The sequence below is a fragment of the Taudactylus pleione genome, unplaced genomic scaffold (assembly GCF_031769625.1).
Source record: "Taudactylus pleione unplaced genomic scaffold, aTauple2 ptg000154l, whole genome shotgun sequence".
Taxonomy (NCBI): Eukaryota; Metazoa; Chordata; class Amphibia; order Anura; family Myobatrachidae; genus Taudactylus; species Taudactylus pleione.
This window is the reverse complement of record NW_028284556.1, coordinates 5,865,406-7,018,838: the sequence shown is the minus strand read 5'-3', so window position 1 is coordinate 7,018,838 and position 1,153,433 is coordinate 5,865,406. Positions and strand designations below refer to the sequence as shown.

General features: G+C 43.1%; 5 protein-coding genes and 3 pseudogenes across 5 annotated transcripts in view; 5 read left to right on the top strand and 3 right to left on the bottom strand.

Moving 5' to 3' along the window:
* The first annotated feature begins 1,625 nt into the window (after positions 1–1,625).
* On the top strand, positions 1,626–13,380 carry LOC148521877 (protein kinase C delta type-like). The gene is made up of 7 exons (XM_088474475.1): positions 1,626–1,700; positions 2,454–2,545; positions 3,475–3,537; positions 4,280–4,418; positions 8,821–8,964; positions 9,622–9,750; positions 13,237–13,380. Exons 1-7 carry the CDS (start codon positions 1,698–1,700, stop codon positions 13,378–13,380), a joined length of 714 nt encoding a protein of 237 aa, XP_088330601.1. The 5' UTR covers positions 1,626–1,697.
* Positions 13,381–72,146: 58,766 nt separating this feature from the next.
* On the top strand, positions 72,147–129,060 carry DRC8 (dynein regulatory complex subunit 8). Its single transcript, XM_088474474.1, has 7 exons — positions 72,147–72,179; positions 86,509–86,593; positions 93,237–93,309; positions 123,795–123,874; positions 128,610–128,652; positions 128,736–128,802; positions 128,935–129,060. The coding sequence occupies exons 1-7, from the start codon at positions 72,155–72,157 to the stop codon at positions 129,048–129,050; spliced, it is 489 nt and encodes a 162-aa protein (XP_088330600.1). The 5' UTR covers positions 72,147–72,154; the 3' UTR covers positions 129,051–129,060.
* Positions 129,061–179,708: 50,648 nt separating this feature from the next.
* KIF26B (kinesin family member 26B) lies at positions 179,709–686,828 on the top strand. The gene is made up of 15 exons (XM_088474362.1): positions 179,709–180,457; positions 193,420–193,821; positions 362,327–362,863; positions 428,523–428,689; positions 516,610–516,793; positions 594,562–594,768; positions 602,661–602,754; positions 605,542–605,804; positions 611,896–612,073; positions 621,260–621,419; positions 661,775–661,937; positions 662,844–666,180; positions 682,475–682,677; positions 683,485–683,635; positions 685,375–686,828. Exons 1-15 carry the CDS (start codon positions 180,395–180,397, stop codon positions 685,521–685,523), a joined length of 6,258 nt encoding a protein of 2,085 aa, XP_088330488.1. The 5' UTR covers positions 179,709–180,394; the 3' UTR covers positions 685,524–686,828.
* Positions 366,607–366,725, bottom strand: LOC148521875 (5S ribosomal RNA; annotated as a pseudogene).
* On the top strand, positions 368,377–368,495 carry LOC148521874 (5S ribosomal RNA; annotated as a pseudogene).
* Positions 686,829–694,871: 8,043 nt separating the features above from the next.
* Positions 694,872–738,409, bottom strand: LOC148521872 (uncharacterized; annotated as a pseudogene).
* A 58,608-nt stretch (positions 738,410–797,017) lies between these two features.
* The window catches only part of SMYD3 (SET and MYND domain containing 3), a 1,005,705-nt gene continuing 649,289 nt past the window's right edge, over positions 797,018–1,153,433 (bottom strand). Inside the window, exons 9-12 of the mRNA XM_088474473.1 lie at positions 1,011,017–1,011,104; positions 997,653–997,818; positions 807,948–808,056; positions 797,018–797,315 (exon numbers count right to left, since the gene is read on the bottom strand). Coding sequence (XP_088330599.1) covers positions 797,214–797,315; positions 807,948–808,056; positions 997,653–997,818; positions 1,011,017–1,011,104 — 465 coding nt within the window. The 3' untranslated portion in view covers positions 797,018–797,213. The remainder of the gene's footprint in view (positions 797,316–807,947; positions 808,057–997,652; positions 997,819–1,011,016; positions 1,011,105–1,153,433) is intronic.
* LOC148521871 (uncharacterized) lies at positions 815,211–821,349 on the top strand. The gene is made up of 4 exons (XM_088474448.1): positions 815,211–815,244; positions 816,569–816,624; positions 820,261–820,636; positions 820,874–821,349. The coding sequence occupies exons 1-4, from the start codon at positions 815,211–815,213 to the stop codon at positions 821,347–821,349; spliced, it is 942 nt and encodes a 313-aa protein (XP_088330574.1).

Genomic DNA, 1,153,433 nt, shown 5'->3' with positions numbered 1-1,153,433 from the left:
CTGTATAAGGAGGACACCCTATGCAGTGCCCCAGTAGCGGCCCCCCTATATAGTGACCCAAGTAGTAGTCCTCCCTATTCATTGCCCCCAGAATGGGCCTCCCCCTATGCAGTGCCCCCAGTAGCGGCTCCCCTATACAGTGCCCCAAGTAGCGGCACCCCCTATATAGTAACCCCAGTAGCACCCACTATACAGTGCCCCCAGTAGCGGCCACCCCCTCTATACAGTGCCCTCAGTAGCGACGCTTCCCTATTCAGTGCCCCCAGTAGCAGCCCCCCTATACAGTGCCCCCCAGTAGCAGCCACCCCCCCTATACAGTGCCCCCAGTAGTGCCCCCCCTATGCAGTGTCAGTGCCCATGCCCCTTACATGTACCCACACACAAAAAAAAAACCTCACAACTTACCTGAATCCCCTATCCTCCCGCGACCTCCGCTGTCCACTCCTCCCAGCCTGCTCTGCACTATGGGAGAGACGTCATGATGGGTGTCTCTCCCATTACCCGCTACGGGGGAGCCAGAAGGCGGAGCTCATGAGTGAGCTCCAGGCGGCTCCCTCTGTGGATGCAGCAGCCAATGAGAGTCTGTCTGACTCTCATTGGCTGCTAAAATAAACACACCGCCTCTGGGTAGTACGAGCGTACTACCCGATGCCGATGGCATTGTGTTTATTAGTGTGTAGAGCGGTCCACACTACATTTAGTGATCAGTGGGGTTTCTGGGTACTCAGAAACCCCCCTCCATGCATGCCTGCAATATGACACTAACCTGGGGTGCAAATACTTACCTGTGCTGATTTGAAATCCATTTTTCTTACATTAGCAATTGATGACACCCTTTTATCTGTATGGCTGTGTTTATGAGATCTATCAACAGTGTAATGACTACATTACTATTACATGAAGGTTTACTATAATACAATACTGTACATGCATTTCCCATGTGCATCCAACTCTGAATAATACATTTTACATTGTTTCTTTTTCTTGTGCCCATAAGGAGGAAGTGGTGTTCAGGAAGCTGCTCCTGGAGATACAGCCTCTATCTACATCCAGAGGCTGGCCTTCTACCATCAACTGGGCCAGGGCAGCTTTGGGAAGGTAAGTCATGTGACTGTGGCTACTAAACTCAACTCAGGCAACAACTTTTGACTCAGAACTTGTAGTAGTGGAGCATCATGAACATGTGAGTTAACACTATATAGGTCTCCTCTGGGAAACCTCTGGAGGGTAGGTACAAGTAAAATGATATTACTGTATGTTGGGCATGGTGACATCATGTGCATCATTAGGCATCACCACAATGCAGTGGGGGGAAGGACTTAATGACAGTACTGACCCTGAGTAAGCCTCCAAATCGGGAGGTTGATCTATAATCCTGTGAGCCTGGGAAAATTCTGGAGTCTCATTCCTTTAATGAAACTGGTAATACAAAATATACTTACCTATAAAGATACTGAGCTACCTGGGTGCTTATAGAGGTATCATAATGTAAGTATAAATATCATTGTGTATGTCTCTATCTCCTGTAGGTTCTGCTGGCGGAGGACTCTCTGACTGGTCAGCGGCTGGCACTGAAGATCGTCCGAAAGAGAGATCTGCCGTTGGAGGACAGGGAGCAGGTGTTGGTGGAGCGCAGGGTGCTAGAGGTTGCGTCTGGTAGTGCCTTCCTCATCCATGGACACCTTGCCTTCCAGACCATGGTACAGTGTGATTCTTATTAGACAAGGATCATTAGTTATTTATTTTTACACATCTAACATAAATACAGGTTTTATATCTTATTGGGGTAGATGTATTATAGCGGCACTCAACGTGCCGCTATAACTCTTCCTGCTTCGCCTCTTTACCGAGGCGAAGCAGGAAGCACTACCGATGAGATGTATAAACATCTCATCGGCCGGAGAGGGGGAGCGTTAACTCCCCCCTCCGGCGCTACCCGCTAGAGACAGCAGCGCATCAGCCTAGTGCTGATGCACTGTGTCTCTTCCCGGCCGGCTCCACTGAGCATGCGCGAGATCTCGCAAGTATCGCGAGATCCCCGCGTGGAGCCCTGGAGCCGGTAGCCGCAGCAGGGACAGCGCTGTCCCTGCTGTGGGGATAGGCTATCACCAGGCTGTAGCTGTCGATGATGACAGCTACAGCCAGCCAAACGGTCAGACGATCTGACCGTTCGTACATAGCCCAGGCTATCAGCGCTGCTATCTTGTAGATAGCAGCGCCGATAATGACAGGGGCACATAGCGCCCCTGTCATTTACCGCCCAGACCCCCGATCATACATCGGGGAGAAGCGGTATCAGTGCACATAACGTGCGCTGATACCGCTTCTGGGCTTTGTACATCTACCCCATTGTGTTATAATGTTACTATGAGTCAGTATGCTCCCTCGAAGTTGTTGCCATGTTCTCCTATGAGAATGTATTATATGACTATTGTGTGTGTCCAATCAAACAGAACCACCTTTTCATGGGTCTGGAGTATGCAAGTGGCGGGGACTTCCACCAGTTCCTGCAGAGGAAAGGCTGCTTGGACATCACCAGCGCAACGTAAGGACCTCACATAGAATAGACATGTTCTAAAATGAATAGTAACAGTGTGTACAGCGATAGGGACAGTAGTAGGGTTATACAGCTTTGGTAAATTCCACTTAATATCTCCTACCCCTACATATAGTGAATACTAGAAATCCACCTTTACCTAATGTCCACACCTCCATCCCATCCTCCTGGGCCTCCCTCTCCAGGGAACTCTCGGGGAATATGACTCAAGGACTGGCAAATGTTCAATGTAATCTCTGTATTAAGAAAGGTTTGACTAGGGTCTGATCACCTTAATTTGGTCTTAATGTGGAATGTCCTCAGTGTGATACTGAGTGGGGATAGACTCATGTGAGCCCCATCAGGTCATAGAAAGTCTCACATGTCAATGTGCTGATCATGCTGGAGGCATAGCTGTGAGAATGTGTCAGTGATAATAACAGGGTGTCATGTGACAGGGGCAGTGTTATGACATGATGGGGGAAATGGGGGGAAGCAGCAAGTCACAGACTAAAGCTGGGTACACACTATATCATTCATTGTTTGATATACATTCCGTCGTGGATTGGACCGATACATCGTACAGATCATGCAGTATGTAAGCCCGCTCCATTGTACGCGATTGTCTTTCATCACATTGTCCCATTGGCTGTTCTGCACAGCAGATGGGATGATGCAATAAATGACGCCATGCTGCTACATGTACAATGTAGCGATATATCGCACCTTCATACACCGGATCGTGCAGTGTGTATGGTGTGTGCGATGTATCGTTACATCACGCTGTTCCATTGCTGGGTACACACATTGTATAGCGTGCACCCAGCTGAAGAGTAAGATGGTAGAATGAGCAGGATCCTCTATTAGCAGATTCCTGATAACAGGTTTTTTTCCTATCTCTAATATTGATATGTTACATTTCCTTTCTTCTCTTTAAGTTTCTATGCAGCTGAGATCACATGTGGTGTACAATACCTGCACGCTAAGGGTATCATCCATCGGTAATTATACTAATAATACCATTTTCCTACACAATCAGGTCACAGTGATGTGCACCTTCTAACTATGGGCCTGATTCAGAGATGGACGCTAATGCGATCACAGCTGCGATTTTGTATACAACACAGCTGCGAAAATATGCTACTGGTTCCAAAGATCACCCGAGCATAAGGACGCCCACTGCCGCCTTCTTACATGTGTATGACATCGCTTACCTGCGTAACTGTCAGTAACATCAATGCACATCGAGAGGCCTTCTCACCCTTGCAGCAGATCTGACCAGCTGCAGACTCAGCAGCTCTCCTGACAGAGGGTTCTCATACTGTGTAGGAGATCACAAGGGCTAATTTATGCACGCCCATATAATGGTGTTCAAATGGTCAGACATGCCTGCTTTTTTCTGACCACCCCCCCGATACCACCCCCAGCTAATGACTAACTGTCACTTATTTTGAAAGTGGTTCCTCTGTGCATCCGTAATTGCAATGCCATCACTGCGCACGTGCAGTGTGACTTATACGCATGCGCAGTGATAAACAATCGATTGATCTGCATCCTTGCGTTCATCTTTGAATCAGACCCTATGCTTTAGGTAAGAATTTCAATCATTGTTATCACTACGTGGCGCTGTCCCAGCAGGTCAGCTGTCTGCATAATGTGATGCCTGTAATACTACTGGTAATTCATGTATATATTTGTCACTAGACAAAAAAGTTCACATTTATTTAAAATCTTTCTTTTTAGAGACCTTAAACCGGAGAACATCCTGATGGCAGAGTCTGGTCATCTTAAAATTGCTGACTTCGGTCTCGCAATTGATAACATCTTTGGTGACCAGACTGCCACAGAATACGCTGGAACTCCTGGATATATTGCTCCAGAGGTGAGGTGTAATATATATTATTACTGTTTTCTGAGCACATAATGTACTGATAGCAATGTGTTTAATAGATCTGAGCAGGGTGTAGCTAGAACTTCATGGGCCCATAACAAAATTTTTAAAGGGCCCCCATTCACGTTATGCCACAGTTGTACTTCTTATAAACATTATGCCACACAGTTGTATTGCCCCTTATAACACATTATGCCATGCAGCAGTAGTGCCCTTATATATTATGCCCTACAGTAGTAGTGTTCCTTATACATTATGCCCCACAATAAGGCCCATTACACATTATGCCACACATAGTAATGCCCCTTATAACACATTATACCCCACAGTAATGCCACACAGTATTGTCCCTTACCTAGGCTATTATGCCACCCCCGTCCCCCCTCCAGCAACTTTCCCTGTGTCCAGCTGGGAGCATTTCACCTCCCTATTGTGTTCTTCCACCAGCCTCTATTCTTGTGTGCCCTGATGAATTTGGTGCCAGGTCTCCAGCACCTGTATGCAGCCACAGCCATAGGGAAACAGCGCTGATGTAATTTTTAATAAGGCATCGGTCATGAGCCAATCAGAACTTGTGGACCAGCAGCCAATCAGCAGTGGCTGCTGGTCCACGAGTTCCTATTGGCTCGTGACCGGTGTCTGATAAAAAATCATATCAGCGCTGTTACTCAAGAGCTGCCACTGCTGCATGCAGGTGCTAGTGGCCCCAGGACTGGCAACAGAAATCTCGGGGCCTGGTACACTGATGTCTCTGGAGGCGCCACCTTCTCGCTTCCGATCCTGCACATCCCTTCCCTGCATGTGTGATATGTGAAGCATGATAATGTTAACTGAAAATTATGCCAGCCTTTAAGTAAAGTAAAAATACTCTGTCTGTCTGTCTGTCACTAACGATGCAGGCTGTAGTTCTTGTCTAACGTCTCTTGCAAGGTCTTTTTGATGACAATGCTGAGGATGCCTCAGGGATGGAGGGATGATGTCTGCAGCCAGCCATCCTCAGTCCTTAGCCTCTCATCGCCTTCCTCAAATTCAGCCTCTCATCACCTTTCTCAGCCCAGAAGCCCCCCATCACCTTTCTTCATCCCCAGCCCCCATCACCTTCCTCTGCCCACAGCTCCCATCACCTTCCTCTTCCACCTTCACCTTCTTCTATCCTCAGCCCCATCACCTTCCTCTACCACTTTACCTTCCTCCATCCCCAGCCCCCATCACCTTCCTCTGTCCCCAGCCCCCTTACATTCCTCTGCCCATAGCCCATTTAATCTTCCTCTGCCCCCATCACCTTCCTCCATCCCCAGGCACCATCACCTTCCTCTGCCCCCAGCTTCTGTCACCTTCTGCCCCCAGCCCCCATCACCTTCCTCTGCCCCAGCACTTTCATATTCCTCTGCCCCTTCACCTTCCTCTGTCCCCAGGGACACCATCAGTTTCCTCTGCCTCAGCCCCTGTCATCTTCTGCCCCCAGCCCCCACCACCTTCCTCTGTCCCCAGCCCCATCACCTTTCTCTGCCCCCTTCACCTTCCTCCATTTCCAGGGGCACCATCACCTTCCTCTGCCCCAGCCCATCACCTTCTGCTCCCAGCCACCTTCACCTTTTGCCCCCAGCCCCTATGCCTTATCTTCTATCTTTAACTCCTCACCAGCGCAGTGGCGCAGCCTGTCTGATGGGTAGGGAAGACGTGTGGTGACATGACCTATGACATCACTGTGTTGCTGACATAAAGGTCATGCCTGGGTCACAGCTGAGCCACCTGGAAGAGCCCAGCACTGCTTGGGACAGGCTACAAGGGAGCTGGGGCTGGGCGGTAGCTATGGGTCCTGGCAGCCGAGGCCTGCTTGCTAGAACAATGAGTCCAATGTCCGTGGCCCTGTTTTGTGTCTGCTGTACCTCAGGGCCCCTCTGGACCTCAGGGCCAAAAAGGTAAAGTGAAAAAAAACTTGGCAGGGTGCAGGGGGTTGCTTGCTGGGCCAGCGGGCCCCCTGAGGTGCCGGGCCCTATAGCAAGTGCACCCTTGCACCCTCTATAGTTATGCCACTTAGGGGTGTCCAGGGGGGCCCACACCGCACACCCTGCACCCATATTTCTAAAACTTACCCCTCTGAGGTCCCACGTCTGGAGTCCCAGCGCTGTTCAAATGCTAGAAAATGGCCACCGGCATTTTGCGAATTGAGGAAATCGCCGGGAAAATGAAGGCTGCGCTATTTCCATGGTGATCTGCGCATGCGCAATAGACCCTGGGCACACTCTAGTGCCCAGAGTCTATTGATTCTGCGGTGGCCGGCCAGCCGCATCAGTGGGCTACTGGCCACCGGAGTGATTGGAGGGGGCCCGGGCCGGGGGATGCCCACGGGCCTCTTCCTCTATAAAGATGCCCCTGACGCCACTGGATGTAAGTTTTTAAGGAGTTTTTACATTTATATCAACATTTCATAGGTACAAAATGAGCACATACTATATTTCTACTAAACTTCATGTAGAATTCAATATACAGGGCTAATAATGACAAATAAGTACAATGTCAGCCTACTGTGGTATATACAGAACTTATGGTGACTGACAATGCAATATGTCATTTACTACACAAGTCAGGAAGACTACATACTACTGTAGCTCATAGTTGCCTACCTTTGGCTTCTCCTCCCTGGGAGAAGCCTTGGTAGGAGAAGCAGGTGGGCAGTGACGTGGGCGGGGCCTGATGGGTTGCGTCATTAAGCCCCATCCCCTTTATGGCAAATTGCTGCCATTGGCTTAAATTTAAATAGGGGGCAGGGCTAAATGATGCGATTCACTGAGAAGTGCATCATTAAGCCCCGCCCCTTACACAGGGATTGCTGCAGAAATTCTCCCCATTCTGCCCATTACACTAGGAAGTGGGCAGAATGCGGGAGAAGTGCCTACCCTTCCGGAGGTGTGGGGGGGTTACCCAAAAAATCAGGAGCCTCCCGCAAAAACTGGGAGAGTAGGCATGTATGCTGTAGCTGAGCACCTTCTTCCCCTAACAATAAATACTCAATGTAATAGTAGTGGAAGAAAAATTACTTTATATAAATACACAAAATACAATATACAGTAATATACAGTAATATACAGTATTGCCAGCAGGGGTTATTATTTACTCAGCACTATGTGATGGAGTTTTTTGAAAACATGGCAGCATCCAGTAAGAAACTCTTATTATGTGCTGATAACCAGCTATTCTGACAATCACATTATCTACATTTGTATAAAACATAAATGTAGAATTGGTCACAAAATGGGCACAATTTTAACTTAAATAACACATAGTCAATGGGCCTATTACTGCACATATGCTGAGCCGTACAGCCCTATACCAGCAGCATGTGCTCCGGCTTATGCCTGGCATATCTCACATACACTTATTACATTTGTAATAGAAAGAAAAGAAATGGGTATAAAACATACAAATAACATATTATGGGCCTGATACAGAGGGGGAAGCAGCCGCGTCTTTTGGCAATTGCCTGTCTGTGACTTTATGCAAATACAGCTACAAAGTCTTTCCCTGCAGTACATCCTTGTGTATGAGCATATGTAGGCGCTGTAATAATACTTGCTGTATCTGTAGTCACCGCCATCAGTTACACCATGGAAACTTACACCTACCCTATGGCATGTATAGATTGTCAGAGTATGGCCTCCACACTGACTGACTGAGCATCCATGTACACAAACACATCAGCCACACTCCCATCACATGCCCATAAGACCGACCATATCCATGCCTCTGTTTAGCCACCTCCCAGTCACCAGGAATGCCAATCACTTTTCCAAGACATTTATGATGACATGCGCCTCAATTACAACAGCACCTTTGTGTGTACACACTGTATAACGCATGGACCATTGGAGTTTTAGGGATTTTTGGGCGCACGCAATAGCAAAATATTGCTGAACTCAGTGAACGTTGGCATTGCATCCGATTCAGAATCAGGCCCTATATGTCCTGTCAGCATAAGTGGTGCATTTACTATTATCCAATGACAAGTGGGTCACTAGTGCTGGTGATGGCACTGCTTGTACCCCTCTAGCTATGGCCTTGAGTGTTAGACTCACTCAAACCTGCATTGGTACATATGCGTGCGCCTCCTCCTCTTGGCATGCGTATAGTGAATTAAGTTAAGATAGGATTTGCATACTGGCATAGTGCTCACTCTGCATCAATCCCAAAGAGATTCAAAGGGTTGAATTCAATTATCCCTGAGGTCCACCTGAGGAAGTCACATCCGTAACTAAATTCTGCCCAAAGTGTTACCTCAGGAAACTGGCGGGAAGATAACAGCAAGATACTAATGCCAGTGAGACACAGACACATGGGATATAGTAAATAATCTAATGATAGAGTAACAATGTGCTATATTATCTCCTGGTAGATGCTGGCGGAGAAGGAGTACAACGCTGGAGTGGATTGGTACTCATTTGGTATCATCATCAACCAAATGATTACCGGAACATCTCGTTACCATCCCAGAGGGTTCCCCAAGGCAGGAGCTGTGGCTAAGGACATCATTAAGCAGGTAAATAAATAAGACTTGTGAATCCATATTATAGCATTCTGCTGTACAATACTTAAATCTTATTAGGCTTAGGCGTAACTAAGTATTTGAAGGACCCATAGCAAAAGTTTGTAAGGGTCCCTATGTACCACCCAATGGTGAAAAATGCATATAGCACATGTAAGGTTGCCAAGGAAGATTGGCTCCCCTCAGCTCTAAGCCCCATAGCAGCTGCACCCCTTGCACCTATGGTAGTTATGCCCATGCTTGGGTACTAATTATAGTAGATGGTGCAGTGGCAGCATTATGGGTCACTGCATATTGCAGTAAAGCATAATGTAGTATGTAGTTGCATCTGTATTTATCAATTCATGAGAATCACTTTTTTGCTTTATCCTTAAATAGGATAAAGCAAAAAAGCCAGAGAAAAGGGTTATCACTGCCATTGGTTTGCTAGGTCTTACATGGAAGATTACTAGTGACTCTGCAGAAACACTTTCTTATCAGGATATTATAGCTAATTACCATTACCCTCTGGCCTTTGGGGCACATTATAACCCATGCAAGTTTATAGTTACGTTGCCTGGCACCACAAACCTTATACACACCATCTTATACCAACATACACACCTCAGTGCTATATGAGAGAAACCTATATTTTATTCTTTTTTATTCCAGCTCCTGTGTAAAAATCCTTCCAGGCGTTTGGGTGTCAACGGAAACATCCGCCAGCATCGTTTGTTCCAGCGTATTGATTGGGTCTCGCTGGAAGCCCTTAGCATTCCACCACCACATGTCCCTGACCCAGTAAGTATAGGATAAAGCAGTTTTGCCCAATAAATGCATTAAAAGACAATAAGGGTCATGTACAAAATACAAATATGGACAGATAAAGGTCTCAAAAACAAACGTAATGTTGTGATGAGAGGACATGGCTTAGCCTATCCACATGGCGATCACTGTGGTATTACTTCCTTTATTTAGCTAATGAAAGAACTGCACTGCACATTGCATCCATATGTAATAATAGATTTCATGAATTTTGAGATGTTTAAATGTGCTTTATGGAAGGGAAATTGCACAATTAGGGGCACTGTCAGTGTGGCTGGTGGCCACTATGTCCCCACATGTACTACAGTAAATAATTTTAATTTACACATCTCTAGAAGTGGTTGAAATCAGGTGTCACTTTTATTTTCAATGAGATACATTTGTCCCCAGCCAGGTGTACTTTATATGGAAAAGTGCCACCATAATAATACTGTATACATTATTGTCTGTGCAAGTTACAGGAGTGCTTATTATACTTAGACTTCTATAAAAGGTCGCTCCAGGTGGCACTGATGCATAGATTCTGGCTGCAAGGTGCCATTCTAGGTACCCTGCTAACCAGATGAGGCTAGCAGAAAAAGCTCAGAGGGCCAAACCAAATGATTCCGTGGTCCTTATACGGCCCCCGGGCCTGAGGTTCCCCATTCCTGGCCTAGAGGCTCAATTCTTGCTCAGACCAATCACCAGACTGGGAAGGAAATGTGATCAAAGTGACTTAGGCCGTGGATGATTTCAATATTTCAGAAACAAGTGATCTCCTGAGATTTTCACACACAACAGTCTCTATGGTTTATAGAGAATGGTGCGTAAAACAGAAACATACAGTCAGTTTCAGTTGTGTGGGTGAAAATGCCTTGTTAGTAAGAGAGAGGTCAGAGAAGAATGTCCAGACTGGTACAAGCTGACAGAAAGGCAATAGTAACTGCAATAATAACACTGGTATGGAGAAGGCCATTGCTAAAAGCACAGCACATTGAACCCTAAAGTGGATGGGCTACAGCCACGCTCGGACTGGGCTGCCAGGGATTCGGGTATTTCTCCGGTGGGCCCCACTGATTTCAGGCCACACCCTGTTTTTGGGGGGTGGGGCTTAGTGGTCTGCTATCGGGATGGGGGAGGGTAAGTGCCCCTTGCCCTCCCATTCCCAAGACCATGCAGTGCACTGCCTTGCAATATCTGCACCTTGTCCCAGATCCCTGCCTAATGCTGCTATGGAGTTAAAGAAGAAAAAAACCAAGGAGCACTGTGAAAACACTGGTATGACTAATGAGAAATGAACTTTGGTCCAATCATTAAGATATATATCAAAATGTTATAAATATGATAATAAAAGAATTTAACCAAATTGATTCTGTTGGTTATGACATACATTCAATTAAAATGTCACATAACACATATGATCAATAAGAGCAATTATGAAAGTGGTTGTTAAAAATTGAAAAATTATTTTCGGAAAAAAATAGTCCTTATTTAAAAACATGTGTTCCCAAAAATGGAAAAGCTGAAATATGCCATAGATGTTAACTGGAACAGTTTGTGATGAGTATAATGGCTTTGTAGTAGAAAATTTGAGCTGTTTAATAAAGCCAATTGATGGGGATTCTTACCCAATGATTATAAAGCTGGCTGACTGGTTTGTACCATGAAAGTGTCCGCTATTTGCTTCGCAGTCAATCCCGGCTAGTTATTGGAAGATGGCATGCATTGCCTCTGAGGAAATGGCCAGTTGTTACAGCCGAGAAATGCGTTAGGATCTCTCCCAATAGACCGTCTACTATTGATGAGACATTTGCATCTACCTGTGCACATTGTGGCCACCTATGTCCATTACATACACGGCCCATCCGGCATCCAGGACTTTCATTTTATTATCCTTCACTGGTTATTGGCACTATACCCGTGACCCCTGGTACAGCCCGGCTTGTGCAGCACTTGCTCAGCGCGACCCATGGCTGCGGGCACTGTTCACCTCGAACACAGGAATCACCAGCCGGAATCAGCTGTTCACCTTAAGCAGCCGCTCATACCCGCAGCTCCTGCCACAGCAGCATCACAGCGCTTACCATCTTCCAATTCCTGTCCGGGATTGACTGCGAAGCAAATAGCGGACACTTTCAGGGTACAAACCAGTCAGCCAACTTCATAATCATCGGGTAAGAATCACCATCAATTGGCTTTATTAAACAGCTCGAATTGTCTACTACAAAGCCATTATACTCATCACAAACTATTCCAGTTAACATCTATGGCATATTTCAGCTTTTCCATTTTCCAATGGGACAGTTGGAGATTGGAAAATGTCTGTTTTGATGAATCTCGATTTCAGCTTCATCATACTGGTGGTAGAGTCAGAATTTGTCTAAAACAAGTTCAATACGTGGATTCATACTGAATTGTTAATGGTTCAGGCTGCTGGTGGTGGTATAATGGTGTGGGGAAAGTTTTATTACAAATATGCCAAAACCTAAATGAGTATCGTTACTGACGATATAAATACCTTTATGACCACAGTCTACCCATCTTCCAATGGTTACTTCCAGCAGCATGATGTGCCATGTCACAAAGTCATCTCCAGCTGGTGCCACGAAGATGCCAATGAGATCTGTCTACCTCAATCTCTTCCACAGTCACCAGATCTCAATCCAATAGAGCAGCTTTCTGATGTGATACAATGTGAAATTCACAACAAATCTGCTGCAACTGTGTGATTCTATCATGTGCACATAGACCAGAGTCTGCAAAGAAATGATTCTAGTTACTTGCTGAATCCCTGCAACAAACAATTCATGTTGTTCTGTGGGCAAAGGGGGTCAGCAAGTATTAGAAAAGTGTATCTAATAAAAGAAAGATATAATAGGTATCAGAGCCGTAACTAGACTTTTTGGTGCCCTGTGCCAGAAAGAGCTTTGGCGCCCCCCTCATTTTTCAAAGGGACATAATGCACCCAAAAAGAAGAATGGCCTCATGGGGAAGGGCCAGGGAAGAGATAGGAGATGCCAGGAGATGCTGGGGATGAAATAAGAGGAAGCTACAAGTGAGAATGATAATAAACAGAAATTTGACAGGCCCAAGCAGCGCCGCCTGACCTGTGGTGCCCTGTGAGATGGCACCGGCCACATTACCCTAGCTATGGCCCTGATAAGTATGTACTAGAAAAGTGTACCTAATAAAAGAAAGATAGAATTTGTATCTGCTATTTATATTTAGAGATGGGGCAGTAGCACATAATACTAGCAGGACAGGTGTCTGGTAACTTGGTGAATAGGCGTAAGTCTGCTTGTCAGTATTTTTAGCCTTGATTTACATCAAATATCTCATGGCTCATTACACTGCCACAGCTGGAAACATTAAAGTACAACAAAAGCACATGTTACACTAGTCTGTGGTATCAGGGACCCATAGATATATGGATTTATTCAGGTTTAGTGACATGGATGATCATTTGTTTTTTGTTCCCTCTAGCCCACCACAGCACACAGCTCCCAAAGTTTTAACATCCAGAAGATGGAAGCAGCAGAGGCTCGGAGAAAACCACCAAGAGCATTGGATCAGGAGCTTTTCAGAGGGTTCTCCTATGTGGGCTCCAACTTGAGGACCTTCCCCTGAACACCCGTTTTCCAACAGCAAGGAGCAAGATGGCCACCCAAGAGTAACACCAGGACGATGGTTATAGAAAGAAGAGAGGGTTTTAGTTTTTGTATTTATATTTATCTTTTTTTGTATGTTTCTGTCTATAGCATATGTATAATTTAAAAGTATAATATATAACACATTTTATTTTCTTATCTTCTGAGGTACTCTGAGACTGTGCTCTACGGATGATGTCACCTCCCAGCAGAAACATAATGAGACTTCTCGCTGGATGAAGAAGGTAAATACTAAGAGGGTGACTCATAAATCTAAGGGCTCATGTCTGTTGCTCAACATATCAGTTGATTGATACCGATGATAAAATTAAACTATCTTTGAATCTTTATTGTCAGCTGCTCTATGAACGTTTCCTAATTACTTGATTCATACACAGCCATTGTTGTTCATTAGATCTCTGTTGGCATTTTAAGACCACATATCCCTGATGGCATCATAATGTAGAGTACTCCCCTCCTTCCCAGTCTCTTGCTATCTGTTTATGCCCTGTACAGGCCAGGTGACAGCATCCTGCACTCTATATCATGGGTAGTTCCAGACATTTACTACTTAAAGTATGGAGACTGCCAACTATGCTTACCAGCACCATCCACCAATCAGTTTGCTACTGTGTAAAGCTGGGTATACACTGGAGCAATGTTGGGCCAATTTGCCATTTCATAAAGACAAATCATCTACCATCACTCAATGTGTATGGGCAATTGCACGCTCCCGTGTTTGCTCGTGATGGTTGCTAGGTTTGATGTGCTGTACATCAAACCTAGCAATATCGCTAGCTACCTGCAGTAAGTTAATGAAGGAAGGAACAGTGATCGTTCCATCGTTCATTAACTTATTCCAGTGTGTACGGGCAAATCCCATTCAAGGGCATTCTTTCCGATGTGGGAACGAATATCCGTCACTCAAGTGTGTACTCAGCTTAAGATGCTGTAGCACAATGCACTTGGTGAAGGGGATGGCCTTCCCAATTAAGATCCGTGCCTGCTGGCTATGTGATAAGAGGTAATGCAGGACATGGAAAATATTCTCTCACATACTGATTACATTAACAATAATATCTTGCACATCCCCGTTTATCTTTTTTTTCTTTTTCTCATTATACAGCGCTTCAGAGTCATGAAGAAGACAAGAAGAAAATGTTGTTAATGTCTTTAGGATTTTTATATTTTCTACTTTTATTATTGCTATTATTTTTCTTATTATTATTGCTTTTATTCTTACTAAGTTCATTCTTGTTATTACTAATATCATTATTATCAATAAAATTATTACTATTTTTATTGTTTAGGGGAGGGGCTAAGGGGAGATTGTATAGGGGAGAAATGAGTTAGGGGGACCAGGGAAGTAGAAAGATTTACTTGTAATTTAAACTAATAATAATAATTATAATAATAATAAAAACATCAAAGGAGTGTGACTGGCCGGCTATCTAGGGGAGGTGGAGGCCGGATTTAAATAAAACATAGTACTGTAAAACTAACAGTTTGTGTTTTATTTAAAAAGAAATGACAGTACATATGTGTTACTTTCATTACTGTCATTATTATTATTTATAATATTATTATTAGTATTGCTATTACTTTTTTATATTATTTTTAGTATTATTATTACTGCTACCATTCATATTATTACTTTTATTGTTCTACTTAAAATTTTTACTATTTTTATTGTTAAGGGGAGATTGAATAGGTGAGCAATGAGTCAGGAGGGACCAGGAGAGTAGATTGATTTACTTGTTGTTTAAACATAATAATAATAATTATAATAATAATAATAATAATAATAATAAAAACATTGAAGGAGTGTGACTGGCTGGCTATTTAGGGGTGGTGGAGGCCAGGTTTTAAATAAAACAGGGTACTGTAAAACTAACAGTTTGTGTTTTATTTAAAAAAAATTACAGTACATATGTGTTACATTCATTACTGTCATTATTATTATTATTATTATTATTAATATCTTTATTATTATTTGTATGATGATTATTATTATTATTACTGTTATCATTCATATTATGACAATTATTGTTCTTAAATTTTTTACTATTTTTATTGTTAAAGGAAGAGGTTAGGGGAAGATTGAATAGGTGAGAAATGAGTTAGGAGGGACCAGAGGAGTAGATTGATTTGGGCAGCACAGACAGTGTAATGGTTAGCATTACTGCCTCACAACAGCTGAGGTTATGGGTTTGATTCCCACCTTGGCCCTAACTGTGTGGAGTTTATGTATTCTCCCTGTGCTTGTGTGGGTTTCCTCCGGGTACTCCGATTTCCTCTTACACTCCAAAAATATAATGGTAGGCTAATTGGCCAAAAAAATTAACCATAGTGTGTGTGAGCATGTGGTAGGGAATATAGATTGTAAACTCCACTGGGGCAGGGACTGATGTGAATGGCCAAATATTCTCTGAAAAGCGCTGCGGAATATGTGCACACTATATAAATAACTGGTAATAAATAAATAATAATCTAAAATAAAATCATAAAAGGAGTGTGACTGGCCGGCTATTTAGGGGTGGTGGAGGCCGGGTTTTAAATAAAACATGGTACTGTAAAACTAACAGTTGTGTTTTATTTAAAAAATAATGATAGTACATATCTGTTAATTTCATTACTGTCATCATTATTATTATTGTTATTATCATTATTATCTTTATTATTATTTGTATGATTATTATTATTATTGTTGTTATTATTATTATTATTATTATTAATGTTCTTCATTAAATTATTGCTATTTTTGTTGTTAAGGGGAGAGGTTAAGGGGACATTGAATAGGGGATAAATTAGCAGGATCCAGGGGAGTAGTGAGATTTACTTGGTGTTTAAACTAATAATAATAATTATAATAATAATAATAAAAGCATCAAAGGAGTGTGACTGGCTGGCTATTTAGGGGTGGTGGAGGCCAAGTTTTAAATAAAACATGGTACTGTAAAACTAATAGTTTGTGTTTTATTTAAAAAAAATTACAGTACATATTTGATACTATTGTTACTGTCATTACTATTATTATTATTAATATTAGTATTGCTATTATTTTTATCATTTTTGTTAATATTATTACTGTTATTATTCATATTATTACAATTATTGTTCTTAAAATGTTTATTTTTTTTTATTGTTAAGGGAAAGGGTTAAAGGGAGTTGAATAGGTGAGAAATTAGTTAGGAGGGACCATAGGAGCAGATTGATTTGGGCAGCACAGACAGTGTAATGGTTAGCATTACTGCCTCACAACAACTGAGGTTATGGGTTTGATTCCCACCTCAGCCCTAACTGTGTGGAGTTTGTATATTCTCCCTGTGCTTGCATTGGTTTCCTCTGGGTACTCCAGTTTCCTCCCACACTCCAAAAATATACTGATAGGCTAATTGGCTCCCAATAAAATTAACCCTAGTGTGTGTGAGCATGTGGTAGGGAATATAGATTGTAAGCTCCACTGGGGCAGGGACTGATGTGAATGGCCAAATATTCTCTGTAAAGCGCTGCAGAATATGTGTGCACTATATAAATAACTAGTAATAAATAATAATATAAAATAAAATCATAAAAGGAGTGTGACTGGCCGGCTATTTAGGGGTGGTGGAGGCCAGGTTTTAAATAAAACATGGTACTGTAAAACTAACAGTTGTGTTTTATTTAAAAATAATGATAGTACATATCTGTGTTACTTTACTGTCATTATTATTATTATTATCATTATTATTATCTGTATGATTATTATTATTACTGTTATTATTCATATTATTATTATTATTATTAATATTCTTCATGAAATTATTGCTATTTTTATTGTTAAGGGGAGAAGTTAAGGGGACATTGAATAGGGGATAAATTAGCAGGATCCAGGGGAGTAGTGAGATTTACTTGGTGTTTAAACTAATAATAATAATTATAATAATAATAATAAAAGCATCAAAGGAGTGTGACTGGCCAGCTATTTAGGGGTGGTGGAGGCCGAGTTTTAAATAAAACATGGTACTGTAAAACTAACAGTTTGTGTTTTATTTAAAAAAAATTACAGTACATATTTGATACTGTTGTTACTATCACTATTATTATTATTAATATTATTATTAGTATTGCTATTATTTTTAGCATTATTGTTATTATTATTATTATTACTGTTATCATTCATATTATTACAATTATTGTTCTTAAAATATTTATTTTTTCTTGTTAAGGGGAAGGGTTAAGGGAAGATTGAATAGGTGAGAAATTAGTTAGGAGGGACCAGTAGAGCAGATTGATTTGGGCAGCATAGACCGTGTAATGGTTAGCATTACTGCCTCGCAACAACTGAGGTTATGGGTTTGATTCCCACCTCGGCCCTAACTGTGTGGAGTTTGTATATTCTCCCTGTGCTTGCGTGGGTTTCCTTCGGGTACTCCAGTTTCCTCCCACACTCCAAAAATATACTGGTAGGCTAATTGGCTCCCAACACAATTAACCCTAGTGTGTGTGAGCATCTGGTAGGGTATAGATTGTAAGCTCCGCTGGGGCAGGGACTGATGTGAATGGCCATATATTCTCTGTAAAGCGCTCCAGAATATGTGTGCACTATATAAATAACTGGTAATAAATAATAATAATAATATTAAATAAAAGGAGTGTGACTGGCCGGCTATTTAGGGGTGGTGGAGGCCAGGTTTTAAATAAAACATGGTACTGTAAAACTAACAGTTGTGTTTTATTTAAAAATAATGATAGTACATATCTGTGTTACTTTCATTGCTTTCATTATTATTATTATTATTATTATTATTATCTTTATTATTATTTGTATGATTATTATTATTACTGTTATTATTCATATTTTTATTATTATTGTTCTTCTTGAAATGATTGCTATTTTATTGTTAAGGAAAGAGGTTAAAGGGAGATTGAATAGGGGATAAATTACTTGTTATTTAAACTAATAATAACAATTATAATAATAATAAAAACATCAAAGGAGTGTGACTGGCTGGCTATTTAGGGGTGGTGGAGGCCAGGTTTTAAATAAAACATGGTACTGTAAAACTAACAGTTTGTGTTTTATTTTTTTTTTAAATGACAGTACATATCTATGTTACTTTTGTTACTGTCATTATTACTATTATCATTATTATTTGTATTATTATTATTACTACTGTTATTATTCATATTATTACTATTGTTCTTCTTTAAATGATTGCTATTTTTATTGGTATGGGGAGGGGTTAAGGGGAGATTGAATAGGGGAGAAGTGAGTTAGGAGGGGCCAGGACAGTAGGGAGATTAATTTGTCATTTAAACTAATAATCATCTTAATAATAATAAAAAAACATCAAAGGAGTGTGACCGGCCAGCTATTTAGGGGAGGTGGAGGCTGAGTTTTAAATAAAACATGGTACTGTAAAACTAACAGTTTGTGTTTTATTTTAAAAAAAATGACACTACATATTTGTTACTGTCATCACTGTCATTATTATTATTATTAACATTCATATTATTACTATTATTGTTCTTAAAAAAAATCAATTTTTATTGTTAAGGGGAGGGGTTAAGGGGAGATTGAATAGGTGAGAAATGGGTTAAGAGGGACCAGGGGAGTATATTGTTTTACTTGTTATTTAAACTAATAATAATAATTATTATAATAACAATAATAATAATAAAAACATCAAAGGAGTGTGACTGGCCAGCTATTTAAGGTTGGCAGAGGCCGGGTTTTAAATAAAACATGGTACTGTAAAACAGTTTGTGTTTTATTTTTTTAAAAATGACAGTACTCATCTGTGTTACTTTTGTTACTATCATTATTACTATTATTATTATTATTATCATTATTATTATTATTTGTTTGATTATTATTATTACTGTTATTATTCATATTATTACTATTGTTCTTCTTGAAATTATTACTATTTTTATTGTTAAGGGGAGAGGTTATGGGGAGACTGAATAGCAGATAAATTAGTTAGGAGGGGCCAGGGGAGTAGTGAGATTTACTTTTTATTTAAACTAATAATAATAATTATAATAATAATAAAAACATCAAAGGAGTGTGACTGGCCGGCAATTTAGGGGTGGTGGAGGCCTAGTTTTAAATAAAACATGGTACTGTAAAACTAACAATTTGTGTATTCTTTTTAAAAAAAATGACAGTACATATTTGTTAGTGTCGTTACTGTCATTATTATTATTGTTATTATTATTAATATTATTAGTATTGCTATTATTTTATCATCATTGTTATTATTATTACTATTATCATTCATATTATTACTATTATTGTTGTTCTTAAATTATTACTATTGCATATGCCTAAGTGTGATCTTCCCCTGTCTTTGCTTGATAACTCTCTCCTGATGTCGGCATGGTCTGCATGGCACTCTGTCCATAATAACTTTGCATTGAATACTGCTTATTCTTTACATCTACCTTTATTGGGGAATAATAACTTTCAAAATGGCGTTGCTACACATCCATCAGAATGTGGCATTCGCAGGGTATACGCACAGTTAGACATCTATCCAATAATTTGTTGAAATGTCTTACTTTTGCACAATTTATGATTTAGCCTTCTAATAGTTAGAATACTTTGTCAGTAAAGTATTATCTTTTTAATCTCCCCTGGATTGGGACAACCAGTTGGATGGTGCACTTCTGTCTGTAGGGTATTCTGGTAAAGCAATAGCAAATTTTTATCATATATTTAGAATTCCTTACTTCATGGAAACATTTACCACGGGAATTGCGAAGTGGCAAACACACTTCCACATCTCACAAGAGGAGGATATTATGCTTACTCTACACTACTCTCCGCACTATTACTACAACTACTTACAGAGAGATGTTTTACAGGTTGTTTATAGAGGCTATCTCTCCCCTAATCAATGCCACTTGATCGGCATGACAAACTCATCAGTATGCCCAAAGTTTAATCTCCTGGGAGCAATTTGATATCATTGCTTATGGGACTGCAATGTTGTAAAAAAAAATTGGATAGCAGTTAAAAAATTTGCATTGGCTGATTTAGTCAATTACCTCCCATTGACGCCGGATGGGCAGTGCTGGGACACCTCACGCTTAATTCTATGGTGTCTGTGGGTTGTAAAAAGTTGTTATTGATCCTTTCTGCCATAGTTAGAAAATGCATATTGCAGCAGTGGATTCAGCCCACCCCACCCTCTATTTCAATGTTTAAAGAGAAACTATTCTTTGTCTTCAGAATGGATTGAGTTGAGTCATCCTTTCATAAGACTGATAAAACAGAACAATTATTTTCCATTTGGGAAAGTTTTATTGACATTTTACATGATGACCTTAAAAAACATATATTGTGTTGCTTTAAATCCACATTGTTGGCATGAGACCAGGATGTTGCTTCAAGACCCCCCAATTATTTTTACTTGAAGATTGGTAATGAAGTCTTGGACCAGGCGTATGCGACTCACTCTTCATTCTTCATTCTTTTTCTTCTCCTCCCTCTTGTCTATTTCTAACTTTTATTTCTACTTCCTCACTAAATCCTTTCCTTTTCCTTCTCTTGTTATTTTCTTTTGTCCGTTCTTTCATGTTGCGATTTAAATCTACGTTTGATACAGAGAAGATCTATATTGGACAATAGATTTATTGTGTACAGATTGTTTTTTACTATTTTTGTATACTCATTTATTATCTCTGTTCATATGAAATACTATAAATACAATACAGAAATTACTTTATATGCATTGGTTCACTAATATACAATATTGTTTCACGTATAATGCATAATATGACATGCTGAATCTTCCTTTATGTGTATTGTGACAGTTTTATGCTGTGACCAATATATTTCAATGATACATGTAACCTTTGTTCTTTGTATAAGTACAATTCCGAGGTTATTTTACATGTACTGGTTCAATAATGTGAAATACTATTTCACCCATATTGTACAATGTGACATGCTGAATTTCTCTTTATGTATAACGTGACCATTTTATACTATGACTTAAATTTTTCAATGTTATGTGTACCTTTGTTCTTTGTATATTTTTCAATTGTATATATGAAAAATATGGAAAATATTTTGACAAATAATGTAATATGCTTATTGCAACTCCAATAAAAACATAAAAAAAATATTACTATTTTAATTTTTAAGGGGAGTAGTAAGGGGGAGATTGAATAGTGATAAATTAATTAGGAGGGACCAGGGGAGTACTGTAGATTGATTTACTTGTTATTTAAACTAATAATAATTATAATAATAATAAAAACATGAAAGGAGTGTGACTATTTAGATGTGGTGGAGGCCGGGTTATAGATAAAACATGGTACTGTAAAACTAACATTTTGTGTTTTATTTAAAAAAAATATATAGTACATATCTGATATGTACTTTTTGCAGTGAAAGGCAAATAATTAATTAAATTGTCTTCAGCATAACACTTGACCTGAAGCCACTACCTTCTGTAGGCAGAGCCAGAAACAATGAAACAGGTCTGCATTTTCCTCTCCACACCAATAACATGAGTGAGAGGAGGAATGTCCCATGAGGAAGCTCCTGTGTGGAGATAAATATGCTTGGTGAAAAATGTTTAGAAACATTTCGGTATACATAGCCGATGCTCAGGGCCGGTTCTATAATTACGCATGGTACGCAGCCGCGTACGGCGCCACATAGTGGAGGGCGCCGTGGCTGCGACCATGCTACTTTATTATTAAACACAAGGCAGCCAGCAGCTGATATCTGGGCGGGCCGCAGGTGCCGGGCAGACTGTGTCACTCACTGACAAAACTGCCTGCACATCAGTGGCTGTTCCGCTGCTTGGCAGACACGCCCCCTTTGCATGGAAGGGGCACTAGCGACACTACAAGTCCCATTGCAGAGAGGCCGTTCAGTCCTGCCTCCCCTTTGCACGTGTAGTAGGCAGCGCGCTAGTGTGATGTCATAGGGTCACGCTGCAGCACTCACAGATTGGTTGCCAGTGACAGTGTAAAGAGGAGCTGGCTCTGGCTGAGGAGCAGCAGCCAGCAACAGACACTTCACCAGTCAGACAGCGGCAGTCAGATCATGTGACACGACCTGACAGGAAACCCGGAGATGAGGCAAGTGAGCTGCACATGGATGGACCAGGCAGGAAGGTATGTGAGGAATTTAAGTCACTCACAAATGATCCCAGAGGCTCTCATGCAGAACCCGGATAGTGTCTGTCGGACTGACAGCTGCAGCTCGTTAAAATGGGCTACTGTACTGGTACTGCTCCACAGCTCACTTCACAGAGAGCGTGGTGCCTGATACTCTTTCCACTCTGGTGGCTGTGAGGTCAGACAGAGTGCTGAGCAGCTTATTTATAAAGACCCTGGGTCTCAGGAGGAGAGCAGCCTATGAGAGCTCTGCTTCCTGCACTCCATGTAATATCTTCCCTTCTCTCTATCTGAATATAGTGTGTGTATATATATATATATATATATATATATATATATATCTATATCTGTATGTATGTATATAAATATTTGTATGAATCCCCAGTCTCTGACCCCCCTAAATGTTTGCTGACTCTAGTACATATCTTCCTTTGATCCTCAATGATCCTTCCATTCTCTGTGTGCCCCCAGATTCCTATGTGTCCTTTGCTTAGCAATTTCAATTACACACAATGCAGGAAGCATGGTTGAAGTGGATATGGTGTAAGGCAGTGGTTCCCAAACTCTAGGGGTCATTCAGACCTGGTCGCAAGCACCGATGTGCTCGCAACCGGGTCGATGGGTAGCTCTGCGCATGCCCTCTCGCTCCGGAGCTCGCTACAAAAGGGGCGGCTGTCGATGTTGATCGACAGCTCGCCCCTTTTTGTAGGCGGGCCGGGGGGCTGGTTTCCAAAACGGAGGCGTTCCTTAAGGAACGCCTACCGTTTTGTGGGCGGCCGCACTGACATCATCAGTGATGTCAGTGGGGAGCTTCCTGCTCCATCAGAGCAGAAAGCTCCCTGGGGCTTGCGAGTGCCCAGACCCAACCTTAGGGTCTGGTCGCAAGCCCCGATGGTCGCGATGGTGATCACCATCGTGACCATCACCCTGGTCGCTAGCTAAGCTGTGGGTGGTAACCCACAGCTTAGCTTGCGACCAGGATGCCGCACCAAAAAAAAAGAAGCGCCCGTCCTCATTCAGAGAGAATGATCGCTTCTTGCGACCGCCTCTGAATGAGGTCCTCTTTCCTCATCACCCTAATGGTGCAGGATTTAAGGATATCCATGCTTGACCACAGGTGACTTAATTAGTACCTCAGACAATTAATTTAACCACCTGTACTCAACTTTGGACATCTCTAAAATCTGAACTGTTGGGGTACCTTGAGGAGCAAATAGGGGACCTTTGGTGTAAAGGTGCATATCCACTACACGAGAGTGGAACGACTGTACGATTACAACATTGTAATCGTACAATCGTTCATCACCCTGTGCAGTGGATAATGTGACCACAGTGAATATATCTTTCAGTGCAGGCACCCTCCCTCATCCCCGAACATGCACAACCTGTCGGTTGGCCTGCATGTTCAGACGATGACAGATGCCAGCAACGACCAGCGGTGAGCGCGCATCGCTGGCTGTTTCCAACATTTTACTGTAGATTAATGAACGATTGAATGATAACGATGTCGTAATCGTTTAATCGCTAATTTTTCTCCTGTAGTGGATACGCGCCTTAAGGATATGCACGCGCACTTTGATCCCTTATCTAAACCAAATACCTAAACCACATAGGACAGTCCCACTTAAATGCACAGGCGACTGCATACTGTCTTTAAAACTCAACTGAGTAAAGAGGTCAGAGGAATGTGCGCCCCCCCCCCCTTACTTTGGCTGTCCTAGTGCTGATGATCTGTTTCTACAGTGCCATTGCTGCTGCCTACATCATCCCCAGCACAAGGAAATAATCAGGTGATCTGCAGTGGTTTTTTTTAAAAGCGGGTAGCACTTTAGCAAATTGAGAATATGGCTTCCCCCAGTGTGAGCCACGAGCTCTTTGTTTCAGTCTGTATACACTGAGTGTAGCCGTGAACATGCAAGTGGTGTGGGTGGGTATGGTGGTCAATATGGTGCAGTCTGTATTGTGTTTTTTTTGATGGTCATAAGAATGTTCACAGTATTGTAAGTAAGTCACTTGGATGCTCTGTTCTCTATTTTATTCCCTGGTATGCTTCCTGTATTGTATATAGGTCCCTTAAAATGCCTCTTGTTGTTGTCACTCTGAACACAATAATGGTCTACTAATCCTTTTGGTCCGGCCTGCATGACACTACTTTCTGACCTTTCTCCAGGTCCACTTTAAAGGTGGGTACACACAGAGCCGTAACTAGACTTTTTGGTGCCCTGTGCCAGAAAGAGAATTGGCGCCCCCACATTCCTCTAATGGGGGCATAATGCACCCAAAAAAGGAGACTGGTCTCATGGGGAAGAGATAGGAGAGTCCAGGAGATGCTGGGGATGAAAGAAGAGGAAGCTACAAGTGAGAATGATAATAAACAGAAAAGTGACAGGTCCAAACAGCACCCCCTGCCCTGCGATACCCTGCGGTGCCCTGTGCCATGGCACTGGTCGCACTACCCTAGTTACGGCCCGGGGTACATCGAGTGATCTTCAGATATATCTGCAGATGATGGTCGTTCATATACACTGAGCGACCATCATATGTCTCTTTTTGGATGGGTCTGCTAGCCGGAACGGGGGTGAGTCCGCCCCCTCTCACCGCGGCTGCCACTGCCTGTTTACAGGTGATCTGCTGATCGCCCGTACACACTTGCCGATAGACAGATATGTCTGCAGAAATATCTGTCCATCGGCTGTGCAGCACAGCCAATGCGACATGTCTGTGAATGCCGAGGTCGTTCATAGACATAACGCTGGTACACACTGGCCGACGGGCAGCAGATATATTGGCCGATCAGTTGATCGGCCAATATAATTGTCAGTGTGCACCCATCATGGTTCAAAGTCTACAAGGGACTTGCTATCGGCAGTCAATGATTAATATGGTGTACATGGGTTATTTTTTGGTTGTTATTTGATAATGAATGTACAGTATAGTGTTGTCATTGTCATCTGGTAGTGCACGGCTTTAACATGATGCATGAAGGGGTGTAAGGAATTATTATGGGAAAATAATTTACCAGATTTTTCTGTCCAGAAATTAATTAGAAAGTGTAAGGATTCCAGGTGCTAGTATGGAATTATAAATTGTTATGCATTAGTATGGAGGTGAAAGCAGTGTGGGTTGGGACAACTAGTAAACATATATTCTGAAAGTGAAAGGTACATTTTTATAAAAATACTTTTTTTTATATACATTAGTAAAATGGTTTAAACAATCCTTCATTTAATAAAAATATTCCACAAATAAATCATTTAAAAAAAAATATTTTTCTTCTGGATACTGTTAATAAAACAGGCAGAACTGGCACGCTCTTCATAAATACTTATTGCAGATGGTAATCACTATAATGCTTAGCCTGAAGAAAAGCCAGCGGATGACCAGTTAAAGTAGCATACTTCTCCACAGCATCTGTAATATTTGCTTTGTATCCTTATTAATTAAACAGCCTATACTAGCAATAAAGTAAAGCAATAAAGCAATAAAGCAACCTGCCATAAAGTAAATGGATACCCAACTAGACCTTCTTGGAAGTCAGGATTATCCAGGAATGGAAGGAAAAGAGATTTGAGAGAATTCAAACCAGCATGGTGCCGAATTATATGCCATAACCTCCTGGTATTCCAAAATAAGGGGTTGTCTTTTAAATTTTGGGGCACCTCTTGGTCGTGTAGATGTAGGAAAGCTAGCAAACTCCCATCAGCCAAAAAACCTCTTTCAATGGAGGTATTGGCATAAATGTCACTTTCGTGATGTCACAACTGGCACAGGAACTACCTCTGATGAGGTTTAGAACCGGGGGGTTTTAGGATAGTTGTATGGATATGACGGGGGGTGACAGACTAAAGGTGCCCACACATATACCGATGTGCTCACGATACGATTTTATGGCCAATTTCCTCATGAACTTTCACGGGAGCTCCCTTGCTGTTGTGATCACGATTTTGGAAAAAAGACACCCAATCTGTCTTACGATCTCACGATCTATTGGATCGTACGTATCGTGAGATTGGCCATAACAAATCGTGAGTTGAAAAAAAAAATAAACAGGCTCATGACTATTGGTGGGAAATTTAAATAGGCATAACAATGGGAGGGGCTATCTAGGGAGTATAAACAGCAACTCTGTGTACATTCTGCTCTGCTACTAGATGAGGCTAGGTGTATTCCTGCTGAATCCTGTACATTGCTACTGTGCTCTTTGTATTTGGCTTGCCTTATACAAAATGTATTCTACCTGCAAGTGTGTGCTACCTACCTGCATTCTATCCTGTTCCTAAATTCTGTACTGATGCGTCCCTATCAGTATAGAGTGTTGGTCGCTGAAGCTGGGGTCCGGGAGATTAGGAAGAGGGCCCAGCAAAGAAGGACGAGAGCATGCTGGACCAAGGAGTGGCTGCTACAAAGGGATACCCGCTCTCACATGTCCCTGCTGATGGAGATCAAGGAGAACAACCCGGACGACTATCGGAACTACCTGCGCATGGTGACGCCAGCTTCCAAGAATTGCTGCATCTGGTGACCCCCCCACATCAAGAGACAGGACACAAGGTGGCGGAGGGCAATCCCTGCTGAAGACAGACTGGTGGCTACCCTAAGGTACCTGGCTTCAGGAAGGTCACTGGAAGACCTGAAGTTTGGGACACTCATCTCACCTCAGTCCTCGGGCGTCATCATTCCGGAGACCTGCAAAGCCATCGTAAAAGTGCTACAGTACCAGTATTGCAAGGTAAGTTAAAAAAAAACACCACACTTTGGGCCTGATTCAGACCCACTCGCAAGCGGCTGTCCGCTCGCAAGTGGGTCGATGTTATGCTCTGCGCATGCGCACGACAGCGGGAGCTCAGTCGTGCGCATGCGCCAGACGCGACGAGCGAAGGACTTTTCTTCGCTCGTTGTGTCTGATCAAAGGGGGCGTGCTGTCGATGTTGATTGACAGCACGCCCCCTTAGGTGGGCGTGCCGGGGGCATGCCTCCCTGACGGGGGCGTTCCCACGGGAACGCCTACCGTCAGAAGCCGGCCCACTGACATCACTAGTGAAAACCTCAACCGCAGGCTCCGGCTCGCAGTTTTGATGGTCGCGATGGTCACGACCATCGCGGCCATCAAACTGCACGCTCGTATAGGCTGTGGGTGGTGACCCACAGCTATACGAGCGTCCAGGAGGACGCTCCATAGTTATGGAGGCCGGCCCTCATTCAGAGCGTGTGCTCTGCTCAGAGCGTACAGCTCTGAATGAGGGCCTTTGTTTTCTTGTGTAAAGAAAAAAAATTTTTTTCTTTTTTTCTAAAACAAAGAAAAAAATATCCTTCATTTAGTACAATGTGCACTGACCTGCAGGCAACTGAAAGTGTGCACTAAACTGTGTGCAAAATACTTTGTTTATAACAACTTTACAAAAGAACATTATCACCAAATTTTATGAATCCCAATAGGTAGCCGGCTGTATGTGATAGGGTGGGTCAGACGCCAGTTTGAACAGGCCAATACACACATGACACAAGTACACATATTGGCCCCGGCTTCCAGCAATGTGTACTTGTGCCATGTGCGTAGTGACCTTGTCCAAATAGCGTCATCACCACCCTGTCCCATGCAGCAAGCACCTATTAGAATTAATAAAATTTGGCGACATTAAAAGCACGACAAAAAAACAACTAAATTAAATATCACCAAATTTTATGAATCCCAATAGGTAGCTGGCTGTATGTGATAGGGTGTGTCAGACGCCAGTTTGAACAGGCCAATACACACATGGCACAAGTACACATTGTGGCCCCGGCTTCCAGCAATGTGTACTTGTGCCATGTGCGTAGTGACCTTGTCCAAATGGCATCATCACCACCCTATCCCATGCAGCAAGCACCTATTAGAATTCATAAAATTTGGTGATATTAAAAGCAAGAAAAAATTTACATCTCTGTATATTAGGGCGACTCATCTGCTGCATCCAGCAGAGCATTATACAAGGTGGTGCTGGTGCTTGGTGTGCTTGGTGGGGGAGTAATATCTAAATGGGCAGGGGGGGGGGCGGACATACCTAGTTGGGGCAGGGGAAAATAGCATTGGATCTGCAATGTATGTAGAATTTGAGATATTTTTGCTCATACAGCGACTCAAGAGGTCGTAGTTTAACCTTAAAAAATTTCTTTGGATATCTGCATCCAGATTTCTCAATGTGCTGTTCACATGAGCTGTGAAATCATCTATTGCATCTGGGGGTTTCTGCAGCAGCCGTTCTGCGTTTTGTAAAAAATGGTTGTCACGTTCTGTAAAATTCTCCTTTCTGCCTTGTTTTTTTTTCTTTTTTTTGGGGTTGTTGAGAAGATGAGGGTCCAGGTGGAAGTTGAGTTTCCACTTGTATGCTATTCTCCGGATCACTGTCACCACCGAGCAGACTGAGGTCCGGTGTGGATGTTAAATCAGGGTCTTGGGTGGCAGTCTATATAGGGAAAAAAGATATAAAAAATATTATAGTCATGTTTTAACATCTTTTTTACTATTTTTACAGTTTCCTAACACCGTGGAGGAGTGGACCAGCATCGCGGAAGATTTTGAACAACGTTGGAATTTCCCTAACTGCGGAGGAGCCATCGATGGGAAACACATCCGTACCAACCCACCTGCCAACACCGGATCATATTACTACAACTACAAAGGATTCTTCAGCATCGTTCTCATGGCAGTGGTGGATGCCAACTACGAATTTCTGTTTGTGGATGTCGGCAAGAATTGGCGTGCTGCGGATGGTGGGTCCTTCAAAGAGACGGCTTTCTACCAGAGACTCGCCAACAAAACCCTCAACCTGCCCTCACTGGACCAGACAAAGCATGGCCTAAATTACGTTTTCGTTGCAGACGAGGCTTTTGCATTACATGAACATGTGATGAAGCCATTTGCACACAGGGGCCTGACCAGAGAGAAAACGCTATACAACTACCGTCTATCCCGGGCACGGCGCATTGTGGAAAATGCGTTTGGAATAATGAGCAACCGCTTCCGCATTTTCCACACCAACATCAATCTACATGTGGAGAAGATAGACTGGGTCGTGATGGTGTGCTGTGTGCTGCACAACTTTCTGCGAAGAAAATCTACTCAACGAGGACCAGTCCCAGCTAGACCAGAAGATGTAGGACCCCTGGAGGACATGAACATTTGACATCTGTGTCTGCACCACCAACTACAACAACATCCACCGCACGTGTCAAAGAAGTGAGGGAGGAGTACATGACCTATTTCAATGGACCAGGTGCTGTACCATGGCAGGAGGACTGTCTGTGAACTACTGACTAAATTGGACATTTTGGATTTAACAACAAAAACATTAAGGATTTTGGTTTAAACTGTGTCACTACTTACCAAGACTTCTGCAACCTCCCATCTCCCTCACGCTCAGACATCAAGATGATTGATTCCCTTTGAGGCTCTTGTTCACTGATAAATGACATAATTTGGTAGTACCACAGCGCAGGAGTATATATTTCATCTGTAGCCGCTCCTGATTTTTTGGAGTCATCCACCTTCTTTTTTTCTTTGATGTACACTGTCCTGAGATTTTGAATCTTTTGCCGTACAGTTTTCAGGTCTGCATCAGATCTGTATTTTTTCTTATACACCAACAGTTTCTTCGAGTTCGGCCAACTTGTGCGACTTATTGTGGTACTTCCGAGAACTGATCTTCCACAGACAGTCTTTTGAGTGCAGGATTTCAATGAATCCTGTAACGAATTCACGTTTAGAATCCATGGACATTATCTATGAATAAGAAAAAAAAGGACATTTAAATATTTGTGTATATATAGTTTTGTTAAATGTAATGTTATTATAGTTCACATTTTTAATGTTTTAATATTTTCTTTTTTACAGGTTTTTAAAGGTTTGTTATGGTATTCTAATCATGTTTTCTTTTACAGGAATGTTATGTGTTTATTGCTTGGTAATATAATGTTTTTCTTTGTTTGACAGTATGGGTTTTCCACCTTTGGGCCTGTCGTTGTGGTAGAACTACAGATCCCAGGATGCCCTAAAAACAGTTTCAAAGGTGGGTGGCAGGTCATCCTGGGATCTGTAGTTCCACAACAGCTGGAGACCGAAAGGTAGAAGACCCCCAGCTTTAAATAATGTGTGTTTTTAAATGTAATGTATGGTGATTTTTTTGTAAAATACGTGTTTATTTATTTATTTTTTTGATGTATTACACACATTGGTGGGCAGTGGGAGCTTAAATGCATGACCCAGCCACCACCCGCCTCAATACAGCGGGCGGTGGCTGGGTCATGCATTTATTACCTGGGGGCACACATTGGTGGTCAGTGGGAGCTTAATGCATGACCCAGCCACCGCCCGCCTCAATACAGCGGGCGGTGGCTGGGTCATGCATTTAATACCTGGGGGCACACATTTGTGGGCAGTGGGAGCTTAAATGCATGACCCAGCCACCGCCCATCTCAATACGGCGGGCGGTGGCTGGGTCATGCATTTATTACCTGGGGGCACACATTGGTGGGCAGTGGGAGCTTAATGCATGACCCAGCCACCGCCCACCTTAATACGGCGGGCGGTGGCTGGGTCATGCATTTATTACCTGGGGGCACACATTGGTGGGCAGTGGGGAGCACATATTGGTGGTCAGTGTGGTTGTATTAAACTGTACCAATACTCACCAAAACTTGTCCAAAAAAACACTTCAGTGTGTAGGCTCCCAAAGTGCTACTGTCTTGCTCCATACACGATGCTGCACAAGATGGCGATGGGGCGTGTCCAGGCTTCTGTCCGTCAAATTCCGCATTGTGTGATGAATCGTACGATTCATCGTGAGGAAAAAAACCCTCACGATCGGCTTCCATCGTGTTCATGGTTGGCTAATCTGCCCTACAGCACAGCAGATCAGAAGATGCGATATACGACGAGCGGGGACGCACATCGGCATCGTGCTCGTGAGTATAAACTCATGATTTGTACTTTTTCTACCCGATTCGTCGTCACGATTCGTTGAAATCGGCCAAATCGTGTAAAATGTCGCTATATGTGTGGGCACCTTAAGTCTTCCAATTGCGGTCAAACCCAGGTTTGGCATGACCTACCCAGAGGCGCAGAGTCTAACCCACTTGGTGGTTTTCTCCAGTGACCCCTCCAATTGGGATATGGTTTTCGCCGCACCAAGTGAGCAGGTCGCGGCCCTCTGGACAGGTACCTGGGAGAAACAGAAGACTAGGAATAATATACTGAAGACAACTTACACAAGGAACACTAGGAGTAGCACAAGGGGATTGTCTAAATTGAGATACAGGGACTGAGTACACTGTGATGCTGGTTAGGACGTATGGGAGGTGTAGACGGGATTTGCACTGGAGCTCAGAAATAAGATACACAAGAAAGCCACTTGGGATGCACAGGGGTGTAAATGGGTTTTGTAGTGAAGCACAGGGATCCGGTTCACATGGAAAGGTATTTTGAACACAAAGTTGCAGTACCATACACACTGGCAGATGACCTTGGGATGATTTTCACAGGAATGTGTATATTGTGCACAAAGGTGTGGCTCCAGGCACACTGGCAGGTGGCTTGGAAATTTGTACACAAGGATGTGTATTAAGTACACAAAGTTGCAGCTCCGGACGCACTGGAAGGTGACTTGGAAATTTGTACACAAGGATGTGTATTTAGTACACAAAGTTGTGGCTCCGGATGCACGAGCAGATGGCTATGGGAAGGTACACAGAGATGCAACTGGTGACGCAACAGGATGAACTTGGAGGTAGTACAGAACACAGGGACTGAAGGCACAAAGGTGTGACTTGAGACACACAGGATGGACAATACAGAACATGGGTACTGGATACACAAAGGTCACAGAAAGAACACAGGAAGCCAGAAACACCAAGTAATATGGCCACTGGAACAAGATACGGTTGTTACAGGGAATGACTACAGAACGTGCAGTCATGCAGCGATGTTGAACAGCAACTTCCTATTGCAGGAGTCAGTCCTAAATACCCTCTGGCAGCTGGTCATTGGTTCATGGGATCAGCTGGGAGACTGCCAGACTGCCATTGGATGAGACTGATCAGGTGAGATGAACCAACATGGCTGTGCCCATACCTGCTAACACAGGAGTCAGGACGCACACATGAAAGTTCTACCGGACCCCAGGGAGAATCCTCAGCCATAACCCACCACTGCCACTGATGTCTGAATGCCTTGGAGCCTATAGACACCAGTCCAGCAGTGAGTAAAGGTCATTCCCAGGCCAGATCCTGACAGTACCACCCCTTTTCAGGATGGACTCTGAGCCCCAAAACATGCACAGGAATTACTCCAGAAAAAATTTGAGGAATATAAGAATCTTCACAAGTAGCAAACTTCATACATTTTGAAAGATTTGTAATTGAAACATCCAAAAAATTTGACTCACAATTTTTTTTGTTGAAGACAGAAGAAAAAATTACATTCCACAAAACTTAAAAAACAACTTCCAGACTCACTATGAGGAATTTGTAGCTTTACCAAGCTGGAGCTGATATTTAGTATGGAAAGATGTTTTCTTCTTCCGTACAGATGGCTCCTGAACCATGTTGTCTTGACAAGGGAGCAAGGTGGTACATCTGAGTTTGATATTTGAAAGTGGAGAAATCAAACTAAAACCTTTATCGGAAATTGAAGACGGATCCACAGGAGTAGATTCCTTAGTCAGAGCTGTACTGAAAGCCCCCACGTCTAGTAGAATTGGATCCTTGGACCCAATAAGCGGGTTAGCCAACTCCAAAGCTCTACCTCTAAAGTTCATAACGAGAAATTTAACAAGATTGGTGGGAGTGATGCCACAAGATGGATCAGTTCTTATCAGTGTGTCAAAGTGATTCTGTCCCAAAAATCATTTGAAGTCAATACAGCCTTGGAGTAATTAGGGCATTTGGAGCCCAGGGCAAATTTAAAAAAGGAGCCCCCCCCATGTGCGCGCACAACAACAAAAATGGGCGTGGTCACTGGAAAAAGGGGCATGTCAACATGACACACACTCCTTTCTCATCACTCTGGGAACATTCCTTTCCATTCCATATGCACCTTAATGCAATGCCCCTTATACAGTCCCCCTTATGCAGTGCCCCCAGTAGTGGTCCCCCTTATGCAGGCCCCCAGTAGTGCCCCTTATACAGTACCCCCAGTATGCAATGCCCCCAGTAGTGGTCCCTCTAATGCAGGCCCTCATTAGTGCCCCTTATACAGTGCCCCCAATAGTGGTCCACCTTATGCAAGCCCCCATTAGTGTTCAGTTCTCCCAGTAGCGATCCCTCTTATGCAGCCAGGCCCCCATTAGTGCCCTTTACACAGTGCCCCCCCCAGTTGTGGTCCTCCTTATGCAGGCCCCCATTAGTGTCCAGTGCGCCCAGTAGTGATCCCCATTATGCAGCCAGGCCCCCATTAGTGCCCCTTACACAGTGCCCCCCAGTAGTGGTCTCCCTCATGCAGTGCCCCCCAGTAGTTATCACACACAGACATACACACACAAAACATAAAAACAGGCTTATCTGAAACCCCACTTCTGCCGCTGCTCCTCCATCTCGGTCCTCCCACTCGGTCCGGCTCTGAATTATGGGAGAGACATCATGACATCATGACGTCTCTCCCATCACCCACTGCAGTAGTCAGAAGGCGGAGCTCATGAGTGAGCTCCAGCCCGTCTGTGGCAGTGGGCACAGCAGTCGGTGACACACACATCACCGGCGCCGGCGGCGATGTGTGTATAAATGTGTAGTGCGACCGCACTCACTGCGGTCTGCACTACACTGGCTGACTAGGACGGGCCTGTACCGTGGTCGGCGGCACACACACCCGCTGTGCCCAGGGCACAGGCCCTAGTTACGCCACTGAAATACAGCCCTAATGTCACAAGGTATGAAGCCGCTAATGCTTAAACCAATGAAGAATAGATATGGGTACATATGTACAAGTAGGGAGTGTTTTGACATGACAATTTACTTTTGCAATCCTACAAACATTGATAGGGTAGTTCACAAAATGTAATGATCATAACAATCAGCCAAAATGTCTTGTTTGGTGAGGTGTGACTGAAGAAATGGAAATTAGGGGTGCTGAGAGCGGTATGAGGTGGGTAAAGAAGCACTGGTGCTAAGGCATGCATTTGTAATGTAAAGGCCCCCATACATCTGCAGTGTATTGGGCCAATTCCATGTTACCCAGATGCCGGGGACTGGTCATTGGTGAAATCCAACATGTTGAATTTCATTGATTTGCTGATTCCAACCAAAATATGATCAGGATCAGCAGATCTGGGATTTTTACATGTAGATTTTCACAGATTCCCTGACAGATCGGCGATCATCGATGTCTGCCGATCGGCATTTCCAACCGGGGGTTCCGGTGCGATCGGGGGAAATGGCCACCAGATGTATGGGGGCCTTTAGAATGATGAGAGGTATGTCCCGGGTGCAGGTTTATTTGTAGGGGGGGGTCGTAGATGACTAAAGAGGTGTCATGCCCCAATGTGGTATGGCCATGCCCCTGAAATTGTATCAGGAACCTAACTTAAATATAAATATAAAATAAAAAATTATTTTATATTAAGATAGATAGATATGACAGAGATAGATAGATAGATATGACAGAGATAGATAGGTAGATAGATAGATAGATAGATAGATAGATATGACAGAGATAGATAGATAGATAGATATGACAGAGATAGATAGATAGATAGATATGACAGAGATAGATAGATAGATAGATAGATAGATAGATAGATAGATAGATATGACAGAGATAGATAGATAGATAGATAGATAGATAGATAGATAGATAGATAGATATGACAGAGATAGATAGATAGATAGATAGATAGATATGACAGAGATAGATAGATATATAGATAGAGAGATAGATAGATAGATAGATAGATAGATAGATAGAAAGTAGGGGTGAGCGGGTTCGGATTTCTGAAATCCGAACCCCCCCGAGCCCCCCCGATCCGAGTCCGATCCGAATCAGGCTCGACTTTTCCCGCCTGACTCGGATCTGAAATCGAGGCAAAACGTCATCATCCCGCCTTCCGAGTCTCGCGGGTTTTGGACCCTATATAAGGTACCCGCGTCGGCGCCATTTTCTCACTCGGCTGTGGACAGTGAAGAGGGAGGGTGGGAGTTAGGGCTGTGTAGTGTAGTGTAGTGTAGTGCTGCTGTTGTCCACTACTTCAAAGTCCATAGGGGCTGGCTGTGTTGTGCTGTGCTGCTGTTGTTAATAGGGGCTGTGTCCACTACTTCAAAGTCCATAGGGGCTGGCTGGACTGTGTTGTGCAGTCAGTTTTCCATAGGGGCTGTGTCCACTCCAAAGTCCTGTGCAGTGTCCCAGTCCTAAAGGGGTGCTGTAGTGTTGTCCAGGGGGTGCTCTGTCCATCAGGGGTGCTCCCCCCAAGTGCTAAAAAAATAATATATTTTCTGTGTTTGTGAATTGTGTGCGCAGTAGCCACACGTGCATCAACAAAGTAGTGCCAAGCGTGCGCCTGTGTCATAAGTAAAGGGCCGGCTGGCTTGACCGTTAAGGGTGCTGTAACCCCCGAAAGTACACTCCAGTCCAAACCAAAAAAAACATTATTTTCTGTGTTTGTGAATTGTATGCGCAGTAGCCGCACGTGCATCAACAAAGTAGTGCCAAGCGTGCGCCTGTGTCATAAGTAAAGGGCCGGCTGGCTTGACCGTTAAGGGTGCTGTAACCCCCGAAAGTACACTCCAGTCCAAACCAAAAAAAAAAATAATTTTCTGTGTTTGTGAATTGTGTGCGCAGTAGCCGCACGTGCATCAACAAAGTAGTGCCAAGCGTGCGCCTGTGTCATAAGTAAAGGGCCGGCTGGCTTGACCGTTAAGGGTGCTGTAACCCCCGAAAGTACACTCCAGTCCAAACCAAAAAAAAAATAATTTTCTGTGTTTGTGAATTGTGTGCGCAGTAGCCGCACGTGCATCAACAAAGTAGTGCCAAGCGTGCGCCTGTGTCATAAGTAAAGGGCCGGCTGGCTTGACCGTTAAAGGGTTCTGTAACCCCCAAAGTACACTCCAAAACAAAAAAATATATATTTTCTGTGTTTGTGACTTGTGTGCACTGTGGCTGCACGTGCATCAACAAAGGAGCAGCGCCAAGCGTGCGCCTGTGTCCCATAAGTAAAGAGCCGGCTGGCTCATTTCTTAAAGGGTGGTGTAACCCACAAAGTGCACTACTCTCCAGCAAAAATAAAAAAATATTTTCTGTGTTTGTGTGCGCTTTAGCCGCACGTATATATCAATATAACATAAATGGAGGACCAAACTTTCTCCGATAAAAATAAAATAGGGAAAGATCAAGAACCACTTCCTCCTAGTGCTGTTGCTGCTGCTGGGAGTTGTTCATCATCCCAGAGAGGAAGTAGGAACATCACTACTTTTACTAAACAATTGACCCTCCAACAGTCCTTAGCGATGAGGATGAAGTACGACAGCAGTCATCCTGAAGCAAAACGTATAACTGATCTCTTGACTGCTATGTTGGTGTTAGACGTGCGTCCGGTATCCGCCATTAGTGCAGTGGGATTTAGACAATTGATGGAGGTAGTGTGTCCTCGGTTCCAAATCCCGTCTAGATTCCACCAGCATCCTCAAAGCAGCAGCGACAAGCGTGCGTCTGTCTGTTAAAGGGTGGTGACACCCTCAAAGTGTGCTACACAAACAATTAAAATATTGTTCTTTTTTTTTCTGTCTTTGTGAAATGTGTGGGCTGTAGCTGCACCTGCATCCTTAAAGCAGCAGCGACAAGCGTGCGTCTGTCTGTTAAAGGGTGGTGACACCCTCAAAGTGTGCTACACAAACAATTAAAATATTGTTCTTTTTTTTTCTGTCTTTGTGAATTGTGTGGGCTGTAGCCGCACTTGCATCCTCAAAGCAGCAGCGACAAGCGTGCGTCTGTCTGTTAAAGGGTGTTGTAACTCTCAAAGTGCTCCAAAAAATAAAAAAATTTTTTTAATGTGTTTGTGACTTGTGTGCGATGTAGCCGCACTTGCATCCTCAAAGCAGCAGCGACAAGCGTGCGTCTGCCTGTTAAAGGGTGGTGACACCCTCAAAGTGTGCTACACAAACAATTAAAATATTGTTCTTTTTTTTCTGTCTTTGTGAAATGTGTGGGCTGTAGCCGCACCTGCATCCTTAAAGCAGCAGCGACAAGCGTGCGTCTGTCTGTTAAAGGGTGGTGACACCCTCAAAGTGTGCTACACAAACAATTAAAATATTGTTCTTTTTTTTTCGGTCTTTGTGAAATGTGTGGGCTGTAGCCGCACCTGCATCCTTAAAGCAGCAGCGACAAGCGTGCGTCTGTCTGTTAAAGGGTGGTGTAACTCTCAAAGTGCTCCAAAAAATAAAAAACTATTTTTTTAATGTGTTTGTGACTTGTGTGCGATGTAGCCGCACTTGCATCCTCAAAGCAGCAGCGACAAGCGTGCTTCTGTCTGTTAAAGGGTGGTGACACCCTCAAAGTGTGCTACACAAACAATAAAAATATTCTTCTTTTTTCTGTCTTTGTGAATTGTGTGGGCTGTAGCCGCACCTGCATCCTTAAAGCAGCAGCGACAAGCGTGCGTCTGTCTGTTAAAGGGTGGTGACACCCTCAAAGTGTGCTACACAAACAATTAAAATATTCTTCTTCTTTTTTCTGTCTTTGTGAATTGTGTGGGCTGTAGCCGCACTTGCATCCTCAAAGCAGCAGCGACAAGCGTGCGTCTGTCTGTTAAAGGGTGGTGTAACCCTCAAAGTGCGCTCCACAAACAATAAAAATATTCTTTTTTTTTTTCTGTCTTTGTGAATTGTGTGGGCTGTAGCCGCACTTGCATCCTCAAAGCAGCAGCGACAAGCGTGCGTCTGTCTGTTAACAGCATCCAAGTAGGCATGTCAGACAGTCCGTACCTGTACTGGCTGGAAAAAGAAGCAATTTGGAGGTCCCTGTACAAACTGGCTCTATTTTACCTGAGTTGCCCCCCCTCCAGTGTGTACTCCGAAAGAGTGTTTAGTGCAGCCGGGAACCTTGTCAGCAAAAGGCGTAGGAGGTTGCTTCCACAAAATGTGGAGAAGATGATGTTCATAAAATTAATTATCAACTCTTCCAGGGAGACCAGCCTCCAGAACGTACAGAGGGACCTGTGGTTCCAGCAGGGACGAATTAATACTCTGTGAGGATGAGGATGTACACACTGAAGAGGGTGAGGAATCGGTGGATGAGGAGGATGAGGATGACATCTTGCCTCCGTAGAGCCAGTTTGTGCAGGGACAGATTAATTGCCAGCTTGTTTTGTGGGGGCCCAAACGAACCAATCATTTCAGCCACAGTTGTGTGGCAGACCCTGGCGCTGAAATGATTGGTTTGTTAAAGTGTGCATGTCCTCTTTATACAACATAAGGGTGGGTGGGAGAGCCCAAGGACAATTCCATCTTGCACCTCTTTTTTTTCTTTGCATTATGTACAGTTTGGGGCCTAGTTTTTCAAACTGCCATCCTGTCTGCCACTGCAGTTTCACGCCTAGATGGGTCACGTGTTTGTGCCGCCCACTCGTGTCGCTTAGCATAGTCATCCAGCTACCTCGGTGCAACCTTTTGGACATAAAAACACTATTGTGAGGTGTGAGGTGTTCAGAATAGACTGGAAATGAGTGGAAATTAAGGTTATTGAGGTTAATAATAGCATAGGAGCAGAAAAACCTACAAATTCTGTGATTTTAGCTGTTTTTATGCTTTTTTTCAAAAAAATACAGATCCAAAACACAAAACCCAGAACCCAAAACACGGAAGGGTGGTTTTGGCAAAACCAATCCAGATCCAAAACACGAAGAAAGATCCAGATCCAAAACCAAAACACAAAACACGAAAAGTGGCCGGTGCACACCCCTAATAGAAAGCATTTGCCAAATATAAAGAGTAACACTTTATATTTGTTGCCCTGTAAATAATTTTTTTTTAAAAAGGTTTGTTTTTAGGACTTTAAATTGCATATTTACAAAACTTTTTTGACGAGTTACAGTACCATCAGTTATGCCCATTTTAATTTAGCATCTCTGTCTGGGATAAGAGTTAGCACGTCACTTAATATGCTATAAAAATAAGCTAAATGCAACTTCTAATACTGAGTAGAAGTTCCTAGGTGGAGTGAAGACTTTCCTAGAGTAGTACAGAGGAGGCAAACCAATGCACCTTGTGTTACAGATCAGTGCAGAACTGAGATTTATTTTTGTGAGATTATTGTAATGATACAAAGGTCTATAGCTGGTGCTTTCCCAGTGACCTTCCCTTTCTAGCTCAGCCATTCCCACTACAAACGTCTGACTTGAATTCTGCACTAGTTTGAAGCTGATATGACATACTGTAGTGCACTGTGTACAATGTTATTTTTACGAAAAAATCTCTCTATGGGGCCCATTTATCATTGTATATTTGAGGTTTAATCTCCGAAAACACACATTTTCGGAGGCTAACCATAAATATTAAATTTTCCCCGGATGTATGAAGGATATTTGAAGGCGGGACAGCAGCTGTGATCCCTCCATTGCCGCTGGCAGCGGCATCCCACATAGAGGGGATACGATGCTGCCAAATTTATCAACATCCAGATTACAATGCATTCTGGATATTGGCCCCCTGCAGCTAACTCCATCTGAAGTTGGCTTTAGCCGCTGTAGCCTATGGGCTACACCGCGCGTAATTAGCTGGCAGAGGGTTCCTCCAGAACCCTTAACCAGCAGTGGTGGCCATGCATGTTCAGTCAGCGTGACTGCACATGCGCAGCAGCCTGGCAGCTTTTTGGGCAAATCTCATGGATGGGTTCCTTTTTCGGAGCCCATGTTCCTGCATGTGCCAGATGATACATCCGGGAGCTATGATCGTATATCACAATGCGATCATGGACGGTAATGTCATGCCCAGATCGCATTGCAATTGCGATCATTAATAAATGGGTTACTAGAAAATAATGTTTATGGAATAACAAGGAGCGCACATAAATACTTTCATCAATTAATAAGATAATATATTGATACATCAACATTTAAAAATACATTACAATGTAAATTAGCACATACAGTCTGCTGCAAACAGTTATCACTTTTCTAATGCTCCTATATTAGATGCTGTAGTGAAAAAAGAAGAAAAGGTCCGCCTTATAAAAGCCCATTCAGGGCAGCTATTCAGTATCCTTGTTTAATTATAGTTCAACAGCTGATCGTCTATAACCCTTGTCTCCAAACAAATGCCAACTAAAGCACCTGACTCAACCTCCTTTTGGGGAGATGTAATATCCAGACTCAAATGTCCATAAGGTGTCGCAGTGTTAAAGAAGTAAGCTAGAGAGGTTTATTTATCAAGCAGTGAAAAACATGGAGAAGCGGACATGTCAGATTTCACTACAAAATCAGAAAAAGAAAACATTTTTTTTAAATATGATATGGCTGCAACAGACACTTTTTTTGTGATGATTTGAGTGAGCCCTGATGTCTGTGTATTAGGAGAAGGGGAAAGGGAGTGTGTCGTAATATGGGTTGGAGTTGTAAGTGTGTCCTGATGTTTGTGTGCTAGTAGAGGAGAGGACAGTATCTCCCTGTTTGCAGGGGCGGATTGGGAACATAAAGTGGCCCTGGAAAAAACTGTGAAAGAGGCCCCATGTGCGTGCACCAAAGGCGCGCGGCCAGAAAGGTAGGTGGAGCCTAATTGCAAGGGGTGTGGCCTAATGTGAAATGCCATGCCTGCAAGCCACTACCCCCATTTTGTCATGCTAGGGGCATGCCCACCGCTCCAGGAGCTGATAGCCACACCCACAGTCCCTCTCTTTAGTGAATAAGCACAGTGAGCAAGTGAATGAGTATTTTCTTACCTAAATGATTTCTCTGCAGCGGGGAGCCTCTGAAGATATTGATCCTTCATGGACAGGCAGTTTCTAGTTTCAGAGTCAGTATTCACTATTGATGCAGGAGATCACATGGTCTGAAAACCACCTGTTTGTGCAGCAATAAAGCCAATGTCATTCATCATGCAACATATGTTCAACCAGACAATACATAGAAACAGAAGTTTTGGGGTGGGTCAAAATGTGAGTTTCCTATATCAAACAATTTTATATTAATAAAATAGATTTGGTCATTTGGTACCATTTGCATCGTCTTTTCTTCTAGAAGTACCAGTGGTCCTACCATACTATATGTGTGTCTCCAGCACCATCGCCTTGGTGTGTCTCCAGCCCATCCCCCCATTTGTCTCTTCAGTGCTATCCCTTACTCCTCTTCAGTGCCACCACTCTGCTTCTCTCCAGCACCATCCTTCTGTGTCTCCCCAGTGCCTTCATCCTGCATCTCCCAAGCACCATCATCCTGTGTCCCCAGCTCCATTATCCTGTGTCTCCCCAGCTCCATTATCCTGTGTCTCCCCAGCGCCATCATCCTGCGTCTCCTCAGCACCATCATCCTGCATCTCCCCAGCACCATTAACCTGCGTCTCTCCAACGCCAACATCTGGCGTTTCCCCAGTGGTCTCCTCCTGCCCTAGCACAGAATAGCCCCCCTTTCTCTCAGACAGATCATCTCCCCTTAGCACATAATAGTCCACTTCCCCTCATACATCTCCCCTTAGTACAGAATAGCCTCCCTCCCTCTCAGACAGACAGATCATCATTCCCCCACCCCCCAGACTCGTACAGAATAGCCCCCTGTCTCCCATCTACCTACCCGAGCAATCAGCTAGTCTTTTAAACAAAAAAAGAATAGCACCCCCCACCCCATCTGTTTCCTCTCCTGGCTTTCCCTCTAGTTGGATTCATTTGGTCCCTGCCCAGGGGCGGATATCGACTTTTCTTTGGGGTTTCAATTTAATAATTTGTGACTCCTCTCTCCTGTCCTGGCACCTCCCCTTTCTGGTCCCAACTCCTTCCCTTTACTCGTGTATTTAAGAAAAATATTTTTATTTTGGTGGTCACATGGATTATTCCAATTTTCTGTATTTTTTTATTCCTTTTTGTCGTACTCGCATCCCACCCCTTATCGTATGCATATTGGCATTTATTGGTGCCGTATGCATGATTACTTACACTCAGGACAACTATTCCGATAATAAGCTGTCCCATGTGAAGTTATGACGTTTGGGTTTTTGACTGTGGGCCAACACATGCAGGGGGGAGGAGGGATCAGAAGGATGCCTCTCTGGGGATTTCTGCAGAAAGAAGCCTATAGCTTTCTATAGGCAATCGGATACGGTATGCGGTCAGGAAACCGGCGGTTGAAATTCTGACCGCCGGCTTCCCGACTGTCAAATCCTGGCATGGGACTAAAGATAGGCGTCGAAATCCTGACACCTATCATTATCCCTGTGCTGGGATCCCGACGCCCGGCATACCAAACGAAGGTAAGCCGGGCGGCAAGAGTAGACAGCCGCGCAGGGAGGGAGGGTTAGGTTAATGGCTCCCGGGGGGACTTAGGGTTAGGTACCCCCCGGGAGGGTTAGGGTAGGGAAAGGGGGGGTTGGGGTTAGGCACCCGCAGGGAAAGGTCAGGGACCCCCCTGGGAGGGTTAGGTTTAGGGTGCAGGGAGGGTGGGTAGGTTAAGGCACACCTAGGATGAGGATAGGGTTAGGCACTTGGGGAGACTCGGGAGGTAAGGGTTAGGCACCCCTAAGAGAGGGTTAGGGCGGGGAAGGTTAGGGATATATGACATACTTACCTCGTCTGACTTCCGGTGTCGGTATTACATCCGCCGGGCTTACGTCCGGCAGTATATAATACCGATTCCATCAGATACGTACAGGAATGCCCAGGACAAACAGCACTAGAAACTGCTCAAAGTAGGCACAGGAAGGTGCCAGCCCATGTGCCCAAATCTGCAGCCACATATCTGGGTGAGGCAGACCAGGTTGAACATATTACTTAATGTGCAGACTTGAGAGGGTGTAGTAGTGTGGCCAGGGAGAGGGAAGGGACAGGATCATGCCTGCTGCTGCTCCTCATTAACTTATTACAGAACTCAGCCTCAGCGGCTGTATGAGCTAAAAGTTCAGCAGACTCCACCCCCGGCTCAGTCTAGCATGTTATGGAGCTGTGTGCACCCAGTTCCAGGTGGTTGGGAGTTGACTGCTTGCATGAATAACATTTTTTACACTGCAACCCTCCCCCTCCACCTTCCGTTTACAGCACAGTCTAATAAAGCATGCAGGCTGATCGTAGATAAAGCTCAAAGGGATCTTAACCTGCGCCGTGCAGGATTGACTTGAGGTAGGACTGACTTTGCTAGGGGGTGGTCAGTGAATGCTCCCTCTTCACTCTGTTTCCTCCCAAGGCTGTAAAGTTACAGTTTAACTTCACAGCCTGGGGAGGGGACAGAGTGGAAAGGACACAATCGGGGCTGGCTGGCAGGCAGGCATGGCGGACCCCCTCCTACCTCCGTGACTTACCTGCCGCCGCTGTACGCTGGCCCGCTCCTCCTCCATGGTGCTTTGCATATGAATGAAGCAGCACCCAGGCTTAAAAGGAAAGCCTCTGTGCATAAGAGAGGTGGGCCGGTAGTTGTGACAGGCAGGCTGCCTGTCATGCACACACAAAACAGGGACAGCCTGTGACGTGATTCAGGGGGCGGAGCCAAAGATAACAAGCGGCCCCTCGGACCAATCGGCCCACCGGGATTTATCCCACTGAAGATAACGGCCAATCCGCCCCTGCCTGTTTAGATATTAGGAGGAAGTTAAAGAGCGCAGTCTCCCAAACATCAGAGATGTGCGCTAACCATCGGGTGCGCTGCTAAAATGGCTATTTGAATTGACCCCCATTGACTTCTTTTGTCTCACACTCTCCCTTCACATTTCAATCCATGCATTCAGTCTGGGGCAGTGGTACCCAAACTTTATCAGTTCAGGCGCATTAGGTCTTCAGCAATTTTCCACAGCCCCCAAGGCCAGGGGGGATTCATTTAGGGGGTGATGTTCCATTGGTGGCATCCAGTGGGAAAACCTCACTAATTTTTGTTCGTACTTCATAGAGGCAAGAGTAGATTAAACTTCACACTTAATTTAATATCCCGCAAAAATATGGGGTGACAGAGTCAGAAAGCATAGAAGGGGAGCAGAGACTTACACAGAGGATGTGAAAAACATGGGGAAGAGGACAATAGTCAGAGGTGGGCACTACTACTATATTAAGATTGATGTTCAGTGTTACCCTCATTGTTCTGTCACTCATTGATGTTGCTGTGTTATCAGCCTATTGATCATGTGTCGTCTGTAATAGGATAAACAATGCTCCATGGGCCGAAGAAGTTAAATGATCGCTTTTGCTATTATTTCATTTCTTACACATCACACGGATGGGCTACTTTTGGAACCCCTGTCCCTGTTCCTGTGGGTGATTAGTAGTATGTTCTGGCGATCTATAATTTGTTATTGTTGTGAATACCGGCCGTTAAGAAATTATAATTATCAGATCTAAATTGTATTGTCCTAGACTACATGACAAAGAGCCTGCACAGACCCCTCCCTCCCCTGCATGATCCCTGCAGACACCAGCCAGGCTGCGTTGCACATATGGTGGCTATGTGCAGCCTGGAGGGATGCATACAACACAAGCCACTCCACCTCTGTACCCCCAGTCCACACTGAACTGTGCATGCCGTAGCGCCCTGCAACTCCAGCTCCAGCAGCAGACAGGGGACTGAGGACCTCATTCAGACCCGCTCGCTAGATGCGTTCGCTCGCACAATGCGTATGCAAATTTGGGAAGGCAGGTGATCGCACGGCAAGGCATCAGCACGCCTACTATGTCTTGGCGTGTGATCGTATTGTGTATGCAGTCACCCACCAGTCTGTCTTAAGATGCCCACGTGCGCACGTCATCTCCAAGAAGTGTATGCAACCATCGGTACATCGGGTAACATCAGATGCGATAGCACTGCTTGTGGCTGACCATACCCTACCGCACTTCACTGTTAAAACCAGCCAGGTGACGTGTACTATGATGCTGGCTTTAAATTATGCACGCCTCTGAAACGGCGTTGAGATGCTCAGGCATGCCTGCATTCGCACCTCAACTCCCTTGTTTTTAATGGCCAGCCCCTGTCACCACCCGCAAACGGTTTCTCCTGTCACTCACTCTGCTGGGCAGTCTATGCGCAGCGAGCGAACGTTTCCCAATCTCTTGCACTGGTGCATACACGTGCACTGCGATGCGTATGCATGCGCACAATGAGCGAAAGCATCCTTGCAAGCGGGTCTGAATCAGGTCTGAGAGCAGAGGCTGCTGCTGAATCACTCAGCTCCATGGGAGAGACCGTGCGAAGAGTGGTGGTTGACATTGCGTGTCTCGCCCCTGCCCTATCTCGCAGAGATTTCCATACTGGGCCACGGAGCATTTTGGTTATCTAATCGGCAACAAGGCTCCCCCAACCCCCTGTGAGAACAAGAGGACTGGGGCACCTCCAAGCTGTCTGGCCAAGCGTGAACTGTCCCATGTTCCTGGTGGGCTAATCCGCCCCTGTATGTAGAACATGTTAGCTGAGGTTTATGTTAGGACAGTGGTTCCCAAACTGGGTGCTGTTTTATCCTGGGGTGCCGAGGGGCACTTGCAGGGGTTGGTGGTCCATGACCAATTCTAATTATTTATAGTCAATGTGATAGGCAAAACCAGTGATAGTGACTGCCAATCATAAAATGTGTGGACATACAGAAGCACAATCCTGTCCACCACCATAAAACTAATCTTAAGGATGACAGGTAAACACAATTTACTTTTTTTCTTTCTGAATCCCCAATAAGGAATATTTGGCTTAAGCTGGGTACACAATTAACAGATATATCTGCAGATGATGGTTGTTCATACACACTGAACAACCATCATCTATCACCTGGCCGCGGGTCCCGCTGGCCAGGGTGCGTGCCGCGCCCCCCTCCCCGCGGCCTCAGCAGCAAATGTACAGCCAATATATTTGCCCATACACATAGCATGATGGGCACATATATCTGCCATCTATATGTGCCCATCTTATCTGCCATCTGCTGTGCAGCACAGCCAACACGATATGTCTGTGAACGACGTTGTTCACAGACATAACGCTGGTACACACTGGCCGACGGGCACCTGATATATTGGCCGATTAATTGATCAGCCATTATATCTGCCGGTGTGTACCTAACATAAGATAATTGTTCCTGTGTTTGTTATGTGTGTCTGTCTGGATGTCAAGTGTCATTTTTATTTGGTTAAGATAAAAGTTACATTTGATTGTATATTTCTACAAATCTTGTGCCTCAGTTGTTTGAGTCCTGTAACATTTTTTTGTTTGTCTCTAATGCTGGGTACACACTGGCCGATATATTGTCCATTCAACAGAACGGCCGATATATCGTGTGTATGTGTCGGCCAGTGTGTACAGACAATATGTCTGTGAATGACATAATTCACAGACATATCGCATTGATGCGCATGACAGTGGATGCTCAATATATCAGCAGATATATTGGTGCATTGTTCTGTATAAAAAAATGGTAATACTCCTCCCTTAGCGCAAAATAAATCAGCCCTAGGTGGAACACACGTGGGTACCTTAAAAACCCTTAAACAGATATATAAGTGAAAAATATATGTGCGTCCTCCAGGTGGCGCTAAACATTCACACAATAATAGAAGAAGAAAATAAATATATTACTTTCCTCTTGTGGATAAGGTTTTCAAATTAAGTTTTTTCCACATGAAAGATAAAATGAAACAACGCATAACATAGCGTGATATTGTCAAAACAAAAATCAAACAGATTTATTCAATAAAATGGAAAAACAGATAAACATGCAAAGATATGCAAAAAAAGAGGGGCCAATGGTACCATAAGCTTGCGTACCAGATTCAAGAAGTTTGTGGATGTTGTATGTGCACCACTGGATATCCGAATAATGCCAATGCAGTGTCTCACAAGCAAAAAGTTCCCGGTCAGCAGGTCCCCCAGGCCCGTCACTATGGCAATGATAGTCCCGCCGTCCTTTACGTGTTTCGAGCTCATATGCCCTTCGTCAGAAGGATGCAGACTATCACAACAATGTGGGTTTAAATACCCTGTAGCAGGAAGTTAATTCAGCATCTCCCAACCGGAACTGACGTGACCGGAAGTCCCGCAGTCTGTCACTTCCAGTTCACAATCCTCAGTTTGATCTATTGTAATCAATCCCTCTATAGTGTGTCTCCTTCTAAAGGTGTCCTCTTTGGCAGTCCTGGGTAAGCAACATCTCCTTATTCCCCACTCGTCCAGCCATATACCATTTCAATGACAAAAAACGGAATTGGTCATGATGTCAACATCCAGTTGGGCTCTGACAGGAAGTGGATGCAGATTTGCAGAGGAAATCACATTTCCTATTCCCCAGTCACTGGAAACACACATTCTTCATATAGGTTCCATGTATATACATGAAATATAAAAAATATAATATAAGTAAAAGGTAGGGATGAAGAATAGGGTAAAACAATCATAGAAAACATCTATAAAAATGTAGACAATAAAAAAATAGATTCAAATAAATATGTTATCTATAAAAAATACTGTATTATCTGTAAAAACTGTACAAAGTAGAAGAAGTTAAAAAAAAATTGGCTATAAAATAATGTGCTATATATAATAGGGATATAGGGGGTATTAGAAAAACCATTTCAGTTCAAAATCCTTATTCAACCCTTCTGGTATGAATGTCTTAAGATTGTAAATCCATTTCATATTTTGCCAGTTTGGTCTCTACATCCCTATCTTTCCAGGTAGACTTCACGTGTTGTATCCCCATAAAATTTTGTACGTGTCTTGGAGAACAATTGTGCACTTTTTTAAAATGTTTGGATAAGGAATGGGTCTCCATCCCTTTTCTAATATTTCTTAAATGCTCATTCATCCGAGTTTTCAATGCTCTTGACGTACGTTCAATATAAAAAAGTCCACATGAGCATTCAATACGATAAATCACATTGGTAGTATGGCAAGTGATAAAATCCAATATTTTAAAAGATTTACCTCCTCTTAAAAACTGCGTTATTTTTGAACAAGATATGGGAACATTAATGCACATACTGCATGTACTGCAGCGGTAGAAACCTTTTGTGGAAATGGGGTTCACGGTTTGAAAATCTAAAGCACTGCGCACAAGTTTACTCTTTAATTTGTCCACCCTACGGTAAATAAAAGACGATTTCTCAGGTAAAACACTTTTTAAAACAAAGTCCTTTTTAAAATATGCCAATGTCGTTTAAGAACTTGTTCCAATTCTTTAAAATGGCTCCCATATTTTGTACTAAAAGACCATTCATTCCCTTTCTTTAAATCTTTAACTTCTTTGGGCTTCAAGAATTAGTCTCTTTCCATTTTCTGAACATCCTCTTTAATTTGAATGATTTGATTCTCTTCATATCCTCTTGCTAGAAAATTATTTCCCATTGCGTCCATTTGTTCATTTGCAGAATGCTGGATCACTACAGTTTCTTTTGACTCTAATGAATTGACTTTTAGGAACTCCGTTGAGCAACCTTTTCAAATGCTAACTGTCTCTGTCAATGAAGCTGTTTGTATCAGTGGATTTACTATAGCACTTAGGGGTCTATTTACTAAGCAGTGTTAGGAGACAGAGTGAAAACTGATAAGTAAGTGATAAGGTGCCAGCCAATCAGCCTCCAACAGTAATTTTTCAAACACAGCCTGTGACATGGCAGTTGGGAGCTGATTGGCTGGCACCTTATCACTTTCTTATCACTTTTCACTCTGTCTCCTAACACTGCTTAGTAAATAGACCCCATAGTCTGTAGTTGGTTATTTTCTACATATAAATTTAAGTCCAGAAAATTACAGGTACTTTTATCAATGTAAAACGTAAACTTCAGATTCAACTGATTGTCATTAAGATCTTCACAAAATTTATTGAGATTTTCCACAGAACCTTGCCAAAAGAAAAGTATGTAATCTATATACTAATACCATAGCACCAAGCTCGACCCCCAGTCACTGCTGTTCCAGATATTATCTTCCTCCCATTTTGCCAGGAAGAGGTTGGCGTAACTGGGATCGAACTTGGTGCCCATGGCTGTACTGACCCACTGTATATAATATTCTCCGTTGAAGAAGAAGTGATTGTAATTGAGAATAAATTTCATGCCTTCTTCAATAATAGAGATTCGTGATGTGTCCATATCTGTTGGTTGTAAATGCCAAACTGTCACTTTAATTCCTTCATCATGATCAATCACAGTGTATAATGAAGTGATATCTGCAGACACCATATACATCTCTTCATTCCAAGTGATATCTATTATTTTTGTTAAAGTGTCCATAGTATCTTTCAGACAAGATCTCGTTCCTTTCACAATCGGCTGTAAATTTTAATCTATAAATTCAGAGAGTTTACTTGTCAAACTTCCTGGCCCTGTGACAATTGGCTGTCCAGGTGGATGGGTTTCGCTTTTATGGATCTTAGGAAGGACATACGCTACCGTTCAAAAGTTTCGGGTCACCCAGACAATTTCATGTTTAACATGAAAACTGACTTTTATTTATCAAATGAGTTTCAAATTGAATAGAACATATAGTCAAAACATTGGCAAGGTTAGAAATAATTATTTTTATTTTAAATAATAATTTTGTCCTTCAAACTTTGCTTTCGTCAAAGAATGCCCCTTTTGCAGCAATTACAGCATTGCAGGCCTTTGGCATTCTAGCAGTTAATTTGTTGAGATAATCTGAAGAAATGTCACCCCACGCTTCCTGAAGCACCTCCCACAAGTTGGATTGGCTTGATGGGCACTTCTTGCGCACCATACGGTCAAGCTGCTCCAACAATAACTCAATGGGGTGGAGATCTGGTGACTGCACTGGCCACTCCATTACAGACAGAATAACAGCTGTCCGTTTCTTACCTAAATAGTTCTTGCATAATTTGGAGGTGTGCTTTGGGTCATTGTCCTGTTGGAGGAGGACATTGGCTCCAATCAAGCACTGTCCATAGGGTATGGTATGGCATTGCAAAATGGAGTGATAGCCTTTCTTATTCAAAATCCCTTTTACCTTGTACAAATCTCCCACTTTACCAGTACCAAAGCAGCCGCAGACCATCACATTACCTCCACCATGCTTGACAGATGGCATCAGGCACTCTTCCAGCATCTTTTCACTTGTTCTGCATCTCACAAATGTTCTTCTGTGTGATCCAAACACCTCAAACTTCGATTCGTCTGTCCATAACACTTTTTCCATTCTTCCTCTGTCCAATGTCTGTGTTCTTTTGCCCATATTAATCTTTTCCTTTTATTGGCCAGTCTCAGATATAGAAAAACACAAAATATACTGCGGTAAGCATTGTGAATTTTATCTGTTTTTTATGCAATATTGACAGGGTTTGCTAACTGTTAAGGAACAGGAGGATTGTAATAAATCGTAGAAAATGAATACATATGAGTACATATAACAATAGTTAGCATAAGAAGTAATGACAATATAAAATCAGAATGCAATTGTGAAAATTAAAAATAATATAATAAAAATGAATTGCAATCACAAATAGATAAAATACCAGTATAGCCGTTTTTCATTGAAATTACTTGAGATATTTATGATACTAATGTAATGTATCTAGAATAAACGAGAGTCCCACAATACAATGTATGTATTCATATGGCAATAGTAGCAACACTTCCACTGTCAATTAATAACACAAGTGTGTGTTAGCAGAAGGTTCTGCTGAAAACAAATCCTCACTACTGGCGTCCCAGTGTGAGAGTGGTGACCGCAATGATGTAAATGCTTAGTTTGTAGGCGGTAGATAAAATAAACCTGTATAGCGTATCCACGCTGTTTGTCCGTCCTGGCTCTGCTTGTGTCTGGCTGTGTGGAGCCGCTGCCAGAGGAATTACAGGTTGCCGTAAGCAAAGCCAGCAGTGAGCTGTATGCGGTGGGCGGTTGGATAATCAGAGACTCGCCAGAAGATTACCGGACGGTTGCAGTGAAATACGCAATCAATGTAATGGTCGGGACCTCGTCTGCCTGGATGACGTCAACGCATCACCGGGACTTTCTCAAGACTGAGTACCATAGCCATTTGTACCTCCTTAAATACCTCCAGGCATCACCTTAATTGGAAATAAATTGAGAACATCTGAATCGCTTTTCAGCATAAAGATAATATTTTCTTGCTCTCTGTTTAAATATTGAGAGCTCTGTTCTCTTCTTCTAAATGTTTATATATAACATAAAATACTGCTTTGTAATAATAATAATAATAATAATAATAATAATAATAATAATAAAACATACACGTGCACAATCTACAGCAATAATTTAAATGGAAATAAATAATAAAAATAAATAATTACTCATACTCTGCTGAATGTACACATTAAATACATAAATATAAACAAAAATAGAAATAATAATGAAAATGAAAATAAAAATGAAAAAATAAATGACTAAATATATTGGATTTGAAAAAGCCTCCCGTTCAAAACTGAAACTATCTCTAATATAGTGACAGTACCTGCTAATGTGACTAATTTTACCACCAGAGTTTGTAGCATTTAATCTGTAAACATGAAAACATTATGTAAAGATCAGATTGCAAAAATGAATACATATAGAGAACATCTATAAGGGATGTTGTAAACTGAGAATAGAAACATGCCCTAGTGGTATAAACCCTTTTGTTATATACCAATAAGCACAATCAAAACTGATTTTGGGTTATTAATAGAGGAGAATGAATCTAAATAGTGTGTATATATCATATTCCTTAATAATCCAAATTATCCTTAAAATGATACAAATCAATATAACAAGAAAGTATTGGATCCCCTCATATGTGAAAACCAATACATATATGTTATTAGTTATAGGAAGAAGATCCACATTCATGTCTCCATGTCAATTAAGCATAAGAGTTAAAAGATGGTATTAATGCAAAAATATCCGTTTAGTGGATGTCCAGGGTGGAGGCAACGGCGACCTACGTCCCTCGTCAGCTCTTCGCCCAGGCATCGACAAATATAACACAGAAACACACAATGGACAAGTGTGGCTGGGATGAATTGACTATCTATGAAAGAATTCCAAAACTGGAAACAGTTCTGGTGGGTCATGACTATCTATACATCATGATGACGGCGACCAACGTCCCTCGTCAACTCTTCGCCCAGACAATATATTGTTCATTGAGGCAAATATATATAACATAGAAATACACAATAGACAAGTGTGACTAGAATAATAACAATTTACAAGAAAGATTCCAAAAATGGAGGCAGCTCTGGTGGGTAGAATGACTATCTATACATCATGATGGATGTGATGGCCTGTACTGGGACCTCAAACTGCCGATATGGTACTATATCTCTTCTACTCTATTGGGATATAGTCCAAAGCCTCATTAAGTCCTTGGTTATGGAGTGTATCTAGTATGAAAATCCAAGACAATTCTTTCATACACAGCTGATGAAATCTATTTCCTCCTCTTGTTGTGGCATTGATTTGTTCTATTCCAACAACAGTCAGACTAGATGGATCACTCTTATGAAAATGAAGAAAATGATGTGATACACTATGGTTAAAGTTTGTTAATAATATTGAGTCTATGTTCTCTAAATCTACTTTTGATCGATCTTGTCGTTCTACCTACATACTGTAGGGAGCATGAACATTGTAATACATAAATGCAATACATAGATTCACAGTTAATAAATTGTTTTATTGGAAATATATTACCATTTGTAATAGACTCAATCATATTTGCACGATTCAGTGTATATTTACATGTCAAACATATCTTTTTATTGCATCTATAATTGCCTATTATACCTGAATCAAGCCACATTTTCATCTTATGATTATTTTTTATATTGGTCTAAGTTTGCTCTGTGCTAATAGGTTTTTCAAATTAGTGTTCTTTTTAAAGATAACCCTCGGTGTGGTCCCCAGACATTTTTTCACTACATAATCTTCTTTTAATATCGGGTAATTATTGAAAATTATTTTCTTAATCTTCCCAGACTTACAATTGAATTTGGATATATAAAACATTTCATCCAATCCATCAGTCTTTTCAGTTTCCCTTTTCTCTGTAATCTTTTTACTTTTATAGATATTTCTACCTTCCATCTGTCTAGATTTGTTTAATAGGAGATCAGATCTATTCAAAGTCCTAGCAAAAACCCTTGTCTCATCTAGTAGATAATCTGGATAGCCTCTTCTTTTAAAGTGGAGGATCATTTCTTCCATTTGATCAAAAAAGTCCTTATCGTGTTTGCAGTTTCATCTGAGTCTCAATATTTGATTTTTGGGGATATTTTTTATCCACGGTTTGTAATGTCCACTGCTGTAATGCAAATAGTTGCCTGTACCTACTGATTTAACATGACTGGATGGAACAATATAGCCATCCTGTATAGAGAATGCAAGATCTAGATAATTAATGGTGTCACAACTATAAGTGTGTGTGAAGTGCAAATTAAATGTGTTCAAATTAAGATAATTAACAAAATCAAGGGCTTTGTCTAAACCTCCATGCCAAATAATAAATAAATCACCTATATAACGGCCATAGAGGACCAGGTTATCTCTACATGGGCCGCTCCAGATGTATTGCTCCTCGAAGCGACCCATATAGAGATTAGCGAAGCTAGGCAGAAACCTGGTCCCCATGGCCATCCCAAGTGCCTGTAAATAATAAGTGTTCTCAAATAGAAAATAGTTGTGAGTGAGAATAAATAAAATAGAATCCAGAACAAAGTCACGTCACTACCTCGATAGTTCAGTATTCATATCTAATTAGTAATTAGCTGTTTCAATCCCTGCTGTATGTGGGATATTTGTATATAGTGCTTGGACATCAAGGGTGAGAAATCCCCAACCTGCTGTCCAAGACACTTACGCAGTTTTCTGTAATATTTGTTTGGTATGTTTAATGTATGATAGTAGATTGGTGACGTGACCCTGTAAATATGCATCCACAAACTGTGATAGATTAGAAGTGAGGTATTGATTCCTAACAGTCGCTAGTCGCTATTTAGCGCTGCAAGTCGTTTAAGAAAGAATTGCTTTCCAGTCCAATCGTGTCGTTCCAAAGCACAAAAAGTTATTTATGTAAAAAAGTAACACGATGTAAGATTTAAAAATTAGCATAAAAAGCAATGAAAATAGTACAGCCGATACATACGCTTGCGCACTGGTCCCAGTACACAGTCATCAATCCAGAAGCCTGCGGTCCCATAGAAGATGTCCTTACACTGGGATCGGGGCACAGCTTATATACCTTACAGGTTTCAGCGTTAACAAAGGGACTAGTTAACAGGTTTCCATTGGTTCTTGCTTCTGGATAAGCTGGTCATTGGTCAGTTCATACGGTGTCATCAGGGGTATGGCTCAGTCCTCAAACAGTCACATTGTGTAGCTTACCATCGAACAACTGGTTAAAACTGGCTACAACACTGCATACAAGTTATAACATTGTAAGCAATAACTACCTATCATCCATAACTAGCGGACGCATGATGAGACTTCTTTGCCAATAGATACAGATGTCTGTAAATAAACAGGGATTTAGTATTATACCAAACATGACATGTCCACTGTATTCTGAACATTAGATCTCATTTAAGTACATTGTAATTATTATTTAGCAATACCTTAAATAACTCTGGTTATTAACTATAATGTGTGGGAACCCTTTTATATGTATGCGTTTGTATATGTGTGTCTGTGCATTGAAGTAGCAAATGTGCGTAGGTATGTATGTGAATACACATATGAGCATCTACGTGTACATATGTGAATATACATCAGATCGTCTATGTGTATGTATATAAATATATGTGTGAGTTATGTGCGTCAGTGTATGTGTGTGATGGATTCGCATTTGTGCGCATTGGATTGCACGACGCAAAGTGGCATCCCGGCATCACATCATTAGACTATAGACGACTATATCGTCAGATAATAATTGTAAGCAACCATATCCAATTATTTGACTTTGACAGTCCACCCTTTGATAGCAAACATAAAACTATCACATTCTATTCTTAACCTCTTTTAGTCATGCATAATAAATTAGTATTCATTGTTCTAAATGGTATGACACAGCTTGGTCACTGAACCATCATTAATGCATTTCAGGAAAGGGTAAAACAACCCTTATACGCCATCTGCGGATCTAAAGGGGACCATTGGTAGGATGTGGGACCTCATCGAACCTATAAAGGAAGTTTGGGGGGAATTGAGACTACATTATCTATGGAATATAATGGAACATTTTCAATACCTTTTATTATACATGACCAAGCCTATTCACATGTTATTATCTGATGGTACATTCAATTTCAGTATTGTAATGCAGTTCTTTATCAACCTTAGTACCTATATCACCACCACTCACCACCATCATGATTTAATTTTCACGGTTTACCTTGGTGATACGTTTTTCACCCTTTACCACAGTAAGAACACATCTGACACAAACCAATTACTAAAATGACAACCAGTATAAGAATAAGGAGCTTACCTATATTAGCAACCATCTCCTGTACCCACTCTCCCAGACCAGCGAACCATTTGACAGGGTTTAACCATGAGAACAATTTCTCTACCTTTACCTCAGTCTCATACAAGGAAATATTATGGTCCTTCCGAAATTCCCACTTCAGTTGTAGGATTTCATCCATTTTCTGGTCAATCACCTCTTTGGGGTCACTAGTATTATTGGAGATGTACGTGCAACACGACACCAAATTGGGTGGCCAAAGTCACACAATATCCACCAGTAATAGATGTTAGGTTGTTTAACACTGACCTATGCTGTACCAATTCCTTTTTATAAGCCTGTAGCTCCTTACCCGTATACCTGAAAGTGTCATCATACATTTCGGTGATGTTGTCTATTAATTTAGCTAGGTCTTGGATATATCTAAAATTTAAAGTTCCCCGAGTGATCCTGGTGGGATCTAATGCTACCAAAATTTGGAAGCCAGTTGTTTCACTAATCAACTGTGTGCTATATGTTCTTCACTAGGGATAATAATTCTTTTGTCACGATGTTCATACTGTGTGTGTGTGTATGTATGGAGGTGGTGCGGTTTTGTGGATACCAATCATTTCATCATGTGTAAGGGTCATGATTTCTGGTGCCACCCTTCCAAGATAACATAAACCTTCAGAGTTCAGAGAGAGCCATTTGTATGCTTTCCTTCCACATATGAAATACACATCATCTGGGCGTACGTAAGGAACAGAATGCATCATTATCATTGGACACATTTTTCTGACAAAGAATCATGCCCCTCTTTCCCCCATTGGACTGGTCCATGTTTCTGGTTGCATAAAATTTGCACAGTACCCTAATGATACTCTGCCAACCAATACTTTGTCATAACTACGTGTGTACCTATACCGGAAGTATCTCCCATTTGCAATAATTCTGTGTAAAAGTTCAGAATTGATAGGCTCATTATCAGCTCTGTGTGAATAGGTCATTGTCTGATTGTTCCAGATCACCTCCCAATTTCCTGCTTTTCTGATATTTGTGAGATTGAAGCATACCAGGGATCTATCTACATGGTACTGGTGGAGCTTAAGAGTAGGGGGTCTAGATATATTATATTTCTTGTCCACCGGTCTTCCCCCATGTAATTCAATTACCTCTGCTAACTTTAATGGGTATGGCACTAATCCCGAATTACTCTGCTCTTGAGGTACTTGTGAGCACACCCAACATTCTGTTTGGTTTAGAACCTTCCCCACTAAGGAATGGTAATCCTTTAAAGGATGCCCGCCCGTATACAGATTACTATTGGATTGGCTTCATTGGATGCATTTCTCATCAACTAGAGATCCACAGTACTCACTAATACAATATTTCTCAGACAATAACCCCTCACACTGTCTCCGAGTTACATGGCTAACAGATCTCTTAACAATTCCTAACCTGAGTTTGACCATAGGTTGCCCTGATCATTTTATTGCTATCTCCTCCGACTCCACTCCATCGACATCACTATCGGCCTCCCTCTCCGTTATCTGTCCTCCATCACAGAAATAAGACATCCTGAAACAAATAAGCATGAGAAGAACCCTGGAATGAAATAAAGAAACAAAAACAGATCGCCACTCCATTGCTGGCATAGTAAACTGCACGCGTCTCCAGCTCAGGTGTTTTCACTGCAGTCTTTTGTTCGCTCGGAACAGGCTCGCAATCGACAGGTCCATGTTGTCTGTCTCAATTTCGCCTTGCACCTCCTTTGGGTGGTTGACCTTTCTGCAGTCAGTGGAATGGACCCAGATATCTCTTTTTGCTACTTTCAAAGATGTGGTACTTGTCATCAACACCTGGTAAGGACCTTCCCACCAGTCTGTCAAACAACCTGAGTGTAAGAAATTTCAGATCATAACATATTCTCCAAGTTCAACATCATGACAGTTTGTTCTGGCATATCAGGTAACAACATTTTCAGTTTCTGTTGCTGTTGTTTCAGCTGTCTACTCATTTTTATAAGATATTTCACAGTAACCTCATTATTACTCTTCAAATCATTCTGTGGACTTATAATCAAATGAGGTTGCCTCCCAAATAGTATCTCAAAGGGGGACAGATTAAGAGGAGATCTGGGAGTGGTTCTAATGCTATGGAGGACGAGCGGTAAGGCTTCTGGCCATCCTAATCCAGTTTCAGCCATGATCTTACTCAGTTTATTCTTAATAGTACCGTTCACTGTCTCCACCTTCACACTGGCTTGCGGTCCGTAGGGGGTGTGAAGTCTACTATTGATACCCATAAGCTTACACATGTTCTGGAAAACATCACCAGTGAAATAAGTACCCCTATCAATTTCTATAATTCTAGGGATACCGTATGTGCATACAAACTCCTGAACAATCTTTTTAGCATTAAAAACAGCAGTATTAGTGGCAGCTGGATATGCCTCTACCCAATTACAAAATACACCAGTACAAATTAATAAATACTTTAGATTCCTGCAAGGTGACAATTGGATGAAGTAATTTGTATTACCTGAAAAGGCCCATCTGTCGGAGGGATATGAGATGGCTCGGTGGATATTGTTTCCCGACATTTTTCCTCAAACAAGTCAGACAGGACATTGCTCTCTTCCCAGCTTGAGAAGAACAGCCTGGTGCACACCAATATGCTCTGAGCAACTTGCACATACCTTCTTTTCCCAGGTTAGTCAGACCATGCACTGCCTCAGCCAAGCTTGGTAGTATGCCTTGGGAGCAACAGGCCTACCTTGTCCATCTCTCTAGAGTCCGGAGGACTCCCGACCAAAATACATATGTTACACCGCCAGCTGGAAATCCCGATCGTGTGAAAGGTAAGTATTATCTAACCTAGTCTACCCCCTAACCCTCCTTTAGGGTGCCTAACCCTAACCTCCCCCCGTGCCTTACCCTAATCCCCCTCTAAGTGCCTAAACCTAACCCCCCCTTTCCCCGCCATCTAAACCTAAGTCCCCCGGGGGGGTGCCTAACCCTAAGTTCCCCCTGGGGGTGCCTGACCCTAACCCTTCCTCCCATAGCCTAACCCTAACATCCGGGGGGTGCCTAACCCTAAGTCCCCCCCGGAACCCTAAACCTAGCCCTCCCTCCCCCCGGCTGTCCATGCTCTACGCCTGGCATTCCTTCGATCGGGATGCCAGGCGCCGTTCTCCTGGTGTAGGTTAATTAACCCTTGCCGGGATTCTGTAGTGGAGATGCCGGCATCATAAACACATACCCTCCCGACCACATCCCTTCTATCTCCAGACTGCCTTTTCCTGTAGGGAACACAAATCTTGCATTTTAATTAATTTCTGTGTGTCTATTGTCTGGAAGACCATTACTTTGTTAGCTGTTATGTTCATGCATAACCCTGCTGCCCATTTGGCAGCTTCATCTGCTCTGTTATTGCCCATCGGCACCGGGTCTTCTTCGCATGTGTGGGCTTTGCATTTGATGACAGCTACTGCCTTTGGTAGCTGGATTTCTGTCAGAAGTCCTTTTATGTGATGTGAATGTGTGACTGGTGTGCCTGCTGCTGTCATAAAATTCCTAAGATGCCAAAGAGCCCCAAAATCATGTACTACCCCGAAGGCGTACCTAGAGTCAGTGTATATATTAGCTGGTTTACCTTCTGCCAGCTCACACGCTCTCCTTAATGCCACCAGTTCAGCCACCTGGGCTGAATGATTCATCTTTACAACATCCTCGTCATTTACAACAGCATAACCTGTGCATAATTCTTCTGTGTCAGTCTGCATATAACAACTCCCTTCCATGTAAAATGTCAAATCTACATCTTCTAATGGTGTGTCACATATGTCTGGTCTTGCAGTAAAGGTCTGATTCAAATATTCCATACAATCATGTGTGTCAGTATACCTGCAAAACTCACCTTCAACCAGAGACTCACCTTCCTCCACCCTTTGTGCATCTCGAGGCACATATGGTAAGTACGTTGCTGGATTTAACGTATTGCACTGTTTAATGGTAATATTTGCAGGTGCCATCAGACCTAGTTCCCATTTCGTGAACCTTGCTGACAAGACATATCTGGTTTGGGCAGAATTTGACAAAGCAGAAACTGCATGCAGTGTATAGACAGTTGTATCATGCCCTAATACTACATCCTCACTCTTATTTACCAGAAGAGCAGTTGCAGCTACACTTCTTAAACACGTTGGGAGTGATCTTGCCACAGTGTCCAATTGTGCACTGTAGTATGCTACAGGTCTGCTAGTGTCACCATGTTTCTGTGTGAGGACACCTGCTGCACAGCCATCAGCTTCCGTACAATATAACTCAAAGGGTTTTTCATAATCTGGCATTCCCAAGGCAGGTACAGTTGTCAGACTATCCTTAAGGTTAAGCAGAGCCTGCTCTGTCTCCTCAGTGTGTGTGACATGGTCAGGTTTTGAGGATGAAACTAAGTCCTGCAATGGTAATGCCAAAATACCAAAATAGAAAAACCTGGGATCCACGTCCTGCAGTATCCACACATGCCCAAGAAGGTACAGATTTGCTGCTGGTTTTGCGGTAGTGTCATGGTCTGTATGTCCTGAATTCTGTCCGTTGTCAAGTGTCTTAGCCCCTGGGTTAGACAGTGTCCCAAGTATTTAACCTTAGTCTGACATGGCTGTAATTTGTCCTTTGCAACCTTGTACCCTGTTTGTGAGAGATGAAGCAACAACAGCTTAGTATCATTTAAACATGACATAAGTGAATCAGAGCACAACAACAAATTGCCTTAAACAATGTATTATGCATATTCAGCAAACCTTCAAATCATAATCAGTTATAGCTGCAATATTATATGTGGTTTACATGCGATCTAATACACAGATAATACAGTAGAGCATACCACCTGTTATAATTTACTTAGAAGTGAATTCCTTAACTGCTGTATTGCAAGGATTTTTCAGAAGTACATACAATCTCCACACAGAACATTTTCATATGAAGCACATACAAACTATACACCGAGAACTTTCATCCGCGATTTCTTTAACAATAGAGCCTGCTGTACAGTGTGACTTCAGTCCTGTGAAAATACTCTTTTTTGAAAGAGAAAGCTATTACATAACCTAGAATCCTAATTTTGGTTAATACTTTATCAAAGTAAACCTCCTGTTAAACAGCAAATGGATCTATTGTCTAGACTTCCAAGTAGATCAAAGAAAAAAAACTGTTCTTATATAGTAACTATTTTGAGAACTATTTTGACTTCAGTTCTCAATCTCAAATGCACAATGACTAAGACTGCGTACACTTAACACATACAGTACATTCAAATTATGTATGTAAAACATCCACTATGGTCAGAATCACCTTTTAATGCTAACATTCCAAAATTATGAATGATTACCTAAATATCTAAAATGTTAACAATTGCCCCTTTATGGCCATGATACACTTAATCTCACTAATTTCAGCCGCTGCCTTTTCCTGTTTCTCTGGAACATCTAGCATATTACAGTGGGTTCATCATCATATTACAGTGGGTTCACCATTACAGTGGGTTCATCATCTTCTACAATAACATTTTCCTTAAAGTGACTTAAAGTAGGATGTAAGTTACTTGTTATGATTTTATTATTTTTGGTATCGGCTGTACTTTTACCTGCAGCTGCATATGGCGGCGGAGGTACGCATGCGCTCTCTACTTTATGCATGGTAATGCTACCTTGCAGCATGGGTACGCTACCTGGCAGCGTGCTGCTTTGCGGCACGAGTACGCTGTTTTGCGGCATGCTACTGTGCCACGTGTGTACGCTACTTTGCGCCATGAACACGGCACTTTGCAGTGTGTGCACGCTGCCTAGTGGTGTGAGTAAGCTGCTTTGCGGCGTGCATACACCACCTTGCCACGTGTTCCCCTCGTGCTGCCACAACTTTAAACAATCATTATACTTTACTCTTTTCTTCAAAGATTTTACTGAACATATGTTATCTCTAACATTACTTAATACCTCCGAATCGAAACTGCCAACTTTGGGAAAGGGTTTCATACAGCCTTTGGTCATCTTGACCCATATGTCGCAGAATGCTGTAGCATACGTGCCATATTTCACATTCATTATATAGAGTACCTTGCCAAACCAGCCCTTCCATAAGCAGCATCTCCTCGACCATCCCTAGCGACTGCTTAGCACCCATCTGGGACAACCCTTTTGCTACTTTCGCTAGAGATTTCAACCGGTGGACGAATTCACAAGCCGCGTCCACTCACTTCCTCCCACTGTGCAAAACCGACCGCTAAGCGTTTTTTTCTTTTATCAGTTTTACACAATGAGGACCAGAAAATAGCCCATGCAATTATTCTGCCTTACGGACAAATTCACAAGCTTTGTCTCTCAGCTTCCTACTTTGAGTTCCTCTCAACTGGTAGGTTTTACACTTGCCAATGATTCACTCCCACACATCACCAAGTCACAATCACAGTTTTTATACGCAACCATGCGGTGTGTAGGCAACTGTGCGGTCCAATCACATTGCCTATAGATGCTAACTTATCAATAAGCTTTGCGATTACAATTGGGCATGTCTGCCGAAAACCCCTTAGTTTTCGTGGAAAACAGAAATCCCTGTTCTCGCTGCCAGTATACCTGCTGTGTATACCTACTGGTAGCCGTTGTGCCTCGTCAGACACTTACTGGGTCTCTCCTGTCTCGTTCCGACTGTGAAGAAAAACCTTTTCCATTTTTCTTTTCCCTTATCACATCACAAGCATACGTTCACATTCATATACCTTTGTTTTCTGGCCAGAAAAATGCTTTCCCAAGTGGCAATACCTATTCAGAGGTTTTAACAAGTGACACAAGACTATCTATCAAAACGATTGTTTAAACATGTGGCAGTATTACAGGGAAGACGCATACGCTATTTGCGAATTGCCTATTGCAGCGCAAAAGTGACAATAAAAGAAACTGACCTTTCTCTCTTGTCCCTGGATTCTAATCAGCGCTCCTTAGATCACCCAAAAAATGGATATTCGGTTTCACAACACAGAGTACAAAACAGGTTTTAAACAGATTGCGTTCTTACCTGTATGTGACGTGCGTCCACCCTTTGTTGAGGAACCGAAATCCGGTCGCTTTGAGTAATTTCCGGTAGCGTGTCCTCAAGTACGAGCCCCCATCTATTGATTCCTAGCAGTCGCTAGTCGCTACTTAGCGCTGCAAGTCACTTAAGAAAGAATTGCTTTCCAGTCCAAACATGTGGTTCCAAAGCACAAAAAGTAATTTATGTAAAATAGTGACACGATGTAAGAGTTAGCAATTAGCATAAAAAACTATGAAAATAGTACAGCCGATACATACGCTTGCGCACTGGTCCCAGTATACAGTCATCAATCCAGAAGCCTGCGGTTGCATAGAAGATGTCCTTACACTGGGATTGGGGCACAACTTATATACCTCACAGGTTTCAGAGTTAACAAAGGGACTAGTTAACAGGTTTCCATTGGTTCATGCTTCTGGATAATCTGGTCATTGGTCAGTTCATACGGTGTCATCAGGGATATGGCTCAGTCCTCAAACAGTCACATTGTGTAGCTTCCCACCAAACAACTGGTTAAAACTGGCTACAACACTGCATACAAGTTATAACATTGTAAGCAATAACTACCTATCATCCATAACTAGCGGACGCATGATGCTACTTCTTTGCCGATAGATACAGATGTCTGCAAATAAACAGGGATCTAGTATGATACCAAACATGACATGTCCACTGTATTCTGAACCTTAGATCTCGTTTAAGTACATATTACATCATACTTATTAGTATATTAATACTTATAAATAACTCTGGTTATTAACTATAATGTGTGGGAACCCTTTTATATGTATGCGTTCGCATATGTGATTCTGTGTATTGAAGTAGCAAATGTGCGTAGGTATGTATATGAGCGGCTACGTGTACGTATGTGAATATACATACGATCGTCTATCTGTATGTGTATATATATATATATATATATATAAAAATATATGTGTGTGAGTTATGTGCGTCAGTGTATGTGTGTGATGGATTCGCATTTGTGTGCATTGGATTGCATGACAAAAAGTAGCGTCCCGACATCACATTGTCAGACTATAGATGACTATATTGTCAGATAATAACTGTACGCAACCATATCCAATTATTTGACTTTGACAGTGGGAACCTATACCAGAAATTATGGGATGCCCAGGAGGTGAAACCAGTGATTTGTGAATTTTTGGTAAGTGATAAAAAATGGGAGTGATGGGATAAGTGCATATTAAAAATTGTATAGATATCTTCTGATATTGCATTCTCTTCCTTGGCTTTGTCCAACATATTTTTATATTTTCCCTTATAAACAGCAGTGGGATCTTTCAATAATACAGTATAATACTTTTTATCCTGTCTGTTCCATGGGCTCCGATAAGTAATCTTTTCTATCTTGTAAAATGATCCCCACGCTCCTTTATCCGCAGATCTAATGATGAGCGAATCATTCTCTTTTAACCTCTTTAAAGCTGCTCTCTCACTTTTGGATAAATTTTGTTTGAAAGACAGGGGGTGAAATCTCTTTTGATTACTCGATTTGTGACATAAATTCTTGAAATCAGTTTTATTGTAAAAAATATTTATAGCAGGACTTTTTTGTTCTAGTGGAAAAAAGTTGGACTTCCTTTTGAATTTAGGCATATTTGGAAACTTATCATATGTCTCTATATCAAAAAGTAATACTTCAGCAGAATTTTCACTTAATAATTGCTCTAAACATAAAAGACCCTCCCAATCCTCATCATTCAGAATTATAGGGGAGAGATCATCGTTGGACAGAGCCAAGGAAGAGAATGCAATATCAGAAGATCTGAAAACTGCGGAATTGTCTTGGACAGCAGGATGGGAATTTCTCACCCTTGATGTCCAAGCACTATATACAAATATCCCATATACAGCAGGGATTGAAACAACTAAATACTATTTAGATATGGATACGGAACTATCCAGGGAGCAACATGACTTTGTTCTGGATACTATTTTATTTATTCTCACTCACAACTATTTTCTATTTGAGAACACTTATTATTTACAGGCACTTGGGACGGCCATGGGGACCAGGTTTGTGCCTAGCTTTGCTAATCTCTATATGGGTCGCTTCGAGGAGCAATACATCTGGACCGTTATATAGGTGATTTATTTATTATTTGGAGTGGGGGTTTAGACAAAGCACTCGATTTTGTTAATTATCTTAATTTGAACACATTTAATTTGCACTTCACACACACTTATAGTTGTGACACCATTAATTATCTAGATCTTGCATTCTCTATACAGGATGGCTATATTGTTCCATCCAATCATGTTAAATCAGCAGGTACAGGCAACTATTTGCATTACAGCAGTGGACATTACAAACCATGGATAAAAAATATCCCCAAAAATCAAATATTGAGACTCAGATGAAACTGCAAACACGATAAGGACTTTATTGATCAAATGGAAGAAATGATCCTCCACTTTAAAAGAAGAGGAAATCCAGATTATCTACTAGATGAGACAAGAGTTTTTGCTAGGATGTTGAATAGACCTGATCTCCTATTAAACAAATCTAGACAGATGGAAGGTTGAAATATCTTTAAAAGTAAAAAGATTACAGAGAAAAGGGAAACTGAAAAGACTGATGGATTTTATGAAATGTTTTATATATCCAAATTCAATTGTAAGTCTGGGAAGATTAAGAAAATTATTTTCAATAATTTCCCGATATTAAAAGAAGATTATGTACTGAAAAAATGTCTGGGGACCAAACCGAGGGTTATCTTTAAAAAGAACACTAATTTGAAAAACCTATTAGCATCGAGCGAACTTAGACCAATTATAAAAAATAATCATAAGACGAAAACGTGGCATGATTCAGGTATAATAGGCAATTATAGATGCAATAAAAAGATATGTTTGACATGTAAATATACACTGAATCGTGCAAATAAGATTGCGTCTATTACAAATGGTAATATATTTCCAATAAAACTATTTATTTAACTGTGAATCTACGTATTGCATTTATGTATTACAATGTTCATGCTCCCTACAGTATGTAGGTAGAATGACAAGATCGATCAAAAGTAGATTTAGAGAACATAGACTCAATATTATTAACAAACTTTCTACACATAGTGTATCACATCATTTTCTTCATTTTCATAAGAGTGATCCATCTAGTCTGACTATTGTTGGAGTAGAACAAATCAATGCCACAACAAGAGGAGGAAATAAATTTCATCAGCTGTGTATTAAAGAATTAGCTTGGATTTTCAAACTAGATACACCCCATCCCCAAGGACTTAATGAGGCTTTGGACTATATCTCAATGGAGTAGAAGAGATATAGTACCATATCGGCAGTTTGAGGTCCCAGTACAGGTCACCACATCCATCATGATGTATAAATAGTCAGTTCTACCCACCAGAACTGCCTCCATTTTTGGAATCTTTCTTGTAGATTGTTATTATTCTAGTCACACTTGTCCATTGTGTATTTCTTTGTTATATATATTTGCCTCAATATATAGTCGATGTCTGGGCGAAGAGTTGACGAGGGACGTTGGTCGCCGTCATCATGATGTATAGATAGTCATGACCCACCAGAACTGTTTCCAGTTTTGGAATTCTTTCGTATATAGTCAATTCATCCCAGCCACACTTGTCCATTGTGTATTTCTGTGTTATATAGTTGCCCTAATGAACAGTATATTTGTCGATGCCTGGGCGAAGAGCTGACGAGGGACATCGGTCGCCATCGCCTCCACCCTGGACATCCACTAAACGGATATTTTTGAATTAATAACATCTTTTAATTCTTATGCTTAATTGACATGGAGACATGAATGTGGATCTTTTTCCTATAACTAATAACATATATGTATTGGTTTTCACATATGAGGGGATCCAATACTTTCTTGTTATATTGATTTGCATCATTTTAAGAATAATTTGGCTTATTAAGGAATATGATATATACACACTATTTACATTCATTCTCCTCTATTAATAACCCAAAATCAGTTTTTGATTATGCTTATTGGTATATAACAAATGGGTTTATACCACTAGGGCATGTTTCTATTCTCAGTTTACAACATCCCTTATAGATGTTCTCTATATGTATTTACAATCTGATCTTTATATAATGTTTTCATGTTTATAGATTAAATCCCTACAAACTCTGGTGGTAAAATTAGTCACATTAATAGGTACTGTCACTATATTAGAGATAGTTTCAGTTTTGAATGGGAGGCTTTTTTAAATCCAATATATTTAGTCATTTATTTTTTCATTTTTATTTTAATTTTCATTATTATTTCTATTTTTATTTTTATTTCAGTATTCAGGGCTTCATTCAGAGGCGGCCGTACGGTCTACGACCGCACAGCTGCCTCGATGTTTGTCCAGTGCGCATGCGCATGAGGGAGCCGGCTCCTTCGTGCGCATGCGTGAGACCCGCTACGACCGACAGCGTCGGTCGCAGCGGGTCTCTTTCCAAAGGGGGCGAGCTGTCGATGTTGATTGACAGCTAGCTCCGTTTCGAAGACGGGCCGGTGGGGTGGCAGCCCAAACGGAGGCGTTCCCATGGGAACGCCTGCCGTTTGGGGGAGGCCCCACTGACATCACTAGTGATGTCAGTGGAGAGCTTCCGGCTCTGACAGAGCCAGAAGCTCTCCGGGGCTTACGACAAGTGAGACCCTACCCTAGGGTCTCGTCGTAAGCCCCGATGGTTGCGATGGTCTATGACCATCGCGACCATCACCCTAGCGGTCGTTAGAGCTGTGGGTGTAAACCCACAGCCTAACGACGGAAACTGAGGTGGCCGGTCAGGATGCAAGCAGCTGCCCAGTTTCTGAGCGACCGCTTGCATCCTCCGACCGCCTCTGAATGAGGGCCTCAATTTGTACATTCAGCAGAGTATGAGTAATTATTCATTTTTATTATTTATTTCCATTTATATTATTGCTGTAGATTGTGCACGTGTATGTTTTATTATTATTATTACAAAGCAGTATTATATGTTATATATAAACATTTAGAAGAAGAGAACAGAGCTCTCAATATTTAAACAGAGAGCAAGAAAATATTATCTTTATGCTGAAAAGCGATTCAGATGTTCTCAATCTATTGTCCAATTAAAGTGATGCCTGGAGGGATTTAAGGAGGTACCAATGGCTATGGTACTCAGTCTTGAGAAAGTCTTGGTGATTGACGGGACATAACGCGTTGACATCATCCAGGCAGATGAGGTCCCGACCATTACCTTGATTGTGTATTTCACTGCAACCGTCCGGCAATCTTCTGGCGAGTCTCTGATTATCCGAACGCCCACCGCATACAGCTCACCGCTGACTTTGCTTACGGCAACCTGTAATTCCTCTGGCAGCGGCTCCACACAGCCAGACACAAGCAGAGCCAGGACGGACAAACAGCGTAGATACGCTATAGAGGTTTATTCTATCTACTGCCTACAAACTAAGCATTTACATCATTGCGGTCACCACTCTCACACTGGGACGCCAGTAGTGCGGATTTGTTTTCAGCAGAACTTTCTGCTAACACACACTCGTGTTATTAATTGACAGTTGAAGTGTTGCTACTATTGCCATATGAATAGATACATTGTATTGTGGGACTCTCATCTATTCTAGATACATTTGTATCATAAATATCTCAAGTCATTTCAATGAGAAACAGCTATACTGCTATTTTGTCTCTTGTGATTGCAATTCATTTTTATTATATTATTTTTATTTTTCACAATTGCATTCTGATTTTATATTGTCATTACTTCATATGCTAACTATTGTTATATGTACTCATATGTATTAAATTTTTACGATTTATTACAAGCCTCCTGTTCCTTAAGAGATAGCAAACCCTTTCAATATTGCATAAATTACAGATCAAATTCACAGTGCTTACCGCAGTATATTTTGTGTTTTTCTATTTTAGCAGAGATTGTGGTCTCCAGGGTTCTAACTAAACCCATTATACTTGCAGCAAACATTGATTTCAATTTAATTACAAACAAGCGCCAGGTTCCTACAGTGACCAAACTGCAGGCTACATTGTTTTTCTTTTTTGAACCAGTCTCAGATATGGCTTTTTCTTTGCCACTCTGCCTAGTAGGCCAGCATCCCGGAGTTGCCTCTTCACTGTAGACGTTGACACTGGCGTTTTGTAGGTACCATTTAATGAAGCTGCCAGTTGAGGACTTGTGAGGCATCTATTTCTGAAACTAGAGACTCTAATGTACTTGTCTTCTTGCACAGTTGTGCACCGGGGCCTCCCACTTCTCTTTCTACTCTGGTTAGATCCTGTTTGTGCTGTTCTCTGAAGGGAGTAGTACACACCGTTGTACGAAATGTTCAGTTTCTTGGCAAATTCTTGCATGGAATAGCCTTCATTTCTAAGAACAAGAATAGACTGTTGAGTTTCACATGAAAGTTCTCATTTTCTGGCCATTTGAAGAGTATAATCGAACCCACAAATGTGATGCTCCAGATACTCAACTAGCTCAAAGGAAGGCCAGTTTTATAGCTTCTCTATGGCCAAACTAATTTTCAGCTGTGCTAACATAATTTCACAAGGGTTTTCTAATCATCCATTAGTCTTCTAATGCACTTAACAAACACAATGTACCATTAGAACATTGGAGTGATGGTTGCTGGAAATGGGCCTCTATACACCTATGTAGATATTCCTTTAAAAACCAGATGTTTGCAGCTAGTATAGTCATTTACCACATTAACAATGTACAGAGTGTATTTCTGATTAATTTAATGTTATCTTCATTGAAAAAAACAGTGCTTTTCTTTAAAAAATAAGGAAATTTCTAAGTGACCCCAAACTTTTGAACAGTAGTGTAAATAGTAGACAGGAGAGGATTGGGGGTATCTAACAACTATTTCTCTTCTATAGTATTCCTATTCTTTTCTTTACTCTCTTCCAGAAATTTAGAAAAGAGATTCTTGGTTTTGTTAGTGGGGTCCATTTTGAGTTTCATGTAAGTATCTATTTGTAATTGTCGATAGACCTCTGCTTCATAATCATCTCTATTCATTATAAGGATGCTGTCTCCTTTATCAGAAGGTTTGATAACTATACTTTTGTTCTGTGTGTACGGCATTTAGGCGACCGTCTGTACACTAGCTGCAGAGGCCGCAGGTAACTGACATCACAACTCTGCGGGCACATATAAATGCCTGCCCAGTTGTGACGTCAGTCACGACACATCGGGACAACGATTGGTAAGTGTGTATGTGTACCCAGCTTTAGATCCTTCATTTCTGAAAGACGTCATTGTTCATTAGTGTTATTAACCTTTATTTAGTTAACACTTACATATTACCTGGCACAGATATAATATTTAATTATTCACAACAGGCTCTCCCCAGACGAGCTTACTATCTATGGGCCTGATTTATTACGGATCGCTACTGCGATTGCAACTGCGATTATGCATGCAGACCCACTGCAAAAATATGCTAATGTTTGCAATCGCAATGCCGTTGCAACCCAACATAAGGAGGCAAAATTCCCCTTACTCATATCGGTAATACCTTGCAAGTCTGCAAAAATATCAGTAACATCGAGTACCATCGGAGCCTCACGCACAATTACAACAGGTCTAACCTATCAGAATTTGCTATCCACATCGCATGCATTGAAAGCTCAAGCTGCATATGCCATCGCAATGGCTAATTTATGCACGCCCCTGCAACGGCGCTCAAACGCACTGACACGCCTGCATTTCCCTGACCCCACCCCGTAATCACCCCCAAATGGTCACTTCCTGTCAATCACTCTGTGATGGGTCTGCGTGGTGTAATCGCAGTGGAGCCTTCGCCACTGCGATGCATACACATGTGCAGTACACAACAATCGGCCGCCAGCATGCATTATCACAATAACGATCCATAATGAATCAGGCCCTATATAATCATTATCACACAAACACACGCAGATACACTAGGGTTACTTTTGGCAGAATCCAATTGACCTACCAGTATGTTTGTGGACTGTAATTTGTAGTGTTGCTATATGATAGTTATTAACAGACAACCATATGATAGTTATTAACAGACAACCATTGATTGTAGTATATTTTAATCAATTAGTTTATTCATTTATTTTTACTTAATAATGTGCAGGTTATCACAGTGTTGTTTGTGTAATAGGAATGTATCATTATTGTAATTATTTGAATTAAATTAACTTAGAAAATTATTTAAAAGACGCTTATAGAAAGAAACTCAAACATTTATATTATTACTCTAAATAGAGTAAATTAGAGTGCAATAGTGTGGGAGAGTCCAGGGTCAGCAGATAGCTTTACAATGACAGATGGTACAGAAACACAGTGGAGTAACAATTAGCAGAGACAGCTGGGCAGAATGTAGAGCGTACAGTACATTTCATCTCACAGGCTGTCCTTAGGACAGGAGGCAGCCAAGCAACATCACAAAGGGTGTATTGAATGCCAATACCAGATACTTTTCTGCCATACACATATTACTTGCATCATTAGTGTTGAATTATGAGGTGGAATAATCGCAATAATAATAATTTGTTGTTAACCATGTAACTGTAATGTGTAACTCTTACATTTTATAATATATTTTACTAATTTTTCCACTAATTATCAACAACATTATGAAAGGGTCGTCATTTTGATACTCTAACTACACTGAATATAATGATGCCAGCCACGTTTCGATGTAAATTAGGTCACTTGGTAACCAGCAAGCAGCCAAGTTATTTTCGAACATCATTTATGTATCATGTATGTATCATTTATGTATCATTTTTATCTTTATTCATCATCATTATCTATATAGTATCATCTAGTGTCGGATATAACAAGACAGCGTGTTTGCTGTTCATCACGATACATTATAATAGTCGGCTGTTGCAAATACGCCATTAATGTTACTGTGGCGCGTAACTTAACATGTATGGGCCGGGTGATTGCGGCCAAAGTTGCTCGTTAGGGCATTAGACCTTTTTAAAGATGGCGGCATCGTGATCCGCAATCGTTTAGGTTGCGTCGCCATGGTAACCAAAGACAACAATCATGTCTGCAGAGAAGGAGACAGCCGGTAAGTAGTGAGACACAGCAACTTTCATACTGAAACAGAATTTATTAAAGAATATTTGAATTGTAAGAGTAAAAAATTCTGCTGACACAAATACTAATCCCAGGTTTTAAAATGATTGTTGTCCAGACACACCGGGAGAGAGAGATAACTTACGTCACATGCATGGGATAATAGAGAAGCCGTGATAAGGGCAACTTGTAGTTGCAATTTTACATTTGAACTGAAGTTCATGCTGATGATACCACAGGTGCCAGTTGCCCTTTATTTCCATGGATAGTGTCAAGTTTCGCCCCTGGAATATGTTATATTTGGAAATTTCCCTGTTTTCAGTGTTTACTGTAAAGTGTATCTGTATGTACGATGCAGCTCTTCGTGTGCTGTAAGTTATATTTATTAACAGAAGAGTATTTCGAATGTAGAGTAGGAGACTTTCTATGTTCAGTGAATATGTAATGGTAGTGTAGTAGTGTACTACACTACTACTATTTTCCATACATACATACTGTACATACATACATACATACATACTGTACATACATACATACTAAATTATTATACTACAGACAGTATGTATAGCACTTTCACAGCTTCTCACTGTAAACTGCTTTGAAATGCTGTCAACTATGCAATACATGCTTTGTGCTTGCACATTTGCCAGCTAATTTTAATCATAGAGTTATTTATCATTCAAGGTAAAGTGTTTATATTTTTAATATGTGTTGCAAGTTTATTAACTCTACAGGCTATTCTAAGTTTTATGTCATGCATTAGTGTTACACGGAATCAGTATGAAATACCGATGGACGGGATGCTGGCTGTCAGTACACTGACAGTGGCATACCGAAGGTTCAAATCCCTACAGGGGAAGAGTACTGTTCCCCTGTCCTATTTACCCCCTAACCCTAACTCTCCTTTCCTATACCCTAATACTTACCCTTCCTACTCTGCAGCCTAAACCCCCCCTCCCCCCTGGTAAGTGCCTAAACCTAACCCTCCCCCCTTAGTGCCTAACCCTAACCCTCCCCCCTTAGTGCCTAACCCTAAACCCACCAGGTGGTACCTGAACCTAGCCCCCCTGCCCGGAGCCTAACCGTAACCTCCCCTCACCCGGAGCCTAACGGTAACACTCACTGGGGCACCTAAACCTAAGTCCCCTCTCCCCCCACGGCTTATACTCACCATTCCGTGGTGTCTTTACGATCGGGATGCCGTCTGCCGGGATCCCGACGTCGGAATCCCGGGTCATGTCAGGATTTCGGCGGCGGTATTGTCTCGGCGTTCGGGATTCTGATGCCGGGGTTCCGGCAGACGGCATCCCGCTTGTCGGGGTGCTCACCGCATCCCGTGTTACGCAGATTATAGACTTTCATCTAGAAAGTGAAACTCATTAGTCAGAAAGTTCTGAAAACCAGAAGAATTTTTAAAAAACGTAACAATTGTTGTTATTGTCCTAGCCACAGACATGATTGTTGAGTCTCTCTACTATATTTACTCTGAGAAGCATTGCTATTCAATGTTAGTAATTACATTTACTTGTTTCCTTCTCTCACTTTTGTATTAATTCCTGTGTTTTGATTACTGATACCCCTTTTACACCAGAGCTAAAACCCAGGTTATTGCAGGGTTAACCCAGGTAGCTCCTTGGTGTAAAAGGGGACAGGGTTGGATTCCCGGGTGGAGTGACCCGGCAATCCAACCCAGGTAACTTGCAGGGTTTTACAAGGGAATAACCCGTGAAACACTGCAGTGTAAACGGAGCGATCCGGGTCACAATGACTTGGATTGTGCTGCATGCCTGCCGATTGCCCGGCTTCAGTGGCACTTGGAGACGACGTCATCTCCAAGCGTTCACTTCAACGCCGGAAAAGCTGGGTCACTGCAGACGCAGCTCCGGTGTGAACAGCGCCAAGCCAACACCGGGAAAATTCCGGGTCTGTTCCGGATTGGAACCCTGTTCCAACCTCCTGGTCAGACCCGGAATGTGGGTATAAAAGCAGTATAAGTAAGATGGAGGAGGAGAAGTCCTTAAGGGAATGTAATATTGGTTTAATAATATTATTACCTATGTGTAATAACTTAGAAAATGGCGTGTAATATGTTATGTCTGAGCTTCTTTATAAGTTGTATTGCATTTAAATTTTTTCCTATGATGATTTTTGACCTGTTTTGTGGTAAAGGAGTGTTTGCAGATTGCAAAATATTTATCTGAATACAGATGCTCCTCACTTAACAACCTACCTGTTTATCGACCACTCGGACTTACGACCCACTCTCCGATCAGCTGGAAACAAGTCAACCACTAACTGTGGCTTTGCACTGCAGTTCCAAAATAATTACAGGATACAAAAAAAAATAAAAGAACATTCTAAGGCAGACCCTACCGGGAGAGGGAGGCGTGACTGTGGCGGCGGGAAACACAGAAGACCCTGCTTGCCGCGAGGGAGGAGGCGCGCCTTTGGTGCGGAAAGGACGGACTGGGAATTGGCGCGCTCTTGGAGTCGAGGCACATGCAGGCGCACGTCATCCTCTGTCCAGGCCCTGCTGCTTCCCAGCCGCACTACGGATCCTCGCTTATAGACCGATTCATTTAACGACCTAGTTGTAGGTACGGAACTCGGTCGTTAAATGAGGAGCATCTGTATCTTAAATGGCAAATAAAACCTGATGGAAAGTGTCAAAGCTGGATAATTGGCTGAGACAAGATCAGTTTAAAATTGAAGCGTGCGCGACGCCATCTTGCGAATGGCAGCTAGACTCCATTTTAGAAACAAGAATCTGCAAGACGCCATTTTGTGACCAGCGTCACTTTAAGTTACAACTCACGAGCTAAGAACAGATGGCAATGTTTTTGATAATCTAAATAGAATAGACAATGCACCAGAAACTGTGAGTGATTTACATACAAATTGGGAATCCCTGTTGGCAATTGTAATATAATCCAGGCATTGATCTACACAATTGGATTTGTCTGAATCCAAACAGGTTTTAGTTTCATACCCAGACAGGATGGTTTAGCTTCACAGCTGGAAGTCACATTTGCATTGCAGTCTGAAACTGTGAGTGAGGAATGATATGTGTGTGTATGTATGTATATATATATATATATATATATCATAGATGGAATGTCATGCATAAACACCGCACATTACGCACAATTGAGCTGCTAACATGATGCCCAGTAGCGAATGCACAATTATTAGCATCATGCGATTGCATCTTTCACCATTTTACATACCCACATCATGCTTAAGACCCCGAATGAAAATACCGTTTAGTAGCTAAAAGCGCACGCATCTGTCCCCAGTTAACTAGCGTCTTCATATCAAACCCCGTACACTCACACCTTACATATTCACTTACAAGGTTCCATTAGCTTTAAGATATAAGATTTAAGTTTATTCAGGTAATATAAACGCTGTGAAATAAAGATATTTGATAACTAAGGTTTTATACATGCTAAACAAGTCGTGTTTGGTTTTGTACTGATGCGTACTCTTTTTACAGTATTCCGGTGTTATCGGTGGGGAGGTCGCATCATGCAACTTCTAGTTATGGATCGCAGAGGCTACAAGCAACATAATGTATATTTCATGAACAACTGTTAGGATGTTACAGGGGGCGGGAAGGGAAAGACACAGCTGTTAGAGGCAGGGAGAATCTATTTGAACCAGCCTGTTAAATGCTTTGTAACAGATGCTTCTCCCCTGGGAACTAATGACATCAGCAGCAAACTTCTCTATTGTCCTGTCTATTCTGGAGGGATATAAATATGTGTGCTCCAACACCGGGTCTTTAGTCTTCTTGCTGAATGCTGACTGAGGGGTTTCTTGCTGATGCCTAACATCTGGTACCGGAAGCGCTGCATATGTATACTGTACTTGGGTCTGTATAATTCCTTTTGCGCCTAAATTGTGTCTGGATCAATTGCATGTAACTGTCTGAACTTTTACTTGAATAACACTTGTGCTTTGGAACCACAGATTCCAGGTCTAAGTCTTTATTTATTGTATGACTGCGTACGCAAATTAGCGTCATCCTTAGAGGTTTATAGGAAGGATTTTAGAAGGTACAGGCAGGGGTATATAGAGGTTCATTTTAATATCATCAGATGGGGGCTCGTCGAGTGAAGTCACTTACCTACTCACACGGCACATACGGCTATCGATATCTCAGCAAAGGGTGGAGTGGCACATACAGGGTTTTCCTGTAACCGCTTTGTGCTGAAAAATCGCTATCCGTTTTTGTGTGAGCAAAGGAAGCTGACTAGAATCCAGGGAAAAGAAAGGAAAAAGTTTGTTTTCCTTTGTTGATAGAACCTAGCGTTTAAAGGGGTGCCGCAGTATTGAATACGCGGCTGAGTCGCAGTTTTGCGCACAGTAACAGACGCACTTTTGCGTACGCAGTTAAAAAGTCATTATACGGTTGTGTGGTAGTCGCATTATTGTGTATGCGGCTGATCGCACAATAGCGTATACGCACTTCCGGTTCTGCTGCCACGTGTTTTAACAAAGCCGTTGAGGTTTACCTTTTTCAATTGTTACCAATATCTGGGTTAACGTTTATTTTTCTGCGCAGGAAAAAGTGTGTAACAGTGAATATTTGTTGGACAAAGTTAAGGGTATCGTATGATCCTTAAGGGCTAGGTGCAAGGGTTAGTCTAGCCGCTCGGTAAGTAGCTTTACCGTTCTATACACAGTAGCAGGTGTACATGTTGTCTTTGTTGTAGAGAGGTGCATGGGAGCGGCCGACATATAAACTCCCATAGGTGTGGAAGTTGCCTTACTAAATCTTATCCGGGTGTGGAAGTTGCCTTTTTCAAATCTTATCCAGGTGTGTGGGCGCAGCCGACTTAAATCGTCCACAGGTAAGTGAAAGTATCTTGATTGTCTTTCACCAGTTTAAATCTTTATTGAAAAGCGTAGGATTTTGTCTCAGAATGGGAGCCATGCAAACAGTAGAGATGTTAGACAATGATGTGCTGCTTATGAAAGCTCCGATTGGATTGGCCCGTCGTATTATGCATACTAAGTACGGTACTTATGCAATAAGGTATTGTGATGTATGGTTTAAAATGACGATGAAGAGTGTTAGACCGTTTCCCAGAATTGGTAGTTTTGATAAGGATGTATTAAATAATGTCCGGGATCACATCAGTTTGATGCGCTCCCGAGAGAAAAAGGTTAAATATTTTGAATGTTTAAAACTGTGGCAGCATGAAGGGGATGCGTGGCTTAAGAATGTGCAAACGACGCAAACTAGCATTGTGAGCACATTGCCAGAAAATACATCCGCGACGCTGAATTGCAATACGGGCGAGCCGCAAAATGTTACGCCCATGCGGCAAGGTAGCGTCGTGGAGAGTATTGCCAGCAGTTCACGCTCACCTCCCCCACCTTATGTGGATGGAGGTGCAAGTACAGTTACCAAAAATACCCATAAAAATGTAACAAGCAATTTGTACCCTCTCTTAAGCAACCATAGAGAAAATGTTTATGATGTGAATGATGAGCCTATTGTAATGTCTGCCATTTCCCATGCTGTGCAAATGATAGATGCTGCATCACCACAATCACGAGTGGTGCCTCCATCTCCATCAGTAACAGCAAGGGAAGTGTTAATGCCCTCTGCACCCGTAGAGGAAGTTGTTCATACCATACGCAGCAGCAGACTAAACCCCCAGCCAGGTAACCAGGTCAAAGGTAGCAGCGCTACCGGTCTGCATCCCATTTGGACAATAACTGTTCCAAATGGAAATGCAGATGCGAACGGTATAGTGCCCACGAGGGAAGTAGTAATGCATTGTCCTCAGACAAGAGCAGAACTAAATTCCATCATAAATGATTTCCCCGATCCCAAAAAGGAATTAGCCAAATGTCAAAGATTTTTGAGAAATTTGGGTAGTTCACATGAACCCACTAATAAAGATTGGCGTGTGGTGTTAAGGGCCTGTCTACCACGCAATACCGACATGACAAAATTTATCACGGATTGTGTATTGGATAATTGACGTTCCCTTAACAGACCAAGTAAACCAAGGTAACATTTCCTGCAATGTAACTCAGTTGGGTATATATTTTCCAGTAATAGTTAACTGTAACAAAATTTTCACCATTAAGCAGAAGGAGAGTGAAACTGCAGAAGATTATTGCGATCGGGCTCTGCAGGCTATCACCCAGTAAACTGGGATAGAGGATATTAAAGATAGCACTCACCACCGGGGAATGATAGTCACGGTACTTGTGGATGGTCTGAAAGAGAGTTTAAAGACTTGGGTTCAGACCTCACAACCTGGCTGGAGGGGAGTCACAATAGATACACTCACAGAAACCGCTATCGAACATGATAAAAACATCTCCAAGAAGAGAGAGAGACCCAGAGTAAAAAACTAATGGCTATCAGTATCCAAGCTCTGGAGGGAATGACAATAACATCACGGCCAACAGACACACCTGCACCCACACACACACCTGCACCTGAACAGTTAGACGTCCTCACCAATCCCACACCACAGTAAACACATCCTTACCCCACATATCATACACAACCACAGGCCTCATACTACCCACAAACTTTATACCTCCCACCATACCCTTATCCTCCATATCCTTACCCATACCCACCACCTTTTCCTCTTGCTCAACTCCCACAACAATCCTTTCATCCAACCCGTTCAAAAACATGTTTTAACTGCAACCAAGCGGGACACATAAGTACTGCAAATTAAAGAACACCACACATGAACACGGGTTTCCCATGGGTTCATAGGCAACCCCAGTATCTTCTCCCAGGCCTTATATGACTGTTTACAATCTTTTCAACCTATCAATGGATCTGTTCTAATGTAAAATGTGGATGATTTATTGTTGTATTTTAGGTCATGTTTAAATTATATTAAACTGTTGTGCTTTGTCTCCCACTCACAGGACACAAGGTTGATAAGGATAAACGGCAGCTATGCCAGGCTAAGGTCGACTACTCGGAATATTATCCAACCCAGTGGCCCAGGCATTATTTAGAGCAGTAGCTATTAATAACAAGATTTAATTGCAGGAACCTGTATGCAGATACTATATCCCTAGAATTATTAAAAATGATGGGTCAACTTATTTTACAGGTGACGTTTCCAAGAACATGTGTAAGGTGATGGGTAACAACACTAAGATTATCCCAGACTGTCTTTTCCTTTATTTGCCCCCCTTGGAGATACTGTTCAAAATTGGCAGCCTCATGTGAAAATATGATAATGAGGTTACTGTGCAGGGTCTCACGAAGATGAATGCGAATAACAGAAATTGAAAGTGTTATTAACTAACATATTTAATGCAAGCTGTCATGATGTCAAACCTGGAGAATTTGTTATGATCTAAATTTTTTTTTAGCTCATGTTGTTTGACTGATCGGTGGAAAGGTCCGTACCTGACGATACAACATCCTCAATGGGTGCCCAAGGAAGATGCGTGGGTCCATTCCACTCACTATAGGGAGGTTAACCAACCGGTGGAGATACAAGGCGGAGACAAGGCCAATAACGTGGACCTGTCGATTGCGAGCTTGTGCCGGAAGGATTAAAAAGGTGACGGTGAGATATCTGAGCTAAAGAAATGTGTAGATCAGTGCTTGGAGCAATGTAGTGGTATGCTGTGGTCATCCTAGTTCTGTTTTTCCAGAGTTTCTGTCGTGATGATCTGTTTGGGGATACCGAGTGTCGGTGATGGAGGACCGATAAAGGGAATGTGAGCTGATGGCAGAGCTGATGGAGTGGAGTCAGGAGGAGGAGTGCTATACCAAACCAGGGGAGTGTCTGACCAGTCTTAGTATTGTAATTGTTATGTTATTTGGGAAGAATACTTCCAGAACTTATGACCCTCACACATGTTGAAATGCTTGGTATACATAAAAAATATACCTTCACCATATCTTCAAATGCAATATGAACACAGAGGCAAAAGAAATATGATACCTGGTGATGTGCATAAAGCCGCTCAGTTAATAAGTGAGACAACTGGCTTTCAAGTTTTAGTCGCCCTGGATCCCACCAGGATTGCTCGGGGTACTTTAAATTTTAGATATATTCAGGAACTTGCTAAATTGATAGATAATATCACCAAGATGTACAATGACACATTCAGGTATACAGGGAGAGAATTGCAAGCGTACAAGAAAGAACTGGTGCAACACAGGCTAGTGCTGAATTATTTAACTGCTGTTACTGGAGGGTATTGCGTAACATTGGCCACCCAGTTCGGAGTAAAATGTTGCACCTATGTCACCAATGATACCAGCGAACCCTAAGGAGGTGATAGACCAGAGGATGGATGAAATTCTGCAGCTAAAATGGGAATTTCATAAGAACCATAATGCTTCAGTGGCTGAAGTAGGGGAAAAGATAGAAGGATGGGTGTCATGGCTGAACCCAGTGAAATGGTTCTCAGGTCTAGGGGAATTTGTCCAGGAAGTGATCGCCAGCATAGGCAAATTCTTGATCCTTATACTAATTGTCATCATAATAATTGGCATATGTGTCCGGTGTGTTCCTATTGTGTTGAAGTGTGGAAAATGTAAAAATAGAGTAAAACGAAAGAATGAAATCATGATGGTGGCCAGTATGAATACCGAGGTAAATACAGAACTGCATTACAACCCTGAGCTAGGAAACACCATTATTTAATGTATTATATTTAGACATGCATAGAATGTATTATTGAAATGTTATTTATAAGAACACCTCAGATAATGTAAAGTCTCAATTCCCCTTCAAGACTGCTTTTATAAGACTGGTGCATTCCCACACCTTTCACATGATCTTCCAAGATCCGCGGTGTGCGTATAACAGTAGTTTTATGTCCCCACCCAGAGACACATTATTGATGGATTAAGAACCACCTTGTGCCATCCCATAATAACACTAAATAATATGTAAATGTAAGCCTAAATTAAATTCTAATAGCAGATTGTGATAGCATGTTGTTCGCTATCAAAGGGTGGACTGTCAAAGCTGGATAATTGGCTGAGACAAGATCAGTTTAAAATTGAAGCGCGCGCGACGCCATCTTGCGAATGGCAGCTAGACTCCATTTTAGAAACAAGAATCTGCAAGACGCCATTTTGCGACCAGCGTCACTTTAAGTTACAACTCACGAGCTAAGAACAGATGGCAATGTTTTTGATAATCTAAATAGAACAGACAATGCACCAGAAACTGTGAGTGATTTACATACAAATTGGGAATCCCTGTTGGCAATTGTAATATAATTCAGGCATTGATCTACACAATTGGATTTGTCTGAATCCAAACAGGTTTTAGTTTCATACCCAGACAGGATGGTTTAGTTTCACAGCTGGAAGTCACATTTGCATTGCAGTCTGAAACTGTGAGTGAGGAATGATATGTGTGTGTATGTATGTATATATATATATATATATCATAGATGGAATCTCATGCATAAACACCGCACATTACGCACAATTGAGCTGCTAACATGACACCCAGTAGCGAATGCACAATTATTAGCATCATGCGATTGCATCTTTCACCATTTTACATACCCACATTATGCTTAAGACCCCGAATGAAAATACCGTTTAGTAGCTAAATGCGCACGCATCTGTCCCTAGTTAATTAGCGTCTTCATATCAAACCCCGTACACTCACACATTACATATTCACTTACAAGGTTCCATTAGCTTTAAGATATAAGATTTAAGTTTATTCAGTTAATATAAACGCTGTGAAATAAAGATATTTGATAACTAATGTTTTATACATGCTAAACAAGTCGTGTTTGGTTTTGTACTGATGCGTACTCTTTTTACAGTATTCCAGTGTTATCGGTGGGGAGGTTGCATCATGCATTCTCGAGTTATGGATTGCAGAGGCTACAAGCAACAAAATGTATATTTCATGAACAACTGTTAGGATGTTACAGGGGACGGGAAGGGAAAGACACCCAGCTGTTAGAGGCAGGGAGAGTCTATTTGAACCAGCCTGTTAAATGCTTTGTAACAGATGCTTCTCCCCTGGGAACCAATGACATCAGCAGCAAACTTCTCTATTGTCCTGTCTATTCTGGGCGGGTATAAATATGTGTGCTCCAACACTGGGTCTTTAGTCTTCTTGCTGAATGCTGACTGAGGGGTTTCTTGCTGATGCCTAACATCTGGTACCGGAAGCGCTGCGTATGTATACTGTACTTGGGTCTGTATAATTCCTTTTGCGCCTAAATTGTGTCTGGATCAATTGCATGTAACTGTCTGAACTTTTACTTGAATAACACTTGTGCTTTGGAACCACAGATTCCAGGTCTAAGTCTTTATTTACTGTATGACTGCGTATGCAAATTAGCATCATCCTTAGAGGTTTATAGGAAGGATTTTAGAAGGTACAGGCAGGGGTATATAGAGGTTCATTTTAATATCATCAGAAGGCATCGGTGTATATTAATGTAATATCTGTACATTACCTTTATTGGTTCTGACATAACACTTATTCAATTCAAGTAGGTGCAAATTTAGTCCTGCAAGCTTTTCTCACTTCAAACTCGCACCGCAAATTGCATTTGCAATTCAATTCCAAACTTGCAGTGCTTTTTTTGTGCGCACCCCCCTGAGCAGGAGAAAAGGTAGGGAAAATCTTTATTTCAAGGTAAAAATGTCAGGGCACAGGGCCTGATTCAGAGCAACTCGCTAGATGCGATCGCTCGCATGATGTGTATGCAAATTGCGTAGGCAGTGCTACCACACAGCAAGGCATTAGCATGCCCAGTATTTCTTAGAGAGCGATCACATAGTGTATGCAGACACCCACCAGCCTGTATTAAGATGCCCACTTGTGTACGCCATGTCCAGGAAGTGTGTGCAGCCATCGGTACATCGGATGCTATCGTAGCTCTTGAGGCTGGCCATACCCTGCCGGAAGGACTGCGGGCACTTCAGTGTAAAAACAAGCCAGGTGACGTGTACTATGATGCTGTCTTATAATTATGCACACCTCTGGCAGGCACGCCTGCATTTGCACCTCCACTCCCCCATTTTGAATTACCAGCCCCTGTTACCACCCACAAACGGCTTCTCCTGTCACTCACTCTGCTGGGCTGTCTATGTGCATTGTGAACTTTCGCTAAGGTATGCACATGCGCACAATGCATACACACTGCAAACCATCTGCAGCAGCGAGAGTATGCTTCTTAGCTAGCGGGTCTGAATCAGGCTCACAGTGCAGATCCTCTCCCCTCCCTATTAATAATCACATATTTGGAGGGGTTTAAATAGCATAATTTGGCCAATAAAGGCATGTCAGTATTCAGGTGCATTTCTCTAAACAGCTCAAATAATGGTTTAAATTAGGGATGGGGAACCTCCTGCCCGGGGGCCTTATAAGGCCCTTGGTATCATTTGGTCTGGCCCTTAGAGCTTTTTTCTGCTAGACTCATTTGGCTAGCAGGGTGCCTAGAATGGCACTCTGCAGCCAGTATCTATGCATCAGTGCCACCTGAAGCTTCCTTAGGATGCCTTAGATGGTCACACCGCTGCCCTTATAGCTCCACGGGGCATCCTCAGGATGCTTCAGGCATTGCTGTGATCACCGGCGATTGTGGCACTGCCCCCAAGTGACATCACGCCATCAGGCCCGCAAATAGTGTTATATATATCAAAATGGCCCTCTGCAGAAAAAGGTTCCTCACCCCTGGTTCAAATGATGTGGAACATGTATGTGTATGTAGTTTTGTAATAATAGCATCTAGGGTTTAGAACAGATGGGAGCTAAACATTGTTTATTTATTTTCCAACTTTTTATATAATGGTATTAAAACACTGAATAATGACTTAACAGACATTCTTCTGTACCCTAAAATGCTGGAAAGACTGTTATTTGCTGAAAAACGCTTGCTTGCTATAATTCTTCCACCATTAATAAAAAAGTGCAGAAATCAGCCATTTAACACATTTTAAAAACCTCCAGTATTTTCCTTATGGCCACTCACAGCCTTCTGTATGGTCCTGCTATCTCAGTTGTCACTATTGTGGGGTCCAGGATGGTTTCCCCACTTTTCTCAGGTCACACCAAAGTGGAACACATGCAGCTGGTTAGGAGCCAGAGAATGGAACATGTGGTTGGTAACTGGGGCTTACAATTAAGCACATAGCTTCCTTTACACCTTCATTGAAAACACTACAACCTACTATAACATGACCTCTGCACCTCACCACACAAAAAGTAATAAAAAAAGCAGATGCTACACAGGTATGGAATTTACTATCCAAAGTGGAAGGGATTTACCGTTTTCCAGATAAAGCAACTTTCCGCAGTGTAAAGCACCATGCCTAAGATATGATAAATTACATTTACAAATTACCTACATTTTTTTGACACTGGCATTCCCCTCCTGATCAAAAGGTGTATTTATCAAATAGCGCCAAAAAGTCCAATTATCTATTAGCACTCATTGCAGTATCAAAAAAATGCTTTTTGGATATAGCTCTAAAAAAAAAAAATGCCAGGGGCAGCTGAGCAACACTCAACACCCCAGCAATATATGGCCGGCAGCAGTAAGCAGTGACTTACCTCCTCGCCCACCGATGGGGTCCCTTATGGTCATCCGTGAACCAGCATTGCTTACAGGTACACTGGACCAGGAATATCAGAATTCTAGGTGCAGATTCATCCAAAATTAAAAATATATATTAAAAAAAAGTTAAAAACTAGAAAACAAATATTATTTTGATATAATTTTGACTAGAGAAAAATCTTTATTACGACAATAAAGTATTTTTTCTCTTTATGAGATGGTGACAGCATAGGAGGACAGCCCACAGTAGATGTAGCACCACTGTCCTTCTTAATATGGGATAACAACCAGCTATCGTACCAAATACCATTTGATGTTTTCCCTGGATTTAGGGATTTTCTCCCCAAACTACTGCTCCCTTAATGGTACTGCCTTAAACAATGCCTAGTAACATACCTCCCAACCATCTCGAACTTAGCAGGACAGTTTGGAGGACTGTCCCGCTCCTGCTATCCTGCAAGATTTGTGCGACGAAAAGGGATTTGGAAGGTATTCCCAGGTACTTGTAGACAAGGAAGAGGCCTAACAGTACAGAAGTCAGTGGTGTATCTATAATGGGTGCAGTCCAGGTGGGCCCCGCATCGCACACTTTGCACCCATATTATTTTAAACTTACCTGTCTGCGGTCCCTGCTGTGGAGATAGGGCAGCGCCAGGCTGTAGCTGTCGATAACGACAGCTACAGCAGGCGGAATGGTCAGGCGATCTGACCGTTCATACATTGCCCTGCCTATCGGCGCTGCTGTCTTGTAGATAGCAGCGCCGATAATAACAGGGGCGCATCATTAACCGCCCAAACCCCCGATCATACATCGGGGAGAAGCGGTTTCAGTGCACATAACGTGCGCTGATACCGCTTCTGGGCCTCATACATTTCCTCCATTGTACCTTATAACCAATGCAGGGAAATGATACTAATGATCCCATTTGAATGTATATATCTCTGGGGGGGGGTTATATATATCAGCTTCTTAATGGGGGTAAGGTGCAATCAGGGAGATTACTAGACTCTCCAGGGAGTCTCCCGGACAATCAGGGAGAGTTGGCAAGTATGGAGTGGGAGCGTAAGCTGAGTGATAGTGGAAGCTGAATGATAGTGTAAGTTATCACTGTTTCCAGCTCCTCGCCAGGACGGGGTCTTATTGTGTACGGACAAGAGATTCTTACTAAATGCATGTGAACATTTACATTTTCACATTGTGACTTTAGGTGTAAAAAATTATTGATATTATGATAAATAGGTTCCTTAGTGTTTCACACAGCACTGACCGCAGCCTTCCTATATATGCACACCAGCATGTTTTTATTTAAATATTCTTTGTGCAGATCTTTTCATGTGATAGTTATGCGCCCTGGGTGACAGCATGGTCACTTCCCTGACAGAGCTCCTTTCCGGACTGTGTGATGCCTGGAGAGGAAGGATATACCTTTAGGACGCGCTCGGCACTCATCTTCCTGCTCCCGGCGCTTGTTCTGAGACTTTATGACATCACATGTGTTTGTGGGTTACCAGCCCAGGACATCCCTGCACCCTGCTAGCCCCCGCATTCCAGGGGCACCTGAGGTGGCAAGTCAATACTGTATCATCTGGTATTTACTTATGTTGATTCATGGTTCTAGTCTTTATTATATCCAGTGCTTTTTTTCTATGAATATGTGGTGTAGAGTACCACCTGGCCACACCCTTGCCAAATCATAGCATTCTGATTGAAAAAACTGCACTGCTCATTATGTTTTATACTGTCTTATACTTGTCTTTCACAGAGGCACTTGTATCAGATTTACAAAAGAAAATCACAGAAGCGTTTGAAGTTTTTGACCATGAAGGTAACAAAACTGTAGATGTCAGGTAAGGCTATGTAGCTTTTAGCACTGCCACTCCCCTATATTTTACGCTTAAGCATTGTACGTTGGATGGTTTCCAGTCAATAGCTTTACATTAAAAAGGTTGACAATGTCTAGATAGACACCACATGGTAGACAGTCAGTAGGTCGTCAGGGACAAAAGGTCAACAGGGACACAAAGTCGACATACAAAAGGTCGACATGGGTGAATATAGACAGGTACAAAATATCGACAGGATCAAAAGGTTAACACTGAAAAGGTTGACACAAAATAATGGTTTCACTTTTTTGGGGGGTAAGGCACTTACTGGAGGCTTAGGGTTAGGCTCTATGGGGGGACGGTTAGGGTTAGGCACTAGGAGGGACAGTTAGGGTTAGGCACTAGGGGGGATGGTTAGGGTTAGGCACTAGGAGGGATGGTTAAGGTTAGGCACTTACTCCGATGGTTAGGGATAGGCACTAGGAGGGATGGTTAGGGTTAGGCACTAGGAGGGATGGTTAGGGTTAGGCACTTACTCCGATGGTTAGGGATAGGCACTAGGAGGGATGGTTAGTGTTAGGCACTAGGAGGGATGGTTAGGGTTAGGTACTTACTCCGACGGTTAGGGATAGGCACCAGGGGGGAGGGTTAGGGTTAGGATTAGGGTTAGAAAAAAAAAAAAAACATGTCGTCCATTTTTGTGTCAACCATTTTTGCGTAGACATTTTGTCCCTGTCAAACTATTGACTGTCTACCATGTGGATATTGTCTATCTTTTTCATGTAGGTATTTTATACCAAACCCACGTTGGATGATGTTCTCCTCGCAGTTGTGTGATCATTGGTGGTCTGTGCATAAGTCAAGATCCATTACCATCATCACTCACACTGAGGATTTATTCGCAAAGTGATTGACAGACTGAAACTATTTGTGGGTGGCAACAGGGGGGTGGTGGCTAAGAACATGCAGGCGCGTCGCTACAGTTTTTGGGGGCGTGTCCCTGCCTGCATCTCCGGCTCTGATAGAGCCAAAATCACTCCTGGCCCTGCGGTTGAAAAACTCAACCGCAGTCTTCTGCTCGCAGTGGCGATGGTCGCGATGGTCAAGACCATCGCGACCATCATCCTGCACGCTCGTATATGCTGTGGGTGGTGACCCACAGCTATACGAGCGTCCAGGAGGACGCTCCATATTTATGGAGGTGGGCCCTGATTCAGAGCGAGCGCTCTGGTCAGAGCGTCTGGCTCTGAATCAGGCCCACAGTCGCTTGGATTTGCGAAGCCACCAGTGGTTGTCTCAATACAAATCCCGCCGGCTGCGAAATTTGCAAATTTTCTCACATCCGCTGCATACACATTTCCAACAGCGGTGGCATTAGCGTACATCTCTGAGTCAGGCCCATAGACTTATACACAGATTCACACTGACATAGACTGACACACAAATCCACACTGACATAGACTGACACATAAATCCACACTGCCATAGACTGACACACAAATCCACACTGACATAAACTGACACACAAATCCACACTGACATAGACTGACAAACAAATCCACACTGACATAGACTTATACACAGATTCACACTGACATAGACTGACACATAAATCCACACTGACAGACTTATACACAGATTCACACTGACATAGACTGACACAAATCCACACTGACATAGACTGATACACAGATTCACACTGCCATAGACTTATACACAGATTCACACTGACATAGACTGACACATAAATCCACACTGCCATAGACTGACACACAGATCCACACTGACATAGACTGACACACAGATCCACACTGACATAGACTGACACACAAATCCACACTGACATAGACTTATACACAGATTCACACTGACATAAACTGACACAAATCCACACTGATGTAGACTTATACACAGATCCACACTGACATAGACTTATACACAGATTCACACTGACATAGACTGACACACAAATCCACACTGACATAGACTAACACATAAATCCACACTGACATAGACTGACACACAAATCCACACTGACGTAGACTGACACACAGATTCACACTGATGTAGACTGACACACAGATCCACACTGACATAGACTGACACACAAATCCACACTGACATAGACTGACACACACACAGATTCACACTGACATAGACTGACACACAATTCCACACTGACATAGACTGACACACAGATTCACACTGACATAGACTGACACACAGATTCACACTGACATAGACTGACACACAAATCAACACTGACGTAGACTGACACACAAATCCACACTGACATAGACTGATACACAGATTCACACTGACCTAGACTGACACACAAATCCACACTGACATAGACTGACACACTGACACACAGATTCACACTGACATAGACTGACACACAGATTCACACTGACATAGACTAACACAGATCCACACTGACATAGACTGACACACAAATCCACACTGAAATCGACTGACACACAGATTCACACTGACATAGACTGACACACAGATTCACACTGACAGACTGACACACTAATCCACACTGACATAGACTGGCACACAAATCTACATTGACATAGACTGACACACAGATCCACACTGACATAGACTGACACATAAATCCACACTGACATAGACTGACACACAAATCCACACTGACATAGACTGACACACAGATCCACACTGACATAGACTGACACACAAATCCACACTGACATAGAATGATACACAGATTCACACTGACATAGACTGACACACACACAGATTCATACTGACATATACTGACACACAGATTCACACTGACATAGACTGACACACAATTCCACACTGACATAGACTGACACACAGATTCACACTGACATAGACTGACACACAGATTCACACTGACATAGACTGACACATAAATCCACACTGACATAGACTGACACACAAATCCACACTGACATAGACTGACACACAAATCCACACTGACATAGACTTATACACAGATTCACACTGACATAGACTGACACATAAATCCACACTGACAGACTTATACACAGATTCACACTGACATAGACTGACACACAAATCCACACTGACATAGACTGACACATAAATCCACACTGACATAGACTGATACACAGATTCACACTGCCATAGATTTATACACAGATTCACACTGACATAGACTGACACATAAATCCACACTGCCATAGACTGACACACAGATCCACACTGACATAGACTGACACACAGATCCACACTGACATAGACTGACACACAAATCCACACTGACATAGACTTATACACAGATTCACACTGACATAAACTGACACACAAATCCACACTGACATAGACTTATACACAGATCCACACTGACATAGACTTATACACAGAGTCACACTGACATAGACTGACACACAAATCCACACTGACGTAGACTGACACACAGATTCACACTGATATAGGCTGACACACAGATCCACACTGACATAGACTGACACACAAATCCACACTGACATAGACTGACACACACACAGATTCACACTGACATAGACTGACACACAATTCCACACTGACATAGACTGACACACAGATTCACACTGACATAGACTGACACACAAATCAACACTGACGTAGACTGACACACAAATCCACACTGACATAGACTGATACACAGATTCACACTGACCTAGACTGACACACAAATCCACACTGACATAGACTGACACATTGACACACAGATTCACACTGACATAGACTGACACACAGATTCACACTGACATAGACTAACACAGATCCACACTGACATAGACTGACACACATATCCACACTGAAATAGACTGACACACAGATTCACACTGACAGACTGACACACTAATCCACACTGACATAGACTGGCACACAAATCTACATTGACATAGACTGACACACAGATCCACACTGACATAGACTGACACATAAATCCACACTGACATAGACTGACACACAAATCCACACTGACATAGACTGACACACAGATCCACACTGACATAGACTGACACACAAATCCACACTGACATAGAATGATACACAGATTCACACTGACATAGACTGACACACACACAGATTCATACTGACATATACTGACACACAGATTCACACTGACATAGACTGACACACAAATCCACACTGACATAGACTGACACACAGATTCACACTGACAGACTGACTCACAGTAATCCACAGTGACATAGACTGACACACAGATTCACACTGACATAGACTAACACACAAATTCACACTGACATAGACTGACACACAAATCCACACTGCCATAGACTGACACACAAATCCACACTGACATAGACTGACACACAAATCCACACTGACATAGACCATACTTGCCGACAATCAGCTCCAGCTTTGCAGGATAGGAGCTGATTGTTGGCCAACCGCGGGTGCGGCCATTGACGTCACATTGGGGTGGAGCTGGGGCGGGGCCGGCCATTGACGTCACATTGGGGGCGGAGCCGCATGATTGCGTCATCGTGGCTCCGCCCCCTCTTCACAATGTCGTTATTTTTGGCATTGTGAAGAAGGGGGCGGGGCCACGATGACGCGATACAGTGCAAATCGCGTCACCATCCCCCCGCTGCGGGGTTTCTAGTTTTTTCAGCGTGAATCAAGTCATCCCCACGACCCGCCCACTTTCGCAAGCGGGTACGGGGGGCCTCAGGGGGGCGGTGGCCATTCCAGGAGACTTGCCTACTCTTCCTGGGGGCCGGGAGCGGCACACGATTTTCAGGAGGCTCCAGGCAGTCCCAGGAGAGTAGGCAAGTATGATGTTAGAGCCAGGGTTGTGGGTGGTTTACAGTAAGTATAAAACTATTTGGCTTACTTATGTTGTGTAACACATTTGATTTACTGTGTATGCATAAAGTGCACATTTTGAATAATAATAATTACAGTGCATAATGTTTCAGATTTCAATTTCTAGCTAGTGGGTTTTTTTTGTGTTAGATGATTGAATTTACATTGACTGACAACATTATTTTACTGCCCATTTGTCCATCATGGCAATCACGTCATTGTTAAATAACTGCTAGACTCATTACAGCAAACTGTACCTGCATTATAGTTCACCATCCACCATCATGTTAGTGACTGGACTGAGGGCCTGATTCATTAATCTATAGCTATAGCTAGAATGCATGCAGTTGGCCGATTGTTGCGTACTGGGCTTTCGTATGCATCGCAGTGCGCGTACGCTAAGGCACCACTGCGATCACGGAGACCACACAGGGCCATCGCAGAGTGATTGACAGGCAGTGAGCGTTTCGGGGTGGTGACGGTGGGGTGGTCGGAGAAACACAGACATGCCTGACCGTTTGAACGCCGTTGCATGGGCGTGCCTAAATTAGCCACTGCAATTGCATACCCAGCAATTTCTAAGTAAGGTCAGGGCTGCTGTAATTCTGCGTGAGGGGCAGATGGTACTCCATGTTACCGATGTTTATGGTGGTGTGCAAGGTATTACGGATGCGAGATATCGGCAGTGGATGGCAGTGGGCGTCTCCATGCTGGCAGTACGACGGCATTGCGATTGCAATCATTAGCATATTGCCGCAGCAGACCTGCGTGCGATTACGGTGCTGCGATCGCAATAGTGATCCATGATAATTAGGCCCTGATAGGACACTAACAACCAATCATGGGATACTGGACTGCAAAGGCTGTGTAGCCAGTTGCTGGAAGTGTTACAAGGTGTCCCCCTGGGAGTCACATGACACTTCTAGATACCTTATTATATGATAACTGTCTACTGCACACTACAATTCATATTATAAATCCTGAGACATGTAACAATTTATGGTAGAATTTCACATGTACAGTTCATTCTAGTGCCTAATCTCAGATAACTTTCATTCTGTACAACTTTGATGTAGTTGCAATAGGGGAGAGATTCAAATGAAATAAAAACAATACATGATAATGTTGCTATCTTTTTAAAGGGGTTGTACAATGTTGAACAATCCCTGTTAATTATATACTTCCCCTTAAAACAGTGGTTCCCAAACTTTTTTGAACCATGGCGCCCTAGAGTATCAACATTGTTTTCACGGCATCCCTGAGCCAAAAGTTTGTTATTGAGAAATTCAGAAAAATATAGTAAAGTAATAAAGTGAAGTAAATTGTGCTTACCTGTCATCCTTAGGGTCAGTTATATGCTGGTAGACAGGTTTGTGCTTCTGTTTGTCCATATATTTACATTACATTGACCATAAGTAATTTGATTTGGTGCTGGACCACAAACCAGAGGCACCCCTGCACGTGTCCTGAGGCACCCCAGGGTGCCACGGCGCACAGTTTGGGAACGACTGCCTTAAAAGAAGATCCACTGTCTGAGCACTGGAGGATTCACTTTCCATAGAGCTCTATGGAAGACCGATAGTATACAGTATGCTAGTTTAACCTGCCACACACTATGGTGCAACCCGCAAGGTTGGGTTTCCAATAGGAGACGCCCTACCTATTTGCTATACAGGGGGCTTAAGGTCATGTTAAGCAGTGGTCATCTAAAAGTGGATGGCACCTTACAGAGAAAAGCCCCATGTTTTATATGAATAATGTTAATTTCTGTTCGATAATGCGATTCTGTGAAAGGATTTCCATGTTTATTCACAACTATTGTATCTTACAGGGAGATTGGAACAATTATAAGGTCGTTAGGGTGTTGTCCAACTGAAGGGGAGCTCCATGATATGCTTGCAGAGGTAAGATCCTTATCTTTAGTGTAAAGGTTTCCAATTTATGTTCACTCACCCTTCCCCATTTTGTGAGGAGCAATTTGCTGCTTACTAGAACCTGCCTTGGCAACTACAGTAAATGATCAGTAATATTGTTGCAGAAAACAATTCCCTGTAATGGTCTCTCATTTCATTCAATGCTGTAAAACATTCCATTGCAGATGGAGAATAGCAAAACTGTTGTGTTAAGTGGGTACACACCTGACATATATATCTGAAGATCGAGTGGTCTGCAGATATCTGCAGATGATAGTCGTCCATACACATTGAACGGCCATCATCTGCTTGTGCCCTCTGGTCCCAGCAGCCGGGGGTCGGGACCCGGCGACTGGTGGGCATGTCGGGGGCGTTTGTGTATGGGTGGTCTGCATCTGTCAGTGTGTACATAGAGTATGTAGCTCTGTGTGCTCAGATCTGATTGTTGTTTACAAAGAATTGAATGCCTGTTACTGCACTGTAGCAGAATAGTATAATAACATGCATTGTGGTTAGCTGTGTGTGAGATTGTGGCACAATGTAACAATACAAGGGTGCAAAGTTCCGACAATACAATCTTCCATTTCTATTTGTGCTTTGCTATTATGCGGAACACCCAACCACACTGTAGGGCGCATGTTGACTTTGACAGATTTTGTGTCTGAAGTGTAAGGAAAGCCCCAAAAACAGAGAAAATAATAGGGTATGCACCTGTTATACTCCAGAAGAAAATAGTGGTATAAGCACCTGGTTTACTTGAGGATAAAATAGTGTTATATGCACCTGTTTCACTCCAGAAGAAAAGAGCTGTATACGCACCTGGTTTACTCCAGGAGAACATAATAGGGTATGCATCTGATTTATTCCAGGAGAAATTAGTGGTATATGCACCTTGTTTACTCCAGGAGAAAATGACAGGGTTTGCATGCACCTAGTTTACTCCAAGAGAATTTAGCAGGTCAGGGTAGGCAAGGGAGGCAGAGCCTCTATCATACTCCCTGTCATGCTCCAGAGTTTTGATATAAAAACTGTGTTTTTATACATGTGCGCCTCCCCAGCCATTGACCTCACCGCACGTCACTGGAATATAGTGGTATATGCACTTGGTTTACTAAAGGAAAAAATAGTGGTATATGCACCTGGTTTATTCCAGGAGAAAATAGTGGTATATGCATCTGGTTTACTCCAGGAAACAATAGTGCTATATGCACCTGGTTTACTCCAGAAGAAAATAGTAGTATATGCATCTGGTTTACTCCTGGAGAAAATAGTGGAATATGCGTCTGGTTTACTCCAGGAAACAATACTGGTATATGCACCTGGTTTACTCCAGAATAAAATAGTAGTATATGTGTCTGGTTTACTCCAGGAAACAATAGTGTTATATGCACCTGGTTTACTCCAGGAAACAATACTGATATATGCACCTGGTTTACTCCAGAAGAAAATAGTAGTATATGCATCTGGTTTACTCCAGGAAACAATAGTGTTATATGCACATGGTTACCCCATAAGAAAATAGTAGTATAGGCATCTGGTTTACTCCTGGAGAAAATAGTAGTATATGCATCTGGTTTTCTTCTGGAGAAAATAGTGGAATATGCGTCCTGTTTACTCCAGGAGAAAATAGTGGAATATGCGTCTGGTTTACTCCAGGAGAGAATAGTAGTATATGCGTCTGGTTTACTCCAGGAGAGAATAGTAGTATATGCGTCTGGTGTACTCCAGGAGAGAATAGTAGTATATGCATCTGGTTTACTCCAGGAGAGAATAGTAGTATATGTGTCTGGTTTTAGTCCAGGAGAGAATAGTAGTATATGCGTCTGGTTTACTCCAGGAGAGAATAGTAGTATATGCGTCTGGTTTACTCCAGGAGAGAAAAGTAGTATATGCGTCTGGTTTACTCCAGGATAGAATAGTAGTATATGTGTCTGGTTTTACTCCAGGAGAGAATAGTAGTATATGCGTCTGGTTTACTCCAGGAGAGAATAGTAGTATATGCGTCTGGTTTACTCCAGGAGAGAATAGTAGTGTATGTGTCTGGTTTTAGTCCAGGAGAGAATAGTAGTATATGGGTCTAGTTTACTCCAGGAGAGAATAGGAGTATATGTGCCTGGGTAACACTAGGAGAGTATTGTAGTATATGTGTCTGGTTTATTCCTGGAGAAAATAGTCAGTACGTATGTATGATTGTCTCATTGGCTAATTCCAGGTGTTGGCGAGACCTGACCAGAGGCACGGAATCTAACTCATTGGTAGTTTTCACCAGTGACCCCTCCTAATGTTGAATATCCTTGTAGTGTATCGGTAGTGACCGATCTTGAATATCATGGGAGAATATCAGTAGTGACTGATGCTGAATATCACTGGAGAATATCAGTAGTGACTGATGTTAGATATCACTGGAGAATATCAGTAGTGACTGATGTTAAATATCACTAGAGAATATCGGTAGTGACCGATGATGAATATCATTAGAGAATCTCACAGAGACTGGTGAAGCGCACTGAGGATACAACAGCGTGGAGCCTGGAACAGCGATCCGAAGCTAGCAGCTACTAGAGAAGGGAAATTGTTCAAGCGACTTCCTGTTTCCTGGAGTCCTGCTTTATACCTTTAGGTAGCTGTCCATTGGAGGAGAGTCAGCTGAAAGATGACCAGGCTACCATTGGTGGAGGGGCCGGTCAGGTGAAACAGACAATATGGCTGCTCCCATGACCGCCGCAGCGGGAACTTTGATATGGAGGATTACGTGGAAGTCAACAGGGCCCCGGGGATAATACTTAGCGCCTCACCCGCCGCTGCACCTGGCGTCTGACCGCGAGGCTAGTCAGCAGGGGAAGCCTGCGCCACAGTGAGTAACGGACGATCCCAGGCTGAATCCTGACAAGGAGAGAATAGTAGTATATGCATCTGGTTTACTCCTGGAGAAAATAGTGGTATATGCGTTTGGTTTACTCCAGGAGAGAATAGTAGTATACAGGGGCATATTTATAATGGGTGCAGGGTGTGCGGGGCACACGGGCCCCCAGGTCCAGGGGGGCCCACACCGCACACCCTGCACCCATAAGTAATTATACTTACCTCACTGCAAATTCCTGAAGTGCTGCTCCGCAGCGCCAGACCGTCACTGTAGAGCAGCAAATACTCACTGGGAAAATGGCGGCGGGCATTTTCCCAGTGATCTGCGCATGCATAGAAAAGATGTCCCCGGGAAAGTAGCCACGGGCGCCATTTTCCCTGGAGACCAGCGCATGCGCTGTAATTTCTGGCATGAAGCCAGAATCTACAGCGCTCAGTGCCGCTAAGCCGCCGTCAGAGAGGAGGGGGCCCAAACGGAGGCTGCACACGGGCCCCCTCCTCTCTTAAACAGCCCCTGGTAGTATATGTGTCTGGTTTACTCCTGGAGAGAATAGTAGTATATGGGTCTGGTTTACTCCTGAAGAGAATAGTAGTATATGTGTCTGGTTTACTCCAGGAGAGAATAGTAGTACTGATGTGCCCAGCTATAACGTGGCATCACAGCGTTATCTCTCACGCCACGCATGGCGCGCCACACACCACGCCATGAGTCATGCCACAAAGAAAGTTTAGTAATGAAAAAAGTCATTACGTGTAATACAACTTTTTGCCCACCAGATGTCACTTTTCCTAAACTACATAGCGCATGCGTCTGATTTCATTACGTGTAATACAACATTTTGCCCACCAGATGTCACTTTTCCTAAACTACATAGCGCATGCGTCTGATTTAATTTCATTACGTGTAATACAACATTTTGCCCACCAGGTGTCACTTTTCCTAAACTACATAGCGCATGCGTGTGATTTCCAATGTACCGTACGGTATGTTCTGTATCACCGCCCGATGATTGGTTGACAGAAGCGGTGATTCGGTACACTATACAGTATTACAGCGTTTTCCACATGGAATCAGGAATGTACGGTATAATAAAGCGGTAGAAGAATGTCTAATAAAGTTTGAAATCATTAAGCTCTGTATTACCCACTGACTGTGCGGTTGAAATCATACTGTGTTTGCGTAAATGTAAATACTGTCGGCACTGTCCCAGACTTAGGCATTGTAGAGGTTTCATTACTTTACAAACTACAGAACTCTAGCAATGGGTGAAGTGTGTGGCCTAGCGGTCTAATGCCTAGTCTCACTGCTTCTCCCCTCTTCTTGTTCCGTGGGTTCGAGACCTTGAAAATATGTTTTTTTTAATTATTTTTAAAATCTTCACTTAAAATATTCAGTATTCAATACAGTACATGTGGAGCGCATGCCCAGTGCTTCGGGAGTCAAACAGCGAAAATAGGATTTTTATTATTGTACATACAGTACTGTACCTTAGAACACAAACTTGCGTCAATGCCGGCGCTGACCCAGACGTGGACATTATAGTGATTTTTTATGACCATCAAGTGGTAATGGGCTCTGTTAAAGAGAGTGGTCTCTGTATAACAAACTGACTGTGCTTTTAAACCGCAAAATTGCGTCAATGTTAGCGCATGCCCAGTGGACGAGTTGCAATGACAATGGAATGTGTGCCGCATGTCCAGTGGAGCCAAGCCATAAACCAAGTAGCGCTATGCAATGGCGCATGCCCAGTTGTCTGTATTGCTACAGAACTGTTGAATTTTCACACTTGCCATTCTGCACTGTCTGAGACTTACAGTATACACAATAGTAAATTCATGACTTCAGAAAGTGCTACAGTAGTGGACTTTGTTTGGAGGGAAGTCTCTGTATTACAAACTGACTGTGCTCTAGAGCGCAAACTTGCGTCAATGCCGGCACTGACCCAGACGTGGACATTATAATGATTTTTATGACCATCAAGTGGTAATGGGCTCTGTTAAAGAGAGTGGTCTCTGTATAACAAACTGACTGTGTGTTTAAACCGCAAAATTGCGTCAATGACAGCGCATGCCCAGTGGGGTTGCAATGACAATGGAATGTGTGCCGCATGTCCAGTGGAGCCAAGCCATAAACCAAGTAGTGCTATGCCATGGCACATGCCCAGTTGTCTGTATTGCTACAGTACTAGCGTTCCCTAGGCTGGCTTTTTCCAGAAGGAGGGCAAAAAGCGCCCTGCCCTAACAGCCTGCGGGAACTGTCTTCACCCGCGGGTCGCAGTGTCCCGCGGGTGAAGAAATGTGCGGTGACCTGGTCACCGCCGGAGAATAGACGCCGGGCGCATGCGCCCGGCATCTTTTCTCCCTGTCTGCAGGGCTTGGGGGCTGCCCGGCGTGTCCGTAAGTGCCGGGAACGCCCCCAAGAGTGACGAAAAGGGGACGCTTCTTATAGACACTCCCCCTTTTTGATGACCACGCCCCCTTCTCGGACGCGCGCGCGATGTGCCCTCTCTAGCTCCGGCGCCCTGCCTCGCGCCGGAGCTAGAGTGAACACTACAGTACTGTTGAATTTTCACACTTGTGCCATTCTGCACTGTCCGAGACTTACAGTATACACAATAGTAAATTCATGACTTCAGAAAGTGCTACAGTAGTGGACTTTGTTTGGAGGGAAGTCTCTGTATTACAAACTGACTGTGCTCTAGAGTGCATACTTGCGTCAATGCCAGCGCTGACCCAGACTTGGAAACTTTAGTGATTTAAAGTGTTCAGTAACTGATAGTTGACTCTGTTTGAGAGAGAGGTCCCTGCACTACAAACTGACTCTACATTTAAACCGCAAAATTGCGTCAATGTCAGCACAGTTGGCGCTGTGGTGACTTATAGCCAGTTCTGAGGGGTTACGGTACAAATAGGATCTCTGGCGCGTGCCCAGTGGCGGGGTTGCAATACATTGCCAGTGGTGCTGCGCCATAGCCATACCCTTGTAGCGCTATGCCATGGCATACAGTATGGAAGATCATACAGTAGCGGGTCATGATTCACACACAGTGAAAGTGAGATCTCCGTATTGCACACTGACTGTGTAATAATAATATTAAAAATAAAAAGTGTAACCTTGACTGTCTAATAATAAAAAAAATGTAAAAAAAAGTTTAACCTTCCAGGTTTTGAACGCGGAACCGGGTTGTACAGACGTCTGCAATGTAGAAGTTCGATTTCTTACCTCTACGCTACAGACGCCTGAGTACTTCATCGTATGGTACTGTAGATGTCACATAAAGTACTGTAGAGGACAGATGCAATTCTTACTAGGAGAGACTTGTGAGCAAGGGGTTAGGTGATCCGTCTTGCTTACACTTCTCTCCTTATGTTCGAGACCTTGATAATTTATTTATTTTTTAATGTTCACTATAGTACTGTAGTTGAGTATTGTTATCCGACCCTTACAAAACTCAATATATTATACTGTATGTACTGTAGATGTGCCCAGCTACAGTACTGTAGTTTGTTGCTCCATATGGTACGCCATATACTGCATTGCTAGTTGCGCGCTACACTGTGGCGTATTGAGTCTCATAGCACTGCGCATGCCCAGTTGTCTGAATTATAGTAAGTACAATCCTGTTGACCCTGTCCCGGACTTACGGTAGACATTGTAGTGATTCCATGACTCTAGGAACTACAGTACAGTAGATGCAGTAGTCTAGGGGGCTAATGCGTAGCCGTACTGCATCTACCATTTTCTTGTGCCGCTGGTTCGAGACCTTTAAAATATATACTGTATACGGTAATTTTATTTTGTTTTAAATCTTCACTAATACATTATCCAGAAATTCTGGTATTTCTATGACACAGTACTTTATGACAAAAAAGTCTAACCTTGACTGTGTAATAATAATAAAAAATAAAAAGTGTAACCTTTCAAGTTTCGAACCCGCAAAAGGGTTGTACAAGCGACGTAATGTATTGGTTTGATTATTTACCATTACACTACAGCCGCCTGCAATACCAAGGTTGCACCTGGCTTGAGTGTGTCCTACAATACTGTGCGTCATCGTATCTCAGGCGCATGCCCAGATCTACGGTATACCCATGTAGCGCTTTTTTTTTTTTTTAAGTCTTCGCTACTTTTGTTCAGTATTGTTATCCAACCCTTACTAAACTCAGTACATTTTATATATTAGGGGGTAAATTTACTAAGATGGGAGTTCTATTAAGAAGTGATGTTGCCCATAGCAACCAATCAGATTCCAGGTATTATCTTCTAGAAGGTGCTACTGTAGATAAATGAGAAGTAGAATCTGATTGGTTGCTATGGGCAACATACAGTACAGTAACTTCTTAAATAGAACTCCCATCTTAGTAAATTTACCCCTACATGTTTAACTTTTTCCCCCCAATGTTTTTTCTTCTGCCCCCAAAATGAAAGTAAATTTTTGGTGTTTTCTGACTGTTTTAAAAAAAAAAAAAAAAAGTTACGCAGTTTACAGTACCTTTAGGGGACTGTCTTAAGGCTGCACGTTGAAGGCTTCCCGCAACGTTGCACCCCAATTCACCAATTTTTTCCGCCTGCTATTCATACAGTAGGCAAAACTTTTTCACATACTGTCTTACTGTACATTGCATTGACTTCCCGCCTACGGTAGGCGGAAAAGCTTTCAAATTGAATACAGCGATAATTTTACGCCTGCCGAAATGATGTAATCGGCTAAACTTTTTTTAGCCGACCGGCTAAAAAAAGTAAATAGACCCCTAAATTGAAAACGGCCCTCAGTGTGTACAGTACTGTATGTCTACTGTACTGTATACTACTGTAAGTGCCGGGCAGCTGTGAAATCTCTGGGATGGGCAACAGGGATACTGTACAGTATATGATTGTGGGCGGCAACCCCCATCGGCCGGCACGCCCCTGGTGAGTGAAATCCTGGCCAATAGGACGATACACCCCTGCATCTGTGTGTTACTGACTTTTTGTACCTTTTTAATGACAGATGCACGTGTTGGTTCTCAGGCGCACTTAAAGACTGAATTACATACAGTACAAACACCAATTTTATAAATTAATGACAATTTTTATTTAACCTACAGTACAGTAACATGCTTTACAGAGGGGGGGGGACTTCTTTAGCTTTACACCCCCGTAGTCCTCTACTGTCCCCCGCTTCTTTCTTCTGCCGCTGGCATGTCCTGGAATTCCAAGCTGGACACGGACATGACTACTGTACAGTACCTAGGAGGAAGGAGATGACGTGAGAACTGTCCTTCCTCAATGCCGACCGATCCGCCCTACTGGACCGAGGACTACACAAAAAGATTAGGCTTTTAAGTTAAAATCATCACTGGCACTTTTGGCCTCAGATCCAGAGTTTCACCTATACCAGGTACAGACTCTACCTTGTATCGGAGTGCAAGGTCCACTGTACGCCCTGAAGAAAGGAGGATAGGCAGAGACGAACAGACAGTAAAAGACAGACACACAGGTTTTCACCGGAGATGCTCTTATTCTTCATCCTGCTCGATCCCACACACCCTGTACTGTAGGAGAGAGAATCCGCTGTGCAGGGCCCTTTCCTGCTCTAACAGTGTCACACTAATCCACTTCTCCACATTAATATACTGTATGCCCTAACTATCCAGCCTAACAAATTTATTAATAACGAATTTGTATTATAATTAAGCCTGGTGGTGAAATACTGTAAGCAGTGCCCCTAGGCCCACAGCCCATATAACGATAAAAAAAAAAAATACATGAAACAAGACGGTATTTGGGTGCCCCAGATGGAGGTGAACACCAGCTGTCATTTTGAGGTCAAAAGTGAAAATAACTTCAACCCCCCAACCCTCCCCTCCCCCCTACTGTAGAAGCAGGTGGCCCTGGGTTTCCCAAAGAACAAACTGGCAGGGAGCTAGAAGTATCAGAAGATTCGTCTGTGATAACAGAGCACTAACATTAGCAAAAATGCTTTTCTCACCTGATCCTGATGTCGAAGGGACCGCCACTCCAAACATACAGTAGATGTACAGTAGAAGCCTGTCTCTCAATGCACGGTGCACCCACTACTGTACAGTACTGTATGTCTGCAACTATGGATGTGGATGTTGAAGCAGCCACTACTACTGTACTGTATATGAACCAAAGGAACCTGAAAACCTGAAACATCTGCATTACAAACAGCAACATCAAGCACAGTAGCAGAAACTGGCAGCTGCAGCACAATCTGTGACGATGCCAATGTGTGCCTTGGAACAGGAGGCAATGTACAGTAAAAGTAGGTGTACTGTAGGAGCCAGTGGAAGGGGTGGTTGAACCATTAGCTGCGGGCTTGCACACTGACTAGGCACATACTGTACTGTACAGTATTGAACCTGCTGTGCATAAGGGTTAAACAGTGTAGGGGCAGTGACATAATGCTGTGAGATTTGTACTGGGCCATGAGGAAAGGAGGGGTTGCAAAACTGCTGATTAATCCCCACTAATTGTGGTTGCAATGACCGTTAGAGGTCTCGCGGCTTTGACCAGGTGGCCGGGAGGGGGAGCAGTGTGGTGGTGACGGGACATGGCTGGGGAATAGGGTTAAATACTGTATGAACAGAGGTGTGCGACAGCAGAAACGCAAGGACAGGGGAGGGGAAGAGAGAAATTAATGAAATTAAAGAATGAAAGTAAAAGAGGAAAAGTATGAAGTACAGTACATAAGGTACAGTAAGGGAAAGGTATTGTAAATAAAGAGCTTATAAAATAAATTAGGAGAATACTGTATACTGTAGGGACAGAAAGCACAACCTCAATACTGTACATACAGTATGGACACAGTGTACAGTACTTAGCAGTCCGGATCACAAACTGAAAAGAGGACGTTAAACCCCTCCTCCACATTACTAATTATATACAGTACAGTATAAGCTACATAGCAGTTGCTTGACCATTTCTTTCAATGACAACTGGTAAGACTATGGAGATGATCAATATAATTGTTACACTGGGCACGTGTCAATACTGTTCTCCAAAACTTCATTATCCCATCCAAAAGTTCCTGTTTAGTTGTTGGTTTCACATCAGACCTGATGAACCTCTTCAAATGGGCCCAGACCAATTCAATGGGATTCATGTCCGGTGACCTACAGGAAAGTAAAAAAAATCAAATATTCAGTCACAGTACTGTACTTTAGTAAACAGTGTACTAGAATAATTACTGCTCGGTACTGTACATACAGTACTTTTTTGTACAATAAACAGTTAATACAGTACTATAGGACAATACTCACTCTGGTGGTGTGCGTTCCCAATTTATCCCTCTCTCTTCCATGAATTTCGCTGAAGCCAAATGTTTTGGATCATTATCCTGGATTAATCGATGTCCTGATGGAAAGCATTTTCTCACAAATGGCACCATACAGCAATCTACTATTTTTTCTTGGAAGAAGGTCTTATCCAAGATGCCTAAAGAGATGAGAAATTATTGTCAGTAACAAGCGTACACTGTACAGGACTGTAAATAATTTTTACAACAAACATTACTGTACTGCACCTTCAAAAATATAGATCGGTCCTGCACCCCAACGAGATATACCTCCCCATACATGGACCTCTAACGGATGCTTCGGACGTGGTTTAAGTGAGAGATGTGCACGGTGTCGGAAGGACAGTCTTGAGAACCTCTCGAGAGAAACCGAAGTTTCATCTGTGAAAATTACATCATTAAAATTCTCTATCCACTGTCGTGCTTGTTCAACTCTCTTTACTTTATTAACATCCCTTATCATGGGATTTATCCTGTGGAATAAAAAAAGTTTTAGTTTACTGTCATGTAAAATCAGTGCATTATTAATATATATATATATATATATATATATATATATTTTATGTACAGTACCTTGTAGGTCCAAAAGTCCATCCCAGTTCCTTACGCATCCGTTTGATGCTGGAACAGGAGATGTCCAGGTCACATTATGCTTTTAGAATACGTTGGATTTGTAAAGCTGTACGCTCATCATCCTCACAAGTCAATTTGTGCACAATCTTTTTGACGCTCCTACGGTAGAACACATACAGAGCATATAGCAATTATTGGACAGTTAGTGTTGAAATTGGAACACAATACAGTAGCAATCTAGCAACATACAGTATAATAAAAAAAAGGTTGCTGTAAAGTACCTACCATGTGCATTTAGAAGGAAATCTATATCTGGTCCGCGTTCTCTCAAATGCATGATAACGCACAGTCTGTAAACTAACAAGAACACCACACTCTTTCAGCCAGACCTGGATCTGTCGTGTTGTTTTGTGTTCTTTTTTCATGCTTGCAATTATCTTGCTGATGGCTTTACTGATTTTTGCCATGTTTGACGACAAAATCTGTGGAGAGAACAAGAGAAATACGGTACAGTACTGTTGCTGAGTATACAGACTGAGTACAGTATACAGTACATAATTTAATGTTCAGTATCTTAAAAAATCTATACTGTATAACACAGTACTGTACAGTCTTTTAGAACACAGGGGGGTATTACATTCTTACTGTACATCAGCCGTAACATGTGTACAGCGGTATATACAGTATAACCAGCTAGTAAATTTCATTTTGCAGGCTTTGTTTAATAAATGATAGTTTTGAGCTAATTAGTGATATATATTTCCCAATTTAATCTCACATCAAGCTTTCATACAGTACATACAGTATGCCCCTTAATACGCAAATATGCATCTACCGTATGAAGGAGACAAACAGGACAATAAACACAGCAATATTGTGACTGAAACTAAGATGGCCGCTGAGTAAAACAAGATGGCGGCGGGGACAGAACGGTCACTCACGGGAGACTATATGGGACAATGGGCGTCTAGGAATCGATCAATGGTAAACAGTGTGTTTAATTGAAGCTCGATACGCAAATAAGCGACTACGGGGACGGAGCATGCCGAGGCAGCGGGATATTAAACACAGCAGTTTTGCGACTGAAACTAAAATGGCCGCTGAGCAAAACAAGATGGCGGCGGGGACAGGACGGTCACTCACGGGAGACTATATGGGACAATGGGCGACTAGGAATCGATCAATGGTATACGGTGTGTTTAATTGAAGCTTGATACGCAAATAAGCGACTACGGGGACGGAGCATGCCGAGGCGGCGGGATATTAAACAAAGCAGTTTTGCGACTGAAACTAAAATGGCCATTGAGCAAAACAAGATGGCGGCAGGGACAGGACGGTCATTCACGGGAGACAAAACACAGCAAAATGACTGTGAACCATACATACCGTACAGTAGTAAGCTACAGTACTTACAGTACCAGCGGGTTGATACACTGTATGAAACAGCTGTAGAAGTTCAGGGTACAGCAACAAAGGTGACTCGGTAGTCAGGCAGAGTTACAGTAGATCACGGTAATGAGCAGCAACAACAGCGACTCGGAAGTCAGGCCGCGTTGTAGACGGTAGTATCTCAAATGTGCGTACTGATGATACGAGCAGCAAGTCCATACTGTTAAGTAACAGATTCACGGTATGGATCAGGAGGCCGGTCTGAGACGCTATATTATACTACCAGAGACAAAAGAATTCCTTCCCGCTGAAAATCTGGCCGCTGATTGGTGTATTTGAAAAATGCACTTCCTTGTGGTCCAATGGCATGGCAGAGTTTCGGCGGCATGGTTTTCTTTGTCTCTGGTAGCATAGCCAGTGACGCACGTCGTACATCGCACAGCGCATAACGTATGGTGCACGACGCACGACGACACTAATTCACTCGTTATGGCAGGCATCTGTGGTGCACTGTAATGTAGTCATAACCGTAGTGGCAAAGTCACAGACAGAAAACACTCTCAGACACAGTCCAAGAGACGTCGCTATAGTGTGTAAGGCCGAGACCGTATCTGTGTTGTCGCATTTTTGCGTTTTAGGCGCACAGTTTGAAATACAGAGCCCTGTCTCTCATTCTATACAGTCCATTCACTACCAGTTTCTGCAGTTATGAAATCACTATTGTGTAGTGCAAAATTCAACGGCACCGTCAGTTTTTAATATACAGTACAGGCACATTCATAGCAGCACACTAGTTGTCCTAGCAGACGGGGGATGGTGTCCTTGGCAATGGTCACTATTCGTAGCATTTTCAGGACATTTGGGCAGAGCTGACTGCTTACAGTAAATGGATTAACAAAGCATCCTTTATTATGGTAATGAGAGGCTCTTGCTTGCTTTGGGGGAAGGGACCTGATGCACTGTGTATGACTCTCGGCCCACTGGGTATGCGCCAGAAATCCCATCGCAACCCTCCTACTGGGCATGCGTCCGCCAGAGATGGAAATTCAGCAGCATACTGACTGCAGTAATACAGCCAACCAACTGCGCATGCTCAGTGATGATCTTCCATACACCATGGCATAGTGCTACATGGCGTATGGCTTGGCGCCCCAGATCCCATTGTACAGGTACCCCCTCCATTTCTAATCCATCGCAGATGGCTGACAGCCACCATAGCGCCAACCGTGTAATTGAGAGAGCTCTCTCTCATACAGATCCCACTACTACCATACTTAGTGTGCAAGGTTGGAAGAGCATCACCATTGTCATCATCACCATTGTCATAAGTTTGCGATGCAACGCTATTTTGCGCTTCAAACGCACAGTCAGCTTTGAACACAGAGAGCTCTCTCACAGTCAGAAACCACTCTCAGACACAGTCCAAGAGACGTCGCTATAGTGTGTAAGGCAGAGACCGCATCTGTTTTGTCGCATGTTTGCGTTTTGCGTTTTAGGCGCACAGTTTGAAATACAGAGCCCTGTCTTTCATTCTATACAGTCCATTCACTACCAGTTTCTGCAGTTATGAAATCACTATTGTGTGGTGCAAAATTCAATGGCACCGTCAGTTTTTAATATACAGTACAGGCACATTCATAGTGGCACGCTAGTTGTCCTAGCAGACGGGGGATGGTGTCCTTGGCAATGGTCACTATTCGTAGCATTTTTCAGGACACTAGGGCAGAGCTGACTGCTTACAGTAAATGGATTAACAAAGCATCCTTTATTATGGTAATGAGAGGCTCTTGCTTGCTTTGGGGGAAGGGACCTGATGCACTGTGTATGACTCTCGGCCCACTGGGCATGCGCCAGAAATCCCATCACGACCCTCCTACTGGGCATGCGCCCGCCAGAGATGGAAATTCAGCAGCATACCGACTGCAGTAATACAACCAACCAACTGTGCATGCTCAGTGATGATCTTCCATACGCCATGGCATAGTGCTACATGGCGTATGGCTTGGTGCCCCAGATCCCATTGTACAGGTACCCCCTCCATTTCTAATCCATCGCAGATGGCTGACAGCCACCATAGCGCCAACCGTGTAATAGAGAGAGCTCTCTCTCATACAGATCCCACTACTACCATACTTAGTGTGCAAGGTTGGAAGAGCATCACCATTGTCATCATCACCATTGTCATAAGTTTGCGATGCAACGCTATTTTGCGCTTCAAACGCAAAGTCAGCTTTGAACACAGAGAGCTCTCTCACAGTCAGAAACCACTCTCAGACACAGTCCAAGAGACGTCGCTATAGTGTGTAAGGCCGAGACTGCATCTGTGTTGTCGCATGTTTGCATTTTAGGCGCACAGTTTGAAATACAGAGCCCTCTCTTGGCGCTACAGATCCCATTGTAACCCCTCCACTGGGCATGCGCATGAAATCCCATTACAACCCCTCGAAGCAGACAGCCACCACAGCGCAAACATTGACTGCACTATTTAAACACACAATCAGTTTGTAATGTCTTACTTTTAAACAGCCTTTTAAACAACAACACTACAGTATTACAGTGCAACACTACTAAAGTAGTTTCATTATAGTGTCCAGAGCAGACAGTGCCAATAAAAAAAAATATACAGTATACGGTATGGTATATTCTTTTCCAGGGATCGAACCCGGACCATAATTCTACCAAAGTGATCACCTAACCACTAGCCCACACGACAGCTACAGTGAACCGGACACAGAGCGGCCTCATCCTTGTGCACTCCCGCTGCTGTTTTTAATTTAAAAAAAAAATTGTCATACTGTAATTCATCCCATCTCAGTGAAAGCTGTGCGTGCATCTCATTAATCTACAGTATCGGTTATACCGTGACAACAACTCGGGCAACTTCTACTGTTCAGGTACTGCACCGTACCGTATGTACAGTATGTGCAGTGATTTGCATCCTGTTATAAGATCTTACTGTACGTTACAGTACTGTACTGTATGTACATTATGTGATATTAAAAATACAGTATTGGTTGTGCGAACATGCAAATGCTGTGAATGTGATATCCATCCAATTTACTGTAAGTTTAATAGTATGGCATTCAGTACAAGGCATTCAGTACAAATTACAACAGTAGAGCACTTGCCACCCAGCGGTTAAGCACTGTATTACGTGCAATTACAAAAGTGGAGCACTCGCCACCCAGCGGTTAAGCACTGTATTACATGCCATAGCATATCCTTCGTTGAAGAATACCACGGTATGCCACAAGTCCATGGCGCGACTCAGAGGCCTGCACGCCACGCCACAAGTCCATGGAGCGACTCACGCCACGCCATGAGCAACAAAATAGCTGGGCAGATCTGTATATGGGTCTGGTTTACTCCTGGAGAGAATAGTAGTATAATGGTCTGGTTTACTCCTGGAGAGAATAGTAGTATATGGGTCTGGTTTACTCCTGAAGAGAATAGTAGTATATGTGTCTGGTTTACTCCAGGAGAGAATATTAGTATATGTGTCTGGTTTACTCCAGGAGAGAACAGTAGTATATGTGTCTGGTTTACTCCAGGAGAGAATCATAGTATATGTATCTGGTTTACTCCTGGAGAGAATAGTACTATATGAGTCTGGTTTACTCCTGGAGAGAATAGTACTATATGGGTCTGGTTTACTCTAGGAGAGAATAGTAGTATATGGGTCTGCTTTACTCCTGGAGAGAATAGTAGTATATGGGTCTGGTTTACGCCTGGAGAGAATAGTAGTATATTGGTCTGGTTTACTCCAGGAGAGAATAGTAGTATATGTGCCTTGGTTACACCAGGAGAGAATAGTAGTATATGTGTCTGGGTTACACCAGGAGAGAATAGTAATATATGTGCCTGGGTTACACCCGGAGAGAATAGTAGTATATGTGTCTGGGTTACACCAGGAGATTATAGTAGTATATGTGCCTGTGTTACACCAGGAGAGAATAGTAATATATGTGTCTGTGTTACACCAGGAGATTATAGTAGTATATGTGCCTGTGTTACACCAGGAGAGAATACTAATATATGTACCTGGGTTACACCAGGAGATTATAGTAGTATATGTGCCTGGGTTACACCAGGAGAGAATAGTAGTATATGTGCCTATGTTACACTAGGAGAGAATAGTAGTATATGTGCCTGGGTTACACCAGGAGAGAATAGTAGTATATGTGCCTGGGTTACACCAGGAGAGAATAGTAGTATATGTGCTTGGGTTACACCAGGAGAGAATAGTAGTATATGTGCTTGGGTTACACCAGGAGAGAATAGTAGTATATGTGCCAGGACCGGCGACAGGGGGGGACTAAGGGTACATCCATACCGGGCCTCAATGTCCACAGGGGGGTCCCAAGGACCCGACAGGCACAAAACGGGCCACCAGGACCCATAGCCACCGCCCAACCCGCCTCCCTTGTAGCCTGGCCTGGGCAGCGGTGGGCTCTTCCAGGTGGCTGAGCCTGGGCCAGGCATGACCTCCAAGTGAGCAACGCGGCGTGACATCATAGGTCACGTCGCCGCACGTCTTCCCCACCCGCCAGACAGGCTGCGCTGCTGCGCTGGTCAGGGGACTTCTAGCAACATCTATGAGGAGTCTAGGTGATGATAGAAGAATAGGGACCGGGGGCAGAGAAAGATAATAGGTGCTGGGTACAGAAGAAGGTGAAGGGGAAGCTCATAGGGGATGGGACAGAGGAAGGGTAAGGGGGCTGGAGACAGAAGGCGATAGGGGATGGAGGAAGGTGAAGGGGGCAGAGTAAGGTTTATGGGGCTGGGGACAAAAGAAAGTGATAGGGGCTGGGGGCAGAGGAAGGTGATATTGGCTGGGGGCAGAGGAAGGTGATAGGGGCTGGGGGCAAAGGAAGGTAGTAGGGGCTGGGGGCAGAGGAAGGTGATAGGGGCTGGAGGCACAGGAAGGTGATGGGGGCTGGGGGTAGGGGAAGGTGATAGCGGTTGGGACAGAAGGTGATGGGGGGCTTCTGGAATGAGGAAGGTGAATGGGAACTGAGGATGGCTGACTGCATACACCATCCCTCCTACTCGTGACAGCACTGTCATCAAGATGACCTTGGAAGAGACGGCAGACAAGAACTACAGCCTGCATCATCAGTGACAGAGAGACAGTGTGGTAAGCCATAGTGTATTATTACTTTATTTAAAAGGCTGGCATATCTTTCAGTTAACATATCATGATTCACATATCACACATGCAGGGGAGGGATGTGCCGGATCGGGGGTGGTGGTGAGAAGGTGGGGCCCCCTGAGACATCAGTCTACCGGACCCCGAGATTTCTGTGGCCAGCCCTGATATGTGCCTGTGTTACACCAGAATATTGTAATTGGTTTTCAATAAACATATATTTTATAACATGAATTAATACATTAAATACATAATAAAATCACATGTATCATGCAAAGAGTAATTTAAATTCATTTAAAACCTGACGTAAATACAAAATGAAAGTAGCAATTATGTTCATATTAATATGAACATCCGTGATCTTCCAAAGGGGAAGGCTGCTTCTTGCTGAGGACCAATTGCAAATATCATTGCAACCTTGCGATGGCAGCAGTCACAATAGTAATACAGGTTGAGTCTTCCAATTCCAAATATTCAGAAATACGGAATATTTTTGGCTTGACTGAAGATAATGAAATCTTTGATTTTGATGGTTCAATGTACACAAACTTTGTCTAAAGCACAAATTATGAAAAATATGGTATCAAATTACCTTCAGGCTTTGTGTATAAGGTGTATACGAAATATAACTGCATTTTATGTATGTACACAAACTTTATTTGAGCCACAAAATTATTGAAAATATTGTATAAAATTACCTGCAGACTGTGTGTATAATGTGTATATAACACATAAATGCATTCTGTGTGTATATTTGGGTCCCATTGCCAAGATATATCATTATGATATGCATATATTCCAAAATACGGAATATTCCATTATCCAAAACACCCCTGGTCCCAAGCATTTTGGATATCGGAGACTCAACCTGTAGTTTCAGTGGAAGGAATTTAGACACATTCAGCCAATCAGAAAAGGCCACTAATTATCATCATCAACATCAGTTCACATAAAAATTAAATCCAAAAGAAAAAAGGGAAAAAAGGACTGTTAATGCAACAGGGGTCAATCACCTCCTAACAGGTGCATGTACGTATTTCCTGTGGCCAGCATGGACGCATTGTGCATGAACACACCATTACTGTACTTTGCCCACACTTACACGCCCCCTGTAGCATCCATTCAGCCAGTCTATGGGCCTGATTCAGACCCGTTCGCAAGCGCTGAGCGCTCGCAACCGGGTCAATGGTGGCCAAGAGCGCATGCGCGAGACACAGATAGCGACGGGTAATCCGTCGCTCCGGGTCTCGCACCAAAGGGGGCATGCTGTCGATGTTGAGTGACAGCTCGCCCCTTTTGGTGGGCGAGCTGGGGGGTGGCTGGCCAGAAGGAGGCGTTCCCATGAAAACGCCTATCGTCTGGGGCCGGCCCCACTGACATCACAAGTGATGTCAGTGGAGAGATTCCGGCTCTGTTAGAGCCGAAATCTCTATGAGGCTTGCGTCAACGAGACCCTACCACAAGGGTCTCCTCGCAAGCCCGATGGTCACTCGCTATAGCTGTGGGTGGTCACCCACAGCTATGCGAGCGGCCAGGAGGCCGTTCTAAAAAAAGAAAAGACAGGTCCTGATTCAGAGCGAGCGCTCTGTCAGAGCGTCCGGCTCTGAATCAGGGCCTAAGTGCAAGTAGTTGTATGTGCAAAATATGTCCCAGTTGCCATTGTAACGGATGTTTTCATGCTCTTGCACATTACAAACAAAAAACAACACAATTTGCAGAAAAAGATAAGCGTAATTTGCGTTTACATTCAACTCTACATAAGTCACAGTATTTATTTGTAAACTTGAATTTCATAGAGTTTACACTCTATTAATATAGCTGGAAAAACAACAGTCAGTTAATTCTGCTCTGTGGAGAGATCTGTGTGGAGCTAGCAAAACGAGGATAATTTCACAGCAAAAAGCAGGGTGAGAAAATTACAGAACAGTTTTGCAATTTTCTAACATTAAATTGTAGTCTTATAGCTCCACCTGCTGGTTCAAAAATGTAAATGTATCTAAATTATAAATTTATACAGTACTTGTCTGTGCTGTGACTAGTATGAATACTTTTAAAGCTGTATACTGCTCTAGTTTACCAACTACGTACAGTATATAACTCTCCAAGGGCAGCAGCACTCACACTAAGGGGCCTATTTTTCATCAAAGGCCGTATGGCCTCCGATGATGAAGTTTTGAACTCACTGCGAGAGATACTTAAGTATCCAGCTCACCACGGGGGAAAAGTGACACCGGAGCAATTCATCATTGCTCCGGTGAGGGGACAACTGCTGAGTTGTCCCCGTGGTTAGTTTCGCAGCTACTTCTGTAGCTGCATTACTTACCTGCTCCCCGTCATCCCGGCTACCTCGGGTCACGCATGCGCAAAGCCGCCGGGGAGGCGGCAGAGGGATCCGCTCAGATCCCTCTTCGCATCCCTGGGAACTCCTTCCCATAGGAAGAAGTGGGAATCTGAGAACGAGCGCCGTCTGAAGATGGCACTTGTTCTCGGCAGCAAACTCCAAAAAATTTCAGTTGGCCCGGTGACTTAAATATGGTGAAACTAGCATTTCCGCATGGTTACTGGGCCATTTATCGTTTAATGAAAAGGCCACTAAGGGCCATATTTATCACAATCCGCTTCTCAGATGCAGATGTGATGTGATAAATTCACCAGGATTCACCATGCGATATTTGAATACATCGCAAGGATGTATCAAATATCGCATACAGGGACTGCACTTGTGAGAAAGTTTTGTCCCTGCAAATCCTCTCCGAACACTTCTTAGGGTATTTTCCGCAAAAAATACCCTGAGAGTGGTTCCCTCACTAAGCTGACACTTACCTGCAACGGTGATCAATGATCCAGTGAGCTCATCTGTGCCTCTGGTCAGCTGATTGCCAGGCTCCTGCTCTGTCACCTGGTGCTGTAAACTGAGATGCCAATTTACAGCACAAGTCAGATGCCTGGGTTATAGAGCAGGATCCCAGTGATTTGCTGACTGTAGGCACAGAGGAGCTCACTGGATCACCGAACACCCCTAGATTCAGGTAAGTGGGTTTTTTTACCTTTTGTTTTTTTCTCCAATGATCAGCTTGTGGTTTGTTTAGACACACAAGGTAGATCACAGGCACCTGCTCCCGTCTCCGCTCTGCCTGTCAGAGCAGAACAAGAGTAGTTGGAATAGAAGCAAGCCCTAATAACGCCATCTCCAGGTGGCGTTATTATTATAGTGCTTCCCCTGGTATTTTTTTATAATTGAACTTTGGTAAATTTGAAGCAGAACACATTTCCCATTACAAGTGTGGCAAATGTGATCTGCATAATAAAAATATGCAATTATATGCAAAAAATATACAAAGGGCTTGGAGTAGCTTTTCACAAAAGATAGAAGGGAAACCACTCCCCACCTACCCCAAACAGCCCAAGCTTGTAAGGGAGCAAGTTCAGCTAAATCCATAGAGGAGAAGCAGGGTCCAATCCCTCAGTTCCTAGAATCAGATTAACCAGTTCTTTACTAATCGATATAAAAAAATATGTTTCTAATCTCTACCCTTCATTAAAAGGAGTATCTCCTTATGGTGATGGTATGACAGCATAAACACAAAAAAGGTTAACATGCATAAATGTTATAAAAATCAACAGACTAAAATACAATGTTTAAATGATGAGTTATAATACACAATTTTTTGCTATTCAAATAGCAGCAAATGGTCTCACAATGAATAAATGTATAAAACATAAACATTCATAATAGCAGCAGAATATCTCTGGGTGAATAAATATAATAATGTATTGCCAGGTGGCTGCTTTACCAGATCCAGGAGGCAAGTGTGCAAGGTAAATATGGTTGAAGATTAATCCGGAGTCCTCTACCTCCCTGTCACGTCCCTCTGTTCTGGGTACAGCAGTCTGGCGCCTCCTCTCCTGGCAACGCGTTTCGGGACCACCTGTCCAAGATGCCTTGATAAAGGGACAGGTGGTCCCGAAACGTGTTGGCAGGAGAGGAGGCGCCAGACTGCTGTACCCAGAACAGAGGGACGTGGCAGGGAGGTAGAGGACTCCGGATTAATCTTCAACCATATTTACCTTGCACACACTAGGACACTAGTCAGTATAGTACTCCGTGTAGTCTGCACTACACAGTATCAAACACTGCCGCCGCAGTGTAGTACCCGGCGGCAGTGTGCTTGTTTTGGCAAACAGACTCTCATTGGCTGCTGCACCCACTGCCGGAGCTGGGCTGGAGCTCACTTATGAGCTCCACCTTCCGGCTCTCGCAGTGGATGATTGGAGCGGGCCGGGAGGACGGAGGAGTGGATGGCGGCGGGCACAGGAGCGGGGATTCAGGTAACTATTGGTTTTTTTGTGTGTGTATCTTTGTCCTTATATATGTAAGGGGCACTGGCACTGCATACAGGGGGCCACTACTGGTGGCACTGCATAGGGGGGACTACTACTCGGGGCACTATATAACACTACTGGGGGCTCTGCATGGAGGACTACTAGTGGGGACACTATATAAGGAGCACTTCATAGTGGGGACTACTACTGGGGGCACTGCATAGGGGGAACCACTACTGGGGGCACTGCATAGGTGGTACTACTAATGGGGTCACTGCATAAGGGGCACTGCATAGGGGGGACTACTACTGGGGGCACTATAAAAGGGCCTCTACCGGGACAACTGCATAGGGAGACGACTACTAGGGGCACTGCATAGAAGGTCTACTACTGTGGGCACTGCATAGGGGGGACTACTACTGGGGGCACAGTATAAGGGGCACTGCATAGGGAGGGGCCACTACTGGGGGCACTACATAGAGGGGACTACTACTGGGGGCACTGCATAGGGGGTACTACTAATGGGGTCACTGCATAGGGGGGACTACTACTGGGGGCACAGCATAGGGGGGACTACTACTGGGGGCACAGTATAAGGGGCACTGCATAGGCAGGGGCCAATACTGGGGGCACTACATAGAGGGGACTACTACTGGGGGCACTGCATAGGGGGTACTACTAATGGGGTCACTGCATAGGGGGCACTGCATAGGGGGACTACTACTGGGGGCACTATATAAGGGCCACTACTGGGACAACTGCATAGGGGAGACGACTACTAGGGGCACTGCATAGAAGGTCTACTACTGGGGGCACTGCATAGGGGGGACTAATACTGGGGGCACAGTAATAAGGGGCACTGCATAGACAGGGGCCTCTCGTCACAACTATCACGCAGATTGTGGATGCAACCGGTATTCAGGGAATTGGCTAGACCTATTCCTGAGGCGCGGAGTCTAATGTGCCGGCGGTATTCACCAGGGAATTGGCTGCGTCCGACACACAGGTTGCGGCCCTCAGGTTAGGTTTGCCTATACAGGTGTTGGGAGACTTGGTTGGAGTGCAGAAGACTTTGCGTAGTCGACTAGCCAGGTCAGAACCAAACAGATGAAAATGGTACCAGGGGGCAGGCGTAAATGGGTCACAAGGAATAGCCGAGGTCAGAACCAGATATCAACGCAGAACCAGGGATCAGGTAGAATCAGAGTCACGAACAAGCCAAAGTCAGAACCAATAATCAGGATATGCACAGGAACGCTGGAGAATGGTAATGGAGCCTATACTCTGGCACTGAGGTGCTCCCAGGAACTTCCTTATATAGGTCAGGGTTCAATCCAGCCCCAATCAGCAATTCCCTAATCCTGACCAGACTCTTATTTTACTCGCAGTACAGCGCGCGCACCCCTAGGGGCGCCACGACAGTCTGCACACCATCAACAGAGGAAGCACCAGCAGGTGCTGGGATCTCCCTGCCTGCCGCTCGCCGGAGGACACCACAGGGAGCCTGAGGGGATGTCATCTGCAGCGGGCGCCGGGATCTCCCCGCCTGCTGCCCGTCAGGGAACCAGTGCTGCCACACACGGTAAGTGATGACAGGTGTCCGGCACACTGTGACATTACCCCCCACCTCTAGGGGTGGGCACTGAACACTCCACAAACAGCTTGTTAGGGAACTTCTGATGGAATTTTCGAAGGAGTTGAGATGCATGGATATCCGAAGCTTTAACCCAACAACGTTGTCCCGGCCCATATCCCTTCCAATCCATCAGGAATTGAACTGCACCTTGGGACATTCTGGAATCTAAAATCTGTTTGACTTCATACTCCTCTTGGTGATCCACTGGAATTGAAGTGGGAGGGTTGCACTGTCTCGAATATCGATTAAGCACCAATGGTTTCAGAAGAGAGGTATGGAATACGTTGGGAATCCTGAGAGTACCAGGAAGTTTTAAGCAAGCAGCCACCAGATTGATGACCTGAAGAATCTGGAAATGACCAATGAACCTGAGAGCAAACTTCATGGTGGGAACCTTTAATCGTAAGTGCTTAGTGGATAACCAGACTTTATCACAGGACTACCTCTTCTCCTCTTGTCTGCCACTCATTTATACATAAATTCCTTTTCACCTCCCTCCAATTCCTGAAGAACCGACTCGCTGTGCCACCTACAGCTGGGAGAGATTCTGACTGAAGCGCAGGTAATTCTGGTATCACAGGATGTAGCCCATACTGAATGAAGAATGGAGAATACCCTGATGACTCATGGTACAAGTTATTGTGAGGAAATTCAGCCCATGGCAACAAGGAAACCCAATCATCTTGATTAGCTGAGACATATATCCTAATGAATTTCTCTAAATCTTGATTTATGCGCTCCGTTTGACCATTGCTCTGAGGGTGGTACACAGACGAGAACCTCAAGTTGATATGAAAACATTTACATAACGCTCTCCAGAACCTAGAAGTAAATTGTATCCCGCGGTCTGATACAATTTCTTTGGGAAACCCGTGTAACTTTAAGATTTCCTTTATAAATGTTTCAGCCAACTTCGGAGCCGATGGTAACCCTTTTAATGGAGCGAAGTGAGCGACCTTGGAGAACCTATCCACCACTACCCAGATAGTATTGAACCCCTGGCAGGAGGGTAGATCTGTTATAAAGTCCATGGATATATGGGACCAAGGACGATCAGGTACTGAAAGTGGACATAAAGACCCCGAAGGGAGTTGAGAGGGCATTTTATGCTGAGCACAGATGGTACAAGCTGCCACAAAGTCTTTGACATCATTACGTTCAGTCGGCCTCCAATAACTCTTAAGGATCAGTTCCAAAGTTTTCCCCACTCCAGCATGACCTGAAAAATGTGAAGAATGAGCCCACTGGAGTAGCTTAGATCGGAGTTCGGGTGCTAGCAATGTTTTCCCTGGCAGGATCTTGACTTTAGAAACTGCAAAAAAGCATCCAGGATTTAAAATTGGTTTATCCTCTATTACTTCATTTTCCTGGGCAGAAATGAATGCTCGAGACAGGGCGTCAGCTTTAACATTCTTGCAACCTGGACGATAGGTGATAACCAGATTAAAACAGTCAAAAAACAGCGACTATCTGGACTGGCGATAATTCAGACAATGAACAGTTTTGAGATAAGTGAGGTTCTTGTGATCTGTGTAAACTATCACCGGAAATTTTGCCCCCTCCAGCAGGTATCTCCACTCTTGCAATGCCAGCTTAATAGCTAACAACTCCTTATCCCCAACTGCATAATTCTTCTCTGGAGCAGAAAACTTACGGGAAAAGAACCCACAAGAGTACCACCCCAACTCCAACCATCGAAGCGTCCAGCTCCAAGCAGAAAGGCAAATTGCAGTCAGGTTGTCTTAGAATAGGAGCTGGCATAGGCCCTCATTCAGAGCCGCTCGCTATTTGCGGTCGTTCGTTCTAAAACAAGGGGTGGCTATTCAAATGAACCATTCGCTAATTGCGGTCTGTTCACGCCTCTAAGTCTGAACAAGCGAGCAAAACTTGCGGTTGTAATTTTGAAAAATACGCCCCCTTGCCGCTTGCACCATACGTCATGTCCGCTATTTATTAGATTAATCGAGTACATCGAACAGCGTATGAACTGCTCTCTATTCTTGTGGCTGTTTTTTTCAACCGCTATTTTTCGAGCAGTTCTGAGTAAAAAAAAAACAAGTGACGTGGTCAATGACGCTGCTGTATTAATTATGCACTCCCTTAAAACGCCCGTTTTGACCTTTAAGCACGCCTGCGTTCGAATTCCACACCCCCGTTTTCAAGCACCTTCCGCTGTTACCACCCACATACGCCTCCTTCTGTCACTCAAAATAGCAGGCTAGCAGGCATTCGCTATATAGCGAACAAACGATTTTCGGCCGCACTGACTGGTTCGCGCATGCGTATTAAAATCCGTACGCATGCGCAGATGTGCGAACATCGGTCAGAACGAACGAGCGGCCGCTTACGAGTGGCTCTGAATCAGGGCCATAAAGCAGTTTTAAAAGTACAAAGGCCTCTTCAGCTGCAGAAGACCACCTCCGGGTATCTTGTCCTTTTTTGGTAAGCGCAGTGATTGGAGCTGCTATGGTCGAGTAGTCTTTAATGAACTGGCGATAGAAATTGCAGAATCCCAGGAAACGTATTGCTTTTAAACTAACAGGACGAGGCCAGTTAGTAATGGGAGCTAGTTTTGCTGGATCCATCTGAAGGCAGGAACCAGAAATAATGTATCCCAGAAACGTTAGCTCTTTTTCCTCAAAGGAACATTTTTCAAGCTTGCAAAACAACTGAAACCAATAATCAGGATTAGGGGTGAGCGGGTTTGGATTTCTGAAATCCGAACCCCCCCGAGCCCCCCCGAACCGAGGCCGATCCGAGTCAGGATCGACTTTTCCCGCCTGACTCAGATCTGAAATCGAGGCAAAACGTCATCATCCCGCCTTCCGGGTCTCACGGGTTTTGGATTCTATATAAGGTACCCGCGTCGGCGCCATTTTCCGACTCGGCTGTGGACAGTGAAGAGGGAGGGTGGGAGTTAGGGCTGGCTGGGCTGTGTAGTGTAGTGCAGTGTTGTGCTGTGCTGCTGTTTTCCGTAGGGGCTGTGTCCACTCCTCCAAAGTCCATAGGGGCTGGCTGTGTTGTGCTGTGCTGCTATTGTCCATAGGGGCTGTGTCCACTCCTCCAAAGTCCATAGGGGCTGGCTGTGTTGTGCTGTGCTGCTGTTGTCCATAGGGGCTGTGTCCACTCCTCCAAAGTCCAAAGGGGCTGGCTGGACTGTGTTGTGCAGTCAGTTGTCCATAGGGGCTGTGTCCACTCCAAAGTCCTGTGCAGTGTCCCAGTCCTAAAGGGGTGCTGTAGTGTTGTCCAGAGGGTGCTCTGTCCATCAGGGGTGCTCCCCCCAAGTGCAAAGAAAATGTTTTTTTTTCTGTGTTTGTGAATTGTGTGCGCAGTAGCCGCACGTGCATCAACAAAGTAGCGCCAAGCGTGCACCTGTCATAAGTAAAGGGCCGGCTGGCATGACCGTTAAAGGGTGCTGTAACCCCCAAAGTGCACTCCAAACCAAATAAAAAAATATTTTCTGTGTTTGTGAATTGTGTGCACTGTGGCTGCACATGCATCAACAAAGGAGCAGTGCCAAGCGTGCGCCTGTGTCCCATAAGTAAAGGGCCGGCTGGCTTGTTCGTTAAAGGGTGCTGTAACCCCCAAAGTGCACTCCAAACCAAATAAAAAAATATTTTCTGTGTTTGTGAATTGTGTGCACTGTGGCTGCACGTGCATCAACAAAGGAGCAGCGCCAAGCGTGCGCCTGTGTCCCATAAGTAAAGGGCCGGCTGGCTTGTCCGTTAAAGGGTGCTGTAACCCCCAAAGTGCACTCCAAACCAAATAAAAAATATTTTCTGTGTTTGTGAATTGTGTGTACTGAGGCTGTACGTGCATCAACAAAGGAGCAGCGCCAAGCGTGCGCCTGTGTCCCATAAGTAAAGGGCCGGCTGGCTTGTCCGTTAAAGGGTGCTGTAACCCCCAAAGTGCACTCCAAACCAAATAAAAAAATATTTTCTGTGTTTGTGAATTGTGTGCACTGTGGCTGCACGTGCATCAACAAAGGAGCAGCGCCAAGCGTGCGCCTGTGTCCCATAAGTAAAGGGCCGGCTGGCTTGTCCGTTAAAGGGTGCTGTAACCCCCAAAGTGCACTCCAAACCAAATAAAAAAATATAATTTTTTCTGTTTGTGAATTGTGTGTGCAGTAGCTGCACATGCATCGAAAAAGTAGCGCCAAGCGTGCATCTGTGTCATAAGTAAAGGGCCGGCTGGCTTGACCGTTAAAGGGTGCTGTGACCCCCAAAGTGCACTCCAAAAAAAATAAAAAAATATATTTTTTCTGTGTTTGTGAATTGTGTGCGCAGTAGCCGCACGTCCATGAACTAAGTAGCGCCAAGCGTGTGCCTGTGTCATAAGTAAAGGGCCAGCTGGCTTGACCATTAAAGGGTGCTGTAACCCGCAAAGTGCACTCCAAACCAAAAAAAAAAATATTTTCTGTGTTTGTGAATTGTGTGCACTGAGGCTGCACTGCATCAAAAAAGGAGCAGCGCCAAGCGTGCGCCTGTGTCCCATAAGTACAGGGCCAGCTGGCTTGTCCGTTAAAGGGTGCTGTAACCCCCAAAGTGCACTCCAAAAAAAATAAAAATATATATTTTTTTGTGTTTGTGAATTGTGTGCGCAGTAGCCGCACGTGCATCAACAAAGTAGCGCCAAGCGTGCGCCTGTGTCATAAGTAAAGGGCCAGCTGGCTTGACCGTTACAGGATGCTGTAACCCCCAAACTGAGCTCCAAACCAAATAAAAAAATATTTTCTGTGTTTGTGAATTGTGTGCACTGTGGCTGCACGTGCATCAACAAAGGAGCAGCGCCAAGCGTGCACCTGTGTCCCATAAGTAAAGGGCTGGCTGGCTTGTCCGTTAAAGGGTGCTGTAACCCCCAAAGTGCACTCCAAACCAAATAAAATAATATTTTCTGTGTTTGTGAATTGTGTGCACTGTGGCTGCACATGCATCAACAAAGGAGCAGCGCCAAGCGTGCACCTGTCTCCCATAAGTAAAGGGCCAGCTGGCTCATTTCTTAAAAGGTGGTGTAACCCACAAAGTGCACTAGTCTCCAACAAAAATTAAAAATTATTTTCTGTTTGTGTGCGCCTTAGCCGCACGTATATATCAATATAACATAAATGGAGGACCAAACTTTCTCCGATAAAAATAAAATAGGGAAAGATCAAGAACCATTTCCTCCTAGTGCTGAAGCTGCTGCCACTAGTCATGACATAGACAATAAAATGCCATCAACGTCGTCTGCCAAGGCCGATGCCCAATGTCATAGTAGAGGGCACATACAATCCCAAAAGTTTAGGAAAATGACCTTAAAAAAAACATTTAAATCATCTGAGGAGAAACGTAAACTTGCCAATATGCCATTTACGGCACGGAGTGGCAAGGAACAGCTAAGGTCTTTCGCTATGTTCATGACTAGTGGTTCAGCTTCACATGACGATGGAAGCCCTCCTCCCGCTAAAAAAATCAAACGAGTTAAGCTGGCAAAAGCACAGCGAAGAACTGTGCGTTCTAAGAAGATATCACAAATCCATAAGGAGAGTTCAAGTGTGGTGGCGGCTGCTATGCCTGTCCTTCCCAGCACTGGACGGGAAGAGGTGGCTCTTTCCACCATTTGCATGCCCCCTGCAAGTGCTGAAAGGAGCACCCACAGTCCACTTGCTGATATGCAAATTGAAGATGTCACTGTTGAAGTACAACAGGATGAGGATACTGGTGTAGCTGGCACTGAGGAGGAAGTTGGCGAAGAGAAGTCTGATGGTGATGTGGTTTGTTTAAATCAGGCTCCAGGGGAGACAGTTGTTGTCCGTGGGATGAAAAAGCCCATCACGGTCATGCCTGGGCAGAAGACCAAACATTCCACCTCTTTGGTCTGGCAATATTTCTATCCAAATCCGGACAACAACTGTCTTGCCATATGTACCATATGTAAAGGTGAAATAAGTAGGGGTAGGGACGTTAACCACCTAGGAACATCCTCCCTTATACGGCACCTGCAGCGCGTTCATAAAAAGTTACTGTCAAGTTCAGAAACTTTGGCTAAGACCGTAAGCAGTCCAGAGACACCTAAATCCCGTTGTCCTGTTGTATCCAAGCGCCTGCAAACCACACCATCAACTCCCTCCTCGTCAATTTCTTCCTTAGTCAGGATCGGAAGTAGTCCTGCAGGCCATGTCACTGGCATGACTGACTCTCCTATCTGGGATTCCTCTGGTGGATCCTGCATTGCTACGCCTACTGCTGCTGTTGCTGCTGCTGGGAGTCGTTCATCATCCCAGAGAGGAAGTAGGAACACCACTACTTTTACTAAACAATTGACCCTCCAACAGTCCTTAGCGAGGAGGATGAAGTACGACAGCAGTCATCCTGAAGCAAAACGTATAACTGAGGCCTTGACTGCTATGTTGGTGTTAGACGTGCGTCTGGTATCCGCCATTAGTGCAGTGGGATTTAGACAATTGATGGAGGTAGTGTGTCCCCGGTTCCAAATCCCGTCTAGATTCCACTTCACTAGGCAGGCGATACCGAGACTGTACAGAAACGTCAGAAAAAGTGTCCTCAGTGTCCTGAAAACTGCGGTTGTACCCAATGTCCACTTAACCACGGACATGTGGACAATTGGAACAGGGCAAACTAAGGACTATATGACTGTGACAGCCCACTGGGTAGATGTATCACCTTATGCAGCAACAACAGCAGCGTCACCAGTAGCAGCATCTCAGAAACGCCAGCTCGTTCCAAGGCAGGCTATGCTGTGTATCACCGGTTTCAGTAAGAGGCACACTGCCGACAACCTCTTAGAGAAACTGAGGGAAATCATCGCCCAGTGGCTTAATCCATACTCTCTCACATGCTTGGGTAATGGTTTGGAAAATGTAAGCAAATATCTGATTGATTGGCAGGGATAATCCCTACTCTCTCATTTGCCTATGTGATGGTGTGGAAAATGTAAGCAAACATCTGATTGATTGATTGATTGATTGATTGATTGATTGGCAAGGATTTGTCGTTCTTATTATTTGTTCTTACATATGTTTTGGTCTACTTGTCTGAGTCATCGAGAACTTTGTGAAGTATGATATTGCTAAAAAGTATTATTATTATTATTATTATTATTATTATTATTATTATTATTATTATATAGTGCCAGGATACTCTGCAGTGCTTTAGACTCTTAAACTGTACTTATATCTTGGTAGCAACCAGTGTACTGTGTTTATTCTGTTGTTAGTCACTTCTATACTTCTATTTACAACAAGGTGGAGGAAGAAGAGCCTACTGGGTATATTCGCTTTGAAAAGTTCTTACCGATGATGACCAAAGTATTACTGGAGAGAAGGTATCAGACTCATAACACAAATATCATTATTATAAAATAAACAAACAGGCTTGTTATATACTAATGAAATCAATAAAAATTGCTATGTGCCATTATACACCACTTTTTTTTGATGAGCCATGTTTGAGTAATTGCTCAGATAAACACATTATAGCCCTCAAATGTTTCATACATATAGAAAAAAAAGCATAGAAAAGTGTGAGGAAAGAAAATACTTTATCATACTTGAAACAGTCAGTGTCTAGTTTACATAATCATAAAATTAGCGTAACACTTGTCTGACCAGATGTTACAATATGACCATCCTTTTTGGATGTAGGTATGGGCTTGAGCAGTCACTTCAGCTAGATATATATATATACTACAGGGGGTAATGCCCCCAATAGTAATGCACCCAGTAGTAGTGCCCCCAGTGGTAATGTACCCAGTGGTAATGCCCCCAGTAGTCATGACCCCTGTAGTAGTGACCCCAGTGGTAATGCCCCCATTGGTAGTGCCCACTATAGTAGTGCCCCTAGTAGTAATGCCCTTAGGAGTAATGCCCCCTGTAGTGGCAGAGCCCCAGTGGTAGTGTCCCCATGTAGTAGTGCCCCTTACAAAAAAACAAACAAAAAAAAACAATACTTACATGAAGCCCCGCTCCTGTGTCCACTGCAGTGGCGTAACTAGGGTATATGGAGCCCAGGGCAAGTAAAAAAATGGAGACACAAGGGGCATGGCCACTGGAAAATGGGGGCATGGCAACATGACACGCCACCGTTTCTCGTCACTCTGGGAACATTCCTTTCCATTCTATATGCACCTTAATGCCCCAAGTAGTAGTGCTCCTCTTGCAATGACCACTGTAATAGTGCCCCTTATGCAATGTCCCCAGTAGCAGTGCCCCTTATGCAGTGCCCTCCGTAGTAGCACCCCTATACAGTGTCCCCAGTGGTTCACCCTTATACAGTGCCCCTTATGCAGTGCCCCCAGTAATGCCCCTTTTACAGTGGCGCTAGTAGTGGTCCCCCTATGCAGTGCCACCAGTAGTGGCCCCCCTATGCAGTGCTCCGAGTAGTGCCCCTTATACAGTGACCCCAGTAGTGGTCTTCCCTATGCATTGCCACTTATACAGTGCCCCAGTAGAAGTCCCCCCTATGCAGTGCCCCCAGTAGTGGTCCCCCCTATGCAGTGCTACCAGTAGTGCCCCTTATACAGTGCCCCCAGTAGTGTTCGCCCTTATACAGTGCTCCCAGTAGTGCCCCTGATACAGTGCCACCATTAGTGGCCCCCCTATGCAGTGCCCCAGTAGTAGCCCCCTATATGCAGTGCCCCAGTAGTTGCCCCCCGATGCAGTGCCCCTTATATAGTGCCCCAGTAGTAGTCATCCCTATGCATTGTCCCCAGTAGTGCCCCTTATACAGTTGCCCCCAGTATTGTTTGCCCGTATACAGTGCTCCCAGTAGTACCCCTTATAGTGCCCCCAGTAGTGGTCCCCCTATGCAATGCCCCCAGTAGTGCACCTTATATAGTGCCCCCAGTAGTAGCCCCCCTTTTGCAGTGCCCCCAGTAGTGGTCCCCCTATGCAGTGCCCCCAGTAGTGCCACTTATATAGTGCCCCCAGCAGTAGTCCCCCCTATGCAGTGCCCCCAGTAGTGGTCCCACCATGCAATGCCCCAAGTAGTGCCCCTTATATAGTGCCCCCAGTAGTGGTCCTCCCTATACAGTGCCCCTTATATATTGCCCCCAGTAGTAGTCCCCCCTATGCAATGCCCCCAGTAGTGGTGCCCTCTATGCAGTGCCCCCAGTAGTGCCCCTTATATAGTCCCCCAGTAGTAGTCCCCCCCTATGCAATGACCCCAGTAGTGGTCCCCCAGTAGTAGTCCCCCCCTATGCAATGCCCCCAGTAGTGGTCCACCCTGATGCAGTGCTCCTTATATAGTGCCACCAGTAGTGCCCCCCCAAGCAGTGGCAGACAAAGACAAACACGTAAAAAAAAAAAACACTTACCTGAATCCCCGCTCCTGCGCCCGCCGCCGTCGTCCGCTCCTCCGTCCTCCTGGGCTGTCCCACTCTGCATTATGGGAAAGACATCATTACGTCTCTCCCATCACCCACTGCGGGAGCCAAATGATGGAGCTCATGAGTGCGCTCCAGCCCGGCTCCGGCAGTGGGCGCAGCAGTCAATGAGAGTCTATCTGATTCTCATTGGCTGGCTGCCAAAACAAACACTGCTGTCGGGTAGTACAAGTTTACTAGCCGGCGGCTGTGTTTCTTACTGTGTAGTGCGGACTGCACTCAGTGTGGCTCGCACTGCACTTACCACCCGTGTCCTGGACCATGGGTGGCGGCGCCCCCCCCGCCGCTGGTCCGATGGCGCACAGGGCACAAGTGCCGTTCGACCCCCCCCCCACTGCCTTCCGACTGGCAGCTCCTCAGAACTATGGGAGAGACGTCATGATGTCTCTCCCATAGTCCCCGTGTGTGGAGTCAGAAGCCAGAGCCCAGGAGTGAACCCTAGCCTCCAGCTGCCATTGCGGGAAAGAAGCCGGGTGCCTGCTGGTAACAAAGTGTCAGCGGGCGCCTGGCAACTCCCCGCCGTGCCGGGTTGACAGGCTGAGCTAGGTGGGTGGGAGAATGCGGAACTGGCTCTGTTCCAAATAGAGCTGATGCCCCATTCCGGCCCACTTAAACCCTATATACAGTCAGGTGCATAAATATTGGGACATTGACAGAATTTTCATATTTTGGCCTCTATTCACCACCACAATGGCTTTGAAATGAAACAAACAAGATGTGCTTTAACTGCAGACTTTCAGATTTAATTTGAGGGTAATTACATCCAAATCAGGTGAACGGTGTAGGAATTACAATGGTTTCTATATGTGCCTCCCACTTTTTAAGGGGCCAAAAGTAATGGGACAAACTAAACAATCCTAAATCTAACTTTCAAGTATAAGGCACCAGAGCGCTTATACTTAAAAGCAAGGTGTGCCGGGTTCACAGATATATATATATATATATTTATATATATATATATATATATATATATATCCGAGGTGCGGCACTCTCTATAAAAAAATATGAGCAACACAGATGTGGGAATCAATGTTTCAGTACCTTTTTGTACTATCTTCAGGATTAATCAGGAGGAATCTTATATTTTATTTATTGTGAGGACACCTCTAAAAGTTATTACTCGTTACTGTGAGTGCCGGACCTCCTGCTATTGTGTGTGTGTATATATATATATATTTATATATATATATATATATATATATAAAAAAAAATTATCCCTTATCTCGTGCTATAACCTAGAAGCAGCACCTCAAGTGAAACCCCTGTTAGTGGGCTCCAAACAATAAAAATGATAAGAGATACCTGAAGGCGCTAACGTATAATAATGCAAACTTAGTACATTCACATATAAAATCTTTTGTGTGATGGTTCAGATGATTTCATTAGAAGACTAATTCAGTCCATAACTCCAGTTTCACTTGATAATCTCAGAATGAGTGGTCCTGAAAATACACCCACTCACCAGAATGTCACCCAAGAAAATGGCCTCTCATTAGAAGATTCCAAAATGTATTTATTTGGATAAATTACAGATATAGTACAATGGCTTACATTAAAACATGACGTTAAACATCCCACTGTAAGTGTAGAGCAGATGTTGTATTGCACCACCACCCTTGCGGATGTGAGCTCACTGGTGGTATGCTCCACAAATAGCAGAAAGGGACGATATCAATACCCTACGCATTTCGTCCCAAAACTGGAACTTCCTCAGGGGTACAATCGAACATCAAAAGATTTGACAAGATAAAAAATATATTTTTCCACAGCGTATTTGCAAAAACGCAGTGGAGCTTGCAATCTCCTTCCAAACTAGTGTGATAATGACTGCCCAGCAGCTGGAATGAAATATTTAATCACTAAACAAGTGTTAGATTTTTCTTACATAGAAAAGCTGTTACATTCAATATGTTATGACATTGTCATATCTGTCAAATAGTCGGGGTCCACCTCTGTGAGCTTCTAACTATATGTTGTAGCAGTGGACGTAACAAATTACCCGATTACGGATTGAAAGTAACAGCTTTTCTATGTAAGAAAAACCAGAACAGTTGTTTTTTGATTAAATATTTTTAAGCCAATTAAACACTTTTAAATATTAATGGTGGCCTTTTGGCCTAATTTGTCTGGGTGATTTTCTGGTGCAAGTGTCTATTTCAGCACGACCTAAAAGAAAGAATCTGGTATTTGGAGAAAATCAACTCCCGGTTTTCAATAATCTATGGAGAGTTCCAAAGACATCTTTTAAGTTCATCTCAAGAAAGGACTTTTACTTACCTTATTATCCATTCAGGACTGATCTGTTTTGAAATTTTGTCTTATGAATTGATTTTATGGTTAGTATACAATTAAATTACTAGAGGTTCATTGTACATTGTTCATTTACAAAGATTCAGCGCCCTCTCTTTCTACATCTCCATTTTTCTAAAGGCTCATCTAACAGGGGGCAAATAGAGAGGTGCTGCTGGAGGGTAAAATATTCTACCTCTTTTATTGTATTTATTTAAGTTAACATTTAGAGCAAGTGGAGGGCATCTCTGTATATAATATATAATATATATATATATATATATATATATACACAGTATATACAGTATATATATATACTCTCAATATCTGCAAAAATTTATATGCCAGAGTGGAAATGACAGCGATTCCTTCTCACTTTCCCTTGCAGGTACAGGCCGATACCTGAAGATATTCTCCGACGAGCATTTGAGGTTGGGAATTAGTAGTAATGTGATTATTAGTAATGGTTATACTAGGGTTTGGAGATGATTTTATGTCTAGTACTCTTCTCTAGGTTTTAGATGACAAGAAAAAGGGATTCCTTACTAAAGAAGAACTTATCAAATACATGACTGAAGAAGGTAATGCATATTGCTCTAGATTATATTGCTCCATATATATTTGTAATTATAATGATTATCTGTTTTTTTATTTTCACCATATTTGGGGGGAAATGTTAATGAATTGACAAATGGTCATATCAAATCTCTCAGGAGAACCATTCACACAAGAGGAGATGGAAGAGATGATCTCAGCTGCTGTGGACCCAGACAAAAACATTGTCCCTTACAAGGACTATGCTGCAATGATGGTTGTAGAAGATTACTGAATAAGTCATTAACGATGTCACTTGTAAAATTAAATAATTAAAATTGTGAATTAATGCTGTTTTAAGGTATTGTGCTGTATTTGACAGTTTCTTGTTCCCATTTTCATGCCTTTTAAATCACCCCACCAACCACCTGGTGCTAATTAGCTACTTAACCTCCCCCAGCTTCGTCCCATGTGCGGCCATTTTTCCTAGGCTCCTGTTATTTGTCTGTGTAATGCTGCAGAGGGCGACTATGAGCGGCAAGGCCAATTATTTATTAACAGCTATTTATATAGCACATACAGATAATATTTAGTCATTTGCTCCAGTAGAATTTACAATCTATATTCCCTACAACGTGTTCATACATACTGAGGATGATTTCTGTTAGAAGTTAATTAATCTAGTATGTATGTAAACTACTGGAGTACCTGTAGGAAACCCTCCCGGATAGGTGAGAGAACATACAAACTCCACACATATAGGGCATACATGCCTACCCTCCCGGTTTTCGCGGGAGGCTCCCGATTTTTCAGATAATCCCCCGCACCCCCAGAAGGGTAGGCATTTCTCCCGCATTCTGCCCACTTCCTAGTGAAGTGGGCAGAATGAAAATTACCGCAGCGATCGTGGGTCTCCGTGTAGGAGGCAGGGCCTAAGACATGATTCTACATGAATCATGTCATTTGGCCCCACCCCCTATGCAAATTTTAGCCAATCGCGGCAATTTTACAGCGAGGGGGCAGGGCTTAATGACGTGAATCATCAGGCCCCGCCCCTATCACCACCCTCCTGCTTCTCTTACACGGGCTTCTCCCAGGAAGAGATTTTAGAAGGCAGGCAAGTATGATATAGGGCTCTGGTTTGAATCGAACCCATGACCTCAGTGAGGCAATAAAGCCATTCATTGCACCAGTATACTGCATCTTTCTACTCACGTTCTTCTGCAGCCATTTGGAAGTGGAGAAACGTCACTTAATCCTCACACTCTTCTGCAGCCATTTTGAAGTGGAGAAACGCCACCAAATCCTCACACCTTTCTGCAGCCATTTTGAAGTGGAGACACGCCACTTAATCCAGCTTTAAGGAGTTAAATTAATGAAACTTACCACAACTAGTTTTAGAACCAGCCCATAATATATTACATATGACACCAACTACTGGAGGCACTGCAAGGGGGGGACTACTACTACTGGGGGCAATACAAGGGGGGGACTACTACTACTGGGGGCACTACAAGGTGGGGACTACTACTACTGGGGGCACTACAAGGGGGGATCCACTACTGGAAGCACTGCAAGGGGGGGACTACTACTACTGGTGGCAAAACAAGGGGGGACTGCTACTACTGGGAACACTACAAGGGGGGGACTACTACTACTGGGGGCACTACAAGAGGGAGGGACTACTACTGGGGGCACTACAAGAGGGAGACCACTACTGGGGGCACTACAAGGGGGCGGGGTGACTACAGGGGGGGACCACTACTGGCGGCACTGCAAGGTGGAGACCACTACTGGCGATTATTACTGGGGGCACTTCAAGGTGGGGGCTACAACTGGGGGGACTACTACTGGGGGCACTACAAAGGGGGGACTACTACTACAAGGGGGGACTACTGTGGGCACTACAAGGGTGGGACTACTACTACTAGGGGGGACTACTACTGGGGGCACTACAAGGGGGGGACTACTATGGGCTCTACAAGGGGGGACTACTACTACTAGGGCCACTACAAGGGGAGGGGACTACTAGGGGCAATGCATAGGGGGGAGGGGACTACTACTAGGGGCACTACATAGGGGGGAGGGGACTACCACTGGGGGCACTGCATCGAGGGACCACTGCTGGGGGCTCTATAAAAAGGGCAATACAGGGGGTACTGCATAGGGGGGAGACTACAACTGGGGCCACTATTTAAAGGGCACTGCATAAGGGTTACCACTATTGGGGGCACTGTATGGGGGGTGGACTGCTACTGGGGGCACTATATAAGGGGCACTGCATAGGGGGTACCACTACTGGGGGCACTATATAAGGAAACGGAAAAATGCAAACATTAACAAGATATGCGAAATAGACAACAATGAAAAACCTGCGACTGAGATCATGGAACAAAAGTTATATTCCGAGGTCTCGGCAGTATTATACATCATGCGGGTGAGGAGGCACAAGAGGGTGGCATCAACTTGAACCTCAAACATCTAGCAATATATAAAATCTAGATAAAGACATCAAAACAAAGTAAGACTAGAAATCTTTACTCTATGGGAAAATGCAAGAGTAGTAATGTTAAATATATAAAAGCTCAATACAATCAACAACATCCTGAAGGGAAAGAAAGAGACAAACAATCAAGTAACTTCTGTTTCTGAGCGAGTTGGAGAAGACCTGAGTCGACGTCAGGGATTAAGGACCGTCTGCCAAGAGGAAGGTTGGGCTGAAGTTGAGGGTAAGTCCCTTTGCGCTAACGGTTCTTTCCAGTCAGGAATCTCGATCTTCGGAAGGCCCAGAGAAGAGCAGGAGGGTAGATCAGAAGAAGTGAATGTGTTTTGCCCGAGAAAGTTACTTGCAAATGGAAAGGGAAACCCCATTTGTACTTCAATTGGCATTTACGCAATTCATCAGTCAATGGGCGCAGGGCTCGGCACTCTTACAAATGAATGACATCGCCATTAAAGTCTATCTCCTCCAGTTGTCTAACTTTCTGCATTATTTCTTTTTGAGAGAAATAGTGTAGTCGGCAAATTACATCTCTGGGGCAGTGGGACGAGGAACCACGGGGCCGTAGAGCTCTATGGGCTCGGTCAAATTGTAATTTGTCGTTTGGATCATTGCCGAGTATCTCGTTGAAAATTTTTGTTAGCGCGTCAATCAAATTAGAAGATAGGACATCTTTGGGAAGACCCCTTACGCGTATGTTGCTTCTTCGGCAACGATTATCCAAGTCGTCCATCCTAGAGTTAAGCAATATTATTTCTGTAGACTGTTGAGATACTATGTTAGTCAGTTTGGACAAAGTAGCATCTGAGTGATCCTAACTATCTACTAGGGACGTAAGGCAGTCCGAAAGTAAGGACAGATCCTGTTTAACAGAGGCCAGTTCCTGTTGAAGGGTATTTTGGATATCATGTTTAGTTGGCAGAGCCTTTACTTATGCCAGGAGTTCTTGCATGTTATTGCTTCACTTCGCAGAGGTTTGATGAGCTGGGGAGTCCATTGACAAAGGACAAGGAGAAATCTATGGATCTGAACAGGAGTCTAAAGAACCTGGGATAGAATCTTGTTTAGAAGGAGTCGGCAGAAGGAAAGGACGTAGGCCTTGTTGGGATGACTGTGGGCCTGATTCAGACCCGCTCGTGAGTGCTGAGCGCTCGCAAGCGGGTCGATGTTGGCCCAGTGCACATGCGCACGACGGAGCCCACTCCATTGTGCGCATGCGCGAGACCCGGATAGCGACGGGCAAGCCGTCGCTCCAGGTCTCGTATCAAAGGGGGCGTGCTGTCGATGTTGAGTGACAGCACGCCCCCTTTGGTGGGCGTGCTGGGGGCTTGGCTGCCCAGATGGAGGCGTTCCCATGGGAATGCCTACTATCTGGGGCCGGCCCCACTGACATCACAAGTGATGTCAGTGGGAGTGCTTTCGGCTCTGTTTGAGCCAAAAGCACTCCAGGGCTTGCGGCAACGAGACCCTACCACAAGGGTCTCGTCGCAAGCCGCGATGGTCTTGACCATCGTGACCATCTTCCTGGCCGCTCGCTACAGCTGTGGGTGGTCACCCACAGCTATGCGAGCAGCCAGGAGACCGCTCTAAAAAAACAGAGGGCTGGCCCTGATTCAGAGCGAGCGCTCTGTCAGAGCATCCAGCTCTGAATCAGGGCCTCTGTTATAAGATGAGGAGCGTCTTTCTTAGGAGCAGATTTTCTGGTCTTACCCATGGCATGTAGAAATTAGCAAATGTAGGTAAAAGATGGGCTTGGTGTAGACATAGTAGTGTTTCGATGTCATAGAGAAATGAGGCAGTTGAGTACCAACCCCCAGAGGCCAAAATTTATGCAGCCATTGTGGTCGAGTAAAACCTAGTCTCATGGTAGCATGGTGGGAATATTAGTAGCGGTTATGAGCAACCAACACATGAGTGTAGCTCAAAGATGTAGGCAAGAAAAATTAGTGGAAATCAAATGCCTTTCTGTCCTGTAATACAAAGCTATGACCACAGGGGGGAGTATTAGGATTTCTGAAGAACAGTACACACTCAGTATGATGAAAAGTAATAACTACTGATTCCAGCTCAGATTAATCTCTTGGCAGAACATAGTGACTTTATAATAGGTCAAGCAGTCTCTTACTGTGAGTGTGCAATGGCAGGCGTCCTGTGGATTGCAGTGGGGGCTGGAGGCTGTGAACTGAGGGCCAAAATGGTGGATCTGCACAGCCTGCAGCATCTTATAGAACCACTTCCAGGTGTCCATAGGAGGCAGTGGGGCAATCTCCACCCAGAGGACACCCGCGGGGAAGGGAGCGGCAACTCTCAAGAGGCAGCAGGGGCAATAAAGGTCGGCAGGAGTACTGCGTCCTGCAGAGCCGCCTCCAGGGGTCCAACAGAGGCAGCAGTGGAGCCTCCAACTGAAGGATCTCCACGGGGGGAGGCAGCAGCATGTCCAGGGAAGTGGCTTAAATCAGCTGTGGCAGCTGCGACAGGAGCACAGCCTACGGTACGCAACCGCCCCAACTCAAGGCAGCGGCTGCAGACAGACAAGTAGACCCCAATCAGGGCTGGAGCACAAACTCACTCCAGAGCCCAGGGAGCTGGAAGGAGCGGAACCAGTGTGGTCCAGGTATTCAATGGCCCCAGAGGAGAGACAGGTCGGCCAGTTGCACAGCAGGTTTTGCCCTCTATAGCACAGGTAAGGCAGGAGCTCCCAGAAACCATGCCTGCCCAGTCTGCTAGCTAGGCCACGCCCCCCCAAAAAAAATTGTGTGCATTTAACATTAACATGGCACATAAGGAAACATATGTTTTCATTAATCAAGAGGCCTGAGGAAGATGGAGTATGTATGTAGTTGAAGGCAGGGACATGAACGGTTGATTGGTAGTAAATTTGATTTAATTTTTTTATTCCGAAGCAAATTTATGAAGGAGGATTGGAGAGCATGGATGAACAATATGTCCCATGTTTTGCCCATAAAATCAATTTGGCGGTTCTGAAAATGTTTTAAAATTAAAGGGGCATGCAGGAGATGCTGTCTGTGGCCGTAAACCTTTCTGGACATTTTTGGCATTCAGCAACCGCATGTCGAAGAGTGCAGCAGCTGTGGCAGTTCATCTTCCAACATGGCACATAAGGAAACAAATGTTTTTATTATTCAAGAGGCCTGAGGGAGTTAGAGTATGTATGTAGTTGAAGACAGGGAAAGGAAGATTTGATTAGTAGTAAATTTAATTTCATTTTTTGATTCCAAAGCAAATGTATGAGGGAGGAGGGGAGGCATTTACAAAAAATATTGAAATCATTCACATCCGTCCTTGCCCCAGAAGAATCCTTGAGCGCTATGCCTGTTGCTGCTGCTGGGAGTGGACTTTCATCCCAGAAGGGGACCAGGAAAACTACAAGTAGTACTTTAAAAAACAATTGACTGTTAAACAATCCTTTGCAAGGGGGAGCAAGTATGACAGCAGTCACCAAGTTGCACAGCGGATCACTTACGCCATAACATCTATGCTGGTATTAGATGTGCGTCCAATAAACGCCAATAATGCAGTGGGTTTTACACAGTTAATTGAGGTCCTGTGTCCCCGCTACCAAATACCATCTAGATTCCACGTCACTAGAAAAGTAATTCCCAATCTGTACAAGGACGTTAAAAGAACAATTAGTGGCCTCCAAAATGTCTTTGTACCCACTGTCCACTTAACCACAGATATGTGGACAAGCTGAACAGCGCAAATGCAAGATTTAAGATCAAAGGTTTAAGTCATACGTTGTGTCTTTCTTCCCAACGGACACAGATCTGAAGAGATGCAAAGAACTGTTGGTAAGCAAATTGACAGCTCAAGTGGCATGTGATGCAACGATGGCTTCTCCTTCAGTTTCTCCAGCAAGTGCATCTGCTGAGAAAAAACTAAACTTTTCCAAAAGACCCACTAGTGATGCATATGAGTCAACACAACCAAGTTTTGACATCTGGTCGGGTCTAAAAGAATTGACTACAATTAATGAGACCTCTACCATGACTCCATCTGATGCGGTCACCATTCAAAGAATGGTTGAGGATTATTCAAAAAATGATAGCGTCCAAATAGGCATGTCAGACAGTCCGTTTGACTACTGGCAGGAAAGAAAAGGCAATTTGGAGGCCCTTGCACAAACTGGCTTTGCTTTATTTGAGCTGCCTACTCTCCAGGGTGTACTCAGAAAGAGTTTTCAGCACAGCCAGGAACCTTGTCAGCAATCGGTGTAGGAGGCTACTTCCTCAAAGTGTGGAAAAGATGATGTCCATCAAAATTAATTACAAATTATGTGCCAATTACATCCAAAAATTACAGAGGCACCTGTAATGGTGGATTCTAGCGGAGACAAATTAATATTGTGTGAAGATGATGTACACACTGATGAGGGTGATGAATTGGTTGACGATGGTGACAACTTGCCTCTGTAAAGCCAGTTTGTGCATGTAGAGATCATTGCCAGCAATGTCAGCTGCCAATTGGTAGCTTGTTTTGTGGGGGCCCAAACAAACCAATCGCTTCATGATTGATATTGTTGATGAAGGTGATGGTGGTGAAGATGGCAGGTGCTTGGATCTAGCAGAGAGAAGGGAGCTAGCTGACGCTGGACTGCTTGTTGGTACTTTTTTTAGCCAAAGTTTCTGAATTTTGAAAAAACTTTTTGGATGAATGCACTGCAGATGATGTAACAGAGAGGAGGGTCCTAGATGGTTAAAGTTCCTACCTCTACTTACTCTGGTTTTACAAAGGGTACAGATGGCTTGACAATTGTCTAATTCCACACATAAGAAGTGGATTTTTTTGTCTTGTGCCCAAGCATGACAATGGGCTTTTCCTTATCATGGGCAACAACTGTTTCTTCCACTGGTGCCTGATGTGCACAAACAACATACTCATCAACAACATTCTTATTAGCGTCAGCTACACAAATATCCTGTTCATCCTGGTGCACTTCCACAGAAGCATCCTCGATTTCTATGGGCCTGATTCAGAGCCGGACGCTATTTGCGCTCACTCGTTCAGAAAAAGGGGCCAGATATTTAAATTGAGCGCTCGCTCTTTGCGGTCTGTTGACGCCTCTATGTCTGAGCGAGCGCATGAAACATGCGCTCGCTATTTTGTAAAGATGCCCCCTGGCCGCTCGCATCCTACGTCATCTCCGCTATTTATTAGATTAATCGAGTACATCGAAAGGCGTCTGAACTGCTCGCAGTGCTTATGGTTGGATTTTCCTACTGCAATCATGCGAACAGTTCAGGCTAAGAAACAACCAAGTGACGTGGCCGATGACACTGCTTTGTTAATTATGCACACCCTTAAAACGCCCGTTTTGACCGTTTGGCACACCTGCGTTGGATCACCACTCCCCGTTTTCAAGCACCTTCCCCTGTTACCACCCACGAACGCCTCATCATGTCACTCAAATTAGCAGGCACTCGCTGTTTTGCGAGCGCTCGATTTCTGACTGCAATAACTGGTTGGCGCATGCGCATTATGACCCATACGCATGCGCAGTTGTGCGAACATCTCTTGGAGCGAACGAGCGGCCACTTACAAGCGGCTCTGAATCAGGCCCTATGTCAGCATGTTCACTTATGCTTACATCATCATAAGAGGCAGAACCACCAGTCATATATAAAGGCCAAGGCCTTAGCCTTTCCTTGCCATTTTGTGTGGTGAAAGGCATATTGCCAATTTTATGTCTTTCTGCAGCTTACTTTCCCCTTGAAGTTTATTTCTTTACCACCATAAAAGATTGGTTATTGATTTTAGATGCCCTGACTCAAGCCCTGTATGCCCTTGGGCATCGGCTTTAGTATGTGATGTAGACTGACTAGTATAGTCATGGTTGGCACTGGCAGTAGCTCCAGCACTAGTATGTGGTTCCTGTTCTCCTTTCAACTGATCATTTTCCATATCAACTAACACGATTGAAGTTGGGTACAGCACACACGTCAATTTGTACCAAGTTTAAATATTACACTGCGGTATCAATGACCTACAGTGTCACAAGATTTTTTTATGAATAAGAAAAGAATAACACACCGTGCTACCACTTACAGCAGGGATGGGGAACCTCAGGCTGTATAAGGCCCGCGGAATCATTTGGTCTGGCCCTCTGAGCTTTTTTCTGCTAGCCTCATCTGGCTAGCAGGGTGCCTAGAATGGCACCCTGCAGCCAGAATCTATGCATCAGTGCCACCTGGAGCATCCTTAGAACTCTTCAAAGAGTCACACCGCTGCCCTTGCAGCTCCCTGGAGCATCCTCAGGATGCTCCGGACATTGCTGTAATCACCGGCAATTATGGCCCGTCCCATGTGATGTCACACAGAAGGGGCGTGATCTGCACCAGGCCTGCAAATAATGTTATATAAATAAAAATGGCCCTTGGCAGAAAAAAGGTTCCCCACCCCTGACTTACAGTGTCAAAAGTTTTTTTATGAATAAGAAAAGAATAACACACTGTGCTACCACTTACAGTGTCACAAGATTTTTTTATGAATAAGAAAAGAATAACACACTGTGCTACCACTTACAGGGTCACAAGATTTTTTATGAATAAGAAAAAAATAGCACACTGTGCTACCACTTAGTGTCATAAGATTTTTTATGAATAAGAAAAGAATAACACACTGTGCTACCACTTACAGTGATGTCATTATGTTTTATATATTAGGCATGTTATTTAGCACTTTGTTGTGGTCTTGTAGTCTAATTATTTATTCATGATTGAGGAAAGAAGTGAAAAGTTAAATATTACACTGCGCTACCACTTACAGTGTCACAGATTTTTACTGCGTAAGACACTGCGCTACCACTTACAGTGTCACAAGATTTTTTATGAATAAGAATAACACATTGTGCTACGATTTATAGTGTCACATTACGTGGATGATAAACTGCAGCCTGGTCAGCAGTGTCAACGAACAATAATACAATAATTAGTTACTAACTAGTAACTACCTAGCACACACACACACAAAAAAAGATTATTCTTTTTTTTACCCTGGGGAAGAGTACCCCTGGATGACACAGGACCCCTTTATGAACTGCAGCCCTAACCCCTTGAAGGAGAGGACAACACAGCAGCACCCCTTTATGTACTCCAGCCCAAGCCCCTTTATGGACAACAAAGCAGCAGCCCTTTATGTGCTGCTGGCTCTGCCCCTTGATTGACAGGACAACAGTGAGTGACACAGCATCACCTCCCACTTTATGTACTGCAGCCCCACTTTATGTACTGCAGCCCCAGCCTGACAACACTGCACCCTTGAACAAATAGTGACAAGTCACTAACAACAACACACAACACTGAAAATGGAGCCGATTATCGAAACCTTTATACAATCCAAAACCCGCGAGAATCCAAGAGCGGGAGAATGACGTTTTGCCTCGTTTTCAGATCAGAGTCACGCGGGAAACCCAGAGCCAGACACGGATCTCTCCTCGTATTACGACGTTCGGGTGGGTCCGGTTCTCGGAGAACCGGACCCGCTCATCTCTAGTATATTATAAATAACAGGAGTTTGTTAGGCATTAGCGTCCATCCCTATATCATGCTCAGAGTCTGCAGGGACCTAATGTTCTGCTGTACATGTGCAGTATTTAGCTCGTCAGGTGAGACACCCAGATACCTGCTATAACCCTGTGCTTGATACCACTGCAGTTAACCCCTGCATTGCCACCACTGTGTTCCTCCATTATCCTATTACTGCTGGTTAAGGTCTCTCTGATCTAACATCGACTTTCACATCTGCTTACCCTCCTACATGAGCTCTTCCATCAGGTACATAATGCTCTGCTCCTGGACTTCCCACCTAATTTATGATTGCGGTCACCTGTGTTGGACTAGTTAATTGATGAGAAAGGTGTTTCACCACAGCTGGCTGCAATCCTAAATTAAGAAGTAAGTCCAGGAGCAGAGCATTTTGTACCTGATGGAACGGTTCATGTTGGAGGGTCTGCATCTGCTGTGCACCTATTGTGATCACCATCCCAATAGGATATTTCAACAGTTCAGAGTATTATTCTATACATGCATTCATATCAATACAATCATTAATACCAACAGAAATTAAAGCATTTTTTTCAAAGATCCAGTATGTTTCAAGACATGTTAACAGTCTCATCAAATCCTCACCTCTAATACCACTTTTACACCGAAATTCCGGGTCTGACTCGGAGTTGGAACAGAGGATCTCATTCAGAGTCGGTCGTTGCGGCCGCACGGTCGTACGGCCAACGACCGCAAAATCCGATCGTACGGCGGGGCGATCGTAAACAAAGTGACGCCCATTCATTAGCACTGCACCTCCTCTAGCTACCAACTGATCTGAACGAATGAACGATGTTTGCGGCTGTATGTGCTGTTTTGATGGTCACATGTCATGTTTACATGGACTATCGATCAGCTTGTTATTAGCTTGTCAATTATCTAATTAAGTGTTTAACTCTTGCTGTTCTTTAAAACGAGTTTTTTATCATGTGTCAATAAACTTTATTGTTCATTTCATGGGTGTTTTCTCCGTTCTCTTTTTTTTCACACAATTTGAAAAACAAAGTAAGGTTTATTATCTGTGAATGTACTTTTGCTAATTGTGTTAACTTTAAAAATGCATGTGCATTTTGCGTTAGTATCATTTGCACTCTTATGTTTGCAATTGCACACTGCGTGTTGTAGCCAATCAAATGTGACCTTATTTTTCGGGACACATGATTAAAGGATTGGCCAATAGTGTTTTTTTTGAGGAACGTGTAAATATTTTAGCCAATCATATTTTTGTACCCCATGTATATTTCATGTTTTCTGAAAAAATGGCCATTGCTATCATGAGAGCCGCGGCCTTTACCAGGAGAGAGTTGCTTGTCCTGGTAAATATCCTGGACAGGCGAATTACACACGCTGTGCCGCCCATTTCCAACCGCATAAAGCGGGTGGCCTATGCGGAGGTGAGGCGAGCCCTCCGATCAGCGGGTTACAGGCGCAATATTACGCAATTAGAGAGGCGCTAATCTGACCTGCGCCACCGGTCGCCTGCGCTCCTGACGAATTTGCGGGCGCAGCTACGCAGACGTAAGTATGCGTTTGTTTAAAAGTAATAATTAGTGTACTGTTAAAAATGTATGTTCCTTTGCCAATTATTTTAGTCAATGCTAAAAAACCCTCCTGTATGTTGTCCCTATTGTCCAGAATGTGTAAAGTGTACTTGTATTGTGTAGCCGAAATTCAAAACTAATTTTTATTTTATTTTATGTTTACATTTTAGAAGCACAGCGTAGACAGAGAAGGGCACGCAGAATGCAAAGACATGCTGGTGGCAACCTGCAGCCCTCACCTTCAGCATCTCCTCAACCCAGCCCTTCCTACCCACCACCATACTCCCCCAGTAACCCTCCCTCCCTCTTCCAATCCTCCCGGAGTATTCCTCCCTCCCTTACCCACTCATCCCAAATTTCACAAATCTCCCCTCCCTTGGATCATTCCTGCTCCATTTCCCCTTCCACCATTTCCACAACTCCCGAATATTCGCCTTCTCCGCCGACATCTGTGGTAGTGTCCGACCACTCTGAGGGTTTTTTTTTTTTTTGGGTGTTGTTGTTATCCATGTATTTGTACAAATTTATGACCTTTTTTTTGTTAAAAAAATTTCAGTATGGGGTCCAAATCATTACGCAGTAATGCTGTTTTTCACAATTACGACCTTAGGTTTTGTGCCTGGGCCTTTTTTTTTATTGTGGACCACAAAAATATAGGTTTTGTGGTTTTTTAAAAATGTTTTGTATTTTTAGGAAATAATGATTACAATCGGATTAGTATTTCACAATGTAAAAAAACATGTCACACAACTTGGCAAGGTGCTAGGAACCAAACTACCCTTGTTGATGTTGTGTACACTGTGTTTAAAATGTACTAATGTACTTAGGAAAAGTGATGTTTGCCATAGCAAACTAACACATTGTATTGTAGGCTTATCAAGAACATTCTAGAAGTGAATACGTGCATTATGTTTTAAGGATATGGCCATCATGACTTAAGAATACACCTCCCATTATTTTTAACATCATCATAGTGGTTTTTGGCTTATGCCACATAGTTAGGGTTTCAAATTATTTTAACAACATAAAAGTATAAACCGATTAATAATGTTGTGTGGCTGATACTTTCAAACACACCGTAACATCATTGTGTTTAACCACTTTTTGGTACATTGAATAATGTGTAATGTTCAAATGTTTGTAATTTTAATGAAGTATTTAATCCAAAAAAATTATTTTTTTGTCCACAGATCTAACCCACATCCTGAGGGAAATAAGGGAGGAGCTTCGAGACACATCTGGATATTTAATGCAGGCCTACTGCTGCCTCCAAAGAATTGTGGGGTGTTTGGAGGATGTTTAGTTATTGTGGTGTCATATTTTTGCATTTTTCTGTCAAAAAAAAAAAATTTAAGTTTTTGTGTTTCAAACATTTGTCCTCTTTTTTGCCACACATTAAAGGGTGTAATTCTGCATTTTAAAAACTTTGTGAACAAAGGTGGGTGCCTTTCCATAGTGTAAGAACTGCAAAAATGGATTAGTAAACCATAAGAACATTTGCAGTAATGTTGTATATTTTTTTATTTTATGGGTTGGCATACATGATCCACCTCAAAATTGCTTTCATTTATTTTATTTTTTAAAAAACACCATTTGTATTTAATTGAAAACATTTATTAAATAACAAACATGTTGCCAACAGGCTTTTACTCCTAAAAATAATTTCATAACAGATTCACACATAACAAATGTCCTCAGGGTTTGGGCAAATAAAACATCTGGCTTAGTCAAACATAAACAACTATAGTAAAAAAACAGATTTTTGAATGGGAAACATACAAATTAATAAATCAAAAGGCAAATTAACTAAACATGTTGGGGTATATCCGTGCAAAATGTGTTAGTTGTCCAAAAACATACAGGGTATTGCCAATGGGTTCCATTATTTTTGCAGGTTTTGGAAAGTGTTGTGATTTGGTTGGTAGGAAAAGAAAACAAAAGGAAAAGGTACACATTAAAACACATTTGCAAAAAGTGTTTTGTTTTTTAAAAAATTGAAAATATTCCTACCTAAAAAAATGTGAAACAACATAATCACGTCTGGTCCCCCCCCGACAGCATCACAACACCTTCCTCCAGGGGGCCATCCTCTGGCAAGTCCTCTGGCTGCATGGGTACTCGACTCCTTATTGCAATGTTGTGTAAAATCCCACGCAGGACCACAATGCGAGAAACCATATCCGGCAAGTACATGAGTGCACCACCAGAGTGATGGAGACACCGGAACCGGCCCTTTAAAAGGCCGATACAGTGCTCCACCACCTGCCCGGTGGCAGTAAATGCGGCATTATAGTGAGTTTGGGGCCCTGGTGTGGGAGTCAAATAAGGAGTCAGCATCCAGGGCGTGCAAGGATATCCACTGTCACCTGATGGAAATGGGACACCAAAAGATACATACATTTACCATGAAAACCTGTTTACACTATTACTAGAGATACATACTGGATTTTTACTCACCAAGACTCCACGCGTCACCAGCTTGCAGTGTGCTTAATTTTGGCCAAATCCCTGAATGCTGGATCACATACGCATCATGGCTGCAGCCTGGGAATTTGGCATTCAGGGAGAGGATTTGGAGGGAGGCATCACATAGCACCATTACATTTTAGGGAATGGAAATGTTTTTGGTTCCTATAGATTTGTTCCCTGCATGCAGGGGGCTGAAGTGCTATGTGAGTGCGATCCACTACCCCTATGACATGTGGAAAGCCTGCAATTTCAAAAAACTTCTACTTTACCACATCAAGGGCTTCCGTATCCAAAGGCATACTAATAAAATGTGCTAGATGATTGAAAAATGCATCTAGCACACGCCTCAGGATCCGTGAAAATGAGGGCTGGGAGAGGCCACCCACCAGCCCCACAGTGGTTTGGAAGGACCCTGAGGTGCAGAAATGTAACACCGCCAACAACTGTGTAAGTGGTGAGATTGCTGTAGGAATGTTAATCTGACTTTCTAGATCATTCTTTATTATTGAAAGAGTGTCTAGGATAATATTTGGAGGCAGGCGATAAGTGGTTACAACCACATCATCAGGCATTCCAAAAAGGGTGACACGTGTTCTATATATCTTGGCCCTTGCACGCCTCCTATGCCTACGCCCATGAGGAGGCTGAGGAAGGTTGGTGGGGGGCAACATGGCCACTATTAGCTATCCAACATCGCTCTGTAAAGTTAAATTTATATTTAAAATTGGTTCTACAGAGTGTTTTTGGATTATTTGTTCAAAAATACTTAGCTTTATAATAATGGTGCATATTCTTACAGGGTTGGGCAGTGCCATCTTCAGAAATCCCTACATGTGTATGTGTTGTACGTTTTTTTTTATGGAAGAAAAAAATGAATTAGATTTTTTTAGTCCAAACCAATATTACTACTATTATTGCTAAAACAAAGCTTAACTTTTAAAATCGCCAATATGAATTGTTGTTAAATGTACGATTTTACATTTACCAAATAGATCACAAAACATTATTAAAAGTATTAATTTTAAATTTTTTAACAAAATAAAAAATAATAATTGTAGGTTCGAATAAATAGACACCTGATTCAAGTACAAAATGGACAAAATAAATGAAAAAAAAATAATAATTAGTTTCAAAAAATTTAAGTTTTTAGGATTGTTGATCCAAAAAATAAAAAAAACAAATGCAGTAGGCTGGCACACTTACTTGAGTCTTCAAATAACGTTGTTTTTTGAAGGATACAAAAGCCCGGCCACCCAAACAGAACAAGTAACCGGCTCAAGCACAACAATTAACGGGGTTTGTTAAATGTCAGCACCAATCAAATTTGACAAACAAAAACCACCACCAAAAACAAAACACTAAAAAAAAAACACAACCCAAAATAAAGGAACACAAAAACCACCACCACCAAAAAAAAAAAAAAAACAACACCCAAAATAAAGTAAACAAAAAAACCCCCACCAAAACTAATGGAACACAAAAAACAAACACCAAAAATAAAGGAACACAAAAAACAACCACCAAAAAAAAAAAAAAACACAAAAAACAAACACCAAAAAAAAAGAAACACAAAAAACAACCACCAAACAAAAACTAAAAACAAACACCAAAAATAAAGGAACACAAAAAAAACAACAAAAATAAAGGAAATAACAAAAAAGAACTAAAAAAAAAAAAACCCCACAACCAAAATAAAAAAACAAAACAACACACAAACAACTCACTCAAGACCTCTCAAACAACTCACACAAGCACCTCTCAAACAGCACACACAAGCACCTCTCAAACAAGACACACAAGCACCTCTCAAACAACTCACATAAGCACCTCTCAAACAACACACACAAGCACCTCCCAAACAACTCACACAAGCACCTCTCAAACAACACACAAGCACCTCTCAAACAACTCACACAAGCACCTCTCAAACAACTTCAAACAATGTAACTACTATCAAACACCTCCTGCAGCACAAAACACTCCAACTACAACCCACAAGTAAGGGAACATTTGGCTTTGCCTTAAATAAAGGAACCAAACCCCAATTATTGAAACATGCAGGAAAGGTGTGCATTTGTAGTTAGGCAAATAAGGATGCACAGGTAACCAATCCAGGGAGGAGCTCACATCTAGCACAACCCACGCAGTGATTACGGAATGCTGGAAAGGTGTGCATTTGTAGTTAGGTAAAGAAGGATGCACGGGTAACCAATCCAGGGATGCGCTCACATCTAGCACAACCCACGCAGTGATTACGGAATGCAGGAAAGGTGTGCATTTGTAGTTAGGTAAAGAAGGATGCACGGGTAACCAATCCAGGGATGTGCTCACATCTAGCACAACCCACACAGTGATTACGGAATGCAGGAAAGGTGTGCATTTGTAGTTAGGGAAATAAGGATGCACGGGTAACCAATCCAGGGATGCGCTCACATCTAGCACAACCCACGCAGTGATTACGGAATGCAGGAAAGGTGTGCATTTGTAGTTAGGGAAATAAGGATGCACGGGTAACCAATCCAGGGATGTGCTCACATCTAGCACAACCCACGCAGTGATTATGGAATGCAGGAAAGGTGTGCATTTGTAGTTAGGTAAAGAAGGATGCACGGGTAACCAATCCAGGGATGCGCTCACATCTAGCACAACCCACGCAGTGATTACGGAATGCAGGAAAGGTGTGCATTTGTAGTTAGGGAAATAAGGATGCACGGGTAACCAATCCAGGAATGCGCTCACATCTATAAAAAAGTCTGCACAAGCAGTATTCTTCATGCTCTCTCACAGGTTAGCAGAATGTCAAGCATGGTGAGCAGAGGCCAACTGAGCCAGGTAAGTGCGAATCACATTTTTTCGACAAAACAAGAACTGTTCATATTTCCCTTAAAATATATTTATAATTTTATCTAATTTAAACAATGTTGTAGGTGCTGGGAATCAAAGTCCATCAGTAGAGGAGGAGGCGGGCCCAAGCTGGCCAAGGCCAAGAAACCCTCCGTTTTCACGGATCGAGCTTGAGACATTGGTGACCATGACAATGGAGAACCTTGTCAATGCCCCAAGAAATATGGGGGCTGGAGCCAAAGACAGGATTTGGGAGGAGATATCCAGGGCTGTTAATTCTGTGGGGACAACCTACAGAACCCTGAAAGTCGTTAAAAAACGGTAAGAAAATGATATTGTGAGTGTACTGAAGTCCAAAGCTTGATCTTATTTAAATAAACTAACCCTTAAAATGTCCAAAATCACATTGACAGCTGGACGGATTTCAAGTACCAACTGAAGAGGAAGCTACGGAGTAGGGTGGACCATGCTGCGGGGACAGGTGGTGGTCCCATCCCTGAGGAGCTGGCCTTGACAAGGTTGGAGACGTTGGCTCAGGGATGTGTGACGGAAGAGGAGATAGTCAGCGTGTCCACTATGGACACTGACATGGCCGACTTCAACGCTCCACATGATCAAGAAGGTATTTTTTTTTTGGTAGCCAAAAAGTATATAGCTCAAACGTCTATGCGGTTTTTTTTTAAGTAAAACAAATTAAAACATTTTTTTTGTATTCCAGACTCAGAGGAGGTAGTGCCTGCTCCTGAGGTCAGGTCTGGGTCCAGCACAGATGGAGACTCTGCAGGGAAGGATCCAAGTACTCCATCTGGGGACCCTGTGGAGTCTACTCCAGGGCAACCATCAGACCGAGCAGTGCCTCTCCTCACCAGGTTGGTCTCCCAAACTCAGGAGAACACATGTGTTCTTCTGAGGATGGAGACCACTCTGGTGAGGGTGGCGGTGGCCCTGGAGACCATTGCTGGGGCCCTAGATCGTTTGGCCAATACCCAGGAGCAGGCCAACCCACCTGCCATGATGGAGCGAGACTCCCTTCCTCCCAGGACCACCACCTCTGGCAGCCCAACAGCCACCTCCACAAGTATGGAGAGCCCTATGCCTAGGCCAGAGGAAATCCCATCTACCTCTGGCCAGGCCAGTCGGCGTGTTACACGCCAGTCGGCTGTCCGTAGCTTACCTCTTCCTCCGAGCCGGCCCAAATGACGAAAGTAGCCCTGGACATCTCCTCCCTCACCTGTTGTCCAGTCCCCATATTTCCTGTCCCCAATGTCTCGAGCTCTTTTTTATTTTATTTTTTATTTTAATTATATGCAAATGTTGCCGTAACAATTATTATTTAAATTGTGCTGAAAGGCAAATTTCAAAAAAATAAAAAAAATGTATACCAAAAATGTCTATCTTTAACTATATCAATGTATACAAGGTTTAAAAAGTGTGGTATGTGAAAAGGCTGCTACGCAAAACACAATGCTAGATGTTTTAAAAACTGTTTTACAAAAAAAAGGTTTAAAAAGCACAAATAAACATTTGTGTAACGAATTCCCTAATGCACACGCAAGTGAAATGAGTTACAAGGTAATTAGCAGTGTTAATAGTTACAATGCAGCAATCTTAGCTGCTTGGTTTGTGTGGTTCCAAATCGAAACATCGCAGGTAACATCAGATTAACGATTGTACTGTTGTGGCTTACGGACGCTTCTTGCCTACCTTAGCCTGGACGATCATCCTGTTCGTAGAGTGACGTTTTCATGCATCCGCAATTCTTGGTCGTACGAAGCAGGTAATTTATGCACTCCCCTAAAACGCCTGGAAACGATGAAGAACGCCTCCGTTTGCAGACCACCACCCCTGTATACTCCCATAAACGGTCTTTCCTGTCAATCAACTTTAGCAATCCACTTCCGTGTCGGAAGCCCTACGACCGACAGTATTTTTGATCGGTAGAGCTCGTACGCACATGCGCACTGCTAGCCGTGCGCAGGCGCAGAAAGAAAAACATTGTAAGCGTACGACCGTGCGGCCGCAACGACCGACTCTGAATGAGGTCCAGAGTTCCAACCCAGATCAGACCCAGAATTTCTCCGGCGCCGACCCAGGATATTCCTGAGTTGGCGCAAATTCACACCGGAGCAGGGTCTGCATCGACTCGGCTTTTCTGGCATTGAAGTGGACGCTTGGTGATGACGTCATCTCAGAGCGCCACTGAAGCCGGACCAAACGGCCGGCATGCGGCGCGCTCCAGGTCATCGTGACCCGGAGCGCGCTGTTCACACTGCAGGGTTTCACGGGTTATTCCTGTGTTAAACCCTGCAAGTTACCTGGGTTGGATTACAGGGTCACTTGACCCGGCAATCCAACCCTTTACCCTTTTACTCCATGGAGCTACCCGGGTTAACCCTGCAATAACCTGGGTTTTAGCTCTGGTGTAAAAGGGGTATTACATGTACCACAATTATATTTATTCCTACAACTTTTGACAGTTATAATTATCATATCTATATAGCTCATGTGTCATAGATGTAACTGTAATGTGTCACCTTTGTTCAATATAGATTACATAATGTAGTATATATTGTGATGTGGCAGAAACCTCCTGTTTTTAGACACTGATTCTTTACTTCTGAAGACTCTATATATATTTATTTAAAAAAAAAAAAAATCCATTACTAAAAAAAATGTATGCAATTTCTTATGCTTTCTGTTGTGCAAATTGGTTGACTAATCACAAACAAAGTGGAGTCATCTGTAGAGGTGCAACTAAAAACAGCTGCACTTGTCCACATGAAAATTCCCTTTGCCTGAGAAGGATTTAATTTTAGAGTCCTATAATGCTAGTTCAGCTGTCTGCTACCTACCATGGTAGTTACACCAGGGGTTAAAGTGGGCCGGAACGGGGCGGAACTGCGTTCCGTCACTTATTTTAGGACACGGAACCAGTTCCGCCTCCTCCGACCCACCTAACCCCGGCGCCGCAGGGAGACTTAATTTGCCGGGCGCCCGCTGAGATTTTCTTACCAGCGGGCACCCGGCCGGCTCCCTCCCCGCAGCGCCAGCAGCAGCGGGAGGCTGGAGCTCACTGATGAGCTCCAGCTTCCGGCTCACGCTGAGTGCAGTGCACCATGGGAGAGACCTCATAACGTCTCTCCCACAGTTCAGAGGAGCAGCTCAGCGGACCAGGCGACGGCAGTGGACGCAGGAGCGGGATGTAAGGTAAGTATTAGGTTTTATTTTTTTTTATTTTTTTTATCGGCTTCACAATACAGGGCTGAGGGGCATTACTCAGGGGGCATAACTACAAGGGACATTACTCTCAGGGGGCACAACTATAGGGAGCATTACTTAGAGGTCACTAACTACTACTGGGGGCATTACTTAGGGGGCACAACTACAGGGGGCATTACTTAGGGGGCACTACTACTGGGGTCATTACTAAGGGGGCACAACTACAGGGGGCATTAGGGGACACAACTACAGGGGGCATTACTTAGGGGGCACTACAACTGGGGGCACATTACTCAGGGGGCACAATTACAGGGGGCACTACTATTGGGGGCACTACTATTGGGTGCATTACTATGGGGGCATTACTATAAGGGGCACCACTCCTGGGGGCACTGCATAAGGGGTACCACTCCTGGGGGCACTGAACAAGGGGCACTACCACTACTGTGGGCTCTGCATAAAGGGCACCACTACTGGAGGCACTGAATAAGGGGCACTGCATAAGGAGCACCACTACTAGGGGCACTGCATAAGGGGCACCACTACTGAGGGCACTGCATAAGGGGCACTATCACTATGGGCACTGCATAAAGGGCACTACCACTACTGGGGGCACTGCATAAGGGACACTACCACTACTGGGACCACTGCAAAAGGGGCTCTACCACTACTGGGGGCACTGCATAAGGGGCACCACTACTGTGGGCACTGCATAATGGGCACCACTACTGGGGGGACTGCATCAGGGGCACCACTACAATGGGCATTGCATTTGCATAAGGGACACTACTGCTGTGGGCATTGTATAAAGGGCACTACTACTGTGGGCATTGTGTATAAGGGCACAAATGTGGGCATTGTGTAAAAAGGGCACTGCTGTGTGTCATACATGAATAAGGGCCACTACTATGTGGTGTAATGTGAATCGGGTGAATCAAGATTGTGCTACTGAGTGGTGTAATTTGAATTGGGAATACAATTGTGTGACCACGCCCATTTACTTTGTGGCCACGCCCCTTTCTTTTGGTAGCCACGCGCCTACGGCGCACATTGTCAATTTTTGGGAGAGAAGGAGGGTGAGTTCCCCCACTTCTCTAGGACCACTTTAAGTACTGAGTTACACCAATGAGCCATTTCATTGTTACAGTCTCCTTTTGTTCTGATTAATCTACTGACAAATTTTAATTTGGGCAGATTGAACAGTTCATCAGCAAACATGCTTGGTATAGAGATTTCCATTGGTGTGGTCTCCATTGATGGTGCAAGCCATCGATGGTTGTAAAAATGCTATGTGGTACCATCGATGGTTGTTAGCAATTGATGGTTCACACATGTGCAAAAGAAACTTGGCCCATGTTTCCTTTTCGCATGCCCATATGAACTGGGCAAATTTAATTTGCGCATGTCCAGTGGCTGACGTTGCAAGTGCCGCTTGTTGTTTTTTTTAACTCAGTCTGACAGTTGGCACAAGTCTGAGGCTCAGCAGCCATGCCTTAAGGTGGGTACACATTAGGCGACCCCCCGATGTGATGCCCGATGGTGCCAATGAACAACATATAGGGCGGTCAGTACACACTGTACGATCTGGTGACCAACCACCCGATGTGTCGTTCCCTGGCACCATTGAACTTGTCGGATGTCGGGCATACACAATCATTCGGCTGATGTGTGTGTACTGACAGCACAACTGGGTGGGCATTCAATTTACCCGCCCAGTTGAGATGTCAGTCCCCTGCAGCAAGTGTACGGTCGCCCGTACACATAGCCAGATGTGCCGATATATCTGCAAGATATAGCGACATCGGCTGTGCTGCAGAGCAGATGTGATATGTCTGTGAATGACATCGTTCACAGACATATCATCTGTACACACCCGCCGATGCACTACAGATATATCGCCCGTCCAATGGAATGGGCAATATATCGGTCAGTGTGTACCCAGCATTACTCCGGCTCTGATCCTTAATAAAACTGTCAGTCCACCTCTTATCACATGAAGATATTGGTGACCAGTAACAACATTTAAACAGCTGTTTGACTATTATATTTTTATTTCAGTGGCTTGTGTAATGATCAAGAGAGTTAGTGAGGACTAGGGATGTGCGTCGGACCATTTTTGCCGGATTTGGATTTGGTTCTAATTCGTCGGATTTGGATTTGCCAAACTGCGGTGACTGGCTTTGGATTTTTTACAAAAATTGACAGAAAAAGCTTAAATCACATAAATTGTTTTTTTTTTTCTTCCTAGAATATTATTAGCCTCAATAACATTAAGTTCCAGTCAGTTACAGTCAATTCAGAACACCTCACAGCTTATAATATTGTTTTCACCATTATTGGCTAAAGGTTGCAGTGAGCTGACTGGTTGCCAAGCGTCAGAGCAGCGGCACAGACACCGCAGTTTAAAGCACATCTATGACACATTGCCACACAGCAGTGGCAGAAATGAAAGGTAGTGCAAGATGGAATTCTCCTTGGGCCCTTGCACCCACCCACCCAGTGGGGTACAGCCAGCAAAGTCACAGTACTTGTATACACAGTGGGCTACGGCCCAAGGAGTCACAGTGCTTGTATACACAGAGGGCTATTACCCAAGGAGTCACGGTGTTTATACACCCTATGGGGATTGTGGCTGCCAGCGGGACTGGAGGGATGGCAGCAGGTATCGGAAATACCTGCTGCTGTCCCTCCATAATACATTCGTGGGATACTTAATATTTGAGGTAAACCCCCGAAAACTGATGTTTTTGGGGAATTCACCTCAAATATTCATGATAAATGGGTCCCTTAATGTGTCAGTGTAAGGAAAGATTGCAAATATCAACTATATGTTAAGAAGTAAAATAAAAAAGTAAAAAATAATACATACACAAAACAACCTTATGTGTCAGAGAGTTGTGTATAACTATAAATATAAGTTTACAGTACATATATATGTATATATATATATATATATATATATACATATATAGAGGGAAAGATAGATATGAGAGAAAGAGGTAGATAGATAGATAGATAGATAGATAGATAGATAGGTAGATAGATAGATAGATAGATACACATAGAGAGAGAGAGAGAGAGAGAGAGCTGTGTGTGTGTACTTAACATGTTACAGGAAATCATTTTTACAGTAACTAACATTTTACTGGAGTGCATGTAATCACTCACTTAGGGTGGGAGGCTGGAACGGCTCAAGGGGATCTAGCTCTCTCCGCTCACAGTAATTTTGAGGAGTTGAAGTGTCCCTCGGAGACCACGTCACATCACAGTGGGAGGAGGAGAGTTGAACTTGAAAGCTGGCTGCCACTGTGCACACCACAGTGCACACATCGAGGGGGCAGGTGGAAGTGAAGTGAGGAGCAGGAAATGGAGGGCAGAGCCACGGGGACTGTCAATTACGGGCTGGCAGTATTAATTGGCAGGGTCGGGTTGGTTAACACTGAACACCTTCTTTAAAAAAAAAAAACTAAAGCACTTTTATTTTAGTGCGCTGCTACACGGCCCTGACAGTAAGAGAAAAAGTGCTGCACATTGTACCGACACTGAGCGGTACCTATGTGATGTCACGTTGTGCAGGGAGGGTTTGCGAAGCTCTTCACTGCGCTGTTGTCCTGGCTGTTTTGGAATGGTGATGGTCAGCAGGAGAGAGCGTGTCCGAATGCTGGTGGTTGTGGACGAGCCAGAAGTCATTTTTATGAATTAGTCCTTATTAGGAGGGGTATTACCCGTACATTATTGCCGTGTTGGAGCTGTGCAGTGATCCACGCTCAGCCTAGCATGAATGTCGGGCCAGAGGGTGGGGGGCAGTGACAGCACTCAGCTTCTGTCTGCAAGATCCAATCAACGGCTGCCAGCATGCTAACAGGCTGTTGGTTGGCTGAGAGACAGCCATTCTCAGCCTACCAGCGGCCTGTTACCATAGTAGCAGCCGCTGATTGGATCCGACAGAGGAAGCTTTCCAAACCAAAACACAGAGACCCAACGCCGGGATCTCTGTGTTTTGGCTTGTTTTTTGGATCCGAGCCCAGCAGAAAGATCCGAGCAGGACTCGGATCAGCTCGGATCCCCTAAATTCGGCGCGGTTCGGATTTCCTATAATCCGAACCGCTCATCTCTAGTGAGGAGCCACAACAGATTTCCCCATTATTGGCTGTCAAAGATAGATATTTTGGATAAAGGCAGGAAAACTCATCAGAAAGCATCTGTACTTGTTTTTACTCTGCATTGGGACCACATTTATTGTGAAAACACCTTGACCAAGCTCTGGATTGACTTACATCAACTGGATACCAATACGACGGGTTCCTTTGTCACTTGCTCAGCTATTTCATCCACAAGAAGGTCCATCTCCATCCGGGACTATCAGCATGCAGGAATTTTCCGCTAAAGGTCCCCCTACTTGGACCACAGTGGTAACTATACAAGACTGTACATATACACTAAAGTGACTTTTACCCGCCAACTCCAGCATCCTAAAAGGCTCTAATAGGAACAGGTGTTTTTCCCGTTTCATCACTGCCAACTGTCCCAAATGCATATTATTCATTGCTAATGTTTTTATTATGTATATCATGTCATTTTTTTTCTTTATTAAGATATGAATATTATCCATTAAAACAAACTATATTTAAACCCATTCCATTACATGTATTTACTTGTCAACTAACAATTTAGCGCTGTTTTTATATTTTTATATCAATTGTTTTCTTGAGGTTGACTAGCCTCATTTTTTACAGCAGCTCTAGAAACACCACCCTAAGCAGCACTGACTCACAAATTACTTGTTAGTTTTCGTTCTTGCATGTACTTATATAGGTTACAAACTACTGATTGGTCGATCTGATTGTATGAGATCTGATAGTATGAGATCTGATTGTATGCTATTGTGATTCATAATATTGCACCATTCTTTGGGCTTGTTCTGTTCTGTATTCCAATAGGATAACTTTGGTTACACTGCAGAAACCATCACACCGTGCGGTTATGGAATATCATTAATGTAAAGTTCTTATTTTAAGTATACTCTAAGTATATTTATAATGTTACATAACTGTATATTGATGTTTAGTCTTATTTTAATCAGCATTTAATTTGTAGTGTATTATAGGTAAATACTGCATCTCTGTTATAAACATAAATGTAATATTATTGGTATAATGTTTTAGATCCTGTTTATGTACAGTTAAGCAATGTAATGTGCTTAACCTGAAACTGAAACTTCCCCCTCTCCCCTGATACTGTAAGACAAAGGAATTCCAAAATTGGGACAGTTTCGGCGGGGCCCTCTGGCTAATGAAGATCCAGTTGGCACACACAAAGAAGAGGCAACTGACCTATCCGTCGTATAGTAAATACAGATCCCTGCCTGTATCCAATGATCTTATTCCCTAAGGACTATTTGAATGTGAACTTATAAATTGTACTGCAGTGACTGCTGGAAGTTAGTGCATTCAGAATTGAAGCCTTGTATTGGTGCCAATAGCGCACGCTTATTGTAAGGGGCATTATGCTATTTATTTCTTTGAAAATAAATCCTTTGGACTTTGGAACTCCAAGTAAGATGGGCAGACTTCACAATTATTTACCTTTGATATGGCTTATGGCAGCTAACCCTATATTTGATATATTTCTCATATTTAAGTATGCATAATCCTTTACACTTGGATATGGTGTTGGGTGATGCATTTTAATATGAGGAATTTAGGTTAATCTGATACTTGAAAGCTATCTGGTTGTGCAAGTCTACGTAAAAACCATAGTGGGCCCAGTAGAATAGCCAGAGGGCTAACAGGGAACAAATGCTCTCCCTAGGGTCCGCAGCAGATATTTCCGATATCTGTCACGGTCTCTCCATTGACTACCACAAAACAGCCCACATAGGCTGTCAGATTTACCAAGCTGCATTTCGGAGCTTGGCCCCGGTAGCTAATGCCATCTGAAGATGGCGTTAGCCTATAGTAGCCTATGGGCTATTGCAGGGTTTCCAAAGTTTCTTGAATAATGGTGCCCTAGAACCACAACATTGTTTCATGGCACCCCTAGGCCAAAAGATTCTTATTGATCAACAAAAATGATTAACTGAAGTTTCTGTGCTCACCTGTGATCCTTAGGTTCAGTTAGTTTGTCCAGATATTTTATGATTGGCAGCCACCAGTACTAGTTTTGCCTATCACATAGACCAGTGGTTCCCAAACTGTGCACCGTGACACCCTGGGGTGCCTCGGGACACTTGCAGGGGTGCCTCAGGTTGGTGGTCCAGCACCAAATTAAATTATTTAAGGTCAATATAATGTAAATATGTTGATAAACAGAAGCGCAAACCTGTCCATCACATAACTGATCCTAAGGATGACAGATAAGCACAATTTACTTAACAGAAGATTGTTAAAGGGAGTGCTTGTACCAAATGGCTTTATCGGGATGCTGCCTATGAGGTAAGAATAGGGGCTCACACAGAGGCGTCCCTCCCCGCACTGTCAACCAGTGCGGGGAGGGATGTTTTGAGGGGTGTGGCCTCATGCGAAGGGGCGTGGCCTCGTGGGAAGGTGGCGTGGCCTCGTGGGAAGGGGGCATGGCCTTGCAGCCTGATCCCCCGTGGTCCCATTTTTAATATCACTTGGGGGGGTGCAGGGGGTGCTGACTAATTGTGTTGCAGTGCCGGCTCCTTCACAGTGTCAGGAGCCGGGTGCTGCACTTAATACTACAGTGCAGCACCCGGCTCCTGCCATTGTGGGGAAGTGTCAGTCTGCACCTCGGTGTCACCCCTTGGCGGGTGACACCCAGGTGTGGCCCACAACCCCCTTGTGACACCACTGGGCTCACCTTCCCTAGTTGGTATGCAGTCGGGAAGCTGGCTGTCATATCCCCACAGGGGTCTAAAGACAGGCGTCGATGTGCCGATGCCTGTCATTAGACCTACGCCGGGAGCCCGACGCCCGGCATCCCGAGCGAAGGGATGCCGGATGCAGAGTGCGGCAAGCTGTGGGGGGGGAGGGTTAGATTTAGGGTTCCCGGGGGGGACTTAGGGTTAGGCACCCCCCCGGGAGGTTAGGGGAAGGGGGGGTTAGGGTTAGGCACCCCCGGGGGGAGGTTAGGGTTAGACACCCCCCCGGGACTTAGGTTTAGGCAAGGGGGGGTTTAGGCTTAGGCACCTAGAGGGGGAATTAGGGTTAGGTACAGGGGTGGGAGGTTAGGGTTAGGCACCCCTAAGGGGGATTAGGGTTAAGGAGTAGAAATAGGTTAGCTAATACTTACCTTAGGATGATTGGGATTTCCACTGCTGCCGGGATGCTGGTGTCTGGATTCCAACTGCCGGACATGCGTCAGTGGTAAATCATACCGATTCCCCCTAGTTAACTATATGAGACAGAAAAAACCTCTGGCGCTTCCTACATTGCCCATATACAGTAAAAATTATAAAGCAAATCAGTAGTAATATGAATAGAATGTATTTATTATAAAAATACAGTAGGGTGCAATGTATAATAAAAAATAGTAAAACGGTTAATATCGGTATATACACAGAACATACATACTAACAACATAAAACAATAAACAATAAGAAAGGAAAAGTGTCCTTGATCAATCCGTATGGAGGGGGAGGCAGATACGCCCCTGAGCATTTTACTCTGTTTCTCAAGGGTGAAAGGTGACAAAAGATATGTCCAGTATGTGGAATGGTGGGATTCCAGTGAGGAAACAGTGTTTTTTGCTCCAAGACAATACCCAACCACATGTTGCTGCTGTTGCATTGGCAGCACTGACTGAAATTAATGAGACAGTACTGGAACACTCTCCATATAGCCTGGACTTAGCACTCTGTGATTTCTGGGCATTCCCAACCCTACAAAAACAATTGCGTGGAAAGAAGTTCAGATGATGAAGTGCAAAATGTCACAGCTGCAACACTAAAAGTAATGTCACAAAACAGTCTACTGCACGTCTTTGAATCGTTGTTGAAATGTACTTGCTCTTGGATTGGAGAGTTTGTACTTGCTCTTTACAGTTGACTTCAAGACGGACCATCTCCATCTCTTTTCCTTCACTGTCAGATTCCCACTGAGCGCAAGTCTGTAGCATCTGGAGATACTTCTCTTTTACTTCACAGAACTCTTCAGCCAGAGAACTTTTCTCCAATTCACAATCTTTAAGTTTTACTTGTGTGGAGACAATTAAAGAGTCTTTTCCTTTTAACACCAGAGCCAGATCCGCCACTTTCACTTGTGCATGGTCTGCATCACTCTGATGTCTCTGGACACCTTCTTTCAATTCTTCCACTTCCTGCTGAAGTACCACACACTTTTGCTGCAATTCCACAACATCCTGCTCTAATACGTCATTCTTTGCTATGAGCACATCATTCTCATACTTTGTAACACATTGGAAAAATTTAGCTTCCTCAAGGCTTTTAGACATAGCTGCCAATTTGAGGTCTGTCTCTTTAAGAACTTCACGTTTTTTTATTTCTTGCTGCTCAAATGCCATTTTCAAAGTGGACAATTCACTCCGTAATTTGTTTTCAGCTTGTTCATGAACATTTCTCTCATCAGCTAATTGCTCCATTAAGTCATCAACCTTCCCAGCAAAATACACATTACCTTCATTCAAAACTTTACGCATATTGTCAAATTCTTCCAGGCTGCTATAGTCCTTTCTGGACGGACCTTGCACCATACCCTGACGACTTTCTTTTTGGGCCTTGAGCTTTGCCCACTGCTGCTTGTTGGCTTCTTGCGCAGCTGCTGTAGACATCTTCAAGGCCTTCACCATGTCATCCATGTTGTCTGATGATTTAGAAGTGAGGCAGGGTTCGGCTTGAATAGATGTCAGCACCATGAAGAGCCTAGAACCACAGTCTTTTCTCCCCAAAATAAATTGGGTGTCTGTCCATTTAAATTTTAAACACTTTTTTTTTTTTAGCACAGTTCTTCTTTCATTTGTAACAACACTTGACTTTCAAATGTATTTACAGCACAATATAACACAGCACCTGCTTTCACTTCTGTGGAACTACAATGTCCAGCAATCAACATAGCACTTGCTCTTTTCTTTGCAAAAGAAATGTCCAGGCCACATAATTAGACACACCTTGCCTTAATGAGCTTGATTTCAACAGAATAAACCACATAACTTATTTTAACCTTTCCAATGCTGAAGAAAGTGCACAACTTTTAGCAAACTTTGTAGCACGGTTTTCAGATATGCATACAACTTTTCCATGAAATATTTCAAAACAGATTTTATCTTCACTCGCCAACCTGATGAGCTTTGCACTGTTGAGTCCATTATGCAGGTGCAGTAAATATCCATATTTCCATTAGCTGCTGTAATCCACTTTCTGTGCAGATCTTGTTACGTAGACCTGTGTGCGTAGACTCTTTATGCCCGCATTTTCCACCATATGTGATACTTGGGGTTAATTAGCTCAGTAGACTGGGGTCATTGCTGCAGTGAGTAGGTGCAGAATTAGAGTCCACACATAGCATTCCAGTTAAATAAACATAAGTGGTGTTTTACTTCCAGCATGTGAAATCAGGAAACAGGAAAATAATAAACAAACCTAGCCCTTGTTTAGGGCACTAGCTCACTCCTTGAACTCTCTCTACAGAAGCAGCTACTCTGCATGAAAGTCTCTCACAGTCTCTAAGATTGGTGGTCCTTCCTGCCACATGCAGGACTGGACACTGGCCTCCTGGCCTGGTATAGCTTCCTTAGCTTGTTGGCTACCACCTCTCACAGTCTGGCCTGCTTCCTTGCAGGAATCATAGCTCAGTCCCAGAGTTGGATAGCCTTCCCTGTATCTCACAGGTCTAGACTCAGGCCTCCTGCCCTCACTGGCTCGCTAGCACAGTGAGCTCTGTCTGACTGGTCTTTCAAGTAAATAAATGATGCTTTACTTTCCAGCATGGAATGTCAGGAAACAAACAGAAAATAATAAACAACCTAGCCCCTATTTAGGGCATCTAATTCACTTCTTGAACCCTCTCTATAAGGGTGCAGCTAATCTGCCAATAAAGTCTCTCACAGTCTCTGTGCCTTCCCTGTATCCTCCAGGTATACAGTAGGTCCTGGCTTCCACAGCTTCAAGCCCTGCTGCTTCAATGTCACACAGTCTGAGAGGTTTATGGTCCCCTCCTTGCCTCCTGCAAGGTCCAGACACAGGCCTCCTGGACCCCAATGGCTCGCTTAGCTTCACTGGGCTCGCTTGCTTAGCTTCACTGGGCTCTCTGGCTGCCACAGTCCCACATAGACTGTTTCCAGCAGCAGCCTGACTGGTCTGCCTTCTCATCATCCCACATGTGAGCTCTCTCCACAAGGCAGCAGTTACGCATCTTCCCACAATGCTTTTCTACTCTGTGTGGGTGGATCTGTCCTGCCCCACACGGAATCAGTTGCTCACCAGTGCCATCTCTGGTGATACTGACACATATCCCCCTCCCCAGCTTGAAACCCCTGGTTCAGCTACATGGGACGAGGAATTCTCATTGTGAAGTTCCTCTTCATTATTCTCAGAACCATCCACCGGATCCAAGATCATCCAGACTCTGCTCATTTCTGGGGGTCGCATCCTCGAAGTTCTGGCACATCTTTTGGCCAACTTCTACTTGTCACATCTTTAATTCTTCAGCCTTAAAGCCCTGTATTTGCTACTGGCATACTTCACTGATGGCCTTTGAAAGAAGAGGAGCTATCAGTATCTCGAAAGTCATCAGCATCACAAATTCTGGACCTTGGCTTAATGTCAACAGACAATGTACTGGCACTGTCACCCTCAGATTCTGGACTCCCGTGTCCACATAGGATACTTGAATATTTAGTCCATTGATCCACATAATTTACCTCATGGCTTTGATGGCTATCTGCCACTTCATTAAGGCATAGATCTCTTGGATTTTCTTGTGCTCCCGATTTTTGAGCCTTGAAAATATAATGAACTTCCACATGTTCCACCAGCACAGGTTGAAGTTCACTTTCCACAGAGGTCTTTATTTTCCATTTCACTTTAGCTGGACATTTTGCTTCAAGCTTTGTAATTTGAGACCACTTCACTTCCTCACAGATAAATTCAGCTGTATTGCAAGTTTTATCCTGGTTGCATGATGACATTACTTCATATACACGAGAATTACTCTTCACAAGACTGTTACCATTAACTGCCTGTAAGGTTCTGTTTTCCACTGCAAAAATGCATGACTTGGGCACATTCACATCACTGTGCTTATATAGTGACATCAGAGTCTCATCTTTGGAAGCCACCAACATACCTGTAGACTTCTGTACATCTTGCACCTTTGCCTCATGGGTTATGCGATCACCATCTGTATACATTATTTCTTTATCGCCAATTTCAGACACTGTTTTGCAACCTGGACCTGTGTCCCTTTGGACTTCACACCCTCAGCTATTACTGTAAGCTGAAAGTCACTGCAAAGAATCTCATCCACTTTTCCAAGATGGACCTTTAGGGAATTTCCCAACTCCGATATTTATGTCCCTTCTTGTACACCGGTATCGTTAATGAGGACATCTCTATGATCACATTGCTGCTGAAAGACATAATTCTGGAACATCTTACTTAGTTCCCGCAATTCACTGTTTGTCCGCTGCTTATCACACAAGACACTCTGTACCGGAAGCATATCACTCTGCGCGCCAGCCTTTTCAGGATCAACTTGAACCAATTGCTGCTTGTGGTTATGTACTTCGGTCACACTAGGTTCAGCAAAGACATCGGCCGCCATTTCAGGTCCAGAATCCAAATTCAGAATGTTATTTAACTTCTTTCCCTCTAATTTTCCCACTACCATGTGGAACGTTTTCTGAGATGCAGACAGCTGCTCTTCCAGATGGGCAATTTTCACCATGGTGCTTTCCAACTTGCTCTCGGATTGCAGTAGATTGCACTCCATGACTTCAAATTCAGCAACTCTCAACTTTTGTACAAATATTTCAGACTCTGCCACGTTTAATTCACATTGCAACCCCATTTCTTTGGTATTCCTCTCCACTTGGAATCTTTGCAACTGGTCCCGTGTAAATAGCAGACACTTCTCAAGGTTCTCACTCTGTTCTTGCAACTTCCAAGCCCTGCCATGGGCAAGGTTAAGCTCTCGCTCCATAGATTCACTTTGCTTGGCGGCTTTATGCAGACTTTCCTCCAGGAATAAATTTCTTTCCGTCAGACATTCTGAAACTACTCTAGCTGCAGCTAAATTGGATTGGAGAGTTTGTACTTTCTCTTTACAGTTGACTTCAAGACGGACCATCTCCATCTCTTTTCCTTCATGGTCAGTTTCCCACTGAGCGCAAGTCTGCAGTATCTGGAGATACTTCTCTTTTACTTCAGAAAACTTTTCCGCCAAAGAAGTTTTCTCCAATTCACAATCTTTAAGCTTTATTTGAGTGGACACAATTAAAGAGTCTTTTTCTTTTAACACCAGAGTCAGATCCACCACTTTCACTTGCATGTGCTCTACATCACTTTGATGTCTCTGGACACATTCTTTCAAATCTTCTACTTCCTGCTGAAGTACCACACACTTTTGCTGCATTTCAACAATATCTTGCTCTAATACATCATTCTTTGCTATGAGCACATCATTCTCATACTTTGTAACACATTGGAACATTTTAGCCTCCTCAAGACATTCAGACATAACCGCTAATTTAAAGTCTGTCTCTTTAAGAACTTCAAGTCTTTTTTTCTTCTTCTTGCACCAATGCTATTTTCAAAGACAACAATTCACTCTGAAATGTCTTTTCAATTTGCGCATGCAAAGCTTCTCTTTTGTAGACTTGTCCTCCAAGTCACTTATCTGGTCGCAATAGTGCATAAGTGTTTCACGCCAAACTTCAAACAGAGAGTCAACTTTTTCCATGCTGACATAGTCCTCTCCTAGTGGACCTTGCACCATACACTGACCATACACACTGACATCTTTACATTCAGACTGTAAACTCCAGCCCGGGTTTTCCATCTCTCTAGACTGAGAATGAAACTTTGTAGCAAGAATTCTGCCTTTAGAATTTTTCTTTTTATTTCCCATGATTATTGGCACAAAATACACAGGAACAACTTGTTTTTGTTTTCACTGTATCCCACTTTGCCTTCAAAAGTATTTTCAACACAGCAAAAACATTTTTCTTCATGTGGCACTACAATTACCAGCATGTATCAAACAGTCTCAATAGCCTTTCAATAGGAACCTCTGCTCCCTCAGTACCACACCTTGACTTAATGAGCATGAGCAATTCACCATGATAAACCACACAATTTCTTTTAACCCTTCCAATGCTAAAGAAGTGCACATTTCTATTCACAGACAATATACTTGCACTTTTCACTTTTGCAAAACACTTGAATACTGTACTTCTGTTTCTGGCAAATTTTGCCTCTCCCATAAGCAAACAATTCTCTAGCAACTTGTGTAACACTTATTTCTCTTCCTTTCCAAGGAAAAGATGTACACTTGCAGACAATTTTTTTGTTTAAACAACACTTCACAACAAACTTATCTTCACTCACCACCTTAATGAGCATTCCACCATGCAGGTGCCGTGAGTCTCCTTTTGGCTTTCTAGGAGAGTCCAATTATGCAGTGCAATAAGCATCCATATTTCCATTTGTATTCTTGCATAGAATCTTTTGCGTAGAATCTTTATGCCCAAATTCTCCACCATATGTGATATCTTGGGGGTAATTGGCTCGGCAGAGGGTGGATTGGTGCAGTGTTTAGGTGCTTATTGAGGGTAAACACACAGCTTTCAAGTAAATAAATGATGGTTTACTTTCCAGCATGGAATGTCAGGAAACAAACAGAAAATAATAAACAACCTAGCCCCTATTTAGGGCGTCTAACTCACTTCTTGAACCCTCTCTATAAGGGTGCAGCTAATCTGCCAATAAAGTATCTCACAGTCTCTGTGCCTTCCCTGTATCCTCCAGGTATACAGTAGGTCCTGGCTTCCTCAGCCTGCAGCCCCGCTGCTTCAATGTCACACAGTCTGAGAGGTTTATGGTTCCCCCCCCTTGTCTCCTGCAAGGTCCAGACACAGGCCTCCAGGCCCCCAAAGGCTCGCTTAGCTTCACTGGGCTCTCTGGGTGCCACAGTCCCACATAGACTGTTTCCAGCAGCAGCCTGACTGGTCTGCCTACTCATCAGCCCACACCTGAGCTCTCTCCACAAGGCCGCAATTAGGCATTTTTCCACAATGCTTCTCTACTCTGTGTGGGCGGATCTGTCCTGTCCCACACAGAATCAGCTGCTCACCAGTGCCATCTCTGGTGATACTGCCACAATATATATATATATATATATATATATATATATATATTACATAGATAATAGTGCATTTTACCTGTATTTGATTGAGGCATTTAGCCCCAGCAGCTGCCAACATACATAAAATGGTCCAATGGCTATCACTGTACATTGTAACAAGATGATGTCCTGTTTTTGTTGTTGGTGTTTTTAAGACCAATTGTTCCTTTTCTGATATTACTGATATTATTATTATTTCTTCCTAATAATAACACCATAATACCATTTACCCACTGTAAATCCACTGATATTTCTTATTGTAGTTATTTCCTACCCGTAGCCTGGTCTCAGCTTTCTCAAGGTGCCTACACACTTTTCGGGGTATTCAATATGGAGCGAAAACTTAGGTTCTGTGATGTTTTCGCTCGGATGACGTCATTTTCGCCGGTTTTACTTTTACTTTTACCCTGCGAAAAAGTATCACCAAGAAATGGGTGGTGAAAAAAAGTGCAGAATTGGGGTTTTGGGGTGCAACATTTCGGGAACCCCCGTGCAGCCTTCAGACAGTCCCCCCCCCCCAAAAAAAAAATTAATGGCACCCCAAAAATTTACTTTGAAAAAGGGGACGAAAAAAAAAAAGTTGGGGTACAAACTTAAAAAATAGCGAACTTTACTCCACTAATATAGGGGGCAAAAAAGACATGCGGTACCCCCTATATTTAAGACCAGCACCAGACCCAACCGACCGGGGTGTAATGACACAGCCCGGAGACCCAATCACCGGGGCTCCAGGTCCAAAGAATTACACCCCAAAAAAGGGAATTACACCCCCCCTCTCCCGAGCACCACAGGCTTACGCTGAATGTAAAAAAAAAAAATCGGGACACCCTAAAAAAAAAAAAAAAAATTTTGTTGTGAAAATAAAAAAATAGGGGAAAAAAATGCCAAACTAACAAAATTAATTCCGGTTGGGTCCCCAAGTATGTTGCAGGTGTTTCTTTCATTGCGCAAAGTAGCGGCAGGTGCATTTTTGCAGAATTTTTAAAAAATAACTTTAGGGACTTAAAAATATGCTAGTACCCATTTTCATGTACCCCAAATTTGATGGGACCACTTTTAAAAATGAAAAAAAAGCTAAATGCTCTTCTGCATCACTTCTTCAAAGTCGGGAAAAAAACACCTGCCGCGGCTATTTAAAAACCCCGACTTTATTCTGCAGGCAAAAACGGGGGTACCCATAGTGATCCCCGAGGTCTGGACATCTTTAGGGGGGTCCTACAAATATTTCCAAAAAATTCCCGTTTGTTTTCGCTGATCCAAATATCGCCGGGTCCCGTTTTTGACGATTTCATATTGAATACGGGGATAAGCGGGAGCGCGAGCGATACTTTTTCGACGGAAAAAGCTCCGATGTGCGGCGAAAACTTCGACGGCGAAGTTTACGCTTCACATTGAATACCTCTATTAGTGATATTTACACGATTTGCCAGATTCCAACGCACTGTGACGACAAATCGTGTAAAATATGCCCAAATCGTGAGTGTCCACTCATGATCACGATATCGATGCGCGTACCCGCTGGTTGTACATCGCATCTTCAGATCTGCCATGCTGTAGGGCAGATCTGACAATCTCAGTCATGATGCACTGGAATAGTTAGGAGGCACAATAGATCGTTTGTCACATTGGACAGTTTTTAACACCAAATCATGCCCACGACTGCCGGGGGGGCTGCTGGGGAGAGTTCAAGGGGAAATTGGACACAATGGCCCTCATTCAGAGCCACTCGCTAGCGGCAGTACGCTCGTTCCGAGCGATGTTCGCACATCTGCGCATGCGTACGGTTTTTAGTCAGTCAGTCAGTGCGGCCGAAAATCGTTTGTACGCAATATAGCGAGTGCCTGCTATTTTGAGTGACAGAATGAGGCGTATGTGGGTGGTAACAGGGGAAGGTGCTTGAAAACGGGGAGTGGAGATCAGAACGCAGGCGTGCTTAAAGGTCAAAACGGGCGTTTTATGGGTGTGCATAATTAATATAGCAGCGTCAATGACCACGTCATTTGTTTTTTTTTAACTCAGAACTGCTCGCAAAATAGCGGTTGAAAAAACCAACCACAAGAATAGCAAGCAGTTCATATCCTGTTCGATGTACTCGATTAATCTAATAAATAGCGGACATGACGTATGGTGCGAGCGGCCAGGGGGCGTTTTTAAGAAATAAAAGAGCGTATGTTTTGCTCGCTCGTTCAGACTTAGAGGTGTGAACAGACTGCAATGTGCGAACGGATCATTTGAATAGCCACCCCTTGTTTTTGAATAAATGAACGCAAATAGCGAACGGCTCTGAATGAGGGCCAATGTCGGATCATGAGCACATCGACAAGTGTGTAGGCATCTTCAGTTGTTTCATGTCACTGTTTGTCATTTAACATTTTCCCATGAATATACCTCACTATGCAATATGTTAATGCTTTAAAAATAAAATATAATACATTCCAAATAAAATACCATTCTCATATATATGAAATGCATTAAACTTTTCTGTAGGCACTGAGAAATAAAAATATAAGATATTTTATTATGTTCTGTCACTTACACTAGAGGGCGCTGTGTCCCCATAATCACGCCGCTCAGGAATGCTGCGCTGTTTAGGAATGCAACCCGTTGCTTGCAGCAAGGACACATATGTCCATTCCTTGGGGACTGTGTCTGCGGCGAACTGACAATGGTGTATTCCCTGCTTATACTGATGCTATGATGGGAATACTGAATATGCTGTTACTCTGACACTCATTTTCTATTTCCATCTGTGTAAGGTTTATCTTACTGATGCAAAAAGACAGAGGTGTTTGATGGTGGGTCATTGAAGAAAGAGAAGGAGAAGAAAGCAAAATAAATAGCTTAATAAATAAATGGTGTCTTTCTGTGGGTCATGAGATGACATTGCTATCACAAGGAGATGATCCATACACATAGTTTACCTATCCTGGCAAATAAATACATTGCATTACCAAATATGGAAACCTGTTTCAAGACCTGCAGATTTAAATTGTAATTGCTGTTTATTGTAAAACATCTGGCTGACACCACCTTCAACTAACAGTAATTATTAGCAGGAAATTGCCGATCGTTCTCATTAAATGCAATATAACATACTATAGCACGAAAATAGATGTTTGAAATGTGCTGTCAGTCTGCTAAATATAGATTGTGCTCGTCATTGAAACAGTGCAATGACTTTAGTGTTTCTTAAAGGTTTCTATTTATGCATTAAATTAAACAACTTGTTAGTGGCATAATAACCTACTTGTGAAATTTCTTACATTAACAATACTTTATTTACCAACATCAGAACCAGAGAGTTTATACCCCAATTGCGGTCAGTTTTCATAGTTTTAATAAGAAATGTTCTTTGTGTGTGTGTTTGTATTATTAATAAATCTAATTTCGCTCTAAGGTCTATATGAACAGGCAAATATAAAATAGAGGAATTCTAATTATTCTTCCCATAATACATTTTGCATTTGCACTGTTGATGCAACCCCAGAAATGTACCCCAATATGTAATCAGGGATGTCATATAAAGCATTTAACTCATGGTACGACCCTGTTGTATGACACATGCAGGGATGCCAAGAGGGGGACTACAAAATACCTACCTTGCCAAAAGAAACATAACCATGACCCCAACATGGTGCACTTATGTCCCTTTTCAGAATTAAGTAACATCTATTCTGGGGCATGAGATTCCCAACATGTCCTGGCCCTACCCCCATGTGTAGTAGCCCTGCCACCTTTGTACTGGTACCCCAAAAATATCTTATGGTTGCCATGGTCTGTTTTCCCCTGGTGGTATACTAAAAGTTGCTAACGATATCTGACATCTGATGTGTTTGCAGTAAGATTTGGACGATTCCATTAATTTTAGTACAGCCTAATATCATTAAATCGTTCAATTGTTCATCTGACATATCTGACCGTGTGTATGCACCATAACTCCCCGATGCCCTTGTAGAGACCCCATGCATATACCTTTCTTTTCTACTGCATTGGGGAGTTTGTAACCGTTTGACAGATTGCAGTCACACTACGGTGTAGACTTGAATACGGCCATAGGAGACGGCACAAAATGAACGCAGTGCCAAACAGACAGTGGTGTATCTATAATGGGTGCAGTGTGTGTGGGGCACATGGGCCCCTGGGTCCAGGGGCGGGGCCCACACTGCACACACTGCACCCATATTATTTTAGACTTACCTGTCCGTGGTCCCACGTCGGGTGTTTGCGTTGCTCAGAACACAGGAAAATGGCCGCCGCTACTTAGTCTACTAAGGCTCCGGTGGCTGGCTAGCCACGTCACTCGGCTGCCGGCCACCAGGGAGAGAGGAGGAGGAGGGGGCCTTCTACAGGGAGTGCACACGAGCCCCCTCCTCTCTTCAGTCTCCCCTGCATACAGAGTAAACATACAAAACATTTCAAATTAGCAGGGAATAAGATTTTAAATATAATACACAGTGGAATTCCATAGCATAAATACCAGACAATAAATATCACACGAGACTGGTAAGGACAGATATTTTGCATGGATAGGACAATTCACTGAAGCAGACATAAATCAATTCAGAACTCAGTGATCCTGTACTGACCATGGGCCTGATTCAGACCCACTCGCGAGCGGCTGTACGCTCGCAAGTGGGTCGATGGTCTGCACTGAGCATGCGCACGACGGAGGGAGCTCCGTCGTGCGCATGCGCCAGACACGACGAGCGAAGGACTTTCCTTCGCTCGTTGTGTCCGATCAAAGGGGGCGTGCTGTCAATGTTGATTGACAGCACGCCCCCATTGGTGGGCGTGCCGGGGGCGTGCCTCCCTGACGGGGGCGTTCCCACGGGAACGCCTCCCGTCAGAAGCCGGCCCACTGACATCACTAGTGATGTCAGTGGGAGTGATTTTGGCTCTGATAGAGCCAAAATCACTCCGGAGCTTGCGGTTGAAAACCTCAACCGCAGGCTCCGGCTCGCAATTTCGATGGTCGCGATGGTCACGACCATCGCGGCCATCAAAATGCACGCTCGTATAGCCTGTGGGTGGTGACCCACAGCTATACGAGCGTCCAGGAAGACGCTCCATGAAAAAGGAGCCCGGCCCTCATGCAGAGCGTGCGCTCTGCTCAGAGCGTACGGCTCTGAATGAGGGCCCATATCTGTGTACAGACTAATCAGAGTTGCTGAAGGGAGAAGAAAGCAGTGCACTAGTGACATGGAGTATGGTAGGGAAGCACTAGAGAACACTTGCCTACTTTTGAAAAAGCATTTCAGGGAGATTGTGAAAGCAGCACCTATGAGCGCGTGTTACAGCAGTGGGCGTGTACTGATAAATCTGAGAGGCGTGTCCTAAACCTGACTTACATCCAAATGTAAACCAGCCCAAAAGCAGTTAGTAAGATCTATTTGTTGATGAAAACACACTGATACTTTTCAGAAATTCATAGGGATCATTGTGCCTTATAATAACCAATGCAAGGAAATTACACTAACGATCCCATTTGAATGTATATATTTCTGTTTTTTAATATAACATCTTCATAATGGGGGTAAGGATGAAATGAGGGAGATTGCTAGACTCTTCAGGGAGACAGGGAGATTGCTACTATTTCAGGGAGTCTCCCTGACAATGAGGGAGAGTTGGCAAGTATGCACTAGAGAGAGAAGAGCCCTGCTCATAAGAGCTTACATACTAAAGTGTTCTGTAGAAATAAGGCAAGTGTGGGATACCGGCAAAACACAGCAGCACAGACGGTGTAATGATTAGCATTACTGCCTCACAGCACTGAGGTTGTGGGTTAAATTCCCACTACAGCCCTGTGTAAAGTTTGCATATTCTCCCTGTGCTTGCGTGGGTTTCCTCTGGGTGCTCCGGTTTCCTCCCACAAAAATATACTGGTTAATTAATTGGCTCTCAGCAAAAATGAACTCTAGCTTGTATGTGTGTGCGTGTACATGTAGTAGGGAATATAGATTGTAAGCTCCACTGGGGCAGGGACTGATGTAAATGGGCAAATATACTCTGTCAGGTGCTGCAGAATATGTGTGCGCTATATAAATAACTGGTAATAAATAAAACAGTTGTGTGCAACAGCCACAAGATGCCAGAACTCAGACCATATTGCCGGTACCTCACGACCATCGACCTCGCCGATTTTTCCTTGGACCGCATAGCTTTGCCAAAGACAAGCTGCGATGTTGGGTTACCATGATTTTGAGTGATGTTCGCAGTCGCAATTGCCATTTTACAGTTGAGGCTAAGGCATCAGTGTCAGAATGCTGTGATACATATTAGGCCTGGAGCTTAGTTGCGTATATATTGTATTAGGAAGTTTAAATTGCACCTTGCAGGCTATCTCTAATGTGCTGTGGAGAACTCAGGGTAAAGCAAACACGTCTCTTTGCCTTGCTTGGAGTTACCTTCCTGGATGAATTATCTGAATTTGAGCTCCTGCCATGAATTGACGGTTTTGATTTATCTGTGACCATCTGTAAGACCTCAACTGCCACCAATAGGTAAACTGTAAGGAAGTAAGTAGCTGTAATTGAACTGTTACTTACTAAGTAATGTGTCAATGCTCCCAACCATAACCCCTCATTCCAACCCTGCACTGAAAGATTAAAGTACAAGTGCCCAGATTTGCTTCACTTGGTGAACAGAACAAAAAATAAAAAGCAATTCTGTGGAGCATTAAGCCCTGGAGTTGGCTACTAGTTACATCCAAACTTGGGGAGAGGGGTAGAAAGTGGCACATAAAGAACCCAAAAGTTGATGAGGAAGAATGTGCCCACCTTTGACTCTGCCATGAAAATAACTGCACTTTCCTTAGAGGAATTGTCACTTAGAATGCAGTGTGGTTGGTGGTTTGGTGACTGCTGCAGAAGTGGGAGCTTTGTCACGTTAGAAGAATACAGTAAATGTTTAAGTGGATGTCATATGATGGGCATCACATGATTTATGTATTTTTTCCTCAATAATGTTTCATTCCTGACTTTTATAGATGTATTTAATCTAATCTTCTCCCCTGTCCCCATTAAAAAAAACCAAAAAAACACAATATCAGTTGTTGCTACTTGAAATCTTAAACCAGAATTCTTATTTTTTTGTGCAGGAGCCACACTGAGCCTGTGCAGGAGCCACACTGTGCATGTGCAGGTGCCACACTGTGCATGTGCAGGAGCCACACTGTGCATGTGCAGGTGCCACACTGTGCATGTGCAGGAGCCACACTGTGCATGTGCAGGAGTCACACTGTGCGTGTGCAGGAGCCACCATGTGCATGTGCAGGAGTCACACTGAGCCTGTGCAGGAGCCACACTGTGCATGTGCAGGAGCCACACTGTGCATGAGCAACACTGAGCCTGTGCAGGAGCCACTCTGTGCGTGTGCAGGAGCCACACTGTGCGTGTGCAGGTGCCACATTGTGCTTGTGCAGGAGCCATACTGAGCCTGTGCAGGAGTCACACTGTGCATGTGCAGGAGTCACACTGTGCGTGTGCAGGAGTCACACTGTGCGTGTACAGGAGCCACCATGTGCATGTGCAGGAGTCACACTAAGCCTGTGCAGGAGCCACACTGTGCATGTGCAGGAGCCACACTGTGCATGTGCAGGAGTCACACTGTGCATGTGCAGGAGCCACCATGTGCATGTGCAGGAGTCACACTGAGCCTGTGCAGGAGCCACACTGTGCATGTGCAGGAGCCACACTGTGCATGTGCAGGAGCCACACTGTGCTTGTGCAGGAGCCACACTGAACCTGTGCAGGAGTCACACTGTGCGTGTGCAGGAGCCACACTGTGCCTGTGCAGGAGCCACACTGTGCGTGTGCAGGAGCCACACTGTGCGTGTGCAGGTGCCACACTGTGCTTGTGCAGGAGCCACACTGAGCCTGTGCAGGAGTCACACTGTGCATGTGCAGGAGTCACACTGTGCGTGTGCAGGAGTCACACTGTGCGTGTGCAGGAGCCACCATGTGCGTGTGCAGGAGTCACACTGAGCCTGTGCAGGAGCCACACTGTGCATGTGCAGGAGCCACACTGTGCATGTGCAGGAGTCACACTGTGCATGTGCAGGAGCCACCATGTGCATGTGCAGGAGTCACACTGAGCCTGTGCAGGAGCCACACTGTGCATGTGCAGGAGCCACACTGTGCGTGTGCAGGAGCCACACTGTGCTTGTGCAGGAGCCACACTGAGCCTGTGCAGGAGTCACACTGTGCGTGTGCAGGAGCCACACTGTGCCTGTGCAGGAGCCACACTGTGTGTGTGCAGGAGCCACACTGTGCGTGTGCAGGAGTCACTGTGCATGTGCAGGAGCCACACTGTGCCTGTGCAGGAGCCACACTGAGCCTGAGCAGGAGCCACACTGTGCATGTGCAGGAGCCACACTGTGCTTGTGCATGCACAACATTGAGCGTGTGCAGGAGCCACATTGAGCGTGTGCAGGAGCCACACTGTGCATGTGCATGAACCACATTGAGAGTCTGCAGGAGCCACATTGAGCATGTGCAGGAGCCACATTGAGCGTCTGCAGGAGCCACATTGAGTGTGTGCAGGTGCAACACTGTGCATGTGCATGAACAGGGGTGGATTGGGATGGAAAACCAGCCCGGGAAATTTCTGGAAGCAGCCCTAATTGAGGTGCCATTAGATGAGGGGGCGGGGTCTGTAGAGGGGGGTGAGATCATGGCCATAACAGGGCACAGTTGCAGCCTGTGCCGACCCCACCCACTAAGTGCGCAACGTCATGACATTGTACGCATGAGATCCTGATGTTGCGCAGCAGTCAAAATCCAAGCACCAGAATCCCGACGTTAATATTAGGGTTAGGGGGACAGTTAGGTTTAGGGCTAGGGGTCAGTAATCTGCTAGGGCGAGGGTTAGGTTGCCGGAGGGAGGGTTAGGCTGTGGGAGGGAGAGTTAAGGTACTTACCTAGTTGGGTCGGGATTCTGTCGGGATGCCGCTGTTGGTATTGTGACCGCCGGGATCCCATTCCCAACCCAATTGAAAGTAATTGTTTTCATATTGTGTTTGTGAATGCTACTGAAGGGGTCACCAAATCTAAAGTACAAGGTAAATGATATAACAAAACTACTAATAACATTCAGAAACCTTTCACTTCTCAGAACTAATGATATTTAAAAGAAATGTGAGATCTTGGTAAGGAAAGCAAACTCCCTGACAGTTGTCCCATTGAATAATACTAGGCTTAATTCACTAGAGGACTCTAATGCAATTGCAGCTTCATTCTCTCACGGATCGCAGTTGCTAAAATATGCTAATGCCCTCCAAAACACATCCAGCATAGGGACGCCCACTGCTGCCTTCTCATATATGTACAACGACCAGAGGCGTAAGTTCATCCCAGACGCCCGGACTTAAGTTATAATTTGGTGCCCGCCGTCGATGCCACTGACACTGTAATGTAGCATTTTGTATGCAGATACAACCGCCATGGAGGAGTGAGACAGAGAGTTGTGGGTGAGGTGGCACCGGCTGATGAGGAGCGGCGACACTAATGAGCAGGGACAGGCAAGAGATAGACGGAGGTGGCAGCTGATGGTCTGACACAGCTCTCCACTAATGTATGGTGGCTTCTCAAGTGCCGGGAAGAAGTGACATGTATTGGGTGGCCGTGACGGTACACTCCGGGTACAAACAAAGCTACAGCCCTAAGTGGGGTGAATATATTGTGGGCAATGGAGGAGGTGCCCCTTCAGTGCTGGAGCCCAGCAGCAGGCACTTCCATTGTCTCCCATAGTTCTGCCCCTGACGATGACGTACAACTGTGTACACATCGGTACCATCGCCGTACATCAGGCAGTCATGGAGTATGTAAGTCATGTCTGACTAGCCGCAAACACTGCACCTTTCCTGACACGCAGAGAGGTCTCATACTCTGAATGCAATTGCAAGGGCTAATTTATGCACACCCATGAAATGGCATTCAAACGTTCAGACACACCAGCATTTTTTGGACCACACCCCCGTACCTCCCCCAAATGCTGACCTGTCACTCACTTTGCAAATAGATCCAAACGTAATCGCATTGCAATCACTGTGAATGCGCAATAGTAAACAAATGCTCGTTCTGCGTAAATATTGGCATTGCGTTCTCTGGTGAATCAGGCCCACTTAGCGCAGTTATTTAACCATCTTTTACAGGCAATGGCTGAGAATAGTACATTATACTGCACATAAAATGTGAATGTAAAGTCAGACATCTCTAGTTATGGTATGGAAACTTTTACATATACATGTTTAAATGTGATTAGCTGTTTTTTTATTTTATTTATTTCTAATGGTTCTGTAAGGCAAGTAACACATGGGTGCTTTGAATGTTTGCATGTTTCAGCCCCATGACCTCCAGCAATTACACAGTCAGTGTGGTGAGTAGCCAGGACAGTCAGTGTGGTGAGGAGCCAGCACAGTCAGTGTGGTGAGGAGCCAGCACAGTCAGTGTGGTGAGGAGGGGACGCAGAGGAGTCACATGCAGTGAGTTACTCAGTCGAGGAGCAGGAAGAGGAGGGCTGATTCGTGCAGCCCACTGAGCCCGGTGATAGGTAGGCTGGTGAACCCTGGGGAGGGGCCAGCCAGTGTGTAGCAATGTTGGACAGGCTCAGCTGGCCCCAGTCCCCGATATGTGTGATACCTGGACGGGAGGCAATCGGGAAGCCGACTGCCTAAATACCGGCAGCCGGGTTCCCGACTGCCTTATCCCGGCAAGGGTGAATGCCAGGCGTCTAGATGTAGACGCCTGCATTTCCCCGACGCTGGGAGACCAGCGCCCGGCATCACGATCGTAGTGATGCCGGGCGCCGCGAGCGGACAGCCGCGGGGGGGGGAGGGTTAGGTTTAGGGCTCCCGGGGGAGACTTAGGGTCAGGCACCCCCCCCCGGGAGGGTTAGGCTAGGGGGAGGGAGGGTTAGGCACCCCCGGGGGGGACTTAGGGTTAGGCACCCCCCCAGGGGACTTAGGTTTAGGCAGCGGGGAAGTGGGTGGTTAGGGTTAGGCACTTAGAGGGGGGATTAGGGTTAGGCACTTTGGGGGGAAGTTAGGGTTAGGCACCCCTAAGGAGGGTTAGGGGGGTTAGGTTAGTGGATACTTACCTATCCATGATCGGGATTTCCAGCGCTGTCGGGCTTCCGCTGCGTCGCACTCTGCTCCTGTCGGGCTGCCGCTGACGGGAATCGAACCGCCGGCCATGCAATTCCACCTGGACGGCCCCTCACTGCCCTATCTGCTGCACGGCCGCGCCACACAGCTGACAGCTGTCAACACTTTTCCACGATCAGCGCTGCTCCAGCTCCAGTTAGATGAATTAAGCAGGCATGGGAGAGAGCACGGCCACTGAGGGGAGCACGGGGCCCGGCCCAGCAGCAGATGTCCCGCCATCCTCATGGCCCAATCCACCCCTGTGCATGAAACACATTGAGCGTGTGCAGGAGCCACACTGAGCGTATGCAGGAGCCACACTGAGCGTATGCAGGAGCCACACTGTGCGTGTGCAGGAGCCCCATTGAGCGTGTGCATGAACTACATTGAGCGTGTGCAGGAGCCACACTGAGCGTATGCAGGAGGCACACTGTGCGTGTGCATGAACCACATTGAGCGTGTGCAGGAGCCACACTGAGCGTGTGCAGGAGCCACACTGTGCGTGTGCATGAACCACATTGAGCGTGTGCAGGAGCCACACTGAGCGTGTGCAGGAGCCACACTGTGCGTGTGCATGAACCACATTGAGCGTGTGCAGGAGCCACACTGTGCATGTGCAGATCTGTTTCTGCGATGTCGCTCTCAGTGCCAAAAAAGCCACAGCATGATGGACACGCTGATGGCGTTTGGGGCTGGGATGGGCAGGCATTCTAGATAATGGGGCATTGTCAGCCCTGTTTTTTGGGTGTGCCGAAGCCAGTGGCTGCATCTTTGGACGCAGCTTCAATGGCCCTGTAATGTGATTTCACCTGACATCCTGAGGGTTACTTAGATGTCTGATGGTCACGCAGATGATCTGATGCTGCATCTTGGACAGAGCAGCGAATCATAGGAGCCGGCAGTGGGCGTTTTGTTAAAGATGCCTCCTGCGGCTTTTGCATATTTTAGCACTTTTGCAGTATACAAAGACACAGCAGCTGTAGTTATAGTGTCCACCTCTGAATCAGGCCCTGTGTCTCCTTGCTGCAGGACCCCTTTGAGGCATTAGTGGGGCCAGGGCACAGGCCCTCAGTCCTTTTTGCAAATCACCTGGGAAACCTGTGACTGTATCCTATAAGCAGAACTTACAAGACTTTCTGGACAGCAAAAATATTTCCAATTGCACAAATTCAACTGTGATAGTTTATTAAGGGGAAGATATATCAAACTTTCCAAAAAGGACAAAAGGTAATGTTGTCCATAGCAACCAATCAATCAGCTTTTAGATATCATTTATCAAATATGGAGGTCTATTTACTAAGCCTTGGATGGAGATAAAGTGAACACAGATAAAGTACCAACCAATCAGCTCCAAACTGCCATGTCATTGGCTGTGTTTGAAAAAATTACAGTTAGTAGCTGGTTGGCTGGTACTTTATCTTTGTCTACTTTAGCTCCATCCAAGGCCTAGTAAATAGACCCCATATTCTATAAAACGGCAGCTAGACGCTAAATGACTGTTATGGGAAACTTCTCCATCTGTCCTCTTTAGAAGGTTTTAGAAGGTTTGACACATCTCCCCATGAGCTCACTAAAGTCAGATCTTGAGGCAGTTTAGGTTTGGATTAAGGTTAATAATTGTGACTTAAGATTTAGGATTTGAGGATAGATATGAAGCCTTGAGAGAGATAAGGTGGAGAAGTTGCCCAAAGCAACCAATCAGCTTCTAACTGTCATATCAAAAAGTGTGCTAGATAAATTACAGTTAGAAGCTGATTGGCTGCTGTGGTCATCTTCTCCATCTTATCTCTCTCCAAGGTTTGTTACATCTCCTCGTTGGGCTGATGATAGGACAATGTAAGTATTTAGGGCCCCATTTAACAAGGTGACATAACCCCTTTAGCACTCGCTAAATGGGTTATGTCCTCCTTTCAATATTTAATCTAAGATTTCATTGTTTGTCACTGTATTGCTTACGCTATCAATAGATAACGAGAGCGATACGGCCCCCAGTGCCGGCAATATGGGCCCAGCACAGCCTTCCAGGCTTTGCTGTGTCCCTGGTCGGGTGAAAGTGTCATGCGCATGTGCAGACTGGGCGTCACTATAGCTTCCAGCAACAGAGCGGAGAACTGCGCTGAGGAGGGGGATTGTTGCTGGACCTTGCCAGAGAGGTAAGTAATGTTGCATACAAGTGGCATATTCATTAGTATCACTGCAATACTAAACAAAATATGCCGCTGGTATTTAGGTACTTTCTTAGATGGGACCCTCAGTTTATAAAGTTGAGGCTCGTAATTAATTTATTTAAACTTTGGAACATTACATTTCACTTGAAAGTGAAAGTCTCCTCTGTGATTACAGGAGTCTTGTGTCTTCTTAGTGGGCTGAGATAGAGATTACCCAATTCAGCGGCCATTACTACATCCCATGTAATGGGAGCTCTTTCTCTTGTAGGAACTTCCCCTTTTCTCCTGTATTTAGAATACAGTGCATGGGTGTCGCAGCTCTTTCTAAATGATGTAGTGAGCATATTACATACATATGTCCTACAGAAGTTTGGAGTGAAACAAGTTTTTTATGCAAGTTATTTTGTTTGTTTCTATTACTGAAACACAGTAAATATGTGCATATGGTATTGCAATTTACAATTATATATGGAAATTCCTCACAAATACTAAGAATTTTATAACCTTATATGTCAATTTAGGTCAGTTTGTCCTCGTTATGTGAAATATGTATCTATTTCCACACCTGAATAGCAATTTTTGAAACATAGAACAGTTAATGCCCAGTTGGTTCTTCCTATAAACTGCCCATATTCCTTACTATTGATTTAAGTGTCAGACAGGCGCCTTCTGCACCCTGCATACAACTGCCTCAGAGACCTTGCAGTTATCCTCTCTTATGCCTGCACCCTGCCTCAGCATAAACACCAGATTCCTGTTACACTACCGAACATACAGTATATGAATGTTGCAGACAAGCACGTATAAAGAAGGAAAAATGCTTGACTCCAGGGACAGTTATAGGCTGGGAGCACAAAGTGACTGTCTGACACAACCTCATACTTGCCTACTTTTGAAAAAAGCATTTTAGATATGTGAAATCACCACCTATGAGCGCGGCGGTAAAGTGGACGTGTACTGCTACGTCTGCGTGTAATAAAATTGATTTACATCAAAATTTAAATGAGCCCCAAAGCAGTTAGTAAGATCCACCTGTTGATGAAAACACACTGATACTTTTTAGAAAATGCGTGTAGCCATAGGGATCATTGTGCCTTATAACCAATGCAGGGAAATTATACCAATGATCCTATTTGTATGTATATATCTGTTTATATATATATATATACTGTATATATATATATATATATATATATATCAATATCAGCTGCATAATGGGGGTAGGGTGCAATCAGGGAGATTGCTAGACTCTTATGGTGCGTACACATGGTACGATCAGTCAGCAATACCGATATCGCTGACTGATCTACTGCGCCTTCCCGGAGTGCTGAATGATTGATATCGATCATCCAGCACACCATTAACAGCCAACGACCCGCGATCAATGAACGGGGGTCCCTATAGTATCCTGGTCGATATCAACCAGGTTGGCCTGCATGCACGGGCGATAGACAATATCGTCCATACGTGCCTGCGCATCACAGGTTGTTGGTGGGTTGAAAGGGACCAAGAAATGCACAATATAAAAGAAAACGATATGATCGATATTGTTATCGTTCATATAGTGCTTTTTAATCGTCCAGTGTGTATGCACCATTAGGGAGTCAGGGAGATTGCTATTCAGGGAGTCATCCTGACAATCAGGGAGATTTGGTAAGTATGCACCACCTTTATCCCAAACATGTATAAATTCCTTTACTGTTACAATAGTGTATAAATGTATGCATGTCAGTGATTTATTGGTATCTTTACCATGCAGGTAGCAAGTGAGTACATGACACACAGAAAACTTGCAGCATGATAAATAACTAACAATAATATGGGATTTGGATCCATTGAACATGTTTGGTTGAGGCAGTTTTCAAAATTGGCCTGAGGCTTGCAGAAAACAAATCTGCTCCTGCTTCCCATACTGCTTTATGACACATTACCCATTTCTTACTTAGGACATCCTTTCTTCCATACATTAAAATGCAAGTTATAGGCCATCACTTAAGGTGCCCACACACATAGCGATCTGCACACGATCAGCCGGTGTACGATTTCCCTTGAAACTCTCCCCGGCAGCTCTGCACACGATTTGGTGTCCAATCTTCATGCGATCTCTACTGCAGTCAGACTTTCACAGTGCATCGCCTCCTAGATTGTCAGATCTGCCCTACGGCACGGCAGATCTGACGATGCGATGTGCATCGAGTGGGGACGCGCATCGCATCGTGATCGTGAGTGGGGACTCACGATTTACTCATGATTTGGCCATATTTTAAACGATCTGTCGTTCCAATGTGTCGGAATCGGCCAGATCGGGTAAAATATCGCTATGTGTGTGGCCAGCTTTACAGAGGTTCCCAAACCAATCTGGAGGATTAACGAATCACAACGTATATATTTTTTTTTGTAGTTATGGGATATAAAATAAAATGTCTTATTATTTAATAAAGTAATTTTGTTGTCTTTTATAGACTGTCGTATTGCATGTCCCATTTTGAGGAGCATTTCCATTTGTCCCTATTGTAATATATTCTTGTGTGGATTATACTGTGGTAAAACTGTCTTGCACATAGAATGTCAAGATAAATTTATGGTGTATAAGTTGGAATGATGAACAGGGCAAGATGGATGTATTGCATGCTAAGCACAGAATACCTGACATCATTCTGCAAGGAAACCTAGATAATTCATGACTTGTGTCCTGGTAGCATCTGGTTAACATCTTCACTTCAATTCCTTCACCTCTTGGCCGCTGTTCATAGCAAAAGTAAAACACCCCAGGATGGTTTATTAACATTGCCATGCAATATGGAGTCAGATGGCATCCTGCAAGCATCTGACTGAGCATTACAAGCAAATCTTGGAGCTCGTTTAAGAAAAGCCCAGCCTCCCATAAAGCAGGCATCAAACAGGCTGGAATTCCAATATACATGAATTGTTCTCTTTTATGAGCAGCTAACAAGTAGCCTCTGCCCCTTAGATGTACATAACGAGCGTCCTCTGAGGCGGGAGGTAGCAAGCAGGGGGTGAGGAGAGGGCAGACCAGCGGCAGCACGGGGTTTGTTACTACAGACACTGCCAGTCAGTGTCAGGAAAGGTGTGCTGCTGCTGCTGCTGGGACACCGCATGCAAAGACACATCCCAGCCCGTCTCACTACACCGGGCGGGAGGGAGGAGGGGGATCGGGCATGTGAGCTTGTCCTAGCAATCCTTCCTGAGACAGCAGCACGGCTGGAGCATAGGAGGGAACAGCTCAGGTCCTCCAACAACGGAGACCTAGGTGCCTTTTATAGGCAGCCTGACCCTTTTTTTTAGACCTGCAAGGCAAAGGTCGAGAGCAGCAGCAGCAGCAGGATCTGACAGACTACTCCCAGACACAGGCTCTCTCCGATTCCAGTGGTGCACGCTGTGGGTACTGAGGAGAGAGGTACAGACAGAGGAGAGAGGCACTGACAGAAGACGGAGGCACTGAGGAGAGGCATGGATCTCTTATAACTCTCAAGGGGGTGAAACAAGGAGACGTGCAGGCTTGTGAGTCAGTCATACCTCATTCATTTTCTGTGCCATTGCCAGCTCTGTGTAGATGCCCTCTCCCTGCCCGGCTGCACCGCTGTGTGTGGAGGAGACCGCTCTGGGCTAGGGGAGCTATGGCCATATAGTGAATGTTGTTGGGAGCCATTTGGTGAGGACTATGTGATTGGAGGCTCCTGTGTGGACTGGTGGTGTGTCAGTGCTGTACCTCGGAGGCATCACTGCACCGATCTGACCGTACAAGTCTTCCTCTCTGCAATCTGTATTATCCAGTCGGCTCCTGGACTTACCTTTCCGTGCGAAAAAACATCTGGATGTAAATTGTATAAATCTGCTAATTGTCCCCGATCACCATGAGCTCAGTGACAGGAAATAAAGAGAGGCTGACAGTCACCTCCAGGAGCAGAAAATATGGGGTAAGACAGACACATTCTATACAGTATTGCAGAGGTGCATTAATCAGTGGCTTAGCATATGCCATTGGCACCTCGTATAAGCCTAAAGCCTAATCATTATATAGGCTTCGTTTAAAGGTGCCTAATGTGCTCTATCTATCTATCTATCTATCTATCTATCTATCTATCTATCTATCTATCTATCTATCTATCTATCTATGTTGGTGAATAAATACAGTATGTTTGTGAAATCTGATATGCCAATGTTGCTATTGCTATATTCATACACTATAGTGAGAAACTGTATAGATAATTGACACATCGTTGTGATTTCTTAATGGCCATTAATTATATTTATGTGTAGTGACTGAAAAATACATGTCAAAATAGATCTATGGAACATACATCTACCGTATGCATGTGTATGGCAAACAATAGTGTGAGAGTTGTGCTAAATACAACCAAATGTTTGCCCAGTTCCATCTGCTCCCTGGAAAATGCCCGCTGTCCAACCTTCCCAGATATCCTTTGCTGGTCTTCTCCTATTGAGAACTGAGGTACTGTATGCATAAAGCTGTCATAGCATTAGACATTTTTGACGTGATGTATGACAAGAGACATGCCTGTCCCCTAGCCAAGTCTATGCCAATAAAAATGAGTGTATATATAATCATACTGTATCTAGCAGGCAGAGATAACTCTGTCTATACTATATAGACTGTACATGCATAGGAATACTATAAGAATAGCAAATGAAGAACAGAAATGTGCATATTTCAGTGTCTATATTGTGTATTTTTTCTTATCTTAAATTGTTATCATTTTAAAATAAAGATTCTTTATATTTTCCTTAATAAATTCCTCGGTTATAAGAAACTTTGGTAAAATCCTGAACTTGGGTATTCAATCTATGATCGATTTGTGTCTTCCCCGATAACCTCCTGGGTATACTTCCATCAGATTACAGTCTTGAAAAAACATGAAGAGATACAAGCAGGTTACCCTTAGTGAAGACAGAGGGCAATTTATGACGCGTAATTACCTTTTCTATGGAAGTTCTAAGAGGTGCCTTTACGCAGCACACATATTACCTTCAAACAAAGAATAAGTGACGCAGACGCATCTCCTGTCATCCCAGTGGTCAATAGCCTCTTACTCTCTTACTAGTCTTACTGAGGATATTTTATATAGTGTATAATATTAAATCAATTAAAGTCTTTGGTGCACATTACAGTATATCATGTTACAGTCAGGTCTAGTTTTCTTTAGGGTTGGTTCTCCTAGAATTGTATACAGATCTCCTAGAATTGTAAGCAGGTATGAGAAATACAGAAATGCATTCTGTAGATACTGTTGAAATGTTTATTGTAATAGATTCCAGCCTATAATGGGATTACTGGACTCGCAGAGATTCTGGAGGGAATCAGCAGAACATACAGTAGATTGTCCAGTGTCTTTCCCGCACAATAACACAGCAAAAGGCAGTTTATAGCAGACATCTCTGATACGGCAGGGAATTCATCTCCAGTTCATGTAACAACGTTACCACAGTTCGGATATGTGAGGAAAATAATCTGCATTGAGGAGGAGCTCTGTTTTTCCTGCAGGATCTCTGCTGTAGATGAATATGTGCGTGGAATGAAAGCTAAATTAGGAGGATTAGAAAGAGTTATTAAGGTGATAATATCAAAGATAAATAATGTATTCCTATGCAAACACATTGCTTTATTACTTGAAGAATAGAGTGCTAGACATACCTAAACAAGGTGTAGATTGTGTAGGATTTTCTGACTGTGCCAATTTCTCTTCAACATCTCATAGAAAGAATCATACAACACTCATGCTGCCAGTGAAAATGATTCTGCCTTGTACGTATTGGTGTGGTGCTATATGGTATTAGTGTTGCAAAAAGTAATCTTGCTACATAAAGGCTGTGGGCAAAGAATGTAAATACTACTATAAAGTCACTTCATAAGGTGCGTATGGCCTGTAAGGCATGTTTCCTCTGTGGCATTGAATGTCAGAAATATTATGGGAAGGAGGTAGCATCCTCTTACAATAGTCATTCAAGTAACGTCTGTATGATAGAGGTGGGAAACGGTTTAGGCGTCTTTACTTTGTCCCATAAATGCTGTAATGGGATCAGACCTGGTGACTGAGAAGGCTATTCCATATGGATGACATCAGTGCCATGCTCATCAAGTCTTTGGGCGGCCACACTTATCCTGTGGATGAAAGTATTGTCATCCTGGAAGTCATCTCTTCTGTCATGGAATACATGCTTTAACATGGGGTGAGGATTATTACTCATTACCATTAAGTAGCAATTAACATTGCCATTGGCTTCTAAGGGAAGGACTGTACCCAATACATGCCAGGGAAAGCACCCCACAACATTATGGAAGCATCTTTCAGTCAGAAAAGAATCTATCCGAACTATAATGTTTTTTTGGTTGCTGGCACCTTTGGACTTGTCTATTTTTCCAGAACTCAGTAAAGAATGATACATCTGACCATATCACTTCCCTTCACTGCTCAGTAGTCTGTGCTCTTTGCAACACTAAACTCCGAAAATGCATTGCCAGATGCGATGAGCGGTTTATGCACTGCAACCTGACTATGATATCCTATTCTGAGGAGTTTTCGACAGGCCATTTTTTAAATTAGCTGCTTGCACTACAGGTTGAGACTTGAAGCCAATTGATCTACAGTTGCTCGCTTGTCTTGCTTGCAAGAATATTTCTGTCCTGGAGTACACAGTTCCAAGAAATGTTTGCTGATGATGTTTTTTGACTGCATTCTATGCTGACATTACCCTAGTCAGTGTTGCTCTTGAAATATTGGCAAGGTTAGTTGGCTTGGCCAATGAAGCTGCTGCCAAACGCCTCCCATCAGTCACTGCTCTTTCAAAGTCAGTGATCTACACTTCCAGCCAACGCTAGCCATATATAGGCGACAAGGCCAGTCCAGCATTTTATACATGACCCCGAACATGCAGGGATGTTATTTGCTTCATTAATGAATTAGCCATACCTTTGGCTTGGGCTTAGGCATTCAATATGCTTGGTGACCCTCATTTACGCATGTGCTTTAATTTTTTGTTCTCTATCTGAAGATGGGCAATTGGGACCGTTCATTTAAAATTACCCTGAAGTAATATAATTTCAATGGGGTTTAGAAAGCAGAAATGAAAATTATGTTTTAAAGTTTTACCATTTCTAACAGCATGCATAGAGAGATGGTTCAAAATCTTATGGTAAATACTACTAAAAAAAGGTAATCTTCTAAATGCTTATTCATACACCTCCCAACCCAAAACAAAACATACACTAAATCAAATAAGACAAGATTATTATCTCTCTATAAAGTAACCGGCATACAGATATCACTCCACTAAAAGTGTTCCACGCAGGAATGTATAACACAAACAAAAGGAAAAACATTGCTCGCTACAAAAATGAGCAGTTCTAAGCAACTGATATCTTTTATCTTTGTTGCTGTTGCTAAGCAACATGAATGCCTTGAAATCTCAAGTTGTCAGGGGTACATACCCTCTACCTGCTACCAGCTTTCTGGTCATTTTGTAATGCATGTAATGTATCAGTAATGACAGTTGTCTCAGAACCATCCATGACCATTTACTACAGGACAATACTGGTGAATATACCTTAACACTGATTAGCTCAAACTATAACAAATGCTGATTGTTGACTGGACAGATAAAGCTAAAGTATCTTAACAAGAAAAAGATTAGGAAAGAGAGTAATAGAGGCAGCTGTCTTGGTTTTTCGGTGTCATAAGGTTTGTGGGCACACATTACTGTAGTTGTCACTTTTTGACAACAGCACATGGGGTTCTATGTACTAAGCTAGGGGCACTTCTGTGCAAAGGGGACGTGGTCACGAGAAATGGGGAGTGTCTTTAAGACACACCCACTTTTCATCACTCTTGGGGGGTGCCTAGCATTTCCGGACATTCCGGGCTGCTCCCAAACTTTCCTGTTTCTGTGAATCGATGCCGGACGCATGCGTCCAGCATTTTTTCACTGGCGTTGATCGCTTCACCGCTATTTTTCCCAAATGGGCAGGGTGAATTTTCCGCAAACAAAAAAAAGTAGGAACGCTATAAGCCTTGGAGAGAGATAAAGTGGACTGCGATATAGTACCAACCAATCAGCTCCTAACTTCCTTGTCTCAGGTTGTGTTTGAAAAAATAAGAGTTAGGAGTTGATTCGCTGGTACTTTATCTCCGTTCACTTTATCTGTATCCAAGGCTTAGTAAATAGACCCCAAAGCCTGTACAGTGACAGGAGCTGATTGGTTGGTACTTTATCTCCATCCACTTTATCTCTCTCCAAGGCTTAGTACATAGACACCTTGGTTTGCATTTAGACAAAGCACCATGCATTGTATCCCTTGGTCACATAAGTTTTGACCACCAAAATCACATATGGACCACTCATAGGGCCCCTTTTATTAACGAAGCTGAACACCAGCTGCATGTTTCATTTAGTATCACTGTGATACAAATGAAAATGCCATTGGTATTTCAAGGTCCACCTCGTTGGCGAGGTCCTCCGCTCACCTGCTGCCAGCATCAGGCTCCCGTGTAATGCGCATGCACGACGGTCCGTCTGCGCATATGCATGACACGTTCACCCTGCGGGGACCCGGCAGTGCCTGGAAGGCTTCTCTGAAGCTGGAAGGGCAGCACCGGGTCCCCGTTGGCATCACTAAGGACCACATCACTCTCGCCATCTAAGGATGGCGAGAACGATGATGTAACAAATAGCGGTACTCTTAGATTACCGCTGTTGAAGAACCCAGTTATTCATATACAGTCAGGTGCATAAATATTGGGACATTGACAGAATTGTCATATTTTGGCCTCTAATCACCACCACAATGGCTTTGAAATGAAACAAACAAGATGTGCTTTAACTGCAGACTTTCAGATTTAATTTGAGGGTAATTACATCCAAATCAGGTGAACGGTGTAGGAATTACAACGGTTTCTATATGTGCCTCCCACTTTTTAAGGGGCCAAAAGTAATGGGACTATCAACTCAAAAGCTATTTCATGGACAGGTGTGGGCTATTCCCTCGTTATTTCATTATCAATTAAGCAGGTAAAAGGTCTGGAGTTGATTCTAGGTGTGACATTTGCATTTGGAATCAGTTGCTGTCGACTCTCAATATGAGATCCAAAGAGCTGTCACTATCAGTGAAGCAAGCCATCATTAGGCGGAAAAATCAAAACCAACCCATCAAAGAGATAGCAAAAACATTAGGTGTGGCCAAATCAACTGTTTGGAACATTATTAAAAAGAAAGAACGCACGGGAGAGCTCAGCAACACCAAAAGACCCAGAAGACCACGGAAAACAACTATGGTGGATGACAGAAGAATTATTTCCCTGGTGAAGAAAAACCCCTTCACAACAGTTGGCCAAATCAAGAACACTCTCCAGGAGGTAGGTGTATATGTGTCAAAGTCAACAATCAAGAGAAGACTTCACAAGAGTGAATATAGAGGGTTCACCACAAGATGTAAACCATTGGTGAGCCACAAAAACAGGAAGACCAGATTAGAGTTTGCCAAACAACATCTAAAAAAGCCATTACAGTTCTGGAACAACATCCTAGGGACAGATGAGACAAAGATCAACTTGTACCAGAGTGATGGGAAGAAAAGAGTATGGAGAAGGAAAGGAACTGCTCATGATCCAAAACATACCACCTCATCAGTGAAGCATGGTGGTGGTAGTGTCATGGCGTGGGCATGTATGGCTGCCAATGGAACTGGTTCCCTTGTATTTATTGATGATGTGACTGCTGACAAAAGCAGCAGAATGAATTCTGAAGTGTTTCGTGCTATATTATATGCTCATATTCAGTCAAATGCTTCAGAACTCATTGGACGGCGCTTCACAGTGCAGATGGACAATGACCCGAAGCATACTGCAAAAGCAACCAAAGAGTTTTTTAAGGCTAAAAAGTGGAATGTTATGCAATGGCTAAGTCAGTCCCCTGACCTGAATCCGATTGAGCATGCATTTCACTTGATGAAGACAAAACTGAAGGGAAATGCCCCAAGAACAAGCAGGAACTGAAGACATTTGCAGTAGAGGCCTGGCAGAGCATCACCAGGGATGAAACCCAGCGTCTGGTGATGTCTATGCGTTCCAGACTTCAGGCTGTAATTGCCTGCAAAGGATTTGCAACAAAGTATTAAAAAGTGAAAGTAGGATTGTTTAGTTTGTCCCATTACTTTTGGCCCCTTAAAAAGTGGGAGGCACATATAGAAACCATTGTAATTCCTACACCGTTCACCTGATTTGGATGTAATTACCCTCAAATTAAATCTGAAAGTCTGCAGTTAAAGCACATCTTGTTTGTTTCATTTCAAAGCCATTGTGGTGGTGAATAGAGACCAAATTATGAAAATTCTGTCAATGTCCCAATATTTATGCACCTGACTGTATGCCTTGGGTGCCAAAAGGCAATGATCCCCCCAAAAAGTTACTTCATTTTAATGCAACGTATACGTCCTGCACGGCCGACGCAATATATCTGTGAATGACGTGGTTCCCAGATACATCGTGTGTACACACTGGCCGACGGTCGGACTGTATATTGTTTGTCAGCTATACGAATGATATATTGAATAGTATGCACCCAGTATGATTCAGTAGAATGTATGGAAGATCCTAATTTAGTGCCACAGCATTTTGATTTACATATTTTCAATGGCAAAAAGGTGGCAGTGCCCTGGAAATTCATGGAAGCCCTATGCTTAGGATGCTGGCAGTACTACTGAATATACATATTTATAATATTATCCTTTGTATATTGCTTCTTAGGTGCTTAAGTTCACATTAGCAGTAAGGAGCTGTGGCAAAATCTGTGGATGCAGGTTCTTTCAAATACAGCAGCCCCATAGCGATGCAATGTACTACAGTACATTACAGGCATAGCAGGCCCATTAGGGGACCTGAGGTTTGCAGACACTATTTTAAGTGTAAACAAAGGGTCACAGAGCTGGTTTCAGATTCTAATAAAGTGTATTTGCTTTTTTACTATTTTAAGTGTAGCCCTAGTCTATCATCCATAAAACACAGACCTAAATTAGTGTTTTGAATTATGTGTGAATGGGTTGATGGTCATACGAGTATTTTAATTTTGAGCACATTTGTTGAAATCCGGATTCTTAGGTTGCCGATTCCTGCCTTTGTAGGGTCTGCCTTAAGACAGCTATGTGTTACATTATATTGCTTTTACAAATAACATTAAACCTAACATGGAAATGTTTACATGTCTCATCATCCTCATATTTGTGCATGCTTTACAATGTGCATATTTACAAAATACACATTTTTATGCTTCCAAGAAATGTCTTTGCTATAGACATGTAGCTTAAATCCTGAAAATGTAGTTTAATATATCTTGCTCACTCAGTGGTTCAGTGGTGTGTGTTACAGTCTTCAGATCTGACTAACAGCTGATGTTTTTGTATACCGGTAGATGCCATGTGTGGCCATATACAACATTTGGAGCTTGCAGATCACATCATCAAAGAGCACAGTCCACACTGATTGCTGTTTGTTTGCAGGAGACATGTTGTTAGAGCATGTGGTCAGTGTGGAAGCTTGGCAGTGATGCTCTGATTTGTTCACTATGACATAATCCTAATAGGTTTGTGAATCCTTATCTTTACAATACAAGCATGTTAGCATTAGCAAGCAGTTCAGCGGCGTGCAGTTATAAATACTGGATATAGTGTATCAGCTTAGAAAAGTTGCCTGTGTGGCTGACATAACGGGTACGATTGGCTGAGCAGTGAAAAATAGCAGCAGATTCTAGCTGTGTCACACCGACCAAACTAATGTTTCTTAGCGGCATAACTTAAAAATGAAAGCCTAAAATAGTTACAGGCACCTTTGCCCAATCATTCTACAGTAAACTATGTATAAGTGCATTTGGACACTTACCAACGTTAGCCAGTAAGCTGACAGGAAAGCATAAACTTGAGCAGAAGAGTGTACTTGGGGTCTGATTATTAAGTGCTGAGTAAATAAATTAACATCTGTTATTGCAGCTAGTCATAGTGAAAATAGATAAATTAATGGGGCAATTTACCATTGTAGTCATGCTGGAACAGTGCATCTGATTGGAGGATATTCCAATGTTGACTTTGACACATTCAAATCTCCCACACTGCTTGATTATCGCAGTGGCAAAGGAGGTGTTTCTCCTGGCCATGCATTATAAGGTAGCTTTAGCTATCGGAGCCAAGCTCCAAAACATTTTTGAGAGCTTGGTAAATTGTCCCAGATCGCAGTTCACATTAACAATAATGAGGACTGCTGTCAGTTTTCGTAATGCAGGAGCTATATCTGATATCTCCTTCATTAGGCCTCTCTTATATCATGTGGAAACTGCCGGTTCCATATGATTTTGCAGCAAAATAAATAGGCACCTACAAGAGATCTGCCAGCATTATGGTACACAACAAAAACTGTAAAAAGAAATGTTGTTTTTTAAGATTTTATAAATAACCTGCAAGCTGTAGCTTTCCTTAGATAAATAAGCTGACAGAAATGTGTATTAAGAGTCATTGGACAATGTGAGAGACAGGCAATATAGAAGGAATCAGGTAAGGTTTGTTTATATCCCAAATAGGTGCGGCACTGGTATAAAGCTATATCCTGGTTGCGGTGTTTTGAGATGGGATTCAGATGTCCTACGTAAAATGGCCAAAATCCCCATCACTAAAAACCCATAATCCTTCCTCCTGGCCCTTCCAATACAGGATCTGGGTAAACGTGCTGATTAATTTAAAAAAATTGACAGCCTATCTTATTAATAATAAGTCCCACAAGTTTTCCTAAACATGGAACTTGTAGTATAATTTCAATAAGCCACACTTCCAAAACTCCTCAACCCAGGAACTGCCAGCCCTTTCAGTTTAACTATTTCATACAAGATTCCCCCATGAACACTATTATAATTTAAAGACCTTATCTCTCAGTTGTACAATATCTTATAATTACATACAGCGACTTCCAGACTACCATGGCCAAAGCTTCAGTTTCCTTCCTTCCATCCCCCCACTCACCTTCTCATCTTCCTTTTCCACCCTGCCCCCCCACCTGAATTAATATACAAGCAAATATATGATACTGTTAGTATATGAAATATTTCAACCACTGAATAGTTTCAAGTAGACTAGCTGTATTTATTGTACATGCTTAGTGTTATAAACTTATTGAACTACCATTGTGCTGATACTTGTGACGTGTATTGTTGCTTTAAGTCTGAAATAAAATAAACTGTTAAAATAAATTATATACTGACAGGAGATAGGATTGAAACCATTGGATATATCTTTTTTTCTGTAAAATAAGTCCCAATATCTATTATAATGTATTAATTATATTATAATATACAGTAACCGAGTGTACAGTCTGAAAAACCTTATAAAATGTACAATCAAAAGAGTCAAGAGGAAGTGGGTGCACCAGGGTCCCTAGTCCACCACATGGTAAGAACTCATTGCTACATACAGTACCTTGCAAAAGTATTCACCTCCCTCGGCTTTTTACTTTTATTGTTACATTACAACCTGTCATTTTTTTTTTTTTTATCTGAATTTTATGTGATGGATCTGCACAAAATAGTCTAATTTGGTGAAGTGAAATGAGAAAAATATATATAAAAAATAATTTTTATAAATAAAATTCTGAAAATTGGCATGTGCATATGTAATCACCCCCTTTGCTGAGCAGCTGGTGACCTGAGTGATGAGAGATGGGGAAAAGCACAGAAATTGAGGTGAATACCCTTGTTTTTGCCTCCCCTAGAATGGCACCATTTGAAACAAGGTTCATAACTCACCTTATTGCAGGAACAGCACTGTTTAACATCAGCCCCCTGACGTCAACAGATAGTACTGAAAATAGCATGTGGTTTGTGACTCTAATGTATGCAGTGTGCAGCAATGGCTCCTGTGTGGTCCTAACATCAGTCATATTGACTACACATATTGCTATGTATACAGTATATCTATTACTACACGTTTAAGGGGGAATGAAGTACAATATCTACACATCATTTGCACAGAGACTTTATTTTCTCAGTGTAGTTGCACATTCATTTACAGTGCCTTGCAAAAGTATTCACCCCCCATCGGCTTTTTACATTACAACCTGGAATTTATTTATTTTTTTAATCTGCATTTTATGTGATGGATCTGCACAAAATAGTCTAATTTGGTGAAGTGAAATGAGAAAAATATACTGTATATAAAAAAGAATCTTTATAAATGAAATTCTGAAAATTGGCATGTGCATATGTAATAACCCCCTTTGCTATGAAGCCCCTCAAAAGTTCTGGTGCAACCAATTGCCTTCAGAAGTCACATAATTAGTGAAATTAAGTCCACCTGTGTGAAATCTAAGTGTCACATGATCTGTCAGTATAAACACACCTTTTCTGAAAGGCCCCAGAGGCTGCAATACCACTAAGCAAGAGGCATCACACCATGAAGACCAAGGAGCTCTCCAAACAAGTCACGGATAAAGTTGTTGAGAAGTACAATTCTGGGTTGGGTTATAAAAAAAATATCCAAATCTTTGATGATCCCCGGAGCACCATCAATCCCTCATCATCAAATGGAAAGAACATGGTACCACAACAAACCTACCAAGAGAGGACCGCCCACCAAAACTCACAGACCGGGCAAGGAGGGCATTAATCAGAGAGGCAGCACAGAGACCAAAGGTAACCCTGAAGGAGCTGCAGAGTTCCACAGCAGAGACTGGTGTATCTGTGCATGTGACCACAATAAGCCATACACTCCATAGAGCTGGGCTTTATGGAAGAGTGGCCAGAAAAAAAACATTACTTAGTGATAAAATAAGAAGACACGATTTGAGTTTGCCAAAAGGCATGTGGGCGACTCCCCAAATGTATGGAGGAAGGTGCTCTGGTCAGATGAGACTAAAATTTAACTTTTCGGCCACCAAGGAAAATGCTGTCTGGAGCAAACCCAACACATCCCATCACCTCAAGAACACCATCCCCACAGTGAAACATGGTGGAGACAGCATCATGCTATGGGGATGTTTTTCAGCAGCAGGGACTGGGAAACTGATTCGAGTCGAGGGAAAGATGGATGGTGCTAAATACAGGGATATTCTTGAGCAAAACCTGTTTCAGTCTGCCTGTGATTTGAGACTGGAACGGAGATTCACCTTCCAGCAGGACAATGACCCGAAGCATACTGGTAAAGCAACACTCAAGTGGTTTAAGGGGAAACATTTAAATGTGCTGGAATGGCCTAGTCAAAGCCCAGATCTCAATCCAATTGAGAATCTGTGGTCAGACTTGAAGATTGCTGTTCACAAGCGGAAACCATCCATGAAGGAGCTGGAGCAGTTTTGCCTTGAGGAATGGGCAAAAATCCCAGGGGCAAGATGTGACAAGCTCATAGAGACTTATTCAAAGCGACTTGCAGCTGTAATTGCCGCAAAAGGTGGCTCTACAAAGTACTGACTTTAGAGGGGTGAATAGTTATGCACGCTGAAGTTTTCTGTTATGTTGTCCTAAATGTTGTTTGGTTCACAATTTAAAGAAAAAACACAACTTGACAGTTGTAGGCATGTTCTGTGAATGAAATGATGCACACTTTCAAACAATCCATTTTAATTCCAGGTTGCGAGGCAACAAAACATTAAATATTCAAAGGGGGGTGAATACTTTTGCAAGACACTGTATATAAGTAGAAGCTTGGCAATTAATATTTTTCCTTGCTTTGTTCCTTCAGCCTGCTACTAAAGATTTATAGTTCTGCAGTTATCACAGTATCCTAGTTGCGCAGTTATCACAGTAGCCTGTGACTACCATGACAACTTCAGACACATGACACATGATGTAATGAACAAAGAGGGTAAAATTTATTAAGCGGCGGGTTCTAAACCTCGTTGGGTTGGTGGCAGTTTTGCTATCTGCAGATTTACTAAGGGTTTATGCTGGGTACATACTGCCCGACATATTGGCCAATATATCTGCTGGCCATCGGCCGGTGTGTACAGATGATATGTCTGTGAACCGCGTCGTTCACAGACATATCACATTGGCTGTGCTGCACAGCCGATGGACAGATATGTCTACAGATCACCCGTACACACACCCTGCCAGCCAGATCCGCTGCTGCTGGATAGAGGATGGCCGTTCAGTGTGTGCGAACGACCATCATCTAAAGATATATCTGCAGATCACTCAATCTGCATATATATCTTTCAGGTGTGTACCCACCTTTCGAACCCGCCGCTTAGTAAATTTTGTCCAGAGGCTTTTATAATGCACTTCAGCCAACACTGAGAAACTGTTCAACTCTATTCCTACCTCTGCCACCATATGACATGCTGAGAGTCTGAGTTTATGAGTGTGACTGGTAGCCATAATTATCTACCCTCCCGATAGCTTATGAATAGGAGATGATGATTTGTTAGAGTACAGCTAAGAAAAATTAGATGTATACTTAAGAGGTAGTTAAATTGTCATTGTAAGAAAGAAAAAAAATCTCTATGTGAGATTGCAGATTTATATTTAAATATTTAATCCCTGGCCTGACAAGACATAAGGATATGGGATTTTGGAAACAAAAACAGGCCAATATATTTTATCACTCCTATTGCCTATAAACCTACCATCTAATGCAGGGGTCTTCAAACTTGGCCCTCCAGCTGCTGTGGAACTACACATCCCAGCATGCACTGCCACTAACAGCATGCTAAAAATATGTGCAGTGCATGCTGGGATGTGTAGTTCCACAGCATCTGGAGGGCCAAGTTTGAAGACCCCTGATCTAATGCTTCAAGATGATGCTTGTTATATATAGAATATGTGTGGCTGCAAGCCTGAACCAATGAATGGTTATTATGCTGTTTGTACTTTATGCTGTTTTATTATTTTCTTATAGGTCAATGAGGTCTGCTCCCCTACAAAGTCATCAGCACCCTTCTCTCCAGAGAGCTGGTACAGGAAAGCCTATGAAGAGTCCCGAGCTGGTAGCAGGCCTGCACCAGAGGGTGCAGGGTCCATACCAGGCTCGTCTGGCACCCCATCCCCTGGCTCTGGCACTTCTTCTCCTGGCTCCTTCTCTGGGTCTCCTGGGCCTGCATCTCCTGGGATTGGCAACAGCTCTCCAGGGTCACTGGGAGGGTCTCCAGGATTTGGCACTGGATCTCCTGGTTCTGGTAGTGGTGGAGGATCATCTCCTGGATCTGATAGGGGTGTCTGGTGTGAGAATTGCAATGCACGTTTAGTAGAACTGAAGAGGCAGGCCCTAAAACTGCTGTTGCCCGGGCCCCACTCCAGTAAGGTAAGAACTGGGACTTATGTAAAGAAGGCAGTTATAAAATTCAATGTTTAATAGAACATTTACAGAAGAAAATGTTCTATTAATTTAAAATTTGGTTCCTCCGATGCACAGTTGATATGTAGTTGGCTAATCAGAACAGTCCTGTATCATCAAGGATGTAACAGAGGGCAGTTAGTTTATTTGTAAAGAGAGTTAGTGAGAGCTGTACCAATTCTTCTAAAGAGTTACACTATCAACCAATCAGATTCTAGCTATCTTTTTATAGAATCTACATGATAAATTATAGGTAGAAGTTGACTGGGCAACTTTTCCACTTATCCCCCTTAATCTTTACATTAAGTCCTTATTCACTGGTACATTGGGTATTGTCTAAAGCCAGTGACTGTTTAGTACCTGGCTTTGAATAAATAAAGCTATACAGAAACCTTATATAAAATACTGTAGCATTTATCATTTTTAATAGGACATTGATGTTTGGTATTGCACAGATTTATAAAATGACTTCCAGTCCAAATAACTTATTTGGATGTATTGTGCCATATGGGGATGCCTTTAGACTCCTTTAAATGACTAGACCCAATTGCAGTAATATTATTGTGTAACCATGTAAATGATAAATAACTAAAGGATCTTTGCATTGTTGTCTGGGTGGTCATCTAATGACTGTTCCAGACCATTATGCTGTTTTTGAGAATCAGATTTGCCACCATAAGTTGTTTTTCTGCCATACAATGGTTTTGAAAATGAAATGTCTTAGAGTCTGCCAAATATAAATAGCTTGGGAATCAGCCAGGAAGCTGCAGGGACTCCCATGTTTCAAATTATTTAAACCTATAAATCTGTCTTGAATGCATCATGGGCTATTATAAACCTTGCCGTACAAAATAGTGATAGTGTGTTGTTGAAGACAGAAAAAGTTATTGAAGAGAGAGTGGTTCAATTCTATGTTAGAAATTAATTTGTGATTAAGTAAATGAACATCATACAATTCCCTAAATGTGGAATTAAACTAAAAATAAAAATAATAATAAAAAAATATATACATTATTTCTAATTTTAAAATGGATCACAGATTGATAGAACAAATGCTACTAATGCAGCATTGATTTAAATGTGTAATTTCATGAAAAAAAAGTCATTGTTTTTTTGTTGTTTGTTTACATAAATCACTGTTATTTACTGTAACATACACAGTGGTGTTTTTCCCTTGCCTTTGTTTTTATTTAAGCACATAATAATCATTTATAATTTGGTAAGTGCCATGCAGCTACCAAGGCAACTACAGTCACGTTACACACGGTGTAGTGGGCATAGAGGCTTACTAAGCATGCTCATTCATAGCACAACCCTCCTCCTTCCTTTGCCATCATGTATATGGAGGGAAGGCTTAGGTGACCCTGGGGAATCAGATGACCCTAGGGACCAGTTTGAGGTGTAATACGCAATTGTGTTCTAGGTTGAGAGACTCAGAGATATTTTAGGTGAAGAGGAGACTGAGTTACTGGAGAACATCATAGAAAAGATCAATGCTAAACAAGATCAAAGCCTATTGTTTAATAAAACAAAACTAATAAAAATAGTATGTGGGATTGCAGATTTAATACATTACTAGTTGCTTTTATGTCAGGGCTGGGCATATTCCTGGAGCCAGAAAGCAATGGCACCTAAAAATTAACTTCTGCCTCTTACGTGCAGTAGAATCGCTCCTGAATTCTACAATATTTGGTCTAGCCTTGTTTGATAAGACATTATGGACAATTTTTTTTGTTTAAGGGACTATTGTTGTCCCACATACTTTACAGCATGTGCTGTAAATCCTGCCAAGAGATTAGTCTGGCAACACAGCAGAGCTTGACTTCTTTTTAATGAGATGATCGGGATTGCATGAAAGCCAGAGCTGACGTCTTTTGCCGTACAGGAAATGTGCAAGCGATAGAAAAATGTAACTGAATAAGTGACCTGTGTTTTTTAACCAGCAATATCAAACTGTATACAACCAGGTTATCATACTATATACTAGAGATGAGCGGATTTGTTGGAATCCGAACACACCCGAACATTGGGAATCCGAGTAGATCCGAGCGACGGCTCGGTTCTTTCCGCCTGACTCGGATTCCACTTTGGAGGCAAAACCTCATCCTCGCAGTGTCGGATTCTCGTGGGTTTTAGATTCTATATAAAGTGTCGCGGACGAGGCTCTGCACCATTTCCTTGTTAAGCATGCTGCTGTATGCTGCACTTAACTCTGATGTGTAAGCTGTGCTGTGTTAGTAATGTGTGTATATATATATATATATATATATGGGCGTGCACACTGCGATGCTGTACTCTGCTGTATAGGCTGTGCTGCTTAGTTAATTGTATATAGATGGGTGCATGCTGCTGTGCTGTACTCTGCTGTATACGCTGTGTCCAAACTCCAGACTCACAAGTCACGACTGTGCTACTTAGTCAATATGTAGTGTATAGGGGTACACACTGCTGTATGCTGTGCTGTACTCTGCTGTATAGGCTGTGTCCACACTCACAAGCCACAAGTGGCTGTGCTGCTTAGTCAGTGTGTATAGGGGTGCACACTGCTGTATGCTGTACTGTACTCTGCTGTATTGGCTATGCTGTGTCCAGACTCCATCAATAAGACATTCACATACATATATAAGCCCTGTGACTCCACTCCACGCTGTTTGAATAGAGCTGTGCCTGAGACATCAAAATTTTAATTAAATAATTGGATTGTACTGTTTTGTGCTCTTTGTTTTGCTCATGTGCATATAAGAGCCCTGTGGCTCCAGTCCACGCAGGAATACAACTGTGCCATCCAAAAAAAAAAAATTGTATTGTTTGTACTGTTTGCTGCAATTTGTTTTGTTCACATGCATATGTAAGCCACGCAGTGATCTGCGAATTGAAAAATAGATAATGTTCCATTTAGAGAAGATGAGCAACCACATACTGTCGCTGCAGCTCCTGCCACCAGTAATGATGACGACGCTAGTCCTTCATCGTCATCTACTAAAGCCTACTCATCTACTTCATCATCTACTACTCAAGGGCATAGAAGGTCTAAGTCAGGGCATCTAAAATAAAAAAAACAATATACAGTGGTAAAGAAAAAAAACACATCTAATAAAGGGAAAGTGTGGTGCACAAAAACATAAAATAGCCAACATGCCATTCACCACACGCAGTGGCCTTTATTTTTGACTCGTGGTGGTTCTGCAAGTGTCAGTGAGGCATCTCCCTCTGCCTCTCATGATGATGCAATACCTTATCACTCAGAGTGTAGAAGAGGTGTAAAAAAAATGAAAACCACTAAGGCAGTAGAACAAACTGTGTGTTCAGAAACAGAAATGTCACAGATCCCTGAGGAGAGTCTAAGTGTGTCCACGAGAGCGATGACTCCTTCCTTATCCAGGGTTCCTTAGAAGAATCCTTCGGTGCTAGGCCTGCTGCTGCTGCTGGGGATGGATCTTCATCCCAGAAGGACACCAAGAAGACTACTATTTAAAAAAAAAAAACTGACTGTGAAACAATCCTTTGCAAGGGGAAGCAAGTATGACAGTCGCAAAATTGAATATTCAAAACAATATTGTGAGCTGTGAGGTGGTCAAAATTGACTGGGAATGAGTGGAAATTAATTTATTGAGGTTAATAATACTGTAGAAACAGAAAAAGACAAAAATTATGTGATTTTAGCTTTTTTTGCCAATTTTTGGAAAAAAATCCAAAACCAGTCACGGCGGTTTGTCAAAAACAAAAACAAAATCGGCCAACGGATTAGAACCAAAAAGAGCAAAAATGGTCTGGCCACATCTCTACTGTATTCCTAAATTGCAGATCAGGTGCCATGTTCAAATAATAAGGATTGCACTTGTGATAGGGTAGTGACTGTGATGTGCTATCACTTGCCAAATTATAAATGAATGTATTATAATAAAATTTAGAGTATTCATCAACATGTGGCCCTATATGATGTGTTAAAAAGTGCTTAAAGTGGTTGTAAATGTTTAACCCAAAAAGTAAAAGTCATTGTTGAAGAGGTATGCATTTGGCATCCTGGCAGTCGGGATGCTGATGCTTACATTACCGACGCCAGAATACCGACGCCGGTCATAATCCCGGTGCCGGCATCCTGACCGTCGGGATGCCGTAGGTAAGTAACGGAGTTGGGGGGAGGGTCAGGTTTAGGAGTTATGTTTAGGTACTAGGGGGAGGGTTAGGCACTAAGGAGGGAGGGTTAGATTTAGGCTGCGGGGAGGGGGATGTTAGGTTTATGCATTAGGAGGGGAAAGTAAGGGTTAGGCACCAAAGAAGGAGGGTTAGGGTAGGGAGACGGGGAGGTTTAGCAAACCGACCAACAAGTGTCGGTATGTTAACCCTGTCGGGATCCCGGCGTCGGGATTCTGACTGTCAGTATTTCATACCGATTCCGTTGAAGAGAAATTAGAGAAATGCAATAAAAATTAGCTAGTTGAGTTATTTGAAATACAGAACCATTTGAATTAAGGGGAAGATTTAGTGCCGTCACCATTTTCAGCTGCGCACAATCATCACTGTATATTACTGTAGCCATACATCGCTAATATTCCTGCTCATCTCTTTGGGGGGCAAGAGAAAATGTGCAATGTTATTAGCCGTGAAGTGCTTTTGTCCAACAGTTCCAGGAGGCACATTAGGGCCATTGCGGAGAACTTAATCTGCCCTATATATTTTAGTTGCTACTCTTCTTGCGTACCTTCACCACTCTATGTACCTTCTGCCCATGTGCCATGTAATAGAATTGGTTAATAGAAGTCGAAAGATTAACAGAAATAATCAGCTCAGAATAGCGATATCTGTGCAGCTAATGGGTTAATCAGTGGTGTGTAGAGTTACCATGGCTGCAATCTTTATGCTGAAATCCATTTAAAGGGAAACTGTCATGAAATAAAATGTATGTGCAATGTTCTACGCTGTGGTACTGCCACCTCTGTTACTTGTTTTACATTTAGCTGCATTTTAGTAGTAGAAAACAGCAGCATTGACTATAAATGCTCTCATTGTTGGATAAAGCATTCCAACATGAATGCAGTACAATGGTAATTATATATTGTTTGTTTTGTAATCTCTGAAGATGAGTATATGCTAACTGCTAACTATACCCTTCCTCTCATCATCATAAGCTCATGCTTAATACATTACCAGACTCATTAAAACGTATTGACAAAAACAAGTAAAGGATTGTTTTAACTATTTGGAAAACATATTTGGAATACATTTGGGTTTGCATCATAAAATCCTCTATATGTAATAAAGTGGCGAGAAGATCAATTGGCAGGGCTATTCCCTCTGTAAATTCTCCAGGGTTGTTCAAGCTTTCCTGTCTTGGTTCCTAGAATTTAGCTGACGTGCCACTACAGGGTGTTATGAGAAGCTTGTGTTTCTGAAGCATAGTCAGGGCTTACATGAATTCAGCTCTGGCTCACTACTCCAGCGGAATGCAACACAGGCAATTAAGGGATAAATAAACACATGAGTATATTGAGCATCGTAATATCTTTAAATGTTTGCTCATACGTATCATGTAATGAACATTCCAAAATCATGTGCAGTATGGTAGGCTGGATTGTGAGTAACAAGCAGCATCTTTCCATTGATGCCCAGACATTTGTGCTCTGTTCTTGCCAATAAAGTAATTGTATGAAAGTACAAAAATGTAGATTATGCACAAACGTGCCTTTCTATCCTTTCCACACGTACAAAGGTGCACACCATAGTCCATATTTTGGAACTGCGCTTTGCACCTGTGTTTGATGGATTGTGGATGTGGCTGAATGTGTATGGTGGGAGTGGGAGTTATAAAATGTTACCTTGAAGTCCTGTCGGCTACCACTTTAGCACCAACCTTTATATTAATGTAAACATATATATTTTCTACTCCATCCTGCTATAAAAATATTTCTTCTTAAAGTCTCATCTGTGACTACAATTAATAATGACAGTGAAGGGATATCAGGCATAGGCAAACACAGGGGGGTTTCCGGTTGCCTGGAAACCCTCCTCCCCAGCCCACACCATGACCACAATAAAACTAGTAATATAATAAAGTTTTACTAGTGTCGCATTTTATTCTCAGTATCAGAAATTAAATAATTAGCACCACCTGTGGATCTTTTAACGTGTCGGCCAATAATAAAAACACCTATACACCAACTAGGAAATCTGGAAAACATGCACAGTTAGGGATGCAATGCTATAGACCATTAATAGGGTTAATTATTAAGACTGTATAATATTACAGTATACATTACATAAGTAGACCAATATTTACATATATGTCTAGAGCAGTGCTAGGTTCTTCTGCTGCTCCCCCAGACTCCAATGTTCTGGAATGGTGCCCACATCTATACTTTTAATAAAGTTGTAATGGTTGTATCTGTACATAGAATTGTTTTGGAGAAATGTACTCCTTGGGATTGTGTATGAACTATGGAGACAATTTTTATTATTTTTTTGGAATTTTTGTTTGTTTGTTCCGGCATCACGCAAAAACTACGGGATGACTTTGGATTATGTTTTCAATATTGTATAGCTTAGTCACCTAGAAAAAAACTGGGGTATTATCTTAATGTGACATCATGGCGAGAAGCAATAAAGGAAAAAACAGACGCTTGACTATAATAATTTATTTGAGACAAATATTCTTTTAGGGACTGTTTATGAACTATGGAGACAAAAAAGAATGTTATCAGAATTTGCACAGGCTTCTCAAGTCCAAAATGACTATATGTATATACATATATACATATATATATATATATACAATATATACATATATTGCACACCCTGAATGCAAACAGTTATATATGTATGCATATATAAATACATAGATACATAAATATATCTGTCTATTTCACAGGAAAAGCCATCTATATATTAAGCACTAATCAGGCAGCTTATCTTGACTCATGAAGTTGCAGTATACATGTCAGTCCAGTAGATGGCACACCAAGACAAATACTACATATCATAGAATTGCTGCTCATGTTACTTGCAACCTTTCAGTGTTACGGATTTGGGAACTGCAAGGTAGTGCAGCTGGAATTCCAGCGCACAGCATTGCACTAAAAGTTGGTGTTCCGATCATGCTTCTGCGGAACTGGACTCTGCCCAAGTTATGCAACGGAACCTGACTTAAAATCACTGCTATACAGAGGAACCTAATTGAGGCACAGATTCTAAAGGAATCCTGAGCAGTTGAGACTGTGTTTATACCACGTATACCCCTTATTTCCTTTTCAATTCAAATGTTGCAATTTCGTGTAAGCGTCCGCTTCACTATGACGATTAAAAAATCTCAGGGACAAATGCTCAGGGCTGCAGGCGTAGATCTCAGGACCAGCTGCTTTTCCTATGGGTAGCTTTATGTGGTTTGCTCATGAGTTAGTAGCCCCAAGCATCTTTTTGTGTTAATCCCTCAAGGAAGAACTGCAAATATTGTTTACAAAGACATTTTGTGATCAATGTCTGCATTATAAAATATACATCATATTAGATGCCACTACTGTCTTTGTAAAATTAGTTTCGCTGAGCAATAACAGACATCCGCGTGAGCGAAGTTGCGGGCAAATGCTAGTCTGAGATAAAAACATTCAGCTCAGACAGGATGGCCCTATTGCCGCATTCAATGGCTTACTGTGATTGTCGATATGCTGGAATGATGATACACAATACACTTCTACTGTTAGTACTGATGCTACAGACAGTGCCAGAGCATGGTGATTTTCCTCTCTGTGGCGGCCCAGTCGCCCCAAAGATGTGATGTCATGATGTAGGTAGAGTACTGCCCGGAGCATCCTTAGTACGGACTGGGCAACTCTAAAAGCTGCAAGGTGCATGCCCAGAGCATCCAACGCTCCACTGGCTGCAGGAACTAAAGGGACATTAAGGAAATGCTTGAATAAACAAGTTGTGTTGAGTTTGTTTTTGAAGGATTGTAGAGTGGGGGCCTTTCGAACTGTGTGAGAAAGCAAGTTCCATAGAGTTGGAGCTACAAAGATAAAAGCTTGACCCCCAAATTAATTAAGGGAGATTCTAGGTACAGCTAATAGTCCTTCAACCAGAGATCGAAGTAAGCAAGCGGTGCAGTAAGGAATCAGAAGCTGCTTCAGGTGAATTGGGCCCTGGTAATGTAGAGCTTTTAAAGCCAGTAAGCCATCTTACAGGCAGCCAGTGAAGGGAGTAGAGAATGCGTGTTATGTGGCAAGAACGGGGCTGGTTAGTTAGTAGCCTGGCAGATGCTTTGTGTACCAGCTGCAAGCAGGAGACCCATGTAGAGGGAATGGCAGTAGTCTAATACCCCTTTTCCACTAAATCCTGGGTCTGACACGGTTCCAAGACCCGAGATTTACCCCATTTCCACTGCAGCGCCGACCTGGGAATATCCCGGATCGGCTCCGTTCACACTGCACACGGGTGAAGATGATGTCATCACCAAGCGAGATCTCCCCTGAACGCCAGACCGGAGTAAATCGGCGACCAGGGAAGGGGGTCTTTTCCAAGGGGAGTGTCATTCGGAATCTGTCTGTGACAGCTGTCACTGGGTAGGGAGAGATTACAGCCTCCCTGTATTATTATTATTATCCTTTATTTATATGGCGCCACAAGGTTTCCGCAGCACCTTACACAGCACATAAACAAATAAGCACACAAGAAAACATGAAGCAGGGATGGGGTAAAAACCTTAAGGTGCCCACACACATAGCAATTTTTTACCCGATCTGGTCGATTCCGACATCGGGTAAAAAATGCCCAAATCTTGAGTCCCCACTCACGATGCGATGCGTGCCCCTGCAGGTCGCACATCGCATCATCATATCTGCCATGCTGTACGGTAGATCTGACAATCTAGGACACAATGCACTATAAAAAAGTCTGGCTGCAGGAGATCGGATAAAGATTGCACAGCATATCGTGTGCAAATCGTGTGCAGATCGTGTGCTGAGCTGCCGGTGAGAGTTTCAAGGAAAATCGTTCACATCGTTTGATCGTAAGTATATCGCTATGTCTGCGGGCACCTTAACCGTCCGGACCGTTCTCACTTCCTGATGACAGCTATCACCGACAGCTTCCGAATACCATGCTGTTAACGGGTCCCAGGTCAGATGAGCCGGGTTACCCGTTTACACTGAGCGTTACCCGGGTTTTACCCGTGTAAAACCCTGCACGAGACCCTTTTCCACTGAGCAGTGACCCAGATTGACATGGCAATAACCCGGGTTTTTGCGGCAGTGGAAAAAGACTGTAAGTGTGATGATAGAATGCATGTATTGCTTTGACATCCACCAGATCAGCAATAAAGTGTCAAATGAAATTATTTGAAAATGTTAGCATCTATGGAGAATGTTATTTCATTTTCTTTTTTATAGAGTTGATGCACTGTCCTATATTAATACTTTCCTCCTCCTATCAAGCTATCCCTGCGCCACACTTCACAGGAGTAATCCTCATCAATAATAGACTGTGCAATATCAGCTGTACAGCTCTGAGCTGGAGCTTGGAGGGAGAGAAGTGACTGGCAATTATATTGCATCTTGCCATCTTGCCGCCTGGGATTTACAACAGGCAATATCCTGAAGCCCAGGATAAGACACCCACAGATCAAGTACTGCAGACTACTGTGTGAGAAGAGAACAGTATTCAGCACGTTTATATGATTAAATAGTACTGACTTGGAAATTTCCATTTTAATTTTGTCTTTGCCACAGGGCCTATATAGTATTGACGGGATATGGAAACTATACATATTAGCCTTTGAATGAGACCACACAGGAACCTGCTTTTTTTTTATTTTGGTTATTCCCAAAAACAATATGGTTTACCTTGGTGTTAGAGCCGCAAATGGCAACGCGAGGCCAGTTTGTGATGTAGCTTTTCCTAATGTAAGCCTAATGTAAGCTAATTTGATCTCATGGTCTTCCCTAAAAATTTTTATTTTGTGCTGTACAGTACAGTTGGCAGTCCCTCTAGAAGGTGACATTGTATGGGGCACCATGCAGTCATGCCAGCATCACATGAGGAGCCAAATGGGAGGAAATGATGGTTCTTACTGGTGAATTGTGACGCTCGTAATATGTAATCCCTTTGAAGGTTGCCAATAACATAGGCAGGGGCTGGCTGGCAACTTTTACCCTGGGAGGCAAATGCATGCAGGCGGCCCTGGCAGAGGAGTAGCGTGTAGCCAGGGTGCCCGAAGAACGTGCGTGTGCGAGAGGACCCCCTTATGCAAGCCTCCAGTAGTGCCCCCAGTAGTGATTCCCCCCTATGCAGTGCCCCTTATACAGTTCCCCCAGTAGTGGTCCCCCCTGTGCAATGCCCCTTTTGCCCCCAGTAATAAGCCCCTTATATAGTGCCCCCAGTAGTGGTACCCCTATGCAGTGCCCCTTATATAGTGCCCCCAGTAGCAGTCCACCCCCATGCAGTGCCCCCAATAGTGGTAACCCTTATGCAGTGCCCCTTAAATAGTGGCACCAGTTGTAGTCTCCCCCTATGCAGTACCCCCAGTATTGCCCTTTTTATAGAGCCCCCAGCAGTGGTCCCTCGATGCAGTGCCCCCAGTGGTAGTCCCCTCCCCCCTATGTAGTGCCCCTAGTAGTTGTCCCCTCCCCCCTATGTAGTGCCCCTAGTAGTAGTCCCCTCCCCCCTATGCAGTGCCCCTAGTAGTTGTCCCCTCCCCTTGTGCCCCTAGTAGTAGTAGTCCCCCCTTGTAGTGCCCCTAGTAGTAGTCCCCTCCTCTGACAGACTCTCATTGGCTGCTGATCAAAACAAACACACAGCTGCCGGAGCCGGCGACTGTGTGTTTGTCACTTGTGTAGCGCTGACCGAACTCCGTCCGGTCAGCGCTACACACGCAGTGCAGTCTGTGTCACAGTGACACAGACTGCCCGTGGCCTGCGGCCCGAATGACGCTGCGGCCCGGGGGGCACATGGCACCCTGCCCCCCGGCCCAGCCCGCCACTGAACATAGGATGGTGGCTCATGTAACCCTTGGTGGGATTAAGTAGTCTGGGAGTCGGCGGTCGGCATTGCGTCCGCCGGCTTCCCGTACATATACGCTTTCGCTGTCTGAAAATCTTCCATGAGCTGTGGACTTTTGTCAGCACTATTTTGTTTTTGTAATATTGAACAGTTTCCCTGAAATGTCTGCGTGCACCAGCCTTGTGTGATCAGCGCCGTTGGTAGAGGCACTATTAAGTTACATAGCAACTGTGTAGTGTTGAACTGTTGCCAGGGCTAGTGCAAATGTTTCTCTGTACAAGTGTTATCAAATGGTAATGTTTACAATTCCACTTCAAAGGCTTCATTGCTTAGGTCAGGTTCAGTACTGTTATTTAATAGGGATGAGGGCTGCAGTTGTCATTATTACCTCCTTACTGGCTTGCAGTCTTCATTTATTTTATATTTGTAGTTCTATGAATAATTTTTTTTTGTTACTAAGTCAGTATATTTTGGGTACTGGCTGGTTGCGGTCTTTTTTAGTGGCCAATACCATTTTGGATTATTATTTAAATTGCTATTGTGTAAGGTTGGCATACCCAAGGCATTCAATGTTCATATTGCCTTTATACTTTTTTTAGAGGTTAAGTGAGCAAAATAGATCCTAAGTATCCCCTATGTTATGTCTAGTGATCTACTAGACACACTCGCTAGCAGAGTCTGTTTAGTACTTACCTTTCCTTCAGACTAAGTGGGCCCTGGCATAAGCAGTTCCCTGCCTATGCCCACTACCACTACCATGCCATCTGGCTGACATCAGTGGCATGAACTAAGTAGTGCAAAAAGCTATCTGTGGGATTCAATTTCAACCTCATAATGTCTGGTATGTGACAGAAGAATGCTTACACCCTTAAAGATGGAGTGTCTGTAGGACATTTTGGCTTAATGTAACATTAGGAGAATTTGGATACATTTAATTTGAAATGCCATATTACACAATATACATAGTATGTTTCCTGAGAACCACAGTTACCTTATTGTAATTCACCCCCTCCTGTAATTATTGGTTATATTTATCTAACCAATGCACTACAGCCAGGATGCCATAATAAAGATTACATGCTAATATAGAGTTAAATGCAAGTCAGTTTTGTGGACGCATCTTGCGTATTACTGTACTGCACATGTTATGGGACAACTATTGGCGATGGCGAATTGTACATAACTTGGCTGCTTCTCCACTGCAGGTGATATAACTGGGTGATAATGGGGCATTCGCACATTTGTTTAGTGAGGGCGTGTCATCACAATTGTGAGCTATGCAGAGTTTGTTTTTGGATGGATTTTTTGCACCTAGTATAGGTCTGGTGCAAGTGCTGCCTGATAATGATGACAGCTATGAAGCACAGCATATGGATAGAGGGGTAAAACTTTGTATACGGGCAAATATCTGCTTTTAGATCCATTAACACAATGCAGGTTTCATTTACAGACAATTTGCTTTTAACCATGCATCAACTCCTTACTGGCTAATCTAATCCCTCAATATTCTGCAATAACACTCCCAATTGAAATATATATATAATTAATATGGAGACTGGTAGCATACAATGGCCAGGACGCAGAGGAACACAAGTGCAACCTCAGTCTCGCTGTGTACTGCTTTATTTAGGCAATCAGATTTATTAGCTGCTCCGCATACAAGGAATATACATGTAATTAACAATATCCATTGTGGATTTGGGGTTTAATAATAGTAATACATAATTTAATACTGGACATGATAATCCTGGCCTACCCTTTTGTGGTTTATCATTTGTAGTACACCTCCAAAATCTCTGGGTCTGAAATTCTCACCTATTGTATCATTTCAGCAGCTGTCTCCCTTGGCAAGCTCTTCAGGTTGAGGAAATGCCCATTTAGCATTATTTCTATAACAAAACAAACAAAAAACAAAACAGTATTTGTGATGTATGAAATATGTATGTAAGGCAGGTAGAGGTCACACTAATGTAGGCAGATCAGATTGCAATTTTCTTACATTTTGTTAGCAAGTTATTTTGTTTCATTTTATTTCTCATCTCACAACACCTGCAGGAGCTGATGCTGCAAAATGGATTATCACAATATTATTTTTTATTAGACTGTAAACCCAAGCACAGAATGACATAACCCAGACAACTGCGGCCAAGTGAGGGCTGTAAGCTCTGGAGCGAAAACACAATGCCGGTGTATTCATTTCCGCACAGACTTTTGATTTGTGAATAATATTGGCCAGCAACTATTCAGCCCTGATTCGCTGTGCAAACATTTCCAGTGCCTAATCGTTTCACCCTGGTTCATTGTAATGCAGATAGGATTATTGTATTAAAAATGTGATTTGAAATGGCCAAGGGCAGTAATTAGTCAGCATTTGGAAGGATTAGCTGCCTTATAGCTGTCCTATAGAAACTGTTAGAAACACAATCACAGGTCAACAAATCAAATATTCTGTAGTACTTCTCCCCAGATGTGTGCTCAGCAACAGAATCAACTAGTAAAGGTTGCATAGTAAACAGCTGGCATTATACTTACAATAATAATAATTTTATTTATATGGCTCTTTTCTCCAATAGGACTTAAGGGGTTTTACAGGTATGATGAACATAATACCGATCTTTAGATTTGTATCAAATACAGAAACCATGAATATAATACAAAGGTGAGATGGCCATTTTGAGTCATCATTCCAAGGATTGATCATCCTACATACGAAGGATCCAGGTGAGGCATTTTAGGCGCAGTACATAGGAATACATAAAGCCAGAAAGAGAGTGCACATAATGGGAGGATGAAAATACTAGGTGAGAACCTTGCAAAATCACAAGAACCATGCATTGTTCATTCTACACAAGAGAGTACCAGGCGAGGCAGCCATCTTACGCGCTCTAAATAGGTTACAATGCCTGAGATAAGCATTACATCGAAATAAGACATCCAAGGGTAAAATGAAAAGCAACAAACCGGATACCCACTGTATAAATAGTTCAATAGTTGTAGATCTTTAAATAGTAAAACAAAATGTTAATTTAATTCTACTATCATATATGTTGCTATGGGGATTTATTTTATTTTGTTATGGCACTATTAGTATATTTGTGCAATATTTGCTGATTTATATTTTAAGATCATGCGGGTAGTGGTCCTCATTTCTGTTGTCCCCATGTCATGTTAATGAAACAGTTATGTAAGTGTAATACTCTATGTATATAAACTGCTTTAGCCTGTACATCAGTGCAAGGGGCTGTTGGTGCTTTATAAAATGGTTATAATAATAAACCATACTTAATAGCACAAAGGCCACACAACATTCACATATTGCTTATTTGATATCTTCAGGGCTGGTTTGATATTTATTATTTATTTATTTATTATTATTTTTTATATATATATATATCGCAACATATTCCGTTGCACTTTACCATTGGAGACATTAATAGCACAAAACTGGGTGTTAATATACAGATATATAGGTAGAAAGACCCTGCTCGCAAGCTTGCATTCTATAGGGAAGTAGGCATTGATACACAAGAATAGGTGCTATATATTGCATTTTTGTCCAGCCAGAATACAGAGTTTCTTGGTTGGCTGTATGATCCAGTCACACAGAAATGTCGGCCAAATGTCAGGAGAATGTGAAAAGGTTATGTGTGGACTGTGAAAAGGTATGTAATAGATATGGAAGCTATGAAGGTTATGTGGGCGGTTCTGGAATCTGATAAGCTTGCCTGAAGAGGTGAGTTTTTAGGGAACGCTTCAAGGTTTGGAGACTAGAGGAGAGTCTTATTGTGCGTGGTAGGGCATTCCACAGAGTGGGTGCAACCCGTAAAAAGTATTTAGATACATTATGTGTGTTGCCTAGAGTACAAATGGCTTCAACAATGGTAGCTTCTTCCTATAGGTAACTCTGGGTATGCAATCATCAGTTTGTTTGGCTAGTACAATAATTTGTCCAAATAATCATTAAAAAAAACCTGTTCACATGTGTACAATTTTAGAAACCACCATATCTATCCAACAAACTTAAAAAATAATTGCAGTTTGGATACATTTGTTTATTAGTTTGCTCATAACTTTTACAGGGAGATCACATAAACCTATTTGTAGCAAAACATTCCTCTGTAGAAAGAGCTAGTGAGAAAATTAATTTTTGGGGTTAATCCAGTCAAATACTCCACATGACTTCTTAGTGTGCCTATGTTATTCTCTACTCTAGATTGTGTTAAGACCTACTATACAATTTTCTGTCAGATATCTGTCCAATCTGGCTGGTTGGAATGAACACCTGTATGTATGGAAGCAAATGACAGTCGATCATATGTTTTTAAACATTGAAAAAAGGACAAAACAAATTGTTCAAATTGGTTAAATTTGAGTGTTTTAACCAATTTGTCTGAACAACCATTTTTGGCTATTTTCCACTGTTTGTAAGCAAATTAACTATTGTCATTTGCTCCCATACATTACCAGGTTTTCATTCCAACCAGCCAGATTGGACAGATATCTGACAGAAAATTGTATAGTGGACGCCCAACTTTATTATTAAAATATTAATACCTATAACCTAGCCATATATTTTCTTGAGGTTTATTTTGTGGCTTTTGTGGAAGTGTTTATTCAGTTATTTTAGCCATAGTTATGTGCACCTTTCATAAATTATGAACATTTAGCCCGGTCTAGCTTGTTTTTCTGCACAATATATATTGCCTGGCTTAGTAGGTCTTGGTTATGCTGCATACACACGGTCAGATTTCTTATCAGGTATGAACGATAACGATTGTAAAAATCGATCAATTGTTCTTATCTTTGACATGTAGGGCATACATCGATGAACGATGCACGTTCCCACATGTCAGATAACGATCTCTGACATCGACTGTATTTGCAGTCAGATTTGGACGATTTCATTCATTTTAATACTGTCAGAAATCGTTCAATCGTTCATCGTTGATGAAATCATTCAAATCGTTGTAAAAATCGTTTAATCATTCATCAAATCAGACGGTGTGTATGCCCCATTACAGTTTATCAGTGGCATTTTGTCACTATGTATTACAGTGGATCCACCGTCTAGTTTAGCTCTTCTTTTGCCATCCTGAATAGTCATGTGGCGATGTTCCTGTGTACAGCAAAGTTATCCCTATCTGACCTAACCAGCATAGATCAATATATTTTCTATATTTATCTATAATTAAATATTAAGTTATATGATTTATCCACTAATATGATACATTGCTGCTTTTAGATGCAACAGACTAAAATGTGTATGCAACTATTTCTCTGCAAGCCTTACCTACATTTCATACAGTCTATACCTTTGCATCTACTTTTTCGTGCTACTGGTTGCTGTGGCAATAAACTATCTTCTCTCTGTGCCTGATTACACTTTTCATTACTTGTCAATTGAATAGTGAAATGTATTTCAGAATACCTTCATTATTTACCTTTGACTGCATATATAAAACGTTTCTAAGTCATTCACATCTGACTTATCTATATAAATGTATACTGTACATGATATATTGAGTGTTCTATGTGTACAACTTTAAAGCCATTGTCAAACATTTGTTATTTATCTAAGGGGTTATTAAAACAGTTATTGATTAGATAATATTTTATCATAACTTGGACATGATTACATGTAAAGAAAATAATTTCCAATGCTTTCCACGCCTGTATAAATATGTATCTTATACCTCTACCTCTTATACTGATTTACATCACACACACATGTGTATTTTTGAATTTAATGTAGTTTTTGCTGTTCCATGTGATTATGGCATCCCTTTGCATAGTGAGGGGGATGTGTGTGTGTGGGGGTTTATGACCTCATAAACTCTGGTCACGCACCATGACCACAGTCTTGGAATAGACAGAAATATATCACATAGGTCAGTGCAGTAATTGAAATTCTGTTTTTCATGTGGCGGGGAGGTAAGAGGAATAGTACATTTATTCTGCTATGTACCTTATGTTAGACATTAAATTGATTGATCTTATATTAGCTTAGCTGGAATAACGCACTGTACGCACAATTATTATTGCTAATATATAAGTATTTCTGTTATTTTTAGTTCCTACTAATTTAATGGGATATTAAAAAAATTGAAAAAAGTAATATACTAGTTTTATGGACCCATCATAAAGAAGGCTTTTTATTCCCCCCAGGCCCTCCTACATACCTGACCCAACCCACCCTTACCATCAGTTGCCCCCTCTTCCCCGTCTCTCTTTCTCTCCCTCCCACTTTGTCTTTCCCATTCTTTCCTTTTCTCTATCTCCCCCCTTTTATCCCATCTTTTCCCCCTGTATCCTTCTTTTTCCCCCTCATCTCTTGTTCTCCCTTCTTTCCCGTTTCTCTCTGTCTCTACCCCCTGTAGTTCTCTCCCCCTTTTCTCTCGACCCCCTATTTTGAGCTCCATTTCTTTTTCCTTTAATTTGAGTGAGCAAAGTGCAGAAATAAGAGCACTCTCCACTATGCACTCACATCTCCTGATCAAGGGACTACAAAATAAGGACATATGCCAGATGTTATTCAATGGCGAGCAAGCATGCGTACATATAGGTGTGTACCTGTGCTCCAGTGGGGAATTATGAGCAGGGTAGCTTGTGACTGGTCAGCCACTGTGCATTTCACTGTCAAGCATCATCATTAAATAAATAAATATATATATATATAGTAGCTCTCGTTGGACCGGCACTCCGCTGGACTATTTGTAGAAATACTCCCGTGCCCGCAGAAAATAAATGTAAAAAATAGCACACACTGCGGCACTTGGAGATTTGAAGAATCATTTAATGTGTTCCTCACACATGAATGACCGACGTTTCGGAGCTGCACGCCCCTTTGTCAAGGTGAATTCATGTGTGAGGAACACATTAAATGATTCTTCAAATCTCCAAGTGCCGCAGTGTGTGCTATTTTTTTTTATATATATATATATATATATATATATATATATTATATATTAGACAAATTCGCTTTAAAAAAGAAGTTTTTCCTGACAAAAGATGGAATAAACGTCTGAAATGCTGGAATTGCACATCTGTATGGACTAAATTTATTTAGTGAAATCCGGGTAGTGCGCCCCGAGATTCTATTATATGTGGAGTGCTGGTCACTGCAACTGTCATATATATAATGTATCAGCCAATTTCAGTGTATTTGGAGACTATATTAAATCCATGTGTTCAAGAAATACCTTCCTACCTTAAGGACACTACAACACTCTTAGTGTCATTAAGGGATATAGGGCCGCTACCATCGGATACACTGTTATGTAGTGCAGATGTGACCAGCCTCTACACCTGCATCCCACATGATGCAGGTGTAGAGGCAGTCAGGTTATTGATCACTGATAATGTTCATTATGTGGGTCCTCCTATTGAATTGTTTTTGAAACTTTTATGTCTTACATTAGAGAGAAATTATTTTTTCTTTGATGGGAAATATTATGTGCAGAGGGCGGGCTGTGCGATGGGGTCAAATGTGGCCCCATCGTACGCTAATGCCTTTATGCACAATGTAGAACAGCAGTTTTTGTTTAACAACGGTTTACCTCTGAATGATATTATCTTATACTTTAGGTATATAGATGATTTATTTATCCTTTGGCGTGGCTCTGAAGTAAATTTGAGAGCTTTGTTGGATCAACATAATGACTCTACTAGTGTGGTGAAATTAACATACAATATTAGTAATTACAATATTCAGTATTTGGATGTTGATATATTTTTTCAGAATGGAGAAATTAACACTACTTTGTTCTCCAAAAGTACTGATCGTAACACCTTACTTCAATATGACAGTTTCCATCCCAAAGCATTAAGGAGGGGACTACCGTATTCTCAGTTTTTGAGAGTGCGAAGGATAGTCTCAGATACCACGCAAGTGGAGGTAATCATGCAAAACATGTTGGAAAAGTTTGTGGCTCGGGGATATATAAGGAGAGACCTAGAACAAATTAAGAGAAAAGTCCTAAATATCCCTCGAGAGGATACCATGTTACCTAAATCAGAAGTGGGTGCAGATCAGTGTAAAATTGTACCTTGGGTTAACAGGTACACCACCAGTAGTCAGAGGATAAATAATAGGGCCAAGAGATGGTGGCCGGTTATTAGCTCTGACAAAGAATTGCCAGCATTGTATGGCTCTAGACTTATGCCGTGTCAGACCAGAGGGAGAAACTTAAAAGATCGAGTGGTTAAAATAGATATCACTGACATGAATAAGATGGATTCCACCCATTTTTAAGTCACAGGTTGGGTTGTTTTCGATGTTTAGGTTGTGTAACCTGTAGATCCTTGTCTGTTGGAGATACATTTTCCCATCCTCACACAGGGAAAAAGTTTAAAATACGCTTTGCATTGACCTGTACTACTACTTTTGTCATCTACCTTCTGTCTTGCCCATGTGGGTTAAACTACGTGGGCAAGATGGAAAGGAAGTTTAAAGAAAGAATGGCACTGCATAGAAGTGCCATTAGACAGGCTTTGGACTCAGGTTCTAGTGACCAACCTGTAGCCAGGCATTTTTTGCAGGCTAAACATGGTGTGGCATGTTTGAGGGCCATTATTATTGACCATGAACCTGTCTCAAGGCGTGGGGGAGATAGAGGTAAAAAACTTTTGCAGATAGAAACCAAGTGGATTTTCAAGTTGGGGACGCTTGCACCCAGGGGTCTCAATGAAACTATGGGTTTGAGATGTTTTTTATAACCTCTTTAATTCTATATAACTTCAGATAGTGTTTTGATGATCTCTCTGTGTTGAATAAATAAATTTTGGTATTGCTGAGATGGTGCTCTATTTGAATTGATGTTTCCCTCTTTGATGTAAAGGTTAAAGATATGCCTGTGTTAAATTGTATATAGGATGGATCATTAATGTGTTGTTAAATATATAAATTATTCAATTGTCTGTATATGCAAGAATCATGTCCATTAGGCATTGTCTTGTATAAATAATTTGATATTTGATGATTATATTACATCGGGGTGATAAGATGCTTATTTGGTAGTATATACCTTCTTTGAAATTAACATGGTTTTTGGCAACAGTTAATAATGTTTTAATCCGTTTTTCTTATATGTTTTATTGGTGTATGCATATTCTCTTAGATGATGTTATGTAACAGTAATTTTTTTTTATTTGGATCCCCGGACGCGTGGTTGTTAGGTCTGTTGCTATGCAACGCTTGATCGATACCCACGTGGGGGGGTCGCGGGTCCTTGACGTCACTCAGCGCCGCGGCGCTGCTCGTTTGTGTCGTTCTGGGACCTTTCTGGCCCGCTTCTTTACAGGTGGGTGATATCATCTCATAGGTGTGTTGCATTTCATTATTGATTGAGGATGCATTGTGGGTATATAGATGTGGGGATTGTGGTCTTTTATTATATGCTGTATGTCCCTGACGACGGGTAATTCCCGAAACGTAGGATTAAAGGACTTTTAAAACTTTGAAAACTTCAGTCTCGTGAGTGCCTCCGTTTGTGGATTATTATATTTTGGGCTGTTTGCCCTGGAGGGCACCGGAGCATTACCTTCTTGTTGGTGGGAGTGCCGGGTCTACCTGGATTTATATATATATATATATATATATATATATATATATAGACACACTGATCGGCGGCACTCCAAGAATTTCAAAGACAAATTCACTCCAACACTGGAGTGGCACTCCAGGTCTTGTATTAATCGTCTATGTAGTTTATTGCATGCCACAATTTGCCGACGTTTCAGAGTCACTCGGACCCTTTTATCAACATATGCAACATAGTAACAATAACTTCAAAAAGACAGACAGGTTTTTCTTACCTTAAGTAGTGTATCTACATTATGCTGGAGTAGGCCAGGCCGAGCGCGGAGGAGTGCGGCGCCACGATCACGATGATGTCACCCTAGCTTGTGCTGGCAACAACCAACTACAACTAAGGGATTGCTCACCATGGTGAGCGTAGAGAAAACAAGATGTATACTTTTCTGGCAAAATAAAAGCACTTCACATTAGGGTGTTAGATAACCAGTTGCATGATAAATTTTATATTGTGACTAATGTAGTAACATCTATTATGTATATTCACCGTATTAATATCCATAACCTGAGTTTATAAATAGGGATGTCACTAACTTGATTGGTACAGAAACAGTAATTTGCGGGTTGCATGTAAACTTATTGATTGGATCTATGTGCACCTTTAAACAATAAATATTGAGCAGCAATAAATATTGGGACTCAAATAAATTCAGCTGCCCCAATAAACTATTATGAATGTATTATTATTATTCTAATGATTGCTGTTAATACAAATGGATAATCTTACCCTAATAAAATACGTTCAGAGGCAATTTTTCATTCAGTCCGAGTGGATGTATCGTATTTTGATATATATATAAATATATATTTATATATATATATATATATATAGTGTTCCCTCTAGCTCCGGCGGCAGGCAGGGCGCCGGAGCTAGGGAGGGCATGCCGCGCGCGCGGCCGAGAAGGGGGCGTGGTCATCGGAAAAGGGGGCGTGTCTATAAGACGCGCCCCCTTTTCGTCACTCTTACGGACACGCCGGGCAGCCCCCAAGCCCTGCAGACAGGGAGAATAGACGCATGTCCTGCAGACCGGGTCACCGCATGTTTCTCCACCCGCGGGACGCTGCGTCCCGCGGGTGAGAACGGCTCCCGCAGGCTGTTAGGGCAGGGCGCTTTTTGCCCTCCTCCTGGAGGGCAGGGTGCTTTTTGCCCTCCAGAAGGAGGGCAGGGCGCCGCGCCCCACTAAAACAGCCTAGCGGGAACGCTATATATATATATACAGTCAGGTGCATAAATATTGGGACATTGACAGAATTTTCATATTTTGGCCTCTATTCACCACCACAATGGCTTTGAAATGAAACAAACAAGATGTGCTTTAACTGCAGACTTTCAGATTTAATTTGAGGGTAATTACATCCAAATCAGGTGAACGGTCTAGGAATTACAACGGTTTCTATATGTGCCTCCCACTTTTTATGGGGCCAAAAGTAATGAGACAAACTAAACAATCCTAAATCTAACTTTCACTTTTTAATACTTTGTTGCAAATCCTTTGCAGGCAAGTACAACCTGAAGTCTGGAACGCATAGACATCACCAGACGCTGGGTTTCATCCCTGGTGATGCTCTGTCAGGCCTCTACTGCAAATGTCTTCAGATCCTGCTTGTTCTTGGGGCATTTTCCCTTCAGTTTTGTCTTTATCAAGTGAAATGCATGCTCAATCGGATTCAGGTCAGGGGATTGACTTGGCCATTGCATAACATTCCACTTTTTAGCCTTAAAAAACTCTTTGGTTGCTTTTGCAGTATGCTTTGGGTCATTGTCCATCTGCACTGTGAAGTGCCGTCCAATGAGTTCTGAAGAATTTGACTGAATATGAGCATATAATATTGCCCGAAACACTTCAGAATTCATTCTGCTGCTTTTGTCAGCAGTCACATAATCTATAAATACAAGGGAACCAGTTCCATTGGCAGCCATACATGCCCACGCCAAGACACTACCACCACCATGCTTCACTGATGAGGTGGTATGTTTTGGATCATGAGCAGTTCCTTTCCTTCTCCATACTCTTCTCTTCCCATCACTCTGGTACAAGTTGATCTTTGTCTCATCTGTCCGTAGGATGTTGTTCCAGAACTGTAATGGCTTTTTTAGATGTTGTTTGGCAAACTCTAATCTGGTCTTCCTGTTTTTGTGGCTCAACAATGGTTTACATATTGTGGTGAACCCCAGGGCCGTAGCTAGGGTAGTGCGGCCGGTGCCATCGCACAGGGCACCACAGGTCAGGGGGCGCTGTTTGGGCCTGTCAAATTTCTGTTTATTACATTCTTGCTTGTAGCTTCCTCTTATTTCATCCCCAGCATCTCCTGGCCTCTCCTATCTCTTCCGTGGACCTTCCCCATGAAGCCATGGCCCTTTTTTGGGTGCATTATGTCCCTTTGAAAAATGAGGGGGGCGCCAATGCTCTTTCTGGCACAGGGCACCAAAAAGTCTGGTTACGGCTCTGGTGAACCCTCTATATTCACTCTTGTGAAGTCGCCTCTTGATTGTTGACTTTGACACATATACACCTACCTCCTGGAGAGTGTTCTTGATTTGGCCAACTGTTGTGAAGGGGTTTTTCTTCACCAGGGAAATAATTATTCTGTCATCCACTATGGTTGTTTTCCGTGGTCTACTGGGTCTTTTGGTGTTGCTGAGCTCTCTGGTGCGTTCTTTCTCTTTAAGAATGTTCCAAACAGTTGATTTGGCCACACCTAATGTTTTTGCTATCTCCCTGATGGGTTTGTTTTGATTTTTCAGCCTAATGATGGCTTGCTTCACTGATAGTGACAGCTCTTTGGATCTCATATTAAGAGTCGACAGCAACTGATTCCAAATGCAAATGTCACACCTAGAATCAACTCCAGACCTTTTACCTGTTTAATTGATAATGAAACAACGAGGGAATAGCCCACACCTGTCCATGAAATAGCTTTTGAGTTGATAGTCCCATTACTTTTGGCTCCTTAAAAAGTAGGAGGCACATATAGAAACCGTTGTAATTCCTACACTGTTCACCTGATTTGGATGCAATTACCCTCAAATTAAATCTGAAAGTCTGCAGTTAAAGCACATCTTGTTTGTTTCATTTCAAAGCCATTGTGATGATGAATAGAGGCCAAAATATGAAAATTCTGTCAATGTCCCAATATTTATGCACCTTACTGTATATATATATATGCACGAACTAGACCAGCACTCCATTCTGCAACAGGTAAGATATACACCATAATTATGGACCAGTAGACTTACATGCTGGCGTTTCAATCTCTTTAATTAGAGATTGAAATATTGGCATGCAAGACTGGTCCACAATTATTTCATGTCCATGAAGACCTGTGAGTGCCGCCTATTATTTTAGATTTTATATATATATATATATATATATATATATATATATATATATATCAATACAGAATAGGTAGCACTCAAGACGTCTTAGGTACATAAGTACAAAGCCGCTGGTATGCTTCAAAGTTTCAGAACTTTAATATGCGTTCTTTCGTCAGGATAGAAAGAACGCATATTAAAGTTCTGAAACGTTGAAGCATACCAGTGGCTTTGTACTTATGTACCTAAGACGTCTTGAGTGCTACCCATTCTATATTGCCATACATTTTTCCTCTCCTGTGAGAGGTAAAAGGATGGTACCGGATGCAGTTGTTTGTATTTGGTAGCAATGGATTGCCAGCCTCAACATTATTGTATATATATAAATTATCTACCGGCTGTGACCTGGTGTCTGTTGACGAGTGCCGCCTTCCATTGTATATATATATATATATATATATATATGTATATATACTTTTGTCCATGAAAGATGATGTTTGTCTATGAAAGATGACATTTTGCCTCTTTCTGAAACCCAACATTTGGCGGGAAAAAACAGAACTTGGTGGGAAAATCCAAACCGATCCGAGCCTGCACATCATAGGAAAAGAAAAAGTCCTTATATTGCACTAGTCCAAATTCAAAACTGCACCATACAGTAGACCCCTAGCTTGTAAGGTTCAAGAAATACAGGGGTCTATTTAAGCCTTGGATGGAGATAAAGCGGACAGCGATAAAGTACCAAACAATCATCTCCTACCTCATTTTCAAACATAGGGACAGATGTATGAAGCTCTGGGAAGTGATAAAATGGAGAGTGATAAACGACCAACCAATCAGCTCCCAACTGTCATTTTTCAAACACAGCCTGTAACATGACAGTTAGGAGCTGAGTGGTTGGTCGTTTATCACTCTCCACTTTATCACTTTTCAGAGCTTCACCAATCTGCTTCACAGTCTGTGACATGGCCGTTAGGAGCAGATTGGCTGGTACTTTATCTCCGTTCACTTTATCTCAATCCAAGGCTTAGTAAATAGACCCCACAAATACAAAAGAAAACCCAGAGCACGCTATATCATATGTGAATTATCCGAAGATGTCATTAATAAACGCGTGAAAGTTCATATGGTGAATAAAAATATCCTATTGAAACAGTATTCAGTCTCAAATGATTTAACACGGTATTTCGGCTTGAGTTCTTATTGGTATCTCGATAGTGGGGGTTGATGTGTCCTGTACACTCTGAAAGTATATCCCTCCACCAAATCACCCAAAAATAATGGCCCAATGGCAAATCATTAGTTGATATAAATTTTTTTTTATTCTTGATAAAATCATATGCAAGCTTTACAATTTTGCTTATTAAAGACGGTGTCAAGAACTCCAATATTGCTAATAGGTGAGATGGTAGTAATTCCTGCCAGCACCTTTACGGATGTGAGCTCAAGGCAGGATCCACACAGTTAGCACATGGGCAATGGCACCTCAATACCCAACATGTTTTGTCCGTATCGGTGAACTTTTTCAGGGGTCCGTATCGGTGGACTTTTTCAGGGGTACAACAAAAAAAATTTTTTTTTTACCTGCAGAAGACAACTCACTGGCTGTTCTTAAAAACGTGTTTGCTCTGTAATATCACAAACATAGCTAACTGGGGGAGGTCCTAACAGTCCTCAGGCAAAAAGTTGTATTGTTAGGAAGTTTCCCAGTGTGTATATATATATATATATATATATATACATACATACACACACATACATATATACATACATAGAGGAGGCACTCAGGACCAAATCACTGGAGTCATGCAGGTAAATATAAGCTGACGTTTCAATGTTTTACTGCACATTTTCCTCATGGATTGGACATTGTGTATCCTTTAGGAAAATGTGTAGATAAACATTGAAATGTCGGTTTATATTTACCTGCATGACTCCGGTTATTTGATTCTGAGTGGCGCTTCTATGTATGTGTATGTACTCTGCATAAGAGTGCTTGAAGGCAGAATAGGTATGTAATACTGCCGGATGTATTGCCGGGGGACTAAATACCGATGCTGGAAGCCCGAACCGTCAGTATCCCGACTGGGGCTGTTCGTTCGGGATGCCGGGCATTGGGATTTCGACGTCTGGCTAAAGATAGGCATCGGTATTTAGACGCCTATCTTTAGTACAGAGTCAGGCTTCCAGTATTCCGGACACCGGTAAATGAACTGCATCCCCTTCAAGGCACAGGGCGCAGTTTATTACCTAGCAGTGACTGCCAACACAATGGTTATACAGGTTGAGTCTCCCATATCCAAATATCCCGAAATACGGAATAGCCTTCTTTATGATGGGTCCATAAAACTAGTATATTACTTTTTTCTATTTTTTTTAATATCCCATTAAATATTGTATAAAATTACCTTCAAGATGTGTGTATAAGGTGTATGTGAAACATAAATGAATTTAATTTTTGTACAAATTACCTGTATTCAGTGTGTATATTGGGGTCCCATTCCCAAGATATTTTATTATGATATGCAAATATTCCAAAATACGGAATATTCCGTTATCCAAAATACGCATGGTCCCAAGCATTCTGGATATGGGAGACTCAACTTCTGTATATATATATATATATATATATATGTATATATATCAACGTTTCGGGGTAAGACCCACCGTCATCAGGACACACAAAGAAAGTGAGTATCAGTGCAAACATTTTTACTTACAACAAGAAGACTCTCTCCACAATGTGCAGCCCGTTCCTCCGGTGTCCATCCAATTACTTCGGGCTGCAAGTGTGACGTCAAACCGGAAGTGACGTCTGCCGTGTCCCAGGACTGACAGCGCTGTAATGAGATGACAAAGCATGTGTCATTAACACGTGGCAGACAACAATAGTCAATCTAGTGTACATGGCATTTAGGCAATAAATCTTAAACACATCTAAAACTGAACAGTACAGTAGGTGATATGTCTGTTTAAACTCAAACTCAATGCCCCTAGTGTCATGAAATAGCACTCAACAGCTAGCATATAATAGTGATGAATAAAGTGCTAATCATATGAAACAGTGTTCAATTTACATTAAAAGAACTTAATACATTGTGTACCAGTACATGAAAGTATACAGTACAATGATCCTGTGGGTAACCAGTCAATGAAGCTGCATTATTATGGCATCTGGAATATAATACCACTAAATCTAGAAGCAAAAACTATGAATATACATATTAATATAAATGTAAAAAAATGCCATCACCTCTATTTCCTTTGACAAATAGACCAGTGTGAAATAACTAAAGATAGCAGCTCAGATTTAATGTTTCATTCAGCCCATTAGGGCTCACAGTGTTTAAAGTGAAGATCCATTTGCTCTCAATTTGGAGTAGCCTTTTGGATCTATTACCTCCCCTGATTGACAACGGAACCTGGTCAATCATGCGGTAGCGGAGCATAGCCATGTTGTGATTGGCTTCAACAAAATGGCGAGCCACCGCCTGGTCACTGCTGGCTTTCTGTCTTGCCCACGTAGTGCAAGCAACGTGGGCAAGACAGAAGCTACACCACATATTTAGATGTTCAGGTCAAAGGGTGTTTAATCAAAAAGGTTTTGCCAGTATAAGGATGAGAAAACTTATTGCCTGTTATAAGGAAGCTACAAGTGACGAATCCCGTGTAGCATCCACCTTTTTTACTCAAAAAATACGTCTTTCTAATGCCCATCCCTGTTATGTCCGTCCGGACTAACAGATCTTTTAGATTAGTGCTCCATGTATAACAGGACAATTATTTGCTGTTTTTTAACACCTTTAATTGTGGAGCTGATGTGAGGTAATATCTCAAGGCAAAATCAATTTTTAAGGCACTCTCCCCTACTCTCACGAAGTATGGAGGATATTTGGTTCTCTTGGTTCTTGCTTTGGTTTATTTCCTAAGCATAAGAACCAGGGGAATTCTTAGTATAAACACTAAGTTGTCAGACTGAGGTTGACTGGACATGTGGTTTCATTGTCACTCATGCACTTCTTGCTGCTCATTGTATGGTCACTGTTTCCCACCTCACCTGTTACTACATGAACTGTTACTGCTTGGGCCATCAGTGCTGCTTCCCCACTGTGTCCATTATTGATGTTGTAGGCTAGGGTTATTTCTGGCTTACAGTAGTTTGGGGGGGTGGGGTAGTGTTAGGCTGCAGAGTTTATTTCGGGATAGGCTCCAGATGGTGAGGTTATAGTTAGGCTGCAGCAGGTTAAGGTTAAGAACTATGGTTATGGTCAGTCACTATCTGCTGCTATTAGTTCACAGGCAATTGATGTCTGTAACCCATCACAATTCAGTAACATTACCATTTCAATAGTACATCATAGATCAACTGTGCTTCATGGAAGAGGTTTGTTTCCAAAATGCCTGCCCTTTTATGTATTTCTCTCAATTACTCACTTCCATCTCCTGCACCAGACGAATAATGCAAAAATAAGTGGGAGATCACAAATTGTGCATTATAAATTGAAAGAAAACAATGACCCATGCACTAGGCAGACTCTTGTATGCAGAAAACCCACAAAAATTACTATACACAGCTACACACACCAGTAATCATTCAAACATATAATAACATGCATCAATGATGTTTGTATGAATTTAGGTGACACGCCCCTTCTGGGAGCCACAAGAGGGACTTATTAATATTATTATTAATATTATTGATGTATATGTTATAAATAATTAGACATTAGAAAGAAATTAAGACCTGATGAAAAAAATCTACAGGTAGAACGCCTTTTCACAATACATGGGTTCGGTATATATGTTATGTATAGAAAAGGGGGTTGTTCCGTCAGTGCACTCAAAACCTGCTGCCTACCCACTCCTTAAAGTAATATAGAGTAACACCACGCTCCAATGTACACATATAGAAATAAAAAACACTAAAAGGCTGGGATGGCGCTGGAAGAAATATAGTGGTAATAGAATTCAATACTTATCCCTTTAACTGCAAAATGATGTATCATAAGACAATCCTTCAGTATTAAATTGAAAAGTCCTCCGTGGTTTTCTCTCCAAATAAAACATACAAAGTTTGAAAAGAGGAAAACAGAGGAGAATTTAGTTATCTATACTGATACATAAATACAATGTCAATGGTCATATATAACATCCAGTGGGAAATGGTAATGGCGTACCCCACTCACAATAGCGAGGAGAAAGAATCCACATATAAAGGTTTCTTTCTCCCTGTAGATCTATGTGGCCATATACTCAGGCTTGCCTACCCTCCCGATTTGGCCGGGAGCCTCCCGATTTTCGGGTGCCGCTCCCGGCCCCCCGGAAAGGCAGGCAAGCCTCCCGGAAGTCTCACACCCTCCCCACCTCCCCCCTGAAAAAAACAGAAATCCCCGCAGCGGGGGGCCCGGTGACGCGATTCGCGCAGAATCGCGTCATCATGGCCCTGCCCCCTGCTTCACAATGCTGAAAATCACGGCATTGTGAAGAGGGGACGGAGTCATGATGACGCGATCGTGCGGCTCCGCCCCCAGTGTGACCGAAAATGGCTGCTCCGCCTCCAATGGCCGGCCCCGCCCCCGCTATTAGCCGACAATCAGCTCCCTCCCGGAAGGCTGGAGCTGATTGTCGGCAAGTATGCATATACTCCACATTCAGATAGCCAAACAATGGAATCAAAATAAAGCGTACCTCAACTCATTTCTGTGCGAGCTTGGACGTCCACTCAAAGGTATCTTTAGGTTAATTCCTTCAATAAATATTATCCACACATAGGTTAAACGATTCCACAATGATGTATTATTTCATGGTATTTAATAAACAAAAAAAAAAGTTACACAGCACATGAGTGTGGACATTTTATTTTGATTCCATTATTTGGCTATCTGAAGGTGGTGGAGTATATGGCCACATAGATCTACAGGGAGAAAGAAACCTTTATATGTGGATTCCTTCCCCTCGCTATTGTGAGTGGGGTACGCCATTACCATTTCCCACTGGATGCTATATATGACCATTGACATTGTATTTATGTATCAGTATAGATAACTAAATCCTCCTCTGTTTTCCTCTTTTCAAACTTTGTATGTTTTATTGGAGAGAAAACCACGGAGGACTTTTCGATTTAATACTGAAGGATTGTCTTATGATACATCATTTTGCATTTAAAGGGATAAGTATTGAATTCTGTTACCACAATATTTCTTCCAGCGCCATCCCACCCTTTTAGTGTTTTTTATTTCTATCGGTATATATGTTAGACAGTGAACATGAGAATATCGACATGGTTGTAACGTTGACATTGACCATGTTAAAAATCAGCATGTTGATACTGATGTATTGCCGACATTGTTAGAATTTCGACATGTTGTATTTGTTCTTATTCTGTCCCTAATCCTAACACTGGGGGTCATTCAGACCCGTTCGCGAGCAAAGGACGCTCGCAAACGGGTCGATGTTCCCCCACTGCGCATGCGCACGATGGACGGAGCTCCGTCGTGCGCATGCGCGAGACCCGGACTGCGACAGCCAAGCTGTCGCTCCGGGTCTCGCACCAAAGGGGGCGTGCTGTCGATGTTGATTGACAGCACATCCCCTTTGGTGGGCGTGCCGGGGGCGTGCCTGCCAGACGGAGGCGTTCCCATGGGAACGCCTACCATCTGGAGCCGACCCCACTGACATCACTAGTGATGTCAGTGGGAGTGATTTTGGCTCTGATAGAGCCAAAATCACTCCTGGGCTTGCGGTAGCGAGACCCTACCGCAGGGTCTCCGTCGCAAGCCCGATGGTCGCGATGGTCAAGACCATCGCGACCATCATCATGGACGCTCGCATATGCTGTGGGTGACCAAGAGGACGCTCCATTTTCAGGGAGGAGGGCCCTGATTCAGAGCGAGCGCTCTGGTCAGAGCGTTCAGCTCTGAATCAGGCCCACTAACCCTAACACTAATCCTAAGTGTTCTGGAAATGTCAACATTATGAACCCTAATGCTAACCATAATCCTAAGTGTCCTGGAAATGTCAACTTTGCGGCACTGTTGACATTTCCGATGTTGACATTCTGGTAATGCTGACATTATGCAGGTGTCGACATTAATGATGATGAAATTGACATAATCAATATCGACCTATGCTGTCATCATTATGAATGTTGACTTAAAGTGGGTACACACTGCAAAGATATATCTGCAGATGATGGTCGTTCATACACACTGAACGTCCGGCATCTGCTTCTGGCCTCGGGTCCCACTGGCCGGGGGGGCACACGCCACCTCCACCCTGCGGCCTCTGCCGCATGTGTACGGGCGGTCTGCAGACCTGCCGTACACACTGGCTAATGGACTGATATATCTGCAGATATATCTGCCATTGGCTGTGCAGCGCAGCCGAAGCGTTAAATGTCTGTGAACGACGCCGTACACACTGGCCGATGAGCAGCTGATATATTGGCCGATTAGTTGATCGCCCAATATATCTGTCAGTATGTACCCAGCTTTAGGGATCGTGACTGCCTATCATCTGCTTGTTTAAATGTGATAAAATGCTTTTTTTCTGTTGAATTTGGTTATTGGTGATTAAATATATTCAATGGAACAAAACAATCCAAACCTGATGTTTAATATAGTTTTGCTGTTTATTATCATTAAATGACAAGAAAAAACTATTTTGTGTAAAGTACTCTATATAACTGACAAGAAGCATTCTTCACATTTCATGTTCACAACCACTGACAGTCATTTGTAATTAGTATTGCTATTAGCAGCTAAGTTTCCTGCCTCACAGTGACTCTGTGCTTCAAAGGGAGTGCTTGCCTAGGTAAACAGGCACATGGTTCAGCTAAGCATTTGTTGACAGAATGTCACAGTGTGTACAAGAATTCTACCCCAGAATAGCATCAGATGTAAATTCTTGGCATACTGGAATGTTTGCTAGTTTAACCTTGCGCTCCACTTACCACCAAAGGATGCCCTGGCTTATAGGGGTGTAACAAGACAGGACATCAAGGACCTCTTCCCTTCACACTATAGTCTTGCTGTCTCCGCTGTGCATCTTTTCCAGGTGTTGCAATGAAATTGTTATAGTTTTTGGTGTGTGACTTACCTCCTTGGGATGAAAGCTTTTGAGTTTGCTGAGCAGTATTATAAGTACAAATGCTTGCCATTCTTGGCCTCTACCCTGAAATCACCACGCATTGAAATGTTATCGCCTACATTTGTTGTCATGCGGGAGAGCTTTCATAACATTTAAACCAACATGTCATCTGATTTAATACACCGGTATACATTTACGGAACTTGCTCTTTTGTTCCAATGGAGGGCCAATGGGAGATGTCGCCAATGATGTCATGCTGCAGAATGCAACATGACACGTTCCTCCCGCTCGTTGGACCCGGCATTGGCAAGTGTGTATGCATTTGCATTATGCCAGGTCATGTCGCCGGCAATGTTGCTATGGGTACACATCGTCTAATGTGTACCCAGCATACTTTAGTCAGGTAAATATGTTATTTAATTGATGTTATTCAGCTCAGTTATACACATCCTTTGAGTAGACCTACATTCATTTCAGCTAGTGGCTTTACTCACTATTTAAGTCTCAGTAAACAAGTAAAAGTAATTAATGTGCTCATTCTGAGTCAAACGCAGTTGCCGCCGTCCTTGTGTCTTTTGCTGCATTGACTTCTGCAACTTTATGCAAATCCTGCTACAAAGCCTTTCCCTGGTGTACAGCCGTGCGTCCAAATTTGTGACTGGCAGGTGCAGCTTCCCCATGGAAGCAGCTGTGTGTCTGTGTATGCAGTGACATGCCTGCAACACTCCATTATCATGTAACATCTCTGTGCGTCTTTTTAGTCACCCTCCAGTCACCGTTCAGGAACGCTTTTTATATTTCTGCTACCGTGTGTCTAAATTTAATCTACGTCTCTGTACAATAAAATCGTGACTCAAGCGTAATGCAACTCAGATGCATGCGCAGACTAAACACATTGCTCCACTGCGTCCTAAATCGCCGCTGTGTCTGACTCAGAATCAGGCCCTAAGGCCCTCTGACGAAGTCTATGGTGTCTGTGGTGAAAAATGCGTTGGAACGTGGCCTTGTGACGCTACTTCTGACTCATCAGTTGGATCTCAACGTGGTGTGTCAGCAACGAGTATACTGGGACACCAGCTGTGCCGTGTCATGTGTAATACTGACCTGATATGCTTTTATGTACATTTTATCGGAGTTTCTTACGAGCAACTTGTTTTTGATAAAAACTTTTATGCACTATAGAGAGTCCGCTGGGCAAAACTTTGACCCAGGGAGTCTTCCACCTGATGGATTTAATCAACATCACATAAAAAAACTTAATAAAAAAGGAAGAAGACAGTCTTGTTTGCAATGTTTCAGATGCTTTATTGCATCCTCCATCAAGGCATATTATATATATATATATATATATATATATATATACAAGCAAATATGTTGGCTGGCACTCCACATATGGCGTAAAGGAATGGCCCTGGTGCCTTCCACAATGTTCCCTAAGGCACAGCACATGCAAAGTAAAGATGAATGGCGGCACTCACGGGTCTTGAAAGATAAGGATATGCAGACAACTCTGTCACTCTTGTTCGACTGAAACGTCGAACAAGAGTGACACAGTTGTCTGCGTATCCTTATCTTTCAAGACCCGTGAGTGCCGCCATTCATCTTTACTATATATATAAATATCCATTTGCAGCGGCACTCGTCGGATTTTTCAATAGAACTCAGATTCCACAACAGAGATTTCTAAGTTTCGAGTATATTTCTGATGAAGGATTGAAATATACTGGAAACGTTGTGGAATGTGCGTTCTTTTGAAAAATCCGACGAGTGCCGCTGCAAATGGATATGTGTTGATTGGGTTTCTTACAGCTGGCACCACGGTTCTTTTTATTCCATTAAAGGGAGTGCCAATCTCATGGGGCTTTTGTGTGTGTATATATATACATATATATATATATATATATATATATATATGTATATATATATATATATATATGTATATAATATATATATATATATATATTTTGATAGTTCCATAATAGGGGAAGATGTATAAGTTGTTTCATAATTTAATTCACTATTTTATTTCCCAGAATTACTAGCATCTCGGCAAACTGTAGTCACTGCTAGTCACAACAGACTTAATTAAATATATATATGTCTGTTTGTATTGTGGAAATTTATGGTCATGTATTCTTGATCATTACCGTATTGTATGTAAAGCCCCAAAGGAAAACATAAACAGTGGTTCAGCATTGAACACTGTTATTCATTTTCTGTCTCTGGTTTCAGGCATTATACTTTACCTAGAAAGGTTTTATTGTAGGTCAAGGCAGCTCATAAAGAGGGACATGCAATTAAAAAGGCATTCAGCAGGAAAAGGGACATCTCACTGTCTGGGCTAGCTGAGGGTAGCTGAATGGCTGTCAGCTGGGAAGCTGTAATGGATGCCTTTATGGGCACTTTCTGCAGGAAAGGCAGTAAATGAACTAACAAAGGTACTTAGTTAATACAGGCCATATAAGTTCTTCCTGTGTGAGCTATTTTTTTGATTAAAAAAGAGCCCTAGAGGGTTTTCCAGGTTTGGGGTCCCTTTCTGCCTACATTTAATAGGAGTGAGTTTTCCAGGCATGTTCTTATACTTGGGCTGTCAGTAACCAGCAGACACATGACTATGGATTGCAGATGTGAGCCCCTACCTTTGTATTGTGATGTATATTACAGGCGATACTTTGCTGGAGGCAGGAATGGTAGTAGAGCGTAGCGGTGTAGCTTAGTATTATATTGATTTACTTTAGATTTGCAGTTCTCACTATAGATACTGTAGTAAAACATACATAACCCAGTACAACCAAGCTAATACTAATGTAATAGCAGTCATGTCATCCTGGAAACAGACATAACTATACAGTAGTGGATATATATTGATGCTAGAAAAACATTCCTGCTGGATATGTAATATATATAATCAAAAAATGATTCTCGCAGTGTCAGTTTAGCACGTATCAATGGGGAGGAGATTGGTGGTGCACAGGAGTCCGTGGGGGTGGGTCACCATTAGAAATAGCCTGAAATAATGGTATCATTATATTTGTTTCAGTTTTATCATTTGTTTAAAATATTATTTAAGCTGTTTTTCTGCTAACAGGAAAGACTGCAAGGTTTTTAAAGTATTTGTTCTAATTTTGGCTTAAGAGGGGTTAATAAATATTGCTGTGTGCAGACATTTACAATTGTATATACCGGTATATCAGTGTGAGAACACCACTTCCATAAGAGAATAAATAGACATTTAGCACTATGCTAGTCTGAAAAGGAGTTTATTACGAAGTTTAGCGCCACAAAGGCTCTGGAAATGAGTGGCTTGTGTAGGCATTTCAAACTTGGACAATGATAAATGAGACTTGTGCAAAGCCATTCACAGCAGTTTGCAGCATGAGATTGTTTCCCAGAATGCCTTGCTGTAGCTAGCAAATTTACTTTCAATCCCTCTAGATCTGATCTCTTGACAGTATTACTCTTCTGTTGATTCATTCTGTTTGTGCCGTAGCAGATGAAAGCGACTCCAGTGATAAATCAATATTTTAGCATTTAAGAAACCCTGCTAGAGATCAGAAAATATGTACAGGATAATGATGTTTTTAAAGTTCACTTTCAAATGAATGGTCTTATTTGAAAATGATTGCTGTGCTCCCATTGTATAAATCTCAAATGAGCCTGACATAGAAACAATCTCCTGCCTTATCGGGCACTGCAGGCACAGGAGTTTTAGTGGGGTGTTGATGGGGGAAATTAGCCAAATACTAAAATGACAGTAAGTTCCCAGAATAAATACAAGAATATAGCCCGTCCATTTTTGTAATTATTTCATTTAAAATCACTTGCAGTGGAATATAAACCAGTTTGAAATCATAAAATATACTGGACCCCATTCAGAGTTAGACGCAAAAGTAAAATGTGTCTGTGTATAAAGGTTGCATTTTGCTACCTATTCTGAGTTGGCTGCAAACATGAGATGCTACCAATTCTGCATAGGTAGCAAATGCACCTGCTCCCACATGCTACAAACAGGAACAATTGCCTCAGAAATATGGTTGTTGGCTGTGAGTACATAAGATGCTAAAAATTGCACCACACAATTCATACACATTACAGGTAGCGGGCAGATAGTGCAGTTAATAGGTACTCAAGTCACTTGGAGCATGTGAAATGCTAATCGAACAAGATGAAAATATAAATGTATATATTTATTTATTTAAATAAATATATGTATATATGTGTGAAGACTTCCCCTTCCCAAACTGACAAGCAAGCACACCTTATATTTGAAAAATGCGTATCCAATACACTGTTATTTTGCTTTTAAATCACAGTTGCAGAAGACTAAATGAAGGCATTGTTGCTTGTGTCTATAGACGCATCTCATTGACCAGGCACCGCCTGTTGCTGTTCTAATCATCACCTCGCAACTTGCACCAGGGTTTGTGAACCCGCAAGTCCTGTCTCTCCAAACAGGCGCATATGCGCATATTCGGTGAGCATCTTAGCTGCAGTAAGCGTAAAAACATGATCCTTCCAACCCCCGTTCTCCCCCCCTTGATGTATAGAACTGTAAGTGCAAATTCCTTACGAAAAAGACGTATATACGATTCTCAATAGCAGGGGTGGGGAACCTTTTTCCTGCCGAGGGCATAATGTTATATATATATAACATTATTTGCGGACCTGGTGCAGGCCACACCCCCTCCATGTCACGTCACACAGGGACGGGGCCACACTCACCAGTGATAACAGCAATGCCCATACCCTGAGGATTCTCCGGGGAGCTGTAAGGGCAGCAGTGTGACCTTCTGAAGCATCCTAAGGACGCTCCAGGTGGCACTGCTGCACAGATTCTGGCTGCAGGGTGCCATTCTAGACACCATGCTATCCAGATGAGGCTAGTATAAAAAAGCTCAGAGGGCCAGACCAAATCATTCTGTGGGGGCCTTATATGGCCCCTGGGCCTGAGGTTCCCCATCCCTGCTCTATAACTTGCAGTTCCCTCGATACAACCTCACTGAGCTTTGCCTAATTGAGAATTCCCTGTTACGGCCCAGTTATGTCCCTTCACCCATGGTTTGAAATGCGACTGGTTGGCATATGACTCTGCATCACATGTAGTTGCATACACTTGGCTTCGGAGCATGCCCATTGCAATAACACACATCAGTCCCAATATCTTAGACTTTCTTTTCAGCTTTCGGATTGCCCATTCAGGATTTTTGGTCTATAGAGTAGTTCTCGCATCAAATCCCCCTTGTGTTTCCCTCTACGCTTAGAATCAATGGGTTATGACAAGGGATCCTTTGTCTTGTTGTTTTATTGATTCCAGACAATATGTTATGTGGACTTCTGTAATTTGATTTCTAAGAGAAGTCGTGGAAGTGCAGTGTGGTTTGCTAGAAAAGAAATTCATAAAGTAAAATAAATGGGTTGAATCAGAGCCAATACATAGAGGCCAAGTGCTCAATTGGCTTGCTATTGGCAGCGCCTGTCACAGAGGTGAGCTCTCTCGGGGAGATTAAGTCCAGAAGTCTCACAGCTAATCAAGGAAGCTGCATGAGCCCCTCAATCTGGAGCACTGACAAAACAAATATGTTTTTAGAGGCAGGAGTAGATATCACAATTAAATAGCTGACATGTACAGAGTTCTGCTGTACGGTACTAATGTGTACATAAATGAGTTAGAGCACTCTGCTTGTACAGAATGTGGCAGAGATGTGTTCCTATAGAAGTTAAGACGTTCACAGTTTGCTTTCCTTAACAGCGGAATAATGGTGTGAATTATATCCGAGTTTAATTCCACTTTAGTAGTAGTATCCACATTCTGGCCTAAGATATCTGTTCTAATTTACTACAAAAGTATCCATTGTAATGGTGGGTCTTTGATTTGTAAAGTAAGTGTATCTGTTATGAAGGTATTCCTTGCCTACATTGTAATCTATTGTATACTGGTTAGTTGTAGTACATTGGTCCCAGTTATGACATTTCCGTTTTTCTTCTTATCTAGTGAAGATCCTGTATATTTTACCAAGTATGTTTGGGTTGTTTGCACTTGTTTGTCAGTTGTTACATTTGACATCATCAGTTCCCATTGCCATTTTACAAGTTTTAGTGAAATCTAAAACAATGCCAAAGGCTAACATATTTATTACCCCTGATCAAACATCACAACACATTGCAACACATAAAGGTTTGCCAGCCCACAAGCCTAACTGAAGACCATGTGCATCAGGCAGTATTTGAAATGATAACATTTTTAAAAGAAAAAAACGAGAAGACAATAATGTTTTCACATACAACATGGGAGGAAATGAAAGGACTCTCAATTGCAAGATCAGTTCAGGGGAAAATTTAGCAAGTGGTGAGTGGACATGGGAATATAATCAAATTTATAATAAGGGGCACCAGATCTTAATAAAATAATAAAGGGGACACACAATTCCTTTTTTAACCTGGTAACCAAAAGCCAGGAGTAACAGAAGGTACTAAGTGGCTACGTAGCATTGGCCCCAGGCATCCCTAGGTGGTGACCCTCCACTCAAAATGGCAGCTGTTTTCAATAAACTTCATCCAGTATGCCGTAAACCATAAGCAATTTAGTGGTCACCGGCAATTTGAGTTTTTAACCCCCCAAACCATTTGTTTGGATGGTAAGAATTCCTGCAATGTGTGGAGATGTGCCGTGAAATAACGATCATTTGATAAATTTCACCTTTCAGATTTCAGTTAACGGTTAAGTTTGTCAAAATGTTATTTTCCCACTCTCACATACAGGCATAGCACTATACAGGTAACCCAGAATAATTCCATTTATCGTGAGCCATCTTAATCTAATTCACACCATGAAGTGACCTACACAAAACCAACTAGCAAAACACCACCCTTTGCAACATCGAAACACTTTGACTATTGCACAATTTATGTTTATACAGAAAATAAATACATTTTCTCCCAACTATTGGAATCCTATGTTTATCTCTACAATAATAGGCCTATCTCTATGATCTTTAATGCAGTAACTGCAGTTCCCATGTTATAGCCGCAATTCTGTTCACATGAGGTCAGTGCTAGATCATATTATTTTTATAATTCCACCCTTTAAGATAGAAGACATTCACAAGCTCCCAGTAGACCAAAGACATTGCACTTATTTTGTTCCATTATACCAATCCCAATGTTGTCTAAGGAACATTTTCAATTTGTATATTTAGTTGCAAGTCACAAGGCATAGTGCCATGAAAGGGGGAAAAAAATCAAATAATATTAACTTTAATATAGATTAAAGGCATATAAAGTGGCTTGAATATCGGGGCCCTTTGATGATGCATTGGAAAGGTGTTCATGGATAGTTCAATCAAATCATCCAAATATTCAAATGATTGCAGCTTTTCATTTGTCTCCTGCTCTCACCCTCCTCCACCACAGCTATAGTGAAATGGTTAATCAAATTTGTATTACAGACGAGAAGTAGCACCAGGATACCCAAAGGACTCCTGCTTGGGGAAATACCTAGTTGTTTACTAGCTGGTAGTGCAGTATTAAAGTGTACCCATTGTCTGCACACCCTGGGTCTCATTTACTAGCACATCACTGTTGGGGCACAGCACAAGATCCACTTTCCTGGTGCTGTGCAGTTCACCTTAATGTCTGCCATAGGCAGTGTTTGTGGCTGAGAAGAAGCTAACATCTGGCGATGGGAGGAGGTGGTTGTGTTTTCTTAGTATGCAATATGAACACTGGTGCGTCTCGTTTTATGGAGCAGTAAAAAAAAAAATTTTTTTTAGAGTGAATTATTTATATTCAAATTCAAAGCATTTATTGGACTGACTGGTCATGTCTATGTTGCCCAGATGCTTAGGGGGACCAGACCCAGGTCATATAGTCGTCTATCAAGTTTTTGAAAATGGCCACTAAACAATTGGTTGCGGCTCGTTGCCCGGCCTGAAAAGAGAGACTCCTCAGAGCTCATAGATACTGTAGCAGTCTCTGGGGCGCATTTATCAACATGTTGGTGCTCCAGCCAATCAGCTCCTAACTGTCATCTGTTTGAAAAATGATAGTTGGGAGCTGATTGGCTTGAGCACCATTTATCATGCACAAAGAGTTTTGAAACCCGTTGCGTATGATAAAACTTGTTGATAAATGGGTCCCTGTGTCTCTCCCTCTCAGTAAAGTTCCACACTGATATGATCCATCTCCCACATTCCCATTTGCCATCACAGGTACAGCTGAGTCAATCAGTGAGCCTGACACTGTAGGAGAGTAGGCTTCTCCTTGATTACAGCCTTTGTGAAGTGAACTGCGGGGCAGGGATTGATCTCCGAGATTAGGACTGTTCAAGAAATGGACAGTGTGCCGAAATTAAAAGATTCTTCACTCAAAGTGGAATTTCCTTCATTAGGAAGTCTCCCCTTCAGGTTGGAGCTGGTTGGTCCCCACCACCCTCCCCTGTCTTTACACTCACTGTAAACTGAAATATTTGCAGCACTGGAGGCCCTGCAGACGTCATACCCCCATGTAAAATTCAAAAGCTGCCAATAGGGATGGAGCACTAGACATTACCTAGTGACATTCCAATTTCACTAAGTGGTGTGTATAGTGGGTGTTATAATGTTAAGCAAGGTGCGTGTGGATGTAATACTGTACAGGGGCACTATAATATGCAGTAATCTGAATTGGGGTCACTGTACTGTGGCATAAAATGAACTGAGGGCACTACAATGTGGCATATTATAATCTGGAGGCACTACAATGTGGCATATTATGAACTGGAGGCACTATAAGTGGCATATTATGAACTGGAGGCACTACAATGTGGCATTTTGTGAAATGGAGGCACTACAATGTGACATAAGATGAATTTATGTGTGTGTGTGTGAACTACAGCACTACTATGGGGCACAAATGAACTAGGGCACTACTGTGGGGCATAAAATGAACTAGAGCACTGCTATGGTGCATAAAATGAACTACTGGTGCAAAGAGAGGTGTCTCTCTAGATCATTAGATTGGGGGCCCCTTCAAATTTTGCTATGGGGCCCACAAAGTTATAGTTATGCCCTTGTTGCTGACCCATCCACTCCACAGCATTCGGCTATATGAGGCAACCACACATCTCTTGGAAAAACAGTGTGATTAATTAGCACCAGGGCTCTTTGAGGATGAGGGAGAGGAGGGATAAGGTCATTCAGTGGTGGTAATGCAGTTAGTTAGGTCCATTCTAACTACATGATAATCAGTACTGGTAAGAGCTAGTTTATGGTATATTGTCCTTTGGTCCAAACTATGGGCCTGATTCAGACCCACTCGCGAGCGGCTGTCCGCTCGCAAGTGGGTCGATGTTATGGACTGAGCATGCGCACGACGGAGGGAGCTCCATCGTGCGCATGCGCCAGACGCGACGAGCGAAGGAAAGTCCTTCGCTCGTTGTGTCCGATCAAAGGGGGCGTGCTGTCAATGTTGATTGACAGCACGCCCCCTTTGGTGGGCGTGCCGGGGGCGTGCCTCCATGACGGGGGCGTTCCCACGGGAACGCCTCCCGTCAGAAGCCGGCCCACTGACATCACTAGTGATGTCAGTGGGAGTGATTTTGGCTCTGATAGAGCCAAAATCACTCCGGAGCTTGCGGTTGAAAACCTCAACCGCAGGCTCCGGCTCGCAAATTCGATGGTCGCGATGGTCTCGACCATCGCGACCATCACAATGCACGCTCGTATAGCCTGTGGGTGGTGACCCACAGCTATACGAGCGTCCAGGAGGACGCTCCATGAAAATGGAGCCCGGCCCTCATTCAGAGCGTGCGCTCTGCTCAGAGCGTACGGCTCTGAATGAGGGCCAATGTTGTTACAATAGTAATTAATGAGAATTTTTTTATTTAATCTTTTCATAAGTATAGGGAATGATGTGACGTTTGCATAGAGCCCCTGTTCAGTTTCATACGGCTTCCCATAAACCAAGGCCTTCTAATTTGCAGAAGCATCCTGAGAGGCAGGACTCAGCCAATTGGGCTCTAGAACACAGGTTGGAAAACTATGTGGGGATTTGCTGGTGCTTCCAGATACATTAAACACTTCAGCTTGCCTATAGAAGGACAGGTGACCTCCTCCTTTAAAAGTAAAAAAAAAAAAAAGCCCAACGAGAAAGTGATATTTACCTCCAAATATGTACCTTGGGAATACTTTGTCTTTTGATTCATACGTAGTGTTCACTCTAGCTCCGGCGGCAGGCAGGGCGCCGGAGCTAGGGAGGGCACTTCTGTATGCGTGTGTGCGCCCAAAAAGTGGGCGTGACCATTGAAAAGGGGGCGTGTCTATAAGACGCATCCCCTTTTCGTTACTCTTGGGGGCGTGCCCGGCACTTAAGGACACGCCGGTGTCCCCAAGTGCTGCCGACAGAGATGCGCCTGGCGTCTATTCGCCGGTGACCGGGTCACCGCACATTTCCCCACCCGCGGGACATTTCGACCATTTTGGGTGAAGACGGCACTCACAGGCTGTGAGGGCAGGGCGCTTTTTGCTCTCCAGAAGGACGGCAGGGTGCCGCGCCCCTCTAAAACAGCCTAGCGGGAACGCTACATACCTTCCAGAGCATAGATACTACATATAGAAGGTGGGCATAGTGTATGGCGTTACCACTGTGGGTTGTTGGCCCTACCACTTTATGTAATACACATTAACCTTTCAGAGTAGGTTGGGCAAAAAAGTAAAGAAAATTTGGCTACAGATCCCAAAATAGCTCTTTGTGTATAACAGTGTACACAATTTATCCTGAAGTGACAGACTTTTTCTTCCATTGTAATCTGGAATAAGTGCAGGTCTGGCGATTGTCTGTCATCACGTGAGTAGTTTGAATGCCATGTCTCAGTTGACCACATTAAAGTTAAAAGAATATAACACAGGCCCAGGTAACAACGTTCAATGAATACAAACTGCTTTGAAGCTAGGAAGTGTGGAAGTGATTTTGTTTTTCATGCAGGACCCTGCAGTTCACATCCGCCAAAGAGAAGTTTTACTTTAAGCTTGTTACAGGTTTAGATTAACTCGTTAAATTCTACCCCAGTTTTGATGTTGACAAAACTTTTTACTCTTAACTTTGTTAACTCGCTTTGTTTGCCCATAATACGTTCAAATAAATTATTATGGGGCTTTTTCAGAGTTATAATTTAGCCTGTTTTGCCAACATATCTTGCAGTTTTTCTCACTGCGCATGCATCCAAGCCAAGCATACACACTTAATTCAGATGGTAACAGGGCGTTCACACATAGGCTAAGTGCTATGAGGGTGTGTCGTGGATGTGTAGGCCGAGTTGCAGGCTATGCAGAGCTGTGGTATGCAGAGATCCATCTGATTTTGGATGCGTCTCTTGCCCTAGGTATAGTGCTAGTGCAAATTGATGGTTGGGGCCAGTGCGGCTCTCACTACCAATCAACAGCTACGTATTTTTCCAACACAGTCCCAGTTTCTATTGGTCAATCTAGGTGAGGCTGAGGGCGGAAGTAGCCGTGGTACTGCATATCAGGTATGGGCAATATTAAGGCGTGACCTAATTAGTCCTGACTTTCCATTCGGGAATATTGGGATATTTGTTAATATACTTTCATTTAATATCACATCATCAAGGACACTCTCTGTTTGCAGAGAGACTGAAAAGCAATGCAACTAATCGGGTGAATAAATTAGAGTGTATATTTTTAATTAACTAAAACGATGCCAGTACATAATACATTCATTCCTTTTTTGACATTGGACTTACAAGTTGCTAGGATGGCAGACTCTTCAACATTACAGGAAGGAGACTGATGTTTAACAACACCTATTTAATCAATTAATCAATACAGCCTGGGGAACTGAACTTTGGGCCTGATTCAGAGCCGCTAGTAAGCGGCCGCTCGTTCGCTTCGAGCAATGTTCGCACATCTGCGCATGCGTATGGGTCGTAATGCGCATGCGCCAACCAGTCATTGCGGTCGGAAATCGAGCGCTCGCAAAATAGCGAGTGCCTACTAATTTGAGTGACAGGATGAGGCGTTTGTGGGTGGTAACAGGGGAAGGTGCTTGAAAACGGGGAGTGGTGATCCGAACGCAGGCGTGCCAAAAGGTCCAAACGGGCGTTTTAAGGGTTTGCATAATTAACAAAGCAGCGTCATCGACCACGTCACTTGGTTGTTTCTTAGCCTGAACTGTTCGCATGATTGCGGTAGGAAAATCCTACCACAAGCACTGCGAGCAGTTCAGACGCCTTTCGATGTACTCGATTAATCAAATAAATAGCGGAGATGACGTAGGATGCGAGTGGCCAGGGGGCGTATTTACAAAATAGCGAGCGCATGTTTTGTTCGCTCGCTCAGACATAGAGGCGTCAACAGACCGCAAAGAGCGAGCGCTCAATTTAAATAGCCTGCCCCTTTTTCTGAACGAGCGAGCACAAATAGCGTCCGGCTCTGAATCAGGCCCTAAGACATAAGTGGGAAATTCAAGAGGTGAGCATCTTATACTGGTTAAATGGATTGGTTTTGGAATGAGGTTTAGATATTAGATTGGTTTCAGCATTAGACCAGAGCAAACATCAGTAAGTTTTGTTCATCATCATTATCTTTTCAAAATCTGCATTTCTGCACATTACAGCTAGCATATAAGAGATATATTTATGTAAGTACATAGCCTAAAAATAACCCAGTGTGCCACCTATCTATTTTCCCCACTTCATTACTCAATACAAAGACGTAAAAAGAATTATTGAAAAATATATACATTGCCTGTAAGGCAGTCTTTCATGTCGTTACCAGGGGATTATATACTGCAGCTGAAACATCTGATATATAGGAAGTCAGTAATTACATGAATGATTCTGGGGTGAGAGACTTGCCTACAAAGGAAGTCCTTTTCAGTGTGTTAATGAGAGGGCTTTTGGGCGCCTAGTAGCCTTGAACTCTTAAAATGAAAAGATAAGAGGAAGCGTACCTCTATAGCAGACTCTTTAAGGGTTTTTTCACTGCCTTTTTTAAGTCATTACAATTGTCAGACAAAAGATCAACGGCATGCCCATCCTTACATTTTTTGTAGTTCCAAGAGAAGAGAGCTGAGAGCTAGCTTCCTGCAGCAACTCTGTCCTCTTAAGCTGGGTACACACTTAAAAGACATATGTGCAGATCAAGTGATCAGCAGATATATCTGCAGATGATAGTTATTCATACACACTGAACAACCGTCATCTGTCATCTGGTCGCATGTAGAGTCACGCCCCCCTCCCTCAAGTGTACGGGCGGTTGGCTGACCACCCGTACAAACAGTACGATGAACAGAGGAATGGGTATGTAATGCAGGCTGTCGGGATGCCTCCTGTGAGAATACAGACAGGAGGCATACCCTTCCTCCCCTAACCCTCCCTTCTTGTTGCCTAACCCTCCCCACCCCGCACCCTAACCCTCCCCATTAGTGCCTAAACCTAACCCACCTTAGTGCCTAACCTTAACCCCCCCTCCAGTGGTGCCTAACCCTAGCCCTCCCCCATAGGGGTGCCTAACCCTAACTACCCCCCAAAACCTAACCCTAACCCCGCTACGCTCCCTAAACCTAACCCTCACCCCTGCAGCTAACGCTAAGAGCGCCCAGAACTTACCTCGTTCGGGGCTGGCGTTCTGGCATCGGGATTAAGATAGGCGTCGAAATACCAAAGCCTATCTTAATTCCCTTATCTGGATTTTGATGTCGGTATTGTGACCGGCGGCATCGCGGCCGACTACATCCCTGGACAGATATATATGGCGGCAGCACAGCCGACGCGATATGTCTATGAACAACGTCGTTCACAGACATATCGTTGGTACACACTGGCTGACAGGTACATGATATATTGGCCGATCAATTGATCAGCCAATATATCTGCCAGTGTGTACCCAGCTTTACACTGAGGATGGTCAGGGGTGCTGCCCAAAAGCTAACAGTACCTGGCAGATGCCTCTTTATGTTTGAATGCATTCCATTGGGAAGAAATCAGCTACCATGTCTGATCTACAGACTGGGGTGAATGTATGATGCATAAGGACCTTTTGTCAGCTTCATATAAAGAAATAAAATAAATGTTTCTGATTATACAAAAATAATGGATGATGCTAGAAAGGGAAAATAAATGTGTGGCTAACAGCCCTGATTCAACACCGAAATAGGCCCCATATTAAACTGCCCACCTGTTTACAGAAGAACTCGGATTTTTTTAGTTAAGTATAAACTTAAAAAACAACTAAACCTAAAATGTCAATTTAAATAAATTATATTTATTGTGCCAGAATTAAAGGTCTATAAAATAAGGCTTCATCGTGGATGTAATTTTCCCTAAGCACATCTCACTTCCTGTTAGCAAACCTATTGGAAAGAACCTCTTAAATGACTGGAATTTGCATTAAGGTAAATAACTTGCAATTATCTGGCAGTAGCAAAGAAGCATTGCTATACCCTAGTTATATCATATACTGGATTAATGTTTAAGCAATGGAATTCTACCCAAAAGCAGAGGCTCACATAAGTTTCGGAAGATAGAATAATGTTTATTATACCTTCTTTATTTTTCATCCATACTTGCTTACGTTTTGGTCCTCACAGGCAAGTGCAGGGAACTCACCACCCAAACTTATGCTGTCCATATTCACACAGAAAAACCTACTTTGTGGTGGAACTACTCCCCTTTCTAAGATCACAAATCAGTACTGACCTGCCTATATCATGACTTTTGGGATGTACTGTATGTCAGACTATGGTGAATTTACTAAAAATCAGAGCCGTAACTAGACTTTTTGGTGCCCTGTGCTAGAAAGAGCATTGGCGCCCCCCCTCATTTTTCAAAGGGACATAATGCACCCAAAAAAGGGTGCATTATCCATGGGGAAGGGCCAGGGAAGAGATAGGAGAGGCCAGTAGATGCTGGGAATGAAATAAGAGGAAGCTACAAGCAAGAATGATAGCAAACAGAAATTTGACAGGCCCAAACAGCGCCCCCTGCCCTGCGGTGCCCTGTGCGATGGCAACGGCCGCACTACCCTAGCTACGGCCCTGCTAAAAATACTGTGTGTCTACATGGTTTCTGTATGAAAAATGGGATCCAGATGTACGGCATAGTCCAATCCTTCTGCTGTAGATTGGATTTTGCCAAACTACAAGAGAATTTAAAAAAAATTATAAGTTGGGAAAAAAAACATAGCCCATTTTCTGTTAACACTGCTGCCCTTTATATATGCCTCCTTAGGCCTGTTTTGAATGCAAGGGATCTCCTTACTGGCCTATGTTACACTCTAGAATATGGATTACTGGCTAGCATATGCAATGTGCTGACCCTATATAAATGTTGGCTCTATATAAATAAATGTTAACAAATAGATAAATACTTCATTGTTTTTTTTTCTGCATTGTACCTTTAAGGGTCAATTTATCACTAGAAGAACTTTTATTATTAGTTAGGCTTCCATAACGGCAACCATGGGCGTAACTACCAAAGGAGTCTTTTCATTCGATATTTTAGAGATTTGGTGGTCGATGATCACAAATTAGATTAGATTGTATAGGTAGTATGCGTGTATCGGCACTGTGTTCGGGACTTCCGAACGGGAGTGAAGTCGATTCAGACATTGCATCGAAAGAGTGATCACAAAGGTGTGTACCCAGCTGATTGTAAATTCATGCCATCCTTACTTTCTGTTTTATGTCATTGTATGTCATTTGTTTGTGTCATGTCAGCATCTATTTAATGTAAAACTCTGCATAGTATGGCAGTGCTTTATGGATAAAAGGATAAATCTGCCTTATTGTATTTAATATTAGACATTGTTGTAATAAGCATGTTCACCTCTTTACAATTCTAAGTATTTGGTTTAAAATTTTATGTGTTTATTGAATGCTAACACACATCAATATTTGGGGATCTAGGGCCTGATTCAGAGCGGCTCGCTAGCAAGCGGCTGCTCGTTGCACACAATGTTCGCTAATGTGCGCATGTGTGTAGTTTGCAGTGCTCGTGCGCAAACTAGTACGAGCGATCGGAAGGTGCTCGCTCACCCTGCCATGACTGCCCAGTGGAATGAGTGACAGGAGAGGCCGTTTGTGGGTGGTAACAGAGGCAGGGCAGTAGTAACGGGGGAGTGGAGTTGCGGACGCAGGCGTGCTAAAGTATTTCAACGCCGTTTCAGAGGCGTGCATAATTAACAGGCAGCATCATAGTACACGTCACCTGGTTGATCTTTACACTGAACTGCTCGCAGTGCTTGCGGTAGGGTACAGTCAACCGCAAGCGCTGCGGTCAGATCCGATGGTTCCCGATGTTCCGACGTTTGTATATACTTCCTGGAGATGACGGACGACGTACGCAAGTGGGCGGCTAAAGACAGGCTGGTGGGCATCTATAAACACAAAGTGATCGCTCGCCAAGACATAGTGGGCGTGCTTATGTCTTGCTGTGCGAGCGGATGCCTTGACGTCACTTAGCTGAATTTCTGTACGCTGGGAGCGAGCGGCCGCATCTAGCGAGCGGGTCTGAATCAGGTCGCTAGTGCACAGATAATGATCTAAGGCCCTGATTCAGCTAATGCGAATGCGCACGCAGCTGGGCTGAGTGTTACGCACTACGCATGCATCAAAGCCGCAGTGCATGTGCGCGACCACTAAACTGCAATCGCACTGCGTAGACGCAGAGCAGGGTAAAACATCGTACAGTGAGTGACAGCCAGACAGCGTTTGGGGGTGGTGACGGGGGAGTGTTCGGAGAAATGCAGGTGTGCCAGTGCGTTTGAATGCCGTTTGCAGGGGCGTGTATAAATTATAGGTTACAGACAAAAATGGTGCGCTATGAGTAAACCCCTAAATACCTTGTACTGGCCAGCAGCTCACAAAGTGGTTTCTGCTACCCACTAAGGCCCGTATTCAATTAGCCGCGAAAGGTCAGAATCCGTGGAAAAGTATCGCAGATGACGTAATTTCGCCTAGCGGGAAACTTTTCGCCGTATTCAATTCCAACACAATGCAATGTAATTCGCGAAAAAGATTCACCTATGATAAGGTGTCGAAAAAAAGTGCAAAATCGATATTTTGGGGTGCAAAGGTGGGGAAACCATTGTACACCCTTTGGACAGCCCCCCATAGAATAACTGTGGAAAAAAATTCCCCCCAAAAAAGTGAGGAACACCCTAAAAAATTACTTTGGAAATGAGGGCCAAAAAGTATAAAGTCGGGGTACAAACTTTTAAACTAACGAAATCGACTTTTGGGGGATCTGCAAGTATGGGGAATGTGTTTTTTAGGTTGCAAGTGCTTGCTTTGGGTGGTTTTTCACGATTTTTAATACTTCACTTTAGTAACTATAAAATATGTTAACACCCATTTTCAAGTACCCCAAATTTGACAGGACTACTTATTTTCACCCAAAAAACAGCAAAATGCTATTCTTCACCAATTGTGCAAAGACGCTCATTAGAAGCCATTGACAGCACTTAAGTACCCCAAATAGCTTCAGTAGGGCTATTCGGGGACTTCTACATTGGTCCCCAATGTTACTGCATCTCTTGGGGGGTGTTAGGGTGATTTCCCCATTTTACAGCACTTTCCGCCCGTTTAAGTTTCGCCAGGTTGCGTTTTCACGTGTTTTGGGATTGAATACGGCGAATAGCGGGGGCGTGCAAGAAAAGTTTTTGCTTCCAAAACACACGATATAGGCGAAAAGTCCGGCATGCGAAAAAGTATCGCGGGTGCGAAACTAATTAAATACGGCCCTAAAAATCCCAGAAACAAAGAAAAAATGTGAGCATTCGCAGCCTGAGCACTCACTGCGTACAGGAAGTTCAGAAGTTTCTGAGTGAGGTCTGATCAGCCTTAACTGTGTGTATGGGTCCGATGGTATACGATTGAACTGATGTTTTCGCAGAGACTTGCACGGTATTATGGATGTGAGTAAAGGGAAGTGGGCGGCTTTATATGCTGCTGGGCGTCTTTCTATTTTGCAGCGCTCGCATTCATTTGCATAATTTTGCAGCAGCCATGTGTACGCGATTGCAGACTTGCAACTCGTGCTGAATCAGGCCCTAAGTGCTGTAACCCATAACTACCACAAAGGTATTTGCTTTAAAATTCTAAACCATGGCAGAATGTATTTAGTTGTTATGGATTGTAACACTTTTATGCAGTTGTCATGTTTCATAAATATTCCTAAATATGACATGGCCATAAATACAGTTTCCCTACTCAGAGCTGCCTGCACCTCTACCTAATAGGCAGACCACCACCAAATATAGTAATTATACTATTCAGGTCAAGGGGAAAATATTTTCCTCTGTCTGCAGATTTTAGATTTTTCTTGGATCCTCGCTCCTTCCTATGGGAAGAAGTTCTGGGGATGCAAAGAGGGATCCGAGCAGATCCCTCCGCCGCCTTCTCACAGACTTCCCGGCAGCTGTGCACATGCGTGACCTCGGGTCACGCATGTGTAGCCGGGCCGGGGAGGAGGTAAGTAACGCAGCTACATCTATAGCTGTGATACTAACCAAGGGGACAGCTGCTTTTCGGAGCAGCTGTCCCCTCACCGGAGCAATGACGAATTGCTCCGGTGTAATCTATCCGCCGCTGTGAGTGGGTTACTTAAGTATCCCTTGCAGCGAGTTCAATACTAAATCATCGGAGGCCATACGGCCTTAGATGATGAATAGGCTCCTGAATCCTCCTCACCATGGCTTGAATAGAATACTTACTAAATTTTTACCTTGTACCGCGCTATATTTCTTGCTATCTGCAGATTTTGGAATAATTTTTTTTTTCACAGAGTTCTTTTCCCCATGCAGACCCGCTATGACACGCCACCAAATTTAGTAAGTATATGTTAGTAAGTCATGGAGGGCAGGATTCTGTGGGGAAAAAAATTAGTTCTACAATCTGCCCACTGGGGAAAATATTCTCCGCTTGCCCTGAATAGTATAATTACTAGATTTGGGCATTATGCCTATTGGTTAGAGCAGCAGAGTAGGTAAACGTTAATTATGGCCACATTGTATATTGTGCCATATTTGTTGGCGCTTTGGAAATAATAATGTAGTTCTGCTTTTTCTGCTGTTTTTTTACATCTAATCTAATTTTATTTTCATCGCACTTGTAAAATAGTTATTTTGCTGCCCATTGCGGAGCACAAATTGATATAAAATAGTTACAGGGCCATTGTGAGTTTTCTCAGAGCTGCTTAACAATTCCGCTGTGATCACATTATGATTTTACTAGCTGTGCTCGGGTTTCCTAAGCTACATTCACACCTCTAAAGAAAGCAGTACAAGCCACTTGCTCCTCAGTTAAATTACTATGGTGCCGTTCAGACTAAGAATTCCAGACCTAGGTTTGAGAAACTATTAAAAGTATGCTAGAGGAGAAACCAGACGGCAACAATGCAGAATAGATATTATTGTGCACATTAGTGTTTCCTTTCTATTGTGTCTTCAGTTAACCTACTAAAATGATTCTGTTCATTTTAGCTGTTCAGAAGAGGGGCCGTTTGACCTTCCATTTTTAGTTCATTGAGCACAGATTCCCTACACATATCATTCTGTCTACATAAGGCGAGCAAATGACTGCGGAGAGCTCTTTGGATTAATTATGTAAGCAGTCAAAGGGTCTTTCTCTTCCTTTCACTTGAATATCAATGAATTTAAGCATGCGTGCATGCTAATTTGGTTTTATATGGGCTCAGTTATCATGTCATTTATATTAGTGTTTACAAGACCCCTTATTTAGTGATTTGCTGGATGTGTCATTCTGTAAAATTCAGAACATGTCATATTGTTCTTCAATAATTCCGTGAACAGCAGTTTGGTAAATGCCATTGTGCAGAAGTGGGCTAGTTTTAACATTTTATTTCCACTCCCTGTAAATCTGGCGAGACGAATAGAGTACATGGTAAATGGTTTAAATTGTACAACAGATTTTATCTGGGCCTGCAGCAATATTTGATAAAGAGAAACCTACATTGTGATAGCTATAATTAATTACAGGCTTTCTTCCCTTCCCTCCTACTGACACTCCCAAATCTCTCCTTGGCTGCTGATGAAAATAAACACGTATACAAACTCAGGAAATTTGGAGAGCACTCAGAAAAAAATTATCTTATATATATAAAGTATAGTTTTACTGTCTCCGGAAATGTTCCAATATTACCGAAAGTACAGTAAGGTGCCATTGATTCCTATAAATTGGGTAGGTGGGGGCAGAATATCTCAAGGCATTTTTGTCTAAAAAAATGGAAAGCGTAAGGCCATGCCAGATCTGCCCAAGCTGCATGCAGATCCGCATGCCAGTTTTCCACAAGCACACAGACTATGAAGCTAGACAACGTTTCTACCCATGTACTAAGAAAAGAAGACATGATAGCTTTAGTAAAATTAGAAAACAAAATGCCCAGTATGACTTCTGTACTCATGTCCATTTAAGCATGATCTACCTGATCCTTGTAGCTTGCATCACCTTTATAGCACACCAGCCTTCTGCTATGTATAGACCAGATTCTTCCAGATATAAGTTACTATTTCTATTTCTAACCAAGTGGCCCCAGATAACGTACTCATGTTATCACTTGAACTAGCTCTGGCAGGATATTAAACTGATAAGAATAGATGCTGTACTTGATCTCAGCTGAGCAGAATGAAGTGGTATATTTATGTCAGACTATATATAGTTTTGTAAAATCATGACGCAAGCCAAGTACATCTTTTTTTTTATACGTATATTATTTTCGTTCTCATATACAAAAATGTATAACAGTTATTACACAGACATTTGAATGAACACAAATAATTTTCTGCAAGTACACAGGGGCTGCCCAATTCAGATCAACAAACCTTCAAAATTGTTGACATAACTTAAAATGTATTTATTTCATGTGTTAATATACGTAAAATACTTTATTTACTTTTTCCCTCTGTAAAATGGGACTGATTCAGTAAAGATCGCTATTGCGATTGCAGCTGCGAATTTGCGCAGAACGCAGTGGTGAAAATAGGCTAATGCTTTCCGAAGCTCAGCCAGCATAAAGACGCCCACTACTACTTTTTCACATACGTCCAATATCGCTCTTCTGCGTAAACATCGGTAACATCAGCATTTACATCAAGTCTGACCAGCCACAGAAACTGCATGTCTCATCACATGCAGTGGGCTCTCATGCTGTGTATGTAATCGCAGTGGCTAATTTATGCACGCTCAAGCAACGGCGTTCAAACGGACAGGCGCCCCTGCATTTTTCCGACCACTCCTCCGTCACCACCCCCAAACGCTCACAGCCTGTCACTCACTCTACGATGGATTCCTCTATGCGTCCATAATCACAGTTCGGTACGCATGCGCAATGGCTAACAATCGCTCGATCTGCGTACAGAGTTGCATTTGCAATCGCTGCTGAATCAGGCCCTAAGATTGTCACACTAGAGTAAGGGGTTTGATCAATTGTATCTGGCAATATGGCTTGTATCTACCATTACCATTATTAATAGACAATCACCTATCACCATAATTTACCATTGAAATCTTACAGAGGCAACTGAGCAGTGAGTACTGTTCTGGAGCTGAAAGTGTTAGTGATTTGCCAGGCCAGTCTGAAGGGTAATGTGCATGTGGGCATGGGCGATGTATCTAGTCAATGCTCACTTGCCGAGTGGAACTGGAAGCCCAGACTTGGGCTTCAGTGTCACTTAGTACAACAAAAATAATGGAAAAAATTGAACACAGATATATAAATCTAATCTATACATGGTGTAAAATAAAGTCCCTGGTAGGCGTCTGTTTGTTTGGGCTAATCTCGAGAACCATTGGACGGATTTTGATGCAGTTTTCACTATTCTATAGATCATTTGTCGAGGAGGTTTAGGTGTATGAAACATTAATGTATGACAAAGGGGAGCTGAGCAGTGACGATTTCAGTAAAGTCAATGAAAAAATGGATATCTGAGCGCTTTCTTGGCTTACACTGCCTAAACCGTTAAAGATAGATGGAATGTATTTTATACCATGTAGAGAGTGATATGTATTATCCGGCGACTCCAGAAAAATTTATGTTAGTCCTGTTTAATGATACAAAATTTAAGTTTTTTTCTTTTTATTACCGTTCCTATTTCATTTATGTGAAAAACGATTCTTTAATTTCAAACAAGTCCTATTCCCGGTAAGAGTCTGCTTTGGCATGACAACAAATAAAGCTCAGGGACAGACATTTAACTTTGCTGGAGTTGACCAGAGTGGAGACTGTTTTACTCATGGACAACTTTATGTGGCTTTGCGTGTCAAATCTAAATCTTATCGTGTTGACGGCAGGAGGACAAATGACTAATGTCATCTACAGGGCAATCTTATAAGACCTCGGTTAAAAAAGACTATCGTCGTAAATTCAAAATTGCTTTTGAGCAAAGCCGGGATGGGTCACGTGTATATATATAAAAACAATTACTGCAAAAAGTGTCCAACTCTTAGCAAGTCCAGCAATGTTTTCATCCAGAAACAGTGCAGATCCTCTTTTTACCCTTCCCCAAGGGCATACTCTATAATGTAAATAAAAAAGAGAGGGGCGCACAATAGTGAAGTTTGTTTTATAAAAAAAGAATTTACTGGAAACAAATGCACATGTACAAGAAAAACGTTAAAAGCTGGCATGTATCTTTCTTCCATAACATATTACATAAGGGGTATAGTTACTAAAGTGCATGTTTTTAGAAGTGGAGATGTTGCCCATAGCAACCAATCAGATTTTAGCTATTCTCCTAGATAAATGTTAAGTAGAATCTGATTGGTTGCTATGGGCAACATCTCCACTTCTAAAACACGCACTTTAGTAAATATACCCCTCCTAGTGTTTACTTTTGTAAGCATTGAATTATCTTATCTGCTCTTTTGCTCATTTTCATACCACATCTAAACTGTATTGACTAAATAATTGTAAAACATATTTAATGTCTACTGTAATGTTTCTTAATTTTATTAAAAACTTTTTTGAAAAAAGAAAAAAAACCTGACATGTAACAAGCCTGTATAACTGCAGTGTCTCCTTTGAAAGGCAGTAGCTGAAAGCTGTTTGGACAACAAGAAAGCACTCAAGGACTCGTTTTGGCCAAAGTGACGTCATCACGTAGATATCCTTGCAAGCTCTGCACAGACGCGTTTCACCAATCTAATTTTTCACCTTAATTTACTAATGAAATCTTGCAGCGGCAGCTGAGTGAGTACTGGCCTGGAGCTGAAAGTGTTAACTTAATGATTCGCCAGGCCAGTGTGAGGGGTCGTGTGCATGTGTGATGCGTCTAGTCATTTCACACTTGCAAAGTAGATATAGAAATATAGACTTGAGCTTCAATGTCACTTAGTAAAAAATGTCAAAAAAATAGATCTGCATATTTCTTTAAATGTTGCGTATTATGCACATCGCAGAATCAGCGAGAAGCTGCTCAAAAGGGGAGATGTATATAGCGGCACATATCGTGCCGCTACAACGTTTCCTGCTTCGCCTCTTTGCTGAGGTGAAGCAGGAAGCACTAAAGATGAGCTGTATGAACATCTCAGCTGTCGGAGTGGAGGAGTGTAAACTCCCCCCTCCTGTGATCCCCGCTAGAGATCACAGCGCATCAGCCTAGACAGCCTGTGTCTCACTCCCGACAATGCTGTCCCTGTTGTGGTAGGGCAGTGCCAGCTGCAGCTGTCGATATCAATAGCTATAGCTAACCGAATGGTCAGGTGAACTAACCGTTCATAAATTGCCCTGGTTATCAGCTCTGCTATCTTATAGATAGCAGCGCCGATAATAACAGGGACACATAGCGCCCCTGTCATTTGCCGCCCAGCTCCCCAATAATACATGGGGGAGAAGCGGAATCAGCGCAAATAACGTGCACTGATATCGCTTCGGTGCTTTATACATCTCCCCCAGTGTACTAGAAATACTCAGAATGTGATTTTAACCATACAGGAATTGGTTTTACTGTTTGCACAGTACAAAGTCACATATTAAGCACCACGTAAACTGACGTGAGGAAAGCTGCGGCTATTTGCATCGGAGCTCTTTTTGTATAGATCAAGACTCAGTCGCTCACAGATATACTATTGTCACAAATCACAGTGGTCTGCGTTTTTGCAACACAGCTTTATCACTTCCAGTAGTTTTATTTGTACATATAGTATGCATATTTTCAACGAAAAGCCGCTCAGCGTCACCAAGAGGGGCTGTTTGGTGCGACTTCAGGAACAGTGTATGAGGACACTTCTGTATTTCAAATGACACTTTAAATAAAGGTTACTTACCCCATCACTATCATAAGTTGCTACCTTAGTGGCCAAAAATTGTCCAAATTATTATTATTATAATTTATTTATATGGCGCCATAAGTGTTCCGCAGCGCCTTACAAAGTACATAAACAAGTAAGTAACCAGTGACTTACAAACAGGACACGGACATGTATAATAAACATTGCTATATTAGCGACCTTTACACCCACATAAGCAGCCAAGTGTTAGTTGTCCTAGTGGGGAGTAAGAGATAAATTAAATTACATTACATTACAGTAGGGAGAAGCACAAGAGGGTAGAGGGCCCTGCTTGAAAGAGCTTACATTCTTTAAGGGAGGGGCAGACAAACAGGAGTGACACAGATGGGGTAGGCGGGAAGGAAGGATGTAGCAGCAAGTTATAATGAGAGCTGGAAGGCTTTAATGAAGTAGTGGGTCTTAAGAGCTCGTTTGAATGTTTGTAGAGAGGTGCAGAGTCTGATGGGGAGAGGGAGGGAGTTCCAAAGCTGGGGAGCAGCACAGGCAAAATCTTGGAGGCGGGAGGGGGAGGAAGTAATCAATTAGCATGAAAGGCGGCGTGTATTAAGTGAACGAAGAGGGCGGATAGAAGAGTGAAGGGAGATGAGATCAGAGATGTAAATGGGAGAGGAATGATGAGGGCTTTATAGTGAGTGTGAGAACCTGGAATTGGGTTCTGAAAGGGAAGGGGAGCCAGTGGAGGGCTTGTAAGAGAGGGGAGGCAGATGCAGAGCGTTAGGAGAGGAAGATGAGCCGAGCAGCAGCATTGAGCACAGACTGAAGAGGAGAGAGATGGGATTTGGGGAGGCCAGATAGGAGGAGGTAACAGTAGTCCAATCTGGAGATGATCAGTGAATGTATGAGGGTTTGGTGGCATCCTGGGTGAGAAAGGGTCTGATCTTGGAAATATTCTTGAGATGGAAATAGCAGGACTGCGAGAGGCTCTGAATATGTGGTTTGAAGGAGAGGGAATAGTCCAGGATGACTCCAAGACAACACACTCTAGGACTAGATGAGATAGTTATGCCATCTATTGATAAAGAAATAGTGGGAAGTGAGGTTATGTGGGAGGGTGGGAAGATGATCAGCTCAGTCTTAGACATATTAAGTTTGAGAAATCGCTGGGACATCCAGGAACAAATAGCAGAGAGACAGTTGGAGATACGGGTCAGTAGAGAGGGGGAAAGATCAGGTGAGGAAAGGTAGATCAAATATGCATATAGGCTGTGCTTTTATGTGACATTTTAAGTTTCACAAACCTGAACAATCAAATGTCCAATGGCCACACAACCACCAGAGGAATGTGATGGGCATGTTTGTGATGCTCAGTCTGGTCACAAATTACCTATTTCTAGTGAAACATTCATTGTTAATTAAATTCTTAAATATATTATTTCCCATAATTACCTTACAACAACTGCTTATATGATGGACTTTTTTGTTCAGTAGTAACTTGCCCTCATACTATATTACACCATGTAACCGTGTATTACAACAGATACATGTCAATCAAGTGGGTGTGGTCAATCATGTCAGATAGTACCTAAGGGAAGAACTATATATGGGTGTTAAATTTGGGAAAATACATTAAAACCATACATTTTCCATTCCTGGTGTATTTATTGTGCAGGATTGAGCAGATAAGAATTGCTAAAGCCAGTTCCATTGATTTTTATAACAAATATAATTGCACAGGGTCTGTAACATCAGATTCATAAACATAATTAAAAGTTATATAACGCTTTCTTTTTGCTGTCAGTAAAATTACTATCAGACTGACTTTGAAGGTTTATATAGTTAATTATGTTGGTGTCGGTACAGTATGACCTTTCATTCATGGAATTATTACTTATATAACAATGTACAAATCATGTTTTAAGCCTGTGGGCTATTAAAGAGTTTCCTCATGTTATGTATAATACTTCAGCCTGCACATTGTGTACATGCAGCTGGTTATTTCCTGCCCTGCTCACATGAATGCTACACATCATGTCACATACTGGGCCTGAGACTGAGTTGGACGAAGATGCCGTCATGGCTGCAGCTTTTCCCACAGTGGGGTTTGCATCATTTACTAATGCTGCAGCTGATTTTCTACCAACTGAGGTGCCCACTTGCAGCATCTTGGGATGGTGTATTTCTGTCTTTAGACGCACCATTGGGGGCACCATTGACACTTGCTTCAGCTCTATGGAAGGTGCAGTTTCTCCAACTGCGTGTGGCCCCCTGTGTGAGCAATTTCAGTGACACCCCCGTTGTTTCCCCTTGTTACCTCCCAGGAATGACCCTGCATATGAAACTGTGCTGCATCTCTGAGCGGTAACAACCGGGATGCATGTGCAGACTTACAACATCTGCGTGCGACATCGAGACTGCATCCACCCTGAATAAAGTGAGGCCGTGACCTGCTGTCAGATTCCCAGTTATGAATACTTTGGCTGAATAATACATATTAAGGGTTGCAGCGGTTCTGCATCACACATCCCCCTCACTTCACTAGGGAAGTGGGCGGGCTCCAGCAGAGTGGTCTACTCTCCCGGGACTTTGGAAGAACTCCTTAAATTGTTAGAGTCTCATAGACATTCCTGGAAAGTAAGCCAGTGTGCCACTGACTCATGGGTGAAACTGGTCATGGAAGGTCTCATGTTATTAGTATCACTGCACCGCATGGGTGAGATACAAGAAATAGTTAGTAGTCAGGTGATTGCTAACAGCCAGTGTTGGTTAATTGGCATCAGAACTGTATTCCCTGCCATAACGCCAGTTCTGTCTACTTGGTACATGTCAGAGCAGCTTGTGGAGATCTTTCACGGTGGTTTTAAAATGTCTAAAAAGTACCATATCTTAGTTACGGTACCCTTAGATCGTATTTTAAAAGACATAGGCACAGCTCAAGTCAGCGGGTGCAGAGGGAGTGTGAGGATTTCAATCAGTGCATCCGGTTCCATTCCCCCTCCCCCCCTGCCACCCCAGGATCAGTGTTCACATACTGCAAAAACAGTGCTATGTGAACCTAGAGGGATATGACAGCGCAGATCAGTACAGAACTAGTGGTCAACACAGTTAAGGCCGGTACACACTAGATGATATGTGGTCTGTTCCGGCTGGATCGGACGACATGTTGGCAACATCGTCTAGTGTGTACCCTCAATGTCGCTGACGATGTGCGCTCCCATGCATCATCAGCGACATCGCTGTCCGCCGGGCGGCATCGTCAGCGAGGGCCCTACAGAAGGCAGCATGGTACCCGCTGTTGCAATGTCGCTCCCGGCAACGGTGAAATGAGTATGCCCTTGCTGATGCCGGGACCCCCGCCGGGTCCCATCGCGCGACAGGTCGGCTGGGTACACATTAAATGTGTACCCAGCTTTTACTCTCTTTCTCTCACAAACTGTCCCTTAGTAATCTCCATCGCTGGCCCTCCAGACAATACTAAGGCATTCGTGTTGCTCTTTATAAACTACCCACAGTGTAAGCTGTCAGGGTGACATTCCCAGTCACTTGTTTATACATGGCAGATTGTACATTAATGCAGCTGTGAAGTTGGGTGTTTTATAGGAAGTTTTAATAGTTGCGTTACCAATTATCTTTAAAGATTGTGTATTGGTGTTCCTATGGGCCACGTTAACTAATGATTATCTTTGATCTACCAGGCTCTGCGTGGTACATGTTTATAGGTCTATAATTGTGAGTTCCTGTAAGAATATTTTTGCTTTTACCAATGAGTTTCATTGTGTTTACATTTTTATTGCATAGTAATGCATGTAGTCATTTGGTTATGATGGATTGTAAATTGTAATTAGTACAAACTGCAGGGACCATCTCCAATTTTGTTTGAATGCATAGCAACTTTATAGACAATGTAGTGTCAAAAAAATATTTTTCCCATTAAATGAAATAACCCCCTAATGCTTTTATACCTTTGACAATCAGGATACTCCCCCCAACCCTCCAGGGCAACATGCTTTTGTCAAGGTGAAAAAACATCCTTACCTCAGTGATGTAACTAGCTAGTATTCATCCCACAAAATATCTGCCACTACAGCAGATATACATCTAGCCTTAAAAGCTGCATTCCCACATAAAGACTGCACATACGTCCCGATAGCTGCAAAACAAATTTGGAAGCAGAGAGAGGCAGTTTTAGTTAGCGTTGCTGGGTGGTAACAGTGAGGTGCGACTGTGGCTTCTTCCGCACTTGCACTGATTTCATTGGCCATGTTCAGATCACACTCTGCGCCCCCATAGCGCAATTGCAATGTTTGATGGTGCGACCAATGTGCAACCGTCGTAATGCACAAAGCATCTATGTATGAATCCCTTCGGCTGCGGTATTCACATAATGGCACAGTCACGCTGCAGAAAAGGATGTATTCACGGCTGCATTAGCTTCATCCTCTGAATCAGGCCCAAAGTGGTGTACCGGCTGCAGAACGGGGGTGTGAGCGGGAGGACCAATGAGAAGCCACAATCATAGACATCATGGCTTCTCATTGGTTCCTAGCTCACAACCCTGTTCTACAGCTAGTTTAAAGAGCCCCTCCAAAATGTCAGACAGTCCTGATTTTCAGCCTGGCTGTCAGACTAAACATGAAGCCCAGGGAAAAATGGCAGCACGAACCACGTGGAGCTGTAATGCAGCTCTGCAGCTTTAATTTTACTTTGTCAGATAAAGCAAAATTACATCTTCCATTCATAGCAATAAACGCAGAGATAAAAGTCCCCATTGCTGAATAAGAAATGAGTTATGGAAAATAAACTACAAATAATAGTTTCTTGAAGTTTCTTCTTCCCTTTAGCATATTGACAGCCATTCCAATTATTCTAAGTACTTTATGGCAGTGGAGGAGTTAAGTCCCTGAAACCATAACTAAACCAATTTCCCTTTATTTCTGAGATTTACTGAGAGAAGAGCTGTCATCTCTCTTCCCAGCTCTGAGCCTCTATACTGATGGTGTGATTGAAGTCAGCTTATGCTGTCTGGTGGCACATTGCAACCCTTTTCCCAGTGATTGAGTACTCTCATTTCTTTTCTCAGTTTTTCAAGTATTGATCCTGCAGCTATGGTCGAACTCACCACTGTTTTCTTTCCTACTCCAAATTGGGCTAACCTAGTTACAAGGCATTCTGTACCACAAGAAGAGAAAATAACAAATAAATGTGCAGTAATTATTTGCAGATGTTTCCATTGCCAAAGGGTCAAAAACAGTGGAATGTCTACCCTTGACAATAATTCAATCCATTATTTATTTTAGTATTATAAAATGCTTTGATATTTTCTCTCTCTTTTTTTTGCCTAAATACAATATATACCAGCAGCTGAAGGTTGTAGTAATATCCAAATTAAGCGCAGTTTTACAATTACGCTTATGTCCACATACATTTCCACCCCCATTTATAAACGAGCACTTGGATCAGATGCAACTTTATATCTCTATCAGACGTTGCAAATTTTCCGTAAATTCATGTGCTTCCAATTTAGAAGGTTTGCAATTGCATAAGTATAGGACCACAATGTCATAAAACATAATTTGTGCTACTAACCCACAATTTTTGCACTGTTTTTGTAAATGACCTTGAGATATGATGTATTAACATGGTGCATTAGTAGGAGAGCATCTCAAATTCCAGGATCGTGTAAGAAAAGAAATGTCCATTGATGTGTACTGCATCACTCAGACCCACCCACCCTGACTTTGCAAACCTCCTTTCTGCATCTCTAATAGAACAGGTCTTCAAATCAGCAAGTATGGTTTAAATATCTTTCAGTCTGTAACATTCAGAGGCCCATTAAATGTCCAGCAATTTGTACATGAGGAACGTAGGAGGTAATTATGCCATTGTAAAACCATTTGATCAAAATAGACTGTAAAGAAGAGATATTAGGAAGATACCATACCCATGATTATGCCAACTCCATGGAGCCTTTTTCCTATTCCTACACTGTATTTATGGACTGTATTTAAAATAGAGTTGCTTACTACAGCTGCTTCTGTGTGAAAGGAACCTTGCGCCATTCACCTGTACTGTTTGGAATGTTTTGATCCTCTGATTGGCTACAGGTTGTTTTTACTCCACCCATTTTATTTGCCATCTTAGCTGCTCACCAGTTTTGAAGAATTCATGAATTACTTTATTAGAATTTCCCATAAAATGCATCTATATAATATATGTATAAAATATGTATTAAAAATTAAGAGATTACACATATCATCAATACTTTAATCCACAGGTTCTCAAACTTGGTCCTCAGGACCCCAAACAGTGCATATTTTCCAGGTCTGACAGAATCACAAGAGGAATAATTTGCTCCACCTGTGGATCTTTTTAAATATGTCAGCGAGTAATGAATACACCTGTGCACCTGCTAGGTGACCTACAGAACGTGAACTGTGTGGGGTCCTGAGGACCGAGTTTGGGAACCACTGCTTTAATCCATTACTGCTTTAATAATTACCATGTACATGCTGAATGCTGAGAAATTTTCATTACAATGTGTAAGCAATTTTCAAACATTAATGTTGGGTGCACACCTGAGCGACCCAGCAGCCAGGCCGACCGTCACGCCGCCAATGACTGATTTGATAAGCATACACACTTAAAAATCGGCTGCTCGATATGTCTGACCAGTCATCACAACTGGGTTGGCATTTAAATTTGCCTGCACTCTTGTGATGTCAGTGTCGGTAGTTCCTGTGGCCAGTGTACTGGTCGAACGGTGGGTCGCCAATACATATCGGGAGATGTCCACAATATATCTGCAAGATATATTGCATTTGCCGTGCTGCAAGGCCGACATGATATATCCATGAACTATGTCGTTCACAGATATATTGTGTGTATACATAAGCTGAATCAGTTAACGATATATCATTCGTGAAACAGGCTCTTGCATATCTGTTTCCCTCTGTTTGTATGTCAAATCTCTCTTAATGCAGACAATTGTAAAAAAGGTAGGGACAGAAATATGCCATCTACTACTGTAACATTGGTGAAAGAAATGTAAAAAAGTATTTGAAATGCTGATTTCTGTTTATAAAACACAGGCAGATAAATCCATCTGGTATTATTTGAGGGTAAAACTCCAGTTTATGACCTACAGTATTGTTAAAGTATTATTAATATTATTATTTTCTTTAATACATTTTTTTATTGAAATCTTCAAAAAGTGCATTGAAAACAAACATACGTGTGCAAAACAATGTAGAAGAACATATAAGAAAAGATTTAAACAAATAATAACCACAGAAATAATGATACTGTACATACCAATAGAATGCAAACTCAATCAGCAGTAAATTTGAACTGTATAAACTTTATTACCACATTAAAACATCATAATGAAGAATCAAAAGGACATCCAAAAAGATAACCCCCCAAAAATGCAGTGGTTATACAGAATGGACACAAGATGGGATAACATTGCAATGAAGAAAAAAGGGTGAGGGAAAGAAAAGAAGGGAAGAAATGAGGAGGTATGGGGAAAGGAGAGGGGGTGGCGGGCTATTCATAATTGTTACATGTTTTGTTTCATTTTTATTTTGCCTGTTTTCACTTTCAAACTGTAAAAAAAACATAGATAGCTGGCAAACACCGAGGACAGAGCCTGTCATGCCTTACCGAAAACTCCCAAATTTGTGCCATTCATTACTTAATTTACCATGGCATTTTGGGTGGTCCTGCCAGCTCATTATCGGCTTTAGTTTGCCTGTAATAGATAAGATGTCCTGAAGGTTTCCTGGGACATTCAGCTCTACTGGTAACATTCAGTGGTTACTGATTTATCCAGTAGCCCAGTCTATTGTTCTATGATCATCAGTGATCTGCACTACTGAATTGATGTAACTTTCTATTTACGTTGTTTAAGCAGAACATTTATAATGGTAGTCTTTTTTGATCCTTTGTTGCTTTAATATAAAATATAATATACATGATGTATCATTTTACTTAAAATATGCCAGCAGGGTGGCACATCATAGACACAGAGGTTGACATCAATCCCACAAAAACCGCAGTGCAGATAAACAAGATAATTGAAGTGCCAGACTAGAATAGGACCTGTGAGTTCTAGCATAGTATGATCTGTGAGGTTGTTCTCATGTTACTCTGCTTTTTAGTAGATTAACCACTTAATGTTAGGACTGGTCTGCAGTTTGTGCTGCCACCAGGACTGTATTTACAGTTTGTGCTGCATGAGCTTACTGCGATTTAGTATAATGCTGTAATTTAGTATTGTTGCAGTGTGTACATACATTGTCCATACTGTACTAGCACTTTATAACCCCGAAAACTAGAATAAAGATAGAAACATAGAAGCATAGAATTTCACGGCAGATAAGAACCTTCTGACCCATCTAGTCTGAAGTAATGTAAATTAATCTTTTTAAGAATTAATGGAAAGGCTAAGACTTCAACGTCTTCTGACTGTTATTCCATATAATGACTCAGTGTTACAGCAATCCATGCAATGCAGTCATCGAGAATGCATCTGAATTCAAGGGAGTGGTTATGATTCCTTTGTGTTCAGTTTACCTACAGCCTAGAGAAGCAAGTAGCCCTTCCCATGTAAGAAAGTGGAGCAGAGAAGTACTGCTAAAAAGATGACTGTGACTATCTGTGACTATATGTGACAGTGGATCCAGAGACAGCAGCAAAGGTGGTGACATCATCACTACATTTTTGTAGGTATGTCTGGTCAACCTTGAATCTGTAAAATAGGATAAAGGAGATAGCACACTATTCTGCAGGTGTCATACCATAAGTTCTACAGTTAATGCTTCATGCACTCAGAAAAGACCAGGAGAGGTGTCTTTTACCGTACCTGACGCAACTCATGAATGTGCTTTCATTTGGTTTCTATGGAGACACTGAACACTTTCACTTGATTTAACAAGCATTCCATGCTGTGTTCTTGTATTCTGACTGTATTGGGAAATGCTGGTCCTGATGCCAAACAGCTACTATAATCTTAAATAAGAGCTAGGCAGCTAGTTTCTGTCCAGAGCAGTGAGTATGGTTGTGGAACCTCTGACTTCATTATCAGGTGCAGGCTCTATGTCTATAGTACCACTGTTATCACAGTTACCGTGTTCCACTGCTTCACAGTCAGTTCTACCCCAAGTTTACTCTGCTATCTGTATCTGTGATTTCAGGGTCTGGCCTAGTGGTGCCAGTGTCAGAGAGGGTATGCAGTCGGGAAACCGACGGACCTAATCCCGGCAGCCGGCTTCCCGACTGCTTAATCCCGGCGAGGGTTAAATGACCGGCGTCTACATCTAGACCAGCGCCCGGCATCCCGATCGAAGTGATGCCGGGCGCCGCTGTGGACAGCCGCGGGGGGGAGGGTTAGGTTTAGGGCTCCCGGGGGGGACTTAGGGTTAGGCACCCCCCGGGGGACTTAGGTGTAGGCGGCGGGGAAGGGGGGGGTTAGGGTTAGGCACTTAGAGGGGGGATTAGGGTTAGGCACTGGGGGGGGGAAGGTTAGGGTTAGGCACCCCTAAGGGAGGGTTAGGGGGTAGAACTAGGTTAGTAAGCACTTACCTGGGACGATCGGGATTTTCAGCCTGTTCGGGCAGCCACTGTCGGGATTTGAACCACCGGCCTGGAGTCCGGCGGTAAATCATACCGATTCCGTCAGGGAGAGACATGATTTGTTGAAAATTCAGAGCACAGTTGTTAAATGACAGCTCCAGAGAAGCATATTTGGGTATGGCCCCCACCATTAGGCTTACACCTGGCACTGATCAGATAATGCTGAGAATGGAATATGTGGACATTACCACTTTGCTGCCTGTTCTAAAGTCTGGTTTTCTAGCTCATATAGGAGAAGTGATACTAATAGTGAGGAATGGGTGCTACTAAATTACCCTGGAAATGCCATATGCACCTAACTTAACTCCTGACAGTCCCATGTAGTCAGGACAGGACAGCAGGACAGTCCCTGCAAATCGTGTTTGTCTTGCCTGCAGGAATGTATTTCCATATCCTGCTTAAAGGGCATATTTTCAAAGCATTACTACCATTTAGTAGTGGTCGTTATATAATGGATGCTGAAACTGGTGTGAGCAGTGCCATCAACTGGAAGCTTTTAGTGTGCATCTTTGTATTTGTCTGCACAGCCACGCATAGGGGGTCATTCAGACCCGGTCGTTAGCGCCGATGCGCTCGGACCGGGTCGATGGCCCGCCACAGGGTCTCGATCCAAAGGGGGCGAGCTGTCGATGTTGATTGATAGCTCGCCCCGTTTGGAAGGCGTGCCGGGGGGGTGGCAGCCCAAACGGGGGCGTTCCCATGGGAACGCCTACCGTTTGGGGGCGGCCCCACTGACAGTGTCAGTGGAGAGCTTCCGGCTCAGACAGAGCCGAAAGCTCTCCGGGGCTTACGACAAGGGAGACCCTACCCTAGGGTCTCGTCGTAAGCCCCGATGGTCGCGATGGTCTTGACCATCGCGACCATCACCTTAGGCGGTCATAAGGCTGTGGGTGTTAACCCACAGCCTTACCACCGCAAAGGAGGACGTCTTGAAAATTCTAGACGTCCTCCCCTCATTCAGACCGATCGCACGCTCTGTGCGACCGGCTCTGAATGAGGTCCATAGTCACTCCCAGCATCACACGGTCCTGGCTTTTGGTAACGGGCTATTGCTGAGACAATCAACAGAGTCTGCGGTATTCTGACTAGTGTCGGGATTCTGGCGTCGGCATTCTGACCACCGGAATCCCTGCTGTCGGGATATGGAGCAGCCTTTGAGGCTCTGCGAAGCTCAGTACTGAGTAGTGTGTGTGTTTTTTCTTTATCATACTGGGAATTGCAGCTATCCGAAATCATTACTTACATACACTCTGTAGCAGACATTAACAAAATATAAACTTTGTACATGTTCTGAACTTTCTTCTTGCTGTGGCAGGCACTGTATATTTTTTCCCATACAGATAACTGAACAATAAGGGAAGATGATTTTTGCACAGTAGATTTATGTTGCATTCACTTTTTAGAGAGTGAATCTAATCTATGAATTTAGTTACTTTCATTAAAAAAAAATTATAAAAAATAAGTCCTTATAAGGTAAGTAGGTATTAGTTCTGTTACACTGTCAGCCCCTTCACTTGTTCCTGCAGTGAGCAGCTGGTAATCTGAGTGATGAGAGATGGGGAAAAGCACGTTGGGAAACAGAAATTGAGGTGAATACCCTTGTTTTTGCCTCCACTATAATGGCACCATTTGAAACAAATCACCTTATTGCAGGAACAGCCCTGTCTAACATCAGCCCCCTGAAGTCAACAGATAGTACTGAAAATATCATATGGTTTGTGACTCTAATGTATACAATGTGCAGCAATGGCTCCTGTATGGTCCTAACATCAGTCATATTGACTACACATACTGCTATGTATACAGTATATCTATTACTACATGTATAAGGGGGAATGAAGTACAATATCTACACATCATTTGCACAGAGACTTTATTTTCTCAGTGTAGTTGCACATTCATTTATAGGGGATATGGATCACAGCTTCTAAAGAGTTGAGAAGTGGAGAAGTTTCCCATAGCAACCAATTAGCTTCTAGCGAGCATTTATCAAGTGCATTTTAAAAAGTGATAGGTAGGAGCTGATTAGTTGCTATGGAAAACTTGTCCACTTAGCCAATATTTTTATAGAAGCTTCAATACATCTCCCACATACTCTTTGATGGGTGCACACTGGGTGTGTTGCTTCTTGGCCATTTTGCAATGGTGTCTGAATGCCGGGTATGGTGCATGAATCAATAGGAAGCCACAAGTCTGTGTGCACAGCAGTTTGCCTCTAACTTGGTCCTCAAGTCACACTAAGCATATCCATGCTGGAGCACAGATGGCTAAATCAAAATGGCTGATTAAGTCACCCTGTGCTCAAACATGGATGCACTTAAAACCTGAACTGTTACTGTGCCTTGGGGGGCAAGTTCGAGAAGCTCTGTGGAGATGCTTTCAGCTGGGATTTGTGAGACGAATAACAATAACCAAGAAAAAAAATCGTCTACTCATAGCCGCCCCTAGGGAACCCCTGAGGTAAGATGTTTTTCACCTTTCTCGGAAATTCATCTTTAAGGAATAAACCTGGCTTTTATAAAAGTACATAAAGGGGGAGATTTATCAAATCTTGGAGAGAGATAAAGTAGAGAGAAAGTGCTTAACAATCAGCTTCTTTTACAGGCTGTGCTAGAAAAATGACAGAAGCATGGTACTTTAGCTCTCTACTTTGTCTCTCACCAGGATTTGATAAATTTTCCCCATAGTGTATTTAAATTGAATTTAAAGAATAAATATATTTTTCTATGGCCTACTTCAGGACATTACTCGATAGTACTACAATGTAATATCTGTATTTTTAATTTTATTTTAGAATGTTCTCCACAGGCTTTGTAAATTCTGTAATTGTAGCCTTTGAAAAGAGAGTTTCACAAAAGCAATTAGGCATGATTGATTAAAGTCCTTTCTTGGTTAATGTTAATTTATATTTAATAAATGACTTCATTTTCAGACTAAAGTAATAATTTAGAATCTCTGCTCTCTAGAGAGTACGTGAGTCTCAGCTCGGATAACTACAATCCCTGTAGTGGTGCTCACCCACGTTTACCACCCACATATGTCTTGTAGTTTGCACCACCAGGATGATGTAACTGGCATTACATGGTGTAAAATGTAACTGCAGTTGACAGTTTATTAATGATTTTAAATATTATTTTATTTTGTTTTTGTTTAATAAAAGCCTACAGTTTCTATAGTACTGTAAACATAATAGATGTGTAAAAATGCTAAAAGCATTTGTGGGAGTACTGTATGTATATATTTAGAGAAAAGATAAAGAGCTAACACAAAAACATAGAGTAAAGTTTCATTGTCCACATATGTGGGTCTGATTTTGGGACTAGATTTTAGGAAAATTTATATTTTATACACAGAAGAGTCAGCCAGATTATTTAAAACTAACAGGATTAGTCACAAAGGTTAGAGACCTGTAGTGAGTTTGCTGGAGTACCAGTGTGAATTGCAGCCATAAGTTTTGGAGTTGTGCATAGTAAGAGATGTTAAGGGGTATATTTACTAAAGGTAATTTTTAATTGATTTTGATCAATTTAAACTCGATCAAAATCGATTATCGATGTTGTCTTTTTGGGGCTAAATCACACATTTACTAATACTTTAAAAAAAAAATCAAAAATAGTTTGTTGGTAAATGTGTAATTTAGCCCCAAAAACGAGTAAAATCGACATTTCGTTAATATACCCCAAAAGCCCTGTACACACTTGACGATGTGTGTATGGGGCGATGCCAGATGCGGGGGGGGGGGGGGGGGGTGACGGCATAGGTAAGTGCAACGACGAAAGCTGGCGCGCAGGGGGGGGGAGCGGGGCCAGTGGCAGGCTGGGCCGGGGGGCAGGGTGCCATGTGCCCCCCGGGCTGCAGCGTCATGCGGGTCGCGGGCAGTCTGTGTCACTGTGACACAGACTGCACCGCGTGTGTAGCGCTGACTGGACGGAGTTCGGTCAGTGCTACACAAGTGACACAAGTTTGTTTTGATCAGCAGCCAATGAGAGTCTGTCAGGCTCTCATTAGCTGCTGCTGTGCCCACTGCAGGAGCCGCTCCATCTTCCGGCTCCCACAGTGGGCAATGGGAGAGGCGTCATGATGTCACTACGTCTCTCCCATAATGCAGAGCGGCCTGGCCCAGGAAGGACAGACGGAGGAGCGGATGGCGACGGCGGGAGCGGGGATTCAGGTAAGTGTTTTTTGTTTTTTTTTACTATGTGTGTCTACTGGGGGGGGAGGCTGGCACTACAAGGGGGGAGACCACTACTGGTGGCACCACAAGGGGGGAACCACTACTGGAGGCACTGCAAGGGGGGGGCTACTACTAATGGGGGCAATACAAGGGGGGGACTACTGGGGGCACTACAAAGGGGGAACCACTACTGGGGGCACTACAAGAGGGAGGGACTACTACCTGGGGCACTACAAAGGGGGAACCACTACTGGGGGCACTACAAGAGGGAGGGACTACTACTGGGGGCACTACAAGAGGGAGACCGCTACTGGGGTTACTACAAGGGGGAGATCACTACTGGGGGCACTACAGGGGGGGGCACTACAAGGGGGGACCACTACTGGGGATCATAACTGGGGGCACTTCAAGGGGGGGACTACAACTGGGGGGACTACTACTGGGGGCACTACAAGGGGGAGGACTACTACTACAAGAGGAGACTACTACTGGGGCACTACAAGGGGGGGACTACTACTACTATGGGCACTACAAGGGGAGGGGACAACTACTAGGCGCACTGCATAGGGGGGAGGGGACTACTACTAGGGGCACTACACAGGGGGGAGGGGACTACCACTGGGGGCACTGCATCGAGGGACCACTGCTGGGGGCTCTATAAAAAGGGCAATACTGGGGGTACTGCATAGGGGGGAGATTACAACTGGGGCCACTATTTAAGGGGCACTGCATAAGGGTTACCACTATTGGGGGCACTGCATGGGGTGTGGACTGCTACTGGGGGCACTATATAAGGAGCACTGCATAGGTGGTACCACTACTGGGAGCACTATATAAGGGGCTTACTACTGGGGGCACAAGGGTCACTGCACAGGGGGGACCATTACTGGGGGCACTGTATAAGGGGCACTGCATAGGGGGGATCACTACTGGGGGCACTACTGGAGGCCTGCATAAGGGGGTCCTCTCCTGGGGCACAGGGGGGGACTGCATATGGGCACCACGACGGGGCTGTCTCTAATCTTTATTTTTACTTTACATTAATCCCATATGGCCAGCCTCCTCCCTGGAACACTTGAGGGGGGGGGGGGGCCGTAGCACGCACGTTCTTTGGGCACCCTGGCTACACGCTACTCCTCTGCCAGGGCTACCTGCATGCATTTGCCCCCCAGGCTAAAAGTTGCCAGCCAGCCCCTGAGCGGGCCATGCTGCATTTGGCAGCATGGCATCGTTATCGATATCCCCAGATTGAGCTGCATGTTCAGATGATTGGGAATATCGTTAACGACCCACGGGATCATACACACATTGAACGTTATTGTTCATTTCGTTCATGAATATCGTCCAATGTGCACGGGGCATAAGAGAGAAGGAAAGCTATATGTCGCAGGCACAGTGGAAAGGCCTCAGTGGCTTATTAATATAGCACAGCTTGCAATCCTGGGCATGCAATATGTAAATAGTGTCTGAATCCATATGTTTTGACTGTGTTCCAGTTATATTTTATTACATAGAAATGTTTGCATCACATCACCATACCTCCCAACTGTCCCTTTTTTCTGGGACAGTCCCGCTGTCCCGCCCGCGGGCCGCAGTGTCCCGCAGTGGGGGGGAAGTTGGGGAGAGCACACCCGCTGCTCTGCCTAGCAGAGCAGCGGGTGTGCAGAAGGTGAACAGAGGCCGTGCGCATCGCACGGCATCTGTTCACTAGCGTGGGGAGAGACTGGGGGGCTGCCCAGCATCTCTGAGTGCTGGGCACGCCCCCTATAGTGACGAAAACGGGGGGAAGCAGCGAGGCTCCGCCTCATATTCAGTTGACCCCGCCCCTTTTCAGAAGCCACGCCCTTTTTTCGGACTCCTTCCCATTATGAAAAGTTGGGAGGTATGCATCACAGGACATACAAGTGGTTCCAAACTCCTTTCTCTAGACACCTTAATTGTTCACGTTTTAAGGATATCCACGCTTAAGCACAGGTGACTTAATAATACCTCAGTCAGTTTAACTTTAATTATACCATCTGTGCATGGATATCCCTAAAGCCTGGATTGTTAGAGTGCCTTGAGGACCCAGTTTGGGAACCACTTGATCATAAAGTTATAAAATATTTACATCGAAATCCTGATCATAGTGAGTAAATTGAAGTCAGAATTTCAAGGTTTTGTTAAGAATACAAAGCTACGTTTCAGGCTGTTTCTGCTTAATTGAGGGCCTGATTCAGACCCGCTCGCGAGTGCTATGCGCTCACGAGCGGGTCGATGTGTGGCCACTGCGCATGCGCACGTCGGAGCCGGCTCCGACGTGCGCATGCATGAGACCCGGCAAGCGACGGGCGCTCCGTCACTCCGGGCCTTGCACCAAAAGGGTGCGGCTGTCGATTTTGATTGACAGCTCACACCGTTTTGGAGGCGGGCAGCGGGGGCGGCTGGCCAAACGGAGGCGTTCCCGACGGAACGCCTGCAGTTTGGGGGAGGCCCCACTGACATCACAAGTGATGTGAGTGGTGAGCTTCCGCCTCTAATAAGAGCCAGAAGCTCACTGGGGCTTGTGGGAACGAGACCCTACCTCTTGCGGTCACTGTTACGCTGTTTGACTTTTGTAATCCACTCCCTCCTGTCCCTTGCCAAGACCCCGAGTCTCTGCCCCTTTCCTAGTCTATCCTGTCTCAGTCTGAATTATTTTCTTGCATCCTGGCCAGGAGCTCCGCAGGGACCAGACACTTCCTCTGTCTGGTATGTGCTAGTGGAGGTGTGAACATGTTTAAATGTTATCTAGGGTACAGGTTCTCAAACTTGGTCCTCAGGACCCCAAACAGTGCATGTTTTCCAGGTCCCCTCACAGCATCGCAAGTGAAATAATCTTTTAAAATGTGTCAGTGAGTAATGACTACACCTGTGCTCCTGCTGGGTGACATGGAAAACATGAACTGTGTGGGGTCCTTAGGACTGAGTTTGAGAATCACTGATCTAGGGGAATAGAATACTTGTTCAATGGGGAGGGGTGTATTTGTTTTTTACTTTGGGGGGGTTAATACTGTCTGTGCTGGGGCTGGTGTATTAATGTGTATGCGTGGGCATAATTATTGTGTTTCTCTGTGTGTAAGGGGTCTATTCATATTATCTGTTATATGTTGGTCAATGATGGTCTCTGCATTATCTTGCGGTCACTGTTACGCTCTGTGCATTATCTGGCAGTCACTGTTACACTCTATGCATTATCTGGCTTTCACTGTTACGCTGTATGCATTATCTGGCGGTTACTGTTACGCTGTATGCATTATCTGTGGGTCACTGTTATACTATGCATTATCTGGCGGTCATTGTTACGCTCTTTGCATTATCTTGCGGTCACTGTTACGCTCTGTGCATTATCTGGCGGTCACTGTTACGCTCTATGCATTACCTGGCGGTCACTGTTACGCTCTATGCATTATCTGGCGGTCAGTGTTATGCTCTATGCATTATCTGGCGGTCACTGTTACGCTCTGTGCATTATCTGGCGGTCACTGTTACGCTCTATGCATTATCTGGCGGTCACTGTTACGCTCTATGCATTATCTGGCGGTCAATGTTACGCTCTGTGCATTATCTGGCGGTCACTGTTACGCTCTATGCATTATCAGTCGGTCACTGTTACGCTCTATGCATTATCTGGTGGTCACTTCTTTAAAAATGCTTCTTTATTTGCTGCAAAATGCTAAATAGTTTCTGCCATGTTGGTAGATATAATAATAATGCAGCTGTCATTATATTATAGTTTGTATGTGTTACTGATACAAATGTTCCTGGAAAAAGGGCACTACTACTGTGGCATGTGTATCTACTACTGTGGCTTTATGTGTATAATGGGCACGACTGTGTGTCATAACGTGAATAAGGGGCACTACTGTGTGTCATAACGTGAATAAGGGGCATTACTGTGTGTCATAACGTAAATAAGGGGCACTTTTGTGCGTCATAACGTGAATAAGGGGCACTACTGTGCGTCATAACGTGAATAAGGGGCACTACTGTGTGGTGTAATTTGAATTGAGGGCATTTATGTGTTGTCAAGCCCCTTACTTATGAGAGCACACCTCTTCGTGGCGTGCTGTCCCTTTATAGATTATGGGTGGGAGGGTGCAAATTTATAGTTTGTAGGGGGGCGCCGAACACCCTAGCACCGGCCTTGCTCCTCATAATGTAAAAATAGAAAATCAGAGCTACTCTGAGACATTGACACTGGTCAATTATCTCATTCTTCTAGGCCAGGAATCTTGTACATTTTTGTTTTCTTGAGAACTGGAGAATAGCACCATATAAAATGATTATTATTATTACCCATTACTTCTCAATTTCTTCAGTTCTTATTTCATCCAAGACACTTGGTAAAGATATTTTGTACCAGACCATACATCATTTACTTGATCAGTGCTTTTGACAGGGTTAGGGACTTGGGCTCAATAGAAGGCAGCAGAAAATTGGTGGTGAGTTGGGATCGGCTAACAAACAATAATATATAAATATAAATTTAACCTACTTTTATGTGACATTGACATCTATTTTATTCAGCGTGTCCAATATCTCTGATTAATCGACCACACACATGGGTTGTGCAGACAATCAAAGCCTTTCCCTCCAGCCACAAGCAACTGAGACTAAAGTGCAGTGTGTATTACAGAGTTTTATAATTAGAGAAGTCATTAAGGTTTTAGATCATCTTGTTTATGTTTAAACGCAGCCTCGGGTAATATTATGTAGTTTTCTGTTCATTTAGATTGTAATTTACATGCAGTGATGTCATTTATGTCTATTAATCTTTAATCTGATGTAGCTTTCCACTTCTCATGGGCTGGAACTACAAATGACGTGGCACAGGGCAATAAACAATATTGATGCTCAGACATTCATCTACACTAAAGTCAAGTATACATTAAACAATGTGTGTACCTAGTGACGGCAGATGAGACGGCACGATATATCGGATGGGTCGTACACACTACATGATATATATCGTTCCCACGCTGCATCCAGAAGCATGGTGACAGCCGCTGGATCTTCAGATTGGCCTGCACTATAAGCAGATCCAAAGGAAATACGAACGATACACGGAAACGCGCAATAGTGCATACACACTGCAGACAATTTGTCGTTCCGATTAGCCTCAAAATGACAAATCGTCCAATATACTGTTTAGTATGTACCCAGCTTAAGATTTCCATTGAAAAAAATATTTTATTTTAAAAACTATTTTAAAAATCCTCTCAGTGATTACAAACAAAATGAAATGATGAACAAAGGTTCTCTGTATTTTTGTTTAAAATGAGAATAGTACAATTATTTATTTAAGAGAGTGTTGTTGCTGTCAGTATAGGCCCTAAGTAGGAATGGTTTGTATATTATTGTGAGTTGCTAATCGAGCTGAAATTCCAAGGAATGGATTCTTCTGTTTATGAGACTAATTAGGCTTCTGTGCCTAAGATATTAATTAGGCGTTTGTTAACACCAAGACAGAGGTATGTATATTACTCTGCTGCTGCCTCTCTGGTATAAACATGTCAATAAAAGTCAAATTATTGCTACTGTTTATATTTTATTCATCTTCCTGCAGGGAAAATAGAAATCTTTGCAACTGTTGTTGCCCCCGGTAACGGGATTCTGCCAGTTCCTTTTTTTTTTTTTTTTTTACCTAGTTGATTTATAGCCTGCATTTTACAATGTTCATTAAAGAAAAAGGATGTAAAACCTCTCTACTGAGATCTGACCTCATGGTACACGGATGTGGTCCCCTGAGTCCCTCAGATCTGGTAGTAATGCTTAGTGCTTTCTGTAACACTATTGGAAAGTGAACATACAACATATGTTCTGATTAAGCTATTATAATCTCAGTGACAGTTTACGTGTGTGTGCTGTAAATGCAGAGATTTGAAGAAATGCAGTTATGGAATTTTTTTTACCTAGAATCTTTCCACAGGTTGCGTAGTTACCATGACATCCAATTTGCAATATTATTAAAACGGAGGCCAGTTATAGAGGGAAATGTATCACCTGGTTAATAACGCTAATATTGCTTGCTTAGCTTAATCTCTGTCAGGGAAGAGGTGCTTTGGAACAAAGCAATCAATATCTACAAGGTGCCAGGATTATGTGCAGAAAGTGGTCCCTGTGAAATAAATATTTGCAATGATGTACATATTTTCAATTATGTGTGCATTAAACATACGTATATAGTGGTATTGCTCACAATGTCTAATATGTTATTTGTTCCAGTTGTCAGTTTGTTTAATAAAAGTCATGTATATATATTATATACATATATAAGTGTCGATGGAAGGCACTTCTGAATATTGAATTAAAAACATAAATTAAAGGAAAAACTGACCCGGACCAACGAGTATGTTCAACGTTTCCTGAATTACTTAATTTCGTCAGGAACTACATATATATATATATATATATATATATATATATATATATACAGGAGTTTGATGGGAAAGGTAGGGCAAATTAAATTAAGACTTGGGACTTTGGGGCATATTTATATATATATATATATATATATATATATATATATATATATATGTGTATATATATACAGGAGTTTGATGGGAAAGGTAGGGCGAATTAAATTAAGACTTGGGACTTTGGGGCATATTTATTAAGTTGAAATAGAAGTTAATCACCCTGAAAACAAGATGCAACTGCTGTCAGAATAGGCCCTTCATTAGATTGCAAATGGCTTGTATATTATTGTGAGTTGCTAATCAAAATGCTGAAATTCCAAGAAATGTATTCTTCTTTTAATGAAACTAATTAGGCTTCTGTGCCTAAGATATTAATTAGGTGTTCTCAATACACCAGGACAAAGGAATATATATTACTCTGCTGCTACCTCTCTGGTATAAACAAGTCAATAAAAGGATTTGGAGGGTCTTTGGGGCAAATTTACACTGAAGTGCTAAAAGTCATGGGATAGCAGTATGTAAAGGTAATGATAGGTGGTGTCACCGTACTGTGATATCTTAGAAATACCCAGACCTGCACTAATTGTAATCGACATTGCGTGAGTCAATTTGAACAACAGCTAGGCTGCTGATGACAAGACGATGTGAATTATTGTTTGAACGGGGCATGATAGTGGGTGCCCAATGGATGGGACATTCCATTTCCGAAGTTGTGCGAATATACAGCATTCCTCGATCTACGGTGTCACATGTATACTGGGAAAATATCATGGAAGGCATTACCACCCACCGACCATGGGTGCTCAATGATCGTAACCAGCAGTGTCTGCCCAGAATTGTCCGTGGTAACAGACAAGTGACACTGGCTCAAATCACATCCACATTCAGTGGAGGAGGTATCACACATATCCAGCAGGTCAGTGCAACATTCATTAGCTTCCATGGGATATGGGAGCAGAAGACCCACCAGTGCCCCTGTTAACACTACAATACCGAACACAGCGCCTCACCTGGCGCGCCCTAACCACAGGTTTCTCGCACATTTCTGCTCGCACCCACCTGAGGGTGCGAGTAGAAATGCTGTCGCCATCGGCTATCGCGCACAAACTAAGCAACAATAGAATTGCTCCGTCGGACGCCTTAAAAAAATTGCCGCTGGTAAAACAATTTAATCACCCCCACTGTGTCAGAAAACAATAACATACAGTATTTATCTTAAAGTCATGAAAAATAAACAAATGAAAAAAAAGTCTGGTGAATACTCACCCCACACCCCACTCGGAGAGGGTATATTTAGTGATGCCAAGTCTTTACATATCTTACTTCAATATTTTAATGCCAGTTATACAGTTTCCCATATTTATATATGGTAAATAAGTAAAATTGTGCAGAAATTAGGAAAAAAATTGTGCAGCAAATTTAGCAAATTAATAAACTTACCATGTATAGTTTGTAATTATACATCTATCAACTGCTAACTAATGCATGAAAAGGTTTCTTATGTACAATATAAACTCCTGCAAGTCCTATTTCTCATGCATTAACATGTGCCTACCATTGTTTGTAATATTATAAGTGCATTGCATGTGAAACGCATGGAAAACCCGTTAAAACCACATCACTTCCATGCGTATAAAGGGGGTCATTCAGACCCGCTCGCGAGCGCAGGACGCTCGCAAGCGGGTCGATGTTCCCCCACTGCGCATGTGCACGATGGAGGGAGCTCCGTCGTGCGCATGCGCGAGACCCGGCGAGCGACGGGCTCTCCCTCGCTCCGGGTCTCGCACCAAAGGGGGCGTGCTGTCGATGTTGATTGACAGCACGCCCCCTTTGGTGGGTGTGCTGGGGGCCTGCCTGCCAGACGGAGGCGTTCCCATGGGAACGCCTACCGTCTGAAGCCGGCCCCACTGACATCACTAGTGATGTCAGTGGGAGTGATTTTGACTCTGATAGAGCCAAAATCACTCCAGGGCTTGCGGCAGCGAGACCCTACCGCACGGTCTCCGTCGCAAACCCGATGGTCGCGATGGTCAAGACCATCGCGACCATCATCATGGACGCTCGCATATGCTGTGAGTGGTCACCCACGGCTATCCGAGCGGCCAGGAGGCCGCTCCATTTTCATGGAGGAGGGCACTGATTCAGAGCGAGCGCTCTGGTCAGAGCGTTCGGCTCTGAATCAGGCCCAAAGTGTGCACTGTTTTGCATTTTACCCATTTCCCAGCTCATTTGTGTGGACCAGCTATTTAGTGTTTTTCTCTTCCGAGTGCAGGTTACAAACAGTAAAAATGACTGCTCGTTGTCCTAATGAGATCTATAAGGTGTTTGCTGAGATAAATCTGGTGAAGTTACATTCCTATGGTACTGTAGGCCAGCAGGTGCCTACTTTTGCTTGGCTTGTAATTTCTTTGCACAAATCTCCCATTAATGTATTATTTGATCCCTGTAGTTTCAATGCACAAGAAAAAGACAATATGTTCCCTTGTGCATATTATGACTTGTCACAAGATGGAGCACAAGACACCGGAACACTTCAGTATGTGAGATGTAACCAGCATAGACACATCCTGTTCCTTTCATGAATACATAACGTATGGATAGAGACTGAGCATAAGCGATGTGATCACTGACATCACACTCATCATTTATTCTTAGTTACAATCTATTTCTGGAGGTGTAAGCTGTGATAGTAAAACGTTACCCTGATGTCAACACAACGTGTATGGTTCCTAGAGATTGTTCAAAGTTAAAGGGAAAATGTTGATAAGTGTATTGTGTTTGAGAAAGACAAGTTAATTAATTTAGATGTTTCCATTTTAATTATTCATCTGACAGCTCAAGACAATACCCAATAAATTCTTAACTCAGTGGTTCCCAAACTTTTCTGAATCAGGTGCCCTAGAGTATCAGCATTGTTTTCACGGCACCCCTAATCCAAAAGTTTATTATAGAGAATTTCAGAAGAAAATGTACATTACATTGGCCATAAATAATTTGATTTGGTGCTGGACCACTAACCTGAGGCACCCCTGTAAGTTTTCCGAGGCACCCCAGGGGGCCACGGCGCACAGTTTGGGAGCCACTGCCTTAACTCACTGATTGCAAATATATCAAAAATTAAGGCCAAGTATTCATGAGGCTGGAAATATCCCATGTGCTTTCAGTATTGTAGTCACTATGGGGAGATCTGTTCAACCTTCTAAAGTGGAGAAGTGCCTATAGCAACCAATCAGATTCTATAATGTTATACAATGTGATAAATGATAGGTAGAAGCTGAAGGCTGCTATGGGCAATGTCTCCACTTGTCCTCTTTAGAAGGTTTGATACATATACCCATATGTTCCTGAGAGGGTTATTAGGATGAGAATAGTTCAGTCTAGAGCAGAACTGCATCTACTGGAAAATCTGCACCAACAGCTAATGTACATATAGGTGTGTATATGTGACAAAGATGTCTGTAAATCTGTCAGAGTTCAGCCGGGGATCGGCCGTCCCTTACCGTCCCGCCAGGTTCCTCTGACTTCCCGGGCAGTCGGGCGGCTGGTGCGGCGACGTGGGAGGTGCTGAGCATTCTCCCTGATGCTGGTGTCTCGGGCGGCCTGGTGCGCGGGGATCTGAGTCCCTGTCATGGGAACCGCCATGACACTTCCTTTTCTGACTGTCCTTCCTTCCCTGACAGTCTGGCCGGTCAGCTGACGCTGTGGACCAATCAGTGGGCTTCCAGGGGTATATATCCGGCTCCTGTGTATCAGGTAGTTGGCTGAACAACCATTGTCGCTGCTAGTGTTTACTAGTGGTCTCTCGTTCCAGGTTCCCTTGCTTCCAGTGATCTATTCCTGTGTGCAGCTATATCGTTTATCTCACCAGTGCTTTACCACCTCAGCCTGTGAGCAGCTATATCGTCCATCTCACCAGTGCTTTACCACCTCAGCCTGTGTGCAGCTATATCATCCATTTCACCAGTGCTTAACCACCTCAGCCTGTGTACAGCTATATCATCAGTGCTTAACCACCTCAGCCTGTGTGCAGCTATATCATCAGTGCTTTACTAACTCAGCCTGTGTGCAGCTATATCATTCATCTCACCAGTGCTTTACCACCCCAGACTGTGTGCAGCTATATCATTCATCTCATCAGTGCGTTACCACCTCGCCTGTGTGCAGTATACCTCCATTCCACCAGTGCGTTACCACCGCCGTCTGTGTGCAGTATACTATCCATTTCACCAGTGCTTTACCATCACAGCCTGAGTGTAGTTATACGTACCAAAATCTCCAGCGTTATAATCTCTGGCTGGCTCCAGTACTACTACCCACCTCGTTACTGGACTCTGTGGTCCCTACCTACGTGTTACAGTATTGCACCGTGGTGCACTCTTTCTGACCGGCAACCTGGTAGAGTGTGTCCGCAGTGCACACTTCCTTGTACCTCAAGTACAGTGTCCCTACGTGCCCCTTACTGGCACCGACCCTTTGGGCCACGAGTGTTCGTCTCTCCTTTTTCCCGCAGGCTTTGGTCACCTAGTCAAAGGATTGCGACCTGCTTACGAGGTGCAGCTCAAGCTCATATCCCGATTGGTGGGGTCACTGGCAAACACCATCTCGTAGGTTAGATTCCGCACCTTTGACTAGGTCTCGCCAACGACCAAGACCCGTGGATGCGGAGGTCGTACATTCAAGCCCCTCGCCTCCATTTCCTCCCGCAGCCTCAGGCCTCAGCTTCCAGAAAACCGAATCCCAGCGTGACAGTTTGTTCAGGCCCAATGGAAGCTACAGGCTCCCCAGGTACTGGGAATCTCCAGGAGCTAACGGCTCGCATGGATAACCAAGAGGCGGCACAGCAACATGTGGCCCAGTACCTATAGGAATTATCTGGTCAGCTCCTGTCTATTCAGAACACTCTGGCAGCTATGTCTCATGCTCCACCTTCTGTCGCTCCTACGGTTTCTCCTGTATTACCTTCGGGGGTCGTTCCTCAAAAATCCCGTTTGCATTTGGCTACTCCAGAGAGGTTCGATGGTACTCCTCAACGATGTTGTGGTTTCATAAACCAGTGTGAGATCCAGTTTGAATGCCTACACCAGAATTTCCCTACCTCCCGGTCTAAGGTGGCCTATGTAATTTCATTACTAACCGGGGCAGCTCTGGATTGGGTCTCCCCCTTGTGGGAACGAGTAGATCCGCTCGTATCTAGATATGAAGAGTTTGTGGCAGCTTTCAAAAGTATCTTCGATGAACCCAGGAGATCTGTCTCTGCTTCTTCAGATTTGCTTCGTGTCCGTCAGGGTACCCGGTCCGTCGGGCAATATGTAGTACAATTTCAAACCCTGGCGTCCGAACTAAAATGGAACGAGGAAGCACTTAAGGCAGCCTTCCTACATGGCTTATCTGAGAGGATGAAGGATGAATTGGCATCTAGGGATTTACCTCCCACCTTCTCGGATGTTGTATCCCTCTGTATTAAAATTGACCTTCGCCATAGAGAGCGGTGGGGAAATAGGGGGCGTAGAGATCGTCCTCAAGATCGCCCATCCTTGGGACGTCATTCCTCTCCTTCCTTCTCTAGCAGTGAGGAGCCGATGCAAATTAACAGATCCCAGTTAAGTACCGCCGAACGGAACCGGCGTTTTCAAGATAAATTGTGCTTGTATTGTGCTGCTCCGGAGCACATATTAAGGAATTGTCCTGTATTGGCGGGAAACGCGAAACCCTAATTGATGTTGGGAGCATGCAATTGGGGGTTATTTCTGACTCCTCCCAAATAAATGACAGTTTATTGCCTGTGTCGCTCTCCTACCGGTCCAGGACAAGGATGGTTAAAGCCCTTGTGAATTCTGGGGCTGCCGGCAGTTTTATTTCTAAGTCACTGGTTCAGACCCTAGGCATTCCGGTGGTTCCATTGCCAAACAGATTACTGCTCTCTGGTGTAGATGGCAAGACTTTGCTAGGGAGATCTATTTCCTCAAAAACCCTGTCAGTGTTCCTCCAGATAGGATGTCTGCACCAGGAGACAATTGAATTTTTTGTTCTTCCCGACTCAGCCTATGAACTAGTTCTAGGACTCCCCTGGCTACAAAAGCACAATCCTACGTTTGAGTGGTCCAGTATGCAGATTTTATCGTGGGGTCCAAGTTGTTTCCATGGATGTCTCATCCAAGTACTCCCTGTCCGCACTAACGCGGTGTCCTCCAGTGGAAATATAAGCTTCCCCCCGTCTGACAAACCCAAGTGTTCCTCTGTTCTCGGTCTACCAGCATCTTATCAAGATTTTGCCGATGTATTTTGCGAACAGGCTGCGGATAAACTTCCACTTCATCGTTCCTGGGATTGTGGTATTGAGCACCTGCCGGGGATGACCCTCCTCGGGGTCGAACCTACCCATTATCAGTTCCAGAAACAGCCGCTATGGCGGCATTTATAAAAGAAAATCTAGCTAAAGGGTTTATCCGGCCCTCCACTTCTCCAGCAGGGGCAGGGGTTTTTTTTGTTAGCAAGAAGGATGGTGGGCTTCGGCCTTGTATTGACTACCGTGGTCTCAACCAGATTACTGTAAAGAATCAATATCCTCTGCCTCTGATTCCGGACCTTTTTGATTGAAAGTTCGCGGGGCCTATTTGTTCACCAAACTTGATCTGCGGGGTGCGTATAATTTAATACGTATTAAAGCTGGAGATGAGTGGAAGACCGCTTTTAACACCAGAGACGGCCACTTCGAATATCTCGTTATGCCCTTCGGACTCTGCAACGCCCCAGCGATATTTCAGGGTTATGTGAACGAGATCTTCCGGGATGTCCTCTATAGTTTTGTTATAGTCTATTTGGATGATATTCTAATTTTTTCCAAAAATTTGCAATTTGCCAGCATGTCCGCGAAGTCTTGTCACGCCTCCGGAAGCATCATCTTTATGGAAAAATATCCAAGTGCTTTTTCGAACAAACCTCGGTACCCTTCCTAGGGCACATAATTTCTGGAAAGACCCTCCGGATGGATCCGGAGAAGTTAAAAGCCATTTCTGACTGGCCGTTACCAAAATCCTTGAAGGCTACTCAACGCTTCTTGTTTTTTTCAAATTATTACCGGAGGTTTATACCAAATTTTTCCACACTGGTGTCACCTATCACAAATCTCACAAAGAAGGGTGCCAATCCCATTCGCTGGCCAGATACTGCCATCCAAGCCTTCCAAAAATTAAAAGAACCACTGCACCTATCCTGTGCCAACCCCAATTGGACAAACCGTTCACAGTTGAGGTAGATATTTCTTCAGTAGGGGTGGTGGCAGTACTGTCTCAAATCTCAAGTGATGGAAAGTGCCATCCCTGTGGGTATTTTTCTCGTAAGTTTTCCATTGCCGAAAAGAACTACGGAATTGGTGACCAGGAACTACTAGCAATGCGGTTAGCTTTAATGGAATGGCGGCATTTGTTGGAAGGAGCCAACTTTCCAGTTACCGTGATCACGGATCATAAAAACTTAATCTACCTCCAAACGGCTCACCGTCTAAATGCTAGATAGGCCCGTTGGTCATTGTTCTTTTCAAGATTTAATTTAAAACTTCAATTTCGTCCTGGCAGTCTAAACAGAAAAGCTGATGCTCTCTCACGGTCTTTCTTGTCCAGCACTCAGGAAGAGGATCATCAACGTTCCCGACCAATTTTAGATCCTGTAGTCTTCGCCTCTACTCAAATTTTGACTCCTCCACCAGGGAAAATTTTTGTGACCCCAGAACTACAGGGAAAATTACTAACTTGGGCTCATAGCTCTCTGCTGGCCATTCTGGTATCCTCAAGACTTACAAGTTCCTTCAGCGTTCCTATTGGTGGCCCACAATGAAAGGGGATATTCGAGAATTTATTCTTTCATGTGTAAAATGCGCTCAGCATAAGACTCCCCGCAAGAAGGCAGCAGGTCTCCTGCGACCCCTGTCCATTCCTAATACTACTTTTCTAAGATGGCACACTTTATTCCATTGATGGGTCTCCCTTCTGCTCCTCAGTTGGCAAGAGTCTTTGTTAAGGAAATATTCAGGTTGCATGGACTTCCTAAAGAGATCATTTCCGACCGCGGAGTTCAATTCGTAGCTAAATTTTGGAGAGCCTTATGTAGCACTTGTGAAACCTAGTTAAAATTTTCTTCAGCCTACCATCCACAAACTAATGGGCAAACCGAAAGAGTTAACCAAGAGCTGGAGACTTTCATAAGACTCTTCGTTTCCTCCTCACAAGATAACTGGCTGGATCTATTACCTTGGGCAGAATTTTCACACAACTTCAAATATCACACTTCCTCCAAAGCCACTCCTTTCTTTACGGTGTTTGGGAGACATCCTCGAGTCCCAGATTTTCAAAATTTACCTACAGTAGAGGTCCCTGCAGTTTCTAAATTGATGGAGTCTTTCGCAACCATTTGGAAGAGGGTTCATTCTTCTCTGAAGCAGTCGTCTAAGAACTACAAAAAATTTGCGGATAGACGACGTGTCGCTGTTCCACTGCTGAGAGTTGGAACATCCGATTGAAAGTACCCAGTATGAAGCTAGCCCCGCGCTTCATTGGTCCTTATCGTGTTCGCAAGGTCATCAACCCAGTCGCGTATAAGTTGGAACTCCCTCCTCAACTAAGAATATCCAATACCTTTCATATTTCTTTGTTGCGTCCTCAAGTGCGGAATCGTTTTCAAACTTCTGCTCCCAAGTTACCTCAAGTGCAAACTTCTCAAGGTACAGAGTTCGAGGTAGGGAGGATTTTGGACTCTCGATTTACCAAATCTAACAACCTCCAATATCTCATTGACTGGAATTGGTACGGTCCGGAAGAAAGGGCATGGATCAGAGCCACAGATGTTCACGCGCCTCAAATGGTTCGAGCCTTCCATATTAGATTTCCTAGTAAACCTGGTGGGTGTCTGGTGTCCACCCTGAAAGGTGGGGGTACTGTCAGAGTTCAGCCGGGGATCAGCCGTCCCTTACCGTCCCGGCGGCTTCCTCTGACTTCCCGGGCAGTCGGGCGGCTGGTGCGGCGACGTGGGAGTGCTGAGCATTCTCCCTGATGCTGGTGTCTCGGGCGGCCTGGTGCGCGGGGATCGGAGTACCTGTCATGGGCACCGCCATGACACTTCCTTTTCTGACTGTCCTTCCTTCCCTGACAGTCTGGCCGGTCAGCTGACGCTGTGGACCAATCAGTGGGCTTCCAGGGGTATATATCCGGCTCCTGTGAATCAGGTAGTTGCCTGAACAACCATTGTCGCTGCTAGTGTTACTAGTGGTCTCTCGTTCCAGGTTCCCTTGCTTCCAGTGATCTATTCCTGTGTGCAGCTATATCGTTTATCTCACCAGTGCTTTACCACCTCAGCCTGTGTGCAGCTATATCAACAAAGTACTGATCCTTGAGGTACTCCTCCACTGGTTACCAGCCCTTCATTAGAACTTACACCAATGACTTGGGGCCTGATTCAGATATGTACGTTAAAGCCTTAGCAGCTGCAATCCCACATACAGCTGCTGTGCGAAAATATGCAGATGCTGCAGACTCAGGGTTATGTATTGAGACGCCCACAGGACCATAGCAAATCCAAGCAACTACGTACACATACGCAGCTGCCGCCGCAGATCATTCCATAATTGGCCATCTGAGTAGCCCTATGGTCGCACTGAATGGCTGCCTGAACTGAGACATCAGAACCACTTTATCTGCTTATGGCGTCGGAACCACTTTATCTGTGTTTGGGATCGCAGGAGTAGGCTGAAAACGGTCGCATACACGCCTATGTTTTTGCTGCTACTACCCTTAATTGCCCCCAAACGGTCCCTGAATGTCAATCACTTTGCAACGAAATCCTCATTGCGAGCGGTATTGCCAAGGTACCTTGTCGCATGCGCAGTGCGACCATGACTCATGCACAGTCAACCGATAATTACTCAACTATGTAAATAGCAGCATTGCGTACATATCTGTATCAGGCCCTTGGTTCCCTGTTCTTTAGCTAAAACTTTTTCCATTCAATTGTCTTTCAGTGAGATTCAAACAATTTGGAGGTAAATTAATATATTTTGGGATACCCTATTTCCTAGCAAAATTGAAATCTATCCACTGACCAACCCTGATTTATCAGTTTCAGCCAAATCCTCTAGTTTTGTTTCATACGGTCTCAGATCAGCAAGTCCATGTGTATTATCTTGGATCTTATAACTTTTTTTGTATTATTTAAAAAATCAACAACTATGTGACTATCTTCTATTGATGTTAGACTCACAGGTCTATCATATTTCCATACAGATTTTTTTGTATAGTGAATCTACACTTATCATTCGCTAATCACCTATACTGTAAGTATAGCAGCTATTGGTTTAAAAGTTTAGATAGTGATCATACAATCAATACTCATGTTCTTAACATTTGGAAGTATACCATCTGATCCAGGGCTGCCATCAGATATTGCGGGGCCCAGTACAGATGAAAAAGAGAGGGCCCCCTCTTCCTTACCCCCAATGGCTTCGACCCATTGGACGTAGAGGACCAACAAACCATAGTTAAGGGGAGGGGGATCATTTAAGTTTAAAAAAAAAAGTAGCTCACAATTCTTTAAGCCAGGGATGGGGAACCTACGGCCCGCAGGGCCGTATATGGCCCGCACAATCATCTTGACAGGCCCGCCTGTTCCTACCTGCAGCCGCACGCTGCACACATGCACAACCCGGCCCTGTATAAAAGCAAACCGGATAGGATAGCATCAGCATCTTCTGCTGCCATCTGCCCTGGAGAAGCTGAGCGGATCAGCACTCGGGTGGAGCCCGGTGCATGCTGACTCCTCGGATATTTAAGCCAGTGATCTGAGGAGCCTGAAGTGAACTGAGCTGTCTGCTTCAGTCTCCTCTGATCACTGGCTGAGAGAGCCGATGAGTCATCAGTAAGCTACGCCCCCACCCCAGTCAGTGTGGTGTTCAGCTTCTCCAGGGACACTGGCATCCAGCGTCAGGCATGCAGACTAAGACGCAAATGAATGAAGATGACCCTGGATGACTTTTCCTTTCAGCGTTGGTACAGTTAAGGGGGAGCACAGTGTGGGTGACATTTGGGAAGGGAGGGCACAGTGTGGGTGACATGTGGGAAGAGGGTGCACAGTGTGGGTGACATATATATATATATATATATATATATATATATATAATATATATACATATATCAGGCACATTTTTAAGTCGATCATTTTGTATGGCCCGCGAATGATTTTATAAATATCCAATGGCCCTTGGCAGAAAAAAGGTTCCCCACCCCTGCTTTAAGCTGAGCTAAATTGTGGTATTAATTTTACACATAATTATCCTCACTCAAAATGACTACTCTTCACGAAACATGATAACAGAGGCTCTCAGGTAGCCACACTATTCAGCCAACAGCCTTGGTATTCTGTCATTGAAGACCTAATGGTCATGCAAGGAAAAAGGTAGCCATTCCACTTCTAATATGTCAAACAATATGTTTGAAATTCTGTCTGTCGGGATGCTACTGGTCAAAATACCGACAGCGGCATCCCCACCCATAGGAAGGAACGGTAAGTTTTCTTCTAGCCCCTACCCTACCATAACCCTCCCTCCCTGGTGCCTAACCCTAACCTTCCCCCCCTAGTGCCTAAGCCTAACCTCCCCGTACCCTAAAACTAACACCCCCTCCCCGGTGCCTAAACAAAACCTTCCCCTCTAGTGCCTAAACCTAACCTCCCCCTCCCCGCACCCTAATCCTAACACTCCCTCCCCGGTGCCTAACCCTAACCCTCCCCCTAGTGCCTAACCCTAACCCTCCCCCTAGTGCCTAACCCAGCACCCTAACTCTAACCTCCCCCTAACACCCTGATTCTTACCTTCGGAATGCAGATGTTCGGGATACTGTTGCCGGGATTCCATCCTGTCGGGATTTCGGCGCCTGGATTTAGACCGTCAGCATCCCGCACGCCGTGATGCCGACTACACGCCAGGGTGCCGACTACATCTCACAAAAAAGTAACATGCTAAACAATACATAAACAGTTTAACATACCAATTAACATGCCCAGTAAGATAGCCCTGTGCTGTGCCCATACAGATGCCTAGCATGTGCATAGAAGGGGATGTAGTCAGCATCCCGGCGTGTGGGATGCCGACGATCTAAATACCGGTGCCGGAATCCCAACAAACTTTTGCTATGGGGCTTTCAGATACCTAGTTACACCCCTGCACCTGATCCATGGGCTATCTCCTTTTTATAGAGTTCAACGAGTCTACTACTTGAGTCACACATCTTATATGGTAAATAGATTTGTGTGTACAGTAGAGTAAATAATTCCCTCCCTCTGGTCTAAGTGACCCTTTCTATTTTGAACTGTAAACAATGTAAATATAGCTATTTAGTAAGTCAGCAATTTCTTTGCTTCCTCCAGCATACTGTACTGAAAGTGTGTATCATTGGGATCAAAGATTCCTATGATTAGTTTTGTTTTTAAATATTCCCATTGTAGTGTATGAAAAATAAATAATAATTCTAACAGCTGTACCTGTATTCAAAATAAATAATAATGCTAGGTGCTTGGAGGGGATGTAGTCAGGAAGCCGACGGTCTGAATGCCGACCGCCGGCTTCCCAACTGTCAAATCCCGGCAAGGTACTAATGACAGGCATCAAAAACCCGACGCCTGTCATTAGACCTACGCCGGGAGCCTGACACCCGGCATACCGAACGAAGGTACGCCGGGCGCGGACAGCCGCGGGGGGGAAGGTTAGGTTTTAGGGCTCCCGCGGGGACTTAGGGCCAGGTACCCCCCCGGGAGGGTTAGGATTAGGCTAGAGGAAGGGGGCTAATAGGTACTAACGGGGGGAGGTTAGGGTTAGGCACCCTCCCCGGGAGACTTAGGTTAAGGCTGCGGGGACGGGGGGGTTAAGTTTAGGCACTTAGAGGGGCTTAGGGTTAGGCACTTGGGAGGGAGGTTAGGGTTAGGCACCCCTAAGGAAGGGTTAGGGGGGAAAATAGGGTTAGTTATACATACCTTATTAGTGGTCGGGATCTTCACCCCTGCCGGGCTTCCGCTGTCGGGATTTGAACCGCTGGCCATGTGGCCGGCGGTATTACCTACTACACCCGCTTGGAGGAAAGACTTGTTTTGGCAATTTTGCAAGTGGATTTTCACTTTTGCACTGATGCAGTACAATACAGTATATTTCCTGGTTGTGTTCACATTGCTAACATTACTCCTGCTCACTGAAGGGACTCATGTGGCTTATCAGGACGGCTATTAGAGCAGTTGAGAGCTGTTTACTTGGATGCTTTGCAGTTTTATTTTAGTTCAAATTAAATATTTATGGGCTTCTTGCATGAAATATAAGGACAACTTTACAGAATTGTCCTGGTGATTTCGGTTTTAATATGTGCTTTCCAAGAGTTATCAACATATATCACCTAATTCAATTACAAAACACATCACAATAATAAAATAAAAAAATTGAATGTTAGAACTTTGCTTCATATAGAAATTAATATGCAACAAAGTCCATACACTATGGTTGAGGCAGGCACTTGCAAGACTCAATTCATTGAATTAAATATAGAGTCCTTATTGTGTGACATACTCCCTGCACTTGTGCATTTCAGAAGTAAGGATACACAGACATTAAGCTAGGTACACACTGATAGATATATCGCCCGTTCGTTTGAAAGGGCGATATATCTACAGTGCATCACCGGGTGTGTACAGCGGATATGTCGTTCACAGACATACCCGATCTGCTGTGCAGCACAGCAGGTATATCGGTCATCTGTTAGTGTGTAAGGGGCAACCCGCCGATTGCACATACACATGCTGCGGGACCCGGTGGTGAATGACAGCTCAACTGGGCGGGCGATTTAAATACCCGCCCATTTGAGCTGTCTAGCCCAGCACATCAGGCAGACGAATTGGTAAGTGTGTGTACACTTACCAATCGTCAGATAGGTTGACGGGTCCTAGTGTGTACCCAGCTTTACTAAAAAGCAATACAATAGGTGCTGCCATCGTAACTTGTCTAAAAATAACATAATTTACAAAGTTTGTTCCTAACCTTGGCAGTATCTCTGCAGAATTATTTTTCTCTGGTGCTTCTGTTTTCTAAAGATATATTACACACGGATTGTCTAAACACACATTAGGTGACAGTGATAAGGTAGCGCTTGAAAAACCCTAAAGGTGAACATGGACCGGTGCTTCATATTAAGCATTGAAAGAACAATGATGTATACTTGCCTCATTCTTTCACTTTCCTTAGTGAACTACAGTCATAAAACTGTTCTATTGCCCTGATGAGAACAATTTATCATAGGGTTGGGGATTTTTTGTTTTTGTGTTGAGTTAATGTCTTGTGGCTCAGGGAATAAAAGACAACCAATCAAAGTGACTCTTTAACCTCTGCAAAACAATGAAGTGGCTGAGAGCTGCATAACATTTGTGACAGTGACTGACATGTTATTGTTGGCTTGTTCCTTGGCAGAGAAGGTGGGACATAATGAGTCTTTCTTCGAAGTTGGCTGGAGTGAGCCGAGGTCAGACCCATATCCTGAGGAACAGTTTCCTCTCTTACGTTGCCTCTTACGAATCTGAAGAGCAGGCACTTGCCTACTGTTTCCCCCCTGCTCCCTTCAAAGAAGGTGAGAAATAATAAGATATTGTACTTGGCTGTCGATTCCAAGCCAAGGTCATCGGGACAAGCTGGTCAAACTGGTTTCTCTGTGTATTACTGTAACATATTAACCACTTCAGGGGCAGGGTGACCCACAATCAAATGAAAAAGGAAACCCAGACATGTTCGCCTCCTAAAAGGGCCTTTGATTTTTGCTGCCAAATTTTCTATTTAACAATAGAGCAACTCTTAAACACAGATGCTAAAATACAGTTATTGAAATCTTTCCCACCTCATATACACTTAATAGATGTACAAGTTTTAGTAAATACGTGAAAGGTTGCATCGTTTTATTTTTTGCCTGAATACTTATATCAAATCCAGGCTTCTGATTTTTTTTATATTGTCCTATAGAACTACAAGAAATAACTATGAATTGTGATCTTCATTTGCGTTCACTTTACAGTCAGCTTTTAATGAAACAGATAAATTTATATGTTAATATAGTTGCCTACTGTCACTATTTTTGGTCCTGAATCAGATCATATTCAGCACGAGTTAAGAACATGCTTTAAAGTGAAATAGAGTAGAATTACGATCATGTCCAATGTTTGTTTGAAATATGTACATTATTTATCTGCATTATAAGCCTGTTTATAATATTTGTATTCAAATCAAATCAATATATTGCCAAGTGTGTGTCTGTGTATGTGTGCGGTGTGTGTCTGTGTGAGTGTGTGCCTTTCTGTGTGTGCGTTGTGCGTGTGTGTGTGTGTGTGTACGTGTGTGGTGTGTGCCTGTCTGTGTGTGCGTTGTGCGTGTCTGTGTGCGTGTGTGGTGTGTGCCTTTCTGTGTGTGCGTTGTGTGTATCTGTGTGTGTGTGCTGTGTGTGTCTGTGTGCGTGTGTGGTGTGTGCCTGTCTATGTGTGCATTGTGTCTGTCTGTGTATGCAGTCTCTAGTCGTTTTCCAGGAACACCCGATTCACATAGAATGTCTCCTAATTTGTGTCCTCATTTCTTAAACCCGAAATAATCCGGTAACTCAACTCCTGCTCCTGTTTAAGCTTCTATACATGAACTGCACAAAGACTACAGTGTTCAGTGAGAACATACAAGCACTGATTGCTGTTTTCCTTTACTTTAGACAAGATGTTTAGTAATAAAGAGAAAAAGAGTGATTTCCCTAGGAAATGCAACACCCTCCTTTCTTGTATTTTGGGGAACAGCAGAGAGTTTATTCTAGAAGAAAGGTCATAATTTTGTCCTGCTGCAGTCACTGATTTTTATTCTGCTTGCCAATATCCAAACATCTCCATCAATTTGATTTTTGAATGGATAACTTGTTCCTTAAATGAAAGTGAACAGTGGCTAAGTCTAAATCGTACCTGAGGCCAGAAAATTAATTTGTTACATATGCTGTTTTGGATTCAGGCAATCTCAAAGAGCAGGAATGAACCCCTATGCCTCCCGCCTGTTTTCTTTCTTCTTTATAGGACCGATATACAGTATGTGAATGTATCCTCTTGCTAATCCAGGGGAGTCACATACAAAGGAATGGACCGTTAATCAATGTAATTACTGAAAAGTGATTGATAAATTAAAGCTAACTGACCTGGAATTACTTGTGTGTTCTTTATTCATTAAAATATCTAACCTTTGTTTGCAGTCCTCTTCCTTCTCAGCTCAACACATTAATATTCATTCTGCTACGACTGCTATTTGATTGCTTTGCTGTGAATACAGATTGATATCATAGCCTGAAAATGGCTGAAAAATTGATGAGTTGTTTAGTATTATATGTGAAAGGTAGACTTAAAATGCTAAGAATTGGAAGGCGCTTATAATATAGCTAAATTCCATCAGTATCTGGAAGGCCACAATGAAATGCATAATAGAACCATGTCAGATTTATGATTATTTTTTATATGACCAGTTTTGAGCATTTACCTCTGTTGGGAATCATAAAAGGGGCTTCATCCCATAAATGTTGGAAAGTCACTGCAATGAAATAATCAATGAAGCGGAATTTATGGGCAAAAGGTCCAAGGCTAGTAAATAGAAAATATAAACTGTGATATAAACTCTGATTAGTAGAAGCATTACAGATCCCATAACATATGAGTGGATGGACTGTACCACAACCATAGAATGCTGTTAAGGAAAGAGAGTGTTGTGAACGTAATAATATATTATGAGCATTACCTGATAAAGATAGAGTTTGTGGTTGAATACATCTTTGGTCACACCATAATAAGCCAAATACACCTTTTTCCCACTTCGATTAATAGATATCCTTTCTATCGAATTAAAGGATAGATCAATGGTTTTCGATGTAGAATGTAATCTAATGAATAAAACTTAATATTTGGGGAGATTTATCAAATCTTAGAGAGAGATAAAGTGGAGAAGTTGCTCATAGCAACCAGTCAGCTTCTGTTATTTATCTAGCACAGCCTGTATAATGACAGAAGCTGATTGGTTGGTACTTTATCTCTCTCCAATTTACCTCTCTCCATTATATCTCCCTCTAAGATTTAATAAATCTCCCCCAATTTATAATGTGCATTAGAACGGAGAAGCGAATACATCATGTGAGTTGTTATTGCACAAAATGGTTTGGCCAGTACTGCTGCTTAAAAATGTCAATTTGTTTCTTTTGAATCATTAATGACCTGTATAGTTTTTTAGCGTATTGGCAATATTCCAGTTCAACCTTTTAACTTTCTTTTTTGTTACAGTTACTATTACTTGTAAGGGGTTGGGTACTGGATGCCGGTGCTCCGGATCCTGGCAGTCAGAATACCGACGCCAGCATCCCAACAAGGTTAGGATACCAACACTTGTCAATAAATATCCTAACTCTACCCCTAAACCTAACCCTCCCTCCCCGCAGCCTAAACCTAACCCTCTCCCCCGCAGCCTAAACCTTACCTACCCCCCACAGCCTAACCCTTACCCTCCCTCTAGTGCCTAACCATAACCCTAGACCTAACCCTCCCTCTCCACAGCCTAACCCTCCCCCTAGTGCCTAACCCCTAACTCCACTACTTACCATAGGGATGCCAGCGGTCAGGATGCTGGCGCCGGGATTCTGACTGGTGTCGGGATTCCAGTGCCGGCATTCTGAGCACCAGCATCCCAACAGCCGGAATTTAAATTACATCCCCTTTGAACATATGTATATATTTTATCAATAATTTCCTTTCATTGTGTTTACAGGAACTCAACTTGATGGTTGACTTTCTCTGTCATTGCCCATTACTGTATACATGTAGTTTACTTAATTCAAATCTAAAAGAACATGTTCTAGTATAGTCAGGGCTGGCTTTTGGGGGATACCACCACACAGCTCCTCACATTCCACAGATTTGGCCATCCCATCCACATAGGGTCCTGCTTGCATTATAGTAATTCACCAGATCTCTAGATTGTAAGCACTCAAGTGCAGGACCCTTTGTGCCTACTGAAGTTATGTCTTTATCTTTCTCTTCTGTGATTGTGGTTAGCGGGTTCCATTCAACTTCTACGTATTGTTTGCTGCTTGATAATCATTAAGTTATATTTCCCACATCTGCCATAAGCATTATGGATGCAATGTAGTGATGCTTTCTTCCATAGCAGAGGTATTGGGAGCTAAGGTAAGTAAAACTTCTTTCAAAAACTTGAACTGCAGGGTAGAGGTCCTTACCTTACCAAGGAAACCAAAGAGGGTGGGGGTGGAGAAGGGGAGTGGATGTATACAGACACTGGCATCTTGGGGGAGTATAAACCTGGATGGAAAAGGACTGTGTGAGGATATAGTACAGATGAAACCATCCTAAGGGGAAAGGGCATTTTGGATGGGGAGTCTGAAGGTAGTTGTGGATTGAATTTATTTTGGGAGGAGAGGTAGATGTGAGGTAGGTACAAAACTGTATGTTTATGTGTGTGTGTGTGTATGTGGGGGTTTTTAAAGTTGAAAAGTAATCAGGGGCTCTGGATACGCCAGGAAGGAATTTCTTAGTTTAATATGTGAAATAGCCATAAGTTATTTAGCTAAATGCAGATTGTTAAATACAAGTTCATATGTTATTTATTCACATAAATCTGTAGTATTTTTTTGTACAATCTATTTTTATTGAAGTCACCAACAATAGAACACACAGAAAAATGGCATACACAAGACATAACAGTAATATACAATAGTATGGGTATAACAGATAAAATACAGGTCATACATATCCATAAAATCACCAAAGAGTTCTGTAATAAGTCGGAAGCATATTGCCGATTGGACAAAATATAAAATAAAATTTCAATTAACAAATAAAGCATAAGAGAAGAAACAGTAGGGGTGAAGAAAAAAATGAGGAAAAGAAAGAGTGGGAGGAACAGGGAGTGAACCGTATCCATTAAGGCACAACAGAGGAGGGGAATGCAGCGTGAGTAGCATAATCTGGTGTCTCTTTGAATCTCAGCCAGTCATACCAGGTTGCAGTAAAATCAGAAGAGGACAACCTCGAAGAGGATGTAAGGTCCTCCATGGTTATGTAACTTTCTATCCTCTGGAAGCATCGGGAGATGGAGGGCTGCACAGGGGATCTCCAGAAGCATTTGATCCTTGCTCTTGCTGCATCTGTAGCTTGTTTTGGGTACATTCATTTGTTGGCTAATGCTGTTTTATAACAATCTGAAGAAGAAATGTGGGCATTGCTTTTATTGCATTTTATTGACTTTTTGGATGAGCTTGTATTTTACCAACTATGGGTAGCACCATTTTCAAGAAGATGACTTTGAATGAGACTTGTGGTTCATTTGGCCTTTGGAGACCAAACAGCACTATTTTTTACAAGGGATGTAGTCAGGAAGCCGACGGTCTAAATGCCGACTGCCGGCTTCCCGACTCTCTAATCCCGGCGTGGTACTAATGATAGGCGTTGAAAACTCGGAAGACTGACACCTGGCATACCGGACGAAGGTAAGCCGGGCTCCGGGATGGGGGGGTTAGGGTTAGGCACTCCCGGGGGGAGATTAGGGTTAGGCACCCCCCGGGAGACTTATGTTTAGGCTGCGGGGAAGGGGGGGTTAGGTTTAGGCACTTGGGGGGAGGTTAGGGTCAGGCCCTCCTAAGGGAGGGTTAGGGTTAGGGTGGTAGAATTAGGTTAGCGATACTTACCTTATGACGATCGGAATTTTCACCCTTGTCGGGCTGCCGCAGTCGGGATTTGAACCGTAATACCTACTACATCCTTTTTACAATACTTTGAAAATTGTGATGTATACTTTTCAACATATGATCTACAAGGAGGGGAATGTCGGGAATGGGGTAACATTTTGATCTTCTCAAAGACATTTATGGGGAAGCTTCAACCTGTCAGTTCTCAGGCCATTCACTATGGTGTTGTTGCTATGGATCTGTGCAGATTATATTTAATAACCTGTTATCATGAGAACTGGATGAAAAACATAAGCTAATTGTTGTTACAAAGCTATTGTCATTACATCCACTACTTCTGGGAGGTCTTGTTGTCACAATGAACTGAATTTCAGAAGTTTAGTATTGATTCTTGTTGCCATAAAACCTATCTTTGTTTTTTTCCCTTCTCTGGAATATGTGATGGAAAACATTGACCACCCACTCCCGGGAGATTACATCTTCTGAGTGTCAGCTTTGTATTGTCTACTCCACAGGTTCTCAAACTCGTTCCTCTGGACCGCAAACAGTGCATGTTTTCCAGGTCTCCTCACAGAGTCATAAGTGAAATAATCAACTCCACCTGTGGATCTTTTAAAATGTGTCAATGAGCAATGACCACACTTGTGCACCCTCTAGGTGACCTGCAAAACATGAACTGTTTGTGGTCCTGAGGACCAAGTTTGAGAACCACTGGTCTACTCCTTTTTGATTTATCTTGCAGTACAGCTATCCTGAGAGGATTCCTGTGCTCTGTGCTTGGGCACATGTGGATATCTTCCTTTCTGGTGTTTCCACAACATTTTTTGCAGAATTGTGGCCAGTAATTTTATGGCCTCCATCCTCCACATTTTCTTTGCAACTGTTTAGAAATGTCTTATCTATGATGATGCGACACCTTGGTTGTAATTGACTCATTTATAATACAGGTTGGTTTCAAGTATTACAAGGAGACCATGACCTTAATGAAAAACCAGCCCCACGTTGTTTAGTCCAGGGCTGGTTCATCATAAATACCTTTCCTGGTGGGTACACACTGCACAGATATATCTGCAGATCGAGTGATCTGCAGATAATGGTGGTCCATACACGCTGAATGACCATCATCTGCTTCTGGCTGCGGGTCCTGCCCCCCTCCCCGTGGCCTCTGCTGCATGTGTACAGGCGGTCGGCAGACTGCTCGTAACACACTGGCCAATGGACAGATATATCTGTAGACGTATTTGCCATCAGCTGTACAGCATAGACGTCTTTCTCATACATACCGTTAGTACACACTGGCCGACGGGCACGAGATATATTGGCTGATCAATTGATTGGCCAAAATATCTGTCAGTGTGTACCCATCTTGGACATTCCTGCCCTGATAAGGATATTTAGTCCGTGGCTAATTTCCATCACAGCAATGGGACACAACCATTATGCTGCCCCAGTTACAGTAGAATCCAGCTCGGGCTGTCTGCAGGTTGAAGAGTTTAGCATGGGTACACTGCCTTGATTTTTTGGTTGTTGCCTGTTTTAGTTATTTCAATGGGCTCATTCATGTCACTGTGTATGTGCATGTAGTGCACAATCAGAACACTCCAGTATAATGAATACAAATTGCTCTGTACATGCATCAAAGCCTGATTTCTCATCTTACTGGTTTGGAATCAATCTTTGGTGTGTAAAACTAGTAAAAGCATTTTTAATGATTTTCTCAGGGGTAAATTGATCCCTTTGTGGGATGCTTAGTGCTTAGAAACCTATCATTTTGGTGATTTTGGGATGTATAGCCATTTTTAGGTAATTCTTGCAAACCTATAGTTCTAGTTAAATTTACTGTTAAAGATGCCCATCTGCCTAGCCACAGCCCTATGAAACAAATGCTGCAGGCAGCAACTCCCAGGGCTCCTCTATTTTTCTCTTAACAGCCAGTGATTACAGCCAGTGGCGTCCCTCCCCGAGGTGTCACCCGGTGCGGGGAGAGACGCTGTGCGTGCAGCGCAGTCGCGCACTGCCAAAAGGGGGCGTGGCCCTGTGGACAGGGGGCATGGCCACGCGGGCAGGGACGTGGTCTTGTGGCCCGAACCCCCGTGCTTATTACTTGGGGGGAGAGCGGGGTGTGTTGGAGGTACCTGCGTGGAGGGCTGGCCGGCTCCCTCAGTGTCAGGAGTCGAGTGCTGCACCTAATGCTACAGTGTGGCACCTGGCTCCTGTCAGTGAGGGGGAGTCTGCACCTTGGTGTCACCCCTCCTTGTGACGCCGCTGATTACAGCTTATGATTGGTGAATGATATTGATTTACAAACCCTCCAACATGACCCCTTCCACCAGGCACAAGAGGCTCTGCTCCTGGATTTTCCACATTATAATGTATCATAAATGATGTGGGAAGTACAGGACCAGAGCATTGTTTACCTGGTGAGAGGGGTCATGTTGAAGGGTATGGACTTGCTTCTGTGTGACAGACCTGGCAGAGCCCTGTGAAAATGGCCGCATTTAGCAGCTTCTATACTGTAGCTACCTCCAAACATGTACATCATTCCTATTGTGTTAAAAGCTACATGCACAACTCTGCAGATTTTCAAGTTAAATAGCTCCATACAATCCTACTAAAGCTGTACTAACACCTCGGAAAAGGTGGTAATGCAGGAGCTCCACCCAACCGAAGCCCAGGTGGCTGCTTTGTGCAGACATATTTCTATAGTCTACATCAGTTGTTCTCAATTCCAGTCCTCAAGTACCTCCAACTGGTCATGTTTTCTGGATTTTTTTAATCATGCACAAGTGAGTTCATCTATTTGCTGGGTCATACCCCTTTCACACTGCCATCAAGTATCCCGGGTTATTGCTAGGGATGTGCAGGCTCGGATTAGTTTGGATTTTCCAACCAAATTCTGATTTTTCCATCTAAAAATCGGGTCTCAGAAAGAGGCAAAACGTCATCTTTTATGGACAAACATCATCATCCCGTGAAAGATGACGTTTTGCCTCTTTTGAGACCTGATTTTTTGGCAGGAAAATCCGAATTAATCCGAGCCTGCACATCCCTAGTTATTGCACATGAACGCGCAGCAACCCGAGTTACTGTGCAGTGCGAAAGGGCCCAGTTGAAATAACCCGGCATTTCAACCTGAGTAATGAGCAGGGTTGAACACAAGTTCTACCAGGCTCGAGATGCACTGTGAACGGTAACCCAGGTTGAGGCAACCCGGGTCCCGTTCACTGCATAAGGAGAGCCGGCGCATTATTGCCAGGTTGGGCTTCCAGTCTGAAAGGGGTCTCAGGCGGGTCGCACCCTGGATGGATGCGTGTGCAAAAATCCCGGGTGCGACCTGCCATTTGTGATCTGAAAGGGGTATTAGTAATTATCCCACCTGTTTCCACAGATAGAAAGCCTCAATACATTGAGGGTTGAGGTTAAGAACCACAGGTCAAGACCATTCCTGTGACAGTCCTGTGAGAGACAAAAACTGTTAAACCATAAGGTCAATTCTAAGTTTCCAGCATCTGTCTTCTCAAAGGAAAATGCTGAGTGCCTATATGTAAATAGGGAAATCTCTAAATGCTCTCTTCACTCCCATTGGCTCATTTAAATAATATCCTATAGAGCAGTGGCGGGCTGGGCCGGGGGGCAGGGTGCCATGTGCCCCCCAGGCCGCAGCGTCATGCGGGCCGCGGGCAGTCTGTGTCACTGTGACACAGACTGCACCGCATGTGTAGTGCTGACCGGACGGAGTTCGGTCAGCGCTACACAGCACAAACACACAGCCGCAGGAGCCGGCTGCTGTGTGTTTGCTTTAGCAGCTGATGAGAGTCAGACAAACTCTCATCGGCTGCTGCTCCCACTGCCAGAGCCGGACATCTTCCGGCTCCCGCAGTGGGTAATGGGAGTGACGCGTCACTCCCATGACGCGTCACTCCCATAATGCAAAGCGGCGGACGGAGGAGCTGATCTCGGCGACGGGACCAGGATGCCATGTGCCCCCCGGGCCGCAGCGTCATGCGGGCCGCGGGCAGTCTGTGTCACTGTGACACAGACTGCACCGCATGTGTAGTGCTGACCGGACGGAGTTCGGTCAGCGCTACACAGCACAAACACACAGCCGCCGGAGCCGGCAGCTGTGTGTTTGTTTTAGCAGCTGATGACAGTCAGACAAACTCTCATCGGCTGCTGCTCCCACTGCCAGAGCCGGACATCTTCCGGCTCCCGCAGTGGGTAATGGGAGTGACGCGTCACTCCCATTACGCGTCTCTCCCATAATGCAAAGCGGCGGACAGAGGAGCTGATCTCGGCGACGGGACCAGGATGCCATGTGTCCCCCGGGCCGCAGCATCATGCGGGCCGCGGGCAGTCTGTGTCACTGTGACACAGACTGCACCGCATGTGTAGTGCTGACCGGACGGAGTTCGGTCAGCGCTACACAGCACAAACACACAGCCGCAGGAGCCGGCAGCTGTGTGTTTGCTTTAGCAGCTGATGAGAGTCAGACAGACTCTCATCCGCTGCTGCTCCCACTGCCAGAGCCGGACATCTTCCGGCTCCCGCAGTGGGTAATGGGAGTGACGCGTCACTTCCATGACGCGTCACTCCCATAATGCAAAGCGGCGGACGGAGGAGCTGATCTCGGCGGCGGGACCAGGAGCAGGAGCGGGTGTCAGGTAAGTGTTTTTTTTTTTTTATATATTATGTGTGTCTACTGCGGGGGGTCTGGCACTATAAGGAGGAGACCACTACTGGGGGCACTACAAAGGGGGGGCCTACTACTACTGGGGGCGCTACAAGGGGGGGGACTACTACTACTGGGGGCACTACAAGGGGGGGGACTACTACTACTGGGGGCACTACAAGGGGGGGACTACTACTACTGGGAGCACTACAAGGGGGGGACTACTACTGGGTGCACTACAAGGGGGGGACTACTACTGGGGGCACTACAAGGGGGGTACTACTACTGGGGGACTACTACTAGGGGCACTACAAGGGGACTACTACTAGGGGCACTACATAAGGGGGAGGGGACTACCACTGGGGGCACTGCATCGAGGGACCACTGCTGGGGGCTCTATATAAAGGGCAATAGTGGGGGTACTGCATAGGGGGAAGACTACAACTGGGGCCACTATTTAAGGGGCACTGCATAAGGGTTACCACTACTGGGGGCACTATATAAGGGGCTTACTACTGGGGGCACAAGAGGCACTGCATAGGGGGTATCACTACTGGGGGCACTACTCGAGGCCTGCATAAGGGTGTCCTCTCCTGAGGTGGGGGGGGCGCCGTAGCACGCACGTTCTTTCAGGCACCCTGGCTACACGCTACTCCTCTGCCAGGGCCGCCTGCATGCATTTGCCCCCCAGGCTAAAAGTTGCCAGCCAGCCCCTGCTATAGAGTGTATGTTTTTCCACTTATATGCAAAAGTAGACGTATTTGTAAATCTATACTCAGCAAGGGCCAACAACATAGATCATCCTAGCTCCCCCCATTGGACTACTCAAACTTTTATACTTTTGCAGACATCGCTCTGTTGACCCTCAATTCTTTGAGCGCACCCATATAAACAGGTGGATTTGCACAAAAGTAAACACATGACAGCAAAAAAACATTTGCACTGAGCATTTCATAAATAAGCCTTTATGTAGCAGAGATTTAGACCAATAAAGTTTGAGACAGAGACACTTTTTTTTATAACACTTTCTTTTATGTTCACATTACATATACGATTTTGTTTGTCAGAAGATTAGCGGTAGAAATTGTGATTCCTGCCATAAATTTTTCAATATTATTTTGCATATTAAAAAGATGACTACCTATAAGTCGGCCTCTATCAGAATGATTTTCTTTGATCAATGTAACCTGTACTTGAGATTACATCCTATATGCTGTATCTGTATTATGATGTCCCTATTGCACAAAGCTGCATGATTGAAAAGAGCTTTTTACTAAATTACAATGACCATGGTACAGTAAGTGCCTGTGCTTTAAACCGCTTCATCTATCAAACTATAACTATTCTCAACCTAATGTGGGCAGCAGTAATGTCAGTGTATGCAGATGTGGAGGATTACTTGGCAAATACAGCGGTTCCCACCATTTCAGAAGCAGCTGAGTAAAAGCCTCATTTCATATAGATATGCGGCAATTGACTATTATGGGTTTATTTACTAAAGTACGGGTTTTTAGGAGTGGAGATGTTGCCCATAGCAACCAATCTGATTCTGCTTAACATTTATCTAGCACCTTCTAGAAGATAATAGCTAGAATTCAATTGGTTGCTATTGGCAACATCGCCACTTCTAAAAACCCGCAATTTAGTAAATATACCCCTTAATGTTTTTTTTCTTCTTTCTAAAACCTGCTATGTGATATATTCCAGAGATAGTTTTGTTATTTATTAGGCTGCTGAGCTAATTTTTGCCAGCATTTTGTATACTTTCACAATTATTATTATTTTTATGTTTGTCACAGACATTAGATGAAACGTAACGAATGCTGTTTTAATGTGGTTACAAAAAGTCTATTACCCTCAATTGTAAATAAAACCTGCATTCATTGTGATTTATAGGTTGGGCTGTACATATCTCCTAGTACCTCCACACAATATAGCAAATGAGAAAAATTTGCATTTTATTGTCAAGGCCATCATATAAGATTGTGTAATGTCAGCCAGTTTGCCTGCCAGGAGGGGAATGTGCCAATTAGTGATTTAATGGGAAATGCCTGAACTAAGATGGTTCCTGATTGGAACACTTACAGATTGGTACAACATAAGTATCTGACTAAGCTTCCTGGTAGGAAGTTGAAGGCAGATATCAATTATGATTATTATGTCTATTAATTGCCCTCCCTCCCCCTTATCATTTTAAACCCTTAAGCTATCGCTCAACAGTTTCATACTTGCAGATCAAAATAAATTCATTTGTTTAGCTTTGGTTAACCTCAATCTTTTTCAGTTGCTGAAGCAGGAGGTTGCACTAAACAGATGCCATTATCCACTTACTGGAGAGGTCATTTTCAGAGTTAGGAAGCATTTTAACAATTATATATGCTTTAAATTATCCATGGCATAAACTTCAGCAAATCTATCCTTAATGCTAGTTTAGCTTGCCACACACAGCCTGGTCTTGCCAGTGGCACCACTACGCCCAATAATGTTAAGATTGATTTTAATCATTAAGTACTGTGAAGCAACTTGGCTGTTTTTTTTCGGGTCTTGCGCTAGAATTAGTGGCCATTGGGATATTTATTATGGTGGCATAATTTTACGGTTTATTAAAAAATATCTAAGTTGGGGCATCGAAGGCGGTCATGAGGGGTCTTGTCATTCAGTATGTTTCAAAGCTTAAAAAGGATTCTAACAAACAGTATAAGATGCTCCAGTACACGGTAGCTGAGGACTTTTGCCATTATAGCGCCCATCAATCTGATGAAACTTTGAGTATTTACTTACAAAATAAGAAACTTTTGGAATCTTTTTTCACATCACAGGCTCAATCTAAACTTGATCGCACCAAACAAACCTTTTACAAATGGGGTAATAAATCAGGGAGATTGTTGTCAGCGATGTCAAAACCATGGCAAAAACGTTCTTTTATAACAGCAATAAAAGACCCTGTTACGAATAAGACTTATTCCCAAACAAAGGACATTTTACCTAAATTCCAAGAATTTTATACTCAATTGTATCAATCCTTTGAGATAGACAATAATTTACAGGAACAACTACTTTCTGAAGCGAATCTTCCCTCTTTAACACAGGAACAGGGTAATCTTCATCTAAGATGACTGTTATGGAGATACAAACTGTAATTTCAGGGTTAAAACCAAATAAGTCTCCTGGACCTGACGGGTTTAATGGGACGTACTTTAAATTACTGCAAACTGACTTGACACCTATGTTGGTGGAATTATATAATACAATGTTAGAGGATCATCCTGTATTCCCTTCTTTTACAGAGTATACCTAAGCCAGGTAAAGACCCACTATTAGTAGATTCCTACCGCCCTATCTCGCTCTTAAATTCTGATTTCAAAATTTTATCTAAAATTATAGCTAACCGACTACAGTCTATATCACCAGGACCTATTAACACCTCCTCAGATGGGTTTTCTGTGTGTCAGACATTCGGTGAGTGCGATACGAATTGTATCACAGAATGCAATGCCATGGATATAATGTAACAGACTATCTAGCAAGGTTACTTACAGATACTCTAAAAATGAATTAAGATGAAAGATTGAGCATGCTTGATTGGTGGTTTATACAGAGGACTCAGTAGTTACCAAGACTAATTCCCTTATGTCTGGCGGAAACAGAATGAGCTGCGGTAATTGCGCAATATCAAAGTGATAATCCTGAGGGGATGCTTTTAGGATTAGACACACATAAGGCGTTTGACACTGTGTCGTGGTCACATCTTTTCTCAGTTCTAGAAAGATGTAATTTTGGTTCTACTTTCATCCATTTAATTTAGTATTTCTACTCACAACCAGTGTCAACACTTTTGGTCAATGGGATTCGTGGTGACCCTTTGCGGATGTATAGAGGTACACGGCCGGGATGCCCGATGTCCCCCTCCTGTTCAATTTGTCTATTGACCCGCTATTTTGCCTTCTGCAATCATGGCCTGCATTTAAAGGGATCATGATAGGCGGGGCAGAAATTAAACTATCTGCTTTTGCGTAAAATGTGCTATTACATATTTCTAATCCCAGGGATACATTGGAGTTGATTTTGAACAGGCTGGCGGATTTTGGAGCTATTTCTGGTTACACAGTAAATTTGTCTAAATCCGTTGGTCTTTATTTAAACCCACGCATCCACACACCACATTGGAGTCATCATCTACCTGTTACATGGGCCAAATCCTCTATTGAATATCTGGGAGTTCAGCTTCCAAAAAGGACACCTGAGGTATACAGTCTCAACATATCCAAAGCTATTATACAAATTTCCAATTAATTGGGGGGATGGGGTAATCTCTTGCTATTTTATATGGGTTGAGCAAACTTGATTAAAATGGTGACATTTCCTAGGCTATTATATTTAATCCAATCACTCCCAATACTATTGTCTCAACGAGATGTACAATATTTTAATTCCTTATTTTGTAAATTTATCTGGGGTGCAATGAGACCAAGGATCAGTTTGATTAAGCTACAACAACCCAACATAATGGGGGGGATTAACTTTCCAAATGTATTGCATTATAATCACGCAGCCATACTTCGTTACTTGAAGGATTGGCTACATGGACAAGATATGTATGCTAATACTTCTCTTGAAAAACATTTTTTATCAGATTGCAGTTTAATAGGATTTTTACACCAACATGATGCTGAAGTTTTGCTGCAACTTCAGGATAATCCATTACTTTGGTCCACACATAAAGTATGGCACATTCTGAGGCATAAACTGAATGCAAACTCATACAAATCTATCTTTTCTTCTTTTTTGGGGAACCCTGAATTCCAACATGGCCTGGCGTCCTTCCCTTTTACGAGATTATATGAACAGGGTCTGAGGACAATTAATGCCTTATTGGACAAGCAGGCCAAAAGACCTCTAACTCATTCTCAAATGATAGAGAAATTCCCTTTGTTACGCTTTTACCCACTTGCTTATATGCAAGCAAAGTATTATATTATTGCAACCACCAAGTTTTTTTCCGATGTTGATTGGGATAACCCATTAGATGAGCTACTTCTCTCCCCCCACAGTATCTAAACATGCTTTATTCACATATTACTCTATTTTGAGAATACAAATTGATCATGCCCAAATACGTACTGGCATGAGTAAATGGACAATTGATATTCCCTCTCTCTCCTGTGAAACTTTAAATACAATGTTAGCCACTTCTAGAAAAATCCTTCCTGCCGCACAATACCAAGAGATGTTTTTGAATCTATTTCATAGGGCATACTTTTCTCCCCATAGGCAATTTAGGGCAGGAATGGTGGCATCGCCCTCATGTCCTCGTTGCCAAGCTCCACTAGCTGACACATATCACTATTTTTGGAAATGCCCACTTCTTAGAATATTTTGGTTACAGGTGCATATATATGCACTAGATAATTTGGTGAATTATCTGCCTTTTACCAATGAATGGGCACTGTGTGGGATATTGCCGGATGGTCAGAGGGTCACAAAAGGCTGTAAAAAATTATTACTGATAATTAGTACGGTAGCACGTAAAGATATTTTACAAGCCTGGATAAGTATTTCCCCTCCTACTCTAAGGTTATTTCAGGAAAAACTTTTCATGTGTTTAACATGGAATGGATAGAAACCACATTGGAGAAAGAAACTAGGGTCTCAAAATGTTTTGACGCATGGGAAAGCTGTATCTCAACTTTGCCTATTGGTATTAGGTAACATATCCATGCATCATTTAAAAATACACACTGGTATATACTCCGTGAAATATCCAATGACCCCCCAATCACTTTGGAATCCTAAAGCCAGATTATAGTGGAGAATATTAATGTATTTTTACACAGAATATGCATTTGTGACTATATCAATATCAGAATAAAGGGAAATATTCTTGACCATTTGTTATTTTATTTTTGGGGGGGTGCGCTGGGTTCTCGGTCTCGTCTCATAACTCTCGCCTGTCATTTTTTACAAGATTGTAGTGAAGGTTTTATTGGGAGCATTGTTTCAAGGTGATTGATTTGATTACTTATATTCAATTTATTGTTATGAATATATGTTATTATTGTGATGATTTAAGATTATTTTGTTTTTGAATCTGTTTCTGCTTCCAGTTACCGATTTGATATGTAACAAATATTGTTTTTATTTTTTCTATTGTTTATCTGTATATTGTATACAGTGTTTCAATAAAAAGAACATTTAAAAAAAATAAAAATATCTAAGTTCAGTGGCGCTCGAGAAAAGAGTAAATAGTGGTAAAGAGGCTTGTTTCAAGGTGGAGGTGGGGACTGAGCTGAGGGACAGGTTGAAGAGATGCACTAGATAGGGAGTGGAGGTGGTGGGATGGTTTCAAGGGGGAAGGTGAATGGCGGAGAAAAAGATAAGAGGATGCAGACGACTTTGTCCCTGATAGTGAGGGAGAAAGAAGGGGTGGGCCTGTCAGAATGAAGGGAAGGAGGTGCAAGGGGAGGAGACATTGGTGGGGGGATGGCATTATAGATAGCTTTGAGTTTGTAAGTGAAGTGGGTGGTAGGGATAGCCTTCAATGGTTTTCCATAGATGGTCACCATCGATGGTGCTATCAGTAATAACTGTCGAGGGTACAATAACCATCTATGGTGAATCATCAATGGTTTGCACAAACGATGGCCACTGCTGCCGGGTGCGCGGCAAGCCGCATGCTAATCAAAAACGGGGCAGGGCTTAGTGGCCTGCCAGGGGGCAGGGTTAAGCTTCATGTCGGGATAAAAACAAAAACCCACTGGGGTCCACTTTGCCATCGATGGCAGAAAACCATTGGCTCTCTGCCATCAGAACCATTAGTCATCGGTAATAAACCATCATTGTTTGTTAACTATCGATGGTCGATGGCCATCCCTAGTGGGTGGTAAAGTCAAGAGCAGAGAAGTTAGAGGAGGAGCAGGGGTGTGGGGAAAGGGCACAGAAGATGTTGAAAGTGGCAAAGAGGCCTCCCAATCATTTGTCATAGTCAGTGCATGGCAGCTCCGACCAGTGCAGTATTGCAATGCAGACAGGAAAAATAAACAATAAACAGGAAAAATTTCTGTAGTGCTAGATTGATCTTTGGTGGTCATTGTGTCAATGTCAGGTCTTTCTTGGTAATCTTTATTAAATTAACAGTTGAGAAGCTTAGAATAAACATGTTTTAATACAAATTTGTTATAGGTTTTTTTTTTTATTTAAAAAATTACATAATTTTTCTATAAGAATTATTTAGAATGTATCTATGTGATATTCATAATTATATTGCTTGATTGAATGCTTCATAGCCGTCACATTTTGTTTAATAAATTCATGTGATATGATGAAGCAATTAGACATACAAAACCTAAATGAAGCATATGGACCATGTGTCACGGTGAAGTTGAAGTTTGCTGTAGCTGCTGCATTTTTTTTTACTGCTGAGCTCCATGGCTCAGGGAGATGGCTATGACCTCTAACCAGACTCCGCTGTCAAGAAGACAAATTTGCAGCTTGTGAACAAGTCATTTATCATCCATCACCAGTGGGTTCTGCTGGGAGTATGAGCATCCCTAGCAATTATATACCAGCATAGCTCTGCATGCTGCTGGAATTCTGCACTGCTGCACAATGCAGAGCCCATTTAGAAATGTTTTGGGGGGCATCTAGTATTCCTCTTGAATTACACTTTCCTCTGCCTTCAAACATTATAGTTTTTGGGAATTTTTTGTTATCTCTGAGTAAGTCTGAGTTTTTAGGATGAGGTTATTATTCCTTTTTTTATTATATTGTAAAACTACTTGCAAAAAAAATAGATTTATTTGGGTCATTAGGTTAGTAATAATATATAAAATTATAAATAATACAGTATTCTTTGTGCAATCATTTATAAAGTTATCACAAATATAAATGATAAGCATTTAACGTTAACATCCCTTAACATATACAATAAAAAGTGATTAAAGATCCAACATTTTGTAATTTCATGCCATATTGTCACGTGCGTCCCCTTGATAGTCATCTCATTGTCCACTAGCCGAGCATATGTTATTGCAATGGTGATTTTTAAATACTGTTACCAGGTGTAATTTATTCCAAGGTCAAAAGAGATACCCAAGATGTTATCTTAGGTGAGCAGCTTTTATCTCACAATATGATGCAGGCACTCAGCTAACGGAATAAAAGAATTTTGAGAAATACTGAAATGTCACCTTACTACATTAGCCCAAAACTAATTATGAAAAAAATAAATAGAAATTAGAAAATTGAGTTTGTAAACATATAATGGCAACTAATTGTTTGTTGATTTATCTGAAAAAAAAAATTTTTTAAAGGAAGAATTTGTAAGTAATTTGAAATTGCTTTCATGTTGTTAATAATAATAAATGCACATTATAGCATTTAGTTTGTGTAATGTCGATTTTACACAGAATCTTGATTCTCTCCCCATTTTGACTGCTCTGATGATCTCTTGAGTACCACTGAAATTAAATTAAGGCCAGTAGTTCACTGCAGGGCCGGCTCCAGGTGTTGGAGCACCCTTTGCCGGCCCCCTCCAGAGCCCCCTATCTTCGCGCGCGACCGAAAATGGGGGCATGGCCTAATTACCATAGGCCATGCCCCATACGTGACGTTATTAGGAGGCCTGTTCGCCTCCTAATAACGTCAGGCTGGGGTAGCCTCACTAGCTGGGCTTCCCCCAGCCCTCTCCCGTCGCATGCGTGCAGCATCCATTCAGAGTCTCCGGGTCCCGGGTCAGCTGCGGCGGTGGGGTTCCCCAACCTCCCGATTTAACCACCCGCGGGCCACTTTGGCCCACGGGTGGAACAGCGGGACAGTAATGTCCCGCTGAAATCGGGATGTTGGGGAGGGGTGCGCCCTCTATGGGTGGCGCCCCTGTGCGACCGCTCAGGTCTAACACCCCTAGAGCTGGCACTGGTCCATTGGTGTTAGAAAACGGTAGTGTCAGTGAATGTCAAAGCAATCAAAGGTGTCCCTCAAAACATTGTGCCTCATTATACGAAGCTGCCTCACAATAAATCAGCCTTTGTCATCCTACCTTTGATGTATGGTGTCTGATAAGCTATCTTACTGGATAGACGTTATGTAAGTAGAGGAGCCCACATATTATTTTCAGGGCACCACCACTGCACTTTGAAAGTTAAAGAAGACGGCAAACCCCACTGTTAGCTTTTGTTTGCTTAGTGAGAGTGTCATGATCCTTGTGACATGTGAGAGAGCGGGATGCCTTGAGGGGTTTGCGGGATCTCTAGTGTTTAAAAAGTGTAAAGCTAGGTACATGCAGGAGCAATGTTGTTACAATTTTTCCAAATCATAACCACATATCGTGAAGTGTGTATGCACAATATGCGAGCTCCTGCGGTCGCATTCGACAACGTCAGGTTTGATGTGCTGCACATCAAACCTGACGATATAGCAAGCAGCCCCATTCATGTTAATGAAGGATGGAACGAGTGGTCGTTCCGTCGTTCATAACATCGCTCTAATGTGCACCCACAGTACACATCGTCCAGTGTGTACCTAGCTTTACTCAGAGACCAAAAAAATATTTAGCTTCAGACTAAGGGCCTAATTCAGAGCCGCTCGCTCTGAATCAGGGCATTTTTTTTTAAATCTCCTTCAGACCGCTCGCAAATCTGTGGGTGAACAACCACAGCTTGTGTGAGTGGCCTGGAGATGGTCGCGATTGTCGTGACCATCGGGCTTCCGACGAGACCTTCAGTCGCTTGCTGGGGCTCACGCATGCGCACGCCGAACGTGGCGCATGCGCATGGGGCAAACATCTACCCGCTTGCGAGCGCTGTGCACTTACGAGCGGGTCTGAATCAGGCCCTAAGCCAGTTATGACTTTGAACTTTGAATGAAAGTAACTTGATTCACCCCCTTGATTCCATCCCTTATAAATGATGCTGAGTGAGCTGGACTTCTAAGATAACTATTTAGATGTATGCTGCTAAGTGCTCAAGTGTGTCTGAATTTCAAGAGGACGGCTACAGAATGCAGAGGGAGAGAGAAGCTGAATACACTGTAGAGAATTGGTAAAGCGGATCTAGAGCAGAAAGCTGTTAACCTGTCTGGCCTATGAACCAGTGACGTGCGGTGAGGTCAATGGCTGGGGAGGCACACATGGAGATGGGTCTGTGTGATGTAGCCTGTTTCATCCCCTACTCACTGTAATTCTCCCCTCACTACAGTAATCTTCAGTGTCCATTGATTCTCCTACCTGCATCACTGTGTCTTCTTTTGCTGCTGCTAACTGAGCTCCGATCTGTAAACACTGCAGTGCAATTCCTGGTCACATGACACATCCAAGGTGTCCATCAGTATTCAAGGCATGACCTCCATACTCAAAGGCATGCCTCTATTAGCTCTCTTTCAGTGCAGCTTACTGCACATGGTGTGTCTCCGCCCCCAGCTCTGCAAGCAGTGTCTGACTACACAGAACCGAGGCTGAGCAGTTGTTGCCTCATCTCTCGGAGCTTCACAAAGATGGTAGCTATAATAATGATTACAATAAACAAGATGTTTATAAGTTATAAATATCTTCTTTGTATTATTCTAATCATTTTATAACAAATCTCAGGAGTATGACAGGGGAGGCTCTGCATACTCTGACTGCACGTCCCTGATCTGAACTATGTAATGTGAGTGTGAGCATTCATGCTGAGAGTTGCCCACTGCTGATGTTATGAGTTTAGTAGAGATTGTAAGGAGTAACCAATGTCTGTAAGCCGACGTGACTGCTACTGTAGAGCAACAGTCCTACCATGATAGAGAATCAGCTATTGTGTCACGTAGTGGTATATTGAAATGTAACTAAGAGGACTGTGCTGGAGTGCAAAGTTGTAAATTGTAAAAAAAATGTTGATTTAATTTATTTTCATAAAAATGGAAGATCTGGAACCTTTTAATTTCAACACAAGTAACTGGACACCAATGCACCTGCTGTATTTGCATTACATGTAATATGCAGTTATTAAACCTGCATGTGTGCTCAGTGATTGCAAAATATGTGCTATAGCAGACATATGGGGACCTGGTTTTTTAAATAGAGTGGGTCCTGCAGGACGCGCTGTGTGTGCTGTGTCAGCAGCAGCCAATCACCGCCTGCAGCGTCTCCCCAACCAATCCCTGCCGGCAGGGATTGGTTGGGGAGACGCTGCTGACAGTGATTGGTTGCAGGCCGGCTCTCTCAATCAATTGCTGATGGCAGTGTCTCTCAACCAATCGCCGCTGGCAGTGTCTCATCCAATTGTCACCGGAGACCATCTCCTTTCCTTCCTCCCTGCCAGCGCACTCTCTCTCCTGACTCTGCATTCATCGGCACCGGCAGATCCTCCTTGGCTGCAGCAGCGCTGTGGCGGTCCTGGGCCCCTCTAGCTGCCTGCAATCCATTTCCGACACCTACATCCCAGCTCACTGCATGCAGGAGGTTAAGGAGGTGAACCCTGCGTGGGACAGGACAAAATTAGAGGCGGACAACAATGACCCGGCAGGGGGCTCCCACCAGGAGGAAGGAGTTAACCACTGCTCCAATTGCTCTTACCCCCTACCCTACCCACACTACAGCCCCAGTTGCTATCCTGACCCCCATCACTGCCCCAGTATTGCCTGCCCCTAACCCCCTTCTTGCCCCCCAGCACTGCCCCAGCTGCTATCTACCCCAGCCCCCTCCCTACCCCCAGCACTGCCTGTCCCTAACCTCCTCCTTGCCCCCAATACTGCCCCAGCTGCTATCTACCTTTGCCCCCTTCCTACCCACAGTACTGCATGCCCCTAACCCCCTCCTTTCCCCCCAGTATGTGCCAGCTTCTATCTACCCTTGCCCCCTCCTTACTCCCAGCACTGTCAGCCCCTAGCTCCCTCCTTGCCCCCCAGCACTGTCACACTGCTGTCCTCACTTACCCCTCCCTACCTGTGGCACTGCCTGCCCTTACTCCCCTCTACCCACAGCTCTACCCCAACTTCTCCCTGCCTATACCCAGAGCACTGTCCCAACTGCTGCCTCACCTCCCATAATATGAGATGGGACCCAGAAACTGTGGAGTAGGACCCCAATTTTGTAAAGTGAGGGGTCCCTGGGACCCACAATTTTTTTGCTCAGCGCTATCACTAGTGCTAGAGCCATGTGGCTGACCTTACAGTGTTACAGAGATGCAATGGAGAAATATACCACCACCATCCACCGTGCAAACAGTTGGTTGCAAAATTATTGGGCACTATACCTACCTACCATAAAAATACCAATGTAAATGGTAATATCCAATTATATTACATTATATTAATTAGATCTGTCCATATAACTGTTTTTGTTTTGTTTTGCGCAGAAAATGACTTATAACCAAGAACAATAGCTTGTATTAATTTGCATTGCAAATTCCAGATATTACTGTAATTTTTAGTAGCCTTTACATAAAGACAACTTACATTTTTAGGTTTGGTTGTCCTTAAAATACATGCTTGCTTATGTTCATTATAAACCTAAAAATTATCACAGTACATATGCATTTGAACATAAATAAAATATAGTTATATTCTATTGGATTTGTTATGGATTTGATGACTACCAGCTTTATTTTTATCTGCAAGGTCTCAGGATAAACATCTGAAAAGTGTTAGCAGACACTACAAAATAGAGACATGTTTTGGAATGCTCACACGTCCCCAAGCAACTGTAGTAGTGTTCCAGTAGAGCACACATTGCTTTTGATCTATACTAATTAAGGCCAGAGTAAACTGCCAGAGTTATTAAACTTTTAAAAAGTCTCATGGATAATTAGCCATTGAGCAATGGAAGCATAGATGTACAGGTTACTGCTGACTTGAGCTCTTGCTTATGGGGATAATAACATATTGTACTGGTATTGTTGCTGGATTGTTGCTTTAATTATTAGTATATATACTTGAGGCAACACACAAAGACATTAATTAAGATATTACTACAGTTCTCAGGAAGCAGCTTTCCTATTAGTATTGCTGTCATTTAAAAATTTGTCTTGATATCATTGCACAATGTCCAACAAAAATAAAAAATTAAAGGGCCTATGTATTAATAATCATGACATTGTCGCGAGTATTAACAGTCAATACCATAGCGGATTTTTAAATTTTGAATGAAACCATCCCAGCTATGTACTAAAGTTAAGTTGCAGAGTACAACAGTAGCAAAAAACGCTGTCCCTGGCCTGTGAGTTACATCCTCGGCATATTGGAGGACTTCTGTGGGGAACCTGACACTGCTAATGTGCACAATATTAGTTTTCACTGCCGGACGGAGGCTGCCAGAGAGGGATCCCTCTCCTGAGAGAATGCCTTAGTAGGCATAAAGCAGTTTAGGCAATTTAAGGATGGCGTAAACCAATAGGACCAAACTCAGAAACGCTTAGCTTTTCGCAGTTTGGTACATAGAGCTCAGACCATTTATAATAATGGGGACTGCAATCTGCACCATAATTAGCATTTTGCAGGAGATTTATATAGTGTCCTGCGGTTAGCATTGTTGAAATGATGTAAAGAAAAACAAAAAAAAAACACAAAACACTGTTCTAAACTCAGACTATATTTGTTTTATATGGTAAATATATGTTTTCAATAATTGCTGCAGTTTGTTTCAAATATTATTGCTATAATTCAAACTTGCTTAATAGTCCTCACATTCTGCATTTGCACTTATTAAAGCCATTAATTATAATTAATAAGCTGTGTAAAAGTAGAGCCACCGTAGGATCTTAGGCTGATGTTTTGTTCATAGGATATGCTGCAATAAAAGTCCAGCATGAACATAAAGCTCACAGGACTGTAAAAAGCCTATCTTGCTGGTGCAGCTTCTGCAGGATTCCCTTTACAATTTTTTCCATTGTTCCGAAGTGATAGTTTTTTTTTGCTCAATTCCCTTTATTTACTCTGGTTGAAAGCTAATAGAGTAATATGCGCACTTATGATTTATGAACATTCTAAAACTAAAATCTACATTGAATTAAAAGGACACACACACCAATTTACATTTGGTGGATACAACACAATGGATGCTTGAATACGGAAGTAGAGAAACTGCTTACACATTAAAGGGGTTGCCCACCTTCAGAGTAGCAACCTCCTTATATAATAGTGGGTGTTCCCCACTAATACTCTACTATTAGGAACTCTAACATGCCTGCCAACAGCCTTGGTTTCCCCAATGCAAACTTTTGGCAGCCAAAAGTGATTGGGCATGTAAATAGTAATATATAATAGTTGGTTGAAGCAAGTTCTTGTTATATCAGGGAATGCTTCCATAGGCTTGGTAGAATTGTGAAACTTTGTAAGCATTTCATATTCAGGGGTCTATGTACTAAGCCTTGGAGAGTGATTAAGTGGACGGAGATAAAGTACCAACCAATCAGCTCCAGTCACTTTTTAGGCTGTGTTTGAAAAATGGCAGGAGCTGATTGGTTGGTACTTTATCTCCGTCCACCTTATCTCTCTACACGGCTTTTTACATAGACCCGCTAGAAACTTAAAAGCAAAGTACCCCATGTCATTAGGCCACTGGAAAAAGCTATGGCTGTTCATTGTTAATAAACTATATTACTGCCATTTCCATCATTACAGATCACCACATTATAACAATTCTCCTGAGATAATGACACTATTGTACAGAGCGGGGATCAGCAAAGCCAAATTGCGCTTACTGGTATATGGGGACACTACTTAACCTACTGACTTATCCAAAGTTACCAAACCCCTTACTAATACCCCTTTTATACCAAAGTCCCGGGTCTGACCCGGGATTTGGAACATGTTTCCGACCCGGATCAGACCCGGGACTGACCCCTTTTACTCCCCGGGTCGGTACCGTTCACACCGGAGCCGGGTCAGCACTAATCCGGCTCTTCTGGCGCAGGAGAGCAGCGCTTCTACCCCTTCCTCCCCGACCCTCTTACCTCACTCTGCAGCGGTCCAGAGGCAGGGAAGGCTGGTGAGGTGTACTGCTCAGGGCTGCTCAGGCTGGCGCTGGTTGCAGTGGATGCTTGGAGATGATATCATCTCCATGCCCTACTGAAGCCGGCCAATCAGGGAACGACCCATGGTCATCCCTGCAAACTACCTGAGTTAGATCCCCGGGTTCATGGACCCAGGTGGATCCATTACACAGACAAAAATCCTAGGTTCATGCGCGTTCACGTGCATCAACATTGGATTTTCAGGTGGGTGTAAAAGGGGAATAATAAGGGGTTTGTTTTTAAGAAAACCAAGAAAGACTGGTATTTATGGTACTCCTAAATTATAATAACATAACATTTGCTGGAAAATAATGCACTTTGACATATGCTACGCCATGCCCCCTCATATACGATAAAGAATATATCTTTGGAAATGATTTGGAACAACTGTTGTGTGCTGCCTATTGAGTTTTTCTTACATTTACGTGCAGGTGATGGAAAGAAAATAAATCCATTGCAGTCTGGGCTGAAAATGTCTTACTGAGCTGTTTGTTTGTATTTAGATAGTTCAGCTATTCACTCCTTCTCCCCGCCATTCAGATATCAGCTCGCAGCACATTGTCAGATAATGCTGTTTCACACTTTTACCCAGCCAAAGCCTTTCGCCGAAGCTCTTTACTCCGCTCCATCTCCATATCTTGGGCATGAATCATACAACAAGGCTCAACCAATTATTAGTATACAATCAAATTCAAATCTCTGCATTACTCTTTGTGTAGGGTTGTGAGGATTTTACAGAAGAGTAAGGAAAATCCTGTTGGCTGATGCCCTAGCGCATAACAGTAACTTCATCTATCAAACACAGACACAACACAAACACAAGGGATCTGCTTCCCCCATGCCAGAGTAGGCTTGTTCTATTCGCAGTGCCATGTGCCACTTGGATCTCTATTCAGATCCACCACGATTGTTTTCTAATACAGTACAATAGAGCAAGCAATATGCTTTTTATCTCTGGTCCTGTTCTCATTTTCTGCTTGTTGTTTTTGGTTGCCCGAGTTGAATATTTGGAGAATGTATAAACACTTTAGAGGAAAAAAAGCAAAGTATAATTGTACGACACAAAGTATAACAAAGCCTTTGTGTTACCAAACTAAATAATACACCAGAAATAAATGATTCCTTTTCAATATTCAGTTGTAAAATGTAAACAGAATACAACAGTGAAGTGTACATGAAAAAGCACACTACATTTACTCATATGAGATCGGCCTGTTGTGCTTTAATTACTTATTCCATGCATTTCTAATGTTTCTCTAAGATATGTTTGTGTGTCGCTATGGGCAACTCAAGGACAGCTATCACCGGGAATTTTGAAAACACATATAAACAGACTTAAATTTATGTATTAAATTGCTCTGTGGCTCTATCACCCTAAAGGGACTATTCGTGAATCATTGCATTTTTTTCCTGTAAAATAATGTCTGTTTGTGAAGCTGCTTGCAATGATAAGCTATGCTTATTCATACTGTAATTATTTATCATTAGCATTATGCCGGGATAGCATCTCCAATAATAGGCCTTTTCATCAAAGACTCTCTCTAGTATTAGCTTTCGCTTCAGCGGCAGAAGACAAAGCTTCCAGATTATCGCCCTGTCTGACCCAGCTGCACACATGCATCCCTAATAATGCACCAAATAATAAAATAATGTGTTACTGTGGCCATGGATTTCAGTTGCTAATGCCATCCTGATATAGCTACAGTGTCCAAGTCCTTGATAAATAAGACCAATTCACAGTTACCACTGCTGCAAATGGAAGATTTTAGCTCCAATACTAAATAATGCTATAAGGGTTTAATGGTCTCAGTATGATTTACCGCCGGCCGCAGGAGAGGAAATCCCGATCGTCCTCAGGTACATATAAAGTAACCTAATTCCTCCCCTAACCCTAACCGTCCCTTAGGGGTGCCTAACCCTAACCTGCCCCCTAAGTGCCTAACCCTAATCCCCCCCTCTCAGTGCCTAAACCTAACCCCCCATTCCCCGCCGCCTAAACCTAAGTCCCGCGGGGGGGGGTGCCTAACCCTAACCTGCCCCCGGGGGTGCCTAACCCTAACCCCCACTTCCCCTAGCCTAAACCAACCCCCCGTGGGGGTTGCCTAACCCTAAATCCCCCCCGGGAACCCTAAACCTAACCCTCCACCCCGGCTGTTCGCGCCTGTCGCCTGGCTTACCCTCGATCAGTAAGCCGGGTGTCGGTCTCCCGGCGTCAGGATTTCTACGCCTGTCATTTAACCCTTGCTGGGATTATACAGTCGGGAAGCCGGCGGTCGGGATTCCGTCCATTGGCTTCCCGACTGTTTCCCGGGTTTCATGGCTGTGGGACATTGGTAAATATGTCAGTTGATGTTATCAAACCTCATGGCTGTTTTGAATAAAACGTGCAGTTGAAAATGTATTGCACTCTTGGAATCACTCTTGATGCAATAAAAATGCTTGCGTATTTTCAATTGAAAACTATAATATGATCGATATACATCTATAAGTATAAACATTGCATGGAAGAAATGCAGGTGGCCCAATACTGTCCATATACCTGATTAATTTGTCGCAGAATTTTCCTATTTTGTATTAAAATCTGGAATGACAAATCTATCAAGGTCAGACTGGCACAAGTGTCATAGTTCCAAGTCTTTGGCCTAGGTAGGTAGGTACTAGAGGGTATAGTTACTAAAGTGCGGGTTTATAGAAGAGGAGACGTTGCCCATAGCAACCAATGAGATTCTACTTATCATTTATCTAGCACCTTTTAGAAGATAGTAACTAGACTGATTGGTTGCTATGGGCAACATCTCCACTTCAATAAACCCGCACTTTAGTAAATATACCCCTAGATATCTTCTGAAAATACTGGTGGTTGCAATTACTGTAGCTATTTGAATAATTGTCCTCTGTAGTCCGATGTATATGATTTTTTTGCTTTGTCTGTTAAAGATGAAGGGGGTATTCTGTCATATGGGAAAGGAAAGGTAAAACTGTATTTATAATTCAACTGGGATCTGTGGTATTTCAATCATATATGTTGGAAAAATCAGCCAGAACGATAATTATTAATGTAGTGTCATTGTCTAATCACATTAATCGATCCCCAAGCGATCATAATGTTCTGCCCACACAATAGTCAGTGAGTCTATCTGAACAATTTGGCCACTGATTAGCCAAACTGGCAGCATAGGCAATCATTCATCACTCAGGACAACCACTGAATCTGAACTTGTGTTGGCATCCTTAGACTTGGCTTACTTGGACTCCAGAATGTGGAAGCTGCCATATATAAGAGCCAAACAAGCTTTGAGATGGGCAGAGCTAGGGAGTTGATTTGTGAATATTATAGGACATAATCTTATTGCTGGTGTTCCCCAAACTACTTCTTGCTACCTTTAGTCAAAACAATCTTGATTGTATATACTGTATGTAAACACTGGCATTTCTTTCACCTAATGGTAGAACAATGATTCATTAAATTAATATGTTCATTGGATATAATGCTCCTAACTTGGCTGCAATGTCAACCACCTGAATGCTGCCAATAAAAATGATTGTCTGTAGATCCCATATAGCCTTAGGATGTCTTTAGTGTTTACTCTCACACCCTCTCTGCTGATTGACACACACATACATTCCTCATGTAACATCTGCAGGATAGTGCACCACACATAAGGCAGTGAGCTAAATGGGAGTCCTTGCTGTCAGAATGTTTCAATGATAATGAAGAAAAAAGGTAGATGGATTGCAGGAAGTGTGTATGGAAGCATTGCTGACAGCTTGATGGAAGACACAGGTAGGCTTATCAAGATAAATCAAAAGACTGTAGGGGAAATACAGATAGATTGATTGGACATTGCACTGTGATTGGTATAAACAAAACATTTGATTAATAGAGAGCTAAAGACAAAATAATGAAAAAATAAATTGAATTTATGGAACTGTAGCCCATGAAAACCAATATATGTTTTATGCCTGTGCAAGCGCGATAACGCTGAAGAAGAAACATGGTACTTTGGTACCTTTTCAATTAATAATACAGTGTGTCTTTATTTAAAGGAATAAATGATGTAATACTAAATCAGTTTCCCTGGAACTTTGTGAACTGTAAAAATTGATACATTTGCCCTGGAACATTGTAAAGCAGTGGTAACTAAACTAGGATTCTCGTATACATGTGTTTTATTCATTTGTTGTAGGAAAATGATAACCTTAAATTTGGAAATTACATCACAGCAATGCACTTTGTAAAAAAAATAATTATATTAAACAACTATGTATTAAGTGGTAAGTAAAAGCCATGACTTTAATAACTATTTATAAATGCCTTGGTGGGTACAGCCATGTTAAAGTTACAGCATGTTAGATCACAAAGACAAACATTAAAGAAACTTAAACCTTATATTTTAATCACTATAATTAGCATAAAAGCTTTTTATATGCTGTAAGTATAGTCATGCCTTCATTTATACAACACAGCAGATCAAAGTTGCTGCATGTAATAACTTTTGTGATAAAAAATGAAGGCGTACTCATCGTACATTGAGGTTGTGTCCTGTTGGATCAGGCCATACAGTAGTACGAGATCATGTCTACCTTTGTCTCACTCTACCATAGCTCCCAATTGTCCTAATTTTGTTGGGACAGTCCTAATTTGAGGGCTCTGCCCTACCATCATGATCAGGACTGCACTATTCCTGGCAGTTAGGAGTCTAATATTTAGCATTAGGTATGCCCACTCTGTGACATGACCAATCCTCCTGTCCCAAGCTTTGCACTCAATGTTAGGAGGTATGGTGTACCTGTACAGAAAGTAGGGAAGTACAGTTTGTCGAATGCATTGTTTGCTACACAGAACCACATTATCAATGCATAGGTCTGTAGCTGGATACACACCTAAAAAAACTGACTGACCGGCTATCGCCTCCGGCCAAGTGGCTGACTTGATAAACTATACACACGTACCAATCGGCTGCTCGATATGTCGGGCCAGACATTACAACTGGACGGGCAGGTAAATGTGCCCGCCCAGTTGTGATGTCCATGTTGGCGGGGAGCAGTCAGTGTAGGAGGCGGTCGGCGGTACACACATGCTGATGCACTAATATATCTGCATGATATATCAGTATCGGCTGTGCTGCAGGGCCCACCTGATAAGTCTGTGACCAACGTCGTTCACAGGCATTTTGGGTGTACACCGCCAATGCGCTACCGATATATTGTTTGTCAGTCGTTTAAAACTATATATCTAGTGGTGTGTACAGAATCGGACTAATGTGATGCACAACCATCGGGTTTATGTCAGTAGTTGCAGTTTGCTACATGTGATTTAGGATAGGATAAATGATTAAGTGGAAATCAGTTCTGCACAGATCAGATAAAGGATGCATGGTCTCATAACATAATCCCAAATTTGTGTTATATAGAATGTGGATACCAGCGCTACCGTATGTCTACCAATGTTCTCGGAAACAGCTGGGCACAGAGTTGTCCAAACTCAAAAGAGGAAATAATAGATTAAATAGTAGTGTCCAGCGCTAACCTACTCTAATGGTGTATGGGAAAATTTTATGTCCAATGATGTAGTAGTAAATACAAGAAATGTCAATGACCATATAATAATGATTTATTAAAATGAATATAAAGAGTACTAGGAGTCACTTGTACTCCTATAGTGTTAAAATATGTATTATTAGGCAGGTATCCAATTGTAGTACAATAAGTGGAGATCAAAGTTTCTGAGCAATGACACTAGTGGATGGGTGAGAGAGCTCCTTTAGGGTGCCTCTTTCCGTAGACCACCAATGGGTGTCTACGTGTTCCTAGGTCAGAACTGCAGGGTCCTTAATATAGGAGGGATGTCTCTGAATAGGTGTGGACACCTATGTTAAGGTGCAGGTAACATAAGGTAACCCCTATGTAGGGTCCCTTTCCGTATAGCTCCCCGTGCCTACGTTTCCCTGATATCACCTCTCTGATAGTCTGTAGTAAAAAAGATTGTGCTTGTGCACATATGACACGTCACATAGTTACTGTTATATCCCCAAGGGGATGAATGATGGTGCAGGGTGTAGGTGTACCCTCATGCAGGGCTAACCTTCCGTATGAATAATCATACGTGCCCTCAATAGTTGGATGCGGTAGAGAAAAAGGCACAGTGTAGATAAATGTTTAAATGGAGACAGGGGCAGCGTCCCGCACTCCTGCCCTTACCGTTGGCACAGTGATGTTCTAGTCGTAGTGCGTTCTCCCGTCTGCAACTGACTGCCGATCACTGCTCTCCTCCACAGTGTCTGTTTACCGGATGGGGTGACAGCGTGCACGATGTAAGGTGCGCCGGCGGGCTGCAGGTGTTGCCAGGATCCTCTGTGATCTGTATATGCAGCCTCCGGTGACGCCTCTCCTCTACAGTACCTGTTGTCACGAGGGGTGTGAGTAGGCAGGTAGGCGGACGGACACGCAGCCAAATAGGTCGATGATTCGTTACTGTTGCCCGGACGTGGATCGTTCTAATAGTCTGCTGAGTAGCTGTATGGTGCACGTGTTAGCAACAACGCGTTTCAGTCTGATGGCCTTTTTCAAGTTGATGTTCATTAGTCTCAATATGGTATATATCCACGGATCCTCCAATCAGATCCTCAGTGGGCGTATCTATCTGGCTCTCCTCCTTGGAAAAGAGTCTTTAGTCCAAACGAATGTACCTGTTGAAGTTTAAAATATTCTACTTTTAGGGCATAAGTATAGTTCTATGTGTAAATGAAAATTACAATGTTGTATACGTGGGTTGAACCATAAATGAAGCAATAAAACAAATAAATCATACAGCTGCTCAGCAGACTATTAGAACGATCCACGTCCGGGCATCAGTAATAAATCATCGACCTATTTGGCTGCGTGTCCGTCCGCCTACCTGCCTACTCACACCCCTCGTGACAACAGGTACTGTAGAGGAGAGGCGTCACCGGAGGCTGCATATACAGATCACAGAGGATCCTGGCAACACCTGCAGCCCTCCGGCGCACCTTACATCGTGCACGCTGTCACCCCATCCGGTAAACAGACACTGTGGAGGAGAGCAGTGATCGGCAGTCAGTTCCAGACGGGAGAACGCACTACGACTAGAACATCACTGTGCCAACGGTAAGGGCAGGAGTGCGGGACGCCGCCCCTGTCTCCATTTAAACATTTATCTACACTGTGCCTTTTTCTCTACCGCATCCAACTATTGAGGGCACGTATGATTATTCATACGGAAGGTTAGCCCTGCATGAGGGTACACCTACACCCTGCACCATCATTCACCCCCTTGGGGATATAACAGTAACTATGTGACGTGTCATATGTGCATAAGCACAATCTTTTTTACTACAGACTATCAGAGAGGTGATATCAGGGAAACGTAGGCACGGGGAGCTATACGGAAAGGGACCCTACATAGGGGTTACCTTATGTTACCTGCACCTTAACATAGGTGTCCACACCTATTCAGAGACATCCCTCCTATATTAAGGACCCTGCAGTTCTGACCTAGGAACACGTAGACACCCATTGGTGGTCTACGGAAAGAGGCACCCTAAAGGAGCTCTCTCACCCATCCACTAGTGTCACTGCTCAGAAACTTTGATCTCCACTTATTGTACTACAATTGGATACCTGCCTAATAATACATATTTTAACACTATAGGAGTACAAGTGACTCCTAGTACTCTTTATATTCATTTTAATAAATCATTATTATATGGTCATTGACATTTCTTGTATTTACTACTACATCATTGGACATAAAAATTTTCCCATACACCATTAGAGTAGGTTAGCGCTGGACACTACTATTTAATATATAATCCCAAATTTGGCTGAGCAGTCCCTCATGCATATATAGCTAAAAATAGACTGTATGGGTCTTTTGCCAAATCCAGTGCACTGTTTATAAAATATACATTTGATAGATTGCTTTACAAGGGCTTTCATTGAAAGTAATTGAGTGCACTTTAAACATTTATTATTGAGATAATTTATTTAAAGTTATTGTTTATCCAAAAGACATCCTCATGAGCATTATGCAGTCTTTCAGAATATGCTGGATAAATCTTGAGCTGCTAAGAAATATCACTGTTTGGATGGATGGTGAAATATTAATACATCAGTAAAGCTCCGGAGCATTTGCACATAGTACGGTATATATTTTAGTAATAATTTGACTGCATTTGTCCGTTAGTTCTTTGTTATAATATGAGCAGCAATGATAAAATTGTAGGATTTTGTATGAAGCAGATGTCTATGAATGCCTGTGGGAAGGGACTCGAGGCAGCTGAAAGGACATTTACTGGAAAGAGTTTCTGTAACACTTTTATTTTGCTAAATACTATTTTACTCCTCAGGAAATTGAAGCACTTAGTGTTCTAAGTGTTCCTGGCAAAGGCCCTTTGGTATGTCTAGCCACTTGTATGTTTCATTCACAAGTAATGAATACATAGCTGGTCACATAGATTCAGATTTGGTTGTCTTTAACTACATTGGCTCAACATGAATCTAAACATTAATCTAAATTAACTTTGCTATTTTAAAATTAAAAACTAAATTGGACAATATTAATTAATATAAGAGATGTAACTGACCGCCATATAAATGGTTATGCCACATATCTGGAAATATGTTGGTAATTTGATCATGCATCCTTCTTTTTGGCAACTAGTCAAAACTGTGTGACTGCATAATATATAGCCAATGTAAGCAATTTATTGGTTGACATTATTACCAAAATGCATACCTTCCAACACTGAAGTTTGATATTCGGGATCTGACCAAGCGCCATCCAAAAAGAGGGGGAAGATCACATCATGCTGGGGGTGTGGTTGTGTACTTTGGGGACATGCTTAGGGCTTTAGGAGCTCTGGGCTCATCTCACCTAAAAAAAAAAAAAAAAAACCCTTGCATTGTCACACACAACTGTGGCAGGTATGTCATTCATACTCACTGTGGGGAATAGGACAAAACTCTTGACAGTTGGAACAAAAGTCCATCAGCTTTGTGGGATAGTGCCTAAAAACTAGTAATGTGTCATCCATATCTGGATAAGGGCGGTATGAAAATGGATATAAATATTGAGAAAATGGCAATGACATGCAGATGGTCTTAATGTAGGTAATCAGTCCTTGGTCTTATTTGGAATTATCTAATGATATAGTCATAAAGTGTGGACCACCAACTTTTTGGGCAGTAGTGCTGCTACTTCTTTCAAAGTGGCATTGGTGCTATTAAGAGAAATGTGGTCTTCCTTGGTTGCTTTGCTCAAAGAGAACAGATTTCCCTTGTAACCATCAAGAGGAAACTAAAACTATACTACAGAGATTTGGAAGTCTGAGGAGTCAGGTACTTTGCAGGGAGCTAAAGCAACCAATCAGACACAGGATTTCCTTGAGTAACGTTCAATAGAGATACAGTACAAGCTAATTGCTGATTAGTAGTTGCTGCAAATTAAATCCAACTAAATCCAATGTTAGCAAGCAAGCTCATTTGTACAGTGAATGTAATAGAATCCCTACTAAAGAAGAATGTCCAATAACCTATTTAAATCACCTATTTACAGAGTCTGGGCTCAGAAGTACCTTCATAATTTGGGACTCAGTAAATATGTTTTATTATTCTCTTTCCACTTCAGATTCCATCTACAACGAACCACATATCACGTCAATTATTGCCTATCCTATGTATATTCCAATGTGGTTGGGCTCCATTCTGTGGATGTATTTTATATGGATTGACTTTCCAATAATGCTATTATAATGGAAGTCAGTATTATTGTGATGTTTGTCCCAAGCTGAGGGCAAAACTAGTGAAGTAGGGATGTGTTATTATATAGGTGATGAGACCCTTTCCTTCAGGCTCTAGGAATAACCTTTTTATTATAAACACACTTAAAACACCTTTAGTCATAGGCTAAGCATGTGCAATCGTGACATTGGCTGCTTTTCCTTTGTAATTCGTCCTTCATTACGTGTACTCATATTTTACCACATAACTGTCATTGGGATGCTCCATTATTTACTTGTCAAATGGCGGCTTTGACTCACACACACGCACACACATGCACAAATTGACTTTTTCACACATTGACTTTATGTTGATCCCAACAGATTCAAACATAGGTAACTAAATAAATCTAAAAACATAGACTATGGATCCAATTCAATTAAGCGCAAGATACTATAAGAGCCTCACGTGATGCGCAACATGACATCCCACTGAGACACCACACACATGAGGTTCCTACCAATGGGCCTCCGAAATATTGTGTAGGGAAGAATATTTTGCTTGTAGTTTAGTTTTCTCTGTTTAATGCTAAGCTGTTATCATGTCCAAGTTTATGTATTGTAACATCTTAAGGTGTTCCTACCACTTATACATTAAAGAGAACTTCTCAACAGGTTAGGAGTTACTCTGGTATTTCTTTTATGTAGTGCATCATGCATCCATCAAACAGTGATAAACATCAACCTCCCATCCACCTGTTCATGAGTCAGGCATTTTTCATATTATTTGCATGACTGACTAATTGGTCACCGTGTGCCATATAGTGACTGATAAATCACCAGGTCTTCCCCGACAAATGTGGACAGAGGGATGATCACATCTTGGAGTAATTTTTTGGGAGTTGCGTTTAGTGTGTAAATGTAACGATGTAACGTTGGGCTATAACTAAGTTAATAATACTATATGATTTTTGTCATTTTTCCCTGTGCATCTATCATGGAATAAAACATATCTATATCAATATGTTTGTTAAATAAAATAATGTTTTCCAAAAGAGAACTCATAGGCCCTCATTCAGAGCCTCTCGCTAGCGGCAGTACGCTCGTTCCGAGCGATGTTCGCACATCTGCGCATGCGTACGGATCGTTATACGCATGCGCGAACCAGTCAGTGCGGCCGAAATTCATGTGCTCGCAATATAGCGAATGCCTGCTATTTTGAGTGACAGAATGAGGCGTATGTGGGTGGTAACAGGGGAAGGTGCTTGAAAATGGGGAGTGGAAATCCGAACGCAGGCGTGCTTAAAGGTCAAAACGGGCGTTTTATGGGTGTGCATAATTACTACAGCAGCGTCATTGACCACGTCACTGGGTTATTTTATAGCCAGAACTGCTCGCAAGATTGTGGTAGCAAAAACCAACCACAAGAATAGCGAGCAGTTCATACGCTGGTCGATGTACTCGATTAATCTAATAAATAGCGGACATGACGTATGGTGCGAGCGGCCAGGGGGCGTTTTTAACAAATAAACGAGCGTATGTTTTGCTCGCTCGTTCAGACTTAGAGGTGTGAACAGACTGCAATTTGCGAACGGATCATTTGAATAGCCACCCCTTGTTTTTGAACGAACGACAGCAAATAGCGAACGGCTCTGAATCAGGCCCATAGTCCATAAAAATAATTCGAAAAATATTTTGTAGTAAAGCTGAACAGTGGCAATACATTATTAATATACAGTAATGAATTGTGCCATGCTTATAGAACCTGGTTACTGCTTTCTATGGTGTTTTGTGTAGACATAAGCATGAGCATTTTATGTCTATGTGAATACCACAAACATTACAGTGGGGTAACTGTGAAATTTGGCAACAAGGAATACAGAAATTAGGACCTAGTAGGCCAATTAGAACATCCGGCCCAAATTGCTTTACAATGACTCTGAGAGCTTGTCTGTCCTTAAGGAATTCAAAGGTCAAACAACTATTATTTCTTTTTACTTACACAGTCTTGTCAGTTTTGCCACCATTCCAACACAACAAGACCTCTGTCTGCAAAGGAAAACAGTGTGGTAGGCTAGGCACCAGCCTCTACAGACCTCATGATTCTCACTGCCTCTTTGGGTTTTACTGCTGGATTGATACCTTTTTTTTCCTTTGGAACACTTTAAAGACTTTTTGTGTGGAGTTTGTTTTTTTGTTTGAGACTAAAGTGTAACATAGCTCCCTATGTGTATTAAATCGATTTGTATATGAGTTTTGTTGCTAAATATTTTCCACATTTGGAGCCTGATTCAGAGAGGCATTCAAGTCCCAATTCTCACCACTACGCATGCTTTGGAGCCTGCATATATCAAGAAGCTATGGGCGATTCATACACATTTTAGCTGCATTGTTACAAATGCATGCTGATAATAAGGACGGCTACTACCACATTCAGTTGTGTAGGGGCAGTGCGGCCATACAGATTCACCTGACTCAGATTACAGTTGGAAATTCACATCTGTTTTCAAGCACACAATGGGGACGATTCAATTCAGTGTGCTGTTGATAGCGCCTGGAGGGAGCTCCACTCAATTCAGTGTGCTGTTAGGGCGATTTCTTGTAGCACCCTCCTGAGTGTATGAGGAGAAATCCGACTAAAGTGCCAGCCGCGAGGCTGTTTTCCGGAGAACAGCCGCGCGGCCGGCACTTTAGTCAAAAAATGCTGATTCTCGCGACTAAACACCCCGCTTTAATCGCGAGAACCGGTATTCTCCAATTTAAGTGATTATAGCCGGACTACAATTGAATAGCTCCGGGACCAACATCCCGGTGCTATTAACATCCCAGTGCTATTAACATCCCGGTCAATTGAATCGCTCCCAATGTGACCGAATTGGGTGTGACTCTGAATCAGCCCCTAAAAGAAATAACTCCATGAAAGTGGAGTTAAACTTTAATAGGGGGATTCAATTTGGCGCGGAGTTTACCCTGCAGCTAATTGAACGTGCTGCTTGTTTACATTTTTATTCGATTAAAATCTACCTTTAAAATGTACCCCTTATAATAGATGGACCCAAGCAGGATCGTTGTGTTGTTCTAATATTCAGCAATAAGTAAGAATGCACAAAACTCCACACTGAGTGCAAAAACATAATGGGGCTGATCCGGAGTTGGATGGATCTCAGTGCACGGACACAAATGGCGAGTGTTTACATACAGTGCATGCGCAGGTGTGAATTTGCATACAGTATGTCCAACTTGACTGGATTTGTCTTTACTTGTAATTGGGACTTTTGGAGTGGGAACTGACCGATGGTGATGCCTGAACCGCCCTGACTTGTGGGAGTGTCGTGGGTGTGTATCTAACACTCTGTGCAATTGTGAGTTGTGCGTACAGGAAAGTGAATCCTGTTTCTGCCGCATCTCTTGCACCTAGCATGGGGCTGTGCCAGGGGTGAGACTAATGATGACAGGTGCAGTGATTAGTCACATGCAAATACAGCCAGTTTGTGTGCGACTTTGTATCAGCCCCAATATAGTATATAAGAAAAGTAATTAAAAGGAATACCATCGGTACGGAGGGGTAAATTTAGAGTCACCCATATACTGTTTATGTATTTTGGGCTCTGTAGAAATCCCTTTATTGCTTATAATGCAGATTAAAATCTTACCTGTAAACAGCCACAAGTGTCTTCTAAACTTGGAATTGGAAGTTTTCCAGTGCAGTTCATCATACTGTCCAGCCTAGCCCATCTCACCAGTATTCTCCTTACTACTGCACCAACTACTTACTTTTACTACATATGAAATATATTATAACTGGGTGAATTAGGTCATGCTGGAAGCATGCATCAGTCAGATGGTATTACTAGAGGCAATATAAACCTATTAGGAGGACCCAGGCTAAAGGGATATGAGGGAAATGGTTATTTCTGTTTATTCTATGAATAATTTACTCACAACCTTTTTTTTACACCATTAATCCAAATAGGTTTCAGCAATGATCTTATCATTTTTGGTGTCACGTCTTTTTCAAGCTGGGTTCATGCACTTCCCTTATATCTGACACAGAAGGAGCTGATGGAATGGTAATTGTACCAAAATGACAGACTTTAAGGTTGATCACTGTGAGAAAACAGTAACTTTTGCTGAACAAGTGTGGTTAGGACTACTAAGCCCTTTTATACATTTAGTTTTTACTACCAAACCTTATTACCTTATATATTTGTAGTCATATAAAATATACCCTTTTTATTATTGTTCAAACATGCAGTTTACTGAATATTGGGATGTATAATTGATTCCTATGGGAAACACATAAGTCTATAATTATGCACGAAAGGACTTCCTCCTGGCATAAATACTCATTTTAATATGTTAAAATATTGTCATTAAAAAAACATTACTTATTTTTTATATATACTTTAAAAAACCCAGTATATTGTCATTCATTGACAGGAAACATGTTTTATCTAAATATATACATATTTGGATTGGCGATGCCATATTAAGATTAGAACTGGCTCTCAGTAGCATCAGAACCGCACATAGGGCCTGATTCAGATGTGGGAATAGAGGGCCTTATTCAGAGATGTACGATAACCCGATGGTTAGCGTACATCTCCGATGGTGGGAGGACTGTGCATGTCCAGGATGTGTACTGCGCATGTGCAGCCCTCCGTCTGCGAGTTCTTCCGCAGTGTCTCTCAGCCGCAGCCTGATTGACAGGCTGTGGCATTTGGGAGGCGGAGCGGGGCATTTCCAGGCAGCATTCCTGGAAATGGGGGTGTATCGCCCCCCGTTTTCCGGGAGGGACGAGGCCAGGGTCTGCATGGGTGCATGCAGACTTCCTGGCCTCGCAAGCTGCCAGGACCCGGCCAGGCTGCGGGAAGCTCCAGCTCCCGCAGCCTGGCTGAAGGGACAGCAATCACGTCCAATGGTTCCGATGGTGACCCCAGGCTGCGACCTCGGCCGCAGCACTGGGATTACGCAGATGCAGCAAGGAAGTTGTGACACCTCCTTCTGCGTTTGCATTTTAAATGGACGGAATTACACAGCCACTTGTGTGCAATTCCATCCATCTCTGATTAAGGCCCAGAGTAAGATATAGCAAGTAACTGTGCACCTTGGTAAAACCATGCTGATGGGGCAGATGTAAAATGTGCAGAGAGATTTAGATTTGGGAGAGGTGTGTCCATACAGACAGAAATTGCAGTGTAAAAATAAAGCTGTCCAGCATTTGTATGTATTTTGCACCCCTTCCATTGCAGCATGGTCTGTCTAGGTTCAGAGTTGCTTGCTATATCTTACTCTATTCCCAAAGTTGACCCCAATAGGCCATCAGTGTGCAATTGGGGACCCAGGGTCCACATGTCAACCTCAAAGGGGGACACCTCCTGAAGTGGGCGGTCTCCCCTATTTGGTCAAATTTGTAGTGATTCTGACATCATAGTAGATTTACAAAATATATCAGTAACAGGTTATTCTGTCACTGGAAAGTGATATGTTCTATAGAAATTGACAAGCCAACCAGTGGTTCCCAAACTTTTCTGAATCATGGCACCCTAAAGTATCAATCATTTTTTCATGGCACCCCTAGACCAAAAGTCAGAATAAAAATATTAAATGAAGTAGGGGTGAGCGGTTTTCGGATTTCTGAAATAATGTATCCCAGAAACGTCAGCTCTTTTTCCTCGAAGGAACATTTTTCAAGCTTGCAAAACAACTGGAACCAATAATCAGGATTAGGGGTGAGCGGGTTCGGATTTCTGAAATCCGAACCCCCCCGAGCCCACCCGATCTGAGGCTGATCCGAGTCAGGATCGACTTTTCCCGCCTGACTCGGATCTGAAATCGAGGCAAAACGTCATCATCCCGCCTTCCGGGTCTCGCGGGTTTTGGATTCTATATAAGGTACCCGCGTCAGCACCATTTTCTCACTCAACTGTGGACAGTGAAGAGGGAGGGTGGGAGTTAGGGCTGGCTTGACTGTTAAAGGGTGCTGTAACCCCCAAAGTGCACTCCAAAAAAAAAATATATATATTTTTTTGTGAATTGTGTGCGCAGTAGCCGCACGTGCATAAACAAAGTAGCGCCAAGCGTGCGCCTGTGTCATAAGTAAAGGGCCGGCTGGCTTGTCCGTTAAAGGGTGCTGTAACCCCCAAAGGGCACTCCAAACTAATTAAAAAAATATTTTCTGTGTTTGTGAATTGTGTGCACTGTGGCTGCATGTGCATCAACAAAGGAGCAGCGCCAAGCGTGCGCCTGTGTCCCATAAGTAAAGGGCTGGATGGCTCATTTCTTAAAGGGTGGTGTAACCCACAAAGTGCACTAGTCTCCAACAAAAATAAAAAATTATTTCCTTAGCCGCACGTATATATCAATATAACATAAATGGAGGACCAAACTTTCTCCGATAAAAATAAAATAGGGAAAGATCAAGAACCACTTCCTAGTGCTGAAGCTGCTGCCACTAGTCATGACATAAACGATAACATGCCATCAACGTCGTCTGCCAAGGCCGATGCCCAATGTCATAGTAGAGGGCACATACAATCCCAAATGACAAAGTTCAGGAAAATGACCTTAAAAAAAACATTTAAATCATCTGAGGAGAAACGTAAACTTGCCAATATGCCATTTACGACACGGAGTGGCAAGGAACGGCTAAGGTCTATCCCTATGTTCATGACTAGTGGTTCAGCTTCACATGACGATGGAAGCCCTCATCCCGCTAAAAAAATCAAACGAGTTAAGTTGGCAAAAGCACTGTGCGTTCTAAGAAGATACCACAAATCCCCAAGGAGAGTCCAAGTGTGGTGGCGGTTGCAATGCCTGACCTTCCCAGCACTGGACGGGAAGAGGTGGCTCTTTCCACCATTTGCACGCCCTCTGCAAGTGCTGAAAGGAGCACCCACAGTCCACTTGCTGATATGCAAATTGAAGATGTCACTGTTGAAGTACAACAGGATGAGGATACTGGTGTAGCTGGCGCTGAGGAGGAAGTTGGCGAGGAGGATTCTGATGGTGATGTGGTTTGTTTAAATCAGGTTTCGGGGGAGACAGTTGTTGTCCGTGGGATGAAAAAGCCCATCACGGTCATGCCTGGGCAAAAGACCAAACATTCCACATCTTTGGTCTGGCAATATTTCTATCCAAATCCAGAGAACAACTGTCTTGCCATATGTACCATATGTAAAGGTGAAATAAGTAGGGGTAGGGACGTTAACCACCTAGGAACATCCTCCCTTATACGTCATCTGCAGCGCATTCATAAAAAGTTACTGTCAAGTTCAGAAAATTTGGCTAAGACCGTAAGCAGTCCAGGGACACCTAAATCCCTTTGTCCTGTTGTATCCAAGAGCCTGCAAACCACACCGTCAACTCCCTCCTCGTCAATTTCCTCCTTAGCCAGGATCGGAAGTAGTCCTGCAGGCCATGTCACTGGCATGACTGACTCTCCTATCCGGGATTCCTCCGGAGGATCCTGCATTGCTATGCCTCCTGCTGCCGCTGCTGCTATTGCTGCTGCTGGGAGTCATTCATCATCCCAGAGAGGAAGTAGGAACACCACTACTTTTACTAAACAATTGACCCTCCAACGGTCCTTAGCGAGGAGGATGAGGTACAACAGCAGTCATCCTGAAGCAAAACGTATAACTGAGGCCTTGACTGCTATGTTGGTGTTAGACGTGCTTCCGGTATCCGCCATTAGTGCAGTGGGATTTAGACAATTGATGGAGGTAGTGTGTCCCCGGTTCCAAATCCCGTTTAGATTCCACTTCACTAGGCAGGCGATACCGAGACTGTACAGAAACGTCAGAAAAAGTGTCCTCAGTGTCCTGAAAAATGCGGTTGTACCCAATGTCCACTTAACCATGGACATGTGGACAAGTGGAACAGGGCTGACGAAGGACTATGGGCTTTATTCAGAGGCGGCCGTACGGTCTACGACCGCACGGCCGCCTAGATGTTTGTCTAGTGCGCATGCGCACGAGGGAGCCGGCTCCTTCGTGCGCATGTGTGAGACCCGCTACAACCAACAGCGCCTGTCGTAGCGGGTCTCTTTCCAAAGGGGTCGAGCTGTCGATGTTGATTGACAGCTCGCCCCATTTGGAAGGCGGCCCGGGGGGGGGTGGCAGCCCAAATGGAGGCGTTCCCATGGGAACGCCTGCCGTTTGGGGGAGGCCCCACTGACATCACTAGTGATGTCAGTGGAGAGCTTCCGGCTCTGACAGAGGCCATTCAAGCCTATACATCCACCTATGACATAGGCAAAGGAGGGGGTATGCACCTGACTCAAGCGCAGTGGAGAATGATTTCCGTGTTGTGCAAGGTTCTCCAGCCCTTCGAACTTGCCACACGTGAAGTCAGTTCAGACACTGCCAGCTTGAGTCAGGTCATTCCCCTCATCAGGCTTTTGCAGAAGCAGCTGGGGAAAGTGAAGGAGGAGCTAAGATGGAGCAATTCCGCTCGGCATGTGGGACTTGTGGATGAAGCCCTTCATTCGCTTTGCCAGGATTCCAGGGTGGTCAGTCTGTTGAAATCAGACCACTACATTTTGGCCACCGTGCTCGATCCTAGGTTTAAAGCCTATGTGGTGTCTCTCTTTCCGGCCGACACAAGCCTGCAGAGGTGCAAAGACCTGCTGGTGAAAACACTGTCAGCTGAAGCGGAACGTGACACGTCAACAGCTCCTTCTTCATTTTCTCCTGCAACTGGGGCTGCCAGGAAAAAACTTAGGTATCCTAAGCAACCCGCTGGCGGTGATGCAGGGCAGGCAGGACCAAGTTTGGACATCTGGTCCCGACTGAAGGACCTGGCAACAATTTCTGACATGTCTACCGTCACTGCATATGATACTGTCACCATTGACAGAATGGTGGAGGATTACATCGGTGACAGCATCCAAGTAGGCATGTCAGACAGTCCGTACCTGTACTGGCAGGAAAAAGAGGCAATTTGGAGGCCCCTGTACAAACTGGCTCTATTTTACCTGAGTTGCCCCCCCTCCAGTGTGTACTCCGAAAGAGTGTTTAGTGCAGCCGGGAACCTTGTCAGCGAAAGGCATAGGAGGTTGCTTCCACAAAATGTGGAGAAGATGATGTTCATAAAAATGAATTATCAACTCTTCCAGGGAGACCAGCCTCCAGAACGTACAGAGGGACCTGTGGTGGTGGATTCCAGCGGGGACGAGTTAATACTCTGTGAGGATGAGGATGTACACAACACTGAAGAGGGTGAGGAATCGGTGGATGAGGAGGATGAGGACGACATCTTGCCTCCGTAGAGCCAGTTTGTGCAGGGACAGATTAATTGCCAGCTTGTTTTGTGGGGGCCCAAACGAACCAATCATTTCAGCCACAGTCGTGTGGCAGACCCTGGCGCTGAAATGATTGGTTTGTTAAAGTGTGCATGTCCTGTTTATACAACATAAGGGTGGGAGGGAGGGCCCAAGGACAATTCCATCTTGCACCTCTTTTTTTTCTTTGCATTATGTACTGTTTGGGGCCTAGTTTTTCAAACTGCCATCCTGTCTGCCACTGCAGTGTCACTCCTAGATGGGCAACGTGTTTGTGCCGCCTACTCGTATCTCTTAGCATAGTCATCCAGCTACCTCGGTGCAACCTTTTGGACATAAAAACACTATTGTGAGGTGTGAGGTGTTCAGAATAGACTGGAAATGAGTGTAAATTAAGGTTATTGAGGTTAATAATAGCATAGGAGCAGCAAAACCCACAAATTCTGTGATTTTAGCTGTTTTTATGCTTTTTTAAAAAAAAATATAGATCCAAAACACAAAACATAGAAAACAAAACACGGAAGGGTGGTTTTGGCAAAACCAATCCAGTTCCAAAACACGAAGAAAGATCCAGATCCAAAACCAAAACACGAAAAGTGGCCGGTGCACACCCCTAAAATGAAGTAGATTGTGGTTACCTGTCATCCTTACGTTCCATTTTGTGGTGGTGACAGGGTTGTGCTTCTGTTTGTCCGCAAATTTTATGATTGGTAGTCACCAGCACTGGTTTTACCTATCACATGGACCATAAATAATTTTAGTTGGTCCTGGATCACCAACCCATGGCACCCCTGCAAGTGTCCTGAGACACCCCAGGGTGCCACGGCACACAGTTTGGGAACTCCTTGGTTAAGCTACTGTTTGGGCTGCATGAACACCTTAATGCTATCCATGAGACCACTGACAAATATTATGTTACCAACCACTGACATAGACACAAACAGCAAAATTTTTCCTTCCTGATACTGACCACCACTTTATTCCCAAATTGTTTATACCAGGGGTGGGGAACCTTTTTTTGCAGAGGACCGCTTTGATATATATATCATTATTTGTGGGCCAGGCCCCTCTGTGTGATCTCACACGGGGTGGGGCCACAATCACCGGTGATTACAGCAATACCCGGAGCATCCTGAGGATGCTCTGGGGAGCTGTAAGGGCAGCGGTGTGACCGTCTGAAGCGTCCCAAGGACTCCTGCATAGATTCTGGCTACAGGATGCCATTCTAGGCACCCTGCTGGCCAGATGAGACTAGCAGAAAAAGCTCTGAAGGCCAGACCAAATGATTCGAGGGCCTTATACAGCCCCCGGGCCTGAGGTTCCCCATCCCTGTTTTATATGTCATTTTACATAAATACTTTCACTGTGAGCAACACCCATTTTATCTGCAATTTGCTTCTATTCCTGGTAATCGCATACACCCCACTGATTTACCACAGCTAATGTATTTATGTGGACCACTATTGTTTACATTTATCTGTCCTAAACCTGTATTTTAATTGCAAAGATTACTGCAGAATATAATCTGTGGTTATCTATAGCCAGTAAAGAATCATATACAATGTTCTATGTAACAAAGGGCTTGTCAGAAACTTGTTACATACTGCTCCTCTTCAGTGGCTCATTCCAGACAAAGATAGGACATGTAATGTGATGGTTCCAGCTCATTCTTCCTCACACACCACCTGCTGATAAGCAGATGGGTGGCTCTAGTTCTCTCTGCTGGGATCTGGCTGCACACATAAAGAATCCTCCTGTCCTCACTCCGGAGCCACGGCACAAAACGTTATCCCTGTATTATTATCATTAATGAGAAAAGTCAGAGTGTGTAGGCAGTAGTCGCCCAGATGGATTTTGTTGGTTAATATGAAGACACAAATGAGGGTTATATTATGATGTATTGTCATTGATAATACATTTTTGTTGTTTTAATGAATAGTTTCTTTCAAATTATAATTTCCAGATATCTTTCCCATTTAATGAATGTCAGTTGGAAATCATGCACTAAACGGCAACTATGTTTAGGGTTTCACTTTTGAAGTTAATACAGTAGGTGGAAAAATATTGTACACATACGAAGCATGGTAATATAGTGCCATACACCCAAGCAGGGCCTGGCTGGCAACTTTCAGCCTGGAGGGCAAACACATGCACGTCGCCCCAGATTTTCTATCAAACTACATTGGAGAAATTAGTGTAACAAAAATCTTGCTGGAGTGGTTTATCTAATGTGGACGTGGCTTAAGTAGCCATTTGTATGTATCAAAAATTCTTATTTCAAATACAAGACCTACTAGCCCCAACTGACAAATCAGAGACTATGCTGGTGTTTATACAATAAAACACATTTAAAATCAGACTCCAAGAGTTTATTACTAAGCCTCAGGTTCTAAAACCCGATGCTTCTCATCCTGTTTATGCCTGGAAGTTAAAAGGGCAATGGTTTTACTTGGGCCCGCTGAGAGCTGCGGCGGGCCCGGGCAATAGGGGGCATGGCCTAATCGCGGGAGGTGTGGCCACGCCCCCTTCCCGGAAAAAAAAAAGATATGCAGCGCCGCAAAGCGGCGCTGCGCGCTCGGGAGATGGGGCGCTCTGAGCCCCCTCAGCCCGGCGCAAAGCCAGGGGGGGCGCGATCAGTGTGATCGCTCCCCCCACAGGATTAGGAGACTGCTGTGGCTGCTGCTCAGCAGCCACGAGCAGTCTCCACTGCAGCTCAGCACACGCTGTGTGCTGGGATGCTGTGAGGGAGGGGGAGCGGCGCCGGACCCGGGCCCCCTCCGGGCCCCTCAGGAAGCCCGGGCCCAGGTAATCTGTACCCGCTCCCCCCCCTCTTGGCGACCCTGCTTTAACTAGCAAAACACAGCTAGTAAATGCATTGCCTTTTAAATTTCGGGCATAAACACGATTAGAAGTGTTTTAGAGCCAGACGCTTAGTAAATAAACCCCCAAATCTGACTACGTCTCCTCACTCATTAAAAATTATATGCCATATCTACCCCCACCTTTGTTTAAAATCAGACCCCAGTTTTCACTGACCCAATCCTCCCTTATTAAAAATCATACCCTGATATGCCCCTCCCACACCTGATTGAAAACTTTACTTCAAATTAGATACCTTCTCCCTCATGAAAAATCATACCACAGTTCCCTAAGCTAGAAATAATACCCTAAATTTGCCCCCCCGCACACACACCTCCTGAATTACACCACAGATCCCCTCTCATAAAAAAATATCCCAAATCTGCATCTCCATCATTAAAATTCTTACCCCAAATCTGCCAACTCCTTTTTCCAAATAGTTTTAGCCCTCCTCCCTCCCTCATTGCAAATAGTGCCCAGACCTGAAAAAAATGCTGTAACAGCTTAATAAGCGAGACCCCAGCTCTATGGGGTGACCCAACCATAGAACATTCTCAGTCTGCTGCCATCAGTCCCTCATTGTCTCTTCTTGCAGCCTCCTGAACTCTGATTGGTGAATCGCTCCAGCCATCCACAAATCAGTTTGGGCAGACGGAATCGGTATATAATACCGCCGGCCGCATGGCCGGCAGTTCGAATCCCAGCAGCGTCAGGCCAACAGATGAAGAGATCCCGGCACCGGGAGCCCGACAGCGCTGGAAATCCCGATCGTCCCCAAGTAAGTACTAACTAACCTAACCTACCCCCCTAACCCTAACCCTCCCTTAGGGGTGCCTAACCCTAACCTCCCCCCAAGTGCCTAACCCTAATCACCCCCCATAGTGCCTAAACCTAACCCCCCCTTCCCTGCTGCCTAAACCTAAGTCCCCTGGGGGGGTGCCTAACCCTAACCTCCCCCCGGGGGTGCCTAACCCTCCCTCCCCCTAGCCAACCCTAACCTCCCGGGGGGGTGCCTAACCCTAAGTCCACCCCGGGAGCCCTAAATCTAACCCTCCCCCCCGGCGCCTGTCCCCTCGCGCGCCCGGCATCCCTTCGAACAGGATGCCGGGCGCCGGTCTCCCGGCGTCGGTAAAATGAGCGGCGTCTACATCTACACGCCGGTCATTTTACCCTCGCTGGGATATGACAGTCGGGAAGCCGGCTGTCGGTATAATGTCAGCCGGCTTCCCGATTGCATCCTGGGCAGACATCCCTGACAACTGTAATTGGTGGATGGTTAGACCCATCCACCAGTTAGCATTTAGCCAAACACAGACAGACGTTGCAGGTCAGGTATGTGACACGTGACCGGTAGACAGGCAGAGGACGTTATCCCAGTTGCTCTGACTTTTTTAATAGCATATTTGGCGTGGTCGGGGAGCTTCTTCTCTCTGTCTCCCAGCCACCGGGTATGTGATGCAGCGTGCGGCTGCAGCCAGTCGGCGGCCCTCTAACTGTAAAATTGTACTAACCCGCGGGGCAGATGCCAACTTGCCCCCCCAACCCAGCCTGCCCCTGCACCCAAGAAACACATGAATCAATTAATTCTCATGATTTACCAGTTTCCATTTCCTGCTTTATAAAATTTGTTTGTTTTTTTAAATCTGCAGAAGGCCTGTGACATTAGAGCCTGAATAGTAGGAACATATGCATGAGCTACATGATCACCCTGCTTTCCTACACATCACATATGTCACATTAATGTTTTAGTATACAGTAAGGGGTACATTATTCTTTATTATACACAGGTTTCAATTTCAAACAGTCCATATTCTTGTTAGCAGTTGATCTTTTCCACATGGGAGCTTATGTTTTATCACACCTGTATAACACATATATTATGCATTATTACACACTTACCTCATATTGCACAGATATTATTTTTTATCACATATACACACGCAGTAGCCACTTTATACTGTGCGACTGCTTGTTAATGCAAATATTTTATCAGCCAAATAACAAATAAGATAGGTAAAGAGATATTCACCCAGGGAGCGTATTAAAATATACAATGTAACATATAATTAATAATTAAATACAGAGAGCAAAATACACATAAATAAATAAGTAAAATCTGTATATTTCCAGCACTATTAATTGATGGAACTGTATATATAAAAATATAAGTCCATATAGTGAAAGGTGAGTAAAGCTTTATATCCTTAATTTCACTCTGCTGTTGGGATCAAGAGATTTTGTCATACTGCTGAAAATTCAAACTCACTAGTACAAGGTGTAAAGTGCTGTATTATAAACAAGATAGTTAATAAGTCCCGTAATGCTTGTCGGAAAGTGAAGGGAGGGCGCTTGACTTTATGTTATTATTGGTCTCTGCTATGCTCGACCTCCAAATTATAGGCTGTCAGTACGGGCAGGGAGAGTGGCGGACCATATGCATATTGGATATGGCGCTCTGCTCAACCTCATCTAGTCTTCTATAATGCAATCAGCCGAAAAGTGGGGAGAGGTGATCCAATCCTCTCTTACCCACCTCTTGGAAGCCGGTATCCTTTTATTTTGCAGCCACGGCAGTCTCAGTGTGGTAGGTATAGCGCTTGGTCTCACATGCACATGTGTAAGGGATAGTAAATAGTCACATAGCTAGGGGATGCACATGTGTAAGGGATAGTAAGTAGTCACATATCTAGGGGATGCACATGTGTAAGGGATAGTAAGTAGTCACATAGCTAGGGGATACACATGTGTAAGGGATAGTAAGTAGTCACATAGCTAGGGGATGCACATGTGTAAGGGATAGTAAGTAGTCACATAGCTAGGGGATGCACATGTGTAAGGGATAGTAAGTAGTCACATATCTAGGGAATGCACATGTGGAAGGGATAGTAAGTAGTCACATAGCTAGGGGATGCACATGTGGAAGGTATAGTAAGTAGTCACATATCTAGGGGATGCACATGTGTTAAGGGGGGCATCCACTACACGATTTTAGCAGGCGATTGAACGATAACGACGTCGTTATCGTTCAATCAGATAAAATCATTTATAAATCGTGCAGTGTTTAGTCGTTAACAATCAACGATGCGCACTCCCGCTGGTCGTTTGATCGTCTCGTCAGTCGACTGAACATGCAGGTCAATTCCACTTGATCTATTAAAGATAGTTTGCAAATAATTTGCAAATTGTTTGCAAATTGTTCAGACTGAAAGATACATTTTCAAGGGAAAAAATCAAAGGAAAATCGTTTAGAGATTGGACAGGGAGTAGATCGTCTAGTGGATGTGCCCCTTAAGGGATAGTAAGTAGTCACATAGCTAGGGGGTGCACATGTGGAAGGGATAGTAAGTAGTCACATATCTAGGGGATGCACATGTGGAAGGGATAGTAAGTAGTCACATAGCTAGAGGATGCACATGTGGAAGGCATAGTAAGTAGTCACATATCTAGGGGATGCACATGTGTAAGGGGTAGTAAGTAGTCACATATCTAGGGGATGCACATGTGGAAGGGATAGTAAGTAGTGACATATCTAGGGGATGCACATGTGGAAGGGATAGTAAGTAGTCACATAGCTAGAGGATGCACATGTGGAAGGCATAGTAAGTAGTCACATATCTAGGGGATGCACATGTGTAAGGGGTAGTAAGTAGTCACATATCTAAGGGATGCATATGTGGAAGGGATAGTAAGTAGTCACATAGCTAGGGGATGCACATGTGGAAGGGATAGTAAGTTGTCACATAGCTAGGGGATGCACCTGTGTAAGGGATAGTAAGTAGTCACATAGCTAGGGGATGCACATGTGTAAGGGGTAGTAAGTAGTCACATATCTAAGGGATGCATATGTGGAAGGGATAGTAAGTAGTCACATAGCTAGGGGATGCACATGTGGAAGGGATAGTAAGTAGTCACATAGCTAGGGGATGCACCTCTGTAAGGGATAGTAAGTAGTCACATAGCTAGGGGATGCACATGTGTAAGGGATAGTAAGTAGTCACATAGCTAGGGGATGCTCATGTGTAAGGGGTAGTAAGTAGTCACATAGCTAGGGGATGCACATGTGGAAGGGATAGTAAGTAGTCACATATCTAGGGGATGCACATGTTGAAGGGATAATAAGTAGTCACATAATTAGTGGAGAAATGCTTGGAAGGGATAGTAAGTACGTAGTCACTTATCTAAGGGCTAACATGTGGAAGAGTATCTAGGGGATGCAGATGTGGAAGGGATAGTAAGTAGTCACTTATCTCAGGGATGCACATGTGGAAGGGATAGTAAGTAGTCACATAACTAGGGGGTGCACATGTGGAAGGGATAGTAAGTAGTCACATATCTAGGGGATGCACATGTGGAAGGGATAGAAAGTAGTCACATAGCTAGGGGATGCACATGTGGAAGGGATAGTAGTCACATAGCTAGGGGATGCATATGTGGAAGGGATAGTAAGTAGTCACATATCTAGGGGATGCACATGTGGAAGGGATAGTAAGTAGTCACATATCTAGGGGATGCACATGTGGAAGGGATAGTAAGTAGTCACATATCTAGGGGATGCATATGTGGAAGGGATAGTAAGTAGTCACATAGCTAGGGGATGCACATGTGGAAGGGATAGTAAGTAGTCACATATCTAGGGGATGCACATGTGGAAGGGATAGTAAGTAGTCACATATCTAGGGGATGCATATGTGGAAGGGATAGTAAGTAGTCACATAGCTAGGAGATGCACATGTGGAAGGGATAGTAAGTAGTCACATATATAGGGGATGCACATGTGGAAGGGATAATAAGTAGTCACATAATTAGTGGAGAAACGCTTGGACGGGATAGTATGAAGTCACTTATCTAAGGGATGACATGTGGAAGAGTATCTAGGGGATGCACATGTGGAAGGGATAGTAAGTAGTCACATATCTAGGGGATGCAGATGTGGAAGGGATAGTAAGTAGTCACATATCTAGGGGATGCACATGTGGAAGAGATAGTCAGTAGTCACATATCTAGGGGGTGCACATATGGAAGGGATAGTAAGTAGCCACATAGCTAGGGGATGCACATGTGGAAGGGATAGTAAGTAGTGGGGGTGCACATGTGGAAGGGATAAAGGGATAGTAGTCACATATCTAGGGGATGCACATGTGGAAGGCATAGTAAGTAACCACATAGCTAAGGGATGCACATGTGGAAGGGATAGTAAGTAGTCACATAGCTAGGGGATGCACATGTGTAAGGGATAGTAAGTAGTCACATAGCTAGGGGATGCACATGTGGAAGGGAATGTAAGTAGTCACATAGCTAGGGGTTGCACATGTGGAAAGGATAGTAAGTAGTCACCTATCTAGGGGATGCACATGTTGAAGGTATAGTAAGTAGTCACATATCTAGGGGATTCACATGTCGAAGGGATAGTAAGCAGTCACATATCTAGGGGATGCACATGTGGAAGGGATAGTAAGTAGTCACATAGCTAGGGGTTGCACATGTGGAAGGGATAGCAGTCACATATCTAGGGGATGCACATGTGGAAGGGATAGTAAGTAGCCACTTATCTAAGGGATGCACATGTGGAAGGGATAGTAAGTAGTCACATGGCTAGGGGATGCACATGTGGAAGGTATAATAAGTAGTCACATAATTAGTGGAGAAACGCTTGGAAGGGATAGTATGAAGTCACTTATCTAAGGGATGACATGTGGAAGAGTATCTAGGGGATGCAGATGTGGAACGTATAGTAAGTAGTCACATAGCTAGGGGATACACATGTGGAAGGGATAGTAAGTCACATAATTAGGGGGTGCACATGTGGATGGTATAGTAAGTAGTCACATATCTAGGGGATGCACATGTGTAAGGGGTAGTAAGTAGTCACATAGCTAGGGGGTGCACATGTGGAAGGTATAGTAAGTAGTCACATATCTAGAGGATGCACATGTGGAAGGGATAGTAAGTAGTCACATAATTAGTGGAGAAACGCTTGGAAGGGATAGTAAGTAGTCACTTATCTAAGGGATGACATGTGGAAGAGTATCTAGGGGATGCACATGTGGAACGGATAGTAAGTAGTCACATAGCTAGGGGATGCACATGTGGAAGGGATAGTAAGTAGTCACATATCTAGGGGATGCACATGTGGAAGGGATAGTAAGTAGTTACATTGCTAGGGGGTGCACATGTGGAAGGTATAGTAAGTAGTCACATAGCTAGGGGATACACATGTGGAAGGGATAGTAAGTAGTCACATAGCTAGGGGGTGCACATGTGGAAGGTATAGTAAGTAGTCACATATCTAGGGGATGCACATGTGGAAGGGATAGTAAGTAGTCACATATCTAAGGGATGCACATGTGGAAGGGATAGTAAGTAGTCACATAGCTAGGGGATGCACATGTGGAAGGTATAGTAAGTAGTCTCATAGCTAGGGGGTGCACATGTGGAAGGGATAGTAAGTAGTGACATAGCTAGGGGGTGCACATGTGGAAGGGATAGTAAGTAGTCACATAGCTAGGGGATGCACATGAGGAAGGGATAATAAGTAGTCACATAATTAGTGGAGAAACGCTTGGAACGGATAGTAAGTAGTCACTTATCTAAGGGATGACATGTGGAAGAGTATCTAGGGGATGCACATGTGGAAGAGATAGTAAGTAGTCACATAGCTAGGGGATGCACATGTGGAAGGGATAGTAAGTAGTCACATATCTTGGGGATGCACATGTGGAAGGGATAGTAAGTAGTGGGGGTGCACATGTGGAAGGGATAGTTGTCACATATCTAGGGGATGCACATGTGGAAGGCATAGTAAGTAACCACATAGCTAAGGGATGCACATGTGGAAGGGATATTAAGTAGTCACATAGCTAGGGGATGCACATGTGTAAGGGATAGTAAGTAGTCACATAGCTAGGGGATGCACATGTGGAAGGGAATGTAAGTAGTCACATAGCTAGGGGTTGCACATGTGGAAAGGATAGTAAGTAGTCACCTATCTAGGGGATGCACATGTTGAAGGTAGAGTAAGTAGTCACATATCTAGGGGATTCACATGTCGAAGGGATAGTAAGCAGTCACATATCTAGGGGATGCACATGTGGAAGGGATAGTAAGTAGTCACATAGCTAGGGGTTGCACATGTGGAAGGGATAGCAGTCACATATCTAGGGGATGCACATGTGGAAGGGATAGTAAGTTGTCACTTATCTAAGGGATGCACATGTGGAAGGGATAGTAAGTAGTCACATAGCTAGGCGGATGCACATGTGGAAGGTATAATAAGTAGTCACATAATTAGTGGAGAAACGCTTGGAAGGGATAGTAAGTAGTCACTTATCTAAGGGATGACATGTGGAAGAGTATCTAGGGGATGCAGATGTGGAAGGGATAGTAATATAGGGACAGCACAGTAAGTAGTCCCATGTCCCAAGACTCTGGGCCTGATTCAGACCCGGTCGCAAGCGCTGAGCGCGCACAACCGGGTCGATGTTTGCCCACTGACACCAGTGATGTCAGTGGGAGAGCTTCCAGCTCTATTAGAGCCAGAAAATCTCTGGGGCTTGTGGCCACGAGACCCTACTTCAAGGGTCTTGTCGCAAGCCCGATGGTCACGATGGTCTTGACCATCGCGACCATAAACCTGGCCGCTCGCTGTAGCTGTGGGTGGTCACCCACAGCTATGTGACTGGCCAGGAGGCCGCTCCAAAAAAAAAAAAGAATGCCCTGATTCAGTGTTCGTCTCAGAATCAGACCCTCTGTTCTTGTAGATGGAACAGTAAGTGGAATGGAAGGGATAGTAAGTAGTCACATATCTAGGGGAGGAACATGTGTAAGAAATACGTAACTAGGGGATGCATATGTGGTAGGGATAGTTAGTCACAACACATATCTAGGGATGAACATGTTTAAAAGGATACTAAGTATCTAGACATGAAGTCTGCTGAACAGTCCACAAAAGTAAACTGAATGCTCACTGCCCCCCTGCAAATGTTCATTACAACAGTGAGCAGTGGTGTAACTAGGGTATTTGGAGCCCAGGGCAAATAAAAAATGAAAGCAACCCCCCCCACACAAGAAGGTGGCCACTAGGGGCGTGGCTACTGGAAAATGGAGGCGTGAAAAAATGACACCACTGTTTCTCGTCATTCTGGGAACATTCCTTTCCATTCCATATGCACCTTAATGCCCCAAGTAGTAGTGCCCCACTTGCAATGACCACTGTAATAGTGCTCCTTATGCAATGTGCCAAGTAGCAGTGCCCCTTATGCAGTGCCCCCTGTAGTAGTGCCCCTTATACAGTGCCCCCAGTAGTGCACCCTTATACAGTGCCCCCAGTAATGCACCCTTATACAGTGCCCCTTATGCAGTGCCCCCTGTAGTGCGACTTATACAGTGCCACTAGTAGTGGTCCCTCTATGCAGTGCCCACAGTAGAGTTCCCCCCTATGCAGTGCCTCCAGTAGTAGTTCCCCCTATGCAGTGCTCCCAGTAGTGGTCTCCCTTATATAGTGCTCCCAGTAGTGCCCCTTATACAGTGCCCCCAGTAGTGGTCCCCCCTATGTAGTGCCCCTTATACAGTGCCCCAGTAGTAGTCCCCCCTATGCAGTGCCCCCAGTAGTGGTCCCCCCTATGCAGTGCCCCTTGTATAGTGCCCCCAGTAGTAGTCCTCCCAATGCAGTGCCCCTTATGCAGTGCCCCCAGTAGTGCCTCTTATATCTTGCCCCCAGTAGTAGTCCCCTCTATGCAGTGCCTTCAGTAGTGGTCCCCCCCTATGTAGTGCCCACAGTAGTAGTCCCCACTATGCCGTGCCCTCAGTAGTAGTCCCCCCTATGCAGTGCCCCCAGTAGTGGTGCCCCCTATGCAGTTCCCCTTATATAGTGCCCCCAGTAGTAGTCCTCCCAATGCAGTGCCCCTTATATAGTGCTCTAGTCCCCCCTATGCAGTGCCCCCAGTAGTGCCTCTTATATCGTGGCCCCAGTCGTAGTCCCCCCTATGCAGTGCCTCCAGTAGTGGTCCCCCCATGTAGTGCCCACAGTAGTAGTCCCCACTATGCCGTGCCCTCAGTAGTAGTCCCCCCTATGCAGTGCCCCCAGTAGTGGTCCCCCCTATGCAGTGCCCCTTATATAATGCCCCCAGTTGTAGTCCTCCCCTACGCAGTGCCCCCAGTGGTGGTCTCCTCTATGCAGTGTCTCCAGTAGTCCCCCTTATATAGTGCCCCCAGTAGTAGTCCCCCCCTATGCAGTGCTCCCAGTAGTGATCCCCACTATGCAGTGCCCCTTATATAATGCTCCCAGTAGTAATCCCCCTATGCAGTGCCCTCAGTAGTTCCCCTTATATAGTGACCCCAGTAGTAGTTCTCCCCTTTGCAGTGCCCCCAGTAGTGGTCCTCCCAATGCAGTGCCCCTTATATAATGTCCCCAGTAGTAGCCCCCCCCAGCAGTGCCAGACAAAGACAAACACGTAAAAAAAGAACAAAAAAACTCTTACCTAAATTCCCGTTCCTGAGCCTACCGCCGCCGTGCGCTCCTCCGTCCTCCCAGGCTGGCCCGCTCTGTGTTATGGGAGAGACATCATGTGTTTGTTACTGTGTAATGTGGACTGCACTCCGTGCGGTCCGCGCTACACTGACCACCCGTGTCCTGGACCGCGAGGGGCGCTGCACCCAGGGCACGAGCCGGTCCGATGGCACCCAGGGCACGAGCCCCGCTCGACCCCCCCCCCTAGTTACGCCACTGGCAGTGAGATGTTATACTTTAAGAATAGCAGAGTAGATTTAGTCTAAAAAGTGTTGGAATATGCATGCATGGACAATTCTCATAACTTTTGCAACTGTTCTAACAAGCCAGCACTTCAAACCCACTCTTATATGTATACATTTTACTGAACATTACATGTTTTTCCCTTTTCCCATTACATTTTTTTGTACAAATATACTTCACATGACCGATCTGTCGTTTGAGCGGTGAAGGTACGGTTAATGGCACTGCATAGTGACCTTTGACAATGATACTGTGTCTCTGCATTGTGACAGACACATGAACACTCACTGAAGACTAATGAGTCTAACTAACATTGTGCCAATAATTGGGACCTTCTTGTAATCTTAAGGCGCATAAACCAGGAACCTTTCATGGTTACTAATTAAAGTTGGCTAAGTAGCAATGGCATTTACATTTCTGATATACTGTCACTTTACTGCATCAGTAGGTGATTACAGCATTCATACAGCATTTACATAAATGTATTCATCATTTAACTGATGAGCATACTTACAGTACCACTGCTGTCACGATTGTGTTGGGAACCAGAAAAGTGTCCAGGAACGCCATATAAGTGCTCTTAGTTACACAACAGAGCTGAAAACATGCATAATATTATGAAGTACCATTACATATTTCTATACTACTTTATTACAGTTATTAGTAATATTCCGAAATACGCAATTTTTTTTAGCACAACTGAGATAGTGACACCTTTGCTCTCTGATGGTTTAATGTACACAAACTTTGTTTGATGCACACAATTATTATAAATCTTGTATAAAATTACCCTCAGGCTGTGTGTAATAAGGTGTATATAAAACATAAATGCATTCTGTGTTTAGATTTGGGTCCCATTCCCAAGATATCTAATTATGGTATGCAAATATTCCAAAATATGGAAAAATCCGATATCCAAAATACTTCTGGTCCCAAGCATTTTTGATATGGGAGCATCATCCTGTATTCTTAAACAATAGCCAAAAAGAAGCCAAGAAGTGATCTGCATGATGATAAAACTTAAAGTGCATCTTTGAATGATAGTGATCCATGAGTTTACATATACAGTACTTTCCAACATAATGAACTTTGCTGAAATATTTTACGTCTTCATTTATCATAAACAAAAGGTTATTTTCTTGTCAGATTTAAGCCTGTGAACGCAATATTATTATTATTTTTTTTCTTCAATGAGAGTTTTCTGGCATGAAAACTTAAGTGCATATGCTAATTTCCATTTCCCATTTATCTAAATTTGACACTATTACTTCTTATGCTGGCCACACACATAGCGATATTTTACCCGATCTGGCCGATTCCGACACATTGGAACGACAGATCGTGTAAAATATGGCCAAATCCTGAGTAAATCGAGAGTCCCCACTCACGATGCGATGCGCGTCCCCGCTGGTCGCACATCGCATCTTCAGATCTGCCGTGCAGTAGGGTAGATCTGACAATCTAGGACATGATGCACTGTGAAAGTCTGACTGCAGGAGAGATTGTTTGAAGATTGGACACTGAATTGTGTGCAGATCGTGTGGAGATAGTGTGCAGAGCTGCCGGGGAGAGTTTCAAGACAACTCATACACATCGGCTGATCGTGTGCAGATCGTCATGTGTGTGGCCAGCTAAGGTTTGTTTAGAGCAGTAAAACACCTAGATTATCCAGAACCAAACTTTTTTGCTCGAAATCTAAAGGTGGCCTAGCACTCCGTAATTTTGAATTGTATCAGCAGGCGTGCCTTATGACTCAAGTTCAAGACTGGCTACTCCTCTAAACCTTGGGTGAATATCGAAAGCTTCATCTGTCAGCCCTTCCCCTTGCAGGACCTTCTATGGACTTCTCAAGCCTGCAAGGCACTATCATCTCTTCGGCTCGGCAACATATCAGATTCACTTAAAGTGTGGGATAAATTAATTTGGTTATTTGCCGATTTTACGCTTCCTTCAGTGAATATTTCTACTTTACCAATTTCTAAGTTGATCCCGATTTAGATTTAGATCAGTGGTATACTCTAGGTATCCTGTCGATGCAGGATTTTTATGAACGAACCTTCCTCCAACGTCAGGAACAATTCCCTATCGATACACATGATTTCAATAAATATTTACATGATCGTCATGGGATCTCTACTAATATAATTAATTCACAACCTTTACCTTCACCCCCTCCTTATACTGTATAATGTCAAAATGTTCTACTTTGTGTCCTAGAGGTGGAATTTCCACTTGGTATAGCACACTTTTGTCCTCCATAAAGGAGCACAAATTAGCCATTCAAACTAAATGGGAGGAGGACCTTCATATTTCATTGTCTAGCGAAGACTGGGAAGTGTTTTTCAGAAATGTTTTCAAAATGTCTAAATGTATTAATCATTGACATGTTATTTAAGGTTATCCATAGAACCTATTTCACTCCTGAACGATACATTAAATCTGGCCCACCTCCTCTAAACTCTGCTGGAGAAATTGCATAATGGTATGCTCTCTGCTACCATTTTTTGGTCGTGCCCAATAATCCAATCACTGTGGCTAGAGATTTTTTATCTAATTACTCTCATTACTGCTGTATCTCTTTCCCACCTTCCCGAGATAGCCCTGTTACATAATTTCCACCCCTCTGTCCCATCTCTTAACAAATATGTTATTCTTCACATTCTCATAGCCAGTAGGGCGGCATTTGCCCAATATTGGAAGAGATTGGATCCTCCTTCCCGACTTAAAATTGTCTCTTCCATTCAACATAGCAACAACAAGGAAACCCTGGGCTTCAAGTACTCAACACATTCTTCTTCCCCTTTTGTAAAATGGAGTCTCTGGTTTGATTATTATGCTTCACTACATATCCCATCTACTCGTTCTTTGCCCCTTCAGTCTAGTTAATTTCCCACATCTTTGTACTAGAAATAGGACCCTTCATTTGGTGATGTGTATTGCATTGTACCTGTAACACTGTTGTCCCACTTTGCTCCCTTCCCCCTTTATATTCTTCCTGTGTGTGAATTACTATTTTATTTTTCCATTTGTTATGAAAACTTTTGTCCACAAGTTTTGTATGACTTGTAATGTTTTATATTCAATTTAAAAAAAAGTTACTTAAGTGCATAAAATAAAAACCCTCCTGGGAGAGCTGGGAGAGGAAAGCATAATAAATAATATATACAAGATAATGGGGAAGTAAGAAAAAAGAGGGGGCTGCCAAGTCATACAGAATTATTGCAGTAATGTTTTTGTAGTACTGAATGGCTGATATGGTTTTGCTGTGATCATCAGGACACTCTTAAGTGATCTGAAAAGAACAGGGACAAAGTTTAATAAGTACCGGTTTGCCGCTTTTAATCCGGTGCGGATTGATGTCCGGTTTCAGTTTCAGACTATGGAATTTACTAGAGATCATTTTGACCTTTTAAACTGAACTCTCTGTTGAACCCAGTTTCCAATAGGCCAAACCACCACAAAAACATGGTCTTTGTATAGTGATGCAAGGATCCCTTAGATCAGTGCAACACTGTTGTTTTTACTTTTAATAAAAAAATAGAAAATGTGTGGAGTCACCTCCAGAAGTGTAAACTGTTCTAGTGGCTGAAACTTAGGTAGTAGCAGTACAGGGGGGACAATAAATGTGAGGGTGCCCCCAAACTTTCACATTCAGCGTTAGGAATTACCATCCAGGACTGGTGCCACTATAGCAGGGGGGGACACAATGTGGGGTACTTGCAGGGCAACCTGATGATATTGTCAGGTTCTGCAAGTGAGGGAGGGTGATGTCACTGAACGATATATCGTTCAGTGTGGGTGCTCAATATCGTTAAGGACATTGAGCACACCACAAGCCCAGTGTTACTGTAGGTTAGTTGGCTTCTGGAAAAAAAAGGAATCCTAGTGTTCATGTGTCCTTGTGAAAGGGAATATGGATTGAACGCTCCACCGGGGCAGGGACTGATGTGAATGACTGAAATATTTTCTGTAAAGTGCTGCATAATATTTGTGTACCTCATGTGTTAATCTTGAAAAAGAATCGCACTGATTGGAAACTTTGCTTTTTGGTCAAAAAATACATTGTTTTATATATATATATATATATATATATATATATATATATATAAAACTGCAAAACAGGCGGCACTCAGGCGTCTTTAAAGAAATACACTAGACCCTACAGCTGAAATCTGACTTCAGCTGTGGGGTCTAGTGCATTTCTTTAAAGACGCCTGAGTGCCGCCTGTTTTGTTTATTGGTTTTTCCGTCCCTGCATAGGGCTGGTAATCAAGGAGGGCATCGGCGCACTTTCAGCATACGAGTGTCGGCTATTTCCCAATTGTGTGTGTGTATATATATATATATATATATATATATATATAATTATATATATATATATTATATATATATATATATATATATACACACACAAATATGTGTGTGTGTTCATTCTAGCAGCCTGCACCTGTCATAACCTGTGCAGTTCCTCTTTCCTGCTGGGGTGTCACTCCTTGCTCTGGTACTTCTAGCACTCTCTGGTCTGTATCTCAGCAGTTTGTTGCATCAGCTGAATGTGCTAGAAGCACCAGAGCAGAAAGTGACACTCCAGGCAGGAAAGAGGAACTGCACGGGTTGTGACAGGTGCAGGGTGCTAGAATAAAATATATATATTTATATATGTCACTACATTAATAATAATAATAATTATCAATTGTTAATATTACAAAACAATATGTTTTCTACTGGTACATTCAATGTCCCAAAAAGGCTCCCTTGGACCAACAGTGCACATGTGATAAAAAATATTAAAAGATTTTGACTGTCACAAACACAAAATGTTTTAGTATTTTATTGAATATACACTGTATCTTTTTATGCATTTATTCTCTTTTTTTTCAAGCCAAATATTTTATTTATTGAAGCATCATATGCAGTAATAGATAACAGCATGTCTATATAAGACAATAAAGAAGACAAATATAATAACTCTGACATTAATGTACATATACAGTCATATAGAAGAATGAGCAGTATGCAGGGGTCATATAAGTATGGCTGGCATGGCAGCATGCTGTGATCATTGTAGATGAGGGACCACATTTTGTTGCAGACACAATTACCATAAAGAATATAGCATTGCGCTAACCAGACTCATTGAGAAAGCTGGGGGTTTATACTGTTTTCATGTAAATAGATGGTATGGAGATCGAAATGGCAGTTTGGTGGTAGTTTTTTTTTTTACAGTTTTGAGCTTAGTAAATCAGCAAGATGCAAAACCAATGAGAAAACACAGACATCCTGGCTGCAACCTTGCTACATAATACATTTACCACCAGATTTTCAAAGATTTTTGTATCATGTTTAAGACCATGTAAAACCTGGGCACGTTTACATATTCCACATCACTTTACAGAGAATTTTAGCCATTGCATCAGTCCCTGCCCTAGTGAAGCTTACACTTTATATTCCTTACCACATGTACACACACATACACAATAGGGGTTAATTTTTGATGGAAGCCAATTAAGCTAACAGTATATTTTTGGATTGTGGGAGGAAACCAAAGTATCCGAAGGAAACCCACACAAACATGGAGAGAATATACAAACTCCACACAGAGTGCGTGCTGTGAGGCAGTAATGCTAACCATTACACCAACCGTGTTTTACATGTAATTTATTGCTTGTAACAATCAGGATATGGATTTCCATCTTGCTGTAATATATATGCATGAGCGAAGGCAAATGGACTGTACTTTTAACTGGTGAGCAGGGTTCTTACTTACCTCATTACTTGTTAAAAGGGTATCACTGTAATATGTGCTGTTGATATTGTTGCTTTTATCATGTATGCATACACATGAATAAGGGGTAAACCTTCCAATGTTATGACTAACCTGCATCTGACAATACAGTGGTATATAAACTTGGGTCTTTCTACTTATGCCTGTGTAAAGGTAGGACTAAAGCTGGGTACACACTATGCGATCCGTTTTAGGATATATTAGTTTGGTGCGGATCGGAACGATATATCATGTGGATCGCATTTGTGTATGACCGATTGCGTGTGCCCACGGGTCATGTGGGCACACGCAGGCCCGCTGATAGCCGCCGCGGGCCCGGGTAATAGGGGGCGTGGCCTAATCGTGGGAGGTGTGGCCACGCCCCCTTCCCGAAAAAAAAAAGTTTTGAAGTGCCGCAAAGCGGCGCTGCGTGCTGGGGAGGGGGGCGCTCTGGGCCCCCTCAGCCCTGCTCAAAGCCAGGAGGGGCGCGATCAGTGTGATCGCTCCCCCCCACAGTCATAGGAGACTGCTGTAGATAAAACACAGGGGAACCTTGCGCAAAACCTTCAATTGGTACCAATATGATTAGGGTGGTGATTTATTCATAACCCCCGCTCAAATCAATCGGTAGAATCTGAAACAACGATAGTCAAATGTCAATGTCTTATTATAATAAGTTCATGCTCATGGATCCTCTTCTTAAATAAAAATGGTTTGCCCAAACGTCAAAAATGTCATAGATAAGATTTCTTCACACACACCGTCGTGTCCTCTTTGTTCCTCAAAGATATAAAGGGAGACAAGGAAGGGCCACAATAGTGTAATACACTTTTATTTCTGACAAAATTCGTTTAAAAACACTGAGGCTGCGTACCAGATTTCAAGGTGTAAACAAACACCATCAAACACAAGGGATTTGTAACAACAGGGTACCTCCTGGGTTCAAGAATCCACCGCTTTCTAGCCTTGGTCTGGAACAGCTACTCCTCAGATCACCAACGCGTTTCAGCTGTCATAGAGCCTTTATCAAGGTGTGTCTGGGCTAAACCAAAAATTTGCTTTAAATTCCCCCCCAAATGATATGATTGGTCAACGCAAATTTTCTTCATTTCAATGGGGATGTTTCTGTATTCTCATTATGTAAAGCGCTAACTACTTCTAATATTAATCCTGTAAACCCCACCTTTATTTAGTGGTAAAAATCAGCCTTATATTGAGGAAAATCGATGTGAATGTCCTGAGGGATAGAAACTATGGGGATGAACAGTCTGATTTGGAAAAGAATAATTCTTTTTTAGACAGTATGCTGATTCATGAGGAGATATAAGTACCCCCTGTGACTGTATAGAGGAAGAAAAATTTCAATTCAAAAGAAACAATCCGACTCCATTAAGATTTGAATGGAGACGTAAGGACAAAAAGAGGAAGGAGAAATTAACTCCGTATAAATCTAAGCAGGATGAGGTTGGAAAATACCCCAATAAAAGCAGGAATAGAAGACCTTTGAAATCAGGCAATCATGAGGAATACCATAGGAACCCATTCAATAATGACAGGTACTTTGTTAAAGATGAATGGTATTCGGACCAATACCGTCCTGATAAAGGAAGGCCAACTAATAGATATAGGTTCTTCATTGATAGGAATTTTTTAGACAGGAGTTGGAGGAGGAACAGAAAAACATAATCAAAAGAAAAAAAATAGACACAATAGAGGCTGTAGAGGAAAAGGGAAAAACACAAATAAAAAACCCCTAGAAAATATAGATAACTCTATTGAAAATATGAATCAGGTTGAAACTAAGATCTATAATCTAAGTACATTTATGTTGTCCCAAGATGAGAATTCAGCCCTACAAAAGGGATTAAAATTTGCTCCAACCTCAAAATTGAATAAATTTCAAACATATATAGACCTCCAGAAATTTGTGAGGAAAATCTCTCTAAAAAAATATTTTATTAACCAACAAGGTATTGAGAATGGTGGAAGAGAAACTTTCAAACCTAAATCAAGTTTTAACCCAACATTCAATCGCGGATGCTTTATTGAAAGCTTCCAAAAAGCGATTTGTGAAGAACTGGAGGAAGTAAAACCCACTTGGAATAATATTCAAAATAATCTTAATAAAAAAGAAAGAGAAGATATAGAAAGTTTGGAAAAGAATTAAATGATCACAATTAAACCCGCCGATAAAGGGGGAAGTATTGTCATCATGGATACGTATAAGTATGAAAAATAAATTTTACGTCAATTACAAGATAAAACTACCTACAAACTGCTAAAGATTAATCCAAGTGATCGTATTGAAAAGGAATTGGAAAAGTTGGTAAATAAATATGAAGAAAGTAATACCATATCACAAAATGAGGCTAAATATATAATTAATGATAACCCCTCCTTCCCAGTATTTTATGTACTCCCAAAAATCCACAAAAGTTTAATTGATCCCCCAGGAAGACCCATAGTGGCCGGTACAGAATCTGTGACTTCGAATTTGTCACATTATACAGATTTCCACTTACAACCTGAAGTTGTAAAATTGAAATCTTATATTAAAGACACCACTGACATTCTTAATAAAATTAAAGATTTAGAATGGCAAGAAGACTACATTCTGGTGACAGCAGATGTCAGTAGTCTCTATACGGTGAATGAACACAAAAAAGGTATAGAAGCCACAAAATTCTTTTTAACCCAGAGCAATATTAGTGAGAATAAAATTAATTTTATTATAGAAAGTATTGATTTTATTTTAAATAACAACTTCTTTTGGTATGGTGGTAATTTTTATGAACAAAAAAGGGGGACTGCTATGGGAACCCGTTTTGCCCCTTCGTACGCGAACCTCTTCATGGGCTTGTGGGAAGAGGAAAATATATGGACCAATAATATATATATAAACAATTTGAAATTATGGCATAGGTTCATAGATGATATCCTTTTTATCTGGAAAGGAAATGAGGAAGAATTAATAACGTTCTGTGAAAAATGAAATGTGAATGATTTTAATATTCATCTTTTATTCAATCACAGTAGAACAGAGATCATATTTTTAGATCTTAGTATCTATATAAAAGAAAACTGTATACATACAAAAAACCATACAAAACCAACAGATAGCAATTCCTACATAAGCATGAAAAGTAACCACCATCCAGCTTGGCTCAAAAACATACCGAAAGGCCAAATCAAGAGAGTGAGAAGAAATTGCACAGAAAAAGAAGTATTCTTAGAACAAGCAGGTGTCATGCAGAAAAAATTTCTTGCTAAAGGTTACCGCAACAGTGAGTTAGAAATCCCTATTAGCGAGATGGACGAAATTGATAGAGAATCATTGTTGGTACCAAAAATTAGAAGCACAGTCCAGGAAAAATTAAAGATACCTTTCATTACCACGTTTAATGGACAGTATAAAATTATTGAAAAATTGATCAAAAAATATTGGCACCTTCTAAAAAAGGACCCGGTTTTGAAACCACTTATCCCAGATAAACCATCCTTTATATATAGGAAGGCTGGGAACTTGAAGAATCGACTGGTAAAAAGTGCGGTTCCATTAAAAAGAACAAATAGAATTAAATCAAAAGGTTTTTACCGGTGTGGAATGTGCCAGATGTGCAGGAACCATCTGACACAGTCCAGTAAATTAGAACAATATTGCTCAAACAATACTGGAATGGTGTATGATATCTCGCAATTCATTACATGCAATAGTACCAATTGTGTATATCTAATTGAATGTAAATGCGGCCTTCAATACATAGGCCGGACAACCCGTTCTCTGAAGGAGAGATGGGCGGAGCATGTTAGGAACATCAAGAAAGGGTTTGAGAAACATTCGGTTTCGAATCACTTTAGAGAATTTCATGGTAGTTCCATCCAGGGAATCAATAAAGTAATAGGTATAAAAATAGTAGAAAAACCCTGGAGAAAAAAGAAAATAGAAAGTAATCTGGCAAAAACAGAGATGGAAATGATTTATGAGATGGGAACGCTCCACCCCAAAGGAATGAATATGGATTTTGAACTCAAGTGGTTTTTATAGAATTTTTACGGTATCTTTGATGGTTCTTATGAATTTTTATATGTATTTTTATATGAATTTTATGACTATTTATATTCTTATAAGAGCCATTATTTACTGTTTATTACCATCTCCTATATATGCATGTTTTATCATATACACATATGTACTTTTAGATATACGTGTTTTACACACCCCATTTATTCTGGTCCAATATCAGCACTATTGATTCACTGGCAATTCTATATGGGGTCAGTGAAAACAATGTTACCATGGTATATTATCCGCTTCACTAGGAACCTGTGCGCTCCACCAGATGGAGAGGTGAAACGCAATATAGAGCGTCTCTTGTACATAATATCTGGCGGAGGCCGGAAGTTTATGCGTTCCACCTGGGAGTTACCGGTGGAACGCAATGTAGAGGACTTCCGGATGTAAGACCCAGAAGCGGGTGCGTTCCACGCGAAGATCGCAGTGGAACGCAGGGACATTCACATCGATTTTCCTCAATATAAGGCTGATTTTTACCACTAAATAAAGGTGGGGTTTACAGGATTAATATTAGAAGTAGTTAGCGCTTTACATAATGAAAATACAGAAACATCCCCATTGAAATGAAGAAACTTTGCGTTGACCAATCATATCATATCATTTGGGGGGGAATTTAAAGCAAATTTTGGTTTAGCCCAGACACACCTTGATAAAGGCTCTATGACAGCTGAAACGCGTTGGTGATCTGAGGAGTAGCTGTTCCAGACCAAGGCTAGAAAGGGGTGGATTCTTGAACCCTTGGTACCCTGTTGTTACAAATCCCTTGTGTTTGATGGTGTTTGTTTACACCTTGAAATCTGGTACGCAGCCTCAGTGTTTTTAAACGAATTTTGTCAGAAATAAAAGTGTATTACACTATTGTGGCCCTTCCTTGTCTCCCTTTATATCTTTGAGGAACAAAGAGGACACGACGGTGTGTGTGAAGAAATCTTATCTATGACATTTGTGACGTTTGGGCAAACCATTTTTATTTAAGAAGAGGATCCATGAGCATGAACTTATTATAATAAGACATTGACATTTGACTATCGTTGTTTCAGATTCTACCGATTGATTTGAGCGGGGGGTTATGAATAAATCACCACCCTAATCATATTGGTACCAATTGAAGGTTTTGCGCAAGGTTCCCCTGTGTTTTATCTGTTGTATTTCTAGTGTATTTTGGGTGCACTATTGTTTGAACCTTTGCAGCATTTCTATCATAGACGTGAAGCGCACGGATTATTAATATTTTGTTTATAGGAGACTGCTGTGGCTGCTGCTCAGCACACTCTGGGCCTGATTCAGAGCCGCTCGTAAGCAGCCGCTCGTTCGCTCCGAGCGATGTTTGCACATCTGCGCATGCCTATGGGTTTTAGTACGCATGCGCGAACCAGTCAGTGCGGACGAAAATCGTGTGCAAAATAGCGAATGCCTGCTAATTTGAGTGACAGGTTGAGGCGTTTGTGGGTGGTAACAGGGGAAGGTGCTTGAAAACGGGGAGGGGAGATCCGAACGCAGGCGTGCCAAAAGGTCAAAACGGGCGTTTTAAGGGTGTGCATAATTAACAAAGCAGCGTCATCGACCACGTCACTTGGTTGTTTCTAAGCCTGAACTGTTCGCATGATTGCGGTAGGAAAATCCAACCACAAGCACTGCGATCAGTTCAGACGCCTTTCGATGTACTCGATTAATCTAATAAATAGTGGAGATGAGGTATGATGCGAGCGACCAGGGGGCGTTTTTTACAAAAAAACGTCCGCATGTTTCGTTCGCTCGTTCAGACATAGAGGCGTCAACAGACCGCAAAGAGCGAACGGTCAATTAAAATAGCCAGCCCCTTTTTCTGGACGAGCGAGCGGAAATAGCGTCTGGCTCTGAATCAGGCCCTTCTGTGTGCTGGGCTGCTGTGAGGGAGGGGGAGCGGACCCGGGCCCCCGCTGGGCCCCTCAGGAAGCCCGGGCCCCGGTAATCTGTACCCACTCCCCCCCTCTCGGCGCCCCTGGGCACACGCGATGGTACAACGCAATGAACAACGCTATGCTGCTAAATGCAGCATGGAATGTCATATCGCGCCGTCATACAACACATTGTGCAGTCTGAACTGAAGGTGCGAAGTATCGTTCTATCGCGACGTCCTGTCAGCTCATAGGCAAACACAGGGGGGGTTTCTGTCTGAAGAAAAACGTTCAGCTCAGACAGGATGGACCTACTGCCACATCTAATGGCTTACTGTGATCGCTGGTCCTCTATATGCTAGGATTATGCAACACAATATCCTTTGTATGTAACATATTAAATCTGGGTAAGTGCTGATTATGCCCTCTTCATGGACAGGCCACACTCACTCTAAAATCAAGCGTTTGGAAACCCCCCTTTAGAAATCCTTGTTTGCCACTGCAGCTGGGTACACAATTGTATAGTGTGTACCCAGCTTTAGCATTGTTATTCACATGTATTTCAACTATATTGGTAACTTAATTTCATCGGATGATGAAATTGATGATGTGAGCAGACTCTTAATGATACACTGTGCAGGCGATGAAGCGTTTTCCCATTTGCAGGGTGTATCTTGCATGTTTTTGCACTGTACAATCCCTGGAACCAAGCGTACGCAGGCACAGGAGATGTAGAGTCATATGCATTTCATTTCAATCTTAACTTGTGACTAAAGGAGCGTAATTGGGCTGCAACTGGGCAGTATCATGTACTCCAAGTTCAGTGAGGTCTTGGCAACAGAACTGTGGGCTATGCAGAGCTGGAGTGAAGGGTAGAATAGGTGAGCTGCATTCAGCTCTGCTTTTACTCCACAGTAACTAGCTAAACATATAAATCACATTAACGCCATGAAGGTGTTCTATAAAAGTGAAGTAGGCGGTAAGTGGAGGCAAACTATCTCTAAAATTGTATTCAATTAACACAATGGGGGAGATGTAAGAAGACCTGAAGCGGTATCAGCGCACGTTATGTGAGCTGATACCGCTTCTACCCGATGTATGATCGGGGGTTTGGCGCTATGTGCCCCTGTCATTATCGGCGTTGCTATCTACAAGTTAGCAGCGCCGTTAGCCTGGGCCATGTATGAATGGTCAGATCGCCTGACCGTTCAGCCTGCTGTAGCTGTCACTATCGACAGCTACAGCCTGGTGCTGCCCTATCTCCACATCAGGGACAGCGCTATCCCTGCTGCGGCTGCTGCTGGCTCCAGTCTGCATGTGGGGATCTCGCGATACTTGCGATATCCCGCGCATGCTCAGTCGAGCCGGCCGGGAATGAGACACAGGGCATCAGCACTAGGCTGATCCGCTGCAGTCTCTAGCGGGTAGCGTCGGAGGGGGGAGATAACGCTCCCCCGCTCCGGCCGATGAGATGCTTATCCATCTCATCGGTAGTGCTTCCTGCTTCGCCTCGGTAAAGAGGTGAAGCAGGAAGCAATACAGCGGCACGTTAACTGCCGCTATAATACATCTACCCCCATATTCTCTAATAATTACCTGTATCGTGCAGCTCAGAGGTATTTAGGGGCATATGTATCAACGCATGATGTGAGATAAAATTGTGAGATATATATCACCAACCAATCAGCTTCTAACTTACATTTTCCAGCTGTGTTTAAGAAATGATAGTTTGGAACTGATTGGTTGGTGATATTTATTTCACAATTTTATCTCACATCAAGCTTTGATACGTATGCCCCTTAATGACAGATAAAAGTAGGATTGTTTTTTAATAGAGTTCGTTTGACATCTTATTCAATGGAGTGTAACTTTTTACAAGTACGTAATGCACACGTAATAGCATGTATGTTAAACCATCATATTGTGTGGTCCTTAATAGGAGAATAGGACTATAAATTCAGTGTTACACAATTACAACAGTGTTACACAATTACAACAGCTAGGATGAAGTTTGATATACAGTCTTGTGTACCTTGTCCTGTGTATTGTGCAGACTTTGAGTCTGCAGCCACTTATCTGATCTGAGTTACAAGGGCTTAAAGGGACCTTTAGCCTTCTAGCTACACAGGTCTTTCAGCTCACCTGTAACGGTAGCACCCTGTATCTGTGATACGGTGACATTGCTAGGGTTACTATCCGTAGTGTAAACCACTCTGCTTTTCTCCTTACTCTTGTTGTTGTTGTGGAATCACTTGGGAAATATTTACAGAGGTATGTAATCTTAGACCTCCCCAGACCACACAAGTAAAGAGGCTGAGGCTCTCTTTGGCCTGTCAGCACTTAACCTATTCAACTGACATCCCAGTAGGGAGGTAAGGTTAGCCTAAGCTTGCTGATTAGCACAGGGAGGCCACTTATATCCTGCCGTTTTGAGCCCAGCATTTATTAAGTGGCTCTCTTGTTGCACACAGTAGATATCTTGCTAGATGTCTACATAAGGGGGCGAGGGACTTGTTACTAGATGGAGAATATCTGTTGATTAACTCTTCTCACTGAATGGGTTCATTGAGAACATACAAATTTAAACCTTGAAAACTGCCTTAGGGATTTTGGCTGTGTAAACTGAAAAGAACACTACAGGGCATTATACAAGACAGAATCCTATAGTTTTTTTTACATAATTACAGTGCTTTCAGTTTGCAACTTTTTTCTTTATTGCTACATTTTTGTAAACTTTGCGCCAGTTTTTATTTATCATATAATATGATACACACAGGATCAAGACAGGGATGAATCCTGCACCAGTGTCTTTATCCTAACTAATATCTTCAATGGTCCTTATTTCAAAATAGCACAAATCTGTAGTTACATGTCTCTACCTCATAGTTATATGGCTTCTATGAGGTGCTATCCGCTACTCAATTTTTACACATATCACAAAAATAAAAAGAGAAAGGTAAGTAGTTTCGAGGGTGCACTAGCGACCACAAAAATATAATTTAAAAGTTATAAACTTTATTGGTATGTATTAAATATTTATAAGTTAAAATAGGTGAAATATAAAACGAAAGAACATGAAAAAAGGAATGAAAAAATAGTAAAGTGTATTAAAATATATGTTCAACAAAACAACCATTGTCTGTGTCGTTCCGTTTCTGTAAGTCACTTATTACAGCTAATTGCTTATAAGTAATCACACACTGTTATGTCTTAGATTCATACGTTATGGCCAGACAGTTTAATAGAATGTTATTCCCTCACTAAGGAAGAGATGGGTATTGTGTAGTCTAGCCCTTTAAATGTATCCAATCAGTTCCTCTTAGGTAACTGCATAACTGGGCACTATCACCTTTGTAATTTCATCATTTAGGTTGTGGCAGGTTAGGGCTACATATGCCTTGACAAAGCCTGAATGGTGAAACGACCGCAGGCTCTATACAGTCTATGTTCTGAATATATTGAAACACACTGTTATTGTTTATGCTGTTAGATTGAGAGTGATACATGTGTTACACTGTATACCTGGTGACTTTTTAGCTGCCTCCAAAAAAAGCAATGAGAAAGCACTGACAGCTTTGGCAGAGGACAGAACCACAAAAATAAAAGCAATAATAACAACAATATTCTAGGATCGAATGGCAGAAGCTAATAGATACTGCATATGTAGCCCTAACCTGCCACAACTTAATTGGTGATTAATGTGAGAATATATATTAATTCATGCTGAGTTGTACATGTGTAGGATATTATATGACTTCTCAATAGCAGGACATGAATACATTTGAGTGGCACAGTAATGATCTGTGTGGTTAATAAAGAATAGTATAAGAATGATGAAATTACAAAGGTGATAGTGCCCAGTTGTGCAGTTGCCTAAGAGTTTAATACACTTTACTATTTTCATTCCTTTTTCATGTTCTTTCATTTTATATTTCACCTATTTTAACTTATAAATATTTAATACATACCAATAAAGTTTATAACTTTTAATTTATATTTTTATGGTCGCTAGTGCACCCTCAAAACTACTTACCTTTCTCTTCTTATTTTTGTGAAATAAGATACACGTTGAATTTCACTGTATCCTTAAAATACTTTAATACTTCAGTAACTCAAGTATCATATGAAAAAATACAACAGATATGCTTTGTTTTCATATACTGCATTGGCTAAAAAATAGTACTCTGAAAACACACACACACAGCAAGTATATACAGTATATAGATATAGAACTATTGTACAAAAAAAAGCAGTTTTAAATATTGCATGACAGACCTTAAAAAGAAATACTTAAACTCTGTAAGATATATTGCTGCATGATAAGGTTTTGGAGTAAGATTTCAAGGAAGCCAAAGTTCCCGCTGTGTCTCCGTGTGGACACGAGGACTAATAAGGACATCTTGGCACCTTGCTGTACAATTAAAAAGGCTACATGAAGTGTTAATGCTGCTTCAAAGCAAAGAGTCTACTTCCTCCCCAATATTCATGTGGTTTTCATCAGGGTTGCAGACCCTGCTTCCAACAGACGTTTCGTAATTAAAATAGATTCAGTCTGGGTTTTTTTTATTTAAAGTTCTACTCTCCATCTTTATGGTGAGTGATAGCCTACTATAGATCCAGCATGATGTAACTACAACACCTATAGTTAAGGTTCTATCAAACTGTTAATCTCCATCTCTTATGTTTTACAAATATTACATAAAAGTTAAATATTTCTATATCTCAATATGCTCATAGTTTATTTTTGCAGAAAACATTGCCAATAATTTTAAGTGTACTGTATAATGTTATTGCCAAAAAGTACTGCCAAGTGCACTGCTACTATATCAGCATAAGTCAGTGTTTTTAAATCAGCTCATGTTTTCAGGATTTCTTTAATCATGTACAGGTGACTTAATCTACTAGGCTGTGTCAGTAATCATCCTACCTGGTCACATAGAAATCTGGAAAACATGCATTGTTGGGGATGGGTGATGACTGTAATAGACCATCTGTTTTATTTAGAGTAGGTGTAATAGCAGGCAGACAGACAAAATACATGTGCATAACTTACATATTCATTATCATTGAATCCATTTATTTTGAAGCCAACTGCAACAAAACAATGTGAATATATATTTATGTATTGGCTGTTTTAATATTAATATATTACTAATATTTTGTTGGCTAAAATATATAGTGGGAGAGCGCGAGTTAATCATTGGGTCTTGCTGAAAATGTTTACTGTCCATCCAGCATTCAGAGATGAAGTTGATAATAGACCATAATACAGCTCAAGAATATGACTTTGACTTACCTTGTTGGGGATTGGGGATCAGGAATGATTGACAATAATGACCTGCTGACTTCCGCTTGCTAGACAGACTGAGGTTGCTTTTGTTTTTTCTCTTACTTATTTCCTTCCAAGTCAAGCATTAGCATCAGCATACAAATTGTTGTCCTTCTGTATTGTACAGGGAAAGTCACAGTGATCTATAGATTAGTTACATCCACCTGCTCACGGAGAAGAATGGCATAGACTAGTAGTGCTTTCTGATTATCAAATTATCACCTTGAATACTTTATATGGAGACAAATGGTTACTGTGTGTACAAGTGTAATTATATTATTTTCAGTTAAGTTAATTTAGAGCACTTCTCATATGTATACTGCCCCTACTGGGGAACTGTGTTATTGACCAGTATAGACACAATGTTTCATATGCTGACAATTTGAAACCACAACTAATTTTACACCTGTGTAAGCTAAAGTCTCTACTTGCTGCAATTAAAATTGATCGGCATAACTTTTAGTGTTCTTACTATATATCAAATAGCATATGTATTAAATATTCTATACGCTTACAGAACATATATACATTTATGAAATGTATTTCATAAGCATGCAGTAAAGGCCATTTACATCCTTGTAGATATGCTGCCCTGCAGCACTACACCGATTGGTGACATTGTGCATATATATTTGCATTTATAAGTGGCTTAGCATGTACATGGTGATGACTGTGGGGGTGCAAAATTGTGCTCCTTTGGATTGCAGGCATTAGAACTGGTGTAAGTGTGCTACATGCACAATGTAATGTGCCTTGTGTGCTGCTCACATGTACAGTAACTTTCATATTCACACAACATTTAAATGAGCTTTAAGGAATAAAAATTGTGCATTTGGGTGGTGGTGATTCCTAATTTTGACAATGGCCACAAAACCTCTGTATTCCTCCATCCTCAGAGGCTGTAGAAAGATCAGCCATCAGCCTATACTTTAAATAGGACAGATGTGCACTAGCCAGGTAAATTATTATACAGTGCATTTACATGCTCAAATCTGCCAACTTAATGAAAGCATTAAAAAGCACAAATGTGACCCAGAGAGTAACCTGACTGTCCTTCTGAGCTCTATCTGTCATAACTATTGTACTGTGTGGTAAGAGTATTGTAACTAAATATATGGATGGTTCCAGATGATCATAAAGAATTTAACAATTTGCACAGGAGCACTTCCCAAAATAGGAAAGAGGACATGCACCTATGTACTCAAAATGAGATGAATAGGTGGATTATATCCACATGTTTGGTAGTAGGCAAGTGACCTGTTGCAGGGGTGGAAGACTGCAATGCTGGGCCCCATAGCAGAGTGGGTGCCTCTTCTGCTCTGCATGTGGTGCTTCACTACACATACTGCAAGCTGGCGCATGCCCAGTAGAGGTCTATACTCAGCCTCGGTAGGGTGACCTGGCACTGGCCAGCATGGTGCATTATGATGCTGGCACACATACTAAATGCAGAACACAAAATAATGCAGAGCCTCCAAAAGTCAGTCCTCAAGGCACCCTAACAGCCCAGGTTTTAAGGATATCCATGCTTGACCACAGGTGACTTCATTAGTACCTCAGTTAATTTGATTTAACCACCTGCGCTCAACCATGCATATCTCTAAAACCTGAGCTGTTGGGGTGCCTTAAGTGCCTTGAGGACCGCGTTTGGGAACCTCTGACATAATGTAATGGACTAAGGGAAATTGTTATTAGATTACATTTGTACACTGCTTTATGAACATGTGTGGGCTGATGACATTTGGCCAAATTATAACGACATATAGTGCAGTGTGAATGCACGCTTCCACAGTTACATGCAACATCATCAGGTTTGATGTGCTGCATATCAATCCTGATGATATCGCATGCGGCCCCATTCATGTTAATGTAGGAGGGAACGACTGATTGTTCACCTCTTTTTAATCTCTACCATGTAATCTACATCAATGTTTCTCATCCCAGAGTACTCCAGCAGGTCATGTTTTCAGTATTTCTGTCTGTGGAAAGAGGTTGACAATTACCAAGCAAAGTAGTTTAAAGAAAAACAGTATGCTTAGAGAAATACAGTAAACATTACCTGTTGTCGGTAGTTGGGGACTGGGAGCCTGATTCAGTGGCGCATGCTATTTGCGTGTGCTCGCTCTGAATCAGGGCGTACCTATTTTTTTAAATTCCGGCCTCCAGGCCGCTCGCACAGCTGTGGGTGACCACCCACAGCTTGTGCGAGCAGCCTGGCGATGGTCGCGATTATCGGGACCATCGGCATTGCGAGGAGACCCTTGGCATTCGCAATGCCAAGTGGACTTCCAGCTCTAATAGAGCCGGAAGTCCACTACTGACATCACGAGTGATGTCAGTAGAGCCGCCCACAAATAGCAGGCGTTCCTTCGGGAACACCTACGTTTGTTCAGCCACCCCCCCTATCCGCCTACAAAACGGAGCGAGTTGTCAATCAACATCGACAGCCGCCCCGTTTTGCTGCAAGCTACGGAGCAAGTGAGGTCTCACTCGCTCCGGGGCTCGCACACGCCGTGCGTGCGCATTGGGCCACCATTGACCCACTTGCGAGCGCACAGCGCTCGCGAGCGGGTGTGAATCAGGCCCTGGGTTTGAAAACCACTGCTGTACATAATAAGTACATTTGTTTATATTCCATCATAGTACTGCAGTCAGCTTGTTTAAGATAACATACATCCTGTGCATTTAGTAGTTATATAAATTGGGGTGCATTTAGATTTGAATAGCATTTTACATAATGACTGATGACAGGAAAGCATTGGCAAAGCCACAGGGAAGTATTAAAGATATGTGGACAGTACAGTGTTCCAGAGGGCAAAAAATGCTTTAATATTTAATAGAGTGTTTCAGAAATGCTGACAAGACAGTATACAAATGTTTCCATAATAGACTCACTAGAACCCTGTGGTGCATTGGAGATATGACAAGAAAACCCATCAGCTGCACATAGATCAAGATAATGAATATACTGTCTGGGATACCGGTAATGTGTCCTGTACTTGACTACAGTTTAAAGGACTTGAAGCAAATCAGACTATCTGGGCCTGAATCAGTATCACAAATGTCTATCTTCATGGAGTTGAGCGATTTTATATGTGTGTGCGAAAATCCCTAAAAACGTATATGGTACATGTGTTACACTGTGCATGGGAACAGAGCCACAGTTGCAATTAAGAAGTGTTGTGGAAATGTGCTGGGCGGTGACTGGGAGGTGGCGATTTAGTCACACAGAGATGGTCCGTCTTATGGGCGTGTAATGGGAGTGTCGTAGTTCTTGTTATGTTGTTTGCTTGTCGCTGAAGTATTTGCGTACACAGACACTTTATCACTCACATTGGAGGCCATACTCAGATGACACAACAAGCGTTGTTAGGGCGTCTGAAGATGCTCAAAGTGGGGGTCTCAGTCCTTGAACAATCAGGCGTACACTTGTACACCAGGGGAAGGGCTGATCCTAACGTTAGCATACAGTCGCAGACGTGACTACAGAAAAAGACACTAAAGCGTTGAAGCAGTGTCTATGTTTATTTATCATAAAAGGGTTTATCTAGCTTGATATCGTATGATTGTTTCCTTCACTTAGAGCTGCCATACCCAGATCAGTTTGAAATAGTACATTATTCTACTTGTAATATTGTTATCAATGATTATCTGTTCCTGACAACATAAATACAATTGCTAAAAATAAGTCTAAAATATTTTGACAATTTCTAAAGAAAGATTGTAAAAGAAAATGAAAATTGTCATTTAACTTTCACAAGAAGACATGATTCATTGTACAGTATCAGAATGACTATTTGAGAAGAAGACAGATGTCTCTATGAATTTCCACATATATACCCCCTTTGGAGCTTTGTGATTTCTATTTTTTTTATATCATTTTATAATGCTGATTGCCTTCATTTCTACTTTTAACAGGACCCATCCATCACCACAGGCATACATGACAAGCTGCAAGTGCCAAACACCATCAGAAAGTCCTGGAACGAGAGAGACAACCGTTGTGACATATGCGCCACTCACCTAAATCAGCTGAAACAAGAAGCTATCCAGATGGTCACATCTCTAGAGCAGTCTGCCAATGTTGAACACTGTGATGCTGCTTCTCCTGGTTCTCCTCCAGGACATTCTAATGTCCCAGCTATGGTGGGTCCAAGACACATGGGGAGCCTGCAGCCAAGGGACTGGGTGTACATGCCAAACCCGTACACCACACCAAATTATCCTGGCTTTGTGGCCAACAAGCATGGTGGTAAACCTAACAGCCTTGGGCTTGCCAATGGTCAAGATAAGAAAACTGGATCTCCTTCACACCAAGCCAAAGTCAGCCTTCAAATGGCCACTAGCCCAAACAATGGTAACATCTTGAATTCAGTAGCAATTCAAGCTCATCAGTACCTTGATGGTACTTGGTCTTTATCAAGAACTAATGGCGTGACCCTCTACCCCTATCAAGTAAGTGTTTTCTTAATATAAATATATTTTTATATTTTATTATTTTACTCTTATTTTGTGTGATGCATTAAAAGTGAATGAGATTGAGGAGACTTTCAAAGCTTTTCCCTGAGTGCGAAGCTGCATTTGCATTGCATGATTGTCAGATCATGGTTGTGGTTTCTGTGAATACTAGTCACTCACAGTATGACACAATGACCGCAGCCTGCTTATGTATTGTCACTTGTAGGGCTAATAACAGTTCCAGTGGTATTATATGAAAGATGTACTTACTTCATCAGCAGTTTGTGCACATTTTATCCCCTTTGAGTAGGTTGTTCCCTTTGCATGTTAATGTTTAATGAATAGGAATGCCATATATCTGCTTGTACGTGCTCCTGATATTTAAGGATTAACTACTTAATGTTAATAAATGTATCTTCCAGACATTGCTGTATCTTAAAGTTAGGTGGTGTATGTTATTGTATGAACTTGTCATTCACAGAGAAATAGAGTGTAATTTCAGCCACATGAATGTAACAGGGAAGACCTATGCTATTACTATATGCCATGAAAAACAATGAGCTTCTGAATGAGGAGGAAATACTTGTGACATTAAATCTTTCACTGTTGCATTAAGCTAGCAGCAAAATGCTTCACAATTCTGGAAAGTGCTTTGCTAAGATAGCCTCTTGTCAAATGCCCTGTCCTGGCAAACAACATTTAATAAATACAGTGGCACACTTAGGGGAGAGGTTCTGGGTACCTATAAACCCCCCTTTGTTGGTATCGCCACCTAATGATGCCTGCTGCAGCATGCTACACACGCTACCATGCTGCATACTGCTGGCCATAGAAGAGAAGACAGTGCATTTAGTACATTTGAGGAGTGCTGACTCTGCCCCACAGCTCTAAGCAGATGATCTGCGCTGTTTTAAACTGTTTCCCGGTCCCCTTTGCTGTGTGCAGCATTGGAAACTGTGTGTTATGTACCTGCTGCTCAATGTAACAGTTTACAGTAGGTGTTTCCATTCAGGTGTGGGGAGATGCATTCAGCAGAATAGGAGAGAGCCGGCATTGATTCTCCTCCTTCCCTGCTGTAAGTACAGGTTATTTGTTTTCCAGGTTAATCTCACTAGCTCTGTTTCCCCATATGTGCCTCTACCCCCTTACTCCCCAACATACACATATACCTCCCAATATTCTCATAGGAATGCACAAAAGAGGCATGGACTAGTATCACGCCACTGTTTCTCATCACACAGGGGGCGAGCTGGGAAGCCCCAGCCTCTCCTGGCACTAAATGGATGCCATTCACTGCTACTCTGATAACACGTATGCAGGTCACTGCATCCACATGTGGGAAAGGCGATACTGTCCTATATACACACACACACACTAAAGGCCCCCATACACGGTGCAATATGCACCTTGCGACGTGACGGACGATCCGATGGCTCACATATCGGGAGGTCCCCACACATGGAGCGATCCGCTGCCCGACAGCCGAATATGCCGGCACCCCCTCCTCCCCCGGGTAGCACTGCATGGGATTGTACATCCCCAGATCAAGTGAACATGTAGTAAGATCTGGAGGTGCGATGTACGACCCCACGGGAGCGCGCACTGGCCGATATCATGTCCACACATGGTACGATATAGCAGCGATATCGAACCAATCCATCGCTATATTTGGGTGCCAACACACACGCACACACATCTTGTATGCATCTCTCTTCCTTTTATAGAATTCTTATCTCTCTCTCATCTCACATCTGTTCTCTCCTCCTTCTGTTTATGTATTTCTGTCCCTCCCTTATTACCCCTTTGTGTGTATATACTGTATGTATTCTATTCTCTTCTCAGCCCATCTGTACGTCAGGGTACACAAAGTAGCGTCCAATTCCCAGAACCCCCTCTTAACCCAGCAATGCCACCCTCTGGAATCCTGCATTTGTCCCTGAAATAGCTTTGATAAATCGGAGCTAAATACTTTGAACTCAGGGCTTAATTCAGAGTTGTACATAATGTTGATATTTACAGTGCATCCAGAATTCACAGCGCTTCACTTTTTCCACATTTTGTTGTTACAGCCTTATTCCAAAATGGAATAAATAAATTTTTGTCCTCAAAATTCTACACACAATGGGGGTCATTCAGACCCGGTCGCAAGCGCTATGAGCTCACAACCGGGTCGATGTCCCCTCACTGGGCATGTGCACGTCGGAGCCGGCTCCGACATGCGCATGCGCGAGACCCAGCTAGCGACGGGTGCTCCGTCACTAGGGATCTCGCACCAAATGGGGCGAGCTATCGATGGTGAGTGACAGCTCGCCCAGTTTGGAGGTGTTCCCGAAGGAACGCCTGCCGTTTTTGGGCGGCCCCACTGACATCAGCAGTGATGTAAGTGGGGAGCTTCCTGCTCGATCAGAGCAGGAAGCTCCCTGGGGCTTGCGAGTGCCGAGACCCAACCTTAGGGTCTTGACCATCGCGACCATCACCCTGGTCAGTCGCTAGAGCTGTGGGTGGTAACCCACAGCTTAGCAATCGACCAAGAGGCGGCACTACAAGATGCAAGCGGCCGCCTTCATTGAGAGTGGCCGCTTGCATCTAACGACCGCCTCTGAATGAGGTCCAATACCCCATAATGACAACGTGTAAAAAGATTTTTTGAGATTTTTGCTAAACTAATGAAAAAAAAAACTAAAATCAAAAATGTACATAAGTATTCACAACCTTTCCTCAATACTCTGTTGATGCACTTTCGTCAGCAATTATAGCCACAAGTCTTTTTGAATATGATGCCACAAGCTTGGCACACCTATCTTTGGACAGTTTCGCCCGTTCCTCTTTGCAGCACCTCATAAGCTCCATCAAGTTGGATGGGAAGCGTCGGTGCACAGGCATTTTCAGATCTCTCCAGAGATGTTCAATCAGATTGAAGTCTGGGCTCTGGCTGGGAAACTCAAGGACATTCACAGAATTGTCCTGAAGCCACTCCTTTGATATCTTGGCTTTGTGCTTAGGGTTGTTGTCCTGCTGAAAGATGAACTGTCGTCCCGGTCTGAGGTCAAGAGCGCTCTGGAGCAGGTTTTCTTCCAACATGTCTCTGTACATTGCTGCATTAATCTTTCCCTCTATCCTGACTAGTCTCCCAGTTCCTGTCGCTGAAAAACATCCCCACAGCATGATGCTGCCACCACCATGCTTCACTGTAGGGATGGTATTGGCCTGTTGATGAGCAGTGCCTGGGTTCCTCCAAACATAACGCCTGGCATTGATGCTTGAGTTCAATCTTTGTCTCATCAGACCAGAGAATTTTGTTTCTCATGGTCTGAGAGTCCTTCAGGTGCATTTTGGCAAACTCCAGCTGGCTGCCACATGCTTTTTACTAAGGAGTGGCTTCCATCTGGCCACTATACCATACAGGCCTGATTGGTGGATTGCTGCAGATATGGTTGTCCTTCTTGAAGGTTCTCCTCTCTCTATTTGAACAAAGAAAAAGTAAGGCTATTCTTGGGGCACACTTATATAAGAATTCATGAGTAAAATATAACTTTTATTAGTATAGTAAAAACATACCAGATACATACATAATGTTGTTGGCCAAAATATAGTGGACAATTTCTGCAGAGTACCCCACACCAAATAAAGGGTACCAGTTATTATACTTAATTATGAAATGACACAGAAAATACCATAGAAGTCGGTATATAGGCTACACAGTATGCAGTCTTATGATCCCCATTAAACAGTGCAATATATGTCTACAGAACCTGGTATTCTTAAGTGGTCCCCCACATTAATACTAACCAGGCCTATCACTGGATCGCTTCCAAGATCAGACGGATTTGGGCATAATCAGTGAAGTATGACTGTAGACCATCGCTACTGAAAATATATGGGGATTCACCCTATGCACACGGTCTGAGCCTATTATAAAATGTAGGACTATTCTCAGCAGAGAGGTCCAATTGATAGTTTGTTGCTGTCAAGACAGGTGATGCATAGGCATGCCTTACTTGTGATGCAATCAGTTATGCATATATAGCATAAGCATATATAGCTTGTAAATAACACCACATAGATAACTGTGTCTTAAAATTATAATGCCGAGTTCCATATACACATAGAAAATAGGAACTCTACCCTTGGTGACAAATGAAGTAACAGAGCCTAACACAGCACATTGAATATTCATGTACTAAATGCAATCATCACAAAAAATGAGACATCATTGAAGTTATGTTATAGATAATAGTGATATTCTGTGATAGCTGCAACCAACACTCCTTTTCCAGATGAATCTCTTATGAATAAGCAATCAAAATCCCATGTTATTGCTATGCTGAGGCGAAGTAGCATACAGCCTCAGTATCCTATTTACATATCACCCATAGGAAAAAGGGGATGCATAGAAAGATAGCTACATTAGATGGAAAGTGAACTAAGTAGCAGGGATACGTTGTATAGAGTAGCAATAAAGAGATAACTATGGAGAGGAGATATTCAATATAAGGTAAGCTATGACTTCATAAGTCAAACCAGCTGGCCAGACATGGTAATCTGCCAGTTTTATACGTTACCAGTGTGGGGAAAACCAACGGAGCCCAGTCCGTGCACTGACTGGGCTGTCCTGGATATCAGCAGACTGTCATATAAAGAAGGAGGACGCGCGTTTCGCCCGCATCGAGGCTTGATCACCGCATCGAGGTGATCAAGCCTCGATGCGGGCGAAACGCGCGTCCTCCTTCTTTATATGACAGTCTGCTGATATCCAGGACAGCCCAGTCAGTGCACGGACTGGGCTCCGTTGGTTTTCCCCACACTGGTAACGTATAAAACTGGCAGATTACCATGTCTGGCCAGCTGGTTTGACTTATGAAGTCATAGCTTACCTTATATTGAATATCTCCTCTCCATAGTTATCTCTTTATTGCTACTCTATACAACGTATCCCTGCTACTTAGTTCACTTTCCATCTAATGTAGCTATCTTTCTATGCATCCCCTTTTTCCTATGGGTGATATGTAAATAGGATACTGAGGCTGTATGCTACTTCGCCTCAGCATAGCAATAACATGGGATTTTGATTGCTTATTCATAAGAGATTCATCTGGAAAAGGAGTGTTGGTTGCAGCTATCACAGAATATCACTATTATCTATAACATAACTTCAATGATGTCTCATTTTTTGTGATGATTGCATTTAGTACATGAATATTCAATGTGCTGTGTTAGGCTCTGTTACTTCATTTGTCACCAAGGGTAGAGTTCCTATTTTCTATGTGTATATGGAACTCGGCATTATAATTTTAAGACACAGTTATCTATGTGGTGTTATTTACAAGCTATATATGCTTATGCTATATATGCATAACTGATTGCATCACAAGTAAGGCATGCCTATGCATCACCTGTCTTGACAGCAACAAACTATCAATTGGACCTCTCTGCTGAGAATAGTCCTACATTTTATAATAGGCTCAGACCGTGTGCATAGGGTGAATCCCCATATATTTTCAGTAGCGATGGTCTACAGTCATACTTCACTGATTATGCCCAAATCCGTCTGATCTTGGAAGCGATCCAGTGATAGGCCTGGTTAGTATTAATGTGGGGGACCACTTAAGAATACCAGGTTCTGTAGACATATATTGCACTGTTTAATGGGGATCATAAGACTGCATACTGTGTAGCCTATATACCGACTTCTATGGTATTTTCTGTGTCATTTCATAATTAAGTATAATAACTGGTACCCTTTATTTGGTGTGGGGTACTCTGCAGAAATTGTCCACTATATTTTGGCCAACAACATTATGTATGTATCTGGTATGTTTTTACTATACTAATAAAAGTTATATTTTACTCATGAATTCTTATATAAGTGTGCCCCAAGAACAGCCTTACTTTTTCTTTGTTCAAATAATCTGTTATATTTGGGCTGTGGGAGCACCACCAACAATTTTGGGATGTATAAATTATTTATAGACATAGATGGTTGGTCATAACAATTCTAATTATGTTTCTGTGCGGAATCCTCCCTGTTTACCTTTGTAAGGTTCTCCTCTCTCCACAGAGGAATGCTGTAGCTCTTACAGAGTGACCATCGGGTTGTTGGTCACATCCCTGACTATGGCCCTTCTACCACGATCTCTCAGTTTAGACGGACGGCCAACTCTAAGAAGAATCCTGGTGGTTCCGAACTTCTTCCATTTACGGATGATGGAGGCCACTGTGCTCATTGGGACCTTCAAAGCAGCAGATATTTTTCTGTACCCTTCCCCAGATTTGTGCCTCGAGATAATCCTTTCTCAGAGGTCTACAGATAATTCCTTGGACTTCATGCTTGGTTTGTGCTCTGACATGCACTGTCAAGTGTGGGAGAGGTGTATGCCTTTCAAAATCATGTCCAAACAACTGAATTTGCCACAGGTAGACTCCAATTAAGCTGTAGGAACATCTCAAGGATGATCAGTGGAAACAGGATGCACCTGAGCTCAATTTTGAGCTTCATGGCAAAGGCTGTGAATACTTATGTACATGACATTTCTTCTTTTTTTTTTTATTAAATTTGCAAAAATCTCAAAAAAACATTTTTTACACGTTGTCATTATGGGGTTTTGTGTGTAGAACTTTGAGGACAAAAATTAATTTATTTCATTTTGGAATAAGGCTGTAACATAACAAAATGTGGAAAAAGTGAAGTGCTGTGAATACTTTCTGGATGCATTGTACGTACATCTCCAATGTTTGCAGACTTGAGCATATGCAGGAGCCACACTGTGCATGTGCAGATCTGTTTCTGTGATGTCGCTCGCATTGCCTCAAAAGCTGCAGCATGATTGATAGGGCAGCATTCTCAAAAACTGGGGAGTGTAATTTTTGGGCGTGCCAAAGCCAGTGGCTGTGTCCTTCACATCCTAAGTAACCTGACGTTTACTCAGATCAGTGGCGTCACAAGGGAGTGCGTACAGGGGTGACACCAAAGCAGAGCCTTAACTAGACTTTTTGGTGCCCTGTGCCAGAAAGAGCATTGGCGCCCCCCTCATTTTTCAAAGGGATATAATACACCCAAAAAAGGGGAGTGGCCTCATGGGGAAGGGTCAGGGAAGAGATAGGGGAGGCCAAGAGATGCTGGGGATGAAATAAGAGGAAGCTACAAGTGAGAATGATAATAATACAGAAATTTGACAGGCCAAACAGCACCCCCTGACCTGTGGTGCCCTGTGCAAGGGCACCGGCCGCACTACCCTAGCTACGGCCCTGCACCAAAGTGCCGACTGCCCCTGAGTGACAGGAGACGGGTGCTGCACTGTAGCATTGCGTGCAGCACTCGGCTCCTGACACAGTGAGTGAGCCGCACTGCACACAGAGTGGTCCCCGAGGGCAGCCCGCACCTCTGGGACCCCCGGAGTGACTAAAACAGGGGTTCGGCCCACACGGCCACGCCCCTGCCCATGAGGCCACATCCTTTTGACTACATTTCTCGCCGCACCGGGTTTCACCATGGAGAGGGACGCCACTGGCTCAGATGTCCAATGTTCATGCAGCTGATCCGATGCTGCATCTTCGGACGCAGCAGCGGATCTCAGAAGCCGGCAGTGTGCATCTTTTCACACAAGATGCCTCCTACAGCTTTTGCATATTTCAGCACAACCGCTGTGTACAAAGACGCAGCTGCTGTAGCTATACTGTAGCTTACACCTCTGAATCAGGCCCTCAGTCGTTAATTATTGGGTGAAAAACCTGATAAATAAGTAAAAAGTGTTTTATGCATCCTGTGTAAACTGCATAGTCCTATATAGGAGAAATGCTAAGTGATAGGTACTGTTTTTTAAAGACAACAAATATGCTATATTTTTAATATGCCACCTTCATACATAGATTTGTTTTCCAACATAGCAAGACATTTGGGTAAAGGTTCAAATGCTCTCATTATAGTGACATTCCAATATATTGCATATTATGTTAATCTAATATATGAATAGTTAAACAATTCACACAAGCATTTGTAAATGCATTGCTTGCTTATATTTAAGCTGTGATGGGTTTTTGAGCTGTGTACTGCATCTGTGAGGGTGTAGAGTTGCTGCCTCTTATAACATCCCTTTGTCAAGCGAGTTCTTAATTACCAATGATGCTGGCTAGACTGAATGGCTCCTGGTATGGGCATCCCCCAGTTCTGAAGCTCCGCTCAGCCCAGACTTGTCAGAAATGGTTGAGTGCCCTGAAAACTAACCCTTTCTGTCATCTGGACAGAGCATCCTGGCTTATACTGTACGGAATTTGCATGCGTCTATAAAAATATGTTACTAAACTAAAATGAAGAAGTGATAATGCTAAGAAATAGGCATTTTTAGTACTACACATGCTTTTTACAGCCTTTCTCAAGACAAGACTTCTACACACCTATCAATTTATTTCACATTGTAATTAATGTACTATACTACTTTTCTTAAGGAGAGGTATACCAAATATGTATTCACATGATTTGCTGCAGGTGTAAATTGGTGTTGCACGCTATTAATTGAATGATACACGTTTCCACTTAGAAAAGCTTTGCTTTCATAAGAGATCATGGGCCAAATGTAATAGGGTGAGAGTTTAGAAAATGTGAGAGTTTAATAGTAAACTCTTACACTTTTTAAACTCGGACAATGTAATAGAGTCCTAGAACATGCAAACTCGCATGTTTTTAGACTAAAAAAACTCTCAGAATGTAAACTCTCATCCAGATGTTTTCCCATTTAAAGATAAAACTCGACCAATGTGAGAGTTTACAGCTAAACCCTCACATTTTCTAAACTCTCACCCTATTACATTAGGCCCATAGTCTTTTTAATACATTTGACATGCAATTCTTGCTAGCACTTTGAGGTCATTGAGGTGTTCTGAGGCCATTTTTAGGTCACTGTAGTCTTCTCCAGTCTGAATATGAATTATGAGGGTGGTTCAATAAATAAGGTAACAAGACCTCTCATTGCGACATTTGTTTAACTCGTACATACACGTATAATCAATAGTATGGCCTTGGTACTTATCTAAGCATTTGTTCCAATGGTACACCAAGGCAACTATCCCGGCATAGAAGAAATCGGTACCCATTGAGATGTTCAGTTAGTCAGCAATATCACTAACTCGAATGCATCTGTCCTTCTGAATCAGACCTTCAATGCGGCACAAATTGTCATCTGTGGTGGACATGCTTGGCACTCCGAATCGTTGCTCATCTTGCGTGCGGTTGGCTGAGTGTGGTCTGGCATTATTGTGCAGCAATACAACTCCTGCTTGAAACAACCCAGGTATTTTTTACCTGGGTTGAGCCTCAACTGGCTCAAAATGGGTCACAATATCGTACAGTATTTACAGTATCTCCCTTGGTGAGGAAATCAACAAGAAGCATGCACTTGTGGTCCCAAAACACGGTCGCCATGACCTTCTTTGCTGATGGAGTTGTTTTGAATTTCTTTGAAGGTGGGGGTGATGTGTGTTTCTCTGGTGTCACATGATGCACCCTTGTTTCATCGCCTGTAACAATACGCTGCAGGAACTGCTCTCCCTCCTCCTGGTACCGCGTCAAGTGCACGAGAGACAATCCCATCCTATTCGTTTTGTGAACTTCTGTGAGTTGCTTCAGTACCCAGCATGAACACTTTTTTCTGTACCCCAGTTGCTCATGAACGATTTTGTGCGGAGTTCCCACTAAGATGTTCAGTTCATCAGCAATATCACTAACTCAAATGTAGTGTACATTCTAGCATCCTGCACCTGTCACAACACGTTCAGTTCGTCTTTCCTGCCTGGGGTATCACTCACTGCTCTGGTGCTTCTAGCACACTCAACTAACACAACAAACTGCTGAAATACAGACCAGAGTGTGCTAGAAGCACCACAGCAGAGAGCGACACCCAGGCAGGAAAGAGGAGCTGCACGAGTTGTAACAGGTGCAGGGTGCTAGAATGAACACTAAAATACGCATGTCCTCCTGAATCAGACCTTCGATGCGACACAAATTGTCATCTGTGGTGGACGTGATTGGCCATCCGGATCGTTGCTCATCTTGAACGTCTGTCCTGCAGTTATCAAAGGCAGTGCACCAAACTCGAATCTATTTCCATGACATGACGTTATCATCGACAAGTTGGCGGTGAATTTCAGATGCTGATATGCCCTTTAGACGCAGAACACTACGCACCTCAATGCTTGACCATGTTTCCACCAGTCCCACCATCTTATAACTGATGTTGTGACAGTATGACTGATATGAGGCGCAGTCTAATGGCTACTGAGGGGAAGCAGTGATCTACCTGCTCTGTCATGGCGGGAAATTATAATGAAATAGAAAACATTACACACATGAGAGGTTGTAACCTTACTTATTGAACCACCCTCTTATCTATCACTGCAGTTTAACAAAGGCAGAACACAGGAAATACCACTGATATCTCCTGTTTTCAGCAAAGGAACACAAGGAATATCTGTGAAATCCTTTTGGAGCTTCATCCACAAATAGCTAACGCTGTCTTGATTATAACCTATGGTCTTCAATTTCACGTTTCTTTGAGTAGTGATATCTAAGGGCCGTGGCCGCTCATAGTGCTTGAACTTGTCGCTGGCAGTGTCAGATTGCCAGTGAGGTCAAGAAAACCACAGCTTAGGAGAAGCCATGGATTGATAAATAGGGGTCTAAAAAAAATTCCATATCCAATAATGAATGTTAATTTTCAGGACAATATCTACAATATTAATAAATAGTCCCAAAATATATTGATGCTTATTTATCAATTAATATTTACAGGCTATTGTCCAAAACACCCATTTTGAGGGGTACCTGCAAAAATTAAGTATTCTTCAAATGTATGTACAAGATACCATAGCAAATATCGGAGATATCCGCTGCGGTCCTGAGTTTACCCTCGCAAAAGCAGCCTCCACAGGTTTCTATAGGGACAGCTTTTTTGCAGATTTTACCAAGCTCCAGACTGTGATGCACTCCGGAGCTTGGCCCCGGTAGATAATGCCATATCCAGAAGACATTAGCCGCAAACAGTACCAGGAGAGGGAACCGTAGGTCCCTCCCAGGCACTCACCACTAACGGATGTATAATCAGCAGTCCGCGCATGTGCAAAATGGCTCCCTGCGCTCTCCACTAGCGATCTCTGCATTTTTAACACACTGCAGGAATGGGCTCCTTTCAGAACCTGTGTCCCTGAGGTGTATCTTATTGAATCCCGGCAATGATTAGTTTCTTATAGCCGCGAATAGTGGTGAAAGGAAATTATCATTTTTTGTTTAGGATTCGATAATTTGTAAATTTGCCCCTTTGTCTTAGCTTTCCCTGAATTTAAGGGTAACTGGCAGCCCTATTCAAAGTTACAGTGCCACCCATGTGACTCCAGAAGTGTATTAGGGTGCCCATCACTGCACTATATAATAACTAGTGATTTGACATTGATATGTTGTAAAAAAAAAACTTGGAAACAAATGCAATTGAAAGCTTTTTAATAAACTGTATGCCATAGGATTTGTAACACCTCCACCATCTATCAACATGTACGTAAACAATAAAATAGTATAAGTGTAGACTGATACAGAGTTTTTGTCAAATTGACAAGTAAGTTACTATAAAAAAAAATAAAAAAAGTCTGGTAAAATAGCATACTTCCTCACATAGGCAGACGCATACACTCCTCAAGGTGCAAGCGTCTACCTCCACAACAGCAACACATGCACCTGGTCTGGGACAAACCGTCATGATCAGCATGTATTTGAAGCTACTGTACCCTATACATAGTTGCCATCTCTCCCTGACTGTCAGGGAGACTCCCTGAAATAGTAGCAATCTCCCTGACTCCCTAAAAAGTTGAGTAATCCCCCTGATTGCACCTTACCCCCATTATGAAGCTGTTATATACAAGAAAAACCCAGAGATGTATATATTCAAATGGGATCATTAGTATAATTTCCCTGCATTGGTTATAAGGCACAATGATCCCTTTGGCTACATCCATTTTCTGAGAAATATCAGTGTGTTTTCATCTCCAATTCAATCTTACTAACTGCTTTGGGGCTCATTTACATTTGTACTGTATGTAAATCTATTTTATGACAAGCGTCTCAGATGTAGCAAAATGCAACAACTTTAACGCGCACTTATAGGTGTTGCTATCACAATCTCCCTGAAATGCTTTTTCAACAGTAGGCAAGTATAACCCTATAGCAGGTGCTAATGGTTGCTTTCTAACAGGCAAATATATGCATGTCAGCATGTGAAGGGCGTTTTAAGACCGAAGGGGGCCCGTGTGCCGATGTCTGTGCCTCTCTCCCCATCCTGACAACAAAAGACAGAAAAAAAAGCAGCGCGTGCTCGGTACATCACAAAGAGTCTTTGCATGTGCAATAATCCGGCATTGATGTTGATTATTTCAGAAATATGGTGCTAGCGCTATATTTCCTAAAATACAATGGAAGAGTGGTGCAGGACAGGCAGCAATTAAGGAAATAAAATGGGTACCTGATGTGACCACACACCCAGCACCCACTTTAGATGCGCCATTGCCTGCAGCCCTTTTTCCCAGGTTCCCCTGTTCCCCTTACAGCCCCGGCCTAAAGCCAGCAGTGGGAGTAAGAGGACCATTCCCCAGCTGTAATCAGTGCGGTACCTAAAGCGTTTCAGGTTGCCCAGTGCTGCACAACATAATAACTGGTGAGACTGAAATTTTATAAAAAAGAAAATATGGAAACAAGTGCAGTTGAGAGACATTTAGTAAACTGAGTTGTAGAATAATTTAACTATTGTTAAGGTGCCTATCCACTAGGCGACCTGAAAGACTGAACGTCTAGCGTTCAGACCTACAGGTTGCCGAGGTGCGGTGCCCGCACTGAACGGCATTCACTGATCATCATTCAGTGCAGGAGTCTGACCTCCTATCTCTGAATATGCCGAACCTGACGAGCGTCGTCAGGTTGATGAGCATGTTCAGCAGATAGTCGGGGTCGGCAAGGACCCAGCGTGCACGCGCATCGCAGGTCCTTGCCGACTATCCATTACCCGACTTTGTGAACAATGCGATCAAAACCTCCTGCTTTTGGTCAGATTGTTCACAAAGTCGTGTAATGGATGGGCCCCTTAAGTTTCAGTTTTACAGAAATCATAATTGCTGCACTGTATATATTATTTTTATGTAAAAAACACAATTTCAGTACTATAAATATATCCTTTCATGCTCAGCCCATTGGCTCGCTTGGATGGAGCTGCTGATAATTAGATATACAATTTTTCCTGAGTCATAAGGCATCAGCTGACTTCTTCCTCAGCAACAAATCAGTCAAGTTTTTGGATCATAGTAAATTAGCTAATTACTTCTCAAATGTGTTAGCCTGGTTTTATCCAACCTCCAAAAGGGATCTAGAAGGGAAGTGGAATTCATTTTCATTTTAATACTTTTTGGTAACATTTTAGTTTCTAATTAGTTTAGTCTGATGTAATCCCTTGTGACTTTTTGTTCATGCTTCATAAAAAAGAAATCACTTTAATATTTTCCCTTGGGACACCGTCTACTTGGGATAGAGTTTTGGAGAGTTGTTTTTGTTTGGTTAAAGGAGGCTGTTAATCTTGTAAATGTCCAAGTCACATGACCCAGGAAGAATAAAATGAATGACAGGGATTTGAACATCTCGGCAATAGACAGTATAGTTGGTGAATGCTATTCACCGAGAGCCACTAAACCTAAAATTAAATTGCAGTATATAAAACAACTAACATTAAAGTTTATATGCAAATTCTAGGTGCTTATTACAATTTAAAATGTTTAGGTAATGGGAATACATATTTTCTATGCCAACCTTACTTCCGGTATTTAAATAAACTAAAATAGAGGAGCGTAGTTACAGCAAATTGTAAACTTGCCTTACGATTTAATCTATCAATAGTGCTAGTTGGGTTTTTTTGTAGTATGATTGGGAACACTTAAGCCCAATATCTGACTGTAAAACATGCAGAATGTCATATATTCAAAACAAGAAAAAAAAGTAAAAATGACTTATAGTACAAAACATTGCAGAACATAGGATAAAAGCTAAGTAACTACTGCTGCACATGCAGTCATAAGACCCACAAAAACAGTGGCGGCTGAAACCGAGACGTTTGGTGCCAATGCCATTAATGATGATGTGGATGTGTTCTAGACTCTCTTGATCTATACCCTCCCTGTGGTTTTCTTACCAGCCTATTAATCATCTCATTACTTTGTCCTATACCACAAGGCAAGACAGATAACAGTAGAGATTAGGGTTTATGAAGGGAACCACAGTTGACTGTTGTTTCAATGGATGAGTGCTATGTCAGATCTCTCACTTTTTCTCCTTTGCAGTCAGCAAGAGAATAAGAAGCAGAGTCTGTCAGCAACTACTGCCATTCCTGACTTTTACTAATTTTTCTCTGGATATGATACTAATGTTATTCTAAACGTTTAAGTGTACAAAAGTGCCATTTCTGCTATTAATCCTGGTGTCTTTTATTACTTTACATGTTCTATGTTGTCATTGTTAGTTATGTATGTCTATATATTTTGCCTGTTTTAGTCTGTGTTGGATATAACCCAGTATTTTGCAGACATTCGCATTCAGTTATCTTACACGACATGATTTCTCATGGGAGAGAAATTTTATTGTCTATGAGTACAGTTGTCTGAATCATTTTAATACCTATTAAAAGTTAGTGTGTGCACCATATAGAGTACCTTCGTTTGGTTGCTTCACAACCAAATGTTTTGTTTTCAAGACTGGGAAAAGGACTGAATGTGGGCTTTGAAGGAGAGGGCAGAGTCGAGAATAACTCCAAGGCAGCGGACTTGTAGTAAAGAAGAAAAGATGACGTTGTCGATGGATAGTGAAATTGACGGAGGTGAGGGGACTTGGTAGGGTGGGAAGAAAATCAGCTCAGTCATGGACATGTTAAGTTTAAGATAATACTGGGACATCAAGGAGGAAATAGCAGAGCTGAGTATCATCAGCATAGACATGATATTGGAGGCCAAAAGAGCTGATGAGCTCACCTAAGGAAGAATTATAGAGGAGAATAGTAGGGGACCAAGAACAGAGCCCAAGGTGTCAAAATCAGCTGAAAGGTCATGGAGAATGCGAACAGTGTAATGGCCCTTGGATTTGGCAGTAAGAAGTTCATTGTTGAATTAATTAAAAGCTGTTTCTGTAAAGTGGAGCAGACAAAAGCCTGACTGAAGTGGGTCCAGTAAGAAGTGGGAGGAAAGAAAGGTAGTAAGCTGGTTGTAGACAATCCACTTGAAGAGCTTGGAGGCTAAAGGAATGAGGTGGGGTAGTAAAAAGTGAGAGAACATCAGTGTCAAGGTTGTTATTTTTATGATAAGGGCATGCTTGAACGCAGAAGGGATGGTACTTGATGAGTGAAAAAGGTTGAATAGATGGGCAAGGTTGGAACAGGCAATGGGAGAGAGGGAGAGGAGGAGATAAGATATATTGGCACAGTTAAGTATTGGGGCAGTTATCTATTTTTAAGTATGTAACAAACGTCTATTGTAGGCGGTATCAGATACATCTCCTGTGTTAGATAAACTAAAATAGAATACCACAGTTTCAATAAATCCCAATGGAAATTGTGGTATGTAGCAATTTCTGTAGTTCCAAAAAGGACCCCGACAGTTAAACACCATCTGAGGATTGTGTTAGTATGTATAGGGTGACAATATTACTGAAGAGTGATTTTCGGATCCATCCTCGGCAGGCGGGTCTCTGTGTGGTGATGCATGTGAAATAAAGACATCGGGTCTGAACCCAGAATGTAATACTTTTGCCACTGCAGAAAGCAATTGGCGAAAGAACTTCAATAGGACACCTCTTATTCGATGTTTTCTCCCGGCATGACTGTTATGGTAAATCAGTCTTAGAATTAATAGAGACGATAATATTGGATAATTTATGGACAATTTTGTGAATCTACACAAACCTACATAATTCAGCACAGTATTCTGAAATAACTGTTAACAGGAAATAGCTTCATAGCAAATGTAAATACACTGTCAAACCTCTAAAGTACTGTAGGAGCTATGGGAGATTACTATTACAGAATGTTTATTTAGGTTTAGTGGTTCTTAAGCTTACTGAATCATAATATATTGTACTTAAATTGATAACAAATATTATTTATGAAGTCAAACATATTTTTTATAGTACATTGCAAAATACCATAAGCTTTTGAGTTAACAACTCATACGTATGTAACAGTTCTGTGCTTGTGCAAGTTCAACTCCACACCTGCATCTCAAAATATATTGCTAAAACCCTCTGCAAATCCTACACAACTTTAATCCTGAGGAAATTGCCTGCCTGTCCCTAGGGTCGAAAGTTACATCACAGTTTAAAAAGTAAAGTTTTAAGCCAATACTTAGCTAGAACAAAACTAGCAATTTTCCACTTTTTTATGTTTTTCATTACTAGGTCGTTGTTTCCTGTTTACTTGTTTTACCAGTAATCCAATAAATATAGACCATGAATTTAAGTGCTAACTCCTGCACCGCCTACCAAAGATCACAAATTAACTTTGGAGTTTTCAATATATGCATGCAATGTTCAAATATTATATTCATAGATGGGCATCTTTGTGGTATCATGTAGAATGAAAATTCACATGAAGACCTCGGAAGTCATTTGTTTCCTTTGAATAATCTTGACACTCTTCACCTTCAGTCTCATTTATCAGTCTTGTATTTTTGGTCACTGGTGGTCCCATCTGATTCAAATGGATGGCATAGGGACATAATTCTTTATTCTTTGATTTAGCTTTGCTCTAAACTCTTCCCGGTGAAACTCACAGGATGCTTCATTAGGGAGTCTGGTGAGTTACAAGAATCATAAATACTGTACGTACCAATAACCATTGCTAAATCTCCAGAAGTAGGAGACTGAGCAGTAGTAAATTTATGATATCAAATAGGAACCTCCAATTAGAAGAAACTGGAAATGGCAAAAAGACTGGTAACACATTTGCCTTCAATAATAATCAAACTCTTCTTTCATATAGAATACTGACCAACATGTAGATATGCAAAGTCAGGATAACATAAGTTCTGGCCAACAATCCGTCACCCTGATGTGCTCACCCACACGGTTTGGCAAATCTCCACCCACTTTTGTGTAAAGTTTCCAGGCCCGTGAATCGGGATTGTACAACCAAAATTGGGACATGTAGAAGGTATTCATATAATAAAACCTACATCTCTTATTTAGTTAAATGCAATGAATAAAAAAAAAAGGAAAAAATATTGTGCTCACCATTTTGAAAATAGTGTCCTATTTGTGAGAAAATCCATGTAATTGTTATTCACCTAATTGAAATATAAAGCTATAATGCAAAATCAAAAAGTCCTCTATACTAAAGGTAAGATACCACCCTTATTTATTAATATTTATACTATGAAATCCCCTGCTACAAAAGAAAAAAATAGTTTCCAAATTGTTTTCAACACAGAAGGAGAAGGAGCAGAACTATACAACCTAGAAAGACCTTTTACTATTTGTCATCTCGTATAGTTTATGAAGCAAGGCCAATGCCTAAATGGTTAAATACCGTACTTTCTACCATATGCTTTAATTCTTCTGATCTGAAGGGTTCACCTTGTATGTATCAGAACAGTAATTCTTATACCTCTGATTGTACATGTATTATAAAATAAACATTATAGCAGGATTGTTACAGAGTTTTAAACGTTTAGATTATTGAAGGGACAGGGTCCTTGAATGGTGTTAGGTAGCGCTACCATCCGAAGTCCTTACAATGAAGGAAATTGCAGTGGGGATCACAGTGTCACTATGAAGGCTCAGACTTTATTGAAGGGAGGTCCAGGCCTGCTTGGTCTTGGGCTTGGTGGCCCTAGTGGAAGCCGACTGCCTAGGAAAGGACTGACAGTTAGGTTCTCCTTGAGGACGAAAGGACCTAAAAAATGTAGTCCGAGGCTTTGCAGTAGTAGTTGCTGAAGGCAGAAATGCAGTTTTTGATGCTGCCAATGTGGTTACAGTCTTGTCAAGGTCTGGACCAAACAAGATCTCCCCATTGTAGGGTAACACTTCTAGGCCTTTTTTGGAGTCCGCATCTGCCTCCCATGAGCGTAGCCACAGGGTACGGAGGGCAAACACTGCCGTGGCCGAGACTCTGGAGGGTAGGAGACTGGCATCCAATGTCGCTTCTCCAATATAGGAAGCTTCATCTCGTATGTGAGCGATGAGACATCTGATCCCTAGAAGCATGTGAGGGAAAAGAGTCTTCAAGTGCGTCAGCCCAGCTCTCTATAGCTTTAGTCACCCATGCAATAGCCATGGTCGGGCGAGCAACAGTCCCTGAAAGAGAGTATATCGATTTAAGGCAAGATTCAACCTTTCTATCAGTAGGGTCCTTCAAAGAGGATACTGTAGGAATAGGTAACGTAGCGCTTTTAATTAAACGCGCAACATGCGAATCCACTGCAGAGGGAGTTTCCCATTTTGAACAGTGAGCCACAGGAAATGGATAACAGGAGGTCAGACGTTTTTGGGGCTGAAGCCTCTTACCAGGCGTCTGCCAGGCTGCCCCCATGTGTTCAGCTAATTGATCTGATAGAGGGAATTCTGCTGAAGCCACTTTCTGTCGTTTAAACAGTGGGTGCTTCTATTAGTAAGATGGATCTAACAGCATGCACCAAGGCAGGAATATTAATTTTAGACTGACTCTCATCCTCCCCCTGGAGGGGAGTCAGTGTTAGAGAGATTAGCATCTTCTACCTCCTCAGATGATACTTCAGAATCTGAGAGCTGCGTGGACTGTGAAGATAACACAGGATGCTTAGAAGGTTTACTGGGTAGGGGCTTTCCACCTTGCAACATAGTTTGAAAGGCTGTAGAGGTAGCCACCAGACTCTGTACCGAGCTAGAGACTATGTCTACCCATGGAGGGGGCACAGGAGGTACCTGTATTGCCTGAACCTTTTGTGGCACCCCCAGAGAGGGAATTATGGCCTGTTGTGGTAACCCCATAGGGGGAATTACAGTCGGTACCGCTAGGCGGTCTGCAGTAGTAACCAGCACCTGAGAAAAGGAAGCCCAGAGGGGCTCTTGTGCAGGAGCTGGGGTTTCTGATGGGCCTGGTGACGTATAACACTTAACACATAACCCATATTGTATCAAATGCTCCTCACTTAAGCCTGCAGTACAAAATTTGCATGATAGCAGTATGGGTGCAGATGCTTGCTTGCTACTCTTGCGCTTGCTAGACATAGCTGTAGAGTAGTATAGCACACAATATGGCACTGGGTATAATGCAATCACTGGGTATGTAGGATACAATTAGGAATGCAATATACTGATCCTGTCTTAGTCTCGGGCAAGCTGCAGGAGCACACAGCACAAATATGGCACTGTGCAGTAACCAACTGTATGTGACAACCCTCACCAATACATGTATTGTAGAGATGCGAGGTACTGGAAAAACCCTGAATACACCTGTATGTTAGGGCAAAGTCAGAAAAAAAGGGAAAGATATATACTGACAGTATAGAGAAATAAACAGGCAGCGCTAGCATAAGTCACATACAGTGCAGAAATACAATAGAACTGCAGAATGGCACTACAATCAACTACAGAGATTCTGTGGTCAGTGACTCAACATCTGGTAGGCTATAGCGCTACATAATCTGACTCCAGGGTGAGGTATGTAGGGGGACCGGACCCTGCGTTTTCCTGAGAGAGCTGTGGCTGAGCCTGGAGAAAATGGCCGCCGGAGACCTCTGAGGGGGCGTGGACGGAAAAGGAGAGCAGTTCAGGGAAGCGAGACCTTTGCCCAGTGTCCACTTTTGTCCACGACTGTGCCTAGAAATCATTCATCTTATAAAATGTAGTCCTACAAAATGATGATCACTTGTACTGGTTAACTATATTAATTTACTAGTATATTTAACTTGGTGAGGGTCTCTCCTCTGCTCTCCACTGCCCCTACACTCACCATAGCAGCACTTTCTTGGGGTCCATACTCCCTTCTTAAGGTGGCCATACACGGCACGATATACGCGACATAGGTGCTATATCGTGCCGTGTATGGACACAATATCGTACCTGATATCGTGCTGCCCGCTCCCGCGGGGTCGTACATCGCACCCCCAGGTCTTCCTGCAAAACCATAGGATGCGATGTACGATCCCATTGAAATGGTGGAGGGAGGAACCGGCATATCGTGCGGTCTGCGGGGACCGCACGAATGCCGGCAGTGACAGCACGATCCTTCTGCTGACGGATCGGCAGTCGCACTACACGGTGCATTGCACCGTGTATGGCCAGCATTACTTTCCACTGCAGTAAGAGCTGATGGCGCACACCCCATCTCAGGTAATGCCATACAGTAGCTGATTATCATATAGATTAAAGCAGGGCATCCACTATACAATTTTCTGTCAGATATCTGTCCAGTCTGGCTGGTTGGAATGAAAACATGGTAATGTATGGGAACAAATGACAATCGTCTATTTGCTCACAAACACTGGAAAACAGACAAAAATCATTGTTCATACAAATTGGTTAGAACACACGAATATAATAAATTTGAACAATTTTTTTTGTTCTTTTTTCTGTGATTAAAACCATATGATCGACTGTCATTTGCTTCCATACATTACCAGGTTTTCATTCCAATAATTAGACAAGTCGGTTTATGGCCCTTTAAAACTTTGCTAAGAACGGCAAGATTTTTTAGTTACACTCCTTTACATGAACACTAACATAAAGTAAAATACATTATTCTATCATTGTTTGCTATGATCTGGTTCTAGTATGAAATTATAGAAGTATTTGTAAATAACAATATAATAACCAACATATTATCATATAATATATTATTTCCATAGAAAGAAGAATGCCTTCATAACATGGAAATAATTCTAGAGTTGTATTATGATATTTTAAAGCCATCTACTGGCTGTGGATGGTAAATTGATGAAGTAATCTGCCATTTTCATTTGCCCATAAATAATAAAGCTGAGTTGGGTTGAGCTATAACACAGGGGGAGCACGGCCATAAAACATGTTCTTTAAATATCAACACTGAAAAATTTTCTCCGAGTACTCTCTGCCTACCCCAGCGTTACTTGTCTTTCCTCATATAGTCTGAGCTACCCTTGATGAATTGAACTTGACACTTCAGAAATGCATCCCAGCCATACTGACAGAGGAGTTGCTGACTGTGTATACCTCAGGAATTTCTTTTTGTCTGCCTACATCTCATTGCATTGTAATCACGTTAATGCTATAGTAATAATGCAATCTCCAATGCATTTATAGTAGAAGTTTCCAAATTCCTTGTGTAAAATATTTAATGAAATACAGTAGTAATAGTATGGACTTGCTGAGGACAAAACACTTTTTAGCATAATTGCTGACTTCATTTCTGGGAGATTGTGCAAATAACACTAACCTCGCAGATGTGCAGTAATAATACCAACCAATCCATTTGTTTGGGCTGCAGAGTCATTGGCAGTGCTGCCTTCACAGTTTGGGAATCTTGGTTTTGTTTACACCACAGTGAGCTTAAATGTTCTCCCAAAGCGCTCCAGCTTCCTTACATAGACCTGTAGCAGCTGCTACCTTACCAGATATCAACCTGTGAAGAGAACCAACCACAGTGCAGTCTGCCCACAGCAGTGTGCACCTGTTGGTTGGGGGCCTGCATACGCTTCCCACATGGGAGTTTATACTGCAAGTAGAAATATGGCAGCACAGTCACACTGCAATGTACTTGCGCTGAGTTGTTCTGGCTATCGGCAGGTCACTTAGATGTCCATAGCAGGGTAGCATACATCCACAGTCACCTCTTTCACACAAGTGTGAGGGCCAGAGAAGAGGATACTCCCTACTTGCCTAAAGAGGAGTGAAACCCAGACAGACCAACTCAGACACTCACCCTAAATGTCCTGTTGTTTGAAGCTTCTAAATAACAATATTCTCATGTGCAAATGTGAACGCAGCTTGAATAAATGTGGGGCACCCTCGCCACTAACAATACATCAGAAAAGCCAGTAATCAAGCACGTTTCCGTGGGGCCCTACTTCAGATGATACAAGTACTCCATCATACCTCAGACAGAACGATCCCATATGTAGTGGGTTCCAAAAGATCTCAACTTGAAAAATAGTCCAGACTATTCACAGGAAGGTGTCTTGTATCTGGGCATGTAGTATTATCATCACAGGGAAGTGATCAGTTCTGCAAACGAGGTTATGCGTCTAAATAATGAAAGACTTCACATAGTGTATTAACCACCAAATCACACCTTGGTAAAGACTCTATAGTCGAAACGTGTCAGTGCTTAAAGGAATAACTGCTACCTCTCCAGGATTGGATGAACTGTAGGGCCTGGGATCGTGAAACCCCTCTGACATCCTGGGATTTTTAAAGGTGATTTTAACTTCTAAAACACAGTAATTTTTTACTTTTAGTGATATTGTTTGTTGAAGTTTATAAATGTTATTTTTATGGGATTGTTCCTATCTGAATAAAGATAATATACTATGTGACGCCTTTCATTATATTTTGGCATTATCTTGAGATTAATAGTTTCTCTGTGATGATTATACTACATGCCCAGATCCAAGACTTCTCTATGTGAGTAGTCTGGACTATTTTTCTCAGATCTTTGTGAGACCCACTAAACATAGGATCGTTCTGTTTGAGGTATGATGAGGCCCACAAAGATGACTAAAGAAAGTAAATTTGTATCATCTCAAGTAGGACTCTGTAGAGATGCCCTTGATTGAAGCTCACTGACAAGCCAAACTGTACATGCCAAAGAACACATACACAGTCCTCCTATAATGCCTGCTCTACCATAACTAACTGACATATACTGCTGCACATTACAACCTATAGCTAGGTGTAGTGCACTACTCTAACTGCTTAACATCACAAACTATAGCTAGGTGTAGTGCACTACTCTAACTGCTTAACATCACAAACTATAGCTAGGTGTAGTGCACTACTCTAACTGCTTAACATCACAGACTATAGCTAGGTGTAGTGCACTACTCTAACTGCTTAACATCACAAACTATAGCTAGGTGTAGTGCACTACTCTAACTGCTTAACATCACAAACTATAGCTAGGTGTACTGTACGACTCTAACTTCTTAACATCACAACCTATAGCTAGGTGTAGTGCACTACTCTAACTGCTTAACATCACAAACTATAGCTAGGTGTAGTGTACGACTCTAACTTCTTAACATCACAACCTATAGCTAGGTGTAGTGCACTACTCTAACTGCTTAACATCACAGACTATAGCTAGGTGTAGTGCACTACTCTAACTGCTTAACATCACAAACTATAGCTAGGTGTAGTGCACTACTCTAACTGCTTAACATCACAAACTATAGCTAGGTGTACTGTACGACTCTAACTTCTTAACATCACAACCTATAGCTAGGTGTAGTGTACGACTCTAACTTCTTAACATCACAACCTATAGCTAGGTGTAGTGTACGACTCTAACTTCTTAACATCACAGACTATAGCTAGGTGTAGTGTACTACTCTAACTGCTTAACATCACAGACTATAGCTAGGTGTAGTGCACTACTCTAACTGCTTAACATCACAAACTATAGCTAGGTGTAGTGCACTACTCTAACTTCTTAACATCACAAACTATAGCTAGGTGTAGTGTACGACTCTAACTTCTTAACATCACAACCTATAGCTAGGTGTAGTGCACTACTCTAACTGCTTAACATCACAGACTATAGCTAGGTGTAGTGCACTACTCTAACTGCTTAACATCACAGACTATAGCTAGGTGTAGTGCACTACTCTAACTGCTTAACATCACAAACTATAGCTAGGTGTAGTGTAGTGCACTACTCTAACTGCTTAACATCACTAACAATTGCAGTTGATGAAAATTACAGTGCAGGGCAATGCAATATTATATACAAGGCTGGCAAAGCAATACAGTACCGTGAAACAATCAACAAAAGGGCAACAAGCAGTCTGCCTTAACAGGGGCCTGATTAAGGGGAAATATAGTTGCAGGGTGATCAGGGACGTTTACTACGTATGTGCCAAATTGATTGTCAGCCTAAAACAGCTAATCCCGTAATGAACGGATAAATCTCCTTGTTTTCCAGCGCCTAAGCTACTTCACTCTTGACTCACAGATCCCTCATAGCAGCGCGATGTGGTAGAATCCCAAAGGTTTCTATAGGGTAACACCAGCAAAAGCTGGCGTTACCCTCCGGATTGGAGCCTGGCGGTCAGCTGATTGATGCATACGGAAAATGCGGTAAACAGGGGTTTTACCTCATTTTCCGCATTTTCCGTTTAGTGCATCCCGGCCCAGTGCTGAAAAGAACCTCCAACTTTTACTGCTCTGAGCTCCATCCATTTAAACACTTTGACCAGACCCTGCCACCTCTGACCACATTCTTCCACGGCAAGAGCTCCTATATGAATCTCCTCTCTACAGAACTCTCCTGAAGTGCTTTGCTGTGTTGCTTCTGCAAAGATGGGTCCTCCAGGGTGAGCTCTATGGGAGTGGGTGCTAAGCACATCTTAACAGACCCGAAGCCACTCTGGGCCTGTAGTAGGAAAATTGCAAACCTCACAGGGGCTAATGTGCCAAAATAAAAATATCTGATTGTACAGCACTGTGATATATGTGATGCTACATGAATAATAAATTATTATTGAACTTGTACATGATCAAAGCAGATTGATTGTATGGGTTGTGCACACTTTGTCATTAAATAATCCCTTCTAATTGTCTCCTATTTAATTATATGTTTGGATCTCCCCATACATATAGCAAATAGGAAGTTTCCCAATATACTGTACACGAAATTGTGGGTACTATGGGGTACTTTTTAGTAAACATTTACCATCATAAGTTAAGTGTTATGTTTTAAAAGAAAAGTTTAGAATTTCTGCACTAAAACAAATCTATTTCAGTTCTTCATGGGCATTGCATAGCTTTTAAGTGTAAAACAGTTTTTCCTTCTTTGCCAACAAAGATGTCAGCAGCACATATTTAACCTATTATAAATGTATATGTTTTAATTAGGGGTGAGCGGGTTCGGATTTCTGAAATCCGAACCCCCCCGAGCCCCCCCGATCCGAGTCCGATCCGAGTCAGGCTCGACTTTTCCCGCCTGACTCGGATCTGAAATCGAGGCAAAACGTCATCATCCCGCCTTCCGAGTCTCGCGGGTTTTGGATCCTATATAAGGTACCCGCGTCGGCGCCATTTTCTCACTCGGCTGTGGACAGTGAAGAGGGAGGGTGGGAGTTAGTGCTGTGTAGTGTAGTGTAGTGTAGTGCTGCTGTTGTCCACTACTTCAAAGTCCATAGGGGCTGGCTGTGTTGTGCTGTGCTGCTGTTGTTAATAGGGGCTGTGTCCACTACTTCAAAGTCCATAGGGGCTGGCTGGACTGTGTTGTGCAGTCAGTTCTCCATAGGGGCTGTGTCCACTCCAAAGTCCTGTGCAGTGTCCCAGTCCTAAAGGGGTGCTGTAGTGTTGTCCAGGGGGTGCTCTGTCCATCAGGGGTGCTCCCCCCAAGTGCTAAAAAAATAATATATTTTCTGTGTTTGTGAATTGTGTGCGCAGTAGCCGCACGTGCATCAACAAAGTAGTGCCAAGCGTGCGCCTGTGTCATAAGTAAAGGGCCGGCTGGCTTGACCGTTAAGGGTGCTGTAACCCCCGAAAGTACACTCCAGTCCAAACCAAAAAAAAAATTATTTTCTGTGTTTGTGAATTGTGTGCGCAGTAGCCGCACGTGCATCAACAAAGTAGTGCCAAGCGTGCGCCTGTGTCATAAGTAAAGGGCCGGCTGGCTTGACCGTTAAGGGTGCTGTAACCCCCGAAAGTACACTCCAGTCCAAACCAAAAAAAAAATTATTTTCTGTGTTTGTGAATTGTGTGCGCAGTAGCCGCACGTGCATCAACAAAGTAGTGCCAAGCGTGCGCCTGTGTCATAAGTAAAGGGCCGGCTGGCTTGACCGTTAAGGGTGCTGTAACCCCCGAAAGTACACTCCAGTCCAAACCTAAAAAAAAATTATTTTCTGTGTTTGTGAATTGTGTGCGCAGTAGCCGCACGTGCATCAACAAAGTAGTGCCAAGCGTGCGCCTGTGTCATAAGTAAAGGGCCGGCTGGCTTGACCGTTAAAGGGTGCTGTAACCCCCGAAAGTACACTCCAGTCCAAACCAAAAAAAAATTATTTTCTGTGTTTGTGAATTGTGTGCGCAGTAGCCGCACGTGCATCAACAAAGTAGTGCCAAGCGTGCGCCTGTGTCATAAGTAAAGGGCCGGCTGGCTTGACCGTTAAGGGTGCTGTAACCCCCGAAAGTACACTCCAGTCCAAACCTAAAAAAAAATTATTTTCTGTGTTTGTGAATTGTGTGCGCAGTAGCCGCACGTGCATCAACAAAGTAGTGCCAAGAGTGCCCCTGTGTCATAAGTAAAGGGCCGGCTGGCTTGACCGTTAAAGGGTGCTGTAACCCCCGAAAGTACACTCCAGTCCAAACCAAAAAAAAATTATTTTCTGTGTTTGTGAATTGTGTGCGCAGTAGCCGCACGTGCATCAACAAAGTAGTGCCAAGCGTGCGCCTGTGTCATAAGTAAAGGGCCGGCTGGCTTGACCGTTAAAGGGTGCTGTAACCCCTGAAAGTACACTCCAGTCCAAACCAAAAAAAAATTATTTTCTGTGTTTGTGAATTGTGTGCGCAGTAGCCGCACGTGCATCAACAAAGTAGTGTCAAGCGTTCGCCTGTGTCATAAGTAAAGGGCCGGCTGGCTTGACCGTTAAGGGTGCTGTAACCCCCGAAAGTACACTCCAGTCCAAACCAAAAAAAAAATTATTTTCTGTGTTTGTGAATTGTGTGCGCAGTAGCCGCACGTGCATCAACAAAGTAGTGCCAAGCGTGCGCCTGTGTCATAAGTAAAGGGCCGGCTGGCTTGACCGTTAAGGGTGCTGTAACCCCCGAAAGTACACTCCAGTCCAAACCAAAAAAAAAATTATTTTCTGTGTTTGTGAATTGTGTGCGCAGTAGCCGCACGTGCATCAACAAAGTAGTGCCAAGCGTGCGCCTGTGTCATAAGTAAAGGGCCGGCTGGCTTGACCGTTAAGGGTGCTGTAACCCCCGAAAGTACACTCCAGTCCAAACCTAAAAAAAAATTATTTTCTGTGTTTGTGAATTGTGTGCGCAGTAGCCGCACGTGCATCAACAAAGTAGTGCCAAGCGTGCGCCTGTGTCATAAGTAAAGGGCCGGCTGGCTTGACCGTTAAAGGGTGCTGTAACCCCCGAAAGTACACTCCAGTCCAAACCAAAAAAAAATTATTTTCTGTGTTTGTGAATTGTGTGCGCAGTAGCCGCACGTGCATCAACAAAGTAGTGCCAAGCGTGCGCCTGTGTCATAAGTAAAGGGCCGGCTGGCTTGACCGTTAAGGGTGCTGTAACCCCCGAAAGTACACTCCAGTCCAAACCTAAAAAAAAATTATTTTCTGTGTTTGTGAATTGTGTGCGCAGTAGCCGCACGTGCATCAACAAAGTAGTGCCAAGAGTGCCCCTGTGTCATAAGTAAAGGGCCGGCTGGCTTGACCGTTAAAGGGTGCTGTAACCCCCGAAAGTACACTCCAGTCCAAACCAAAAAAAAATTATTTTCTGTGTTTGTGAATTGTGTGCGCAGTAGCCGCACGTGCATCAACAAAGTAGTGCCAAGCGTGCGCCTGTGTCATAAGTAAAGGGCCGGCTGGCTTGACCGTTAAAGGGTGCTGTAACCCCTGAAAGTACACTCCAGTCCAAACCAAAAAAAAATTATTTTCTGTGTTTGTGAATTGTGTGCGCAGTAGCCGCACGTGCATCAACAAAGTAGTGTCAAGCGTGCGCCTGTGTCATAAGTAAAGGGCCGGCTGGCTTGACCGTTAAGGGTGCTGTAACCCCCGAAAGTACACTCCAGTCCAAACCAAAAAAAAAATTATTTTCTGTGTTTGTGAATTGTGTGCGCAGTAGCCGCACGTGCATCAACAAAGTAGTGCCAAGCGTGCGCCTGTGTCATAAGTAAAGGGCCGGCTGGCTTGACCGTTAAGGGTGCTGTAACCCCCGAAAGTACACTCCAGTCCAAACCAAAAAAAAAATTATTTTCTGTGTTTGTGAATTGTGTGCGCAGTAGCCGCACGTGCATCAACAAAGTAGTGCCAAGCGTGCGCCTGTGTCATAAGTAAAGGGCCGTCTGGCTTGACCGTTAAGGGTGCTGTAACCCCCGAAAGTACACTCCAGTCCAAACCTAAAAAAAAATTATTTTCTGTGTTTGTGAATTGTGTGCGCAGTAGCCGCACGTGCATCAACAAAGTAGTGCCAAGCGTGCGCCTGTGTCATAAGTAAAGGGCCGGCTGGCTTGACCGTTAAAGGGTGCTGTAACCCCCGAAAGTACACTCCAGTCCAAACCAAAAAAAAATTATTTTCTGTGTTTGTGAATTGTGTGCGCAGTAGCCGCACGTGCATCAACAAAGTAGTGCCAAGCGTGCGCCTGTGTCATAAGTAAAGGGCCGGCTGGCTTGACCGTTAAGGGTGCTGTAACCCCCGAAAGTACACTCCAGTCCAAACCAAAAAAAAATTATTTTCTGTGTTTGTGAATTGTGTGCGCAGTAGCCGCACGTGCATCAACAAAGTAGTGCCAAGCGTGCGCCTGTGTCATAAGTAAAGGGCCGGCTGGCTTGACCGTTAAAGGGTGCTGTAACCCCCAAAGTACACTCCAGTCCAAACCAAAAAAAAATTATTTTCTGTGTTTGTGAATTGTGTGCGCAGTAGCCGCACGTGCATCAACAAAGTAGTGCCAAGAGTGCGCCTGTGTCATAAGTAAAGGGCCGGCTGGCTTGACCGTTAAAGGGTGCTGTAACCCACAAAGTACACTCCAGTCCGAACCAAAAAAAAATTTATTTTCTGTGTTTAGCCGCAAGTATATATCAAATCGATATAACATAAATGGAGGACCAAACTTTCTCCGATAAAAATAAAATAGAGAAAGATCAAGAACCACTTCCTCCTAGTGCTGAAGCTGCTGCCACTAGTCATGACATAGACGATAACATGCCATCAACGTCGTCTGCCAAGGCCGATGCCCAATGTCATAGTAGAGGGCACATACAATCCCAAATGGCAAAGTTCAGGAAAATGACCTTGAAAAAGACATTTAAATCAGCTGAAGAGAAACGTAAACTTGCCAATATGCCATTTACGACACGGAGTGGCAAGGAACGGCTAAGGTCGATCCCTAGTATGTTCATGACTAGTGGTTCAGCTTCACATGACGATGGAAGCACTCCTCCCACTAAAAAAATCAAAAGAGTTAAGCTGGCAAAAGCACAGCGAAGAACTGTGCTTTCTAAGAAGATATCACAAATCCCCAAAGAGAGTCCAAGTGTGGTGGTGGTTGCGATGCCTGACCTTCCCAGCACTGGACGGGAAGAGGTGGCTCTTTCCACCATTTGCACGCCCCCTGCAAGTGCTGAAAGGAGCACCCACAGTCCACTTGCTGATATGCAAATTGAAGATGTCACTGTTGAAGTACAACAGGATGAGGATACTGGTGTAGCTGGCGCTGAGGAGGAAGTTGGCGAGGAGGATTCTGATGGTGATGTGGTTTGTTTAAATCAGGCTCCGGGGGAGACAGTTGTTGTCCGTGGGATGAAAAAGCCCATCACGGTCATGCCTGGGCAGAAGACCAAACATTCCACCTCTTTGGTCTGGCAATATTTCTATCCAAATCCGGACAACAACTGTCTTGCCATATGTACCATATGTAAAGGTGAAATAAGTAGGGGTAGGGACGTCAACCACCTAGGAACATCCTCCCTTATACGGCACCTGCAGCGCGTTCATAAAAAGTTACTGTCAAGTTCAGAAACTTTGGCTCAGACCGTAAGCAGTCCAGGGACACCTAAATCCCGTTGTCCTGTTGTATCCAAGCGCCTGCAAACCACACCGTGAACTCCCTCCTCGTCAATTTCCTCCTTAGTCAGGATCGGAAGTAGTCCTGCAGGCCATATCACTGGCATGACTGACTCTCCTATCCGGGATTCCTCCGGAGGATCCTGCATTGCTACGCCTACTGCTGCCGCTGCTGCTGTTGCTGCTGCTGCTGGGAGTCGTTCATCATCCCAGAGAGGAAGTAGGAACACCACTACTTTTACTAAACAATTGACCCTCCAACAGTCCTTAGCGAGGAGGATGAAGTACGACAGCAGTCATCCTGAAGCAAAACGTATAACTGAGGCCTTGACTGCTATGTTGGTGTTAGACGTGCGTCCGGTATCCGCCATTAGTGCAGTGGGATTTAGACAATTGATGGAGGTAGTGTGTCCCCGGTTCCAAATCCCGTCTAGATTCCACTTCACTAGGCAGGCGATACCGAGACTGTACAGAAACGTCAGAAAAAGTGTCCTCAGTGTCCTGAAAAATGCCGTTGTACACAATGTCCACTTAACCACGGACATGTGGACAAGTGGAACAGGGCAGACTAAGGACTATATGACTGTGACAGCCCACTGGGTAGATGTATCACCTTACGCAGCAACAGCAGCAGCATCTCAGAAACGCCAGCTCGTTACAAGGCAGGCTACGCTGTGTATCACCGGTTTCAGTAAGAGGCACACCGCCGACAACCTCTTAGAGAAACTGAGGGAAATCATCGCCCAGTGGCTTACCCCACTTAGACTCTCCTGGGGATTTGTGATATCTGACAACGCCACCAATATTGTGCGGGCATTACATCTGGGCAAATTCCAGCACGTCCCATGTTTTGCTCACACAATAAACTTGGTGGTGCAGAATTTTCTGAAAAGCGACAGGGGCGTGCAGGAGACGCTTTGGGTGGCCCGAAAAATTTCTGGCCACTTTCGCCATTCAGCGACTGCGTGCCGAAGACTGGAGCGCCAGCAAACACTCTTGAACCTGCCCCGCCATCACCTGAAGCAAGAGGTTGTGACGCGGTGGAACTCAACCCTCTATATGCTTCAGAGGATGGAGGAGCAGCAAAAGGCCATACAAGCCTATACATCCACCTATGACATAGGCAAAGGAGGGGGTATGCACCTGACTCAAGCGCAGTGGAGAATGATTTCCGTGTTGTGCAAGGTTCTTCAGCCCTTCGAACTTGCCACACGTGAAGTCAGTTCAGACACTGCCAGCTTGAGTCAGGTCATTCCCCTCATCAGGCTTTTGCAGAAGCAGCTGGAGAAAGTGAAGGAGGAGCTAAGACGGAGCGATTCCGCTCGGCATGTGGGACTTGTGGATGAAGCCCTTCATTCGCTTTGCCAGGATTCCAGGGTGGTCAATCTGTTGAAATCAGACCACTACATTTTGGCCACCGTGCTCGATCCTAGGTTTAAAGCCTATGTGGTGTCTCTCTTTCCGGCCGACACAAGCCTGCAGAGGTGCAAAGACCTGCTGGTGAACACACTGTCAGCTGAAGCGGAACGTGACACGTCAACGGCTCCTTCTTCATTTTCTCCCGCAACTGGGGCTGCCAGGAAAAAACTTAGGTATCCTAAGCAACCCGCTGGCGGTGATGCAGGGCAGGCAGGACCAAGTTTGGACATCTGGTCCGGACTGAAGGACCTGGCAACAATTTCTGACATGTCTACTGTCACTGCATATGATACTGTCACCATTGACAGAATGGTGGAGGATTACATCGGTGACAGCATCCAAGTAGGCATGTCAGACAGTCCATACCTGTACTGGCAGGAAAAAGAGGCAATTTGGAGGCCCCTGTACAAACTGGCTCTATTTTACCTGAGTTGCCCCCCCTCCAGTGTGTACTCCGAAAGAGTGTTTAGTGCAGCCGGGAACCTTGTCAGCGAAAGGCGTAGGAGGTTGCTTCCACAGAATGTGGAGAAGATGATGTTCATCAAAATGAATTATCAGCTCTTCCAGGGAGACCAGCCTCCAGAAGGTACAGAGGGACCTGTGGTGGTGGATTCAAGTGGGGACGAGTTAATACTTTGTGAGGATGAGGATGTACACACTGAAGAGGGTGAGGAATCGGTGGATGAGGAGGATGAGGATGACATCTTGCCTCCGTAGAGCCAGTTTGTGCAGGGACACATTAATTGCCAGCTTGTTTTGTGGGGGCCCAAACGAACCAATCATTTCAGCCACAGTTGTGTGGCAGACCCTGGCGCTGAAATGATTGATTTGTTAAAGTGTGCATGTCCTGTTTATACAACATAAGGGTGGGTGGGAGGGCCCAAGGACAATTCCATCTTGCACCTCTTTTTTTCTTTGCATTATGTACAGTTTGGGGCCTAGTTTTTCTAACTGCCATCCTGCCTGCCACTGCAGTGTCACTCCTAGATGGGTCACGTGTTTGTGCCGCCCACTCGTGTCGCTTAGCATAGTCATCCAGCTACCTCGGTGCAACCTTTTGGACATAAAAACACTATTGTGAGGTGTGAGGTGTTCAGAATAGACTGGAAATGAGTGGAAATTAAGGTTATTGAGGTTAATAATAGCATAGGAGCAGAAAAACCTACAAATTCTGTGATTTTAGCTGTTTTTATGCTTTTTTTCAAAAAAATACAGATCCAAAACACAAAACCCAGAACCCAAAACACGGAAGGGTGGTTTTGGCAAAACCAATCCAGATCCAAAACACGAAGAAAGATCCAGATCCAAAACCAAAACACAAAACACGAAAAGTGGCCGGTGCACACCCCTAGTTTTAATGCACAGTGGCATGGTGTCCCTAACTACATCATTAATCAAAGTAAATAACCTTTTTACATGCTTGGTTGCATGCATTGTTGCTATTTTTTCTATGTGCCCTGTAATTTATATATGAAATACAAATGTATAATCTTGCTGTTTCCTACACATATTAGATAGAAGGAGGAAATATCAACTGTACTGGTGTGGGCTACACAGTAAATTACCCTTTAAATTAAATTACTACTCTGGGTTCCAGTCAATAGATAGAGAGTACAAAGGTCGACAATGTCTAGATAGACAACAGATGTTAGACAGGCAAAAGGTCAACAGGGACAAAAGGTTGACACAGATAAAGTCTACATGGATGAAGGTCGACAGGTACAAAAGGTTGACACAAAAAGTGGCAACACACTTATTTTTTATAAGGGTTAGGCACTTATCAGGAGGTTAGGATTAGGCACTTACTCCGACGGTTAGGGTTAGGCATCAGGAGGGAGGGGTAGGATTAGGCACGAAGGGGAGGGTTAGGGTGAAAATTAGGGTTAGAAAAAAAATGTGTCGACCATTTTTGTGTCGACCCTTTGACACTGTTGACCTTTTGTACCTGTCAACTTTCATCCATGTCGACCTTTACTGTGTTGACCTTCGTCCCTGTCGACCTTTTGTTCCTGTTGACCTTTTGCCTGTCTAGATCTGTTGTCTATCTAAACATTGTCTATATAATTCCTGTCTATCTTTTATACCAAACCCACTATGCTTTGGATAAAAAGATGTTGTACTGCAAGAAAAGACTAAAATTTGACAATGAGTGCCTTTTTCGTGTGTGTGGCAAGCACATACATTGTTAATTGTAAATAAAACTTTGGCATAATAACAAACTTGTCACACATCAGGGTCCAAGTCCCTGTTACCGGGTCTGGCAGTGTCACCTTACTGCCACATGTCTCATTCAGCCTATCAGGACACAGGGTACCCTATTTAAACCAGGATCTGCAGAGAGCACATGCCAGTACAACATCTCTCTAAGGATCAGTACCCTGACTCCTGGTTCAGTGCCTGCTCCAGTATTGCTTCATAGCATTCTGCTCCAGTGCTAACCAAAAAACAGAAAAATGTGCTTGACAAGCATTCTGCCTCAGTCTATTCCAGCACAACTGATCTAGTAATTACTTCACAAGCATTCTGCCTTTGTGTTTTCCAGCACACCTACTCCAGTAATTGCTTCTCAGCATTTCTCTCCAGTATATTCCAGCATGCCTGCTCCAGTATTGCTTCACAGTATTTCCTGCAGCCTTAACTTGTGCTCCCAGCACCCAGTTCCAGTATATAATTGCAGTCTGCTCCAAGATATCCTACTTACTGCTACAGCCATGGGCTATCCTGCTAACCAGGCCCTGTTCTGAAACCCTGTTCTGCTAATCACTCTGCAGCATCAGTCCTCTGTTACTCCTAGTGGCCTGCGTGAGGAATGGCATAACTAAGCCATCTGCTTCATTCACACTCCAGCATCTACGTCTAGCACAAGGAGTCTCTACCCCTACCCAAATCAACAAATTCATAGTGCCATGACAAAACTGTAAGAATAGCAACACATTTTATTGATATCAGGCATGCCTAAGGTATTGATGTTTAACATGCAGGTTTAACAGTAAAAGTTGTCACATACAGCATTCACCTGAGCTTGCATAAAGTGTGTGATAAAGGGTTATTCACAAAATAAAATCACCTGATCTGTGAAAAATTATTGAAATCCTCTTTTTCACACCTTACACTCACTATTAATCTTTTCAATACTACCGCCACTAAAGGTGCCACTACTAAGTGGCTCCTTTAACTCTAAATACCATCATAATTTAACAGTTATTTTAAATCAATTCCCTTTTTTCAGTTATGTAGCAGTTTTGATAACCAAACTTTCTAGCATGTGAATACGTAAATAACACAAAAACAGAATGTTATTAAATGTAGTTTAATGTGATGAACACTGGGCCTGATTCAGAGCCGACGCTACTTGCGCTCGCTTGTTCAGAAAAAGGGGCCGGATATTTAAATGGAGCGCTCGCTCTTTGCGGTCTGTTGACGCCTCTATGTCTGAACGAGCGAACGAAACATGCGCTAGCTATTTTTTTAAAAACGCCCCCTGGCCGCTCGCATCCTACGTCATCTCCGCTCTATTTATTAGATTAATCGAGTAAATCGAAAGGTGTCTGAACTGCTCGCAGTGCTTGTGGTTGGATTTTCCTACCGCAATCATGCGAACAGTTCAGGCTAAGAAACAACCAAGTGACGTGGTCGATGACGCTGCTTTGTTAATTATGCACACCCTTAAAACACCCGTTTTGACCGTTTGGCACGCCTGCGTTCGGATCTCCACTCCCCGTTTTCATGCACCTTCCCCTGTTACCACCCACAAACGCCTCATTCTGTCACTCAAATTAGCAGGCATTCGCTATTTTGCGAGCACACAATTTCCGACCGCAATGACTGGTTCGCGCATGCATATTACAACCCATACGCATGCGCAGTTGTGCGAACATCGCTCGGAGCGAACGAGCGGCCGCTTACGAGCGGCTCTGAATCAGGCCCACTGTCCCAATGGTTAAGGTAAAAAATATATAATAAAAATTCTTAATGGTATATGCAAAACAGAGCTTTAAAAAATAAAAAAATAAGGGAAACTCAACAATCATATGCAAGTAATTCTGTTTGCCAATAAACTCAAACAAAACATCGACAGGCAATTCCCTACCTTGCGACTGGTCACTGAAAGAAGGCTTTGCATATGCCAATGGTTTTTACAACCCTTTTCAATGGTTCTGTAATCACACATACTTTTAGTATCTATTCACCAGAATGTCATCGAAACATAATCATCAATCTTCTAAAACATGCACATTTTTTTTGCACAATTACATATTAGACATCATTATGGGACAGATATGGGTAGATATGTGCTTTCTCTAGTTTTATTTCTGAATGGTAATTATTTTTGACATCTATTATGCATCTAGTTGCCCCAATTATAAATAGGTACAGAGACATTCTCAAATATGAGTGATAAAATAATTTGTTCATAGGCTGAATTTAGCTGGACGAAACATTCAGTCAATCTAGGAATAAGAAATATAAAACATTTTAGCGGGGCTCAAGCCACAGTGGGGTGCATGAATATAGCAAATGGACAGGTGATATGTTAGTTAAATCAACTTGTAAACAGGGAGTACACAAGTTACAACAATTAATATTTTTAAGTATTGATTATGCCATAATCACAAAACTAGTATTATTATAAGCTTCTTAGAGACTGTGGTTTAGATTTACTTACCTGCAGTTTATCAAAGATACAGATGATTGACATCTTTGAAGAATGGATTTAAAATGGCAACAGAAATAACTGCTAAGCCAGAATGCATATTTTATATCAGCTTTAAATCCATCAGTTAAAGTTGACGATCTTCAGCGACCGTGACGAACCATGGGTTAATACAGGTTGAGGTCCATATCCAAAATTCTTGGGACCAGGGGTATTTTGGATAACGGAATATTCCGTATTTTGGAATAATTGCATATCATAATGAAATGTCTTGGGAATGGGACCCAAATTGAAATACAGAATGCATTCATGTTTTATATACACCTTATACACACAGCCTGCAGGTAATTTTATACAATATTTGTAATAATTTTGTGCATCAAAAAAAGTTTGTGTACATACATGAAATTAATTTATGTTTCATATACACCTTATAAACACAGCCTGAAGGTTATTTTATACTGTATTTTAATAATTTTGTGCTTTAAACAATGTTTGTGTACATTGAACCATCAGAAAGCAAAGGTTTCACTTTCTCAGTCATGCTAAAAATATTCCGTATTTCGGAATATTCCGTATTTCGGAATATTTGGATATGGGAGACTCAACCTGTAATTCTACCTATGAATGCTATGTAATGTGGTAAATGAAAAATAGAGCGGTAGGACAATTCACATGCAGCAATCAAATGATTGCAGATTATAAATGGCTATCCTCCCTACCGCCACCCCCCCCCCCCACCCCCCCTCAGCTGCTGCCATTTAAAGAAGTAATCTATTTTAATTGGCTGGTTCTGTAAAACTAAAGTCCCTGCAAAAAAGTTAGACGTAGCATCTCCCAGAATTCTGGCTAGAGCAGTGGTTCTCAGCCTTTTTCAAATAGACTACCCCTGACAGCCCATTGGCATTATCTATACGCCCAACATTTGCAAGGCAAAACATTTGTAATGAATATAATTGTAATTAGATAAAATTAGTAAAATCCAGATAATCACTTTTACTCAGGAAACACCATGTCTTCCGCATAGTTTGAGATACTAGTTTTACATAAAGAAATAAAGTCTGCCAAACACGTAAGTGTGTCAAGGATGTCTGAAGTATGTTTGAGCTGGGATAAATATGCAGTGTGTCCTAGAATTATTCTATTAGCAAGCGATACAAGAAGCATTGTATTCTCTAGTTATAAAAGCCACTCAGCACATACATAAAGATATTCAGCATCAATCTACTGCAGATGAAGTGATTGAAAACAGGATTACAATTCAACCACTAAGCCTCCGAAAGTACTTGTTGTTCCAAATTCACACACAATGATCTCATTACCTTCCTATGAACAGGTATGTAAGTAAAACACCAAAACTCACACTGATTGGATAACTCCTTGATTTCCATGTCTGGCAGGAATATACTTCCCAGTTATGTATTTTCAAATGTTTCTCTGTTAAGTAATGTAAAAGGAAGATTTCTGATTGAAACATAAGTGCACTGATTACTGACACAAATGTTATTATAGGGAAGGCATGGAAATGTGTTTCAGGAAATGACTGGCATACTACATAAAGAGGATGAGAGCCAATGAACCCTAGGAGTCCTGCACAATAACAACCTAAAGAGTAAATACCCCTTTTTTCACTTCCTCACACACAAGTATGATGAAAGTGACCTGCCAGCAATTCAATATACCGCAGTTTTAGATAATATCATAACGCCATCTCAGGATGGCATTATGACCACAGAGAAGCCATTAGCGAGCATAGAAGAGACTGTTCATATATATAAAATCAAGTGTATGTGCATCTTCCTACCTCACTTATTACTCTTATGGCAATGTACCCACTGCTGTTTTAAATATACATTTAATACGTGTTAAAATGTAACACCGCTATGTGTTTACATACATGTTTGATATGTGTTTAGAGATGACCGTATAGTTTTCAGCTGTGATGGTGAATGTCAGAAGCACTGCAATGGAACAAGAAACATTCACTATAATGCAAATGGATGTGTATTAACCATGTATAGTATATTTTGGTACAATTATTTCTATTTTCACATTTAAAAAGCTTATTGGGATTGGAGACTAATTTAATAATTGTGTAACTATGAAGGAGGTGGCCTGACTTTTCTTATTGCTTTTTTTTTTACATTTTTCAAATTCTTTTGTTCTTTAACTCATGGAACTTCGCAATCAATACTAAAGCGTTTTTTTTTCAACTTTAAATACCACTTTCTTCAGCATTTATAGAAAAGAGGGCGTCCATTATAAAGTTAAAAAAGATAGTAAAATTATAAAGTGGAACGATAGTAAAATGATAAAGTGAAACAGTTAAATTAGCATGTAGACCACTGCATGCCCATTTGATTGTAGCAGAACCCAGCGAGGTATATTCTACTTATCTGGCCTCCTAAAAGAGGGACAGATCAATAGAATTTATTGTACCATTTTTCCTGAATGTCGCACCTAATGTGAATGGTACAGTACGTGCACTGGGGAGTGTGGAGTGTGACATGTGCACTCGGAAGCCGTGATTAGGTTATCACACAGACAGCCATGATAATATATGTCTCAGACATAGAGCCATACTTTCCGACTTTTAACACTTGCTCTCTGGGAGGAGCCTGGAGAGTAAATACACATGGGGGGGGCTCTTATGTAATTTTTGCATAATTTTGCCCTTCCCCTCCATATAGTGCTATCCAGTATCTAATTTTTCATTTTATTCAGAATCCAATTTCCCGTTTAATCAGAAGATTATTGCTCTGTTAGAGCTGCCACTTTGCAGATAAATGATCATAATGTTGTAGTATATCTCATAAGTCAGGGATAGACCTAAACTGGATTTGTTTTTGAACTTTGTATTCTTCAACATCTGCATTTCCTATAGAAATGTCATTGCTGGAAGAAGTTTTTGTTCATGCTCCTTCAGGGGCAAACTCAGGATTTCTAGAGGGGGGTTTCCAAATGCTTGATTTTAGAGCTAGTGTGGCCAGTCCATAAAGAGGGCATAATAAGCACTTAAACAGCTATAATATGCGTCATACAAAGTGTAGTGTATGTCATAATTTCAACATACACAGGGCCAGCAAACAAAGACAATCCATTAGATGTGGCGATTTCCAGATTGTCTAGTTGGTGCACAGGTGTAATCATGACTGGTTGTGGTAATTATTTAATTTGTATACAGAGATCTTTAAAACATGCAGCGCTAGTAAAATTTTATTATATACTGTTATTGTGGTCATGATGTGGGCCGGGGTGGGGGGTTTCCAGGCAACCGGAACCCCCCCTGCGTTTGCCTATGTCCTTCTTGCTTGATTCAACCTGACCATGTCAATACAACACAGCAACAGATCACACAGGGTTATTTGGCTCTGGATCTACCTGGGACTTTACATGGGCACAGACTAATACAACTTGATTACTGACAGTAGAGGTTGTCTGGTACATGAATATGAATGTCTCATATCTCAAAGGCCTAAAATGTTCTGTCTAGAGAACCTCTGGTCTATGTTACCTGGGCCCCTATTTCCTATTTATTAATATGTGGTATTAAAACAGTTTTTCTTTCCCCACTTATCGTACAATTAGAAAATGTAGTAATTTATGCACATTTCTAAGTAAAATAGTGCTGGAATAGCAGAATATTACTCATCTGCCCAGCAATACTGTCTGGCAGTGGTACGAGGAGCCCTACGGCTTCCCTGGGTAGCATTGGAGCATTTCTGCATGCCTGTAAGAGAGAGAAATGCCTTGGGATCTGTATAGCATTATGGACTGAATTCAGATACCCGTGATAACCCAATTCCGCGGGTTAGCATGGCCGGAAGCGAGGTTTTTGCTTTTCAATTAGAAGCTCACGTTAATCCGCATTATACTCTAATTTAAATTGGTAAAAAAAAACACTTGTTTTTTATAATTTTTTTCACTGTTATTAAAAGATTAAAAAACATGTTATTTGACACCTTTTAAGAGCCAAAAATAATTTGCTTATGTACATTAATATCCTTTTATACAGTTATCCAGTTATCCAATGTTAGTTGGAATTTTTGTTTGTAAAAGGTATTACCAGACAGAATTACAGTGCGACCACTGGGATAAGCATTTTAGAATTGAATAGCATGATTAGCGAGAGCGCGCATTCAGCCCTAAATATAGCACTTGGTAACAGGTTTGGTTCTCAATTGCTTCACAATTGGCTCATGGTCATGTATTGTAGTACAAACCTCCCAAATTATATAAAATTAGCATTTTACAATAAATCATGTATGCATATTATATGCCGGTAGTGTACTAGGGGCCTATTCATCAACACTAAAATAACGGTTTTAAGGACATTTTCCTTAATTACCGTTATTTTAGTATTCATTAACACAATTAAGACAGGAGATATCACTGATATCTCCTGGTTAAGTCCGTCTACGTTAGTTTCCACACTCCCCATACATCAGTGGCGTCACTTACCTTACTTGCACCTAGTGCGGTGGTTGGTCCCAGCATCCATGTTCATGCACGCCGGAGGCGCACGCTCGGGCGGAAGGGGGCGTGGCTTTGTCCACGAAGCAACGCCCACTCGTTGGTGCATTCTTGGGGGTGTGGCCGCATGTCATGCCCCCCCCGTCCTCACCATTCAATGGGCAGGGGAGAGGCTAGGCTGCCCTGTAGCTGTTGTGCTGCTCTGCTGAGAAATCCCGGGTCAGCGCAGCAGCAAATGCTGGACAGCCAACAGCCCCTGCCTCTCACTGCAGTGTGGCTGGCTGCTCGGTGACACCATCCGAGGGGGTGACACCAACCTTGGATGGTGTCACCCGGTGCAGCCCGCACCCCCCGCACCCGCCTTGTGACGCCAGTGCCATAGATTAGTATGGGGATGTAGAAATTAGGCTATTCTTCAAATTCCAAAAATGATGTATTTTCGAAATTTGATGGCGTTACTATACGCCACTCTCAGGTGGCGCACAGTGGGTTATACTTACCTGCTTTCAGCGTCAGCAGGTTCTCCTCGGCTGCCTCCGTCGCTCCCTGGTCCCATCTTTGGCTCCGGCTGATGCTCTGACACAGACTGTGTTCGCAGAACACTGTAAAGTTTAAAAAAACCAAAACAATAAAGTTAAAAAAACAAAACACAATAACGTTTAAAGAAATTTTTTTCAAAAAATAGTGAGACGGGAGGTCCGGGGTCCGCGGCTGCAGCCTGTGTACAAGGTGGCCAGATAGGTGGGAGAGGGGAGCGTATTGGGGGTTGGGGATAGCAGACGGACAGACACAGTGCTGCACATGTGCCGCTTTTTTGTGAACGTAACAGCGCATGTGCAGAACTGATTACAGCTGCGGTAAGATAGGAACAGGTAGGGAAAAGTATCTATTTTCTGAAATGCCGTCATTACAGAAATGACAGCTTTTCGGAATAGATACTTATGGAGAGGAGGAATGATGAATTCCTCCAGTAATTGGGTAGAACTCCATGCGAGTTCTAAACCTAATTACCTCCATCAAGTTTTTAATTATGATGAATAGACCCCATAGAGTGAAACTGATGTTGAATGATTACTTTATATACGAACCCAGAACCTCACACTGCAGTCAGACACCTTACACATGGAGCTATTTGCTACTACTTTGGGAACTGGGAGGTTTGTAATTCTATGAAACTTGATGTAATGGTCAGATGACATCATTGCAGCTAAAGATGTAATGGTCAGATGACATCATTGCAGCTGCCATCAGAAATCGTGGGGCCCAGTACAGATGGAACAGACAGACATACTATATGTCTGTTCCATCTGTACTGGGCCCCAAGATTTCTGATGACAGCACTGTGAGTTTATATCTATTAGCTTACTGAGGTAATAAATTGTGGGAGCTGAGAATCACCAAGTAAAACTTTGCACAGGTAAAAGTGCTTGAAGTAAATTCTATTCCTTTATTGATATATAGTAGAACTTTTTACGTTTTTCCCAATATTTCTTTGAACATTATCTTCTAAGCCAGTGGAAGATGATGAAGCTAATACCTGGGATCTCAGCAGTGCTCTCTGCGTGATATGCTCTGAATATATACAATCATCTGTGATTGCTACTATTTCCATTACATAGAATCTATCATTAAAACAATCCTATTTTCTTTAAACACAGCTGTCAGGAGAGTGTTTTTCAGTTATTATTTGCATACAATTTGAGTATATATTGTATTTCTGCAACTAGGCTCTCTGGGTCTCATTCAGACCCGGTCGCAAGCACTGAGCGCTCGCAACCGGGTCGATGGTTAGGCCCTGTGCACGCGCTGCAGCCGAACTGCGCGTGCGCAAGCCCCGGAGCGAGAGAGAAACTCTCGCTCCGGAGCTCGCTACAAAAGGGCCGGCTGTCGATGTTGGTCGACAGCTCGGCCCATTTTGTAGGCGGGGCGGGGGGTGGTTTAGCAAACGGAGGCGTTTCTTAAGGAATGCCTACCGTTTTGTGGGCGGCCACAGTGACATCAGCAGGGATGTCAGTGGGGAGCTTCCTGCTCGATTAGAGCAGGAAGCTCCCTGGGGCTTGCAGCTGCCGAGACCCAACCTTAGGGTCTCGTCGCAAGCCCCGATGGTCGCGTTGGTCTTGACCATTGCGACCATCACCCTGGTAGGTCGCTAAGCTGTGGGTGGTAACCCACAGCTTAGCTAGCGACCAGAAGGCCGCACTTAAAAATAGAAGCGGCTGCCCTCATTCAGAACGAGCGCTCGCTTCTTGCGAGCGCCTCTGAATGAGGGCCTCTATCCTTTTGGCTCTATGTATGGAAGAGATTGCAAACTTTTTTTTTGTTTTTTTTTAGAGACCATTCACTTGGTCGATTCTAAATAATTTTCCTTCTCTTTTGTGCTATAAGCCATTTTAAATCTGGGTCACATATTGTAACCTGACCATACAATTAGATATTTCCCGCTCAGATGTATGTGATATCTAAATTATCTTTAAAAAAAAAAAAAAAATAGCTTACCTCTTCGCTGGCCAGTCCAGGTGGATGCGTAGCCGGCTGACAGATCTACACTGCAGTGGAAGCTGGGCCGGGTTTCTTCCAGTTGAAGATTCCTTTTCTGCCCCTCCATCCTGAGTCCACTGCTGTGTTCTGTCCTAGCCCAGTAGGTGATAGCTAGCTCCTACATACAGAGCATAGGAAGCCATAGTCACCTCAAGCAATAGCCTCTGATAATAAATACATAAATGACAAAAAAATTGCATATATTCGCCTCTAAAGCAGAATAGTAACAGAGAGCATGAATTAATAAATCTGAGATTAAGGTATTCTTGCTGGAGTTAATTACATGCATTTTACTTGTGCTCTTCTGCCTAGTATGATGAATTTAAAAGGATCTAAAAATAGAAGCCACTATTTTTAATTATGTTTTTTTTCTATCATCCGATTCCTTTTTTCTTTCTGCTGCGTCTTTATAGAAAGCATCTTCTTTCATTCACTTTTGCTTACTGAGAGTAAACACATTGGGGAAGCTGGTGACCTCCCAGGATCTGAAAATCTTAGTAACAAATACATGTCAATGTGTTTTTCATGTGTTATCACTCGTATTTCCATCCAAACTGAGCGTATTCAGGCGGTGCCCAGGTTTGGACTGTTGTGGTAGCTAAACCATTCAGATTTCCTGGAATTATTTTTAGTGTATTATTCTGCAGGATGGTGATGTAGTCAGGGTTTGATATAAACCAAATATGGTTGATTACTTTAGGGAGCGAGGGGGATTTGCCCTTTTTCCAATTACATTTGAAGCTAGGCTTTGTAGCACATGTGCATGATAAGTTTATCAGTATATTTATCAATGTGAGGTATGGGAGCTCACAGTAGGAAATTGGAAGGTGTGAGATTTAGAGCAAGTTTGTTCATTTTAATAGCAATTTGAAGCACCACATACGAGTTAACAGGCAAATGTTAAAATAATACAATTTGCACAGGTAAAACTATAATTACTTAGGAGTGTAGTGAAGCAATTTTTTTCCCATTCTGTGCCCTTAATATGAATATTTATGTTGTACTCGAAAACACCATTTATCTGGGAGCTCCTCCAGGGGATCCAGTGAAAACTAAGAATGAGTCCCTGCAGCGCTAGCACAGTGCGGGAAGCTGGGAAATGAATGGGATTTCAGCCCAAGAAGAAACTGAGGACTACATTGCTCATCCAGAAGAGAATTAGCATTGATTAGCTTCCTGTGGCTGTTATGCTGCATGATGGATGCTGCATTGCTAGCACATATATTTTACAGTCTACTAATAGATTGTTCAGGAGCCTATGTGGCGATGATATGAAAGTTATGTGGATGGAAGAATCTTGCAGAGATGTAAATGAAAGTGTATGTGGGTCAGGAATACAATGTGGGTGATTTCCACAGAAGTACGGTACTTGTGGAAGGTGTCCACAGAGCGTAAAGGAGTGTAACATACATGTATACATTCTAACATGCCGACATTTCATCACTGTCTACATGATGAATGTCATTTTGACATGATGAATGTCGACATTATGACTGTCGACATATCATATGCAACTCCCTGGCGTATACCAGGCGAATATACTACTGTTCTATCCAGGGATAAAACAGGAGCATATGCACTCTTGGCGAGCTGGGCGCATCTTGTATACACGGACAGCTGTGCAAGCTAAACAAAATACGCAAAACATTTTACGCTTGGGATGTAGATGCAAATTCCATCCAACTCAGCATGATTACAAATGTACATGTTATTGTTAGCCATGCTTGGTGTGCACATAAGCAGAAAAACATGTAATATGTAATAGATCCCCATTAGCCAACAATCACAATTTACATTAGATTAGGAGAACCACTCTAATTAAGACCTGTGTAATCCGGCTGAGCTTTCGGAGTGGAGAGTAAATAGTTACATTTTGGTCACCCTCATGTTTATGTAGGATTAGCGTCTCACCTATGTCACAAGAAATATCCATAAATATCTCTTCTGAGAAAGTGATCTTAGCACTGTCACATCATTGTGGTTTTGTAGATACGGATTAAGGGCCTGATTCAGCTGGGGGTCGCAGGACTCCGTTCGTGCACACCCAGTCGGTGTTTGCGTTCTGCGCATGCATATGCACTGCAGTTTGCGAACCTGCCGCTGCAATCATGAATGCAGCGCATATGCAGAGACACTGGGAACTGAGTTACAGGAAGTGCCGTTTGAGGGTGGAGAGAAGGGGGTTCTCAAAGGATCTCAGGCGTGGCTGTGCGTTTGAACGCCATTACAGGGGCGTGCATAATTAAGCTCCAGCAACGGCATACGCAGCCAGAGCTCTACATGGCGACAGGAAGCTTCGCAGGTTGTGAGTCAGGTCTAGCTCAACCACAACTCTGCGTAAAGGTCCGTTGTTACTCTATGTTAAAGATGTTTTCACTGACTTGCGGATGTATGTAATGGGAAGTGGGCGGCTGTATAAGCTGGGAGAGCATTCATTTGTATATTTTTGCAGCGAGCAGGTGCGTGCGATTGCAGACCTGCGATCCGTCCTGAGTCAGGCCCTAAGGCCCTTGGCATTAGCTTTGTATTTGGGAGAGAAGCGGAAGCTTGGGGCCTTGAGTAAGCTCCTCATCTAGACCACTGCCGAAAGTAGCGTTCCCGCTAGGCTGTTTTAGCAGAGCACCATGCCCTGCCCAATTTCCAAAGGTAGAATGCGCCCTGCTCTTATGGCGGCGCCTTGTCAGTGCTCCGCTAAAACAACCTGCCGGGTGCCGAGATATCTTCCAAAATTTCACACAATGGAGCAGATGTATTATAGTGGCACGTTAAGTGCCGCTATAACGCTTCCTGCTTCGCCTCTTTACCGAGGCGAAGCAGGAAGCACTACCGGTGAGATGTGTGAACATCTCACCGGCCGGAGAGGGGGAGCGTTAACTCCCCCCTCCGGCGCTACCCGCTACAGACCACATCGTATCAGCCTAGTGCTGATGCGATGTGTGTCAGGCCCGGCCGGCTCCACTGAGCATGCGCGGGATCGCGCAAGTATCGCGAGATCCCCGCGTGCAGCCCTGGAGCCGGTAGCCGCCACAGCAGGGACAGCGCTGTCCCTGCTGTGGGTATAGGCTAGCGCCAGGCTGTAGCTGTCTATAATGACAACTACAGCCGGCCGAACGGTCAGACGATCTGACCGTTCGTACATAGCCCAGGCTGTCGGCGCTGCTATCTTGTAGATAGCAGCGCCGATAATGACAGGGAAGCACAGCGCCCCTGTCATTTACCGCCCAGACCCCCGATCATACATCGGGGAGAAACGGTATCAGCGCACTTAACGTGCGCTGATACCGTTTCTGGGCTTCATACATCTACCCCAATGTGTTGAAGGTAAAGACCCACTAGATTGATGTAAAATTGTTAAGACCTGTGTTGTGGACCCGGGGTGGAAACAGGAGCAGACACCAGAACTGATTTAAACAGAAAGGTGGGTTGTTTAATTCAACTGTTGGTAGACATGAACAATTCTATACTTAAGTCCAGTACTGACAGAGTAATATGTGACTGAAGGAGACTGAGGTGGATGGGAGTAAACAAATGTCCAGATCAGTGACAGATGAATCAGGTGAGTCCAATTAGGCTGTGTAAGTGAAGTAAATTTCCAAGTTTGCTGAACAGTAACTGAGAGGGAAATCCAGTAATGCTGTAATAATGGGGGAAATCTGGTAATACTGTGTCAATAGCTGAAGGGAAATCTGGTAGTGCTGTGATAATGGCTGAAGGGAAATCCAGAAATGCTGTAGTATTGGCTGAAGAGAAATCCAGAAATGCTGTGGTATTGGCTGAAGAGAAATCCGGAAATGCTGAGAGATGACTGCGTAGGAATGGGTTAACTGAGGAGACAGGTTCAGGCAGGAGTGGGTCTGGTCGAAGGTGCAGGGCTGATCTCTAGCAGAGAGCAAGGAAGGCAGAGTGGTGCAGCTATGCAGGAAGCCAGTGGCCAACAAGGAGTTAGGGCAGGCACCGGAGCACAAGACTAAGGTCCAGGAGTGCAGGAACTCTCACATAGCAAACACTGTGAAACACGTTGCACTGGCAACTACAGGGAGCTCCAAACAACCTTAAGTACCCAGCAGCAGACCGTGAGTGGCTGGAGAGATCACCTGACACATCAAGATAGGCCCACTATGTCACATGACCTGAGGCAAGAGGGCCGCTCCCATGTACCTGTGATGCTGAGACGGTGCTAGACTTACCCTTGCCATGATGGCCCAATGCTGGCAGACCCCCGCACACACCCAATGCCAGTCTCCAAGCGCCAGCTCCCTCACTGGAAGGACCACACCACAGCGCCCCCACCGGCAAGGACCACAACCTCCACGCTGCGAAACCCTGGTCGTGACCAAAATTGTTCATCTCCCATATTGCGTTTAAGAGAAAATTGTATCTTTACGTTTTTGAAAAAAAACATTGTTTCCTATGGGGAAAGTGAAAGACGATTCTTGAGATATCTTTGCTCTCAACAAAGTCAGACATTTCAAAATTTCACACAATCAGGGGTATTCAATATGGGTGCGATAACATCATTTTTGCGTTAATATCGCAATTATGACGTCATTATCGCAGGTTTTACTGTTACACCCTATTCAATTTCAAAGACTTATCGCAGTTTTGGCAAGTCTAAAAACGTCTAAAAAACGGTGATAAGTTTTCACCATTGAATAGGTGTCGAAAAAAAGTGCAGAATTGGGTTTAAGGGTGCAGGCTTAAAAAAAATCGCCTGCACCCCTGAGAATGACATTTAAAAAAGAACTGTGTCAAAAAAAGTTAAAAAAAAAAAAATAGGGACAGCCCAAAAAATTTATTTTAAAATTGATGTGCAAAAAAAAAAAATGGGAAAAAATTGTTAAACAATAGGGAAATAGGTTCAGGGCTATTCTGCAAGTATGCGGCAGGTGTTTTCTAGAATAGAATTATAGCGGCAGGTGCACAAATGCAGAATTTTTAAAAACTTACTTTAGGGACACCAAAATATGCTAGTACCCATTTTCATGTACCCCAAATTTGATGGGACCACTTAAAAAAACAAAAAAAATAACCTAAGTGCTCTTCTGCATCACTTCTTCAATGTTGGGAAAAAAACACCCGCTGCGGCTATTTAAATCCCCGACTTTCAATTAAAGGCTAAAACGGGGGTACCCATAGTGTTCCCCCATGTTTTTACAACTTTAGGGGGGTCTTACAATTATTTTAAGGAAAAATTCGTAACTTTACGCAAATCCAACTTCGGAGTTTCCCGTTTTCGTTAATTTTATATTGAATACGGGGATAAGCGGGAGTGCGCACCAGACTTAACGCAGAAAAAAACTCCGATATGAAACGTTAACTTCGACAGTGAAGTTAACGTTTCATATTGAATACCCCTCCTTGTGTTGAAGGTAAAGACCCACTAGATTGATATTAGATAATTTGTCTCCCATATTGCGTTTAAGAGAAAATTGCATCTTTACATTTAGGCTGTAGCATCCGTTTGCGACTAAGACACATTTTCGTCTGAAGCCAAGACGCTCGCGCAAGCCAAGTCGCACAGGACCTGGCGGCTCACACGCATGGTGTATTTTGGCTAGGTGTATGTGGACACATCTGTGTATTTTCTGTATATCCATAGTGTGGTATTTAGAACGTTACCCTTAATACTTAATTTGTTCTTTCACTTGCTTTTATTTTATTACGTGTTAATTCATAACATAGATTTCATACATTCATATGCATATTTTCATCCCAAATAGTACTGTTGTTTATTCATTGAATATGAATAACATAATTTAATAATTAATAATTTAGGCACACATAAATGTGTTTATACTGGTAATTAATATTGATCTTCCCCCCAACCATACTGTATCCTTATGTATTTTTAAAGATATGAATCCCTATTTGGTTTCTTCTTAGTGTAATTATTTTTTACTTTCTGTATCCCAGTCATCAGCAAGCTGCACGTTTAATAGAGGCCAGGTGTCTATAGCCTTACACCATTCATTGCTAGTGATCACACAGCTATTGGGAAGGGCCGATTCCAGGCACATATAGTAATCTTTAGGGCTCCTTCTTTGCAATATAAGCAAATTGTTATAGTAGATTTTGCAAATTTTATATTTTCACATTGCATTGCTGGAAAGTACTCTCAAGAACTGAAGCTATTACAAAATCTAATGTAATAGCTTGCTTTTAGTATTCTGATGTTTTGATTTCAACACCTACTTGCTGGATGATTACATTATTAATAACTTTTATTCATATTATACTAACATATTTCATAGCACTTTACAGACAAGTACATATTAAGGTTTGTAGGGGCCCCAGGGCAACTAACTTCTGGGGGCCCCTACTGATAAGTTTGGTTTTATAGCACTTTACAAACAAAGCCATTTTAAGATTTGTAGGAACCCCAGGGCAACTAACTTGTGGGGACTCCTACCGATTAAGATTGTGCCCTACCCTCTCCCCTTGTCCAAATCCACCTCCATGCCCCTCACCCACACTCGCCATCTTCAAATTTGTATCCAGTTCAGAGGTTACCAAACATGGTCCTCAAGGCTCTCCAACAGTTCAGTTTTTGAGCAATATCCATGGTCTAGCACAGGTGACTTAATTAGTACCTCAATTTTATTCAACACCTGTGCTCCTGTCTGCCTATGCTCCTCCAGTCCTGTCTGCCTATGCTCCTCCAGTCATATCCGCCTCCGCTCCTCCAGTCTGTCTGCCTCCGCTCCTCCAGTTCTGTCTGCCTCCGCTCCTCCAGTCCTACCTGCCTATGCTCCTCCAGTCCTGTCTGCCTCTGCTCCTCCAGTCTGTCTGCCTCTGCTCCTCTAGTCCTGTCTGCCTATGCTCCTCCAGTCCTATCTGCCTATGCTCCTCCAGTCCTGTCTGCCTCTGCTCCTCCAGTCCTGTCTGCCTCTGCTCCTCCAGTCTGTCAGCCTCCACTCCTCCAGTCCTATCTGCCTACGCTCCTCCAGTCCTATCTGCCTACGCTCCTCCAGTCTGTCTGCCTCCGCTCCTCCAGTTCTGTCTGCCTACGCTCCTCCAGTCCTATCTGCCTATGCTCCTCCAGTCCTGTCTGCCTCTGATCCTCCAGTGTGTCTGCCTACGCTCCTCCAGTTCTGTCTGCCTACGCTCCTCCAGTCCTATCTGCCTACGCTCCTCCAGTCTGTCTGCCTCCGCTCCTCCAGTCTGTCTGCCTCTGCTTCTCTAGTCCTGTCTGCCTACGCTCCTCCAGTCCTGTCTGCCTACGCTCTTCCAGTCCTGTTTGCCTCCGCTCCTCCAGTCTGTCTGCCTATGCTCCTCCAGTCCTATATGCCTCCGCTCCTCCAGTCTGTCTGCCTACGCTCCTCCAGTCCTATGTGCCTCCGCTCCTCCAGTCTGCCTGCCTACGCTCCTCCAGTCCTATGTGCCTCCGCTCCTCCAGTCTGCCTGCCTACGCTCCTTCAGTCCTATCCGCCTACGCTCCTCCAGTCCTGTCCGCCTCCGCTCCTCCAGTCTGTCTGCCTCCGCTCCTCCAGTCCTGTCTGCCTCCGCTCCTCCAGTCCTGTCTGCATCCGCTCCTCCATTCCTGTCTGCCCACGATCCTCCAGTCTGTCTGCCTATGCTCCTCGAGTCCTATCTGCCTCCGCTTCTCCAGACCTATCTGCCTCCGCTCCTCCAGTCCTGTCTGCCTCCACTCCTCCAGACCTATCTGCCTCTGCTCCTCAAGTCCTGTCTGCCACAGCTCCTCCAGTCCTGTCTGCCTCCGTTCCTCCAGACCTACCTGCCTCCGCTCCTCCAGTCCTGTCTGCCACAGCTCCTCCAGTCCTGTCTGCCTCCGCTCCTCCAGACCTATCTGCCTCCGCTCCTCCAGTCCTGTCTGCCACAGCTCCTCCAGTCCTGTCTGCCTCTGCTCCTCCAGACCTATCTGCCTCCACTCCTCCAGTCCTGTCTGCCACAGCTCCTCCAGTCCTGTCTGCCTCCCCTTCTCCAGTCCTGTCTGCATCTGCTCACTAGTCCTATCTGCCTCTGCTCACTAGTCCTATCTGCCTCTGCTCACTAGTCCTACCTGCCTCTGCTCTGACCCCAGTTCTCTGCTGATGCTCCTCCAGTCTCCACTAACTGGCAGTGTCTACACCTTCTGGCTGCATGCATAAAATAAATACATTTGCACTCCTTGCACTGCAAAATGTTTTGTTCCAGGAGCAAATTGCTCCTTGTTTGCTCCTTTTTGTATTTGCTCAGGCCCTTTGAAACAGGCCCTTTACGTTTTCATATTAATAATAGTATATTCCCTATTGCTGCTGTAGAAAGGTAACTCTAATGTAATTGTATCTTTCAGTTTGCAGTCAGTGATAAACAATGTCAGTTATTCTCGCAGGTGTGGTGAGATGTTGATATGCTTGGTTTATGGGTGGTTGCCTTCCTTCATGCTTAACCACATTGCGATTAGGGACCAGTTTAAACACGGGAACGAGAATGCAGTCATAAGCACATTCCTTCTCTGACAAAAGAAAAAAACTGAGTTACATGAGCAACATTGTGACACTGTATCCTAATAATATCATCCCACTCTTTTTACTTTTTGAGATGATAAAAGCATTATGGTATCTAATAGGGCCTTGAGTCCTTTTTTAGAAAAGTGTTGTATAAATGACATTTCTATTAACTAACTGTTGTTATTATAATAGTCAATATAGTGGCTGCATCTATTCATATTGTACATGGAATTGAGGTTTTCTCAAAGTTGTGTATATGTTTGATATCAAGCGGTTCTTTTACCCCAAAGATAGTGATGATGGTTAATTTTACAAGCTGTGAAGTTCGGTCGCTACATGCGGCAAACTCTTGACAGCAGGCTGATAATCGCATTTATTCCCGAGCACTCAATGTCATCCCAAATGCAGTTGAATTGTGTTCAACTCCGCTGATTCCTACCTCATCCTCGCTCATGTTGCTAGGAACTGAAGATTAGGTACGTGGGACCTCTTGTGTTGAATTTAGGACTTTTTAAAAACACTCTGGCGCCAGCACTATGTAAATCTATGCTACGTAATGTCGCAATACTGATGCCAGAATCCCAACGCTTGAAATGCCGACGTCTGCAGGTAAGTAAATTAACCCTTCCTCTAACCCTATATGTAACTCCCCCCACAGGCTAACCTTATCCCCCCCCCCTTCTGGAGTCGTGGCTGCCGTGATTCTGACCCTTGTCGGGATTCCGGCGACGGTATTGTGACTGCCGGCATTGTGTGTGGGTGTATTTCATGTGTGTGTGTTTTTTTTCAATGGTTTGCCTGGCGAAGCTACTGTACAGAGCCATAACAACTTAAACATAATGCACAATAATCAACGAAGAAGGTAAATTGTTTTGCATCATGGCAGCCATTGAAGAAGAACTATATAGTAGACCAGGTGTGGCCCAACTTTTTTGTTGGAGTGCCATATTCAGAAAATGACTGTCCTCACAATTTGCCTCCCAGCAATTAGGTTAGGGTTCTCTACCGAGCCCCACCTTGTGTGCCAGCCAAGAGGCTCTCCCCCCACCTTTTGTGCCAGCCTAAAGCCCCTTATATGCCTGCCCAGAATCCCCCTTATATTACTTACCTCTCCTGGTCTGTGTCTGAGTTCTGTCTCCCTCAACCTGTCCATCCGCTGCCACCAGTCCATGTGCACCACTGGCACAGCCATGTGCAGATGTAAAAGGTGCCGACCCTGTAGTGACGTTGACTGGGCCGCCACACAAATTATTTACTATGTCTGGAATCTGGACATAGGTGTCTGGAGATCTGGAGGATTCCCGGACGGAGCAAGGGGTGGACTCGAGCAGGGGACTGCTGCGTCTGGCCCGCGGGCTGTAGTAGACGTAAAACAGAAAAAGAGGATGGCAATAGTGGCTGAAAATTGAGTCTCAAATTAGGATAATCCCACTAAGGCAGAAGGCTGATTTACAGTTGGGAGCAAAGCCAAAAAAAGGAGTTAATTTGCACCTTGACATCACTATTGGGCAGATTCAATCATCCGCGGGATTTACCACGCGACTAATTACCGGCCTAAATTCCCGTGGAGCGGGGAAAAGCTTTTCAATTAAATAGCCTTTTTCCCGCGCCGTAAAATCGGGACTCGCACGAGGCCGATTTGGTCGTTTTGACACGGATTTTATCTCTTACCTACATGAGCTGCGAGGTAAAGTCCGACTGTGGGGACTCGGGGACTACCGCGCGAGGACTCCCTGCTAATTGAATAGGTCCAGCACGGCAAATCCTGCGGCTAATTGAATCTGCCCATTGCTGTTGCCCTGCAGTCGGGGCAGATTTCAAATATGCAGAAAAATTTAAATCAGAGAGGAGAGAACTCTAAATTGCAGTATAAAAATAAATGTGTTTGCACCAGTTGCATTGCAACATGGTTTGCACAGGTGTAAAGTTTTTTATAATGGGATTTTTTTTTGTTTTGCTTTTCTCCTGACTATGAATCAGCCCCAGCATTTGTAAATTACGCATAAGAGCAGTGTGAGGGATGTAGCAGTATGAAAGTACAGATTGTATATGCCCAGAATCCACAATACACACATATGTTTTTATAACATAGACAAATAATATAACAATGATATATAATATTATTTTTGTAGCAGCTACTGCTTGTATCAACCCAAGACTAATCATGGATTCCAAAGACACCCTGGGCTAAATTTACTAGAGTTCATTTTGCTGGGGCTGTAAAACCCATGCACATCGATGTCAGATTGAAGCACCAAAGCACTGGTTTTACCATACAGCAGTTTTGTTTGGGTTTTGTAAATCACAGTCAATGTCTATCTATTTTACTTCAGTTTGTGTGGCTTTTATAATGGGATTTGACTAAACCATCATAAAAACGTCATGAAACCGATTAATCTATCTGGCCAATCAGAAATAGAGGAACCACAATACTGTTATAATGAAGGCAATTATTATGTTTTGAATAAGAAGGCAAATACTGTTACACTGCTAATTCTCTTATGAGGGAAGTACTATTTAATTCATATATTAGTGGGAAAATTATTGATATCCCTGCTTCTGATTGACCGCACAGCACACTTTTGAAGCTATGTCGTCTGTCACAACCGGTTCATTTAGTTGGGCGGGTTTGTCAGCGTTTTTTCAACGGTTTCTAAAGCCAGGTGTGCTGATAAGGTGACATATTTCATGATGGAAGCATTTGTCTGGTTGGGTGTTTCCTACTTTTAGAGCTGACTGGGCTCAATTCATTAATTGATGGACTGTGAAAGACCTGTGTTTTCTCAGCTAATTAGCTGAGTTCAGGTCATTTCAGTCAAAAAAGCTGGAAATACTGATCCTGACAAATTTTCCCATGTGAAATGGATCATGTCTAGGACATCTTTAAATGAGCCAGAGAAGAATGAAAAAAATAAATAAATACTTGGATGAAGGTTTATGTAAAGGATTATGCCCCCAAAACATTAAATGTTGTATTGTGTACAGCAGAGTTTCCAAACGCCGCCATTACAGTCCAGATGTTAAGGATTTTTATGCTTGATTATGTCTTAATTATTACCTCAGTCAATTTGATTAAACTATCTAGACTCAAGCATGGATATCCTTAAAACCTGGTAATGACGGAGCTTTGGAAACTGGTGTACAGTATATATTGAGTTATACTTCATCCTAAAAGTTTACATACCTGGGATCAGAGATTCATGAGGTTGGTCCTGTCGATATTTAGCATACTCTGCTGATTCCCACTTCCTTTTCCTGCCCCCATGTTGTCGGTTGACAAGACATCAATGTCTGTATGAAATACAGGTTGGGTTGGCAGTAGTGAGGCGAGTGTGGAGAACTTTTTTCCTATGCATCCAACAAGTAAGTTACCTTACGTATACCTTATGCATCGGGACCATGAATACTCCATTACCCTCTTGCCAGTCTTCTATATGCCAGTCCCTAAAATCCTGAATCAAACGGAAAGATCTGTTTTCTTTGCCCCTCCGCTTTATGCTTACAAGTGTTTTCAAGTGGCAGTCGCACTAGTGAAGGAGCAACAGTAATGACTGTCCCTGTTAGTGTACAGAAGACTGGTATGGGGCTATTGGAGGCTTAGGGTTGTGATAAGTAAGTAGGACACCGCATTTGCTGTGATGTTTTTAATATTAACATTTTAAACTTCCAAGTACTGTTTTTTTTGTAGGTTTAATGGCATACAGAATAAGTGTTATGGTATTGTGCAAAAAGAAACAGGAACACATTTTCCAAAGTGGAAACTTCCATACATTACATTACATTACACTGAATGCTATTTCCTTACAGGTAGAATTCAGTGACTGTTTCCGACAGTTAACATTTTTCGTAAACTTAACTTGTATTGCTAAATAAAGTGAAAATAGCAAAATAATGTAACGTTTCCTACGTTTCGTCATGGCGGATGAGGAAGACGTGTCTGTGATATTACGTCAGAGATGTGCTATTGAATTTTGTGTTATACTTGGAAAAAGTGGAAATTAAACTTATGAAATGTTACGGCAAGCATACGGTGGAGAAACAGCTGTGCTGCAGTATTTTGGTGGTGGAAGCACTTCAAAGAGGGTAATACGCGAGTGACTGACGTAGCGTGTTCAGGGAGACCATCCACCGCAGTTACAGATGTCAACATTGCCAAAGCTGCAGAGATATTGCAAAATGACAGAAGGTTAACTTTACTCAAACTTTCGGCATCACTTGGCATCTCATTCGAACGGGTGCAGCATATTATATCAAAGGAACTGAAAATGCATTGCGTGTGTGCCAGGTGGGTACCCAGAGATCTCACAGATGAGCAGATATAACGATGAGATGAATCGTGCAAGAACACTGTTTCAATGTCGGAAAGGATACCTGATTTCCTGACATCGATTGTGACATGTGATGAATTGTGTATTCGTCATTATGATCCAGAATCTAAACAACAGTTCAGTGTATGAAAGCATGCGAACTCGCCTCTGCCCAAAAAATTCCTTGTGATTCCTTTGGGGTGTAAAGTCATGCTTCTGCTGTTCTTTGATGCACACGGTATGATCCTACAGCACTGGGTTTCCCGTGGACAGACAATTAATGGTGACTACTATGCAAACGGCCTGAAAACCCATTTGCGTGGAGCCATGAGGAAGAAGAGACCACATTTGCTGAAACAGTGGTTTTTGCTCCAAGACAATGCCAGACCACTTGTTGCTGTTGTTGCATTGGCAGCACTGACTGAAATGAATGGGACAGCACTGTAACATTCTCCATATAGACATATAGCCCTGGTGATTTCTGGGCATTCCCAACCCTGAAAAAATAACTGTGCAGAAAGAAGTTCTCAACAGTTGATGAACTGAAAAATGCCACAGTTACAACACTAAAAATGATGTCACAAAACACTACTGCTTGTCTTTGAATCGTTACTAAAACACTGCAAAAATGTATTATATGTGAAGGACGCTACTTTAAAAAAGAAAAAATGTTCAGATCCTGTGGAGTCATCTGATTCTGAACAAAAAATCAGTCTCATCAGCCCTCGTATGTTCTCCTCAACGTTTGCATGAATTTTCAGGTGTTCTGGTCTTCTTCCCACACTCCAAAAATATACTGATAGGTTACTGCTGATATTATTTACCCCTTTGTGTATGTATGGGTGGATTTGTGTGATAGAGAATTTAAGTGAATTATTAAATATTGTCTGCTAATAGCTGTATTATGGTGCTATATAAATAAAGGAGAATAAAGTAATTATAATAATATTGAAGATGCCAGATTCTGCTTACTCTTCCTTAAAGCTTTCAAAAGAGGACACTTGCTTTATGTAATTAGATCCTGTCCTTTTCACTCATCGTAATCTTATCTAGAAACATTATGATTCTTCCTAATGTAATCTGCACCAAGTGCATGCAATCAAATCAACATCATAATCATTTGTTATATATTTCTTATATATTTAGGTTTTACAAATGTTTTGAAGTCTCACTGTAGGGCCTCAAATACATGTTTGTTTTACACATTAATATGCAAAGCTATTAAAAAAAAGGGTGAAATACTGTGGAAAGGACAATCCTAACCAGTCAGGTTTTGTACCTTAAATATAATATAAATAAATAAATTGGCTACCAGTATAGTGGTCTATTTAAAACTTACATTTTAATCCTAATATTTTCTTAATGGAGTCAAAACTATTATTTTTTTACAATCATTATTATGTAGTTGCAATTTTTATGTACTATCAAAATACAAAACATTTTTAGGTTGAACATATTTAAAAATGGAGATTGTTGCAATTGCTGTGATTTTTCTGCAGTTTCCAATATGTATGTGTGATTTGGTGGCATACAAATCAGATAAGAGGGTTAAATCTGACACATTGTTGTGTGGGCATCAACTGAGGAGATTCATGTTTCACTCTGCCTTGAAGGCAGATTGTTTTCTGGATCATTAGTGCCCTTTACATGGCCCACATGCTGACACAGCCCAGTAGCTTCTCTTTCCACAACATGAGACAGAGCTGGAAAAAGGTCATTGACCTGTAAGATCAATGTCTGTGATATTAAAGGAACCAACCTGGACTTGTTCAGTTTACGCTGCTGCCTCCCAGGAGGGAGGTGTGAAATGTAGAGACAAGGATGGGAGATAGACGGAGAGGTGTGAAAGACTTATAAACAGAAACAGATTAAATAGAACCAGGAAATAATTAATTTTATTCCTACTGATATATTTTGTAAGTTTCTAAAAGTCCTGTTTACAAATGTTTTCTATTAAAGTCAAGTGACCTATTCTGGCTTGGCTGATGGATCTATTGGTCCATGTGTACTCATGCACACAACTGTCACATTAAGTCACTTTTATTGAATGTTGAATGCATAAAGTTCATTGGACCTCGTTTATAAAGTGCGGAGGGCTCTCTTTGGTTTTACACCATTACGTCTAGATACCCCATCATGTGCACAACACAAATATTGCACTGCATAGATTTATTTATGGTTTAAGTTAATCATGATAGTAAAAATATCAGGAATCTTTACTACATGTAGCACTTTTTTGTGTTTAAAGCATGGACTATGTGCAAATGTGATTATCTGTTTAGTGGGCCTATTTACCAATGAATATTAACAGGGTCCAACATATATTAAGGATACCCCAGATATACTATAAAAGGATCACAGCAGATATCTGCCACAGCCCTTCCATGTCCAACCGCAAATGCAGCCTCTAGGCTCCTCTAGATTTTGAAGCATTCTGGAGCATGGCCCCGATAGCTAATGCCATCTGAAGATGGTGTTATCCTAAAGTAGCCTATGGACTACTGAATTTGGGATTATTTCGGAGAAGGATCCTCTAGATCCCTCTCCGTGTCCCCAGTATTCACAAAGGACCCAAACCAGGAAGCAGAGTGATGGCGTAAGCGATCATTATGCTTCCAACCCTTCGCCGGGATGGGCTCTTATCGGACTCCATCTTCCGACAAGAACTTCTTACTTAATTTGTGTGAAAATTAACATTTTCACATTGCGTATTTAGGTGTAAAATATTTATCACATCTGCATTTAAAATGCAGATTGTGATAAATATGCTCCTAAGTGCAAATGAAGAGCCCAAATGCAAGTGATTAAATGTATCACTGTCAGATCAAATCCTGTTGCATTGTAATAGCCATGCACTACTCAGCATAAGGAATGCCTCTGAAAAATGACCTTCTTACATTATGAAATAAAATCTTGTTTTTGCGCTTCTCCACAGTTAGACATGAACTAATCCAGCGACAGCCTTATGAGAGATATTTAAGCTGTTTATCTCAACAAATCACACTGCTTCTGTATCTAGTGCGTCAATTACTTGGCAGACTTTATATATTCTAATACAGATACTTTGGGCCTCTTTGTATGCTTTCGCACTGTGCAGGCTCTGGAAATAATTGTACAATAGTGCAGGATATATAGAGTCATACGTATTTCAGTTGCATCTCCACTTGTGACAGATGGGGCATAACTGGGATGTAATGACGCTTTCTCACATGGGCATAGTTCAGTGAGGGCATATTGACAGACCTACGGACTATGCAGAGTTGGACAGAAGTGCAAATACTGTACGCATTTTTTTAGGCATATCATTGGTATAGGCTGGTGCAAGTGCACATTGATGATGATTACAAATAGCAAACTAAACGTTCATATAGGGGCGGTTGCACCATAAAGATTCATACAACTATGTGCAAATATACACATTTAATTCCATCCATGCAATGCGGGAGCAATTATAGCTGACTGGCGTTCAACTCAGAATCAGGCCCCTTATGTTAAAATGTAGTTACATTCTTTACATTTACCCACAGCCCTGCAATTTCCAACTGACCACTAGTTACAGGTAGACTCTGGGCGGGGGGGAGGTTAGGGTTGGGCACTATGGGGAGGGTTAAGGATAAGCATAAAATACTCACCCAAACCATCGCTCCATCAGATGTCTGTGCTGGGACCGCTGGGCCACTAGGGACAATATGTCAACAAATGGTCACTGTCGACATGCTAATCATGACGCCATTTCACCCATGTCAACATTCTCATGTTGTTGTGATGCATGTTGAAATGATAACTGTCAACCTAACATGCCGTACCCACTAGAACACCAGCAGGCAGCTGGGGCTATAATCTCAGGAGAAGAACAGGGCACTAATAATGAAGTCATTATTGTTTGAAGATTCATTTTATAGCTGACTGATGCATTACACTTTTTCATCTAAAAAGATTTAAAAGGTTTAGTCTCTAACTATACAACTATAGGAAAGAAACACATTGTACTGACTGCCAGTAAAGCTGAAAGCAGATATCCATATTTAACAAGGACAGTCTTACTGTACACATGACCATACCAGTCATTCCTCTACTTCTAAAGATAATTACATTTTAATCACTAGTGGTAAAACTGTCAATAAATGTAAGTTGATAGGGAGCATCTGGTAGAGCTCATTAATTCTCAATATTGGATTCACTGTTTGGAAGAAATATTCCATCTAGTGACATCACGTCATTGATTTCCTGGCTGCTGCTAATCTGATAAGAGCAAAACAAAAACATTTCATCTGTGAGTACAGACATGGGGGAGATTTCCGTAAACTTCCCAAATCGTTTCCAGTGTACTGAATTGATAACTATGGAGCTAAGTAATAGAAGACTGTTCGCTTCTGATTACATGCTAGTATAGTGCTATTTAAATTGTGTTAAATAAACTGCTGATTATTAGTATGTGGTGAAATGTATATGTAGCCCTTTTCCATAAGTGTATGTATGTAGGTCAGTGATGGCCAATCCCAGGGGGCCTGATTCAGTGGTGCACGCATCTCATGCACGGCTGTGATTTCTCACGGATTCGCAATTGCCAGTGTAAGCATTCCTCTTGTGTATTTCCGTACGACGGACTGAGCAGACCCTGTGACGCCCACTTTGCATAACTGAGCAATGCTTAAGTGCATCAGTGAATCCAATTTCTCCACCACCGACGCACAATCTGTCTCAACATTGACTCCTCGAGCAGCTCCTGCCTGGTGTCTCCTTTGCAACTTTCTCACAATATGGCCACTTTTACTGCGGTGCTGCGAAAGAGAATGCAGCCATTGCCGAAACACACCGAAGACACTCCCGTAACACCTCCTTTTGTGATGATTGCCATGGATTGCAGATACCGTCTTAAGTAATAGTAGTGGTGTACAACATTGCACACCTTGGTTGGCACATGTGCAGTAAGGGTTTGTAGACTTTTCCCGCATGCAGTGTAAAAAATCGCTCAACTGCACTAATATTGGTCCTGTGTGCACCTCTGAATCAGGCCTTCAGTCCTCATGTTTTCCAGAACACCAATGGATCTTTTAAAGTGTGTCAGTAATAATTACACCTGAACAATTGTAGAGTGCAACGGTATATACTGGCGCTATATAAGTAACTGTATATAAATAATTAATACACCAGCTTGGAGATCTGGAAAACATGAACAGTTTGACCACCACTGGTGTAGGTGGTAGTTGCAGGTGTACTTACTGTCCTGCTAAGCGATCCACCAGGCTATCAACAGCACAGTGTATCTTACATACAGTAATAGCCAACACGCCGGCGTTTATTACTAAGCGCTTGGCTCTAAAACCCAGCAGTTTCGAAATTTTAATACATTTATTAACAGCTTCCTACTGTCATTTCAAAGACTGTGCTAGATAAATAACAGTTAGAAGCTGATTGGTTGTTTTGGGTAACTTCTCCATAGAACGGGCGATATATCTATAGTGCATCGCCGGGTGTGTACAGTGGATATGTCTGTGTACGATGTCGTTCACAGACATATCCGATCTGCTGTGCAGCACAGAAGATGGCCAATATATCTGAAAAATATACAGTGCCTTGCAAAAGTATTCACCCCCCCTTGCATTTTTCATGTTTTGTTGCCTCACAACCTGGATTTAAAATGGATTGTTTGAAGGTGTGCATCATTTCATTCACAGAACATACCTACAACTGTGAAGTTGTGTTTTTTTTTATATTGTGAATCAAACAACATTTAGGACAACATAACAGAAAACTTCAGCGTGCATAACTATTAACCCCTCTAAAGTCAATACTTTCTAGAGCCACCTTTTGCTGCAATTACAGCTGCAAGTCGCTTTGGATAAGTCTCTATGAGCTTGCTACAGCTTGCCCCGGGGATTTTTGCCCATTCCTCAAGGCAAAACTGCTCCAGCTCCTTCATGTTGGATGGTTACCACTTGTGAACAGCAATCTTCAAGTGTGACCACAGATTCTCAATTGGATTGAGATCCGGGCTTTGACTAGGCCATTCCAACACATTTAAATGTTTCCCCTTAAACCACTCGAATGTTGCTTTAGCAGTATGATTCGGGTCATTGACCTCCTGGAAGGTGAACCTCCGTCCCAGTCTCAAATCACAGGCAGACTGAAACAGGTTTTGCTCAAGAATATCCCTGTATTTAGCACCATCCATCTTTCCCTCGACTCAAATTAGTTTCCCAGTCCCTGCTGCTGAAAAACATCCCCACAGCATGATACTGCCACCACCATGTTTCACTGTGGGGATGGTGTTCTTGGGGTGATGGGATGTGTTGGATTTGAGCCAAACATAGCGTTTTCCTTGGTGGCCGAAAAGTTACATTTTAGTCTCATCTGACCAGAGCACCTTCCTCCATACATTTGGGGAGTCACCCACATGCCCTTTGGCAAACTCAAATTGTGTCTTTCTTTTTTTTATCACTAATTAATGGCTTTTTTCTGGTCACTCTTCCATAAATCCCAGCTCTATGGAGTGTACAGCTTATTGTGGTCACATGCACAGATGCACTATTCTCTGCCGTGGAACTCTGCAGCTCCTTCAGGGTTACCTTTGGTCTTTGTGCTGCCTCTCTGATTAATGCCCTCCTTGCCCGGTCTGTGAGTTTTGGTGGGCGGCCCTCTCTTGGCAGGTTTGTTGTGGCACCATGTTCTTTCTATTTGATGATGATGGATTTGATGGTGCTCCGGGGGGTCATCAAAGATTTGGAAATTTTTTTATAACCCAACAAAGAATTGTATTTCTCAACAACTTTGTCCCTGACTTGTTTGGAGCGCTCCTTGGTCTTTATGGTGTGATGCCTCTTGCTTAGTGGTGTTGCAGCCTCTGGAGCATTTCAGAAAAGGTGTGTTTATACTGACAGATCATGTGACACTTAGATTTCACACAGGAGGACTTCATTTTACTAATTATGTGACTTCTGAAGGTAATTGGTTGCACCAGAACTTTTGAGGGGCTTCATAGCAAAGGGGGTGATTACATATGCACATGCCAATTTTCAGAATTTTATTTATAAAGATTCTTTTTTATATATATTTTTCTCATTTCAGTCACCAAATTAGACTATTCTGTGCAGATCCATCACATAAAATTCAGATTAAAAAAATAAATAAATTACAGGTTGTAATGTAACAATAAAGGTAAAAAGCCAAAGGGGGTGAATTCTTTTGCAAGGCACTTGTATCGGTCATCTGCTGGTGTGTATGGGCGACCCGCTGATCGCCCGTACACGTGCTGCAGGGACCCGGCGGTGATTGCAGGCTCAACTGGTGGGCAAATTTAAACACCTGCCCAGTTGAACTGCCAAGCCTGGCACATTGGGCAGACATTTGGCAAGTGTATATATACTTAATAATCGTCAGATAGGACCTGTCGATCTAGTGTGTACACAGCTTAAGCCTTAATTTTTACCAATGGCCTGATTCAGAGATGTACATTCATCCAATGATGAACGTACATCTTTGATTGATATAATTGACATGCTGCGGTGTTTGGGGGGTGGAGCAGGGGCATGCCTGGTCACCATTCACGGAAACGTTGGCGTGTCGCCCCATTTTCTGGAAGGAACGAGGCCAGGGTCTGCGTCTATGGACGTAGATTCCTGGCCACTTACGTGGCAAGATTCCTGGCCTATTATGTGGCCAGCACGCGGTCAGGCTGCGGGAAGCTGCAGTCTGACCAAAGGAGCAAACGGTTGTGATGGTGATCCCAGCCTGCGACGTCGGTCTGCATTTGCATCAGAGATGGATGGAATTGCACAGCCGATTGTGTGTGGCTTCTGTGTGGCTCTGCAAATCCATCCATCTCTGAATCAGGCCCCATGTTTGAATAAAAGTAAAATATTATGATAATTTTTTGTATGCTCAGACCTTCCATAGTGTACCCTTTTCTTGAGTTCTATTTCTGTTAACTTACTGCAGAGGTTCCCAAACGCGGTCCTCAAGGCACTCTAACAATCCAAGTTTTAAGAATATCCATACTTGACCACAGGTGACTGAATTAGTACCTCAGTCAATTTGATTGAACCACCAACCATGGATGTCTCTAAGACCTGAACTTTTGGGGTGCCTTGAGGGTCGTGTTTTGGAACCTCTGCCTTACTGATATACCCGTCACTGTGGGTGCATCTCTGGTTATGATTTTTGTTGATGGTGAGTGACAGCTCGCCCCATTTAGGAGGCGGGCAGGGGACGTGGTCAGCCAAACGGAGGCGTTCCCGAAGGAACGGTTGCTGTTTGGGGGCGGCCCCACTGACATCATCAGTGATGTCAGTGGGGAGCTTCCTGCTCGATTAGAGCAGGAAGCTCCCTGGGGCTTGCGAGTGCCGAGACCCAACCTTAGGGTCTCGTTGCAAGCCCCGATGGTCACGATGGTCTTGACCATTGTGACCATCACCCTGGTGGGTCGCTAGAGCTGTGGGTGGTAACCCACAGCTTAGCGATCGACCAAGAGGCGGCACTACAAGATGCAAGCGGCCACTCTCATTCAGAGCGACCGCTTGCATCTAACGACGCCTCTGAATGAGGTCCTATATTCCTCTACTGTATTGTTGTATTCGAATAGTCTATCTGGCAAGATCTACTGCCAGTAGTAGTACATACAGTAGGAAGAAACCTTAATAGGTTTAACTCCCTTTAAGAAATAGACTCCTGTGGTCTGTCTGTCTATACAAATAACACGTTTGTTATGTATGTCTGTTGAATATATCAAATAAAGGGAAAGTGTTTGTATGTGTTTTGAAGAAGGAAGGTTAGGCAAACATCCTATAAATCCTCCGGCCACATACAGTATATAGGCTACGTGTGTAGGGAGTATAGAGTGTGTGCCTAACTTCCCTTCCTTAACATCTTATAATGCTATTCCTTTTTGCCATAAATTTTAACCTCCAACAATCCCTGTAATTGATTCTGCTGCTGATTCTCAAGTACATGCCATAAATTGAAAACAGCACCTGATTGGGCAACAACCATCCGATCAGACAGTTGACACCTTTTCATTTTACAGACCACGACTGAATCTCAGTTTCTAGTGGGAGAGGGTGGTTGGTCTAAACGTCAAACATTTTATTTTTCCTTTCCAGGTTTATTCCCCAGGATCATTTTTCATCACTTCCAGCCAACAGGGGGCACTACCAGTGTATTATTCCAGTAGATCTGTTTTTATGGACAGTTAGGATTAATTACTGGTGCATTGTAGTTTACTTGTGGCATTATTTTGATATTCTTTAGGAGCACTGGTAAAATGTGTGTGGTGTGTGTGTGCCCTAACACTGCACAATGCATATGGTATATAGGTGTGCAAATAGTCTGGATGGAGCATTTTTCTCAACTCCAGTCCTTGGGACCAGCGGTAACTCTTTGATATATGCTCCACACCATATCATTAAAGCATTCAAAAAAATAACAAAATTTACTACGTGAAAATAATTTGTCTACTTAAAACATTAAACTATTTTATTAAGGAAAAAATAAATAATCAAGAATAAATAAACAAGATTCAACCAAATAATTATCTTACAAAGGATTGACTTACATTTTCATATTTAAGCTAAGCTGGAAGTTCCTAAATTGTAAAATACTGCCAGTACTTTTAACTCCTGAAAATGGTATCAGTCCCTCTGCTGCGAGTCACAGGTTTCCTAATCTGAATGGCCAAGCACTAATTCTATCAATTCCTGTTAAAAAAAATCCACCCCTAGTATTTGGCTGAATCCGGGATGTAGTACTTCCCTAATTATTACATATAACAGATTTTATGATTGTGTAGAGAAATAAGTACTAATGGATTGTTTAACATTATGATTTAATATGTCTGTCTCTCTTGCAGATCTCTCAGCTGATGACTGAGACTGGCCGTGAGGGTCTCACCGAGGCAGCGCTGAACCGCTATAACACTGATAAACCCTCCCTATATAGCTTCCCTGCATCACACACTACTTATGTTACAAGTGAAACATCCACCGGAACCTCAGTGGCTGCATCGTTTTTTGCCAGGTATGATTAATTATTGCTATTATTATTGTCATGTATAAACTAAAGTATGCAATTGAGGAAAACCATCAATAAAAGGCTTACCCTGTAATTGGGGCAACTGAGAAAGACATTAAGAGATTAATACTGGGGACGCTGCCACCACATCAATAATGGGCACATTACCCATCTTCTGCATAATGTATCACCTGTATTAAAAACATAGGACTTTACTGCACTGGCATCTTACACCTTCCTTTATAGCTCTGTTACTATACCAGTTATCAGACATGGACCTTCACCTCCTTTCCAGAACACAGTTTGCAATTCAGACAATACAGACCACACTCTCATTGTAAATCACGATCACTATGCGATGCGCGTCCCCGCTGGTCGCACATCGCATCGTCAGATCTGCCGTGCAGTAGGGCAGATCTGACAATCTAGGACACGATGCACTGTGAAAGTCTGGATGCAGGAGAGATCGTATGAAGATTGGACACCAAATTGTGTGCAGATCGTGTGCAGAGCTGCCGGGGTGTTTCGAGGGAAATCGTACACATCGGCTGATCGTGTGCACATCGCCATGTCTGTGGCCAGCTTTAGCGGTCTTTTTATAGCACATTACTGTACTTTGCAATGAACTTGTTAGTAGTATAAGTCATGGTCATGGGCTTGTCATATGGAATGTTTTACAAGTACTGCTATGTTCAGTTCTTAAGTGTCCCTTTAATTAATAATATAAAATCTAAAGCAGTGCAAATCCAGGGAATATTGTGACTGTGTCACAAGCTGTAATCCCTATATGTCAATACCAGACAGCCCTGCAAACTCTTCCTGCAACACTCCAATCTCTTTACCCCTTTTGCCTCCACTAAAGCCTTATAGTATAAACTCATATAGGCCATATCCGTTAATCAGCAAATTGATAAATGAATAATGTTGCATTCACTTCCCCATCTGTGGACTGTGTGGTGAAGGGGGTGAGTCATATTTTACTCAACAATGAGAGTGTGGTCTGTATTGTCTGAATTGCAAAGTGTGTTCTGCTTTGGGGAATAGAGTCTGAGTTGTACACTGGGTTCTACAATAGGAAATAAGGTTTACATTGTACATTGAGATCTAGAATTGATATTGTGGTCTGTTTTGTACACTGTCATCTTCATGGTACTGTAGACTAGGACCTGCAATAGGGTTTGAAATAAGGTCTAGGGTCTGCACTGTATACTGAGATCTGAAATGAGGACTGGGTTCTGCATTGTATACTGAGATCTGAAATGAGGACTGGGTTCTGCATTGTATACTGAGATCTGAAATGAGGACTGGGTTCTGCATTGTATACTGAGATCTGAAATGAGGACTGGGTTCTGCATTGTATACTGAGATCTGAAATGAGGACTGGGTTCTGCATTGTATACTGAGATCTGAAATGAGGACTGGGTTCTGCATTGTATACTGAGATCTGAAATGAGGACTGGGTTCTGCATTGTATACTGAGATCTGAAATGAGGACTGGGTTCTGCGTTGTATACTGAGATCTGAAATGAGGAATGGAGTCTGCATTGTCTACAGAGGGCCTGATTCAGCACCGATCACAATTGTGATCACTGATGCGTAATAGTACGCAATGAAGCTGCGAAAATATGCTAATGCCTGCCACAGCTCAGCCAGTATAGAGACGCCCACTACTGCCTTCTCACATTTGTAATATCTCCCAGTCCTGTGTATACATCGGTACCATCGAAGCACATCGGCACTGTATACTGAGATGTAAAATAAGGACTTGGCATCTGCATTGTACACTGAGGGTCTCATTCAGACCTGCTCGCAAGCGCCTATGCGCTCACAAGTGGGTTGATGTTGAGGCCCTGCGCATGTGCAGCGGTCGCACTGCGCGTGCGCAAGCCCCGGAGCGAGAGAGAACTTCTCTTGCTCCGGTGCTCATTACAAAAGGGGTGGCTGTCGATGGTGATCGACAGCTCGCATCGTTTTGTAGGCGGGGTGGGGGGGGTGGCTTGCCAAACTGAGGCGTTCCCGAGGGAACGCCTGCCATTTGGGGGCGGCCCCACTGACATTACTCGTGATGTCAGTGGGGAGCTTCTGGCTCTAATAGAGCCGAAAGCTCACTGGCGCTTGCGGCAGACGAGACCCTACCACAAGGGTCTCGTCGCAAGCCCCGATGGACCATCGCGACCATCAACCGTTGATCCAGGAGCCAATATGCGCAGCACCCATTATAGATATACAGAGCCGTAACAAGACTTTTTGGTGCCCTGTGCCAGAGAGATCATTGACGCCTCCCTCCCCATTTTTCAAATAGGGACATAAAATAGTACACCCGAAAAAGGGCCATGGCCTCATGGGGAAGGGCCAGGGAAGAGTTAGGGGCAGCCAGGAGATGCTGGGGATAAAAGACGAGGAAGCTACAAGTGAGAATGATAATACACAGGAAAATTGACAGACCCAAACAGCGCCTCCTGCCCTGCAGTACCCTGTGCCATGGAACTGGTCGCACTACCCTAGTTATGGCCCTGTAAATATGCCTCTGGTCAGAAGGCCTCTAGCTCAGTTGGGACCCAGGGACCTCAACCTATACCATTCTTTTAATGTATCTTTTTTTTTTTTTTCTTGCAATTCAAAACGTAATGGACTGAACTATCAATCCAAAGATTTTGAGACTGAAAACACCCTTTTATCTTAATGCTTTTGCAATGGTTTATACCATAGGAGATAAAGAAACACCTACTATTTATTTAAAACTTACTATCACTCTTTGTTATACTGTATTCAATTATGTTGGAGCACGGTTATTATTGTACTAGTCATTCTCAGCTAGCATTTGGTTCCCCCGCTTTTTCCCATTCAGTATATGCCACACTATATTTCTTTGTCCTTTTTTGAATGATTATTATTTGGACTAAATTTTAAAATTGCAGTAATCTTTCCTAAACTGTTGCCAAGGAAATGGACAGTGATGAGCATGTTTAAGATGCAGAATTTGTTCTAGCTGAAATGTAAGGCTGCCATGGGATTTTACCTTGTAACGTTTGATAGACTGCAGAAACAAATAGAATAGTATCACATTCATAAATGAAAATAATATTTAATTCATATGGGATGTGAACAAGTGAATTTATAAATGGAAAAATTTAAGTACACGATCATTACAAATCAACAGTATTTTTCTTTAATTATAATTCTGAGAAGTTTAGATGTTTTAAGCCATGATCATAGAACAAGGTTAAGCATAGAGATGAAGATCCAAGACAGTGTAGAGGAGTCATGGAAGGACAAAACAGTTCTTCCCTGCCTGCTCTAATGCCAGCGAATTAAGCAGCTCCAGACTCAGGATACTGTAATTCCTTACTGACAACTTCTAGCATAGCCAGTACTCTCGGGGTTTAAGAATTGCAAGTGAGTAATTTAACAAACTGCTCTCTCTCTTACTTCTCTTAGCGAAGGTTGTGGTCCTCATGGTCACTTTCTGACCTTGAAATTCCAGATGTGATTGAGCACCTCAGCTGTTTTGAGTTAGTAGACCAGCATGCACAACATGTTGTGACCGCCTTTAAATATGCTGTCAATCAGTGCAAAATGATTCTATTTTTAACCACTTTCAAAAGGTCCGTATACATGTCCATAGTGTATACATATATTAGAATTATACTATTCATTGAATTATGGGGTGCATCAGTGATAATAGTCTTTGTTGTTTTTAGTTTGCCATCTCTGACAAATGTAGCGCTGATTTCAAACCATTAACCCCTCCCTCCCTCCCTCTCTTTCGGAAGCCAACAATTGCCAGAGCGTTTGAGAAAATAATTAACTGTTTAATATAATAACACACAACACTGCATAAAGAGATTTCTGTGTCCCCGGAAACCAGCTCAGGAGGCAGCCTACAACCACTAACTATGCAGTGGCTTTATGAACTTTGAATAAATAACCCTGGACTATACCCAGAACTAATTATAATCCACTACTAAAATAGTTATGTCGATATCATAGATGGGCTAAAAGTAATTTCTTCAACTGATACCTTCTACATCTGTCAACAACGTGCTATATTGGGTTGGGTATGCAATCCCCGTGCTGATAATGTCGGTGGTCAGAATCCCGGTAGCGGAATCCCGATGGTGGAAATCCCGACGCATGCAGGTAAGTATTTCTAACCCTACCCCTAACCCACCCGTTCCGCAGCCTAACCCTAACCTTCCCCTTTGGCAGATAATCCTAATTGCCTCCCCCCTCAGCGGCCTAACCCTTCCCCTAGTGCCTAACCCTTTCCCTAAACTTAGCCCTGAACCCCAATACTCACCGCCAAGATCGCAGCCGCTGGGATTCTGGAGCTGGGATTCTGACTGCAGTTGGGATTCCGGCGCCGGGATTCTGACTTTTGCCATTGTGTGCGCCGGGATGCCGACTACATCCCGCCATATCAGCTAGCACATCCCTAATTCTAGAATCATCATCCCTGATTCATTTAGTTCCCTTGGAAGTCCTGTGCTCTTGCCTCACATCCTTACAATTATGGAGAAATCATTATGATTGCCATTTGTCAGCAAATTTACTGACATTTAGGAAAATTTGTACAATGTTTACCTTTCAATAAAAGAATACAGATTACAAATATAAATAAAAATATGACTGCAATTAATTTAATATATAATATTACCATGTGAATACTGGCCAGAATAGGGTAATTGGTCCCCTATTTGTAGTCATTAGAAACCTTTTCTTCTAGTTGCTATTTTCTTTTTTTTTTTTCATACACTTGTACAATTGTGTCAGTACATTTTCCAAACGTTGTTTTTAAAATGCTTCTTTTCATGACCTGGGCCTCATATAATAGAAATGTGTACAAGGATTATAATATACAGATTTTGTCATATTGCACCACACAAGAAAGCCTGGGATAGCTGAGCACTATGTTATAGTGATACGGTTTTGGGGTTGCCAGCCTAAATAGGCCATGCTTTCCTAGGTAAGTAGTTTCTTTATTCTTTCATTTTCCCATTGAACAGAATAAAGCTAAATTCATTGAAATTCAGATTGTTTGGTGTCACTAATCACTTTAGCGGAGAATGCAGTAATATTTGTTATTTTTTATTTGTTTGTACTTTTCAGCATATGTAGCTTAGAAAAAAAGAATAATCAGTTCATGTTCTGTGGCTTCTGCAATTAAATCAATAAAATATGCTTTAATAAGTAAACAGTATACAGTAAGTCACACTGAGAGCAGGGGAGCATTGGTGCAATGGTTAAATGAACATGATGTAAATAGATATCTGTGTGAAAAAAATAATTATGCCCCGTTCTGTAAATGATTAATTGGCCTATTTATTAAGCTATTTTCACAGGAAATTCTCAAAAGACTGACATTTTTTGAGTATTTTTGCATTAGTTAAAGTCACCAAATGTATCAAGATGGTCCCTCTATTAGATTGCACACAATTTCTATCGGGACTACGATCTGCCCAATTGTATCAAGCTCCAAAAAGCTTAGCTTGTCTCCTGATATGTAATGCCTCTCCATTTATGACCTCGGGCTCAGGCATAGACAAATGACTGTACAAGTTCAGAAACTGTGCTGGGTTCAAACCTTGAAGTATAGTGATTGCATAAGCGATCACTTTACTTATTACACTTCTTAGGGACAGGCGCATGTCCTCAAAGGAGTATCTTAGTACATTGCCATTCATTTCTTATTACCGCGATATGTGCCGATAAGAAATTATACTAATCCAGTCCTTTTTCTAGACATCAGCTGCATCACAAGACTTCAGCTCTTCTATTGCAGCTGAGCTTGGGAGAGAAGCCCTTTCTGACCACCTCTTTCTGACTAAAGCTGGGTACACACTATACGATCTATTGTCCAATATGTCGCTGTGGCGCGGATCAGAATGATATATTGTACACATCAAATATTCAGCCTGACTCAGATTTGTACGCAAAGCCAATGGTTTATGTACAAATCCAATGATGGGGCGCCTGCATATGTGCAGGGTCTGTTTCGGGGTGGGTAGGGAGCTGTGACCAGGTCCTCCGCACGTGCTGTCTCTGTTTTGCGGGAGTGAAAAGGCCAGGGTTTGCGTATTCAAGAAACACACTACCTTGCCCCGACAACGTGAAACCACTGCCCATCCTGAGTAACCTGAGGGTTACTCAGATGACTGATGTTCTCACAAGTGATCCGATAGCTGCGTCTTCTGACGCAGCTGCAAATCACTGAATCATGCAGAAGAAGTCTTTCTACTACAGACGTCTCCTCAATCAAGACCAGTATGTATGTCCAATCTGTCGTTCCCGGTCGTCGTTCATTGCATCGTCCCATCTGCTGTGCTCCACAGATTGGAAGATGCAATGAATGATGTGGTGCACATCGTGTAGTGTGTTTGCATGACCACGCGCATGTGTTTGCATGACCGCACATAATTGGCTACAATCCCCCGACGTGCTGCCAATCAGAAGTTTGCATAGTTTGTACATTCTATATCGTGTGTTCTGGGATTTAATGAAATTGTGACAAGCATTGTATTGTTTATTACCATAGGCACTGGAACAGGGTAGGGGGGGTATGGTAGGGTTTTGCGGCACGCCCTCTCAACATTTGAGAGAGGCGCCACAGGCTGAGTAAGAGCCCCATTTAATAATGAGTGATATGCTTGTTATCACTCATTACTGATCTTAAATGGTGCTCCAACCAATCAGTTCCTAACTGTTGTTTTCCATGCTGTGTTTGAAAAATAGGATAGGTTGGAGCACCATTTAAGATTAGTAACAAGAGATAACAAGCATATCACTTGTTGTTAAATGAGGCCCTAAGTCCCATGAGACTTCGCACAAAAGGTCAGAGACACATGTGCTGAGCTCTGATTGGTAGAGCTCATCACATGCTTCTCTGACCAGTGAGGAGATAAGCAGCAGTACCTGCTGGACATGTGTAATGTTTGCTGAATCCTGAGGAAGAATGGATGCACATATACACCTGTATGTAATATGTCTGACTCATTAGAGGATAAAGTTTAGGGAAACTGGAGTTTGTATATTTGTTTATTTTTGACCATATGTGCAATACATCCTACTGTATTTGCCATCTCACAATTCATCCTATTGTGAAATGGGAGGCACACATGGAGATGGGTCTGAGTGCTGGGAGCCTGTCTTACCACCTACTCACTGTAACTCTCCCCTCACTACACTAAGCTTCAGTGTCCATTGATTCTTCAACCTGCATCACTGTGTCTTCTCTTGCTGCTGCTGCTGAGTTCCGATATCTAAACACTGCAGGGCACTTCCTGGTCACATGACACATCCAAGGTGTCCACCAGTGCTCAAGGCAATCCCCATACTCAGAGGCATGCCATTGCCTCTATTAGCTCTCTTTCTGATCAGCTTACTGTCTGCGGTGTGGTCCCGTCTCCAACTCTGAAAGCAGAGGTGAGGCTGAGCTGTTGCTGCCTCATTTCTAATCTCTGTGCAGTCCCAGGGAGCTCCACAAAACTGGTGAGTGTTAACTATAAAAGTTATTACAATAAACAATGAAGATGTTTATAAGTTATAAATATCTTCTTTGTATTCTTCTAATAATTGATATATCATATCTCATGAGTATAACAGAGCCCACCCAGACTGCACGTCCTTGACTTAAATGTGCAGCTTTTTACATCCTATTGAGATGTTGTTTTTTGGGGGTTTTTTTTACAACTTTTTTAGTTGTTGGTTTTTTGTCATTATAAGGTGAAGTCTGAGCAAGTTTTCCTCTTCTGGGTGTAGCCAGCACAGCATAGTGTGGGAAGTGGTGTTTGATAATGATTCCCATGTGTGGCATTAATGCAATGTGTACTGCACCTATTGTGCTAAACTTATTGCCTTATTAGTTGTTGCATGAATTTCTGGATTGCAGGGATTGGGAGTCCCTATGTCTGTATTTGGGTGAAGTCTGTCGTTGTAGTCACTATATCTGCGTGGTCATGTCTGTACATGGGGAGGCCAGATGGAGCAAAGTTTGCAGCATTTGATATGTATATTTGATTTTCATCCTTGATTTTTTTTCTTGTTTTATACCTTCAGAATATTTGCAGTGATTTATGTATAGTACAGTGAATAGCAGGGTGCATACACTGGTCTCGATCATATTAGGTGAACTCGCATTGCATGATGGTTTCTGTAGTCCTAGATCAATGTTCAGTGCTCTGTCACGATAAGCTCCTAGGCATACTCGAAACTATAACTCATGGCAGCACGCAGGTAACCGTCCTCCTCCTCTCCCGTGCTGGTAGGATAAATAGTCTGTACTTGGAGGCGCTTTTGGCTGTGCTTTCCCAGAGCTGCGCGGAAGCGCTGTGCTAGTGTTGTGTCTGTGAGTGAGAAGACTTGGGGCTCTATTTACTACAATCCGCATTTGTAATGCAGATTGTAGTGTGATATTACTGACTGAATTCGCATTGTGAATTCAGGCAATATCACAGGGATTTACTACAAATCCCTTGCAGGGACAGAGCTTGTGAGAAAGCTCTGTCCCTGTGAATCCCCTCCGCAGCCTTATCACGGTATTTTTGCAAAATATAACGTGACAAGTGCCCCGCGCATGCTACCCCCCGTCGCAAAGATCCCACCCCCTTCGCTATTTCCCACCCCCCCACGGTCGTAGACCCCCTAGGATCCCCCCTGTGACCCTCCCCTCCCTTAATTACACTTACCTGCAGTTATCGGCGATGTCCTCTGTTGCTCCAGTCAGCTGACATCCCATACTGCACTGGGACCCTGTCAGGTGATGACCGGGCCTCAGTGCAGCATGGGAGACCAGCTGACCGGAGGGAGGACATCACCGGAGCCCCGAACTCCAGTAAGTTTGTTTTTTTTTCCTTTTTTTTTTTTTTACATTGAATCAGCGTGTGGTCTGTTTAGACTACACAGCTGATTACTCAGCCGGCCGGCTCCCGGCTCTGCTCTGCCCGTTAGAGCGGAGCAGGAGTCCGGTAACCGGGGGAGACCCTGGATAACGTCACCTCCAGGTGGCGTTATTATCACAGGGCTTTCCCCGGTATTTTTTCACATTTTATTTTTAGTAACTTTGGTCAGATCACATTTCCCATTACAATTATGGGAATTGCGATCTGATTACTAGAAATAAGTGCTAATTAGGGCTTGGAGTAGAATTTTACGAATTCTACTCCAATTACCCTTTAGTAACTGTAGGGGAATCAGTATGCAGCCGGCGGTTCACATCCCGTCAGCGGCAGCCCGACACAGGGGGGAAATCCCGATCGTCGAAGGTAAGTACTAACCAACCTAATTCTACCCCCTAACCCTCCCTTAGGGGTGCCTAGCCCTAACCTCCCCCCAAGTGCCTAACCTTAACCCCCCTCTAAGTGCCTAAACCTAACTCCCCCTTCCCCGCAGCCTAAACCTAAGTCCCCGGGGGGGGTGCCTAACCCTAACCTCCCCCGGGGGTGTCTAACCCTAACCCCCCCTTCCGCTAGCCTAAACCTAACCACCCGGGGGGGTGCCTAACCTTAAGTCCCCCCCGGGAGCCCTAAACCTAACCCTCTCACCCCGCGGCTGTCCGCACCCGGCGCACAGCTTACCTTCGATCGGTAAGCAGGGTGTCGGGCTACCGGCATAGGTCTAATAACAGGGGTCGGGATCTTGACGCTTGTCATTAGTGCCTTGTCGGGATTAAGCAGTTGGGAAGCCGGCTGTCGGTATTAGGTCCGCCGGCTTCCCGACTGCATACCACTGTAGGTGATACTAAAATAATGTGAAAAGGGTGTGAAACACCCTTTTTCACTTTATTTTAGTAAAAATAATGTTAATAAATAGAGCCCTGGGAGAGAGCAGTGATGTCCGCATACAGAGGCCAAATCAGCAAAAACAATCAGGCTTACTGATCTCTATCATCAGGTATGTGGTGTGGCGGGTTATTCCAGCTACCCCTCACGGGCGTCATTTAGCGATTTAGAGGCGTCAAAATGAAATTAAATATAGCACCCCCAAACTAAAAACTATGTAGCGCTCCAGTTTGTTATATTGTATAGTGTGTACCCAGCTTAAAGTAAGTGAAATGGGAGGTGGAGGAGGGAGAGGGATGCCAGGGGGGAACGTGGAAGAAGGAAAGCAGGGGGGTATCGTTGAACAAATCAATCCTGGGAATCTCCGGAATCCCAGGATTTATATTTTTCTAAATCAGGGATTACAAAAATGGGGTGGAATTGGCTTCCCTAATTGCTGACATTGCTGCTGATTGAAGCCCCCTGTGTGTAACTAAGGCATACTTGCCTACTTTGGAAAATGCATTTCATGGAGATTGTGAAAGCAGCACCTATGAGCGCAGTGCTAAAGTTGGCGTGTACTGCTACATCTGAGAGGTGTGTCATAAATGTAAATGAGCCCAAAGCAGTTAGAAAGATCTACTTGTTGATGAACACACACTGATACTTTTCAGGGCTTGCTCATGTATTGTGCTTTACAAGGGATTCCATACAAGTGTCCAAAGAAACCTTAAATGCATGTAGCCATAGGGATCATTCTGCCTTATAACCAATGCAGGGAAATGGCACTGATTATACCATTTGAATGTATATATCTCTGATTTATTTTTTTTCCGAGTATATAACAATTACATAATGGTGGTAAGGTGTAATCAGGGAGATTAATAGGGAGACGGGTTAAGTATGAAATACCGGCAGTAGTGATGCCTTCTGTCAAAATGCCGACAGCGGCATCCTAATGCTCGGTATCCCGACAGGGGTCAAATAAGTATACTAACCCTCCCTGCGTCTCCCCCAAACCCTCCCTTCTAGGTGCCTAAACCTAAACTTCCCCAACCCGCACCCTAACCCTCCCCATTAGTGCCTAAACCTAACCCTCCCCCCTCGGTGCCTAAACCTAAGCGTCCTCACTTAGTGCCTAAACCCCAGTGGTGCCTAACCCTAACACCCCCCAATGGTGCCTAAACCTAACCCTCTTCCCCCGCAACTAACAGCTAAAACGCCCCAGCTTACCTTCGATCAGGATGCCATCTGTCGGGATTCTGGCATCAGTATATAGGCTGGCGTCGGGATTTAGCCATTTATGTTTAGTCCCAGATCAGGATTCTGACGCCAGGATTTAAACAGATGGCATCCCCGTCATCGGTATTATAACCACATCCCCAGGGAGAGTGCTACTATTTCAGGGAGTCTCCCTGACAATCAGGGAGAGTTGACAAGTATGAACTAGGGTACCCAAATGGTTCTGCAGAATCAACCAACACTACAATTAACTGCCTTTATGAGACAGTTTGATTGCATACAAAGCTGGAGGGCTTTTACTTGGACCCATATTAATCTGCATTTTGCTTTCAGACAAAGAGGAAACAACTAACAATGGAAGTTAAATCACAACACAAGCATTCTACATAAGTGTGTCCTGCGTTCCACCAACTTAGGTCTTGTGGTTGATAAGTTTTCCAACCCTGTCTCCAGGAGACAGTGTGAATGATGTTGACATAAATAAAAGTAAGCAAGATCTGCATTTGCTTAAACCAGACACGTTGTGTGATGGATACCAGCACCTCAAATGATATATAAGTTCTGATCCTCCTTAGCTGCATATGGTGTGAAGTCTCTGGGGCAGGCTTACTGGTGAGAGAATCAAACCTGTGGTATCCTCAGTTGCAGTTTCATTTCCATGAACATGTGGTCTTACTGCAGAGTACAGGTCACCCACAGTAACATGATGAACTTACATTCACTTTTATACTTCAGAACAATCCTGAACCTCTGTGGGTTCCGGTTAAGGCCTTAAGCCGTCCTTGCAGTTAGTTGGTAAGCCTCAAATCAGAAGGAGCTGTCTCTGCTCAAAAAGGGCGCCAACCACTGTATCCAACATTTGTAAAGAATGGCTGTGATCAACTAAAAGCCAGTCAGATTAAGTAAATATACCCTACATCAAGTAGAGGGAGAAAGAGTATATAAATAAGCATACTGAAATGCTTTACAGATACCTTAATCAGTAAATGTAGTAGTATTCACAATTGAGAAAAATTATTACACAGTATGATGGTTTAAGAGGGCGGATTAATAATTAGATACGAGGTATATGAAAGTGATATACAGATGGATAACAGTTTTATGCAGACATTTATATTATTACAGTACTTCATGTGGTGTCCATATTACTAACAGAAGGGGATGTGTACAGCTGGGACATATATACACATATCCCAAAACACCATATGTATGTAGCACAAAGTCTGGCGTAGACACGTGAATATGCCTGAGGAAGGGGTCTGTTTTCATTTAAGATTTTGTCCATGGCAGCAATACCGTATGTAATGTGATTGATGTCATTTTCTCATTAACCTCTTTCTCCAAGAGGGTGGGTTTTAGCATATAATGAGAGATGAAAAGGAAATGCCATGAAGTTTGGTGCTACAGGATTATTACTAGTGCAGTGTATGTACATATGGCACTCTCTACGTATCATTTCCTAGGCACAATTGCAGATGGACATTTGGCTCCGATTGAAATACTGCTCCATAGCTGAAAGTTTTCTGCCATAAGACACCAAATGTCATTGCATTGTACGACTATGTTGTCACTACAGCCCTACAAAATCTTCCTGTAATGCGCTCCAAAAACCGATGGACAAATTAGGATTATTTGCAAAGTAGTACAGTGTAACATTTATCAATGGGCATGTGTGCTACAGTGAAAACGTTACGGAATTATTATGTTATGTTTGCTGTGAACACGGTATACAGATGGAACACAGGGCCTGATTCAGAGCCGGGCGCTATTTGCGCTCGCTCGTTCAGAAAAAGGGGCCGGCTATTTAAATTGAGCACTCGCTCTTTGCGGTCTGTTGACGCCTCTATGTCTGAGCGAGCGAACGAAACATGCGCTCGCTATTTTGTAAAGACGCCCCCTGGCCGCTCGCATCATACGTCATCTCCGCTATTTATTAGATTAATCGAGTACATCAAAAGGCGTCTGAACTGCTCGCAGTGCTTGTGGTTGGATTTTCCTACCGCAATCATGCGAACAGTTCAGGCTAAGAGACAACCAAGTGACGTGGTCGATGACGCTGCTTTGTTAATTATGCACACCCTTAAAACTCCCGTTTTGACCGTTTGGCATGGATCTCCACGCCCCGTTTTCAATCAAGCACCTTCCCCTGTTACCACCCACAAACTCCTCATTCTGTCAGTCAAATTAGCAGGCACTTGCTGTTTTGCGAGCGCTCGATTTCCGACCTCCATGACTGGTTGGCGCATGCGCATTACGACCCATACGCATGCGCAGTTGTGCGAACATCGCTCCGAGCGAACGAGCGGCCGCTTACGAGCGGCTCTGAATCAGGCCCACACTTATATGAGGAAAATGGCAGAAGCTGTGTATGATGGTAGGAGTAAAAGCCCACTCAGTACAGTGCATACACAAGTGTGACGTGTCTAAGTGGACTCGATTCTTCTCAAATAAACATATTCTACTACAAATATATTATCCTGTGTGTTTTAACAAGTGAATAATGTGCACATAACATTCAAAAGTCGATCATGTACAACCGAATGTCCAAGACATACAGTATATGCCCAACCACATAACGGTATACAGGTTGAGTCTCCCATATCCAAAATGCTTGGGACCAGGGGTATTTTGGATAATGGAATATTCCGTATTTTGGAATATTTGCATACCATAATGATATATCTTGGGAAAGGGACCCCAATATACACACAGAATTCATTTATGTGTTATACACACCTTATACACACAGCCTGCAGGTAATTTTATACAATATTTTCAATAATTTTGTGGCTCAAGCAAAGTTTGTGTACATACATGAAATTCATTCATATGCACCTTATACACACAGCCTGAAGGTAATTTTATACAATATTTTTAATAATTTGTGCCTTAGACAAAGTTTGTGTACATTGAACCATCAAAAATCAAAGGTTTCATTATCTCAATCATGTCAAAGAAATTCCGTATTTTGGAATATTTGGATATAGGAGACTCAACTTGTATAGCCTTATATAACACTATTGTTTTTTGTACCCCTACATAGCATATTATGAGGGTAGAAGTGACACTGGGAGGGGAAGATGATGACCTCAGTATTGGACAAGTTGTGATGGGATATCCAAGTGAAGATAGCAGAGAGGCAACATGAGATTCTTCAAATATTTATTTCAGGGCACAATTAACAGCCATCTAGTCAGGGCCATATTACCCACTAGGCAAGCTAGGCGGCAGCCAAGGATCTAGTGAGGCATGGGGGGGGGGGGGGTCCATCTGACCTTTCTTGCCTTACATAATCTGAGTGACAGTGGCAGGAGTGTGCAAAGAACGGAGCATGCAGGAAGCGTTGATCGGTAAGGTAAGTAAATAAGTAACTATGGGCTAAAATTATTTTCTATGCTTCAGTGACTAGTCTTTCTCCTGACATCAGCTTTGCAATGCAACCAATGGGCTGTGGTAACTCTGAAACTACACCCTTTCTATTCTGTGCATCCCCACCCCTTCCACTCCACTTCCTTGTCCCTGGGTTAGGGATGGACGTTGGTGAGTTAACCATCAATTGTCCCATCAATGGTTAATCTGAATGGTATGAATCAATCGATGGGGAACCATCAATGGTTGTACCCACTGATGGTCATCCCTATTGTATTACTCACCGGGCAGCATGGCTTCACGGGTTGCGTCTAGGGGTGGAGCTAGGCTCCGTTTTCCACTGCCAGGGAGAAAGGGGGGAAAAAACATCAGATACTCAGGGCCTGATTCAGAGCCGGACGCTATTTGCGGCCGCTCGTTCTGAAAAAGGGGCTGGCTATTTAAATTAAGCGCTCGCTCTTTGCGGTCTGTGGACGCCTCTATGTCTGAACGAGCGAACGAAACATGCGCTCACTATTTTGAAAAAAACGCCCCCCTGGCCGCTCGCATCATACGTCATCTCCGCTATTTATTTGATTAATCGAGTACATCGAAAGGCGTATGAACTGCTCGCAGTGCTTGTGGTTGGATTTTCCTACCGCAATCATGCGAACAGTTGAGGCTAAAAGACAACCAAGTGATGTGGTCGATGACGCTGCTTTGTTAATTATGCACACCCTTAAAACGCCCGTTTTGACCTTTTGGCACGCCTGCGTTCGGATCTCCACCCCCCGTTTCAAGAACCTTCCCCTGTTACCACCCACAAACGCCTCATTCTGTCACTCAAATTAGCAGGCACTTGCTGTTTTGCGAGCGCTCGATTTCCGACCGCAATGGCTGGTTGGCGCATGCGCATTATGACCCATATGCATGCGCTGTTGTGCGAACATCGCTCGGAGCGAACGAGCGGCCGCTTACGAGCGGCTCTGAATCATCCTGTCACTCAAATTAGCAGGCAATCGCTATTTTGCAAGCATACAATTTCCGACCGCAATGACTGGTTCGCGCATGCGTATTACAACCCATACGCATGCGCAGTTGTGCGAACATCGCTCAGAGCGAACGAGCGGCCGCTTACGAGCGGCTCTGAATCAGGCCCTCAGTCCCATTGATGGTGGAGAAGCATCAGATTGGCCATCAATGGTTGTTAGTCATCGATGGCCAATGGCAATACCTATTCCTGGTGTATCCTTATCCTCTGGAGCTCCGCAGTCTGCAGAGACGAGGCAGCCTTCTTCCAGCTAAGGTAAGTACATGGGGACAGTAAGGGTGGATTAATATTATTGGAAGAGGGGGTTATTTTGAAGTTGCTTTGGGGGGTGTAGTAATGCTATATGGGTGGATGGGTGTAGTGACAATATGTGTGGTGGGGGTTGCTGTCACTCTAATTGGGATGGCGGTGTCATAACAGTGTCTGGTATTGGAGGTGTAGGGATGCTGTGTGGGGTGGGTGGAGTAACAATATGTGGCATTTATGAACTAAATGTGTTGGGGCAAAAATGTGCATATTAAAAAATCTACCCCTAAATATTTATAGATATACAGTTGGTAAAAAGTAGAATGCAAAAAGGAAAGAGACAAATATTGTTGGGGCATGTATAGGAACTAGGGTAGAGTCGTATGGTGGAAAAGGTCTGGGACTTGCCCTGGGAAATTAATTTTGACATGGACGGATTGGAAGGAAGGGGGGGGGGGGGGGGCAAACAAGCATCTTGCCTAATGCTCCATTGGGTTTTCAGCTGCCTCTACATTTGGTAATCACTAAATATTTATTTGATGAATCTAAATTAATGGGACAAATGGCCCATAACAGATTTTCTTTTGTTGTTGTTTAGAAGGTGAAATTACAAAATAAGGTGCAGAGGATCCCAAAAGAACCGAAATGATATACTGTAGTGCACAGGTTCTCAAACTCGGTCCTCAGGACCCCAAACAGTGCATGTTTTCCAGGTCTCTTCACAGAATTACAAGTGAAATAATTAGCTCTACCAGTGGATCTTTTAAAATGTGTCAATGAGTAACAAATACACCTGTGCTCCTGCTGGATGACCTGTAAAACATGAACTGTGTGGGGTCCTGAGGACCGAGTTTGAGAACCACTGCTGTAGTGTATATAGTCCAAATAAAAGAGAAGAGGACGGTTTCCAATTAATATCTATTTCCAGCTTTGTGGATCATGGGGGTAAATTTACTAAGCAGCGCTTTTCAAAGCCACTATGCTTCAGTATTTTTGGTCTCTGGATTTAAAGGGTCAGTAATATTAAATACAAAACACTTCTGTATTTGTAAAAGGCCAAAGCAAAGTTTAGAATTCAGGATTAATGTACTCAAACATCAATAGGATTAAGCAGTATTATACGGAAAAGTGGATATAAATTCCTTAAATGTGATGTGTGAGACTGATAAAGTCCTAAACAAAATAATTACTTCTAATTTTAATCAATGTTAATTCAGATTAAATTCTTCTTAATTCACCTTTTTATATTCAGATCATTATAAAGTTAAACATATTCTGAGAGAATATGACATATAATAAGTATTGTGTTAATGAATGTAAAGATGCCATATACTGGCATTGAGAACCTTTCATCCCTGGCAACTTTCAATACAGGCTTTTGATTGGAAGCTTCTCATGTCTGTATGATCATGTAAGACTAATGTATAAATATGTACAGCTCGGTGGCTTCAAACATCTGAAATATCTATAATACATATAATTTTATAACCACATTTTAACAACAGTAGTAATACACATCTACAGTATATATGTCTGGGCAATTTTAACTAATGTTGAAAATGTAATAGGCTTCCATAAATTAATTTGCAGCCTGATTTAGCTTTTATTCAACTTCTCCCAACATGATTTGCCCACAGCTGCCTTGCGTAGTCTATGTGAAACTCTAACATGATAAGAGTACATTGCTGGGGTACGCACTCATTCTAGGATTAGTGCCTGTTGCTGGGGTATGCACTCATTCTGCAATTAGTGCATGTTGCTGGGGTACGCACTCATTCTGGAATTAGTGCATGTTGCTGGGGTATGCACTCATTCTGGAATTAGTGCATGTTGCTGGGGTATGCACTCATTCTGGGATTAGTGCCTGTTGCTGGGGTATGCACTCATTCTGGGATTAGTGCCTGTTGCTGGGGTACGCACTCATTCTGGGATTAGTGCCTGTTGCTGGGGTATGCACTCATTCTGGGATTAGTGCCTGTTGCTGTGGGCGTGGCCACACCTCCCATGATTAGGCCACACCCCCTGTTACCCGGGCCCGCCTGGGGTATGCACTCATTCTGGGATTAGTGCCTGTTGCTGGGGTATGCACTCATTCTGGGATTAGTGCCCGTTGCTGTGATATGCACTCATTCTAGGATTAGTGCCTGTTCCTGGGTTATGCACTCATTCTGGGATTAGTGCCTGTTGCTGGGGTATGCACTCATTCTAGGATTAGTGCCCGTTGATATGCACTCATTCTAGGATTAGTGCCCGTTGCTGTGATATGCACTCATTCTGGGATTAGTGCCTGTTGCTGGGGTATGCACTCATTCTGGGATTAGTGCCTGTTGCTGTGATATGCACTCATTCTAGGATTAGTGCCTGTTCCTGGGGTATGCACTCATTCTGGGATTAGTGCCTGTTGCTGGGGTATGCACTCATTCTGGGATTAGTGCCTGTTGTTGGAGTATGCACTCATTCTGGGATTAGTGCCTGTTGCTGGGGTATGCACTCATTCTGGGATTAGTGCCCGTTGCTGTGATATGCACTCATTCTAGGATTAGTGCCCGTTGCTGTGATATGCACTCATTCTGGGATTAGTGCCTGTTGCTGGGGTATGCACTCATTCTGGGATTAGTGCCTGTTGCTGGGGTATGCACCCATTCTAGGATTAGTGCCTGTTGCTGGGGTATGCACTCATTCTGGGATTAGTGCCTGTTGCTGGAGTATGCACTCATTCTGGGATTAGTGCCTGTTGCTGGGATATGCACTCATTCTGGGAATAGTACCTGTTGCTGGGATATACACTCATTCTGGCATTAGTACCTGTTGCTGGGTACGCACTCATTCTGGGATTAGTGCTTGTTGCTGGGATATGCACTCATTCTGGGATAAGTGCCTGTTGCTGTGATTTGCACTCATTCTAGGTTTAGTACCTGTTGCTGGGGTATGCACTCATTCTAGGATTAGTGCCTGTTGCTGGGGTATGCACTCATTCTGGGATTAGTGCCTGTTGCTGTGATATGCACTCATTCTAGGATTAGTGCCTGTTCCTGGGGTATGCACTCATTCTGGGATTAGTGCCTGTTGCTGGGGTATGCACTCATTCTGGGATTAGTGCCTTTTGCTGGAGTATGCACTCATTTTGGGATTAGTGCCTGTTGCTGGGATATGCACTCATTCTGGGATTAGTGCCTGTTGCTGGGATATGCACTCATTCTAGGATTAGTACCTGTTGCTGGGGTATGCACTCATTCTAGGATTAGTACCTGTTGCTGGGGTATGCACTCATTCTGGGATTAGTGCCTGTTGCTGGGGTATGCACTCATTCTAGGATTAGTACCTGTTGCTGTGATATGCACTCATTCTGGCATTAGTACAGGTTGCTGGGGTACGCACTCATTCTGGGATTAGTGCTTGTTGCTGGGGTATGCACTCATTCTGGAATTAGTGCCTGTTGCTGGGGTATGCACTCATTCTGGTATTAGTACCTGTTGCTGGTGTATGCACTCATTCTGGGATTAGTGCCTGTTGCTGAGGTATGCACTCATTCTGGGATTAGTGCCTGTTGCTGGGGTACGAACTCATTCTGGGATTAGTGCCCGTTGCTGGGGTATGCAATCATTCTGGGATTAGTGCCTGTTGCTGGGGTATGCACTCATTCTGGGATAAGTGCCTGTTGCTGAGGTATGCACTCATTCTGGGATTAGTGCCTGTTGCTGGGGTACACACTGATTCAGGGATTAGTGCCTGTTGCTGGGGTATGGCACTCATTCTGCGATTAGTGCCTGTTGCTGGTGTATGCACTCATTCTGGGAATGGTTTAGTGATACCGCAAATAAAAATACTCTGACTCATTGTGATATATGCTCTATTAGTTATCATTGTTATCAGCATATCATTGTAGATACTTTCTATATTGCTTCCTGAACATTTCAGTCATGTAAAACAGGGAAACTGCAAGCAAGAATTCCTCTGAGGATTTGGTGACTGATACTTAGACAGGTCTGGTCCTTTTTGGGTCATTATCTGCAGCTCTTCTCTGTCTTTACAGTTTCACAATCTCCAGTCAGTGAGAACACGAACCCCTAAGGGGCTGACACTGCTGCTTCCACTAATGATTTCCATGCATTCTACCTCTCCCCACCCAGAGCCTCTGCAGCCATTAGTCACCGCCAACTAAATCCGCTCACATGAATTATTTAATTTGGGATCCGTGAGTTTATTTCCCAAGAACATTACATTTCAGTTTATATTTTAATTTCACTGACAGGGGATTCTGAAAGAACTTCACAAATACAGCTATCATTGCTTAGGTAACAGTAGAGATATGGGCGTAGCAGGAGAAATGTTGCAAGATATGTCTCTTTTAATCATTTTATAACTCTGCCCATATGAAAATCTAGAAATGTTTATTACATTCAAGGGTCCACAGTAAAGTAGGGAAATGGGGGAGCATTTGAAATGTATTGTATGATAATGTAATTTATCTGTAGTATCCTGTAAGTATGTGTTACTAGAAATAGAGGATTATTTAAATATGCAGTCTACTTACAGCAGGTATAGGGAAATTGAAACAACCTGTAAAAGTCCTTAATACAAACAAATATAGGGGGTCATTCAGACCCACTCGCGAGCGGCAGTACGCTCGCAAGTGGGTCGATGTTCCCCACTGCGCATGACGGAGGGAGCTCCGTTCGTGCGCATGCGTGAGATCCGGCGAGCGAAGGACTTTCCTTCGCTCGGAGTGTCTCATCAAAGGGGGCGTGCTGTCGATGGTGACTGACAGCACGCCCCCTTTGGTGGGCGTGCCGGGGGCGTGCCTGCCAGACGGAGGCGTTCCCAAGGGAACGTCTACCGTCTGAAGCCGGCCCCACTGACATCACTAGTGATGTCAGTGGGAGTGATTTTGGCTCTGATAGAGCCAAAATCACTCCTGGCCTTGCGGTTGGGAAACCCAACCGCAGGCTTTCACTCGCAGTTCCGATGGTCGCGATGGTCACGACCATCGCGACCATCTTTTTGCACGCTCGTATATGCTGTGGGTGGTGACCCACAGCTATACGAGCGTCCAGGAGGACGCTCCATTTTAATGGAGGTGGGCCCTGATTCAGAGTGAGCGCTCTGGTCAGAGCGTCCGGCTCTGAATCAGGGCCATAGTCTGTTGGAACGAGGGAGATCATTTCAATGGTGGGGAGCAGCATAGGAAAAGTCTTGATTTCTTGAGAGAGATGTGGTAACCAGAAGGGAGGAAAGGCAGCAGTCATTGGATGACCAGAGAGGGCAGGAGGGAGTGTGCAAGGAGATGAGATTGGAAATGTAGGGAGCTGTGGAGTTGGAGAGGCCCTTGTAAATGATTGTCAGGAGATCGAAGAGGATCTGTAAGAAAAGGGAAACCAGTGAAGGACTTGGCAGAGAGGGGAGGCAGATGTGGTGTCGCGAGAGAGGAAGATGCTGCAGTGTTGAGTACAAATTGAAGAGGAGCAACATGGGAGCAGGTGAGTCCAGTGAGGAGAAGGTTGCAGTAGTTGAGACGAGAGATGACCAGTGAGTGGACAATGGTTTTGGTGGCATTCTGGGAGAGTAAGGGTCTGATGCGAGTGATAGTGTGCAGCTGGAACCAACAGAATAGGGCAAGAGATTGAATGTGGGAGGTGAAGGAAAGGGAAGAGTCAAGAATGACTCCCAGGCAGCGGAATTGGGGAACAGAGGAGATAGTGGTGTTGTTGACAGTGATAGAGAGGTTGGCATGGGAGGTGACTCTAGATGGGGGGAAGACAATGAGTTGGGTTTTGGCCATATTGAGTTTGAGCAAGCGCTTGGACATCCAGGAAGAGATGGCAGAGAGGCAAACTGTTTGTTCTGTGTAAGTTTTCTGGGATCAGTTGAGTTTGAGAGACTGGACCTTTTTCTTGATGTCCTCCTAGCCATCAAAAGACACAGCCTTACGTGTTATATTTATAGAAACGCAGATTGTTATTTTGAATTGCCTTACATGTATTTTTATTATTATAATGTTTGTAATTTATGGTGCATACACACGGTCAGATTTTTCATCAGATTTGAATGATAACGATTTTAAAAATCGTTCAATCGTTCAAATCTGATGAAAAAATTGTTCATGTGTACAAGCATGAACAATGGACGATGAACGATGCGCGTTCACGTTTGTTAGAGAACGATATCTGACATCTGACATGTTTGCAGTCAGATTTGTAAGATTTCGTACGTTTTTCTTCAGATATCGTTAAAATCGTTGAGTAAATTGTTAGCAAAATCGTTCAAATCGTTTGAAAAAAAAATCGTTCAAATTGTTCAAACGATATCGTTCAAAAGAAAAATCTGACCATGTGTATGCTCCATAAGCATTTGATTTTTTTGTAAATAGACTATTTATTAGTCTGTTGATATCTGCTCTTGAACCATAGTCTTTGAAGAAGCTATTTATCACTGTTAAGCTACCTTACAACTATAGAGTTATTTCAAGACTAATTAACTAAGGGTTAGTTTGTGTTGCAGAGACTAAACAATTTTAACTAACATTTTTTGAAGACTTAAGTCTTAAGTCTTAAGCGGACAGGAGCAGGAGCAGCGTGGAATCAGGTAAGTATATTTTTATATATATTTATTTATTTTTAAACCTATCTGCACAACGGGGGAGGGGTTGGCTACTACTGGGGGGACCTCTACTGGGGGAGGTGTGGCTACTACTGGGGGTGCCATTGGGAGGACCTCTACTGGGGGGGGCTACTCTACTGGGGACTACTACTTGGGGGGGGGGGACTACAACTGGGGGCATTCTAAAAGGGGCCTATTACTAGAGGCACTGCACTCTGGGGACCACTACTGGGGGCAATAATAGGAAGGGCCACTACAGGGACCACTGGATAGGGGGGGGTCACTACTGGGAGCCTGCATCAGTGGGACCACTACTGGGGGCACTGCATGGGAGGGGGGGACACTACTGCTGGGGACACTATATAAGGGGCTTACTGCTAGGGGCACTGCGGGGACCACTACAGGGGGCACTAGATAGGGGGGATCACTACAGGGTGCCTGCATAAGGGGACCACTACTGGGAAAACTGCATGGTGGGGACTACTGCTGGGGGCACTATATAAAAGGGCACTGCATAAGGGGATACCGCTACTGGGCGCACTGCATTGTGGGGACTGCTACTGGGGGCACTGCATAAGGGGGAACACTACGTGGGGCACTGCATTTGGGGGGGCCACTACTGGGGGTACTGAGTAAGGGGAACTAATTGGGGGCTGTATAAGAGGGACCACTACTGGGGATACTGTATAAGGGGCACTACTATGGGCCTGCATGAGAGGGACCACAATTGCATACTGGGGGTACTGTATAAGGGGTACTACTGGGGTTAAGGTGCATATGGATAGGAATGTTCAGTTTGAAAATAAAGGGGTGTGTCATGTTGACACGCCCTATTTTTAAGTGGACATGGGGGGGGGCTCCCTTTTCAAATTTGCCCTGGGCTCCAAATACCCTAGTTACACCACTGCTCTAGACATGCATACTGCAGCTTATACAGCCCCCAGGCAGTGCTGTTCTTAATTTAATGCAGGAAATGTTACTAAATCAGCACATAAGTTGAAAACAATTATGTCCTGTTTGGATGCATAGGCAGTATTTTATTTTACTTTTTTGCACTATTAGTGAATCCGGTTCTAATACTGAGTGGACAATTGGTATTACAATCCAATAAGGAGGAAGGGTAGAGGAATGTCCGAAATCTCAGACTTACTCTGTTAGGTCTTCCAAGAGTCACTGACTGTTTTGTCTTTTTGTCTGTTTTTATTGACTTGCAGAGCTGGCCCTAACCAATTTGGTGCCCTAGGCAAGATTTTGGCTGGTGCCCCCTAGCAGATGATCCCACCACACTACACTCTACAGACACTCTCCCCCACCTCTTCAAACATGATACTCAGTTTTCACTTACCTCTTAGGTGCCCCTTTTCTTTTTTTCTCTTCTTTCTTTCTTTCTTTCTTTCTTTCTTTCTTTCTTTCTTTCTTTCTTTCTTTCTTTCTTTCATTCTTTCTTTCTTTCTTTCGGAGTCTGGCAGAGGACATAACATTTGGATTAATTTGCCCCCATTTTGACATATTTATTACATCTCCCTCTCTCTCTCTATAGATAGATATATAGCTACATGTACACACAACCACACACACATATATCCAGTTGCTGCCCACCTTACAGCACCACATACTACCCCTTCACTGCCCACCTCACAGAACAGTATCCCTCTCAACATAGCAGCCCTGGCCTCATCCAGTACCCCTTTCCCATCACAGCACCCCTGGCCTCATTATGCACCCCTTATCAAGCAGTCAAAACCCCTCATTCAGCACGGTAGTGGATAGATCCCCTTCAGTATTTGTACCCAGATGTTGTCAGGTAATGCCCAAAGTCATTCCCTACTATCCACGTGGGCGTAAAGGGGGAATACAAACCTGTGGCGAGCAAAGCGAGCCACTATACCCGAAGCGTGGCGAGCGAAACAAGCCCGCAAGTGGACAAATTTCTTCTTTTTGTGGACTGTATGGGCATGGAACTTCCACCCTCACTGTATGTCATTTCCAGGTACAAATATTGAAGGGGATCTATACACTACCCATTCAGCACAGCACCCCTGTGCTCATTATTATGCACCCCTTTCCCAGCACAGCACCTGTCAGCCATCCAGCACAGTCAGCATCCTTGACCAGGCTGGCCTCTATGCACCCCTTTCCCAGCACAGTCCGCAGTTATCCAGCAGCGCCCCTCTACCAGCTGAGACCTCAACTGACTTACTTAGGACCCCATTTATCAATGATGTATAACTCCTATAGCCCTCACTAAAAGGGTTATGTCATTCTTTCTGTATTTAACAAACAGCGGTACTCTAAGATTACTGCTTTTGGTCACAGAATCATTCTCGCCATCTTTAGATGCGGCAACGGGGATCCAGCGCTGCCTTTCCTGCTTCAGCGAAGCCTTACAGGCACTACCGGGTACCCTCTGGGTTAAGTGGCATACGCATTACACAGAAGCCCATCGCTGGCAGCCTAATGCGGAGCGGAAGACGTGGCAGACAAGGAGGACTTTGCTGCAACTCGCCGGAGGGGTATTTTCGTTTGTGCCACTGCCACTCTAAATAAAAAAATGCTTCTGGTGTTTAGTTTTGTAAATAAAATGGGGCCCTTATACCGGCTACACACTAGAAGTTACGTCTTCCAATCTGGCGGATCGGACGACATATTGTCCACAATGGCCAGTGTGTACCCGCTACGTCACTGAAGATAGCACGCGCCAGCGCATCGACAGCAGCATCATCCGTTGAACCAGCATGCAGGTCCGACAGGCGATATCGTCAGCAGGAGCTATGCTGCGGAATGCAGCATGGCCCCCCTCCGTCGCTCTGTTGCTCCCGGCACCGGCAAGTGTGTATGCACTTGCCGATACTGGGATCCCTGCTGGGTCCCGCTGGTAGCAATATCGCGCTGGGTACACATCGTTAAGTGTGTACCCAGCTTTAGACTGACTCTCTTTAGGGCCAGGGAGGCAGTTGCGCCCACCCCTGCTTGTTTTTCCAGCTGGCCTCTCCGTGCTGGACTTGGTGGGTGCTGGACTATGGATGGAGGCGGAGCCGTGAGATGTGAGGAGTGGCTGCGGCCTCCCATGTCCATTTTACTTGCCGCAGTCCAGTGGTGGAACTAGTGAGTGGTGGTCTCACAGCACAAAGGGTATCCGTAGCGCCACATAATGCAGAGTGCAACGCAGAGGTGCCATATAATGCAGAGAGTGTCACAGTGAGCGGCATATAATGCAAAGGCGCCATATAATGCAGAGAGTGTCACAGTGAATGGCATATAATGCAGAGAGCTGCAATGAGCACCATATAATGCAGAGTGTGTCACATTGAGCGGCATATACGGTAATATAGAGAGCATCGCAGTGAGCCCTATATAACACAATGAGCGCCATATAATGCAGAGAGACCCACAGTGAACACCATATAACGTAGAACATCACTGACCCTCATATAACTTATAGCACAAATAATATGAACAAACCCCTCACACACACACACACATAGAATTAATACAGCACCCACCCCACACACGCTACATTAATACACACCCACCCCCCACATTAATACACCCCCTACCCCACACACACTACATTAATACACCATCCCCCGCTCACACACTACTACACCACCTCACCCACACACACACTACATCAATACACCCCCCCACTCACACACTACACCACCACCCCTCCAAACCCTACCCTACACACACACGCTACATTAATACACCCCCCCACTCACACACTACTACATTAATACATCACTCCACCCCACACACACACACTACATTAATTCACCCCCTCCCCATTGCATACAGATACCACCCTAGATGACACTGGCACTTACCTGTCCTGGAAGAAGATGTGTGGTCCCTGCAGGGGCTGGTCTCCATGGCACATGAAATGGGAGGAGAGGCTGTGACACAGTGACAGAGAGGGCTAGACTGGAAAGGAAGGGGCGGGGACCCGGGGTTAGGGGGCGGAGTCACAGGGTGCAGGTAGAACAGATGAAGAGGAGGGGCGGGGACTCGGGGGGAGGGGTTGGGTCTCAGGCAGTCTAGTGTGACAAATATATATATGTAAATCCTGCGCTCACACAATCAAAAGGGCTACCCGATGTTAATGTTGTTCCCACTACATATCATACAGAAACACAAAAATACAATATATCGAGCGCTCCTTTTTCTGAGATATAATTCCTCAATAAAAGAAGAAGTATATACCATTGGCAGACAAATTCAATATATATAGTACAAATTTTCTTACTCCTACTTACATGTAGGATTAGGTAGTCCGTCTCCTCTCAAATGAAGGGGTTTTTTCTTTCAAAAATGGATAACTGGTATATGGTCCGCCAATGATGATATAAGTCAAAACCTCAAACTAGAGTTCTATGGCGGCCACAGAGAGCGCTACTGCCGGACCGCTTGTATTCGGTGCTTTTTTTGAGGAATTATCAGAGGAAGGATAATATCAGAAGAAAGAGAAGCTCTTATACAAAGACTGACATTGGAACTTTACTTACATATTTATATCTCAGAAAAAGGAGCGCTCGATATATTGTATTTTTGTGAGTCTAGTGTGACAGCCTGGTCATGTACAGTGAGAAAGCCCCCCTCCTCCTCCATCCTCAGTACGGCCCCTGGCCAGCCGCAGGCAGCGCAGAGAGAGTACTGTAATTATGAGTCAGTGTGACTCATTATTAGTGCTGATGGCTGCGGGCCCTGATGCCGAGCAGCGGGATGCCCCTAAGGCATTGCAAATGCCCTAAGCATTTGCCTGTAATGCCTATGCCTAGGGCCGGCTCTGTTGACTTGGGTTATTGATATTTATTGCCTGACTTACAATTACTCTCAGCTGTTATAGTAATTTTCATATTTACGGGCCATAGGAAATAGCTTATTCATTAATATATACTGTAAGACATTTTTCTGTATAATCATAATATATTATTCATTCTAATTGTATTGATGATTTCATAGACCTGTCAATTTTAAAATAAACTTTACAGTATGTATACAGTAACCACACAGTTACAGTTGGTTTATAAAGTCTAGAATGTTTAAATGAGAATTGTACATATAGAACAGCATGCCACTGCAAAAAGTATATCTGTCTTGTTTTGTGCATAATAGCGAGTGTGGTTGAGTGAAAAATCATATGGTAAAAAAACACTGGAAATCGGTGGTCTTGAAAAACAACTCTACATAAAAAAATCTCTAAATCTATGTTTGCAATAAAGCCAAAAACTAATCTAAAAATGTGTCAAATATATATATATATATATATATATATATATATATATAGTGGAACTTTGGCGCCGTGGCTGGGAAAGTATATTGTAGGTTATGCAATGTCTGTTCTGGTGATCACACTGTAATATCCTCTTCTAAAAGGTGGCAGCTCTGTTCCTTCAATAGGCCGTCTGGTATAACGGTGTGTGCTGAGAATTAGAAAAAGAGAGAGGGGACAAGCGCCTGATAGTTGGTATTGTCAAATAATACAATGAACAATTTTTTAGAAGTGAGTACCCGTACCATAAGTACACTTGTATATTAAGCGTAACAATAAATCCATCTTTAGACAGGGATCCCTCACGTTCCACCTTTCTAATTGATCTCTTCCCCCGACTCCAGTATGTCACCAATTTGGATATCCTTAAAAGTGAACTACAGTCACTAGTATCCAATAATTAATATTTTTATTTCATGGTGAATCATTTTTAAATCAATTTTACAATAAAAGCAAAAGTACTTATCTTAAAAACAGGGTGACTGGTCCTAAGGGAGAGTTTTCTTGTAGAATCGTGATTTCCAGGGATGCACAGGATAGTCTCTTAGTCAATGGTGCAGGGTGTTGGATATAGGACCTAATTCAGAGCCGCTTGCAAAAAGCGAGCGCTTGCTCTGAATGAGGGCGGCTGCTTTTCTTTTGAAAGGCGAACTCCTTGCCGCTCGCTAAGTTGTGGGTTACCACCCACAGCTTTAGCGAGTGACTAAGTGCTCGTTGCGATGGTCGGGTCTCGTCTACCGCAAGCCCCAGATAGCTTCCTGCTCTAACAGAGCAGCAAGCTCCCTACTGACATCACTGGTGATGTCAGTAGGGCTGCCTACAAACGGCAGGCATTCCGTTTGTCCGGCCACCCCCCCACCCCGCCTACAAAGTGGGGTGAGCTGTCGATCAACATCGACAGCCGCCCCTTTTGTAGTGAGCCCCAGAGCGAGTCCATTTGTCACTCGCTCCAGGGTTTGTGCACGTGCACTGCGAGCTCACCATCGAACTGCTTGTGAGCGGTTCTGAATGAGGTTCATAGTTCCCAACATGTTTCGCTTCATAGGCTTCCTCAGGGGTTATGGGGGACCTTATTCTAAGTCTCTTTATATACTTGGCTGTTCTAATTGTAACAGATTATTAGAGGAATAGTGGTATAGGGCTACATAGTCTTCACCTTGGGAGGCACCATTTTGTTGGTGATTCCTCCATGCATAGTAATATAGTGCAATTCTAATAGGAAAAAGGCAGGATCCCCAGTATATAAAAGACACTTATATTATAACCGCGTGTTATTATATTATAGATCCAAAGACAATAATCAGATAAACATTAGAGATACAATTATGATATAATGATAAAAATAATACATAAAAGTTTTGTTTATTTAATAATAATTTCACCATAAACCGGCCACGACCAGGTGCTCCTCGCAAGATTTCTGACAGAGGAATGAAAAGAGTTATCAGAAGAGTTGTCCAAGAGCCAAGGACCACTTGTGGAGAGCTTCAGAAAGACCTGGAATTAGCAGGTACAATTGTTTCAAAGAAAATAATAAGTAATGCACTCAACCGCCATGGCATGTATGCACGCTCACCACACAAGCTCCATTGCTGAAGAAAAAGCATTTTGAATCTCGTTTAAAGTTTGCTACACAACATTTGGACAAGCTTGTGAAATACTGGGAGAATATAGTCTGGTCAGATGAGACCAAAATTGAACTCTTTGGATGCCATAATACATACCCTGTTTGGAGGAGAAATGGTACTACACATCACCATAAAAACACCATATCAATAGTGAAGTTTGGAGGTGGGAACATCTTGGTGTCGGGCTGTTTTTCAGCGTACGGTACTGGCATACTTCATGTGATTGAAGGAAGAATGAATGGAAAAATGTAGAGACATTCTTGATAAAAATCTGCTGCCATCTACCAAGATGCTGAAGATGAAACGAGGGTGGACATTTCAGCAAGACAATGATCCCAAACACACAGCCAAGGACACTCTCAATTGGTTTCAGAGAAAGAAACTAAAGCTGCTAGAATGGCCCAGCCAATCACCTGACTTGAATCCAATTGAAAATCTATGGAAAGAACTAAAGATCAGAGTTCATAGAAGAGACCCATGGAACCTTAGAGATTTGAAGCTGTTTGTGTGAAAGAACAGGCCAAAACCACACCTGAGCAACGCATGTGACTAGTTTCTCCATACAGGAGGCGCCTTGAAGGTGTCATTACCAACAAAGGCTTTTGTACGAAGTATTAATTAAATTTCAGTAAGCGTGTTCAATTCTTTTTCCCTGTGTCATTTCACATTATCACACATAACTTAATTTATGGGCATCTATGGTTTGATCTCTTTGCATATGTGGACTATATGGGTTGTTGCTGACATTTGGTGAAACTTTCATTACAATAACCCCAATACAAATATATTTACTGAGAAAAATGTTGATGGGTTCAATACTTATTTTACCTGCTGAATATATATATATATATATATATATATATATATATATATACACAGTATGTCTAACTTTATTATTTTTTTTTCTGTCCAGACACTGAAAACCCCATTGTTGTGGGTCTTTGTATGTTTGGAGGAGCTCCATGCTGTACATTTGTAACAAACTGCATGGAACTTCCATGAAAGCTGGAGCACAAATGCCATCCTGCTGATATAGGTCAGCATTGTGCTGAGACTCTTCTTAATTCTTAGAAGATAAATAATTCTGAAATGTGAATAGTTTTCCTCTCATTGAAAAGGAAAACCTATTGTAAGTAATAAATCAACTTACCACCTGGCTTAAGAGGTTGTTTGAATTATTGGCCCAGCTCATTGTACACTGGCCAAAAGCATAGTGCAAAATGTCAGATATTTTACGGTCTCTGAGCTTGGCCTGACTGCAGCCGCTACAAATTGATCTGTTTGTGCAGTAACTAAGGGTAGTTTTACAATTAATTTTACTACTTTCAGACTACAAGACGATTAAAGAGCACCATATCCATATAAGATCTAAAAAATAATTATTACAGATATAAGTAAACACCCACTCATACTGTCCTGTACTATATCACACCATACCTTGTCTATTAAATGTATTATATTAGTTGGTATTAGTATTGCTTAAAGAGTATGGTATTGATATCAAAATGTAATTGTGTATATTTATGTCTGAGATGCTCGCACAAAGCAGTACCTAGGGGCATAGTGTTTGGGTAGGGGATATATACATTGTTTCAACTTTCAGGCCAGGAATAAACAAACGGAAAACATAACAGAATAGTCAAAGGTTCAGCAAAGAAAATCCCCTTCTCATAACCTAATGTCTAGCATTGCTAGGGTTAGGCACCAGGGGGTGCCTAACCCTAAGTCCCCCTGGGAGCCCTAAACCTAACCCTCCCCCTCCGCGGCTGCCGGCGCCCGGCTTACCTTCGTTCGGTATGTCGGGCATCGGTCTTCCGGCGTCTGGTTAATAACAGGTGTCGAGTTTTCTACGCCTGTACTTAGTACCACGCTGGGATTAGAAAGTCTGGAAGCCAGCGGTCGGCATTTAGACCGTCAGCTTCCAAACTACATCCCAATTAAGCAAAAAACACTTTTGTGTTAACAGTTCCATGCAAATGAATAAACACTGCAAATAGCCCTGAAATTATGGTGCATGCGCAGGGGAGATTTGGCGCATTCTTCATAATTCCTGTGATTTGTGTTTATAACATAGCACAACACCATATTTCGGGCGTGGCCATACAGCGCAATGGGTGAATTAGGGCTCGTGTGTACCGCACATCCTGCACCCTTTATAGACATGGCACTGGTTTACCACAATACTTGTCTTTGTTCCCCCTCTATAATTATAAATCAGTGCTGTTTTCAGTTACATAGTCATACAACAGCATTCTAGTGATAACCAAACATAAGGTAATTAAGAATGTTGCATGGTATTTGTTAGACAGCACAGACATGGGATTAACAAATATATATTTTATTTTATTCCACATAAAATGTGAATTGGAGAGAGTTGGCACCTGTGTTTGTACTTTTGAAGTCTGCAAGCATGGCTCATCATGTTTTTGGGGCTCTGCCAATCAATGTACCCCCGGAAAACCATGTTCAAGGGTTACAAATGCAAATTTTGAGCAGGGATAATGCTGACTGATTTTGTACATAGCACACATCCAGGGCAGCTTTATTTTATAGCTCAGTTTGGGATCACCCCTGTACCAACTGTACATTTCTGTAAATTATAAATTTACCACCCTCAGGGGTAAATGCAGGATTTCTAGAGGGGGGGTTTCCAATTGCTTGATTTTAAAGCAAGTGTGGCCAGTTCATGAAGAGGGCATGATAAGCACTTACCCAGATAATATACTGTATGTCATATGAAGTATAGCACTGCCCTGGACATATATGTACAGATTAGTCTCTTTATGCTCTGGTTAGAGTATTATTATACAGTATTGATAATTGACCGTATAGATGGCCCCTAACAGTGCATTCATTACTGGCTCAGACATTTTAAAAGATCAACAGGTGATGATAATTATTTTATTTGTGACATTGAGGGGATTATGATAATATTATATGCTATTTCTATTGTGGTCATCATGGTGTGGGGAGTGCAAGCCCCTGCGTTTGCCTATGACCCCTCTGCAGAGGGACATGGTTTTGCCAAGCCTTGCAGCTGGATTGACTTCTTTCTCTAAGTCCTTTTGTATGCTTATGCTGTAGAAGCGATTACTACATTTTTGTAAACCACATTAACAATAAATAGCTACGGTTTTGTTCACTCATATCAGTTCTTACTGATTCTTATGCTGGGTACACATGGTATGATCTGTACCACCAACGACTTGACAGATATCTTTCAGTGAAGTCATCCTGCCACATCTCTGAACAGGCAAAGTTGACGATATCATCCAGATTGGCCTGCATATACGGATGATCATAGATATCGTTATCGTTCATGCGGGAACGCGCATCATTGGTGGTTCACTGCATAAAATGAACAATATGAACGATATATCGTTGAACGATATCGTTATCGTTCATATCGTTCATAGATAACGTACCGTGTGAATGCACCTTATGTCAGATATCTCTGGGCTAGTGTTGGCAGAAATGGGGTTACAGCTTTAATGATTCAAATGAATACCAATACTACAGGAATGTGGAACCCCCACGATACGCTCTGGTCTGCCAGGCAACCATCCCCTGACTTGATCAGTACTGGTCTTTCCCTGAAACAGTGACCAGATTCTACCTCTAAGGTAATGTTAGTGTCACCTTGAATAAAAGGGTAAATGCCCGGAAAGCAACACTTCGCCCAATCTTGTAGCTGATATGCAGTACCTTCCTCCTGCACGGCACTCCCCTGAAAGAAAAACGATGAAACATGCAAAGCATCATATAACAGAAAAACAAATATTAAAGTAAATAGAGACGGTAGAAGATTCCAAAGTGGAAAGAGACAGCCATCCTCCCTTACTATACCACCGCATATTATCCTACACTAAATCCCACCCTCCTGACATCTCATTGGCCCACAACCAAAACAACCCCAACACATGTCAATCAAACTTCACACAAGCCATACAGACTAAAGCTGGCCACACATCTAAAGATTATCTGTCCAACCAGCCAACTAGTTGATTGGTTGGAATGAAAACATGGTAATGTATGAAAGCAAATGACAATCAGCAATTTGCTCCCAGATGCCGGAAAATGGCCAAAAACTGTTGTTTGAACAAATTGTTTAGCTCAAACATTTAACAAACTTGTCTGAACGACCATTTTCATCTGTTTTCTGGCATTTAGGAGCAAATTGCTGATCATCATTTACTACCATACCTTACCAGATTTTCATTCCAACCAATCAACTAGTTGGCTGGTAGGAAAGATAATCTTTAGATGTGTTGCCAGTTTAAGATTATGCTGTGACAAACTTTTGCTGCTGGACTTGCACTTAATCAGCATCTGAAGAATGCAGACGCCACGTCTATCTCATTTCTGTGTCCTTCCGTGTTGTCATTCTAGTAACACCATTTATCTGTCCTGGTTTTATCTCTCAATCCTTCTTCACATACAAATGTGGATTAGAACATTGTATAGACTTGCTGACTGGGAAGTTTCATGTTCCTTCCATAAATGGCTTAGAAAAACGAATGAGTTGTATGTACAACATACTCATGGACATAGTTTCCTAAGCAATGTTACGCTGCTGTCTACTCTAGGATCTTTGTTTGAAAGTAACGGACTAATAGGACAGAATTATTGCTTTTCAAAACATTGACGGTAATGCTATGTTCATACATCAACTATAATAATGCCTCCTATACATGCACAATGCTAGTTCACCATAAGTGCATTTACTATTAGTTTGCAGGGACTAAAATTTAGATTTACCTCAAGATACAATATGTACAAATGTGTAATTTCAGATTTTGTGATAGATTTATCAGTTGCACGTCCTCTTACCGCTTTGTATGTCTGATAATAGCTCAGTTTTGTTTTATTTCTGCGTCTTCCCCAAGTTTAGGATGCTGGCGCTATATAAATAAATGTTACTTACATAAAACAAATTAAAGTTCACTGTGTAGTGATAAAAGGTCATGTGTGTCATAATGCGGTAAGCCTGAGTATTAGTCAGTGATACAGCCTCACCCTACACATCGCTGGTGGCTGTGACTTCTACCAATGATAATATATGAAGGATTTCAGCTTGTGAAGCCTAAACAAGAATTACAGTGCTACTAGTACTGCTGCAATACTTATTGTGTTAGTGCCATCTCAGGATAGATTCTGCCATGATAATAAGATAGGTGTCATAGCGCACTGAACACAGCAAAACTATGGCCCTGATTCAGAGCCGGACACAAGTGGCTGCTCGTTCGCTCCGAGCGATGTTTGCCCAACTGCGCATGCGTACGGATCGTTATACGCATGCGCGAACCACTCAGTGCGGCCGAAATTCATGTGCTCGCAAAATAGTGAATGCCTGATAATTTGAGTGACAGAAAGAGGCGTATGTGGGTGGTAACAGGGGAAGGTGCTTGAAAACGGGGAGTGGAGATCCGATCGCAGGCGTGCTTAAAGGTCAAAACGGGCGTTTTATGGGTGTGCATATTTAAAACAGCAGCGTCATTGCCCACGTCACTGGGTTCTTTTATAGCCAGAACTGCTCGCAAAATTGTGGTAGCAAAAACCGACCACAAGAATAGCGAGCAGTTCATACCCTGGTCGATGTACTCGATTAATCTAATTAATAGCGGACATGACGTAGGATGCGAGCGGCCAGGGGGCGTATTTATCCAAAAACGAACGCAAGTTTTGTTCGCTCGTTCAGACCTAGAGGCTTGAACAGACCGCAAACAGCGAACGGTTCATTTGAATAGCCACCCCTTGTTTTAGAACGAACGACCGCAAATAGCGAGTGGCTCTGAATGAGGGCCTATGTCCCACATCAGAAGTTACAGCAATAGTGGCAAAATATATTATGTTATCAAAATGACACAGTATACAAGAATTTTCCTTTTCCTATAAGCCTCCAACCTCACATCTCTCCTGTACTGAACCCTTGCATTTTATTATTTGTTTACACATTGGGAATTATGTTTATGTTTTATAAATAATTTATCTTTGTACTTGCGCTTTGATTTCATTTACCAACCACATGCTCTATCAGTAAAAATATCATAAAACCAGATGCCTCTACGCTACAATCATACTTAAAGAAGTATCACACAAATTATTATTGTATAGGGATGTGAATCCCCTTACTTACAACCCTTTACTACAGGGGGTATATTTACTAAAATGCGGGTTTTTAGAAGTTGAGTTGTTGCCCCTAACAACCAATCAGATTCTACTTATCATTTATGTAGCACCATCTAGAAAATATTATCTAGAATCTGATTGGTTGCTATGGACTTCTAAAAACCCGCACTTTCGAAAATATATCCCTACTACTTTCTGAATAATAATACATCAGTAAAAAGTCAGAGCAATCAGAGTGATCTAAATGAAATCTCTTTCTATTGGAAGTTATCGGGTCTAATTGAATTCCCCCCTTAGTCTACAGAGCTTGGTAAACGGAACAATCAGATGGCTTTGTGCATAGATTCTTACATGCAACAGGGGGTTAATGTCTTCATAAATAGCTACGAAATTTGCTTTAATCATACAGAAATCATCAAGGCCAGAGACTTTAATAAATATATCCCTTCATTTTAACACTAATTTATACTGAAAATGTTCTTTTCATTAAAAAAATAATATTAGACTTAGACCCAGAACATACGTACGGAAAATGCTTTGCTAGATAATGGCTAGATCATATGTTAATATGACAGAATCGGGTAATAAAAGAGGTGTGTGAAACATAACCGGCTAAGCCACACCATTTTATGGTTTTTGGGGATTTTTTTTATTGTAACATTTCACCAATTTGTAAGTGCGATGATATATTTGGGCATGGACTCTGAAGCAAAATGGACCATTTCCAGAGGATATTGCATGCTGAGCCCTATAGATGCAAATGATAATGCACTGTTACTCCGTCTCACCATCTCCCATCCTCCCACAAATTAACGGCTGCCGGCAGCTCTCATTGAAAGCAGACAAAAGAGGCGTTGCTTTCAAGGTGCAAACCCAACGCTGATTGGCTGGGAGTTGCGAGTCTGGAATGGACGTGTTGATATATTTGGCCATGGGCTCTGAAGCAAAATGGACCATTTTCAGGAGGTATTGCAAGCTGAGCCCCAATAGATGCAAATGATACAGCAATGTAACTCCGCCTCACCGTCTCCTAGCCTTCCGCCAATCAGTGGCTGCCGGCAGCTCTTGTGGAAAGCAGCGAAAAGATACGTTGCTTCTGAAGCTCAAACCCAGTGCTGATTGGCTGGGAATTGCGAGCCTGGAATCGACATGTTGGAGAAAGTAGGTGAGGGAAGAGTGCCCCCTACGGCAGCAGCTTCACGTGTTGTGCAGCCCACGCGCCCTCCCTCATTATGTAATAACTACGTCACACAGCCAAGCTGCCAATCAGGAGCCGAACTGGGCAGAACGTGAAAATGGTCCGCACATAGCTAGAGTGCAGGGTCCATGTGAGAGCACAGACCACCAGTAGTGTGTGAGAACAGCAACCGGCGGTGATCACCTCTATTCCGCTTCCCCTGGGTCACTGTGCCGGCTCTGTGTTCTGGTAGTCTTCTTGACATTTTCAGGTTAGCTATACGAAAGCATTTATTATGGTTTTTGAAAAAAAAAAAAATTCCATCAAATTTTATGCAGTTTTATTCCAAATTCTGTAATTTATTGCTGATTGAAATCAGTCGCAAAATAATCACATTAATATCTTAATTAGTCTTTGAGATATTCAAATTCAAAGAGCGTTCCGGACAAAGAGACTAAGCAAATTATATATATAAGATGTACATAAATGTGGTTTGCCTTTTCGCTTTCTTTTAATCAATAAATAAAACCTATTTCTTTTAATACTCAATATTTTTGTAAATACCCCATTCTGAACCCATGTTAACTAAAGAGACAAGTAAGACTATCATACAGTTTGGGTTTGCAATATATCCCGTTCTTAAGGTTTTTAAGGTTTGTTTCCAACAACTTCCACATTGTAGGTGTTATTTTGCTTATGGAGAAGCAGTTTTCTTCCTATGCAGCATATAACTAAATAATTGATTTGTTGCGTTCTGGTCTTAACATGAAAGTCAATTACTTCTCAGCTCAGCAGAAATTACATATCTTATTGATTTTCTGCATTGCTTATCAGATAACAGCTGAACTAGGCATTTTCTTACCATTCCACATATAATACGTGTATGTATATTTTGCACTTCACACAGCACCATACAAAGTGCATTCAAAAGTAAAGTAAAACCATAGCAGCACATAAAATGCAATGTACAAAAGTACAGTGCAAACAAAGCAGGACAAAACCAATTTATACATTGCATCCAGTAACTATGCAAATAGTCACTACAACTAGAAAAACAGCATTGGCTTAACCTGTAATGCAGGACGAAGGGGGTATACGTGCGCTCCTATGTGTGAATGTGTGCTGTGTGGGGAAAAAAACAAGGAGTGGGTGGGGGTGGGTGGGAAAGAACAGGGGGGGAGGGGAAAAATATGGGGGGGGGACTGGGGGGAGCGGAATGCGGGGGGGTTATGTTGTAGCAGGGGATGGCATGTATAGGTGTGTGCCTGCAGTGTAGGTGGTGTTGGTGTATAATGAAGAGCCAACTGGAAATTGAATCCAACCTGTTTATTGGTGAGACACAGTGCTCCCCAGGTGGTTCCGAGAGTGGGGTTGGGGATCAGTGGTGGGTTGCGTAGTATCCTGGTCAGGGAGTTGGTGGGCCCTTTTAGGGGGCTCCTTTCCGTACGGCCCTTACTTCTGCACGTCCCCTTTGCTGGACTTATGGTCTCAGTCTTAGTGGACCAGGATAGTGATGCTGACAAAGAAAGTCCCGTGCAGTGACAGTAGCGGCGTCCCGCACTGATCGTATAGTACCTACCGGTAGGTTGTAGTCCCTGGTTGGTGCACAGTTGTTGTGTACTCCGGTAGCGGTCCGGTGGTTGCTGGCACCCTGCGAGCCCGCAGGGTGTACCGGATGGGCGCCCATCACTGCTCCGAGGTGGGGGATGATGCGGTGGTCCGCGTATATAGTTCTGTGTCAACTTGCCGTGGGGTTGATGATGAGCTCCAAGGTGGGGTAATGCAGTAGTCTGTGTGGGGGGGTGTTGCCTCCAACGCATTTCAGCCTTAAGCCTTCTTCAAGGAGTTACTGATAGGTTACTGATAGGTAGACACATCCCGGACAGCAGATCCCACCACACACGCACCTACCCCTATTGTACATACAATCAGGTTACCTTATACACATGAGACATAATCAGGGTCTTACAAATGCAACAATACACAACCAGTCACACATCCAGATCAAGCTCCCCCCACCACGACAATAGGACACAACATATCCTATTCCCAGCACTCCACCCCATGGGCAACACATTTTTTAGACCTAGAGGCAGGCCACCTCGCCTGCCAAACAACGACAGAAAATCCAACACCCATGAGGCAAAAAAGAAAACTCAACCAACGAGATGAGGGTGTAGGGGAGGAGATAAACTAAAGGCATCAAAGTCCAAACCAGAGGACACAACACCAACCTCTACAGGCATTTTCAATCTCAGTAAGTACAACCTATCCAAAGATGACACATCACTACTCACGAAAGGTCACAAATATGCACCTCACACACAGTTGAACAAATTTGAGGTATACCTGGATCTTCAACGTTTTGTTAGGAGACTCACCCTCAAATAATATTTCCTATCACAACCGGCCATCGAACAACCCGTAGAGACAGACAAATTCAAACACTCCACACTCAAACCATCTTCCCATTTTTACCCCAGCCACCTCAAGGGACACCTGGTCCATACCTTTGAGACACTAGTTATGGAAGACATTAATAAAATAGCTACACCAACAGGAAAACCATTAAAAACCTCACCCGAAATGAACAAAAGGCATTACAACAACTTCAAGCTAATAACCATCTTGTCATCAAACCAGCGGACAAGGGAGGGGGGTTAGTCATCCTCAACAAAGCAGACTACACCGCAGACTCACAACGAATACTATCGGAAACACAAACATACGAGATGCTTATACAAGACCCAACCAAAACCTACAATAACCAACTACTCACTATCTTACAATCGGGACTTTCAGCAGGGATCTTAACCAAGAAAGAATTCGACTTCATATACAACCCACACCCCGTATTTTACTACCTCCCCAAAATACACAAAAACACCACCAACCCCCCTGGCACACCAATAGTGTCGGGCATCAATTCCATGACCGCAAACCTTTCCAGATACCTAGACCACTTTCTACAACCATACGTCAAAATACAAAAATCATACATACAGGACACAACACAGATACTCCAAATCCTCGACAAGGTAGATTTGCAGGATGACTACTGGCTTCTGACCAGCGACGTCACATCGCTGTACACGGTCATTAACCACGCACAGGACCTGGACAGCATTCAACACTTTCTTAATCAAGACACGACATTAGACCCCTCACAAACCCAATTCATAATCCACGGAATAGACTTTATTCTACAACACAACTACTTCTGGTTCGACAACAACTTCTTCCGACAGGTGAAAGGGACCGCCATGGGAACCAGATTCACCCCCCAGTTATGCCAATCTTTTCATGAGCAGATGGGAGGAATCTCACATCTGGTCAGGGCATAACTGGGGGAAGAATCTTGTCCTATGGACGAGGTATATAGACAACGTGTTTTGCATATGGCAAGGACCACTCAACACCCTCACAGACTTCCAAGCCCACATCAATGACAATGACAGACATCTGAACTTCACAACACAATACAGTAAAACAGACGTCAACTTCCTGGACCTGCATATCTTCATCGACGAACACAAAATACATACCAAGACATTTCACAAACCAGTAGATGTCAACAGTTTCATTCTGTCAGAAAGTGGACATCACCCAAACTGGCTCCAAAACATACCCAACAGCCAATTCAAACGCATCAGACGGAACTGCACTAAACTAACAGACTACTACGAACAAGGGAACCAAATGAAGGAGCAGTTCATAGCCAAAATGTATGATAACAAAACACTTCAAGACACTTTGAACAAAATAGGCAACGAGGGACGCTCACCCCTACTACAATACAAGCCTGACAAAAAACAACACACGGATGATATACCTTTCATAACGCAATACAACAACAGTGCCACTAAGATAAAACAGGTAATCAAGAAACATTGGAACTTACTACTTTAGGACGAAACACTGGCCGCAATACTTCCCACGCACCCAAAGGTACTTTACCGCAAAGCACCAAACATCAAAGACAAATTAGTTCACAACCACATACCTCCGACCTCGCTGACACAAACCACCATAGATCATGAACCCTTGAAGAAAGGCTTCTACCATTGCGGAACATGTACCAACTGCCGAACACTAGGACATAGGAGCACTAAACCAACTACCACATTCTCTTCATCACAAACAGGAAACACTTATAGTATCCGAGAACACATAACATGTAACACCAGTCACGTGATATACATGCTACAATGTCCCTGTAACCGTCAATATATAGGGCGCACTATCAGACCCCTTAAAACAAGAATCGCAGAACACATCAGAGGCATAAAAAACAAGACGGATACCCACAACGTCCCTCTACACTTCCAAGAAATACACGCCAGCAACACAAAAGGCATGACCTTTATAGGCATCAAGGCTCTGAATAAGAACTGGAGAGGAGGCGACATACTAAAGAGACTAAATAAAGAAGAACTAAAGTAGATCTTCACCATGCAAACGTTCGCACCAAAAGGCCTAAACATCGACAATGAAATCAAAACAGTAATAGCCCATTAGACAACCTGCAATGGAAGGCCGCAGACCCTGCAACACACCCACACCTCACTAGTAACCCGAGACCACCCAAGCACTTCACTCCGTAAGAGGTGAACTACTGTGACCCCCATCGCACATATTGCATAAACATTGCACTCACACCACGACACTGCAATAGCGACCCACAGATGCAACCAACACCCCGCCATATCACGAATGTGTGCACCCACCACAATTACACAACCACTCCACACATACCATTTAGTAAGTTATACAACACCCTCACTAACAACACAGACATACACATGACGACAGATCACACAAGGCAGCAATCCCCACACCAACCAACATAAGGCACTTCTAGCACCTAGTCCCTATACTACATGTATTACTACTTTACAACCTGTCCCTCACAACCACCGTTTCCATACAGTTGACACTGAATATCAGTGCTAACACATCACAAGCATTAGACCCCACCACACACGCACCCACCATTAATTTACATCTAATCGGGTTACATACTACACAGATTTTAAGAATTAGAGTCCCCACACACCCACTGCAGATTGGGGGTATCACGCTACTCATCTCACGGTCCCCACATTACGCACCCAGATATCAATTCCTAATACACACAAAAAAATTTCCCCCCCCTCGCAACCACCATGTCCATACAACTGACACTGAACATCAGCCCTGACACATCCCGGACAGCAGATCCCACCACACACGCACCTACCCCTATTGTACATACAATCAGGTTACCTTATACACATGAGACATAATCAGGGTCTCAAAACACACACTGCAGATTGGCGATATCGCGCCACCCACCTCACGGTCCCCATCACGCGCACCCACATATCATGCCTATGACATTTCATATAATTACATTATTACACTATTATATTTATTTATCCCATCTATGTGACTCTTCATGCACATTTAAATTCCCCCAGCAAAGGCGCTCAACGCGGAACACTTGCCGCAGGCAGCACCTCTAAAGGTCCCGGCAATCTAGCGTCACCAGGGAGAACAGCATTGCAACAGGGAATCCCCTCCCTGATAGGCTGCAGTACACCATGTGACGCTCGACGCAGGGGGATGCCTGCGTCTATGCGGCATACGGCATGCCACACCCCCGGACAACCCGGACCACATGACCCAAGGAAGAAGGCAGTTACGCGCACGTGGGAAGTGACGTCTTAGGGCAACCCGACGCTCCCACGACAACGCTCACTGCCCGACAGGCCAGCCATCACCCGGTGGAGCAGAATGTGCGCCCAAACACACACACCATCCGCCTGCAGTTTAACCCTATATCATCACTGATTAGCCAATATAAATGTCAATCACCCACACTGCCCCCTCTTACCTAATACAGCCCATACCTGGTCAACACCTCAGCTCCGATAGACTAGCCAACTCTCTGGTCACGCCCACACACCCACCCGCCACCTATATATTACCCCTCAGTCTACCTATCAGTAACTCCTTGAAGAAGGCTTAAGGCCGAAACGCGTTGGAGGCAACACACCCCCACACAGACTACTGCATTACCCCACCTTGGAGCTCATCATCAACCCCACGGCAAGGTGACACAGAACTATATACGCGGACCACCGCATCATCCCCCACCTCGGAGCAGTGACGGGCGCCCGTCCGGTACACCCTGCGGGCTCGCAGGGTGCCAGCAACCACCGGACCGCTACCGGAGTACATGACAACTGTGCACCAACCAGGGACTACAACCTACCGGTAGGTACTATACGATCAGTGCGGGACGCCGCTACTGTCACTGCACGGGACTTTCTTTGTCAGCATCACTATCCTGGTCCACTAAGACTGAGACCATAGGTCCAGCAAAGGGGGCGTGCAGAAGTAAGGGCCGCACGGAAAGGAGCCCCCTAAAAGGGCCCACCAACTCCCTGACCAGGATACTACGCAACCCGCCACTGATCCCCAACCCCACTCACGGAACCACCTGGGGAGCACTGTGTCTCACCAATAAACAGGTTGGATTCAATTTCCAGTGTCTGGCTCTTCATTATACACCAACACCACCTACACTGCAGCCGGGAGCCCGACGCCCGGCATACCGAACAACGGACAGCCGCAGGGAGGGAGGGTTAGGTTAGGGGCTCCCAGGGGGGACTTAGGGTTAGGCACCCCCTGGGAGGGTAGGGGAAGGGGGGCTTAGAGTTAGGCACCCCCGGGAAGAGCTTATGGTTAGGCACCCCCCCCGGGATGGTTAGGTTTAGGCTGCGGGGACAGGGGGCTTAGGTTTAGGCACTTACAGGCTTACAGGAGGAGTTAGGGTTATGGCACTAGGGGAGGAGGTTAGGGTTAGGCACCCCTTAGGGAGGGTTAGGGGGGGAAAGGGTTAGCGACAGTGTATTTACTTACCTGTCAGGATTTTCACTGCTGCTGGTCTTCCGGCGTCGGGACTTGAACCACATACCGATCCCCTCATATATCATACAGATGAGTAAGTCATTGTGCGGGGACAAAAGCTTGGGTCAGAAGAATAGGTCGGCTTTACTCCCTTTTGAAGTTTTGGAGAGAGGAGGATAGCCTGATAGAGAGAGGGAGTGGGTTCCACTTGGTGGGGAGCAGCATGGGAAACATCCTGGAGACACAGGAGTGACTGTAAATCAGAAATGATGATTATTGTGTAATCACAAACATGAGCATTTATCTCATGAGGTAAGAGGAGTATCTGGTCGCAGGTGGCACAGCTTTTGTGTCTTTCTGGCACGCTGCTTTCTACTTTTCTGCCTCTTGTGTTTACCACTCACCACGCTCATTCATCGCAATGCAGAGCGCAATCATCTGCTGGTATTAGCAGCACATAGACAGGCAGCATGAGTATAAGTGATGCAAGTGAGTAAGGAAAGTCCTCCCTGATATCACCAAACTGCTAATAAATTTAGTAGAGGAGGAAATGCAGCCTATTGGCATCCTTCTATATTCCCTCCTACAATCAATGAATACTGTCATGTCATAGGGTGGGTGAGAGTTTAGGGACGGTACTGCAAATGTAGCCCCAGGCATAATGCCTTGTATTATAAAGCTGTCTGACTCCTTAATTACATTCACATTTTCCATTAGTTTGAAGACTGATAAAAAAAAGGCCACTCTTGTGGGTATTGTATTGTATACATCATTTCCTGAAACTATCCGTCTGTTTCTCCAAAGAGGACAGAGACCACCACTAGATTCTTCGCAAAACAGGCAGGTGACTTGAAAGAAGCAGATTGTATATGGCTGAATAGGGTGTCCCAGGATGTCAGTCACTTATATGATGCCCGCATTCATCCCCGGGGTGCTCTATACATCCAAGTACAGAGTATTTCCGTGGAACAGTCACCCAAAGTTGATGCAGACACATTGTTAACATAGCAGAGTAACATAGATTCCATTTCATGTGTCAGACCAGCAATATGATGTTTAAATTACAAACAGTTGGAGGCATCTAAGGCTATGGTGATTGCGGCAAGTAGAGAGATGGAGGGGGTGCCCTGTCCGAATGGTTTGTCTGAGTGTGTGTAGACCCCCTTCTATCAGTGATGAACAGTGATAGATTAAGGTTTTCATGGGCCTGGAGCTGAAATTTACAAAGGACCCTGCCACATGGGGGTGTGACTAGTGATGTGGTGGGGCATGACTAGTGCTGTGGGGTGTGGTATGCACTGAGGGTGTGGCCTGCATCATGGGCTGTGGCTAGTGCTTCCTTCAATCACCTCAGTTGCACTCCCCAATCTGCTTATATCAGCAGTGTAATGTGAAAGTATACAAACAAACGTAATCACTCCTTGTTAATGTGACAAAAAAAGAAAAATGCCACTTAGTGATCACATGAATTTGAAACCTCCCTACTAAAGAGCATGTGTGTCACTTAGTGATGTCATAAATGTGACATCTCTCTATATAAAAAGGACCTAATCTTATTAATAGCTATACCAAGAAGATATTAGATCTATACCCCATAGTGAGAATGAAAAACAAAGTCACTAAGTGAAGCTTATACATGTATACATATATATATGCACATACATACATTATATATGTGTTGACAAGTATTTTTCTACATTGTGCCAGTCCCTGTACATACTGTATTTACTGTTTGGTTTTGGAAGGCATCGGGGCTTCATATACTGAATTGACTGAATTACACAAGTGGCAGCAGTATGACATACAAGTCGCCACAAAAGGGTGTTTATGATAAACAGGCCCCAAATTGTTAAAATGAAAATGAAGCCTAGTAGGTTACTGGTCATTTTTTCTGTAATACATAGCAGGAAGCATCACAAAGATCAATCTGTGGTATTTCTGACTGGAACTACTGTCTAATATTGAGAGAAAAGGCTCTTTGAAATGCTTCTCTATTCTGAAAAATACTGTCAGCAATACAGTCTAATCCTGCCTCCAAAATGTTTTATTTCTTATAAATTATTCATATTTATGTCTTAATATGGGCACAAGTACATGCTAGATTGGGGAAATAAGGACTTTTTCTCTATATGTTATTATACTGTTTACAGTTTGTACAGGATGAAACTTTCATATACATCAACTACCATACTGTATCTGACCCTTAGGACTAAGCTCAACTGCACACTGAGGGCCTGATTCAGCAAGCAACGCAAGTGAGAGAACGCACGTTGCTAGCCGATGTTTGCGATCTGCGCATGCGTATCCATTGCTTTGCGCGTGCACAAACAGGTTGCTGAGTACTCAGGGAGCCCGCAGAGACCTTTGATGTTGATTGACAGGAAGTGCCGTTTGTGGGTGGTGACTGGGGGGTGGTCAGCCGAACGCAGGCGTGTATAAATTGATCTCAGCGGCACCGCACACAGCCGGGTGCCTCTCTGCATGCAGGAATCTCTCAATTCCTGCGGCAGGGTCAGGTCTACCCTCAGCTTCCACGCAGCTTCAATGGCACTCGATGTTGGCTACGTCTCTGGAGATGCACTGTCTGCAGCCTGCCCTGACCTCAGCTACATACCAGGAGATGCACTGTCTGCCATCTGCCCCAACTTTGGCTACGTCCCAGGAGATGCACTGTCTGCCGCCTGCACCGACTTCGGCTACGTCCTTGGAGATGCACTGTTTTCCACCTGCCCCTACCTCGGCTACGTCCTTGGAGATGCAGTGTCTGCCGTCTGCCCCAACCTTGGCTATGTCCCTGGAGAAGCACTGCCTGCCACCTGCTCCAACGTGGGCTACGTCCCAGGAAATGCACTACACTTTTTAATGAAATATAAACATTGCTCAGTTAATAAAATAAAGTTGCCGCCTGCCTTAACCTTGGCTACATCCCAGGAGATGTACTGTCTTTTGCCTTCCCCGACCTCGGCTACATCCCTGGAGATGCACTGTCTGCCTCTGCCCCGACCTCGGCTACGTCCGTGGAGAATCATTGTCTGCCACCTGCTCCAACATGGGCTATGTCCCAGGAAATGCACTACACTTTTTAATGAAATATAAACATTGCTCAATTAATAAAATAAAGCTTAAAAAATAAAGGTGTCTTGCTTAAATATATGTGGATTTACTATGCATTAGCCCAAAAACAGAAACATTGTGAGAGGGATAAGGGCAAGGCATGGTAGGGCTAAAAGAATCTTTATCCCTAAAAGGTCAACAGAGATGAGTTTAGAAATGGTGTACATTATATGATCTATTGGAAAACATAGAGGGCCTAATTGAGAGGGGCACATAATGTTGATACCGCACACAAACAGCCAATGTTTTAAGTCTGTGCATATAAATTAATTGGGGTTCCCCTCCCAAGGATTAACACAGACCTGGTAACAGGAACTCGGACCCTGATGTGTGACAACATCCTAACTTGATTTAAAAAGTTGCTTTCAGTATCATTTACATAATACATAGATTGGCAAAAATCTATAAAATACCATGCGAGGCATCTGGTCAAATAGGCCATTAAAATATGAATGGTTTGTATTTACCCATCATAGTGCATATACATTTACAGTATATGCACTATGCAATAAAATCATCAATACATGTGGAATATCTGGGGCTGGACATCTGAGGCTGAAGAACCTGAACTCACAGCTCAGTGATCCAGAGGCACAGGGGAGACTGGATTCCTGTCTATGGACAGAGCTGGAGCCTGACCTTCCTGCTCTGCTCATCCAGGGCAGCCCTCTTCCAGCATTGAAGAGGGCTGCCCCGGATGATGCCCACACCATTATGGCTACTCACTATGCAATATATTCACCGATCATGTGATCTGCAACGGATCGCAACATCCATCGTATAGTGTGTACCCCCAAATCTGACCAATTAATTGTTTAATGAATTGGGTGGCCGCATCGTCCAGTCTAATGTGCTGCACATCAGTTGGGAAATGCTATGTATGAAGCGGTGTTGCTATATTAAGCATTTAACGATATATTGCATTATCATATGGTGAATCGTGTAGTGTGTATGGTGATGCAATACAATATATTGACGTGGATTGTTATATCATATTAACCGCGTTGCTGGGTGGTCGCATTGTCAGTTGTGTACCTAGCTTAAGACTCACATCGCGCCTGCCGGTCTCATAACTACATCCCCTAAATAACACATGTTAGGTTTTTAATAGTTGATATCACTAACTGGTGAAAGAAGTGGTCTACAAAAGAGGATGATACTAAAACGCCACAGGCGCTCTTCACATCTTATGGATATAACAGTTGGTATTTGCATTTGGGTGATGCACCCTCTTCATGCTTTTCTGTTGCTGGTTTCCTTGGTACTTTGCAAAGAATACTCACAACTCTTGCAGCAGCTGCATGTATCATTTCAGTAGCCTGACAATTTGTCTGTGAAGACTGAAATCGCTGAATAACTGGATCACACCAAAGGTTTAAGAATTGCATTCAAAGAAAGCTCGGAAGCATTTATATAAGTAGTAGTACTTGTCGCCTCTTATAATTGAACTACTAGTTAAATGTTAAAGTTTATTTGAGTTACTCCTTTCCTGTAGCATATCCACAGAAACTGCTAACGTGTGCGACTGACGAATATATACAATTAAACAGTTTAGTCAGGGAAAGAATGCAGCTGTGCAATAGGGCACTCCTACTGATTCCATGTCAAAGCTGCATTGGATTTATTTAGTGATAGGAGCCGGTATTGAGCTTTTCCAATGTTAAGCTGTTGTCACCCTAGTAGCTAATGCATTATTTTCTTTTGTTCCTCAGATAAGCATTTGTCTAGGCATGTTAAAAATATAAATGTCTTTATAATTAGTATTAATTACCTTTTTCATTCTCCTCTATCCTGCATGAGGCAGGCCATCTATTTCAATACTAGAATACATTCTCAAAGTGCCTCATACTGTAAATTTACAGTAATTTAGGGAAAAAGATAGATAAAATGTTCAATGACTAAAAATACAGTTTCCAAAACACTGGGTGAGCAGCATCCAGATTTCTTTTCTTTTTAGAGGCGCTTAGTTGTGATCTTTTCCATGTTAATTTCCAAAACAAATGTGTGAAATGAGTTTTATTCACCCACAGAATAAATGATTTATTAGCAGTACATCTACAAATTGATTCATTAGGTACGTGGCTGCTCGCCTGCTATCATAAGCTGCAGAGAGGACCTGCCATCGCCAGCAATGGTCTGCCACGGTCCGGATCCTGGACAACTATAAGAAGATGCTGCTGGGAAGGACCAGCCTACTGCTGAGGACTGCTGGGAGATCCGGACGACCCTAAAGGAGGACCCCATTGGCTGATGGCTGCTGGGTGGAGTGCTTGCGGAACAGAAGATCCCGGAGGAGGCGTGTACTGCTGGGACTTGAAGGAAAGAGCCTTCCCAGAAAAAGTTCAACTCTGCTGCCGCCTTGAGAGATTCCCGTCGAGAGGCAGACCCCGCACATGAGATGGACCGTAGTGCTGGCCAGCCGCAGGCAATGAAGGGGACAGCCCCAGAAGAGGAGATCGGATCACCACCCACTACCGGGACTGCTGAGATGCTGGAATGTTACAGCGCTGCTGTCACGGTTAAGGCACAGTGGCTGCTGCTGCAGAGAGCCGAGCTTACCCCGGGTTGTGGAGCAGCACTCAGAAGACTGCAGAAAGGTGAGTATAAACTAAATATGGGTGCAGGGTGTGCGGTGTGGGCCCCCCTGGACCCAGGGGCCCGTGTGCACCGCACACCCTGCACCCATTATAGATACGCCCCTGGCTAGAACAAGTACATGCTGATGATGACTTTCTGATTGTGAAATCATCTGCAAAGTTTTGCTTACAGGTACACATATTATATTTTAGTGTGCATGATTTAGCAATTTTTGTTTTGCAGATGAAGAGTTCTACCTGCTGTATTAGAGATTTTTTTTTTTACATTTTATTCCAAGTTGACAGTGAATGTGTATATTGCAAGCAAAACAATTAAAAATGCTTGCCGACATTCTGGCTGCCACCTCGGGGGTCAGCATAGTGGGGTGGACGTGGTCCTCCATAAGGGGGCATGGTGGGGATGGCCTGCTTTATTAGGGGTGGAGCGAGGGCCGCACATACACATCATAATGGCAACGCCCCCGCTACACAATGCCGAGATTACCGGCATTGTGGAGCAGGGGGTGGGGCCACAATGAAGTGATTCAACGCAAATCGCATCATTGGGTCCTCCGCTGCTGGGTGTTTGAGTTATGTTGTGGGGGGGAGGGGGGTCCGGTAATGGTGGAGGTGGGGTCCGGGGTAGGCGGCTGGCCAGGAGACTTGTCCACCTTTCCGGATGGCTGGGAGTGCCACCCGGTAGGCAAGTATGCAATTATAACATGGTTGTAAGTGAATGTGACGTACATGTATGTCTGACGTACATCTCAGCATATGGGTTTAAATAAGCTATTTTTCTGTGCAGTTTTTTTTTATTTAACATACAGCCATGGCCAAAAGTTTTGAGAATGACACAAGTATTGGTTTTCACAAAGTTTGCTGCTTCAGTTGTCGAAACTGGATAATTGGCTGAGACAAGATCAGTTTAAAATTGGATTGCAGCGACGCCATCTTGCGACTGGCCGCAAGACGCCATCTTGGAAATGAGATCGTAAGACGCCATTTTGCGAATGGCCGCCTAAGCGCCATTTTAGATAAACTCACACTTTAGTACATGTGTCGATATTACTATTAGCATCATGCGATTGCATCTGTGACCATCGCCATAAGTTACGGCAATTCATCAAAAGCCCATTTCATGACTTTACGTAGTTTGGGTGCTCTGGATAAAGTGTGTGTATTATTATAATTCCCCTAAAGGATATATTTCAGAAATGGCTGTACAGTATGTCAAAATTGGATTGCATTAGCTAAACAGAGCAAATGGACACGTGACAACTAGCCTGTGAAGACAAGCTTCATGGACATAACGTCTGCTTTCACTCCAGGTGGCCCTGCTCGAATACAGCAAGAGGGTCGTTTGTAGCACCTTACATTAGCAAGCTTCCTACAATAAAATACCTTCAAAGCCAGGAGTGTTATCTGAGGTTTGGGTCTTGTAGCTGTGCTAAGTTGCATCCACACAGGCCCTGGGAGAACAAAAACCAGTATTTTGGAGCCTGAAAAGGGTGGGGGCTGCTGGGGCTTGAGCAAGTCATGGAACTATAATGCTCAGCATTCCACACTGCTAGGTGTTCTCATACACACATTAATACGCACAATTGCGCTGTTAACTGGTCGCATATTAGTGAATGCATAAGACCCTGTATGAAAACGCTGAATATTAGCTCCATGCACACGCATCTGCCCCAAGTTAACTAGCGTCTTTACATCAAACCCCACATACTCACACATTACATATTCACAAACAAGGTTCCATAAGCTTTAAGATATAAGATTCGAGTATGCACATTTATTATCATTGCTAGGAAATAAAGGTTATTTCGTAACTAAGGTTTAATACGTGATAAGTAAGCCATGTTTGGTATTGTACTGATACGTACTCTCTCAACAGTATTCCGGTAATATCGATGGAGAGATCGCAACATGCATTCTCAACTTATGGACCGCAGAGACTTCAAGCAACAAAATGTACATTATATGAACAACTGTTAGGATTTGCATGAGGCGGGAAACCAGAGACCACCAGTTGTTAGAGGCTGGATTATGTCTATTTGAACCAACCTGTTAAATGCCTTGTAACATATGCCCTCTCCTTTAGGACCAATGGTATTAGCAACAAACTTCTCTTTTGTGTTGTTTATTTCTGGGGGGTATAAATATGTGTGCTCTGACCCTGGGTTCCTAGGCTTCATGCTGAATGCTGATTGACGAGGGTTTTTTTGCTGATGCCTAACATCTGGACCAGAGAGCGCTGCGTATGTATAATTGTACTTGGGTCTGTATAATCTCTTTGCGCTAAGATTATATGAGGATCATAGCGTGTAACTGCTGTACTTTTACTTGAATAATACTTTGTGCTTTGGAACCACAGGTTCTAGGTCTGGAGTCTTTATTTACTGTATGACTGCGTACGCAAATTAGTGTTATCCTGAGAGGTTTATAGGAAGGATATTAGAAGGTATAGGCAGGGGTATTTATAAGGTTCAAAGACAGAATCATTAGTTTGGAGCTCATAGTGAAGTCACTTACCCACTCACACGGCACTTATGGTTATCGATTTCTCACCAAAGGGTGGAGTGGCCACATGCAGGGTTTACCTGCAACCGCTTGGTGCTGAGAGATCGCTACCCATTTTCGTGTGAGCCAGGGACGCTGACTAGAATCCAGGGACAAGAGAGGAAAAAGTTTGTTGATAGAACCTAACATTTAAAGGGGTGCCGCAGTATTGAACACGTGGCTGACTCGCAGTTTTGCGCACAGTAAAGACGCACTTTTGTGTACGCAGCTAAAGGTTGTCATACAGTTGTGTGGTAGTCGCATCATTGTGTATGCGACTGGTCGCACAATAGCGTATACGTACATCCGGTCATGCTGCCACGTGTTTAAATAAAGCCGTTGAGGTTTACATTCTTTTCAATTGTTGTCAATATCTGGGTTAACGTGTATTTTTCTGCGCAGGAATAAAGTGTGTAACAGTGAGTATTTGTTGGTAGGGATAACTTGTTCCCTAAAGTTAGAGATACTGTATGACCTTTAAGGGCTAAGTGCTAGCCGCTCGGTAAGCAGCTTACCGTTCTATACACAGTAGCAGGTGTACATGTTGTCTTTGTTGTAGAGAGGTGCGTGGAAGTAGCCGACTTAAACTTCCATAGGTGTGAAAGTTGCCTTCTTAAATCTTATCCGGGTGGGTGGAGTAGCCTTCTTCAAATCTTCACAGGTGTGTGGGCGCTGCCATTAAATCGTCCACAGGTAAGTGAAAGTATCTTGACTGTCTTTCACCAGTTTAAATCTTTATTGAAAAACATAGGAGTTGTCTCAGAATGGGAGCCATGCAAACAATAGAGATGTTAGACAATGATGTGCTGCTATGGAAGCGCCGTTTGGATCGGCCCGTCGTATTATGCATACTAAGTACGCTACTTATGCAATAAGGTATTGTGATGTATGGTTTAAAATGACGATGAAGAGTGTTGGACCGTTTCCCAGAATTGGTAGTTTTGATAAAAATGTGTTAGACAATGTCCGGGATCACATTAGTCTGATGCGCTCCTGAGAGAAAAATGTCAAATATTATGAATGTTTAAAGTTGTGGCAGCATGAAGGGGATGCATGGCTTAGAAATGCGCAAGCGCCGCAAACTAGCGTTGCGAACGCATTGCCAGAGAATACATCCGCGACGCTGAATTGCAGTGCGGACGAGCCGCAAAATGGTGCGCACGTGCAGCAAGGTAGCATTGCGGAAGGTATTGCCAGCAGTTCACGCGCACCACTCCCACCTTATGTGGATGGAGGTGTAAGTACAGTTATCAAAAATACCCATAAAATTGTAACAAGCAATTTGTACCCTCTCTTAAGCAACTATAAAGAAAATGTTCATGATGTGGATGATGAGCCTATTGTAATGTTTGCCATTTCCCATGCTGTACAGATGATAGATGCTGCATCACAACAATCACGAGTGGTGCCGTCGTCTCCATCAGTAACAGTAAGGGAAGTGCTAACACCCTCTGCACCCGTAGAGGAAGTTGTTAATACCATACGTAGTAGCAACAGATTAAACCCCCAGCCAGGTAACAAGGCCAAAGGTAGCAGCGCTACTGGTCTGCATCCCATTCGGACAATAACTGTTCCGAATGGAAATGCAGATGCGAATGTTCTAGTGCCCACGAGGGAAGTGGTAATGCATTGTCCATGGACAAGAGCAGAACTAAATTCCATCATAAATGATTTCCCCGATCCCAAAAAGGAACTAGCCAAATGTCAGAGATTTTTGAGGAATTTGGGTAGTTCTCATGAGCCAACTAATAAAGATTGGCGTGTGGTGTTAAGGGCCTGTCTACCACGCAATACCAACGTGACAAAATTTGTAACGGATTGTTTATTGGATGGTGACGTTCTCTTAACAGACCAAGTAAACCAAGATAATATTACCCGGGTTCAGACCTCACAGCCTGGCTGAAGGGGAGTCACAATAGATACCCTCATAGAATCTGCCATAGAACATGATAAAAACATCTCAAAAAGAGAGAGACCTAGAGCAAAAAACTAATGGCTGTCAGTATCTAAGCTCTGGAAGGAATGACTGTAACATCACAGCCAGTAGACACACCTGCACTATACACACACTTGCACCTGAACAGTTACACGTCCTCACCAATCCCACACCACAGCAAACACATCCTTTCCCCACATATCATACACAACCACAGGTCCCATGCTACCCACAAATTTCATACCTCCCACCATACCCTTATCCTCCATATTCCTACCCATACCCACCATCTTTCCCTCTTGCTCAACTCCCACAACAATCCTTTCATCCACCCCGTTCAAAAAGATGTTTTAACTGTCACCAAGTGGGACACATAAGTAAGTACTGCAAAGTGAAGAACACCACACATAGGCAACCCCACTATCTTCTCTCAGGCCTTATATGACTGTTAACAATCTTTTCAACCTGCCAATGGATCTGTTCTAATGTAAAATGTGGAACGATTTATTGTTGTATTTAGGTCATGTTTAAATGATATTTAACTGTTGTGCTTTATCTCTCACACACAGGACACAAGGTTGCTAAGGATAAACGGCAGCCATGCCAGGCTAAGGTCAAATACTCGGAATACTATCCAACCCAGGGGCCCAGGCATTATTTAGAGCAGTAGCTATTAATAACAAGATTTAATTGCAGGAACCTGTATGCAGATACTATATCCCTAGAATTATTCAAAGTGATAGGAGGACTCATTTTACAGGTGACGTTTCCCAGAACATGTGTAAGGTGATGGGTAATAAAACCAAGATCGTTCCAGACTGTCATTTCTTTTATCTTTCCCCCCTTTGAGATACGAAGATGAATAAGAATAACAGAAATTGAAAGTGTTATTAACTAACATTTCTAATGCAAACTGTCATGATGTCAAACCTGGGGAATTTGTTATGATCCGAATTTTTTTAGCTCAGGTCGTTTGACTGATTGGTGGAAAGGTCCGTATCTGAAGTACCACATCCTCAAAGGGTGGCCAGGGAAGATACGTGGGTCCATTCCACTCACTATAGGGAGGTTAACCAACCGGTGGAGATACAAGGCGGAGGCGAGGCCGATAACGTGGACCTGTCAATTGCGAGCTTGTGCTGGAAGGATTAAAAAGGTGACGGTGAGATACCTGAGCTAAAGAAATGTGTAGATCAGTGCTCCCAGCTGTGGTCATCCTAGTTCTTTCTTCCAGAGTTTTTGTGATGATCTGTTTGGAGATACCCAGTTTCTGTGATGGAGGACTGATAGAGGAGATGGGAGCTGATGGAGTGGAGTCAGAAGGAGTGCAATGCCAATCAGGGGAGTGTCTGACCAGTCTTAGTACTGTTATTGTTAAGAGAGCTGTTATTCCGGATATGGGGTCCGGTGTGGAGATTTATCGTCTGAAGATTCCTGTATTTGTGAGCTTTGTGGGTCCCTAGTTGATGAGAATTGTATCCAACGGTGTCAGCCTAAATATAACCCGTACTGGGGTGGGTATCCTTTAGAGGATTATCTTAGCATGGTAGGCAAAGTGTTAAATCAAACTGATTGCTGGGTGTGTTCACATGTGCCACAGGGACAGCATAATGTATGGTTGGTGCCATTTCCGCTGAATATCACGGAAATTTTAGAATTACAGAAAGGGAAAACATTGGATAGAAAATTCCTCTCATCCAAACCACCTCATTTCAAACTCTATCAATTCCAAGTAGATAGATCACTTTTGTGTTTAAACATAACCAACCCCAATAAACCCGGGAGTTGGGAAGTGACAGGGAATAATCAGATAATGACCTTCTCACAAAGAGCTGATAATGAGTCCATAAACCATGATCTGTTATGCTCAATTAAATCTAGTGGGAGACATTTTAGGTACCGGTATACATTGAGTTCCACCAAAGAAATTATTGGTAAGGTGCCAGATGGTTATTGTGCTAAAATAATACAGCCAGAAACTTGTATGTACCAGATGGAATACCCAGAAATAGGATTGTTTGCAAGGGAAATGTGCTTAATGATAATGATGCATACCATTCCTTATGTTCTCCCTGATAATGTATATTTTATATGTGGAAGAAAAGCCTATAAGTGGCTCTCCCCGAGTTCCGAAGGTTTGTGTTACCTGGGAAGAGTAGTCCTAGAAGTTATGACCCTCACACATGTTGAAATGCTTGGTATACATAAAAACACACCGTCACCATATCTTCACACACGATATGAACACAGAGGCAAACAAAATATGATACCTGGTGATGTGCACAAAGCCACTCAGTTAATTAGTGAGACAACTGGCTTTCAAGTTTTAGTCGGATTCTTAGTCGCATTGAATCCCACCAGGATCGCTCGGGGTACATTAAACTTTAGATATATTCAGGAACTTGCTAAATTGATAGATAATATCACCGAGATGTACGATGACACATTCAGGTATACAGGGAGAGAATTGCAAGTGTACAAGAAAGAACTGGTGCAACACAGGCTAGTGTTAAATTATTTAACTGCTGTTACTGGAGGGTATTGCGTAATGTTGGCCACCCAATTTGGAGTAAAATGTTGCACCTATGTCACCAATGATACCAGCGACCCTAAGGAAGTGATAGACCGGAAGATGGATGAAATTCTGCAGCTAAAATGGGAATTTCGTAAGAACCATAATGCTTCAGTGGCTGAAGTAGGGGAGAAGATAGAAGGATGGGTTTCATGGCTGAACCCAGTGAAATGGTTCTCAGGTCTAGGGGAATGGGTCTAGGAAGTGATCGCCAGCATCGGCAAATTCTTAATCCTTATACTGATTGTCATCTTAATAATTGGCATATGTGTCCGGTGTGTTCCTATTGTGTTGAAGTGTGGAAAATGTAAAAATAGAGTAAAACGAAAGAACGAAATTATGATGGTGGTCAGTATGAATACTGAGGTAAATACAGAACTGCATTACAACCCTGAACTAGGAAATACCATCATGTAATGTATTATATTTAGACATGCATAGAATGTATTATTGAAATGTTATTTTAAAACACCTCAGATAATGTAAAGTCTCAAATTTCCCCTTCAAGACTGCCTTTATAGGACTGGTGTATCCCCACACCTTTCACATGATCTTCCAAGATCCGCGGTGTGCGTATAATAGTAGTTTTATGTCCCCACTCAGAGACACATTATTGATGGATTAAGAACCACCTTGTGCCATCCCATAATAACACTAAATAGTATATAAATGTAAGCCTAAATTATATTTTAAAATCAGATTGTGATAGCATGTTGTTCGCTATCAAAGGGTGGACTGTCAAAGCTGGATAATTGGCTGAGACAAGATCAGTTTAAAATTGGATCGCAGCGACGCCATCTTGCGACTGGCCGCAAGACGCCATCTTGGAAATGAGATCGTAAGACGCCATTTTGCGAATGGCCGCCTAAGCGCCATTTTAGATAAACTCACACTTTAGTACATGTGGCGATATTACTATTAGCATCATGCGATTGCATCTGTGACCATCGCCATAAGTTACGGCAATTCATCAAAAGCCCATTTCATGACTTTACGTAGTTTGGGTGCTCTGGATAAAGTGTGTGTATTATTATAATTCCCCTAAAGGATATATTTCAGAAATGGCTTTACAGTATATCAAAATTGGATTGTATTAGCTAAACAGAGCAAATGGCCACGTGACAACTAGCCTGTGAAGACAAGCTTCATGGACATAACGTCTGCTTTCACTCCAGGTGGCCCTGCTCGAATACAGCAAGAGGGTCGTTTGTAGCACCTTACATTAGCAAGCTTCCTACAATAAAATACATTCAAAGCCAACAGTGTTATCTGAGGTTTGGGTCTTGTAGCTGTGCTAAGTTGCATCCACACAGGCCCTGGGAGAACAAAGACCAGTATATTGGAGCCTGAAAAGGGTGGGGGCTGCTGGGGCATAAGCAAGTCATGGAACTATAATGCTCAGCATTCCACACTGCTAGGTGTTCTCATACACACATTAATATGCACAATTGCGCTGTTAACTGGTCGCATATTAGCGAATGCATAAGACCCTGTATGAAATCGCTGAATATTAGCTCCATGCACACACATCTGCCCCAAGTTAACTAGTGTCTTTACATCAAACCCCACATACTCACACATTACATATTCACATACAAGGTTGCATAATTTTTAAGGTATAAGATTCGAGTATGCACATTTATTATCACTGCTAGGAAATAAAGGTTATTTCGTAACTAAGGTTTTATACGTGATAAGTAAGCCATGTTTGGTATTGTACTGATGCGTACTCTCTCAACAGTATTCCGGTAATATCGATGGAGAGATCGCAACATGCATTCTCAACTTATGGACCGCAGAGACTTCAAGCAACAAAATGTACATTATATGAACAACTGTTAGGATTTGCATGAGGCGGGAAACCAGAGACCACCAGTTGTTAGAGGCTGGATTATGTCTATTTGAACCAACCTGTTAAATGCCTTGTAACATATGCCCTCTCCTTTAGGACCAATGGTATTAGCAACAAACTTCTCTTTTGTGTTGTTTATTTCTGGGGGGTATAAATATGTGTGCTCTGACCCTGGGTTCCTAGTCTTCGTGCTGAATGCTGATTGACGAGGGGTTTCTTGCTGATGCCTAACATCTGGACCAGAGAGCGCTGCGTATGTATAATTGTACTTGGGTCTGTATAATCTCTTTGCGCTATTATATGAGGATCATAGCGTGTAACTGCTGTATTTTTACTTGATTAATACTTTGTGCTTTGGAACCACAGGTTCTAGGTCTGGAGTCTTTATTTACTGTATGACTGCATACACAAATTAGTGTCATCCTTAGAGGTTTATAGGAAGGATATTAGAAGGTATAGGCATGGGTATATATAAGGTTCAAAGACAGAATCATTACAGTGTTTTTAGACCTTTTTGTCAGATGTTACTATAAGTGTCAAAGGCTTTTATTGACAATTACATTAAGTTTATGAAAAAAGCCAATATTTGCAGTGTTGACCTTTCTTTTTCAAGACCTCTGCAATTCACCCTGACATGCTGTCAATCAACTTCTGGGCCACATACTAACTGATGGCCGCCCATTCTTGCCTAATCAATGCTTGGAGTTTTTTCAGAATTTGTGGGTTTTTGTTTGTCCACCCGCCTTTTGAGGATTGACCACAAGTTCTCAATGGGATTAAGGTCTGGGGAGTTTCCTGGTCATGGACCAAAAATTTTGATGTTTTGTTCCCCTAGCCACTTAGTTATCACTTTTGCCTTATGGCAAGGTGCTCTATCATGCTGGGAAAGGCATTGATCATCACCAAACTGTGCTTGGATGGTTAGGAGAAGTTGCTCTTGGAGGATGTTTTGGTACCATTCTTTATTCATGGCTGTGTTCTTAGGCAAAATTGTGATTGATCCCACTCCCTTGGCTGAGAAGCAACCCCACACATGAATGGTCTCAGGATGCTTTACTGTTGGCATGGCACAGGACTGATAGTAGCACTCACCTTTCCTTCTCCAGACAAGCATTTTTTCAGATACCCCAAACAATCTGAAAGGGGATTCGTCAGAGAAAATAACTTTACCCCAGTCCTCAGTAGTCCAATCCCTGAACCTTTTGCAGAATATCAGTCTGTCCCTGGTGTTTTTCCTGGAGAGAAGTGGCTACTTTTCTGCCCTTCTTGACATCAGGCCATCCTCCAAATGTCTTCACCTCACTGTCCGTGAAGATGCACTCACTCCTGCCTTCTGCCATTCCTGAGCAAGCTCTGTAATGGTGGTGCCCCGATCCCGCAGCTGAATCAACTTTAGGAGAAGGTCCGGGGGCTTGCTGGACGTTCTTGGGCCCTCTAAAGCCTTCTTCACAATTATTGAACCTCTCTCCTTGAAGTTCTTGATGATCCGATAAATGGTTGATTTAGGTGCAATTTTACTAGCAGCAATATTGCCTGTGAAGCTCTTTTGTGGAAAGCAATGATGACTGCACATGTTTCCTTGCAGGTAACCATGGTTAACAGAGGAAGAACAATTATTTCAAGCTCCATCCTCTTTTTAAAGCTTCCAGTCTGTTATTCTAACTTAATCAGCATGACAGAGTAATCTCCAGGCTTGTCCTCGTCAACACTCTGTTAATGAGAGAATCACCGGCATGATGTCAGCTGATCCTTTTGTGGCAGGGCTGAAATGTAGTGGAAATTTTGCTATTGGGATTAAGGGCCTGATTCAGCAAGGAATGCAAAGGAAAGAACACACGCACTTGGCCGATGTTTTTGCTCTGCGCATGCATCGCACTGCGCGTGTGTGAACTAGCCAGTGCAATCGGATTATGGTACACAGACTACACGCAGTGTGCGCGAAGATCCTTTCGATATTGATTCACAGGAAGTGCCGTTTGTGGGTGGTGACGGGGGGTGGTTAGTCGAACGCAGGTATTATAACACCTTTATAGGGGTGTGCATAATTAAGGCTGTGCGGCAGCCATACCGTAAGCTGTACACAGGAATTCGGCCAAAATCTTGTGGCAGGTCAGGTCAACCACTGTTGTGCGTATGAGTCCGATGGTTCTCGATGTTACCGATGTTTATGCTATCTTGCATACTGATCAGGCTGTGAGTAAAGGGAGATGGGCAGCTTAATATGAGGCTGGGCATCTGCAACTTGTGCTGCTGTCGCCGTGCGTATACATTGATTAGCATATTCTCACAGCGGTCGGGTCTGTGCGTCTGCTAGCATGCGTTCCTTGCTGAATTAGGCCCTAAGTTCATTGTCATGGTAAAGAGGGACTTTGCAATTAATTGCAATTCATCTGATCACTCTTCATGACATTTTGGAGTATATGCAAATTGCCAAAATAAACACTGAAGCAGCAGACTTTGTGATACCAATACTTGTGTCATTCTCAAAACTTTTGGCCATGGCTGTACATAAACCCCAGTGTTCGTCCAACTCAATATAAGGCCCTTTTTTTTTCTCTGTTTTTTTAGCACATCTATATGGTGAATTATATATTTGAAATAAGATTTTCTGCACTAAATTATGAAAGGCTGATTTCTCACTAGGGGGATTATTTATCAAATTAATTATGTCCTTTAAAACATGTGGAAGTGGATGTTTCTAAACTAAACTAAAGCAGAATTAAGTATCACTGCTAGTTAAGAAAATCCCAACATCTTGTACTTTACAAAACAACAGCTCCGAAAAGCTAACACTATCTGAAGATGACAATAGACCACTTACCTCTACGAGTATATCTCCTTTGTTTTGTGAGAGTTCCGAGGACAGTGACGGATATTTACTGGCCTGTGGTGGCCAATCTGAGTAACCTTAGGGTTACTCATCTCTGAATCAGGCCCTTAGTACAGTTTCAGCTACTTAGTACACTATTAGAGAATTAAGATGCAAAATTCTTGAAAACACAGGAATTGTTGCCCATGGTAAAGAGTCTAAGTCACTCCTGGCATCTCACGCCATATGACACGAAAATGATAGATGTATGAGGACATATCTGTAATTTTAATGACAATTTTGCACTTTGTAGACATTCACATTTCAGGTATCCTACAGATGTGCCCTCCTACATCTACCCTCAATACACCGCACAGTTGTACATGCCTGGCGTGAGTGAGCCGCCAGGTCCCATGCCACACTGCTAGCATCGGGCGTCTTTTTCTTTTTGCCCGAAAATGCATCTACGTAGCAATGTGATACGACTAGAAAGTACCAGGAAACTGTGCTGATCAATTTGATATGCAACAGTTGTATATCTGTGTGCGACTGGACCTGAAAACGGAACTTGGAGTGGAAAATTGCCACTGCCGCTTTATCGTAGCACTTCCTAAGCTGATTCTGAGACTCAGTCGCACACAGATATACAGGTGTTTTTCGGAAAAAAAAGCAAAAAAGACGGTTGGCACTAGCAGAGTCTCACAGGACTTGGCGCGCCGTGTGTGGCTGTTTGGTGCAACTGAAGCAATGATGTGCAAGTACACATCTGTGCCACAAAAGTTAGTACGCACTAGTTTAATGGTTAGATAGATAATATGCGTGCTACATCAAAAGCATTTGCAAGCAGTTGGGTATTACGATATATTAACTATGCCTGCTTTATAAAAAATAAAATAAAATGAAACTTCACAGACTTAAGCTGGGTACACACCTTACAGATATATCTGCAGCTCGAGTGATCTGCAGATGATGGTTGTTCATACACACTGAACAACCGTCATCTGGCAGCGGGTCCCACTGGCCGGGGGGCAGGGGGGTGTCGCGCCCCCCTCCCCGCGGCCTCTGCTGCAAGTGACTGCACATACACACAGAACAATGCTCCAATATCCCTGCAGATATATTGAGCATCAGCTGTGCAGCACACCCGACGCAGTGTGTCTGTGAACAACGTTGTTCACAGACCTATCTCTGGTACACACTGGCCGACGCACACAAGATATATTGTCCGATCAAATGATGTCAAATGATCGGCCAATATATCTGCCAGTGTGTACCCAGCTTCAGTTATTATTATTATTATTTAATTTTATGGCGCCACAAGTGTTCCACAGCGCCTTACAAAGTACATAAACAAATAAGTAACCAGCGACTTACAATACAATACAATGCAGGACAAGGACATGGATCATAAACATAGTTATATATTAGCAATCTTTACACCCACATAAGCACCCAAGTGTTAGCTGCTCTAGTGGGGAGTAAGAGATAAATGAAAATACAGTAGGGAGAAGCACAAGAGGGTAGAGGGCCCTGCTCGAAAGAGCTTACATTCTAAAAGGGAGGGGCAGACAACCAGGAGTGACACAGATGGGGTAGGAGGGGAGAAAGGAAGATGTAGCAGCAAGTTAGGATGAGAGCTGGAAGGCTTTAATGAAGTAGTGGGTCTTAAGAGCTCGTTTGAATGATTGTAGAGAGGTTCAGAGTCTGATGAGGAGAGAGGAAGTTCCAAAGGTGGGGAGCAGCGCGGGCAAAATCTTGGAAGCGGGAGTGCGAGGAAGTTGTTGTATAAGCTCAGTCTCCGTTTGTTCAGCATGGTGTACACTGTACAGTATAACATCCGTCTGTTTCTGTGTTTGGAAAGCCTCATTGGAAATCACTGACCTGGATATGAGATGAAGACACAGGAATAAAAGTGACTTTTATCACCTAGCTCAGCGTGTACTTTGTGTTTAAAAGAAAATTAGCACAATGGAGGATCAGCGGGTGTATATTTTGTTCTGAATCTAGCAAATACAAACTAATTATGTTATATATGCGATTTGTAGTCCAGTGCTAATTCCATGTTTGATTCAAAATTGCTCACACAATAGGGTATGTAAGAGTCAAACTGGGGACACTAAACTCTCTCTCACCACTGTTACTGTAACCTTTCGATACATTTCCTATGTTTATTCTAGGTTGTCATTTATAAACATTGTACATTTTTGTTTTTTATATTTACAGATGTGACCAAATACATCTTACTTGTGCGTTAAAAAGCTCTTCTAGTCGCGCCATGCCGTGGTGTGACTCGGTAACGCCGAGCGTCTATTCACCTTCAAAAGAGATGCAAATTGGATGTACAAGCAGCTACGTTACAGTGTCAGTGGCTGTGACACTGTAACGCAGCATTTTCTCATGCAGATACACCCACAGTCGCACACAGAATATAGGCATAAAGTTTTAATCAGCAGAAGCTGTTTGTGCATTCTATTAGCATCGCTTTACGATAAGACACATTTGAAGGTAAAAAGTTACATGAAAAAATACTTGGCGCCACTGAGTCACATGGCACTCGCGCGTTATGTTTAACGAGACTTGTAGCGCATGGAGGTAAGATGTATGTGGACACATCTGTATTTGCTGGTGGCAGGCAAGTGTGGGTAGAAAATGAGCAGTTACTTATATAGCGCCAGCATATTATGTTTCACTTTTCAATTGGGAATGGATTAATGTATAAGAAATAAGGGGATCAGAAAAAGAGAAGGGTGGGCTCAGACTTTTGGATAATCCATGAATGCTTGAGCCTAATGCTGGGTACACACTTGTCGATATATCGCTCATGCAGCGAACAATATACAGTATTGCGAGTGCATCGGTGGGTATGTACACATGATATGTCTGTGAACGATGTTGCTCGCATACATATTAGATTGGCCCTGCAGCACAGTCGATGTTGATATATCTGAAAGATATATTGGTGCATCTGCATGTGTGTATATGCGACCTGCCAACCACACTTACACTTGCTGCAAAGACATCACAACAGGGTGGGCAAACTTAAATGCCTGCCCAATTGTGATGAGGCATATTGGTGTGGCCGATTGGTAAGTGTGTATAGCCCTGCCGCTCAGATGGCACATCAGTCTGCTGACCCGTTGTGATAGCGTGTAGCCAGCATAAGGTGGAAATACTGCAGGGACAGTAGGCATACTTCCATCATCTGTTTTCCCTTGTTTTCTTATGTCCTGCCTAGTGATTAATATTCCACTGTCATTTTTTTTAAAATAATTCTTTTGTTACTTATTTTAAATGTATGACTTCTTCTAATGGCAGAATAATGTAAACTAGTGATTGTAAGTCAAGTGGGAGTCTGGAATAAGGAAATACAGGTAAAAACAATAAAGCATAGGGAACAAACAGAGATGACAGCAGGAGACATGGGACCTCACTCAGAGGCGGTCGCACGGAGCGATTTGTCGTAGCGAGCGATGTTTTTTTCAACTGCGCATGCGTGTACATGGCAGTGCGCGTGCGCAAGCCTGTCTTCCAGACTGCAATCCTCTTGCTCGCTAGTCACTACGAGGTCGTAGCTGTGATTGACATTTCGTGCCGTTTGTGGGTGGTTACAGGGGAAGGTGCTTGTGAACGGGGGTGTGGTGGTGCGCACGCAGGCGTGGTTGACCTTAAAAAGGGCATTTTAAGGGCGTGCATATATTACTGAGCGAGTCATCACACACGTCATCTCGTTGCAATAGCGACGCTACTGCTCGCAGAGCTAAGGGTAGCCCAGGGTCTACCTTAAGCTTTGCGAGTGCTGGCAATGGTTTCTGCCTCAACCGATGTTTGTAACAATGTTACAGGTGTTAATCGTGCTGACGTAGGTTGCCGCCTGCGACCGACTCTGAATTAAGCCATAGAGATAGGGGTGTGCTTTCATTGTTGTGGGTGTTTCCGCGCTTATGATGTGCGTTTTGCATATTCTCGATCACTTTGGGTGCGACCTATCGCTCCCGAGCGACCGCCTCTGAATGAGGTCCATGGTGTGGAGTTTAGATGGGATGTAGTCGGCATCCTGACGATCAGAATCCTGGCGCTGAAATCCCGACAGCAGTCTGAATTCTGGCTCCAGAATCCCGACCGCTGACATCCCGACGGTGAGTATTAGAGTTAGGTTTGGGGTTAGGTTTAGGCACTAGGGGGAGGGTTAGGCTGCTGGAGGGTAGGGTTAGGCTGCAGGGGGTTTAGGGTTTGGCTTTGGGAGGGGTGGGTTAGGGTTGTAGGGAGGATAAGGGTTATAACACTTACAAAATTCTGTCTGGATTCTGACTCTCGGGGTGCCCCTCTCAGTTTTCTGATCATTATCCTGACCGCCAGGATCCCGTACCCAACCCTTTCAGAGATGCCCCCAAAATAGAAGCAGCAGGAGATAATTTTAAAATTGATGTGATCCTCTGGATTTTGGGTGTTGGGCCTTAACTCATATTTTGTGAAACAATGGCACCATGCTGTAATATAGTAAGATAGATTTGTTTATCTCACATAATATAATATAGTAGTTACAACATGATTAAATTGTTATCTATTTGAAGAACACTGTGAAAATGTATAGTGAAAAATAAACAACACAGGTTTCTACAATGTTTGATCTTTCATTAGTATGGTGTCTCGGATGCCCTGTGTACCATGTTCTCCAGCGCTGCTGGCCTGAGAAGTTCCATCAAATTGACAAATGGCTTCTAGATCAATGTCAATTATTAATAAACACGAAAGAGGAAAGGTTAGGTCCTTTAGATTGTACTCTATGCCATTCCCCAAAGACCAGACTTGCTTGCTTGTTTGTGTTTTTGATATGTGAATAATGCAATAATAAATAACTTTCCTTGCAAATGTATATTAGTAAGTCTCACTGGGTGATTTGTGTAACAGCAAGCAATGGAAAGTGAAAGAGCATACGAGACCACTTTGTCTTGTTCTGAAATATTCTATTTCAATGTACTGTATTTAGATAACTTTATTCCCAATGTAATAATTGTGGTATAAATGCGACCCTGTTACATATAAGTATTTACTAATCACTAATGTATTTTCTAACTTAACATGGATGTGATAGAATAGTTTTTCTTTATTTCTAAAATTCACCAAATCTACACATTGGAAATTACATGGTGTTTTTTTTTTATTATAATGAAATATAATGGACCCCAAACCATCCCTAGCTTTAATTATTGGTTGAGTACATTCTGTAGCACAATGTATCAGAAAGGTGCCTTTTGGTATGAGATCTCCATTTTCAGGAAGCCTGGAACATGCATTCCCCTGCCTGGCAAACTCAATCACTTGATCTCCTAATGCCAGGTTTAAATGAATAGTAAAGGGAAAAGTTCATATGCAATGGGCATTCCCTGTTAGTGTATGAAAATATATTAGTGTAATTTTCATATAATCTTATTTACACCCTCCCAATAACCCTAATGTCATTCTTATTTCAAGTTGATAGTATGTATTGGAAGTTCTGTATCTCTATCTGAACAAATATTTTTTTGTTATCAGGTGAATACCCATACATAAGCAATAATAAATTATCAAAATTAAAATATAGCAGCAGCATGTATAATTCCTGAGCCAGCTTGTACAAGTCCCAAAACTGTAGGTATGCTGCCTTCTGTTTATGAGTAGGCATGTCAACTTTCTTGTGAGTATGGCAACAGCTACAGGCTGAGTATTGCTTGGGAAGCTATACAGCAGGGGCAGTAGTTAGTGCAGTATCTTAAGTTATCATTGTACAGTCTCTCTTTATTCTTCTATCTTTCTTGTTATTCCCCCATGTTATGACATTTACCTTTTCTGGTCACACTCTCCCTTGTGTGTATCCCACAGTCTTCCTTGTGTGTTGATGCTTGAACAAAGTAGCATGTCCTGCCACAAAATTTACTGATGAGCAAAAATAGGGCATTTTTACTTATTGCCTATACATGTAAAAGTTTTTATTTGTATAATTTATTTTGTAGCCTTGCTGTTGGAGGCTATTTTATTTTTCAATGTCTTAGCATGGAATGGGTGCTGTTTGTTCTGCTTGGAATGTTTACTGTTGACTAATGATGCAAATGTTTTCCTGTCATACAGTAGGTGCTGTCTCAGGGTATATACTATGAGTGATTTATGCCTCAGTTGTGAGCTGGCAGACGTGGGCCTGAATGTCGGTGTTCCCCTTGATGTGCACAGAGCAGACTATTCATGTGAAACCAAGATGTCCAAGTGCGCTTTGTAAACGAGGTTCAGAGCATAAATTACTGATTGGCATTTGATAGCATTGATCAGCAATCAGTGTGCCTATGACACATGGTCAGAAAAGGTTAGGCCTATGTGCCCTGAAGGTGCATAATCAGTCAGTATCATTGATAGTGCAATTAGGTGCCCAGATTGTTACCATTTCCAGATGTAAGCAAGACAGTCATCTAGGTCCAGAATCATTTACAGATGTAAGCAGGACAGTCATCTAGGTCCAGAATCATTTACAGATGTAAGCAGGACAGTTATCTAGGTCCAGAATTATTTACAGATGTAAGCAGGACAGTCATCTAGGTCCAGAATCATTTACAGATGACCTCTGCTTCCTGAATTTTTCATATTGCTGTTTCATTTCACTATTATTTCCAGGTCTCTAGCTCTCCTCAATCAGCCCCAGTGTTTGGGAGGGTACAGCATCTGCTGGAATGTAAAGGATGGTCATTGTCTACATAGAGCATGATACATGTACTGAATGATAGCACTGTATTATTTTTCATATGGTTGTGCTTGATTTATGACATTTTATAATTAACCTACTCTTTTGACCATAGTAAATAGATAAAAGCAAAATCAAAGCACAGAAATGTAAGTCAGTCCCACATATTATTGCCTGCGTGCAACTTTGCAATTGCGTTCCTTGCTCAATCAGGCCCACAGTTTGGCCGACCTGCATGTCATATATGGATACCCCTTAACCACTAAAATGAAATAATTGTTTTCCAATACAATTGTGATTCCAAAGCACAAAAAGTTATATTTTGCAAGAAAAAGTATAACACGCTGTGATCTAAACAATTAGCACAAAAAGCAAGTAAAATACAAGGTACAGACGATACATATGCTAGCGCTCTGGATCCAGTTCTCAGTCATCAATCCTGAAGCCTGCGGTCATCAAAGAAGGGAAAATGACTCCCTTATGGTGTCCAGAGCAGTAGCCTATATACATGACAGGTCACAGATAAAACAATAGAGACAAGCTGGCATGATTCCATTGGTCCTTGTTCCTGGTCATTCTGGTCATTGGTTAGTACATACGATGTCATCAGGGGTATGTCTTGGTTCTCCAACAGTTGCTTTATGTAGTTTCCAGCCGAAGAACTGGTTAAACTGGCTACCGACACTACATACAAAATGTTAACATGCTAACCAATAACTCCATATAGTTCATAACTTGCAGACGCATGATGCGATCTCCTTGCCGATAGAACCTTAGATCTGCAAATGAACAGTGATTTAATATAATACCAAACATGACATGTCTACTATGTTCTAAACCTTAGATCTTATTTACGTACACATTTCATCATAATTACTTGTTAAAAAGACCTTTAATAACTCTCTTTATTAACTTATTGTAAATAGGAAAAATTATATACATATGCGTTCGCATATGTGCATCTGTGCATTGATGTAGGAAATGTTCTTATGTATGTATGTGAGGACGCATGTGGGCATCTATGTGTAAGCATATAAGTCTATGTGTGTGCGTTATGTGAATCAGTGTATGTGCATGGGGGGTTCGCAGTTGTGCGCATTGGACTGCGCTGATGCAAAATAGCGTCCGATTTACTCTTTATCAGACAACAAACAACTAGATCGTCAGATAACAATTGTACATTGATCATACTCAATTATTTGACTTCGACACATATACATCTTCTTCTTTTTTACTTTAGTTTTCACTATTTAAACTGGATGTCATATTGCAATCAATCATTCCTAAAATTAAATGCCTGTCATCCCCAGCTTTATTTCAGTAAACGATGGAGTTAATATAAAGTAGCTCCTATTTTCCATTAGAAGGTGCAGCATGTAAACCCTGCGTGACTTTATAGCTTCATTAAGTATAGGTTATTAGGCTTCCTCAGCTTAATAACAGTCAGTGTGCAGAACATTTTTTAGGCATTGACAAACTTTAATTACCTTAACTTTATTTTAAATGGCTAAAATAAAAATGTCAAGAAATGTAATGTGGACTATGTTCTTGATAATGATGTAAATTTAAATTGAGTTAGCTTGTGTAAAGTCTTAAAAGGATCATGATTCTACAGTTCAATGGTGCTCACATAAAAATTAAATTAACATTCCTCCAGCCTTACAATGTATAAAGTAATGTTTATATAACACTTTTCCTTTGAAGTTGTGAATCACAAAGTATATTTTCCATATATAGAGGCATGATTCGAATGTTACATTTGTATACCTGATGACTCTGTCTATATTATATATCTTTATTCATAACAGTACACTGCACTAATGCTTAGTAATTGCTGTTGGTGTTATATAAATACACAGTTGGAGAGTATGTTATTATATTGAAGTTATGATATGTGGAACACAGTTATTCATTCCCTCTTGTGTGGTTTGTTTAATTCCTCAACCTATAAGTATGTTTCTATCTCAGCCTATAGCTGTGGATGATTATTTATTTGGTAGGCCGTATTCCAATGCAAAATTCAAAGTGTTTATTTTCACAGAATTTAAAATCTAGTATACTCACCATATTGCATTAATCTCGCAGCAATGGTTATATGTTTTACATATGTCTAGGGATTTCAGTTTATTGGTTTATAATCTGTTTGACCTCTTTTCATTCATATTGTGTGAATTTGTTGCTATCACCCATTTGTCTTGCATGTGTGTGAAGCATTTTGTGCCACCATCAATAAAGGTATACATACAATTTATTTTTATAATGTGCCATAATAACTTATCTTTTCCAAATGTATAATATTTCCATGTTGGCAAAACAGAGAGATATACAGATATTTGTACACAGTCCTGAGTTTTATTTCAGGGGCTGTATCGAGGGGTGAGTTCTCACAGACACATGGGTATGGTTTGGGTGAATTTGTCCTCATTTTTCAGTTGGGAATGTTGGGAGATCAGATATTTGGAATTTCTGGTTAATACTCATAATGAAAGTTACTAGTGCACGTTTTGTTCCTATGGGGCGACTCAATTGCGGTAACCGGCATCTCCCGACTAGCACAGCACGGTCAATTGAATAGTTCCGAGAACTTCTTCCCGACACTATTCAAATCATGCTGAATTGAATCACCCCCATAGAGTATTACCTCTTGAAACCAAATTTGTTTCTAATATGGCAACCTCCACATACCATTTATGTATCAAAATATTTTAATACAGATATATAGTTAATTTAACTTTTCACTTAATCGAAACAAAACCAACTGGTTTGTCTTAATATGACTAAACCCCTCATAAAAATCTAACGAACACTCACTATTAAAGACAATGGTCTGTCACAACTAAGATTATCGGTCAAGAGTTCTTAGGAAGCTTTTGTTACTCCCTGAGGTATCCGAAATACAACTCCCGTGTAATTTAATTAGAATTATTTAATCAATTCCCTGCATATATGAAGCATTATAAAAGCCTATTTAATGCAAATTCTCGAAGAGCACCAATACAGAAATTGCAACCTGGGAAACTTTGAAGCACAAATAACTTTACTATTTTATTTGTAAAGCATCCGCACTGCTGTTCATAGTGGTGAACAGAGAACACAGTTAACAGCATTAAACAATACACATATAACAACAACTACATAATTCCATAATACAAATTTATAAAATGACCAGCTATCAACATATTGGCATATACTGTATATATATATATATAATATATATACAGAATACAGAATTGCAGTATCCACATGTGTGCTCAGGAGCATGGGCTTGAGAACGGTGAGAGGTGCAGTGTTCGGAAAGGGCAGACGGAAATTGGGTGGCACAAAGTGAGAGTACAGATGGTAAAAAAGGCTGAAGGGTGAGGAGGGGTGATAGGATTGAATGAAGCAATGAGTTTTAAGGGCATTCTGAAAACCCTGGAGACTAGTGGCTAAAGTAACCTAATAAGACATGGTGGGAGTGTGTTCCACAAGTCTGGAACAGCGTTTCCAAATTCATATGAGGTGAGTATAAGTGTGGTAGTGACATTGGAGGTAGTGGGAGGGATTGTAGGTAGAAATTAGGCAGGAGATGTATGGGGAGAGGAGTGGCTGAGGGCCTTGTAGGTGCTGAGATTGAATTCCATTCTGGTGTAGTCAGAATGCCGGTGGTCGAAATGCCGACCGCCGAAATCCCGACAGTGAAAGCGTGGCATGGGACTAAAGATAGGCATCTAAATACCAACGCCTATCATTAGCCCCATGCCGAAATCTCGATGCCCGGCATACCAAATGTAGGTAAGCCGGGCGTCGGGATCTCTTAGCCGCGGGGGGGAGGGTTAGGTTTAGGGACTCCCGGGGGGATTTAGGATTATGCACCCTCCCCGGGAGGGTTAGGGTTAGGCTAGGGGAAGGGGGGGTTAGGGTCAGGCACCACCATGGGAAGGTTAGGGTTAGGCACCCCACCCCGGTAGGGTTAGGTTTAGGGTGCGGGAAGGGGGGGTTAGGTTTAGGCACCCCTGGGGGGAGGTTAGGGTTAGGCACTAGGGGGAGGTTAGGGTTAGCCACCACTAAAGGAGGGTTAGGGGGGAGAGAGGGGAGGGTTAGGGTACTTACTTTAGTCAGGATCTTCAGCTGTCGGCCTTCTGGCGTTGGGATTTCATCCGCCAGGCTTAGGTCCAGCGGTATTACATACTGATTCCTTTAATTCTGTAGGAGTCATAGACCAAGTTTTGCAATTGCCAGATGGACTAGTTGAGGTAAAGTGGACAGTGAGGAAAATAAATTGAGCAGTTTTATGTATGTTATATAATAACTTCTAAAAAGATTTTTATTCACAATTACCTGGCCTAAAATACTGAATCATACCATATCTTTTCTTTAGAAATTATTGGCAGTGACCTGAAAATGACTAAATTCCTTAAAAATACATCAAAGACAGGATATATAAAGCTTTGTTGTTTTCTCTTTTCTTATGTCAAATGGTGTGACGTTTTATATATATGATTTTGATGCAAATGGAAACTGCAGACATTCTTCAAAATAATCTGTTTGGCCACACTTATGGATGATTTATTACCTCTGTGTATATAGACAAATTATTTCTGTTCAGGTACATTGTCCCAATCATTCTCTTGGAAATAACTTTCTGTTCTGTGTCCTCCATTTATTAGAGATGTTGGGAATATTATGATTTGAAAATGATAGTAACAACTAAATAATGTGAAGTACTGCACCTACTAACTCACTAATATATTATTCAGACATATTTAGGTGGACGCATAGGCTGCACTAGATGATCTATTGGCGTTCGTCCATCTGCGATCTTATACAGATGCGCAACAAAGTCCTTCACGCCAGCAACACCCCCAACACAGGCCCATCAGATGGACCATCTCCATGTGTGCACTTAGAACTCCCTGTCACTGCCCAGGAACTCCCTCTACGATTTCATTACACTTCCCCATGCATGCATATGAATCGCAATTGCAACTGTGAACACAATCGGGACACGTGGTGGTGGCGGTGGTGTACATGTGGTGGTGGCGGCGGTGGTGTACATGTGGTGGTTGTGTACATGTGGTGGTGGCGGTGATGTACATGTGGTGACGATGGTGTACATGTGGTGGCGGTGGTGTACATGTGGTGGCGGTGGTGTACATGTGGTGGTGGTGGTGTACATGTGGTGGCGGTGGTGTGCATGTGGTGGTGGTGTACATGTGGTGGCGGTGGTGTGCATGTGGTGGTGGTGTACATGCGCTGGTGTACATGTGGTGGTGGTGGTGTACATGTGATGGTGGTGTACATGTGGTGGTGTACATGTGATAGTGGTGGCGGTGGTGTACATATGGTGATGGTGGTGTACATGTGGTTGTGACGGTGGTGTACATGTGGTAGTGGTGGTGGTGTACATGTGGTGGTGGTGTACATGCGGTGGTGACGGTGGTGCACATGTGGCGGTGGTGTACATGTAGTGGTGGTATACATGTGGTCGTGGCGGTGGTGTACATGTGGCGGTGGTCTACATGTGGTTGTGTACATGTGGTGGTGGTGGTGGCAGTGGTGTACATGTGATGGCAGTGGTGTACATGTGGTGGTTGCGGTGGTGTACATGTGGTGGCGGTGGTGTACATGTGGTGGTGGCGGTGTCGGTGGTGTACATGTGGTGGTGACGGTGATGTACATGTGGTGGTGGCAGTGGTGTACATGTGATGGCGGTGGTGTACATGTGGTGGTTGCGGTGGTATACATGTGGTGGTGGCGGTGGTGAATATGTGGTGGTGGCAGTGGTGTACATGTGGTGGTGTCGGTGTCGGTGGTGTACATGTGGTGGTGACGGTGATGTACATGTGGTGGTGGTATACATTTGGTGGTGGTGTACATGTGGTTGTGACGGTGGTGCACATGTGGCGGTGGTGTACATGTAGTGGTGGTATACATGTGGTGGTGTACATGTGGTGGCGGTGGTGTACATGTGGCGGTGGTGTACATGTGGTTGTGTACATGTGGTGGTGGTGGCAGTGGTGTACATGTGGTGGTGTACATGTTATGACGGTGGTGTACATGTGGTGGTGACGGTGGTGTACATGTGGTGGTGGCGGTGGTGAGCATGTGGTGGTGGCGGTGGTGTACATGTGATGGTGACGGTGGTGTACATGTGGTGGTGGTGTACATGTGGTGGAGGTGGTGTACATGTGGTGGAGGTGGTGTACATGTTGTGGTGGCGGTGGTGAACATTTGGTGGTGGTGTACATGTGCAGTAGCAAAAAAAATGCTCCACTGCATCCAACATCAGCAGTGCGTGCACCCCCTGAATCAGCCCATAGTTTAATATAGATAGTTTAACATAGATTGATAGATTCCTTCCAAACCACCAATACCAAAACCACTCTCACCAACCATGACCCAGCAGGACAGTTTAATGCATACAATAAACTTGTTTCTATTTCTAGCAGTCTAATTAAATTATCCAATCTATAATTACTTTACTCTATTATCCTAAAATCCAAAAATATCTCTGATATGTACAGCGGTACCCTCTTGTTAAATAGCCCCGATACTTAATGCGTCAATCAGCCTTTTTTTAAAAGATTGAGCACAGAAGAAAAAAAAGGAAACCGGCAACTAGATATCTAAGCTGGTTATATACGGTCCTCAAGGATGTTGTACATTTCTCAAGGGAGCATGCGTAGAGTGAATGATGTAACTTGCCAAGGGGAGGGGCTAGCTTCGGGACTACATTAGACAGCGTTCATATTTGTGTTGCTCACAACAATAATTAGCTGTGCAAAGTATTTATTTATAGCAGGTTTACTTCTGCCAGTTCCTTTAAAAGCACAAAACAAAATGAAAATCTAGGAAAAGCGAAAGGGATTGAGGAGAGTAACAGATATAATAATAGCTGATATCTGCGTTCTCCTCTCAGACTCCGTGACATTTCATGTCCTCAGAATGAAGAGCCTGATGGTTTGTAGTCTGATTCCACCCATTCAGCTCACATTGCTACAAGTGTACGTTCAGGTCTGTCACCATTACTTACTATGATAGGATGATAATTCATGTGATAGTTACATCATGCGGCAAAGACGCATTCCTAAGATATACGGCATGGCGGACTATCTCTGGAGATGTGGAGCTCTGCCTGGATTGTTAGAGTCTTCCCTTTGGACACGAGGATGGGACCTTACGTTTAATGAGACTGAAATATGAAGGAAAAAGCTAATTTAAGTTGTCAGTAAAGATGGATTAGCCGGCATGTGAGTATATTAATTAAAAACTCTGCGTAAGTAAATACCTTTATTTAGATTTTAGGCGAATAATGCAAAAAATAAGCTACCTCAAAATTCAAGATCCATTACAAAAAATTAAGATTGTACAAGGAAGACTCCATGTGGTTCACTTTTAATTGGCGTTCTACATATGTCATCTGTAATGTATAGGGTCTATGCAAGTATGTGTAATACAATACAAGCTTATGCAGTATACGCACGCTACAGTGCTTGCTTTTCATTGTGCAGAGTTCTTATAGCCATGTCTGGCATACTCATTTATTTCACACAAAATGAATGTGACAGCAGCATCTCATTGTATTGGTCATTGTGACAGAAAGCTGCATCTTGTGCTCACATTTTGTTGGATTTTCTGTGTCTCGCAGAGAACCTGACTCCCCAGTGAATACAGCAATGTAATGGAAGATGTATCTTGATTCTGAATCTTATTTTGGATGTGATCTGTCTGAGAGCTCTTCACTGGTTCACTGCTCAGTTACTGTAAATAGCAAGGATCATAATAGCACCGCCACAAACTAAATCTGGGAATCTGTTTCTTAGAATAAAACGTAGGATTGTATATATTTGAATTGATCTTTAAAATGAGTTAAAATCTATTTTAAATAATCAATTGTTTAACATAAATGGGATATCGGATAAACATTTGTCTAGAGAGACAGCGCAGCGTGGACATGGTAGCCAACAAATAGAACCCAACTTCCACTTATAAGTAGGTTTCATCATTGGTGAGATGTAACAGTGATACAATAGAAACAAAGGGGTATTAATATGTGGCAATAAGGCTGACTTTATCAATACAGTCAGCCTTATTGCCTGCCTTGGAAAATCTGGTTTCGAGTGGTAAGGGTTAACTTACTGGTTCTCTGGGCCAGACTGTGAGGATGTACACATTCTTGAACCAACTAGCGTATGTGCAGTAGAACTGAAAGCCTGACAAATGTATAAAATATACAAATCAAATGTAAAAAAAATAAATATGACAGACATTGACAATTAATAAAAAAAATGCTTACATCAAAAAAAGTAAAGTATGTTCTCCAGTACTTCATTTTCCAAGGTGGCAAGTTGTAGGAGTACATGTACCACTCAGATGCTTGTTAAATAGGCAGCCCCAATGCTTTGCTTTTTGGAAGCTTATCTTTGGAAGCTTATCCTGTAAATCTTGTAGTGCTATTGCCGGCGGCCTTATTGCTATCTAAACACTTGTTTACATAAATATATCCCAGGGAGTTTATTTAGTGAACACTTGAGAAATAGGATTTGCCTTATTGAAGAAAAAAACTTAGTAATTATTTACTTAGAAGTTACTAGATTGTTATCAGTAATAAAGTGAAGCAGTAAGGGTCAGGGGATAATGAGGTACTGTATATTCAAACAGCAAGCAACTCAATAAGTCCACTAACACTGCAAGTGTGGCGCTTTAAATAAATTAAATAATAACTGATAGCCTTGACTGATTAGTTCTGCAATGAAAATGAAGTGTTTTATACTGGTACTTCTCTAGTTCAATTACCATATTGATCATCTAACACTGATTAGGATAGTTCCATAGTACATATATAATATATGGCTGTGCTAGATGCTCCAAAGGGATCACCGCTTTGCTGGGGTAGCTATCAGAGGCACACCACAACCACCCAAGGACTGGTTATGAAGAACAGTTTTATGAAAGTATTATACACTGAAGTGCTAAAAGTCATGTTACACTGAAAAAGTGCTCAAATAAAGTGTCATGGTGAGTTGCTGCACTGTGTTTGTTTAATTTATTTTATTTATTTATTTTTTTATATTTTCCATACTTGTAGGTCACAAAAGATCTTTTACTGCAGTGTGTAATTCTTTGCTGATTATAGACTGGTAACATTATGAAACCTGTTTCAGAAAAAAGGTGCTTTACTCCATTTTACATTCTGTCCATATACTGTAGTGTTCAATAAATGAAAGCACTGATTTGACTGTTTCCTATGGGCTCCAGCACTTTATCCTATACAACAGTTTCCATAAATATCACATGCACTACTGTCCCAATTCCCAAAGCTAGGAAATGGCTGGATTTAAATTAAAATGGGAGGAGTTTCATCCTAAAATGGCCATTAAATGGATCTGTGTGGGGTTTTGGCGGATTGTGGGCTTGGATTATTTTGGCAAGTGTAAGGCCAGGTACATACTGGTACAACCGGGAATCTTGCCAATGGTTGGGGTGAATTACTTTTGCCCTGGACCATGCAAGATTGCCCATACACATTAGGAGATTTAGTGAATGATGGAACAATGTGTTGTTCTGTCCTTCATTAATATGCACTGCACCACATACGATATCATATGATTGGTCGTGCAGCACGGCAAATCATGCGATATCGCATGCGACCCGCAGGAGCGCATAATTGGGCATAAAAACTGCACAATATATCCAATTTGTCGTGCAATTGTGTACCCACCCTAAGTGCTTAGAGGTATGATGTCCAAGGTTATGTTTTGATTCCACTTTACAACTTGCCAACTATAAGCTTAGACTAAAACCAAAATAATAATTATTTATTTTTAGGATTATAAAGCCAAATGTAGATAAGCTGCAGAGTAATAGAACTGCAGCATGAACCCATAGAGGCACAGTAATTTTGAGTGAGCCCTTAAAGCTACATTACCACTCCAAAAAGTGGTGTAGGATATGTAATATTATTATTATTATTATTAGGTACTTATATAGCACCAGCATATTCTGTTGCACTTTACATTTGGAAACAAACAGTATTAAAACAAGACTGGGAAATAACAAACAGACTAGAAGTAAGAGATTACAGATTCTGATTGGCCATACAGTCCATTACAAAATGTAATTTAAAAGACCAAGGAAAATCAGCTGTATGTTGCAGCTCCTGGAGCTAATCAGGGTTGTGGCCATTCCAGACCCCAATGGAGATGTTAGTGGGGGCGTGAAACTGTGACTATTCTATCTGCCTATCTCCTCAGTGCCCCTGATAGTAATATATTGTCACTCTTATAAAGTAACAGCCCTTTTTTGGACCAAATCTGTCTGTCCCACGTTTCCTTCAAAATTGTCTAATCTTTTTTAATCTGATTTATAAATTTACTATATTCCAAAATATTTCCACCCTGTTTAATAATACATGGTGTGCATGGTTTAGTGATTTGTGGTGTATGTAGTTATCTGTAATAAACTACACTATCATTTGAATCCAAAAGTCAGACGAAGTGCAGATACATCTTTATGATTGAAACAAATAAAGAAAGTTTGTATACTCTTTTGTCCATTTAATAGATTGGGTGGAGAGGTACAATCTGTAGAACATAAGAATAAACTAAATTTCCCTGTAAATTGAAATGTACCTTATAACATGGGGACAGTCAGCATTAATGGCTTTTAAGGGTTAGAGCTTTCTACCCACAATGTAGATTGTTTCTTGTTTTCTTTGTTCTACTTTATATTTGGTAGCTACTGCCTTAACTTGTGTCCCCTATAAAGAATAGCCATCCATCATGCCTGTATACTAATTATTATGTTCCTTGTTTTTTTCTGAATGTAATTGAAGTTTCCTTTTAACAAAACATATGAAGTGCAGCAAATGAATGCACCACTCAACCTTAAAATATAGTTATCCTTACAGGTTAGCATTGGAAATGTAATATTTCTATATTGTAATAACGGGCAATTACTTGTTTTTCTGAAAACTAAAAAACACCCTTTTGTTCCATCAGTGAGTTTTATCTCCTTCCTTGTGCTGGCAGTATTTGTAATCATTTGGTCCCATCAGTGCTGAAGTACAAATTTAATTTCATAACTTCATAAAATATGTATGGTGCCACTTTAGTCTCAGGCTTCTAATGCAAGTGGCAAAGCAGTCTTCAGGAAGACATTCTTCAATGTGTCAAAAGTTGCCACAGACTTTCTAATTGTCACTGTCTGCAAACAAATGACAGTGGTGGGTAACAATAGTATGACATTCAGGTAAAGCATGGTATGCCTAATTTCCTTTGTTTCATGACAGTTTATGACTTGAATTGAACAATATAAAGCTGTTTGCTTACTGTTTGTGCATTTGTAACTAGGCAACCGGGCCTGTAATTGGCAAATGCTTGATTCACAAATTTAGAAAAGTATAGCTGTTTTTTCTGCTCACATATTACACTAATTATTGAGAACAGTCTAAATTTGTCTCACTATGGAGCTTTAAGTTAATTTGTCCAATAATCATTTGTATGACATATGTTTTGTTCCTGGAACCTTAGACATCATTGAGCAGCATTGTGAGGCTCTTTTGCCATACATACATACATACATACATACATACATACAGTGTTGCAGTTGGTCTCTTGTTTTGTTCAGATAGTGCAGTTAGTGTACTTGTCTGTTTTTTTTTTAGGAGTGACTTACTGGAATGTAACTGGGTTATATAATAGATGGGCAAATCAATTGGCTGATTCTGAATGTAGGCAGCATTTAGTCCATGTAATATAGAGAAACCAATCTGCCTGCATGAACAATTGTCACACGTCTATGGCCTTGCAGCCCATATGAACCTCATTCTCCCTGGACTGTACTAGAAGTACATCTGTGGGTGCTCTCTGTGATGAGTTGTAACTATCAGTGCATCGGACTGTTTTACACTATGGTGTACACGGCATGCAGTACATAGGGGTGCAGTATGTTAGGTTGACAGTTATGTTGGCATGTACCATGTCGACATAATAAAAATGTTGGCATGCAGCATGTCGACAGTGACCATGTCAACATTCATAATGTCTACACGAATAATATATATCGACATGATAGAATGTTGACCTTACGTCCCTGGTGGTCCAGCAGTCACTTATGTGGTCCTGATGGCTGCAGCGGATCCAGCACGTGTGACGGAGCAGAGGTTTGGGTGAGTATTCTCCCCATAAACCTTACCCCAATGGAGACATTTCATATGTCAACATTGTGATCATGTCGGCATTCTGACAACATCTTCATGGTGCCTGTTGACAAGTTGAACCATGTTGACATTCTAATGTCGACATTGTGAATATCGACATGGTAACTGTCAACAATGTGACTGGAACCCATACATAGCACATACAGTCGCATTGCCTGATATACCTTTTACTTTCTTCACTACACTGTTACACCCTATCTAGTAAGCCGTACTGTCAGACTATTGGCAGACAATAGATTTATAGTTTTCTCCATAGTAAAAATTCCCCTTCTCTCCACTGTTTTTTGTTTTCTTTTTACAGTACAGTCAGTGCATCATGCAGTCATGTGACTTAGGCCGTAGTAGAGACAGATAGTTTGAGCAAGAGTAAAGGGCAATAGGAAACACTTCAATAATGAGACCAGTTGGCATCCAACATGTTGTGCAGATGTCGGACAGCTGCATTTGTCTGTGGACCCATTGCTCCAGAGATCTAGAACATGCTACACCAGTCAATTTAGGGATTTAGCTAGATGAATGAAATATCACTGCTGAAAACAAGCAGACAGTCCAACATTGATAAAAGAGATATTGGGCAAAGCAGCTTCTGCAAATAGATGGTCCCTCATTTAAAATATCCCTGTGTGTTGTGGACCTCCAGCCTCTGAAACCTAAAGCATGTGTGGCTGAACAGATTCATTTAAAACATGTCAGTGCTTAGCCGCATTCCACAGTGTGATCATTGAGGGTGTGCCATGTGCATGTGTGCAGAATGCATGTGCAGCAGCATGTTCAGATTGTGCTTACTAAAAAGCACTGTTTCATTTTTACGTCATCAAAGAGTAATGTGGAGTACACACTTGGCCGATGGCGCCACCGATCAATGGACTGTGCAACCAATTTTGGTAAGCATATACACTCACCAATCGGCCGCACAATATGTCCGCCCAAACATCATAACTGGGCAGGTATTTAAATATGCACGTCCCATTGTTATGTCATTGTCTCTGGTTCCTGTGGCCAGCATATGGGTCGGTCGTCTATACACACGCAGATCTGAACAATATATCTTTCAGTACATAGTGAGCCGATGCAATACAAACAATATATAAGGTACATGGTCTGAATATGTTAAATCTGGAAGTCCATACTGCTGTGGGGATAAAGACTTCTGGAGCTGGAAGTGGTGCACGAATGCAAGAGCTGTATAATACAAATAATTAATAAAACAAATATCGATTTGTCATAGAATGGTAATTAATTAAATTGTTGGTGAAAGCTAGCTATATAAATGAGCGTGCAAAGGTGACAGAAGATTAATAATGATATAAGTGATTGAACAAGTAAATTATTGAAGAGAAGTTGTGTTTCAATTTATCTCTTGATATCATTCACCTACAAAGCTTAATTTACTCTTCTATTCAATAACCCACTCCCAAACAATTATTTGCTGTGTACATCTAAGTATTATTTTCCTCTAGCGTAACTTGGTGGAAGATACAATGTTTGACTACAGACTCTTTGTTCCCTTACTGGAAAGAGGTTGAAATCTACTCTGGTTGATGATTTGCCCGGGTTGGCGCCACAGTGGGAAAGGGGTCTGTCCCGGGTCTTATCCGGGCTGGAATCGTGTTCCAAATACCGGGTCAGACATGGGACTTTGGTGTAATAGGGGTATAAGTAAATTATGTAAGTTGAAAGTTGTTGTTTTATGTATCTGTATATCTCTGAACTTCTGATGTCCTATAATTAAAAGATAATAATTACAACTAATCAAACAGTGAATAGATGTACAGAAGTAGGTGGGGCTGCAGCGCAGTCCAAAATTCAATTGGGGAGTCACACCAACTACTGTTCAAAACGCTGCCAAACAGCGGTGGCTCCGTATCTGTCTGGAGGTGGGGGTCTACACGTCATTCCCACTATGGCCATAACTGTTTGGCGTTTGTATATTCTCCCTGTGCTTTCCCCCGGGTACTCCGGTTTCCTCCCACACTCCAAAAAGATACTGGAAGGTTAATTGTGTCCCTACAAAAATTAACCCTAGTGTGTAAGTGTGTGAGTATGTGTGGTAGGGAATATAGATTGTAAGCTCCACTGGGGCAGGAACTGATGTGTATGGTCAAATATTCTCTGTAAAGCGCTATATAAATAATTGCGTAATAAATAAATAAATAGGCTACAGTCTATGCAGCCCTCTCCCCCTGTCATCCTGGTGATTGATAGCTGATGTCACCAGAAGGTGGGGCTTAAGTCTGGAAGCAAAGAGGAAGCGGGGGCATCTCTTAAGTCCGGCACCGCTAGCAAACATGCTGCAGCCCCTAGAAGCCAGATAGTGCTGCTGTAGTAGCACGGCAGTGGCTTTGCTATTGCATTCTGGACTAGCTGTCCCAGAGGGAGTAAACACCTCCCCCTGGGACTGTCTGCCTGTGATCAGCAGGTAGCGTTTCCAATGAGAAGTCACTGCCACTGCTAGGCAGTCCCTAGGTAAAATCCGCCATTGCTAAACATCGGTCGGTGTGGTTCCCCTATTTAAATTTTGGACTGTGCTGCAATCCCACCTCTAGAGCTGCCACTGATTACGATTGTTTGCACTGTGCATGCGTCCGAGCAGAGCATACGCAACTATGAGCAACTACAGGCGATCTAGAGTCGTCATTCAGTCACATATCCTGGTTGGAACTGGGTGGCAATAGGGCATTCAGACGTGTTCTGAGGAAGCATCATGGGAAAATGAGTGATGTTGGTGGCCGCTAAGTGCCAGTGTTCTGACTATTTCAACAGAGTTTTGCAGCTATTGCACTAATTAAATTGCTCCCTTAAATCTCTAGAATTTTTAGAGGGGTAAATCCTCTGATCAATCAGTGTGTGCATAGTAGTGTTCACGCTAGGCAATTTTAGCAGGGCACTGTTCCCTGCCCAATTTTTAATGGGCAAAATACGCCCTGCCCTTTTTAGCAGCACCCTGCTAAAACAGCCTAGGTGCTGCCGTTCTGCCACCGCGTGAATAAATGCTGTGCAAGGCATCTATTCACATTAAGGGAGAGCTTGGGGGAATCCCAGCACCTCTGTAGTGCTGGGCACGCCCCCATTAGTGACGCCGCCGGCTGGGCATGCCCCCAATATTGACGTCGGCAGGGCTGCGCCTCCTTCATCAGCCAGCTACTGCTTCTGCACCCGTGCGCCCTGCCCGCCCAAAATCTTAGGGGTAACACTACAGAGTGATGTTGACAACACTAGCCCAACTTTTAAACAATTAAATAATTCAAATATGACAGGGAAATACCAACATGCAGCCAACAAAAGCAATAGAATTTTCACATAGCTTAACCATCCTATGATCAATCAGGGCATTAGAATTTTCATAACACAAATATTAACTTCATCATAAAGATTATCAAAATATACATGATACAAGCCTGTAAGTGATTGCAATATAAAATTATAGACCTTGCTTGTTTTTGTAGAAGCTTTTCACAATAAAAATTCACTTGAGTTACTATGGCTACAGTTATGTGCATGTCATCCGAAAATAATTCTACTTTTTCCATATATGCAGTAGACACAGGGCCTGATTCAGAGCCGGACGCTGCTTCAGAGAGCTCGCTCTGAATCAGGGCGGCATTTTTTTTTGTGAGCCGGCCACCTGGCCGCTCGCTAAGCTGTGGGTGAACACCCACAGCTTTTGCGAGCGGCCAGGTGATGGTCGCGACCATTGCGACCATCGAGCTTGCGACGAGACCCTTGTGGTAGGGTCTCGGCCATCGCAAGCTCCCAGTGAAACTCACTACTGAGGCCACCCCCAAACGGCAGTTTCTTCGGGAACACCTCCATTTGGCCAGCCACCCCCCCTGCCCGCCTCCAAACAGCCACCCCGTTTTGGTGCGAGACCCGTAGCGACGGAGCGCCAGTCGTCGGCCGTGTTTCGCGCATGCGCAGTGAGGGACCATCGACCCGCTTACGAGAGCTGTGTGCTCGCGAGTGGGTCTGAATCAGGCCTAACAGTTTCAACTACTGTACACTTGACCTCCAACCTTTACAAAAGTGTTTATAAGGCATATGGTTTAAATATATAAAGGTTAAAGAAAAGTGATTTTATAATTACTCCACACTGTTGGATTAACGCTTTTGGCTTTAAAACCATCCTTTATCAGGAAAATTTAAATTTTATCTCTGCATAAATGCAAGTCTAATGCTAATCTGCAGCAGTATTAAAGACATACTGTACTTGCCAACCCTCCGTGATTGTCAGGGAGACTCCCTGAAATAGTAGTAATCTCCCTGTCTCCCTGAAGAGCCTAGCAATCTCCCTGATTGCACCTTACCCCCATTATGAAGCTGTTATGCTAAAAAAAAACAGAATTATATATATTCAAATGGGATCATTAGTATAATTTTCCTGCATTGGTTATAAAGCACAATGATCCCTATGGCTACATGCATTTTCTGAAAAGTATTAGTGTGTTTTCATCAACAAATAGATATTACTAACTGCTTTGGGGCTCATTTACATTTGGATGTAAGTCATGTTTAGCACACGCCTCTCAGATGTAGCAGCACGGGTCCACTTTTCCCTCCGTGCTCATACGTGTTACTTCCACAATCTCTCTCAAATGCTTTTCAAAAGTAGGCAAGTATGATTAAAGATGGGATAAAATGTACTTTTCCAGTATAAAAGATATTAATCCCACATGTGGTGAAAATCAGGCTGATGATTTGATTATAATTTATATTTAGAATTAAACTGAAAAATAGATGAGAAGAAATAGATCTATGTACACCAAAAACGTGCTTTAGCTATCAGAAACCTGGCAGACTGCTTAATCATTTTTGCAGAGTTTTAAGTCTGTATCGGGCAACTTTCTTGAAGATTAGCTATTTCATTTGAATCGGTATGATATACCAGCGGGCGGGATGCCATCGGTCAGAAGGCCGACATCGGCATCTCAATGGCGAAGATCCCGACAGGGGCCGGTGAGTAACCTAACCCTCCCCTTCTCTCCCCCTAACCCTCCCCTGGTGGTGCCTCTCTCTAACCTCCCCTTGGTGGTGCCTAACCCCTCCTGGTGGTGCCTAAACCTAACCCCCCTTCCTGCACCCTAAACCTAATCCTCCCCGGGTTGCCGATGTCGGTATCTTGATTCCCTTCGGGATGCCGGTGTCGGCATTCTGTCAGGCGTCCGGGTTCCGGCGTCGTATCCTGATGTCCGGCATCCCGTCCGCCGGCATCTTGACTGGTTCCTATTTCATTATTTATTGTTCGTTTACCATAGGAATCTAGATTCCATGCTATAAAATTATTTTACATTATATAAGGAACTATGGGCCTGATTCTGTAAGGATCGTAATTGCAAAACTGCACGCAGGCTATAGATATATGATGTATGCATGCAGGCAGGTTTGCAATTGCGATCCTTGCAGTTATGGTAATGCAGCAAGAGGCATCACGCCTCCTGTGCATTACTTATCCGAGCTGCGTTGTCCAACGCAGCATCAGTTAAAGTACGTAACATGAGCCAGCTGCGGTGAAACATGGAGTCCCGCAGCCGGCCAGTGCAGTTTAGGGGAAGAGGCCAGGAAATCTCAGCCAACTGAGATCCTGGCTTCTTCCCTCCCCCGCAACGGCGACGACACGCCTCTGTTTCAGGAAACAGAGGGCATTGCCGCCCCTCCCCGCCCACAAACGGCAGCAGACTGTCAGTGATTGACAGTTTGCATGCGGCCTCACAAACCCGTTCTGCATATGCACAGAACGGGTCTGGCGCCTGCGCAGATTCCCAAACATCGTGAATCTGCGTTCAGCAGTGCACTAGCATGCACTGCTGAATCAGGCCCTATAAAGAGTAAATTTAATGACCTTATATGCAACTGCATATACTCATTTGCTGTGAGAAATTATACTAATTGACGGAAATTCTTATGGACTGTGATTACTTAGGGCTGTGTTTGGCAACAGATAGCTCAAGATGCCTCATTCAGCTCTCACATGGGTTACATAGTGCACACAGGTCCCTGGTCCAGAGCATACCTAAATGGGCCAGCAAGTGGATCCCTCCTCGTATATGGCGTCACCTGGGGGAGTTGTACAATGAAGTCCCTGTTCTCAGGGCTATGAGACATCCTGCATCACTGTGAACTGGAAGTTTTATCAGTGCAATATATGAAAAACACAGTCTACTGTATATTCTATAGTCTATATCACATCAGCCTAATGCTGTTGTCATGCACTTTGGCCCCTGGGCAGCCCTAATACGAATGCACAACATTTAAGAAAATCCGTGAGGTGTAATTGTAAATGTACAATGCATGAGCACACCCTCAAGAGTCTGGATGCGATATCTGGAATTTAAATACTCAGAACACTATCCTTAATGGCGTTATGTGTTACTTGGCAGCGATTGTTTGGCGATTACAGAGGATCCATTTGCAAAGTGAGTGATATGTAGTCAGTGTTTGGTGGAGGTAACGGGGGGTGGCTAGGAAAACGCAGACGCTGTTACATTGGCGTGCATAAATTACCTATTGTGATCTCCTGTGAGCTCTCTGCGTGTCAGGAGAAACGCTGTGTTTGAGATGGGTCAGACTTGCTGCATCGCTGCCAGATCTGCGTCGATGCTACCGATGTTTACACTGGTGCGCGACTTTGGACGGATATGAGAAGGCAGCAGTGGGCGTCCCTATGCTCCAGTAAGCTTTGGAAACATTACCATATTTTCGCAATTTGCGAGCCGTGCAAAATCGTAGCTGCAATTGCATTAGTGCACATGTATGAATCAGGTCCTATAATAAATAATAATACATGCAGGCAGCCACAATAGGTGATTTGCAGTGCTGTACAATGTGGCTAAGGCACAACTGGAAATCCTCTCTGGTGATTTCTGTTAAAAAAATCTGCTTGATTGCTGTGCAAGATGGTGACATTTGCAATTTTGGTGGCACAGATGGGCAGTATGCACTGATGTGCAGAGAATATTTGTCATCTGACGCACACACGCACGCATACACACACGGGTACAGCTCACAGCCAACTAGTCTACCAGTATGTTTCTTGGAGTGTGGGAGGAAACCAGATCACCCGCGGAACATACAAAGTCCACACGGATAGGCAGCCATAAATGAAGCTGCACATTTTATGTAGTGAAAGGGGTGTAACTATTGTCTTTGTGCACAATGCTCTTCTTCACATTATTCCACTTACCCAGTAACCTAGGTACCCTGCTAGTTTGTGGAGACATCTTATCTTCCATGAGGGGAGAATAGGTAGGCACCATAATATGTTCTGGTTGGATGTTCATCCATTGTGCTCTGTAAATGATGTCCTTCATGTTTTTAGGTATTTCACAAGTATCACATCACTTAATAAATCTTCAAGACTGTTGACTTGTAGACTAGCAGGAGATGAGATGGACCAATCAGAGTTCAGAGCAGTATCAACCTGCAGTCGTTTGTAGCCACTAAGCTGCAGAAAATAATTCACAACATTTTAAGCCATCTTATTATTGGCTGAGGGTTTATGATTAAAATAAAAAGAGAGAGAGAAAATAAGATAAATTTAATTTACTGTTAGCATCATTCAGCCCAGGTTGAATGACCCTAAAGCAGGGCATCACAAATGTCACATTACATGTTTCTTGTTCAGTGTTTTTAGTGGATATAACATGTTGCTAGCATACATATAATAGTAGAAGCTTGCTATGTGTTGCACGTGTTGAATCAGAGGTATCATGTTTAAATATCATACAAAAGGTTATTAATGCTATCAAAAAAGGACAAAATTCATTTGGGTTTTAAAATATAAAATATGACTTACTCTATGTTTCTTCTCTCTGCTATTATTAGAAGATGCCAAATGGAAATGTGTAAGTGCAGAAAAAGAACAAAGCCTCTTACCTGCTTACCTGAAAATGATTTATTATTTTCTATGACTAAAACTTCCACTTTTACTATAATAAATGTTTATTGTTGTCAGAAAGCCATGAGTTACTGTTACACTGAGATTATCTATGCAGATCATGTGTACTGGCATGCAGAGAAGAATAGCTGGGAGTTGTTGTGTGTCAGGTCATGCAGGGAGGAATAGTAGTGAACACTTGTGAACTGTTGAGTTGTCAAACAGACAAGTGTCCAGCTAGAAAGCACTAATTACCACTAATTACCACTGTCTTTATATTCCTCCTTCCTTATATTGCTCCTTCCTTGCTGACACATTGCAGTTAACTATGTAAATATTATATCTCACTTCATTGGTTTCATTTGTAACTTCTTATACTGGTTCTTTACAGGGCTGCCGAGAAATTAAACCTGTCCTCCAAAAAGAAGAAGCAGAGGACAGTTCCTTCACTGGTGTCTGAGCCCCCAATTTTCTCCACAAGCTTCTGTGGAATTCTACAGACTTGTCCCCCGCCTGCACCACCATGTTTATTAAGGGCAGTTAACAAAGTGAAAGACACTCCCGGACTAGGAAAGGTAAGTCCACTGTGACCATTATAATAACAACTATAAATGTATAAGCTTTTTTTAAGAGCTGAGCAAAATCGCGGCAACATTTTGAGCAAAAAGAATTTTGCGATGGAACAGGCTCTTTTTTGTGAACTGCAAACTTCCAGCTACGCAATCTTCATGTTCCCTTTTCACTTTTCCTTTCCAGCTACGCAATCTTCATGTTCCCCTTTCACTTTTCCTTTCCAGCTATGCAATCTTCATGTTCCCCTTTCACTTTTCCTTTCCAGCTACGCAATCTTCATGTTCCCTTTTCACTTTTCCTTTCCAGCTATGCAATCTTCATGTTCCCCGATCACTTTTCCTTTCCAGCTATGCAATCTTCATGTTCCGCTTTCACTTTTCCTTTCCAGCTATACAATCTTCATGTTCCCCTTTCACTTTTCCTTTCCAGCTATACAATATTCATGTTCCCCTTTCACTTTTCCTTTCCAGCTATACAATCTTCATATTCCCCTTTCACTTTTCCTTTCCAGCTATACAATCTTCATGTTCCCCTTTCACTTTTCCTTTCCAGCTATGCAGTCATCATGTTCCCCTTTCACTTTTCCTATCCAGCTATACAATCTTCATGTTCCCCTTTCACTTTTCCTTTCCAGCTATGCAATCTTCATGTTCCCCGATCACTTTTCCTTTCCAGCTATGCAATCTTCATGTTCCCCTTTCACTTTTCCTTTCCAGCTATACAATCTTCATGTTCCCCTTTCACTTTTCCTTTCCAGCTATGCAATCTTCATGTTCCCCTTTCACTTTTCCTTTCCAGCTATGTAATCTTCATGTTCCCCTTTCACTTTTCCTTTCCAGCTATGCAGTCTTCATGTTCCCCTTTCACTTTTCCTATCCAGCTATACAATCTTCATGATCCCCTTTCACTTTTCCTTTCCAGCTATGTAATCTTCATGTTCCCCTTTCACTTTTCCTTTCCAGCTATGCAATCTTCATGTTCCCCTTTCACTTTTCCTATCCAGCTATACAATCTTCATGTTCCCCTTTCACTTTTCCTTTCCAGCTATACAATATTCATGTTCCCCTTTCACTTTTCCTTTCCAGCTATACAATCTTCATATTCCCCTTTCACTTTTCCTTTCCAGCTATACAATCTTCATGTTCCCCTTTCACTTTTCCTTTCCAGCTATGCAGTCTTCATGTTCCCCTTTCACTTTTCCTATCCAGCTATACAATCTTCATGTTCCCCTTTCACTTTTCCTTTCCAGCTATGCAATCTTCATGTTCCCCGATCACTTTTCCTTTCCAGCTATGCAATCTTCATGTTCCCCTTTCACTTTTCCTTTCCAGCTATACAATCTTCATGTTCCCCTTTCACTTTTCCTTTCCAGCTATGCAATCTTCATGTTCCCCTTTCACTTTTCCTTTCCAGCTATGTAATCTTCATGTTCCCCTTTCACTTTTCCTTTCCAGCTATGCAGTCTTCATGTTCCCCTTTCACTTTTCCTATCCACCTATACAATCTTCATGTTCCCCTTTCACTTTTCCTTTCCAGCTATGTAATCTTCATGTTCCCCTTTCACTTTTCCTTTCCAGCTATGCAATCTTCATGTTCCCCTTTCACTTTTCCTTTCCAGCTATGCAATCTTCATGTTCCCCTTTCACTTTTCCTTTCCAGCTATGCAGTCTTCATGTTCCCCTTTCACTTTTCCTATCCAGCTATGCAATCTTCATGTTCCCTTTTCACTTTTCCTTTCCAGCTATGCAATCTTCATGTTCCCCTTTCACTTTTCCTTTACAGCTATGCAATCTTCATGTTCCCCTTTCACTTTTCCTTTCCAGCTATGCAATCTTCATGTTCCCCTTTCACTTTTTCTATCCAGCTATGCAATCTTCATGTTCCCCTTTCACTTTTCCTTTCCAGCTATGTAATCTTCATGTTCCCCTTTCCCTTTTCCTTTCCAGCTATGCAGTCTTCATGTTCCCCTTTCACTTTTCCTATCCAGCTATATACAATCTTCATGTTCCCCTTTCACTTTTCCTTTCCAGCTATGCAGTCTTCATGTTCCCCTTTCACTTTTCCTATCCAGCTATGCAATCTTCATGTTCCCTTTTCACTTTTCCTTTCCAGCTATGCAATCTTCATGTTCCCCGATCACTTTTCCTTTCCAGCTATGCAATCTTCATGTTCCCCTTTCACTTTTCCTTTCCAGCTATACAATCTTCATATTCCCCTTTCACTTTTCCTTTCCAGCTATGCAATCTTCATGTTCCCCTTTCACTTTTCCTTTCCAGCTATGTAATCTTCATGTTCCCCTTTCACTTTTCCTTTCCAGCTATGCTGTCTTCATGTTCCCCTTTCACTTTTCCTATCCAGCTATACAATCTTCATGTTCCCCTTTCACTTTTCCTTTCCAGCTCTGTAATATTCATGTTCCCCTTTCACTTTTCCTTTCCAGCTATGCAATCTTCATGTTCCCCTTTCACTTTTCCTATCCAGCTATACAATCTTCATGTTCCCCTTTCACTTTTCCTTTCCAGCTATGCAATCTTCATGTTCCCCTTTCACTTTTCCTTTCCAGCTATGTAATCTTCATGTTCCCCTTTCACTTTTCCTATCCAGCTATACAATCTTCATGTTCCCCTTTCACTTTTCCTTTCCAGCTATGTAATCTTCATGTTCCCCTTTCACTTTTCCTTTCCAGCTATGCAGTCTTCATGTTCCCCTTTCACTTTTCCTATCCAGCTATGCAATCTTCATGTTCCCCTTTCACTTTTCCTTTCCAGCTATGTAATCTTCATGTTCCCCTTTCACTTATCCTATCCAGCTATGCAATCTTCATGTTCCCCTTTCACTTTTCCTATCCAGCTATACAATCTTCATGTTCCCCTTTTCCTTTCCAGCTATGCAGTCTTCATGTTCCCTTTTCACTTTTCCTATCCAGCTATGCAATCTTCATGTTCCCCTTTCACTTTTCCTATCCAGCTATACAATCTTCATGTTCCCCTTTCACTTTTCCTTCCAGCTATGCAATCTTCTTGTTCCCCTTTCACTTTTCCTTTCCAGCTATGTAATCTTCATGTTCCCCTTTCATTTTTCCTTTCCAGCTATGCAATCTTCATGTTCCCCTTTCACTTTTCCTATCCAGCTATGCAATCTTCATGTTCCCCTTTCACTTTTCCTTTCCAGCTATGCAATCTTCATGTTCCCCTTTCACTCTTCCTTTCCAGCTATGCAATCTTCATGTTCCCCTTTCACTTTTTCTATCCAGCTATGCAATCTTCATGTTCCCCTTTCACTTTTCCTTTCCAGCTATGCAATCTTCATGTTCCCCGATCACTTTTCCTTTCCAGCTATGCAATCTTCATGTTCCCCTTTCACTTTTCCTTTCCAGCTATACAATCTTCATGTTCCCCTTTCACTTTTCCTTTCCAGCTATGCAATCTTCATGTTCCCCTTTCACTTTTCCTTTCCAGCTATGTAATCTTCATGTTCCCCTTTCACTTTTCCTTTCCAGCTATGCAGTCTTCATGTTCCCCTTTCACTTTTCCTATCCACCTATACAATCTTCATGTTCCCCTTTCACTTTTCCTTTCCAGCTATGCAGTCTTCATGTTCCCCTTTCACTTTTCCTATCCAGCTATGCAATCTTCATGTTCCCTTTTCACTTTTCCTTTCCAGCTATGCAATCTTCATGTTCCCCTTTCACTTTTCCTTTCCAGCTATGCAATCTTCATGTTCCCCTTTCACTTTTCCTTTCCAGCTATGCAATCTTCATGTTCCCCTTTCACTTTTTCTATCCAGCTATGCAATCTTCATGTTCCCCTTTCACTTTTCCTTTCCAGCTATGTAATCTTCATGTTCCCCTTTCCCTTTCCAGCTATGCAGTCTTCATGTTCCCCTTTCACTTTTCCTATCCAGCTATATACAATCTTCATGTTCCCCTTTCACTTTTCCTTTCCAGCTATGCAGTCTTCATGTTCCCCTTTCACTTTTCCTATCCAGCTATGCAATCTTCATGTTCCCTTTTCACTTTTCCTTTCCAGCTATGCAATCTTCATGTTCCCCGATCACTTTTCCTTTCCAGCTATGCAATCTTCATGTTCCCCTTTCACTTTTCCTTTCCAGCTATACAATCTTCATATTCCCCTTTCACTTTTCCTTTCCAGCTATGCAATCTTCATGTTCCCCTTTCACTTTTCCTTTCCAGCTATGTAATCTTCATGTTCCCCTTTCACTTTTCCTTTCCAGCTATGCTGTCTTCATGTTCCCCTTTCACTTTTCCTATCCAGCTATACAATCTTCATGTTCCCCTTTCACTTTTCCTTTCCAGCTCTGTAATATTCATGTTCCCCTTTCACTTTTCCTTTCCAGCTATGCAATCTTCATGTTCCCCTTTCACTTTTCCTATCCAGCTATACAAACTTCATGTTCCCCTTTCACTTTTCCTTTCCAGCTATGCAATCTTCATGTTCCCCTTTCACTTTTCCTTTCCAGCTATGTAATCTTCATGTTCCCCTTTCACTTTTCCTATCCAGCTATACAATCTTCATGTTCCCCTTTCACTTTTCCTTTCCAGCTATGTAATCTTCATGTTCCCCTTTCACTTTTCCTTTCCAGCTATGCAGTCTTCATGTTCCCCTTTCACTTTTCCTATCCAGCTATGCAAATCTTCATGTTCCCCTTTCACTTTTCCTTTCCAGCTATGTAATCTTCATGTTCCCCTTTCACTTATCCTATCCAGCTATGCAATCTTCATGTTCCCCTTTCACTTTTCCTATCCAGCTATACAATCTTCATGTTCCCCTTTTCCTTTCCAGCTATGCAGTCTTCATGTTCCCTTTTCACTTTTCCTATCCAGCTATGCAATCTTCATGTTCCCCTTTCACTTTTCCTATCCAGCTATACAATCTTCATGTTCCCCTTTCACTTTTCCTTCCAGCTATGCAATCTTCTTGTTCCCCTTTCACTTTTCCTTTCCAGCTATGTAATCTTCATGTTCCCCTTTCATTTTTCCTTTCCAGCTATGCAATCTTCATGTTCCCCTTTCACTTTTCCTATCCAGCTATGCAATCTTCATGTTCCCCTTTCACTTTTCCTTTCCAGCTATGCAATCTTCATGTTCCCCTTTCACTCTTCCTTTCCAGCTATGCAATCTTCATGTTCCCCTTTCACTTTTTCTTTCCAGCTATGCAATCTTCATGTTCCCCTTTCACTTTTCCTTTCCAGCTATGCAATCTTCATGTTCCCCTTTCACTTTTCCTTTCCAGCAATGCAATCTTCATGTTCCCCTTTCACTTTTCCTATCCAGCTATGCAATCTTCATGTTCCCCTTTCACTTTTCCTTTCCAGCTATGCAATCTTCATGTTCCCCGATCACTTTTCCTTTCCAGCTATGCAATCTTCATGTTCCCCTTTCACTTTTCCTTTCCAGCTATGCAATCTTCATGTTCCCCTTTCACTTTTCCATTCCAGCTACGCAATCTTCATGTTCCCCTTTCACTTATCCTATCCAGCTATGCAATTTTCATGTTCCCCTTTCACTTTTCCTATCCAGCTATACAATTTTCATGTTCCCCTTTCACTTTTCCTTTCCAGCTATGCAATCTTCCTGTTCCCCTTTCACTTTCCCTTTCCAGCTATGCAATCTTCATGTTCCCTTTTCACTTTTCCTTTCCAGCTATGCAATCTTCATGTTCCCCTTTCACTTTTCCTTTCCAGCTATGCAATCTTCATGTTCCCCTTTCACTCTTCCTTTCCAGCTATGCAATCTTCATGTTCCCCGATCACTTTTCCTTTCCAGCTATGCAATCTTCATGTTCCCCTTTCACTTTTCCTTTCCAGCTATGCAATCTTCATGTTCCCCTTTCACTTTTCCTTTCCAGCTATGCAATCTTCATGTTCCCCTTTCACTTTTCCTTTCCAGCTATGCAATCTTCATGTTCCCCGATCACTTTTCCTATCCAGCTATGCAATCTTCATGTTCCCCGATCACTTTTCCTATGCAGCTATGCAATCTTCATGTTCCCCTTTCACTTTTCCTTTCCAGCTATGCAATCTTCATGTTCCCCTTTCATTTTTCCTTTCCAGCTATGCAATCTTCATGTTCCCCTTTCACTTTTCCTTTCCAGCAATGCAATCTTCATGTTCCCCTTTCACTTTTCCTATCCAGCTATGCAATCTTCATGTTCCCCTTTCACTTTTCCTTTCCAGCTATGCAATCTTCATGTTCCCCGATCACTTTTCCTTTCCAGCTATACAATCTTCATGTTCCCCTTTCACTTTTCCTTTCCAGCTATGCAATCTTCATGTTCCCCTTTCACTTTTCCATTCCAGCTACGAAATCTTCATGTTCCCCTTTCACTTTTCCTTTCCAGCTATGCAATCTTCATGTTCCCCTTTCACTTTTCCTTTCCAGCTATGCAATCTTCATGTTCCCCTTTCACTCTTCCTTTCCAGCTATGCAATCTTCATGTTCCCCGATCACTTTTCCTTTCCAGCTATGCAATCTTCATGTTCCCCTTTCACTTTTCCTTTCCAGCTATGCAATCTTCATGTTCCCCTTTCACTTTTCCTTTCCAGCTATGCAATCTTCATGTTCCCCTTTCACTTTTCCTTTCCAGCTATGCAATCTTCATGTTCCCCGATCACTTTTCCTATCCAGCTATGCAATCTTCATGTTCCCCGATCACTTTTCCTATGCAGCTGTGCAATCTTCATGTTCCCCTTTCACTTTTCCTTTCCAGCTATGCAATCTTCATGTTCCCCTTTCATTTTTCCTTTCCAGCTATGCAATCTTCATGTTCCCCTTTCACTTTTCCTTTCCAGCAATGCAATCTTCATGTTCCCCTTTCACTTTTCCTATCCAGCTATGCAATCTTCATGTTCCCCGATCACTTTTCCTTTCCAGCTATACAATCTTCATGTTCCCCTTTCACTTTTCCTTTCCAGCTATGCAATCTTCATGTTCCCCTTTCACTTTTCCATTCCAGCTACGAAATCTTCATGTTCCCCTTTCACTTTTCCTTTCCAGCTACGCAATCTTCATGTTCCCCTTTCACTTTTCCTATCCAGCTACGCAATCTTCATGTTCCCCTTTCACTTTTCCTATCCAGCTATGCAATCTTCATGTTCCCTTTTCACTTTTCCTATCCAGGTATGCAATCTTCATGTTCCCCTTTCACTTTTCCTTTCCAGCTATGCAATCTTCATGTTCCCCTTTCACTTTTCCTTTCCAGCTATGCAATCTTCATGTTCCCCTTTCACTTTTCCTTTCCAGCTATGCAATCTTCATGTTCCCTTTTCACTTTTCCTTTCCAGCTATGCAATCTTCATGTTCCCCTTTCACTTTTCCTTTCCAGCTATGCAATCTTCATGTTCCCCTTTCACTTTTCCTTTCCAGCTATGCAATCTTCATGTTCCCCGATCACTTTTCCTATCCAGCTATGCAATCTTCATGTTCCCCGATCACTTTTCCTATGCAGCTATGCAATCTTCATGTTCCCCTTTCACTTTTCCTTTCCAGCTATGCAATCTTCATGTTCCCCTTTCATTTTTCCTTTCCAGCTATGCAATCTTCATGTTCCCCTTTCACTTTTCCTTTCCAGCTATGCAATCTTCATGTTCCCCTTTCACTTTTCCTTTCCAGCTATGCAATCTTCATGTTCCCCTTTCACTTTTCCTGTCCAGCTATGCAATCTTCATGTTCCCTTTTCACTTTTCCTATCCAGGTATGCAATCTTCATGTTCCCCTTTCACTTTTCCTATCCAGGTATGCAATCTTCATGTTCCCCTTTCACTTTTCCTATCCAGGTATGCAATCTTCATGTTCCCCTTTCACTTTTCCTTTCCAGCTATGCAATCTTCATGTTCCCCTTTCACTTTTCCTTTCCAGCTATGCAATCTTCATGTTCCCCTTTCACTTTTCCTTTCCAGCTATGCAATCTTCATGTTCCCTTTTCACTTTTCCTTTCCAGCTATGCAATCTTCATGTTCCCCTTTCACTTTTCCTTTCCAGCTATGCAATCTTCATGTTCCCCGATCACTTTTCCTATCCAGCTATGCAATCTTCATGGTCCCCGATCACTTTTCCTATGCAGCTATGCAATCTTCATGTTCCCCTTTCACTTTTCCTTTCCAGCTATGCAATCTTCATGTTCCCCTTTCATTTTTCCTTTCCAGCTATGCAATCTTCATGTTCCCCTTTCACTTTTCCTTTCCAGCTATGCAATCTTCATGTTCCCCTTTCACTTTTCCTTTCCAGCTATGCAATCTTCATGTTCCCCTTTCACTTTTCCTGTCCAGCTATGCAATCTTCATGTTCCCCGATCACTTTTCCTTTCCAGCTATACAATCTTCATGTTCCCCTTTCACTTTTCCTTTCCAGCTATGCAATCTTCATGTTCCCCTTTCACTTTTCCATTCCAGCTACGCAATCTTCATGTTCCCCTTTCACTTTTCCTTTCCAGCTACGCAATCTTCATGTTCCCCTTTCACTTTTCCTTTCCAGCTATGCAATCTTCATGTTCCCCGATCACTTTTTCTATGCAGCTATGCAATCTTCATGTTCCCCTTTCACTTTTCCTTTCCAGCTATGCAATCTTCATGTTCCCCTTTCATTTTTCCTTTCCAGCTATGCAATCTTCATGTTCCCCTTTCACTTTTCCTTTCCAGCTATGCAATCTTTATGTTCCCCTTTCACTTTTCCTTTCCAGCTATGCAATCTTCATGTTCCCCTTTCACTTTTCCTATCCAGCTATGCAATCTTCATGTTCCCCTTTCACTTTTCCTTTCCAGCTATGCAATCTTCATGTTCCCCGATCACTTTTCCTTTCCAGCTATGCAATCTTCATGTTCCCCAATCACTTTTCCTTTCCAGCTACGCAATGTTCATGTTCCCCTTTCACTTTTCCATTCCAGCTACGCAATCTTCATGTTCCTCTTTCACTTTTCCTTTCCAGCTATGCAATCTTCATGTTCCCCTTTCACTTTTCCTTTCCAGCTATGCAATCTTCATGTTCCCCGATCACTTTTCCTATGCAGCTATGCAATCTTCATGTTCCCCTTTCACTTTTCCTTTCCAGCTATGCAATCTTCATGTTCCCCGATCACTTTTCCTATGCAGCTATGCAATCTTCATGTTCCCCTTTCACTTTTCCTTTCCAGCTATGCAATCTTCATGTTCCCTTTTCACTTTTCCTATCCAGCTATGCAATCTTCATGTTCCCTTTTCACTTTTCCTATCCAGCTATGCAATCTTCATGTTCCCCTTTCACTTTTCCTTTCCAGCTATGCAATCTTCATGTTCCCCGATCACTTTTCCTATGCAGCTATGCAATCTTCATGTTCCCCTTTCACTTTTCCTATCCAGCTATGCAATCTTCATGTTCCCCTTTCACTTTTCCTGTCCAGCTATGCAATCTTCATGTTCCCTTTTCACTTTTCCTATCCAGCTATGCAATCTTCATGTTCCCTTTTCACTTTTCCTATCCAGGTATGCAATCTTCATGTTCCCCTTTCACTTTTCCTTTCCAGCTATGCAATCTTCATGTTCCCCTTTCACTTTTCCTATCCAGCTATGCAATCTTCATGTTCCCCTTTCACTTTTCCTTTCCAGCTATGCAATCTTCATGTTCCCCTTTCACTTTTCCTTTCCAGCTATACAATCTTCATGTTCCCCTTTCACTTTTCCTTTCCAGCTATGCAATCTTCATGTTCCCCGATCACTTTTCCTATGCAGCTATGCAATCTTCATGTTCCACTTTCACTTTTCCTTTCCAGCTATGCAATCTTCATGTTCCCCTTTCATTTTTCCTTTCCAGCTATGCAATCTTCATGATCCCCTTTCACTTTTCCTTTCCAGCTATGCAATCTTCATGTTCCCCTTTCACTTTTCCTTTCCAGCTATGCAATCTTCATGTTCCCCTTTCACTTTTCCTATCCAGCTATGCAATCTTCATCTTCCCCGATCACTTTTCCTTTCCAGCTATGCAATCTTCATGTTCCCCGATCACTTTTCCTTTCCAGCTATACAATCTTCATGTTCCCCTTTCACTTTTCCTTTCCAGCTATGCAATCTTCATGTTCCCCTTTCACTTTTCCATTCCAGCTACGCAATTTTCGTGTTCCCCTTTCACTTTTCCTTTCCAGCTATGCAATCTTCATGTTCCCCGATCACTTTTCCTTTCCAGCTATGCAATCTTCATGTTCCCCGATCACTTTTCCTTTCCATCTATGCAATCTTCATGTTCCCCTTTCACTTTTCCATTCCAGCTACGCAATCTTCATGTTCCCCTTTCACTTTTCCTTTCCAGCTATGCAATCTTCATGTTCCCCTTTCACTTTTCCTTTCCAGCTATGCAATCTTCATGTTCCCCGATCACTTTTCCTATGCAGCTATGCAATCTTCATGTTCCCCTTTCACTTTTCCTTTCCAGCTATGCAATCTTCATGTTCCCCGATCACTTTTTCTATGCAGTTATGCAATCTTCATGTTCCCCTTTCACTTTTCCTATCCAGCTATGCAATCTTCATGTTCCCTTTTCACTTTTCCTATCCAGGTATGCAATCTTCATGTTCCCCTTTCACTTTTCCTATCCAGGTATGCAATCTTCATGTTCCCCTTTCACTTTTCCTTTCCAGCTATGCAATCTTCATGTTCCCCTTTCACTTTTCCTTTCCAGCTATGCAATCTTCATGTTCCCCTTTCACTTTTCCTTTCCAGCTATGCAATCTTCATGTTCCCTTTTCACTTTTCCTTTCCAACTATGCAATCTTCATGTTCCCCTTTCACTTTTCCTTTCCAGCTATGCAATCTTCATGTTCCCCTTTCACTTTTCCTTTCCAGCTATGCAATCTTCATGTTCCCCGATCACTTTTCCTATCCAGCTATGCAATCTTCATGTTCCCCGATCACTTTTCCTATGCAGCTATGCAATCTTCATGTTCCCCTTTCACTTTTCCTTTCCAGCTATGCAATCTTCATGTTCCCCTTTCATTTTTCCTTTCCAGCTATGCAATCTTCATGTTCCCCTTTCACTTTTCCTTTCCAGCTATGCAATCTTCATGTTCCCCTTTCACTTTTCCTTTCCAGCTATGCAATCTTCATGTTCCCCTTTCACTTTTCCTTTCCAGCTATGCAATCTTCATGTTCCCCGATCACTTTTCCTTTCCAGCTATACAATCTTCATGTTCCCCTTTCACTTTTCCTTTCCAGCTACGCAATCTTCATGTTCCCCTTTCACTTTTCCATTCCAGCTACGCAATCTTCATGTTCCCCTTTCACTTTTCCTTTCCAGCTACGCAATCTTCATGTTCCCCTTTCACTTTTCCTTTCCAGCTATGCAATCTTCATGTTCCCCGATCACTTTTCCTATGCAGCTATGCAATCTTCATGTTCCCCTTTCACTTTTCCTATCCAGCTATGCAATCTTCATGTTCCCTTTTCACTTTTCCTATCCAGGTATGCACTCTTCATGTTCCCCTTTCACTTTTCCTTTCCAGCTATGCAATCTTCATGTTCCCCTTTCACTTTTCCTATCCAGCTATGCAATCTTCATGTTCCCCTTTCACTTTTCCTTTCCAGCTATGCAATCTTCATGTTCCCCGATCACTTTTCCTTTCCAGCTATTCAATCTTCATGTTCCCCTTTCACTTTTCCTTTCTAGCTATGCAATCTTCATGTTCCCCTTTTCACTTTTCCATTCCAGCTACGCAATCTTCATGTTCCCCGATCACTTTTCCTTTCCAGCTATGCAATCTTCATGTTCCCCAATCACTTTTCCTTTCCAGCTATGCAATGTTCATGTTCCCCTTTCACTTTTCCATTCCAGCTACGCAATCTTCATGTTCCCCTTTCACTTTTCCTTTCCAGCTATGCAATCTTCATGTTCCCCTTTCACTTTTCCTTTCCAGCTATGCAATCTTCATGTTCCCCGATCACTTTTCCTATGCAGCTATGCAATCTTCATGTTCCCCTTTCACTTTTCCTTTCCAGCTATGCAATCTTCATGTTCCCTTTTCACTTTTCCTATCCAGCTATGCAATCTTCATGTTCCCTTTTCACTTTTCCTATCCAGCTATGCAATCTTCATGTTCCCCTTTCACTTTTCCTTTCCAGCTATGCAATCTTCATGTTCCCCGATCACTTTTCCTATGCAGCTATGCAATCTTCATGTTCCCCTTTCACTTTTCCTATCCAGCTATGCAATCTTCATGTTCCCCTTTCACTTTTCCTGTCCAGCTATGCAATCTTCATGTTCCCTTTTCACTTTTCCTATCCAGCTATGCAATCTTCATGTTCCCTTTTCACTTTTCCTATCCAGGTATGCAATCTTCATGTTCCCCTTTCACTTTTCCTTTCCAGCTATGCAATCTTCATGTTCCCCTTTCACTTTTCCTATCCAGCTATGCAATCTTCATGTTCCCCTTTCACTTTTCCTTTCCAGCTATGCAATCTTCATGTTCCCCTTTCACTTTTCCTTTCCAGCTATACAATCTTCATGTTCCCCTTTCACTTTTCCTTTCCAGCTATGCAATCTTCATGTTCCCCGATCACTTTTCCTATGCAGCTATGCAATCTTCATGTTCCACTTTCACTTTTCCTTTCCAGCTATGCAATCTTCATGTTCCCCTTTCATTTTTCCTTTCCAGCTATGCAATCTTCATGATCCCCTTTCACTTTTCCTTTCCAGCTATGCAATCTTCATGTTCCCCGATCACTTTTCCTTTCCAGCTATACAATCTTCATGTTCCCCTTTCACTTTTCCTTTCCAGCTATGCAATCTTCATGTTCCCCTTTCACTTTTCCATTCCAGCTACGCAATTTTCGTGTTCCCCTTTCACTTTTCCTTTCCAGCTATGCAATCTTCATGTTCCCCGATCACTTTTCCTTTCCAGCTATGCAATCTTCATGTTCCCCGATCACTTTTCCTTTCCAGCTATGCAATCTTCATGTTCCCCTTTCACTTTTCCATTCCAGCTACGCAATCTTCATGTTCCCCTTTCACTTTTCCTTTCCAGCTATGCAATCTTCATGTTCCCCTTTCATTTTTCCTTTCCAGCTATGCAATCTTCATGTTCCCCGATCACTTTTCCTATGCAGCTATGCAATCTTCATGTTCCCCTTTCACTTTTCCTTTCCAGCTATGCAATCTTCATGTTCCCCGATCACTTTTCCTATGCAGCTATGCAATCTTCATGTTCCCCTTTCACTTTTCCTTTCCAGCTATGCAATCTTCATGTTCCCTTTTCACTTTTCCTATCCAGCTATGCAATCTTCATGTTCCCTTTTCACTTTTCCTATCCAGCTATGCAATCTTCATGTTCCCCTTTCACTTTTCCTTTCCAGCTATGCAATCTTCATGTTCCCCGATCACTTTTCCTATGCAGCTATGCAATCTTCATGTTCCCCTTTCACTTTTCCTATCCAGCTATGCAATCTTCATGTTCCCTTTTCACTTTTCCTGTCCAGCTATGCAATCTTCATGTTCCCTTTTCACTTTTCCTATCCAGCTATGCAATCTTCATGTTCCCTTTTCACTTTTCCTATCCAGGTATGCAATCTTCATGTTCCCCTTTCACTTTTCCTTTCCAGCTATGCAATCTTCATGTTCCCCTTTCACTTTTCCTATCCAGCTATGCAATCTTCATGTTCCCCTTTCACTTTTCCTTTCCAGCTATGCAATCTTCATGTTCCCCAATCACTTTTCCTTTCCAGCTATACAATCTTCATGTTCCCCTTTCACTTTTCCTTTCCAGCTATGCAATCTTCATGTTCCCCGATCACTTTTCCTATGCAGCTATGCAATCTTCATGTTCCACTTTCACTTTTCCTTTCCAGCTATGCAATCTTCATGTTCCCCTTTCATTTTTCCTTTCCAGCTATGCAATCTTCATGATCCCCTTTCACTTTTCCTTTCCAGCTATGCAATCTTCATGTTCCCCTTTCACTTTTCCTTTCCAGCTATGCAATCTTCATGTTCCCCTTTCACTTTTCCTATCCAGCTATGCAATCTTCATGTTCCCCTTTCACTTTTCCTTTCCAGCTATGCAATCTTCATGTTCCCCGATCACTTTTCCTTTCCAGCTATACAATCTTCATGTTCCCCTTTCACTTTTCCTTTCCAGCTATGCAATCTTCATGTTCCCCTTTCACTTTTCCATTCCAGCTACGCAATCTTCATGTTCCCCTTTCACTTTTCCTTTCCAGCTATGCAATCTTCATGTTCCCCTTTGACTTTTCCTTTCCAGCTATGCAATCTTCATGTTCCCCGATCACTTTTCCTATGCAGCTATGCAATCTTCATGTTCCCTTTTCACTTTTCCTATCCAGGTATGCAATCTTCATGTTCCCCTTTCCACTATTTTCGTAAATACACATTTCACAGGAATTAGTGTAGTCTAAACAGACCATGACTCTCAATTCATTTTGCTGTATTGTGTGGTAAGGGTAAGTCTGGGAAGATTAAGACTTAAAATCTCCTTGCCAAATGCGGACTAAGGACTGATTCAGAGTTGTACGCTAATCTCGCTGTGACTGTGACTTTTTACAGAGATACTGTGAGATAATATGCAAATGTCTATATGTATTGAGATGCTCACCGGCTGCTTTGCAAATCCAATGCCTGAAACCATTAGACCATGCGCCTTTATAAGAATAACGTATGGTCTGTTGGGACTAATAGTAGGGAGTATGCATTACCTAGGGGATACTGTAACAAAAAATATACAATAGATGCATTAATAAAATAAAGACACATGGGAATTGACTACTAATACATTGTATGCAATAACACTGCCTATTGATGTGCTTTATCTATTAAGCTGTATAAAACTTTAAGATATATAAAAATGCAAAACATTAGTGGTATGGATCCAATTGATAGCTCAACTTCCATTATTTAAACTGTATGACATTTTTGTGTTTGTACATGTATTTTTTTTTTTATAATTTTACATTTTTACCCTTTTCTGTAAGTTGAGCACTATGGATTTAGAGTAAGGTTAACTTAGTATTCACATTTACAGGGCTTCCCTCAATGCACTTTGCAGGCATCTCTAGCAGTGAGAGGATTAGCACATGTTGTGTACAGGATCAGGCCAAATCTTATGATATGGTTTTACAGTCCCTGACAGCTCCCACTTACCATGGCCCTCATTCAGAGCCGTACGCTCTGAGCAGAGCGCACGCTCTGAATGAGGGCCGGGCTCCATTTTCATGGAGCGTCCTCCTGGACGCTCGTATAGCTGTGGGTCACCACCCACAGGCTATACGAGCGTGCATTTTGATGGCCGCGATGGTCGTGACCATCGCGACCATCGAAATTGCGAGCCGGAGCCTGCGGTTGAGGTTTTCAACCGCAAGCTCCGGAGTGATTTTGGCTCTATCAGAGCCAAAATCACTCCCACTGACATCACTAGTGATGTCAGTGGGCCGGCTTCTGACGGGAGGCGTTCCCATGGGAACGCCCCCGTCAGGGAGGCACGCCCCCGGCACGCCCACCAAAGGGGGCGTGCTGTCAATCAACATTGACAGCACGCCCCCTTTGATCGGACACAACGAGCGAAGGAAAGTCCTTCGCTCGTCGTGTCTGGCGCATGCGCACGACGGAGCTCCCTCCGTCGTGCGCATGCTCAGTGCAGACCATCGACCCACTTGCGAGCGGACAGCCGCTCGCGAGTGGGTCTGAATCAGGCCCCATGTCAGCTGCAGTCCAGTCTGTTTTATTAGGTGGCATGATAAGGAAAAAAGAAAACTGTCTGATATCCCAAAATATCATGGGATTACACACTGTGGGAAATAATTTCAAATGGTTCCTTTATTGCGCTCAGGGCTATGCTGAGAGTGTGGCTGTTTGGCATTCTCAGTGGGACAGATTTTATTACACAAGTTTATTTTATCTCATCCCACATGGATATCCATTTCTGTAGTCTTCATCTGCCCCTTATTCTTATAGGATTTATTTGTTTGTTTATTTATTTATTGATATTTTGACAGTATCACCCAACCCTCCACAGTAGTTTGGTTTAATACAAGATACTGGCCAAACTAACCTGATAACTGTGGCTAATCCCTTCCCATTAACATAGTACAGTAATGCTGAGTCCTGTTGTTATACTGTTATGATCAGAGCTTTTGATGAAATTGCTAGCAGCCAGTGCACTGTTAATGAATGATGTAACGGTGATCGTTCCATAGTTCATTAAAGTCGTCCAGTGTGGATGCACAATCACTGTTCACGGGCATTCGTTCCGATGTCGAAACAAATGCCCGTCACTCCAGTGTGTACCCAGTATAAAGCTCTGGACAATGCTAATCTTTTGCAAGTTCATATCTTTACTTCAAAGTCTCTTCTAGCTTCCAGCAACTCCAGCTACAAAGTCCAGTTATTTTACATGAATGCCTAAATATCCTGGTCTATTGCTAGAGCGATAGTACCATGAAGTAACTTTCAAAACGGTAGGCTTTATTTACTGTATTGTAGACACAATAGACAATTCAGCATGATTTGAAGTCTTGTCTTTATATGTGTTTAAAACAGAGCCGGCCCTAGGCATAGGCAAACTAAGCAAATGCCCAGGGCATTTGAAATGCCCAGGGGCATCCAACCCCCTTAGGGCCAGAGGAGGTTTGGGGTAGGCACGGCTGGGGCACCTGCTTCCGGCTGGGCAGAGACTCTGGCAGCTGCTACTGCCACTGTGCAGCGTCCATGATTGGAGCTCAGCTGACAGCTCTGATTGGGCCCAGGAGCGGCAAACAGCGGAGCAGCCAGCGAAGATTTGCGGGGATGGGGCACATGGATGGCGGCTAGTGGTTAGTGCTGGGGTGACATGCAACGGGACGTAACCTGCCAACCTGAGCCGGAAAAAGTGGTCTGCCGTCCGTGGCTTGCTCTGCAGGCTGCGCTCAAGTAAAGTACATCTGGAAGATACACAACTCTTGAACTCTCCCAGAGGAAGGTCCAATAAGGACAGAAACACGTTGGAGATGTTCTCCCATTCAAACCAACTACAAAGTAACAAGTTTGCTACAAAACACAGGAAGCCGCTGAGCTGCACACTGCTCCGGCTAGAAATTCACGTGTCACGTAGCGCAGAAAGACCCAGGAAGTCACCGCGGTTACGGAGCTCCCATCGGCAGCGTCAGGGAAGAAGGAAACAGATGGCGAGAGGAGCACGAGGTGAGTCCCATACAGTGGAGGGGGTATGCGGTAATGGTTTGAGAAAACCTGCACTACACTATCCCCTCCCCAGGCAACGGGCATCTCGGCCCGTAGTACAGGTACTCGGGGGATCACAGGCTGACAGCCGCTCACCTCCGCGGGTCCCATATGGACACCGAAGCCCAGCCAAGGGTCTCCCTACCTGCACCCAGCCATTTCTCACTTCACCCCATGAGACCCTGCAAAGAGCATCTACAGAGAACTCCAATCCAGGGACACAGTGACAGCTCACTCAGACACTGGACACAACAGGACGCAATAATCCGGTGAATTAGACTTCAATACACACACTATACAAAAAGGAAGAGGAGTCCTTTTTAACCTTTTAACCATTTATTGAATGGCACAACACCGATAAAGGAAAATATTAACTTGAACACAACGTTCAGTTGGTGATTCAACTAGGGAGACACAATTTTTGCAGCCTTTCTTCTTTAGTATTTATTTAGATTTATATATTAGCTTTAGAACGTTTTTTTCGGAATCATCATTCTCTGTTAATTACTTATGTGCGCATTATTATTCTCTACTGTGAACATGGTTTTATAAATAGTAAAGTGATCTTTTCAACAAAACATGCTTTAGGTTTCATTAATACCTGCATACCATTAGAATTAAGGTTGAGGTAAATCGACCAAGCTTGTCTTGGAGCTTCTTCTATTATTTACCTATATACAGAGGGGGACAAACCTCTGATATTTGGAGCTTACCACACACGACCTTGTTGCGCAAGTGTTACTGTATAGTATTTGGAACTGGAAGAGGGCAGGCCGGGGTGTTGGGAGAGTTGTGCTCTGCTGATATAGGGGTGCTGGGTGAGGGCTGTACTGGGTGACGGCCAGGCTGCTGGGCATGGACTGTTGTGCTGGGTGAGAGAGGCTGCTATGCTGGGTTAGGGGTTCTGGGTCAGGTGAGGGGTGCCATCATGCTGTGCTGGGAAAGGGTTGGTGGGTGCTGTGATCTGTGTTGTGCAGGGAAGGGGATGCTGGACTGGGAGAGGGCCGGGGTGTTGGGGGAGGGGGTGCTGTGCTGGGATAGGGATGCTGGGTCAGGTGAGGGGTGCTGACACCATGCTGTGCTGGGAAATGGGGGTGTTGTGCTGGGTTAGGACTAGGGCGATGGATGCTGTGCTGGGAGAGGGTTGCTGTGCTGTGATCTGCCAGGGAGAGGGGTTGCTGTGCTGGGAGATGGGTGAAGGGTGCTGTGCTGGGAGAGGGGTAAAGGGTGCTGTTCTGGGTGAAGGGTGCTGTGCTGGTAGAGGCGTGATGGGTGCTGTGATCTGTGCTGTGCTGGGAGAGGGGTGTTGGGTGAGGGGAGTGCTGTGCTGGAATAGAGGTGCTGGGTCAGGTGAGGGGTGCTGACACCATGCTGTGCTGGGAGAGGGGGTGCTGTGCTGAGTGAGGGCCAGGGTGATGGATACTGTGCTGGGAGAGGGGTGATGGGTGCTGTGATCTGTGCTGTGCTGGGAGAGGGGTGCTTGCTGTGATCTGTGCTGGGAGAGAGGTGCTGTGCTGGGAGAGGGGTTAAGGGTGCTGTGCTCGGTGAAGGGTGCTGTGCTGGTAGAGGCGTGATGGGTGCTATGTGCTGTGCTGGGAGAGGGGTGCTGGGTGAGGGCCGGGGTGTTGGGTGAGGGGGGGTGCTGTCCTGGAGTAGAGGTGCTGGGTCAGGTGAGGGGTGCTGACACCATGCTGTGCTGGGAGAGGGGGTGCTGTGCTGAGTGAGGGCCAGGGTGATGGATACTGTGCTGGGAGAGGGGTGATGGGTGCTGTGATCTGTGCTGTGCTGGGAGAGGGGTGCTTGCTGTGATCTGTGCTGCGAGAGGGGTGCTGTGCTGGGAGAGGGGTAAAGGGTGCTGTGCTGTGTGAAGGGTGCTGTGCTGGTAGAGGCGTGATGTGTGCTGTGTTCTGTGCTGTGCTGGGAGAGGGGTGCTGGATGAGGACCGGGGTGTTGAGTGAGGGGGGTTGCTGTGCTGGAGTAGAGGTGCTGGGTCAGGTGAGGGGTGCTGACACCATGCTGTGCTGGGAGAGGGGGTGCTGTGCTGAGTGAGGGCCGGGGTGATGGATACTGTGCTGCGCTGAGAGGGGGGTGCTTGCTGTGATCTGTGCTGGGAGAGGGGTGCTGTGCTAGGAGAGGGGTTAAGGATGATATGCTGGGAGAGGGGTGCTGTACTAGGAGAGGGATTAAGGATAATGTGCTGGGAGAGGGGTGCTGTGCTAGGAGAGGGGTTAAGGATGATGTGCTGGGAGAGGGGTGATGGGTGTTGTTATATGTGCTGGGAGAGGGGTGCTGGGTGATGTTATCTGTGCTGGGAAAGGGGTGCTGTGCTGGGTGATGGGTGCTTTGCTGTGATCTGTGCTGTGGTGCTGTGCTAGGAGAGGGGTTAAGGATGATGTGCAGGGAGAGGGGTGATGGGTGTTGTTATATGTGCTGGGAGAGGGGTGGTGGGTGATGTGATCTGTGCTGGGAAAGGGGTGCTGTGCTGGGTGATGGGTGCTTTGCTGTGATCTGTGCCGGGAGAGTGGTGCTGGGGGCACAGCACAATGGATGAAGGTCCACAGCACAGTGAAACCAGGCCCCTTCCATAAGGCCACACCTCTTTTCAGGATCCCACGGGGGGTGGGGGGGGGGTCACCTCCCAAAATATGATTTGGCTAGGTCCAGCTCTGGTTTAAAATATGTAACATTTTATTAAAATTGGACGATTTCATGGTTCAAATTGTTTTGTACTCTTCTTCCCCTTCCCCTTCCCCTTTTTCTGTTGTATATATATAACAAAAAAAAGTAAGCATAAAAAAGCTAAAAGACTGATTGCTGCTGAGTGATAACTGTACTAATCTAGTATCTTATAATAACAGATTGCTTTAGCTTGCAAGCATAAAATATGTGTGCAGCTTAGAAATTCCATCATAAATCATGATGTGCCTGTAGCACCTGAGAGGTAAAATAACTGAACTGAGTTCTGGGTGATTTAAAATAATTGTTAAAGTATGGCGCAACGTCTGTGATTTGACATTTTGTGAAGCAAACACCTGGAATAATAATCAGTAGAGTATTCAGCTTGGTTATTTATGTTTTCTCATTATGCGCCAGCAAATGTTAACACCCAGTTAAGTGAATGTTAACCTTGGCACATAATTATCAGTGACTTGTTTGAAATAATACTAACAAATATAGATATAGCAGAGGGATAAGGTTACAAAAAAATATTATAGTCCGTTTTCGTACATATAGAATTTCTTCTGGTTAATGATACATTAATGATCTACCAAGATTAGGCAAGAGTCTTGGCTACCTTTACAGTAGAGGTATTTTGGTTCGTAATTAATTATCACACTGGCTAATACAGTAAAATACAACTGGTTTAATCTGATCATTAGGTAAATACAGACAGATTTACTTCACAGGCGTGAATGCAAGCCAAAGTAACTTATGGGGCTGACTATAGCTACAAATTGATTATCATATATCTATAAAAGGTGAGAGAGAGAGAGATGATGGACAGATATGTGACAGATAGATTGGTAGGTAGCAGGGACACACAGGATTTTTAGAAGGGATTTTCTGAATGACTAGTTTAGGAACAAAGTAAACTTAACTGCCCCAATAAACCTAAAACAGACAGGATATTGTAGTTAGATTGTTTTACATACATAACAAGTATGCAGGATTCCTAACGTGTTGATATTTAACACAATCTTATCTAGTGTGACTAATATTATATTTTAAAGGGTAAAATGTATTTTACACACTATTAGGTAAGATTTTATCTCCGGTGAATTTAGCTGCTTCCACCACATAGTGCATGTTTATGGTATGTTCAGTACCGCAGTAAGTATGCAGCACAATACATTGACCACACAGCAGGGAGATCTTTCTGAATACACCATGTGGTCAATGCCAGTGGATTTGAGCCTTTAGAGCAGTGATTTTCAACCTTTTTCAACTCGAGGCACACTAGGCAAGATTTTAAAATTGCCAAGGCACACCATCCGGCGATGCGGCGTGCGCGACCTATGCAAAAACATACACATTGGCTCTCACATAAAAAAACACGCATTGGCCTTCACGGGAATAAAACACACATACAATGGCCCCAAAGATATAACAGACACATACATTGGCCCCCACATAAAAAAAAAAACATAGGCCCCCACAGAAAAAAATTAACATAGACCCCCACAAAAAAAAAACATAGGCCCCCACAGAAAAAAATAACATGGGCCCCCACAGAAAAAAAAATAATAGACCCCCCACAGAAAAAAAATAACATAGGCAACCACAGAAAAAAAAATAACAATGACCCCCACAGAAACAAACAAAAAAACAACAACACATTGCTCTCCACAAAATCAAATCATACTGGCTACCACATCAAAAATAAATGTACATTTTTTTAGACTTACCTGTCTGTCATCGGCTGCAGGTTCCCACGGTGCAGAGCTGTCAGCAGTGGCTGGCTGGTTGCGGGCGGCTAGGAGGAAAGGGCGTGTTGCGGGCGGCTGGAGGGAGAGATGTACTGGCTGGCCACGAGCGGGTGGGAGAGAAGGGGTGGCTGGTCGCGTGCGGGTAGTACTGGTTGGCCGCAGGCAGGAGTTAGTGAAGGGGTGGCTAACCGCTGGCGAAGGTGGGAATACTGCCTGGTCGCAGGCGGGAAGGAGAGAAGGACTGGCTGGCCGCGAGCGGGAGAAAAGGACTGGCTGAGACTCTGTTGGGGCGGGCAGGCAGGCCAGGCAGGCAACGTGGCATGCGTGACCTGTGATGTCACGATGCCGCGTTCAGGCAGGTCACGGCCCGGGCGTGCCCCTAAGCCTCCCAGAGGAGCTCAGTGGCAGCGCTGCCCAGGCCGCAGCTCTTTAATGTGACCGGCGGCTCTAGCGCTGCGGCACAACTCACAACCGCCCGCGGCACACTACTGTGCCGCGGCACAGCGGTTGAAAACCTCTGCTTTAGAGCAAATAATGTAAACTTACTCATTTACAATCACAGTTAATAATTCACATACCAATAATTTTTGGTGGACTGATATACTCAAGCTGGCCACACATCTAAAGATTATCTGTCCAACCAGCCAGCTTGTTGATTGGTTGGAATGAAAATCTGGTAAGGCATGAAAGCAAATGACAATCAGCAATTTGCTCCCAAACGCTGGAAAATGGACCAAAACTGTTGTTTGAACAAATAGTTTAGATCAAACATTTAACAAACTTGTCTGAACGACCATTTTCATCTGTTTTCTGGCATTTAGGAGCAAATTGCTGATCATCATTTACTCCCATACGTTACCAGATTTTCATGCCAACCAATCAACTAGTTGGCTGGTTGGATGTAAGTTGGTCTAGTGTGTGGCCAGCTTCAGTGCCGGACTGGCCTGCAGGGGTACAGGGGAAATCCCCTGTGGGTTCCTATGTATGAGAACCCCATCACATCCTCCAAAGTCAGGTTCCACACAGTGCAATCAATTAATACTCTATTAGAGGGTAAGTTACTGTAGCTGGTATAGCAGGAATATGGATGAACATGGGTGCTTGGTTAGCTGCTATAGAAACTACACCAAGATTTGCCCTCCTGCCAATCAAAGTTATCGGTTGGGTTAACAGATCTAATGTTTTCTTGTGTGAAAATATAATTTATAATATAGCATATTGCATGTAGTGTATGAATGTAGTTGTAAAAATAAGAGTACTTTAATAGTAATAATTTAGATAATTTAATTTTTAACATTTATTTTACAATGTCATGTATTTGGCCCTTACTAGACCTAATGCAATTCTCATTGAATTTTAGACACTGGCTGTTGCTGTTGGGTCCTCCTATCACATGTAGAGTGCATTCATTTGGTAAGGACCTAGCCACACCCCTTAAGCAGACACACCTCTTAACCATGGGCCTCTACCATTGCATTCCTCCGGAGGGTCCTCAATGCCACAACGCGACACTGACCACTAAGCATCATAACAGCAACCTAGCTTGTGCGTGAGCTACTGCCAGGACTGGAGAACACACAGACAGTACTGGAACATAGACTCAATGACAGGGTAAAAATAAACACATGCAGAACTGAGGGACAAACACAATGACAGTTATAAAAGTCAGGCTGGCAGGTCAGACAGACATACAATACTGACAAGCTCACTGACAGTGCTAGTAGACATGCTCGTAAACAGGCACTAACACTTGACTGGGAGTCAGACACATAGGACAGACATACAGACTGGCAAGACGGACAGACACACTGACAGTACTGACTTTACCCTGATACTGATAGATACCCTGATAGATAGATACATGTACATACATACATATGAGATAGGTTGAGGGTACTTTTTTCTGGTGTCACTCAGTGATACCTAGTACTGGCACCTTTTTTGTGCACTTACAGGTTGGTGGTATAATATAATGCAAAAAAAAAACAATTGATAACTTATTATACACTGGTGGGGTCCATACCAGCACCTAAAAATAAGTGAATATACTAAGTGCTGTAAGGAGAGGGGTTAAGGATGATGTGCTGGGAGAGGGGTGCTGTGCTAGGAGAGGGGTTAACATTCACTGTTAGGGGTCCCTGAAAACTGGAGCTGGGAAACAATGGAATACATCATGATCAGTCCTCAATAGTTACAGTGCTTTAACACAGATCCGTGAAAAATTCCTAGATTCGTGCATTAACAGGGTCACAGCACCCATTAACCACCTAGTTATCGAGATTTTTTTTTCACTGCCCGTGCAGTGGTGACATAAATGGCCAGTAAGTGCTGAACTTCGGAAGTAATTGAATAGCCCTGGGGGATTAATTAGCCCATGGTAAATTACTACGGCTAATTGAATTCCCCCCTTTGACTGCTCAATCTAATTATACTATTAATAGTAACAAAAAAAAATTACAGTAATTATTTGAATTCTATTAATTATAATTAGTATTCTTTTTTTAGTTTTTAAATTTCTGCTTTCCAACCACCTTACATGGCTGTGGTGAGTTAATATGATGTTCTTCAGCGTCCAAGGCTGTTAGTTAAATAGTGTTCTCAATTTAGGTTTTTAACTGACAAGCTCACTCCATCACTTTACAAGTCTCACACTGACTAATCTCCTGCTGCAGGGTATTGATTAATCCACTGGCTCTTATTCTGCCACTCCCCTTTTTTTGTTTTATTACCATATCTTTTTCTTTTCTTATATTGCATTGTTTATTATGGCTTCAGATCATCAAGCCGTTGAAAATGGTTTTCCTCTGCCGCACTCAATTGATTTCTAGTCCACTTCATAGAGGCACTGGCTCAGGTGCTGGCGATTCCCACCAGGGAATTCTAGCCAATTACCTCCTACCTTAATTCAGCCTGCACTGCCCTGTCATGCATAACACGCTGTTATAAAATGCTTTGGCACTAGCTGAGTGATGGAATGAAACTGCTATGGGGAATTAGATTGCTGGTTACTGTGTGATTGCTATTTATACACAGCAGAGAGGATAGAGGACTAGGTAACCTTTCTACACTATTAAAACAATAAGTATATTGATGTGGCAGAATAGACATAATTATCAAGACAATTAATGATATAAAACATTTAATACACAAGTATAATGGAGCAAATACATTAATGAAAAATACATATAAAAAATATTAAAAATAAGCACTGATATTACATATATCTCATTATAAAACTAATAGAATATAAAGATATGTCTCTCCAATGCTTTTAAAACTCCTCATATACTACTGATGTCAATTATGTGAATCAATAACAGTGCTGGTGAATAAAGGTGCACACACACACAAAGATTTTGTTACCAACGATTTTATGAACGATTTTCTGTCAGATTATAGGTGCGTACACACTGGGTGATAAAGTGGATGACTGAACGATAAAAGATATCGTTATCGTTCAGTTGTTCACTATATCGTCCATTTTTTACACCAAAACGATGAACGATAACGACGATGCGCGTTCCCGCGGGTCGTTCGTCATTGTCGTTCATCAGGAAAACACGGAGGCCAACCTGACGATATCGTCAGGTTGCTGCATGTTGGGGAATGGGGGAGAGAGCTGGGCGCTGAACGATATCGTTAATTATATCATTCAGCAGGTGTGCTCAATGTCATGAACGACATTGAGCACACCCTGCCAGGGACACACTAGACGATATCGCTCAGGGAGTATATCTTCTAGTGTGTATGCTCCTTATCTGTCAGTTTTTTTAAAGTGTAATGAACTATTTTTTTGAACTACAAACGATTTTTGCATATTCCCTTAATGAAAATCATTCAGTTGGTCAGTCTGACTGAACTACAAACTACAAACTTCAAACTTCAAATCGTTTTAACTCAGAAAGTGAACGATTTTTTCAACGATTGAACGATAAATTATATCGTTATCGATAATCGTTCAAAAAATCGTTGTGTGTGTATGCACCTTTAGAAATAGGAACCAAAGAGTCCCAGGTATTGTAAATGGAGTCCCGGACTCATATACAGGATTCAATTACCAGACATGTCTGGCCATGTACTGATGTGTCCTAATACACTATTGCTGCAGTTACGTAAGACCGCCGAGAAGGCTTGTGCCAAACATCTTAGTCGCAAGTGAATGCGACAAACTGCTTTACGAGACTGCACTAATGCATTTGATACTTGTACGTATATCTGTGTGTGAATGAGTCTGAATCTGTATACGTGTTTTGACGCATCGGTGGCCGCTATTTTCCATGTGAAGCTCTGTTGTGTTTCGTATACAGATTCAGTCGCACACTGATATCCAAGTGTCACATATCAAATTTATCAGTGCAGTCTCCTGAAGCATTTTATTTTGTCCATTTGCAACTAACAAATGAAAAGGATGCTCAACGCAAGCCGAGTTGCGCAGATATTGAGGCTAGGTGTATGAGGACACATCTGTAAATGAGTAAACACTAAAGCTGTATACACACTAGAGGACATCGTAATCGTACAGTCGTTCCTGAACCCCTGTAGTGCCTACACTGAACGATGTATTGTTCAGTGTAGGCACCCTCCATCATTCCTGAACATGGCCAATCTGTCGTTATCGATGATAGATGTCGGAAACGACCAGCGGGAGCGCGCATCGCTGATCGTTTCCGACATTATAGTGCACAATTTGTGCACGATTACTGAGCGATTGCACGATTACGATGTTGTAATCGTGTAATCGCTCAGTAATATTGCCTAGTGTGTGCGCACCTTTAAGGTGCTTTCTCCAATGATCACTGTATAATGAAATGAGCCATTGTTGACTCACCAGGTCCAGTCAAGGTGAATGCAGTGGCTGGTGATAAAGCCGAAGGAGCGGCCCCTCTGAAGTTAGCTCAGGGTTGCCGACACTGAGCTCCCTCCTTCCGGGAGGGAGCTGTCCGGCAACCACACGGGGGAGTATAGCAGGCAAAAAAGGGGCGTGTTGCGGGAAAAGGGGGCGTGGTTCAGAGGATGCCACGTCTTTTGGGGACGGGGCATGGGGCGTGACAGTACGATCGCGTCATCGTGGCCCCGCCCCCTCTTCACAATGCCGAGATTAATGGCATTGTGATGCAGGGGGCGGGGCTATGATGACGCGATTCAGCGCGAATCGCGTCATCGGCCCCCCGCTGCCAGGGTTAATGCAGGTGAGTCGCTGGGGCCGGGAGACTTGCCTGCCTTTCCGGGGGGCCGGGAGCGGCACCCGATTTTCGGGACGCTCCCGGCCGAATCGGGAGGGTAGGTAAGTATGAGTTAGTTTGTGAGGACAAGGCATTGTTATGAGCCCAGCAAGATAAGGACCGCTGCATGCTGGGCAGGTTCTAACCTCCTAGAACAGCCATGGCTAACAACCACTGTGTTGGAGATCAATATGCAGCTCTTCCATCATAAAAAACACAATATATGAAGAATAATCAGAGTCTAGCAAACTTGGAGAGGCACAGTGGGAACACCTGTGACTAGTTTTGCCTTTTATTTTTGTTGGTTCCAGTGCAAATATGTTGCTCATTCAAAGACACATTAAAAATGAATGAAGCATATTAATGGACTACTAATGGACTACCTAAAATAAGATATACTAACACCATATACATGAAGAAAAAAAATAATTTTATAGACATTATATTTAAATACAGTATTGGTTAAACATTGTTCTTTTGTTGTAGGAGCCTAATAATTATGTCTTCCAGCAGTTCAAAGATAACACGGCAGGTTCTACTGGTACATGTCTAGGAGACTGTGGAATGTATGTGCCTTTCCCTGTACATATAAGTGGTGTGTGAGCCAGCCATAAACATGGATTGGTAAAGTCATTTCAAATGTAAAGGTCTGATAGCTGTCAAGGAAAAAGAAGACGTGTGAATGTATGAATAGATGATCTTGTAAAGCAGATGTGCTGCATAGGTCAGGGGGAATATTGCTGTCTGCAGTGTTGGCATACCGTATGCTGTAGCTGGTAATATGTAATATATAATATGAGTCTCTACACACAGTGTATGTTTATATGTGCACACACAGTGTATGTTTATACATGCACACACACTATTATGTTGTGATATAATACATATACGTGGACATATCTCAGGATCAAACAATGTCAAACATAGATAGCAAAATGTATTTAATACTAGCTGAAGTACCCAGTGTTGCCCGGATTTAAATCTTGAAGATAATAAGTTTTATTATGTGATGTCGTCCATATCCATCCAGTGGAAGGCCCAGAACAGGCTCTGTTGGTCAAAGAGTTGCCCGGCACACTCCGCTGTGAGGTCCGACCTGGAACCCAACCACTCCATTAGGCATCCCAGACCAGTTGCCACCCCTCTGTGAAGTTTTTATCCAAATCCATCCAGTGAAAGGCCCAGAACAGGATCCGCAGGTCAAAGTTCTGCCCAGCATCCCCAGCAGGGACGTCTTTATAGTTAATAATACTTACCTTTCCGCAGATTCCAGTGTGTTGCTCCGCAGCGCTTTACCAGCGCTGCAGAGCAGCAAAAAATCATTGGGCAAATGGTGGCAGCTATTTTCCCGTTGACTCGTGCATGCACAGAAAAGATGTCCCCGGGAAAAAGGCACTGGAGCCATTTTCCCAGGGACCCGCGCATGTGCAATAAATTCTGGCATAAGGCCAGAATCTACTGTGCTCAGTGTGCTGACAGAGAGGAGGGGGCCCAAATGGAGGCAACACACGGGCCTCCTCCTCTCTTAAAACATCCCTGATCCCTAGGTCAAAGTTCTGCCCAACATACACCAATGGGAGGTCCGACAGAGACCTCAACCCCTAGTATGTCTTCTGGGATCCAATGTTACCACTCTGTGAAGTTTTCATCCAAATCCATCCGGTGGAAGGCTCAGAACATATCTGCCCAGTGTACACCAACAGGAGGTCTGACCGTAACCCTAACCCCCCTAAAACCTAGCCAGAATCCAACTGCATTGGTTTCATCCCAATCGGTGCAGGGATGTCTGAATACCTAACCAACAGAACGACCAATGAATTTTATATATAAGATTTATTGCTTGGCCATTTAACTAGATATCTTCTCCATACATCACAACTTAAGACTTTCATCAGTAGTAACTTATTGGTCACATCTCATTAATAATAAAACAAGTGCAAATGGTCTTTTAGGTAAAGAGATCAAGTAGATTTGAAACATGATAGGACATTTTCCAGTCCTATTTTTTTTTTAAATGTTATTAACAGTATTCCATGTGTGTTGTATTGGTCCTGATCAGTACTTAAATAATGAGTCCTCTTAAAACTGAAAATTTTACAATGATCCATATTGCAGAACCATCTGAAACTCACTTAGGGGGAGATGCATTAATCCTTCTAAACGGGAGAAGTGGAGGTGTTGACCATAGCATCCAATCAGATTTTAGCTATCATTTTATAGAACGTACTGGATACATGTCAGCTAGAATCTGCTATGGCCCACACCTACACTTGTTCTCTTTAGAAGATTTGAAAAATCATCTCCATAGGCTCACAACAACCATGTAATCTCACATAGACAGCTACCTGCAGACCCTAGTGTCCTTGTTCCCTCCCTTTCAAAGGGAGTACTTACATTGCTGTGTTTGAATGGGATTGCTTTGGGTCCTTTAAGAGACCAAGGTATCAAGATGCATTTCCAGCTACACCAATCTGAATCAGCCACTGCAAACATACCTAAAGACACAGGGATTTCCACCCCCAGCCCTTATGCTAGCATTTCATTAATTCTTGGGGGTCCTGCTGGTTAGCTATTACAGTATAAGTGCTAAATCATGCTTGGGGTCTGACACATTGGATTACATTTTTTTTTTACATTTCTTTATTAAATCCCTTCTAATACACCCATTTTATAAGGTTATTTAAGGAGTTAATGCAGTCACTTGAGTTGTTTCTCAGCAACCACCTCGAGTCAGCTTAGCCCCAACGTCCAGGAGATTTGTGCCCTTATCAATAATATATGTTAGTTAAATCCCCCATATATTTAAAGTCAGCCTGCTACGCAAGGTACCCAAACTCACAACCTCATGTAACACAGTCATACACTTAATACATGAGCTATTTTCTCTTATGTAGCAAGCCTACTAATTCTAACTATATGTAAGCTAGTTGTATTTCTTAGCTGAGACTGCTGAAGCTAAGCAGATCTATGTGGTGTAAAATTTGCAATCTAGTAAGGGGGAATCAAGTCCTTCCATTGTGTACATTCCTGTGTTTACTGGGATGCCCATTTTCAGTGTCCTTACACGCAGTAATATGGATTGGTGCGTCATTAGACACCATCATCGGACGCACCATCTAAACTTGCACCAGCCTTATGGCAGTTTCTTCATCCGTGTATGGCATCTGCGAATGAACCACTTGCACCTACATGCCCACAACCTTTCCATAACATGCCCATAAGATGAGTCATCTCTGTACGTGTGCTGATACCTTGCTTTCACCAACCAGGAGCGCCCATTACATTTTCAATACACATCTCCCTGTGTGTGCCTGAAATGTGAACTGTGACTCTGCTCGGTTACAATTGGGGCGCATTTTCAGTAGCAAGAAAAATCGTTCCACTATGCCAGACATACACGTCTGAATGGAAAGCAGTCGGGAAGCCGACGGATGAAATCCCAACCGCCAGCTTCCCGACTGTCTAATCCCGGCAAGTGTCTAATGACAGGCGTCGAAATCCCGACGCCTGTTATTAGACCTATGTCGGGAGCCCGACACCCGGCTCACCGATTGAAGGTAAGCCGGGCGCTGACAGCTGGGGGGGGGGGTTAGGTTATGGGCTCCCGAAGAGGGGGGTACTTGGAGTTAGGCACCCCCCCGTGAGGTTAGGGTTAGGCTAGGGGGAGGGGTGGTTAGGTACCCCCGGGGGGGAGTTTAGGGTTAGGCACCCCTCCGGGAGACTTAGGGTTAGGCTACGGGGAAGGGGGGGTTAGGTTTAGGCACTTGGGGAGGGGAGGTTAGGGTTAGGCACCCCTAAGAGAGGGTTAGGGGGGGAGGTTAGGTTAGGAAATAGAAAATATACTTACCTGTCGGGATCTTCACTGCCGGGCTTCCACCATGCGGCCAGCGGTAAATCATACCGATCCCGTCTGAATCACGCCCTATGTGTTTTAATTACAGGGACATTTAAATTAAAGTTATTATTGTGCACATATATTACACCATTTTTGATAGTTCACAAGTTAAGTATCTGAATATTGTTAGGTGTTCGCAGTCCTCTTGCTTGGAGTGTTGTTTATTTTAATGTAGAGGGATTAAGTGAAGGTTATCATTACCATGGTGCAAGCACATGCTAAATAATTACATTTGACTCTAGCACATGTGGAGTTTGAATCCCATGCAGGATGAGCTATGATGTCTGAATTTTAATTCAGAGAAGGACACTTATATGTTTACATTTTTGTTCTATTTGTATTGTAAGAGTATAGACTAAGAAGTGGGTGGAGTCGAAATAGAAAGGGAGGTGGGAAGAGTCTATTTTAATTGTTAAAATGCCTCCTAATCCTCCTCCCTCATAGAAGGAAAGCCTAAATCTGCCCCTGGGTCTGCAGTCAGAGGCTGAACCATTCAGAGGCCCAGTCGAGCAGCTGTTCCTCACAGCACTCGACTCAACAGCTTGACGGTATGGATGTGAGGCACAACATTACTTTTTTAGTTCTAGTCTGCTCCTGTTTCAGTTGTGACATTGTTAGAAATACTCTAATGTGCATCCATAGCTTGTAGTATCATGGAAGTAACTGAAGATCCCCTCAATTCTGTGTTATTGAGGAGGGATATTGATTTGGGGGTTGTAACTAAACTTGCACCTAATTTGGTTGGCAGTAGGTTATGTTCAAACATGGGAGAAATGAATACATGCCTGAGCAGATTGGAATAACTTAGACTTGGTTACTGAAAAGAACACACTTTACTACTGCACATTTCTGCTCCTCCTGACAATGGCAACTGCAGTCACACTGGGAGCCCTGGGTGCATGGGGCACAACTAATAAAAGAGGAAGGTTGCCAAAAGTGGACTCACATATTTTAATAACATAGTATGCAAAAGCCACAAATCATGTGGTTGGTTTGCACTAGATTGATAAAAGCTATTAATTCATTGTCTACTCTGGGTTAGGTCACATTTGTGGCATTTTCACTATAGAAAATTATTTTTGTCCTGCATCAGATACGGAAGTGCCTGTAAATCTGGGAACCTTTCTAGATACATGTCCCTACAGAGTACAAAATATTCACATCAGGGGCTGCAATGACTTATAAAACTTGGTAACTAAAGCTGGGGAAGTTGGTAAAATTGCTGTAAATCAGATGTGTTTGGAATCTGGCATGGTTAATATAAAAGCTATAACTAAAATGTTTGCTATAAAACCCCCCATGCTCTAAAATATTAATCATCTTCTTTTACAGAACTCTTTCCCAAACAGTTTTGGTCTCAGTTTACACATATGCCAAACACTGAACTCATTCAGTCGTATCATTCAAATGCAGTGTTCTGCTTTACAGCTCCTGCCTCATGGTCATTATCCTTTCATACATGAAGAAGCTAAATTACGTTAATAATGTAATCACCTTCCAAAGAAAGTCAGTGCTATCATGGTAAATGAGATCAACTGTTAAGTACATTATGGGGCTGATTCTGATTGGAGCAAAGCAAGAAAAGCAAGTAACTTTGTACCTGGACAAACCATTAGAGGACATTTTGCCTGATTCAGCAAGGATCACAATTGCACAGCTGCACGCAGACATATACTGTAGTGTGGAGTGCACGCAGACATATACTGTAGTGTGTAGTGCACACAGACATATACTGTAGTGTGTAGTGCACGCAGACATATACTGTAGTGTGTAGTGCACGCAGACAGCTTTGCAATTGCGATCCTTGCAGATATGGTTTGTGGAGAAGGGCCCTAGACTGCACACCATGAATATATTGTATATAATGGGAGGTGCTACCTGTTGAGACTATTGTTGCAGACACAAAAAGAAAAAGTACAAGTGCACAACTCCAACTTTACTAATTATATATAATACATTTTACAATAAAATTTTGCAATAAATAAATAGAGGTTTTTAGCATAATCATGGCCAAGGTTATGGGCCTACCCACTGCGTCCAGCTAACCTCTTAGGATAGGTCCTTAACATACTGGGGTTGAAATCCAGAGCGCAGGACACCCCCAAACCAGCCCAGCTGAGCCACCCCAGATATGGTAATGCAGCAGGAGCCATCACGTCTCCTGCTGCATTACTTATCCGAGCAGCATTGTTCAACGCAGCTTCGGATACTCTGCAGGAACATTGGCTGGCTAAGGTGATCCATGGGGTCATGTAAGCCGGCCGTTGCAGATGACAGGAAGAGGCCAGGAAATCTCCGTTAGCCAACAGAAATCCTGGTCTCTTCCCTCCCCCCAACAGCGGCAATATGCCACCGTTTTGGGAAACGGGGGCCGTTGCCGGCCCCTCCCTACCCACTAACGGCAGCAGACTGTGAATCAATGACCGTCTGCTGCCAGTCTGCGTGCAGGATCGCATACCCATTCTGTACATGCGCAGAACAGGTCAGGCGCCTGTGCAGATTCCCGATCATCGGGAATCTGCGTTCAGCAGATGAATAGGGTTCATTGTTCACTCTATGAAAGGTGAATACAGTACGTAGAGGTGAAAAGCGAATACAGTACCTAGAGGTGAACACTGGAAATGAATAGGTGCAGTCTAGCTCAGAGTACTGTACAGTATTTATATACTCTTGTACCAGGGAGGACTAAAAAAAATATATATTTAGCTGCCAGGTAAATCCGCACCAAAGTTAAAGCGATACCGGATAATCAGAGTTCGACTATAGTCCATTAATTCATCTTTCCTGCCAGCAATTTAAGTTATTAAACTTGCTGATGACATCCAAAAAATATATTGATTTGTTTTCAGCTACACAATCTCATATACATGGCTATACGTGTCTATATATCGAAAATTAAATTATCAACTTATTTTTTTTTTTTTTGTGATTCATTTTACAACACATGCATAACGGTTTTCCTGCAATCAGTTTCTTAGAGCAATGCTCTGCCATTTTATTGTATAAAATGTATGGGAAGAAATAAAATATTTTTAGTTTGCACTAAAATTTAAATAAAATGAAAGTAAATGCCATTTTATATATTTTGTATAAAAGCAACCCTTTTTTATTCTATATTTAACAGTTGAAAAAAGTGACTCAGACTTTATACACAATGTGTCATGGTACTGCCGACCTGTTATCCACCCTTTATTACAGCACACAAATACAGTGTCTTCTGGTCAGTACACTTTTTCCAAATTACAGGGTCAAGCAATATTGACATCTACTGGTCATTTGGAAGGCTTACATGTAACAGACGTCCAAAATATTAGTAAATATGATTGTAATTATAGACAACATTTATATTTGACTTATGCTGTAGGACCATGCATGCATAAATCTCTTTTTAAATCTATGTGATAAAATGTAAAAATATAAGACTACTGTGTGATCTAACTTATATTAGAAAATTTGTGGCTTATACCCTTTTCACACCGCATTGCCAGGTCACACCCAGGTTCATAAAGAGTGCAGCCAGGCTGAGACCCCTCTCAGACTGGCAGCCCGACCCGGCTTATTGCTGGGTCGATGACGTCACCACCATCATACGCCAGGCACTTTGAGATGAGATCATCTCCAAGCATTGATCTACCTATACTGTGAACGGGTCCTAGGTCGTATCGACCTGGGTTACCCGTGCACACTGCACCGTTAGCCGGGTTAAACCCGTGTTCAACCTTGCTCATTGCCCAATTTGAAATGCCGGGTTGCCCGGCCCACATTATTTCAACTGGGTCCTTTCACACTGCACAAAAAAACCGTTTTGCTATGCGTTCACAATATTAATAATTATAATAATGCCATATAATAATGCCAGTGTTTTGAGCGATAATCAGCTGTCTCCGTGATGACCCAGAGTGGTAGGATAGGGGCACCGAGGGGGTGAGCATGTACTACTTACCTGGGGTTGGGCCTGTTGAGGGGCTCAAGACCGCCCCATCTGCTCTGCCCACTACTGCTGCGGATCAGGCAGTGAGAGAGAGCAGACTGCTGCAGCAATACAGACACAGTCTCAACGGTAATCAGCAGAGAAGGTTTTTTGGGGGGAGGGGGTGTGGCCGCGTCTCCCCAGAATTGCCCCCTCCCTGTACCCAGGCCCCAGTTTTACATAGTAGGCTAAAGAAAATAAAATGGAAAAAATGACATAGATATAGACAAGTATTTCTTTTTATATATTTCACTTGAAAAAAAAATGCTTTTTTCACAGAGCTTTTTTTTCATTCATTTTTTTTTCTGACAAAAATAACAGAACAAGGATTGCACTGGTACTCGTAGCCCTCCCCCCATGATCCTTGTTACGGGGGCTTCCCTATGCTTTGCAAGATCAGTAATTTCAGGAATCATTAAACACAGACCTTTACTCTTATTTTATGAATAAATAGTTCCAATTTTACAGTACTAGTAATCTTAGTTTATGGCATAATCTTCTTGTATAGCATAGTAATATTACATTTTTTCCTAACATAGTACCAAATAAATGCTGTGAGATAAATCAGAAAGACATACGAAAGTGAGAGTTTTTAGAAGTGGAGTGTTACGTTCTGGGTTATTTGTGGACCCGGGGTGGTAGCAGGAGCGATCACAGAAGCAGATTTGTAAATAAAACTAGGATTTTTAATAAGTGCTCGAGTGGACATATAATGTGGCAGTAAATAAAAGTCCAGGAAAATATAAATGTGCACAAAAGTTCTGTGGTGGGAGCAAAAGGGTTAATGTCCAGGTAGAAACAATTAGAGCAGTCCAGGTGTGCAGGTAGTGAAACTGAAAATAAACAAGCCAGGTTTGCAGATGGTGAAACTGAAAATAAACAAGCCAGGTTTGCAGATAGTGAACTGAAGTGCAGGATGTCAGCAGGCTCAGGCACTCAGGTATGGGCAAGGGTGATGGAGGTAGCGGGGTAGTCCAGTGGGAACTAGGAGCTGACAGGCAGACTGGCAGACAGCGGATTCACAGGAACAGGAAAGCACAGAGAACTCCCTCTCAGCTAGGCTGAGATACACGTTGCACTGGCAAAGAAGGAAGGCACTGACCCTTCCTAAATACCCCATGCCGTGCTGTTACTGGCTGGAGGGAACATGTGACTCACCAGGATTGGCCAGCCGCATCACATGGCCAGAAGGCAAGATGGCAGCGCCCATGCCAAACGGAATGGAGACGCCGCCAGGCCTTACCAGCGCAGAGTGACAACAGGCCCGCACCTCAATGCGTGCAGCCAAAGCCCCCCGCCAGACACCAGCTCCGCCACCAGACAGCCCGCGCCACAATGACCTCACAGGTAACACTCGCCTAGCGCCATGCTGAAATACCCTGGCCGTGACAGTACCCCCCCCTTTTGGGGTGGCCTCAGGACACTCACCAGGCTTCTCCGGATGGGCAGAATGGAATCTCCTGATGAGCGTGGGAGCGTGGACATCACGAGCATCGGTCCAGCAACGTTCCTCTGGACCGTAACCTTTCCAGTCCAGCAAATACTGTAGATGACCTCTGTGTAGACGAGAGTCCAAGATCTGGGCGACCTCAAACTCAACTCCTCTCTCCGTCTGGACTCGAGGAGAAGCAGGTAGAGCACTATGGAATTTATTCAGGACCAGGGGCTTCAATAAGGAAATATGGAAGGAATTAGGGATTTTTAGGTATGGGGGTAACTGTAGACGATAGGCCACTGGATTAATGACTTCTGTTATGGAGAAGGGACCGATGAAGCGTGGTGCAAATTTCATAGAAGGAACCCTCAGACGAAGATTCCGGGTGGATAACCAGACCTGGCTTCCAACTTGCATGCGTGGAACTATTCTACGCTTCTTATCGGCCTGGGTCTTATAGCGAGAGGATGCCTTCAACAAATCAGACCGTACTTGAGTCCAGATGGCAGCAAAATTCCGCACCGTGTCCTCCACGGCCGGAACATCGAAAACAGGCAGGCTTCGGAATTCGGGAACACGAGGATGAAGGCCATATACAACCTGAAATGGCGTTTGGTTAGTTGACGAGTGGTAGGAAGCATTATGTGCAAACTCAGCCCACGGCAGCAAGGCAGCCCAATTGTCCTGGGAAGATGACATAAAAATTCTTAAGAAAGTCTCTAGATCTTGATTAACTCTCTCGGTGGAGCCGTTGCTTTGCGGATGGTAGGCCGTGGAAAAGTTTAACTTCACTTGAAGAACAGAACACAAAGCCCTCCAGAATTTTGCAGTAAACTGCACACCACGGTCAGAGACAATTTCAGCAGGAAGGCCGTGTAGACGAAATATGTGTTGGACAAACAACTGTGCCAGGTCAGGGGCAGAAGGTAACTTCTTCAACGGTATATAGTGGACCATCTTAGAAAATCGGTCTATTACAACCCAGATAGTGTTGAAACCTTGAGAGACTGGCAGGTCTGTGACGAAATCCATGGAGAGATGCGTCCATGGATGTGATGGAGTAGGTAATGGAAGCAATTCCGCAGCTGGAGCTTGTCATGATGATTTATGCTGGGCACAGGAGGAGCAGGAAGAGATAAACTCCATTATGTCTGCCTTCATAGAAGGCCACCAATAGTGTCTTTTCAGGAACTCCAAGGTCTTCCGAGTGCCTGAGTGCCCTGCGAAGCGAGAGGAATGTGCCCAAGTGAGAAGCTGCTTCCTTAATTCCGGGGCCACAAATGATTTTCCCGTAGGAGGCTGAAGTTGTAATGCGGCGAAAACTCTTGATTCCAAGACAGGGGTATTGCTTTGATTTTCAGATTGATCATCACAGAGGAGAGATCTCGATAGGGCATCAGCCTTCTGATTAAGTGCTCCAGACCGAAAGGTCAGGGTGAACTGAAACCTGGCAAAGAATATTGCCCAGCGGGCCAAACGAGGACTCACACATTGGAGGTTTTTGAGAAATAGGAGATTTCTATGGCCCGTAAATACAGTAAATGGAAACTTGGCGCCTTCTAGCAAATATCTCCATTCTTTCAACGCCAACTTTACGGCTAGTAGTTCTTGCTCACCTATGGCGTAGTTCCTTTCGGCAGGAGAGAATTTTTTAGAAAAGAACCCACACGGATGGACTCGGTTGTCCTCATAACGTTGAGACAAGACTGCTCCCACAGCTTCAGATGATGCATCTACTTCCAACAAAAAAGGCCTGTCCAGATCTGGTTGTCGAAGGACTGGTGCTGAGATGAAGGCCTGTTTTAGAAGATGAAAGGCAGACTCTGCCTCAGGTGACCATTGGGCAGGATTAGCACCTTTGCGGGTCAAGGCTGTAATGGGAGCCAGCAGTGTAGAAAATCCCTTAATGAAGCGTCTATAATAATTGGCGAAGCCCAACAATCTCTGGATGGCCTTCAGTGTCTGAGGTCGGGTCCAATCCAGAATTGCTTGTACCTTCTTGGGGTCCATTTCTAAACTGGAGCCAGATATTATATAGCCGAGAAAAGGTACACTGGGCACTCCAAAGACGCACTTCTCCAGTTTGCAGTAAAGGTGGTTTTCTCTCAAACGGGTCAGTACCTCCTTAACATGTTCTTGATGTTTAGCCACAGAGGGTGAAAAAAATCAGTATGTCATCCAGATAGACAACAACCGAAACATATAACAGATCCCGGAAAATCTCATTAACGAAACTTTGAAAGACAGCAGGGGCGTTACATAATCCAAAAGGCATTACTAAATACTCGAAATGTCCATCTCTGGTATTAAAAGCGGTCTTCCATTCATCGCCAGCTCGGATACGAATGAGGTTGTAAGCCCCTCTTAGATCTAATTTAGAAAAAATGACAGAGCCCTTGACCCTATCAAACAACTCAGTAATCAGGGGAAGAGGGTATCGATTTTTTACAGTAATGTCATTAAGGCCTCGATAATCGATACATGGTCTTAGACCACCGTCCTTCTTGCCAACGAAGAAAAACCCAGCTCCGGCAGGTGAAGTAGAGGGGCGGATGAACCCCTTTGCCAGGTTGTCCCGGATGTACTCGGTCATGGCTTGAGTCTCAGGCAAGGACAGCGGATAGGTACGACCACGAGGTGGCATCTTATCAGGTATCAATTCAATTGGACAGTCCCACTCCCTATGAGGGGGTAAGATATTTGCTTGTTGTTCAGAAAAAACATCGGCAAACATCTGATATTCCTTGGGAATGGCAGAAGAAACTAATGAAACTGTCTTTCTCACAGGTCGAATTTTTGGAAGACAGGATTTCTGACAGTCCATACCCCATGACAGAATCTGCATAGAACTCCAATCAATCCTGGGATTATGTTTACGTAACCAGGGTAGACCAAGAACAATTTCTTGAGAGGCCTCTGATATCACCAGGAATTTTAAGGACTCAGAATGAAGTGCCCCAATTCGGACCAATACAGGTTGAGTCTCTTTGGTGACTATCCCATTAGTCAGAGGGCGTCCGTCTATCGAGGTCAGAGAGATAGCATGGTTGAGAGTCAAACAAGGTATCTGAAATTTATCAATGAAACTAGACGTTATGAAATTTCCGGCTGCTCCTGAGTCGATTAGAGCAGTAGCAAAGACAGGTTTGGGTTTAAGATCCAAGGCTAGGGTAATCGTGAAATCTTTAATTTTTGGAGACGGGTTCATAACTCCTAACTTGATGTCTCCAGGGTCAGTTAGGATTTGGCATTTCCCGGTTTACGGGGACAGGAGATCAGCAGGTGACCAGACTCTCCGCAGTACAGACAGAGGTTCTTTTGCATTCTTCTCTGCCGTTCTTCTTTGGAGAGGTGTGTATGATTCACCTGCATAGGCTCCTCTTCAGTGGGAGAAGGAATGGGACGGGTAGAAATGGAGGGGGTAAATGACCTTTGCCGGTCAGTTCTGTTTTTTTCAGCCTGACGTTCCCTGAAGCGTAGGTCAACTTTGATACACAATGAAATCATGTCGTTCAGATTAGTAGGAAGCTCTCGAGTGACTAGATCATCCTTTAGTCGGTCTGACAACCCATGCCAGAAGGCCGAGGTGAGGGCTTCCTCATTCCATTTGAGCTCTGATGCTAAAATTTGAAATTGCACGGCATATTGACTGACAGGACGGACCCCTTGCCTCAGTGTCATGATGTTTGATGATGCTGATACAGTACGCCCAGGTTCATCGAAAATCCTCCTGAAGGATGACACAAAGCCTGCGTAATTATCCAGCAGTGGATCTGAGCGCTCCCAGAGTGGGGAAGCCCATTCCAAGGCCTGGCCGGATAACAGAGAGACTATATAAGCCACTTTAGTTCTTGCAGTTGGAAAGTTGTCAGGCTGCAGGGTAAAATGTATGTCACACTGATTTAGGAATCCTCGGCAGAGTTTAGGATTGCCGTCAAATTTATTTGGTAAAGGAAGACGTAAGCGGGGAGATGATCTGCCTCCTGTATTCCCAGACGCTGATGCGGATGTAGTTGCTGGTATTTCAGGGGTAGAAAAGGAAGTTTGCAAACTATCCTGTCGCTTGGACATCTCTTGCAGAAATTTAGCCATCTGATGCTGCATGTTTTCCAGATTTTCTAATCGACCAGAAATGCACCTGAACAAATCCACTCCTGACTCCTGATCCGTGGCCGGCTCCATGCGGCCAGTGCAAACTGTTACGTTCTGGGTTATTTGTGGACCCGGGGTGGTAGCAGGAGCGATCACAGAAGCAGATTTGTAAATAAAACTAGGATTTTTAATAAGTGCTCGAGTGGACATATAATGTGGCAGTAAATAAAAGTCCAGGAAAATATAAATGTGCACAAAAGTTCTGTGGTGGGAGCAAAAGGGTTAATGTCCAGGTAGAAACAATTAGAGCAGTCCAGGTGTGCAGGCAGTGAAACTGAAAATAAACAAGCCAGGTTTGCAGATGGTGAAACTGAAAATAAACAAGCCAGGTTTGCAGATAGTGAACTGAAGTGCAGGATGTCAGCAGGCTCAGGCACTCAGGTATGGGCAAGGGTAATGGAGGTAGCGGGGTAGTCCAGTGGGAACTAGGAGCTGACAGGCAGACTGGCAGACAGCGGATTCACAGGAACAGGAAAGCACAGAGAACTCCCTCTCAGCTAGGCTGAGATACACGTTGCACTGGCAAAGAAGGAAGGCACTGACCCTTCCTAAATACCCCATGCCGTGCTGTTACTGGCTGGAGGGAACATGTGACTCACCAGGATTGGCCAGCCGCATCACATGGCCAGAAGGCAAGATGGCAGCGCCCATGCCAAACGGAATGGAGACGCCGCCAGGCCTTACCAGCGCAGAGTGACAACAGGCCCGCACAACAATGCGTGCAGCCAAAGCCCCCCGCCAGACACCAGCTCCGCCACCAGACAGCCCGCGCCACAATGACCTCACAGGTAACACTCGCCTAGCGCCATGCTGAAATACCCTGGCCGTGACATGGAGATGTTGCCCATAGCTACCAATCAGATTTTGGTTATTATCTTCTAGAACAGTCATTCCCAACCTCGGTCCTCAAGGCACACTAACAGTCCTGGTTTTAGTGATATCCATGCTTAAGCACAGATGGTTAAATCAAAACAACTAAGGTACTAATTAAGTCACCTGTGCTCAACTATGGCTATCCTTAAAACCTGGACTGTTGGTGTGCCTTGAGGACCGTGGTTGGGAACCCCTGCTCTAGAAGGTGCTAGTTAAATGATAAGTAGAATCTGATTGGTTGCTATGGGCAACATCTCCATTTCTAAAAACTCTCACTTTAGAAAATATACCCCATAATGAGAGTTATTTATACAACTTTAATATACTTTGTGCTATGCTAGGCATGTATACACCTACAGACCTCCCAACCGTCCATATTTGGTGATTCGCCAGTGGCCTACTCTTATAAATGGGGAATCTCTTGGATAATCTGGGAGAGTAGGCACATATAATGTGAATGCCTCATTCTAGCACTTTGTTGTTATATAGAAAATACTACTGACCTGTTCCACTCAACTGATGCAGTTTGTATATTAAGCTAAGGCAGGATTTATATATTCTGTACAAAATGTTATATATTTGGCATATTTTTACTTATGTGTTTTAAATGCATGTCAACAAAAGGAATTAAGGTAGGACAGAGACCCCCAAAGTACATTCACCTGGGTACCGTGTTAGAAAAGTGCCAGGTGGAGTGCCAATCAAACATGTGATATGCATTGTAGCAAGAGGTATTCAGAGCACTGTAGCTAAAATTATAGGAAATATCACAACCTTAAATGCTAATGTTAATGTTTTTGCTTAATTCAGTATGGCTTATATATCTATAGCTATGGGGTTTTAGCCAGTACGCACCTGATGCATTGGTACCTGGTGTTGGCCATTTTTTTATTTGCACGGAAAATGTGATAGTTTAATCTCATTGTGAAAATCATTAATCTGCCTTTTTCAAGAACAAAGGTTAAACAGTAATTATCCTAGCAAATCTATTCACATATTGTCTTTTTTAGATAAGAAACTAATTTTACTTACAATGTAACTCTCTAATACATGCTGCAAAGTCATCCACTTGTAACAGCTCAAACACAGCTTCAGTTTGGTAACAGAACAAAATACCACTTGTTCAGATGGTCCAAAGATGGATGGACCTGCCCTACTACAACGCCAAGGGTAATAACATGGACCAGTGATTAATGGAATGTCTTCTTTCTGAAGGCGCAGTCAGCATATATTGTCTCCTAGGGACAGGCCACAAAGTTTTGTTCAGAGAAATCAGCAGAGCCATGCACTGTGCTGAGGTGGGCAGACTATTAATATTGCTTCACAGGCGTATCACAGATACCATTTAGGTTTATCGGGACAATAGACTGAGCAAGTGGCCAGTTAACCATGATCATTTTTCTTTGTAAGTTCTTCTGCCTTAATAAAACATCACAGCTCCTTCCTTCTTTGTTAAGGAAAAAACATCACAAGTAAACCTTTTTCACTTTTCATTGACAGTGATATTAGTTCAATCCATCACCTTTGTAGTGCTACAATGTGTTATTTAGACCAATTGTGGCATGTCTGGTGGTGATGAATTACGGTGGCAGCTTCTACAAGATGAGATTATTAAGGAAACCATGAAAGTTGAGGAAAACATTTAGATAAACTATTGATAAATTTACAAAACATTTTTTTCAATGAAATCTGCTTTTTATGTTATCTATAAGTTTGTTTTATAATATCAGGTTTATAGTAGAGGCGCTCTATTGCATGCAGTGTACAGGCACTCAGCAGTCTTTACCTGTAGGGTTACAGGGACATAAAGGAGAGCAAAATGGTGTTAGTCAAAATAGCCTTAATGTGAATTGTTACCACTCATATGCGTACACATGTAGCACTTTTCCATCAAAACCCTGGGTCTGATCCGGGATTTGGAACACGGTTCCAAGCTGGGTCAGACCTGGGATTTACCCCATTTTCACTGCGGTGCTGACCTGGGAATATCCCGGGTCCATGCCGTTTGCACTGCACACGGGTGCAGTGCCGAAGCTTGGAGATGATGTCATCATCAAGCCTTGGAAACTCCATATCTCCCCTGAATGCCAGACCGGAGCGGACCAGTGACCAGGGAAGGGGGTCCTTTCCAGGGGGGGTGTTATTCGGGAGGCTGTCTGTGACAGCTGTCACTGGGGAGGGAGAGATTACAGCCTCCTTGTATGAAGTGGGGTTGGGATAAAAATTGGAATGGTCCGGACCATATGGGGAGGCTGTAATCTCTCCCTCTCTGGTGACAGCTGTCACAGGCAGCTTCTGATTACCACTCAATCACCATGCGGTAAACGGGTCCCAGGTTGGAAGACCCGGGTTACCCGTTTCCACTGAGCCTGACCAGAGTTTTACCCATGTAAAACCCTGTTTGAGACCTGGTAAGAAATGCTGGGTCAATCGACCCAGGATTTTTTCCTAGGAGCCTTTTCCACTAAGCCGCTACCCGAGTTCACACGCCAAATTTCCCATTCAAGACTTTTCTACAGTAATCTGTACATATGGCTAATGAATGAATGGTTTGGGTAGATGAGCTCAGGCATGCTGGTATTTTGGATTGGGGGGTGGTGACACTCTCTGTCTTTAGGACTCTCAGATACTTTAAAACTGTCAAAAAATGCAGCTACAACTATTTAAACCAATTCCCTAAAAGTAAAACTCCTTGTAGTAACTGTTGATTTTAATACTTCATAATGCTATTTACTATTTGTAAATTACAATGGCAATTAATAATCATGCAAATCAATAATAATAGTTTGTTAATGCAACATTTCTCCCAAAAGGTATCTGTGGCCCACTAATGTTGACCTCACTATTACTTCCCTTAAATCCTAAATCTCTGCACTATGGTCCAAACCATAAATATTTTTCCACTACTCTCCCTTCTGTATTATATCTATACTCTGCCAGGGGGGTGTAAGGGGGGAGCTACAATGTGCCCTGGTCTGCCCAGGGAAACAGGCATAGTCGCCCACAATCATTGAGCCTACAGCTTGTTATGGGTTCCCCCGCTCACACCAGTCTCAGCAGCCATTCTACTGTAGAATGGTGACCAGTAAATAATGCTACAGTGCTATATTACAGAAATAGAGCAGCTCCAGGATATAACTGCTGAGGTGCAACTAAGGGGATTATATGATTAGTTTTCAATCAAATAATGTTTGATATCAGGGAGGAGTTTCATGCCAGAATTAACATTTACTAAAGCAATAATAAAGCAAATTGCTAGTTGTATTGATCTTAAGATACTAGGATTTAAATATTGTATAAATATTTGATCAGTGTAAATGATTTCCACAGCGCTGTTTACTATATTGCAATGAGTGATGGGAAGTCACAAATAGTATTCATCTTAATTTATAGTTCTGTAATGTGTTTTATCATTAAGATTTCTATCCCTTTTACTAAAGTACCTAAATTGGAAATCGCTTGTTATTGTTAAGTCAGACATTGCATGATGACAAATAATTTCTAAAGCTGGGCAAACGCTACAGTTTTCGGGGCGATCCGCCCGATATCCACGGATTGCCCCAATAATTGTAGTGTGTGTGCGGGCGACCGTGGGGTAAATATCGCTCAGTCGGGCATGCCGAATCGACCAGCATGCCCATCCGATGCGATATTTGTGAATTAAAATTTTGCCCGCATCGGGCAGTGTATGCCCAGCCTAGGCTGACAGACAGACATGCCTGTGTTGCTTCCCATGGAAGGAACAGGGAATGTCTCCTCCCCCGGGGGCCGAGTGCAGATGTCTGGGCTAATACACTGTGAGATATCTCACAGTATATGCCGCCGACATCTGTGGGCTGAGGCTGCCAGATAAAATGTCTGTCGGTCTGACAGGCATTTTATCTGGCCGTGTATGCCCAGCTTATGCTATGCCAGACCAGTGACCTGCATTCTTAAAATCAGTTTCCTGTGGGCGTTAAAGGGAAATAAATGGCAGTAGGTTTCTTTCAAAACATATTTTTGATATAGATTAAATTTCTCTTTCAAACCGCTTTCAACAGAAATTGGGATCTGTGTTCTCTAGTAATTTAGTATCAATAAGTATGTAATGAAAACTAGATTAGAGCACCTAAATTAACTGTGGTAGGATATGCCTCATGCAACATCCATCCTCATACGTCCTTGACAGCTGCATGAAATCCTGTCTAAATGAAAAGTAGATTCAAACTGGCAATTCAGGCCTCGTCTGCAGCGAAAAAGGCTAATTGTCCCACAGAAAGACATGCATGGCTTGGATTTCCTCTTTGTGCGTACTTGATTGAGACAAGATGAGCTTGCTGGCTTGGACATCAGCTAATATTGCTAGAACAATTTCCTCAGGGAATGGCTTTTATCCACAAAGGATGACAAGTGTGGCGAATTGCTTACAAAGCCACAGACCTAAAGGCCTCTTTAAGAGCTTGGAGCTTTTTCCGATCTTTGCGGTGCAGCAGTGTTCTAGCTAAATCTGTGAACAATACTTCTTCTTGTTCGTTAGCCTTTAATCACATACTTCATCATTAAAGCAGTGGGGAAAGGTTAACTGGATACGATTAACTTAACAATCTTTTACACTGTTTACTGTGTACTATAACATCTCTGTTCAGCAGTACCTACGCATTGCTGATTTTTCCACTCTGGCCTTACCAAGTCCTCAACGTTTTACCCCTGGAGGTTCTCTTTGAAGTTAGACCTGATGAACATTTAACATTACAGTATGGTCATGTAATTAAAATGGTGCAAGAATGAACTGAACATTTTAACAAATTATTTCAGGCTGCAATTAAAGTCACAAAAGTAATATAAACTCAGTTTCTACTGCAGAAGTAATGCAGAATAAAACCATGAATCTCAACCGCTATAGTTCACTAGAGATCTCCAGCAAAGTGCTAATTAGCGCTGCAGATCACAGTCCCTATTATTATCGATGGGGAATACGATCTCTGCCCTGTGTATCAAATGCCAAAAAGTAGAGCTTTTCAGAGTTTGGCCCTGGTAGTTTACATTATCTTGAGATGGTGTTAACTGCTTTAAGCCTATGGAGGCTTAGGAGCAAAAGAGAGGTCTTTCAATCTCTCTCCTGCAGCCTCCGGACGGCAGTGGAAGCTTCCTAGGAGAAGACTTCTACTAAATGCCAGGGAAATAAATCACCGGGACAGCAGTTACCGAAATCGCTGTCCTTGCGAGTTACCCTTTGTACATAGCGGGGATATTTTCATTAAAACTGAAAATATCCCCTGCGATACGGATCCTTAATAATCGCAGCAGTGTCACGATAATAATACATAAGCCCCTAACATACAGGTAATTTGGTGCACCACTGGAAACATTGGCTTCAGCATCCATTTTGCAAAAACAACATTTTACAGAGCACAGAGTTCTAATCCTATTCAAGTCTAATTATAAAATGTTTATCAACAACAATTGAATAACAATTTAATTAAAATTAAGGTTGGAATAGGTCCTACAATTTTCATAGATCCAGTCTCCAGTTTCATTATATATGTTAGATTTTGTGGCACTTATCTGAACCATGAATTAGCATATCGTTTATCTCGGTGTGCAAATAACTACTGTGTCAGCATCTGATATATGAAAGTATTTATTAACCTGTGTGCCATGTGAAATAGAATTATACAGTACATGATTCCAACAATTATCATAATAATAGTTGCAATTCTCTAAGGTATGTCAGCTGCAGAATGACAAATTATGTAATAAAATAATTTCAGTTGGAAAATTAGTAAATTAACATTTATTCTATGCATCTAAAATAAGATGATCACTATAAAATAATTCATTATGCTAAAGCATTTGTTTGCAATAATGCCAAATGAAATGCTCTTTACTGTACATCCTGCTTTTAAAAGTGTATCCATACTGCAGGTATATACATGATTAATTTTGTAGAAATATTTAGTGGCCAACACATTCATTTTATTTTCCTTTACATGCTAATTCAGGGTAGCAAGGGATAGTAAATCAATATTAGTTAAGGATTCTGCTTGAGGCTACTACAATGCTAAAGAGATCAAATCTTATTGCCCCTGGCAACCATTCTCAGCCTGAACAAATCATTGGCCTTGTCATTTTCTATGCACGTTCCCAATACTCAGGTTTCTAAAGTGATGAAATACATCTTCAGGGGTCTTCTGTTCATCATACAGCCCACACAGACTTTGTTTTACTTTCAATTCAATTTGTCATTGGATTTATACACATAAAGTCATGCTTAATTTGTGTCTGTAGTCTGAAATCAGATAAATAATTGTGGCAGGTGTTAGAAATTAACATGCATTGACCACATTCTGTTTAAGCAGTCAACTAAAGTTCCTTAGAAGAAGCTGAGATGTCAACTTTGTAAATGCATTGTATATAGTAATACTAGTATAAATAAGTACCAATTGGGAATCGGTATTACATACCGCCGGACTAAAGCCCGTTTGATGTAATACCGACAACGGAAGGCAGAAGAATGAAGATCCCAACAGGGTAAGTAGTTAAGCTATTCCTAACCCTCCCCCCCAACCCTAACCCTCCCTTAGGGGTGCCTAACCCTAATCTCCCCACCTAGTGCCTAACTCTAACCTCCCCTTCCCCTAGCCTAAGTCCCCCCCGGGAGCCTCTAAAACTAACCCTCTCCCTCCGCGCGGCTGTCCACTCCCGACACCCGGTTTACCTTCGTTCGGTATGCCGGGCGTTGGGATTTCGGCGTGGAGATGATAGGCGTCGGGATTTTGACGCCTATCATTAGTCCGATGCCGGGATTTCACTTTCGGGACCACATACCAATCATTGTTGTTCTGGTTCTTGTTAAGTTTTTACCACAAATATAAAAACTTATTTTACTGTAGTATGAATTTATACATTGAGATTATATCAAGGGTATATCATTGTTGATTAATGCGTGTAGAATCACATTTTACCTTAGTGTAATTTACCTTATTAAGTTATTTGCCATGAAGCAGCAATAAAGTATATTTCAAGCATGCATCCTCCTACAGATTATTATCTCCTTTTCAAAACTTTTCTGGAGGGCTACCACAGTATCACAGCTGTCAGCATGTCGTTTTACGGCAGAAGGGGGAATAGGAGGAGTAGGATGTCAAAGAGTAGACATAAAACATATTCTGATTTACAGATACAGAAATAGTAGAGGCTATACAGATTACCATCTGTTACAGTACACAATCTTCCCTATGGAAGTGTGAAGAAAAATTAGCAAATATAGTGGTTGCAAAGTGCCTTCACACGTCTAGATTACCACACGACTCCTGTAGACTAATTAAGGTGTTCACCTATAACAGCTGCCTTTCCCCAGTGCAGTAGGCTCACCTGGTACTAGGATACCGCAAGGACTTAACGCGGTACAAAGAGTCAATGTGGAAACTAGGCAGAACAAGGATTGGGCTGAGGTGGGAGCAGGAGAGAATCCAGGTCCAGAAAAAGGTAGATACCAAGCAGATGCAGGACTGGCAAAGACAGAGTGCAGGCAGGGATTCCTAAAAGCAGGGATAAGTATTCAATCATGGCTGTAAAAAAAAAAAGCCAGAAAACTACTAGAATACTGCAGCAGGGCAGGTGCTTCTGGCAGGACAGGAGCTATAACCGGCAATGCACTAAGGCCCCATCTGTGCTTTAACTATTCAGGGAGCCAATCAGAACCCCAGAACAGAGGCAGGCTCCTTGCAATTCATTACATTGTAGCTGGGTAGCTACACATACAGACACAGGCCCCTTACAATTAATTACACTGCAGCTGAGTAACTGTACAAATAGAGACAGACACTTACATTTAATTACACTGCAGCTGAGTAACTGTACAAATAGAGACAGACACTTACATTTAATTATACTGCAGCTTAGTAGCTGCAGGTACAAAGAAAGCATCCCAGCTGTAGTAACAGCCAAGACCAACAGGCAGTGCGGCTGCAGAAAGTCCTGGTGGTGGCTTCTACCATAAGGGGAAGATTTATCAAAGCTCGGAGAGAGCTCCTAACTGTAATTTTTCAAACATATTTTTTAAAAAGACAGAAGCTGATTGGTTCGTACTTTATCTCTCTCCACTTTATCTCTATCCAACCATTTTAGAACTCCATGTATGTAGCTGCCATGTTATTGTCATGTCATGTCATGTATACTAATATTAATGGTGTGGTTACCTTGTAAATAAGAACCCTGATTTTAAAAGTACTTCAGCAAACATTGAAACAAATTGTCAACTACATGACCAACATAAAAATTACTCCTGATGTGAACCACTCTTTTCTGTTTGCCTTTATTTAGCTGCTCTAATTCTCTATTCCCAAAGTCTAACTACTAACTTGTTGTCATTGCTTGGATAATGCTCAACAGTGCAGAACTAATGAAAAAAAAAGATAATGGATACTTTCTGTTCCCTTCCTTGTCAGCCAGGTGTAGAGGAGTTTCACACCGTTTAAAATGTGCTCCGAAAAACTCAGATTTAAAAAAAACAAAAACATTATAAGCCTTTAAATAATTAAATTGCTGCTTAGTCTTGGATCTGCAGGAATAGCTTGACTAAATTCAGTAGATTCGATAAGAAAAGAAATACAAAGTATTGGCTGTCAGCGAATTGTGGCTACCTGTACCTGCTAAAGCTATCCATTTACCTTTGTCTATAATACATGTGCAACATTGTATGAACACAAAAAAGTTTTGTCAGTTGTGTCAGGAATTCTGTCATGAGTCAGAGTTCTTGTCAAAATGCAGTGATCGTTATTAAACTTGAAACCAGACAAAAATTAGCATGGTTTGTTAAATATATATTAGGATAACTACTAGTATGATGATATCAAGAACACAGATTAGCACATAGGTAGCAGAATGATGAACTCAGGATTGCACAGTTAACTGGGTTTTAGGGAAACAGGATTGCACACCTTGTCAGGAATTTAGGATTGCAAATTGTAAGCAGAGTAGCAGGATACCATGCAAGTACCATGGTCAGGAATTCAGAATTGCATATTGATAGCAGAGTGACAGGAGCTCAGGATTGCACACAGATGACAGAATGTAATTCTCTTGGGATAGTCGACAGCTAGCAGAGTATCAGGAATTCACAATTACAAACAAATAGCAGAGTAACAGAACCTCAGGATTCTACATGGATAAGAGAAGGTCAAGATCTATATATTTCATCTGGTAAGTAGAGTTTCAGGAACTCTGAATTGCACACTGGTAACATAACATCAGGAACTCAGGATTGTGCTTGGGTAGTAGAGTAGCCTGGAACTCATGATTGCACACTCCTAGCAGGGTATCAGAAAATCAGGATTGAACAATGGCAGCAAAGTGTAAGGAACTCACAATTGCACACTGGTAGCTGGATGCAGGGATACAGTATTGTATGTAAGGTAGCCTGAAGTCAGGAACTCAAGATGTGTACTGGTTGCCGTATTCAGGACACAGTGTGTCAGGAACTCAGGGTTGCACATGGTTAGTAGTGTGATATGAATTTGGGATTGCAGACTGTATACAGAATCATGGTTGCATAGTTGGTAGCAAGGTGGGAGGATTGTACATGAAGTGCGCATGCGAGACTGTCCTCCATGCTTGCGCATAGTTGTTTAACCCGGCTGGGATCCAGCAAAGCCTCTCTGACATTATTTATTATTATATTATTATTTATTACCAGTTATTATATAATGCACACATATTCTGCAGCGCTTTACAGAGAATATTTTGTCCATTCACATAAGTCCCTGCCCCAATGGAGCTTACAATCTAAATTAACATCAAACATTAAATTATCTAGCTTTTTGCTGCTTGAAGAATTGCTTGATTCTGCCATCCCTGGTAAAAGTTTAAGGCTAGAGAAACACTGTTATAAATGGTGCAAAGCTGTAAAGTAATTTTTTTGTTTGTTTTACTGGAAAGTAGGCTTCATAAATAGAGCCTGTGTTTTTGTTAAGCCTCTTTTAAAAACTTGCAGGTTGCTGAAAAAGTTGAAACTGTGTTTAAAGTTACTCTCTAAAGTGGATTTATTTCAGGATATGTTCCTTTATTCTTGTATAGTTTCTTTGATTGCCACCCTTTTATATTATTGTACAAAGATGAAGATATGATAGATTTTCTGTGCTGCAAAAATGTATGAGATTAGTTTGTCACATAACTTTTTCTGCTAGCATTTGCATAGCATTTTTATTCAGTATGGTAAAGGTTGATCTCGCATATTGACTTGAGATTACGTGGGCTAAAGCTGGCCATACACGCTACAATTATCGGGGCGATCCGCCCGATATCCACGGATCGCCCCGATAATTGTAGCATGTGGGGGGGCGACCGAGGGTTAAATATTGCTCAGTCGGATTGTCCAGAATGCGCGTCCGATGCGATATTTACCGGTAAACTGTCGGCCGCATAGGGCAGTGTATGCCCAGCCGCGACCGACAGACAGATATTTCCTGTGTTCCTTCCCATGTCTCCTCCCCCAGGGGCGGAGCACAGATGACGGCTAATACACTGAGAGAAATCTCACAGTATATGCCGCGGACATCTGCGGCTGGCAGGCTGCCAGATAAAATGTCTGTTGGTCTGATAGACATTTTATCTGGCCGTGTATGCCCAGCTTAAGTGAAATCTGAAGCCTGAAGTTGCTCCCATGAATCAACTTTATCTGATTCCCAAATCTGAAAAAGGCATTAGCTATTGAGACCAAACCCCGAAACTTGGTAAATTAGACTAAGAGAGGAATGGCAATGTCCTGCAGGTCCTTAATTGGTTGTGGTATATTTTGTTGACATTCATCATGTCTACATTTATAATGCAGACATGGTTGGCATGTCGCAACAGTGATGAAATGTCAACATCATTAGAATGTCGGCAATATGTACCTTATGGTCTTGTGGTAACGTGCATAGTCTGGCAGGTCTGGCGGTTCCAGCTGAGTCATCCGCGTCTGGTGGTGACCCTCCACTGCTAGACCGTTCAGAACATTCTATACATGCCAACATGTTTAATGTCAGCATTTCAACATCACTGTGAATGTTGACATATAATTAGTAATATATATATATATATATATATATATATATATATATATAATATGGCATCTCCTGCATTACAGTTTGAATACATTACCCAGGTACTAAAAGATCGAAATCTCAGGAAACCTTGGTGTCGTATGATTTTTGGAACAAATCGGAATGCTAGAAAGGACCCTGATTATATAGTGGAAGGAACATGGACCCTGGACAGATTGCACAGCACATGCGTGGAGGCAGAGTTAGAGTATAATCAGTGTGGTGTGTGAGGGGAGAGTGTGTTAACACTTGAACTGTGTGTCTGAACCCTACTCTCCACTATTCTGGAGAGATTACAATTGTCAATGGGAACTGAGCTTTCAGAATAATTCTAGGTCTGCAGTAATAAGCCTGGCCCCGGCTAGTTAAATTTACAGCTGAATCCCTAGGGGAGGTGTCCAAGCCTTCAAGTGCCAGGAATAGGCCAAACCTAGCATATAAACATTACCAGATGCACAGATTAGGAACTTGCTCTTAATGTACTAACAATTTGTCCAATCAGTTTTGATAAGGAATTGTATACAGTCGTCACAGCACATTAAGTAATGTTGTATAAAAGGTATCACAATGTGCAAACACCTGCAACAAAATGGATACAGAACTGCATTAGCACAAAGTGGGCAACAAGTGTAAACTGAATCAATAGTAATTTAAAAACATTTAAATGTGAAACCTACTTGATTAAAAACACCTATGCTATCGCATTGTAATTTTCAAACACACACTTTTAGAGCTGAAAATAGGTAGAACAAAGGGCAAAGAAAATGTTTGAGATTATAGAACTCAGCACATAAACAGACATGTAGCGTTTGGTGTTACTTACTCAAGGATGGTGCAACCATACTGGCTGCTAGAGGGTAAATGAACAATGATGAGAGATTTCCTCAGTTGAATTCATTCGGATTCCGGTCCCTGGGCAGGACAGAATGAAGTTTTATATTTTCAGCAAAAGATAGCTGCAGGATAATCATCTGGGCCCTTGATAAATGGTTTTGACATTTTGCACAGACATAACTTGTAAGACAGGCCTTTTTATTCTCCAATGGTAAAGTCTGCATTATTGATCAGGCGCCGTTTGTTAAAGGTTGCTGGGAAAAATTACACTTACTTGTGAAACACAAGAAATCATTTATTGTAGCCTTTTTATATCATTTCATGGCTTACATTTATGATCTATGCTATGGGAGCTCAAACCAAATACACACAGCAGCCAAAGCACAGCTCACTCTTACTGCACAAGAACTAACAAAGCTGGGAGTATTAATAGATGGAAATGAGATCTTTGGTACTGTAGCAATGCATACAGTATATCTTATTAGTTTAGCAAAGTGTTGAATACTTCTATTTGATTTGATGTTTTCTTATTTTAGAATTTAGTTTACAACAAACCTACCATTTAGTGTATTTTGGGGATAATATAAAGAGGTGCAGCAGTACTATGATATAGTATGCCAGTCAATAGTATAGTAGGGTGTAAATGTTGATATTTTAACAGCAGCAAAGCTTTCAAATTAGCGACATATATACAGCCATGGCCAAAAGTTTTGAGAATGACCCAAGTATTGTTTTTCACAACGTTTGATGCTTCAGTGCTTTTAAACCTTTTTGTCAGATGTTACTATGGTATACTGAAGTAAAATTACAAGCACTTCATAAGTGTCAAAGGCTTTTATTGACAATTACATTAAGTTTATTCAAAGAATCAATATTTGCAGTGTTGACCCTTCTTTTTCAAGACCTCTGCAATTCGCCCTGGCATGCTGTCAATCAAATTCTGGGCCACGTACTGACTGATGGCCACCCATTGTTGCCTAATCAATGCTTGGAGTTTGTCAGAATTTGTGGGTTTTTGTTTGTCCACCCACCTCTTGAGGATTGACCACAAGTTCTCAATGGGATTAAGGTCTGGGGAGTTTCCTGGCCATGGACCCAAAATTTTGGTGTTTTGTTCCCCGAGCCACTTAGTTATCACTTTTGCCTTATGGCAAGGTGCTCCATCATGCTGGAAAAGGCATTGTTCATCACCAAACTCTTCTTGGTTGGTTGGGAGAAGTTGCTCTTGGAGGATGTTTTGATACCATTCTTTATTCATGGCTGTTTTCTTAGGCAAAATTGTGAGTGAGCCCACTCCCTTAGTTGAGAAGCAACCCCACACATGAATGGTCTCAGGATGATTTACTGTTGGCATGACACAAACATCGAAATTTTGAGTCCATTGGGCGAATTGTGGAGGTCTTGAAAAAGAAGGGTCAAATATTGACTCTTTGCATAAACTTAATGTATTGTCAATAAAAGCCTTTGACACTTATGAAATGCTTGAAATGCTTGTAATATTACTTCAGTATAACATAGTAACATCTGACAAAAAGGTCTAAAAACACTGAAACAGCAAACTTTGTGAAAACCAATACTCGCGTCATTCTCAAAACTTTTGGTCATGGCTGTACACATATATATACTGTGTATATATATATATATATATATATATATATATATATATATATATATACACTACCGTTCAAAAGTTTGGGGTCACTTAGAAATGTCCTTATTTTTTAAAGGAAAGCACTGTTTTTTTCAATGAAGATAACACTAATTTAATCAGCTGCAAACATCTGGTTTTTGGTGGAGGTAATGTGATGATCTGCGGCTGCTTTGGTGCTGGTAAAGTGGGAGATTTGTACGAGGTAAAAGGGATTTTGAATAAGGAAGGCTATCACTCCATTTTGTGGACAGCGCTTGATTGGAGACACTTTCCTCCTCCAACAGGACAATGACCCAAAGCACACCTCCAAATTATGCAAGAACTATTTAGGGAAGAAGCAGGCAGCTGGTATTCTGTCATGGAGTGGCTAGCACAGTCACCAGATCTCAACCCCATTGAGCTGTTGTGGGAGCAGCTTGACCGTATGGTACACAAGTCAATCCAACTTGTTGGAGGTGCTTCAGGAAGCCTGCAGTGAAATTTCTTCAGATTACCTCAACAAATTAACGCTGATAAAGCTCACAGGCGGAGAAACGCGTAAAGATTTACGATAAAGATTGCGATCCACTAACCACTAGCTGGAATACACTGTACCACCATTTCTTGCAAAGGTTATCGTGAGTAACACATCCGACTATACGGAGGTGGATGGCCTAAATCAAAAAAGCAGAGAGAGAGGACTTTTTTCCTGCTATGCTTCCTATCCTAATATGTATGCATGCTACAAGAACCCTAGGATTTCTCGCATGGCTTAACTATCATTGCTAAAATGAACTTTCTTGCTGAAAGGACTGAAAAGCTTGTTTTAACATCTGCAAATAATTACTACATCTGACTGCTTTTTATATACTTGCCGGATTGATTCTAGGCTGCTGAAAACTGACTGAACTTATTACAAGCTCATTTTAGCTAGAAAATATAGCTGACCCCACTCAGGTTATATGCAGATCAAGGTTCCCGATATATTTCATATCTAAGTCTGATGTGTATTATCTATTTTATTGCATTTTTTATTATATTTTTGTATTATTATATATAAACCATCTGATGATGTATTTATGAATTAATAGGTTTATGGTCACACCGGCCAGTTAGTGGATCATATTTTGTTAATATCAATATTTGTATTAAATTTCCTATATACTAGCACTATCTACTGTCTTTTTGCGTAGAATGCCAAAGGTCTGCAATGCTGTAATTGCTGCAAAAGGAGCATTCTTTGACGAAACCAAAGTTTGAAGGACAAAATTATTATTTCAAATAAAAATCATTATTTCTAACCTTGCCAATGTCTTGACTATATGTTCTATTCATTTTGCAACTCATTTGATAAATGAAAGTCAGTTTTCATGTAAAACACGAAATTGTCTGGGTGACCCCAAACTTTTGAACGATAGTGTGTGTATATATATATATATGCCTATATATATATATATATATATATATATATATAATTGTATTATAGCTTATGACATTTGCATGTTGTTTCACATTTAAGTAGTTAAGTGTAGCTAGGAGCATAAGCATATTCATGTTGCACTATTGGTGGGGAAGGTTTAAAATGCTCAGAGAGCTTTGGAGATGAGAAGGGCTGTGTCCTAGTGAAACAATAGCTTTCAGTGTACAATCTATGCTGCCCAGTATTTGTTCACTACATGAAAAAGTGGCCCATATTTTCCCTGCATATAAATGCATTTGCACCACTTGCTTTGCAACAGGGTTTGATCCAGCAGAAAATTCCTTCTTTTTTTAATTTGATTCTAACTCTGTATAAGTACCTTAGTGGTTTCATGCCTTCCTTATGCATAAAAAATAAATAATTGCAAATACAAATTTATTAGGTCCTATTGCATGAAACAATGAAGCATATTTGTGTAAGTAAATATGTTCTGCCTTATCTGAAACTGAACCTTTAATATCCTTCTGCCACCTCCCCAAAGGAAATGTGTAGCACAATGTATATCATAAATTAATAAAACTGGTAAAAATGAAATCTAATCTTCGTTGTGGGTAAAATAAAACAGTACTAAATCCTGACCGTCGGCATCCCGACTGTCTAATCTCGGCAAGGGTCTAATGACAGGCGTTGAAATCCTGTCATTTTACCTACACCGGGAGCCTGACGCCCAGCATCCCGATCGAAGGTAAGCCGGGCGCGGACAGCCGCAGGGGGGGAGGGTTAGGTTAGGGGCTCCCGGGGGACTTAGGGTCAGGCAGCCCCCCGGGAGACTTAGGTTTAGGCAGCGGGGAAGGGGGGGGTTAGGTTTAGGCACTTAGAGGGGGGTTAGGGTTAGGCACTTGGGGGAGGAGATTGGGGTTTGGCACCCCTAAGGGAAGGTTAGGGTTAGGAAGGGAGGTTAGGTTAGTTTGTACTCACCTTAGCTGCTGTCGGGATCTTCACCTCTACCAGGCTTCCGCTGTATCGATTTGAACTGCCTGCCGTGCGGCCAGCGGTAAATCATACCGATCCCCTCTGAACAGCCAAAGTTGACAATATCGTGCAAGTTGGCCTGCATGTACCAAGGATAATAGATATCGTTATCGTTCATGCAGGGACGCGCATCGTTGGTCGTTCACTGCATTAAAATGAACAATATGAACGATATATTGTTGAACGATATCATTATCGTTCATAAATATCGTACCGTGTGTACGTACCTTTAAACTTTGCACAAAATATTTGCACTCGTTATTGGTTCTGCATTGCAGCTGTTGGTGGGAACTTTCTTGGCACTGTGCCACAATGGCTGATTGGAAACAACATATTTATGAATGGACTTTTATCTGCTTCCCCACATGAGAATAATAAAGTAAATAAATAATAATAAAGTCAAAATAAATATCTTCTATTTCTAATGCATACAATTTGCCACTTTGTCATACCAGCATTATAATAGGTACAATGTCATATCTGCTCATATTCTGTGACCAGATCTTTCACATATGTGGTTGTTCGGTAAGTAGGCCACAATGATTTTGTAAAGATTTGCCTGTAAAAAGATAGCTTCTATCATAGATATCTATCAGTATGTACAACCAAAATCATTTGCCCTGCACTACAGAAAGTTGAAGGGAAATCTATCAGCGATATCTATGGTTGTTCAACTTGTTCCGTGTGTATGCAGCATAAAATTTGTCCAGAGCATGTACTATAATTAAGGGATGAACACATCCATTATGCACCAGGCATGTGCATCTAATGACCAGATGGATCCTTTACCTTTTTAGTGACTGCAGAGAAATTTGGCCTTTATCTATACACAGGGGAATACATTATGCCTTATGATAACAAATCAGACAGTGGCTGCAAATGTTATGGTATTGTTCAACTGGAGTTTATTTTGTAACTTTAAAATGTTTTTGAAACTAACACAGTATTTATCACAAGGACTGTGGTGCCTAATGTACGTCTGGTTAGTCTAGATCAGTTCTCTGAGAGAGCAGAAAGAAAGCTAAAGCATTTTTCTCATTTGAACCTCTGTCTGCTACCAGAAGGCAACTTGCAGTTCAACCCCAGTCATTATTTATGTCAGATGAAATGGTCACAGTAATATAACTACTTCTTTCATAAGCATGTTGGCTCTTACTGAAAGGTTGTTTGTATGAACTTTACTTATTAGATAGACAGTCAGTCTAGGAAAGTGATATCCTTCTCCCTGTGGTCTATATAGGCTTAAGCTTTATCAACTATGGTCTGTAAAAAAAAAAAAACTAAGTTCATGGGAGTTATACTCTGCGAGTGTCTGGCAGTATTGATTGAGGGTTGTTGATTGGTAAAGGATATGTGTATGGAAGGCTTTTAAGCAGAAGTCCTGAAATTTCATGAGTTACCTACGCTTGAATGAGATCTTTGTGAATGCACTTTGGCTTCAGTCGTATGTCTGGAATACTAGTTTCACAAGTTAGAAAACATAGATAAAGCTCATAATTGTCTGTGTTATGTTTTGCTTTCCAGCACTGTGTTGCTTATCTATAGGCAATATGTTTCTAATTCTGAGAGCACCAAAATTGCCGGTGTTATAGGGTTATTATATCAAATATAATACATTATATGGGGAAAATAAATATATATGCACTGAAGTACAATGTACACAATTGTAATATAGTGCGAATTTTGCAAAGTGCCAAAATTTCGGTCATTTAGCACTAGCTGGTATACCTGGCATTGCCCGGGGAGACAATGGCATATTAAAATGTGCTTAGAGGAAATTAGTAACTGTCAGTGCAAGTGCAGTGTGACAGTTGATCCTCCGACTCACTGCTCTTCCACTGGAGCTCTGCCTGCCCCCCTCCTCACTGGTACATATCAACTTGTGCCTTCAGATCAGTGCAGTTTTAGGCACTGGAAGACATCCTAAGCGAACTTGCTTAAACCAACATTTCAAATCAGAGACTCCATCACCTACTTGGTGGGCACCATATAGACCTCCACGGCCCTGACGAACTTCAAACATAACCAAAAACCTAATCCTGGTCAAACTACACCACCATGCCAAATTTGGTGGAGCTAGATACAATACTCTGGCACACTTTCTCGCTTATTATATAGATTAAGCTTTAAAGTGGCAATTTTTTACAATGCAAAACCAATATGTATTTTAAAAAGATTGACTAGGGGAGAATGGCTAGTGCTGAATGGGTTGGTCCCCTCCCTAGAAACATTTGGAAATCTCCAGCCAGAAACATTGATTTTTCCCTGCTAAAAACTTATGTATTTATTGACATTTATTATTAATATTTATATAGCATACGCATATTATGCAGCATTTTATAGAGAATATTTAGTCATTCACATCGTCCCTGTCCCAGTGGAGCTTACATTCTTCATTCCCTACCACACTCTCATACACAGTAGGATTTCCATTTTTATTGTTACATGCCAATTAAGCTGCTGGTATGTTTTTAGATTGTGGGAGGAAATGGAATAACTGAAGAAAATCCACACAAAAACGGGGAGAGCATTAAAATGAATTGAAACAGTGACCTCAGTACTAACCACTGCAACACTGAGCTGCCCATCATTACCTCTTTTCTGATTTTTAAGTGTGAGTTGCCTCACAAATCGTTTTACTGTAGACATACCTCCCAACCATCCCGATTTCAGTAGTACAGTCTCGCTTAGCTGAGACACTGTTCTGCTGTCTCACCTGCAGTGTCCCCCGTGTGGGGGAGGGGCTTGGATGGTGGCGTATAACAGAGCAGTAGTGAATTGATGCTGGGCATCTATTTAGTGCCGGGAGAGAACAAGGGCTGCCAGAGTACAGTCATGCCCCTCAAAAATGTCATACAACAGGCCAGGGCTGGATTAAGGTCTGTGGGGGCCCCTGGGCAACAAACATGTGGGGGCCCCTATTAAATGTGATGAACTGGGGGTATGCACAATGGGGACCTCAGTAGTGTCAGTGCCCACACTAGTGGTGCCCTTTATGCAGTGCACCCAGTAGTAGTGCCACCAGGAGTGGTGCCCCTATGCAATTCTCCCATTAGTAGTGCCCCCAGTAGTCATCCCCCTGTGGTAGTGTCCTCAATAGTAATGCCCCTTATAAAAATACCCCCAGTAGAAATACCACTGTAGTTGTGCCCCCAATAGTAATGCTCCCCAGTAGTCATGCCCCTTGTGTGTGCCCAATAGTAATGCCCCCTGTATAAATGCCCTCAGTAGTAATACCACTGTAGTTGTGCCCCAGTAGTCATGCCCCCTGTGGTAGTGGCCCCAGTAGTAATGCCCCCTGTTGTAGTACCCTCTGTATAAATGCCCCCAGCAGTAATGCCCCTAATAGTAATGCTCCCTCTGTAGTAATGCCCCACCTTCAAGTAGTAGAGTCACCAATACTAATGCCCCCAGAAGTGGTGCCCCCAATAGTACTGCCCCCCAAGTGATGCCCCCCCGAGTAATGCCCCCAGGAGTAATGCCCCCAGTACAAAAGTCGCTTGCACTAAAAAAAGAAAAAAGCTAATGCTTACCTTAAGCCCAGCCACCTTCCAGGTCCAGTCCGCTCGGCTAATCCTCTGCACCATGGGAGAGAAGTCATGACGTCTCTCCCATAGACCACTGCGTTGGCCGGAGCCCAGTGTCCGCTGGTTACAATCTCAGCGGGCATCTGGCAAATGGTGCCTCCCTGCAGCGCCGGGGTTAGGTTGGCCGGAGGAGGCGGAACTGGTTCCGTTTCCTCCGGTTCACTTTAAACCCAATGGGTGTGGGGGCCCTTCAGGTATGGGGACCCAGAGACTATCGCCCCTGTCGCCCCCCCGTTAATCCGGCCCTACAACAGGCACAAGGTCGTGCCCTCTTTTGTGCATTTATATCTTTGGCACGTGCAGAAAGTCCCAGGAAATTATATTGGGAGGTATATTGTAGTTAAAGTACTAGCACCAATTCAATTAGATACTCCCGCAGTAAGCAGCCCATATGGAATAGGATCTAACATCCTGATTTTAACTTGCAACTACAGATCATAGGAGGGAACAGTCCAAAACATAAAACCATGACCATAACCTGAGTGCTGTGAGGCAGCAATACTAATCACTGCACCACTGTGCTGTCTGGATTTACCTAGTTACAAATTAATTTCCCCTTTTAGTCAATGATGATAATTGAGATAGGGATGTGAAACAAAATATTAAGGATTCTTTACGTAGAAATTACTGAATGAAATGTAATTGTAATGGGTATAAAAAAAAACTGTTTGCATAACAAAGTGTAGTTTCAGTAAATTATATTGGCAACCATTAATATTTTATATAAACATTTCTTCAAGTTCACCTTCAGTTCTGTTGAGTGAGATTCCCTAGCACGCTAGTCTCATTGCAGCTGTGTGATACCAACTCATTTATCTTGCATTGCAAGTTTCCTGATGCCAAGGAGACTGAGGCCTTCTCAGACTGCATTGTGATGTGAACTACTCAAATTAATGGCAGCAGGCCTTCAGAAATTCCATGAAAGATAATCACATTTGTCTATTTCTACTTTCTTCAGTAAATCACTTTCCGCTAGAAAACTCAGATTGCTTCCAGCCTTAGAGAGCTCATTTTGTCCTCACAGTATGTTTTCACATTTCTCCATTTGTAAATGTACCTGGCCAGGAGCTCACTATTCATTCCTCTCTGTGCCATTCGACTGTCACCAAAATATTTTACGTAGAAATGCTGTATTGCGTGTACTCTTCTGTACTTACTTACTGTGTGATAATACATTTTCTTGCAGATACAAATGTACAACTTTCTAAACTAGTCATTGTTCCTTATGCAGCTAGTTTTATTAGCAGCACAAAAATAAACAAAACATAAAAGTAAATTGTATTTTGTCCAGCTCTAACTAAACAAATGATTTTCTCTCTCAGAGTGGAGGGACCAATTGTACCTCTCACAAAACAGAAATCTTTAGCACAGCACTTACATTCAGTAATCTCAGTGCCTCTCCCCCAGGCAATGAGAGACTGACTTACAGAGACTGACACACCCTTTATCAGCCACTCACAGGTGGTCTGGCAATCACGGCTGCTAATCAGCTTCTACTGTATTTACCAGACAGAAGCCAAACATCTAGTGCAGATATATCTCTCCTTGACAGCCTTTACAATTTTTTTTTGTCAAAATAGTAAATATTATGTGGGTCATAGACCGCAAGTTGCCAATTCCTATTATTTTCTTCCTTCCTTTGTTTTCTTACATGGATCAGTTAGCTAGTTTTCTATTTATGAATTAATCAGAAAAACATAATATCAAAGTAAGTGAAAATGATCTAGAACTTACCTTGTCACTAAATAAATGTACATATATTAGCAGAGTATAGAATTAACACGATGGTGGTTATCTGGGTACTGAACCTATATCTTATTAGCAAAGTGTGTTAGAAGAGTAGCATTGCAATGTATTGTATATCAGAGTATGCAACAGACGATGGCGGATAATTGTCCCAGATAGCTTGGAAAACCAGGGTGGTAATACACTTGGCCAGAGTATATGTGATGGTACGTGTTGCGTAGTTGTTTGTTTTTGCTGGGTGTTGTAGTGCGCCGGGCTGGGTTTTATAGATGACGGCATGTGGTAGCATTAATGCCCCATAATAAAGCATTGATAGTATAGTGTACTCATGGCAGCCTGGGATGCTAATACTGCTAGTAATTGCAGGAGAGTCTCAGGGTTCCTTACACTCAGTATGGACACTAGGGACACAGACGTGAAGAAACGCTGCACATGCGCAGTAGGGCATGTCAGCGGCCAGGCTTGCTGGCTGGTCTCCGGCAGGTCTTAGAGCTTCTTAGAGATCAGCCTGTGTGCTTACCTATGGATTGAGGCAGCACCAGAGTGCACCTCATTCAACAACTTACACCACCTGCAATCTCATATTTCTTAGAATAGCGCCTTTAACAGGCAGGAGCAGATTAAACTTCTAACCTACCTAGTACTGTTTTTGCTGAGCCCCATCATCTAACAGTCATTCTCAGAGCCCAGCCACAACCTGTCTGTAAACAAAAAGTATACTATACAGATAATTAAAAATTCTATAATTAATAAGAAAGAAAATGAATAAATTACAACGAAATACAAAACACTGATGAGACTTTAAGAAACATAAGAATAATGAGCCTGATTTAGAGTTGAACGCTATGCCGATTTTCACATAGTTGAGCAATTATATGTGGTCTGTGCATGCGTCACAACCTCATTGCGCACGCGCAGCAAATTAATTGCGGTCAAGCTCGCTGTGAGCAATCACAATTGCAATTGATTTACAAGAAGAGACCGTTTTGTGGGTGGTTACGGGGAGTTCATGTCAAAACGTGGGCGTGTTGGGGCCGCGTCCTGGACGTGTACTAGCCAGCGCCTGCGAACGCGCACTCAGAGAACAAAGCTCCAGCGACTCAGTTACCACGGCCATTCTGTATGACCATAGACTCACTTGAGGAATCGATGTTTTCAGGATCTGCGTCTGATGCTGTGTCTGTGTACGCAGTTGTGGACAGCTGCGGGGGCTCCGGTGAGCATCTCTATACAAAATCCACCGGCTGATGCATTAGCATAGTTTAGCAATTGCTCAGCGGCAAAATGTGCAAATGCATTTGCATTAGCATACAGCTCTGGATCATGCCCAATATGCGGTAAGATGATGAATGGGACCTTTTTCCTCTATAGTTCTGGCACTATAATCTTGGACCTATTTGGCCTTCTCACAAATCCAGACCTAACTTCCAATAGAATTATAAATGACTTGTTGCAGTACTCCTTTTTGATAGTATAAATAAAAACTAAATGGAGATTTAGCAATGTTCATGCAGCTTATATGATGCAGGCTGGTGTGGTGATGGAAATGGCATAAGTGGTTAGATTATAAGAAAATGTATTGTTTCCCCTTTTTTCAATGTTCTGGTACACTTTAACATAACCTGTACCAAGCAAATGATGTGTTCCTCTAAGTGGGATAGTCAGTAGGAACACTGTTAGTTTTAGTGATTAGTGAGATTGGCCCCAGAAACCTGATATTTATTTTTCTTTCTCAAATTGATTATAAAGCTCTAGGATAGGCTGCGTGAGTGGTCTTACTAATCGTGAGTGGTATCTGCTTAAATTCCATTAATTACAAAGCATTAGTCAAGTATGTTGCCTTGAAAAGAATAATGACACACGGGAAGCCAGGCTGAAAAGACCAATTTCCTGTGGCTAAGAAAAGAATAGATACTGTATATAAATCTGTATGTAAAGTTTATGTAATTACATTGAAAACATAATAATAGAGATATACATAATCAAATCACATTGGCCTGTTCTGTACAAAGGATGGGTTTATGTTTTCTTATATATATATATATATATATATATATATATATATATATATACAGTATCTACTATCATCAAATGCTGGTTTGTCAAATGCCGAGATAATATAAACAATATCCACAAATGTTAAATATATGTAAATTATACTGTAGGTTTCAAACAATGTAGTAAGATGTCCCCATAGAATGAACAGGTGGCATTCCTCAGACTTTTTTCAAAGTTCAAGTATTACCAATGTTTCAAGACCATGTAGGGTCTTTTCTCTAGGCGCACCCTGAAGAAAAGACCATACGTGGTCTTGCAACGTTGGGTACTTTTGCACAATATATTGTAATTTAAGCATTTCTGCATAAATATGACCAGTTTCTATACAGTATTAAATTTCAACAGTGCCTATATAGACACTAAATAGGTCAACACCAGCGGGTCACAGGCAATAGGTTGATAGGTACAAAAGGTTTGACTGACAAATGGTCAACAGTGTACAAAGTCAACAGGGACAAATGGACGACACGTTTTTTTTCATGTTTTTTCATAATTTTTAAGGTTGGGGTTGGGTGTTAGGGTGAGTGTTAGGCACTTGCCGAAGGGTTATGGTTAGGCTGCGAAAGAGGATGGTTAGGTTTAGGCACTAGGGGGAGGGTTAGGGTGAGGCTACAATATGTGTGTCGGCCTCTTGTCTTATTGACCATTTGCACTGTCGACCATATGTGTTGACCAATGGCCCATGTAGACCTTTTGTCTCTGTTGCCCTATTGTCTGTCTAGCATCTTTTGTCGATCTAATGAGTGTCTATCTAGACATTGTTGATTTTCTATACCTCATCCCAGTAATAAACCCATATTCTGAGCGTCTATGCTCATTTGCTAATTCATTGAACAGCAGGGAGATGGCAGTCTGAGATGCAAGTAGCAGATTACAGTGTGAAAGCAATAGAGGTAGACAGCTGATATTATTTCATGTATAATACTTAAGGGGTGTCAATATGCATAAACTCCTGTGTATAATATTAGTATAAAGTTTGAGTTCTGATGTCATCACTTCACTGTTCATTGGGGCAATTTGCACCCCTACATTAAGTTATTATACATACATGCATCAGATTTCTGCATACTTACCAATATTTGGGACCTCCAAGAGGTAATGCCATGAGGGTTCCCTGCTCTTCAGGTAGTCAGGAATAACTCTATGAGCTTCATGAGTCTCCTGGAGCTTCCGGAAGAGTAGGCAAGTGTGGAGACGTGTGACCTGTATAAAGATGTTTGGTGTACAGTCTTATGCTTTTATATGGTCACTGAACTCCTCAGTGACTAATACCCATGTAATGTACAATAGGGAGTGTATCCCACCATTTCGGATTTCAGTATCATTTGTATGCAGATAAATCTTAAATCTTCCTCACATTTGTCACCATCTGTATTGGTCCGTGTCACTGAATGTCTTTCTGCCATTTCATTTTGAATGTCACTCGCCACCTCAAATTTAATATTTCCAAAACAGACTTAATTATATTTCCACCAGCCAAAAGAAGTTACCAACCTGATCTCTCTAACACTGTAGATAACTCAACAATCAATCCCACCCCACAAGCTCATGGCCTAAGTGTCATCATTGGCTCTGAACTGTGCTTTGTTCCCCACATTCAATCTGTCTCTAAATCATGCCACATACATCTAAAAAACATATCCAAAATGTGACTATATCTTACAGAAGACACAGCAAAACCTCTAATCCATGCACTCGTTATTTCCCGTATTGACTATTGCAATAATCTCCTTACTGGTTTTCCCAAAAACAGACTCTTGCCACTACAGTCCATTTAGAATTCAGCTGCGAGGCTGATGTTCCTCACCAAACGTTCATCATCTGCTGATCAACTCTGTCAGTCCCTCCATTGGTTACCGGTTTTCTACTGTATTCAATATAAAATACTTTTCCTTACACATAAGGCTATTAACCAAACCACACCAACATACATATCTTCACTTATCTCAAAATGTCTCCCAAACTGACCTCTCCGCTCTGCACAAGATCTATGTCTCTCATCCACACGCTTCACCTGCTCCCAATCATGGTTACAGGACTTTTTTCGGGCTGCACCCACTCTATGGAATGCCCTCCCATGCACAATAAGACTTTCCTATAGTCTTCAAACATTCCCTAAAAACTCACCTCCTCAGACAAGCTTATCAGGTTCCAGAACCACCCACATAACCTTCATAGCTTTCCAATCTAATTACATCCCTTCTTACAGTCCACACATAACCTCACATATTTTCTCTTTCTTCACTTTCACATCCTCCTAACCCTAGGCCAACATTCCTGTGTGCCTGGATCATACAGCCCACCAAGAAGCTCTGTAATCTGGCTAGACCAAAATGCAATATAAAGCACCTCTCCTTGTGTATCAATGTCTATTTCCCTATAGATTGTAAACTTCTGAGCAGGGCTCTCTTACCTCTATGAGGGGTATTCAATATGAAACGTAAACTTCGCTATCGAAGTTTACGTTTCATATCGGAGCTTTTACCTGGGATAAAGTATCGGGCGCACACCCGCTTATCCCCGTATTCAATATGAATCTAACGAAAACGGGAGCCTGTGAAGTGGGATTTGCGTAAAGTTACGAAATTTTCCTTAAAAAATTGTAGGACCCCCCTAAAGTTGTAAAAACATGGGGGATCACTATGGGTCCCCCCGTTTTAGCCTGCAAATGAAAGTTGGGGTTTTAAACTGCTGCGGCAGGTGCTTTTTTCCCGACATTGAAGAAGTGTTGCAGAAGAGCACTTAGGTTATTTTTTTCATTTTTTTAAGTGGTCCCATCAAATTTGGGGTACATGAAAATGGGTACTAGCATATTTTTATGTCCCTAAAGTAAGTTTTTAAAAAATCTGCAATTGTGCACCTGCCACTATAAATCTATTCTAGAAAACACCTGCCGCATACAATTTTTCCCAATTTTTTTCTTTTCACCCCAATTTTTAAATTAATTTTTTGGGGTGTCCCTATTTTTTTAAAAAACTTTTTTTGACACAGTTCTTTTTTAAATGTCATTCCCAGGGGTGCAGGCTATTTTTTTTTAAGCCTGCACCCCTAAACCCCAATTCTGCACTTTTTTTCGACACCTATTCAATGGTGAAAAGTTATCCCCGTTTTTTATCAGACTTTTCGAACGTGCGAAAAGTCTTTGCAATTGAATACGTATATGTAAAACTGAAACCTGCGATAATGACGTCATAGCTGCTATATTAACGCAGAAACTGAGTTTTCGCACCCATATTGAATTCCCCTGTATGTCTGTGTCTTATTACCCAGTTTTGTTCTATTAATGTTGTTTACAATTGTAAAGTGCAACTGCTAATACATAAATAAATAATATGGCAAAAATTCTGATCAAATATTACACAAGCCACTCCCCCGTGTATCTGCTCCTGACACTCAAACACAAGAAGGTATGTATGTTTTATCAGGGGTTGTATGCTTTTACTAGCATTAAAACCACAGTGAACAAGGGGCCGAACGTTGAAGTAGTATATAATTCCAAGAAACTCATAATACATATTCTATATATACTTTTTATTGTAATACACATTTCTTCCATAGTTGGCATATATACTAAACACTTTTCTCCATTGCTGATCATCTTTAACTGAGATTGACATTATCTTCTAGCACCATAAAGTGTTTCACAGTTTTGCAGTATGTCTGCAGAATGCGAGCGTGATGATTCATACATAGATCCTTTATGGAAGGGATTTGTGTGAGGTTTGTAAATTAAACTGTGCCTTTAAGGAACGATATATTTTTGACATGGCTAATTAGAACATTGTTGAGTTGCTGCTGTCATGTTTCATAAAGCAATGTAACTTTGTTAAATTGTTAAACCCATAAATTGTGTTTGATCTTTATAATGTTCTTTTTAAAAAGTATTTCAAGCGGATGCTTTGGGGCTGTAAATTCCTGGCATTGGTTAAGTCACGCATGAATGGATATGTGCCGCACAAACAGATATTACAAAGTGCAAAAGTACAATCATCTTCAGGCAGCAAAGCAGCTGGTTTCATATGTTGAATCTAAAATGCTTTGTAACATTTTAAATATAGATTTCTCTTATTAGGTACAGATAATAGAAAACATGACCATAACGGAGGGGTGAGTAATAGGCTTTCATATGCTGACCTGTCACCCACACATTAAACAAATAGCTGAACAAAGCGCAACAAATGAAGCAGATGTTTACATGTGTTAAAGTTATATAGTTTCTTCTTGTTAATATGTTTATTTCATATCCCGAAGTGTGCCATCTTCTGTCCCACTATAAATATTCATGAGTGCCTATGACTGAGGACAGCCCGTGTACTGGCGGAACTTTTATCACTATGCTTATGAGGAACTAGGTGACGCCAACAAGCGTCACATGATCTGCTCAAACCAACTTCTAATGTAAATAAATCACCCGTAGTTAAAACACAGGTGATTTATTAATGTTAGATGTTAGATAACTACATGCCAAGTAGATTTTAATAGTTACAAATAATGCAGTGTGCGTAGATAAAATAAGCCAATTTATGTTATAGTACTATATATTCAGTAGGAGGCATGCATGGATATCATATATTGACACATATACTCTAACAAGGCCCCATATCAGTATGTCAACAGAACTGAAACAGAAATGCATGCACACAGGGGAGAGGGAGGATACTGATTTACCAAGGCCCGTGCTTGATTTAGAGGCCCGGTCAGCTGCTGAATGGGAGAAATATCAAGGTATAGACAATATGCATCTAGTCTATACTGGGATATGGGTTGTCATGATTAAGGTCCTGATAAGGACCGAAACGTTGGCTGTCTTTTACACTTTGTGAGATGGTATTTGTGGAATAAACTACTCCTTTTTTTACTGCAAGACTGGTGAGTGCCCTTATATATATCAGGGTACATAGGCTCTGTACCGTAAACAGTTTAAATTAGTAGCGGATAGAAATAAGTATCACTGCTGCTTTATTTTGAGGTTTCAACTCAGTGAGCAAACTACTAGCAGTTTCCCTGCAATGCTGGATTATTGCAGGCACTGAACCATGGCAGATGTCAAAATGTACAATTGTAGCATGGGTCTATCTGAGCCATTTCCAATAATATGAGATTGCATCTTATAGCGAGCGTTCTGCGAGTGTATATTCTTTCCTTTCTCCACTCTTGAAATAACCTGTTTGTTTCCCTTCACAGCTCCCCGATAATGACTTACTCTCTGCAAACTAATTTCTTTGCTTTTCATCATGCTCACACTGAAAGATTACTGTGCAATAAATTCATTTAGCTGCTTCCAAGAATATATCATCACTGGGAGCAAATGATTATCTTTTCTCCGGCACGCCTCTGGGGCTGCCAGTCAGCACTTGTATAATCTGCAGACCTCGTTCACCAAGCAGAGGACAGGTCTGGGAGCCGGTGTCATTTTCTAGTGGAATGATTGGCCATCTAGTTTCCTTTAGACAATACATATTTAGGCATTTAGTTATGTATAATCACTGCCTTGGATATTTATTACACTAGAATAAGTAAATGCACCTCCTTCCCATTTTCCAAAACACCTCTGTAAAAGGGGAATGCTTTTACATTAGCACGGTGCTAACATTAAATACTTCAAAGTTCTAAACTGTCACTGTTATTAACAGGAATAATGATGATGATGATGATGACTGAACTAAATGTATCGCTGTAAAATCAATCATTTACAGTAGTGATAGGGGACCTTTAATTAAAGATCAAATAGGTTTCAGTTATCAGATAGTTAAATTTGTAACTTTTGTTTATTCAATGTTCACTGCAAAACACAAACCAACTTATTTTGCTTGTTTATGAGCCTTCAATAGTGTTGTCTTTATGACAATTCTATATGACATACATAAACCAAAATCGGAGAAAATGTTTTATTTCTTTAGAAGAAAACCCCCCAAAATATATATGAATAAATCAAAACAAATAAATAAAGCAAATGAAACCCTTTGATTTTTTTCTGCCCATTCTAATTAGTGTTAATAAATAGGTTACCTACACCTCCATCATGATAGACCCATCTGTATCATACTTGGAGGATAGGTGGGCCTGTGTAATTTATATATAAATATATATATATATATATTCTGTTTTTATTAAGAAATCAAATTGTATATAAACAATACAGACATTTCACTCGTCCCCAGGACATAAGTACAAACCCAAAACCGGATAGGCGTGAGATCATGAGCAGTTTGGTTAAGTACAAAGCATATATGATATAGTCTTAAGAGCCTTATAGGAGAAGAAGAAAAAAACAGTAAAGGAACAAAGGATAAACAAAGAACGAGAGAGATGGAAATATGGTGTGTTGGGGACGGGATGAGGGTGGGATCAGCTGCCATAGAGTTAATAATCTGTAGACTATGAATTATAGGGAGAAGCATACTAGTTTGAATGGGGGGGAGCCGGCTTGCCCTCCCCAACATTTGAAAGGCGCCAGAGGAGTCGCGGACGGTCAGGGGCTGTGCTTTATAGCAATAGGCTGCACGGCCCCTGCAATGCACAAAGGAGGTGTAATATGTGTAAAGTCACGTGTCCTGTGGGATCATGGCCATTTAGGTCTAGTAGTCGGCCAAGGACTTATATTCTAGCCAGGGGACCCAGGTGCTAGTAAAGTCAGGGGACAAATTCTATTGAAGATACAAGAATACCTTCAATAGACATGAAATAGTCAATCTCGTGGAACCAATGCGTGCGTGTAGGGAGTCTAGGGGAATTCCACATTTATTATTTATTTATTCATTCACCAGTATTGGAGAGTAGGCAAGTAGCCAGAAAGTGGAGTCTGTGGCCAGACACATGCCTATAATTTGCTGAGTGATGATGATAACATCAGCCCAGAAGTTGGCTAAACAAGGACAATCCCACCAAACATGACAGAGTGCCTGGGGCAGAGGAACATCACCAACAAGAGCCAGAAATGGAGGGAAACATAGAATGAAGCAAAGAAGGGCATCTGTATTGCATTAAGATCTTGTGTTGTGTCTCTTTAATATAGAACTATAGGAGGCTTTAAGGAAAATATTTTCTATTCCTGATCAGATAAAGAGAGGCCCAAATCTTTTTCCCAAGCCCTAGCATATGTTGGAATGGAGGTGGATTGGTTAAGTAGTTGTAGTTTGTAAAGCAGGAACACTGTGTGAGAAGGTTGCTGAGGCAAGACACATCGTTTCTCAAGAGGTAAGATCCCTCCCAGCGAGAGCCGCCCTGCTAGCTGTAGTCAGATAATGAGCTGTAGTCAGATAATGGCAAACTTGAAGAAATGTCCAAACATCTAAATGGGGGATATCCCATTTGCCTTGTATCTCCAAGAATTGTTTAATACCGGACGCAGTCACCAGCTGGCTGTCCCTAAAGAGACACATGGAGGTCCAACTGTTAAAGTGGGAAGGATTTATGCCTGGCGGGAACCCAGGGTTAGCAAGCAGGAGGTAAGAGGGCCAAAGACAGAGGATAAAAAAGGAGAAGTCTCAGTATCTTCCAAAGATATCGTTGGGTGAGGGGGCAACATTTTGGGAAGAAAGGGCAACCATGGAACTATTTCAGGGTGTTGTTTCATGTGGAAACCTTCCATGCCACCCACTGTTTTATGTCTCGATTTCTGGGCCATTCAAGAACTCTTTTAACAATTATGGCGTAATAGTATATTTTAATATCCGGTAATTGGAGGCCACCCATACGAGTCTGTGTAATTTTATGGTGAGCCAAGTGCTTTCACAGTCTGCATCTTAGAACCAATCATATGCTTCATTAGAAGTATGTAGCTGAGGGTACCTTAATTAAAAGTAGGGGGGAAGGGAAGTTGAAAACGCTAAGCACTGGTACCAATATACAGAGAATTATTTGGTTGAAGGTAGAAATACTCCACAATTGGAATATATGATATGAGTAAGTTTTACCAAAAATATGGTTTCAGTGGAGGTGCACCCATGAGAGGACGGTTATTACAATAGTAGAAGAGGAAAAAAAGTACTCTCTTTTGTTTGGGGCACAAGTTCTACCTAATTTACTGTTATAAAATATAACTTTTATTAGTTATTATTAAAACCAGAAATATACATCGGAAATGGAGTACAACATACAACATATATTACCATCCAAATGGCAAAATGAGCCTCAGTAACGGACTACAAAGTGGCCTGTGTCATCATGTAACGTTAATTCAAGGATACTTAAACATCTATTATCATGGAGACCACTTTGGTAAGTCATTGAAATTATAATCGTAATTAGACCAAGGTGAAGTATTTGAGGCTGTATTCATATAATTAAAGGGATACCATTCCTCAATATGTACATGGGCACATTCCCACTGCACCAATAATACCAATGATGAATATCGGGTGAGCTCTGTTGTAACAGGACAGCGCAGTGGGAACATGATGAGGTGGTGCAGCCACAAACAAAAGAGTGCTTTCTTTCCTCTTCTACTGTTGTACCTTAATTAATTCAGTAGATGCTGATTCAGGTAGTTTAATGCTGTCCTTTTGGAACTGACTCCCCTCTGACTACTTCTTGTCACTCCCACCAAGACTTCTCCCGCACTGCTCTTCCCTAAGGAACGGACACCCCTCTGATTTCCTCTTCTCGCTCCCACCACCAAGACTTCTCCTGCACTGCTCCTCCCTCAGGAACTGGCTCCCCTCTGATAACCTCTTCTCACTCCCATCATAAAGACTTCTCCCACACTGCTCCTCACTCAGGAACTTACTCCCATGCTCACTAAGACTCTTCATCAGTCTCCCTGGCTTCAAGGAAGTTTGATCCATGTGGGTGTTGTTGTCATTTAGCAGTGTTATACTATGTTTATCCTTTTTGTGTTTTTTATATGCTCTGTTAGGGATAATATGCATACATGCAATCAGTGAAAGTGACACTTTAGAATAACACCCACCTTTCTATCATAGCCAGCATTAACATTATGAGCAATTTGTGCGGTAGTTGCTCTTCTGTGAGATCACACCAGATGGGCTAGCCTTCGATCCCCATGCACATCAATGAGCCACGGCACCCATGATCCAGACGCCGGTTGCTGCCTAATATATTACTTGACGGCTGCCATTGTAATGAGATAATCGATGGCACACTGCACTCCCCTTCCCCAGTGCCCGGGCCATTACCTTAGTAGCGGTTATACTCCCCTGATGGTAGCCATGGTCCTTTCTCAGATTCTCTCCCATTCCTCGGGTCGAGGGACTCTTTTGTGCCGGATTATAAATATAAAATAATGAGACTGTTTCCAGACTCCAAGGGAAAACATAATGTCAGAGGAAGTAGTCTTGTAGAAGGTTGTGTCCTGGGATTTACCCAAAATAGTAATATTTTTGTAGATTATGGAGGCCAAGCCTTCCCTCCTGTGTTTGCTCTCAAGACCAAATGAATCTAGAAATACTGTGCTGCAAGTACAAAACATGGGGAGGCAACCTAACTGTTATATAAATAATAAATGGCACATATTAGATCAAACAAAATGTATTCAGGAATACATTTCCAAGCAAAAATCAATTCAGAAAAGACTATGAATTTATTAACATTACTTATTATTTATTATTATTCCAGCATATTATATTGTTCTTTACAATTTGTCCTTTTTAGCAGGGAAAAGAAGGGAACTAATTACAATCACAATGGTGATAGAAGCTATTTCAGAAGTAAACGAGATTCAGAGCAAAACTATTCCCAGTTGGTGTGCAGTGCACCAGACACAAGCTGTAGGAAGGCAGCGACAGTAAATAATGTTTTGCAAGGTGATAGAATGGTTATTCTGGCAGGTAAAATGTAGCCTATTTTTGTTCGCATCTTTGTGAGCAAATATCCTGCTTAGTGTTAGTGTGTGATCTTCTGCATTAATTGAATCTGCCCCATGGTATCTTACAGTAAAATGTGATTGAGCAGAATTCCACCCTCTCTCTTTCTATAATTGCTTTGGTAAAGCCCATTAGTTAAGTCTGGTCAGGAAAAAGTATCATTGTAAAGTATTTTCCTCTGTCCTCTTTATCTTAAAAATGTATCCAGTGATTCCACGTAAGTCTCTGTTCCAATTCTTCAATGAAAACAGATTTGCTATAGAATGCAATGGCTAATGCCTGGTTTCAGCGAGCAGGGTCGGCTCCAGGGGTCGGAGCACCCTGTGCTGCCTCTTCAGACTGCGCTCACATGGGGGCGTGGCCTAATTACTATAGATCACGCCCCCTATGTGACATTGTTTGGAGGTGTGCCCACTTGGCATGCCTCACTAGCTGGACTTCCCCCAGCCCTCTCCCGTCACTGAATGCGAACGGATGCCGCGCGCATGCGCGCAGCATCCATTCAGACTCCGTGGTCTGGCACCGCCGCACAGCTGTAGTGGTGGAGGTCCCCAACCTCTCGATTTGACCTCCCACGGGCCACTTCGCTTAAATCGGGATGTTGGGGAGGGGTGCGCCCTGTATGGGTGACGCCCCTGTTCAACCGCACTGGTCGAACACCCCTAGAGTCGGCCCTGTCAACGGGGAAAATTTTGTTTGAAAACTGGGCAAAATGGTTGTAAAAAAAAGAGAATGAACTACTGTAAGCAAATTATAGCTAAAGGATTGTCTTTAATGTGGTATATTGTCAAAAAGAAAATAAACAACTTAGTGGAAGTTTGAAAACTACATCATACTTTCTATAAATATATAAACCCCTTATTGTTCATTGCAATGTAACTGTGCATTAAATGACAGAATTTCTGTAATGTAACAAATTAAATTCAAAATAAGCAGTATGTTACAAAAAGGGGTGTTGATTGAAAGATAGACAGTAAAATGGTTGACAGTGTCTAGATAGACACCAGATGTTAGACAGTCAATAGGTTGACAGGGACAAAAGGTTGATGCACTAAATGTCAACATGTAAGAAGGTCTATAGGTACAAACGGTGGACAGGGTCAAAATATCACCTAAAAAAAATGTTCTACACATTTTTTTTTTCTACCCCTGATCTTCACCCTAACCCTCCCCTTGGTGCCTAACCCTAACCATCCCTCCTGGTGCCTAACCATAATCGTCGGGGTAGATGCCTGACCCTAACTGTACATTCTAGTGCCTAACCTTAACTCTCCGTTAAGTGCACAACCCTCCCACCTGGTGCTTAACCCTAACCATCGGGGAAAGTGCCTAATCCTAAACTTAACCCTAAAAACACACAAAAAAACCCCACGTGACGACCATTTTTTGTGTCAACCATTTTTGTGTTGACATTTTGAACCTGTTGACCATGTGTCGACCTTTTGTCCCTGTCGACCTGTCTAACATCTGGTGTCTATGTAGACATTGTCGACCTTTCTATTGTCGATCTGTAGACCGGATCCCAATATAAAGTCCCTACTAAAGGGTTTTTAATAGCACCATGAAAGCTGTGATCAGAGTTTGCTGGCGGTCTACTTCCCCCCCACACTTAAGGAATGGTTTGTCTGAATAGATATGTACAGATGTAGCTAGCTTCATCGTTGCCACAATGCGCCCGCACATGCGCATGCATCACGGCAAAGTGCAGCAATTGCTAGGCTGCAAGCACTCGCAGCTGGCAATTACCCCATTGAAGTCTAGGGCGTGTGCGTACACACGCGCAAGCCATAGACGAAGACACACTTGTCGCTCCAATCCATGCTTCGATGTGCTCGCATCGCAGCATAGATGAGCTTGGCTACATCTGTACATGTCCATGGAGGACCTCCATGTGAGCTTGGAGAGAATTCAAGTCCTCAAGAACATATCTAATGTCTGCTGTCTGAGCCCGATAAAGGCTTCTGTTGAAGGCTGCCCCCCCCCGATTTGTTTTTTTATATGCTCTCATGGGCTCTCATCAATCCCTCTCTTTCAGTCCCACCCCCTCCCTTTTGTGTGTTGTCCTAATTTTCCCTGGATTTTGATAATGCCCAATATTTTGATTGTATTATATTGGATATATTTTGAAATGCTGAGGTTATATTTAGTATCTACTTCTATGTCTAATTTATAATGTGTGTTGGGTTTTTTTTCTCACATTTTTATGTACTATATCTGACGATTTTTTGTAATTTATTTTAATGGAATAATAAATATATATTGCAAAACCTGGACTAGCTTCAAGTATTTGCCTAATGTGTTATTGACATATTTAAGACTTTTTAAGGGATTATTATTATTATTATTATTATTATTATTATTATTTTTACCCATGTTAGCAAAGTGATTTTGAACTCTCCCTTGGTGCTTGCCTCAGGGTCAGGTGAAATATTGGAATCACACAAGGAATAAAAATAAATCTCAGTCACATGACTGGAATGTGGGGTTGCTTAATTCAGAAGCACAGCTGGAATATCTGAATATCTGAGCATAGATTTGGTGACCACTGTTAAACATCTCCATGGGAGTTATTCATTAAGGGTTAATGATGTTGTTATACAGTAGCACAAAGACTGCTAATTCAAGCCAGTGGGATATTGTATATAGCACTATGGAAATCAGTATACTTTGTCTTCATTTCCTTCCCCCCTGTTACTAGGTACAGCCTAGAGAAACACATTTTAATAGCACTCAAACTAAAATGCTGTCATGAAGAATGCATTTTAGCAATCATTTTTGAGTATCATTTATGGTATACAGAAAATCAATGTCTGTATTGATATTTCTGCTGGACTACATCAACCTTGGTTATTTTCGCATTGGTAACTTAAGAAATAGAAAATACTTTTAATATGGACAGGATTTATAGTGATGTCACAGATTACATTACAACCTTGAGAGCTCAACATCAAGAGTATTAAGGTGCCCATCCACTTAAAGACATGAAAATGACTGCACGATTACGACATTGTAATCGTACAGTCGTTTGTCAGTCTGTGATGTGCCTACACTGAACGAGCAGTCATTCAGTGTAGGAACATCAATCATCTGCAAACATGCTGAACCTGACGTTATGCAAACGATTTATGAACAACTGAATGATAACGATATTGTTATCGTTCAATCGCTCAACTTATTCGTCTAGTGGATGGGCACCTTTAGGCTGATCACAGGTAACATACTATTGCACTGGCAAATTGCTCATAGGAATAAATAAAACATTAATTCAGTGGTTTAATAGGCTAACCCTTTAAAAATACTTCGTTTGCATAGTCTTTGAAATGCATAATCAAATTCATAATTATATGATCTATTTTAGCTACTACAATTAAAAGATAATTGTTTTTTATCTTGAACCACAGGTGAAGGTCATGGTACGCATTTGTTCCACACTTGTGGGAGAGTCAACCGATTCCAGTTCTTTCCTTAAAGCTGATCCAAGGAAGAAACAGATTATGTTGTATGACCCATTATCCTGTGCGGGGCAGAATGCATTCCAAAAGAGAGGGACCCAGATACCACCAAAGATGTTCGCCTTTGATGCCGTGTTTCCTCAGGACGCCTCACAGGTAGCTGCACTGTAAACAGTATAATGTGATATTTTACTACTTGTGCTGATCTAATTATCTGTTTATTCCTGTATATGAAAAATGATGTAGACAAATCAATGAATTAACTTTGAATATATTTGTGTATATTAATAAATTCACTTCTAAGATGCTTTTTTTGTTTTAATCAGTATAGACAATACCAGTCTCCGTAGTCAAACTTTACAGCTTGTCTCGTCAGTACAAGACAATTCATTATTTTAACCCACCGCACTGGAGATCATAAAGAACAGGAATAGATTGTAAACTTGCGAGCAGGGCCCTCTTACCTTTATGTCTGTCTCTTACAACCCAGTCTTGTTCTATTAATGTTGTTTCAAATTGTAAAGCGCAACGGAATATGCTGTGCTATATAAGAAACTGTTAATAAATAAAATAAATAAATAAATAACAGGGAGTAATGAGACCCCTATGATATCATCATTTATATTTTATAGTGGTGCTACCAATGACAATTGAAAAGTTAAATTTATGTGCAAGAAGAAAACAAGAAGAAAAAGAGAATTATCTTGTTATTGTGCATGTGGTTATAAAAGGTAACTTTTATTATTTTTTTTAATAAAGATATGAGAATAATAAAATCAGCAAATTCAAAATCATAGAAAATGTGTAAAGAGGTGAAACAATGTGTACTTGTGCACACTGCATTCCGCCCCTATGTATCCTTAGTACTAGTCTTGCAATAATCACTAATACCCCTTTTACACTGCTTTCAAAAACCCGGGTTATTGCCGGGTCTACCCGGGTCACAGTTGAGTGTAAAAGGGTCCCTGAAAAATAACCCGGGTCAAGTGACCGGGAATCCAACACAGGTAGCTACCAGGGTTGGACCCAGGATAGACCCGGGTAATGGTGCAGTGTAAACGGCGCGACCCAGGTTATCCGACCTGGGTCATGCCATTAATGAGCTGATTGGTGGTTGTGGAGCAGTCACCACATTTTATGACCTCACAGGTTTAGCAGGGCAGACCTGGGTTCAGTGTGAATGGGGCTGACCTGGGTGTAACCCAGATCAAAGGTGCAGTGTAAACGGGGTCTGACCTGGGTTGAAACCTTGTCCAAAAACCCAAGTCGAACCCGGGTTTTTGGTGGAAAAAAGGTATTAGTAAGAAGGTGAGGGGATTAATATTAACCCCAAACTTCAAATTGATTTATCTACAGTATCTTGAATAGTTATACCCAGGAAATTAGATCACTTAAATATATATAAATATTGTGCCTTATAATGCCCCATTTATTTGGGTAGGCACTTTCTTTTGAATATATGAGAACATTTTTAAATAAGTAGACTCCCAACTGAATTAAGCATGGCATATGAGTTAATTACAACTTCCAGTCTTCCAACAGATGGACCTGAAAGGGTTAACATTTGATAACACAGAATTTGTAAGTAATCAAGAATATATCATGTTATCAATTCTGTAGGCCCCAGCGAGATTTACACCCTTTCCCTGCCCTTCACAAAGAATAGAGAACTCTCCCCAGGGCTCCCGCCGGCTTTTCCGAAGGGGGGCGGCGACGCGATCGATCTCTTTTCTTTGTGAAGGGCAGGGCGCCCTGGAATGGGTTTGCCCCGAGAGAGGGGCCCGGGCCTTGGAAAGCATTGCGGTTCTGGCGGCGTCCGGTGAGCTCTCGTTGGCCCTTGAATATCCGGGGGAAAGGGTGTAAATCTCACTGGGGCCTCCAAAATTGACAACGCGATATGTTCTTGATAATGCTTTTACTTAAAGACAGTTTAATTATGCATGTATTTTGCCAGTGCAGACTCACAACAAAAACATAAGCAACAGTAGGGAATATTTGTAAAATAAAGCTGTCTTTAAGTATAAGCATTGTCAGTTATTTTAAAATCTGCATTTCTGTGAATTATTTAATTATCTTTTATAATAAGTAATGTTTCTAAGTAATCAAGAACATATCGCGTTATCACATTCTAAGTCTGTGACTTCAGTAAAAATGCAGTGTGTATAAAGCAATTCTCAGCATGTCATAATCGAGAAGCAGTCACACTGTAACTATTCTTTCCTTCGCAGGCTAAGCCCACCTTCAATTCTATTATTATTCTAACATACACAGAAATAGGATAGGAACAAAGCAGAAAGCAGCAAAATGTGCATCGATGTTCCTGCTGTGCACCACTTCACTTCTATCCTACTACTGTGTATGTGTCTGTTAGAACAATAATAGAACAGAAGGAGGCTTTAGCCTGCGTGTACACGAATAGTTTTATATATATATATATATATATATATATATGTGTGCCTGGAACCCCAAGTCCCATCACCGTTATGTACTGTATATGAAGCATACTGCAAAAAAAGGGACATTTGCACTTACTGTAAATTCAAAAGCAGCATAGAGACAACCTCTGCTCACTGCAGTGCCTAATGGAACAGTGCTCTGTGTTTATGTAAAATGAAAACTCTGTCTACAAAGCTTTAAATCACAGCTCATTAATTTGCATTGCATGTATAATATTCATTTAAACATTAAAAAGCCTTCTCTAACTTTTATGTAGCCCATAAATTGGGTCTGGTAATATACCTTGCTACACTGGTACTAGATAGCATTTGCTGAAGCCATAGCTGTCTAGTAATAGAGCTGATTATATCTGGGCAGAAATTCATAAATCGTAATGAAGCAACCTCCGTATTCCATGTCCAATATGTATCATTGATGTGCTGTGGTTGTTGATTTTATCATAAACATACAAGGCAGCTGGAAAAAGGCAGAGGCAGCAGAATTCTCCTTTCACCTCAGCAAGTGTGAAGAGGAACACTGAGCTGCGTTCTCCTGCTGCTGGCTCTCTCCTTCTAGGTGGTGTTTTTCTATTCCACATTCCCTTTTAAGGCTTTGAATACATTGTTTGCAATGCCCATTAGAGATGAAAATGCTACTTATATATTGACAGCAACAGCAGATTTCTTCACTTTCACAATATAACCCCAGCAGATTTCTTCACTTTCACAATATAAACCCTTGTGGGTTACATACATATTGATTTTGAAGTATTTAAAGACTCATGAGGTACGCAACACTTTACAGGATAAATATGTAAATAAAGAGTTAGACTAAAGTACAAAATTGTGTATTGAGATGAAGGAAAAGCGTTAATAACATGTGTTGCCATTGTACAGTGTCCCCAAACTGTGTTTGGCTACAATTATTATATTTGGACACTTGATGGTTATCACAGACCATTTCTATCCCTTTTATATTGCTCTTAAGGATTATCTATTTTTTTTTCCTGTCAGTTATTTTTCCCTTTTTCTCGGATCCAGAACTGACTGTGATTACACCACATTCTGTAAACCCTGCAGCCTTTGGCTGTCAGTTCCATAACAGTCATTTAACAGAATGACAGAGTCAACTATGCTGAACCATCTTTGCTGTGCCACTTTAATGCATGTGAATGCACTTTTCAGTACTATGTAGTGTGATATCATATAATGGGCAATAACTGGTTATTTTGGTGGAGACAGATATGTAAAGATGTTTCAACCAGTAAAATCATGTACTGGCTTCCTCCAACTGACCACTGGTGTCACCCTGGCATTTATATGGGTAAATGCAACATTCAAAAACTATATTGGAGACATACAGATTTCTATGTAATATATGGTTTTCTATTCTAGCAGGAAGAATGTTATACGTAGCCTTCTGACAGCTAAAGAGCTCTGAAGCTACCTAGTATGACACAGAAACCATACATTCTATAGAATACAGTCTGCCAATAAACTACGTCCTGAATGCTACATTTTCCTGGCTGCTAAATTCTGGTCAGACAGGTCTATGTGGGAAGGGAACTAATGTTTTTCTTTTATTGGTCACAATTATTCAGAAAGCCCCAGACATACAGTAAGTCACCTACTGCTGGTTGGTGCACTTCAAATCAATAGTCCAACTTTGTAGACTTTTTTCTTTCACATTAAATCAAGTAGAATAACAGATACACAGGGGTGTGGATTGAAAGTTCTACAGTAAGTAGATAGACAGTCAATAGGTAGACACCAAATGGTTGACAGGCAATAGGTTGACAGGGTCAAATGGTTGACAATTAAAATATCAACATAGACTAAAGTCGGCAGTGTCAACAGGTCAACACAGAAATGGGCACCACAAAATATTTATATATTTCTTCTAAGTGCAAAATGAATCAATCTTTGAGGCCTATTTTGCTAATAAAACTAGCTTGCACTGTTGGTGTCTTGCAGTTACTTCAATATGATAAATATGAAAAGAATTGTCTGATTGTGGGGCAGGTATTTTATGCATCCATGCTGCCTCTACAGCCACGTCATCTGCCCAGTGTCAGGGGGTTTGAATGCTAAAGCATGAATGGCTGTTCAGCAGAGCCATCTTACCAGCGTTGTAGGCCCTGGGCAAAGCAATGCACTGAGGCCCCTACCCATTCACGGGAATAAAAAACAGTCAGTGAAATTAAACCTTTCAATCTATTAGTACTTTCAACAAAATAAATGTTTAAACATAAAAAACAAGATGTAAAGCGAGGAGTAATCAACAGAAACTATAAACAGTATAAGCCTTGTAAAAACACAGACATAGGATTATCTCATTGTGAGACACTGAATGAGGGCTGAGATGTGTGAGGCATACTTGCCTACTTTGCTATGGGAGGGGCCAGTCAGGTCGGCAGAGAGGGGGCATGGCGGCCGGAAAAGTTGGTGGGGAAGGAGGTCTGGCGGCACGATCGCGTCATTGTGGCCCCGCCTCCCCACTATACAGTGCCAAAAAAACAGGCATTGTATAGTGGGGTCAGGGCTACAATGACGTGATTCACTGTGAATCACATCCCCAACAACTGGTGGGGACATCTTACATCATATAAACTCTCCCCACCAGTTCATGTGTCATAGTATCATTCAATCATATGAAGTATGCTGTATATACTGTAGCATACAGGGGGTTTCCCAATTCGCTCTGTTAACTGTTCACCTTAATAAAATTGCTGCAGGCCACAGTGCCAGCTGTGCTTTCTTCTCTTACCTGCAGTACTGGCGGTGTGTGGTGACTCTTCCGTCCTCCCCTACACTGGTGCTGATGTCATTACGTCAGCGTCATTGTAGAGAACTACAAAGGAGCTCTTTGTCACTGCAGCATGGGAGTAATTCCCCGCAGTGCTGCTATAGAGATCAAAAGGAGAGGACTTTGCCGGGCCAGCACCAGTACAAATCAGTGCAACCCCGTTTGCCGGTCCAGACCTTTAAAAAGCTACTATACCAGCCAAAATTGACCCTAGAATCGCAGCTGCCCAGTGTGCCTATACACTAAGACAACGCTGCTAATCAGTGACTATGGGCTCTATTTACTACAATCCGCATATTGAATGCGGATTGTAGTGTGATATTATCAAGTGAATTCGCATTGCGAATTCAGGCAATATCACAGGGATTTACTATAAATCCCTTGCAGGGACAGTGCTTGTGATAAACATCTGTCCCTGCGGATCCCATCCGCACTCTAGTCGCGGTATTTTCAGAAAAAATACCGCTACTAAGAGCCCGCGCATGCGCCGACCCACCGTCGCTGCTACCCCCCACCGATGCTAAGCCCCGCCCCCTCGATCGCGGACCCCCGTGACCCCCCCTACCTTCATTACACTTACCTGCATCCTCAGGGCCTCCGGTGATCTTCTCCGGGCTTCCCGATCAGGTGATCTCCCATACTGCACTGGGACCCAATCACCTGATGACCGGGCCGCAGTGCACTATGGGAGACCAGCTGACCGGAGAGGAGCCATCACCGGAGGCCCGATCACCGGTCCTTGGATTCAGGTAAGTAAAAAAAAAATGTTTCAATTTTTTTTTTTTTACAGCAATCAGCTTGCGGTCTGTTTAGACCACATAGCTGATGACTGGTACCAGCTCCCAGAGTGGGAGCCCGCTAACCGGGGGAGACCCTGGATAACGCCACCTCCAGGTGGCGTTATTATCACAGGGCTTCCCCCGATATTTTTTTACAATTTATTTTTAGTAGCTCTGGTCGGATCACATTTCCCATTACAATTATGGGAAATGCGATCTGCTTTACTAAAAATAAGTGATACTAGGGGTTGGAGTAGAATTTTACTAATTCTACTCCAATTGCCCTGTAATAACTACAGGTGAAACTAAAATAATGTGAAAAGGGTGTGAAAACACCCTTTTTCACTTTATTTTAGTAAAAATAATGTTAATAAATAGAGCCCATATGTATTCATAGAGTACCAAAAAACTAGCACACAACCTTACAAAAAAATGAAGACCTGAATTAAGTACAAACATATTAGAAAGAAAATCCCTGTTTCAAATATTTTGTAGTCTCCATGCGGTCATTGGGCTTCTGAATAAACTCTTTTCCTTGTTATAAATATCTCACTCATCCAGAGGATGTTGAAAAGCATAAACTATATCATGTATTTTTGTTTTTAATGAATTAGAAATGTTTCTGACCATTCTCACTGATAAGTTATTCCCAGTGCAGAAGTCAAAATTGCCATGTTCAAGAACTTTGGGGTCATAGCAGAGGGTCCTTAAATAAAAATGACGTTCAGTGCACATTTTATACATTCACAAAATCAACCAAGCCAAGTACACAATGATTCCATGCTTAGGATAGCGTGAAACACATCAGAATGTGACACAAAATTCATTTTTTTCTTGCTAACCAAGTGAAGATAAATACACAAATGAAAGGTAAATGCTATATGTTTCATAGGGGCGAGCTACAATCCCTCCGAGTAAAATCTATCTGGGGCAAATTCTGTGTTTATACATTTTTCTGTGTTGATATATTTTCTGTTCCAAAGCAAATCCTCAGTAATTTAATTTCAAATGTACTCACTGTGTTATTACATTTTTCTTCTTCTGAGTTTGTAAATTCATTGATTCTTCTGGAATGATATGATGCCCACAATTTAAAATTAATTGGTTTTGTTATATTTGGTTAAATAATTTAGAGAGCATTGAGAAAGTTCATTGCACGGTTATATAAACACAAAACACTTTCAGTCTATGACTGTGATAGTAAAGTCTGGTTCTCAAGTACAGAACAGGTCATGTTTAAGAGATAACATTAAATATCTCCCCTATTCAAATAAAATCTTAAATCAATCCTGCCATTCAGACTCTGTAGTGGTTACTACTACCGCCATAGGGTAATTGTTAGTTAATTAACACTTGACATTACAAATATATAAATATATACTTTTTATATTTTATTTTTGTGCAGCAGATCTATTTCAATAAGAAGCTTATGTTATTGCAAAAACCCCCACTGTGGTTTGTTGCTGAGTATTAGTAATATTTGGCAGTTTCCATTATTAAATGATTTATAACAGTTCGGAGTTAAAAAAAAACATTGAGATTGTATCTGCGTATGGGTTTCATTCTATATTTGTAGCGGAACTTCTACTTCAAGTGTACATGTAAGTGACGTGTCTGGATACATTTCAAAGGTTCTGCTGTTAATGAAGTCAAGGGTCAGTATGCTAAATGTATATACTGTACGAACTACCAGAAGATGTTCTGCTTCTTATAGGTAGAGTCTCTAGACCTTTCTAGTGTAAGATTTCATTTTTAGGTTTTGGTGTCAAGATAAAGGATTTGCATGTGAATGAGACAGTTGAATAGGAAAATAGTGAGCAAAGGTCTCAGCTCTCCAGGTTTTATGTGGCAGAATAATAGAGGTTACAATGTTTCTTTTTTGTTATTTAAATATAGCCTGAAATATGTAATGATAATGTGAGCCATTTACAAACCTAGAAATAATATATTTAACCCAAAGTCACGCTATTCTCAGGGAAAAAGATGATTTTGTGCTTATGTTTCTTATTTATACTTGTCCCCCTGTAGGCGGAGGTGTGCGCTGGTACCGTGGCTGAGGTCATCCAGTCCGTGGTGAATGGAGCAGACGGATGTGTCTTCTGCTTTGGCCATTCTAAGCTTGGTTAGTAGTGTTTTAGTTTTAACTTTAGAAAATAGAGGTGATATTAATAACAATTAACGTAAGTCCCAAAGTCTAAAGGTGCAATAACCTATAGTGACCAGTGAGAATAAAGCTTTCGTCAGTCTAGTGGTAGCTTGTTTATGTCACTAAACACTTGTCTCCACTAAGTAAACCTATAATCCAAATTTATAACACTCATATTGCAATTCATCCTTGAATCATTTTCATGGCTTTCATTTATCATATATAGATGTTTAGACAGCTCCCCAAATATTTATTGATTATTTTTATCTTTATTTTTTTAAATCAAGGACAATTTAGTTCAAAGCACCATTATGCCATTTATGTTTACCCATAAGAATTGCTTTATCTTGCAAATGTCAATATTATATAAACATTGAAAAGAACAAATCAATATAGATCAACATTAAGGTGGGTATCCAATTAGCTGCGATAACGATAAGTTTTCTCTGGAGAAAACTTTTCAGACCATTCGCCCGAATTTGCCGCTTATCACATGTTTGTGCTCCCGTTTATCGTGCTATCCTATTGCACAACCGAAAAGAGAACCAACTCGCCCAGTAATCCTTGCATGGATGACAGGCGATAAGTACAGGTGAAAATGGGGAAATCAGCTTGTACCCCCAAAAAAGGTAACCCCAAAGGTTTGGGGTTCTTAAATTGTGTCAAATGACAGTTATATGCATTTTTTCTAACAGTGAAAAAAAAATGCTAGAAATATTTTTTGGTCAAAATAAATGTTGTAGTTAAATTAGGGGTGCATTAAAATGGGTGTAAGTATATTTTTGTGTCATACAAATACACCTGCAATGTTTAAAACACCTGTCCCATCCATACAGCCCTCCAATATACCTGTTCCACTACTTAAACCCATTTTCCAACACTTTTTACTCTTTCACCCCAAAAATGATGTAATTATTGTCCAAATGAAGCTATTTAAAAAAATATTTTTGCCTAATTAGTCATTAAGGAGGATGTCCCAGTGGTTCTGCACCAAATGCCAAATTTTTTTAGCCAAAAATAGGGGATTTGCACAACTTATCACGTGCTCAGAGGTGGTGAAAAGAAATTTGCGATAATTCCTATACCAGATTTCGCATATGCGAAAACCGTGGCTAATAGGATAGCCCAATAACCATTTTTGGAGAAAAGTTTTTACTGGTGAAAACATTTCAAAAACGGGTTATCGAGGCTAAGTGGATACCCCCCTAATTGTGAAATTATGGCTAAAACCGGTGATACAAAGTTGTACACATTTTGAATGCATCTACATTTATAACTCAAGAGGAGTAACTGGGCTGTAGTCTGAGGGGATGTAGTCTGGAAGCCGACGGTCTAAATGCCGACCGCCGGCTTCCAGACTCTCTAATCCCAGCGTGGTACTAATGACAGGCATCGAAAACTCGACGCCTGTCATTAACCATACGCCGGAAGACCGTCGCCCGGCATACCGTACGAAGGTAAGGCGGCCGCCGGGCGCGGACAGCCGCAAGGGGGATGGTGAGGGTTAGGTTTAGGGCTCCCGGGGGGACTTAGGGTTAGGCACCCCACCGGGAGGGTTAGGGTTAGGTTAGGGGAAGGGGGGTTTATAATTAGGCACCCCCAGGGGGAGGTTAGGGTTAGGCACCCCCCCTGGGAGACTTAGGTTTAGGCAGCGGGGAAAGGTGGGTTAGGTTTAGGTACTTAGAGGAGGGATTAGAGTTAGGCACTTGAGGGGGAGGTTTGGGTTAGGCACCCCTAAGGGAGGGTTAGGGGGTAGAATTAGGTTAGCGATACTTACCTTAGGAACGATCAGGATCTTCACCCTTGCCGGGCTGCTGCTGTCGGGATTTGAATCGCTGCCCATGCGGCCGGTGGTAATGCCTACTACACCCTCTGGGAGCTATGCAGAGCTGGACATAAGGGTAGATGCGCCTGTTTGGATGCATATCGTTTGCACCTAGTATACAGTAGGTTGTGACTAGTAGCAAATCAATCATACAGATAGGGGATGCACATAGCACAAGATGCGTACAAGTGTGCATACTAATATCATGTGGGATCGCATAGACCTGATTTCCATCCACCTGTGCATCATGCCATCTGTGTGCCCAGTAATTGTCAGATTCCACTGATTTCAATTGAGCTGCATTTTCCAGTAGCAGTTCCCACTGCAGTCACTTACTGAAGTAGATTGCCAGTAAATTGCTAGTGGAAAATCGCATTAAATGTATAATTATGAAACAGATTTTCAACTTAATCACTACTGCAAAAACCCACCTGTGTAATACTGCCCTAAGAGAGTGTAAGTGACCGTTAGTAACTGTTTGAACACAGATAAATGAATGAAATATAAGGATATTATTATTATATAACGATCTTGTATTGGCTCACTGGGGAGTTTGGGAGCTCTGTATATCCCTCTACATTTATCATACCTGGAGCACGTATGATGAGATTAAATCTGTATGAAAGCTGATTTCAGAAGACCCAAATCCAATAAGAGATCATAATAAATTATTTCTACAGACGGTATGTTCACCCTCTATGTAATTCTTTTGCTAATCTTACTTAATTACTTGGTTTAACTTATCAACCAATAGTTATCATTGATGATTGTGAAGAAGTAGTGATCATACTAAATGAAATATTAATTGCAGCACTTAAACAATTTTGTTCAATATGAATAACAAGATTGTGTAACATTACTACAACAATAAATGCTTGGAGCTCAGTATGTTGTGTCTAATGCAACAGATACTTTCTCATTTTTCTTTTTTCCTGCAGGCAAGTCATATACTATGATTGGCAAAGATGACTCCATGCAGAATCTTGGCATCATCCCTTGCGCTATTTCATGGCTCTTTAAGTTGATAAATGAACGGAAGGAAAAAACAGGAGCTCGATTCTCGGTCAGAGTGTCAGCGGTGGAAGTGTGGGGGAAGGAGGAAAACCTGAGAGATCTGCTGTCAGAAGTAGCTACAGGCAGCCTGCAGGATGGGCAGTCTCCTGGAGTCTATCTGTGTGAGGACCCAATATGTGGCATGCAGGTAACAATTTCCTTTCTCTCAGTACCAAAAGTTTTCCCAGTACTGAATAGTGTCATGGCTCATATGCTAAGCAGTGTGCTGGTTTAGGTGATACTTCATAAAGTGCTGAATTTTTTTTTTATTTCTGATGAAATCCACAGTTGAGTATATTTTAGCAAAGCAATGACCATGGATGCATTGTGCAAATAATTGTACATGTCAGTGTTGAGGGGATGTAGTCAGGATTCCGACCAGTGCAAACGCAGGATTTCTAGAGGGGGTTTTCCAAATGCATGATTTTAGAGTGAGTGTGGCCAGTCCATGAAGAGGGTAGAATTAGCACTTAACCAGCTTTAATATGCATCATACAAAGTATATTGTGTGTCATAATTCCATCATATACAGGACCAGCAATCACAGTAAGCCAATAAATGCAGCAGTAGGGCCATCCTGCCTGAGCTGACTGTTTTTATGTAAGATATGGGCACCATTCCATAGTATTAAAGCAAGTCCGGGAGTCTGGGGAGCAACAGAATAACCTAGCACTGGCCTAGACATATATGTACATATTGGGCTCTATAGCAGCACATCCCTAACAGTGAATGTTTTCCAGATCTCCTAGTTGGTGCACAGGTTATTTATTAGTGACTGATACATGTTAAAAGTTGCACAGGAGGTGCTAATTATTTCATTTATGATACTGTGAAGAAAATGCAGCACTAGTAAAATTCTATTACATTACTTTTTCTATTGTGGTCATGGTGTGGGCTGGGGAGGGGGGTTTCCAGGCAGATGGAAACCCCCCCTGCGTTTGCCTATCCCGACCGTCAGAATAGCGATGGTCACAATCCAAACAATAATAATAGGTTTAGGGTTTGGCACTAGGGGCAGGATTACGGTTAGGCTGTGGGATGGGACAGATAGGGTTAGGATATGGGAGGGGTGGGTTAGAGTTAGGCTGTGGAAGGGTTAGGTTAGGGTTAAGGGGAAAGTGTATGGGTTAAAATACTTACCAAAATACTATAGAATTTTGACTGTCAGTTTACCGCTTTCGGGATTCTGACCATTGGCATTCTGACCGTTAGGATCCCGATACCACCCTGTGGTGATGCATCTGTATGTTAGATGAGCTAATGAACTAAACGGACCAGATATCTCACTGTGCATATGAATAATATGAAACTATATATATAATGCACATGTGACGTTAATACATTTATACATACTGTTGCATCAAATTATGGAGGAGATGTATCAAAGCTTGTTAGTACTTTATCTCTCTCCACTTTATTTCTCTCCAAGCTTTGATAAATCTCCCCTTATATTTGTAAAATCTGTGCTTACAGTAGTGATGTTTTGACTAAAGCCTCAAAACTAATCAGTCAAGGGTGCAGTAAACCAATATGCTTGTTATCCATCACCCTTACTCTCTATGGGGATGTATCAAACCTTTGCGAATGACAAAGTGGATAAGTTGCCTATAGCAACCAATCGTTTCCTAATTGCAGTGTATAGACTGTGCTAGATATATAATAGCTATAAGCTGATTGATTGCTTTGGGTATCTTATCGTTATGAAAGGTTTGATACATCTCCCCCAAGATGAGCAAAATTGCGGCACCATTTCGTATGGATTGAGTTTCGTTACAGACTCTGCCAATTTCCAGAGCTGTGACATTCCACTCTTAGGGGTCGATTTACTAAGCAGTGTTAGGAGACAGAGTGAAAAGTGATAAGAAAGTGATAAGGTACCAGCCAATCCCAACTGCCATCTCACCGGCTGTGTTTGAAAAATGACAGTTGGGAGCTGATTGGCTGGCACTTTATCACTTTTCACTCTGTCTCCTAACACTGCTTAGTAAATAGACCCCTTAGTCTTAGTGTCACCCTCCTGTGGAAAGTCATTCTTCCTGTTATTTGTACATTGGTATTTTGCTGAATGTATATAGCTGAGGTGATGGTCGATGCGTTCTATAGTATGGTCTGGTGTGGTTGGGGCAGGACAAATGCAGAATGAAGTAAATTTTGTATACCATGCTAGTATACATATGTACTAGAATTTCAGAATGACAGAGGAGTTCTATGAGTCATGTGATCATTGAATTCCTCTGTAATGTATAGTTCAGTTACACTCTTATTTATTATATTTAAGGTCCCAAATTTAATTACAGCTAAAAATCTCCCACATCTGTAACAGGACAGCAATACATTATTTAAACTCGTAATTTTAAATGACAGAAATATACAGAACAGCAATGTGCTATTTAGATGACTGTATCGTATGGATTGAACATAAAAGGTTTTATCTTACTTTCTGATGCAGTAGGATAATAATACTATTGTCTCATGGTATAAATTAGACCTGTAAAAGGTATCTGGCACAAGATCAATCTTTTTGCTGGATAGGAAGAGGTGGCAGGTACAGTATATCTCTCAAAAGGGACTGTCAGATACAGCGCATTGAAAAATCTATAACCGTTAATTTGAGGTTTGAGTTGTATTATCAATCAATCAGCTATGCAGGGATTTTGTACGATCTTTGTCTGATCCATTGCAGTTCTGAAATGCAGAAACAAAATACTAGAATCACTCAATTTATTGCATATCAGTAAATTTAAATAATGTTAAAAATATGACATTGCAGAGTCAGTTACGATCTCTTCCACTTACACAAATGTTTCCCAACTTCCAGTCCTCAGAGACCCCTAACAGTGCATGTTTTACAGATCTCCTCAGTATCACAATTGAAATAATTAGTTCCACCTGTGCATCTTTTCAAATGCATCAGTCAGTAATGACTACACCTGGTCACCAACTAGGAGATCTGTAAAACATGCACAGTTATGGGTCCCAGGGGACTGGAGTTGGGAAACACTGAATTACACAATGACAAACCTGTAATTCATCAAGTACTTACAATGACATTTGTATGGATTCAATTTGCCTCAACATTTATTGATAGCCTAAATGGAGAAAGTAGTAGCATAATTATATATACAAATATATAACTGTATATAAACAACTTTAACTCTAACTTGTATACTTGCATAACCCTTTTATAACTTATTGATAACTATGTGGAGGCCATACAGGTCAGTCTTTAACCACCACCATAACTACATTCAGTACCTTACCCTTGGAGGTTATTTTCCAAAAGACTGTCCTCACCAGGACTCACTACTCCTTGCGACCTTACCCTTGGATGCAATAATTAGTTCCACCTGTGGATCTTTTCAAATGCATGGTAGATCCTTTTCCATGCCCCCAGGACTTGTTACAAAGTGGTAACTGACATAACCGTAAATCTCCAAGACTCTGTAAGTCAGATCCCAGTTTATAAACCAAGAACTTTCCCTTTTAAGTCCTGGAACCCTGGACTCCATGGCCCCATGGGTATCATTTAACGTTAAGAAGAGCAAAGCAAACTACCAATCATGTTATGATGCAAGTGACATTTACATTTTTCTTGTGTCAAGGTAAAATTGTGCCTGTTTCTGCAAGTAGCACATAATTAATGGACAGGTTTATTATAACACTGTGATTTAAGAGTTGAGCTAAGATTCACCACACTCCCTGCTCTAGATCTGTCATGCATCCTGTATATCTCACACCCTGCAGCACAAGGTAGGACTTACTCCTCACTTTAAATGATGCCCCATATGACTATCTCCATCAGATACACCCTGCCACTGCGAAAATGGCATTCCCACCTTCCAAATGAATGCACCTAATCATCACGCATCAGTATTGGCCACAAATACTCCCAACGGCCAATAAATGTTTATCCTGGCCTTGATCCACATGTTTATGAGACATGACTACTGCAAGCTTCTGCTTTCCGACCATCTCGCTATATAAGAAACTGTAACTATAACAGTAACAGGTCCTCTATCATGTTTTTTTATCAACTAAATCATAGGTATCACTCACAAACTATCAATATATTACTTAGGCGTGCGGTCAGTTTCTGTACTGCTAATATTGGATCTAAAACAATATGAACAAAAAAACATAGCAGCAAATAACCACCTTCCAATACAGCATATGACCACCATGTGTACTGCCCATGTTAAAACCCAATTTAAACATCAACATACTCTCACTGTTTGTTCTTTCCTTCCTCCACCACCATCTTCATTACACCTAGCCCCTCAGGCCAAGTAACCAGCCCTTCACCATCTAATCGTCCTCATCTACCTCCTTGTACCCACCACATGTAATGTCCTTGTTTCTGTAAGTCACACCTTCATTTCCTTATGTGATTTTTTTTTTGCTGCCCTAATCTGAAAAGCAATGTGAGCGATTCTGTCCTCTGAAACACATACCCAGTGTTTGAAAATAGATATCAACTAAAAAGAGAAAAAGAGAATGAGAAGTCCCATCCTCATGGGAGGCAGTGGGCCTTCTCACATGATATGTGCCTTCTATCACATGACATGCACACTCATGTTAGTTATATCATGCTAACATGCACATCTGATAACTGTAAGGGGATAGATCCACAATGTTCTGTCTTGGGCACCCATCTGAACAATAGCACTGCTTCCCCTGACTGCTGCGCATGACTCCATTACAGTGTACAGTAAGTAGTATTACACATTCTTCATCTGCATACTGCATACCAGCTATTGTGTATGCTCCCAAGAATTCCATAGAGAAAACCAAAATGAACAACTTAGTTGCAAACTCCAATAACTATATCTGTCTAATTACTACCCCCATTGACTTAATGTTTGTGTTGCTTTCCACTGACTGTCACCCTGCTCACAAGCCATCGGCCAGAGAAACCCTGAGCACCTGTAACCATGTACAACTGCCCCATAACTACAGCAATCCACAAACACTACTGGGATCAGTTCAAGAAGCACCATATTATTTATCATTCTACTGACCATTTCCTATAGCACCATCAGCAGTGAAAGTATACGGTTGCCATCATCACATTGCTCATGCTACATCATCTGTAAGCGGATACAGTTCACCATTATCTACCACGTCACTTTACCATTACCACACTTATCATTGTATCTGTATAACTGTTCATCTCATACCTCTCCTTTCTCTGTAATCTTCTCAAGTACCATGATAAAATGTGGAGCCTGCGCACATACTGCCATCTATAGCCTACAACTAAAGAACCATCTCTTCTTACAAAGAGATAGTCACAGGCTACAGGTGGCAGTATGTGTGCAGGCTCCTCGTTTTATCAGGGCAATTGGCTGTTATTATCCAGTCTTGTTTTATTACTGCTTTGTTTCCTATTGTAAAGTACAACAAAATATGCAGACGCTAATAAGTAACCGTTAATAAGTAAATATAGCATTTCTAGGAGTAACTGTAGCTGGTGCAAAGTGACCTTATATGTCATACATGCACTGTGTACCAACACCCCTAGAGCCGTTATCTGATTCTTCTGAATTACATCCATTCTGTGCCCAAGAACATCATGGGTAAACTTGGGTGTTCTGTCATTCTGCATTAATGGAACCCCAGAATGCCCCACTTGCTGCGCCATTGAACTCAGCAGTTTCACACATACCAAAGTGTTTCTAAGGCCTATGGAAAGACATCCAAATAGTGGAAAACCCAATTGATCCTCATCCTTTCACTTTGAGCCCACTCTAAGGCGGAGCCAAAATGTTAAAGCAGACACATTGGCAACCATTTGTCCACATAATCTGCTCATCCCACACATCCTAACAAGTACAAGATTCTGGATGAACTAGGAACAAACAAAATGTGGATTCTATATATCCATTATTACTAGTATTGCCGTACGCATTGCACACATAGTGACACACAATACCAACAGTCCCAATGTACCTTCATTCTCATTGTTACTTAAAACTGAGCAATATTTAGGTAATGAAGGGGTTGTACTAAAAAGGTAGGAAGCCGGACTCTGATGTCCATCTCCATGCTTGTTATATTACAGGCATGGAGTCACAGTCTCTGTATGTGGAGGCAGAATGTAGAGATGGGGAATGGACTTTGTTTTGCACTGCGCAGACATCGCTACTGGTGTATTTAGGATTTTCAAAAAGCTTGATTGGTGTTCTACCCCAGCAGAGTTATAGTAAGTGGTAATAATGCCATGTTACTTTTATGCCTAGCTGCAGAACCAGAGTGAACTGCGGGCTCCCACCGCTGAGAAAGCTGCTTTTTTCCTGGATGCAGCTATTGCCTCTCGTAAGAGCAGCCAACGGGATGAAGATGACCACAGAAACTCTCACATGCTCTTTACATTGCACATTTATCAGTACCGCATGGAGAAGAGTGGGAAAGGAGGCAGTAAGTATGAACGTTCTTTTGCATTCATAGTTTTACGCAGCTTTATCATTTTGTCTTTCATTGTTTTTCTGCCCCTGGTAAAGCAATAGGACTTTACAGAAGATATGTGCACAGATACATATCGCTGACAGTAATGCTCCAATATACTGTACTGTATTTAGTGCCCTTTGGACTGACATGGAGGTGTAATAGGGCATTGAACCCTGTCTCTTCATCCTGGTTAAAATATCAACTTACCCAATCTTGGTATATTGTTTTTTTCTTTAACAAAATAGATTTTGGTATAAAGAAAAATCATAAATGAACTATAATGAAACACGCGGCATAGACACAGGCTGGTCAGGGAGAGGCAGCAAGATGTAAGATGACTATATATAAGTAGAATAGAGCTTGATCAGAAGTGACAACACATAACAGAAGACCAGGAGCTCTGAACTAAGGCAATTCTCACTGAGGGGAGCGCTGAGAGTCGGATACCGCTCTGTGTTGGAGGGATTTATTTTCCAGCTGATTGATGACGAGAATGTGCATCAAGGAAACAGAAGAAGTGCTCATTCCCATCCAACGCTACATTGACAAAGTCATGTACCATAGTCAGTTGCTTTTTACATGATGGATTTCATACTGTAGCACAAAGGGTTGTAGGGACAAAAGGATGTAAAATGCTCATATTTTTCATAACAAATATTTGAATAAGAATATGGCAGAAAATGGTACCATGAGAAATGGTTACAGATTGGATATTTTGCCCATCATGCTACCAATGCAATGCACATTATATGCACAGAGCATTATTTTATAACTGTGAATATTATACAGAGAAATAACAGTATTGTATAAAGAGTAGGGGCAGGCGTCCTAGTTGTTACACCAGGCGGCTATAAGGCAGAAGGTAATGGTAAGAGAAAACAATACACATCAGTGATTTGTGACTTTGGGGCCTATATATCAAGATGTTTTTTACGTGCAATTATGCAGTAACTGCAGTTTCTGCATAATTTTATGCATTGTACCTACAGTATGTACTAATAGCACAATGCAGGAGATTTCACAGAAATCTACGGCAAAGTGCCAACTAGCACTTCCAATCGCAGTCCCCATTATTATCTATGGGGACTCTGATCTGACCCCTATGTACTAAACTCCAAAAAGCAAAACTTTTCGGAGTTTAGCAACGGTAGTTTACACCATCTTCAGGTTCATCTTCAGATGGTGTAAACTACTATTTGCCTATGAAGGCTCCCTGTGCAGGAGAGAGGTCGTTCGTTCTTTCCCCTGCAGCCCCCGGCCGGCCCTGGAAGCTGACACTGCGTGCATGAACAGTGTCAGCTTCCACCAGGGAAATCTTTCACTTCAGTGAAAGACTTCTCCTAAATGCCGGGGATATAACTCACGGGGACAGCGGTTACCGCAACTGCTGTCCATGCGAGTTCCCCGTAGTTCATAGCCAGGATATTTTGAATAAAAAATAGAAATATCCCCGGTGAGTTAGGTACATAATAATCTCAGCAGAACCGCAATTATTAGAACATAGACCCCTTTGTGTTTGAATGGTCAACGGATGTTTCTGTGAGATGCTACTTACTTAGGTATGTCTTTGATTACACAAGTATTCTACCTCCATGTCACGTCTAATGTCTTAATTTCCCTATCTCTATGCTGTATGAAATTAGTAATACAGAGCATGTAACACTTTGTATTGAGAAAAGAGTTGTGGTCTATCTACTACATATTCAGAGTGACATAGTGAGATGTGCAGTGAAGGCACACCAAGGATGTGTGTGAGGGAACCTTATGGGACATATTCAGTATTTTTTCATAAATTCTTTATTTTCAAGAGAAATTTTAGAACGATTATCGGTATCAGGCAAACAAATAGATAAATAGAAACACATTGCATACACAAATGAAGTATAAATAGTCAGCTGCTTAACATCAAAAACATCAAATATAAATACAAGAAATAGTCCAAACCGCCTGCGCCCTGGGACTGCAGCCCAGTATACGCCCAGGAGCTCACTCCTCCAAATATATAGACAAAGAAATGAGTATTTTCCAAAAGGTGCTGTCCCCCAATCCAACTTAAATCCACACGTCTTCTCTTATTCTGACGTTGTAGATATGGTACTCCAGATAAGGAAAGAAAAAATATATATGTGGTAAACGTTTAAACTCCAATGTACAGAATGCTTTTTAAAATCAGGCTAAAGGACTCACCTAAACTAGGCAAGATACATTCCCATAAAGGTATCTTTAATTTTTCACGTCATGAACCAATCACTGGATAATGTACACTTTTCTCTCTTGGGAATAAACTCACCTGAGACCAGGTATAGATGTTCCCCAAAAGGTTTCTTTATACCCCCAAATTCACACTACATGAACATCTCGTAGATGAAGAAAAGTTCCTTGATTAATTCACCCTGAGGAAGGACCTGGAAGGTCAGAAACACGTTGGTGTTTTATGGAACTTCATAGCTGAACTGGACCAACCTATACATCCTAAAGACATCGGATGAACTTGCTCAACTTCAGTCCGGATGAAGTGGTGGCTTTTTGTTTTAGGAATCCAGATTATGCTTGGAGTTCATTACTTTTTATCTGTTTGGAAATAAATACTTTTAAGGAGAATATTTAGACTCAATAAAGGAACTTTTCTTCATCTACGAGATGTCCATGTAGTGTGAATTCAGGGGTATAAAGAAACCTTTTGGGGAACATCTATATCTGGTCTCAGGTGAGTTTATTCCCAAGAGCGAAAAGTGTACATTATCCAGTGATTCATTGGTTCATGACATGAAAAATTAAAGATACCTTTATGGGACTGTATCTCGCCTAGTTTAGGTGAGTCCTTCATCACGAATTTGAAAAGCATTCTGTACATTGGAGTTTAAACGTTTACCACATAACATATCTACAACGTCAGAATAAGAGAAGACGTGTGGTTTTAAGTTGGATTGGGGGACAGAGCCTTTAGAAACGCTCATTTCTTTATCAAAAACATTAGAGCAGAAATAAAATGAGCACAGTTGAATATTGGCATGAAACAGCTGAAGTGTACACAATAACACAGAAGCAGAATACAACACAAATAAAGACAGTAGACAAGTAAAATGAGCAAAAGAAAGTAGTGGGCAGGAAGAAGAAAATAAGGGAGAAAGAGGTGGTAGTGAAAGGGAAAGAGGGACATCCAGAGGCAGACAATGCTCATCTTCTAAAAAAGAAAATAGAAGAACAAAAGAATGGTAGGGAAAGCAAAGTCCCCAAGGGGGTACCCCAACTAAAAGTTCAGGCCTGCGGCACAAGAGCTGCATAGGACACTGAAGATTTAAAATCAATCCAGCTAAACCATAGTGCCACAAATTCCAAATGTTTTTCAGGAGCTGAGAAAAAGATGTTGTCCATAGCCAAATAAAAATCGAGTCGTTGACACCATTCCCACACTGTAGGGGGAGTCTGAGAGCGCCCTTGGACTGGGAGTGCTGCCCTGGCAGCATTGTTAATGTGCTTGAGGAGCGACTTTTTATACCGTGAAACAGGGATGGTTGAATGAGAAAGAAGCCAGAAATCAGGGCCAGAGGGAACTGAATGGCCCAAAATCTCTGAAGCCAAGGCAATTATTTTCTGCCAAAATGGGATAATGAGTGAGCAATCCCACCAAATATGTATCATCGTACCCATTTTCTTGCAGCAACTCCAGCAGAGAGGGGAGAACGTGGGGAATATTCAATATTTTTAAATGTGTGTGTTCCATGCTTTTAAATTTATGACATTGGGCGGGATGTATCAATTAAAAAAACATGTGGCAAAATATATAGATGGCATTGCCTATAGAAGCCTGTGGGCCTCTTTTCATTCTCCTGGCGATTGCACATGTGCAATTGGACTCCTGGGTCATAAACCTGGCTGTCAGAACTTGCTGGGACTTATACAGGTTGAGTCTCCCATATCCGTATATTCCATAAACCGAAATATTCCAAAAACCGTAGTTTTACCTGATGTCATGACGTCATCGGGGGCTTGAACAGGTGACTCTGGGCACGATAGGTGACAGGAACTCTGCCTGCACTTTACCACCACACTGGAACCACTCAACACTGCTTGCAGCACCCACCGGACCCCTCAACCCACCAGACCAGGCACTAGCAGCCACCCTCTGGTCCACTGTGCCCAGTGGACACCCCCGCGGCACCCGCCAGACAGGCTCCAGCGGCCACCCTCTGCTTCAGAGAGCACAGCAGGACCGCTCCCACCCGCAGCACTCGCTGGGTCCCCAACAGGCCACCGTCTGTTCCTCTGGTGCTAGACCTCCCGGGGCAAGCACCGCACCGCACACCCCGCCCAGCATCCGCCGCACAGGCACTAGCCAGCAGGATCGCGGCACTCGCTGGCTCACCCACAGTCCACCTTCCGCGCCAAGCACTGCACCCGCCGGACAGGCACGAGCATCCACCATCTGCCCCCAGGAGCACAGCAGCACACACCAGACCCATCCCCTATTCGCGGCACCCGCCGGACCCCCCCCCCCAACGGACAGGTACCAGCAGGCCACAGTCTGTTCCACTGAGCCAAGAGGCACCCGCCGTCTCCCTACCTCACAACACCTGCTGAACCAGGCACCAGTGACTACATTCAGCTCTACTGAGCCTAGATTAAGGTATATTAATCTTTCTATTTCTTGTGCATGTTGTAACCCCTGGCACTGTATACCTCCCTCTACAGTCACTATTAGGCATTGTGTACCCCCTCTGTACCTCCCTCTATAGTCACTATTAGGCATTGTGTACCTCCCTCTACAGTCACCATTAGGCATGGTGTACCCCCTCTGCTGGCACAGGGCATGATGTAGCCCTTCCTATAGCTTGTATTGCGCATGGCATACCCATCCCTGCAGCTGGCAATGAGCATTGTCCACCCATCTGTGGCATCCATTAGTGACTGTGACTCCATGTATTTAAAGCTGCGTACCCACAAGCTATATCATTCCAAATTGGATTGACAAATTGGGCATTTTGTGCAGTGTGTATGCTCGATTTGCGTGCTCCTGCAACTTTGTTATATGTTTTGAAACCTTGTCTCATGCACAAAATAAAATATTTTTTTGTACATTTTATGTGTTTAAGGTGTATTGCAACATAAATGCATTTGGGTTTTCACTCCTGGGTCCCATCAATTAAATACCTCATTGAAATATAAAATAATTCCGAATTACGGAATAATCCGATATCCAAAATGCCTCTGGTCCCGAGCATTTTGGATATCGGAGACTCAACCTGTAGTAAGAGCTGTCCAGGGAGGTAAGTATTCATGTATAAATGCTGGTATGCATACACTAGGGGGCGGGGTGTATTGTATAGTAAATGCAATACATGATACGGGTGGGTATGATATCCAAGCTGTCGGGATGCCGCTGTTCAGAATACCGACAGCGGCATCCCGACAGCCAGAATACCGACACCCATAGGAACTCAAGGTAAGTCTTTTCCCTACCCTAACCCTCCCTCCCCGATGCCTAAACCTAACCCCCCCCTTACTAATGCCTAAACCTAACCTCCCTCTCCCCGCACCCTAAACATAAGACCCCCTCCCCGGTGCCTAAACCTAACCTCCCCTCCTAGTGCCTAAACCTAACCTCCCCTCCCCACACCCTAAACCTAACCCTCCCTTCCGGTGCCTAACCATAACCCTCCCCCTAACGCCTAAACCTAACCCCGCTACCTAACGCTACCCTACCCGTGCACCCCGATACTTACCATTCGGGATGCCAACGGTCGGTATCCCACATGCCGAAATGCCGACTACATCCCTGTGATACATCCCGCCCATTGTGTTTTATTATTATTACATCATCAATAACATTTGTCTTTTTTTTTTACTTTCTTATAAACCTTTCATTATAGTCTCCCTTTATGTAGCGTTGCCATGATTACCCCTCTGTCAGAATATAATGTTTTGCTTAACAAGATACAGGATAATGTTTGGTACACACCTAAACCATATCACTCCTGATCTGACCAACTCTATGATCTTCTCAGTGATTAAACAATCTTGGGTACATCTGATTTCTAGTGTACACACTAATCATTTATTCTTCTGATCCAAATGGTAATCTGTCATAAAGCTCATAACAAAGATTACATTTTGCAATGATCTATGGGCAGAAATGTCAGACCGATGATCGTAGATTCATTCACACTACAAAATGTGCATGATATTAGCTAATCGTTTTCTACATATGTCGTGCTGTACATCAGCTCCAATCATCCGATGCAACTGCTTTAGGAATGGTAATCAAACCCTGGTGCTGTGAACACACGCTGAGATTATTGGACCAAGCAGCAGAAAATTGACTGATTGGCCTGATTATTGCATAGTGGGGATTATTGAGAGGTGGACGCAGTGCTGATATGTGCGCAGTTTTTCAACGTATTTTGTACTGCACATGCATCTGACTTGGATGCAATATTAGTAGGTGTTTCTGGGAGGTAACGGGTGGTGAAGCGGCTGCATTCAATGATACGCAAAATGAAGGCATCATTAAGACACAGATGCGACTGTGGGCCTGATTCAGAGCCGGACGCTATTTGTGGGCGGTCATTCCAAAAAAGGGGCCGGCTATTTAAATTGAGCGCTCGCTCTTTGCGGTTTGTTGACGCCTCTATGTCTGAGCGAGCGAACGAAAAATGCGCTCGCTATTTTGTAAAGACACCCCTTTGCCGTTCGCAACACATGTCATCTCCAGTATTTATTAGATTAATCGGGTACATCGAAAAGCATCTGAACTGCTCGCAGTGCTTGTGGTAGGTTTTTCCTACCGCAATCACTGCGAGCAGTTCAGGCTAAAAGACAACAAAGTGACGTGGTCGATGACGCTCCTTTACTAATTATGCACTCCCATTAAACGCCCTTTTGACCGTTTGGCATGCCTGCGTTCGGATCTCCACTCCCCCATTTTCAAGCACCTTCCCCTGTTACCACCCACAAACGGTACATTCTGTCAATCAAATTAGCATCCCCTCGCTGTTTTGCGAGCGCACGATTTCCGAATGCAATGACTGGTTTGCGCATGCGCATTACGACCCATATGCATGCGCAGTTGTGCGAACATCGCTCAGAGCGAACGAGCGACCGCTAACGAGCGGCTCTGAATCGGGCCCTGTGTACCCAGTGTACATCTACGTAAATGGGTGTATATATATATATATATATATATATATATATGCCACAGTGAAGTGTAAAAGCATCAATTTTTTCAAGTCTTCAATGCAATCCCAATGTGCTACAATTAGCTTAAACAACTCTGAATGTAACCAGAAATACATAACGCCATGAAGCCTACAATTCTTCTGTAATCAAACAAGACAAACATCTTATTTTGCAATATATGAAACCAAGTGCCATTCAAAGCCAGGCATCTTCTAATGTATGAAACACTTTAGGGCAGATTAATTTAGCCGGGGGGATTACCTTGTACCGCATCCCTGCATGTTAAGTCCTCCTGGGGCAGCGAGGAAAAATCTGCGTTAAATGCTCCAACTGGGGCTTAATGTGTGTGGACTTAGGGCCTGATTCATTAGTGCACGGTATTTCACTGCTGAACACAGATTCCCGATGTCCGGGTATCTGCGCAGGCGCATTACCCGTTCTGCGCATGTGCAGAACGGGTATGCGATCCCGCTCGCAGACTGGCAGCAGACTGGCAGTGATTGACAGTCTGCTGCCGTTTGTGGGCTGGGGGCGGGTGGCGATGGCCTCCGTTTCCTGAAATGGAAGCGTGTTACCGCCGTTGGGGGGGAGGGTAGAGGCCAGGATCTCCGTCAGGTGACGGAGATTTCCTGGCCTAGTCCCCATGGGTCACCTTAGCCGGAATATGTTACGCAGATTATCCGATGCTGTGTTGGACAATGCAGCTAAGTAATGCACAGGAGGCGTGATGCCTAATGCTGCATTACCATATCTGCAAGGGTCGCAATTGCAAAGCTGCCTGTGTGCACTACACACTACAGTATATGCCTGCGTGCACTAAACACTACAGTATATGCCTGCATGCACTACACACTACAGTATATGCCTGCGTGCACTACACACTACAGTATATGCCTGCGTGCACTACACACTACAGTATATGCCTGCGTGCACTACACACTACAGCATATGCCTGCGTGCACTACACACTACAGTATATGCCTGCGTGCACTACACACTACAGTATATGCCTGCGTGCACTACACACTACAGTATATGCCTGCGTGCACTACACACTACAGTATATGCCTGCGTGCACTGCACACTACAGTATATGCCTGCGTGCACTGCAGACTACTGTATATGCCTGCGTGCACTACACACTACAGTATATGCCTGCGTGCACTACACACTACAGTATATGCCTGCGTGCACTACACACTACAGTATATGCCTGCGTGCACTACACACTACAGTATATGTCTGCGTCAACTACACACTACAGTATATGCCTGCGTGCACTACACACTACAGTATATGTCTGCGTGCACTACACACTACAGTATATGCCTGCGTGCACTACACACTACAGTATATGCCTGCGTGCACTACACACTACAGTATATGCCTGCGTGCACTACACACTACAGTATATGCCTGCGTGCACCACACACTACAGTATATGCCTGCGTGCACTACACACTACAGTATATGCCTGCGTGCACTACACACTACAGTATATGCCTGCGTGCACTACACACTACAGTATATGCCTGCGTGCACCACACACTACAGTATATGTCTGCGTGCACTACACACTACAGTATAATTTTGCGTGCAGCTTTGCAATTAGGATCCTTGCTGAATCTGGCCCTTAATGCAGAATCTAAGGGTTCACTTGCCCTACCTGCGGGTTTACTGCTTGGGGAAATGGACTAATAATTGAATAGGTGTTCTACCCCCATTTATGTGTGGCACCATATACAGAAAAATCTAATAATGATTTTACTAAGCAAGAGTTTTCTAACATGTATGATGATTTAGGTTTATAATTGTTTATAAAATGAGCAATATTTTGTTTGCACAGTAGTACTGAATCTACAAAGTACATGTCTTAGTCTTATTTGTGGGATGTGTAAGGCGCAAAGCGACATGTTAGTGTTTGGCTCAGGGTAATTCTTCAACTGTTGAAGGTTAACCAGTTTTCCTTTCTTTTGGCAGTGTCGGGAGGCCGCAGTCGATTGCATCTTATTGATTTAGGAAGCTGTGTAAAGGTGCAGAGTAAAAATAGAGATGGAAGCACAGGGTTATGTCTCTCTCTGTCAGCTCTCGGCAATGTCATTCTTGCTCTGGTCAATGGAAGCAAGCACATCCCATACAAGTAAGCTATGTATACTAACGTGTAGTATTAACAAGCTGTCATTTTATTCGTGTATAGAGCCTTTTGTGTGCAACAATGCAGAGGTATATGCACACAGAAGGTACTGCCTACTCTCCAACATGACTCCTTCCATCAGGTAGAAAATGCTCTGCTCCTGGACTTCCCACCTAATTAATGATCGCAGATACATGTGTTAAGGCCCCCATACATTAGAGATGGATCGCCGCGATCCTGCGATCGGATCAGAAACGCTGATCCGTCGGTCAGAAATGCCGACCGGTGGATATCGATGTTCCGCTATCTGTCGCAGGATCAGTGAATTTCTACATGTTAAATTTCACCGATCTGCCAAACACGATAATTTTTTGATCTCGATCTTTCAAATCTGTGAAATCCAACATGTTGGATTTCACCAATTCGCCGACCCGGCATCTCTGATCCGTCTATGATATATGGAGGCCTTTAAACTAGGTAATTGATGAGACAGGTTTTTCAACATAGGTGGCTACAATCATAAATTAAGAAGGAAGTCCAGGAGCAGAGCATTTTTTACCTGATGGAATGGATCATGTTGGTGGGTAGGGATAGTACTGTAACCTGCTGCTTAAAAATGTACAGTTTAAAAATGGAAGCAAATAACTAACTGGATACTGTTGGTTGCAGAACCTTATTTTACACAGTTACCTGTGCAACATGTTTCATAATAATAACTCACTGTGTCAGAAATATGTCCCAGGTTGGCCCACGAATGGCCCATCTAAGCTCCACATGTGGATCTTTTAAACTGTGTCAGCCAGTAATCATTGCACCTGTGCACCAACTAGGAGAAATGGAAACCATGCACTGTGAGTTCTCCTTGAGGAATGAGTTTGGGAAACACTGTTCTAGATCAATATAGGAAAAAGTGCTGCATAAACAATATATTGTATCTTACCATAAATACTGTTTTTATTGTTTGTTTTTTATCATCTGCTTTTTTTCACAAAGATTGTTAAGATTGTTAAAATATAAATTTTATGGAAAATGGGTTATACTATAGTACATGAAATGCCAGCATCAGGATTCAGGGTACCCGTGCACTGTACTTTTATCACATAAGTGATGCAAAGAAGACACATATTTTGCAGAGTTGCAAAGCCCGTGGCCACCCAAACAGGGCTATTCGGCGAGATTTGAGGATAGGTGATTGTGGACACATCTGTAGCAAGCAGAAGAATGCTATGCAACACCCACTTAAATGATTTCAAAACTATTCCATGGAATATTCAACAATTTGCACATTTGGCTGCAGATTTGCACATGTCACTAGTGTAATTTGGCCTATAGTTGTGCACACGGAAGTCCCGCTATAGCTTTTGTTTGCCCTGGAATTCAAACTATACCAGAAAACTGAATGAATTTACGACTGGAGCAATTTACTGGCTGTAATGACGTGAACTGTGGGATTTACAAATACAATGTCTCAAACAATTTACAAATGAGCTCATTCGTTTAAAATAAAATACATCAATTTATATTGTATGCCCCCAGAAAAACATCTATGCCTATGTCCATATCCAGATCTGACATGTGCTTCCTTAGGCATGGAGAGTCGTATCTAAGGACCATAGGGGGGTTTGGGAGGCTCAATCACAGGCAAAGTATACGAAGGGCATGTTTTTTAAATTGAATATTCTTTATTGAATTTTTGAACTAACACCCAACAACAAATAGAAAATGCAGAATGTTTGAATTAAGGCAGATGTGAAAACACATATAACATACGACATACTTTGGAGAGAAACATATAGCAATGTACACAAGAATAGAATATGATACATAAATATCAGGTTATGTTGAGTACTCTTTAACCTAAAATTTTAAACAAAAATGACTGGAAGGCGCCATTCAAGACAGTGAGTCTGGAGAAAAAGAGAAGTACATTATATAATCCTTGTTCCTCCCCCTTAAATAATACAGATACCCCAGCACTACCAATCTTAATATAAGGATCCCATAACAAAGCAACAGGGAATATCATTATAAAAAGCATCCACATCTATCCAAATATCAAAAACATACATATACCCCAAAGTAAATAAATATAAATCAAACCTCCCCATAACCCCCCACCCAGTATGGCCTAACCCCAACCCAGGCATACTTGGATCCCTTAAAAGAGAAAATACCCTCCCTATCCCCTTAAGCTAACTAACACTAACTAAACCCCCCCAACCCAAGAGAAGGATTTTAAGAACCACATGAGTGACAAGGACAATAAACGTATTGGCCCTAAGCTAGGCTAAGCACAGTTCCCCCGCATTATACTGATATAGAGTTCCTCCTTATAGCATATTTTGCAATTTACAACCATATATAGCACAGCAAATAAAATAAAACAGATACATAGTAAAATAACAATATAATAGAGTAATAGGCAATAAAAGTAATGACTCAATTATAAGTAAATCAGTCAAGGTGGATCATCCCTCTCCAGGCACTGTAGATAAAGCCACGCCAGGACATCCCGGAGAACGTCAGCATAATTAAAGTGACTGACTGAGGACATCCAAAACAGCCAGAAGAAAACAAAATGGGGGGGCGTAGACCACGAAACTGTCTCTGTACTTGGATTAATTGGAAAGAAAATTGTTGGACCACCACAGAAACAGCTGGGAAGACTATCTTGTGATGACTAAGTACCAAATGGCCCTCGACCCCAGCTATTCAAAAAACTGCATAAGGATATTTGTAATCCAGAATTTTTTCAATAACTGGTTTCAGGAAAAGTCCCTAACAAAGGGGCTGTATAGGTGTATGGCGGGCCCAGGCGATAACAGACTGAATAGTAAAGGAGCCATTTGCAAAAGCAAGTATCAAACAGGATTCCAGGATCTGCGCAGATGGAATCCCCTTTGTTAGTTCAGGTGAAGCAGCTGTAGTAATAGTGTCATGACATAAATCTTGACAAACAGAAAGCAACTCGGTATGAAGTTCTGCCACTTTAAGTGTAATCTTTCCTTCTGAATCAAGGATAGCCTGGAGGAGCTGTTCCATGGTGACCACAGGAGTCTCAGGGAAAAGGAGTTGCACAGAGATCTCAGAGATCCTCAGCACTTTATAGAAAAAGTTACCCAGGAGACTGACCTGCAAGCAAAAATCTGCAGCTCTGAAGGCAGGAGTCGCTCCAAACACACTGGCAAAAATCCAAGATGGTGGCAGGCAGGAGTCGCGGAAACGCAGAAGCCACCAAAGGGAAACAAATTAGCCTGGACAGTGTCCTCCACCTCCCCACCTGCCCAGAAAACTAGTCGGGGGCCAGATGCAGCAAACGCCGGGACCAGGAGCCACAAGAGAAACCCGGGGCCAGAATCCAAGATAGCGCCCGCGACTAGGAGAGACTGCAGAGAGGGATCATCATTGCCTGCAACACAACAGGCAGGGAGCACAAACGGGCCGCAGGACTCACAGAGCTTGTAGAGTTAAGTATGCAGCAGGTATAGAATGCCAGGAACTGTGCAGGGTAATCAGGATAATTGTGCAGGATATCGGAGTCTAGGAGCTATGGAGTTAACGTCCTATAACCAGCCCGTCCAGGCCACGCCCCACACACGAAGGGCATGTTTACATAAATGTGACTAAAACAAATACGCCTGTCAGTATTAGATTGGGCTGTGGGTATCTGGGGGACAGTGGCGGGCTGGGCCGGGGGGCAGGGTGCCATGTGTCCCCCGGGCCGCAGCGTCATGCGGGCCATGGTGCAGACTGTGGGCCTAATTCAGACCCGCTCGCGAGCGCAGGACGCTCGCAAGCGGGGCGATGGTGCCCTAATGCGCATGCGCACGACGGAGGGAGCTCCGTCGTGCGCATGCGCGAGACCCGGCAAGCGACGGGGTAGCCGTCGCTCAGGGTCTCGCACCAAAGGGGGCGTGCTGTCGATGGTGACTGACAGCACGCCCCCTTCGGTGGGCGTGCCGGAGGCGTGGCTTCCAGACGGAGGCGTTCCCATGGGAACGCCTACCGTCTGTGTCCAGCCACACTGACATCAGTAGTGATGTCAGTGGGAGTGATTTTGGCTCTGAGAGAGCCAAAATCACTCCAGGGCTTGCGGCAGCGAGCGGGTCACGTCGCAAGCCCGATGGTTGCGATGGTCTTGACCATCGCGACCATCATCATGGACGCTCGCATAAGCTGTGGATGGTAACCCACAGCTATGCGAGCGTCCAAGAGGCCGCTCCAAGTTGAGGTAGGAGGGCCCTGATTCAGAGCGAGCGCTCTGGTCAGTGCGTCCGGCTCTGAATCAGGCCCAGTGTCTCTGTGACACAGACTGCACTGCGTGTGTAGCGCTGACCGGACGGAGTTCAGTCAGCGCTACACATGTGACAAACACACAGCCGCCGGCTCCGGCAGCTGTGTGTTTGTTGTAAGCAGCAGCCAATGAGAGTCTGTCAGACTCTCAGCTGCTGCTGCGCCCACTGCAGGAGCCGCTCCAACTTCCGGCTCCCGCAGTGGGCAATGGGAGAGGCGTCATGACATCATATGACGTCTCTCCCATAATGCCCGGGAAGGACAGACAGAGGAGCGGATGGCGATGGCGGGAGCGGGGATTCAGGTAAGTGTTTTTGTTTTTTTTTTTACTACATGTGTCTACTGGGGTGGAGGCTGGCACTACAAGGGGGAGACCACTACTGCGGGCACCACAAGGGGGGAACCACTACTGGAGGCACTGCAAGGGGGGTACTACTACTAATGGGGGCAATACAAGGGGGGGGACTACTGGTGGCACTACAAAGGGGGAACCACTACTGGACTGGGGGCACTACAAGAGGGAGGGACTACTACTGGGGGCACTACAAGAGGGAGACCACTACTGGGGGTACTACAAGGGGGAGATCACTACTGGGGGCACTACAAGGGGGGACCACTACTGGGGATTATAACTGGGGGCACTTCAAGGGGGGGGACTACTACTGGGGGCACTACAAGGGGGAGAACTACTATTACAAGGGGGGACTACTACTACTAGGGGCACTACAAGGGGAGGGGACTACCACTGGGGGCACTGCATCAAGGGACCACTGATGGGGGCTCTATAAAAAGGGCAATACTGGGGGTACTGCATTGGGGGAGACTACAACTGGGGCCACTATTTAAGGGGCACTGCATAAGGGTTACCACTATTGGGGGCACTGCATGGGGTGTGGACTGCTACTGGGGGCACTATATAAGGAGCACTGCATAGGGGGTACCACTAATGGGGGCATTATATAAGGGGCTTACTACTGGGGGCACAAGGGACACTGCACAGGGGGGACCACTACTGGGGGCACTGTATAAGGGGCACTGCATAGGGGGATCACTACTGGGGGCACTACTGGAGGCCTGCATAAGGGGATCCTCTCCTGGGGCACAGGGGGGCACTGCATATGGGCACCACGATGGGGCTGTTCCTAATCTTTATTTTTACTTTACATTAATCCCATATGGACCCGCCTCCTCTCTGGAATACTTGAGGGGGGGGGGCGCCGTAGCACGCATGTTCTTCGGGCACCATGGCTAGACGCTACCCCTCTGCCAGGGCCGCCTGCATGCATTTGCCCCCCAGGCTAAAAGTTGCCATCCAGCCCCTGCTGAGGGATGCTGCAAATACTCTCTGACAATGATGGTGACAGTTACCAGTATTAGCTCGTAGCTTCCGATTGGCTGATTACAATTGCTGATAGTGCCATCTTTATTAATCTTGCCAATACAATATAATGTTGTAGATGTATTTTAGATTTCGATTTTGCTACATTCATACACAAGAAGGAAGATAATACTTGGTGCATTATAGAGACTCCCTTTGGATATTCCGGGTGGCTCTGCAGTAACGCTAATGGCTGCAGGGTGGCGTTTCAGGCACCCTGCAAGCCACATATAGGTGCCTTGGGGCAGTAATGGTGCCGCCCACAGGGCCCTGCACTCTGTGAGGTGGCACCGCTTGCATACCCTTTCTTGTTACCCTTATGACCAGTAATTACGGTAATGTTGCAACCCATGATCAGCAAGCATTACATATTTCTGAAAGAGGCAGTAACTTTATACACTGTGAAAAAATGACATGGAAATGATTTTCCTGACAGTGCATTTTGTACTGCATTATAAATCTATAAGCAGTATAATAGACGCCCTTTTCTTCTCTTACATGTTGACATTTATGTTGATGTACTCTGGATACAGTATGAATACACTCCTGCAGAATCTATCGCTGTATGGTTTTATGTTGTCTCAGCTAATATCACGATCTGTACCAAATCCAATTTTGTTTAGAGGTGTTTTTTTTTCTAAGCGTATGCAGCCTTTTATCTTGTTAGAAAAGAAATAAAAACAAACAGCTTCATTTGTCTCCTATGACAGCTCTCTAAGTGTAGCCTGAGCAGCTTCTTACAAATTAGAAAAAATACAGAGAGAGAGAGAGAGAATGAATATGAGAAGTCCTCATTTTTCTTCATCAGTGTCATACTGTGAGAGGCTGCAGGAAAGTCTGAACTCATTAATATGCACTCACCGCTCTGATTAAAGTCAGCGCCATACAACCTTCGTACAGTATGTTGTGTTTAATTCTCAGTGTACAGAGTCCTACAGCACCATGTATTTTATTTCAAGTGAGTTTAAGAATTCATTAAAGTTCAAGTAATCATTCACATGATAGGATCTACAGAGAGCGGCATGAAAAAACATTGAACCTGGCTACTTCTGGAGAGGCACAATGCCAGTCTAAGAGATTTGTCCCTGGTTTTTCTTATTTTTAATAATAGCTATTGTAGTTGTTCTTGTTGTATGAATTATTTATTCTTCTGCATGCTGTATGGTTAGTAAGTATAGTAATTAGTCCAAGGACCATATGTTGTGTCAGGAGACAGAACTCACTGCAGTCTTATCTTTAAAAAATAGGACAATTCAGGCCATACCCTGGTCAATGTTCTGCCAAGACAATGCATCAAGCAGTCTGAACACACCAACACCCTATCTCAATCACACCCGCAAATGATAGGTCATGTCCCTTTTACATTTTGTAAACTGGACTATCCTAAAAAAAATGGACTGTTTGGGATATTAGGAAAATGTATCCTAGTTGCTGGGATAGCTGGATTACCTGGCGGCATTGCCCGGCTTGAAGAGCGGACCTTGAAGTACAGCTGCAGCCTTCATTTTTTACATTGTCCTCACCTATAACCCCATTCCATTGATCCTGAAAAGGACCCAATTGTTTGCTAACATGGTTTAGGTCCTAAAAAGGACCTATGTATCCATTTATACACTGTTACCTCAACACTTCGGTATAAACAATGTTGTGCAAGGGGAACGGCTGCTATGGTGTCCGATCTGTCTCTGTGGCCCGCTGCTCCCCGTGCACCCAGTCATGTACACAAGGTGGGCCGGTCCAGTCAGGGCCGTCGAGGGGGATCCAGGTGTCAGTGATGTTGATTTGGTGCCAGCCCGCCAGCTGATTACACCTGGCGCACTGGCAGACAGTCACGGAGAGACAGTACCACCAGTCACGAGGCAATCAGAGCTCACGGACTGGCAGCCAATCAGCAGTGGCAGTTCCGATTGGCTCACGACTGGTGCCAGATTCAAATTGTGTCAGCGCTGCCTGTCCATGTCTTCCGCTACGTGCCAGCACGCCAGCTGATGACCTGTCCCCAAGTCCACACCTGCTGGCTCCTGGATGGCACACAGGGGGAGTCAAGAGGCTGCTGGAGGAACACGGGGAGGTAAGTTGGTGGGGGGCATTATGTATAAGGACCACTACTATTGTGTGGAATAATGTGTTATATGAGGCACTACTACTATGTGGCATAATCTGTAAAGGGCATTACTGTGTCGTATAATGTGTAAGGGGTATTATTGTCTAGTATAAGGGGCACTACAACTGCATGGCATAATGTATAAGGGACACTACTACTGCGTGGAATAACCAGTGGTCTTTGTGCGGCATAACCTGAATGGGGTCTGTTTGGCATAACATGAATGGGCTACATGTGGGGGCAAATGTAAGAATGTTAAAAGGATACTTTTGTAGCATTCTGACAAGTTTTTGGCAGACTGCTAATTTACACTGGAGCCAGCCCCAGAAACTGTGTAATGTAAGAGTGTCCCCATTTTTAGGGATTGTGTGACAGTATGTGGCCCTGATAATATTCAATCCTAGGCTAAAAACCTAATCCTCGTCAAACTACACCACCCTGCCGAATGTGGTGGAGCTAGGTCAAAAACTCTGGCCGTGCATAAAGGACGAACAGACGGACAGACAGACACGCTTTGTCGCTTATTTTATATATATATATATATATATATATATATGTAGATTTATATCTATCCAGAGTTATGCCAGCACTCCCAGATAATCATCACAACATGGCCCCAGTGCTCAGGTTCACAAATAATGTACATGCAGAGGTAAAGAATGGCACTCGGAGACGTCTTCACATCCAAAATATTGGTGTATTAGGAGCAACGTTTCAGGGTGTAACCCCCTTTCTCAATCCTGCACTCACAGTGAGTAGTGAAGATGCCTCTGAGTGCCGTTCTTTACCTCCGGCATCCCGACAGCCAGAATCTCCACACCCATACGGAAGAGAGGTAAGTGTTTTCCTAACCCCTACCCTAACCCTTCCTCCCCGGTGCTGAACCCTAACCTCCCCCCCCTAGTGCCTAAGCCTAACCTCCCCCTCCCCGCACCAATCCTAATCTCCCCTCCTAGTGCCTGAACCTAACCTCCCTGCACCCTAATCCTAACCCTCCCTCCCCAGTGCCTAACCCTCCCCCTAGTGCCTAACCCCACTACCTAACCCTAATCCTTCCCCTGGTGCCTAACCTCCCCCTAACACTCCGATACCTTCGTGATGGCGGTGATCGGGATAGTGGTGCCGGGATCCCGACCTGTCTGGATTTCGGCGCCGGTATTCAGACCGTCGACATCCCGCACGCCGTGATGCAGACTACATCCTATATATAAATATATATATATATATATATATATATATACACACACACATATATATATTTCAGAGTTTGTAGTTTTGTAATACACTAAACACTGTAGAATTAATATGAATTGCATTCCTAATTTATAGAGCCTCTATTTTATGGTATAACAAGGACTTTAGATGGCTAGAGGATGTAATGGTTAATGTATGAAACAAGTATACAGTATTTGCTACAGGTACAATAAAGAAAATCTCACATTTATGTAGCTCTATCCTCTCCAGTTTTATATAAGTTCGCAATTGAGTATAGTTAGAAAAAAATAGAGATTTGTTTTATACAGATTGATGTGCAGGATTAAATGGTTAAGATTTTGTAAGATGAATCTGACTCTAGATAAATTCAATATAAAATAGTTCATAGAGATCTTTGGTTTATTACTTTTGTAGCGGCCACAAAAGAAAAACAGAGCTCCCATGCACTGAGAGCAAAGAGCAGGGCTGGCCATCCACTGTCTAGGTTCATTTGTCTCTTTGTCCTTCTGACAGTAGTTTTCTGCTTATTTCCTTTGATCCTTATTGCATCAGAGTAACATTACTATACATTCGCTTTCTTTCAAGACATTTATAACTTAAATTGAAAACAAAACATACTTTTCTTTTTTCGTTTTGGCTACTCAGGTGACGTCTTACATCAGTAAATCCATATGGCAAATTACTTTTTCCTTGGTCAGAAGAGACCACCATGCGGATCTGATATCTAGGGCCTGGGTTGGATGCAATTGCGCACTAAATTGCAGGCACTAAAACAGCTGCACTGTTTGATTATGCAATGTTTCAACTAACAAAAGATGTATGCCTTATTCACCAGTAGCACATGTGCTAGAGTTATGGCAGACTACACCCATGTTTCCAGCCATTTGTTGTGCGTGCAAAATACGCATTCACTATTAGGTATCAAAAACTATTCAAAACTCTATAATTCCCTTTAAATCTATATCTCATGTAAGTAAAACAAAAATATGAGAGCACCTTTACTGTACTCGGCCTACAGGAAAACTCTAATTCCCTCTCCAGTCTACTTCTCAAGCCGCAAGTCGACATGTCTGAATCTCTGAAATGTACATAGAAGTGTACTGTATGCGTATGGATTGTTTTCTGTGTATGCACAGGACGAATTTCCATAATTTATGCTATGTAAACTGGCTTAGTTCTCATTATGCATCTGCTACCTAATCTGTATTTGGGACCCAATGGTTAGAATTCCCCAAAGAAAATAAAAGCCAAATCACTATTCTAAATAATAAAAAAACATCCATGGGGTACTTACTAATAGTCACTGTATGAAAGAAATTCAGGATATGAACAGAGGGGAGTTTTAGAAAGTTCATTTCCGGATTACAACTCATCGAATAATAAATACACAAGGGACATTTCTAAAGCCATATCTTCACCACTGCATTTTTGTCTGTGCACATTTATCTTCCTGTTGATGTGATCATTACATTCTGTTAAGATACAATACATTTTCATTTTAATACAGATTTCTTTTGGTTTAGTAATTACATAGTTGATAGTTTTCAATAAACGAACATGAAATATCTGGAAAATCTCTAGTCCATCTTCCCTTTTATTTCACAAATATGTCTTAATTAAAGCTCAATTGCTATAGTAGAGATTTTGCATACAAATGAGTTTGCACCCAGTTCATTAAAGTGCTAAGTTACACATTAACAGACCTTCAGTCAGACTAACCATTGATAAATCCACACGTCTTTCTCACATGGCTTCTGCCCAATTACACAAAGACATGCATCCTATCCAGTCAATGTAATTTAGTGGGTATATAATTCCACAAATAACAAGATAATATGTAATCGGTATTCTTGGCATTTTCTCAACAAACATTGCCACTTTGCTGGAATAATTGAATGAAAAAAAATCAAATACTTTAAAAAAAAAATGAAATACACCTTTACAATATTCTCTAAATTGCCATTACCTTTACCAGACTCCTAATCAGACATATGTATAACAGTTTGTTAAGTTTTTCTTATTACATTTTGCAGTATACATTTCACAGAATGTGAATCTTCATTAATAGTGTCATCAGTGTATTTAAACTAACCAGAATACATCCCACACTATCGGATAACATTATTACTTATTCAGTTTAGGGTCATCAGAAAATACAGTTAAAGGCAATTTTAAAATATCAAACAGCAACTTAATTCACCCAAATCAACAACGTGGCACACATAAGGGAGAGATACAGCGCTATGATATATAACCAGTTGTGTACAGAAATATGTCACATTCAAATATATAAGTTAAAATATATGAATATATATAGAGAGAGAAATGTGGATCTGTGTATGAACAAATACAAATGTTTATTTAATAAACAGATTAAAAAACACAACACAATATCACTTTACTGGTAATAAAGGTATATAGATAATACTTAATTGACTAGAAATAGGATGATAGGAGGTACCACAGTACAGTCTCTGTCCAATTAATTAGACAAACATCCCTGGATGTTGAGTATTACTTGAGACATAGAAAGGTGATAGACATCCAATAGGTAGTCCAGTGTTTGTTGGAAAAAGACTCCAGGAAGAGTATATACTGTATTCATGAGTCCTTTAGCAACAACCATTGCTGAGAAGTTATGTCTCATGAAAACTCCAAAGTCTGGCAGTATTCCCCACACTGCTGGTTTAGGATGGACGGTAATAAGTTGGATAGGTGCACAGCCAGGGGCGTATCTATAATGGGTGCAAAGTGCTGCATCCATATTGTTAATACTTACCTCTCTGGAGTCCCACGTCAGCTGTATCAGTGCTACAGAAATCGCTTGGAAAATGGCAGCCACGGCCATTTTTCCAGCATTATGCGCATGCGCAGTAGGGAAATCATACATGCACAGTAGACTCTGGGCACAGACTACTGCTGGGGTGTTCAGTGCTCTGCCTGCCACCGTAGAGATTATTAATACGCCCCTGTACACAGCTTCCTCAAAAGCATATGAATTCAGTTCTAATAAGGTCCCCTGTACGAGGTGTGGCTATTAAATAATGAGACTCATGCTATAATTTATGTTTAATTATATTAAGTACATTTTAACTATGTACTCTCCTTCTGCACCCACACACAACTGTATTCTTTTCCATTGGTCAAAGCCGTGCTGTCGCTTATTATCTGTCAGCTGTCTCACCAGCTCTGTCCTCCTCTTCTATACCTCAGTAACTGATGGAAAACTGCTTCCCTTGAGTACAGATTTCACTTTAGGGAAAAGACACACGGTATTAGGTTTGGTGAGTATGGAGGGTGTTATAGTAATGCAATCTGTTTCTCAGCCAAAAACTGCTTCACAGAGAGCTGTGTGGGCTAGTACGTTGGCCCTCATTCAAAGGCGGTCGGAGGATGCAAGCGGTCACTCAGAAACTGGGCGGCCGCTTGCATCCTGACCGGCTGCCTGTGTTTCGGTCGTTAGGCTGTGGGTTTACACCCACAGCTCTAACGACAGCTAGGGTGCTGGTCGCGATGTTCATAGACCATCGCGACCACCGGGGCTTACGACGAGACCCATGGGTAGGGTCTCACTTGTCGTAAGCCCCGGAGAGCTTCTGGCTCTGTCAGAGCCGGAAACTCTCCACTGACATCACTAGTGATGTCAGTGGGGCCTTCCCCAAATGGCAGGCGTTCCCATGGGAACACCTCCGTTTGGGCTGCCACCCCCCCGGCCCGCCTTCCAAACGGGGCGAGCTGTCAATCAACATCGACAGCTCGCCCCCTTTGGAAAGAGCCCCGCTACGACCGGTGCTGTCGGTTCTAGCGGGTCTCCCGCATGCGCACGAAGGAGCCGGCTCCCTCGTACGCATGCGCACTGGACAAACATCGAGGCGGCCGTGCGGTCGTAGATCGTACGGCCGCCTCTGAATGAAGCCCTTTGTCCTGATGGAGGATTAAATAATTTTTCCACATTACTGGCCTCTTTCTAATGATTCTTTCCCGCAAAGCTGCTAGAACATTTTTGGAGTAATGTTGATTCACTGTTGCACCTTCTGATGCTAAGTATTCCAAAATAACACCCTTCATATCAAATAAAACAATTAACATGGCTTTGAATTTGGATTTGCTTTGACGTGTTTTCTTCATTCTTGGTGATGGTATTTTCGAGTGCATGGGCTGGCGTTTTGTCTCAGGATCGTACTGGAAGATCTATGTTTCATCACAGGTGATAACTTTATCTAAAAAATACGAATCTGCTGGAATTAATATTGTCTGTACAAATTCACTTTTGATGTTCTTTCTGCTGATGGTGAGAAGACTTGGAACCATCTTAGCACAAACCTTTGTCATATTAAGCTCTTCTTGGAAAACTTTCCTAACAGTTTCTTTGTTGATGTTTATCATTTCTGCCATCATTCGTATGCTTAGTCGACGGTCAATTAGAACAATTTTTTTCCACATTTTAATTTGTTTTTGATGTGCAAGGCCTTCCAGGACGTTCATCATCTTCGACATCCTCACGACAGTCACTAAATCTTTTGACTCAAACAAACATGCACATGACATACAATCTGCCCCGTAAGCCTCAGTTAGCATACAGAAAGATTAGGTGATCAGTTTGTTCAATTTAAGTAAAAAGTTTAAGTTAATACGTTGCTCTACTTTTGAACTATACAACGCACAGCAGTGGTCGAAGTGGGAATTTTGAAGTGGGGGTATGGAAAATCCAAGACAGCACCTATGTGTGCGCCAGAGGCACGCATGCACCAGAAAAGGGGGTGTGACCACTCAAATGGGGGCGTGTCCGTAACACACACACCTTTTTCATTAGTGTAGTGTACCATACCGTAGTACCCCTTACACACATTATGCCACACAATAGTAGTGCCCCTTATAACACATTATGCCACACATCAAAGCCCCTTATACACATTATGCCCTTTAAAAGTAATGTCCTTTACAAAATTTGTAGTACACATTATGCCACCAAGTATATAAATGTCCCTTACACATTATGCCACATAGTAATGCCCCTTATGCTGCTATTTCTCCATCCATGGATGTCATCCAGTGTGCCGTGTGCCAGTAATAAGCTGGTGGCCTGGCACCAGACCTTTCGCATGATGGATACAATTAGAGCAACTCTCACTATAGGGGGATCATTGATCTATATCTATTAAGTGCAACCTAAGAGCAGGGTACACTAGCTAAAATAATACATACAAAATTTTAAATGTGAAAGTACATCTCCCCGTGCGCAGTCTCTGTGCCCACCTCCCCTCTCTGCATGAGGGCTTGGTCTAAACAGCAGGTCAGTATCTAGTGCAGCGTAATAAGGATGGAAAGCAAGGGACTGACCTGCAGCCTGATCCAGAAATCCAGTGTGGCTCCAGGACCACACACAGCCCAGGAGGGAGAGACTGGGGAGTCATGTCTGCAATCCTTGCTCTGTTTCCCTGTCACCACCCCCACTACTCACTCCCGCACCACTAAAACCACCCCCACTACTCGCTCCCAGCACCACTAAAACCACCCCCACTACTCACCACTAAAAGGGAGGCAATCGGGAAGCAGACTGCCTAAATACCGGCAGCCGGCTTCCCGACTGTCATTTCCCGGCAAGGGTGAAATGCCGGGCGTCTAGATGTAGACGCCCGCATTTCCCCGACGCTGGGAGAACGGCGCCCTGCATCCCGATCGTAGGGATGCCGGACAGCCGCGAGCGGGCAGCCGCGGAGGGGAGGGTTAGGTTTAGGGCTCCCGGGGGGGACTTAGGGTTAGGCACCCCCCCGGGAGGGTTAGGGTTAGGCTAGGGGGAGGGAGGGTTAGAGTTAGGCACCCCCAGGGGGGACATAGGGTTAGGCACCCCCGGGGGGGACATAGGGTTAGGCACCCCCCCCCCTGTGGGACTTAGGTTTAGGCAGCGGGGAAGGGGGTGGTTAGGGTTAGGTACTTAGAGGGGGGATTAGGGTTAGGCACTTGGGGGGGAGGTTAGGGTTAGGCACCCCTAAGGAAGGTTAGGGTTAGGGGGGGTTAGGTCTGGTTAGTAAATACTTACCTATCCACGATCGGGATTTCCAGCGCTGTCGGGCTTCCGCTGCGTCGCACTCTGCTCCTGTCGGGCTGCCGCAGACGGGAATCGAACCGCCGGTTTCATACCGATTCCCCACTAAAACCACCCCCACTACTCGCTCCCAGCACCACTAAAACCACCCCCACTACTCGCTCCCAGCACCACTAACACCACCCCCACTACTCGCTCCCAGCACCACTAACACCACCCCCACTACTCCCTCCCAGCACTACTATCACCACCCCCACTACTCGCTCCCAGCACCACTAACACCACCCCCAACACTCCCTCCCAGCACACCCCCAATACTGCCTCCCAGCACTACTATCACCACCCCCACTACTCCCTCCCAGCACTACTGTCACCACCCCCACTACTCCCTCCCAGCACCACTAACACCACCCCCACTACTCCCTCCCAACACCACTAACACCACCCCCACTACTCACTCCCAGCACCACTAACACCACCCCCACTACTCACTCCCAGCACCAATAACACCACCCCCACTACTCGCTCCCAGCACCACTAACACCACCCCCACTACTCCCTCCTAGCACCACTAACACCACCCCCGCTACTCCCTCCCAGCACCACTAACACCACCCCCACTACTCCCTCCCAGCACCACTAACACCACCCCCGCTACTCCCTCCCAGCACCACTAACACCACCCCCGCTACTCCCTCCTAGCACCACTAACACCACCCCCACTACTCCCTCCCAGCACCATTAACAGGAACCAACAACCTGCACTACTCACAGCATCATTAACAACCCCGCACCCCACTCCCAACATCATTAACCTGCCTCCGCCGCTGTCATTATTTTTCTTTAGGGAGGAAGCAGCTGCCAAGGAGCGCCTGCGCCCGACATTGAATCCAGCAAGCGCCGCTCTGTGAAGGGTATCTACTGTAGCTGATGCCGACAGGAGAGATGCGCCCTGACCCCAGGCTGCTTTGTGCCAGACGTGGAAGCATGATGTGACGTCATGACGTCACCCTCACGCTCCCATAAGCCCAAGAAGGCTGGAAGGTACTGCAGGAGGCAGCGGAGCCGGAGATGCTGTCACAACGCCGAGCACCATGTACTTGCTCGGCGGCGCAGTCTGGGTCTGGCAGCAATGGCCCGCTAATGGCGGCTACATAGTGAGTGGTGGTGCGGCGTACCGGCGGCCAAATTCTTAACGGTACTTCGCACCCATGCTTGAAACTTTTAGAAAAAAAACATAAAAATGTTTAGTGCTGGAAGTGGCGGTATGCCATACCGCTGCATACCGCCACACTTCGAGCACTGACGCACAGGATAAACACAACTTTTTTGAACGTTTTGTGAAAGCAAATTATCTGTGCGAGAGGGGTGAAACTTGCAAAACCGTTTTGGGATAGACCAAGTCAATGTTACCCCACTGCCTGTTAACTCACGCTGTATGGTTTCATTTTTACAAATACAGTCTTGTTATTTAATAGCCACAACTCGTATACCTACAATCTGCTGCTGATGCTCTAAATCATACAATACACAGATACGCATTTAAAAACATATAAAAACTTATAAAAGGAACACTAGAAGGCAGTTCTGATAAAATTGTTTTGTACATTATATAGCAAATTATTATATATTACCATGGGCACCACAATGTTTTTTTAGGTTGGTGGGGGGGGCAAGATAAAATTTTATTTTGGCGCCCCTAAATCGCTGAATGTTGCCCCCTCAGGAGCAGCCGGAGTGTCTCTCCACACCATTTACCTAATGACAGACATCAGTAAGCTTAAGGGTTTTTTCTTTTGCTGATTTGGCCTCTGTATGCGGTCATCACTGCTCTCCCAGTCTCCTCACTCACAGACACAACACTAGCACAGCGATAACAGCAGGTCACCAGTCCTGGTGCAATAAAGTGTGTACAATGGCATGCGGATGAAAGGTCGACAATTAATAGGTTGACACCAGTTGCTCAATGGTCAAAAGGTCGGCAGGCTCAAATTCTTGACACAAAAATAGTCAACAAAAAATGGTTGACATGTTTTTATGGGGTCTTTTTTTTTTTAAGGTTAGAGTTAGGTTGCCGGAGGGGACAGTTAGGGTTAGGCTACGGCACCAAGGGAAAGGTTAGGAACTAGGGGTGGGGGTTAGGGTTAAGAGTAGGGTTAAAATTAAAAAAGATGTTGACCATTTTGTGTGTCAGCCATTTGAATCTGTCAACCTTTTTACCCTGTCGACCTTTTGTCCATGTCGACATGTGGTGTCGACCTTCTTACTGTCGATCCATTATACCACAACCGTGGACAACTGTTTAATTGTTGTAGTTTTGGGAGCACTCACCTTCGCTGACTGGTTAGTTGGCTGGACCTAATTGGGGCAGCAGCATGTTAGGGGTTGAGTGGATACCTATTTGTGTTGGAGTTACTGATATTGTGTTATGCACCTGGGGCGGTATCCGGCTGCAATGCATGTGTTTGTTAGTGACTATTCTGAATCGTTGAATTGGTCTGATTCTTCCCATCCTTTCTTTGCCATCATACTGTCCTTTATTAGTTTAAAACATATTCACATTTTAAATAAATAGCAGATTTTACTGCTAAAGCTGTTTATTTTTGCTTTGGTGTTATAGCTCTTATAGGCACTCATTGGTTCCAGGGGCGCTCAGAGTGAATATGCCCATGCTGTTAGCAAGGGCAAGCTGTTTACATTGGGTTTTCTTGTTCTGATTTCACAGACGAAGCCCCAATCCACTGCTCCAACTGAAGCTTTAAAAAGAATAATAATGCACGGTTAAGGAGATGTGTTGAATGTATTAAAAAGCTGTCTTCTTTTACATGTGAGGGATATGAATCCAATGCAAGGCATGTTCTGGATATAGTGGTAATTCTACATATTATATATATTCTCAATAGAAGCTTTTACTAATAAGAAATGATCATGTTTTTCATCACAGGAGGCCTGTGACTGGCAATTTCAATAGATATATTCATCCTTTGTTAATTAAGAAAAAAATAAACATTACATCTCTTCATTCTTGTTTCAGTTAATATGTATAAGATATATTACAGAACAGGAGCACTACCTATTACTGTTTATCTACCATCCCAACACCCTCCCAATATTGCAGTGCACTCAGGGCCTGATTCAGAGCCGCTCGTAAGCGGCCGCTCGTTCGCTCCGAGCGATGTTCGCACATCTGCGTATGGGTCGTAATGCGCATGCGCCAACCAGTCAGTGCGGTCGGAAAACGTGCGTTCGCAAAATTGCGAGTGCCTGCTAATTTGAGTGACAGGATGAGGCGTTTGTGGGTGGTAACAGGGGAAGGTGCTTGAAAACGGGGAGTGGAGATCCGAACGCAGGCGTGCCAAACGGTCAAAACAGGCGTTTTAAGGGTGTGCATAATTAACAAAGCAGGGTCATCGGCCACGTCACTTGGTTGTCTCTTAGCCTGAACTGTTCGCATGATTGCGGTAGGAAAATGCTACCACAAGCACTGCGAGCAGTTCATACGCCTTTTGATGTACTCGATTAATCTAATAAATAGCGGAGATGACGTATGATGCGAACGGCCAGTGGGCGTCTTTACAAAATAGCGAGCGCATATTTTGTTCGCTCGCTCAGACATAGAGGCGTCAACAGACCGCAAAGAGCGAGCGCTCAATTTAAATAGCCAGCCCCTTTTTCTGAACGACCGTTCGCAAATAGCGTCCGGCTCTGAATCAGGCCCTCAGTGTGCCCTTGGTGCCTCTCTCAAATGTTGAGGGGGTGAGCTGCTCCTCCCCCCTGTTCCGGCACCCATGAATCATACCAATCGTAACGATAATACAATTCGATACAGCACAAAGGATGGGCAGTGTCTAAATAGGTAGTGGTGGGGTGACATTGTGAGACATAAGGTTTGTGAGAGCTTACAGTCTATATAGTGATATACTTCTAGAGAGCTCCCATTCTCTGATGGGTCAGTTTGTTATAAAGTTGCCCATATCAAAATCTAGGTTCAGACCCAGAGGGTGCAGTGTTTTATAACTAAAGATCCATTTAGCCTCTTAATTTGATATAATGTGCTATGGGTATGTAGACCCCACCTCTCTACTGTTTGGAGAAGTATATTCATGTGATCATATTATTTCTATAGCTGCATGCACACACAACGAAATTTGTAAATGAACAATTTTCGTAAATGATTTTCATTCATTTTTCCAAGGGAAAAATGAACAAAAATCGTTTACTAAAATCGTTCATTTACTAAATGTAATGAACGATTTTTTTGAATTACAAACAATTTTTGCATATTCCCTTAATGAAAATCATTGCGTTGGTCAGTCTGACTGAACTACAAACTACAAACGTGAACACGCATGAATGATAATAGTTCATCGTTTTAACTTAGAAAGTGAACGATTTTTTCAACGATTGAACGATAAACAATATCGTTAACGATAATTGCTCAAAAAATCATTGTGTGTGTATGCATCTTAAATATTATCATCCAATTATTAATGCATTTTTATGGTTTGCACACTATGTATATTGCGCACGTAGAGCACCCATCAGCCATTTGTACATTAACCTTTATTATGAACCTGTGAGACATTTATACATATTCTGTACAACAGAACAAATAAATGTTATCATTCAATATCTGCATAATTTGTACATTTATATATATACCGTATATATACAGTCAGGTGCATAAATATTGGGACATTGACAGAATTTTCATATTTTGGCCTCTATTCACCAGGATGAAACCCAGTGTCTGGTGATGTCTATGCGTTCTAGACTTCAGGCTGTAATTGCCTGCAAAGTATTTGCAACAAAGTATTAAAAAGTGAAAGTTAGATTTAGGATTGTTTAGTTTGTTCCATTACTTTTGGCCCCTTAAAAAGTGGAAGGCACATATAGAAACCGTTGTAACTCCTACACCGTTCACCTGATTTGGATGTAATTACCCTCAAATTAAATCTGAAAGTCTGCAGTTAAAGTACATCTTGTTTGTTTCATTACAAAGCCATTTTGGTGGTGAATAGAGGCCAAAATATGAAAATTCTGTCAATGTCCCAATATTTATGCACCTGACTGTATATGTATTTGTGGATAGCTGGCACTCCTGTGCTGTAAAAGAATACTTGCGCTCGGGCCCTCCGTTTTACTTCTCCTTGACAGGTGAGGACATATGTACACAGGGAAGGCGGCACTCACGACGGCTGAATAAACAAGCAATAGCCCGTTTAACGGGCTAATGCTTGTTTATTCATCTGTCGTGAGTGCCATCTTCCCTGTGTATATATATACATATATATGTATATATATATATATATATATATATATATATATATATGGGTTATTATACTACACACCTAGGTTTATACTGACAGACACACCCTAGCCTCCAATGTCCACACGTTTCTCCAATTTCTAACTATAGTGTTAGTACCAAGGGTGAGAGCCCTTTAAGAGAGAAGGCAGCAGGAGACTATACAGAGGACTGTGCATGTAGAATTTTATCTGATGGAAAGAATTGTATTGTGAGAATAACCATCTAAGTTGATAATATATGTAACAAAACATTAGAAATTCTCAATTTTATAAGTGAATAGTTAAAACATTATCAAAATAATATGTAACGAATTAGGAATTCTCAAGTTGTTACCCTACTAGTACTATAACTGCCAATGACAAAAGTTGCAATATCAATAGATATAGTATATTTGCCCTTTGTCAATAAAATAATGAAACATTCATTATTTCAGTCTTGTTTTTCTTATGGCCCCGACACATCGGATCGACAAATCGTTAAAAATGTTTAGTGTGTATGTACTACATCGTGTAGTGTGCGCTCCCGTGGGGTCATCAGCCTCATCGTCTGATCTTATGTGCAGAATGTACTGTAAGATCAGGTGATGCGGCTGACGATCCCATGCAGTGCTATGCAGGGGGTCAGCATATCGGGCTGTCGGGCACCGGATCACCCAGTGTGTACGGACCGCCCGATATGTCGGCCCGTCGGCAGGGGTGTCGTGGGTTGTGTCACTGGGTACTCACGTTGTTTAGTGTGGGCCCAGTTTACAGTGTAAATTAGCTTACTGATATGTGCAATTCAGCAGATTCCATGATTACAATACAAACATATTAGACTAACAAATAAAATATACCAGTTAAGATCACACAGTCGGCCTGATTCTTGACCATCGCGACTATCTTTTTGGCCGCTCGCTATAGCTGTGGGTGTTCACCCACAGCTATGCGAGCGGCCAGGAGGCCACTCTAAAAAAAGAGAGGGAGGGCTCTGAAAGAGCGTCCGGCTCTGAATCAGGCCCTGTGTCCTCAAGTATGTTGGAATACATTACTGACAGTGATTGGCCATATTATAGGAATATGAAAGTATTATTGTTGTTAATAAAACCAATTAATTATTGTGCAGTAGATACATACTTCTTTCTTTATGTAGAAGCCTTATTTTGTCCCAGTTGATAAATGTACTCATTCCTTCAGAAAGCTTCTTGAAAAGTTTACATGTGCTCCGCTTTAATCTTATTAGATGCTCTTTTCAGCACTGGATATCATATTTTGAAAGCATCTCAACCATCTCAAGAAAGTTCCCTTTATTCAATGATGTTTCAAATTCAATGACGTTTTCATCTTCTTTGTGCCCATGAAATGCCAAATTCTGCTTGGCAAGAAACAATGTGATATCAAGCAATCTGTTCAAGATGTCCCTTCACTATGTCTTCTCGATTTCCATCAAAGAAACTGTTTTGGCATCAGTGATTTTGTGCAGCCTAAGTCCTGCTGCCAATGCCACTTTTCAAGGCATTGTAGGTGCTCTTCAGATGTCTCATGGTTAAGTACTTTTGGGCTCAGTTTCCACCACATTTGAAACCCAGTCACACATTTCGATGTCGTATTTGTAGCACTAATGGCAAACATTCAGTGGCAAAAACAGTATAATTTCTCGCTGACGTGTGAGTAAACCATCCATGACTGCAGAATTGTCTCTCCATTTGGCATCATCTTGTAAAAAAAACTGTTTTCAAAGGTGGCACACATCACCCTTTTCTTTTGCATCTGAATCTTGCCTTGCCACAGCACTGAAAGGCCCATCTTTGTTCTAGAATTAAGAACTTCCCCTTTTGATGATTTCAACCCGAAAATGATCTGGAACTGGTATCTCCCAGAAAGGAACATCACATAAAATTTGCAAATATTTCTAATCACTCATCTCATTTAAAGCAAGCCTATCATGGCTAGAGTCACTTTCAGCACTCTAATATTGCACTCCAATATTGCAATTACCACTCCTTGTTCTTCTGCTTCCAATACTGCAATATCCACTCCTTGCTCTTCTGCTTCCAATACAGCAAGTTCCACTCCATGTTCTGCTTCCAATTCTGCAATTTCCACTCCATGTTCTGCTTCCAATTCTGCAATTTCCACTCCCTGCTCTTCTGCTTCAAATTCTGCAATTTCCACTCCCTGCTCTTCTGCTTCCAATTCTGCAGTTTCCACTCCCTGCTCTTCTGCTTCCAATTCTGCAATTTCCACTATTTGTTCTTCTGCTTCCAATTCTGCAATTTCCACTCCCTGCTCTTCTGCTTCCAATTCTGCAATTTCCACTCCCTGTTCTTCTGCTTCCAATTCTGCAATTTCCACTCCCTGCTCTTCTGCTTCCGATTCTGCAATTTCCACTCCCTGCTCTTCTGCTTCCAATTCTGCAATTTCCACTCCTTGTTCTTCTGCTTCCAATTCTGCAATTTCCACTCCCTGCTCTTCTGCTTCCAATTCTGCAATTTCCACTCCTTGTTCTTCTGCTTCCAATTCTGCGATTTCCACTCCCTGCTCTTCTGCTTCCAATTCTGCAATTTCCACTCCTTGTTCTTCTGCTTCCAATTCTGCAATTTCCATTCCCTGCTCTTCTGCTTCCAATTCTGCAATTTCCACTATTTGTTCTTCTGCTTCCAATTCTGCAATTTCCACTCCCTGCTCTTCTGCTTCCAATTCTGCAATTTCCACTATTTGTTCTTCTGCTTCCAATTCTGCAATTTCCACTCCCTGCTCTTCTGCTTCCAATTCTGCAATTTCCACTCCCTGCTCTTCTGCTTCCAATTCTGCAATTTCCACTCCCTGCTCTTCTGCTTCCGATTCTGCAATTTCCACTCCCTGCTCTTCTGCTTCCAATTCTGCAATTTCCACTCCTTGTTCTTCTGCTTCCAATTCTGCAATTTCCACTCCCTGCTCTTCTGCTTCCAATTCTGCAATTTCCGCTCCTTGTTCTTCTGCTTCCAATTCTGCAATTTCCACTCCCTGCTCTTCTGCTTCCAATTCTGCAATTTCCACTCCTTGTTCTTCGGCTTCCAATTCTGCAATTTCCACTCCCTGCTCTTCTGCTTCCAATTCTGCAATTTCCACTCCTTGTTCTTCTGCTTCCAATTCTGCAATTTCCACTCCCTGCTCTTCTGCTTCCGATTCTGCAATTTCCACTCCTTGTTCTTCTGCAGAATGCATACTAGCATCAGAAGAATCAGCTTCATCAATTGGAGACTGACACTGATGAGCTGTGTCTTTTGATGAACCCTGGCCATCATCCTGGCTTTTGACATACTGAAACATGGATCCAGCTAGCATTTTGAGTGATTTATTTCTTGCCTCTTTTGCTTTCTTTTTCTGGCATCTGCTTGGCCTCTTTGATTTATGCACTCTATGTCATACTTGCCAACTTTTGTAAACTAGTTTCAGCTAGATTATATTTGTTAGTAGAATGCATAGCGCGGTGCGCCATTGAGGGGACGTGTCATGCTCCGCCCCAAAAGGCATATCTAGCTCCACCTATGGGAATATCTATTTCCACTCAGGGATTTGTCCCGTAGTGGCAGGTGAAAACTGTATAGTACTGAGAGCAACATGGACAGGGTAGAGGGGTATGAAGGGCAGTAAAATGCTGGTAGCTGATTTCAGATGTATTGTGGTGTAATAGTGTAACATGGGCATCAGCAGGCTGATAATTATAGTGCCAGCAACGCCTCTTGCAGGGTGCGGTGACCCCTGGCATTGGTGGGGAGGATGGTATAGAGGGTGCAGGAAGAAGCTGGAAGCTGACCTCAGTATATTAGGATGTAATAGTGTAACATGGACACAAGCAGGATAATAATGACAGCTGCCAGCACTGCCTCCTGCTGGATGAGGTGACCCCTGGCATTGGAGAAGGGGGGGTGTATGTAGGATGCTGGCTATCAGTGTTATTGGAGTGTAACAGTGTGACATGGGCACCAACAGGGTAATAATTACAGCTACCCCTGGCATTGGGGGGGGATAGAGGCAGTCACACACTGTACATATACAGTACATACAGTCACACAGAGAGGCAGAACTATGTGAGACAATGGTGGTGCATGCCGCCGGGCTCTAGCTCTGAAGGGGCACCTCCTCCATTGTCCACAATATATTCACCCCACTTAGGGCTGTTACTATGTACCTGGAGTGTACCGTCACAGCCGCCCAATACATGGCACCCCTTCCCAGGACCTGAGAAGCCACCGTACACTAGGGGAGAGCTCCATGTCAGACCATCAGCTGCCACCTTCATCTGTCTACAGCCTGTCTGCATGCAAATTGCTACATTACAGTGTCAGCGGCTGGGGGGGGAATATTTTAACTTGCCTCCGAGCATCTGGGATGAACTTACTCCACTGGTCACACACTTCCACACACGCATACATACTGTCACACACACTTATACACAGTGTCCCCCTCCATGTTACTACTTTACACTGTGTACACTGTCTGCAGTGCTGCTCTACCTCATGCTGCTTGTATCCTGCTGCACAGTGCCATATAGCCCCACTCTCCTCTGCTTGGACTTCTCCCTCTTCCCGTCACTTTTTAGATTCTAATAGTGTCTAAGCTGTATAATCAAAAGCTGGGGGCCCCCGATAGCGGGCGGCCCGAAGCACTTACCTCCTCTGCTCTGCCCCCCTCCACACCCCCGAAACAGGCTCTGTTATTGCTGCAATACTGCTCTCCTGCCCTCCTCCCCATCCCGGTTATCTCTCTGCCCACAGCGTAGCTCTCGTCACAGGTCACTCCCACCCCCCCAAGCAGGTCACACACCACCTGAGCACTTCTACTACTAACTATTAATTACTTACTTGTTTAGGCAAGGGGGAGAAGGAGAAGAAGCCGCTGCTGTCCTGCTTTAGCAGGAGAGAACTGTCGTCTCTGCCTGCATTGACGAAACAGTGAGGAATGTGGAAGATTCATTAGTTTTGCAGGGCAACGGTAGGCTTTTCAAAAAAAACGGGAGTGGGTTGGCAAGCATGCTCTATGTAACATGATAGAATATCCCTGCACAATTCTAAAAAGACGAAATAGCAATATTTGGAAAAAACAAGAAGAAAATGTAAGTCTATTGTGAATCGTACAGGCAGAGGAAGGTGGATCCTGGACGGTATGATTTTACTGCTTCCCCTAGTTAATTACAGATACAAGACAATGTATGGGGAGGTTCATTTAAATATTCCCCAGTGTAAGTCATTGAGAAAAGGGGTGTGTTTTATCCCTAATAAATCAAAATTCAAATCAAGGCAGGATTCACTTCCATACAAGATATACAAAAGACAAAAAAACATTACTTGAAACACAATAAAACAGTAATTTAATCAAGTAAGTTAATATATATAAGAATGGTAACACACACAGCAATACACAGAACAATACTCATTAACAATTAATATATACTCCTTTAGTGTAGAGATGGTGACCAGCCCTTTGTGGACTTTTCTACTACCTCACCTCCCCTCCTCCCCTCCCTCCTATAATTCACAGTAACAGTAAATTATGATTCAAAATTTGATTACATGTAAAGAAATATGTCTTATGCAATGATAATAAAAAGATATGTACCCTCTCTCTCTGTCTTTCTAGAGCATGTGAAGCTCAGAGCAAAAGTTTCCTCTGCCCCCCTCCTCCTTCTCCCACCAAAAATGAACCTATCAGGACAATGCTTTCAACATATAATTTTATATGTGTATTATGTAGTTCATAACCATACTGTACAACATCACTGAATATAAACATACTCAGACTTACTGTACATAGACATTTTTTGTATATTCACTAATATGGAAGCCTCTTCTTATGAATGAGGCACCCATATAATAATTTTAAATGGGCTGTGGTGCTGGGTCCCTTGATCGACACTGCAAAGTAAGCACTTTGTGGACAGCAACTCAGTTTATACCTACAATATGGCCATGTTGATTACATCCACAGTAGTGTCTGGTTCTGTCACTAAGTGACAGAGCTGTATTGTGCATCATCAACTATGTAATTGGACCAACAGGGCTCCTGTAGCTACGAAAACCTTGTAGGACCATACTGCCACTGCATGATGTGGCTGCATACACTGTGCTAAGGCGGCTGGTGACTGCGTCAAGCTTCACCACTGGACCAACAGGAAGCGGGCTCAAACACCTTGTGGTGGTCATGCCTGGGGAAACATGATGGGGGCCCAATACTAGAGGACAGAGCTTGATGCTGAGTAGCGTGGACTTTAGATAATAGAAGGTACAGTATAAACCAGATATTTCTCTGGATTTACTATGTGGTTTGGCCTAAACAAAGTTGTGTGGGCTGAACGTCATGCAGGTTTTGGGGTTTGCAAACAATCATGTTGTTTTTGTGGGGGGTTTTTTACGTCAAACTGCAGGATTTTCATCTGATATGTGCTGGATTTATAACACCTGTAGAACAATTTAGTACTTTTAATTTCTTTCCTTTCTAAAAATAGTCATACATTACTCATTTGAGGTCAAGAAAAACTAAAATGATTTCAGAATGTTTTTACTAGCTCTATTTTTTTAGCTACACTACTTGCACTATACTGTATGTACATTAGTAATATAGTCATAGTGAAAAGCTATTTTAAAATAATCTGATATTTTCTTGATAGAAAATAAATAACAGTTGTTTTAATTCAATCAATCACAAATAAGAACACAAAACGAAACAAACATACAGCATACGAAAGTACTACAGGTTGAGTTTCCCATATCCAAAATGCTTGGGACCAGGGCTATTTTGGATAACGGAATATTCTGTATTTTGGAATATTTCAATTCATAATGAAATATCTTGGGAATGGGACCCCAATATACACGCAGAATGCTTTTATGTGTTATATATACCAGGTAATTTTATACAATATTTTCAATAATTTTGTGGCTCAAGCAAAGTTTGTGTACAGAAATGAAATTCATTTATGTTTCATATACACCTTATACACACAGCCTAAAGAGAATTTTATACAATATTTTTAATAATTTATGCCTTAGATAAAGTTTGTGTACATTGAACAATCAAAAATCAAAGGTTTCATTATTTCTGTCATGCCAAAATTATTCCGTATTTCAGAATATTTGGATATGGGAGACTCAGCCTGTATCTAATATAGTGGCTTATTCATGGGGGCGCTTGTCGCTTGTACTACTCTTCTGGGGCATCTCTTGTCACTGTCCAACAGTAGTGATTCACCTACCCTGATATCTTTGTTCCATTGCTGAAATGTCTTGGTGGAATCGCTCACTATGCTTGTCACTCTGTGCACCAGTTATCTTGTGTGGGTAATCCCGTGAATTGCATATATTTGAATAGGGGAGGGGACAAATAACTGATTCATTTAATTGGGTCATTAGGCCCCGCCCCCTCTGCGCGGAACGCAGATTGCTGGTAAGATTCTCTCCATTCTGCCCACTTCACTAGGAATACCCCTATATCGTCATAAATGGGCTATATCTCGGAACTTGGAGCTAACTGAGAGTTTTAAATGTCATATTCATTCTTTGCATGCTGAAATCAATTAGAAGTAACTATTTTCACATCGGAAACATGTTCATTGTTGTGCAGTGTATTTGTACTTTCACTCGATATCATTATTTTTCTGTGTTACCAGGAGCGCCACAACATTTTTAGGTTGGGGACAAAAATAACTTTTTGATGCCCTTAAATCACTGAATGTCTCCCCTCAGGGGCATCTGGAGTAACCCACAATGCCACTTACCCGATGACAGAGATCAGTAAGCCTGGGTGGTCTTTGCTCTTGCTATTTTGGCCTCTGTATGCGGACATCACTGCTCTCTCCCAGTCTCCTCACTCACAGACACAACACTAACACAGCGCTGCTGCGCAACTTCAGGAACGCATGCACCCAAAAGCGCCTCCCTGTATAGAGAATTTATCCAACCAGTGCTGGGAAAGGAGGAGGATGGTTACCTGCATGCTGCTGGCCGTTGTAGTTTGGCGTAGGCTTAGGAGCCTATCGCTACAGAGAGCACTAAGCCTCACTATAGGACTACAGAAACTATCATGCAACGTGAGTTCATCGTGAGAATGGCTCGCAGGACATTACTTGCACCTAATAGGATCAAGCTCAGTGTATGCACCCTGCTATTCCCTGTGCTATACACACACCACTGCAAATATTCTGTAGGTATAAAACAAGAAAACAATTCACGGATGAAAACAAATATACATATATATTAAACGCTGCAAACTTTGCTCTATCTGGCCGCCCTATGTATAGTACAGACATGGCCAACACATGTAGTGATTACAACATCAGACTCCACCCATATACAGACATATGGTCTCCCAATCCAACAATTTATGAAAAAATTATTAATAAAGTTTAGCACAATAGGTGCTGTCAGGGCTGGGCTGGCTCACAGGGGTACAGGGGAAATCCCCGGTGGGCCCCACTGCCTGAGGGTCCACCCCCTCCTCTAGGTGTCAGGTTCCAGACCTAAAATTATACATTGTTACTCTATTAGATGTTCAGTTGCCCGGTGTAGTACCACTGATTAACATGGGTGCTTCCTTCCTATAAAAACTACACCAAGATTTGACTATTGGTTAGCCAAGTGTCTCTGGTGGTTTTCCACACCCCTTAAGCATGGGCCCCTATCACTGCATTCCCCTGGCGGGCCCGTCATGCCCCAGTCCGACACTGGGTGCTGTACACATTGCAGTCATGTCACACATGGAAATTATTATCAGACACCACTACACACACTATGCTGGGCAGGTCACACCCAGAAGAGGAAGACTTGCTCAGCCATCACCTCATAATGACCAAAATCCAACAACAAATAAACGTTCTTAAAGTGTCAATAGGATGTATTGTGAGATGGCATATACAATAGGATGTATTGTGAGATGGCATATACAATAGGATGTATTGTGAGATGGCACATATGGTCAAAAATAAACAAATATACAAACTCATTTTCCCTTACGTTTATCCTCTAATAAGTCAGAAATGTTACATACAGGTGTATACTTGTATCCAACATAGTAAATACCTACTGCTTCTGTTCATTACAGGGGTCTCCATTCTTCCTCAGCACTCAGCATACATTACACAGGCCCAGTACACACTGCTGCATCCCTCCCATGTGGCTGCTGCTGATCTCCATCAGAGCTCAGCACATGCCTTTTATGACCTTTTGTGCTAAGTCTCATGGGGATTATTCAGCTCCCAGTAATGCACTCAGTGTGCCCCTGGTGCCTCTCTCAAATATTGAGGGCGGGCCTCCCCCTTGTCCCCCCACCTCCCGTTCCAGCGCCAATGTATATTACCTGAGAGATGTACATCACATAATAAAAACAAAGTCTATGTAATCTTGAATTGCCAATTCAAAGGCGTATCAAGCCTCTATGTGCACATAATAGGAATACACATAGGATGTAAGTAATAAAGTCACAAGAGGTCTGCATGTTACAATGATCATTCTTTCTCTCCTGCTGTCCATTGTAACAAAATAAACCTCTTGTGAGTTTACTGATGTCCCACTAACATGGGGTGGCATTCTGATGCTGCTTCAATGTCATAAATGGTTGTACTAAAATAAACCCTCTTTCAGTACATTGACTTAAACATAGTTTAGATTTGATTGATGGCCCTATTAGTATTTCTATACTTTATCCAATTCCACACATCTGCCAGCTCTTACAATAATAAACATGTCCTACCAAGCAATAAACACAATTTTGACAGTGAATTTGGATAATTGATTACAACAAAATTATGCTGCCAGGCACAACTGTTAATTGGATGAAGCAGAACTAGAAAAATGCGTGGTACGTATTAGATGAAAAGGTAACAAGTAGTCCACAAAAAAACAAATGGAGCAGGATTATAGTGGGGTAGTGATAAATTGCAGTCTGTTTTATATGGGAGACAGCTCAGGCTGCCAAGTAACAGTGTAGGAAAATCACTGTTGTACAGTATGTATCCTGTAAAATGACAGCAAAGACAAAGGTATTGAACGTAAGTTACCTGTTTTGGTTTTTACAAATATGCATCTGCACACTGACATTTCCACATCTACATTTTTATTTTGTGTAGGTACTGAATTTAAGGAATCTTTTGCAGATATATTTCTAACAAAACTCACTAGTCTGTATGTGTTTACTGTAATGCACTTCATGTGAATACCCCTCATCTGTTAGAACTGCCGAGCCGAGAACGCAACTATTAGAAACAAACAATAGAAATACTAATGCAGGTTGTGGGCATGTCCAGTACGACTGCTTTTATGTAACACAAAACATTATAAACTGTGAAAGCAATTTTATGCAAGTCTAAATTAACCCCAATGTTCCTACCCTTCAGCCTTTAAACACAGCTGAATAATAAGTGATCTTCCCAATTCCTCAATAATTTTGCTGCCTGGCTATACCACTGCCTCTCCCCTGACCTCGCCTCCATCATCCTAGCCTACATAACATCCCTACTGACCCGGCATCCAACAAACTTTTTGCCCTTTCCTCTTTTGGCCTTTCTCAATGGACTTCCTCTCCCTCCCACTGCCTCGGCAACTCCCTTGACTTTGTCTTTTCCCATGTTAGTGCTCATTCTGACAACTCTCCCTCTCTGCTCTCTGACCACCATCTCCTCTCTTTCTCGGTCTCCTCATTTTCTCCACCGCTCCCCCTGCCCAAATCTACTGTCACCAGATGCAATCTCGATGCTCTTGACTCCACTCTCCTGTCTTCCTCACTTGATACTCTCCTCTCCCCTCTATCTACCCTGCCTTGCCTTAACTAGACGGCATCTTTCTACAACATAATCCTCACCTCCTGCCCTCAACTTTGCTTCCCCCACTTCTTTTCTCCTTTGCCGCTACAAACACCAACCTTGGCACTACAAACTTACCTGTTCCATTAAAAGTATTCACACACCACCGAACGCCACTGGAGAAATTCTGGCTCCTTGACGGATTTCCTCCACTTCAAGTTCATCCTCTCTTCCTACAGTTCTGCCCTCTCCCTCCTTAAGCAATCCTTCTTCAAGGCTTTCATCGCTTATCAGTCCTCCAATTCATGCTGCCTCTTTGCTACGTTCAATACGCTCCTTCACCCTTTTTTCCCTCCCATACTGCCACCGACTTTGCCTCCTGTTTCACTTCCAAACTTTAGGCCATCCATCATGAAATCTCCTCTTCCAATTACTCTTTTATCACCCCACCCTGCCACCCTCCCCCCAGCCACCAGCCCTTGTGCTCCTTCCACTTCATCACGGGCAACAAAGTCCATTCCCTCATTTTATCCTCTGCCCCATGGATCCCATAACCTCTCATCTCCTTTGTTCCCTCTCTCCCACTGCCTGCTCCCACCTTGCTCACCTCTTCAACCTATCCCTCTCCATTGGCACTTTCCCCTCATCCTTCAAACATGCACTTGTGTCACCCATTCTTAGAAAACCCAATCATAACCCCTCCTCACTCTAATTTCCTCCCCATTTCACTTCCCCCATTTGCCTCCAAAATACTTGAGTGGCTTGTCTACAACAGTCTCACCTGCTACCTCTCTGCTAACTCTATCCTTGATCCCCTCCAATCTAGCTTCCGCCCCTCCACTCCACTGAAACTACCCTGGCCAAAGTCACCATTGATCTTCTTTTGGTCAAAGGGGTCACTTATCCCTGTTCATCCTCCTGGATCTCTCTGTAGCCTTTGACACTGTGGATCACCCTCCTGCTGCGCACCCTCCAGACCACTGGTCTCTCTGACATTACTCTCTCTTGGTTCACCTCCCACATCACCAACCGCTCCTTTGTTGCTGCCCCCAGTTCCACCCCCTATCCATTTTTCTTGTGGGCATCTCACAGGGTCCTGTCTTCAGCCTTCTGCTCTTTTCCCTGTACACCTCCTCCCTCAGTGAACTCATTAGTTCCTTCAACCTCTAGTATAATTTCTATGCTGACACTCAACTCTGCCTCTCCTCTCCTGATCTCTCCCCCACCCTCCTCTCTCAGTGTCCAACTGCCTCTCTGCCATCTCCTCCTGGATGTTTGTGCACCATCTCAAACTCAACATTGCCAAAACCAAACTCATTGTCGAGTCTCCTCCTCTCCCGACCTCTCTATCACTGTTGACAACACCACTGTCTCCTCAGTTCCCCAACTGTGCTGCATAGAAATCAATTATTTAACTCCTCCCTTTCCTCCCCACATTCTCTTGCCGATACTTGGAGTTTCCATATCCGTGCCATTGCTCGCTTCAGACCATTCCTCTCTCAGGATGCCACCAAAACTATATGTTTTCTCATCTCAACTGTTGCAATATTCTCCTTACTGGCCTCTCAGCTCTCATCTCTCTTCTCTCCAATCTGTACTTAACGCTCCACATCTGCCACCCTTCTCTGCCAAGCCCTACACTGGCTCATCCTCCGCTGCAGAACACTCTTCAAACTCCTCACCCTCACGTACAAGGCACTCTCCAACTCCACACATCTCCAACCTCATCTCAATACACACAACCTACCACACCCTCTCCAGTCGGCCAATGAGCATCCCCTTTCCTCCCCTCTGGTTACTACCTCCCACTCCTGAATCCAAGACTTTTCCTGTGCTGCCCCACTACTGGAACGATCTCCCTCGCTCTACTAGACTAACACCTAGCATAAAAGCATACCAGCCCACCACTTAAATGTTCTGCCTCATTGTTCACCTCACCGTCTGTCATCTTCCGTTTCTGCCACTCTTGCTTCCTACCCTCAGCTCTTCCGTGTCATCCATTTGCCTTCAGACAGGACTGCTCTCAATTGAGACAAGCTGATTCTAATTGAGTGTTTTAATTGATTGGTACAATTCACCATTTTATGCATTGTTGGTAATTTCATCATATCCAATTGTTTAATACTTTTAGTCATACCTCATTCATCTAATTTAATTCATCCCTTTTTTATATATTGTTATTCATCACAGTTTTAACATCTATTTATTTATGTTTGTTAAACAAATTTCCTTTTTTAGTAATACACAATTTGTTGCGCTTTACACAAGACACACCACCATTTCTATTATATGTCCCTCTGGTGATATCGGGGTTATCACCAGTGTCTTGAGCAGCAACACCAACATACCATACTCTATACTCCTACTCCCCAGTAGCGCACTAACACCACCAAACCAGTATATATATTATCCATCAGACCCATATGCAGGTCAGACGGGCGATATCGTTAACGGAGGCCATGCTGCCGAATCAAGCATCGCCCCCGCCATCGTTCTGTCGCTGCTGGCATCGGCAAGTGTGTATGCACTTGCCGATGCCGGCACCCCCACCGGGTCTCGTCACTAGCGACATTGTGCTGTGTTCCCAGTTTTACTGTACTTGATGCAGTAAATAAAAAAAACTTATCAACTTCAATAGAAGAGGGAGATATATATGAAATTTACAATTCTGTTTGATCATCCCTGTAGTTCCTTTACCAGACTGGTCCATGCCATGTTATACATGATATTAAATATGCTGCAGCAGGTGTGGATTCAGTGATGCACCAGCAGGAGGCTCAGCCACACGCAGCCCTTGAGTTGAGAGGGACAGTTCCACCATCATTCAAATCGGGTGCCAGTCGCGAGCCATTCGGCAGCGGTTGCCGATCTACAAGCTCTTTTTGGCTCGCAACCGGTCCAGATTCAAATGACGGATAGCTGTCTCTTTCAACTCAAGGGCTGCGGCTGCTCTGACTGCTGGTGCAGCACCAAATCCAGGCGACAGGCTGTTGAAGGCACACGGGAGGCGAGGTGAGAAGTACGGAGGTGGGGTAGGTTGGTAGGGGAGGAGATAATGTTAAAAGGGACATTACTGTGTGGCATAATGTGTAATGGGCATTACTGTGTAAAGGGCATTACTTTTTAATTAGTGTTATGGATTGCTTGAGGAAGGGGATCTCCAAATCGGTGTCTTGCTTAGGGCGCCATGAGGTCAAAATTCTCCTCTGCTTATAAGAAGAAATACCATAAAAACCATAGAAGACAATTTTAATTGTACAACTGTATCACAATCCATTACATGAGATTCTGCAAACAAGGAGTATACTAAATATTATCTCCTACGTCTTCTGATGTTTATAACTATTTTTCATGTACTCTATAAAGTATCAAAGGCTTTGATTGTTCGCCTGGTAAACTTTTTTAAAGAATATTGATGGGATTACAGAATTCAACTTTTGGGATTGCCTTACAAGAAAAATTTAAACATTTAAACAAACTTTTTTATACATTTTTGTCCCCACATGAAAACGTAATTACTAGAAAGCTACTATACCAGTGCTTCCCAACCTCGGTCCTCAAGGCACACTAACAGTCCAGGTTTTAGTGATATCCATGATTGAGCACAGATGGTTAAATCAAAATAAGTGCAGTACTAATTAAGACACCTGTGCTCAAGCATGGATATCACTAAAACCTGGACCGTTAGTGTGCCTTGAGGACCGAGGTTGGGAACCCCTGTACTATACATTCACAATACTTATTTTCAGAGACTTCTCAAAGGCCTTAGCTTAGCAGTATTATGCAATTTATAAAAACACTACAAGCAGGAGTTGCATTTTAAATAATCACTTCACCCCATACCTCAGAATATTTTTTGTGTCGTTGTGCATATTAATAGCTTTTTTCTACATCAATTCATACATGTATTTATATACATTAATCAGGAAAGATAGTACATAGTATATTTTGTTAAGCCTTAAAGGTATTCCAGAAAAAAAAAATAGAATATTTCATAGGACTTTGTATTTTTATCTTCAGTACTATATGGTTAGTTTCCTGAATCTCCACTATTCTACCCCCTAATTACTACCTTTGTAAAGCATGTGTGTTTGTCCTGCTGTACATGCACTGTCAAACAGTCTTCAAGTTAAAACTATCAAAAAACTTTAATCTTCCTTTCTATATTTTAGAATAGATACAGTATATTATGAGAAGAGTCTTTAATCAATCTTTTAGTCTGTCAACATCAATACAGTAATTTATTCTATAAATTATAAAAAAAAAATGTGTTTACATTTTTATCAGTCTATGTTTTACGTTGACTTTACATGCAAAATAGAGGATTAATGTAGATTCAGGCAGCATTCTAAGGGGCCCATTTAGTTCTTAGCTGTGCATGCGATGTGCCTTCAGAACAGTGTGGGAATGCCTATAAAGGTGGCACATCACAACCGCAAGACCATAGGGGTGAGCAGAAATATGAGCCATGTTGCTCTCAGTGCTGTGCGCAGCCACACATCTCTGAGATTTCAATTGCCCCTAAGAGTTTAACAGGAAGATTTAATAAAGCTTGGAAAGAAATAAAATTGTGAGAGAAAGTACCAACCAATCAGCTCCTAATTGTACATTTTCATACAGCCAGTAAAGTGACAGTTAGGAGCTGATTGGTTGGTGCCCTATCTCTCACAGTTTTAACTCTCTCCAAGCTTCATTAAATCTCCCCCTAAAACTGAAACTTGTACTTTGGGGGCAGAAATGAAAAGTTTCTTTATATTTTATATTCCTTTTAAATAAGAATGTGACTACACTATGATACATAGAGCAATGATACTAAATAAAAATAGGACACAGATCCCTCTTAAATAGCAGGTATAAATTGGGTTGAAGAATCTTTTTAGTTGACTATGTGTATGCGTATACATATTAACTACTGTACCTGTTCTCGCTGTCTTTATGTATATATAGCATTCCCCACCAGTATATGGGTCCAGGTAGATAAAAAGGTCCTGGCACAATGTGACCTGGTGGGGTGTGGCCTTACTTATACAATATCATAAAAACTATTAAATGTAGGTTATTTTTGGGCGCTACCCTCTGGTCGTAGCAAAGATGACCTTACAATATATATAGTAATTACCTAATGAATAGGCATAAAAATCAGTGGGGGAAATTATACCATTTTAATAACAATAAGAAGAAAAATACCCTTATAAAAAGGGAATAAAAACACTTCAAGCTTCAATAATACAACACGGATGAATATTACCCTTATACAAAACACTTCAAGTTACACTAATAAATTATAGCATAAATGTCGGTACAAATAAAAAAGTTCATACCAAATGTATAAACATTGGGGCCCCTTGACCACCGGACCTAGGACTTCCGGACGTTTTCAAGGGGATGGAGATCCAGGCCCCAATGCTTAAATCCTGACGTCCTTATCAAGGGTTCGCACAGTCACAACCAACGCGTTTCAACCTGCATCTGAGTCTTTATCAAGGTACCTTTATAAAGATCCAGATGCAAGGGGCCCCATTGGTTATACATTTGGTATGAACTTTTTTATTTGTATCCACATTTATGCTATAATTTATTAGTGTAACTTGGGGTGTTTTTATTCCCTTGTATAAGGGTAATATTCTTTCTTGTTGTATTATTGAAGCTTGAAGTGTTTTTATTCCCTTTTTATAAGAGTATTTTTCTTATTGTTATTTAAATTGTCTTATTTCCACCACTGATTTTTATGCCTATTCATTAGGTAATTAGTTGATACCCTTGCTACTACCTGGGGTAGTACCCAAAAATAACCTAAATTTTATTGTTTTATTGGTCCTTTGTGGTGAAAGGATCCAGGTTGTTTTAGGCTGCTTTGTTTTCCCCAGGAGCGCCAACCTCAGCCCCTTTTTACCCATGTATACAATATCATGCTGGTGATAGACCAAAACAAGGAATGCTGTAGAACAGGCCAGTAGTTTTGAAAATAGTGTGGTAGAGGTGTGGTGAGGTGTGCAATGAAAATTGGGGCAGTTGTAGAAGTACCCAATGATATGGAGAATTATTAACATGACTGGACAAAAAGCCATATTAGGTATTCTTTCCACCATAAACCACATTTACAGCTGTCCCACTGAGGCGAAAAGTCTCGGTCCAAAAAAAGATTAGACACTGAATGTATATAAAGCACCCGAAGCCAGGTGGCTAACAGTCACATATCATGTAACCTCAGAGATCTTAGGCTCAGCCAAACTGTTATTTCTACTTTTTAGAAACTCTCAAAACACTGTTATGGTACCAGTGGATGGGCAGAAGTAAATGTGATAGCTATGTACAAAATGGACGGTGGTCTCTGCACAGATAGCTTGACATCTATAGATTTAACAAAAGCATTTGATGCCTCACACACATATAGGGGCTGATATCAAGTTGGGTGTATGCCCGTTTGCTTAGTGTAATATATGTACATTGTTCTGTCCATGTCCTCAATAAAAAAGTGTAAACCAATTTTCTTATGCAGATCTGACACTAACCTAGTGAGGCAGAATGGGGGAGGGAGTGTGCCAGTCCAAGTAAGGTGTGTATGCTTAATTGTGAGCCGAGGTAGAGACATACAGAGGCACTTGTACGCCTGCTATAGAAGCTGTATCACTTGTGAATGTCTAAGGGCTGGTACAAATACATACTAATAATGATGATGGGTGTCAACACTAGCTATCTGCTTCTGTTTGGTTGATGCAGATTCATCTTTATTTATTGATCATACATACTTATTTAATTTTTTGGACATATTTTGAATTTACATTTTTGCTACAATCAATTTTACACAGCAAACATAATGCTTAATTATAGAAATGTATTCTTAATTTAAGTCAAAGCTAAAAGGCCCTCCTGTGGCAACGGCTTTGCCCATGTGCAAGGGGCGGTGCATTCGCAGTAAACACCTGAAAGGAAGGCCTCAATATTTTGGCTGAGAGGATGGACCTTAAGGGTATCTGTTAGAGCAGATGGTAACAGCTGCCATTTGACAATCATATTAATAAGTGTGCCTAAAAATGTTCCATACAATTGTATTTGGGTAATCCTTTGCACATGTTTTGGTGTCATGCACTCAAAAATCAACTCATATTGTCTATATATCACTGACTAGCTGAAGCACCCGGCATTGCCCGGGTTTAAATCTTCAAGTTATTAAGTTTTATTATGTGATTTCGTCCAAATCCATCCAGTGGAAGGCCCAGAACAGGTTCCCTGGGTCAAAGTTCTGTCCAGCGTCCCTGGGTCAAAGTTCTGCCCAGCATACACTAACAGGAGTTTCAACCAGGACCTCAACCCTGTAGTATGTCTTCTGGGATCCAATGTTACCACTCTATGAAGTTTTCGTCCAAATCCACCCAGTGGAAGGCCCAGAACAGGCTCCCTGGGTCAAAGTACTGCCTGGCGCACTCAGCCGTGAGGTCCGAATGGGACCCAACCACTCCATTAGGCATCTCAGACCAATTGCCAGCCCGCTGTGAAGTTTTCATCCAAAACCATCCAATGGAAGGCCCAGAACAGGCTCCCCGGGTCAAAGTTCTGCTCAGTGTACACCAACCGCAGGTCTGACCAGAGCTTCAACCCCTAGTATGTCTTCTGGGATCCAATGTTACCATCCTATGAAGTTTTTGTCCAAATCAATCCAGTGGAAGGCTCAGAACAGGCTCCCTGGGTCAAAGTTCTGCCCAGCATTCACCAACGGAAGGTTCGACCGGGACCCTAACACCCCTAAAACGCGGCCAGAATCTAACTGAACCACTTCGTGTTGGTTTCATCCCAATTAGTGAAGGGGTGTCCGAATGCATAACCGGACGGACAAACAAACCGACCAATTAATTTTATATATAAGATATCTCTATTGCACCTCTGCTAGCTACATTCCACCACTATAGAGTATATGTTTCTGGCCTGCATAACACATGCATTGTACTCTGCTAGCTGGTTTTATATAGTAAACTTAACAATACGAATAGTCTTAGCACAAATAAAACATTACATTAACAGTAATAATAGCAGAGTTTCTTGTTTGAATACATAATAATTATGTATTCAACTGTAATTGTTTAAGGGTTGATTCGCAATTGCCCATTACAGCGTCTGTCTAATTAACATTGTCATTTTACAATTACTTTGGATATTTCATTTCATGAGAAACAAAAAGAGAGATAACACAGAAGTGCAGCATTTAGAGTTTAAATAGATACTGAGATATAGATACATGTAATTAATGACTACTTAATAAAACTTCCCCTGTGGGCTTAATGGAAATGTATATTCATGACTCCCCAGTAATTATGAACAGCTGAGGTCATAATGGTTATAAAATATGCAATATTGTTAAATATGTGTATCATTTATTCAGAAACTATTAGGTGACATAATGAAAAGTGCACATTTTAAAGAGTTTGGAGCTAATGTTACTTTAAAGGTAAGATACAAGTAGGTACGAGTTGGCTAGTGTGAGCCGTTTTCAGGGTAAACTTGCACTGCAAATTGCATTTGTAATCTAATTCCAAACTCGCATTTTTTTTTAAGGCGAAACTCACGGTTTTTTTTTTAACTTTCAGTTTTCAGAGTTTGCTGAATATCTGGTGGTCCATTTGGGACCCCTGATGATGAAATGGTCCGAAAATAAAATATGCGGAAACTATGATTTCCACATGGTTTCTGGGCCATTTATCGATGAGGAACAGGCCCCACAGTCATTGCTTGGAATGGAGGATGGTTGTGTTGCAGTTATGTACATTACAAATGATTATGTCAAGGGGTGATACAGTACATGTCTTTTGTTGGTACAGTACTGTATATATTTTTTTTCATTAGTCCCTTAATAACCACAGCATTTAATAGATCTGAATGAAGGAGAGGATACTATATATGCTAATAATAATATAAAAATATACACTACTATGGAGAAAGTAAGCCACTTTCATAAAGCTAAACTATGAAAATGAATTAGGATTTAGGACAGCCAGGTAGATGAGGTGTTAATATTTTCTGCTGGATGAAGTTACAGGATGAAGTCAGACGGTCAGGGGATTGATTTAATTCCATAAAGAAAGTCTTAGTGACCTGTCCCTTGTATTTCCCCCCTCTAGATGTCCTACCATGTGATTGTACAGCATGATACTGATTAGCATGCCATTAAGAAGAGGAAAAAAAAACTTCAGGGCACTGAAGTCACATCATGACAGTACAAGTGAAACATGTTTCACTAATGCAGCCTTAATTCATTTTGTTTCTGCAGAGAGAGCAAGCTCACCATGTTACTACGGGAGTCTCTGGGGAACATGAACTGCCGCACTACAATGATAGCTCACATTTCGGCTGCTGCAGGAAACTACGCTGAGACTCTGTCCACTATCCAGATAGCTTCCCGGGTGCTGAGGATGAAGAAAAAGAAAAGCAAGGTAAGTGCATCTAGGAGGGGAAATAACTCATACCATTATATGGTAGATATAATGGCTGGGAATTTGTATTAAGGCAGCTGTTTCATATGAGATGAGTGAGATAAAGATCAGAGCAGTATATAACATATAGATAGTTGCAGTGCTACAAGACAGCTGCCCTAGCCATTAGAGCATGTGTGTAAGAACAAGACATTAGCCATTAGAGCATGTGTGTAAGAACAAGACATTAGCCATTAGAGCATGTGTGTAAGAAGAGATCATAGACAAACATATCATTTTACCTTGTATTCACATTTAGGTACTGTACTGTAAAACATGACATATCCACATGTATATGCAGAATTCAAACTAATATCTGTCTCTTAGTTAAAGTTTTTGAATTGTGAAATCTGTAAGATCTTTATCAAACAATTTTAACATCACCAAATTGTAGACTGCTAAGCCAACTTATCTAGTGGTGAGTGTTACCCTCAATATGGAAAGGTGCCTAAATCAAATTGATATTTCTATTACAAAAGGTATTTCCTATTCATTACAATGACAGGTTTAACCATAAGATTATTATTAGGGCAATCAAACCTATTTTATTAGCTCAGTGACATTATATTATATCCCCATCCTCCTAAACCCCCAAACTATAAAGGAGCCCTTTTTCCGAATCTAAAGGATCCCTGACCTCTACTTTTGTGAATTTGCATTGAGTGTAAATGAGTGGAGAATGAAAACGTAACAAGTCAGATACCTTCTCCTAAACTGATACTAAAATTTAACTAACAGAGACAGTTGTACTGCAAGTTGTTACATATAAAATATCCTTTGTAAAACTAACACTGACATGTGGATATTAACAATGTAGATTTTATCTCACTTATATTTTTGTAATTCTCATGTGCCCTTGTTTCACAGTACACGTCAAGTTCATCTGGAGGAGAAAGTTCCTGTGAGGAAGGACGAATGCGCAGGCCAACTCAGCTGAGACCATTTCATTCAAGAAATGTGGTTGATCCTGACTTTCCTCTTCTCAGTTTATCCAGTGACCCAGATTACTCTTCAAGCAGTGAACAGTCATGTGATACAGTTATTTATGTTGGCCCCAATGGAACAGCCTTATCCGACAAGGAATTGACAGACAATGAGGGACCACCTGACTTTGTTCCAATAGTTCCAGTTTTGCAAAAGACAAAGAATGAAGTAAAGCTGGAGGAAGTAAATGAAGTGGTTCCCAACAAGCCAGAGAGAGACTGTCTAAAGTGTAATACTTTTGCAGAACTGCAAGAGAGGTTGGACTGTATTGATGGTAGTGAGGAAACAAACAGATTCCCCTTTGAAGAGGTACCAGCTCAGTATAATGGAGACCAAACAACCAAAGGTTTATGTCCAGCGGATGAACCAAATAATCTAACAGAATCAACTAAAGAAGAAAGTACTCCAGAGAATATCCATTCTGACAATGAGATCAGGGACACTACTGCTGGAACAGCACACAAAACACAAAGAAGTCACTCACCAGTTCCACCCTCTCCCAGGAGTGTTACCGGAAGCTGTGGAGCACACAGTGGGTCTTCACAGTTAGTTCAAAATGCCAGCTTACAAGGAAGCAGAGAAAGCCTCAACAGTTGTGGCTTTGTAGAAGGAAAACCAAGGGCGATGGGATCACCAAGACTAGGCATTGCCAGTCTTTCTAAAACTTCGGAATATAAGCCCCCCAGCTCTCCTTCCCAGAGGTGTAAAGTTTATACACAGAAAGGAGTTCTACCTAGTTCAACACCTCCACATTGTATAAATAAAGATTCTGGCTCACTCTTTGAATCTATCCTGCAACCAGATATCCGAACCCCTCCTGTAGGAATGAGCCCACAAATCATGAAGAGATCTGTATCTAGTTCAAGTAATTTTTCTTCAGAATCGGTACTTGTGGATCAACAGTCATCTGGTTCTGAGGAGTCCAAAAATGAAGTTCTTAGCACAACTACGGTCACCGTACAACAGCCTCTGGAGCTCAATGGAGAGGATGAATTGGTATTCACTTTAGTTGAAGAATTAACAATAAGTGGAGTCCTTAACAATGGTCGTCCTACCAGTATTATCAGTTTTAACAGTGACTGTTCTGTGCAGGCTTTAGCTTCTGGTTCCAGACCTGTAAGTATTATAAGTAGCATAAGTGAGGACCTTGAATGCTATTCAAATTCTGCACAAGTATCCGAAGTCAGTATCACACAATTCTTACCCCTTCCTAAGGCTGGACTGGATGAAAAATATCAGCAAGGTGGCAGCAGGCGGTCATCTATCAGTTCCTGGTTGAGTGAAATGAGCACAGGTAGTGATGGTGAGCAATCGTGCCATAGCTTTATTGCTCAGACGTGTTATGGTCATGGTGAAGCAATGGCTGATCCTCCCATTTCTGAATTTACAACTGCTTTACAAAATATCAGCATGATGTGTACACACAACAGACAGAAGCCAGAACTAGATAACATGTTAATTCAGTCACAAATGGCAGAGGCAGTCCAGAATAATATGTTCCCTATAAAGAGCTGCAAAATTTCAGCAGTAGGGGAAACCACTGTTACTAAAGCAAAAAGCTCAAGTTTGAGTAGCTGTGAGAACTACATTCCCATGAAAACAAATATTACAGTGTATCCCTGCATTGCAGTGAGTCCCTTTAATGCTCAGGAGAGTAATGAATGCCTGCCAGGGTTAAATCTACCTGACAAGTTGTCGCAGTCTATTGCGAATATTGATGTGGATTGTAAAAAGGAAACTATATTTGATGATCCTTGGCTTAAACGTGAAGATGATACCAAAAGGGAGAAAACTGATTCAATTGATAGTCAAATGCCTGAAGCTACTAACTGCATAACTGACTATGACTTGTGCAGTAAGCAGAGTATGACAGACAGATTAAGCAGTAGCAGTGGAGAAGGAAGCATCTCACCACTTTCTGAAAACCTTAAGAGAATAGTAGATGGGTGTGAAATGGTATTAACCACACAGTGTCCTGATTATTCACAAAGAGGCAGCCTCCCGAGAGGTTTCGAAAGATCATGTAAGCAGATGGATCAGGATGTTATGAGTTATGACGATGAGATCAACACTACTGAATTTGTAGCTCCACTACAAACATCCAGATCTACTTTAGAAAGAAGAGTGGCATCTCCTAAACATTGTGTTCTCACTCGCCCTAAAGGAACTCCACCACTGCCTCCAGTGAGAAAATCAAGCCTAGATCATAAGAATAGAGCAAGCCCTCAGCACAGTGCCAGCAGCCCCTCAAAACATTCTCTTTCTTCCTTGCCAAGTCTTCCAGATGAACTTAATGGTAAATTGTCAGGATTCAGTATGGACACCAGAAGTAACAGTAGTAGCAAATTATTCAGTGCCAAACTTGAGCAGTTAGCTAGCAGAACAAATTCTTTGGGGAGATCTAATGGAAGCCATTATGAATGTCTGTCTCTAGAAAGAGCAGGAAGTCTTTCATCCATGAGCTCAAGAATGATCCTTAGTAAAGATAGCACTTTGCCAAGATCTGGGAGAAGTCTCAGTCGGAGTATTATGTCATCTCCAACTAACACTTCTCAGTCAGCTGGTGCATCACCCAAATCTAGCCCTTCAAAAATATCAGCTGTAAGCAAGCTGCTTCTTGCCAGTCCTAAGGCTCGCAGCCTTTCCACCTCTGCAACCAAAACCCTAAGCTTCTCTACCAAGTCACTTCCACAGTCTGTAGGACGTAGCTCAAGCCTGCCACCAAATGGGAAAAATATGTCTTGGTCAACACAGTCTCTTAGTAGAAATAGAGTTTCTGGACTTGCTTCCAAACTACCACTGAGAGCTGTTAATGGAAGGATCTCAGAGCTACTCCAGGGAAGTACAGGTAGCCGGGGAGTACATTCACATGGAAGTTCAGACTCAGATGAACGTGCAACTCTTCATGCAGAGGATAAACCTATTGTACACACTTTGCCTTCCCCATATAGCAAGATTACACCTCCTCGAAAACCTCACCGCTGCAGTAGTGGTCATGGCAGTGACAACAGCAGTGTACTCAGTGGTGAGCTGCCACCCGCAATGGGCAAAACAGCCTTGTTTTATCACAGTGGTGGTAGCAGTGGCTATGAAAGCATGATGAGAGACAGTGAAGCCACAGGAAGTGGCTCTTCCGCCCAAGACTCTATGAGTGAAAACAGCAGCTCTGTCAGTGGAAGGTGCCGAAGTCTTAAATCATCAAAGAAACGATCTAATACAGGTATGGTATACATTTGTTTTATATTCTGCACCCAATACACAGTCATATCTTATACAAAAGAGGCTCTCTTAACATGGATAACAGAGACAAGATCTAACCTGGAACAGTCAATATAATCTTTACAATTGTTCATACGGTACACACATCTCAATATGAATTTGGATAACATAATGTTAAAGAAAACAATGAGTTAATGAGTTTGATGGAAACTTTGATTGAAACGGTTTGATCTGTAGATAAGTACCATGCTAAAATGCATATTGTATTTATTTATTTATTACCAGTTATTTATATAGCGCACACATATTCCGCAGCAATTTACAGAGAATATTTGGCCATTCACGTCAGTCCCATAGTAAACTTATTATTTCTGTGCTCTGTAGTAAACAGAAACACCATCAAACAACAATGATTAAATGGTAGCTGCAATAATGAGTTTCACCCACGCATAGTTGAGGCATGCCTTGTATGGTTTTTACCATTATTGTCAAAAAATGCATTTAATGCACTCTAATGTCATCATTAAGGTACACAGTTCTTAGTAAATGGATAGGCTGAATTCTCATGAATGTTGTTTCTGACTATAAAATGTTTGTTGATGGGTAACATAAAATGAGGAATGAACAATCATCAAATCTTTTAAAATTCAGTGACATGCATACATTTTAATTGTAGCATATATTGTTCAACATTCAGTTAGATCGTCTATTTTCTGTTTGATTGATCTATTGATTACACTGACAGGAGAGAATACCTGTATGAGGCCTGTATGTGTGATGATCACCTATACATGGTGTGAGCATAGGACAGTGAATATACAGTGATTGTTTTATGTACTTGCTAATCCATGGATTATATTAGGACTGAAACACCACTATAATATGCTCATCCACCCCTTACCCTTTGCATGATTCAGATGACTTTTTATTAGCTAGAACGTTGCTGGTGTTGACATCACCAGGAGAGGAATTGATTGGAATAGCAGATGGGAAGCATAAAATTGTAGCTGTATGCTATATAAGTAATCAATATCACACATAAAGGGTATGAGAAAATGGCCTTGAATATAATTAAGCAATAAAATTGATTGTGCTAGCTCCAAGATACTGTATTCTGTTCACATTATGTTATAGAAATTTGTAATTTGTAGATAAGGTCATTCTTCTTTTAAAAGATGAAAGACTACAGGGCTGCAGGGCTTCATGACCACATAACTGAGAGCTATCACATCTCTGGGAATTACTACACGAACTAGATATATTGTAGTTCGAGGAAAGTATAAACTGTAATGTTAGACCCAAAACGGGTCTGTCATATGGTATTCACAATCCTTTCTTTGCAAATCAGTTATATAATAAGTGGTAAATTATTACACATTAAAATATGTTATATCCATAATTTCCTTTTCCCAACAATATATATATATATATATATATATATATATATATATCAAAAGATAATAGTAAACTAATTACAAGTGCAGTTATTTAAAAAGTAATCTGCTAGAGATTTAGTGTCGGTATAATCAGGTACTTTCTGTACAATGCAATTCCTTGACATTAAAGGAGTGTTTACTGCTAATTACTAATCCTATGAGCTACAGAAGTCATGGGTTACAAGCAATCTGTAACAGGGAGTTTTAGATGATTTATTTATTGTAGTCAGCAGGACAAGTTTAAAGGACAGGCGAACCCAAGCATTTAAATTTGAATACATGAATTATAAAGACAAAGGGCCAAATGTAATAGGGTGAGAGTTTAGAGAATGTGAGTTTTCTCACACACGGCCAATGTAATAGAGTCAGAGAACGTGCAAACTTGCATGTTTTTCAGACTCAAAAACTCTCACGATTTAAACTCTCATCGAGATGTTTTTCCGTTTTGAAGATACAACTCGACCAATGTAGTAGTGTGAGAGGTTACTGCTAAACTCTCACATTTTCTAAACTCTCACCCTATTACATTTGGCCCAAAGTGTTCAGTTGCACCCTGACTTCCCACTGCAGTTTACAAAAAAAAAAATGTTAGGGCCAATTGCAGCTATAAGTTGGAAATTTGCACCTCAACCCAGCTTGAAGGTGCCATTTTTTACGTGGTCACAACCATGTTGCATTGCAGAGGTGCAAATTTAAAGAGTGATGACAGATTTAGAGTTGGAAGGGGCAGGGCCTAGCTTAGCTGTAAGTTGCAGTGTAAAATAAAGCTGCTGAGTAGAAACAATTTAATAAATTTAGATTGTAATTTTCTTTCAAGATCAAATCAATATTATTTTGAGCCGTTGTCGCGGAAGCCATAGGCCGGTGCCTACTCTGCCTATTTGGTAATCCGCCACTGCTTGTATGCAGCACACATACATACTGGGTGACTTTATTTTCACACTGTGATTAAGGGCTAAATGTCTGTTTCCACAAGGTTCAGACGGTTTCAAGGATCGGGGCAAAAATGGAACAATTGCCTAATGCAGGAGAAATCGATTGTGCTAGGCAAAATAACGCTGCAGTCCCCATTATTCTCTGGCCCAATTTACCAAGCTTCTAATGGTGTTAGCTGTTCTCACTCTTTGGTGGGAGCATCGGCGGAGATGGATCTTCTCATTTCCACATCCCCTAGCAGCCTTTATCCCGGCTGTTGCAGATTTGTTCCTCACATGTACTGCCTTATGGCCTTGCACAGGGCTTGGGCTGGCAGTAAAGTTATAGTGATAGCTGTTGGAGCCACTATTTTGGCAAATGTTTTTTTTTTTTTTAAATACCTAAAAAAAATATGTCATACCTTATTACTTCAATATGCGACAATAGCAAATTATATTATTCAGGCCCACACTGTCACTAATGATAAATAGACGCATTAGAGTCAAGCTAGAACACAGCCACCTCACAACTCTGTGTACACATCAGGCAATATATGGGACAATATGTAGGTTTGAGGCACGAGATACATACAATTCTGCATAAAGACAAACACATGTATAATTATTTGTGCATGCAGTGCAGGAACACGTGCTCCAACATCTATACACCTCAGCATCATGCTGTATATATACATTTTCTGGAATATATACCTGTTATTTTATTTAGTTATGCTATCCATTAACTTTTAAATTGGTTAAATACCAAGATTTCATTGATTGAGCAAGATTATTGTTGATATTAAAAGTGATAAAGACTAGAGTAGTCTAATTAAATACAGTATTTTGAGATCTATATTATTCTTGTTCACTGATTGATGGATTCATTTCATTGCATTGCTAAAGCACATAGGGAGCACATTTCTTAATTATCAGGTTATAAACCCAATATTTATCATTTCTTATTGCCGTTATTTTCAACAATAAGACATTATGGATCACCCAAATGTATTAATATACAGTGGTCTGAAAAAGTTTTTGCCCCCTTCCTGATTTTTACTTTTTTTTGCATATTTGTATTTTGTTCATTGCTTCAAACAAAGACAACATGAGTAAATACAGTTTTTGAATGATCATTTAATTTATTGAAGGAAAAAGTTACCCAGCACCACCTGACCCTGTGTGAAATAGTAATTGCTCCCTAGTTAAGGCCCCCAAACATCAGAGATTGATTGCAGCGATCGTGCAATTTGCAATCGATTGAAAAAAGGAAAGATTTTTATACACAATCGATTGCAATTGCCTTTACTCGTTCAACCAATGAACCAAATTGAATTGATAACTGGGTTCAATTAAGCTAAAAACAATCAGGCTTGATTACTGCCCTATTGAATCTACACATCACATAAATAGAACCTTTCCAGCAATGTGAAGTTGGCTACAAGGTCTCAGCAAGTAGCACAGGGATGTAGTCAGGATGCCGGTGGACGGGATACCAACCGCCTTTATCCTGACACCGGAATCCCGAATAGGGCGAAGATTCCGACGCCGGCATCCCGAAGAGGATGAAGATACCGGCATCGGCATCCCGATAGCCGGCATCCCGAAAGTAAGTATCCGGCTTACCTTTAGTGTTAGCCTGGGGATAGAGGGGTTAGGTTTAGGCACCCCTTGGGGGAGATTAGGGTAAGGCACCACCAAGGGAGGTTTAGTTTAGGGTACTTACCAGCCGTAGTTGAGATTTTCAACAATCGGGCTTCTGGCGTCGGTATGTGAACCGGTGGCTACTCAACCGCCGGGATATCATACCCAATCCGTAGCACAGTATGCCGTGATCAACAGAAATTCCAGATGAGAAAGCAAGTTATTGAAATATATAATTCTGAATATGTTATAGAAACATTTCTAGGGCTCCAACAAACCACAGTGAGAGCTATTATCTCCAAATGAAGAAATCTTGTGAATCTTCCCAGGTGTGGCAGGTCTACCAAATATATAGAGGCTGGTAGGCTGCCGGATGTACCTAGCTTTCCTGAGCTGGGTACATCTGAAACCTATAGGGGCTGCTTCCTCTGTCGGAAATGGAGGTAACTGCTATTGTATCTCTGTATCCATTACAAACACCCTGCTAGCGAGGTGCAGCAACCGTGGGCCAGTGGGCTCTGTGCAGCTGCACCGGTCACACACCCCTAGTTACAGCCCTGACACATGATTACATACTGTAGATATAGGCACTTTCACTTGAAATCTTACTGTATGTACTAGTAAGACCTAAAGTTAGGTACACACCTAAGCGATATATCTGCAGATGATGGTTGTTCATACACACTGAACAACCGTCATCTGCATGCTGCAGCGGTCCCGGCGGTGGGGGCGTGTCGTGGTGGGCATGTCCCGACCCCCTCCCCACAGCTGCTGCTATGTGTGTACGGGCGGTCTGCAGACATATCTGTCCATCGGCTGTGCAGCGCAGCCAATGCGATATATGTATGTGAATGGCGCTGTTCACAGACATATCGCTGGTACACACTGGCCGACGTACAGCAGATATATTGGCCGATCAGTTGATCAGCCAATATATCTGTCAGTGTGTACCCAGCATTAGAGTTGGAACTTTGTATTTTGTGTTGGTATTACACCTCCCACCCAGCTAGCAATAGGAAACACACAGTTATAGGTGTTGATTTGCAGACCATAAATCTTGATATGTGCATTATGTTTATATAATTTCACATATTCTATAGGATTTATCATAAATAGGTGGGCACCCTCATTTGCAGCTGTATGGTGGGCCTCACATATGCTTTAAGACTATTTGCTGACCTTCTAGTGTGACTGAAATGCACATGACTAGCAAATGTAGAAATCTCCCCTCACAATACTGCCAGTTTGCATTTGGAACATTTTGAATCCTTCACTTTAATAATTTGAACTTTTCTTCTACACCCTTATTTATATATTATATTATTAGTCACATCATGATGCATGGCAGGTCATCCATAAACCATGCCCCACAACGTTTGTGAAGCCAAAATACAATTTGCCCTTACAGTAGAGGAATTCTATTATTATTTATACAGTGATAAATGTTAAGCAATAAGTTAATACTGGGCCTTGGATCTGCAAATAATCAGATACATATCTATTTGTTTGCTTTACTCTTGTAGAGGGGTCATCTAGATTCACAGTCTCATTGATAATATTATTCTCTCTTTATTTGTAGCATGCAGCCTACTGCAATGGACCGGTTATACCATAGAAAGTATGATTAGTTTACCTTTGGTTTCAAAGTAATTTAGCTGTACAGTAGGAAGAGCTCTGAGAGGCTGGAAATAGTTCAATTATGAGATGGATGCCCTGTGGCAGTGTGACAGGAGGGAATCGCAGGACACAACTCCCACAGCCCATCCTATTCCAAATGGGATTTTCTTTCATTATAGCTAATCATAAAAAAGGGCACAAGCAGTGTGATAGAGGAAGGCATTTGCCTTATTGGTGCTCAGCGCCTCTGAGTCCTGCATACTGCGGCCCACAATTCATTGTGCTCCAAAGATGATGTCAGGGAAGATATGCTCATTTCAGGTCAGGCAACCTTCTCCAGCTTATTTATAGCTATTGTGACCAGCACCATTTTCTGACAGAAGAGATCAGCATAAATCAGCAGAGGCCCCTGCATGGAGATAGAATAGAGATTTATATTAAAATTATAGGTTTATTGCCATGTTCTAAATCAAAGATTAACCCTTCACATTGCTTCACAGTAAGCACTTCTCAACAGCACATTATGTAGAGTAATAGAAAAGTGCAATATAATCATGGCAACACAACTACAGTGTTCTAATTAGTTTGTATACTGTATCATACAAACCTTGTTTTCCCTGCCAGACTGTGCCGTGTGCACAGATAAGGTGCAAGTACATGTTTCTCTATGTTTTCCAAGATTACATACTAGAGGAGATGAAAGATCACTGACGCCTGTACAGAAACATACTAATGTACACAATCTTTCCACAAATCAAATTATTAACAAGGATGGAGAAACTTTGTGCTTGCTGTACTTTTCTCCTTCCATGCTCATCACACCTTAGTGTACAGATGTGTCCTCATACATCTAGCCTCCTTGCGCGTTAAACAGCCTTCTAGTCGCACCATGCCGTGGCGTGACTCAGTATTTCGCATGCAGAACTGAACTGAAAACAGAATACTACAGTATGTTACTGTCACAGCCATTGTCACTGTAACGTAGCGTTTCACATGCAGATACACCCGCAGTTGCACACAGAACATACGAATAAGATGCATTTGAAGGTAAAAAGAAGCTCGGCGCTACCAAGTCACTCGGAGCTCACGCATTATGTGTAATGCGACTTGTAGCGCACGGAGGATAAATGTATGTGGACACATCTGTATAAACGCTGCACCTTCAATTCTTGAAATGCTCAAAAGATGGGGGACGATGCGGGCAGATTACTTTGTGCATGTACCCTTATAAATGATTCAGATCCGAAGAAAAAGTAGGGCTGATTACTGGGGCACTCTTGTATCAAAATCTGTATAAAATATAACTTTTGATAATACATTTTTAAAAATAAAGAAGGTCCCCCACACGATATCCGGTTTGTTTACAATATTAGATATGGAGTGTGGCGAAGTGTTGTCGTAATCGTGCAATCGCTTAGTATTGTTGACATCAGGATGTGCGCCTTTACAGTCCTGGTTTTAGTAGTAGCCATGCTTAAGCACAGATGGTTAAATCAAAATAACTGAGGTACTAATTAAGTCACCTGTGCTCAATTATGGCTATGCTTAAAACCTGGACTGTTAGGGGTAAGTTTACTAAAGTAAGAGTTTTTAGAAGTGAGTTTTAGAAGAGATGTTGCCTATAGCAACCAATCAGATTCTAGCTATTATCTTCTAGAAGGTGCTAGTTAAATGTTAAGTAGAATCTGATTGGTTGCTATGGGCGACATCTCTTCTAAAACTCACTTCTAAAAACTCTTACTCCAGTAAATTTACCCCTTAGTGTGCCTCGAGAACCGTGGTGGGGAACCCCTGCTATACAATGAAAACTAAAGCTGAGAGAAAGTTCAGCAGTACAACGATCCCAAGCAAAGGGACAAAGCAGCATTGGTGTGGCTGAACAACAGAAAGGTGAATATCCTACAAAGGCGCGTATTCATTTAAGGTTAAAAGCCGGAATCCGTGGAAAAGTTTCGCCGGTGACATCATTTCGCCAGGCAGAAAAGTATCGCCGTATTCAGTTCATACTTGCCGATATTCAGCTCCCTCCTTCCGGGAGGGAGCTGAATGCAAGCATAGAGGGGGAGGCGTGTTTTTTTCATTGAAGGTGCTTGGGGCAGGTGGATTCTCCATACCATTTGCCACAAAGCAAAATCACCACCTCCTGAGCAGGTGAAAAGTTGTGCAAAACCCCTATTTTTGTCTAAAAATGTCGGGACTTGGTTCAGAATCACTGGGGCACCCTCCTTAATGACTAATTAGGCAAAATGTTTGTTTTTTAATTAGCTTAGTTTGGCCAGTAGTGACATGTAATTTTTGGGGTGAAAAAGTACAGAGTGCAGGAAAATGGGTTAATTGATGTGGGACAGGTATATGGGGGTGCTATATGAATGGGATAGGTATATGGGGGTGCTATATGAATGGGACAGGTATATGGGGGTGCTATATGAATGGGATAGGTATATGATGGTGCTATATGAATGGGATAGGTATATGATGGTGCTATATGAATGGGACAGGTATATGGGGGTGCTATATGAATGGGGCAGGTATATGGGGGTGCTATATGAATGGGATAGGTATATGATGGTGCTATATGAATGGGACAGGTATATGGGGGTGCTATATGAATGGGGCAGGTATATGGGGGTGCTATATGAATGGGACAGGTATATGGGGGTGCTATATGAATGGGACAGGTATATGGGGGTGCTATATGAATGGGACAGGTATATGGAGGTGCTATATGAATGGGACAGGTATATGATGGTGCTATATGAATGGGACAGGTATATGGGGTGCTATATGAATGGGGCAGGTATATGGGGGTGCTATATGAATGGGACAGGTATATGGGGGTGCTATATGAATGGGACAGGTATATGGAGGTGCTATATGAATGGGACAGGTATATGGAGGTGCTATATGAATGGGACAGGTATATGATGGTGCTATATGAATGGGACAGGTATATGGGGGTGCTATATGAATGGGGCAGGTATATGGGGGTGCTATATGAATGGGACAGGTATATGGGGGTGCTATATGAATGGGACAGGTATATGGAGGTGCTATATGAATGGGACAGGTATATGAGGGTACTATATGAATGGGACAGGTATATGGGGGTGCTATATGAATGGTGCAGGTATATGGGGGTGCTATATGAATGGGACAGGTATATGGAGGTGCTATATGAATGGGACAGGTATATGGGGGTGCTATATGAATGGGACAGGTATATGGGGGTGCTATATGAATGGGACAGGAATATGGGGGTGCTATATGAATGGGACAGGTATATGGGGGTGCTATATGAATGGGGCAGGTATATGGGGGTGCTATATGAATGGGGCAGGTATATTGGGGTGCTATATGAATGGGGCAGGTATATGGGGTGCTATATGAATGGGGCAGGTGTTTTTAAGTTTGCAGGTGAGTGTCAGAGGCATTTTTTTTTTTAAAGTGTCTTTAAATTACACAAATACAGTATATACTTAAAGGCATTTTTGTGCACCCCTAATTTTAGCTGAACATTTATTTTGCCAAAAACACCTGCTTTCTATTATTATTTCACTGTTTAGAAATATGCATATAACAGCCACAATTTAAGAACTCCAAATACTCTTATTAGGGCCAGTAAAACACTTCTATATTGTTATCCGATGTCACTTTGCCTTTTTTGGTGGTACAGGCAGATTTTCCCATTGTCATCTATACTTATAGCCGGTAAATGTAGGAATCATTTTCGTATGAAAGCAGCTTTGCATCATTTGGGATTGAATTGTGTGAAAAATGGGTGCGCGCATAGATACGATAAGTAGAATTTACACGCAAAGGGTGCGAAAACTATGTGCACTAAAAATTACTACATTATCGCGGCTATTTGAATTCCCCCCTTAAAGCGGTTATTACAGCAAAAGCTTGTTCTACCAAGTAGTAGTCTGCATTGGGTGTAATACTTATGCAAGTCACTAGCGCACACAGGGGGGTTTTCTGAGTACCTAGAAACCCCCCCCCCGCCTGCCGATCCATCGCTGCAGCTGATCGATAAGAGGAGGTAACTGTGTCAGTAATGCAGCATCTGCCTCCTCATATCCACACTGAGATGCTGGCTGTCGCTGTATCTAGGGGGAACGCAACTCCTCCAGACAGTTCCCATGGGGCTTGGAGCTAGACGGGTGACATACCACACCATACCCTCCAACATTTTCCTGTAACAACCCGGTACATGGGGGGCGTGGCCGCAGATAAAGGGGCGTGGTAACGGATAAAGGGGCGTGTCTATGGGGGCTGGAGGCATCGTGCGCTGGCTGGTTTAGAACTTGCAGTTATTGTTATACTGCAAGTTCTGTATAATTACCGGCTGGCAGAGAAGCACGGAGGTCGGAGAAGATCCGGCTGTCACTCAGCAGCGCTGCGGGAGTCCTGTGTCCCAGCAGCGCTGCCTATGAAATCTGGTGAGTGTACCCACCCGGTACAATCGGTACAGCCCCAGTTTGCCGGTACAGCCCATTAAAAAACGGTACTGTACCGGCTAAAACGGCATAGTTGGAGGGTATGCCACACTCACTGACTGTTTTCCGCGATTCTCTGGAATCTAGGTGTGTAAACTGTCATTTTGTGTGTAACGCATGTGCTGGGGTGCTGGGGGGGTAGGATGGGGGATGCATCTTTAATTGAAGTATGTTGGCTGTGTTTATAAGCAGAGGTGTGTGTTCGTCTGTGTGCGGGGGGGTGTCATGGAGTCATGGATATGGGGCCTGCGCTATGGGTTTTAAAAACTCTGGCACACTAGGTAACCATCTAGGTTCTCTAATGACAGTGCCTGCCCTGGACATATCCAATCTATTGCAGTGCAACAAAAATAATTCCCAACAGACAGTGTATGTATGTTGGGCATGTATGCTTGTGTGTGTATGCAAATAAATATATATATATATATATATATATATATAGATATAGATATTGTGTGGAAACCCCCTTAAAAATCCTGCGTTTGCCCCTGCAAGTAGCCTGGGGCAGCTTAATAGAAGATACCGGAACCAATATTTATCCTAGGAAGTGTACTATTACTTCCTTATATTTTTCACCTATTTAAATTTTGTGTATATTATCTTTTGTTTACAGTTTCTACCGTGATTTACTCTATTTTGTATGTTTTGAATAAAGGTTATATTTTAATTATCATAACCATATCATAGGTTCAACTATATAAGGAGTGCCCCACAAAGGGAATTTCTTCCTTTTTGCCCGTGCAAAATTAAACTAAATGCAAATGAGTTATAACTATGGTCATACTTGAAGAGCCTACTGGTGTGCAATAAAATACTGTCTGGAACAATTTTTGTAAGTGTCACTTGTAACACAGACTATAAGCTTTTTAGGGATTGAATACTTTTGCAAGACACTGTATATGTACTGTACAACAGGGAAGGGACTGACGCTAAGCACTTGGCTCTGGAAAGTAGCTCAGTAATACACAATGTAAAGCAGAAGGATTGCCAACATAATATACTCTTATGTTCTTAAACACGTGTGTATGAAATTATTTTATTTGTTGAGAGCAGCACAGTGTAACATAGGGGTCATACTGGTGTTACCAGTACAGGTTGAGTCTCCCATATCCAAATATTCCGAAATACGGAATATTCCGAATTACGGAATATTTTTAGTATGACTGAGAATGTGAAACCTTTGCTTTCTGATGGTTCAATGTACACAAACTTTTTTTAAAGCACAAAATCATTAAAATACAGTATACAATAACCTTCAGGATGTGTGTATAAGGTATATATGAAACATAAATTAATTTCATGTATGTACACAAACTTTTTTTGATGCTCAAAATTATTAAAAATATTGTATAAATTGACCTGCAGGCTGTGTGTATAAGGTGTATATAACACATAAATGCATTCTGTGTTTAGATTTGGGTCCTATACCCAAGATATTTCATTATAGTATGCAAATATTCCAAAATACAGAATATTCCGATATCCAAAATACCCCTGGTCCCAAGCATTTTGGATATGGGAGACTCAACCTGTACCACGAGGAACGCACAGAAAAGAGAAACTGCTGTAATCCATTTGTAGCAATCTGCTCATAATGTACCATATAATAATAAAATAGAGATCTAACTGTCTCTAGTAGAGTTGGATCTAATAAGTAGCTTATATATTCCAAACTTCACCTTCAAATAGCTATAATACCTAGATCAACGTGCTGACAATAGAGGGTGGGACTTAGGGCCTGATTCAGACCCACTCGCGAGTGGCTGTCCGCTCGCAAGTGGGTCGATGGTGTGCACTGAGCATGCGCACGACGGAGGGAGCTCCGTCGTGCGCATGCGCCAGACGCGACGAGCGAAGGACTTTCCTTCGCTCGTTGTGTCTGATCAAAGGGGGCGTGCTGTCGATGTTGATTGACGTCACGCCCCCTTTGGTGGGCGTGCCGGGGGCGTGCCTCCCAGACGGGGGCGTTCCCAATGGAACGCCTACCGTCAGAAGCCGGCCCACTGACATCACTAGTGATGTCAGTGGGAGTGATTTTGGCTCTGATAGAGCAAAAATCACTCCGGGCCTTGCGGTTGAGAAACTCAACCGCAGGCTCCGGCTCGCAGTGGCGATGGTCGCGATGGTCAAGACCATCGCGACCATCAACCTGCACGCTCGTATAGGCTGTGGGTGGTGACCCACAGCTATACGAGCGTCCAGGAGGACGCTCCATTTTTATGGAGGATGGCCCTCATTCAGAGCGAGCGCTCTGCTCAGAGCGTCCGGCTCTGAATGAGGGCCTTAGTGTACATCGCATATGCCCAGCTAGAGGATGAAGAATCGGATACTTAGAGTACTTGTTAGACACAGTCTACTAACTAGTTCATCTAACTAATACATTTAGGATTGAGTTTACAAATATCTCCATAAAGTATACATCTCCTATTGCTAGCTTCTGGTGTGACAAATTTCATATTCTAATACTGTAAAGTATCTCTACATGATTTCACCAGCTCTCCCGCAACTAATACCAGTAATGTGTCTCTGTGCCATTATATCACTCTTGAATATATTAGACTGCATAACCTTATACATTTTTCACTAAGCACTTACCCAGATTCCAGCTTTAAGGTCAGTGTGTGAGTGCTAAAAGTTCTGTGTATGCTTACATCTCTGCCATTAGCAGCTACGATAATTGAATTGGTGAAATAAATGAAATGCTGATGTCGTAATGTTATTGATAGGACTATTTTAATAAATTGTTCAGGTCACCTTGAGTCCAGAAGAATACAGTGTGCATGCCTGACCTGCCACAGCAGGACCCGTAGGGGATTCATTTTTATTGTGGATGATAATAATTAGTCTCTGGTTTAGGGAAGAACATACCATCAAGTTAAAGTAAGGAACAAGACATTTTTATTAGACACCAGATCATTCCCGTAAACTCATAAACTGTTTTCCCCAGCTCATATAAGGTGTCAGTGTGTCTCCTAGCAGCAGAATGACACTGCTGTTGAAAGATCAAATTGTTTCTATGGTCTGAATGTGTGCTGAGGATTCTCTCACACTTACTGCACCCGTCTCCTGTTCACTTAATTGCTTCATATAGCAGAGGTAACGGTCTATGTGGGATTCATGCAGGTGGTGACATCTCATCCTGTGCACAGACAGGGTCTTACCGACTTCATTCTGATAATGAAAGATGATGTTTTCTTAGTGGAAGTGTCCAAATCTCATCTCCAAGCTTTATATACACGTTTTAATGTAAATATACCACATGCAGATGATACATAAGTAATGTCTATGTAATATCTGCCTGCTTTTAATCGGATGTTGTCACCATTTACAAATGGGAGAGGTGAAGATGTGATCACATTTCTAGCACAAGGCGTTTCTTATATCTAGCCATTATAGTTTATTTTGTAAATCCTACCAGAAAAGATCTCTCACTGGTACAACGTACATTATGTTCCAGACTTCTGTGCTATACTTCTTTACTGTGAGTCCTTGCTACAGTATATAGTCAGTGCAAGAGAGTAGATTGGAACAGTATAAAAAATATATATATTTTCAATATTATGAGATTATGAACAATGCTGTATAATTATCCTGACAACCCATCATTAATGCTTATGAAGTTCTTGAATTTGCAACATACCTTAATAGTTTATTGGTCTAAATCTCTGCATATTGTTCATTTTTAAAGTTTGTTAGATTTCCTAAACATCTTTCGAGAATTATTATTATTATTATTATTATTATTATTATTATTATTATTATTATTATTAATATTATGTTGAATAATATTTATTTATATGGCACTACAAGGGTACTGTAGTGCCATACATGGGGGAAAATAGACAACATACATATTACAGACTAATATAGACAGTATATAAACTTACATAGGTACATAATTACAGTTTACAGCGATCATAATTATGTAGAGAAAACTATAGTTATATATACATAGTTTATATATATTGCTTGTGCACAGGATTGCATTCATTAGTTTTTTAAAATCACAAAAATCACTATAATCTGTTGGGATAATCATTTACTCACTGTCCTTTTATATTTCCATTACAAATATATTGGTAACTTATTTAGTAGCGCTACTGTACATGCCTTCAGTTGTCATCAAATCATCAAATCACTGTGAATAATATCAGTATTCAAAAGCTCTAAGGCACAAGTGGTCATTTATGTTGGGCCCCCTACGTGTAACAGCCAGCGGTAGCTCATGTTTCAGCACTCTGTGGGAAGACAAGCTCTATCCTGTTGTGGGGCAATATAACAAACAGTTTCATTGTTACCTGTGTCTCTCCAGCTAAGCTTATCAATTGTTTGTCATGTAAACCACAAACACTAGGGAGTGATGAGAGGAATCTAACAGGAATTCACAAATGAGGAACTGCTTCCATCTTTCAGCTGAGTAATGCTGATCGTGTCAGTCATGGTGTCATAAAAACATTCTCAAGGCGCCTTTCCACTTAGTGTAACCACAAGAAGAGGGCTGTACACATCTCAGGGTGCTTTATCTTGTTGCTTCTTGCAATCTTTACCTGTTCTTCAGAAATGGTGGTAGGATTTAGTTCTACAGATTATTTTTGTCAAATCTCTGCTTAAAAAGTTTATTTAATGATCATCTTATATTCAGCCCCTCTTCTTGTATACTGTAATCTATACATTTAATCTTGTCCAGGAAATCTTCCCATATAGCGAGTACAAGCTGTCCCTCTATATGTTGGGCTCTGGGAGAGTGTACAGGTGCAGATGTTACACTAGTGCCTCTAAGGCTCAGCTTTATTTAGATGAATAGTGTGTTGGTTGCACAGTGTGTGGTTGACCCTACCTTATAGTATTAAAATATAATAGAAGGGATTGGGTTGTCACAATCTGGCACATTTGCAACGCCTTGGGGGTCAGCGTACTGCATTGTTCATCTATAAAATATATGCTCAATCTGTACATCTGTCTACATTACTGACCATAAAACATTAGTAATATGCTAGTACTGCCAAAGAGCGAAATAACAAATACACAAAAATAAGGTGTTAAATCTATATTAAGTTAATTAACATCTGTGCCAATTTAAAATGCAATGATTGAAGCATGCATTAATTTGTGAATAAATGAAAGTAATATTGATTGAAATATAGCCTGTAGAATGCGCTATTCCCATAGAAATAAAGAAAAAACTTTTTGACAATAATAGTAAATAAAAAATTAAGTTGCAGTTTTGAAAGCTATTTTCATTTATTTAAAGTTAGTTGGAGTGATCAGATAATAGAAATAAAGCACGTGTTTATACGACAATAGAATTGTGTTAGAGAGTTGGAATTGGTATTGATTATATTGTGCATCAGGAGGACCTTTTATTACAAGACAATTAGAAAAATCTGAATGTTGATGTGACGGATCTTAGATTAAGGCAAATCATATGATGGAATAAAGTGCATTGTATATGCAGTGTCTTGTATAACTCACACGATATGTGTTCATTCTCATAGTCTGTGTGTGCTCTTTGTGCTGTAGGCAGCCAGGTCATGTGCAGCTTATAACATATTGCATGCCCAGGCTATGACCTGTCAGGGTTCTGCTCTGCACAGTGACAGTCACAACTCACTATAGAATAACACTTACATTTAGGCATTGGCATATCTATAATGGGTGCAGGATATGCCATTGCAATATTGGGGAGCCCACATTGCACACCCTACACCCATGTTATGTTATAGTAAGTATACTTACCTCTCCTGAGTCCCGCCTTGGTCGGTGCTGCAGACAGAAATCACTGGGAAAATGGTGCTGCGGCCATTTTTGTGCATGTGCAATAGAGAAGTCTCCAGGAACATAGCACGGGCACTATGTTTCCGGAAACCTGGCATGCGCAGTATAATCTGGCAAAAAGCCAAAGTTTACACCGCTGCCGGAGAGGAGGGCGCCCACATGGAGGCTGCACACAGTCCCCTTCCTCTCTTAAACCGCCCTTGTATGCAGGGTTATACAGTTATTGACTAATTTCCAGTAAATGCACAATTTGCATAAGATAGAAATGAAATGATAAATTGTGATGAGCAGCTTCCTTAGAACACTGCTCACACAGCTATAATCTGTTCAGGTAATCATTTACTCACACTCATTGTATATCATTTGTGCATGGCTTGTACTCAGTAAGACAGTGACAGGATCTCTCTGTATAACAGGATCACAAAGACGGCGACTTGTACCAGCTTTGTCACTTGATGCCACCTCTCCTGTAAGAAAGCCAGCCAACAGCCCTGGAGTACGCTGGGTAGATGGACCTCTACGTAATGGGCAACGAGCCCTAGGAGAGCCATTTGAAATTAAAGTTTATGAGATTGATGATGTGGAGAGGCTCCAGCGCCGCCGGAGTGAAGACGGCAAGGTACATGGCTTTATTATTGGATGATATTTCAATGCAAAATCAATGAACCGCAGTTATGAGAGCGACCATATTGAAAAAATGTTAAGAAAATACACTTTTCATTTCCATGAATTAAAGGATCTCTAAATGTAAAGAACAGATGTGCTTAATATAAAATAACTCAGTACCAAGGTTGGCATATAGGTATTATTTTATGGAGTTTATCTAACCTGGAGCTAGCTGAGATAAAGCTGAGATCATGGAGGGTTATACTGTTACTTCCTGCCAGCAATCACATCACAGGACATTGCAACCAGCCTCTTTCATCCTTCTCTAGCAGGAGATGGAATATCATTTCTATATTGTATTTTAGGGTTAGTGCATTGCTAGGAAATGAAAACAATCAGGTCTTCTGCGCCAAGCAGTTCCATTAGATCCATGTAAAAGGGATCTAATATTAATCCTCCTGTACATACAGTATGTTAAGCTGATCACCCACGCAGGTATAACACAGAACATATCCAGCACTTGGGCTGATACCACAGCCTGTGATATTAATGCTGTCATTAATGGCTTGGCGGAAAATGAAGTTGGATGATAACCACTATGATCCCATGTGCACAGTTCTCCTCTGATTGCGCTAACAGGCCGCAGTGAAGCCAGACAGCAGAAGCATTTGGTAACATAAATACCAAGTTACGGTAATATTGGTAATATAACAAGGCATTTTGGACTTAGTATTTTACATTTTTACTTTAAATGAAGTTTTTCTGATTTTTGAGTATTCCTCTCTGAAATATATAAATGTTATCGTTATTTCTCCATCAGACGGTGACCAGATTTAGCTCAAAGCTGAAGATCCTGGCACATCGCCAGCAGAGGATCGCGGAGGTCAAGGCTAAATATGAATGGCTTATGAAGGAGTTAGAGATCACTAAGCAATATCTAATGCTGGATCCTAATAAATGGCTCAGTGAATGTAAGAACCTTTGTCCTAAATCCATTTTAGGGCCATATTCAATATGGGGCAAATAGTCCGTTATCAGTGATAATCCATCGCCGTTGATGTCATTTTCGCCTATTTCCAATATCCCCGTATTCATTTACATGGACTCTTCACCGGTACGAAAAATCAATGTTAAAAAACGAGGATAATTTTTCGGCAGCCTTTTGCTGGCGAAAAAAAGTGCAGAATTGGGGTTTAGTGGTGCAGGCTTAAAAAAAATAGCCTGCACCCTTGGGAATGCCTCCTTAAAATGATCTGTGTTAAAAAAAGTAAAAAATAATAAAAATAGAGACACCCCAAAAAATGTATTCAAATTTTGGGGTTTAAAAAAAAAAAGAATTAGGATCACACTTCTAAATCAGCGGAATTGAGTCCAGAGGAGTTCACTTATATGCGACAGGTGTTTTCTTCATTACGGGAGTGGCGGCAGGTGCATTTGTGCAGAATTTAAAAAATTTCAGGGACTTAAAAATATGCTTGCACCCATTTTCATGTACCCCAAATTTGATGGCCATAGTTATTTTTCCCCCCAAAAAACTTCTAAATGGTCTTCTGCATCACCTTCTTCAAAGCTGCTTTTATGCACCTGCAGGCAAAAATGGGGGTACCCATAGTGATCCCCCATGTCTGGACATCTTTAGGGGGGTCCTAGGATGATTTCCCGAAAATTCCCTTTTTTTTCGCCGGTTCCCGATTTCGCCTACTTTGAAATTGAATACGGGGAATAGCGGGCACGCGCCCAATACTTTTCCACCTGGAGAACAGGCGAAGGAGGCGAAAAGTCCAACAGGCGAAAAGTCTGGACTTTTCGCCTCAAATTGAATACGGGCCTTAGTGGGTCTTTGGGTCATCAGTACATTAGATGCGACATCAGTAAAATCTGTCTACAGTATCCATTCATCTTTATACACACACATACATATGCTGACCATCAAATATATATGTGTATGTATGTGTGTATATAAAGAGAGAGAAAGAGACAGAGAGAGATGGTCAGTGAGAGGAAAGCTAGCACTCTAAATTCAACATAATTATTTGTTAAACCATTGTGCAGGAACAAAAAACAAAGGCCATTTTTGTGATGATATATATATATATATATATATATATATATATAGCATGTGTGTGTGTGTATATATTTATACACACACATATAAGTTATTGCTAGTCCTGTGAGTGCCGCCGTTATTCTGACACACACACACACATATATATATATATATATATATATATATATATATATATATATAAATCCACTTGGGTCCACACTCACATCATCTACAGTTCAATGCTGGGGTAGCAACCTTAGCAAGCTCGTGAGCTCCAATAAATATCCAGAATGAAGGTGCACTCACCAGTCTTGTAGTTAAATCAGCAGGAGTAGTTTATTCAAAAAACATCAGCCCATATATTGATATTATGGGCGGATGTTTTTTGAATAAACTACTCCTGCTGATTTAACTACAAAACTGGTGAGTGCACCTTCATTCTGGATATATATATATATATATATATATATATATATTTATATATAAAATATATTTATAGAGAGAGAGAGCGAGACATACACATATACTGACCACCAAAACTACCTAAACTTTCTGTCCATCTGTGTTTTCAAACAAAAATTATTATATTTCCACAAGAGGGTACAGTAGTGTTTTTGAAGTTGTTCCTCATTTTAATCATTTTCTTTTCCTATTTTTGTTAAGTTGACCTGGAACAAACATATGAGGTGGACTCCCTGGAATACTTGGAAGCATTGGAATGTGTGACGGAACGTTTAGAAAACAGAGTCAACTTCTGCAAGGCTCACCTTATGATGATCACCTGCTTTGATATCACCTCAAGGCGTCGGTAAAGCTGGAGGATTGAGTTGATGATAGTCCTAATGACGATTACACAGACTTACTCACCCTTCCAACAACACCCAAAGACTTTGAAATGAATACTAGATGGACAGAGTAATGTCGGAATGCGACAGAGAATGTGCAAAGAAGGGTAGAGAAGATTTCAATGAGGATGAACAGATTTGCAAACTTTGTTTCTTAATAATAACAAAATACAAGACCAGGATAGGCAGAAAATTAAAGAGAGCACTTTGAGAAACTTTAAAGGTTATTTTTTGTATATAAAAAGACTGGTAGCAGGATTGAGCTTCCCCCCACTTTATTAGCAGTGGAGGACAAGGAAGGAGGGACTAAATGCTTCAGAAGTACTGTACGAAGGAGACAGTGAGACTGATTAAGTGCCTTTTAAACCTTTAATATCCAAACATTTATGTTCATACTTTCTTGTGTACAGATGGTGCTAGTCACAGAAAAGAAAAGAAAACCGGGAAAAAAAACTTTTTTTTTTTTTTTTATGTATTTGTAGCTTGTTTTCCCATTGTGTATTATCTTAACTCTGACTTGCTGTTTTAAGTACCTGTGTTTGTTGCAATGTTTTCTGATCAGTACAGCTTATGACTATATGTGAACTGTTTGTTATCAATGTGTTGCTACAAAGCAAAGAATTCACATGGTCGGTACCTGGTAAAGGTTTTTGTGACAGTTACTGGAGATATACAGCTTGTGTATGCATGTGTAGGTATACAGTATTAAATGTACAATGGGCACAGCTCCATACAGTATTAAAAGAAGAGAAACATTTTCTAGTCTCAGCTTTCATATTTAACTTTCCACAAACTGTCCTAAATAGGTCTATATTTGGGAAATTGCAGACCTCTGGGAAAGTTGATCTGGGGTCAAGCCCCTTTCTCATGAGGGGTGGTAGTGGCATGGGCGCTACACTCCCCTACAGTGTTACAGTGACGGTATATAATGGTTTCCCACAGGTCTCCAGGAGAAGTTCTCTAGTGTAGCCGGATATGCACTCACGGTTGCTATGCTACTCTATAACACTGCCCACAGTCTATGGTAGTTTTCATCTAACACTAATTGTATGGTTATAATCATCAAGCCAGATACACAAAGTGCCATGGGGACATATACACATTTTGTTCACATTTGTCAAGGAAGAAAAATATTTTACTTTTTATTATTTGAAATGTTCAGAGACATAAATTATGGTATTGCCCATGAATTATAGTATTGCCCATGAAGTGGTGTAGCTGTTTGCATTAACGTATATTTTTGTTCATTCAATTCTAAGTTTAATTAAAATGTAGCACGAGACGTTTCTTCAAGTTCTTCTGTGTGATATTACGTAAAAAAAATCAAACAGAAACACAGTTATCATTATAGTTTTGGTGAATAAATATTAAGATTCATTAGTGTGGGAACTTACCCAAATATGGGTATGCAGTCAGGAAGCCGACGGTCGAAATGCCGACCGCCGGCTTCCCGACTGTGCAATCCCGATGGGGGACTAATGATAGGCGTCGTAATCCTGATGCCTATCATTATCCCTATGCCGGGAGCCCGACGGCCGGCATTCCGAATGAAGGTAAGCCAGGCACGGACAGCCGCACGGGGGGGGGGGTAGGTTAGGTCAGGGGCTTCCGGGGGGGACTTAGGGTTAGGCACCCCCCCCCCCTCAGGAGGGTTAGGCTAGGGGAAGGGGAGGTTAGGGTTAGGCACCCCCGGGGGGAGTTTAGGGTTAGGCACCTCCCCGAGAGGGTTAGGTTTAGGCTGCAGGGTTGGGGGGTTAGGGTTAGGCACTAGGGGGGGTTAGGGTTAGGCACTAGGGGGGTTAGGGTTAAGCACCCCTAAGGGAGGGTTGGGGGGGGAAGAGCGTTGTTTATACTTACCTTAATTACCTGTCGGGATCTTCACTGCTGCCGGTCTTCCAGCATCGGGAGCCGGCTCCGTCGTGCGCATGCGTGAGACCCGGATAGCGACGGGCAATCCGTCGCTCCGGGTCTTGTACCAAAGGGGGCGTGCTGTCGATGTTGAGTGACAGCATGCCCCCTTTGGTGGGTGGGCCGAGGGGGTGACTGCCCAGACGGAGGCGTTCCCATGAGAATGCCTACCGTCTGGGGGTTGGCCCCACTGACATCACAAGTGATGTCAGTGGGAGAGATTTTGGCTCTGTTAGAGCCGAAATCTCTCTGGGGCTTGCGGCAATGAGACCCTACCACAAGGGTCTCATCGCAAGCCCGATGGTCGCGATGGTCTTGACCATCGCAACCATCTTCCTGGCCGCTCGCTATAGCTGTGGGTGGTCACCCACAGCTATGCGAGTGTCCAGGAGGGCGTTCTAAAAAAAAAAAAAAAAGAGACCGGCCCTGATTCAGAGCGAGCGCTCTGTCAGAGCAACCGGCTCTGAATCAGGCCCAGGATCTGTTGGTGCCGCCGGACTTGCTGGACCATGTAAATCACCACTAGACCACCAGGGATATTTTGTGGACATTCTAATCATGACGACGTGGTCAATGTCGACATTCCAAGCATTTCATCATATTCTCATGTCTACATGATGAATGTCAACAAACTATACCACACCCATTTGGCAGCCATACAGGAACTTTATCAGAAGCTACTCAGACATGAATACGCTCTACTCAATGAGACAGAAGCACCATAGAAAGAAAAAATTTAGTCTTGATTTAACAATGAAAAGTATATACAGTAAGTTGTAAAATGTATATGGATGTATCTGGATATAAAAAACTTTATATACAGTATTATTGCAGATAAAATATGTACTGTTTAGAATAGATAGTTAAATTGAATATAATGGATGAAATATAGTTGAAAAAAAAAAGTCTATAGTAACATGTAAAATTAGTTTTGACCAATGTACAGTATTGAGTTGTAAAACCCGACACTTCTGTTTGTGTTTATGCCCAATAGCTGTATCTTGCTAGTAAAATCACTGCCCTTTTAAATGTCGGGCATAAACACAAACAGAAGTGTCAAGTTTTACAACCCGACACTTTGTAAATAAACCATGCAAATTCAAGACTTAATACATAAACTTTGATACAGTATATATATAATAGAATATTGGAAAGATACAACAGAAATGAATACAAAGGAATATGGAATATATAGTATACGGTGTACAATATGCCATTTTTGGTGAGCATCCTATATTAGAACATCAGCAGGTTTACTTCCCCCAAAATAATTGAATTGATCAATATATTTACACAAAGGAATACATTTAAGATCAGTTCATTAATACAGAATAAAAAATGCAGAAAAAAAAACTGTGAAAGATTAATGACCCAGACAGGGAACAGTACATTTCATGTTAGTCCACAAACACAGACAGTATAGCATGTCTTATTCTGATAATAGGGATACATTAAATTCAGAATGTAAAACTGTAGGTATCTACTACCTAATTTAAATTTGGATAGCAGTTTTCTGACATGAAAATTAATCCAATCTATTTCCCCATTGTGTTTCAAAGTGGAATGTTGGAATTAGTATTTCTAGCATCACACTTCTAGTATCACTATTATAGGACCCTTGGGTCTGAAACTTTTTTGGGTTTTTTTACCGAAGGGTCTGGGAAATTCACATGTTTTGGCACGGTGCAGTGTATTTTAGCCATGTGTGACTATGGGGCTTATTCATTAGTGATATTTACTTGCTGCAAGTTCAATTAAGAAATTGGAGGCATTCTTCATGCCTCTTTAACAAAAGTATCACTTCCAAAAAGCTGCTCTTTCTGCAGAGTCAGCTTTTCAGGAAGTTTGGTCCTTTTCACCTGTTGTTCCTGTCTTCCGGCACACAGGGAGGTCTAATGGAGAAGGTGGAGCTGGAGGTAGGCCAGAGATTTGGGAAGTGAGTACACAGCGGGGGGGAGGGAACGGAAAAGATCCCTTTGCTGCACAAGCTGCCATGTAAACAGCAGCTTGTTGTTCATAACCTCTGGAAAGATTCACTGTGGAACCACTATCAGGAAAATGAAGCTCAATAAGATGTAGTGAGTTGATTGATCAAGAGTCAATTGATAATAGATACTTAAAGAGTTACTTGATAAAAGAGTCGATTAATAAGGAATTGTGAGGACAAACTGATTCCTAGTTGAAATGTACTTGGCAGGTTGCAGTCTTGAGGACTGGTATGCACTTGGCTAGTAGCAGCCTTAATAGCTGATATGCACTTGGCTAGTTGCAGCCTGAAAACCTGAATAGCTGATATGCACTTGGCTAGTTGCAGTCTTGAGGACTGCTATGCACTTGGCTAGTTGCAGCCTGAATAGCTGGTATGCACTGAGAGATATCAGGAACTGCTGTAAAAGTTATTGCTTGCTTGAAAATACAGACAATGAATTGCAACTGAAATTGAGGAGTTGTAAATTGGAGATTGTGCACATAGCACTGAAAAGTAGTGCAGACAGCTGGGTGTTATTAGCTGGGTGTTACAAAGACACAGAGAGGCAGTGGCATCACAAGGGGGGTGCGGTGGGTGCGGGCCGCAACGGGTGTCACCCTCTAAGGGGGTGAAACCAAAATCCGACTCATCCCCGCCCCCCGCTCAGCAGAGCCTGCACTGCAGGGAGACGCCAGGCTGGAGAGGCGCTCTCCCTGCAGCAGCTGCTGAGACAGCTTTTACTTCTGCCGGCTGCCGCTGCGCCTGTCACACTGAGACAGCCAGCGGCAGCCTACTATACAGTAAGTGCTGTGCTCTTCATACAGTCCCCTCCATGTGGGGGGGGGGGGGAGGAGTGCTAGAGGCACGGGGCTGATTACCTGCTGTCAGTGTAAGACGATCAGCCTGACTGAAGCCGCCGCTGGGGTGGATGGCAGCTGAGCTCCTGCTCCTCCTCTCTTCAGTGAATCAGCTCCCTGCCTTACAGATCGTGACGCTGGGAGCAGGCACTGGCAGGGACAGTCTACAAAACATTTGCCAGTTTACAAGTGTATTCAAATACTGTTGATTACACTTGAATACTGACAAGTAGTTTGTACACTGTCCCTGCTTCTTCCCAGCATGACCCTCTGAGCTCCCAGTCAGAGAGGATGAGAAGGAGCTGGGAGACAGCATGCAGCCAGCACAGTGACTATGGTGTAATGTATACAGTAGGTGTAATGGGAAGTAACTAATTCAGTGAGGAGAGAGTGTCTATGCTGGGGATGGTGTATTAATGTATGTGCGTGGGTATACTCATTGTGTTTCTGTATATATAAGGGGTGTATTCATGTTATGGGTTATATGTGGGTCAATGATGGTCTCTGCATTATCTGGCGGTTACTACAATGCTCTCTGTATTATCTGGCGGTTACTACGATGCTCTCTGTATTATCTGGCGGTTACTACGATGCTCTTTGCATTATCTGGCGGTTACTACGATGCTCTCTGCATTATCTGGCGGTTACTACAATGCTCTCTGCATTATCTGGCGGTTACTACAATGCTCTCTGTATTATCTGGCGGTTACCATGACGCTCTCTGAATTATCTGGCGGTTACTACGATGCTCTCTGCATTATCTGGCGGTTACCATGACGCTCTCTGAATTATCTGGCGGTTACTACGATGCTCTCTGCATTATCTGGCGGTTACTACGATGCTCTCTGCATTATCTGGCGGTTACTACGATGCTCTCTGCATTATCTGGCGGTTACTACAATGCTCTCTGTATTATCTGGTGGTTACTACGATGCTCTCTGTATTATCTGGTGGTTACTACGATGCTCTCTGCATTATCTGGCAGTCACTGTTACACTCTATGCAATACAATAGGGGGCATTACTTCTGGGGGTAATATTATAGGGGGCATTACCACTATCATTGTGGGCACTATTAGGGGGCATTACTAATGGGGGCACTACTACAGGGAGCATTACTTTTGATGGCACTACTACAGGGGGCATTACTACTGAAGGCATTACTACTAGGGGCACTACTAATGGGGGCATTACTACTAGGGGCATTTCTACTGAGGGCATTAATAATGGGGTCACTACTATAGGGGGCACTACTATAAGGGGCATTACCACTACCGCTGGGGGCACTATTAGGGGGCATTACCACTGGGGACATTGCATAGGGGCACTGCATAAGGGGCACTACATACGGGGCACCACTACTGGAGGCATTGTGTAAATGTGTCTGCTGGACTGGTATTTGGGGAGAGTTTGCGGAGCTGCGCATCAATTTTTTATTTTTTTTTGGTGGGGTGGGGGGGGGTGTCACCATGAGTTATAGCACCGGGTGACACCAACACTAGTGACGCCTCTGCAGAGAGGCTGCTGAGAGTCCTGGAATAAATAAACAAAAATTCACAATACTGAAGTGCAGCTGACACTGCTTAAATGTACTTGCTGGGAATCCTCACTGACACTGGGGTGTGGCAGGTACTGCCCTGTTGTCACTTGCAGGAAAATCACACACACGCTGGGAAGCGACCGCCACTGCTTAGATGTAACTTGCAGGGAGATCACAGACACTGAACACACAGAAAGATAACCTCTCACTGGAAGCCACAACAAAACCTATAGTCGGCATGGAGTGAAGGGCTGGCTGTAACTTTATGCGATGCAGGATCCAATCAGCGCAAGGAGACGGAGACAGAACAGTCAGGTAGGAAGACCTTGTGGAGCAGCATCCTGGCATTCTTGTCTCCTGGCAACGGGCCTAAGAAAACCACCCAAAGCCCCATTGTCAGACAAGGCGCAGCGGTGGCTTGTGGCATTTGTGAATGCATTCAGGAGCTGTATGCCATCTCAGGATGGTGTAGAGTTTCACTACCAAGTATGGGGGCTGTGGACATTATCAGGGGAGAATTGTAAGCAGGAGATATCCGTGATATCCCCTGCGTTACATGAAAGATGAATTGGTCTGTAACTTAGGGGGGTAGTTATCCAAGCTCAGAGAGAGAAAATTGTGAGAGATAAAGTACCAACCAATCAGCTCCTACCTGTAATTTTTTCTTCGGGTTCCATAGGATCCACAGGAATAACCTTGGGATATATAGTTGGATGGCATCCATTGCATCAAACAGCAAAGCTTTGGAGCTCCCAGCATGCACTGGTCCTCCTCCCTATATAGCCCGCACCCAGTCACAGGCATTCAGTTTTTTTGTTTGGTTCATGGCAAGAGCACCTATTATAAAAGCGGGAGTGCTAGGCAGTCCTAGGCTTTTTTTCTTTTATGTTTTATCTTAAGTTTATGAATCTTCAGAGTTTAGCAGAACTAACGCCGGTAATGATGCTCTACTGTGGCTCCATCTACCTCCGCCGACGGCCGATACACCAGATCGCTGTATTGCCCTGAGTGTTTTCGTCCGGCCTCAGCATGGCTTAGCTGGCGGCCGGAAGACGCTGAGGTCCGGGACTGCGGTCGGAGAAATGGAGATGTCAGGTAAGGATTCCTTTCAGGAATAAAATCATGAGACGCTTCAGAGGCCGCTGCGAGTAAAAATTGTACTCGTAACAGATGATTCTTCACCACGGCGGTCGGGGCCTTATCGTCTGTTGCCAGGGATGGGTGGCAGGATGCACTAGTGCGCACTGGTCTGCATCTTGCCACTTTGTAGTGCAGCGTACCCGGCCATCTAATAGACGCAGCTTAGAAGAGATTGGAGCTCCCCCGGCAGCTCCTCCCACCAGACGCTAACTTCCGGCAAGGAATTCCAGTGTCTGGTATGAATGACCTCCTCGTGCATGAGAAGCGTGCAGTTTAGCGTTTGCTCAGCGGCTGCAGTGGAGTTCTCAGAGGTTTGGGTCCATCTCTCTGTATACCTCTCCCTTGGGTTTGGTATATAGCGTACTCTATATCCTACCTTCCCCCGCCGGGGGTTGGTTTAGTTGATTGAGTACACATTGCTGGTGCAATTGTGCATTTTTTAACACTCTATATCCTACCAATCCCTCCGGGGCTGGTTAGTTGATTCAGAGTCCATATTGCTGTAGCAAAAGTGCGTATCTATGCATTGTATGTGACTATAAATGCTAGCTACTGTATGTACACTGACTGTTTGCAAAACTGTCAGGTTTATTATCACTGTTTCTCCTCATCACCTTGAAGGTGTGTGGGGTGTTTTCATGAAAGTCACATTGCATTTATACTGTATACCTTGTACCATTTATACCTGTGTAAGGGGAGAAGGAGCATGTAAGCCCTGTGTTGCAGGCTTGTCTGAGCAGATTGTTAACTAGGATGGATGGTGTAAGTACTGTTCTAACAGCTACTTTATGTCTCTGATACACCTGCACCAGCACTAGAGCCACCTGTGTGACCGCTTGGTTTCAGATTTTGTTGCACGTAGTGGACAAAAGCCGCAGGAGCACAGGCCCTGGCTGCAGTGCCTCATGCCATGAGGTGTTCACAGCATTTGTGCCCTTCTGTGTATATGCCCTATATGAATTCCTGTTGGGGTTACTCTACTGCTCACTCTAAATCAGAGTATGCCGCTGTCTATAGCCTCTCTGAAGGCAGTTAGATGGGTAGCGGGGGAGCAGGGGCATAGCATTCATCACCCATGACTCAGCCTCCTCATCAGACTCCGGTACGGGGAGTAATGGGTCTGTCTCGGTGAGAGAAGACCATTAGTCCTAGTGGATGTCTCCTCTCGGAAAGAGCGGAGACTTTCCTCAAATGCGGAGGAAGAGGAGGATTTTTGGACGTCTAGGGGGCGAATCTTTAGACGTCAGGAGGTGAATAAGAATTATTCTCAATCTGGGTGCTGACGAATCTTGGTATAAACCTCTCGATACCCATGTTGTTTCACCAGGCTAACAAGTGAGAGTTCTCGAAAGATGCTCTTGTAACAGCAGGAGCACTATACTATTCATTCCTGCAGTCTCCTCTTTAAGAGGTTACAGATAGAAGACTTAAGGGTGTTCTTTGGCTAGAGCCACTTCCAGATCACCTGCGGCTGTGGCCTGGGTGGCCGGAGCTATGGAGGATTGGATAGGGTCTCTGGGAGTAACCAGAGAATAGCAGTTTATCTCAGTGGATGAGAGAGTAACTGTGTCTATGGGTGGCAGACCGTAGAACATTAGGACTAGAGGATCTGACAGCGGATGAACCCAGGATATCTGGGTTGACCAGGTGCCCTGCTATCAAGACAGATAGTAAACTACTGTCTGATGAGGTGTAAGTCCTATGCTGCAGGCCGGTCTGAGCAGGTTGTTAACTAGGGTGGAGTGTGTAGTACTATGGTAACAGTTACTTCATGTCTCCAGTGTACCTGCACCAGCACTAGAACCACCTGTGTGGCCACTTGGTCTCAGACTTTGTCGCACTTAGTGGACAAAAGCCGCCGAAGCACGGGCTCCGGCTGCAGTGCCTCATGCTGCGAGGTGTTCACAGCATTGATGTCCTATGTAGATGCCCCTCGTGAATTCCTTGCAGTTCACTCAGGCCTGGTATCACAGATGCCTGGGGTGAGAGCTGGCTCTCTGGGTTATGCCATCTTGTTCCAGAGGCATCCACCTCAGAGGTTGGGGACACAACCTTTCCTGCAGACCCGGTCAGAGCCCGGCCTACCGGGAGTCTATTGGGGTCCTCCTGGGATACAGGAGTTATAGTCCCTGTGACGCAACAGAGAAGGGGTTATTTTTTGTATTTGTTTTGGAGGAAAACAACCCCAAGGGGTTGCACTGCCCTATACTGGATCTGATGTAACAGGTTTGTCCAGGTGTCCAAATTTCACTTTACGGCAATTAGACTGGCAATGGAGCCTGGAGACTTCATAGTCTCACTGGATATACAGGATGCATATCGGCATCTCCTGATTGCAAAATCCTACCAAGCCTTTTTCAGGTTGGCAGTAGATCAGCAACATTACCAAGTTCAGGCTCTACTCTTCGGTCTAGCCACAGCCCTTCGGGTGTTTACCAAGCAGTCATGACTGCTCGTCTCAGTGGAGTCAGGATACTGCCATATCTAGATAACTTTCTGAGATTGGCATTCTCAGGAGAGGTTACAATGGCATCTACGGATGACTATTGCCTCTTCACAGGAGCACGGCTGGGTAATCAATTGGGAAAATAGGTTGTCACTTTTCCCAACTCAGCAGAGGGTGCACTTGGGGGCACTGCGGGACTCTCTGGGACAGGGGCTTTGTCTACCAGAGGACAAGATTGTAACACTACAGACTTGTGTGCACAATCTACCTGGCAGGCAAATAGTGTCAGTTCACTTGGTATGCAGACACTGGGCTGTATGGTAGCCACGTTCGACATGGTGACATGTCCTGGTCCCTGCAGCTGTGGATCCTGGATCAGTGGGATGGTCTGTATCATCAGATAAAATCCCAAATGGATTGCATCTCACCAGAGGTTCGCCTCTTCCTAGTCTGGTGACTCGAGACAATTCATTTTTGAACAAGGGTCATCCACTATGGGTCCCGGAGTGAATACTCTTCACCACAGATGCAAGTATGCGAGTATGGGGAGCAGTGACAGGTCTTCATACCTTTCAAGGAAGTGGGACGATACTGGAAAGTCACCTGCCAATAAATATATTGGAGCTTCGGGCAGTACTCAAGGTACTCATACTGGCACAGGACAGACCTGTCCAGGTTCAGTCCGACAGTGCGACAGCAGTGGCCTACATGATCGCAGCCATCACAGGGTTTGGCAGTAATTTTTTCTTTGGTGTCACCACAGGAAATATGGCCCTAACATGTTCAAGGTATCAAGGATACTAATTTTCTTTTTCTTCAGGCTGAAGTAGACTTAGGTCTTCGCCTGGCTACCTTGAGAGTCCAAGTTTCGGCTTTGACTGGTTTGATTTCAGCGCAAGATGCTTCTCTGCCGGATGTTAGAACATTCTTACAGGGGGTTCTGCGACTGCAACCTCCATTTCTTCCGCCGGTGGCACCGTGGGATTTGTCTTTGGTTCTCAGGGCACTACAGTCGCATCCCTTTGAACCCTTGGATAAGGTGGGCTTGAGGTGGCTGACAGCGAAGACATTTTTCTCCTGGCCATCTCTTCAGCTCGCAGCGTGTCTGACTTGGCAGCACTGTCATGTCGCTCTCCCTATTTGGTGTTTCATCAAAATAGAGCTGTCCTCCGTACCAAGGTGGGCTACCTCCCAAGGGTTGTGCCCGTTTTCATATACTGTAAATGAGGAAATTGTAGCACTGCCTTTTAAGTCTTCAGACCTGTCTACAGGTGAAGCTTCCCTGGATGTGGTTCGAGCTCTTCATATCTACGGGGAGCAGACCAACTCCATCAGGGATTTGGTTTCTCTCTTTGTGTTTATATGGTTCACAAAAGAGGTTGGCCTGCGAACCAACAGACTTGGCTCACTGGTTCTGTATGGCCATTTCTCAGGCCTATACAAAGGCTGATCCCCCTGTTCCTAAACAAGGGGAAAGCACATTCCACTCGGTCCATGGGACCATTGTGGGCGGTAAGACAGGGCACCTCGGCTGAATGACTCCGCAAGGCAGCCACTTGGTCTTCCGTTAATATGTTATCAAATTTATGCTTTTGATACCTATACCTCCCAGGATGCTTCCTTTGGGCGGCAGATTCTCTTTCAGGAGCGTCCCCACCCCTAAGGACTGCTTTAGGACGTCCCAAGGTAATTCCTGTGGACCCTATGGAACTCGAAGAAGAAATACAGAATTATGGTATGAACATACCTGTTGATAATTCTTTTTCTTTGAGGTCCATAGGGTCCACAGGGCACCCAACCTGACGCACCTGGCCTCAGAGGGGATCGGTTCTTTGTCACAGATTCCCTCTTTGCTTGTTGAGTGTTTCCTTCTCCACTCTGTTTCTTGCCGCAGGGCTTGGTTACGAACTGAATGCCTGTGGCTGGGGATGGGCTATATAGGGAGGAGGACCAGTGCATGCTGAGAGCTCCAAAGCTTTGTTGTTTGGTGCAATGGACGCCCAACTATATATCCCAAGGTAATTCCTGTGGTCCTATGGACCTCGAAGAAAAAGAATTATCAACAGATATGGTCATACCATAATTCTGTATTTTTCAATTCTAGAAGGTGATTGGTTGGTACTTTATCTCTCTCCAATCCCCAATTCTGCACCTACCTTAACACTGCTATATTTTATTCAGATAGTTGGATAATCATTATCAAACAAAATTAGGAAATGTACATATCCCTTGGAATTCTCAATTGTAAGCTGTAAAAAAAAAGTAGTGGACAGATTTGATAGTAAATCTGTGTGTTACTTTTCTCATGTGAGTCTATTTTTCTTAATTATTGTCCCCCAGATTTGATGCTTTAGTTATTGCTCTGTCTATAGCAATTTTAAAATAACCTCTACCTAAACATCTGTTGCACATCTATCCAGAATGGTGAGTGAAGGTATCTCAAGCAAACAACCCCTTGGGCAGCCTCAATCACTGCCCTGAGGCTGCAACCGTCAGACCTGAAAATGCAACTATAATGTTGGTTATCTAAAGGTATCATCCCTTTCAATTTATCTCCTTATAAATTCAAATTCCAAAACTAATCACATATTCTTGTGAGTCAATAGTGAATCGCACATGTAATTGAGAAAATGGGTATCATCCAGCTCATCTCATCTGCTACCTCAAATAAAAATAAAATAATCTATAAATCTTTGATGAGCGATCATGTGAAATTTATATGTCTACTTCCCCAAAGAGTTGCCATGATTCCCACCAACCAATAATAAACAACTTTTGTGTATTTTTGGCAGTGTGCGGATTATTGAATGAACTAGATCACAGGTTCTCAAACTCGGTCCTCAGCAGGCCCAGATTAACAATGGGGTGGATGGAGCTACAACACCAGGCCTCCACATAAAAATAGGCCCATCATCAGCATGATGATGGCAAGCTGCCTAGCTGGTCTCACAGTCAGCCATAAATTCTAAGTTTTAAAATGTTGTTTTTTTTCGCTTTCTCACAAATGTATGCATTTTTTTCTATGTTTATGTATTTAGGAAGACTGTGAGGCCGATCGTGTAGGGGGTATACACATCCACCTGGCTCTAGCCACACCCACACAGCATTGTTTACAGCTCTTCTCCTTTTCAGTATAGGCCCTTGAACATTTTGAGCTCCAGGCCCTGGTCCTCAGGACCCCAAACAGTGCATGTTTTTCATGTCTCCTCACAGAATCACAAGTGGCATAATTAGCTCCACTTGTGGATCTTTTAAAATGTGTCAATGAGTAATGAATACACCGATGCAACTGTTTGGGGTCCTGAGGACCGAGTTTGAGAACCACCACACTAGTAGTAAATTTTCAGTTTCATCTATTAACATCCAGTCAGTTCAACAAACAACGGAACTCCAGGATTTTTGTGTCCTGCTTTCTCCTGTACATTTTACATTTATCTTAATGTCAGACTTTCCTTGCTTCTATGTTTATAATAAATATCACATGCAGTAAGATATTCTGTGAGAGATCGTATCCTACTTTTATTTCTGCAAAACTTCTCTTTAGATACTGTATAACCACTGTGGACCTCATTTATGAAGTATAATCAATGTGGTCGTGGGTGCATAGGTTTACACTTATGCACCCAATGCACTTAAAGGTGCACACCTACTGTACATTATGCACTCGGGAAACCCCTCCTAAATTAAGACTGCACCCGGTGTGCAGAGAGGTGAACAATCGAAATAGGTGCCCTATGAAAAAGTCTAAATTTGACATGAGAGTCCAACCTCCTCCTGCTTTACTACTACCCCTAAAATATAATTAAAAAGTGTTTCAGTTTTGCTACTGAAATACTACTCGGTTTTCCCTCAATTATGTCTTAAATTATCATCATCATGAAAGTGAGGGGACTTTCAGACTGTTATTATAACGTGTAGCACAATTAATAATAAACATTCAACCTATAACTTAGGATGACACTGGACTTGGGGCTGATCCACTTCAAAACTGACACTCTCACATAACTTCATGATGTGGAGCACAGGGCAGGATGTACGAAAGTGAAAAATGCGGTAAAACCCCCGAAAATGCCTTTTTCCCGGGTTTTACCACATTTCTCAGATGTACTAAGCATCAGAATTTGATGCATTCCGGTGCTTCATCCTGGTGGGTTATCCAACAGAAGCCAATGGGCTTCTTATCGGGGGGATCCCTGAGAGGGATTCGATCGGATCCCTCCCATCTCTCGCCGCAGTGAGAGCGTCCTTCTGCGCATGTGCAGAAGGACGCCAGAGGGAGTTCTGGGTGTTTTAAGCCCGGAAGTCCCTCTATCCAGGGCATCGCAAATGACAGCTGTTATCGGGAAGGCTATACTTTGCAATGTAAATTGCATTTCTAAGTACATACCACAGTAATCAATCGCGGTATGTACCCAATGAGTGGCGGAATGTACCGCATTGTGGATGTGATGCTTAGTACATCCTGCCCATTATCTGATGTTCTACGAACCATACAGATGACCCCAATATAATGTTTGTAAAAATTTATAGATTAGCCACATACAGTCAGGTGCATAAATATTGGGACATTCACAGAATTTTTGTATTTTGGCCTCTATTCACCACCACAATGGCTTTGAAATGAAACAAACAAGATGTGCTTTAACTGCAGACTTTCAGATTTAATTTAAGGGTAATTACATCCAAATCAGGTGAATGGTGTAGGAATTACAACGGTTTCTATATGTGCCTCCCACTTTTTAAGGGGTCAAAAGTAATGGGACTATCAACTCAAAAGCTATTTCATTGACAGGTGTGGGCTATTCCCTCATTATTTCATTATCAATTAAGCAGGTAAAAGGTCTGGAGTTGATTCTAGGTGTGACATTTGCATTTGGAATCAGTTGCTGTCGACCCTCAATATGAGATCCAAAGAGCTGTCACTATCAGTGAAGCAAGCCATCATTAGGCTGAAAAATCAAAACAAACCCATCAGAGAGATAGCAAAAACATTAGGTGTGGCCAAATCAACTGTTTGGAACATTCTTAAAAAGAAAGAATGCAACGGAGAGCTCAGCAACACCAAAAGACCCGGAGACCACGGAAAACAACTGTGGTGAATGACAGAAGAATTATTTCCCTGGTGAAGAAAAACCCCTTCACAACAGTTGGCCAAATCAAGAACACTCTCCAGGAGGTAGGTGTAGATGTGTCAAAGTCAACAATCAAGAGAAGACTTCACAAGAGTGAATATAGAGGGTTCACCACAAGATGTAAACCATTGGTGAGCCACAAAAACAGGAAGACCAGATTAGAGTTTGCCAAACAACATCTAAAAAAGCCATTACAGTTCTGGAACAACATCCTATGGACAGATGAGACAAAGATCAACTTGTACCAGAGTGATGGGAAGAGAAGAGTATGGAGAAGGAAAGAAACTGATCATGATCCAAAACATACCACCTCATCAGTGAAGCATGGTGGTGGTAGTGTCATGGCGTGGGCATGTATGGCTGCCAATGGAACTGGTTCCCTTGTATTTATTGATGATGTGACTGCTGACAAAAGCAGCAGAATGAATTCTGAAGTCTTTCGGGCAATATGATATGCTCATATTCAGTCAAATGCTTCAGAACTCATTGGACGGCGCTTCACAGTGCAGATGGACAATGACCCGAAGCATACTGCAAAAAGCAACCAAAGAGTTTTTTAAGGCTAAAAAGTGGAATGTTATGCAATGGCCAAGTCAATCCCCTGACCTGAATCCGATTGTGCATGCATTTCACTTGATGAAGACAAAACTGAAGGGAAAATGCCCCAAGAACAAGCAGGAACTGAAGACATTTGCAGTAGAGGCCTGGCAGAGCATCACCAGGGATGAAACCCAGTGTCTGGTGATGTCTATGCGTTCCAGACTTCAGGCTGTAATTGCCTGCAAAGGATTTGCAACAAAGTATTAAAAAGTGAAAGTTAGATTTAGGATTCTTTAGTTTGTCCCATTACTTTTGGCCCCTTAAAAAGTGGGAGACACATATAGAAACCGTTGTAATTCCTATACCGTTCACCTGATTTGGATGTAATTACCCTCAAATTAAATCTGAAAGTCTGCAGTTAAAGCACATCTTGTTTGTTTCATTTCAAAGCCATTGTGGTGGTGAATAGAGGCCAAAATATGAAAATTCTGTCAATGTCCCAATATTTATGCAATATTTATTCAATGGTACCTGATGTACCGATGGTTGCATAATACACTTCCTGGAGATGATGTGCGCAAGTGGGCGTCTAAAGACCAGCTGGTGGGCGTCTGCATACACTGAGTGAGCGCAGGCCAAGACATAGTAGGCGTGCTAATGCCTTGCCACGCGATCGCCTGCCTGCCAAAATTTGCATATGCTGGGTGCGAGCGTACACATCTAGCGAGCGGGTCTGAATCAAGCCTTAAGTTCCTTCACGCTTCTCAAATCTCCTCTTCAGCCTACCACGTCTGTTCCAACCCAAACCAAACCACAGGCATGACACATATAGATTAATACAGGGCAGATATTTCTTAGAATAGCGGTTCTCAACTCCAACAGGTCAAGTCTTGTGGATTCTTTCAGGTGAGTTATTCTATTTTGCTCAAAACATGACCTGTTGGAGGTATTTGAGGGTTAGTGTTGAGAATCACTGCCTTAGAAGATGGATTAATGTTTAATTTCATTGCCATATTTTTTAAACAACATTTTGTTGTTTCTTTCTTAAAGATATTTTGGGGATGGTGTGTTTGGATGGGGGGGGCAGGGCCATCTTAAAGTATGAGCTCTCTGGGTATATGCCCAGGAACTCACGATTCTAGGGGCCTTCGGACAGAAATGGGCTGGGCCGGAGGGGCATCTACATGGAGTGTGCAGCCGTTCGCTCCATGCATAGGGCAGGCAGAGAAAGATGCTCCCCGGCCACTCTGATTGTGAATTACACACAATCAGAGCGGCCAGACAGCATTCTCTGCCTGCGTGCCACACAGCTGGATTAAATGGGGGGTACCTCCCCCTGGTCCCCGCACACATTAATCACAGCTCCAGTGCAGAAAGCTGGAGAAAAGAACAGGGAGTCCATAATCCTCACTTTACATCATGTTTTTATTATATTTAAACATATTGATTTTGTTAAAAGTATTTTTTACCACTTACATTATTATTCCCGTGAATGGGTGGGTAGGGACAGGGGCGTAGGGAGTGCGGTTCCAGTGGAGCGCAAGCTCCAGCAGCTAAGGAAGCCTCTGATCGCTTCAGAGACTGGTGTTCCCAGTGATGCAGTGCGCGGGTGGCATCATGACAAAGCGGCAGCAGGAACAACAGCCCGGATGATGGCCTCGATGGATCAGGTAAGTACTGGGGGGGGGGGGGGACTACAGTGGCACTACTTTAAGAGGCACTTATACAGGGGACACTGCATATTGGCACCTATACAGGGGGCACTGCATATGGACACCACTACAGGGGGCACTGCATACGAGCACCGCTACAGGGAGCATTGCATATGGGCACCACTACAGGAGGCACTGTATATGGGCACCACTACAGGGGGCACTGCATATGGGCATCTCTACATGGGGCATTGCATATGTGCACCACTACAAGGGGCACTGCATATGGGCACCACTACAGGGGGCACTGCATATGGGCACCACTTCAGGTGGCACTGCATATGGGCACCACTGCAGGTGGCATTGCGTATGGGCACCACTGCAAGGGCCGCTGCATATGGGCATGACTACAGGGTGCACTGCATATGGGCACTACTACAGGGGGCACTGCATATGGGCACCACTACAGTGGACATTGCATATGGGCACCACTACAGGGGACACTGGATATGGGCAACACTACAAGGGGCTATGCATATGGGATTGACTATTGGGGGCACTGCAGATAGGAACCACTACAGGGGGCACTGCAGATGGGCACAGCTACAGGGGGCATGGCATATGGACACAGCTACAGGGGCACTGCATATGGGGTACTACTACAGAAGCTGACGACTGGAGTGATATGGAAGGAGGCTGGAAAGCTGGGGCAGGAGGATGGAGAGACAGGAGGAAGAAGGCAGAATATATTTATCCCTGCATGCCCCACTTTGATGCTGCCCCTAATCTTTATTATTACTTCTCTTTACTTTAATCCCATATGGACCCGCCTCCTCCCTGGAATACTTGAGGGGGGAGCACCATGGCACACACGTGCTCTGGGCGTCCTGGCTACACACTACACCTCTGGGTAGGGACCCCAGTGCATTGCTTGGTACAGAGCCTACAATGCTGTTAAGGCAGCCGTTGTGTGTGTGGGGGGATGGGGGAGCTAAAAGGGAGGGAAGGGTCGAGGTACAGTACCGTGCCATTAATAGTAATTAGAATTACACAATGGCACAGGTTAGATTCCTTTAAGAAACACCTCATTGCGATATTTAGTAACCTGAAATGTTGTCACATTTTTCACTCTATTTATTATAGGACTAGATTTATGTGTAATAACCCCAACTGGAATGCTCAGTTTTGTGGGGAATTTAAAGTGTGTGACAGATTTAATGATGAGAGGTGGTCACATCCTAGCTCAACTCATGTATATAAATAAACCCTATGTGGGTTTTGATTAATTATATTTCATCAGTCATTAATAACTTGTGAGGTTTATATGCAAATAGCAAAAGTCCTGCCAAACAGAGGCATGCTGCTCTAATTAGCTACCCATAGACAGGCCCAATCTCATTCATTAGGTTTGTAATTCTGCTAGTAGCAAGTCCAGGGTCCTCTGCACATGCACAGTAACACTGAGTGGTATTATATCCCTGACAATTGGGCTTCCATCTATCCCTAAATCAGGCCCTGTGCCTTAAGTGCCTTGATACAATTCTAGTATCGCTGTTGGTGTTAAAATGACTCATTATAGTTAAAGCAAAGACATCTATCTCCTTTTACCATAGTGTCCTGTGTTATTTATTTATTATTTATTTATTAAAAGTTTCTTATATAGCGCAGCATATTTTGTTGCGCTTTACAATTGTAAACATTAATAGAACAAAACTGGGTAATAACAGACAGATATATAAGTAGGAAGGGCCTGCTCGCAAGCTGTTATGAAGGTTATCATTTATTTGTACTGTCAGAATGTGCTAATTATAGTATTTGTGCTTTATGATTTATAGCTAAAACTATTCAAATACTCATATTAGTACTTGATATTTAAATGTCATGTGGAAAAATGGAATTTGCTAGATTTAATGTTACTAAAAATGGCATCAGTTACCTCGTGTCTGTAACAGCATTTGGAGGGAGAAGCCACAGTAACATATCATTATATAACTGATTGCACAGCTAGTTATTTCATCCTTCACAGACCATGAGGTAACCTTTATTGGGGTCACTATAATCTATATTGAATGAATGTCCCTGACACTTAGCATGTAACTCTTATATACTGTATATGCAATCATTTAAATTTTTTAGTTTTGTTAAAAACATTAGAATAGGTTTAAGTGACTTATTATGCTGAAAAGTAGACTGCAAACCATGATATGCTACACACGTTGGGTATGTGAGATTTGTTTCGGAACGGTTGGACACCATAATTTTCCTGCATCAGTGCAATAAAAGCCTCACATCATTATTCCTGCTGCTTTCATCTACTAACGCTCAATGGCCCTGATTCAGAGCCGACGCTCTGACAGAGCGCTCGCTCTGAATCAGGGCCGTCCTTCTCTTTTTTTAGAGCGGCCTCCTGGCCACTCGCATAGCTGTAGCGAGCGGCCAAAAAGATGGTCACGATGGTCAAGACCATCGCGACCATCGGGCTTGCGACGAGACTCTTGTGGTAGGGTCTCGTTGCCGCAAGCCCTGAAGTGCTTTCGGCTCTATCAGAGCCGAAGGCACTCCCACTGACATCACTTGTGATGTCAGTGGGGCCGGCCCCAGATGGTAGGCGTTCCCATGGCAATGCCTCCGTCTGGCCAGCCACGCCCCTGGCACACCCACCAAAGGGGCGCGCTGTCACTCACCGACAGCACGCCCCCTTTGTAGCGAGACCCATAGCGAAGGCTTGCACGTCGCTATCCGGGTCTCGCGCATGTGCATGACAGAGCCGGGTCCGTCATGCGCATGCGCATTGGTCCAACATCGACCTGCTTGCGAGCGCTCAGCGCTCGCGAGAGGGTCTGAATCAGGCCAACTGTGTGGCTGTGTGCTTTCTGCTGTTCTCTGCCTAACATCATTATTCCTGCTGCTTCCATCTACTAATGCTCACTGTGTGGCTGTGTGTTTGCAGCCGTTCCCTACCGCACATCATTAATCCTGCTACTTCCATCTACTAACGCTCACTGTGTGGCTGTGTGTTTGCTGCCGTTCCCTACCGCACATCATTAATCCTGCTACTTCCATCTACTAACGCTCACTGTGTGGCTGCGTGATTACTAGACACTTACCTGACCATAGCAGTTTAGGAGAGCACTGGTGCCTTTTTCACAGAAAAAAGTGCTGTGAACAGGTTCATGATGTGAGGCAGGGAATGGCACCTGCCTCACAACATGAACCTGTTCACAGCGCTTTTTTTCTGTGAAAAAGGCACCAGTGCTCTCCCAAACTGCTATGGTCAGGTAAATGTCTACTAATTAACTAAGTGTATTAGTCTGGCAATACAAGCTCCAGGAAGGAGTGTTAAAATATTCTAACAATGACAGTAAAATTATTTTGACATTTATTCCAGTTTGCCATGTTCACCAAACCCCCTAGTTACATCCCCGCTGGTCACATCCCTTGATGCACTATTGACTGCGTATATACTCAGACTGCTAATGTATGTATGCCACCAGCTCAGAACCAGATTAAGAGGGCCCCTCTCTCAGCGGGACTCACCCTGCCTGATCACATTGCTGCTTCTGCCTCCAAGCACTAGGACTCAGCGGTTCTTCATGACCTTCTGCGATTGAGTGGCCCCGCCTTGTCTTCCTCCTCTCTCTATGCCTGCCGCGTCTTCCTCCCCATCCATCAACTGTGCCACCACGGGACCTATGTGCTGCTCACTATAGATGGAGGGCTGGAGGAGTGGGGACAGGCCTCCGGGCCTCCCCAAAGACTTAGGGCACAATTCTGCTTATACGCACGCACCGCAGTAGCTAATATAATTTGTGCTATTTAAATGTGCGCATTCACATTGTGAACGCAGCCAGACGTAAGGACGACCACTTCCCCTTACTCACATCCGTATACTAGGGCAACAGAGCGAAACAATCGGTAACATCGAGAAACATTTGACCCATATGCACACTTGCACAAGCCCTGACCTTACTCAGTGCTATGGCTGCTTTTGGCTACGCAGTGGATAATTTATGCATGCCCCCTGCAGCGGCGCTGAAACACACTGGCACACCTGCGTTCACCCGACTCCCCCCTCCCTTGTCATCACCCACAATTGGCAATTCCTGTCAATCACTCTGCTCTGGGGCTGCTGAGCATCTGCAAACGCTGTTCCTATCGCAATTGCTAGTTCCCACACGCGCACTGTGATATGCAACAATCGACCAATTGCGTGCATATTAGCATCTGCGTTCCTTGCTGTATCAGGCCCTTAATCCGGTCCTGTGTTTAGCCAGAATTGTGACCTATTCTGAGTTGTGCATATGCACACTGCAGGCAGGTTGTGTATTCTGCACATAGCATGGTAGTGCCATAACTAATGATGCCGACTGCCAGAGGGCCGTGTGCGGTGGAATATGGGTGGATATTCGCATAAGACACATTTGCAAGTAAATCCTGAATGACCGTGCGACCCATGCCCTATGTGCTCATCGGACCGCACTTGTCACCAGGCCTTGTGTGCTGTAGTAATAGTATTTGACAGTATATATCATAGACTGGTGCATACAAACAGAATAGCAGAACTAGATCCCTGAGAAGAGAGGAGGGAAATACCAGATAAACACTCAGAGGAACAAGCAACACAAACAGCAACACTAGTCAGGTACAGTCCAACCAGGGCAGATGGCGAGCAGAACCGTCAGGGTCACAAATCTTTGGCCAGCAGACAAGGATAACCAAAACTAATAGATATCAGTGCAAAGAAGGAATAGTCAGAACAAGCAGAGGGCAGGATGGACAGCAGACAAGAATAGTCACAACGATCAGATAACGCAATAACAGGCAACAACTCATTAGTGCAGACTGGTGTATAAACTAGCAGTAACATGATAATAAGCACTCCAGTATCAGAGACGTTGTCACTGCAAGTGTAAGCAGTATAAAAAGACTGAGACGTATTGGAACACCTCTCTGTGTACAATCCTGACACAGAGTCAGACAGTAAGTGGTCTGCCAGGTGGATATGCAGTCATAGCTGGCCAATAGGATCACATGTGCATCATAGAATGTGCGGAGGGGGGCAGGGGCCGACAAAAGAAAGGGTAATGGGAAACAGAGAAAAAGAACACTGAACGGCAACATCTATAGATACAAAAATAAAGGAAATAACAAGGCAGTGTGCATACAACAATAACAGTAAAAGGGTCAGACAAAAGCACATGCACTGATATAAAATGGGACATACATGAAACAAGGATTGAATAAAAAATTTAGAACCAGTTCGCAGTACAATTGTCTATACATAGATCCACATGAAACCCATTTGGAAGTATGTGGATAGCATGTGCAGTTTCCATTCGCATTTAAGGTCACTGTACAAAGTTTGCGCTCATAGGAGCTGATTCAGACCCGCTCGCTATGATGCAAATGCTCGTAGCTGGCCGATAGTCGCAATCTGCAAATGGGTATACATCGCAATGCGCGTGCGCGAATTAATGAGAGAGATCGAGATGCGTTCGCTTGTTGCGCATAGACTGCCCAGTAGAGTGAGTGACAGGAGAAGCCGTTTGTGGGTGGTGACAAGGGCTGACCACTGGAAACGGGAATGGAGGTGTGAACGCAGGCGTGTCTGAGCGTCTCAACGCCGTTTCAGAGGCGTGCATAATTAAAAGGCAGTGTCATACTACACTTAAGAATGGCTGGTGGGCGTCTGCATACACAAAGTGATCGCACGCCAAGAGATAGTGGGCGGGCTAATGCCTTGCCGTACGATCGCCTGCCTTGCTGAACGTGCGCTGGATTTGCATACGCAGGGAGCGAGTGAACACATCTAGCGAGAGGGTCTGAATGAGCTCCATAGTCCAAGTTCATTCATGTTAAATGTAGTGCTTTAAAAAAAAATATTTAAAAATATTATTTGATATATATTTTTTTTAATAATAATATATTTTTTTTAAATACAAAAGTATTTCACAATGTCTTTAATACAAATTGTGAACACTGCCTTTAATTGACTACTATTAATATTTTAAGCTTGAATGTATTTGAGACAGTATGATTATGTGCAGTCTGACTCGCCCATGGCTGAATATCGTTCTTCTCACTAGAACCTGGTTGAAACTTTTCAGCTTTTTATCAATTAATAATTTGCAGCAAATTCTTTTTTACTTTTTCTATAGATTAATTGAAGCAGTTTGAGAATCAATCTGTGGCCAATTTGCACATCTCGTATCTTACAATCCTTTTATGCTTTGATTTTAACATAATTGAATTAATTGAAGTGAATTTGAATAAAAAATCCAATGTGCAACATAGGTAACACTACTGTATACAGGGGCTGATTCAGTGGTGGACAGTATTCCGATGTTTCTGCAGCTTTGCCGATGGTAGGTGATGTGAGCATGCGTCGGAGCCGCAGTGCGTGTGTTCTGCGACTACGTTTGGGGATTGGGAGGGGATGCGCTTCACAAAACAGGGGCATGTTGGCCCCATTTTCTGGGTGTGCTGAGGCCAGTGTTGCATCTTCGGACGCAGATTTACTGGCCTCGGCTCTGTAGTTGTGGTGACGATTCTAAGTAACCAATCTCTGCCCAATGGTGATCTAATGCTGCATCTTCAGATGCAACAGCGGATCACAGAGACCTGCAGTAGAGGTAAATTTACTTGACACCTCTTGTGACTTTTACATAATTTTGCATAGCCGCTATATACAAGTCGCAGTAGTCGCAAAAGTCATAAATTGCCATCAACTTCCAAAATGCCAGATGGATGAAAAGTACATAGGCATGAGTGGCCAGGACGCTGCTCGTTGTGTTACTTAGTTGTGCTTGACATGCAAAATGTTGCCAGCTCCACTCTGGCATATAACAATCTCATGTATATCATGGGTGCAATTTATAGGCTCATTCTGAAAACCATTTTGTTGGGTGGTGACTGGGAGGTGGCATGAAGGTCTCAGATGCAGAGCTGCAGCCACAGAGGTAATTTTTAGACGGAGTTCAGAAGGAGACTGCTGCACCTTCCATAGACGGTGCAAGTGTCGATGGTAAACACGATGAAGCACCGATGGTGGATTGTTCAGAACCACCAGCAGTGGCGTAACTAGGGTATTTGGAGCCCAGGGCAAATGTAAAAATGGAGCCCCCCCATGGGCGTGGTCACTTAAAAATGGGGCGTGTCAACATGACACACCCCTTTATCATCACTCTGAACATTCCTTTCCATATGCACCTTAACCCCAGTAGTACCCCTTATACAGTACCCCCAGTATGCAATGTCCCAGTTGTGGTCCCCTCTTATGCAGGCCCATAGCAGTGCCCCTTATACAGTACCCCCAGTAGTGGTCCCCCTTATGCGGCCCCCAATTAGTTCCCCTTATACAGTACCCCCAGTATGCAATGCCCCCAGTAGTGGTCCCCCTTATGCAGCCCCTCATTAGTTCCCCTTATTCAGTGCCCCAGTAGTGGTCTCCCTTATGCAATGCCCCCCCATATGAAGTGCCCCCAGTAGTGATCCCCCTTATGCAGTGCTCCTTTATATAGTGCCCCCAGCAGTAGTCCCCCCCTTATGCAGTGCCCCCAGTAGTGGTCCCCCTTATGCAGGCCCCCAGCAGTGACACCCCCCTATCCAGTGCCCCTTATACAGTGCCCCCTGTAGTTTTCCTCCCTATTTAGTGCCCCTAGTGGTCCCCCCAATGCAGTTCCCCTAGTAGTAAGCCCCTTACATAGTGCCCCCAGCAGTAGTCCCCCCATGCAGTTCCCCCAGTAGTGGTCCCCTTTATGCAGGCCCTCAGTAGTGATCCCCCCTATCCAGTGCCCTTATACAGTGCCCCCCGTAGTTTTCCTCCCTATTTAGTGCCCCCAGTAGTGCTCCCCTAGTAGTAAGCCCCTTATAACATGCCCCCAGTAGTAATTCCCCCCCCAATGCAGTGCCCCCAATAGTAGTCCCCCCCCAGTTGTAGTCCCCAGTAGTGTCCCACCCCCAGTAGTGGTCCCCCCCAGTAATGGTGCCCCCAGTAGTGGCCCCCCCAGTAATGGTGCCCCCAGTAGTGGCCCCCCCAGTAATGGTGCCCCCAGTAGTGTCCCCCAGTAATGGTACCCCCAGTAGTGCCCCCCCTGTAATGGTGCCCCCAGTAGTGGCCCCCCAGTAATGGTGCCCCCAGTAGTGATCCCCCCAGTAGTACTCCCCCAGTAATGGTGCCCCCAGTAGTGGCCCCCCAGTAATGGTGCCCCCAGTAGTGTCCCCCTGTAATGGTACCCCCAGTAGTGCCCCCCCTGTAATGGTGCCCCCAGTAGTGGCCCCCCCAGTAATGGTGCCCCCAGTAGTGCTCCCCCCAGTAGTGCTCCCCCCAGTAATGGTGCCCCCAGTGCCCCTGTAATGGTGCCTCCAGTAGTGTCCCCCTGTAATGGTACCCCCAGTAGTGCCCCCCTGTAATGGTGCCCCCAGTAGTGGCCCCCCCTGTAATGGTGCCCCCAGTAGTGGTCCCCCCCGATGTGCAGACACACAACACAAGTAAAAAAAAAAAATGCACTTACCACAATCCACGCTCCGGCTCCATCAACTGCTCCCGGCGCCGCACGTCAGTCCTCCCGGGCTGGCGCGCTCTGCATTATGGGAGAGACGTCATGACGTCTATCCCATTACCCACTGCAGGAGCCGGAAGGGAGCCGGCTCTTGCAGTGGGAGCTCAGCAGTCAATGAGAGTCTGTCTGACTCTCATTGGCTGCTGGTTAACACACACATCGCTGCCGCACTTGCGGCGATGTGTGTGTTGCTGCACAGCCTGAGACCACCCACCTCCCACCCTCCTGGCGCTATTGGGTAAGCGCTCAGGGGGAGAGAAGGTCTCGGCTGTGCAGCAATGGACCGGCGCTGGGCGCAGGGAAGCCTAGCACCGGTCATTTGTAAATGTGTAGCACTGCGGACGGCGCTACACTGCCTAACTACGGCGCCCAGGGCACACGCCCTGCTCGACCACCCTTAGTTACGCCACTGACCTCCAGTGGTGTTGCAACTGAAAGTGGATGTCTCAGGGCTTGCACATTCCAGCGCACACTAGTACCAAGGTAAAGGCTGTAAGGGTTGGGTACGGGATCATGGCGGTTGGAATGTCAGCGGTCAGAATACAAAGAGCAGCATACCGACACAATTAGGTAAGTGTCCGACCCCTAACTCCAAACCCTCCCCCCAACCCACCTTTCTCGCAGCCTAACCCTAAACCTCCCCTCCCGCAGCTTAACCCTAACCCTCCCCCTAGTGCCTAACCCTAACCCCTAAACATAACCCTAATACTTATAGTCGGGATTCTGCAGCCGGGATTCCTACTGCTTTTGAGATTTCTGCACCGGTATTCTGTTAGGGGCTATATACAGCATCGTGGGAGGTCAGTTTCAAATTTTTAACAGAACAATAGACATAAAGAAAAACACTGTATCCAAACCTGGAAAACAGAGGTACAGTAGTCGGAGTATTTCATAGTTTAGAACTTAGTAAAGAATATTCCTCAGGAATCTTCAGAGACATTTGTTTAAAAGCAGCAGTTTGTGTGGTCTGTGTTATACAATATATAAATTTTTTATTGTTGTAAACCATGCCAAAAGTTGGGCTTGGTTCTGTAAATTTAATTGATTAAAAGAAAAATCTTACTATTCCCTGTTGCATACAGAAAATACCATTGCTTGAAGCTCTGCAACTAGCACTGAGCCCTGCTGTAAATACAGTACCCCACAATTAGGGCGGGGGGGCATCAATAGGCGCAATAAGCCGCTTTTTCATTAAAAAAAAACAGCTTATCGTGCAAATTTGTACTTATCACGCTATCCTAAGTGGGTGCAAAATTAGCCATGCAGTTTTTACGACTAAGTTTTTACCACCTCCTGAGCAGGTGAAAAATTGGGGATAATCCCTATTTCAAGGTAAAAATGTCAGGACTTGGTTCAGAACCACTGGGACACCATCCACTATGACTAATTAGGCAAAAATAAATGTTTTAATTAGCTTAATTTGGCCAATAATTACATGTCTTTTTTTGGGGTGAAAAATTACAAAGTGCAGGAAAATGGGTTAATTGACGTGGGACAGGTATATGGGGGTGCTATATGAATGGGACAGGTATATGGGGGCGCTATATGAATGGGACAGGTATATGGGGGCGTTATATGAATGGGACAGGTATATGAGGGTGCTATATGAATGGGACAGGTATATGGGGGCGCTATATGAATGGGACAGGTATATGGAGGTGCTATATGAATGGGACAGGTATATGGGGGTGCTATATGAATGGGACAGGTATATGGGGGCGCTATATGAATGGGACAGGTATGTGGGGGTGCTATATGAATGGGACAGGTATATGAGGGTGCTATATGAATGGGACAGGTATATGGGGGTGCTATATGAATGGGACAGGTATATGGGGGCGCTATATGAATGGGACAGGTATATGGGGGTGCTATATGAATGGGACAAGTGTTTTTATGATTGCAGGTTGGTGTTAGAAGCATATTTTGAAGGATTTTTAAGTTTATTTAAAGGTCACAAATTTTTATGCACCAATTTAAAAAATATATATATATATTTTGGCAAAAACACCTGCTTTCTAACATCACTTGTTTGTTTTTGGAAAATTCATATAATAGCCATTTAACACAATTAAAGAACCTCAAATACTTTTATTGGGACCACTAATACACTTCTACATTGTTTCCTATATCACTTTGCCTTTTTTTGCGGCAAGGCAGATTTCCCCATTTGAACATATGCTTATCACTGCTAATTCCACAAAGAATTATCACGCAAAAACTGCTTTCTGACTTTTTTGAACCGTATTTAGTGAAAAACAGGTGCGCGCATCGAAGTGATAAGCCAGATTCATGCGCGAAGGGTGCAAAAAGCTAGCACACGAAAAATGACCGCATTATCGTGGCTAAATTAATTCTCTCCTTATTATTTTACATTCGAGTACATTGATCAGAAAAAATAATTACATACTTGAAAACAAAAAGGCAATCACACTATTGTGTAGGCAACTATAAGATATTGCACTGAAAGCTAATTACAAAACAAGATTTATACTTTTATGGGATATATCATCCCTATTATGATTTAATGAGTTATTAAGTAAAATTTTTCCTTATTTCATAGCTCATTCTAAAAAAAAATAGCCTGCTATCCGCAGTGGAAATGGTATGTCACTGCTGATGCTCACCCTGACGTCTGCAAGGGATGGAATGTCATTTGCCTGGCAATTATGACAGTGCAGTGCCAAGCAGCCTCCAATTACCTGCTCATCATCCACTGCACTGCTTTCACACTCATTTCTATTGCAGAGACATTCCTGGTGTGAGGAGGGGGTCAAATCATGGGCTAGACCTAGATATCAATTGAGAAGTGTAGATATGGTCTCAATATGTACAGGAAACTGATAATATAGAGCTCAACCCCCAAACCCCTCTCACCTCCAAAAAACCCAAACCTGGTTTCCTTTTTATCCAGCTCTGAGTCTCTTTAAATTATGTTTTACTCTCTGAGTGCTCATTAGAGATCTTTGATAGGCATGACAAAATCAAAAAGCTTAACATAAAAATGGAAAAGAAAAATAATTATTAGAAAGACATATTTTCATAATTTATTCACTATTTAAATATTTTTTTTTTCAAAATATGCCAGAGCCATAGTATTCATGCACAAATTACAAGTGGATGTTATTGATTTAAAGGTTTAAATGCAAATCTATTGTTATCCCATCCAAATAATGGACTTTGAGTGAAAACAATTATTATTAGAACTGGGATGACAGTAACTCAACAGTGATTGCATAGGATTCTTAATTACTTTGTTTGCCTTTAAGCTGTACTATCGATCTATCTATCTATCCATCTATCTATCTATCTACCTATCTATCTGTATGCGTTTGGCAAACCCGGCGGAGGGGATGCCGACGTTTGCAATACCGATGTCAGAATACAGACGCCGGTCAAAATACAGGCGCCAGCATCCCGACCACCGGGATACCGAAGGTAAGTAGCAGGGTGGGGGGGGAGGGTTAGGGGTTAGGTTTAGGCACTAGGGGGAGCATTAGGTTTAGGGTGCAGGGAGGGGGAGGTTAAGTTTAGGCTCTAGGGGGAAGGTTAGGTTCAGGCACCGGGTTAGCATTCTGACCGTCAAATGTTGGTATGCTAACCCTGTCGGGATCCAGGCGTCGGGATTCTGACTACCTTGTTCCCGTGTGTCGGTACATACCGATTCCTATCTATCTATCTATCTATCTATCTATCTATCTATCTATCTATCTATCTATCTATCTATCTATCATCAGCAGTAACTTGTCTAACTTATCTAGTTCTAGACATTAATAACACAAACTCTTCTTCCTAAAGGAATGAAGTTATAATGTATACAGTCACCATGTCCACAATGACTATGTAGACACGAGAAGGCCAAAACCAGTATCCAGACACGAGTATACTGCTAGTATTTTAACCATATGGACATTATGGGCCTGATTCAAAGCTGGGCGCTGCTGCTTCAGCTCTAGCCAGAGTCACGGCTGCGATCCTATGCAAATGCTAGTAGTAGTATCAGTCTTCCCCTGGTGTAAGAGGGCATCACAAGTAGTCCGCTTTATAGGGCAAAACAATATGACAGTAAAGGGTAATGGGAAGCATTTGGGAACCCAGTGGTCGCAATACTGACCGCCGGATTCCCGACTCCTTAATCCCGGCAAGGTACAAATAACAGGCGTCGAAATCCCGACGCCTGTCATTAGACCTACGCCGGGAGCCCGACACCCGGCTTACCGAGCGCCGGGAGCAGACAGTTGCGCGTGGGGGAGGGTTAGGTTAGGGGCTCCAGGGGGGAACTTAGGGTTAGGTACCCCCCCGGGAGGTTAGGGTTAGGCTAGGGGAAGGGGGGGCTTAGGGTTAGGCACCCCCGGGTGGAGGTTAGGATTAGGCACCCCCTCAGGAGACTTAGGGTTAGGCTGCGGGGAAGGGGGGGGTTAGGTTTAGGCACTTAGAGGGGGATTAGGGTTAGGCACTTGGGGGGAGGTTAGGGTTAGGTAACCCTAAAGGAGGGTTAGGGGGTGGAATTAGGTTAGTTATAAGATCTGCGTCTCTCATCCCCGCACATTACTTGCTCCCATTTACGGTTATAGGACTTTCTTCGGGCTGCACCCACTCTATGGAATGCCTTACCACGCACAATAACACTTACCTCTAGTCTTCAATCCTTCAAGCTTTCCCTGAAAACTCACCTCTTCAGACAAGCTTATCAGATTCCAGAACTGACCACATAACCTTCATAGCTTCTATGTCTTATTACATCCCCTCTCACAGTCCACACATAACCTCATATATTGTCTTTCTTTCACATACTCCTGACATTTGGCCTACATTCCTGTGTGACTGGATCATGCAGCCCACCAAGAAACTCTGCATTCTGCCCGGACCAAATTGCAATATATATAGCACCTATCCTTGTGTATCAATGCCTATTTCCCTATAGATTGTAAACTTGCAAGCAGGGCCCTCTTACCTCTATGTCTGTCTGTTATTACCATGTTTTGTTCTATAAATGTTTCCAATTGTAAAGCGCAATGGAATATGCTGCGCCATATTAGAAACTGGTAATAAATAAATAAATATACTTACCCTAAGGACCATCGGGATTTCCTCCTCTGTCGGGCTGCCACCATACAGCTGGCAGTAAATCATACTGCTTCCCAGGGTAATATAGTACAGTACAATACAATAGACAAGCAGTGGCGTAACTAGGGGGGGTCGGGCAGGGTGCGTGCCCTGGGCGCCGTGGGACCGGCAGCGCGCGGGGTGCCGCCGGCCATGGTCCGGCCCGCCCTAGTTAGCCACCAGACCAGTGTAGCGCCGACCGCAGTGAGTGCGGTCAGCGCTACACATTTATACAGGACCGGCGCTGGCGGCGATGCGTGTGTTAAACACCAGCCAATGAGAGTCAGATAGACTCTCATTGACTGCTGCAGCACCCACTGCAAGAGCCGGACTTCCGTCAGGCTCCTGCAGTGGGTAATGGGACAGACGTCATGACGTCTGCCCCATTATGCTGAGCGCGGCAGCCCGGGAGGACTGGCGGGTGGCAGGAGCGGCGTCGCGGACTGGAGGAGCAGCAGCAGCGTGGATTCAGGTAAGTATGTTTTTATATATATTTTGAAAAACCTGTCAGCACTACTGGGGGCACAACGGGGGTGGCTACCACTGGGGAGACCTCTACTGGGGTGGGGGCACAACAGGGGGGTGGCTACTACTGGGGGCACAATGGGGGGAGTGGCTACTACTGGGGGCACCATTATTAGGAGGACCTCTACTGGGGGGGCTATTACTGGGGGCACCATTATTGGGAGGACCTCTACTGGGGGGGGCTATTACTGGGGGCACCATTATTAGGAGGACCTCTACTGGGGGGGGCTATTACTAGGGGCACCATTATTAGGAGGACCTCTACTGGGGGGGCTATTACTGTGGGCACCATTATTGGGAGGACCTCTACTGGGGGGGGCTATTACAGGGGGCACTTAATCAGGAGGGGGAACCTCAACTGGGGACCACTACTTGGGGGGGGGACTACTACTGGGGGCATTATAAAAGGGTCCTACTACTAGGGGCACTGCACTGGGGAGACCACAACTGGGGGCAATAACAGGAAGGACCACTACAGGGACCACTGGATAGGGGGGGTCACTACTGGGAGCCTGCATCAGGGGGACCAATACTGGGGGCACTGCATGGGAGGGGGGGACTACTGCTGGGGGCACTATATAAGGGGCTTACTGCTAGGGGCACTGCGGGGACCACTACAGGGGGCACTAGATAGGGGGGATCACTACTGGGTGCCTGCATAAGGGGGACCACTACCGGGAAACCTGCATGGGAGGGGACTACTGCTGGGGCACAATATAAAGGGCACTGCATAGGGGGGGGGACTGCTACTGGGGGCACTATATAAAGGGCACTGCATAAGGGGATACCACTACTGGGTGCACTGCATTGTGGGGACTGCTACTGGGGGCACTGCATAAGGGGGAACACTACATAGGGAACTGCATTTGGGGGGACCACTACTGGGGGCACTGAGTAAGGGAAACTAATTGGGGGCTGTATAAGGGGGACCACTACTGGGGATACTGTATAAGTGGCACTACTATGGGCCTGTATAAGAGGGACCACAACTGCATACTGGGGGTACTGTATAAGGGGTACTACTGGGGTTAAGGTGCATATGGATAGGAATGTTCAGCGTGAAAATAAAGGGGTGTGTCATGTTGACACGCCCCATTTTTAAGTGACCACGCCCATTTTTTTTCTGCGCACATATCGGGATGTTGGGGGGGCTCCCTTTTCAAATTTGCCCTGGGCTCCAAATACCCTAGTTACGCCACTGTAGACAAGTAACAAATAGCATTACAAAACTCAACACAGCCACTGATGCATGGGGTGCAATGGAAATATTCAGTGTAAGCTGAAACCTGTAGCTATTAGTGTGGGCGCAGATATAGGGTCTAGGTCGTCTGAAGAAACAAAAACAGAGGAGTGTAGTCCAGGGACAGAGAGCCCAAGGAGGAGGTATAGAGCGTTGCTGGTGTGCAAGAAAAGTAGGTAATGAGAGCAGGAGGGAGGAGGGCTCTGCTCATGGAGCTTACAGTCTAAAGGTAAGGGGAGAAAATCACCTGAAAAACTATACTGTATGTCTTTATTGGCCATATTTTCCTATTTAATAAAAATGTAAATACAATATTATTGCTAGGAGGTCTTGCACTGTGTCTCAAATTTTTGCCTTAAAATAAGGATTTGAATTAATTCCCAATGAGACTGGGTTAACTTATGGCCTAATTCAGAGTTGGGAATAGAGTAAGAAACAGAAAGTAACTGTGCATCTTGGTAAAACCATGCTGTAGGTGGGGCAGATTTAGATTTGGAAGGGGTGTGTCCAAACTGAAATCAAAATTGCAGTGTAAAAATAAACCCCACATGTAATAAAAAATGTATTTGCACCCCTTGCATTGCAACATGGTTTGTCCAGTTGCACAGTTACTGGCTATTTCTTACTCTGGGACTGATATGGCACTGCACACTAGTGCAATGCTGAACGCAGACTCCTGATTTTCGTGACTCTGAGCATGCACAGGACCCGTTTTACACATGTGCAGAACAGGTCCTGTGTGATCGCACGCATCCCAAGCTGTGGATAACGGGGCTTGTCACGTCCACGAACGCAGTTTCCTGGCCTTGTAAGCCATCCAGCCTGTGTAAGCTGAGGCTTACTCAATGGGTCACCTCTGTCCACCAGCCTGCGACCTTTGCTGCATTTGCATATTTGCAAGGACGGAATTGCAAAGCTGCTTTGTGTAGCATTGCAATTCCGTCCACTACTGAATCACCCCCTCTATTCACAACTCTGAATCAGGCCCTTAATGCGGATTTCTAACTAAATAACAAATATCACAGACGTGGATTATTCACCTGTGTTAAGCAATTTTCGTCTAACTGGACACCCCACACTGCTTTCATAGTTCCACAGGAGACATCAGAAGAGAGAAGACAGAAGAGAGAGAAAAGAGGAGATTACAGTCACTTTGGTAAGTATTTTACATATATATTACTTTTATTATAAATATATTGTTTTCCTTTATGTTTTGTTCAGGATTATAAATTAGCTCTTAAAATGCTTCATATTTAAAATATACAGTAGATAAAATACATTTTACATTATATATAATATTGTTTATTTTATCTAATTTCAATTAATAAAGTTTTATTCCTGTAGTCTGCTACTTCCATTTGGGCCGCTTTTTTCAAATCTTCTGCTGCCTGGCTGATGTGATGACTTATAGTATTAACTGGATTAAGAGTAATGTACAGGGAGATATAGACTAGGGAGAAAGCATATTCTCTAAATTTATAGCCTATCAGCCAGAAGTGTTAATCACTTATTTTTTTAGAATAACATTGTTATAATAACATTATTATTATTATTACTATTATTATTATGAAACGTGAATTCTAACATATGAGAAATTACATAATAATGTTTGGCACACCATTTGTACCACTCTATTAAGAAATAAATCCTCCAAGAGGTCAGTCACAAATATATTGTAGCAGGGAACCATTTCCAGCAATCTAGAACCCAACTTGATTTTCTTTCGGCTTCATCTATTCAATTTCAGCTCATTGCAAGAAAAAGGAAAGTGAAAACTACAACCAGAATTATTTGTAACATAAGTGACCCAATTACTATTTCTAAATGTTTATACATAATATTGTATAAAAAGGATAAAGAACAGCAGATATTCAATTTAATCAAATTTTTTTTTTAAGTTTATCCCCACTCCACCTTCAATCAATATTTCCAGAGTATACAACAGAATTCAGGCATCGGTTTACACTACAGTGATGTAATAAAAATAAATGTTTAAACTTAATAAGAAAAACAACAATAATAACATTCAATTGAGTTAATAAAATCCATGATCTTGTCTTTCTTTTTGATAAGTTTTAAATTAGATGCTTCATTACCGAGGTGAAAAGTTGAATAATTAAGTGTACAAGGCGCAATATGGAGATCTCCCTAGAGTCCAAATGCAGTCTGTGACGTTACCATGACAACCTCACATCCAAGACAGTCAAAAAACAATTATTTTTTATACCAAAACATAAAGGAAAAATAAGTAGCTGAAAGCTGGGCGGCTGGTTAGAAAATTCCTTTCTTCCTTACATCCTTAGACTACATGTGATAGGTACCCTGCATGCAAAGGTTGTTACTGAAAGATTTATCAGGATTGGCAGATTTTTCTAGTAAAGCATTTACATTACAATTCATGAAAGTACAATTCTTAATTTATACTTTACTAGGTATGTATGCAAAGTACCAGCATCTGAATACAATTTTCTGCTACACAGCCACATCTGGGAAAATAAAGCATGCTGTACAAATGGATGAAATATGGTACTACATCACTCAGCATTACATGATCAGACAGGATTATTATTTCATTTCATTTTAAAGTTTCCATTACATTTATACCCTATACAGTATGCAGAATAAGAACAAGTGCCAAGCACTGTATGGTGAATACAGAAGGAAACTGGTATAGTGCATGTAGCTAAATCCGAAACATGAACATTTTCATTATACTCCTGAAGAAATTATAGACTGATAGGAAATGTGTTTATGTTCTATATGTTTATTTCACAAATCTCTTTCCTGGGACTGGGTAAGTAAGGCTATAACTTTGAGGTGCTGCTCAGAGACTGTGAAGGGACTCTATGTTTTAGTGTGTGTGTGACTGAGGCAGTGCCTCCATTATCACAGTGCTTTAGTTCTGACAAACTGTGTTTACAAAATGATAGAAGCTGTAAGCTGATTGGTTGGTGCTTTATCTATCTCCATTTTATCTCTCACCAAGCTTTAATAAATCTCCCCCATATATCTGATCACGGTAGGCCCCCTTCTCTGCACAAACTGAGCCACTAAAATGTAGTCTGTCAATAATGGGAATCTTGGAAATTGTCCTGGTGTCTGATTGTGTCCTCATATGAAGCACTTGTAGAAAAGCTACATAAACTGTGGCTCAGATAGCTAAGGGAAGTCATGTAAAATACAAGGCAGAAATTACTCAAGTAAGGAAGTGGGGACTGGGAGGAATAAGCTATATAGGGAAAATAGAAGAGGGACATAATGATGGGAGAGGACTGTCTATTGCGCAACTATGAAGCAAGGGCAGAAAGAGACATGGGAAGAACAAGGTGGCAAAGGATATGAGGGCAAAGAGACAGAACAGAGTTTTGGGTGACAAGAACAGTGGCAGCCATGAAACAAGGGGAGGAGAGAGACTAGGGTGACAAGTCATGGGCTGGGTAGATGGAGCATAGTTGAAGAAAGGAGCAATGGGATGCAGAGACATAAAGGAGACAAAGTGGGGCTTACACAAAGCAAAGTAGCAGGGAACAGCAGGGAATGGTAGAGACAGACAAGACAAGAGAGCAATGTGAAGAAGATACCTGGGGAAAAATCAGGGGCCAACATGAGTCAGATGGTTAGTGCACTGAAGTGGCACAAAATTAAATTGACCTCATGTGGAAAGGAAGGAATTACTATGGGCAACATATGTGTGTGCGGTGTATATTTATGTGAGGAATGTTATTAAGAGGTAGCTTTTGGGGATTGGGGCAAGGGAGTGTTTGGTGCAGTGAGTCTCCTAGGTCTTCAAATATACAACTGGCTAAACACTAATGGCATGCCCATCTCTCCTCTTACCCAATGACATAAGTAACCATGTAGGGAGGGAGCTGTACTATGTTAAGGCCATTTTATGCTCCCAAGTGTAATGTAATGACTATATCACCATACCATGCAATACAGTATTAAAAGCATAAAACTAGCCATATATATATATATATATATATATATATATATATACTGTATATACTTTCCTATGTTATGGGGATAAAAAAGTATTTTCATGTATTTAAAGTTTTACACACAGTTTTATTATTGATGGACAGGAGCAGGGATTTGTAATGAATTGGGTATAGGATGCCGGTTCTCGGGATCCCTGCAGCAGAATCTCGACGCCAACATACCGACACCTATCAGTATCCTCTCCCTAACCCTCACTGTTTGCTGCTTAAACCTAACCCCCCAGTGCCTAAACCTAACTCCTCCCCACACCCTAAACCTAACCCTTACCCTCCCCCTAGTGCCTAACCCTAGATTCTAACCCTCCCCCTAACCCCAGTACTTACCATCGGGATGCCGGCAATCGGGATGCCAGCACCGGGATTCTGACAGGTGTCGGGATTCTGGCACTAGCATTCTAAGTGCCGGCATCCTGTCTGTGAGGATTATAACTACAACCCATTTGTAACAAGTTATTACTTATAAGTGATTGAGGGACTGATTCAGAGATGTACACAATTCAGATATTTATGCAGTTGAGTCATACATGCCTACCCTCCCGGTTTTCGCGGGAGACTCCCGATTTTTCGGGTAACCACCCGCACCCCCGGAAGGGTAGGCATTTCTCCCGCATTCTGCCGACTTCCTAGTGAAGTGGGCAGAATGAGAATACCCGCGGCGATCGTGGGTCTCCGTGTAGGGGGTGGGGCTTAAAACATGATTCTACATGAATCATGTCATTTGGCCCCGCCCCCTATGCAAATTCTAGCCTATCGCGGCATTTTTACCGTGAATGGGCGGGGCTTAATGACGCAAATCGTCAGGCCCCGCCCCCATCGTTCCCCTCCTGCTTCTCTTACCCGGGCTTCTCCCGGGAAGAGATCTGAAAAGGTAGGCAAGTCTGAGTTGAGTGGTTATTGGTAATCTGTGCATGCATGAAGGTACTTCTTATTTGCAGTGTGATTGACAGTCAAGGAGCATTTGGGGGAGCTGACGTGTCACAGCCTGTATCTGCAATCCCGTACACAATAAAAATGACCCTGGCGCAGGGGCGTTTTAAGAGAGGAGGGTCCCGTAGGCAGACTCAGTGCGGGCCCCACCCTCCCTTGTGCGGTGCCGCGGCAGGTGGCGCAGCAGTGCTAAAATCTGCTGCACATGCGTGGGTCTCCTGGAAAATGGCGCCTGCGCCGTTTTCCTGGGGACAGCAGTACTGTGCTTGTGCAGAGTCACCGGTAAAATGGCCACTGCCATTTTCTCAGTGACTTTTGCTGCTCTGCAGCACCGGTGACTACAACGGGTAAGTATGAAACTATATGGGTGCAGGGTGTGCGTTGTGGGCCCCCCGCTGTGTGCACCGCACACCTTGTACCCATTATAGATATGCCCCTGCCCTGGTGTCTCATTGCCGCAACCATCAGGTTATTTAGAAGGTTGATTGTCAAAGAATCTGTGACCAATTCTGCATCTTTGGGCCTGATTCCGATTTGGACAGAATTGCAATTTTTCGCAATTTCACTTTCTTTCACTTTCTTTCTATCACTGCACTTGTGAATATATGCTAACGATTCTGAAGTTTACTTGAACATAGGGATGCCCACTACTGCCTTCTCATATCAGTCCAACAATGTGCAATAATTTAAACATCAGAAATATCATTGCAGATCGGGCGCCAATCGAGCTTCTGAGTATGTCTGACCTGTCTCAAACAGAGCGGCTCTCCAGCTGTTAGCAAGATTGCAGTAGCTAATATATGCACTCTCAGAAAACAGTTTTTAAATGGACCAGACACAACTGTGTTTCTGTAGCCACCTCTTGTTACCACCCCCAAACGCCGACTACCTGTCAATTACGGGATGTAGTTGGGATCCCAGCACACAGAATTCCAGTGCTCGGCATCCTGGCACCAGAATCCCGACAGGGGTGAGAATGCCAGCACCAGCATGCAGTACTCAAGCCTGAGGGTGACGTGGGCTGAAGTGTGAAATGGGGCAGTATTGGAGGAGAGTGCAGTATGTGGTGGTGGGGGGTTGTCTCAGTATTTGAAAGGGGTGCAGTATTTGAGGGAGGGGGTGAAATATTGTGGGAGTAGTGTTAAAGCATTATGTGGAGTGGGAGCAGTGTAGGAGCAGTTATGAGGAGAGGGAGTAGTGTAGGAGTAATATGTGGAGAGGGAGCAGTGTAGGAGCAGTATGAGGAGTGGGAGTAGTGTAGGAGCAGTATGAGGAGAGGGAGCAGTGTAGGAGCAGTATGTGGAGTTGGAGCAGTGTAGGAGCAGTATGAGAAGAGGGAGCAGTGTAGGAGCAGTATGAGGAGTGGGAGTAGTGTAGGAGCAGTATGAGGAGAGGGAGGAGTGTAGGAGCAGTATGAGGAGAGGGAGTAGTGTAGGAGCAGTATGAGGAATGGGAGTAGTGTAGGAGCAGTATGAGGAGAGGGAGCAGTGTAGGAGCAGTATGAGGAGAGGGAGCAGTGTAGGAGCAGTATGAGTGGGAGCAGTGTAGGAGCAGTATGAGTGGGAGCAGTGTAGGAGCAGTATGAGGAGTGGGAGCAGTGTAGGAGCAGTATGTGGAGTGGGAGCAGTGTAGGAGCAGTATGAGGAGAGGGAGGAGTGTATGAGCAGTATGTGGAGTGGGAGCAGTGTAGGAGCAGTATGAGGAGAGGGAGGAGTGTATGAGCAGTATGTGGAGTGGGAGCAGTGTAGGAGCAGTATGTGGAGTGGGAGCAGTATGAGGAGAGGGAGCAGTGTAGGAGCAGTATGAGGAATGGGAGTAGTGTAGGAGCAGTTATGAGGAGAGGGAGTAATGTAGGAGCAGTATGAGGAGAGGAAGCAGTGTAGGAGCAGTATGAGGAGTGGGAGTAATGTAGGAGCAGTATGAGGAGAGGGTGGAGTGTAGGAGCAATATGAGGAGAGGGAGCAGTGTAGGAGCAGTATGAGGAGAGGGAGGAGTGTAGGAGCAGTATGAGGAGAGGGAGCAGTGTAGGAGCAGTATGAGGAGAGGGAGGAGTGTAGGAGCAGTATGAGGAGAGGGAGCAGTGTAGGAGCAGTATGAGGAGAGGGAGCAGTGTAGGAGCAGTATGATGAATGGGAGCAGTGTAGGAGCAGTATGAGGAGTGGGAGCAGTGTAGGAGCAGTATGAGGAATGGGAGTAGTGTAAAAGCAGTTATGAGGAGAGGGAGTACTGTAGGAGCAGTATGAGGAGAGGGAGCAGTGTAGGAGCAGTATGAGGAGTGGGAGTAGTGTAGGAGCAGTATGAGGAGAGGGAGCAGTGTAGGAGCAGTATGTGGAGTTGGAGCAGTGTAGGAGCAGTATGAGAAGAGGGAGCAGTGTAGGAGCAGTATGAGGAGTGGGAGTAGTGTAGGAGCAGTATGAGGAGAGGGAGTAGTGTAGGAGCAGTATGAGGAGAGGGAGTAGTGTAGGAGCAATATGAGGAATGGGAGTAGTGTAGGAGCAGTATGAGGAGAGGGAGCAGTGTAGGAGCAGTATGAGTGGGAGCAGTGTAGGAGCAGTATGAGTGGGAGCAGTGTAGGAGCAGTATGAGGAGTGGGAGCAGTGTAGGAGCAGTATGTGGAGTGGGAGCAGTGTAGGAGCAGTATGAGGAGAGGGAGGAGTGTATGAGCAGTATGTGGAGTGGGAGCAGTGTAGGAGCAGTATGAGGAGAGGGAGCAGTGTAGGAGCAGTATGAGGAGAGGGAGGAGTGTAGGAGCAGTATGAGGAGAGGGAGCAGTGTAGGAGCAGTATGAGGAGAGGGAGCAGTGTAGTAGCAGTATGAGGAGAGAGAGGAGTGTAGGAGCAGTATGAGGAGAGGGAGTAGTGTAGGAGCAATATGAGGAATGGGAGTAGTGTAGGAGCAGTATGAGGAGAGGGAGCAGTGTAGGAGCAGTATGAGTGGGAGCAGTGTAGGAGCAGTATGAGTGGGAGCAGTGTAGGAGCAGTATGAGGAGTGGGAGCAGTGTAGGAGCAGTATGTGGAGTGGGAGCAGTGTAGGAGCAGTATGAGGAGAGGGAGGAGTGTATGAGCAGTATGTGGAGTGGGAGCAGTGTAGGAGCAGTATGAGGAGAGGGAGCAGTGTAGGAGCAGTATGAGGAGAGGGAGGAGTGTAGGAGCAGTATGAGGAGAGGGAGCAGTGTAGGAGCAGTATGAGGAGAGGGAGCAGTGTAGTAGCAGTATGAGGAGAGAGAGGAGTGTAGGAGCAGTATGAGGAGAGGGAGCAGTGTAGGAGCAGTATGAGGAGAGGGAGCAGTGTAGGAGCAGTATGAGTGGGAGCAGTGTAGGAGCAGTATGTGGAGTGGGAGCAGTGTAGGAGCAGTATGTGGAGTGGGAGCAGTGTATGAGCAGTATGTGGAGTGGGAGCAGTGTAGGAGCAGTATGTGGAGTGGGAGCAGTATGAGGAGAGGGAGCAGTGTAGGAGCAGTATGAGGAATGGGAGTAGTGTAGGAGCAGTTATGAGGAGAGGGAGTAATGTAGGAGCAGTATGAGGAGAGGGAGGAGTGTAGGAGCAATATGAGGAGAGGGAGCAGTGTAGGAGCAGTATGAGGAGAGGGAGGAGTGTAGGAGCAGTATGAGGAGAGGGAGCAGTGTAGGAGCAGTATGAGGAGAGGGAGGAGTGTAGGAGCAGTATGAGGAGAGGGAGCAGTGTAGGAGCAGTATGAGGAGAGGGAGCAGTGTAGGAGCAGTATGAGGAGAGGGAGCAGTGTAGTAGCAGTATGAGGAGAGAGAGGAGTGTAGGAGCAGTATGAGGAGAGGGAGCAGTGTAGGAGCAGTATGAGGAGAGGGAGCAGTGTAGGAGCAGTATGAGTGGGAGCAGTGTAGGAGTAGTATGTGGAGTGGGAGCAGTGTAGGAGCAGTATGTGGAATGGGAGCAGTGTAGGAGCAGTATGTGGAGTGGGAGCAGTGTAGGAGCAGTATGAGGAGAGGGAGGAGTGTTTGAGCATTATGTGGAGTGGGAGCAGTGTAGGAGCAGTATGAGGAGAGGGAGCAGTGTAGGAGCAGTATGTGGAGTGGGAGCAGTGTAGGAGCAGTATGAGGAGAGGGAGGAGTGTATGAGCAGTATGTGGAGTGGGAGCAGTGTAGGAGCAGTATTTGGAGTGGGAGCAATGTAGGAGTAGTATGTGGAGTGGGAGCAGTGTAGGAGCAGTATGAGGAGAGGGAGGAGTGTATGAGCAGTATGTGGAGTGGGAGTAGTGTAGGAGCAGTATTTGGAGTGGGAGCAGTGTAGGAGCAGTATGAGGAGAGGGAGCAGTGTAGGAGCAGTATGAGCAGTGGGAGTAGTGTAGGAGCAGTATGAGGAGAGGGAGCAGTGTAGGAGCAGTTATGAAGAGAGGGAGTAGTGTAGGAGCATTATGAGGAGAGGGAGCAGTGTAGGAGCAGTATGATGAGTGGGAGTAGTGTAGGAGCAGTATGAGGAGAGGGAGCAGTGTAGGAGCAGTATGTGGAGTGGGAGTAGTGTAGGAGCAGTATGTGGAGTGGGAGCAGTGTAGGAGCAGTATGAGGAGTGGGAGCAGTGTAGGAGCAGTATGTGGAGTGGGAGCAGTCTAGGAGCAGTATGTGGAGTGGGAGTAGTGTAGGAGCAGTATGTGGAGTGGGAGTAGTGTAGGAGCAGTATGAGAAGTGGGAGCAGTGTAGGAGCAGTATGAGGAGTGGGAGCAGTGTAGGAGCAGGAGGAGGAGTAGGAGCAGTATTAGGAGTGGGAGCAGTGTAGGAGCAGTATGAGGAGAGGGAGCAGTGTAGGAGCAGTATGTGGAGTGGGAGCAGTGTAGGAGCAGTATGTGGAGTGGGAGCAGTGTAGGAGCAGTATGAGGAGTGGGAGCAGTGTAGGAGCAGGAGGAGGAGTGGGAACAGTGTAGGAGCAGGAGGAGGAGTAGGAGCAGTATGAGGAGTGGGAGCAGTGTAGGAGCAGTATGAGGAGAGGGAGCAGTGTATGAGCAGTATGTGGAGTGGGAGTAGTGTAGGAGCAGTATGTGGAGTTGGAGCAGTGTAGGAGCAGTATGAGGAGTGGGAGCAGTGTAGGAGCAGTATGTGGAGTGGGAGCAGTGTAGGAGCAGTATGTGGAGTGGGAGTAGTGTAGGAGCAGTATGAGGAGTGGGAGCAGTGTAGGAGCAGTATGAGGAGTGGGAGCAGTGTAGGAGCAGGAGGAGGAGTAGGAGCAGTATGAGGAGTGGGAGCAGTGTAGGAGCAGTATGAGGAGAGGGAGCAGTGTAGGAGCAGTATGTGGAGTGGGAGCAGTGTAGGAGCAGTATGTGGAGTGGGAGCAATGTAGTAGCAGTATGAGGAGTGGGAGCAGTGTAGGACCAGTATGAGGAGAGGGAGTAGTGTTTAGAGCATTATGAGGAGTGGGGTCAGTGTTTTGGACATTATGAGGAGTGGGAACAGTTTTGGGGCAGTATGGGGAATGGGAGTATTGTTGGGGCAATATGACAAGCAGGAATAGTGTTGGCTCAAGCAGTGCAGGGGCAGTATGTGGAGGGGGGAGCCCTGAATACACTAATACAATACAGAAGAAGTGGCATAACTAGGGAAGGGGGTCAAGTTGGGAACGTGGCCTGGGCGCTGTCTGATCCTGGGGTTGTGGGGGTCCGACAGCTGCACTATGCATGAAAACAAACACACTGCCGCCGGATAGCACATTCACTGACAATGAGTGTACTATCCAGCAGTGGTGTGTTTGTTTTAGCAACCAATAATGGTCAAAAAGACTCTAATTGGCTGCTGCACCCAGGGCCAGCGCCTGGCTGGAGCTCACTTATGAGCTCCGCCTTCCGGCTCCCACAATGGGCAAAGGGAGAGACATCTTGATGTCATGACGTCTCTCCTATAGAGTGCGAACTGGAGGAGCGGCCGCCGAGCGTGGATTTGTGTAAGTATAATTTGTGTTCTGTGTCTCTGTGTGTTTTATGTATAAGGGGCACTACTGGGGGCACTGTATAAGGGGCACTACTTGGGCAATATACAGTATAAGGGGCACTACTGGGGTGCACTGCATAAGGGGCACTACTGGGGGTACTGCATACGGGGCACTTCTGGGGGCACTGTTTAAGGGGCACTACTGGGGGCACTGTATGAGGGGAAATACTGGGGGTACTGCATAAGGGGCACCATTGGGGACACTGTATAAGGGGCACCACTGGGGACACTGCATAAGGGGCATTACTACTGAGGACACTGCATAAGGGGCACTACTACTGGGGGCACTGTATAAGGGGCACTATTACAGGGGGCATTGCATAAGGGGCACTACTACTGGGGGCATTGTATAAGGGGCACTGCTACTGGGAGCATTGCATAAAGGGCACTACTACTGGGGGCACTGCATAAGGGGTACTACTACAAGGTGCACTACTACTGGGGGCACTGCATAAGGGGCACTACTACTGGGGACACTGCATAAAGAGCACTACTATTGTGGGCACTGCATAAGGGGTACTTGAACAGGGGGCATTGAATAAGGGGCACTACTACTGGGGGCACTGCATAATAGGCACTGCTACTGGGGGCATTAAGGTGCATATGGAATGTAAAGGAATGTTCCCAGAGAGACAAGAAACGGTGGCGTGTCATGTTGACATGCCCACTGTTTTGGCACAGCATGCGTACACAGTTGGGGGTTACACCATTTTTCATCTTAACCTGGGTGCCAAATACTCTAGTTACACCACTGACACAGGAAAATAAAACTAAACGACAGTGACACTACACAGGGGATACTGCACAGAGCGTTTCCATGCGAATGAAGCAGGGCAGTGCATAAGGGACACTACTGGAGCTACTGCATAAGGGGCACTACTGGGTGCACTGCATAAGGGGCACTGCATAAGGGACACTACTGGGGGCACTGCAAAGGGGTACTACTGTGGCACTACATAAGGGGCACTACTGGGGGTACTGCATAAGGGGCACTACTGAGGGCACTGCATAAGGGACACTACTACTGGGAGTATTTCGTAAGGGGCACTACTACTGGAGGCACTGCATTAGGGGCACTACTACTGGGGGCACTGCACAAGGGGCACTACTACAGGGAGCATTGCATAAAGAGCACTACTATTGGGGGCATTGCATAAGAGGCACTGCTACTGAGGGCAATGCACCAGGGGCACTGCTACTGGGGGCATTAAGGTGCATATGGAATGGAATGTTCCCAGAGTGACGAGAAACAGTGGCGTGTCATGTTGACACGCCTCCATTTTCAGTGGCCACGCCCCTTGTGGCATGTGACCATGCCCACTGTTTTGGCACAGCGTACACACACAGCTGGGGGGGGCATGTTATTTTTCATCTTGCCCTGGGCACCAAATACTCTAGTTACGACATTGACATGGGAATAACACTAAAAGGAGATTAATAGGGCAACAACACTAAAAGACAGTGACTCTACATAGGGAATACTGCACAAAGCGTGTCCATATGAATGACGCAGGGCGGAGGGGTGCTCACTGCTTACCGTGCTTCCAGTTCTAATGCAGGAGGAGCAGAGGTCAGGGGGCACAGCCTATGTACAGGAAGGGCTGCACCAACTACAGTATGAAAACAGGACCAGATGTGCACAGTACAAGGGTGCTCCCTGCAGTGTCCCCATCACTTTGTGCCATTCCACCAGGGAAAGATCCTGGCCGTCTATATATAACGGAAGAACAATGTTCATATTACTGCTAATCCACCGCAGTTAGTGCCCCCAGACTGAGCCTGCGCCCGGAACTTCATCTGCTTTTCAGGTTTATATATAAGGAGATCATTTCTGGATTTCTGCCCAAAAGTGGTTATATGTTCTTACTACCCAGATGTTGGCATGGGCTCCTGTCCTTTATGCAGGAAGCCAGGACCACATCTGGATTATGTCTTCTCTGAATGCTGATACACCTATTACATTAGTATATTTTAAAGTATTATTGTAAGAAAAAAAGAATGTATGAGGAATTAGTCAAGACAAAAAGAATGCAAAATCTGAAGGAATTGCCACTACCACGGACTGTCTTACCAGGGCTGTAACTAGGGGTGTGTGTGCGTTGCAGTCGCACAGGCTTAGTACCCTGGGGCCGGCACCGTTACTGAATGTGGCATGTAGGGTAGCCTGAAACGGCACCCTGCAGCCAATTGCACTGCTGTAAAACTGCCCAGAGTGTTCAAGGGTTGCTCCAGACAGGCATCCAGCAGCCTGTGGAGGTTCCCAGAGCAATGCAGTGCTGGAGAAAATAGCTTTACTAAGAATTGCAAACAAGTATAAATAAATATAAATATATATATATATATATATATATATATATTTATATTTATAAAATAAACAAGATTGGGGACTCACCATTCAGTAGAAAATTGTTTTAATTACTCATGAATAACATAGCAAAGTCGACGTTTCGGTCCCAAAGGTTCGGTCTTGACAAAGGTTCTTTTGGGACCGAAACGTCGACTTTGCTATGTTATTCGTGAGTAATTAAAACAATTTTCTACTGAATGGTGAGTGCCCAATCTTGTTTATTGTATTCCGGACTTCATTGTCTTTAATGGAGCACCCTGGACTATACACTCTTTCAAGTGAGTGCAGCCTATCTGGATTGATTTATATATATATATATATATATATATATATATATATACACTTGTTTTCAATTCATAATAAAGCTATATGTATATAATATATTTAATTTACAGATGCACTACAAGTGCCATCAAGCTCTATCTGCCAGGATCTGCTGGCACTTGTTATTCACAAGTAATAGTATGCTCTGGCAGCCCCTAAAATTGATAATGACAAAACTTGCTGGGACTTGCTCCCAGCAAAGAACAATATTATTAAAACTATTAACCATTTATTAACTTCCATAACTAAAGTCCCATTGGTATAGTGAAGAGCCCTACTGCTATTGGCACTAGGTATAGTTATACGTAGGATGGGAGGCTGTACTTTTTTTTTGTGGGCCCAACCCTCCTTGGGAAACCAGCACTGGTGACAGCTGACCTAGGACTGGTTATTAATTTGGGGGGACACCTACTTGAAAAACCCTAAAAACATGTGTGATTGTTAGGTGCATGTGTTACATTGTGTGTACACACAGGGGTGCAGTTGCGATTGAGATGTATGTTATCAGAAATGTACTGGAAATGTGCTGTGTGTACCCGGCAGTTACTGGGGGGGTCGCTATTTAGCTGCAGAGCGATGGTCCGTCTTATGGGTGTATTATGGTACCGTACATAGTACCGCAGGTGTTGAAGTGTTTGCATATACAGATGCTTAATCGCTTACACTGGAAGCCATTCTCTGATTGAAAATCTGCATCTGCCATGGGGCTGGTGCAAGTTTTGATAGTTCGACTGATGGTGGCATCTAAGGATGCACCAAGCAGTATTACAGCGTCTGACAACACTCAAAGTGGGTGTCTCAGTCCATGTGCATTCAGGTGTACACCAGGGAAAGGGCTGGTTCCAGCATTAGCAAAAAACACTAACGCGGTCACAGCACTTAGAATCAGCCCCTATAAATCATGCCTCTTATTGATTTTAACAGTGAAAAAACAAGTGTGTGTTGCAATATAGGGTAATAGAGTAATAAACAGTGAATAATTGATTAAGTGATTTCATTAATATGAAAAAAAAGCCATCAGCTAAAATGCAAAAGACAAAACATATACTACACAGTCAGTTTATAAGGGAAGAGAGAAGTGTAGTGATGCAATCAGAGCAGCATATGGGTTTTTAACAAAAAAAAAGAATTTGCTACATCTCTCTTGGATAGGATTGTTTTATACACCAATCCATCACCTACGGTGGATCATTTAAGTTACTCTTAGGGAGTCAGGCGGGATGGTTCCTGCATGGATGTATGGGTGGACCATGCGTGGATGTATGGGTGCACCATGCATTGATGTATGGGTGGACCTCGGTGGACCATGCATAGATGTATGGATGGACCTCGGTGGACCATGCATGGATGTATGGGTGGACCATGCGTGGATGTATGGGTAGACCTCAGTGGACCATGCGTGCATGTACAGCATGAAGAGTGAGAATGACTTTGGCAGCGGCGGCAGCAGCAGCAAGCTTACTACAATAAGGTTATGGGAGTATCCGCCAATCTTTGTAAGTATTATTCCATCGCCATGCATATGCATCCCCCCACCCACTGTTTTTCCATCAATAGCAGCAGTTCTCATTATCAATATCGGGACTTACACTCACCCCGTACTGGGTACACAGGATTAAACTGAAACTGGTGTCCTCACGTTACCAATGAGCACAGTAACAGACTAATTTGTTCTGCACGATCTCATGGCAACCACCCAGTTGCTAACCAGAAATGCCAATTTGATGACAGTAGTGATCTTTTAATGGACAGTTTAATCCATCTTCACTTTATTTCTCCCTCCGTGTGCGTAATCATGGTACCATAGAATGTTATTGCATTGTTTGGTGTATGCACAGTTTGCAGCTGTCCACAGGAGCCGTCTGCATTTGCTGTTATGTCTGATTCAGAATCAGACCCTATGTTGAAAACTTGGTAAAAGGTGAAAGGATACGAACCATGAGGAGCCTTTATTTGTGTTATTTGTATTATCTTCTTGTTTTTAATCACGTTGTTATTGAGAAAAGCATACAATTTTAGAAGTACAGAAATTAACAAAGGAAGGGGGGACAAAAGGATGGAGAATACATGGAAAATCCAGTAATACAACATGATCAATATAGTACTATAGACCAGCATGTGAAAATATTATAACACAATAAAGAACAATACAAAAAACATACATGGGCTGAGGAGAATTACTTTCATTTTAGCTGAATGGAAGCAGGTCAGATAAGTGTGATTTATAAAGTAACAACGCCCCTTCACCATCAGTAACATACAGTATTTGTGTCAAGCAAACCACTTCATAGGTGAGGATGTATATGGTACAAAGGCAGTTTCCATATCAAAGTGGTATTACAGCTTATGAAAAACTTTAATGAGGGGGAGGAAGAAGAGCTTTACAAAACTGGGCGATAGCAGCTTCAACTGTGAAAATAATAAAAAAGGGAGTACTTTAGGGGGTAGGGATGTAGGAGAGTGGGTTCTGGGGTAGGGACCAAATTGAGCTGCAGCACCTTATTTGCCATTGGAAATATGTCAGCCCAAAAACAATGAACCAGGATGTAAGACAAAAACACATGGTAAATCTGGCCCACATCTCTACAATGTCTCAAGCAATACTTACATTGCTCAGGGCACATAGTCTGTATCCAATCCGAATTAGGTATGTCTATACAAATATATAATGTGCATCTAAGAGTGATTTAAACACGATATATACGATAAGTCATGGCAAAAATTAATACCCACTTAGCATCAATGCGAGGATGTCCCAAATCAGATTCCCAATGGGATTGAGAGGGTGACTTAATTTAAGGACATAACTGAAGTATATGATGGAAACAATAAGATATGTCACCTTTCCATTACCCAATGTTAGGTGGAGGTGTAAGTTTGCAGGTTAAGTATGAATCAACCCCAGGAGCCGAGTGACACTGCCTAATGATCACCTAATAATAATTAAATACATCCTGGAAGGGGGAATACTATTCTTGCAGAGAGGTAAAAGTACGGAAAGAGCCACCAACAAGGAGATCCTGCAGGGCTACCAGATTGCTTGGGTGCCAAGTGAAAGTCAGGGATTAGCTGAGTACTAAAAAAAGAGAGGTTAGCATTGGGAAAAGACAACAACATACAATGTAGTGATAGCACTACGCTTCCTGGCGCTAATATTGTATAATAAATCTAATTAATTAATACTTGCTGCAAATAATTAGTGTCTAGTTAGGGCCCTATATACAACCAGGGGACCAGGTTCGCGCCAAGTTTCACAAATCTCTATATGGGCCGATTCGAGGAGCAACTTATATGGACCGGCCATATAGAGACAACCTGGTCCTCTATAGCCGTTTTATTGATGAGTTATTTATTATTTGGGATGGAGGTTCAGCACTAGCACTAGAATTTGTTAATTATTTAAACACTAACACGTTCAATCTTTCTTTGACTCACACTTTCAGTTATGACTCAAACAATTTCCTAGATACTGCATTCTCGGTACAAGAAAATGCTATTGTTCCATCCAATTATGTAAAATCTGTAGGTGCTAATAATTATATACACTATTTAAGTGGACATCACAAACCATGGATAAAGAATATCCCTAAAAACTAATTTTAAGATTGAGGTGCAATTGTGCTAAAGATGAAGATTTCCTTTTCCAAAATTCCAAAACTTTAGAAGAAGGGTTTATCCAGAACACTTATTGGAGAATGCTAAACAATACACTAATACCCCTTTTACACCGGAGCTAAAACCCGGGTTTTTGAAGGGTTAACCCGGGCAGCTCCCTGGTGTAAAAGGGGAGAGAGTTGGTTCGCCGGGTCAAGTGACCCGGCAATCCAACCCAGGTAACTAGCAGGGTTTAACACGGGCGTCATCTCCAAGCGACCACTTTCACTCCGCAAAAGCCGGGTCTATGCAGACCCGACTGCGGTGTGAGCGGCGCTGACTCGGGAATATCCCGAGTCGGCGTCAGCAAAATTCCGGGTCTGATCCGCATAGGAACTTTGTTCCAACTCCGGGTCAGACCCGGAATTTAGGTGGAAAAGGGGTATTAGTCTATAAATAGATCAGATCTTCTTACAGATAAACCAAAAAATTAAATGAATAATAATAGAAAACCCAATAGAAGATAAGATGAAAATTGTGAAGATGACACATCTGAATCTGTGACATTTAAATCTAAATTAACATAAAATCAGGTAAAATAAAAATTATCATATACAATAATTTTTCCATTCTTCAACAAGACCCCATATTGAGAAACTGTATTGAAGATAAACCTATGATTACCTTCAAAAAGAACACACATTTAGAAACCTATTGGCTCACTAGAGATGACGTCACTAGATGACGTTCACTAGTGAACTAAACACAGAGAGAAAACTGCTTAATACCACTTTCAGACAGAAAAATCCCAAAAACCTGGGTTTTTCCCATATCGTTCAACCCGGGAAGGACCCGGGAATTTGCTCCTAACCCCTTTTCACACAGCACATAATTCCAGGGAAATTCCTGGGTAGACCCCTTTCACACAGAACCCAGATTATCCCTGCAATATACAGTGTGTCATAATAAATGGACTGCTTTTACGGCACACAGAGATGAGGTCATGAAAAGTGGGTGGTGTCTGCTTACTGCATACATACAATGACATAGTATAGACGACACAAGTCTTGTTTTGCAATCAAATTTTTTTTATTTGAAAGCCTCATGTTATGTACATGTTATGTCACATGTAACACCTGCTGTATTCAATTTTTTAAAGTGCTTCTTTTATTTTTCAACAAATATGCATTAGCCATTAACAACATGGCCTTAATGCATTCAACAATTTAAATATATATATAAATACAATAGAAAAATAGGTTGTGCTGTCATGGAACTATAAAATATAATAGGGGAGGCACCCCAACTATTAGAACTGTGTGTCAGGGCCAGCCTTAGAAACGACACATATACAGTATACTTTTGGTAATACAGCGGCCACACATGGGAGAAAGCTCACGACTGGCCTGTTAAGTGCAGTATACAAATTTTTAAATACAAAAGAAATGGAGGTAATGTGTGTACATTCTAAATTATGTACACCCCCATATATACACGTAGCTGACTTAAAGGGCACCCACACATTGCCCTAAGCTCTTGCCAGGCCTGTTAACGGCAGGATAAACAATAATGTCAAAAACAACAAGCTTCAACAAAAAAGAAATATAAAGTAGACGGCAAACATGTAAAACATCATACAAGTCTACAATTGTCTGTAGGCAGTGCTGACAATAGTGCTAAGTGGAGTGTTATGATGAGTGCCATCTGAATAACTATGCACTCTGCCATCTTGTGTATTAATCCCTGTGCCATCTGCATAAGTATGCACAGTGCCATATTGATTAGTATTTCCTGTGCCGTCAGGACTATTATGCACAGTGACATGTGGAGTGCTAGGCACTGTGCCCTCTGGACTGGTACTGGCATGTGGACTGCTCTGTACAGTGACATGTGGATTACTATTCCCTGTGCCATCTGGATAACTATGCACTGTGCCATGTGGAGTAGCATGAGGTGGATTGGAGGGGTTACTTTGCATAAATGGTAGCCCTCTGCTATGCTGTTGGTAATTTCTAACAGGACCCTCAGAGTACTGAGGAGGATACATTACATAAGGTTGTGGAGTGTGTAACCTAGACACTAGACCATTAAGGAAGGACATCTGTGCCTCTCTGTTTTCACGTGAAATTCATTCGTGTAGACCAACAAGTTGACTGACAAATGAATTTTGTAACTCTCTTTCATTGTCAAAGAAGCGCTGCAGTCGGTCATCCTCCTGTGCCTGGAATTCAGCATCAGAATCTCGCAGCTGATTTACCAGGATTCTGGTCATTGTGCGCGTTGCTAGCTCCATCTTGGAAGTTTTTTTCTTCCGCTCTGGTACATCAAAGACTAGGAATAGAAGAAAAGAAAAAATACATTTACAAATGAATTCAAAGCCGTAATGTAAACATATATGTGCTTGCGGCCTACTGCACACTAGCTTCACATTGCAACAGATACATTGAGTTTGGATTTCAGCATAGTAAAATCAGCATAGTCATACTATAATGACAAGTCAATACAGGACAATGTTAACATCCCAAAAATACTGGGTGTATAGTAACTTACTGTTCCTGCGCAATGTCGGAGTCTCAGTCTGTGCAGGAGTTGGAGTCCCACTCGCACTGCTTCCACTCGCCTCAACCACACCCTCAAGTGTATTGGTGTCTGGGACCCCCGTGGCAGCCATCGGATCTGTGTCACTTATCTCTGTGATGTCATCAAAGAGTATTGGTGGTGTCATTGGGCAGGATTGGCTGTTCTCCGGGGTAACACTTCGTGAAGATGCACAACTAGACGATGATATGGCAATGGGATTAACCAGTGCAGAATTGCCAAATACTTCATTACTCTGATCGTAGTAAACCCATTCCATTCTGGCAGCACCACTTTTCTGCCTGTTATGGTCATTAACTTTGTTGTAGTATTTGTGTAGAGCTTTCAGTTTGTTCACTACCTGCTGCTGGGTCCGCACAATGCCCCTTGAGGTGAGGACCTTAGCTATGTTTGTGTAGACTATCGCGTCCTTCACTGTGCCACTGATCTGTTTGCGGATCTCCTCCTCCCCTCTGACTGCCAGCAGCTCACGGATCTCCTCTTCCTTCCAGTGCGCCATGCTTCTCTCTCTCTCCTTTTCTGCAGCACAATTATGACATCAGACGCCATCGCCACTGCCCCGCCCATTCAGCCAATCAGGGAGACCCAGTCGCATAGCCAATCAGCCTGTGCACCGCCATCTCAGCCAATAAGCGCTGTTTACTATGCCCGGAGTTGAAAAATCCGGGTCGGCGCCTTTCAGACAGCCGCCAACCCGTGTAAGACCCAGGAAAAACCCTGGTAAATACCTGGGTCGAAGTACCGGGAATTAGGTCCCGTGTTGACCCTTTCAGACAGAAAAAAAACCTGGGTCGACCCGGCAAATTACCGGGTTCTTTTCTCTGTCTGAAAGGGGTATAAGATACATGGCTACAATCAAAACCAACAGGAAATTATTGTTGTTATAAAAATATTTGTTTAACCTGTAAACAAAATAAAGCTCACAGTATTACTTCCTCTGTAAATGGAGAAAATGTCCATATTAGACAATTTATTAATTGTGATTCCACATATTGTGCGTATGTTCTACAGTGCCCGTGCTCCCTACAATATGTAGGGAGGACTACGAGATCGATCAAATGTAGATTTAGAGTACATAGACGGAATATCATTAATAGGGTACTTACATATAGGACCTCATTCAGAGTCAGTCGTTGCGGCCGCACAGTCGTACGGCCAACGACCGCAAATTCCGATCGTACGGCAGGTCGGTCGTAAACAAAGTGACGCCCATTCGTTAGCACTGCACCTCCTCTAGCTACCGACTGATCTGATCGAACGAATGAAACAATCGTAGTCAGGCGCTGTCAGTCGTTGTATGCTAATTATGTTCTGATGTTTGCGGCCGTATGTGTTGTTTTGATGGTCACATGTCATGTTTTCATGGACTATCGATCAGCTTGTTATGAGCTTGTTGTCAATTATCTAATTAAGAGTGTTTAACTCTTGCTGTTCTTTAAGACGAGTTTTTTATCAATAAACTGTATTGTTCATTTCATGGCTGTTTTCTCCATTCTCTTTTTCACACAATTTAAAAAACAAAGTAAGATTTATTATCTGTGAATGTACTGTTGATAAGTGTGTTAACTTTAAAAATACATGTGCATTTTGCGTTAGGATCATTTGCACTCTTATGTTTGCAATTGCACACTGCGTGTTGTAGCCAATCAAATGTGACCTTATTTTTCGGGCCACATGATTAAAGGATTGGCCAATAGTGGGTTTTTTTTGGAAACTGTGTAAATATTTTAGCCAATCATCTTTTTTCTAGCCCATGTATATTTCATGTTTTCTGAAAAATCGGCCATTGCCATCATGAGAGCCGCGGCCTTTACCAGGAGATAATTGCTGATCCTGGTGAATATACTGGACAGGCGGATTACGTCCGCAGAGCAGCCCATTTCCAACCGCATAAAGTGGGCGGCCTATGCGGAGGTGAGGCGAGCCCTGAGAAGTACGGGATACAAGCGCAATTAGAGAGGCGCTGGTCAGATCTGCGCCGCCGGTCGCCTGTCCTTTTGATGAATTTGCGGGCGCGACTACGCAGACATAAGTATGCATTTGTATAAAAGTAATAATTAGTGGACTGTTAAAAATGTATGTTCCTTTTCCAATTATTTTAGTAAATGTTAAAAAACCCTCCTGTATATTGTCCCTATTGTCCTGAATGTGTAAAGTGTACTTGTATTGTGTAGGCGAAATTGAAAACTAATATTTTGTTTTATTTTTATGTTTACATTTTAAAAGCACAGCGGAGACAGAGAAGGGCACGCAGAATTCAAAGAAATGCAGGTGCCAACCTGCAGCCCTCACCCTCACCTTCACCATCTGCTCAACCCAGCCCTCCCTCTCCACCACCATACTCCCCCAGTAACCCTCCCTCCCTCTTCCAATACTCCCCGAGTATTCCTCCCTCCCCTGCCCACTCATCCCAAATATCCCCTCCCTTGGATATTTCCAGCTCTATTTCCCCTCCCACCATTCCCCCAACTCCAGATTACTCACCATCTCCTGCAGCATCTACAGCAACTTCAACATCTGGGGTTGTGCCACACCACTCTGAGGGTATGTGTTTTGTAATTTTTTTTTAATTTATTTTGGTGTTGTTGTTATCTATGTATTTGTAAACATTTTTGGCCTTTTTTTTGGTAATTTCAGTATGGGTGTCAAAATCATTGCGCAGTAATGCTGATTTTTAAAATTGCGACCTTATGTTTTGTGCCTGGACCTTTTTTTTATTGGGGGCCCCAAAAAGGTAGGTCTTTTGGGCTTTTAAAAATGTTTTTTATCTTTTGGAAAAAATTATTATATTAGGATTAGTATTTTAGAATGTTAAAAAACATGTCACACAACTTGGCAAGGTGCTAGGAACCAGACTACCCTTGTTAATGTTGTGTACACTGTGTTTAAAATGTACTAAAATGTAACTTCATTAGGAAAAGTGATGTTTGCCATAGCAAACAAACACATTGTATTTTAGGATTATTAGAAGTGAATACGTGCATAGTGTTTTAAGGATATGGCCATCATGACTTAAGAATACACCTCCCATTATTTTTTACATCATCATAGGGGTTTTTGGCTTATGCCACATAGTTACGGTTTCCAATTATTTTTACACCATAAAAGTAGAAACATATTAATAATGTTGTGTGGCAGAAACTTTCAAACACACCCTAACATCATTGTGTTTACCCACTTTTTGGTACATTGAATAATGTGTAATGTTCAAATGTTTGTAATTTTTATTAGGTATTTAAACAAAAAAAAATGTTTCTGTCCACAGATCTAACCCACATCCTGAGGCAAAAAAGGGAGGAGCTGCGAAGCACAAGTGGACATTTAATGCAGGCCTACTGCTGCCTCCAATGTATTGTGGGGAGTTTGGAGGAATTTTAGGTTTTTTTTTCATATTTGTCCATTTTTCTCATTTATATTATCTTACATTAAAGTTTTTGTTGGTCAAACATTTGTCCTCTTTTTTTGAACAAATTAAAGGGTGTAATTCTGCATTTCAAATACTTTGTGAACAAAGCTGGGTGCCTTTCCATAGTGTAAGAACTGCAAAAATGTATTAGTAAACCTTAAGAACATTTTCAGTAATGTTGTATAATTTTTTTTAGGGGTTGGCATACATTATCCACCTCAAAATGGCTTTCATAAACAAAAAAAAACATTTATATTTAATTGTAAAAAATTATTAAATAACAAACATGTTGCAACAGGCTTTTACTCGTAAAAAGAATTTCATAACAGAATCACACATAACAAATGTCCTCAGGGTTTTGCCAAAGAAAACATCTGGCTTAGTCAGACATAAACAACAATAGTAAAAAAACAAACAGATTTTTGAATGGAAAACATACAAATTAATAAAACAGAAGGCAAATTAACTAAACATGTTGGGGTATATCCGTGTTAAATTTGTTAGTTGTCCAAAAACATACAGGGTATTGCCAATGGGTTCCATTAGTTTTGCAGTTTTGGAAAGTGTTGTGATTTTGTTGGTAGGAAAAGAAAAAAAAAATTAGGTACACATTAAAATACATTTGCACTAAGTGTTAAAAAAAACAACAGGTAAATATTCCTACCTAAAAAAACGTGAAACAACATAATCGTGTCTGCCCCCCCCCCGACAGCATCACAACACCTTCCTCCGGGGGGCCATCCTCTGGCAAGGCCTCCTCTGGCTGCATGGGTACTCGACTCCTTATTGCAATGTTGTGTAAAATCCCACACAGGACCACAATGCAAGAAACCATATCCGGCGAATACATGAGTGCTCCACCAGAGTAATGGAGACACTGTAACCGTCCCTTTGGTGGCAGTAAACGCGGCATTATATTGAGTTTGTGGCCCTGGTGTGGGAGTCAAATAAGGAGTCAGCAGCCAGGGCGTGCAAGGATATCCACTGTCACCTGATGGAAATGGGACACCAAAAGATACATAAATTGACCATGAAAACATGTTTACACTATTACTATAGCTACATACTGGATTTTTACTTACCAAGAAGCCACGCATCACCAGCTTGCAGTGTGCTTAATTTTGGCCAAATCCCTGAATGCTGGATCACGTACGCATCATGGCTGCAGCCTGGGAATTGGGCATTCAGGGAGAGGATCTGGAGGGAGGCATCACATAGCACCATTACATTTAGGGAATGGAAATGTTTTCGGTTCCTATATATTTGTTCCCTGCATGCAGGGGGCTGAAATGCTATGTGAGTGCCATCCACTACCCCTATGACGTGTGGAAAGTCTGCAATTTCAAAAAACTTCTTCTTTACCACATCAAGGGCTTCCGTATCCAAAGGCATACTAATAAAATGTGCTATATGATTGAAGAATGCATCTAGCACACGCCTCAGTGAAAATGAGGGCTGGGAGAGGCCACCCACCAGCCCCACAGTGGTTTGGAAAGACCCTGAGGTGCAGAAATGTAACACCGCCAACAACTGTGTAAGTGGTGAGATTGCTGTTGGAATGTGAATCTGACTTTCTAGATCATTCTTTATTATTGAAAGAGTGTCTAGGATAATATTTGGAGGCAGGCGATAAGTGGTTACAACCATATCATCAGGCATTCCAAAAAGGGTGATACGTGTTCTATATATCTTGGCCCTTGCACGCCTCCTATGCCTACACCCAGGAGGAGGCTGAGGAAGGGCAACATGGCCACTATTAGCTGTCCCAAATCGCTCTGTAAAGTTAAATTTAAAAAAAAAATTGGTTCTAGAGAATGGTTTTTGATTATTTGTTCAAAAATACTTAGCTTTAGAATAATGGTGCATATTCTTACAGGGTCGGGCAGTGCCATCTTCGGAAATCCCTACAGGTGTATTTGTTGTACAGTTGATTTTTTAAGGGAAGAAAAATTTTTTTTTGAATTTTTTATTCAAAACCACTATTACTACTATTATTGTTAAAACAAACCTTAACTTTTAAATTGATCAATATTAATTGTTGTTACATTTTGGAATTTACATTTCCCAAATACAAAAAAAGCATTATTAAATTATAAAAAAATGACACAAAAAAAACATCAATTAAAAAAACAAAATTTTGGGTTTGTATAAATAGACACTTACCTGATTCAAGTACAAAATGGACTGTTAAACACCTTTAAAAATATAAAAAATAAAGATTACTTTTTTTTAAAATAAATGTAATATTTTTAGGTTTATAGAACAAAATTAAAATAAACAAAAAATGCAGTAGGCTGGCACACTTACTTGAGTCTTCTAATAACATTGGTTTTTTAAGGCTACAAAAGCACGGCTACCCAAACACAACAAGTAATGTTTGCACCAAACAAATTTGTAAACCAAAAACCCCACCAAAAAAAAAATACAAAAAACACCCCCACCAAAAAAAAAAGGTACAAAAAATACCCACCACCACTACAAACAAAACACCCACCAAAAAATAAAAACTAAATAAAACTACCACCCAAAAAAAAGCTACAAAAATAACCACCCACCAAAAATAAAGGTATAAAAAAAAAACACCACCAAAAAAAAATACAAAAAAACCCCCACCAAAAAAAAAGGTACAAAAAAAACCCACCACCAAAAAAAAATACAAAAAAACACCCACCAAAAAAAAAGGTACAAAAAAAAACCACCACCAAAAAAAAGCTACAGAAAACCACCCACCAAAAAATAAAAACTAAATAAAACCACCACCCAAAATAAAAACTAAAAAAAAAAAACACACACAAGACACAACCAACACTCAAACAACTCACACAAGCAACACTCCAAAAACACACACAAGCATCACTCAAACAACTCACACAAGCACCTCTCAAACAACTCACACAAGCAACACTCCAAAAACACACACAAGCAACACTCAAACAACTCACACAAGCACCTCTCAAACAACTCACACAAGCACCTCTCAAACAACTCCAAACAATGTAACCACTAACAATCCCTTCCTGCACCACAAATCACTCCAACTACAACCCACAAGTAAGGGAACATTTGGCTTTGCCTTAAATACAGAAAAAACCCCACAATGATTGAATCATGCAGGAAAGGTGTGCATTTGTAGTTAGGCAAATAAGGATGCACGGGTAACCAATCCAGGGATGCGCTCACATCTATCCCAACCCACCCGTGATTATGGAATGCAGGAAAGGTGTGCATTTGTACTTAGGCAAATAAGGATGCACGGGTAACCAATCCAGGGATGCGATCACATCTAGCCCAACCCACGCAGTGATTACGGAATGCAGGAAAGGTGTGCATTTGTAGTTAGGGAAATAAGGATGCACGGGTAACCAATCCAGGGATGCGCTCACATCTAGCCCAACCCACGCAGTGATTACGGAATGCAGGAAAGGTGTGCATTTGTAGTTAGGCAAATAAGGATGCATGGGTAACCAATCCAGGGATGCACTCACATCTAGCCCAACCCACGCAGTGATTACGGAATGCAGGAAAGGTGTGCATTTGTACTTAGGCAAATAAGGATGCATGGGTAACCAATCCAGGGATGCGCTCACATCTATAAAAAAGTCTGCACAAGCAGTATTCTTCATGCTCTCTCACAGGTTTGAAAAATGTCAAGCAAGGAGCATGGTGAGCAGAGGCCAACTGAGGTAGGTAAGTGCGAATCACATTTTTTAAACAACACAAGAACAGTTCATATTTCCAAAAATATACTTTTTTCATTTTATCTAATTTTAAAAATGTTGTAGGTGCTGGGAATCCAATTCCACCAGTAGAGGAGGAGGAGGCGGGCCCAAGCAGGCCAAGGCCAAGAAACCCTCCGTTTTCACGGATCGAGCTTGAGACATTGGTGACCATGACAATGGAGAACCTTGTCCATGCCCCAAGAAATATGGGGGCTGGAGCCAAAGACAGGATTTGGGAGGAGATATCCAGGGCTGTTAATGTTGTGGGGACAACCTACAGAACCATGAAAGTCATTAAAAAACGGTAAGAAAATTATATTGTGAGTGTACTGAAGTCAAAAGCTTGATCTTATTTTAAAAAAACTAACCCTTAAAATTTGCAAAATCACATTGACAGCTGGACGGATTTCAAGTACCAACTGAAGAGGAAGCTACGGAGTAGGGTGGACCATGCTGCGGGGACAGGTGGTGGTCCCATCCCTGAGGAGCTGGCCTTGACGAGGTTGGAGACGTTGGCTCAGGGATGTGTGACGGAAGAGGAAATAGTCGGTGTGTCCACTATGGACACTGACATGGCCGACTTCAACGCTCCACATGTGCAAGAAGGTAACATTTTTTTGGAAGCCAAAAAGTATAAAGCTCAAACGTGTATGCGTTGTTTTTTTGTAAAAAATACTAATGTTTTTTTTTTTATTCCAGACTCAGAGGAGGTAGTGCCTGCTCCTGAGGTCAGGTCTGGGTCCAGCACAGATGGAGACTCTGCAGGGGAGGATCCAAGTACTCCATCTGGGGACCCTGTGGAGTCTACTCCAGGGCAACCATCAGACCGAGCAGTGCCTCTCCTCACCAGATTGGTCTCCCAAACTCAGGAGAACAGATGTGTTCTTCTGAGGATGGAGACCACTCTGGTGAGGGTGGCGGTGGCCCTGGATACCATTGCTGGGGCCCTAGATCGTTTGGCCAATACCCAGGAGCATAATGAACAGAGTGGTCCGCGCTCCAGGTCTTAGAGGGGGAGTTTATTGGATGTGTGGGGGAGGGAAGGGGGAGCAGGGGGGGGTAGCAGGTAGGCTGGGGCAGAAGGTGGGTATGGTGGTGCTGCACGTGGAACAGGAGTACCAGATCCTGTCTGTTACAAGCTAGACGAAGGGGGGTACACGTGCGCTCCTATGCGTGAATGTGTGCTGGGGGGGAAAAAACTGTGAGTGGGTGGGGGGGTTGGGAAAGAACGGGGGAGGGGGTGGAAATTGGGGGGGAGGTTGGGAAACTAGGGGGAGCGGAATGTAGGGGGGTATGTAGTACCAAGGGATGTCGTGTGTTGGTATGTGCCTTCAGTGTAGGTTGTGTTGGTGTGTAATGAAGAGCCAGACACTTGAGATTGAATCCAACCTGTTTATTGGTGAGACACAGTGCTCCCCAGGTGGTTCCGTGAGTGGAACCACCAGGCCAACCCACCTGCCATGATGGAGCGAGACTCCCTTCCTCCCAGGACCACCACCTCTGGCAGCCCAACAGCCACCCCCGCAAGTATGGAGAGCCCTATGCCTAGGCCAGAGGAAATCCCATCTACCTCTGGCCAGGCCAGTCGGCGTGTTACACGCCAGTCGGCTGTCCGTAGCTTACCTCTTCCTCCGAGCTGGCCCAAAGGACGAAAGAAGCCCTGGATAAGTCCTCCCTCACCTGTTGTCCAGTCCCAATATTTCTTGTCACAAATGTCTCAAGCTCTTTTTTTTATTTTGAAAAAACAAATTTAGGTTTTTTTTTTTTTACTATTATTATTTTAATTATATGCAAATATTGCCGTAACAATTAATATTTAAATTGTGCTGAAAGGCAAATTTCAAATAATTTTTTTTTTAACTATATCAATGTATACAATGCTAGATGTTTTAAAAACTGTTTTACAAAAACATTTTTAAAAAGCACAAATAATGCACACGCAAGTGAAATCAGTTTCAAGGTAATTAGCAGTGTTAATAGTTACAATGCAGCAATCTTAGCTGCTTGGTTTGTGTTGTTCCAAATAGAAACATCGCAGGTAACATCAGATTAACGATTGTACTGTTGTGGCTTACGGATGCTTCTTGCCTACCTTAGCCTGGACGATCATCCTGTTCGTAGAGTGACGTTGTCATGCATCCGCAATTCTTGGTCGTACGAAGCAGGTAATTTATGCACTCCCCTAAAACGCCTGGAAACGCTGAAGCCCACCCCCGTATACTCCCACAAACGGTCTTTCCTGTCAATCAACTTTGGCAATCCACTTCCGTGTCGGAAGCCCTACGACTGACAGTATTTTTCATTGGTAGAGCTCGTACGCACATGCGCACAGCTAGCCGTGCGCAGGCGCAGAAAGAAAAACATCGTATGCGTACGACCGTGCGGCCGCAACGACCGACTCTGAATGAGGTCCATAGTGTGTCACACCATTTTTTCCACCAACAGAATGGTGACCCCAGAGGCGGTTGAACAATTTGGAAATACTAAGAGAGAAGGAAACAGATTCCGCCAATTGTGTACTGGGGAATCAGCATGGATCTTTAAATTGGATACTCTTAGGCCAAAAGGGTTGAATGAAGTATTAGACTACAGTATGTGTCACTGTAGTAACTACCTAAACTGAAGATGACCTAGAGTTTTTTGTGGAAGGGTCTTTGGATGGATATTGGGGATTTCTTATCGTAATATGTCCTATCAATACGGATACACCTCTTGTGGGCACAAGGGATGTCGATTGCGGTGTCTGTCAGTGGGACAACCGTATCACAGTAGACGATGAACATGTTTGTGTTGTTAGTGTACAAGTGGGAGGATATTAGATAGGGAGAGTATTGTAAAATTGTAAAATATAATTTAACATTGGGATTGATACTCTAATTAATTCAGCCTAGAGGCTTCTAGGTAAATTAAGCTGAAGATATAAGACAAGAGAATATTGCAAAATTCATTATCCATAAAACATAAAATAAATACCTGTGGACACTTCATGCAGAGGACATATACATGTGTATATTTATATATTTTCTTAGAAAATTATATTTTTATTTAATTGGCTTATTTAGGGATATTTTAATTTTTAATTGTATTATTTAAATTTTTTCAAATTGATAATATATCTATATTATATGTTTATAAAACAAATAGTTATTAATATTATGATTATTATAATTATTTTTATTGTAGGTTATGAACGTACATGTATATGTGGTCTTTGAAAAGTATATTATAATTATATTGTGCATACCTCTCTTCTCTATCTAAACTAAATTAAATTAAAATAAATTGAATATAATAAAATAACAAATGACAGTATTTCTTCTTTTTATTAACACAGAATGATCTAAATATAAGAAGAAAAACAGGAGGCTTGTTTGAACAACATCATATATTTAATGAATGTTTATATGTGAAAACGTTTAATACCATATTATTGTATGATTATAACTATGTTTGCACACTTTAATTTAGGTTTGTGTGGATACTTTTAAATGTGTCTATATATGTGATTAGATTGGTCTACACCTATGTGAATATGGACACATAGAAAGAGAGAAAAAAACCTGCAGTACAAATAAGATCCAGGTGATATAGATCAAGTGATTAAACAATTAGAATGTGGGAGAATAAAAAGAGACACCAGAGACTCTGGTCTTTAGTCTTGAGAAAGTCCTGGCATTCAACAGGATGAAACGCGTTGACCTGATTTAATCTCCCTCCACACACTTCAACTCCGGACACCGCTCTGGTTACTTGCCATGACAACATTTTCCTCACTTCCTAGCAGCTTGGAACGTAAAGCAGCAGTGACTGATTCCATTTCACTGCTGAGCACCCGGGACAACCAGCAACAGCGGCCGTGCACTGCCGCTAACATCGCCATACCTCTAACCATTGCCCCATGTAAAGACAGGAGCACCCGGCCTTTAGACCCCCGTAACTTGGCCCCCGTAACGTGGCCACATGACAATAAAGTGCTGTAATAAATTGGCTTACTAGGACTGAGGTAACTTATTTACATACAGGAGATTACTTGGCAGTTCAATTGCAATATTGGGACACCAGTTTATACTGTACATAACTGCTTACTAACAGTTGCTAATATATGACCAGTGTGTCTGTTTATGTTTATGAGTATCTTGCTACGGCAACATAGTTTATTAACCAGACAATTAACAATAAAATTGCAGACTTGCTTACTAACAATAACGTAATTTGCTGTGAGACCTGGATTCCAATTATCAAAAATAGCAATAGATTATATACAGCTATTTGGGGCATTTATATATAGATATAATCTCTTATATGTATATTCTGGACACTATTGTCACATGTGAATATTGCTGTTTGAACAGTTTTTTTTGTTTTTAACATGTTTGTGTTTTTAATAAATACTAATATTGTTATAATTTAACAAGCCTCATGTTCATTAATAGAGAGCAAACCTTGATTTATTGAGAATAAATATTAATTAAGAACAATATAATAACAGTGCAGTAATTACTGTTTTAAAGTTAGCATTGGGAAGAAAAACATACACATGCCAAAAAATTTATTTATCACAGACATGCAACAAGGCTTTTGTAGAAGACAGAGTTATAAGATGGCAAGGTCGTAAGCATTAAGACACCCAAAAGACATCTGCCTTTGGGTAACCCATGCAAGCAGTGGCTTCAAAGCATCCCAGAATTCAACAAAAGGAGGATGCACCCAATCTTGCAGTTGGGCAAGAAGATAAGCCTGTTGAACAAGGTCTGGGAATGTCAATCCATCTCTTTTTTTCTGACATAATTATTCTAGAGTGGGAAATTTTCAGGGATTTATTGTTCCAAACATGAGATGTCAATAGAGGCTGACAATTTATTTCAATATTTTTAAAGGAAAGACATAAGGGATGATTGGAAATAGATACATCATCTTAAATGCAGCCAACTGGCCCAGCCAAGATAATTTCATAAGAGATGATCCAAGATTTTGTTTGGGATAATAACTGGCTGATAAGGAGTGGGAGACATCAAATATCATAGAGACAGAAGGGGAATCTGGATATCTAAAAATAAAAGGGAGGTTGACTGCCAATTGTTCTTAAATCTAGTATGGAGCTCAGTAAGACTGGTCCCCAGGATGTTAATAGACAATGTCTGATTTAGTGGAATTTAGCTTATAAAAATAGGCCTTACAATAACTAATAAAGTATGCAGACATGGCAAGGTAAAAGGCTCCCCAGCAATAAGGAGGACATTGTTCACAAAGAAACAGAGGGCCTGATTCAGAGCCGGACGCTCTGACCAGAGCGCTCGCTCTGAATCAGGGCCCTCCTACCTAAACTTGGAGCGGCCTCTTGGACGCTCGCATAGCTGTGGGTTACTACCCACAGCTTATGCGAGCGTCCATGATGATGGTTGCGATGGTCAAGACCATCGCGACCATTGGGCTTGCGACGAGAGCCTGCGGTAGGGTCTCGGTGACCGCAAGCCCTGGAGTGATTTTGGCTCTATCAGAGCCAAAATCACTCCCACTGACATCACTAGTGATGTCAGTGGGGCCGGACCCAGACGGTAGGCGTTCCCATGGGAACGCCTCCGTCTGGCAACCACGCCCACCAAAGGGGGCGTGCTGTCAATCAACATCAACAGCACGCCCCCTTTGGTGCGAGACCTGGAGCGACGGCTTCCCCGTCGCTCCCTGGGTCTCGCGCATGCGCACGACGGAGCTCCCTCCGTCGTGCGCATGCGCACTAGGGCACCATCGACCCGCTTGCGAGCGCTCAGCGCTCGCGTGCGGGTCTGAATCAGGCCCAGAGTCTGTTGATTGTATACCGTACCGCTACCCTCGGGAAGTCTTCCGCTTTTAGCAGCCAAAGGTTCAATGGCTAGGACGAAAATTAAAGGTGAAAGGGAACATCCCTGTTTAGTACCATTAGTTATAGCTATTTGTACTGTTCACAGGAATGGGTGTTTAATATTATCAGTACATCTGCTTAATTGCTATAGCAGCTTATATTGCAGCGAGCAAAATTTGTATCTCACTAGTCCATCTGCGCAATAGTACTGCAGTCTATACAGCTAAGGGCAGAAATTTAATTCAGGACCTTGCATATGCGCTCCAGCTATTCCAAAAAATTTATATTTAATATTTTATATATTTAATACTTTATATATATTCATAGGTCTAGTGTTTTTTTTCTCTACAAATAATTGCATACTTCATTGGGAATCTCATCCTCTATTGGTTTTATTGATTCACCTTATAATGCTAGTCTATAATCACTTTATATGATGTTTAAATTTGTACCAATAAAGGTTATATTTTATTGAGATTTTTTTCCTCTTTCAAGTGTGTGCCAATGCCAGACAATTTTTTTGTTTTTCTTTTGTACTATAGTTATGGGGAACGCATAAGACAGAAACCCACTACTATACACCCTAGCAGAGCTTAGAGATGGAAGAGAGAATCTGTTTATGGAAACCAAAAACAGAGAGAACAATATGCATATGCAACCAATGAAGTCTATCCAAGGCCTTTTCAGTGTCAAGAGAAACTAGCACAAGGCCAGTCCCCGATGTCGAGAGATGGTCAAAAAGATACAAACATCTGCACGTGTTATCTGAGCAATAGGATTAATATAAAAAGAAACAAATGTTAAAACATAGTGTAGTAATTATGAATAATAACAATTGTCCACCACGTAAAGAAAAGAATGAGATGTATCTTTTGATTCTCTCCAAAGTGATAGTGTAGTAGCTGGAAATCAACACTTGTCCCCTTTAGTTCATATGCCTACCAGATTGTGGGCGTATGTTCACTGTCATCCCCTTTTAGACTTGATGCGGATGTCCCCCACAATGAGTAGGATCCAAATTCATATGCAAAAGAAATAAATAATCTGATAAACGCTTTCCTCTCCACTCCAAAGAAAATATTGTTGATAAAATTAAGGAGAGGAAGCTTTTTATCAGATTCTTGTGAAAGATTAAACAAGAATGAGTATAACATTAATTTAAACTTTTCCAAAAGCAGAAAAAGAAACGGTCCCAGGAAGTAAAACGGTCAAAGGACAGTAACATATTCAAAGTCTTATATAGACAAACAAAGCGAACATCACCAAAATGGGCTCAAGGGAATTCCCCTCAGCCAATTCAAAAGACTTAAGAGAAATTTTTCACAAACTATGGTTTAGGAAACACAGATATGAGTGAAATATGAAGAAAAAGTATAGATATGAAAAAAAGTATATGCCAAGGAAATAATAGATAGGATGAAACAAAAAATGAAAGGGATAGACAGATTTGAACTTTTGAAGGAAAAGGGTATCCCCTCTACAGGATGTAACAATGATTATGAATGGGCTTTTGTGACACATATGGGCTTTCCATTAAAAAAAATAGAAATAATCAATAAAGAACAATTAAAGAAAAAGAATGTCCTTAGAGATCATCTTTCGGAAAAGCCAAATTTCATCTGTAGGAACAGGAAGGCATCCTCTTTAAAGACAATCTGGTTAGGAGCTGTCTAATGGAAAAGAAATGGGGTAGCATACAAACTGGGAGTATTCATAGATGTGGTAGTTGTTTACTGTGTAGATCTATAAGGGGCTCAGAGCAAAAACTAATAGAGTTTGAGGCTACTAAAAACAAATATAGAATTGATAATTCTATTACCTGTAATTCTTGTAATGTTGTGTATGCTCTGAAAGTGGGGCTAATCAGGGGCTGGCTGGCAACTTTCAGGCTGGGGGGCAAATACAAACAAGTAAAATGCAGCCCACCTCTCTAATTCAAAGCAAGCTCCAGTTCTGAAACCATCCTTGTTCTCACTCCTCCTTGTAAAATAAAAATTAGACCTCAGACTGTGGGGTAACTCACCCTACCTGCTGCCTTCTTTGCCCCTCTTTGTTTGTCCTTGCAGATTCCTGCGCTGTGATTGGTGGATACTCCAGCCATCCACCAATCAGTGTGTGGAGACATCCCATCACTGTGATTGTTGGATGGCCAGTGCCTTCCACCAATCAGCAGCTTAGCAGCCGGGAGGAAACTACATGTACTGCACTGTACATGATTGCTGCGGCTGAGAGACTGGCAGACTGGGAATGTGTAACACAAATGGAGATGGAGAGGCCGGGGAGCATCCTGTGCCTGTCTCCCAGCCGCCAGGCATGTGTGCACTATGTGGCTGCAGCCCTACTAATACTGTAACTGTGTCCCTTATATTAATTACCTCCTCATAACTGTCTGTGCCTCTTATATACTCCTCTTCATAACTGTGCCCAAAAATAAAAAAGGCTAAATATTATGCTAATGAATAAGTATGCTCCTCTCCATCACTGCCTCCACTCTCCCTCTTTTTTTCTTACCTAATCATAATATCTTCTTTTGTCTTCAATCTTCCAGTCTTCCTTGTTTTTTTGCAGCACATGGCTACTCACACCAGCTGCAGGTCTTGTTTCTGGGCTGGCTTGCCTCCATTGAAAGGGGGTGTGGGAGGGCTGGTAAATTGCTTGGGGGGAAAACAAAAGAAAGAGGTCCAGGCTATTCTATTAATGCACCAGCAACAGAAATATGCATCTTGAAAAAACTGTTTGGGTGTGGTTTGTCTAAAGTGGCGTGCTTATATATAGCCAATATATAATATATTAAAAATATACCACAGCTAGTGTCATGAGTCCTAAGCGGAATCAAATCTGAGTAGCAATAGAGCCAGGGATTATGCAAAGATGATGGTTGGGAAACCTCTTGCGGAAAAATAACTGATACAGCCTCTGGGCTGTGTAGCAGCAGTTGCAACCTCTGGGCTGTGTAGCAGCCTTGAGGGTTGGTGAAAGATGCAGCCACTGGGCTGTGTAGCAGCATTGAGGGCTGGTAGAGGATACAGCTAATGGGCTGTGTGGCAACCTTGAGAGCTGGAAGCGGATACAGTCTCTGGGCTGTGTAGCAGATGACGCAGAATTGCGTTGGAAAAGACGCAGGAGTGCAACTTGTGCTGCAAAGATGACACAAGCGACTGATGAGGCTGGGGTGCGACTTGTGCCGCCGAGATGACACAAGCGGCAGTGTAGTTGGTAGTGTACACTGGAGATGCTGGGTAACGGCCTGTGCCGCCGAGATGACACAAGCGGCAGGAGACATTTAGATGAGGCCTGTGTCGCCGAGTTGACACAAGCGGTGGATGTTGCTGGAGTGCAACTTGTGCTGCCGAGATGACACAAGCGACAGATGACGCTGGAGTGCAACTTGTGCCACCGAGATGACACAAGCGGCAGGGATACTGGAGACAGGCAGGCTGAGGTTCATGACACTCGACCAACATGATGCAAACACCAGAACCAGAAACACGTGGAATGCTATCACTGGCATCCGAGCAGCGCATCAGCAGGGCAGGAAAAGGAGGAAGCACCAATCCCGCTCCAGCAGGGATGAATGACCGTCTAAAGGGAGGACTTCATGAGCTGACAGCGTGGCGTCTCTGTCTCCCAGCAACCGGCCTGAGAGAACCGCCATCCAACAGGATGCGGCTGCGGCTTGTGACAAGTTATAATCAATTTACAACATCTATGGAGAGCACCTCACAAAGTACTGAGAGCGGAAATGCCACACAATACAAAGAGCATCCTTGTGACAAATACAGAGCCCATAATTGTGACACCACACAATACAGAGATTATGCATTGCCACCATATCATGTCCTCCCCAGTCACATCTCATATAGCCCTCTGCAGCCACATCACCCACATCATGTCATTCCCAGCCACATCTCATATTGCCCTCTGCAGCCAAATTAGCTACCTGCAGCCATATCATACCCTCCACAGCCACATCTCATAATGGCCTCTGCAGCCAAATTAGCTACCTGCAGCCACATCATGACCTCCACAGCCACATCACCCACCTGCAGTTACAAAATGTCCTCCCCAGCCACATCTCATAATTCCCCCTGCAGCCATATTACCCACCTGCAGGCACATCATGTCCTCCCCAGCCACATCTCATCTGTAATATTCAGTGCTCTGTAGCTACTGTAATATTCACTGCACTGCAACACTTTAACAAGGCACCAGGGCTGGACTGACCATATTTGATAATATATGGTCCCCAAACCACCCACCCTTCCTTGAATGTGATCCTTCTCCATTATCCTCACCTGCCTGGCTGTAGTAAGCCTGTGCTCTCTGACAGCTGCTGCTGTGAGCTGCTCTGAGGCGGCATATGAGCAGCTCCTCAGAGATTCTGCAGTACTGACTCCTCCCTCCATCATCTGGGTGATGGCTGCGTAGAGTATCCTCCTCTACTTGGCACTTTATGCCGATGTACACTCAGAGTCATGGAGCCAGCCCTGCAAGTCCAGTAGGAGAAGGGGAGGAGCAAGGTTAGTGATTCCCAGTAGCAGCAATCTGCTCTCCCTCCACTCTTCACTGCCCCAGTGGTCAAACTACTCACTTCACTTCGGCTGCACTGAGGAGAGGAAGATGCTGACGGACAAACTGCAGCTGTCGGCCCTTTGACACTGAAATTATAATGGCCCGGAGGGCAGATGGCACCCTGCCTCCCAGGCCAAGTCCGCCCCTGGGGCTAATATACATATGGGCCTTATTCAGCTGCAGACATGCCAGCTACTGCAGCTATGACAGCTCTAAAATGGTAATGCAGCAGGAGGAGTCATACCTCCTGCATGCATTACTGATCCGAGTTGCATTCTAGAACGCAACATCGGATCATCTATGATCCCATCAGCTGGCTAAGTGACTCATTGGGTAATGCAAGCCTCCCACCGCAGATCCTAAAAAGAGTGACCATCGCCAGTGGTATAGCGATTCATCAAAACCCCATGTCATGACTTTAAGTATTTTGTGCGCTCTGGATAAAGTGTGCATGTTATTATAATTCTATATTTCAGGAATGGCTGTTTGCTAGGAATGGTGTGTCAAAACTGGATTGCATAAGCTATTCAGAACATATTGCCAAGTGATACCTAGCCTGTGATGACAATGCTTCCTGGATGTAATGTTTGCTCTCACCCTAGGGGGGCCATGGTACAAGTCCAGTACACAGACACACTGGCTGCTAGAAGGGTCATTTGTAACACCTTATGCTATCAGTATTCCTATCATAAAATACCTTCAAGGTCCAGGGAGTTATATGAGTGTCAGGTCTTGTTAGTTGTGCTAATTTGCATCTACACAGACCCTGGGAGAACAAATTACAGTATTTTTGAGCCTGGAAAGGGTGGGGGCTGCTGGGGAAAAAAAGTCATGGGACTATAAGGCCTAGCAGCCCACACTGCTAGTTGTTCACTCTCAGGGAGTAGCTAGAATCTAAAGGGTGCTACCCATCATGATGCTTGGTGGACTCCCTTCACTCAGATTCTCTAAGATCTCAGCGTAATATACCTTAGGATTCTGACTTTCTATCATTTACTTTTATCTGTAATCAATCTGTGCATTTATTATTTGTCTGTCTTGTTTATTTACCTATTTTTCTTGTACTTTAACCCTGGAGATATTTCTCAATAAATAATAAAAAACTTTATCAGAGTTATCTCTGTGCTCTAATGAATTCACATGCCTGGAGAGGCCCATGCTATATTTGTGTAATAATTGTGAGTTTAAGTGAGATTTAAGTGTCTGGCGAACGTAAGAGCAAAATTTTAATACTCTTCATGGTGGCAGCTTAGGTAAAACCCACATCACAACTACCCAGCTACGTCAGGTTGGCGTATCTGAGCGCAGGCTGGGCATGGTGTCATGACACTCCCTTACAATGGCGACAACACGCCTCCATTTTGGGAAACGGAGGTCATTCCCACCCCGAAAAAGTAGCAAACTGTCAATAACTGGCAGTCTGCTGCCGAACTGCGAGCGATATCGCAGATCAGTACTGCACATGCGCAGTACAGGCCTGGATATCGAGAATCTGCATAAAAGCTTCCCTGCGTACTCTGCTAAATCAAGCCCATAGCTAAGATCATCAGACCCTTAAAAACTTGCATTTCAAAGCATTTTTACAACATACATAAAGGGTTAATCACCCATTCGGTTTTATCACATTTTAAAAACCCATCATGATTGTGGCAAAAGGGGTATACATAAAACAATTGTCAAACACCTGGAGATCTAGAGATTGAAGCAGTCATCTATCCCAGGCAGAGATGAAATTTGTATATAATTTAAAGACCCTTAAATGGCTTATATGCCGATTTTGAATTGAAATGTTTCATTTTGTAATTTCATGCTTATTTAAACCTGTTGTCTTTTTAAAAATGGATTGCTGCACGTCAGAAGTGCTATTGGGCGATAGTTCTTGCAATCACTGGGGTCTTTCCAAGGTTTGGGAAGTGTTACAATTTGTGCCTACAACATTTCAGGAGGAAACACTCTGAAACTAGGGATGTGCGCCGGACCATTTTTGCCGGATTTGGATTTGGTTCTAATTCATCGTCCGGCTTTGGATTTGGATTTGCCAAACTGCGGTGACTGGCTTTGGATTTGGATTTGGATTTTTTGCCAAAATTGGCAAAAAAAGCTAAAATTACATAAATTGGGCTTTTTTTTCTTCCTAGAGTGTTATTTACCTCAATAACATTAATTTCCAGTCATTTACAGTCAATTTAGACCACCTCACAGCTTAAATTATTGTTTTCACCATTATTGGCCAAAGGTTGCAGTGAGCTGACTGGTGACCAAGCGTCAGAGCAGTGGCGCAGTGGCACAGACACCACAGTTTAAAGCACATCTATGAAACTATGCCACACAGCAGTGGCAGAAATGAAAGGTAGTGCTAGATGGAATTGTCCTTGGGCCCTCCCACCCACCCTTTATGTTGGATCTTAAAAAGGACATGCACACTTTAACAAACGAAGCATTTCAGCGACAGGTACTGCCACTTTGTGGCTGAAGTGCTTGGTTTGTTTGGGCCCCCACAAAAAAATCCTCCAATCTACTAAAGGCAACAGGTCTACAGTGGCATGATGTCACCATCATTGCCATCCTCACCCTCATCAGTGTGTACATCATCCGATTCCTCACACAATATCAGTTCATCCCCGCTGGAATCCACCATTACAGAAGTATCTGTACTGTGACGTGATTGGTGGGAAAGGTTTTCCTCGTGAAATTTCTAGTTCATTTTAAAGAACATCATTTTTTCTACATTTTGTGGAAGTAGCCTCCTTCGTCGTTCGCTCACAAGGTTCCCGGCTGTACTGAAAACTCTCTCCGAGTACACACTGGAGAGTGGGCAGCTTAAATAATTCAAAGCCAGTTTATACAAGGGTCTCCAAATTGCCTTTTTTTTCTTCCAATATTCGAAGGGACTCTGTGACATGTCTACGTGTACGGTGTCCTGAAAATAATCCTCCACCATTCTTTGGATGGTAATCGTATTAGATGGAGTTGCGGTAGAGGTGTCACTGGTGTTAGGCAAATCTTTTAGACCCGACCAGATGTCAAAATGTTGACTTGACTTATCTGCATCACCACTGGGTCTTTTGGAAAAGGTGCATTTTTTTCTGGCTGCTGCTGGAGAAACCGAAGGAGGAGACGTCATCGTAGTGCCATGTGTCACTTCAGCTGCCAACTTGCTCACCAGGAGCGCTTTGGTTCTTTTAAGATCTGGGTCAGTTGTAAAGAAAGACACAGCATATGACTTGAACCTAGGATCAAGAATGGTTGCTAAAATATAATGATCAGATTTCAAGATCTTGGCCACCCGTGGATCCTGGCGAAGCGAACAAAGGACTTGATCTATCAGTCCAGCATACTTTGCGGAATTACTTTGTTTAATATCATCCTTCAATTTCTCCAGCTGCTTTTCCAAAAGCGAAATCAGGGGAATCACCTTACTCAAGCTAGCAGTGTCAGCACTCACTTCACAAGTGGCAACTTCAAATGGTTTGAGCACCTTGCACAAGACAGAAAGTACTCTCCACTGTGCTGGGGTAAGGTACATTCCCCCTCCTCTCCCAATGTCATGGCTTGTCGTATAGCTATGGAAGGCTTTTTGCTGCTCCTCCATCCGCTGAAGCATATACAGGGTTGAGTTCCACCTCGTTACCACTTCTTGCTTCAGTTGATGGCAGGGCAAATTAAACTGCTCTTGCAGGTGCTGCAATCTCATGCATGCTGTTGCTGAATGCCGAAAATGTCCCGAAATTTTTCGGGCCACAGACAGCATCTCCTGCACGCCGCTGTCGTTTTTTTAAAAAACCCTGCACCACTAAGTTTATTGTGTGAGCAAAACAGGGGATGTGTTGGAATTCACCCAGCTGTAATGTTTTCACTATATTTGAAGCATTGTCAGAAATCACAAATCCTGCGGAGAGTCCAAGTGGGGTAAGCCATGTTTCTATGACATCTCTTAGTTTTTCAAAGAGGTTGTCAGCGGTATGCCTCTTATTGAATCCGGTGATGCACAGAGTTGCCTGCCTCTGAATGAGCTGGTGTTGTTTGTTAGATACTGCTGCTGCTGAAGGCGATTCACCCACCCAGTGGGCCGTCACAGTCATGTAATCTTTAGTTTGTCCACTACCGCTTGTCCACATATCTGTGGTTAAGTGGACAGTGGGTACAATAGCATTTTGCAGACCAATAATTAGGTTCTGTTTAACGTCCTGGTACAGCCGAGGAATGGCTTTTCGGGTAAAATGAAACCGAGATGGAATTTGGTACCGGGGACACATGACCTCAATTAGCTGTGTAAATCCCACTGCATTAATTGAGGATATTGGATGCAGATCTAATATTAGCATAGCTGTCATGGCGTCAGTGATCCGCTGTGCGACAGGGTGAGAGCTGTCATACTTGCTTCCCCTTGCAAGAGATTCTTTAACAGTCAATTGTTTTTTTGGTATACTACTAGTAGTCTTCTTGGTCCACTTCTGGGATGAAGATCCACCAGCAGCAGCAGCAGCAGGCCTAGCGCTCAAAGATTCAGTTTCTTCTGAGGTGCCCTGGAAATTGGAGGAGTCACCGTGACTTAGCACTAACAAATTGGATGTTGTACTACCACTGATCATTCCTGAGGATATTGAGGAGGAAGGTTGTTGTCGGCGGAGATTGCAGGTGCTGGGATTAAGTAGAGAGAAGGCATCTAGCTAATGCTGGACTTCTTGTTGTTATTTTTCTTTGCAGTAGTTTCTGTTATCAAACACCTGTCATGAGCTCGCTGCAGATGACGTAATAGCGTAGAGGTTCATAGATGCTTAACGTCCCTACCTCTACTAACTGTGGTCTCACAGAGGCTACAAATGGCTTGACAAACGTTGTCAGGGTTTGGGTAAAAGTAATTCCACACAAAAGATGTGGATTTGTTGGTTCTATGCCCAGGCATGGCAATGGCCTTCTTATCTTGGCCAAGAGCTGCTTCCACTGGTGCCTGACTTATACAAATGATATCCTCATCCTCAACATCCTCATTAGTGCCAGCGTCAGCTGCACATATATTCCTCTCATCCTCTTGCAATTCCACGGTGGCATCCTCAATTTCTATGTCCTCGGCAATACTGCTCATCCCCACAACTACAGATGGAAAAGAAACTGTGGAGGGCGGCTTCTCTGAAAGGTCAGGCTTACACATAGAAATCCCACTCGTGGACCCACTTAGACTCTCCTCAGGGATTTCTGACATTTGTGTTTAAAAAAACACAGTTTGTTCTACTGCCTTATTGGTTTTAAATTTTTTCACACTTCTATAGTCTGATTGAAAAGGTCTTTTATCATCACGAGAGGCACAAGATGCCTCACTGACAGTTGCAGAACCACCACTCAGAAATAAAGGGCAAAGCCTGAGTCTTTCCTTGCCGCTACGTGTGGTGAATGGTATGTTGCCAATTTTCTGTTTCTCTGCAATAGTAGCAGTCTTTAGAGGTTTTTTTTTTGTCTTTACCCCTGTGAAATCTACATTTTTAGATTTCAGGTTCCCTAAGTTTTTAAAGCCTCTACGCCCTTGAGCATCAGCTTTAGATGAAAGTGATGGACTTCCAGCCGCTGCAATGCTAGCATTTACATGTTGTTTCTGCTCTCCTCTCGGTTCATTCTCGTGATCCATATTACTTTATCACTATGAACTGGAGTCACGGAGCTTGTATACACACAGTGGGCTATGCCCTGTCACGGAGCTTGTATAATACTCAGTGGGCTTATGCCCTGTCACGGAGCTTGTATAATAGACACAGTGGGCTATGCCCTGTCACGGAGCTTGTATACACACAGTGGGCTATGCCCTTTCACGGAGCTTGTATAATAGACACAGTGGGCTTATGCCCTGTCACGGAGCTTGTATAATACTCAGTGGGTTTATGCCCTGTCACAGAGCTTGTATAACACACTCAGTGGGCTATGCCATGTCACGGAGCTTGTATAATACACTCAGTGGGCTATGCCCTGTCACGGAGCTTGTATAATAGACACAGTGGGCTTATGCCCTGTCACGGAGCTTGTATAATACTCAGTGGGTTTATGCCCTGTCACAGAGCTTGTATAACACACTCAGTGGGCTATGCCATGTCACGGAGCTTGTATAATACACTCAGTGGGCTATGCCCTGTCACGGAGCTTGTATAATAGACACAGTGGGCTATGCCCTGTCACGGAGCTTGTATACACTCAGTGGGCTTATGCCCTTTCATGGAGCTTGTATAATACACTCAGTGGGCTGTGCCCTGTCACGGAGTTTGTATAATAGACACAGTGGGCTATGCCCTGTCACGGAGCTTGTATAATACTCAGTGGGCTTATGCCCTTTCACGGAGCTTGTATAATACACTCAGTGGGCTATGCCCTGTCACGGAGCTTGTATAATACACTCAGTGGGCTATGCCCTGTCACGGAGCTTGTATAATAGACACAGTTGCCTATGCCCTGTCACGGAGCTTGTATAATACACTCAGTGGGCTATGCCCTGTCATGGAGCTTGTATAATAGACACAGTGGGCTATGCCCTGTCACGGAGCTTGTATAATCGACACAGTGGGCTATGCCCTGTCACGGAGCTTCTATAATACTGTGGGCTTATGCCCTGTCATGGAGCTTGTATAATACACTCAGTGGGCTAAGCCCTGTCACGGAGCTTGTATAATACACACAGTGGGCTTATGCCCTGTCACGGAGCTTGTATAATACACTCAGTGGGCTTATGCCCTGTCACGGAGCTTGTATAATAGACACAGTGGGCTTATGCCCTGTCACGGAGCTTGTGTACACTCAGTCGGCTTATGCCCTTTCACGGAGCTTGTATAATACACTCAGTGGGCTTATGCCCTGTCACGGAGCTTGTATAATAGACACAGTGGGCTATGCCCTGTCACGGAGCTTGTATACACACAGTGGGCTATGCCCTTTAACGGAGCTTGTATAATAGACACAGTGGGCTTATGCCCTGTCACGGAGCTTGTATAATACTCAGTGGGTTTATGCCCTGTCACGGAGCTTGTATAACACACTCAGTGGGCTATGCCATGTCACGGAGCTTGTATAATACACTCAGTGGGCTATGCCCTGTCACGGAGCTTGTATAATAGACACAGTGGGCTATGCCCTGTCACGGAGCTTGTATAATAGACACAGTGGGCTATGCCCTGTCATGGAGCTTGTATAATACTCAGTGGACTTATGCCCTGTCACGGAGCTTGTATAATAGACACAGTGGGCTATGCCCTGTCACGGAGCTTGTATAATACTCAGTGGGCTTATGCCCTGTCACAAAGCTTGTATAATAGACACAGTGGGCTATGCCCTGTCACGGAGCTTGTATACACTCAGTGGGCTTATGCCCTTTCACAGAGCTTGTATAATACACTCAGTGGGCTTATGCCCTGTCACGGAGTTTGTATAATAGACACAGTGGGCTATGCCCTGTCACGGAGCTTGTATAATACTCAGTGGGCTTATGCCCTGTCACAGAGCTTGTATAATAGACACAGTGGGCTTATGCTCTGTCACGGAGCTTGTATACACTCAGTGGGCTTATGCCCTTTCACAGAGCTTGTATAATACACTCAGTGGGCTATGCCCTGTCACGGAGCTTGTATAATACACTCAGTGGGCTATGCCCTGTCACGGAGCTTGTATAATAGACACAGTTGCCTATGCCCTGTCACGGAGCTTGTATAATACTCAGTGGGCTTATGCCCTGTCACGGAGCTTGTATAATACACTCAGTGGGCTATGCCCTGTCATGGAGCTTGTATAATAGACACAGTGGGCTATGCCCTGTCACGGAGCTTGTATAATCGACACAGTGGGCTATGCCCTGTCACGGAGCTTCTATAATACTGTGGGCTTATGCCCTGTCACGGAGCTTGTATAATACACTCAGTGGGCTAAGCCCTGTCACGGAGCTTGTATAATACACACAGTGGGCTTATGCCCTGTCACGGAGCTTGTATAATACACTCAGTGGGCTTATGCCCTGTCACGGAGCTTGTATAATAGACACAGTGGGCTTATGCCCTGTCACGGAGCTTGTGTACACTCAGTGGGCTTATGCCCTTTCACGGAGCTTGTATAATACACTCAGTGGGCTTATGCCCTGTCACGGAGCTTGTATAATAGACACAGTGGGCTATGCCCTATCACGGAGCTTGTATACACACAGTGGGCTATGCCCTTTCACGGAGCTTGTATAATAGACACAGTGGGCTTATGCCCTGTCACGGAGCTTGTATAATACTCAGTGGGTTTATGCCCTGTCACGGAGCTTGTATAACACACTCAGTGGGCTATGCCATGTCACGGAGCTTGTATAATACACTCAGTGGGCTATGCCCTGTCACGGAGCTTGTATAATAGACACAGTGGGCTATGCCCTGTCACGGAGCTTGTATAATAGACACAGTGGGCTATGCCCTGTCATGGAGCTTGTATAATACTCAGTGGACTTATGCCCTGTCACGGAGCTTGTATAATAGACACAGTGGGCTATGCCCTGTCACGGAGCTTGTATAATACTCAGTGGGCTTATGCCCTGTCACGGAGCTTGTATAATAGACACAGTGGGCTATGCCCTGTCACGGAGCTTGTATACACTCAGTGGGCTTATGCCCTTTCACAGAGCTTGTATAATAGACACAGTGGGCTTATGCCCTGTCACAGAGCTTGTATTATAGACACAGTGGGCTTATGCTCTGTCACGGAGCTTGTATACACTCAGTGGGCTTATGCCCTGTCACGGAGCTTGTATAATACACTCACTGAGCTATGCCCTGTCACGGAGTTTATATACACTCAGTGGGCTATGCCCTGTCAGTTGTCAGTCATGGAGCTTGCATAATACAGTGAGTGCACATACACACAGTGGGCTTATTATGCCCAGTCACGAAGCACACACAAAGGGCTTATGCCCAGTAAAGTCACAGAGCGGCAAGAACACTGCCTACTCTAATCTATCTAACACTAGCACAGACAGCGCACTACCTAACTACCTAACTACGCATCACACGCGAAATGGCGCCGACTGCCGGGTGCCGCGCCTTTTTATAGAGGCCGAACGTCACCCGGCTCTCGCGAGAATCCGACGCCGGACGGGTGACGTTCGGCCTCGAGGTGGAATCCGAGTCAGGCGGGAACACCCGAACTTGCGTTCGGGTGGACTCGGATTCCACCTGTTCGGAGCGGTTCGGATTCCTCAGAATCCGAACTGCTCATCACTATCTGAAACCAGTGACCTTATTGAAGATTGTAAGAGTAGGGATCAAACGTTCCTCAAACGTAACATGGAAATTGCTAATAAAACCATCCGATCCATCGGCTTTATCAGACGGGGGAGATTTAATCACAAATTATTCTTCTTGCTGTGTCCAGGGAGCATTTAAGGTACATAAGCAGGCCCTCAAGAAAGGACTTATTAGAGGACTCTGAAGTTTTTGATACAATAATTTCTCCACTCTATTGCCAGCTGTATGTCACAGCTTATTAAGGGCACCCTTAGTGTGAGACTAAGGAGTTGCTTTATCTTACTCCATAAAGAAGAAAGTTCTTTATGGAAGGCCTTATAGGGATGATGTTATTCCGATCCTCTGCTTCCTTAAAATGAACCTCCAAATCTAACTGGGATTCATCATATTGATGTTTGAGATGGGCTCCCATCTGTATAGCTGTATCCGGAACAACAGGGCACACCAGAATGTAAAAAAAGTGGTATCTGCGGGACAGTTAGTGTCAAAATATAATGAAATACCATGAGCTATTTGGCATCAACATCAGTTAACAAATAGGATTACAATCTCCAAAGATGGGGGGAGGGTATACAAGAAGAAGGTTCCAAAACCACAATAGGCAGGGCATGGTTGGACCAAGTAATGGGGAGGACATCACTGATTTTGAATGCTGTAAGGTCTACTTATTGGACAAAATTAAATCAATGTGAGAATACACGTTATGGACAGGGAGAAAAAAGTTTAGTCCCTTCCCGTCAGATTCAGTGACTTTCAAAGATCGTACAAATCAAATTCCGATAAAAGATTGCAGGGAGAGGGAGAGATGACTGACGGGATATATAAACTTTAGGGACAGGGGCCAAATTAAAATCAACAATAAAATTACCTTTCTTAACACTCTGTTTATCTAACCAAATCTTCTGGAGAAAAGGTACTTGATTAAAATTATAGGTGGGTACACACCTGACAGATATATCTGCAGATGATGGTCTTTCATATACACTGAACGGCCATCATCTGCTTGTGCCCTCAGGTCCCGGCTGCCAGTAGGTGGGACCCGCCGGCCGGTGGGCGGGTCAGGGGCGTGTCCCGCCCCCCTCCTCGCGGCTGCCGCTGTGTGTGTACGGGTGGTTTGCCGATCGCCCGTACACACACCTGCGGATGGACAGATATGTCTGCAGACAGCCAATGCAATATGTCGGTGAACGGCGACATTCACCGAAATATCGAGGGTACACACTGGCCGACGTGCAGCAGATATATTATCTGATCAATTGATCGGCCAATGTATCTGACAGTGTATACCCAACATAACACTTTTCCAGGACACCAGTCAAAATAAGATAACATACAGTTTTGTCCTCCACTTTAGAATGTAAGACAAATGTCAAGTAGAGATTTGGACTGTGTAAGATTGTACTAGTGTGAGTAGTTTAGGTGGGGATAAGGTAGGCTTCAATAAAGAAATGGGTTTTCAGAGACTGTTTTAACATTTGAACACATTTCAGTCTTTACTTCAGTGGTGATTGTGTAGTCTGAAGCAAAGATGTAATTACTGTAAGGACCCTTGATGCTGGGTTGTGAGCATACATGCTTTCAGTACATCTAGTCGTAGCAGAAGGAGGAACAGATTATTATACCAAGTTACCTGGCTTACGGTATCTTCTGTGTGAGACATGCAAGTTTTTTTTTTATTGTGAGGTTGTTACTTACATTTAATAAATCAACAAAGATTTAAAACAGTATTACGCTATGAGTTATACATACATTTCCTATGAGATCATCTGCTGAGAAATTGGTCTATGGACTTCTAGGTCGAAGGATTTCAATTATTTTCAGAAAATGTGTGTGTTTATCTATCTATCTATCTATCTATCTATCTATCTATCTATCTACAGTATCTATCTTGTGATGAGTAAATAAAAAATCAGGATAGGTGTATGTGACAAGGCGCTTGGTTTGGACTAAGGATGCAGTCGGTTGATAAAATAAAATGTAGTGATTGCTATGATAAGTGAAAATTGACATACATTTATTTAAATTCCTTAGACACTCATACATCAAATGGCACATGAAAAACATAAAAAACATAAAAAGAGTCCTGGATATGATTGTCCATATACTCCCTTACGGGCAATGATGATAAGATATCCTCACCCTTATTGTTGGTTGTGGTGGGCTAGCTTTCTTTAGCTGTGGGTCCTGGGCTTATAGCTCGGCAGCACCGCAACACGTTGATATGAGGAGCCCAAACGGAAGTGGTGGTGGGTCCAAATCTGTCCAGTTGCAGGTGTCACACACACACCTATCCTGATTTTTCATTTACTGTTATAAGGAGTATTTGTGTTGCTCCCCAGGTGTGTGCAGGGCTGCAGGTGGTTTGGTTTTACTGCGCAAGATATTGGTTACATCACAGCCTTCTAAATTATATTGTGATGAGATCAAGGTAGCGGTGCCCTCTCATGGGGTAGCAGCCAGGAATCAGCACACCAGTCCAGGGTTCCTGTGTAATTATCCGAAGCTAGTTTATTGTACAATAAAACATAAAACAAAATCCTAACCAGTCTGGACTCTAACTAAGCAAACAGGATCCCTCTCGGGAACCATGGTAGGACCTGATGCCCCTACCACAAATATAGACATATGCACAGTACTTACGTACTTTTAACAGCCTTTTAGTACAAGTACTAATTAGCCTGTTCTCAGGCTGAAGACCCGAAATTAGCCTAATGGATGGAGCCCAGTCTCACTCTCCATCCATAACCCCAGGAACCCTTAACTGGCTTTTACTAAAGCCCAAATGTTTTATCAAGACTGTTTTGCAATCACAGACATTTCCCTGGGGTCTTTTAATACATATAGGTCAGAAACCTGGGACAAATATATCTCCCGTGTGTAAACTTACCAGTGCTTTTGTCACTATATATATATATATATATATATATATATATATGTTAATTTTTAGATACATACAGATTTGTTGTAGTTGCTTAAGTGTTCCAATGTAAGCAGGAGCTAAATGTAACTTTTATAATATTTTAGTGATTTGAGATAATACTAAGAAAACTTTATAACTAAAGCAAACAGAATAATTACCCTCTGGTCAGCAGCTTGCTTAACTGCTCCTTTCATCTGCTTTTAAATAATATTCCAATATATAGCTCAGGTTATTATACCAAGCTTTTAAAGTTAGTGAATTACAAGAAAGTGATCATTTTGTTGTAATGATTTTCACTCACCTATACTGGATGCTTACTCCAATTCATACGTGTGGCATAATTATTTAATAAATATGTCAATAAAATATGAACATGGAGATGTGTTTAGAAACATCTTCTGTGTTCTCCATTGAAATCTTTAGGTAATAGCATTCCAGTGACTACACAGATCATCATAATTAGAGAATCTAGGGAAATCCTTGAATTAATTTTAGTGTATGATTCTCAAATGTCATATAGTCTTTTGTCACCAAGTCTGGACCAGACACAGCTCACCCAATTCTTAATAAATATAATCATTTTGTGACTGGAAGAACGGGGCTTTGTGGACTTAAATGAATCATAATGTATCTTTTGCAATAAATTAGATAAATGTCACTGGTGAAATTACTAATTATGAAAGCTTGCTGTGCATGATGTTTTTAAACACAAAAGTAATATTACACACCCTAGTCAAGATCTTAGTGGCATCAATCAAAATCTACACAAATATCAGCCAATTGTGTAGTAACAAAATTACCCCAATGTCCAATAATAATTTGAATGACATTGAACGCATCATTAGCGAATATGTTGGTAATTGTAGATAATAGATATATGCAGACTGGTCTACTGGCTGATCCGTGTGGTTATCTTTTAACCGCTCTAACAAACCCATATGATGCCAGAAGTAAACCAGGTCCTCAGCCCAAATACCAAATAGCTGCATGATAACAACTTTGACTACTAAGCAGTGGGGTTAAATTTGATGCTGATTTTAAGGCTCAGGGCTTGCACCAAGAGACAGGATCACAGAGTACCAAGCTGGCAGAAGATAAAATGTATTCTGAAGAATTTGGGGTAAATCTGAGTCACCGGTTAAATACAGCAGTGTTTTTTTGGCAATTTTGCCTGTCATTTTAAAAAGGGTAATGTAATTAAAAAAAACACATGCCGGGTTGTGCCTTTAATCACTTGCACATCAGATGTGACCACACTAGGCTGGGCTTTTCCTGACATGGTCGCATCTATTGCAACCAGTCAGAAACGCCCAGTGGGTGGCTGCGGGAAGCTAATCTTCCAGCTGCTGCCCATCTTACATGGACCTCCCGGCCCCTCTCGTCTACACCACTGACTGGTGCCGATCACTGCTGATCGGCAGCACCCCTCACCCGGCGTCTTCAGTGAGAAGCAGCCGCCGGGGATACAAGCTGCAACTGGCCCCTTTCCCCTCACTGAACCCACTGCAGGGAGAGCAGCCGCTGGGGAAAGCCAGCCCCCCTGTGTGTGTACCCAGCAGCCGCCAAGGAAAGCCAGCCTGTCTCCACTGTTTTCAAAACATCGATGGTGGCTGGCCAATGTTAACTAGTTTTCCCATCAAAGGCACAGAACCAATGGCAGGGCCGCAACTAGGGGGGGGGCTAGAGGTGCACGTGCGTGCAGATTTGAGGGGGTGCTGAAGGGCTGACTCAGCCCCCGCAGACCCCACGGTGGCTTGGGGACTAGCCGTCCGCATGGAATCTGCTGAAAACGGCCCTCCAAAAATGGCCACCGCCTAGGAGGAGACAGATGCTAGAGGTCCTACTGGTCCTCTAGTGTCTGTTAGGACAGCGCATAGCACATAGTGTTCCCGGAAGTGCTGGGAATGCTGTCACTGCTGGGAGAGGATGCAGAAAGCTGCATCTTCTCCCGTGAAACCCCTGGCAACGAGGGTGAAACCCCTTGCAATTAGCGTGAAACCCCTTGCAATAAGAGTGAAACCCCTGGCAATGAGCATGAAACCCCTGGTAACTAGCTTGAAACCCAGAGCATGAGACCCTCTGGCAAACGAGCATGAGACCCTTGGCAACGAGCATTAAACCCCTGACAATGAGCATGAGACCCAGAGCATGAGACCCCTGGCAATGAGCATGAAACCCCTGGCAACAAGCATGAGACCCCTGGCAACAAGCATGAGACCCCTGGCAACGAGCACGAAACCCATGGTAATCAGCATAAAACCCCTGACAACGAGTAGGTAATTTAAAAGTAATTAGAAGCCTTACTGTGGGGCATAAAATGGTGTCGGGGGCAAATATGTAAGTGGCACTTTGGTATTAGGCATTACAGTGTGTGGCATAATGTGTAATGGGCATTATGGTGAGTGGAATAATGTAAGTCACTATACCAGGGATGTCTGACTAGTGCACTGCCTTATGGAGGAGCAAGGACAAAATCCGGGTATGGGAAGGGAGGGGGTGCAAAATTACCGCATTGCCCCGGGTGACAGATATCCTAGTTTTGGCCCTGCCAATGGTGGGGGCCAATTTTTTTTTTCCTCAACAGGACGGAGTTTAGCCTCGCCCCCAGTGCCTTCTAAGCCCCACCGTCATTTTTGATTGGACCAGCGTCCCGCAATAACCCCAGCAGCGGTGGCCATTGAGGGGGTGCAAACCACTGATGGTTCACCATAGATGGTTTTTGTGCTATCGATGGTAACCATTGATGGACACCCCACCGATGGCCATCCCAAGTCCCTATTTTCTCCAGATTATTGTTACTATCGATCTTCCCGATGCATCGAAAAAAAAAATAATTTATGTGGAACTCAACCATCGTTGGTTTAAAACAATCAGCCATTGATGGTACAGCAGTTGATAGTCAACACTACAGTATACCATAAAAATTGCTATTTTTATGGTATACTCTGTTTAATAAAAATAAATTAAAGATTATATATTTTTTTTAGAAAATCATGTTGGATAGGTTTTACATTCTTGACCTAATTCAATCATAAAAAAACCTTGGCAATTTCTGAGAGTTTTTTGGAAAAAATATTAGCTAGTTAAGTGGTTAATAACAATGCCATTTTGAAATCGTCCACCAAATTCTGCTGCTCAAAACATTTTCCCCGTTGTGTGCATGAAAGCAGCCACACTTGGTCAGATCTGACTTGCCCAGATCTGAGGACATGTCAAAGTCAAATATTATATTCAGACAGTGAGTCTAGTATGTTGGTGCTATGATAGAACAATTGTCAGTGATAAAGATTTCAAGAACATTAGAGACATATAAAAATCCCCACTTTTTTTTTAAAAAAGATTGGTATCTTCATTGCATTTACATTTTCTCTTTAAAAGAGAGGTTAAAGGAGGCTGGTTGTAGTGACCTTTTATTGGAATTACAGACAGGAAATCTGCTGTGTATGAGAAAAAAAAAATCCCCGATCAAAAATGTTTTCAAATATCTCACGTCAGTTCCAATAAGTCTGAAACCCGTACATATACATTTGCATTTAAGAATGTTTTTATACCTCTTTTATGTATATTAAGTACTTATACAGTAAGATGAATGGCTTATCAAGTTGCCATAATAGAACTGCTTCTTTTTTTCTCGTGTGAAAGTCTGCTTAGGCAGTAACCTACATGACTGTGCCATAAGGAAACAAAAGGCCCCTTAATTTGTCTGTTGCTGTGTAATCTGATAAATATTCCATTATCTGAAGCTCAAGAGTTGTTTCCAATCATTTACATTTTATCTGTTTGCTTTCAAGGTCGTATGATAGCAATCAAAGTCAGATGCTCATCTCCAGCTAATTCCATGAGAGGAAATTATAATCATGTAATCGCATCTGCAGCGTGTATGTATTGAGAATGGAATTTGATTTAAATAGAAGAATACTAATAAGTGGTAAAATTGTAGCACTGCATTCAAATCATCTGTGTCAGTGATTAATAGAGAAATGATATTGTTTTTGAATAATATTTCCATCACAGAAAAGTTAATATGCGAGAATGTTAGGTAAGAGATGCTAATGTAGAGCAATATGATTACGTTGTTATTATAGATTAAAAAGTCAATTAGCTCAGTGAGACCACTAGTCAAGACAATTACAATAAAGTAATTATGATTATAATAATATATTATTATCATCATTTTTATTATTAATGCTAACCATCATTCAGTATTACTTTATCTAAAATGACAAATTTCACACAAATGTTTCTGGGAATTGACTAAACATAAAATTAAGTAAATGTTGTAAAGTTATACAATAAAAGCTAATTTTCATTAACAAAGACAAACTTTTGAAGTTTAAATGGAAATTAGTTATAAAGTTGTGTGACCTATAGCTTGTGTGGTTCCAAAGCAAGTGCTAAAATTGCTTGTATGTGTGTGCAGTTTGCCAGCCACACTAACAGATTGTGCCTTGGGGATTTATCTCAACTCATGCGGTGATGTAGCAAGAAGCCCTGGTGCCTGGAGCAATAACAACATTTGGCACTTTCCCTCCCTCTTTGGTACTAAATCTGGTGGAGGTGTTGTGATCAGTATGAAAAGGGCACGGCCAACATGCTGAGGACTCGGAGGCCTAGCCAGCATGTGAGGGTAAGTTGAATTTAAGTGTATCCACTTGAACAGTAATCACAGCCATCCTCCAGCCACCATCAGATATATGCAGCAATCCTTATAAAAAACAACAAAATACACAATAAGCAAAGTTCCTTTCTCCAAAAGGTGAGAGCTTAATCACTCAAAACTGTGATTGTAGATCAAGTAGACTGATACATCTTTCAATAAATTGTAGGACTATGGATGTATTATAGTCCACCAAATGGCTCTCGGCTGCAAGTAATAGGGAGATCTCATGGTGGCAGTACATGTAGTGGAGGTGGCATCAACTCAGTGTTCACAGAAAATAACAAGCCAAGAAAGGCTTCTATTTCCAATATAAGTAACGGGCAGATGAATGAAGCAAGGAGAGCAGTTGGCACGCACAGACAAATCATCCACTCTTACAAAATAAAAAATAAGATGCCATTACCTAGCTTCCTATAGCATCATAAGCTATATGCCTGGGAACTAACCCTGGAAATGGTCCTGTATGTGGCACACAAACGTTAGAATGTCATAGTCAATTGCCAATGCTGCGGTTTTCTCTGGTCCTTCTTGGGTGATCTCAAATGTTTCCTTGGTGATTACAGCCACCAGTAGACATCATAGGGAACCATCGTCCTAGCTCTGTTTCCAGCAGCAAGACTGATAGTAAAGAAAAACAAGTGTACCAGCGCAGCACAAAACCAAAAGTCTCTTTTACGATAATCAGTGAATGACAGTTACTGTATGGTTGGCATCAGATAACTGTTTTAACATTTCTACAGTGAATGGTTTATATTTATGTCTCTGCTTTATCTCCCCTTATTCCAACAGTGATGCTCCATTGGTAGTGTCAGTGTCAGTTGCCAATGGCTGCTTACTGTTGGTTGCTGATCATGCTGCAGCCTTACAATAGTCACAAACACTTTCCCCACCAGCTGTTAATCCACCACTTTATGCATCAATTATTCCCACATCTCTTAGATTATTAACCCACTTGGGCAGGGCAATCTATAACTTCTCTTTCGTGTCTTTGTGTGTAATTTGTTTCTGTCATCATCTCATTGTACAGCACTTTGTAAAAGAAAATATAATACTACTACTACTACTAATAATAAGGCTCCTGTAGTGTTTTTCAAATCATGCAGTTCCTCTTTCCTGCCTGAGGTGTTGCTGTCTGCTCTGGTGCTTCTATCTGATGCAACAAACTATTGAGGTACAGAACAGAGTGTGCTAGAAGCACCAGAGCAAACCCATGTAAATGGGTAATGCTATGAAAATATAGGACACAATACATGTAAATTAAATTTCACATAACCGCTAACATTTTAGTATATTTATGCTACTAAAAGATCATTGTAAATTAATGTAACTGTCACAGTGACTTCAGATGATGTAGTGAACATTGGTGTCTGGTTCTATGTTGAATATGATGGAGAGAGTTACCCAGGTGAGATCAAGGACATCAGAGATGGTGAATACTTAGGGAGCACAAAGGAGCAAGCTGGCAGCAACTGGAAATGGCCATTATTACCAGATGAAATATTTTATACATCTTCACAGCTAATCAGGAAGATAAACAGGCCTACATTGATTTATTCACATGCATTCTACAGGTTTGAGTAATTTGTATCAGAGGCCTTTGACTGGGGGCAGAAATGTAACATGAGTAACATTCACATGTAACTTGAGTCACATGTCAAAATTTATTTTAAGTATAGTTTGGTTAACATTCAGTTTTTGTTTGTGTGTCAATCATAAGGTTAGGGCCTTATAAGTGTATAGTATAACAATCATATTGTAAATATAATTAGGAGAGCAGGTTTAAATAAATATATAAGTCCCCTCAGTTCTTACAGTATGTCCATTCTGTTGTAACACGAGTCACACATATAAACAATAAAATGTAACTACTATATATTATTTACATTTTTAATGTACTTTTCATGTTCTGTGGTCAGTCAAGTTATGTATACAGGTGGGTGAATCTTTTAAAATGCATTTTGGGACCTGTAACACATCAAATTCGATCACGATAGAAGTTACCACAGAAAGAGGTTTTCAAGAATTGTGTCAGGCTGGGATTTGTGAGTGGATTCGGACTAGGAGTTGCTACAGGAGTGGGACTAGAAAGGCTGTGTTGAAAACTAGGAGGCTTGATATAACTCAGGATGACACTAGGATAAAGAAGTAGAGCTGGGTAGACTAGATAACAAAATTAACCAGCTCCACAGGATTGCCGGGATGCGGAGCAGAACCAGCTATTAAAGCAGGGGTGGACAATTAGCGGCCCTCCAGCTATTGTTGAACTACACATCCCAGCATGCCTTGCAACCGTTTTAGCATGGCCAAATAGCAAAACTGTGGCAGAGCATGCTCGGACATGTAGTTCTACAACAGCTAGGGGGCCGCTTATTGCCCACCCCTATATTAGAGGATTGCTGGGATGCGGAGCAGAACCAGCTATTACAGGATTTCTGAGATTTCAAGGCTCCTCTCCTCAATGGTGCAGCGTGATGTCATGGCGTCATACATGCTGCCCTGCAATAAATCAAAACTTTATTGCACTGACCACTGGTGCAGGAAAATGCAGTGGCTGCCGGCCCGCATCAAGTACATGCCTGGAAGTGGCGGTATGTCATACCACTGTATACAGTCCCACTTTGAGCATTGCTTTCAAGTATATTGCAGTCATCCATAAGTTAAACATATATTGTGATTTTACAGTGAAATACATTTATAAGTCTTGCTAAACAGATAAAAAATGTTCTGTGTTTATGAGGATTAAGTATATCCAATCATATCTCACTGCATAGAGCTTATACAAGATAAAACAACTCTATGTAAATTTACAATATATGTTTAGTGTGCACAGCAGTGTAGCACTGAGTCTGGAAACATTGGGCAAAATGTACTAAGTGGTGGGTTCTAAACCCCGGCGGTTTGGTGGCGGGTTCTATTCTGTTCTAAACCCCGGGGGTTTGGTGGTGGTTTTGCAGCGGTTTCTAAATGTCAGCCCTGTTCTATTCTATTCTAAAATGTGTTTTGACGGCAGTTTTGGCCTTAGTAAATCTGCAGATAGCAAAACCGCCGCCAAACCGCAGTCAACACATTTTAGAATAGAACAGAAAAGGGATGTTATTTACAAACTGCTGCAAAACTGCAGAATTGAAGACTAGAGGTAAGTCTTATTGTGCGTGGTAAGGCATTCCATAGAGTGGGTGCAGCCCGAAGAAAGTCCTGTAACCGTAAATGGGAGCAAGTAATGCGAGGGGATGAGAGACGCAGTTCTTGTGCTGAGCGGAGAGGTCGGGTTGGAAGATATTTTGAGATGAGTGAAGAGATGTATGTTGGTGTAATTCGGTTAATGGCCTTATGTGTAAGTAACAGTATTTTGTATTGAATACGGTAGAAAACCGGCAACCAATGGAGGGACTGACAGAGCGGGGCAGCAGACGATGAACGTTTGGCAAGGAAGATAAGCCTCGCAGCTGCATTCATAATGGATTGTAATGGCGATAGCCTGTTTTTGGGAAGACCAGTAAGGAGACTATTGCAATAGTCAATGCGGGAAATAATGAGTGCATGGATTAGAGTTTTTGCAGTGTCTTGTGTGAGATATGGTCGAATTTTGTATATGTTTTTTAGATGTATGTAACATGATTTTGAGACTCTACCACTTACACAGGAGGCCATGCACAGACACTCTACCACTTACACAGGAGGCCATGCACAGACACTCTACCACGTACACTCTACCACTTACACAGGAGGCCATGCACAGACACTCTACCACTTACACAGGAGGCCATGCACAGACACTCTACCACTTACACAGGCCATACACAGACACTCTACCACTTACATAGGAGGCCATACACAGACACTCTACCACTTACATAGGAAGCCATGCACAGACACTCTACTACTTACACAGGAGGCCATGCACAGACACTCTACTACTTACACAGGAGGCCATGCACAGACACTCTACCACTTACACAGGCCATGCACAGACACTCTACCACTTACATAGGAGGCCATACACAGACACTCTACCACTTACATAGGAGGCCATGCACAGACACTCTACTACTTACACAGGAGGCCATGCACAGACACTCTACTACTTACACAGGAGGCCATGCACAGACACTCTACCACTTACACAGGAGGCCATGCACAGACACTCTACCACTTACTTAGGAGGCCATACACAGACACTCTACCGCTTACATAGGAGGCCATGTACAGACACTCTACCACTTACATAGGAGGCCATGCACAGACACTCTACCACTTACATAGGAGGCCATGCACAGACACTCTACCACTTACATAGGAGGCCATGTACAGACACTCTACCACTTAAATAGGAGGCCATGCACAGACACTCTACCACTTACATAGGAGGCCATGCAAAGACACTCTACCACTTACATAGGAGGCCATGCACAGACACTCTATTATTTATTATTTATTTATTAACAGTTTCTTATATAGCACAGCATATTCCGTTGCGCTTTACAATTGGAAACATTTATAGAACAAAACAAGGTAATAACAGACAGACATTGAGGTAAGAGGGCCCTGCTTGCAAGCTTACAATCTATAGGGAAATAGGCATTGATACACAAGGATATCGCAATCGCAATCCTGTCGTTTCTATCTCAAAAAAATTTCCAAGATCAGAACCTTTCTCACCCAGGATGCTGCTAAAGCTCTCATACACACTCTGGTCATCTCCAGATTGGACTACTGTAACCTCCTCCTGTCTGACTTCCCCAACTCTCTCCTCTCCAATCTGCCCTCAATGCTGCTGCTCACCTCATCTTCCTCTCCAAATGTTCTACATATGCCTCCCCTCTCCTACAAGCCCTCCATTGGCTCCCCCATCCCCTTCAGAGCCCAATTTAAGGTTCTTACACTCGGTTACAAAGCCCTCACCCATTAATTTCCCATCTACACCACTGGCCTCATCTCCCTTCACTCTCCTGTCCATTCCTTTCTTTCAACAAATGCACGCCACCTCTTTTGCCAACTGATTACTTCCTCCCTCCCCTGTCTCCAAGATTTTGCCCGTGCTACTCCCAATGTTTGGAACTCTCTCCCACTCTCCATCAGACTTTTCATCTGTCACAACCAGAGTTGTTGTACCTGGTCACGGTCTTTGCCTGTGCGGGTGCTTTGTCGCAGTCCTACCGATGGGGGTGCTGGTGCCTGGAGGTTGGCGTGAGGTGCGCATGGATGTCTGAGGGGTACAAGCCATGTGGTAAAAGGTAAGACTGCCAGTGCTGCCATGCTGGGGATTGCTGGGCACCGCCATCTTGGTTTTGGGCATGTGACCTGAATGGGCCAATCAGGTTGGAGCATCTTGTGTTTACTCTCAGCAGCCTATCATACACTTTCCCATGGTATTTAAGGGTGTTCAGCACGCCCTCTAGTTGCCAGTGCAATGTATACACAGCGCAAGCTTTAGCTCAGTGTGATTACTGGAGTCCCAGCAGTGCTCCATTTCCTATTCTGTCTCCATCACAGGCTGTTCCTGTATACCCGCATCTACCCTGCTATACCCCATTACTCACCCCAGGGTTTGTGTACCCTCCATCACTCTGGACTCATAACCCACTCCAGTACTTCAGATCTCTGTTCCTCAGTCACACCTCCATTGGACTTCTGTTTTTTCTGCCTGACACCTGTTTCCAGCCTTATTAATTGGACTTTATTTCCCTACCAGATATTTGTTTTCAGCCTCACTTTACTTGGACTTGTTTATTTTCTGCCAGTTTATATATTTATTACCACTTCATGAATAATAATACTCCTATTAATAACCTGCTGCATTCCAATACTACAAACCCATTCCTGTTTCTTTTCCTGCATCCACCCCGGGTTAAAAAAATAATCCAGACTTGACAGTTTCCACTGGCCAAATGGATTCGGCCACTGGACAGGAGCCTAGAACGGATTTGCTACAGAGTATTGCTAATCGACTAGAAGGCCTGGAGGCCTCACAGCAGCAACTGGCACAATTTCTCCAGGAGATGTCTCTCAGGCAAGACGACTTGCTGGCTTTTCCCTTGTCACTGGTAGTAATCCAGAGACCACCGGACAACCCGCACCGACGGTTACCTATGCCCAGTAAATTTGATGGTAACCCCAAGATGTGTCGTGGTTTTCTGAACTAGTGTGATGTACACCTTACCCTTCAACCCTCCAACTTCCCTACTTCTCAGTTTGAGCCACAGCTGGGGATCGTGGAGGTGACAGCACATGGACATTCAACTCTAGGTATATAAGCAACATATTTTTCTATGCTGATTGCTTTGGATTTGTTAATAAGACTGCACATGGTGAATACACCTGTTTTCATTTGTCTGAAGTGCCATACAAAGTTCCCTATATAAGGGAAGGACTTCCTGATAGAGGTACTCAGCTTGAAAAAGTCCCGAGTCGGGATGAAACGCGTAGCTGCCTGTATTTGACTGCCTTTAATTTGCCTTGTAACGAGCTCCTGCATAATCTACCAGTGCTCGCAGTTCCATTTGGTGTGGGAAGATTTAACAAGCGTTTGATGCAGAGGATTGGAAAGCCACGGCCGCGCATATTTATCCATCTACACCCCCTGCTCACCTTGGCCTTACCCACCGGCAGGCTATCATCACTGTCCAGTCGGATAGAGAGCCATACCACCTGACAATCTATCACTGCGAGTCACGGAGGCAGTGTTCTTCTCTCCGGCAAAATTATTCATCCCATTATTGGATAGAAAGTCACGCTTTACACCAACAGCCGTTTGAGAGTTTGAAGCCGGTCAGTATTAATATCCTTCCTATCACTGTGCACCCGACAGGGTGAAAACTCTGAACTCTGCAAAGAATATTCTGCTCAATATAAACTTCAGCAAATATACTACTGTGAATACTGAAAAGGATATTTAATTGCAGGCTTGCAGTTACAATGTTGCAAGATAACGCTATTTACTAACTAGCGTGACTATCATTGCCACTTGATACAATTGGATTAATTCCATATTGCGATGGTCATTTAACTCTTTAATTTTTATGATCCATATCAATTTTTGCATCAGCATATTTATCCAGTACACATTTTGCTGCGGATAATGTGGTTTTTACTGTCACATGTATGGTTTTTATGTATTTAATTTTTTTATGTAATATTAAATAATATGTTTGATTATAACTTCATCGCCTAGAGGTTTGTGGTTTATATAGCCTCCATTATCTATCCACCATTTACTATATCTACCACTCCATACTCTACCTGATCGATTTTTGGTATATATCCATATTTATTATCTGTCTATACACTAGCGCAGTTTTTTGCCCGTCTTCATTTCATGTGGGGTTACAATTTCCCCTATTTTTAACTGCTGCAGATATAGACATTACTAGTGTCATTTAAGCGCTTAGGTTGATTTTTGTTTTTCTAAGACCAAAGTGCCTTATATTGTGTCCCTGTTGTCCAGACCCGCATTGGACTGGGTTTCCCCATTATGGGAGCGTTCAGATCCTCTACTGGATAATTATACACACTTTCTAGCATCATTCAGGAGAATCTTTAATGAACCCGGAAGGACATCTTCTGCATCTTCCAAAATTATACGCCTCGGACAAGGGATTTATCCTGTCAGTCAGTATGTTATCCAGTTTCAAACGCTAGCATCAGAATGAAAGTTGAATGAGGAGGCATTAAAATCGGCCTTCTGGAACGGCCTTTCGGATCAGCTAAAAGATGACCTAGCCACCTGGGATCTTCCCACTAAACTTGATGACCTCATCTCCTTGTGCAACAAGGTGGATTTATACTTCAGGAATGACTGGCAGAAAAAAGTAGAAGTGATTGTTTCAGGGTTCGCCCTGTTATCCCTCTTGTCATTCCAACGCTTGGATCCACAGATGAATCTATCCAGGTTAACCGGGCTCAACTCACTAATGAAGAACGGCAGAAACAACACCAAGAAAACCTCTGCATGTATTGTGGGGAGTCCGGCCATCTTGTAGCTTCCTGCTCCCGCCGTCTGGTAAACTTCTGTTCCTAACTAGCCCCGGGGACACTCGGTTAGGAGTAGTGACTCCGTCCTCATAATATGCTGAGTCAGTTCTGCCCATAACCCTGAACTTGGAACAAGGTCCTGTGTTCATTTCTGCCCTCCTAGATTCTGGGGCAGCAGAAAACTTTATTACCCTCAGATTTATCAAAAAACTCCAAGTATCCTGTATTACCCTTGATCACATTATCACCCTATCTGCAGTCGATGGCAGCCCTATTCTCAATGGCATAGTCTCCAAGCAGACTCATCCTATGTTAGTTTGTATAGGAGCTGTTCATTCAGAGCTCATCAGTTTTCTAATAATACCCAAGGTATCTCACGATGTTATTCTAGGATATCCATGGCTATGCAAACACAATCCCAAAATCGATTGGAATTCCATGCAAATTCACTCCTGGGGCAATGCTTGTCGAAAGTCTTGTCTTCCACACATCAAACCTGTAAGAGAAACTCAGACATCAGAAAATCTACAACTCCCCATTCCATACAGGTCTTTTTCTGATGTTATTTCTGAAAGCAAGGCTAATATCTTACCTCCACACCGAGACTGGGACTGTCCAATCAATTTGATGCCAGATAAGACTCCTCCCCGAGGTCGTACATACCCCTTGTCCTTGGCCGAAACAAGGCCATGTCAGAATATATCCGGGAGAAACTGGAAAAAGACTTCATCAGACCATCCACTTCTCCTGTTGGAGCCAGGTTCTTTTTTGTGTCCAAGAAGGATGTATTGATTATTCGGGCATCAACAATATCACTATAAAAACAGCTATCCATTGCCTCTTATCACAGAGTTGTTCGATCGTGTCAAAGGAGCCACAGTCTTCTCTAAACTGGATTTATGAGGGGCTTACAATCTCATCAGAATTTGCGCTGGCGACGAATGGAAGACTGCCTTCAACACTCAAGATGGGCACTTCGAATATTTAGTGATGCCTTTTGGACTCTGTAATGCCCCTGCAGTCTTCCAGAATTTTGTGAACGAGATATTTAGAGACTTAGTGTATGTTTACGTCGTTGTATATTTGGACGATATCTTAATTTTTACTTCTGACCTCAAAGAACATCAACGCCATGTTAAAGACATCCTGACTCATCTGAGAAGAAATAATCTGTACTGCAAATTTCAGAAATGTGTCTTCGAAGTTCCTTCCATTCCATTCTTAGGGTACATTATCTCTGGCTCTGGATTGGAGATGGAACAGGCAATTCTGGACTGGTTTCGTCCCACTTCTCTAAAGGTAATACATAGACTTCACGGATTTTCTAATTATTACAGTAAATTTATCAAGGGATTTTCGTCGCTAGTGGCACCCATCACTGCGTTATCCCCTGCCAGTAGCATCCTGAGGCAGAGACGGCATTTCAAATGTTGAAGCGGGCCTTTATATCGGCTCCAGTCCTGAGACAACCAGACACCAACAGGACTTTTTTCTTAGAGGTGGATGCTTCATCTGAGGCGGTGGGAGCTGTTCTCTCACAGCAATTCGAGGACAACAAGATCCATCCATGTGAGTTCTTTTCTAAAAAAATTTCCCCAGCAGAGAGAAATTATGCCATCGGAGAGCAGGAATTGCTGATGGTCAAGTTAGCCTTGGAGGAGTGGCGAGAGCCAATTTTCCTTTTACAGTATATACCGACCATCGAAACCTGCTGTTTCTAAAGAACATTCAGTGCATCAGTTCTAGGTTGGCACGCTGGGCCATATTCTTTTCATGTTTCAGTTTTACTCTGACATATCATCCTGGATCCCTCAATCAAAAGCTGATGCTCTGTCACACTCCTTCTACCATCCAAATACAATCTCCTCCTGGGAAAACCTTCATGGCTCCGGAGTTACGGAAACAACTTCTGTCTTGGGCTCACTCTTCTCGCTTCACTGGTCACACAGGCATCCGTAAGATGTTAGAGTTGCTGCAATGCTACTATTGGTGGCCCGCCATGAAATCAGGGATGGCTGAGTTTATTGCCTCTTGCACCCAATGTGCCCAACACAAAATATCTAGACAAGCTCCTGCCGGAGACCTGGTGCCTCTTCCTATTCTAAGACGTCCATGGACCCATCTGTCCATGGATTTCGTGATGGACGTGCCAATTTCCATGGTTACACCACCATTTGGGTGGTGGTCGATCGTTTCTCAAAGATGGTCCATTATGTTCCACTCAAAAAACTATCCATCGCTTCTGAACTGGCTCAGTTGTTTGTACACCATATATTTCATTTGCACGGACTTCCAACTGAAATTGTATTGGACCATGGGGTACAGTTCATGGCCAAATTTTGGAAAGCTCTCTGTTGTACTCTGTAAGTCAAATTACATTTCTCTACAGCCGATCATCCTAAAAGTAACGGATTTACATGTCGTCCTCCCAAGATAATTGGTCTGACCCTTTTCCTTGGGCAGAATTTGCGCACAACTCCTCTTACCATTCCTCATCCGGTCAGTCACCATTCTATGTGGTTTATGGTCTCCATCCTAGAGTTCCTGTATTTAAAGACCTGCCAGTCTATGATGTTCCTGCAGTTGATTCTACTGTATAGAAATTTGCTCAGATTTGGCACAAGTTCATGCTACTCTCCTCAAGACCTCTCAGTGTTATAAAAAAGGGGCAGATAGGGGACGTAGAACTGTTCCCAAGATGCAAGCAAGGGATCAGGATTGGCTTTTCACCCGCAACCTACGCCTTAGGGTTCCGTCCATGAAATTTGCACCCCAGTTCATCGGTCCTTTTTCTCCATCATTGAGGTCATTAACCCTGTGGCCTACCGACTAAAACTCCCTTCTCAAGATACCTAATTAATTTCACATTTCCCTACTAAAACCCCTTGTTCTCAATAAGTTCCTCAAAGTCCTACCTTCACCTCCTAAAGTCCTCACTGAGAAGACTCCTGCTTTCGTTCTGGACATTTACAGTATCTGCTGGACTGGAAGGGTTACGACCCAGAAAAACATTGCTGGATTAAAGCAGACTATGTTCACGCTCCTGGCCTCATTCGCAAATTCCATGCCTCTAACCCAGAGGAGCCCGGGAAGTGTCCGGAGGTCACTCATAAAGGACTGGGTACTGTCACGACCAGAGTTGTTGCACCTGGTGAAACACCTCTCTACAATACTTCAAATGGGCTCTAAAGGCCCACTACTTCATCAAAGCCTTCCAGCTCTCATCCTACATGCTCCTTCCTCCCTGTATACCCCATCTCTGTCACGCCTGTGTGTCTGCCCCTCCTCTTTAGATTTAAGCTCTTTCATGCAGGGTCCACTTCCATAATGTGCTTATCCCTACTTATACATTAATCTACTCCTTACTCCCCACTAGAGCACCTAACACTTGGTTGCTTATGCTATGTTGCGTATTTGGGTGTTATGGTTGCTAATGTAGCAATGTATATTATCCATGTCCTTGTCCTGCATTGTATTGTATTGTATTGTACTGTAAGTCACTGGTCACTTATTGTTTAAGTACTTTGTAAGGCACTGCAGAACACTTTTGGCACCATATAATTAATAATAATAATAGTGCAGTGTGGATAGTAGTATATGACAGTCAACCAGCTATGACTTCTTATGACTTAGATAAAGAAAATCATTATCTATTATTTTTAAACAATCTATGAATAATAACAAATAATAAATTTAACAAATAGGGTAGACCCTATGCACTGGTGATGTGGGATTTATTCAGCAATCCTTTTATTACTATCACAAATTGTAAGTTGAAACGCATATTCCTCTCTTAGGGTTTCCATCTGGACACAGATTGACTCCCCCACAGGCATCACAGTCCAACGGCATCTTGTCAACCTCTCTAGAAATCACCAAGGACCACTTTATCTTCATATTCATAGTACTCTCAATTTATACCATGTAGCTTGTTTTAAATGTCTGCACTGTACAGTAAAACATCAGGTCCCAAGAGATGCTCGTCCAAATGCAGATACCACTTACCATTCTTTCCAACTTGGAAGTTCATTGTGTGGAATGCGCTCATCTGACTGTTCACTGTATTGATTACAATGGATGGTTTTGAGCAGACTGAAATATGTCTAGGAGTTTTGTCGTTCATTATATATTTTACTGCATAGAGATTAATCTATATATTTTAATTTGAGTGCTTCTCACTTTATTATCTCACTATATGTTTCTTGCCATTTTTCACCTATTTGTACAGTCACTCCGGATAAACATGGTTGTCCAGAACCTTTACAGATTAAATTTTTCTCAAGGTCAATCTGGCCATTTGTGTTCTCAGTTGCTATACCGTGTCTAATATAAATAAAAATATATATATATATATATATATATATATATCATTATTTTTTTTGGAGTTCTCCATAATATAGATTTTTTTCCTGTCTCATAATCTATGAATAATTCAAAGAACTTGATTCTTATGACACTCAGTGAAGACACTGTAAGGAGATGAGCTTTATCCATAATATTGAAATTTAAAGGAATGTGCTGAAAACCACATACAAATGTAAATTATGTGACTTCAAAAGGACGGAAAGGAGCTGCTCTTATGTTCTACAAGACAAGAAAAGGCCAAGTAATTATAAAGTAAGCATGATATAAGTACAATGATTATCTCAAACTACGGCCATTTCTCTTGGAAATTTCCTCTGGCAGGAAATATTTTAAGATAAATGATGGGAATCTATATAAAAGGATGTATTACATCTAAAATGTTAAGCTTCTATTTTCATTAAGACTTTCAAATATTGAAAAAAGTAATAGACATATTTAGTGCTGGGTCTTCTTGACAGTTGTTTTTGAGTTTGGAGGATAATGCTATTTTTCAAGATCATTGCGTAGTATTCTAATGCACATTATTGCCATTGAATGTTTAATCAGAATTTAAAATGGATCATGGTGTAGTTCTAATAGCTTTTACATTTATTAGCACAGGCCAGCGGGTAAAGGGTGTGCAGAGCACACAAGTCCATGGGGAGCCCTGCGCCACAAACCCTGCACCCAGGACCAATCACTGTGCCAGCCTATGTGGTGCGTATGAATTTATCACTGGAAAGATGGCATTATGGGACAAGTATAGGAAGCTGATGCACCACCATATTTCTGGGCAGGCACATTCAAAAAGGTATGGGAGAGGGAACTTCATGGTGGGGGCCCTGTGTGCAGCTCTTAAGATGCCCATGTTTACTAGCTTACTATTTGGGGACAAATGTTTGGTTAGGGGCAGTGGCGTAACTAGGAGGGGTTGACCGGGGCATGTGCCCTGGGTGCCACCGTCCAGGTCAGTGGTTTCCATGTGTAGTGCGGTCTGCACTACACAGTAAAACAAACACAACGCCGCCGGGTAGTACACAGTGAGTGTACTACCCAGTGGTGGTGTGTTTCCTTTAGCAGCCAATGAGAGTCAGGCAGACTCTCACTGGCTGCCGCACCCACAGCTGGAGCTCCACCTTCCGGCCCCCTAAGTGGGTGAAGTGAGAGATGTCATGATGTCTCTCCCATAGTGCCAAGTGGGAGGAGTGGACTGCAGCGGGTGCAGGAGCCGGGATTTAAGGAAGTATTGTGCTTTGTGTTGTGTGTGTCTATATGTTATATATGTAAGAGGAACTACTGGGGCACTGTATAAGGGGCACTACTGGGGGTGCTATATAAGGGGCATTGTATATGGGGCACTACTGGGGGCACTGTATAAGGAACATTGTATAAGGGGCACTACTGGGGGCACTGTATAAGGGGCATTGTATAAGGGGCACTACTGGGGGCACTGTACAAGGGGCACTGCATAAGGGGCATTGCATAATGTGCAATACAACAGGGGGCATCGCATAAGAGGCACTACTACTGGGGGCACTGAATAATGTGAACTACAACAGGGGGCATTGCATAAGGGGCACTACAACTGGAGGCATTGCATAAGGGGCACTACTACTGGAGGCACTGCATAAGGGGCACTGCTACAGGGTGCAATGCATAAGGGGCACTACTACTGGGGACATTGCATAAGGGGCACTACTACTGGGGGCATTAAGTTACATATGGAATGGTGTGTCATGTTGACGCCCCCATTTTTCAGTGGCCATGCCCACTTTTTCGGGGGCGTGCACATACTTGGGTGGTGGGGGGCTTTGCCATTTTTCAACTTGCCCTGGGCTCCAAATACCCTAGTTATGCCACTGGTTAGGGTCAATTTGCAGTTGTGAATGAAATTTGCTGGTTGTTATATTGGGATTCTGATCCCCTACATTTGGCCCAATAGGGTACAGTAAAAGGAAGTGATTAAATGTGAAAATGTGTGTCCTGCACACGATTTGTTTCATGGTGACAGAGTTCCAATTCAGTCCTTAGGAAATCTAGTACATAAATATTATACTGACAACCTTTATAGATTCTACAAAATTACTATGACCAAACGATTGTGCATTCCCACAGAAATCTGACATAAATGCACTTTCAAGTTGAGAATTAGAAGATAAAGGTTCAAATGTTATTATTTTTATATTGGCAGCATATTGCACTGGAGTATAATATCCAAAACACGTCATTACTAGATAACCTATTTTTAAATTTAATCTGCTGTATTTACTATATATACATATATATATTTGCACATACTGATTTATCTTAGGCACCATCATCATCTGAAGGAGAAACAACTGATTATGTAGACAGGAGAAATGATATGGGTTCTTTTTTAGAACAGCAGCTACCAACATACCCCCCCCGTTCCAAAGAGGAGGAAGTTTAGGAATCACCAGAGGAGGGGCGGTGGTGGTAACAAAGAAGGGGCAGAAAAACGAAGAATCTGACTTAGTATTCAACCTCTCGTCATACAATCTCAGTGAGGTTGAAAAAACTGTACTATCTCTAGGTTTAACTTTTATCCCCACCAGTACACATGATTCATTTGACTGGATGGTAGATAACTATAGATTCAGTAGAAAACTACGTTTATGAGAACATTTTGGTGATACTGCTCACACCACAGCTGATGCCAATAGATGTATCAAAAAAAGTTCTTTTGACACTGTCTCATACAATAACAGTATTAAAACCTTTAGCAGAATGACTGAATATGAAATGATGAAACAACGTGCTGTAAAACCTAGATATTTTAATATGTCATTGGCTCAGAGATATGCACTAATGGCCCTTAGAAAGATTGACACAATTGTTATACGTCCCGCCGATAAGGGCGGGGCGGTGGTCATCCAAGACTGGGAACAAAATAATATTGAAATTATGTGACAATTGTCTGATGTTGACACATATGAAAAACTTGAACATGACCCTACTTCATCTTTCAAAAAGAGTATCGATAGTATTTTATTAATGGGTCTTGATGCGGGGTGGATTGACTCTAAAACGTATGATTACCTCAAGGTTGATCACCCCATTACCCCCATCCTATATACGCTGCCCAAGATAAACAAGCGGTTGGGGGATCCACCGGGGTGACCCATAATATTGGCTAGAGGCTCTTTGTTACAGCCCCCTGCTATCTTTGTACATCAATTTCTCCAACTGCTTGTGCAATGTATTGGCAGCTATATTAATGATACAACTGATTTTCTTCTAAAGATGAAGGATGTCATTTTGGAAACTTCAGACATATGGTTAGCAACCTTAGATGTACAATTTTTGTACACAATAATTCCACATGTACAAGGTATGGAGGTGATTTGTGATAGCCTAGTCAAGGCGAGACAGAATCAACCTCCAGTTAAGTTCATTATGTCATTGATTGAAATGATTTTGACTAAAAACTATTTCTTGTATGGGTCTGACTATTATGCCAAATTCATGGCACCGTGATGGGCTCGAATATAGTGCCATCTTATGCGTGTCTATATATGGCGGCGTTTGAACAAAAATATATACTCGAGCAATATGATGCCTACCTGTTGACTTATTTAGGCTTTATTGATGATATTTATTTTGTGGTCTGGTACTAAGGATGAGTTCATCAATATGGTTGACCAATTAAATCTATTGAATGAACCTCTAAAATTTACTTACAGTTTAGATTTGCACTCAATACATTTTTTGGATTGTACCCTTTTCAAAGAAGGCAATAAACTTGGATCAACACTCTTTAGAAAGGCTACTGATCGATTGAGAGCCAGTAGACAACACCCCACTCCACTTAAGGAAAGCTTACCAGTGTCACAATTTCTTCCAGTACTCCGCATCAACTCTTGAAGTGATCAAGCTAAAATTCAAATTGAGGATATGAGAAAGAGATTCCTTAATAGAGGATACTCACCAAATCCATTAGTCGCTGTATCACTAAAGCATACCAGAGACTTAATACATCAACTACGACTAAACTAACTGAGAAAACCGATTGGAGGATGGAGCATGTCAGCACGTTTGATCATGCCTCTAAAGTGACAATGCGGATTTTCAGAAAATACTGGCCACTGGTTGCTTCGGATACTACGCTAAAATTGGGGAGAACACCACCCCTGATGAATGCTTATAGAAGAGTACCAAACCTATGGCAGCTTCTCATGCGGCCTATGTTAAGGCCAAAGAAATCTACTGATTCATGGTTGAGCACTGCGAAAAGAGGATGTTTTAAGTGTAATGCCTGTGTAACATGTCGATCTATGGTGAGCGGAGGGACGTTCCCACACCCACATAGTGGAAAGATACGTATTCGACATAAACTGTAATCTACTCCCTAACATGCCCATGTGGCCTTTATTATGTTAGTATGACGACCAGGTCATTTAGGGATCGGATGGCGAGCTTCCATCTGAGCAGCATTAAATACTGGTGAAACCGACAAGCCCGTCACAAAACATTTTTTACTCTCATGGGCATCAAGTCTCAACACGAAGGTGTATGCTAATTGACCATGTCCCAGAAGATAAGAGAGGAGGTAATCGTGAGCTGAGGCTTAAGAAGTTGGAATCCCGTTGGATACACAGACTTTACACAGTATCCCCAAGTGGGCTAAATGAGAATAACTGATTAAAAATATTTTTAGAATGATTGAGTAGCAATGCAAAGAGATATTTTTCCTTCTTTATTTTTCTAATTTTGTCTAATTTTTTTCTTTCTCTCTTTTTTTTTCATTTTTTTGAGTGCAAATACACTGGAGTAGGTTATAGTGAGTTCTTTTTATATACAATTGGTATTGGTATATATTTGCTTATCTACACTCTGTTCTGTGTTTAGCATAAAATTATTATGTACATTGTTAAAAAAAATTCCTTTTAGGGTGCTTTAATATATACTGATGGTTGATTACTGGCTCTTGGGGGCTTTTTTGTAGATGTGGTCTTATACCGCATTGTGCTTATAGATAAGAACATCAGCATTTTTATTCCTTATTTATTCCTATGCATATTTACTGTTCTATATACCGTGTTTCCCCGATAATAAGACCTACCCTGAAAATAAGCCCTACCCTTAATTTTGCAACCCGGTCCAAATTAAGCCCTACCCTGAAAATAAGACCTACCTGAATCTCATTTTGAGCTGGGAACGCTGCAGAGACCAGCATTACCAGTCATGCAGTGCACGGGTGACGTCATGACGTCACCCGCGCGCTGAGGATCCTGTGCGGCCGCGCCTGCTGGATCATGTTAGATCCAGTCAGCGCGCAAGTGAGAGCGACATCCCAGACGGCGGCGAGTCAGGTAAGTGCATTGCAATAAGGGACACTTCTACAAGGGGGCCTGCAAGGGGGTGCCCTGCATAAGGGGCACTTCTACAAGGGGGCCTGCATAAGGGGCACTGCTGTCAATGATAATTAATATAAGACCTACCCCGAAAATAAGCCCTATGGTATTTTTTTGAACAAAAAAAATAATAAGACAGTGTCTTATTATCCGGGAAACACGGTATGTACTATATTTTAATCCCTTTCCTGATTTCCCTTATATGCAAAGAAGCATACAGTAAGTATGCACTATATTTAGGGGTTTTGATTGTCACCTAATGACTGGTGATTTACATAATGAAAATTAATAATCCTTTGTTACTATGGATACATCACTTTGGTCCAGTCTTTAGGAACCTCTCATTGCTGTGCAACGCATTTGGCATGCAAGTGCTGTACAGTTGCCAGGGTTACATTTCCGGATTGTGCTCCTAAGAAAGTGTGATAACGCACTTCAGTTTTCGGAGTCCTGTTAGCTACTACTGATCCTCAGCCGTGGGCTATGTTTAGTGGGACCAGAGGTAATTTCTAAGTCACGGTGAGTGTCCTTTATTGATATTTGTTGCCTCAGTGTCTCTATTGTTGTTGGAACCTCTCAATGGTGTGGAACGCATTTGACATGCAAACGCTGTGTAGTTGCCTAGGCAATGTATCTGGGTAGTTTCCTCAGTTTCTCTACTGTTGTTGGTATCAGCCCGCACACTCGGTCAGTGTTTGCTGTTGTTTAATGTGCCGGAAGTGATATATCCCTGTTTACTGTGTAAACTATTCACAGCTGACTTCATCTGCTACTAAAGGGAGGTCAGGAAGTAGGGTCAGTATGCTCTCTGGTTGCATGCTGAACAGATGCCTCCCATAAATTTGTCTTGACAAAGACCCTCCGGGGCCGAAACATCGACTTCTTCAGGGGTAGATCTCGGAATAAATGTGCAAACATATGGTCATAGCATGACAGTGTTCTAGGCAATTCTCAAAATCATTGAAAGATAAAGGATATCCTATTATCTCACTAAACACGGACTTTTGCCTAACAGGACTGCTCAGACCCCCACGAGCTGTTTCTGTCCGGTCCTACTGGCTTTTCACTTAGCTGCTGCTTCCCCTGAGACATTGGTGAGCCGCTTTTGTATCGGCTCCATCTGTCCTGCTCGCGGTGTGACCAGAGAGCGCGAGGACTGAACTTCACACCCCGCTACATACGGACCAGCTCAGACGGAGTTTTGCTTTTTGACCGCTGTCTTCCTTCCACACGGCCACCTCAGAACGGCATTCTGGATACTGCCTGCCATACACGAGAGGACAGGACCAGGAGGGATGAAGGTGCCATTCAGCACCGAAACGGCCGTTGGGCTGCATTGACAATATATCCTCATGTACTTGGGCTCCTAGAATGCAACTAATTCGCAAGTATTTTATTACTGCTGCTAATGCCTGGCACATTGCACTTTATTGATTTGTGACTGAAAACTACTGTAAATGTGATTGTCATTCCGGAGTCCACCTTGGGATGATATGCATCATTCAAGAGAATTAATTACATAATTTTTTTTGCATTAACCTCTGGAGTGCTGTTTTTTTCTGGTATCATAACCTTGATACAGTATGCATGTTTATCCATTATGACTTAGCACCCTCCATTGATTTCATGATTTTGGGAGTGTGCAGGACTTGTTTACTATTGTGTATATATATATATATATATATATATATATACACATATACACACAAAAGAATGGCACTCCAATAAATAATAACAATGGCCCCAGTGCTCACCAAATAGTTTATTAGAAAAAATAGCAGGAAATCCCCCAGAAACTTTTACTTTCGGGGGATACCAACAAAATGTAAGCATCCCCTGGATGTATGATGGGGTTCAGTTTCCGATTGCAATTGTGGCCTCCACAGGTTTCTGTGTGGGCTGCTATATTGTGAAATTTGCGAAGCTCTGGAATGTTTCACATTTGCACCAGCCATATTCTTTCCATCTAACATGCACACAAAATGCCTAAGCAACACTTTATTTTATTTATTACCAGTTATTTATATAGTGCACACATATTCTGCAGCGCTTTACAGAGAATATCTTATCATTCACATTTATCCCTGCCCCAGTGGAGCTTACAATCTATATTCCCTACTACATGCTCACATACATACACACTATGGTCAATTTTGTGGGGAGCCAATTAACCTACCAGTATATTTTTGGAGTGTGGGAGGAAACCAGAGTACCCGGAGGAAACCCACGCAAGCACAGTGAGAATATACAAACTCCACACAGTTAGGGCCTTAGTGGGAATCGAACCCATGACCTCAGTGCTGTGAGGCAGTAACACTAACCATTACACCGTCTGTGCTGCCCCTTACTGTATCCTACTTGAAAATGCTTTGTTGCCACCCAGTTACACACATTCAGCCATAAGGTGAGATGCGTACTATGCTGCAACTTTAAGAATTTATGCCATCTGCTCTGGCTGAATCATGCTGGCTGTAACATCTCTGTGTGTGCAGACTGCTCTCCCCCCACACTGATTAAACACCTGGACTCTGCTCTGTCTGTGAGCATTGCTAGTCTTAATTGGAATCACAGGTGTGGTCCTGATTCTCAAGGGCTGCAGAGATGATTTATCCCTCTGCATGTTGTGCCTTGCTCCACACTGAATGCCACTGCCAGACCACCTGTCTGTATCCACCAATCGCTGCCAGACTCTAGGTATATAGATCCTCCTCTAATAGCACTCAGTGTTTGAACATCTCATTACATTCCATGGTGTACTACTTGTGCTATAGCTGTAACTCTGTGTACCAGTATGTCCCAGGTTCCTGCTGGTTCCTAGACCAGTGCTATCCATAAGCCTTCTGCACTCAGCTATCCACGTTACCATTTCTCACCCACGGCTCCCAGGCCGCACCAGGTAGCTTCCACGCTACCATCTCTCGCCTACAGCTCCCAGGCCACTCCAAGTAGCTTCCATGCTACCAGCTTCTCCACATGGCTCCCAGGCCGCACCAAGTAGCTTCCACGCTACCATCTCTCACCTACGGCTCCCAGGCCGATCCAAGTAGCTTCCACGCTACCAGCTTCTCCACACGGCTCCGAGGCCGCACCAAGTAGCTTCCACGCTACCATCTCTCACCAACGGCTCCCAAGCCGCTCCACGTAGCCACCCAGCTACCAGCGTCCACCCACGGCTTTCTAGCCGCTCCACGTAGCCACCCAGCTACCAACGTCTACCCACGGCCTCCCAAGCCACAACAAGTAGCTTCTACGCTACCATCCGTCTGCAAGCCCATCTAATAGTACCTCGACCAGCTCAGTCTGCCTACCTGCCGGTCCCAGTCCGGTCCCTCCAAGTTCCTTATGGTCTCATTCCAACGTCTCCAGTTTCCAGTTCCAGTCACTCATCACCAAAGGCAGTTCTCACTGCTACCCACTTCTTATAATAAAAGAGCTATTCATGTTAACCATGGTTCCAGTCCAGCCGGCCTCCAGTGATTCCAGTTCATCACCTGATACAGGTAACTCACTAGCACCAACCGTGACACAATGTATATAAATCCTCTGACAAATTAATGTAAGCATATGCTATATATGCCATTCCAACAAAAAAAGCCAGCAAATTCCTATGAACAGATAGTATTACAGTACATTAAGGGCAGAGAGATAACTTTGGCTTTCTCGGCTCCTGTGCAAAAATGTATGACTTTGATTCGTGGAGATGTACATGTAAATATAGAACTATAACAAAAAAGATCATATTATTTTAAAACAATGTTAAATCAGCTTCCTTTAGCTCTAGGCAGGGGCGGAACTAGCGGCGGTGCAGCATTGCACCGGGGCCCACACCCGCTGCTAGTGTCCCCAGGACCCCACAAGTGTAGGGCAAACCGCGGTGAGTAGCGGTCTGCCCTACACAAAAACAAACACACAGCGGCGGCCAGCCAATGAGAGTTATACAGACTCTCATTGGCTGCCGCGGCCACGGAGGGAGCTGGCTGGGGCTCACTCATGAGCTCCGCCTACCGGCTCCCCCTGCAGCGGGTGATGGGAGAGACATCGTCTCTCCCATAGTGCAGAGCGGGCCGGGAGCAGTGGACGTCGGCTAGAGCGGTGATCAGGTAAGTTGTCTATTTTTCCTTTTGTGTGTATGTAAGGGGGCACTACTGGGGGTATTGTATAGGGGGCTGCTACCGGGGGTACTGTATAGGGGGAGCTGCTACTGGGGGCACTGTATCGGGGGGGCTGCTACTGGGACACTGTATAGGGAGGCTGCTACTGGGGCACTGTATAATGGGGCTGCAACTGGGGCACTGCATAATGGGGGCTGCTACTGGGGGCACTGTATAAAAGGGGCTGCTACTGGGGGCACTGTATAAAGGGGGCACTATATAAAGGGGGCTGCTACTAGTAGCACTGTATAGGGGGGCTGCTACTGGGGATACAGTATATGGGGCTGCTACTGGGGGCACTGTATAAAGGGGGCTGCTACTGGGGGAACTGTATAGGGGGCTGCTACTGGGGCATTGTATAAAGGGTACTGCTACTGGGGGCACTGGTAAGTGGGGCTGCTACTGGGGGCACTGTATAGGGGGGCTGCTACTGGGGGCACTGTGTAAGGGGGCTGCTACTGGGCCACTGTATAAAGGGGGCTGCTACTGGCCACTGTATAAAGGGGGCTGCTACTGGGGGCAATGTATCGGGGGCTGCTACTGGGGGTACTGTATAGGGGGGGCAGATACTGGGGGCACTGTATAAAAGGGGCTGCTACTGCGGTGTGGTATAAGAGATCGACAGTAATTAGATAGACAATGTCTAGATAGACCCCAGATGTTAGACAGTCAATAGGTCGACAGGTACAAAAGGTTGACACACTAAAGGTCGACTCGCTAAAGGTCGACAGGTACAAATGGTCGACAGGGTCAAAGGGTCAACATGAAAATGGTCGAAACAATTTTTTTTTGTTTTTTAGACCTAATCTGCACCCTAACTGTAACCCTAAACCTACCCTTGGTGCCTAACCCTAACCCTCTCTCCTGGTGCCTAAACCTAACCATCAGGGTAGGTGCCTGACACTAACTGTCCCTTCTAGTGCCTAACCCTAACCCTCCGGTAAGTGCCTAACCCTAACCATTGGGGTAAGTGCCTGACCCTAACCATCCCTTCTAGTGCCTAACTCTAACCCTCCGGTAAGTGCCTAAGCCTAACCCTCCCTCCCGGTGCCTAACCCTAACCGTCTTGGTAAGTGCCTAACCCTAACCGTGAGGGTAACTGCCTAACCCTCCAGTAAGTGCTTAACCCTAAACCTAAAAAAACAAAAAAATCATGGTCGACCATTTTTGTGTCAACCATTTTCATGTCAACCTTTTGACCCTGTCGACCATCTTACATGTTGACCTTTAGTGTGTCGACCTTTTGAACCTGTCAACCTTTTGTACCTGTTGACCTATTGACTGTCTAAAATCTGGGGTCTATCTAGACATTGTCTAACTAATTACTGTCTATCTACAGTCCGGAACCCCTGCTACTCGGGGCACTGTATAGGGAGCTGCTACTGGGGCACTGTATAGGGGGGGGCTGCTACTGGGGGCACTGTATAAAGGGAGCTGCTACTGGGGGCACTGTATAAAGGGGGCTGCTCCTGGGGGCACTGTATAGGGGGGGCTGCTCCTGGGGGCACTGTATAAATGGGGCTGCTACTGGGGGCACTGTATAGGGGGACTGCTACTGGGGACACTGTATAGGGGGACTGCTACTGAGGGCGCTGTATAATGGGGGCTGCTACTGGGGGCAATGTATAGGGGGCTGCTACTGGGGGCACTGTATAGGGGGCTGCTACTGGGGGAACTGCATAGGAGGACTACTACTGAAGGCATGAATAGGGGAACTACTACAGGGGGAACTACTACTGGGGCAATGCATAGGGGGGACTACTACTGGGGGCAATGCATAGGGGGGCCCAAAGCATATTTTTGCACCTGGGCCCACCACTCTCTAGTTCTGCCACTGCCTCTAGATAACAGCCTTGATTAAATGGAAGAGAGAAAGAGGATCTAGATATACTGTATATACATTGGAGGTCTCCTATAATTTAATATCTACAGTATTAATTCTGAGGTTTATTCAAACTTAATGGGTACAAAGACTCTATTACAAAGTTTGTTGACTAAAAGTAATGGGGATTATCCACAGGAATACATGTGAAAGATGTCAGACAGGATTGTGAACTTTTATCTACTTGGTTTGGTAAATCTCACAATGAAACTTCAGGAATTAATTGTCCTGCAATGCGAATACAATCAGTGGTGGTTCTCTAAAGGTGGGTCATTCATATGATGGTCATTCATACACACTGAATGGCCATCACCTGTGTCTGGCTGCGGGTCCCGACAACCAGGAGGCGAGTCGGGTGCGTGTCCCTGCGTGCAGGGACATGTCCCGCCTCCCTTCCCGCGGCTGCCGCTGTGAGTGAACGGGCAGTCTGCAGACCGTACACACTTGCCAATGGACAGATATATCTGCAGACATATCTGTCCATCGGCTGTGCAGCACAGCCAATCCGATATGTCGGTGAACGCCGATGTTCACCGACATATCGCGGGTACACACTGGCCAACGGGCAGCAGATATATTGGCCGATCAATTGATCGACCAATGTATCTGTCAGTGTGTACCCAGCATAAGCCCTGATATAAATCTGAACCAGTGCCCTCTTCTGCCCACACATAATGACCCTCACCACCTTACACCTACCTAGCAGTAACGTATGTACCTGGTCATTGTTAGCATGGTAATTATGTCCAGTAAAGCAGAAAATGTGATTATTTTGATATTAGTTTATAATTATACAAACAATTTAAAGAAGCATATTATTGAACTTACCTTCTCCTATACGGTCTATAATGTACAGCAACCTGTAATATGTCAGTGCTTTATAAATAAAAGATCATCCTAATAATAATACTGTAGCACATCAAATAACTGTCCTCAGTCTTATGACTGGAAGGCAACTGCAGGAAAGTATTTGTCCTAGAACACACATAAATATAAGAACCTTTAATTTATATTATAAATGTAGGAATTTTATTTTACATATTTCTGCCATGCAATATGCCATATATTTTTGCCTAGTTTGTCTGAAATCAACAATGATTTTAGTCTAAAAATGTAGAACAGACTATAAGTAACCACATATGCAAGGTAATTAATTGATGGTAGCACACAAGAAAACACAAGAATCTGTTCTTCAATGACTGAAGTTTGCATCTCTCTATGTTGCTTTCATGCCCACCTCACAGTCTCCTAACAGCTCTGTTAAGTCTTGTATCAAACAGTTGTCTCTTCCGTGTGTAACTTTCATAATATCAAAAGCCTGAAAAAAAGTAAGATATAAATAAATCATGTGCAAAAAGAAAACTAGCTACAAACAAATACATGAACATTTAAAAGAAAAACTAAATCAATACATTTGGTTTATTTAAACGGGATGCCGACCCCCGACTTCCCGACTGTCTAATCCCAGCTAGATACTAATGATAGGCATCAAAATCCTGACGCCTGTCATCAGACCTATGCCAGAAGCCCGACGCCTGGCATACCGAACGAAGGTGAGCCGGGTGCCGGGCGTGGACAGCTGCGGTTGGGTCTCGATTTAATATTTCTATGTAAGCCTTGAACTATGCTTCTCATTCTGTTTTGGCAGCCAGACTAGGAATTAAACCGTAATCAGTAGTTATGTGTTCTCAGGTATAGTACATACGATACACATCTTTAGATCAGAGCATAGCTTTCATAATACGTATAGTCAATGCCCAAAGTAATACAACCACAATGCAAGCATTGTTTGTACACCATCACAAACATACAGAATAGAGCAATAAACAGATACAGAACACACACCATCCCGGGTGGTCTGCGTACTAGGCAGAATCCAGTCCCTTATTTATAGGAGCCAAATGGTGCACAATTCCTTGTAGACCAGTGTGGCAATATATTGCTCAATCTATGGTAGCCCAGTGGAATTACAACTATTAATAAAAAGTGTATTCCCTAATATCACAGTGTGGCCATATATTGTCAGTCTTGGTGGACCAGTTTAGCCATATATTGTCCTGTCCATGGTAGCCCAGTGACAATACTTATACCATCCAGGCTCCAATTACATCCCTGAACTGCACTCAAGCAATTTATTAGAGTACAGTGCAGGACAAGAACCAGAAGCTCAAAGCAATCAGTCTCCTATCTCACTGAAAAAAAAAAACACTGTCAGTGCTAAGAGAGCAAGCGAAGGTGCTTTCAGTCAAAATGCAAAGCATAGCTGTTACCCAATAATTGATTAAAGGGACTACTACCATATACTACCATATTTCAGGGCCTTTTAAGGGCCAGATGGGGCTGTGGTTTAAATTTTTCAAGGGCCGGTTATAAGAAGATTAAGAGCTGTGATCAGAGCTGTGTGGGTGTGGCCAGTGCCATGTGGGCGGGTACATCCCCTACACTATCGGCCCCAATGGGTCCCTAACTATGTGAAATTAGAAAAATTGCAGGATTGCAGCTTTGGGCTGAGCAGTCTATGGCTGAGTGCCACTATGGCAAGGGACCTCACGATGTGTGTCTTCCTGACTTAGTGTCACCAGCACTAGCTGTTTCAGCCTTTTTTTTTACCATATTTCCATATTTATTTTCACATTATACCAGTTGTTGTAACTTGTAAACCATGGCGGGGTAGGGACAGGCCTTTACAAACCGTTGGGGAACAACGGTGGATTCTACTTTATTTAAAAGGTCAAAACATCCTTTAATAAATATTGCCTTTTCTCAATATAACCTGTTGTTAATCAGTGGAGTGTTTTGGCTGGTTTGAAATTACTTCAAACCCACCACTTAGTAAGGGCAAGTTCAGGAGTGGTGGGTTCTAGTTGCTGGAGGAGCAAATTACAAAAATTTAGCTATAGGGGCATATAGACTAAAACTGAATGAACAGCTTTTAATGATGATCTGTTATTGATAACACTGAATCCCAAAACACTATACTAACTAGTAATGAAAATATGAAAATTTAAAGGGCTGCCTATCCATTCATTATCTAAATGAGGGTGGTATATTCCCCTTTCCATACAAGTGTGTGATGCATTCCCTGACATATTAGTATGGCACTATGTCGCCTGTTCCTTTCAGATTCGCTAACATCTTCCCAGTTATTGATTTTGCACTACAAGAACTGTCTTGGAAGAACTTCATGTTAGCAGGCCGAGATCACGTATACATGAAAAACCTCCAGAAAGAGTTCTTTACATTTTAAACTGAACCCCTGCTGATGAAATCCTACTTAATAAACAATTCATACTTTCAAATGGCAACCTGGCCACGAACCTCCTATTAGTATTTTAAATGACAACGTTGAAAATGTTAGATGACTTGAATTTCTAATACTTTGAAGTGGCAAAAGTCATGGGATCGGTGCCTAGTATCATGTAGGGCCCCTCTAGCCCGGTGGAGTGCAGCAACTCGATGTGGCATCGATTCCACAAGTGGACAGAAGACCTCTAGAGAGACGCTGACCCATTCCGTCTGAATAGCATCCCACAGCTCCCTGATATTTGTAGGTGTAGAATATCTGCATCATCGGTTCCAGCTTGATATCTGCATCATCGGTTCCAGCCTGATATCTGCATCATCGTCTCCACCCCGATATCTGCATCTTTGGTTCCAGTCCAGTCACCTCTCCAGTTCCAGTCTGGTCACCTCTCCAGTTCCAGTCCGTCACCTCTACAGCAGGGGCACAGAGAGGGGGGTACTAATTACCCGGACTTGTTGGCGGAGCCCAGTGGGGGCCCAGGACTGGTGCCACCCTTCCCTCTCCTACCTGTCAGCAGCCCAGTGCACGCTGCTGTGTGCTGGGCCACAGTGGAAGGCTGCTTTCTGTTGTAAATCCCCCTCTGGATTGCGCCGGGCTGAAGAACTCACAGCGCCATCCTCCCCGTGCATAGAGCCGCTAAGCGGCGCTGCAAAAAGGTTTTTTATTCCCAAGGGGGCATGGCCATGCCTCCTGCGATTTGGCCATGTCCCCTTCTCCTGGTAGGGTCTCTACGCCCATGCTCAGCAGTTCCAGTCCAGTCCCCAATTTGGTTCCAGTCCGGTCACCTCTCCAGCTAATAATCCAGTTCAAGCATGGCTCAAACTCAATTCCAGCCTGATCACCCATCCAGTCTCATTGTCTCCAACACTACTCGGATGATCAAGCCGGATTCAGATCCTGTTTAATAAAGATATTTTTATTGCCTATTCATGCCTTCGGGTCAGCCACTGCTAGAACACCAATAATTCTTCGATAACCAGCAGTCCCTACTGCTCCATCGAGCTTCATGCTTCATCAGTCCCATCTTCAGCCACACACGCCTACCCAAGCCAGACCCAACCCTCAGGCGTAACAAGAACGCTGCACTGACCTTCTTGATATGTGTCTGGTACCTTCTGCATTGAATGTGAATGTGATTTGAGCCAGTGTCGCTTGTCTGTTATAATTCTGTCCAGACACCACTTGTCATTATCATAAGGTGTTCCTAGTACAAAAGTGATATGGTAGGTCGACAAAATGTTGACTGTCCGCATAACTGTCGGGCATCACTATCATGAGCAGCCTAGCAGGTTTGGGCATTTCCAAGACCTCACAGTACGTTGACTTCACCTAAAGTACCATTACCTTTACATACTGCTATCCCATGACTCTTGGCACTTCAGTATATGTTCAATTTGAAGCAATAATCTGTGATGCAATAAATTGGAGGGACGAACGTGTTTTGTGAGTACTTGCTTATTAGCAAGTGACTATTAAAAAATAGCTTTAAAAATATCACATTTAAACTATATGCTTTATCTAAAATAAATGCCTACTGTGATCATAACCAAATATAGGGCTGTTTTGATCAATTTTGCGTAAAATATTGAGGCATAAAGTTAAAAAAAGGTGCATTTTCTTCAAAGCTGGACAGTATGGCAAGATGCGTCCAGGTCTGAGAGGGTAGTATATATGTGCCAGGTATATGTTAGTAAATACGGCTTGTGACAGTGTTAGTAGCAAATGCTACAATGACCTTACCAATTCATACATAATATAGCCTACCTACAGTATGTCTGGATAGTGTTGGTAATAAATATTTTTTGTTAATGTAAAACACAAACCAGACTCCAATACAAAATGAAAGTACTAATTAAATACAAACATCCATTGTCTTCTTTAAAAGAGCAAATGTGAACCTACCTTCATGTTGAGGACCAATTGCGAATATCAATAAAGTGAATAGGCCACAGCAGACACAGTGACAATAGTTATAGTATCGGTGTGGGGTTGGAGATCTAACAACTGCTAATCATCATCATCATCATTAGTGTGTATTTTGCACCAGAAGTTGAGCATCTGCAAGTGATACACCTCCTGACTTAAGGCCCCCATACATCAGCAATCTGCGATTTACAATCGATTATGTATAAAAATCTGCAATGTATGGGCTTCACAGATCTCAGATTGCAACCAAAAAGTGATTGAAATTGTTAAATCAGATTGTCCAACATGTTGGATTTCACAGATGGATTGTAAATTGCTAGTGTATGGACATGATCAGCAGATTTGCAGACTGTTACTAGTAAAATGATGGGCCTTTCAAGATTGGGAAATCTGTGTTTGCTGTAATCGATCTGCAAAACACTGAAAAAGATCTGTAATGTAGATTGCTAGATTGGGAAATCCTAAAATCGGGCAATAAATCTTCAAATTGTTCAATTATGTTTTTCATATTGGGGGCCTTAAGTCATTTATGTGCACATGTTCAGCAATTATCCCCCTAAAAACTGCACAGAAGCCCAAAGCTGCATTAACTCTCTAGTGTCTACATTTTTTCTGCCTGCTACATGTAGAATGGTGTTGTTAAAAGGATGTTAGGCTGAACCTATTTTTTTCTGACAGATTAAAATGTTTTATTGACTGTATGTAAATGTACAGATGATTTTGTTTAACAACCTTGAATAAAAATTTCCATATAATTCTATACTTACTTAGAGAACTTGTTTGCGTCACATAACTGAATCAGTGAGTTACAATATTGTTTTTGTTTTATTTTCTCTAAAAAGAAAAAGTGTGTTTCATCCTTTCCATCCTTTTTATGTTTTTCATCAAATTCTCTTCCTTTCATATATTGTGGTTATCTGAAGCCTCAGTGAGACCACACAGAAGTCTCAGAAGTTCTAGTATGTGACCTAGGAAACCCGAATATGCATAACATGGTACAATATTTTCCCATTGTCATAGAGCCCTGATGCCATCCACATCTCATTCATCAAGATTAAAAAGAATGTAAATATACTGAAATAAACTATCCTTTGTGCATACAATTTTGAAGCAAAAATAAAAAAGGGATATTCTTCTTTAGCCATACTGAAATGAATTTGGCTGGCTAACATCACAACAGCACATAAAAGTATGCAGATTGATTACTACAATGCTGGATCACGATGACAAAAAAACTATTTGCTGTAACTGCACTATACACATATGGTATAGAAAAGAACACAGCTCTTTTGGTACTTTGTATTTCATCCCAGGCTGATTAAAATTAATGAGTTCTGATGTGACTCACACAGCAAATGACTTTGCGCATTTTTCTGCATAATGAGAACATGCAGTGGAGTGTGGGGCACAGGGTCTGTTACAGGAAAATGGAATTGTGAACTAAATGAGACACTGGTGCTTTTATACTCTATTAATGAGAGCTCATGTTAGCTATTTACCTTTTTTGTGAGACATGTTAAGAGGAATTCAAGACATTTGAATATTTTGAGACCAAATAAGTGTTATGTTCATTGTGAGCAGATTTTAGCACATTTGCCATATTGGATTTTAGCTGTTTGCAAATTGGTTAGTTTGCCAACATGATAATTAATTGGTGTGGCAGTATGCAAGGATAACATTCTACCCAGGGGGTTTCACTTTCTATTTATTTATTGTTTTTATACCAACATTTCCCCACATTTAGTCAGTTTGAAACCACTAAAATCATCATTATCACTTATTGATAAGACACCACCAAACTTTTCAGTAAGTTTGGTAAGCCTAGTAAGCAACACCAGGAGGGTGTCGTGTTGCCTGGGTGTCTTAGAATTTGAAATTAAAGAAAAGGGGTTGTACTGTAAGGCTCACAAAGAGAATAAGTTCAAATAAAATTTTACTTTTAATATATATTGTATAAAAATATCCCAAAACAAGAGGGATAAAACAGTGAAATATATCTAGGTGAGACTTAACTGACAATACACGTGTTAGTACAAACATAGAAAAAAGAAGAAATAATTATAATAATGTGAACTACACATAATTAAAAAGCATGGTCCACTGATGCTGATCAATCTTATTGAGATAATCTATTATAGTAGGATATACTGAGAGTAAAGTTGTATTGCTTCAACTGGACCAGGATGTTAACTGATTATTAAATTATGTGATACAAGTCTATAATTGACTTAACCTTCCTGTTTGTACCCTGGAACAATTTTTGTGAAGCAAAATGACTCCCTAAAATCTTTATCAGTGCATAATTGTGCAAGAAAATCAAAATTGTATGACTAATCTTACACCTTAGATCTCAGAGACAATCAATCCAATTATTCTAGAGGGAAAAATCCTCAATTAATGTCAACAGAGAGTGTTTCTTATTGAGATCAACTGAATTCACAGCATATATGACATAATGTCAAAATTTTTGATCGCAAAATTATATATGCTATCTAGCACTTATATATGTGCTGATTGCAATACTGTAACTATTGATATAAAAACAAACAATCATAAGTCTTAATATTTGCAAATAATGTTGCAATATGACATTGGTAATTGACAAAATAACAGTTTCATCTGGTTGTTAACTGCTGGCGAGATTGGCTTTTATAGCTAATATTGCTGCGGTTCAAAGATTCATAAGATCCTAATTGTGTTGCATGAGAATTGCAAACTGATAAGAATAGTCATGATTAAGTTGACAATAATAATATCTCATTCAATATGAAAATGTTTAATGTTGGAACTGTCATAAATATACATAATTGGTTACAGTTCAGTAATGCCTCTGTCAGTATGTAAAACTGATGGTATATTTGCGAGCCTCTGAGTGTATCATAAATCTATTAACATTGTTTAATATTATGATTGGTGCTGTACTTCATGCTGTGATTCAGACGGTTCTGACTGCTAAAAGATACACCAGTAGCTATTGAGGAATTGGTTAATTGTATTTTTCCCAGCTCTATGGTAATCTTAGTCAGTTAGAGCCATTGCATAATATGCACACACAGTTTATCAATACAGATTGCAATTAATCTAAATGTAAAGCATCGTGGACCCGCTACCACGCCAACGCACGTTTCACTGTCAACAAAAGCTTTGTCAAGGCTGGACCCCTTTTCTTTCTTTTCAAAATCTATGATCAATTTTGGTTGACTAGGGCTGCACCCCCATATCCAGATATATGATTCACTTGACTTTATTTGGGGTTTCATTTACAAACAATTGAGTGTGCAGATACTCCCCTATTTTCCTGCCCATTTTATGATTGCTTGGGTGTCTTGTAAGACCGCATTGGCTGGGCACATCAGACCAGGTACAGGGGTATGAAGAAGGAGCATCTCTTCTATATAGTAGTGCCCAAACAGAGTAGCATAAGATAGAGCTAGGATGGGTAGGTTTTCTGACAGTGCTTAAAAGATTGAAACTGGGGGAGAATGTGATCAGGCAACATAGGCAATTCCATTATAGGGGGACAGCACGGGCAGTCTTCAAGGCAGGAGTGGGCAGTGGAAATTAGTGATGAGACGAAGAAAAGGTCAGAGGGATATCTAGGAGGTTTTGATGGAGAGTATCTTGAAGCAAAGCCAGAAGTGTATGAGGGGGAAGCTCTGGTAATGGATTTGGAGGTGATGGTATGTAGTTGAATTGGATTCTGGAGATTATGGGGAGCCAGTGTAGGGATTTGCAGAGTATCACTGTGGATGAAAAATGGCAAGAGAGGAGTATCATTCTCACTGTGGTGACTGATTGAAGTGAATATGTTAGTGGGACCGGGGAAGACCAGATAGGAGGACATTGCAGTAGTCAAGATAGAAGATAATGAAAGAATGGATAACAGTTTTGGCACATTGTGAGTGACAAAAGGGAATATTCTGGCAATGTTTCGAAGAAGGAGGTGACAAGAGCGTGCAAGGGACTGGTAGTGTGGAGTTGAGAACAGAGTCAAAGAAGGCACCAAGGCAATGAATACAGGGGACTAGAGAAACCGTGATGTTGTCAATGGTAAAGGAAACTTGAATGCAGTAGTGACATCGAGAAGAAGGATTATGATGAGCTCAGTTTTGGCCTTTTATAAATCACCTTATGTAATAGAGTGAGATGTCCCAAAATAAGCAGAAACCTGTCATTGTAAAATGAGAATTGACGCAAGTAGCAGCTTTGATATTTTTCAACTTTCAATTATGTCTCCAGATGTAATACTGTACGATATTAATTTCAAAATTGTCAAAAACACAGATGAAAAATAAATTGGGTCCCACTGGTTTCTGCCAGTTCTAAGCTGATGGCACTGTTGGACATCTTCCGATCTTGAAGGGAAGTAAGCATGATGTGTCTTTCATCTGATGCACTAAGTTTCATTGACCGACCACTGCGTCTCCGGTCTTTAACGTTGCCCGTTTCTTTGTGCTTCTTCAAAAGAGCTTGAACAGCACATCTTGAAACCTCAGTCTGCTTTGAAATATTTACTTGGGAGAGACCTTGCTGATGCAGTATAACTACCTTGTGTCTTGTTGATGTGCTCAGTCTTGCCATGGTGCATGACCTGTGACATGAAACTGTCTTTCACAACCTCGCCTTTGAAGCAGCGTTTGGCCGTTCCTCACCCAGTTTTAGGCCTCCTACACAGCTGTTTCTGTTTCAGTTAATGACTGTGTTTCTATCTACATATCAACATGATGATCATTATCAACTGTTTGGTATGATTGGTTAATCATACACCTGCCTATAACCCTACAAAATCCCTGACTTTATGCAAGTGTAATTAATTAGTTGATTGATAAAAATGAACTATTAACGCTTCTATTATTGAAAGCATTCGTACTTTGCAGCATTTTTTTGACACTTGCCTAAAACATATGTACGGTACTGTATATTATATTATATATATATATATATATATATATATTATATAAATATATATAATATATATATATATATATATATATATATATATATATATATATATATATATATATATAGATGATCAAGTTTTAATATGGTTTAAAAAAATATTTTTTATATAAATAAAGCCTTTTTTTTCTGGGACCTACCACTGCTATCAGCAATATGAGATAGTGATAGCAATTAGAGGCTCATGACTTTTTTTAAGTAGTCTTCCCTATACTTTGCATGGGAAAGATTTCAGTGCAGAAATATGGTGAATGGTTCCTACAGTTTACCTTTCCATGTATTGGGAGAAAGACGTTAATTCACATTAATAATTTAACCTAGTAATCTGTATACTGGTTCTTTTCCATTTACCATTTATTTATTTATTTTTTACCATTTAATTAAGCAGACATTTATGTTTTAGCAAATGAACAACTTCTTGCTCTTGTTTTTATATTACAATTGCTACAAGTTACAGTATGAAAGTCAACAGAGATATGATAATAATGGTATCTGGGACATTTAAAGGATGCTGATCCTGCAAAGGAATAATTCAGAAAGTGCTGAAGGGCAAAATTCTTTTGTATTCTATATGCAATTATATGTGAAAACAGTGACTTGCAGCTACTCAGCGTTATCTTCATAAAGAGCACTGTTTGGCATTTTACTATTAATAAATTAGCCATGTCAAAAAGTATTGAATAAGTAAGTGACTGGCATAATTTTAATGCAAAACTGTTGTGACTTTTTTGTGGTTCCTTACATGCTTTCCATTAGTTGAACAGTATATAGTTTTCTAGGCAGTGGGCTTTTGTTTTTTAAATTTATTTATGATGTTGGTAATTAAAATAAGCTAGATCTAATAAAACATTTGCAGAAAAAAATAATCTTTTTAGATAACAGCTTTTAGATATTTAACTTACATAATTAAACTATTCAGTTATTTATTTTGTTGGGAGTTATCATGGTAGGACCATGTATCACAATAATACAAAAATAATATATAAATATAAATATATATATAATTATATATATTCAACTCTATTTTTAAACTGGTTGTACTATTTGCCAGCATTAAACAACCAATCGCTGTATGAAATGAATATGGCTGTGACGCACTTTAGACTGACAGAAGGGCATTTGGAATGATGGTGGGAGGTGGTTGGATGGGAGTAGGTCATGTGACAGTTTCTCTTGCTCCCACAGAAATGTCTGCGGTTATGTCTCATCACAATAGATACAGTGATTGGCAGTTAAGTGCATAGACTGAGCAAGCGAATAAATACTTTTATGTTTTAGTTTTACTATCAAGACAACTCTGGGCTCCATACAACCCTAAAAGCACCCACACACGGAGCGATATAGCGGACGATCCAACGGTTTGGAACAATATCGCAGTTATATCGTTCCGTGTGTGGGCATGATATCGTCTGCTGCACGCTCCCGTGGGGTCTGCAGAAGCGATGCACAATTCTATGATGGCTATGCGGGAGGGGGGCCGGCATATTTTACGGTCGGGCACCAGAGATAGCTCCATGTGTGGGGACTGCCCGATACGTCCGCCGCCGGGCCGAGGATCGCATCGCTGGGTACACATCGTACCATGTGTACCCAGCTTACGATTCAGTTTCTAGCCCCACACTTATACTGAAATGTGTCACTTGAAGAGGCATCTAGGAAGTATGTATTATATTCTCCCCCCAAAAAATGTAAACAAACATAATATAATATATACAAACAGTCGGCAAGAACAATCAAATAGGAATAGAACATTATACTGACCTTCTTAAGTGTTTCCATAGCTTGACTAAACATGCCCAGGTGAAGCTGCAGCTTGCCCACTTTCATCATCTGAACTGCCCGTACTGGGTGGTAATTTGAATAGTACATGCTAAAATAATAGGTATTATTTAGTTAATAGTCATATTCTGTGCATAAATATTTTATGTACTTAAATATAAATCCTGTAATGGTCTAATATGTCTTGCCTGTTTTAAACATACATTTATAGAGTGTATAGTGCATACATATACATACATATATACATTGGTGAGGTCAGCAGTTTTTTTGGGGGTGATTCCAAACTCGAAGGCATGAACAGGTTGCAAATGGTTGTCAGGGTACTAGTGGTAGGTTGGACTTAACCATGGTGCATATTTCCGCCACTCTGCACATCTAGGAGCACTTCTTTGTTACAGAGACTTCTCACTATACCAGAGAGTAGTTGTGCACATTGAAGTTTCATTGTCATACAAAGGTATCAGTACAATGCACTTTGCATTGTGCTTAGTAAATGACCAGCATACTGTACCACTTGTAGCACATGCTAGGTTATATTAATGAGCTTATAGCAGTGGTTCCCAAATTGTGCGCCATGGCTCCCTGTGGTGCCTCAGGACATTTGCAGGGGTGCCTCATGTTGTTTATGGTCAATTTAATGTAAATTGTTTATGGTCAATGTAATGTAAATATATGTACAAAAAGAAGCACAGTCCAGTCCACCACCACATAACTGAACCTAAGGATGACAGATAAGCACAATTTACTTCACTTTACTACTGTACTACATTTTTTTCTGAATTTCTCAATAACAAACCTTTGGCTTAGGGGTGCCGTGAAAACAATGTTGGTAGTCTAGGGCGCCATGATTTTAAAAAGTTTGGGAACCACTGGCTTATAGTCATGTCTGTAGTCCAGTTATATAGAACCAGGCTAATTTAGAGAATAGAATAAAACATACAATCATGTACGTGTACAGTATATAGACATGTAGAGGATTCATACTGTATTATTACATGACAAATTAACAATCCATGAACGCAAATTCTTCAAAATATTCATTAATTATATTAATTTATTTTAAAATAGTTGGAAATATGTGTGTACAGTTTAGTACAGTTCCTGTACACAACAGCGGATGCCCTGAGACTATAGGGAATGAGGTCTCCCTGGAGGAGTAATATGGAGTATGTGCAGTAACGTACTCCACCTTCAACAAAAATGACCTGTTAAAAATATGGGGCTTGTTCACAAAAACATTTTCTTTCCTATTGCAGCTTGAAGATTACCCAGAGAAAATAATGTAGACAGTACTTTGAAGTATCATCTATATGTTACATATACGGTGTCTTTGCCTGTGTGGATAACATATGTGGCCCAGCATAGAAATTAATTTATCACTATGCTGTTCTCAGTGGCTTTCACTGCAGAGTAACACTCATAGGGGCCTATTTATTATATGCCGCATTTTAAATTTGCTTGGGATGTATAAAATTGCACAAATTTAGTGCGCTCACATCTCAACAAGGAGCTGGAAGCAGAGTTATAGCTTATGCTATCACTTTGCTTTAGAGTTCAAACCCAGTATTGTACATGCTCAGCTTCTGGGTTGCGCAAGTGGCAGTGGGGGCGGACAGGGAGGGACTGGAAGGATATTTCTCCTGTAAAATAGAGTGAAAGAGTGCCCCATAGGCAGAGCCTTATAAAACCTGATAGGATATTTGTTTACAACACTATACAAAAGTGCTAGCAAGGGTGGCTGGAAAGCTCTGCTACCACTAGCTAATGGCTGCCTATCTCAGGTAGAGATGAGTAGTTCTGTTTTACGGGAAAACCCGGACACACCTCAACTTGGGATTCAGATCCAAAACCAAGCAAAATGTGATTTTCCCAGTAATCTCAGATAGTGCGCATTTTGGATTGCATGTAATAGTCCGGCCATCGTGATTAAGCACCATTTCACAAAGGAGAGTGTATGGAGATGGTGTGGAACAGACACCATTAGAGAGAGTTGTAGGTAGATGGGGTGGCAGAGAGGGTGTAACAGACTGCAGGCATCTTTGTCACTGTGTATGTTTGTCAGACACTAGCCCCACACTCCGGACCCACAGTGGCAAGAGTGAGAAGACTATTTTTTAGGGTGTGCAAGCAGTATTCCCGTGACAGACCAGTACTCCAGTGACAGACAGTGTGACACTGTCAGCCCATACACAAGGCGTCATGTAGATTCCCTCCTCACTCCACTCCAGACACTACCAGTCATCAGTCTCTGTGCCTGGTCATAGAGTATTATTTGCCATGTGAGTGTGGACTGTATATTGGAGAAAGTCCTGGCTAGGAGGAGACGGATGGGAGGTTTGCAATAAGAAATGATACTCAGGGCCTTAACTGGGGTCGGGAAGATTTCTACTGTGTGACATAATGTGTAAGGGGTGGATTTCTACTGTGTGGCATAATGTGTAAGGGGTGGATTTCTACTGTGTGGCATAATGTGTAAAGGGTGGATTTCTACTGTGTGGCATAATGTGTAAGGGGGGATCTCTGTGTAAGGGGTAGATTTTTACTGTGAGGCATAATGTGTAAGGGGGGATTTCTGCTGTGTGGCACAATGTTTAAGGGGGGATTTCTACTGTGTGGCATAATGTGTAACAGGGGATTTCTACTGTGTGACATAATGGGCGGAATTCAATTAATTCCTGCCCCCATCACGCCCAACGGAGCTATTCAATTCTTCCTCCTGTCAGGCACGATCAGCTGCCAGCGCTACATTTCAGCCCCTGGGGGGTGAGAGCTGAAATGTGCGAAAAGTGACATGTTTGGGCGCCCAAACATCACTTTTCGCGTTTGGGTCCAGCACTTTGGTCGGGTTTAGCTGCTTTACGTGGCTAAACCCGATCACTTTGGGCGCGATCAGCACGAAAATCTGGAACAATTGCATAGCGGCCCGCGAACTCCTGTCACTTTAGACGGGAGATGCGGGCCGCAAAAACAATTGAATTCCGCCCAATGTGTAAGGAGATATTTCTACCTTGTGACATAATGTGTAAGGGGGGGATTTCAACTGTGTGGCATACTGTGTAAAGGGTGGATTTCTACTGTGTGACAATGTGTAAGGGGGAGATTTTTACTGTGTGGCCTAATGTATAAGGGGGGCATTTCTACTGTGTGGCATAATGTGTAAGGGGGGATTTCTACTGTGTGACATAATAAGTAAGGGGGGTTTCTACTGTGTGGCATAATGTGTGTGTGTGTGGGGGGGGGGATTCTACTGTGTGGCTTATTATAATTATTATCATTTATTTATATGGCGCCACAAGTGTTACGCAGCGCCTTACAAAGTACATAAACAAATAGGTTGTCCAGTGACTTACAGTACAATACAATACAGGACAGGGGCATGGATAATATACATTGCTATATTTGTGACCATAACACCCAGATAAGTAACCAAGTGTTAGGTGCCCTAGTGGGGAGTAAGGAGCAGATGAAAGCAGAGTAAGGAGAAGCACAAGAGGGTAGAGGGCCCTGCTCGTAAGAGCTTACATTCTAAAGGGGAGGGGCAGACAAACAGGTGTGACACAGAAGGGGTAGGCAGGGAAGAAGGAGCATGTAGCAGCAAGTTAAGATGAGAGCTGAAAGACATTGATGAAGTAGTGGGTCTTGAGAGCCCATTTGAAGGATTGTAGAGAGTTGGAGAGTCTGATGGGAAGAGAGAGAGTTCCAAAGGTGGGGGGCAGCGTGGGCAAAATCTTGGAGGCGGGAGTGGGAGAAAGTAATCAATTGCCATGAGAGGCGGCGTGCATTTGTTGAACAAAGAGGGTGGACAGGAGAGTGAAGGGAGATGAGGTCCAAGATGTAAATGGGAGATGAATGGGTGAGGGCTTTGTAAGTGAGTGTGAGAACCTTGAATTGGGTTCTGAAAGGGAAGGAGAGCCAGTGGAGAGCTTGTAGGAGAGGGGAGGGAGATGTAGAGCTTTTAGAGAGGAAGATGAGCCGAGCAGCAGCATTGAGGAATGACTGGAGAGGGGAAAGATAGGAGTTGGGGAGCACAGATAGGAGGAGGTTACAGTAGTCCAATCTGGAGATGACCAGAGAGTGTATGAGGACTGGAGGTTACAGTAGTCCAATCTGGAGATGACCAGAGAGTGTATGAGGACTTTAGTAGCATCCTGGTAGCATTTCCAGGTTCTGATCCTGGAAATATGTTTAAGACAGAAATGACAGGATTGCGAGAGATTCTGGATATGTGGTTTGAATGAGAGGGAGGAGTCCAGGATAACTCCAAGATAGCATACTTTGGGGCTAGAGGATACAGTTGTGCCATCAATTGATACAGAAATGGTGGGAAGTGCGGTTATGTTGGGAGTGGGAAAATTATCAGCTCAGTCTTGGACATACCAACACAATAATTATCAGGCGCAATAAATATACAGAAATAGTTTTTTAAAAACTAAATTCGCTTGTAATTAATTAGTTACACTGTTATTTAAATTGCTGCTCCTACTTGAGTGTATCTGTAACACTCTCAGAGAAGATGCTAAAACCAATCTGCAATCATATTACAAACAAAAAGGAGCGAAAATCATTTTAAGAAACTTTATTATATCCATTTGGACATTCAATTAAATAAAATCAAAAAAATACAACACACAGCATATATTAAAAACAGTATATGAACGGATTAGAAAGATATAATAAATTATACATAAAAATTTATTACTCTCCCCTCCGGCTTAATGCAATCCAGAATAAGATCTCTGAAATATCCACAAATAATAAATATACCAGGAAATAGTTCCTTAGATAGCAAAAGTCTTGGGTGTTTCAATCCAAATGTTATGTTTATGCTTTATCCAGCCTTTTAGTAATGATTCTTGTGGGATATTAATAGGTGATGAGGTGAAATCACTGCTACCTCCCCATTCATAAGGTCTCTTTAATGAGTAATTTAAAACCCTTGACTGAGCGTGGATACATCCAGTCCGGCTGTAATAAAAATCCAAAGTTCTTACCGCTGAATACAGTCGTCGGGCAACTCACTAGATCCAAAGAGCCTGATTGATTTATATTTATATATCTTTATAACAACTATTTATTAATTAAAAGTTCTTCTCTGTTGTATGCCAGACAACCTATTATTCTCTTAGGGCAGATTCTGTCCATTTCTGTGAGTGTATATGTATGTAAATGTGCATGTGTATATGCGTACGTTGTGTGTATATCCATGTATATGTATAACTTCAAGAGTTGCTTCTGGAAAATTTTGATTTTATTTAATTGAATGTCCAAATGGATATAGTAAAGTTTCTTAAAATGATTTGTGCTCCTTTTTGTTTGTAATATGATTGCAAATTGGTTTTAGCAGTCTTGGACATATTAAGTTTAAGAAATCGCTGGGACATCCAGGAAGAGATAGCAGAGAGACAGTTGTAGATATGAGTGAGGACAACAGGGAGAGAGATCAGGGGAGGAAAGGTAGATCTCAGTATCATCAGCATAGAGATGATATTGGAGGTCAAAAGAGCTGATGAGTTCACCTAGTGAGGATGTTTAGAGTGAGAATAGGTGAGGTCCAAGAACAGGACCTTGGGGATTAACTACTGTAAGAGGCTGTGGAGTCATGAGAGGAGACAGAGAAGGATTGGTCGGAAAGGTAGGAGGATAGCCAGGAGAGGGCAGTGTCATGTAGACCAAGGGAGTGAAGGATTTGCAGAAGGAGAGGGTGGTCCACAGTGTCAAAAGTAGCAGAGAGGTCAAGGAGAATGAGCCTAAAGTAGTGACCCTTGGATTATCAACAAGGAGGTCGTTGCTAACTTTAATGAGGGCAGCTTCAGTGGAGTGGAGAGAATGGAAGCCAGACTGAAAAGGGTCAAGGAGAGAGTGGGAGGAAAGAAAGGTGGTAAGGTGGTTGTAAGCAATATGCTCAAGGAGCTTGGAGGCAAAAGGGAGGAGAGTGATGGGACAGTAGTTGGAGAGAGTGTTAGGAACAAGGGTTTTTAAGAATGGAGGAGACAAGGGCATGTTTGAATGCAGAAGGGACAGTGCCTGATGATAGGAAGAGATTAAAGAGGTGGGCAAGATGGGAGCAGGCAGGAGAGAGGTAGCGGAGGACACGTGAAGGGATAGGGTCAAGGGGGGAGGTGGAAGGGGCGGAAGACCGGATGAGGGACATGACTTCCTCTCCAGATACAGAGGAGAAGGATGTCAGAGTCTGTAAAATTGATGGGGAGGGGTGATCCGGGAAAGGAGGAGGTGGAGAGCTGGGGGACTGGTGGGATATGATATCCTGACGTATGGAGTCAATTTTAGATGTAAATTAGGTAGCAAAGTCAATAGCAGAGAGCAAGAAGGGGAGACGAGGAAGTGGATGGGTGGAGGAGAGAGTTACAGTTGGTGAAGAGATGCTGTGGATTTGAGGACTGAGAGGAGATGGTTCTTGAAATATGACTGTTTAGAGAGGGAAAGGGCAGCACTGTAGGATGAGAGCATAAATTTGAAATGGAAAAAAAGCTGCCTTAGAGCGTAATCTTAAATGTCACTCAGCGGTTCGTGAACACTTTTGCAGGTATCTGGTACATTTGGAATGCCAGGGTTGGCGTGGATCTGCGTGGGTGATCGCCGGAGCAACAGAGCAACAGCGTCCAGAACAGAAGTAAGGGAGGCATTGTATAGGGAATTGGATTGTTCAGGGCAGGAAAGAGACTGGATAGGGGAGAGAAGTGAGTCAAGCTGGGAGGAAAAAGAAACGGTGTCAATAACCTCAATGTTACACTTAGTGATGGTGGCCTTAGGAGGTAGAGGAAGGGAAGGAGAGAGGGATAGGTTAAAAGAGGTGATGGTCAGAGAGGGGGAATGGGGAATTGGAGTAATCAAAAATATCACAACAGTGAGTGAAGACCAGGTCAAGTGAATGCCCACTCACATGGGAGGGTGAGGGGGTCCATTGGGGGAGACCAAATGAAGACATGATGGTAAGGAGTTTGGAGGCAGAGCTTTCTGTGGGGATATCAATGAGAATATTGAAGTGACCTAGGATAATAGAGGGAAGGTCAGAGGGGAGAAAGTGAGAGAGCCAGGAAGCAATGTTGTCAAGGAATTTGGAAGGAGGGCCAAGGGGACGGTAAATGACAGCTACTCTCAGATGTACTGGCTGGAAGAGGCATATACAGTAGCATGAACCTCAAATGTAGAGAAAGCAAGGGATAGTTCAGAGGGTAGGAGTTGGTAGGAGTAACGAGGGGATAGAAGGACCCCCACACCATCACCATGGCAACACCTGGGCTAAGGGGTGTAAGAGAAGGTGAGGCCCCCAGGAGAGAGCAGCAGGGTAAGTGGTGTCAGAGGGTGAAATCCAGGTGTCAGTAATGGCTAAGAGATGCAAGTTTTTGGAGATGAAAAGGTCATGGGTGAAAACGAGTTTATTATAGACTGATCTGGCATTCCAGAGTGCACAAGATAGATGGACAGTGTTTGTGGGATAGATATAAATGAGATTATCAGGGTTGCTGTAACCAGAGTTTAATTTGGGTGACCGAGATGAATGTAGTGTAGAGATTGTGTGGAGACCAGTGCTGTGAACGGAACTGGTAGGTGGTTGGCAGGGAGGGAGTTTAGTACCATGTGGATGGAGGTGGGGTGAAGTGACATGGAAAGAAGGTTTGGAGGAGGGATTAGCAGTGGGGTAGTAGGACCCAGGAGGGCTAGAAGAGAATGAAAGTGGAGTAATGGGACAGGAGGAGGGGAGATAAAGGAAAGAGGAGGTGGAGGAGACAAGGGGGAAATGATAAAGGTGGAAGGAGGGGGCAGAGCAGAGGATTATATAGACACTGAATGGAGGGGGAAGTGGAAGAACACATGATAATGGTGTGGAAGAGTTGAATATGGGAGGAAAACTAGATGTAGGAATAAAGTATGAATGTGAGATAAGTACAGGAGATTTGCAAAGAATAAAGTAAAAGTACAGTGGAGGAAAAGGTGCATGTACAATTACCAAATTTTATTACTGAGCAGAGGAAAAGTTGAGATTTAATGAGGAATAAATGGAATATTAAAGTAAACTGTATTAGAAGACAGATAACAGGCTAGGCAATGAACTAAAATAGAAAGACATTATTTCTAAGAAATAAACTGAAATACAGTATGCTAGAAGGGTGTTTGTGAAACCAGAGAACCAGTATAATATTATTTTTTATTATTATTTATTTATTACCAGTTATTTATATAGTGCACACATATTCCGCAGCGCTTTACAGAGAAAATCTGGCCATTCACATCAGTCCCAGTGGAGCTTACAATCTATATTCCCTATCACATGCTCACACACATACACACTAGGGTTGTGTTCGGAGCCAATTAACCTACCAGTATATTTTTTGAGTGTGGGAGGAAACCGGAGTACCCGGAGGAAACCCACGCAAGCACAGGGAGAATATACAAACTCCACACAGGTAGGGCCATGGTGGGAATCGAACCCATGACCTCAGTGCTGTGCAAGTAATATTAGCAAGTAAAGTGTAAGTTTATATAGTAAATAAACAGAGTCCAGTGATGAACGTCCAGGTTGTGCAATGATATTGTGAGCTTACGTTTCTTGATTATACTTTGTCCAAATATTCTTGTTTTAGAATGGTTTGAAGTTAGAATGGTCTCCTTGTGTTTAATGCCGATTTTAGACAGAAATGTAAGTGCACTTTTAAAATTATGCACTTCTAAATATTATGCACCAACAGCCAAGGCCTGCATTCTAACATTGAAACCTTAAATAGTGATTGCTGGCATGTGTATGCAATGATTACAATCAACTCCCAATACCCTCCCACTAATATGGCTAGCAATACATTTCCTAACACAAACAAACAAACAAGGAATACCACAAAAGCTAATAAGAACTAGGTCTAGTTATCTATACACTGAGCAAATAGTTCAAAATTAGATATTCTGCAGCAATGATGGAGTATAAATTACCTAATATGCAGTGCACTGAGCAAATACTTAAAAATGAGATATTCAATAGTTCAAAATGAGGCATAATTTGTAAGGGATGGGGATTTCTACTGTGAGGCATAATGTGTAAGGGTACAGTGGCGTAAGTTCATCCCAGATGCCCGGAGGCAAGTTATAATTTGGTGACCCCCCATATAGAAAAAGGGAAAATAAATATGGTGCATCTATCTATCTATCTATCTATCTATCTATCTATCTATCTATCTATCTATCTATCCGCACAAAAACACTAATATAGAATATGCGAATTTATTTCTATTAGGCGTATTTACTAAAGTAAATTTGCAGGAAATCCCCCTCCCCCTTTTCAGGTATATACAGCTATGCGTTAGTCACAGATAAAATAGTGACCTGTATAGTGCAATTAGTATTAGAGTCCTCCTGATAGAGGCAAAAGCCATTTGCTACTGTGGTGGAACTACAAATCATAGAATGCTCAGTCTACTGCTGATTGCGTCACATGCTGGGAAGTTGCTTCACCAAAGATCTGCCCCTAGACTCAGTCACTGGTGCCCCAGGCCCCCGCCCCCCATGCCTTCTTACCCGCAGCTCCATTTGGTGCATCCTTGTTGACATCCAGCTCCTGGAAGATCTGCAGCTGCTCTTATGCTTGGGTCCATGGCTAGAGCTGCTACCAGAGTCACACTGGCATGAGAAGCTGCTGAGGAGCAGCGACATCAATGAGCAGGGACAGGCTATAGATAGATGGAAGCAGCATCTGATGGTCTGACATGGAGCCCTCCACTAGTATATGGTTATGGTAGCTTCTCAGGTGTCGGGAAGAGGTGCCATGTATTGGGCGGCCATGACGGTACACTCCGGGTACATATTTACAGCCCCAAGTGGGGTGAATATATTGTGGGCAATGGAGGAGGTACCCCTTCAATGCTGGCGTTCGGCGGCAGGCCCCTCCATTGTCTCCCATAGTTCTGCCCCTGGTAAGGGAGAGGAGATTTCTACTGTGTGGCATAATGTATAAGGGGAGGGAATTTCTACTGTGTAAGGGGGGGATATCTACTGTGTGCCAGAATGTGTAAGGGGGAGGAGATTTCTACTGTGTGGCATAATGTATAAGGGGAGGGAATTTCTACTGTGTAAGGGGGGGATATCTACTGTGTGCCAGAATGTGTAAGGGGGAGGAGATTTCTACTGTGTGGCATAATGTATAAGGGGAGGGAATTTCTACTGTGTAAGGGGGGGATATCTACTGTGTGCCATAATGTGTAAGGGGGAGGAGATTTCTACTGTGTGGCATAATGTATAAGGGGAGGGAATTTCTACTGTGTAAGGGGGGGATATCTACTGTGTGCCATAATGTGTAAGGGGGAGGAGATTTCTACTGTGTGGCATAATGTATAAGGGGGAGTGAATTTCTACCATAATGTGTAAGAGGGGATTTCTACTGTGTGGCATGACATCTTTCCTGTCCATAAAGAAAGTGTGCCGAGTGCGGGAGCTGAGAGAGGCGGACCTGTTAGAGACAGCTGAGACAGGCAGCCGGCAGGGCTGCAGTGAAGGAGCTGGGTGCACCATTGCTGATATAGACAGCAGAGGGCTGCCCAGCAAATAAAAATTGGTTGGTTCTGCCCCAGGGCACACTGCGCTCTGTGCGGCACCACCCTAGTTAAGGCCCTGAAATGACTATAATAAAAACACTATGCTGCCAGTATTGTGAGCACATAATTTTAACTGTTGATACATCCATGTGTTGTTCGATAAAATAATACTTTTCCATTGTTCATTTCTTGTACAAGCCCATTCATTACACATAACGGTTTCTGAATTCAGCCAATTGATAATAAAAATCTGAGGCTTTAAAGGCTATTAAACAATTTACAGTGCACATAGAATGGACATTTGTTGCACAATTAACAAAAGAGCAATCATAATTAATTTAGCAGGTGAGAAATATGCCAAGTTCTATACAAAACAAATGGACAGATGGATTTAAATGCTAGAATAAAAAAGTCTTATATCCTGAAGGATGTGTGTATTAATAGTAGCAAGAAAATGCTTGTAATGAAGCAAAAAGTTAACAGATTTGTACTGCTACCTACAGCTGAAGGCAGAAATATTCATTAAACAATGTTTATATTAACTGTGCAGCTAGTACACCTGCTTTAATTTACCGATAACTACTTAGTTCATGCAGCATGGAAAGGAGCCAATGTCTAGCGACAATGGGCCATATTCAATATGGGGTGAAAAGTCAGGGGATGACGTCATATTCGCCTATTTCCAATATCCCCGTATTCTATTACATTGACTTTTCACCGGTGCAAAAAGTCAATGTAAAAAAATGGGGATCATTTTTCACCAGCCTTTAGCAGGTGAAAAAATGTGCAGAATAGGGGTTTAGGGGTGCAGGCTTAAAAAAATAGCATGCACCCCTGGGAATGGTCATTAAAAATGATCTGTGTCAAAAAAAGTTAAAAATGCGGCAGGTGTTTTAAAGAATGCGGGTGGTAGCGGCAGGAGCATTTTTGAAGAATTTGAAAAATGCACCTTAGGGACTTAAAAATAGGCTTGCACCCATTTTCATGTACCCCAAATTTGTTGCACCTAGTTTTTTTTTGGTTGAAAAAAAACCTAAGTGCTCTTCTTCATCCCTTCTTCCCTGTCGGGAAAAAAAACCTGCCACGGCTATTTAAAAAACATACTTACCTTATGCAGGTCAAAATAGGGGTACCCATAATGATCCCACATGTCAGGACATCATTAGGGGGGTCCCTGGATGCTTTCCCAAAAATTCAAGAATTTTTTCCAATTCTTACCTTTCCGCCGGGTCCTGTTTTTGCTAAACGTCATCACAGCCACTCCCCGGACACTCCCAATCCTCTATTTTCAGCTGCATATGCGGAGATGCAGAAGGCTGAAGTGCAGGCATGGTGCTCCTCACCATCAAAAGTACAGTGTAAGTACAGTGCTGCCACCCATGTATATCACATCACTGCCCACCAATGTGTAAAGCCTGCATGCCACGCATGTGTATAGTCACCACTGCCCACCAATGTGTACAGGCCGCATGTCATGCATGTATATAGTCACCACTGCCCACCAATGTGTATAGGCCACATGTCACACATGTATATAGCCATCACTGCCAAACAATGTGTACAGGCTGCATGTCATGCATGTATATAGTTACCACTGCCCGCCAATGTGTACAGGCCGCATGTCACACATGTTTATTACCCACACCACTGGCCACTAATGAGTGGATACTATACATTTTTATACAAAAAATGTTCTTGATTTTCAAAAGACAACAAAAAACATTATTAAAATAAATTATTTTTAACACAACCGTTAGGTATACGATTTATATCAAGCAAAAGAGTGCCTCTGCCGGATAAAAAGCAAAGATTATTCCAACAAAGTTAAGAAAAATCAGGCACTACAAGAATTGCTCATGTATAGTAGAGCCCAAAACATTGATGCTGACATACTATGGGTCATGAAGAAGATCCAACATTTGAGAACAGTCTTTTTGAAGGAACACAAGAAATATAATGAAGCGCAATGTTCTGGAGTGGGGGACGATGAAGTCCAGAAACCATCATTATGGTACTATAACCTACTCCTATTCACCCTGGAGCAAGAGCCCAAGAAAACTTCACGGAGCTCATTGGAACCATACTCACCTGAGGAGTTGGAAGAGGAGGAAACGGAGAGTTTGGAACTTCTAAGTAGACACAGTGCAAACACATCCTGCAAAATGTTGTTGTTTTTTTTTTTTAATTAAGTTTTCCTGCCATGGCTCTTTCACCGCTCCATTAAAATAGATCAGGTAATCCTCCCAGACCTTTTTTGCACGTGCAGAGGCTCCAGCCACAGAAGTCCACTGATCAATTTCATCAATGTGGTATGTGGCATCTGGCACTGCTGTAAATGTTGCCCATTTGTTGCATGTTCTTCCACATAAGAAAATTATTGCATGGACTTAACTGTAACTTTGCCACACCCCACGACCAAGCGGAGAATGGCAGCCAAATCCAGTTCTGGTCCGAGTAGGTCAGAACAATTTTTGAAGCATGCAGAGGAGTGTCTTCAGAAGCCCCTGGATAAATTAGAAATTTTTGGCTTGAATATCACCAGTGAAATGTGTGAAATGGAGCCAGTCAAACAACTCCATTTCAAGTGTCTGGTATATGACACTATGGTACGTGTGCTCGGTAACCAATTGACCGAGCGATGTGCCATAGTGTCAGATACTAGACAACAACCCACTACACTGGCCTCCAGCATTGGCTCTATCTCACCTCACCCACCGACCTATCTCGCACCGCCTATCCCTACGCCACCACCAACCTATCCCAACACCTCTTCAAGTGGATTGTACACAGCCATGTTGAGTGCACAGTCCACTCTCCACCGCAACCCCAGTTTTTATAATTTGTAATTTTTTCTTAATGTTTTTAAGTGCTTAAAAAAATGGTTCTTGAACTTTTCTTGGGCTCTTGAGATGGATAGGACTTGGTCATTCGTATCATATGGATGGTTATTGTACTTCATTTGCCTAAGCTACTGAACATTGTGAATGCATATATTTCTTGTGTTCTTTCAAAAAGACAGTTCTCAAAATCTCTACCTTCTTCTGATCCCAAGTCATGTTGGCATCACTCTGTACTGTACATGAGCAACTGTTGAATTGCCTGATTTATTTGACTTTGTTGGCGTAATCTTTGCTTTAGAGGCCTTGTTGCCTTGATATAAATTGATGAATCCAGTTACACCAGATTCTATGTTCTTTGAATTTCTTTCATTTAAAAAAAATAAATAAATAAATTTAAAAGTGTTGTGCACCATATTTAGGTGGCCAGCAATAACATATAGGGGGCACCCTGTGGTGGGCAGCAATAGCATATAGGCGGCACCCTTTGGTGAGCAACAATAACATATAGGGGTCACCCATAGGTGGGCAGCAAGGTATTACATTGGTATCTTTATCCCCTCCTGAAGCCTGTCTGTCTATGGAGGTGATCGCGGCCTGTATATTCGGATTAAGCGAGTATAGCACTGCCTGTCTACACCCAGTATATGCCCGTCCAACATCCCTACCCACCAATGTATAAGCATGCCAGCCATTATATGCCCCATTGTACCCCTGCCCACCAATTTATAAGCATGCCTGCCATTATATGCCTCCTTAGTACCACTACCCAACAATTATGCATGCCACCCAGTATCTTAAAATATATTATAATATATGGACAATATATATTGTTTTTATTATAAAAAAAACTTCATTTTGTAAGCAAAAAAATCAAACACTCTTTTCACTAGTAGAGTAGAGACAAAGCACACACACACCTTGTCAAATGTTAATGTTTTTAACTTTGGGTAAGTTAAATTTTTGTTAAGTTCTTTATTTTATGGAGTCATCCTGCCAGGGCACTGCCCCCTCTCCATTGAAATAGGTCAGGTAATCCTCCCTGACCTGTTTAGCACGTACAGAGGCCACTTGTTGGGTGTTCTTCCTCCTCATGAAATTATGCAGGGCACAGCATGCCGACACAATCCACTCTATCTTGTCCACACGTAGGTTGATGGGTGTGTGGAATATCCTGAAGCGACTGCTGAGGATGCCAAACGCGTTCTCCACAATACAACGTGCCCTAGAAAGCCAATAGTTGAAGATACGCTTCTCCTAGGTCAGCCCCCTTTGCGCTTACGGCTTCATGATGTGCTTGTGCAGTGCAAAGGCCTCATTGGCAAGTAACACAAAATTTAGTCCATACTTGCATATCTCAGCAGTAGGTAAATTGAGCCTTTTAGAGATGAGCCTCATGTAAAACACGGTCTCCCTGAAGGACCCACCATCCGAGGCCCGTCCATTCTTGCCAACGTCCTCAAACTCAAAAAGAACAAGAGGAAAACTGAAATGTCCCATGTAGTGCACAGAAACTAAAACATAACTTTTATTGTTTAATAATTAATACCATAATGTGAAATGCAGCGAAAATAAGTTAAAACATAGTAGTAGTGTGTTATTATAAAGTAAAGAAATGTGATAAAAAAAAAGCCGGGCACTTGCAAGTTGCAACCTCTTTATATGTCACAATAAAATTGTTTGGCTTATTTATTATGTATGTGTAATATGTGTCTCACGTTAATGGGAAAAACAAATCCCTATACATATGTATACTTAGTATTCATATACAGTCAGGTCCATAAATATTGGGACATTGACAGAATTTTCATATTTTGGCCTCTATTCACCACCACAATGGCTTTGAAATGAAACAAACAAGATGTGCTTTAACTGCAGACTTTCAGATTGAATTTGAGGGTAATTACATCCAAATCAGGTGAACGGTATAGGAATTACAACGGTTTCTATATGTGCCTCCCACTTTTTAAGGGGCCAAATGTAATGGGACAAAATAAAGAATCCTAAATCTATCTTTCACTTTTTAATACTTTGTTGCAAATCCTTTGCAGGCAATTACAGCCTTAAGTCTGGAACGCATAGACATCACCAGACACTGGGTTTCATCTCTGGTGATGCTCTGCCAGGCCTCTACTGCAAATGTCTTCAGTTCCTGCTTGTTCTTGGGGCATTTTCCCTTCAGTTTTGTCTTCATCAAGTGAAAAGGAATTACAACGGTTTGTATATGTGCCTCCCACTTTTTAAGGGGCCAAAAGTAATGGGACTATCAACTCAAAAGCTATTTCATGGACAGGTGTGGGCTATTCCCTCATTATTTCATTATCAATTAAGCAGGTAAAAGGTCTGGAGTTGATTCTAGGTGTGACATTTGCATTTGGAATCAGTTGCTGTCGACTCTCAATATGAGATCCAAAGAGCTGTCACTATCAGTGAAGCAAGCCATCATTAGGCTGAAAAATCAAAACAAACCCATCAGAGAGATAGCAAAAACATTAGGTGTGGCCAAATCAACTGTTTGGAACATTCTTAAAAAGAAAGAACGCACCGGAGAGCTCAGCGACACCAAAAGCCCCGGAAGACCATGGAAAACAACTGTGGTGGATGACAGAAGAATTATTTCCCTGGTGAAGAAAAACCCCTTCACAACAGTTGGCCAAATCAAGAACACTCTCCAGGAGGTAGGTATATATGTGTCAAAGTCAACAATCAAGAGAAGACTTCACAAGAGTGAATATAGAGGGTTCACCACAAGATGTAAATCATTGGTGAGCCACAAAAACAGGAAGACCAGATTAGAGTTTGCCAAACAACATCTAAAAAAGCCATTACAGTTCTGGAACAACATCCTATTGACAGATGAGACAAAGATCACCTTGTACCAGAGTGATGGGAAGAGAAGAGTATGGAGAAGGAAAGGAACTGCTCATGATCCAAAACATACCACCTCATCAGTGAAGCATGGTGGTGGTAGTGTCATGGTGTGGGCATGTATGGCTGCCAATAAAACTGGTTCCCTTGTATTTATTGATGATGTGACTGCTGACAAAAGCAGCAGAATGAATCCTGAAGTATTTCGGGCAATATTATATGCTCATATTCAGTCAAATGCTTCAGAACTCATTGGACGGCGCTTCACAGTGCAGATGGACAATGACCCAAAGCATACTGCAAGAGCAACCAAAGAGTTTTTTAAGGCTAAAAAGTGGAATGTTATGCAATGGCCAAGTCAATCCCCTGACCTGAATCCGATTGAGCATGCATTTCACTTGATGAGGACAAAACTGAAGGGAAAATGCCCCAAGAACAAGCAGGAACTGAAGACATTTACAGTAGAGGCCTGGCAGAGCATCACCAGAGATGAAACCCAGCGTCTGGTGATGTCTATGCATTCCAGACTTCAGGCTATAATTGCCTGCAAAGGATTTGCAACAAAGTATTAAAAAGTGAAAGATAGATTTTAGGATTGTTTAGTTTGTCCCATTACTTTTGGCCCCTTAAAAAGTGGGAGGCACATATAGAAACCGTTGTAATTCCTACACCGTTCATCTGATTTGGATGTAATTACCCTCAAATTAAATCTGAAAGTCTGCAGTTAAAGCACATCTTGTTTGTTTCATTTCAAAGCCATTGTGGTGGTGAATAGAGGCCAAAATATGAAAATTCTGTCAATGTCCATACTATATTATAGTCCGGGAGTAGTTCTCATTTACCCTGTAACATTGTGACAGGGTAAACTCACTTTGTCCCAGTGATTATCAGTAACCAACTCAGCTAATAGCATACAGTAGGTGATGATTACTTATTTGAAGGAGCAAACTATTTTTATTGTAAAAATTTATTTATATCTTTTCATTACAATAACGATAAATGCTGATTCCATCATCATCTTCAACATGGATCTTTATACCAGCATTTACACATTTAAAAATGGTAGGACACCTAAGAGGCATAACTTGTGATCTAGACTGCATCTCAAGGTGGCATTCTACATATATGTGTGCACACCCCTACTGCATTTAACATGCACATGGCATAGAGTTAAAATCAAAATGCATCCACATTTTTCTGGATATTCTTATTGGACAACATGTAATAAAATGCGAGTTGCGCCATGTGGCAAGATTTCGGCAAAATATCCGGTAAATTTAAAGTAGCACGTTTATTAAAGGCAAAAACAAACAATTGTGTCTTAGTACTTGGAAGTGATACACATGTTGTTTGTGTGTGTACCTCTCATCGGAATGTTAAAATAATGATAAGTGAAGCAAAGTTAAAAGAGATTCTATTGGATGGCAGAACACATATGAGTAATAAAGTATACCTAGCAAAACTAATGAGTACACCTGCAACTCCAGAGTGCCATTTAGATGAATGTAACAGCTGTCCAGCTGATTAGGTATAGGAATAGATGATGAACAGATTGGAAGAGTAGATCATGGAAAGTTTAAGTCACACAGTGGTTTAGAGTATTCCATACTCTAACTTATCAAATTAACTAGAAATAAACACATGTACAAATGTGTTGCCAATTAAATAGGTCACAGCCAAATATGTATGGCAAGAAAAAAACAGTGTGAACCTCATCCACAGCCATATAAAAATATTTAAATAAATGGGGTGGCACCCATCCCAGCACAACTAGGATTGGACGTTACCACTTCCTCTTGATTGACATAGCACTGTCCTGACATGGAGACCAGTTACACCATTGAGGTAGAGACAGTCCAGTCGCTCTCTAAAGGGGAGTGCCACCCAACAACTCTTGCACTACAAAAGGCCACAAAGGAGCACTGCTTTTACCAAAGCCTTGTTCAAAAAACCATGGCTCACCACCCAAAAATGACCTCCTACCCTGATCTACCCAAGCTCTACAACCGCACAAAAACCTGACCATCCCCTAACCAGATGCACCCTGTGCCCTTACAAAACCACACTGCCTTGTACCTGATTGCACTCCCCACCTCAAACCACCATCTAAATATGATCAGATTGACACCCATGTACCCGAACTCAAACCACACCCACATAATATGCAGCATGCCTATGTTCTCTGTGCATCTGCAGGTGTATCTGCATGCAAAACACCACGTTCCAGTGTTACAGCCGCTGACACTATAATGTAGCAATTCACATGCAGATACACCCACATTCGCTCAGAGACATGCTGCATATCATTTTAATCAGCAGAAGCTGCTTGTGCTATCTATTCACATCATTGTGTGAATAAGATGCATTTGAATGTAAAAAGACGCACGAAAAGATGCTTGGCACTACCGAGTCACACTGAGCTCCCACGTTATGTGTGGCACGACTTGTAGCACCCGGAGGATGTGGGCACAACTGTAAGAAAAGATGGTGACCAATATGGGGAAGGGCAAGAGTGCGTAGCAGAGGAGAAGCAGTCCTCCTGTGCTGCATCTAAAATGGCCATAATGACTATGAGTGCAGGTCCAACATCCAGCTCCATGCATTACCTAACCGCTATGAGATCCCGGCAACCTCATCGGCGACAGGCTCTGCCCAGTTGCTGATCCTGGTGCTTGAAGGCCATGACAGGTGCTGAAAGAGGCCATACTGCCTAGACTAAACAGTGGGGTAGGAGAGAAGAATGGTTGGGTGGGGCATGATGGAGGGAGGTGGGCAGGGGCATATTTTTGGAGGTAAATGAGAATGAAAGAAAAAAAGGGGGAGCAGAAACAGGGGAAAGAATGGAAGCAATGTAGTTGGGTAAAATAAATGTGAAAGAAAGGAAATAAAGAAGGAGGAAAATAAATAAAAGAAGTAGTTGTCACAAAAAAAATATTGATGTGTGTGGGGTAAAGACCGATGTCAATTACATGATATGATAAGATTACACAAGGAAGATGTTCCTTCTGCCTATTTATAGATTACCTAAATATCCCTCCCCTTAACACCTAATAGGCTGACTATCGCTGTCATTCAACACTTGTAATCTGAAACAAGCCACCCCTTATATCCCCTAACAACCGAACAATCCATTCCATAAAATAACGGATGCTTTGTTATCCTCAACCTTAATAAAGTATTCAGCGTTTACGTACAAACAATGGGTGTCAAGAGCACCTTCAAAACATTTACTAAAAGAGCTGAAGCTTGCTAAAAGCTTGCTGTGGTCAACACATCAACTTTTCCAAATCACTGGAGGTCAATGCATCCGAGACATCTACCTGCTTTTAAATTTGTTAAAATAATTCACCCAGATGATTTATATTATTACCCAAATAATTCATCAGTTGTTTTTTTACATTTCAGAGAAAAAAATTCTCTACCTATATAATTTACTCTTAATTGTTGCAGTCTCCAAGGCACAAGTCAATTAAACCAATTTAAGAAAAAAACCAAAATACTACTGCCAAGCTGAAGAAAATAAAGCCCGCAATATAGTGCAAAATCTTAAATATTGACAATCTTAAAAAGGAATAAACACAGTTTTGAAAAATTTTAAGCCATGTTATTTATTTAAAAAAAATGTTTTTAAATGTTTGTATCTGTGACTTTGAAATGTTGACTTCCTTAAACCTAGGTATATTATGAGAAAATTAGTTTATTTTTATGCTCACAAATTAAAAAATGTGTGGATTTTTAACATAATCAAAAACTACACGAGAGTTAAAAAATTTATATTTGAAGACATTCTTTTATAGAAAATAAAGTATTATTACTGGATAACCTGACATGTAATGATCCGCAATTGAAATGTGCTGATTTTCTAGCACTGTGAAAGTAGACAAATAGAAGGGCATAGAAAAAAGAGGAGTGGTTGAAAACGAAAGTGTAATTTGGCAGCTATCACTTTCCATTGGAGATCCGAGGACCTTCTAGGGTCCATAGACAGTCTTTTGTATATACTCTACAATAGGCATTGTGACTTCTAAGACTAAAAAGAAAAACCACATGATCGGGCCACACTATCCAACACATTATCTTCCATTATGTTAAAAATGTTTTTGCTACATTTACCTGTTTACTCAAGCATATTATTAATAGCCTTTTAGTTTCTAAAAAAAAAAGAAAGTAAATACAAACCAAATAACAATTTTCTATTAATATTTCAGTTTATTATGTTTTTGTTTTATGCAAATACAAAGCACTATGAGTGCTATTGGTGTTATACAAATATTATTATTATTATACTGTGCCAGGCATGTGTCTAGTTGGCCTTCATGACAATTACTGCCCTGGAGGAGACCTGGCCCTGCCAACAGAAAATTCATTGTCAACGTTCATCTGTTCCAGTAACTACTGTATATAACTACATGTATAAAGTAAGAACATTTCCTTTGGATCCTTATATCTACAGTACTTGCATACATATAACCTAGGGCCGGCTCAAGGCACGTTTCACTAGTGCAGCCACCCCATAATGGGCGCAGTGCAGCCGCTGCCGGGAGCCATCAATATCAAAAAGTGCTGGCCCCTGCTAGCCAATTGCAGGGGCTGTGGGTTAGCAGTGGTGCTGCCCATGGACCTCTGCGCTCTGTGCGGTGGCAAGTCTTACACACCCCTAGTTGAGGCCCTGTCTGTAATCTATCTGCATTTAAAGGGCTCCAACATATATTAAGCCAAGAGTACTTTTCCCACATCCCCTATTCTGCCTCCAATCAACTTCAAAATCTGAGACATATAAAATAAACTGTCAGTCACATCTGTTTGACGGCGGACAGTTCTTTCTTTTTTGTATCTTATTTTTAGTGCACTCCTAATTTATTCATTTTAACGAGTGGACTGGCTCCCGGGAATTTGTGTGCTTCCTGTCTATATTTAGCATTGTGCACTAGACTATGTTTATATGTTGTTAACGTGCCTTACATATTATATATACATTATTTATGGTATGTTATTGATTTGTACCCTGCAATAATCTCTGGGAGCTGTCACTTTAGAGATCTTTACCCATTGCCATCTGTCTGAGCCCAACAGAGGTTCCCAGCAGTACAGACCTCCTCCACTGTCACCAGGAATTCAGCACTGTACTGTACTGCCGCTGCCCAGCCTATCTCCATTACAGCTGAGACATTACAGTGCAGCCTCCCCTGACAAGCCGTACCTTGATGTCTCCTCTGTCCGGCTGACTGCCCTGACACGGAGCCCGCACACTGTGGAGAGATGACTAGAGAGTGAATATCTTGACACAATGGGGTAGATGTATTATAGTGGCACGTTAAGTGCCGCTATAACGCTTCCTGCTTCGCCTCTTTACCGAGGCGAAGCAGGAAGCACTACCGGTGAGATGTGTGAACATCTCACCGGCCGGAGAGGAGGAGCGTTAACTCCACCCTCCGGCGCTACCCGCTACAGACCACATCGCATCAGCCTAGTGCTGATGCGATGTGTGTCAGGCCCGGCCGGCTCCGAGCATGCGCGGGATCTCGCAAGTATCACGAGATCCCCGCGTGCAGCCCTGGAGCCGGTAGCCGCCACAGCAGGGACAGCGCTGTCCCTGCTGTGGGTATAGGCTAACGCCGGGCTGTAGCTGTCAATAACGACAGCTACAGCCGGCCGAACGGTCAGACGGTCTGACCGTTCGTACATAGCCCAGGCTGTCGGTGCTGCTATCTTGTAGATAGCAGCGCCGATAATGACAGGGGCGCATAGCGCCCCTGTCATTTACCGCCCAGACCCCCGATCATACATCGGGGAGAAACGGTATCAGCGCACTTAACGTGCGCTGATACCGTTTCTGGGCTTCATACATCTACCCCAATTACTCAAATTATTTAGATGTTTGAATTATTCGAGTCACTCAAAGTTTGGTGTGTCAAGACAGCCGCCTCTCTAGTTTCTCTCAGTCAGTCACAGTCTCCACCAGGAACGTGCACTCATTGTGCACAGCCACACTGTGATTGGAGCGGTGGCACTTCGGGTGACACAACTCTGGAAGGGAGCAGTGAAGTATGCTTGTAAGGGTTGCTGCTGCAGACTGAGATTCGAGAGCCGTCCCACTCCCAGAGCTCTGAGGCAGTCCCTCCCCGAGACCCAGCACTGCCAGCAGTTCTGCATTCCAAAGAGCCGTGTCCCGATACACTCCACTGAGTCATGTGGCTTGACTCCGTTCAGTGTATCGTTTTGCCCATGACTATTGGAGACGCGCCGCAGAGCTAACCCTGACTGCATCAGATCCCTTCTCCTCAGCAGCTTCACCATTTTCAGATGCAATGAGGAGGCGGTACCAGTAGCTCTTCAGCTGCACGTCAGGAGGCTGAAGCACAGTGTCTGTGCGTGACCCCCCACCAACCCCACAACCCTCCCTCCGGTCAGCCGGCCAGCCAGCTGCAGTTTTAATAAGCGGTGGGAAAAAAATCTGCACAGTGTAGTGGGTTGTTTGCTGGGTTGGCGGGACCCCTAAGTCGCCGTGCCCCACCATAGCAATCGCACCCGCACAATCGCAATTGCAGAGTTACGCCACTGTATATACACTAAATTATACATTGTTTGTAATGCTAATGTAAAGTAAAGCATAGTCAAAATGACCCTCTAAGAATCTACAGAGTATATTTACTAAGGTGCAGGTTTTTAGAAGTGGTTTTGTTGCCCATAGCAACCAATCAGATTCTAGCTATCACCTTCTAGAAGGTGCTAGCTAAATGTTAAGTAGAATCTGATTTGTTGCTATGGGCAACAAAACCATTTCTAAAAACCCGTACCTTAGTAAATATACCCCTACAGCTTTAGATGAATGACTTAAAATCATCCCTTTTCTAACAAAGTGTCCTCTCAGCAAGTGTGCTCATTACCACTCATTGCAGCATGTAATAGGATTCAAACTTGCCCTGCCTTGCCAAAACATTTCTTTTTCTTTTAAACTAAAACGTTATTGTTGTGCACATGCACATTACTTCTGATCCTACCTGGCGGGCGTTAGCACTCCACACTGATTGTTAGGACTGGTGGGTAGAAGGTTTTTTTTTCCATCCGTCTCTATGGAGGATGAGTGGTGCTTTTCCATTGCAGTCTTAAGGTACTTGAGGGGAAGACAAGTCCCAGTCATCCTCCGTAGTGAAGGGTAAAAGTAGAAATCCAATGAAAAAAATGTTTTTGTTTTTTTTTTTTTTACATAAAACATTAGGACAGGCTATAAGATGAATGTTGGTATTTCATTATTAATGATTTATAATTATGGACTACTATGACAACCAGAGTCACATGACACACGATGTAGTGAGAAGAGAAGCTTTGAAGCACATCACTGCTTGTGCTATTGCATTCGGCCCCCACCACCATCACATAATATGCAGAGAGTCTGTATCAGCCATTTTTAATTTATCAACCAGAGAAATTTTGAAAGTTAAAAAATAATTTGTGGAAACAGCTAAGAAATATGACCTTCAAATACATGCTTAAAATCTACTTATCTTGCTATGTAAACTAAAATAATAATTGTTCCATGTGGGATTGCGGCTTTTAAACTGCCTAATTGTTACGATCCTCTAGCAATTCCTAGGACCGAGACGGAGGTGTTGGAGATACGTGGCACATCGAAGAACAAACACAAGAAGTATAGTTAAATCATGGCAGTTTACTAAATAAATGATATGATGGACTAGTGAAAACACAACATGTCAATGGTGCAATAAGGAGCTGAAACCATAGGACAGTCAATAGAATATACTGTAGGTTTACAGTCCAAATTAAAGTTGTTAAATGGCCAGGAGGCCTAGTAGACAGCAATGCTTGAAACGTGGTGAAGAAGCAGGATTGCTGGATTGCCTGGAGGGCCTAGCAGACAGCGATGCTTGAAACCTGGTGTAGAAGCAGGATTGCTGTATGGCCAGGAGGGCCTAGTAGACAGTGGTGCTTGAAACGTGGTGTTGAAGCAGGATTGCTGTTTGGCCTGAGAGGCCTAGTAGACAGCGGTGCTTGAAACGTGGTGTTGAAGCAGGATTGCTGTATGGCCTGAAGGGCCTAGTAGACAGCGTAGCTAGAAATGTGGTTTAGAAGCAGGATAGCTGTATGGCCTGGAGGGCTCACAAGACAGCGATGCTTGAACCGTGGTATAGAAGCACAATAGCTGTATGGCCTGGAGGCTCTGTAGACAGCGATGCTTGAACCGTGTTATAGAACAGGATAGCTGTATAGCCTGCAGGGCTCTGTAGACAGCGATGCTTGAACCGTGGTATAGAAGCAGGATAGCTGTATGGCCTGGAGGGTTTAGTAGACAGCGATGCTTGAACCGTGGTATAGAAGCAGGATAGCTGTATGACCTGGAGGCTCTGTAGACAGCGATGCTTGAACTGTGGTATAGAAGCAGGATAACTGTATGGCCTGGAGGCTCTGTAGACAGCGATGCTTGAACCGTGGTATAGAAGCAGGATAGCTGTATGGCCTGGAGGCTCTGTAGACAGCGATGCTTGAACCATGGTATAGAAGCAGGATAGCTGTATGGCCTGGAGGCTCTGTAGACAGCGATGCTTGAACCGTGGTATAGAAGCAGGATAGCTGTATGACCTGGAGGCTCTGTAGACAGCGATGCTTGAACCGTGGTATAGAAGCAGGATAACTGGATGGCCTGGAGGGGCCTGCAGACAGCGTTACTTGAAACGTGGTATAGAAGCAGGATAGCTGTATGGCCTGGAGGGCCCTGGAGACAGCATTGCTTGGACCCAGGGTACTTGGGTCACTTAAAAGCCGGTGAGCAGAATACACACAGCATGTAGAAAATATAGCTGGAAGTCTGGATGCACAGAGAGCAGGTGCATAACCAAAAGTTCCACATGAAAACTCTATAGCCGACAGGGCGGCGACAGTCCAGGAAGTTCAAATAGGATCAGCTGCCAATCAGGCAACACTAGGAAGAAACATGTGAAATCCTCTGACGTCTGGGTCTCCTAGCAACTGGCAACCTAGAAGCATGGTCAGGAGCAGGAGGAATACTGGCAGGAGACAAGTCCTGTACTGGACTTGTAACACTAATCAGAAAAGCATTAAATATCTGAAAACTGCAAAATACACTATATGCAAAGTAAGCTTAATGCAATCTTCATTTATAGCTCATCAATCACCTGAACTGGTCTGAGAAATGTTTACATTATTTTAAATGGCATGTCTCAGTTGTTTCACTTTCTTATTCTTAACAATGGCCTCTGGGACATAATATGATTATAGGAATGTCAGTAACACTTAAGAGTTGTTTTCAATATTTAGAAAAAATCATAACATTAGTAATAAGGCATTACTTCCAAAAAGGGGTGGTTATCATTTAATAATGCAGAGCTGGGTGGATGCCATGTAACACACAGAATATTATCAATAGTGACACTTCAAAAGCTTCTCACTAGCTCAATGCCATACACACAGCCAGGTGGCTACACAGATTGGAGAAAAGATTTGGGCTTTGGCAAAAGAATAACTACCAGATTCCTAGGTTGACTTCCTTCAAGCTAAGGTAGGAAAGCTAATGCCACAAATATGAGTATTAATATTTTATTTGGTGACAAACTGGCATTATTTCACTCTGGTGACATTTCCAAACAATAAAAAAAAATCATATTTATAGATGACAAACACTATTCTGTAAAATTCAAAATTCACTTTGCTTGCCAGAATAAGGTGTATGTTCTTTACAGGAATAATGTATTTATGCAATGCAAGTTGTTTCATAATTGCAAAATAAAAGGCTTATGTTATTAGCAAATATTTCCTGATATAATGAAAGGCCACCCTGATAACCAACTTTCATGCAGTGGCGTCACAAGGGCCACACCCACGTGTCACCTGCCGAGGGGTGACACCAAGGTGCAGACTCCCCCTCAGTTACAGGAGCCGGGTGCTGCACTGTATAATTAAGTACAGCACTCGGCTCCTGACAATATGAGGGAGCCGGCCGGCCGGCACTGCACGCACCTCCGCCCCCATGCCTCCCAGTAATAACACGCGCCTCCCGTGAGACCATGCCACCTTTGAGCGCCACACGGCTCCACCGTGCAAAACATCGTCCCGCACCAGGTGGCACAGTGGGTAGGGATGCCACTGCTTTCATGTGTATTAAATCTTTGTTACATTCTAGACTAGAATGATTTATACTGCTTTTTTATGTTTTGTTTATTCAGTTTGTTACTGGTAAAATCACACAGTTGCAAATTACAACTGGCTTTAGTACTGTGTGGTGATCTAACAATGGACCATCACCACCTTTTTATTTTCATGCCTGAGAACCCACCACTCATTGAGTTTTATTGAAATTGCGTCTGAATCACAGGATAGTGTGTGGAAGCCAGGCCTAACTTTGCTAAATATCACAATGTGAAACCTTCCCATTATCCACAGCAGAATGAGTTAGTCATATGGCTGCAGATTACCCATGCTCCTTAGTAGATATCATATCTTAGGGGTCTATTCACTATGTTGATTATTGGGGTACGAGCGGACCCAAATAATTAACATTCTAACTCGCGGCGAGCGCCAGAGCAATTCATCATTGCTTCAGCACTGAGACAGCTGTTGCAAAAATCAACTGTCTTCCCCGAAGTGCCTGTGAATCTTAGCATTGCCAAGTCGACTCGGCAGCGCTAGTGCACACGGGTGAACTAGGGTTCAAGCAAGTGCACAAAGCCAAGGCGTCCGGCGGAAGGAGCCGGACAGGGGTGAAGGGATCCGAAAGGATCTCTTTTCACAAACTCTTCACAACCCGGTACTCCTTCTCCTTCTGAAGATGGCGAATGCTCCCGCAGTCGAGCTCAGAAAATATTGTATTTTTGGAGCTCACTGAATTTCTGTCCCCATACTAGTGTATGGGGACATCGGGCCACATCGCAAGTAAAAGGTAAGCAGGAGATATCTGTGATACTAGTGTATGGGGACAGCGGGCCACATCGCAAGTGAAAGGTAAGCAGGAGATATCTGTGATATCTCCTGCATTACCTTTTTGATGAATGGCCCCAAAACTTAATTTCTACAAAAGCAAGTGAAAATGTTCAAATTCATCTGCTTTTGTAGAAATTAAGTGATAATGAATAGACCCTTAAAAACACAATTTTATTGGGAGTTATCAAGACTTAGTTCAAGTAGTTCTACATACCTTGGTAGTAATAGGAGGTTGAGACCAGAGCCAAATAATATCACTTATCCATAAGCTTCTCTATGCACCTGGTCTCCTGTGCAGCCAAGAGAGAATAGTTTATGAACTATTATCTGTTCAGTTTAAGAAAAAGATGGCATAGACCCCAGCTCTATATATCACCAACATTTATCATGACAAAATTAAGCTCTGCTGCTGATCTGCACAAATTACATCCCCAATTCACACCAATCCTGACCCCATTACCAGAACCCATGCCTATATTCTTGTAAAGCTCCACTCACTCCAGTATAAGCAAGGTCCATGAATGCTACAAGTGCCTGCAAACCTAAGCAGTTTAAGCCTGTCAGGGCTTGGTGGGACCAGAAGTGCCACAGGAAGAAATGCAATTTTCAAACTTTTAATCAATAACAGCAGTGGTATCGTGAGGGGCTCAAGTGCTTTGATCATTTTTGTGTGTGTTCTATTCCCCTAGCAAATTCATCATTGGGTTGAACAGGTTAGCGCTGCGTGACATATATGACATGTATGATGGGGGGACCCAACACTGCAGGGTTATTTTTTCCCAAACTCTAGCAAGGCTCCCAGAGCCTTCAGAAGGCCTGTAAACTCAGTATTAAGATGGTGACTGACGTAGTTACATAGGCCTCTCCCAATATTATAAGGCAGAGCATATGGCCTGCTGACAATAAAAGCTCACATTCAGTGGCTTGAGTAGCTATCCATATTGGTTTGGGTTCTAGTGATAAAGACTATAAATGGAGCAGAAGGAGAGAAGATGAGAGATACTGAACACAACCGTGACAAAAGAGAATGGTGAGTTATTATCTAGGTAAGAGCATATTCAGTATTTTTCATATAAAATGAATATTAAAAATATATTTTTATTGTTTTCACTATTAAAAAGTATTCTGTATTTACCTCTCAACTGTCCTTACTTATGTCATGAGTATCAAGACTTTTGCCCCAGCTGTCTCTTACCATTACCGTGCATATCAACAGTTACACATGGCATTAAATTGGTGTTGTTAGGAGAGAGAAATGGTTAGACGCCATTGTGGCAGGCCCCAATGCAGCCAGTTCAATGCATTGGGGCCTGACACATTTATAGGGACAGCAGCCCGCGAGCGGCATTACAATCAGGAGAGCTTGTTGGAGTGGCCCAGGTAAGTTGCTGAGGGGGACATTGTCCCCCTTTGCAAGTTTGCATTGCAGCTGAGCAGCATGCAGTGCCCCTGTGATGTCACCCTACCACTGTCGGAAACAGCCGGTGTTGCCAAGACCAGCTCTGATGCAACTGTGGGCAGAAATTAATGGCAGTGATGACTGGCCTTGATGGCTTACCTGCACAAATTCAGGCTGGTCCACTCTTTGCAACTCGCAGCATTATCCTGTGCAGTGTGCTTTTTATTTTTTTTAGGGGCAAGGCCACAGGTCTCAGTTTTGGCCATGCCCCCCAGCCTCTTATCACTCTCGATGGCCCTGACTACAATGAGTCAGATTGACTCATTATACACAACTGTTTTTGCCACGTGGCCTGTAACAAAGAAATGGCCTGTGTGATGGAAGGAAGGAGAGCGCCAGGGGGAGCTATGGCAGAGTCATCAGTTCAAGTGAAGGGTGAGGAGATCAATAATTACCCATCAAGTTGGCATCAGTGCTGTAGTTGTCAGACTCTCTATGGCTCTGCTGGCTACATGTGCATTGAATGCAGGGAGGAGGGATGGCATGGGAGCTCAAATGTCTTTGTATGGAGTCTGACAGATGTCCAATACAGATGTCTGTAAAAGATGTTGTTTTGCCTCGTTCTGAGATCCGATCTTAGCAGGAAGATCCAAGCCAAAATTGAACAGCTTATCCCTAGTATGTACTGTGTTAAAAATATTTTTTATTAGTCTGAGGGATGTGATTAGGAGTTTAAGGCTATATGTATTATATGGTGGTCACTAGCTTCCTGTATTATATGATGGTCACTAATGCTGAATGTGGTACACAGTATGGTGGCCATTAATGCGGTCTGTATTATACGGTGGTCACTAATGCTGTCTGTATTATATGGTGGTCACTAATGCTGACTATACTATATGGTGACCATTACTGCAGTCTGCATTATATAGTGGTCACTAATGCTGTCTGTATTATATGGTGTCTCTAATGCTGTCTGTATTATATGGTGTCACTAATGCTCACTGTAGTATATGATGGCCAATAACGCTGTCTGTATTTTATGGTGGTAACGAACGCTGTCTGTAGTATATGGCATAGTATATATGTAGTATATTCATGTACAATGTAGTATATGGTGGCCACTACTGTCTGTATTATATGGCGTAGTATATTCAGTATATGAAGGGACACACGCCTCGCATACTGTGACCATGCCACCCTATTCATGGGCATGCCACTGCTTCGCTGCAAACATCTTCCAAATCAGAAAAGTTGAGATATACATACTTTTGAGCTGCACAATACTTATAATATATAACATATTTTCAGCTTCATAATATTGTGTTAAGAAAGAAAAGGGGTTTGTTATCCGCACAATAGCAGTTTGATTATTTACTCAGTATTATTTATGGCACCCATACATATAACCTTGATATATAGTTCATTTCACACTGGAGGTGCACCCTAGAATAAATATCACATAACAAAAGTTTGTAAGGGCCCCTATGTACCACTCAAAGGTGAAAAATTGACTTTGACAAGGAAGATGGCCTCCCTAAGCTCTGGGCCGCATAGCAGCTGCACCCCTTGCGGTTATGGTAGTTACATCCATGGGTAATATTCTAACGTAGGTCACTCAAATAAGCGTATCTCCTAAAATGTAACCTTTATTACATTAGTTAAAAGTGAATTATAAAAATAAAATGTGCTGTAATATGTACTGTAATGTCTATAGTTAATATTGTCAGTTAAAAAAAACAGAGACCCCAAGTGTAATACCTTGATATTCATTGAAGCATGTGAGGCATTATGGGAATGAAAGCCTTGAGGAATTAACAATGGTATGTAATAAATGTTGCTTGTTAAAAAAGTCACTACTGGATAGTAAATAAATTGCATATGAAATATGGGATTGTAGCATTATATTATGTATGTACTGTACAAGAAAGATGTGACTGATACCGTTGTTAATAGCAGAAAAATATTGCTTTGTATTGGCAGTATGTTATCCTAATGTGTTTTATAGATTCCCAGAATAAAATCACTTTAACATCTGTGACTTTGCTGACCATAGTTATACAGAGCAATATTTCAGCTATTTTCAATAAATTAAAGTGATTTAGGGGTTTACTCATTATCACTTAATTTTCACCTGCTTTTGTAGAAATTAAGTTTTGGGGCAATTCATCAAAAAGGTAATGCAGGAGATATCATAGATATCGCCTGCTTACCTTTCATTTCCGAAGTAGGCTGCTGTCCCCAAACGCTAGTATCACAGATATCTCCTGCTTACCTTTCACTTGCGATGATGCCCGCTGACCCCATACACTAGTATGGGGACAGAAATTCATCAAGCTCCGAAAATACAATATTTTCGGAGCTTGATTGCGGAATCTTCAGATGGTGTTTGCTTCCGCACTCGGTGCTCTCCCCGTTCCTTTCCATATGGGAAGGAGTCCCGGGTTGTGAAGAGGGATCCAAAATGCCCCAGTCCGGCTCCTTCCGCAGGATGCCAGGGCTTTGTGCGCCTTCGTGAACTCTAGTCCACGCAGGCGCACTAGCACTGCTGAGTCAGTCTTGGCAGTGCTAAGTTTCACTGCTCCAAAAGTGAAGCTGTTCGGGGAAATAGTTAATTTTTGGAACAGCTATCTCCACGCCAGAGCAATGATGAATTTTTCCGACACTCGCAGCGAGTCAGTATGTTAATTATCAGTGTATGCTCGATACCTGATAATTAAAATAATGAATAGACCCCCTTAATATTTTGCATTGAATATCAGAAATAATTTAGCACAAAGAAAAACCTATTTCTAGGTCACATAAAGTAACTACACAGCACTGCATGGCTTAAAGTCAAAAGAAAAGGTCCACAGCATAAAATAATCAATAAATGTTCCCTTTTAGCAGTAATAGGCAAATGAAACACTAATGCAATCATAATGGTTTGGAAATGGTGTGGTGATGGTGAGGAAAGTGAAGAGGGACTTCGAGTCGCTCACCCCAGGGTTTGTGAGCTGGAGAAGGGGACAGGTGGGGCTGTGACAGACAGGACATTGGCCAATATATATATAATATATATATATCAGCTGCATTATAGTCAGTACAGTAATAAGGGCATGATCGGACCTGTATTCCTCCTGTTCTGCCTGTCAGACCTGTTCTCCTCCATACAGTTGCATTATAGTCAAGCCAGTAACGAGGCCATGATGAGACCTGTAGTCCCATTGACTGACAGCAGGGAGCATGTGTTCCTAGTGGATGGCACTCTCTGCTGCTGGCTGGTGCTCTATGCACTAGCGTAATCCGAGTATTGGTCAGGCCAGCCCTGCCAGAATGTCATACGGTGTGTACATTATATATATATATATATATATATATATATATAAAAAGTCGAGTCACATTATTATGACCACCTCCTACATTTGACGTCGGCAGCGCATAGCCCATAAAGAATGTCACATGCTGTGCGCTGGCTTGGTGGGTATATAAGGTGTGTGATAAGCCATCTATACACATATCACTCATTGCAGTCATGGGTAAAAGAGGCGATTTATCCGAGTTGCAAATAGGGATGATTATTGCCTTTCGGGCAAAGGGAGGCAGAATTTCTGAACAACGCAATTTGTGAACTGTTCGTGTGCTGCTGTGAAGGTGTATCGCGACTGGACAAATGGCACCATTGCGAATAATCAAAGTGGAAATTACAGAGAACCATGTGCCTTTGAGAGTTGAACATTGGCTACGAAGGTGCGTGAGAGCCGACCGACATGCCACAGTTGAGCAGCTCACCCTCAAAATGAACCTGGGGGCCACCAGATGTGTGTCTAAAAGATGTGTATTTAACTGTCATTGAGAGGCTGCAGGCCGCAGGCTGCTGGTGCATAATATTAATACGGTAAGTGCATAATTTTACAAGTGCACTGAGGGCCTGATTCAGAGCCGCTCGTAAGCGGCCGCTCGTTCGCTCCGAGCGATGTTCGCACATCTGTGCATGCGTATGGGTCGTAATGCGCATGCGCCAACCAGTCATTGTGGTCGGAAATCGAGCACTCGCAAAATAGCGAGTGCCTGCTAATTTGAGTGACAGGATGAGGCATTTGTGGGTGGTAACATGGGAAGGTGCTTGAAAACGGGGAGTGGTGATCCGAACGCAGGCGTGCCAAAAGGTCAAAACGGGCGTTTTAAGGGTGTGCATAATTAACAAAGCAGCGTCATCGACCACATCACTTGGTTGTTTCTTAGCCTGAACTGTTCGCATGATTGCGGTAGGAAAATCCAACCACAAGCACTGCGAGCAGTTCAGATGCCTTTCGATGTGCTCGATTAATCAAATAAATAGCGGAGATGACGTAGGATGCGAGCGGCCAGGGGGCGTCTTTACAAAATAGCGAACGCATGTTTCGTTCGCTCGCTCAGACATAGAGGCGTCAACAGACCGCAAAGAGCAAGCGCTCAATTTAAATAGCCGGCCCCTTTTTCAGAACGAGCGAGCGCAAATAGCGTCCGGCTCTGAATCAGGCCCTGTATCAATATTTTGGCGTTAGACCGGCGTTAAACCGAAGTCAAACAGACGGAGACCACTCTAACCTCAACCCATCCAAAAAACCTTACCATCTGGACAAAGTATAAAGTATAAACAAGACATGTAAATTCACAATCTCTTCTCTACAAGCAACTGCTGTCTGCTCAACCTGGACATTACTCACTGGACTCACTCTAAGAACTTAACACTTTACTTGCTAATATTTGGGCTGGCTCTCTGATTTCACAAATATTTTACAGCATAATGTACTGTATCTGTGCCAATTTCAGTTTATCTCTACCTTAATTATTTGCCAAGCCTGTCATCTATCTTCTAACACAGTTTACTTTAATAATCCATTTCTTCCCCACTAAATCTCCATTTTTCCTTCCCTCATTTATAACCTTTTATCAATACACAAATACACCTTCTTCCACTGTACTTTTACTTGATTCTCTGCAAATCTCCTGCACTTTCTCTTACATATATATTCTGTTCCTACATCTAGATTTCCACCCCAAACTCTACCCAGCCACACTATGACCATGTTTTCATCCAATTCCTCCTCCACTCAGTGTATACTCGATCCACTGCTTTGCCCCCTTCTTCCAACTTTATCATTTTCCCCTTATCTCCTCCACCTTCTCCTTCCTTTATCTCCCCTCCTCTGTCTGCCTTCCTCCCTTTCCTCTCCTCTCCCATTACTCCACATTTGTTCTCTTCTACCCCACCTGGGTCCTACTACCCCCACCGCTAATCCTTCCTCCAAGCCTCCTCTCCACGCCATGCCACCCCACCTCCACCCACATCTAATTAAACTCCCTCCCTGCCCACCACCTCCAGGTTCCCTTCCCAACACTGGTGCCTGCACAATCTCTCCATTACATTCATCTCGGTCACCCAAATTAATCTCACCTTCTCGTCACAGCAACCCTGATAATCTCATTCACATCTCTCCCATAAACACTGTCCCTCCATCTTGTGCCCTCTGGAATGCCAGATCAGTCTGTAATAAACTGGCTCCCACCCATGACCTTTTCATTTCCAAAAACTTGCATCTCCTAGCCATTACTGAAACCTTGATTTCACCCTCTGACATCACTTCCCCTGCAGCTCTCTCTTCTGGGGGCCTCACCTTCTCTCACACCCCTCGCCTAAGGGGGTCGCCATGGTGGTGGTGTGGGGGTCCTTCTATCCCCAGGTTACTCCGAATAACTCCTACCCTCTGAACCATCCCTTAAATTTTCTACATTTGAGGGTCATGCTATACGCCTCTTCCAACCAGTACACCTGCGAGTAGTAGTCATTTACCGTCCCCATGGCCCTCCCTCTAAGTTCCTTGACAACTTTGCTTCCTGGCTCCCTCACTTTCTCTCCTCTGACTTCCCCTCCATTAGCCTTGGTGACTTCAATATTCTAATTGATATCCCCACAGAATCCTCTGCCTCCAAACTCCTTACCCTCACATCTTCATTTGGTCTCTCACAGTGGACCTCCTCACTCTCACATGTGAGTGGGCACTCACTTGATTTAGTCTTCACTCACCGCTGTAATATTTCTAATTATTCCAACTCCCCATCCCCCCTCTCTGATCATCACCTTCTCTCTTTTAACCTATCTCTCTCTCCCTCCTCTCCTCTACCTCCGAAGGCCACCATCACTAAACGTAACATTGAGGCTATCAATGCCGTTTCTTTATCTTCCCTGCTTCACTTGCTTCTCTCCCCTATCCTCTCTCTCTCCTGCCCTGAACAAGCTGCTTCCCTATACAATGCCTCCCTTACTTCTGCTCTGGACTCTGTTGCACGGGCAATCACTACTCACCCTCACAGATCCACACTACAACCCTGGCATTCCAAATGCACCAGATATCTGCAAAGGTGTTCAAGAACCGCCGAGCGACAGTGGAGAAGATCACGCTCTAAGGCAGATTTTCTCCACTTCAAATTTATGCTCTCATCCTACAGTGTTGCCCTTTCCCTATCTAAACAGTCCTATTTCAAGAACCTAATTTCCTCCCAGTCCTCAAATCCCCAGCGTCTCTTCACCACTTTCAACTACCTCCTCTGTCCACCCCCTCCCCGCCTCCCCTCTTCATTCACTGCCATTGACTTTGCTACCTACTTTACATCCAAAATCGATTCCATACGTCAGGACATCACATCCCACCAGTCCCCCTGCTCTACACCTCCTTCTTTCCCTGATCACCCATCTCCATCCATTTCACCGACTCTGACAGCCTTCTCCCCTGTATCTGGAGAGGAAGTCATGGCTCTCATCCAGTCCTCCCCCCTTTCTACCTCCCCCTTGACCCTATCCCTTCATGTCTCCTCCGCTACCTCTCTCCTTGTGCCTGTTCCTATCTTGCCCACCTCCTCAATCTCTCCCTCTCATCTGGCACTGTCCCTTCTGCATTCAAACATGCGATAGTCTCCCCCATTCTTAAAAAAACCTACCTTTGATCCCAACACTCTTTCCAACTACCATCCCATCTCTCTCCTCCCTTTTGCCTCCAAGCTCCTTGAGCGTGTTGTTTACAAACGCCTTACCACCTTTCTTACCTCCCACTCCCTCCTTGATCCTTTTCAGTCTGGCTTCCGTTCTCTCCACTCCACTGAAACTGCCCTCACAAAAGTAAGCAGTGACCTCCTTGCTGCCAAATCCAAGGGCCACTACTCTCTGCTTATTCTCCTTGACCTCTCTGCTGCATTTGACACTGTTGACCACCCTCTCTTGCTGCAAATCCTTCACTCCCTTGGTTTACGTGACACTGCTCTCTCTTGGCTGTCGTCCTACCTCTCAGACCGGTCCTTCTCTGTCTCTTCTCATGAGTCCTCTTCCCCACCACAGCCTCTTACAATAGGTGATCCCCAAGGTTCCGTTCTTGGACCTCTACTATTCTCCCTCTATACATCCTCTCTAGGTGAACCCATCAGCTCTTTTGACCTCCATTATCACCTCTATGCTGATGATACTCAGATCTACCTTTCCTCCCCTGACCTCTCCCCCTCTCTCCTCACTCGTATCTCCTACTGTCTCTCTGCTATTTCTTACTGGATGTCCCAGCGATTTCTTAAACTTAATATGTCTAAGACTGAGCTAATCATTTTTCCACCCTCCAACATAACCTCACTTCCCACTATTTCTTTAACAATTGATGGCACAACTATCTCTTCTAGCCCCAAAGTGCGCTGTCTTGGAGTTATCCTGGACTCCTCCCTCTCCTACAAACCACATATCCAGAGCCTCTCACAGTCCTGTCGCTTCCATCTCAAAAATATTTCCAAGATTAGACCCTTTCTCACCCAGGATGCCACCAAAACCCTCATACACTCACTGGTCATATCCAGATTGGACTACTGTAACCTTCTCCTATCTGGCCTCCCCAACTCCCATCTCTCTCCTCTCCAGTCTGTCCTCAATGCTGCTGCTCGACTCATCTTCCTCTCCAAACGCTCTACATCTGCCACCCCTCTTCTACAAACACTCCACTGGCTCCCCTTCCCTTTTAGAACCCAATTCAAGGTTCTCACACTTGCTTACAAAGCCCTCACCCATTCCTCTCCCATTTACATCTCTGACCTCATCTCCCTCCACTCTCCTGGCCGCCCCTTCGCTCAACCAATGCACGCCGCCTCTCATGCCAACTGATTACTTCCTCCCACTCCCGCCTCCAAGATTTTGCCCGTGCTGCTCCCGACCTTTGGAACTCTCTCCCTCTCCCTATCAGACTCTCCTCCTCTTTACAATCCTTCAAACGGGCCCTCAAGACCCACTACTTCATCAAAGCCTTCCAGCTCCCATCCTAACTTGCTGCAACTTGCTCCTTCCTCCATTTACCCCATCTGTGTCACACCTGTTTGTCTGCCCCTCCCCTTTAGAATGTAAGCTCTTACGAGCAGGGCCTCTACCCTCTTGTGCTTCTCCTTACTTTACTTTCACCTACTTCTTACCCCCCACCATGCACCTAACTCTTGGTTGCTTACGCTCTGTTGCATATCTAGGTGTTATGGCCACTTATGTATCAATGTATATTATCCATGTCCTTGTCCTATTTTTTACTGTAAGTCCGTTGTCAAATTATTTGTTTATGTACTTTGTAAGGTGGTGCGGAACACTTGTGGCGCCATATAAATAAGGAGGAGACGAAACAGAGAGAAGGAAGACTGGAACACACAAGAACCATACTCACAGAAATGGGAGACGGAAAACCGGTGACCAGTCACAGAGCCCATATGAAGCCAGGTGCGTCAGGGCGGGTGCCCTGTGGACCCTATGGACTTCGTAGAAACAGATAACAAAGGTAAGTTCTTACCATATCTCTTGTTTTCTACTTCAGGGTCCATAGGGGTCCACAGGGTGACCTCGGGGATGTCCCAAAGCAGTCCAACTAAGGGCGGGGACGCTCCTGTGCTGATAGGAGAACTCGGTGCCCAAAGGATGCATCCTGAGAGGCAAAGGTGTCAAACGCATAGAACCTCAAAAAGGTCTGAATGGAAGACCAGGTGGCCGCCTTACACCGCTGAACAGCAGAGGTGCCACGGCTAGCAGCCCAAGAAGGGCCCACAGACCGAGTGGAATGAGCCCTAACAGAGGCTGGAACAGGTAAACCCTCCTGCATATAAGCCTCAATAATAACAGAACGAAGCCAACGGGCTAGAGTCTGTTTGTTGGCAGGCCAACCCCTCTTGTGAAAACCAAAGAGGATAAACAAAGAATCCGACTTCCTCACAGAACTAGTCTGGTCCACATAAACCTGGAGTGCACGGACAACATCTAAGGAAGCCTCCCCAGCCGAAAGATCAGGCGACTGAAAGACTGGTACAACAATTTCCTGATTAATGGTGGAACCTAGAAACCACCTTAGGCAGGAAATCAGGAAGAGTGCGAAGCACCGCTCTGTCCTGATGAAAAACCAGAAAAGGGGGACGACAGGAAAGCGCCCCCAAATCCGAAACCCTCCTGGCAGAAGCAATTGCCAAGAGGAAAACCGTCTTAAAAGTTAGCCACTTGAGCTCCACTGACTCCAAGGGCTCAAAAGGAGGACCCTGTAAGGCCCGAAGAACCACCGCCAAATCCCACGGGGCCACAGGTGGCACAAAGGGAGGCTGGATTCTTAAAACACCCTGGAAAAAGGTGTGTACATCCGGCATAGCAGCAATCCTGCGCTGGAACCACACCGACAGAGGAGACACGTTCACCTTCAGTGAGGAAATACGTAATCCTAACTCCAAACCCGACTGAAGGAAAGCCAGAATACGCGAAACCCGGAACACCTGGGGATCATATTTTCTGGCCTCGCACCACTGAAAGCAAGTGTGCCACACTCTGTGGTAGATCCTCGCGGAAGCAGGCTTGCGCGCCCTCAGCATGGTGGTAATAACGGAGCTAAAAAAGGCCAGAGACTTCAGGATGGCTGTCTCAAGAGCCACGCCGTCAAAGATAGTCGACCCAGATCTGGGTGAAGACAGGGCCCCTGAGACAACAGGTCCCGCCGTTGAGGTAGGAGGTACAGAGCGTCGATGGACAGGCTCCGCAGATCGGAGTACCACGGCCTTCTGGGCCACGCTAGGGCCACCAGGATGAGTGTGCCTCCTTCCTGCTTGAACTTGCGCAGGACCCGAGGCAGCAAGATATCGGAGGGAACAAGTAAGCCAGTTGAAACAGCCATTTCACCGACAGCGCGTCTATCAGACTTGCGCCTGCGTCCCTTGTCCTTGACCTGTACACGGGCAGCTTGTGATTGTGACGGGACGCCATCAGGTCCAGCTCTGGCAGCCCCCACTTGTCCACGAGCTGTTGGAATACCTCTGGATGAAGCGACCATTCCCCGGGATGCACGTCATAACGGCTGAGGAAGTCTGCCTCCCAATTGAGGACTCCCGGGATGAAGACTGCCGAGAGAGCTGGAAGATAGCGCTCTGCCCAAGCCAGGACGCGGGACACCTCCGACATCGCAGCTCGACTGCGAGTCCCTCCCTGGTGATTGATGTACGCCACCGTGGTGGCATTGTCTGACTGCACCTGAACGGCCCTTCCATGAAGAGCGGTGCCGGGTGACTGCAGGGCTCTATACACTGCCCACAGTTCCAGGATGTTGATGGGAAGAATCACTTCCTCCGCCGACCAACGACCCTGAAGTGACAAGGAGCCTGTAACCGCCCCCCAACCCCGGAGACTGGCATCTGTCGTGAGCAGAACCCATTCCAGGATCCAAAAGGGGCGCCCCTCGAGGAGATGAGCCATCTGTAGCCACCAGGCCAGGGACAGACGCACCTCCGAGGACAACACCAGCATCTGAGAGCGGATCCTGTGTGGCAATCCGTTCCATTCCGAAAGAATCAGTCTCTGCAGGGGCCTGGAATGGAACTGGGCAAACTCCACCATGTCGAATGCCGACACCATGGACCCCAAAACTCTCATTGCTGAGTGCACCGACACTCTGCCACTGCTCAGACAACTGTGAATCCGCAGCTGTAAGGAGGAGACCTTCTCTGGAGTCAGAAAAATCCGTTGCTGACGAGAGTCCAGCAGGGCCCCCAAATGAACCATCCGCTGTGATGGGATGAGGGAGGACTTCTTCCAGTTGATCAACCACCCGTGCGCCTGTAGACAAGCGACCGTCAGGTGGAGATGCTGGATCAGTACCTCCGGGGAGCTTGCCAGCAAGAGGAGGTCGTCTAGATACGGTAGCAACCGTATCCTCTGGCTCCGCAGGTGAGCCGCCATGACCTCCATCACCTTGGTAAATACCCTTGGTGTCGTGGAGAGGCCAAAGGGTAGAGCCCTGAATTGGTAGTGGTTGTGGAGAATAGCAAACCGCAGAAACCGTTGGTGCGATGTTGCTATAGGCACATGGAGGTAGGCGTCCTGGATATCCAGGGAGACCATATAATCCCCCGGTTCCATCGCCAGAATGATGGAACGTAAAGTTTCCATCCTGAATTTGGGAACCCTGAGAAACCTGTTCAGGGACTTCAAATTGAGGATGGGACGATGAGAGCCATTGGGTTTCTGCACCAGAAACAGCGTAGAGTAATACCCCATCCCACGTTGAGATTGTGGTACGGGTATAATGACCCCCGCCGTCAGCAAGGCCTCTATGGCTTCCTGAACCTGCAAGGCCTTGGTTTTGTCCTGAGAAGGACTTGTGCAAAAAAACTGGCGAGGCGGCCTGTGCCGAAAAGACAGGGCATACCCCTGGGAGACCACTTCTCGCACCCAGGCATCCGTGGTGGTATTGTGCCAGTACTGGGTGAATTGAAGAAGTCGGCCTCCCACTCTGGGGTCCCCCAGAGGGAGGCCCGTCCCATCACGCAGAAGGCTTATCTTCTTGCTTGGAAGAAGGGCGCCTAGCACTCCAGGCTTGCTTCTTTGGCTTCGAGGCGGTCTTGGTTGCAGACTGCCTCAGGAAGGACTGACCCTTTGCCTTGCCCTGAACCCGAAAGGAACGAAAGGCCGAGCTCCGGACCTTAGCGGGTGTCGTGGCAGAAGGGAGAAAGGCCGACTTGGATTTTGCCAGGGTATCTACTATTTTGTCCAGGTCCGGACCAAATAGTAACTCTCCATTAAAAGGTAAGGCCTCCAAGCCTTTCTTTGAATCAGCGTCTGCTCTCCAAGACCTCAACCACAAGGTTCTGCGAGCAGACACTGCTGCCGCCGAAACCCTAGAGGTCAGCAGGCTAGCATCCAAAGATGCTTCTCCAATGTAGGAAGCGGCATCTCTCATCTGTCCAAACAACGACCTCTGGACATCCGGAGCTTCATCCATAAACGTATCCTCCAAGGCGTTGGCCCAACCCTAAATGGCCTTGGCCACCCAGGAGATGGCCATGGACGGCCGGGCTACAGCCCCTGAGAGAGAGTAAATAGACTTTAGACAAGTCTCCACCTTCCTGTCCGTAGGATCCTTCAGCGAGGATATAGACGGCAATGGCAAAGTAGCACTCCTAATGAGGCGTGTTACATGGGAATCGACCGCAGGCGGAGTTTCCCATTTCTTACAATGAGCCTCCGGAAACGGATAATTGGACGCCAACCGCTTCTGTGGCAGGAATCGCTTACAGGGCGTCTGGCAGGCCACCGCCATGTGATCCGTCAACTGATCAGACAAGGGGAACGCTGCAGAAGTAACCTTAGCTTTTTAAAACTAGGATACCTCGACTTGGGAGCGGGTGCCTCATCCTCAATCAGAAGAATGGCCCGCACCGCCCTAACCAGAGCCCGCACGTTGATGGAAGACTTAGTGTCTACCTCCTGGAGTGAGGCATCTGAGGATGAGTCATCCTGCACCTCACCATCATCCGAGGACCCCTCAGAGTCCGAAAAATGCGCAGCCTGCGCCATAACTGTGCGTTTAGACGCCCTGGAGGGCACGTCACTGCGCAACATCGACTGAAAAGCTGAAGATGCTGCTGCCAAATCTTGGACAGTGTGGGAAAGCGCATCCACCCAGGGTGGAGGAGCTGCCGCAGGAGCCTGAAACGGCACCACAGCCTGCTGCATCACAGGGGTGGACTGTATATACATTGGCAACCCCGCATAGGGACCAACAGGCTGAGACCCCGGGGGAGTCTGCAATAATTGTGGGACACCCGGGGAATGGGGGATGGTAGGCTGGGGCAACGCCCTAGGAGGGACGGCAGTCGGGACCGACAGACGGTCCGCGATGGACACCAGCACCTGGGAAAACATCGCCCATGGTGGCTCCTGCGACATAGGAGGTTTAGACGTACCAGGGATCGCCTGGCACCGTCCGCACAGGCCGTCCTGTAACAAATCCTCCTCCACTCCTGCAGAACAGCGCCTGCAGGAGAACAATACCGGAGCCACGGAGTGCTCAATCTCCTCCTCAGACATGACAGACTATATAGTTAAATATACAGTTATGACGTAGGAAGAAAACGAGCGCACTCACCAGTGTGCTGGACAACAGCCCACAATATGGTACTGTGCAGCACACAACTGTATGTGACGGACCTCACAAATACGTGATCTATATAAGTGAGGTCAGTAGAAACACCCTTCCCCCGCACACCTGTAGGGCTTGTAGGAGAAGGAAAGGGATAGGTATAGGCTGACAGTAAGTAGAAATTAGCACAGACATTCAGCACTAGCAAAAGTCACATACCATGCAGGAAGATATACTCACTGCACCTTTCCACTACAATCAACCTGCCCAGATTCAGTGTCTGGGAGGGCTATAGTGCTGTGTACACTGTCCTTTTGCAGGGGAGAGGTACACAGGGGGACCAGTCCGCGTGCTCCCTGAGAGTATCTGCACTGCCACAGAGAAAATGGCTGCTGGAGACCTCAGAGGAGGAGTGGCCCGAGTAACTGCAGCTCAGCGACGCCAGACTACTAGCTGAAAGGCGCGCTGAGCTGAGGGGAGGAGCCGCTAGACAGGGAAGGCTTCCTCCCCTGGCTAGCATATTAACCCCCGGGTTGCCGGCATCCTGCTTGCCGCGTTACCCTGGTGGTCTAGTGGTCTGGCGGGGTATGCCTCCACTGGAGGGGGAGCCCGCCGCCACCGCTGGCGCCCCCGGTCAGTCCCCTAGACTGGGGGCATGGGACTGCATTTTTAAAAGGAACCCGCGCACCGCCGCTAATCAGCGGTGCGCGGCTTACCTTAATCTACCCGGCGTCTCCGGCAGCAGTCCCGGGGGAAACCAGAGTCCGGCTAGTACAGACTCTGGCATCCCCCGCCGCGATCCCCAGTGCAGTACTGACGTCGCGGCGCCAGCAGGGAGAAGGAGCGGCAGCATGGGCGTCTGTACAGACAGCCCATCGCTGCCGCTCTGGAGAAAAAACTAAAGTAAAAATAAATTTAACCTAGTTAAAAAAATAAAAAGGTCAGGGTGACCCGACTCCGGCCGGGCACCAGCTTGCTTAAACTGAGGTGCCTGTGGCTCGGGGGCGGGGTATAGGGGAGGATGGACCCAAGTGCATCCTGGGAGCAGCTAAAAGCTTTAACTCCGTGGTGCCTGAGGATCCAGGATCCAGCTATACCCCCAAGGTCACCCTGTGGACGCCTATGGACCCTGAAGTAGAAAAATGTAGTAAAGTGAAGTAAATTGTGCTTACCTGTCATCCTTAAGTTCAGTTATGTGCTGGTGGACAGGTTTGTGCTTCTTTTTGTCCACATATTTACATTACATTAACCATAAATAATTTAATTTGGTGTTCAGTAGCGCAAGCAGGGGGGTTTCTGAGTACCCAGAAACCCCCTTGACAGACTGGAGTGTAGACCATACTTGCCTACCCTCCCGAAATGATCGGGAGCCTCCCGAAAATCGTGTGTCGCTCCCGACCCCCTGACAGAGGGGGCAAGTCGACCGGTGCAGCGCACCCGCACACCCTGCTTGCGTCTGCTCCCCCACCAGCGTCACCACTTACCTGGTCAAAGTGGCTGGGTCAGGGAAGCATATGACACGATTCGCGCTGAATCGCGTCATCCTGGCCCCACTCCCGGCTACAGAACACCGATAATATATGCGTTGTGTAGCAGGGGCGGGGCCACGATGACACAATGCTTCAACCATGCCCCCTGTTCCGCCCCGAAAATGGCTCACGCCCCCTTTCTCCCCCACTGCTGTGCCGAGCTGGCTGCCTCCTCCCGGAAGAGGCAGCCAGATTGTCGGTTAGTATGGTGTAGACACCATGTTCTTAAGCGCGGGTCAATATGGAGGAGGCAGAGCCAATATGATGTGATATCATCAGAATCTAATCATTTGGTCCCGTTACCCTCCCGATTTACCCGCGAATCGCGGCAATTTGCCGCAAGGGGGTGGGAGTTAAAAACATGGTGTCAGCCTGCTAAGTCCTGTTCCGATCAGATCTGCTGCAATGCAAGTTTGTTTGAAATGTATATGTGACATGTGTGTGTATATATGTGTGCGCGTGTAAGGTATGTGTGACATATGTATGTGTGTGTATATATGTGTGTGTGTGTACAGGTATGTATATATGTGTTTATATCTACATGTGTGTGTATGTATATATGTATGTATGTGTATACACACACAAACATATGTATGTGTATATATATATATACATAAAAATCCTGCGTTTGCCCCTGGTGCTTGACCACCAACCTGAGGCAAGTGTCTCAAGGCACCCTAGGGTACCACGGCGCACAGTTTGGGAACCACTGTCCTAGTCTTTTCATATAGGTCATTAGGAGTGAATTGGCCAGATCAGAAGGGACAATTTGCATTAATTGTGTGGTCGCATAACAACAATAACATCGAATGTTGTGATAAAACTGGTTCTGGTCCTTAACTATGCAAGATCTGCGATCAGTGGCGATTGCGACTGGTTACAATTGTATTTGCGATCCTGTTTGCAATTGCATATGCAACTGCGTACTGTTGGGTGGGTTTAAATCCTTTAGCTGTTCTGCAATTGAGCGCAATTTTGTGCGATCGTTGTAGTATCTGCAATGCTGAATTAGGCCCTCTATGGATATGCAGAGTTTAAATGAATACCACCACTGTGGTTTTGGACTCCCCTCTTCCTGAGATCATTGCTTCACTCGCTTTCTCTTCCTTCTTTCTTTTTTTCCCTGTCTCCCTCTATTCTTTATTCCCTTTCACTTTCCTTTCTTCTCTCCATTCCCCTTCCCTCACATTCTGATTTCTAGTATTCCTTTCTTTTGATGTGTTTACAATCCATGCTAAGATCCTTACAAGATCCTATTACGCTATGTGAAAAAGAAAGATATAAGAAGTTTGGATGATGGCTATACCTCCCCTTTTTTATTCAATTTTTGCCATTGAACAAACATATGGAATTTTAATTTTTGTTTTACTTGTTTACTTGTCGTGTCTTTTCCTGTTTCTACTGGGACATAATGTTATTAGACGTTTTTTGTGTGGTATCATTGTTTGTAATGTCCTCTTCTTACTTCACACTTATTTTGCTATATGGCAATCATTGTAAATTTTATGTTATTTATATGATCATTGTTCATTTCTTCAATAAAAACAATTTTGGAAAAAAAATACCCTTGTTGAATTTACAATAATGTACAAAGTAAGCTGTGGCGTCGCTATGGGGGTGTGAGCCGCACAAGGGTGTCACCCTTGGAGGAGGTCACACCAAAATGCCGGCTCCTCCTCAGTGACAGGAGCTGGGTGTTGCAGTGTGACATTCTCCTGCAGCACTTTGCCCCTGTGACAGAGGAGGAACCGACAGTGCAGACACCAGCCTCCGGGGATAGCCCAACATCACCGGGGAGTGATGCTCTCAGGATTTTCCATGAGACCATGCCCCCTTTATGTTAGGCCACACACCCTTTTCAGACACGGTGTGCACTGGGTGTCACCAAACCTGTGGCCGTGGCAATAATCTAAATTCATATTATAAGTCCTAACTGCCCATTTTCATATAAGGAGATGTGGATTCAGCCACTGCCGTTAAAAAATAGCTCTTAATATAATTCCAACATAGATTCTACAATAATGGTGACAAGGTGAATCCTATGCCAGCCGATCAACTGCAACAAAAGAGAGAAGATCAAAACAAGTAAGAATGGCTCTAAAACCTATAATTCTGTATAATACTGCAGCAATTATTAACATATTTTGAGGTTGCTGTGAAACCTTGTACAACCTATCCAGGCCCACTTTCTCTTTGTCTGTACTAAATGATAGGGACGACAAATACAGTACTTAACCTCAAATGTACTACCAAAGCTCTCTCCTGCCAATATATCTCTATTAAATGTTGGCATTAAGAAAAAAAAAGAGACCTTGGGGGCTATTAAACCACTAAAATAAAAAACCTGCAGCACCTGGTCCTCATGGTCTGACATTTAATTATTAAAGAACTATACATGCTGGTTCCACTCTCACCAACCCTTTTAATGAAATTCTGGAGAGGGCAGCATTTGACTCTTGATGGTATATTAAATATATTAAATACTTCCAACCCTGATCGTCTGGTTTGCCCCAGGCCAACGACCCTAAACAATACTAAAAGAACTATTGATCTAATGCACTCTATTCTTCCACAAATATGCCCTTTATTAGTGTTAGTGCTTGATGTTGAAAGCATATGACCGCATACCATGGCCTATCCTAGTCCTGAGTGCTATGGGCTTCACTGGGAAAAGTCATTAATAAACTTCCAAACTGAAATGGATTTTTACATTCATGATGTAAAAAAAAGGACTCTGGATCAGAGATTTCCTCTTAAATGCCATCTGCAAAATAGCAAATTAAATTAGAATTTTATATCCTGGATAGGACATATTAATGTTATAAAAATTAATGTCTTCCACTTATTTACAATCCTAACTTTCCTCCCAGGCTGCTCCTTCATCTTTACGCCTCTGGGTGTGAGCTGGGGTTGCCCGCATCGGCCCCAGTAACTACTTCCTAACAAGTAAATTGATCCAGGAAGCTTTCCTTAGACTCGCTACCATTTTTAAGTCACATTGCCAATCCCCAGCTTACCCTCAGCACTTTCTCACTGGCTACAAACTACCCATAGAAGATACTTTACTTTACTTTGTTTCATGGCCAACTTGGAGAGAGATCTTGGTATTCAACTACATTCGAAAGTATGTCATGTTTGAATAGTTATTTGGTTGTGGAGACTCAGTTTAAGGTCCTTGCCCGTTGGTACAGATGTCCTTCATTTCTTGCCAAATTGTTTCTAGGGGTCCCTGCCACTTGTTGGAGATGTGCCTCAGCTGTTGGCTCCCCGTTCCATATCTGATGGGACTTTGCAGCCCTGCGCCCCTTTTGGAACTTGGTGATATCCATATACAAATAGATTTTTGGTCAGGTGGTTAGCACGGAACCTGATTTTTGGCTTCTTCAGATTACTGGCACCTGAGTCGTCCCACAAAAAGTAACTCTTGAAACATCTAAATAATGCAGCCAAAGCTATCATACCGGTAAATTGGAGATCTATGGCTCCTCCCACCATAGCAGAATAGTTCTCTGGACTGCAGTATTATATAACCATGTACGGAGCTGCTAAATTAAGAGAGTTCGGTGCCATTTGGGGACCTTGGCTCTTGTTTAAAGAGACTCCCTACTACTTTAAACTACTCCACAGTGGCCGATAATTCACCTGCCAGTTACAACACTTACCCTAATTACTTCTAGGGTGGTCCTCCGCTCACCTACTTCCCCATCTTCCCTGATTCTGTCCTACATCTCTTTCATACTCTTTTTCTTTCTTTTACTACAATTATTACTGTTTGCCCTGGGAGTTGGTACCTGAGCTGTATTTTGATTCAGTAAGTGTCTTAACTCTTCTGTATGCTAATATGCTGTAGACTGTACTTTGTCTTTGTGGGTGTTATGCACCCTATATATATGACTTTGGTGACTTAAATAAAAACTTATATTGAAAAAATATATAAATTAATAATAATAATAATAATAATAATAATAATAATAATAATAATGTCTTACTTATGCCAAACTCTTCCAATCCATACACTCCACATGTATTCAAATCTATTCAGCACAATGCCTCACAATTCATAGTGACAATGAAGTGCCCAAGGATCCGATTGCATATACTACAGGGATTGGTGCAGGGTCCGGACTTCCAAGAGTTGAACACTGATCAAGGTAGACACTATCAAATTATCATATTTTCTCTCGTTCCTATGCCTCCACGGCATCTTCATCATAAAGCAGCTTCAAGCTACCCTGTAATCTGTTTATTCTTGGTGATGGGGATCTTGCCAACTGTTCCAATGCACTATCTCTGTCCCCTTGTCCCACTAGATGAAACTTCAGAATTTAATACTGTTAAATGTTGTGGCCGGCAGGTGACATTAGATATCTAAAGGACATTACTCATGGGTGCTCATTTCCCTTGTTCTCCGATATTCAAACACAATTTAGTAAAATGAATAAGAGCTTCTACCAGTTCTTACAAACCATACACTACTATTGCACAATTAAAGGCCATTAACTGCTTTCAGTATGCCTCAAAATAGTTCTAGCTTTCCACGTTATATTCCAAACACAAACCATTTGGGGATGTAGCAAAGGAGTCCCATAAACTAGAATTGGAAGTAGCCATAAGCGAGGATTTAATGATCATGAGTGGATAGAGATCAGAGAAAACCCAGCAAATAGCTCCATATGTGCAAAGAAAAAAGAAATTAATATAAGCTGCTATACAAATGTTATTACAGGATGTACCATCAAGACTACTTTAATAAAACAGCATTATGAACAGGTGTTGGAGGGGATGTCCTGCTGATGGCTTTTTCCTCCACATATGTTGGTGATGTACTAAAATACTAATCCTATGGAAAAATGTAAAGAACCTTACAACATGTATTACAATGTTAATTTTACTTTTTCCTCTAGGTTATTTCACTTTCCACTTCGGGTTAACTTCAAGATGTAGCACAAAAATAATTAGATATTGTGGCAATATCAGCATAGAGGGCGATAGTGAGCCATGGATTCTGTGTGGGGCTGGAGGGATCAGGAAAAAAAAAAGGTGTGACCACACCTAATGGCTGTGTACAGAGGGCCTGATTCAGACCCAGTCGCAAGCGCTGAGTGCTCACAACCGGGTCGATGGTGGCCCAGAGTGCATGCGCACGACGGAGCTGGCTCCGTTGTGCGCATGCGCGAGACCCGGATAGCGACGGGCAATCCGTCGCTCCGGGTCTCGCACCAAAGGGGGCGTGTTGTCGATGTTGAGTGACAGCACGCCCCCTTTGGTAGGCGGGCCAGGGGGTGGCTGCCCAGCCGGAGGCGGTCCCATGAGAATGCCTACCGTTTGGGGGCGGCCCCACTGACATCACAAGTGATGTCAGTGGGAGAGCTTTTGGCTCTGTTTGAGCCGAAAGCTCTCTGGGGCTTGCGGCCATGAGACCCTACCACAAGGGTCTCGTCGCAAGCCCGATGGTCGCGATGGCCTTGACCATCACGACCATCATCCTGGCTGCTCGCATTAGCTGTGGGTAGCATAAAAGAAAAAAAAAAAAAAGACGCCCTGATTCAGAGCGAGCGCTCTGTCAGAGCGTCCGGCTCTGAATCAGGGCCAGAGTCAGGAGAGGCTAATGAGGCAGACCAGTCAGGCTGCCTGTGGAGACAAAACAAATGAACTAAATCAATGAACAGCGTTGAAGGGATAAAGAAAATATATATACAGGTGTACACTCTCCCCCCCCACAGACGGATGGGGTTGGGAATTGTCTAAAAGCCGCCGACGCAGCACCAGACCCTCTGGTGGGATCTGCCGCATACTCTCTCCCTGCAGAAGGATAGAGACTGAGGTCTAGTCCGGTGTCGACGCCGCACATCTTACCCCGTGTCCATTTGCTGCACACCCTCCACACAAGGGGCTGCTTACGGGGATCGAGGTTCCTGCGTTATGCTCTTTCCGCCTCATAACATCCTGAGGATTTCCTTATCAGGCCAACGAAGGGTGAGATACAAATACATGCTGGATTATTGTATCCCTTTTCAAACAACAAAGTATCTTTGCGGGCTGACTTTGTAACTTCTTACATGGAACAATAGATTAATGTGCTCATTCATAAGTGGATCAAATCTTCAGAACCACGCTCTCTTTATTTATTTTAATTTTTTCAGCGCTATCTTGATTGATAGCTTGTGATCCCTTTTTTTTATTTTGGGATACCAATGGATTAACACCACAGATTGCAGCCTTTAATTTATATATACTCAACTACAGTATTTATTTTAATGTTTCATTGTGTCAGAATCTAATGATTTAGATAATAAATGTGATTTATTTTACTCTGATGGGCATTTCTCTAGAATATATATTTTCTATATATCTTCAGCGCTGTTCATTGTTTTAGTGAATTTGTTTTTTTTCTTTTGGTTTGCTACCATATTACACAGCTGCAGGGGGATAATTGTTTAGTGGCTCCAGTCAGCACCTGAGGCTAATTTTCTAGTTCACTCTGCCTGTGGAGACAGTCTAGGTGGGAATGTGGCAGCTATAGAGCAAAGTGTACCTGGAGGCCAGTGTCCAGACCTGCCAAGAGGCAGGGAGGACCACAAATCTCTGACTGTGTTTATGTGAAGTTGTAGCAGCCAAGCTGCAGGCCAGGAAGCCAGTGTCTGGACTTAAAAGGAGGCAGGGATGTCCACAAGAGAGACTTTGTGTGACTCAGTGGCAGTCATGCAATGCCAGGAAGCCGTATATATACCTGTGAAATACAGGACTATAAGAGACTGTGTGATGTTTGCAGACTAGCTGCCCTGTTAGTCAGGGTTCAAGCAGTGAGGTAGTGCCATGAATGGGGGCTAGGTTTTTGTTATTTTTGTTACTGAATGCTGATAGTAAAGCTCCAGTGTTTGTTTATACTGCAAAGCTGTGTGTGGACCCTTATGCTGGGTACACACCTAACAATGTTTACCCAGCCAATGTCTCATGTGACGGGTCCCGGCATTGGTAAGTGCGTACACATTTGCCGATGCCAGAAGCAACGGCATTACAGCGGGAGCTATGTTGCATTCGGAAGCATGGCTCCCACTAACAATATCGCCCGTCGATGACGCTGAGGACGTACGGGAGCGCGCATTGTCAGCAACATATCAGGTACACATTGCCCGATGTGGAATATATGTTGTCTGAACCGGCAGATCGGACGACATGTCGTCTAGTGTGTACCCGGCTTTAGACACTGCAATACTGACCCCTTTACTGAGGTAATTACTCCAGATCGTCACAACATGTTATAGCAGTTACTACCTGACAACTGTCAACGGACTAGCTGATTCCCACAAGCCGACAAAGCAAGCATATCTCAATAGGCATTAGCACAAACATACCGTATGGATGATTATACAGAACTCTTCCAAATCCTTCTGTAAAATATGGGAGCCATAGGCCTCTGATTTTGCTCTTTGTTTCCATTCACATTGTAAACATCAAAGAGTAGCAATATTTTCCTGTCAGACTGTTGAGTCCTTCTAAATCCAACCCCTCGCTCCACCCTTCTCTCGTCCTGAACCAAATGACCATCGCATATTACTTATTGCATTAAAAAAAAACGGTTCAGCATTATCTAATTTTAAAATCATCTTTGTAGATGTAAATTTTAACATATTTGTTTATATCACATGAGATATATAATATTAGCATGCATTAGAATCTTTGCATGTATAGTTTCTTTTTTCTGCTTAACTTGAAATAAAGTTAATACATTTTGTATTGTCCACATAGTTATACTTGACCTACTTTATATAAATTATTCTGAATGAGATATTCTTAGCAGTCTGGATAGTTGCCAAGGTGATATTTCATTCTGTGCTGAAACTATTTTGACCATGTCTGGGTGTTTGCTATGTGCCACATTTGCCATCAACATTAAAAGGATTTCACAGTTTGGTCTCCATATCTACTTGTTACTTTGTTTCCATATAACAATGAGGTTATTTAATACTTACTCACCTGGGGCCTGATTCAGAGCCGCTCGTAAGCGGCCGCTCGTTCGCTCCGAGCGATGTTTGCCCAACTGCGCATGCGTACGGATCGTTATACGCATGCGCAAACCAGTCAGTGTGGTCGAAATTCATGTGCTCGCAAAATAGCGAATGCCTGACAATTTGAGCGACAGAATGAGGCGTATGTGGGTGGTAACAGGAGAAGGTGCTTGAAAACGGGGAGTGGAGATCCGAACGCAGGCGTGCTTAAAGGTCAAAACGGGCGTTTTATGGGTGTGCATAATTAAAACAGCAGCATCATTGACCAAGTCACTGGGTTATTTTATAGCCTGAACTGCTCGCAAGATTGTGGTAGCAAAAACCAATCCCAAGAATAGCGAGCAGTTCTAATAAATAGCGGACATGACGTAGGATGTGAGCAGCCAGGAGGCGTATTTTTCCAAAAAACGACCGCAAGTTTTGTTTGCTCGTTCAGACCTAGAGGCGTGAACAGACCGCAAAGAGCGAACGGTTCATTTGAATAGCCACCCCTATTTTCTGGACGAGCGATCGCTAATTGCGTCCGGCTCTGAATCAGGCCCCTGATTCATTACCCAACACTTGCTTTTAGTAGAACCCATAAAGGCAATTCCTTTTAAAAGTTTAGGACGACTAATTATGTAATGGAGACTTTCCTGTAAACACCATTGGCTGTTGATTACATTCTGACTGCAGAGCAATGGTACATGTTTACATACAGATGAATATTGTAATGTTTATTTTTGTTGATATGTTTGCTATTTGAATGTAAAGCTGGGTACCTACTATACGACGTGTGTGCCCAGCCACTGCACAACTGGCTTATAAAGATATATTGTGCCGATCGTACACACTACACTATCTGGTGTACAACCGCGTGCTATATCGTTGCATTTAGCAGCCTGATGTCTTTACTGCATCGTCCCATCTGCTGTGCAACCCATCAGATGGAACAATGCGATTAACAACCACCGTGCACATGCAACAGGGCGTATACACTATATACGATCCGCGTGCTATATCATTCCGATCCGCGTCGGAATTATATATCGTAAGACAGATCACATAGTGGGCCTGATTCAGACCCATTCGCAAGCGGGTCGATGACCGGGCAGTGCGCGAGCCCCGGAGCGAGCGAGAAATCACTCGCTCCGGCGCTCGCATCCAAAAGGGGCGACTGTCGATGTTGATCGACAGCTTGCCCCGTTTTGGAGGCGGGCAGCGGAGTGATGTCAGTGGTGAGCTTCCGGCCCTATTAGAACCGAAAGCTCACTGGGGCTTGCGGGAATGAGACCCTACCACAAGGGTCTCGTCGCAAGCCCAATGGTCGCGACCATCACCTGGCCGCTCACAAAAGCTGTGGGTGGTCACCCACAGCTATGCGAGCGGCCAGGAGGCCGGTTTAAAAAAAAAGCGGCCGCCCTGATTCAGAGCGAGCACTTGCTTTTTGCGAGCAGCACTGAATCAAGCCCAGTGTGTACCTAGTTTAATAAAGAAGGGGGAGAAGCACACTAGCCCAAAATCGTATCAATATCGGATTGGCGCCAACTGCCTGGTTATGTAGAATATATATTTGAAGGGTATGTACAAAAAGGAATAATCTGAATGCTGGTGTCGAAGCTGGATAATTGGCTGAGACAAGACCAGCTTAAAATTAGGTCGTAACGACGCCATCTTGCGACTGGCCGCAAGATGTCATCTTGTAAATCAGATCGCAATACGCCATTTTGCAAATGGCCGCCCAGCGCCATTTTAGCTAAACTCACACTTAAGTACATATGGCGATATTACTATTAGCATCATGCGATTGCATCTTTCACCATTTCTCATACACACATTAATACGCACAATTGCGCTGTTAACTAGTCGCATATTAGTGAATGCATAAGATCCTGTATGAAAACGCTGTTTATTAGCTTCATGCGCACGCATCTGTCCCAAGTTAACTAGCGTCTTTATATCAAACCCCAAATACTTACACAGTACATATTCACATAAAAGGTCTAATAAGCTTTAAAGTATAAGATTCAAGTTTGTTCATTTATTATAATTGCTCTGAAATAAAGGTTATTTGGTAGCTAAGGTTTAATACATGATAAGTAAGTCACGTTTGATATCATACTGATCTGGACTCTTTCAACAGCATTTTGATAGCGTCAGTGTGAAGATCGCAACATGCATTCTCAACTTATGGACCGCAGAGACATAAAGCACCGAAATGTACATTATATGACCAACTGTTAGGATGAGCATGAGGCAGGAAACCAGAGACAACCAGTTGTTAGAGGCTGGACTGTGTCTATTTGAATCAACCTATTAAATGCTCTGCAACAGATGCATCCTCCTGGGAACCAATGGCATCAGCAACAAGCCTCTCTATTGTGTTGTCTGTTTCTGTGAAAGTATAAACGTGTGTGTTGTGACCCCAGTCTGAGTCTTCTTGCTGAATGCTGATTGACGGGGGTTTCTTGCTGAAGCCTACATCTGTCCCAGAGTGCTGCGTATGTATATCTGTACTTGGGTCTGTATAATTCTTTGCGCTAAATTGTACTTAGATCATAGTGTGTAACTGACTGTACTTTTACTTGAAATATCACTTTGTGCTTTGGAACCACAGGTTCAAGGTCTGGAGTATTTATTTACTATATGACTGCATACGCAAAATAGCGTCATCCTTAGAGGTTTATAGGCAGGATATTAGAAGGTATAGGCAGGATATTACAAGGTATAGACAGGAGTGTATAGATGTTCTAATTCAATATCCTTAGTTGGATGCTCATAGTGAAGTCACTTGCCTACTCACACGATACATACGGTTATCGATATCTCACCAAAGGGTGGAGTGGCTACATGCAGGGTTTACCTGCAACCGCTCGGTGCTGAGAAATCGCTATCCATTTTCGTGTGAGTCAGGGATGATGACTAGAATCCAGGGACAAGAGAGGAAAAAGTTTGTTTTTCTTTGTTGATAGAACCTTATGTTTAGAGGGGTGCCGCAGTATTGAGCACGCGGTTGAGTCGCAGTTGTGAACACAGTCAAGACGCACTTTTGTGTACGCAGCTAAAGGCTGTCATACGTTTGTGTGGTAGTCGCATTATTGTGTATGCAACTGGTCGCACAATAGCGTATATGTACTTCCGGTTGTGCTGCCACGTGTTTAAACAAAGCCGTTGAGGTTTCCATTTTTCAATTGTTATCAATATCTGTGTTAAAAAAAAAAGTGTGTAACAGTGAGTATTTGTTAGGGTAGGGGTAACTTGTTCCCTAAAGTTAGAGGTACCGTATGACCTTTAAGGGCTAAGTGCTAGCCGCTCGGTAAGCAGCTTACCATTCTATATACAGTAGCAGGTGTACATGTTGTGTTTGTTGTAGAGAGGTGCGTGGAAGTAGCCGACTTAAACTTCCATAGGTGTGGAAGTTGCCTGTTATGTTCTGGGTTGTTTGTGGACCCGGGGTGGTAGCAGGAGCGATCACAGAAGCAGATATGAAAATAAAACTAGGATCTTTAATAAGTGCTTGAGAAGACATATAATGTGGCAGTAAATAAAAGTCCAGGAATATATAAATGTGCACAAGAGTTCTGTGGTGGGAGCAAAAGGGTTAATGTCCAAGTAGAAACAATTAGAGCTGTCCAGGTGTGCAGGTAGTGAAACTGAAAATAACCAAGCCAGGTTTGCAGATAGTGAACTGAAAATAAACAAGCCAGGTTTGCAGGTAGTGAACTGAAGCGCAGGATGTCAGCAGGCTCAGGCACTCAGGTATGGGCAAGGGTTATGGAGGAAGCGGGGTAGTCCAGTGGGAGCTAAGAGCTGACAGGCAGACTGGCAGACAGCGAATACACAGGAACAGGAAAGCACAGAGAACTCCCTCTCAGCTAGGCTGAGATACACGTTGCACTGGCAAAGAAGGAAGGCACTGACCCTTCCTAAATACCCCATGCCGTGCTGTTACTGGCCGGAGGGAACATGTGACTCACCAGGATTGGCCAGCCGCATCACATGACCAGAAGGCAAGATGGCGGCGCCCATGCCAAATGGAACGGAGACGCCGCCAGGCCTTACCAGCGCAGAGTGACAACAGGCCCGCACAACAACGCGCGCAGCCAAAGCCCCCCGCCAGACACCAGCTCCGCCACCCGACCGCCCGCGCCACAATGACCTCACAGGTAACACTCGCCTAGCGCCATGCTGGAATACCCTGGCCGTGACAGTACCCCCCCCTTTTGGGGTGGCCTCAGGACACTCACCAGGCTTCTCCGGATGGGCAGAATGGAATCTCCTGATGAGCGTGGGAGCGTGAACATCACAAGCATCGGTCCAGCAACATTCCTCTGGACCGTAACCTTTCCAGTCCAGCAAATACTGTGCGTAGACGAGAGTCCAAGATCTGGGCGACCTTAAACTCAACTCCTCTCTCCGTCTGGACTCGAGGAGAAGCAGGTAGAGCACTGTGGAATTTATTCAGGACCAGGGGCTTCAATAAGGAAATATGGAAGGAATTAGGGATTTTTAGGTATGGGGGTAACTGTAGACGATAGGCCACTGGATTAATGACTTCTGTTATGGAGAAGGGACCGATGAAGCGTGGTGCAAATTTCATAGAAGGAACCCTCAGACGAAGATTCCGGGTGGATATCCAGACCTGGCTTCCAACTTGCATGCGTGGAACTATTCTACGCTTCTTATCGGCCTGGGTCTTATAGCGAGAGGATGCCTTCAACAAATCAGACCGTACTTGAGTCCAGATGGCAGCAAAATTCCGCACCGTGTCCTCCACGGCCGGAACATCGAAAACAGGCAGGCTTCGAAATTCGGGAACACGAGGATGAAGGCCATATACAACCTGAAATGGCGTTTGGTTAGTTGACGAGTGGTAGGAATCATTATGTGCAAACTCAGCCCACGGCAGCAAGGCAGCCCAATTGTCCTGGGAAGATGACATAAAAATTCTTAAGAAAGTCTCTAGATATTGATTAACTCTCTCGGTGGAGCCGTTGCTTTGCGGATGGTAGGCCGTGGAAAAGTTTAACTTCACTTGAAGAACAGAACACAAAGCCCTCCAGAATTTTGCAGTTAACTGCACACCACGGTCAGAGACAATTTCAGCAGGAAGGCCATGTAGACGAAATATGTGTTGGACAAACAACTGTGCCAGGTCAGGGGCAGAAGGTAACTTCTTCAACGGTATATAGTGGACCATCTTAGAAAATCGGTCTATTACAACCCAGATAGTGTTGAAACCTTGAGAGACTGGCAGGTCTGTGACGAAATCCATGGAGAGATGCGTCCATGGACGTGATGGAGTAGGTAATGGAAGCAATTCCCCAGCTGGAGCTTGTCGTGATGATTTATGCTGGGCACAGGAGGAGCAGGAAGAGATGAACTCCATTATATCTGCCTTCATAGAAGGCCACCAATAGTGTCTTTTCAGGAACTCCAATGTCTTCCGAGTGCCTGAGTGCCCTGCGAAGCGAGAGGAATGTGCCCAAGTGAGAAGCTGCTTCCTTAATTCCGGGGCCACAAATGATTTTCCCGTAGGAGGCTGAAGCTGTAATGCGGCGAAGACTCTTGATTCCAAGACAGGGGTATTGCTTTGATTTTCAGATTGATCATCACAGAGGAGAGATCTCGATAGGGCATCAGCCTTCTGATTAAGTGCTCCAGACCGGAAGGTCAGGGTGAACTGAAATCTGGCAAAGAATATTGCCCAGCGGGCCAAACGAGGACTCACACATTGGAGGTTTTTGAGAAATAGGAGATTTCTATGGTCCGTAAATACAGTAAATGGAAACTTGGCGCCTTCTAGCAAATATCTCCATTCCTTCAACGCCAACTTTACAGCTAGTAGTTCTTGCTCACCTATGGCGTAGTTCCTTTCGGCAGGTGAGAATTTTTTAGAAAAGAACCCACACGGATGGACTCGGTTGTCCTCAAAACGTTGAGACAAGACTGCTCCCACAGCTTCAGATGATGCGTCCACTTCCAACAAAAAAGGCCTGTCCAGATCTGGTTGTCGGAGAACTGGTGCTGAGATAAAGGCCTGTTTTAGAAGATGAAAGGCAGACTCTGCCTCAGGTGACCATTGGGCAGGATTGGCACCTTTGCGGGTCAAGGCTGTAATGGGAGCCAGCAGTGTAGAAAATCCCTTAATGAAGCGTCTATAATAATTGGCGAAGCCCAACAATCTCTGGATGGCCTTCAGTGTCTGAGGTCGGGTCCAATCCAGAATTGCTTGTACCTTCTTGGGGTCCATTTCTAAACTGGAGCCAGATATTACATAGCCGAGAAAAGGTACACTGGGCACTCCAAAGACGCACTTCTCCAGTTTGCAGTAAAGGTGGTTTTCTCTCAAACGGGTCAGAACTTCTTTAACATGTTCTTGATGTTTAGCCACAGAGGGTGAAAAAATCAGTATGTCATCCAGATAGACAACAACCGAAACATATAACAGATCCCGGAAAATCTCATTAACAAAACTTTGAAAGACAGCAGGGGCGTTACACAATCCAAAAGGCATTACTAAATACTCGAAATGTCCATCTCTGGTATTAAAAGCGGTCTTCCATTCATCGCCAGCTCGGATACGAATGAGGTTGTAAGCCCCTCTCAGATCTAATTTAGAAAAAATGACAGAGCCCTTGACCCTATCAAACAACTCAGTTATCAGGGGAAGAGGGTATCGATTCTTTACAGTAATGTCATTAAGGCCTCGATAATCGATACATGGTCTTAGACCACCGTCCTTCTTGCCAATGAAGAAAAACCAAGCTCCGGCAGGTAAAGTAGAGGGGCGAATGAACCCCTTTGCCAGGTTGTCCCGGATGTACTCGGTTATGGCTTGAGTTTCAGGCAAGGATAGCGGATAGGTACGACCACGAGGTGGTATCTTATCAGGTATCAATTCAATTGGACAGTCCCATTCCCTATGAGGGGGTAAGATATTTGCTTGTTGCTCAGAGAACACATCGGCGAACATCTGATATTCCTTGGGAATGGCAGAAGAAACTAATGGAACTGTCTTTCTCACAGGTCGAATTTTTGGAAGACAGGATTTCTGACAGTCCATACCCCATGACAGAATCTGCATAGAACTCCAATCAATCCTGGGATTATGTTGACGTAACCAGGGTAGACCAAGAACCACTTCTTGAGAGGCCTCTGATATCACCAGGAATTTTAAGGACTCAGAAAGAAGTGCTCCAATTCGGACCAATACTGGTTGAGTCTCTTTGGTGACTATCCCGTTAGTTAGAGGACGTCCGTCTATAGAAGTCAGAGAGATGGCATGGTTGAGAGACAAACAAGGAATCTGAAATTTATCTATGAAACTAGACGTTATGAAATTTCCGGCTGCTCCCGAGTCAAGTAGAGCAGTAGCAAAGACAGGTTTGGGTTTAAGATCAAAGGCTAGGGTAATCGTGAAATCTTTAATTTTTGGAGACGGGTTCATAACTCCTAACTTGATGTCTCCAGGGTCAGTTAGGATTTGGCATTTCCCGGTTTACGGGGGCAGGAGATCAGCAGGTGACCGGACTCTCCGCAGTACAGACAGAGGTTCTTTTGCATTCTTCTCTGATGTTCTTCTTTGGAGAGGTGTGTATGATTCACCTGCATACGCTCCTCTTCAGTAGGAGAAGGAATGGGTCGGGTAGAAATGGAGGGGGTAAATGACCTTTGCCGGTCAGTTCTGTTTTTTTCAGCCTGACGTTCCCTGAAGCGTAGGTCAACTTTGATACACAACGAAATCATGTCATTCAGATTAGTAGGAAGCTCTCGAGTGACTAGATCATCCTTTAGTCGGTCTGACAACCCATGCCAGAAGGCCGAGGTGAGGGCTTCCTCATTCCATTTGAGCTCTGATGCTAAAATTTGAAATTGCATGGCATATTGACTGACAGGACGGACCCCTTGTCTCAGTGTCATGATGTTTGATGATGCTGATACAGTACGCCCAGGTTCATCGAAAATCCTCCTGAAGGATGACACAAAGCCTGCGTAATTATCCAGCAGCGGATCTGAGCGCTCCCAGAGTGGGGAAGCCCATTCCAAGGCCTGGCCGGATAACAGAGAGACTATATAAGCCACTTTAGTTCTTGCAGTTAGAAACTTGTCAGGCTGCAGGGTAAAATGTATGTCACACTGATTTAGGAATCCTCGGCAGAGTTTAGGATTGCCGTCAAATTTACTTGGTAAAGGAAGATGTAAGCTGGGAGATGATCTGCCTCCTGTATTCCCAGACGCTGATGCGGATGTAGATGCTGGTACTTCAGGGGTAGAAAAGGAAGTTTGCAAACTATCCTGTCGCTTGGACATCTCTTGCAGAAATTTAGCCATCTGATGCTGCATGTTTTCCAGATTTTCTAAACGACCAGAAATGCACCTGAACAAATCCACTCCCGACTCCTGATCCGTGGCCGGCTCCATGGGGCCAGTGCAAACTGTTATGTTCTGGGTTGTTTGTGGACCCGGGGTGGTAGCAGGAGCGATCACAGAAGCAGATTTGAAAATAAAACTAGGATCTTTAATAAGTGCTTGAGAAGACATATAATGTGGTTGTAAATAAAAGTCCAGGAATATATAAATGTGCACAAGAGTTCTGTGGTGGGAGCAAAAGGGTTAATGTCCAAGTAGAAACAATTAGAGCTGTCCAGGCGTGCAGGTAGTGAAACTGAAAATAATCAAGCCAGGTTTGCAGATAGTGAACTGAAAATAAACAAGCCAGGTTTGCAGGTAGTGAACTGAAGCGCAGGATGTCAGCAGGCTCAGGCACTCAGGTATGGGCAAGGGTTATGGAGGAAGCGGGGTAGTCCAGTGGGAGCTAGGAGCTGACAGGCAGACTGGCAGACAGCGAATACACAGGAACAGGAAAGCACAGAGAACTCCCTCTCAGCTAGGCTGAGATACACGTTGCACTGGCAAAGAAGGAAGGCACTGACCCTTCCTAAATACCCCATGCCGTGCTGTTACTGGCCGGAGGGAACATGTTACTCACCAGGATTGGCCAGCCGCATCACATGGCCAGAAGGCAAGATGGCGGCGCCCATGCCATATGGAACGGAGTCGCCGCCAGGCCTTACCAGCGCAGAGTGACAACAGGCCCGCACAACAACGCGCGCAGCCAAAGCCCCCCGCCAGACACCAGCTCCGCCACCAGACAGCCCGCGCCACAATGACCTCACAGTTAACACTCGCCTAGCGCCATGCTGGAATACCCTGGCCGTGACATTGCCTTCTTAAATCTTATCCGGGTGTGTGGAGTAGCCTTCTTCAAATCTTCACAGGTGTGTGGGCGCTGCCATTTAAATCGTCCACAGGTAAGTGAAAGTAACTTGACCGTCTTTCACCAGTTTAAATCTTTATTGAAAAACATAGGAGTTGTCTCAAGATGGGAGCCACGCAAACAATAGAGATGTTAGACAATGATGTGCTGCTAATGGAAGTGTCGCTTGGATCGGCCCGTCGTATTATGCATACTAAGTACGGTACTTATGCAATAAGGTATTGTGATGTATGGTTTAAAATGATGAGGAAGAGTGTTAGACCGTTTCCCAGAATTGGTAGTTTTGATAAAGATGTATTGGATAATGTCCGGGATCACATCAGTCTGATGTGCTCCCGAGAGAAAAAGGTAAAATATTACGAATGTTTAAAATTGTGGCAGCATGAGGGGGATGCGTGGCTTAAAAATGTGCAAGCGACGCGAACTAGCGTTGCGAGCGCATTGCCAGGAAATACACCCGAGGCGCTAAATTGCAATGCGTGCGAGCCGCAAAATGACACGCACGTGCGGCAAGGTAGCGTTGCGGAAGGTATTGCCAGCAGTTGACACACACCACCTCCACCTTATGTGGATGGGAGTGCTAGTACAGTTATCGAAAAAACTCATAAAAATGTAACAAGCAATTTGTACCCCCTCTTAAGCAACCATAAAGAAAATGTTCATGATGTGGATGATGAGCCTATTGTAATGTCTGCCATTTCCCATGCTGTACAAATGATAGATGCTGTACCACGACAATCACGAGTGGGGCCGCCATCTCCATCGGTAACAGCAAGGGAAGTGCTAACACCCTCTGCACCCGTAGGGGAAGTAATTAATACCATACGTAGCAGCAACAGATTAAACCCCCAGCCAGGTAACAAGGTCAAAGGTAGCAGCGCTGCCGGTCTGCATCCCATTCGGACAATCACTGTTCCGAATGGAAATGCAGATGCGAACGGTGTAGTGCCCACGAGGGAAGTGGTAATGCATTGTCCTTGGACAAGAGCAGAACTAAATTCCATCATAAATGATTTCCTCGATCCCAAAAAGGAACTAGCCAAATGTAAAAGATTTTTGAGGAATTTGGGTAGTTCTCAAGAGCCAACTAATAAAGATTGGCGTGTGGTGTTAAGGGCCTGTCTACCACGCAATATCGACGTGACAAAATTTATCATGGATTGTGTATTGGATGGTGACGTTCCCTTAACAGAACAAATAAACCAAGGTAACATTTCCCGCATTGTAACTCAATTGGGTATATATTTTCCAGTAGTAGTTAACTGGAACAAAATTTTCACCATAAAGCAAAAGGAGAGTGAATCTGCAGAAGATTATTGCAACTGGGCTCTGCAGGCTATCACCCAGTACAGTGGGTTAGAGGATATTAAAGATAGCCCTCACCACAGGGGAATGATAGTCACCATACTCATGGACGGTCTTAAAGAGAACCTAAAGACCCGGGTTCAGACCTCGCAGCCTGGCTTGAGGGGAGTCACAATAGATACACTCATAGAATCTGCCATAGAACATGATAAAACATCTCAAAGAATATAGACACACAGAGCGAAAAACTAATGGCTGTCAGTATCCAAGCTCTGGAAGGAATGACGGTAACATCACAGCCAACAGACACACTTGCATCTACACACACACTTACACCTGAACAGTTATATGCCCTCACTAATCCCATGCAACAGCAAACACAGCTCTATTCCACTAACCCTACACAAACACAGGTCCCATACTACTCACAAACTTCATACCCCCCACAATACCCTTATCCTCCATATCCCTACCCATTTCCATCACCTTTTCCCCTTGCTCAAACCTCACAACAACCCGTGTCTTCATCCGATCCACGAACATGTTTTAATTGTAACCAGCCAGGACATGTAAGTAGAAACTGCAGAGCAAAAAGGGTAGGACCCCCAAATCAGGGAAAACCTGCATATCTCCATAAGGGATATGCACAGAGACCAGCAAATGTCCAACAGGCACCAGCTCCAATAGTAGCCGTTAATGCTTTATTGGAGAATGGAAGCCAACGCTAGTGGTCAGGTCATACCTGTAGTTTACAGATAGTCAGGTTAACGGGAAGTACTAGGGAATAACCGGTCACGATGGTTGATGTAGCTGGTACTAAATATCCTTTTCTTGTAGACACAGGGGCGACCAGGTCAGTGATAAAATCTCCCGTTAATTTACAGGTGACCAACAAGACAGTACCAACAATGGGTGTAACAGGTAAAGTGCAACATTATCCTTTAACAAAGTCCACAGAGGTTACTATTGGGCCGTTGGATACCAGGCATTCTTTCCTTCTGGCTGCTGCGGCTCCTACTAACCTGCTGGGTAGAGATTTGTTATGTAAGATGGGATGTGTCATATATTGCACCCCTGATGGTGTATTTCTAGATATCCCAGAGAGAGTTGCGCACGAGGTGCGGGATATGTTGGACACTACCCAAAGGATAATGTTTAAACCAGTTTAAATGAAAATCCATCTCAGGTAGATCAAATGTTGTCCCAAATTCCAGATTCCCTTTGGACTAAGGATGGACAGGACACTGGATTAATGGCAAACGTAAGCCCCGTAATGGTAAATTTAAAAGGCGGTAGGCAAGCTCCAAAAATTCCCCAGTACCCACTAAAACAGGAGGTAGAATTAGGGTTTTTTCCAATAATTGAGCGAGTATTACAACAGGGAATTTTAGTTCGTACAGCTAGTGTAGCCAACAGTCCCATCTTCCCGGTGAAGAAAAGTGGTGGGAGGGGTTATAGGCTGGTACAAGATCTTAGAGGTGTTAATAAGGTAGTAGAGAGCCAATTCCCCGTAGTGAAAAATTCAGCTGTCATTCTTATGCAAATCCCACCAAATGCAACCCATTTCACTGTCATTGACCTCTGTTCTGCTTTCTTCTCTGTGCCTCTCCACCCTGACTGTCAATATTTTTTCGCATTTACATACAGAGGTGTACAATACACATGGACACGATTGCCCCAGGGTTTCATAGACAGCCCCAGTATCTTCTCCCGGGCCTTGCACGACTGCTTACAATCTTTTCAACCTGCCAATGGATCTGTTCTAATTCAATATGTGGATGATTTATTGCTATGTTCTGATTCGTTTATTTCATGTTTGAATGATACTAAACTTTTGTTGCTTCATCTCTCGCATACAGGACACAATGTGCCTAAGGATAAACTACAGCCGTGCCAATCCAGAGTTAAATATTTGGGACACTGCCTAACTCAGGGGTTACGACATCTCACAAGTGACAGAATACAGGCCATACAGAACATGACACTGCCGCAGAATCAACAGCAAATTCGTACCTTCTTGGGAAAGTGTAGATACTGTAGAATGCGGATCCCAGGTTTTTCTATTTTGGCCTTGCCTTTACAGGACTTAGTCTCTTCCTCAAAGCCCGATCGTGTCATACACACAGAGGAATTAGAGCAGGTTTTCCTTAATCTTAAGGATAGTCTGACAAAAGCACCTGCATTGGGAATACCTGATTATGAAAAACCTTTTGATTTGTATTGTACGGAAGCCGATGGTTGTGCTGCAGGTGTCCTCACACAAAAACATGGTGATGCCAGTAGGCCCGTAGCATACTACAGTGCCCAATTGGCCACTGTGGCAAGATCACTCCCCACCTGTTTGAGAAGTGTAGCAGCTACTGCTCTATTGGTGAGTAAAAGTGAGGACGTAGTATTGGGTCATGATATGATTGTCTACACTCCCCACGCTGTAGCTGCTCTGCTGAACTCTGCTCAAACCAGACACGTCTCCAAGGCTAGGTTTAGCAAATGGGAACTAGCTCTAATTGCACCTGCAAACATCACTGTTAAACGTTGTAGTACGCTGAATCCAGCAATGTATTTACCATATGTACAACATGATGTACAAAGGGTGGAAGGGGACGAGTTGCTGGTGGGAGGTGAGTTCAGTGGACATAATGGTGCACATGATTGTATGGAATATCTATATCAGACCTTTACTGCTAAACCTGACATAAGTGACACACCTTTAGAGAATGTAGATGTGACTTTTTACACGGATGGGAGTTGTCATAGACAAACAGACACAGATGAGTTATGTACAGGTTATGCTGTTGTAAATGACACAGACATCATAGAAGCTGAACCTCCTGGTCCTCCTCACTCAGCCCAGGTGGCAGAGTTAGTAGTACTCACAAGAGCATGTGACTTGGCAGCAGGCAAGTCTGTTAACATTTACATTGACTCTAGGTATGAGTTTGGGGTGGTGCACGATTTTGGGGCTCTATGGCGTCTGAGAAATTTTATGACAGCAGCAGGCACACCAGTTGCACATTCCTGACACATAAAACATCTTTTAGAAGCAATCCAACTGCCCAAAGCGGTGGCAGTAATTAAGTGTAAAGCCCATACATGTGAGGATGATCCGATGTCACAGGGCAACAACAGAGCCGATGAAGCTGCAAAATGGGCAGCAGGGTTAAAAATGTTTTCTCCAACTGAAACAATTATGTAATTTCAAACAATTGACATGCTGAAATTAATTGAGATGCAAAATTTGTGTTCAACTCAGGAAAAGTCCATCTGGAAATCCAAGGGATGTGGGCAAGAGTCCTCTGGGCTCTGGAGGGACGGACAAGGTAAGCCAGTAGCCCCCAAAGCATAGTACCCCAGCCTGGCTGAGGCAGCCCACGGTCTGACTCATCGGGGAAAACAAGGTATGTGTAAATTGGTGAGGGCATACTGGTGCGCACCAGGTTTTTCTTCCCAAGCAGAAAAGATAGCAATTTCCTGTCTGACCTGCTTGAGGAAGAACATAGGGAAAGCGATCCCTACCGAACCATCCCACATTCCACCGACTGATGGACCTTTCCAGGTAATACAAATTGATTTCATCCAATTACCACCCTGCAGGAACCTTAAGTATGTGTTAGTGTGCACTGACGTATTTTCCAACTGGGTTGAGACCTACCCAGCGGCCACTAATACTGCTGCGTTTACTGCCAAGAAAATAGTTCAGGAATTTGTATGCAGGTACGGTATCCCTAAAATCATTGAGAGTGACAGGGGTACTCATTTCACAGGTGATGTTTTTCAAAATATGTGTAAGCTGATGGGTATTAATAGCCGACTTCACACCCCCTACCGACTGCAAGCCAGCGCCAAGGTAGAGAGGATGAACGGGACTATTAAAAATAAGTTAAGTAAAATCATAGCAGAGACTGGACTAGGATGGCCAGAAGCGTTACCATTGGTTCTACATAGTATAAGGACCACTCCTAGACCCCCTCTAAATCTGTCCCCCTTTGAAATACTGTTCGGTAGACAACCTCATTTGATTATAAGTCCACAGGAAGACTTGAAGGGTAACAACGAGGTAACTGTAAAGTATCTTATATCAATGAGTAAGCAGTTAAAACAACAGCAGCAGAAACTGAAATTGTTGTCCAATGATATGCCTGAAACTAACTGTCATGATGTTGAATCAGGAGAATATGTTATGATCAGAAATTTCTTGCGTTCAGGTTGTTTAACTGATCGGTGGGAAGGTCCGTACCAGGTGCTGCTGACAAGTACTACATCTTTGAAGGTGGCTGAGAGAGATACCTGGGTCCATTCTACTCATTGCAAAAAGGTCAATCAACTGGTGGAGAAACAAGTCGGAGACAAGGCTGATAACGTGGACCTGTCTATCGCGAGCTTGTTCCGGGAGGATTGAAAAGGTTGTAGTGAGATACCTGAACTAAAAGAAATTTGCAGGTCTTTGTTGTGACAATAGACTGGCCTGCTGTGTACATTTTCATATTCTTTTCCAGAGTTTTCACCATTTTGATTGGCTCGGGGATATCCGGTTTCTGTGATGGGGGACCAATTGAGGAGATGGGAGCTGTTGGCAGTGCTGATGGAATGGAGTCAGGAGTAGTGCAATGCCAATCAGGGGAGTGTCTGACCAATCTTAGTACTGTTATTGTTAAGAGAGCTGTTATTCCGGATACTCGGGGACTGTGGAAGTTTATCGTCTGAAGATTCCTGTATTTGTGAGCTTTGTGGGTCCCTAGTTGATGAGAACTGTATTCAACGGTGCCAGCCTAAATATAACCCGTACTGGGGTGGGTATCCTTTAGAGGTTTATCATAGCATGGTAGGCAAAATATTAAATCAAACTGATTGCTGGGTGTGTTCACATGTGCCACAGGGACAGCATAATGTAGGGTTGGTGCCATTTCCACTGAATATCACGGAAATTTTAGAATTGCAAAAAGGGAAAACATTGGATGGAAAATTCCTCTCATCCAAACCACCTCATTTTAAACTCTATCAATTCCAAATAGATAGATCACTTTTGTGTTTGAACATAACCAACCCCAATAAACCCGGGAGTTGGGAAGTGACAGGGAATAATCAGACGATGACCTTTTCACAGGGAGCTGATAATGAGTCCGTAAATCATGATCTGTTAAGCTCAATTAAATCTAGTGGGAAACATTTTATGTACCGGTACACATTGAGTTCCACCAAAGAAATTATTGATAAGGTACCAGATGGTTATTGTGCTAAAATAATACAACCAGAGACTTGCATGTACCAGATGGAAGACCCTGAGATAGGATTGTTTGCAAGGGAAATGTTTTTAATGATAATGATGCATACTATTTCTTATGTTCTCCCCGATAATGTGTATTTTATATGTGGAAGAAAGGTGTATAAGTGGCTCTCCCCGAGTTCTGAAGGTTTGTGTTACCTGGGATGGGTAGTCCCAGAAGTTATGATCCTCACACATGTTGAAATGCTTGGTATCCATAAAAACACACCATCACCATACCTTCACACGCAATATGAACACAGAGACAAACGATATATGATACCTGGTGACGTGCATAAAGCCACTCAGTTAATTAGTGAGACAACTGGCTTCCAAGTTTTAGTCGCACTGGATCCCACAAGGATCGCTCGGGGTATATTACATTTTAGATATATTCAGGAACTTACTAAATTGATAGATAATATCATTCAGGTATACAGGGAGAGAATTGCAAGCGTACAAGAAAGAACTGGTGCAACACAGGATAGTGTTAAATTATTTAACTGCTGTTACTGGAGGGTACTGCGTAACCTTGGCCACCCAATTTGGAGTAAAATGTTGCACCTAGGTCACCAATGATACCAGCGACCCCAAGGAGGTGATAGACCAGAAGATGGATGAAATTCTGCAGCTAAAATGGGAGATTCGTAAGAACCATAATGCTTCAGTGGCTGAAGTAGGGGAGAAGATAGAAGGATGGGTTTCATGGCTGAACCCAGTGAAATGGTTCTCAGGTCTAGGGGAATGGGTCCAGGAAGTAATCGCTAGCACAGGCAAATTCTTGGTCCTTATACTGATTGTCATCATAATAATTGGCATATGTGTCCGGTGTGTTCCTATTGTGTTGAAGTGTGGAAAATTTAAAAATAGAGTAAAACGAAAGAACAAAATTATGATGGTGGTCAGTAATGACAATATGAATACTGAGGTAAATATAGAACTGCATTACAACCCTGAACTAGGAAATACCATCATTTAATGTATTATATTTAGACATGCATAGAATGTATTATTGAAATGTTATTTTTAAAACACCTCAGATAATGTAAAGTCTCAAATTCCCCTTCAAGACTGCCTTTATAGGACTGGTGTATCCCCACACCTTTCTCATGATCTTCCAAGATCCGCGGTGTGCGTATAATAGTAGTTTTATGTCCCACGCTGTTTATTAGCTTCATGCGCATGCATCTGCCCCAAGTTAACTAGCGTCTTTATATCAAACCCCAAATACTTACACAGTACATATTCACATAAAAGGTCTCATAAGCTTTAAAGTATAAGATTCAAGTTTGTTCATTTATTATAATTGCTTTGAAATAAAGGTTATTTGGTAGCTAAGGTTTAATACATGATAAGTAAGTCATGTTTGATATTATACTGATCTGCACTCTTTCAACAGCATTTTGATATCATCAGTGTGAAGATCACAACATGCATTGTCAACTTATGGACCGCAGAGACTTAAAGCACCAAAATGTACATTATATGACCAACTGTTAGGATGAGCATGAGGCAGGAAACCAGAGACAACCAGTTGTTAGAGGCTGGACTGTGTCTATTTGAATCAACCTGTTAAATGCTCTGCAACAGATGCATCCTCCTCTGAACCAATGGCATCAGCAACAAGCCTCTCTATTGTGTTGTCTGTTTCTGTGAGAGTATAAACGTGTGTGTTGTGACCCCAGTCTGAGTCTTCTTGCTGAATGCTGATTGACGGGGGTTTCTTGCTGAAGCCTACATCTGGCCCAGAGCACTGCGTATGTATAACTGTACTTGGGTCTGTATAATTCTTTGCGCTAAATTGTACTTAGATCATAGCGTGTAACTGACTGTACTTTTACTTGAAATATCACTTTGTGCTTTGGAACCACAGGTTCTAGGTCTGGAGTCTTTATTTACTATATGACTGCGTACGCAAAATAGCGTCATCCTTAGAGGTTTATAGGCAGGATATTAGAAGGTATAGGCAGGATATTAGAAGGTATAGGCAGGAGTGTATAGAGGTTCTAATTCAATATCCTTACTGGACAGCTAACACTAGAGTGCTGTATGCTGCTGGTTGCACGGATGTGTAGCTGTTAATGTAGAAAGTGTATGATAAGCAACTTATTTAATATGCACTGAAGTTTGTTTTTTCCTTATTTTTAAACCTATGATTAAAAGCTTGGCACCAAGAACACAAAATATACCCAGTAGGCTTCTGTAACCATATGTTTTACTAATACTATAATACAACACTCAAACAAATTAGCACCCGTCATTTACTCTTTAGTTGGAGGCAATACGCTATTTCACATTGTAAACACATACTGTACAGTATCAGAGTGACATAAAAGGGAATTTAAACAGGATTTTTTTTTATCTGCAATACATTCCCGTCTGCATTTGTGTTATGATGCAGCCTTATATCCTAGAATAATTTAAGTTGATGATTTCATACAGTATAAAGCTTAGCTTTATTTTATAAAGGTCAAAGAGCAGGAGATTTGGATTAAGTTACAAAACATAACACTTTAAACCAAATCTGTATCTCTAAGCTAGGTGCTTAGTCACAGCGATCAAAAAGAAGTCTCATAGTTCAAGGATAACTCCTTCAATGGAAGTTACGTACTTCGCATTAGCTTATGGGTTTAATGCCAGTGCTGGGTTTACATATTTATATTTGCTTGAGAGTAGTGCTCTACATATCAAGCCAAATATGGAGGAAAGGATGTCATGTTCTCAGTCTTTCCTCTATGTCTGTCTTTTGATGTGGGTTCAGTATGTTTTATCAACATTTACCATGCTGACATTCATAATGTCGACATGTCAATGTTGACAAGGTCCTAACGTCGACATGCTTAGCATGTCGACATTGACAAAGATTACATTCATCATGTCAACACTGATTAAACGTCGACATTATTAGAATGTCAACAAAAAGTGGGTCCCGGTGGTACAGTACATCACTAGCTTACCTGTGTTCCAGTTCTGGCGGCGCAGCAGTGTCTTCTGGTCCGGCGTTGTCAGCTGATGGAGACTTCAGGTGGAATCATGTCATCCGGCGATTCCAGCAACGAGTACCCTAACCCTTAATTCTTACCCTGCAGCCTAACCCTATCCCAACCTACATAACTAACCCTCTCCACGCAGCCTAATCCTATTCCTCCCTACATAACTAACCCTCCACACACAGCCGAACTCTAACCCTCCCTAAATAACTAACCCTCTCCACGCAGCCTAACCCTATTCCTCCCTACATAACTAACCTTTCCCACACAGCCTAACCCTATCTCTCCCTACATAACTAACCCTCCCCACGCAGTCTAACCCTATCCCTCCTACATAACTAACCCTCCCCACACAGCCTAACTCTAACCCTCCCTAAATAACTAACCCTCTCCACGCAGCCTAACCCTATTCCTCCCTACATAACTAACCTTTCCCACACAGCCTAACCCTATCTCTCCCTACATAACTAACCCTCCCCACGCAGTCTAACCCTATCCCTCCTACATAACTAACCCTCCCCACACAGCCTAACTCTATCCCTCCCTAAATAACTAACCCTACACACGCAGCCTAACCCTATTCCTCCCTACATAACTAACCCTTCCCACACAGCCTAACCCTATCTCTCCCTACATAACTAACCCTCCCCACACAGTCCAACCCTATCCCTCCTACATAACTAACCCTCCCCACACAGCCTAACCCTATCCCTCCTTACATAACCCTCCCTATGCAGCCTAATCCTATTCCTCCCTACATAACTAACCCTCCCCACACAGACTAACTCTCTCCCTCCCTACATAACTAACCCTCCCCACGCAGTCTAACCCTATCCCTCCTACATAACTAACCCTCCCCACACAGCCTAACTCTATCCCTCCCTATATAACTAACCCTCCACACGCAGCCTAAGCCTATTCCTCCCTATATAACTAACCCTCCCCACGCAGCCTAACCCTATTCCTCCCTACATAACTAACCCTCCCCACGCAGTCTAACCCTATCCCTCCCTACATAACTAACCCTCCCCATGCAGCCTAACCTTACCCATCCCAAAGTAACTAACCTTCCTAAAGATGCCTAACCCTATCCCCCTCTCTACATAACTAACCCTCCCCACGCAGTCTAACCCTATCTCTCCCTACATAACTAACCCTCCCCACGCAGTCGAACCCTATCCCTCCTACATAACTAACCCTCTCCACGCAGCCTAATCCTATTCCTCCCTACATAACTAACCCTCCCCACACAGCCTAACTCTATCCCTCCCTAAATAACTAACCCTCTCCACACAGCCTAACCCTATCTCTCCCTACATAACTAACCCTCCCCACGCAGTCTAACCCTATCCCTCCTACATAACTAACCCTCCCCACACAGCCTAACTCTAACCCTCCCTAAATAACTAACCCTCTCCACGCAGCCTAACCCTATTCCTCCCTACATAACTAACCTTTCCCACACAGCCTAACCCTATCTCTCCCTACATAACTAACCCTCCCCACGCAGTCTAACCCTATCCCTCCTACATAACTAACCCTCCCCACACAGCCTAACTCTATCCCTCCCTAAATAACTAACCCTACACACGCAGCCTAACCCTATTCCTCCCTACATAACTAACCCTTCCCACACAGCCTAACCCTATCTCTCCCTACATAACTAACCCTCCCCACACAGTCCAACCCTATCCCTCCTACATAAATAACCCTCCCCACACAGCCTAACCCTATCCCTCCCTACATAACCCTCCCTATGCAGCCTAATCCTATTCCTCCCTACATAACTAACCCTCCCCACACAGACTAACTCTCTCCCTCCCTACATAACTAACCCTCCCCACGCAGTCTAACCCTATCCCTCCTACATAACTAACCCTCCCCACACAGCCTAACTCTATCCCTCCCTATATAACTAACCCTCCACATGCAGCCTAAGCCTATTCCTCCCTATATAACTAACCCTCCCCACGCAGCCTAACCCTATTCCTCCCTACATAACTAACCCTCCCCACGCAGTCTAACCCTATCCCTCCCTACATAACTAACCCTCCCCATGCAGCCTAACCTTACCCATCCCAAAGTAACTAACCTTCCTAAAGATGCCTAACCCTATCCCCCTCTCTACATAACTAACCCTCCCCACGCAGTCTAACCCTATCTCTCCCTACATAACTAACCCTCCCCACGCAGTCGAATCCTATCCCTCCTACATAACTAACCCTCTCCACGCAGCCTAATCCTATTCCTCCCTACATAACTAACCCTCCCCACACAGCCTAACTCTATCCCCCCCTAAATAACTAACCCTCTCCACGCAGCCTAACCCTATTCCTCCCTACATAACTAACCCTCCCCACGCAGCCTAACCCTATTCCTGCCTAAATAACTAAACCTCCCCACGCAGTCTAACCCTATCTCTCCCTACATAACTAACCCTCCCCACACAGCCTAACCCTATCACTCCCTCAGGCCGGATTAATGTCTGTGGGGACCCCTGGGCAACAAACTTGTGGGGGCCCCTATATACCACTGTTTCTTGTCATCCTAGGAAAAAAAATGTTCTTTCTATTCACCTTAATGCCCCCAGTAGTAATGCCCCTCCTGCAATGCCCACTATAGTAGTGCCCCTTATGCAATGTCCCCAGTAGCAGTGCCCCCAGTAATGGTCGCCCCTATGCAGTGCCCCTTGCAGTAGTCCCCCATACACAGTGCCCCCTGTAGTAATGCCCGTTATGCAGTGCCCCCAGTAATGGTTCCCCCATGCAGTGCCCCTTATATAATGCCCCCAGTAGTGGTCTCCCTTATGCAGTGCACCCAGTAGTGGTCCCCCCATGCAGTGCCCCTTATATAATGCCCCCAGTAGTGGTCTCCCTTATACAGTGCCCCCAGTACTGGTCCCCCCTATACAGTGCCTCCAGTAGAGGCCCTTGTATAGTGCCCCTAGTAGTGCCCCCCTATGCAGTGCCCCTTATATTGTGCCCCCAGTAGTAGTCCCCCCTATGCATTGCCCCCAGTAGTAGTCCACCCTATACAGTGCCCCGAGTAGTTGTGCCCCCTATGCATTGCCCTCAGTTGTAGTCCCTTCAATGCATTGCCCCTAGTAGCACTACCGTTATACAGTGCACCATGAAGCGACCCCCCTATAGTGACCCCTGTAGCAGCTCCCCCTATTCAGTGCCAGTGCCCCTTATACACAAACACAAAAAAAACCACAACTTACTTGAATCCCCGCTACTGACGCGATCGCCGCTGTCCACTCCGAGTCCCGGCTCTTCTCTTGCACAATGGGAGTGATGTCAGCATCATGACGTCTCTCCCATCATCACGCGCTGCAGGGGGAGCCGAAAGGCGGAGCTCATGAGTGAGCTCCAGCCGGCTCCCTCAGTTGACGAAGCAGCCAATGAGAGTCTGTCTGTAGTGTTAGCTGTCCAGTAAGGATATTGAATTAGAACCTCTATACACTCCTGCCTATACCTTCTAATATCCTGCCTATACCTTCTAATATCCTGTCTGTAGTTATACACTACACCAGCGGGGGGTGCAGACAGCGGACCACAGTGCAAGCCACTGGCTGCACCGCTGCTAGTGGGGGCCCCTCCGTGTGTGGGGGCCCAGGGATGACCACCCCTGTGGCCCCCCCCTTAATACGGCCCTGCCCTCCCTACATAACTAACCCTCCCCAAGCAGCCTAACCCTATCCCTCCCTACATAACTAACCCTCCCTACGCAGCCTAACCCTATCCGTCCCTACATAACTAACCCTCCCCAAGCAGCCTAACCCTATCCCTCCCTACATAATTAACCCTCCCCATGCAGCCTAACCCTATCCCTCCCTACATAACTAACCCTCCCCATGCATTCTAACCCTATCCCTCCCTACATAACTAACCCTCCCCACGCAGCCTAACCCTATCCCTCCCTACATAACTAACCCTCCCCACACAGTCTGACCCTACCCATCCCTACATAACTAACCCTCCCCACACAGCCTAACCCTATCCCTCCCTACATAACTAACCTTCCCCACGCAGCTTAACCCTATCCCTCCCTACATAACTAACCCTCCCCACGCAGCCTAACCCTATCCCTCCCTACATAACTAACCCTCCCACACAGTCTGACCCTACCCATCCCTACATAACTAACCCTCCCCACACAGCCTAACCCTATCCCTCCCTACATAACTAACCTTCCCCACGCAGCTTAACCCTATCCCTTCCTACATAACTAACCCTCCCAAAGCAGCCTAACCCTATCTCTCCCTACATAACTAACCATCCCCACACAGCCTAACCCTACCCATCCCTACATAACTAACCCTCCCCACACAGCCTAACCCTATCCCTTCCTACATAACTAACCCTCCCCACGCAGCCTAATCCTAATCTTCAGAATGTTGGCAATTGGCATATTAACATTTCAGATGTTGACATTGTGAACATTTCAACAATGCCAACATCATAACTTTTTACATAATAAATGGCGACTGTATACCTTACTATAGGTGTGGGCAACATGGATGGCGTAGTACTGCTTAACAGCACTGAGTTTAATTCCCAGTCATGGACCATTTGTGCAGAATTTGTATGTTCCCCCAAGTGCTCCGGTTTCCACCCACAATCCTTAAACATAATGGTAAGTTAATTGGCTTCTGCGTGTATCTCCATGTGATAGGTAAAAACATAGATTGTAAATCCATGTTACCTATCACATGGACATGGACACACACACTGGGGCATTGATTAAAGTTAGTATTCTCTGTAAAGCGCTGCATAATATGTGTGAGGCATATAAATAATGGGTTATAAGTAAATTAGCTTCTACTACGCTACTCCAAAAACAGGGTCTTTAGTAGTTGTTGACCCACCCCCCTCACACATACCCAACCCCTATGTCATGACCTTTCCCTTTTGAATATAAACTAATATATTTTTTCTCTTTATAGGATGGTAGCATGCACTGATCACAAAAATAATGTACGTAGAGACAGTGATCATTGTCTAATATGATTGAAATTATATTACAAATTCAAACCAGTCATTTGAAAAATACAACAGGTAACAACTGGGGAAGATGGGAGTGTAAACATATAAAGAGTACTGTGCACCCTGAGATGTTTGAAGGAGGGAAACACATACTATAGGGACTATTTATTAAAGTGCGCAATAAGACGGATTCATATCTCTGCTTATTGTGATGATAGAAACTCACCCACTGCCACGATCTATCGGCTGCCTTCATTGATTTTATTCTGTTATTGCCACCCTACAATCGTTATTAAACAGGCAAGACATCCAAATGCTGGTTAGTTTGATGTATAGGGCAAAGCCCTATCTCTGACAAGAACAGTAGACAGGATTTTCACCGTTTAGTAAATAGACATGGGGATCGCTTCGTGAGAACCCCCCCTCCCTTGATCCCAGTCAGCGATGGGTATTACTGGTGATATTCGTCACCTGCTTCCTCTGGAAATAGCCTCCACATGACAGCGGCATTACAAGTACCACCTGCTGTCCTTCTATTACCATCTAAGGATCTCAAAATGTCCTATATCTGCAGAAAGTGGCGAGAAATAAATTTTTATCACTGCATATTGATAAATATGACTCTTCAGTGTCTTACTTACCCAATAGTACCAGGTCTCCTAGTAGTAGATTGTGCGGTTTAGAGTAGAGTGAGGAGGATTTGAAACAACTAATGAGTTGATACTATTTATGCTCAAACGTTGTAGTTTCGACTTTGGTTGTGGGCACTATCACTTCCAAATAGGGTATTGTCACAGTGATTTAATCACACATATAATTTAGTACAGGTAATACCTATCTTTAGAAAAACAAGGTATTTATAAATGCTCACAAAAGGAAAAGAAATGTAACAAGCTATCACACAAAAAACACTATTTGTAGCTAGATGTATTCAATTAATGTGTTATGTTGCATGCATTGGACATGTTTTATGCAAATAACATTTGCATAAACAATTTAACAAAACACAATAGGAGGGATAGGTGGGCAAGTATATACAGTGATGAAAATAAGTGGGAATATATACAATAAACCATCAGAAGGAAAATAATTTGTATAGGGTGTATCCAAAAGACAGTATGCCCTTTCCCTAAGCTGTATCCATACATAATTACTTTCCTAAGAAGGAACACAATTCTATCAGTGAAAATTGGACAAGACTATTCAATGGTTACAGCAAAAACGTTATGATAAGAATGACAAAGCTGACACTGCTGGGAAATAAGCTACAAAATAAAAGGACTTGAAACACACTTAACTCAATAGAAATAAAAGAAGGGTAACTAGGGGGTTGAAGTGGCTCTATATGGTTCATACTCTGGGTATAAGGTTAATGGATCGAAATCTGAGGCGTTGGCGTTTCACCCTTCCCCTTCTGATTCTAAAGTGTTAGAACTTAATTTTGATTACCTCTGGCATCCGAAATCTCTTACATATCTGGGTATCCCGATAACTAAATTGTAAGACCAATTATATGCTGCTAACTTTGTCCATCTTTTGCAATCCATTAAAGCAGATTTGGCCAGATGGGCTTCCCTCTGTATTGACTGGACGCATAAATTCTGTTAAGATGAATATTTTGCATCGGCTACTTTAGTCCCAATCGTTGTCCCGACGACGTTTCTACACACTGTCCAATTGATATGTGTTACTTTTATATGGCAGGGTAAAAAAACTCGTACCCACAGGAGTTGTTTGACTAAATCTTCTATTAATGGGGGTCTAGGCCAACCTATTTTTGAACGCTATTACTTTGCTGTACAATTTAGCCATATTAAGTCCTGGCATTTAGACCATGGCCACAAGAAATGGGTTGATATTGAAAGCAACTTAATTAGGGATCAAAGGGTGGATTTTCTTCCATGGCTTCCTTCACATATGAAACCAGCCTTGGTACTTTTGGTTCCCTGCGTTCAGGCCACTTTGTGCATTTTTGACCGAGTAAATTAACAGCAAGATTTAGCTTTGCACCCATTCCCGCTGTCACCTCTTTGGAGAAACCCTCAGTTCCCTTTAGGTTGTATAGGCCTCTACATGCGCCCTTGGGTTTCTGCAGGTATCACCAGAAACCTACATGTCGTTGGGGACATAACTCCTCAAAAGTCTGAGGGGCAATGTGACAAATATGGACTGCACACTAGGCACCATTTAGCATATTTGCAGATCACCAGTTTTATTACCTCTCTTAATAAGTCCAGTAATTTTAGGGACCTTCGTCCTTTTGAGCACCTTTGCACTTACGACCCTGGTCGTAGGGGTACTATTTCTATACTGTACTCCCTAATGGCAGGGTCCCCCTCTGAGCTAAAAGAGTCATTTGAGCTGGCTTGGGAGACTGATCTGGGAAGGACGCTGGGCGATCCAGAGTGGTTAGAGATGGTTAGAGTGGTTAGAGATTCGACAACTAATTTCTAAGACATCCATTAACACCAACCTTAAGGAAAATTCTTTTAAAATGTATACCAGATGGTATATGGACCCTGAAAGACTTCACTCTATATACCAACTAACATCGGATCTTTGCTGGTGTCTGTGTGGACAAAAGGGCACCTAAATGGTACACGGCACACCGCCTCCATGGAATATATTACTGATCTCCTTCATGATAAAATTCCATGCAGTCTGGACCACTTGGTTTTTCTTTTTTATAGAACTCTTTCGGGCCTGATCTGAACCTTACTCTAGAGCACAGCTTCTCAAACTCGGTCCTCAGGACCCCAAACAGTGCATATTTTCGAGGTCTCACAGAATACAAGTGAAATAATTACTCCACCTGTGGATCTTTTAAAATGTGTCAGTGAGTAATGAATACACCTGTGAACGTGCTGGGTGACCTGGAAAATGTGACCTGTGTGGGGTCCTGAGGACCGAGTTTGAGAACCTCTGGTCTAGAGTTTTAGAATTGCTCACCACTTCTTTATATTCTACTAAGTTTGGCTTTATCCCTTATTATGATTCTGCTGCCTACTGCTCCCCCTCATTCCCACCCACACAATCCATCTTTTTTTTAATTTTCCATCCATTTTTGTATTTACTAAAGGTTGAAGGTTTACACATTTTGATTCAACAAAAATAGAAAATTGAAAATGTGGTACTTTGATGTTCTCTATTATTTTATTGTTTTTGTGTATTGTGTTATCCTCAGATTATAATTTTTTGGTATTATATCACATATCGTAACATCTTTGTTATATGTACTGTTATGTACTTTTGTCTATATATGGCTCTGTACTGTTTGATGTTAAAACATTCTTTTTGCTACGTGTATTTTTTTATCTATCCACATTATAAATCAAGAGATTTAAAAAAATAAATAAAATAAAAGAAGGGAACATCATATACTATCCTAGCATTTAGTATTTAACAAATTACAAGAGTTCTATCCAACCTGGTACATCTTGGCAGATGTACCAGGTTGGATAAAACCACTCCATAAAAGTTAAAAGGCTAATGGTACCTATTTACCTCCTTAAAATATTGCAGTCTGATAAAAAAACACCCAATTCCCCAATTATGGTAGAGAGAATATCCCAAGCCATGCACCTACTTAAGTCTTCACTGGCATTAGGACCAAATACAGATGTGTCCTCTTGTATCTTTGCCGCTTGTGTGGAAACTCGTGCCACGCATGGTGCGAGTCACACGCTGCTTAGGCACCAGCGACTCCATAGGGTAGCATGGTGCCAACGCAGTGCGTGGCATGGCATAGCGTGCGCGGCTAATCGCATGGCACGATGCGTGCGCACGTTTGCAGAACGATTGGCAAAGATGCAAGAGGACACATTTGTAGTTTTACTATTCAGTATTACAAGAAATATATTAAGAAAACAAATATTATAAGAAACTACCAACCCTCCTCATACCTAAAAGTATATATTTTTACATTTGCTCCCTCAATTTAGATTACAGTTTGGAGAGAAAACTGTTACAGCAGCATTTGGCTTACAGAAGGAAAGAAAACTGGTACCAATGAGCAGTGTCAGACTGGGGCACGAAGGAAATACCAGGGGAATGTAATAAGCAGGGGGCCTATTGGAGGGGCATGACCATCTACCAAAGTGGGTGTACCTAGTAGACAAAGAGGTGTGGCAATAATATATGCAAATATATGAAGAAGAAAGTAACTAGCGGTAGGCAGCAAAAATATGTAAAAGGGGTTGTCCTGATTAATAAAAAGTTTTAATCTTTTTCTTCCAGATGTTCTTAGCCAGTCAGTACTTATTTAGTATATGTTCCCTCCTTCCTGCCACATATATATAGGGATGAACCTCAAAATAATGGAAAAACTGATATAGTGCAGTATTTTTTATTAAACACCAATATATACAGTAAACTACAGTATATGTTCTGTGTACCAAAAGATTATAAAAAAATGCTTATCTGAATTGTAGTCTGATGTAAGGTCCCGGACACCTTTCCACACAAACTCCAGGTTGTTGCAAGTTCAGATATAGGGCCCTATTTATCAATAATCTTTGTACTAAAATAATGTGAAAACGGGTGTTTTCACACCCGTTGCACATTATTTTAAAGGCACCTAAATGTATGAAAGGGAACTTGGAGTAGTTTTCGTAAAAATAAAAAAATCGAGAAAAAACCCCACCTACCTGCACCCAGGGACCAGTGGTCATCTAATCACTGTGACCTGGACATCTGATCTGTAAATTGAGATGCTGTGCTGCATCCTCAGCTTACTGCATTGTATGACCGGAGCACAGCGATCAGATGACTGGGTCAATGATGAACTCACCAGGTCACTGATCATCTGAAGGAGGTAAGTAAAAGCTCCAGGGGATGGGGACGTGGAGGAGGGGTGAAGAGGAGGTGAGATGGCAGCAAGGCATGCGTAGAACCACTCTCAGGGCATTTTTTATGAAAAATACCCTGGAAAGGGAAAGAGCTTTTTTGCAAGTGCTGTCTCTGCATGAGATATTTGATACATCCTTGTGATGTATTCAAATTTCGCATTGGTAATCCTGGTGATTTTATCACAACCAATAAGCATCTGAAATGTGGATTGAAAAATAGGGCCCATAGTGTCTAAATCCAATTTCTAAGGCCACAAATCCCAACACCACTGCCTTCCTCAGGGGCCTATTCATCATGACATAATTTCACTAGTGATATATATGTTTTAAACTTGAGTTTAAAAAATCTTTTGGAGGCATTCATCATGCCTCACTAACAAAATTATCACTTCCAAAAAGCTGCTCTTTTTGAGGTGTCAGCTTTTTGGAAAAGTGATACTCTTCTCCCTATAGTTGAGATATCCATAAGAATTTCCTCACTGCATCTGACTCCCCCTTTCTGTTCCCCGCTGTCTTTCATGCCTCCCCCCCCCCTCTGTGGCCTCTGTGTTCGATCCAGCCTGCTAGCACTTCCCTGCTAGGGTGGCCAATCCGGACCTCTGCCAACTGCAGATGTCTGAACCAGCCAGCTAGCATGCCCAACCCCCCATGGGTGTCTGATCCAGACCGCTAGCACAAGCATACCGCTAGCACCCCAAGCCAAAGCCACCCCGCGCAGATGTCCTATCCGGCAAGCTAGAAGCCCCCCCTGCGGGTGTCTGATCCAGCCCACTAGTTAAGACACCCCTCGCAGGTGTCCAATCCGGCACACCAGCAAACCCTTTCACCCCCCGCGGCCAGCGCGGGTGTCCTATACGGTCCGCTAGCACTATCCATCGCCACCACAGGTGACCGATGTGAGCACACCCCGCGCAGCATCGTGGGTGTCCATTCTGCACCCTGGCACCACTGCATCCTCTTACCTGTCTGTCTTCAGCCAGTGAGTGTGGCTATATGTCTGTAGTGCCCCAGAGCCAGGGCTGGACTTCCCAATTGGCACTTCTGGCAAATGCCAGAAAGGTCAATGGCCAGATGGGCCAGTCCGGCTGCAAACCCTGATTGAGTAGCTCCATCTCCCGGCGCTCTGCTCGGCCAGGACACTGAATGACAGGGGCATGCAGTGAAGCCACGCCCCGTGACTCTCCCCTTTTGCAGTGAGGCCACACCCCTTTTCTGGGCGCATGCATTAGGGGAACTGCCAGGGTTGCTGAGCAGCCCCTGTCCATCCCTGTCTGAAGCTCTCAGCTTCTGGGGCTCTGCAGTGCAGACACAGCAGGGAGGAGCTGGCATGAAAATATTCACAGGCTGTCATGTAAACAGCAGCCTGTGAAGACTATTGGGGGCTGTACGCCATCTCAGGGTGGTGTACAGTTTCTCAGTCAAGTTCCAAAAAAATCTAATTTTCGGAACTTGACGAATTTCATAATTTCTACATCCTCATACTCAAGATTGTTGAAATTATCGAGGCACATTTGTAACCAGGAGATATCTGTGATATCTCCTGCATTACATGAATGATGAATGTGTCTGACACTTAAATTATACAAAAGTAGTTGAAATTTTAATTTTTCAATAGCTTTTGTATAAATTAAGTGATGATGAATAGACCCCTCAGAGTGATGTCTCAACTTTACCCTCTTTGTGGAAATGGTCTCCATGTCTGTCTGTCTTGTTGCTACTGCATCGTTGGACAGCACAACAGTGCTGGTGAAATACTTGTGGAGCCAAGACCCAGAGAGGCGATCTGAATAGGTGTGGGGGACTCACTGTGCGCAGATAGCCTAATTCAGCAAGGAATGCACGGATGCAGATGAACGCACCCGGCCGCTGCGAGAATATGCTAATGAATGCATATGCACGGAAATTGCAGCAGAATAAGCAGACGCTCAGCACTACATAATACCACCCACTTCTCTTTACTTGCATCGAGTACTATCGGACCCATACACACAATAGTGGTTGACCTGACCATCCCGCAGACATAGTGAGACTCACATCATCCGGAACTGCGTTCTGGAACTGCCTAGCGGCGTAAAACATTTTTCGATTTAAAGTTTATGTTTAATTTTTGTCAGGACCCTTAGCAGTCAGTTGGATTCCACAAGCTGGCCTTCACCCGCCTGAGTCAGCAGCATTGCAGTCAGGAAAAAACTGTACTGTAAGGGGCGGCCAAATGTTACTTTATAATTGTCTCAAGGTTCAGTGCAAGTTGAGCTGTACTATTTGCTGCAGCATGTTGTATCATATATATTGAACAGCGGGTGAGCCGTTTGTAGAGAGGAATCTTAGCTGCTCATGTTCCTTATAGGAGGCGGGTGCTCCTGACTCCAAATGGCCTGCCCTCGGTTTGCCCACAGAGACTAAGTGATGAGGAGATCAGATCCTTGTTGTTTGCATTTTACAAGAAGAAAAGAGAGATTACCCATATGTGCCACTGAAATGTGAAATGGAGGGTAGACCAGAAAGGAGGGTTTATTTGGTAACAGCAATATAAACAGGATTAACATCGGTGTACAGAGTGACAGCGATGGGCACAGGTTAACAGAGGTAATGCAGGTAATGGCTGTGGAAGTGGTAACAGATCACAACAGAGGAGATTACTGCATGTCCATTCAGTACTGCAGAACTTTACACAGTGGCCCAAACTGATTTTGTGCATGTTTAAATTCATGGCTGTTACATCATCCCACCGATGTGTCAATGTACAGAGGAGGAGACAGCACAGGAGTGCACTTCTCTGTAACACACCCTCTCATTACAGGTTTTCCCTGGTTACATACAAATATTCAGTGTCGTAACTAGGGGCATGTGAGGGGTGCCACTGCACAGTGCGCAGAGCCCTGTGGGCAACACTATCATTGCCACATGGGTCCTGCATATGGCTAGCAGGTTGCTTGAAACTGTACCCTGCAGCCAGAATTGCTGCTGCAGTGCAACAGATTCTCCATGTACACAAATATAATTAACAATTTTTAGCTCTATTGTCTTGTGGTCTAGACAATGATCAGTCTCTAAACGCTCAAAGTCCATCTCTAAAAGTAGAGCATCTAGCTTTATGTACTAACAATGACTACTCAGTTTTAAACCATACAATGCTTTTTTCAACAGACAGACTTTTCATTCTTCTCATAATTGTAATGCTGAGAAGGTTCCATATAAATATCCTTAACTAATTTATCATTTAAGAAAGCTGAGTCAAAGTCTAATTGGTACAGCAGTAAATTATTCATGGCAGATATGGCAATGACTAAACATGCTGTACTGTACCTTGCAACAGATGAGATTTCCCTATAGTCAATTCTGGATTTCTGCATATATCCTTAAGTGACAAGACAGGCTTTACAATAGGCAAAAGCTCCATCTGTATTTAGCTTTTTAGAAAAGACCCACTTGTTCTTGACTGTCTTGCCGTGGCTTGGCCTGTTGACAACAGTCCATGTATGGTTGTTATCCAATGATGACAGTTCTTTATCTATTGCCGATTTCCATTCCTCCCAGTTGTTGCTTAACTTTGCCTCTTGGATATTTTGTGGTTCACAGAAAGCAACACTTGCAAACTCCTCATAATATCTCATAGGGGGTTTTCCTGCTGGTGTTTCTGTTTCAGTTTACCTTTATAGCTTCTCAGAGAACTCCTGTACTGTGACTCGATATCAACATTGGCAGTCACTAACTCAGACACACTTCCAGCTGTCAACATATCCAATGTAATAAACTTGTGCTATGGTTCTTGTTCCAGCTTCACATTAGGTGGCACTGTTTCATGGAACACCACTTCCCTGGATTATATAAGCTTTTTCTTTGTAATGTCCTATAGTCTGTACCTTTTACTTTCTTTACAGTATCCAAGCATGATACACATAATTTACTTGGGATCCTACTTACACCCTTTCTTCTTAAGGATGTTGTCAGAATTCAGCCTGGGTTCGGCCATTACACACTGCGGTGCTGGCTTCCCCTGACTAGCCATGCATTCAGATGCCAGGTGCGGCAGCGGGTGACACACTGAGTATTATCTCCGGGGCCCTGTTGACTTTCACGCAATACTCCATATCGGAATTCCCACGGCGGCGGTCATGGGTGCAGTTATATTGTCTGTCTCACCTAGCCAGGCCCTTTACTAATGGTCATCTCTCAGCTGACTCTCTCATCCAGTGGACAGATACCTAAAAGTATAAAGCAGGACTCCAGGAAAGTCACCAAAACAACTGCTCTTCCCCCGTAGTTGCTTGCTTCAGATCGCTGAGGTTCCATGCTATTGTATCCTCAGCGCGCTTCACCAGTCTCTGTGATATTCTCCAGTGTTATTCTACATCATTTACTACCGATATTCTTCAATGATATTCAACATCAGTCACTACCAATATTCTCCAGTGATATTCAGCATTGGTCACTATGGCTATTCAACATCAGTCCTTACCGATATTTTCCAGTGATATTCAACATAGGTCACTACTGATACTCTTCAGTGATAATCTACATCAGCCACTATGGATATTCTCCAGTGATACTCATCATCAGGTACTATCGATATTCCCTAGTGATAATAACCAACCACTCAGTTGTCGTCCTTACCTACCTATCAGTTGCTAATTCCAGTTGCTGACCAGGGGGCCACAACCTGCTCATTGGGTGCAGCTAAGCATATATCCCATTTGGAGAGGTCACTGGTGAAAACCACCAATGAGTTAGACTCCGTGCCTCTGGTCAGGTCTCGTCAACACCCGGAATTAGCCGATGAGGAAGTCATATTTACTTCCTCCTCATCTACTGCTGCCTCCTCACCTAGTCACCCCGACTCCCAGTCTTCTGGCTGGAAACCTCAAGGGCCAGGTCGTGACAGTTTGTTCAGGCCTAATGGATGCCGAGGGTCTCCAAGGTCCTGAGGCAATACAGAAACTTGCCTCTCATATAGAGAATCAAGAAGCAGCTCAGCAATACACTACTCAATTCATTACCATTCAGTACACACTAGCTTCAGTAGTTCCAGCTTCCACTGTAACTGTCCCAGTGAAATCTCCTCCTGTGTCGTTTCCTCCGAAGTCTCATCTTTAATTACCTACCCCCGATCGATTTGATGGGAATCTTAGACTCTGCTGTGGTTTCATTATTCAGTGTGAGATTCAATTTGAATGTCTGCCTCAAAATTTTCCCACACCAAGATCAAAAGTAGCCTATGTTATTTCTTTACTCTCCGGAACTGCTCTGGCATCGGTCTCTCATTTGTGGGAACGTGCGGATGCCTTGGTCTTTACTTATGAGGATTTAATTTGTTCTTTTAAAAGGATCTTTGATGAACCAGACAGGTCTATTTCTGCCTCTTCTGATATTCTACGGATTCACCAGGGATCATGCACGTGGGTCAGTACATTGTCTAATTTCAAACCATTGCATTCGAGATGGAATGGAATTACGGAGCTTTTAGGGCTGCTTTCTTAAATGGTTTGTCTGAAAAATTGAAAGATGAGTTGGCTTCATGAGACCTACCTGATTCACTCTCAGAATTAATTTCTCTCTGTATTAAAATTAAGCTTCATCATAGAGAAAGACAGTCAAGTAAGTGGCAAGAGGATCATAGCAAGGATCGTCCTATGTCTACCAATATGAATCCTTCTTTTCCACCCAAAGATGAACCTATGCGTTTGACAACAGCAGAGCGGACTTGCCATATCCGTGATAAGCTTTGCATTTACAGTACTGTGCCATTCCGGGACATTTCATTGGCGCATGTCCTCAACTCTCGGGAAACCCTGACCAGTTCTAGGAACATCCGGTTGGGGGTTCTATCTAACTCCTATAATTTAGCTGCTTCTCTGTTGCCTGTCAAAGTCTGTGTTAAATCCCGCACTAAGAGAATAAATGCTTTAATTGACTCTGGAGCAGTGGGTAACTTTATCTCAGAGACTTTGGTGCGTGAACTTAAGATTCCGATTAAACCATTTCTACGTACATTGGCTCTCTCTGCTGTTGATGGCAGTACTATCCAGATAGGTACCATAATGTCAGTTTCGCTACCTATTTTGCTCAGTATAGGTGCTTTACATCAGGAAGAAATTGAACTTCTAGTGCTACCCAAGTGTACTGATGTTCTTGTTCTTGGATTACCTTGGCTCCAGGTGCATAATCCAACTATTGATTGGTCTACCATGCATATTCTGGCATTTGGGCCCAATTCCATCAGAAATGTCTTCCTCGAATAGTTCCTATGTGGACTCATCAAACTACTCCTGAGATCTCTTCTTATCGCACAGCTCCAGTTTTTGCGGGCAAATGTTCTAAACAAAGCCCTCAACTGCCCAACCCCTACCAAGAATTTTGTGATGTTTTTTTGTGAACAAGCCGCTAATAAACTACCTCCTCACCACCTGTGGGATTGTGCCATTGAATTGGTGCCTGGAAAGTTTCCACCACGTGGTCATGTCTATCCACTCACAGTCCCAGAAACTGCAGCCATGTCTGATTATATTAGAGAAAACTTAGCCAAAGGGCCAACTACACCACATGCCAGAGTGGGTTTTTTCTTTGTGGAAAAGAAGGATGGGGGCCTTAAGCCTTATATCGACTACCGTGTATTAAACAAGATCACTGTGAAGAATAGATATCCTCTTCCTTTCATTTCTGAACTATTCGATAAGGTGCATGGTGCCACCATCTTTACCAATCTAGGTCTTTATGGTGCCTTCAACGTAATTCGCATAAAGGAAGGTGACAAGTGGAAGACTGCGTTCAATACTCGCGATGGCCACTTTGAGTATATAGTGATGCCTTTTCGCCTTAGCAATGCCCCAGCAGTTTTCCAGGGTTATGTGAATGAGATTTTTGGGGATATTCTTTATCATACTGTAATGGTCTATCCGGACAATATTTAGATTTTTTTTTTTTTAAGGGACATCCAGTTTCACCGTCTTCATGTAAAAGAGGTCCTTTTTGAAAAGCCTTCTGTGCCATTTCTTGGTCATATCAATTCAGGGGAATCCTTACAGATGGATCTAGAAAAGCTGAATGCCATTCAGTATTGGCTGCAACGTAATTCTTTGAAAGCTGTTCAATGGTTCCTCAGTTTTGCAAACTACTACCAAAGGTTTATCTACAACTTCATCACCATAGTGGCCCCCAATATAGCACTCACGAAGAAAAGTGGCTAATCCTTCTCACTGATCGCCATACGCTGTAGCCGCTTTTCAGACTCTCAAACAGGCTTTCTCTTCTGCTCCTATCCTGTTTCAACCAGATTTGAAGTAACCTTTTACAGTAGAAGTAGATGCATCCTCAGTCGGGGTGGGAGCTGGGTTATCTTAAATAGCCGAGGATGAATGGAATCATCCCTGTGGATATTTCACTCGCAAGTTTTCTCCAGCAGAAACAAACGCAGCTATTGGCGATCAGGAATTATTGGCCATGAAACTTGCACTTGAGGAAAACTTACCTGAGCCCAGGCTGCAGGAAGACTGTCATTCTGAAGCTGAGGAGAGAAATCTTTTTATCTTTTTCCGTACCCCAGCTGGCAGGAGGGGGCTAGAGGGAGGATACCATAGCAAAGAGGAGCCGATTGGATGGTCTGAACCCGGTGGCTGGTAGTAGATTACCATCCAGTAGGCATCTCTGACATGGACGCATCATATGCCCGATAGTTTGCATACATCTCTGATGGCGGGAGGACTGCATATGCCCAGGACCGGGTCCTGCGAGATCTCTTGTAGTGCTCCCTACAAGAGACCCCTTCCTAGCTGCCGGGCTGGGAAGGGGTGGCGCTTGACAGCTTTTTCCAAAATCAAGAGGGTGTCGTTCCTATTTTTCAGGAGTGCCGAGGCCTTTGTCTGTGTCTACTGACAGATGAGGCGGCCAATCTGAGTAGCCTCAGATTGCTGATGCTGCAAACATCGCGGCAGATGCTCGCGATAATAATCTGATCCTGCATCTTCGGGTGCAGGAATTGGATCCAAGATGCTGGCTGGAGGCATCTTTGTTGTTCCTTTAGATGCTTCTGCAACATTAACATATATGCACACAGCTGTGTGCATAGTGTCCAACTCTGAATCAGGCCCTGTGTACCAGGGTAAATGTTCAGCACTCTGCTTCTAATGGACAGCTACTAACACATCCCAGGGCCTTGGAGAGATATCTCAGTTGACTTCATTCCAGATCTGCCTCCATCCAAGAGATTCGTCATCATATTAGTTTTTGTGGAACGTTTTTCCAGAATTACTAATTTGATACCATTATCCAAGTCACAAACAGCTCAGTTATTCATAAAAAACATCCATAGACTTCATGTGTGTCCTGATTCTGACTGGGGTTCACGTCTAGTTTCGTAATGGTTTTTTCTGGATTTTTGCAAATTAAACTTAAATAATCATCCAGTTATCACATGCAAATGGGCAAACAGAGTAAATAATAATGAAATGTTGAAATCCTGAACTTCTATTAATTTACATTTAGAATTATTATTATGTATTATTCATTGACTCAGCACTCAGATACCGCCCAATAATCTCTTTTGTTGTTAAACCAGGACATTAATATACACAGACGTTCGTTACAACATGTGTGCTCTCAATGTTTAAGTATCAGGTTATACACTATACTGGAGGCATTTCTATCATTAACAATTACATCAAGCCAAAATAACTTTAAATAAGACTATTGTTTTTTTTTTACAATATAAGAGCTTTTTATCTGCATAAAATACACTACTGGTAAAGAAGTTGGACTTTGGACATTTAATAATATATCCAAGATATTCTGCTAATTCATAATTCACAGACATTTTCTTTTTCTTTGTTTCAATTCAATGTTGCAAGGTTTGTGCTACATTAATGTACTAATGTACTAAAGTAACTTAATGCTGCTATTCTTTTACAAGTGTGTATATACCTGATTTTTTAGGACATGTACTGTATTACTGAATAAATATTTTTTTATAAATCACACCAGCGCAGAATTGTATTTGTATAGTTTAATCCTAGACACTGACTCATTTACAACTCGTGGGCGTGCCCTTTGGTCCTGGTCTCTGAGGTCGATGTCGGTTGGCCACAAGTATTCTCTCTCTCTTACTCTTATTTTTTAAAAGTTTTTAAAGAATTCAAATGTATAACAGTTTTTTATCCTCTCCGCTGGGATCTCTTCTTCTCCAGGTTTAATCTCAAGGTCTTATTTTGTCCGGGAGTGCAGAATCAGCAAGCTGACGCTCTCTCTGGATAATTTTTGCCTCTGGAAGATGAAGATCAACATAAAAAAACATTCTATTTTCAGTCCTCTAGTGTTTGCACACACTCAAGTGTTACGATTTCCTAGACCTCACTGCGTAAACCCCTAGAACTCAAACATATCTTTCTCAGATATCTGGAAGAAAATACATTCTTCATTAAAGTAAGCATCTAGCAATTACAAGAAATTTGCTGATCGCAAACATTTGGCTGTTCCTCTTCCAGGAGATAAATTCTTGGTGGAAAGCCAGACCCTAAGATTGAAAGTTCCAAGTATGAAACTAGCTCAGCGTTTCATTGGTCCTTAACGTATCTTAAAGGTAGTGAACCCAGTGGCATACACAATTGGAATTACCTTCTTAGCTGAGGGTATCTAATATGTTTCATATTGCCTTGTTTCAACCTTTAGTTCTTAATCAATTTCATCACATTCCACCAGTTTGCACTCAACGTGGGATTTAGTTTCAGGTGGAACGGATTCTTAATTCCAGACATCACTTACCCATCTTCAGTTTCTGACTTACTGAAAGGGCTATGGCCCAGCAGAACGAGCGTGGATAAAAGTCTCTGATTTTCATGCTTATTCAGTTAAACCTTCAAGGTGTTTGGAGTCCACCCTAAAAGGAGGGGGTACTGTCAGGATTCAGCCTGGGGTTGGCCGAAACTCACCGCGGCACTGGCTTCCCTGACTATCCGCGCGGTCAGACGCCAGGTGCGGCGGCAGGTGAGTATTTTGACTTTTCACGCAATCCTCCATATTGGAGCTCCCGCGGTGGTGCTCATGGGTGTCACAGCCAGGGTATTTCAGCATGGCGCTAGGTGGGTGTTACCTGTGAGGTCGTTATGGCAGGGGGCTTTGGCTGCGCGTGTTGTTGCGCGGGCCTGTTGTCACTCTGCGCTGGTGAGGCCTGGCGGCGTCTCCGTTCCGTTTGGCATGGGCGCCGCCATCTTGCCTTCTGGCCATGTGATGCGGCTGGCCAATCCTGGTGAGTCACATGTTCCCTCTGGCCAGTAACAGCACGGCATGAGGTATTTAGGAAGGGTCAGTGCCTTCCTTCTTTGCCAGTGCAACGTGTATCTCAGCCTAGCTGAGAGGGAGTTCTCTGTGCTTATCCTGTTCCTGCGAATTTGCTGTCTGCCTGTCAGCTCCTAGCTTCTGCTGGACTACCCCGCTTCCTCCACCACCCTTGCCCATACCTGAGTGCCTGAGCCTGCTGACAACCTGCTCATTGCCTTAGTTCACTACCTGCATACCTGGCTATTATTTTCCTGCATCACTACCTGCATAGCTGGTTGATTATTTTCAGTCTCACTACCTGCACACCTAGACAGCTCTAATTGTTTCTACTTGGACATTAACCCATTACTCCCACCACAGAACTCTTGTGCACATTTATATATTCCTGGACTGCCATATTTTATGTCTACTCAAGCACTTATTAAAAAACCTAGTTTTTTATTCAAACCAGCTTCTGTGATCGCTCCTGCTACCACCCCGGGTCCACAAATAACCCAAACATAACAGTTTGCACTGGCCCCATGGAGCCGGCCACGGATCAGTTGTCAGGAGTGGATTTGTTCCAATGCATTTCTGGTCATTTAGAAAATCTGGAAAACATGCAGCATCAGATGGCTCAATTTCTGCAAGAGATGTCCAAGCGACAGGATAGTTTGCAAACTTCCTTTTCTACCCCTGTAGTACCAACATCTACATCCGCATCAGCGTCTGGGAATACAGGAGGCAGATCATCTCCCCGCTTACATTTTCCTTTACCAAGTAAATTTGACGGCAACCCTAAACTCTGGCGAGGATTCCTAAATCAGTGTGACATACATTTTACCCTGCAGCCTCAGATCCGCTGCTGGATAATTACGCAGGCTTTGTGTCATCCTTCAGGAGGATTTTCGATGAACCTGGGCGTACTGTATCAGCATCATCAAACATCATGACACTAAGACAAGGGGTCCGTCCTGTCAGTCAATATGCCGTGCAATTTAAAATTTTAGCATCAGAGCTCAAATGGAATGAGGAAGCCCTCACCTCGGCCTTCTGGCATGGGTTGTCAGACCGACTGAAAGATGATCTAGTCACTCGAGAGCTTCCTACTAATCTGAACGACATGATTTCGTTGTGTATCAAAGTTGACCTACGCTTCAGGGAATGTCAGGCTGAAAAACACAGAACTGGCCGGCAAAGGTCATTTACCCCCTCCATTTCTACCCGTCCCATTCCTTCTCCTACTGTAGAGGAGCCTATGCAGGTGAATCATACACACCTCTCCAAAGAAGAACGTCAGAGAATACAAAAGAACCTCTGTCTGTACTGCGGAGAGTCCGGTCACCTGCTGATCTCCTGCCCCCGTAAACCGGGAAATGCCAAATCCTAACTGACCCTGGAGACATCAAGTTAGGAGTTATGAGCCCGTCTCCAAAAATTAAAAATTTCACGATTACCCTAGCGTTGGATCTTAAACCCAAACCTGTCTTTGCTACTGCTCTACTTGATTCAGGGGCAGCCGGAAATTTCATAACGTCTAGTTTCATAGATAAATTTCAGATTCCCTGTTCGTCTCTCAACCATGCCATCTTTCTGACCTTTATAGACAGACGCCCTCTAACTAACGGGATAGTCACCAAGGAGACTCAACCAGTATTGGTCCGAATTGGGGCACTTCATTCCTTAAAATTTCTGGTGATATCAGAGGCCTCTCAAGAAATTGTTCTTGGTCTACCCTGGTTGCGTCAACATAATCCCAGGATTGATTGGAGTTCTATGCAGATTCTGTCATGGGGTATGGACTGTCAGAAATCCTGTCTTCCAAAAATTTGACCTGTAAGAAAGACAGTTCCATTAGTTTCCTCTGCCATTCCCAAGGAATATCAGATGTTCGCCGACGTGTTCTCTGAGCAGCAAGCAAATACCTTACCTCCTCATAGGGAATGGGACTGTCCAATTGAATTGATACCTGATAAGATACCACCTCGTGGTCGTACCTATCCGCTGTCCTTGCCTGAAACTCAAGCCATAACCGAGTACATCCGGGACAACCTGGCAAAGGGGTTCATTCGCCCCTCTACTTCACCTGCCGGAGCTGGGTTTTTCTTCGTTGGCAAGAAGGACGGTGGTCTAAGACCATGTATCGATTATCGAGGCCTTAATGACATTACTGTAAAGAATCGATACCCTCTTCCCCTGATTACTGAGTTGTTTGATAGGGTCAAGGGCTCTGTCATTTTTTCTAAATTAGATCTGAGAGGGGCTTACAACCTCATTCGTATCCGAGCTGGCGATGAATGGAAGACCGCTTTTAATACCAGAGATGGACATTTCGAATATTTAGTAATGCCTTTTGGATTGTGCAACGCCCCTGCTGCCTTTCTGAGTTTCATTAATGAGATTTTCCAGGATCTGTTATATGTTTCGGTTGTTGTCTATCTGGATGACATACTGATTTTTTCAACTTCTGTGGCTAAACATCAAGAACATGTTAAAGAAGTTTTGACCCGTTTGAGAGAAAACCACCTTTACTGCAAACTGGAGAAGTGCGTCTTTGGTGTGCCCAGTGTACCTTTTCTCGGCTACGTTATTTCTGGCTCCAGTTTGGAAATGGACCCCAAGAAGGTACAAGCAATTCTGGATTGGACCCGACCTCAGACACTGAAAGCCATCCAGAGATTGTTGGGCTTCGCCAATTATTATAGACGCTTCATCAAGGGATTTTCTACATTGCTGGCTCCCATCACAGCCTTGACCCGCAAAGGTGCTAATCCTTCCCAATGGTCACCTGAAGCAGAGTCTGCCTTTCATCTTCTAAAACAGGCCTTTATCACAGCACCAGTTCTTTGACAACCAGATCTGGACAGGCCTTTTTTGTTGGAAGTAGACGCATCATCTGAAGCTGTGGGAGCAGTCTTGTCTCAACGTTATGAGGACAACCAAGTCCATCCTTGTGGGTTCTTTTCTAAAAAAAATTCACCTGCCGAAAGGAACTACGCCATAGGTGAGCAAGAGCTACTAGCTGTTAAGTTGGCGATGAAGGAATGGAGATATTTACTAGAAGGTGCTAAGTTTCCATTTACTGTATTTACAGACCATAGAAATCTCCTATTTCTCAAAAACCTTCAATGTGTGAGTCCTCGTTTAGCCCGCTGGGCAATATTCTTTGCCAGGTTTCAGTTCACCCTGACCTTCCGGTCTGGAGCACTTAATCAGAAGGCTGATGCCCTATTGAGATCTCTCCTCTGTGATGATCAATCTGAAAATCAAAGCAATACCCCTGTCTTGGAATCAAGAGTCTTCGCCGCATTACAGCTTCAGCCTCCTACGGGAAAATCATTTGTGGCCTCGGAATTAAGGAAGCGGCTTCTCACTTGGGCACATTCCTCTCGCTTCGCAGGGCACTCTGAAGACCTTGGAGTTTCTGAAAAGACACTATTGGTGGCCTTCTATGAAGGCAGATATAATGGAGTTCATCTCTTTCTGCTCCTCCTGTGCCCAGCATAAATCATCACGACAAGCTCCAGCTGGGGAATTGCTTCCACTACCTACTCCATCACGTCCATGGACGCATCTCTCCATGGATGTTGTCACAGACCTGCCAGTCTCTCAAGGCTTCAACACTATCTGGGTTGTAATAGACCGATTCTCTAAGATCGTCCACTATATACTGTTGAAGAAGTTACCTTCTGCCCCTGACCTGGCACAGTTGTTTGTCCAACACATATTTCGTCTACATGGCCTTCCTGCTGAAATTGTCTCTGACCGTGGTGTGCAGTTTACTGCAAAATTCTGGAGGGCTTTGTGTTCTGTTCTTCAAGTGAAGTTAAACTTTTCCACGGCCTACCATCCGCAAAGCAACGGCTCCATCGAGAGAGTTAATCAAGATCTAGAGACTTTCTTAAGAATTTTTATGTCATCTTCCCAGGACAATTGGGCTGCCTTGCTGCCGTGGGCTGAGTTTGCACATAATGATTCCTACCACTCGTCAACTAACCAAACGCCATTTCAGGTTGTTTATGGCCTTCATCCTCGTGTTCCCAAATTCCGAAGCCTGCCTGTTTTCGATGTTCCGGCCGTGGAGGACACGGTGCGGAATTTTGCTGCCATCTGGACTCAAGTACGGTCTGATTTGTTGAAGGCATCCTCTCGCTATAAGACCCAGGCCGATAAGAAGCGTAGAATAGTTCCACGCATGCAAGTAGGAAACCAGGTCTGGTTGTCTACTCGGAACCTTCGTCTAAGAGTTCCTTCTATGAAATTTACACCCCGCTTCATCGGTCCCTTCACCATAACAGAAGTCATTAATCCAGTGGCCTACCGTTTACAGTTACCCCCATACCTAAAAATTCCTAATTCCTTCCATGTTTCCTTATTAAAGCCCCTGGTCCTGAATAAGTTCCATAATGCTCTACCTGCTTTTCCTCGAGTCCAGACGGAGAGAGGAGTTGAGTTTGAAGTTGCCCAGGTCTTGGACTCTCGTCTGCGCAGAGGTCATCTACAGTATTTGCTGGACTGGAAAGGTTACGGTCCAGAGTAACGTTGCTGGACCGATGCTCGTGATGTCCACGCTCCCACGCTCATCAGGAGATTCCATTCTGCCCATCCAGAGAAGCCTGGTGAGTGTCCTGAGGCCACCCCAAAAGGGGGGGTACTGTCACGGCCAGGGTATTTCAGCGCTAGGCGGGTGTTACCTGTGAGGTCGTTGTGGAGCGGGCTGTCTGGTGGCGGAGCTGGTGTCTGGCGGGGGGCTTTGGCTGCACGCGTTGTTGTGCGGGCCTGTTGTCACTCTGCGCTGGTGAGGCCTGGTGGCATCTCCGTTCCGTTTGGCATGGGCACCGCCATCTTGCCTTCTGGCCATGTGATGCAGCTGGCCAATCCTGGTGAGTCACATGTTCCCTCTGGCCAGTAACAGCACGGCATGGGGTATTTAGGAAGGGTCAGTGCCTTCCTTCTTTGCCAGTGCAACATGTATCTCAGCCTAGCTGAGAGGGAGTTCTCTGTGCTTATCCTGTTCCTGTGAATTCGCTGTCTGCCAGTCTGCCTGTCAGCTCCTAGCTTCCGCTGGACTACCCCGCTTCCTCCATCACCCTTGCCCATACCTGAGTGCCTGAGCCTGCTGACAACCTGCTCATTGCCTTAGTTCACTACCTGCATACCTGGCTATTATTTTCCTGCATCAATACCTGCATACCTGGTTGATTATTTTCAGTCTCACTACCTGCACACCTAGACAGCTCTAATAGTTTCTACTTGGACATTAACCCATTACTCCCACCACAGAATTCTTGTGCACATTTATATATTCCTGGACTTTTATTTACTGACATATTTTATTTCTACTCAAGCACTTATTAAAAAACCTAGTTTTTTATTCAAACCCGCTTCTGTGATCGCTCCTGCTACCACCCCGGGTCCACAAATAACCCAGAACATAACAATGGGTGCAGTTATATTGTCTGTCTCACCTGACCGGACCCTCCACCGATGATACCCTGGTCATCTCTCAGTTGACTCTCTCATCCAGTGGACAGCTACCTAATGGTATAAAGCAAGACTTCAGGAAACATGAAGTCATCTGAACAACTTCTCTTCTCCAGTATCTGCTTGCTTTGGATCGCTGTTCCAGGCTCCACGATGTTGTATCTCCATTGCACTTCATCAGTCTCTGTGATATTCTCCAGTGTTATTATACATCAGTCACTACTGATATTCTTCAATGATATTCAACATCAGTCACTACCGATATTCTCCAGTAATATTCAGCCATCAGTCACTATGGATATTCAACATCAGTCACAACCGATATTCTCCAGTGATATTCAACATCGGTCACCGATACTCTTTAGTGATATTCTACATCGGCCACTACCGATATTCTCCAGTGATACTCATCATCGGGTACTATCGATAGTCCCTAGTGATAATATCCAACCACTCAGTTGTCTTCCTTACCTACCTATCAGCTGCTATTTCCTGAGTACCTGATCAGGGGGCTGCAACCTGCTCTAAGCCCATGTCCCATTTGCAGGGGTCACTGGTCAAAATCGCCAATGAGTTAGACTCCGTGCCTCTGGTCAGGTCTCATCAACACCCGGCATTAGCCGATTAGGAAGTTGTATTTTCTTCATCCTCGTTTACTACCTCACCACCTAGTCACCTTGACTCCAAGTCCTCTGACTGGAAACCTCAAGGACCAGGTCGTGACAGATGTCTAGCGGTGTTTTGCCTTTAAAAGCTACTGTGGACATATGGTTTATCAGATATACAGCGCTAGGCACTGTTTCTTCACAAGAACTCTTTTCAGCATAGTCCACATTGTCTCAACAAATGTGTGTTTGGGCTACTTGCTGACATCAGTAGCAGTCCAACTCTGGGCCTGATTCAGCAAGGAACATAGCCGATGTTTGCATTTTGCGTATATGTATGCATCGCAGTGTATGTGCGTGAACCGGCCTCTACGATTGGGAAGCAATCACAGGGAGCATGCAGTCTTAGCACACATCGATTGACAGAAAGTGACCATTTGGGGCTGGTGACGGGGGGGTGGTCAGTGAAATGCTGGCGTGCCAGTGCATTTGAATGCCGTTACAGGGGCGTGCATAATTAAGCCCCTGCGACAGAAGACGCAGCCTGAGCTGTAGATGCACACAGGAAGCAGCCCAAATCCTGAGTGAGGTCAGGTCAACCACTATTATGCTAATGATTTTGATGGTTCTCGATGTTAACAATGTTTTCGCTGTCTAGCGAGGTATTGCGGATGTGAGTAAAGTGACGTGGGCGACATTTTGTAGTGGTGCGCGTCTGGTTCTTGTGTTGCGATGTAATTGCGATTGGGGTCATTAGCATATTTTCACAGCGGCTGGGTGCGTGCGTATGCAGACTTGCATTCCGTGCTGAATTGTGCCCTCTGTCACCAAGGCAAGCTTTCATTGGAGATCACCAGGCTGCACCTCAATAAGATTTCTGGTGGTACCAGTAATTGTCTGGCAGCAAGAAATGGTGAACCTCTACAAAAGAAAACTCTGCAGAAAGATTGCTATTGATAAAAATACCCCTAACCTTCTCTATATTCCCTACCCTGGTATCACACATTGACAACTGGGATAAACCACTCCCTCCACCTATGCCCTTCCTCCCCTTCGTTTTGTCTCCCCAAACATCTCTGTTACTTGGTTTTATGAAACCGCTTAACACTGTCTTCTATTTTTGCTTAAAATCATGATAGTAAAAGATGTCTAACAAAATATATATTGTTATAATACAATGCTTAGGTAATATTATAAACAATTCAGATCTGTGGGAATCAGCTCCCAAGTGTTTTTGCATAGCTGGACTCGCATAAACGTTGACTTAAGACAAACGTAAAACAATTCTGCTAATGGGAAATCCTCTGGTGTTAAAGTGGGATCGGTATGAAAGACACCCAGACCAATGTGCGATGGTTCAAATACCGATCGTAAGCATTTTAACTATTACTAACCCTTTCCCCCCCTAACCCTAACCCTCCCTTAGGGGTGCCTAACCCTAACACCCTCCCTAGTGCCAAACCCCAACCCCCCCTGGAAGTGCCTAAACCCAACCCCCCCTTCCTCACTCCCTAAACCTAAGACTCCCGGGGGGGGGAAGCCTAACCCTAACCACCCCCGAGTGCATAACCCTAACCCCTCCTTTCCCTACCCTAACTCTCCTGGGGGGGGGTGTCCCTAACCCTAATGCCCCCCCCTCCCCGGAGCCCTAAACCTAACCCTCCCCCCCCGCAGCTGTCCGCGCCTGCTTCCCGGCTTACCTTTGTTCAGTATTCCGGGCGTCGGCTCCCAGTGTAGGGATAATGATAGGCGGCTGTATTTCGATGCCTGTCATTAGTCCCCTGTCGGGATTAGACAGTCGGGAAGCCGGCGGTTGACATTTCGACTGTCGGCATCCTAACTGCACACTGTTAAAGTTAGTCCAGTTAAAAAACACAACAGATCAGAACATTAAACTGCTCAGAGGTAAGAACAAATACACGTTTCCCACTGGCATTCTAACATGTCCAAGCAGCTTCTTTTTAATGTACCTAGAATGTCAAACTCCTTCCTTTCATCTGTTATGCTAGAGGGTAAGCAAATAAACATCCTCAGTAGAGATTTACAATCACACAAAGGAGATGATGGGAAAGAAAGTGTTATCTATTTTCACACAATTTCATAGTATAACAGGAGGTAAACCAGCTAACATCTATGCAGAACAAGACCAGGAAGTTAGTGCTGTAAGGCAGGTAATTCCAGCACTTATTGTGATGCAACCATTATCTAACTAGTAAAAAAGTTTAATCTAGAAATTTCATCCCTATAATGCCATGTTATCTGAGAAAGTAAAACAAAGCAATAAAATAACAATTAACGTAACAATTGTCCCTCTCTTGCCTATGGCCAGCTACACCTGCAGCTAATTAACGAGCTCTGTAATTATCAGTATGAAATACAAGTTGTGTTCATAGAAAACAACATGTTTTATTAGCGAGCAGCTGTTTCTTGCTAGTGCATTTACCTTTTCCATACCAAGAAAGTCATTTTTACAAGCTCCCTAACACCTTACAATCATTGTATTTAATTGATATACTGTAACCCGGATAAAGGCATTTTTAGGAATGCTTGAGACAAACTATTTGCAGAGATAATTCTGCCAGATGTCCTGTGTTCTTGTGCAATATATATTTGTCACTCTCTCATACGAACTTGCACATCTTGCTTGAGCAAGTAACTTATTTGTGTAGTTTTGCACTTTTTTGATTGTGAAACACTAATGTTTAAGCATCTTGTGGACAAATAGGCACAAATATAACTATCAGTGGGTACCATACTTGCCTACCCTCCCGATTTTCGGGAGGCTCCCGACCTCCCGGGAAGGCAGGCAAGCCTCCCGGGCACCAGCGACCCGTCCGCCCCCCCCTGCACTTACTATAAAAATCCCGGCAGCAGAGGGGCCGGTGACGCAATTCGCGCAGAATTGCATCATCGTGGCCCGCACCCTGCCGCACAATGCCATTAATAACAGCATTGTGAAGAGAGGGCGGAGCCGCGATGATGCGATCGCGATGCCATGCCCCCATGCCCCACCCCAAAATGCTAGTCACCGCCAGGCCACGCCCCCTTTTGCAGCGACCGCCCCCCCGCCGAGAAAGCCTGACAGCTCCCTCCCAGAAGAAGGGAGTGAAATGTCATCATGTATGGTGTGTACCCAGCTTTAAGCTGGGCACACACTGATATATATATAACCCATTCATTTGAACGGGCGATATTTCTATAGTGCATCGCCAGGTGTGTACAGCAGATATGTCTGTGAACTACGTCACAGCAGATATATATCGGTCATCTGCTGGTGTGTACGGGCGACCCGCTGATCGCCCAGACACATGCTGCAGGACCTGGCAGTGATTGACAGCTCAACTGGGCAGGTGATTTAAATACCTGCCCATTTCAGCTGTCAAGCCCGGCACATCGGGCAGACGAATTGGTAAGTGTGTATACACTTACCAATCATCAGATTGGTCGACCCGTCGTATTACTGTTGTATAAGTCAATAGTTAGATTACTGTACATCTTTGGTCACCTAACTATAAAAAGTACATAGGAGAACTCAAAAAGGGCTCACAGGCAGGTAACCTTGTAACTAAAAATGCTTTAGAGGTTACTATCTATGATAATAAAGGTCAGTACAAATATTTGTATAAATATGCTTTTGTACTGTACATATGGAAGAATAAGAGTACTTAACTATGAGTGATAGATATTACGCAATACTGTATGTACTTGCTTCTGACTATGTATGACTTCTTTTCCAAAAATCACAGCTTGGATAAACTATGAATGATAGAAATACAGTTTCACCTTACTGTAAGGGTGGTTATGTTGTTGCATTCCTTACCCCATTAGGCAATGATGCAACATGCACAAAACAGAATTTAAAAATGGATTAGATGCTTTTATTTGTAAAATTGTATCTGTACCTATAATTAGTAGAGGACATTATGGGGGACATTGATCCATGTAATTTATACTATTGTAGTTTAGGAGTAAACTATAAAACAAGTTTGATGCCATAGAACCAACCTGGTTTGAACAAATTTTAAACTTGCTTAAGTAGATCAAGATAATCTAATTAGGCCTTTGCATTGCAGACATTAGATAGTATTACATTTTTTTGTTTATTCTATGCTGGTTAGACTGTCTTTGTGGAGTTATTAAGATCTCCTATATAATAATATGGTGCTGTCTATTGATATGACTTTTAGATTTGTTATGGTATGAGAATATATTCTGTGAGAAAACTGGCAGCAGAGTGATACAGCTACTGTAGGTAATAGAGGCACAGGAAAATATCGGAGGCATGCAGAGAGAATCCCTGCTGATTTCTGCCAATAAAGTCAACATTTCAAAACCTTGATGCAGTTTGAAAAGCAAACAGCAAATGCCTGGATAACAAGGACAAGAGCTGAAACTCCACTTCTTCTGCTGAATGAATCAACACAGTTCAGGATGATCATTCATTTAAACTTTACATGAAGAAAGTGGAAACCAATGTCCAAAAGCAAATACAACATAAATTTATTCTAGCTTCACAAATGCAAAATCCTTGTATACCTATAACTGCTGCTGATATATTTAGTTACATGTATATTTTGATTTAAATTGCTTCACTGTTGGGGTTACCCAATATTCCTGTGCTATGATGTATTGTTATTCCAGTCATTATTTACTCCATGCTATCCGCATTATGATGGCTGGGTATATTTGTGCTAATGGGCACAGGTTGGATGCAAAGTAAGCAAGGATGCACAAAGTCTATGTTTTAAGATTCAGCTGAACACCAAATAATTTTTCCAAAAAGTTTGTCAAGGATACCAACATGGATACGTACAATAACTTGCAAGAAATTATAATTCAGCAGGAAGGCCGACATATCATCCAGGTATACATCGCTAAGTGTGTACCCAGCTTTAGAAGTGATACTTGACATATAAGGATTTGCCAGAATCAAATCCTGACTTCTATATTTGCATTGTAGTGTGCGTGTTTGGGAGTTTGAGAAAGATGTTCAACAAATACTGTTCTAAAGTGGTAAGAAATTCCAGCCAGCACTAAAAGGTCTATGAGAAACGTATTGCTATGTGGCCTGTCTTGTATATTAACACAGCCCAAAAATAAGTGAAAGACTAGACAGCACAACAACATATCTAATGTGTACTAAGTGATGTGAGAATTCAACTGCTATACATGGCATACATAGCATCAGGGCCAGCGCTTCCATTAGGCAGCTACCTAAGGGCGCCGGGACCTGATGGGGTGGCCCGCTGAGGCTTCCTTGAAGATGGGGCATGGTCTTCCTCTCCCGGAAGCAACTCCTGCAACCCAAGAGACCCGGTGACACCTGCCTACCCCAGCGACAGGCGCCCGTGTACAACCGCTGCCTTCAAACACCCCCTGCAGAGAAGGTAAAAAAACCAAAACACATACACAGAGAAACTGCGGCAGCTGGGTCAGGCACCGGCGACGTCACTGTGTCACCGGCTAGCCAACTCTGCTGCTCCGCCTACAGTGACAGGATCCCTATGCGCCCTGCCCCTCCTGTGCCGATACTGAAGCCACGAGCCACACAGCCTGATGGCATCAACACTGGGGGCTCTCCACATAATCCGTGAACCACAGGCTGCACGGTGCAGAGGTAAGTAGGCTGGAGAAAATATACAAGTGGAAGCCATTTGTAACTAGAAGCTATATATATATATATATATATATATATAAAATGTGCATTTACTGTGTATATATATATATATTGTGTACATATGTGCGTGTGTGTATATACATACATACTTCTACCTGCGCCCCCCCTCATCGTACTCATTTAGCCCCTCAGGGGAAAATGATTTTGCACAGGTGGAGTGGCGGATAAGTTTCGTGTTATATATGTGTATATATATACAGTACCAGTCAAAAGTTTGGACACACCTTCTCATTCAATGGTTTTTGTTTATTTAAATTATTTTCAACATAGTAGATTAATACTCAAGACATCAAAACTATGAAAGAACACATCTGGAATTATGTTGTAAACAAAAATGTTGCTCGGATATAAGTTAATTGGTCATGTCCCTCCTAACTACTATAGGGAGAGAAAAATCCAGAGGGGATTCAGGATCAGAAATATCCCTACAATTGGATGGACTAATCCTGATTTCTGCCACCAATGGGTAGCAGTATTAAACAAGTGCTCCCTAGACTTAATAATATTGGTTGTGGAGGAATCCGCAAGAATATTAAATGAAACAAAAATGACAATTAATAACTTGGAAACAACCTCCAAACACAAATTGTCTAAATACACAACTGAGGATTGGTTAGAGAAAATAAAAATAAAGGTGCATTACTATAAGCAAGAATTAAATATAAGAAAAACAAGCTTGCAACGGTGAATAGGGACTATGAAGAACAATCAGTGTACCCATGGGCAACTGGACGTTTTCCTTATAAAAGAAAACCTTCCTGTAGGCAGAGAAGACCAAAATTATTAACATCTGATACTGAATTCACTACAGGTAACAGTTCCTCTTATAGTGAAAATTAAAACATGCCCTCCAATTCTAAAAACAAGCCCCCTGTAGGGTTACTGACCCATGCCAGAGGGGCACAAGGAGTAGGAGACGCGCCTATAGGTGGCGTGGCAAACAAGGGGAAAGGAAGAGGAAAACGCTAATGCCCACAAACAATCTTATAGTCAATCTATCTTCCTATATCTTGAACAAAGATGAAACATCTGTTCTTAATAAAGGACTCACATTTGTTCCGACTGCACAATTTAATGAATTTGATTGGAAGGTGGACATCAGTCGTCATCACCGCAACTTGAAGCTTAAAGAATTTTATAACAACAGATCTGAAGTAGACAGTGTCCATACTTCTAGTCATCCGTTTAAACCAAAATCGTCATTTAAAGCACAGTCCTTTAATCCTTCAATTAAATGTTATACACGAATGCTTGATTGAATGTAACAGGTGCTATGGAATTGAAAGCATCAAAAGATCATAATCTATCCAGACAAGAATTTGCAGCTTTAAGAATAAGTGAGAATACCTCACTTATTGTAAGATCAGCAGACAAGGGAGGAGTGATTGTGCTACAGGATAGACATGCTTACATTGCAGAAATTGATCGGCAATTGAGCGAACAGCGGCATAACTTTCCAGTTATGCCACTACTATACACACTCCCAAAAATCCACAAAAGCCTGATGTGCCCTCCCGGACGTCCAATCATTTCTGCACGCAACTCTTTATACAGTATTATAGCGAAATATCTTGATTACTTTCTTCAACCAGTCATCCAAAGAGAGGGTACATATCTGAAAGATATGACAGATCTATTACTTAAATTACGTAATCTTGATAAGTTACCTGATGACTGTGTGCTTTGCTACGTTGATGTTGTAAGCCTTTACACGAACATTTCCCATGCAGATGGCTTACAAGCTGGGAGTAATCTATTATTGGACAATGGCCCTCATTCAGAGCCGCTCGTTAGCGGCAGTACGCTCGTTCCGAGCGATGTTTGCACATCTGCGCATGCGTACGGTTTTTAGTACGCATGCGCGAACCAGTCAGTGCGGCCGAAAATCGTTTGTACGCTATATAGCGAGTGCCTGCTATTTTGAGTGACAGAATGAGGCGTATGTGGGTGGTAACAGGGGAAGGTGCTTGAAAATGGGGAGTGGAGATCCGAACGCAGGCGTGCTTAAAGGTCAAAACGGGCGTTTTATGGGTGTGTATATTTAAAACAGCAGCGTCATTGACCACGTCACTGGGTTATTTTATAGCCAGAACTGCTCGCAAATTTGTGGTAGCAAACACCAACCACAAGAATAGCGAGCAGTTCATACGCTGGTCGATGTACTCGATTAATCTAATAAATAGCGGACATGACGTATGGTGCGAGCGGCCAGGGGGCGTTTTTAACAAATAAACGAGCGTATGTTTTGCTCGCTCGTTCAGACTTAGAGGTGTGAACAGACTGCAATGTGCGTACGGATCATTTGAATAGCCACCCCTTGTTTTTAAACGAACGACCGCAAATAGCGAACGGCTCTGAATGAGGGCCAATGTTAGTTACACAGGTCCTGAATTAACATTTTTTCTTGCACTTTTGGGAAAAACTTTAACACAAATTTTTTTTTCATTTAGTGGGAAGTACTATATACAACAACTAGGATGTGCCATGGGGTCGAATGTGGCCCTGCATTCGCTAATGCATACATGTTTGCTATAGAACAACGTTTGTTCATCAATCTTCTCCGACAAACTAGTCTTTTTTACTCGATACATAGATGATGTTCTAATGATTTGGGCAGGCAGCAAAAGTGAATTTCAGGCTGAGATGATAAAAATTAATTGCATGGATGACTCTATCAAATTCACTTTTGAATGCAGTGATACCAGAATACATTTTATAGATGTATGGATCAGCAAAATAAATGGGTATTTGGAGACTTCTCTCTATCACAAGCCTACCGATAAAAATACTTTTCTACATGCTGGTAGTCATCACTCCATTGCGATGAAAAAGGGATTACCATACTCCCAATTTTTAAGGATAAGAAGGATAGTAAGTGATGATAGAAAGGCGGAAGAACAAATGGATGAGATGTCATCAAAATACTTATTAAGAGGTTATTTAAAACAAGATTTGGATGTGTGAAAGAACAAAGGTCTAGCAATACCAAGGGAAATGGGTTTAACCACATGGACAAAATCAACACAAAAATGTTTTCCTTTCGTTAGCAACTACACGACGGCAAGTCCACATGTGAGGAATAATTCCAGAAAACTATGGCCGCTTATCAAAACAGATAAGGCAATATCATGTCTTAAAGACACTAATATCTTAAATTGCTACAAAAGAAGTAAGAACATTAAAGATTGGCTTGTTAAAAATTACTTTACGACCGCTGAGAAGCAAACTATCCACTTCTTGACGAAAGCGCCGGGTTCTTACAGGTGCACAGGGTGTACCAGATGCCGATATTTGGAGACAGGTCCAGATGTGACCCATCCACATTCCGGCAAAAGAACACCAAGTAAGCATGCGTTGAGTTCCATGACTAAATTTGTTATATACATCATTAAATGCCCATGAGGTTTAACTTAAATTGGCAAAACAACCTGTACCTGCAGGGAAAGGGCTGCACAACATAGGTCATCAATTTGCTTAGCATTAGAGGGTAAAGATATAGAGCCACTGCTGGCGCGTCATTTTACAAATGCCCGACATTCTTTAGCCATGCTCAGATATAAGTTAATTGATCATGCTCCTCCATTAGTAAGAGGAGGTGATCGAAATAGGAAGTTGCTTCAATTGGAAGCCAAATGGATTTTTAAGTTTAACACCACAACCCCATTTGGTTTAAATGAAAACCTCTCTTTGAGGTGTTTTCATTAATAACAAAATAACAATAAAATAAAAAATAATAAATAATTTACTATTCAATAATCCCCCTTGTTTAGTAGTTTGGTAACTCTTTAGACTATTTGACTGTGGCGACTATTAGGATCATTTCAGTTATTATAGGTGTTCCCACTTAGTTATCTGTCAGAGATCCCTAATATATTATATAGTTCACCACATTGATGCTGTTGTGGATGTATTTTTGATAGGTAACGCTGTAGCAAGTTGAATTAGACTTTTTGTACATATTGTATCCATGTAGCTGCATTGTGGTGATGGTTTACACGTGGTGTCATGGTTACAAACTAGCCTCCTTGCCTCCATCGTTGCGTGTGACGTCACTGCGTCAGGCACCCGGAAGTGAGTGGAGATCATGGGCTATTGTGATTTTTTACAGTGGTGTTCTTATAAATAAGGTAAGATGTTTTCCCGTACTTTATCCTGATGAAAGATGTAAGATTAAACATCTGAAATGTTGACTGCAATTATACTGTGTCTGCATTGAATCCGTGGATTGCCGCCCTATTTACCGTACTACATTTGGAGCTTGTTCCCGGGAGGGCACCCAGGTACTTACTTTCAATACAGTGGAGTGCCAGTCAGAGAGGAGTATATATATATATATATATATATGTATGCATACATACACAGATGTAAAGCTTGCACTCCACAGAAATAATTACATAAATGCCCAGGTGCCCTCAGAGGGTATTATCCGATACCAAAACATATGCAAGGCAAATGAAGAACCAGCTCTTGATAAAAGTCGTGTAGACTGAAACGTTGGGTGATGATACAGTACTGTCTGGAGTCTTCAATTAAAGGACCTATGAGTGCCACAGTTTTTTGATTTGCATATATATATATTAGCGTCCCTTCCCAGCTTTGTACGGGAGCAATTTCATCTTGCCACAGCCCCCTGCATCTCATAACAGACTCCTGCTTCTTACTCCTGCCCCTTGCATCCCACCAGTGTCACCTGCAGCTGGCTGGGACGTGCTGGGAAGGGAAGGAGGATCTCAGATGAGAAATTTGTACTGCAACTACCATAAGCATTATCAGCAGCATGTCCCCGGGGCTGAGACACCTTTGCATATTTCCACAGCCTCAATGCACACCCCTCCATGGCTGCCGAACATGGCGATGAGCAATGTCCTCTTTGCACAATGTACCTTTTATTTCCTGTTCTTCCTGTTGAGCTTTCTTGCCATGGTGCCGCTGTCCGAAAACAGCTCTGAATTCCATAGGAGGTGCCTCCTGTTCACCAAGGTTGTTTTGCTGAGTGAGAACATCACGCTGGAGAGGGAGCACTTCACGGTGGAGGTGTGGTGGCCAGAATCAGATTGCAGGTTCAGCGTAAGGATGGACATCGGAAGCAGATTGTTACTTACCATCAATATTTGCGTTCCGATGGTAGTGTTTTTACCATTTGAAAACACCACCACTAGTGATGTCAGTGGGGCCTCCCCCAAATGGTAGGTGTTCCCATGGGAACGCCTCCGTTTGGGCCGCCACCCCCCCGGCCCGCCTTCCAAACGGGGCGAGCTGTCAATCAACATCGACAGCTCGCCCCCTTTGGAAAGAGACCCACTACGACCGGCGCTGTCAGTCGTAGCGGGTCTCACGCATGCGCACGAAGGAGCCGGCTCTCTCGTGCGCATGCGCACTAGACAAACATCGAGGCGGCCGTACGGCCTCTGAATGAAGGCCGGTGTGCTGCAATATGTTCATACACTTTACATAAAGACCGCTTTTTACCTGGAATTCACGGACAATGACATTACGGATGATAATATAGAGACTGCTATGTCCACCCTCAGCATGTCTTCTCAAGAAAAACAGGTTATGGTGGGAAGTAGCGGCTCTTGAGAAGTATAAAGCTGAACAAATAGTCCCAAAAGGACTGCATATAAAGAAAGCACCGACATTCAGTGAAGCATCTGAAGATTTCACCAAGAGATGGGAAGAAATCCTCAATAATTGCTTCTTTCAACTTATGTATCTAATGCTGAGTGAAAGGAGAAAAACTCTAAGGACACTGAATGAAAGAATTGAAATTCTCCAAGCCCTAATTCACCCAATTGAAGACACAGAAGAATGTGTAGAACTAGAAAAGTAACACAGAAAAAAAATTGAGAAGAATACAAGGGATCTTTTAAACAAGAAATGGCGAAAATTTCAACGGGACTTAAATTTTTTTGAAACAAGGCAAACCAAAAAGGAAGAACATACAACAAAGAAAGAGAACATCACAGAAGATCAACATTGACAAAGAAAGACTACAAGTCACTCACAAACTCCTCAAAAATGCTATAGTCACAAAGAATATCAATATAGAGATGAACTTAGAGGCAACTTTAGAAAACAAAGAACAACTTTCAATCATGCGACTCAAAGAAGTAGAAGATATGAACCCATTTATCAAGAAGATTGGTACACACCAAGACATCCAAATAGGAAACAATACAGACATGAAAATCCCAATCAGACCTCCACATCAAACAGATATAGACCACTAGAAAAAATAGCAGCTACATAAAAAAATGCTATCTTCTTTTTACAGAAGCGGGAAAAGAACCACAAGGAGGTAACAACACCAAAAGGAAAAACCAAGAGAGGGAAAGAGGAGGGGTAGGAAATGAAAAGAAAAAAAGCAGGAAGCATAATATGCATAAGAAAAAAACAATAATAATAACTGATACTCAAGAGAAAGAACAAGATCATTAACAACACACGAAGAGAAAGTCCTTCAAAAAGGATTAAAATTCACCCCCACTTGTGGAATAAATCTTTTTAAGGTCTTCATAGATGGTCATAAATATATTAGAAAATTTACTGTAAAAAAAATCTCTTTCTTATGCAGCAACCCCAAGCAATTACAGAATCACATTTGTTGCGCTTAATACAGGGGACCCCTACATTGTTTGTCCCCTGCATTTTGGCAACCAGGACTGGTTCTGAATAGCCCAGTGCTGGTTGTGCTCAGTACACGGGACCCCTACGTCATTTGTCCCTTTATTTAGCACTACCAGTACTGGGTCTCCAAAGCCCGAGGCTGGTTGTTCTTTTGGGGGGGGGGCACAGCTTTTTTTTTTATGTAGGTTTTCTTTTTTTAAACACGGAAGCACAGGCATATCTCACTGATCCATCCGTGCTTCTGTGTTTATTTATACACAGATGCAGGTGTCACGGTCCTGCAGGCCGACCCTCCAGATACGCCAATCTGAGAATCGCTGCCCATGACTGGTATAGGTTACCTCAGCACATGTGGTTAACTAAACCTGGTAACTGCTACCAGCAGAAGAAGAATATAATGCTAAAGCATAAGGTGAGCTTCTGCTTTCACCTGCATACACAATTATCAATACTTAGAAAAAAAGGTAACATGAGCCATATGTGGCCTTGGGTCATAAAAACATAGATCCAGAACTAGAATTAATGTTTAATTCAAGAATATCTTCAAAGCTTACGCACAAAAGTTACTAAGAATATAATAATGTTAAAGAATCACATAGTTACTTACACTTTCCAGAAAATCAAATCAAATAATAAAAAGTGAGAAACAAACCATTCGGATCACGTTGGATTAAATGGTTCTGGGATGAGGCCTTCCCAATGACAAATTAGGGATCATCTGTATTTTTCAATAGCCTCATGCAGAATGAACAGTGTTTCATATCAAACACATTTTTATGCCCTTTCACATGCTGCTCTTGATCACTGCCCCCCTTGGGATAATTTAACCCTTCCATTGTTTAGGTGACTGTAACACAGGGACTCCTCGTCCCCTGAACAGGGGTTACGTAATTTCCTGTTTGAAGCTCAGCTGGCTAGGAGAAAGATTTGACACAGTGCTGGTCAGTCTGTCTCTAGTTGGCCTGTAAGTTTATAACCCCACAGGGGCTCAGGCTGACTCCAGTCTTTGATCCGTGCTTCAATCCAAGAAAACCACAGACAATAACAACTTGTACAGTGAGCCTAGGACAATAAGTAAACACTAGCCAGTCATTTACCTCTCAGCTATACAATTTAAAAGACATTTTTCCTACAGAAAATAGATAGATATTACATACAATGTAAAAAGTACAATTTGTTTATACGCCCATTCCAAGTCAAAATGGGCTTCCCCGCTACAGCAAGTATCACGGATCTCCCAGGAGCTGAGCCTGCATCTGTCTGCACAATAGATCTTGTGTTCATTTCTAAAATGGTGCTCAGGCGCCATTTTTGAAATGGGCGCCACTGCCGAACTCGGCAGAATGGCTGGCAGGGACTGGATCCTCTTGGATCCAGGCCGGCCGCCAATGCAGCACCACCACCAATAGGTCCCGCAGCCTGCACTGCCACCGGAGACCGAACTGCTGACGGGACCCGCAACCCGCACCGCCGCTAACTCTCACAACCCCCCGGGTCCTGCCTGCAGCTAATGCCAGCTACCTACCCCGGGTCCCCCCTGGGTCCCGCCTGCAGCTAACACCCACTACCTCCCCCGGGTCCTGGACGCAGCTAACACCCGCTTCCTTCCCCTGGGTCCCACCGCCGCTACCGCCCGCAAAGAATAGCCATCTTGGTGCACCCAGGTGAAGCTACAGTGAGTACACCTCCCTGTCTGAGGCACCTACTGAGGTTGCGCAGCAAGTTGAAGCTGCCTATATCTACAATGGGGCATTTGTGAGGTGATAGTTTAAAAACTTTAACTTTCTCAGTTACCTGAACCCCAAAAGGCCCTACCCTGGAACAAGAGCTATCTAATAAAACAAACCCCAAGTCTAAATTCACCCCTACCCTGAATTATGCCTTCCCAAAAATCCCCCATATAGAACACCAGAAAAGTGGTCCTAACTGAGAGTGTCAGAAAACACTGACAGTTGGAACTTTAGATTACTCCCAAATCCTAATTTATTTTTTTCTGCCCTGAAATTTGGCATGCAAAACCGAGCGACAGTTCTACCCGCCCAAGCCAAATTTCAGCTCGGTTCCTCCAATAGCTTTTAAGGTGTAGCCCCTTAAACACCATGCCCCCCCCTGAGGAATTGTCAATTGGAGAATTCCATTTTTTTAAATTCAGCCTTAATATAAGGGCACGACTGTGTCATTTTAATATATATGTATATAGATATAGGTAGATGGTGGTTTGGCACTCAGCATGAGACGTACATGAGCATTTTGGATGCCCTCCTGTAGGTGGGATACAATGCAGGTATCACCTGAGGAGCTGTACAAGCCCCAACAGAAAAAGGATAGGCGGCACTCCAATTGTAGCAGGACTGTATGCACAAGTCCTGATGAAAAGGTCCGCCGTGACCTTGAAACGTTGACACGGTTTGTGTAATATGTTTCATACGTAATACAAGTTTATTTTTGCCACAATTGGAGTGCTGCCTGTCCTTTTTCTGTTGGGGCTTGTAGAAATCCTCTGGAGATACCTGCATTTTATATATATATATATATATATATATATATATATATATACACACACACACACTCATATATATATATATATATATATATATATATATTTTTTATACATATATACAGTATATGCATGTGTATAATGCATGCAAGGAGGCACTCCAAGGACTCAAAGAAGGTGTGTCAAGTTCTGTGTTCAACGTTTCAGTCTTGTGACTTATCTAGATATTTTTAGATTATCTTTCTACCAGCAATATGGTTAAATTTTTTATGTGTTTAAAAGGTGCAGGGAACCTCCAATTAGTTGCTTTTGTATGAACCAGGAGAATTTAAAATTCCCACATGTAAAAATGACAAATGTCTGCAAAACTTGTTATTAATTTAATTTTCAATAGAATTAATGCAACTAAAAAGCAATAAAGTTTGAAAGGAAAATTCAAATATTTAAATTTAATTAACTTTAAGGAAGGTTTTGGTCCTAAACTTCTGGTATACTTGATAATAAGTGTTGTTTCTACCCCTTCTCTGTCACGTGCATTTCATTCGTCCACAAACCCTACAAAAGTAGATACATCACCTTTTTGCGGGGGTAGTTCATAAAAGTAGAATATGAGTGAGTTGGTTCTCAATGCCAGTTCTAAAATACGCCAGTCAGGTCATGTTTTTTGGATTTGTTAAATGATGCACAGGTAAGTTAATTTATTTTACTGGGTCAGTATTTATCCCACTTGTTTCCACAGATAGAAATCCTGAAAACATGACTTGTTGGGGGCACTTAAGTACTGGAGTTGAGAACCACTGACCTATGCAGTAGGCAGCCATCTGCATTTTTGCACATTCATAAATGACCAGTGATGTGACCATGCAATATTGCAAACTGTTTTTCTGTTAATGTTCAAATAAATATCCTTTTAAATTAATATATGTCTACAACTTAACACTAATAGATACATACTGCTGCTGAATGCCAGCTGCAAAATATATGTGGGAATTCAGTCTTAGATTCTTGTGATAACTGAGCCAGTGAACTATGTAGGCAATTGAAAGCACTGGCCGATGTAGTAACAGCTGTTGATCAGCCAGCAAGAAAACACTGCAGGGGACTTATTTTCTTCTGGCGTACAAAACCGACAACATAGTGATCAAAATATATGAAACCAGAGTTTTCAAAAATGAATCTCCAAGTGGAATTAATATTTCAGATTAAATAAAACATAGCAGGGGCACGGATCTGTCAGTACAGCGTCATCTGTAGTCCACACTGGGGCATATTTACTTTAAGCCATACAGTAAGTAGCTGCATGCACATTTTAGTAGAGACGAGCGGGTTCGGATCTCAGAGATCCGAACCCACCCGACCTTAGGGGATCTGAGTCAGATCCAAGTCGGCTCAGGTTGTCCCGTCTGACTCGGATCTCAAAATGAGGCAAAACGTCATCATCATGCTGTCGGATTCTCGCGGGTTTTGGATTGTATAAAGGTCCCTCGATCACCACCATTTTTCATTACGGCTGTGGAGAGTGAACAGGGAGGGAGCTGGGAGTTGTGCTGCGCTGCTGTTGCACTTGCATTACTTGTGAGATTGTGCTGGGAGCTGTGCTGCGCTGCTGTTGTGCATAATTGTGGGGCTGGCTGTTGCCCATAGGGGCTGGCTGGCTGTTGTCCAATCCATAGCATGGGGCTGGCTGTTGTCCTGTCCATAGGGGCTGGCTGGCTGTAGTCCATAGGGGCTGGCTGGCTGTTGTCCATAGGGGCTGGCTGGCTGTTGTCCATAGGGGCTGGCTGGCTGTTCTGCTGTGTTGTCCAGGGGGTGCTCTGTCCATCAAGGGTGCTCTTCAACCCAGTCTAAAAAAAATAAAAACAATTTTTTGTGTGTGCATGTTAGCCAGCCACACCACCAGTCAAAAAATAAAAACAATTTTTTGTGTGTGCGTTAGCCACTCCACCAGTGCGAAAATAAATTAAAAAATTGTTTTTGCACATTAGCCACGCCACCAGTCAAAACATAAAAAATTAAATTTGTGTGTGCGTGTTAGCCATGCCACAAGTCAAAAAATAAAAACTGCCACAAGTCAAAAAATTGTGTGAGTGGTTGGCTGTGTGCGTTAACCGCAACTTAGCTGTGCTATAATTGCCTGGTGACACTGCTGTAAGACCGCAGTGAATATGGAGGACAGTCACATGACAGGAGAGCAGAATCCACATACCAGTCTTGTAGCTGCCAGCAACAGTGATGATGACGATGCAAGGCCGTCAACGTCATCTATGAAGGCCGATGTACCAGGGCTTAAGTCAGGCTAAAAAAAATCTACTTTTAACCTGTTAAAGAAAAAAATATCTAAAGCTAAGTCAGCTTTAGAGAAACAAAAAGTTGGCAATATGCCATTCACTACACGAAGTGGCAAGGAAAGGATAAGGCCTTGACCTTTATTATTTATGACTGGTGGTTCTAGTGATGATTTAAGCCCCTCTGCTTGTAGGAGAGGTACAAAAAATGTTTTAATTGTTAAGACGAGTAAGACATCGGAACCAACTGTGTGCTCCGAAAAATCACATATCCCCTGAGGAGAGTCCAAGTGCGTCCGCGGTTCCTATGTGTGAGCCTGACCTTTCTAATACTGTACTTGAAGAGGATCCTCCTTCCACCATTTGTATGCCCTCTGCAAATGTGGGGATGAGCAGCACAAGTCAACATGCTGACGTAGAAATCGAGGATGCTTCTGTGGAATTGCATGTGGAAGATGAGGAGGATATTTATGTAGTTGGCGATAACAACAAGGATGATGAGGATGTTGATGATGATGAAGATGTTGATGCTGAGGATATTTGTGTAAAAACTGTAAATCAGGCAACAGTTGTTGCCCATGGTGGGAAAAATCCCCGCAGCTATGCCTGGGCAAAGGACCAAAAGATCCACTTCTCATGGGTGGAATAATTTCCACACAAATCCAGACAACCTTTGCCAAGCCATTTGTAACCATTGCCATGAAACAGTGAGTAGAGGTAAGGACCTTAACCATCTAGGAACCTCCTCCCTGTTTCGTCACTTGCAGCGCATTCATCAAATTGTAAAGGGTATTTCAAATTCTGAATTCTTTGGGGACCAAAAAAACGAACAACAATCAGTCCAGTGTCACCTAGCTGCTCCCTTCTATCTGGATCCAAATGCCTGCAATCTCCACCACCAACACCTGCATCATCAACATCCTCATTCGTGATCGGAAGTAGTCCTGCAATCGATTTCAAAAGCATGACTGACTTCTCTCCTATCTCCTATCTGTGATTCCTCAAAAGGATCATTGAGTGCTACGCCTGTTGCTGCTGCTGGGGGTGGATCTTCATCCCAGAAAGGGACCAAGAAGACTACTACTAGTAGCAATTTAAAAAAAACAATTGACTATTAAACAGTCTTTGATAGAGGAAGTAAATATAACAGCTGTCACCCAGTTTCACAGCGGATCACTGACGCCATGACGGCTGTGCTAGTAGTAGATGGTGAAATAATAGAAAATGAGGGTGATAGTGTGGAAGAAGTACAAAAGGAGGATGAGGGGAAAATTTGTGTCCTATCTGATGCTAACGAGGATGCTGATGATGAGGATGTTGTTTGCGTAAATCATCCACCATTGGCAGCAGTTCTTGCTCATGATAAAAGAAACCCAGAAAAGCCACGTCTTGGGTGTGGAATTATTTTAATCTAAATTCTGAAAAAGTTAGCAGAAGACGTTAACCATCTAGGCACCTCCTCCCTTTTATGTCATTTGCAGCGAATTCATGCAATTTGTTTGACAAAATTATAATAATTTGTAAATTAATAACAAGCAGTCCAGTATCAGCTACCAGCAGTTTGGACCAGCACATGGAATCTCCACCACAAACACCCTCATCATCAACTTACTTCTTAATAATTGAAGGTAGTCCTTCCAAAAAAAAATTTGTGGGGGCCCACACAAACCAAGGAGTTCAGCCACGAATGTGTCAGTCCTATTGTGAGCTTGGTTTGTTAAACTGTGCATGTCCTTTTTACTATCCCACATAAGAGTGGGTGGGAGGGATTCCATCTTGCACCTATTTTCTTTACATTTTGCACAATTTGGGGCATTGCCGACTGACATTATTATAGTTTATTAAATTGCCATCCTGTCTGCCACTGCTGTGTGGCAATGTTTCATAGATGTCTGATATTTTTTTAAACTGCCGTGCTTTTGTGCCGCTGCTCTGTTGCTTACTTTAGCCAGCCAGCTCGCTGCAGCCTTTGAACTATATTGCTGAAAAATAGTGAAATCAATATTGTGGGCTGTGAGGTGGTTAAAAATGCACCAATGATTGCCTGAAAATGATTGTTATTAAGGTTAATAATACTGTAGGAACAAAAACAGGCCCAAATTATGTGGTTTTAGCTGTTTATATAATTTTTTTGAAAAAAACAAAACCAAAAAACAAAACACCAAGAAAAAAAGATCCAAAACCAGATCCAGAGCAAAAACCAGAGGAGATACAGATCCAAAACCAAAACACGGGGGTCAGAGCACACATCTCTACATTTTAGCCCTGCATAATGACATAAATTCAGCAAACAAATTGTCTGGTTGTCTGTCTATACATCTCCTGGTTCTTGCTAAAACCATAGGCACCATTATATTAATTTTCCATTTCTGATCATTATTCTGTAATATTCCCTATGAAACCACTAACATTTTAATTTCAACTCAACTCACCCATAAGTAGTTTATATACACAGGAAGCCTCATATACTAAGTGGCATATTTAGCAATTATCGGGCTTCAGACCCAATAATTGAAATTTGTTATTGCTGCTATTTGCGCCAACAAGAAATAATATACCACCCAAATGTATTAATATTTACATGCAGGGACAGTGCCCCAAAAGGACCCCATCTCTGCGATGTGTTTGGAGCCAAGTGACCTCATCAACGATCTCTTCACTCCTCTGTCGGGGCTCTCGTACATGCATGGTATACTGACCACACATGTGCCACGGTCATTGCCAGGGAGGTCACCGTTTGTGCATTAGCATTTGAGGCAGCACCGTCACAGGGCAATAATGCTCCATGAGCTTACCTGACGACTCTGCACATGTGACATATTAATGTCACAAAAGGGGGACTGGAACCAGGAAACTGTAAGCTGCACTCGTCCTAAGGACGTGCCAGAGAGCTCTCTTGTCTTTGTAAGCATCCAGCAAGCCAAATGCAGGTGTCAAAAGGGAAGGTGATGCACCCCTAATTACGGCCCTGAGGGTCCATCCCGGGAGCGTATTTTGCGTGTGTTGACACTGTACATACTCTGGAGCTACTGGTGTTGAAGAGCTGTTCGCATCTCAAGCATATCAGCATTTGCAACAGAAGGGACATAATTGGGCTGTAAGAGGACATTCTTCCATAGGCTAGTGGTAGTGAGGGCATGTTGACGTACAGTAGTTGCGGGCTATGAAAAGTTGGGCGATTGTGTAAATAGTGCTGTTCTTCAGATGTTTCTTTTGCTCCAAAGATAGGGGTGATGCAAGTGTGCATTCGTAATTATGACAACTATTAAACCAGGTGTATAGGTAGAGGCAGTGCAACCACAGAGAGTCATACAACTCTGGATATGGATAAATGTATGCATCTATTTCTGTGCATGCAATGCGGAAGCATTACAGTCAACTTGCATTCAACGCTGCATCAGTCCCTAAGTGTGTATAGCATACAACCCCATGCATTGTTTTCTCTGTATGATTGCAAAGACAAAAAAGTTTGATATCACCAAAGACAGATAGGATTGCTAATCCTACTAATGGACCTAGGACACATTGGCTACCAATAACTATGAGATTTCAGCTCTCTGTGAATTATGCCTCTTGCTAACATGGTTCTAATCATTGTAATTTATTATATATTTACACGGGCGCAGGTATTGGATACTGAGGACTATTGCCTCCTAATATCAGATAATCTGCCAAGCGTAAGGTGTAATGGTCAAATTTGTATACAGAGTATATTTTGCTATGTATGCATAACATGATGCACCTACTTAAATTTCCTACAGGAAACTGGTTTTAAGTATTGGTAGGTGTCACAACAAGGATCACTTCATATGGGTGTAAAACAAAATTACATGGTCTGCCTAAAAAACTGTTTTATTTCCTCCAAAATTGTATCTCACACTCACTATTATCAATTCAGTTCTGACACCATTAAAAATTACCTTTGTCAAAGTATTCTGTTACTTCCTGACTTATCAAAAAGTACATTCATAACTTAAATGAGAAATGCTGTAACCCTAACAATTATCTGCCTTATGGAGCGTACACACGGTCAGATTTGTCAGACTTGTCAGATTTGTCAGATGAACGATTGAACGATTAAACGATCTGAACGATTTGAACGATTTTACCAAAGTTTTGAACGATTTGAACGATTTGAACGATTGAACGATTTTTGACTGCATTAAAATGAATGGAATCGTCCAAGTCTGACTGCAAACCCATCAGATGTCAGATATCGTTATCTGACAAACGGGAACGCGCATCGTTGATCGTCCATCGTTCAGGCATGTCAGATATGAACGATTTTCCTTCAGATATGAACGACTGAACGATTTTTAAATCGTTATCGTTCATATCTGAAGGAAAAATCTGATCGTGTGTATGCACCATTAAATGTAGCATTTATAAATAACTAAACTAAACTGGCACATTGATTATTTAATAACAACTACATAATGTTATTAAATGGTGTCAGTTGCAAGTATGTAGCGTTGCCTGCAGCTTCGCTCACATGGATGTCTGTTATTGCTCAGAGGAACTAATTTTACAAAGACAGTAGTGGCATCTAATATTGTGATGTATATTTTATATTGTAGACATTGATCACAAAATGTCTTTGTAAACAATATTTGCAGTTTAACAAGTAGCAGTGAAAGGTTGCAAGTAACATGAGCAGCGACTCTATGATATGTAGTATATGTCTTGGTGCACCATCTACTGGATTGACATTTATACTGCAACTAATGAATCTGCATAATTAGTGCTTAATATATAGTTGGATTTTCCTGGGAAATAGATCTTGAGATATATATCTATGTATTTATATATGCATACATATTTATTTATTACCAGTAATTTGTATAGCTCACACATATTCCGCAGCACTTTACAGAGAATATTTGTCCATTCACATCAGTCCCTGCCCCAGTGGAGCTTACAATCTATATTCCCTATCACATGTGCACACACATACACACTAGGGTTAATTTGTGTTGGGAGTCAATTAACCTACCAGTATATTTTTGGAGTGTGGGAAGAAACCGGAGTACCCGGAGGAAACCCACGCAAGCACAGGGAGAATATACAAACTCCGCACAGGTAGGACCGTATATAACTGTTTACATTTGGGTGTGCAATATAGGTATATATTGTACAGTGATTTAGTCAGCACCCTGGCGTGCGGGATGCCGATGGCTTAAATACCGGCATTGTAATCCCGACATCATCGGGATCCCGGCTCCAGTATCCCGAAGGTAAGTATTGTGGATTAGGGAGGGTTAGATTTAGGGGAAGGCACTAGGGGAAGGGTTAGGGTAAGGCACTAAGGGAGGAGGGTAAGGTTTAGGATGCTGGGAGCGGGAGGTTAGGTTTAGGCACTGGGAGGAGGTTAGGTTTAGGCATCAGGGAGGGAGAGGTTAAGTTTAGGCACTAGGGGGGGTGGGGGTTAGGGTAGGGGTTAATGGTAATATACTTACCTACAGGTGTCAGGATACCGCTGTCGGCATTCTGACTGGCGGGATACAGTGGCCGCCGGGAACCCATACCCAACCCATTGTATATATATATTTATATGCATATAGTCATTTTGGACTTGAGGAGCCAGGGCAAAAAAAATTTCTCCATTGGTCATAAACAGTCCCTAAAAGTATATTTTTCCCAAAAAAATTATATTTATATACATCTAGTCATTTTTGGGTTGAGGAGCCTGCACACTGCACGCGCAGATTCAAGCATATTTTTCCTCTATTGCTCCTCTCCCTGATGTCACAGTTTCTTTCTAGGTGACTAAGCTACAAAATATTGAAAACACAATCCAAATTCATCCCGTAGTTTGTGTGTGCTGCCAGAATGAACAGATAGACAAAAATTCTCCAAGAAAATTTCTATGTACAAACACGATTACAAATGTGTTATAAGTAAAGATGAAAACAAAAGGACATACACTAATACGAGGGTGGATCAATAAGTAAGGTAACAAGACCCATCACGTGTGTAATGTTCTCTATTTCATTCTAGTTTCCCGCCAGGCCACTAGTTTCCCTCATGGCCAATAGACTGCGCCTTATAACCGTCATACTGTCTCAACATCAGTTGTAAGATGGCGGAGCTGGCGAAAACATGATCAAACATTGAGATGTGTAGTGTGATCAGATTTCTGCGTCTAAAGGGCATATCAGCAGATGAAATTAATTGTCGACTTGTCAAGGTGTCATATCACAGAAACAGGTTTGGGTTTGGTGATCTACCTTTGATAACAACAGAACAGATGGTCAACATGAGCAGCAATCAGGTCGGCCAAAACCGTCCACCACAGATGACAATTTGTGCTGCATTGAAGTTCTGATTCAGGATGACAGACGCACAACATCGTTCATGAGCAACTGGATTACAGGAAAAAATGGTCACGCTGGGTACTGAAGTAACTCACAGAAGTTTACAAATCCAGTAGGATGGGATTGTCTCTCATACACTTCACATGGTACCATGAGGAGGGACCGCAGTTCCTGCAGCATATTGTTACAGGCAATGAAATGTGGGTGCATAATGTGACACAGGAGACAAAGCAAGAATCCATGACATGGACACACGCATCATTCCCAACTTCAAAGAAATTCTAAACAACTCCATCGGTAAAGATAGCCATGGTGACTTTGTTTGACAAACAAGGGTGTGCTTCTTGTTGATTTCTTCACCAAGGGAGATCCTAATGCTTACCGCTATTGTGACACCTTGAACCGATTGTGGAGGTCGGTTTGTCAAATATTGCTGCATGATAGTGCCAGGCCACACTCAGCCAAATGCATGTGTGAGTTATTACGGCGCTACCATTGGGAGCCACTGGACCATCCTCCCTACAGTCCTGACCTAGCACAGAGTGATTTCCATCTCTTTGGACCATTGGAGAAGCACCTAGGTGGAAATCGATTCGCAACAGACGGTGAAGTCCAGCTACCTATCATATCTTGGCTTAAGGCACTTGACACTGATTTCTTCTATGATATAGAAGCCTTGGTGTACCATTGGAACAAATGCTTAGACAAGTATGGGGACTATGTGGAAAAATAATCTGCACCAAGGCAATACTATTGATTATACATATATATATGTATGAGTTGAATAAATGTACGCAATTAGAGGTCTTGTTACCTTATTTATTGAACCACCCTTGTATTATAGCAAAACAGCTTCACAAAATACACAGAATCTGAAAACTCGTGTGCTTTTGTGTAACTACAATAGAGGAAGCCAAAACATATAGTATATTGACCATAATTTCTAACAGGCTATTTTTCATTTTTTTTAAATAGTAATTTTATGAGGACTTATTGCATAGCATGACAGGGGAGAGGAAGGGACATAGAAAAAAGGTAGGAGGGACAGAAGGGGGTAATTATTTGGAACAATAACATTACTTTGACAGTAGCCATCATTTCAAGTCAATCAGACTATTGAAAAGAATTTTAACAAGTGTGTATGTAGATACCATATGATTTAACAAGGAGCAAGGATTCAATGTTCCAAGTAAAATAAAATAAGTAAATAAAGGTGTGGAGAGGACAGCATGGATGAGAGGTAGGGTTAGTATGGGATAGAGAGAGGGAAGGCTAATATTTTTAGGAATTATTTTGCTGCCCACAACCCCCTTCATTGCGAGATCAATAATAGAAGTTGTGTGTTTGAATTTATCAAATGTACTGTATTACACCTTGTATGACCTTTATTCAAAACACAGTTTTAAATCCAATGTATGGGGCATAAGTCATGATAAAAAAATAAATTGATGTTTTGGCAATAATGTCATACATACAGTAGATCATTTCTCTCAAAGTAATTATGATGTTCACTGCTAAACAACTCTAAATACGGTAATGTTAGCGATGGCTTAAAGAAAGTCACAATTAATTTGTATAATTTTTGCATAGCGGTCCAAATTCTGGTCAACCATTGATTGTAAGCTCACCTTCTCACCTTTGTCTTCTCTACATACAGTAATTATGCACAATCTAGTTTATATAAATAACCTTACCTTTTACGGTGTTCTGACGACACTCTAAGGGGTAAATTTACTAAAATTAGAGTTTTTAGAAGTGAAGATGTTGCCTATAGCAACAATCAGATTCTAGCTATTATCTTCTAGAAGGTGCTAGTTAAATGTTAAGTAAAATCTGATTGTTTGCTATGGGCAACATCTCCATTTCTAAAAACTCTCACTTTAGTAAATTTACCTCTAATTGTTAATTATCTATGTTTCAATTCATTTGCTGGTTATTTGTGTCTCTTTTTGTTTATACAGCATATCTATGCAAATGTATATATTTGCATAATATTGCCTGTATTAGTCTGTACTTATGTTCCTTGTTACCAGTTTTTCTTCATGTATACAGCTGTGGAACCCTTGATGTGCCTTATAAATACATGGTATGAAAAAAATAAAACCATTATAGGAAGTCAATTCATTATCCTATCATTTCTACAAAACTAGGTGAAAATAAACATTTTCACCTACTTCTGTAGAAATTAGGTAATGGGGCCATTCACTACAAAGGTAATACAGAATATATCATGGATATCTCCTGCTTCTCTATCAGTCCTGATCTGGCTTGCTGTTTCCATAAAATAGTGTGAGGACCTATCTCCAAAAAAACAAAAATTTCTAAATTTAACAGCGGGAACCTATGATATTGCTTCCCAGACCCCTGCTCCTTCCTATGGGAAGGAGGTCTGGGTGTTATGATTCCTGGAGGGAATCAATGGTATAAATGTAGAGCCAACAGATGACAGCCTTGAGGGCTGGTTGTGGCCTTTATAGTCATGTCCAAGGGACTGATGGTTTGAAACAGCCTTTGGGCTGTTGGAGCAGCCTTGGAGGCTGATTGTGGCCTTTATAGTCATGGCCAAGGGACTGATGGTATGAAGCAGCCTTTGGGTTTTTGGAGCAGCCTTGGGGGCTGATTGTGGCCTTTATAGTCGTGACCAAGGGACTAATGGTGTGAAGCAGCCTTTGGGCAGTGGACACTCAGGTGAGGAATGCAGCAAGAACGACGGGCTGCTACCAGTGCCACCGGGATGACACTGGTGATGGTGTGCTAATTTGCTGAACTGGAACGCAGAGTGGCTACCAGTGTCGACGGGATGACACTGACGATGGTGTGCTAATTTGCGCACCTGAAACGCAGAGCTGCTACCAGTGCCGCGAGGATGACACTGGCGACAGTGTGCTAAGTTGCACACCTGGAATGCAGAGCTGCTACCAGTGCCGCTGGGATGACACCGGCCACCGGATGGTGACAGACGCTTCTGGGATAGGAAGTGCTCCGTGCTGCCCAGATGGTACAAGCAGCAGGTGTGGATGGGATGCCGGTGGAGCCACCTGGATGGAATAAATGGCACACACGAAACACAGCTAGACTGACTCAGGAACATGACTGACATGCAGGAGACAAGAACCGGAAGTACGAAAAAACTTCTATCACCAGCATGGATTGCAGGGCTGGCTGTATTTTAACAGGAACAAGGCCCAACCAGAGCAAGTCTCTCTTAATGAAAGACCAGTGTACAGCTGTGCTGTGAACAGGAGAATAAATCAGCCTGCACCTGACACTGCACAAAGACAGGCAGTAATTAATGCAGTGTCTCAGGCTGGAAGCTGCAGATCCTGACAGTACCCCCTTGACGAGGGGTTAAGGAACCTCTAGCTCCAGGTTTTTCCAGAATATCTTGAAAAATTTTTCTTACTAAAGCAGGAGTATTCAGTGATCTCATAGGCACCCAGGAGCATTCTTCTGGCCCATACCCCTTCCAATGGACCAAGAACTGAAGGTCTCCTCATGAGAATCTGGAGTCCAGAACTTTCTCCACCACAAACGCTCAATGTCCTTGGACAAGGTCGGGTGCAGGTCTTGCTGGCCATCTAGAGCTGTACCTGAGGGAAGAGGAGACCGGCTTAAGTAAGGAGCAATGAAACGTATTGTTAATCCTCAGGTTAGCAGGCAGCTTCAGACGGAAGGCCACAGGATTGATACGAGAGATAATCCTAAATGGTCCATTGAATCTGGGACCTAATTTCTGCGATCGGTGACAGATATTAATATTCTTGGAAGACAACCACACCAAAATCGCCCACTTTGAAATTGCACGGTCGTCGATGTTTATCCACCCAGATCTTGGCACGACCGGATGCTTTTATCAGACATTGGCAAACTTTTTTCCAAACTGACCATAGCCTCGCCACCGATGTGGAGGATGGCATACCAGCTGAAAGTGCCTCAAAGGAGTTTGCTGTAGGGTGCAGCCCACAGTTACAGAAAAAAGGTGAAACCGATGAAGAGGGGTGACGAGAATTATTAAAAGCAAATTCCGCAATGGGAATAAGAGACACCCAGTCGTTCTGGTACTTGGAAACGAAGAATCGGAGATACTGCTCCAAAGACTGGTTCATCCATTCTGTCTGCCCATTTGACTGTGGATGGTACCCGGAAGATAGGCTGATGTTGATACCCAGGGCTGAGCAGAAATTCTTCCAAAACTGCACCACATACTGAGTCCCTTGGTCAGAAATGATATCCATCAGTAAGCCATGAAGTCTGAATATGTGGAGTACAAATAGTGAAGACAATTCTTTAGCAGAAGGCAGTTTGGTGAGTGGAACAAAGTGAACCATTTTGCTAAAATTATCGACATTGTCCAGATGACAGAGCAGCGGGTGGAAGATGGTAGGTCCACGATGAAGTCCATGGCAATATGGGTACATGGCTTGGAAGGAGTAGGAAGAAGAAGAAGCAGGAGCCCGGACAGAGCTGTGCGAGGAGACTTGTTGCGAGCACAGACATCACAAGCCAAAACAAATTCCTGAGTGTCTTGACCCATGGATTGCCACCAGACCAAACGGGACAGCAACTCGGTAGTTTTTGCAATTCCTGGGTGCCCTGATGGCTTGGAAGAATGGAAGTCCAATAGCACCGCTTTCCGAAATCTTTCTGGAATGAACAAGACCCCGGTGGCGTTTCTCCTGGAGCTTCCGACTGACAGGAACAAATAAGATCCGCAAGATCCCTGGTCACAGCAAAATGGATATTAGAGGTAGGAATAATGGTTTCTTCCACTCTGGTGAGTGGTTGATCTGGTTAAAAACTGCGAGACAGTGCATTTGCCTTAACAGCCAGACCGAAACGAGATGACATAATTAAAACGAGTAAAAAATAATGCCCACCGAGCCTGTCTGGCATTCAGCCTTTTGGAGGTCTCAATATAAGAAAGATATTTATGATCAGTGAGCACCGTGACGATTTGCTCCTTCCAGCCAGTGCCTCCAATCCTCAAACGCCCACTTGATAGCCAACAACTCACGTTTCCGTACATCGTAATTCCTCTCTACTGAGGCAAATTTCCGAGAAAAACAAGCGCAGGGATTGAGTTTGCCATCTTTAGGATCCTTCTGAGATAGTACAGCCCCCACGCCGATCTCTAAGGCGTCTACTTCGACAACAAATGGGAGTTCAGTATTAGGATGCCGAAGAACTAGAGCGGAGGTAAAGGCAATCTTTAAGGAATCAAAAGCTTGAAGAGCTGTGGCTGGCCAGTTTGCTACGTCCGCTCCTTTCCTGGTAAGCTCCACAATTGGTGTGACTGTGGACGAGAAGGATTCAATAAATCTCCTATAACAATTGGCAAAGCCAAGGAAGCGTTGTACTGCTTTTAGATTGGTGGGCTGAACCCAATCTAAGATGGCCTTGACTTTGCTTGGATCCATTGAAAATCCTTGAGAGGAGATAATGTACCCCAGGAATGACACTTCTTGAACTTCAAAGTCGCACTTCTCAGGTTTCGCATATAACTGGTTCTCCAGGAGTTTATGCCGAACCAGTCTCACGTGCTTGCGGTGTTCCTCAAGGGAGCTGGAATAAATTAGGGCATCATCGAGGTAGACCACTGCGAAAACCCCGAGATACTCCCTCAACACATCATTAATGAAGTCCTGGAATATAGCTGGGGTGTTTGACAGGCCGAATGGCATCACCAGATATTCATAATGGCCGGAATGGCTGTTAAAGGCCGTTTTCCACTCCTCACCTTCCCTAATGTGGACCAGATTATATGCGCCTCTGAGATCTATCTTGGAGAAGATAGAGGCCCCCTGGAGCTGATCGAATAACACAGAAATCAAGGACAATGAATAGGAGTTCTTCACTGTGATATTATTCAAACCTCGAAAGTCAATGCACGGTCGAAGAGAGAGATTCTTCTTTTGCACAAAAAAGAAGCCTGCTCCGACCGGCGATTTGGAAGGCCGAATGAATCCCTTCTCCAAAGCATCCTGGATATATTTTTCCATAGCCTTGCTTTCAGGAAGGGATAGAGCATAGAGTCTGCCTTTGGGAAGCTTAACACCGGGAAGGAGATCAATCACACAATCATAGGAGCGGTGAGGTGGAAGGGTGTCTGCCTTTTTCTTAGAAAAGACTTCTGCCAAGTCCTGATAAGGAGTCAGAATCCTGGAAGCTGATTCAGATTGGACAGCAGCAGCTAGGCGGACAGGGAGAGTAAGGCAGGTAGAGGCACAATAATCACTCCATTGGAGAATTTCTCCAGTCCGCCAGTTGATGACAGGGTTGTGTCTTCTGAGCCAAGGAAGACCCAACACTAACGGAGCCAGCGGACACTGGAGTAATAAGAATGTGTAATAAGAATGTGATCTCTTCGGAATGTAGATCCCCAATTTACAGCTGGATGGGAGATGTTTGAGAGACCACGACAACTCTGGAACGTCCTTCTCCATTAAGCCCAACTACCAAGAGAGATTGTATTAAAGGTTCAGATGCTAGTCCCAATGATTTGAAGAAGGAGACGTCCATAAAATTCCCTGCTGCACCGCTGTCTAAGAAAGCTGGAATGGAAACTTGGCCGCCTTTTCGTTGAATAACGGTGGGGATTAAGACTGAATTTGTGGGAGAGACAGATGCAAGGCCTAGGTGTAGCTCTCCCATGACACCTAGACCCTGCCTTTTCCTGATTTAACAGGACAATTCAAGGCTGTATGCCCTGGGAGCATCTTCGTATCTCTTTGGCCGAGAGCCGATAGGCACCCAACGGCTCTCCAGGATCCGGCTGAGTTACCCAAACTGGAGACCGAGGAGCAGGTGTAGGAAGCTCCTTCTCCAATCTACGTTCTCGGATGCGGCGGTCAATACAAATAACTAGATGTATTAAGTGATCCAATGTCTCCGGAACAGTATGCTGGACAAGGATATCTTTAATTTGGTCCGAGAGACCAAGGCGGAATTGACTTCGTACCGCAGGGTCATTCCAACCGGAGTCATTCGCCCACTTACGAAATTCTGTGCAGTAATCCTCTGCAGCTCTTTGATTTTGTGACAGGGACCGGAGTTTCGACTCCGCTAAAGCCGCCTTGTCTGGGTCATTGTAGAGGAGGCCTAGAGCGGCAAAGAAAGCATTCACCGTCTGCAGAGCACTATGAGCTGGAGGCAGAACAAAGGCCCAGGTCTGAGGGTCACCTTTTAACAAGGAAATAATAATTCTGACCCGTTGAGTCTCTGATCCAGAAGAAGCGGGCCGAAGCCTGAAGTATAGTTTGCAGTTTTCTTGAAAGTTAAGAAAGTCCTTACGGTTGCCCGAGAAACGATCCGGCAGATTGAGTTTAGGTTCGAGGGGCCGAGCTGAAGCAGAAACAGAAACTGAGGGGAGAGCTGCCCATGTCTCTTCTACCTGGAGAGAAAGTTCCTGGACCTTTTGTGTTAGGCCCAGTATTTGGACAGCCAGAATTTGAGCTAGGTTCTGACCTGGCTCCATGATCACAATCTGTGACTCTACAAATTTTATGGCCGGTGATAATGCTATGATTCCTGGAGGGAATCAATGGTATACATGTAGAGCCAACAGATGACAGCCTTGAGGGCTGGTTGTGGCCTTTATAGTCATGGCCAAGGGACTGATGGTGTGAAGCAGCCTTTGGGCTGGTGGAGCAGTCTTGGAGGCTGATTGTGGCCTTTATAGTCGTGGCCAAGGGACTGATGGTATGAAGCAGCCTTTGGGCTGTTGGAGCAGCGTTGGGGTCTGATTGTGGCTTTTATAGTCGTGACCAAGGGACTGATGGTATGAAGCAACCTTTAGGGCTGTTGGAGCAGCCTTGGGGGCTGATTGTGGTCTTTATAGTCATAACCAGGGGACTAATGGTGTGAAGCAGCCTTTGGGAAGATGACACTCAGGTGAGGAATACAGCAAGAATGAGGGTCTGCTACCAGTGCCGCCGGGATGACACTGGCGACGGTGTGCTTAACAGCGCACCCGGAACACAGAGTGGCTACCAGTGTCGCGGGGATCACACTGGTGATGGTGTGCTAATTTGCGCACCTGGAACGCAGAGCTGCTACCAGTGCTGCCGGGATGACACCGGCCACCGGATGGTGACAGACGCTTCTGGGATAGGAAACGCTCCGTGCTGCCCAGATGGTACAAGCAGCAGGTGTGGATGGGATGCAGGTGCAGCCGCCTGGATGGATCAAACGGCATACACGAAACACAGCTAGACTGACTCAGGAACACGACTGACATGCAGGAGACAGGAACCGGAAGTACTAAAAAACTTCTATCACTGGCATGGATTGCAGGGCTGGTTGGATTGTAGCAGGAACAAGGCCCAACCAGAGCAAGTCTCTCTTAGACCAGTGTTAGACCAGTATACAGCTGTGCTGTGAACAGGAGAATCAATTAGCCTGCACCTGACACTGCACACAGACAGGCAGTAATTAATGCACTCTCAGGCTGGAAGCTGCAGATCCTGACACTGGGTAGCAAAAAGGGATCCAAAATGATGCCCCCACCCGTTAGGACTCTTCAGCAGGACGTCAGCGTTTTCAGAGGCATGGATGAACCCAGTTCACGTATGTGCACTAACACTGCCGAGTCAGACTTGGCAGAGTTAACTTTCACTGCTACCAAAGTACTGTAGCTGTGATAGTGATAGCTGGAACAGCTGATTTTTGGATCAGCTATCCTCACACTGGAGCAATGTTGAATTGCTCTGGTGTTATAGCATCTACCGCTGCTACTTGCAAAGAGTTGGATACTAATACCCCTTTCACATCGCTATTGGCGGGTTGCAACCGGGATTTGTACACACACCGATCCTGGGTGCGACCTGCCTGAGACCGCTTTCAGACTGGCGGCCCTACCCCACAATAATGCCGGGTCGATGACATCACCACTATTGATGCTGAGACGGCGCTTGGCGATGATCTCATCTCCAAGTGCCGGCTCTGCTTATGCAGTGACCTGGGTTACCCGTTCACTTCGCACTGTGAGCCGGGTTGAACTCATGTTCAACCCTGCTCGTTACCCAGGTTAAAATGTTCATTTAATTCAACTGGGCCCTTTCACACTGCGTAGTAACCCGGGTTGCTGCCCTCATGTGCAGTAACCCGGGTTATTTTATGGCAGTGGAAAGGAGTATAAGTAAGCACTGTCAAGTGGCAACTTAGTCGTATTAGTTCTGTTTTTGCACTCCTTTTGCAAAATAGAAATGATAATAAAATGTTGGAACAATGTCACTTCATTTTACTGACCGTGATTCCTGTATTATTCATGCAGGTGCTTTACCCTTCAGCCACAACCAGCAGTTGATGGAAACTGACTCCAGTGAGAGGAGAGTGCTTGCTCATGTTAGCTTTGAGGTTAGCTGAGATGGTGGTTATCAATATTCTATAGATAGAAACTGGACAGAAGTGTGAATATTTTCTTTAACTTTGTAATGCAGTGACTTTGATATAATATTATGGCTGAAAGTATAGTAAGCTTTTCAATTAAGCAGAGATGTATCATATATATAATTAAGTACGTCAAATGACACTGTATATATTATTTGTGGCTTGACATGGTTGAAGACTTCCACATATTTTTGGTTCAACCGGCACCAGAAACATGACTGAATATGCCTAAAATGAATCTGTATATAATAAAGAGATGCCTCCAGTACCTCATTAACCTAAGGAGACGGTTTACAAAGCAAATCCATTTGCTCCTAGCTCCTCAGCTGCAAACAATGTGTCAGCATCTGACGACCATTTTTTTCTATTTTTTACAATTACAGGCTCCCAAACATGCTTAAGGTGCTGACAGATTAATGCTTTGTTCACTTGTGGCACACATTCTTGCATTCTCACTCATGTTCTTATAAGGAAATGGGACTCAATAAGCCCTTAATCACAACCTGGGTAATGTTATTGTGTATAATGCAGTCTACTAATTCTGTTTCAGGAAAAGCACTTTGCTATCGCTTGTATAAACCATACCTGTCAGCGGTAGTGCCAGTAGCTCTGGAAAACAACTGCCTTGGCTGAACAAAGGACAGTCACATTGAAACCACAAAGTATCAACAAAAGCTAGGTAGTTTTTAGAAATCTCTGTATTAACTGACTCTGCTCGTGAAAGGATTACGCCTCTTGGCACAGAGGTCCTCACTGTCTCTCTGGCGTATGCTGTTTACTCAAGAAGTCAGCAAGACATTACACCTCTGTGGCGGCTGGGAAAAGGTTTTGTAAGGAGAAAGTGAAAGATTAGCTATAGACACATATCACAGTGCCAAAAAGAAAACCTGAGTTACCAGAAAAATATAAAAGCTCAGCTTTTGATTATAAACATAAATTATAATAGAAAAGCAGATTGTCACATTTTTATTTTTTTTGCTGGTAAATCAAGTCTTCCCTACTTGTCAACAAAATTGTTTATACTAGTTGTAGATACTGTATACACAGGTACGTATCCCATAATCTGAGCCATGTATACAATGAGGGTGGTGCAATTCTATTTTATATATTGCATGAATTCTCTCTGTCCATGCTCAGAAAACCAGTATGTGCGAAACTGGCCATCCAGCATCATCTGCCATTTGGGAGTATAAATGCTTGTGATCAAACAGGCGGAAATAGAATGGGAAGAAGCTTTCTCACATAGGTAAAGAGATCAGTGGGTGCACCATTCAAGTGTGAGCCATGCAGATGTTATAAGGTGTGTTTTGCACTTGCTCTAGGGAAGTATAAGTACCAGCTGCTTCTAAAGGCCCCCATACATCAGAGATTGATTGCACCAATCGTGCAATTTGTAATCGATTGTGTATAAAAATCTTTCCCTTTTTCAATCGATGGTGGCAATTCTGCAATCTGCAATCGATTGAAAAAGGTTAAGATTTTATACACAATCGATTGCAAATTGCACGATTGCTGCAATCAATCTCTGATGTATGGGGGCCTTGAGTCACTGAGAAATAGCCAGAATATGTAAGCTATGCACAGGTGTGCACATCTTCAGTGTCTTGTGTTCAGAAATATGCTGTTTATGCAAAACCATTCACTTTCTGTTTCCAGTTTACTTCCAATTTTGCATTGACCAAAATGTGTCCTTCCATTGTACAGGTTGGAATTTCTCAAATCATTCATTTATACAAGGGGAATTATTATTCCATATATAAAATTATTCATATAATATTTCTAGAATTTGTGCTAGTAATTTCATCATTTAACATTAATTAAGGGAAATTAAATAGTAAACTTTTTTCTTGTTCTGATCTATAATCAATGTTATGTTTGAAATGGAGGAATATTGAAATGGAACAGAAAAACTAACCGTAACAACAGAGATCTCTTCACTTAGATTACGATGTGCGCCATAAAAAGCTTCAGTTGTGCACCACTGTGAATTGAAGCTTGCCCAGCACACTGCAATGTGCATTGCCCCCATTGTGGATTTGGAGAGCTGCATGTGAGTGGCCAGTTAATGGTGAATTTCTTACCAGAATACGGATGATATACACATGTACCAGTCAACATGTAACTACAGGTGGTACACCCTAAACATTTAAAACACCCGTTTTTCCTGCTAAGAAAATGTTCCTTAGTGCCTACTTTTTTAAACGGGGTAATGTCAGTTTTTACCACAAAGTCTTTAATATTTCAACTCCTCGTATAAGTAGGCATCACTCGAGTGCCCTGTAATAACGACATGTCAGGGTCCGTAGCTACCATAGGCCACCATGATTACTGCGGGAACTAGCGACCAACCTGTCGCTCGACATTTTGTTCAGCTAAAACACAATTTAGCTTCAGTTAAATATAAGGTCATTGATCATGTGCCCATTTCACTCAGAGGGGGCAATAGATCCAAAAGGTTATTACAACTAGAGGCTTCCTGGATTTTTAGGTTAGATACTCTAGCCCCCCGTGGTTTAAATGAATCCTTGGGTTTACAATGTTATTTGTGATTCAGTGTTTTTCTTGATTATTCTATGGACGATAGGTTTGTCCATGGTTGTCAGGATAATAGTTGATTCTGATGCCATCGCAGTGAATTATTAACAGTATGTAGCATTGAAACATGTTTTGAGTTCTTTAAGAGAGTTATATTTTGCTCTTGGTAATTATCGTCACAGACTATATATGCATGAGATAATGTGTATATATTATGTGATGTTGTTTCATATAGGAGATGAGTAGTTCTATACATATACTTCAGGGTTATGGACATGTTATTCTTTTTTCCTGCCATTTTGTTTTGTTTTTTATTTATTTGTTTATACCATTGATTATATATAAGTATTACGCATTAAGCCTTTTGATGGCATTTTATATAACATTGCAGGTCAACACACTGGGTTATACTAATTGTTCAATTTAGTATATTAATTTGATAGGTTTATTATATTACACTTGGAAATAGTGGTTTTGTATGTTTTTCTAGTTTTTTTATAACTTTTTTGCACATAGATTTGTTTTGCACACAGGGTTTACATATATAATTTTCACCTTATTTTAGCAGTGGTTAATACATGGCACACACTCATAGGTATTTACACATGTGGCAAGTTGTTCATTTTCACATTTTTTATTATATTGACAAAGATATTAGTTTTGTATCATATTGATACTTATTAAATGATGCTCATAGGCATGTTTTTACACAGTAGGTTGTTCTATTGGGGAACGGGTAGTTTGATCGGAGTGTTTGGCCCTGCTATTTTTAATATTATTAGGTTTCTTAATGAGAATATACAAGTTATACAACAGTGGTTTTTTGATTATTATTTTTAGCATGTCGCTGTATGTGTATATCATATTTAGCCAATGTTGTTTGTTTTGTCTTCACTCGTGATTTTTTGTTTACACACTAGATGATGTTACCACGGCAACATGCTGGCATACGTGCTAGGTGCATCATCCGATGCGCCGGACTGCGTCACGGATGCACAAGTCACGTGTGTCTTTCATTACGTGGGAGCACTGGAGTTCCGGGATCCAGAACGGCGCGGAGGAGGTGTTACATGTCCGGTGGGGTAAGTTATTTAAATCGATATGTATGTCATATTCTTTTTGTCATCCTGAAGAAGGGGCAGATGGCCCCGAAACGTTGATGTATGTGTGTATAAACACCACCTATTTATACTAGTACATGGACTCTGAGTGCCGCCTTATTCGGATTTGTATTGTGGGGACGCTGTTCCCTATACAGGAAGGCACCTGAGCAAGTTTTTTGGATTATAGTTATGTGAGTGCCGGAACACCATTGGCTTCTATATATATATATATATATATATACATATATATGGGCTGGCTGGTAAGTTTTGGCCTGGGGCCTTAGTGAATACTATACAATACAGAGAGTGTCTTAGTGACTGCAATACCTATGCAGGGAAAATGTTATAGTTACCTCGATATACTATGGATAGGATCTTGGTAACAGACAAACAATATCAGGAGCATCTTAATGACCACCATACAATAAAGAGACCATTTTAGTGGCCACCATACAATACAGAGAACATTCTTGTGGCTGATATACAATACTGAGCACATTCTAGAGACTGCTACACAATACTGAGGGCATTCTAGTGCCTGCTAAATGCAAGCGAAAGTCGTGCTGCAATGACATTTCATATATAAATTTCAGCACAGCACCACGTCACTGGCTGTGTCACATTGCCAGGGTGTGTCAGATTGGAGAAAATCCCTCCCCCTGTATAAAAGGAAGGGCATGGTTGCCAGCAGGAACAGTTGCCGGTAAACAATGAAAAGCAGTGTCGGGGCATGAAGGGCCCACCAGGGCATTCATTGGAAGAAGCCCAAAGTTAAGGGGGGGCCATCCACCGGAGTGGGTGTGGACAGCCAATAAAGAGACACTTGGCCAACTATTAGAAAGGACATGCAAAGAACAGGGCCCTTTATAAAGGAGGGGACAGGGTTGTGTCAGGAACACCCACTTTGGTTGGCAGGCTGGTTAATCTTGGTGTAGTTTCCATAGTTCATCCATGAATCTGCTCCACCAACTTAGTGACCCCTAGAGGAGGTGGTGTGGCCCCCGGGGATTTCCTCTGTACATCTGTGGGCTAGTCCAACCCTGGTAAAGAGAGTGGTCCTCCTGTGTCCACTCTCTGCATTTCAGCAGCCATGTGTTTGTTACTGAAGGGCCTTCTGTGTAGCCAGCAAAGTGGGGTAGTATCCGGGTACTGATAAAAAAAATATATATATTTTGCCCAAAAAACAATTGTGCAGCATTTGGGCACTGTTTAAAAAAATATTTGTGTCCAAAAAAAACTATTTGGCAATATCAGGACGCTGTTTAAAAAAATATTTGTGTACAAGATGTAATAGTGTAGTATCTGAGCTGTGTTTAAAATTATTTGTTCCTAAAATACAATTGAACAGTATCTGGGAGCTGTTTAAAATATAATCTTTGTCGAAAAAGAAATTATTGGGCGGTACTTGGGTGCCAAGTTAATTAATAATAATAAATAAAATTATAAATGTAAATTAATAGAAGGTCAGGATTTCAACATTTCATTATTATTTACTCTGTCTGCCCATTTGCATGTGATAACCGGATGATTATTTAAGTTTAACTTGCAAAGTTCCAGAAAGAGCCTTTACGAAACTAGACGTGAACCCCAGTCAGAATCAGGACACACATGAAGTCTATAGATGTTCTTTATGAATAACTGAGCTGTTTGTGATTTGGACAATGGTATAAAATTTGTCATTCTGGAAAAACGATCCACATAAACTAATGTGACGACGAATCCCTTGGATGGAGGCAGATCTAGAATGAAGTCAACTGAGATATCTCTCCAAGGCCCTGGGAAGTGGTGGTAGCTGTCCATTAGAAGCAGAGTGCTGAACATTCACCCTGTTACACATGCCCTGATTCAGAGTTGGACGCTATGCACACAGCTGTGTGCATATATGTTAATGCTGCAGAAGGAATCTGAAGGAAAAAGATGCCTCCAGCCAGTATCTCAGATCCAATTCCTGCATCTGAAGATGCAAGATCAGATCAACATTGCGAGCATCTGTCGCGATGTTTGCAGCATCAGCCATCTGAGTAAGCCAAAGGCTACTCAGAGTGGCTGCCTCATCTACACAGCCGAGGTTAGTAAATCTGCGTTGGTAGACACGGACACTGGCCTCAGCACTCCCGAAAAATGGGAATGACACCCTCTTGATTTTAGAAAAAGCTGCCAGCACCAGCCCTTCCCAGCCCGGCAGCTGGGAAGGGGTCTCTTGTATGGAGCACTTCAAGAGACCCCTTCCCAGCCCGGCAGCTGGGAAGGGGAGCACTACAAGAGATCTCGCAGGACCCGGTCCTAGGCATATGCAGTCCTCCCGTCATCAAAGATGTACGCAAACTATCGGGCATGTGATGCGTCCGTGTCAGAGATGCCTGCTGGATGATAATCTACCACCAGCCGCCAGGTTCATACCACCCAATAGGCTCCTCTTTGCTACGGTATCCTCCCTCTAGCCTCCTCCTGCCAGCTGGGGTACAGAAGAGTGATCTTAAAAAGATTGCCCTCCTCAGTTTCAGGATGACAGTCTTCCAGCAGCCTGGGCTCAGGTAAGTTGCATCTTCCCTTTTCTCCCCTGGCTATAGTAACCGCCAGGGGGTGGATGTGATCAGTGATCCTGAATGGATCGCCAACGAGCCTTGGCTGACTGCACTGCAACAGCCCAGCCTCTCCCTTTTCTCTCCCCTCCCAGCCAGCAGTGAGTTATGGGCAATCCTTAGGATCGCCCACTCCTTGCTGCTGGCTGTTCTTCTTGCAGGACTATTAAGCCCTGCAACAAGTGTAGTCAATTGCTTTAAATGTAAAAAAAATATAGATAGATAGATAGATAGATAGATAGATAGATAGATGATTGTTAACACTTTTTAACTGTATACATTTTTTTATTTTTTTTGTTTTTTTAACAAATTATTTAAATAATTCTTATCTGCATATTTGGTAATAAAGTTACTGAATCTGGTTTAAATGGTATTAATTACATAATTTGATAATTAAAAAACCCCTGCAATTTGGGGACATTTTTGAGAAAAAATATTAGTCAGTTAAGTGGTTAAAGCATCATTATGTAAAAAAATTACATTGGCCAATGAATTGTGTTTATATTACCTGACTCCCATCAAATGTTTCAGGTAGCTGTGTTATTGGTTCCACTATAGCACCTGCAGTCTCAGGCCCAGGGTCTGCTGGTGGATTTGTGCAGGAACTATCTGCATTCGCAAATTGCATTATTCTAGTCTGCTCTGCACAGCAGTCAACTGAGGGCTTGATTCGGACTTGTGAAATTATGCTAATGAATCAAGCAGAGGCGTAACTAGGTATTTGAAGGCAGTTTATAAAGTCCCCTATGTACCACCCAATGGTGAAAAATGTGGGCTGTAGTTACTATTCCAGCGGTCGGGATGCTGGTGCTCAGAATACTGATGCTGGAATCCTAACAGTAGTCAGAATCCTGATTGCTAGCATCCCGACGGTAATAGAGTTAGGGGGGGGTTATGTTTAGGGGTTTGGGTTAGGTGCTAGGGGGAGGGTTAGGATACTTACTTTCAGGTGTCGGGATTCTGACTGTCGGGATGCCGATGTCGGTATTCTGACTGCCGAGTCCCATACCCAAGTATATAACACAGGTAACTTTGACAAGGAATATGGGCCCCCCTAAGCTCTGGGTCCCATAGCAGCTGCATCTCTTGCACCTATGGTAGTTATGCCAATGGACTCAGGCACCATCTTGTGCATTGAGATATACAAAAGCAGGAACATCGGTTGCACATCAAACTTCTGAGTATGCCTATGCAGAGCAGCTCTCCTAAGATGCCAAGGCCTCTGTCCCATCACGACTGCATCTTTTTTTATTTCTTTCCAATAATACGTTTTTATTGAGTTATTAAACAATATAAGGGTACAAAAATGGAAAAAAAGGGGGGGGTAATAGGCACTTTAAAGGAGTGAGTAGAAAGGAGACAGTGCTCACCAGTACTAATAGGTATACAGCACGTTATACAATACACATGAAAACACATGAATCAAAACATATACGCCAAGCACAGTCAAATAAATAAAGAACATATTAGCACATACAAACAATTAATCAACTAGAAAATCAACCTCGGGGATTAATTAAGGTTAATGATGGAAAAGGGCATAATGCGTCCAGGTTTTTGGTAGGAGTGCCCGTCGCCCTTACCCTCTGTTACATACACTGTGTATGCCATGAGAACCACTTTAGGAAAGGAGAAGAGGGGGTTATGGAATAAGGAACATCTCTAGTTTCATTTCGAAATGGAATTGGGTTTTGGAAATGACTTTAGCAGAGATTTCAGTCTGAACTTAGAACAGATGTCAGAGAAAGGGAGTATAGAATATAGGGAGAACAAGTCAATAAAGGGATGGCACCCTTGTGGGACCAATAGGAAACATTGAGATGGGTCAGCATTAAATCTAGACATTTCAGGGAGATATTTCTGGTAACAAGACTAAAATTAAAAAAGGAAGGGAGGCTAGCATCCCACACCCTTAGGACATAAGTAACAGCCCTAGGAAGTAGGCAATACTTTGGTCAGAGCCAACTGGGAGACAAGATAAAGTCCAGGGGAAGGAAACATGAGGTAAGGGCACATTCCAGGTCAACCCATGGCTTCGAGCAAGGAGGTAGGGACCAGTCACGGAGTTGGGAAAGCAGGGCCGCCTCATGATAGCGTAGCAGGTCAAGGAGAGCCAGGCCTCCCAGTCGATTGAGCGAGTCATGCATCTGAAGACGGGGAGTCTTACAAAGAGTTGAAAACATCAACCTTTTCATGGAGTTCAGTAGGTTACGAGGGATTGTATTTAGGATCACTCGGAAAAGGTACATCAGTTTAGGCAATAACATAATTTTAAATGCTACCAGGTGACCCAACCACAAACTTCGTAATTTATCCAGGTCGCAGCTAAGGGTGTCAATTTAGCTAGTAAGAGGATGTAATTAACATAAAAAACCTTCGTAATATAGAGAGAGATGTGAATTCCCCCGTATGTCATGGATTCTTTCCAAATGAAAGGTAAACATCTCTTCAGGGAATGAAGGGAGGAAGAGGAAACATTAACGAGTAGGGCTTCTGTTTTAGTGGTGTTAAGTTTGTAATATGAGGCTACACTATATCTCTCCAGGAGAGATTAGAGAGAAGTTAACGAGATCTCGGAGATGGAAACAAACAAAAGAACATCGTCTGCAAAGAGAAAAAGTTTGTGGGAGGTGTCATGTATCATAAGGAAATGTGGGGATAAGAGGAGTATTTGAGCTAGGGGATCAATGGCTAACACGAAAATCAGGGGGGACAATGGGCAACCCTGTCATGTTCCATTAGTAATTGAAAAAGGTGAGGAAAGAAAGCTGTTGCTAAAGACACACACAGATGGACCATTATAGAGGGCTGAAATAGAATTTAAAGTATCGCCCTGAAAGCTACATTTAGAGAGAACCTGCTGCATGTACCCCCAGTGCAACCTATTGAATGCCTTCTTGGCGTCAAGAGAAAGAAGTAATAATTCTGTCTATTTGCTCAATACCCATTCGTGTGTTGTCCGGGGCCTGGCACCCAAGAACAAAACCCACCTATTCTTGGTGAATTAAGTGATGGAGCAAAGGTTTAAGATGATTGTAATTTTCATGTCTGATTTAGGAAGAGCAATGGACCTATAATTACCACAATCAGTGAGGTCCTTACCCGGTTTAGGGATAGTAAAAAATTGGGCCTCTGCCATTTCCGCCGGGAAGGAACCTGTTGTGGATGCTTCATTATACAGTTGCAAGAGGATTGAACACATTACCCCAACAATCACTGATTGAATATCTTCCAGAGACCAGGGGGCGTTCAGGGATGCCAAGCAATCACTGTTTAGTGTTGGGAGGGGAAGGGTCTCGAGTACAGACGTTTGGGGAATAGAAGGATCATCCTTCAAGTTATACAGGTTAGAGTCGTAAGCAGAAAATGTCCAGCGGGTTAAGGCATTTAGTGCCAGATGGGGTGATGAGACATTTAATCCTACGGCAAGGCTGCCAACCTCAAAGCTTATGAGGCCAAGATGGGAAGCTTTATTGCCAGCAGTATAAAATTTCTGTCAAGAGTGCGCCAGGGCTGATTGCATAGGAAGCATAAAGAGTTTCTGGAGCTGTGCTTGCTGCTTCCATAACATCTAAGTGGGACAGGAATGACTTTGAAGTTCTAATACTCTAAGAGTTGCATCTAGATTAGGCTGGGTTTTAGCTGAGCAAGCTTTTAATTGGGCTTCTGAATAGAGGGTGCACCAATAGGTGAAGATAGAGGTATCAGTAGAGGAGTTAGTTTGAGTATATAAAGTAGAAAGTGAGAATCAGTAAGAGCCTGTAACGCCTCTGGGTTAGTCAACTGGTATTCAGGAAGTCACCACAGACGGGATGGAGGGAATTGATGTCCGTATTCCGGATCCATAGAATAGGGGTATGGCCAGACTAGGTAATAGAAAGAATTTTGACCCGCTTGGAACACTGGAGTACCACTTATCCAGTAGGATCAAACCAATCCTGAAGTAACTATTATGGACCTGTGAGAAAGTATAATCCCTTTCATCAGGCAAGTGGGTAAGCCAGACGTAATACAAGTCATATTCCACCAAAAGTTTTTTGAAAACAAGGGAAGGACCCACCCCGCCAGACACATACATATACACCCTGCTTACAGGACTATACATTTACCAGCAATGTACCACGGTGGACTGCTGGTGACTTGCACCAGAGGAACTATAGTAACAAGAGTACTGCTTTCATTGATCGATTCAACCAACTATACCAGAATCAATACACGTACCTACCACTTGTTACTATCAAAAAATTAGACCAATACTAAGGAATCCACACTTAACCCCTACCCACCAGCACCTATTGGATCATAGGGGCACTGTGACCCCAAGTTTTACAATTAAAATAAATAACCCAGTGATATTTTCATACAATATTTGGTTGTGCATTAAATTAAGTGTAACGCCGAGCTCCAAGACAAGCCATATACTCTACTACTGAATGGGTTGGGTAATCCCATAGAGGTCCGCAGCAAGCACTGACCATATACTACTGCCCATATACCTAAGCGCAGGTATCCCACCTCCCCCTTTCATACATCCACACATATCTACATACATATATTGTGTGTATATATACACATATATATATATATATAGTATATATGTGAGTATACACACACAGCATACATATATATTTATACACACAGCATACATATATAGATAAATACACACACAAAACATACACACGGCATTCTTACAAACACACACGCACATAGCATACATACACATAGCATACTTCTTACACACATACGCATTGTAGCTTGTCCTTTGATGTGTGGACTCTGCTGCTGCTGGGCGGCCATGAACATCCAGCTCAATCTCACTCTCCCTCTGAGAGTGCTGTGATAGCGGTGCGCGGCCTGGCCACAGCTGGTTCCTTTGTTAGCGCTTCTGCTTCAAGTGGTATGAAATTCACCTGATGCAGAAGCGCTGACAGCTTGAATAGGCAGTGGCCGGGCAGCTCCCATTGTGGTTCAGGTGGCTCCGAAGACGGAGAAAAGGCTGTCTCCGTCTCTGAAAAAAAAAAAGGTTCGTCAGGGGGGTTTCTGGGTACTTAGAAATCCCCCCTTGCTTGTGCTAGTGGGGAAGACCAAAAACTAGGGAAAAAGGGAAGGGGCTAGATCCAAATTAGCTCAGTAAACCTGGCCACAGTAGTTGCTGAAGGAAAAAATACAGCAAACTAGTTAACATGCGGAGGGTGGAAGGTGACAAACCACACCCATAAGACCAAATACGGAGAAAAAATTCTCAAAAGCTACAACAGCAGTAACAGAAATTATAAGAGCTACAATAATTTTAATAATGAGCATCTACAAAATATAGTATAACACAAACAGAATATATATGACCCACTAACGTAGAAAATACTTGTTATTCTGGGCATACACTATACAATTATCGGGGTGATCCACCCAATATCAGCGGATCCCCCTGATAATTGTACTGTGTGTACGGGTGACCAAGGGTAAAATATCGATCGGTTACGCCGGATTATCCAGCATGCCTGTCCGATGTGATATTTTGTAAGTTAAATGTCAGGCAATTCCCCTGTTCATTCACAGGGAAAGAACGAGGAACGGAGCGCAGATATCTGGGCCAATACACTGTGAGATATCTCAGTGTATGCCCACGATATCTGCAGGGTGACAGGCTGCCAGATAAAGTGTCTGTAGGTCTGACAGGCATTTTATCTGGCAATGTATGCCCAGCATAATGAAACTAAACATGAGTGGAACACTAAGTTTCTAGAAAAATATTCAGAGCAGGTATAACAGAGAAAAAACAGACATACATTTGTATTCTTTAAAAACTTAAAAAAAATAAGAGTAACACATAGAGAAAGAATACTTGCGGCCAACCGACATCGACCTCAGAGACCAGGACCAAAAGGCACGCCCACGAGTTGCAAATGAGTCAATGTCTAGGATTAAACTATACAAATACAATTCGGCGCTGGTGTGATTAGTGTGATTTATAAAAAATATTTATTCAGTAATACCAGGGGCAGAACTATGGGAGACAATGGAGGCACCTGCCACCAGACGCCAGCACTGAAGTGGCACCTCCTCTATTGCCCACAATATATTCACCCCACTTAGGGCTGTAACTATGTACCCGGAGTGTACCGTCACGGCCATCCAATACATGGCACCTCTTCCCGGCACCTGAGAAGCCACCATACACTAATGGAGAGCTCAGACCATCAGCTGTCGTCTCTGTCTATCTATACCCTGTCCCTACTCATTTGGTGTCACTACTCCTCAGATTATGCAAGTGTAACACATCCGGCATTACAATGTCAGCGGCTGGGACGGGGGGCACCAAATTGTAACTTGCCTCCGGGCGTCTGGGATGAAGTTACGCCACTGAGTAATACATGTACCATAAAATCAGGTATATACAAATTAGTAAAAGAATAGCAGCATTAAGTTACATTAGCACATTAGGACATTAATGTAGCACAAACCTTGCAACATTGAATTGAAACAAAGAAAAGAGAATGTCTGTAATTTATGAATTAGCAGAATATCTTGGATATATTATTAAATGTCCAAAGTCCAACCTTCTTTACCAGTAGTTGTATTTTTATGCAGATGAAAAACTCTTATATTGTAAAAAAAAAAAAAGCAAAAGTTATTTTGGCTTGATGTACTGTAATTGTTAACGGTGGAAGTGCCTCCAGTATAGTGTATATAAGTATAAGACCCGATACTTAAACGTTGGGAGCGCACATGTTGTAACGAGCCTCTGTGCGTATTAATGTCCTTGTTTAACAAGCGCTCACCCGTAGTTGCATGCAAGGTCAGCTCCAGCTGCTGTGTGTCCTCCTATATAAGTGGGTCCGTGTGCTTAGCTGGTCGGTGTATGTGACCTCTGCTGGTGCCCGGTGTATTCACCTGTGCGGCGCTCACTGACTATTAGCGCCTCCGGTCAACTGCAGGCACAAGTTGTCTCTCCGTCAGCCGGCAGCAATATTTGACAGGTGGGTGTTTCAATAAGCGCACCGATGTGGCTGCTAGTCCCGGCGTATCTGGGTCGGCATGTGCTGGAGGGATGGCCAAAGAACAGAGCAACTACGTGTTTCAGTCACCCCTGTGAACTTTTTCAAGTTGATCAACTCTTTGGCGAGAAGCTGCCCACAGCTGATCGGGTTTCGGTGGATCTGAGCTATCAATAAATTCCATTTATCAGAGTAGTGAAGCAGTTTCCGGAAAAGGGTCAAAGTGTAATGAGGAAGGGCATCATTAGGGACAGTATCAGGGATGCCCCGGATCTTAACATTGTTCCTTCTGGATCGGTCCTCTAGATCGGCCAGCTTATCATTATCTGCTGATAATTCCGACAGGACTGTTTGTGCGAAGTGAGAAGTGTATTGTGGGAAGTCACTATCTCCAGGTAATTAGTGCGGTCATCCAAACCATACACCTCCCCGCTGAGCTGGAAAACCGAGGATTGGAAGTCCGTTGTGAGATCTGCATGGAAGGCCTGTAGCATTTGATGTAACGAGCGGATTGTGAGGGGACCGTCCGCAGGAGGGTCTGATCCAGGGAACAGAGGAGTGGGAGTGATGGATACAGGAGCCAACGCCGGAGAATTATCCAACATAGTAGCTGCTAAATCTGGAGTTTTGTGGGTGGTAAACCGGTTCAGAGGAGCGAGGGCATTCAGCTTGGACTTTTTAGCTGGCATGATAAGTTAGACGGAGGCAGGAACACAACAGCAGATACTCCTGTGGAGGTAGAACATGTCTGCGTTTTTCTAACCACACCCCCATTATCTCCCCGAAACGCTGACTACTTGTCACTCACCTTGTGAAGAAAACCTCTGCAACTGCCGCACATGTGCATTCCTGATTTGATGCATTAGCAGTGGCAAAATATCTGTGTTCAAAATTGACAGTGCTTCCATCTTTGACTCAGGTCTTGAATTTGAAATGCTTACAAAGCTTGAAGCCCAAATGTCCTGATTATAATCCTCTGCAGAATCCATTTCTCTTGAGTTAAGTGATTAGTAAGTCATGTGGATAATAGAGTTTTCTTCCATATTTAGCAAAATGCCAAAAACAAAATTCCATTTGCAGAGTGTCACAGAAATAAGGAAAAAGGCAGAGAGTAACCAATAATAAGAAACTTTTTGTGCTGTTCATTTTTACTAGTGCTTAGCCGCAACTGAACTTTACATTTTTCCTAAGTAAAGGAAAGTAAAATTTACATTTTGTCACTCAGTAGTATATAAAACACAGTACCTGGACATTTTTTGTAGCAAAAGTAAACACGGCTTTGGCACCAATTTTTCACATAGGAAGAATTATTGGAAGCCAGTCCATTTTTGCATCTTTTTCACTTTAAACAGGATATAAATCATCAAGCAGCCAAAGGAAAGCAGCATCGCCTCTTACTTCAGTTCATATTAAACTCACTTAAAAGATGCCGTAAGTAATTTTCTTTGTGACTCAGGATGTTTGAGGGGTCTATTCATGATGTTAATTATCAGGACCCCGATAATTAACATTCTAACTCGTCGCGGACGCTGGAGCAATTCAGAGCAGTGACACAAGTGCGTATGCGTGACCTACATGTACACAAGAGCCCCATCGTCCGGTGGAAGGAGCCAGACAAGGATGGAGGGATCCGAAAGAATCCCTCTTCGCAACACAGGACTCCTTCCCATGGGGAAAGGGGTTGCAAGCCCGTTGTGCAAACTATTCTTAGATGGTTGGGGGAAGTTGCTCTTGGAGGATGTTTTGGTAGCATTCTTAATTCATGGCTGTGTTCTTAGGCAAAATTAAGAACAAAAACCTGACAAACTCCAAGCATTGATTAGGCAAGAATGGGCGGCCATCAATCAGTGTGTGGCCCAGAAGTTGAATGACAGCATGTCAGGGCGAATTGCAGGTCTTGAAAACGAAGGGTCAACACTGCAAATATTGACTCTTTGCATAAACTTAAAGTAATTGTCAATAAATGACACTTATGAAATGCTTGTAATTTTACTTCAGTATACCATAGTAACATCTGACAAAAAGGTCTAAAAACACTGAAGCAGCAAACTTTGTGAAAACCAATACTTGTGTAATTCTCAAAACTTTTGGACATGGCTGTACATTCAAATGGGATCATTAGTTTAATTTCCCTGCATTGGGTATAAGGCACAATGATCCCCATGGCTACAAGCATTTTCTATCAGTGTGTTTTCATCAACTAGTAGATCTTACTGACTGCTTTTTTTACATTTGGCTCATTTACATTTGGATGTAAGTCAGGTTTATGGCACACCTCTCAGATGTATAAGTAAACGTCCACTTAACCACTGCGCTCATAGGTGTTGCTTTCACAGTCTTCCTCAAATGCATTTTCAAAAGTAGGCAAGTATGTTTATATACCATATTTTAATGGCTAATTCAGTGGTTCCCAAGCTCGGTCCTCATGGCCAGAGGCATAACCAGAACTTTGTGGGCCCCATAGCAACATTTTGATGAGGCCCGTATTACCTTCTATACAGACACATCTCTCCACAACAGTTGCTAATTTTATGCCCCATAGAAGTGCCCTAGTTCATTTTATGAATGATAGTGGTGCCCTAGTTCATGTTATGTCCTGTAGCAGTGCCCTAGTTCACATTATACCATACAGTGCTCCTAGTTCATATTATGCCATAATATAGTGCCCCAAGTTAACAATATGCCACATTGTATTGCCACCAACCTGTACACATGCCACAAAGTGCCCCCAGTTTACATTATGCCACACAGTGCTTAACAGGCAATTCCGGGAACCTAGTAGACATCTTTTTGAGTGCTGTTGAGTCAGGTCCCATAAGTGGGGCCACTAAGCCTCTAGGCCCCATAGCAATGGCACTCCGTATACCCACTAAAGTTATGTCCATGCTCATGGCACTCTAACAGCGCAGGTTTTAAGGATATCCATGCTCGAGCACAGGTGGATTAATTAGTACTGCAGTGAATTTGATATAACCATCTGTGCTCAAGCATAGATATCTTTAAAACCTGGATTGTTAGGGTACCTTGAGGATTGAGTTTGGGAAACACAGGGATAATTGATATATTGAGAGTCTTTATTTCACTTTTAATCCTGCCCTCTTCATCAAACGATATGTGACTACCTAACCCTGTGGCTCTACAAATCCTGAATACATTTCCCCAGGATAATCCATCTCAGCTAGAGGTGCTGCACACTATATAACCACACATAAGTGTATTATATCTACAGAACATTTACTAAATAATATATTGCTTGATTCATGTTTTATAAGGAAGCACTATGATCAGAATATACTTTGCAAGGTTTTTATCTGCTAACTATACTGTACTAATTAATGTTGCATAACTTCAGTAAATATGTTTACTTGTGTATTAACAACACCAATAAAACTAAGTTCCAATGGCACAAGGACTGATTTCATTTATTTATTATTCTCAGTTTAGAACTGCAATATATGGTTGTGCTATATAAATAGTATTGATTTTAAGAATTATAATAATGCAATATGTCTATATATCTGTGTGGATGTACATAAGTGTGCATATGGATGTATGGGTGTATATGTATAAATGCAGTGGAAAATCTATAATGGGTGCAGGCGACCCTGTTCTGTCCACACTAGTCTCACTGCTGCCTTCTGCCATGAGGATACAATTATACGAACACAGCACATAGGACAATAAAAAGTGGAACTCTACAATGTACTGTACCAATGTGGCTTTGCTGTTTTCCCTACTTGTCAGCTGCACCAGTATACCTGCTGGTATACCACTGGATGTCCAGAACTGTAGACCTGGAGCTGCACTGTAGGCAGCACTCATTGTCTGGGAGTTTGAGCACCAAGCTCAAAGTCCCCAGTAGCAGCATTATTAACATCATAGGCAAATTACATTGGGATGACTATGATAAATGAATGCAAAGTCAAATGACTCAACATATGTTTCTATTATCCCACTCTCCTCAAGATGTAGTAACCATATACTAAAATTTGTTTTCCACATATTAGCTACAGAAAAAAAGACCTGATAGCTAAAGACTGTAAATGGTCCTGAACCTCCCACCTGTCTGCCTTACAAATTTTGTGTAACATACCGGATGCACGAAAAACGAAATAGCATATTGACATGCCAGCTATTTGTTTATAGTATGATAGAACCTAGCAGGACCCACAAATGTGCTAATTCTGCCTGAATGCAGCACTGGGAAAATAAATAGCAATAGGCCCGTTTTCTTTATAACAATTGTAATTGTTTAAATGCAAATGAATTTGTTCAATAAATTGAGTTACAAAAATTAAAAAAATAAATTATATCACTAAGTAATAACAAAATTATTGTTTTATTATTTCATTTTAAAGTTCTCTTAATCAACTTAAATGATGGCAAGTATTTTAAGCCGTCAGCGAACACCTTTCTAAACCTGACTTGTTCATCTTCTGCAGTACAGGTCTTAGATACTAAGTCCACTTGGTGGGGTAATCATAGTCTACACTTTATCTATGTTTTTCTGTGAATCTTCTATTTGCTTTAAGTTGACACTGAAGAGATTATTGACAAAAATCTCCTGCTGGTTTGAATAAGCGATTTGGTTGATAGAACTGTGAGTACAATCAATCTGTTTCAAGGCTTATTAAATAAGCCCCTAAAATCATGCTGGGCTTGTGACACATGCAGACAAATTTCCTTTGACCTTGAAAGGATTTGCAATGGTTCACTGTAAGAACAGTAATGCTTACAACAAAATGGTTTCTGGCATATAGCTTTGTATTTTTCTTTACACAACATGTGAAGACACATTTTTATGAATGGGTTCCCCTTGTCAAGAGTAAATAAAACCTATCTACTTTCAAACTGATATGAAATTTGGACATATACTTACATACAACGAATAAGTATAGAAGCAGACAGGGGTCCGAGCACCCCTAAAGCTGGGTACACACTGACAGATATATTGGACGATCAATTGATCGGCCAATATATCTGCTGCACATCGGCCAGTGTGTACCAGCGATATGTCTGTGAATGGTGTTGTTCACAAACATATAGCATTGGCTGCGCTGCACAGCCGATGGACAGATATGTCTGCCGGCAGGTGTACGGGCGGTCTGCAGACCGCCCGTACACACACAGCGGCGGCCACAGGGAGGGACACGCCCCACCGGTGGCCGGACACGCCTCCGACCTGCCCCCTGGCCGCCGGGACCCGCTGCAGCATGCAGATAATGGTTGTTCAGTGTGTATCACTCGATCTGCAGATATATCACTTAGGTGTGTACCCACTTAAGGTATACTTGCCTACTTTTGAAAAAGCATTTCATTTAGATTGTGAAGGCAACACCTATGAGCGTGCAGTAAAGTGGACGTGTACTGCTACATCTGAGAGACGTGCCATAAAAATTATTTACATCCAAATTAGGGGTATGCACCGGCCACTTTTCGTGTTTTGTGTTCTGGTTTTGGATCTGGATCTTTCTTCGTGTTTTGGATCTGGATTGGTTTTGCCAAAACCACCCTTCCGTGTTTTGGGTTCTGGGTTTTGTGTTTTGGATCTGTATTTTTTTGAAAAAAAGCATAAAAACAGCTAAATCACAGAATTTGTAGGTTTTTCTGCTCCTATGCTATTATTAACCTCAATAACATTAATTTCCACTCATTTCCAGTCTATTCGGAACACCTCACACCTCACAATAGTGTTTTTATGTCCAAAAGGTTGCACCGAGGTAGCTGGATGACTATGCTAAGCGACATGAGTGGGCGGCACAAACACGTGACCCATCTAAGCGTGATACTGCAGTGGCAGACAGGATGGCAGTTTGAAAAACTAGGCCCCAAACTGTACATAATGCAAAGAAGAAAAAGAGGTGCAAGATGGAATTGTCCTTGGGCCCTCCCACCCACCCTTATGTTGTATAAACAGGACATGCACACTTTAGCAAACCAATCATTTCAGCGCCAGGGTCTGCCACACAACTGTGGCTGAAATGATTGGTTCGTTTGGGCCCCCACAAAACAAGCTGGCAATTAATGTGTCCCTGCACAAACTGGCTCTACGGAGGCAAGATGTCATCCTCATCCTCCTCTTCCACCGATTCCTCACCCTCTTCAGTGTGTACATCCTCATCCTCACAAAGTATTAACTCGTCCCCACTTGAATCCACCACCACAGGTCCCTCTGTACCTTCTGGAGGCTGGTCTCCCTGGAAGAGCTGATAATTCATTTTGATGAACATCATCTTCTCCACATTCTGTGGAAGCAACCTCCTACGCCTTTCGCTGACATGGTTCCCGGCTGCACTAAACACTCTTTCGGAGTACACACTGGAGGGGGGGCAACTCAGGTAAAATAGAGCCAGTTTGTACAGGGGCCTCCAAATTGCCTCTTTTTCCTGCCAGTACAGGTATGGACTGTCTGACATGCCTACTTGGATGCTGTCACCGATGTAATCCTCCACCATTCTGTCAATGGTGACAGTATCATATGCTGTGACAGTAGACATGTCAGAAATTGTTGCCAGGTCCTTCAGTCCGGACCAGATGTCCAAACTTGGTCCTGCCTGCCCTGCATCACTGCCAGCGGGTTGCTTAGGATACCTAAGTTTTTTCCTGGCAGCCCCAGTTGCGGGAGAAAATGAAGAAGGAGCCGTTGACGTGTCAAGTTCCGCTTCAGCTGACAGTGTGTTCACCAGCAGGTCTTTGCACCTCTGCAGGCTTGTGTCGGCCGGAAAGAGAGACACCGCATAGGCTTTAAACCTAGGATCGAGCACGGTGGCCAAAATGTAGTGGTCTGATTTCAACAGATTGACCACCCTGGAATCCTGGCAAAGCGAATGAAGGGCTTCATCCACAAGTCCCACATGCCGAGCGGAATCGCTCCGTCTTAGCTCCTCCTTCACTTTCTCCAGCTGCTTCTGCAAAAGCCTGATGAGGGGAATGACCAGACTCAAGCTGGCAGTGTCTGAACTGACTTCACGTGTGGCAAGTTTGAAGGGCTGGAGAACCATGCACAACACGGAAATCATTCTCCACTGCGCTTGAGTCAGGTGCATACCCCCTCCTTTGCCTATGTCATAGATGGATGTATAGGCTTGTATGGCCTTTTGCTGCTCCTCCATCCTCTGAAGCATATAGAGGGTTGAGTTCCACCGCATCACAACCTCTTGCTTCAGGTGATGGTGGGGCAGGTTCAAGAGTGTTTGCTGGCGCTCCAGTCTTCGGCACGCAGTCGCTGAATGGCGAAAGTGGCCAGAAATTTTTCAGGCCACCCAAAGCGTCTCCTGCACGCCCCTGTCGCTTTTCAGAAAATTCTGCACCACCAAGTTTATTGTGTGAGCAAAACATGGGACGTGCTGGAATTTGCCAGGATGTAATGCCCGCACAATATTGGTGGCGTTGTCAGATATCACAAATCCCCAGGAGAGTCTAAGTGGGGTAAGCCACTGGGCGATGATTTCCCTCAGTTTCTCTAAGAGGTTGTCGGCGGTGTGCCTCTTACTGAAACCGGTGATACACAGTGTAGCCTGCCTTGTAACGAGCTGGCATTTCTGAGATGCTGCTACTGGTGACGCTGCTGCTGTTGCTGCGTAAGGTGATACATCTACCCAGTGGGCTGTCACAGTCATATAGTCCTTAGTCTGCCCTGTTCCACTTGTCCACATGTCCGTGGTTAAGTGGACATTGTGTACAACGGCATTTTTCAGGACACTGAGGACACTTTTTCTGACGTTTCTGTACAGTCTCGGTATCGCCTGCCTAGTGAAGTGGAATCTAGACGGGATTTGGAACCGGGGACACACTACCTCCATCAATTGTCTAAATCCCACTGCACTAATGGCGGATACCGGACGCACGTCTAACACCAACATAGCAGTCAAGGCCTCAGTTATACGTTTTGCTTCAGGATGACTGCTGTTGTACTTCATCCTCCTCGCTAAGGACTGTTGGAGCGTCAATTGTTTAGTAAAAGTAGTGGTGTTCCTACTTCCTCTCTGGGATGATGAACGACTCCCAGCAGCAGCAACAGCAGCAGCGGCAGCAGTAGGCGTAGCAATGCAGGATCCTCCGGAGGAATCCCGGATAGGAGAGTCAGTCATGCCAGTGACATGGCCTGCAGGACTACTTCCGATCCTGACTAAGGAGGAAATTGATGAGGAGGGAGTTGACGGTGTTGTTTGCAGGCGCTTGGATACAACAGGACAACGGGATTTAGGTGTCCCTGGACTGCTTACGGTCTTAGCCAAAGTTTCTGAACTTGACAGTAACTTTTTATGAACGCGCTGCAGGTGCCGTATAAGGGAGGATGTTCCTAGGTGGTTGACGTCCCTACCCCTACTTATTTCACCTTTACATATGGTACATATGGCAAGACAGTTGTTGTCCGGATTTGGATAGAAATATTGCCAGACCAAAGAGGTGGAATGTTTGGTCTTCTGCCCAGGCATGACCGTGATGGGCTTTTTCATCCCACGGACAACAACTGTCTCCCCCGGAGCCTGATTTAAACAAACCACATCACCATCAGAATCCTCCTCGCCAACTTCCTCCTCAGCGCCAGCTACACCAGTATCCTCATCCTGTTGTACTTCAACAGTGACATCTTCAATTTGCATATCAGCAAGTGGACTGTGGGTGCTCCTTTCAGCACTTGCAGGGGGCGTGCAAATGGTGGAAAGAGCCACCTCTTCCCGTCCAGTGCTGGGAAGGTCAGGCATCGCAACCACCACCACACTTGGACTCTCCTTGGGGATTTGTGATATCTTCTTAGAAAGCACAGTTCTTCGCTGTGCTTTTGCCAGCTTAACTCTTTAGATTTTTTTAGTGGGAGGAGGGCTTCCATCGTCATGTGAAGCTGAACCACTAGTCATGAACATACTAGGGATCGACCTTAGCCATTCCTTGCCACTCCGTGTCGTAAATGGCATATTGGCAAGTTTACGTTTCTCTTCAGATGATTTAAATGTTTTTTCAAGGTCATTTTCCTGAACTTTGTCATTTGGGATTGTATGTGCCCTCTACTATGACATTGGGCATCGGCCTTGGCAGACGACGTTGATGGCATGTTATCGTCTATGTCATGACTAGTGGCAGCAGCTTCAGCACTAGGAGGAAGTGGTTCTTGATCTTTCTCTATTTTATTTTTATCGGAGAAAGTTTGGTCCTCCATTTATGTTATATCGATTTGATATATACGTGCGGCTAAACACAGAAAATATTTCTTTATTTTTGCTGGAGAGTAGTGCACTTTGTGGGTTACACCAGCCTTTAAGAAATGAGCCAGCCGGCTCTTTACTTATGGGACACAGGCGCACGCTTGGCGCTGCTCCTTTTGTTGATGCACGTGCGGCTACTGCGCACACAATTCACAAACACAGAAAATTTTTTTTTTTTTGGTTTGGACTGGAGTGTACTTTCGGGGGTTACAGCACCCTTTAACGGTCAAGCCAGCCGGCCCTTTACTTATGACACAGGCGCACGCTTGGCACTACTTTGTTGATGCACGTGCGGCTACTGCGCACACAATTCACAAACACAGAAAATAATTTTTTTTTTTGGTTTGGACTGGAGTGTACTTTCCGGGGTTACAGCACCCTTTAACGGTCAAGCCAGCCGGCCCTTTACTTATGACACAGGCGCACGCTTGGCACTACTTTGTTGATGCACGTGCGGCTACTGCGCACACAATTCACAAACACAGAAAATATTTTTTTTTTTGGTTTGGACTGGAGTGTACTTTCGGGGGTTACAGCACCCTTTAACGGTCAAGCCAGCCGGCCCTTTGCTTATGACACAGGCGCACGCTTGGCACTACTTTGTTGATGCACGTGCGGCTACTGCGCACACAATTCACAAACACAGAAAATAATTTTTTTTTTGGTTTGGACTGGAGTGTACTTTCGGGGGTTACAGCACCCTTTAACGGTCAAGCCAGCCGGCCCTTTACTTATGACACAGGCGCACGCTTGGCACTACTTTGTTGATGCACGTGCGGCTACTGCGCACACAATTCACAAACACAGAAAATAATTTTTTTTTTGGTTTGGACTGGAGTGTACTTTCGGGGGTTACAGCACCCTTTAACGGTCAAGCCAGCTGGCCCTTTACTTATGACACAGGCGCACGCTTGGCACTACTTTGTTGTTGCACGTGCGGCTACTGCGCACACAATTCACAAACACAGAAAATAATTTTTTTTTTGGTTTGGACTGGAGTGTACTTTCGGGGGTTACAGCACCCTTTAACGGTCAAGCCAGCCGGCCCTTTACTTATGACACAGGCGCACGCTTGGCACTACTTTGTTGATGCACGTGCGGCTACTGCGCACACAATTCACAAACACAGAAAATATATTATTTTTTTAGCACTTGGGGGGAGCACCCCTGATGGACAGAGCACCCCCTGGACAACACTACAGCACCCCTTTAGGACTGGGACACTGCACAGGACTTTGGAGTGGACACAGCCCCTATGGAGAACTGACTGCACAACACAGTCCAGCCAGCCCCTATGGACTTTGAAGTAGTGGACACAGCCCCTATTAACAACAGCAGCACAGCACAACACAGCCAGCCCCTATGGACTTTGAAGTAGTGGACAACAGCAGCACTACACTACACTACACAGCCCAGCCAGCCCTAACTCCCACCCTCCCTCTTCACTGTCCACAGCCGAGTGAAAAATGGCGCCGACGCGGGTACCTTATATAGGATCCAAAACCCGCGAGACTCGGAAGGCGGGATGATGACGTTTTGCCTCGATTTCAGATCCGAGTCAGGCGGGAAAAGTGGAGCCTGACTCGGATCGGACTCGGATCGGGTGGCTCGGGGGGGTTCGGATTTCAGAAATCCGAACCCGCTCACCCCTAATCCAAATGTACAATCTGCTGATGAAAACACACTGAAACGTTTCAGAAAATGCATGTAGCCATAGGGTTCATTGTGCCTTATAACCAATGCAGAGAAATTATACTAATGATCCCATTTGAATGTATATATATATATATAAATATATATATAACAGCTTCCCTAACTGTGTGGAGTTTGTATATTCTCCCTGTGCTTGCGTGGGTTTCCTCCGGGTACTCCGGTTTCCTCCCACACTCCAAAAATATACTGGTAGGTTAATTGGTTCCCCACAAAAATTAACCCGTGTGTGTATGTGTGTGAGCATGTGATGGGGAATATAGAGTGTAAGCTCCACTAGGGCAGGGACTGATATGAATGGCCAAATATTCTCTCTGTAAAGCACTGCGGAATATGTGTGCGCTATATAAAAAACTGGTAATAATAATAATAATAATGGGGTTAAAGTGCAATCAGGGAGATTACTAGACTCTTCAGGGAGTCAGAGATATTGCTACTATTTCAGGGAGTCTCCCTGACAATCAAGGAGAGTTGGCCAGTATGCCCTAAAGGTGCATATCCACTAGCAGATAGTGAAACGAAAGCATGATTACAACATTATAATCATACAGTCATTCCACTTCCCCTGCAGTGCCTACACTGAACGATATGTCACCCTCCCTCATCCCTGAACATGGTCAATCTGTCGTTATCTAGCATGTTCAGGCGATGATTGATGTCGGATTTGTCCCTGATTAATGAGTGATGATATCATTATCGTTCAATCAGATATCCAATCGCTCATTTTAATTGGCAAGTGGATACTCGCCTTAAGGGACTGGCAACCCCTCCTAATTTTTTTGTATAGTGTAGTGGCCGAAAAGGTCAGTTCTTTGGTGTTATACAGTGTGTGCTTGGTCAGTCTAGTGTAAAGCAGTCTGTGCATGGTCAGTCTGTGATGTAGTGAAGCATGTATAGGGTCAGCCTGAGTGTAGTGCACAGGTTCACTCTGTTATGTGTTGTGGGTAGGTTCAATTTGTAGAGTAATACAGGGTCAGTATTGCTTAGAGTTATCAGTGTCCCTCCCAAAGTAGGCTTAGACTACATACTGTTGCCAGTCTGCTTTTTTTTTTACAGTGCACAGCACTGGCGCACAGAGGCTACACCTGCCTGTCTGTGGACAGTCATACACTTTGGACCCTGCGCTAGCTGTGACAGCGAAAGGATGGACCAAACAGGAGGCGGCATCCAGAAGAGGGATCAAACAGAAGGTGGAGTCTAGTTCCTGGATCTCACTAGACCCATTTTCCCGATCTACCAGCTGGCCATTAAAAGTAGCTGGGGAAGGAAAACAGGATATGTAGAAGTGGGGTCCATACCACAAGTATTAGTCTGTGAATGTGCCTGCAAACAGAGGCACAGTGATCTTCTCCTCCCATGCATGCACAGTTGTAAATGACTGACAGACCCACCGGGCCTTAGCAGGCTGCCTGCACTGCCTTGTGGGTAAACCAGCCCTGGTGGGTGGCACCACCGGGCAGTGCCCCACCCTTGGTCAGTGCCCCTGGTGAGTGCCATCCTGGCTAAAGGGTTGATATGGATCTATCCTATCCCATTACTGTTGGATCCGTCGGGGCAGCCGTTTGCCAGTGGCTGCCTGGTACAATAAAACATTTTTTTATTGAGACAAATCGTGCTGCATTTCTGACAGAGAAGCTGGGATAAAAGGGATGGGGGAAGAGGAAAAAGTATCTGCACATTAATTGATAAATTACATAACCCCTATATATTCAAATTCCCAATGGTTAATTGGATATTGGGGGTGCAGCCCTATTCAACTAGATTAGATCATACAGTAGACAAAAAGAGGCAAAGGAGTTGTTTTTTAGGGCGCACAAAAATTGTTGATGTCAATTAATACATAACTTTTAATAAATTGTTTCTTAAAAATATCCCAATACAGGGAATAGAGACAGTGAAATATAAGGAATAAAATGATTATTAAACAAAACACACATGTATATTAAAACAGGCCGGTCCACTAATGTATTGTTATTGTATTAGGGTATTGATACACTTATATCAGAATTGCAGATATAATCGTGCATACTTCAAACTTATAGCGCTCAAATTTTTATTATTATTCCACAAAGTTGTATCCAAATTCGCACTGTACTGTGATTCGTGTCAGTTGTAAAATAGCTAGTCACAAAATTCAGTAATTTGTGTTGGCCAGCTCAAGCTGACATTTAGCAATTATAAGAGAGAGAGGAATTGATACATTTCTACAACCTCTCAAGCACTAATAAACAATATAATTAGTTGTTGCTTATTGATATTGCAACATGTTTATCAAGTTTAGAAACTAATAATAAACAGGTAAGTATCAATATCCTCAATTGTTTAATATTATCTGCAAAGAGACATAAATTTTATTGGTCCCACGCACTTAATGCTGAATATAATTGATATGTCGAAATTTGTACTCCTCAGCAAACTGCAGCAATTGCTGTGGTATTAGTAATAGTTGAGGTAGCAAGTTGAAGCACAGTAAGCTAGCTTCATTTATTATAACATTAGGAGAACTCAGCAATTACCACAATCTCAGTATTAGTCTAAAAGATATATACATCTCCATAGACTGTCAGGTATTATTCTGCTGGTCTCACTATCTGTATTGGCATATTACATACAACATGTATCAATATAAGGTATGAGATATCTCCCCAATAACTAACACACGTGCAACCGCCAGTGACGCCGACGTGCGCGTTACACTGTAAGCTTTATCAAGGCTGAACCCTGAACAAATATAATATTGACCTATAGTATAAATAAACAAATCCAAAAGAGGATATGTAGCATAATAGCTACCACATTGCCATTACTATGTAGTAGAGATGTGCGGGTCTGGATTTCTGAAATCTGAACACACCTGAATTTAGGGGTTCTGAGTAAAACTGGGTCAAGGTTCGGATCTGTTTCCAGTTCGGATCTCGGATCTCGGATTTAAAAACCAAACTTGAATTTTAGATTTGACCTTTTAGCTGTTTTTATTGATTTTTATCGTTTTTTTATCGATTTTTATAAATTTTAATTGAAAAACCAAAACATGTAGATGAATCCAGATCCAAAACTGAAACACGGGGGTCCGCACACATCTCTACTATGTAGCCACATTTTCATGTGCTCAAATCTTAAAATATGACATATGTGGCAGCATAATGATCCTGTGACTTCTGTAACTAAACAGCTATTACTAGTCAATCACTTTAATAAGCTCATTAAGTAAATGGCTCTTCTTTAGACAGGAGCACCATTATTTAATGCTAATTTCAGCACATTATACACGTACAGTAAGTAGTAATGCAAGTAAGAGGGAGAACTGCTCTTGTCATACCTTTCTATTGTATTCTGAAGCCAATTCCAGTCCTTGACCATTATATTATATTCAAAGTCAAACATTGTAAAAATGGGTTATTCTTATTAGATAAAAAAACATTATCTCTCTTTACTAAAGGTAAGTATTATACATGTGACCCAGATATTTTCTTCTGGCCTACATTAAGTCAGACCTTGCATAGAACAAGTGCAGGATCCTACTCGGGGACAGTTACAAGGATTTTCAGAGTGTTTCTCTATGTAGGGCATGTTTGCCAATTCATTTCCTGATGTGATATTTTTTATAAAGGTTTTCATAGCAAATGTTTTTAGAAATGTCCTCCATAGGTCTTGGTAAACCTGAAATTCAGGGCTGGGCTGAGACTTAAGCCATGGCATAGTACCAGGCCCCATTTACATGCACACTCAAAGCAGAAATTAAATTGTATACAGTGAAACATGTGCTCGTCAAACATTAATTTACAATACATTCTCACCACAAATTACAATAGCCCTGTGCCCAACACACTATTGCAGAGTTTCGTACCTGATAGTACAATAAGGGGTCTATGTGCTAAGCCTTGGAGAGAGATAAATTACCAACTGTCAGCTCCTGACTGTCATTTTTCAAACACAGCCTGTAAAGTGACACTTAGGAACTGACTGATTGGTACTTTATCTCCACCCACTTTATATCTCTCCAAGGCTTAGTACATAGACCTCTATATTCCTGTGCCAATGGGGAAGCAGGTGGCATGGTAGAGCTAGAAAGAGGTACAAAGTTAATTCAGCAAACACTTTGTGCCAAAGATCTCTGCAGCCCTGAGTTATTTAGTTTCTAAATGACAAGCTATATAACCCTAAAGATCCCCTATTAGTTCCCCAAAGTACATTGACAAACAAAGACACTGATACACACACACCCACAAACTTAAGTGCTAAAAATCATGGAATTATATATAATGATCCAGGTACTGGTCACCAAGCTAAACCACAGTCAAGGTGTTTAATCGGACAATCAGTCTCTGATATGGACATCCACTTCCAAACACTATTACCTACTACAGGCTCATGTACTAGGGCAACACGGTACGCTGATTTTATGTGTGTTGTGTCCTACCGTTATTGTAATGATTTACACTGTTGTGCGCTTGTTTCCATTGTTTTATTTATTTATATATATATATGCTTTATAATGCCGGTAATATCGGCATTATAAAGTGGGGGGCGGTGGCCGCGATGACGCAATCACGTGGACACGCCCCCCGCTCTGCTCACTTCAGCTGCCCCCACCCTCCCTGCTGCCAGGAAGTCGGTAAGTATATATATATATATATATATATATATATATACACACACACACACAATATATATATATATATATATATATATATATATATACATACATACATACACATATTACATACACATATACACTATGGCCTTATTCACTACTGATCGCAAGTGCGATCACTATGCTGTCAGAGCACAACATAAGGATGCCCACCTTACCTTACACACATTGGTAATAGCAAACATTGGTAATACTTAGCAAGACTGCAAAACCATCGATAACATTGAGTACCATCGCAACCCCACACACATTGAACAAGGTCAGACCTTACTCACAAATTGCTAACCTTCAGGTATGCAGTGAGAGCTCAGGCTGCATATGGCATTGCAGTGGCTAATGTATGCACGCCACTGTGATGGCGTTCAAACGCACTGGCATGCTACGTTTCGCTGACCACCCCCCTGTCACCTCCCCCAAACAGTACTTCCTGTCAATCACTCTGTGATGGGTCTGTATATTCACTGCGATCACTGTCCCGATCGCAGTGGTGTCTTCGCACACGCGCACTGCGATGCATACGCATGCGCAGAACGCAACAATCAGCCGTCTGCGTTCCTTGCTGAATCAGGCCCTATGTGTGTATATATACATACATATACATTATGTTGTCCTGCTGCTCTGTTCCATCTCATTGCTGCCATCTGTTTTCAGTGAAGCCGCTGCCAGTCAGATCATAATACTGACTTTGCCGTTATTAGCATTGTAGAGCACAAAATGTGAAGCTGAAGCCCAATAGTTTAATAGCATCTATAATTACTGTTAAAGCTTTACAATTACTGAGCAGAAGCTGGCTTCTATGTTCTGCATAACAATGTAGAGACTGAATTATTATCCTTTATTAACAAAGCAAAATAAAGGGTCTGCAGCATCAAACTGTATGCATACAAATGAACAGTTAATACACAGTAGGCCAACAAGTGCATACAAAAGTCCAACAGTACTTAAAGTGCATACAAAAGTACAGTACAGACTACAAAACTTCAAAAAGATCACTATAATTACACAACTTGCAGCACTGGCTAAATTAGTTGATGGTCACAGCAGACAGGTTCAGAGCCTCTGATTTCAAAATGTTAGTCAATGGGAGGCGATAATGACGTTGGCATGGAAAGGAAGATTACATGAGTGATGAGGGTCCTACTGGCGAGGGAAGCGGAATGAATTACTGCCGGACGCAAGTCTGGCGGTTCAAATCCCGACAGCGGCTGGCCGACATGGCTGAAAATCCCGATAGTCTGCAGGTATCAACTAACCTAACCTAACCCCCCTAACCCTCCTTAAGGGTGCCTAACCCTAACCTTCTTCCCAGTGCCTAACCCTAATCTCTCCTCTAAGTGCCTAAACCTAACCCCCCCTTCCCCACCGCCTAATCCTGTCCCCCAGGGGGTGCCTAACCCTAAGTCCCCCCCCCCGGGGGTGCCTAACCCTAACCCTCCCTTCCCCTTGCCTAATCCTAACCTCCTGGGGTAAGCCTAACCCTAAATCCCCCCGGGAGCCCTAAACCTAACCCTCCCCCCCCGCGGTTGTCCGCAGTGGCATCAGCATCACTTCGATCGGGATGCTGGGCGCCGGTCTCCCTGCGTTGGTAAAATGACAGGCGTCTAGATCCCTCGCCGGGATAAGGCAGTCGGGAAGCCGGCTGTCGGGCTTACGTCCGCCGGCTTCCCGACTGCATACCCCGTCGGGCGCATGCGCGAGACCCGCATAGCGACAGCCAAGCCGTTGCTCCAGGTCTCGCACCAAAGGGGGCGTGCTGTCGATGGTGCATGCCCCCTTTGGCGTGCGTGCTGGGGGCGTGGCTGCCAGACAGAGGCGTTCCCACTGGGAACGCCTACCGTCTGGGTCCGGCCCCACTGACATCACTAGTGATGTCAGTGGGAGTGATTTTGGCTCTGATAGAGCCAAAATCACTCCAGGGCTTGCGGCCACAAGACCCTACCGCAGGGTCTCGTCGCAAGCCCGATGGTCGCGATGGTCTTGACCATCGCGACCATCATCATGGACGCTCGCATAAGCTGTGGGTGGTAACCCACAGCTATGCGAGCGTCCAAGAGGCCGCTCCATTTTTAGGTAGGAGGGCCCTGATTCAGAGCGAGCGAGAGTTCCTGTGGTAGGGAGCAGAATGACAAAAGTCCTGGAGGCGGAAGTTGGGGGATGTAATTAGTTGGAAAGAAAAGCAGCAGTTATTGGCAAAGCTAAGAGAGCGAGAGGGTGCTTGGAGAGGACTTAGGTTACAGATGTAGGGGATAGGGTGAGAGATTTATAGGTTAGTGTGACGAGTTTGGATTGTACCTTATAGGGAAAGGTGAGCTAGTGTAGGGAATGGCAGAAAGGGAAGGCAGATACAGAGCGGTTAGAGAAAAAGCAGTCAAGCAGGGAAGCTGAGAATGGACTGGAATGGCCAGTGCAGTCAGTACCAATAGGTAGAAATAGCTGCTATTCATTAATAAATATTGGGCGAGCCGCTAGACAAATATTGGGCTACTAGTTTCAAGCCCACCATTTGCTGACATTGCCCTGCCATTAAGGTAAAAAGTGTTACTATATCTCCTTCTTCTATTATAACCGCTGAATCACTTCAAAACATTTAGTCAGTGTCCTTAATGCACATAGGGCCTGACTTCCACTATTGAAAAGGATGAAAGGCTCCATAATATAGCATGTGGGAGACCTGTGATTTAGCAGTGTGATTTGTTATACTGAGAAAAACCTGTTGTCAATAATGACCCAATTTAAAATCAGGAAATGATGGGAGGTATGTTAATGCAGGTCAAAAGGCTGAGGGGTCAATCCTATTAGGTGCGAATTGCGAGTAGCGAATTTGTTTCTTGAGACTCGCACACATTGCAGAAAAGCGCGCTCTAGAAAATTCTCCAATCCAATTAAAAATTTATTTTTGCACTACTCGCAGCGGAGGGGTGCGAATTGACTGCCAAATGAGATTTGTGAGAAATGCATGAAAATGTGGAGAGACCATCCTGGACCCACCAAAATGGATAATTTCGTTAGCAGGACCATATAGAAGGCTGTTTGTGGGCATTAGGAAGGTACTGTAGGTTTTTAAATGGTGTCAAATGGCTGATGTGTTGTTGTTTTTTAAATGCAAGAAAATTATAAAAAAACTTTTTCCGTTTAATCTCAAACGAATTAAATGAAAAATGCAAAAAAGTAGGAAAAAGGGTGATTTTGAGGTTCTTTGAGGGCACCTTGAGAAATTGAAAAAAAAATTATATAAAATTATTTTTCAACTAAAAAATTATTGTAATTAAATTAGGGGTGCCTAAACTAACGAAAAAGTTGATTTCGGGGTAATTTGAGGAATTTTTTTTTTACCACCAAAAATGACATGTAATTATTGGACTAATTCAGCTAATTGTAAACTTCACAATGCCTAATTAGTCATTAGGGGGGGAGGGGGGGTGTCCAATGGGTTCAGCACAGTGTCTCGACCTTTTAACCTTAAAATAAAGATTTTCCTTTCCATCTCTCACCCTCAGGGAGGTGCGAGTGGAAAGTAATGGGGGCATCCACTAGACGATTTTATCCCTGTCCAGCCTTTTAACGATTTTCCCTTGAAGTTTCCCTTGAAATATGATCTTCCACAAAAGATCTAACAATAAACTATGTTGTTTTAATCTGTGATTGAGAACTTTCAGCTATAGTGGCAGATAGTGGTTCATCGTTTGATCGTTCAGCGTGAACGATGTGCAAACGATTTGTAAGCAATCAAGTGAAATTGACCTGCATGTTCAGTCGATGGAGGAGACGATCAAACGACCAGCGGGAGCGTGCATCGTACATCGTTAGAAACAATTACTGCACGATTTGCAAACGATGTTCAAACGATGTTTGAACGATTATCGAATGATTTTATCATTATCGTTCAACTTTATCGTCTAGTGGATACCCCCCTTTACAGATCCAGTCTGACTGATTCAGTGCGAGTTGCAACTTGGATTGCAAAATTAATTTGCTATGCGAAATCGAAGTGAAAATAGCAACCTCACACCTCGCAATTCGCACCTAATAGGATTGACCCCAGAGATTGGATTTTGGAAAACTTTGGTGACATCACTGACCATGTCTATGAATCTACAACTGTACACCATGCATTTCTTCAGAGGAAATCTGCAAATCCGCCACCCGCACTGTGCTTATTAAACAGCCTAAAGCCTACAGTAAGGTCATCTAAAGCGCAAACATTTTGGGTATCTATTTTTCCTGGGTGCCTCTGTACTGAACGCAAGCCCAGGGATTTTCCTATTAACACATAGCCCTTCCAAATTAGCTAACATTGGGGAAGGGGATGTACAGTACTGTAAGTTTAATTATTTGAATGAATTTCAGCACAGCCTGCAAGCTTCTTTCCACTGAAGCTATTGGCTGATTTGGGTCAATTATAGAACATGTTCTTATATTCATGTCAGAGGGGCCTATTCATTAACACTAAAATAACGTTTTTAAGGACATTTTCCTTAAACGTTATTTTAGTATTCATGAACACACTGAGCACAGGAGATATCACTGATATCTCCTTGCTAAGTCTCCCTGCGTTAATTTCCACACTCCACACTCCCCATACATTAGTATGGAATTTATGGTATTCATCAAATTCTGAAAATTATGTATTTTCGGAATTTGATGGAGTTACTATCCGCCCTCTGTGAGGTGGCGTATGGTAGGTAACACTTACCTGTGTCAGCGTGTGCAGGTCCTCCGGCGTCTTCCACCGGCACTCTGGTTTGTCCTCGGGCTCCTGGGGCTGTGCAGACACGTGTTCTCCCAGCAGAACACAATAAAGTTTTGAAAAAAAAATTTTTTTTTTTTTTCTAAACTGTACTGTGGGCTACTGGGAGAACACGTGACAGCACAGCCACCGGAGCCAGAGGCGCTGCAGCGGGCAGGCAAGTGCGGGGACTGGGGGGAGGTGAGCGTGGGGGGGGAGTGGGTTGGGGGGGACACAAACTTACCACCGCTATAGGCAGTGCTGCGCATGAGCTGGCTTTATGAATGTAACAGCGCCTGGATTGCAGAACGGATTCCAGCTGTGGTTATTTAGTGTAGATAGAGATAACTATCTATTTCGCAAAAATTACAACTTTTCTAAATAGATGGTTATGGGGAGGAGGAATGATGAAATCCTCCGGTAATTAGGTAGAACTCCATGCGTGTTCTAAACCTAATTACCTCCAGAGAGTTTTAAGGTATGATAATTAGGCCCCAGAGTGTGCTGAATATATATAGGTTAATGGGTAGATGTGAATGTGTACATTTAGGGTAGGTTTATATATGTGCAATATATAGCTAGCATTTACAGTAGTCATACATGCCCAATCAAGTTGGTAGTGGTACACATTTCTGCCCAATCAGTCTGCAGGAGACATTTTTTCTAAATGCATACAGTAGCTGCAGAAACATATTCAGGGTAACCTGTGCTGATATGCTGAAAGTGTAGGGTAGGGAACAGATTTACTTGTCTTTGTAAAATATATTTTTAGTCCTGTGTAATAAAACACACTTGTATGGTAGTAATGTCCTACAGCATTTTTGCAAGAATTGTTGCAGTATATTTTTGAGACACTGAAACTAATCTTGGAGATCTAAAGTCCATTCATATTACATAGGCTAAATATTGTATACTATTATAATATTTATTCTTAGTAGTATACTACTAAAACCCAATATAAGTATAACATTCCATATGTTATATAATGTTATTTCTAGAAAACAACTAACAGAAAAGGGTATCTAGGGTATAAAATGGCTGTAGCTATGAGGCATCATACCCTCTGGCTTTTTGTTTCTAAGGCTGTGTGAGTGGTACTGCTGCCAAGGCAAGGCAAGGGGCAAGGCAAATGAGCAACACCATCACTACCCCGTAGCATCTAAATTTGGATTATAGAGTGCCCGAAATGACACCCTGCCATCTGCAGATCTGTCGGAAATTAAATTGCAAGTCCTTAGGACGTACCAGGAGCTGAGCTTTTTGGTCCCGATAGCGGACCGGTCACGCACAGATGGTGTAATGGTTAGCATTACTGCCTCACAGCACTGAGGTTGTGGGTTCGATTCCCACCACGGCCCTAACTGTGTGGAGTTTGTATATTCTCCCTGTGCTGGCTTGGGTTTCCTCCGGGTACTCCGGTTTCCTCCCACACACCAAAAATATACTGCTAGGTTAATTGGCTCCCAACAAAAATTAACCCTAGTTTGTATATGTGTGCATGTACATGTGGTAGGGAATATAGTTTGTAAGCTCCACTGGGGCAGGGACTGATGTGAATGGCCAAATATGCTACTACAGGTTGAGACTCCCATATCCAAAATGCTTGGGACCAGGGGTATTTTGGATATCGGATTATTCCGTATTTTGGAATATTTGCATACTATAATGAAATATCTTGGGTATAGGACCCACAACTAAACACAGAATGCATTTATGTTCTATATACACCTTATACACACAGCCTGCAGCTCATTTTATACAATATTTTTTATAATTTTGAGCATCAAAAAAAGTTTGTGTACATACATGAAATTCATTTATGTTTCATATACACCTTATACACACAGCCTGAAGGTTATTGTATACTGTATTTTAATGAATTTGTGCTTTAAAACAAGTTTGTGTACATTGAACCATCAGAAAGCAAAGGTTTCACATTCTCAGTCATACTAAAAATATTCCGTAATTCGGAATATTCCGTATTTCGGAATATTTGGATATGGGAGACTCAACCTGTACTACTAAATTCACCTGGTGGGCCCTTTATGCCCCAGTCCGACACTGAAGAGATATATCTATATATACAGTATATCTATACTTAGCGGAAGCTGGCACATGCTTAAAAGTTAACAAGAATTAGGTGCGCAATGGATTCTGTGTGAAAATCAGTTGTACTACTGAGCTGCAACACGTAATGGGATCTGCAACCCACTAGATGAAGTCTGAATAAGAAAAAAATGTAGCGCTGGTAGACAACAAGAATAATTTAACACACAATAAAACAATAAACATAAAAACACATATACATATAAATGAAGCGCCTATTGGCTGTGGTGAATGAATAACCAAGCTGCTATAAATGAGGAAGATAAAAAGTTCAATCAATATAACTTCCCTGACAATATCAGTCCATGTGTTGGAATATATTATTAGTGGAATAAGGGTCTCACCCATTAGAGCTGTCCACAATGTCCAATCCACAGTAAGGAAAGATATTTCCAATAGGTATGGCACAGGAGTGTGGGAGATAGAGATGAAATAAATGTTCGTTACCCTGAGGGTGCCATGGTATATTCCCCGCTTGGGTCCAGGTAGCTCACCTCAGCTGAAAGAGGTAACTGGGTACGAAGGTCTCCTCTCCGTTCTCCTGAAGCCTCACTGGCAATGTTAATGGTCACCTGCCTGGACTGGAAAGTGTGTCCGCTCTATACACTCTCCTCCTTAGTGCCAGCAACCTGCCGGACTGCCTCCATGTAATGCAGCCTGCCGGGCTGCCTCCGTATGATTCCGTCTGTGAACAGCAGGGTTCAATGCATAAATAGCGAGAGCCAACTGTCCGGTAATCTTCGTCGACGGCAGCCGGTGGTAGCGGCTAGGTTTATCCAAAATGCCCGTGCCCAATCGGAGGAAGGAAAGGGGATTAACCAAGGACACAGCGTCTCAAATAGCAGCGTGGTAAATGCATAAAAGGAAGCCCATATGCCTTAACGCATTTCTCCGGGACAATCACTCCCAGTTTCATCAGAAGGAGGGCATGAGTATTGTGCAGTGTTTAATCAGGTTTATATAGGGTCTGTAATTGCAACCCATTTCATCAATTAATTAATTATTATACACTTGCTCCACTAGAGTCTCTGTGCATTCTAGGCAATTAGAAAGAGGCAATTGCAGTTCAAAACATAAATAAAAATAAATAAAAATAAAAACATAATATATATATATATATATATACAAATATATGTCTCATATTCATATTCCACAGAAACAAATATATACTATACATAAAATAAAGAAAAAGGAGATTATGGGGCAAATGTAATAGGGTGAGAGTTTAGAAAAGTGAGAGTTTCTGACACTTTTTAAACTTTGCCAATGTAACAGAGTCCAAAAACAAAGTAACAGAGCGAACTTGCATGTTTTTTTAGACTTAAAAAACTCTCACGATTTAAAATCTCATTCAGATGTTTTCCCATTTTGAAGATAAAACTCAACCAATGTGAGAGTTTACTGCTAAACTCTCACATTTTCTAAACTCTCACCCTATTTAATTTGGCCCTATATATTTAATTTTAACACAAAACAATAGTAAAAACAAGTATAAATGATGGATTAATTAGATATATTTCTTAAGGATAAATGTCCTGATATTCCGTAAAAATGCTAAAAAATGGATTGAATTAAATTTATAACAAATTAATCCAGTTCATTATTTATACATTATTATAAACATTCCTAATTTAATATATTCCTCTATCACAGAGGGTAATATCTTTCACTGTGATGATTTGCGTCATCACATGTAACGGAATTATCAGAAAAAGACTACAGATAAAACGAAAATTATACATGACGAGAAGAGGAATAATACACAAAAGGGGGAGGGGTCACTATACTATAGGATAAATATAAGTATCAGCTTATATGAAAAAGCTGAAAGGGCCCAGACTAAAGATGCAAACCTAAGAACACAAGGGGTAAAGGGGAGAAATAGCAGAATTACTAAAATCGAGGTAACCTAATAAAGATGTTCTAAAAATCCAATTCGATATTTTCATTATGGCCTTCAGGGAAAAGGGTATGCATAACGTGGATCCAATATGCTTCTCTAGCACATAATCTGCTATATCTGTCCCCTCCTCTTTGTGTGGGTTCGATATTTTCTATTATTATAGCTTTCAACAATTCTGGAGTAGCATTATGTATCTCCGAAAAGTGACGTGGCAAGCTGTGATTCTGAAATCTTCTTTCGATATTCCTACAATGTTCAAGATACCTAACCTTGAATTTCCAAGTCGTGCGTCCGATATATTGTTTTTTACAAGGACATGTAAGCAAATAGATAACATATTCGGTTTCACAATTGACAAACTTCTTAATTTGATGTGTTTCTCCTGTAACCTCACACAAAAAGGAACTGGCCCTATTAGTTATATATGTACAGGTAGTGCATTTATTTCATTTATTTCAATTGCACCTGAAACATCCCACTGGTTTAGGGGTCCAAGGTATAGTGGGGGTTGTGCCGTTATATGTATTATTAGTTTGCCTTTTGAAATGACTGGGTGCCAATTTAGCTTGTAAGTTATCCGCTTTTTTAAAGATCGCGATGGGTTGATTACTTAATTCTTTCTTTAGAATTGGATCTAATTGTAGAAGATGAAAATTCCTCCTGAGGATTTCCTTAATTTTATAAGAGGCACTATTTTGTTTAGACACAAATACGATTTATCTATTTTATTGTCTTGGGAATTATCTTTTTTTATTATTTTTTTCTCTTTATTTACCACAAGGAGAGAAGATCTTTCAATAGCAGTGACCTCTTTAAAGGCCGTATCCAACAGCTCTGTAGGATAAGATTTTTCCTTAAAAGATTCCATTAGGGATAAGGCTTGTTCTTTAAATTTTTGTTCATTGGTACAATTTCTTTTCAGCCTTTTTAGCTGCCCCTTTGGGATATTATCCAACCAAGCTCTTTGGTGGTTGCTATTATATTCCAAATAATTGTTACAATGTACATCCTTGTGGTAAGTCGATGTTACTATTCCGTCATCCAAAATTTCTAATGTTATATCCAAAAAATGAATAAAAGTGGGATGGATAGTGCTCGTGAATGTGAGATTAAACGTGTTTTCATTTAAGTGCTCGACGAATCTTGTGGCTGACTGATGATCCCCTCTCCAAATGAAAAACAAGTCATCTATGTATCTAGCGTAGAGGACCAGGTTCGCGCCAAAGCCACCATCCCACACATGGCGCTGCTCAAAAGCGTCCATGTAGATGTTGGCATAACTCAGCGCGAACCTGGTCCCCATCGCTGTCCCAAGTGTCTGTAAATAAAAAGTGTTATCAAATATAAAAAAGTTGTGAGTGAGAATAAATTGAATAGAAGTTAAAATAAATTTCCGCTGTGACTCTGAGATCCCTACATCTTCCAGAAGACTATTCTCCACTGCTCTCAGACCTAAGTCATGTGGAATGTTAGTATACAGTGAAGAGACATCACATGTCAAGAAAAGATAATCACACTCCCAACAAATATCAGAAATAAGTTTGAGAAAATGTGTAGTATCCCGTAAGTGTGATCTCAGAGCCACAGCTCATGCCTGTAAAAATTGAACAACATAATGTGAAAGGTTAGTGGTAAGGGACCCCAAACCAGATATAATGGGACACCCTGGTGGATCGTGCAGTGACTTGTGAATTTTCGGGAGGTGATAATAAGTGGGTGTGATAGGGTGAGTACAAAAAAGAAAATTAAATTCATCCTTGGATATGATCCCCTGTTCTCTATTAGTCAACAGAATCTGGGAGAGTTCTAATTGGTATACTGAAGAGGGATCTCTTTGTAGTGTTCTATAGAACCTCTCATCTGTTAACTGTCTAAGAGCCTCACTCACATAGTCTGTGGTGTTCTGTACAACTACCCTCCCCCCCCTTGTCAGCTGGCTTTATGGTAATGCAACCATCTTTCTGTAATTCTTTTAATGCATATATCTCCGAAGGAGAGAGATTATTCCCATATTTAAAATTTGTATGGAATTTAGTGCACAGATTCCTAAAGTCACACATGGTCTTTTCATAAAAAGTCTCCTGGTGAGTCACATGTTCCCTTCGGCCAGTAACAGCACGGCATGGGGTATTTAGGAAGGGTCAGTGCCTTCCTTCTTTGCCAGTGCAATGTGTATCTCAGCCTAGCTGAGAGGGAGTTCTCTGTGCTTATCCTGTTCCTGTGAATTTGCTGCCTGCCAGTCTGCCTGTCAGCTACTAGCTTCCGCTGGACTACCCCGCTTCCTCCATCACCCTTGCCCATACCTGAGTGCCTGAGCCTGCTGACATCCTGCTCATTGCCTTAGTTCACTACCTGCATACCTGGCTATTATTTTCCCGCATCACTACCTGCAAACCTGGTTGATTATTTTCTGTCCCCCTACCTGCACACCTCTAATTGTTTCTACTTGGACATTAACCCATTACTCCCATCACAGAACTCTTGTGCACATTTATATATTCCTGAACTTTTATTTACTGCCATATCTTATGTCTTCTCAAGCACTTATTAAAAAACCTAGTTTTTTATTCAAATCCGCTTCTGTGATCACTCCTGCTACCACCCCGGGTCCACAAACAACCTAGAACATAACACTGAAGAGGGATCTCGTTCTAGTGTTCTATAGAACCTCTCATCTGTTAACTGTCTAAGAGTCTCACTCACATAGTCTGTGGTGTTCTGTACAACTACCCCCCCCCCACTTGTCAGCTGGCTTTATGGTAATGGAACCATCTTTCTGTAATTCTTTTAATGCATATATCTCCGAAGGAGAGAGATTATTCCCATATTTAAAATTCGTATGGAATTTAGTGCACAGGTTCCTAAAGTTACACATGGTCTTTTCATAAAAAGTCTCAATAGGGGGACTGAGATTTTAATTTACAAAGTGATTTTTTGGAGGTTTTATTAATATCAAAAATAGGTAGATCCAAGTTAACACCTCCCTCTTCCAGTAAATCCAAAAGTTCTTTTAAAGATCCAAAATCATCCTCATCTAAACTTACTCCTCCAAATGGAATATCTTCATCTGTGAGGATGGGAAGACCATCAATATTTTGCTTTTTTATATTTTTCAAAGCAAAATATCTCTTCCTACAAAGATTCCTGGTATATCTATTTAACTCCATGAATAGATTAAAAAGATTCGGCTCCGAGGAAGGGGCAAATTTCAACCCTTTCATCAATAGCGTTTTTTGTGCTTCTGTTAAGATTTTTGATGATAAGTTAAATACACCTTTGATTGACCCTTCTGTTTTATTCATAGATTTAATATTTGTGTTTTGGTTCTTTTTTTCTTCTTTGATGATACCACTCCCCCCTCTACTTCCTCGTGGTCTAAGGACCTCATTCAGAGTCGGTCGAAGCGGCCGCACGGTCGTACGGGAAAAGGGGCCAGATATGCAAATGATTCCCTCGCAAGTTCCGTCCCTAAGTTCGGATCGGTAGTTGGCCGACCAAGGGGAGGAAGTGGTCGGAAGACAAAAAAATACGCCCCCTTCTCGTACGCATTGCACGTCATCTCCGGGCATATAAGGATTAATCGAGACCATCGGGAACCATCGGAACTGGTCGTAGAGCTTAAGGTTGACCATACCCTCTCTTAAGCTCTGTCAGTGTAAAAACCTCCCAGGTCACATGTGCCATGACGCTACTTTGTTAATAATGCACTCCCATAATCCGTATGCACTCCCATAAAACGATGTTCGCATAATGAGGCACGCCTGCGTTCGGATCTCCAATCCCCCGTTTTCAAGCACCTTCCCCTGTTACCACCCACAAACGCCTCCATCTGTCACTCAAACTACCGACCTGGCTGTGTTCAAGGAGATAGAAATTTCTGATCGTAGAGTCTAGTTTACGCACGCACATTGCGAACTTTACGCAAGCGCAGTATAGCGAACATCGGTGGCGTACGACCATGCGGCCGCAACGACCGTCTCTGAATGAGGTCCTAAGTCTCTTACCCTTTTGGGGGTTCCCATTCTGTGCTGTGTTTCCTGATTGAATGTTCTGTTTATTTGTTGCGATTTCAATTTGTAGTTGTGGTCTCTCTCCCTGCTTAATGGAAAAGGGTGTGGGTATTTTTGTGAAGAAGGTTCAGAAGTATCAGTAGTACAACTGATTTTCACACAGAATCCATTGCGCACCTAATTCTTATTATCTATTTATCTTATTTCTGCTAAGGTGCAGCATAGAGTCTAGTGTGATTATTTATTAACTATGAGTCTCACTTATAATATCGAATGGCATTCTAGAAGGCAAAATTATTTTTCTGAACATATTGATGCACAGATCTCAAAAAGTGTAAATGATACTGATGATTTTATTGTGTCACAATTTTATGAATTGCAGGATCTAGTAAAAGACGAAACACGACACTGGTTGGATAAGTGCATGCTAGAAAAGTATATAGAAATGAAACGAATCCCTAGAGGTTTACGCATATTCAAAAGCTGCTAATTTAAAGACGATCCTTCTTTTACTGAGAAATGGAACGAAACATTGGATGTATGTTCCTTTAATTTAATGAAATTATTAATTATTCATAGAGAAAATAAGATTAAAAAATTAGAAGCTGAAATAGAAAATATTCATTCTTCACTTACAGAGTTTTCAGAGACAATGATTTACAAAGAAATGGATAGAGAGATTAATAAAAGAATTGAGAATTATGAAAAGGAGATTATAAATAAAAAAATGAAAAATTTACTAGAGATAAAAGAGACTATATAGAGGATAAAATTAGGACTTATAATGGTTATAAAAATAAAAATTATCATAATTATAATATGGCGAGATATAGAAGTATATATAAACAGAGGAGATTTAATTCCCCTAGTCAGAAGGGGGGCAACATGGAGAGATCAAGGCCCCAGTACAGGAGGCCACGATCACGTATAGAATCACGTTTAAATCATTCACCTATTCTGAATGCGTATAGAGGTAATGAAAATACTTCTGGAACCTTCTTCACAAAAATACCCACACCCTTTTCCATTAAGCAGGGAGAGAGACCACAACTACAAATTGAAATCGCAACAAATAAACAGAACATTCAATCAGGAAACACAGCACAGAATGGGAACCCCCAAAAGGGTAAGAGACTTAGACCACGAGGAAGTAGAGGGGGGAGAGTGGCATCATCAAAGAAGAAAAAAAGAACCAAAACACAAATATTAAAATCTATGAATAAAACAGAAGGGTCAATGAAAGGTGTATTTAACTTATCATCAAAAATCTTAACAGAAGCACAAAAAACGCTATTGATGAAAGGGTTGAAATTTGCCCCTTCCTCGGAGCCGAATCTTTTTAATCTATTCATGGAGTTAAATAGATATACCAGGAATCTTTGTAGGAAGAGATATTTTGCTTTGAAAAATATAAAAAAGCAAAATATTGATGGTCTCCCCATCCTCACAGATGAAGATATTCCATTTGGAGGAGTAAGTTTAGTAGAGGATGATTTTGGATCTTTAAAAGAACTTTTGGATTTACTGGAAGAGGGAGGTGTTAACTTGGATCTACCTATTTTTGATATTAATAAAACCTCCAAAAAATCACTTTGTAAATTAAAATCTCAGTTTTATCCCTTGAGATATAAAAGTCCCCCTATTGAGACTTTTTATGAAAAGACCATGTGTGACTTTAGGAATCTGTGCACTAAATTCCATACGAATTTTAAATATGGGAATAATCTCTCTCCTTCGGAGATATATGCATTAAAAGAATTACAGAAAGATGGTTGCATTACCATAAAGCCAGCTGACAAGTTGTACAGAACACCACAGACTATGTGAGTGAGGTTCTTAGACAGCTAACAGATGAGAGGTTCTATAGAACACTACAAAGAGATCCCTCTTCAGTATACCAATTAGAACTCTCCCAGATTCTGTTGACTAATAGAGAACAGGTGATCATATCCAAGGATGAATTTAATTTTCTTTTTTGTATTCACCCTATCACACCCACTTATTATCACCTCCCGAAAATTCACAAGTCACTGCGCGATCCACCGGGGCGTCCCATTTTATCTGGTTTGGGGTCCCTTACCACTAACCTTTCACATTATGTTGATCAATTTTTACAGGCACGAGCTGTGTCTCTGAGATCACACTTACGGGATGCTACACATTTTCTCAAACTTATTTCTGATATTTGTTGGGAGTGTGATTATCTTTTCTTGACATGTGATGTCTCTTCACTGTATACTAACATTCCACATGACTTAGGTCTGAGAGCAGTTGAGAATAGTCTTCTGGAAGATGTAGGGATCTCAGAGTCACAGCGGAAATTTATTTTAACTTCTATTCAATTTATTCTCACTCACAACTTTTTTATATTTGATAACACTTTTTATTTACAGACACTTGGGACAGCGATGGGGACCAGGTTCGCGCTGAGTTATGCCAACATCTACATGGGCGCTTTTGAGCAGCGCCATGTGTGGGATGGTGGCTTTGGCGCGAACCTGGTCCTCTACGCTAGATACATAGATGACTTGTTTTTCATTTGGAGAGAGGTTCATCAGTCAGCCACAAGATTCGTCGAGCACTTAAATGAAAACACGTTTAATCTCACATTCACGAGCACTATCCATCCCACTTTTGTTCATTTTTTGGATATAACATTAGAAATTTTGGATGACGGAATAGTAACATCGACTTACCACAAGGATGTACATTGTAACAATTATTTGGAATATAATAGCAACCACCAAAGAGCTTGGTTGGATAATATCCCAAAGGGGCAGCTAAAAAGGCTGAAAAGAAATTGTACCAATGAACAAAAATGTAAAGAACAAACCTTATCCCTAATGGAGCCTTTTAAGGAAAAATCTTATCCTACAGAGCTGTTGGATACGGCCTTTAAAGAGGTCACTGCTATTGACAGATCTTCACTCCTTGTGGTAAATAAAGAGAATAAAATAATGAAAAAAGATAATTCCCAAGACGATAAAATAGATAAATCTATCGTATTTGTGTCTAAACAAAATATTGCCTCTTATAAAATTAAGGAAATCCTCAGGAGGAATTTTCATCTTCTACAATTAGATCCAATTCTAAAGAAAGAATTAAGTAATCAGCCCATCGTGATCTTTAAAAAAGCGGATAACTTACAAGCTAAATTGGCACCCAGTCATTTCAAAAGGCGAACTAATAATATATATAACGGCACAACGCCCACTATACCTTGGGCCCCTAAACCAGTGGGATGTTTCAGGTGCAATCAAAATAAATGAAATAAATGCACTACCTGTACATATATAACTAATAGGGCCAGTTCCTTTTTGTGTGAGGTTACAGGAGAAACACATCAAATTAAGAAGTTTGTCAATTGTGAAACCGAATATGTTATCTATTTGCTTACATGTCCTTGTAAAAAACAATATATCGGACGCATGACTAGGAAATTCAAGGTTAGGTATCTTGAACATTGGCGACACGTCACTATTCGGAGACACATAATGCTACTCCAGAATTGTTGAAAGCTATAATAATAGAAAATATCGAACCCACACAAAGAGGAGAGGACAGATATAGCAGATTATGTGCTAGAGAAGCATATTGGATCCACGTTATGCATACCCTTTTCCCTGAAGGCCATAATGAAAATATCGAATTGGATTTTTAGAACATCTTTATTAGGTTACCTCGATTTTAGTAATTCTGCTATTTCTCCCCTTTACCCCTTGTGTTCTTAGGTTTGCATATTTAGTCTGGGCCCTTTCAGCTTTTTCATATAAGCTGATACTTATATTTATCCTATAGTATAGTGACCCCCCCCCCCTTTTGTGTATTATTCCTCTTCTCGTCATGTATAATTTTCGTTTTATCTGTAGTCTTTTTCTGATAATTCCGTTACATGTGATGACGTAAATCATCACAGTGAAAGATATTACCCTCTGTGATAGAGGAATATATTAAATTAGGAATGTTTATAATAATGTATAAATAATGAACTGGATTAATTTGTTAGAAGTTTAATTCAATCCATTTTTTAGCATTTTTATGGAATATCAGGACATTTATCCTTAAGGAATATAACTAATTAATCCATCATTTATACTTGTTTTTACTATTGTTTTGTGTTAAAATTAAATATATAATCTCCTTTTTCTTTATTTGATGTATAGTTTATATTTGTTTCTGTGGAATATGAATATGAGACATATATTTGTATATATATATATATATATATATATATTTAATGTTTTTATTTTTATTTATTTTTATTTATGTTTTAAACTGCAATTGCCTTTTTCTAATTGCCTAGAATGCGCAGAGACTCTAGTGGAGCAGGTGTATAATAATTAATTAATTGATGAAATGGGTTGCAATTACAGACCCTATATAAACCTGATTAAACACTGCACAATACTCATGCCCTCCTTCTGATGAAACTGGGAGTGATTGTCCCAGAGAAATGCATTAAGACATATGGGCTTCCTTTTATGCATTTACCACGCTGCTATTTGAGATGCTGTGTCCTTGGTTAATCCCCTTCCCTTCCTCCGATTGGGCACGGGCATTTTGGATAAACCTAGCCGCTACCACTGGCTGCCGTCCACAAAGATTACCGGACAGCTGGCTCTCGCTATTTATGCATTGAACCCTGCTGTTCACAGACGGAATCATACGGAGGCAGCCCAGCAGGCTGCATTACATGGAGGCAGTCCGGCAGGTTGCTGACACTAAGGAGGAGAGTGGATAGAGCGGACACACTTTCTAGTCCAGGCAGGTGACCATTAATATTGCCGGTGAGGCTTCAGGAGATTGGAGAGGAGACCTTCGTACCCAGTTACCTCTTTCAGCTGAGGTGAGCTACCTGGACCCAAGCGGGGAATATACCACGGCACCCTCAGGGTAACGAACATTTATTTCATCTCTATCTCCCACACTCCTGTGCCATACCTATTGGAAATATCTTTCCTTACTGTGGATTGGACATTGTGGACAGCTCTATTGGGTGAGACCCTTATTCCACTAATAATATATTCCAACACATGGACTGATATTGTCAGGGAAGTTGAATGAACTTTTCATCTTCCTCATTTATAGCAGCTTGGTTATTCATTCACCACAGCCAATAGGCGCTTCATTTATATGTATATGTGTTTTTATGTTTATTGTTTTATTGTGTATTAAATTATTCTTGTTGTCTACCAGCGCTACACTTTTTTCTTATACATGCTTAAAAGTGACTACTTGCCTGGGTGCCCCCAAATCCAAACATGTATGTAGCAGCAGGGAAAGTTATGTGCCATATATATGTATGATATTTTTTATGTAGATGGTGTGGTCACATACCAAGGGCACCCCAGATGGTTGAGTGCCGTGGATTAAGCCTGTCATTTATTTAAATTTTGTGGTCACACTTGCTAGGGCACCCTGTTTTTCAAATGTAAGACAAACTTTTTTCTTTTTCCAGGTGCTTATTAACTGATAGCCCTGTGTGTGGTCCTGTCTCTTTAAGGCAGGACCCAGTTTCATGTTTAAAATGTATGCAAGCTTAGGCCAAAGGTGGCAGACCAAGATCATTTATCTGAGAATCAGTGTAGGGACTGGCCAGATGACCGTGAAGCGGTGGTCAGCTTAACAAATTATTGCAATATTTTGGAACCAACATTCCCTGTATTCAAAGGAGATGCAGTTTGAAAAGCATATGAGTGCCGAGTTTGTATGATATTTTTTATGTAGATGGTGTGGTCACATGCCAAGGGCACCCCAGATGGTTGAGTGCCGTGGATTAAGCCTGTCGTTTATATATATATATATATATACACATATACATATATATATATATATATATATATATATACAGTCAGGTGCATAAATATTGGGACATTAACAGAATTTTCATATTTTGGCCTCTATTCACCACCACAATGGCTTTGAAATGAAACAAACAGGATGTGCTTTAACTGCAGACTTTCAGATTTAATTTGCGGGTAATTACATCCAAATCAGGTGAACAGTGTAGGAATTACAACAGTTTCTATATGTGCCTCCCACTTTTTAAGGGGCCAAAAGTAATGTGCCTATCAACTCAAAAGCTATTTCATGGACAGGTGTGGGCTATTCTCTCATTATTTCATTATCAATTAAGCAGGTAAACGGTCTGGAGTTGATTCTAGGTGTGACATTTGCATTTGGAATCAGTTGCTGTCGACTCTCAATATGAGATCCAAAGAGTTGTCACCATCAGTGAAGCAAGCCATCATTAGTCAGAAAAATCAAAACAAACCCATCAGAGAGATAGCAAAAACATTAGGTGTGGCCAAATCAACTGTTTGGACCATTCTTAAAAAGAAAGAACGCACCGGAGAGCTCAGCAACACCAAAAGACCCGGAAGACCACGGAAAACAACTGTGGTGGATGACAGAAGAATTATTTCCCTGGTGAAGAAAAACCCCTTCACAACAGTTGGCCAAATCAAGAACACTCTCCAGGAGGTAGGTGTATATGTGTCAAAGTCTACAATCAAGAGAAGACTTCACAAAAGTCAATATAGAGGGTTCACCACAAGATGTAAACCATTGGTGAGCCACAAAAGCAGGAAGACCAGATTAGAGTTTGCCAAACAACTTCTAAAAAAGCCATTACAGTTCTGGAACAACATACTATTGACAGATGAGACAAAGATCAACTTGTACCAGAGTGATGGGAAGAGAAGAGTATGGAGAAGGAAAGGAACTGCTCATGATCCAAAACATACCACCTCATCAGTGAAGCATGGTGGTGGTAGTGTCATGGCGTGGGCATGTATAGCTGCCAATGGAACTGGTTCCCTTGTATTTATTGATGATGTGACTGCTGACAAAAGCAGCAGAATGAATTCTGAAGTGTTTCGGGCAATATTATATGGTCATATTAAGTCAAATGCTTCAGAACTCATTGGACGGCACTTCACAGTGCAGATGGACAATGACCAGAAGCATACTGCAAAAGCAACCAAAGAGTTTTTTAAGGCTAAAAAGTGAAATGTTATGCAATGGCCAAGTCAATCCCCTGACCTGAATCCGATTGAGCATGCATTTCACTTGATGAAGACAAAACTGAAGGGAAAATGCCCCAAGAACAAGCAGGAACTGAAGACATTTGCAGTAGAGGCCTGGCAGAGCATCACCAGGGATGAAACCCAGCGTCTGGTAATGTCTATGTGTTCCAGACTTCAGGTTGTAATTGCCTGCAAAGGATTTGCAACAAAGTATTAAAAAGTGACAGTTAGATTTAGGATTGTTTAGTTTGTCCCATTACTTTTGGCCCCTTAAAAAGTGGGAGGCACATATAGAAACAGTTGTAATTACTACACCGTTCACCTGATTTGGATGTAATTACCCTCAAATTAAATCTGATAGTCTGCAGTTAAAGCACATCTTGTTCGTTTCATTTCAAAGCCATTGTGGTGGTGAATAGAGGCCAAAATATGAAAATTCTGTCAATGTCCCAATATTTATGCACCTGACTGTATATATATAGCAGCATATATAATATATATATATATATATATATATAATATATTATGGGTATGTACCTGTACATACATACATATATTTATAAATGGAGATAGATATGACAGAGATAGATAGATAGATAGATATGACATAGATAGCAAGATAGATAGATATGAGAGAGAGAGATAGATATGACAGAGATAGATAGATACATATGACAGAGATAGATAGATATGACAGAGATAGATAGATATGACAGACAGATAGATAGATAGATAGATAGATAGATAGATATGACAGAGATAGAAATGACAGAGATAGATAAAAAGATAGATATGACAGAGATAGATAGATATGACATACAGTAGATAGATAGATGACAGAGATAGATATAGATAGATAGATAATGACATATATAGATAGATAGATATGACAGAGAAAGATAGATAGATATGACAGATAGATAGATAGATAGATATGACAGAGATAGATATGACATACAGTAGATAGATAGATAGATAGATAGATAGATAGATAGATAATGACTTAGAGAGATAGATAGATATGACATAGATAGATATGACAGAGATAGAGAGATAGATAGATAAATAGATATATAGATAGATAGATAGGATATAATAAGAGAGATAGATAGATATGACAGAGATAGATAGATTGATAGATAAATAGAAAGATAGATATTACAGAGATAGATATGACATACAGTAGATAGATAGATAATGACATAGAGAGATAGATAGATATGACAGAGATAGATAAATAGATAGATAGATATGACAGAGATAGAGAGATAGATAAATAGATAGATAGATAGATAGGATATAATAAGATAGATAGATAGATATGACAGAGATAGATAGATAGATAATGACATAGAGAGATAGATAGATAGATAGATAGATAGATAATGACATAGAGAGATAGATAGATAGATAATGACATAGATAGATAGATAGATAATGACAGAGAGATAGATAGATATGACAGAGATAGATAGATAGATAGATAGATAGATAGATAGATAATGACATAGAGAGATAGATAATGACATAGATAGATAGATAGATAGATAGATAGATAGATAGATAGATAGATAGATAGATAGATAGATAGATAGATAATGACATAGAGAGATAGATAATGACATAGATAGATAGATAGATAGATAGATAGATAGATAGATAGATAGATAGATAGATAGATAGATAGATAGATAGATAGATAGATAGATAGATAATGACATAGGGGCCTATTCATCAACACTAAAATAACGTTTTTAAGGACATTTTCCTTAAATAACGTTATTTTGGTATTCATGAACAGACTTAGCACAGGAGATATCACAGATATCTCCTTGCTAAGTTCCCCTGCGTTAATTTCCACACTCCCCATACATTAGTATGGGGATGTGGAAATTGTGGTATTCATCAAATTCCGAAAATTACGAATTTTCGGAATTTGATGCAGTTACTATTCGCCACTGTGAGGTGGCTAATAGCAGAATCGACTTACCTGTATTCGCGTGTGCAGGTCCCCCGATGAGTCCCTCCGGCGATCTGCTCCATCCAGCAGAGCACAAGAAAGTTGCGAAAAAAATTTTATTTTTTATTTTTCTAATCTGTCATGTGGTCTGCTGGGAAACCACATGACAGACCAGCAGGACGGAGCCGGAGGCTGCTGCGCGGACAGGTAAGTCGGGGGGGTGGGGGGAGGTGAGCGGAGGGGGGTGGGGGGGGGTACACAAACTTAACGCATCTGTAGGCAGTGCTGCGCATGCGCTGGTTTTACAGATGTAACAGCACTGTTTCCAGATGCGATAAGGTAGTGTAGGCAGGGAAAAGTATCTATTTCCCGAAAAGCTGTCATCGCAAAAATGACAGCTTTTCGGAATAGATACTTATGGAGAGGTGGAATGATGAATTTCACCTATAATTAGGTAGAACTCCATGCGAGTTCTAAACCTAATTATCTCTAGAGAATTTTTAGGTTTAATGAATAGGCCCCATAGATAGATAGATAGATAGATAGATAGATAGATAATGACATAGAGAGATAGAGAGATAGATATGACAGAGATAGATAGATAGATAGATAGATAGATAGATAGATAGATAGATAGATAATGACATAGAGAGATAGAGAGATAGCTATGACAGAGATAGATAGATATGAAAGAGCTAGATAGATTAGATAGATATGACAGAGATAGATAGATAGATAGATAGATAGATAATGACATAGATAGATAGATAGGTAGATTGATTTTTTTCTTTCAAAAAAAACTTGCAAAAAAAATTTTGATTGGCCTGGCGCTTATTCATACAGTATATTTGCAAATGTATGTAACTAATACCTCTGAATCGCTATTATCATGTAGGATTTAAGTATTGTTTTTGCTGCAATGTGCTGGGGGGCAAATCTTTTTTTTTTTTTTTTAGCTCTTTTTTTTTTTTCTGTGATTTTTTTCTTTGTTTGGCAAATAAAGGCAACTGTCAGACCCTCTTTGTACTTACAAGACAAAGATTGAATATTGTTTCAAATATTTATTATTACTGATATTTAGTTTGTGTTTCCGGGATAGTATTGTATACTTCATATTATTAAGTTCAAGAAAGTATAAATATTATAATCCTTTTTTAGATGCTGTATCTCTGCTTATAGCAAATGCATCTAAATGTAGGGATTGGTCTCTGGCAAAGGACCAGACTTATGTTTTAGCTTATGACCAGCTACCGACAGGCTGCCCCCTAATAGATGCAGCCTCTGCGGCTGCAGATGTGCGTCTGAGAACGCAGCCATATTCACTGACGTGCCCGCTACACTCCCATAACAGGCCCATGAGACAGATTTTTTTCAGGCCACTTCCCAGTCACCACCCAGGAATGCCAAAGAGTTTGCCTCACCGTTCCTAGTGCCAGCGGTCCTGTACACAACAGCATACACTCAGTGTAGCGCATGCGCCGTAGCTGTTTTGGAATATTTTGCACATGCTCAGTAGCAAATAAACACTCAACTGCGCAAACTTCGGCATTGCGAGCACTACTTAATCAGGCCCATTACACTGTGCAACAAATTAATACTTTTAATTTTGTTCCTTTCTATAAATAGTCATACATTATTTATTTGAGGTCAAGAAAAACTAAAATGATTTCAGAATGTTTTTACTAGCTCTATTTTTTGAGCTACACTACTTGCACAATACTGTATGTACATTAGTAATATAGTCATAGTGAAAAGCTATTTTAAAATAATCTGATATTTTCTTGATAGAAAATAAATAACAGTTGTTTTAATTTAATCAGTCACAAATAAGAAAACTAAACAAAACAAACATACAGCATACGAAAGTACTATCTAATATAGTGGCCTATTTATGGGGGTGCTTTCTCTTTGCTTGTCGCTTGTACTCCTCTTCTGGGGCATCTCTTGTCACTGTCCAACAGTAGTGATTCACCTACAGTACCCTGATATCTTTGTTCCATTGCTGAAATGGCTTGGTGGAATCGCTCACTATGCTTGTCACTCAGTGCACCAGTTATCTTGTGTGGGTAATCCCGTGAATCGTATATATTTGAATAGGGGAGGGGACAAATAACTGATTAAATTAATTGGGTCATTAGGTCCCGCCCCCTCTGCGTGGAACGGAGATTGCTGGTAAGATTCTCTCCATTCTGCCCACTTCACTAGGAATACCCCTACATCGTCATAAATGGGCTATATCTCGGAACTCAGAGCTAACTGAGAATTTAAATGTCATATTCATTCTTTGCATGCTGAAATCAATTAGCAGTAACTATTTTCACATCGGAAACATTTTCATTGTTGTGCAGTGTTATCACACTCTGCCCAGCTCAGTACACATTGAATGGCAGGAAAATTATCATGTTACCAGGGCCGGATTAAGGGGGGGCGACAGGGGCGGTCGTCCCAGGGCCCCCACTAGCAGCGGCGCGCTGTCTGCGCCCGCCGCTAGTGTAGTGTAGACCGCGCAGTGAGCGCGGCCACACTACACCACTACACAGTTACATACACACAGCCGGCGGCGGCAGCTGTGTGTATGTTACAGCAGCTGATGAGAGTCAGACAGGCTCTCATTGGCTGCTGCACAACGGAAGGGAGCCGGCTCCCCCCCGCAACTGGTGAGTATGAGAGAGATGTCATGACGCTGACGTCTCTCCCAACTGTGCAACAGAAGAGCCGGGGCTCACGTCAGGAGCGGGGATTCAGGTAAGCTTTTTTTTGTGTCTGTGGAGGGCACTGTCACTGCATTGGGGAGGGGGGAGCGTTAAAGGCGTCCCTGTATAGGGGGGCAGCTACAAGGGTCACTGTATAGGTGACCACTTCATGGGGGCACTGTATAGGGGGGTGTTTGCTACTGGGGCAATACATAGGGGGGAGCTACTATTGGGGCACTGTATAGGTGGGGACTACTACTGGGGGCAGAGCATGGGGGACTACTACTGGGGGCACTGTATGGGGGGGACTACTACTGGGGGCAGAGCATGGGGGGACTACTACTGGGGGCAGAGCATGGGGGGACTATTACTGGGGACAATGCTTTTGGGGGAATACTACTGGGGGCACTATATAAAGGACACTGCATAGGGGGGAACTACTACTGAGGGCAATGCATAGGGGGGACAACTACTGGGGGCACTGTATAGGGGGACCACTACTGTGAGCATTATATAAGGGGCACTGCATAGGGAAGACCAATACTGGGGGCACTGCATAAGGGGCACTACTACAGGGGGCACTGCATAGGGGGGACTCCTACAGGGGGCACTGCATAAGAAGCACTGTATAGGGGGGACCATTACTGGGGACATTGCATAAGGGGCACTTCTACAGTGGGCATTGCAAGAGGGGCATTAAGGTGAATAGAAAGAAAAAAAAATCCTAGGGTGACGAGAAATGGTAGTATATAGGAGCCCCCACAAGTTTGTTGCCCAGGGGCCCCCACAAACCTTAATCCGGCCCTGCATATTACTACCACTTGGCTTTTATACATCTTGGCTTAAGTTGCACCAAACAGCCCCTCTCGGCGTGGCAGGACCCAATAAAGCTCGGTTGAGCCAAGTGTCTTTCTTGTTCAAAATGTGCATCATAACCACATAAATAAAATAACTGGAAGCAACAGTACTGCTCTGCTAGATTACACTGGTAAATTTCATGTGCGACATTTGTACATCTGTGTGCGGATCAGTCCGAGTCTGTATACGAAGTGCAGAGTTTTCTTAATTCGAGTTTTGTTGGGCTTCATTTGAGAAACTAATTTGGTTAAAGTCGCAGCCTAGTGTCTCTAGTACACTTTGAGTGGTGTTTTACTATGTCTACAATGTGAATACGACACAGAATTAAAAGAAAAAGACTCTACGCTACACCTCTCGGAGTGGCTCAGTCCCGCCGGGCCTCGTCCCGTATGATGTACAGATGCTGAGTTAGGAGGACACATCTGTGTGAAACATAATGATATATAACTTATAAAAATCACCTCTGTGATCAGAATTTGAGGGGAATTTTTTTACATTTTTAATGGTATTTAAAAGATTTAAATTATGAAAATCTTTGAAAATGGTTCAATTGATCTAATGCCCCAAACTCAATTTCATTATAGTTGTCCTTAAGTACTAAAGCAACAAGAAATTTGAGTTACTGAGGTCAAACCAGGAGAGAAGGGAAGCACTCATGTTTGCATTTACATATTGACTTAGCTACCTGTACCATGTAATCACCCATGTTTTAAGAACATTTTATTTTATTTTGTTAAGAACAAAGCCTTTGTAGTATTAGATTGGCACCCACAGCAGACATTAATTTATATTGAGCGATGAAATGCAGACACCAATAATAATGAATACCTCTTTACAGCATTGTCTGCCTTTTTATTTTACGCTTAGTCATCATATATATGATTTTTAATTAATCCTTCACTGTTATTGATCTAGCTCTCCCCTGAATCCTTCATGTTTGCATTACTAATTCTCAGTCTCTAAAAGCTGCTGTAATGATATTGCATCGACTTAACAGAAGACAGAAGTGCAAAACCTGCAGATTGTCTATCCTCTCTTTTACATATCTACAGTATGTGTCCTTTACTCAGGGGTGTAGTAATGCCCGAGGGGACCCGTATGCAGTGGGCCCCTTCCTCTGAGCAGTGGGTCCCCCAGCCCCGCATTTACTTACCTTGTGCTGGCAAGCGGGTCCCTCCTCTTCCGCAGCGTCATCTTCCCATGGATATTCAGAAAGATGGGACAAGAGAGCAACGGCTCTGGCACAGTGCAAGAGTCTTTGCTTTCACTGCGCAGTGCCATCGTTACCAAAGATGTCACTGGGAAGATGGCATGGCGGAGGAGGAGCCCACTTGCTGGCACAAGGTAAGTAAAACTCTGGGTGCCTGTGTGTGCCCACTGTAAATATGCCTTGTCTTTACTATGGCCCTGATTCAGAGCCGGACGCTCTGACCAGAGCGCTCGCTCTGAATCAGGGCCCTCCTCCATTAATATGGAGCGTCCTCCTGGACGCTCGTATAGCTGTGGGTCACCACCCACAGCATATACGAGCGTGCAAAAAGATGGTCGCGATGGTCTTGACCATCGCGACCATCGGACTTGCGAGGGAAACCCTGCGGTAGGGTTTCCCAGCCACAAGGCCAGGAGTGATTTTGGCTCTATCAGAGCCAAAATCACTCCCACTGACATCACTAGTGATGTCAGTGGGGCCGGCTTCAGACGGTAGGCGTTCCCATGGGAATGCCTCCGTCTGGCAGGCACGCCCCCGGCACGCCCAACAAAGGGGGCCATGCTGTCAATCAACATCGACAGCACGCCCCCTTTGGTGCGAGACCCGGAGCGATGGAAAGTCCTTCGCTCGCCGGGTCTTGTGCATGTGCACGACGGAGCTCCCTCCGTCGTGCGCATGCGCAGTGGGGACCATCGACCCACTTGCAAGCGTACTGCCGCTCGCGAGTGGGTCTGAATGACCCCCTATATTTGTTATTTTGGTTGGCTAATTAAATATTGAAATCATAAAAATAATGGTACTATTTACTTGTTAAAAAAAAACATTTTCAACACTTTCTCTAGGAAAGTTCTACAAATGTGTTCTCATACACCTATACTTTTTGCGTCAAATTGTGCGAAACGCATGGCGAGATTCCTAGGCTTCTGTACTATTTCCTGAATTGAGCATCTTATTTGTAGCTGCATACAAAGTCATTTATAGTGTCCAAGGCATTAGTATTTTGTTACAAAGGAATTGGTATAAAGTCGGAGATAAAGCACACTGATGTGTGGTGCAATGGATGGCTCACTCATAACGGTCCTCCATCTTTTTACCCAGGTGAGTATCTGTGTCGCACATACCAGCTGCATGCAATGCCAGCGCATGTTTCCAGGGTAGCCGCACATCGTATTTTTGTCGCAATACTTATGCAAAAGAGGTGCATATTTTGTAAAAATGTGTGGTGAGGTGATGGCGCTGCTTAGTCACATAGGGCCTAATTCAGAGATGTACACAGACTCAATGGTTTATGCACCCCTCAAAACGGTGTGAAATCTGCGCATGTACAGATGCCGCACTGCCCACATAGTGACCTGGATGCCGCAGCCTGATTGACAGGCTGCGGTCGTTTGGGGTTGGCAACAGGCAGGATTGCAGAAAACTTGGACGCTTCACTGGCTTCAATAACGTGAATCTTCTGGACATCCTGAGTAACCCGAGGGTTACTCAGATGGCCGATGAGGATAAGTGTGTGTGGATACATCTGTGTGACATTAAAGACAGATCACTGCTCTGAACTCCCAAACAATATACATATTTCTCTGCTCTTCAATCATGATTTGCTCAGAGGCTACATACAGAGTATTGGCCCTGTTGCTAAGTTGAAAGCAAACTTACCATAGATGCTCCCAGATACATGGAAATAAGGGCCTGACGCAGCAGGCATCGCACAGCTGCATTCGCACAAAGCCGCTATCTGTGAAAATATGCTAATGAATGTAATCGCACAGCAACCGCAGCACTACAAGACACCCATCACTGTATAAAGCCACACACTTCCCATGACATGCATCCGCAAGTCAGCGAAAACATCAATAACATCGGAACCATCTTCACAGTTGTAATTGACCTGACCCTACCTCACAAACTGCTAAACTTCCTGTCGTAATCTAGACCTCTGCCAGTGCATACATTTGCAGAGGCTTAATTATGCACACCCCTAAAATGGCGTTCAAACGCATAGGCATGCCTGGTTCTGCCGACTACCCCCTCTCTTCACCCCTAAAGGTCACTTAATGCCAATCACTATGCTATTGGACTGCGTGATCACTGTGATCGCTTCCCAATTGCAGCGGCCGGTTTGCGCACACGCACTGCGATGCAAACGCATGCGCAGAGCACAAACATCAACCAGCTGCGTGTGAACACATCCGTGCGATCCAACCTGAATAAGGCCCTAAATGCATATATTCCCCCGTTGCAGGCATCTTTGTGGTGCACCCGCCCCCTCTCCGTACCCTTGACTTGATACTCCTTTTCATACTGTATTCAGGCCTATATGTGGTGCAAATGATATGCCTGCAAACGAGTATATACAGCTCATCAGTGGCGTCGCTATGTGGGTGAGGGGGGTGCAAGCCAGCTCCTCCTCAGTGACGGAAGCGGGGTGCTGCAGTGTCCCCTCCTCCTGCGGCATTTGGCTCCTGTCACAGAGGAGGAGCCGACAATGCTGGGCACACCCCTGGAGGGATTTCTTGCGAGATCACGCCCCCTTTCTGGTAGGCCATGCCCCCTTTTCGGGCAATTCGGAGTGTGCACCGGGTGTCACCAGACTCGGTGTCGTCTCTGCAGCTCATTCCAACTCTGTATATCCCACAGTTGCGTCAACCTGTCGTCACTGAACTTTACCACGAGAGAAAACCCAGTTACACCACTTCAGTCATAAGTGGATATGTGAATGAAAAGTGCACAACTCTATACTATACTCTATATTAGCGTGCTCTTGTTCTGCAGCATACGTGCACTGCGCAAACAAGCTAAATATGCTCCGCAAACAGGTGTATGCAGGGGTTATATTGTTTTCTAGCATCTTACCATGTTACATACTACGGTCTCAAGTGAAACTTGCTTTGTCGTGTGGGTCCCCCTTGTTTTGAAACCCATCCATAAATGTGATAAGTAAAAATAAAGGCAAGATAGACTGGGTTACCACTAATTAAGCCTATAACGACAGGATATACAGTAATTCATAGATGTTCCTTCACCTATTATAATATACAGAAATACGTTTAAAACAGACTCCCTATCTTGAACTCAACAGTGCTGGGCAAGGTGAATTGCAGATGGCATTCCTTATACTGTACCGTATGTCATAACAATTCATTCATGATTAAATCACATATTTGCTTTTTTTTAAGCTAAGGCCTTAATAGTATAATTGCACTAAATAGTTCCTGTTGAAAACATAACATCTGGGAGCTGTACATGACAAGATTTAATCAAATGCTTATTTATGTTTTTTTCTTTAGAAAATTAGAGTAATCCATTCACCTGAGCGTCTTCTAACTACAGCTATGGGCACATAATAGAAACATTTGTTTAAGATACAAGTTACAATGAGTTATCCAGTTTTCACGGAAATGTAATTTCTAAATTTACTATTTGTTACCAACACATCAAACTGTGGGGATAATACTATTTACAATGGGTGGCCATGATGCTATCATATTCTCCGATTGTCACATGGTTTTGTAGCACTAATAAATACGCTATTTCTGATTTTAAAATTATCTTGTGTAGGCCTTCAATTTAGTCATTACTGTAGTTAGATTAATATACTTCTATAAATAATAGTAAAATAATTAACAATAATTAATATACAAACAATAAACAATATAACAGAGGATGGGTCACAAATTTTTTTTTTAATATGTAAACTTGGACCTGGTTGATAAAGGTTAATAACCCACAAACAATAAATGCCAGACTAAACTACTGCATGATGTTTCCTTCTATGAGTTACCCAAATTCCCAACACCACACACAACAGAAGATAATTTCAAATGCAGACATAGAACCAGGTATACAGATTATTGATTTCATCTGACATACTGTATATTGGAATGATGCTGCAGAAAATCTATTTCCTGGCTGCTTTGGCTAATAAATTAATGAATATGGAAGTGGATTAAAATGACCACATACTGTTTTTAACTGTTTAACATTCTGCACAACTTTTAGGATGTTTTTGACTACAGTCAGAGAACCTTATTCTGTTCAGTCTCCTTGCCTGCACATACAGGATAGCCAAAATTTGTTTACTAAATAGACACTCAGAAAGAACCTTGCGAAATGTCAACCTGCGGGACATGACCATAGTGGGATATTTTGTGGTTTAGGAGATGGATCTGAAAGTTTTCTCCTAAAATTTGTGCTACATCCTTTGATCTTTAGACTTGTATGTTGAGCAAGTGGTATCATATCTGGCAACAGGGAGCTTTCAGGGGCGCCAAGAGGGGGAAGGGGAGAGGGTAATGAGTACACAGACCCAGGCCTTTTGTAGAGGCCCTGTGTGGGGCCTGGGACAGCTACTGAGAGACACAAATGTACCCTTTTGCGTTTCTTCACGCTGACACACATAGTATTTTCCATTTATTTTGGCAGTGGGTGTCATCACGATTACCAAATTTGGCCACACCCCATTCATTACCCAGGTCCTACAGCTGTTTCAATGGGCCTAGGAGCTTTATAGCAAAGTGATCGCCTCCTCTTTTCCTGTAGTCACATGGAGGCAGTATAGAGCTATTCTTTTCATGTTTGTTGAAGGTGTAATACTCTTGCTACATTCAGAAGATTACTAGAAATAGTGAAGACAGTTGAAGAAGCAGGAGAAGGGTCTTCTGAAAAAAATGGCCTATGGATCAGAAGTAAATTGTGATGCATTATGGAAGAACTTTTGGGCTGTCACCCAGGAGAATGGTCTTCATATAAGGTTACAATATTTCTGGCTGGAGGCACTTTTATGTGCAAGCAACTGGTATGGTGACCCAAGCGAATGAACTAGATGAGTGTACAGTGGCTTTCGAGGTAAAGGTCACCCCAAGGTAAAGGTGCCGTTGGAATTTTAACATGCATCCATGTAACTAAGGCTCCAGCCAAATACGAAGGATTGCAGTTACAAAGGCACCTTCATATGAAACAATGCCACAAAGTAGTTGTCTTGCACAGTTTCTGTTTTTCATCTATCACATAGACACATTTTAGAGGCTTTGCAAGGACACAGGAACTCTTATTGTCCAAACATTAAACAGATGTTTATATTCACTTACCTGTAAGGTTCCAAGGTTCGTAAGCCAAACTGCAAAGCCTCTTCCCACATTTCAAGATTGATGCAGACGTCCATAGCAAAATCAAGAGCCTTCAGTTTGTATATATTCTTATCTGGTAGTTGGCTACTATTGATTAGTTTTTTGCACAGGTCCAAGGCTTCCTGTTCTTTTATTATTTGAATTAAGGAATTAAACTTATCATAACATACATAATTGTAATGCATCAATTTAATAGTTATAGTAACAGTAATTATTACTAATAATATATACTGATTTATCATTGAATTCTGAAAAACGTTTGTGCACCCTAAAAACAGCCAAATTGTCTGTCAAGAGTATCTGAAGTGATATATAAGACATAAGGTCCTATAATGAGATTGAGTTAGGGAGTCACTATTTCGCAAACAGAAGGATCTAAGGGCCTGATTCAGACCCGCTCGCGAGCGCTATGGTATGGGTCGATGGTTGCCCGTCGGTATCCGGGTCTCGCACATGCGCACGACAGAGCCGGCCCCGTCGTGTGCATGTGCGAGACCCGGATAGCGACGGGCAAACCGTCGCTCCGGGTCTCGTACCAAAGGGGGCGTGCTGTCAATGTTGAGTGACAGCACGCCCCCATTGGTGGGCGGGACGGGGGAGTGGCTGTCCAGACGGAGGCGTTCCCATGTGAACGCCTCCGTCTGGGGCCGGCCCCACTGACATCACTGTCAAAGCCGAAATCTCTCTGGGGCTTGCGGCCACGAGACCCTACCACAAGGGTCTCGTCGCAAGCCCGATGGTCACATTGGTCTTGACCATCGCGACCATCTTCTTGGCCGCTCGCTATAGCTGTGGGTGGCAACCCACAGCTATGCGAGTGGCCAGGAGGCTGCTCTAAAAAACAAGAAGGCCGGTCCTGATTCAGAGCGAGCGCTCTGTCAGAGCGTCCGGTTCTGAATCATGCCCTAAGTTGGCAGGTATTAAACTATGTCTGTTACTGAAAAAAAGGAAGCTAACTTTCTATAAAGAAATTAGCTTGCTTCTCTCATGGGAGCCTACTCATCATCAGGGACCATACGGTCCCTGATGAAGAATCCACCTTGCCGCGGGGGATACTTATCACCAGAACAATTCATCTGGGACAGCTGCTCCGAATAACAGCTGTCCCCACAGAAGTAGCAGTGTTACTTACCTGTCCCAGGCTTCTGCCCACATGCGTGATCCGAGGTCACACATGCACAAAGCCGCTGCGGAGGCAGTGAGGAGGCGGCGGAGGGATCCTCTCGGATCACTCTTTGCATCCCCGAAACTCCTTCCCATAGGAAGGATCGGGGCTCCAAGAACAAGTGCCACCTAAATATGGCGTTCGTTCTAGCAGCCAAATTCCGAAAACTTTGTTTTCAGAGTTTGCTGAATATCAGGTGGACCTATCGGACCCCTGATAATGAATGGCCCATTACCTTAAATATGTGGAAAACTAGCGTTTCTGCATGTGTAATGGGCCATTATAGTTATGATGAATAGACCCCATGGTGATGAATTTATGAATAAAGTGACAGTATGTGCTTTTATTGTACTCTGCTTCATACATTTAGCATTTGCTAATTTGTGACCTAAATGTAACACTGCATTCTCTATATCAATCAGCCGCATATATCGTCACTTGTGACAAGCTACTAACATTTTTCCATTTACATTTTTGAATGGTAGGGTTAATTCAGTAGACATGCAGACACATACAGTACATAAGGTCCATCCAGGAGTGAGTTAACCCCAATGTTGTGCAGTAATACACAGTGATGGCAGCACCTAGTGGTGGTGATACAGTGGTGTATATAGGCACAGTTAAGCTTATAGCAAAGTCTCCCTCCAGAGATACTCATGGGCACTTCCTATCACTATGGAGGACTGAGAAGAACATGCAGTAAGGCTGCTCATGCACAGTAGCGCATTGGGCCAAAGGTCGCTGTGACATCAGAGCGTCTTCGTTACTATGGAGACCCTGCAGCAGCACCAGCAAGACAATGAGAAAGAACAGAGAACTTTCTTTAACAGAAAACGGACTCTCATATCAGCACAGTGATCACTGAAAAAAAAGTACAAAATGCATCTCAGCGATGGCTTAGCATATCTGCCTTATCCCCGAGGGTCTGTACCTTGCTGCTATACTGGAAATCTCCTGGACATTTAAAGATTGTTTCCTGTGTCTCTAGTTTTATAGTAGATGGGACAGAACAACTTGTAACCAGGAGATGTGGGAAGGGAATGAATGCAACCAGTCACAAATAGATGCTGCCTGAACATCACCAATCATACCCCTCACTGTTCCAACACTTTCATCCTTTTTGTATTCACTTGTGGTTTACTAATAGTCTTCTTTGTTACCGTCTGTGTTTTTTACTTTGTTCTACACTATAGTATTATACAGTAGTATAGGCATGTCATTGTGTATATGTATGCTGGTCAACCATGTAAATGTGTATGTGCTGTTGCTCTGTACAGTGCTGCAAAACTTTGTGGTCAATGTAAATGGTAAATGTTAATTACAGAGTGGAAGGAGCAGTATTACCAAAAGTGCAGTATAGTGATTTGAGACTCATTTTATAAAGATGAAGTAAGAGTATATGCTATATTTTATTCAAGCTATGTAATTAGTGATTTAGAAAAAAATAGAAAATAAAATGTGATTTATTTTTTTTTGTGTAAAAAGCTGTTATTTTATATACTTAGAATTGTTATCTGCGGTGCTATAAAAGATGGATATTTCTGCCAGGTCCATCCATCTGTCGACCCCATAGCAAGCATTCTGTCTACAAGAAGATATTGGGAAGGCCAGCCATCAATGACATATGGCCATGCCTTGCAAAGTGCCACATATAAATACAGGCACAGCTAACTCAATGAAAAATATATTTTTAAATTTAAATGCTCTAAATTTCCAGTCAAAAAACTCCTCTGATACAGAAACCCAATTGCACTTTTAAGTTAGCTACTAAGGTCAAGTGTTACCTGTTGGATAAGGGTATTTGTGAGATCTGAGATGCTTATCAGCAGGATTTCTCTCCTTGTCTAGTGATATTACTGCAACCTCCCCCTGGGCTAACGGATTATCAGACCCCCGCTAGCTAAAGGAGTGAGCACTGTTGTTGATGGAGACAGTGCAGCAGGTGTTAAGTTACTGTCAGTTAAGTCTCGCTGCAGATGTTAAATGACACAAAAGATAAAGCCAAGTGCTCAATGTTCCCTCCGGCTGGATACTTGTTTTACTATCTAAGCTTATATAAATAATTTTGACAGCTTTAAGCTGCAATTCCGAGTGCAAAAAAAAAGGGAAAGGATGAAAATGCAAAACCTCTGGTATTCAAATACTGCTTATGGAAAAACAAAGGATACTTTGTAAGCTATATTGGTTCACGGACATAGTTCAACTTAATAGACAGTAGGGCTCATTTACTAGCATTGCAGAAAAATCCAAGCTTTACACTAGACCCAAACAATCAAACATATGTTCATTGTCTGACCTGTGCTAAATGTAATAAAAGCTACTGTAAATGATGTTTCACTTCAAGTTCATTCTCTCATCCTATACTGTAGCTCCACTCTCTCACTGGCTAAATAATCCTACTAAAAACTCCTCTTCCCTTTTGGTGCACCCTTGGTGGGGTTGAGATGGCCATTCAGTCTGCTGCTCATATTAATAACGCTACATTGAAGCTTCAGTCTGATTTAGAGGCCAGTTATAAACGGCCCCCTTCTGAAAATGGTCTTTTTAGATAATTGGTTAAAACTAGGGAGGACTCATTGGTGCACAAGTATTTATAATGGTTGCAGGGTGTGCGGAGCACACGGTCCCTTGCAGCGCAAGTCACTGGGAAAATGGCATGGTGGCCATTTTCTAGTATATTTGCCCATGCTCAGTAGAGGTGTCTCCAGGATCGTGGCACATGTGTAATATTACCAGAGACCTGCGCATGTGTAATGTTACCAGAGACCTGCGCATGTGTAATGTTACCAGAGACCTGCGCATGTGTAATGTTACCAGAGACCTGCACATGTGTAATGTTACCAGAGACCTGCGCATGTGTAATGTTACCAGAGACCTGCGCATGTGTAATGTTACCAGAGACCTGCACATGTGCAGTATATTTTGGCACTATACTATATGTTATGTGGCCAGATTTTCTTCAGCTGGGCAAAAGGGAGGTCTCTTTGTGGTACCGTTTATTGTCTCTCATCGGTAAACAGGTTACACTTTCAGCCCTATTTAAGTGGGAAACTGACGTTCCCAGTCCCTCTCCGAGGAAGTTCGCCATATTATTTTCTGTACTTGTTTTTTTGTCTTGGTGCATTACTCAAGCTGAAATGTTTTTGAAGCTTATGCATAATTATATTTAACTCCTGAGGATGCATAAAATTTGTCCTTCTCTGTTTACATTTTGTTGGTGGAACTGCAGTCATGTGGGGAATGTATTCTGGGATGGCCCAGCTATCTGTCCGGTTAGCTGGTGTAAGTGTGCAACCTGTCACCTACGACTCCTCTAGCTGAGAGGAAAGGCTTTGCTGTCTTCATATGTAATTCGTATTTGTGTCTCCCTCCTCTGAGGACATATAAGCTTATTTGAAATTTTTACTTATTTCATGTATTATTTTGTACTTGATTTTATGTGATCCTATGTGTACCCCCTGCCTTATGGCTGTGTTTTGCCTCTCCCCCACCCACGATTATCTTTTTTCCTATATGTATCCTATTTCTTTGTGTAAAATGCGATAAAATCTAATAATGAAAGAAAATAGTCCTCATCTCCTACCTCAGTGCTTTTGATTTGGCCACCCGCTTCACAACTTTTTGCTTATAGAATCAGATCCTTCCTCACCCTGAATGCTACTAAAACTTTCATTCATGCTCTAATTTCTCGATTACTGTAATCTACCCCTCATTAGACTTCATCACTCTCACCTCGGCCCTATCTAAAAAAGGCTATAAGCTTTTACAGGTAATAGCTCAATGCTTTTACAGGTACAGACACCACTGTAGCACTTTAGGGTCCCATCTCACACTTGGACCTCTGTTTTCATTTCTTCTCCATAAGAGAATCCTGACTTGAGCCAGACATCAGGAGAACAGCGGTTCCAGTGGAAGAAGAGACTCAGCACTGGTGATTTACAGTGGCACCCATATAACTAACAAGAACATTTCCTTTTCATGCATAAAAGATTGTAAACAGTACTGCATTAAAATGAATACAAAAACCTTTTATGAATACTACTATTTTGATAACATTTGACGGTGGCATTACCTGAATAGGGTATACTGCTTCAATGTGTGATTACTAGTGTGTGATTACCAGTGAAATATAGAGCACTGTGAAAACAAGTCATTTTGCTAATAACACCCATTCTCTCCCACAGAAGAGCATTATGCTATATGACAAAAGAGCCCCTAACTTTATGCCTAAAACTACCTTTCAGAAACTTGCCAACCTTTTCATTAGCAAGTGGACTGGATGCAGGAGTGTGACCTACTCTTCCAGGAGTCCATGGGACTCCCAATATATTTGGGAGTACCCCAGACGTTTTGTGAGTGTAAACTACTATGACATAGAGATGCTCAGCCTGGCAGCATGTTGGCCCATTCACTGCTACACATACTAATACTGTCAGTGGTTACGGGTAGCTCTTATCCCACCCACTTAATCTTCTGTGCTTCAGAGAGCTGTCTACAGCATTGTTCAATTTACAAGTGTAGAAAGACCTGCTCAATCCTGCAAAGAGTGCTAGGAGTACAGATCCATCTACATACATTGGCCTGATTCAGAGCAGCACAAAATACAGATGTCCACGTACTTGATTTTTTTTGCAACTGCGCATGCTCCAAAATCCCTAACACAGTGCAACCACTGAGGCAGACCTGACCGAATGGTGGTATAGTGTAAGTCATCATGTAGGAAAGTGAATTGGAGGGAAATGGCTTTATACTTCAGTGTGGGCTGGGACAAGAGTGTGTCCAGGGGATCATCCTAGTCCAAATCAGAGAGATGGCGGAAAATTTGAATAGCATAATGTTGGACCTTATAGTATGCAAAGGGATAAGAGGCTAAAAACTTGGAAGTGTTTTATGTAAATGATTAAGCCAGAGTTTCCCAAATGATGCCATTACAGGCCAGGTTTTAAGGACATCCATGCTTTAGCACTGGTGACTATGGTCTCGATTCAGACCCGCTCGCTAGATGCGTATGCTTGCACCCAGAGTATGCAAATATGGGTAAGCAGGCGATCACATGGCAAGGCATTAGCACGCCCACTATGTCTTTGCATGCAATCGCTTTGTGTATGCAGGTGCCCACCAACCTGTCATAAGACGCCCACTTGCGCACGTCATCTCCAGGAAGTACATCGGGAACCATCGGATGCGATCGCAGCGCTTGAGGCTGACCAGACCCTGCCGCAAGCATTGTGAGCACTTCAGTGTAAAAACGTTTACTATGACGCTGCATCTCAATTATGCACGCCTCTGAAATGGCGTTAAGATGCTCAGGAACGCCTGTATTTGCATCTCCCGTTTCTAACAGCCAGCCCCTGTCACCACTCACAAACTTCTTCTCCTGTCACTCACTCTGCTGGGCAGTCTATGTGTAGTGAGCGATCGCTTCCCGATCTCTTGCACTGGTTCGTGCACTGCGATGCATAAAAATGCGCATATTGCGAAAATCGGCCAGCTACTTGTGAATGCATTTTAGCAAGCGGGTTCGATTCAGGTCCTTAATTCGTACCTCAGTCAATTTGATTCTTGGACAACCTTAAAACCTGGACTGTAATGGCAGAGTTTGGGAAACTCTGGATTAAGATGAACTATGACATCTGCGGGGATTAAAAGAGAATTTTGGATGAAGTCACTGAGTAAACAGCAGATCAGGCCTAGGGCATTTGTGGTTCCCCAACTATTGTAGAGAGCTACAATAACCAGCATGTATTGTCAGCCTCTAAATAGAATCGCTATTAATACTAATTCTAAACTACACCTACTTCCTTTGGTACTTTTATAAGGAGACAAGTCGAAATCCAACATTTGCAGGAATTAGAGAAAAATATTGGATGATGTCACTGAGAAAACAATAAAACAGGCTTGGGCAACCTGTTAACTATTGTGGCACTATAAACCCCAGCAAACTATGAAAGCTTCCAATGGCAGATTATGCTGGGACAGAGAGCCGGACTGGCCGTCTGCCAGTTCTAGCAAATGTCAGAAGGGAAAGGTATAAATCCCCTTCACTAGCCGTACCTGGAAGTGACGTGAGTGAGGGCGGACGTGCAAGTTTCTGCCCACACTTTCCACGAAAATAAGAAAGTTGGCCCCTTTGCAGGCTCGGTGGTTCGCTTCGCTCGCCACAAGAATATATTCCCCCTCTATACCCGCTTGGATGGAAGGGAATGATGAACACTGACTGACGATGTCATTGTACAGAAACTGAAGGGGATCTAACTCTTCCCATGCCAGAAGGGCCGATGGCCAGATGGGCCGGTTCAATTCCGGGTCGCTAGTGAACCTGCATGCGGTGGCCGCTGTCATTCAAATCTGATGTTGGCCGTGAGACAATCGGATCTTGCGGACCAGCAGCTAATCAGCAACGGCTGCCAGTCCGCGAGCACTGATTGGCCAGATTTGAATAATAGTGGATCTGTCTGACTCTACCTGTGTCCCAGCCGGCCCCCGGTGCAGCAAGTGTGGTTTTCAGCGGAACAGGCGCTGGCACTGCTGTAGCTCAGAGAGGAGCCCGGGGTGAAGCGGAGGAAGAACAAGCTGGACCAAGGCAGCAGCAGCAGTGCGTCCAGGGAGGTGGAGGCGGCGGCGACTGCGGCACTGCGGGGACAGCAAGATGCAGTGAGCGGAGGAAACAAAGCAGGATCTGAGAGTGGAGATCTTCTGCCCAGCACCCCCCGCAGCTGCACTCCCACCCTGCAGGGGTCGAGGTAAGCTGCCACCCAGAGCAAGGCCACTGATCTGGGTACCTGCAGGCAAATGATGCGTCTGCACAGGAAGGTCTTGGCGGGGCTCTCCTGGATGCTGGGTCCAGGGAGGGAGGGCCCTCCTGGGTGCTGGGTCTAGAAGAGGGTGCCCTCTTGGGTGCAGGGTCTAGTGGGGTAGGGCTGCTGCCAGGATGACACAAGCCCACTTGTCAGGACTGCGACTATTTCAGTACATAAAGATAGATTACTTTTTCCAAAGTTCCTTTGTGGTCATTGGAGGAGCTATCCTGCTTGCTGGCGTTCTTCACATACAGGGAATAGAGCGTTAAAGTGATTGTCTGTTTCCAATGTGTTTGGGTCACATGTTCTGAACTTCCTATGGATCACAGACCTCTAGTATAAAGCCTGCTATTAACTGTGTCTCAGTGTCTGTGCAACGTTACTTTCAGGTCTTTCTTGGACTCCTGCCAGATCCCTGCTGCGTCTGTGGGTTGCTGTGGACTTTGCTATATCTCCGCTCATGTTTCAGCTAAACTTCTGATGCCAGTCACCAGCCGCACTACAGAGCTCAGTATAGCCATTGCCTAAGTATTGCTTTCTGCTCCACTGCTGTGGTTTCTCCTTTTGCTGCACTATTTACATTGCCTGTTGCCTCTCACTCCTGTGGACATCGAATCCATCTTCGTTACAGTTGTCAACCGCACCATTACAGTTATCATCACCGCATTGCGGAGCTCAACCCCGTTCTGGATTCTAGTCACACCGCAGGGCTCAACCATGTTCTGGAACCACACCGCTCCACAGGGCTCAACCCTGCTTTAATCTTCATTGCATCGCGGGGCTCAACCCCGCTCCGGATTCTAGTTACACCGCAGGGCTCAACCCTGCTCCTGAACCACACCGCTTCACAGGGCTCAACCCTGCTCCCACCTCACCGCTTCACAGGGCTCAACCCTGCTTCGACCTCATTGCATCACAGGGCTCAACCCTGCTCCGATCTCACTGCATCACAGGGCTCAACCCCACTCCGACCTCATCTTATCACAGGGCTCAACCCTGCTCCGACCTCACCGCATCACAGGGCTCAACCCTGCTCCAACCTCATCGCATCACAGGGCTCAATCCTGCTCCGACCTTACCGCATCACAGGGCTCAACCCTGCTTCAACCTCACAGCATCACAGGGCTCAACCCTGCTCCGTCTTTCACCGCATCACAGGGCTCACTCTGCTCCAGATCTCCATCACTACAGGGTTCCACCCAGGTGAAGCTCCTCTATACCATCCTGAGGTGTTAGCCTCATACTGGACTCGGGGTTCCCTACTATATTAACCTTTCTGTGTTTAAGAATATATATATATGGGGGGTTTTCTCCTATACTCTTTATTGCTTATGTGAACCTCAGTGTTGTTGAGATTTTATGTGAGACATTGCTATTATATTTCTCCTGTGAATAAATTCTATTTACTTTATTTCTGTGCTACCGAGATTTCATGAAAAGGTCCTAAAGCCACCCCAGTTTATTGTGCCTAGTAGACCTGCCTCCTCCCAGGAGTCTCAAGTGTCGGCAGCCGTGACACCACTCCTGTTATGCTGTGACATGCAGTACCCAGTGACCCTGTGTTAAATAGGCCCTTAATGTATGCATAATGGTGCACATGGGTGTAGTCCAGTACATGTCATGGCCTCCTCAAATATTATAGTACAGACATCCTATGAAACCATTAACCCTTATACCTTAACACTAACCCTAACTCTGATACCCTAACACTAATACCCAAACAACCCTTAACCACTAACAACCTACCTTAACACCCTGACTCTAACCTAACCCTTCATTCATATGTACAACTTGATTCCACACAAGATCAAATAGGACATAATCTTTATAATAAATCCCAACATTATAGCTGTTTTGACACAAACATGTAACACAGCTCTTGGTTGGTGATGCTACCAAGTTTTAAGTATCTTGCCTTTTTATTTTTCAATTCTTGCCTAAAAGCAAGAAAAGGAAAAAAAACTGCTTTTTGGGGCACACTTAAACATAGTAATTCAGACAATATGATGAGTATATTATTAAAACACAATTTTTATTGGATACTACACCTTTAAAATATTCCCAACGTATTCAAAATGGGGGTATATCAAAAAAATATAATTAAAACCAGTATTAAATATCAATGGGTTATGCGAAATTTCAAATAATATCAAATAGAATTCCTTCTGGTACCCAAAAGTGTCTGGGTTATAAGTATTCATTTAGGCTATATACAATGGGTGTACGACGACAAAAATAAGTCATAAATGTTCTTTCTAACACCTAATACCTATGCTCTGCCAAAAAAGTGAAATCTAGAAATTACACTCAAAGTACCTCCTTAAATAATTCCATTTGGTGTTCATCCACTGTATGTCATGTACAATCAGCCACGAAAAAAAGAGGAAAAGGGGAGTGGATTTAATGTTAATCAATATGAAAAAAGAAGTTTATCAATAAGCATCTAGTGATGTAATTCCTCTTTGGTACCGTGATTCAGAAATATTACAGTGCAACACATATAAATATATGACAAGGTATATTCTACACTCTTAGTATGACAAATATTCTAGCTCCTGTAGATATTTGAAAACTTGATACTGTTAGCAATATTTTTGTCTAAACGCACGTAATTGTATCATAATTGTATCCAAGCAGCTTGTATCTGTTTTCACATATCTAAAGGAGCTTGGATATTTGTCATACTAAGGGCCGTATTCAATTAGCCGTGATAAGTCCGTTTCTGCCGAAAAGTATCGCGGGTGACATCATTTTGCCATGTGAAAAGATTCCTCCGTATTCAATACCAAAGACTTTTCACCGGTGCGGAAACTCAATGCATTGGAATTGGCAAAAAAGATTGAATAGCAGTTGAAAAAAATGCAGAATTGGGGTTTTGGGGTGCAAAGCTGCGGGAAACCCCCTACACCCTTGGGACAGTCCCCCAATGTAAAAAATAATTTACATCATCCCAAAGAAGTGCTTTTGTTTTGGGGGCGAAAGTCCAAAGTTGGGGGACAAACTTGAAAACTAGCGAAATAGAGTCCAGGGGGGTCCCCAAGTATGCCTCAGGTGTTATTACGTTTGCAGGTGCTTGTGGCAGGTGGATTTTTAAAAAATTTTAAAACTACACTTTAGCAACTTAAAAATATACTAGCCCCCCTTTTCATGTACCCCAAATTTGCTGGGACTATTTATTTTGAGGCACATAAACTGCTAAATGCTATTCTTCACCACTTATGCAAAGATGCGAAATAGCAGCTATTGAGAGCATTTAAGTACCCCAAACACATGCAGCAGGGCTATTCGGGGGTATCTTGAGTGATCCCCAATGTCAGTGCATCTTTTGGGGGGTGTCAGGCTGATTTCCCCTAATTTGACAGCTTTTTCCCCATGTTACAGTTTCGTCGGGTCCCATTTTCGCCGATTTCTAATTGAATACGGGGAAAAGCGGGCGCGAGTGCAACACTTTTTCGCATTGAAAACCAGTGATGTCGGCAAAAAAGACTGTAATTAATAAATGCTAAATCACATTTTCCATATCAAATGCGACACACAACATTAATGACTCACTTAACCACTTGCCTGGCACGGTCGTATCAGATACGACCATACCAGAGTGGGCTTTCCCTGACACGGTCGTATCTGATACGACCAGTCAGAAACACACAGTGGGCGGCTTGCTGGAAGTTAACTTCCAGCAGCCGCCCACCTCAGAGGGACCTCACCTGCTGGTCCCTCTACACTTGTGTTTCCCCCTCCTTTGTGTCCAGATCACTGCTGGCCACAGTGATCGGGCCCCAGCGGCACCCCCCTAGAAGCAGCAGCCACGGCTCATGTAGCCGCGGCTCCTGCTGTGACCCGATCAGTGATCGGGTAGCCGGACCGTCAGAAGCAGTAGCAACGGCTCTGGTAGCCGGGACCGCTGCTATGTCTCCGGGCCGCTAGCGGGACACCCACCGCTGCGGCTCCGGAACACAGTGATCAGTGAGATCACTGTGGACGAGCAGCAGCAGCGGCGGCTCTGGTAGCCGCGACCGCTGCTACGTCTCCGGGCCGCTAGCGGGACACCCACCCGCTGCGGCTCCGGAACAGTGATCAGTGAGATCACTGTGTACCAGCAGTAGCAGTGGCGGCTCTGGTAGCCGCCACCGCTGCTATGTCTCCGGACCGCTAGCGGGACACCCACACGCTGCGGCTCCGGAATACAGTCACAGTGATCATTGAATCACTGTGTAGGAGCTGCAACAGCAGCTCTAATAGCCACGGCTGCTGCCATGTCCCCCGCCGCACCCGCCCACTCTTTTCCAGTCTCAGCTCCGCCTCCCCAAGTGCCCCGGTCACTGCTGGCCACAGTGATCGGACAATATATATATATATATATATATATATATATATATATATAAAAAGTTGTAAAAATAAAATATATATATATACACATATGTGTATATATATATATATACACACATATGTATGTATATATATATATACACATACATATGTTATGTGCATAATATATATATATATGTGTGTGTGTGTGTATATATATATATATACACGTATGTGTGTAAGCAGCAGTTATATATAGATATATATATATATGTTCGATATACATATATATACATATATATATATATATATCGATGGATATCGCAGAGCCTCTGATTAGGGATGGCAACCGACCATCGATGGTCTGGCTGAACACAAGTGGTTTGCCATTGCTGGTGGCCATCAATGTTGCACCATCAATGGTAACCCTCAATCGATGTTTAGGAAACATCGGCAGTTGTGGTCTACACAGATCTCGACCAATCGCGAAACAATTGATGGCTTCTAACGATGGTTGAACCATCGATGCTACAGCCATCAATGGCCATCACTACAGTATAACATAAAAATTGCTATTTTTATGTTATACTGTGTGTTAAAAAAAAAAAATTTCAAATAAAATAGTGATGGATAAGTTTAAAATTATGTTCGTGACCTAATTCAATCATAAAAGAAACCAACAATTTTGGAGCGGTTTTTGGAAAAAGAATTCGTCAGTTAAGTGATTAAAAAACCTGTAGTTGTTCAAATGGACATGATAAATAAGTAATTGTATAGCTAGGATGCTAAGGAATTAGATATTATAAATACACACAAACAACCAATCATAAGTGACTTGATAGCACTGCTGATGGCCAACATGATGGGACATTTTTGCACCTGTTCAATACTGGCAAAAGCTAAACCTCCTAATCGCACAATTAAGTCAGCCAAGCTAATTTTATAAATGATGCTCTGTATGATGAGATGATACTGATCTACAGCAAAAAGGAGATTCATTGCACATGACTATTGTTATCTAACACCCCTACAGGTTTATATGGAAAGGATACTGTCCTGGGAACGCAGCTTCTCCAGTGCTGTAAGTGAACGTTCCATCTCCTTTGAAGCCTCCTCATGCCCAGCCAGCATGTCTTCATCCTGCTCCAACACAAACATATATTATAAGAACAAGCATGGTTATTGGCACAAACTGAAAGGAGTTCCATACATGCTTGTAGTCTTTGCATTAGTCCTTTGGGAATGTAGAGATAATATATGTTTTCTACTTTTTTTTTTCAGTTCAAATACAGTACGAGACAATTCATACACTAACCCCCACACCCGACAATCTTTTATCTTCATCTCTTGCTTCATTTTCTGACTGCTTTTGAATTGATTCAACAGAATAAAATAAACATGAGATGGATTATGTATTATAATAATGTTACATCAGGCTTAATGTAATAGCCTGTGAGCTGGTCAGAGGAGTAGCGTGTAGCCAGGGTGCCCGGAGCACGTGCGTGCTACGGCGCGCCCCCCCTCAAGTGTTCCAGGGAGGAGGCGGGTCCATATGGGATTAATGTAAAGTAAACATACAGATAAGGGGCAGCCCCCGGACATGGTGCCCATATGCAGTGCCCCTTATACAGTGCCCCCAGTAGTGGTCCACCCTGTGCAGTGTCCCTTGTGCCCCCAGTAGTAAACCCCTTATATAGTGCCCCCAGCAGTGGTACCCCCTATGCAGTGCCCCCAGTAGTGGTACCCCCTATGCAGTGCCAATTATATAGTGCCCCCAGTAGCAGTCCCCCCATGCAGTGCCCCCAAGTGGTAACCCTTATGCAGTGCCTATTAAATAGTGGCCCCAGTTGTAGTCCCCCCCTATGCAGTACCCCCAGTATTGGCCTTTATATAGAGCCCCCAGTAGTGGTCCCCCGATGCAGTGCCCCCCCAGTGGTAGTCCCCTCCCACATATGCAGTGCCCCTAGTAGTAGTCCCCTCCCCTTGTAGTGCCCCTAGTAGTAGTCCCCTTCCCTTGTAGTGCCCCTAGTAGTCCCCTCCCCTTGTAGTGCTCCTAGTAGTAGTCCCCCCTTGTAGTGCCCCTAATAGTAGTCCCCCCTTGTAGTGCCCCCAGTAGTAGTCCCCCCAGTTGTAGTGCCCCCCCTTGTAGTGACCCCAGTAGTAGTTGTCCCCCTTGTAGGACCCCCAGTTGTAGTGCCCCCCTTGTAGTACCACCAGTAGTCACACATATTAATAATAATTTAAAAAAAAACCACTTACCTAAATCAACTTAGACATCTCCACTCCCTACGCCCCTGGAGCTGGTGCAGCTGCAATGCTGCACCAGCTCCAGGGGCGGAAACTAATGTTTCCGCATTGTTCCCATGTGAACGCCTACCGTTTGGGGCCGGCCCCACGACATCACAAGTGATGTCAGTGGAGAGATTCCGGCTCTGTTAGAGCCGAAATCTCTCTGGGGCTTGCGGCAACGAGACCCTACAACAAGGGTCTCGTCGCAAGCCCGATGATTGTGATGGTCTTGACCATCGCGACCATCTTCCTGGCCGCTCGCTATAGCTGTGGGTGATCGGCCACAGCTATGCGAGCGGCCAGGAGGCAGTTCTATAAAAAAAAAATTACCGGCCCTGATTCAGAGCGAGCACATTTTCAGTTTTCGGACTTTGCTGAATATCAGATGGTCCTATCGGACACCTGATGATGAATGGCCGGTAACTAAAACATGCGGAAACTAATGTTTCCGCATTGTTACCGGGCCATTTATCACTGATGAATTTTGCCCCCAAATGAGAGTTAAAAGTTAGGGACAAATAATAAGAGTTAGGACCAAATAATAAGAGATACCTTATAAATTGGACAATGCATATTTTGTTAAAACCTATGTAATTACATTCTCTGCTTTTAACAAACTGGCGTGTATATACAATGCATGGCCCACAGTCTTCAAAAGCAATTACCATGCTTGTTAAATAGGATGAATTAACTGAGGGGCTTATTTATTAATTCTCAATGCTAACTACAAATCTGTACTGCTGCTTATCGCAGCAATACTGATTTGTTAATGCCATAATTTACCAATCTGGGGCTCCTTTTGGTTCCCTGGCATATACCTCGCACGACTGCACACCGTAGCAGAAGTCTGAGCCGCTGGTGATGAATCAAAGCCTTTACAGCTTTGCACGTCCCTATTGCCAGATAAAGGATAATGTCATTTTCGCTTGTCATTGCTTAGTAAATTGTGGCAAGCCTCTGTCACCATAGAGGTCTATAAGGACAGGGACAACTAGCACTCACTGAGCACCAGAGGAATCTGATTTTACTGGTGTTAACCTAAAAATACATTTAGAAAAGCTCTTTCTACAGTGAAAAGAACAAATAGAGCCCTTAATCAGTTCTAAGAAAATGAGTTATATAAGAAATAATGGAAGAATAGTGCAGAAACCCTTTCTTTCTCTCTGCTTATAAAGTATTCATATTGACCACTACCATGTATGGTATGGTACAGTATACTGGCCCATGAAGCTAGCCCTCTGAGGCAAGGTGTACAAGAGCATATCATACACACTGCACCTTACAAGTTAATGTAAAAATCAACTAAACATCAATATAACTAATGTTGCACCATACAGTATTTTTGCCCAGAACAAACAACATATGTGGAAGTACATTGACAAAGAATTAATTGCACGCGTGAAGCACAGTTTCTAAGGGTAAATTACTAAAGCAAATTGAGCTCTGTGTTTAGAAAATGTATGATGCTTACAGTATAATGGTGATTATATTTGCTTATTAGTATATTACACCTTTAGAATATAGACAAACAATGCTGCAATGTATTCAGATTTCGACCAATCCTGGTCTTCATCTGTGATTAGTTTTCTCCTTGTAGACTTCAATGATAGCTACCTTCAAAGGTACTGATTGGTGCTTAAATCAAGTTACTGTAATTCAAATGAATGGTTGTTATACTAACTCATCACACTTAAGTGAAGAAAAAGCCCTGTAATTTGGAAAATGAGAGATCTCAGTGTGTGGCCATTCTAAATGGTACAATTCCTCCTAACAGCGCACATTTACAAATTACTGTACAGCAAGTTTTACAGAAAATGGAATGCAATCAAAACTAAACTAAATTTATCTGGACTATTTTATCTCCATAAAGTACAAAAGAAACCACACTAATTGCATAGATTTAAATACAGAGGTAACCACTATCCCTGAGCCCTTAATGACTAAAAGTATTCTATACACAACTACTGTATATTTAATTTTTTTTGCCACTAAGAACATTTTGATTTGTGATTTACTTTTTAAGACCCACAAGAAAAGCATTTTGGGAAATAATACAATTTTTACAGATTATGAGCCTAAAGCTGGACATCCACTATACAATTTTCTGTCAGATATCTGTCCAATTTGGCTGGTTGGAATGAAAACCTGGTAATGTATGGGAGCAAATGACAGTCGATCAAATGGTTTTAAACACTGAAAAAAGGACACATAAATTTGTTCAAATTGGTTAAATTTGTGTTTTTTAACCAATTTGTCTGAACAACCATTTTTGGTCGATTGCCATTTGCTCCCATACATTACCAAGTGTTCGTTCCAACCAGCCAGATTGGACAGATATCTGACACAAAATTGTATAGTGGATGCCCAGCTTAAATCAGAATTGCACGCAATTATGAATGCAGATGGATCTCATAATTATTTTTTTAATAAACAAAGTACACATGCGTCTCGGTCTGTATACAGCTTGGAGACATGAAAGGACTTCAGTTTTGTGACAAGACAACATGTAAAAGAAATACTGTAGGGACTGGGAGCAAACTCACACTCTAAATTCCAGTATAAAAACTCAGTTGTCCAGCATGTGCTACATGCAAAAGCATCAAGTATTTATGCTTCATGCACTTTCTATTTTTGCTTTGATCGCAACTCAGAATTAGCCCTGTAATGTTATAAAATAATTTTCTTTTTAGTAGGTTCATAATAAAAATTTCCTAACAGACGGTTCCCATCCTGTCCTGACTCCAGAATACAGTTATATAGGCCATGTAAATGATGTACAGAAGCAAGTACTTTGGCAGTAAGGGGTAATTGAAAACAGGAAAGACAGTCTTCTGGTTAAACAAGGGAGGCAGAAGCTTCATCATAAATTTTAACTCACATTAGGAAATCTTCTAACTTAAACATTTGAATCTTGCAAAAATGTAAATTGTTAAACTTTAATGTTACATCATATATAACCATACATATTAGATGCCAGTGACAGATTGATAGCCCTTTAGGACTTTGAAGGGATTCTGGGACTCTCCTTCCTGCCTAAGGACCTTTGTGGTGATCTCAGTGGGAATACCCCTAGAAGTGATAGTGTAAATTCACCCACTTACAAAGATGGGTACCAAGTTAAACAGTGTCACTTAAATAACTGGATATATCTCTTTCCTTATTAGCCTGATACAGAAAGCAGTGACAGAGCGTAGGCACAGGGTTTAGTGAACTGCCAATTTACACATAGGAACCCATAATAAAGTTTGGGCTTTGGTGCTGGGTGTGCCACAGGTCATAGCATCTTTCTCTGCAACTTGGAGTGACAAGCTGGTAACTTCTGTATGCAGAGTTTCAAGACAGGAAGTAAAAGTTTTGGTAGGTGAGCTAGGATCTGGTACACAAGCCGACAATGAGGCATCAAATCAGAAACCAGAAGAGTAGTCAGATTAAGCAGGGAGTGTACAGATGGGAATTCAGCTGGTGAATCAAAACCCAAAAAGGAAAGTCAAAATCCAAGCTCTAGTTATTACCCAGACAACACAGGAACTGTCAGCAACTGCATAAGAAATGTGGGAATGCTATAGGCAGGAAGACCTGATACTCTGGTACTGAACTCAGAGTTCGGATTAAATAGGTGAGACTAATTGGAAACTGCCACTAATGTGACATTACCGGCAGCACCACATGTCAGCTATTGGGAAGCAGAGCAGGGACAGAGGAGAACAGGAAAAGATGGTGCTCCAGACACCGGGTCCAGTAAGTGAAAAGTGGGTACTGGCATGTGACAAACAGTTCTGCTTTTATATGGAGGAAGGAAAATACATCCAGATCAGCACATTATGTATATAAACATCTTTATACACTAAGCCACAGATGAAACGATGTAGATCTTCTTGAGCATGGTTAAGACCAAGCATAGGCAATCTTTTTTCTCTTTGGCTGCCAGACATTCAATATTACAACCCCAAACAATGTCCGAAGTGCCACCACCATTACAACATACAAACATTTACAAAGGTAATAGACGAGTACTGAAATCGTTATTAGCTTCCCTGTCCTTCCTTAGTTCACTCACCAGAGGCCCAGGCTTCACTACGTTCTGTGGTTTGGAGAGGGTTTAGTGCTCCAAAAAGATTTCCTCTGTGAGAACGAGGAGAAGCAGCGCAGTGAATGAAGTGCCACTCAAATTATCCTCATGTGCCAGCTTGTGGCACTAGTGCCAAGGGTTCCCTATGCCTGGTTAAGATAGTGAAAGAATAACAATCAGCTAATTAAACACTTTATTATAATGTGTGAGAACATTTTTACCGTGTTCATTCTTAATTTGCCATAGCACATGCTAGAAAAAAATGGAGGCTATTAAATGACAGATTAAGCTGAAACAAACAATATTTTTTCATTTTCCCAGCAAATATTCAGCACAAGTTAGGTGACAGATGTCAGTTTCCATCAATGTCATTTTTTGGTCAAATTAAATACATTATTTTCAAATGAACTAATTAAGATTATTATTCCTCAAAATCCTCTGATATATTATACTGATGGTATAATTTATGTTTTTAGCCATCATGTAACATCTGTCAAAAAAGTAGAGATATCTGAACAGCTGAGAGGAACCCATGAATCAGATTGCCCTAATTAGCAGAAGTATATAGCTGGTGATATCTGAAATGAACCATAATGCGTCCCCAAATATATGCTCTTTCAATGTGTCTGAATATGGCAATGAAGACAAGAGGGCTTTAGAAGGATCTTTTACCAGGTTTGCTTAGCTTAAGGTCCCCCAGTTATAGTTAGCCTCATGGAGGGCCAGAGACAGCCTTGTCAGCCAAATACCTTGATAAAAAGCCCTGCATCATGGCTGCCGAGCCTGATCAAAGATCTTGTGCTTCCTTTCTAGCCCCTAGTAGAAAATGCCTGTGAAGGAGGAGGCTGATATAAGAATGCAAAGGTATTGTGTTCTGTCCCAAGTGCTGTTATATGTCTATATTGTGATATAAGGACGTGGCCTAGAGGCAGAAAGAATATCAATGATGGAAGGAGTAGTTTTGGCTCCCAGTACTGTAAATATAGCTTTAGCTTTGCATTTGTAGTATTATTGATCAGTGCTATACTAGTGATTATAGTTATAGTAAGCCCTACATATTTTGTTTAGATTAAGCATTCACGTGTTGGAATCCATTACATAGGTAGATAAGGGAAAGCTAATTAGCTGGCTTCTGGTTTGTGATATGCAGAGTAATAACACACCCCGGGCCGGCCCTGCACCCTGCACATATAACATCATGAGACGTGCAGGGCAGCTCTCTACAGATTAGCAGGGTGCATTCCAGACACCCTTCATGCCAAATACAGGTGCCAAGTGGTAGCAACATTGCCACTCCTTTGGCCTCGTGCCTGGGATGGCGGCCACACTCAGAGACCCCTAGTTACAGCCCTGTTGATATGCCCCTGAAGCTTAGCTTTCTTTTAAGCTTCTGAGCGAGGCTTATGCCCTTGTATAGTATACAGCAAATATAGTTTAGTTTGATAAAAGCTAGGTCCAGTAACTTGATAGAACTCACAGATTAAATCTGTCATCCTCCAATAAGTCTTTTCTTCCTGTGACTGTAGACTCCAGAGGAGCAGAACATGGTGAAGGTTGACACCATAGTCTTTAGTGACTTCTGCTTCACTTTTACATTTGGATTTTGAGATCTATGCTGAGCTGAATGTAACTTAGACCAAAAACGTAGGCATAAATTGCAAAAAAAAAATGCACACATCTACATAGGCAATTTATCTAAGCTAGGTAAACACCAGAATATTCCGAAGGGTTTTAATGCGTATCATTCTACTAATCTTAATTTACACTGTGATTGAACATTTTTTGTGTGTGTTTTAGCGCTCAAGAAGGCCTATCACTCTTGTGACGGGAGCAGCGGTGGGTACAGGAGGTAATCACCCTCAATAATGAGTAATATTAGAAGTATTGTAAAAGGAGAGTTCATCACCATATTCGAAAAAATGGTTATAGATGATATACAGCTGAAAACACAGAGGTACTCAGGAGTTCAGAACATCAACAAACAAGAAGCCACAGCCTTAAAAGAATTACAATGAAACAAAGAAATTATAGTGAAACCGGCAGACAAAGGGGGATGGGAATCATAGTCATGGATAAACAACAATACATTAAAGAAGCCACACGCATTTTAAGCGATCAATCAACATACAAAGTACTAAACAAGGACCCAACAGGATCTTTCAATAAGGAACTACTCCAGATACTAAACAAGGGGGCAGAAGAGGGTATCATTGACAGGAAATGGATTTCATATATAACAAACACCCAGTCATCCCAGTATTTTATCAACTACCAAAAATACATAAGAACAAGAAAAACCCACCTGGACAACCAATCATCTCAGGAATAGACTCCATGACAGCCAGTTTATCACAGTACATAGACTATTTTCTGCAAAAATATGTCGTCCAACAACCATCACATCTGAAAGACACAACTCAAACAATACAAGCACTGAATGAGGTGACCTGGAATGATAACAGCTGGCTGGTGACATGTGATGTCACTGCATTTTATATGGTTAATAATCACAAACAAGTAATCAACAGCATCAAATACTATTTAGACGAAGACACAAACATGGAACCAGGGCAAACTGAATTTCTGCTACAAGCCATAACATTCATTCTCAATCACAACTATGTATGGTTTGAGGACAACTTCTACTTGCAGCAACAAGGCACGGCGATGGGGACCAAGTCCGCCCCAAGTTACGCCAACCTCTTCATGAGCCACTGGGAACATGAGGAGGTTTGGAACAACAATGACTTTGGGGTGAACTTGGTCCTCTGGAAATGCTATATTGATGATGTTCTGTTCATCTGGGAAGGAAGCAAACAAACACTGAAAGATTTAATTTCTTGTATTAACAATAATACATGAAACCTGTAATTCACCAAACAATATAGCAAAACAGCAGTTCATTTGTTAGACCTTGAAATAAACATACAAGAAGGGGCGGTACTGTTATGGCTCAGTGGTAGCCAAAATGAATAGTCCTGCTCAGCCTTGAGGGCTGGAATATCTTGGCTGGATGTGGTCAGGTGGATGCCTGAAGGGCTGAAGGAGGTAGCTCCAAAAGTGGCTTGAGAGCCAATAGTTGAGGCGCAGCCTTTGGGCCGGTAGCAGTCCCTGTGGGCCAGTAAGTGGTGATGCGGCCTTTGGGCCGGTAGCAGCCTTTGGGCTGGATGAGGCCTGTAGGCCTAATAGTTGAGATGCGGCCTTTGGGCCAGTAGCAGCCTCTGGGCTAGATGAGGCCTGTGGCCCTATAAGTTGGGATGTGGCCTTTGGGCCAGTAGTAACCTCTGGGCTGGATGAGGCCTGTGGGCCTATAAGTTGAGATGCAGCCCTCTGGGCCGGCAGCAGCCGCTGGGCTGAGTTGCTGCCTTGAGAGCAGGAAAATTTGGCTAGGAGATGTTGTGGTGTGCCAATGTCGCCGGAATGACACTAGCGGTTGTACACTGGATTGCGTACTCGGAACGCCCAGGTGTGCTTAATGCCGCCGGGATGACACAAGCGGTTGTACACAGGATTGCATACTCAGGACACCCAGGTGTGCTTAATGCCGCCGGGATGACACAAGCGGTTGTACACAGGATTGCGTATTCGGAACGCCCAGGTGCGCTTAATGCCGCCAGGATGACACAAGTGGTTGTACACAGGATTGCGCACTCTGGACTCTGAGTGCGGTCTGTGTCACCTAGATGACACAAACACCAAAGGCAGGAATGGAGACCTTGCCACCAAGATGACACAAACTGCAGCTAAGGCAGATGTGGACTGTGCCGCCTAGATGGCATAAACGTCAGGAGCAATGGAGCTGGCTGAATACTGGAACTCGACTGTGAACAGGAGACCAACTGAAACTGGAAACACGTGAAACGCTATCACCGGCAAGGAGTGAAAGGCTGGCTGGAATTTAACAGAAACAGGGCCCAACCAGAGCAAGTCTCCCTAATGACAGATTATTGAGCACCTGGGCTGTGTTCAGACAGGAGAATCAATCAGTGTGCACCTGATAGTGCACACAGACAGGCAGTAATTAGTGCAGAGGCTGAGCAGCAACCCAGACTGGAACTGCAAACAATATGCTGCTAAACACAAATCCTAACAGGAGGAAGGAGGAGACTTCAGCGAACGCTTGTCTGGCATTCACCCCACACAGCATTGGCTTGTGACAGTAGCCCCCCTTGACGAGGGGTTAAGGAGCCCCTAGAGCCTTGTTTGTTCAAAAAGTTCTCAAAGAATCTCTGCAAGGTGGGAGCATGCAGAGATCTTTCTGGAACCAAGAATGCTCCTCTGGTCCATACCCTTTCCAGTGGACCAGGAACTGAAGTTGTCAACGAGAAAATCTAGAGTCCAGAATCTTTTCCACCACAAACTCTTGGCGCCCCTGGATGAGAACTGGTGGAGGTCTGACTGGATGTCTAGAAGTTAACCTGGAGGAAAAGAACACTGGTTTGAGGAGAGAACAATGAAATGTGCTGTTGATTTTAAGGGTCTTCGGTAACTGCAGCCTGAAGACTATGGGATTGATCTGGGCAATGATGCGAAATGGCCCGATGAACTTTGGCCCCAACTTCTGCCCAAATTTATGTTCCTGGAAGACAGCCATACCAGATCACCGACTCTGAAATTACAAGGTCTCCGACTTTTGTCTGCCCGTGCCTTGGATCGCCCAGATGCTTGAAGGAGAGCATGGTGTACCTTCTTCCAAACTGACCATAGCCATGACACGGAAGATGAGACATGAGTTCCAGCAGCTGAAGACTCGAATGAATTACTCCTAGGATGTATTCCATAGGTGCAATAAAATGGAGAGATGGAGGAAGCAGAATGACACAAGTTGTTGCATGCAAATTTTGCAAAGGGCAGAAGTGGAACCCAATCATCTTGACATTTGGAAACGAAGCAGTGGAGGAACTGTTCCAAAGACTGATAGCCCGCTCCATCTGACCACTGGGCTGTGGATGGTAGCCTGAGGACAGGCTGACGTTGATGCCCAGATTGGCACAGAAGCATCTCCAAAACCAGGCAACGAACTGCGTACCATGATCTGAGATAATGTCTACTGGAAGTCCATGGAGCCTGAAAACATGGTGGAGAAATAGTGTTGACAACTCCTTAGCAGATGGTAACTTGCCCAAGGGCACCATTTTGGAGAACCGATCTACGACAGTCCAGATGACAGAACAACGTGAAGACACCGGTAGGTCGACAACAAAGTCCATAGCAATATGGGACCATGGCTTAGAGGGCATAGGTAGAGGACACAGCAACCCTTGAGGAGCGGTCCAGAGAGTCTTATTTCTCGAGCAGACATCACATGCCAAGATGGATTGCCGAGTGTCCAGCGACATGGACTGCCACCAGACAGAACGGGACATCAGATCCAGAGTTCTGGCGATGCCAGGATGACCCCCTGTATTAGAGTGTCGAAGTCAAATAATTGGTTATGATCACACACAATTATTATCTGATGATCTGGTCGTCGATGGTCTGACGATGAGTTTCCACGACGCTACTTTGCATAGCACAATCTGATGTGCTAAACTGCGTATGCACAACACACACACTGATGCGCATAACGCACACACATATAAATGTATATATATTTCTATACACAGATGCTCAGATGCGTACGCACAATACTTACACTTGGACGCTCATTTGTATATAGTTGTTATTACAACACACAGACGCACATATGCGGACGCATATGTGCAAGATGGTTCCCATTCACAATAGTTACTAACCAGTGTTATTAAGGATATTATTGACTAAAAATTATTATGTAATATGTACTTAAATAAGATCTAAGGTTTAGAACATAGTAGACATGTCATGTTTGGTATTACTGTAAAGAACAAGGCCCAGTGGGCCTGTGTTGCATTCAGTCTTTTTGCCATCTCTATGTAGGCTAGAATCTTATGGTCCGTGAGAACGGTTACCACATGATTAGCACCCTCTAACCAGTGTCTCCAGTCCTCAAAGACCCATTTGATGGCCAGAAGCTCCCGGTTGCCCACGTCATAGCTCCTCTCTGCTGAATCAAATTTCCGGGAAAAGAAGGCGCATGGGTGAAGCTTGCCATCTCTAATATCCTTCTGTGACAGGATCTTCTGATGCATCGACCTCACACAAATGGCAGGAGCTGGCTGGATACTGGAACTCGACTGTGTAAAGGAGACCAACAGAAACCGGAAACACGTGAAACGCTATCGACAAGGAGTGAAAGGCTGGTTGGAATTTAACAGAAACAGGGCCCAACCAGAGCAAGTCTCCCTAATGACAGATTATAGAGCACATGGGCTGTGTTCATACAGGAGAATCAGTGTGCACACAGACAGGCAGTAATTAGTGGAGAGGCTGAGCAGCAACCCAGACTGGAACTGCAAACAATATGCTGCTAACCACAAATCCTAAAATTAGGAAGGAGGAGACTTCAGCGAATGCTTGTCCGGCGTTCACCCCACACAGCATTGGCTTGTGACAGATACAAACCAAAACTCACTACAAAAATGTGGACGTGAATAGTTTCATCCTGGCCACAAGTGGGCATCACCCACAGTGGCTTGAAAGTATTCCAAAGGGCCAGTATGCCTGCATTAGAAGAAATTGTACAACTGTAGACAATTTCAAACAACAACCAGAAACACTCAAAAAACAACTCCTGGAAAAGAAATACAAAGAGGAACTCATAGAGCCCTGAATAAAGAAAGAAAAACACTCCTACAATACAAGGACAAGAACAAGACTGAAAAGAAACATAAATCAGTGTACTTCATAACAGAATACAACACAGCCTCAAACAATATTAAAAAAATCCTGAATAAACATTGGAACATATAATTTGAAGGAGGAAACACTCAAAAACATCCTTCCACCAAGACCAACAATAGTTTTCAAAAAAGCCCCAGACAACAAAAAACAACTTGCACATAACCACATTAAACCAAAGAATTGCCAACAAACATCAATCATCACTTCACGCAAAACCAAAGGATTCTTCCATTGTGGAAAGTGTAAAAACTGTCTCACCATAGGAAACAAAACAACAAAACCTACGACAACATTCTCCTCAAACACAACATAAAAAATGTATCAGATACAACAATTTATGACATGTGATACAAAGGGAAACAGTATGTGGGCAAGACAATCAGACAATTAAATCAGAGGATCGGAGAACATAGGAGAAATATCATTAATGGTTTTGAGATGCATAAGCGTCTCACAACACTTTAAACAACAACACAACCAAGATTCGAGTAAACTCACATTCACAGCAATTGAAAAAAATAGAACCCAATTGGAGAGGAGGAGATCAGAACAAAAAAATAAACAAAACAGAAATAAAATGGATAATGACATTAGGCACACTTAGACCTAGTGGTCTCAATACAGACATGGAAATACAATAATATACTTTAAAAACCTCATTTATTGCAAAATAAATAAAAGTTAGTCTGTAAGTCTGTCAAATTAATAACCCTGTTCTAAATGAAACATAGGTAAACACATGCTAGCAAGTAGAGACACACAGACACAACACAATGTGAATAAACATCACATTTTGTGTAATAAATTCCAATATGCAACACTCAGCAAACAAATAGTTAATATATACAAACAAACACTATCTTCATTACGAAAATATTGATCTAGACAATTAATAAGTAGTATCTATATTAAACAACAAATTATTCATTTATATAATATACACCCATGTTAAATGTTACAAATACTGATTCTATTAATTATACTAAAATCAATACCAGTTTAACCAGCATATATCCCTTTATCCCTAATGTGTCACCCTCACCAATTATCCCTATGCAAAACAGTCAAATCAACTTATCCGAACCACACCCTCAGGAGAAATCAAATGAAAAAATGGAAACAATTAAACCCAGGAAGTATTTAGAAGAGATCGCTAAAGCAGCAGACCACACACCTTGAAAAAGGCTTTACAAAGCCGAAATGCGTTGGTACATGCCACACATATACAATCAGCACCAGAGTTCCAGAACGACTATCTGTGAACTGGGACACACGGAGGATGTAGGTGCATGGAGGCGGTGCAGGATCCAGGAGCTGAGAGAAGCCGCGATTGCGTTAGCCGGGGGCCGCCGCAGACTCGAAGACACTGTTCATGAACCCAGCATACTGAGGCAGTATGGGTAGAGACTGCTAAGAAAACCACCAACACAGCATCAGCAAGGAACCGCCGCAGACCCCAGTACAAAGAGACTAATATCCCGCCCGGCGAGGAAGGGTAAGTACCGAAGGGTCTAGGCTGCCGGACATAGCAATATTCAAATTACATTACCGCTGATTAGCTAAGGAACCATTAAGAAGACTATCAACAGGGAGCTCCCTATCACCCAGCAAACCACAATCCACCACCAAGTGCTAACAGGACCAGTATGTACTTTTTGAACGGTCACTTAACACAAAGAGACCGGACCAACTAATCAACCCATATACATTTCTACAAGTAGCAGGACATCCTTGCAATCATCTGCATCCCCCTGTGAGGTTCTGGTTTTGTTGTGGGCCGTGGTGGTAAAAGGAGCAGACACTGAAGCAGATTTAGAAATAAATGTGAAGTTTTTAATGAGTGGCTTAACTGAATGAGTGTGTTAAAACAAAAAGTCCAGGTATAGCACTAAAGTGCACTTGGGAAACTGTAGTGAAGCAATGGGAAAAAGTCCAGGTAGTGATAACAGAAGGTAGTCCAATATTCCAGGGTTTGTGAGGCGGAAAAGAATTGCAGGCTGAAATGAGTTGCAGACTGAAGTGAATTGCAGACTGAGAAATAATGTCCAGGGAAACTGCAAGTGGAGACAAGGTGCAGGGTAACAGCTGACACAGGTGCTCAGGCAAGGGAGAGGCAAAGGAGGAGGCAGGAGCCAGTGGGGCTGGAACAGGCAGGGTGTAGCAGGCTAGGTAATGATCCCAACAGACAGGTGAATGAGCACTGGAGCTCTCGCTGAGAAACACGTTGCACTTGCAATGAGAGGAAGCTCGGCACTCCCTTAAATACCCAGTGCTGCACTGTGACAGGCCAGAGAGAGCATGTGACACACCAGGATAGGGAGACTAGGTCACATGACCGGAGGCAAGATGGCGGCGCCCATGCCAGAGCGGAAGGGAAGCACCACCAGGCCTAACCAGACCAGACTGACAGTATGCCCGCACAGGACTACGCGCAGCCAATGCACCCCACCAGATACCAGCGCCACCACCAGACGCCCCTCGCCATAGCGTCCTCACAAGTAATACCTGCCAGCCGGCATGCCGAGAAACCCTGGTCGTGACACCCCCCCTAATCCCTTTCTCCCTTACTACGATTCACAACGTTCCTTGTCATTTTTTGTCACAAGATACTTGTCCTGTTATGTTATGTGGTGATTCACTTTAACAACCAAAAGCCGGCCAGTAATAGGGAGCACTCGCATAGATATTGTTATTGTATACCTGCAAAGAAAATAATTTGATACCTTATGTTACATATTATATTTTAATAAATTTAAAAGTGCATGACGAAATACTGACTGCAAGAAGACACTTTGTAGGGAGCCATAAAATATAGGTAAAGCACTGAGTTACAACAATACTTCCAATATTAATTTACACAGTACCTACCCCATCTGGATAACATAACTCCAATAAACTGATATTCTTTTAGATCTCCATGAAACACACAGATGGATTGTTGTGATATGGATGGAAAATAATATTTTCAATTATTTAATTTATTTTGCAAATGGACACTACCTATGCTATTTGTATATGAGAAATAATCCTCTAGAGCTGATCAAGTTCTGAAAGCAAATTTTATGTCTCTAAATTAAAACAAATTCAAGACTAAAACATAATATATGAATAAAACAGCAAACTCCTTTATGTTCAGCATATAGTAATTAGGAAATTAATAGTATATATACCAACATGCTGTGAACCTGTGGAAAAGAATTTCTTAGAACTTTTAAATGTCCTTAAGAGGATTAGTATGGCTAGAAACTATAATCTCCCCGAATTTCAGCTAGGGATGAGGACGGTTCCACAAAAGTGCTTATTACAGTATGTCTCAATGACTCAATTCACTGTAATTACTAACATCGGGGAACAGTAGAAATGTGCAGTTAAAAACATCAAACAGTTAAGATTCATTACCACAACTTGCATTTGATCAATAAAAGATTGTTGTCAGTTTTAGTGCTATGAATTAATGCACATTTGCATGTCAATTAAAGAAAGATTAGAGCTGTATCAGTTTTAGCCACCTAACTGATGACTTTTTTACCCCCAATACCGGTCAGAAATAAACATTTACCAACCACCCCCATGGTGCATTACCCCTCCCCTCTTCACACATGCAGAGCGCAGGGGAGACTGCAGAGATCAGCCAAATAGTGCTCGGTGGGAGCAAAGTTTGTATAATAATCTTTGCAAGGTGAATACATTGGGGAGTAGGGGAGCTGTGGAATGGGGTGTGGCCTCACAACATGTCCCCCTGTTTTTGTCATGTTAGGGACATGCCCAGTGCTTTCCACGCTGCCTCTAGTCCCTCTCCATAGTGTACTAATGCGGTGCACATGCGCTATAGAGCTGCAGGTGAGAGGGAGATTTCCCTACTTACCTAATTGGGTCAAGATTCTTACTGATGGGATGTCGCTATCGGTATTCTGACCTTTGGGAACCCGTACCCAACCCACTGGTAGCATATATGCCAGGTTTACATTAGGTAAACATCATATACATATCCACTGTTTTAACCATTTGTTTTGCTTGTAGAATACGCATTTGCTATAAGGCTTCAAAATAACATAAAAAACATGCTAAAATGTGCACACAAAACATAATATATGCATGATATGCATTCATTTGCAACTGCCCTCAAGAACCTGAAAATGATATGGCTTTGATAGGTGTATCTGTTTCTCGTTGCTTGTCTGCATCTGTCCACATTTACTCAGTCTATATTATACCCCTTTTCCACCTAAATTCCGGGTCTGACCCGGAGTTGGAACAAAGTTCCTATCCGGATCAGACCCGGAATTTTGCCGACTCGGGATATTCCCGAGTCAGCGCGGCTCACATTGCAGTCGGGTCTGCATAGACCCAGCTTTTGCGGAGTGAAAGTGGTCGCTTGAAGAGGACGTCATCTCCAAGCGCCACTGAAGCCGGACCAATCGGCCGGCTAGCAGCGCACTCCAGGTCATCGTGACCCGGAGTGCACTGTTCTCACAGCAGGGTTTCACGGGCTACGCCCGTGTTAAACCCTGCTAGTTACCTGGGTTGGATTGCCAGGTCACTCGACCCGGCGATCCAACTCTCTCCCCTTTTACACCAGGGAGCTGCCCTGGTTAACCCTTCAAAAACCCGGGTTTTAGCTCCGGTGTAAAAGGGGTATTAGTCAATCCCTTGCCACCCCATCACATATCACTGGCAGAATGCAACATAACTGACTCATGCTAATCTGCATGAGCGCATATGTCTACAACCTATTTTCAATGCTGAGTAGGTCTGATTCAGTATTAGCCCCCATGTGCAAGTTGCACTCCTCTGGTAAAGTTTAGAATGGCTTTATATGAATTCAGCCAAGTAAAGGCCCCCATACATCAGAGATTGATTGCACCAATCGTGCAATTTGCAATCGATTGTGTATAAAAATCTTTCCATTTTTCAATCGATGGTGGCAATTCTGCAATCTGCAATCGATTGAAAAAGGTTAAGATTTTATACACAATCGATTGCAAATTGCTGAAATCAATCTCTGATGTATGGGAGCCTTAACATCTGTGTAATTTATCAAATTGGCAACTGATGCTACACACATGAGACCAATAAGTGCTATTTACACAGATAAAGGCTGTAGAGTTGCCAACTCTCCTTAATTCTAAACACATACCAGGATTTCATGTTTTTTGGCTGCAGATTTTTTAAAAGATAAAAGTCCATATTTCAATACTGAAAAGAACATTACAATTTGACCTAGGGTAAGACATCCCAGGCTCTCCTGTAAGGGTGTCTGACTGCCAGCAAAAAAGATGGGGACCTGCTACAATAATGCAAACAACTTCAGGCTGTGTCCACTTCAGTAAACACTATAAGGGCAGGGAGGAGATGACACAATTAATGGCATGAACCAATGAGGACACATCTGAGAAGTAGGTAAGGGTGCATCTGCTATTCCTGCTACAGGAATAGGACTCATTATTTTTTTTTGTGCATTCTGTTTTTATTAAAGGTTTCAAATAAACAGATGTACAGAAGCAGTATAATACAAACATATCCATATCAAAACAGATAATATAGCAGAAATGTACAGAAATTGGGAATAGGACTCATTATTAACCAAGATGGGGAAAAAATACTGACTTATAAGGGAATGAAAACTCCATCTGTCCCTTAGGCAAGGTCTTCTATCATTTAAATTAATTATATATGTGCAAGTCATGGATATTTGTGGAAACATACATTTCAATAATTAATAAACGTTATATTATTGAAGAATTCACTTTCATATCTGGCCTTAGATCTGCTAGACCCCAATGCAAAAATGAAATTGGTAACCTTTCTTTAAATGCATCAAAATCATAAAAAGTGACTTTTCTATTTCACAGACTTTGCAATGGTAAGTGGTTGCTACAGTGCCTACAAAACTGTATTAGAATTAACAGCCTCAATTTTGGCAATAATGCCCTACAATTTGTTAAACAATGCACAAGTCTAGTGGCATACACTGTAACATATGCTCTGATGAGAATTGGGACAAGAAGGCACATATAAGGGTGTATTCAATTTGCAGAGCTGTAACTAGACTTTTTGGTGCCCTGTGCCATTGGCGCCTCCCTCATTTTTCAAAGGGACATAATGAACCCAAAAAAGAGCCATGGCTTCATGGGGAAGGGCCAGGGAAGATATAGGAGAGGCCAGGAGATGCTGGGGATGAAATAAGAGGAAGCTACAAGCAAGAATGATAATAAACAGGAAAAGTGACAGGCCCAAACAGCGCCCCCGACCTGTGGTGCCCTGTGCGATGGCACCGGCCGCACTACCCTAGCTACAGCCCTGTCAATTTGTCCGGACTTTTCGCATGCCGGACTTTTCACTTCACATCGGAGGTTTGGCAGGGGATAAAGTATTGGGCTCATGTCCACTTATCCCTGTATTCAATTCCAGATGCTGCGGAATCGGGGGTCCGGCGGAAAGGTAAGTATAGAAAAAATCTGGGAATTTAAGGGAAATGTTCCTGGCACCTCCCCTAATGATGTCCAGACATGTGGGATGACTATGGGTACCCCCCTTTTTGCCTGCTGAAGGGAGTCGGTGTTTTTAAATAGCCGCAGCAGATGCATAAATGCGGAATTCAAGAAGGGGTGAAGAATAGCGCTTAGCTTATCTTTTGGGGCAAAATAACTATGCCCATCAAATTTGGGGTACATGAAAATAGGTGTAAGCATATTTTTAAGTCCCTTAAATGAAGTATTAAAATTCTTAAAAAATGCACCTGCCACTACCACCCACAATGAAGAAAACACCTGCCGCTTATTTGGGAACCCTCCCTGAATTAATTCTGCTAGTTTAGAAGTTTGCTCCCCCCAATTTTTGTTTTTCCCCAAAATTAAAGTATCTTTTTTGAAGGGTCTTGAAGTCTTTTTTTTTTATTTTTTTGACACACAATACAATACTTTTAGGGGAGTCTCCCAGGGGTGCAGGCTATTTTTTTTTTAAGCCTGCACCCCTAAACCCCAATTCTGCACTTTTTTTCCCCATGTAAAACATGGTGAAAAGTTATCTCTCTGTTTTTTAACAAAAACTTTTCACACCAACGAAAAGTCTTTGAAATTGAATATGGGGATAATTGAAACATGCAAAAATGATGTGATAACGGACTTTTCGCCTCAAAATGAATACCCCCCATAATATGAATGTGTGGCCACATGTAAGGTCATGCCCAGCGCTTGCCACACACTGGAATACACCAGTCTCATTCCCTTACTAGGACTGCACACTGAATGGGTATGCAGTGAGTAGCATGATCATATTACGAACAATACTAGAGGATGGTGTGTTGGACAGAGGAACACAAGCATGTGGGTTTTGAATGGTCATTAATTCATGCTGCAGCATCTTGTACATGGTGGCATCAACCCTAAACACAGCCCTGATTGCACTCAATAATATGATAACTAATTTGTCTGGTTAAAACTCCTCAGTTATGATTGAAAAAATGCACTGCTAAGTATTTCCTCATTAGCGAGTATTAATTACTGCAGAGGTTTGGTGTAAATATAAGCAATTTACAGGCTTTGGACGGTATTCAATTAGTTTCAAATCTGTGATAAAGTTTTGCCTGCCCGACTTTCCAACTACATCGCGTGTTTTGGACGAGGAAACTTATTGTGCGAGCCCCAGCTATTCGCCCTATTCAATTACAAACAACGCGAAAACGGCAAGCCGCGAAGTCGGAACAGGCGGAAAGTGCTGCCAGAAAAGGGGAAATCAGCCTGAACCCCCCGAAAAGATGCACTGACATTGGGGATCAATGTAGATGTGCCCGAATAAAGCTATTTGGGGTACTTAAGTTGTTTCAATAGCTCCTTATTACCGTCTCTGCACAAGTAGTAAAGAATGGCATTAAGCAGTATTTTTGGTGAAAATAAGTAGTCCTGTCAAATTTGGGGTACTTGAAAATGGGTGCTAGCATATTTTAAAGTCTCTAATGTGAACTTAAAAAAAACGTGAAAAACGCATCTGTTGCATGCACCTGCAATCATAAAACACCTGACCCATCCTTGCAGAGCCCCCAAAAGTTTATTTTGCTAGTTTTTATGCTTGTCCCACCACTTTTTACTTTGTCACCCCCAAAATGAAAGTACTTTTTTGGAGTGTTTTAAGTTTTTTTCAGGATTTTTTGACACAGTTGTCCTCTGGGGGGCTGTCCCAAGGGTTCTGAGTGGTTTCCTCACCTTTGCACCCCAAAATAAAAAAAATGCACTTCTTTTCTCCTGCTATTCAGAGGCAAATCTTTTTCGCCTATTACATTGTATTGAATTCCGTGTACGCGAAAAGCGGATGGAATTGAATACGTAGAGAAGTTTCCGCCATACGAAAGGCCGAGATCGGCTATACATTTCCGTGGATCTCCGCTTTTTGCTTCTAATTGAATACGGCCCTTTATGTGAGCTTTACTACTTATCATACTCTGGTCAATAGTTTCTCAACAGAAAATCCACATGACATGATTTTATGTGACTTGCAATAATCTCTTCATAGAAAACAAAAACTGCAAACCAGAACCATATGATATTATTTTGAAACTAAGGTATATAAGATAAACGAAATGACTGTATAGGAGTGGAGAGGGTTAAACTTCCTAGGCTGGGGGCAGACCAGTGTGAGGAATCATGTGATAATTAGGGCCAATGGGTTTTTAGGGTTGTAGGTTATAGCAGGGATATTAGAGATTGTTGGAGGCGGAGTCAGCCTCTTTTGTTCCTGTCTTGGGAATGGGTAAGTGCTCTTACCTGAGCTCTGTTATATTTTCTTCATAGCCATCCTTCTGTTTTTCTTTCCTCTTCTTATCTTTGTTCTTCACCTTCTTCATCTATCCCTCTCTCTCTCTGCCCTCCCCCACCTTTGCGCTCTGCATTTTCTAACAATCCTCCTAACCCTTATAAGGACTGTGACCCCCCCCCAAATTGGTAGCATGCCCCGCCCGCACCGCTCATCGCGGATCCCCACCCGTTACCGGGCACAGGAAGAAGGCCCAGGGAGTTCTGGGGAGGCTCCTGCCTCTCAAGAGGGAGCTGAAGGGGCTAGCGCGAGTCGCGCGGCCCCGCGGCGTCATGGGCGGCCGTCAAGCAGGTGCTGTCAGGGCGGCTGGACACAGCCGCCGGCGGGGGGAAGGCGCGGCTGCTCTGAGCAGCCGCGAGAGGCAGTTAGTGAGCCCGCGGGAGGGCAGAGCTGCCGCGATTAGGGCGGTGAGCGCTCGCCCCCCGCGGGTTCAAAGGTCACAGGCGCACACGCGCACCGCAAGGAGGGCTGCTAATAGCCCTGTTAGTGCCCGGAGGGGCAGGGGGGACTCCCCCACAGTTAATGAAGTGGGGAATGTCGAGGTGGGGGAGATGGACAGCCCTGGCAGCACATTAGGGGCTTTGTCAGTCAGGGAGGCAGGCAGCCATTTTAGGACAGGGAGAGCTGATGAAAGGGGGGCGGGGCTTGCACTTAATATGGAGGATGATTGGCAGGCTAGTCAGCAATCAGCAGACAGGGCCATGTCTGGGGCAGCAGCTTCTGGCTATGTGGATACTCAGGTCCCTAGTGGGGGTGCAAGTCAGTCCTTTGACCCTGCAGCTTTTGCGGCCATGATGTCATCAATGACATCTGCTTTTGCTCCCATGGTTGCGGCATTGGCTCCTAGCCAAGCAGATAGTGAAAGGGTGGATCAGAGGCAGCGTTCAATTTCTGCTACTCTAGGGCCAGCGGTAGATCAGTTCATGCAGGCTTGCAGGGCTATGGGCTCCGCTGCGGCTCAGTTGGCAAGACCAGAGGCGTCTGGGGCTGGTGCGGCTGTGTCTTCTCCTGCTGTGTCGACCGTGCCCAGGGTTTCGGCCCAGGGGGCGGCTTCATCGTCTGTTTCAGATACTGCTGAGGGCGAAGCTATGGAACAGGATTTCAGCGTTGAGGAGGCTTCATCATCGGTCGTGTCCGGGAGGGAGCAGTCCGGATCGTCAGGTGAGATCTCAGAAGATGATGATGTTGCTGACTCTGCCTCCTCTTCTTCCTCTGTCTCTGACTTGTCGTCGACCTCTTCTTCTCTGGCTTCTTCTGTCAGCAGTGCGAAAAAGGCGCGGAAGAGGGCTGCTAAATATGCGCGCAAGGAGGCGGATAGGCGGGATAAGCGGGCTAAGCGGCAGCGTCAGAGTAGTAGCGCGCGGAAGTCCAAGAAGCGTCAGCATCAACCAGGTGTGGTGCATTGCGACAATACAGCAGTATTGCGGGGTCTGCGCGATTGTTGCAAGAAAAAAATCAGGAAGGGCGATTATGTGGACATGTTCATTTTAACTGAGCAAGCCAAAAAAAATTTCAAGGCAGCTAAGCTTAAAGGCGGGGTGGGGTTGGAAGCTTTTCGTTCCTATGATAACTGGCTTGCTGGGTTTTGCGTATTCGCAGCATGCTACTTGAAAGATCGCCCAGGGGAGCACCTGAACGTAATAAGGTATATCCACCTGATTCATGGGATGCAGCGTAAATCCAGGGGCAGCGCCTGGAGAACATATGATGAGGAATTTAGGCGCAAGCAGGACGGATCCAAGCGCTTAGATTTTGGGTGCAAGGACGTGGAAGTGTGGCTTGACGTCACGCAACCACCAAAAGGTGGAGTGGAGGATTCTCGGGTAGGCGGGGATACTCATAAGGGGGGGTCTGGGGTGTGGCGCCCGAGTTCTGATCCCTCCCCGGGGCGTCGACAGACGGGCCCCGGTCGGCTTTCTGCGCAGACACCTTTTAAAGGTAAATGTTTTGCCTTTAATAATGCCTCCTGTTCCCAGGGCCAACGGTGTCGTTTTCGACACCTTTGCTTGCGTTGCAATGGATCGCACCCCGCCTCTAATTGTTTCAGGTTGTCAGCCCAACAGGGATCCAAGTCGGGAGGAGGAGCTATTCCCAAAGCGGGAGGTAGCGCAGGCGCTAAATAGGGCACCAACCCCTATCCGTTTGGATGCTATGTCCAGGTGGCTAGGGTGGTACCCTAATAGGCAGGACGCTAAGTTTTTGTTTTTCGGGTTCAAGTTGGGTTTTCGTTTACCAGTTATAGGGGAAGTTCGAGTCGGTTCCCCGAGAAATTTACAATCAGCTCGACTTTTTCCTGACGTTCTTCAGTTAAAAGTCGAGAAAGAGGTTCAGTTAGGACGTATGGTGGGTCCATTTGCGCATCCTCCAATGGGGAATCTGATTCTTTCCCCAGTGGGGGTGGTGCCTAAGAAAACTCCAGGAAAATTTTGGCTGATCCAGCATCTGTCTTATCCATTGGGGTCCTCCGTTAATGACGCTATACCTCCTGAATTCTGTTCAGTGAGGTATCAGTCTTTTGATGATGCTCTCAGTATCGTTAGGGCATATGGACGCGGGGCCCTCATGGCTAGGATGGATGTGGAGTCAGCTTTTCGTTTGCTTCCTTTGCACCCCGAATCGTTTAGGTTCATGGGTTTTCGCATTGGGGGGGAATACTTCATAGACAAGTGCTTGCCTATGGGGTGTTCGATTTCCTGCGCATACTTTGAAAAATTTAGCACTTTCCTTCATTGGTGCGTAGAGTTTTCTTGTGGGGGTCATGGGATAGCGCACTATCTCGATGACTTCCTCTGCGTGGGGCCCGCTGGGTCAGAGCATTGTAACGAGTTACTTGGTTCCATGAGAGCGCTGTTTTTTCATTTTGGAGTACCTGTGGCAGACGAAAAGACAGAGGGACCCCTCTCGTGTTTGTCATTTTTAGGTATCGAGATTGATACCTTGGCTGGATCCTGTCGGCTGCCGCGCGATAAAATTGACAAATTGCGAGATTCCATTTCAGAGTGTTTGGTTGCGCGCAAAATTTCGCTCAGGCAGGCCCAATCACTGTTGGGTTGTATGAACTTTGCCTGTAGAGTTATATCGATGGGGAGGGTATTTTGCAGAAAGCTAGAGAGGGCCACAGCGGGGGTTTCCAAACCTCACCATTTGATCCGTTTATCGTCAGAAATAAAGAGAGACCTGGAAGTTTGGGTTTCCTTTTTGGCAGATTTTAATGGGATCAGGATATGGTTATCCCCTCTGGTGGGCAATGTCGATTTGCAGCTTTTCACCGATGCAGCAGGATCTTCGGGGTTCGGTTGCTACCTGAGGGGATCCTGGTGCGTCGCAACTTGGCCGGAGGAGTGGATTCGTGCAGGTTTGACAAGAGATATGCTGCTCTTAGAACTGTTCCCAATAATGGTCGCCTTGGAGGTCTGGGGCGAGCGCATCTGCAATCGCAGCATTCTGTTCAGATGTGACAATCTGGGCGTGGTGCATGCGATAAACGGGCAGCGAGCAAAGTCGTTGCTGGTTTTGCGTGTGCTAGCGCAGCTGGTGCTTGCCTGTTTGCGCCATAATGTGCTGTTTCGAGCTCAACACGTACCCGGAGTTGACAACGGGATTGCCGATGCGCTGTCCAGATGTCAATGGGGTCGGTTCCGTACATTGGCTCTTGATGCAGAGACTGATGGTGTGCTGTGCCCCTCTTATGTTTGGCAGGTTATCAAGCCGGACTGGAGGGGTTAGCGGAGCTGTCCATTGCACCAAGTACCCTCAAGGCTTACCGTCGGTCTTGGGAAGAATGGGAAGTTTTTTCCCGTAGCCAAGGCCTTGGAGGTAAGGGTCAGCATCAATTGATGCTTGCTTTTATTTGGCAGCTGTATGTATCTGGCAAATCGAGAGCGGTAGTTTCACGGTACCTGGCAGGTATTTCGTTTTTCTCCAAATTGAAGGGAATCCCTGACCTTACAAGGAGTTTTGTCATCACAAAGGCCTTGAAAGGTTGGGCGCGCGCTGAGCCGGTTAACCCCGATAAAAGACGGCCTATAGACATTTATCTGTTACCGTCCATTCTAGGAGCGGTTGCGGACGTGGCGGCCTCCGGTTTCGAAACGCTTTTGTTTAAGTTAGCTTTTTCCATGGCTTTTCATGGTGCTTTCCGGGTGTCGGAATTGGTTGCTCCCTCCAAGTGGAGGGATTCAACTATGCTGCGTTCGGATGTGAAGGTGGGTGAGAGGTCCTTGCTGTGCAGATTGCGTCGTTCTAAGACCGATCAGTTAGGCAGGGGTCGCTGGATAACATCGGTCCCCTCGGCGGATTGTCCAATTTGTCCGGTCAGCTTGGCCACTCGTTATGCATCTGTCAGACCCTCAGCGGAGGGCTCATGGCTGATGCATGGCGGTGGGCTTCCGCTGACAAAATTTCAGTTTAGTTGGATGCTGCGGCGATGTCTTTGCAGCGTGGGCCTCTCACCAGGGGAGTTCGGCACGCATTCGTTTCGAATTGGTGCTGCCACTTCGCCGCTGCTGCGGGATTTCCAGAGTCACAGATTCAAGCTCTGGGCCGATGGAAATCAGCCAGTTATAAGCGTTACATTCGACCGAATCATTGAGGTTAATGTTGTGCATGCACGTTACATATGGTTTGTTATGTTTTACGAAATGTCATTGGTCCTGGTCTTGTTTGTTTTTCCCTGTCTTTCCTACTCGGGGACTAGCTACTCGCCATTGATTTCAGTGGGAGTCTGGAGAGTTTTGACGATTTTTTTACCTGATCTGACGGATTTAATTCGGCTATTTGGTTTATAATTACAATTATATGTCCCTCAGCAGGTTTTACGTTTTCTCTCTGGTCGAGTTCACTTGTGTTATCCGATATCTCTCCCAAACCCCCCCCCCCCCGCTCTCCCCCCCCCCCCTTCTTTTTTATTTTAACTTATCCTCTTGTGTCTTCATGTTGCTTCAAATTGGCACAGAAGCTTGTTGATCTTTAAAGATTCAAATCAAAATTTTTTCTTTTTGGCAGATCCTCAGTAATATGTTCCCCGTTAGATATACATGATTAAATATGCTAAAATTTTACAATAACTTTAATGTTTTCTTTGTTTTTCCCTCATTATAGGAATGGCTTTTGATGATTGTACTGTATGGATAATTGGCCATTCATTTGTTTTTTGGGCGGCTAGGTTCATGCAGGCGCAGGACGCGCCGTTGTTTCCGGGGGCTAGTGGAGTTAGATGGATAGGGGTCAGAGGTATGTTGTGGGAGAGCCTTAAGCCTAAACTCTTGCAGCAGGTTCAGCGGTATGGCTTACCGAGAGTCGTGGTTATTCATCTAGGCGGGAATGATTTGGGCAAGAGGACATCTCTGGATTTAAGGCATGCGGTGGTGGAGGATTTGGGTCAGATTATAATGGCATGGCCAGCTTGCACAATAGTTTGGTCTTTCATGGTCCCTAGATTGTGTTGGCGTGGTGTGGTTGACGGCAGAGCCATTGATGAAGCCCGGAAGAAAGTGAACTTTACGGTTTCAAAATTTGTGTTGGAAAATGGTGGGGCAGTGGTCAGACATCCTAGGATAAAATTTCGGTATACTTACCTTTTTCGGTCTGACGGGGTTCATTTAGCGGAGGAAGGTATGTTTATTTTTCTTGAGGATCTGTTTGAGGTTGTGGTTTCTGTGCGTTAGTTCTATGGTGGCGGTGCAAGGTTTCTTTTGGCAGAACCTTGCTTTTGGCGGGAAAGAACGGCAGGTTACCTATTAGCACTGTGAATATTTGTTTACTCATTGTTTTGCTCACCTTCGTTGACTCATAAAGTCTGCTGGACCACCCTGCCGGGGGCAGCATCATCACCTTACCGGGTGGGTAGTCAAGATAGAAGGCTTGAGCGTATTGTGTTGTGGTTGGAGTGTTTATAGTGTTAGGCTTGGGCTGTTGTTAGCCGTTCTTTCTTTGCCACCATATTTAAATTAATTTAATTAATATAGTAACTAATTCATTATATGTTTTTAAATAAATAGCTAACAAATTCTGCCAAATACAAGTCTCCGTGTCTTTATTTCAATTAAGTATGTTATTGTCACTGATTCACACGCAGGTCAATCCTCAGACGATGGGAAGTTTAGATAAACGAAATGACTGTATAGGAGTGGAGAGGGTTAAACTTCCTAGGCTGGGGGCAGACCAGTGTGAGGAATCATGTGATAATTAGGGCCAATGGGTTTTTAGGGTTGTAGGTTATAGCAGGGATATTAGAGATTGTTGGAGGCGGAGTCAGCCTCTTTTGTTCCTGTCTTCCCACCCTCCCTCCCTAAAGTTTATTTTTATGGGCTCTTTTTGATTTGGGTTTGGTGATTGTTTCGTTGGCTATTTTAGGCGGGAAAGAACGGCAGGTTACCTATTAGCACTGTGAATATTTGTTTACTCATTGTTTTGCTCACCTTCGTTGACTCATAAAGTCTGCTGGACCACCCTGCCGGGGGCAGCATCATCACCTTACCGGGTGGGTAGTCAAGATAGAAGGCTTGAGCGTATTGTGTTGTGGTTGGAGTGTTTATAGTGTTAGGCTTGGGCTGTTGTTAGCCGTTCTTTCTTTGCCACCATATTTAAATTAATTTAATTAATATAGTAACTAATTCATTATATGTTTTTAAATAAATAGCTAACAAATTCTGCCAAATACAAGTCTCCGTGTCTTTATTTCAATTAAGTATGTTATTGTCACTGATTCACACGCAGGTCAATCCTCAGACGATGGGAAGTTTATTGCCATGACAAGAAATGAAAGGGTCAATTTTGGGACACAATTCAATTATGTTATAAGCAGCAGCAAAATAAAAGTTCAACATTAGAAGATATTAGCCGACAAGTGAACTTACCATACAGAAGTCTTTTGTAAGCATTTAACACAGCAAACATTAACACATATAATGAACATATAGCAGGGACTCAATATCAGGACAATATACTATTGCAGTTTCCACTGTATCAATAAAAGTATGCATACACAGGGGAGGAGAGGGGGTATTTATTAAGAATTAAATAAATGTTGTGAAACCTGAAGTTCCTGATCACTGCTATTTGCACAGAAATAGAAATGTGTTTCTTGGCTACTTATCAAATCTCTCAAGAGAGGCTAGCTGCTCCGATAACTCATGCAATTCAAAATAGCCATACTTTTCTAAGCCATGGGTCCGTTTGGAACAGGATAGGTATCACCCCTTCCCACTCCCCAATCTACTATGGTTACTGCAGCCCTGTAAACCTTTACTTCCTCCCTCTCTATCATTGACTGCGTGGCATAAGGCGACCTCTTGGTTGGACGAGTTTTCTTTTCCTACCTCCAACCTTACACTCAGGGGTGGATTGAGAAGGAAAACCAGCCCCGGGAATTTTTTAAAAGCAGCCTTAATTGGAGTGGGGTTTCTGGAGGGGCGGGATTCTCTCTCCTTATAGGGCCCGATTCTGAGTTGGACGCAGCCGCAGCTACTACTAACCCGTTGCTTGGTGTACAATCGTCTACAGACACTGCAATACCACTTGGTTCGCCTTTAGATGCCACCATTGGTCGCACCATCAAAACTTGCACCAGTCCTATGCAAGTTGCATTTTATCCATTTAAATATGGTCTCCATTGTGAGTGTTTCAGTCTTTCTGTACGCAGTCACTTTCAGTAACACTCTCTCAACATTCTAGTAACACGCCTAAACTACACATCTGTGTCTGATTAGGAACCCCCTGTAACCACCCAGGAATGCCCAACACATTATAATATTGCTGCAAAACATATTGGTGCGTCTTTATACACTACCATTGTCACACAGTCTGCTAGGTGCAGATTATGCATCTAAGTATAGCATATGTACCAACACCATCGGGATGTATGCTCGGTGCAACTGATACGAAAAACATTTCTCCACTGCATCCAACAACACCCCAGTGTCTGACTCAAAATCAGGCCCAAAATGCTGTATATTATGCCATGTGGTATTTGCTATATAAAATAACTACAAAATGGTCATTCATAGCTACATAATGCCACACCCCTTCTATCGCACTCATTCTAAAAACATTCAGAGGTGCAATAAATAAAAAATAGCAACTACCAGAAAATACCTCTGAAATTAAACTTTCTGCCTGGCAATGATATGTTAGTAGTCAGCAGCTGGCGAGACATTAGGGTGACTATCACACCGAACATGCTGCAGCATACTGTACGGAAAATATCTGTCACATATAATCTATCTATTTATCTGTACAATAGCCAAAAAGTATAATACAATAATATAATAATAATATACTCTATGTAAAACTCACTAACATGATTGGACACCATAGTAGATCGAATTCCCCAACGACCGCAATTTCCAGCATTACCGCACATCTGCATTACTTCCAACTGTCACAGCACCATCTGTAAACACTAACATCTCACAGAGACACTACTTAGAGAAAAGCAGCACATCTCTGCCTCAATGACAGACATACAAATCCAAACTTCATGTATTTTATTCACTTACACTGTTTGCCAGTTACATGTTTATTCATTTAAAATAATTCAAATTAAATCAGTCGCGTCACAAGGGAGGTGTGGGCCAACCAGGGTGTCACCCGCTGAGGGATGACACCAAGGTGCAGACTCCCCCTCAGTGACAGGAGCCGGGTGCTGCACTGTGGTATTAAGTACAGCACTCAGCTCCTAACACTATAAGGGAGCCGGGACACTGCACACAATCCGCACCTCCTGCACCCCCCCTTCCCGGTAAGAAACACGGGGGATCGGCCCGTGAGGCCACACCCCCTACCCGTGAGGCCATGCCCCCTTTCTGGCACCACGCAGCTGTGCCATGCACACGGCTTCCCTCCCCGCACCCGGAGACACCGCGGGGAGGGACGCCACTGAATTAAATAGTACTGGGGAACAAAAAAATATTTTTCCTGCCAAGGATTTAAGATCGGTTTGAGAGTACTCGCAGGTCCTATTTTCGCATTAGATCTTTGCTATAGCTAAATTGGCTCCAGTTTTCAAATTAATGAAAAATTATAAAATTCTATTATTTTCTCCATTTGAAGTACCTTACTAGTCTAGGCCTGCTTTACTTAACAGAATCAAGTTTTGCTTTTTTAACAACTACCCACACACACATTTGAGACACATAACACATTCATATCTCCTCACTTACACTGGGAGGAGGCGTGGCACTGCTGAGCCTGCTGGGACATCCTCAGACCACAGCCACGCCTCCTCCCAGCATACAGAGAGGAGCAACGGAAAGGGCCGAGTGATGCAGTTAGCACACCCTCCTGTTCCTTTGTTCGGCTCTCTCTGTCCCACCACAACCAATTTTACGCCGCTTGGGCTTGATTTGTTCAGTACGTCCTCCGCTTTTGTTGGGAGTTAGCACTGAATGTGTGAAACCGTAAAAATGAGTTCTTCTCGGAGACTGTGTACTAACAACCCTGATGTTTTAATGTTATATTTGTGTCAAATATAGTGTTGCAAAAGAAAAAAAAAATATAACAGTATTCGTAAAACAAGCATATCAGATCGAATCTCGGCATACCTATGATGTGGTTTGAGCCAAAAGATCACTTGAGTGACTGCTATTTTTATGCTGTAAATGTGAAGGGTATGAATCGATTTAAGAAAGGCAAATGGGAATACCCAAGTATGAATTCTGCAAAACAACCGATACCACATAGTGAAGATTTACCTGTACCATCATTCAGTTCTTTGTGCGAAGTTGAATGTGATGATGTGGAAATGTTAATTTCATCCAGTGCAAGTGACAACACAGATGAAGATTAGTTTGAAGAAAGTTCCTCTACTCCAAACAAATTTTCTCAAATGGAACTAAACAATTTAATTTGTGACTTGAATTTATCGAAAAAAGGAGCTGAGCTTTTAGCATCCAGACTTCAAGAAAAGCACTGTCTTGAGCCGGATGTTACTATAACGTCGTATCGAAATAGAGAGCAAGTCATACTGCCATTCTTTAGCCAAGATAACAATCTTGTGTATTGCAACAATATTCCAGAACTCCTACAGAGGCTTACCAGAATATTGAGCAGAAGACTGGCAGCTCTTAGTGGATAGTTCTAAAGGAGCTTAAAATGCGTATTACTGCACAATGGGAATAAATTTGCATTGATTCCCATCGGTCATTCAAGAAAACTTAAAGAACAGTATGAAAATATCAATTTAGTCTTAGAAAAAATAGCTTATTCTCAGCATCAGTTTTCTGTTTGTGTTGATTTAAAAATGGTAAACTTTCTTCTTTGGCAGCAAAGTGGATATACTAAGTATCCTTGTCACATATGCTTATGGGATAGTCGTGCAAAACAAAAGCACTGGCAGCAAACCGTATGGCCTCCAAGAGAAGTTATAACTGTAGGAGAAGCCAACATCATTCATGAGCCCTTAATTGACAGGAAGAAAATCATACTGCCGCCTCTCCATATCAAACTGGGTTTAAAGAAACAATTTGTAAAAGCATTGGACAAGTCAGGCGATTGTTTCACTTATATTTGTCGAACATTTCCATCTCTTAGTATTGAAAATTTAAAGGCAGGAATTTTTGACAGTCCACAGATACGGAAACTGGTGAAGGATCCAAATTTTACCACATGATTGAAACCGAATCTGAAGCATGGCTGAGTTATGTTTCTGTCATTCAAAACTTTTTAGGCAATCACAAGGCAGACAACTATCATGAATTAGTCCACAACATGCTAAAATGTTTCGAGAAAGTAGGTGCCAACATGAGTATTAAAGTACGGTACATTTTTTGTACAGCCATTTAGATCACTTCCCGTCCAATCTAGGAGATTTAAGCGAAGAACAGAGTGAACGATTCCACCAGGATATTCAGGTAATGGAAGAAAGATATCAAGGAAGGTGGGATAGTCACATGATGGCCGATTACTGTTGGAGTCTGCAGAGGGACTGCCTGCAACAAGAATACAAAGGAAAATCCTACAAAAAAAAAAAACGTTTCTCATAGCTTCCTAACACTTATGTGTATAATTATCCTGTGTCTTTTTATAACATTTTACGAATCAAATTTAATCAGAATAAAAAAATATCTTTTAAACAATTTTTAACATTGTTAAATTAAATTTCTCATAAATATTACAGACATATGCATATCTCAAAAACTAGAGCCAATTGACAAATAAGCATGGCATATTCATGAGCACAAAATGAATCGAAATCACCTCTTAAATCCCTGGCAACAGATTGATTATTCCTCAATGTAGTCTATTCTGAACTATTTTCTCCTGTTATTCTATATCTATGTCACCCTATTTTGTCACAACAGGGGCCATTTTATAAGATAGACATACCTCTGTTAGATGTGCAGTCAAGATCTGATATACACAGGCCTTGGGAGGTTGAATGTACCAAGGCATGCATACAACAGAGCCCGAACGCATAGCCAACAGTGGTATGTCTATTACATATATACAGCAGTTTTTTGTGAGAAAAAAATAGAGCAAAAATGGCACTACCCAGCAATGCAGCAATATGAGAGAGTATATACAGATATTAAAATAGTACATATCTACTTCAATGTGACCCGCACCTCTGATTAAGAACATCACATACTGGTTCAGCAATAACATACCTCTCAACTGTCCCGCTTCTGGTGGGACAGTCCCGCTATTCAGGTACTGTCCCGCCGGCATCTCTTTACTGTGCAGGGAGGGCCTGGGGGCAGCCCAGCATCTCCGGGGATGCTTGGTTCGCCCCAGGAGTGATGTAACGTGGGGCGTGTCATAAGACCAACGACCCCTTTATGGATAGGTCACGCCCCTTTTCCGGGCGTGCGCGGATGCCCCAACCACTGAATCACCAATGTTGGAGGTATGCAGTAGTGGATTCAATCAAGAAAAACACCAAAATGTATGGCATCATTGAGTCCATGTGGATAAGTGGTGCCCAGTTTGTGTGTCCACATGGCTTCTTTACATAGCAATATTCTGGCTCTATCTCCACCCCTCTTCAACGGGGTTACCCAATCTATAATCATGCACTTCAAGGATGCCAAGGAGTGATGAGCCTCATAAAAATAATAGCAGCAGTCTTGTCAGAGACCCACTGGATAGGGCCGCTCTTATTGAGGACCTGTGGTTCGCCTTCCTCTCACAAAATGGGCAAATTGTTTTGCCCACATAATATAGTGAGCAGGGACATATCAAGATGTATACCACATAATCCGAGGTACATGTTAGTCGATGCTGAATTGGAATCTTCAGCAGGTCGTACAGTTGACACATCGAAAGCAACCTGGTTTTAGTTTTGACAACCATATACACACACACACATACGCGTTGGGCGATACCATTTGTCGCTTACAGTGTTTCGAACTGGTCGACATCAGAACCTTACCCAAATGGGGAACTTACAAGAGCAAAAATTGTACCTCCCAAGGGTGATGTTAATTCTGTATTATGTGAAAATGTTTTATGTTTTTCTTTTAATGCAATTAAATTGGTTTTAATAATATTTTATTGATTACTGAAAAATTGTTTTGGGTGTACTCTGTAGATAAGGGGTCTTCAACCCGTGGTCTGCCGATGGTTAGTGTAATACGGGCCACAGTGAGTGCGGTCTTCACTACACAGAAGCAAACACAGCTGCCAGCGTTGGGTAGTACACTCGTAGTACCTAGCGGCGGTGTGTTTGTTTAGGCAGCCAATGAAAGTCAGACAGACTCTCATTGGCTGCTGCACCCATGACCGAAGCCAGGCTTGAGCTCACTCATGAGCTCCACCTTCCGGCTCCCGCAGTGGATGATGAAAAAGGTGTCATGACGGCTTTATAATTGGTCATCTTCAACTGCAAGAACTTTAGGGAATCGGTATAAAATAACCCTCCCCTGTCCCCCCCCCTCCTAAGTTAGGGCAACAGCTTTTAAAGTGAATTCTCTCACATGGAGAGGCAATGGATCAGCAAGGATCGCAACAACTAAAGCATACGCAGATGAACGATTGTTGCATACTGCACACGCGTATGCATTGCAGTGTGCAATGTCGAATGCCTCACTACGATCGGGACTGCAATCGCAGTGAGGGTCTCAATCAGACTTGCTCGCAAGCGCCTATGCATTCGCAAGCGGGTCGATGTTGAGGCCCTGCGCACGCGCAGCTGCCGCACTGCGCGTGCGCAAGCCCCGGAGCGAGACAGAAATTCTCTCGCTCCGGGACTCACTACAGAAGGGGCGGCTGTCGATGGTGATCGACAGCTTTCCCCGTTTTGTAGGCGGGGGGTGGCTACACAAATGGAGGCGTTCCCAACTGTCAGTGGTGAGTTTCCAGCTTTAATAGAGCCGAAAGCTCACTGGGACTTGCGGTAGACGAGACCCTACCACAAGGGTCTTGTCGCAAGCCCCGATGGTCGTGATGGTCTTGACCATCAACCTGGCCGCTCGCTAAAGCTGTGGGTGGTCACCCACAGCCTAGCGAGCGGCCAGGAGGCTGGCTCTGACCATAGAAGTGGCCACCCTCATTCACAGCGAGCGCTCGCATTTTGCGAGCGGCTCTGAATGAGGTCTTGAGTATGCAAACCCATCACAGAGTGATTGACCAGAAGTACAGTTTGGGGATGGTGACGGGGGGTTGTTCGGAGAAACGCAGGCGTGCCAGTGTGTTTGAATGTCGTTGCAGGAGCATGCATATGCAGCTTGAGCTCTCACTGCAACGAGGTTAGCAATTTATAGGTAAGGTCAGGGCTGCAGTGATTCTGCGAGAGGGATCGATTGTACTCGATGCTTCAGATGTTTGAGGAGGTTTGCAAGGTATTACAGATGTAAGAGAGGGGAAGTGGGCGTCTGCATGTTGTCCGTGCGAGTGCTTTGCGACTGCACCTATTAGCATACTTTCACAGCAGACCTGCGTACACAATTGCAGTCGTGATGGAATCATTGATCCTTGCTGAATCAGGACTCCACATCTAGGGAACATCATACTTGCCTACTTTTGAAAAAGCATTTCTGGGAGATTGTGAAAGCAGCACCTATGAGCGCGTGTTACAGTGGGCGTGTACTGATAAATCCGAGAGGCGTGTCCTAAACCTGACTTACATCCAAATGTAAACCAGCCCAAAAAGCAGTTAGTAAGGTCTTTTTGTTGATGAAAACACACTAATACTTTTCAAAAATTCTTAGGGATTATTGTGCCTTATAATAACCAATGCAGGGAAAAGACACTAATGATCCCATTTGAGTGTATATATCTCTGTTTTTTAATATAACATCTTCATAATGGGGGTAAGGATGAAATGAGGGAGATTGCTAGACTCTTCAGGGAGACATTGAGATTGCTACTATTTCAGGGAGTCTCCCTGACAATGAGGGAGAGTTGGCAAGTATGGGGAACATTCCATCCAATCCATTTGATATAGATAAATTAACCTAGGTAGTAACAAAGCTAATGGGATAGTATCCTTACAGATCCACTGTTATAATATAGTATTTTTGCTGCCACTGCTATTTTGGTTAATATTATGGCAGTACCCTTTCAGTAAGATCGTGGGTGAGAGGAAGAGTGTATATCCCACATTGCCAAACGAATGTTCAGGTCCCGGGTTATATAGGTCCGAACAGCCAGCCAGACCTCCTTTACCACAGTGCATGACCACATACAATGCAGGAGATGTGCATCAGGTTGAGCACATTTGAAACAATTTGAGTCCACTGAGGCACCCATCAAGCATCTTAACTTTGGGGTGCAATACACCCTATGTAATCATTTGAAATACATTTCAGCGTACGAGGAAGAGACTAGCTGCCTGTTCCAACGTACACAAAACTGGATTTTATCCTGCTTTTCAATATCTGGAAAGTCAGTTTGACATTTGGCTATACCACTTCATAAAGTGGTCAAATCTAAATTTCGTCTGGTGTCTGTATAAATAAAAGAGGCAGAGTGAGGCCTTTGTAACTTTATGCAGAAAATACTATCTAGGAGACACGTTGTGTCTGAAGGTGTCAGTCACGCTAGCTCCTTGGTGGCATAGCTAGGACATGAAAATAAGAGAACAAGGGGAAAGACAATCTAGGGAATTTTTCTCAGAATTGTGACAGTGTAAGATCCGAGGAGCAACCCCCATCCAAAAACTGAAAAACACAGCATAATCCCTGATGATGCCAAGATTGTATGGTGTTACAAACAATACCCTCCTGAAAATTTGGGTTAGTGACTATTGGTAAGTAGAGAGAACGAGCCACTGTAAAATGGAGTCTTTGACGTAGCACCTGCCAAGCACGGCAAGTTGTGGAGAGTAGGGGGATATGAGCCAAACCAGGCGTGAATTGTGAGGGGTGCATATGGAGTAAACTAACTAAGTTAATTTGAGGACTAAACTCTTGCTCAGTATCCCTGTTAACTAAATTTTCACTCCCACCAATCCAGTCCAGGGCGTAGTGATAATTTGCAGCCAGGGCATAATCTTGGATACAAGGAAGATTAATCCCCCCCAATTCTGGAGGTTGTTGCAGCTTGAACAAAGATATGCGGGGGCGCTTATTAGCCCAAATTAATTTACTAAGGGCCGAAGTTATTGTGCATTGGTCATGTTTTGTGAGACGGAAAGGTAGCATTTGTAAAGGATATAACAGTTGAGTGAAACTAATCATCTTAAATGAATGGCATCATCCTAAGGAAAGGGGGATGTTGCCACTTCCAAAAATCACCTAAGAGCTGAGAAATAAACTGTGAGTAGTCAGCCAAATAAAGATGAGAAAACTGTGAGAGGAAACTAAGACCTAAATAAGTAAGACATCCCGTGGCCCATTTAAATGGGAACGTGGCATCCCATCCTAATCTGGCCCTCGGATGTAATGCCAGTGCCTCTGTTTTGGAAAGAATTACCAGGAAACCAGAGATTTAGTGAAATATCTGCAGGATAAGGCAAGGAATGGGGATGGGTGTGATATGTATTTAGATGCCTGTCATTCGTCTCTAGTCGGTATAAAGCAGTCTGGAAGCCGGCGGTCGTCATTTAGACCGTCGGGTTCCAGACTACATCCCGGGCACATCACTAAAATAAAGTAACAAAGTTATCTGCAAATGCTGAAATCTTGATGTCATGAGCACCAACTGCAATCCCGTTCCAACGGACATCGTTAACAATACGTCTAATAAGGGGCTCTATAGCCAAATTAAAGAGTAACAGGGATAGTGATCCTTGCCAGGTGCCCCGATGCAGTGAAAAAGTGGAGGTATTTAGGCCATTTATAGGCTGGAATGCAGTTGGTTGTCGATAGAGCAACTGGAAAATAGAGATAAAGCCAGGGCCAAATTGCTGAAAATGAGAGACCCTCAGGAGATGGGACCAGGAAACATGGTCAAAGGCCTTGTCAGCATCGCAACTCACCACTATACTAGATTTATCGCCATTACGCTGAACCTAGGCCATAGCTGACACCAATAGGGGTATTCAATATGGGTGCAACAACATCGTTTTTTGCGTTAATATCGCACTTTTTAACTTTTTTGCGTTAATATCACTGGTTTTAGTTTTACACCGTATTCAATTTCAAAGACTTATCGCAGTTTTGAAAAGTCTTTTATAAAAAACGGGGATAACTTTTCACCATTGAATAGGTGTCGAAAAAAAGTGCAAAATTGGGGTTTAGGGGTGCAGGCTTAAAAAAAATAGCCTGCACCCCTGAGATTGACATTTAAAAAAGAACTGTGTCAAAAAAAGTTTTAAAAAAAATAGGTACACCCCAAAAAATGAATGTAAAAATTGGGGTGCAAAAAAAAAAAAAAGGGAAAAAATTGTATAACAATAGGGAAATAGGTTCAGGGCTATTCTGCAAGTATGCGGCAGGTGCTTTCTAGAATAGAATTATAGCGGCAGGTGCACAAATGCAGAATTTTTAAAAACTGATTTTAGGGACTTAAAAATATGCTAGTACCCATTTTCATGTACCCCAAATTTGATGAGACCACTTAAAAAAATGAAAAAAATAGTGCTCTTCTGCATCACTTCTTCAATGTCGGGAAAAAAACACCTGCTGCGGCTATTTAAATACCCGACTTTCAATTAAAGGCTAAAACAGGGGTAACCATAGTGATCCCCCATGTTTGAACTACTTTAGGAGGGGTCATACAATTTTTTTAAGGAAAAATTCGTAACTTTAAGCAAATCCAACTTCGGAGTTTCCCGTTTTCGTTCATTTTATATTGAATACGGGGATAAGCGGGTGCGCGCACCATACTTTAACGCAGAAAAAAACTCCGATATGAAACGTTAACTTCGACAGTGAAGTTAACGTTTCATATTGAATACCCCTCCAAGAGTCTTATGTTATGTATGGATGTGCAGCCCTGTACGAATCCCGTTTGGGCAGGATGGAGAGTGGTGTGGTAAACAGTTTTAGATCTTGATTTAGAAATGAACTCAGTCGGTAAGATTGTACCAACATAGGATCTTTCCCTGATTTGGCCAATACCACTATCCTAGCCATATTCAAATCGGGTGGGGCATCGCCCTCCAACATGGAGTTACATAGGGAAAGTAAATGGGGAAGAAGGTGAGGGGCTATAATTTGATAGTATTCAGGCACAAACCCATCCGGGCCTGGTAACTTACCCTTCCGAAGTGACTTAATTAAAGAAAGGAGTGAGACTAATGAGTCCCTATTCTCGTCAGCGTTTATAATCATGTGTACCTTAGAAACTGCATACCATGTACAGGGGCATTAGGAGGGACTGAGGGCCTGATTCAGAGATGGATCGAATTGCACACTCACACACAAGAAGCTGTGCAATTCCGTCCATTTAAAATGCAAAAGGTGGTGTCAGATACCTCCTTGCTGCATCTGCGTGATCGCAGCACTGCGGCCGAGGTTGCAGCTTGGGATCACCATCGGAACAATCACGACCATCGGTCACGATTGTGGTCTCTTAGGCCAGGCTGCAGTAGCTGAAGCTTACCACAGCTTGACCAGGTCCTGGCAGCTTGCGAAGCCAGGAAGTCTGCGTGCACCCATGCAGACCCTGGCCTCATACCTCCCGGAAAGCCATCGGGTTAGTGTACATCTCTGAATAAGGCCCTGCATACAATGATTGATAAAAGTGCAGAAATTCTTGGGATATAACTTCAGTGCCAGTAATGTTAGAGGAAGATTAGCTGGGTTATATGGGAAGGTGTGGAATACGATCTAACTAGATTCGCCAATAATTTACCAGACATATTGCCCCAACGGAAGTACCGATTGTGTTGATGATCTAAGCTAAACTCGGCTTTTTCAGCAAAAAGTGTATGAAAAAGATGTTTGGCGTCAGGATATGGCTGTCTGGTCGCCAGAGAATCACTAGAAAGAACCGTCTTGTAGGCAGCAGATTGTGCCTTGCTAAGTTCATCTTGCCTAGAGGCCATGACCCTGTGCTTCCTGGCCACATACTCCACCACCTGCCCCCACAAAACTGGTTTGGAAGCTGACCAAAATAAATCAATGTCTGCCATATGTTCTAAATTGTCATCAGCATAATTGAGGAAGGCTCTTTCCAAATGTGCTCTAAAGAATCTCCAGTTTAAGGATGTGGGAAGAGGAGAGGTTAAAGCTAAAGTAAACCAGACATGCGGATGATCGGAGATAACAATTGCTTCTATGACAGTTTTCTGGACCCTAGATAGCAGTGTGGAGGACAGCAGCCAGAAATCAATGCAGGAAGAGGTGTGATAGGGATGAGAGTAGAATGTGAATTCCCTAGAGATGGGGTGTTGGCATCGCCAGGGATCACACAAGTTCAACACAGTAGACATAAGATTAAATGGAGGTTGAGCCCCCTGGCTATCACCTGATCCTGATGATTTGTCCAGGCCGGGAAGCTGAACCATATTAAAATCTCCACCCAGAATGATAGAACCTTCTGCCCAATCCTGTAATTGAACATAAAAAACAGAATAAATGGTTGCATTAGGGCCAGTTGGAACCTACGGAATCGGTATGATATACCGCTGGACGGAATGCCGGTGATCAGAAGACCGACAGTGGCATCCCGGTCTTCAATATCCCAACAGGGGCTGGTAAGTATGCTAACCCTCCCCCTCTCCCCCTTAACACTAACTCTTCCTCGGTGGTGCCTAACCCTAACCTCCCCATGGTGGTGCCTAACCCTAACCTCCCCCCGGTGGTGCCTTACCCTAACCTCCCCCCCAGTGGTGCCTAACCCTAACCCCCCCTTCCCACACCCTAATCCTAACCATCCCGGGGTGGTGCCTAACCCTAACCCCTTGCCCCCGCAATAATTAATTTAGCTTTAGATCCTCTACTGAGGCATTTTATATGCGAGATGGGCTGGACAGGTATCAAATTGGGTCAGCTGGAGGTCAAATGCTCGGCATTCGCTGATGATCTTCTGTTATACTTTGCTAATACAAAAACAGCTATTCGATTGTTACTCTCTAAACTCACAGATTTTGAAATTATAAAAGTAAGTAAAAGTAAATTATAATAAAACGCAAGCCATGGCATATCTTGTAGAAACTAAGATGGGCTGGAAGGACACCTTTCCTTTTAAGTGGGCCAGGGATAGTTTTAAATATTTTGGTATCCAGATTCCCTCTCACCCCTCCAGGCTACATGTGGCAAATTATACCTCGCTTTTGCTAAAAACGTATTCAGATTTTCATCTCCCGCTGTCTTACATAGGCAGATGTTATCTTTAACATCTGCTTCCCTAGACTTTTATATATGCTCCAGATGCTGCCAAAATTGCCGACTTCTAAATCAAGCATTAAATAAATTTATATAGGCTGGTAAATGGCCTTGTGTGTCTTTATTTAAACTACAGCAAAAATGTGGTCTAGGTAGAGTTAATTTGCCCTGTCTTCGACACTACACACTGGCGTCTAACTATAGAATAGCCTAAGACTGGATGGGGGCGCTAATATCTACACCACCTGTTCTATGGAACAGGCCTTTGTTCCAGACCAAAATCTAGTCTGCCTCTTACACACTCACCCTTTGAATCTACCTAAAGAGGTTAAGGATAATATATTGTTGCATACAACTTATATGGTGTGGCGAGCTGTTCTCACTATCTTGAAGGCATCTAAATATTCATCCCTTTTTCAACCACTATGGGGCAATCCCTCATTTACTCCAAATAGGCTATCCCCATATTTTCGTTTGTGGTTCCAGGGTGGATTAAGGTATATATACCAATTCCTTGACACTCAAAATTTGCAGCCACTTACACGATCACAACTTCAGGAAAAGTTTCTGGCATTATAAATCCCTTTGTTCTAATTTTTACAGGCAATGAGCTATGTGCAAACGACCTTACATGGGTTGACTGACAGAGATTTGGAGTGTTTAGTGGATGGTGCGCTCCGTCACAGACCTCAGGGTCCATTCTCTACATCTTATATATATTCCCATTCTAGATCCCTGCTTAATATTGAATCAGGTAATACTAACCCCCTACTACTACTGAAATGGCAGGCAGATTTTCCGGATCTAACCATGAAAACATCATTTGTTCAAATGAATAAACAGTTGATCTCTGTCTCTTATATGGATATGCAGATAAAAATTTTACACAGAGCATATTTTATTCCGAAGTTAACATTTCTCATAGGTGATGCCCCTACTTCTAATTGTTACAAGTGTAATACTTCAGAAGCAGATATAATACATTGCCTATGGGACTGCTCTCTAGTACAATCCTTAGGGTTTCATTAATAATAACTTAAAGATTAGATTTACAATTTCCAAAGAATGGGGGTTTTGGAGCCTCTATCCTCGTAATAATGATGTCACACTTACAGTACTATAGGCAATCGTCTTTTCCCCACTAAATGGGTTGTGGCAACCAAAAAACTATCTTATCACAATGGATAAAATCAGATCCCCCACCAATGGCATTAATACTTCCTAGGATATCTCTTTTGTTCATGATGGATTGGACAGAGGCATCTTTTCACAAAGAAAAATTAGTTGAGAATTTTTTTCACACTTAGCTTCCATATATTCATACCTTATCCACCATGCTGAAAGACGATTTATGGAAAATGTTTTCAGCTCACTTCAGGGTATAACTTAGAAGTTCTTAGTAATGGCGTTCCTTTCTGAGCATAATAATATTCTATACCCGGGTCAGCCCCTATTGCTATTTTCTATGCTAAAGATAACAATTACAAATGCAAGGTTATTTTGTATTCTCCTCAAGGTGAATTTCACAATTGATCTCCACCCCTTTCTTAAAGCCATACTGTCTCTCTGGCAAAAGTTTTGATTATAACTTTAGTCCTATGCACATGTAACATGTTTGTTTTGTGTTTTCTGTAATTGTTTTTGTTGTACTATTGCTATATATGTACCAATGATGCAACTGCTATCCTGTAACAACCCTTCAATAACATATATTTCAAAAAGAAAAAATAAAGAAAACCATAGGATGGAGAGAAAACCTGAATGAAACAGTTGTAATGAAATAAACAAAGCATACAAAACATATAGAATACTATATAGACCAGGTGGTGTTGCATCTCGGTTAAAGGTGGAAATGGGCATCTCACACCACTATAATTCAATCAGCATCATCCACTCACAGAGGATACATTATGGGAATAGAGTCTAAAATGAATCAAAGAAATAAGGCTTCCCTGCATGAGAGACTCGTAGTCTTGCCAGGTACAACAAGCTGAAGTGAATGTTGAGCTCAAAGAGTCGCTTGAAGATGGGTGAGAATTCTCTATGTTTTGAAGTCACCATGTAGGAATAGTCTTGAAACAGTAAAAGACGATCTCCATTGTAAGAAAGTCCCAAATGTTTCCTATAAGCCTCCATCAGAAGGACCTTGTCAGCGTAGTTCAGTATACGCATGATAACTGGACGGGGCCATCCCTGCTTGGTCAAATGATATGGGCCAATATGGTGGACCCTTTCCACTAGTAAATCTCCTATAGACAGCGTACATCCGAGCTCACGAGGAAGCCAACAGGAGACCAGTTCCATGAAATCCCTAGGCTTAACCAATTCAGGAAGACCAATGAGGTGGAAATTGTTTCGGAGAATACGGTTTTGTAGGTCTTCCAATTTATCTTGTAAGGAAGTCACTTCCGATTCCTGTGAGCTCAACAATGCCTTTGCTGCTGTGAAATAGTCTTCCAGGTCAGAAATACGTTGTTCAGCCTCAGTTAATTGCTGGTCGTGCTGCATCAGTTAGGTTAAAGCAGAGCACAGTGAATCTTTTAAAGGAGCCAACTTTAGTTCCAGAAAATGAGACAGAATATCAGTAATTTCTTGTGAATTGTGTAGAGAAGAGGAGGGTAGAGAGACTGAATCCCTGGAATGGGAACTGCCACTAGCACCATAAGTTGGAGAGGCAGTTCAGCAGCAGGAGCAGGCTTGTCATGCCCATTTATAGCCTGGCTGCCTCTGGGAGTTCTGGACTGCTTGGCGACATATCTATCCATGCTTCATCATTGGCTTCAAAGTCTTAATTTGGGTCCACGATCTCTAAAGGCTCCTCCAAAGAATATTTTACCAAAGCTTTCTTTGCCTGAAGCCAAGAGGTATTTTCTGGTAGTACTGCTTATTAGTTGATACTTTCAAACCTGGAACTATACCGGCTCTATCCAAATGGGAAATGGATTTATCTAGGCCTATTACAGAGGATGATTGGAACTCCATATTTCAAATGTGCTTTACTCTTCTAAATGCATTTTCCATACTGAAATGATGTATAAACATATTCATCGGTTGTACCTGAGTCCTGATAGGCTGTATAAACTTTTGGACATGCCCTAAGATTCAGTCTTTGTAGCATCATTTTTTTTTGTTAATTTCTAAAAATACAGGGATTACAGTTACCCTTGATCCCCTCAATGAATTACTTCACCTTTACAATGGGGATGTTGCCTCAGGGGACAGATATGTGATGGGACATATTTTAATTGCAATAAAAGCCCTTATAGCTCACCACTGGCGCTCTGATGTTATACCAGAGCTTCATGCAATAGAAACTAAATTGTACTGTGACTTTGAGACAGCAGGTGTTCCCAGTGGCATCACAAGGAGGGTGCAGCCCAGACCCGGGTGTCACCCGCCAAAGGGTGACACCAAGGTGCAGACTCCCCTTCAGTGACAGAAGCAGAGTGCTACACTGTAGCATTGAGTGCAGCACTCGGCTCCTGACATTGTAAGGGAGCCGGCACTGCCACAAGGCACCTTCTGCACCCCCCTGCAGCAACAAGAACGGCACCACCAGGGATCGGATCGTGAGGCCACGCCCCCGTCCCATCCCGTGAGGCCACACCCCTTTTTGGCAGTGCAGCATCCCTCCCCGCACCAGGTGACACTGCGGGGAGGGACGCCACTGGGTGTTCCCTATTCATCATCTGCTAATACTCACTGATGAAGTGGTTCAGGTGGACTGATTACAGAACCACTTCTAAGAATGCTGCAGGGGTAGCTAGCACCACCCAAATATCCCTTCCTCAATAGAGGGCTTTTATCCCAGTTTAAATTTACGTAGTTTACAGTTTCCAATTTGGGGTTTTTATGTGGCCTATAGTCGCTCTTCTTTATTACTTTCTCATTACCATAAAGTGGCGTTATTGTAGGCAATTGATTTGTCAATTCAAGTTTGTATCCGTGTCCTAATATATCGTGCACATGTATTCCCCCTCTTCCCCTCCCTTTATCGTTTAATTTTATGTTCGTGTTATTCTATTTGCCAATGCTGGTGAATCTCTCGGTTACAAGTCTCTTGTTATGTTATATTTTCTTTTATTATACCAATAAAAATATAATTTAAATAAAATTTAAAAAAGCTATACTTTTGTCCATGGTCAGACAGCTATCTGACAATTCTGGCAAGTGCCGGCATGTTTATATGGGTCGTGAAGAGAGGCCACGCACCATGACTAGTGGTACGTCCGTGACACATGGTCATGCTACCTTTTCCTGAGCGCGCAACTCTGGGATAAAGGACATTCCGGCAACACCCCCTGCAGTGTGTAGAGTTGTCAGACAGCTCTTCAATTTTTCATGCCGGCGGCCCAGCCCCCTCGCATGGTGCCACATGTTCACGCTGTTGGCAATTACTCTGAATTGGGCTGTTTAGTTGATTGAGTTATTTCCTTGATCATCATTTAATGCCGGAAGAATCTATTAAATAACCCATGTTACCATAATACAAAAGAAAAACACTTACTGTAACTTAATCCAGTATTCATGAACAAAAATGTACAACTACATGTATAATAATTGAAAAAATACATATGAGTACCGTAACTAGACATATGATGCCCTGTGAAAACCAACCAATGACCTCGGCGCTAATAAACCATAAAGAATGTTTACAATCGACTAAGTGCTTCTTTGTCCTCCCACTTTGCAAGTGGAGGTGATATAACAATCAGCTGCAAATCTAAACTCCAGGGATTGTGATTCCCTAGTGAAAACAAAAATGCAAATAACCAAACAAGACTGCGCTAATTAAAAACACACTACTAGACTTGTAAGATGGCAGAAATATATAACAACAGTCAGGGCTTCTTATATGCAAAAATTAATAATTTAATCACATTTGATATATTTAATCACACATCACATTAATTTTAAAATAACAATATAACTGATAATATCCACGGTTATATAGATATCTCAATAATGATGACCTAATAAGGTACTTTGTAGGGCCTTCTGGAATAGATACATATATGACTCTAATAGACTGGTGTCTATTAGAGTCATATATGCATGAGCTCCCGATGTAATTGCTGAACCACTCATCAGTCTCGAGGCCGTTCGTTCTTTCAGATAGTAAAGAACCAGCTGATGGAGAATAGGGAATCTCTTACGCGTTTCTCTGCTGCAAGTCCTTGCGGTTTCGTCAGACCCTCAGCCATAACATCGGGAGCTCATGCATAAGATTACTACTAGCCGGCAGAGCTAGAACACCTGCGGGAGTAAGGTCTGGGACATTCTTTTTACAACTGAAAGATCAGTACATTTGCCACCAAAAGCCAGCCGGCGGTAATGTATCATCATTGAGACCAATTTATGTCAAATAGTCTCTATTATTCTCCCACTTCTGTGTGCATGGACAGTGCTGTTATTATTAGGACGGTGAGTCCTCACTAATGAACCCGTGTTCAAGAGACCTTTTAATATATTTAGCATACCAGTGTTGGTCTACCTGGTGCTAATTGAACACATCAGTACTAAGTACCTATTCTAAGTGAGATTACGTCAGTGTGTGACTGAGTTAAACACGAATGGAGACCATTTTTGGCCAAATGGAGCAAGGACTGTATTAAACTTGCATTTACATAGATGTGTGAAGGAGCCTCAACACAACTGGTGATCTGCATCAATTACTTACCTGGAGGTTGATGTTCATTGTGGAATCATATTGAAATAGTACTACATTTATTATAGGACACCAGAGATACCTTCTGCAGGGGTTATCTCTTGTGACTTTTAAAATAACACTGAACCAGTCTGTGTATATATTTGTTTTGTATTGTGTGTGATATTTTATATTTTTATTTATTCTTTGTCTTTTATGCATTTATATCTAATAAATTGTTTATTTAGCGCTCTAGTCATAAGCTTCAAAATACTACTGGGCTAACAGATATATTAATCTATCTAGTGACGGTATATCCAGATTCATATATTTTTGGTTAGTTTAGGTGTGTTTACAGGTATAACACTTTTTAGGAGCAGCTTATTCAGAGATTTTACTATATATAGATCTATTCCTTTATGCGCCTGAATTTTATGTGCTAACATAAAATTTACTTTGCTGTATCTTTTCTGTCTAAGTCCAGAAAATATTCCAGTACTCCAGTGCACTTGACACACTTGGGGGTGCTAATATTGAGGGGTCCTCTAACATATTTTGCCCCTTCACATAGAGGCTTTAACATGCCTGCGTTCGCATCACCACCACCCCCCGTCACCACCCACAAACGGCACTTCCTGTCAAGCACTGAGTAATCGCATTCCGGAGTGCAGCGCCTGATTTGCGCACGAGCACTGCATTTTATACGCATGCGCAGATCACAAAAATCGGCATGCATGCGTCTTAGCACTTGCGATCTGTGCTGAATCAGGCCCCATGTTAGAATGCTAGGGACAATAAAAACGTTTTATTGAAGTGACATAAGACCACTTGTTATGGCTTCATGTAAGAGCTGTATTTAAATGCTGTTTTGTGAGAGTTGAATTTAGGTCCTCCCGTCCTTAGAGAGGGATACTTCTTTTTAATTAGAGCTGGACAGGCTAGGATTTATTTTTATGGTTTGGTTTAGTTTGCTACACATATAAAACTAGCTGCGGGTATTTGTAGTAAAGTCCTGGACTGGTTTGATACTGATTGGCTGCTGCAGTGTGGGCATTTACCCCAGCAAACAGTACTCCTTAACTTGATCTTATAACACATGTGGAAGAATGCGAGCATTGCACTTAAATTGCAGCCATAAAAAAACTGTGAAAAATTTAGTGACAGACCTTTTTTTTTCATTTTTAATGTTTTCATAAAGACTTATTTTGTGAACTTCTTGGTGGCGTCATCGACAGATGCTTGGGGAAGCCAGATTCTGCTTCCTCCTATGCACCAAAAGATAACATGCATTGCTACAGGTTACCATGGCTCAACAGGAAGCTACCAGGGTGCAGCAGTTATTGAGGAGGCCCGGAGGCAATAACAATTGGATGTTGAGGAGATCTGGAGGCAACAGCAACTGGCTGTTGAGGAAAACCAGAGGCAACAGCCATTTGCCATAGTTTAACTCTGCAGGCAACAGCACCAGGACCGTAAAGCCATAAAAGACATGGTGCAGCTTCTAGCAGCCTTGACTGGAATTGCTTCCATGGATGTCACAACTATGTCTGCTCTATAGAAGCTAGTGAGGAAAGATTGCCTAAAAATCACTGGGCAGGCCTACTGGCACTCATCCTGTAAGGGGAACTGCAAAAGGCATATTTTGTCTTGAACCTTACTGAAACCAAAGACTATGACAAATTAAAAACTGAAATTTTAACACGTTTGGGTGTCACCATGTCTGTTCCAGCACAACAAGTTCATAATTGGGCATACCTAGTGACTAAACCTCACCCATCTCAAATGCATGACCTCATCTATCTCACCAAGAATAGTTTACAGCCAGAGACTCTTAACAGGGCCACAGATTGTGGAAATGGTTGTTATGGACCAATATCGATGTTTGATGCTATATTGGGGATATTTTTTCCACTTCTGGAAGCTGTGAGAAACCCAATATGTTACAGAAGTAAATAACCCAGGTCGGTTTGTTAAAGTTACAGATACAGTGGAGGGGAATAATTCCCTTTTTCAACATGATTGGGAAGTCAAGAAAATGAAGAGCGCAGCATTGGGGCACAGAATGATACATCTCCTACTGAAGTAGGAAATATTGTTAACCCAGTTCACGGTATGCCTGATCTTGAAGTAAATAAATCTTTGCCTCAAAACAGTTAAAAGACCCTGCTTTGGTAAAGGCTAAAGAGAATGTAAAAGTGATTGAACCCAGTAGAGCCTGATAGTGATTTTCCATACCCTCACATGGCAAGGCATCAAGTTTTGTTTCACCAAATGTTCAAGAAATTGTGGAACAATTAATTGTTCCTAAGGCATATAGTGGAGAACAGGTTCTCAAACTTGGTCCTCAGGACCCCAAACGGTGCATGTCTTCCAGGTCTCCACACTGAATCAAGTGAAATAATTAGCTCCACCTGTGGACCTTTTAAAATGTGTCAGTGAGTAATGATTACACCTGTGCACCTGCTGGGTGACCTGCAAAACGTGACCTGTGTGGGGTCCTGAGGACCGTGTTTGAGAACCACTGTAGTAGAGCGATGTTAGACTTGGCTCAAGGCCACACAACTGCAGGACATGTATGGGTAGAAAAACCTCTGAGATAATTTTAAAGTCGTTTTTCTGGCCAGGGGTCCATATAGATGTGTCTCACTACTGTGCATCCTGCCGTGAGTATGGTCACTCAGCTACAGATCTGTGTATCAACCTCAGATTGATCAGTTAGTGGAGAGGTTTTACAAAACTTTAAAGAATATGCTAAATAAAATGGTGGATAAAAATGGGGAAGATTGGAATTATTCGTTACTCTATTTTTTGTTGGCCATTAGAGAGGTCCCACAATCCTCAACAGCATTTTCACCAAAGGGGATTGCTGGGTATTGCAAAAAAGATATGGAAAGGGCAACCCAGCCCATATAAAATGGTTACTGAAGGCTTCTCAGATGCAGGACAGAATAGCTGCATTGGTGCCAATAGTAAAAGAGCACTTGGAACAGGCCCAGCAGGTATAAAAGAGAATGTACAATCTTAATGTCCAACTGCATACCTTTACGCCTGGGTACAGAGTGCTTAGTTTGGTTCCAATGGTAGAAAGTACATTTTTGGTTTATCAAGTGACAAGTAGGGGCGTAGAGAGGCCGGCCGGGTGATTGGGGCGTGGCCTAATCACGGAATGCGTGGCCTGTCCCCTTTGGATTTTAGAATATATATATTTTATGCAACGCTGCGCTGCGGAGGGGGCGCTACAAAACATTTTTTAAACTTGCAGCAAATTTAAAACATAATTATCACTAGTGATAATTATATAATGATGAATTATCTCATATCTGTGTAACCATTTGTTGAAAGCAATTGAGAATAAGCAGGATTGAAGAGAAAACAATATACACAATTTGTATATCATGCAAATTTCTTTCTCAATGAGACCTACAGTGTCTTATAGTTACCAACTCATACTCAACAGTAGGCTGCACTGTCATTAGTTATTGCATTCACATAGAAATTGATATTATTATTATTATTATTATTATCCTTTATTTATATGGCGCCACAAAGGTTCCGCAGCGCCTTACACAGTACATAAATGAGCACACAAGAAAAACAGTTAATAGTAAATGTAATACAAAACAATGCAGGACAAGGACAAGGTTATAAACTCAGCTGCAAAACACAAGCAGCAGGACATGAGCAACCAGGTGTTAGGTGCCGTTGTGGGGAGTTAGGAGTAAATTATACTATAAGTAGGGGGAGGAGAAACACGTGAGGATGAGGGCCCTGCTCGTGAGAGCTTACATTCTAAAGGGGAAGGGCAGACAGACAGGGGCGACACAGAGGGGTAGATAGTGAAGAAGGAGCATGGAGCAGTGGGTTAGGAAGGATATGTGCTGCGGAATGTGTGTTTATAAGATGACCTGATGTTATGTAAAAATTAAGTCCTTCATACATCTATCTCTATGATAGAAAATAGATTGTTTGTGTTATTTACATGAGAGATGTACAAAGTAAAGTAGAAGCACTTTAATTTGTGTGTTACATTTTAGCATCTATATACAGCCTGACAAGAAATGCAGCTATTATGGGACTGTCCCGCCATCCTAATACAGTAGTGACTACTTTAGTTCCAGCTGCTGGGTGCTATGCCATGCTCCTGTGAGTGGGTGCATCTCACATGCTAGACCCACTCACAAATGGGTGCAGCCATACATGATGTGGTCCCACAGGATGTTGCAGTACCCGGGCCCAGAATTTCTCTTGGCAGCCCTGGAGGTGACAGACAGAACGAGGAGGGAATGGGGCTTAGTAGTGGGGTAACAAGACCATGGAGGGAGGTGGTTGAGAGTGGAGGTATAGGAGAGGTGGGGGAAAGAAGCAGAGGGTTGGAAGCAGACTGATGAGAGAAAAAAAGGAAGAACAGCAAGTGGAGGAAACAGGAGGGGGAAGAGAGGGATGGATAAAGTAGAGGATTATGTGGACATAGAATATGGGGGTTGTGTGAAGTAAGGGTGTTCATGCTGTGGACAAGGTAATAATTGAGATGTAAACTGGAGTGGAGGCTGTGAGATATAGAGTCAGTGTGGATTAAAGTTGTTAAATGTTCAAAAATACATGTAAAGAACAGTGCTGCTAATGTATGAGCACAGCTCCAAAAGTGATATATAAAGGAGAGGTATGTGAGTAGTGGGTGCAGGAATTAGTTTTTAAACAAATGATTAAAGTGGATAGATGTGACACAATTGGAAAAGGCAATACAAAATGAATGAGGACAAAATTACAATGTACCCGAGCTGATCCAGTCTGAAGTGTTCTGATCAACAAAGATCAATCAACAAGAGCAGCACACAGACAGGGGAGCACTTGCAGTGTCCAAGCAGTGAGTGCAGTAAGTAGTTGCCTGGATATGCATACAGCAGAAGATGTTGATTTTGTTCATTCACATAAGTATGTTGCTTCTTGTTGTTCAGAAATTGTTCTGGTTTTGAGTTTCTTTTCCCTCAGTTTTCCTCCAGTGTAACTCCGACTTAGTTATCAAATTGTATTTACACTTATAATCAGAACACTTTGAATCTTAACACAGACTATGGCAGCCACCGGCTATGCAGCCTGTGGGAGCAGTAATATCTAAAGTTACAAACATGTGTCTCTGTGCTCACTGATTGGGACCCCACCCCGAAAGCTCTAACACACACTAAATTGGGATGCAATAAAGTCTAAGATAAACAATTTGTGAGAAGGGGGGAGGCCAACAAAGATTCACAATACATTCCTAACTTCCTTTAGATAAATTGCTCTTAGTATAGCAGTAGTTGTAATTTACCCAGTATAAATTTCCAAAACTGTGCTGAGGCAATCACTAAAACAGCATCTGATGGGAGCAGTAGTTGTAATTTACCCAGTATAAATCCAAGCTGACCAATCAGATTACTTTCATATTACACATTTCTCCATATTGTAATCATATGGGTCACTTCAGAGGATTGAAAAGAAGTGGGAGATTTACAATACTATTTAAATCCAAGCTGACCAATCAGATTACATTCATATTGATACTTTAAAAAATGTATGAAATTCACAAATTATAGCATTCACCTTTGTGTAGATAATAACATACTGAATATCACTATGACATTACAGATTATAAATAGTTGCAGAGAAACATCAAATAAACACAGAATGTCAAATTAATCTAATTGGGAACACGTATTATCAAATACAACATTAGAACGCAATAAATGAAAAATAACAAATTAAAAACAGGACTCAAATCTGATTTTTTTTTAAGTAATAAAGATTAAAAACAACTACAATAATAAGTAAACAAGGCAGCAATTAGGCTGACAAATACAGCTGTCATATCTTTTTTAACTCCTAAAGTGGGGTACACACTAGAGTCTAGTGACTAGACGATATGTTAGTCGATTTGTTGTTATCAAGCAAATCGGAATGACAAATCGTCCCAGTGTACATGCACTATTGCACGCTCCCGTGCGTCCTTTGTTGTATCTTCAGATTGGCCTGCAGTGCAGGCCAATCTGAAGATCTAGGGGACGACACCATGCTTCTGGATGCAGCGGAGGAACGACATTTTGGGCGGTCATACACGAGATCGTGCAGTGTGCCCAGCGACGGCAGACGCAACAGCACGATATATCGGGTGGTCCCCGATGAAAATGAAAAACTCTTTTAGGGCTCTATTTATTATCATTATTTTTACTAAAATAAAGTGAAAAAGGGTGTTTTCACACCCTTTTCACATTATTTTAGTTTCACGTAAAGTTACTAAAGGGCAATTGGAGTAGAATTCGTAAAATTGTACTCCATGCCCTAATTATCACTTATTTTTAGTAATCAGATTGCATTTCCCATCATTGTAATGGGAAATGCGATCTGCCTGGTAGTTACTAAAAAATAATTTGTGAAAAAAAATACTAGGGTAAGGGTCTCCCCTGGTTACCGGACTCCTGCTCTGCTCTAATGGGCAGAGCAGAGCCCGGAGCCAGCCCCAGTGATCAGCTGTGTGGTCTAAACAGACCACACACTGGTCACTGCTAAAAAAAAATATATATAGTGAAAAAAAAAAAAAAACTTACCTGAGTCCAGGGACCGGAAATCGGGGCTCCGGTGATGTCCTCCCTCCGGTCAGCTGGACTCCCATCCTGCACTTGGACCCGGTCATCAGGTGACCTGGTCCCAGTGCAGGATGGGATGTCAGCTGGCTGGAGCCTTGGAGGACATCACTGGAGCCCCGAATACTGCAGGTAAGTGCAATTAAGTGAGGTGAGTCGCGATCGTGGGGGGCAGGGCTAAGCGACGGGGAGCGGGTCTTAATGGCGGCCGGTCGGCGCATGCGCGGGCAGTTGTAACAGTATTTTTTGTGAAAATACCGTTATTACTGTGCGGAGGGGATTCGCAGGGACAGAGCTTTATTGCAAGCACTGTCCCTGCAAGGGATTTTTAGTAAATCCCTGTGATACTGCCTGAATTCACAATGCGAATTCAGTTGGTAATATCACATTACAATCTGCATTCAAAATGCGGATTGTAATAAATAGAGCCCTGGGTACACACCTAAAGATTTTCTGTCCAACCATTCAACTAGTTGATTGGTTGTAATGAAAATCTGGTAACGTATGGGAGTAACTGATGATCAGCAATTTGCTCCTAAATGCCAGAAAACAGATGAAAATGGTCGTTCAGACAAGTTTGTTAAATGTTTGATCTAAACAATTTGTTCAAACAACAGTTTCTGTCCATTTTCCGGGATTTGGGAGCAAATTACTGATTGTCATTTGCTTTCATACCTTACCAGATTTTCATTCCAACCAATCAACTAGTTGGATGGTTGGACAGAAAATCTTTAGGTGTGTACCCAGCTTAGTAAAAAATAATCTCAGTGTCTTTTTTCCTAAACAGTTAATAAGCTTCCAAAGTGACTCACATACTGTATAACAACCAATCTACTTTGTGATCACTGCAGGAATACTAATCAGCCTTGTAGAAATTAATTAATTCATGAAGCTACAACAATTAATCTTTTAACATTTATGCATGTTCAATTTGGCCACAGTGGAGCATTTAAAGTTAAAAATATAAACAAACAAACATACGTAAATCAGAAGTAAACTGATTTTTTTCTGATGGTACTACAGTAAACATTACACAGCCCTGCGCCTTTTTTCTGTGTAAAGTTTCATTAATGTAACTAGTTCCGGAAACAGGAAGAAATAAGTGAAATAATTTCAGAAATGGGCATAATAAAATGCAGGAAACTTGCCCAGAATATGGACGCTACTATAAATCTTGGTGGCATTTTTCATAGAAAGAAAGCACTAGAAGTAGAGATGGTAAAATTGGTTGCCATTTAGCTAGAGGTTATAAAATATTGACAAACCATCAAACATAAATCGGCAAAGGTTGACAAACACAGCTGCCATTTAACTGGCCATATTAGAGACAGGTCAACATAATTCTGCAGCAACTCCTAGTCAGAAAGGAACAGGGAAAGGGAATATCCTCTGTTAAATATAAATGAACAGGATAACTAATATATAGCCAAATATTTACATCAAAATTAATATGATATGATTCAGAAACAGTGTGAATAATGTACTAATTCTAGCATTAAATAAAAAACATTAATATAGCAGGGGGACTGAAATTACATGATCCACAAGATAAATTAAATTATGTATTTAATGAAAATATTTAATGCAGTTGTATCATTAAAGTCTGTGGGGAACAAAAATTTCTGTAAGATTCTCACTGGCTTAAGAGTGCGAATCTGACTTCACCTATTGGTGTATACTATTAATATCCCAGAGCAAATAGTGTCATCGCTCAAATCGTAACTCTGGTCATTGTGCTTAGAAGCAGTTAGGGGTGGATTGGAATGGAAAACCATCCAGGGAAATTTATGGAAGCAGCCCTAATGGGGGCGCAGTCTGTTGACGGAATGGGATCTGTCAAGGGGGACGGGATTCCTCCTCATAAACCCTGATTCTGAGTTGGAGGCAGTTGAGGCCTTCCATGTGTCTGCAACGTTATGCTAATACTGCTACAATGCCCTTCCCTTGTGTACATTCATGCATGTGAATATGCAGGGCCTGAGATGCACACTTTCAATGTCTACAGATGCTGTAATCATGCTTTGTGCGTCTTCAGATGCCACCATCGGTCGCACCATTGAAACTTTCACTAGCCCTATGCTAGGTGCAGATCATCCATCTCAGCATGGCCACCAATGTGAGCAATTCAGCGTCTCTGTACGCAACCACTTTCAGGAACACGCCCATGTAATTTCAATAACACACCCATAGTGCGTTACATCTGTGTCTGATCAGCCAACCCCCTGTAACCATCTAGGAATGCCCAACTCATTTCTAATACACTTCTTGGTCCATCCGTCTGAATCTGTACTCAACTCTTTATGGAAACCATCGGGACACATGGGCGGTGCAACTAAGACGCATGTGCTGACTAAAAATATCGCACATGAAAAAAAAACATTGTCCCCCACAACAAAATACACACGTTGGCCCGCACAGGCAAAAAAAACAAACACACTGGCCCCTACAAAAAAACAATAAAACAGGGAAAAAAAACACATTAAGCCTCCATAGGAAAATATAAAACATACATAATTGCCCCAGTCCCCCACATAACACTGACGTGCAGTACTTGCGGACATGATTGGCTCCGCCCCCTCCCTGACAGCAATGTTTATTCGGCTGTTTAACTCCCGGCACCAGTGGGTGTACTGTATGTCTCAGGGGGTGGGATGGATAGTGCATGTTTCTGGGCTGGGGGGTACTGTATATCTAGAGGACTGGGGATAGATTGAGGAGTTTGTGTCCAGGGGGCCAGAGGGTAATTTAGGTCCATAGCGCCAGGAGAGTGAGTAGTTTATGTCCCAGGGGCCAGGGGTGGTAGAGTGGGTAGTGTTTGTTCCAGAGGCAGGGGTAGATATTGTATTGTCTCAGTGGCTAGAGAGTAGGGTGGGGAATTTATGTCACTGGAGGCCATGTAGGGGGTTGGGGTAGGGCGGGTAGTGTATGTTCCCGAGGCTGGACATTTGGACTGCACCGCACATATTGTGGCAGGTCAGGGTGCCCACAGTTACTCTTCTGTGCAGGGTTGCCATTAAAAATTGTAGTGCCCGGGACTCACAAAATAGGCAGGGCCACCCCTCTGTCTGGGCCTGGGACTAAAGTGCCGGCAGTCCCTCTCTGATGGCAGCCATGACTGTGGGGCATAATATTTAATACTGAAGTGGGCACTGTGAGGCACAATACATACTTGCCTACCCTCCTGATTCGGCTGGGAGCTTCTCAAAAATCGGGTGCCACTCCTGGCCCCCTGGAAAGGCAGGCATGCCTCCCTGCAGCTGCCGACCCCTCCCCACGTGGTCATAAGAGAAACCACGGCAGCGGGGGAGGCTGATGACGTGATTTGTGAAGAATTACGTCATTTTGGCCCCACCCCCTGCTACACAATGCCGGTAATCACAGCATTGTGTAAAGGGGGCGGGACAAAAATTACGTGATTGCGCGGCCACTCCGCCTGCAAATCTGCCCAGCCACGCCCCCTATGCCAGCCATGCCCCCTGCAATCCCAATCTGGCATTGCAGGGGGCATGCCAGAATATCGGCAACCCTGGCTTAATATTTAATACTAGAGGCAGTGTGGAATAGTGAGGGCACTGAATAGCACAATATTAATTTTGGGGCATTGTGTGGTATAGTGGGGGTAGTGTGGGGCATGAAATTAATACTGGGGGCATTGTGTGGTATAGAGGTAGTACTGTGGGGCATAATATTAATACTGGTGGCAGGAAGTGGGCGGGGAGAGATGTCCTAACATACTGCTGCAGCCGGCAGGGGAGAAGGATCGCTGGACAGCAAAAGAAAAGGAGCTGCCGGTAGAGGGATCCTCACACACCGCTGCAGCGAGTAGGGCAGACGAACCAGCCGGGCAGAGCTGAAGAGAGAAGGAAGGAGTGGGCACTCGAGAAGGGGTGGGGAGAGGGGACCTAGGCTCACATACTGCAGTCACCCCTTATGGGACCCTGCCTCCAGGTGCTGTGCTGTACCGTCCCAGATCCCAGGGTACCAATCAACAATGTTTGGGCAGAGTACCAGAGAGTACTAGCAGATTCTGTACACAAGATCTTACAGTATGTGGGATAAAATGTTTCTCGAAAAAGTGCTCATTTTTCTTTACACTTTTTTAGTGTCTAATTACTATAGCAAAATGGCCTCATGTTGTTCCTGGGTTTTTTTTAAATAACAAATACACACAGATAGGAATACAAGTGTTTACAATGTGCAATGCCAATAATGTAAATACGGTGCTTTATAGTTGCTGAGAAAGTGATTTTATTCCCTACTAAACAGCCAGCCATGGATCTGTCATAGATGATAGATTACACTGCTGGCCCTTTGCTTGCAGAAGTGCACAAGGCAAGTTGCTCTGTTTAGCCATTTTGTTAGTGATCCAGGAATTTCTAAACCTCTGTATTTTAAATAGAAAACAAAAAAAAACAATTATAGTCTTTAAGCATTGATTCTAATGTATTCTGTGCTGATTGAAGGACAATTATGGAATACAAATGTATATTTATTCAATTGCTCATATTACTTAGAAGTACAATGTATGAAAGTGACCAGTACTCTTTTATGCAAACATATGTTCAGATGTAATTCCTGTTGGACAGAGTTTGGCGCCTCAGCAGTCAGCCAAATTAGCCTTATAATTTGTTATGTCCATGCCATACAGTACTTGCTGACACTCTCTGAATTTTGGAGAGACTCCTTAAAATAGTAATGATTTCCCTGACCCCCTGAGTAATACCAATCTCCCTGAGTCTGGGTCAGGTGGGCACAACACAGGGAGGTGGGCACAACACAGTGATGACGTTATCATTCTCTTCCTTTGATGGAGGAAACACTGGAGAGTAGAAGAAGAAAAATGTGGGCCACAAGAAAATGGCCACTACATTCCAGCACACTGATACTGTAGCTATATGTATTCACAGTACATATTGTGTTGATAGGTGTCAGAGGTGTGCACTGGAGGTCAGTTCACATGGTAGATAACTTAACCAGACTTACTGGTTTATTGACCAGCAAATAACAAGATACAGAGTAACACAGGGTTAATTGTATTATACTTGCCTACTCCGGAAGAGTTGGTATTCCCCCTTTCTAGTGAAGTGGGCAAAATTTGGAGAATAATAGTGGGAATCTGCAGTCAGTGAGGAGGGGATGGGGCCTATTATAATCGTAAAATTTGTTCCCAACCCCAATTCAGCATTGTGCAACAAGAGGGCAGGGCCTAATGACAGTAATAGTCTGGCTCCACCCCCTCCCCGCCGGGCTTCTCACAGAGAGGTAACTACAAAAGTCGGCAAGTATGGCAGTGGCCTCCCAACATAAGGGGTGGTGACACAGTGGAGTTTGTAGTGCCTCTGGTGTGTAGAACACACTCCAGTGCAGCAAGACGCTCAGGGCCACATCCCATACTACCCTCTTGGAAATGTCGGGAGGCTCCTGAATTTCCGGGGAGTCCCCTGCACCCCCGGAAAAGTATCCACACCTCCCTAATCCTGCCCAGTGGAGTGAGCAGGATGGAGAGAGCTAACTGCAGGGAATCACGGCATAATTGCCATGACTCGCGGCTCCGTATAGAGGGGCGGAGCTAAATTACATGACATAAAAATTTGTAATTTAGCCCCACCCCCTCATCACACTCCAGCGATTGGCGGCAATTTGCCGTGACAGGGCCTAATGATGTAGTAAGCCGACCCCGCTCCCTAAGCATCTCCAGGGGAGCTGATAAGTAAATTAGGTAAGTATGTCACATCCTCTTCATATGGAGGAAAGAGAAAACGCGTGGAGACGCCCAATAATGTTTGCAGATTTACAGGAGATACATGTACCATTACAAGGCACATGTGTTGCATTACAGGGCATGTGTGCTGTTTTCCAGGGGATCTGTGCCCAAGGATGTGCGCTGCATTACAGGAGATATGTGCCCTGCATTACAGGGCATCTGTGCCCAAGGTTATACACTGCATTACAGAGGATCTGTGCCCAAGAATATGTCCTGCATTGCAGGGGATCTGTGCCCGAGTATGTATGCTGCATTACAGGGGATCTGTGCCCGAGTATGTATGCTGCATTACAGGGGATCTGTGGCCGAGGCTGCGCACTGCATTACAGGGGATCTGTGGCCGAGGATGCACACTGCATTACAGGGGATCTGTGCCCGAGGATGTGTGCTGCATTACGGGGGATCTGTGCCCTAGGATGTGCGCTGCATTACAGGGGATCTGTGCCCTAGGATGTGCGCTGCATTACAGGGGATCTGTGCCCTAGGATGTGTGCTGCATTACAGGGGATCTGTGCCTGAGGATGTGTGCTGCATTACAGGGGATCTGTGTCGGAGGATGTGCACTGCATTACAGGGGATCTGTGCCCGAGGATGTGTGCTGCATTACAGGGGATCTGTGCCTGGGGATGTGTGTTTCATTACAGGGGATCTGTGCCCGAGGATGCTGCATTACAGGGGATCTGTGCCCGAGGATGTGCGCTTCATTACAGGGGATCTGTTCCCAAGGATGTGTGTTGCATTACAGGGGATGTGTGCTGCATTACAGGGGACCTGTGCCCAAGGATCTGTGCTGCATTACAGGTTATCTGTGTCCAAGGATGTGTGCTGCATTACAGGGTATATGTGCTCGAGAATGTGTACTGCATTACAGGGGATCTGTAACTGAGGATGTGCGCTGCATTACAGGGGATCTGTCACCTGGCAAGTAGAAATTAACTGCAGCCGGCCGCATGCTGCATATATTAATGCTGGCCGGGCCGACTGGTCTGAGTAACTCACTCACTGCTGGCCACCGGGGCTTGGAGAAGCTCAGCCAGCACTGTGGTGGGGGTGGGGCTACTTCCTGATGACTCCTCAATCTCTCAGCCAGAGATCTGAGCAGTCTGATGTGAGCTGAACTGTCTTCTCAGATCATCAGGCAGCCCTACCCCCACCTCAGTGCTCTGCTCTGCCTCTCCAGTCCAGCCCAGCCGCAGCAGTCAGGAGGAGAAGGACTTACCAGAAGTTGCCCAGGAAACTCCAGCAGGTAAGTGCAGCCTGGGGGGGGAGTGTGGGATAGGGTTGGGAGGCACAGTGGGGGTTGAGAGAGCACAGTGTGGGATGGGGGGGTGGGTGAGCAGTGTGAGATGGTATAGCACAGTGATTAATGGGAGAGCACAGTGGGGGATGAGATAACAGTGTGGGATGGGGGATGGGAGAGCACATTGTGAGATGGGGATGGGATAGCGCAGTGTGGGATGGGGGATGTTCTAGCACAGTGGGGATGGGGGAGCCCAGTGTGAGGTGGGGGATGGGAGAGCACATTGTGAGATGGGGATGGGATAGCACAGTGTAGGATGGGGGATGTTCTACTAGCACAGTGGGGATGGTGGAGCCCAGTTTGAGGTGGGGGATAGGAGAGCACATTGTGAGATGGGGATGGGAGAGCACATTGTGAGATGGGGATGGGGGAGCTCAGTGTGAGGTGGGGGATGGGAGAGCAGTGTGAGGTGGGGGATGGGAGAGCACATTGTGAGATGGGGATGGGAGAGCACATTGTGAGATGGGGATGGGATAGCACAGTGTGGGATGGGGGATGTGCTAGCACAGTGGGGATGGGGGAGCACAGTGGGGATGGGGGAGCCCAGTGTGGGATGGGGGATGGGAGAGCACAGTGTGGGATGGGGGAATGAGAGAGTATAGTGTTAGATGGAACGAGCGTCACTCCTAGGTCTGCATTGCAGCATTAAATGACAGCCATACATGTGAACTGATGGTTAAGGTAAAAGAGTTAATTAAAACCCAAAACGTCGGTTCACATGTATGGCTTTTTGACTGTCATTTAACGCTGCAACGCAGACCCAGGAGTGCTGCTCATTCTGATCGAATGTGCTGATTATTTTTTGGGCTGCCACCCGGGCAGGAATTACATATATATGGGAGTGCCAATCATTGTATATATGTAACAACGATTTGTTTAATAATCCTGTTCCTTATAATTAGGATAACAGGTTATATGTCAATAAGAAAGGTTTTATGTATTTTTTAATTTTAATAAAGTGTTATGGAATGATTAAAGTGGTTTGTGTGTCAACTCTCATCTTCCATTGTCTCATAATATATATATTTATATCAATATTTTATCACCAAAGAGAATTGTAATTATGAATATTAAGCGCTTCTCAGGATATCTTTTAATTTATATATATATATTAGGGGTGAGCGGGTTCGGATTTCTGAAATACCAACCCCCCCCGAGCCCCCCTGATCCGAGGCCGATCCGAGTCAGGCTCGACTTTTCCCGCCTGACTCGGATCTGAAATCGAGGCAAAACTTCATCATCCCGCCTTCCGGGTCTCGCGGGTTTTGGATTCTATATAAGGTACCCGCGTCAGCGCCATTTTCTCACTCAGCTGTGGACAGTGAAGAGGGAGGGTGGGAGTTAGGGTTGTGTAGTGTAGTGCAGTGTAGTGTTGTGCTGCTGCTGTCCATAGGGGCTGTGTCCACTCCTCCAAAGTCCATAGGGGCTTGCTGTGTTGTGCTGTGCTGCTATTGTCCATAGGGGCTGTGTCCACTCCACCAAAGTCCATAGGGGCTGGCTGTGTTGTGCTGTGCTGCTATTGTCCATAGGGGCTGTGTCCACTCCTCCAAAGTCCATAGGGGCTGGCTGTGTTGTGCTGTGCTGCTGTTGTCCATAGGGGCTGTGTCCACTTCTCCAAAGTCCATAGGGGCTGGCTGGACTGTGTTGTGCAGTCAGTTGTCCATAGGGGCTGTGTCCACTCCAAAGTCCTGTGCAGTGTCCCAGTCCTAAAGGGGTGCTGTAGTGTTGTCCAGGGGGTGCTCTGTCCGTCAGGGGTGCTCCCCCCAAGTGCAAAAAAATAAATATTTTTTCTGTGTTTGTGAATTGTGTGCGCAGTAGCCGCACGTGCATCAACAAAGTAGCGCCAAGCATGCGCCTGTGTCATAAGTAAAGGGCCGGCTGGCTTGACCGTTAAAGGGTACTGTAACCACCAAAGTGCACTCCAAACAAAATAAAAAAACATTTTCTGTTTTTTGTGAATTGTGTGCACTGTGGCTGCACGTGCATCAACAAAGGAGCAGCGCCAAGCGTGCGCCTGTGTCCCTTAAGTAAAGGGCAGGCTGGCTTGTCCGTTAAAGGGTGGTGTAACCCTCAAAGTGCGCTCCACAAAAAATTAAAAATTCTCCTTTTTTTCTGTCTTTGTGAATTGTGTGGGCTGTAGCTGCACCTGCATCCTCAAAGCAGCAGCGACAAGCGTGCGTCTGTCTGTTAAAGGGTGGTGTAACCCCCAAAGTGCACTCCAACACAAATAAGATATTTTCTTCTGTGTTTGTGAATTGTCTGCACTGCACATGCATCCTCAAAGCAGCAGCGCCAAGTGTGCGTCTGTCTGTTAAAGGGTGGTGTAACCCCCAAAGTGCACTCCAACAAAAATAAAACATTTTCTTCTGTTTGTGAATTGTCTGCGCTGAACGTGCATTCTCAAAGCAGCAGCGACAAGCGTGCATCTGTCTGTTAAAGGGTGGTGTAACCCCCAAAGTGGGCTCCAACCAAAATAAAATAATCTTTTTTTCTGTGTTTGTGTGTGAAATGTATGCGCAGTAGCCGCACCTGCATTCTCAAAGCAGCAGCAACAAGTCTGTCTGTTAAAGGGTGGTGTAACCCTCAAAGTGCGCTCCACAAAGAATAAAAAATTCTTTTTTTTTCTTTTTTTTTCTATCCTTGTGAATTGTGTAGGCTATAGCCGCAAGCGTGCGTCTGTCTGTTAAAGGGTGGTGTAACCCCCAAAGTGCACTCCAACACAAATAAAATATTTTCTTCTGTGTTTGTGAATTGTCTGCACTGCACATGCATCCTCAAAGCAGCAGCGCCAAGTGTGCGTCTGTCTGTTAAAGGGTGGTGTAACCCCCAAAGTGCACTCCAACAAAAATAAAACATTTTCTTCTGTGTTTGTGAATTGTCTGCACTGTACGTGCATCCTCAAAGCAGCAGCGTCAAGTGTGCGTCTGTCTGTTAAAGGGTGGTGTAACCCCCAAAGTGCACTCCAACAAAAATAAAACATTTTCTTCTGTGTTTGTGAATTGTCTGCGCTGAAAGTGCATTCTCAAAGCAGCAGCGACAAGCGTGCATCTGTCTGTTAAAGGGTGGTGTAACCCCCAAAGTGGGCTCCAACCAAAATAAAATAATCTTTTTTTCTGTGTTTGTGTGTGAAATGTATGCGCAGTAGCCGCACCTGCATCCTCAAAGCAGCAGCGACAAGCGTACGTCTGTCTGTTAAAGGGTGGTGTAACCCTCAAAGTGCGCTCCACAAAGAATAAAAAATTCTTTTTTTTTCTATCTTTGTGAATTGTGTAGGCTATAGCCGCACCTGCATCCTCAAAGCAGCAGCGACAAGCATGCGCCTGTGTCCCATAAGTAAAGAGCCGGCTGGCTCATTTCTTATAGGGTGGTGTAACCCACAAAGTGCACTAGTCTCCAACAAAAATAAAAAATTATTTTCTGTGTTTGTGTGCGCCTTAGCCGCACGTATATATCGATATAACATAAATGGAGGACCAAACTTTCTCCGATAAAAATAAAATAGGGAAAGATCAAAAACCACTTCCTCCTAGTGCTGAAGCTGCTGCCACTAGTCATGACATAGACGATAACATGCCATCAACATCGTCTGCCAAGGCCGATGCCCAATGTCATAGTAGAGGGCACATACAATCCCAAATGACAAAGTTCAGGAAAATGACCTTAAAATTTTTTTTTAAATCATCTGAGGAGAAACGTAAACTTGCCAATATGCCATTTACGACACGGAGTGGCAAGGAACGGCCAAGGTCTTTCCCTATGTTCATGACTAGTGGTTCAGCTTCACATGACAATGGAAGCCTTCCTCCCGCTAAAAAAATCAAACGAGTTAAGCAGGCAAAAGCACAGCGAAGAACTGTGTGTTCTAAGAAGATGTCACAAATCCCCAAGGAGAGTCCAAGTGTGGTGGCGGTTGCGATGCCTGACCTTCCCAGCACTGGACGGGAAGAGGTGGCTCTTTGCACGCCCCCTGCAAGTGCTGAAAGGAGCACCCACAGTCCACTTGCTGATATGCAAATTGAGGATGTCACTGTTGAAGTACAACAGGATGAGGATACTGGTGTAGCTAGCGCTGAGGAGGAAGTTGGCGAGGAGGATTCTGATGGTGATGTGGTTTGTTTAATCAGTTGTTGTCCGTGGGATGAAAAAGCCCATCACGGTCATGCCTGGGCAGAAGACCAAACATTCCACCTCTTTGGTCTGGCAATATTTCTATTCAAATCCGGACAACAATTGACTTGCCATATGTACCATATGTAAAGGTGAAATAAGTAGGGGTAGGGACGTTAACCACCTAGGAACATCCTCCCTTATATGGCACCTGCAGCGCGTTCATAAAAAGTTACTGTCAAGTTCAGAAACTTTGGCTAAGACCGTAAGCAGTCCAGGGACACCTAAATCCCATTGTCCTGTTGTATCCAAGCACCTGTAAACCATACCGTCAACTCCCTCCTCGTCAATTTCCTCCTTAGTCAGGATCGGAAGTAGTCCTGCAGGCCATGTCACTGGCATGACTGACTCTCCTATCTGGGATTCCTCCGGAGGATCCTGCATTGCTACGCCTACTGCTGCCGCTGTTGCTGCTGCTGGGAGTCGTTCATCATCCCAGAGAGGAAGTAGGAACACCACTACTTTTACTAAACAATTGACCCTCCAACAGTCCTTAGGGAGGAGGATGAAGTACGACAGCAGTCATCCTGAAGCAAAACGTATAACTGAGGCCTTGACTGCTATGTTGGTGTTAGACGTGCGTCCGGTATCTGCCATTAGTGCAGTGGGATTTAGACAATTGATGGAGGTAGTGTGTCCCCGGTTCCAAATCCTGTCTAGATTCCACATCACTAGGCAGGCAATACAGAGACTGTACAGAAACGTCAGAAAAAGTGTCCTGAGAAATGCGGTTGTACCCAATGTCCACTTAACCACGGATATGTGGACAAGTGGAACAGGGCAGACTAAGGACTATATGACTGTGACAGCCCACTGGGTAGATGTATCACCTTACGCAGCAACAACAGCAGTGTCACCAGTAGCAGCATCTCAGAAACGCCAGCTAGTTCCAAGGTAGGCTACGCTGTGTATCACCGGTTTAAGTAAGAGGCACACCGCCGACAACCTCTTAGAGAAACTGAGGGAAATAATCGCCCAGTGGCTTACCCCACTTAGACTCTCCTGGGGATTTGTGATATCTGACAACGCCACCAATATTGTGCGGGCATTACATCTGGGCAAATTCCAGCACGTCCCATGTTTTGCTCACACAATAAACTTGGTGGTGCAGAATTTTCTGAAAAGCGACAGGGGCGTGCAGGAGACGCTTTGGGTGGCCCGAAAAATTTCTGCCCACTTTCGCCATTCAGCGACTGCGTGCTGAAGACTGGAGCGCCAGCAAACACTCTTGAACCTGCGCCACCATCACCTGAAGCAAGATGTTGTGACACGGTGGAACTCAACCCTCTATATGCTTCAGAGGATGGAGGAGCAGCAAAAGGCCATTCAAGCCTATACATCCACCTATGACATAGGCAAAGGAGGGGGTATGCACCTGACTCAAGCGCAGTGGAGAATGATTTCCGTGTTGTGCAAGGTTCTCCAGCCCTTCGAACTTGCCACACGTGAAGTCAGTTCAGACACTGCCAGCTTGAGTCAGGTCATTCCCCTCATCAGGCTTTTGCAGAAGCAACTGGAGAAAGTGAAGGAGGAGCTAAGACGGAGCGATTCCGCTCGGCATGTGGGACTTGTGGATGAAGCCCTTCATTCGCTTTGCCAGGATTCCAGGGTGGTCAATCTGTTGAAATCAGACCACTACATTTTGGCCACCGTGCTCGATCCTAGGTTTAAAGCCTATGTGGTGTCTCTCTTTCCGGCCGACACAAGCCTGCAGAGGTGCAAAGACCTGTTGGTGAAAACACTGTCAGCTGAAGCGGAACGTGACACGTCAACAGCTCCTTCTTCATTTTGTCCCGCAACTAGGGCTACCAGGAAAAAACTTAGGTATCCTAAGCAACCCGCTGGCGGTGATGCAGGGCAGGCAGGACCAAGTTTGGATATCTGGTCCGGACTGAAGGACCTGGCAACAATTTCTGACATGTCTACTGTCACTGCATATGATACTGTCACCATTGACAGAATGGTGGAGGATTACATCGGTGACAGCATCCAAGTAGGCATGTCAGACAGTCCATACATGTACTGGCAGGAAAAAGAGGAAATTTGGAGGCCCCTGTACAAACTGGCTCTATTTTCCCTGAGTTGCCCCCCCTCCAGTGTGTACTCCGAAAGAGTGTTTAGTGCAGCCGGGAATCTTGTCAGCGAAAGGCGTAGGAGGTTGCTTCCACAAAATGTGGAGAAGATGATGCTCATAAAAACGAATTATCAACTCTTAATACTCTGTGAGGATGAGGATGTACACAACACTGAAGAGGGTGAGGAATCGGTGGATGAGGAGGATGAGGACGACATCTTGCCTCCGTAGAGCCAGTTTGTGCAGGGACAGATTAATTGCCAGCTTGTTTTGTGGGGGCCCAAACGAACCAATCATTTCAGCCACAGTCATGTGGCAGACCCTGGTGCTGAAATGATTGGTTTGTTAAAGTGTGCATGTCCTGTTTATACAACATAAGGGTGGGTGGGAGGGCCCAAGGATAATTCCATCTTGCACCTCTTTTTTTTCTTTGCATTATGTACTGTTTGGGTCCTAGTTTTTCAAACTGCCATCCTGTCTGCCACTGCAGTGTAACACCTAGATGGGCCACGTGTTTGTGCCGTCTACTCGTGTCGCTTAGCATAGTCATCCAGCTACCTCGGTGCAACCTTTTGGACATAAAAACACTATTGTGAGGTGTTCAGAATAGACTGGAAATGAGTGGAAATTAAGGTTATTGAGGTTAATAATAGCATAGGAGCAGAAAAACCAACACATTCTGTGATTTTAGCTGTTTTTATGCTTTTTTAAAAAAAAATACAGATCCAAAACACAAAACCCAGAACCCAAAACACAGAAGGGTGGTTTTGGCAAAACCAATCCAGATCCAAAACACGGAGAAATATCCAGATCCAAAACACCAAAAGTGGCCGGTGCACACCCCTAATATATATATATATATATATATATATATATAAAAATAACATTTATATATACATATATATATAAAAACTTCCAAGATCTGGCACTCACTGGTACAATTGGTAACTGGACCGGGTGCCCTCCTCAATGCAAGGGTACACTGTCACATAGCCAAACAAACGGCGGCACTCCGGATAAAAAAAATGCTAAATACTCATAGCTGTGTTCAGCGATGTTTCAGCGTCTTTAATCAATGCTTTTATCAAACTTATAATACAAAGTGAATAACAATTACAAACCTTAAATAGCTCACCCCACACACTAAACTAAGAACAATTATATGCATAAAAATTGTAGTTGCAGCAGCATGTGGAAAAAATATTAAATACTTACTTCATATGTACATGAAGACATACCAGATTACAAAAAACATCAAGACATAAATGGACATAAACAAATGACAATATATAGATAGCAGCATGCAATATAGAAAAAATAATAAAAAATGCGCCACACGACCTGTGGCCACAACTTAGTGGAAAAATTTACTATATTGACTATCTAAATTTAAGCATTACATTGCAGACGAATTTGAGGTCACTCATAAAGATACTAAGTAATGACTAGATCCACGGCCATCCAATATGGCTTATGGACGTACAAATCCATATAACTACAAATACAAAAGGCACAGATGACCAGAAAAAGATTTAAACAAAACATTGTAACCCTAAAGTCTCATTTAAACCACAGGGAGACAATATATCCAATCTCATAATCCAATTAGCTTCACATTGTAACAATTTTTTACCACGGTAACCACCTCTGCTCAAGGGAGGCACATGATCGATAATGCGATAACGTAGAGTCGCAATGTTATGTTTTGCATCGGCAAAATGCCTAGCCACTGGCTGTTCGCTAGTGCCAGTTGCGATGGCTGCCCTAATTGCCGATCGATGTTGAGCCATGGAAATTCTGAGGGTACATTCTGTCTTCCCTATATACATTTTGGAGCATGGATAGGTAATCGCATAGATGATAAATTAACTTGTGCAGGTTAAATGGTACTGTATATTATATTTAACACTTGTAAATGGGTGAAAAAAAGATGACCCTATCTGTAAGTAGCTACAAGTAGTACAGTTAAAACATTTAAAGCAACACAACTTAAGGGGTGCCCAAAAATCTACTTCTCTTGGTTTTGCCTAACTGTGTGATGTCGTTCCGCTCTAAGATATCCCTAAGGTTCTTGCCTCTGCGATAGCAGGATATCAAAGAGGAATTATTGAATGGTTGTAATTCCTTGTCAGTACTAATACTAGGCCACACGGATTTGGCTTGACGATTGATGGTAGTACTCATATGGTTAAAATTATTAACCCAGATGTGCCTATTGGACTTGGCGTCAATGGTGGTAGAACAACCACCCAATAGTTTATCTAAGGTAACAGCCAAAGCTTTGTGTTTAGCTCTTTCCAAATCAGATAAGCTAGACCCTCTTTGTGAAAAATTAATCATCATGTTGTTAAGCTGTTTGATACCTTCATCACAATCCTTGGCTATTCTCAATGCCCGCAAAAACTGCGAAAATGGCAAGGCATTTTTTAAAGGGGCTGGGTGTGCACTGCTCGCCAGTAAAAGGTTATTTCTGTCAGTAGCCTTAGTGAATAGCGAAGGAACCAATCTGCCCTCACTCTTTATGATCGTCACATCTAGAAAATTGACAGTAGTGAGACGCGTGGTGTACGTGAATCTCACAGGTCTGTTAAGGCTATTATAATTCTCAATAACCTCTACAAATGCCTGTATACTGCCTCCCCACACAATAAGCAGGTCATCAATATATAAAAAAAATGCCAGTATGTTATTGGCAATAGTCAGCAAAGAATACCTCATGTTCAATGGCAAACATAAATAAATTTGCATATGATGGGGCCACATTGGACCCCATTGTGCAGCCAGAGAGCTGTAAATAGTAGATGCCATTGAACATGAAGTAATTTCGGGTCAGAGTCAACTCTAACAGTTGCATGAATAGATCCTCATTGGTACCCTCAAATAAGGGATTGTCATGTATTAGCCTCCTAGTCGCCTGTAAACCCTCCCCATGGAGGATACACGTGTAGAGACTACACACGTCTACTGAGCAGAGCACACAATCCACAGGTAAGTTAGGAAGTTCAAGGAATGCCTTCAACAAGCTATTTGTGTCCTTCAGATAGGAAGGTCTGGCTTGAACACAAGGTTGCAGCAAAGCGTCCAGGTAAGTGGATATTGGTTGATATAAAGAGCCACGAGTGGCAATAATAGGCCGACCAGGCGGCCTAATAGGGTCCTTGTGTAGCTTCGGGATCAAATATAATGTAGGTCTAATAGGAAACCTTATTTCAAAGGCTTTTTTGATTACAGGTGGAATGGCTCCCGAGAGACAGGCTTCCTCAAGTAAAGCATCTAATTCTTTTTAAAAATGACTGCCGGATCTTGTGTTAACCTTTTATATATGGCAGAATCACTAAGCTGTCTAGATGCTTCCTCTTTGTAGTCGGTAAGATTTAACACGACAGTGGCGCCCCCCTTGTCTGCCTGCCGAAATACGATGTCATCAAAGGCAGCTAGATGTTTAAGGGCCATACGTTCATCTTTAGTAAGATACCGAAATCCAGGTGTCTTGACAGTGGGATCATCACTTATCGCTTTGTCCAATAAACGTGTGAAAGTTGTTATAGACGCGTTGTTACTGATAGGATCAAATGAAGATTTCTCTTGCAACTTGAGCAATTGCGATGGTACAAGTGAAGGAAATGAGGGTTTATCAGCAAAGAATTATTTAATTATTAAGCTTCTGTTAAGCATGTAAATTAATTTTTTCCACTGGTTCTGATTAAAGGGGACGGTAGGGACATAAGATAACCCTTTTCGAAGGACCGTAAGTTCTGTGACAGATAGCAATCTGCCTGATAGATTGAAAACTAGGTCCTGCGACCCCTGGGGGGTCTTCCTCTCCCTCTTATTTTGTTGCCCTCTACGTGTGCGTTTGGGCCCAAATCTAAAAAAGGGGCTCTGGTACGGTTGCCAACCGGAGATACAATGCGCTGTCTTGATTTAAACTTAGCAGATGTATCAGTATCACTTCCAGTGGTACAATATCATCAGAGGTATCAAAACGAGATTTATTGAAAGTACGTCTGAAGAGTGGTCTCTTATCGGTTTTAGGGTAAGCCCCCGTTAACCAATTATATACACGTTGCTGATCATAATTGAGATCAACCTTCCTCTTTTTTTCTGCTTTGAATTTCACCAGCTCAGTTTTGTAAACTTCCAGTTGCATTTTTAATTTAGACAACCAATCACTTTGTTTGTCACCCTGTAATGTCAGCAAATGACTGCTCTCAAAAGTTGTGATTTTTTTTCTTTGATGTTCAACATTTCCCTTTTTGACTCCTCAATTACTAATAACAACAAATCAAACGAGCAGTTGTTGAGGATCGAAGTCCATTTTTTAAAAAACTCGATGTTATAACGTCCAATCGTGGGCACGTTTTTGAGTCTGAACCCACGAGGAATTTTCTTATCTTTATAATAATTGGACAACGTGAGTCCATGGTAGAAAAAATCTGTTTTTCTTTTTGAGGCGTAACAAATCATTAAATAATTCCAGTGTAGATGGCAAGATCACATGTTCTGACAGATCCACTGTAAACAGAATAGCCTCAGCCTCCGATTCAGAGTAGCTGAATATGGACCCCTGGTCCAAGGTAATGCGCTGATGCAGACCCTCGGCAGTAGCATCCGCCATACTTGCGATGTACAGTAAGTGCCAAATGTCACAAGCATGAATATTACAGTTGCAGTGTGATCGCACTACACCACCACAGAGAACACTTCGTCCTGATGTAACGCCAATGCTACTGTAACTAAAATATTGATCCAAAGCTACAAAACTGTACATGTAAAAACGAAGAGAGCTAGACCTGAATGTGCGGCTTGCTCATAGTGCAAGGTGCCTTGATAAATGACAGTCATACTCCAGACCTATGTTGCAAGCCTGAAATTGTGCTGCCATACAAAAACTTCCAAGATCTAGCACTCACTGGTACAAGTTGTAATTCCTACACCGTTCACCTGATTTGGATGTAATTACCCTCAAAATACATCTGAAAGTCTGCAGTTAAAGCAAATCTTGTTTGTTTCATTTCAAAGCCATTGTGGTGGTTAATAGAGTCCAAAATATGAAAATTCTGTCAATGTCCCAATATTTATGCACCTGACTGTATATATGTATATATATGTATATATATATATATATATATATGTATATATATATATATATATATATATATGCTGAAGATCCGGCACTCACACGCACATTAGAATATACAGAGCTCCGGTGCCATAACCAGATAAATGTAAAATACAAGCAACAGATGAAAGGCACTCAGAGAGTTAATAATCCAAACGACTACAGCAAGGTAGTATAGTCAACGTTTCGGAGCAACCTCCTTTATCTAGACCAAGATATGGAAACGTTGACTATACTACCTTGCTGTAGTCGTTTGGATTATTAACTCTCTGAGTGCCTTTCATCTGTTGCTTGTATTTTATATATATATATATATATAGATATATATAGATATATATATATGTTCCTTGGTCCGGCACTCAGTGTGACAACATAAATCTTTGACCAGGTGTCCCCACAAACAGACTTCATACAACCTCAATGGTGTGGCACTCTGGCACATACAGCAGAATCAAGAAGACGCGGTGAACGTATAGCAACGTTTCAGTTTATCACCAAACTGTTTTCAAGCAGTACAAAAAAAACAAGTAAAACATCCTACCTTCATATACCTTCACCCCGCACCACGTGTACCTCCCCCTGTTCAGCGTCCTGTATGCAGCGCCCACTGGTGTTATCATTGACGCACTTTGATGACATCATCATCCTCCCCGGGAGCTGCGCACACCACGTGATACAAACAAAAATACCATCACCTAGCAACACATGGTTAGGTTACACTGTGGAAATAAAAATACCAATAACAATTTTAAGAAAAACTGTAGCCAAATTCCCAGTAATCATTAATGCTATGGATCCGCTAGACCCTTATCCAAAAAATTGCAAAATAGCAGATGGTAATAATTAAATCCTGAGCGATTAAAGTTACACTTTCCACTCGAGTGATAGTTAGTATAAAGAGCATCTGTTTCTTCGACAATCCCACTGAGCCACTAAACCATGAAATCATAACTTCACTAAAAAATAGCTATTTATATAACATAATATGATTACATTAATTGTTAAAGAGATGCTCATATAATCAAGGGTCACTACAGTACGGGTTTGCTACCACGGGGGATTATAACCTCTTATTGTCACAGTAATAGGTACCCAAAGGGACCTTTAATCTACCCACCCTGTAACATACTGAGTAAGAAAAAAGATGTCAAACAGAGAGCAGTTAGAGAAAACATGATAGGGGCAAATTCTCATTAAGACCTCTAGGCGCAAGTACATTCAATTTATGGATCCAGAATGATTCACTTTGTAACAGGGCTTTATTACGATCTCCCCCTCGTGTCATCACAGGAATAAAGTCAATCATCCTATATCTCAATGTCGCTAATGGATGACTAAATTCCATAAAGTGGCGAGCAACCGGTTGTTCGCTCATTTTGTTAATTATAGCTGATTTAATAGAGAAGCGATGAGTCGCCATCCTCTCTTTAAATTTTCTTTTAGTTTTACCCACGTACGATAAACCACAAGGGCAAAGAATTTGATATACAACATATTCACTGCTACATGTCAAATGATGCCGAATGATAAATTTCTGGCTAGTATGAGGATGAAAAAATGCATTGCCCTGAATTAAGTATTTACAAGTGACACAGCCACATTTAAAACAACCATTTTGTTTTGTTGACAAAAAATGTTGTTTTTGTCGCAACTGATCTTTTGAATTAAATTCTGTTCTCACCAAGAGATCACGAAGATTTCTAGCTCTCGAATAACAAGGCATTAGATCTGTGTCACTCAATCCCAATTCAGTGTCTGAAGTAATTAACGGCCATAATTTTTTAGATGTTTTATTAATAATTGGGGAGAGAGTGTTAAATTCTGAGACCCAAATAAATTTGTTCTCTTTAGATTTAATATTATTTTTCAATAACTGCTCTCTATTAAGGTTCAAGACCCTTTGTTTGGTAGTTTACAGATGTTTCCTACTATACCTCCGATTCTCAAACCTATGGATCGTCTCATCAATCTGGGTAATTGCTATGTTATGGTCACTATTGGTCCGAAGTACTCGGATCATTTGAGAATAAGGTAATCCGAGTTCTAAGCTTGTAGGGTCGCAACTTTGATATTGTAATAAAGTGTTTCTATCTGTTGTTTTAGAAAATAGTGTGTACGCAAAATGTACGCATTAGCGTATGCCGGAGCCACAGAAGAGCCCATGGCACAACCGTTTTTTTGTTGATAATACACACTATCGAAGAGAAAGTAGTTTTTAGTGAGAATTAATTCAAGCATTTGAATATAAATATCGATATGACAGGGATCAAGATCACTATCCTCAACAAGAAGTTTCGCTCACGATTTAATTATTACCATCTGCTATTTTGCAATTTTTTGGATAAGGGTCTAGCGGATCCATAGCATTAATGATTACTGGGAATTTGGCTACAGTTTTTCTTAAAATTGTTATTGGTATTTTTATTTCCACAGTGTAACCTAACCATGTGTTGCTAGGTGATGGTATTTTTGTTTGTATCACGTGGTGTGCGCGGCTCCCGGGGAGGATGATGATGTCATCAAAGTGCATCAGTGATAACACCAGTGGGCGCTGCATACAGGACACTGAACAGGGGGAGGTACACGTGGTGCGGGATGAAGGTATATGAAGGTAGGATGTTGTACTTGTTTTTTGTACTGCTTGAAAACAGTTTGGTGATAATCTGAAACGTTGCTATACGTTCACCGCGTCTTCTTGATTCTGTAGTATGTGCCGGAGTGCCACATCATTGAGGTTGTATATATATATATATATATATATATATATATATATAATATATATATATATATACACACAAATATACACAGTATATATTTATATAATACATAGATATATCAAGAATGCTTATGCAAAAGAAAGGATCTAATACCAGCCCCCCTGTCACATTTGGTATGGAGAAATCCCCTATTGAGGGGATGGAAGCGGAGGTCCCTGGACGAGAGACGTGGGGCCTGGATATATGACCTCCTCATCCACAATACCAAACGTTGACGAGACCTGTCCAAACCAACTGGGAGGTGTTCGCCAGTGACCCCTCCAAGCGAGATATGGGTTTGTGCTGTACCCAGCGGCCCTTTGGACAGGTGTCTGGTACTGTGGGAATAGAGGCAAAATAACCAGTGGCCCTGGTGGTATACTTCAACAAGAAGTACAGAGGACTGATGCTCGTATAGGTATGTGGTGGGTGCCTGAGACACTGTTGAACCACGGGTTAGCACCAGCAGCTCTTACACTGGAGGAGTGGTGTAGGACGCACAAGTGCTCAGCGGATGGTGGAACAGCGCACACTGGCGAAATGTACTGACACACTGTTGCGCACAGCGTTGGCATTTGTATCGCACATAGGCAAGGTGTTATGATGCACTGATGCGCAAGGAGGTGACACTTGTATTGCACACAGGCAAGATGTTAGGACGCACTGTTGCACAAGGAGGTGGTACTTGTATCGCACACAGTCAATATGTTAGGACGCACTGTTGCACAAGAAGTTGGAACTGGATTCACAAGGAGATCGCATAGGGAACCTGGAACTGGGTATCAGCAATACACAGGGTAGCGACAACTTTGCACATGTAACTTCCTTCTGTCCGGAGAGCGGCTTTATACCCTAAGGTAGAAGATCACTGGTGGACAGCGTCAGCTGACCACCACCATGCTACCATTGGGTAAAGGTCAGTCAGGTGATGTGAACTGTCATGGCCGCGACCATGACAGCGACCGCAGCAACAAAGGCACGGCGCAGCACATGGAAGTCCACATGGAAGTATAATGCTCAGCGCGTCACCCGCCACCGCACCTGGCGTCTTTCCAACTGAGGGATCAGGGGAAGCCGGCGATCCTAGGCCACAACCTGACACCCCCATGATGCTTAGGATAAGTCTATCGATATAAAGTAGCCAGCGGAGTCAAGCCAGCAAGGATGGACACTGAGGGGGATCAGAGGTTCCCCTAGAGAAAACACATCGATGTAAGGTAGACTCTCGAGCAAATGGTCTGTACCTGCCAGGACCCTGGGATGGGGGGCCCCTAAAAAAATTGGTGTACCGGGCCCCATGACTTCTGTTGCCGGCTCTATTACATTTTGCGAGTTTAACCACTTAACTGACGTGGTTGTATGGGATCCGAATGCAGCCAGCTGTGGTTCAGCTGACAAGGTAAAAAAAATGCAATATTCTAGTCTATAGGCTACAATGGCTTCTGCCATCTCAAGTTGGAGTTAGCTGTCAGAGAACAAGCTTTTTGAAACTCGATAAACTGGAAAAGATGACTGTTCCGACTAAAAAAAAAATAGGAACTGTGGTATCCTGCGTTACATAGCTGAACACATGAGATATCTATGATATACTGCTGGTTATTTATGATTTACTTGACAAAGAGGCACCTTATTCAAATAGAGCATTTTAACAGTATTAAAGAAAATAGAATTCATTCTAAAGCCAAACAGTTTTATTTTAACGCCTGTGAGAAAATACCCCATGGAGTGTACACTGCCATATGCACACCCCTCAGGATAATAACTAATAATGCAAAGAAGTAAACATAAAAAAAATAACACTTTTATAATCATACATATATTAATCATAGTTATTTAGCACTTAGGAGCCAGAACAGTTTCACAATTATAAATATATTAATCATAGTTATTTATCATTTAGGAACTGGTAATTGATTCATAAACAGAATGCAAAACACTGCAACAGACACATGAGTAGCACTAGAGCAATTGAGAGCTAAAGAACAGTGTGAAATAGTACAGTATCTGTCTCTTTTACCATTAATAAACTGATCACATTTAGTGGTTTTAATTTGCATATACTGCCATTGCAGCCGCCAATCAATTCAAAGCATTAAAGATGGCCATGCATGGTATGAATTTTTTTTTCCAACATTATAATTTAAGAACAAAGAAGCCACCAAAAAGATCATGTTGTGCGATAAAAGCAATCGTACTGATACAGCATTCAACACTCCCTGCCATCGGATCTGATCAAAGATTTTGCTGCAAGGTTATCGGAGGAAGGTCAATCAAAATATTTGCCATTTAAGTTTCCCACACTGATGTAGATTTTTGAAAGAATCAACTAATTTCCAGGGAGGGATATTAACTACACTGCGTGTTGCTTTGAAATGCACAGCAAAACCCTCTAGCTCGGAAGTTGTAAATGTAATGTTCCCCCTTGCATAATAATATGCAATTAAAGCCTGAACTACATGACTGATGAATTATTGCCTCTTACAATTTCATAGAACAATTTAATTGCATTTTGATTTGTTCCAGTATTTCTATTACAACCTTTCATTTCATGGCATTTTGGGACTGAAGCTTATTACATATTTCCTTGTCTACAACTGCATTCTTTTTTTTCCATTTAAACTCAACGTATATGGGGCAGTGAGATTATATCATTAAATGCTCAATAGAAGCACAAGCAACAATACACAAATGGTTCCCTGGTGGACAGGAAATTATTATAATGTTATAATTTGCTTATATTTGGAGTATTATATCACTTATTTGGTTTGGGTATTCCTTGTGATGAGAGCTTTGCTGTGCAGCTGTCCTGCTTCACAACAGTATCTTTCTATTCATCTTGAACTAGTCAATGGCCTTGAAGTGAAGTAGCAGCATTTTGATATATTGCCACCATTACTGAAAGTGAGTATAGAAAATAGTTCTGCTAATCAGATAAAAAAATGTTTGCTAAATAAATACACCTAAAGTAGTTTGGAAATTAGTACAGGTCTGTTACCAAACTACGTAGGTCAGAGTTCTTAAGTTCAAACTTCACTGGGGACAAATATTTTTAATATATTAGTTAGAAAATAGGTTATAACATTTTGCTGAACTTTCATAACTATTTATATGTGTATGATCCAAGTATAAACAGCATAGAATCTGCTATTATACTTGGTACATACTTACCAACTTTCCCTGATTGTCAGGGAGACTCCCTGTCTATTGGAACAGCGGGGAGGGGGGGGGGGGGGGTCGCGGGATGCTTCATGATCTCATGATCTATCGTGCATTGTGTAGGATGTCCATATTGTGAGATCGTGCATGATAAATCGTTAGCTTACCAAACGACACATGAGGATCTTCACAATTGGATGGAAATTTAAATAATGGGCGGGGCTAGCTAGGGGGTATAAAAAGCAAGCGCCATTTTAACTCTACCTGCATTCTATTCTGTTCCTGACTTCTGTGCTGATGGATCCCTATCGGTATAGAGTGTTGGTCGCATATGCTGGGGTCAAGGTGATGAAGGAGAGGGCCCAGCAAAGGAGGAGCGCATGCTGGACCAAGGAGTGGCTGCTGCAAAGGGATACCCGCTCTCACATATCCCTGCTGATGGAGATCAAGGAAAACAACCCGGACGACTACCGCAACTACCTGCGCATGAATGATGCCATCTTCCAGGAGTTGCTGAGTATGATGACCCCCCCACATCCGGGGGCAGGACACAAGACTGCGGAGGGCAATCCCTGCTGAAGAGAGGCTGGTGGCTACCCTGAGGTACCTGGCTACAGGAAGGTAATTTGAAGACCTTAAGTTTGGGACTCTCATCTCCCTCCAGTCCTTGGGTGTCATCATCCCGGAGACCTGCAAGGCTATCGTTAAAGTGCTGCAGTACCAGTATTGCAAGGTAAGAAAAAAAAAACACACTACACATTTGTTTCTTGTGAAAGAAAAACTTTTATCTTTTTTTTTTTTTTCAACTCTTTAAATAACAATAATGTCAGCCAATAAGGCTGCATTAACAGCACTGTGCCAACAACACTGCACAGCAATAAATATATTTTTTGGCATATTTTTTTTTTTAAAATATCAATTTTACAGTAGGTATATAAAATGTAGAAAACAGCATTATCACCAAATTTTATCAGTCCCAATAGCTAGGCTGCTGTATGGTATATGGTGGGTCAGACACCAGATTGAACAGGCCAATACACACATGGCACAAGTACAGCTTGTGGCCCCGCCTTCCATCAATCTGTACTTGCGCCATGTGTGTAGTGACCTTGTCCAATCAGCGTCATCACCACCGTATACTATACAGTAGCTAGTGGGAGTGATAAAATTTGGTGACAGTACAGGTACAATAATAAAAAAAAGACATTACATCTTAAAAAATGTGACAAATCATCATCTGCCTCCAGCATGGCACTGTAAATTGCCTGGCTTGTGGATGGGGTACTGGGTGGGGGAGTAGCCTCCAACTGGGCGGGGGGGGGGCTCACAGAGGCGGTTGGGGCAGGTGAGCACATAAGAGGGTCTGCTATATATGTAGATATATGCAGATTTGAACTTAGAGCCCTAATCAGCAGGTCATAGACCAGCCTCTGGAACTCCTTCTGTGTTAGGCCTATCATTTTGCACATTGCGCTATTTATATATAACGTAAAGTCATCAATGTGGTCAGGTTTGCTGTGGAAGATTCGTTCCGCCTGCTGCAGGAATATGTCCTCCGGTTCGGTGGGTTGCTGATGCTGCTGCTTTCTCCCCTGGTGTTTTTTTTTCCTTTGGGGAGGTGCGGAATATGCTGATGGGGGGTTCAATGGTCGGTGGGAATGGGGATGAAGTATCCACCTCGCTGTCCCCGATCAGACTGATGTCCAGAGTTGTCGACAATTCAGGGTCTTGGGTGGGAGTCTGTATAGGAAAAAAAATGGAGAAAAAATATTAACACCGTGGATGAGTGGAAGACCATCGCTTAAGAGTTTGAACAATGTTGGAATTTCCCTAACTGCGGAGGAGCAATCGATGGAAAACATACACGCATCAACCCACCTGCCAACACCGGATCATATTACTACAACTATAAAGGCTTCTTCATCGTTTTCATGGCAGTGGTGAATGCCAACTATGAATTTTTATTTGTGGATGTTGGCAAGAATGCCAATGCTTCGGATGGTGGGTCTTCAAACAGACGACATTCTACCAGAGACTCACCAACAAAACCCTCAACTTGCCATCACTGGACGAGACAAAGCACGGTCTAAATTACATTTTTGTTGCAGACAAGGCTTTTGCTTTACATGAACATGTGATGAAGCACAGAGGGGCCTGACCAGAGAGAAGAGGATCTACAACTATCACGGCGCATTGTGAAAAATGCGTTTGGAATACTGAGTAACCGGTTCCGCATTTTCCACACCACCATAAACCTACGTATGGACAAGACAGACTGGGTCGTGATGGCGTGCTGTGTTCTGCATAACTCACAGCTAGGCCAGGATATGCAGGACATCTGGAGGAGATTGCCCAGTTTACATCAGTGTCTGCACCACCAATTCAAATAACACCAACAGCATGTGCCAAAGAAGTGAGGGAGGAGTGTATGGCCTATTTCAATGGATCAGGTGCGGTGCCATGGCAGGGTGACTGTGAGATAACTGACTAAAGTGGACATTTCTGATTTTTCTAAAATGTTTTGCTTTAAAAAAAAAAATGATTTTGGTGAATGAACTGTGTCTCTACTTACCAAAACAGCCTCAGATGGTCCACTCACTTCTGCCGCCTCCTCTTCTCCCTCTCGCTCGGCCATCAATACCAGAGACTGCCGTTGTGGCTCCTGCTCGCTTATGAAGGACATCAGGTGGTAGTACCGCAGTGTTGGTTGATAGATATCGTTGGTGGCTGCTCCGGAATGCTTGGATTCCTCCACCTTCTTCCGTTCCCTCTCGTACACCGTGTGCAAATTCTGGATCTTGGGCCCTGATTCAGAGCCGGACGCTCTGACCAGAGCGCTCGCTCTGAATCAGGGCCCACCTCCATAAATATGGAGCGTCCTCCTGGACACTCGTATAGCTGTGGGTCACCACCCACAGCATATACGAGCGTGCAGGATGATGGTCGCGATGGTCTTGACCATCGCGACCATCGCCACTGCGAGCAGAAGCCTGCGGTTGAGTTTCTCAACCGCAAGGCCAGGAGTGATTTTGGCTCTATCAGAGCCAAAATCACTCCCACTGACATCACTAGTGATGTCAGTGGGGCCGGCTTCTGATGGTAGGCGTTCCCTTGGGAACGCCTCCGTCTGGCAGGCACGCCCCCGGCACGCCCACCAAAGGGGGCGTGCTGTCAATCAACATCGACAGCACGCCCCCTTTGATCAGACACTACGAGCGAAGGAAAGTCCTTCGCTCGACGCGTCTCGCGCATGCGCATGACGGAGCTCCCTCCGTCGTGCGCATGTGCAGTGCAGACCATCGACCCACTTGCGAGCGGACAGCCGCTCGCGAGTGGGTCTGAATCAGGGCCTTGGTGCGGACCATTTTTATGGTAGCATCAGAGCAAAATTTCTTGCTGTACTTGAGCAATTCCTCCAATGCTTCAATTTTTGGGGGCTTATTGGAGTAGTCTCTACAGCTTATCCACCATAGACATTCTTTGGACTCCAGGATCTCCAGAAATCCAGTGACAATTTCTCTCTCCTTATCAATAGACATTCCTAGGAAGAAGAAAAATATGGACATATACAGTTTTAGCAATAATTCTAAATAGTTTTGTGATTTTTTAATGTTGATATGTTTGGTTGTATTATAATGTATAGATTTTAATTTTTAGGTACATTTTTAAGTGTGTTTGTTCATGTTATGGTGTTGTAATATGTTTGTTATGGTGTTGTAATATGTTTTTACAGGGCTTTAATATATTTGGTACGGTGTTTTAATATGTTTGTTATGGTGTTTTACTATTTTCTACGTAATTAATAGGTGGCCTGTAACATTGGTGGACAGTGGGTAGGTGGTGTACAATGCATGACCCAGCCACCAACCGCCTCATATAGGCGGGCGGTGGCTGGGTCATGCTTTATACTTTTAAGAGGACAGAGAATGGTTGACATTGGTGGACAGTGGGTAGGTGGGTGGCTCACATTGTTGGACAGGGTGTATAATGCATGACCCAGCCACCAACCACCTCATATAGGTGGGCGGTAGCTGGGTCATGCATTATAGGTGGACAGTGGGTGGCTCACATTGGTGGACAGTGGTTATAGGTGCATCAATGCAGCAGCAATACTCACCAAAATACACAGGTCCAGACTTCGGGTATGTAAACTGAAAATCGCGTCCTTCTTCAAATCACGATGCTGATGAAGATGGTGATTGGGCATGTACAGGGATCTGTCAGTCAAGTTACGGGACGTGTGATAGATCGTGCGATAGATCGTGCGATAGACCGTGAGTAAAAAGTACTCACGATCTGCACCACATCGTGTATGAGATCGGCATATCTGCCCTACAGCATGGCAGATCTGAAGATGCGATGTACGACCTGCAGGGACATGCATCGGCATCGTGATTGTGAGTGGACACTCACGATTTGGGCATATTTTACACGATTTGTTGTCACGATGTGTCGGAATCGGGAAAATCGTGTAAAATATCGCCAAGTGTGTAGGCACCTTTAGATATAGCAAGTAACTGAGCATCTGGGTAAAACCATGCTGCACTGCAGGGGGGACAGATTAAAAGTGCAGAGAAATTTAGATTTGGGAAGGGTGTGTCTGAAAATTAAATCTAAATTGCAGTGTAAAAATAAAGCTGTCCAGCAATTATGGGCTACATGCAAAAGCAGCCACTATTTACCCTGCATGCAAAAAAAATTATGTATTTGCACCCCTTTGCTTTGCAATATGGTTTGTCCCCGTGTAACACGGGGTGTAGAAATGAGGATTCAGACAGGCAGGTACTCAGTAAAGCAGTGTCTTTTATTGGCAGCAGACAATGCACTTTAGCATGCTTTACATGAGTTTAGGCCTGGACACACACACGGGCATATAACACAAATAGATAGATTTGTCTTAAGGTTTGTGCTACAGGGTTGTACATAGTACCTCTAGCTGCTACACACCGGGAAGGTATCCCAACCTTCCTAAGTATTATAGGGAATGGGGTATAGTGTCAGCGCTCTAGGGTTCTATTCTACCACTTCAAAGTTGTAATCTGTGTACTATGTGGGTGGTGTGTGTGGTATAATCGATTCTCTTGTGTTAAAGAGATGTATAAATTTGTATAGATTCTGTCGCCAAAGTCCTGGTGTGATCCACTTGGAACAAACTGTAGGGTGGGTGTTCTTATAAAATCAGTCACTGGTTTGCAAAAACTCTAGGCAGTTGTGTTCATCTGTGTCTCAATGAATGGGTTGAAGTAAGTGATATTCAGTAAGTCACTGGTAGATATTAGTGTAGTGTAGAAAACTTATCCCCTCTCCAACTGGTATCTGCATCGGTATGTTGCCACTCCACCTCAAATTTCACACAAACAAATCAGAGTATCAGGTAATGGTGGACAGTATTGTACAGAAAGGTGGGTAAGCTGTAGTGACTTACCCAGGTTTCGACGCTGTCCTGCTGGATCAATCACAAATAGACAACTAAACATAAAAGTTCCAGCACTCTTCGTCAGCAGTGGCTTGCAACCACAATCAGTCATGCTCTCCCAGCATAGCCCTTGGTCCCTGGCACTACAGACACTTAATCCTACTACCTAATTGCTAGACAGCATCAGGGCCCAGAGCAGTGGGTTTCTGAGAGTTTTAAACTCTTCCTCTGCTGCTGAGTAGTGAGTTGCAGCTGGGCCTGTGCAACCGTGAAAACCTGGAGGACCACACCTCCACTGCTAATGCAGAATGCACAGGCTTCACTCCAGCCTCCCTTGGAGGGAGCGGATCCCACCAGAATGTGGGCAATTCAGGGAGAGACAACCCCTCTCACCAGGGATGTTTCTAGAGAGGAGAGGGCCCGTGTGCAGTCTCCGACACGGGCCCCCTCCTCTCCATCCGGCGGCTGGCCGCGCACCGATGGGAAAATGGCCGCAGCGGCCATTTTATAGCAGTTTTTACAGGCGCAGACACCAGAGCTGACGTGGGACTCCTAAGAGGTAAGTTTTCTGGGTGCAGAGTGTGCGGTGTGGGCCTTGCACATCCAGCACCCATTATAAATACGCCCCTGCCTCTCACCACAACAGTTACTTCCTATATCTTACTCTATTCCCAAATCTGAATCAGGCCCTGAGTTTTTAAACAAAACCAAATCATATTCCATTAAATACTTTTACCTCAGATTCAACTGCATAAAATGACAGAACATACTTAATACGCAAAGGCCAATGGCCCTGGGACCTGTCTTTCTATATAAAAAGCTGCTATCACATTCTGAAGCCAAAAGTACAGAGAAAAAAACAAAGGGCCCGAAGCAGCACGATGGTTGCCCACTGCGCACGCTCTGCGTCCAGCGTGCGCATGCATGAGTCCCGCTGAGCGACTGCAGTTCAGTCGCTATGGGGCTCGCAACAAGACGGGGCGGCTGTCGATGTTGATTGACAGCTCGCCCACGTTTTGTGGGTGGGTAGGGGGGGTGGCTGGACAAACGCAGGCGTTCCCTTAGGAACCCTTGATGAGATGACTCCTGCACTCAGGTAATTTACAATTGCCTTCACAATGCACAGGTGGATGAGGTGGGAAGAGACAAGACAGGAGGAGCGAGAGTCCTGCTCATGAGAGCTTACAATCTAACAAATGTCTTCCTCTTTACCTCTGTACTGACATATTACTTATCCATCCCTCCACTGCAGCACATCCACCTCCACCCATAGTAACACATATTCCCTGCATATTACATACACTACCAGTCCTGTAGTCAGGGGGCTTTTAATAATCAACTTTGGCACTAAAGCCATGAAATTTATATAATGTTTTCGAGTGTTAGTATGTGTGCATACATGTATACTTTGATAAATTATTTCCTCTATAGCGGGGCAGGTAAGACATTCTGTAGCATTACTGAAAGCGATGGCTTTTCCATAGAAACTGGTCTGATGGTCTCCAAGGAAATTATTATTTCTATGCTCTGCACAAACACTGTGACCAGCAAAGGTCAACCGAAATGTTTAGTATTCTGAAAGGTTAGCTCACAGGGATCATAACAACTCCCGCTACCTTCAATAGAGAGGACAATATTAGGAATATCTTTCAAGATGATTTTCATCAGGCCTTTATTTTCAATAACCAAGTGGTTAAATAAAAAAATTATTTTTCAAGCTGTAGAAATATATACAAACACATAATGCACTGGAATAGCCATCTCTCACTTAGGTACAGACTGCTGCTGACCACACATACTAAAATGAGGCCACTTTATTTGCTTGTTACTCATTTTGAAAGAAAATTTAACCAAATGGGTCAAAACGTGTACAGTGTGGGGGCGTTAAATATAATAAAGCTTAATTGAGTGGGATTATATTGGGAACATGTTTTAATAAAAAAAAATGTACTTTTTGTGTAAACACATGCTTTGTGTACTATAGGAGAGATGTTCTAAGATGTGATGACCAAGAGCCATTCCATCCTGCTGTGATCATGTCACCAAGATTTCCTGCAGTCACATGAGGTCATTATTACACATGGGACACAACAATCTCTATGAGATCTTTATCCCCATGTGTCCAAGGAGTGATAGAAGGAGAAATCGCGTTCTCCATGTGTGTGCCTCCTAGTGCAATGCAGACAAATGACAAAGCACAGTGTGAGTGGGGTCAGCCATTTCTGTGAATCGTACAGTGGTGACACTCAATAGGTTAACAATGAGTCTCGTTAACTTGTCATAACTCACCCCAACCACCAAACACCCCAGCTTTGGGCTCTAAGTTGCAGTTTCATTGAAAAATGTTAGAAAGTAGATATAAGTAAAAAAGAAAAAAAATTGAATGGCAATGGATTTTAACCGGAAAAAAATGCTTTATTTAAATAATAAAGTATTTTTCCCAGGAATAATCTCCTGCTATCTCCTTAATGAAATGGTGATAGGAGGGCAGACACTAGACAGCTTCAATGAAAGCTATTGCTGGCTATACTTGACAAAAACGATCACTGGCGAGGAGGCTTTTTAAAAAGGGAGAATATCTAAATCTTGCAAATACACCTATTTTTGCTAGAGAAATGTCTTCTCCTTTTAATTAATAGGGCCCATGTATAGTGATGATGAATAACAAATTTTAATGTCTGTAGTCACTGTAACAGTGTCAGAAGTCGGTCAGGCCTACTCTGAGGCGCGGAGTCTAATCCACTTGATGGTAATCACCAGTGACCCCCATCCAAGCAGGATATGGGTTTCGCTGCACCAAGTGAACAGGTCATGGACCCCACAGTAGGTATCTGAGAGAAGCAAGTAGACAAGGGACAAAACTAGGAATGTACTAGAGGTAAATCTGCTACGATGAATCAAATGCTGATTAGCGATGGGGACAACTCCGGGGATCCAGATACTGTTTGTCACGAGTAGCTGCACTGGGAATCTAGATGCTGAATAACGATGGGTAACAGCTTCGGTGATCCTGACGCTGTATAGCAAGGGATAGGTAACCGGGTATACAGACGCTGAATAGCGATGGGTAGCAGCTCCGGTGATCCTGACGCTGTATAGCAAAGAATAGGTAACTGGGTATCCAGATGCTGAAAAGGAATGGGTAACACAGGGAATGATTACTTGATAGAGAACACTAAAGAATAGTGTGGAGACTAGGATGCAGTCTCAGCAAATAGTCAATAGAGAAGGTAGCTGGTCTTTGGATGCAGAGATCAGCTGAGTGACCGCAAGACTACAATTAGAAGGGCCAGATCAGATGACACAGACCAACATGGCTGCACCCATGAAGGCAATCACGACACAGAGACGCAGCATAAAAGTCCTAGCAGACCCTGGGAAGAATCCGCAGTCCGATACTCGTCTGGCCGCTTTAGAGATCGGAGATGCCGGTACATAGGTGAGAGGCGGCTGATCCCAAGCCGCAACCTGACAGTACCCCGCCCCTTTTAGGGTGGACTCCGGACACCTAGATGGCTTTTTAGGATACTTCTTATGGAAGGCACAAATGAGTTGAGCATGGACATTAGAAGCTTTAATCCAAGAACGCTCCTCAGGACCGAAGGTTTCACTTCAAATTTGAATCCGCGATGAGTATGAACTTGAGGAGCCTTAGGAGGAGAACGCTGGAATTGATTCAGGACCAAGGGATGGAATAGAGAAATGTGAAAAGAATTTAGAATTTTCAAATGAGAAGGAAGTTAAAATTTATAGGCAACATGATTGATGACTTCCAAAACAGGATAAGGACCATTAAACCAAGGAGCTAGTTTCATACTGGGTACCTTCATCCTGAGATTTTTGGTAGAGAGCCAAACTCTGTCACCCGACTTAAAAATAGGAGCGGTCAAGCGTTTTCGATCCGCAAACTTTTTCTAATTGCAAACTTTTTCTAATTGCTGGAAGCTTTCTTCAAAGAGGAATGCACCTTTTTCCAAATACTAGAATAGGACTCTAGAAGACTTGAATCTGTGGGAACTTCGAGAGGTGTAGCTCTTGAAACTCTGGAGCTTTAGGATGCCTACCGTACACAGTAAAAAATGGTGTGGTATTTGTAGATGTATGATAACGAAAGTTATGGGCAAATTCCTCCCAAGGCAAAAGATCCACCCAATCATCCTAAGAAGAGGCCACAAACAATTGGATTTCTAGTTCCTAATTGACGCACTCTGTCTGTTAGTCTGAGGATGGTAGGCAGATGAAAACTTGAGTTTAACCCCACAAGAAAATAGAGATGCCAAAATCTGGCCACGAATTGTACTCTTCTATCCAACACAATTTTGGTAGGAAGTCCGTGGAGTCAAAAGACCTCATACAAAAACCTTGGCTAAGTGTGGTGCAGAGGGAAGGCCAACTAGAGGGACAAAATGAGCCATATTGGAGAAATGGTCCACAACAACCCAAAATGTATTGTATCCCTTGGAGACTGGAAGATCAGAAATAAAATCCATGGAGAGATGGGACCAAGGCCTATTAGGAATAGGTAATGGCTGGAGAGGGAAGGAAGAAAAGATGGGGTAGGCGCATCAAAAACTGCAATAGATAAATCTAGAAGCAGCTCACCAGGTAGGAGTGGCTAACCCCTTTGAAACCTTATGGCAAAAAAACAACAACTGGGAGCGCTGAATGACACTAGTAGTGTCTAAATTTAATGTATGCATATATAGTTATGAAATCACAAAAATACATATAATAAAATTCACATATTAAATAGACCTTAAATCAAATCTATAGATGACAAAAGGAAATAAAAAATAAATAAAAATAAATTAAATCAAAAAATATGAAAGGAACCACTGTGGCTACAGAAAAACAGACAAAAAAATTGGCATGCATAAAAAAGGGGGATATTTCCCAATGAATAAATGTTAGTATAGATATGTGAGTTTTTTTCTTTTTATCTTTTTGTCTCTTTATCCAGGATTGTATGGAAATGAATCAAAAAGTCTGCTGGATTTGACTTAAATAATAAAAAATAAAATCAGTGTGCACAGCCATCGAATGATGGGCTTACTCCACAAAATTAAAATCAATTTGTAGTGGGAGTGAACATTAATATAAATCAAGTCTGGGGATATATTGCTAAATCCACTAAATCGTGACTAAAAAGTCTCTGTGTAACCAATAAACTGGTACCGTATTGCTGCCTCTGAGGAAACAGCCAAAGATTGCAGGCTGAGAAACGAGTTAGGTTTTCTTACCCCCACATGCTGGTGCACCCGGGACTATTATCTACATCCCACTGAATCTTCAGCTGACTGCGGCTCCACCACAGGATGAGACTGACGATTTCCTAACCAGCACGCGGTATGCACTACAGCAGTCTGTGAACTCCACTGCTGCACCACGGTCGGCGTCTCTGAACACGTCGGGCACTGAGGATTCTTTTACTGGATGCTTTTAGGAGAGGCCTCTCTCAAGATCTACGCTGCAAAGCAGCAATACGGTACCAGTTTATTGGTTACACAGAGACTGTGTTAGTCACGATTCAGTGGATTCAGCAATATATCCTCAAACGTGACTTATATTAATGTTCACTCCCACTACAAATTGATGTTAATTTTGTGGAATAAGCCCATCATTCGGTGGCTGTGCACACTGATTTTATTTTTTATCATTTTTTTTAAGTCAAATCCAACAGACTTTTTGATTCATTTCCATACAATCATGGATAAAGAGACAAAAAGATAAAAAGAAAAAACTCACATCTATACTAACATTTATTCATTGGGAAATATCCCCCTTTTTTATACATGCCGATTTTTTTGCCTGTTTTTCTGTGGCCACAGTGGTTCCTTTCATATTTTTTGATTTTATTTATTTTTATTTATTTTTTATTTCCTTTTGTCATCTATAGATTTGATTTAAGGTCTATTTAATATGTGAATTTTATTATATGTATTTTTGTGATTTCATGACTATATCTACATACATTAAATTTAGACACTACTAGTGTCATTCAGCACTCCCAATGGCTGGAGAGGGCCTACAAACTTGTTAAGGGAGGATTTATGCTGGGCGCACTTAACACAGGAGGCAATGAAGTCACTGACATATTTTTTCATGGAGGGCCACCAATAGGAACGTTGAAGTAATTTTACGGTCTTGAAAACCCCAGAATGGCTAGAAAACAAAGAAGTGTGAGCCCAAGTGAGGAGTACTTAGCGGAGGCTGGGAACTACAAAGATTCTGCCCGGGGATGGAGTGTCCACTCGTGTAAGAGCAAAGACGGTGGGATGGAGAATGGTCTGAATATTGTGTTGGTTTTCATCTCCCTCCAGTGGCAGAAAAGAACGGGAGAGTGCATCTGCTTTTTTATTTTGACTGCCAGGACAAAACAAAACTTTGAAATTAAAATGAGAAAAGTAGAGAGCACTGTCTAGGGTTGAGTCATTGAGCAGTCTTTAAATATAAAAGATTCTTGTGATCTGAAATAACAGTAATAGGAGATTGAGCCCCCTCTAACAGATGCCTCCACTCCTCCATTGCCAGCTTCATGGCAAGCAGTTCGTGGTCTTCCATGGCTTAATTCCTTTCCACTGGAGAAATTTCTCTAGAAAAGAAACCACACAGATGGTTTCACCCGTCTTCTGCCAATTGGGACAGCACGGCACCCAAACCCACAGATGAGGCGTCGACCTCCACCATAAGTAGTCTCTCCAAAACTGGTTGTTTTAAGATGGGAGCAGTGGAAATAGCTAATTTGAGGGTTTGAAATGCATCCAGAGCTTGAGTTGGCCAACATGAAGGATCAGCTCCCTTCTTAGTGAGAGCTGTATGTCACAGCTCATCACAGAGACCCCAGAATCAGACCCCGGCACTTACCTCTGAGAGCGCTGCGGCGCAGTGGTCTGCTGCCCCGCCGTCCTGTACCTGCAGGCTATCGCTCTCCCTGTCTCCTGATGGTGCCTGCATCTTCTCCTCAGTCTCCGGCCCGGCATCTCAAAGGTGGATCCACCGCGGGTCTCCAGTCCATGGGTGCAGCCATCTTGGATTGCCCATGTGACGCGGTTTCCACCAATGGACTAGCTCCTCCTTCTCCTTCAGCCAGTAAGCATCCAGCGCTCTCTATAAAAGGGACCCTCATTCCTCACACTAGTTGCCAGTGCAACAAGTCCCCTAGTTTAACTAGTGAGTCTCACCACTGCACTCCATACGGCTACCCAACCACTCCAAGTAGCTTCCATGCTACCACCATCTCCATACGGCTACCAGCCGCTCCAAGTAGCATCCACGCTACCATCATCTCCATATGGCTACCCAGCCGCTCCAAGTAGCTTCCATGCTACCACCATCTCCATACGGCTACCCAGCCACTCCAAGTAGCCTCCACGCTACCACCATTTCCATACGGCTACCCAGCCGCTCCAAGTAGCTTCCACGCTACCACCATCTCCATATGGCTGCCCAGCCGCTCCAAGTAGCTTTCATGCTACCACCATCTCCATATGGCTACCCAGCCATGCCAAGTAGCTTCCACACTACCACCATCTCCATACGGCTACCCAGCCGCTCCAAGTAGCGTCCACGCTACCACCATCTCCATACGGCTACCTAGCCGCTCCAAGTAGCGCCCGAGCTACCACCATCACTCTACGGCTACTTAGCCGCAACCAGCAGCCCGTGCTGCCATCTTTACCATATGGCTCCTTAGCCGCATCAAGCAACTCCTGTGCTATATAAATTCTCTACCAGTCTTCTGCATCCTCTCATGCGGAGGAACTTCATCAAACCTAGTCTCCTCCAGCGAGCATCTGAGCTGAGTAATACAGGTCCAAGGCCCAGCCTGGGAACACAGTCCCAGAATCCCACGTGTCTGACACTGTAATGGGAGCAATGATGGGTTGAGAACCCGTAAATTAATTTTCGATAATAATTACAAAATCCCTGGAATCGTTGGATTCCCTTTAAGGTGTTTGGCTGTGGACAATCCCAGATGGTACTCAATTTGTAAGGATGTCCCAGAGAGAATGTGACCCAAGAAGGGTACAGCAGGTTCTTCAAAAATACATTTGGAAATTTTCCCAAACACATGATGAATCCGGAGACAAAAGAGAACCTCCCTAACATGTTGCAGATGGAGTTGAAGATTTTTAGAAAAAAATTAAATATCGTCCAGGTAGACCACAATGAATTGATAAAGAATGTCATGAAAAATCTTGTTGATGTAACCTTGAAAAACTGCTGTTGTATTACATAACCCGAATGGCATCACGAGATACTTGAAGTTGCCATCCCAAGTATTAAAAGCAGTTTTCCACTCATCCCCCTCTTGTATGCGGATGAGCTCACGTAGATCAAGCTTCCTGAAAATATAAGCTCTGTGCACCTTATCAAACAACAGTGATGAGGGGGAGAGGATACCTGTTCTTTATTGTAATGTCGTTGAGGCCCTGATAGTCGATGCAAGGTCTAAAGCCCCCTATCTTTTTTTTTTCCACAAAAAAAAACCCCTGCACTGGTTGGAGAAGTAAATGGTCTAATAAATCAATGTTTCTAATTTTCTTGAATGTTAAATTCGACCATTAGGAGATGTCTTCCCTGGAATGAGATCAATGCCACAATCCCAGGAGCAATGGAGTGGCAATGAATCAGCGGCTTTTTCACAAAAGTCACTGAAGTCAGAGTATGGCTCGGGAATTTGGAAGTCAGGGACACGTTTTGACTCTACTGAGGACACAGGAGGACCAGAGGTGTGGTCTTTATGAGAAATAGCATGACTACGCATGTGAAGAACTTTAGAAAGGCAATTGTTCTGGCAGTGAGATTCCTAAAGTAATACACACATAGTAAGCCAGTTCAAAGTGGGATTATGGATCTTCAACCAAGGCAAACCTAACACTAGAGCAAAGGTACTTTTAGGAATAACTAGAAATTTTATCTCTTCATGATGGAGAGCACCTGTATAGGCTTGGAGAGTACTTCCGTGTACCCCAGATAGGAGCATAGTATGTTGTATGGGTCTAACCGGTTTGCTGAGGTCTTGTACAAGAGCTTCAGAGATGAAATTCCCAGCCGTGCAGGAATCCACTAATGCAGAGAGAACTTTCATTCGTGAAGCTACCCGGAGAGTACTGGTAATAACGGATCAATTGAATGAGAGGACTTAGATAAACCCCCCAGCCAGAGCCCTCCCTGCACGGTTAGGGTTTCTCGTTTCCCGAAAGCTAGGGACAAAAACTCAGGGAATGTCCAGATGCTGGTGATGAGGATGTTGTTGATGAGGATGTTGTTTGTGTAAATCAGGCCCCAGTGGAAAAAGTTGTTGTCCATGATAAGGAAAAGCCCATTATCATGCCTGGGCATAAAACAAAAAAAATCCATTTGTTATGTGTGGAATAATTTCTACCCAAATACGGACAAAAATTGTCAAGCCATCTGTACCCATTGTCATGCTAGAGTAAGTAGAGGTAGGGACCTTAGCCATCTAGGAACCTCCTCCCTGTTACATCGTCATCTACAGTGCATCCATCCAAACTGTTGGCAAAATTCAGAAACTTTGGCTAAAAAAGTAACAACAAGCAGTCCAGCATCAGCTAGCTCCCTTCTCTCTGCTAGATCCAAGCACCTGGCATCTTCACCACCAACACCTTCATCAAAAATATCCTCAATCATGATCGGAAATAGTCCTGCATCCAATTTGATAAGACTAACTCAGTCCGCCCCTATATTGGATTCCTCAGAAGAATCCTTGAGCTGCTGCTGCTGGGAGTGGATCTTCATCCCAGAAGGGGACCAGGAAGACTACTAGTAGTAGTACAAAAAAACAACTGACTGCTAAACAATCCTTTGCAAGGGGGAGCAAGTATTACAGCAGTCACCCAGTTGCATAGCAGATCACTGACGCCATAACATCAATGCTGGTATTAGATGTACGTCCGATATCCGCCATTAGTGCAGTAGGTTTTAGAAAGTTACTTGAGGTCCTGTGTCCCCGCTACCAAATCCCATCTATGTTCCACTTCACTAGAAAAACAATAGCCAGCCTGTACAGGGACGTTAAACAAACTTAATTAGTGTCCTGCAAAATGCCATTGTACCCACTGTCCACTTAACCACAGATATGTGAACAAGTGGAACAGAGAAAACGCAAGATTACATGACTAACAGCCCACTGGGTGGGTGCATTGTCTTCAGCGGCATCAGCAGCAGCAGCATCTAAGAAACAGCAGCTTATTGAAATGCGGGCTACTCCGGAGTGTATCACCAGTTTCACTAAGAGGCATACCGCTGACAACCTCTTTAAAAAAATCAGGGAAGTCATTGCAAAATAATTTTTTATTTAAATGACAGGGCTGTGAAGGAGATGGCCTCTGTGGCCCGCAAAATTTCGGGACATTTTCGTCATTCAGCAGGTGCATGTATAAGATTGCAGCACTTGCAAAAAAATTAGAATTTGCCCTGTCATCAGCTGAAGCAAAAGGTAGTTACAAGGTGGAACTCCACCCTTTATATGCTTCAGCGAATGGAGGAACAGCAAAAAACCATCCAAAGCTACACAGCGAACTATGACATAGGAAGAGGGGAGGGAATGTACCTTACTAAAGCTCAGTGGAATATACTTTCCATGTTGTGCAAAGTGCTGAAACCCTTCGAAGCAGTCACCTGTGAAGTGAGTTCAGACACTGCCAGGTTTAGTCAGGTAATTCCCCAAATCAGACTTTTGGAAAAGCAGATTGAGAAACTGAAGGAAGAGCTGAAACGAAGCGATTCCGCTAAGTATGTCGGACTTGTAGATCAAGTCCTTTATACGCTTCGCCAGGATCTCTGGGTTGTCAGGATGTTACAATCAGATCAATACATTTTGGTGACCGTGCTGGATCCTAGGTTTAAGTCATATGTCGTGTTTCTTGCCAGCGGACACAGATCTGAAGAGATGCAAAGAGCTGTTGGTAAGGAATTTGTCAGCTCAAGCGGCACATGATGCAGTGATGGCTCCTCCTTCAGTTTCTCCAGCAAGTGCGGCTGCCAGGAAAAAACTAAACTTTCCACAAAAAAGACCCACTGGTGATGCAGATGAGTCAACACAACCAAGTTTTGACATCTGGTCGGGTCTAAAAGAATTGCCTACAATTAATGAGACCTCTACCATGACTCCATCTGACACGGTCACCATTCAAAGAATGGTTGAGGACTATTTTAATGATAGCATCCAAATATACATATCAGGCAGTCCGTTTTACTACTGGCAAAAAAAAAAGGCAATTTGGAGGACCTTGCACAAACTGGCTTTACTTGAGCTGCCCACCCTTCAGTCTGTACTCAAAGAGTTTTCAGAACAGCCAGGAACCTGGTCAGCAATCGGCATAGGAGGCTACTTCCTCAAAATGTGGAAAACATGATATTCATCAAAATGAACTACAAATTCCACGAGGAAGACCTTTACCACCAATTAGTTCCAAAAATTACAGACACTCCTGCGGCTGTAATGGTGGATTCCAGCAGGGATGAATTAATATTGTGTTAAGATGATGTACACACTGATGAGGGTGAGGAATTGGATGATGGTGACAACATCTTGCCTCTGTAAAGCCAGTTTGTGCACGGAGACATCATTGCCATCAATGTTAGCTGCCTGTTGGTAGCTTGTTTTGTGGGGGCCCAAACAAACCAATTTCTTCAGCCACAATTTGCAGTCCCTGTCGCTGAAGTGATTGGTTTGTTAAACTGTGCATGTCCTGTTTACATTACTATATACAACTTAAGCGTGGGTGCAAGAGCCCAAGGACAATTCCATCTTGCACCTCTTTTCTTTGCATTACGTGTTGTTTGGGGCATTGCTGCCTGATATTTTAATTTTATAGTTTATTAAACTGCCATCCTGTCTGCCACTCTGTGCCATGTTGGAAGCTGAACTTCCACATGTTAGTGCCGCCCACTGCTGTCGCTTAGCTTATTCAACCAGCTAGCACGATGCAACCTTTTGGCCTAAACTGGGTGAAATCAATATTGTGAGATGTGAGGTTGTCAAAATTTACTGGAAATAAATGTTATTGATGTTAATAATACTGTAGGAACAAAAACAGGCCCAATTTATGTGATTTCAGCTGTTTTTATGATTTTTTTAAAAAAAATCCAGATCCAAAACCAAAACACGCAAGGGTGGTTTTGTAAAACCAAATCCAGATCCAAAACATTGAAGGAGATTCAAAACCAAAACACGGGAGTTGGCGCACATCCCTATTTTTAACACAATAATACTGTATCTTTCTAATAAACAGTCAGTCTGTGACATACAACTCCTTCAAAGACTGACTGTGAGGTACAACCCTTCCACAGACTGACTGTGAAGTACAACTCTTCCACAGATTGGCTGTGAAGTACAACCCTTCCACAGACTGGCTGTGAAGTACAACCATTCCAAAGATCGACTGAAGTAAAAGCCCTCCACAGGCTAACTGTGAGGTACAGCCCTCCCAAAGACTGACTGAAGTACAACCTGTTACGGTTCTCGCACGGTTGTGTAAGACCTCTAGAGCCAGGGAGAGGATCTTCCACCAATAACAGCCACCTGCTGTTCCCTTAGTGATTTATTTGCACACCGTTACTTAGGTGGCCACCTGGATTTATACTCCAGTAGTAGAGGCTTACACAACCAATGAGAGACCGCAGGACTGCTGAATAGAAACACAGCTGAGGAGTGGCAGTTCTTCCTCTACTGGTACTAGCTGGAGTGAAGCTGCATGAGATAAGTACTGGAACAGATGTGATTGACAGGATACTCTAGCAGTGGCAGATGATGGGCTTCAGGAATGTCTAGGGACTATGGTGCAGCTGAGTTGTCAGGCAAGAAGCGAGTGTACAAACTAAGCAGGCTGCACAGCAGGAATGATCCAGGACTGTGATACTGCAGTATATCAGACAAGGACTGGACAGGCAAGATACAGACAATGACAGGACAGGCAAGATACAGGCAAGAACTTGACAAACAAGATAAAGACAAGAACTAGACAGACCAAATACAAGCTAAGACTGGACAGACAATGAACAATAAAGTGGCAGGACCAGTGGCTGAAGCAACAAAGTTCAAGGAGTGGCCTTGAGGGCCTGGGTGTGACTGGTACCTTAGCCATACGGCCTTGCAGACCGTTGTGTGGTTATGACAGCTGAGATGCGGCTTGAGAGCAGAGATGAAGTGCAGGTTATGATGTGACCTTGCTTGCCATGGTGCAGCTATGAGAGCCTTGATGAAATGCTATGATGTGGCCTTGCGGGCCGTGGTGTGACTATGACAGCCGAGATGTGGTTTTAAAGCAGATAGTTGTTCAGGTTGTGATGGGCCTTGCAGGCCGAGGTGCATCTGGAACAATATGGCAGACAGATGAACTCTGGCATGACAGGAACACAGGCTGGAAGCAGACTGACACGGCTTGACAGGACTCTGGTATGAAAATGCCACATGCAACGCCAGGGTATGATTCACAGGCTAATACTAAACAGACAGACAGGTGCAGGACACTGGAAGAATGACTCCACATACAGGAACTGTGGGACAAGGTAAGACCGGCAAAGATTCAGACTTCTGAGCACAGAACAAACATTCTCTGGATGTCAGATAATATAACTGGCACTGGGTGCAGGGCTGGCTGAAACTTAAGAGATACAGATTCCAATCAGAGCCATTTCCTGCAGAGAGTTTTTACTAATCACAGGCTAGTGTGTACCTGAGCTCTGCACAGAGACAGATGATTAAATAGTAAGCACCTGAGATCTGCACACAGACAGTCAGGAATGACAGGCTATGAGCTATACATAGACATCACAGGATTTCCAGCTACCAGCAACAGCCAGAACATGGACAAGACATGATGCAGTGACCCAATCACAACTATGGCTGGGACCTGCCACCAAGATGATCCACTACCTGTGGATCCTAACACAACCCTTTCACAGACTGACTATGGAGTACAACCCTTCCAAAGACTGACTGAAGTACAACTGCTCCAGACTGACAGCACAGTACAACCCTTCCAAAGACTGACTGAAGTACAACCCTTCCACAGACTGACTGTGCAGTACAACCCTCCCAAAGACTGACTGAAGTACAACCCTTTCACAGATAGACTGCTCACTCCTGAGCTCCGGCTTCCAGGTCCTGAAGTGCACTATGGGAGTGACGCCCCCTAGTTCCGAGGATTGGGCGCCGGGGACAGAGGGCAGCAGGCACTGGAGCGGGGTTTAAGGTAAGTATTGGTTTTTGTGTGTGTATGTGTGTGCACGGGGGGGCTTAATACACGGGCATTACTACTGGGGGCATCATATGGGGGCACTACAGCAGCCTTACCACTGGGGGCATCATATGTGGGCCTTATTATTGGGGGCACTATTGGGAGCACTACAACTGGGGGCACTACAGGGGCCCTTACTATTCGGGGCACTTCAAGGGGCATTACTACTGGGGCACTGCAGGGAGCATTACTACAGGGGGCATTACTTTTAGAGGCATTATTACCAGGGGGCACTGTTACCAGGGGCATTACTACAGGGGGCATTATTACTACTGGGGGCACTGCGTAAGGGGCACCATTACAGTGGGCATTGCATAAGGGGCACCATTACAGTGGGCATTTAGTGTTTTAGGGGAACTACTACTGTGGGCATTGTGTAAGACCTAAAAATGTTGCTATGGGGCCCAAAAAGTTCTAGTTACGACCCTGATACTGTGTGTATATATATATATATATATATATATATATATATATATATACACACTGTGTATATATATGTTATTATTATCCTTTATTTATATGGTTCCACAAGTGTTCCGCAGCGCCTTACATAGTACATAAAACAAGTGAACAAGAAACAAGTAACTTACAGTACATTACAGTGCAGGGCAAGGACTCGATTTATATACATTGCTGCAATAGCGATTAAAGCGCTCACAATAAGCAGCAGGGTGTTGGCAGTCATGTATTAGGTGCCCTTATGGGGAGAAAGGAGTAGTACTCATTTAGCCCCTCAGGTGAAAATGACTTTGCAGAGGTGGAGTGGCAGATATGTTTTGTGTTATATACAAGTACCAGTAAAAAGTTTGGACACACCTTCTCATTCAATGGTTTTTGTTTATTTAAATTATTTTCAACATAGTAGATTAATACTGAAGACATCAAAACTATGAAAGAACACATATGGAATTATGCTGTGGACAAAAAAGTGTTAAACGAATCAAAATATGTTTTATATTTTAGATTTCTCAAAGTAGCCCCCTTTTGCTTGGGTGACAGCTTTGCACACTCTTGGCATTCTCTCAATCAGCTTCATGAGGTAGTCTACGGGAATGGTTTTCCAACAGTCTTGAAGGAGTTCCCAGAGTTGCTGAGCACTTGTTGGCTGCTTTTACTTCACTCTGTGGTCCAACTCATCCCAAACCAGCTCAATTGGGTTTAGGGTTTAGGTCGGGTGATTGTGGAAGCCAGGTCATCTGACGCAGCACTCCATCACTTTCCTTCTTGGTCAAGTACCCTTACATAGCCTGGAGGTGTGTTTGGGGTCATTGTCTTGTTGAAAAACAAATGATGGTCCCAGTAAGCGCAAACCAGATGGGATGGCATGGCGCTGCAGAATGCTGTGGTAGCCATGCTGGTTAAGTGCGCCTTGAATTTTGAATAAATCACCAACAATATCACCAGCAAAGCACCCCCACACCATCACACCTCCTTATCCATGCTTCACAGTGGGAACCACACATGCAGAAACCATCCGCTCACCTTCTCTGCGTCTCACAAAGACACGGCGGTTGGAACCAAAAATCTCAAATTTGGACTCATCAAACCAAAGTACAGATTTCCACTGGTCTAATGTACATTCCTTGTGTTTCTTGACCCAAACAATTCTCTTCTTCTTGTTGTTCATCCTCAGTAGTGGCTTTTTCGCAGCAATACGACCATGAAGGCCTGATTCACGCAGTCTCCTCTGAACAGTTGATGTTGAGATTTGTCTGCTACTTGAACTCTGTGAAGACTTTATGTGGTCTCTAATCTGAGGTACTGTTAAGTAGTGGTTTCTGAGGCTGGTAACCCTAATGAATTTATCCTCTGCAGCCGAGGTAACGCTTGGTCTTTCTTTCCTGGGGCGGTCCTTTCATCATAGCGTTTGATGGTTTTTGCAACTGCACTTGAGGATACATTCAAAGTTCTTGAAATTTTCCCTATCGACTGACCTTCATGTCTTAAAGTAATGATGGACTGTTGTTTCCCTTTACTGAGTTGAGTGGTTGGTGCCATAATATGCATTACAACAGTAGTCAAATAGTGGTGTCCACTTTGTACTAACCCTACCTCTGCACAACACAACTGATGATCTCAAACACATTATGAAGGTAATTCCACAGATTGCCTCTTGCCAAGACACACCTGTTAATTCAAAACCATTCCAGGAGACTACCTCATGAAGCTGATTGAGACAATGCCAAGAGTGTGCAAAGCTGTCATCCAAGCAAAAGGGGGTTACTTTGAGGAATCTAAAATATAAAACATATTTTGGTTTGTTTAACACTTTTTTTTGTTAACAACATAATTTCATATGTGTTCTTTCATAGTTTTGATGTCTTCAGTATTAATCTACTATGTGGAAAATAATTTAAATAAACAAAAAACATTGAATAAGAAGGTGCGTCCAAACTTTTGACTGGTACTATATATATATATATATATATATATATATATATATATATACACATATATAAATCTAAAAAATGTTTAACACAAAACTTATCCGCCACTCCACCTGTGCAAAATCATTTTTACCTGAGGGGCTAAATGAGTACAGGGTGGGAGCAGGGGCACATGCAGAAGTTTTGCATAGGGTGCCTAGAAGTCTAGCACCGGCCCTGGTTACGGTGTTACAGCCGTTGACACTACATAGCATTTCACATGCAGATGCACCCGCAGTTGCTCACAGAATATAGGCATATCATTTTAATCAGCAGAAGCTAACTTGGCATCACAGTGCAAATTTGAAGGTAAAAAGTTGCACAAAAAGATGCTCAGTGCTACAGAGTCACGCCATAGCATGGCACAATTAGAAGGGATGTTTAACGCGCAAGGAGGCTAGATGTATGAGGACACATCTGTATATCTGCATCAGCTGTACTACAGGGCCGTCTTTCACAGACAAATCGGTTGTACACACCCGCCAATGCACTCGCGATATATCGCTCGTCTATATATATTTAAGTGGCCATACACTGAAATTTTTTCCAGACAATCTGACAAGTGAGCAATGGTCTAACATGTGCAACAGATCTTGAAGTGACTCTATGCATTTAAAGATTTATCTTCATGATTTTTACAGTACACGACCTTCTGGCAGATCCAGGGGCGGATTGGGCCGCCGGGCTGGTTCCCGCTGGGCCGGTCCCCACAATGTCCGGCACCACCCTGCACTCACCTACCCCCGCTGCCTCAATCGGACCTCAGCTTTGATCGGGTAGCTCTAAAACATATGCTGCATGTGCTAATGCTGCTGGCAAAGGAAAAAGGCTACTGGCTCCTCCCACAAGCCTTTGCGGACCCTGTCAGTCACCACTGACGTCTCCCCCTCTGTCCAGCCCCACTGCAGCCTGGCCCGACTCCCAGTCCTTACCACCAAGAAGACAGCAACCCGCATGTAGTGATGCTGTGGCTGAGAAGAGTAGTGGAGCAACAAGCAAGTGGTGATGACGGCGGCTGCTGCACAACGAGAGAGGGAGGGGGTGAGATACACGAGCTGACATACATGGGGCTGGCCCGGCTGGGGTACACAGGGGAAGCTGAGACACACAGGGGCTGGTGGGAATGAGGCTGACATACATTGGGACTGGGGTACACAGGGGCTGCTGAGACACACAGTGGCAGGTGGGAATGAGGCTGACATACATTGGGGCTGGGGTATACAGGGACTGCTGAGACACACGGGCTGGTGGGAATGAGGCTGACATACATTGGTGCTGGGATACACAGGGGCTGCTGAGATACACGGACTGGAGGGAATGAGGCGGACAAACACTGGGGCTGAGACACACATGGGCTGGGGGGAATGAGGCTGAGACACGCACTGGAGCTGAGACACACACTGGGGCTGGGAGAAATGAGGATGACACACACTGGGGCTTGGGAATGGGGTTGAGACACACACTGGGGCTGGGGGTAATGAGGATGACACACACTGGGGCTTGGGAATGGGGTTGAGACACATTGGGGCTGGGGGTATGAGGATGACACACTGGGGCTTAGGAATGGGTTGAGACACACACTGGGCCTGGGGGGAATGAGGCTGACACACTAAGACTGGGGAATGGGGTTGAAACACACACTGGGGCTAAGACACACACAGGGGCTAGGAGGAATGAGGCTAAGACACACACAGGGGCACTGACACACGGGGCTGGTAGGAATGAGGCTGACACACACTGGGGCTGGGGAATGAGGGTGAAACACATTGGGTTTCGGGGGGAATGGATCTGAGAGATACACATTGGGTCTGAGGGAATGGGGCTGAGACACACTGGGTCTGAGAAATGAGGCTGAGAGCTACATGTGGGCCTGAGTATGGAGAGAGACACAGGCAGCCTGGAGAACCAAAAGAAGCCTGGAGAACCACAGGGGGCCTGAAGATGGAGAGACATAAGAGAGTCTGGAGTAACACGGGGGCCTGGAAAAACACAGAAATTGTTTGATCAGGGAAATTCACATTTTGCCCTGCACAAAAACTTCTGTTACTATACATTATCTGGTTATGATGATGGCATTGGTTATATTTGCACGTAAACAGGCATCTTCCAGACAGTGTGATCCACATGAATAGTGAATACCGGCTGAAGACACAGAGAAACCGCCATATAGGTAAGAAAAAAGACTTCCAAACTGACTGGCCTGTACCTAGTGCAGAGGGATGGATCATTCACCAAGAATTCTGTTGCCAACCCTGCTCCCCTCAGTGGCTTGCAAAAACCCCTCCAGGCCCTAAGACGAGGGAGTATCCTGCACTCCTCCACAGACCCTGCCCCCTCAACAGACCCACTGCCTCAATAGACCTGCCCCCATAAGGGCTCCTTCCAGAAATTTCCCGGGCTGGTTTTCCATCCCAATCCGCCCCTGGGCAGATCGAACATGCTTGAAAATCAAATCAAAATAAGACAACTTTTCCGCCATTTTTAGAGTGTTTGGCAGATTATCTGTTATGTCCATATACTGAAATATAACCAGAACAGTTGATGATCCGCCAGATTATTTTTCAGTGCATGGTCATCTTTAAGTTACAAGCAGCAAGAAAATAAATATACAGAAAGTGATTCAGAAGAGCTTAAAAACTCTCCCATTTTAATTAGCATACAATGCAGATTTTTTTTTTAAAGCATCTGTTCCTTGCATCATTTAAGGAGGATGATAAATTGCAGTAAAAAGAAAAAAAGACATAACAGTATAGAACAGCAGCATACATCAGGGGAATGTTTTATATGAATATAAATTGCTTCACATAATTATACTACAAAAAGTGACATTTTCTCACATCGTTTTCAAAACAGCAAATCTTACTGTTTTATGTAAAAAAAAAAAAAAAAAAATTAAATGGACTATTGTGACTTTAACAAAAATGTTTCTCGCTCACTAAATAAATTCAAATGTAAAAGAGGAACAGAAAAAAAATTAGATGTTTAGACTATATCAAACTTCCATGTAACAATGGTCTACATAACCAATTTATGATATATTTATTCTAGTAGTTACTTTATAATCAGGCAGATCCATGTTATAATTTGAATGTATCCATGTATGATTTAAAAGATATAAAAGTTATAAAAAAAACCCGATCTCCTAAGGAAGAAATAAAGCCAAATAATGGCCACAGCCCTCTGTCTTTCTGCTACTGGTTCCAGTCTACTATCTTTAAAAAAAAATCACAGCGAAAAAAAGAGAAGTTTAATTTTAAGGATACCTTGACTTACTGACCCAAGTAATCCAGCAGCTGAAGAATACAGTTGTGTACAACAGTGTAAATGTTCTACACTTTCCATATATGTACACCTCAGCAGGACTACCTGATTGATTACCTCACCAACTCTACTGTTTACTGAGCATACACAATATTAGTGCTCATGTATCTTGTATTTTAGGGTCCTATGTATTAATAATCATGGAACTGCCGCAATTATTGAGTAACACTACACAGGGGTCAGATCGCAGTCCCCCTTTGATAATAATGGAAACTGCAATCTGTACTGCATATTCAGTGGCATTACAAGGGGGGTGCGGGCCGCACACGGGTGTCACGTGCCGAGGGGTGACACCAAAGTGCAGATTGACACTCCCCCACAGTGACAGGAGACGGGTGCTGCACTGTAATACTACAGTGCAGCACCCGGCTCCTGACACTGTGAGGGAGTCGGCACTGCAACACAAGCAGTCGGCACCCCCTGCACTCCCCCCCCAGTAATATTAAGAACGGGACACTGGGATCGAGCTGCGAGGCCACGCCCCTTCGTCCGAGGCTATGCCCCCTTTTCGGGGCGCGTGCGGCTGGGCCACGCTCAAAATATCCCTCCCCGCACCGGGTGACACCGCGGGGATGGACGCCACTGTGCATATTAGCACTCTGCTAAATCTTTTGCAATAGGATATTAGTACATAGCAACAAACCATGAAATTGTGCACAAGCTGCAGTTTCTACATAATTTTATTTAAAAAAATTGACAAATAGGCTCCTTACTCCTGTCTGTTTTTCATATATTCCTGAATAAAAAATAAATAAAATCAGTGTATATTATGTGAGATGTGACGCTTTAAAATATAATGTAAATATTCATATTGATATTATAATCCTCAATAGAAATGTAAACATAGTTAAATGGTTCTATGGGCCTGATTCAGATTTGGAATAGAGTAACAGTGGCGTCACAAGGGGGGTGCGGGCCACACCCGGGTGTCACCCGCCGAGGAGTGACACCAAGGTGTAGACTCCCCCTCTGGTCACAGGAGCCGGGTGCTGCACTGTAGAATTAGGTGCAGCACTCGGCTCCTGTCACAGTGAGGGAGCCAGCACTACAAGCACACTGGTCCCCGGGGGCAGCCCGCACCTCCTGGACCCCCCGGAGACACATAAACCGGGGTTTGGGTGCGTTGCCCCACCCCCACATGTGAGGCCACGCCCACTTGTCCCAAGGTCCCACCCCCTTTCTCCAGCGCGTGCAGCTTTGCCGCGCTCATTCTTATACACCCGCACCGGGTGCAACTAAAGGTAAGGACGCCACTGTAGAGTAAGCAAGTAATTGTAACTGGACAAACCATGTTGCAATGCAAGGGGAGCAAATACATACGTTTTTCTTGCATGTGGGGTAAATACTGGCTGATTTTTCATGTAGCCCACAAATGCTGGACAGCTTTATTTTTATACTGCAATTTAGATGTCAGTTTGGACACACCCCTCCCAAATCTAAATCTCTCTGCACATTTTACACCTACAGTGCAGCATGGTTTTACCAAGATGCACAGTTAAGGCGGGTATCCACTACAAGATCTGAAAACGACTGCACGATCACGACATTGTAATCATTCAGTCATTTGTCAGTCATGTGATGAGCCTGCACTGAATGAGCAGACGTTCAGTGCAGGGTCATCAATCATCTGGAAACATGCTGAACCTGACGATATGGTTGACCAGCATGTTTGAAAGATGATAGACGTCTAAATGACCAGCGGGCACACGCATCGCTGGTCGTTTTAGACACTTTTGCAAACGATTTGCAAACGATTGAACGATCGTAATCGTTCAATTTAATCATCTAGTGGATACCCACCTAAACTCTTTCTTACTCTATTCCCAAATCTGAATCAGGCCCTAAATGCCTTGAAATGTAAGTTACTGAAAGATATATGCAAGGTAGAATAAAATTTTAATTGAAACGAAACACAACAAAATTAAATTTCCAGATTTTTTTGTGACAGTTATACAAAGCTATGTGCAAATGTGCAGTAAGTCATATTTATGAGACTTGGAAGAATCTCTGACAATTTAGGCCAGTGTGGTAAGCTGTTTTAACAAGTGCGGGCAAGGCCAAAGTCATCTCAAGGCACAAAATGTCAGTATAATAACTTAAAATAACTCCCTCACAATTTTTTTTTTAATACTTTTGAGAGTAATTAGGGAATCTTTAGTGGTTATAATCCCTTTTAATCCCTGAAGCACCTGGGCTTTCAGTTTTACATGCATGACCCACTGGAGTAAACTGTATCTGCCCAGAGCACAGAAAGACAAAGTATTGCTGGAATGTGTCTTGACAGATTATCACAGTGTTTCATGGTGATATCTGTGTTGTTGGATACTTATAAGTTCTTCTATATTTGTGATCTAATGAAAATGCTTTAGTAAAAATTGAGAAAAGAAATTCACTTTGTTTTAATTTAGGCTATTACACTTTACAAGTCTACGTGGTTCCCATGGGGATTCATTAAACCCTTTTAAAAATGTTAAATTTCACACCTATGATGAAAAATATTCTCTGTTGTACCATTACATTTAACACAGTACAATAACTTTCAGTTCATGAGTTCTCTAACCCGCAAATAATAAAAGAGATACATAAAGTCTGTTTTCTTCTGAGTCAATCAGGTCTATGGGGCATTGTTTAAAGTTATTTGTATTAAACATAACCAACAAACATGGAATATAATATCAAATATATGACAATATATGACAAGATATGTTTATTATGTTCAAAATTCAAATATGTCCAACCAATTATATCAGTACTTTCTACAAATTTTAAATTAAAAGTAATATATGAAAACAAAGGGGACAATTTAATGTATACATTACTAAATATTGTAAACTGAAAGCTGTTTCAATCTATCAATCTAAAACTTAAACTACATTTACAGTGTATAGCTACCTATACTTTTTCTGTACTACAGGTATTTGGTAAATTATGGTATAATATTATGTATATTATTATTACACCCACCTCAACTTGGCCCCATTAATCTGGGAGATGGTTTTCTGTTTCTATATTTTTGTATTATTATTAAAATACAGTCAAAATCCCAACGACTGCAAGTAAGTACCCTAACTCTTCTCCTAACCCTCCCCACCTGCAGCCTAACCCTAAACCTCTCCCTGCAGCCTATCCCTCCCCCCAAAGCCTAACCCTAGCAGCCTAACCCTCCCCCCTAACATCTACCCTAGCCCCAAGCCTAAAACGTACCATGGGGATGTCAGCGTTCAGAATTCTGGAGCCAGGAGTCCGACTGCTGTTGGGATTCCGGCACCAGGATCTTGACCGCCGTCATCCCGACTGCTGGGATGCTGACTACATCCCATGAGAACACGAGGGAGGAGGGACCTGTTAAAAGGAGCTTACAAACTAAAGCAGAGGTTCCCAAAATCCTCTATTACAGTCCAGGTTTTAAGGATTTCCATGTTTGAGTATAGGTGGTAAAATCAAAAAGACTGAGGTACTAATTAAGTCACCTGGGCGAAAGCATGGATATCCTTAAAATGTGGATTGTAATCATGTGTGTAACTATAGTGGCTACAAGGGGTACCATTGCTATTGGGCCCAGAGTGTTATGGGGCCCCAGGCCCAACTTATATAGTTGTCTACCAAGTTCCCAACATTGCCTGCTAAGAAATTAGGTCCAGCCCATTGCCCGGGCCTAAAAAGGGGGACTCGTCAGTGGCGATCTCTCCATCTCAGTAAAGCTCCACACTGGTATGACCCATCTCCCACAATCCTGCATCATGCTCACAGATACAGCAGAGCTAATCAATAAGACCATCACTGTCAGAGAGTAGGCTTCTCCCTCTTTACAGCCTTTGTGAAGATGGGGGGAGGGAATTGAGCTTTGAAATTAGGACTGTCCCAGAAAAGGTCAGTGTGCCTAAATTAAGAAGATTTCCACTCAAAATGAAATGTCCTGCATTAGGAAGTATCGCCCTCAGGTAGGAGTTGGTTGGTCCACAACTCCTGTGTGGAATAATATTAACTGGAGTCACTGTGTGGCATAATGTGAACTGGCAGCACTAAAATATGGCATATTGTGAACTTGGGGGAGTGCAATGTGGGATAATATTAACTGGTGGCACTGTGTGGTATAATGTAAACTAGGGCACTTCTATGATGCATAAAATGAAATAGGGGGCATACAATCAACAACTGTGGAGAGGTGTCTCTGTAGAAGCATTGGGGAGGGGCCCCCTGAAAATATTGCTATAAGGCCCACAAAATTGTAGCTATGCCCCTCACTGTAATGGTGGAGGTTGGGAACCTCTTATTTAAATGAAAGGGGAGAGAGCTGAAGACAGGCAACAAGAGTTGGAGAGTGGGAGTAGGCGAAGAAGTGAGGTAGACTACAAGGTGACCTGGTTAAGTGGTAGAAGGATATGCTTCCCTGAACAGTAAGGTTTTCAGTGCACGTTTGGAGCTATGCAAGTTGGGGGATAGCCTGAGAGAATAAAGGAGATTGTTCGAGTGGTGGAGGGCAGCATGGGTGAAATCTTGGATTTCGGAGTGAGATGTGGTCTTTGGCCAACCAGAGAGGGTGAGGGAGAGTAGTAAGGAGATGAGGTTTGAGATCTAGGGAGCAGAGGTCAAGATGAGAAATGATCAGAGTGTGGAAAATAGTTTTGGTGACATCCTGAGAGAGGAAAGGTCTGATGCAGGCGAAATTGCAGAGCTGAAAATGACAGAGTTGGGTAAGGGATTGAAGGAGAGGGAGAAGTCAACAATGACTCTGGCAGCAGAGTTGGGAACCAAATATAAAGTTGTGTTTTCAACAGCAATAGAGAGGATGGCAGGGGAGGAGACTCTAGATGGAGGGAAGACACTGAGCTCAGTTTTGGCCATGTTGAGTTTGAGAAAGCGCACAGACATCCAGGAGGAGATGACGGAGTGGCAACTGAGCACCTGAGGGAGGGAGAGAGAACAGAAGAGGAGTGGTAGAGTTGTATGCGTCAGTATAGAGGTGATATTGGAGGCCAAATGAGTTCACCCAGGGAGGAGATGTATAGAGAAAAGAGCAGAGGACCAATGACAGAACCCTGTGGGATGCCTATGGGAAGAATGGATGGAGGGGAGGTGGAGCCAGTGGTAGAAACAGAGAAGGAGTGGTTGGCGAGGTAGGAGGAGAACCAAGAGTGGACATGTGAGAGAGGTTGATGGACCGAAGGGTTTGCAGTAGGAAAGGGTGAAGGCCACAGAGAGATCCAGGAGGATGAGCAGGGAAAAGTCTCCTCTGGATTTGGAGAGAAGATTGTTGGTGGCTTTGATTTACTATCCAATATAGATCAATTCAATTAATTAAGCCTAATTTAATTCAGTCAGATAGTCAATGTTAAATATGGTATTATGTAAATATCTCCAGAATGAAAACGATCAGTTATATTACACTTATAGGGCCTGATTCAGACCCACTCGCGAGCGGCTGTCCGCTCGCAAGTGGGTCGATGTTATGGACTGAGCATGCGCACGACGGAGGGAGCTCCGTCGTGCGCATGCGCCAGACGCGACGAGCGAAGGAAAGTCCTTCGCTCGTTGTGTCCGATCAAAGGGGGCGTGCTGTCAATGTTGATTGACAGCACGCCCCCTTTGGTGGGCGTGCCGGGGGCGTGCCTCCCTGACGGGGGCGTTCCCACGGGAACGCCTCCCGTCAGAAGCCGGCCCACTGACATCACTAGTGATGTCAGTGGGAGTGATTTTGGCTCTGATAGAGCCAAAATCACTCAGGAGCTTGCGGTTGAAAACCTCAACCGCAGGCTCCGGCTCGCAAATTCGATGGTCGCGATGGTCTCGACCATCGCGACCATCACAATGCACGCTCGTATAGCCTGTGGGTGGTGACCCACAGCTATACGAGCGTCCAGGAGGACGCTCCATGAAAATGGAGGCCGGCCCTCATTCAGAGCGTGCGCTCTGCTCAGAGCGTACGGCTCTGAATGAGGGCCATAGTTTGTAGATAAATGATGAACTACCTTATACACTTCATGGGCCTCTAGGCTTCAAATAGGGTTACACATTACCTTTAATTTGAGAATTAAAAAAATCTTGCACAAAAACACTACTCATCACAAAATGCTTCATAGAACATCCCAACTTGCCACAAAATTCTCAGATGTACAAGGGTCGCATATCAAATTAATCAGCGCAGTCTCATTAAGGAATTTTGCCGATCAAGTTGTTTAAAGACACATTCCAGCGAGAAAGATGCTTGTTGCAAGCCAAATCGCACAGGACCTGGCCCTACTTGATGAGTGTTAGGGTATGAGTACACATCTGTACACACAGTGAAGGAAGTCATTTATGGACTTAATCAAAATGGATGGCAATGCAACTTGGCACTTCATTAATGACATTACTACATCAAATCAACACAAAATGGCTGTCAGCACTGTGTAGTTCAGGGATGGGGAACCTCAGGCCTGGGGGCCTTATAAGGCCCTCGGAATCATTTGGTCTGGCCCTCTAAGCTTTTTTTCTGTTAGCCTCATCTGTCTAGCAGGGTGCCTAGAATGGCACCCTGCATCCAGAATCTATGCAGCAGTGCCGTCTGGAGCATACTTTGGACGCTTCAGATGGTGACACCGCTGTCCTTACAGCTCCCATCCGGGCATTGCTATAATCACCGGCGGTTGTGGCCCCACCCCCGTGTTGTCACATGGAGGAGGTGTGGCTTGCAAAGGGCCCGCCAATAATGTTATATAAATCAAAATGGCACTCGGCAGAAAAAAGGTTCCCCACCCCTGGTGTACTTGATAAGCAAATGTTATCTACAGCATTGTACTCGGAAAATTCTAATAGCAAAGTATACATATGCATAATCACAGAGCAGTGACGTCACTGGGGTTAGTGACACTCAGTAGTTCAAATGCGTGCTCCAGAAGAGCGTGCCCAAAAACGGCACATGGCCTAGTGGGGGAGATTTTAGCACTCTGGGGGCATGCCCAGCACTTTTGGAGATGCGGGGCTGACCCCAGAGACTCTCCCTGCACTTCCGGCTACTCTTCATTGAGCAGGAGCCGGCCGCTGCACATAAACTCACAGTGCAGTGCCTGGTTCCAGGTCTATGTGGAGGAGCCGGCATTTTAGTGTAACCCCCTTGGAGGATGACATGGTGCAGTCCGCACCCCCCCTAGTGATGCCACTGTCACAGAGGCAGAACGCAACATAGACAGATGCCACTGTCAGAGACAGAACGACTGCCTCCACTTTGTGTGAAATATGGGCGGACTTAAATGGTATTCAGAAATTAAAATACTAAATTATGCACATAATACTTAACTTGGGTCTTGCTGCATTTGCAACACTGTCAAATCTTATTGCTAAACGATGTTATATGCTGCACCATTAAAAACACGTTTTTATACTGTAAAATACTCCATGAATTGGGTTTGCAAGACCATAGAGATGGACAGTATACCTTTCACTTACCTTGCCAAATCTAAAGAAAACTCCATTGTTTTTCATATAACAAATCCAAAAAACATTTCAAAAGTTGGAATGTATGCCTATATATGGGGGATATATCAGATTTAATTAATTATAGAGGTCGCCCTAACTACATAAAGGTAGTTATAGGTAGAATAAAAGAAAAGTGTATTCATTTTTTTAGCTATTGTTTAGATTAAAAACATCTTTAAATATGACCTGGTTACATTTTACAGGGTTATCTTACAAGGGGGTGAAGCTAGGCTTTCTTTCTTCAGTGGCAGACACTCCCATCAGTAAAAAGTAATCACCAGCCACTTACAGTATATATAATACAGACAACATTAGTGATCTCCATACAATGCAGAAAGCATCAGTGACTATGATATAATACAGAGAACATCACAGTGAGTACCATATAATAAGAGAATGTCATAATGCAGAGAGCATCAGCAAGGCCGAAACTAGAATTTTGTCACCCTGGGCAAGGTCATAATTTGGCGCCCCCACAAATAAAATACAACTTAGAGGACGAAAAGGGAGTGTGGTTTTGTGACACAGTAATGCCCCTTACAACACATTATGCCACACAGTAATGTCATTTACAACATTATGCCACAATAATGTCCCTTGTAACACATTATGCAACACAGTAATGCCCCTTACAACACATTCTGCCACAGTAATGCACCTTACAACACATTATGCCACAGTAATGCCCCAAATACATTAAGCCACAGTAATGCTCCTTATTCATTACGCCACAGTAAACCCCCTTATACATTATGCCACAGTAAGGCCCCTTATATATTTATGCCACAGTAATACCCCATATACATTATGCCACAGTAAGGCCCCTTTTACATTATGCCACAGTAAGGTCCCTTACATATTATGCCACAGTAAGGCTCCTTACACATTATGCCACAGTAAGGCCTCTTTTACAATAAGCCACAGTAAAGCCCCATCTCCCTTCTCTTACCTGCCAGGACCGTGCGGTGTGGACCGTGCGGTGTGTGAGCTTGGGGTGGCGTGGGATGGGGCTGCCACATGCTGGGGAACTGTCAGTAATGTGGTCATTGTAATGTTGCGCTGCTCGCGAACCAATTGGAGCTCAGGGACAGGCAGCCTCTGCTGATTGGCTGCCAGTCCACGAACACTGGTTGGCTTGCGACCGGCACCACATTAGACTGATGATATCTCTGTGCCTCTCAAGGCCGAGATGCGGGTCCAAACCCACAAGAGCAGCAACCTGGCGTTCCTGGCAGACTCTCCCCGGCAACCCCTCAAATCCGGCACCCGGGTCACGTGCCCCCTTAGCCCCCCCCAGTTGCGGCCCTGGCAATAGTGACTGCCATATATACAGAGAGCATCAGTGTCAGACATAATACAGTGAGCACTAGTAACCAGCATTTGCACTTGTGGTCCAATGCAAGTAAATAGAGCAGACAGTGCGCTGTATTCAATTAGAGGCGAAAACCCATTTTCACCTGTTTTTTTGTGAAAATTTTGTCTAAAAACTTTTCGCCTAATTCAATTCCAGGACGATTTCGCCTAAGAGGACACTGCATTGAATTAGGCAAAAAAGATTCTGCAATCAATAGCAGGTGAAAAGAAGTGCAAAATCTTTATTTTGGGGTGCAAACGTGGGGAAACGACTCAGAACCCTTGGGATAGCCCCCCAAAGGACAAATCTGCAAAAAAAAAAACCTAAGAACACCCCAAAAAAGACGTCATTTTTGGGGTAAAGATTTTAAAAGTGGAGGGACAAGCATAAAAACTAGCGAAATAGGCTTCTTGGGGAGCTACAAGGATGGGTCAGGTGTTTTTGGGATTGCAGGTGCATGCAGCAGGTGGATTTTTCACGTTTTTAAAAAGTTCACTTTAGAGACTAAAATATGCTAGCACCCATTTTCAGGTACCCCAAATTTGACTGGACTACTTATTTCACCAAAAAATACAGCTTTATGCCATTCTTCACCACTTTTACAAAGACGCTAATAGCAAGCAATTTACACAACTCAAGTACGCAAAATAGTTTTATTAGGGATATTAGTACACATCTATATTGATTTCCTATGTTAGTGCATCTTTTTCTGGGGTACAGACTGATTTCCCAAATCTTTAAGTACTTTTCGCCTGTTACGCATTCACCTATTTCCGTTTTCGCCTTTTTTGCTATTGAATTAAGCGAAAAGCGGGGACGTGCATGGAATGAAAAAGGCAAATAAGGCGAAAAGTCGGACAGTCGAAAATGTTCCGACTTTTCGCCTCTAACTGAATACCCTTCAGTATCCAAATAAATACCTCCATGGTGCAACCACTCATGACTGCAAGTGAGTATGAAAACATTTCTATATCACCGCGCTAATGGCAGTTACACAAATTTAGCAGCTCCTCTTTAAAACTACACAATATGATATAAAATAAGGGGCGCTTGTAAATATATGTAAGATGTATGTGTGAGCAATACCTACAAAAAAAACCAAAATGTTACTGCATACAAATGTTTATATAGCTTTCGTTGTTGCACTTTTAAAATAGTCCGTACTGGAAGGCCGGGGTTTCCAATAGTGCCAGCTGTTAGCGGCGCTTGGAAGGCTGCAGATGAGAGCTAACTCACTGGCCCACTGTCGCGCTCTACTGTTGCCGGCTGGTTCCCTTCGTGTGCGTCTTTTTTGTTCACCCAGCCGCTTATGGCTGGTTCTCTCCTTCGTTCGCTCGGCGGCGCAGTGTGGTGACGTTGCTGACGGAGCTGTGGTATGGTCTGTTATTTCCAACGCCCCTTAAGGATAGCGTCTGGGTTCTAATTTTTCATTTAAAACAGGTGATTGCCATGTGTTACACTTCTGTTGCTACATGGTTATATTTTAAAAGGTATTGCGCAACTATATGTGAATATATATTAAAGAAGAAAAAAATTTAATAAAAATGAATGGTGTTCATTGTGTTTATTATAAGATCTAATATACTGGTTAAAAGTGATTTTTTTTTTTTCATTTTAGAGGAATGCATTAAATTCTATATCTATATTCAACCCTGCAAGTTGTAATGTTTGCATAACAATGAATCCATTTTGTCTCTTTCTTTTTCAATTTCTGGGAAATGTCTTCTCCTCTCCAATTCTTTGACACTATTTGGATCCCCATATATTTATGTCCAGTGGGATCTTTTTTGTGATGGTCCATAAAATGTTTTGAGACACAATATTGGCCCGTATTCAATTAGACGCGAAAAGCCGTTTTCCACGAAAAAGTTTCGTGGATGAAGTAATTTTGCCAGGCGAAAAACTAATCTCCTTATTCAATTCCAAAGACTTTTCGCGTACGCGGAAAGTCAATGCAATGTAATAGGCAGAAAAGATTTGCCTCTGAAAGCCGGCGGAAAAAAGTGCAGAATTGTGGTTTTGGGGTGCAAACGTCGGGAAACCACTCAGCACCCTTGGGACAGTCCCCCAAAGGATAACTGCGTCAAAATTGAGGTACACCCCAAAAAAGCACTTTGATAAAGGGGGTGAAAAAGTACAAAGTTGGTTTACAAATATAAAAAAAAGCGAAATAGACTTTTGGGGAGTCTGCAAGTATGGGAGACGTGTTTTTTTGATTACAGGTGCTTGCTGAAGGTGCGTTTTTCACGTTTTTTAAAACTTCACTTTAGCGATTTTAAACCATGCTTGCACCCATTTTCAGGTACCCCAAATTTGACAGGACAACTTATTTAACTCTATAAAAACTGCTTTAGGCTATTCTTCACCACATGTGCAAAGACGTTATTGAGAAGCAATTGACAGCACTAAACTACCCCAAATACTTTTATTAGGTCAATTCGGGGGTATCTATACTGATCCCCAATGTTAGTGCTTCTTTTGGGGGGTGTCAGGCTGATTTCCCCATTTTTGGCAGCACTTTCTGCCTGTTCAAGTATCGCCGGGACGTATTTTCACGTTCTTTAGAATGGAATACAGCGAATAGCGGGGGCGCGCCAGATAAGTTTTCGCGTATGAAACACGCGATGTAGGCGGAAAGTCGGACAGGCGAAACTTGCCCGACTTTTCGCGGCTAATTGAATACGGGCTATGAGTCTGTAAACCCTTTTTCATATTAAAAATATGCTCTGCAATCCTAATTTTCAGATTTCTTTTAGTTTGTTCTATATTTTGGTATCAGCTTTTATAACGCAATACAACAGTCAACATCACATTTTTTAAGCAATACTAAGAAAACATTGGCATATTCTACAGCTGGATAAACAACTACAGCCACTCATTCGAGAAAGACAAAGGATCATATACAGGATGCCACAAAGTTTGAAACAATAACTGGTGAAAAGCTACATTAAAGAAAAGAAAAAGGAGCATATAATAACAGATAATAAAGGGAATTTATTCTGCCTGAACTGTCTGGCATGTAAAACCACAAAGAAAACAACTACAAAACCGCTAATAGAGTTCCAATTAAACGTAACAAAAAATAAATCTAAGATAAAAGACAAAATCTCTTGCGAGACAGAAGGACTTATTTATTTACTGGGGTGCCTGTGCGGAAGTGGCATAACTAGGGCAGGGCTGCCGGGCTCGTCCCCTGGGTGCCGTGGGACTGGCGCCAGACCACTGTACCGGCCCGTCCTAGTTAACCAGTGTAGTGCCGACCGCAGTCAGCACTACATATTTACTCAGGACCGGCACTAAGCTTCCCTGCGCCCAGCGCCATCCTGTGCTACACAGCCGCGCCCCTTCCCTTCCCCTGAGCGCTTACCCAATAGTGCCAAATGAAGGGTGGGAGGCGGGTTCAGGCTAGCCAGTGCATTTACACACACACATCGCCGCCACCGACACGGTGGTGATGTGTGTGTTTCAGCAGCCAATGAGAGTCAGGCAGACTCTCATTGGCTACTGCTGCGCCCACTGCAAGAGCCGGGATGGAGCTCACTCATGAGCTCCGCCTGCCGGCTCCAGCAGTGGGTCATGGGAGAGACGTCATGACGTCTCTTCCATAATGCAGAGTGCACCAGCTCGGGAAGACCAAGGTACAGACAGCGGCGGGAGCAGGAGCCGGGATTCAGGTAAGTGTTTTTTTTACTTGTGTGTCTGCACTACTGGGGGCACTGCATCAGAGGGGGAGACCTCTACTGGTGGGGACTACTACTGGGGACACTGCATCGGGGGGGACATCTACTGGGGAGGAGACTACTACAGGGGGCACTAGATCAGGGGGGACCTCTACTGGGGGCACTGCATCGGGCGACCACTACTGGGGGCACTGCATAGTGGGAACCACTACTGGGGGCACTATCTAAAGGGCACTGCATAGGCGGTACCACTACTGGGGGCACTGGGGGGAGTACTACTGGGGGCACTATATAAGGGGCACTGCATATGGAGGACCACTACTGGGGGCACTAAATAGAGAGGACCACTACTGGGGGCCTGCATAAGGGGGACCACTACTGGGGGCACTGCATAAGGGTGGCCACTGCATGGAGCACTGCATAAGGGGGACCACTACTGGGGGCACTGTATAAGGGGCACCAGTACTGGAGACACTGTATAAGGGGCACTATTGGGGGCCTGTATAAGGGGGACCACTACTGGGGGCAGTGTATAAGGGGAAATAATGAGGGGCTGCATAAGGGGGACCACAACTGAGGGTACTGTATAAGAGGCACCACTGGGGGCCTGCATAAGAGGGACCACTACTGGGGACATTGCATACTGGGGGTACTGTATAAGCGGCACTACTGGGGGACTACTACTGGGGGCACTGCATATGGGGGGACTGTATAAGGGGCAGTGCATTACGGTGCATATGGAATGGAAAGGAATGTTCAGAGTGACGAGAAAGGGGTGTGTCATGTTGACATGCCCCATTTTTAAGTGGCCACGCCCCTTGTGACCATGCTCATTTTTCATCACATAGGGGGGGCTCCATTTTTCAATTTGTCTTGGGTTCCAAATACCCTAGTTGCGCCACTGCCGTGCGGATACCAAAATATTGGACAAGTAAAAAGAAAGATGAAAATTAGGATTGCAGAGCACATTTTTAATAGGGTTTACAGACTCCTAGGGGTAAATTTACTAAAGTGAGAGTTTTTAGAAGTCAGATTCTAGCTATTATCTTCTAGCAGGTGCTACTTACATGTTAAGTAGAATCTGATTGGTTGCTATGGGCAACATCTCTTCTAAATCTCACTTCTAAAAACTCTCACTTTAGTAAATTTACCCCCTAGTGTCTCAAAACATTGTATGGACCATCACAAAAAGATCCCACTGGACTTAAATATATGGGGATCCAAATAGTGTCAAAGAATTGGAGAGGAGGAGACATTTCACAGGAATTTAAAAAGAAAGAGACAAAATGGATTTATTTTTATGCCCTCCCAAAAAAGAACACCTGATTCTGCAAGGATCGTAATTGCAAAGCTGCATGCAGGCATATACTGTAGTGTGTAGTGCACGCAGGCAACTTTGCAATTGCGACCCTAGCAGATATGGTAATGCAGCAGGAGGCATCACGCCTCCTGTGCATTACTTATCCAAGCTGCGCTGTCCAATGCAGCATCGGATAATCTGTGTAACATCAGCCGGCTGCGGTGACCTATGGGATCTCGCAGCCGGCCGCCGCAGTTTAAGAGGAAGAGGCTAGGAAATCTCCATCAGCCAACGGAGATCCTGGCTTCTTCCCTCCCCCACAACGGCAGCAACACGCCTCCGTTTCGAGAAACAGAGGGCATTGCCACCCCCTTCCTGCCCCCAAACGGCAGCAGACTGTCAATCACTGACAGTCTGCTAGTGAGTTAGTAGGACCCATTCTGCACACTCGCAGAAAGGGTCCTGCGCCTGCGCAGATTTCCAAACATCAGGAATCTGCATTCAGCAGTACACTAGCGTCCACTGCTGAATCAGGCCCTAAGGCTGAAGAACAAACTGTGTGTTCACAAATCCCTGAATACTGTATAGAGATGACCACTTTAGCTATTTGTGAGTCTGACATTTCTGACTTTGTACTCGTAGCCTCCTTTTACCATTTCTGCACCCTCTGCAAATGTGGGGATGAGCAGTACAAGTAAAGATAATGACATAATAGAAATTGAGGATGCTAGCGTGCAAGTACAACAGGAGGATGAAGGGGATATTTGTGTACTATCTGACACTAAGGAGAATGTTGATGATGAGGATGTTGTTTGTGTAAGTCAGCCACCAGTGGCAGCAGTCCTTGCTTGTGATAAAAGTAAAGCCATTGTCATGTTTGAGCATAAGACCAGAAAGCCACCTGTTGGGTGTGGAATTATTTTTATCCAAATCTTGACAACATTTGTGAAGGCATCAATACCATTTGTGAGGCCAAAGTTAGCAGAGGTAGGGTTGTTAAGCATATAGGCACCTCCTCCGTATTACGTCATTTGCAGCGAGTTCATGAAACTTACAGTATTTAACAAAATTATAATTATTTGTAAAATAATAACAAGCAGTCCAAGTATCAGCTTCCAGAAGTTTGGACCAGCACATGCAATCTTCACCGCCCACACCCTCATATTAACCTCCTCATTAATGATTTAGTCCTTCCAAGTAATTATTTTCTTGGAGCCCAAACAAACCAAGAACTTCAACCACAAAAGTGGCTATCCCTGTCGCTGAAGTGCTTAGTGTGTTATACAGTATATGTCCTTTTTAATATCCAACATGGTGGGAGGGCCCAAGGACAATTAAATTTTTAACCACTTTTCTATTCATAATGGGCTGTATTTTGAGGGGTATTGGGAATGGTCTTTTTTGCATAAACAATTTTTTTTATTGATTATTGCTCTAATACAGTGGTTCTCAAACTCAGTCCTCGGGACCCCACACAGTTCACGTTTTCCAGGTCACCCAGCAGGTGCAGGTGTATTCATTACTCACTGACACATTTTCAAAGATCCACAGGTGGAGCAAATTATTTCACTTGTGATTCTGTGAGGAGACCTGGAAAACATGCACTGTTTGGGGTCCTGAGGACAGAGTTTGAGAAACTGGGCTCTAATATATTACTACACATTTAAAAAAATAATAATAATAATAATAATACAATGTCCCTAACTGTGTGGAATTTGTACATTCTCCCTGTGCTTGCATGGGTTTTCCCCGGGTACTCCTCCCACACTCCAAAAATATACTGGTAGGTTAATTGGTTCCCAACACAAATTACACCTAGTTTGTATGTGTGTGCCTGTACATGTGGCAGGGAATATAGATTGTAAGCTCCACTGGGGCAGAGACTGATGTGAATGGCCAAATAAACTCTGTAATATGTGTGCGCTATATAAATAACTGGTAATAAATAAATGTTAATAGCCAAGGATTCCCGACAAGGGCTAGAGAACACAATATTAGGAGGCTGACCAGCTTGCCATACTACCCCTCCTACATTTTCTTAGTCAATCAATCAAATAACTAACTAATCAATAAATCAATCCTTCCTTTACCTGCCTTCCACTACATACATTTTCCACCACCATTTCTCTGTACTGCCCTCAAGTCTCTTATCTAGTTCTTGATTAATGAAAACATTCTTGGTTTCTGTGGGGTTGTGTAGTTTATTAAACTGCCACCCTGCCTGCCACTGCTGTGTGGCAATGATACATAGATGTACTATAGTCTTTTAAACTGCTGTGTGTTTGTGCCACTGCTCTGTTGCCTAGTTTAGCCAGCCAGCCTTTGGTCAATATTGGTGAGAAATATTGTGAACTGTAAGGTGGTCAAACCACTGGACTGGAAATGACTGGAAATTTATGTTATTGAGGTCAATAATACTGAAGGAACAAAAACAGGCCCACGTTACATGATTTTAGCTGTTTTAAGCAATTTTTGGTTAAATACAGATCCTAAACACGGGAGGGTGATTTTGCAAAACCAAAACACAAAGATGAATCCAGATCCAAAACCAAAACACAGGGGTCAGCGCACATCTCTATAAGGATTAATGTACCTTCAGTGTTTAAATCCTTCACAGCATACTTTTAAATTCAAATGTATATAAATGTAAGATAGACTCCCATAAAATACGGTTTCTCTTTGTTGCTGCAATAAAATATGCATTTTAAACTAAAATTTAAAAAAATAAACTTACTCTTGATATTATTGGTAGAAACAGAAGTAAAGGTAAAGAACTAGAAAATGTAAAACATCAAACCAGATGTAGAGTTAGCAGAGTTTTAGGTTTTCACCCGTCCCAAGTCCACATAAATCCAGGTCCTAACAAAATCCTCCTGTCAGTGAAAGCACTTTATTGCTGTAGTGTTAAGTCTAATCTGTCAAACATGTCCTCTTTTAAACAGCTTGGTTTTCTTTGGCCTAGCTTCTATTAAACTTTCATGCTTCTGTGCAGAATAGATATATTTGAAGGCACATCAAACACAGTACCTCTTTTTATAGTCATATTCAGGGAATTATGATGCCAGGCCTCTTTTTTTTAAATCTGATATTGCAAAGTTTAACAAGTTTCCAGAAACAGATATTTAATCATAGCAAGTTCAAAAATAGTTCATTTGATCTGAAAGGGAACTTTTGCAAACTGCACTTTTTATTTTGATTGATATATTATTTGCGCAGAATCTTTTAACCCTGCAAAGGGAAATAATAGACTTCCCAAAGATATATTGGGGGAGATGCATGAAGCTGTGGAAAGTGATAAAGTGCAGAGTGATAAACGACCAACCAATCCGCTCCCACCTGTCATTTTTCAAACACAGCCTGTAACATGACAGTTGTGAGCTGATTGGTTGGTCGTTTATCACTCTGCACTTTATCACTTTCCAGAGCTTCATACATCTGCCCCATTATCTGTTATGTTCTTTCAGCACTATAAACAGATGCAATCACTAGTCAAGAGAACACTAGTGTACACTGATGGATATTATACGGAGCTATTAAATTTGTAATATTCATCATGTTGACCCACTTAACTAAATTAATTGCCTATCTTATGCTTCTTGACTGTTCTGATTCTTGCCTGTCCTGATTCTAGGAAAATTTTCTGTGATCCCACAGCCAGGGCTTTTGTCCTGACTAGTAGGAATGTTGGTGTTTTAATTCCCAAAGCCTGCTCCATGTGAACCCCCTAGAACCCGGGCTAGCGAGGTCTTCCGCCAATAACAACCGGCCGTTGTTCCTTTAGAACTAGGATACGTTCACAGGCACTTAGGCGGCCACCTAAGCTTATAACTCGGAGTAGTAGTGATTCACACAAAGGTACAATAGGATTCAGTGGTGAGAGGAACAACAGGAACAGAAACAGGTTCAGGTAGACTTGGGAGTCGATGGTACAACTTAGTGAACTGATGTTGTAGCTTTGAAGCCAATGGTGTGGCTTGGAGCCAGTAGCAGAATAAAGTACACAATTGATGCAGCCTTGAGAGCTGATGGTGCGGCTTGGAGCCGGTTGCAAAAGAGAATAACAATTGATGTGGCTTTGAGAGCAGATGGTGCGGCTTGGAGCCGGTTACAGAAGAAAGTACACAATTGATACGGCTTTTGAGAGCCGATGATGCGGCTTGGAGCCTGTTACAGAATATAGTACACAATTGATATGGTTTTTGAGAGCAAATGGTGTGGCTTGGAGTCGGTAGCAGAAGGAAAGTAAACAATTGATGATGCTTTGAGAGCCAGTACACAAGTTTGAGTACTAGTAATTGTACTAATTAGTGTACTGTGTCCATAAGAGTTGGTACACAAGTTTGAATATTAGTTTGTGTACTAATTAGAGTACTGCAGTTTTGATAGCAGGTATACAAGTTTCAGTACTAGTTTGTGTACTGCGCTTTGAGAGCTGGTACACAGGTCTGTGTTCTATGGTATGGCTTTGAGAGCCGGCGGCAGCACAGAAGCTGCTGGAGCAGCTAGGGAGCTGTAGTAGAGGCTGGAGAGCTGGTGGCAGCACGGAAGCTGCTGGAGTGGCTAGGGAGCCATTGGAGAGGTAGGAGAGCTGGTGGCAGCACAGAAGCTGCTGGTGCTGCAAGGAAGCCGTTGGAGAGGCTAGAGAGGCGGTGGCAGCACGGAGGCTGCTGGAGCAGCTAGGGAGCTGTAGGAGAGGCTGGAGAGCTGGTGGCAGCACGGAAGCTGCTGGAGTGGCTAGGGAGCCATTTTAGAGGTAGGAGAGCCGGTGGCAGCACAGAAGCTGCTGGTGCTGCAAGGGAGCCGTTGGAGAGGCTGGAGAGCCGGTGGCAGCACAGAAGCTGCTGGTGTGGCTAGGGAGCTGTTGGAGAAGCTAAGAGCCGGGAGCAAGGTAATACCGCTGGAGTACCCTTCCACGAGGTGATACAGAATGCTGACGGTGTGGCTGAGCCGAGAGGACAAACAGGACCGCTATAGTTGGCGAGGCGGCAAAAGGCCAGCATGTACAAATAGGAAGACAAACCAATCACGCTGTGCTATGGATAACTTGTGACCTGCTGAGGTGTGCAGATCGCCTAGCAACTGAGGGAACCGAAACAACAGCGTCCTGAGAAGGTAAACTGCTAGAGAGAAGCAAGTTGTGACCGTGACTTGTAACAGTTGGGAGATGTGTCCCACTCACAGTTGTAGTGCTACCGACGTGCATAGCAATGCAGGAAAGTTTCCAGGGTAGAGTAGGGGGTTGGCCAGGTTCTTCAGAAGCGCTAGAAATTAATATATACAGTATGTGGACAGGACCAAAATTGTAACTAGACTTTTTGGTGCCCTGGGCCAGAAAGAGCACTGGCGCCTCCCCCTTCCCACCTCTATTTTTCACATAAGACGCACTCCCGAAAAAGGAGAGAGGCCTCATGAGAAGGTCATGACAAATCTAATTCTCCCATATGATGTTGAAGGGGTACAGATCCCTTTGTATCACTGTTATCCAGGTGTGAATTCAATGGCTGCATTGATCATACACAATAATTATGCAGTATAACCCACTAGCTATAGATGTACAGTAGGAGAGCGCTGGTGAGGCTGCACCTGCACCAGGATTTGTCCATCAGAACAGTCGTGCATAAGCCTGGAGTTGGCAGTGAAGATCACCGACTGAAGGTATAGAAAGAGTGCTGTTTGTAGTGTATATGCAACAAATATCAGCAGCGGGGAGATCCATGTATGTACCCTGCACCAGCAGCTCAACTCACCTGCAAGGTTACTCGGTGTGTACTAGCAACACCTACTGTAGGTCAGGAATCGGTGGCTGTGTTCAGGACTGCCATTAGAAATTGTGGGGCAGACAGCTCCATGTGCAAGGTGTCCGACTGCCATGTGAGAGGTGATACGTTCAAGTCCCAGCTATAACAGAATATTTAAATGTATGTGGTAAATAAAAGAGGATGTGACTGAAGGTGCTTGGGGAGGTGGCCAGACGGAGGCAGAGTCAACCAGGGAGGAGATAGGGGCAGCCAGGAGATACCGGGGATAAAAGAAGAGAAAGCTAAAAGTGAGAATTATTATTAACCGAAAATTGACATGTCGGAAAGCGCCCCCTGCCCTGCGGTGCCCTGTGCGGTGGCACATGTTGCACCACCATAGTTGTGGCCATGGGCAGGACAAGTCAAAAAGCCCACAACATCTGTAACTTTACAAGTTAATGTAGTCAAAATGCACTAGAAATAAAAAAAATCTATAAAAAAAATAATAATTAATATATTATACCACACTTTCAGAAGAGGCTACTCAGAACCCACAAAACAGTGGCATCAATATATAAAAGATCCAGTTGTTTTACATGCAGTTTGCAAACCACCACCTATCAGCATTAACAGCAAAACCATTAAATTTAGAATATGGTGGTTTGCAGACTGAAAACTGGTTAAACTTGGCAACTCTTCCTGATCATCAGGGAGACTCCCTGAAATACTAGCAATCTTCCTGACTCCCTAAATAGTGTAGCAATCTCCCTGATTGCACCCCCACTATGAAGCTGTTATATACTTGGCACTAATTATACCATTTGAATGTATATTTATTTTTCTATTACCCCATTTCCCTGCATTGGTTATAAGGCGCAATGATCCCTTTGACTACATGCATATTCTCTTGGCTGCTTATATGGAACCCCTTTTCAAATTCAATACATGAGCAAGCCTTGAAAAGTATCAGTGTGTTTTCATCAGATCTTACTAACTTTGGGGCTCAATTACATTTGGATGCAAGTTAAATGTATGACACGTCGCTCAGATGTAGCAGTACACGTCCAGTTTACTGCTGGTCTCAGGGCTGGTGCAACCCACTCAGCATAGTCTGCACTGCAGAGAGGTGCCAGGCTGGAGAGGCGCTCTCTCTGTGGCTGCTGGTGAGTCCGTGTTGCTGCTGGAGGCTGCCTCTGCGCCTGTAAAACTGTGTGACAGGCAGCGACAGCCTGCTGCAGAGAAGCCTGAGTGGCTCTTCAAACACTTGCTGTTCCTCCACCTGGCTGGGTCCCCCCCCCTTCCTCCTGCTCCTCGCCGCTGCTCTGCACTGCACCTGACCTGCCGTCAGTGGCAGGCTGGGCCAGAGGCATCGTGCCATTTCCCTCCCGGGCCGGTATACTATTAGGTATTTGGGGTCGCACAAGCCAGGAGGCATGAAGAGAATAATCCCCGACTCTATCAGTGGCCGGGCAGTATGCTCTGCCTGCCTCCCAGCCGCTGCTAGTTATGTCCTATACCCTGTCCATTCTCCACTGTTGTTCACTGCTGGGTGCTAGAAGCATTGATTGGTGAATGGTGCTGGTCATCCACCAATCACAGTTGTACAATCCACCAATCAGGGAAAAAACACTGCAGTGAAGCACACTCACACAGAGAGCTGCCTCGGTGCTGCCAGAGACTGAACAATACATGAGCCATGTGAGTGGCATTACATTATTAAGAAATCCTCATGTTGCCATTAGTCTGATATAGGGGTGAGCGGGTTCGGATTTCTGAAATCCGAACCCCCCCCCGAGCCCCCCCGATCAGAGGCAGATCCGAGTCAGGCTCGACTTTTCCCGCCTGACTCGGATCTGAAATCGAGGCAAAATGTCATCATCCCGACTTCCGGGTCTCGCAGGTTTTGGATCCTATATAAGGTACCCGCGTCGGCGCCATTTTCTCACTCGGCTGTGGACAGTGAAGAGGGAGGGTGGGAGTTAGGGCTGGCTGGGCTGTGTAGTGTAGTGTAGTGTAGAGTAGTGTTGTGCTGTGCTGTGCTGCGCTGCGCTGCTGTTGTCCATAGGGGCTGTGTCTACTACTTCAAAGTCCATAGGGGCTGGCTGTGTTGTGCTGTGCTGCTGTTGTTAATAGGGGCTGTGTCCACTACTTCAAAGTCCATAGGGGCTGGCTGGACTGTGTTGTGCAGTCAGTTCTCCATAGGGGCTGTGTCCACTCCAAAGTCCTGTGCAGTGTCCCAGTCCTAAAGGGGTGCTGTAGTGTTGTCCAGGGGGTGCTCTGTCCGTCAGGGGTGCTCCCCCTAAGTGCTAAAAAAAAATAATATTTTTTCTGTGTTTGTGAATTGTGTGCGCAGTAGCCGCACGTGCATCAACAAAGTAGTGCCAAGCGTGCGCCTGTGTCATAAGTAAAGGGCCGGCTGGCTTGACCGTTAAAGGGTGCTGTAACCCCCAAAGTACACTCCAAACCAAATAAAAAAATATTTTCTGTGTTTGTGAATTGTGTGCGCAGTAGCCGCACGTGCATCAACAAAGTAGTGCCAAGCGTGCGCCTGTGTCATAAGTAAAGGGCCGGCTGGCTTGACCGTTAAAGGGTGCTGTAACCCCCAAAGTACACTCCAGTCCAAACCAAATAAAAAAATATTTTCTGTGTTTGTGAATTGTGTGCGCAGTAGCCGCACGTCCATCAACAAAGGAGCAGCGCCAAGCGTGCGCCTGTGTCATAAGTAAAGGGCCGGCTGGCTTGACCGTTAAAGGGTGCTGTAACCCCCAAAGTACACTCCAAACCAAATAAAAAAATATTTTCTGTGTTTGTGTGCGCCTTAGCCGCACGTATATATCAAATCGATATAACATAAATGGAGGACCAAACTTTCTCCGATAAAAATAACATAGAGAAAGATCAAGAACCACTCCCCCCTAGTGCTGAAGCTGCTGCCACTAGTCATGACATAGACGATAACATGCCATCAACGTCGTCTGCCAAGGCCGATGCCCAATGTCATAGTAGAAGCCACATACAATCCCAAATGACAAAGTTCAGGAAAATGACCTTAAAAATAACATTTAAATCATCTGAAGAGAAACGTAAACTTGCCAATATGCCATTTATGACACGGAGTGGCAAGGAACGGCTAAGGTCTTTCCCTATGACTAGTGTGTGTCATACTAGCATGACTAGTATGTTCATGACTAGTGGTTCAGCTTCACATGACGATGGAAGCCCTCCTCCCGCTAAAAAAATCAAATGAGATAAGCTGGCAAAAGCACAGCAAAGAACTGTGCGTTCTAAGAAGATATCACAAACCCCAAGGAGAGTCCAAGTGTGGTGGCGGTTGCGATGCCTGACCTTCCCAGCACTGGACGGGAAGAGGTGGCTCTTTCCACCATTTGCACGCCCCCTGCAAGTGCTGAAAGGAGCACCCACAGTCCACTTGCTGATATGCAAATTGAAGATGTCACTGTTGAAGTACAACAGGATGAGGATACTGGTGTAGCTGGCGCTGAGGAGGAAGTTGGCGAGGAGGATTCTGATGGTGATGTGGTTTGTTTAAATCAGGCTCCGGGGTAGACAGTTGTTGTCCGTGGGATGAAAAAGCCCATCACGGTCATGCCTGGGCAGAAGACCAAACATTCCACCTCTTTGGTCTGGCAATATTTCTATCCAAATCCGGACAACAACTGTCTTGCCATATGTACCATATGTAAAGGTGGAATAAGTAGGGGTAGGGACGTTAACCACCTAGGAACATCCTCCCTTATACGGCACCTGCAGCGCGTTCATAATAAGTTACTGTCAAGTTCAGAAACTTTGGCTAAGACCGTAAGCAGTCCAGGGACACCTAAATCCCGTTGTCCTGTTGTATCCAAGCGCCTGCAAACCACACCGTCAACTCCCTCCTCGTCAATTTCCTCCTTAGTCAGGATCGGAAGTAGTCCTGCAGGCCATGTCACTGGCATGACTGACTCTCCTATCCGGGATTCCTCCGGAGGATCCTGCATTGCTACGCCTCCTGCTGCCGCTGCTGCTGCTGGGAGTCGTTCATCATCCCAGAGAGGAAGTAGGAACACCACTACTTTTACTAAACAATTGACCCTCCAACAGTCCTTAGCGAGGAGGATGAAGTACGACAGCAGTCATCCTGAAGCAAAACGTATAACTGAGGCCTTGACTGCTATGTTGGTGTTAGACGTGCGTCCGGTATCCGCCATTAGTGCAGTAGGATTTAGACAATTGATGGAGGTAGTGTGTCCCCGGTTCCAAATCCCGTCTAGATTCCACTTCACTAGGCAGGCGATACCGAGACTGTACAGAAACGTCAGAAAAAGTGTCCTCAGTGTCCTGAAAAATGCCGTTGTACCCAATATCCACTTAACCACGGACATGTGGACAAGTGGAACAGGGCAGACTAAGGACTATATGACTGTAACAGCCCACTGGGTAGATGTATCACCTTACGCAACAACAGCAGCAGCGTCACCAGTAGCAGCATCTCAGAAATGCCAGCTCGTTCCAAGGCATGCTACGCTGTGTATCACCGGTTTCAGTAAGAGGCACACCGCCGACAACCTCTTAGAGAAACTGAGGGAAATAATCGCCCAGTGGCTTACCCCACTTAGACTCTCCTGGGGATTTGTGATATCTGACAACGCCACCAATATTGTGCGGGCATTACATCTGGGCAAATTCCAGCACGTCCCATGTTTTGCTCACACAATAAACTTGGTGGTGCAGAATTTTCTGAAAAGCGACAGGGGCGTGCAGGAGACGCTTTGGGTGGCCCGAAAAATTTCTGTCCACTTTCGCCATTCAGCGACTGCATGCCGAAGACTGGAGTGCCAGCAAACACTCTTGAACCTGCCCCGCCATCACCTGAAGCAAGAGGTTGTGACGCGGTGGAACTCAACCCTCTATATGCTTCAGAGGATGGAGGAGCAGCAAAAGGCCATTCAAGCCTATACATCCACCTATGACATAGGCAAAGGAGGGGGTATGCACCTGACTCAAGCGCAGTGGAGAATGATTTCCGTGTTGTGCAAGGTTCTCCAGCCCTTCGAAATTGCCACACGTGAAGTCAGTTCAGACACTGCCAGCTTGAGTCAGGTCATTCCCCTCATCAGGCTTTTGCAGAAGCAGCTGGAGAAAGTGAAGGAGGAGCTAAGACGGAGCGATTCCGCTCGGCATGTGGGACTTGTGGATGAAGCCCTTCATTCGCTTTGCCAGGATTCCAGGGTGGTCAATCTGTTGAAATCAGACCACTACATTTTGGCCACCGTGCTCGATCCTAGGTTTAAAGCCTATGTGGTGTCTCTCTTTCCGGCTGACACAAGCCTGCAGAGGTGCAAAGACCTGCTGGTGAACACACTGTCAGCTGAAGCGGAACGTGACACGTCAACAGCTCCTTCTTCATTTTCTCCCGCAACTGGGGCTGCCAGGAAAAAACTTAGCTATCCTAAGCAACCCGCTGGCGGTGATGCAGGGCAGGCAGGACCAAGTTTGGACATCTGGTCCAGACTGAAGGACCTGGCAACAATTTCTGACATGTCTACTGTCACTACATATGATACTGTCACCATTGACAGAATGGTGGAGGATTACATCGGTGACAGCATCCAAGTAGGCATGTCAGACAGTCCATACCTGTACTGGCAGGAAAAAGAGGCAATTTGGAGGCCCCAGTACAAACTGGCTCTATTTTACCTGAGTTGCCCCCCCCCCCAGTGTGTACTCCGAAAGAGTGTTCAGTGCAGCCGGGAACCTTGTCAGCGAAAGGCGTAGGAGGTTGCTTTCACAAAATGTGGAGAAGATGATGTGGAGATGTGGAGAAGATGATGTTCATAAAAATGTGGAGAAGATGATGTTCAGAAAAATGAATTATCAACTTTTCCTGGGAGACCAGCCTCCAGAACGTACAGAGGGACCTGTGGTGGTGGATTCCTGTGGGGACGAGTTAATACTCTGTGAGGATGAGGATGTACACAACACTTAAGAGGGTGAGGACTCGGTGGATGAGGCGGATGAGGCGGATGAGGACGACATCTTGCCTCCGTAGAGCCAGTTTGTGCAGGGACAGATTAATTGCCAGCTTGTTTTGTGGGGGCCCAAACGAACCGATCATTTCAGCCACAGTTGTGTGGCAGACCCTGGCGCTGAAATGATTGCTTTGTTAAAGTGTGCATGTCCTGTTTATACAACATAAGGGTGGGTGGGAGGGCCCAAGGACAATTCCATCTTGCACCTCTTTTTTTTCTTTGCATTATGTACAGTTTGGGGCCTAGTTTTTCAAACTGCCATCCTGTCTGCCACTGCAGTATCACTCCTAGATGGGTCACGTGTTTGTGCCGCCCACTCGTGTCGCTTAGCATAGTCATCCAGCTACCTCCGTGCAACCTTTTGGACATAAAAACACTATTGTGAGGTGTGAGGTGTTCAGAATAGACTGGAAATTAGTGGAAATTAAGGTTATTGAGGTTAATAATAGCATAGGAGCAGAAAAACACACACATTCTGTGATTTTAGCTGTTTTTATGCTTTTTTTAAAAAAAATACAGATCCAACACACAAAACCCAGAACCCAAAACACGGAAGGGTGGTTTTGGCAAAACCAATCCAGATCCAAAACACGAAGAAAGATCCAGATCAAAAACCAAAACAAGAAAAGTGGCCGGTGCACACCCCTAGTCTGATATTGGTATTATCCCTTAATACTACACTTACAGTGTTTGTGAGCAAAATAATCATTTGCTCCCATACACTACCAGGTTTTCATTCAATGTAGCCAGATTGGACAGATGTCTGACACATAATTGTATAGTGTATGCCCAGCATTAGCTTTATAGTTTTGTGTGATCACGCCCCTTCCTTGTGAGACCACGCTCTTTTTTGTGTCGCGCACAGGGCCTGATTCAGAGCCGGACGCTATTTGCGCTCGCTCGTTCAGAAAAAGGGTCCGGCTATTTAAATTGAGCGCTCGCTCTTTGCGGTCTGTTGACGCCTCTATGTCTGAGCGAGCGAACAAAACATGCGCTCGCTATTTTGAAAAGACGCCCCCTGGCCGCTCGCATCATACGTCATCTCCGCTATTTATTAGATTAATCGAGTACATCGAAAGGCGTCTGAACTGCTCGCAGTGCTTGTGGTTGGATTTTCCTACCGCAATCATGCGAACAGTTCAGGCTAAGAGACAACCAAGTGACGTGGTCGATGATGCTGCTTTGTTAATTATGCACACCCTTAAAACGCCCGTTTTGACCGTTTGGCACGCCTGCATTCGGATCTCCACTCCCCGTTTTCAAGCACCTTCCCCTGTTACCACCCACAAACGCCTCATCCTGTCACTCAAATTAGCAGGCACTCGCAATTTTGCGAACACACGTTTTCCGACCGCACTGACTGGTTGGCGCATGCGCATTACGACGCATGCGCAGATGTGCGAACATCACTCGGAGCAAACGAGCGGCCGCTTACGAGTGGCTCTGAATCAGGCCCACTGTCCCTTTGTAAAAACTGGACGCAAATTTATAGTTTGCAGGTGGATGCCGAACAGCCTAGCACAGGCCCTTGCCGCACTTATAGGTGTTGCTGACACAATCTCCCTAAAATGATTTGTCAAAAGTAAGCAAGTATGAACTCAACCCGTACGTGACGTGTGGCAGTTTGCAAAGAGAAAAAGCGGATTTTTTATACATTGTTCTGACAGGTAACAACATTAATAATGGGAATAATAATAATAATGTATTTACTATTACTAATTTAAAATTTTGAAAAGAAAACAATAATTATGTTTAATTATATTACAGGAACAATACTATTTGATTTGTAACACTGGAAGAAGAAGAAGGGGCACCGTTTATAGTGCACACTTGTGACATAACAAGTGCCAGCATGCACTTGTGCTCATGGGAACTGAACATAAAACCATCAAAAAATATGCGGTTGTGCAAACCAGCACTTCAGTCCATCTACAGTACCTCACTACCTCTGCATCTCATATTCCTCACTACCTCTGCATCTCATATTCCTCACTACCTCTGCATCTCTATTCCTCACTACCTCTGCATCTCTATTCCTCACTACCTCTGCATCTCTGTTCCTCACTACCTCTGCATATCTGTTCCTCACTACCTCTGCATCTCTATTCCTCACTACCTCTGCATCTCTATTCCTCACTACCTCTGCATCTCTATTCCTCACTACCTCTGCATCTCTATTCCTCACTACCTCTGCATCACATATTCCTCACTACCTCTGCATCTCTGTTCCTCACTACCTCTGCATCTGTATTCCTCACTACCTCTGCATCTCTATTCCTCAATACCTCTGCATCTCTATTCCTCACTACCTCTGCATCTCTATTCCTCACTACCTCTGTATCTCTATTCCTCACTACCTCTGCATCTCTATTCCTCACTACCTCTGCATCTCTATTCCTCACTACCTCTGCATCTCTATTCCATACTACCTCTGTATCTCTATTCAGGGGTGGATTGGGAACTTAAAGTGGCCCTGGAAAAATGGCCTCACGTGGGCGGCACCAAATCAACTGTAGGTGGAGCCAACACCAAAGTGTCCCTATCCACACACCTTAAAAAAAAAGAGGATGACAGAGCAGTGAGAGCACAAACTACTCGGACTCCTCACATGTCTCCAGATGTAACTCAAACCATCCCACCTGCTTCCAACACACTTACCCCTCTGACCATCCCACCTGCTTCCACATACCACAACACGCCACTCTGACCACACCACATGCCACTCTGACCAGCCCACGTGACATCCACATGCTATAACGCATGGTAGTCTGACCCCAATGCATCTAGAGATACACCTCTATCTGCAGTGCTGCACCTGTTCCTGCTTTCAGATGTTGACAATTTTATAATAACCCTAACCTAAAATGCACCATATCGTGCACACTAATTGCTCCATAACCCTAAATGAAGCCTAACCCTAACTGCAGCCATCCCTAATAGCAACCTAACCTCATCTGAACCCTACCCTAACTACAGCCTAAAACTAACCCAATCCTCACTACTGTCTAACCCTTACCGCAGCCTAATCCTACCCTAAATACAGCCTAACCCTAACCCAATCCTCTCTACAGTCTAACCCTTACCACAGCCTAATCCTAACCCTACCCTAAATACAGCCTAACCCTAACCCAATCCTCTCTACAGTCTAACCCTTACCACAGCCTAATCCTAACCCTACCCTAAATACAGCCTAACCCTAACCCAATCCTCTCTACAGTCTAACCCTTACTACAGCCTAATCCTAACCCTACCCTAAATACAGCCTAACCCTAACCCAATCCTCTCTACAGTCTAACCCTTACCACAGCTTAATCCTAATCCTACCCTAAATACAGCCTAACCCTAACCGCAGGGTAAACCTAACCCTACGCTCACTAGTGCCTAACCCAAACTAGGGGTGTGCACCGGCCACTTTTCGTGTTTTGGTTTTGGATCTTTCTTCGTGTTTTGGATCTGGATTGGTTTTGCCAAAACCACCCTTCCGTGTTTTGGGTTCTGGGTTTTGTGTTTTGGATCTGTATTTTTTTTTTTTTAAAAGCATAAAAACAGCTAAAATCACAGAATGTGTTGGTTTTTCTGCTCCTATGCTATTATTAACCTCAATAACCTTAATTTCCACTCATTTCCAGTCTATTCTGAACACCTCACACTAGTGTTTTTATGTCCAAAAGGTTGCACCGAGGTAGCTGGAAGACTATGCTAAGCGACACGAGTGGGCGGCACAAACACGTGGCCCATCTAGGAGTGACACTGCAGTGGCAGACAGGATGGCAGTTTGAAAAACTAGGCCCCAAACAGTACATAATGCAAACAAAAAAAAAAGAGGTGCAAGATGGAATTGTCCTTGGGCCCTCCCACCCACCCTTATGTTGTATTAACAGGACATGCACACTTTAACAAACCAATCATTTCAGCGCCAGGGTCTGCCACACGACTGTGGCTGAAATGATTGGTTCGTTTGGGCCCCCACAAAACAAGCTGGCAATTAATCTGTCCCCTGCACAAAACTGGCTCTACGGAGGCAAGATGTCGTCCTCATCCTCCTCATTCACCGATTTCTCACCCTCTTCAGTGTTCTGTACATCCTCATCTTCACAGAGTATTAATTCGTCCCCGCTGGAATCCACCACCACAGGTCCCTCTGTATGTTCTGGAGGCTGGTCTCCCTGGAAGAGTTCATAATTCATTTTTATGAACATCGTCTTCTCCACATTTTGTGGAAGCAACCTCCTACGCCTTTCGCTGACAAGGTTCCCGGCTGCACTAAACACTCTTTCAGAGTACACACTGGAGGGGGGGCAACTCAGGTAAAATAGAGACAGTTAGTACAGGGGCCTCCCAATTTCCTCTTTTTCCTGCCAGTACAGGTACGGACTGTCTGACATGCCTACTTGGATGCTGTCACCGATGTAATCCTTTAACAGACAGACGCACGCTTGTTGCTGCTGCTTTGAGGATGCAGGTGCGGTTACAGCCGAAACAATTCACAAAGACAGAAAAAAAAAATAATTTTTTATTTTTTGTGGAGCGCACTTTGAGGGTTACACCACCCTTTAACAGACAGACGCACGCTTGTTGCTGCTGCTTTGAGGATGCAGGTGCGGCTACTGCGCATACATTTCACACACAAACACAGTAAAAAAGGAGATTATTTTATTTTGGTTGGAGCGCACTTTGGGGGTTACACCACCCTTTAACAGACGCACGCTTGTCGCTGCTGCTTTGTAGATGCAGGTGCGGCTACAGCCCACACATTTCACAAAGACAGAAAAAAAAGAATTTTGTATTTTTTGTGGAGCGCACTTTGGGGGTTACAGCACCCTTTAACGGACAAGCCAGCCGGCCCTTTACTTATGACACAGGCGCACGCTTGGCGCTGCTCCTTTGTTGATGCACGTGCAGCCACAGTGCACACAATTCACAAACACAGAAAATAATTCCTCCACCATTCTGTCAGTGGTGACAGTATCATATGCAGTGACAGTAGACATGTCAGAAATTGTTGGCACGTCCTTCAGTCCGGACCAGATGTCCAAACCGGTTGTGTTTGATGCACGTGCGGCTACTGCGCATACAGGGCCTGATTCAGAGCCGGGCGCTATTTGGGCTCGCTCGTTCAGAAAAAGGGGCCGGCTTTTTAAATTGAGCGCTCGCTTTGCGATCTTTGCGGTCTGTTGACGTCTCTATGTCTGAATGAGCGAACGAAACATGCGCTCGCTATTTTTTTAAAAACGTCCCCTGGCCGCTCGCATCATACGTCATCTATGCTATTTAGATTAATCGAGTATATCAAAAGGCGTATGAACTGTTCGCAGTGCTTGTGGTAGCATTTTCCTACCGCAATCATGCGATCAGTTCAGGCTAAAAGACAACCAAGTGACGTGGTCGATGACGCTGCTTGGTTAATTATGCACACCCTTAAAACGCCCGTTTTGACCATTTGGCATGCCTGCGTTCGGATCTCAACTCCCCGTTTTCAAGCACCTTCCCCTGTTACCACCCACAAACGCCTCATTCTGTCACTCAAATTAGCAGGCATTCGCTATTTTGCGAGCACACAATTTCCGACCGCAATGACTGGTTCGCGCATGCGTATTACAACCCATACGCATGCGCAGTTGTGCGAACATCGCTCGGAGCGAACGAGCGGCCGCTTACAAGCGGCTCTGAATCAGGCCCACATTTCGCACACAAACACAAAAAAAAAAGAATTGCTTATTTTTTGTGGAGTGCACTTTGGGGGTTACACCACCCTTTAACAGACTTATGGGACACAGGCGCAAGCTTGGCGCTACTTTGTTGATGCACATGCGGCTACTGCGTACACAATTCACAAACACAAAAAAATATATTTTTTTATTTTTTTTGGAGTGCACTTTGGGGGTTACAGCACCCTTTAACGGACAAACCAGCCGGCCCTTTACTTATGGGACACAGGCGCACACTTGGCGCTGCTCCTTTGTTGATGCACGTGCAGCCACAGTGCACACAATTAACAAACACAGAAAATAATGTTTTATTTAGTTTGGAGTGCACTTTGGGGGTTACAGCACCCTTTAATGGTCAAGCCAGCCGGCCCTTTACTTATGACACAGGCGCAGGCTTTGCGTTACTTTGTTGATGCACGTGCGGCTACTGCGCACACAATAAACAAACACAGAAAAAAAAATATATTATTTGGAGTGCACTTTGGGGGTTACAGCACCCTTTAATGGACGAGCCAGCCGGCCCTTTACTTATGACACAGGCGCACGCTTGGCGCTACTTTGTTGATGCACGTGCAGCTACTGCGCACACAGGGTCTCATTCAGACCCGCTCACGAGCGCAGCACGCTTGCAAGCGGGTCGATGGTACCCAAGTGCGCATGCGCACGACGGAGGCTGCTCCGTCGTGCGCATGCGCGAGACCCGGCTCGGGGTCTCTCACCAAAGGGGGCGTGCTGTCGATGATGAGTGACAGAACGCCCCCTATGGTGGGCGTGCCGGGGCGTGGCTGCCCAGACGGAGGCGTTCCCATGGGAACGCCTACCGTCTGGGTCCGGCCCAACTGACATCACTAGTGATGTCAGTGGGAGTGATTTTGGCTCAAAATCACTCCAGGGCTTGCGGCAGCGAGACCCTACCGCAGGGTCTCGTCGCAAGCCCGAAGGTCGTGATGGTCTTGACCATCGCGACCATCATCATCCAGGAGGACACACCAAAAAAAACAAAAAACGCCCTGATTCAGAGCGGGCGCTCGTTCAGAGCGTCCGTCTCTGAATCAGGCCCACAATTCACAAACACAGGGAAAAAAAATATTTTTTTTTGCACTTGGGGGTGCACCCCTGATGGACAGAGCACCCCCTGGACAACACTACAGCACCCCTTTAGTACAGGACTTTGGAGTGGACACAGCCCCTATGGACAACTGACTGCACAACACAGCCCAGCCAACCCCTATGGACTTTGGAGGTGTGGACACAGCCCCTATGGACAACAGCAGCACAGCACAACACAGCCAGCCCCTATGGACTTTGGAGGAGTGGACACAGCCCCTATGGACAACAGTAGCACAGCACAACACAGCCAGCCCCTATGGACTTTGGAGGAGTGGACACAGCCCCTATGGACAACAGCAGCACAGCACAACACAGCCAGCCCCTATGGACTTTGGAGGAGTGGACACAGTCCCTATGGATAACAGCAGCGCAGCACAGCACAACACTACACTACACAGCCCAGCCAGCCCTAACTCCCACCCTCCCTCTTCACTGTCCACAGCGAGTGAGAAAATGGCACCGACGCGGGTACCTTATAAAGAATCCAAAACCCGCGAGACCAGGAAGGCGGGATGATGACATTTTGCCTCGATGTCAGATCAGAGTCAGGCGGGAAAAGTCAAGCCTGACTCGGATCGGCCACGGATCGGGGGGGTTCGGATTTCAGAAATCCGAACCTGCTCACCCCTAACCCAAACCTCACTATAGACTAACCATGACTGCAGCCTAACCCTATGCTAACTACATCTTAATTCTAACCTTACCCTCACTACAGCCTTACCTTAACCACAGCCTAACCTTACTACAGCCTAACCCTAACCGCAGCCTAATTCTAACCCTACCCTAACTGCAGCCTTACCCTAACCGCAGCCTAATCCTAACCTAACAACAGGCTAACCGCAGCCTAACCCTAACCACAGCCTAATTCTAACCATATGCTAACTGCAGTCTAACCCTAACCGTAGCCTAATCCTAACCCTACCCTAACTACAGCATAACCATAACTGCAGGCAAATCCTAACCCCACCCTAACTGCTGGCAAATCCTAACCCCACCCTAACTGCTGGCTAACCCTAACTGCCTTATCCTATCCCTTACGTAACTGCAGCTTTACCCTAATGGCAGCCTAAAACTAACCGTAAATTCATGTGTCAACATTCCGGCTGTCGACATTCACATCAATGTTATCAATGTTGACATTGTGAATGTCGACATTATGAACATGCTGACATCCTGAATGTCGACTTTATGGAGTTGACATTCCACATGATGACTACGTAACCTCCAGTGCTCTTCATTTCTAATAAATGTAGAAATGAAGAGCATATTTAATGATTTATTAATTATACTACATATAATTAATAAATCATAAGTGTAACATGTACAGTACAGTAAGTGACTTACCTTCAAAGTGGAGGAACAGGATACACGGGTACTGTAGCTTCCTCCCAGGACGAGGCTGTGTGGGTGTCTGGAAGGTCATGATGACTCTCCCTTCTTTCAGGGTTAATTTTCTGCTGCAGTTGAACCAAAGTGGGGAATGGAAGAATCAGGGGTTCCACGGATGGGGGGGTTGGAGCTGTGATGGGAGAGAGAGCAGGACAGGGAAACCTTTGTGGGGGGGTTCGGAGAGCTGCGGATGGGAGAGCGTTTGGAGCTGTGAGGGAACAGAGGGCAGTAGAGGTGGGCCTCTATGGGGAAGGGAGGTTATAGATGAGGGAAGGGAGTTGAAAGGGAAAAGAGAGCAGGAGAGGAGAACCTGAGTGATTGAGGGGAGCGGCCGTGGATGGGGGTTGGCTCTGTGAGGGGAGAAAGAGTAGAAGAAGTGAAGCTGTGTGGGGGAGAGGGGTTGGAACTTTGAGGGTAGAGAGAGAGGGGAACCTGTGTGGGGGGAAACAGGGATGTCATGGATGGGGGCTGGATCTGGGAGGTGAGTGATAGGGCATAAGGGGGGACAGTGGGTGCAGCTGTGAGGGGAGATAGAGCAGAAGAGGTGAACCTGAGTGGGGGAAAGGGGTTGCGGCTGGGGAAGGGGTTGGCTCTGTGAGGGGAGAGAGCAGAAAAAGGGAATCTGTGTGAGGGAAGTGGTGTTCCGCAAATGGGGGAGGGATTGGAGCTATGAGGAGAGATAGAGCAGAAGAGGGAAACCTGTGGGGGGGGTCAGGAAGGTGCCGCGGATGGGGGAGGGGTTAGAGCTGTGAGGGGAGAGAGAGCAGAAGGAAACTGGTGTGGGGGAGGGGGGAGAGGTGCCGTGGATGGGAGATGTGTTGGAGTTGTGAGGGCAGATGCGGGGGGTTGGAGCTGTGAGGAAAGAGAGAGCAGAAGAAGCAAGCCTGTGTGGGGAAGGGGGAGGTCGGAGGTGCCGTGGATGGGGGATTAGTTTGAGCTGTAAGGACAGAGAGGAGAGCTGTGAGTGGAGAGAGGAGAGGGTTGCTGCTAGAGCCTAGAGAAAGGACCTCCATGGAGAGAGAGTAGAAGAAGGAAACCTGGGATGGGAGGGGGGGGGGAAGAGTGCAGAGAGCACCGCTGCATGTGTCTCTCACTGTGTGGCGCTGACACTGAGCAGTTCTGTCTGGGTGGGTGTGTGAAGGAGGGAACAATGGAGGAGCTCTGTCTCGCGAGATGTCAGCCTATTCTCGCAGTTTCAGAAGCACAGAGCTCCTCCAAGCTACGGGTCTCAGCCAGGTGCCGGCGGGCTGCCAGTGCCCTGCATGTGGCTCCACCCCCAGTAGTGAAAGAATACACTACTGGGGGTGGAGCCACATGCGGCATTCAGCCCAACATCTGGTCGGCCTCCCGTGAAACTTCCCGGTGACTTTAACGGCCAACCCACCCCTGTCTCTATTCCTCAGTACCTCTGCATCTCTATTCCTCACTACCTCTGCTTTCTTTTTTTCCCCTATTTTCTTTTTTGTTATATAGTAGATTTCTTAGGTAAGCATTACCAACAGATAAAGGAACATTTTTAGTAAAATATAATGATTGTTAGTTCTGTGTATAGGGTGCTTTGTAATTATAAAGTGGAATGAAGAGGAAAAAATTAAATGTGCTCTCAGCATAACTATAGCCATTAGTCTCTGAAATAATTATGCTGCAGAGAATTCTAATTACAAGGGGAGGGATGGGTAGAATGTGGCAAATGAAACTTGATGTGTTATTTGCAGGCATGTCATGGTGCATAAACATACTGCACTTTATGTCACAGATGTTTGGAACAGACACACAATTTTTAACTTAGTTTGAGCTGCATCATGAAAATGGTTAATCTACAGTAATTTGCCATTATGGGATGGATTTACAATGCCCTGGACCCTGAGGTCAAAAGAACAGAATTTGTTTCCAGTCTATTTGCATTTTATTAGATTTGGCTAATGCAGTAACTTAGACAGCATACATACCAATGCAGGGATAGCGGACATCAATATAAGAAAATAAAGTAGATTACATAGGGTAAATGGGCACATACAAATCTATTTGATTTTTCTTACTGTCTAATCTTATATAGGCAGTGGTCGCCTTTGCAGGATGGAACATAACACCACATATGCTGTTATATGTACCATTATTATTATTATTATTATCAGTTATTTATATAGCGCACACATATTCCGCAGCGCTTTACAGAGAATATCTTACCATTCACATCCGTCCCTGCCCCAATGGAGCTTACAATCTATATTCCCTACCACATGCTCACATACATACACATTAGGGGTAATTTTGTTAAGAGTCAATTAACCTACCAGTATATTATTGGAGTGTGGGAGGAAACCGGAGCACCCGGAGGAAACCCACGCAAGCACAGGGAGAATATACAAACTCCACACAGTTAGAACCCACGACCTCAGTGCTGTGAGGCAGTAATGCTAACCATTACACCGTCTGTGCTGTACCAATGAAAGCAGCCATGACGCATATCATCTTAGCATTTGATTTTGCATTTACTTACAAAAACAAAATTGCATTCTAAATTTATTTTCACATTCTAAAGTTTCTGTAGTGTTATTTTGTTTTATAATACACACATAACATTAATAAACTTCTTTAAATAAATACTCAGTAAATGGTGAGTAGTGATGTTATTACTTGTTACTCATAGGCAGTAGAAGCATTCTTTGATACATTGTAAATAACGTACAGGAATAACATATCCCCTACCGTATATAATACATACAGATAACATATTTCACGCCTGATATAACGATGGAGTTTATAAATATAATGTATAAATATTATAAGTAAAAGATTCAGTATTATAAGTAGCTGATACAGTATTGGAAAATTTGACTGGCTCAACTAAGTTATAAGGGTTAACTGATAATGGAATGTCTGCTATGATTGGATGTCATGTATTTAAGAGAATGAGAGGATACTGATATGTAACATCTCTGACAAAACCACACGCTGTACAGCGTGTTATTTACTTACAAAATTATCATATTATCACTAAATCATATAGACTGTTGCAAATATAATCTATTAATACAAGTGTGGACTCGTTTAGACTAATTGAACTTTAATTAAGAAAAACAACCAGGCTCTCTAACCAACTAGAGAGTAATTTGCTATTGAAATAAAAATATTTACGGATCTTAAACACACCACCGAATAGATCCAAGAGTCCAAGTATAAACTCTAGAAGGTCAAACACAAACTGCGGGTAATTACAAGTTTAGACTCTGAAGCTCCCCACTTTTTACTTTGCTATAATAGCTGATTGCTGGTATTATATTGTGAAAATGTAATGTGTTAAAAATGGTTTAAGAAAGTAAAAGTCCTCTTAACACCCCTCCTTAAAAAACTTTACTTATATGATATATCGCTCCTTATATATGCAACTGCCAGGGATTATACCCACTATTCTGCCCTTCACTAACTATACTCCCGTAGTTATATGATCCACATTTCTCAATCCATAACTCATACTACAGTATCACTGATATGGGTATAACCTCTTTGTCTTGGATGGATCTTGCTGGAGTATATGTCCTTTAAGACATTTATCGTTCTCCACAGGCCCCTCGTTGTTGGAGCTCAGGACTCTTTGCTGCTGCTTCGTCAACACCTCAGAAATTAGAAAAGTTATTTTAGATTATTTTAACGAAAATTACACTGTGAAGATTGCCCCAATGTCACAAGCCGCCATCGCGGCTTGTTACCTTCTGGTAGTCGCCGGACATCCAGGACGTTGCTGCTTCCGGCTGCGGGATCCGACAGTCTCGCTGGTCACCAGGCAATGGACGCCAAGCTGGGATGGGCCTGTGGGTGCTGGGAAACCGAGACACCAAGCGGCTGCGAGTGCTGCTGGGTTTGCCGGATAGACGTGCAGAGCTGTATATGCTGGTTATTGTGTAATTTGCTTGCCTGCACGTTGATTGATGGAGTTCCATGTTATACTGTAGGGTAGCCAGCCCTGGCCTTCCTTGCCAGTTATAGTTTATACCACGCGTGTAAACCCTGGATCCTGTCCGTGTCCCAGAAAGTATCTCTGCCACCCGAAATATTACCTGCCTCTGCGAACTTTTGCCTTCTCCACAGAGTTTCGTCTCTTGTCCGTGTCCTTGTCACACCATTGCCCACTCAGTACCACAACTTCAGCCACGGCCTTGCTGGTCAATCCAGTCTAAATTCTGTGTCCAGTCTGCCTCTCTATAGCGGGTCCTCTCCGTCCAGTTTCTGCCCACAGCCTACTACTTAGTCCACACTCTCCTGTTGATCAGCTGTTTCCGGTCTTCATCTGTGCCTGTCTCCTGCCACTTGCCGCATATACTTTTAGCAATCAACTGAATTACCTTGTAAGCTTCTACTGTCTCGAGCGACAACCTAAGTATCGGTGAGCATATAAAGCTCTAAGGGACAAGAGGGGGCTGTTACTGGCTTGAAGACCTCACCTAGTGTAACTCTAGAGGTCTTACTCTGGATCATCTAGGTGATCATAAGACCCAGATGTACTATGGTAAGCTCATAAATCCACTATTAGGGTGTCATCTGCCACTGCTACAAAAAAGTTAGTGCCAAAATTCAATCTCTTGAATCCTACATATCTTCCCTCATAGAGCAACACGAAAAATCACCAGCAGCTTCCATAATTTTCAAAAGGAGTCCCTTACAATAAGTTCTTGAGAGAACTTGCCCATCATCTTACAACTCTTTTTAATAACATTTTGGAAGAAGCATCCTTTGACTCAGCTACTACCTTGTAGAGTGATCCTAAAGCGTGGCAAAGATCCTACCCACTGTTCAAATTATAGACCCATCTCATTACTCAATGTAGGTTTAATCTATGCCACAATTTTAGCCAACAGGTTAAGTCTTCTCCTCCCTCATCTGATTCACCCAGACCAAGAAGGCTTTATCCTGGGCAGACAAGCCCCTGATAATACCAGATAAGCTATTGATCGGATTCATTCCTAAAGTCTTCCTACTCTCTTCCTAGCACTTGACGCAGAAAAAAGCATTTGGCCACATTTCTTATATGTTTGTGAGCTTGCCTCAATAGGTTTCTCTGGTAGATTCCTGGAAGGTGTGTCGGCCCTATAGAGCTCCCCCTCAGCAACATTGTAAGTGAATGAAGTTACTTCTCCCTCATTCAGGATCAATGGTACACATCAAGGTTGACCCCTCTACCTTTTATATTTGGTGCTGGTTATAGAACTGCTAGAGGCATAAATGTGTGGTAATGCAAGAATTTCTGGTATCAGGGTGGGACACTCTTGAGTACAAGATTGCGTTATACGCAGATGATATCCTCCTATCAATAGTGTACTCTTCTCATTCCTTGCCACCACTATATACTAAGATTGACCAATATGCTAAATTTTTGGGGTACAAGATCAACACCCAAAAAACATATGTTGGCCTTCAACTGATAAATCCAGAAGCTTAAATATCTTGGTGTTTTCATAACTTGCCACCATCCCTAACTCTACCAAGCTGATTTTCCTTGTCTCTTTACCCAAATTAATTCAGACCTTCACACATGGTTTTGTAATTTTATTTCCTGGATCGGCTGTGTTACTTCAGCGAAGATGAGCATCCTCACTCGGCTCCTATATTTTTCACAACCCTTCTAATCTATGTTCCCCACATAAATTTAAATTACTACAGTATCACACTTCTTACTTTATCTTGGCAGGTAGGCACCCTTGTGTGAGGCTTAAAGTTCTTCAGTCCTCCTCTCAAAGAGGTGGGCTGGGTATACCAGACTTCAAAAGATACTATGTGGCCGCGCAGCTTGGTCAGTGTGTACTCTGGTGTAGTCCTGGGACAGTAGGATCTGCCCAAGGATTGAATCGGAAGTCCTGGCATTGTCCTCGCTCTCGTCCCTCCTCTGGCTTCCTTGGATGTGGCGACCTAAGCCTGCTACGTGCCACCCAATTGTAGCCCATTCTTTAACTATTTGGGAAATTGAAAATACTCATTATCGCCTTCACTCTCTCTATAATCCCAATTTTTCATAAAGCAGACTTTCGCCCAGTCAGAGCTGTCCTCTTTATAAACTTTTTGAAAAAGAAAAAAAAATGAAAGTCTGAGATTTCATTT

What these genes read in the sequence shown, in the direction of transcription:
- LOC148521877 (XM_088474475.1), top strand. An exon ending in GCTAAGGGTATCATCCATCG is followed by an intron (nt 3,538 to 4,279) that starts GTAATTATACTA and finishes CTTTCTTTTTAG; the next exon opens with AGACCTTAAACCGGAGAACA. An exon ending in CACCACATGTCCCTGACCCA is followed by an intron (nt 9,751 to 13,236) that starts GTAAGTATAGGA and finishes TGTTCCCTCTAG; the next exon opens with CCCACCACAGCACACAGCTC.
- LOC148521871 (XM_088474448.1), top strand. Translation starts at nt 815,211, where the DNA reads ATGGCAACACCTGGGCTAAGGGGTGTAAGAGAAG. An exon ending in GCTAAGGGGTGTAAGAGAAG is followed by an intron (nt 815,245 to 816,568) that starts GTGAGGCCCCCA and finishes TTCTTGTTTTAG; the next exon opens with AATGGTTTGAAGTTAGAATG. An exon ending in GGAGAGTTTGGAACTTCTAA is followed by an intron (nt 820,637 to 820,873) that starts GTAGACACAGTG and finishes CTTCCACATAAG; the next exon opens with AAAATTATTGCATGGACTTA.
- DRC8 (XM_088474474.1), top strand. Translation starts at nt 72,155, where the DNA reads ATGTCTGCAGAGAAGGAGACAGCCG. An exon ending in TGCAGAGAAGGAGACAGCCG is followed by an intron (nt 72,180 to 86,508) that starts GTAAGTAGTGAG and finishes TGTCTTTCACAG; the next exon opens with AGGCACTTGTATCAGATTTA. An exon ending in TTCTCCGACGAGCATTTGAG is followed by an intron (nt 128,653 to 128,735) that starts GTTGGGAATTAG and finishes ACTCTTCTCTAG; the next exon opens with GTTTTAGATGACAAGAAAAA.
- KIF26B (XM_088474362.1), top strand. Translation starts at nt 180,395, where the DNA reads ATGAGCTCAGTGACAGGAAATAAAGAGAGGCTGACAGTCACCTCCAGG. An exon ending in CCGGGCCCCACTCCAGTAAG is followed by an intron (nt 193,822 to 362,326) that starts GTAAGAACTGGG and finishes TACTTTTAACAG; the next exon opens with GACCCATCCATCACCACAGG. An exon ending in AGCAAGCACATCCCATACAA is followed by an intron (nt 621,420 to 661,774) that starts GTAAGCTATGTA and finishes TTGTTTCTGCAG; the next exon opens with AGAGAGCAAGCTCACCATGT.